The 1,132,064-nt window shown below is 43.8% G+C and overlaps 16 protein-coding genes, 5 long non-coding RNA genes, 6 other non-coding genes and 1 pseudogene across 133 annotated transcripts in view; 18 read left to right on the plus strand and 10 right to left on the minus strand.

The window, feature by feature from the left end:
* Positions 1-37,399, plus strand: part of LOC145520618 (uncharacterized) — a 113,288-nt gene extending 75,889 nt beyond the window's left edge. The window contains exons 3-8 of one of the 5 annotated variants that reach the window (XM_081527523.1): positions 24,389-24,485; positions 25,542-25,649; positions 27,104-27,237; positions 27,719-27,777; positions 28,362-28,497; positions 28,605-29,298. In XM_081527523.1, coding sequence (XP_081383649.1) covers positions 25,554-25,649; positions 27,104-27,237; positions 27,719-27,777; positions 28,362-28,497; positions 28,605-28,638 — 459 coding nt within the window. In that variant the 5' untranslated portion in view covers positions 24,389-24,485; positions 25,542-25,553 and the 3' untranslated portion in view covers positions 28,639-29,298. Of the gene's footprint in view, positions 1-24,388; positions 24,486-25,541; positions 25,650-27,103; positions 27,238-27,550; positions 27,825-28,361; positions 28,498-28,604; positions 29,299-36,110; positions 36,219-37,232 lie in introns of those variants that run through there. The other 4 variants (XR_014064636.1, XR_014064639.1, XR_014064637.1 and 1 more) reach the window with 4 other exon arrangements.
* Positions 5,968-18,281, minus strand: CX3CR1 (C-X3-C motif chemokine receptor 1). 2 transcript variants are annotated; one of them, XM_081527522.1, is made up of 3 exons: positions 18,198-18,281; positions 10,564-11,026; positions 5,968-8,955 (listed from the first exon to the last, which is right to left on the minus strand). In XM_081527522.1, exon 3 carries the CDS (start codon positions 8,944-8,946, stop codon positions 7,870-7,872), a length of 1,077 nt encoding a protein of 358 aa, XP_081383648.1. In that variant the 5' UTR covers positions 8,947-8,955; positions 10,564-11,026; positions 18,198-18,281; the 3' UTR covers positions 5,968-7,869. The 2 variants fall into 2 exon arrangements, with proteins under 2 accessions (XP_081383648.1, XP_081383647.1); XM_081527521.1 differs by lacking the exon at positions 10,564-11,026.
* A 2,535-nt stretch (positions 37,400-39,934) lies between the features above and the next one.
* On the minus strand, positions 39,935-41,788 carry LOC145521021 (alpha-N-acetylgalactosaminide alpha-2,6-sialyltransferase 6 pseudogene; annotated as a pseudogene).
* Positions 41,789-44,498: 2,710 nt separating this feature from the next.
* Positions 44,499-76,583, plus strand: CCR8 (C-C motif chemokine receptor 8). 38 transcript variants are annotated; one of them, XR_014064635.1, is made up of 10 exons: positions 44,499-44,570; positions 49,486-49,722; positions 50,698-51,252; positions 64,960-65,124; positions 70,872-71,045; positions 71,986-72,184; positions 73,857-74,072; positions 75,031-75,141; positions 75,766-75,890; positions 76,361-76,583. XR_014064635.1 is itself a non-coding variant. In XM_081527482.1 (10 exons), exons 3-10 carry the CDS (start codon positions 51,121-51,123, stop codon positions 76,381-76,383), a joined length of 1,074 nt encoding a protein of 357 aa, XP_081383608.1. In that variant the 5' UTR covers positions 44,499-44,946; positions 49,486-49,722; positions 50,698-51,120; the 3' UTR covers positions 76,384-76,583. The 38 variants fall into 38 exon arrangements, 37 of the variants coding, with proteins under 37 accessions (XP_081383608.1, XP_081383606.1, XP_081383609.1 ...); XM_081527482.1 differs by having other exon boundaries at positions 44,499-44,946; positions 73,857-74,001; XM_081527480.1 differs by having other exon boundaries at positions 73,857-74,001.
* Positions 76,584-79,615: 3,032 nt separating this feature from the next.
* On the plus strand, positions 79,616-92,700 carry SLC25A38 (solute carrier family 25 member 38). 4 transcript variants are annotated; one of them, XM_081527527.1, is made up of 7 exons: positions 79,616-79,992; positions 86,279-86,400; positions 87,014-87,098; positions 87,796-87,975; positions 88,235-88,409; positions 90,191-90,357; positions 91,894-92,700. In XM_081527527.1, the coding sequence occupies exons 1-7, from the start codon at positions 79,924-79,926 to the stop codon at positions 92,014-92,016; spliced, it is 921 nt and encodes a 306-aa protein (XP_081383653.1). In that variant the 5' UTR covers positions 79,616-79,923; the 3' UTR covers positions 92,017-92,700. The 4 variants fall into 4 exon arrangements, with proteins under 4 accessions (XP_081383653.1, XP_081383655.1, XP_081383654.1 ...); XM_081527529.1 differs by having other exon boundaries at positions 88,235-88,403; XM_081527528.1 differs by having other exon boundaries at positions 87,020-87,098.
* Positions 92,701-95,363: 2,663 nt separating this feature from the next.
* On the plus strand, positions 95,364-119,718 carry LOC145520623 (caspase-14-like). Of its 2 annotated transcripts, none has more exons than XM_081527525.1 (7): positions 95,364-95,921; positions 97,338-97,390; positions 98,658-98,810; positions 104,873-105,098; positions 105,594-105,710; positions 114,910-115,019; positions 117,767-119,718. In XM_081527525.1, the coding sequence occupies exons 1-7, from the start codon at positions 95,543-95,545 to the stop codon at positions 117,866-117,868; spliced, it is 1,140 nt and encodes a 379-aa protein (XP_081383651.1). In that variant the 5' UTR covers positions 95,364-95,542; the 3' UTR covers positions 117,869-119,718. The 2 variants fall into 2 exon arrangements, with proteins under 2 accessions (XP_081383651.1, XP_081383652.1); XM_081527526.1 differs by having other exon boundaries at positions 95,364-95,891.
* Positions 119,719-121,807: 2,089 nt separating this feature from the next.
* RPSA (ribosomal protein SA) lies at positions 121,808-136,435 on the plus strand. 3 transcript variants are annotated; one of them, XM_081527629.1, is made up of 8 exons: positions 121,808-121,917; positions 122,843-122,874; positions 123,259-123,424; positions 124,497-124,615; positions 134,695-134,940; positions 135,707-135,835; positions 135,955-136,120; positions 136,274-136,435. In XM_081527629.1, exons 3-8 carry the CDS (start codon positions 123,292-123,294, stop codon positions 136,366-136,368), a joined length of 888 nt encoding a protein of 295 aa, XP_081383755.1. In that variant the 5' UTR covers positions 121,808-121,917; positions 122,843-122,874; positions 123,259-123,291; the 3' UTR covers positions 136,369-136,435. The 3 variants fall into 3 exon arrangements, with proteins under 3 accessions (XP_081383755.1, XP_081383754.1, XP_081383756.1); XM_081527628.1 differs by lacking the exon at positions 122,843-122,874 and having other exon boundaries at positions 121,808-121,852; XM_081527630.1 differs by lacking the exon at positions 122,843-122,874 and having other exon boundaries at positions 121,808-121,852; positions 136,277-136,435.
* LOC145522109 (small nucleolar RNA SNORA62/SNORA6 family) lies at positions 124,273-124,423 on the plus strand. The gene has a single exon (XR_014065922.1). It is a non-coding gene; the product is annotated as a small nucleolar RNA SNORA62/SNORA6 family (small nucleolar RNA).
* Positions 135,000-135,149, plus strand: LOC145522108 (small nucleolar RNA SNORA62/SNORA6 family). Its single transcript, XR_014065921.1, has one exon. It is a non-coding gene; the product is annotated as a small nucleolar RNA SNORA62/SNORA6 family (small nucleolar RNA).
* LOC145520640 (uncharacterized) lies at positions 135,493-446,307 on the minus strand. 36 transcript variants are annotated; one of them, XR_014064659.1, is made up of 15 exons: positions 443,904-444,139; positions 340,165-340,299; positions 338,087-338,159; positions 331,777-331,848; positions 307,984-308,082; positions 236,932-236,981; positions 227,830-227,890; positions 226,562-226,662; positions 150,807-150,873; positions 150,555-150,644; positions 144,687-145,165; positions 139,748-139,805; positions 138,970-139,237; positions 136,473-136,619; positions 135,493-136,184 (listed from the first exon to the last, which is right to left on the minus strand). XR_014064659.1 is itself a non-coding variant. In XM_081527636.1 (12 exons), exons 1-5 carry the CDS (start codon positions 444,114-444,116, stop codon positions 153,162-153,164), a joined length of 468 nt encoding a protein of 155 aa, XP_081383762.1. In that variant the 5' UTR covers positions 444,117-446,307; the 3' UTR covers positions 135,493-136,184; positions 136,473-136,619; positions 137,656-137,802; positions 138,993-139,237; positions 144,687-145,165; positions 150,555-150,644; positions 150,807-150,873; positions 153,087-153,161. The 36 variants fall into 36 exon arrangements, 2 of the variants coding, with proteins under 2 accessions (XP_081383762.1, XP_081383763.1); XR_014064656.1 differs by lacking the exon at positions 307,984-308,082; XR_014064661.1 differs by lacking the exons at positions 139,748-139,805; positions 307,984-308,082 and adding an exon at positions 226,764-226,979 and having other exon boundaries at positions 144,827-145,165.
* LOC145520644 (uncharacterized) lies at positions 147,113-169,548 on the plus strand. Of its 3 annotated transcripts, XR_014064689.1 has the most exons (4): positions 147,113-147,245; positions 161,325-163,762; positions 167,443-167,520; positions 168,540-169,548. It is a non-coding gene; the product is annotated as an uncharacterized LOC145520644 (long non-coding RNA). The 3 variants fall into 3 exon arrangements; XR_014064690.1 differs by lacking the exon at positions 161,325-163,762 and having other exon boundaries at positions 147,113-147,493; XR_014064691.1 differs by lacking the exon at positions 161,325-163,762 and having other exon boundaries at positions 168,495-169,548.
* On the plus strand, positions 177,248-177,319 carry TRNAC-ACA (transfer RNA cysteine (anticodon ACA)). Its single transcript has one exon. It is a non-coding gene; the product is annotated as a tRNA-Cys (tRNA).
* MOBP (myelin associated oligodendrocyte basic protein) lies at positions 185,945-207,805 on the plus strand. 3 transcript variants are annotated; one of them, XM_081527633.1, is made up of 5 exons: positions 185,945-187,426; positions 187,728-188,019; positions 195,895-196,114; positions 205,690-205,761; positions 205,865-207,805. In XM_081527633.1, the coding sequence occupies exons 1-2, from the start codon at positions 187,116-187,118 to the stop codon at positions 187,981-187,983; spliced, it is 567 nt and encodes a 188-aa protein (XP_081383759.1). In that variant the 5' UTR covers positions 185,945-187,115; the 3' UTR covers positions 187,984-188,019; positions 195,895-196,114; positions 205,690-205,761; positions 205,865-207,805. The 3 variants fall into 3 exon arrangements, with proteins under 3 accessions (XP_081383759.1, XP_081383761.1, XP_081383758.1); XM_081527635.1 differs by lacking the exon at positions 187,728-188,019 and having other exon boundaries at positions 187,038-187,426; XM_081527632.1 differs by lacking the exons at positions 205,690-205,761; positions 205,865-207,805 and adding an exon at positions 197,535-198,430 and having other exon boundaries at positions 187,038-187,426.
* Positions 350,392-578,084, plus strand: MYRIP (myosin VIIA and Rab interacting protein). Of its 2 annotated transcripts, XM_081527574.1 has the most exons (17): positions 350,392-350,807; positions 380,377-380,520; positions 451,730-451,951; positions 496,444-496,580; positions 502,841-502,921; positions 507,675-507,772; positions 507,994-508,074; positions 509,101-509,244; positions 516,406-516,553; positions 518,468-519,096; positions 533,053-533,292; positions 553,080-553,274; positions 565,616-565,777; positions 570,839-570,943; positions 571,056-571,116; positions 572,497-572,615; positions 575,931-578,084. In XM_081527574.1, the coding sequence occupies exons 2-17, from the start codon at positions 380,408-380,410 to the stop codon at positions 575,961-575,963; spliced, it is 2,568 nt and encodes an 855-aa protein (XP_081383700.1). In that variant the 5' UTR covers positions 350,392-350,807; positions 380,377-380,407; the 3' UTR covers positions 575,964-578,084. The 2 variants fall into 2 exon arrangements, with proteins under 2 accessions (XP_081383700.1, XP_081383702.1); XM_081527576.1 differs by lacking the exon at positions 496,444-496,580.
* LOC145520641 (uncharacterized) lies at positions 463,690-742,963 on the minus strand. 7 transcript variants are annotated; one of them, XM_081527640.1, is made up of 8 exons: positions 742,498-742,963; positions 741,697-741,830; positions 709,341-709,573; positions 697,430-697,501; positions 638,312-638,389; positions 542,679-542,779; positions 541,387-541,550; positions 481,066-481,332 (listed from the first exon to the last, which is right to left on the minus strand). In XM_081527640.1, the coding sequence occupies exons 4-8, from the start codon at positions 697,438-697,440 to the stop codon at positions 481,288-481,290; spliced, it is 399 nt and encodes a 132-aa protein (XP_081383766.1). In that variant the 5' UTR covers positions 697,441-697,501; positions 709,341-709,573; positions 741,697-741,830; positions 742,498-742,963; the 3' UTR covers positions 481,066-481,287. The 7 variants fall into 7 exon arrangements, 2 of the variants coding, with proteins under 2 accessions (XP_081383766.1, XP_081383767.1); XR_014064684.1 differs by lacking the exons at positions 481,066-481,332; positions 541,387-541,550; positions 542,679-542,779 and adding exons at positions 598,557-599,093; positions 617,080-617,341; XM_081527641.1 differs by lacking the exons at positions 481,066-481,332; positions 541,387-541,550; positions 741,697-741,830; positions 742,498-742,963 and adding exons at positions 542,418-542,531; positions 598,911-599,093 and having other exon boundaries at positions 697,430-697,522.
* On the plus strand, positions 601,164-604,990 carry EIF1B (eukaryotic translation initiation factor 1B). Its single transcript, XM_081527642.1, has 4 exons — positions 601,164-601,473; positions 602,391-602,554; positions 602,771-602,872; positions 603,071-604,990. The coding sequence occupies exons 1-4, from the start codon at positions 601,443-601,445 to the stop codon at positions 603,113-603,115; spliced, it is 342 nt and encodes a 113-aa protein (XP_081383768.1). The 5' UTR covers positions 601,164-601,442; the 3' UTR covers positions 603,116-604,990.
* Positions 640,771-640,842, minus strand: TRNAE-UUC (transfer RNA glutamic acid (anticodon UUC)). Its single transcript has one exon. It is a non-coding gene; the product is annotated as a tRNA-Glu (tRNA).
* On the minus strand, positions 648,851-648,922 carry TRNAC-ACA (transfer RNA cysteine (anticodon ACA)). The gene has a single exon. It is a non-coding gene; the product is annotated as a tRNA-Cys (tRNA).
* ENTPD3 (ectonucleoside triphosphate diphosphohydrolase 3) lies at positions 653,680-688,121 on the plus strand. 2 transcript variants are annotated; one of them, XM_081527618.1, is made up of 11 exons: positions 653,683-653,760; positions 654,553-654,604; positions 658,549-658,676; positions 666,778-666,895; positions 674,716-674,866; positions 677,453-677,612; positions 678,572-678,805; positions 683,512-683,784; positions 683,901-684,011; positions 684,866-685,003; positions 686,771-688,121. In XM_081527618.1, the coding sequence occupies exons 2-11, from the start codon at positions 654,565-654,567 to the stop codon at positions 687,005-687,007; spliced, it is 1,590 nt and encodes a 529-aa protein (XP_081383744.1). In that variant the 5' UTR covers positions 653,683-653,760; positions 654,553-654,564; the 3' UTR covers positions 687,008-688,121. The 2 variants fall into 2 exon arrangements, with proteins under 2 accessions (XP_081383745.1, XP_081383744.1); XM_081527619.1 differs by lacking the exon at positions 683,901-684,011 and having other exon boundaries at positions 653,680-653,760.
* LOC145520648 (uncharacterized) lies at positions 682,713-690,020 on the minus strand. Its single transcript, XR_014064695.1, has 2 exons — positions 689,171-690,020; positions 682,713-684,442 (listed from the first exon to the last, which is right to left on the minus strand). It is a non-coding gene; the product is annotated as an uncharacterized LOC145520648 (long non-coding RNA).
* RPL14 (ribosomal protein L14) lies at positions 714,930-718,109 on the plus strand. Its single transcript, XM_081527631.1, has 6 exons — positions 714,930-715,009; positions 715,523-715,624; positions 716,172-716,266; positions 717,316-717,415; positions 717,517-717,570; positions 717,779-718,109. The coding sequence occupies exons 1-6, from the start codon at positions 715,007-715,009 to the stop codon at positions 718,049-718,051; spliced, it is 627 nt and encodes a 208-aa protein (XP_081383757.1). The 5' UTR covers positions 714,930-715,006; the 3' UTR covers positions 718,052-718,109.
* On the plus strand, positions 721,040-736,011 carry ZNF619 (zinc finger protein 619). 7 transcript variants are annotated; one of them, XM_081527610.1, is made up of 5 exons: positions 721,040-721,251; positions 721,817-721,899; positions 724,801-725,001; positions 725,696-725,812; positions 730,047-736,011. In XM_081527610.1, exons 1-5 carry the CDS (start codon positions 721,049-721,051, stop codon positions 731,492-731,494), a joined length of 2,052 nt encoding a protein of 683 aa, XP_081383736.1. In that variant the 5' UTR covers positions 721,040-721,048; the 3' UTR covers positions 731,495-736,011. The 7 variants fall into 7 exon arrangements, with proteins under 7 accessions (XP_081383736.1, XP_081383737.1, XP_081383739.1 ...); XM_081527611.1 differs by having other exon boundaries at positions 725,699-725,812; XM_081527613.1 differs by having other exon boundaries at positions 725,720-725,812.
* A 48-nt stretch (positions 742,964-743,011) lies between the features above and the next one.
* LOC145520635 (zinc finger protein 621-like) lies at positions 743,012-770,335 on the plus strand. 2 transcript variants are annotated; one of them, XM_081527627.1, is made up of 5 exons: positions 743,012-743,364; positions 743,831-743,914; positions 765,287-765,413; positions 765,956-766,063; positions 767,428-770,335. In XM_081527627.1, the coding sequence occupies exons 2-5, from the start codon at positions 743,891-743,893 to the stop codon at positions 768,390-768,392; spliced, it is 1,224 nt and encodes a 407-aa protein (XP_081383753.1). In that variant the 5' UTR covers positions 743,012-743,364; positions 743,831-743,890; the 3' UTR covers positions 768,393-770,335. The 2 variants fall into 2 exon arrangements, with proteins under 2 accessions (XP_081383753.1, XP_081383751.1); XM_081527625.1 differs by having other exon boundaries at positions 743,012-743,123.
* Positions 743,012-800,070, plus strand: LOC145520633 (zinc finger protein 621-like). 5 transcript variants are annotated; one of them, XM_081527622.1, is made up of 8 exons: positions 743,012-743,123; positions 743,831-743,914; positions 765,287-765,413; positions 765,959-766,063; positions 787,589-787,672; positions 795,136-795,262; positions 795,809-795,913; positions 797,056-800,070. In XM_081527622.1, exons 5-8 carry the CDS (start codon positions 787,649-787,651, stop codon positions 798,105-798,107), a joined length of 1,308 nt encoding a protein of 435 aa, XP_081383748.1. In that variant the 5' UTR covers positions 743,012-743,123; positions 743,831-743,914; positions 765,287-765,413; positions 765,959-766,063; positions 787,589-787,648; the 3' UTR covers positions 798,108-800,070. The 5 variants fall into 5 exon arrangements, with proteins under 5 accessions (XP_081383748.1, XP_081383750.1, XP_081383749.1 ...); XM_081527623.1 differs by lacking the exons at positions 743,012-743,123; positions 743,831-743,914; positions 765,287-765,413; positions 765,959-766,063 and adding exons at positions 786,777-786,891; positions 793,855-793,904; XM_081527624.1 differs by lacking the exons at positions 743,012-743,123; positions 743,831-743,914; positions 765,287-765,413; positions 765,959-766,063 and adding an exon at positions 768,604-768,656.
* On the minus strand, positions 783,067-786,727 carry LOC145520643 (uncharacterized). The gene is made up of 4 exons (XR_014064688.1): positions 786,523-786,727; positions 786,325-786,436; positions 785,732-785,865; positions 783,067-783,860 (listed from the first exon to the last, which is right to left on the minus strand). It is a non-coding gene; the product is annotated as an uncharacterized LOC145520643 (long non-coding RNA).
* Positions 800,071-800,834: 764 nt separating the features above from the next.
* On the minus strand, positions 800,835-804,652 carry LOC145520646 (uncharacterized). Its single transcript, XR_014064693.1, has 2 exons — positions 802,308-804,652; positions 800,835-801,693 (listed from the first exon to the last, which is right to left on the minus strand). It is a non-coding gene; the product is annotated as an uncharacterized LOC145520646 (long non-coding RNA).
* Positions 804,653-880,548: 75,896 nt separating this feature from the next.
* On the plus strand, positions 880,549-1,025,432 carry LOC145520647 (uncharacterized). Its single transcript, XR_014064694.1, has 2 exons — positions 880,549-880,626; positions 1,025,281-1,025,432. It is a non-coding gene; the product is annotated as an uncharacterized LOC145520647 (long non-coding RNA).
* Positions 1,025,433-1,063,642: 38,210 nt separating this feature from the next.
* TRNAG-CCC (transfer RNA glycine (anticodon CCC)) lies at positions 1,063,643-1,063,715 on the minus strand. Its single transcript has one exon. It is a non-coding gene; the product is annotated as a tRNA-Gly (tRNA).
* Positions 1,063,716-1,132,064: the final 68,349 nt, after the last annotated feature.

Raw genomic sequence — 1,132,064 nt, forward strand, 5'->3', positions numbered from 1 at the left:
TGTCTGGTTCTAACTGTTGCTTCTTGATCTGCATGCAGATTTCTCAGGAGGCAGGTCAGGTGGTCTGGTAGTCCCATCTCTTTATGAATTTTCCACAGTTTGTTGTGATCCACACAGTCAAAGGCTTTGGCTTAGTCAGTAATGCAGAAGTAGATGTTTTTCTGGAACTCTTTTGCTTTTTCAATGATCCAATGGACGTTGGCAATTTGATCTCTGGTTCCTCTACCTTTTTTTAATCCAGTTTGAACATCTGGAAGTTCTCAGTTCACGTACTTTGAAGCCTGGCTTGGAGAATTTTGAGCATTACTTTGCTAGCGTGTGAGATGAGTGAAATTGCGCGGTAGTTTGAGCATTCTTTGGCATTGTCTTTCTTTGGGATTGGAATGAAAACTGACCTTTTCCAGTCCTCTGGCCACTGCTGAGTTTTCCAAATTTGCTGGCATATTAAGTGCAGCACTTTCACAGCATCACCTTTGAGGATTTGAAAGAGCTCAGCTGGAATTCCTTCACCTCCACTTGTTCGTAGTGATGCTTCCTAAGGCCCACTTGACTTCACATTCCAGGATGTCTGGCTCTAGGTGAGTGATCACACCATTGTGGTTATCTGGGTCATTAAGATCTTTTTTGTATAATTCTTCTGTGTATCTTGCCACCTTTTCTTAATATCTTCTGCTTTTGTTAGGTCCATACCATTTCTGTCCTTTATTGTGCTCATCTTTGCATGAAATGTTCCTTTGGTATCTCTAATTTTCTTGAAGAGATCTCTAGCCTTTCCCATTCTGTTGTTTTCCTCTATTTCTTTGCATTGATCACTGAGGAAGTCTTTCTTATTTCTAAGGAATCCACTTATTCCTCTTTTCTTTCTACCAAAGAGCAGCCTTACCACCTTCTCTCAAGAATGGAAGTCTTATTTTTATTCCCCCTCTCTGCCTCTTCAAATAAGTAGCTTGTATTTTCTAAAATAACAAAAGTCTACAATATCCTGGCCAAAAATACTGGTACGGTGGCAGAGTAGATGCTGAAGTCAGGGATTAGTGTTCTTGGAGTATAAACAACCCAGTGTCATCTTTTGAAAAAGTGATTTTGCAGTAGCTAGCAACAGATACACTGATCCTCATGTCCATTCATCCAGTAATTCCTCTTATACAATGAAAGATAGGCACAGTTTTATGTTAAGCACAGTGTTGTATATAATAGTAAAAAAACTGGGAGTTGCATCCTGTGAGATTACAAGAAATATTTTGTGTGTATATAGATAGATAGATAGATAGATAGATAGATATATAGGAACAGGGGTCAGAGATCAATATGTATATTGGGCACAGAGCTCCTGAACCCTTTATTATTTCCTAAGTTGAAGCTGAAACTCCAATACTTTGGCCACCTCATGCGAAGAGTTGACTCATTGGAAAAGACCCTAATGCTGGGTAGGATTGGGGGCAGGAGGAGAAGGGGATGACAGAGGATGAGATGGTTGGATGGCATCACCGACTTGATGGACATGGGTTTGGGTAAACTCCGGGAGTTGGTGATGGACAGGGAGGCCTGGCGTGCTGCAATTCATGGGGTCGCAAAGAGTTGGACACGACTGAGCAACTGAACTGAACTGCACTGAACTGAACTGAAGTGATAAGAACACTAGGAGCATCTTTTATTTAGTGAGATACTCTTAGTGGGCTGCTGGGTGGCTCCTGGGTAGTCATCAAAGACCAGCCTTAGAATTTGCTTGATCTGATGCTTGAAGTTTTCAGCTCTACCTCCCGTCCTCCAGAGAGAGGAGGGGGACTGGAAAAGAAATGGAGTTAATAGTTGATCATGCAAAGTGAAGAAACTTCCACAAACTCCCAGGAGTATGGGGTTCAGGGAGCTTCTGGATTGGCGAACACATCAATATACCAGGAGGGTGACACAGCCCAACTCCACAGAAACAGAAGCTCCTGCACTAGGGACCCTTTCAGGCCCTTGCCCTATGTATGTCTTCATCAGACTGTTCCTCTGTATACTTCATCATATTCTTTAATAAACTAGTAAACATAAGGAAGTGTTTTCTGAGTTCTGTGAGCTACTCTAGCAAATTAATCCAACCTGAGGAGGGATTGTGGGAACCTCTGATTCACAGTCAACCGAGACAGGAGTTGTGGGTAACCTGGAGACCTACCACTTGTGATCGGCATCTGAAGTGGAATGGAGAGGTCTTGTGGGACTGAGCCCTTAACCCGTGGAATCTCTAGGTAAATAGTGTCAGAATTAAGTTATTCAGTAAATTGTAAGATACCCAGTTGGTGTCACAGAGACGTGGAGAAAACACCACATATATTTGGTGATCAGAAGTGTCAGAAATGAAGTATTCTGTGTAAGTACTAGAGGAGACACACAGGAGAGAAACACAGTAGGAAAGAGCTGGATTTTTCCTACACAGAAGGAGGATGAGTCCATGTTTTTCCTTTGTACATTCATGTCCATCAGTAGAGGCTTGCCTAGATAAAGTCTATATGGACTTCTGTGCAATCATTAAAGTCATGATTGAGTTTAATACATGAGAAAATGTTTATGCTATAATGTTAAGTGGAAAAAATATCTAAAACTGTATGTATGTTATGGTCTCAAAGATTTTATTTAAAAAAAATTGTATCTGCAGAGAAGGACATGGTAGAACCCACTTCAGTGTTAAACAATGTTTTATCTATAGGAGGTGGAATGTTGTATAATGTAAAATTTTTATACACTTCTTTATTCTTTGTATTTTCTATGATTATCCATCTCTTTGATAATCAGAAAAAGACAAAGAATATAAAGTAAGCACATTGAAAACTGAACAGTCTTTCTCATTAGTCAAAGAAATGTGAATTAAAAATTTTTTTTTGATCTGCCTAAATGAATGAGAAAACATGGGGTAAAAGAGTCATTTTTCTGCTGAGTGTGTTTTGTGGTTTCTAGAGATGTGTAGGATGTGCCTCTGGGAGGAACTTTGGCTGTTGCCCAGCAGCGTGTGTCATACAGCAGAAACAAACATGGCACCACGTAGCCTCAAGAAAACGTCTCGAGCCTCCTCAAGATGGAGGGCCTCTTGAAGAGAGACAGGCTATTTCCACATTTGCAAAGACCTACTCCTCTCACTTGATCTTGGATGATCCTACTCTTGGGTAGCTCAGAATGTGATTGCCAACTTAGCAAGTTAAGCAAACAATATTACAGGTCATGTTGAAACTGAAGTGGTCGTCATGGGCCAGGAGAATAAGATGCAGGTAGAAAAGAAAATTTGCTTTTTGCTTCTGAGTTGGGACAGACTGCCCCAATTTTGAGGGCACTAATGGGACTTTATCTAGGGGTGAGGTGGTACCCAAGGTGGACCTTTCAGAGTTGGGTTGCTAAATTCCCAGGTGTGGTTGTTGGCCTTTAGAGGCCAGAAGAGAATTATGCCCCTGGGCGCTAAGGGGCAGTGTTGCAGAGAGATTGTGGAAAGCCCACCAGATGCAGTGGATTATAAGAGATGATAGCTCTTCTCAGTAACCAAAAGCACATATTCTCCATCTGTCTTGGTAGCAAAGTTCCTGGGAAGCCAACTTCTTCCTCAGATGGTCATTTAATGAGCATGTTGTTTTTCAGTCACTAGGTTGTGTCTGACTCTTTCTGACCCCATGGACAATAGCACCCCAAGCTTTCCTTTCCTTCACTATCTCCCAGAGCTTGCTCAAACTCATGTGCATGAGTCAATTATGCCATCCAACCATCTCATCCTCTGTCACCCCCTTCATATCTGGACTACTGTAAATTTATTCCTAGGCATTATATTCTTTTTGATGTAATTATTAATGGAATTATTTTCTTAATTTCTCTTCCAGATAGTTTATCATTAGTGGAAAGAATTACAACAGATTTCTGTGTTTCGATTTTGTGTCCTGCAGTTTTACTGAATTTGTTTATTAACTCGCACAGTTTTTTGATGAAATCTTTATGGTTTTCTATGTATACTTATATCGGAAAAGGCGATGGCACCCGACTCCAGTACTCTTGCCTGGAAAATCCCATGGACAGAGGGGCCTGGTAGGTTGCAGTCCATGGGGTCGTGAAGAGTCGGACACGACTAAGCGACTTCACTTTCACTTTTCACTTTCATGCATTGGAGAAGGAAATGGCAACCCACTCCAGTGTTCTTGCCTGGAGAATCCCAGGAACGGGGGAGCCTGATGGGCTGCCGTCTATGGGGTCGCACAGAGTCGGACACGACTGAAGTGACTTAGCAATAGCAGCATGTATACTTATATATGTATATATTGTAAAGTGATAATGAAATAAGGTTAATTAACACATCTATCACTTCACATAGTTACTATTTTTTTGTGTGTGATGAGAACGTTTGAAGTCTATTCTCTTAGGAACTTCCCTGAGAGTTCATTGGTTAAGACTCTGCGCTCCCAAAGCAGGGTGCATGGGTTTGATCCCTGGTCAGGGAACTAAGATCCTGTATGACATGCCCAGCCTGGTCTGAGACATAAAATAAATAAATAAAGAAGAAAAAGTTTCTTAAATATTAAGATGAACTATTTTAGCAACTTTCAAATATACAACACAGTATTGTTAACTGTAGTCACCATAGGATTGGTCTATATTTTTATTAAGAGGAGGAGGAAGTCAGTAAACTGAGAGTTAAGGGATCTACCTCTTTGATTAACTTGCTGTTTGGTCTTGGGCCAGTCTCTGGCCCTCTCTGGACATCCTTTCTCTAACCTTCAAAGTGTGGGTTTGTACTCAACTAGTTCTGACCACCCTCAGTTCTGTGATTCTGGGAAAAAGCAAGATGGCATGGGCAATATAGTATGAGTTTCCTCACTGGGAAAGATTCAATCTAATAATAATAATAATAATAAAAGAAAGTAGTTGCCACCATTTGTCTGACCTTGCTTTCCAAGCCTGTGCTGTGAGCTTTCGGAAGGTAATCTTACTAAATCCTCATCATCATTCTAGGAAGTGGGCACTGTTTTTATTCTTATTTGCCAGACGAGAAAACTGAACCTTAGAGATGTCAAATACCTTGCCCAGGGTCACAGAGTCAGTCTGCTGGGACTCAATCATAGATGTCTATCTGTATTTGGAGCTTCCTTCTGCTGTGGCAAAGCCCAGAGCCCAGAAGCCATGGTGGATCTGATTCAGCTGTGCTCTTAGGGTCAACTGTCCCTTTCAGATGTGCCTTCCTTTCCTTAGACACCAGTATCACAGCTATTTAGGGTTTTTCAATGACCTTCCTTATTTTCTCCCTATTCTGTCTTAGCAAAATGAATGAACGTTTCTTATGATACAAATCTAATTGTCTTCTAGAAATGAAAGTGTTTGTCTCTCTTCTTTATTTCTCCAAAATAATTTTTTCTTCTTTTCTTAGAAGTCCACTAATAAGTTAAAATTTTAATGAAAAATTTCATGATTCAACAGTTGGGACAAGTATCAGGTGATAAGGGAGGAAATTGTGAACACTCTGAGAACACCCTCTTCCTCTGGTTGTCTGAGCCAGAGCTCCAGCAGCTTCCCACCACATACTCTCTTCCCAGTGCCTTGCACTGTTCTCAGACTTTTCTCTTAAAATCTCAAGATCTTAAGACTCAGGTAAGATGTTCTAAGATCAGGGTCTTAAGATCCTTAGTGACTCAGGTCAGGTGTCCTTGTTCTTGTGTTACCAAATAATGTAAGAATATGCTTTTTTTTTTTTAACTTCTGAGTTCTGCATTTAAATGTTAAGTACCTCTTAAGCATTGAGGGCAGAGGCCTTATCACACTCATCTTTGGAACAGCTCTGGATCTGAGCTCACATGTTATATATAATACATGCTCAATAAAGGTTTTGCAGTTTATTAGCTTCATATGTATGTGTCAAAAGCTAAAAAGTACCCATGCCCTTTGGCCCAGTTAGCCCCATGGCAAGGAATTTATCCAAAGGAAGTAATTGAAGGGGAGAAAGGAAATTACACAGAAGAGTGCTGTAAAATATGTATTTGCTAAATATTAGAAACACGTTAAGTGTTTATTAACAGGGTAATGATAAGTTGCAGTATATGATCTTAATGGAATGTAATTCATTCTGTCATTGGGTAAACAAATACATTGACTTCCAAGGAGTGAGAAATAGAGCAATGATTCAGATGCTTTCAGTGAGCACACAACCTGGCAGAGTCATCTAAAATGATTGTTACAAAACTATGCAGAAACAGAGCATTATCTGTGGCCTAATGTTAAGAAAGAAAAAAAAAAAAAGCAGATTATAAAACTGTCCGTACACTATGATTGCAACTTGAAACATGTGAGGCTGTGAACAAGGTCCAGTGGGCACATGAAGATATTGCGTGATTAGATTATAGGTGATATTTTCTTTAGCATCATCACAAGTGTTTTTCAGGCTTTAAAGTTTAAGACCATCTCAGACGTTAACTGAGAAAGGGAAAGCTGTTCCTGGGACTCGGGCTGTTCAGGTTGGCAGTGGCATGAATGATGAGGTTCTCTCCAGATAGGGTTGTCACCAGTTGATTGGGAGGAAATGGTCCAGGCAACCTGGGAGGACTGAGTCAGGAAAGCCTATCAATCTGTATATCTAGGAGTGTCCCTTGAGCACCACTGTGGGAGCCAGCCTCCTCCGTGTCAAGAGCTGCATCACACAGCAGAGCCTGTGAGGCCCTTCCAAGCTCTGTCAACAGCACCACTGAAGCACAGCGCCAGGTGGGGGAAAAGCTGAAGTCTGGGAACCTGACAAGAGGGTTGGAATCTATGAGAGCTGGAGGCTGGCTCCTCATGCTGCATGCTTCCTACACAAAAACAACTGTGACTTCCATTCTACAGATGAGGAAACTAAGCTCAGTTGCCCCCAGTTATCCAGTGGATAAGTGATAGAGTTGAGATTAGAAACCATGCCTTCTCAGTTTAGGCCAGTGTTTTTTTCTGTTTATTCCCCTGGGATCTGGATCAGGTGGTGATGCATGTGACCAGATGGAAGAGACCTGCCTGAGGAGGGAGCTGGAGCCCTTTGAGAAAAGAAGGCACTGGGGAATCTATTATTGGGACTGCATGATGGAACATCTCGGAGGCCAGGCATTTGAGTTTGGACTTGATACAGTGTACGCTAGGGGAACCTTTGTAGGTCTGGGGTCGTGACAGAGAGGGTTTAGTGAAGAATAGTCTGGCAGTGTGTGCTGGCCAGTATGATCAGGAGGGAGGCTGGGCCAGGCACCCAGTAAAGTTGATGGGCAACTCTTGTTCGGTCTGATCAAAGAAGCACCCACACCTTCAGCTCTTTGGAAATATATCTTCCTGCATCTCCAACCACAGTATTGGAATGGAAGCTGCCATCTTGTCTACCTCTTCCCTTTGGCTACCACCACGTGGTCCAGGGATGAAGATCTGATACAAACTTGGCCAATCAGACCCCTTCCCTGGGGATTTCGACCTTGGCATCAGGGGGGGATGGGTCTCACTCCCTCTCGGATGACAAAGATGTGTTATGTGAGTCTGGAATCTCTCTTACCACTCAGAGAATTGAGAGTCAGAGGAAATGCTAGCTAGATTCAGTCTCTAGTTTTCTCTCACTGAGGACCCAGCAGCCACTGCCCATGCTACAAGGTGAATGCTACTGCCTCTTTTCAGGCTGAGTTAGTCCGAGTTGAATTTCTGTCATTGATAAACAAGGAAGTCCTGACATTGGCAGTAAGAGCCATGTCTACTCTTTTTCATTCAAAGTTTGAACTCAAGTCTCAAAAATACTTTAGGATTGTTTTGGGAGCATTAGAGCCATTGTTTCTTGCACATAAGAAGTTTTAAAATCTGTCCTCATTATTCATTGTCAACTCAGAAACTCCAGACTCGCTGGAGGAACACAGCTTTGGGATCCCTTCAGAGGGCAATGGACGTATCTCCATCACTGGTGTAATGAGTAAAATTGCTGCTCAGAACACTTTCCCGCCTGCTCCTTTGTGATTCAGACAGAGATGAAGAGAAGCTGATGTGGACAGGACGGCAACACAGGACAGCCAGGCATTTCCTATACAGATGGTAAAGGTATCGTCTGAACTTCTCTCCAGCAAATGCATAGATAAGGGGATTGAGGCAACAGTGGCTAAATGCAATTGTCTCAGTCACACTGATCGCCAACTTCAGATCCCTCTTCACGTCACACTTGGGAAAGAAGTCATAGAGATTGAGTGTCTGTAAGAAAATCATGACATTATAGGGTGTCCAGAAGAGGAAAAACACGACGACCACCAGAAAGATCAGCCTTATGGCTTTAGCTTTCTTGTGGTTCTTGCAGGAAAACAATGTCCGCATGATTCTGAAGTAACAGTAACTCATAATGAGCAGGGGGAGCAGGAAGCCAAGAAAGTTTATTTCCACATTGAGGATCACAGGCCAGATTTCCCGCAGGATCTCAGGGTAGACACCAAAGCATTCGTTTTCTTTCTCTTTGGTGAACATGAACTGGGGTGTGGCCACCAAGATGGCGGCTGCCCAGACGCCGAGGCTGATGGTGACGCCATGCTGCACGGTCCTGTTGTTCATGGAGTTGGCAGCCAGGACAATGGCCAGGAACCTGTCGATGCTGATAACGGTGATGAAGAATATGCCTCCAAAAAACCCAATGAAGAAGAAGGCAGTGGTGAGTTTGCACGTGGCGTGGTGAAGGCCTTGCTCGTTTATCACATAGTGAGTCCAGAAGGGCAAGGTGGCTACAAAGAGCAGATCGGACAAGGCCAGGTTCAGGAGGTAAATGTCAGTAATACTTTTGGACCTGTGGCTGTTGACGAGGGCAAACACCACCAGCAAATTTCCCACCAGGCCAAAGGCAAAGACAAGGGAGTAGAGTATGGCCACGAAGACAGTTCCCAAGGCCACGATGTCCTCCATATCACAGGCTTCTGCAAGGTCGTAATACTCCAAGTTTTCCGAAGTTGATTCAGGGAGGGTGGTGTGCATGGTGAGCACCTGGATGAGAAAGGAAGACAAGGAATGGCATGAGTTCTCAGAGAAGCAAAGTTGGAATTCTGCTAAGGAGAGGCAGACTGGAAGAAACAAACTTTTGGTTGGGTGTCTAACCTGTATATTTCCCAGCGTCATGTGTGCTGTCTTATTTAATCTCTGTGATGGAGGCTATAACAGACCCCTCTAACAGAGAGGAAACCAGTCTCTGAGATGCTCAGTGACTTGCCAGAAACTACACAGTAAATGGCTCAGTTAGCATTTGAACATCAGCCTTTTGAAGCTTTGATTTTCAAAAGTCTATCTGAAAGGTAGCAAGCTTAACCAGGGTGTGGATGGGCGAGGGAGGACCATGAGTGAGCAGGGAGGAGAGGGATGGGGTGGTGTGTGTATTAGTTGCTCAGTCGTGTCCTACTCTTTGTGACCCCATAGACTATAACCTGCCATATATCCTCTGTCCATGGGGATTTTCCAGGCAAGAATACTGGAGTGGGTTTCCATGCCTTCCTCCAGGGGTTCTTCCCAACTTAGGGATCGAACCCAGGTCTCTTGCATTTCAGGCAGATTTTTTTACTGACTGAGCCACCAGGGAAGCCCAGGAATACTGGAGTGGGTAGCCTATCCCTTCTCCAGGGGATCTTTCCAACCCAGGAATGGAACTGGGGTCTCCTGCATTGCAGGCAGATTCTTTACCAGCTGAGCTAGTGCCGTAATTCACAGTTCCATTTCAAACTTCCCCAGTGCCATTCTCCACCCCATTCCTTTCTTCCACCTCTCTACTCTCTGGACTCTTGTTTCTCCTGCTTGCAGACCGAAAAGAGAGGTCTCAGATGCTGCAGAGCCCTGGGCAGACCTGCACCCAGAGATCTGTCTTTGTTTTTTGTGAGCCTTTTCTTTTCCTCTTCCTCTAGGAACCAAGTCTTTCTCTTCCTTAATGAATAATCCTTAAGGATTATTATTCCTTCCTTAAGGAATAATCCTAGAGTCAGACACTCTAGGGTGATTACTTTGCCTTGATTCGCCCAGGACTCTTCTGGTTTTAGCACTGAAAGTCTCACATTACGGAAATCCCTAAGTTCTAAGCCAACTGGGATGGTCAGTCATCCTACAAGTGCAGAGGGTGTGCCAGCATCATCCAGGCCTCTGCAGTCATGAAGGGGCCAACGGATCCCAGATGGAGGACAGGTTCAGTTAGCCTGTGGCCTCAGGTCCCAGGGGCTAATTAATAATTACCAGTCCTGCACTTCACTGTGGCCTACCCTCCTCCACTGTTCTTTTTCTGTTTCTTTCTGGACAGAAATGGAAAGGTAAGACATTTCTGCTCAGGTTGGAAAGTGACACGCCCATCTTCCCTTCTCCCAGCCAGGACTCACTCCAGAGTCTGCAAGGGGAGTCCTTTTGCCATGGACCTCTGGGGCCCCTTCTCTTCCTTGTGATATCACAAGACAGGCTCTCAGAAACCTCAGCACACACCTCCTGCTTGTCACTGCCTGTCGCCCAGCACAGCTCAAACAAAAGCTCACAGTTCTCTAACCAAGGGAGTTTCCACACCCCGCTACACCCTTTTCACACTGGTTATACCAAGATGGTATCTCTGCTGCAGCGAGGACCCACCTTTTGCTTCTCCCTTCCCAGCCTCAGCTTGGCATCATGGTCCACTTCTCTGCCTCACCCAGACTGCTGGTGAAGTGGCCCAAGGCCTTCTGACCTGGGCCATCTCAGGCTGGGATGGAGTCCTCAGCCCCAGGAAAGTGTGTGCTCTCTTTGCTCTGGGCTACAATGCCCTTTTCTCAGAGAGGATCCTCTAGCCATGACCTTAATCAATAGAAGTTAAGTTGAACCATATAAAGTGGCTGATGTTCAACCATTTTAAGTGACAGAAATGTCAGATGGCTCAGCTGAAATGTGGGGAGGCAGGGAGCAGCCTCATGGTGCAGGTGGCTTGCAGCTGGAGCCCATCTTCCTGGACTTGCAGCTTGTAGGATAGCAAACAGTCAAGTCCTTCTTGGGGATGCTGGGGCTAGCTCCCCTCTTCCTCCTCCTCCTCCCCCTAGTGTCAGGAGCTGGCAGTGTTGACCTAGAGAGGAGTCCAAGGACAATAAAAATCATTTCATATCTCTCTGGGGCCTGTATTCAGTCCTAAAGCCCAGGAACTTGTTGCTTTTAGGTTGACTTGATTTTTGCCAAATATGCACGTGCTGGGTTTGATGTTCTCTTGGCACCATGTCTCATACACAGGGACCTCCTACAAATCTTCAGGCAGGTGTCTCTGGATCACCGAAGAACAAGGCGAGAAGGGGACGGGCACACACATGGCAGCCCTGAGCCAGGTGCCCAGCAAAGAGAGAGGAGGAGCCAGGCACCTCTTTGCCACCTGCCACCTGTTTGTTAAAGACATCCTGGCCTTTTCCGAGCTCTTGCTGCACCTTCCCTGTCCTCTCATCACAAATATCCCTGGAGCCCTTCAGCAGGGCAGTGAATTAAACACAGAACTTTCCTTTCAGAATTGCAATAAGGGTTAAATAACACAAAGTGTCTAGAACTTGGTAGTTTTATCCAGGCACCTTTTCAGGAAAGGTGAGCCCAAGCAGGGTGGACTTTTTATTTCTAGGTCCTCTGAGATGTTCTAGCCCTGGGCCAGAAACCTAAAGATAGGACTCTTGGCAGCAGATGAGAGTGTGGCCAATGCCCAGGAGTCAGAGGGCTGTCAGGGATCTCATTGGCTTTCACTCAGGCTGGACACTGGCCTCCTGGTCCCTGAGGCACCAGAAACCAAGTGCAAGAATCCAAAGCAATAAGCCCTTGCAGCATCTAGTAAGTGAGGTCCATGTAGATGGGGTTGCAACGGGAAGGATGGGTGCCGGGATAAAGCGTTAGCATAGGTCCCACTGCACTAACCTGGGCTGTACCACACACATCCCCACAACTATACTTGGGCCTCCTCACCCTCTGTTCTGTTAAGTCAACGTTTTACTAAATGATGCTGAGCTGGGAGAGTCTGGGCTGAACCTAGAACCTGAGCTTTGAGTACACATGGCTGTCTCAGTCAAGTAAAAATGAATTTTGTAGAACCTGCTTTAAAAAACACCCATCCAGCTCTACTGCCAATCCTGTCCTACTTCCTCCAGTCACTTCCTTTTCTTTGGCCTGCTCACTTATTTTTTAACCTTTTTTTTTTTTCATCATTACCCACTTTTTCCAATCAGCTTCCCTTTTCTATACTTCCTTCTCATTAGGTGGCCTCCATCCCCCTTCTTCTCCCCAACGTCTTTTTTGTGTTGCTTCCCCCTCTCTTTTGGCTTCACGTCCTGCTTATGGTTTTCTAGATCCAGTGTCCCTTGTTTGTTTACCTTCCTTGCTCTCTTTTTATGGCCTTTTAGACCCTTGAGTATAGAAGGGTTTGAGGTTCAGTCTAATGCCAATTGTTAGGCTTAATATTTTTCCTTTGGACCAAACAAAACTCAGGAATTGCTTGATCCTGGATCCCGACTTTCCCGATGTGGGTGCCACTGTCTCTTGACATTTCAAAACCTGAGGTTATCCTCTGAAAGCCCCGGTTTAGAAGGAGAGAAGGCTGCCGTTCCTGGGGACCTGCTAAGTGTCATGCTACAGACACAGACTCTATTTAATTCTTGCCACAACGCCTCATGGGAAATGACTGCAAAATAACCACCAGCAAGCAGAGAGACTTGAGTAACTTATCCAAAGGAGCAGCAGAGCCAGGATTTTAAGCCAGATGCATCTCTTCACAAAGCCATGCTTCCTGCCCTGCACTGGGTTTTTCCTCTTGGAGGGAAATTCTGCAGGTTACTGCAGGCCACATCTCTAGAACAAGAGCTGAAAAATAGTAGAGGTGACCCCCCCCTCCTTAAAGGATAAAATTCATGATGTGACCCTGAGCACTGTTCCTGGGTTTAGACTCAGGACCCAGACGGCTCACCCTCAGTGAAATAGCAGGTGCGGAATGGACGGGGAGGAGATATTATTTGCCTCTCCAGCCATGACCAGGTGGTTGGTCCTCACTGCCAGACCCTCAGAATCTAACTCTCAGTAATCGTGGTGAGAAAATTTAGATCCTTTTCTCTGGAGAAGAAAAGGCTGAAAGCTAAAGGATCAGATTCTTTCCTGCCTTCAAATACGCAGGGTTGCTCTTTAGAGCTGTGTACTTCATAGGGGTCCCCACACCCACCCCGAGATCAGCTGGCAGACCCTGAGTAGCTCCCTCCAGCCATGCCTCCGTTTCTTGATGTGGGTAATGAAAGCCCTGGACTGGACCATATCTGAGAGTCTGGTAAGGTCTGGATAATTAGTTTTCTAAGGACAGAACAGAAGGAAACAGTCTTAAAAGAGCAGCATGAGCCCTGGGTCGGGGGAAGTGTGGCCTCGTGTCCACAGAGTGACTGCCCAGCAACCTGCGAAGCTGCTGGGCTCACAGGCACCCAGAATTCAGATGAGGTTCTGCTTGGAAACAGAGAGCTGAACCAGTTAATTTTGGGTTCTGACAAATCTGGAGTCCACCATGGGCTACGTAGGAAGGTTCTCAGTCTGACCCCAAGTCCATACCCCTGGCTCTTTGAGCCCCTGCCTTTTCAGAACCTGGTGGTTTTCCAGTTTACAATGATAGTTATTTTTATAAGCGACCTCTCCTTAGGATTCCGAGAGAGCTAAGGCTGAGGAGGCAAAAAACAGGCAGATGGAGGGGCCTTGAATTCCATGCTGAGGGGCAGTGGCCACATTTTACAACTGACAAAGCATCCTCCATGCAGTAAATTGAGTGACTGTATTCTTGCAGCAAATCATCAACCTAGAACGACTGGGCATGACCACCCACCAGCATTTTATACCAGCCAGATGCACACCCCAAGCCAAGACCAGTAACAGGAAAAGACCAAACATGGAGGGGGACCCCTGTGCTCCTGCGTGAGCCGCCCCTTCGTTCTGGGCTTCACACGCCTCCCTCTGCTTTCCTCTGCAGCGTCCTTAGTGGTATTTATCTCTGTCAAAGTAAACTGTGACATCTAGAAAAGAAATGCTTTATGGCTTTTCCTTTTTTAATAACTGAAGAAGACATGGACTCGCTTATTAATTCATTGTGGATTAAGTCAATATCTGTTAAGTATCTTTACCATACACTGGCATAAGGACAAGTGAAAATTAAAAATAAGAGGCTTAATTCTCCCTGTTGCAAATAAGGGACAAGAGTCCTCTTGTCTCCTTTTTCTTAGAGCATTTACTTTAGAAGACGTATAGTTGTGAGTACCTTCTCCCCTCTTGGAAATGTGATCACATCCTCTGCAGCTTTCCAGCTGGGAGCCATCTCTTTGAAATGCCCACGTTGGTGCCCAGACTCCCAGTGCCAGGGGAAGGAGAGGAGCTTGGCTTGGGCAGGAACCTGGCTCCAAGTTACACAACTACCTCTGATCATAAAGAGATGAGAAGCTTGTTTCTCCTCTGGATGAAGCCAGCTAGTACAAATGACCATGCTGAACTTGGGATGAACTGTGTGTGACTGTCAGGTTCCCTGGTTTGAGCACTAGTTGTTGAGTGTCTTGAGAACATGTGTCTCAGGGGTTGTGTCTGAAGTGAGATTTTTTTGTGTGTCTTTACTGCCTCGTAGCGGTTTGCCTGTGACACATATGATGTTTAATTTTTATTCAATAATGACAGAGTTCTTTCTATACTATCTTCATGGAGAGATTTTTCTGGGTCAGATATTTTGCTTTTCATTCTGTTTCCCCAACAATAGGCACTGTGCTTGTTTCTGTGGAGGTAAAAATGTCTAAGATACATCCTCTGTGAATTTTTTATTATTGTTTCATAACAAGAGTATAAGAAAAGTGATGGGGTGCATTTGATAAGTGTCCTGTGAATATGGGCCAATTTCACATCTATCTGTAAATTCATCTAAGCGTTTCTGGTCGTATTTCATCCATGTTATTGCCAGGGCTGTGGTCTGTTCACTGTCATTGCTGAATAGGATTGCACCGTGTGAGTGTCCCTTGGTTATTATCTGTTTTATGCTGGTGCACCCTTGGGTGGCTTTCAGGTTGAGGCCATGGTGAACTGCCGGGAGCAAGCTCACGAGATCCCACCCATGACAGAGTCACGAGGTAGAGGGCTGATTGAGCACGGCTTCTCAGCCCTCAGGGATTCTCGGAAGGCTGCCTCAGCACTCACCTTAAAGATGATATCTGTCTTTCTGATGTTTGCTACAATAAACCTCTTCTTATTTTCTGTGACTTAGAAAAAAGGCTTTTCCTGATTCTCTTCTAAAATAGATCAATCTGAAATCTCAATCGACAAGGTCCCTGAACGGTAGCACCCTAAAGAAAGTTATCTGGGATATAAAATATGCTAATCTAAATTCCTCTTGCTAGCATATTGGTTTGTTTAATAAATGTACCTGTGCCTTTGGAGCTAATGTGCTTGACTGCCCCTTAACAACAGAACAGCATTGAGAGCCTCCACACAGAAAGCCCCAATGGGCACAGAGCCCTTTGTAGGAAAGAAAGGCTTGTTAGAAAATATAAGAAATGTTGCTTTATAAAACTGTAACTTAGTCTATACTTACTCATTATGCCTTTTCTACTCTTAACGTATCTAGCCTATATAATGAAAGCATAATAGTTAGGGATTTATATAAATAAAAGTTTAGTTTTAATACAAATAATAAGACAATTGTTAATTCAGCTGGTGATTTTGCTAAGAACTGACCTTTGTGCTATATTGTTTCAGCTTGCTGTACTATGACTTTATGGAACCACATTCTTTTCTGTTAAGCTCAAGGCATAGAGTAAATTACCGAAAACAGGTTTTACCTTGAAACTTTCTATTAATGAATTCTTTCCTGCTGTGCCTGATACAAAAGTGTCCTGGCTGATCAACCCTTATCAATGAAAGAGTCACAAGATGTTAGCAGGCCTCTGGGCCAGAAGATGATGTAAACAATTTTAAACCTTTTATAACTTAGAAACACAAACAGTGTTCTGGTTCCGATAGGGATCAAAAACTGCTGATCCATCGAGCTGATCTGGCATGACTCTATACTTTACATTTGTTTCTATGTACCACTGAAAATATAAAAGCTGTCTTAAAAACAATAAAGTCAGAAGACACTTGGAAACACCACGACTCGCTGTGTCTTCTCATTCGTATCGCCGACGCCGTCCATCCTGAGGGAACCCTGACCTGCTGGAGCTGGACTCCGGCAGTGAACAGTGCTGTCATAAACATTTTTGTGTATATATCTACATACCCTATAGTATGAATGCTTTTTTTTTTTTTTTTGGCATTGCTATGCAACATGTGGGATCTGAGTTCCCTGACCGTGGATTGATTCCATGCACCCTGCATTGGCAACATGGAGTCTTAAACACTGGACCACCAGGGAAGTCCCAGTATGAATGCATTTTTAAAATGCAAACCAAAAAATGGATCTACTGTATGAATTCACATATGTGAAAGTGAGAAACAGGCAAGGATAATCCACGTAAAGCTTTAAAATCCTTGTAAAGCTACAAGGACAAGGAGAGAATCAGTGACCATAAAGGGGAGGATTGGGGTGGTTTCTGGGAGGGCAGGGGTGGTGATCAGGAGAGACCTGATGGAGGCTGCCGGGGGCTGGTCAGGTTCTCTGCTGCTGCCTGGATGGTGGTTAGATGGGAGATCAGTATATTAGTTGTTGACCTGCACGCTGTCTTTTGAGTGTATTATGTTTTCAAATGAACACAGGTTTAGGGAAAAGACAAAAGGGCATAGGAACATATTTAAACAGATGTTGTATAGGTTTTCTTCCCTACCAAGATTCACAATTCACCCACATGTGTGTCCAATCATACTTTCTTTCTGAAGATGATGCTTTCCAATGACACAAATCTTCTGAGCCCGAATGTCCTCACAATGATTATAGAAGCATACATCAATGTTGAACATCAAAGTCTATCAGAAATTTATTACTAAAATAGTTTTCATTATAAATGCAGTAGATGCTCATTATAAAGAATGCAGATGGTGCAAAAAAGCATGGAAGAAAAATGAAAGAAAAAACTCAAGAAAGAAAAGATAAATTTTTTTTTAATTATAGGGAAAAAAATAAAGACCTAGACAAGGAAAAGACAAGTCACTTTTGAACAGAAAGTCAAGAATAAGGTAGTGCCAGAAGGAAAGACCATAAAAGGGCTTGCTGTCCATTTTACTTATTTTGTTCCTAAAAATACAAATTGTATGTATATGCTTCAGACTCTACAGTGGATTCTTATTGCTCCTATTTAAAAAAAATCTTTCTAGGAATACATGGAGAAGGAGCATAAAACAGATGTGGAAAGTTAACAATAATAATAATAATGGGAGTTCCCTGATGGTCCTAGTCTCTGGAACTCCACGATCTTATTGCTCTGGCCGTGTTGAATCCCTGGTTGGGGAACTAAGATCTCCTAACCCTTGCAGTATGGCCAGAAAAAAAATCATGATGATAATAATAACTTTGATGATGTTTCTTACCTTAGAAAGTTAACAATAATTCCTCAGTATCATCCAGATGCAATCTTACCTTTTAACTTTTTTCTTTTATTAAAAAAAATGATGATGATAATAATAACTTTGATGATGTTTCTTACCTTAGAAAGTTAACAGTAATTCCTCAGTATCATCCAGATGCAATCTTACCTTTTAATTTTTTTCTTTTATTAAAAAAAAATGATGATAATAATAACTTTGATGATGTTTCTTACCTTAGAAAGTTAACAGTAATTCCTCAGTATCATCCAGATGCAATCTTACCTTTTAATTTTTTTCTTTTATTGTAGTAGATTCATCATGTGTTAATTTCTGCTATAGAACAGTGATTCATATATGTATATATTCTTTTCCGTTATGGTTTATTATAGGATATTGAACACAATTCCCTTGGCTATAGTGTATAACCTTGTTTTTTATCCACTCTGTATATAATAGCTTGCAGATGCAATTTTAAATGATGCTTTTTTTAAGAGCATTTCTCCATGCCCCTGAAACGTAATTACTAACACTTCTAATCATATTCCACCATGTTAAGCACATCATAAGTAATCTAATCAGTCACTGTCTTCCCCTACCAAGCCCCCTAGTACACTTAGGCTGTAAGATCCTCTGGAAAATGGTCTCCCTTGTTGGCAAGTAAAGCAAACCAGCATCATTAACCCACTTTGACCTCTGACCACAGTGCCTCACCCAGAGTGCCCACAGGTGCTAAATGAGCCCTCTGCTCCTACCTGGGCTGGATCTAGGGAGAGAACTTCGAGAGGTGGAGATGTGCCAGTCAGCCTTCCTGTCCCACGCACAGTCTGTCAGAGAGTATCTCCCTTTCCTTTGAGGGCATCTTCATTTGCAAAGTTAGCCAATAGTATCTGGTTTCCTGTGAGGCAGACTATCTTTAGATGGCGCTGCAGGCTCAGAAGCTCCAGGGTGGAGGCCAGCTGAGATGGGAGGGTCTGAAGTCAGAGACTCAGAAGAGCCTGGGACAGACCCAGAGGGGCTAGGAGGGAGTGTGTTAACTTGGGGACTGTGTTACCTCTCTCAAGGGGGCAGCAGGCAGGAAACAGAGTAACTCTCTTTAATGATGTGCCTTCAGGCAGGCCCAGAAACTGAGCCTCAGTTTTCCTGCTAATAAAAGGGATCCCATAATACTCACTGGACAGCACTGGGGTGCAGATTAAATGAGCTACAGTTTTTCTTCTCAAAGTGTGATCCTAGCTGGGAGCTTCTCAGAGATGCAGCACCTCAGGCTGCCGCCACCCCAGGCCTCTTGAATCAGACTCTGCATTTTTTTTTTTTTATGCCTTGAGCCTGGTGGGCTGCCATCTATGGGGTCGCACAGAGTCGGACACGACTGAAGTGACTTAGCAGCAGCAGCAGCAAGCTTTTATTTGCTATAAAGAAAAGTCATCTCTAGGTATCTGTATTTTTTGTTTTTTTCATGTGACTCACTTTATTGTGAATCTACTTTATTGTAGTGGTCTGGGACCAAACTCACAATATTTCTAAGGTATGCTTACATTGTTTTATCAAAAAAATGTTTTTCTATCAAAGTCTATTTGACTTACAGTGTTTCAGATATACAACAGAGTGATTCAGTTATGCTTACATCCATATATACATATGTATTCTTTTTCAGATTTTTTTTCCATTATAGGTTATTATAAGATATGAAACATAGAGACTGCATTTTAATGAAATTTTTAGGAGTTTGATAAGCACAATGAATCTGAGAGGCATCAATACAGAAAGCACCTACTGAGTGCCTGGCTCCTGGCGGATGCTTAATAGTTTTGGCTCCCCTCACCTTCCTCAAGGCACTTAGTGGTTCCCTGTGCCCTGCAGTCAAGCCCAGGTTCTGTATCTGAAGGGCAATGGCCCAGGCTGCTCCAGCGGGATGTGGTACCTGGCCAGGCCCTGATATCCAGGCTGTGCTCCTGCTCCCTGCCGTGGCCAGCTGGTTCTCTGACTTAATTTCAATCACCTTGGCTGCACCGCCTTCCCACTACTTCCTTACTTGCCTAAGTCATGTTTAAGGCCAAGCCTCCTTCTTGTCTGTCTTTATCCCAGGATCTAACCAGGTTCTGGCACCAGTGGGCATGTTCATTGAGTGGTCAGTGACACCCCCACCCCCACCCCCACCTCTCAAGGCCTTCCCTGGCTGCCACTGTTCTCACCGCCTGCGCCCAGCACGCCCCTGGGTCTCCTGTGGTCTCCTGGGGGTGGGGTTACCCTGCCAGCTTCCACCTCGCCTTCTCCTCATCCACAACCAGCTGTGGGTAGGGCTGCAGTACCACAGGCTAGGTAACCAGCTGGTGTTGGAGGAAGTCTGTTGCCCAGTTTCCTTTGTCAGTCTCCTCTGGCCTCAGTCTCAGGCCACCTTTCCCTGCCTTTGGCCAGGCTGAAATGTGTGCCAAAAATAATCCAAAGACTGCTGCTAGACACTCCCGGGTGGGAACTCGATATAGAGGAGCTGGTCCCACTGAGGACTGGCAGATAGACTTCACTCAAATGCCTCAAGCTGCAGGAACCTTCAGATACTTGTTAGTGTTTGTGGACACTTTTTCCATTCTGATTTCTGGCCGTACCACACAGCAGGCAGGATCTTAGTTCCCTGACCAGGGATTGAACCTGGGTCCCCAACAGTCGAAGCATGGAGTCCTAACCACTGTACCACTAGGGAATTCTCTATGGACACCTTTTCAGAATGCGTGGAAGCATATTCCACCCAGACAGAGAAAACCTATGAAGTAGTTAAAACCCTCCTTAAGGAACTCTTTCTCCAAGCTGGATTGCCTACACCCTTCAAAGTGACAATGAGCCTGCTTCTGTCTCCAGTATAACCCACCAGTTATCTAAAGCATTGCATATTGTTGGAAACTATATTCATCCTGAAGACTACAATCAACAGGAAAAACTGAGAAAATTAATCACATATTGAAAGAGACCACTGCTGAAATAAGTCAGGAGATTAACTTGGAGTAAGGCCTTGCCCGTTGCCCTGCGATGGATTAGAGTGGCCCCCAGAAGTGAGCCCTCAGGAGTCTTGTGTGGTAGGCTGTTCCAGGTGTCTGCCTGGGCAGGAGAATCTGTAGGTGTCTTAAAGGACCTAGCAGTCGCCAGCTATGTTAAGACTTAGGTACTATATGAACTTCTGTTCATGAGTTTGCTTCCAATATATCCACCTACCCAACTAAGATGGTATGCACCCTTTCCAGCCTGGGGATCGAGTCCTCCTCAAAACCTGGAGAGAACGAGGACCTGGGCATCAACCTGCTGCTAAGTGGCAGGACCATACAAGGTGCTACAGAACATTCACTCCTCTGATAAATTAGCCAGGATAAGACCATGGATTCACCACACCTGAGTAGAACTCACTCCTGCAGAGACTGGATGGGATGAGGAAAAGCAGACTTGGCCTTGGGAGACGTTAGGCAACATTAAGTTGCTGTTTTGAGTCAAGCCTCTTACCAGATAATTGATGATGACTCTTGTTCTTCTCTTTGGTTTTAGTACACTGGTGACAGCCACTTGTTGTAAAGGAAATGCTTTAATAAAGCTATTTCAAGTGTGGCCAAAGGGGGAAAATAACCCTCTTTTTTTTGAAGACATAAATTTCATAGGCAGAGCATCATGGGCAGCCTTATTCCAAGTTTATGTGTACATTCAAGTGCTTGTCTAAGTGTTGTGACCAGGCCATAAAAAGGGTATCCACACCCCCTTGATTCAAACTGTTCATGCCCAGCCTGGGGCTCGGGACTACGTCCAACCCCAAGTTGACCATTTCTATTACACGATCACCCCATCTTCATACCTGTTTGGTAGGAAGTAGCCAGAATGGCCCTCACCCCTTATCCTACAGGATTGTGGAATGGACACTGACAGAGAGAAACTGTACCAGAGAAGACCCCTAGCTCCACACTGGACCTCGTCCTCTAGCTCTCACCTTTGCGCTGTTTGCTATGCTTAGTTCTGCAGGCTCTGCACCTTGTAAAAGAATGATGCCTATAGCCAGAAATATACATAGTAGCCCTTTCTCAAGGCTCTGCCTCTCAGGCTTGACCTTTAAAGGGGTAACGCTTTTCCATTCATATAGAGATAAAAAGATGCAGAGCAGGGAATAACAGTTGTCTTGGAGGAAGGTTGTGACAAGACCTACCTGGACAGCTGTAAGAACAAAGGATTATCACATCCCTTCCAGGGTCTGCCAGCACCAAGAAGTCTGCAATAACCAGCCACACTCCATCTGCTTTTAGTATAAAAGGACTCTTGAGTTCTCACTCAGGTAAGAAGGTTCTTTGGGACACTGGTCACCCATCTTCTTGGTCTGCTGGCTTTCCAAATGAAGCCGTTATTCCTTGTCTTCACATCTCATCTCTTAATTTATTGGCCTTTCATGTGGGGAGCGGGCTTCCCTGGTAACTCAGATGGTAAAGAATCTGCCTGCAGTGCCAGAGACTTGGGTTTCATCCCTGGGTTAGGAAGATCCCCTGGAGAAGCGAATGGCAGCCCACTCCAGTATTCTTGCCTGGAGAATCCCATGGACCGAGGCTACAGTCTACGGGGTCACAAAGAGTTGAACATGACTGAGAACTAACATTTTCACTTTTTTTTCACTTTCACGTGGGGAGCAGTATAAACTTGGGCTCAGGAACAGGGTAAAGGAAGCTTTAACTAACCTTATTGTGGTAAATATTTTACAATCTATACATGTATCAAATCATCACATAGTAAGACTAACTTACACATTAACAGTTAAACTTATGTAATATTATATGTCAGTTATATTCAATAAAGCTGGAAATAAATACTGGGGGGAAAATTTTAAGCAAAAAGAAAACGTGTCTGTCATTCTCCAGGAGTCTCCTTTGGGTTGAAATATTTCTAAACCTCAACAGAATCAGGCAGAAGTTCTAGAAGCTCATTTGCAAACTGAAGCACAAGTGTCCCTTTATTCCAAAATGAGTTTTCATTTGCAGGCTAACTCTTAAATAGTGTTTGTTAATCGCCACTATTCTGCATTGTAGTTTTTGTACCTGTGCCATCACATCACCAGCCTGACTCACTTGTTTGCGCACTGATTTATTAGGTATTTATTTATTGATTAAGTGTTTTTTTGGCAGTGTTGGGTTTTTGTTGCTGGACTCAGGCTTTTCTCCGCTTTTGGAGCACAGGCTCTAGGGCCCAGAGGCTTCAGTAGTTGTGGTGCACAGGCTCAGCTGTTCCGCAGCACGTGGGATCTTCCTGGAACAGGGATCAAACCTGTGTCCTCTGCTTCGGCAGGTAAATTCCTAACCACTGGACCACCAGAGTCCCTCAGTTAGTTATTAATCACATCCTGCATGCCATACCCTGTGCACAGGGCTGGTTATTTGTAACATAAACAGGGCAGGGTCTCTACCCGATCCCTCCATGGTCTTGATCTGGGTTTGGCTTCCACACTTCAAGGTTGCAAAAAGAGACAGCTCCGGGAACATTGAGCAATCAGCCATCATCCAAAGGACAGGGGAGTGGTCAGTCTTGCCTCTGTCCACCTAGTGCTGTCTTCCCCCTCCTGGTGTCTCCACCTCTCCCCAGCACTCCCCGAGGCCCAGAGCTTCAAGCTGGACAGCCAGTCACCACACATAGCCCGGCCCATCAGACAGCCTCTGGCTGTGGGATACCCCTCAGTTTTACTCAAAGAGTATAGCTTTGATAACCAAAGAAATCTGCAGCTGCATTCCTGGGAGGGAGTGATAGGTACAGGTGAAACTGGCAAGCCTTTAAGTTACAGTATGGTGAAGATCTTGCAGACCCACAATGACTGGGGGTCACATTGTCCTAGTTCAGATCCTGACCTTGCCACTCAAGCTGTCTGACCTTGGTAAAGTTATTTCTCTGAGCCTGAGTTTCCTTATTGTGAAAAATTAGGCTAATTACCCATAAGTCAAAGATAGTGTGAGGATTAGCTATCACATATGTAAAGCACGCCATACGGTGCTTGGAACATTGTGGGCCCTCAGGAAATGAAGAATTACTGTTCAGGGCAAGAAAGTCCCGAACAGGGTAATAAAATCTGCATTCAGGGGACTCATGGAGGAAGGAGCATTCTCTTTCTAAGAGGTTCTAGTGGAAGCTTTCACCTAGGAGGACAGGCCAGAAGGACCGAGCTGTATAGAGTCAAGAGGGTGGGTAATGGGCCTCACATATGGGGGGCCGCTCAACATGCCACCTTCTCTTGGGGTCTCTGAGATTTTGAACACTAATGCCTATCCCCTTAAAATTGGCAATCCTCTCTTCACTGCCTGTGATCCTGTTCCATCCCAGCTGCTCCCTTGATGAGGATTCTTGAGTGAGAGTCAGTTGGGAGGGACTTACAGGATCTGGGCCTGGGCTGGTTGAGTCTGTGCAGGGATCCAGGAGGCAGAGTCAGTTCTGGATTGGCTGCTGCCAAGAAGCAGGGGAATTCTGTGATTTGGAATCTAATAAATTTTACCTGGGACGTGGGAGTATGGAAATGGGCTAGAGTTGTCCCTGGTAACAGGGCAACAATCACCAACATTGGTCCAGAGGTATATGTGGGAGGGTGGGGCTAGTCTTTTTGTTATTGTGGAGTGACCCTATCTGAGCAGCTTTGATGTTCAGGTGAGAACTTAACAGTCAGGCAGCCAACAGGGGCGTTTTCCCGTTTTCCCTGTATTAGGGAATCCAGTATGGTGGAGCCCACAGAATGGGGACAATGAGAAAAATGGCCATGACTGCATGTGTAGCTCAGTCTACGGTTTTCAAAGCTCTCCCACAGGAATTCCCTTTCAGGGCAGGAAACTGAGACCCAAGGAGGTTAGAGTAACTCCAGGCACTCAGCTGGTAGGTTGAGGGGTAGTGGACAGAAAGTCCACCCCAGGTCAGAAATTTACGTACATGCAGTGTCTTGACTGTTTCTCTGCAGATTACCAAACCCAAAGTGACACCTCTGGGCAGACTCAGAGTGGAGAACCAGCACTCCTTCCTAAAGGGCTTTTCTCCTGGCCTTGAGAGAACAGCAGGTGAGGGGGGAATGGAAAATGGAGGGGTTGTTGATGAGGGTCGGGGAGCGGGTTGGTGAATTGTGTGTTCGGTGGCTCAGTCATGTCCAACTCTTTGCAGCCCTGTGGACTGTAGCCCACCAGGCTCCTATGCTCCTTGAAATTTTCCAGGCAAGAATACTGGAATGAGTTGCCATTTCCTACTCTAAGGGATCTTCCCGATCCAGGGGTCAAACCTGGGTCTCCTGCAATGGCGAGCGGATTCTTTACCACTAACGCCTCTTGGGGAGGTTGGTGAATCATTTCCTAAATGAAAGCCTTGGGGCCCACCTTGTGGTTGTCACATGAACTGCTGGCCCAGGCCTGGCTGAGGCATGTGTGGGCGGCAAGGTCTCCTCCAGGGCTCTGAGTCAGGCAGGCCCTCTGCCAGACACATCATAGCCAGGGGCTCATTTGACCCTCAGCCCGTTGACCTGGGAGCTGTGTGTTCTCAGCCCATCATATAGATGATAAAACAGAGCTGAAGTCAGAGTTTACCCAGGAGAAGAGTGCTGAAGCTGGGCATTTAGGCTTGTCTTGTCCAGTCATGGAGCTGCGGGTACAGCACAGACTCCCCTTCCCAATTATGAATTTGTAAGGGCTCTTTAAAGTCAGACCACCAGCTAGGCTGTGAAACTTGAGGAGTCATTTTTGGACTTGATAAAGGGCTTCCTAATTTAATAAAGTGCTTTCACACTAATTCTTGTAGGCCTCACAGAACCCTAGAAAGCAGGTTCATGAGGCATGCTTATCTCCACTTTACAACCAAGGAAACAGAGGTGCAGAGATAATAACAGGGAAGACATCATCATTATCATCCTAGTTATTAATGTGTACCCCGAGCCACGCCCTGTGCTGAGTGCTTTGTGATGGTTACCTTGTCTGTGTGCAAAGAGCAGTTTCTGTTCCCATTTTATAGAGGAGGATGCAAAGGCCCAGAAAAGGGCGCAGTTCAGGACCCAGAGCTGCAGTCTGACTCTGGACTCCGAGCTCCTGCTTAGCGCCCTGTACCAACTCGTGACTCTCTTTGGGCCACAGGTCTGGTAAAAGATGAGCAGGAACTGGATTCTCTCTTCCCTAATGCCCTGTGCAGTGTTCTTTCTCCTACACCACACTGGCTCTGATGTCCTTTTTCAGCATCTGCAGGTAATAATACACCTGGAAACTTAAAAAAGACCAGTTACATTCAGTTCTTTGGGGAGAAAAAAATGTTGGCAAGATGAATGAGGGCAGATTCAAGGTCCTGGGGATGGGCGTTTGATGGGTGCATTGCCAGAGGTGGAGGTCAAGGCTGCGCTCCAGGCCAAGCTCACAACTTAGCCTGACCTTAGCATGTGCTGAGGATTCTTCTAAAGCTTCTCTGACAGGTGGCAGAAGCCTGTGCTGGTGGGTCAGTCTCTCCTGGGAGTCATGGTTTCAAAATTGCAGTGTCTGGAGCTGTACTATCCAGTGCAGTGGTCATGGGCCACATATGGCTATGGACCACTGGAGATATGGCTAGTCCTAATTGCATTGGCATGTAAATATAAAATATTTACCAGACTTTTGAACACTTAGCATGAAAAAAAAAAGAATGTCCCCTATCTCAGTCATAATTTTTGTATTAATTACATGTTCAAATGATAATATTTTAGAGGTATGGGGTTTAATAAAATATTTTAATAACAGTAATTTTACCTATTTCTCCTTACTTTTAAAATCACTACTCTTATGTAGATGGCTATTGCTGTTGGACACTATTGGAAGGCACTGATCTAAAGCTTTTGGTCACTTACGACATACACTGGAAGCCAGACACCCCTTGGAGCTGTCCCACAGAGCAGCCCGATTGTCCCACTCTCTGTGAGGTTTTGGAGTCGGCCAGTGGTGGAGTGGGAGTGAGGGAGAGGTGACCTCAAGGCTTTGTCTCTTTGCCAAATTGGCAAACAGAAAAGTTTCTGCAGCCTGGTGACAGGGGAACAGAAGAGCAGCCCATTTTCTCTGTGAACCACACTTCTTACTTTGGCCAGGATCCCTTGGTTTAAACTCCTGCTACACTACACTTCAGCAGCTATGAACTCACTTCAGTTCCCCAGACTCTACGCTTTTTCTGGTCTGGGCCCTTTCCTTCCTTTCCTCCCCTCCTCCTCTCTACCCTCTCCTTGCTCCCCTCTTCTCCTTACTTGACTATCTCTTTAAATGGCAAGTGGGTCCCACAAAGAGGTGTCCCCAGCCCTCTCAGCTGTACTAGGTGCTCCACCCTGTCAATTCAGTCCTTGGTTTTATCTTCAGAGGACTGGTACCACTTTACCAGCACCCTCTTGAGTGTGGAGCGTGTTTGATGTCTGTCTCCTCATTAAACAGAGGCATCATGAGTCCTGGTGCCAACATGGTCCTCTTGTAATAGGGAAGAACAAATCTGACTGCATATCAGATCTGTTTCGCCTAACCTTTGTATTCTCTTGCTTTTGCTTTCAGTTAAGAATGTTGCCTATAACCTGAAATACGCAGGATAGCCCATTCTCAAGGTTCTGACCTTAAAGACATTAACACTTTGCCATTCCTCTAGAGGTAAAAAGTTGCAGACAGAGAATAACATTTGTCTTGTTGGAGGTTTACAGGAACCTTGTGTCCTGACCTATGTGGACAGCTGCGCATTTACCTCGTCATCACTTCCTGTGGCAGCCGCCACCAGAGGGAGCCGCAGTCACAAGGCCAGCTTGGAAGGGCGGCCACCGCCCGCAGTTACCAGGTGGTGAGTGCCTGAGGGGGCAGAAGCTGGACCTGGAGAGCTCCCACACCTGGGGCCTTCCTTCTCACCGAGGGCTGGCCCCCTCTTCCAGGGTCTATCGTAGAAGGGCCGTGGTCACCCAGTCAAGCCCAGCTCAGCCCTCTTTTTGGGAGATCCCAGGCTTATTGGGAAACAGTATCCAAGCCCTAAAAATCTCAGAGTATTTGTGCTTGTCTTGGGGGCCCCCCCCCAAAGGGTGAAGCAGAAATGATGAAAAGGGGCAGGTGGCTGGTGGGCGCAGGCACTGGAACTCAACCTCGGGGCTCCTTCTCCCCAGATGGAAGAGTATGAGCAGAAGCAGTTCTGCCTGGAAAGGTCCAGAAACCCCAGCAGGGCCAGGCGGACTCAGCAGTCACCCAGCAGGTGTCACCGTTCCTCCTCTCCAGGCCAAGCCCCGGGGGCTGCACCCTGTTCTGAGGCCCCACTCACCTCCCCCTCTTCTCAGGGAGATGGAGCCAGTGAGGAGAGTGGAGAATGACACACAGACAGACAGGCTGGCAGAAAGTAAGTGTGACGGGCGGGAGCGAGAATGAGAGAAAGCCCAACATCAGGTGAGAACGCCTGGCTTGAAAGGACTTCTGTGAGAAAGACTGAAAAGGATGGTCTGAGGGAGCATTCAGGAGAACAAGTAGTGTATTCACTGAGCACCCCTCCTGTCCCCCACAACCGGAAGCCTTTTGCAGGCAGACCTGAAGCCATGCGCCTCTTTTAACCTGATGGATGCACATCTCAAGGCCTGCTTAGCCAGGCTTCTGCCTCACACCAAAACACACAGAAATGACATTGACATTGACTCACCAAGTTTACCAAAAACAAGGAAAACGGTGAAGCACAAGAGTGAACAAGGAATCTGCTGAAGACGTGGGCGCGGCTGGGTGGGGGGGAAGCGGAGATCGGATGAGGCAGGAGGGACACAGAAGTTAAAAGGCCCGGTGGGGAGGAAAAGGATGAGGTCATGAGGCCCACCAGGCCACTCTCCGGGGCCCTAGGGAACATCCAGAGGTCACTCACATTCAGGGCAAGGGGCGAGGCAGCTGGACAAGCGGGCCAGGTCTCAATCCTGTAACCGAATGGATTTTTCTCTGGAGGCCGCCATGGAAAAGCTGCCTGGTTCACTTCAAGAGTTCCTCGAATTCAGCTGTGCACCTGGGACCCCCATCACCAGGGTGGTCTTTGGAGACACCACACTGTGGATGACCAAGGCTCAGAAGGGTTCCTGCTCAGGTAACACCTGGACTGGGGGAACAGTCAGGCAGACCTTCAGAAAGGCAGACAGCTGGCACACACAGGCATTTGAGAAACTGCCCATTCTTCTCTGTCGCTATTGGTAGCTGCTTTTCCACTGACCCTTCATTTGCCGGGTGACCAATTCTGAACAGCACATCTGGGGTGCACGGGCTGATGCTACATCTCACAGATGATGTCATCTGGGACCTCGCTGTGACCAAAGGGCACCCACTGTGTGCTCCCTGCTCAGTGAGTCAGAGCCATATGTAAGTTGACCGTCAGGGGCCGTGGACAGCTATTTTCGAAATGCTTTTGAGTCATTCTTTCAGCCCTGCCTCTGTGTGTGAGAAGCAAGGGTGACTAGAGGGCTGAGCCGACACGTGTGTGCCCGTTTCCCACTCAGCATGATGAAACGGAGAGTCCACATCCTCCCTAGGGCCTCTCCAGGCTATACACGGAGTGTGCTTGCCTGCTTTTTGCCTGTTCTAGCAGTTTTATGGAGCCCTGAGCTGAGGCTGGGGGTAGGACGGGGGTGCATAACTTTGAATCCCAAAGATTCAGTCTGGAGTCTCTGCCTTCCAGAGACTATGCCTACGTCAAATCCTGGAAGGGATGAAAGACAGTGGGCTGAGGAAAAGAAAGAAAAAAGTAGAGAAAAAAATACAAAACAGAAAGAGGGTTTCCAGGTAATATAGTCAATGAGAAAGTCTAGGAGCACCCTTCTGGTTCAGACTACCTAAGAAACTGGATGATTATTTTAAAACACCTCTTAAAATAAATGACTGATGTGGCAGAAAAGCACAGAAAGATCTCAGAGCCTGGGATGCAAATTCAGAAAAGTGAGGAAAACCAAAGCCTGCATTACCCCGGGCACCCTGGGGTCCCTCAGGTCAGGAGCCTGGTCTTCATGTGCTGTGCCCCGGCAGTGAGGAGACAAGGAGACAAAGCCTGGGCTGGGAAGGAAGGGGTCTGTCTGAGGCCCACACAGAGCCAGATTCCTCAAAGGACAGCCCCCTCAATGCCTGTCTTAGCTCCGTCCCTAGAAAGCAGAGGCTGAGGCAAAAAGCCTGTGTAGTAATTGCCATACTGGGATGTGTGAGTCAGGAAGCACAGTGAAGGGAAAAGGCAAGTGAGGCTGGGAGAGGAAGAACAGTACACAGCGGTTCATTCCTGAGCCGGCCACGGCTTCATGAGACAGTACACTGGCCACCAGGCCATGCGGGGCCTCTCCCAGAGACATGGGGAGCCACTGCCTCTTAGAACAGTCACCTGCAGGGGCAAAGGGCAAGCGGTTTAATCCTCCCTTTCTCTTAAGTCTCTCTGGTTCCCACTTCACCCCTGGGGCGTTCACTTTTCTACATTTCTGGGTTGTATAAGCTGGGCTCTCTGGACAGCCATGGGACACCCAGAGGCTCTGTGGGTACAGGCAGGTGAGACCTAGAAGCACAGCTGTCACGTCTCCCGGTGCAGTGGACATGACAGAGGCTGCCCTACAGCCATCACTTAATCCCTGGGGATGCTGACACACGGCGACACTCCAACTGGGAAGCAGTCAGTGTTCGGAAGACCAGCAGGGCTGAGCAGTCTGGGAAGGCACATAAGCTGGGTTGAGTATGGAATCTCTATCGAATCAGGTAGTTGGTTTATAAAGGGCTATTTAGGGACTTCCCCGGTGGTCCAGTGGCTAAGACTCTGCACTCCCAACACAAGGCTTGGATCCCTGGTCAGGGAACTAGATCCCATGTGCCACAACTAAAGGTCCCGTGTGCCCCAACGAAGATCTGGTGCAGCCAAATTTTTTTTTTTGAAGGGTGGGGCTATTTACAAAGATACGGGCAAATAGCAGCACCACAGGGACTAATGCAGCAACCTCGTCCCCACAGCATAATGGCAAAATGAACTGCTACCGCTTTTAGGCTTAAAAGGACCAAGGGAAGGAGAGGTTTCCAGAACTGGAAGCAGAGAGTCGGGTACAGCAGATTAGGGATCTTGCTGGGAGAACCCTAGTCAAGCTGAGGCAACGTCACAGGAAGGGATACAGAGGGCTACATACCTGATGTGGTGAGAATAGGTCCAAATAGGCAAAGCAGGGCGGAAAAGGTAGAATATTAGGTAAAATTCCAAGTAATATGAGTTTCACAATCAAAAATCCAAACAAGTGGAAAATCAAAACATACAGAGAACTGAGCCAGCAATGATCGGAATTAACCAAAAACATCAAACCTCGAGACCAAACCCATGAGGACTTTGGATACAGAAATTGTAAATAAAGACTAAAACTAATTTAGTAATGTATTTCAAGAGATAAAAATAGTGGAATATGATGAAATAACAAGGCTGTGGAAATTAGTTTGTGTGATATAGAAAACAGTAGATATTCTGGAAATAAGAAATACAAAATGACTAAAAATGCAAAATGCAACAGATGAGTTAAGGTTAAACTCAGGAGAAGAAGAATTTGTGAACTTTAAGAAAGCTCTGAAGATACTACCAGAATGCACTGCAAGACAAAAAGGTAGAAAAAATTAAGGAAGTTTAGGAGGCATGGATCACAGGATGAGGAGGTATGAGCCTGTGTCTAACCAGTCTCAGAAGACTGTGATGGGTAGACTTGAGGATGGTCCAGTGATCCCCTCAACTGCTGTTCACACCCTTGTATGATCCTTTCTTCTTGAACTGGGCAGGACCTGCAACTCGATTCTAACCATGGGATACGGACACGATAAACGTAATGGTGTATCATTTCTGTGAGTTATGTCATGTTAGATTGTCTTCTTGCTAGCACATTCGCAGTAGACTCTTTACTCACAGGGTCTTATCAGGAACAGAGGATGGTGCATCTTGGAAACTTGTCATAGTCTATGGTTGAAAGAAGTTCAAGGACAGGATAAGGTGAAAATAGCCTCAATCTAAAGATGTGATGGGAGCTAGTTCTCAGTGGGGAGAGGACAGCGCAAGACATGGGTAAGACGTCCAGGGCCATGTGCAGAATGTTTAGGAGCCATGAGGAAGTGATTGAAAAGGAAAAAAGGGTCACCCTCTAAACTAGGGTCCGCAGAGCAGCAGGACGTGTTGCAAGCGCTGAGGTCTCCAAGGTGAGGTGTGCACACAAACTTTCGCTCTCTGGTATGAAAAGCTAATGCAGTGATGAGTTGACACCTTATTAGCAGGTGGGATTCCACTCCATCCAGGGATGGCAAATGTTAATATCATTATGGCAAAGTGCCATTGTTAAGATCTTACGGAACCAAACTTGGGTCTGCTTGCCTATGTGCAGTAAAAGCCAATCTACTGACGCTGAGTTGTGGTGAAGGAAACTGCAGAGTTTATTTTAAGGTGCCAGACAAGGAGTCTGGGTAAGCTAATGCTCAAAAAACAAACAAACCTGAACTCCATGATGGGTTTCAGGGAGGGTATTTTTATAGGCCAGATGAGGGAAGGGAATTGAAGTGCATGTATTCAGCTCTTGCACAATTTTCTGATTGCCTGGTGATGAGGTAACAGGGCAGTGTCACAGGGGCTAACATTATCAATCCTCAGGCTCCAGAAAGTCTGGGGGCTACATGCTCATGGTCATCAAGCAGTTAACTTTTTCCATTTGGTGGAGGTTTAAGCATCTGTAAAACAACTCAGGAAATTTGCAGCAGATACCGTTATCTAGGTACTTCAGAGGGTAACTATAGCAGAGGACTTGGGGGAAGGGTTCTGTCCTGGAAAGGCTCCACAGGGTCCTGCTTGGTTACAGAAAGAAAATAGTTTTTAAAAGCGAAATCTTCTCCCAGCCCAGAAAACCTCTCCACAAAGGCAGCAGAGGAAGAAAACACTTTTATTATTGAATATATATACTATATTAAACCAGAATGTGCATTTGTACTATATATATACTATATTAAATCAGAATGTGATTGCATCGCAGGCAATCTGCTAAGAGATGGCAAAGATGGAAAGTAATCACACCCCCTTATTTAGCCAAGCAGATACAGTCCCTTACATACACGTTCTCAAGGTGAACAATAACTAGTCCCCGAGTAAGAGGACTCAGCAACAACTTTTGTCACACGTGGTTGGCTCCGCATTTACCAAAGTACTTGGGGAGACCCCTTGTGTTGGCTTCAATCAGAGGGGAAACAAGCTTCTCATTGTAGATTGTAACAAGGGGCCACCAGTTAGGCTCTTACCTTTCCATGGAAACTGGGATACAGTTTGCTCTTTAGAAAGATGGCTCCCAGGTCCTCAGGAAATGATCCTCAGTTATGAGGTCATTATAAAGATTTATGCACATTTGCGTAGGACAGAGAAATTCTGAAACAAAAGGGAGAGGGGAGAAAAGTCTCTTCCCTTATTTGCGACAAGGAGAATTAACTCTCTATTTTCATTCTGTATTTGCTCTGACACCGTCCAGTGTATTTTCTGTGGCCATTTTCCCCTCATAGTTGACAACATATATTTTGATTCATTAATTCCTCGTCTAAGAATCCTTAGGAGATGTTTAAACGTGTTTTTAAAATGCATGTTCAAGAGGTTTTTGTTTTTTTTTACATTATTTACAGTAGAAAAACGTTGAAATCAACTCAAATTCCAAAACAAGGAAGCAGTTGAAAAAAAATTAAGAGACTTCTGTGTGATGAGGTATTATGCGTTAAGTGGCAGTTAAGAGGAAATTTTCAACGGGATGAAAAAATACCCCTCAGACTTAGAAGTCTACATACAGTGTGTTGTCAACTATGAGGACCTAGGAGCCATCTTTCTGAAATGTTATGTGAGGTTAAAGGAGTCAGGAGGGGAAGAGCACCAAATCCTCAACCTTCTCAGCAGCAGATCAACAGAAAATAAAAGTTATAAATTCAGAAATGGTAGGATAAGCCTTTGCGACCCCATGGACTGTATAGCCCACCAGGTTCCTCTGTCCATGGGATTTTCCAGGCAAGAATACTGGAGTGGGTTCCCAGTTCCTTCTCCATGGGATCATCCCGACTCAGGGATCAAACCTGGGTCTCCCACATTGCAGGCAGATTCTTTACTATTTGAGCCACCCAGGAAGCCCCAGGATAAGCCTACTATTTAGAAATTTTGAAGGTAAATACCAGAGGGGAAAAGGAACTAAAAGTATTTTTTGTGATCTTTTTCTGGAGTGTGTGGCTAGTATGGGGGTTGGGGACAAGAGACAGCTATATTTTGTTATAAACTTTGAATATGGTTTACATTTTTGGCATTATTACAGAGCTAAAGGGGCTTCCCAGGTGGTGCAGGGTAAAGAATCTTCCTGCAATGCAGGAGACACAAGAAACGCGGGTTCAGTCCCTGAGTCAGGAAGATCCCCTGGAGTAGAAAATGACAATCCACTCCAGTATCCTGGCTTGGAAAATTCCATGGACGGAAGAGCCTGGCAGGTTATAGTCCACGGGGTCTCAAAGAGTCAGACATGACTTGGCGTGTGCGGACACACACACACAGAGGGCTAAAAATAAAAATTAAGTACAGTTTTAAAATCCCTTGCATACCATTCTTCACCCCACCCTAGAAAAAAGCATACGAACTTTTCCATATTTCATAGGTCACATAACTATTTTTATTTCTGTTCTGATGTTTATCTGGAAATAAAACTATTTTGATGTTCTCAATGAACCCTCTGACTCATACCAAGAGAGGTATTAGCATTTATGACCTCAGAGATTTCTACATCTCTCCTGCTCATGCAAAGGGCTTTGTGGTCCTTATCTCCCTTTGAATTTCTCACCTCCTGGCAGTTATTAGGGGCTGGAGAGAAAGCCTATTTCACACCAGATGGTGGGCAGTGTTTTGGTAAGGGTATGGAGATATGACTTAGTTATAAAGGGGTTGGTTATGTAGGGTTGTCATCTGTGGCAGGTTCCCAGGTATCCCCTGAAACCCGACATTTTCACAGAGTTCTGGTGCCTCAATTTAGCTGATTTTGCCATTTATTAGCTCTGAGACCTCAGACAAGCTATTTAGCTGATGTAAGCTTCTGTTGCCACATTAACAAAATGGGAATAATAATAGAAACTCTCTTTCTTAGAGTTTTGGTGAGAATTAAATGGGATACCGTATGTGACCATGTATGTAGTGTACTGACATGGAGTGGTCAATACATTAGATTTAACAGCAATGTTTTCTACAAGCCATAAGTTAGCATAAATGGTACTAAGAATAACTCAATTCACTATGTGTGTATTTGTGTATATTTGATTTTTCTTGAGATTTTCTCTGATCCATGGGTTAATCAGAAGTGTGTTGTTTCCTTTCCAAGTATTTGGAAATTTTTCTTTTACAGATTTCTAGTTAAGTTCCATTATGGTCAGAGAGTAGACTGTATATGATTTAAATTCTTTTAAATTTGTTGAGGTTTATTTTATTCACCAGGATATAGCCTCTGTTAATACTTGATCTCTGAAGTTTTAAAAAGAATGTGTATCCTGCTATTGTTGGGTGTTGTATAAATGTCAATGAGATTCTGTTAGTTGATGGTGGAGTTGAGCTCTTATAGATACTGATTTTCTGTCTAGTTGCTCTATCTATTGTTGAGGGAGGGTTGTTAAAGTCCACAATTATCATTGTTGTTTTTTTTTAAAGATTTATTTTTTGATTTTTGGCTGTGCTGGGTCTTCGTTGTTGCACAGGCTTTTCAATCTAGTTGCCGAGAGCAGGACCTCATCTGTAGTTGCGGTGCGCTGGCTTCTCATTGCAGTGGCTTTTCTTGTTGCGGAACACAGGCTCTAGGGCATATGGGCTTCTTTAGCTGTGGCTCGTGGGCTCAAGAATTGTGGTTCCCAGGCTCTAGAGCACAAGCTCAGTGATTATGGCACATGGGCTTAGTAGCTCCAAAGCGTATGGGATCTTCTGAGCCAGAGATCGAACCTGTGCTGTCTCCTGCGTTGGCAGGCGGATTCTTTACCGCTGAGCCACGAGGGAGGCCCCACAATTATCATTATTGATATGTCTTTTTCTCCTTTAGTTCTATCAAGTTTTGCTTTTTTTTTTTTTAGCTCTGTTGACTGGCACATACACATTTACAGATGCTGTGTCTTCTGGTGGATTGACCCTTTTATCATAGCATCATAGTAAATTAGGATCTAGAAGAACTCAACTCTTTTATAATAACAGGAAGTGTGAAGTGAGAGTGAGTGAAAGTCACTCAGTTGTGTCCGACTCTTTGCAAACCCATGGACTATACAGTCCATGGAATTCTCCAGTCCAGAATACTGGAGTGGGTAGCCTCTGACTTTCCTTTCTCTAGGGGATCTTCCCAACCCAGGGATTGAACCCAGGTTTCCCACGTTGCAGGCAAATTCTTTACCAGCTGAGCCACAAAGGAAGCCCATAATAACAGGAAGAAGATCCTAAAGGAGAAGGATGGTTAATAAGCAGTGGGTGCTTTTTATGTACCCAACTGCCTAAGATATAGCTGTGAGCTCATTTTACAGGTAAGGAACCTGTGTACTGGGTCCAAGTTCCACAGGTGGGATGTGGCTGAGCTGGGATTCAAGCCCAGGTTGAGAGCACCCAAAGCTACCATTCTTCATTCCCATCTCTTCTTTTCTACTTGTCTCTTTCAAGTCACTCATTTCTGGTGAAACCTGTGTCATTTCAAGGCCTGTCCCTTGGCAGCTGTTTCACAGCAAGACCATGGAAGGTGGAAGTTAGAGGGACTCACGCTGGAGCCACGCTGCCAGATTCCAAATCCTGTCTGGATTAGCCAGGTGACCTCAGCATGTTACTCAACTTCTTCTTTTTATTCTTCACTTATAAAATAGGCATAATACCAGACTTGCTTCATAGAGCTGCTAGCAAGTTGAGTAAATTGGTATTTGTAAAGCTCCTAGAACAATGCCTGATTCAATAAGTATTCATTAAGTCCTTGCTATTATTCCTCCCACACCATTACATAATTTTCATGGAACTGTCTTTCCCCACTGTCAACTATATGTAAGATTATTTTTTAACATTTATCTTGTGGCTTAGAGCACCCCTGGCCACTGTCACTTGTCATCAGGTATTTAAATGGGCTGAGCAGGAAGCCTGGACTCTCACAGATGCTTAATTAAATGATTGCAATTTTGAGCTGTTAGGGGAGAGGACTCCCGTTAACCCTCAGAAGAGTTCTATAAGGCAAATCCATATTTGTTATTCCTTCTTTACAAATAAGAAATGTGAGGAAAGAGGAGGTTGAATAATTTTGCCCCAGGACAAGTGGCTAATCTAGATAGGTTTTTTAAAAATATTTATTTATTTATTTATTTTCGGCTGTGCTGAGCCTTCATTGCTACACAGGCTTTTCTCTAGTCATGGTGAGTGGAGGCTACTCTCTAGTTTCAGTGTGTGGGCTTCTCACTGCGGTAGCTTCTCTTGCTGCGGAGCGTGGGCTCTTGATCCCGCGGCCTTCAGCAGTTGCATGGGCTTCTCACTGCGGTAGCTTCTCTTGCTGCAGAGCACGGGCTCTCGACTCCACGGCCTTCAACAGTTGCAGCATGGGCTCAGCAGCCGTGGCTCCCGGGCTCTAGAGCATACGCTCCGTAGTTGTGGTGCATGGGCTTAGTTGCTCCACGGCATGTAGGATCTTCCCGGATCAGGGATCAAACCCTTGTCTCCTACATTGGCAGGTGGATTGTTTACCACTGAGCCACCAGGGAAGCCCATAGGTAGGGTGTTGAATCAGGCTGTTGCTCCGGTGTGTGTCCCTTCACCTCTGCCTTACTCTTCTCCCAGGAAAACAGCTTGTGCAGGACAGACCAGAAAATGAACAGTGTCATCAGAGTGGGGATTGTGCAAGGAAGGAGTGACTGGAGAGAGCTGCGAAGCTATTACTGTAGTTCTAGTGGGAGATGCTGTGGACTCAGATATATTTTGAAGGTTGAACAGCAAGACGTGCTGTATGTACACGGTGAGGCAAAGAGAGGAGTCAGTGGATTATGATTCTTTTTGTTTTATTTTTATGGACTATAATTTCTTTACAATCTATGTTAGTTTCTGTTGTGGTCCTTTAATGGACCGGAACTTGGGGGTACAGAGTCGACCGCTAAGAAAAGAAGGAAGAAAAGAGGCTGATATTCCCTGGTTTACACAGTATGCCGATATAACTCTAGGACAAAGAGCACCGTCTACGTAGGCTCAGGGCGCCCTCTCGAAGAGGTCTTGAAAGCCCGGGCAAATAAGTAGACACGATGGACACCTGTGCTCCGTGAGGGAGAGAGGGAGAGAGCGAGAGAGAGAGAGAGAGAGAGAGAGAGAGAGAGAAAATGAGGAAAGACACGGTGACCAGTGCTCTGGTGGAACAAAGGCATTTATTAAACATATTGTGGGCATATATATATCCTCTTACCAGATAGCCCTTTTTAGCAGAGATAGGGATCAAAAGTCTAACAAGTCATCTAGAAAGCTGGAGGTTAGAATTATTCTCTAGAGAGGGGGTTGTAACAGTTACTTTACATATTAGAAAGGGGGAGACTTGTAAATGGCTGCTGTTCACCATATGGAATTTCCATATGAATGAGATACATGAATTTCTATTATCCCCGAAAGCCGGCTTGCTAGCTCTCTGGCACCTGTATTCAGGTGCTGTTAAGGAACATAGAATTCATGCAAGACTGAAAACAGCACACAGGAAGCCTCCTGTTAAATGTATCCTGACAAGTTTCTGCTGCACAGTGAAGTGAATCAGCCATATGTATACATATATCCCCTCCCTCTGGGACCTCCCTCCCATCACCACCCCCCCATGGAATATTACTCCACCCCTAAAAGGAACGAAATAGGATCATTTGCAGAGAAAATAGATTCTGCTTTTCACTTGAGCATGGGAGATGCAGATGTCATTTGTCCAGAGGTGAATCCAAGGGAGAGGACCAGGTTTGTGGAAGGTGAATCAAGAGTTTTATTTGGGGGAACATTTCACATGGATGCCTCAAATGGAACTGTTGAGTAGGCTGCTGCGTGTATAAATCAAGTTCAAGGAAGAAATATAGGCTAGACTAGGAAAGTAAATACAGCCATTACCAGTCTGTTGAAGGTATTGAAGCTGTGGGAATGAGCGACTCCCCCTAGTGGGGTTGACAGGGGAAGAGAGGTCCACGGGCTGAACTTCCTGAAATAGACTGAACTTGAGTAAGGGGTGGCAATGTGTGAAACAGCTGTTTTGGGGGGCGTTTTTTGAGCTTAGGTGCATTTATTCCTGTATAAATCATTACAAAATCAAATCTAGGGTAGTCCCCAGCCCCCACCTCTTGCCCCAATGTGCAGTGACACCTCCTGGCTGCCCCCACCTCCACTTGACCCCTCCCATTCTACAACCTCCTCCAGGAAGCCCTCCAGTTTTCCCTTCAAGACTACAGAAGAGCAGGGGTAAACCCACCCCACTGAGGCCCAGCAATAAAGTGCCTGATGTGGAGAGAGGGGGTAGAACTTGGGCGACAGTCCCAGCCTCCAAGAGCCTTCCCAGGCCTAGCTGGGGGAAGACCATTGGACTACTCCAACAGCTGCAAACAAAGAAACTTCAGGAAATCTCAGCTGGGCTGTAATCCCCCATTCTCTTAGCCCCAAAAGCTCTTCCAACAGGTAGAAAACCTCACTGCTGGATGGCAGAAACAGGGGCCTGGCTCTTTAAGAGCTGAGCTAATGGCAGCTAGGTGGAAGGGCTAAGAAAACAGATGAAGGTTTGTCCCTTCTTTTCAGAGTTCCCCAATGCCAGAGGAGTTTGCACAAAAGTACCTTCAAGTTTCCAGGAGCAGATGAAGAAGGGAACCCCAGCCCCTCAGGGAGCTGAGCCCCCAGCAAGGGGCAGTGGCTGGAGGCGTCCAGTCTCGATGGAGAACAGACCCAAGGCGGTCAGTGCAGGAAGTGGGAGGGTTCTCATACTGTACATTAGAAGCTGACACAGGCAGAAGAATGCCCCGAGAGGGGGCAAGGGGCTTGTTCAAGGCCCCTCAGGGCAGAGCCAAGACCCAGACACCAGTCTCTCAGCCCTGGAGATCCCCCAACCCCAGAAAGGCGCCAGCCTGGCCTCCTACCCCCGCACAACCTCTCTCTGGCTCTGGAAAGTGAGGGGGCAACACAAAGTTCCCAGCTTCCTGGGACAGGGCCCCGCCGTCCCAGCCAATAGGAAGTGACCTGGGGTCCACCCTGGGGCTCTGAACCAAGGCCTCATGGGAAAGGACATGCCCTTAGCCTCAGATTACTCTGACTGACTGTGCTCAGACCCTGACTGGACAGGAAATACCCTTGACACCCATTAACCACATAGAAGCCCAAATCCCTGTTTGGCCAAGAGATTCCTCCAGGCCCGGAATGGCTGGAGGATACATCCTCTTAAAGATCTGATGGGCCGAAAGACACTCCTGGAAGCCACGATTGGTCAGGAGATGGCCTGCGTGGACACCCGCTTCTCCTTTGTCCCTCGTGAGAGCCCCACAGGCAGGGTGGCTTAGGTCCAGGAGGGGTAGAAGAAGGTGATTCCGTACAGCTGGGCCCAGGAAGAGCAGACCCTCCTCTTCCTGATGAAGCGGTGGTGGTTGCTCTTCTCATTCTGAACGTAGGTGGCACACTCGTCCAGCACCTTAGGCTCTTAGTAGTGGTAGGGCACGTGCTGTAGGTGGGGCCGCTGCAGTGGTCGGGGGACACCATGCCATACATGTGCACGTGGTCACACTGCTCCACCGCAGTCACCATGGCGAACCAGCCTGTGCTCCACCACGAGTAGGACTCTTCCCTGACCTTGCCTGTCTCACTCCGGAAGAGGTCATCAGACTGGCTCATGCAGCCAAGAGAGATGGCGTAAGTTTCCATGTTGGGGAACACTAGGCCTGCCTGCTGGATGACGCGCACCAGGCTGTCCTGGGGCTTCTGCATCTTGTCTGGGAGACCCCAGAAGAGGAACAGGGTTTTGGAGGTCTGGTTGATGAACTCCTAGAGTCTCCACAACACATGGAATACACTGGAATGGGCTGCTACACAGAAGGTGGTCTTGTTACCCACAAGGTGGTCTGAGTAGCCCATGGGGGGTGTGTCATTCACGCGGATTGTGCACTTGGCCTGCTTGACCTCAGGGCCTAGTTTGGTTCCTAGCAGGTGGCTGGAGCTGGTGACAATCACATTGGTGGCACCGGGAGGGCAATGTTTTGTGGGCGAGAATGGGGGTATAGCCGTCAGTGATACTCCACTTCTTGAGGTTGACCAGCTGGCAGATACAGCCCCACAGGGAGCTGTAATGAGAGACTTCACTGGCATTATTGGAGCTACAGAGGCTGAGGGTGGTGATGAGGGCAAAGAAGATCATGAACACTGCTGACCACTGTTGTTTGTTACTCATCTCTCTCTGGCGACTGCTGTGGGGCAGAGGCCGGCATCCTGCAGCTGGCCCAGGGGGTAGGGGTATGGGGTCACACCTTCCCTGGGGGGCGCCAGCTCCCCTCAGCCCCCAAGCCCCCTCACATGGTGACTGGAGCCCAGAGTTGAGGTCTGTGCTGCTCTGGCTGCCCAGGCCCCGCCGCCAAAACAGCTGTTTTGATTGATTCTAGTTTTTCAGTGAAATTAGGGTGTACAGTGCATGCTCAGTTGCACAGTCCTGTTGGACTCTTTGAGATTTCATGGACTGTAGCCCGCCAGGTTCCTCTGTCCATGGGATTCTCTAGGCAAGAATACTGGAGTGGGTTGCCATGCCCTCTTCCAGGGGATCTTCCCAACCCAGGGGTCAGATCCCAACTGGCATCTCCTGTGTCTCCTGCATTATAGGCAAATTCTTTACCACTGAGCCACAGGTGAAGCCAAGAAGCAAGGCAACTGGCTGAGAATGAGGACAGAGTATGGGGTGAAATGGTTGTTTTGGAGGCTGGGAGGCTGAGTGTATGGGGGACATTGAGTAGAATAGCCTGGTAATGAGGAAAGCCCGCTTGAGTCTTGTTGTCAGGAGCTAAGTGCCACTAAGCAGGTGCTCATATGGGTGCTCAGTCATGTCTGACTCTTCACAACCCCATGGACTGCAGCCCACCAGGCTTCTCTGTCCATGAGTGCTGAGGTTCGGGTAGGCAAGTGTGAGAGAGAGAGATGGCAGGAGGGTCCCTGAAGCAGCCTCCTTCCTACTCCCCAGACCTTGGTCCTGTTTCCAATGCTGGTCTGGTTTTTACTGGTGCCTTCCTGGTCTCTTTGCCCCCATCTGCCTTCCTGCCCTTCACCCCTCTGGGCCTCAGCCATCCTCCTCCTCAGCCAGAAGCGGAACCTATACTTCAAAAGAGCACAGTAATAGTGACTTTCTCTGTTTGACAAAGACTTCTACCTGCATGCCAGCACCAGAGCCAATTTTCTTAAAATACAGGCTCCTTGAAGTTGGAGGAAGCAGCTTGTCCACCCATCAATAAGTGTGGCCCAAGGCGTAATTATTGTTAGGCCTGTTGTGAGAGGAGAAGGTGGTCCCTGAGCTGTCCCCTCGGCTGTGTTCCATGAGGAGCTTGTCTGGTGGAGGAGATGGACCCAGGTCAAAAGGACTCAGTTGGGATGTGCCCGGGTCTCCCTTCAGACTGAAGGACTTATTCCCCCAGCTTCTGGGAGTGCTGTGGGCAGGTGCCCCCTGCTGTCGGCAGTCTCAGGAATTGTTTAGCTAAAGGTCCAGCTTGCATCCAGTGACTGGTCTATATCAGGTTCTCAACCCAAGTTAAGGCGTCTCAGAAGGGTCATTCCAGTGGCAGAGCTCCTCGGGGAGGTGGTGGGGAGGTGAGCTGAGGCTTTTACAGCTTCACCTCTCCATCTCCTCAATTCTTAACCTCCCTCCACTCCCTCCCACAGATGTTGACCTCAAGGGCACCCCTTAATCAACCTAATCACCCTCATCTCCCTCCCAGAGCTCCTTCTGGGGAACCAGTCAACCCTAAAGGAAACCAGTCCTGAATATTCACTGGAAGGACTGATGCTGAAGCTGAAACTCCAATACTTTGGCCACCAGATGTGAAGAGCCGATTCAATGGAAAAGACCCTGATGCTGGGAAAGATTGAAGGCAGGAGGAGAAGGGGACGACAGAGGAAGGGATGGTTGGATGGCATCACTGACTTGATGGACATGAATTTGAGCAAGCTCTGGGAGTTGGTGATGGGCAGGGAAGCCTGGTGTGCTGCAGTCTGTGGGGTCGCAGAGTCAGACACGACTGAGCGACTGAACTGAACTGAACTGAGAGGATACATCACCAAATTGGGTTTTGACCAGCATCCAGACTCAAACAGCACTGGGAAGTCCCTGTGACACAGCACGTCTGGAATCCCAACTGGGAAAAGGACCCAGGCATCGCGTCCGCTCCGTGGGTGAGTCTTCAAAGACTGCACCTCGGGGTTCCTGCTTTTAATCCCAGGACGCAAACTGATATCATCAATCTGTGAGCAAATAGCAGCTCTGGTTTCCTGTTAATGCTGTTTGCTTTGTCTTATAAAACTTGGAATGTTGTTAAGCCCGGGACTTGGTTGGCCAGGGCACCTCCAGGGGCTCAACAGTCTCAAGATTCATCCTGTATCTATGGTGCTTGCAAGGCTTCCACTCACAGCAAGCAGTCACTCACAGTCAGGGCAGTGTCCAGGCAGATTAGAAGCAAGGTCAGAGGCCTGCTCTGCTTCATCTGCAAAGCCTAAACAAGACTATTTAATTTCCCTAACAAGGCGTCATCTCCTAGGCCCCAAGCCCACGTCCTTCCTCCAGTGTAAGTCATTCCTACACTTTCTCCTCTGCTCCCCTGGTCTCCAGACCATGGCCCTGTTTCGTGAGTCAACGTGAGGACATGGGGGGTTGTGCCTACTTCTGTCACGCTGCCATGTCATATTCTGGACGGGTCAGAGCTTGAGGCTGCCAGAGCAACTGGAAAGTGGGAGCAGAAATGCAAGGAAGGAGGGAACTGAAGGCAGAGCCCTGAAATCTGAGTGAAAACTCTCCTCCCAGTCTCTACCCACCTCTCCGTTGTGGGCTTCTTTCTTTTTTTAAAAAAAAAATCTTTGTATCATTTAATATGTTATGAAAATTCATCAGCATCAGTAAGAATAGAGGTAGAATATCATTTTGAAGGGCTTCCCTGGTGGCTCGGACATAAAGAATCTGCCTGTAATGCAGGACATCCGGGTTGGATCCCTGGGTTGAGATCCTCTGGAGAAGGAAATGGCAACCCACTCCAGTATTCTTGCCTGAAAAATCCCATGGACAGAGAGCCTGGTGGGCTACAGTCCTTGGAGTCACAGAGTCATACACGACTGAGCAACTTTCACATCATTTTGAATGCCCATGTATATTCCACAGTACAGATATACTGTAATGTAACCTTCTACTATTGGGCATTTGGAGTGTTTCCAATTGTTAAGGTTAATTGGTGGGGGGGGGGAGGGGGGGTTGTAGGCTTTTCTTTCTTAAAGCTGAAGGAAGGGCTTCCTTGGTGGCTCAGTGGTAAAGAATCCGCCTGCCAGGAGACACAGGATGGATCCCTGGTCCAGGAATATCCCACTTGCCACAGAGCAGCCAAGTCCTTGTGCTACAGTTACCAATCCTGCGCTCTAGAGTCCAGGAGCCTCAACTACTGAGTCAGTGCGCCACAGCTACTGAAATTCGCGCACCCTAGCGCCTGTGCTCTGAAACGAGAGAGGCCACTGCAACGAGAAACCCTCACACTGCAACTGGATAGTAGCCCCCGATTGCCCCAAGTAGAGACAAGCCCGTCCAACAACAAAGACCCAGCACAACCAAAATTCATTAATTAATTATTTAAAAACCTGAAGTGAAAGTCGCTCAGTTGTGTCTGACTCTTTGCAACCCCATGGACTATACAGTTCATGGAATTCTCCAGGCCAGAATACTGGGGTGGGTAGCCTTTCCTTTCTCCAGGGGATCTTCCCAACCCAGGGATTGAACCCAGGTCTCCCGCATTGCAGGCAGAGTCTTTACCAGCTGAGCTACAAGGAAAGCCCTAAAAAGCCTGAAGGAAGACCACTTATGATGTCATTCTGTTCCCATCTGGAAGCAGGGTTCCAGTGTTGCCAGGACTGTCCCATCTGTTGGGTTTGTTGGTGCTGCTGGCAGCCTGACAGGCTCAGACCCAGAGGTAAAGAGGGGGCTACTGTCAGGGAGGAGCTGGTTTATGGTCAGGGAGACTGAAGCCTAAAGGCAGGATTGGCTAAAACACCCAGTCCCGTGAACTGCCCTCACATCACCTCAGTGGCAGACGGAGATAAGGCTGACAGTTGATACGGAGAGACAGGGAAGGGTCTTGGATTCCCAAGAAGCAAACCTGAGACAAGGGTACAAGTAGTTTATTGGGAGGTGGTTCTGATTCCGGTGGTGAAAAGCTAGAAGGAGGGACTTTTGTTCTTGTCTACTTTGAAGGAAGAATTCAGCAAAGAGACCAAGATTGTGAAAAGATAAAGGTGTTTATAAAGAGAAGCAGAATATGTGTAAAAGGACACGCAGCTGAAGTCAGAGTGAGTTATGTGCAACGGGGCCGGCTTAGGTTGCTTAAATTAAGGTAGTTTTCTTTTTTTTTTTCTGACCAATCATCTTCATATCTGATCCTGGTATAGGCACGCATCTCTCAGCCAAGATGGATTCCGGCTGGCCTCTTCTCCTTCCTTTTGTCCTTCCCCTAGACTGAGGGCCTTCTCTGGGTGTGTGTCAGGCCAGGAAACCCCACAAAAATGCATGCCATCTGGGCCCAGTGCTCCCGCTGGTCTCCCATCTTGAAGCATCAGCAGGAGACCAGCTGTAGTTGCTCAGCCGGGGGCCTGTGTATCTCCTACCTCAGGTCTGAAGAGAGGAACCTGACCCGTATGTTACTGAGTAGCATCTTCTGTGAGCACCCAGGGCCCAATCCCACTGGGGACCCTCTGAGATGGGGCCAGGACTAGGATGAGGCACTTGGGGTGCCAGATTAAGGAGGGATCCACTCTTGCACAACCCTGGTAGGTGCCGCCTTAAATCTTGCACCCTGGAGCTTCTCTTACCTTGTCCTAGTCCCTGCCCTGCTCTGAGAGACTGTGCAGAACTAACCTCACAATTGTTCCATCCACAACTGGGAGCCAGGGATCTTGTCGCTGACCCCATCCTCCGTTGATTGAGCAGTTCCCCTGAGTTGTTAAATCCCAGCACTTGTGGCCCTGAGGCAGTCAGAGGGAGGAGGAAGTGGTCCTCCAGGAACCTCAGAGGTCTGCTGAAGGCACGCAGGCCTGGGTGTCCAAGGCCCCTGCAGTGGACGGAGAGGATGTGTTTGGAAACAGAGTTCAGGGAGCCTGAAGTATATCCCTCCTCTCTCTGGGGCCCACCCCCTTCTGCTTCTGTGACCTCTGAAGCCAGTGAAGGAAACGTTCAAGAGAATCACTTGGAGAACTAGGCTGTGTCTTTGGAATCTGGAGATGCCAGGACTGGTAGTCCTCTCGTCCCTGGTGGCAGCCACCTTGTGAAGGGCTTGAGGTGCAGAGCAAGAGGTGGGCCACCTGGGGAAGGGGGGTCTGAGCTTCTCAGGGCCAGAGACGAACCCCAACCACGGGAGCCAGAGTTTCACTGTCCTGGGAGCATCCTACACGAGAAGACAACCAGCAGGGAGGCCCATGGGAAATGCGGGGGTAGCAGCCAGGCTTAGCATGTATCACCCAGATCAGTGACGGGAGTTCCTTGAAAAACCCACAAAGATGCTCCACGGGAAAGACGCAGCCTCGGGCACGGCCACACGGAGGGCCTCAGTGCCAGGCTGTTAGCAGAGCAGCCATGATATGCCTTTTCTGCTCTCCACCCTGCCTGCCCAGCCCAGCCCAGCCCTGGCGGAGGAAGGGCAGCAGAGTGAGAAGGGAGGGAGAGGAAGGGAAGGACGAGGAGGAGAAGCCACCCTCTCCCACCTCCCCCAGGCCAGTTTCCTTGGAAGGAGGACCAGGGGATGTCAGGTGGATAAGGGATCAATGCTTTGATATTTTATTGGACTGGACTTTTAAACATACCTTAAAAAAAAGTATTAACACCCAAGTGTGACTCAGAAAGATCTGGGGTCTGAGCAGGCATCTGTGTAAGGATGGATGAGTTAGCATTCAGTAGTATGGTTGGCAGGGACAGCAGTTGGAGAGAAAAGGTCATTTTCAGCTACTGTCCTCCTGGGTTCATCCATTCAATAAACCCATGTCCTCCGTTCTAGCTTTGCCCAAATGTGCTAAAATGGCATTATTTAAAAATTCTGTCTGTATTTCTAGAATTTGTTCAGAACCTGGAAGAGAGCTGTGGTTAATTGACATCCCCCACCCCTGCCACCAGCCAGGGAGAACTCCGCCCCTGCATGCTGACACTATTTCCAAAAGCAACAGAATAGTTGGGAGCTAAGAAGCCACCCCAGTCGTGCCTGCTGCAGCCTTCCCCACCTCTCCCCTGCCAGAGAGGCCCTAGAGGTTGAGATGCAATCACAGTAGCCAAGACAGGAAACCCTAAGAACTAGAATATTAATAGTAAGACTGGAATTGACATTCAGCCAGAGTTCAGCATTGCTGCTATCCCAGCTCTCTATGGCCAGCATTGTTATTAAACAGCTTGAACATTATCTCTGAGGAAAGCTGGACCTCCTGTGCTTGTTGATGGCTCGGTGTTGGATGCCAAAGGAATTCTCCTTCTCATCCAAGGTGATGTAATGAAGGGTCAGTCTTGCTCAGGGCTTTCGAGTATAGTGTGCGCACAGATCCCCTGGGCCCTTGTGAGAACGCAGAGTCGGATCTGGAGTGGGGCAGGAGTATGCATTTCTAACTAGCTCCGGGTGGTGTCCGTGCTCTGGCGCATGGGCTACATTTACGCATGGATGATGATTTGCGCGTGGGATGTCAATTAACCACAGCTCTCTTCCAGGTTCTGAACAAATTCTAGAAATACAGACAGAATTTTTAAATAATGCCATTTTAGCACATTTGGGCAAAGCTAGAACGGAGGACATGGGTTTATTGAATGGATGAACCCAGGAGGACAGTAGCTGAAAATGACCTTTTCTCTCCAACTGCTGTCCCTGCCAACCATACTACTGAATGCTAACTCATCCATCCTTACACAGATGCCTGCTCAGACCCCAGATCTTTCTGAGTCACACTTGGGTGTTAATACTTTTTTTTAAGGTATGTTTAAAAGTCCAGTCCAATAAAATATCAAAGCATTGATCCCTTATCCACCTGACATCCCCTGGTCCTCCAGCCTTCGCTCCAGCAGCGAAGATCCAGAACAGTGGTTCTCCACTTTAGCTGCATGTGAGAATCACATGGGGGAATTTGCAAAAAACTCAGATTCAGATTTCATTGGTCTGGAGTGGGATCCTGACGCTGATGTTTTTAAAATTCCCCTGTAATTCTGTAAGAGCTTCCCTGATGGCTCGGTGGTAAAGAATCCACTTGCCGATGCAGGAGCCAGAGGAGAGGCGGATTCAATCCCTGGCTCAGAAAGATCCCCTGGAGGAGGAAATGGCAACCCACTCCAATGTTTTTTTTTTCACTCCGATATTCTTGCCTGGGCAATCCCATGGACAGAGGAGCCTGCCGGGCTACAGTCCATAGAGTCCCAAAGAGTCGGACCCATCTTAGCAACTGAACAACAACACAATTTTATAAACAGCTAAGATTGAGAAATAGATTTATAATAAGAATCGTGACATTTATTTATTCTGTAACTGTTATTTATTTATGGAAGATGAATGTGGTTAAGGAGTTAATGCCAACATAGACAAAGGATGATTCTTCTAAATCCAGGTGAGGTTGAAAACACTTGGGAAGTGTCACCCCACCTGAACCCTAGTATGTCACACCAGTGCAGGAAATGGCTGCTGATAAAGTTGCCCTCCCACCCTAACTTATCCAGAAAGGCTAGGACAACCCCACTGAGTGGATTGTGGGCACTCTGAATTGTCTGTGCAGAAAGGAGGGGAGGAAGGGTACGTGTGAGTGTGTATGCTCGAGAGACATTTATGCATGTGATGGAAATTCAGTGTCAACCAAAATGTCCCTTCCTCCCTCAAGTCTCACAGTTTAAAAGTTATTTTGTTCTTTTTTTTTCGCTTGACTCAAGGTGATGATGACAGTGCTTTGAGACTAGTCACTCTGTAAATTTAAGTGCTTTTTGTATTAATTTCCCAGGATTGCATGACAAGTTACCAAAAACTCAAGTGACTCAAACGATAGAAATGTATTTTCTCACGGTTCTGGGGGCCAAAGTCCAGAATCAAGATGTAGGCAGGGCCATGTTCTCTCTGAAACCTTTTTCGGGGAGAATCCATTCCATGTCTTAGTTTCCACTGGTTGGTGGCAAGTCTTGGTGTTCCTTGGCTTGTAGACAGACGTATCACTCCAATCTTTGCCTCTGTCACCCTCTGGACTCCTCCCTGTGTCTGTTCACTTCTTCTAAGGACATCAGTCATATTGGATTAAAGGCCCACCCTACTCAAGTATGACCTCATTGTAATGAATATCATCTGCAGTGATCTGATTTCTAGATAAGATCACATTCTAGGACTCTGGGAAGAGCATGAATTTGGGGGCAGGATGCTCTCCAACTCAACTCTTCTTACCTAAAGATGGGAAGATTCCTAAGGCCATCACAGGTCCATGTGAGAAATACCTTGCCCAAATCCCCTTGCAGACAGGAGTTCTTTGTTTTACACCAGAGCCCAGCCTGTTCCCTTTCCAGCACAGCATAATGGAAAGTATGCAGAACATAGAGCCTGGTGGACCTGAGGTCAAGTCTCCACTTAGAGAGGTGACTTTTGGTTAAGTTGCTTATACCTTCTTGGGATGCCTTCTTTGTAACTTGGGGCAACAGGACAAATAACCAAACATTTTGCGGGAACTTTCTTCTGCATGGTAAACCATATTAGAACCTTAATAGATGTTATTTAATTAGCAGAAATATTATCTTCATGAAGCTGTGAGGATAAATTAGTTAGCATATAGCCTGTACCTGATCCACCATAGGAGCTGAACAAATATTAGTCCTTTTTACATTCTTCCTCACTTCAGGTGCTGGCAATTTCTGATAATCCCTAAGCAGAGCCACCCAGATAACCTGCCCTTGCATTTCTGATGGACAGCCTGGAGCGGGAGATTATGGAGTCAGCTCTGCCAGTAACTCCGCTGTGACTTTGGCAAGCCACTTAAACACCTTCCATCCAGCGACTCACTCTGCTGCCCGCTCAAGAATGAGCAGCATCTGAGAGCAGCATGCCAGTGTGGGAAGTGGAACCCAGGGCCTGGCAGGTGAGAAGGTTCACGGGGCTGTGGAGCATCTCTGGTCCTGAGTTCCAACACCAAAGTGGTCCTGAGCTCACCTGCCCCATCTCACCATCTGCCCCTCCATGCACCTGCCCTAATCTTTACTGGGCTGTGTTCTCAGCTCTCTGTGGATCTGCCAAGGGGTAACTAGCTTCTGATGTTTAAAGAAAATGTGATACTAACCCAAGAGTCCCTCTCTGGGATTGGATAATTTGTGTGTGTATGTGTGTGTGTGTGTTTTCCTTGCTCTCTTGCAGGACTTCCTGTTTCTGCAGACTGTTTGCCCACCCCATTAACTCTGGAAGTGGCTGGGCACTTGTGCAAATCTGTCAGCTGCCACATCACATCCTTGATTTGCTCTCTCCTTCTCCGGGGACCTCTCTATTGAGGGCTGGTGTGTCTTCTTGGCACAATTGATACTTCTGAAGGGCTCAGCTGCCAAATTGGCTGAGTATGGGTAGTTTTTCAGGTTGTCAAGCAGTGGAAATATGGGGGAGAGGTCCTACCACCGGTTTATTGGACAAGCCTTAGAACATCCCAGCTCTTCAGTAATAACAACCCATCATATTCATAAGGGCTCCAAAATTTCCCAAGCACATTCATACTTATTATCTCATTAAATCACAACATCTGCATGGAGACTTTGTGCCCATTTTATAGATGAAGATCCTAACCCCTTGTCAAAACATGATCTGCAAACTGACACAATTGGCTTTGCTTGGGAGCCAGTTTGGCATGCAGAATCTTGGGCTCAGACCTGCTGAGTCACGACGCGCAGTTTAAGATGATTCCCAGGTGATCTGTGAGGGCTTCCCTTGTGGCTCAGCTGGTAAAGAATCTGCCTGCAATGCGGGAGACCTGGGTTGGGAAGATCCCCTGGAGACGGGAAAGGCTACCCACTATATAGTCCATTAGATAGCAAAGAGTTGTACATGACTGAGCGACTTTTCACTTTCACAGGTGATCTGTGTGCACATTAAAGTGTGGAAGCGCTGGACTAAAGGATAGTGACCCTCCCAGAGTTCCAGGACAGCATGATGGCTCACCTGGGATGAAAACCCAGGCTCCAAGCCTCCCAGAGAAGTGCTTTTCTGACAGCGTTGCTACACTCTCTGCACTTTAGCTGACCTAAAGTAGGCACATACATCCTCTCAGTCAGCTCCCAGGTGACATCCACGTTCTCACCCTGAAGACTGAAGCTGAGTCAGGTGTCCCTGCTTTTGCTCCTGAAGCCCTTGGTGGGCTCCTCTGTCACAGAGGTAGAGGCACTGAGCCTTGTAACAAGGGGGAGAAAATCGAACCATCATCAAGCATCTTCTCGGGGCAACCTCTGGATTTGTCTGGAAGAGCTCCAGACATCACTTTGGCTGCCCTAATTGAGTGATGGGGGAGCAAAGGAAACAAACTGCTGTGCAAAAGGAGGAATTTGTGTTGATCCTGAGAACAAAGACAAAGGTGGGCAGAGAAATTAGGAGGAGAAAAGAGGAGGAGAGTGCCAGAGCCTTAGAGGAAGAGGTACAGTAATGTTTCTAAATCCTTGGTGGGAATTGCTTTGGGGGGTTTGTTTTGTTTTTGGTAGACAGTGTGAATGGGCTGTGTTTTACATAAAGTGGAGTCTTGGAATGACACGGTGAAGCTGGGAACTGGCTGTTGCCCGAGTTTCGTGAGGCCTTAGCGGGCCCTGGAACTGCATAGTGACTGTCTAGACCAGCTTATTTCTTGTTCTTGGAATCCCTAGGACCTTGCATAATATAGCCAAAATGTTTCTTGTATGAATGAATGAGAGCTGAAGAAATCCATGAATATTATCCTGTCCAACTCCCTCATTTTTTCCCCTGCCTGTTTGTTGTAGATTGGCTTTTAAAAAATTTTTATCATAAGATACATTAAATATTATAACATGAAAATACAGATATGCAATTTAAAAAAAAAATAAAATGAATACCAATAGAGTCACCATCCAAATCAAGAAACAGAACATCAAAGGTTTTATACTTTTTTTACTTATTATTATTATTTTTTTTGGCTGTGCCTCCAGCATGCATGATCTTAGTTCCCTGACCAGGGATAGAACCCAGGCCCCTTGCAGTGGAAATGTGGAGTCTAAACCACTGAACCACCAGGAAAGTCTTTACATCTTTAAACAACCTGGAAATGTTTTCTTTTGTAAGGTTTGAGGTAGGAGGCTAAGTAATTTTTTCATATAGATAATCAATTTGACTCAAGATTTGTTGAAAAAGTTTTCCTTTTCTCACTAAGCTGCAGTGCCAACTTGTTCTTAAAAAAATTCTGTCTATGAATAGGTTTGCTTCTGGGTTCTGTCTTTGATTCTTTGATCTACCTATTATTTTCAGTGTAAAACTATGTGATCTAATTACCAAAGCTTTATAATAATTACTCATATCTGACATGATGAGACCCCATATTCTTCTTCTTTAGCAGTATCTTGGCTATGTATAGGCATTTGTATTTCTAAATAAATTTTAGAACTAGTTTGTTCATCACAAAAAAGTATTGTGAGAATTTTTTATAGTTGTATGGAACCCTTAAGTCAGTTTGGGGGAGAACTCATATCTTTTGATATTTAGTCTTCTAAAGCATAAATAAATAGGATATTTCTCTCCAACTCTTTAGAAATTCTTTTATGTCTTTTAACAAAGTTTTATAATTTTTCTATAAAGATTCTTCCTCATTTTTGTGAGGTTTACATGTCAACACTTCATATTTATTGATGTTACAATAAAAAATCATTTTTAAAACTACATTTTATATATGTTTGTTGCAGAGACAGAAGCGCAATGGAATTGTGTTATCAACTTTTCGTTCAGCACTCTTATGTAATTTTTCTGCTAACTTTAATATTTTACCTGTAGACTCTTTTGGATTTCCGAAAGAATGGGTTTGGGCTTTCCCTTCCCATCTCCTATAAATTATGATATCTTGTCGTCTGTCCCATTCCTTATGCCTTTTATTTCTTTTCCTTGACTTATTGTACAGGTGAGTATCTCCAGTACCAAGTAGAAGTGGCAGTAGAGAAAGCATAGTTTTCTTCTTCCTAGTTTTAGAGGGATCTGTTTTGACATTTCCTCATTGATAAGGATATTTGATTTGGTTTTGTAGTTTCAGGTTAAAGAAGCCCCATATTGAAGAATTTTTTAATGAAGAGATGTTGTTGGATTTTTTCCCCCTTAAAGATGAACTGTAGTCCACATGTGGGAAATGCCTATAACATAAGTGTATGCAGTTCTACACACTGAACCCATCTGTGTGACCACCACCCAGATCAAGAGACAGCATATTACCAGATCCTGAGATGCCCCTTTCCATCTTATTACTCAACCCACAATGGTACCCAATCTTCCGACACCATAGGCTAGTTTTACCTGTTTTTTAGTCTCTTATATAAGTGGAGTCATAGTACCGCCTTTGTGACTGGCTTCTTTTGTGTTTTTAATAATTATTTATTTATTATTGGCTGCACTGGGTCTTCATTGCTGCACTCGGGCTTTCTCTAGTTGCAGCGTGCAGGCTTCTCATTGTAGTGGCTTCTCTTATTGTGAGTACAGCCTCTTGAGTACATGGGCTTCAGTAGTTGCTGCCCGTGGGCTCAGTAGTTGCTGCCCGTTGGCTCAGTAGTTGAGGCTTGCGGGCTTAGTTGCTCCATGGCATATGGGATCCTCCTGGACCAGGGATCAAACCAATGTCCACTGCATTGCAAGGTGAATTCTTAACCACTGGACCACCAGGGAAGCCTTGTGTCTGGCTTCTTTTGTGCAGTTATGTTAGTATATTCATCTATACTATTTTGTACAATTGTAGATCATTTATTCTTGGCAATGAAATGTATGCTATTGTGTGAATATGCTGAAATCTATTTATCCTATATTTGATGGGCATTTGGGTAGCTTCCTGTAGGTCTATTATGAATAGTACTCCTATGAATATACTAATACATGTCTTTAGTGAAATATATACTTTTGTGTTTGATATATACCTCAGAGTAGTATTGGTAAACCATTGAAAATGTGCATGTTTCACTTTAGTAGAAAAATGCCACATTATTTTCCAAAGTGGTTGCAACAGTTTCCACTCCCACCAGCAGAGTTGGAGAATTTCATTGGCTCAATATACATGCTGAATTTTATCAGTTTTCCTGTATCTTTTGAGATAACCATGTGCTCATAAGATTTTTTTCCCATTAATCTGTTAATGTGGTGAATGACACTTCTCATTTTTCCTCGTGAAAAAGGAACCTCTCTTTCTTGGGATAAATCCAACTTGGTCAAGATGTACAAATTGTGTGTTGCTTTATTCCATGTGCTATTGTATTTGTAGAGTTTTCACCTCAGTCTTCATTAGTGAGGTTGGCCTATATTTGAGGGGGGAGGTTGCTCTAATAACTTTTTTTTCACAAAATGAAAGAAAATGGCCCCAAAGAACTAGGTGTATTTAGACAACTGCACAATAGGGTCAGAGTCAAACCAGAACTGGAGATCCAACTCCCAGTTACAGCAAACCTATACCGCTGCTCTGGTCTGGAACTCATGGGGTAATGATGCTAGTTCCCTGAAAGGCTATGAATGCTAAGATAAACTCTTGACACCCTCCATTTCTAACAGTTTTTGACTCCCAGGTTCTCCCATACTGTTTGGAAAACTGCAGATTTGATTTCCTCCTTGTTTACGTGACAAGAGCTTAGCTCAGATGGTCCCCAGTCAGAGGAATGAAACAAGGCTCTGATAGTAACCCTCCTGGGAATCTTCGGGGATGTGTGCCTCTCTGCTGAGACCCCCAGACTAGATGAGTCTCACACACTCAGAAGGAACGGATGGAGAGCACGGTTGTAGGGGCAGAGGAAGAAAACCTCTGCCTTTGTGAACCTGGGGCCCACTCTACCGTGTGGGCTTGGGCTGTCTCTCGCTTGCCTTCCCTTTGCAGCTGGGGGTTCCTCTCCCGTCCCACCCTCTCGCTGGTGCTGGTGCAGGATGAAGAGCTCCTGGACCACAAGGCTCCAGCTCGCCCACCCCTCCCTGAGTTATTAACCACAAGGCTACCTCACAGGAAACTGGTGATAATGAGTGTTCACGCCTCTTGAACCAAGGCAGTACAGACCTTCTTCAGTGTTTCATCTTTGAGAGAAGTTTGTCCACAAAAGCTTCCAGAACAGCAGCCCTGAGTGTTTGATGGGAAATGGGATATCTACATGGTCTCAAAATATCTCTCATAAATGGCTTATTAATAACAAAGGAAAAAATAGCAACCTTCCTACTGGCAGACAGTTGAATGAAATGAACTAGATTAATACCTCCAGTGCGGGGACTAATGGACATCATGTGTTCCCTGAGAAGGACTCATCATTTCTGTAGCGTTTCTGCCAAAAATATTTAACCTGGACCTAATCACAGAGAATTATCAGACAAATCCAAACTGAGGGACGTTCTGAAAAATAACTGGTCTGTATTCTTTTAAAAAATGTCAGTGTCTTAAAAACCAGAGGAAAAGGCACAGTTTCTGATCAAAGATGAATAAAAGGACTTGACAGTATAATCCATGCACCACCCTGGATTGGATCCTGAACCAGGGGATGGAAAGTATTATAAAGGTCATCACCTGACATCATCACCTGACATCATTGTCACCTGACATCATCTGACAATTGGTGAGATTTTAAAAAAGACTTCTTAGAGAGTAACACTGTATTACTGTTAAATTTCTTGATCTTGATACTGGTGCCAAGGTGACACAAGAGAATGTCCTTGTTTTTAAGAAATTCACACTGAAGGGTTTATGGATAAAGGAATGTGATGCCAAAATTTTCAACTGATTTAGAAAAAATATCTATATATCACACATATATGCATATATATATATATATATAGAGAGAGAGAGAGAGAGAGAGAGAAAGCACAAGACTGTCAAAATGTTAACCGTTGGTGAATCTTGGAGAATATAGCAGTTGTTTCTATATTCTTGCAACCTTTCCTTTCTGGATATTATTTCAAAACAATAAGTTTAAAAAAATGCTTTCATACCTAGCAAATGGAAAACCACAAGGTAAAATGATAAGAATCACCTTGGTGGTTAGACTATAGAGTGCCATTATTAACACATTCTTGGCACTAGATGTCTTCAGAGGAAATCACTTATCTTCTTAACCCTTTAAGAAAGAGATCATCACTCCACATGTGCAGATGAGAAAGGTGAAGGCTACAAAGGTGAAATAAAACATTCAAGGTCACCCAGCAAAGAAGCAGCAGGGTTGGGATTCACTCGGGTCTGTGTGAAAGCCTTTAGTGCCACAAATTCCCTGGGATGTGACCCTGACAAAAACTGACCAGAAGAGAAGATGGCATTTATGTCTTCTTGGTTGTAAGCTATTGGGTCTTAATTCATCCAGCCTTTTCTGAGAACTACCTCTTCTTTGCAGGCACTGCCTTGGATATAGTGAGTAGAGACTCCCCCCAAAAAGGCAAGATGTGTGTAGAGTCCAAAGAACACAAGGGTGGACATGCACAAGATCTACAGTGAGAAACGAGGGTTTCTGGTAGCCCAGAGGGGAAGAAAGTTGATTCTGACTGCCCTGATAGTTTTGGGTAGCTCGCTCTGTTTCTGAAGAAGAGTGATGGAGGTGAGAGAAGGGGCACTGGTGTCCACCTGGATGGGGTAACCTGGATTGGGACCAGTCCTGCCTCTTAGGAGCCATGTGGATCTTGGGAACGTTGTCTAAAATACCTGATCTGAGAATCAGATTTAGTATAAGTGAAATGCTGGTGTGGCAGGTTCGGGGCCTCTTTTAGGAGCTGTGACCTCTGGGGACCTGGGAGTAGCTAAAAAGAAGACAGAGGTTGGTAGAGATCATATTGATGTCACTGTGTCTTTGCTCATTAAGAAACTGAAATAGAGGTGTCCCCAGCCTGGTTCCAAAATGGATATGCTGAACCAAACTTTAATGCAGGGGAAAAAAATAAGAGGAATAATGCATTATTTTGTAAACTCTTCTTCTATGCAGGGAACAGGGATGAATGGTATCAGGAGAGAAAGAGAGAAGCATCTTAACAGTCTACCTTCACCCTTAACTCGGGAGTACTTTTCCTGGGGCAGGGGAAGAAGTCCTCCTGGCTTCCCCTTAAGAGTCCTCCATATGCCCGTGAGTGCCAAAGCAGCCTGTCTTTGGCAAACATCTCAGTCCCTAGGCTCCTCCTGCAGAAGCTGGAATCAATAGAATAGACAGTAACCATAGGGGCAGAGATGCAAAGGCGCCCACCGTAAGATAACACAGCGTGAGCAGAAGTTTCATTAGCAGTGGAAATGCCCACTGCCTGGGAACCAGTACTCAGTCCTGGGGCAGACTCAACCTCAGGCCACTGACACTTACAAAAGGAGCTCGAGGTTCTCCCCTAAACCCAATGAGGGCCGAACATATAAGCTGTGGCTGGCCCCTGAGGGGTACTCACAGAATGGGGGTATCATTACTATGTGAAGTTGAATATGCTGCCCCCAAATATGCCACTTTGATATAAGGATTATTTTCAGTTACAGGCAACTGAGAATCAGTCAACAAAGGAAGAGTCTTTGCCCTTCCCTTGGGTGCCAAAAGCGGGGCATACATTTCCCTCTGAGAAAGGTGCCCACCCTGTACCAGAACAAGTGACTCTTATTACCAAAGATGAGACGCTGACACCAAGTTTACTTTGCATAAGCAGAACCTATTAAAATAGCCCTATCTTCCTTTAGTTCACTCATATATTTCCTTGTCACTTCATCATAGTTTATCATCCCTGGAAGCCCAAACTTCCTTTCCTTCGTTGAAATGGTACATAAGCCTCCAAGCCTAACTGCTTTTTTGAGTTTCACCCCTTTTCTGTGAACATCTGTGCACCTAAACAGAATCTGAATAAAATTTATGTCTTTTCTCTTAATCTGCCTTTTGTTAGTTTAATTCACAGACCCTTAGTTACTGAGCTAAGGAACTAGAGGAAAATAGTTTTCTCCCCAACATACGCTCAATAATGATAAACTCAGACTTCCCTTGGACACCACTTTTTGTCATGTAGATGCTTTGTGTCACTGGCAGAGAATTCCAAGGGGATTAGTAATTTAATCTATAATTTAGTTAGTTATTTACAAAATGGAAACCTCTCTGCTTTGCATTTATCAGTGATAGCCATTTTTTGTTTCCTAAAAACTTATTTTTGAAAAGACACCATATCATTATTAAAGAAAACTTTCAAAATAAAGAGAACAGTCTAATATCTGACTTTAAATTTCTGCCTATTCCATTCCAGAATGTGATCTCATGCATCTGTGTCTTGACAGTTGTATCATATATACCACCTTAATCTGCTTTTCTCATCATAAAGATTTTTCTGGGTTTCTACATAGTTTTCATATGAGTTCTTCCTTTCGTTATTCATCATTCTTCAGAGAGCCATTTATCTCCTAGGACTTCTGTGATGAAAGTGCCATTGCTTGCTAAACTCCTTAAAGGGGAGTATAATATATAATTTCATTTTTTATCTCTTCTAATGACTAGAGCAGTGCTGGGAATATGCTTAGTCCTCAGTAAGTGTTTGCAGGCTTGAAAAAAAAATGTTAGTAGAAGACAAATTCTAGGAACAGAGAACCATGTAAAAGACTAAGAGGTCTTGTCAGTTCTTCTTGCATACAATATAGCATAAGTTTCCTGAAAATACAGCTAAAAATAAAAATATTATACTATAAGCCACACATTTTCTCCATGTTCAACCCTTCAAAGCAATATTGCGGTCATACCTTTGATTGTATGCAGGTGATGTTCCTGACCACTCTTATACAGGAAATAAATATTTAGCAGTCACAAAAAAGTCTGTTTATTGTAGCTTTGTGGGGAGGTAATCTATGTGGATCTATATTTAAGTACGACCTAAATCAAATCCCTTACGATTATACACTGGAAGTGAGAAATAGATTCAAGGGATTAGATCTGATAGACAGGGTGCCTGAAGAACTATGGATGGAGGTTCGTGACATTGCACAGGAGGCAGTGATCAAGACCATCCCCAAGAAAAAGAAATGCAAAAAAGTAAAATGGTTGAGGAGGCCTTACAAATAGCTGTGAAAAAGAAGAGAAGCAAAAGGCAAAGGAGAAAAGGAAAATTATACCCATCTGAATGCAGAGTTCCACAGAATGGCAAGGAGAGATAAGAAAGCCTTCCTCAGTGATCAATACAAAGAAACAGAGGAAAACAACAGAATGGGAAAGACTAGAGATCTCTTCAAGAAAATTAGGGATACCAAGGGAAGATTTCATGCAAAGATGGGCTCAATAAAGGACAGAAATGGTATGGACCTAACAGAAGCAGAACATATTAAGAAGAGGTGGCAAGAATACACAGAAGAACTGTACAAAAAAGATCTTCACGACCCAGATAATCACAATGGTGTGATCGCTCAACTAGAGCCAGACATCCTGGAATGTGAAGTCAAGTGGGCCTTAGGAAGCATCACTACGAACAAAGCTAGTGGAGGTGAAGGAATTCCAGTTGAGCTATTTCAAATCCTAAAAGATGATTCTGTGAAAGTGCTGCACTTAATATGCCAGCAAATTTGGAAAATTCAGCAGTGGCCACAGGAATTGGAAAGATCAGTTTTCATTCCAATCCCAAAGAAAGGCAATGCCAAAGAATGCTCAAACTACCACACAATTTCACTCATCTCACACGCTAGCAAAGTAATGGTCAAAATTCTCCAAGCCAGGCTTCAACAATACGCGAGCCGTGAACTTCCAGATGTTCAAGCTGGATTTAGAAAAGGCAGAGGAACCAGAGGTCAAATTACCAACATCCGTTGGCTCATCAAAAAAGCAAGAGAGTTTCAGACAAACATCTATTTCTGCTTTATTGACTATGCCAAAGCCTTTGGCTGTGTGGATCACAATAAACTGTGGAAAATTCTGAAAGGGATGGGAATACCAGACCACCTGACCTGCCTCTTGAGAAACCTGTATGCAGGTCAGGAAGTAACAGAACAGGACATGGAACAACAGACTGGTTCCAAGTAGGAAAAGGAGTACGTCAAGGCTGTATATTGTCACCCTGCTTATTTTTAACTTATATGCAGAGTACATCATGAGAAATGCTGGGCTGGAAGAAACACAAGCTGGAATCAAGATTGCCAGGAGAAATATCAACAACCTCAGATATGCAGATGACACCACCCTTATGGCAGAAAGTGAAGAAGAACTAAAGAGCCTCTTGATGAAAGTGAAAGAGGAGAGTGAAAAGTTGGCTTAAACCTCAATATTCAGAAAATTAAGATCATGGCATCTGGTCCCATCACTTCATGGCAAATAGATGGGGAAACAGTGAGTGGCTGACTTTATTTTTGGGGGCTCCAAAATCACTGCATATGGTGACTGCAGGCATGAAATTAAAAGACACTTACTCTTTGAAAGGAAAGTTATGACCAACCTAGACAGCATATTAAAAAGCCGAGACATTACTTTACCAACAAAGGTCTGTCTAGTCAAAGCTATGGTTTTTCCAGTAGTCATGTATGGATATGAGAGTTGGACTATAAAGAAAGCTGAGCGCCGAAGAATTGAATGCTTTTGAACTGTGGTATTGGAGAAGACTCTTGAGAGTCCCTTGGACTGCAAGGAGATCCAACCAGTCCATCCTAAAGGAGATCGGTCCTGAGTGTTCATTGGAAGGACTGATGCTGAAGCTGAAACTCCAATACTTCGGCCACCTCATGTGAAGTACAGACACATTTGAAAAGACCCTGATGCTGGGAAAGATTGCAGGCGGGAGGAGAAGGGGACGACAGAGGATGAGATGGTTGGATGGCATCACTGACTCAGTGGACATGAGTTTGAGTAAACTCCGGGAGCTGGTGATAGACAGGAGGGCCTGGGGTTCTGCAGTCCATGGAGTCGCAAAGTCGGACACGACTGAGCAACTGAAATGAACTGAACTCAACTGTCCCTGGTAGAGGCAGTCCAGCACTTCTGTGTCCTAGAGAATTACCTAGATATGAACTCTGCTGCTGCTGCTGCTAAGTCATGTCCGACTCTGTGCGACCCCATGGACAGCAGCCCACCAGGCTCCTCTGTCCACGGAATTCTCTAGGTAAGAACACTGGAGTGGGTTGCCATTTCTTTTTCCAGATATGAACTCAGACACCAGCAAATATTTCTAGGAGATGAGATTGCAGACAAAGAAGAATGGATTTAGAAGTCATGAAGCAAGATGTAGAGGAATACAAAGCCATTCTAAATTGCATTTTATATCTTTGCCAAGAGGTTTTCTTAAAAAAAAAAGTCCATCCCTGAGGGTATTCCTTTCAGGATCTAGTGAATGTTTCTGTGCAACAGAAGATGGACCTGGAGAAAGCATTGATTCTTGAGCCCTGCATGACCTTGGCTGTGTAGTCTGGTTCTGGCTGCCTTCTAGGATGCTGGGATCCCTGCCTTGTGTCCAAAGATGAGGAATGGAGGCTTCTCTTTAACTCCATCACAGTCTGCATCTTTAGAGCCGGGGTATAGTAGCTTGGATAAAAGCCAGTTAAAGATGCTGTGATGTGCTTAGTCGCTCAGTCATGTCCAGCTCTTTGCAACCCCATGGACATAGCCCACCAGGCTCCTCTGTCCATGGGGATTCTCCAGGCAAAAATACTGGGAGATCCTCCTCCAGGGGATCTTCCCAACCCACGGATCGAACCAGGGTCTCCTGCATTGCAGGTGGATTCTTTTCCAGCTAAGCTACCAGGGAAGCCCCCAACCAAAGATATCAAGTCCTAATCCCTGGAATTTGTAAATGTAACCTTATTTAGAAAAAGGGTCTTTGCAGATGTGGTTAGGTCAAGGATCTTACGGTAGAGAGGTTATCATGAATTAGTGAGATGGAACCTAAATGTGGTCTCAAGAGTCTTTATAAGATAGAAGCAGAGGGAGATTTCACATAGCTCACAGAGGAGACAGCGATGTAAAGACAGAGGCAGAGATTGATGTGATGTAACCCCAAGCCCAGGACTGCCGGGGCTGCCACCAGGGGCCAGACAAGCCAAGGAAGGATTCTCTCTGAGGACCCTGGAGAGAGCTCAGTCGTCCGAACTCCAAAAGCGTGAGAGAAGAAATTTTTATGTTTCAAGCCACCAAGTCTGCGGTATTTTTTTTTTTTTTTTTACAGCAACCTCAGTAAACTTGGATACGTGGCAAGGGCAGACACAGGGCTACAGGGGCCCACAGCAGCTCTCTGTGATGACCCAGGAACTGCAGCAAGAGGCGGTCCTTTGGTCCAGGCTGCGTGGTCCTCTCCCCAGTACTTCCCCTGACTCCCTCATCTTCATGGTGCCTCATACACCATTCGGTTTATTGAAAAGCTTCAGTCCACCAGGTGAAGGAACAGTAAACAGCAAGATTTCAAGGAACTCACAGTAAGGACACCTGGGAGTGTCAATCAGACGCAGAAACACCTCTGCTGACTGGGCTTGCCTCTGCACAAGTCAGGTTGCTCAGTCGAACTTGGCCTCTACCAAGTGGCCCAGCTTTGTGGAGTGGAGGAAACAAGCAGAATGGAGGCCAGCCCACTCCCCAACGTCCCTTAGCCCCTGCTCAGTTACCCTGCATAAAGCAAGGATGTCTGCGCCAAGTGCCGTGCCATCATTCTAGCCCTACCTGGAAGCTGGTCTTGGGGGAATTCCGCCCAGTCCCTGAGGCCTGCGTGGCCGAGACGGGGAGAGGTCCACGGCCCCTTCCACAACTTCAGGTAAAGCAGGTTTCATAGTTTCTGCCCTTGTGATGTGAATCAGCAGTAACTGTGAGCCCCCGAGTCTCCCTGGCTGTGAACCATTGATCTTTGCTTATCACTGACAAAACTCGTATAAAAGATCTGAGGTTTCCCTCAAACTACGTCAGCCTATGAATAATGTGGGTGAGGGGAATTACCTAGATATGAACTCGGACACCAGCAGTTATGTATATGAGATGAAATTGCAGACAAAGGAGAATGGATTTAGAGGTCATGAAACGAGACAGAGAGGAACACACAGACATTCTAAATTGCATCTAAAAGAAAGAAGTTGAAGTGTAACAGTGAAACGGATGTCGTCTGGTGGGGGAATTCTTAGCTCGCTCCTTGTTTCCACGAGGAACTTCCACATCCCTCCAGAAGGGGGAGCAGTAATGGAAAAGACAGCTCTGGCTCCCCCTCTCTTCCTCACCGAGGTGGAGGGGTGGGTGGTGGTGGTGGTGATGATGAGCTCCTACGACTGGCAGGTGGGGAAATTTTGTCACTTGTATCCGTTGGACCACAAAAGCCAGAGGAATGGGCCCCTCTCTCTGTTACCTTTTTAGGACAGCCTGAACTCCACAGTAAAGGTGCCCGTGGCTGTAGACCTTCGTGCTGAGGTGACCAAGTTGGTCTGGTTTTGTCAGGCCAGTTTATGTCCTTGCTTCTTGATACTGAGGCAGGAGACTGTCCTCTATGCAGATGAGTGAACTTATCCCACTGACCTGGTCTCACAAGCAGAAATAAACCATGAGTTCATCACTTCACAATTCTGTTCCGGAAGCGCCTGTTCTCGACACTGTAAGGAAGAATCTGCCGCGTTTCTGCACACTAAAAATGAAATATCAGAAAGAGAAAGTTTAAAGAAGAATCCCACTTAAGATTGCATAGGGATTTCCCTGGCCATCTGGTGGTTAAGACTTCACACTTCCACTGCTGTGGGTTCAGGTTTGATCCCTGGTCGGGGAACTACCAACCCATATGCCATGTGGCACAGCCAAAAAAATAAATAAATAAAATAAATTTTTAAAAAATCACAGTAAAGAAACCCCTAAGAATAAGCTTAACCAAGAGGGTGAAAGACATATACTCTGAAAACTAGAAAATATTGATGAAGTAAATTAAAGATGATCAAAGAAATGGAAAAATCTCTCCTGCCCTTGGATTGGAAGAATCAGCCCCCCATCCCACTGAACCCCAAGGCAACCACTGATCATTTGCTGTCTCTGTCATTTTGCCTTTTCCAAAATGTTGGAGTCATACAGCATGTAGCCTTTTCAGACAGGCTCCTTTCAGTTAGCAAAGTGTGTACTTTAAGGCTTCTGTTTGTGGTTTGATAGCTGGTTTTTTAAGATCACTGAAAAACATGTCACTGTGCATATTACCACAGTCCTGTTTATCCATTCATCTATCAAAGGACATCTTGGTAGATTCTCATTTTTGGCAATTATAAATAAAGTTGCTATACATATCTGTGCTCAGATTTTTGTGTGGATATGTTAACTCATCCGGGTAAAAATCAGGAGCATGATTACTGGATTATATGGTAAGCCTATTCTAGCTGTATAAGAAATTACCAAACTGTCTCCCATTGTGGTTGTACCAGTTTGCATTTCCACCAGCAATAAATGAGAGCGCCTCTTAATCTTCTTTTTGTAAAAAATTAATTTATATGCTTTTCTCTTGTTAATCTTTTTGTTTGTTTGTTAATCTTTTTTAATATTTGTTTTTATTTATTTATTTGGCCGCACCAGCTCTTAGTTGCAGCATGCAGGATCTTCAATCTTTGCTGCAGAGTGCGGGATCTTTGGTTGTGGTGTGTGAACTCTTAGTTGCCGCATGTGGGATCTAGTTCCCTGACCAGGGATTGAACCCAGGCCATTGCACTAGGACCATGGAATCTTAGGCACCAGACCACCAGGGAAGTCCCTTAATCTTCTTCCTCTCCAGTATTTAGTGTTTTGATTTTAGCCATTCTAACAAGTGTGTAATGATAATTCACTGTTGCTGTAATATACAGTTCCCTCATGTGTTTTCATATGCTAATCTTCCATCTATATGTGTTCTTTGGTGAGATCTATTTTTGAAATTTTTGGGGTTTTTTGTTATAGTGTTTTGTTTTAGCATTGTCACTATATATTCTTTTTAAGCATTTTTAAAAAATTGAAGTATAGTTGATGTACAATATTACATATGTACAATATGTACAATATTACATATCACAGGTGTACACTAAAGTGATTCACAATTTTTAAAAGTTAGACTCCAGTTATAGTTATTATAAAATATCGCCCCTGTTCCCTTATTATTAATATATCCTTGTAGCTTATTTTATACCTAATAGTTCCTACCTCTTAATTACCTACCTCTACATTGCCCCTCCCTCTCCCCACTGGTAACCACTAGTATGTTCTCTAAGTGAGATCTTTTTTTTAAACTTTAAAAATCATTGCAGGGACCCACCCCGGTAGACCCACCCCTGTTTTGCCACCGACCACAGACAGATAAGATACTTGCAGAGAAGCTGTTCTCCACTGAGCTGCAGACACACAGCAGTGCAGACTCTGAGACAAAGAAATTAGCAACACTGAAAACCTCCAGAAGGAAGGCTCTAATTAAGGTAGGTATTCATAAGCATCCTTGGGAAAGAAAGACATAAGAAGCAAGGATAGTTTCATGTCCTTGGGGGAGAGGCTGGGATTTCGGAAATCTGACACAAGAGGTAACACTTTTCTTTGCATATCCCCAGTGTTTACAAACCCTGCTTATGTCTTAGTACCCTGCTTATGTCTAGTGGAGAAAAGCAAGCCATGCCACTTTTCTCTGCAGGATGCTAGGAGGGTGTCAAAGCTCCTCCAAGAGTGGGAAGGTGGATAACAGAAGATTCTGCCTATCCCCAGGCATCTGGGGAGGAATCTGTCATGCTGTGTGCATTGCGTCTATGACAGGAAGGCACGTAGGTATTGTTCTCAAGGAACAAAGCTGGCAAGCAAATTTCATCCCTGACTAGATGCTAACTTAAATGACAACGGACTTAAATGACAACGGGCACATCCCACCAAACCCTGGAAAGCCTTCTTGGCCTCCTTCTCACAAACTGAAAAGCCTCCTTTTCAGTTTCAAAAGCAAGTCCAAGTTTACTCTGCTACAAAGTAATCTAGAACTTGGAAGTCAGATGATCTAGATTCTAAAACATTGTAGCTTTTTTACTCTTTTTTTTTTTTTAAGTCACAATGACGTACAGAAAAGAATAAGGATTTGGAGAAGACAGATGTGGTTTTTGAGTCCTGGCTCTGTTGCCTCACCCTTTGTGTAACTTCAGGTACTGGACAAAAGCTGAGATTCAGGTGTGATTGTAACTCCAGAAAGAGAAAAATGTTAGTGCCTGCTTCACAGGGATGCAAGAGGAATAAATGAGGTGATGCATGTAAAATTCTTGGTGCATTGTGATAAATGGTAGGGCTCGCTAATACTTTCCACAAATTTTAATGATAAAGGAGCATGGCGAGGAGTGTGGAGTGGATAGGAAGGATCTAGGGAAGAAAATGAGTTGAAGACTTCCTCTTAACCCAGGATATTAGGAGAGCAGAACAGAAGGACCATGAACTGAAAATTGTTTTTAAAGTAACTGTAAAAGACAAGTGGGGAGGAAGATGTAGGAGGGGAGACTCCTGATTTGAAAGATGCTGGCCACATAAAAAAGAGACCCACCTCCATACTTCAGAAACTGTCTTAAAATCTATTTTGTGTACATACTCAAGTGAAATGAATATCTTTAAAAACGGCTAACTTGCTTCGCATTTCACATGATAGAAATGTGGCATGGTGGAGAGGGATGTCTGAGTGTCCAATAATCAAATGCCTTGGAAAAATCTTAAGTCTAGATCAAAATTGCCTTGAATGTAAATATCAGTTTGAGGAGAATGATCATGTTTTAAATGTTGAATCTTCCCTTCACTTTGTTTATCTCTGTTTCAGAAGAAAGGAAGGGAGGAAAAGGAAAAGAATCAAAAGCAAATATGGCAATATGCTGGCAGTTGCTAATTCTGGGAGGTAGAACTATAGGTATTTAAGTTTTCTTGGCAAATTTTGGCTTTTCTTATCCCATCCAATCCCTCTGTATTAGTTAGCCTGGGCAGTTTTCAACTTTTTAAAATGCAAATAGGCTTTACTTTCTAGAGAAGTTTTAAGTTTACAGAAAATTTGCGTAGAAAAGGCAGAGAGGTCCCATCATGGAGGTGGTGGTGGTGGTTTAGTCACTAAGTCATGTCCGACTTTTTGCGACCCCATGGACTATATAGCCTGCCAGGCTCCTCTGTCCATGGGATTTTCCAGGCAAAAATACTGGAGTGAGTCACCATTTCCTTCTCCAGGGGATCTTCCTGACCCAGGGATCAAACCCAGGTCACCTGCATTACAAGCAGATTCTTTACCAACTGAGCCGCCAGGGAAGCCCCAGAGAGGTTCCATATAGCCCCTGTATTATTTTTCTGTTTAAGCTGCCATCACAAAATGCCAGGTGGCTTAAATGACAGGAGCTTATTTTCTCACAGTTCTGGGGCTAGAAGTCCAAGAGCAAGATGCTGACAAATTGGATTTCTGGTGAGAGCCTCCAGGGCTGCCTTCACACTTGGTTGTCATCTTACAAGGACACCAGTCCAATTGGATTAGGGCCCCATCTGATGATCTCCTTTAACCTAAGTTACCTCCTTAATGGCCTGTCTCCAAATTTAGTGACACCGGGGGTGTCTTGGTCAGTTTGGGCTCCAATAAACAGAATGCCATAGATTGGGTGGCTGACAAATGACAAAATTTATTTATCACAGTTCTAGAGTCTGCAAAGTGCAAGATCAAGGTACCTAAGCAGTCAGGTTCTAGTGAGAGCCCGCTTCCAGGTTGCAAACTGCCAAATTCTCACTGTATCCTCACACACTCTAGGGCAGAGAAAGGAAGCAAGCTCTCCTGTGCTTCTCATAAGGGCGTTCATCCCATTCATGAGGGCTCCACCTCATGTGTGTGTGCGTGCTAAGTCGCTTCAGTCATGTCCGATTCTTTGTGACCCTATGGACTGTAGCTCACCAGGCTCCTCTGTCCAAGGGATTCTCCAGGCAAAAATACTGGAGTGGATTGCCATGCCCTCCTCCAGAGCATCTTCCTGACCCAGGGATCAAACCTGTGTCTCTTACATCTACCTGTATTAGCCGACGGGTTCTTTACACTGGCAGCGCCTGGGAAGCCCTCCACCCTCCTGACCTCACCTAATTCGATCACTTTTCAAAGGCTCCACCTCCTGATACCATCACAATGGGGGTAAGGTTTCAACACACAAATTTTGGAAGGACACATTTAGTCCATAACAGGGCTTTAGGGCTTCAACATATGAACTTGGTGGGGAGCAGTGGGGCACAATTCAGTCCGTATTTTTAAATAAATATATCGTTAAGAAATGAATGTCTCTTAGGTGCCTCTGTGGCTGGCCTCCTCCTGCCTTGATGGATTACACACCTGAGCCCAATTTAACAACAGTGACTGACTTCTACTATCCTGACATCTATGCGAGCCCCTGCGATGGGGAGGGGAGAGACAGCAAGCTGCTTCTTGCCATCTTCTACTGCATCCTGTTTGTATTTGGTCTTCTGGGCAACAGTCTGGTCATCCTGGTCCTTGTCGCCTGCAAGAAACTGAGGAGCATCACGGACGTATACCTCTTGAACCTGGCCCTGTCTGACCTGCTTTTTGTCTTCTCCTTTCCCTTTCAGACCCACTATCAGCTGGACCAGTGGGTATTTGGGAGCATAATGTGCAAGGTGGTCTCTGGCTTTTATTACATCAGCTTCTTCAGCAGCATGTTCTTTATAACCCTCATGAGTGTGGACAGGTACCTGGCAGTTGTCCATGCTGTATATGCCTTGAAAGTGAGGACGATCAGCATGGGCATAGCCCTGAGTCTGGTGGTGTGGCTGACTGCCCTCGTGGCCACCAGCCCGTTACTAGTATTTTACCAAGTGGCCTCCGAAAATGGCATCCTACAGTGTTACTCATATTACAATCAGCAGACGCTGAAGTGGAAGATCTTCATCCACTTTGAAATGAATATCTTAGGCCTGCTGATCCCATTCAGCATCCTGATGTTCTGTTATATCAGCATCCTGCACCAGCTGAAGAGCTGCCAGAACCACAACAAGACCAAGGCCATCAAGCTCGTGCTCATCGTGGTGGTTGCCTCCCTACTCTTCTGGGTCCCTTTCAATATGGTCCTCTTCCTCACTTCCCTGCACGACATGCACATCTTGGATGGATGTGTCATGAACCAGCGGCTGACCTATGCCACGCATGTCACAGAAACCATTTCCTTCACCCACTGCTGTGTGAACCCTATTATCTATGCATTCATGGGTGAGAAATTCAAGAAACACCTATCAGAACTATTTCAGAAAAGTTGCAGCCACATATTCATCTACATAGGGAGACAGGTCCCTAGGGAGGCCTGGGAAAAATCATCCTCGAATCAGCACTCCACTCGCTCCTCCACCATAGACTACATTTTGTGAGTCTGTGCAGGGCAGAGCATCTCTCTGCCTCCATCACCCACCTTCTTGAAACAGAAACGATTCACGCTGCAGTTGGAGGCTACATTGAAGGGAGACTCTTAGAAAGCTGGCTACAGACAGAAGACTTCTTTCATGATATTCAGTGAATTACTACTATTGCAAGTCAACCCTCTCAACTTTCAAAGACTTGTCACTATTTTCTGAAAATAGTCTATATGTTTCACTGTGTTAGCTATAGGGATTTTTTCCCCCTAGGTTTTGGACTATCTTTATCAATTACCAGCTTAAATTTTATCAAAAGCTTTCTCTTTATCTATTGAGGTGATCATGTAGTTTTCCTCCATTATTCTGTTAATTTCGTGAACTGTATTGATAGGTTTTCATATTTTAAACCAACCCATGTTTTCCCTAGAAAAGATGACCTAATGTTTATGGTCATTTTAACAATAAACAATTGGATTCTCTTGGGATTTTTATATCTGTATTCATGAGAGATACTGACCTGCAACACTTGTGACGTGGGAAATGCCTCGGATCTTGAACCGTGCTGGCCTTGCTCAGGACATTGCAAGGGACACCTTGGAATTCCTGTCCTGGACCCTGCTCCTCACTTACAAGCTGGCCTGAGGTAGCATCTCTGCATGTCAAGGCAGACACGTGTAAGATAAGGTTGAAGATGGTGATGATGCTTTGTGTCTTGCTTGCTCCATAGACCTACCCGATGTCCCATCTATAACCTATAAACATCTTTGTACACATAAAAGTTTAATTATTGTTACTATAATAAAAATACACAGCATGTAACATTTTACTAGCTGTGCAGTTTCGGGCGATGTAGTTTAACTGTTCTGTGTCCTCATATGTAAATGCAGATATTAATAGCAATAATGCATACCTCTGATTTCTGTGAGAGGGTTATGCAAGGTTATGAAGCTGTGTTCTAACGCCACCTACCCTTTACTCACTGGGAGTAACAAGAGTCCCCTATAGCAGGGTGGAAAGAATGGGAGCTCATTCCTGCATGTATCCGGTGTCTGTGTGTGTGGTATGTTAAGAATGTGTCAAGGAAAGGCTGAAAAACTGTTCCAGATTAAAGGCGGCTAAAGATATGACAATTAACTGAAATATATGATCTTAAATTGGATTCTGGGTTGGTGGAGGGAGAATGCTCTGAAAGACAGTTTGGGGATGATTGGTGAACTTTTAATTTGGGCTATTTATGAGATAACATTAAGTATTAAAATTGATAAAACAGAGAAACACATAGAACAGCCGCTGGGGGTAGAAAGTGCAACAATTAACGTTACTTGTTAACTACCTACTTAGGATGTAAACCCCATGAGGTCATCGACTTCATCTGTTTTATTCACTCCTGTGCCCCTAGAGTCTGGAACAGTTCCTGGCACATAGTATGTGCTTAATTAACATTTGTCAGATGAATAAATGAACTGGCCTCTGAAACAAGACACGGTTAAGAACCAGGGTGAAGTATCAAAGCCATCTCCCCTTACATGCAGAGACTGAGGTTATCCACTCTGGCTCCTGGTTATTATTTGTCATCCCAGTGAACCTGACCTGCAAAACATTCTGATTGACTCAGTTGTTCGAGGCACACAGCCAAAAATACATCTGGCAACTCCCCAGATCAAATACATGTGTAACTTACTAACCCACAATTGCCTAACATCCCTTCTAGTTCCGCTCCCCACTGCTTGGCCTGAGGCAGGAGAGGGACGTGGGATGGCCTGGCCCTCAGAGGACCAGCACAGGCTCTGACTGGCTGAGTCCGAGCCTCAGGTCCTTGCTCAACCACCAGGAGGAAGGCTTGCCTTTGGAAGAAGGTTCAGTTGGCACATCTCGGTTGGACATCATGCTGCAGAGAGGTCTCAGGTGGCTGGCGAGGCACCAACAGGCAGCATGCCTTCTCCCAGCCCTGGCTGGGCAGCCCCGGATGCTCTGGTCAGCCTGGACGCCAGCCCCACTCATCACCGTGAGTACCCACGTTGCATCCAGATGCAGGCTGCTGTGAGTGTGGTCAGTCTCAGATCGAAGGAGCTACGAGGGACCTTAGACTCCTTTGACAGATGAGAACTCAGAGCCAGGACTCCTGATTCCTATAAGTTGCTCATGCCACTTGGCCATTTCATCCTGTATGGAGGGGTGGGCCCTCAGACTGGGAACTTAGCGACAATATCTTGAGGCCCCTCCAGTCTTACTGACCCTGCTGAACCTTTCCCATATGGTTAACTGGGGTTGCTGAGCCCCAGAGTGAGCAAGTGAGCAGAATCAGGGAAAGAGAATCTGATTAGTGGCGACTCAAGGGAAAGCAGTGATTACTGTTTAACATAACATTTTCTGGACAAAAAAGAGGCGTAACTAAAAGAAAATTGTGGGTAAGAGTCAAGATGATGGAGCAGGAGGACAAGGAGTTTGTGTCTGCTCATAAGTAGGAACACCTACTAGGCGCTGGCGGGGGTCCCTGGACACCTAAGGAGATGAGAGGAAACCCCACACAACGACGAGGTAGGATGTGCAAGGGAAGGAGGAAAAGTGGAGGCGGGATGCCCCTCATGGGGGCTGGGGAAGGGGAGAGGTCCTCATGCTTGGGTGGGGCCTACTCATGGCAAGGGGTTCAGCAGGACAGAAAGGGACCTTCGGGGGACTGGAGGATCATAAAATGTGACCAGCATCTTCCTTGCCCACTTGGGCCCCAGCAAGTCTGCTGTGGTCACAGGTCTGAACCCCACCCCTCAGGGTCCCCTCTGGCCTCCTGGGTCTTGGGCTTGATCCCCCCTCCCCGGCCCCAACTCCCCAAGGTCACTTCTGGCTGCCTGGGTCCCGGGCCCGAGTCCTCCCCCACCCCAAGTTTTCTTTCAGCTATGCCGGCCTTGTAGGAGCGGGCCCAGTCAGCTACCTTTTGAACTTCCCAGGTCTCAAGAAGCCACCTCCATTCCGATTCAAAGGATTATTCCCTCCCGAACTCCGGCTGGAGCCCCATCATGGTGAGGCTGTACAGTGAACTCATGGAGAAGACGGTGGATGGGACGTGGACGCGACTTCCTGGTTACTGTCACTCTTGGCAGTATCTTAAAGAGGGGGACCTAGCTAGGATCGCTAAAGTTGTCCCTGGTACGTTCACACCACTGTATTAGGAGCACTTCACCTGGGCTGGAGAGTCCTGCTCCTCTGGAGAGTACAGGACTATTGGCAAAACTTTGCTTCTGTGTGTGCATTTTCCTTGGGGAGCTCCGTGCACCAGCCCGGCTCCCACACCTCCCATGCGGCCTGCATTAGCCTGAGAGTCAGGTATGAGGCAGTCGGGACCTGGTGATCCTAGATTCATACACTATCAGGCTAGAAAAGGAACGTGGAGGCCGTCTAGTTCAACCCGCTCATTTTACACGTGAGAAAACTGAGGTCTGGAGAGGCACCAAGCGAGTTTTTTTGTCAGAGACTGGACTAGAGTCAGGGATTCCTGGCTCCTGGGCCAGTGCTCTCTCCATCCCTGTCTGCAGTCACCCCTGGCATCTCCTTACACCTGCCAGCCCCACCATCTCCTGTAGACCAGACAGGTGCAGCGTCAGTGAGGAATTGGAAAGAGGCAGTGCCTGGGATTAAGGGCCAGTGCCTTCACCTTGGTCCACCCAGTTTTGGCAGCTCAGTGATGCTACAGGGGGCAGGATCTTACTGACATCTGGGGCCAGGAGCCGGAGTCTGTTGGGGACAGAGTTCGCGCTCCCTCTAGTGGTCACCTGAGCTGAGCTCTCGAACCAGTCAGTGAAGGACATCGGATGGAAAACAAAAGGTGAAGAGATACGTTCAAGAGACAGGAGGAGCCAGCTGGAAGTCTTTTATTTATAGTCTATAATTATACACTATGTTTATAGTATATAATTTTATATACCTAAGCTGTCATTCAGAATTCTGCTTTGAGGGGAATTCCCTGGTGGCCCAGTGACTGGGACTCTGCCTTTTCACTGCCAAAGGCATGGGTTCAATCCCTGGTCGGGGAACTAAGATCTCATAAGCCATGCTGCCAAAAAAAAAAAAAAAAAGAAATTCTACTTTGAGATTCTTGGCAAAATGAAGGTGTTTGATAAGTATTGGATGTGCTGTGTTAGTTGCTCAGTGATGTCCAACTCTTTGCGACCCCACGAACTGTAGCCTGCCAGGTTTCTCTGTCCATGGAATTCTCCAGGCAAGAATACCAGAGTGGATTTCCATTCCCTTCTCCAGAGGATCTTCCTGACCCAGGGATCGAACCCTGGTCTCCTGCATCGCAGGCAGATTCTTTACCCTTTCAGCTTCAGGGAAGTCCTTAAGTATTGGATATTGGAGGCTTAACCTCTAATTAGGGCCTCTGAATTATCCCTACTTCCCTCGGAAGTCATACAGTATAAACAAATCTCACTGAAAGTTCAGGCCTGTGGCAGTGAGAGGAGACACATACACGTGTTCTACAAAAAGGACTGTGGCCTGCTTACTTCTAGATCGGCCACAATGGACGCATTCAGATTAGTGGTTGTTATTCAGCTGATGGGAACAGTGGTGTGCTGAATTCACAGGCAGTTGGCTCCTCACTGCCCCTCACACTGCTGACCGCATCCCCCCCTTGGAAACTGCTCTTCTCCAGCAGAAGTCTATGGGACCATGCCCGGGGTGGGGTGCACATGGGGGGCTGAGGGCGGTGGGTTTCCTGGGACCTCCTGTGGTCGGCTGCTTTCGGCCCTGGAGACCACACTGCCCTGAGGATCAGACTCCTGCCTGAGGTCTTTCTTATTGAATCCACTCTTCCCTCCAGTCCAAACGGTAGAAGACACCCGCTTCTTTCTCCGCATCACAGAGACGGAGCGACTGGGCTTTGAGTATGTCATCTTCCACAATGACTCTGAGAAGAAGTGCGTCTGCTTGTTCCAGCCTGGGCCCCTCCTGGAGGGGCTGCCTGGGTGAGGCACGCAGGCTTGTCCCAGCCAGCAGCTCAAATGGGCTTTATCTTGGTCCAAAAGCAGGTGATGGGGTGAGAGCCCAGTTGGGGGTCCCTGGCTGCCTTCAGCGGGTTCTTGGTTGGTGGGTGGAGTTTAGTCACTAAGTCGTGTCCGACTCTTGCAACCCCGTAGACAGTAGTCTGCCAGGCTCCTCTGTCCATGGGATTCTCCAGGCAAGAATACTGGAGTGGGTTGCCATTTCCTTCTCCAGGGGATCTTCCTGACCCAGGGATCAAACCTGGGTCTCCTGCATTGGCAGGCAGATTCTTTACCACCTGAGCCACCAGGAGAGCCTAGGTTCTTGGTTACTCAGCCTTATTCCACTGTCTCCCTGGGCAGGGATGCCAGTCTCTCAGTGATCCACCCAATGTGTGGCCTCTCCCTGTTAAGAACTTCCTTAACCTCCTAAATGGCAGTGGAGTAAGCAATGGAAGTTAGAAATGAGAGGGGGGAAAACTATTCTTGTTTAGCGCTAGTATATGTCAGACCCTTTACATGAAGCTTTGGCTGTATTAATTTAATACTCACAAAAATTCCTAGGAGATATTCCTCTCTTACAGATAAAGAAGCAGATGGCCCAAGTGGTTCTGTGACTGAGGTCACATGACTAGAAATGTGAGATTTAGAGTTAGGGCTCTCTGCCTGTAAAGCCCATGCTGTTTTCACTGTACCATTCTAGTTCCCCCAACACCAACCCAGAAGGGAATAAAAGGTTCATCAGAATTTGTGGTTGGGGCTGGCAGTTGGGGGGGGCTCCTCCTACTTTTAGTTCATCCTCTTCTAAGCTGGTGTGGCTCACTTTAGGCAGCAGTGTTTGCTTTCCCTGCACCTGCTCTGTGCTCACATCTCTGCTCTAAACGGATCGATAGAAGGGTCTGGTCCTGGATTGCAGGGAACCCTTCAGCACGTCGCCTCCCTGGAAATTGGCCATGTGGAGTGGAACCCTGGGTGACTCTTTCCCTCCCTTTCTCCCCTCATCTGGCCCTGCAGGATTATCCATGGTGGCGCGCTGGGGACCATGATAGACACCACGCTGTTCATTACGGCCTACTACAGTGCCAATGCAGTCTTTACCGGGACCATGACCATCGCCTTCAAGAGGTCTGTCTCCTTCCCTGGGTTCCAGTTAGGAGTAAGCTGACACAGGGTTATTCCAGGTGTTATGACGGAAAATAAGAGCTCGTATATCAGTCCTGAGTACAAAGAGGAGTTTCTACTTTGTTTTTCTCATGGACCAACCTAAACTTGTTAGATGTTCCCTTTTCATCCAAGCTCAAGGTGATGAGCTTGAACATAGGTTATGTGTTCCGACATAAAAATACACTACACAGGACAATGATAAACTACTTTTGGCCACCTCTGATTTAAAGAAAGCCAACCCATGTGCCTGTAAATATTTAACTCAGTCTACAAATAATTATTGGGCTGCTACTGGAATGATAATTCCTGACACGTAATTAATTTGTTGTTAAACTCTCACACATTATTTTATCTGATCTTTAATATAATCCTGGGAGGTTGGTACCATTATCTCCAACTTGACAAATGAGGAAGCTGAAACAAAGACACAGCTAGCAGGTGACAAGCACAAAGGCCCTGACATCTTGGCCCTTGGAGTAGAAGCTCAGGACCCCAACTCTGGTAGCCGGCAACCCCTGTAGGGTCATCCCCCACCTTTCTCAGAGACCAGGCTACCAGCCACTTGCCCCCACTGCTCTCTCCTAGCCCAATCACCCTTGGCTCAGTGGTGAGGCTGGAGGCAAACATCACTGGCATGGAAGGAAGAAAGGTGTTTCTCTCTTGTGAAGCCCAAAGCAGTGACAGGACCGTCCTCTTTGCCGAAGCTTCTGGTAAGGCCATGAGAATTCTTTTCTCTTGCTGTTGGTGCCCATCCTTGTGACCAGGCACAGAGGGTGGCTTCCCCCACTGCTAGGGGCAGCACCTGCCCCAGGAGACCCTTACAGGTGTGTGTTTGGGATTGGACGGGATGCTCACATGGAGAGGGGCCTCTACAAGTTATAGGATGGAGGTTATCATAACACACCCACTCACCTCCCTGGGAGACTACGTCAGAAAGGGGCTTATGAGGATGGAGGGGAGGGGGCTGTGGCAGCAGAGTGTGCATGGTATCTCCCCTCCTGGCCCCCTTCTGGCTTCCAAAAGGCAAAAGCAGGCTCATTGCTTTGACAACAATAGAGGGGATTTAGGTATTTCCAGAAGTAGCTCTGGCTCCAGGCAGACAGGAAAGGTCTCCCTGAACTGGTTTTTCCTGAAAGCAAAACATGGGAGCCACTTATCTCTGTGTTCTTCACCATTCCAGCCATCTTCTTCCAAATGAAGTGATACAAGTGCCAGGCACCGTAAGGCTCATCTCCTCCTGGCCTGGAGGACAGGAGACCAAAACTTCTTTTGGAGCAGAATCTGTCTCTCCCACCCATCTTCAGCTGCCAGTGTTTACTCCAGCCCTTTCCTTCTTGGATGGTGGAAACTCCTCCAGCTGTCAGAGCTTGTTATGAATAAACTTTGAAAAGGGAGATCATGTATCCAAATGGACACACGTGTATTTCTTTCTGCGTAGAGATGTCTATGGTCAGTGGGATGGGAAAGCATCGTGTGACATTAACACCCAACTTGAAAAACAGAAAAAGGGCCAGATAGGGTTTGAGGGACCCAACATGTAACTGCAGAAGGGAGTAAGGTCAGAGAAGCAAAATCATGTTCCACCAGCTACAGACAAGTCAAGGGAGCCTTCAGTTCACTTCAGTTCAGTCGCTCAGCCGTGTCTGACTCTTTGCAACCCCATGAATCGCAGCACACCTGGCCTCCCTGTCCATCACCAACTCCCGGAGTTTACACCAACTCATGTCCATTGAGTCGGTGATGCCATCCAGCCATCTCATCCTCTGTCGTCCCCTTCTCCTCCTGCCCCCAATCCTTCCTAGCATCAGGGTCTTTTCCAATGAGTCAACTCTTTACATGAGGTGGCCAAAGTATTGGGAGTTTCAGCTTCAACATCAGTCCTTCCAATGAACACCCAGGATTGATCTCCTTTAAGATGGACTGGTTGGATCTCCTTCAGTCCAAGGGACTCTCAAGAGTCTTCTCCAATACCACAGTTCAAAAGCATTAATTCTTCGGCACTCAGCTTTCTTCACAGTCCAATTCTCACATCCATACATGACTACTGGAAAAACCATAGCCTTGACTAGATGGGCCTTTGTTGGCAAAGTAATGTCTCTGCTTTTTAATATGCTGTCTAGGTTGGTCATAACTTTCCTTCCAAGGAGTAAGCATCTTTTAATTTCATGGCTGCAGTCACCATCTGCAGTGATTCTGGAGCCCAAAAAAATCAGTCTGACATTGTTTCCATTGTTTCCCTGTCTACTTCCCATGAAGTGATGGGACCAGATGCCATGATCTTAATTTTCTGAATGTTGAGCTTTAAGCCAACTTTTTCACTCTCCTCTTTCACTTTCATCAAGAGGATCTTTAGTTCTTCTTCACTTTCTGCCATAAGGGTGGTATCATCTGCATATCTGAGGTTATTGATATATCTCCCGGCAATCTTGATTCCAGCTTGTGTTTCTTCCAGTTCAGCGTTTCTCATGCTGTACTCTGCATCATGAGTTATATAAGCAGGGTGACAATATACAGCCTTGACGTACTCCTTTGCCTATTTGGAACCAGTCTGTTGTTCCATGTCCAGTTCTAACTGTTGCTTCCTGACCTGCATACAGGTTTCTCAAGAGACAGGTCAGGTCTTGCCCGATGTTAATTAATGATCTTGTTTGCAACTGAAGTCACACAATGTTTTCACCAGGTATTTTTCCTCTTCTTTTTTTCTATTTGCTTTTTCCTTTCATTTTTTAATTCACTCCTCTAAATTCTACCATGAAGTACTGCCCCAAAACCTTCACTCATCTGCTGATGGGTAATGCTCCTTTTACATGATCTTATATATCTGTGCACCCTCTCAGATGTGGGGGGAGGATTGAGGAGGTGGGGGGACTTTGGGCTCCAGAGTTGTGTGTGTAGCAGGAACAGATACAAAGGAGGAAAACCCAGGCAGGCACCAACCACCCTTGAAAACCAGCCCATTTTATCTGAGCCTGGAGCCAAGCCAATACCTGCTGAGGGTGGGGCAGTGGGCAGCAGGCTTTCATTCTGGGTCCCACCTCTACCCCCACCCTCAGAGTGGCCAAGAATAGGCTCTAAAACACACCAATCGATTATTTCTCATAAGTAGGATTCTTGCCCCATGAGGACAGAAAAGTAGGTCTTCCTTTAAAGACAAGTTTCAGCCTAGTTCAGCATTGCACAAGGAAAATAAGCCTTGCAGCTTAGAACAAGAGATGGCAAAGTATACAGCGGTCACCTGGCAGGTTTGCTTATGTGTTTTTTATATTTGCTCTTTGCTTAATCCCCTCTGATGATAAAACGCCCACACTGTCTTGCCTGTTCCTTGTGCCTCAGAAGTACAGGGATTTAAGCCTTAAAAAAACAGAATCTTGCTCCCTGAATCATCGTTTTCTTTTCTGACCTAGATTTCCTGAGTGAAGAATGGATGGTGGGAAGTAGTGAAGGCTGCCACTATGAAAAGTCTGGACTTTATTCTGCAGATAATCAGGACTCCTGAAGATGTGTGCCTGCCTTTTCCAAAAAGAGTGTCAAGATTCTAGCAGTAATAGTTTTCCACCAATCAGCTAGATAGGGAAGCTGAGAGACCAAAATGAAGGTTATTGATAGGGTCCAGATAGGAGGTAAGAACCATAATGTTAACCATCTAAACCAGTGCTGTCCAATAGAAAAGTAGTTCAAGGCCCAAGTGTAATTAAAAATTTTTTTTTAATTGAAGTATAGTTGATCTACAATATTGTGTTAATTTCTGCTGTACAGCAAAGTGACTCAGTTATACACACACACACACATATATATATGTTCTTTTCCATGATGATTTATCACAGGATAACAAGTGTAATCTTAAGTATTCTAGTAGCCATATTAAAAAAGCAAAAGAGGTAAAAATAATTTTAATAATTATTTCACCTAATTAATACATCCCCCAAAATCATTTCAACAAGTAAAAATGAAAAAATTGTTTCTGAAATTATTTTATCTTATTGCCATGTCAGAAATACGGTGTGTGGATGACTTACAGCACATTTTTGACATCAAGATTTCACATTTTTTAAAGGGAAATGTGGAAATGCCAAAACAGTAAAGTCATGTGTAACGGAAAAATATTCCACACTGCTTCAGTTTTTAATACAAATGAATTACAATTAAATCAAGTTTAAATTCTGGTCTTCAGTCACACTAGCCACTTCTTGAGTGCTCAGTAGCCTCAGTTGGCTACTGGCTACAGCACTGGGCAGAGTTAAGTCTGGACTGTAGCTATGTACAGACGTGGCACCCGAAAGCATCCAGCACTGCAGACGTCCCTTGAAGCTCCGGGCGCAGGGAAGCCGCCGATCCTGCAGTCCCGGACGTGTCCACCAGGTGGCACTAAGGAGCACATCCTCGCCCGCGCGCCAAGCGCATCCAACCCCGGAAGCTAAATTCCGGCCTTCTAGCTAGTTCTTCCGGCTTTCTTCAACCCTGGTGCACTCCACTATCCTCAAGTCCTGAAGCCCGCGGCTGGGAAGGATGGGCCGGGGAGCAGGGCCGAAGAGTCTGCGGCGCAAGTGAAAAGCGGCGCTCGGAGCCACCCACTGGCGGTGGACGCGCAGCTCCCGCCCGGCCTAGACTGCAGAGTAGGCCCTGCCGTAGAGAGCGTCGCCCGGCTCCCGCCGCCGCGTCGTCTCCCTCCAGGATCGCCAGGGCCGGGCCTGCGCTCCTACCAGCGGCACCTGGGGCCCAGGGCATTCACAGGCCTCCCCTCCAATGATTCAGAAGTCACGCCCGGCGCTGCTGCAGCATCAAGATGTCGGAGACAGGGTGGAAACGCTTATGGTAAGCTGCGGGGAAGGGAAGGCAGGGATTCCGGCGTCGCAGGCTCGGGGAGGGGGATTCGGAAGGCTGCCGAGGGTCAGCGGCCCTCGGGGGGACGTTTTCTGCACCCGGGGTGCGCGCATAACGGGTTGGGGACTTGGCGGCAGAGATGGAGTTTGACTAAGGGATTAAAAGGAGGGTAGGGAGGAAGGAGAGGAGTGGCAGAGCAACTTTTGGACAGGCAAGAAAGGTTTCATTTCTGTGTTAGTATTCAATAGAGGTAGGCGGGATCGCTGCGGCCTTGGGGGCCGTCAGGGGAATGTCTTCCCGCGGCGACGTGCGAGCGCTATGGGAAGTTGCTTTGAGTTGTTTTCCTAGATTGAAAGGTGAGAGGGCACGTGGGTAGATATTTGGATCGCTGCAAAGCCCGGCACTGAAGCTAAGCCTGAAGTGCAATCCTTGCTCAAGCTAGGCGGATCAGGATCACCCAGGGCCGGCGGGCTGGGCCAGATGGACTTGCTGGGAAGCTGGTGTAGGTTGCAGGCGCCGCGAGGCCACGCCCCTCGCGTCTGGATTGGCTGCCGCGGTCGTCCGCGGGCCTGCCGTTGGTAGAGGCGGGGCTGGGAAGGCGGGCGGAGGAGGACTGTCTGGCAAAGTCGCTACTAGATGTGGGTGGAGGCGGGATACGGCTTTGCCTGGCTTTGCCTTTAGTTCGCGAGGGCATGGTGGCAAGCGGCTTTCTCCTGAGATGAAGGTTACGGTCCACCTGCGGCAGGCGCTGGGCGGGGGTGTGGGTACTTTTTTTTTTTGGTGGTTGTTTTTGTTTTTGTTTTTAATCTTTATCAAAGGCGGAGTCGGGGGCAGCTTTTAAGTTTACATCTTTGATCACGTGCTTGCCGATTTCTTTCTGGGTCCTCCAGCTCTGGCTTGGAGATCTGATTTAATTTTGTAGGATTTAGTTTTTTCAAGGGAAGTGGGAGTTGCTTGTGGAACTTGTTTGCCAACTATTCAAGTGCTGTTTATTGCCTTTATGTATCTTTGTATTATTGTTTGGTTGTTAACAGTATTTACTTTGAATAAATTTGGGCTACTTAGAAAGAAAAAAATCAAGTGTGCCTTAAAGAATGTGCCATCCACTATTGATAATATCTTTCAAAAAGAAAAGTGTAAATTCTGTTTTTTAAAAACAATTTTGTTGCCTGTTTGTTTTTTTAACTCGAGGTTAATCAATACTACCGGTATATATTTAGCATCTGCTCTATGCTAGTAGACCTGGAAAGTTACTGTTAAAAAGGTTATGGGCTCTATGGATGTATTCAACAGATATTTATTGAATCAGTAAAATGTCTAAGCAATGTGCTATGAGGTATGTTCTGGTAGTGGAGGACAGTGTGTTGTGGGAGAGGGGAGGGGTACATGTGAGTGTGCTCAGTCGTGTCCAGCTCTTTGCTACCCCATGGTGTGTAGCCTGCCAGGCTCCTCTGTCCATGGAATTCTCCAGGCAAGAATACTGGAGTGGGTTGTCATTTCCTCCTCCAGAGGTTCTTCCTGACCCAGGGATCAAACCTGTGTCTCCAGTATCTCCTGCATTGGCAGGCAGATTACTTAACACTGAGCCACCTGGGAAGCCCAGAGGGGAGGGGTAGTTCCATACAATACCTGTGAGAACACTGGGGAAGCAGCTCTAAAGAGAACTGCTTAGAAGTGGTAACTGCAGGTGGGTCCTACAGCCTTACTGGAGCAAAGGGCTGGAGGGTGCCTGGGGAGATCCCGCTGCCCAGGGATGGAGTCTGCAGGGCCCACTAAGCTTTCTCCTGTGGGATTGTGGTCAAGGGAGAGCCACGTGCAGATTTCCTGTTAGATGATGTGATTCCTTCATTCTTGACAATTGAGCACCTGATGCAGACCAGGCTGTGCAATCGGTCCTGGGGGAACGACCATGAACAGGACAGTCCAGGCCTCCTCTGTCCTGGGCCCTCAGTCAGAAGGGAGGCGGGCTCGGGCACAGTGGAAACACTGAAGGGGAGCATTGAATGAACGTGAGTGTGGGTGGGTTAGGCTAGATCAGTGGCAGGGTGTTCACCAGGATGGGTACCCTGAAGGAGGGGTGCTTTGGGAGTGATGGAGAAAGATGAGTTCAAGTTTGGAAATGTCAGCTGACGTGCCTGTGGGACACCACAGTACATGAATATGGGAGTCTGCAGAAGAGAGGTTGCAAGAGTGGACAGAAGGGAGAGAAGAGCCTCTGCCTGTGCAACAGCAGGGGCCGGGGAAGTGGGAGGAAGATAGTGTTAGTCGCTCAGTTGTGTCTCTTTGTGACCCCATGGACTGCAGCCCACCAGGCTCCTCTGTCCATGGGATTCTCCAAGCAAGAATACTGAAGTGGGTTGCCATTGCCTACTCCAAGGGATCTTCCCGACCCCAGGGATCAAACCTGAGTCTTCTGTATTGTAGGTGGATTCCTTACTGCCTGAGCCACCAGGGAAGGGACAGTGTTAATCCCAAAAGCCAGAGACAGAGCATGTTTCCAGAAAGAGGTGATGGTGGTCAACAGCCAACAGCAGAGCACTGCTGAGCCACCTGGGAAGTGCCCTGGGCTGTCACTTAGACTGGAGGCGGTGGTGAAAAAAGTATGAACTTTGAGTCCTAGCCAATGGCTTCAAACCCTGACTTAAGGCAAACTTTCATCTCTGTGCACTGCAGTTTCATCTGTAAAATGGGTTTGAACACCTAGCTCATAAGAGCGCTGTGAGATTTCGAGGTGGTGTATATGGATGCCTCACTCCAGGCTGCTCAGTGTTTGGCACTGCAGAGGCTGGAGCCTCACAGGGAGGTTACTTGGGTCAGCGGGGAGCAGGCTGTGGGAGGAAAGAGGGGTCGGCAGCAGGAGTTGGTCGTGAAATGGTAGGTGGACCAAGGAGTCTTCCTTGTCTCCTGAATGTCCTGCTGGAACATCTAAGTGTGGACTGAAGGAGAGGCAAGCATGTGAAGAACTGTGGGCTGAGTTTCCATTCAGGAATGTTGAGTTTGAGATGTCTGCAGGCCATCTGAGGGGAGATACGGGGAGTGCGGGCTGAACTGGGCTGGAGATGTGGGCGTTGCCGGCATGTGTGTGTGGAGCGAGGTGTGGTGTGGGGGTAAGGGTGCCCTGAGAGGCGGCAGCTACGGGGAGATAAAAGGAACAGCAACATCTGTGAGCTGGGGAAAGAAGGCTCAGAAGGGGCAGCCATCAGCAGGTGTTCCCGATGCACCGGAGAGGCCACGTAAGAGAAGGGCACGGGAAAGGGGTCCTGGGACGCTCAGGTCCTCGGTGAGGCAGCTTCAGTGGAGGGGCTTTAGCCGGATGGCAAACTGTGGGGATGTGAGGGGTGACTAGTGAAGGGAGAGTGGAGATGCTGTGGCCTCAAGCTGGAAAGATGGGGACTTTCAAGCTTGTTCCAGGCAAAGCAGTCAGTGGAAGTAAGAGCCTGAGTGTGCAGGCAGGAGGCCCTCACTGAGAGCTCAAAGTCTCGGATGAGCCTGAGAAACAACACTCGTGGGAGTGCAAGTTAGCAGGAGGAGCAGGACGCCGTGTGCGGGCACACACCTGATGAAGCGCCCATTTGACTTGGCTGTACTTACAGCCTGACCTTCGCTTAGAAAGCTATTTGAATGTGGCTGTAAGCTCCAATATTTATTATCTGAACTTACTTAGACCTTTTAAGGAATTCCAGTTATAATTTGATAATTGCTGGTTTGATGGAACATGGAATTACCTTTTTTCTCTGTGAAGCAAATACCACAGATTACAAACGTTTTGGTTCTAGGTAGGTAGTTATGTAACATATGTAACAAGCAACTTCATCTTAATTGCATTTTAGGATGACAGTATGCCATGTATTACAAAATAATAGTGCAAATGCCATTTAATGAGAGAGAAGATCTTTGGATGGAGTTTGCCCAGTGTCTCCTATGGAAAAGAAGACTTTTCTCTCCTGCTTGGATTTTTAAAAGTGTGTTTGCACAATCATTTGAGTATGTCTGGATTCCAGGGCATGCTGTGAGGCCCCTGGAGTGCGCTTGCGGAGAGTGCAGTTAGTCTGCCAGGCAGTCCTGCCCTTTTGAATGCTGCCTGTAGATTAGCCAGTGTGCATGACTCCCCAGAACCGTGAGCTTCCAGATGTTCAAGCTGGATTTAGAAAAGGCAGAGGAACCCGAGATCAAATTGCCAACATCCGTTGGCTCATCGAAAAAGCAAGGGAGTTCCAGAAAAACTTCTACTTCTGCTTTATTCACTACGCCAAAGCTTTTGACTATGTGGATCACAACAAGCTGTGGCAAATTCTTAAAGAGAATTTTTAGGTTAGACCACCTAACCTTCCTTCTGAGAAGTCTGTATGCAGGTCAATAGGCAACAGTTACAACCGGACATGGAACAACAGACTGGTTCCAGATTGGGAAAGGAGTACGTCAAGGCTGTAGATTGTCACCCTGCTTATTTAACTTATATGCAGAGTACATCATGAGAAACACCGGGCTAGATGAAGTACAAGCTGGAATCAAGACTGCCAGGAGAAATAGCAATAACCTCAGATATGCAGATGACACCACCCTTATGGCAGAAAGTGAAGAAAAACTAAAGAGCCTCTTGATTAAAGTGAAAGAGGAGACTGAAAAAGCTGGCTTAAAACTCAGCATTCAAAAAAGTGAAGATCATGGCGTCCGGTCCCATCACTTCATGGCAATGGAGGAAAAATGGAAACAGTGACGCTTGCTCCTTGGAAGAAAAGCTATGACCAACATAGACAGCATATTAAAAAGCAGAGACATTACTTTGCCAACAAAGGTCTGTCTAGTCAAAGCTATAGTTTTTCCAGTAGTCATGTATGGATGTGAGAGTTGGACTATAAGGAAAGGTGAGGGAAGAATTGATGCTTTTGAACTGTGGTGTTGGAGAAGACGCTTGAGAGTCCCTTAGACTGTAAGGCAGTCCAACCAGTCCATCCTAAAGGAAATCAGTCCTGAATATTCATTGGAAGGACTGATGCTGAAGCTCCAATACTTTGACCACCTGATGCGAAGAACTGACTCATTGGAAAAGACCCTGATGCTGGGAAAGATTGAAGGCAGGAGGAGAAGGGGACGACAGAGGATGAGATGCTTGGATAGCATCACCGACTCAACGGACATGAATTTGAGCATGCTTTGAGAGTTGGTGATGGACGGGAAGCCTGATATGCTGCAATCCATAGGGTCGCAAAGAGTTGGACACGACTGAGCGACTGAAGTGAACGGTGACTCTCCCCGTATTTAGGTGCCAGCAAACACAGGAATGGCTGCCGGCCTGTGGTGCCCCTGCGGTCTGCTTCGGTCCCAGTGAGATGAATGGGTGTACGACAGAGGGAAAGTTTTACATTAAGGAAATGCATGACTTTTACAGGAAGTGGCACGTACATTTCACAAGTGAGCATCAGCTCACTTAAGGTTTCACTTCCTTTGTCTTACTCCTGTAAATAATCTACCGGTCCTACAACCCAGGGAACCTGAAACCAGCCGTTCAGGGTTAAAACACACTGCTCAATTGATTTTGCTTTTGTCACAAGAAGAAGTTGGCCAATAACTTATGTTCAGGACAAATTAAGGAGGTGTGGTCATTGGCATAATTCACAGATGGAAATAGCCATGTTGCTCAGTAGAAGAGAAGTTATCCATAATTTTTTTTATACTTTATTTATTAATTTTTGGTTGTGCTGGTCTTTGTTGCTGCACTTGGGCCTTTTCTCTAGTTGCAACAAGCGGGAGGTATCTCTAGTGGTGCGAAGGCTTCTCATTGCCATGGGTTCTTTTGTTGCACAGCCCGGACTCGAGGGCGTTTGGGCTTTGGTAGTTGCGGCGCATGGGCTGAGTAGTTGGTTCCTGGGCTCTAGAGCACAGGCTCAATGGGTGTGGCACATGGGCTTAGTTGCTCCTAGGGATGTGGGATCTTCCCGGATCAGGGATTGAATGCATCTCTCCTGCATTGGCAGGCAGATTCTTTACCACTGAGCCACCAGGGAAGCCCCATCCATAAGTTTTTAATTATCAGTGATTACTAAAGTTGTTACCGGTAAGACGAGAGAGCTACTTCTTGGGGTGTCCAATGTTCTCAACAACATTCTAACACAGTTCAGCCCTGGCTAACGTTTTGCCCTTCTCTGAAGTCAGAAGCTATTAATAATACAGGGCACCGCCAGGTGAGTTTCCAAGAAATCCTTAGGAAGAACTGACTGGTCCAGGTGTGGTGAATGGTGGGACAAAGCTGATGACACCATGTTCTCTTACCCTGCAGTTGCAGCCAGTGATCAAAGCTTTCTTGTGTGGCTCCATCAGTGGGACCTGCTCTACCATCCTTTTCCAACCCCTGGATCTCCTCAAAACCCGTCTGCAGACCCTCCAGCCCTCAGCCCATGGGTAAGGCCCATGGGTAACCCCCCACCCCTGTTTCACTGAGGAACTGGTTTCAGCGACTCCTCTCAGACACGGGAGCATCTTTAAGGTGTTCAGTCAACTTCCATTCTGTGGGATGATCAAAGAGAAACACAGACCAGGCCCAGCTTTCCTGTGTCTTGTGTATACTCTTTTGTGTTTGACATTTCTCTTAATTAAATCGGTCCTTCTCTCAGCTGCTTCCTGGCATCTGCCTGGGTGACATTTGCATTTTACTGTGCCGGTCTGTAATGTCATGACTGTGCTGCCTGGCGCAAGCAGGGGGTGGTTTTCTGGAAATAAGGGATGTATTGAGTGTCTCTTGTGAGCCCCCTTATTGGGCTCAGCACTGTGGGAAGTGTGTGAAATGTATGGAAAATGAGTAGTTATCCCATTGCTTGCAGCCTGAATGAACAGAATCATGGACCTGCCACACTGTGAATGCATAGGAACTCAGAGTAACTCCCAGATGCCTAGCAGAGATCCTGAAGTGTTGTAGAAAAGAGGCCATACAGAGAAGTCTTTGAGCGGGAGTCCTTTCACAAGGATGTGGTCTCAGTGATTTTTCCTTCCTTGCCTCTGTCTTGTCTGCCTTCAGGTCCAGACGTGTTGGCATGTTAGCTCTGCTCCTGAATGTGGTTCGCACGGAGAGTCCGTTGGGCCTCTGGAAAGGGATGTCTCCCGTAAGCTGCCTTTTGGGTCTTGCACCCCTTCCTTTACTCACCAGCCATTTCTCATCCAACTCACACATCCTCTCTTTTAAGAGTACATGAGGGCTGGAGAATGTGAGCGGGCCTCTGTTGTCTCCCTGCCCGTCACTCCCCCTGGCTTCCGCTTGAGGGCCCTCGGAGACATCACCCCTGTGTGCCCTGGGCATGGCTTCTTGGCAGCATCAAATCCTAGAGCAGAGGCAGCCGGTGCCCCACCTGTCAGCAGGTCCTTCCCCCCACTCCCCACCCCTTCCTCCCACACTTCCACACCTGCATTTCCCTACCTGGAAGACTTTTTCTAGCCTTCAGAAGTCATTTTGTTGGAAAAGCCAGGGAATTCATGCTCACCCCAACCTCAGAGCAGCTCTTAAGCAGTGAAAGATGAGACCTGATGTTTAGAAGCACCGCCCCCCTCAGTGGCGGGGTAGCCGAGGCACATCCACACTGATTCCCAGAGTTCCCCGGAGGGGTTCCATTGCCCCTGGTGAAAACTGATGAGACGACATGCCCCTTATTGGCCACCTTCTCTCCCATCTTGTGTCCCCACTCTCCCATTGGTGTTCCCTCCATACCTTAAATCAACTCCTCGCATGCAAATCCTGGGTCTTCTTTGGGGAAATCCACCCATGGTGGTCTTTGATCCCTTTCCTCCCTCTGACTTTTCCTGCAGTCCATCGTGAGGTGTGTCCCCGGCATTGGCATCTACTTTGGCACCCTCTACTCTCTGAAGCAGTACTTCCTGCGGGGCCATCCCCCCACCGCCCTGGAGTCGGTCATACTGGGGGTGGGCTCCCGCTCCATTGCAGGGGTCTGCATATCACCCATCACTGTGATCAAGACACGGTACGAGGTGAGTTGGACAGCCTTAGGGCCTGGGAGAGGGCAAACGGAGGCACTGGACTCTTGAGTCCAGTGGCCACTGATGCCACCTCCTGATTTATAACCCACCGCAGAGGTCAGTGTGGTCAGAGAACCCATCTGTGTAGTCAGGCCAAGCACATGGGAACCAGAGCCCCCAGGGCCCCGCTCGTGCAGCCTGAGGATAGCTGGGTTCAACGCGCGGCCCCAGGGCCACCGAGGCAGCCACGGTTTCTGTGCTTCCTTCGCAGAGTGGGCGGTATGGCTACGAGAGCATCTATGGCGCCTTGAGGAGCATCTATCACAGCGAGGGGTGCCGGGGCCTCTTCAGTGGCCTGACAGCAACACTCCTTCGTGATGCCCCCTTTTCCGGAATCTACTTGATGTTTTACAGCCAGACCAAAAATGTTGTGCTTCACGGTACAGGTAAGGGAAGGTGTGGTGGGAAGAGAGATCCCTCAAGGGCTCACATCCTCACCACTTTCTCTGAGATAGGAGTCTATTTGTTGTTCTTAGCGGCTCTGGATTCTTAGCCTAGTTTTAAAAACTGAGCCATATCTGCATTGTGTCATGCGTGGGGCCCCATGCTGGGATACAGTTACAGTCCCTGCCCTTCTGAGTTTATAGCTTCTTAAGGAAGAGTACTGATAGTATGTAATTCCTGAGTCAGGGGTGGGGGGTGGAATAAACCATGTTTTGTGTAGGCCTTGCAACAATACTTCCCACATTTGCCTGATCTTCAGATTTCTGGGTCCTACCCAAGGAGTCTTAAATCAGAAGCTTTGGGGTAAGAACTGGGAAACTGTATTTTTCAAGAAGCACTTATGATTCTTAACAGACAAATTTGGGAAACCTAGTGGATTCAGAGCTGGAAGAAAAATTTTTATTTTCACTTAACCTGCTATGCTCTCAGTTAACGATGAGAGCCCTCTGTTTGAATGGAGAGAAGGCTGCCAAACCTCCTGCATTCTAGCAGGCCCACCCTACCAGTTAGCTCACATTGCAAGACTTGGGCAAAATCAACAATCAGTAAATGTCCGCCCAGGCAGAGTCACACACTGATAGAAACACATCCTGTAGAGTGAACCAACGTTCCGGCAGGTGTCTGTGGATAATCTGAGCAAGGAATTGCAACCAAGGTCATTTAATTGGGAAAGCCAGAATGCTACCCTTATGACCATGTTGTCAGTTGGGGTGCTTTAGGAGATTTGCTGCTTCACCCCAAGTACCAGGCGTTGTGACATTGCAAGTCACAGCCTTACTTTGCAGTAGAAAGTTAAGGCAATAAGGGAGCTTGGGTATATGTTTTTAACTTCTTCATTCATCCTAAAAATTTTTTTTTTTAATTTGGTATTTAGAAATCATTCTACACTTAACAAAAAAGCCACAAGAATAGTACATACAACTCCATAGCCCTGTATTATTCTCTTTCTATATGTATAATTATTTTCTCCAAACCATTTAAGTTGCAGGCATGATGCAACTCTTTACCCTTAAATACATCAGTGTGTATTTCCTGAGAATAAAAGCATTCTTAATAACCATCTCATATTTAGGAAATTTTACACAGATACAGTTATTGTATCTATAGTCCAATCTATAGTCTTAATTTCTCCAATTTTCCCAATAATGTATCTTGTGGTCATTTTTATTTTTTATTTTCAAGTGTATAAGCCAATTATATAACCTCAGCCTGGGTTTATCTGATGATTCCTTGCAACTAGATTCATTTATACTCTACCTTTTCAGCAAAAGAAGCACGTAATAGGTTGTGTCTTCATTGTGTGATGTCAGGAAGCTCATGTCACCTTTTGACCTGCTGTGGGTGATATTAACTCTTTATCACTTGGATAAAAAAGAATGTCTCCAGCGAAAACTCAGTTGTTTGTTCTTTTGTAATTTCTAAGTATCTCTGTGGGGCGATACTTTGAATCTATGTAAAACGTCCTGTTATTTCATCCATATATTTTAGCATCAGTCAATGACTCTTGCCTGAATCAGTTATTGTGCTGATGGTTGTAAAAAGGTGAACCTTTAGTTCCATTTTTCTGTTTACATTGATCAGTTTAGATTTTGAATTCCTAGCTTTGTTTGAATATCCAGACCCTTCTGGCTTTCAGGAAGAATTAGTGGCAAGTTGGCACTGATATTTATCTGATAGATATGAGATTTATTTATAACCGAAGGTTGCCTTTGTCCTCTTTCAGACCAGTTGGATGCAGTCCTTGTTCCCATTGTGAATTTCAGCTGTGGGATATTTGCTGGGATTCTGGCCTCGCTGGTAACTCAACCTGCAGACGTGATCAAAACTCACATGCAGCTCTCCCCAATGAAATTTCGGTGGATTGGCCAGGCAGTTACACTCATTTTCAAAGTAAGGCTTTAGGGAATTCCTCAGTGGTCCAGTGGTTAGGACTCCACGCTTTTACTGCAGGGGACATGGGTTTGATCCCTGGTCGGTGAACTAAGATCTCCCATGCCTTGTGGCATGACCAAAAAAAAAAAAGTAAGGCTTTAGAATACATATTGGTTCACGTTGTGGTTAAAGCTCTCTCTCTCTCTAAGGCAATAGCTCTGTCCTTTACATGGTAGAATCACCTGGGGCGCTTTTAAAAATCCCCATTCCCAGAGCATAACCTGAGCTCATCATATTAGAGTCTCTGGAAGACATGAAACCCTGGCATCAGTATTTTAAGTTCCCTAGTGATTCCAATGTGCTGCCAAGGTTGAGAATCACTGCTAAAAAACTATGGTTGTGGGGGTCTTTTTGTTTTTTGGGTTTTGTTTGTTTAGGGAGGGGGCCCAATATTAGGACAACCTGTGATATTTGTTAAATGTGCATATTGTTGGGCTCTAGCCCAGACCTCCTGAGGCAGGAGTTCTGGGAGGACTCATTAACCTAATCAAGGACCTGCTGCTGCTGCTAAGTCGCTTCATTCATGTCCGACTCTGTGCGACTCCATAGACGGCAGCCCACCAGGCTCCTCTGTCCCTGGGATTCTCCAGGCAAGAATACTGGAGTGGGTTGCCATCTCCTTCTCCGAATCAAGGACCTAGGAGGAAGTGTAGTCAGAAAAAACCACAGGCACATTGTTTTGTTTCTAGGAGTTTGTGCTAATACAAATGTACAGATGTATTGAAGATAAAAAGTAAAGTAGATGTCAAGTACGCTAAGATGCTATTTAAAAGCCACTGAGTTGGCCCTTTGGGAACATGTTCTATTATCAGATATTCTCTTTCAAGGTAAATCTGTCACCTAGATCTTTAGATGTTTCTGTACTTCTCAGTTTTTCCTCGTAGCAGAGGAAACATGTTAGCGTCTGCCAGCACTTATCTGTCTTACCCTAGATAGAAGCAGATGTTCATGAATCTGATCAGATGTTTGTGAATCTGAGTCCAGATGATGAGGTGTTTTGTCTTTAATTCTAATTTAGGGCCACCAAAAACATCTAGTGAGTTTTAAAAAAAAAATAAAAAGGGTTCTCCCTCCAGGAAGATGGATTGCCAAGAAGGTACCTTTTCCTTCAGCCTGGAGTTGGGGCCCAGGGCTAGGCAGAGAGACTTTGGTCTGCGTTTCAGCTGCTGCTTGGGGCTTCTGGCTTCTGTGTAGTGTACAAGTTGCACACTATGTAGAATAAGCTTCTAGAAGATTTTCATCTGAGAAATAAAGTCCCCTGGATAGAGCACGCCTAAAACAGATAAAGCTTAGCAATAAAGCCAAACAAAATTTTTTTTTTTTTTCAGTTCATCCCTTTGGACCCAGTATTCATAGTTTTAACAATATTTGTAAAAGTCTATAAAGTAAGACTTACAAATGGAGTAACGCAGAGGGACACCCTCACTCTCAAGGCAGTGTGTAATTGTGTTGCTGCTTTAATTCCAGCGTTTGGGCTTCCATTTTCCCTCCTAGGACTATGGGCTGCGCGGCTTCTTCCAAGGCAGCGTCCCCCGGGCCCTCCGCAGAACTCTGATGGCAGCCATGGCGTGGACAGTCTACGAAGAGATGATGGCCAAGATGGGCCTGAAGTCCTGACCCAGTGGGGCCCGGGCAAAGATGGGACCTGTTGTCCTTCTTCGTTTCTGCCAAGGGCCGCTTCATCTCACCACGCTGGAGTCGGATGAAGTCCTAGCAGGTGAGCCTGGCAGACACATCGACTTCAGTTACTCAGTTCAAGAAGAGAATAGGTGGGCCCGACGTAAGCCTTCTGAACCTCCCAGAAGAGGAGTCCCTGATAGAGCACGGTGGGGAGTCAGGAAAAGGGTCTGCACCCCAACAAGGCTATGTGAAAAGGCATTTCCAGAGAGAGTGCTGTCGGTGGTCCCGCTCAGCCACCCACTACACCACACCACCTCCTTTTATCTGCTCTTGGGCAAGAAATCGCAACCCCAGAGATGCTGTGAGCTGTCCATCGTGTCTGAGGAGTTACAGCAGCGAGACTGGATCTGCCGAGCGAGGCGTCATACTCACCAGGCTGAAGTCTCCCTCTGAGGTGATGTTAGGATGAAGAAGAAAAGATGTCATGGCTTAACTGATTCCTTGTTAATTTCTAAGAGGCTCCAGGGAAGCAGGGAAGGGAAGTAGCTTCCTAGCCTCTAAGTGTCCAAATAATATTTTTTTGGTTTCGGCCCCCGCACTGTTTCAACTCCCAAGTTGATCTGGCATTTTTCTGCAGCTAAAGTCGGGATAAATAAAGTGAAGCAGTTTATCACTGGAAAACCTCACGTGCCATGAGTCCATCCTACCGTAACAAAATAAGGTGGCTAACACTTGATCTATATAGGTCCTCAAGCTTAAAATTGTTTAAAGTAGCATTATTTTATATGTTATATGATCCGTCCATTCCAAATACACAATTCTATGATTTTTTAAGTAACTTTACTGTCTGCTGCAGCCATCAGCATAAATCAGCTTTAGAACACATTCACACCTCCAGTAAGAGCTCTTATTTACAATGAACCTTCATTCCAAGCCCAGGCAGCCACTGATCTGCTTTCTGTCTACAAATTTGCCTCTTCTATGCACTTCCTATAAGGGGACTAATACAATGTAGTTTCCCATGTAGTCTTTCGTATGTAGTCTCTTATGTCTGGCTTCTTTCACTTAGCATAACATTTTCGAAGTTCATCTATGATGTGGCATCTTCAATACTTTATTCTTTTTTATGGCCAAATAATCTGTTGTGTGCCTATTTTATTTATCCATTCATCAGTTGATGAATATGTGAATTGTGAACACTTTTTGGCACTAAGAATAACGCTACTATGAACATCCCTGTTTGAATCATTTGTGTGGAGATCTATTTTCATTTCCCTCATGTACGTGCCTCGGAGTGGTGTTACTGGTGGTATTAATTAACCCTTATGGCTTCTGGTGGTTGCTGGCAATTCTTAGCTTGCATCACTCCAGTCTCTGTCTGTCTTCACAATGCTTTCTCCCCCATGTATCGCTCTGTCCGGGTGTCCAACTTTAAGTTTATACTTTACATTTTAAGGTTAGAACGCCCTGTGCACAGCTACACTGTGTGGAGGAGTGTGGGAGAGGACAGGTAGGATCCTAGTCACCACCGCTTGGTGCTCTGTGTGTAGGAGGCTGTGTACTGGGGGAGTGGGGAGCACTTGGGGCAGGAGTGCAGGGCAGGCAGCTTAACACAGCTGATGGATGGAGCACCTGCTGCCGAAGGACTTAGCCTCTGAGGCAAGATGTTCAGGTTTCTTGGCCTCTTCCGTCTCCCTTGACCGACCCTCATCTTGGGCTCTGGGAGCCTAGGGCCAGTGAGGGCCCTGCCAGGGACTTGGGAGAGGAGGAGTAGAGATGAGGCCCAGAGGTACAGGCTTCATCCAGTACAGATTTGCCCATCTCACACACAGGTGATGAATTTCAGCTACCAGAGTCCCCTTCCCTGCTCCTCATTTTTTCTTTTGGGGGCATATCATCTTAAAATTTGGAGAAATCATCTCATTTTCTCTAAAAGTGGGGTAAAACTGAAATTTGCCTTTACAAAATCTGACTCCAGGAGTGAAGGCCCCTGGGGTCTGCATATCGCAGGCTCCAAGAATGGTTTTCCTCTCCCGCTGTCTCCCACAAGTATTGACATTCAGGCAGGAAGTGGGTAGTGAGCTGCAGCTGACTTTGGAAACACTGCCCAGTGCCCCCCCTTTTTTATTTAAGCAATATTGATTTGTTCTTAATTGCCCCAGAGTTAAAGCAAATTATTTTGAGGTGGGGCTTTGTGGGAGTAAACAGTCATCTGGCAGCTAGAGATAAGGCCTAGTAAGGCACGAGGCAAAAAGGACTGAAGCCAAGCTTTCCAGCTGCATTATGCTGTTTTCAAGAGTATATTATGAAATAGCTCAATTAATCAAAAAAGTAGAGTAAATAGTACACTGCCCCTCACTCAACATCACTCAAATGGAAACAATTCATCAGAATTGACTCACTACTGCTTGTCTCTCCCCTCTCCCCACTACTTCCTTTATTCTGCAATGAAGCTTTTAAAAGCAGATCCCAGACATCATACCATTTCACACTTCCACATTTTGATATGCATGTCTCAGAATCATGGACATTTTTCTTCAGTAAGTACCATGTTATTACCCCATCAGAAAAACAGTTAACAGCTTTTTTGCTTATCATTCAGTACCCAGCCCATATTCGCAGTTTCTCTGATGGCCTCCAAAATGGTTGTTTACATTTGGTTTAATTGAGTCACAACTCAAATAAGTCCTGAGATCCTTTCACCAACTGTTTGAAAGGGTAAGTAATTTTGAAGCACACCATGGTTTAAGTGAGTCATCACTTCCTGAGAGCCCAATCAAGTCAGGGAACGGAGGAGGGGGGGGAGGGTGGTGCAAAGCTGAGAAGTGCTCCCCAAGGCAGTGCTCCTGTCACACCCCTCAGGCTGAACAGTGCATTTCCGACATCTTATAGCCTTCAAATTATTAGTTTTTGTCACCAGGCCCTTTAAAAAAGCTGGCTCGATCCCATAATCTGTAGGTGTTCTTTCAGCTTCCAAGTTCTTGGAAGTCTCTGCTCCTCGGGGACTGGCTTAGGTAGCTGATAGACGCTCTAAGATCGGTGGTTCTCAAACTTGGCTGCAGGTTGGAATCACTTGGGAAGCTTTAAAAACCACCAGTGCCAGGGTCGGCTACCCAGAGGGTCTAGTGTAATCATGTTAGGTTGTGGCCTGGGCATGAGTAGTGTCAAAAGCCCCCCTGGCGATTCTAACGTGCTGCCAAGGCAGAGAACCATGTAGGAGCCTTGCAGGGCGGGCACCATTCAGCCTTGCCAACCCAGGCTTCAAGGGTTAAACAGAAGAGCTCTTGTGGGCGGAGCGGGGCCCCTCGGGTGCGGGGCGTGGCTCCGGGTCGGGGGCGGGGCCCGAGCCAGAGAAGGGAAGGCGGGAGCTTCCAGGCCGCCCTGGTCCGGCTCGCAGGGCTTCGCTGGGCCAGCGGAAACGCCTCCACTTTTCAAAACAAAGAGGAGAAGCGGGAGGCGTGTGTGGCGCGCAGGGCTCAGATTGGCCTCTCCTGCCCGGGCGCTTCAGCATCGCTGGGGGACAATGGAGGGGAGCCTGGGAAGGGGCCGGCGCTCGGGGTCGGACGGTCACCCGGCGCCCCCGAAGATCTCGCCGGCCACAGAGGAGCTGCAGAGCCGCTTGCAGGAGACCCTGGACTTGCTATCCTCGCAGGAGCTGCGCAGCTTCCGCGACAACCTTAAGAAAGTGGATCCAAGCGTGAGCCAGGTGAAGCTGGAGCTGGAGGGCCGCAGCCCGTCGGGGCTGGCCGGGCTTCTTGCCAAGCTCTACTACCCGCCGGCCACCGCCAAACGCGTCCTTGTCGAGGTGCTGGAGCTGCTACCCCGCGCAGACCTGCTGCCGCTCTGGCAGAGCGCCCCCACCGACTGCCCGGGTGAGTGCGCGGGGATTCCCGGAGGAGGGGGTGCTAGGGACCGCGGGGTTTGGCCCCTGCCGTCCGGGGATTCCCGGATTGGGGCAGAGGCGGGGGTGGGATGGGTACTGACCTAAGGAGGGGGAGACTGGCGGGGGCAGGGCCCTAGGTGAGGGCCGGGTTTGGCCCTGCAGCCCAGGTGAGCGGCGGGGGACCGAGTATCCGTGAGGGGCGTTGGGGAAGGCGGAGCAAGAAGGATGAGAGAACCCGCGGCGGAGGGTGGGAGCCCGGGAGTCAGCAGGAAGAAGAGAGATCGTTGCCAGGCACGGAATCCAAGTGACCAGTCCAAAGCAGCCATCAGGGTTTACCATTCTGGGACGGGCTGAGAAATCCAGATTGGCTCAGCAAGACTGAGGTGCATTTTTAACGGTTACCTCCGAGTGGTTATGATGGAGAAGGTTTTTAGATGATGCAATGAGAAACTCAGTGTTGGAATACACCGTTAGAACATTTGCCATAAATCTGGGAAGATGTGGTTTAGGAGCAAGAAATGTTAACAGGCTGGGGGAAGTTAGGGTTTCTCCTGGTAAATTTAATAAATGTATGTGTGTATAATATATGAGTGGGTGTATACCTCTGTAGAGAGACAGAAAGAGAGAGTGAGAAAGAGAAGAGAAAGCAGAACTGATACTGGGCGTTGAGGTAGACACCAGCATATACTGTGGCTGGTGTCCGTTCTCCCAGGCTTATGATCTGATTGTTTCAAAGTATGTTGCTTTGCTGACATTTGAATTTGTAACGGGTGACCACCGTAAACCACCACAAAACTTGGCCTGTAGGTAGAATACTGGCCCCGGGAAGCCTTTGATTCTCCCTTGACTGCATCTGCACAGCACTTATACTGTCTTTCCATGCTTAGTTGTTACCATGCTTCAGACTGTGAATCTCTTGCAGTTGGTAAAATGGGTTTTTTGGGGGGTTTTCTGGTTTTTCAGAACCAACCAAACTACATAGTATCATGACTACACACTGTAGATGCCCCCAAACTACTTGAATGCTAAGTTTGTTTAATTAAAACATCAAATAGGGTCTTTAACTTCATTTGTCTCTTTATCGAAGTCTTGGTCTCCTTTTCTGGAGGTTCATGTTCAGTAATATTCATTGGTCCTTATCCTTCTCATGTCCCGCCTGCCTCTCCCTGCCCCTGAACCTGACTGAGGCCTAAAGGAGTTCTGTTAAGTTTCCATTCTCATGAGTTTGGGAGAGGCTTTTCATGATCCCGGAAACCTGAAACCTGTTCTGATACGAGATGGAAGCCTGCTGGGCCCCAAAATGAAAGAGGCAACTGGTTTTCTTGGGAGTTGCTTTCTCTTAGTAGGAATGACTTCAGATCATAATTAAAGAGAGAAAAGTTTTTTTTAAAAAAATGCTCTTTTCTGTTTTGTCTTTTCATGAAAATTCATTCAGTGATTCCACGAAAGATTCCTAAGAGAAGCTATGACTGTGTGGACGGTGAATTGGTAAGTATCTAGACTTTTATTCTAATGCTACACACTAGTTGGCTTCCCTGGTGGCTCAGTGGTAAAGAATCCTTCTGCAATGCAGAAGATGCAAGAGACGTGGGTTAGATCCTTGAGTGAGGCAAATCCCTTGGAGCAGGAAATGGCAACCCACTCCAGTATTCTTGCCTGGAGATCCCCATGGACAGCGGAGTCGGACAGGCTACAGTCCGTGGGGTCGCAGAGTTGGATACCACTGAGGGATAGTGCAGGTACACACTTTAGTCAGTTCAGGTAGTATTTAGACACTATTTCAATGTTTTTTGTGCTGCTTCTGTTGGGTTGAAACTGAACATCTGTGTGGTTGTCTCAAGTGGTCAGATCTTTCTGCTTTCTGTTATAAATAGAAAAAGCAAAATATTAGCCAGTTAAAACCACTTTGCATGCATTAACCAAATTAGGTAAGCATGGTTAGTATCTCCATTTTACAAATCAGGGCACCGCAGGCTGTATGGCCTTGCGCAACTACATAAATTGCTGGCTTCTGCCTCTTTTCTGTTTGTTTTATTATGAACATTTAAAACATAAGCTAAAGTAGAAGAGAAAAATGAATCCCCAAACTCCAGACCCGCCTACCTAGAGCCCTACTTCAACAATTAGCAATGTAGCCAATCTTGTTTCATCTGCTCCCTCAGCCCTGTTATTTTAAAGCAACCCTCTCCCCCCGCCGCCCCCCCGCCCCGATATCTTATCACTTTCATACATACAATACTTGAGTATGTATTTAGCAAGCCTAGAGACAAATTCCTTAGTCTCAGTAGAGATACAGTTACCCTGCAGATGTCTTTGGCTGGTTCCAATGCCTTGTACAGTTCGATTGTTTGAGTTAGGCTCTGATTCAAACACAAATAGATTTGAAGATATGTCTTTTAACACTCTTAATTTATGATACCTTTCCCTTTAACCTCGTCTCTTGTTTGTTGACGAAGCCAGGTTATTTGTCCTGTAGAATGTCCCACCTTCTGGATTTCTATAACTGCATTTTCCTTACACCATGTAGTTATGTTATATAACACTTACCGTTTTCCTTAAACGGGTAGTTATGGCTATGTATAGGAATTTAGAGATGAAAATTGGCCTGTTGGTCCAAGTTTGACAAAGGTATTTGAAAGAATTATATAGGAAGTCATGACGAGAGAGGAAATCAGTGTTAAACTCGTTTCACATATAAGGCACATTTGGATTCAGTTTGGTTTTAACATTGTTTCTTGGCTTTCCTTGAAAACAGGACCATAGTTATGACCTAAGTGGCAGGCGGAAGGCCTTCCTCATGTGTGTGAAGAAGAACAGGCCAGGAGCTCACCAGGATGTCCTACAGATGAAGGATTGGCTTAACGAGTGCAAGTTCGAACAGACGTTGTGCATCGATCCTGACAGAATGGTACCAAGTTAAAAACAAAAGTGAAAATTTGTAGCTTGGGACTTTCCTGGTGGTCCAGTGGTTAAGACTCTGTGCTTCCACTGCAAGGGGGCTTGGGTTCGATCCCTGGTCAGGGAACTAAGATCCCACATGTCCCGTGACATGGCCAAAAAAAAAGGAAAAAAGTGTAGCTTGGATATTATAATTTTCCTTTCTTCTTTAAAAAAATTGAGTTTTATTACCTGGTTAGAACCAGGGCCTGCTGAATGATGGACCTGAATGTCCTGATGAAATTCTAACCGAGCTTCCCTGATGGATACAGGAGCTTTTGTCATGTTCAGTTTAGGTCAGTCGCTCAGTCGTGTCCGACTCTTTGTGACCCCATGCACTGCAGCATGCCAGGCTTCCCTGTCCATCACCAACTCCTGGAGCCTGCTCAAACTCATGTCCATTGATTCGGTGATACCATCCAACCATCTCATCCTCTGTCATCCCTTTCTTCTCCTGCCTTCAATCTTTCCCGGCATCAGGGTGCTTTCCAATGAGTTGGCTCTTCGCATCAGGTGGCCAGCGTATTGGAGTTTCAGCTTCAGCATCAGTCCTTCCAATGAATATTCAAGATTGATTTCCTTTAGGATTGACTGGTTTGATCACCTTGCAGTCCAAGGGACTCTCAAGAGTCTTCTCCAACACCACAGTTCAGAAGCATCAATTCTCTGGTGCTCAGCTTTCTTTATAGTCCAACTCTCACATCCATACATGACTACTGGAAAAATCATAGCTTTGACTAGACAGACCTTTGTCTGCAAAATAATGTCTCTGCTTTTTAACATGCTGTCTAGGTTAGTCATAGCTTTTCTTCCAAGGAGCAAGTGTCTTTTAATTTCATGGCTGCAGTTACCATCCACAGTGATTTTGGAGTCCAAGAAAATAAAGTCTGTCACTGTTTCCATTGTTTCCCCATCTATTTGCGATAAAGTGATGGGACCGGATGCCATGATCCCCATTTTTTGAATATTGAGTTTTAAGCCAGCCTTTTCGTTCTCCTTTTTCACTTTCTTCAAAAGGCTCTTTAATTCCTCTTCGCTTTCTGCCATAAGGGTGGTGTCATCTGCATATCTGAGGTTATTGATATTTCTCCCAGCAATCTTGATTCCAGCTTGTGCTTCATCCAGCCTGGCATTTCACATGATGTACTCTGCATATAAGTTAAATAAGAAGGGTGACAATATACAGCCTTGATGTACTCCTTTCCTGATTTGGAACCAGTCTGTTGTTCTACGTGCGGTTCAAACTGTTGCTTCCTGACCTGCATATGGATTTCTCAGGAGGCACGTAAGGTGGTCTGGTATTCCCATCTCTTTAAGAATTTTTCCACAGTTTGTTTTGATCCACACAGTCAAAGGCTTTGGCATAGTAAATAAAGCAGAAGTAGATGTTTTGGGGGAACTCTTGCTTTTTCAGTGATCCGGCAGATGTTGGCAATTTGATCTCTGGTTCCTTTGCCTTTTCTAAATCCAGCTTGAACATCTGGAATTTCTCAGTTCACGTACTGTTGAAGCCTGGCTTGGAGAATTTTGAGCATTACTTTGCTAGCATTTGAGATGAGTGCAATTGTGCAGTATTTTGAACATTTTTGGCATTGCCTTTCTTTGGGATTGGAATGAAAACTGACCTTTTCCAGTTCTGTGGCCACTGCTGAATTTTCCAAATTTGCTGACATATTGAGTGCAGCACTTTCACAGCATCATCTTTTAGGATTTGAAATAGCTCAACTGGAATTCCATGACCTCCACTAGCTTTGTTTGTAGTGATGCTTCCTAAGGCCCACATTACTTTGCCAACAAACATCCATCTAGTCAAGGCTATGGTTTTTCCAGTAGTCATGTACAGATGTGAGAGTTGGACTATAAAGAAAGCTGAGCACCGAAGAATTGATGCTTTTGAACTGTGGTGTTGGAGAAGACTCTTGAGAGGCCCTGGGACTGCAAGGAGGTCCAACCAGTCCATCCTAAAGGAGATCGGTCCTGAGTGTTCATTGGAAGGACTGATGTTGAAGCTGAAACTCCAATACTTTGGCCACCTGATGCGAAGAGCTGACTTATTGAAAAAGACCCTGATGCTTGGAAAGATTGAGGGCAGAAGGAGAAGGGAACAACAGAGGATGAGATGGTTGGATGGCATCACTGACTCGATGGACATGAGTTTGGGTAAACTCCGGGAGTTGGTGATGGACAGGGAAGCCTGGCGTGCTGTGGTCCATGGGGTCGCAAAGAGTCAGGCACGACTGAGTGACTGAACTGAACTGAACTGAAGGCCCACTTGACTTCACATTCCAGGATGAGTGGCTCTAGATGAGTGATCACATGGTGTGATCACTTATCTGGGTCATGAAGATCTTTTTTGTAAGTTCTTCTGTGTATTCTTGCCACCTCCTCTTAATATCTTCTGTTTCTGTTAGGTCCATTACGTTTTTCTGTGCTTTATTGAGCCCATCTTTGCATGAAATATTCCCTTAGTATCTCTAATTTTCTTGAAGAGATCTCTAGTCTTTCCCATTCTGTTGTTTTCCTCTATTTCTTTGCACTGATCACTGAGGAAGCCTTTCTTATCCTTGCTTTTCTTTGGAAGCCTGCATTGAGAGGTATGGAGAGGGGTTACTGAGAGCCCTGGGCAAAACTGCATTGTGATTTAACTAAATGACAGAGAAGAAGATGAGGGGGAAGTGTGGTGGTGGATGGGTGGGAGCTTGATGATGGCCTCTCTGACCCCAGCTGAGTCCAGGTCTAGCCCTGCCTATGTTTTGAATTAATAACAGAGGAGAGTCCTTCATATTCCCCAGGAGTCATTGCTAGTGAATGAAGGAACAGCATAGCAGGAGGGCTAGGAAAACAGTACCCCCCAACAGAGGTGGAGTCCTTTCTCTTACCGGTTGTTAGTCTAATCCTCAACTGGGGGTGACTTTGTCCCCACTGGGTGCTACTTCTGACACTGTCTGGAGACATTTTTGGGCTTCCCAGGTATCACAGCAGTAAAGAACCCACCTACCAAAGCAGGAGGCACAAGAGACGCGGGTTCGATCCCTGGGTTGGAAAGATCCCCTGGAGAAGGAAATGGCAGCCCACTCCAGTATTCTTGCCTGGAGAGTCCCATGGACAGAGGAGCCTGACAGACTGCAGTCCATGGGGTCACAAAGAGTCGGACACGACTCAGCGTGCACTCATGCCAATGCACAGAGACATTTTTGTTTTTCATCATTGGAGGGTGCTATTGGCATTAGTGTAGATGCCAAGGTAGAACCAAGGGTGTGACTGAACATATGACAATGCACAGAACAGCCCCCAAGGGAAAGAATTACCTGACACAAAATGTCAATAGTGCGATAATTCTAGAAATTCTGCCTTAAACTGATGGACGGCTTTCTTATCTCTAAAATAGGGAGGTTATAGTGATTTATTATGTAGGGCTGGGGTGAGGATGAAATGAGCTGCTTTATGTAAAAGTTCTCAGGATAATAGCAATTTATTTTATTGTTTCAAAATAATTTATTTTTGGGAATAATTTGAAAATAAAAAATTATTTATTTATTTTATTGTTTCAAAATTAAAAGCAGACTCCTTCATGTTTTCCATGGATTGTACCAGAATTTCTTCTGTGTTATGTGATTTTTTTTAATCCATCTTTTCCATTCAGGTGACAGATAATTGCCAATGTTTTTCTGGTTTATTCTCCCAAAGGTCCAGAAGTGACTTCTTTCTCTACATCCTGTCAACATTTGTTTCTAAATATTTAGCAGTCGTACTGGTAAAATTATTTCACTTTTTCATTTTCCTAACTGTTAGTATGGCTGAACATCTTTTGGCCATTTTTTCCCCTTCTGTGAATTACCTGTTTGTATCCTTTGCCCTTTTTTCTTACTGGATTTTCTTTTCTTATTCTGTAGTTCTTTTTCCTGAATTTTAGGCAAAATAGATTACAGATATTTTTCTCCTGCCTTGTTACTTGCCTTTTGACTTTTTGTTGTCTCAAGTCATATGGAAGTTTTCGTTGTAAACATGTCAGTCTTTCTTTTTGTCAGCTTCTTGCTTTTTGTGTCTTGATTAAACCCCATGATTTCCCAGCTTAAAATTTATTATTTATTTTTGGCTGCACTGGGTCTTCATTGCTTGTGGGCTTTCTCTAGTTGCAGTGAGCGGGGCTACTTTTGGTTGCAGGGCTTGGACTTCTCATTGCTGTGACTTCTCTTGTTGCAGAGCACAGACTCTAGGGCATGTGGGTTTCAGCAGTTGGGGCTCCTGAGCTCTGGAGCACAGGCTCAGTAGTTGTGGCAGATGGGCATAGTTGCTCCTTGGCACGTGGGTTCCTGGATCAGGTGTCAGACCCTGATCTCTTGCATTGGCAGGCAGATTCTTTACCACTGAGCCAAGAAGGAAGCCCCCCAGGTAAAATTTTTTTAAATTATGTTTCTATAATATCTTTATAGTTAAGGTTAGCCTTCTACTCATTGGAACAGTGAGGTGGGAGGTCTACCTTTATTTCCAAGCCAGTTCTCATTTGTTGGTGGTACCTCTTCTCCCGACATACGTGAAATTCCATTCTTGTCATAAATTAAATCCCTGTATGTGTATTTGGATTGATTTCTGGATTCTAAAATATCTATTCATATATTTGTTTATATTTATGCTGGTATATCATTGGAGAAGGAAATGGCAACCCACTCCAGTATTCTTGCCTGGAGAATCCCAGGGACGGGGGAGCCTGGTGGGCTGCCGTCTATGGGGTCGCACAGAGTCGGACACGACTGAAGCGACTTAGCAGCAGCAGCAGCAGCATGCTGGTATATCAGTGTTTTGTTCACCATGATTTTATAGTTCATTAGGACAGCTGAGATGATCTATCTCCCATTCATTGTTTTTTTTATTTTTATTTGTTTGCATTTGTTTTTTACTTCTGAATGTTCTTTGCTATTCTTGAGTATCTTGCTATTTCTGAGCATCTGTTTTCTGTGACCTTGAGAACTATCTAGTTAAGTTTCACCGAAATCCTTTGAGGTTTTAACTCATATGACATTGCCTAGAGATTAATGTGGAGTTAATTGACAAATTAATAGTATTGAGTCATCTCAGTCAGAAACTTCAGGCTGTCATAGTTTATATTGCCTCTTTACTGAAGATTTTTTAAATAATTTTCTTCACTTAGATAATGTTCATCTCTTGTTAGGTTTATCCCTAGGTAATGTTTTACTTTTGTTATGACCTTCAAAGGATCCCTTTTCCATTATCCAGTTTAAATGTTTTATTCCTGGGTAATTAGAGAACTCTAGATCTTTGTAAATTAAGTTTGTATCTGGTCAACTTGCAGATCTCTACTTTTAGTAGGTTTTAATTGAGTATATTTCTAGAAAGTCATATTATCTGTAAGTAATGAGGCTTTGTTTCCAATATTTATACCTCATTTAATTTTTGCTGTACTGTATTGAAATGGCCAGGATCTTTGTTACAACATGGTGAGAGCAGCCATTCCTGTCTTACTTGTCTTTTTAGGGGAATTAATTCTGCTGATGCCTCTTGATAGATTCTGGCAAGTGGATGTGATTGGATCGACTCCTCCATTCCTTGCCATTTCTAGCTTACTGAGGGTATTAATTTTATAAAATAATTTTTATATTAAAATAAGTTAAACACATGTACACCCATGACTGATTCATGTCAATGTATGGCAAAAACCACTACAATATTGTAAAGTAATTAGCCTCCAATTAAAATAAATAAAATAATTTAAAAAAATAAAAAATAAAAATAAATACATTAATTCTTTGGGGAGCTATAGTTTTGTTATATTTTGTGGTAGAGAATCAGAAGTGCCATAATTTTGTCAAACAAGAACCACCATTGGTAAAAGAATAAATCATATGAAGCCTGAAAGTAACCAAAAGGAAAGTGATAAGTCATATTGACCCTATTAGAGATGTAGATATTTTCATATTTGTCATCTCATTGATTCACCTTGTTAAGGAGCCATCTCTGGGATTTCTGTTTTTTTCAACTTCCAGTTCTTTTTTAATATGTTATCCTATTTAACAGGACTTACTTGGAAAAATAACATCATTTCGTGATGGACTAAATGAAATTAAAGATGACATTGGCTGTTGCCTTGTTACTCTTATGTCCCATGGAGAAGAAGGTTTTATCAAAATGAAAGATGGTGAAAAAGTCAGCCTGGAAGACATTTTTGAAATGTTTAACAATAAAAATTGTCCGGCACTTCAAGAGAAACCAAAAATCTTTATAATCCAGGCCTGCAGAGGAGGTAAGTGGAGATGTCTTTGTATCATTCGCTTTCTAGGAAATTCTCATCTTGATGATTGAGGAAAGAAAAGTGAGTTGTAAAATATTATTTTTTAATAATTATATTAAATTATATAACTAAAGATACATCAGACCCTTAGCTGATGTATCTTACGTTATATAGCATACTAGGGACTTTGAGCTGGGAGAAAGGGATGGAGAGACAGCTTACCTGGTTTAGGATAGTTAATTTAGTCTGAGGAAGGTCTAAGTCATTAAAATCATAAGGTGGATCTGAGAACCTCAAATTCTGGCCGAGAGGTGGACAATTTTCTGGGGAATGTCCCATCATTCATGTGATTCTAGATGGCTTGTGGGACTAATTTCTGATTTATGTAACTTTGGTTTTGATAGTTATTCCTCTTGTGGAGATACAAGCTTCTTGCGACTTTTATTAAAGGTTATTCATGTCAATGATATATTATTGTAGTTTGTATTTTCATTCATCAAAAAACAGAGAGAAGAGACAATGGTGTTGAAACAGATGATGAACCCATGGACTTGGATGATGGATCAGAGAAGAAGAGGCTGCCTACATTCAGTGATTATTTCATCATATATCCCACCCAAGCAGGTAAGATAGTGAGCCCTGAAGATACACATTCACCCAGAGGGTTTAGGTTATTCCTACTGATTTTTGAAAATCCTTTATTTTGGCCTCTCTGTGAGGCTTGTGGGATCTTAGTTCCTCGACCCTGGATTGAACCTGGGCCCTTGGCAGTGTAAACACAGAGTCTCAACCACTGGACTACCAGGGCATTCCCAGAAATCTCTCTTAAAAAAATTACCTGTGCTTTATAGATTGATGTACATGGGAGAAATTTTCATTATCCCATCCATCTCCCTTCAGAAACTGTTTCACTTTCAGAGATGACAGGTTTGCATCTGACTGTCCATCTCTTCCAGGAAGACACCATCGTCTTAGCAGAGTATCACGTAGTAAATAAGATCATTGGCTCTCATGTGAGAAAGATCTTGACCCAAAGCCAACTCTACTGTCTTTGAGACCTTCAATATTTCTAGCCTCTAGATACGTCAGTTTCTTTATGCAAAATATGAATGATAAAACTTACTTATGTCATTGGGATGTTTATAAATTAAATTATGTATACAGGTGTTGTGCTTATTGTAACTGGCATAATAAGTTAAAATTGATTAATTTTACTACTAATATATTATGTTGATTACATTAGTATCTTTATTATTAATACTAATAAAAATCCAAAAGAATGTTGGGTGCTGAAGGACTGGACTTGATTCAGTCATGGAAGGGAAATAGGAAAATGTAGAGAAGATAGAAGTAAGTGTCAAGGGCATTTATTTAGCTGTTTTTATACTGACTTTCTTGAAAAAGGATTAAAATAGCTTACGTATGTATATATATATATCTATATATATATAAAACATATAACATATACAGAGATAGATATATAGAGAGATATATATACACAATTCAAGATAAAATGTTAGTGAAGAAATGGAAGCAAAGGAAAATAAGAACAGAAATGTAAAATGAAAATGTCCTCATTAAAGTTAGATGTAACTATTCACCCAAGAGAGATGAAAGCATATGTCCTGATAGACACTTGCGCATAAATGTTCATAGCAGCTTTATTTGAAATAGTTAGACTGGAATCAATCCAAATGACCAACAGGTGAAAGAATAAACAAGTCGTGGTATATCATACATGAAATACTACTCAGCAATAAAAGCAATGAGTTCCTGATGCATGCTAGAGCATAGATGAAGGTCAAAGTATTCCTGAAAGAAACCGGACAGAATAAAGCAGATAACTGTGTGGTTCCATGCATATAAAATTCTACAAAGTACAAACTAATCTATCAGACAGCAAATCAATACTACTTGCAGATGGGAATGAAGACGTAAGGAAGGACTACTAGGGGCATGAGAACATTGGAAGGGGATTATTGGATTCATTATGTTGGTTTTAAGTATACATATGTCGAAACTTACTAAACCATTTGCTTAAAATATGTACGGATGATAGTCCATGGTCAGTTATACTTTCATGAAGCTGAAAATTTTAAAGCTAGGTGTAAGGCAAGCAGGCCCATTCTCACTCCTGCTCTTTAACATGGCATGGGTTGTCCTAGCTAATGCATTAAGAACAGAAATATAAGGATCAGTATTCTAGAAATTAGTAGTTTTGAATACAGTAACAATAATCACTTAGGACATAAAAGAGAAAAGAAAAAAGATACCGTATTACTTTGTCTTGCTTTAGTTAATGATGTCTAGGAATGACTAACAAAAGGCGAGCAAGACTTTATTAGGGAAAATGAGAGAACATTCTAAAGGGAGACCTGAATCAGTGGTGGGAAATACCGTGCTCATGGTTGAAAATTGTAGTACAATGGAAATGACTGTTTTTTTCCCCCAAGTTAGTTTGTAAATTGAATTCTAAAGTGTTTTTTCATGGAATTTGACAAACTAATCACAGAATTTTTATGGAACAGTTAAGGGTCAAGACAATAAAACTTGACCTCCAATTTTGTTGAATGAATGAATTTTGTGACTGTGTGCTGGCTATTTATGTTGAAGACAAGAGATTCGGTATCGCACAAAAGAATGAAAAATCTCTGCCTCCAGGGAGCTTATGTTCTGGGGAGGGAGACAGAAAGTAAACACAATCAGAAAGTAGATACTGGGTTGCTTTATGATTCCACTTCTATAAAGTGCAGAAACAGGCGAAACTAATCAATAGTGGGAGGTGGAAGTCAGGGTACCCCTTATCGTCAGGGTGCCCAGTGCGTGCAGTGGTTATGACCACAGCAGCAAGAGGGTACTTGTGAAGTGCTGGTATCATCATGTTTCTTGATGAGAGTGCCAGTTCTGGGAGTGTGTTCACTTGATGAAAATTTATTGAGTTATTATGTACCCATAGGGCTTCCCTTGTAGCTCAGTCGGTAAAGAACCTGCCTGCAACACAGGAGACCCAGGTTCAATTCCTGGGTTGGGAAGATCCCCTGGAGAAGGAAATGGCAACTCACACCCATATGCTTCACACACTTTTCTGTATGATGTTTACCCTTCAGTGAAATAAATACCAGAAATAAAATATGTTAGATGGTGATAAGTGCTGTGAAGAAAAATAATGTAGGAACAGGGAGAGGGGGTATTGAGGGGCAGGAATGGAGGTTGTAGTTTTAAAAAGTGATGCGTAAAGATGTTCCGATTGAGAAGTTGATTATTGCGTAGAATTGAAGGCCATGAGAGCGTGAGCCATACAGATATTTGACAAAGTGTGTCTTCTACGATAAGGACACCTAGTAGAAAGCAATGACCTAGCAATAATTGAGATAATGTGTTAGCATGTCATGTTATCATGGTGGATATGTCAATTTCTTCTGTAGTTCTGTTTTCTACTTTTGTTTTCTTTATTTGTTTTGAGGCAACTTTAGTAGAGGGATAAGATTTTAAAATTGTTATGCTTTGTGGTGACATACATATTTTAATCATTGTTTAGTGAACCTTTTGTCCCCAATAGTGCTTTTTTATGGTATCAGTTTTTCTCTGATATTAATATAGATACTCCAGAATATATTATTCTGGTCCATATTTGCCTGGCATATCTCCTTCAGACCTGTTCTATTAGCCTGTTTAGGTCCTTATGTCTTAGGTGGTCTTTTAAAGAGAATAGAGCTGCGTTTTGTTTTTTAATCCAATCTGATATCACTTTTTCCTGTGAGTTAAGACGAGTTATCTTTATTGTCACTATTGATACATTTACACTTTTACCATTACACCTGGTGCTATTTATTTGCTTTATTTCCTCTCCTTTGTTGCTTTTCTTTTAAAAAATTGAAGTGTAGCTGGTATATACAGTATTATGGTGGTTTTATTGCTCTTGTTTTTGATTGATTATGAGTTTGATTTGTTATTATTACATTTTATCTCTCTACTGACTTGGAAGGTATGAATCTCACATCTCTTCTTCTCATGGTTCCCCTTGAAATGTTATATGCATGTACTTAACCTAAAGTTAATAAAAAGCTTATTCTTACTTCCTGATGATACACAGAACAACCTTAGAATGCTAATTCTTTTTTTTTTTGTATCTTTATTTATATGAAATTACTTATGTATTCTTACATTCCTTTTATCCTAATTTTCTTCGAAATGAAGACATTAATCCAACACATTTTCATCAGATAGGTTGGCATGTACTAGGGTGACAAGCACTATGCTAGGTAATGCCTATTCCTTTTTTAAAACCCTATAAATTAGAACATTTCATAATATTTTTATACAGTGTATGTTTGTTTATATTTACCCATGTGTTTACCACTTCCTTTGTTCTCTAGTCTGTCCTGAATCTCAGACCATATTCTTTCGTCATGAAGTATATTCTTCAGAAACTCATTTAAGGATACTTATAGGTGGTAAAATCACTTTACACCCAAATCTGGCTGATCACGTAACAGTGTCTTTGCTTGTTCCTCCTTGTGATTCAGTCATTTCTTTAAGCATTTCATGCAATTATTTTATATTTTGTGGCAAGAATACACAGAAGAACTGTACAAAAAAGATCTTCATGACCCAGATAATCACGATGGTGTGATCACTCACCTAGAGCCAGACATCCTGGAATGTGAAGTCAAGTGGGCCTTAGAAAGCATCACTACGAACAAAGCTAGTGGAGGTGATGGAATTCCAGTTGAGCTATTTCAAATCCTGAAAGATGATGCTGTGAAAGTGCTACACTCGATATGCCAGCAAATTTGGAAAACTCAACAGTGGCCACAGGACTGGAAAAGGTCAGTTTTCGTTCCAATCTCAAAGAAAGGCAATGCCAAAGAATGCTCAAACTACCGCACAATTGCACTCATCTCACATGCTGGTAAAGTAGTGCTCAAAATTCTCCAAGGCAGACTTCAGCAATATGTGAACCGTGAACTTCCAGATGTTCAAGCTGGTTTTAGAAAAGGCAGAGGAACCAGAGATCAAATTGCCAACATCCGCTGGATCATCAAAAAAGCAAGAGAGTTCCAGAAAAACATCTATTTCTGCTTTCTTGACTATGCCAAAGCCTTTGACTGTGTGGATCACAATAAACTGTGGAAAATTCTGAAAGGGATGGGAATACCAGGCCACCTGACCTGCCTCTTGAGAAATCTGTATGCAGGTCAGGAAGCGACAGAACTGGACATGAAACAACAGACTGTTTCCAAATAGGAAAAGGAGTATGTTAAGGCTGTATTGTCACCCTGCTTATTTAACTTACATGCAGAGTACATCATGAGAAACGCTGGGCGGGAAGAAACACAAGCTTGAATCAAGATTGCCAGGAGAAATATCAATAACCTCAGATATGCAAATGACACCACCCTTATGGCAGAAAGTGAAGAAGGACTAAAGAGCCTCTTGATGAAAGTGACAGAGGAGAGTGAAAAAGTTGGCTTAAAGCTCAACGTTCAGAAAACTAAGATCATGGCGTCTGGTCCCATCACTTCATGGGATATAGATGGGAAACAGTGGAAACAGTGTCAGGCTTTTTTTTTTTTGGGCTCCAAAATCACTGCTGATGGTGATTGCAGCCATGAAATTAAAAGACGCTTACTCCTTGGAAGGAAGGTTATGGCCAACCTAGATAGCATATTTAAAAGCAGAGACATTATTTGCCAACAAAAGTCCGTCTAGTCAAGGCTATGGTTTTTCCAGTGGTCATGTATGGATGTGAGAGTTGGACGTTGAAGAAAGCTTAGCGCTGCAGAATTGTTGCTTTTGAACTGTGTTGTTGGAGAAGACTCTTGAGAGTCCCTTGGACTACAAGGAGATCCAATCAATCCATCCTAAAGGAGATCAGTCCTGGGTGTTCATTGGAAGGACTGATGTTGAAGCTGAAACTCCAATACTTTGGCTACCTCATGCAAAGAGTTGACTCATTGGAAAAGACCCTAATGCTGGGTAGGATTGGGGGCAGGAGGAGAAGGGGACGACAGAGGATGAGATGGTTGGATGGTATCACTGACTCGATGGACATGGGTTTGGGTAGACTCCGGGAGTTGGTGATGGACAGGAAGGCCTGGCGTGCTGTGATTCATGGGGTTGCAAAGAGTCAGACACGACTTAGCAACTGAACTGAACTGAATCTTGTACTTCCAATATCTAAAGTCTTTGGGAATCTCACTTTTGGTGGTTTCTGTTGCTTGTCACTCATGGGAGTTTGTTTCTTTGTGTGTGTGAACTCCTAGCTTGTTTGTTGAATCTTAATCTCTTACTCCTGGGGACATAAATCTGGCATACTTGCCTTTAGAGAGCATCATCACCCATGTGGACCACTGTGGGGATCTTAAATTTATCTCCCTCCCTCCCAGGCACATCTTTCGGGCTTGACACTTCTCCTTAGGCACAGCACAACTCTGGTGTTCCTGTTTACTTTCTGCTCCTGTTCAAGTTTCAACTTCCTCATTTGGGGAAATGGTTTGCCTTGGGGATTTCCATTCGTTTCTGTTAGCCCAGAATAGCATTAAGTTTTTTTGCTTTAATCAAGAATTAAGTTTTATAACTGGAGGAATATTTAAAGTGCCCAAAGGCTTCCCTGGTGGCTCAGATGGTAAAGAATCTGCCTGCAATGCGAAAGTCCCCAGTTCAGTCCCTGGGTTGGGAAGATCTCCTGGAGAAGGCAATGGTTACCCGCTGTAGTATTCTTGCCTGGAGAACTCCATGGACAGAGGAGCCTGGCCATCTACCGTCCATGGGGTCACAAAGAGTCGGACACAACTGAGCGACTAACACACTTTGCAAGTGCTCAAAGTGGAAAACTTGGAATATGTAGTAAGATGAATCTTTTGGGTCACCCCCCCTTTTTCTTTTAAATTTCACGATCCCATTTCTTTTTTTTTTTTTTTTTTTTTAGTTTTTGCCATATATTGACATGAATCAGCCATGGGTTTACATGTGTTCCCCCTCCTGGACTCCCCACCCACCTCCCTCCCCATCCCATCCTTCTGGATCATCCCATTGCCCCGGCCCTGAGCCCTTGTCTCATGCATCGAACATGGAATGGTGTTCTGTTTCACATATGATAATATACATGTTTCAATGCTATTCTCCCAGAACGTCCCACCCTCACCTTCTCCCTCAGAGTCCATAAAATCGTTCCATGCATCTGTGTCTCTTATTCTGTCTCGCATATAGGGTTATTGTTACCATCTTTCAAATTCCATATATATGCATTAGTATACTGTATTGTTGTTTTTCTTTCTGGCTTACTTCACTCTGTATAATGGGCTCCAGTTTCATCCATCTCAGTAGAACCGATTCAAATGTATTTTTTTTAATGGCTGAGTAATATTCCATTGTGTATATGTACCACAGCTTCCTTATCCATTCGTCTGCTGATGGACATCTAGGTTGCTTCCATGTCCTGGCTATTGTAAACAGTGCTGCGATGAACATTGGGGTACACGCGTCTCTTTCAATTCTGGTTTCCTCGGTGTATATGCCCAGCAGTGGGATTATTTTGGCCATGGTGTGCGGCATGTGGGATCTTAGTTCCCTGATCAGGAATCGAACTCGTACCCCCTGCAGTGGAAGCTCAGAGTCCTAACCACTGGACCACCAAGGAGTTGCCTGGGTCACCCACTTTTACCTGATGGAATGAGGCAGTACCAAATATATCTAGGGTTGTGGGGCAACGAGTACTTCCCTATACCATTGATGAGAGCAAGTTATATTGCCTCTTTGGAGATTAATGTGTGATACCAAGAAAGTTAAAAATATATTTATGCCCGCAGTTTCAATTCTGGGTATACATCCTAGTGTTGTAGTCTCCAAATCAGGGGGCCACAGTGAAGTCACACAGCTATACTTAATTCTGTGAACCACCAGCTCAGATAAGTTATGGTTCCAAAAATTAGATGGTGCTGTGTTTTTTTGATATCATATTTTAGGGGTACCTAGTTTTGAAGGGTTGCTGAGCTAAAGAGCAAGCACCATTGTGGTGTCCTAAGTTGAGAAGTCATGCAGTGCCCAACAGGGACACACATCCCACTAGTAATTGTGGTTATTGAAGAATGAGGGACATCCCTGGTGGTCCAGTGGTTAGGACTCTGTGCTCTCACTGCTGAGTGCACAGGTTCAATCCCTGGTTGGGGGACTAAGATCCCACAAGACCAGTGGCATGATCAAAAATAAATAAAAAAAATAAAAATATTTTTCTTTCTATTTGTGTGGGCTTTTTTTTTTGACCATCTGTTCATGTGCCTGTTGGCCATTCATGTATCTCCTGTTGCCCAGTATTGCACTGGGTTGTTTGTTTTCTTATTAATTTATGTATATTCTGAATACTAGTCCTTTCTCTGGTACAAGTTACAAATATTTTCTCCCACTCTGTGACTGGCTTTTCATTTTCTTAAAGATGTCTTTCAAAAAGCAGAAGTTCTATAAGCATTCAGTGGTGGTTCAGTACTAGAATTCGCGCCTGCTGAAAAGCAAGAGTTTTATGTTTTTAGTCCAGTTTACCAACTTTTTTCTTTTATGGCTTATGCCTTTTGTGTTGTAAGAAACATTTGCATACCCTGAAGTTGCAAACATGTCCTGTGCTTTTTGTGTTCCAACCCAGGTTTACTATGAGAGAGTGCTATTTTCACATTCCTTCCACACTATACAGACATACTTTGTGTTTTTCAATCTAATAATAAGCGTAATTTCAGTAGTCAGACTCTTGAATACCCCCAAATAAATTCCATATGGATATATTTAGGGTTATTTAGCTTAAAATGCTAGAGCAAAAGTCAGCAATAAAAAAGTAGAAAGGGGATATGTATGTGCGTGCTAAGTCACTCAGTTGTGTCCAACTCTTTTTGACCCGTGGACTGTAGCCCGCCGGGTTCCTCTGTCCGTGGGATTCTCCAGGCAAGAACACTGAAGTGGGTTGCCATGCCCTCCTCCAGGGAATCTTCCTGACCCAGGGACTGAACCTGCATCTCTTATGTCTCTTGCATTGGCAGGCGTTCTTTACCACCAGCGCCACCTGGGAAGCCCAGAAAGGGGATAAATAAAGCAAATATGACAAAAACTGATAACTCTAGGATCTGAGGGATGATTATTTGAGGGGTCATTCAACTTTGCTTTCTACTTTTGTGTGTATTTGAAAACTTTGAAGTGAGATTTTAAAAAATGCATATTTAAAAATTTCCTCTTGAGAGGTTGTGTGCAGTTGATCACATAAGTCTTCTGTCTGTGCTTAGTCGCTCAGTTGTGTCCACCTCTTTGCAACCCCGTGGACTTTAGCCCATCGGACTCCTCTGTCCATGGGGATTCTCCGTCTTAACGCAATGTTTCTCTTTTTTAAGTTTTTATTGAAGTATATTTGGCTTACAGTGTTGTGTTAGCTTCAGGTATACAGCAGAGTGGTTCATATATATTCTTTTCTGGGCTTCCTTGGTGGCTCATACAGTGAAGAATCCACCTGCAATGAGGGAGACCTGGGTTCAGTCCCTGGGTTGGGAAGAACCCCTGGAGGAGGGCATGGCAACCCACTCCAGTATTCTTACCTGGAAAATCCCCATGGACAGAAGAGCCTGGCAATCTACAGTCCATGGGGTCATAAAGAATCGGACACAACCGAGCGACTAAGCCACACATGTATTCTTCTTTAGATTCTTTTCCATAATGCCAGTGTTTCTGTATTATCTGTTCAAAGCCATTTTCTAGGTTTTAACTATGGAGCAAAGAACAAGTTTGCTGCAAGCAGAGGAGGAAAATGGATGAAGTGGTTTTGGTTTTTTTGTTTTTTCCTTTATAGATCATGTTGCTTTACGGGATCCCCGCACTGGCTCTGTGATGATCAGGGAGATGACTGAAGTCTTTAAGCAGTATGGAAATAAGTGGCACATCGCTGACTTCTTTACCATAGTAAGTAAATTCCAAGTGAACACATGCTCCATTCAGTCTAAAGCTAATGCACTTGATGAAAACATTTTCACGAGAAGATTGACTTCAGTGGTGAAAGCATCAGAGAGGTTCAGAAGTTGTCTGTAAACAGTGGGCTGGTGAGTTTAGAGGGCTGTGGCAGAAGTCATGGCTGAGCCAGGCGCCAGGGCAAAATTGCCAGTGGCACTTCATTCAGCAGAACATGAGTGAGCTGGCTGTTAGTGAGCTTGGAAGTTCTGCCTGCACTATGGTCCTGCCAGCCTGATTTTTCTCCCCCAGGAAGAGAGGAGAACCAGAGGGCTTGTTTGAAGACCAGCACTATCTTACATTTGTCTGCCCAGCTTGTAGCCAATAGTGAATGTTCAGTGAGTGAATGAGGGGCCAAGACTTATAGCAGATTTATATACACACTGTAGTTTGGAGGAGGGCCTGATGATAGTGGTTTACCATATCAGGATTAAAGACTAATTTTCTTCTTAATCTGGGAGTTTTATCTCTGAAGAGAGCTAACTAGAAAAGGTTGTAAATGAGCCCAGTAACAGCAGTACTAACACCTTCTGAACAGCTCCCTCTGTGCCAGTTACTGTTCCTTGCAACTGACAGATATTAATACATGAGGTTTTTCAACAGCCCTCTGGCAGGTACTTTGATTCCCATCCCCTGTTACAAATGCAGAGCTAGGAATGTGGCAACCCGGGCTTTCTCGTCCAGACAAAGTGCTTTTAGAGCTCATGCCTTAATCACAATCACGCAGCATTACTCCTTAGGAGCTTCCCTGGTGGCTCAGTGGTAAAGAATCCACCTGCCAATGCAGGAGACGCAGGAGAAGAAGGTTCGATCCCTGGGTCAGGAAGATCCCCTGGAGAAGGCAGTGGCACCCCACTCCAGTATTCTTGTCTGGGAAATTCCAGGGACAGAGAAGCCTGGAGGGCTACAGTCCGCAGGGTCGCAAAGAGTCAGACACAGCTCAGTTACTAAACAAACAAACTTACTTCTTACCTCCCAAGGTACGGTAACAATTTTTATTTCTTTAAAAATATATAATGTTAATGCTGTACATATGATGCTTAAGAGCTTTCAAAATTCTTTTTCACCTCATTTTGAGGTAAGCTTTTGGCGGGGGGGAATGTTAAAGGGAAGAAATATGATTTTGACAGTCATTCCAACCATATTCCCAAATCTTTTATATTACTCAATTTCTCTCTTTAAGAAAATTGTTTCTTGTCAGCATCTCAAGAATATAATAATAAAGACAGATTTAACCTAAGTAGAAATCCATTTCAGTTAGGCTAGCTGAAAAATTGTTTTGCCAAATGGTGTTCATTAAGTCTTTTTTGAACAGCATTCATTTTTTAATGGAAAGCTGATTTTTTTAATTGAATGAAGGATTCTTTAAATTCTGTAGTGCTTTACAATGTTCAAATGTTTTACACACGTCTTCATATAATTCCATAACTCTCTTTTCCCCAGCCCTACATTGCCCTTCCCCACTTTCCTCTCCCCGCTGGTAACCACTGGTTTATTCTCTACAGCTGAGTCTGCTTCTGGCCACTCAGCATGCAGGATCTTAGTTCCCCAGCTAGGAACTGAACCCCTGTCCTCTGTAGTGGAAGCACAGAGTCTTACCCACTGGACTGCCAGGGAATTCCCTCTTTCTTTTTTTTTTTAATTCACCAATTTCTTGTATTTTTTAGGTTCCACTTAAAAGTGGTATCATACAGTATTTATCTTTCTCCGTCTGATTTATTTCACTTAGCATAATACCCTCCAAGTTTATTTGTGTTGCTGCAAATGGCAAAGTTTCACTTTTTTATGGATGAGCAGTATTTCTCTGTGTGTGTGTGTGTGTATGCATGTGCGTGCGTGTGTACATACCTCATCTTCTTTATCCATTCATCTGATGATAGACATTTAGGTTGCTTCCATACCTTGGCAACTGTAAATAATGTTGCTATGAACATTGGCGTGCGTGTATTTTTTCAAATTAGTGTTTTTGCTTTTATCAGATATAAATTCCACCCAGAAGTGGAATTGCTGGGTCATATGGTATGAACACTTTTCATTTTTAAAGTACTTGCTGAGTAGACACTGGCAAGAAAGTCCAAAAACGAATGTGATGTGACCTTTGCATTAAAGGCCCTTACAGCTTCATGAGGCAGCGGATGATAGGTGAGCCTACAACCAGCCCTGGAATTCATAGAGCTATTGAATACTTTGGACATCACATCACCCAATCCTTTCGGTGTACCATAAGTTACCAAGGCTCAGAGAAGGTTACTGTCTTGCCTGATGTTACCAGGGGCAAGCTGAGACTTGAACCCAGGTCTGTGCACACTTGGGCTTCCTGGGTGGGGCTAGTGGTAAAGAACCCACCTGCCAATGCAGAGGACATGAGAGACAAGTGTTCGAACCCTGGGTCAGGAAGATCCCCCGGAGAAGGGCCTGGCAACCCACTCCAGTATTCTTGCCTGGAGAATCCCTTGGACAGAGGAGCCTGGCGTGCTGCAGTCCACAGAGTTGCAAAGTGTGGGACACGACTGAAGCGACTTAGCACGCTGTGCACACTTCAGTGCTCTTTCCGGCCACAGTGCTGCCTTCGGTGGGATGTGGGTGACCTTTGCTTTTCCTGGTGCAGTCAGAGAATTCTGCTGTCACCTTCTGTGGGGTTTACTAAGAGGCTTTTGAGGGCTTTACAGTTCTTTTGGACAGTTTGTTCTTTTATCTTACAGGTGAATAACAGAGTGGTGCACCGTGACTTTAACCTGGATAAGAAACCAATAAAAATCTCGCTGGTAATGGAGTCAACTTTAACAAAATTTGTATACTTTTGACACGAGGATGATTCAAAAAACAAGGACTGCTTTGCAACAGAGTTTATAAAGAGCTATGAGCATTTGTAGCATTGTACTAATGGTTACCATTTTGCATTATTCTTGTCACTGGTGTTTCTTCAGTTTGTTTTATATATATATAATTTTTCTAAGATTTAAGTCTGCTTACTTGATACTTGTAAGTCTTTTATTTTTTTTAAGATCACTGTTTTCTGAAAAAACACTTTCCTGAACTGTTATCAGAACATGGACGTCCAGCTCCATTTGTGTGCTGTTTGTATCCCAGTATCCTCAGTTTGGTGCTGGTGTTAAGGCTTATTTTCTTGGTTTAGTCAAGAATTACTGGGTGTGGTCTTGCCCTCTGTTGTACCTTATTTCCCTAGACTGTTGTCTGTAGCCATTCTGATCTCTTGGAATCCGTAAGCCATTCTCAGGTCTTAACCTGGATCACTCTGGGTCTTTGATGCCTTCCTGTGTTTACTTTGCACCTGTTTCCCCCCTTCCTCCTTGCTCCTTATACCTTTGAGCTGCTGTTTTCTCCACTTGGAACCCTCTATTCCGCCCCACATAGGTAAGTCCTTGCCATCCTTTAGAATTTGGTTCAAGCATCACTTATACAGGGAGGCTTCCCATAGCCCCCATGCTAGGTCAGCTTCTCCTAAGTGCTCAGAGACTCTCTGCTTCTCTTCTGTAGCATTGAAATGACTATTTAGTGCCCGTTTTCTCTCTTCAGTTTAGTCGTGAGCTCCAAGTGGCAGAAGTCGTGTGTCTCATTCATGGCTGTATCCTAGCTTCCGTCCGTGCCTTAGGACACAGAGAGGCTGTGCAATGAATGTTTAGTGATCCCTGTGTTTTAATTATTTTACCCATTCAGCAGACCTGGCCTCTTGCATATCTAGCCACCTGCCATTCATCCCCACGCACATGCATGTCTCATGGCTGCTTTTACTCAACAAGTCAGAAGTTAACCTGAGTTTCCCCTAAATCCTTTCGTAAAACCCATCCCATTGTTCATAATCCTTTGACTCCCCACTGCCTGCAGGATATACCTGCCACATCCCCAGGAGAATATTGCAAGTCTTTCTCTGTCAGGCTCAATCTACACTACTCATGTACTGCCTGTTTATCCTGGTAATTCGCCCTCCCTTAATAATCCTGTCTCACAGAATCGGGCTTGTGAATTAGTGAACGTGGATGAACACTCCTGGATATGTTATCCTATCAGACTTCAGTCTCTCCTTTCAGTCTGAAATGCCCTTCCATTCTGTGTGTTTCCTTTCTACTGTATATTCTTTAGGGTGCAACTTGGGTCCCATCCCACAATAAAGAAAACTGTATGAGACTAATGTTTTTAGAGTAACAAACTGTGAACTGAGCATGAATTTTTGTATTCAAACTTTTGTTGTAACTCTGGACTGCATCTGGACCTTGGTTTCCTCATCTGTATGAAAGGAGGTTTGGCTCAGCAGACCCTGAGACCTCATCCCCCTGGACTTAAGTGAACTGGGACTGCTTAGTGAACTTGCAACACCCTCCAGGTGGGACTGTTGCCAAACCTAAGGGTTCAAGCTGGCAGTTGCATAAGACTGTTGGGCCTATGGGAGGATGCAGGTGGTTAGTGAGAATGCTCTGAAGATTGAGAGCCAAATGAACTGAAGCAATCCGCAATCTCCAGGCCTATCTCCATTTCAGGGATCATTGTATCCATTTTAGGTAATGTGATTTCTTAAGTATAAATAAATGTGATTTAATTTTTTTTTTTTTTTGTGATTTAATTTTTAAGCATTTGTGTTCTGATACTTGATATGTAGCTTTGGTTTTGTATAGAGCATTAAAATGTTCATAACACATGACCATCTGGTGAGCCTTCTGTATTCACTTGGGTTTTAGAGGACTTCTAGGCACAGAGGCTTGTTTCAGGGAGGCAGCATCAGCTGAAATATCAACAGCTGTTATTTCCTGGGAGAGGTTAGGTTGTTTAGAATCACAGTTCGCATGTAGTGAAGCTGGGATTTCAATGCATGAATAATATAAGAGATGAAATGCCAAATGACAGAGAAAAGTTTTAAGACAGAATGCTTTTGATGGATGGAAGGGACCATTCCATTACCACTGAACTGATGGAATGAAGGCTTTGGGACAAAGGAGGGGAAAGTTATTTTGGAACGCTGCTCAGACCACTACAGGTAAGTTAGGGTCATGGAGAGAACTGTAGGACAACTAGGTACCAGACAAACAGATGAAGAGGAGAAAGGAGGAATTCTGGTTACAAAGGTAGGTGGCCCAAGATGAACTTGATGCCTGGGGCCAGCTAACTACCCCATAATTCTCTCAGCTTCAAATCAGTACAGAATCTCCTAGCCATCTAATGCCATGTGAAATATAGCCACTGCCCCCCCCCCAAAAAAAATAGTCCCTGGCACAATTTTATATCTGAAAAAAAGAAATTGAAGCCCAGTTTTTATTATTTTTTAAATACAGACCCAAGGAACCAAAGTTTGCAAAAGAAAGGCTGAGATTTTTATTTTAAATGTGTACAAATAAAAAATAGTGGAGAAACTTGTGCAGAGGACCGGGAGGCTGAGGTGGGAAGGACACTTGGCTGGGGAGCTACCACAGTTTGACAAATGCCCCCTAGGCTGAGGGCTCCTCACTCTGGCTTACTATGGCTATGGTACATACACTTTCACCTTTGGAGATAACTCACTTCCTTGCTGAAAATTTTCATCATGCTTAGCACTTCTCAAGGACAGAGTTGTTTTGTGGGAAAAAAGTATTTTGTGGAGAAAGAAAACCTAAACATAATTACAGCACAATTTCCCCGTTGTTAGAATGGAAGTATTTTATAGATTCTATGGTGCACTGGGAAGGGAGCTGCTGAGACAGTTGGGGAGTGTCCTAGAACACCCTCCAGGAAAGTCCTGCAGTGACTGAAAACTGTCCTTAAAAGCCAGCCTTTCATGTTTTCCCCCTTTTTGTCTACAGATACTTGCATCAGTTTCTAAGGATTAAAGCCATGATTAAGTTTATTCCTTTCCTTACATGTCAGCTCGTCATTTAAATGCAGTGTGTATTCCAATGTAAAAACATGTGTTCCTCTAAGAAAATTTCAAAAAATACTCAAGAGGCCAAGAACCTACCCAGTTCTCTACTTGTATATCCGTAGTTCCCACCCTGGGTGCATGTTAAAATTATCTAAATTCTTTTGGTTTAGCGTCGGGCATATGTTTACAACCCCTCCAAGCGATTCTAAGTGCCACTAGACTTCAAACCTACTGTATAATTAACAATCTGGCTACTGATTATTGCTTTACAATCGTTTAACACCTAGGGCTTCAATTTTTCAAAATGATCGCCCTCATCCTGTAACTCCTTTTTGAACCATAGAATGTATTTTAATTATCTTAATGGCTGCATGGTATTAGGCGGAATATATATTAACTAATAATAGCTATCGCAATTTTTTTTCTACGAAAAAAATTCTCATGTATTCCGTCCGTGTTCATTTTATTTATTTTTTAACGGGAAACTTCCCATTAACAGAACTCTTTAAAAATCTGAATTAGACACTGCTAACTTGTCTTCCAAAAACCGCAGTTATTTCTCCAGCTTTTGTTCATCCAACACAGGTTTGTTCAGCGCTTTGCCACGAAAGAAAAATGCAGTTTAAATAAGGAACCCGCTCAAGCGCATAGGTACAAAAAGCTGGGTGAGAGCGCCAAAACCTTGCCGGCGCTTCCGAACCGCACTCCTCGAAACCTGAGTGCGGCAACCAACCCTCCAACTTCCGCCATTCGCTAGCGTCCTCGCCAGCGCCGTAGCCCGTCTTCCGGAGGAAGGCCCGCCCCCAGGATGCACGCAGTTATCGCGCTTCCGCTGAGCTTTCGTTGTTATTGGCTGGATGCAGACTATATAAGGACGTCATTTCCGCCAGCCCGTCCTTTCGGCGCTACCCAGAGAGGGGTCCATACGGCGTTGATCTGGGTGAGTTGCTTTTGGTGTGCCGGTGGCTCCCAGGGTCATGAGGGCGAGCTTCCCGTCCAAGCGAGGTGTGGGGAGGAACTGGGGTGAAAGCCCGCAGACAGAGTGCCTTAGTCCCTGACTAGGCGCTCTACCGCTCAGACTGGCGACCTGCATGCGGCCGGGCCCGGGCCGGGGCGCTCCCATAAGGCCTTGGGAGCGGGCAGAGGTTGCGCTCCCGCCGCCGAAGCCCCGGGCCGGGTTGCGGGTGGCCGGGGGTGCAGAGAGACCACCCTACGCTGCGCGCTAGTTTTGACTCAAATCCCGACGCTCGGTTGTAAATCCCGAGGCTTATGCTCCAGTTTTCTCCATCTACTTGAGTTGGTCTCTTCCTTGTTCGTGGTGTTCAGGAGTTAAGGTTCTTGACGGGGTTTTTGTTACCGGAAAGATAAAACGTCATGTTCTGTTCTCTCAGTTCAAAATAATTTGGACAAGGAACGCAAAAAAAGTCATAACAGACTAAGGTGTAGAGAGAAAGAAATTTATTAACGAACAGACGCGACAGTACACTCGGGGAAGAAAGCCCGTGAGGAGGCACCGAGAGCTTTTCTGACGCGCGCGCGCACACCCCGTTTCACTTTGATTTCTCTAATGGGTGGTTTCTATGGGAGGTTTCTTGATTAGGGACGAAGTACACTTTGTTGAAATCGGCTGGCATCTTAATGGCACCAGGTGCCGGAAGGCACCCACATGCGCTCTACGAGCTCCCTGCCTGAGAGGTTGAAGAGCCGTCACCTGCAGCTAGTATGCTCGGCCAGGCCCTGTGCATTTGTGGGCAGGGTTTCCTATTCAGGTGTGACGAGCTTTAATCAAAATGTAATTCATATTTGTGTTGTAAGCGCCATACTTAACGCTTCATGGTCACATTAAGTGCAGAAAAGCAGAGTGGGAGTTGCTTGATATCTGCGTTTGAGGAGATTGTCCTTAATCTGGCCTTGTTTTTCTCATTTTAAGGAAAACTAATAATCTCAGAAGTAATGCCAAAGGTACCACCTTCAATCTGCTTGAAAATACGCCTATTTACATCGCCGTTGCTCACCTTTTGAATGTTCTCAGACCTGGCTGCTCGTTCACATCTAACTCCTCTGTACCTTGAGTATTAAAAAGCCTCAATTAACTTTTCATTTAGTTACCTGGGTGTTTTGTCTGTCTCCATACCACTCTTAGCAGGATTTGATTTTCCAAGGTGTGGCATAGATCTGTTAATGATCTGTCTCATCCCACTAGACTGACCCCAGTGCCTGACACTGTAGGAGGTGTGGTCTATGGTTAAGATTTAAACATTAAGTCACCTGACTCCCAAGAGTAGAATGTACCATCCACTTGAGTCCCTGGAGTTTAAAGGACTTGTGTTAACTACTGTTTTTCAGATTCCCATCGTAACTTAAAGGGAAGCTTTCACAATGTCCGGAGCCCTTGATGTCCTGCAAATGAAGGAGGAGGATGTCCTCAAATTCCTTGCAGCAGGAACCCACTTAGGTGGCACCAACCTTGACTTCCAGATGGAACAGTACATCTACAAAAGGAAGAGTGATGGTCAGTCATTGCTTTAGTGTTCTTGGCTTGGTCATTCCAACTATAAGAACAAGTTTTGACACTACTATTCTGACAGGTGGTACCGAGTTGAAGTGCTTTGTGAAATTTGAGCCTCAGAGGGGTCTCACTAAGTAACTGATGCAAATAGTTCTTTAGAGGGGTAAGAAGCTTTGAAAGTATTAAGTGGTCTGATTGTTTTTAAAGGAAAAATTCTGAACTCCAATGGAAGAGTGGAAACTGGTAGGTTATGTGTCGTGTGTTGGGGCTTGAATAAACACAGTGTAAAGATCAGGAGAAAGTTTAATAGCTTGAAGTGAAGTGGCTCGGCAGTGTCCAACTCTCTGTGACCCCATGGACTGTAGCCTACCATGCTTCTCCATCCATGGGATTTTCCAGGAGTACTAGAGTGGGTTGCCATTTCCTTCTTCAGAAGATCTTCCCAACCCAGGGATCGAACCTGGGTCTCTCCTGCATTGTAGGCAGACGCTTTACCATAGCTTAGTTCCTAATTATCTCCCAGAGTGCCTTATAATTTGTAGCTACCACCACGGGTTTGTAAAGCTGATTTCTGAAAGTAGAGTTGTAGTTGGGAACAAGCATTTTGGTTTTCATGTATGTATCAGAAACAGTAAGGTAGCTTTTGATGAGACTGGAATGCATTAAGTTATTCAGCTGAGATAGAACCACTGAAGGAGATTTACACCTGTGAGTGGCAAGGTTTAAAGGAGTTTGCGATAAATTTGACATGGTAGATGACAAGAGGAAAATAACGGTAGGCCACAAATAAGTTCTGCATGGAAGGCTTGAGAGAGGGTTAACACAGGGGGATAAAAAATGAAAAGATGCCTTTTGCACATTATTAAAGCTCAGAGTGGAGGCCGTTCTTGGCCAATGAACTGCTGGGTGTCGGAAGTGTGCTATATTAATGGCAGGATTTTCGCTAACACCAGTAGAGCTTGCCTCTATGACTGGAGTTTGATAGTACTCGCTGCCACATGACTTCATGTTTTTAGAAGAATATTTCCTTACAAAGCTTGGTTAGCTTTTAAGAAAACCTTGTGTCCTCACCTAGGCATCTACATCATAAATCTGAAGAGAACCTGGGAGAAGCTTTTGTTGGCAGCTCGGGCCATTGTTGCCATTGAAAACCCAGCTGATGTCAGTGTCATATCCTCCAGGAATACTGGCCAGGTTTGTGGAACAATATGCTTGGTTTTTGCTACAAAGCCTACAGGTGTTTTGGGATGTATAGAAAAGCAGTAACGAACTCCAGAATTTATTCAAAAAACATTTGAAACTGGGCTGAGTTGGAGGAATTCCCAGAATTAAAGATTGTCAACGTATTTATCACTTCACATCTGACACTTAAAATCCGTGTTGTATCATTGTGTGTTTTCCTGTGCCACTGAATTTCAGAGATGAAAAAGTGGCTCACTGCCATTTTCAGCAGTGAGCTTTGAAGGTTTTAAATGAAATATTGGACTTCCCTGGGGGTCCAGTGGTAAGAATCTGCCTGGTAATGCAGGGGACGTTGGTTCAGTCCCTGGTCCTGGACGATTGCACGTGCCCCAGGGCAGTAAGCCCACTCACCACAAGTACTGGAGCCCCCACCCTCCAGGGTCTCTGCTCTACAGCAGGCGAAGCCACCACAAATAGAGAAAGCCACGCACACCAAGGAAGACACAGTGCACCCAAAATTTAATTACATTTAGGTTTCATTTCTTAAGAAACTGAAGTAGAGTTAAAAAGTTAGAATTAAATTGCAGTTTTTCAGGAAGGGCTTCTGTCCATAGGATACCACCACACCCAGTCACATCAGCAAGAGTAAGACTATTTGCCAGATTAAGTGTAAAAACAGCTTAATAAACATTCTTTTTTTCCCCTTCAATTACCCACCTCAAGACATTTAACTGATGGCAGGTGTCTGTTCACAGCCCTGCGGGCTCTTGAAGGCTTAGGGCCCACGGCCATGGTTTGAAAGTTGCTGTTGCGGGAAACGGCCACGAGGTGGCAGGATTTCTCTGCTCAAGTTTGTTTACTCAGGCAACCAGAGCCTTACTTTAACTCCTGTTACTGGGTTGAAAGTTAAAAATGAAAGATGCCAGAAGAAGCACTCAAAAGCTTGTCTGTTGTTACTGCCTGATACTTTTATTTTTATTGGAGTTGAGTGGATTTACACTTTGGTGTTGGGTGTAGGGTTACAGCATCTTGTCCAGTTACCATATATGCTTACCTCTGTGGTTCTCTCCCCATATAGGGGATCAGAGTCTTGAGTAGAGCTCCTGTGCTATTCAGGAGGTTGTTGATGAATGTAATATGTAATTAGTGTGTATCTGTAACTCACAGATGCCTCATTCTTACCCTTGTGATAGCATATGTTTGTCTTGTACTTCTTCGAGTGAGTTTCTCTCTGGTAAATAGGGCATTAGTACTGATTTTGTGATTCTGCCTATAAGTCATCTAATGGCCTTTTGAGTCTCTGACTCTGTTTGCTTAGTATGATCCTCACTAGTTTCATCCCTGCTTGCTGCCAATGGCTTTTATTGAATTCTCCTTTTCTGGCTGTGTGATATTCCGTCGGCCCTAGCTACCGTTTTCTTTTTCTTGCTCTTGTGTGGACGGGCACATTGGCTTTTATAAACAGCAGCACTGCGGCGAACTTAAGGCTGCATGTGTCTTGAATTCTGGTTTCTTCCTGATAGACACCCAAGAGTGGGTGGCTCTGTTTTTACATTATTAAAGAACCCCTGGTGTGGCTGTTTCCAATTTACATTCCCACCGGTAGACTAGGACTGAGTCTTTATTTTCTCCACACCCACACCCAGCATTCACTGTTTGTAGATGTTTTGGTGATAGCTGTTCTGACTAGTACTGTCTTGATTCCTCGGGCTTCCCTGGTGGCTCAGATGGTAAAGAATCTGCCTGCAGTGCAGGAGACTCAGGTTAAACCACTGGGTTGGGAAGATGTCCTGAGGAAAGGTATGGTTCCTTACTCCAGTATTCTTTACCTGGAGAATTCTATGGACAGCAGAGCCTGATGGGCTTCAGTTCATGGGATCCCAAAGAATCAGACACAACTGAGTGACTAAAAGGTTTTTTGAACTGCTTCCTCAGTGTAGTTTTGATTTGCACGTCTCTAGAAATGAGCATATCGAGCCTCTTTCCATGTGCTGCTTCTAAATACAGTGTGAGGGAGATGTACCCATCAAAATTGGCATTCTGAGACTGACCATTCCACCTCCCCCCCTATTAATCACCCCAGGCATTTCCTGATGACAGGTGTCATTTACAGCCCTGCAGGCACTGTGACTATTTAGTGCCCAAGGCCCTGGTTTGCAGGTTACTGTTGCCCAATATGGCCACAAGGTGACAGGATTTCTACTCAGGCAACCAGAGCCTTGGTGTAACTCCTGTTCCTGGGTTGAAACTGAAAGTGATAGTTGCCACAGTGAGCACCCAGAACCTTAGGTCTTTATCTTTTTCTAATGTAATTTTTATTCTTTATTGGAATAAAGTTTTTCTTAATAACTTTATTTTTAATCTTTAATTTTTTTTACTTTATTTTTAAAATGAAAAAAGATCAGTGATAAAAGGTGCTATTCATAAAGAAGATAGACATCAGAAATATAAGGGAAAAGAAAAATAATCATTAACATTTCTCAGAATATTTTATCAAGTGCAGAAAAAAACAAATTGGAGCATCTTGAATGATGTCATTAATTTAATTAGAATAGATTTCTGTTTATATTAAGTTATAATAATTTTATAGCCTAAAATTTATTTAAAATTTTGTATCTTACATGTCGCTGTTAGATGTCCAGAGAACATTTAAGTCAAATAAGTGGAATCAAAATGTCATATTTTTTTTAGTAAGGCAGAAATTCATAAGTCTTGTAAAATATATATTATGCATAATATTTATATTCTACAAAAGCTTTACTACTACGCTTCATAAATGCTTGAGGAAGAACATTAAGCTAAAAAGAGATGGAGAAATTGGAAACTGTAAACTAAATGAAATGGGAGCACTGAATATGAAATAGAAAAAGTAAAACAAATTAGATAATGGTAAGAGATCCTCATGTATAGTCCAGTTGTTTTTAAACATGGCTGCTCATTAGAAACATACCTGGAGCTCTGGCAAACAAAAAGCAATAGCTGGGCATTTGTACTCAAAAAATTCCAAGATAATTCTGATTTGCATCTGGATTTTAAGAAGTGATTACAGGTTTTTCTATTAAATGGTAGTTTTTGTGGTACAGAATTCTGTTACTCTTCTGTTGGCCAATTGTGATACACTGGTATTGAGTGATAGTTACATAATCACAGTAGTGAAAGATGTTTATCAGTTTTCACAATCAAAAAATAAAAGATAATTACAATTATAAGCCATAATGGAAATATGATTAACTTAATATAAAATAATTACATACAGTTTGGGGGGGTCAAGCAGAGTGGTAAGCGGAAGTCATTCATGCACGTGTTTCATCCACCCAGCAGGTCAGTGTCTTTTGGTGCATTTAATTCATTTACATTTCAGGTAATGTATGATCCTATTACTGTTTTAATTGTTTGGGGTTTCTTTTCTTTTTTTTAATTTGTTTATCAGTTTTTTTACTTTACAATATTGTATTGGTTTTGCCATACATTGACATGAATCCACCATGGGTGTACATGTGTTCCCTTCCAGAACCCACCTTCCTCCCCATCCCATCCCTCCAGGTCATCCCGGTGCACAAGCCCTGAGCACCCTGTATCATGCATCAAACCTGGACTGGCGATTCGTTTCACATATGATAATTTACATGCTTCATTGCCATTCTCCCATATCATCCCACCCTTGCCCTCTCCCATAGAGTCCAAAATACAGTTCTATACTCTGTGTCTCTTGCTGTCTTGCATACAGGGTTAGCTTTACCAATTTTCTAAATTCTATATATATGTGTTAGTATACTGTGTTGGTGTTTTTCTTTCTGGCTTACTTCACTCTGTATAGTAGGCTCCAGTTTCATCCACCTCATTAGAACTGACTCAAATGTATTCTTTTTAATGGCTCAGTAATACTCCATTGTGTATATGTACCACAGCTTCCTTATCCTTTCATCTGCTGATGTGCATCTAGGCTGCTTCCATGTCCCGGCTGTTGTAAACAGTGCTGCGATGAACATTGGGATACACGTGTCTCTTTCAGTTCTGGTTTCCTCAGTGTGTGTGCCCAGCAGTGGGATTGCTGGGTCATATGGCAGTTCTATTTCCAGTTTTTTGAGGAATCTCCATACTGTTCTCAAACATAGTGGCTGTACTAGTTTGCATTCCCACCCAACAGTGTAAGAGGGTTCCCTTTTCTCCGCACCCTCTCCAGCATGTATTGCTTGTAGACTTTTGGATAGCAGCGATTCTGACGGGCGTGAGATGGTACCTCATTGTGATTTTGATTTGCATTTCTCTAATAATGAGTGATGTTGAGCATCTTTTCATGTGTTTGTTAGCCATCTGTATGTTGTCTTTGGAGAAATGTCTGTTTAGTTCTTTGGCCCACTTTTTGATTGGGTCGTTTATTTTTCTGGAATTGAGCTGCAGGAATTGCTTGTATATTTTTGAGATTAATTCTTTGTCCGTTGCTTCGTTTGCTATTATTTTCTCCCATTCTGAAAGTTGTCTTTTCACCTTGCTTATAGTTTCCTTCGTTGTGCAGAAGCTTTTAATTTTAATTAGGTCCCATTTGTTTATTTTTGTTTTTATTTCCAATATTCTGGGAGGTGGGTCATAGAGGATCCTGCTGTGCTTTATGTCAGAGTGTGTTTTGCCTATGTTTTCCTCTAGGAGTTTTATAATTTTCTGGTCTTATGTTTAGATCTTTAATCCATTTTGAGTTTATTTTTGTGTATGGTGTTAGAAAGTGTTCTAGTTTCATTCTTTTACAAGTGGTTGACCAGTTTTCCCAGCACTTCTTGTTAAAGAGATTGTCTTTTCTCCATTGTATATTCTTGCCTCCTTTGTCAGAGATAAGGTGTCCATAGGTGCGTGGATTTATCTCTGGGCTTTCTATTTTGTTCCATTGATTCCTTTTTCTGCTCTGATTCCTGTGGCCAAAGCTTCCGAAACTATGTTGAATAGTAGTGATGAGAGTGGGCACCCTTGTCTTGTTCCTGACTTTAAGGGAAATGCTTTCAATTTTTCACCATTTAGGATAATGTTTGCTGTGGGTTTGTCATATATATAGCTTTTATTATGTTGAAGTATGTTCCTTCTATTCCTGCTTTCTGGAGTGTTTTTTATCATAAATGGATGTTGAATTTTGTCAGAGGCGTTCTCTGCATCTATTGAAATAATGATATGGTTTTTATTTTTCAGTTTGTTAATATGTATTACATTGATTTGCGGATATTGAAGAATCCTTGCATCCCAGGGATAAAGCCCACTTGGTCATGATGTATGATCTTGTTTATATGTTGTTGGATTCTGTTTGCTAGGATTTTGTTAAGGCTTTTTGCATCTATGTTCATCAGTGATACTGGTCTGTAGTTTTCTTTTTTTTGTGGCATCTTTGTCAGGTTTTAGTATTAGGGTGATGGTGGCCTCATAGAATGAGTTTGGAAGTTTACCTTCCTCTGCAATTTTCTGGAAGAGTTTGAGTAGGATAGGTGTTAGCTCTTCTCTAAATTTTTGGTAGAATTCAGCTGTGAAGCCATCTGGTCCTGGGCTTTTGTTTGTTGGAAGATTTCTGATTACAGTTTCAATTTCCTTGCTTGTTATGGATCTGTTAAGATTTTCTATTTCTTCCTGGTTCAGTTTAGGAAAGTCATACTTTTCTAAGAATTTATCCATTATTTCCAAGTTGTCCATTTTATTTGCATATAGTTGCTGATAATAGGCTCTTATGATTCTTTGTATTTCTGTGGTGTCTGTTGTGATCTCTCCATTTTCATTTCTAATTTTGTTGATTTGATTTTTCTCCCTTTGTTTCTTGATGAGTCTGGCTAACGGTTTGTCAATTTTATTTATCTTCTCCCAAAACCAGCTTTTAGCTTTGTTGATTTTTGCTGTGGTCTCTTTTGTTTCTTTTGCATTTATTTCTGCCCTTACTTTTAAGATTTCTTTTCTGCTAACCCTGGGGTTCTTCGTTTCTTCCTTCTCTAGTTGCTTTAGGTGTAGAGTTAGGTTATTTCACTTTTTTCTTGTTTCTTGAGGTAATCCTGTATTGCTGTGAACCTTCCCCTTAGCAGTGCTTTTACAGTGTCCCATAGGGTTTGGGTTGTTGTGTTTTCATTTTCATTTGTTTCTATGCATATTTTGATTTCTTTTTTGATTTCTTCTGTGATTTGTTGGTTATTCAGCAGTGTGTTGTTCAGCCTCCGTATGTTCGAATTTTTAATGATTTTTCTCCTTTAATTGACATCTAATCTTACTGCATTGTGGTCAGAAAAGATGCTTGGAATGATTTCAGTTTTTTTTAATTTACCAAGGCTAGAGTTACGGCCCAGGATGTGATCTGTCCTGGAGAAGGTTCCGTGTGCGCTTGAGGAAAAGGTGAAGTTCATTGTTTTGGGGTGAAATGTCCTATAGATACCAATTAGGTCTGACTGGTATATTGTATCATTTCAAGTTTGTGTTTCCTTGTTGATTTTCTGTTGATCTATCCATAGGTGTGAGTGGGGTATTAAAGTCTCCCACTATTATTGTGTTACTGCTAATTTCCCCTTTCATACTTGTTAGCATTTGCCTTACATATTGTGGTGCTCCTATGTTGGGTGCATATATAATTATTATATCTTCTTGGGTTGATCCTTTGATCATTATGTAGTCTCCTCCTTTGTCTCTTTTCACAGCCTTTGTTTTAAAGTCTATTTTATCTGATATGAGTATTGCTACTCCTGCTTTCTGTTGGTCTCTGTTTGCATGAAATATCTTTTTCCAGCCCTTCACTTTCAGTCTGTATGTGTCCCTTGTTTAGAGGTGGGTCTCTTGTAGACAGCATATATAGGGGTCTTGTTTTGTATCCATTCAGCCAGTCTTTGTCTTTTGATTGGGGCATTCAACCCATTTACATTTAAAGTAATTATTGATAAGTATGATCCCATTGCCATTTACTTGATTGTTTTGGGTTCGAGATGATATACCCTTTCTGTGTTTCCTGTCTAGAGAAGATCCTTTAGCATTTGTTGGAGAGCTGGTTTGGTGGTGCTGAATTCTCTGAGCTTTTGCTTGTCTGTAAAGCTTTTGATTTCTCCTTCATATTTGAATGAGATCCTTGCTGGGTACAGTAATCTGGGCTGTAGATTATTTTCTTTCATCACTTTTAAGTATGTCCTGCCATTCCCTTCTGGCCTGAAGAGTTTCTAGTGAAAGATCAACTGTTATCCTTATGGGAATCCCCTTGTGTGTTATTTGTTCTTTGTGTTTGATCTTCGTTAATTTGATTAATATGTGTCTTGGGGTGTTTTGCCTTGGTTTATCCTATTTGGGACTCTCTGCTTCTTGGACTTGCTTGACTATTTCTTTTCCCATTTTAGGGAAGTTTTCAGCTATTATCTCTTCAAATAATTTCTCAGGTCCTTTCTCTCTCTCTGGGACCCCTATAATGGGAACGTTGGTATGTTTAACGTTGGTCCATAGGTCACTTAGGCTGTGTTCATTTCTTTTCAGTCTGGTTTTTTCCCTGCATTCTGTTCTGTGGCAGTGATTTCCACCGTTCTGTCCTCCAGGTCATTTACCCATTCTTTTGCCTCTTCTCCTATTGATTCCTTCCAGTGTATTATTTGTTTGTTTTAGGTCTTTGGTAAACAGTTCTTGTATCTTTTCAATCTTTGCTTCCATTCTTCTTCCATGATCCTGTATCATCTTCACTATCATTTTGAATTATTTTTCTGAAAAGTGCCCGTCTCCACTTCATTTACTTATTTTTCTGGGGTTTTATTTTGTCTTTTCATCTGGGGCATAACTTTCTGCTTTTTCATGCTGACTAACTTTCTGTAATGTGCTTTTCTTTTAGTTGCTGTGGGCCTGTGCTTCTTGCTTCTCTGTTTGCCCTCTGATGGAGGAGGCTATGACTTATGTAAACTTCCTGATGGGAAGGCCTGGTGGTGGGAAAGACTAAGTCATGGCTCTGGTGGCAGGGCCTTGGTCAGTTGGGTTTTAATCCAGTTATCTGCTGATGGATGCTCCCTCCCTGATAGTGTTTTGGCCTGAGAACACCCAACCTTGGGTTGCAGGCTCAGTGGTCAGGTTAGTGGCGACCTCCAAGAGGCCTTACGTCGAGGAAGAACCTTCCCAGACTGGTGCCCCTGTCCCTGTGGTGAGCCTCTGGACCTACACACACCCCCCAGAAGGCCCTCCAGCATGAGCAGGTCGTTCTGGTTCAGTCTCCTGTGGGGTAACTGCATCTTTCCCCTGAGGCTTGGTGCACACAACACAAGGTTTCATATCTGCCCTCCAAGACTGGAGTCTGTTTCCCCCCATCCTGTGGAAGTCCTGTAATCAAATCCCACTGGTCTGCAAGGTCAGATTCCGTGGGGGTTGCCAGTCCCTTTGTTGGATACCCAGGCTGGGAAGCCTGGTGTGAGGTTCAGAACCTTGACAACAGTGGGAGAACTTCTTTGGTATTATTGTTCTCTACTCTGAGTCACCCACTCAGCTGGTGTGGGATTTGGTCTTATCGTGATTGTGCCCCTCCTAACCCTCTACCATCTCGCTGCTATCTTTTTGCTGGTTCCAGCATCCTCCTGTTGCTGCTTCCTCAACAGCTAGTTGTGATTTTGGTGCTCTCGCAGGAGGAGATGCGCTATATCCTTCTACTCCGCCTGTCTTGCACCATGGAGTCAAGTGGCTTTATGATGCAGTGTTGGTTGTAGGTGTTGCATTAGTGTGACTCTGTTAATCCCAAACTCCTAATTTATCCTTTCCCCGGTGGCTTTTAATTCTGCAAGGGAGTTGATCCCTGGTAAACTCATGCTACCAACTTTGTGGTTCCATCTATAAGTCATTGTAACAGCAGGATGAGCACAGCCCTTAGAAGGCAACCGTTGCTGTGCCTCGTTACTCCACATCCTGGTTACTAAGCAACAGGTCTTACTCAGCCATTGGTGGGTACCTCAGTGGGCCCTGCCCACAAGCAGCTGTCAATGGGGGGGCCATTAGGGAGTGATTCAGCCAAGGGTCAGTAGTGTGTGATTGTTGTGTGGACCATGGGGTATGAGGCAGAAATGGCAATGGCCATCTGCCTGCGTTGCAGCCTCTGGGACCTAGACCTCCCTCAGCTTTTGTGTGACCTGAGGAGACTGAGGGCCAGTTGGATTGGGTGCCTGGCTCCCTCGGGGAGGACAGCTGGGCAGAATGTGGAGACCTGGCCCTGAAGGAGCTGCCAAGTGAGATTTGCCACCTCTTAACCAGGACTGGGACCTTGCCCTTTCTTGTCAAGACTGAGAATAACATTCATTTGGTAGAGATTTATAGGAACATTGTTATCTGACCATGACCAGACCTCAAAAACAGGATCTGATACCAAGAAGTTTGCAACAACTGACCACACCCCTCCCTCACCTTTTGCTTTTGCTGAAAGCTTTTAGTAACTTTAGGTGTTCTTAGGGCATGCGCCATCCATCTCCTTGTATGAACCTGTAATAAACCTTTCTGTGTTCCAAACTCTAATGGTTAGTATGATTGGTCTCACTCGGCGTCGGGCAGACAGGCTTGTGATTCAGTAACAAGATGATGTTGGCCTTTTGTGTCTGACTCTTTCATTTATTCATTTAGTATGATCCTCACTAGGTTCATCCAGGCTTGCTGCCAGTGGCGTTTATGAAATTCTCATTTCTGGCTGAGTACTATTCCATTGTCCCTGGCTACTGTTTCTTTCTCCTTTACTTTTCTGCTGTGGGTGGGCATTTTGGCTGCTCTCCTTTTTGCACTGGTGTAAACAGCACTACAGTGAACTCTGGTTTCCTCCTGGTAAGACACCCAGGAGTGGGGTGGCAGGGTGTTAGGGCCGGTCTGTTTTGGTATTCTGGCCTGGAGAATCCCACAGACAGAGGAGCATAGCCTGCTGTATAGTCCGTAGGGTCGCAAAGAGTCAGGTACAACTGTGTGACTACAACTTTTGATTTTTCATAGACCAATTAACTACTGTGTTTTGAGGAAGGATTTTTGGAAATTTCCTGCTAGATAGCCTGCTTCGTGACATTACAAAACTTGGTGGTGGTCCATTTATAATTGCAGGGCTCCTATGGCACTGTCCCTGGAATACTTGTTAAGTCTTTCTGTTGCTTCTTTAGCGAGCTGTGCTGAAGTTTGCTGCTGCCACTGGAGCTACTCCTATTGCTGGCCGCTTCACTCCGGGAACCTTCACGAACCAGATCCAGGCTGCGTTCAGGGAGCCAAGACTCCTGGTGGTTACTGATCCCAGGGCTGACCACCAGCCTCTCACAGAAGCCTCTTACGTTAACCTGCCAACCATTGCTCTGTGTAACACAGACTCTCCTCTGCGCTATGTGGACATTGCCATCCCATGCAACAACAAGGTAACAAGTTTATGACTAAACTAGAGCTGTCCAGTAAGTGCTCCGGCAACGGACCTTCCTCTGCACATTGTTAGAGCTTGGAGTTGAGGCCGCTGGCCGATGAACTCACAAGTGTAGGTAGTGTGCTACACGAGGGGCAAGTTTTTCGCTAACACCACAAGGGTCTCTGGCCCAATGAGTGGAGTTGGATAGTAATACTTGCTACAAAAGTACGATTTTAAGGAATGAGAGCTTATTTAAGGAGAGATGGAAACATTAAAAAAAATAGCATTTTTTTTTTCCTCTCTTCAATATTCCTAACTCTTCAGGCAGTACTTGACTTTTCTGTTTTCTCAGTTGATGTATCCTGCTCTGAGATCCTAAAAAGGTGGGTTGCATATGGCTCAAATCGGTTGTCACTGATCTCAAACCTGGTTACACGTAAGAAGGGCAGAGGTTTGTTTTATTTCTACCAGTATTTGGGCACTGGCCCCATTTTGTTGTGTAGAGTGGATCTTAAACCCCATGATTCCAGTGGCAGACAAAATTACGAACCAGAGATAGAGAGCAATCTTGGTTATAAACTTTCAATTGTTTTAATTGGAGTACAATTGTAAGTGTTGTGTTTAGTTTCTGCTGTACTATAAACACTTTCAAACACTAACAGACATGTCTGCTCATGTGGTACCAAGGGACCTAGATGATGAGGGAACAGGTTAGATGGCATGAGGGTGGGGTGCTTATTGAGTTTGCCAAGTGTCACTTTAAGAACCTGGTGCTCTTGCAGGGAGCGCATTCTGTGGGTCTGATGTGGTGGATGCTCGCCCGGGAAGTTCTGCGCATGCGTGGCACCATCTCCCGAGAACATCCATGGGAGGTCATGCCGGATCTCTACTTCTACCGAGATCCTGAAGAGGTGAGCTTCGTCCAGAAAGGCTTGTGGTCACTCATAAAGTACATGCTGGATACTTTTCACTGCCAAGACCGGAAACTAATGTCATTGCATATAAACTAAAAAATATTTTCCTAAACTAGATTGAAAAGGAGGAGCAGGCAGCAGCTGAGAAAGCTGTGACCAAGGAGGAATTTCAGGGCGAATGGACCGCTCCTGCTCCAGAGTTCACTGCCGCTCAGCCTGAGGTGGCGGACTGGTCCGAAGGGGTACAGGTGCCCTCCGTGCCGATTCAGCAATTCCCCACGGGTACGTATGGAGGTCCGGGCTGTCCGGCTAGTAGTTTGCAACTGCTGTTTCCAGTCTAATGTATCTGTAGGAATACAAGCACATTGGTGGGGTGGGATTACAAAAGTAAAGTAATCTGGGGATGTGGCTGATGACCTTGTATTTTCTCGACAGAAGACTGGAGTGCTCAGCCTTCCACTGAAGACTGGTCTGCAGCTCCCACCGCTCAGGCCACTGAATGGGTAGGAACCACCACTGAGTGGTCGTAAGCTGTTCTTCCACAAACTTCCACCACAATGGAAGTTGGGTTGATGGAAAATAAACTGTTTCTAAGAATTGTGTTCATTTATTGCAGTCTGTGGGATGGACACACCTGTATGAGGGCCTTGCTTGGCTGTGTGTGTGGCTCTGGGGGTGAGAGAGGTGTCTGGGCCCAGGTGTCCTCAGCGGAGGATACTATTCATGGGGAAGTATTCTCACTGCTGGTTCCTGAAGTCATGAGCTCCACTGCTGCCATCCTCTGAAAAAGGTAAGTGATTAAATCAATCAAGAATTCTTCCTGTTTGTTTTGAGCAGCGTATAAATGCAATCATATTTTCTATGGCTTGTTTCCACGTTTCGGCCATTACCAGCAGAGCTACTCGGAACATTTTTTACAGATCCTGGGGCACAGAAATTTCCTCACTCTAGGTTCACAATCACCAATAGAAATCCCCTGAAAACACAGCCACAGTCTTGAGCACTGTCTATAGAAAGCACTGTCCCTGCTTCACAGCTCAAAAGTGCAGGGTCTGATTTTGGCCGCCTCTTCCCACTGCTCTTCTGTGTCTGTGCTAAGGCTAGCACCACACTGGCCTTCCTCTCTCTGTACTAGGGTTTCTACTCCACTATGGCACCAGGTAGGACAGTCCTCTGTTCTACTGTCTAAGTTAGTAATTACTGAGCCTTCTACATTATCATAGGCATTTTAACCTAGTGCAGTTGCATCATATAGCCAAATAGGATTGCATTGACTATAATTTAGCACAAAATTGATTCACATCATTGAGAGTTCTTGTCTTTTTCAAGGAGGTTTGTATATCTTTGGTAAATCTACATTCTTGGGATATTTTACTCTTTCACAATTAGTGATCCTATTAGATCCCTAATTTAAGTAACAGATAGGCAGTGGTAAGTGGCACTATGGCCATGGTGTTTCTGACCCTGCCTGAGCAATCCACACTTTTTGCACAAGGCAAGGGCTATATTACCAAATTCCATCCATGAAAACTATGTTGCAAACCTACATACCAAACATCAAGCTCATTGTCTGATGGAGAACCTTCTGGACACCTACCTGTGCTGAGTTCAGTGGGCTTTGCTTAGGAATAACCTGAAAATTACTCTGTTCTGCCTCAAAATCGATTAACAACAAATCTAGCATACCATTCTTGATTGTATCAGAAGTAAGGATGTAAACATGAAGGTTTGTCTAAAACGCCAGCGTCAGGCTATCGAGGGAGAGACTCATTTGGGAGAAGCAGGAGTAAAGAAACCTCTCAAGGGAGGACTCGCACCAAGTTGAGCTGGGAGAAGTTCTGGAGACTTGAGACCCTTTATCAGAGGCCATGGAGTCCCTTGGAGCACAGGCTGTGTGACGTAGACACATCTGCCGTCCAGCAGTTTCTCTACTTCTGAAAATGAGTTAGGGACCGGGAGCGAGTCTGTAACCATAAAGACAAGTATCCCACTTTGTCCCCATACCTGCCCCTGGCACCATACAGGCCACACCAGTGCAGACAGCTCTCACTGCTGAAGTGTCACTACCCATGTCCCAGTTGGGAGTCCTCTCCACCCTCTCAGCACCCTGACCTCTGCCTCTCTTTTTACCTACTAATGCTAACCAAGGATTCCTCCATTTAGTTCTCAGCATGAGAAAGCAGCCCTCCAGACCATCCTGGCCACAAGAAAAATTCTGCACAAGCTGGTGTGATACTTATTTCAAAATCCCTTTGAGAAGATTGTCTCTTTGTGTTTTCATATAGAAATCTACTGTAAATAGTTTTTGAAACAATGTCTAGAGGTTAATATTGTAATAATTGCTTTTGCAATTTATAAATAATAGCTTACTATAACACAAAGGGCAGAAGAAAGACTGTTGGAGAGGAAATTGAACTGGAAAAACATAGGAAGAATTGACTCGGACAGAACTTAGGAAAGCAGTTAAAATATACACAAACATCTAGTTGGGATTAATACATGGAGGGAGGAAAGTCAGCATCAAAGAGAAAGGCTTGAGAATTTTCTTACTTTCTTAATAAAGTCACAAACTGAGGAATTCCAGTGTGTACTAAGTGTGATCAATCTATTTTTAAAACCTATCCTCACACTGTTGACTCATGGAAACGGCCAAACATGAAGTGTTCTAGAACATCACCAAGGAGAAAAAAGACAGGCTGTTTGCTGTCAACAGTGACAGAAGACAATAGAATGAGAAGAAATGGTCAACACAGCTCTGTTATCCAAGAGTTAGGACACTACTTTTCTTTTAAAACCAAGGTAAATAGAAATAAGTCATGCCAAAAAAAAAAATGTCATGCCAGAAGGAAACTGGTCACCAGTGTCCACTGACCCTTCTGTACTTAACAGGTGCCTGGATTGTGAGCTGGGTGTAAGCTGAGAAACCATTAGATACAATTAATGTCTGAGGCATCAGTTCCTCAGCAAAGTCCTCTGAGAAAAAGCAACTTAAGGTAAATCTAGGGAGCCTGTAGCAGAAGTGGACCCTGAACATGCTGTCTGAGCTGCAGCACACCCAGCCGCTGTGGGCTGTGCATCTGAAGAGGCGGACTGAGGTGATGAAAAGGATTAAAGGTGTTTTACAAACATACCGTAAAGATTCTGGTAACCGCACCTTCTAACAAGAACTGGATACCAGCTGGTCAGCAGGCTTTGTGTGCGCGCTCAGTTGTGTCCAACTCGGACTTCGTGGGCAGCAGCCCTCCGGGCTCCTCTGTCCATGGGATTCTCCAGGCAAGAACACTGGAGTGGGTTGCCATGCCTTGCTCCAGGGGATCTTCCCGACACAGAAATTGAACCTGTCCCTGGTATTTCCTGTGTTGGCAGGAGGATTCTTTAGCACTAGCGCCACCTGGAAAGCTAAAGTGGTACATCATGGCAGCATTTAGTAACCATCGTTAACACCCTCTTAAAGTGAAAAAAGTGAAGTGAAAGTTGGTCGTGTCTAACTCTTCGCAATCCCATGGACTATACAGCCCATGGAATTCTCCAGGCCAGAATACTGGAGTGGGTAGCCTTTCCCTTCTCCAGAGGATCTTCCCAACCCAGGGCTCCTGCATTGCAGGTGGATTCTTTACCAGCTGAGCCACAAGGGGAGCCCAACACCCTCTTAGGGGTCCATCAAGAGACCCAGGCACACGTGCACTAGGATATGTGGACAGAAGGCTAACGTGCTACTAGGGGAAACGGAAACTGGTAACATCTGTACATAACACTAGAGAGGTTTCCGTTTAGCCCAATCCTGGGTGTCTAGAGAGAGAAAATTGGAATTGAAAAGATGTGTCCCAGCATTCAGTGCAACACTATTTACATAAGCCAAAGGGGGGAAGCAGCCACAGTGTCCATGGACAGAATGGTGAGAAATGGTACCTGGATACAGTGGAATATTTCTCACAATGAAATGCCATTGGCAGCACCCTGGATGGACCTAGAGAGGATCACAGTAAATGAACTGAGAGATCAGTGTCAAAAGGTATCATTTATAAGTAGGATCTGAACAGTGGTAGTAATGAACTAGTTCACCACGGAGAAACAGAAACAAACTTTTGGTTAACATAGGGTAAATCAGGAGTTGAGGATTAACAGATACACAAGCCTGGCATGCTAACAGTCCATGGGGTGCAAAGAGTTGGACACAATTCAGCAACTGAACAAAAACACTGAATACATATAAAGTTGATAATAAGAACCTGTACCATAGGGAACTTGACTCCACACTCGATCTACATGGGGAGGGAACCTGAAGAAGTGATAATATGTATAAATGGACAAGATGGTGTACATATATAACCAACACCACAAAGTGAAAACTCAATTTAAAATAAGAAAATAGTAATGAGACAAGGTTTTGCGTTATTGCCTTTCTGCCTAGGAACATGACTTACTAAGACTGGTCTCTAGAGTAGCCAGCTGAGGCTATGAAGAAATCCTGCCCCCTTGTGGCTGTTTTGGGTACCAGCGACTTTTAAAAACCTATATCTTGGACACTTCATATTCACAGGGCCTCCAGGGCTGTAAAGGACACCTGCCCTGGAGTAGGTGCTCAGAAAAGTGGAAAAAAAAAATTCAAATGGGGCACCTTATCAGGAAGCCAGTTTCAACAGGGAAGTTTCCCTCTCACTTTTTAATTTTTATTAAACTTTATTTTGTATTGGGATATAGCTGATTAACAATGTTACAGTTTCAGGTAAAAGGTGAAGGGACTCAGCCATACATATACATGTATCCATTCTCCCACAACCTCCCATTCAGGCTGCAGCATAACACTGAACAGAGTTCCCTGTGCTGTACAGTAGCTCCTTGTTGGTTATCCATTTCAAATACAGCAGTATGTACATGGCCATTCCAAACTCTGTAACTATCCCTTACCGCCATTCTTCACCCTGGCAATCATAGTTCATTTTCTATCACTGCTTTTAGAAAAAGCATATGAAAAGGGACTCCACATCAGTAATTATTAATATCAGGGACATGCAAATCAAAACTGCAGCCAGGAGTCACCTCTTGCCAGTCAGAAGGGCCATCATCAAACAGTCTACGAACAGGACTTCCCTGATGGTGCAGTGGATAAGCATCCACCTGCCAGTACAGGGGGACACGGGTTCGATTCCTGGCCCATGAAGATTCTCTATGCTACTGCGCCAACTGAGCCTGTGCGCTAGAGCTTGCGAGCCGCACCTGCAAGCCTGCATGCCCTGGAGCCTGTGCTCCACAACTAGAGGCTAGCCCCCACTCTGCAGCTAGAGAAAAGCCCATGCACATCAGTGAAGACCCAGCATAGCCAGATTCAGAAGTCTACTAGCAATAAACGCGCGAGAGAGGATACGGCAAAAAAGAATGCCCCTATGCTGTTTCTGCGAATGTAAACTGTTGACAGTCCATGGAGAACACTATGGAGCTCTAAAAATAGAGCTACCCTGTGATCTATCCGTTCCACTCCTGGGTGTCTACAGGAAGAAAAGCAGAATTCAAAAAGACACATGCAACCCCCCACTCGGTGCAGCACTAGTTTACACAAGCCACAAGAGGGAAGCAACCACCGTGTCCATGGACAGAAGAATGGTACCTCGACATAACGGACTATTGCTCAGGCAGAAGACAGTGAGATAATGCCACTGGCAGCACCCTGCGTGGATCTAGAGAGGATCATAGTAAGTGAACTGAGTCAAAGAGAAAGACCAGTATCATGATATCATTTATAAGTGAGATCTGATCATTGGTAGTAATGAACTAGTTTACCAAGGAGAAACTCACTTGCAGAATTAAAGCACAAACTTTTGGTTATCCTAGGGGAAAGAATAAATCAGGAGTCTGGGTGTAACAGATACACAAATACCTATAAAATTGATAATAAGGACCTCCTGCATAGCACAGGGAACTACACTCAATAGTTTGTAATAACCTATAAGGGAAAAAAATAAGGAACAGAGATTTATGTATAACTGATTCACTGTGCTATACATCTGAATCTAAATTGATATTGGAAGGAAACTATTTCAATGGAAAAAAAAAAAAAACCTTGCTGCAGGATACTGAAGAGAAAGCAAAGGTTCTTGAGGGGAATAGACCCCTACAGGAAAAAAGTCACTAGTGAATTTCCCATATTTTTTTTTTGTAGCTTTTTCCTTTTGGTCAACCTCTGCCCCTCCCTAGCAGGACAGCTAAAATCTGGGTAGAATCCAGGAGCAGTTCCAAGTTGAAGATCAAGAACTAGTTTGAAGCAATTTAACTAAAATCACTTGTAACTCCAGTAGTACACATTGGCAATCCTCTCAGAGAAAGGAAGAATTGCATTTCCTGTGCTTGTCCTAACAGGTGTAAGGATTGTCCAGCTAGTTATTCCAGTTAATTGGTGTAACGACTTGAGATTGTTCAAAGACAAAGGAACGACCACAGAGGACAGCTTATGGTGGGCGTACAACGACTGTCCTTTTGTCCTCTTCCTTCTCAAGGAACAGGAACAATGCTGTTAGAGTTCGCATTTCACAACCCCAAATTCCTCTTTTGGTCCCTTTTGTGAGCTCAGAGAGTCCAATAAAACTGAAGAAGAAGGGCATCTGTCTGGATAACTGTTCCTAAAATACTACCAAATACCTTAACACCAAAGAAATCTCAAGTCCAAGTCATCGTTAGAAAAAAAGACATTGCAAGACAAAGTCACTTTGTGGGTTACTTAATATTCAAAGGAAAAAAAGGACTTGTAACCCACTGAAGGAATCAGGTAGCAAACTCTTCTGTCATCTGGAAACAGGCCTGGGACTGGTAGGATTAAGGCAATTAGTTTGGGGCTATATATGGGGGATTTCACACCAGGCCATCACAACCAGGCCTTCATGATTTTATCTTCCTTATTTTTATGCATTTGTCTATTTTAACAGTGTGGGTTTAAGAAACTGCCTTGTTGTACCTCCATGGTGACTAATTCTTAGTGGTAGAAGGCACAGCCCTTGTCTGTCCAGGTCTTTGTCGGAAAAGCTTTTGGTAAAAGTGGACATGTCTAGCTAGTATCAGACTGACCTTGAGAAACCTTGCCTAGGAGTTGGGTTTGGGGACTTAGGACATCTCAGGGCCCTCAAAGGCTCACATCATCCCTTCATTCCAAGTCGTTGAGGTCACATGGTGTTCTGGCCATAAGCACACAGCCTGTGGGCAAGGCCTTCTGAGCACTCACCTTCAGCCAATGGTGGAAAGAGCTTATGTTGGGTGAAAGCGGTGAGCAGTAGGCTTGTAAGCAGCTGTGTTTACAGGAAACCACCCTGAATAGAAAGTCCCTTTTCCTGTCCCTTTAGCAAAGCTCTACTGGAACTTTTACGTCGGGAATACCCATGCTCTACTCATCTCCAGCCCAAGCACACCTTTCAAATCTTAATCTCACAACACCTGGCCTAAGAAATCAAGAATAAGTAACCAGATCTCTTTGCCAGCTTCCCCTTCAGTAATCTGAACAAACTGTGACTAAGATAAAATCCACAGGTGGGATTCCCTGGCAGTCCAGTGGTTAGGACTCTGTGCTCTCACTCCAAGGACCCAGGGTCACATCCCTGGTCAGGGAACTGAGATTCTGCCAAGATGCGCTAATACGCGGTCATCTAATAAGGGCATTCGTCTCTCACTAGGGTCACAATTCGGTTCAGCTTTGAGTACTGCCAAGTGGGCTTCGATGGACATGGGTTTGGGTAAACTCCGGGAGTTTGTGATGGACAGGGAGGCCTGGCGTGCTGCGATTCATGGGGTCGCAAAGAGTCAGACACGACTGAGCGACTGAACTGAACTGAAGTGGGCTTCAGGTACAGAAATCTTCCCTGTATGAAGGGTTACGGTCTTTCTAGTTACAGGAGTCAGTCTGAGAAAGCCAGCTGACTGGTCGTGTGCATAACCCCCCCTGTGAGGTGACAGCAAAGGAAACCACCTGTCCTGGAAGTGGCTCCTGGACTGAGTTGGGTGCCCTTTCGGGTCTTAGATGGTGATGCCAGACCAAGTCCCAGTACTCCAGCAGATGACACAGGGTTTTCTAAATGATGCCTGTAAGGAGAGGCATTCCCGAGTCCCAGTGTTGGGAACTGGGGCTGGATGGGAACTGGCACAGCTATACTGGCACAGTGGCCAGAGCCGCTGGGACCGCTGGCTCAGCTGGAGGAAGGAAGGTCTGAAGCAGTGAATCCTCACTCGCATTCCCCTCCGTGCTTTCCCTGATGTCACAGCTCAGGCACTTGCATGTCGAGTTCTCCTCTAACCATTAGAAGGATGCCTTTTTGCCTTGGTGTCAACCAACCAATGCAATTGAAAAGAAACTTGATTACTATTGTGACATACAACAATTTAAGATTATCACAAGAAATGATATAATTTACCAGGATAAAACTTGATTTGGAGGTAAATAGAGAAACAGTACCAAACAAAATGAAATGAAAAATCCAAAGGACAGACAGAATCCTAAAGAAACCCTCAAGTTTGGTCTCGGGGTTTTGCATATCCCAATGACAAACACGGTGCACAGGGCCCCAAGGTAACCCTGCCTAAACCCCTCGTGGAGATCCTAACAGAAGCTCTGGCCACACATGGTTACAGTAAAATATCATTTTCCTCTCACAGTTTAGGAATAGCTGAAGCATTCACCATATTCAAAGTCAGAAATTCAAGACAAAACACAAATGCTAGCATGCAAACAAATGAACTGGCTCACAGATTGGGTAAGAGTCCAACAACCCTTCCCTGCCTCCAACAGGGCTCCCAACTTGGCTATTCCAGAGAAAATGCCCTAAACAGAGAGTAAATAAAGTTCCCAGCTATAAGCACTGGAGCCACTTACCCTACTGAATCGAGCCCATTAGCTCGCTGATGTCGATTCCTTGCTCAGTTGCCAAGTGCTGGAGCAGCCGGTGCTGCTTTCGGGAATTCTGAAGGGTAGATCCCCAGGACAAGTGGTTCCTGCAGCTGCTAGGGCCTTACCTGAAAATCCCCAACCAGGGCCAGCTAGTCACCAGTAGTGAGGCTCCTGCCTGGATGGCCAACAGTTGGTTCCAAGTACAAGCTTGTACTGCTCTCCGCAGGACAGGCCGTAAAGTGACAGACAGGCTGTCGGGGCAAGGAATGGCGACTTTTGTAGGAAAGCCAGCACCCCATGAAGGTGGTGGACTTGTGTCCTGAGTTGGAACTCAGGCTTTCTTTAACTGACGAGGAATGAGATTAAACCTTTCTTGGTTCCTGTCAGCCTTCGCAGAGGGTGAGTTCCTTTCTTTCCGCCTGCAGTCATTCATAGACGGATCTGGTCAAGACGGTTCCTGTGTGCTAAACAAAGGTATTTTAGCTTAATGCTTGTTATCTGGGAGCCAGGGTTCCCAGAGAAGGGCCAGAATGTCCAAGCTTATAGTCAACATCTGTTTCCCGATTAACTTGTATAGAATACAGAGGTTTCTCCTTGTTACACTGGGGAAGGAAGGACACTGCAGCAACTGTGGATGTGGGAATAGAACTGCTAAATGTGTCCAGTGGGACACTGTGCTCAGTCGTGTCCGACTCTTTGCGAACCTGTGGACTTAGCCTGCCAGGCTCCTCTGTCCATGGGATTTTCCAGGCAAGAACACTGGAGTGCATTGCCATTTTCTCCTCCAGGACAGAGGGACTTGCCAAGTTGGAGATTCCCACCCTGCACCTCTCAAAGATTACCAGGACTGTTTCCAAGAGAGTCTGAGGCAAGGGATCTCTGTAAAAATTTTGGGGAAACACTTCTTTAGAAACCCTGGTGAGGTTCTTCCAGGCTTGCTGTCTACAGAGTGACAAGGTCAGGAAAAGAAATGGGAGTGGGAACTGGAGAGAACAAAGGGATTTGAGTATAGCATGTAAGTCATCTGTTGCTATGTAACAACCTATCTCAAATCAACAACACATTTAGTGTTGTCTGGTTCTTTTCATAGGCTCAGCCAACCTGGGATGAATTTACTCACACGTCTGGGGTCGGGGGCCCGTGGGCCGGATGATTCAAGGTGGCCTCTCAGCTGCACTTTGGGGGTTCTGGGCCAGTCATCTGTCAGAACCGTCAGGATTTGCGCACACCCAGGCAGGTTCTGGGAGTAACAAACGCTTCTCAAGTTTCCTCTTGCAACACTTTTGGTATCTTATTGGCCAAAATAAATCACCTGTCCAAGCCCAGCCTCAGGAGGTGAGAGTTCCCCGAGAGTGTGGATACAGGAAGGCATAGGGAAACATAGGCCCCGAAGTCCACCTCATGGAGGAATGAAGAGGCAAAAGGCAACTCATATAAAGTAAAAATAAATAGGAGGTTCCTGAGACCGGGTGAGCAGGGGTTTTCGGCCCTGCCTTCGGGAGCAAAGAGTGCGGCCAAGGCACCTGGACAGCTCCTCTGGAGTGAGTGAGTGGAGAAAGAGCTACGGGAGCCTTTAGGCTGGAAGCCCCCTGCCCTACTCCTCCAGAACCTCTAAAACTGGAGCCTGTGCTCAAAAAGATCTGGGAAGAGCCACAGTAAGACAGGGAACTGGGTCCAGTCCAGGATCCTTCATGGCTCCTGCGGGCACAGGGCTGAGGTGGCAGGGGTCTCCCGGCTCTCAGCAGGTGGGGTCCCGGACTTGGGGGCCAGCTGAGTCCCCTGCGGGCCCGACTCTCCCAGGGACGGTGCAGGGGCCTCGGTCTCCTGCACACAGCAGTCCTGCTCCTCGCTGGGGGAGCACCCTTGTCCCGCTGCTTGCAGATGGCAGGGCAGATGCTCAGGGACGCCCTGGCTGTTGCTCATTGCCTGGCCTTGGCCCCTCTGTGGCTGGCAGGCTGGCAGACTCTGGGTTGGATTCCCCGACTTCAGGTCCTGGCGCTGGTGGAAGGGTGTCGCCAGGCTCCTTGGCGTTGGGCCCCAACTCCTGGTACCACTGGCCTCAGCTCCCTACCCTGGACTTAGGCAGAATCTCTCTAGTAACTGTCTGCGACTCCAACGGCCCCAGCCAACGCCCAACGGCCCCAGCCAACGCCCAACGGCCCCAGCCAATCAACAAGGGCCCCAGCCAACCCCCAACGGCTCCAGCCAATCCCCAACGGCCCAAGCCAACCCCCAACGACCTTAGCCAATCCCCACCGGCTCCAGCAAGTCAACAACATCCCCAGCCAATCAACAAAGGCCCCAGCCAATCTCCATAGGCTCCAGCCAAACCCCAAGGCCCACATCCAGCCCCCGGAGACCCCCAGTGACTCTGGATTCGGGCTTTAATCTTCTCCCCTGGTGGGGTGGGTGCTGATACTGGGTGGGCTGCCTGGAGGAGGCAGTGTTTAGGGGGGCTGGAAACTGACAAAGGAAGATGGTCTTCAGGGTGTCCTACACTGAGGATAAGGGCGGCATGCTGTCCTGGAGAGCTGCCTGGAGAAGGTCCTGACTTTGGAAGCCTTTCTGGTCGCCTAGTGTGCTGCTGGACCTCAGGAGGAGAGGAAAGGGTGGAGAGAGATACTCCTGGGTAGGAAAGTATAGAGGTGACATCGTGAGGCCTTCATGGCCGGAAGAAGAGAGCCGAGGGGTGCCATCAGACGTGTAGTGTGGAGGGAAGTTCTGGGGGCAAAGACAAAATTCCCAGGCAAATCAGGGACTGGAAGCTGGCCGGAGATCGTGTGGTGACCTAGGTGGGGGCAGGGGGAACACGACCTGGGCTAGGGGTGGCTCTTAGAGCGGAGAACGGCTGACTTTTTTTTAAAGCTGTAAACAAGTATGAATATATGTGACAGACTAGTCATTCTGATGGGGGAGGGACTGGAAAGACATCCTAGTAGTTGGCTGTTCCCCTGCCCTTAACTGAGATGGAGAGGCAGGGGTGAAGGAAGTCGGGGTATGCCAGGGAGAAGGGGTGTGCCAAGGCCAGCTGGAGAGATGAATCGTTTGTGAACAGATAACCTGGGCCCAGCCAAGATTCGCAGGGAGTGGTGTGCTGTGTGGACAGGGCATCAGAGAGGGGCTGGGTTCATTGATATAAATATGGAGCCAGGCAACTGGATGAGATCTGAGAGGAGTGAGCTCCCAGGGCCAGGTAGACGAGGAGTCTCAGGAGGTCAGGGGAGGGAAAATGAAGAAAATCCAAGGTAAAGTTGTCTTAAAGGCTGATGAAAAATAAATCAAGTTTGGAATGAACATTTGGCAACATTCATGGAAATTAAATGTGATTACGTTTTTCTGGTACCTACCAGGAAACAGGAGGCACGTGAGGGCAGAGGTGGAGAGGTGGGCAGCAGTTTATTCTCGCGGGCGATAGGAGTGCGTGGTGCAGACTTTAAAGTCATCTCACTTAAAGCCTGCTCATTAGCACCATGAGAAAGACATTCTGAAAGTCCTTGATAAACTATTTCTTTCCACTATTCCTGACTGCTGCTATACAGCCCCCGAGCTCGAGCTGGCACTGGGTAAAGCATTATTGCAGCGTTGTTTATAACAGAGGAACTTGGGGGGGAACCTTCATGTCCACCCATAGAACAAAGGCAGAATCATAGCTGATACCTGCACGTGATGACACAGGACATCCAGCAGTTAAAAGGAATTCACATACTTGTACATCTGAATAGATCCTAAAAACACTGCTGACAAAGCTCAAAGTGCATGAATATATTCATCCCTACCCCTATTAGGAGGAAATACGTCATGTGTATTAACGAACAAGCATACAGATCTAAGAGTGTAAGGAACAGACAGGAGGTCTGCCCTGTAGCAGTTAGAATTGAGAAGGACCCCGAGATTTGGAGTGGTATTAAAGAGAACTTGAATTTGGAGTTTTGCTTTTTTTAAAGGCAAATGTAAAGTTACTGGTATAATTTAAAGTGATAAAACTGAAATTTTTTAAGTACTTAAAATGAATAGAGGCCTAAGCCTCTCTATGCTAAGTTGCTTCAGTCGTGTCCGACTCTGTGCGACCCCATAGACGGCAGCTCACCAGGCTCTGCCGTCCCTAGGATTCTCCAGGCAAGAATACTGGAGTGGGTTGCCATTTCTTTCTCCAGTGCATGAAAGGGAAAAGTGAAAGTGAAGTCGCTCAGTCGTGTCCGACTCTTAGCGACCCCATGGACTGTAGCCTACCAGGCTCCTCCGTCCATGGGATTTTCCAGGCAAGAGTACTGGAGTGGGGTGCCATTGCCTTCTCCAAGCCTCTCTACTCCACTGTTTAGAAAGTACACAATTCAACCCTCCCTCGTTGTTCCCTTTGTCTTCAGCTCACTGTGGGGACGCAGCTGAGACACAGGGCTTCCGTGGGCACTCTTCTCTGACCTCGAGTCCCACCCGCCCATGAAAACGCTCCACTGCTTTTCAGACCTCCCCTCAGCCCTACTGTTTCTGGGGACCCTAAGCATAGAGTAGGAGGGTCCCTGGTGTCATTTGGAAATGGCTGCTGGGGGCAGGGTTCGCTTCCTGGGAGGGTGAGGGTGTCTAACTCATCCTTTCAGATGGACCTAGTACATGAGTCAGAAGCTGGGGTCAAACTCAACGAGTGGCCCAACCCTCCAGGGCTGGGTGCGGCCAGCTTTGCCTCCCCTGTGCTGGGTTCCGTAAGAATGCACACTGCTCCCTCACCCGAGTGAACCTCTCTGGCCAACTGCCCAACCTCTCAGGCCCAGATGGTCAGACTCTCAGGCAGGCTGAAGTAGGACTCACAGGGATTTGGGAACTTCAGGCCCTTTCTGCTCTGCTTGGATTTACCATGTTTTAAAGAGGTTTTTTAATTGCCCTTTTAAAATTTAAGTTTTCCTCCTGGCAATGACTTGCGAGCAATATGGTCAGCTTCTTTAGTTCACATCTACTTTCTGGAATTTGTGTTCAATCAGTATGTTGGCAGCAATGCCTCCCTCTCCAGTCCAGTCCCTGCAGTGGGATTTGGGCTCCTTAATGACAGCCCCTCTGTCCACATGGGAACCCCCAATGACCACTGCCAAAGGCTGAGTTTTTTATGTTTTATATCCAGGAAGAAAGGGATAGAGGGGAGAGCTTTATGATTATGAACTGACCCTAGAACTTCCCTCCTGTCCTTCCAGAGCCTGGCCTGCACCCCCAGCTCATTCTTTCCCTTCCCTTTTCTTTCCCTTGCCTCGTTCTCTGGTTGGACTCTACACTCAAGGAACCAGCAAGTCCAGGCTTGAGACTGGAGGCCCCCACGCTGGAAGAGGCTGGTTGCCTTCTGCTCACCCACAGGCCTTTGGGAGGGAGCGTGCAAGTGTTTGTCGGAGCGGCTGCCCTGGTGAGGCCGGTGTGCCCAGCAGGAAAAAAAAAAGGAAAAGGGCCTCCAATTAGCTGCGGGGCCGAGGATCCCAGATCTGGATGTAACAGGAGCCCCAGGAGGGGAAGTTTGTCAAAATATGAAAAAACTTTAACCAGTGGTAATAAAAGATCTCACTGGTAAATAGAGCTCACTTAAACAAAGAAATTCACAATTACCAAAAACAGTTCAATATTTTAAAAAAACTTTGTTCCCTTAGAGAACCAGATTCAGGTTCTGTACCACTGTACCTTTAACATTCATTTACTTAATGAAATTCAGTCTTATCTTTGCCAGTCCTGAACATGCACAAAACTCAGTGTTCTTTCTCCACAACCCTTCCACAATTTTCTGTATCCATATTAATCTGTCCTGCACTTTCCGTTCCATTCAGAAATAACCAGCTCAAGGACATCTTCCCCTTTAACAAAATGCATTTTCGTTCCTCGTACCTTAGCTTGGCACTGGGCACTCCAGCGGAGGAATTTGTGAGAATACCTTTGTCTCCATCCAAAGGGGGAAGGCAGAATCACAGATAAAACCTGCATGTGATGACAAAGGACATTCAGCTGTTAAAAGGAATTCACATACCTCTACATCTGAATAGATCCTAAAGACACTGCTGAAAAAACCAGAAGTGTTCGAATATATTCCTACTGACCCCTCCCAATACCTCACAGGTACTAAGGAATAAACATACAAACCTAAAAGGAATGAAAACTGGAGATCTGCTCTTCAGCAGTTACTACCAAGAAGGAGTTGACTTGGGCCCTGGAATTGGGAACGGTGATAAAGAGGATTGAAGTCAAAAAAAAAAAAAAAGACAAATGTAAAGTTAATGGTATTATTAAAAGTGATATAACTGAAAGTAAACACTTTTTTTCTAAGAGATATGATGAATAATGGCCTAAGCCTCCTTACTCCACTGTGTAGAAAGTATACTATTTGATCTCCCTTGTATTTTCCTTTGCCTTTATCTTGTGGATAATTGCAAATTCATACCAATCAGGTATTGTGAACAACAAGCAGAAATGATAAATTCTGAAATATTTGAAAGCTGGGACTCATTGCACCAAAAAGAAAATCCATAAAATACTTTTTTATGCTTATTAAATGAGGGTGGGTGTATTTTAGATAGTCTGCTAACTTCTGGATTGCTGGGTTTTGTAATTATTTTTGTTAATATAATAAAGACTTTGGTTCTGGCATGACTAAAATGTGTTAGTTAGGATTTTGCTGTGAATGTTCAGGCTGGAATCTGGATTGTATAATCAAAGGCAGGTTTTTCACCTAAAGCAGTGTTGAAATGTGTTGACTAATAAAGATATCCCTGAATTGGAATTAGCTGCGTTTTCTTGATCCCTTGACTCAGTATTTACAAGTTTCCCCAGCAAAGCTGTCCCTCTCCTTTAGCAGGGGAGGAAAAGATGAGCCTGAACTCAAATCTAACAGGGTCTGGTAAAGCAGCTCAAATAAAGGATGGTATTTCTTCAAAAGCTTTTGCTTCTGTTTAAAAATATGAGATTTTACTCCATAATACATGTGAGTAAAATTGACACTGCATGCAAATGCATCATTTTATTCCTGAAACCCCAAATACCCCTGGGGTCCTCTTGTGTTCCACCTCAGTAAACACAACATGAACATATTTCAGAAACTCTGTGTGGAATCCTAATGCGTGTGTGCTCAGTTGTGTCTGACTCTTTGTGACCCCATGGACTGTACCCGCCAGGCTCCTCTGTCCATGGGATTCTCCAGGCAAGAATACTGGAGTGGGTTGCCATGGCCTCCTCCAGGGGATCTTCCCAACCCAGGGATCAAATGCGTGTCTCCTGCATTGGCAGGTGGATTCTTTACCACTGAGCTGCCTGGGAAGCAGTCCCCACTGTAGAGAGAGCTCAACATTTCCCTCATGGGGTGAGCATGCCTTTACTGCCACAGGTAAGTAAAGGCTTTAACTGACAGGTAGCCCCGCTATTTAACATCTGCCCAAAGTAGGGCTACAATTTAACTTCAGCAAAATGAAAGTCATCATTTTTGGTCTGCCGTCCTAAGTCCCTTCAGTCGGGGGGTCCAACTCCTTGTGACCCCATGGACTGTAGCCCGCCAGGCTCCTCTGTCCATGGTATTCTCCAGGCATGAATACTGGAATGGTTTGCCATCTCCTCCTTCAGGGGATCTTCCTGACCCAGGGATCGAACCTGCATCTCCTGTGTCTCCTGCATTGGGAGGTGGATTCTTTACCACTGAGCTACCTGAGAAATCCCACAGAATCCTAATGTTGTTTGAGAATTTACAAAACAGAACTTAAACATTTTATTTAAAATTGGGGATAGAAGAAACTCTTTTTATGTAACTTTAACTTAAACAATTCTTAATAGAGGAAGAGTTCTGTTTTTTTCCCCAGCTTCACTGAATTTGCAGACAAGATTAGCTGGTGAATTTGAAACAGAAGCAAAATCTTATGACAATTTATATTTTCAAAATAAAGTACCAGCTGAGCTCTTTCCTACTGCCAATTTGAATTACTGAATATCAACAACAATCACAAATGAATCATCTTGTTAACTATGGAATTACTGTTCAATTGTTAGCCATGATAACAGCATTGTGGGCAATTTAAAAAGTCATAATTTGTTAGAGAGACAGTAAATTGTACAGATTTGTGGGTGAAATAATGGTTGAGATTTGATTTTGAAACTTCTAACCCATCCTCAGTAAAAAAAAAAAAAGAAAAGAAAAAAGTGAATGTGGGTCGAGAAGAGGGTGAGTGAGGATTCGGTATAAATGAAAAAAGGCAAATGTCAACAGTTACTGAAATTAGATAAAAAAAATAAGAGAATGCCCCCCAATTTTGTGTATTTTTTAAAGTCTTTATAATAAAGATAAATTAACAAGTTATGTTGAACATTGTACTTCACTAAAATTTACTAAGAAAAAAAATAGATTTAACCAATATCAAATATTTAAATAAAAATACTGACCATAAAATATAGCCTGCACAGCGGGTTTTCTAAAATACTTTGTTTTCAACCAAAGTATTTGTTGGATCTTGGTTTTCAGTCTTGTGTGTGTCTTTTTAAATCAACCACTGCAGTTAAATAATATTCAAAATGTTAATAATTTGTGAAGAGATGAGAATCCCATGTCATAAAATGATTATGATTGTGATTTGCTCTGCTCAAATCTGTACAAAGGCTGATGACACTGGTAATCAGAATGCAAAATCACGCTTTGTGATTAACAAAGACACTGCAGATGCAGAGAGAGGCAGCAAGCTCCTTATCTGCAAGCCCGGAGGCTCTGCCTTTCGGTGTTCAGTTCTTCCCCTCGCTGGAACCAGGAGACCAAGTCTGCAGCCTCACATGGGAGGACTTAACTGCTTTTCTTGATCCCTGGAACTAGATACACACTTCTTTGTAATCTCCGAATGGTCAAGCATAAAGTTATTTTTCTTAATAATCAAAGAGAATGTTACATATTTATGCAATGTAGTTTATATATACACCAAATACAATTCTATAGTATTTGTACAAATTGGTACAATCTGTTTATATTATTTTAAAAAAGAGAGTATTTCTTGAAGCAAATAACAGTTGAGTGGCCGGGTTAACACTTTCATACAGAGATGTCCCGGGTTTTAGCAAATGTTAATGGACTTGTTAGAGCAGAAGCTGCTCTTAGCATCAAGGCATCTGATTTGACAGCAAACGCTTGGCTAAACCACGCCAAACTTCAGGAGGACCTGGGGCTGGACTGGGGAAATGTAACTTCTCATACAAGGTAGACACAGACCCCCCAAGTTCGATGAGGGCACCGTTAGATGAAGGGAAAAAGGGCATGACTCCCAGGAAGACTGTCCTGTGGTCTAGGCTTAGACTGGGTCCCACCAGGAGCAGACCCAGGCACAAGGACTCCCAAGTAAGTTACCAGGGAGGTGATGGCAGGAAGCCCCCACATGTACGGAAGGGACATGGGGCTGCAGCCACTGGGGACTTGGAGGCAGCACAGAACACAGAGTATCTCGGGACTTCCCTGCTGCTTCAGTGGCTGAGACTCCAAATGCAAGGGGCCCAGGTTCAATACCTGGTCAGGGAACTAGATCCTCACATGCTGCAACTAAGAGTTCGCATGCCACAACTAAAAAACAAAACAAAATAAAAAAAACTAATCTCACATGTCACGACTAAGACTCGTTGCAGCCAATTCAGATGAAAAAAGAGAGAGCACAGTGTCTTAAGGAAGGATGATGGGGTGGGGAGAATGAACAAGTTTCTTGGATTTAATGATAATTGTGATTTGCTGAAGTTTCAAACACTGAAGTTTCTGGTGCTCCATTCTTGGAGTATTTTAATGGAGTTCTAATTCATGTGCAAAAGCTATTAGGAACATTTAGTTTGATTTACCAAGTAGTTTTTCAAAGGCTCAACCTTTCCTAAAATCTGATGCTTAGCAGCAAATTTCGAACAATAAATAAGCATACTTAAAAGGGCAGTCATTTGGGACTTGCCTGGTGATCCGGTGGCCAAGACTCCACGTTCCCAACGCAGGGGGCCTGGGTTCAATCCCTGCTCAGGGAGCTAGATCCCACATGCCGCAACCAAGAACTCACATGCTACAACTAAAGATCCTGCATAGCACAACTAAGACTTGACACAGTCAAATAAATAAATATTGAAAGAAAAAAAAAAGAGGCTGTCATATGATCTAAACTGAACGTCACTTCATGGCGTGCTTTTGTAATTGCACGTCCAGTAGCTGCGCCTGTCAAACTGCCCGCCATTCTAGGATGCATAACCTTCTTAACATTCTTACTTTTGAAGTGGACGCTGATGCTTTCTCACACCCACAAAAAGATTTCTCTCTTTTTAGGGGAAGTGACTGTGGGAGGGTCACTGACATCATCACCGAGTCCACAGCAGTATGCAAATACTTGTACAACTTTTGTCCGAGCTACACATTCGTCACCAACTTTCTGGAGAAACTGAGATTCAACACTTAGTTTTCTATTAAATCTTGGCTTTCATCTATTTGAGCTCTTGGTCATCAAAAACTTTATTGCAAAATGCAAAAACCACTGCCAAATAATTAAACAGTTGTAGCTTTATATCATACAAAGAAATTTGAAAAGCACTGCAGCAAAAACCATCAGACTGCTCTTTGTCACTGTGCATCTGGCTGGTACTCAAGTCCCCAGCAGAGGCAGCAGCTTGGGGTACTTCTCTCACCATCTGAGACAAGGAGGAATTGACTGGCCCCAGCTGGTGTCCCAGCTCACTATAATTTTAGCAAGCGTCCTGAAGGCTGTTCTCGACAGGGAGGCATTAGTTAAGCTGCTGTGTTTGAAAAGAGAGCTGGTTATCTGGGGTCATCGTTCAGACTTTAGCATGTCTAAGTGAGAGTCCCTTTCACCGCATGCCTGTCTCACACCCCGGCAGAAGAGGCCATGGCAGAAGCAGACGTACAGGGTGGAGGTCTACTGAACTCGTCCTGGCTTATTCCAAGGTGGTGATTAAAGAGAATACTTTACGGCAAAATAAAAAATGCAGACAAATGATAAACAAGAAGGGACACGGGTAAAAGAGACATAAACTAGGCCTGCCCAGGCCCATGGGGGTGTGAGTTCTCCTGTTAGGCATGTCACCCAGCTCGGGCTGCTTGTGAACCTTGGTAGAATGAGGAAGCTGCTTTGGCTAACATCTCACCATTTCTCGGCTTCCCTGGTGGCTCAGCTGGTCAAGAATCTGCCTGCAGTGTGGGAGACCTGGGTTTGATCCCTGGGTTGGGAAGATCCCCTAGAGAAGGGAAAGGCTACCCGTTCCACTATTCTGGCCTGGAGAATTCCATGGACTGTATAGTCCACGGGGTCACAAAGAGTCAGACATGACTGAGCTACTTTCACTTTCACCATTTCTGCCAGGCTGCAATCTAGAAGAATCCCATTCCCAAGCCAGTAAGAAGAGGCACTTCTTATTCCATACATTATATCACTGTCCTCCTAGCAGTGATGACTTCCCGCTGTTTCGCTGGTACACAGCCAGGCAGACCCAACCTATTACAGACATGTTCCCAAGTTCAATGAGAACTGACCCTGAAGTAAGGGAGCTGGCCAGAGCCTCTGAAGACAGACTTTTGAGGGACTTCCCTGGCCACCCAGTGATGAAAGATCTGCCTTCAAATGCCCTGGAACAAGAACTAGGATCCCACATGTTGCAGGGCCACTGAGCCTGCCCACCACAACAAAAGATGCCACAGTGAAGGTCCCACATGCCCCATCTGAGACTCGACACAGCCAAAGAGAAATAAATATTCTAAAAGACAGACTTTTGATAAAAAGGACATTTGATTCTTTTCAGGGGTGAACTATTATAGAAGAGAGAAAATTCAGAATGAAGTCAGTTAGAAAGAAAAACAAATACTGTATATTAATGCATATATGTGGAATCTAGAAAAACGGTACAGATGAACCCATTTGAGAGGCAGAAAGAGAGACACAGAGGTAGAGAACAACTGTATGGACACCCAGCAGGGGACGGAGTGTGGAATGAGTTGGGAGGCTGGGACTGACTCGTGTATCTGCTACTATTCTGTTCTTTGTGTTTTTCACACTGTTGCTCTAGGAGGAAACCTAGGGCTCTTCAGAGCCACTGCAGAGCTTCCACGGATAATACACATTTTTTCTAGTAAAAGAAAGACAATCTTCTTGTGGCACCCCTCTGTCATTTTATGTTTTATATCAGAAGTTCTTGAGCATCTTGCTTCAAGGAGCTTTTAGGGTTTCTGTAATTTTTTTCACAGCACCCATAGGCCAAAAGAAATCCCCTAACAGTCCTTTTCATGGGGCAGTTAGACCAGACAGCTTCATTAGAATTTGCGTTCTCAAAACTAAGCAGTAATTTGAAAATACACACAAACTGAAAAAAACAGGAATTCCCTGGTGCTCCAGCGATTAGACTCCACGCTTTCACTGCTGAGAGCCTGAGTTCGATCCCTGGTCAAGGAATTAAGATCTTACAACCTGTGGTGAAGCCAAAAAAAATGAAAGAGAAGGAACAAAAAACAGTAATATTTTTAATATTTTTATTCTTAGATATTACCTACTAACGGGGCTGTATGCAAGAGCTGAATTATGACAATGCCATTCTCAGTTCCTGTTCCTCATGATTCTCTTGAAATACTTGCTTTTTATCAAGCAAACATCTAAAAATCCACCCTTATAAAGAATATGATATCTAATAAAACGCAGTACAGGGGATTTCCTGGCAGTCCAGTGGTTAGGACTCCACACTTCCACTGGAGGAGGTGTGGATTCCATCTCTGGTCAGGGAACTAGAATCCTGTATGCCTCGCAGTGCAGCCAAAATACCAAGCAATATGAAAAACACAGTACAATGTACTAATGAAATGGTGAATTATCTCAAGCTGTTGGTCCATGGATGTCGGACAGAGGTCCAGTATTGTCAAGTTTTTCTTGAAGTTTTAAATATTCCATGGCACCCTGTGAGCCTGCTGTGCATAGAAGGGATTCCTGCAGTGTTTGGAAACCATGGGTTTTATATATAGAAGTGCTGTGACCTGTTATCTGGGACCCTGCAGTGGCCCAATCACAATCACCAGCTTGTGATTTTAACTAGAATCCTGTCAAGTCAGTTTAGTTAGAAATCCCTTCCTTATCCCTGATAGTAGTTTTCCATCCATCAGCTCCTCCAATCTGCTTCTTTGGTATTAATCCCCACTTGTCCATACTGTATTTGGAGTTGAGCCCGATTTTACACTGTGGTCTCTTTTCTCCTACTGCAATAGTTCCTGAGTAAATCTGGTTTTAACACTTTAATTACTATTTAGCTTGGGTTTTCTTTAACACATCACAACAATACATTCTTATTCTGAATCTCTCCTTTTGCTAGAATCCTTGCTTATTGCTACCCTGTTTCCACTTTTTCCTTTTCTAATGGTAATATTACAAGGGGTAGTAATACAATCAATCCATGGTTTGGGTCCAGAAAGTTGAACAGAAGAAGTGTGTCTTCCAAAGAGTGACTTTTAACACAGCAACTTGGATAAAATCCAGTCCTTTAAGCAGAGAACATAATGTACATATAGGACACTACTAGACAGAACACAATTGTGACTGAGTCCGAGAAGAGAGAGAAGGAGAGAGAGACGTTGGGTGTGGACCTTGGGGACACAGAGAGGCTTTGTCTGAATGGCTGGTAGCTCGGTGGGCGTCGTTTTCTCTGATGAGCACTGAAAGCTGGGGACAGTTCAAAATTGGTTAAGGTCCAGGTCAAAGTCTCGGAGGAGACAGATTTGCTCTGAAAGTGAGGATTGAAGGGCAAACGAAGAGACATTTCAGTTTGTTTCTCTCTGATTTGATCAATTCATTATTATTTACCCTGCAATAATTTAATGGTTTTACAGTTATTTATAAAGGCCATTTTTTTCATGTTTCTACAGGAAAAATAGCATTGCCATTAATCTGAATGTCTGTCTCTAGCCTATCTTTTACAACACATACCTTGGGACATAATTTTGTTAGGTACACAACTGTCTGACTGAGGGTGTGACTTGATGCACATATAACCTGCTAGGAAGAATATGGAGACACCCTCCTCTCATTAGTGTCTTTCCTAAAGTAAATTTTTCTATAGATGATTCACTCACTTTGTATTAACATTCAGTGATGGCTAACACAGTATTTGCTATATCCTCTTAACTCCTTTAATGTCTGACTCTATGTGCTGATATAAAATAGTATTATGTTTCATTGCTAATCAGTATGAATTTATTTTTAGAGTGATGAAAATGCTACATAATTAGTGACAGTGCTTTCACATCCCTGTGATTATATTCAGTTCCGTTCAGTTGCTCAGTCGTGTCTGACTCTTTGCAACCCCATGGACTGCAGCACACCAGGCTTCCCTGTCCACCACCAACTCCCAGAGCTTGCTCAAACTCATGTCCATCAAGTCAGCGATGCCATCCAACCATCTTACCCTCTGTCATCCCCTTCTCCACCACCTTCAATCTTTCCCAGCATTAGGGTCTTTTCCAGTGAGTCAGTTCTTCCCATCAGGTGGCCACAGTACTGAAGTTTCAGCTTCAGCATCAGTCCTTCCAATGAATATTCAGGACTGATTTCCTTTAGGATGGACTGGTTGGACCTCCTTGCAGTCCAAGGGACCCTCAAGAGTCTTTTCCAATACCATAGTTCAAAAGCATCAATTCTTCGGAGCTAAGCTTTCTTTATAGTCCAACTTTCACATCCATATGTGACTGGAGAAAACATAGCTTTGACTAGACGGACCTTTGTTGGCAAAGTAATGTCTCCGCTTTTTAATATGCTGCCTAGGTTGGTCTCATAGCTTTTCTTCCAAGGAGCAAGCATCTTTTAATTTCATGGCTGCAGTCACCATCTGCAGTGATTTTGGAGCCCCCCAAAAATAAAGTCTCTCACTGTTTCTATTGTTTCCCCATCTATTTGCCATGAAGTGATGGGACCAGATGCCATGATATTAGTTTTCTGAATGTTGAGTTTTAAGCCAACTTTTTCACTATCCTTTCACTTTCATTAAGAGGTCTTCAGTTCCTTTTTGCTTTCTGCCATAAGGGTGGTGTCATCTGAATATCTGAGGTTATTGATATTTCTCCTGGCAATCTTGATTCCAGCTTGTGCTTCATTCAGCCCAGCATTTAGCATGATGTAATCCGCATATAAGTTAAATAAGCAGGGTGACAATATACAGCCTTGATGTACTCCTTTCCCAATCTGGAACCAGTCTGTTGTTTCATGTCCAGTTTTAACTATTGCTTCTTGACCTGCATACAGATTTCTCAGGAAGCAGGTAAGGTGGTCCAATATTCCTGTCTCTTTCAGAATTTTCCACAGTTTGTTGTGATCCACAGTCAAAGGCTTTGGCGTAGTCAATAAAGCAGAAGTAGATGTTTTTCTGGAACTCTTTTTGCTTTTTCTATGATCCAATTTATGTTGGCAATTTGATCTCTGGTTCCTCTGCCTTTGCTAAATCCAACTTGAACATCTGGAAGTTCTCAGTTCACATACTGTTGAAGCCTCGCTTGGAGAATTTTGAGCATTACTTTGCTAGTGTGTGGGATGAGTGCAACTGTGCAGTCATTTGAACATTCTTCGGCATTGCTTTTCTTTGGGACTAGTATGAAAACTGATCTTTTCCAGTCCTGTGAGTTTTCCACTGCTGAGTTTTCCAAATTTTCTGGTATATTGAGTACAGCACTTCAACAGCATCACCTTCTAGGATTTGAAATAGCTCAACTGGAATTCCATCATCTCCACTAGCTTTGTTCGTAGTGATGCTTCCTAAGGTCCACTTGACTTTGCACTCCAGGATGTCTGGCTCTAGGTGAGTGATCACACCATCATGCTTATCTGGGTCATTAAGATCTTTTCTGTATAGTTCTTCTGTGTATTTTTGCCACCTCTTCCTAATATCTTCTGTTTCTGTTAGGTCCACACTGTTTCTATTATGCCTATCTTTGCATGAAATGTTCCTTTGGTTTCTCTAATTTTCTTGAAGAGATCTCTAGTCTTTCTCATTCTATTGTTTTCCTCTATCTCTTTGCATTGATCACTGAGGAAGGCTTTCTTATCTCTCCTTGCTATTCTTTGGAACTCTGCATTCAGATGGGTATATTTTTTCCTTTGCCTTTAGGTTCTCTTCTTCTCTCAGCTATTTGTAAGACCTCCTCAGATAACCATTTTACCTTTTTGCATTTCTTTTTCTTGGGGATGGTCTTGATCACAGCCTCCTGTACAATGTCACAAACTTCCATCCATAGTTCTTCAGGCACTCTGTCTATCAGATCTAATCCCTTGAATCTATTTGTCACTTCCGCTGTATAATCTTAAGGGATTTGATTTAGGTCATACCTGAATGGTCTAATGTTTTCCCTACTTTCTTCAGTTTAAGTCTGAATTTTGCAATAAGGAGTTCATGATCTGAGCCACAGTCAGCTCCTGGTCTTGTTTTTGCTGACTCTATAGAGCTTCTCCATCTTTGGCTGCAAAGAATATAATGGATCTGATTTCGATACTGACCACCTGATGATGTCCATGTGTAGAGTGATTATATTAAATATTAAATGTCTCTAAATTTTACACTTTAAAATCATGACTATTACAGTATGTAAATTATGTTGTTGTTGTTTAGTTGCTAAGTCAAGCCTGACTCTTTTTGACCCCACAGACTGTAACCTGCCAGGCTCTTCTGTCCATGTGATTTCCCAGGCAAGGATACTGGAGTGGGTTGCCATGCCCTCCTCCAGAGGATCTTCGCAACCCAGGGATCGAACCCAGGTCTTCTGCATTGCAGGCAGATCCTTTATTACTGAGCCACCATATCCCAATAAAAACAATAATTTTTTTTTTTTTTTGGTTAAAAGTGACAGGTTAACTATACAAGCTTATTTATCTACTTTCATCCAAAAAATTTTACTAAAATTATAGTACAATATGTTTTAAAAGGTAAAGAACGGTTTTTTTTTAAACTGTCACAGGGGCAGTAGAGAATTTTTAAAAAGGCTTTAACCCATTAAACAAAAGATGGGTGATTATAACACAATTTGGGAAAGTAGTAATGAGTGGAGGGCGGTAACTGGCTTGGCTGTCTGGAGAAGTCCCATTTTAAGAGCTGGCAGGGGCCATGCCAGAAAAATCATGTCAAAAATATGTGTCAAAACACCACTTGTCTCCAGGCTTGGGGTAGCAGGCAGAGCGGACAGTGCAGCAAGGTGTGGGGAAGGCGCACATTCTGAAGAGATTTCCAGGTTTACTGCACCGACCTGCCCTGGTTCCTGGAAGTTTATTATGAAGAAATTTCTAGACTCAGAAGCTGTGGAGACCAGGGTGATGGGCAGGGCTTAAAAAGGGAACATCCACATACTCATGTGGGCCCCTTGCCCACACTGATCACAGAATATCAGTGGTAAGATACTTCAACTCCCCCACCTTCCCTACCCTGCCAGGTTGGAAGATAGATTGCCCTTTCCTTAAGAGACTGAATGACCAGATGGGAAAACCTTCCAGCTACTTGGATTCTGAGGTCTGCCCATGCGAAGACCAGCATGTCTGCCCACTCCACCGCTTGTCAACAAGCCCTGGGCTTCTACTTGGAGTCAGAGTCCTGTGACCATCCCAGTGTTCAGAGCCCATGCTCTCAACCACCTCACTCTACCTGGTCCTCAAACACATCCACTGCAGCACGGGCAGAGACCTGGCCTCATAGCAGGAGTCAGTCAGCATACATTTGTAACTCCTTACTCAGAGACAGATGTTTAACTAGCCATGAAGTTAGTGAACAGTGAGATTTCTATTGGATGTTTGCAGCCCAATAGGTTGCCTTTTCAAGGTTCCCTGGGTGATTCTTTTTTGCATACAATGAGACAAGAGCCTAAAAGGAAACTTGATGGCAATGTTGGCCTTTATACCTCACCATCATGCGTCATGCAGGGCGCCCTGGGAATTTAAGAGGCAAGGCTGCTGTTGGTTGGATTAGTTTCAGAAGTGATCTTTCCTCTTTCAAATCATTTGTGTGTAGTTCTATGTACATAAAACGAACTTTTGCAGAAGCACAGGCTTATAGGAACCATGAAATTTAACAGAGGCACAGAGCTATAGGACTCAATGGTATGACCCATGAGTTACAGCACAATGATAAGAAAATGCAAATGTCTGAGACTGAAGTCAATATTACCATGTTAATTGCATGAGATCAGTTATAGAAATCAGGTACCAAAAGAGATGATCTTTTTCAAAGGTTTGCTTAAATTTGAATACAACAGGTAATTGTCACAGAATCTTCCAAATCCAAGCTCAGCTGTGACTAGACCAAGGTGTTCTTGTTAAGTTTAGTGTATGAGGGCATGTGTATGCAAATGTTATCTTGGGCCTGTGTGGGTAGGTGTGTTAGGGAGGGCAACATGTATGTGTCTTTAATCTGCATAGAGTATGGAAACAGAAGCCTAAAAATAGAGATGGATCAGTGTGACTCCACTTTCTTTTGTGGTTTGTGGGTTTGGCTTGTGGTGTGCGGCGTGGTGTATAGCACAGTGGGCTGGCATGCTTGCTGAGTTGGGGTGGCACAATGGAAGGGTGTGTGGTGTGGTTGGACACACCACATGTGGTTTGATGGGGTACAGTTGGTGTGGAGTGAGCCTTAATGAGGAGTTTGGCATGGTGTGTTGATGACATGGGAGGCGGAAGGCCAGAATTAGTGCGTGTGTGGGGGGATAGCGTGTAATATGGTGTGTGTGTGAGGGAGTGATAGGTTGTGGCTTAGCTTAGCTTTTGTTTAGATTTTCTTTTGCCCTTTGTTTTGGTCTTTGTTTTTGTCTTTGTTAGGCCTTTGTTTTGCCTTTGTTTCATTCTTTGTTTAAACTTTCTTTGGCTTTTGTTTGGTCTTTCTTTAGCCTTTTGTTTAAACTTTGTGTGGCCTTTTTGTAGTCTTTGTGTAGCTTTTGTTTTTAAGTGGATCTTGGCTGAGAAGCCATCAAAAACACCTTGTGTAATGAAAAACCCGGATATATAATCTGCCCCTATATATTCTGCATGCATTGAGGTGGCCCCAACCCCGCCCTGGGACCTGGTGCAGACGTGGAACCTGTTTCAAACAGCTGCTGCTTGAAGGTAAGGGGATTCCATTGGTTTTCAACTTGTTTCATGTTGTGCTTCACTTTCTGGTGGCAAGCACACCTTTTTGTGTGGGTCAGTTTCAGTATATCCAAGGGGAAACCAGGCAATAGCAGTCAAGGTCGGGGGGAGACAGAAGAATGGAGGAAATAAGCACAGACGACCCCAAGGGATTCCGCTGTGGGCAGTGGGCCTTCCTGGAAGGTTCTGGCTAGTGTTTGGGATTGTCTGAGACCAAACCTTAACCCAGGTTCTCCTGGGTGTGAAGTCCCGTGTAACTGGGGCTAGATCAATAGCATTCATTGGCTTCTTTTTTTCCCCAGTTCTTTTATTGCTTGTCATAATTTGAAAATGAGTTTCTCTTCTTATTTAGGATCAGCCTCTTTCCTCATATAGCTGGGTTTATGTGTGGGGAATACTTGTGGAACAACAAAGCCCACATCTTGTTTGAATTTTGCTCCCTGTAGACTAGCAACTTTCAATGAAAAGATGCTAATGCTTCGTCTTGTACAGAATCTCCTAAAAATAACCATTTTCAGTGCTGTGGTTGATAGAAAAAGGAGTGAAAAGATTATGTGTGTCAGGGGAATAAAACTATTGAAGTTGGCTAGCATACTAGGAGGAAAATGGGGAAAAGAATTTTGAATGCTCTGTGAGTAAAACAGGGAGGCTGAGAACAGACTGCCACCAGATAGGCAGCTATGCCATTTTGTGTTCATTTAGAAAAACAGAATGCCTTGGTGGGAGTATTTTAAAAATTGTTTCAGATTTACAAAAAAAACAAAACAACTGCCAACAGTATGCAAATCTCAGATGTACCTCCATCACTTGAATGTTGACATTGTATCATATTTGCTTTACCACTCTCTCTCTGTATATGCACTTATATATTTCTTCTAAGCCTTTTGAGATTAAATTACAGATGTGATCCAAATCAGAAAATGACACTGAGGAAATGCTCTCATCAACAGACATCTAGATTTCACCAACCATCCTTGGAGTTGATTGAGGATCAGCCTTTAGTTATCATGTCTCTTTAATCTCCCTTAATCTGGAAGGGTCCTCACAGTTATTCTCCCATGATCTCTACAGTTCCGAAGAGCACTGGCCTGTTATTTTGTTAAATGTCCTCAATTTGGATTTGGTCTGATGTCTTCTCATGATTAGGTCATAATTAGGCAGCTTTGTAGGGATAGGCTTGTATTTTAGATCATACATACCCAAATTCATACTTGAATTGCACACACTTTTAATTTGAGGTCTTATTCATCTAGTGGTACCCAGGATTTTAAATGAGTACCTAAAATCTTACAAGAAAATACAAAAAACTAAAAATCTAGAGTTTTTATATGCAATTCTCAAGTATTTAACCAAAATATGTAAGTGCTGTCCTTGAATTATAAATGGTAATTACAATGATATGTACAAGAACTTGATAGGCATGTAGTAAAGTATTTATCAAGTTTCTTTGTGTGTGTTGGATTCATGCCTACTGCTCTGAGTATTCATTTCACCAGTGTGACCCTTCTTTCTAAGCAAAATCATCTGCTGAAAACAGAGTTCAGTAAAGTATTGTCCTGAGGAGCAAGTCCAGGTTCACTGGCCTTTAGCATGTTGACATGGTGCCTGGTAGAGAAAGAACTTTCATCTTATTTGTAAGTGGGAAAACTTTTGTTTGGAAGTATTTGGCAGTTACCATTCCAGGGTTTCCCAACAAACGTCCTTTGTTTGGGGAGTATTACTAAACTGGATTCTTGAGATATGCAGATAAAAATCATCTTTTTTTCCCCCAGAGAAAACTTTGAAGTCATCATAAATCTGAGTATGGGGCAACTGATTAACTTGATTACAATGTCTTTGGTCAAGTGAATGTATTATGGCTTTAACAGAACTGTTCCCTGGATTAGGTAGATACTTTCAAGTTTGGGGTTCTGCATGTGGTGCTATTTAATGCTGAGGAACTGAGCTTTGGAGAAAATGTCACTTTACCTATTTACTTATTATGACTGCTTTATCTGGGCCACCAAAGTCACCCTGGAGTTTGAGGAAGTCTTTTGACTTTAAAGGATTACGTGCTTCCATGATGACCATTTTCCTGTATCTTCCAATCCTGTAAGTGTATTGTGTGCTGAGCACTGTAGTAGCAGTGATAGTAGGTGCAGAGGTTCTGGATTACGCTCAAGTACTGGAGGATCACCTTGGTCCTGTCCAGGTTTGGTTTTAGGCCTTGTTAGGGCTTATTTATCTTTGCCCTTTCTCCTAGGCATGGCCCCTGCCCTAGGGTGAGATCTTCCTGGGGCTTCAACCGAAAGTCTAGGGTGTTCACCAGGGTCTCACAATTGGTCCAGTGACGTGTAAGCCCTGATGTTTCTACTTAGTTATCAACCTCTTTGTAACTGTTGTTTTTTCTTCCCCCTTGGCTTCCCACAGTTTCACCCTGCAATCGCACAACTTTGGAACTGGCCAAGGATCTGAGAAAAGTTATATATATCTGCTTAGCAGGTCCCTACTATCTGTTGCTTGCATCTCAAACCCCTTCTGGACCCCTGCAGTCTTAGCAACCCCTGACTCTGATTTCTGTTTCTTCTTCTCCATGCTTAGGCTCTCTTCCCCCGTAGGACAGTCTGAAAAATATCTTTAGGCAGAAAACCAGGGGCAATCTTCTCTTGCCTCCTTTCTCTCAAGGATCAGAGCCCTGCAGTATTTGCTCTCCAATGCCTGCAAACAATTCTTTTGCATATTTTGTTCAGCTTTTGCGGTTGTTTTCAGTGGGAGTGTAAGTTCAATACTTGTTAGTAGATCATAATTAATTTTTTAAGTAAGAAAGCTTGTAGCGTCATATGATTTCAATTATTCTGTCAAGTAGTTGGGAGAAGAGGAAGATTCTAGTGATCTTCATCTGATTTGACAGAAAAATCTTACCAAGATGTATACAGTTAGACAGAAGTTGCCAATTACATCATTATCACTAGAAAAAGTATCTTAACTAAGACAACCAGTCAGAATTACAGGTTTTTTTCTGGAGGTTATTTTTGTGTCTAGAATCTTCACAATTTTATAAGATCCCTTTGAACACTTCCAAGATCTGAGATGTATTAAGAGCAGGACAAATGACATGAATAGTCACATAAATCTCTGTAGTGCATGAGAAAAGTATATTGATATTTTCTAGAAGTTCTCAATTTGCTACCTTGTCAAAGGATACTTCATTGAGTTTACAATGCAAAAACCACATCTCTTTCCAGAGCTGTAAGGGAGGAGGACGTTCCTTCAAATCTTTTCTTGAGATGCTTTACTTAATTATGAAGATTTGCATTTTTAGAGCCGGACTCTGGAATTTTATTCATTAGTATTATAAACAAAAATCAGGTTTGTAGGGCTCAGATTTATTAAGAGAAATGACTAAATATTTTTTACCTAGTGATGGTGAAATAACTGGATATATGGCATTTTTCCTCTATGATGATAAGGTGGACTTTAAAAAGTTTGCATGTAATTTTGTCATTATATCCCCTACTAGCCCATCCTCTGACAGACAGTATCTAGACGAAATATCATGATCCTTCCAGGGGCTGTGTGTGTGAAGCTCTGTGATTAAGACACTTGAGTTAACTATACAACTTCAGTTATCAAAACACTAAATTAACCAGAATACATTCTATTGCTTCATTTTTTAGGGAAAAAAGAAGCAAATGATACCAAGAGAAGCCCATAACAGAGATCTATTCACCAGATGTGCACGGATGAAAATACAGGTACAAATGAATCTCTTACACTCTTTTGGATCAGCAACTAAATTACGGCGTAATGATTACTAGTATTCAGAATGTCGAAGTGGAATGTAGAATCAGCAAAAGATGGAGCAATCAAACTTTCAATAGGAGTCACACACTTTAGAAAACGATTCCAGGTGTCTTACAGTATTCTAGGCGTGGGGAATAGAAACACAAAAAAACACTTCCCTGCATCAGTCAGAGGCACTATGACCCAAGCCACCATTACAAACCCACGTACCACAGTGCATAGCAAAGCGGAAAAAGAGACTTCATCCCCTACAGCCTTGGACTCTCCTCAGGAGATTCTGTCCATCTCATTGTCTTAACTGAATCCAGCTAGTCTTCTGAGAACAATGCCTCATCTGTCAGCCTGTCAAGTGAGGAACATTTACACTCGAAGAAGCTCCAGATTTGAGAGCAAGGCAGCCTCCTCCCCACGGCCCATTGAGACCGCTGCTCCCTCACTCTCTCGTCATTTCTCCGCAACCTGAAGCGGAGCTGCGTTCCCTGCGTCAGCCTTCATCTGACTTCCCAGTCACTCCTTGTCTTTCCCTGATGATTTTGTTACCAGATTCCGTACTCCCCCACTCCCTCTCCATTTCAGTTGCATCCACTTAGATGACGTCAGTGTCTGGGCGAATAAACTCTTCACCACTCCAGTGAATTGTCCACTCTGCCGCATCCACCCACTGCCATGCTGGAACTTGGCAATACTCGAAACTATCCTCTCTGAATCAAATCGTGTAAACATCTAGCATCTGATTCACAGCCTTCCTTTCCTTCAACTTTGTTAAGTGCCCCACTACAACCATGCTTTCACCAGGTGCTTCAGATTGACTTGCCCCTTCATCTCCCCTTCCACATATGAATCCATTCACTTATCCCTGCATCAATTCATTTCACCCATCCATTCAACCATCACTCATTTCTACTTTTCTTTCTATTATGAATAGATTCTAGGGTTTATCACTTCAATTGTTCTTCTGCAAATTCTCTAGCAAACCCCAACCCTGGATGAACCTGTGTGTCTTCTCTGTGTCTCCACCCGGGCTGCTGAGAACATCTGGAGAAAAACACAGTGAGGCTTGGTACCACTACAAACAAATGGTCAGTGACCGCGACTGGGCCATCAGTGTAACTTGTTTCAACCACTCCGTGGAGACAGTTTCTGTTAAATTCACCAAATATCTCCCTATCACTTAAGCTAATGCACTCTTTATGGTCTTCTATCTCACCACATCTCAGAATTACTCAGCATACAGCTCTGACCACTCCCTCTGTTGAAACACTCCTTCTTCTGGCTCCCACGATACCACACGCTCCGGGTTCCCTCCTTCCTCTCTAACTCTTCTCTTTTGCCTTTGTCAACCACTTTGTCCCTCCACCTGACCTGCGAGTGTGGCAGTGCCCCAGCACATGACCATGCTCTCCTCTCAGTCCACGATCTGCCACCTGGGCAATTCTACTCATCCCATGGCTTTAGTCACCACCTGTAGTCTAGCAACTTTCGAACTCCATCTCCTGCTGAGATTCCTCTGAACTCTCCCCTTGACATCTCCATCTAGATGCCCCTCAAACACTTCAACCTGAATGCATCTAGAACTGAACTCATGATTTAACCTCTCCTCTCAAGGCTTCTCCTCCAGGAGAGGCTTCTACCACTGACCTAGCCGCTCAAACTATATACCTTGGAGTCACCCTCAACAGCTCTTGCTTCTCTTGGAAGAGGTGAATGAATTCAATAAAATATGGTAAATACAAATTGCAAAATGGAACAAAGATAAGTGGCATTTCATCAAACTGAGGAAGTCCATAAGTATCACTGCTACTGGCTGACTCAGATGGTGACCTTGGACACAAAGTTTGGGAAAAGGTGTGGTTGACAATCGGCTTATCTCTAGCCTGGTCTCTTGGTCTCCCTGAGACTGATGCCCTTTGAAAACCCAAGGCAGAACCCAAAGCATGTTAAATGTTCTCAGTGGAGCAATAAATCCGTCAGTCAGCTAATTTAGGTTCTCTTCTTCAGCACCTCCGCCACCCCACTATGACTATAGGCCAAATCAACATTTAGGGTTTTAAATAAGACTATGCAAATCTGGAAGATTAGTTTCCTTCTCCATCATTCTGGAAGGAATTACAAGAGAGAGGATTTGATTTGTGTACCTATGTTTGTGTGCATTCAGAACCTCATCATCTTCACAGAGAAAGAGAAACATATCCTTATTTTTTTATACCACAAACACTGGATTAAGAAAGACAATTTTTCACACCTTGAAAAAAGGAAATAATAATAAAATACATTTTATGTTAAGGCGTTAATTCTTAAAATAGCCTTGCTGGGAATCTGACAAAAGCAGCTTGAGTCCTACTTGACATCCCAGGGGTCACTTGTAATTTAATCCCAGTTAATACTCATTCATTGAGCAGAAGCAGCAGCGGCAGAACCCTGAGGATTCAGACGGAAACCCTTCCCTCACAGAGTCCAAGTGGAGATCCAGACACACAGCCACACTATCATAACCCAGACACACGGCCATACCATCGTAATACAGACACACGGCCACACCATCGTAACACAGACACATGGCCACACCATCGTAACACAGACACACAGCCACACTATTATAACACACACGGCCACACTATCGTAACACAGACACACGGCCACACCATCGTAACACAGACACACGGCCACACCATCGTAACACAGACACACGGCCACACCATCGTAACACAGACACACAGCCACACTATTATAACACACACGGCCACACTATTGTAACACAGACACACAGCCACACTATCGTAACACAGATACACGGCCACACTATTATAACCCAGTGTGATGTGCTCACCAACAGAAGTACGTACATATTACCTCCCAGAGGAGGGGGATCCTTTGCTGGGCTGAGACCTTAGCCGGGTTGTTTGATTCTTTTCAACTTTCCCTTATGGTACTTGTTGACAATCGATCTCGTGCTGTTATTTAGCCTTAGATGGAGTTGACCACCCACTTTGGGCTGCATTCCCAAGTAGCCCGACTCGGGGAAGACCCATACCGGCCTCACACAGTCCATGGGCTGGGCCTCGATCAGAAGGTGCTGCCGCATTGGAAATGTACCCAGCGGTGCCAGGGTCCCCTGCTGACGCCACTCCTGGTCCCACCAGCCCACCCCAACCAACCAACTGCGTGTGTTGTTTAGAGTGAATAGGAGTTTACTACACAGCCACCATGGGGAAAAGGCATTCCAGGAAAAGGAAACAGTTTGTTCTAGGCACAGATGATGAAGATGCCCCATTAACTAAGAAGCAAGGAGGTTGCTCTGTAACTGGGAAGAGTCTCTGTGGTTTTGAGTAAGGGAATGGATAAATGAGGAGACAGGCTTATGCTTTTGGTTCCTTCTCCTGGACTCACTTGCCCTCCTCTATAGAAAAGCATGAGATTATTCATTGACATTCAGTTCTAGTGTAAATTCACACGATAAACTAAAACAAGGTACTCTGTAATTTTAGATGTTAAAAAAATGAACATTGTGTTGCTAAAGTTACTTTCAGAAAATGACTGTATTGGGACTGATCATTTACATGTTTATTTAGCTCCACTATAATAAGGAAAGTTTTGACTCCTAAAACATTTGCTAAACATACAATCTTTTAAAAACCTTTTTATTTTATATTGGAATATAGTCCATTAACAATGTTGCGATAGTTTCAGTCGCACAGCAGAGCCACTCAGCCAGACATATACATGTAGCCATTCTCCCTCAAACTGCTAAATATATTATCTTTGTGCGAAGGATACCAACCTTGGGTTGGTATCCTAGCTGGGATTAGGTAGAGTTTATTCAATCAGAAAGGGCTTTTGCATGAATCTGTGAGATAGTCGTCTGTGGGCAGGGTGGTCCTTGGGCCACTTTAATTTGTCTTTATCACTTGGAAACAAAATAAAGCAGTGAGGGCTTTGTCTTCAAAAATGAGTTGCCAACTTCAAGACATCAGCATCCTCTTACTACTGTTATGGTTTCAAGCCTCAGCAGCTCCTCAAATCAGTGTTGGATTTTGGCAGGATGTTGCTCTTTGTGGAAAAGCACTCTGATTCAAAATAAATATCTGTATGAAGTTTCCATTACTGGGGCACTGGTTTCCCAACAAGAATCTACTGTTCAACATTCACTGTGCTAATTAGTAAACATTCTGGTTGCTAAGGCGACAAATGAATAAACAAGGACAAATGGATAAAGCCATCCTTAGAGACAGCCTTTAGTAGTTACAAGCACAGTTCTTTTCCCTCATTGTATTTTTGCGGCTGTGGACAAACACGGAAGGCACTGTCTTTTACTATGTAAAGCTGCTCTCAGAGGCAAGCATTAGCCCCTGACCTGAGAATTAGCAAGGTTTAAGAAACATTCAAGATCTCTAAGGGAGGTGGTGAATGTGGAATGAATTGGCTGCTCAGCGGCAATGGTTTTCACAGCAGAGGATTTGAGGCTGGGCAGTCTTCGGAAGGCTGTGGTACGGCTAGGTGAAAGCAGCCCAGAACTGCAGTGGAACTTTCGGAGTCGCAGCCCTTATCCTGGAAACAGCGCCTGGACAAAGCGCCCAGGTGCATCCCTATCCTGAAGGAAGCGCGGGCTCTGGCACCTGGGACAGCGCCTTGACCACGGAAGGCGCCAGCCCCTGTGCCCCTCCCCATGCTCTGATTGACTGCCTTTCCCTCTTCCTTCCACAGCGTCACCCTCCAATCCCATTTTGGGGCCAATCACAAGGGGTGTGAATTGACATTCCCTAGCTGTTACTGTCCCTTTCCTAGAGTCCTACAGAGTTAAACATACCAGCTTCTAAAGAGTCTTCTCTATTATTTGCCCGTTTTAAAAAAAAATTGTAGTTCGTTTTTTCTTAAACATTCTGATTATTAAAACTACACATTTATGTGTTTGTATATTTTCTTCTCTACTGGCCATAGTTTAACTTGCAACTGCATCGTATGTTTTATTCTATAAAAATCATAATCTTTGACTTGCTTCCCTCCTCTTCACGTCTGCTGTATTAGAAGCTGTATGCTGCAAAGATTAGCAATAGAGACTAGTCTACTTTGGTTGGGATCTTGGGGCTCCTAAGTTCTAGTTCTGTGTCCTCCAGTGGGTTATTTGACTTCTCTGTACCTTGGCTTGCTCATTTGCAAAGTGGGGCTATTGTGAGGTCATGAGGATTAAGTGAGTTAAACACATAAAGCCCTTTTAAATAGTACCTGGCTTCCATCTCATGACATGTGTTTGCTATCATTTTTCTTGTTGGGATCTTTTGTTTATCCTTTTTGAATAGTTTAAAAAATGCCCCCTCTGCTATGAACCATGGTCCTTCTATACATATGTAAGTCTGTTTCCAGGTGCTCTATTCTGTACCACTGATCTGTTGGTCTGTTCCCAAACCACTACTCTACTGTTTTAATTAGTATATTTTACGATTAGTGCTAATACTTGGTAGGGCAAGACCCTGTTCTCATTCAAAATTGTCTTGGCTCATCTTGGGCCTTTATAAAAACCGTAAAATCATGTTATTAATTCCATGAAAATCTGCTTTTTATTGTAATTGCATTGTTTATAAATTTATTAGGAGATATTCAGATACTTATTTCTATTGTAGCCTTGCAAATTCCTTCATGGAAGTCTTGCATTTCTTTTATCAGATATACATCTACCAGAAGTTGTCCTATGGTTTTGTAGTCAGTGTGAATGGCTCCTTCTATTTTACATTTTCAAATTCGCTCTTCCTGACCTAAAGTAGTGATTTTGATTTTGGTGTATTCCCAGGTGGCTCAGTGGTAAAGAATCCTCCTGCCAAGCAGGAGACGTAGGTTCGATCCCTGGGTCAGGAAGATCCCCTGGAGAAGGAAATGGCAACCCACTCCAGTATTCTTGCCTGGAGAACCCCATGGACAGAAGAACCTGGTGGACTGCTGTCCATAGTAGTCACAAAGAGCTGGACACGACTCAGCGATTGAACAGCAGCAGCTGCATGTTGATCTTGGGTCCAGAAATTTCACTGGACTTTAAGTTCTAACAATTTGTGGAGTCTCACAGATTTTTATTTTGTATTTTGTACTAGTTAGGACTTCAGGTGCCGTGTTGAATAGTAGTGCTGACAACATCCTCCTTGGGGTGCCTGATTTGTATGAAAATGTTTCTAAGATTTCACCAGCAGTAAGCTGCTACTGTGGATATTTTAGTAGCAAGCCCCTTTTAACATTAACGACTTCCTGTTCCCTTTCCACTGAGGATATATATCAAGAATGGATACTGAATTTTCCCCCCACAAGGATTTACACATTTTAATTTCTGCCTTTCTTCTAGGTATCTGAAGATTCTTGTTGCTATTATGAATAAAATCTTTTCCAGTTTTTCTCCCCTTTCTTATAGCCCCTTTCTCCCAGGGTGTTCTGTGTTCCATTGGCTATAAATCTCATCCGGCATCAAATACTCTTAAATTTATTTCTCATCCTTTCTCTCTCACTCAAGATCTGACCCGTGTGGCCAAACTACTCTCTTTCGTAGCTGCTTGGAGGCTTCATAAGTTTCTCCAACTTAACATGCCTCAGACTAAATTTTTGACTATTCCTTTTTCTCATCCCTAAACCTTAGCAAAATGATTCATCACCCAACTTAATACGTCTTGGAGAAATCCTGTTTGTCCCTCCTTCCTGCCTATGGTCAGTCTATCTGCATGTCCTGTTCATTGCTGGGCTTCCTTTCCCGCTCCGTCTCTACTCCTACCTTTAGCAATTTTGAGGAGTTGAGAGGATGCCTAGACCGGGATAGGAGGCTGCTGAGTTGGGGTCCTCATGGCCAGTGGCTTTGATGGGTCAGGTAGCCAGCAGCAACACGTGTCATCATGGCAAGGGGCCAGTGAGACACACAAGGTACCTATGACAGAGTCCAGGAGGGGCGGACGCCACAAGGACCAGCCACCCTTTCCCTCACTGCCACAGGACTCTCAGCTTCCCCTTACCCTTATGTACCTTGAGAAGGAATAGAGGGAGGCAAGGAATAGTCCTGGCAAGGAGCTAAACTCTGACTACTTACTAGCAAGAGACAATTCATGCTGGAAATAACTGAGGCGGTATGAGTTCAGAGGTTCTCATTCCCTCTCCCTTATCCTTTTTCGTAGTATTGTATTACTTGTACAAATACAGAGCAATGAAAAAGTTATACATATATATGTGTGTGTGTGTATATATATATAGGTACAACTGAGCTTACTTTCAATACATCTGAAACCTCTTGCTTTATTAACTTAAAATTTTTTACCAAGTATATATTAAACTTTCTTCTCCTTAATCCATGTAACATATTAAGAGGTCTTGGGACTGATCATTTTCCTCCTTTAGAGTTTTGATATCAGAAGCCAGAATATTGTTCTCTCAGAGGGCTCAGGCCCTGGGCAGTCAGGGTACAGTCTTGCCGCCTGTCCTTCCCACGGTGAGTTCTCTAATCACAAGAGAAGGGCAGGCCCTTGCTCACGGTACTGAGGGATCTGATTGACAAAAAGAATTGGAGAAGTGTACTGTTTCCCAAATACTAACCTGCACTCGGTAGAGCCTGTACCCATTTCCATGTCTGACTTCCTGTGATCCCATGGAAATATAGCATGGCAACTTACTACCTGCACTCTTTCTTTCCAGAGGGCCATCCACAACTAAGGGCCACATACGGCTTTTATTAAACAATTACCCACAGCTCAACCGCCTTTTTAAACAGATGTTAGGAAGGATGAACGGAAGGAAGAAAATCCATTTTGTGTTCATGATCCTCATTTTCACCTGCAGCCTCTTAGGGAATGGTGAAAGTGTGTTTAAAGGTCCCCAGGACGCTGGTGGGAACACAGATATGCCAGTGCCATCTCTGCGTGCTGAGACCCTTCAGTCCTGTCCAACTCTTTGCGGCCCCATGGACTGTAACCCCCTAGGCTTCTCTGTCCATGGGATTAAAAAAGGTGCAATATGCTCACAAATGGTCAGAATAGCCATCATTAAAAACTACGCATAAATGCTGAAGAGGGTGTGGAGAAAAGGAAACCCTCTCATTCTGTTAGCAGGACTGTAATATGGTGCAGCCACTATGGAAAACAGCATGGAGGCTCCTCAGAAAACTAAAACTAGAATAGCCGGCTGATCCAGCAATTCCACTCTTAGGCCTCAGTCAGTTCAGTTCCGCTGCTCAGTCGTGTCCGACTCTTTGCGACCCCATACACTGCAGCGCACCAGGCCTCCCCGTTCATCACCAACTCCCGGAATTTATTCAAACTCATGTCCATTGAGCCAGTGATGCCATCCAACCATCTCATCCTCTTCTCCTTCTGCCTTCAATCTTTCCCAGCATCAGGAAATGAGTCAGTTGTTTTCAAATGAGTCAGTTCTTCGCATTAAGTGGCCAAAGTATTGGAGTTTCAGCTTCAACATCAGTCCTTCCAATGAATATTCAGGACTGATTTCCTTTAGAATGGACTGGTTGGATCTTTTTGAAGTCCAAGGGACTCTCAAGAGTCTTCTCCAAACCACAGTTCAAAAGCATCAATTCTTCGGCGCTCAGCCAAAAATAGGCATAGTGTTAGTCGCTCAGTTGTGGCTGACTCTTTGAGACCCCATGGACTGCAGCCCACCAGGCTCCTCTGTCCATGAGATTTTCCAGACAAGGATACTGGAGTGGGTTGCCATTTCCTTCTCCAGGGGATCTTCCCGACCCAGGGATCGAACCCGGGTCTCCTGCACTACAGGCAAAAATAGGCATATACCCAGACAAAACTATAATTCAAAAAGATACATGTATCCCAGTGTTCACAGCAGCACTATTTACAATAGCCAAGACATGGAAAAAACCTAAATGTCCATCAACAGATGAATGGATAAAGAAGATTTAGTACATATATACAATGGAATATTACTCAGCCATAAAAAATAATGAAATAATGCCATTTGCAGCAACACAGATGAACCTAGAGATTATCAAACTAAGCAAAGACAGTCAGAAAGAGAAGACAAGTACCATGTGATCTTACTTCTATGTGGAATCTAAAATAGGACACAAATGAACTTATCTATGAAACAGACATAGAGAACAGACTTGTGGTTGCCAAGGGGGGGGGATAGGGAAAGGAGGGTTCAGAGTTTGGGATTAGCAGATGCAACCTATGGTATATAGGATAGATAAACAAGAAGGCCCTCCTGTATAGTGTAGGAAGCTATATTCAATACCCTGTGATAAACCATAATGGAAAAGAATATGAAAAAGAATATATAACTGAGTCACTTCACTGTACAGCATAAATTAACATTGTAAATCAACTATACTTCAATAAAATTTTTTAAAAAAGAAAGAAAAGCGAAAGTGTAGTGGGTTCACAAAGTCTTTAATTTTTTCCTAAGGAGCCCAGTTCTATAATTTTCAAGATCATTTGGAAAAGTCCCTTCCTGTGTTGCCTTTTTCACTGAGCAGACCTGAATCAGAGCAGAGGTCCCCGAGGAACATGGGGACCACAAAAGAGCATCTGGGGACAGGCAGTGACAGTGTGAGGGCCGTGAGAGGTACCCTTTGTTCAAGCTCTTAATATTCAGCATCTACGGAACACTTGCTCTGAATAAGGCACCGAACAAGGGCACCCTTCCAGGTTCCAGATGCTCTCCTAGAATTATATACAACATTCAGGGATGACTTCCCTGCTGGCTCAGATGGTAAAGCGTCTGCTTACAATGTGGGAGACCCAGGTTCGATCCCTGGGTGGGGAAGATCCCCTGGAGAAGGAAATGGCAACCCACTCCAGTACTCTTGCCTGGAAAATCCCATGGATGGAGGAGCCTGGTAGGCTACAGTCCAGGGGGTTGCAAAGAGTCGGACACGACTGAGCAACTTCACTTTTCACTTATAGGGCTAGGGCACAAGAGAGGGAGTAGTGATCATTTCTCCTTGGGGGAAAAGAAGGTTCTGGAAAGCCTCCTTGGGAAGTGGCTTGACTTTGGGCTGAGCCCCAAGGTGTTAGAAGCATTTGCTACGTTAATTGTTGGGTGGGAAGGAAGTAGGGGAAGGAGCCCTGAGGCTCAAGGTCCAAAGGCCTGAAATAATCCTGCCCCTTGGGGGCCAGGAAGAGCTGGGTTGGGCTGAATGCTCTCACCAGGGGAGAGTCCCTTACTGAATAAAAGCCTTATTACTGAAGGAAAAGGTCAAATATCCATAGACTTTTGCCTCCATCTTCTTGGCCAGAATGTGGTCACGTAGGCAGCTGTGTGTATTTAACAGGGCACATCACCAGGGTTTGTTACAGAAGGGCGGTGCAGATACTGGGTAGTCAGTAGTCATACTGGACATTATGGGCTTTCTATCATCTTTATTGTTATCATTACTATATGACTTTGGAGAGTTTATGTAACTTCTTCAGGTCTCCATTTCCTCATCTCTAGCAGGGGAACAGTAGAGCCTACCTGGACGGTTATATTGGGAATTAGAAATGACAGGTCGTTTCTTAGCCTTTTGGCTAAGAGCAAGTGTAGAAATGACAGAAAGCATCTGGAGCATAGGAGGTGCTCAATAAATAGTGACAGGAGGTTCTTGTTCTCCCTTTGGTTCCTTTCCTTCACTTACTTTTTCTCCTTCTTCAAATACCTGCCTCACTTTCCCCTCCTCTTTAGTTTTAGAGTATATGGAGACATCTGGAAAGCCTGGAAGAAATTACAATTTTACAGTTTCAAATTCAGTCATTTTTTTCTCTTCATCCTGCAAGACAGTTTATATTTTCTCTGCGATTAGGTGGTACGGTTTGTGAAAACACATGTAGTGTTTATAATGATCTGCTTTTAGTCACAAAAGTAAATAAAGATGTCTTTACTTTACTAAGCATTTAATTAATGCTTGAATTAAATGTCATGTGAGATACATAAAGAGTGTGCCTGAAGAAGTCAGTGGAATTAGACACATCATTTGAACGAATTCTTAGTGAAAGGAAAATGGAATTTATGAAGCAAGTTACTTATATTTGGTAGTGCTAGGTTCTTATCCTATTTATTTTATTTAATACTGTCGAAGGCCCTCTGAGCTAAATACGATTTGTTATTTCTATTATGGACTGACTGCTTGTGTCTCCAAAAATTCATATTTTGAAATCTAACCCCCAGTGTGATGGTAGTTGGAGATCGGCCCTTAGGGAAGTTATGAGGGTGGAGACCTCACGCATGGAATTAGTGCCCTTATTACAGAGACCCCAGAGAGCTTCCTTACTCATTCCACCATCCATGAGCCAGGAAGTGGGCTCTCACCAGACCCAGAATCTGCCAGCACTTTCATCTCAGACTCCCCAGCCTCTAGTCTATGAGAAATAAATTTATATTGTTCATAAGCTGCTCAGTTTATGGTATTTTTGTTATAACACCCAAATTGACTAAGACACACTTTTTAAGGTGAGAAAACTGAGTGTACTAAGTCAGAATTGTATTTCACCACATATAGCTGAAATAGTGGTTTAAACAAGGTGGGAGTTGATTTGTCTTTCCCATAAAAGGTGATCAGTATTCAGGCTGATTGATATGTCATCAATGATTCAGGCTCCTCCAGCTTTGTGCTCTACCAAGGGGCTCTATCAGCAAGGTTGAGCTATGATCCAAAAATAAATTGCTAGATTGTAGCCTGTGCCCAGAATAAATTGCTAGACTGTAGTTTGTTCACATTCCTATCTTCCCTAGATAATTCCAAATTGTTTCTGGAAATGCACAGTCTTTCAAAGCACACATGGAACATTTAAAAATGTTGACTGTGAATACATGAAACTCAACCAAGTTCAAAGAGTCATTGTCATTCAGACCACTCTCTGCCTAGAATGCCTGAAAGTCACAAGTCAATGTAATGAAAATAGCTTCAAACACTTGGAAAATTTACAACAGATTTTTAAAAATAATTAATGAATCAAAGAAGAACTCACTCATATTCAAAATGAAGAGAAACTGAAAAATTTATGTTAATATTGTGGTATGCAGCTGAAGTTGTATATAAATGTTATAGTCATAAATCCACATGTGAGAAAAGTATGACTCAAGAATAGAGAAAAAGCACAAGAACATAAACCTAAAGAAAACTGGAAAAAAAGAAATAATAGATGCACTCAGAAATGAATGGACTAGAAAAAAAGAGCAAAGATAAGCAAGTGACATTTTTGCTTAAAAAGTCACAAAGGGGATACGTTCTGTCAAGAATAATCAAGAAAATGAGAGAATATGCAAATATATATTATAAACCATAAAGGGGTCTGTGACTAAATTTTTTACAGATTTTAAAAGGCGTAAGAAAATGCTACAAGTAATATTACGTCTCTATCTATAAAGCTTAAAAAATGATTGATTTTTCAAGCAAATAATTTGAAAAGTATATAAGGTACGGTGTGACTTTTTTTTATTAACTGTATACTTACATGTAAAATTCTTGAGGCAAAAAAATATTCAAATATTTTTTAAGTGGTTAACTATGAGATAGGAATTTAGGAATTTTCATTATTTTCCTTTATCCAGGCTTTCTAATTCTCAACAGTGAATATAGGTCTTAAAACCGCCTAGGGGCTGGTGGGGGAGGGACGGAGTAAGCACCCGCGGTCATACTCCCCTCAGGACCCTGCCCGAGTTTACATTCCACCCTGGGCTCTGGCAGGGGGTCGTGATGTCTCCAAACTCCACCCTCTACCTTTCCTTTCTTCAGGGGGCTGTTTCCCCAGCTTCTGGTGTCTTTCACCCTGGGACACAGGCCCATGCATCTCTGCGCCCTCATCCCATCCTTGGGCCCACCTGCAGACCCTCGTAGTCCAGGCTGGTCCGTCGCCTGGACACCTGCTCCCCGGGAGGAGGGCTGCGCACAGGGAACTCAGATGCTGTTGAGCTTGGTCAGACAGCACCGGAAGCTGGAGTTACAGGGACCTAGGTTCAAATCCCCGTCTGCCTCTCACTGACTTCTTGAACTTCGTCATGTTCCTTAGCCAATCTCGTCTTTAGTTTGTTGATGATTATGCAATATTAGAAAAACAGATAAAGACTATAAAACAACCACCATAGAACAGGGTCTCAGGAAGTGTGAATTATTTCCTCTACCGTTAGTTATCTGCCTGTGTGTGTGCTCAGTCACGTCTGACTCTGTGACCCCATGGACTAGCAGCTCTCCAAGCTCCTCTGTCCAGGGGATTGTCCAGGCAAGAATACTAGAGTGGGTTGCCATTTCCTCCTCCAGTGGATCTTCCCGACCCAGGGATTGAAACTGCGTCTCCTGCAGTGGCAGACAAATTCTTTACCACTGAGCCACCTGGGAAGCCCTGTTTGCCTGTAGTTAGAACTAAGAGGGCGTCAGAGGATGAGATGGCTAGACGGTATCACTGATGCAATGAACATGAACTTGGGCAAACTCTGGGAGATGGTGAGGGGCAGGGAGGCCTGGCGTGCCGCAGTCTATGGGGTCACAAAGAGTTGGACATGACTGGGTGACTGAACAACAACAACAACACAATTAATTTACTCGGAAGCCTGGTGTGGTGGGAAAGGATGGCTTGTGTGTGTATTGTTGCAATGGCTCAGCATACGGATCTTAGTATTCTTAAGCTGGGGCATGGTGTGGGGCAGAGTTGGAGGGGAGTATATATAACCAATTAACCATGTACCCCAACTAAATGCAATATTTCTGCTTCCACAGGCAATAGTAACCAGAGACTTTCCACCGACTGTAAACATTTTACTAAAGGAAGGCGGGAAGTGCTGTGTTAAAGCCGGGTGAATTTTCAGCTGGTTCTCTAGAATGCCAGGGTGCCTGGGAAGAGAACAGCTTTCCCCCTTAGGAACACACTCGATGGGTAACAAGTGGAGAGGCTGCCCCCTGCTGGACATAGTGGGTAAGGAGGAGAGTAAGGAGAGTTGTCAGGGAATAATTTGAGAACTCTCTGGGCAGGGGTCTAGATGGTCATAGAGTGGGCCCAGGTACCTTGTCCGGTGGGTGGGAGTTGAGAATTCAGTCAGAGTGGGAATTTAGAGTCACAGGAGACCTAAAATCTCCCTCTAACACTAGGGGGCAAGATGACCTGAGCAGGCTAGAGGAACTGGTGATGTTTGAATTCCCTGTGAAAAGCTGAGTAGCACTGTCTCCGTGTGCTGGGAGCCTAGAGTGTTTCAGTTCATCATTTCCCGGGGGAGCAGAAACCTGAGCTGGAATTTGCCTATGTGTAGGGTCTGGAGAAGGCAATGGCAACCCACTCCAGTACTCTTGCCTGGAAAATCCTATGGACGGAGGAGCCTGGTGGGCTACAGTCCATGGGGTCGCACAGAGTCGGACACGACTGAGCGACTTCACTTTCACCTTTCACCTTTCAGGGTCTTGTAGGGCTTTGGAAGGTCATCAGGGTTGTAATTACAGTGAATCAGACCCTAAAAATCAACTTCAGTTTCTCACTGGTCTAATAATGCTTGTTTGTACAAAGCAGTTTTTTGGATACTGATGACCCATGTCCTCCTCCTGCAAATTTGGAGACTTCCAAGAGGCTCCTCCCACCTCCCTGGCTGTCCCTGAGGCTCCTTCTTCCCGAGACCCTCTTCCTGGGGCTTGAAGGTAGGCGCACAGCTCCTCCTGGGAGCCTCGCCTGGCCTGGCTCCTCACAAGCTCACCCCCGCCACACCCACTCCCAAGGCGGTGCCTCTTCCGTGAGGTGAAGGACCCTCGAGATGACAGCTCTAGCTCCTGAGTTTCAGGTGCCCATTTCCACGTGGATGTTGTGAGCACCCTTCAACATACGATATCCCAGACCAATGAGATGATCTCTCCCTCTCCTGTATCCAGCCTTCACAGTGACGGGTAACTCTCTGCGGCCTCATCACCTGTGTCCTGACACGTCACCTCTCCCATGCTGCCCGGCAGACAGGGCAGGCTCTCAGGGTGACTGCAGTTCACCTTTCTGTATCTTTGCTTAGGAATCAACCATTCCTATCCTTCTACAAACCCTTATCTCTGACTGTCCAAATCTCAGGGCCAGATGAAACGCTTCCACTTATATTCTAACCTGCTTCCCTAGCCCGACAGGCGGCCGCGCTCTTGTGGACTCTCCGTGCCATTGCTCAGCACATTCTCATGTTCCAGAGCATGCCGTCCTTGTATTGCACTTACTGACATCTATGCAACATTCCTCATGTACACGGTGAGCTCACTGTCAGCAGGATGTTTGTCTGATCCAGAGATGTGTACATATTTGGGCTCAATAGATGGGTCTTGTGCCCAGGAGCATGCCATGTGCATCCTTGCCTGTCTTCCCAGCTGGTGGATACATTTCTTGAGGACGGGACTCGGTATGACTCAGCTTTGTGTTCCTTACAGAGGTTGTGCCTGGCACAACTGGAACATATAATAAATGCTGAGTTGGATGCTTGAAGCAACCCCATTAATCATTTAGTATTTGTTGCACCTTGAAGAATTCTAACATTAAAAGTTTTGGACAAAGCAGATGAGCCTATGAGAGATACTGAGATGGAAGTGGTAGAGATGGTGGAGGGAATCTAAGAGAATGTCAGTGACCAGACAGGGAAGTGCTTACCTGGAAAGAGAACTCAGATAAGAAGACAGCTGGTCTGGCAGCATGGAGGTCTTTATGGGAACCACTTCTCTTTGGGCAGATAGGAACAGAAGCCAGACAAAAGTGCACAAATGGGGAGGAGATGTAAAAATAGAGAAAAAGAGTATTTATTGATAACTTCTTTATAGAAGTGAGGAGTTACAGAGAGAAAGAGACATGAAAATGAAGTTCAGAGAAGATTCTCTTCCAAAATGGGATATTCATGAGTATGACTAAGAGCTTCTGAAGTGAGGAAGACTTTCCCAGCTAAAATATAAAACCCAAAGTAAGAAACTGTATTGTGTGTGCATGCCTAGTTGTGTCCGACTCTTAGCAACCCCATGGGCTGTAGTCCCCCAGGCTCCGCTGTCCATCGAATTCTCCAGGCAGGAATACTTGAGTGGGTAGCCATTCCCTTCTCCAGCAGATCTTCCTGACCCAGGGAGTGGACCTGGGCCTCCTGCATTGGCAGGCAGATACTTTACCACTAAACTCCCTGGGAAGTTGGAAACTTAATTACCTAAAAATTAATAATCTGGGGGACTTCCCTAGTGGTCCAGTGGTTAAGAATCCACTTGCCGATGCAGGGGACCAGGGTTTGTTCCTTGGTTGGAGAACCAAGATTCCACGTGTCTCAGGGCAATTAAGCCTGTGTGCCACAACTAGGGAGAAACCCACCTGCTGCATCGAAAGATCCTGCACACTGCAACTAAGACCTGATACAGCCATGCATTTTTAAAACAATTATTTTTGACATGATAAAAGATGGTGAAACATCAGGAAAGAACGTTTGCAACATATATAACAGGTGTAACACAAAATTTGGACTCTACAAGATTATGAGGTGAAAAAGGATGTATTTTCTTTTTATAACTACACTCAACTTGCTCCTCAGCCCTCACTTCCAACTACAGCAGAAAACAACCCCATCAAAAAACAACAAAAAAAATTACACACTATAAATACTTGAATAAAAAATAAAAGAAACCAAAACCAAAACCCAAAATATTCCTTCAGAGTAACTTAGTTGTTTTTAACATGTTCATCCTTAAAACCCAGACTGGGACTTCCCTGGTGGTCCAGTGGCTAAGATTCTGTGCCTCCAATGCAGGGGCCCCAGGTTCAATACCTGGTTGGGGAACTAGACTCCACATGCCCTAACTAAAGATCTCGCATGTCGCAACTAAGACCTGGTGCAGGCAAATAAACAACAGCAATAAAACCCAACCCAGATCATCTGCTCCGTCTTCAAAGAATTCATTCCTTTTTCATGGTTTCCTTGATCTTTGTACTTATTTCTGTTGGTCAACATCATCCTGTCTTGCAATGACATGTTGCATGCCTGTGAGCGCAACTTGACCTTGAGTTTGCTGAGAGCAAGAACACGCTCAGTGTCCAGTATTTATGCACACTACCTGTGTTTATTTGTGGACTCTTGTTGATTAATAGTTGTTTAAGTCCCCGTGTGCTTCAATGTTTTGGAGTGTTCAGTTCAGTTCAGTCGCTCAGTCGTGTCCGACTCTCTGCGACCCCATGAATTGCAGCACGCCAGGCCTCTCTGTCCATCACCAACTCCCGGAGTCTACCCAAACCCATGTTCATCGAGTCGGTGATGCCATCCAACCATCTCATCCTCTGGCGTCCCCTTCTCCTCCCACCCCCAATCCTACCCAGCATTAGGGTCTTTTCCAATGAGTCAACTCTTCGCATGAGGTGGCCAAAGTATTGGAGCTTCAGCTTCAACATCAGACCTTCCAATGAACACCCAGGATTGATCTCTTTTAGGATGGATTGATTGGATCTCCTTGCAGTCCAAGGGACTCTCAAGAGTCTTCTCCAACACCACAGTTCAAAAGCATCAATTCTGCGGAGCTCAGCTTTCTTCACCGTCCAACTCTCACATCCATACATGACCACTGGAAAAACCATAGCCTTGTCTAGACGGACTTTTGTTGGCAAAGTAATGTCTCTGCTTTTAAACATGCTACCTAGGTTGGCCATAACCTTCCTTCCAAGGAGTAAGCGTCTTTTAATTTCATGGCTGCAGTCACCATCAGCAGTGATTCTGGAGCCCAAAAAAGTAAAGTCTGACACTGTTTCCACTGTTTCCCCATCTATTTCCCATGGAGTGATGGGACCAGATGCCATGATCTTAGTTTTCTGAACGTTGAGCTTTAAGCCAACTTTTTCACTCTCCTCCTTCACCTTCATCAAGAGGCTCTTTAGTTCTTCTTCACTCTCTGCCATAAGGGTGGTGTCATCCGCATATCTGAGGTTATTGATATTTCTCCCAGCAATCTGGATTCCAGCTTGTGTTTCTTCCAGCCCAGCGTTTCTCATGATGTACTCTGCATATAAGTTAAATAAACAGGGTGACAATATACATCCTTGACGGACTCCTTTTCCTATTTGGAACCAGTCTGTTTTTCCATGTCCAGTTCTAACTGTTGCTTCCTGACCTGCATACAGGTTTCTCAAGAGACAGGTCAGATGGTCTGTATTCCCATCTCTTTCAGAATTTTCCACAGTTTATTGTGATCCACACAGTAAATGGAGTGTAAGGTAGGACTATTTCAGCATGTGTCGCATTTCTCCAAGGATGCTGTAGTAATTAAGATTTTTATCCACTCTTTCAGAATTTTTCCAAGAATCAAAATTCTCTAGTCTCTTGTCTTCCTCCTCTTACTCTTCCTTTTTAACTCAGGAGGTGGTTTAGTCACTAAGTCATATCCAACTCTTGCGACCCCATGGACTGTAGCCCACCAGGCTCCTCTGTCCATGAGATTTCCCAGGCAAGAATATTGGAGGGGGTTGCTATTTGCTTCTCCAGGGGGTCTTCCTGACCCAGGGATCAAATCCGGGTTGCCTGCATTGCAGGCAGAGTCTTTAATGACTGAGTCACCAGGGAAGCCCCCTTTTAACTTAGGTAAGCAGTAAAATGCACAAAAATGGAAGTGCAGAGCTCACTGAACTTTTATACACATAAACATCTGTGTAGCCATCTCCCAGATCAAGATCCAGAACATTTTCTGCCCCAGCAGGCTCCCTCCTGCCTCTTCTCAGACCCCACCTTCTCAAAGTATAACCATGTTCTGATTTCTAGCACCATGCACTTGACTAGTTTTACCTGTTTTTGAACCTCATATAAATTGAATCATACAGCTTATACTTCTTTGTGTCTGACTTTTGTTCAACATTATGTTTGTGAGATTCAAACATGCTGATGTGTGTCTATAGTCTGTTGTTTCTCTGGCGTAGTATTTTATTGTGTGAATAGCAATTATGCTTTTAATAACAAATCCTTCTTGATTTTTTAGAGAAACAGTCACTCCTAAATCTACAACATTATTTTGCCATAGATGTATTTGGCTTTATAATATTTTGTTCCTGTCCTAAATGGGCGGCTAACACAAAAGAGAAAAGAGAGTCCCTTTTCAGAAAACGTGATTTTAAAATACACAAATAAAAATTAACAAACTCTTCCCTTATACTGCCTAGGTATAAACTATTAAGTATAAGATAGGCTACAGGGATTGTTGTATTGTACAACATGGGGGATACAGCCAAAATTTTGTAATGACTGTAAATGGAATGTAACCTTTAAAAACCATATAATTATATTTTTTTAAATTTCGGATGGGATGTATTGGAAGGTTGGGATTGACATATATATATATATATATGTACACTACTGATTCCTATTAAACAGGAAACTAATGATAACTTGTATAGCCCAAGGAACTGTGCTCAATGCTCTGCAGTGACCTAATTGGGAAGGGAATCCAAAAAAGAGGGGATATATGTATACATACAGCTGATTCACTTTGCTGTACAGTAGAAAATAACACAACATTGGAAAGCAACTATACTCAAAATTAAAAAAATAATTTTTTTTAAAAGGCACAAACAATTTATTCAATAGCTCCTTTCCATGGAGCTGGGCAGGACAGCCCTGAACGTGAACTTGGACGATGGGAGTGGCCGGAGTGGGTTCCTTGAGTAGAAACCTCCCTCGCCTGATGCGCTGTTTTGTGTCTCCTCACTCCCGCTGCCCCCATCACGGTTTTTCCAGTGAGATGAGTCAGAAAGTGGTTAAGGAGGGCCCCAGACTCTCCAAGAACCAGAAGTTCTCCGAGCACTTCAGCATACATTGCTGCCCGCCATTCACCTTCCTCAACTCCAAACGCGAGATCGTGGACCGCAAGTACAGCATCTGTAAAAGCGGCTGCTTCTACCAGAAGAAAGAGGAGGACTGGATCTGCTGCGCCTGCCAGAAGACCAGGTGAGTGGTCTGTGCTGCCGCCCGGCACCTGGGCTGGGCGTTGGCCTCTGTCTCGGGCTCCGAGCTCCCCCTTCCCGCTCGGCTCTGCGACGCTGGGGCCGGGGCTCTCGGCAAACTGCGCTTCCCCCAAGCCCCTGGCAGTCGGCTCCCCGTTAGGCGCTGCCGTTGGAAGGTACCGGAGGGAGCCTGGAAGGTGGGAGGGGGAGCAGGGCTGCCTTCCTGTTTCCAGCTCCCGCCAGCATCACTTAGGCAGCAGAGGAGAGCCACTGCCCCAGCCTGCAGCTTCTTTTGGCCCTCTCAGAACCAGCCGCCGCGCACCGTCCCCTCAGAGGCCCAAGCGCCAGCCAGCTGCACCCCCCGCGGTGGTCAAGGCTCCAGCCAAGCCACGGTCCCCTCCGAGGCCCGAACGTCAGCCACGCCCCCGCCCAGAAGTCCGACCTCCACCAGCCAAGCAGCGTCCCCCTCAGAAGGCCAAGCAGCAGCCGCGCAGCAGCCCCCAGAGGGGGCCAGGCACCAGCCGTGGGGGGTCCCCCGGCAAAGCTTCTAGGTTCTGGTAACACCATCTCTTCCCTTTTGCTCCCCCCAGCCCTAAGGTTAGTAGCTGCTTCCTGTGTTTACTACCAATGCGTTATCTCAATGGTCCTCCTTCATTCAGCCTTACAAAAACTGGGTCATCAAGTTCCCTGCATTAAATCCCCTCGTTTGAAACTCCTAGTGTGGCTCCTGTTTTGCTCAAAGATGCTGTTGGTACAATACTTCAGGTGGCAGTATGGGTTGCTCCCTTTGTCTAAGAGGGCTGGAAATGATTAATTTATAAAGTCAGAGTGTGAACCGCAGTGACAGATTGAATAAACAAGGCCTCCATTTCTGTGCCTCAGAGAGAGAAGGAATGGGGACTCGAAGGGGTATCGGTGTGTGTGCTAACGGAGAGGGTCAGCCAGTTCATCCCTCCTCCCAACACACTCCATCTGATGTTAACCTCAATGGCAAGATCATTCATTCATTCAACAAGTTGACTGCATATGTATAGAGTTCCACATACTATACTGGGGATGGGAATGCAGCTGAAACAACCAGGTTGTTTGTGACTCACCAGGACCAAATGAGAGAATAGTTAGTCACCGTGTAGGGTTAAATGCTCTAGTACTCTCATAATCAGCATGTGCGTTGGGTGATGGGAACCCAGAGAATGGCTCTGCCTGTTTGGGGCTTCGGAGAGGTTAGGTTAGAATAAGTAGAGGATAAGAGGGAGATGGGGAAGAGGGCGACAGAGGATGAGATGGTTGGGTGGTACCACTGATTCAATGGACATGAACTTGGGCAAACTCTGGGAGATGCTGAGGGACAGGGAAGCCTGGCATGTTGCAGTCCATGGGGTCCCGAAGAGTTAGACACAACTTGGTGGCTGAACAACAACCAAAGGCGGTGATGCTTGTAGACAGAATAGGTGAACCGGAGAGCACGTGCCCATCAGCTGCATCTTAGGCAGGTCAGCCTTTTTTTTTTTTTTTAATAGATGGCTTTTTCAGATCAGTTTTAGGTTCACAGTAAAATGGAACAGAAGGTTAGAGATTTCCCATATACTCTCTGCCCACACATGTGGCAAGCCAATTCTTTAATCCTTTTAGTATTTGAGAATGAACCTGTTTTATGAGTTAACAGTGGGTGTTGATTGTATTTGAGATTCTCATATATGCTCTGAGGCTCAGAGACTACATAGCATACAATAGTGTGTGCATGTCTCACGATGTTTTCAGATTTAGTACATAGAAGAATCAACTGGGGAACGTTAACATGCTCGCAAAGAATCTAATTCCTTGGGTCACTGGTGAAGTCTGGGGAGCTGCATTTTCAATAAGTAACCACCCCACCCCCAACATAGATGAGGTGAGGTTAATTTGTGAAGAGAAATAACAGATTGGTAAGTGACTGGTAAGTCACTAAAAGTGTAATAGGAAGTGTATACCAGGTAATCTGGTTGTTAATTTATGCCTTCTGAAGGGGCCTGAGTATTAAGGTCCTATGACAGGTAAATTTCGATATATGGACGTGCTAAGGAAATGTGGAGAGTGGAGGAAACTAACTGTATATGGCAAGTCATCCGTGGTGGTGGCTCTAAACTCAGAATCCCCAGTGAGCTGCGTGATGGCTGGGAATTGAACCAGGACATCAGAAGGAGGAGGAAGACAATGAAAGCCAATCTCCTCTGAGACACAGATGTGTCTGGATTTAGCTTCCCTGGTTTTATTTACTTAAGTATTTTAGTGGTGGTGTATTCTGACTCCCCCAGTTAGCTGTTCTCGGCGGGTATCAGAGAAGACACCTCTACAGGCTATCGCCTCCTCAGCTGTTGTCCCTTCCTGGGGACCAGGGGACCTGACAGGCTTCATTCATAATGTCCAGTGACATCCCAGATGTATCTGAGCCCTTCCTATGGTACTCATTCTCCCTTCTCAGGTTCCCAAAGGTCCTAAGGCAATGCAATACGGCTACTACTTCACCATACTATGCAATATGCATACAATACTCTATTGACACTGATTGTCCTAAATCAAAGCGGTAGGAGGAAGGTTAATGGGAAAAATTCACTCTGAAGCAGAGCTACTAAATTCCACATGAAGAGAAGGTCAGAAAAAGCTTTCCTGAAATTGACTTACTTTTAGACATGGTGCCATTCTTGAGATCTGACCTTTAGAGGTTATACAATTTTGACAAAGGCCTTTTGGGTCTTTAGTAAATCTCACTCTTCCTCTTATCAACAATCTCAGCAAATAACACCACAGCCCCTCTAGTCACTCCCACTGGAAACCCAAGCCCCACCCTGACTTCCAACCTCTCACCACACACACATGCTTGCCAATTTTACTCTCTGGAATTTTTTTTTTTTTTTAGCCATAACTTAAAGTACATTTAGAGTTGATGTGAAGGGATGCAGAAGTTGAGACTCAGCCTAGAAACAAAGGAGAGGATATAGAGATCGTGGCTAGAGTAAGGCTCCTTCCTAGTGTGTGTGGAGCGATGGGCCACTGATGGGAGCAGGAAAAGCCGTTTGGCTTTGGAAAGCAGAGAGAGACCTATTAATGGGCTAGGATGAAGGCAAGTCATACTCTGAGGATGAAACAATCAGAGGTTTGAGAAGGTTAGGGTAGGTTAGGAATACCAGAGCACAGGCTGTGAGGCTGTGCTGAGGGCTTGCTGAGCTCTGCTGGATGGAGCTGCGTCTGAACCATCTGTTCTTATGAAGTTATTCTCCAATGAGGGAAACAAATAGCCATTTCTGAAATCACCAATGGACTTATCAACTCATCAACAGTCTGCTTTTCTCCCAGCTTGCGTTGTTAAGGGTTCCCACAGCAACTGTTCTTAAACTTCACCAGGTGCCTCTGGCTTTTCCTTCTCTACCCATCAGACTCCTTTTTTTTAATCCTGGTAGTTTGATTTTAAAATGTTTTTAGTGTTCATTATTTAATTGTTTATTTAAATTATTTTAAGTTCTCAAATTTATTTAAACTAAAAAAAAGTCAACAGTTTACCCACTTCTCCTCCCTACTCTCTGCCTCTGTCTATGAGCTTGTTTTTCATTTGGTTGGTTGCTTTTTTAGATTCCATATATAGAAGAGATCCTTTGATGCTTATCTTTCTCTGACTTATGTTTCTTAGCATAATGCCCTCCAGGTCCTTCCACGTTGCTACAAATGGAAAGATTCCATACCTTTTTATGGGTGAATAATAGTCCATTGCATATACATATATATGCAAGATGTTATGGAAAAATCAGAATGAACTTTTTTCTTTTTGGCCAACTATATGCATGTATGTATATGTATGTATATATATGCTCTGCAGTTTATTTACTTATCTACTGATGGACATTTGTCTCCATATCTTGGCTATTCATAAATAATGCTGCAGTGAACATAAGGGTTCATTTTATTGTTGTTTAGTCCCTAAGTTGTGTCTGACGCTTTTGTGACCCCAGGGACTGTAGCCCACCCGGCTCCTCTGTCCATGGGATTTCCTAGGCAAGAATACCTGAGTGGGTAGCCATTCCCTTTTCCAGGGGATCTTCCTGACCCAGGGATCAAACCTGCGTCCCCTGCATTGGTGGGCAGATTGTTTACTACTGAGCCACCAGGGAAGCCCTTTAAAATTTTATCCGTTCTAATATAAGAGTTGTGGTACCTCACTGTAGTTTTAATTTTGCTTTTCCTATTGATTAATGATGCTTTTTTAATGAACTTACATGTCATCCACCAAAGACATTTACTGGTGAAGTGTGTGCTTGATCTTTTGCTTACTTAGAAAGCAAATTATTTTCTTATTATTGTGTCTTAATATTGTATTATTGTGTAACAATATATAATTATGTTATTGTAAAATAATATAATTATTTTATATATATCAGATATATAAAAATATATATCTGGATACAAGCCCTTTGTTAAATATATGTTTTGCAAATATTTGTTCCTAGTCTATGGTTTCCTTTATCATTTTCTTAACAGTGTCTCTGTGAAGTACCAAAGTTTCAAACCTTGGCTAAATCCAACTTATTAATTTTTTATTTTTATAGATCATGTTTTTTTGTATTGTATGTGTGCTTTTTGTATTGTGTGTAAGAGTTCTTTGCCTAACCAAAGGTCATAAAGATTTTCTCCTATATTTTCTTTTCAAAATTTAAAAATTTAACTTTTATGTTACTCTCCATTTGGGGTTAATTTTTTGTAAATGGTGTGAGATATGGATTGAGGTTCAAGTTTTTTTACATACGGATATTCAATTGTTCCAGCATCATTTGTTGGAAAGATTCTCCACTGAATAACTTTTGCAATTCTGTCAAAAATCAGCTGGTCATGTGTGAATTTATTTCTGGACTTTCACTTCTGTTTCATTAATTTATGTATCTTTTCTTTAACCAGCTTCATTAACCATAGCCTTAGAGTAAGTGTTAGAATCAGTTTAGTGTAAATTCTCCAACACTCTTTTTCATTTTTCAAATTGTTTTTGGCCATTCTCATTCTTCCACTTTTCCATAGAGATTTTAGCGTCAGCGTGTGAATTTCTACAACACATCTTGGTAAAACTGCATGGGATAGTGTTAAGTTTGTGAGTCTACTTGGGGAGAACCGTACATGGTATATCTCCCCATTCATTTAGCTCCTTTTGTCTTGTAGTTTGCAGTATACAGATCTTACACATATTGTTTGCTTTACACTTAGGCATTTCATGCTTTTAGGTACTATTAAAATAGTTCTTTTTTCAATTTCAATTGTTCATTGTCAATGTATAAACATATAATTGATTTTTGTATACTGATCATGTATCCTGTGATCTTGCTAAACTAACTTATTCTAGTTTTTTTGGAGGGAGGGTAGACTCTGAAATTTTCTACATTGATAGTCATGTTATCTGTAAAAAGAGACAGTTTTATTTTTTCCTTTTTGCTCTCTATGCCTAGTTTCTGTATGTGGTTTAAACTGCTATTTCACCTAGAACATTTTATTTTTAGAAAAATATTTTAATAAGATTAAGTTCTTGCCAAATGGTCTTTCTGAATAATTTAAAGCGATTAGATCCCAAAGGCCTGGGCCCAGCCAGATATTGGACTTGGGTTGAGTTGTAGGTTCATACCTGTTTTTACCTCAAATTCTTATTTCAGGATGTGGCTTATCTTTCCTCATAGCTCATTGATTGACATCCTCTATCATCAAACTAGACAATGGGCATGAATATGCTTTGCATTTACAGAATCAAAGAGGTTCCAATTACCACTACAATTCTTAACTTGGGCAATTCCCCAGGATCACCAGGTATTGACATCACCTTGATGCTTATGAGAGATGAAGCTCTTGAGGTTGCATTTACATGATGGACTTAATTCTAATCTACATTTGGGGCCAGCTCTTCTTAAGGAGAACTAAGGCCCTGAAGAACAGTCCTGTGATGGTTGACTATGTGTAGGCCAAAACTCACGCCTCTTCTTTCCCCAGCCCTCCGGGGCCCTGAGCCATTTGTTCCTTTGGCTCTGCCAGGTGGAAGGTCTTTACAATTTTCACCCTTCAGAGCTAGGCTACAAGACGACGATTTGGATATGTTATATAGCCTTGGTTTTTGCTTAATAGTGACCAGTTATTTTCCTATTTTGGTTTGGCCAATGGCCAAATGGGGCCAACGGGGATGATATGCAGAGTATGTCATGTAGCCAGAGGACCCCCGTGTCTGCAGAGTCATCACTGCTGTCAGTGGGAAGGAGCCTGGGAATGGCCCTTAGACAAAGCCTTCTCACTGCTGCTGCTGCTGCTGCTAAGTCGCTTCAGTCGTGTCCGACTCTGTGCGACCCCATAGACTGCAGCCCACCAGGCTCCGCCGTCCCTGGGATTCTCCAGGCAAGAATACTGGAGTGGGTTGCCATTTCCTTCTCCAGTGCATGAAAGGGAAAAGTGAAAGCGAAGTCGCTCAGTCGTGTCCGACTCTTAGCGACTCCATGGACTATAGCCTACGAGGCTCCTCCGTCCATGGGATTTTCCAGGCAAGAGTACCGGAGTGGGGGTGCCATTGCCTTCTCCGCCTTCTCACTGAGCGGAGGCCAACTCCAGTGTGAGCTCAGCTGGTACATTTGACACCCCAGGGTCCATCTCCCTTGCTGGAGGGTGCAAGAGTCAGGAGCAGGGACTCTCTTTTTCTTTTTCTTTTTGTTTTAAATATTTATTTGGCTGTACCAGGTCTTAATCATGACACATGGGATCTTTAGCTGTGGCATGTGGGATCTAGTTCCCTGACCAGGGATTGAACCCAGGCCCCCTGCATTAGGAACACAGAATCTTAGCCACTGGACCACCAGGGAAGTTCCGGGGACTCTATCTTATACTCACGACGCCAGGGCCCGACTCAGGGCTTGACTGAACAGACCTTTCAATACACCTAGCAGTCAGTCTGGACCGGTGGAAAGGTCAAACTTCAGCATTAGGTTTGAGGCTGAGCACAGTTTGCATGTCCAAGTCACTTATTCTCTTAAAGCTGTGTTTTTCCCATCTGTGACATGTGGCTATTATCTACCTCATTTGTGATCATGGTAAAATGCTTACTTCATCTTCTACTACTAGTAAGTGGCTCTTATTAGAACTTTTATTTAACAGACACACTGTGTCACTCAGTCCTAACTACTAGCAGAGCCTCCCCAACTTGGTTGCCTCCCCTGGTTGAGAAGGAACTCAGGGGCTGCTGCTGCACAGTTTGGATGTCCCAGTGGCATCAATGTGGCTGCCATTGCCAGGGGAGTGCCCGTGAGGTAACCAGGTGCTCAGAGTATCTAAGATGCCGAGTGGTCTATGTGCAGCAGTAACTGCAGAGGTGGTACCCAGGCTATGTGAGCATCCACACTAGTGTCAGCATCCAGGGTTTTATATTCAGCAGGATCTATAGGACGTTCTAATATGAACAGGCTGGCCCATGTCTGGAAGGCATGGAAAAGATCCAGAAAACAGATTCTCTTCCTAAATTTCAAGAGACGTGTTCCAACCTTTCAGGCTACAATTCACTAGGCAAGTTTCAACCAAGTATTTCTTCATTGTTTTTCCTGGTGTCCTGGATCCTTTCTGATGGGCGCTAGCACTTGCCATATAATTTGGGGTTTGGGAGAATGCTGTTGTTAACACTTTATTTTTATTTTGAATTTTATTTTGAATTTTTCAAAGTCCCCAAGTTATAGGAAAAGCTGTGATCCTCATAAGGTTAGTCTCTGGTGGAAAAATGCATATTCCTGATGCACTTGTCTTGGTATTTTTTTTTCTTATTTATTTTTTAAATTAAGAACTTTGATGATATTCTGAAACTATTTGACATGACCTCATTTTGAAGGTAGCCACATAGATTTCTGCAGTCTAATAATTTAATCTCTCAGTTGGAGAATAAACTTTCAAGCAATAGTATTTTGGGATCATATATTTATAATGATCACATATCTATAAGGAGATAACTGGGTGTTATCTCCTTCTTGAAAAGTCTATTCTGCATCAAAATAGGAACACATCAATATAGTCACAATTTTATAATGTGCATACACACCCCTATGTGTGTTTGTGTGTATGTTCATGTGTGCATGTCTATAGGCAGTAAAACTAGCTTTTTCTAGAAGTGGTGCTATTTTGATTTTGTGTTTTCTGTATTTCAAAATATTTGCAATGATTAAACAGAAAAACAATAATCACTGTACATAAAGACAGAAGAACTTTTAAAGAATATCTTTCCCAGGCTCAGGCCAAAAATATAAAATATTATTATAAAATAAAAAAATATATTATTTTGGCCAGATACTTCCAGAATTGAGAAATTAGAGAGAGATTTTTAAGGCTGAGTTTACCAGAAGTGATCACCTCAAAGGTGGTCTATAAATCTATAATTCTAGTGACTGAGCACCGAGAAAGGACACATCCTTAGCAGTGCTGAGGACTTTTCTTTTTGTTAACCAGATTGAAAAGGAAGAGCAAGCCGACCCCTCGGAAGAAGTGATGGAGGAGTTTCAAGTGAATGGTCGGCCTCAGCTCCCGGACTCACTGCTTCTCGACCCACGTGCCCTGGGACAGGTCACCTGGCTTTGAACATGACGCAGGCGCCGACACCTGCTGATGTGGCCACGGCCGATGCCCACAGTCCCCGTGGCGCGGGGGCTGCCGGGCAGCCTGCCTGGAGGTGAGAGGGGACACCTCTGTGCGTTAGGCTCCAGGCGGTGGGTCCCCCCAGCACCCCTTAGGCTCCACAGCTCTTTTGGTCTCAGCTACAGTCCTATCCCCTGAAGGATGTACACAGGCCTCCAGGATCTTTGGAGCAGGACGGCCCCACTGCCAGCGCATATGTTGTCCTCCAACCTCAAGACCCCTCCGTGCCTGGCATCTTGTTGCCTAGTCTGACTTTTAATCCTCGACCTCCTTTTTTGTCATTAATCCTCTGCCTGGGCTCCTCTGTCCCCCTGTGGCCTTTGGTTTCCCTCTGACCTCCTTAATCAGTCCTGTACTAGCTCACAGTCAGAGGCATAGTTGGCTTCAAGTGTGGAAGATTCAAGTTCTTTTGTAGTAAGACATTAGGCTGCCAAATGATCCGGAGATGCAAGGAGATCCCCAGGGAGGGTAGGAGCTGTCTAGATGCGCCTGTCAGAGGCGCCTGACGTGCTGGGTCAGAAGCTGGAGAAAGTCATGAGGAAGGTGCTCCCTCCCACCCCCCAGGCCCCTGTCTCCAGCCTCACACAGGGATCTGTGGATGTCTCCTCCCGACCCCCTCCTGGGTGACAGCAAACACTCTCAGGCAACCCATCTGGTCCAACCCATCTGGACAGTCTCAACTCCAGCACTATCTGCTTGGTAAAACGTGTAACCCTGGGCGAGTCATCTGGGCTCAGTACCCTGCCCGCCTCCCCTCTCCCGAAGGCTCAGAGACAAGGCTGCTAAGTCGGCTCCTTGGGAGGCAGTGCTGCTGTTTTCCCCACCTCCCCACCTCAGGACACAGGCAGACCCCAGGGCACCTTTGCAGGGCCAGAAAGGGTGCTCAGAGAGTTGCTGTTCTCAGGCCATGGAGCCCCAAATTCCTGGGGGAGGGCTGAGACCTGCCCCCCCAACCCCCGCCCCTGCTCTCCCTGCCTGGACCCCTTTATATACTGTAGAGGAATCAGGAAAACTAGGAGAGGAATTTGGCCTTCAGGAGAGGAGAATTAAGCTAGGGGAGGGGTGAGTTATGGCAGCTGAGCAGTCCAAGACTTTCCTCCCTGTGTGTGAAACCATTCTGTGGTGTGTGGGGGTCTGAAGCCAGTTATCATGGAGTAGGGTTGGGGTTGACTTCTCATCTCTTCTTTTTGATTTGCTCCCACTATCTAAAGCCCTAGGCTCTTGAAAAGGACTTTGATCTTGGGGATGGGCTATCGATCAGGGCCATAGGAACTTACTCCCTCACTCCACTCTGGTTCTACTATACTCCCTATACATATACACGTGCTGGAGGGCGATGCCCCCAGGTAAAACAGAGGACCCTTAGATCACCTGGTGCTCCTGTGGACTGGTGTGTGTGTGTGTGTGTGAACTTGGCTTCAGGAGAATATCTTTGGGCTTGTCTTTGCTCCCAGGCACAAATACTGGAGAGCCCCTCTGAGTTCTGTGTCAATCCCATGGCCCTGGAGGACCCTGACTGCTGAAGCTGATCATGAGAGAAGACCACACTCCCTTCAGGGCTGACCTTGATGTAGGATTCTGCTATGTAACCCAGCAGTGGCCTTGTAGGAGCACCCCTCCTTGGGCTACTTTCCCTACCCAGCTCAGAGAGGAGGGATGCAAGAAGAGAGTTGAGGGGATCTCTCTCTCTTCAGGCTCCAGTGGGGTCCATCCCAGAAGCTATTCCAGCTTTTTTGCCAATGTGCCTATTGGTTTCTAAGGCTGAGGTTGAAGGGTGGCGGATACAGGGAACAGATCCTCCTCCCAGTCCTCCCCCACTCCTCCAACCCTTCTACTCATGAGGCCCAAGGAGGGGAGGCGGAGCCAGGCCCAAACCCCAAAGGGTACAGAGCTCGTTGTTCTTCCAGACTTGGTCCACTTTGCTTGTGGCTCAGAAGCCCTTTCGCTACCCAGCAAGACCTCACTCTTGCCTCTTTCTGGTCTCTGCTTTTGTACGTGTAAATGATATGTTGTCATATCTGTTAGTGCTTGTGCCAACCTCAGGGCTCTATGCTTACTGTTCATTCTGCCTGTGACGTTCTGGCCCAAGATCTTTGCACAAATGCCTTCAACTGAAATACCATGTCAGAGAGGCTTCCCTGGGAAGTCAGTGTGGTTTCCATAGTTACGCTCTATCGCATCACTCTAGCAGTGATCACCTTCTCGAACCATCTTGTTCATATATTTACTTGTTTATTGCTTGGGACCCCATCTCCTCCTAATGTAAACTCCACAACTGCCAACACTTGTTTACTGCCACATTCTAAGTTCCCAGCACTAGTAAGAACTCAATAAATGCTTGTTGACTGAATGGACCTTTGTTTGTTATTCTTAAAATAGGCACAATTTTCCAAAAGTTCAAAGAGAAAAGTCAAAGGTGTCTATTGTGTTCAGCAGCAAAGAACCTTCTAGGGTGTGACCCTATAGGGTATCCTCTGTGAGAATCCATGGGAGGTGAGGACAGGAATTGGGGAAGGGAGATGCAACTCCCTCAACTAAGCTCCACCAGAAGGGGGGCAGAGGAGGGGGTCATAGCTGGAGTGTTCTATGAACCCAGCTGACACCTGGCATGTTGAATACTGCTGGGAAGGAGGCAGCAGAGGGGTGTAAGGAGGAAGAGGAGGAGATAATTGGTGGAGTCAGGAACTGAGCAAACTCAATAAATGAGATAGTGAAGGAAAGGGAAGCCTAGCATGCTGCAGTCCATGGGGTTGCAAAGAGTCAGACACAACTTAGCGACTGAAAAACAGGAGCTGAGGAGGTTGGCGAGAGGAAGCCAGGGCACAGGTGAGGGCATCGGGTGCGGAGCACGGGTTCCTTCTCATCAGAAAAAAGGAAAGGAGCGCATAGGTTCTGGTGGGTTTGCAGGGTCAGTGACAGGAGCCTGAGGCTTTGATTTTCTACTGGAGTAGGAGGTGAAGTGCCCTGTTCACAAATGGAGGTGATGGTGGTGCTGTTAGGGGTCAGAGATATGAGGAGAGTGGAGAGAATTATAAAGAAATCACGTTATCTAAGGTCTTTGAAATCTTCTTAAACCTTTCTCCAGATGAATTTCATTAATTAATTTGCAGTTCAAGGCAATATCTGGACACTAAGTTGTTGTCTATAATGTCACATTTAAATACGAATCTAAGGTCTAAATCTGAGACCCATGTGGTCTCAGGAGGAAGATGGAAGAGTTGGAGAGAAAGGGCAGAGTTTAATCTTCCCAAAGAATATAGAATCACAAGGAAGCTTTCACTATGGGAAACTGCAAAAATGCTGACACATCACAGTGAGATGGGGCTGTGCTATGGGACAGTAAATTGCTGAATGTTCATCTGGGTTGCTGTTCAGACACCAAAGAAATGTGAAAACTTATTCTCCCAGGAGAGCTTCTTGCCTGACTCCATAGCAGATATGTCAGCCCCATTAATAACATCACTAACAGGTACTTACCATCTCTACTGAAATAAAATGAAGTATTTTTAACAGACAAAGATGATGCTGTTGGCCCAAGAGTGGGGTGTTTTATTTGCAACTTGGAGAGATTTTGCCTACTCATTCTTCTTATTTGTAATGTAGTACACACTTGCAAGAATGCTGGATAAGCATAGCGATAAAATTTTTTTTGTTGAATATCAACTATGTATCTATCCTGTGCCACATAGAGTTTTATGTTTATAAATAGGAGAAGTTGGTTATGGCCTCCATGGCCATTGAATCATGACGTTGACCTTATTGCTATTATGTCGCAAACTGGAAGTTGCCAAACTGAGCTTGGTGGAACCCTGGGGTACTTGGAGATGCCACCTTATGAGATAAGAGGGAAGTAGAACCAACAGGTGTCCAGGCCACCTCCATATCAACTAAAGCGGCTTTTAGGGTCTATGCTGATTTCTAATTTTATACAGATAAAGGATTCCACTAGGGTAAAGGAGTCAAACAATCTCTACTTTCACGGCTAAAGTAGAAAAAAAATTTTTTTTTTTGGCCTTGCCACGTGGCTTACAGGATCTGAGTTCCCTGACCAGGGATTGAACCTATGCCCTGGAAGTGAAAGTGCCAAGTCCTAACCACTGGACCAGCAGGGAATTCTCAAATATTGATAGAATACTTATGTTAGTAATTTTCTAAGTGATTTCTTGAAGAGTGTATTCTTTGGCAATGACATTATAGATTTAGGTTCAGTTGATGGGTAAGGGTATTTCAATGACTAATTATTTCCTCTAAGGCAACATTCATCTACCACCGAGTTGAGTGTTTTGACTTTTGATAAAGGTTTATCCAACATTTGGATGAGCAAAAGAACATAGATTAGCCAACAGTGCTGATAATTATTTTCCTTTTAAGCAAATTGATATAGAAGTTTTATATTCAACATGGATCATATTCAAACTCATCTCTGTTGTACAAGATACATTAACTGTATAAACTATATTAATAGTACATAAAACAGGTTTGAGGGAAGTGGAGAAAATGGAAGGTGACGGCTCAAGGGGTGGTCTTCATAGAAAATCAAATATCTATCAGATTTGAGTCATTTGGTTCAAAAAGATCTCTTAACAATAAAACTAAGTTCTAAGATATGCTCAGTCTCTAAGTCATGTCCGACTCTTTTCAACCCAGTGGACTGTAGCCCATCAGGCTCCTCTGTCCATGGAATTTTCCAGGCAAGAATACTGGGGTGGGTTGCCATTTCCTCCTCCAGGGGATTTTCCCGACCCAGGGATCAAACCCACATCTGCTGCGTCTCCTCCGTTGGCAGGTGGGCTCTTTACCACTGAGCCACCTGGGAAGCCTGAGTTCTAAGACAGTGTTAGCCGAATTACCAAAATAACATTCACAGTGGATTTTGAAGCATCTCAGCATAACCTGAGGCTGGAAACCTGGGGGAGCAGGTGGTAATATCGGGAGAAGCTCCTTTCTAGAACCCATAGGCTGCATGTATTCTGTAGCAAGAGAAAGATAGATAATCTCAAGTAATGAGGGTCAATAAAGAAGGTCCTTTCTTATGGCAAGAGGGTCTATGTTTCTAAAATTTCCTATAGCAAAGAGATATAAGCTCACTAGGAAGAAAGATTGGGAATGTGCAGGTCCATGTTTGAGAAGGTGGCTGATGGCAATGTTAGTCATTTATGTGTTGAGTTAATGACAGATACTCCTGGTGAAGATGGGAAGTTATTGGCACCAGCATTAGCTAAGCCAGCCCTCCCTGGAGAAAGTTAAGAGCTCTTGGGGCCATTCTTTGTCAGTGAAGTCACATCAGGGCCAATATTAGATGCGGATATTTTATCAGATCCTGAAAATAGCTCCTTGGCCCAGGTAGTAGTCCATGCGTAGCCCCTTGTTGACCAAGCAAGTCTGTTTGATTAGCGATGAAGTGGAGAAATCCCCATTGTGTTCACCATTAAGGAGGGCTGGGTAGTCTGTCATTCAGAGAGTGTGGGATTCAGTAGATATTCTGGCAGTTTTTCATCAAGTCATGTTTACAGATCAAAAGCAAAGCTTTCCCTGATACCTGATAGGTACCTCTACCCAGGCGGTAGCCCATTCACAACTAATTCACTTGTAGGCATGCCTCTTCCATAGCAAGAAGCAAGTGAAGGTCACAATGGGGTTGAGTGCCCCAGTACTGCCAGGGAGTGTGCTCAGGGAGCCAGCCTGGCTCCCAGGATGTCTCACTGATGGGAGTTACTTAGTGATCTTCCTGGATTTGGTTAATTTCTGAGACCTCTGAAGTACATCCATCTTTGGCTTTGCTATCTGCAATTTCTGTCTCTACAAGGCAGCATCTCTCTTCTCTCCAGGAAGAAATCTTGATGTATCATGAAGAAAAAGTCTGAGTTCTTGGGCTTTTTTTTTCACCACATGGTGATCTAACAGATTTTTACATAATCTATCTTCACTATAATTCATCTTCCGTTTCTTGAATTCTCTGTGAACATCCCCTTCTGCAGCTGACAGCTTCTGTTCTTTCTCTTCTGGCTTAGAAGCTTTGTGAGTCAGAGCCTTTAACAGAATCTTAGTTTTCTGCTGATGGAGATCATTAAGGACCTCTACTGCCAGCTGCAAGATTTTTCATTTATTTTCAACCAGAACTTTGCCTGCAAGCAACGAAAAAGAAAATCATTTTCCAGCTTTTTTTCTTCCAGCTGATGCTTCGCTGACACTTCATTATTTGGCTTGGAATGTAAATAGTGTCTGTTTTCTTCAACTCTTGTTAATGTGGGTTTTGGTATCATCTACTTTCCTGACTTTTCATTTTTTTTTACAACGGTAATCTGCCAACCAAATCTTTATTTTTAAAATGATCCCATTCATTTCCTTCCCTATGATTTTTCTCCTCTGATCTTTCATGACTAGGTTTTAGCTGCAGAGCATATTTCTTGAGAACTTCAACGCCATTATTTTTCTAAGTCACAGCTTCTTCCTGAGACGTGAAATCTTACCTGATTTGCTCACCAGTCCCAATGGCCAGGGCTGGGAGCATAGGAACAGCAAGGAGTAGAAGGGGATCACCCTGCCCCCTCCAATGGCTTCCTTTCATCTCTTTTCCTCCCTCCTCTGTTTTCCTACAGTTTAAATTCACAGAAGATCTTGGTGCTTAGATTTCTAAGCACCTGGTGTTAGTAGCTCTGCTACTAACAATTTTTACACATTTTTATTGCTTTGGGTTTCAAAATGTCTTCGCTGCCTTCCCCAGATGCTGTTCTCCGCTGTTCATGGAGATTCTGCCCCAAACCAGCACCACCTCGATTCGTGCAGGTCCCCACCATCAGGTGACCAAGGGTGACGCCGAGAGGGGTGCTGACCCACACCCAGCTGTATTCTGGCTCCAGGTCTCTCTAGTCCCTATTTTCTTCACTTCCCTAACTGGCCTTGCCAAGGTGCCATCACGTCAGGCTCTCTTGAGTCACGATGGTTGTGTCACTGCTGAATCTGCCTCCTTAACTTGCTTTCACCCACAGTTTTAATTTGCTGCTACCTGCATCTTCTCAAGTCTCCAAAAGTCCTCCAAATACTTGAATCCGGCTCCTCATGTGACAACTTCCCTTTTCTTCTGGTGTGCGTTTCCCTTCAGTGAGCTCTTGAAGTCCTAGTAAGAGAATCGCTGGAGTCCCAAGAAGAGCTGGGAACATTTAGCACCAAACTGGTGTGTGTGTGTGTGCATGTGTGTGTCAGAGACAGACAGCGAGACAGAGACAGATGCTTTCCTTTTTGTGGCTTCTTTCCTCCTGCTGCTTCGTGTGCTCTGGGGAGGCTGGCTCCCTTCCTTCCGCCCCCTGACTCCCTGTCACCCTGTGCTCAAAATCATATGCAGATGGTGGGAGGCGCAGGATGCCCTGGCAAGGGTGAACCCAGTGGCACTTCTTGCCCAAACAGAAGGAGGTTTGGTTGGCCTGTCATTCCAGTTTCCTCTCTCTTTTGACTTGTGAAACTCATGTTGCTGTGAAAACGGAAAAGCTTTAGTGTACATATATCATCCAACAAAGTTGCCTAAAGCTGCTTCTCAAAGCAGCTCTGTTTTTTGAACACTTCTAAACCCCACTGGGATATAGCTGATTTAGAATAGTATTATACAGTGACTTTCTCATACAGGGAATTCATTATGCCAGTGAAATTGTTTAAACCAGGACGTTGTTTACATGGGGGGAAAATGTTTTCCCTTCCTAAATGGAGAACTCATTTTGCCTCAAAATCTAAGCCCCCATTAAAAATTTTTAGAGGACTCCCTGACTTTTGCTCTCCACCCGTAATTTTTAGGAGCCCTCCTTTCACATACTACCCTGGAGCAGTAAGCACTTTTATATTTATACCTAAGAGAGCAAAACAAAAGGGTCTGTCCTCAAGTTCATGGATAAGTCTGCTCAACCCCAGAATCACTGGCCAACAAGGTCAATATTTGCTGACTGAGTAAATAATGAAAATATATTGAAAAAAATTATTTAGAGGCTTATTGAGTAGTATGTAATTAATGACTCAGAAATGAAAATGCCAACCAGCAGGCAGAGGGACCAGTTGACAACCTGAGATGCTCAAGGTCACATAACTCTTTCAGAGACTGGCAGACCACACCTAATAGTACACTACTATAGTATCTCCCCTCACCCTCCAGCTCGTTTACTCCGGAATTACAGCTGTGACTTTGACAAATAGGTAATTATTTTCCATGCCCTGGCCCTAGTGAGGAATAAGGCATTTTACTTGAGGAGCTGTAGCCAGAGACTCTATGCCAGCGAAAGACCAAATATGGACTCATATTATCAGTTCAGAGCAAAAGCAATGGGCAGAGTCCTTCCTCTGTTGTAGGGTCCTCTGTCTCCATTAGTCAGCGTACCTAGAAGGAGATAATGATGTCAGACCCCACATGTGGATCCTTGCCACTGTTCCACGGAGTAACTCTCATGATCAAGGTACCTGATTTTACTTAAGCTATGGCTTTCAGAAAATAAGAATCTACTGAACTAAAATTCTTTGATTTTTCAAATCATTTTTTCTCTGCCCTGAGCAATGATACCTATGAATATTTCTATTTAGGCTTTATCCACAATGAATATAAAGTAAGATTTCATTTGAATATGTTAACCTCTCAGTATAATATACATCTTGATTTTTTTTTAATTATCTGATTTCTAAACATACATTCAGTTTCTTGGTATTTCTTATCTTGCTGTCTACATCTTTACTTTGCAAAATTTTAATACCTTCACATAAGAGCAAATATAATAAATTAGTAAGTTTTTCAATTGCTGGCATTGAAAGTAGAGGCTCAAAAAAAGTTTCAGGAAAATGGACAAAAAGCCTGGATTCTGGAAAGGGCGTTTATAACCAAAACTGAGTCAGATATGTTTTGTTTCTTATCATCTATATGACTTGGGTCAAGTCATTCAACCCATCGGTGTCATGGTTTCTTTATTTGTGAAAGGGAAAGGGTGATGCCTACCTTACCTTCACTTTCTCACAGGGCTACTGTGCAGACTGAAGAAGATGACCTTTTTGAATCTTAAAGATTTAGCACACTTAGATGGAAATAAATTTTTGGAGGGGCTACTTTCAGAGGCTAGTTGGCAGAGGTTGGCTTATCACTTTTCAGTCATCTAGAATGCCAGGAACTTGATTGCTATGATGACTGCTGTGATCAGAGTCTAGCCAGTCTGTTTATTGATACAGAACAAGGCCTGGAACCATACTGGGCTGAGAAAAGGATATGTTGGTCCCCTACTCTGGACCTAGACTCATGCATGCCTAGGGCTGAGCAAAATGAACAAAGTTCCCTGAGGTAGGGCAGGCTTTAGGAACAGGAAATACATGGCTAACCAAAGCACTTTGCCTTGCCAAGTGGTATTTACAATCCTGGGGTAAAGCCAAAGGGCATTGAACAAAGGAAAGGACCAATCATGTGGCCAGAAGGCATGAGGTTCTAGAATTTGCCCCGCTTCAGACACCTACCCAACCTTTCAGTCAAGGGGGGCAGTATCTATTTCTGAAGAAGGTGGGAAGGTCAATTAATATACACAGACACAACCACTGGGAAAATACTTTGGAGTTCTAATCTGACAGGATTTTTTTTTTCCCCTCCCTCAACAGCCTTTTGAAAATACTGTCCTGTGGTCTGTTGACCTCTATAATTGCCAATGAGAAATATGCTGTCCTTCCATTGTAAGTAAACTGTACTCTTTTCTTTGGTTGCTTTTAAGATTTTTCTCTTTGTCTTCACTATAATGTCACTAAGTATGGATTTATTTTTATTTATTTTGCTCAGGACTCAAGTTTTTTTCAATCTGAAGATATGTATCTTTCTTCAGGGATGTGTAATAAAACCACAAGATACTGTTGTAAAACCATGATAAAGGCAAAAAATAAAAATTATCAATTGTTGGCCAGGATGTGGGAAAAATTCAAGCCACCATTGAGAATTTATAAATTATTACAACATTTCTGGGGTGCAATCTGGGGATACCAGCAAAATAAGATACTGTACAGCCCATGATCAAGTAATTATGATACTAAGCACCAATCCTGAGAAAACTTGCATTCATAGAAAAAGGAGATACAAGTACATCTGTTCAGTGAAGCATTGCTCACCATTGGGGGGAAAAAAGAGTTAGAAAGAAATTAATCAAAATGTCCATCAATAGGAGAATCAATAATATAATATCCAATAAATAAATCCTGAACAGCAATTAAATGAATCAGGTATACTCACACCAGGTAGATAAATTTGGAAGACAAAATGAGGAATATAAAAAATAGATGGTAAATGCAGTGATACCCTATGTATAGATTTTAACCACCCACAAAGCTATAATTGTCCAATATGCAGAAACGGTAAGATCTCTCAGTCTTTAGAGTGCAACAGAATTTAAAAAGAGAGAGAGAACAGAATAAAAGCCAATCCAAGAAGTATCTATCCTCTTGGAAACCAAAAAGAAGATCTGAAATAATTCTTGGCTTGAAGAAATAACAGAAATTAAAAGCTGTGTAGAAGTGGTCAATAGCACTAGCCAGACACAAATGTGCTTGGGGAGGTAAGGGAGACAAATGACCAACCTGGGGTCTCTCCAAGCTTAAAGTCTTAGAAAACAAGATGCTTGTTTGGAGTCAATTTTTTTTATCTGAGTTGAGCTGTGGTTTCTGACAGGGGAAAAGGGGAAGGGTTAGAATGTACTCCTCCCTCCCAAGCTTCCCTTGGTAACAGGCAGGAAGGCACAGTAGAAGATAATGGAACGTAGTAGAATGTGGAGGGATGTCAAATGGGCAGGATTAGGTGGAGAGAAGCTCAGAGCACAGGAGAGTGAGGGTACGTGGGCCAGCGCGGTGCTGGGAGTGGGGGTGGCCGAGCGCAATGTTTGAAGTACCAACAAGGCCACGGATCCGTGTCCCTGAGTGAGCACGGCCAGACCGAGCCAAGCTTGAGGGGCACGTGAGGAGCTGGGCGGCGATGCCACGGGAGGTCCTGCTTGAGGTGGGGGCTGGGTGAGAGGGAGTGCCAGGAGCCGAGAGGAAGCATGCTAGACTCAGATGGGCTGTCCTCAGAACACCATGTTCCTGGAGAGTGGAAGTCGGCCCAGCACTGTCCCGAGGCAGCTGGAAGGACAGAGTGCCCTGGCTTCCTCACGTGGGGAGGTCACTTCTCTGCGAAAGTGGTGATGTTAATAAAAGGCAGGGAATCGAACTACACAGAACTTTCAGATAGACATGCTTCCTGCCTACATTCAGGTGCTAAATGAACAACCAAATGAGAACCTCTAGTATGAACAGTTTCCAATGATGAGATATCCGAGGTCATTACATTCCTGGGAATAACACCCAGGGTGCCATGACAGACTACCAGGAAGAACAGATTAGTGGGCCAGCCCCACTCAGACCCAGTGAGGAAACTTCATATTCTTTTAGCTCATTTTAGATCTTGGCAAAGCCAGACCCCATGCTCCAAGCTTGCTGAGTTCTACCCTCCGTATCATCCAGGAGATACAACACGGTTACTACAGAATGTGACGTTGAAGAGAGAGCATGGTGTGTATTAATTCATGTAAGAAATTGTATATCAGCATGGAAATGTTAATAACTAGAAATGACTGGATTCTCTATGTTGTCTGTTGTGGAAATAAAGGCCGCTGGGGGTGGATCAAAAATATCTGGAAATTACTTGAAACTGATGAATAACTAACTGGAATTATAACTAAAATGTACCATAATCCAACTGTATTTTTTGTCTTTTAATGATTGGTTCTGGGGAGCCCTACGCAGTGAACATTACAAAAATCACATGAAGCTCCAAAAGCTACTCTGGGTAAATTTCTTGAATGGGAATTCTCAACTGTAACATTTGGCATATTATTCTGATAGTTCTGTATGTCAACTGATTTTGTTTTGACATTTTGACTGGTTTTGGGAAAACTGAGGTTTGTACTTGGAATTGTCTTGATACATGCTTAAATTGTGATTCTCTGGGTGGAAAGTCCTGGTTGATGGTGTTTGCCAATTTCCATGGTGTAAATACTTCCATTATGGCTGACTGCAAGCTACGAATGTAGTATCACTGAGTGCAGAATTGGGAAGAGGTGCATGAAGTTGATCCTTGTGAGTCAGCACAGGACACTGTATATACCTGTGGGCCTCTGTAAAACTACAATTTTTTACTAAAAATATTGCCCCATAAATATACAAAGGCATTAGTGAAAGAAAAAATAAAAGGGAAAATAAATTCCAACTGGGCGCTCAAACAGAGAAAACTGGCAGAGGATTTTTTTTAAACTTTGTCTACAGTCTACATTTTACTATCATCTTTTATTAAGCATCTATGTGTCACCCTGAGCATTCTGAACTCTTAGTTTCTTTGCTGTTCCCCTGGATAGAGGCTAGGGTTTCTCTCCTTTCAGATACTGGTGCTAAGACGATGCTGACCAAAGACTCGGTGGGACCTGCTCACTGTGAAGCCCGTTTCAGGATGGCTGAGCTGATGGTGGAGACAGAAGAAAAGAAATAGAGCCTTCTGAGTTTGGGGAGGCGATGTTGATATTTAGACTTATGGCTTGGTATGATAATGTATTACTTTAAAAAAAATTAATGCTCATGAAAACAAGAAAAACCAGTTGTTCAAAAATTGAAAAACAATGGAATAATAAACTCTTCTATTAGAGTAAGCCAAGAAGAAATTTATTAAACTTGAGATGAATTGGAAATTTCAGTAAGAATCCATGGACATGTTTTTAAAGGAGGCTTTATCTGTTCTGTCCCTGCAGTGATTTATGCCATTGGATATTTTTGCTGCCATCTGTCAAACTCCAGTCAGAAAGTAGGACAAGCTTATTTGTAGAACTGGTGCTTGTGGTTTCTAAAACTATTCTCCAATGAGAGGGACAGATGCCCTTGGGGGATAGTTGACTCCATATTTCTGGGCAGGGGAAAAATTCAGGGTTAGTTTGTAAATTCTAGGTGTTGAAAGAAAGCAAGGTTGCATCTGTAGCAACATGGGTGGACCTGGAGACTGTCTTACTGAGTGAAGTAAATCAGAGAAGGAGAAATATCATATGACACCCCTCATAAGTGAAATCTAAAAAGCAATGATACAAATGAACCTACAAGACAGAAAGAGACTCACAGACTTAGACAAAGAACTTATTGTCTAAGTTTGGCGGGGGTAGGGGGAAGGATGGGGGGGAAGGGATAGTTAGGGAGTTTGGGATGGACATGTACACACTTCTATGTTCAAAATGGATAACCAACAAGGACCTACGGTACAACACATGGAACTCTGCTCAATGTTATGTGGCACCTGGATAGGAGAGGAGTTTGGAGGAGAATGGATACATGTATATGTATGGATGAGTCCCTTCACTGTTCACCTGAAACTATCACAGTATTGTTAATCGGCTATACCCCAACTGAAATTAAAAAGTTTAAATAAAAAAAAAAAAGAAAGCAAGGTTGTACTAAGGTATCAGAGTCATAAATCCATAATGGTTCAAAAGAGAAGATAAAATAGAACTGCCTGAAAAAAATACAGCCAGTCTCTGAAATTGTTTACTGAAAAGGCTGTGTGTGTGTGTGTGTGCTGTGGACAACTCTCTGCAACCCCATGGACTGCAGCCCTCCAGGCTCCTCTGTCCATGGAATTCTCCAGGCAAGAATACTGGAGTGGGTTGCCATGCCCTTCTCCAGCCTGAAAAGGCTATATATTGATTAATAAAAATTACGTGAGGCCTACACACAAGCAACAGTTTGAAAATGGAAGAAACTGTCTTTTTCTATAAGGAGATGAACTCGTAGCAGGACATAGTCATGGGACAATAGCAATATTCAAGATCTCTGTGAAATGTGGTTTATTCGATAGAAAAGGATACAAGCGAATTGGAGGGAATCAGGGCATAATGCCAGGGGTGACTTTTAAAGAGTAGTTTCTCTTATCTTTCCAGCAATAAATTACAGTCTTTTCTAAGTACTGCCCACCATGGTTGCATAGTGGATAGAGGCAGCCCCTGAAAACTGAATTTTTAATCAAGTAGTCAACACACATGCGCTGTGCATGTTATATATATCATGCTGCTTATGGCCATTTGGGCTTCCCGGGTGGCACAGCGGTAAAGAAACCACCTGCCAACGCAGGAGATACAGGAGATGCGGGTTCAATCCCTGGATCAGGAAGATCCCCTGGAGGAGGGTATGGCAGCCCACTCCTGTATTCTTGCCTGGAGAATCCCATGGACAGAGGAGCCTGGCGGGCTACAGTCCATGGGTCACAAAGAGTCGGACACGACTGAGCACATGTGCGTGCGTGCTCGCACTCACACACACACACACACACGAGTGACCATTTATCCAACAATGATTCGCTTCGCACAGGCAGGGGCTCCACATCCTATTTCTACATTATTTTTACCCCCATGTGACCGTGTGCCTCAGCTGGCAAATCAGAACCAGCTTCTCCTCCTGCAGTAACCCTCACCATGCCTCACTAGAGGAGGAGAAAACCTCACAAATGTCAGAAAATGTTAAGTGGACCCTGAAGAATAGGAAACTCTGAGTCGGCAATAACAAATAGAAAGAAAGCATGCTGGTAGAGTGTATCAATGCTAGTTTTAAAGTGAGAGGAGAAAAATAAAGGGAAAATGTGCCATAAACACGTAAATTTTAAGTGAGCTTCTCTTTCTAAGGAGATTTTAAAATTAAGGGGGTATGGAAGATAAGTGAAGGAACAGAAAGTAGAATGACAAGGGATAAGCTTGGTCATAAACAGGTGAGGAGAAATGCCTGCACTAACCACAACCAACAGCACAAAAATCAAGTGGAAAAACTGGTCAATATAATGTCAACCGATGTCTGTAAGAACTAAATGTACGATAAAACAAGTGAGAAAAAGGTCATTCAGACATGAACTGGCGCTTCTGAGAACATCTGGTTCTTTGCAAAATCGGTATCTTAGATACATATTGTGGTTTACACAAAATCGGGAGGAATCCAACTAGCAACAGGTTTATCATCAACAAAGGAGAGCAGGGTATCCACCACGCAAGGAGGTCAGACTCTCTCCCCAGAGGAGGTGCTGTGGGGGTGTGAGGGGGGCTGCTTTGAGCAAGAAGTCAGCACACGGAGGGGCTGCTCAGTGGGCGGCATCAGGAAGCAACGGGTGGAAACTGAGCGAGGAGGGCTTTGGGCTTGGCTTAAATGTGTAAGTCCAAAGATGGGTGTTGGTGAGCCTCTGAGCACTGTCCATGGTTGATGTCAATCACGCAGGGTTGTGTCAATCCCACGGGACTGGCAGCTTTGCCTTCCTTAGTCTCCTCTTCTCTCCTGTGGGTGTCCCTGTGAGAACTCACACCAGGGGCTGTGAGTCAAATTGGGTTCACAGTGGCGCAGACAGCCTACTGCTCTAAGCAAACCACCCTTGTTCCTAACATCTCTAAGGGACACGTGAGACTCCTGAAGACAGGGTGAAAAGGAAGGTTGTCACCACGTGAGCATTGCTCCCATCTTGGCTCTTTAAATCTCTGAACATGATTTGTGGCAATTTGGGGGATACGGCTCTGGCCCCGCTGAGCCTCTACGGTCTGGATGTAGTAAAAAAAATCCAGAAGGCTCTACCTCTAGACCTTCAGAGAGCAGAAGAGATGGGGGCCCTTGCAGATGGGAATGTCAGCTTGAAGAGAAGGCAGATTTAATGGGAATTGCTGAGGAAGCCTGGGGGGTCAACCTCACTGTGATCACTCGGGAAATTCAAGGTATTTTGTTGGGACTTGAAGTTGTTTTGGCAGCATTAATATATGTTACCCCATTTCTATAGTCACAGGCCGCTGAGGTCATAGTCAGAATAACATTCTAGATACAAATTCTCTCAAATCTGCGCCTTACTCTCCGATTTCCCTTGCTCTGACAGAATGGATTTTTATCTTGTAGTTTTTTTTTTTTTTTCTTGATGCTGCCCTGCTTCTTCTTGGTTCTTGCCATCACCATCTGAACTTTGTGTGGCCCAACCCAGCTTTCCCTCTAGGTCCTGGGCAGTGGTTTCTCCCTGATACTGAGAATCTGGGCTGTCTGCTCCTGGCTTTGTTCCTCTACCTGAATTCTATCACCCAACGGGCCTTCATGCCCCACTCCCGAGATACAAACACACCACGCTGATCCTCTCTCACCGTGCAATCCGTCTCTTCTCTGTACTCTTATAATCCAGTGGGCATTTCACGCCAATTAATTCTTCACTAACATTATTTTTACACAAAATGGATCCCCCAGTTTCTCATAAGAGCCAGTGACATTTTTGAGTCAGAAATGTCCTCATGCACAGCTGTCATTCGAGTCTGTAAGACAGTGAAGGTTGTAAAACCATTCCCTTCATTCAGCCCTGTAGAGCAAGTACAACTTTAGACTTCATATAGTCCAACATGCCTAATTTACAGGTGAAAAACTGCATCCCTGAGGGGTACATTATCTGCCCCAAGTTCCTCAGAGAAGCTGCACTGAAGCGACACACCCAGACTCATTGTTCAAAACACTTTCCATCATTAAGAGCAGTTTAGTAAGCGATGTCAGTTCTGGAGATTGTGAGGAGAGATATGAGTGGGGAGGAGCCTGGCAGGAAAAACATATAGGAGGATGTTTAAAAGTCCAGAAAATAGTTGATGAAGGAATAGACTGTAATGTCAAAGAAATAGAAATTCTTCTGTTAGATAAACTGCCTCACCAGCAAATGACCCAGAGACCCACCTGCCCATCCCTAACACTTCCCGGGAACCAGGCCCTCCTAGGTGGGGTAACACCGTGTATGGTCATACAGAGGCAGGAAAGTAGGCTCCGAGTGATTCAGCTTGGATGGGGTTTAAGAGGCAGGTAGAGGGGAAGCAGGTGATAAGTCCACTTCCATGGAATCAGGACTTCTTTGCAAAGTCTGGAAAAAGTTCACTGTACCTAGGAACTCAGCCTGTGATGAAGTCCCAGAAGAGGATCCAATATACGGTGGAAATACTGAAAGCCCAGTAATAAAACGAGTGCAAACACGATCACCCACAGCTTCTGCTGTTCACATTAGCAGCACTGCTAATGCAGAGGATGTGGGAGACAGGAACCCAGGGAGCAGCCCCTTGAGCCGGATGGTGCTCCCCCTAGGGTCGTTCACAGCGTCTTTGCGGTCCTTTACAGCATGAGGACCAGCTCACCACACACCGGACATTATTAAGCATTTAATCACAACCAACCATGCTTCCAAGTGTGGTTTGTGGAATAAACTGAATTGTTAACATACCCAACCCAGCCATTCACCCATCAGCACAGACCATATAAACACGATTTCTCTCCTTCCACTGACATGTGTTAAAGATTTACTGAGCTATATCCTATTGGTTATTTCATAAGATACCATGTTATCTTATTTATTCATAACGTAGCAATTTAAGACAGTATTTTAGATGAAGAAGAAATAAAGTTCAGAGACTCACCCCAAAGTCACACAGCTGATATTTAGAGGATCTGAGATTCTGATGTCCATGCTAACCCTCTTTTCCTGGTAAATCTCAATAACTGACAATGCCCAGTGCCCCGCTGCATGGCTGGGAGGCCTTAGGGGTATCTGCCCTCAGGATGGGTAATTCCTGCTGTTGCTGCCCTCTCACCCCAGTGTGAGCTGCCAGCAAGCTCCTACATTCTGTCTGGCCACACTGGAGGTGAATCACGGGTTGTAGGGTAGTGGGATGACTTGGCTACTACTCCACACTTAGATCCAGGTGGGCCAAGACCGAGAGCCACATCCCACAGCATCAGAGGGGAATGTCTATATTGGGCAAAGCCTGGTGCTCAGCTCTTGCTGGCCAGGCTCCTGGTTTGCAATGGATCCTGATGCTCCCAAGGTTGTGCTTGATTATCCTTCTCATCATATATATAAAAAACAGTCATCATTTACTGAATGCCTATCATGTGCCAGACACTGAACTAAGCCCTTTAGATATATTTAATTCCCATGATGCTCTGAATTACATAGCTTTATTATCCAAGTTTTGTAAGAAAAGAAATCTATCAGCCCAGAAACACGAAAAAGTTGTTCAAGATTCCATAACTAGTCAGGAGTGAAGCTGGGATATGGACCCTGCAGCTTGGATCCTGGCTTTGTTGACTTCCACACGGACCTGCCATTCCCCAGGGCTCTTGATTTTGCCATTTGACCGACTCCAGACACTGGCCACAGCTCCTCTTCTTGGTTTCAAATCAATGACTCACAGACAACGTGGGCTCCTCAGTCTCCAGTTATGGTTCTGTGGTTTGAACTGGTGATGTCCTTCAACTGGGCACCTCCTGGCCACGATGGTTCCTGAGGCTCAACAGACACACTGCCCGAGTGTTGTGGGCTTAACCCTTCAGAGGATTAACTAACCTCTTCCTCCAGCTGAGACCTACTCCAATGTCGAAAAAGAGGACTAACTAATTTAAAGCCAGGCATGCCCTGAATTGCTGTTTGCTGCATGAATGTCTGTCTAGTCTATTTCCCATTTGTTAAAAGACTTTCCAAAAAGAAAATACAGCTTTATTGTGCTTTGTGTCAATTGCATGTATTATTTAGGCTACACTAGGCTGAATTAACAAACACTGATTAATGGATCAAAGACAATCAAAATTTGGGCCTTGGCTCAGGGGACAATCCTGGGAAGGCATGTGGATTGGCTGGATACCTCTCCCTCACATAAGTATTTAAAGACCTAGGATGACAGATGCTCTGCCATGATCAGAGCAGGGCTCTGCCATGTCCTTTCCAGTCAAGTGGAAGGAGGAAAGAGTATGGAAGAAGGTAAAGGCAGGCTTTCATGGACCACGAGTAGTACATACAACTTCTGTTCACATTCCCTTGGCTGAAATTCAAACTGCAAGAGAGGCTGGGGAGTACAATCCAGTTATGTGCCCAAGAAGAAGGAAAACAGGTTTTGGTGAACAATGAACTGTTCCTGCCACTCTGCTGCTGATAAACAATAGTTTACACACTCATATTTGACTTTGTTCTTCAGTTTGTTCTTTTGCATTTTCTTGATGTCAGTTTTATATAGTAATAGTTTTCTACTTCATTGTGTTTTTTCTTTAAGTCTTCTATGGAAAGTGGCAGAAAGTTAAAAAAATGAATGTAGTAGAATGTAAATCAGTTAAGTTAGAACACACCCTCTCACCATACACAAAAATAAACTCAAAATGGCTTTAAGACTTAAACATAAGACATGACAAACACCATAAAACTCCTAGAAGAGATCATAGGCAAAACATTCTCTGATGTAAATCATACCAGTGCTTTCTTAGGTCAGTCTCCCAAGGCAATAGAAATAAGAACAAAAAATAAACAAATGGGACCTAATCAAACTTACAAGCTTTTCCATAGCAAAGGAAACCATAAAAAAATAAAACTGAAAAGACAACCTACAGAATGAAAAAATATTTGCAAATTATGCAACCAAAAAGGGCTTAATTTCCAAAATATACAAACAGATCATTTAACTCAACAACAAAAAATAAGCAACCCAACTGAAAAATGGACTGACAGCCAGAATAGACATTTTTCCAGAGAAGAAATTCAAATGGTCAATAGGCAAATGAAAAGATCCTCCATGTCACTAATTATTGGAGAAATGCAAATCAAAACTACAATGAGATACCACCTCACACTGGTCAGAATAGCCTTTGTTAAAAACTACACATAACAAATACTGGAGAGTATGCGGAACAAAGAAAACCTTCCTGCACTGTTGGTCGGAATGTAACTTGGTGCAGCCACCAAGGAAAAAGCATGGAAGTTCCTCGAAAGCCGAAAACAGAACTATCACATGACCCAGCAATCCCACTTCTGGGCAAATGTCCAAATAAAACTCTAATTTAAAAAGGTCCATGTACCGCTATGTTCGTAGCAGCATGATTCACAACAGCCAAGACATGGGAACAACCTAAATGTCCATTGACAGATGAACGGATATGAAGATGTGCTACATACATACAATGGAATACTACTCAGCTATAAAAATAAAGTCATGCCATTTGCAGCAACATGGATGCAACTAGTGATTATCATACTAAGCGAAGTAACTCAGAAAGAGACGGACAAAAACCATATGATATCACTTCTATGTGGAATCTAAGATAGGACAAAAATGAACCTATCTATAAAACAGAAACACTTGTGGAGAAATAGGCACAACTGTGGTTGCCAACAGGGAGGTGGTTGGGGGGGCTGGGGTGGGAGGTTGGGGTTAGCAGATGCAAGCTTTTATATATAGAAAGGATAAACAACAGAGTCCTACTGTATAGCGCAGAGGGCTATATTCAGTAGCCTATGACTAAACCACAATGGAAAACAATATATAAAAAATAATGCATCTATTTGTATAACTGAACCCCTTTGCTATACAGCAGAAATGAACACATCATTGTAAGTCAACTATATTTCAATAATAATATATATATATGAATGTAGTAGAAAATGACAGAGTATAAAATATTTCTATTTCTTCTACACATAGATGGAAAAAAGGGGAAAATAGCAAGTTTTTGCTCTTGTTTTTGTTCTTGAGGAAAGGCCTACATTTGGGTAACATTTGCTAAGGTTTTACAGCTCTCAGGTTATACACTGAACATGGTTCTCTTCTATATAGATATTCCTGTAATTGTAATACAGCTGACCTGATTCCCAACTTGTGATTATGCATATTATTGATATATGACTGAGGAATTTCAATCCATCCATTTTTATCTGGAATTCTAGTTACATTTTTCTCCATGAAGACAGATCAAGTAAAAATCACCATATTTATAAACATTCTATATAAAAAGAAGATTAAATGCATGGTCTTTGAGACATGTTTGTTATTCATCACTAATTAATATATTCTATTCTGCCTTCAGACTTGAATTTCATTAATAAGATGTCCCATTAATTACTGGGAATTCACATAAGGGAATAATATACAATACTTGGGAAATGAGTGAAAGCTTTGTTCATTATTACTGAATAATCTCCAAGACTTAGAAATGAAGAAATCAAGGTCCAGGTAAACTGAGACAATATAGAAGCCTAGTTTAAAGAGCAGTCCTGGTTTTTATTGGGAACAATTCCTGCTCATTTTTAGATGCAGGGGAATGGTAACATTGGTAAATGTGGATCACTTTTACCTCCTTCCCATAGATAAACCAATACATTTACAGGAGCCACATAATCAGGTTTCCACTTAGGAATCTATGGGAAAGAAAGGATCACAGTAAAACTAGTTGAAAAAAAAAAATCTGGAATTCCAGTATGAACTTGCTTGTGTGAGACAGTAAGTAATCTTATTCTCTTGTCTATCATAAAAGCCTGGGATTATTCACATTGTGTGCTAGATTACTGAACCAACTCAGCCAGAAAACAGCCATTGAAGAGCATGTTTTGGATTGAGAATCATCAATCGCCTATGTGATCAGTGAAACAACTGGAGAGGCTGTCTTCCTGTTTTGTGGCAGAGAATGACTCAGAGTGATACTGTGATTATAATGGGAAAGGCACAATATCAGAGGTCAGCTCTATCTGTCGGGATCAGGGCATCAGTTTATCTATGTTCTGAGATCAGGATATTTGCTCTGTCTCCCAGCATGGCTGTGAGGATCCTATCAAATGTGGTATAAGCATATGTAAAATGCAACATCAGTAGAGTTGAACATTTTAAATAGTACATCTGCTTTTATTTATTTAAAAAAAATTTTTGGCTGTATCCCACATAATGTGGGACCTTAGCTTCCTGAGAGGGGATTGAACCCACACCCTCCACATTGAAAGGCAGAGTCTTACCCACTGGACCACTGGGAAAGTCCTTCATATTTTTTTTTAAGTGCTTTGAAATCAAGTGTTTTAGTGTATTAGTCAGAGTTCACTAGAGAAACAGAGCCGATAGACTGTGTGTGTATACATACACACACACACACACAATTGGCTCTCCTGATTATAGAAGCTGAGATCTGCAACTGTGAGCTGAGACCCAAGCTTGCTGATGGTGTAACTAGTCTGAGACCGAAGGCCTGACAACCCAGAGAACTGACATTTTAAGTTTCAATCCCAGAGCTGCCAGGTCCAAGATTCAGGAAGAGTTGATGTTTCAGTTCCACACCAAAGGCAGGAAAAACTGACGCCCCAGCTCAACAGTCAGGCAGGAGGAGCTCCCTCTTGCTTGAGACACTATCAGCCTTTTTGTTCTATCCAGGCCTGCAGCTGATTGCATGAGGTCCACCCACTCCAGGGAGGGAAATCTACTCAGGCTGATTCAAACATAGATCTCATCCAAAACACAGTCACAGAAATATCCCAAATAATGTGCGACCAAACATCTGGGCATCCTGTCGCTCAGTCAAGCTGACACACAAAATTAATCAGCACATCAGGTTAAGTCTGGTTTTAAAATGACCTAGTTGCAAAGGTCGGTAAAGACTCGTTAGGCAATAATAGTTTTACAAGTCTTCAGTTCTAAAAGAACAGGAGCTATTTCATTTCCCCTAGAATTTGTTCTTCAAATAAATAGCCATTAGAGGGAGCTCTGGTTGCAGCTTAGAAACAAAATTATCTTCCATGAATTGATGTTAACGTGAAAGTTTCTAGGTTTTAATGGAGACACAGAGAATATATATTAAAAAAAAAAAAAAAACTAAACTAAGAGATACCAAGCATCCTTTAGCACCACCATTTTGTGTATCTAAACTGAGTGAGCCTGGACTTGCTTCCTGGAGCACAAGAGCTGAAATGATATAAAGACAAAGCTGGGTGGAATGGGATAGGCTCTGGCCTTGAGTCACTTGCTTCCCATCTCTCCTGGCCCACTGTCTCTCCCCAACAATGAAGATGGCAGAGATTAGAGTTTAATACACATTGGTATCTGTGGATGGGAGAATCCTGGAGAGTTAAATTTTTTTTTCTTTTCCCCAAAGATAACCTTGAAAATGTTATGTTCTCTAAAACTGTTGGTTTGAATTATCTTAAGCATACGCTCAGTCACATGGATGATACACTCAACATTCAACCCAGCGTCTGCCATACAGTCTATGGGCTATGTTGACATATGTGGGTACCGAGTGATCCCTGTCTTGAAGTGACAGAACTGAACTTTTAATCTGTTGCTAAGCCTCTTTTGGATGACTAAGTTGGTGTTGTCAAAATGACAACAGCTGACTTATAATTACCATTGTACTCATAAAGACAAATTTTCTCTTCAGCAACGGTAATATCAAAATTGAAATATTCTATGAGAATTCAATTGAAAGCATTGTCATAGAATAAGGTTTTAGAGTTGTAAGTCATTTTGCAAACTGAAAAGGAACCCTCCTACACTGTTGGTGGGAATGTACATTGGTGCAGCCATTATGGAGAACACGATGGGGGTTCTTTAAGAAACTAAAGACAGAGTCATCATACAATCTTACAATCCCACTCCGGAGTGTATAACCAGAGAAACTATCATTCAAAAAGCCACATGTACCCCAGCTCTCACAGCGGCACTGTTTATAAGAGTCAAGACATGGAAGCCACCAAAATGTCCATCCACAGATGAATGGATACTGAAGATGTTGTGTATAAGTATATACATACACACACTAAATGGGCTATTACTCTGCCACAAAAAGAATGAAAATGGAGGTACTTTATACTGGGGAACACATATATATTTTTTCTTGATGGACTTTTTTGATACACTGGGAGGAACTCATGCTTTCACATCACTGCTTCCGAGACCCCAAGAGTGATAGAGAAAGGAAGGAACAAGAGAGTCGGGTAGGGAAACGGAGAACCGAGGTGCAGATCCGGGAATGTGGGCACCCTGAAGTGAAGAGAAACACAGGATGCTGCAACTCCCTTCGTCTTCACTCCACATGTTCATTAACGCTGGTAGACAACATGACCAAGGGCAAGTTTCTGAGTATCTGGTGTAGCGCAGAGGGTGTGTTTCATGTATTAAACCCATAGCCACAAAAACTTTTTGACTTCACAGTTTTGCAGAGCTATGAAATCCTTTGCTCTCCCTTACTGTTACCTGCTGCGGATAAACAGGGACTGAAGCATGAGTGGCCTTTGGCTTTCTTCTTTTTTGGGCGTAAGCCTGTTCAGCCACAGTTTGATGGTTATTATTAATGTATTTCATCTAATCTAAGATTCCTTCAATTGTAAGTCATATCAATATTTTATGTGCCACTAAAAAAAAGAAAACCACTGCTCAGTACACTAGGTCACAGCCTTAGCAATGCATGGACAGGGCACGCCAGCTTCCTGGTGCTTTGAAATGCCTTTCATCTATCTGTTCTGAGGGACTTGGCAATCTCTCCTGCCTGCGGTTGTGTTGTGCTAGTGGGTGATAAGCCATCCTTGTGCATTTATCTCAGTAACAAAATGTACCTCCATTTCTTCTAACCACAAGTTTCTAAAGCACTTGGTTATTGCTTTGAAGGAAATACGAGATTGCAATCATTCCTTTAACAAAAATACGTGCTTCATTAATATAAAATATATACTCCACTGCTCCGTTTTCATGCCTTTCTGCAAACACAATGACTTTTTTGTTTGCCAAATTACAGTGAAATCTTTCTGAAGATGTTTTCAATAACAAATTCAGCATTTGTAGGTCTGACAAATGCATATAACTCAGCTGAAGTGACAACACTGGGAACAGCCCTGGCCAAGTTTGTTCATGATAACTGCAAGGGTTCTAGCTGCCAGACTGTGAATTGTGAGAGACATCTTGATTTCACAAATGAGAAACTATGAAGAAAAAAAAAAAGCATGTTTTAGAGACAAATACTTTGGATCTGCTTCATTGTAACAGCTATGCTTTTCCTCCTTGAGCACGTTCTATGGCAGCTCTGCCTCCCACAAACAGCCCTCTCATCTGGCCAGTGTGCCCGCACCCCAGAGACTGAGCATGTGTTCAGGGGATGGTTCCCGGGCAGCCCCCTGCCCTTAGCAGCAGGATCACTGGCCTGACCACACATCCCACCATCACTGACTTTCACGGTGGGTATAAAGAGCTGTCTCACTCCAGGCACACAGATCAGCAAGAAAAAGAATCCCCCTTGTGGAGGTTTAAGAAAAGGAGGGTTATTTGTGAGGTCTTAACAGGCAACTGAATAGACTTCCAAGGGCTGAAAATAGTCAGCCAGGCTCACGGGACAGAGTCTGTTGCATTAGAAACCGAGGTCTCTTACTCTTGGGCCCTAAGGCTCTCCCATTTCTGCTTCTTTCTGATTCCTCTACCTGAGAGATCCTCAATGAATACTTGAAAGACTGGCTCGGACTCACCAGGGCAGCAGCATGGGCCCGACTCTCCATGCCCCAGGGTCTGAGTTTTGTAACTGACATTCTCAAAAGAGAAACCTACTGGCCTCAGCCCAGTCCATGGATTTGCTCTTCCTGCATCTTTCCCCACAGTGGGGTCAGAAGTCCATCTTTGCTCAGCTATGGTCAGCCTCAGGCTACCCCTTCAGCAGGAACTGTGGGTGGGGTCACTTTCCTCCACCACCAAATGGGATGGGCAGAGAAGTAACAACTAGCTGACCCAGTACAGGATTCATGCAGCTTTTAATCCTCATCAGAACCCCTGAGAGATGTTGCGTGGGCCTGGCTCAGTGTTCTGTTAGATCATCTCAAGGCAAAACTCACCTTCTGCAGGAGCCTAACTGTGGTGATGAGGCCATGTCTGGCTGAGCTGCTACGACAAAGGAAGAGAGGAAGGGACGTGGGTCTGATTATATTCCTGTTTTCAATGATGCTACTTTTTGCTTGATGTAGACTTGCATAGACCTATTAAGCATGGATGCTTACCCTATGAACCAAAAAGGCACCTGAGGGTGCAGCCCACCCCACCTGCCAGAGCCTCCATAGGGACTTCTGTGATTCCCAGAAGTGATAAACAGTGGCCAAGTAAGGGCGGGATGGATGTGGGGAGTGGAGAGGTACTTCCATGGGAATGTAGGTGGGTAGGCATACTTTACAGCAGAATATTTCCTTTAAGGATTTATCACAGGGTTGTTTGTTTGGGGGCCATGCCATGAGGCATGTAGGAGCTTAGCTCCCTGACCAGGAATCGAACTTGCAGCCCCTGCAGTGGGAGCATGGAGTCTTAATCACTAGGCCCCACTGGGAAGTCCTCCTATCACAGAAAGAAAGTGAAAGTGAAAGTGTTAGTCGTTCAGTTGTCTCTGACTCTGTGACCCCATTGACTGTAGCTCCCCAGGCTCCTCTGTCCATGGAATTCTCCAGGCAAGAACACTGGAGTGAGTAGCCATTCCCTTCTCCAGGGGATCTTCCCGACCCAGGGATCGAACTTGGGTCTCCTGCACTGTGGGCAGATTCTTTACCGTCTGAGCCATCAGGGAAGCCCTCCTATCACAGAGTTTCTCCAAATAAGCACATTTATAGGGTGAGTCCTGTCACAGGCTGATTGCAGCTTCCACCCAGCACTGACATTGCCTGAGGACAGATGTCCTTTTAGAGTAAATAGGACACCAGCCTCACAGAAAGAAGTCACCTCTATCCTAGACCAATGGTATGACCTTGGTTAGTGTCCTGGATGAATCCACACTGACAACCCCCTCTCCACAAAATGTAGGGAGATGGTGGCTTCCTGCCCAGCTGGCAAGATCCCTGCTTACAAAGAACGCTGTGTTGGGGAAACGAAGGGCCTCACGCTATTTAAATGTGTTTGGCTGAGAGCCTTGCCCGTTATAGGATTTCTGCCTTGGTGCCCAAGGCATTCTCTGCCCAAAGACTGTGGTACCGACAGTACATTTTGCTGCTGGCAGAGGCAGAAGAAATTAAGCAGGCTCTCTTTGGCCCCAAAGACCTACCAGGCAGCCCTGGGTATCCTGCAGATGCTCACTCTACAGAAGCACCTCATCCAGAGTCAACTTTCAGATGGCCACCAGCTGGGCCAGTCCGATCAGAAATGGAGGGACCGTCAACCTTGGATGTGCTTCCTACAGCCCCACTATGAGTTTCCGGGTCCGCAGGGACCTGGGGTGGCCTTCTGTGGGCAGATGCCTCCTAGCTGGGCCACTGGATACGAGTCTTCTAACAGTTAGTGGCTGAGCTCATGAAAGGAAGCAAGTGATGGGGTTTTATCATCAGCTTCTCCTTCCAGTGGCAGAGAATTCTCAGGTCAGGCCCCTTCTGGCTCTGTAAGGATGTTCCTCCAAGCAGATGGGGAAATGTCCTTTCATCAGTTTAGAGGATGCTGTGAGGTAGGTTGGCCCCTCACTCATCCTCACTTATTCCTCTAAACCTCACCTTGTTCACAAAGAAGATCTGAGGGCAATTAGAGAAATATGAGCAACACAAAAGAATAAAAAGAAAAAAAAAAAGAATAAAAGTGAAAGAGACTCAGAGCAAAGGAGGATGACGGCGGGGAAAACGTGAAGGCGGATGGGCACCGCCAGGGCTCGGTGTGCTTTCTAGCTGGGTTGGTTCTCTCCTCTCTCTCATTTTCAGGCCTCCTGACCCTCCTCCCCGAAGGGGTAAGCAGACTGCTGCTGGCCACCCACCAGGAGCTGCTTTAGATAAACTGCAGTAAGAAAAGGGTCAGCGGTCAACCCCAGTCCAGAAGCCCGGAGTCCTGTTGGGGGCCCTGGTGAGGAGAGAAGGGGAGAGCTGGTCCCAGACAATCTGCTCCCACGGTTCTGTGGCGTCACATTGGGTCCCTTCTCTAAGAAGGCTCTGCTGCTCTAACTGACACTCATAAGGGAGGAAATCACTAATTCTCCATGACGCAAGAGGATGCTGTACTGTTGTTCAGTCGCGTCCAACTCTTTGCAACCCCACAGACTGCAGCATGCCAGGCTTCCCTGTCCTTCACCATCTTCCGGAGCTTGCTCACACTCATGTCCATTGAGTCGGTGATGCCATCCAACCATCTCGTCCTCTGTTATCCCTCACAACCCATCCACACGCATCAAGAAAAGATGCACTGTTCTCAGGAGCAGATCGTGCAAAGACAGGTTCACAGAACTGGCAAGAGTTTTTGTTGGAAACTGATTTAATAATATTCATAATTCACTTTCACTCATTCAGGAGACAACTGGTATTGAAAAAAAGAGTAATGAAGAAGACATCTATCTGATGAGTTTGCCCTGTGTCTTGGCCAACTCTCTCATCATCTGCTCTTTCTGTGGAATTGCCTTGTTTGCTTGGTAGTGATGGAAAGTTTCCACAAAACGGAATGACAGCTCTGGAAGTACTGGAGGGCAGGATTAGGGCTGAACACCCTTTTCTGAAGATGAATGGTCTGTGCAAACACAGAAACAGAACCGATTCTGTCTCAGAGGCTGTATCAGAGCGGCTTGGGTCATCCTATATCTTTAAAGAAGTGGTTGGGACTTAGGAAAGTACATCAAGAAACAGATAAGGCTGATTTATAATAAGCATTAATTTTTTTCCCCTATGAGATGCTCAGTTTAAGAATGCTGAGTGGGAATTATTCTGTTGAGAAGATTAAACAGTTTCCCTATAATCTCATTTGCACTATTCCAGTGCTCAGCAAACTGTTTCTTCACATAAAGGCATTTCCTGGATTCTGTCTATGGGGGAGGGAGGGTGGATAAAAAAATCCACGGCCCTGCCCTTGAGGCAAACTTCTTGGGCTACTTTTAAATTATCTTTACTAGGCTCAAATGAGTATTGCCTGCTCACTCTGCTTTGAAAGATGATGGGTAAATGAGGGCCTCTTCCTGGGTCTAGGAGTAAAACCAGGCCAATTTGAGCTGCACAAATCAATAGGGGAAGGAAAGTGAGCAGACTTCTGTGTGTGTGTGTGTGTGTGTGAGTGTGAGTGTGAGGTTTGCTACCATTTGCTCAATGACTGAACGCTGCGGGTGGACAGGAATTTCTGCATCTCCGGGAGCACACATGGTTCTCCCAGGAGGTGTGTGTGGTGACAGGGTCTGCAAAGAACTGGGAAGATGGATCTAGACAGCAGCCCAGGGGGTCTAGCAGTTCAGGGCCAACAGGCTCAGAGAAGATCCCACAGCCAAGGCCAAGCAGAGGAGGAGGAATGGTTTGGAGTCTAACTGCCCTGACTTGGGATTCTGGCTTTGTTCCTTTTGAGCTGTGTGACCTGATCACCTGATCTTTCTGAAAAGGAGGTTGGTGACATGTGGACTCCCTGGAGGAGGAGGTTTTGTGTGCTCCTGGCTCCTAAGCAGGGGTCTTCAGTGGGCAGCAGAGTCCAGGCCTCCCTTGGCTCAAACAGAAGGGATTCGGGGCCAGGTGTCTGCTCACAGGGGCAGAAGCGGCCCACATGTTGTGAGCTGGCCCAGCTTCCCATAAGGAAGGAAGTCATGCCCCTAGAGGGATGAATCCTATCCAAAGGGCTCTCAGCTTCTTCGGCAGCTGGAGGCCTGGGGTGTGCAGGAGGTTTGAGTGGGGCCAGGTGGAGAAGGAAGGATGCTGGCAAGTGCTGCTTGGAAAAGTCTTAAATTCCACAAGGTCAAGACTGAACATTTGTTTCCCTGACTTTCTCCAGAGCCCAAGTCAGCAAAAGGAAAACATTATTTATTCTGACTCAAAATACGAAGTCATTCTACACCCCTTCCTCTCCTCAGCTCCAACATCACCCACCCGGTCACCAAAGCCCATCACCACCTCTACTTCCCAGAGCCTGTGAGAACCAGCCACTTCTCCCCTCCTGTACCATCGCAGCTCCTTCCTGTCTGCCTCCTCAGGACACGGTCCCCATGGAACAGTCTCCATGCACAGGAACCCGACGTATCTTTTTAAGAAATCTCTCCCCTGCTTAGGCGGTTTCATGATTCCCCATCATTTGTAGAATTCTGACCTGAATGAATGGGCCCTGCATCCTGTCCAGACACTCAACCCCCTTCATTGAGCAAAAAGTTCCAGAAACAGAGACGACATCTCCTTCCATTGGAGCTTTATAATAAAACCGGGTGTCTCCCTTCATGTTACAAAAAAGAGCCTCCATTGAAAGCTTCCTACAGTCAAGGCACCCACACGCAGAGCTCTATGCCTCATCTTAGTTCATCCTCACTACAGCCCTGAAGCTTCCGGGGCGTCTGCCGCTTCCGTTTACAGATGGACACGCACAGGAAAGTTACATAACGTCACCCAGATCAGTTCACTGCTTGGCGATTGCATCAGGATCAAACCAGCCAGCCTGACTCCACAGAAGAAAGCTGCATGTTCCCTCCTGCGTCTTGAATGGACCACCTTTGATGGTTGGGCCCTAAGCACGTATTTGAGTGACACATTAACCAGTTTGTCTCCTGAAGCAACCCTGGGAGGAGGGAAGTCAGGGAATATTATCTTCACTTTTCAGAAAGGCAAAGTGAACTCGAATATAATCTCTGAATAGTAACCATGACAATGACAATACGACATTTCTCCAAGCAGCTAACACACGCTCTAGAGCATGCTGGCCTTGCCAGGAGAACAATATCCGTGGACGGTATGTGTAGCAGCCGGGGTCACACGGGTACTTACCCAGGAGAGGAGTCTGGCCAGATTCCAGGGGGCACTGTCCAGGGGCAGAAGATGTGAGCAGAGAGGACTCGGAGACCACAGTTCTTACTCCCAGAAGTGACCTGTGGGGACAAGCAGGGAATGAAATAACAAGGGCCGCCTGGCCACAGTGACAGTACCAAGTACCATGCAGACAAGCCTGCATCTCCCAAATGGTCCTCACTTGTCAGGCGCAGTTCTCACATTTGGCTTGGGTTGTTTGTCCTCCTGTTTATAGTCAGTGCTGTAAATCTGGAGAATCACCACCTGCATATTGGGCTGTGGGGACCAACATCTTTCCTCTTCTCCGGGGGACTTCTACACTGAGTGATTCCTTTAATGCTTGGTCTCAGGACCCTCTTATGGGCTTCCCTGGTAGCTCAGCCAGTAAAGAATCCACCTGCAATGCGAGAGACGCTGGTTCGATTCCTGGGTTGGGAAGTTCCCTTGGAGAAGGGATAGGCTACCTATTCCAGTATTCTTGGGCTTTCCTGGTGGCTCAGACAGTAAAGAATCCACCTGCAACGTGGGAGACCTGGGTTCGATCCCTGGGTTGGGAAGATCCCCTGGAGAACGGAATGGCTGCCCACTCCAGTATTCCTGCCTGGAGAATTCCATGGACAGAGGAGCCTGGCAGGCTATAGTCCATGGGGTTGCAAAGAATCGGACACAACTGGGTGACTTTCACTTCACTTCTTTACTCAGGACCCCTTTATACTCTTATGAGTTATTAAGGAACCCCCAAAAGAGACTGTTGATATGGGCTATTTCCACTGATATTTACTGTATTAGAAATGAATAGCAAGACATTACAATATGTATTAATTCACTGAAAATAAACCAACCCCTTACATATTAACATAAATGCTATCTTTTTATAATAAATAACTGTATTTCTCAAAACAAAATCTATGTGAATAAGAAGACAGGCCCTTTTATACTTATGAATTACTGTTGGGGCTGAGATAACAGAGCTTGGTTTTAATAGGTCATGATTTTTGCAGGAATTCTACTGGAAGCATTTTGCATCTCCTTTCTTCTCAGCATTTAGATTACATTTAGATACAATTTAATGGATTTCTTTGGATGCTCAGCGCCAGCATCTACACTTCCAATTAATGAAGTGTCAACTCTGCAGTTCCTGCAAGGTAACAGAGTTACCTCCCCAAATGTGCTTGGGCCCCCTGTAATTAATAATGTGACCTTCTCCAATGGGAACTGAAAGCTTCTGGAGCAGGAAAATTGTTCACCTGAGTTCCACGGAGGATGGCTGGACCTGGGTGTGAACTGCAAGGTCAAAACTCAGAGCACCTAAGAGAGACGTGAGAGGGAGGAGGAGAGAGCGAGGAAATCCATAAATCAGGAGTGATGTTTAGGTTTCAGGAAGTTCACGAACATACCCAATGACAAGATAAATGTGGTGCTGGGCTCTGGAGTACGCTTTTAGGAAGTCTCTTCTTTTTTCAAAAAACTTTTAATTTTATATTGCTGCTGCTGCTGCTGCTAAGTCGCTTCAGTCGTGTCCGACTCTGTGCGACCCCATAGACGGCAGCCCACCAGGCTCTGCCATCCCTGGGATTCTCCAGGCAAGAACACTGGAGTGGGTTGCCATTTCCTTCTCCAATGCATGAAAGTGAAAAGTGAAAGTGAAGCCGCTCAGTCGTGTCCGACTCCTAGCGACCCCATGGACTGCAGCCTACCAGGCTCCTCCATCCATGGGATTTTCCAGGCAAGAGCACCGGAGTGGGGTGCCATTGCCTTCTCCAAATTTTATATTGACGTATAGCCAATTAACAATGTTGTGATAGTTTCAGGCGCACAGCAGAGCAACTCCAAATTCTCCTCCCATCCAGGCTGCCCACATAACATGAAGCAGAATTCCCTGTGTTATACAGTAGGTCCTCGTTGGTTATCCATTTTAAATACAGCAGCATGTACATGTCCACCCCCAACTCCCTCACTGTCCCTTCCCCCATCTCTTTGGACCATTATTCTGCCGACCTGGAGGCCTTCCCTAAGCTGCCCAGCCTCCACGAGCTGGGGGATTAAGTCTCCTGTCGAGGCGGATCTATGCCACAGAGCTGCTCTCCCCTGACCCCTGGCAGGCCAGGGTGCCTATGTCCTGGGCACCCTGCCACTGTTCTTCCCCCATGGAGTTCCCTGAGCATGTGCAGTTTTCCTCAGCCATCTTTTAAAAAGATGTTTCTTAAATTATTTTTATTTTTAATTGCAGTAAAATACATATACATAAAATTTACATCTTCAGTATTTTTAAGTGGCATCAAGTACATTCATACTGTTATACAACCATCATGGCCACCATCCATCTTCAAAACTCATGCCATCTGGCAAATCTGAAACTCTGTACCTGTGAGGCACCAACTCCCTTCCCCCTCCCCAACAGCCCTTGACCCTCACCAGTCTACTTTCTCTCCCTGTGAATCTCACTGCTCTAGGTTCTTCATATAAGTGGAACCATCAGTATTTGTCCTTTTGTGACTGGCTTACTTCACTCAGCATAATGTCCTCAGGGTTCATCCACACTGTGGCACATTCAGAATTTCCTTTCTTGTTAAGGCTGAATAATATACCGCTGTATATACATACCACAATTTGCTTATCCATTCATCTGTCAATAGACACTAGGGTTTGCTTCTGCCTTTTGACTGTTGTGCAAAATGTTGCTGTTAACCTAGATGTACAAATATCTCTTTGAGTCTTTGCTTTCAATAAGTGGAATTGCTGGATAATACGGTAATTCTGTTTTTAATTTTTTAGGAGCCGTTTCAGTGTTTTTCAAAGCACTGCATTATTTTACATTGTTTACATTCCCAACAGCAGTGCACAAGGGTTCCAATTTCCCCACATCCTTGCCAACACTTACTATTTTCTGTCTTTTTGATAGTAAGTAGCTATCCTAATGGGCTCTCACTCATGACTGAGTCTTCCATAACAGGACATGATACAGTGCCTGGCCCAAGGGACGACCACAATGAGTGGCTTTTAAATGGAATGCCCTTTGGTTTCAACAACATGTTGAACCAAATCTCTCTCACCAAAGCCATCTTTGTCACTGTGCAGTGGTGGCATTTATCAGCAATGAGAGACCTTTATGCCAGAAGACAATACCTCCCAACACATCCTGTTCATACATGGGAAGATCTGACATTGTAAAAGTGTATGTTTTTCCCAAGACAATCTGTAAAATCATGTTAGAATGTGATACCACAGTATAAAATCCATCTAAAAAAATAAGCTTATGAGAACAGACACAAAAGTCCTGAAAAGGAAGAGTGGAGGGCACAGGGAGATTATATTTTGCAGTTACTGAAACACAAGAACACGGCATGCATGGGAATCGGAGGGTCACTGCCGGCTTGGTGTGATGCGGAGATTTCTGTTCAGCTCTCCTCCTTGCTGTGGCCTGAGATTTACAATCATGATTGCAAACCACAGCACTGCTATCGGCACTGCCCTGGGGGCAGCCTTGTTCTTTCAGCTTATTCACTACTTTCTGCTCCCAGCTCTGGTTCTAGCCCTGAGTCTAGTACCCTTTCTTTAGGAAGGAGGGTTCCTTGGAGATTTTCCCTATTTTCTGCAAGCACAGCGATCACCAAAGTAAGTTTCCTTCAGGATCTAGGTGTTCTGGAGCAAATGGGGGGGAGGGGATCAGCAAAGAAGTATATCATTGTGCTAAAAATAGATTCTCTTGAGGAATTCAGATAATACTTTGAATGTTATAACTATCTTGCTCCAGTGGAACCAAGGTAGGCAGATCTAATGGCTAGGCGGTGGCAGTGCCCTGACCGGACTTCAAGCCCCTAAGTGACCAGGGAATCCCACTTCCAGATGCTAAGATGTTGCATTGCCTTTGTCCAGTGGTTTGTGATTTGATGACAGGTGTTTTGAGAGCTGGGAGTAAGGAATAACTTTCCTCATTGGCCCCTCTCTGTACCTTTTCATTTCTGCAATCAGCTCTTCTTTTATAAGAAAGGCACCTTCTAGGCATCCAGATAAGCCAGAATTCCTGCATTGTGCTTATTGAAAGATAACTTTTTTCTTTCCTCCACCTCCAGCTTTATTGAGATATAATTTACATATAACACTGTAAGTTTGAGGTGTACAAAGTGTTATGAAATCTAAGTATTCTAATGCCGGACAGTGAGGAGCAGGAACAACCAGACAGACTCCTGCTGTTGCCTACACCCTCATGTTCGTCCCTCTGTCAACAGTGAGCCACTTAGGCATATGGGAAAAAAACCCAAGACCTGTTCCTCCCCCAGAACCAGTGATCAGGACACCAGGATTCTGGTCCAGCTCATCCTGCAAATAGCACTTTTGAACATCTGAGGAATCTACTGCCCAACCTGGCTCTTAAAGTACCTGGATCTTAGAGATGACTTCATCACAGTGATTAGAGAGATACTGTAAAGACTAAATGGCTGCTTCAGGGGATGTTATTCAAATGGAAAACAGTAGTAGCAGCAGCATCAAAATCTTCCTGAACCCCTAAGATACACAGAGCTTGGTGTTAGCACAGGGAAACAGCTGTATAATCTGCCTAACTGGAGAGCCTGGATTCGTAAATAAACCTAAATGACTATGTGAAGAAGTATATGACAACATATACTTCTCTGAAAGTGTGACCCACAGAAAACGTCCTTCAAAATATAGCGTAAATGTTTTGTGTTTAAATCAGTCTTGAAAATTCTATCTCTTAAATCTACTTTCTTGGGAATTTACAATGGATATTAATTTATTAAACATTGTGGTAGATCCCGCACCAGGTAAGCCATGTAAGCCACAATTTCCCACATTCATTGATCACAGAGCTGCTTTTCAGCATCACCTACTGGCGTCAATAGGAGCACATTTTGGGAAAGCTGACCTGGACCTTTACACTTTGGAAGGACTATCACAGAATACTAAGAGCTCAGTGCAGACATGAACAAACGGGGAGTGCCCACACGAGGGACAATAAGAGCTGGAGCGGAGCAGAGCAGCCTGGCAGGTAAGCTCAGGGAAGAAGAAGATGCCATTTGGAAAGGCTTGAGCACCTGGCTGAAGGGCTTGACTTTCACGAGGAAGCTGTGTGTCATGTTCCTCAATGGGCCTCCTCCTGATAGACCCGTGAGAAGCTCACAGGCTGCCCCACGGCCCTAGCTGAGCACCCCAGAGTCCTGCGGCTATTCCTCATTCCCAGGCAGAAGACTATCAGGCTGAGTCTGTGTTGCTTCCAGCACTTGCTCAGACAAGCAGTTCTCAAAAGTCAGCCTGCATTACAGGAACCCACAGAGCCTGCTGAAGCAAATGCTGCTGGGCTTTGCTCGGGGTTTCGGATTCAGTAGTCTCAGAGGGGCCTGAGAATTTGCATTTCTAACAAGTGTAAGGTGATGCCAATCTGCTGATCCGAAGCCCACCTTCCAAGCAGTCCTGCAGGAAGACTTTTATCCCTCTCAGCCCACCAACGGTTTCTGCCCTGGTGGCTTACAGAAGACACCGATGATTATCGGGGACATTTTAAACAGAGCTTGAGAGGCAGACGGCTGCCCTCATCAATGGCTCACTCATCATGTTCTCCACAGAAACAAGAAGTGGCTTGGTACTTGGGCCAGGTCAAGGCTTGCAAACTCAAATCCTAGAGGTGTCTGGGTGGCCAGTGAAGATGAGTGGAGCCAGCTGGAGAGCCCAAGCTGAGACTCAGCTCACGTCAGCTGGTGCCATGCTAGAGGGTAGGGCCCATGGTGCCAAGTAGGTATCATGGTCACCTTTCCATAGTTGAAGAAACAGGCTCAGTGAAACAGGCTCACTCAGCTAGGAGTGAAAGTGTCCAGGGTCCAATTTAGGGGGGGGGTCTAATTCCAAAAACTTTGCACTCTTTCCCCTACACAGCGTTGTCTCTGAGTGCATTTCCCCTCCAGGTCACGGCACAGGCATTTAGGAAGGGTCTGTGACTGGGGAGGAGGTATGCAGAGCCCTCCTGGAGATCCGGAGATTTTCTATTTGCTATTTTTTCCTGTTGCTATTCTGAGGCAGAGTCACAGGCACAGAGCAGACTCCGATGAAGGATGCCTGGGTTTGCTAAATGCTCTTGGCTATGCTCCACCAGGTTTAATCCTCCTGCTTCCCTAGTACCAGCTTTCCACCCCAGCTCCTTGCCTCAGAGTTCATCAAGCCTTAATTGGAAACAGAAATGCTGTCCCTTTCCTGAGTCACAGGATGACAACAAACCAAGATAAATTAGAGAGAGCTTGCATGATCTTGAGCTGCTTCTGCTAATGAAGCAAATGCAATTTAAAGAGATGGTCCCTGTCATGGTCTGCAGCACACAGGCTGAGGTGGCTGGCTTTTATATTTGTGGCAACATCAAGCTCCCCAGCTTCCTCATCAATCCTTTTTAACATTTGACTAGTAATAATAGCTGTCACACCAAATATCTCCCATATAACATCACACAGAATATAAGGAAGCATTAGAGAGTGCAGCCTCACAAATTCAACCCACTTATACTATAGGTTGCTAAATAAAGTTTGACAGAAAGATCAAACTTGATCATAAAAGCCCAGACTCATTTTAGACCATGCTTTGCCCCAATACTCATCATACTTTTGACATATTAAGGGCTATGGGATGAGGTGAATTTCATTTCTCTTCCATGCATTGCTACCAAATTGGGCAGAGGTGAGGGATGAGGAAGAGTAGGCAAAGACTTAGATGGAGAATTAATAGAATTATTAGAATTAATAAGTGAATTTTTAGAATTAGTAAGTGAATTCTAAAAGTCCTTGAGCTACAAGGGCAGTGCATAAATACCTACTGTATTTCTTTATAGAAACATTATAGAAAATAAAGTTTAAATTTTACTAGTACAATTGCATAAAATGTGTCAAAGATTTAGGAATAAATGTGATGAAATATGTTCAAGACCTCCACAGTGAAAACTAAAATTCAGCACAGGAGACTTTAAAGGATATCTTTAAAAAAAAATAGAGGGAATATACAATGTTCATGAAATAGAGCACTCGATATTGTGAAAATGTCAGTTCTCCCCCAAACCGATGTTTAGATTCAATACAGAGTCAAATCTCAGAAAGCTGTTCCTTGGGGAGAGACTGACAAGTAGATCTTAAGGAAATGGAAAAGTGTGAGAACAGCCAAGCCAGTATGAAGAACAAAGTTGGAGGATATTGAGACAACTTACAATTGCATTAATGAATGCAAGTTTGGGTAAATAGATCAATGGAATAGAGTGGAAAGTCTGGCAAGAGATCCACATACGTGCTTTATCAGACTGTCGCAAAGGTAACGCTGCTGTACAGTTTGGGAAGCGGAGTCTCTTCAATAAATAGTGTAAGATCTCCTATCTCACACTATTCACAAAACCCAATCCCAGATAGATTACTGATTTAAATGTGAATATGAAGCCATTAAAGCTTCTAGCAGATAGCATAGGAAAATATATCTTCACGACTTTCAAGTATGCAAAAATGTCTTCAATGGGTAACAAGAAGCATGAGCACTTAAGGGAAAAATTGATAAGTTGGCATTCATGAAAGTTAAGAACTTTTAGAGAAAGACCCTTCTCTAGTCTTCCCTCCTTATTAAAAGAGGGAAAAAAAAGAAAAATTTAAAACTTTTAGTCATCAAAACCCCATTAAGGAAGTGAAAAAGTCCCCATAGAGCTGGAGAAAATGTTTGCAGTCCATATATTGATAATATAAAGAACTTCCACAAATCAGTGAAAAGGGCAACTCAATAGAAAGAAAGATGGGCACTTTTCATATGTAAAATATATGAAATATGCAGGGAAATGCAAATTAATCATCAGGGAAATGCAAAATAAAACCATAAGAAGAATCCAAACGTTGACCCAGTAATTCCATTATTAGGTATATATATATATTCCACAGAAGTACTCTCTTCTTCCTAGCATTTTCCATCTTCTTTTCCTGGTTCCTCTGGCCCAAGAGACAGACCTGCCTGTGACTTGGGCTGCCTTCTGAGCAAAGCAGTGAGAGAAAAGAGAGAGGGAAAACAAATAACTGCATCGTCCCACCCCCAGATCCTCTGTCTAAGGAGACAGATATTCCCTCGGGGCAGGAACTGGGAGAGAACAAAAACAACACAGGACTTCCTCTTGCAGCGGTAGGACATGTGGAAACTACCAAATGCAAAGAAAGTGATGAGATGACAAACAGGTATAGCGCAGGCCAGGACAAAAATAAAATCTATAATTGAAACAAATTTCTTTGCTGCGTCCTGACAAGAAAAGGGGGAGGTGATGATTGAGCGCACTGGATCGAAACTTTGGACTCTCTGATTCTAGCGTTGGCAACACAGGGGATGTGGGAAACAGGTGATTTACAGGTGTCTCCAAGGGTCTAAAGAAGATCAACCCAGTCAATCTTAAGGAAAATCAACCTTGAATAATCGTTGGAAGGACTGATGCTGAAGCTGAAGCTCCAGTATTTTGGTCACCTGATGTGAACAGCCGACTCATTGGAAAAGTCCCTGATGCTGGGAAAGATTGAGGGCAGAAGGAGAAGAGGGCATCAGAAGATGAGATGGCTGGATGGAATCACCGATACAATGGACATGAACTTGGGCAAATCTCAGAAGATGGTGAGGTACAGGGAGGCCTGGCGTGCTGCAGTCCATGGGGTTGCAGAGTCAGACACAACTGGGCGACTAAACAACAACAACAACCAAGGTCTAAGAATCAGGAGAACAGGCCAGACATCTGTTCTTTCTTCTATTCATTCATTCAACACACGCTTATTGGGTGACCCATATGTGCCTGGAACTAAGCTATTGACTGAAGTGCACACTTACTCATTATTCTAATTCCTTAAATTCACACACTCTGCTCCCAGCCTGGGAGCAATGGCTGACCTTGTCACCCTTGCCTGAGTGTCCTAAGACCACTGGGTGGAGGAATTGGCACTGGGACCTAAACACCAAACCTGACACTTGGCAGCAAGGGAAAGAGCCACATTTGGGACAGCCATCTTCAGGGGGAGCTAGCTACTTGGCCGTGTGACCCCAGGTAAGGCACTTCACCTCTCTGAATCTTTCCTCTTATCTACAAAATGGTGTGAACACAGTGAATCCCTCAGAGGGTTCCTCTGAGATTAAGTAAGTCTCTAATGTATATGCCTTGCAGAATCGAATCTTTACTCAACAAAAGTGATGCTTTCCTGTTTCATCCTTCCCTCCCCTCCCGCAGTCTCTCGTCCCCTTTGACCATCTCCCTTCGGGGTCTTGAGACACGTGTCTCTGGAGGACATGCCCTTCTCCCCAAGGGAGCTCTCCTCTGTCTCCAGGAAACAGGAAAAAGCAGGCAGCTCATTCTCTGCACCATCAGCCCTGTCTGGTGCGGACTTTATGAAATTTAACAATGAAGAAATGTCATAAACGTGTGCCTCAAAGGGCTCTAAGGCAGCGCTCCTCCAACTTTAAAGTTTGCTCAGACGGCTGTGGAACTTGTAAAATGTGGGTGTGATTCAGCTGCTCCAGCGTGGGGCCTGGGGTCTGCGTTTTCACCAGGTGGTGCTGACGCTGTATCCCACTCCAGATGGTCCCCTCTAGGACGAAGCACGCAGACCCAGACTTCCATACCCAGCACTGCTGTGTCCCCTTCCTACTCTAGCATCTCCTGCTCACCCCTTCAGAAGGAAAGCTCTCAGGACGGTCCCTTCTCTTTCCAGGCCAGGCCCCAGCCACCCCTGGCACAGGTCACCACTGGTTCTTCTCTTTGGGTTGTGGGCATGGGGGAGGGAGAGGACCCGTCACCCCGACGAGCATCCCTCCAGCAGCCTCTGCAAGACCTCTGCGGGGGAGCACTGGCAGCTGAGCCCTGAGCCCCGCCTCGGCGAGCTGTTCTGTCCACCTCCACCCTGGACGCAGACCAGAGGAGCTCGGCCTCCATGAAAAGTGCAGAGTTCCTTTACCTCCCTGATCGTTTTGCTTTCCAAGCTCTATCACATAGGACTATGCGATGTTACACTGTTATCCCACTTCTCTGAACCTGAAGATCCTTATCTGTAAAAACAGGACAAAACTACACACACGGGTTCATAGGAACACTCTTTTACAATATCTAGTAGGCCACCTAAGTGTCCACTGATAGATGAATGGATAAGCAAAATGTGATATATATATATGCATATTAAGCTGGCTCTTGAACAACATGGGTTTGAACTGCACAGGGTCAACTCATACACGGGTTTTTATCAGCAATGGGTATGACAGTACTATATGATCTGTGGTGGGTTGAATCCCCAGGTGCAGCCCTGTGGAGATGAAGGAACCTTGGTTAAGATCAACTATAAGTTATAGGCATGTTTTCTTACCTTCTTTTCACTCCCACAGACAGCCTCATGCTTAGAACTTCTTTATAGATCTAGAAAAAAAAAAACAAACACACACACAAAACAGTCAGGTACCATGAAAGGGCTTGTATATCTTCTTTCAAATTCTGAGTTGGATATGAAATTCCCAGTGTACACGAGCCACACTCTTAAATGGGAAGTGAACCACTGAACATTAGACCTAGGGACAAAGACTCTAAAGCAACTTTAATCAGTCACCAAGGACTAAAATCATCACCACTCGGCAGCCATTTATACACCCATTAATCTTGCCTGGATGACTAGTGAGTTGACCCATGAGTAGCTTTGGGGCTGAATGGCAGCCAAATACCCAAGTGATGTACTTGCAAGAGGCTCCAAAATTACCAACCAATTCTAATGCACAGAAGCAGGTAAACCTCCTCTTGGCTGACTTTGGCTGGAGTGACATGCTAAGACCTAAAGAGTGTGTGCTTTGAAATCAGGTTCGCTTGGACTTAAATGGAATTTTTCTGCTCTCCTATCTGTGTCAAAATGGACAAGTTGCTTAAACTTGCTGGGTTGAGTTTCCTTAAGGGTAAACTAGAGATAATCTTTGCATCTATATTTGTGTATAAAGTGTGTAGCAGATTTCCGAAGGCAGGGAACATGCTGAATAAACCAACGATGAATCTCAAGATCTACAGGGTAGGTCATCAAACTGGGAACCCAGGACAATCCATGTAGTTCTAGTAGCAGTCAGGGGTACCTGGTGGGTACTTGAGATCTGGGAGCTACTGCTGATGCCGTGTGGGATGAAGTGAAGATGATTCAGAAGTAGGGGAAAGACGGATGGAGATGAATCTAATCTTTTCTGAAAATTGGCTTCCTTGGGCAGTCCTCCTCGATAGGCTGGGGCACAGCATCCTCCAAGGCCTTGAACCTCCTCCTTGCAATGACCTTTCTGTACTGCTTCACTGCCACGTTTACATTTTAAACAGCCACATTGATTTTTTTCCTTCCTTTTACCAGCAAAATCCTCCAGGCTCTGTTGACAGAGCAAAGCACATGCTCCATTTCTTTTGAGCTCTCTTCAAGGGCAGGGCACTGTGTCTGCTCTTTATGCCTGCGTTTGTGGAGAAAGTAAGCTGGGGATACTGCAGGATCTCTGCAGATCACCTGTCCATACCTGGTCAGTGTGGGAAAATCAGGATGGTGCCACACAGGGGCAGCTGGAGATGACTTGGGGTCAGGACTTGGGAAAGTGTGTAGGCTCTTTTTTGTGTATTTTTCATGGTGAAGCAAGGGGGTTGATGAGATTCCAGAGTTCAGGGTCACTTGTCTTTCCCCTTCAGACAGGCATTGTGTTTCCACATTCACTGCAGCCAGTTCTTGCTGACACAGGCCCAGGATGCTACCTGCCAACTCCTCACCTCACTCTGAGCTTGGGACTCAGCTACAGCCCAGAGGTGCAGAAGGTGGCAGCATGGCCATGCTGTGAGGACTGATCCTGGTGGTCTGACTGGATCCTCCCTCTGCCTGTTTGCTAGAAACACCTGCCCATTGGAAGATGCCCACTGGGAGTGATGGAGGGAAGAGTCCTCCAGTGCCCTCATAGCCACAGAGTTTCCCATAGAAACAGAACTAATACATATGGTGACTCTGTATCTATAAAGAGATTTACTATGAGGAATTGGCTCATGTCATTATAACCAATGATGAATCTCAAGATCTACAGGGTAGGTTATCATACTGGAGACCCAGGATAGACAATGTAGCTCTGGTAGCAGTTGGGAGGCCTGAGAAACACGAGAACCATCCAAAGACTGGTGGGCTCGAAGCCCAAGAAGTTTCCATTGTGTCCAAAAGCAGAAAAGGCTGACATCCCAGCTTGAAGGCAGTCAAGAAGAAGTTCTCTCTTACTCATTAAATGGTCAACCTTTTTTCCAATCATGTTTCAGCTGATTGGTTGAGGTCCACCCACATTAGAGAGGGCAATCGGCTTTATTCAGTCTACTGATTCAAATGTTAATCTCATCCAAAGACACCTTCACAGAAACACCCAGAATAATGTTTGACCAAATATCTGGGCACCCTGTAGCCTAGTCAAGTTGACACATAAAATTAACCATCACATGTTAATGTCACAGTCATGTCTGTCATGACCCTGAAACACTGTCAATCTACACCCAACCAGTCTGGCTACAAAAACATCAACTCATTTCCTTTCATATCCGAGGAAATAATACTGAAGCCAGGGGGAAGCAGCAGCTTCCATTTGAACCCTATCTCATGAAAGTTTAGGATTTACCATTTTCTTGGCATAATACAGAGCATGGCACGCTGAGAAGAGCTTGGATTTATGGTGACATGACATAGGTTCAAATCCTGGCCCTTACTGGCTGTATCACTGTGTGTAAATGACTTAACATCTCTGGATCTCGGTTTTCTCATCTGTAAAGCAGGATGACAAAACCTCCCCTACTGTTCTGTAAACAGTGAGATAAGGCAAACGAGTGTTTGGAAGATGGTCAACCATGCCAACACCTTCATGACACGACACTGAAATGGGGGAAAATTCCAGTGTGAGACCAGGGCACAGAGGATACGTTGATTTACTTTCAACTTACCTACCATATGGTAGACACTGAGGAAATATTGAATAAATAAATGTAAACACAAATTTTGGGCCCCACCAACTGTGAGCCTTTAAATAGCAGATACCAAATTTTGTCTTCCCTTATTTAACATAATCCTGTGTTCATATATTAAGCTTTCAAAAATGTATTAGGATAGGTTATTAAAGTTTGAAATTCAAAAAATGAAGCTTGTTCATAAGCAGTTGAAGGCTGGGAGACTGACTACTTTATAAAAATGTGAAACTATTAGATATTCACTTTTTTGTGCCATTCCTCTTGGTGTGTCAGAGATTAAAATCACATTTAATAGCATTCTGTTATGTTCACGCCGTCATCTAGCCACACTTTCAGTTCAATAATCCACCCACTACTGAAGCCATTACTTCTTACTTGGGGGAAGAGAATAATTCTCTTTCACTCAAAGAGGGCACGCTGCTCTCTTTTCCTCCCTCAAATATTACCTATAAAGTAATTTCTGATTTTCTGTTTTTCAGTTTAATGTGACCTTTCTCTGTACTGAATAAAAATGTGTTCATCAACTAATCTCAGTGAACTTTCTTTCTGAAAGTGAATTCCATGGCTGTATGCAGAGACTTCCTTGTTATGTTAACAAAAGGGAAAAGGCTGAGTCACCAGGCTTATGATTCACTGACTTATCAGGACAGTGACTCAGCTGGGCTCTGACTGGAGACTGCCAGCAGGACGAGGGAGCCAGGTAAGACCTGGGCCACTCCAGTTGCCAACATGGAAAAAGGGAGCAGATCTGCAACGGGCAAAACGTTTGAATGTACATTTCTCCAAAAATTATATATAAGTGGCCAATAAGCATGTGGAAAGATGTTCAATATAATTAGTTGTTAGGGAAATTCAAATCAAAATCACAATGAGATGCTACTCCACACTCACTAGAATGGTTAGTTATAATCAAAAAGTCAGATAAGAGCAAGTTTTGACAAGGATGTGGAGAAATTGTAATGCTCATATATTGCTGGGGTGAATGTAAAATGGTAAGTCATCTTGGAAATAGTTTGGCAGTCCCTCAGATTGTTCAAATATGATCCAGCAAACCCATGCCTAGATATCTACCTAAGAGAACTGAAAACAGACATCCACATTAACACTGGTGCCTGAATGTTCATAGCAGCATTATTCATACTAGACAAAAAATAGAAATAATCAAATGTCCACCAACTGATGAGTGGATAAGTAATAGGTGATATCCACATTATGGTATATTATACAGCAATAAAAAGATGTGAAATACTGATATGTGCTACAAGATGACAAATCTTAAAAACATTACAAGAAGTGAAATAAGCCAGTCATGAAGGGCTAGAGGTTATATAATCACATTTATATGAAATGCCCAGAATAGGCAAATTTATAGAGACAGAAAGTAGATTAGCAGTTGCCTAAGGCTGAGGGGGATGAGAAGTCATGAAAACTCATGTTCACACAATCTGTACATGAACATTTATAACAGACGTTTTTTCTTTTCTGGCTGCGCCGCACAGTTTATGGGATCCTAATTCCCAGACCAGGGATTGAACCTGTGACCTCGGTGGTGAAGGCGCAGAGGCCTAATCACTGGACAGCCAGGGAATTCCCTTCAACTTTATTCTTAATTGACCCACACTGGAAACGACACAAGGAATGAACAAACTGTGGTAGAGCCCTGCACAGGAATACTATTTGGCAATAAAAAGAAAAGAACGTTGATACATGGGTGATACAACAAGGGTGAATCGGAGATTCATCAAGCTAAGTGAAAGAAGCCCGACTCAAAGACTACACACCGTATAAATCCACTTCCATGGCATTCTGGGACAGGCAAGAGACCACAGGAGCAAAGCACAGATGAGTGGTTGCCAGGAGCTGGGGGCAGGGGAAGGGTGACCACAGAAGGGCACAAAGGAATTTTTTAATTGTTCTGTATGTTGACGGCAGTGATGGTCACAGGTATTTGTCATGTATTTGTCAGGTATGAATTTGTCAAAAGTCACAGGACTGTATACTAAATAGGGTGACTTCACCAGCATGTAAACTGTTTCTCAACAAAAAATTTTAATTGTTTTAAAAAACTACCAAACATGCTAAATTAAAAAAGAGGATCCTTATTTTTGTTTACCATTCTGTTGAAAATGTTTGCCAAATATGTAAAAACATGAAAACATACCTATAATAGCATATCAGGTAATCAAATGATTATATTATATATTTACAGTATGAATACAAATACTGTATTTAAAAATTCTTACATATTAGGGATGAAAAGATAGAAAAAAATTAACCAAAATGCCAACAGTAGTCCTTTATGACTGTTGGGGTGGGGGAGCCATGGATGGTTTTTCTCATTTTTCTAGTTTTTAAGTTATATTTAATATGCATTATCTTTCTGTAAAGAAAATTACATATAATGTTTATGAAAAAGGATATGTAAGAGTCAGAATAATCGTTCCCAAATATAAACATGTGCTCAGAGTATATGTACATTGGTCTAAAACAGATGTTTATTAAACAAGTCATGATTCTTTGTGGCTTAGGTTTACTTTTCTGCAAAATGAGAGGAATTTGAAATTTTTGCTACTACTCTCCTTGAAGGCAAAATAAACAAACAGCAGCTAATTCAGAGTGGGTGGAAAGGGGAGTTTGTAAAAAGCGAAGCATTCATTTGCACATCTGATTTAATTCACATTCTCAATGAACTATTTTCTAGTTTCACAGTTTGCTTTCCAGTAAAACAGTGGAGCTCTCCAATCACTAAGCAACGTGTTGATATGAGCCACACTCTCACTCATCAAGTCTATGACAATATGTCCAATAAAAGAAAATCTGCCAGCCCAGTTCTGTTTCCATAGCACTGACCAACAGTAAGCTCTTTGTGACCAGATTCATAAAGCAGCCTCTTATTATCAGAGACCGCGCTGATCCCACCAGGTCCTGAAGGAAAGTGGGTCCTAACTCTCCCGCCAAACCTCATAGGGCCCCTAATCCTGCTGCATCACATACAGGACTAGAGGATGGTTTGAGGTGAACGAGAAACAAGGGCATCCCGAGTATTTTTGAAAGACAATTTTCTTTGAGCCAATACGTGCTTTATGACCCATTGAGAGAGACCGGAGGACTGCTGTAATGTAAATTGTCAGGAGGTGGCAGGGCTATGAAATCAGATAGATCTGAGGTTATTTGGCTTCTACTTCAAATCGGTGGCAACACATAATTTTTTAACTTCTTTGACCCCCAATATTCTCACATGTAGCAAGGGAGATAATAAGACCTACCTTTGAAAATTATGAGGATTAAATAGGGGCAAAAGAAAAGTGCCTGATACACAATAGGCACTAATAAAATGTTATTTCTTTTCCACGGAGGCCCAGGATGTTCTTTGAAAAATCACAAGGAAGTCTAGCCAGTTGTTCTAGAGAGAACAATTAGAGCATCTGTGTTTGTGCATGTCTGTGTGGGTCTCTGTGTATGTGTGTGTCTGTGTAGGTCTATACGTGTGTTTGTGTGGGTCTGTGTGTTAGGAGTAGGATCAGAAGGAATCATGTACAGTGATGTGAACATATAATTAGAGGTGGCAGCTGAAAGCTACATGATTTGGGAGTGAGGTTTTTAGGCTCCTAGTGTAAAGGTTATAAAGAGAAACAATTAAGCAGCCCATTTGAAAAGCCTGGCCATAGTGTCATACAGGGTCATAGTGTCTTCTCATTGAAAGACATTTCCTTTTCAGTTTTTAGTTGCACAGCACCATGTGGGATCTTGGTTCCCCAACCAGGGATCAAACCTATACCTCCTGCATTGGAAGGCAGAGTATTAACCACTGGGCTGCCAGAGACGTCCTGAAATGTATTCTCAAGTTAACTGTATCCAATTTTCTTATTTTTTAAGCAAAATAACAACGATACAACACACCAAGATTCAGAGAAAATCAAGGAATTTCTCAAGGTCTCACAACCTGTGGGAAGCAGAAAGGAGATTAGAACATTCCAAGTCCCCTATTGCTGTGAGGTAGGGCCCTTCTTTGAAATGTCTGTGTGCATGAGCCTGTGCTAGATGCTGGGTGAAGCAAGGTGTATGCCCACCCGTCAGTGCAGTGCCAGGAAGCAGAGGACAGGAAGATGGGGAGAGGGGACCACAAGCTGGAAGGTGGTACAAGCACAACTGCCAATCCGTTAGGAGAAGGAATGAAGCACATATGCACACATTTGTGCATAGATGTTTACATCACATTGGGTTGCAGTAGATTGCTATTTGTCATGGAGGGTTCCATGGAAAAGACGTGTAGTCTGCTTGACGGGGAGCATATGAGTCTCAAAGAAATCACTGAAGAGGGTGAGGGATGACGCTTGATGGAAATGAAAAGAAAGACATCCGAGAGGATTACAAGCTTCCTGGAAGGGTTTATCAGGCCCTGGGACCTGAGGAAAGTCACTCAACAACCCTTTCCTCACTTTCATTTTGGATTGTGTTGTCCTCGCCAGCACAGGACTAAAACTGAGGTCATGGGCATGGCAATGGATAAATGATTTAGAAATGCTAGTTGCATATCCAGGGCTCAAAGTCCTTGCCCAGCTTCTTCCCTCTCCTGGGGAAATTCTAAGTCTTCTTAAGGAGGATATCTGGGTGTTTCAGGTAGAGTTTGAAATCAGTGTCTCTGCTGCACTGAGTATTAGGTGTCTCATTCCTAAAAGGATGAAACTAACAGAGAGGGCTTCACAACACCCTGATATCTTGGACTTGGAGCTGTGTGCAGGCTCACAATGGGGCTCTTGGTTGTCTCTTGCAGAAGAGGTTTTGGATGGTCTCTAAGCAAAAAGAAGAATAAACTGGATATTTGATAGACTGCCGGAAGTGCTCACCACAACTTCTGTTTTCCCCCGGGGAACACAGTGAAGCTACATTCCCATGGTCACATGACTAGCAACCCACCCCAGTATTCTTGCCCTGGTAATCCCATGGACAGAGGAGCCTGGTGGGCTACAGTCTGTGGGGTTGCAAAGGAGTCGGACGCAACTTACTGACTAAACAAAAAAACAATATGTACATTAGGGTGTAATGTACAATTATGCACGTACATAATGTATATTATGTACATAATGGAGAAGGGTCTGGGGATCTGCCTGATGGTGGAGCTGCACAATGCAAAGATCATGAATCAGTAAAACACCGAATAATATGAGCAAGAAGTTATCTTGTACTGCATTACACTACTAAGATTTGGAGGTTTAGCTGTTATAGCATTTAGCCTGCCCTACTTATATTTCATCAGTCATAAAATGTACATACTTCCATACTTTAGTACTTCGTCTAGATTCGATGAAGCACAGTCATATGAGAATGCTACAAGAGGCTTATCAACATGCTCACATTCACACAGCTAGTGTAATGGTAACAATCCAAGTCTCTTCAATTCTGGATCAGAAGTTGCAACAGGTGACTGATTCACTCACAGCTCATGGTCACAGTGCATGGAACTATGGAATGTTATGCTCAGTATTTTGAATACTAACCATCTGAATTCTGTGACTGAGGTAGGGATCAAAGCTTGAGCATCAGCTAGATTTGGGAGTGGTGGAGAGGAGGTAAACCAACGGTAAACCACTGAGAGCCCTATTGTGTTTAGAAAAGGGGAAGGTTCTACTTTGTAGAATTGAGCTCAACTTCAAGTCCTGACGGAGCTTCCCTGGTGGCTCAGATGTAAAGCGTCTGACTACAATGCGGGAGACCCGGGTTCAATTCCTGGGTCGGGAAGATCTCCTGGAGAAGGAAATGGCAACCCACTCCAGTATTCTTGCCTGGAAAATCCCATGGATGGAGGAGCCTGGTAGGCTACAATCTATGGGGTCACAAAGAGTCGGACACGACTGAGCGACTTCACTTTCACTTTTCAAGTCCTGTCAGAGTACAGAAGAGAGATGCCTCAGCCTGCAGCATTAGTGTGTGTGCCTGTCACACTGCCTTTGGATGTTAGATCTGCCATCTGTACCATGGTGTCTGGTTGCCAGGGTTACAGTGCTCTCCTTGAACAGAAAATCAAATAGTTTCCTAAAGCCCACAGGTAAAGGTCATAGTGGGTAGAACATGCTTCCTTTCTGGTATATAAAGGGAAAAATATGCTGTAGGGAAAGCAAGTACTTCAGATTCCTCCTTTGAGGCCAAGCTGGTAAAGATGATCTGGGTAGAAACTTCAAGAGAGCCTCTTGACAATGCAACATAAAATCCATAGTTGGACACTGGACAGGAAAGCTGAAAAACTACACAAGATCCCATGTCTTTGAGGGAAGATGGTCCCTCATGAATGACCCCACATTCTCTATTCTCAGCTAACGCGTTTACTCTCCCAACTTTTAGAGTGAATTAAGTACATGCGAGGAATAAAAGGGGCTTCCCAGGTGGTGCGAGTGGTAAAGAACTTGCCTGACAGTGCAGGAGACGCAAGAGACATGGGTTCGATCCCTGGGTTGGGAAGATGCCCTGGAGGAGGGCATGGCAACCCACTCCAGTATTCTTGCCTGGAGAATCCCATGGACAGAGGAGCCTGGTGGGCTACAGTCCCTGGGGTCGCAGAGTCAGACACGACTGAAGCGACTGAGCATGCACGCACAAGAGGAATTAAAAACTCTACAAATGTAACAATAGTTCATTGGAAGAAGTACACTTCCCAGATCCTATTAACAAGGGTTTGATTTTCTGTCTTTTCAGGGCCCAGACAAGCTTGGGAGTAAGGGGGTGAAGGGGAGGAGGATGTCCTCTGGGCAGGATAGTTTAGTGTTCCAGCACACGCTTGACGAGACAGGGCACCACTGTCAGAAGGCTTAGAGAAAGGGGAAGAGAGCTATCAGCTGTCTTGTGCTTGTTGCTTTTTATTCTTTTTATTGTCATTTTTACTAGTGTCGATGCTGCTAATAATTTTGATACTACTTCTAATTCTACTAATATTTATGACCACTAGTTCTTCTGAAATAATTTCCAGTGAAAGTACTATATATGTAATATATGCAAGCATAACTGTACAGGGACATATAAAATGAAGTTTCCTTCTACATACGTTGATACCCGAGAACTACTCAGCAGCAACCAATCTAAAACATTTGTGTTACTTCAGAAATATTCTATGTTTATATAAAGGCATATAAATATATTTGGACAGATGTGGGATATAACATATACTGTTTCTCAACAAATATTTTTAATTTCACTTAACACCGTGTCTTGGATATGTTTCCTTGTTAGCACCTGTTGTTGTTTAGTCACTAAGTTGTGTCTGACTCTTTGCGACCCCATGAACTGTAGCCCACCAGGCTCCTCTGTCCATGGAATTCTTCAGGCAAGAATACTGGAGTGGGTTGCCATTTTCTTTTTCAGGGGATCTTCCTGACCCAGGGATCAAACCCATGTCCCTTGAGTCTCCCGCGTTGGCAGGCAGATTCTTTACCTCTGAGCCATCAGGGAAGCCTGTTAGCACCTGTAGATATATATATATATATATAAAATGCAAATTTGGCAACATGGTTCAGTAAAAAGAGTATGAGGCACAATTAAGGATGAAAGGACTTGACTAAAAGGTAACAATAGCTTCAGTCTTTACAATAGCAGAAGCTTTGCAACAACCTGAACATCTATTAAAATGAAATGTCACTATAGTATCATAGAAAAATACATAGCAAAATGGCATATCTTGCTTGCTATGAAATTTTAATTACATGACACAAAAAAGCTCTTTGACCAGATTCGGGCTGATTTTTCTTTCTCATCCTCTATTTTTGTACTTGATTCTTTTACTATAATGACTTACTCAAGCTTCACGTCTTAAAAATTCTGACCACATTGAGGATGTGTAATAAACATACTTTAAATTCTTATTCTGTAGGGTCTTTAATTTGGCCTTCTTCAGTATAGTTCATTCAGTCTGCTTTTCTTAAAGAGCACTTATATTCCTTCAATGTGGGGTTATTCTGTTTTATGAATTAACTTGGCTTGACCCACTAAGAAAAACACAACAAGCCTAAAAACTTAACTTGAGCAGCTCTTAAACACTTTTATTAGGTGAGTTAAGAAACAAGGTGGGAACATCTCAGGAAGCAGAGGGAAGGAGTAGGTGCTGCAGTCTGGGTTTGACTAACTGTGGTGAGTGACCTTCCCAGCTTTTCCAGGTGGCCATTACCCTTGGCTCACCTGATGGCTCAGATGGTGAAGAATCCACCTGCAATGTGGGAGACCTGCGTTCGATCCCCAGGTTGGGAAGACCCCCCGGAGGAGGGAACGGCCACCCAGTCCAGTATTCTCGAGAATTCCATGGACAGAGAAGCCTGGTGGGCTACAGTCCACGGGGTCGCAAAGAGTCGGACACGGCTGAGCGACTAAGCACAGCACCCTCATGGTGCCTTTTCCCGGGGGCTTTCACTCTCTCTTGTAAGAGGTTCAGCCACTAGATCAGGGATGAAGGAACTGTGAGTGGGGGATGCTTAGAGGCTTACCAATCTGCTAGCCACCATTACCATCACCTCCCTCATCTCTAGCTAGGTGTAGCACTAAGGTGATCTTTGTCATGTGTAAATGAGATCTTAAACTCCCTGGCTTGAAATCAAAGCACAGCTTACCACTGTGCTGGACTCAAAGCCAAAGTCCCTCTCGTGATGTGCAAGGCCCTGCATGATCTGACTCCTGCCCGTCTGCCTTATCTCCTTCCTTCCAAACTCTAGGAATTCTCAAGTGGAAGCCAGAAGACAAGAGAACTTGTTAAGGAAATTCACAGAAGGCAGCAGACTGGTGAAGAGGGGAAAATGGAAGGGTGAAGAGCGGCTCTGGATGGGGATGAAAGGGATCCCACATGATAATCCCCGAAAGTCAAGTGGCACAGGCCAGTGGGGCGAGTGGTTATTCACATTGGGAAGCTAGAGCTTTCCTGAGGAGCCATGTCTTAGAATCCTCAGGGATTCTAAGTCATCTAGTGTGAGGAGAGGAGGTGCGCAGGGAGGGGTGCATGGTTGTTGACACTCCTCCCATGGATGCTCTTCTCTCAAACCTTCCACCCCATGGGGCTCAGAAAATGCCTAAATAAAGTGAGGGGGTATTTTCATTCCCTCTAGGACAGGCACCTTGTGAACCCTGCTTCATCCAAGGTAAGCATTTCAGTCTGTAAGTGGTGCAAACTCATAACATCCCTGAAGCCTTAATCAAGGTCCTCTTGAGCATCAAGATTCATGATTTTAAACAATTCATTGATAATTTGAACATTTCCCAAGCAATCCATGCAGAATTCTACTTTTTAAAAAAAATAAGAACAGAACGTAGTTTTTCTGCTTAAAGATGTATGAGTGTATGTGTGTGTGTGGGTGTGTGTGAGTATAAAGAGGTGAGCTGGGGTTCTGCCTGCTCCTCCTCCTTTCCTTATCTCAGTAGCATCTAGATAGCAACAGAAAATAGCAACAGAATCTCTGATACAGTCCAACTTCACTGCTTGGACAGGAAGCCCAGTCCTAAGGCTTCAGTCCAAGTTCATGTAGGGACTAGAGTTTTGAATCTCCTTAATACCCAGTCCAGGGCTCCACTGGGCTCCCCACCTTGCCTCCCATATGGCCTCTGGTACACTCACAAGTATATGGTTAAGCAGATCCAAAGCATATTAGATTTGGGGAACATCACATGGAGTGGTGGGGTTAGAAAGTGCAATAGAACAGCTTGGGTTCAGGAGTATGGTACATGTCAAAATAAAAAAGAAATCGAGCAAATATTAAACCCAAAATGCATTTCCTGTTGACTTTTTTTTAAAAAAAATCAAATCTGCCAAATACTTATGCTTAGGGATGAGCAAGTCTTAAGGCCAGCATTTTATCAACTCATTAATCAAGAGGCCCTTGCCTCATTCTCACAGATGTTAAGGATGAATTATTCCTAAAGCATGCAGGCCAAGGATGACAGGTACTCCATCAGCCTAAAGTATTTTTGGAAGCGGGGCAAGTCAGTAAAAACTGACCTGGTTACTAGAGTCAGCTGGAATGCAACGCTATTTTGATGGCTACCACAGGAAGCAGGCAGTTACTGAAGAAATCACTGTCTTACCTGTTAAAATAATCTAATTAGATATTGGCTGTTTGAGCTTCTTTAAGTCTCCACAGAATAGGAGACTGAAGATCTTATTAAAGCTGTTCCGAGAATAAGGCTAACTTCCCTTTGAAATTGAAAGCACAAACCAAGTAGTCCATGCAGTGAGTTCTTGGGACATTCTCTTATTGTGACTCCATGCTTTCGAATTTCCAAGTTTGGGCTCTACACCTACCACTTCTGATGTGCCTGCATTTCATTCTAAATACTTACTGACATTTATTATCAAAAGTAAACATTTACAGGAAACAATGACTGCAGGGGTGTGGCATTAGGGTTCCAGATACTCAACTGCTCCCCATTGAGCCCGAGTGACTGGGAGAGCTGGTCACTGAAAGACGGTCACTAAGTCTTGTTCCACACTTAGACCATCTGTGTCTACTGACCAGTACCCAGTTAGTGTCACCGTTTGTCTCTTCTCTTATATAAATTTAAATCTAAGTTCTCGAGTCTGTCGTCTTCCTGCTCAAAGTCCATTTATCCTCTATATTTTCAGATAAATTTTAGAAGCAACCCAACCTGATGATAAATATTTCAAAATGAGAACATCCGTGCTCCCTCTGAGTTTTCAGTGCTTATTGAAAATCCAACAAGTTGAGCAAGTCCCCTGCAACTAAACTAGACCATTTATCAGACAGTCACAGCTTTTCCTCTGCAAATTATTTACGTCGATGGAAAAATCACTGGCGCGTGATCCAGATTCTTCTAGCAATGATTTATCACGAATGAACTTTAGTTAACAGATTAAATGCCACACTACCTTTGGAAAATTAGGACATTCAATCCAGCTTCTACTTAGACTTTTAACACAGGAACCAGAACAAACTTTTCTTCCACTGTCAGAGTGCCTAAGAACTCTAGAGAAGAGCTTTTGTTCAAAAACACCATGGTTGCCAAAGGCAGAATCTGAGGGTATCTTTGCTTGTGATCAGAGTATACAGACCATCAAACTAGAGGATAAGGCACCACCGACTCTAATGGGTGTTTGTGACACAGTGATTCCAGCTTAGGAATTTTCAGTTCTGGTCACAGTGCCTAAGTAATTCAGACCAGTCTTTCACCAAGAACACTTAGAAAAACAGAAGAAAGCATTTTTAAAGAATCTGTTTGGAGGCATCAGAGAATTAAGAAGATAGTGAAAAACATGAAGAGCTGTAGGTCCAGGAACTAGGAAGAGAACAGAACCCAGAGAAGTGAACCCAGAATTTGGAGCAACTTTTTGTAGGGTGAGCACATGGGAGGAGAGCCTGTTAGTAATTTTTCAACCAATTCCAATGGATTAGAGCTGCTCATCCAACATCTTTCTCACTCAATCCCTTTCTGATACCTTTGGAGAATTTCCAGTCCATCCCATGTACAACTAGTGGGGATTTTAATCATGACTTCCAATTGGCCAGGCATATGACCTAAGCTGTGGGCAATCAAATAATATGCCACCCAGGAGAACATCATTAAGATAAATAATACACTTGAGAACTGAAATTTGAAGAGGTCCATCCAACCATTAGAAGTAGCTAGGAGAAGGGTTACAGGAAAGAAGTCAGTCAGCCAGTGTGTGATCAGTAAGCTTAAGAGTGGGTGGTGCCACGGAACCCAAGAGAAGGGAGTGCTTCATGAAAACCAGGGAGGTCAACTGCGCCAGATGCTACTGAGAGGTCAGGGTGATGACAAAAAAAGTATCCATTATGCATGGCACTGTGGAGGTTGTTGGTGACTTTTGGCAAGTGAAATTTCAGGAAAGTGGTAGGGGAAGGGGCAGAGCCAGATTGGAGTGGGAAGGAAAGAAACCAGGTACTGAAGAAATGCAAACACTGAGTAGACAATTATTTTGTGGTTTGGCTTTGAAGGGGGTAGAAAATGTAGCCACACCTGGAAGTAGATAAGGAGTCAAAGGATTGTTTGTTTTGCTTCCAGTGAAAGACATTCAGGCATGCTTGTATGATCTCTCTGAAGTCAAACTGATTTCTATTATACATGAAACCACCTTTTGTCCTAGTTGAAAGTTCTTTATTTTGTTCCCTATAACTAACTTCTCGATATCAGATATTGACAACAAATAAGCCTGGAAGCTCTGCATTTGGACATAAATATTTGAGAACTTGGGCTTCCCTGATAGCTCAGTTGGTAAAGAATCTGCCTGCAATGCAGGAGACTCCAGTTTGATTCCTGGGTTGGGAAGATCTGCTGGAGAAGGGATAGGCTACGCACTCCAGTATTCTTGGGCTTCCCTTGTGGCTCAGCTGGTAAAGAATCCACCTGCAATGCGGGAGACCAGGGTCCGATCCCTGGAGAAGGGAAAGGCTACCCACTCCAGTATTCTGGCCTGGAGAATTCTATGAGAACTTCAGAACTATCATGAAACGGACCCTAGGTCTTCTAGTCAAATCACAATGTGCCTTGCTAAGTTTCTGCACTTGGTTAATGACAGAATCTCCTCCTTGAAGACTAGCAAAGCCAGACACACAACTTCCACTGCACTGTTGAATGCAATGGTTTGCAGGACTCAGATTCATCTCAGAGTTGTCAGAATTATACAGAGAGAAACAGTCTGAAAGTCTGTTTTCTCAGTCTCTGGAGAGTATGATGTGTGTGAGCCTGTTCTTTAGACCATAGTCATCTTCGCAATTTTGATAACAATGAGTCTCTGGACTATATATCTGGGGGTTGGACCTTGTAATTGGGCAATATCTCTGATGTACATTATGAACCCTTAACGGGCCAATCATTTCAAATCCTCAGCTAGCATGTCTATTTGAGGGAGGGGATAGTTCAACATTTAATATTCTTATCTCTTAATTAAACAACTGGCCCAGTGAGGTTATTTCAGCTCTAAGCTCCAACTCAGAATCTAGACTAAGTTGTGGGCAAAGCAGTCAGTATATGAGGCTTATTTAGGAGCCCTTTTAGTGGGGAAGTGCCAAAAAAAGAGCAAGATTTGTGAGCAAGAAAACAAAACTAAAACCAAAAGGTAAACTAAGATGAAGCAACCAAAGCATTTAAAGCTTTTTAAAAACATCTATTAAAAGAGAGCAGATGCATGAATATCTCAAGGAAGAGCCAACATCAGATTCTGCCTACATGGTTGAATATATTATTAATGTAAAGACCTTATTCTCAAAAGCAAAGTTGAAAACTTTGTTCCCAAGTTCTGGTCATGGTCTGCAAACTTTTCCACAGATACAAAATTACCTGAAACAGATTGGTGCTCTCATCCCAAGCAAGTATAGCTGAAAGTGAGTGTTAGCTGCTTCAGTCATGCCTGACTCTGTGACCCTGTGGACTGCAGCCTGCTAGGCTCCTCTGTCCATGGAATTTTCCAGGCAGGAATACTGCAGTGGGTTGCCTCATCCAGGGATCAAACCCTCATCTCTCAGGTCTCCTGCATTGGCAGGCTGGTTTCTTTACCACTAGCATCAACAGGGAAGTCCCTAAGTATAGCTAAGAACCTACTAAAATAAGCAGTATTTTCAACAGGATATTAAACATCTGGCTCAAGACTTAAAAACCTATGAAACTACCAGACTGCTATTTCTGAGAGTGCTAGGCTACTTGACTACATTTGGCATGAAGGCTCGGGGGATAGGGGGTAGGGACTAATTCTATATTTCAGCAAGGTGTCTTTTTTGAAAAAAATTCAGCTTATTAGGACTTCCTATTTTCTTTTGAATTATCTAGGTTGTTTCATTTTTCCTCAAAAGTTTCCTCTCAAAAGAAAGATGCAAATAAACTTGCATGTGTACACACACACACTGTAGGTAAATTTATTTCTTTTAGAGAGATCAATAATGCAACTTTTATAGTTTTTTTTTTTAATAATGCAAATCTGATGAAAGACTGGGGAACATTAAGTTGATAACACTGGACCCATTTCACCATGGAAATGGCAGTGATTTGTCTTTACCTGGATAGGTTCCTGTTTAGAGAATGGTCCTGCCTTCTCTGCTAGCGCCAACACCACTACCCATGGGCTCATTGAGTGCCTTAAAACTCATCAAATATCCCTCACCACATAGCTTCTATCTGAGCAACCCATTTCACGGCGTAAAAGTTATGACACTTCACTCTCACCTCTGGAATTCTCTGGACTCATCATCTACTTTATCACTAAGGGGAAGAAGTTGGCCCCTTATGTTGGTTGTGTTGCTAACTGGGAAACCTGCGTGGTTGGGGCGCTTCTTTCAGAATGTGTTATATATTCTCAGCCTACAACTGAGACACACAGCCTGAGAACAAAGTAACAAAGTAGGAGTGATTTCTCTCATCCTCACACTTGGTAACTTGTGGGCAGAGTTTTTGCTTCCCATTTCAGAACTTTGGGTTCTGTCGATCTAAGACTTCATTTTCAAGGGAGGGAGGCTTTCACCAGGGGACACACAACGGCCCCATTAAATCTGAAACACAGGCCATCCCCTGATCAGGTTGGTTCCTCACACTATTGAAACAACAGGCAAAACAGTCATTGAAATGGGGCTGGTAACTGTCTGGGGTGAGTGGTTCTGATGAGTACGCGGAACCTGGGTTTCTGATATGAAATTGTTTGAAAGCAGTTTCCAGCTGAGGTTACTTTAGGGATTGCCTTACCATCTCCCTGGTTAGTTTCTCAGGTTTTCTATCACTGGTGTAGAATCTCCTGTGTTAAATTTTCTGTTTCAAAAATTTATGGTGGTTCCTCAGGAACTTGATTGATACACTTCTTGGTGTCAGGAGTGGTCCCAGGAAAATTCCCTCATGATGAGATTCTACAGATTGAGTTCTTATCCCTTTTGAGCACAATTTCAGGGTTGTCCTACCTCACAGACAGAAAATGAATTACCAGTACCCTTGGCATCTTGCTTTCTTCCTCTGAGTATCTGGGCTCCTGGCCATCCAGAATAACCACTAGTCCTGGCCAGCCTGACCTGCACCAGCTATAGCCATGTGACAAAGTTCTGCCAATGGAATATAAATGAAAGTAGTATGTGGAACTTCCTGGAGCCATTCGTAAAGGGAGTGGCTTGCCTCTCCCTTCCCCTCTTCTGCTGAAGGGAATGTAGATATGAAGACATCTTGGGTTATCCCTTAAGAGCAGAAGTAAAAACCTGGAGAAGCCTTGGTCTCTGAGGAATTTAAACAACTTTCTTACCAGCCCAAACACTGGCTAGAACCAGTGACAAGGTCAGTGACCTCAGGGAGACCAGAGGCTCTTGCCCAGATACAAGTAAGATCTGATACCTTAACTGGGGTGTATAAGGACCCAGGGGATAGGATGCAAAGAGGCCTCTCCTCTCCCACAGAAGATAGATTTCCAAGTTTCCCCACACATTCATTTGCCAGGTTGAGAAAAAGGAGATAGAAGGGAGGAACTCCCGTGATAGAGAATCTTCAAATTCTTCAAATATCTACCCCAAAAGATTCAGGGATCCAAAGGAACAGTTTTAAATCAGAATAGACTGAGAAACCATCCACTGAAACATTTAAGGTTTGTTAGTTTGGTTGGTTGGTTTTCCTTACAACCCAGTGGATGGGGACTTAAGGACGTTAGGTCAGTCATGGGAAATAAGAATGAACATCTTTGAAGATGTGGAATACAGTAGGTGTGACCATCTGATTGAACTGAGTTTCACACGGCTAGCCTGGTAGAATGCTGGAATCATTGTTAGGGAAGTGTTATACATGCTGAAATCAGAAAATCCATAGATGATAGGATGGTTAAAGCTGTCAAGCAGACCATGGATGTCATTGCCTTTATCAGGAAATTCCATGTTGCAAGAAAAAGCCCCGAGTGATGAAACAACAGAGAATCTGCTGAGCTTTACATACACAAGAATAGTTCAGATACCCTACAGGGAACTCTGCCAATACCAGGGCAAGAGAACATCTGTAAGCCAGTTGCAGAAACTTCAGAAAATATAGCCCAGTCCCCAATAAAAACAAGACCTTGGACCTTGGTGACTAAAGTCAGTCTTCCCCCACTGGAGCCCACATTCCAGCAACAGTGCCTGCTTTTGTTGGTCACTGTGTGCCCAGTGCCCAGAACAGGGTCTGACACCTAATAGTTGTTCAATAAATATTTGATAAATATATGAATGGTAAACTTTTTTTTATTTTTAAAACTTTATACCATAAGGAGATGGTGCATTTCTGTTCAGAAGGAAGATTCTTCAAATTTTCTTCAGAAATATGAATTATAGCACTTTAAAAAATTCCCTATTGAGAGACTTCTCTGGTGTCCAGTGGCTAAGACTCTGAGCTCCCAAAGCAGGAAGCCTGGGTTCAATCCCTGGTCAGGGAGCTAGATTCCACAGGCTGCAACTAAGACCTGGTACAGCCAAATAAATAAATAAAAATATTTTAAAAATTCCCTATTGATATCCCCAAATGAAAATACCGGAAGACAATGCAACAAAAGCTACATATGTTGGATGAAGAAAGCTAGGACTTAAGAGGGGCTCAAGGGCTTCCCAGGTTGGCATCAAGAGCTGGGGGCCCATGACTGTAACAGAGGTGAAGTGGGGAAGCCAGAGGCAAGGAAGGCACTGTGGTCTTGTATGGGCTTATATTTTCTCCCGCTTATTTGGAGTGGTTACTAGAGACAAAAAACCATTCTGGGCATTTTATTTCTGCATCTCCTTTAATCCTCATAGCAATCCTATTAGGTAGGAAGATTCTTATTTAGCATGATCAGAGAGATTAAATGATTTATCCAAAGTCACACAGCTGGAGGCCAAGTGAGATCTGGACCAAGCCTGTTTCGCCCACAAGGTTGGGTTTACACCTCCAGCCTCACCTGGAGCACATGCTCAGGGAGCACCTCTCCACTCACTGGTGATCTCCGTTCCTCACTTATCCCTGGACCCCTCTTCTCAAGGCCGGCTCAGGGCAATGAGAAGCTCTCAGCCTTCCTTTTCATTAACTCCAGCTCTGTCTTCAGAAAAAGCTTGGATGCCAGGGCCTCCAATAGCTCTCCTTGATCACCCCTAACTGTGCGTTGGCACCGCCTGGTCACAAATGTAACACTTCATTCCATTGGGTGGTTCTTTCATTAACCTGTCTTTCCCCACTAACGTGGAGACTATATTTGTTTTCACTCTCCATTGCCATCCTAGTGTCTAGAACAGTGCCTGGCATGTAGCAAGCCTCGATAGATCTTTGCTGAGTGAATAAAGGAATGCTTTGTGTGTGAGAGTCTGCTGTAGAGGTCACTTCTGTGGTCCCGTTATTGACTGACTTCCCTAGCACAGTGCACTAGGACATGCCTGTGGGCCTTGTCATGAAGGTCTCTGTTGTTTGGAGACCTGGGTTAGACAAAAGGGAATCAGGGCATCATGTTGATTAAATTTTTTTTTAAAATGCTGGATACAGTCAATTTTTCTTCTGAGGTTCTGATATAGTTACTCTGGTCTAAGGAGTCTAAGGATGATGCATTATTAATAAAATTTCTTAAGACACAGAGAAAAATGAAATAATTCCTTATTAAAATTGAATTGAAGTGAAATATGGAAAGTTTCATTATTAAACATAGATCTTTGGAGATGAGTTTATACTTTATAATCTTTTAAAATGGTTTACAAACTTTATACATTCTCTGTCTGTCAGTAACTCAGTCTTGGGAATGTAACATATTTGTGCTTTAAAAGACTCACACTCCTATAAATTTAATCAACTATATACACCTTAAATTTTAACGTTCAAAACAAATACATTGCAAACCATATATCTAACAAGGGAATTATATCCAGAACGTAAAAAGAACTCCTGCACTCAACAGTTAAAAAAAAAAAAAGATAACTCATTTCAAAAATGGGCAAAGGAACTATTCACGATAGCCAAGACATGGAAACAGCTTAAATGTCCATAAACAGATGAATGGATAAAGAAGATGTGCTGTATTTACACACACAATGGAATATTACCTAGCCATAAAAAGAATGAAATAATGCCATTTGCAGCAACGTGGGTGGACCTAGAGATTATCATACTAAGTGAAGTAAGTCATAAAAAGAGAAGGATAAATATATCATATCACTTATATGTGGAATCAAAAATACAACACAAATGAACCTATCTATGAAACAGACTCACAGACATAGAGAACAGACTTGTGGTTCCTCAGGGGAAGTGGGAGAGGAAAGGATTGGGGGTTTGGGATCAGCAGGTGCAAACTAGGATACATAGGATGGATAAACAACAAGATCCTACTGTATAGCACAGGAAGTATATTCAATGTTCTGTGACACACCATAATGAAAAAGAATATATATATGTATAACTAAGTCAATTCTCTGTGCAGTAAGAATGAACAAAACATTGTAAATCAACTATACTTCAACAAAATTTTTTGAATGGGCAAAGCATTTAAACAGATATTTCTCAAAAAAAGCTATAAAAATGGCCAATAAGCACATGAAAAGATGTTCAACTTTACTAACCATCGGGAAAATGAAATAAAAATAAGTGAGATACCCTCTTCACACACACTTGGATGGCTATAACCAAAAAGACAGATAATAATAAGTGTTGGTGGGAATGTGAAGAAATTGGGATCATAATACACTGTTGGTGGGAATGTGAAATGGTGCAGAACAACTGCAGACGACAGTTTGGCAGTTCCTCAAACAGTTAAACACTGATCATATTTTCTAGCAATTTCACTCCTAGATATATACTCAAGAGAAATGAAGATGTGTGACCACATAAAACCACAAAAAACTCCGGGAGTTGGTGATGGACAGAGAGGCCTGGTGTGCTGCAATTCATGGGGTCGCAAAGAGTCGGACATGACTGAGCAACTGAACTGAACTGAACTGAATGTGTATATGTAAATCCCAATCTCCCAATTTATCCCTCTCCCCACTCCCTTTAGAGATCCATTGTTTACAGAGAATCAAGCAGAAATTCTAACAATGTCACAGACATGGGGAGGAAAAGTGGAGTGTGGGGGTGCCCAAACAGGCCCAAGACCCCAGTGAGAGAAGCCAGTACTTAGAAGCGAGTCTGATGCTGCCAGTTTTCCTGGAGGCCTTTGTAAAATTCTTAAACTGCAGGGAAGAAAGAAAAAGGGCAAAGCAGAACCTTCTGCACTTTTGTAGTACTAAGAAAATTAAAAACTGAAGTTAGAACTGATTGTGAGAGAGAAGGCCAACCAACAACCCAGGAGCTCAATTAGAAACCCCAGAGGACCCCACAGCAGAAGCAGAAGGCTTCCTGAGAAACTGGACCAGGAGAAAAGAACACAGTAGCAGATTCACGGATATGATGTCACTGGAGCTGTCAGAGAGGGCCATTAAAATCTGTGTAAACAAACAGTATGTTCAGGAAAAGACAATTCCACAAGAGAACTGGAATATAGAAACAACAGTCAAATAGTAATGCTGGAATGAAAAATGACTGAGATTGCCCCATGGCCCAAGAATTCTATTCCTAAGTATATGTTGAGCAGAAATTTGTTCACATAGTCACTAAAGATCCGTATAAGAATATCTTTATAAGCTTTAGTTCATAATAGTCCCAAACTGGAAACTACCCAAGTGTCCACAGTCAGTGAGTGAATAGGTAAGCTATGTACAGCAGTACAACGGAACACTACTCAGCAGTGTAAAGGGAAGAACTATTGATACACCCAAAACTAAACCTTTCTTTCTACCTTCCCTCTTATTCTCTATCAAGGTGCCCCTCCCCCCTTTTTCGGTCAGAGCAAAACTTGTGTAGTTAATCTTGGCTACTTTGGTTCTTGCACAAATAGCAAATAAAGTTGACTCTGCTTTCAAAACATGCTTTTTTCAAAGTATCAGTTTCTTTCATGACTGCCAGCCCTACCACACCTACATAAACCCTGACCATTTCTCTCCTAGAGCCTTCAGGTGGGATGTAGGCACCAGTGCTTGCTTCTCTACCACCCCTAGATGTGGGCCTTCTGAAATGTGCACCTCGTCATGTACCTTACCCACTCACGACCACCAGTGATGCCCACCAGTGATGACAGAATTGCATCCTGACTTACAAGGCTCCAGCGCATCTCTCTTCTCCCCCTGTCAAGCTTCAGATACACAGGCCTCCTTACCCCCAAACTTGCTCTCAGGAATTGTCTCTGCTCTCTATGACCTTCTTCTCAGAATTGTTCTTGGCGACAGTCTCCTCACCTGGAGATGCCCAGGAGGTTAATCCTCACTCTGGGGGCCCAACGATTGACATGGGGCTATGAAACACTGTCTCCTTGCCTTAAGGTGGGGCAATGCTGGGGTGAAATACACACCCCAGAGCTGTGGATCAGGCTGGACTTTACCTGGGAACATGTCCCTGCTCAGCCACTTCCCCGCCTCTTCTTGCTTCCCTCTGTCCCCCGTCACTCCCTTAGTAAACTACATGCATCAAATACCTATTGCTGACTCTGCTTCTAGTTAGCCTAACCTAAGACACAGGACTACCGCAGAAGAAAGTGTAGTGATGTGGCTAAAGAAAAAGGCTTCAACAGCCAGCTTCCTGTCCCATATGAGTAGATGTTGCCCATGCCATACAGTGTCCAGTTGGCGCTCACAGGTTTTGGAAATCCCAAGGCCCAAATCTGCAACGAGTCTACTAGTTAATTAACAGCTTTAAAAAAGAAATCAGCGTATCATAAGTAAGGGACAGACTCTCAGAATTCACTGCAGCCAGGACAAAAGCCTTGACAAACTGTCGATTTGGCAAGTTAACAATTCTAGAAACTAAGCCAAAAGGGAGAATACCAAGATAAAAGGTTCATAAATCTAAGAGCAGAAGTTCTCCCTGTACCGAAAGGGTAAGGAGTCGTTTTTAAAAAGAGCCTCCTTTAAGTAAGTCTACATTAAGAGTGGCTTAATGGAAAAATTCTAGGGAAAAAGGCCAAATGTTCCCAAGAGGAAAGGCACACAGCCTTGTCTAGATCCCATCCCTGGGGGGTGGGGGTTTTACCTCTCAGGTCACCGCTTGGTGAGGAAGTTTCCACCAGCCAAGGCTAATGTGGGGAGCTCACCCATGTAAGCCAGGGGCTGCAGCCCTGCAGTCACTGGCGATAGGGGTGCCAGGTGCAAAAGGGAATTCTGGAGGCCGGTCACAGGGCCCACCATACCCGCCTCCATTAGAGTCTGTTCAGACACTGGATCAGGCTTCCCAGGTGGCTCAGTGGTAAAGAGTCAGTTTGTCAAACAGGAGACACAGGTTCGATCCCTGGGTCAGGAAGATCCTCTGGAGAAGGAAATGGCAACCCACTCCAGTATTCTTGCCTGGGAAATCCCAGGGACAGAGGAGCCTGGTGGACTACACTCCATGCAGTTGCAAAAGATTCAGACATGACTTAGTGAATAAATGACAGCAACAACAAACAAGACAGTGGGACATGAATCTCTGGGGAAACCAACTTCTTGCATGTCATGAAAAAATAAAGTAAATCAAGCAGGTCATTCAGGACCCCTGCCCTTGACCTCTCAGTGGGGTAGAGGTGGGAGATGAATATGTGTTTGGAGACTTTTCCTTACAAATATCCAATTCTTTCTTCTTGGGTTTCCTATGACCAGAATTGTTCCCCATCACTCTGTAATTGGGGCTATCATAAACTCCTTACTCTTCTCACCCAAAGTGTTAATCCAGAGTAAGTTCAAGTCTTCACACAAACATATTCAGAGAAGTGTCTCCAGGCGAAGCTGACTGTCCTCCCATGCTCATCTCACAGCCTTCTCAGCCACATGACATACATTATCCCAGAGGTTTGCTATAAAGCACAACTTCCTGGTGACTCACATATCAGCTCCTCCACTCTCTTTCTTACAGTTTAATTTTGTTTGAATCCAGGTAATACACTTAACACAGATTTAAAGCTCAGAGCCCCCAGAGAAGAGCCTTCCAGTCTCTTCCCAAGATGTACAGGTTTGACACCAGAGCTCCCATACCAGATGGGAACTCAGTCCAAGAAGTGTCATCACCCAGAGTGCAAGCTTGACTCCTCTGTACAACATCTCCCCCCATCCTCAGCTGTGCAGCCCTCCAGAAGGTTAATCTCCCTCCTTCTGCTAGCAGGTCCCTGGGCTTCCTGGGGTAGGGGGGCTGATCTGCGGTAGTGGGTTCTATCAGCTTCACATTCAAACTAGCAGCAAATCCTTGTCAGCTTTACCCTACAGACCCTCCCCTTCTCGCTTAGAGGTAACTGGTGTCCCTAATTCTCGCATTGTCCCTGGGTTCTGTACTGGCAGTCCATCACTTATTTCTTGCGACCGTCATCAATGGTAGCACCAGGTTTAAGATTTACCTGGTTAGCTAAGGCAGTTACCAGGTAACCATTTTATTTTCAGCCTTTTAAACTTCATAGCAATTTGTGTAATCTCTGGTTTTATTTGACCTAACTCCTGTTGTCTTTGTTCTTCTTAACTGATAGCCTTTTTATTCTTTAACTCTCACTCGAATGGAAATAGATATGATACGGTCCTACTCCAACTAGGTTACTTTCTAATTCTGAAGTGTAATCCCATGGATAACCATTAGGGGGTGCAAAAATTTTAATGTAAGGTCCTAAAGGCTACTTCTCAGACCTTTTCCATTTAATAAGCAAAGTGGACTTTTTCTTATGATACTTAGAAAAAACTTTTCAAACCACCACACATGTAAATATTTTTTGTCAGATTACCAAATGCAAACAAAGTAAGAAAGAAAAACTAGTAATTAGACTGCCAGTCCATTTTTCAGCGTCAAACTTATTCACTCATCCATTCAGCAAATATTTATTAAGCACCTACTACATACCAGGCACTCAACCAGATATTGGGAGTTCAGCAAGGAACATGTATTCATGCATGCCTCAACTTGCTTTCTCTCTTTCATATTGCTTACCTATAAGAATCCTTTAGTCATTCACAGACTTCTTACAGATGACAACAGAATATTTTAGGAGAAATTCTGTCTAAAGATCAGAGAAGAATCATTTTTCTTAGCTAGGTATCAAATGAACTAACAGGTACCTTTAAAAAGGTCATAAGGAGAAGATTTAGAACTTTAGAGACCTCAATCAGAAGATGTTTTTTGGACAAAATTCAACACTTTTCCTACTCTAGATACATTGGGTAAAAATTTGAAGATACCCTCCATTTTTTTCTCCACTCTGCTGGTGACACATTCATCCATCCTTTAATTGTTTCAAAGAGCTATCGTATCTAGGGATCACTCTACTCCCCATCTTAGGAGGAGACAAAAAAGAAGTTCCTTTACCATGAAGCATCACATACATGAACTAGTCAGTGCTTCTCCCCCAAGATAATCTGCGTCCCTCTTTTGTGTCCAAGATGACTGATGGTGACCATATCTTATTCCAGGTTCTCTTTATATTTGAGGCTTTGTATACTCCCTAAAAGGGGCTTTCCTAGTGGCTCAGATGGTAAAGAATCCACCTGCAATGTGGGAAACCTGGGTTCGATCCCTGGGTTGGGAAGATCCCCTGGAGAAGGGAATGGCAACCCACTCCAGTACTCTTGCATCGAGAATCCCCACGGACTGAGGAGCCTGGTGGGCTACAGTCCATGGGGTCGCAAAGAGTCAGACATGACTGAGTGACTAAGCACAGCACATACTCTCTAAAGGGGTATTTCAAAGCAGTAAGCCAGCAAAAATTCTATATGATGGTGCAAGAACATGGCGTGTATTCATTAGTTCTCTGCCTTTGTCCTAACACAAAACTAATCTCGGGGTGGGAGGTAGGAGGGAGGTTTAAGAGGAAGGGGACATGTATGCCTACGGCTGTTTCATGTTGGTGTATGGCAGCATCCAATACAATGTTGTAAAGCAACTATCCTCCAATTAAAAACAAATTTTTAAAAAAGCAGAAATCACAGCTGTGCATAGCTTCAAATCAATCATACTATTGAAATTGAAAAAAAAAAATGAATCTCAAGGAAACGGACCAACCTATGCATTGCTGTATCCTGCTCTCCTGCTGAGAATTTATCATCTCATATGTTCCCAGATTAGGAGAGTCTTAGCCTATGGCAAATGGTCCGGAAGCCCTTTGGGCCTGACCAGGAAGGGCTGTGCTGGGATCCCAGACATACGCTCATTTTTGTGTTGGCTTTGGTGGGAAATAGGGCAATGTTGCTTATTAATTCTACCACTGGGAAGAAACTGATTAACTTTCTCAGTTCCGAATGCAAACTTAACCATAAATAAATAGAGAGATGATCAGATACTAGAGCTGGATCTGCAAACGTGACTGGGGAGTGGGGCTATGTGGGATCTCGGACGGGAACAGCATGGCAGTTGACGGAGGAGTTCCCAGAAACAGGGGCGTGCTCTCAGAAGGCTGCTGCTGCTGCTGCTAAGTCGCTTCAGTCCTGTCCGACTCTGTGTGACCCCATAGACGGCAGCCCACCAGGCTCCCCCGTCCCTGGGATTCTCCAGGCAAGAACACTGGAGTGGGTCGCCATTGCCTTCTCCAGGTCTCAGAATGGGCATGCTCCAAAGACCAGGAGATAAGTTTCCACTATGGCAAAGTTCACTGTCCCTTTTTACTGGGAAATTAATTCTGGCTTTTGAATACAGAGCTATTTTAGGCATAACTGATATGGAAACAACTTTGACCTTTTTTCCAATTCAACAGAAATAGTCAAAACTTTTCAAGAATCAGTACAAATTTAAAATTATTTAAAATTATACTGGGAAATATTTGGAATCATCCTCTATAGCACACTACAAAAAGGTAAAATACCATCAAATATCACTGATTCCAGCAAACCTCAAAAATTAGTCTTTCATCTGGCAAAAATGAAACCTTGTACGATTCCTGGTGAAAGACACACTTCCCCTGACCCCATTTAATATCTCGTTTCCAAACCCCTCACATTCTTCACTTTGATATCTGGGGACTAGTGGCAGCTAGAACTGAAGCTCAGTTTTAATTGCCCCATCTATAGAAAGAAGGGTGATCTCTAGAGAAGCACAGGGCTTGAATGTATCTGAATTTAGCACCTTTAAATTATCAGGGCCCAACAGGCAGATCCTGCATCTGGCAGGGGAAAGAGTTTCAAGTATGAAATTGAATTGAGTTCTTACAGTCTTTAAGAACTTTAAGTATAAAACTTTGAGAGAGACATGAAAGTATCTGTGGCTGCTTTGTTTGAAGGAATTGGCTTTTGCTTTGTTTTTAAGAAAAGATTCATCCTTTAATTAACAAATGTTAAAAGGAATTTTAAAACATTTTAATTTCACATTCAAAGGAAAATTAAAATAGTATAATTCATATACCCAAAGATTAGAGCTAGATTTTATTTCTCAAAGATTGTTGCATAATACTTAACTTAGAAATTTCTTTGAGGCTTAATATACATCTCAAGTATGCAGATGGATGAATGTGTGCATGTATGTGTATATATATATGTGTATGTATATATATTAATATATATCCGTGTGTGTGTGTATATATATATATATATATATATATATATATATATATATATATATATCAGTGATCTTCCTGACCGAGGGATCAAACCCTAGTTTCCTGCATTGCAATCAGATTCTTTATCATATGAGCCACCAGGAAGCCCCAGTATCAGTGTATGTGTGTGTATGTATGTGTGTGTGTATATATATATCTCTCTCTCTCTCTCTCTCCATGTGGCACTTCCCAGATCAAGCTCTATATCATCTCCAACAACACAGAAGACCTCTTCATATTCCTATATGGTCCCACATCTACCCATGATCCCAGAAGTAACTATTATCCAATCTTTATGACCAAATGAATTTCATTAAAATGCTAAAATTCAGTATATATCCTTTTATGTCTGGCTTCTTTCACTCAGTATTATTTCTCTGAGATTCATCAGTGTTGTTTCATGTAGCAATGGTTCGTTTGTTCTCATTACTCAATATTATTTCATTGTATAAATAGACCACAACTTCATTACCCATTTATTGTCTTTGGTAGATGTATGTACTTCTTTTCCTTAGATATACACTAGCAGTGAACTTGCTGAGTCACTGGGTAGGCAGCCAGTTAGCTTGACTAGATAATGCCAATTAGTTAGTTACCCAATATGATTGCACCAATCACACTGTAGCAAGAAAGAAGAGTTCTGATTGTCTCACATTCTTAACACCTCTTGCTTATAATCAGTCTCTTTCATTTTTGCTATTCTGGTGCTTGCTCATCCTGAGCATTTGGAAACAAAGCATCTTAAATGGCAAACAGTTGGATAAACTGTGGCAGTGCCCAACTATGGAATACTGCTTAGCGGTCCAAAGGAACAAACGGATCGATATCTTACTGCAGTTTTACTTCATATTTCTCTGGATCCAGCTGATGCTATTATTCTTTTCCCATGCTCCCATAGTTATACAAAAGTCTCAGAGGGCTAAAAAGTCAAAGATAATGCAAATCTCAACTACATAATAGCCACAATATACAGAACACAATAGAACATTTTGAGACACACAAAAAGCCATGAAAATGTAAGCAATAACCACACCCATAGCAAATATATATCCTGGAATTAACTGACAAGGATTTTAAAAGTTTACATAAAAAAATCTCAGGGATATAAAGAAAAAGAGAATGAGTGAACAGATGGGAGACTCAGTGAAGAAATGGAAACTTCTTTGAAAAAGAACTAAATAGAAATTCAAGAACTGAAAATAAAATATTTAAAATTAAAAATTCACTAGGTGAGCTTATCACAGAGTGGACAATGGAAGAGAAATGATCAGTGAACTTGAAAATAGATCGATAGACACTATGCAAATTGAACAGAAAGAAAAGATATTTTAAAAAGAAATAATCTTTAGCAACTTAAGAGACAACATCCAGTGGTGTGATATATAACTAATTGGAATCTTAGAAAGATAGCAAGGAGATTGGGCAGAAAAAAATGCTTGAAAATTTTCTAATTTTGATTAAAAGAATCATTTCAGAGATTCAAGAAGCTTAACAAATCTGAGAAGGTTACACACAAAGAAAATCACACCCAGACACATCACATTCAAATTGATAAAAACCAAGAAAAAGACTAAATTTTGAAAGAAGCAGAGGGAAAGCACACATTATACGTATGGAATAATGATAAGAATCTCTACTTATTTCTTATTAAACACAAAGACAATGCAATAGCATCTTTAAACTGCTGAAAGAATAAAATGCTCAACTTGAAACTATATATCTAGCATAAGGATCTTTTAAAAATGAAGTACAAACCTTTCAGATCAACAAAAGCCAGGGGAAATCTGAGAGCCCCCCAGATTTCAGCATAACATGAATTGACTTGTTTTCAAATAGATTTGGTGATTTTTTTTTTAATACAGATTTAAATTTCAGCCCTCTATCATTGTGTATATCCCCTTTTAAGATTTGTATTTATCGTCACAGCAAGCTTTGTGGATGTAAATATAGATTTGGTGTTTTGCAAAAAAAAAAAAAAAAAAGCCAGGGGAATTTATTGCCAGCAGACTTGCACTAAAGGAAGACCTTCAGACAGCAGGGAAAAAATTAAATAATACCAAAGAGAAGCCTCAATTTACACAAAGGAACAAAGACTACTAGAAATGGTAAATATGTGGGTAGATAGAATTTTTTTCTCAATCATAATAACAAAAAAGAAAAGAATCATAATAATGTCCTGCAGGGTACACAGCTTATGTAGAAATAAAATGGGTGACTGGAAGGGGGAGGTCAATGAAAACATTTTGTTGTAAAATTCTTAGATTGGATGTGAACAATTATAATATTAAAGCAAGATATACTGTGAATGGGATTTCCAGAGGCTCGGTGGTAAAAAAAAAAACCCACCTGCAATGCAGGAGACGTGGGTTCAATCCCTCGGTAGGGAAGCCCCTGGAGGAGGGCATGGCAACCCACTCCAGTGTTCTTGCCTAGGAAATCTCATGGACAGAGGGTCTGATGGGCTACAGCCCATGGGGTTGCAAAGGGTTGGACACAACTGAGAGACTGAACAACAACAACAATACTGTTAAGTAGCTACAGATATGCAAACAGCAGCCATAAGAAAGGCCAAGTCTCGATATTCATATTAAAGTAGATTTCAAAACAAGAGTGATATTTCAGTTTATAAAGGGCATAACAATCCTAAATCATTATGCATCTATTAAAAGCAATTTGAAATACATGAAACAAAAACTGACAGGACTAAAAAAAGAAATAAATGAGTCCGTAATGATAGTTGTAGATTTATGACTCCTGTCTAGTTATTGTTAGAACAATTAAAGTAAAAAGTAATGTATAGAGAACATGCAATACTCTCAAATAATTTAGCAAACTTGGTATTTAGAGAAAACTTCACCTAACAACTAAAGAACACACCACCCTTCAAAGGGCACAGGGACCATTCACTAAGATACACCACTGCCTGGGCCCAAGAAAAGTCTCCATAAATTTAAAGTGATTGAAATCACATAGACTATGTTCTCTGAACACAATGGACTTAAACTAAAAATTGGTTAAAAAAAAGATAAGTGAAAAATATCCAAGTTTTTGGAAATTAAACAGCATATTTTCATACGATCCATGTGCATGCGTGCTAAGTCACTTCAGCCGTGCTTGACTCTGTGTGACCCCATGGATTGTAGCCCCCCAGGTTCCTCTGTCCCGGGGGATTTCCCAGGCAAGAATACTGGAGTGGGTTGCCATGCCTTCCTCCAGGGGATCTTTCCAATCCAGGGATCAAACCCGTATCTCTTAGGTCTTCTGCATTGGCAGGCAGGTTCTTTACCACTAGCACCACCTGGGAAGCCCATAAGATCCACAGATCAAAGAAATAATCTAAAAGGAAATTGTGAAAGAGTTGAACTAATGACAATTTTAACAACTATATCAGATAAACAGCAAGAATTTACTGTATAGCACAGGGAACTATATTCAATATCTGGTAACAAACTATCATGGAAAAGACTATAAAAAAGAAAATACATATATACATAAATGTCTGTATAACTGAATCACTTTACTGTACCCATGAAATTAATACAATATTGCAAATAGACTATACTTCAAAAAAAAAAACAAAACCCTGCAATATATCAGCTGAAGAGGTCCTTAGATGGGAATTTATAGCTTGAAATGCTTGTATGAGAGAAAGTGAAAGTGAGAGTTGCTCAGTCGTGTCCAACTCTTTTCAACCCCATGGACTATGGAGTCCATGGAATTCTCCAGGCCAGAATACTAGAGGGGGAGCCTTTCCCTTCTCCAGGGGATCTTCCCAACCCAGGGACTGAATCCAGGTCTCCTGCATTGTGAGTGGATTCTTTACCAGCTGAGTCACAAGGGAAGCCCAAGAATACTGGAGTGGGTAACCTATTCCTTCTCCAGTGGATCTTCCCAACCTAGGAATCAAACTTGGGTCTCCTGTATTGCAGGCGGATTCTTTACCAACTGAGCTATCAGGGAGGCCCCAGAATGTTATAAAATCAAGCATGTATATTCCTTCCTGGCTGGAGTCAGGGGCTACTCTCAGCTCCAGGGGCCACCCCACATTTCTTGTCACATGGCCCTCTGTGTCTTCAACAGGAATCTCCCTTGAATTGAATCCCCATCATGCTTTGGTTCTTTCTGACTTCTCAAACTCCTACCTCTAGATTCAGACTTGAAGGGCTCATGTGATTAGGTCAGGCCCACCTGGAAAATCTTCCTTCTTAAAGACACATAAACATGACCAAGCTGTGGACTGAAATCCACCCTATTCACAGTCCTGGGGATTATAAAGGTTATGCACACTAGGGAGCAGGAAGCTTGGGCCCATTTTCAAATTCTACCCACTGCAATATTTACATCTGCATGTAATCTTGGGCTTTCCTGGTGGCCCAGATGGTAAAGAATCTGCCTGCAATGTGGGAGACCTTAGTTCGGTCCTGGGTTAGGAAGCTCCCCTGGAGAAGGGAATGGCTACTCACTCCAGTATTCTTGCCTGGAGAATTCCATGGACAGAGAAACCTGGCATAATTTAGATAGGTAGATGGGCAGGTAGACAGGCACACAGAATGTTTATTTCTGCAGTGTGTCTATGTTCAAATATGGGTCTACTAGAAATGACCAAATTCCCAATTTTAGGCCATGCATCTTGTACTATGTTAGGTAATAGGAAACTGTCATTGCTCTGAGACACATTTCCTTATGTTCTGTGACATCCTTGCCTACTTGCCACCTCTAACATCACTGTCAGTGGAAAATACAACATGAAAGGATGCATGCGCAGTGACAATAGGAATTGCAAAACGAGAATTACTATGAGGATCAGGTTGAAAATGAGGAAGACAGGGTTTTATTATTGTGTTGTTGTTGCAGGTGAGAAACAACAGACATCTTAAGATAAACAAATGGGCCTCTATTGTCTTTACCCTTTGGGGATTTCTGCCCACAACAGGCAAAATTTTCAAAATAATTGGGAGGAACTGGAATGAATTTGGCAAACACATGCCGTCTATTGAAGCCAGACTCCCAGATCAGTTCAAGACTGTGTGAAGCTGCTTAGGGGCAGGACTGCTGGGGACCTGCGTTCCACAAGGAGGGGTGGAGGGGCCACCTCTCCAGGGCTCCTCTAGTGCAGCTCTGGCTCCTCGTGCCTGTTTGGTTCATCTCTGAGTCACTGATTGTGAGTGACAGCTGGAGTAAACACAAAATCCTTCTCTTTTCTCTTCTGGGTCCACTGTCCAAAATCCTTTCTCCTCTGGCTTCCAGGCCTGGGTCCTAGTTGCTGACTGATCCTTTCAGGCTTTAGGCAACCTTCCTTCACACCTCAGGCAGCGGACTTCATTTCAGCTGCTTCACCCCACAGGCCTCCCCATTGGAGGGCGAGTGGGGGAGCGAGGCCCTAAGCTCGCCTTCACACTTCACAGAGTTTGGTAAATGAGTTTTTCTTCCCAGCGGGAAAAACACTGGGACAAAGGGACTGTGTTTGTTTGAAGCTTGTAATTCAGACATTCATCTTCTTGGTGAATTTGTGTTCTAAATTTTCTCAGAAATCACAGAATAAACTAAACTTCTTAGGAGACCCCCAGACTGCTTTCAAACAGCACAAGCTGGGAAACCAAGGTTTTGTGATGTTTACTCCTCACAGCAACCTGCCAGCTCCTGCTCCCCATGGCTCCCCACTTCATCTGATAACTCTTATAGCTCTTTTCCCATTTCATAAGAATATTTTTAAGCTAAAAAAAAAAACCCTCTCTCCCTGTTCTTCCTACATGTCAGAAAGGGCTCTGAGAAGCAAAATCAATCTCTGACATCTCAAGTACTTGAAATAAATGTGGGTGGGGTGAGAAGATCTTAATGAAACTGAAAGGCATAGAGTTTTACTTTGTTTTAATTTTTTCCACTCCAAAGTCTGGTTGCTGGCTTTCAATCAACACTGTTCTGCACCTGTTCACAAATGTAGGCAGTGTGTTTAGGTCCACCACAATTGAGGTATTTTGTTTGAAAACTTCCTGGAATCTCCATTAATCTTCACAGCAAGTCTCTAGGGTAAATGCAACATCTCTGAACCTAAGATTCTCCAGGTTGGTGACTTACCCCATTTTACAAATGAGAAGCAAGCCAGTGGAAGGGCCAGAACATAATTACTTAAAAAAAAATTCTGCAAAATAAGACGACTTAGGACATTTCCTCAAGAACATAAGAGAAAAAAAATGCAGAGACGGTTTGATGGTTAAATGTAAAATGGAAAAGCTTTCTTTCCATTTGTTCAAAATGAAATGAAAAAACAGAATATGTCTTTATTGCATCCAATCTGGAAAAGAGTTTCATAGTTTCTTCAAATATTAAACATATGCTTACCATACAACCCAACCAATCCTGGATATTTACCCAAAATAAACAAAAGCATATGTCCACAGAGGAACCTGAAGATGAAGGTTCACAGTGGCTTTATTGTAAGAGCCACGAACTGGAAACAGTCCAAATGTCCAGCAACAAGTGAATGAATAAGCAAACTGTGGTTCATAATACAATGGAAAGCTACTCAGCAATAAAAAAAGATGAACAATTGACATACACAATTACATGGATGAGTTAAAAAAAAAAAAGGATGTATGCTGAATGAAAGAAACCAAACCAAAAATACAAACTGAATGATACCATTTTTATGAAATATAAACTAATCTATACTGCAAATGACTTCTTGCTGGGGAAAGAAGTACAAGTTACCAGGTTCAAGGGAACTTTTGGGACAATTATCTTGATTGTGATAAGTGTTTTATGAATGTCATCAAATGGTACATTTTAAATATATGTCCTTCATTGTATCAACTATACCTCAATAAAGCCATAAAAACATAACAAGGTTTCTTTTCTTCAATTTGAAATGAAAAGAAAAAATAGAATATACCTGTGTGCTCAAGGATTCTGAGATAATTATGAAACTTGTAATGAACAGCAGCATGCACTCTTTTCATCTGAATGTTTGGAGCTGGTTAGAAAAATAATTTCCACTGTTCAGGCTCTCAGATAATACTTAATTATCTGATCGGATGGTATTGAGCTGGGGATGAATTTTATGGCTTCATGTGCTACGGTTTCTCATGGATGGTGTGCTTGAAGAATAGGAGATACCTTTCAATTCCTACTACATATCTTCCTGACTTGGTCCATGGAACAGGATTTGTCAACATTTCTACTGCTCAGGAAGAGCTGGGGGAAAGCTTTTCTCTTACCCCCTCTGCATAACAGAAGTAACTTATTTCATGGATGAGATGAAAAGAAGCGTCCCTCTCTCTGACCAGCATGGAGGCAGGCTATTTTCTTCCCTCTCCCTGTCCTTCTAGGTGTACTTAGAAGGTGGAGCCTCTTGTCCATTTGACTTGATGGGGCTCAAGATACACTCAGATCCTTCGACCATGTGACTGGCGGAGTCACCTCTGTAGTCAGAACTCCCCCACTGTGTGGTGGCAAGGTTTAGATTTGAGTTGAGTTGGAAAGAGCTCACTGAGAGCTGAGTTTTGCCTCAGGTCTGACTCATATCCTATAAACTGGCTAATAATAAAGTGGATACTGTGATTCAAGTCCAACCTCTAAATTGGTTCAGAATCATAGAGGAGGGAGCTGTGATTAAACAGATGATGGAACCCCATTCGGTGGTGCTCTTCTATAGATAACATAAAAAGCAAGACTTCCAGTTATAAATGTGTAATGGGGATGTCCTGTACAGCATCATGACTCTAGTAAATAATATTGTATATTTGAAAGCTGCTAAAAGAATAGATTTTAGAAGGTGTCATCACAAGAAAAAGAATTTGTAATTATGTATATGTGCTGTGGAAGGGGGCACAAAAATTGGTAGCTACATATGGTGATGGATACTAACTAGAATTACTGTGGTGGTTATTTTGCAATATATACAAATATTAAATTGTTATGTTGTGCACATGAAACTAACATGATGCACAATGTCAGTTATATCTCAGTTTTTAAAAAGAATAAAAAAGGGCCACTAAAAAAAGTAAGGGAAGATACAAGTGAATTTTTTGTCACATACCTAAGTTAAAGTTTCTCTCATCTGGCATTTTGAAATGACAATTATAAAAAGCATTACACCTTTAAATCAATAGATATGAGGAAGAGATTAATCACACTTCTAAGCTTAGAATGTCAATGCTACTTGAGGGTATGCTATAAAATTTTAATATGTGAAGGTATATTTTTTGTCATTCAGTTGCTAAATTGTCTAAGAATAATCTGGAAGAAGTTGAAGATTTGGGGGAAGCATTCTTACATAATATTTAAATGATTAAACAACTTATTAGATGATATTTTCCTGAATTCTTTATGATTTCAGCTCTTTAAAATGAAAAAACCCAAGGTTCAAAAAAAAGAGGGGGTGATATTTAAAGCTACCAAGAAATTCTTTTTAGTTTGTCACACATCTCTCCATTACTTTCTGAACGTGTCACGGTTGAGGAAGGGTTGGAAAATTTTTGCACAGGTAGAGCCATAGAACAGAGACGTCATGTGCACAGAGACGGAAATGATATTGAAGGAAATGACTTGTAGTAACAAATAAGAACTGACTGTTAAGATGCAAGCTCAGAGTACAGAAAAGACAGATGTGATGGCCCCATGGAATGATATACCCTCCATCGCACCATTTCTCATGTCATAGCGCGCTCATGAGGAAGTTGAGGGACTAACAGTCTCAATCAAGGAGCTGCCCTCAGTTTTGTGAGCAGTTTTCATCACATACTTGGTGGAGTTCTCTCGTCATCTCCTGTCATCTGCCACTGAGCCTAGAACTGCCACAATAGACTTCCTCCCCCACAGCTTCATGGATTCTCCATCCCTTTAACCATCTTTATTTTTAAACCAGCTCATCCTTGGGCTTCCCAGGTGGTGCTAGTGGCAGAGAATCTGCCTGCCAGTGCAGGAGACATGAGACATGGGTTTGATCCCTCAGTCGGGAAGATCCCCTGGAGGAGGGCATGGCAACCCACTCCAGTATTCTTGCCTGGAAAAATCCTATGGACAGAGGAGCCTGGTAGGCTATGGTCCATAGGGTCGCACAGAGTTGGACACGGCTGAAGTGACTTAGTACATGCATCCAATACGCAAGTTTGTTTGTTTGTTCTAAAGGGATTTGAGAAGGTCTCTCCAGGTGCAGTGGGGAGGGATTCCAAATTCTTGGGTTGGACAGGTACCATCAAAATGCTTTACAATGCAATAGTCTATACTTCATGCTTTCCTGTATACTTCTAGTAAAACTGCTGTCCTAGAGCAAAGAGCCTGAAGAGGTTATTGGACTTCCTCAAAAGCAACAGAGTTAGGATAGCAGAACCTCCATAAGAAAAACGAGGTTAAGTTAGGTGCCTTTTCTGAAAGAGACAAAGCTAGAGCCAGCCAAAGGTTTGATCCCAGCTGTGTCTGAGTCCAGAACCACACTCTTTAACCACTGCTTTCAAGGATCTCCATTCCGAGGAAGAGTTTGCCATTACCAACCATAAGAAGGTCACTACACATAAGCATTTGTTTCTTATAGCTCTGTCCCTTTTCACTGTGACCCTGGCCCTCCGTGATACTCTTTAGTCCTTCTCTTTTAGGAGTGATGCCCAGGGCCAAAGCCCTTCTAGTCTTCTAGGTACTATACTTATCTCAGGTATATCTGATAATTCAAGAAAGACTCCACGAGGCTTGCACTCCGATTCTCAGTGTAACTTATGTGCTGCTGCTCGCATGTCCATTTGCCATGGGTACCCAGCCTTTAGTCTCACCCTAGGCCAATCTTGCAACAGTATTTGTTTCTTTGTTTGCATCATTCCCAATACCAAATCTCATCCACAAATGTAGATTTAACTGAAGATTTTGTGAGAGAGGCAAAAGGAGTAGAGTTTATGTTGCACGACAGATAGCATTTCACTCAAAAATTCCAGGGTATCTCTTAATTCTCTCTTCTGGGACTTGCAGCCACCTGCCTTCCAGGCTTCTTATCATCTCTTCTTGGTTCATTTGTGGAGCAATTTAGCTCTCTCCGTGTTTCCAAATCCAAGTTTACACACCTCCACAAAACCACTGAGAATATTGTCAAGTGGATCAAATGCTACTGTTTCTGAGTATAAGGATTTTTGTTTGAACTGAGCCAAGTAAGTTATTCTTAATGAACAACAAACCATTTTAAAGACAGTGAGATATTGTAAATATTTAATGTAGAAAGAAGCAAGGTAACAGAACCAGTTAAAACCCATCTTGTTCAGGAGAGATGGCTAGGTTTTTTGAAGAGCCACTCCTGAAGTCTTTACAAGGAATAAGCCTTTTGTTCTCATGGAAACATTTGTTCCTGGAGAGGCTTCCACACCTGAAAAATGAGGAAGCTAAAGAAGATCTTCTCTGACAAATCATTCATCTGCATGAGGTATGATAGGGACCAATGGGGTTGAAATTCACGTGTCCAATCCCAGAAACCTAGTGGGAGAGTCAGTAATTCCTGAAGAGAGGACTCAAACCCGGTACAAACTTAGGTGTAAAAGCCAGTATCGCATTTGCTTCCAAAATAGTTTTTAAGCAGCTAAGATTTTATGTCCAGCAAGGCAGAACAATGATAATGTGATAGAGTCAGAGAACTCCATCCATGTGGACACACATTCTGGGGTCTTTTGTATTTATTAATACTGTCTCCTGCCATGCTGATGTGGAGAAGGATAGCACACCTTTTGTGAGGCTTTGCCCAAAACTACAGAGAATATGGTAGCCTCTTAATACTCTGCTGTCTCCCTTTGTGGTCTCTCCTAGACTCCGAGTTCCTCATCCACTTTTCTTTCTAGCCTGAGTGAATTACAGAGGAGGCTCAGTGCTCTGATTGTAATGATTCAAGATTTGGTGTTCCTATTGGATAAGCAACTACAATGGAGGAACCTATTTGCTTCCAGCCATTCTAGGTCCAAATGTTGACGATTTTCTTCTCCCAGCCACTGAAGATTCTTGGCTTGAGCTATATAAGTAAGAACAAGCTCTCCCCACTCTGACCCAGGATAAGAACCTGAGAATCTGCATTACTCACAAACTCCTATAGCTGATTTTTATGCAAATTAAAATGTGATAACTCCTCTGATATAGAAAATGATTGTAGATGGAAGCTAACATAGAATGTATTGGGAAGGGTGCCGGGGTGGTGTTGGTATGTGTGGGTCAGTGGTGGTTTGACAGCCTAGGATGCCTTTTCAGAACTGAGAAAGTTAGTCATCAATTTTTGGTTGTTCTTCCAGCACTTTTGTATCCCTTGTCCCCACTCTTCAGCCTCAGGTTTGGGTTGACATAGGCTTGACTGGCTGCAGAGCAAGACCAGCTAAAGTCTATTACTGCCCCCTTGTCCCCCTCTTGGCCCTGGATCCAGAGCTGCTGAGATGAGCTGGTTCATAGCCCTTTGAGAGTAGGGATGACACGTTTGTATTAACTTCTGTCCATCTGTCTCCAGACACAGTCTGGGTGGCCTCATTTAAGTAGAGGCTGCAGACTGGTGGCCTCCTAATTATCTCCTGAATCCGTGTGTGTGGTCTTGGCAGCTGTTCTGTGGTTACAGGGGGCTGTCACAAGGCCCTCACAGGTTCCCTGCCCATCTGTCAGCCTCTCCATCCCTACTCGCCGGAGGAACTCAGCTGCAGCCAGGGTACAGAGATCAGGGCTTGAATTGGCCTCTGTGTGCTCCATAATCACAGCCAGAAATGGAGAACAGCATCTTGAATGAGTGTGCCTGGCTTTGCTGAGCCTCCCTGCCTAGGAATCCTGAAAACTCTTCCCTGGGAAGAAGAGAGAAGATGCAGAGATAGCTGATGAACTCTTCAAAGTAGACAAAGCCAGAACTTTGAGTGGCGTGGCTCCTGGGGTCTGAGCCAATGAAAACTCAGACTAGACTTTGCAGCTATGGGGGAGAGGGCTTTAACTTCTGTTCCAAGGATATCTCCTGTCTTGTTAACTTTGTATAACAACCTCTTTTCAAGTTGAAGTGGGGATGGTTTTCATCTTGTGGTAAACTCCCCTTGGAGCAAATTCAGCATTGGCTGGCCTCCTACTGGCGGGCTGGGGTGGGGCGTGGGGGGTAGGGGGGTGGGGGGTGGGGCGTTTGTCCTCAGGAAAGAGGAAAAGCATGTTCACTTTAGGGAACAAGGTCGGGCTCTGTGACCACAATCGTTCCTAAGATCTTAGACTCAAAGATAAGCTTCTCTGATTCCTACTAATAGGATTCATGAAAGACTGATGGATGTAGGGGGAAGGGAAGGGGAAAACAGAGGGCTTAGCCTCTTGGCCAGCAGAGGAGTGAAAAGTGTTAAAAACTCTCCATAGTAAGAGTGGCGTTGTGCTCCAGATATGGGCTTCCTAGAACAGAGCCTGTGAGAGACTCAAGATTATAGGATTATTAGGACATTAAGGGAATGTTCTTCATGAGAAACCTGTAAGTGTGGGAGGGAGCTAGGAAAGGGAAGGAGAAAGAGATGAGAAAGGATGATGTCTTGGCCTGATCCATGGCAAGAAATACCTGCAATGCCCCAGGTTTGACTTCATTCCCTGAAGGCGCTCACTCCTGCTTCAACCCCTGCCTGACCTCAGCTCCACAGCCCTCCCTGGGTTTGGAGGTGGACCAGCCCTGGAGATGGACAGTGCCCCTGTCTTGAAGGGCTCACAGTGGTCATCAATGCATATAGGCAAGCAAGTATCTATGTTACCATACTTTTCACTTTCATGGTACTATTTCCATACCTTGTCCCACGAAGTGAGTTATTTCTAATCAATCCATCTTTGCTCTTCGGCACACCAATTTACAAATACATTTCACACCTAGTTTTCTAACGGTTCTCAAATCATTTTTCCCCTACGTTTTGTTCTGGGCTACAATGATGAGTCATTACTCCCATTAAAAAGAGCTGTAAGTTTTTTCCATTTAAATATCTACTTATATTTATAGGCGAGTTTCTTTTAATTTGATGTTTTAAAAATCATTAACACATTAAGGTTTTTGCTTTTGTAACTGAAGGTTAACTTCACTTCAGTTAAGATGATAAAATCAATGTGTTTATGTCATAATTCAGAACATGGTAGTAATATTAATTTTACTTTAAAATTAAAGCTGAAAGCTTTAAATGTCATCTAACTCTTTGATATATATGTTTAAGTGTTATGTATAAAGGTATATTATAATTAATGAACATAGGAAGTTTATGGATAAGGAAGAAGAGAGAACTAGTAGCTTAAAACTGGTGTTTGGTGTCTTCAGTTGGGTCTTACTAAGAGGTGGTAAAGAGTAGTTCTCCACGTATTGTGTGACCTGCCCAGAGAACACAGGTTCCTCACCTTCTCAAAAAAAACACCCCTCACTTGAGAGTTGAATCACTTCGGGTCTTGGTGATGACACTTGTCATGCTTTGTACTTATTTTATAAGCAAACAATGTAAGTTCCTTGCTTCTAAAAGAACTAGAGCTTCCAGGTTACCTTCTACTATGTCTGTTTGAAACTCTTTTATAGCCATTCTGGTTAACAAAGGAGCCAGGCTACAAGTATTTTTTATCCGCAGGACTCTGTGCTCCTATCATAATCAAGTGGCCAATCTCTTGCAATAACTCTTTTTAACATTATGCCTACTTAACAAGATGGATTGGAAGGCCCTGGGAGATTTGTTAAGGCTCTCCGTGGCCAAAATATGTTCTTACCTTCAGGGTACTAATTTGGCCTGATCTGTATAAAACAGTCATGTGTACATATGGTTTAACCATGAAAGTATTCTATCCTCCTCCACTCGTGTTCGTCACTGGAACAAAGTAGTCATTTTGTTTTTTCACCAACAAGCTGATTCTCTGCCATCCTCTCATTTTGCCTGAAGGTCTGTTATAAGCTACAGATCAGAAGCTAGTTCTTCCTAAAGTAACAATAAAGGACAGGCTAGAAGCACCGGCAGGAAGGACCAAACCAAATATGATAAGCAGATAACTGTCGATACTGCCAGGGATATGCTCATGGCCACAGGTCTGCCAGAGAAGCTATCCTCGCTCTTGTGAGCAGACCCGTCAGACCATGCCAGGACATGAGGCAGAGCTTCCAGGACCCCTAAAACAGAGTTAGGTGATATTACGAAGGCAGACAGCTGAACCACAATTTGACAAAACAAAAAGTGCTTATGTAGACAGATGAAACATATGACAGAAGTACTATTATATTTGTTTCTCATGTTCTATTTTTGAGGTACATAAAAAGGAAGCCCCTTTTCTGTATTCTTACTTTGCCTTTAACCTTCAAAATAGCTGGCTGGAGTTGTGCAAACTGGAATGAAAATGAGTGATGTCTTATCCCAACTGTCTCCTCAGAATTCATGAGAGACATTCTAAGGGAAATCTTAACACAGGTACAAGCTAAAGAATCACAGAAGACTGTAAGATGATGATGGTGCTGGTAACTGGAATGCAGATGAATGTTTTTACAATGGGCTATGCTTAGTTATAATAATAGCAGCTATCTTTAACAGTGTTCTTGTGAGGATAAGACCACTAAACTGAAAAGGGTTTACTACAGTACTTGGCCTGAAGTAATTGCTCAATAAACGTTATTTCTTAAGGTTATTATCACCGATACAATTGCTTAATCCCCATGGTAACTCTGTGAGAAAGGAGTGTAAAACTGAGGTGAAAACCAGCCCATGGGAGTAAAAAGGGATGTTCCCTCCATAAGCACGCATAGCTGCTGGTCCTATCTCAGTCACTAGCTGCTTCTAGGCCACAAGGGGACAGGTGCCCTCTGTGCTTAGGCAGGGCACAGCATGCACAACTGTACCAATGTTTGTGTTCCTAGTTTAGAAGCTGACATTGGGTAAAAGTCTGACGGAAAAGCAAGTCTTGTGGGTATTTTAGAGAAGAGCATTCCAGGCAGAGGGAACAGCATGGGCAAAGACCTCAGACAGGAACGTGCTTGGTGAGACCGAGAAATGGCCAGGAGGCCAGTTTGGTAAGGGCACTTGGGTGAGAGGCGGGGTAGATGGTGCTGAGATCCCGAGTCATAGGGTGTCCTGACCATTTGGCTCCCTCGGTCCTAGTGGGGGTCTTTGGCTTCTACCCCGGGTAAGATGAGAGCCACTGGGGGGGTTTGATCAGAGGGGTGAGTAACACTAAAAGCTCACTCAGGCTATTGTGGTAATGGCTCATTTTGTAATAAGGGGTCAGTATAGAAGCAGAGAGACCAGTTAGGAGGTTGGTGCAAAGGCCATCTCAAAGTTATAGGCACAGGATACAGCAACGAATAAAATCAGGCCAGCCTTCATGTTTGGAGAGACGGACAGTAAGACAAAGGAGCAGGCTGATATACAGCATATCATGAAGACGAGTAGGTAGAGGGTGATGGAAGGTGTCTGCCTTCAGCTGAGTTAGAACAGGGGCAGGTCAGTGCTCCTACTATTAACTACCAAAACGGCCGGAAATGAACACTAGAAACATGTTTTTAAACACAATCAAAATAGGGGGCAGAATCCTGAAGCTGGAATCACAGAGATATATTCGTCAGCTGCTTTTACCCTTGGGCATTGGCCAAAGTGTCAGACAAGAGGTTCCATTAAAATATAAGCCAGATCACATCATTACTTTGGCTTTACCTGAAATGGTATGCATCTCATTTCGTGTAAAGTCAACATCTTTTCAATAACTACAGAGCCTTTTGATGAAGGAGAAAGAGGACAGTGAAAAACCTGGATTAAAACTCAACATTCAAAAAACGAAGATCATGGCACCTGGTCCCATCACTTCATGGCAAATAGATGGGGAAACAATGGAAACAGTGACAGACTTTATTTCCTTTGGCTCCAAAATCACTGCAGATGGTGACTGGAGCTATGAAATTAAAAGATGCTTGCTCCTGGGAAGAAAAGCTATGACAAACCTAGGTTGCATATTAAAAGCAGAGACATCACTTTGCCAACAAAGGTCCATCTAGTCAAAGCTATGGTTTTTCCAGTAGTCATGTATGGATGTGAGAATTGGACCATAAAGAAAGCTGAAGAAGTGAGAAGTGAGTCGCTCAGTTGTGTCTGACTCTTTGTGATCCCATGGACTATTCAGTTCATGGAATTCTCTAGGCCAGAATACTGGAGTGGGTATTCTTTCCCTTCTCTAGGGGATCTTCCCAACCCAGGGATCAAACCCAGGTCTCTCACATTACAGGTAGATTCTTTATCAGCTGAGCCACAAGGGAAGCCCAAAGAAGGTGGAGTGCGGAAGAATTAATGCTTTCAAACTGTGGTGTTGGAGAAGACTTTTGAGAGTCCCTTGGACTGCAGAGATCAAACCAGTTAATCCTAAATGAAATCAATCCTGAATATTCACTGGAAGGACTGATGCTGAAGCTGAAGCTCCAGTACTTTGGCCACCTGTTGCGAAGAACTGACTCATTGGAAAAGACCCCGATGCTGGGAAAGATTGAAGGCAGGAGGAGAAAGGGATGACAGACGATGAGATGGTTGGATGACACCACTGACTTGATGGACATGAGTTTGAGTAGGCTCTGGGAGTTGGTGATAAACAGGGAAGCCTGGCGTGCTGCAGTCCTTGGAGTCACAAAGAGTCGGACACCACTGAGCAACTGAACAACAACAACAGACCCTTCAGTTGGACCTTATTAGCTCTCTAACCATTTCCTAGTATGATTTCCCTTTGCTCCTGCTTCAGCCACCCTCAACGTTTTGGTGCTCCTCAAAGCTGCCAAGCCATGGATGACTTAAGACCTTTGCATGCTGTGCATTTTATTTTAAAATTAATTTTTATTGGAGTATAGTTGTTTTACAATGTTGTCTTAGTTCTGCTGTACAGCAAAGTAAATTGTCGGGACCGGCCGACGAGTCAACGTAGGCACAAACGCGGGATTCCTCGGCTGAGAAATAAATAGATAGAGACGCAGCGGGGTTGAGAGGATCACTGCAGTCAGTGATGATTGTTTATTTTTACGCACAGATTTTATACCCTTCTACCAGGAAATTCTTATACAATACATTCTTTGCACCAAAGATCACATAAGGAAGATAACGTAATCAATCAAGATCTTAAGACTTTGTTTCTCAAGACGCAGGTCGTAAAAGCCATTTGTCCTGCGTCAGATGTGCTCCAGGGGCTGCAAGCTGTTTCCTTAGGGTTAATGATTAATAAGGGGTGGCGGGACAGAGAGCTATGTCTGGAATTAGACCCTTGAGTCAACAAGGCAGCTCCCAAAGCAGATCCTGTTTGTTCTCAGGCTGCCCCCCACAGTAAATCAACTGTATGCACACATATATCCCCTCTTTATGCTATGCATTTTAGCTGGAATGCACTTCTTCTAGTGATTAGCAACCCCCGTCTCCCAGTCCTCCTTCACTCACTGCTATCTTTTCAATGATTCCTTCCCTGACACACTATTCAAAAATTACAACATTCCCAGAGTTCCTTATACCCTTTCCTTGCTTTATTTTTCCTCCAGGTCATTAATCACTAGTCTTTATGACATACTTACTGGTGTTGATTACTCTCTCCTCCCCCTCCCTACAAGGCAAGCTAAAGAGGGAATTTACTTTTATGTTTTGTTCATATTACTTAAAACAGGGACTGGCCCATTGCAGCGCCATGATAAATATATGTTGAAAATAAATGAATGATCCACATACCTGATAAGTTTCAATACTTATCTGAACACCACTGTTAAGTTTCAACCATATAGAGTTAAATTAACTTGAAATTGAAGGGGGTGACAGAAGTTGATACAAAACTCTCCTTTCTAGGAAGCTCAGAGTTATGGGAGAAGGTTCTAGCAAGCCTCACTAATAATCTCTTAAAATTTATAGTGAAAGCCTGAAGACATGGATGAACTGTTGGAAAGTCAGCAATAACCTTTGCCTGCCATAGATCAACCCAAAAGGGCTCAGAAGGAAAAGGATGTGGTCAGGCTACTTTTTTCTGACTTGTTTTGCAAAGGAGAACTTGATCTAACTTCAGTGTCAGAGAAAGTCTACTATCCTGGGATGAAATAATCTGCAGAAAGAAGTCTCAGTAAACAACCTCTCAGGAGTCATTTGCACACATGTGGAAAAACAAAAAAGTGATGGAAAATATAAAATTGTCTGCAGGCTCATCAAATAGTCCACAAGGCTTTTGAATTTCTTTGTCATTCATCTCTTTTCCCACGTGGTCTGTTCACCTAAAAGTAGGGTATCTATCGTCAGTCCTAAATCACACCCCCCTATTGGATATAGTATTTCATCAACATACACTAAGTGTTCACTGAATTTTAGTTGAATGAGACTAAATGTATAGCACAGAGAACAAATGCATCTACCCATGGTGATACTCACAATATTTAACAATACACATGGTTCAGAAAGAACAACTCCCATAAACAACCAGTACAGGTATACCAGAGAATATTGATTGAAAGACACCCACACATTTATCACCTCCCTCTCCCACTGCCAACACAGATTCAAACATCACTGTATGAGATGCTGTATCTAATTGTGACAATGTCTCTGACCCTTTGGTCTTCAGCCTTCTTATTTCCTAATGTATTCATTCACTTAGAGAAAGTAAACTGAGTCACCTAAAAAGTCCTACCTTTCTAGGATGTATGCTTTTTAATGTTTTGCTGACTTCTGAGTGCAAATTTTTCATCACTGGATATTAATTGTTTAGCACAAACATATCCAGGTTCTAGGCCAATAATCCGATGGTGATGTGCATGCCTACCTAGTCTGATTTTTTATTATCTTAGCAAAAGTAATTTCTCATACATGTAACTTACTAATAGTTTCTACTTTTATTATTCAAAGAGCCCTTATAAGTACAAGTGTCTCTTCAATGATATAAAACTTCCTTTACTTCAAGATTAAATGTAAAACTTTAATTAAAATACTCAAGGGAATAAAGTCAAATTCTAATCCCTTTATGTAGTCAATGAGATGGAATTGAAAGAGAGAAGAGTAGTGGATTTTTTTCAATGGTCCATTCAATCTTTTAAAAATTTTCATTATCTTCCAAAAAGTAAGTTATCTGAGATAATATGTTTCTTCTCTCTAGGAGGCAAAATTTTCCAATGAAATTGTTGTTATTCACTCAATCAGTATTAAAATAATCAGCTACAGGGAATTCTATGTCTACAAAATAAATGCCTGCTATTGGACACCTATCTTCCTTTTGCAGACTGCTTCTGTGCAATTTTCTTTTACGTATGTCTATCTGATATCAGTATTTATTATGGAAGCAGAGACAATTTTCTACTTTTACTGACTGCAAATATACCAGCAGCAAAGCAACCATGTAGATGTACAATTCAGCATTTGTTCTACAATATTTTAACACACACACATATCCCCAATTTCCTTCCCTACATCATAAAAAGTTGTTTGACCCAGCTGTCATGAAAAGTGCTAAAGTTCATTTGAAACTAATCACACACACACACACAATGGTAGGTTTTTTCTCCATTGCCACAATTATGCTATTACTCATCCTGTGTACTGTGAATAATAAATCAAACAATTCTAAGTTTCTCTTCTTGCATAAAGTTGCCAGTCCTCTCCTTTTTAAGATAAGATTTTTAAAAACTAATATGTGGCTATTAAAAAGTATAGCTAACAGAAGAACCATTATCCTGAAGATTAGAAGACAGAATAGTCTTTGAAAAAATGACTTACTGGAGACAATAAAACAAAACTAAAAAAACTGTCATGCTTTATGGCGCAAAAGGAGAAAGCTAGCATCATGAAATGGAGATAACTGTAACTTATTCATGAACACATAACGGAGTATTTGTCAAATGCGTGCCAAGTTGCTTCAGTCGTGTCCAACTCTTCGTCACCCCATGACTATAGCCTGCCATGCTCCTCTGTCAATGGGATTCTCCAGGCAAGAATGCTGGAGAGGATCCAGGGGATCTTCCTGATCCAGGGATTGAACTCGTGTCTTTTATGTCTACGGCATTTACAAGTAAGTTCTTTATCTCTAGCATCACCTGGGAAGTTCATTTGCCACATAAGACTCATTAAATAAATATTTGTCAATTTAATAGTTAAAGAAAAAATTTCTGAAATTATCCCAGGACATGCTTATCAACATCAAACACATCCTGGTAAACTTTTTTTTTTTTTGGTATTTAAAGAATGAAAGGTAGATAGACAGATAAATAAATGAAAAAAAAGAGGAAGAAGGTTCTAAAAGCACTGAGTAAGGAAAAATACTAGGAATAGAAATCAGAGTAGGCTCAGATTTCTCTGGAAATACCAAATTCCAAAGGACAATGAGGAAACCTCTAAAGAATTTAGGGAAAAGTTTTAACTTCCCCCAAATGTGTATCTTGCCAAACTTTTATGTATAACAGCAATAGAAAAATATTACATGCATTCTATTCTTAAAATCATCTTGAAATATTACATAAATATTTTACACCAGCAGTCTTCAGTATAAGGTACACTTACAGAATATACTAAATTTTTTCAAGGAGATGAATGGGCACAGATGGTTTTATGGGAATCGATTCCTATAATCTGAACATATGTATTGCTTCTCAAAACTAGTTTGCTTGGTTCTTCTTTCTAAACTCCCATTTATTAATCATTCCTTTCCTACTTGACAAAAGTAAGATCAATCTCTCACCCGCCCAGGAAATTACCATTCTACACGAGTGCCTTTCGTGTAAATATCTCTGGAACAATTTAGAGTAATAATATCAGGAATGAGAATGTGAATGGCTCTAAAGACTTAGCAAAAAACACTTTTGGAGATAAGGGAGGTGGCATCTGTTGTCTCTAAAAAATTGAATGTTAAGCTGATGGATCATTTAAAAAATTATTTCATACCAGTGAATGTGATTTTTGGCTTCTAACATTGGAGTCTAAAGAACTGAGCAGCATTGTTATAGAAAATACTTTCTATTCCTATCTACTTAAATATTAGGTTGCATTTCCTTGCGTTTTATATAAATGTACTCTTTTCAGTCCAACTTCTTTCACTCAGCATAATACCTTTGAAACTCATGTGTGTTGTTGCTTATATCAAGTCATTCCTTTTCATTAATGAATGGTCTTCAATTATAAGGATATACTACAATTTCCTTATCCACTCAGCTACTGTTGTACATTTAGGATGTTCTTGGCTATTACAAATAAAGTTGCTATGAACATTTGTGTACAAGTCTTTGTACAAACACATGTTCTAATAAGTATAATATGTAATAATGATTTTCTTTTGCATGAATATCTAGGAGTAGAATGAATAGGTCATATGGTAGGTGTATATTTAATGTTTTAAGAAGCTGACAAACTATTTTCCAAAGAGGCTGTGCCATTTTATGTTCTACCAGCATTGTGAATTCCAATGAGAATTCTAGTTCTGCCACATTCTCATCGATATACTGTAAACAGAAGCTAAAGCAGTGCTTAGAGAAAATTTTATAGCTTAAATGCCTACTCTAGAAAAAGAAAGTTCTAAAATCAATAACTAATCAATAGTTTCTTTCAGTGTAAGAAACTAGAAGCCAAAGAGAAACTCATATCCAAAGCAAGCAGAAGGGAGTTAATAAAGAGCAGAAACCAATGAAATTAAAAATAGAAATACAGTAGGAAAAAAAATCAATAAAACCAAAGGCTGGTACTTGAAAAGCATTAATAAAATTGATAAATCAGATGCACTATGGGGAAAAAAGGGTACAAATTAACACGAGAAGGGAAAAAAAGAGAGGCCATCACTACAAGTCTGACAGACACTAAATAGACACTAAATTCATCTGTGATAAAGACAATTAGATAATAAGGGAATGACAAATAAAACAACAAGGGAATATGACAAAAAACAGTATCCACAAATTTGACAATTTAGATGAAATGGATCAATTCCTTGAAAGACATAAACTTCAAAATTTGCTCAAGAAGTGTAGATAACTTGAATATTGCTATTCTTTAAAGAGATGGAATTCATAGCTATTGTTTTAAATCAATAAAGAAGACTCCAGGCCTAGAAGAGTTCACTGGCAAATTCTGCCCAACATTTAAGGAAGAAATAACACTGTTTCTACACAATTACTTTACAAAAGTAATAAAACACTTCTCAAAGACATAAGAAAACTACAGACCAATAGCATTCATGAATACAGATATACCACCAACCCTAAATTAGCAAGTTAAATCCAGCTATATACAAAAAGGATAATACATCACAACCAAGTGGAATATATCATGGGAATGCAAGGTTGGCTAAACATTTTAAGAATAACCAATATAATTTACCATAATAATAGACTAAAGAGAAAAACTAATATGATCATCTCAGCAGATGTAGAAAAAGAATTTGATGCTTCCATCTCAATAATACCCAGCAGTGGCCTCAGGTCAATATACTTCTTAGAGCAAAAAGACCCAATCATCTGGTTGATATCTACATGGCCAGAGGTGAGTTGTGTTTGCATATGTATTCTAAGCAACAAGTACTGCGTGGGTATAAGGATATCACCCAGGTAATAATCTTTCCAAATCAAGCTCCTTGAGCCCTCTGTTACAGATGGAGGCAAGGAGAGAAGAAGTGGGACAGCATTTTACAAAGATCCAGTGAAAGTGAAGTCGCTCAGTCACGTCCGACTCTTTGCGACCCTGTGGACTGTAGCCTACCAGGCTCCTCGGTCCATGGGATTTTCCAAGCAAGAATAGTGGAGTGGGTTGCCATTTCCTTCTCCAGGGGATCTCCCCGACTCAGGGATCGAACCCAGGTCTCCCACATTGTAGGTAGACGCTTTACCATCTGAGCCACAAAGATCCAAATGTTAGACCCCAAAAAAAAAAAAAAAGAAGAGAGGAAAAGACGGGAATACCTCAGGGGCCTTCAAACTTTTGATAATATGTTAATGAGATTTATCAAACTCATTTTGTGACTTAAATAAGTCTTTCTGCTGAGAAGTTGAACAGTACTTGTTTAGACTTCCTCTTCTGTTATGAGACTATTACAAGAGGGCATTGATAGTTTCCAAACATTTGCCTTGGTGAAATCCTTCTCTTTTCTTTGGAATGTTTCCCCCTCTAGCCTCAGGACTACATGCTCTTATTCTGGTCTTTGAGACGATAGTAGCAGAATGTCTTCCAATAATACCTGAAGCAGGGCTCACAGTGGATCCATTCTAACAATAATGGCTTGCAATTAACTGTAGTCCTTCTTTCCATTCATTTACTCATTACTTCCACCAAAATGAGAGCCCAGCCTGGTACTCTGTGACAACCTAGAGGGTGGGATGGTGGGTAGGAGGGAGGCTTAAGAGAGAAGGGATACACACAGAAACACACACACACACTCTTATGGCTGACTCACATTGTTGTACAACAGCAACCCACACAACATTGTAAAGCAATTAATCTCCGATTAAAAAACAACAATAAAGTTGCTATGGTCCACAGGGCCCTAAGACTCTAATTCCTTCTCCTGTGATTCTGCCCCTTGCTCTCTAAGCTCCAGTCACAATTTCAGTTTCTCGAATTCATGCATACATGCTTAGTCGCTCAATCATGTCCAACTCTCTGCAACCCCATGGGCTGCAGGCAGCCAGGCTCCTCTATCCATGGGGATTCTTCAGGTAAGCACACTAGAGTGGGTTGTCATGTCCTCCTCCAGGGGATCTTCCCAATCCAGGAATTGAACCGGGGTCTCTTGCATTATAGGCGGATTCTTTAACAGCTGAGCTACCTCAAATTCATAAATCCTTCATAAAACGTATGCCTTCAGATACATTGTTCCCTCTATTTGAAATGTTCTTCTACTTACTCACTACCTGGTTAACCCCTCTTCATACTTCAATTCAGCTTAAATGCCTTTCTTAGAGATACCTGTTCTGAACACATTCCACCCCATCTAGGAATTATTCTCCATTACACTTTCTCTTAACACCTCATACTATTTCTTTATTGCTTGCAGCATGATTTGTTGTTTCATATCCACTTGTGTTCTTTTCCTTGGCATCCTGCTCCTGCTAGGTTGTAAATTCTGTGCGGGCAGGAAAAATATTTCATACACGATACTTCATATACTATTGTGTCTCCAGTGCATAAACAATTCCTACCACATAGTAAATGCTCAGTAAATCTGCATTGAATATATGTTGAATAAACTATCACTATCCTTCTGGACTCTAATATTTGATCCAAAGTGAGTGAACACCCCAGTTTTTAAGCCATCTCAAAGTATGTTACTATAATTAATTTTTAACAGCATAGCTTACCTATTAAAATTACATGGCACTACTAGAATGCTAATAAAAATATTGTCACCTAAAAGAATAAGACACAGTTTTGAATCTGAAGATAGATTGAAGCATTAGAGACTCAAGCAGCTTTACCACCTGTTTTATCCAGCATTATCACCATGGGCTGCAACCACATGTGATCAGATAGCTCAGAATAAAAACAGTTCTATAACAATTTCCAATGAATTCCTTTTTTTTGTACTTTCCCCAACTGTTTCTTCATAAATGCTTGTGAAATAGAAAATAGTTAATAATTTTATTTTATTTTTTTAGTGGACTAATGTGTGCTTTACTAATGATCAGCAAAGAGAATCCAAGAAGTGTGTAATAGGGATTGTCTCCTCGGTCACTGAATAGAGGATCATATATTTGTGTTCATTTGTTATCTCAGCATTTTCCATTTGGAATAGCATCCCAAAGCTGGGGTACCAAGGTTGAAATAACCAGTCTAACCTTGTATAGCAGCCCAGTCACACATCTCTACCTTCCATTTTTTAGTTGCGAGACAACTATTGTGTCTAGCTACAGTGTGACAATGATTTAAAAAAAATAATAATAATGTTGGCCACTTTTCTCCTAGCCTAATGCTTTAATTAATTTGTTGCCAGGCATAGCAAATACTATTTCAATGCTCTAAGACATCCACAATAGGGACAGAAATCTCTAAGGGACTCAGTGAGCTAAATGGGATTTTATTTGAGATCAGCCCAAACTGTAACAGCAGCATTATAACTTCAACATAAAGATATAGAATTTGATAAATAATTTGGGGGACATTTGTTCATAATTTTAAATTAGAATGGGTTCAGGAACTCTGAGAATCAAGTTATCCTAGGTAAAATGTATAGAAGAGTCTTTTTCTCTTCTTTTAAGAAACCAGTGGCATAATGAATATTTGCAGCATCCAAAGCATCTTTCTGACCAATAAAAAATAAAGAAACAGGGAAATGAATTAAGTGTCTCTCCAGACCACGGAGGAATCAGGAAGATGTCTGGCACAAGACCACAGTAGAAGAAAACCATCAAAAGCTTGCATGATGCCAGGACTCATAGAACTGGAAAAATTAGCAACTATGGCTAAGAATGAGATGGCCACAGGTAGAAAAGATAGTCTCAAAAGGCATCTGGTCACAGGGAGGATCAGAGTGATACAGTACAATTCTATGCCTGTGGGGGGGTGAGCTTCTGCACGGGGTCCCTACGTGTGAGGTGAGTTTTGCAAGCTGTCACCCAGAAATTCTAGTGGCTCTATACATACACATACATAGATAGATAAAAGACATTTCCACATATTGAGGTATAGGGAAGTCATACTGACTTATACGTAAGTTGAATTTTAAGCTAACTAAACAACCTGTTTGTGACCTATCAAACATACATTGTACATCTTTCATTATTAAGAAGAGGGCACACTGACCAGAATTAAAGAATGTTCATATATAAAATAAAGATTAAATGCCTTTCTTGGGATGACAATGCTAATACTTCTTCAGTGATAAGACCCCCTTTGCAGGTGCCAAGTTCATACTGACTCACTGTGTGTATGCTGCCTTCTGGGCTATAAAAAAACTATTAGCTTCAATAAACTGTTCTATTCCTATTATAGATTGTTTATTGATTATTTCCATTGACTGTACATACATATATATTCATATGTGTATATACACACATACATACACACATTCTCTATGTATTTATATATATATATATATATATATATGACATTGTATACATATAGAGAGAGAGAGGAAGAGAAAGGGAAGTGCTTTCTGTTATCTAAACACTGTTTCCTCATGTTTCAAATAATCTTCAAAGTGTTGGGAAAGAGGTTTGCAGTACCTGGCAATAATCTATGAAAAACATTGTTTTCTCTTTCATTCTCTCCTTTACTAGAGTAACATCAAATTTATTCACTTATTAACATAGCACCATTCTGCCCACACCCCTAATCCCTGAGTCTCCCTATTTTCAGATCCAGCTCCCTAAGTGGAGTCCCAGAAATAACTGTAGTTATAATTGTTGTAAATTATACAGTTGAGTTACACCACTTCCAACAAATGGCACTGAGGAATAGTTAGAGTGCCTTATGCTCATTCTTGGGGGAAAGAAAGCCATGCATTAGGCTGGCGTAGTTGGTTTTGGGGTTGCCTGTCCCAGATTCCGTTTGTGGAGAAAGTGGCCCCACCTCCCAGCTGCTGTGAATGTTGGCTGCTCAGGGCTCTCAGCTGTTTCCCTCTCTGGAGAAGAAGGGCTTTTGGCCAAAGGGACCTTGCTTTGGAATTTCCTGGAAGGCTGTGTTCTCTTCTCTCTCTAGGGATAGGCCCCACTCCCTTAGCACTGATGGGTGGTTAAATGACTAAGTTGTTGAGACCAGGGGACAAAGCTGAGCAGGAGGATACAGGTACTATCAAAAAGAGGATATATCTTTCCCCGAGATCATCCTTCATGGCTTAACTGCCATGAAGTTAAGTGTGAAATGTAACGTTTACACCAACCCCACCCTTCATCACGGAGAGAGGGCATGCAACTGGCTAAGCAGGAAGCACAGAATTTAAAAGCTAAAAGAAAAACCTGAATGGCAAGAAAATCCATTTCTGGGGGAAATAAATAAATAGCCAGCAGCCAGAACTTTGGAGACAGCACTGAAGGATGCAATCCTCCTTAAGAAGAGCAAGGATGAAGACTCGGAGCTTAAAAATGCATTTGGAGCAACTGAAGAAGCAGAACTAAAATTAGCTGCAACTGGTAATAAGAACCTTTACAGAAAAATAAAAGTAATAAAAAGGAACAATAGCTATTATTGATGGAGCATCTGCCAAGTGTGGGGCTCAGTGCCAGGTTCTTTACATTTATTCATCATAATCCTTGCAACAAATCTGTAAGACTGGAATAAGTCCAACACCCATCTCTGCACAATGCTTTGGTGCCTCTTATTCCATTACAAACTCATAGGAAAGAATAGCCTGGAACAGGCAGGAAAAGAGAAATGGAACCCTTAGTGTAATAGGGGAGAACAAATCTCTCTATTGCATCTGTTTCTTTTTCTTTAACCCTTGTATTACAAGAATGTTGCCTATATCCTGAAATGTACAGGATAGCCCAGCTCTCAAGGCTCTGATCTTTAAAAGTATAACACTTTTCCATTAATATAGAGATAAAAAGTTGCTGAACAGAGAATAACACTTGTCTTATTGGAGGTTTACAGCAATGTTGTGATGGAACCTACATGGGTAGCCACAAGAGCAAAGGATTCCTATACCAGGAAGTCTGCAGGAACCAATCACACCACTCCCCCTTTTAATATAAAAGAAGCCTGAATTCTATCTAACTCAGGGAAAATGGTTCATTGGGACACTAGTCCACAATCTTCTCAGTTGGCTAGCTTTCTGAATAAAGTTGCTAATCCTTACCCCAACAACTTATCTCTCAATGTATTTCCCCTTAGCACACAGCACAGTGCCTGGCATATAGTAGTCACTCAATAAATATTTGTGGCATGAATGGAAGAACACAAATTTACACGCCAAAATTTTAACAAAGGTTAATTTGTGAGGGTGGGACCAGGAGATGCATTTCCCTTTTTGTTTCCCCAAGATTTCTGAATTAAATTTATAGCCTCATAAGTTGGAAAATTAGGAGTATATTTTAATATAACTAGGCAATGTTTAAATATTTTGATAATCATGATCAATTTAATCCTTAAATGAAGAGGGCTTTTTTCCTGTATATAGAAAACCTTATTTAGATTTCCCATAGATCACTTTAGGCTGTAATTTATTGGAACACATAAATTGAAGGTTGCATAAATGCCTCTTAGAAATTGACTGCATTTCAGCATCTGCAGAATGCTACTGTGAAGGTGGCTCTGAATCCCAAATAGAGAGAAGGCTGCTGCAGCTTTTCACTGGGGTGGAGAGCTGCTGTTTAGGGCACCTCTTCTGTTCTCTGGCAACTTCCCTGGTGGCTCAGATGGTAAAGTGTTTGCCTACAATGCGGGAGACCAGGGTTCGATCCCTGGGTTGGGAAGATCCTGTGGAGAAGGAAATGACAACCCACTCCAGTATTCTGGCCTGGAGAATTCCATGGACGGAGGAGCCTGGTAGGCTATAGTCCATGGGGTCACAAAGAGTCGGACACGACTGAGTGACTTCACTTTCACTTCTGTTCTCTGAAAAGGGAACTTCTTTCATCTACGGCCATACAGATATCTTAAAAAAAAAAAAAGAGTCCTAAACATGTTCTTTAAATCATAGGCCTGTGCTTCATGTTGCGGAATGGAAAATTTTTGCCACTACCTTTTCTAGGTTCTTCTGGCTGGTCTAAGAATTAAATTGACACAAGATAGACTAACAGGAGAAAATAAAATTTAGCTACACACCTACAGGGACCCCACAAGAAAAAAAAAAAGGACAAGTCAGTCAACTGAGACTTACATGCCATCTGGGAAAAAAAGAGGGGATGGGGCTTAGACTTTAAAGGGGAGGAAGGCAGTTCTACATGGAGATGGAGAAACAAATGTTTGGTAAACAAATGTTTGCTATGCTATGCAGAGAGGACCCAGAGAGGACTTTGGCATCCACACCCTGTTAAATTGCCCCTACTGCACCTAAGTCCACATTCTGTGTAGATTTCTTTGCTTACAGTGTTTTCCTGGACCAGACCCTTTATCTCAATTTTTTCAGGTAGTTAAGCGGGGGGCGGGGGGGGGTAAAAAGAAAGACTTCCTTTGTTTTCTGTTTCCTAAAAACAATCAGCCTAGAATAATCTTCATGCCAAAAAGACACATCTCATGGCTCAGATGGTAGAGAACCCATCTGCAAAGCAGAAGACCTGGGTTCCATCCCTGGGTCGGGAAGATCCTCCGGAGAAGGGAATGGCTACCCACTCCAGTATTCTTGCCTGGAGAGTTCCATGGACAGAAGAGCCTGGCAGGCTACAGTCCATGGGGTCTCAAAGATTTAGACATGGCTGAGTGACTGACACTTTCACTACATTCGTAACAGCCAGCAGCGAACAAAGGAAACCCCAGCAAAGGCAATGGTAGTCATATACAAATATTAGGACACTAAGAAATCTTTTAACATATGCTTCCATGTTATGACTTAGTTTCTGGAATTATGCCCTAAAATTCTATCCTTAGGCAGAATAACAAAAATGCTCAGGAAGGTCAATTTCTTTCCCCCAGTGAACCATTTTCTGACAAGTAATCTGGTCCTTTGCTAGCTGACCTTGACCCAGAAACTGTCTGAACTGCACTCTTTATTTTACAGATGAAGAAATTGAGGCTCAGAGAACTCGAGCCATCTGCCAAGGAGCACAGCTAGTTGAAAGCAAGTCTGAAATAGACATCAGGTTTCCTGATTGTTTTAAGATATTTCTGTGGTACCCACTGCAGAAGAGAGTTTGTCCAAGTCACTCTATACTCCGCTCTCATCCAGGTCCTCTTCATTCACACCATTACCACTTGCTCTCTAGGTTCTTCCTTGCTGGGCCTCCTGGGGAAGGGTTCCTGCCTCTTAACTCCCTCTGCTGGTTCAGTTCAGTTCAGTTCAGTTCAGTCGTTCAGTTGTGTTTAACTCTTTGCGACTCTGTGGATAGCAATGCACCAGACTTCTCTGTTCATCACCAACTCCTGGAGCTTGCTCAAACTCATGTCCATCGAGTCAGTGATGCCATCCAACCATCTCATTCTCTGAAGTCCCCTTCTCTTCCTGCCTTCAGTCTTTCCCAGCATTAGGGTCTTTTCCAATGAGTCAGTTCTTCACATCAGGAGGCCAAAGTATTGGAGCTTCAGCTTCAACATCAGTCCTTCCAATGAATATTCAGGACTGATTTCCTTTAGGGTTGACTGGTTGGATCTCTTTGCAGTCCAAGGGACTCTCAAAAGTTTTCTCCTACAACACAGTTCAAAAGCATCAATTCTTCAGTGCTCAGCTTTCTTTATGGTCCAACTCACATCCATACATGACTACTGGAAAAACCATATTTGACTATATGAACATTTGTCGGCAAACTAATGTCTTTGCTTTTTAATATGCTCTTTAGGTTTGTCATAGCTTTTCTTCCAAGGAGCAAGTGTCTTTTAATTTCATGGCTGCAATCACCATCTGCAGTGATTTTGGAGCCCAAGAAAATAAAGTCTCTTACTGTTTCCATTTTTTCCCCATCTATTTGCCATGAAGTGATGAGACCAGATGCCGTGATCTTAGTTTTTTGAATGTTTAGTTTTAAGCCAGCTTTTTCACTCTCCTCTTTCACTTTCATCAAGAGGCTCTTTAGCTTCTCTTTGGTTTCTGCCATAAGGGTGGTGTCATCTGCATATCTGAGGTTATTGATATTTCCCCCAGCAATCTTGATTCCAGCTTGTGCTTTATCCAGCCTGGCATTCTGTATGATGTGTTCTGCATATAAGTTAAATAAGCAGGGTGACAATATACAGCCTAGATGTACTCCTTTCCCAATTTGGAACCAGTCCATTGTTCCATGTTCGCTTCTAACTGTTGCTTCTTGACCTGCATACAGATTTCTCAGGAGGCAGGTAAGGTGGTCTGGTATTCCCATCTCCTAAAGAATTGTCCACAGTTCCAACTTGTGAATCACAGTTATGATCCACACAGTCAAAGGCTGTAGCATAGTCAATGAAGCAGAAGTAGATGTTTTTCTGGAACTCTCTTGTGTTTTCTGTGATCCAACGGATGTTGGCAATTTGATCTCTGGTTCTTTTGCTTTCTCTAAATCCAGCTTAAATATATGGAAGTTCTCGGTTCATGTACTGTTGAAACCTCACTTGGAGACTCTTGAAACCTCACTTGGAGACTCTTGGCATTACTTCACAAGCGTGTGAGATGAGTGCAACTGTGCATTAGTTTGAACATTCTTTGGCATTGCCTTTCTTTGGGATTGGAATGAAAACTGATCTTTTCCAGTCCTGTGGCCACTGCTGAGTTTTCCAAATTTGCTGGGATATTGAGTGCAGCACTTTCACTGCATCACCTTTTAGGACTTGAAATAGCTCAGTCGGAATTCCATCGCCTCCACTAGCTTTGTTCATAGTGATGCTTCCTAAGGCCCATTTGACTTCACACTCCAGGATGGCTCTAGGTAAGTGATCACACCATCGTGGTTATCTGGGTCATGAAGACATTTTTTGTATAGTTCTTCTGTGTACTCTTGCCACCTCTTAATATCTTCTGCTTCTGTTAGGTCCATACTGTTTCTATCCTTTATTGTGCTCATCTTAGCATGAAATGTTCCTTTGGTGGCTCTGATTTTCTTGAAGAAAGAAAAGCCTTGCTGGTTGCTGATTACACATTCGGTTAAACCACATGATCGTATTTGTAACTTACAAAAATGTCAATTTCGCTTGATTTAACTTAATACAGGAAAGTCCTGCGTGAACACTTTTGAAGACACTCAATGCTGTCAAATTATAAATGAGTGGAATCTGGAAGCAAGCTTGTCTTCCTGGAGTTGTACTTTCATTTCTGGAGAACATGACTGGAAAGCCATAGAGTAATGTTGTACACTCTCAAGTATACATGTGACTGTGCGGGTATGTGTGTGAGTGTGTATAAACACATATGTCTTAATACCTGCTCATGTTATTTTCACTGACTACCCTTTAATATGGGAACATATTTGGTTCTAATTAAAAACAAAGCTAAGGACCTACATGTTGCACTCTTAGCATACACAGAGGGCTCCTGTTCATAGCTATGCCCTCAGTGGGCAGATTCCAGCAGGGACCACAATATTCAGAAGTCCTGAAGTGGACATGGCCAGTCTTGTCCTGCCATAGGCTTGGTTCCCGGCCAAGGGAACAGCTCAGCTCCAGAACAGAGGAGCCAGCACATCTGTGTGCTTGGGAGGAAGTTTTGGCTCAGTCAATGCAGAAGGTCTCAAAGTGAGGCTGGAGCAATTTGCATTTAGATCTCATTTGCATTTTTCTTACTAACAGCTATTTAGAGAAGAACTTGAGATATACTGGCTGATGATTCTGGGAGCTGGGCTTGCTTTTAGCCACAGAAGGCAGAAGGGATTTCAGCAGCCTTATCATTTAAATACTTAAGGGAAAACACTTTAAAAGCAGCTATTCCACCTCGCTTCTTGTGTTAGTGATAGTGTATCTGTTCTCAGGACTGGATGGCAGCTTCTGGATTCCTTTAAATTATCTGAGTGACCTTATACAATGCATTCAACCTTTCTAAATCTCAGGTTCCTTATCTGTAAAACAGGATAATAACGTGTTCCTTACAGGATTATTGTGAGGACTACCTGAGATAATGTTTACTTTCTAATGGGGGAAGCAGACAACAAGAAATGATTCTACTAGTAAGTGGTAAGTCGTTGCGATGCTGAGGAAAAGGAAATATTCAAGGTACCAGAGAAGAGGGATCGAGGTTGGTCAGGAGCACCAGAGGAGGTTTCACATGTTAGGGAGGAGGTATTGAAGAATGAGGTCCTTATTAGGTCATTATTATATCTAGTTAGGAAAACACAAAATAAGCATCCTGAGATTACTGTACAAGTTTAGGTCTGGAATCCATGGCTTGGGGTAAGAACCAGTGGCTATTAATAGATACTTTCTCATTCTCTTAGTGTTTCTAAATGTGCCAAAATAAAGGAACTGAATAAATTAGAAGCAGGCTCTTACATCTGGTGCAGCGTTCTCAACTGTGGCCCTATTGACATTTTGGGTGGGATATGTCTTTGTTGTGGGGGCCTGCCCTGTGCTTATTGTGATGGTTTTCGCCATATATCAACATGTGTCTTTGTAGAATGTTTAGCAGCATCCCTGGCATCTACTCACCACCACCCTGCCTCCCCAGTCATGACATACCCAAATGTCTCCAGACACTACCAAATGTCCTCTGGTGAGCAAAATCACCCCTAGTTGAGAATTTCTGTTCTAGTGAATTCATCTGAAAATTACATAGCATTTGGAGTAGATAAATTATTAACAAATAGCCCCTCACCTTTAAGGACAGGGGAGAATATATAAAAACAAAAACAAAGTCAGCCTGAGCCTTGATCAGAGTCTGGGTGGGTCATTTGGGAAGATGAATTCTGCCTAAGATCTGACTGTACTGTCCTGCTGTCAGTGTCATAAGCTGGAACTAGCTGGCCCAGAAGCCCAATCCTGGGTGGCTCCAGTAAGGCTGGTCAAAAGATGGATCAAGGGACTTCCCTGGTGGTCCAGAGGCTAAGACTCCACCCACCCAATGCAGGGGGTGCAGGTTCAATCCCTGTTCAAAAAACTAGATCCTATATGCCACAACTAAGAGTTTGCATGCCACAACTAAAGATCCCACATGCCGCAACTAAGACTCAGAGGAGCCAAATAAAAATAAATATTAAAAAAATAAGAGGGACCTGCACGAAATCTAGGAGGCAGGTGAAGCGCTGGTCATTGCTCTCAGGACTTTGGTGTCTGATATGGTGATGGACAGTGCACTGCTGACTCCAGCTAATTCTCATTCTCCTCTACTCCTTGTGCAGCTCTTGCAACAGCAGGTCCTGCCGACCACCAGCAACGCCAGCTCCCAGAGCAACGTGACCACAGAGTGCGGAGATGGGAGCCTCACAGTAACAGCTTCCCGTGACAGCTCTGTTTGGGTAACTCACTGGGTGTTCTCGGCTTCTCAGAGTTCCCTGCAAGCTTGGACTTGTCCACCCGTGATCCCTCTTCCAGAATCTCACTTCCCCATGTCCTCCTACAACTGGGTAACATGCAATTTCTATCCTGGCTTCCCTGGTGACTCAGACGGTAAAGAATCTGCCTACAATGTAGGAGACCAGGGTTCTATCCCTGGGTCGGGAAAATCCCCTGGAGAAGGGAATGTCTACCTACTCCAGTATTCTTGCCTGGAGAATTCCATGGACAGAGGATCCTGGAGGGCTACAGTCCATGGGGTCGCAAAGAGTGACTAACACAATTTCTATCATAAATCCAACTCCTTATTCTATAACACTCAAGAGGAGCTGAATGACTGACCTTTGATAACATCTCTCCATTCTTAAGGGCTTCCTCAGAACTGGAGTTTCAGAAGCCACTGACATCTAAGCCACTGTTAGTCACGTTCATCCCTAGGAAGGAAGCTCAGGACATGAATCATCACCTAGAACAGAGGCGGAGAGAGGCAGGACAAGCAGTCAACTTCCTTCCTAATTCAATGGGTCCTAATAAATTTATCTTTACTATGCCTGTTCCAGAAGCTCAATTTGTTTTGTCTGCACTGGAATATTGTAGGCTAGAAGAAAATTAACTCACTGTAGGCTGAAAGAAGAGGGCTATCCTGTGAGCATCCTCAAATTTCGGATTTGAGCTGGAGTCGTAAGTTCAGCCTGGTGGGTACAGTCCATGGTGTCGCATGGAGTCGGATATGACTGAGTGACTCACACACACCTAAGTTCAGCAGAGCAGGGCCTCCACATTGGCTGGAAGTGGTGACCACAGTGCAACCTTGACGTTCCCTGTGTTTTACTTTAGGTTCCCCAGAAGCAGACCCAGAGACAAGGATATAAGACAAGCCGTTCACTTAAGAGATGTTGCCAGGAGACCTGAGCAAGATGTGGGGAAGTGAGGCAGGGCAGGGCAGCCAGCTAATAAAAGGTTTGTTATCCAGCTGGTGCCCACGTGGATAACTGAAAGTCAGTTCCACTGGAGGGCTCTGGAAACCAGGGTAGAATGCACTGAGTTATCCCACCTGGGGTTGATGACTTCTAGGAAGGAATTCTTGACATATTCTTCCGACCTGCCCTGCACATAGGCAGAAGACCTCAGCTACTGGAAGTGCAGATGCTGGCAACTGGCCATTGGGCAGCGTGCACTAAAATGGTGAAACCCAAGGAAATACTCAAAGAGGCACTGACAGCATCTGTTACTCCCTGCAACACCAGATTCTGTGCTTAAGACTCAATACTCAGATGGAAACCAGATTTTAGAAAAGAAGAACAGCAAAAAATTGAAAAAGTTGTGTCCTGGGTCTTGCCTTTGGTCTCGGGAAGAGGTTGATAGCATTGTCGTTGAATCTTAAGTCCTGCAAAAGTCTGGAGTCTTCCCTCTTCACATTCGGGGTCAATTTAGAACAATCTGGAACATATTGCATTTATTTGCTCGGCTCATTTATTTCCTATGCCTCCTCCTGTTTTTCCATCATTTTCAGACTGGAGGGTCATTCCTGTTTTCTCTTTCATTGGCTCCACTGAACCAAATAGAGGAAAGGGGTCCAAGTTTGTTACTGGAAAATTCACAAGGTGACATCTGACCAGCAATGCCCTTTGTGTGTGGAATTAAGCTTCTTAGGGAAACGGATCCCACAACCTTCTGATCTACAGGAGGGCCTGCCTCAACATGTATCCTGCACAAAAGGGAACACCATAGAGATATGGCCCCCTACTTCCCTTCTCCATACTGTAAGCTGACCATCTGACAGAAAAGACATAGAGATTACAGGAGTATCATTGCACATTCTTCTCCTGCAGGAAGTGCCTTTCGCCTTTGAGGATCCTTCCTGCTAAATGGTTGAGATGGACCAGGGCACAGCTCTGGAGAGCCAACTGCTGACTCTGGCACCTGAGGATTTGCTCAGGCAGAACCTTTCATGGAGGAGGGCCAAGGGTCTTGGAGGTTCCTATGCGGCCCAGGGTCACTCCGGAGCAGAGCAATGTATAAAGGGATCCACAGGGAGGACCACACTAAGAACGAAATGTACCTACAACTGTGGTGTCACCCGTCACAGAATTCAAAGGAGAGTGAGGGAGGTGTGAAAGAAGGAAGAAGGGAAAAGAAAAGAGGGCGAAAGAAAGGATGGAGCGATGAATGAGAGTCTTTCCTGCTGCCCAGCCCATGAGATGACTTCCTTAAAGCTTAGAGAGGTCAAGTGACTTTCTTAAGGTGACTGAGCTCATCAGTGAAAAAACTCAGATTCAAACCTGCTCTTACTCCCAAACCAATACGTGCTCCACTTTGCTACTTGGCTGGCAGCTGGGTGGGGTGCAGCGCTAGCAGGGGTGAGGAGAACCCTATAAATGTGGCTACCCAAGTAGCCACATGAATACTCACTACGTATTCATTCACATTATTAACAATAACTGATAAATAAATAACATTTGAGTAATTACTGTACGCTAATAATACTCTGCATGCCACTTAATCTTCAGAACAAGACTGACAGCATATTAGAGAATGACTCCAGGCGCTTTTAAGCATATGAACACCGGCTGGCCCCGTCCGAAATTATATCAGACTTGCCTGCGGTTGAACCGGTGCATTAGTATATTTTATTTTTTTATTTTTATTTTTTTCTTTCTTTTTTAAAAAGTATTTATTTATTTTTGGCTGTGTTGGGTCTTTGTTGCCACACTTGGGCTTTCTTGAGTTGTGGTAAGTTGGGGGTTTCTCTCTGCTTGTGATGCACGGGCTTCTCATTGCAGTGGCTTGCATTAGTATATTTTAAAAAGTCACCAGATACTTACACTGACCAATTGGGGTAAAGAACCATTGCTTAGAACAGTGGTTTCTGAACTCTAACATGCATCAGAATGCCCTGGGTGGTTGATTAAACAGATTTCTGGACTTCACTCTCAGAATTTATGATTCACTGAGGTAGGGGCTACAATTTCACATTTCAAACAAATCCTCAAGCCACACGGATGCTGCTGGTCTGGGGACCTCCCTTTGAGGTCCTTTGATTTAGAACAAGGGCTTCCCAGGTGGCTCAGTGGTAAAGAATATGTCTGTCAATGCAAGAGACATGGGAGATGCTGGTTCGATCCCTGGGTTTTGGAAGATTTCCTGGAGTAGGAAATGGCAACCGACTCTAGTATTCTTGCCTGGAGAATCCCATGGACAGAGGAGCCTGGCAGGCTACAGTCCACGGGGTTGCAAAGAGTCAGACATGACTGAGTGACTGAACATGCTTGATTTAGAGCAACACCGAGGATGGTGTTAGAGTGATTTCCACTTTTCACATTAATCAACTGAGGGCTGGTGATGACCAGGCCAGAACCTACACTCAGCTCTGTGACCAATATTCTTAAAATCTAGGCCCTATTTGCCTTGTTTTGTACACAAGTTGATCAGGCCTGACTTTACCAAACGTTTCACTGTAGATGAACCCCAGCATTGTGTAAAAGTCTGCCCGGGGGGCTGCATTAAATCAGTTACAAATTCTTGCATGCTAGCAGTGAGGAAGAAGTATTAGAGATTACAAAGCTAATTTAGCTTCATTAATCAAGATAACCCTAATTGCTCCAGTCTTCTTAATGAAGGACAGCTAATGCATGCAAAAATACTTCATCGAAGACAACTTCCAAGCACCTCCTCCAGGGCCTGTGCTCAGAGACCAAACTCTTCTGCATACATGTTCTCTCCTGAATGGACTGAGCAACCTGTACCGCTCGCCTCGGCAGCTAGAATGTCCCTTAGCAAGTAAAACTCCTGTTCCAGGTAATCCCTGGGGCAAGCTTCAGGTGTCTCAGGAATGGATGGCTTTGGCCTGCGTGGCACTCGGGATGATCTCCCAGGTTGACTTAAATCCATTGCAAATATCAGGAGGTACAGCCAAAGAGAACCATAAATAAAATGATTACAAATTCAGTTTTCTCCAGCACTTTTTGTTGCCATAAAGGTGAATTTCACAACCTCAAGAATTCAAGTGACTGCACTTTCAACGTGAATCAATTTCTAGGGACTTCCCTGTTGGCTTGGGAACAGTGGCTAAGTCTCCAAGCTCCCAATACAGGGGGCCCGAACTCAATCCCTGGTCAGGGAACTAGATCCCACATGCCACACCTAAGAGTTTGCATGTCGCAAGTAAAGATCTGGCATGCCGCAGCTGAGAGAGAAGATCCATGAGCCCCAGTTAAGACCCAGAGTAGCCAAATAAATAAACAATAAATAAAAAATTCTTAAAAAAAGCTATCAGAGGAAAAAGACACTATAATACAACAAAGAACTGAGAATGAGATTATCAGCAACACTCGAGTTCAGCAATGCGTTAAAGAAAAATTATTAAAAATTTTTTTTTCTATTTAGCATCTAATGTAGACTGAGCGCCTCCAACATTCTTGGAGGAGGCCAGCCTTCTGTTTATATGCTCTCCCTCCCACTCTCTCCCTCCATACAGGCTTTCTTTCTCCTTAGATAGTGGTCTTTTCACCGAGAAAAGGGGGGTAGAGCTGAGAAATGCCTTGATAAGATTATTGCCTGACACCACTCTCTCTCTTCCATTTCTTCTGGCTCCATGATTTTTTTTGAGACCCATATAATGAAGAAGCTGAGAATAAACACAGGAAATGGTCTTGCGTAGGTTCTCTAAAAGCAGAGCCTGAGATGTATTGCTGACCAAATGACTGAGGGACTCCTTTCAATTCACCTAAGAGAAAAGGAAATCAGACAGAAAGGAAAGACACGAACCAAAGTGTGAGCTCAGCTGAAGTCTAACCTCACCCTGATTCCACGAGGAGCTCCGGAGTGTGAGTTATATCAGGGTGTTCCTTTGTTGAGGCAAGGGGTCAGCCTTCTGTACCTTGTATGATTGGTCAGTGATGGACTGTGGGTCATTGATGAGAAGGGCAGAATATCCCAGGCATTTCCAAAAAGTGGCCCCCAGCAGACCAAGGGCAAGTCTCAGAATAAAGGGATAGCTGTCTAATACTCACAGAAGCTGGTGACAGATAAATGGGATCTGGGCATCAACAGCATCTACTGCAGGAGCCCTGCAGAATCAAGGAGCCTCTTCCTCATGTGTATGTGTAGAAAGTGCAGCTGGGAAGTAGGTGATGTTTTCCTTCTTCAGGACGTGCTGGAGCCCTTGGGCGGCTTTTCCTCTCTCTGTATTCATATCTCTGCTGCAGCCCTTAGGTGTGTTAACATGTTTTATGGTCAGTGGCTGTTTCCACATTGAGAGCAAGAGCTCCTTGTGAGCTGGGACCCTGACCCACTCATCTTGTATCCTGAGAACTAGGGCAGCATCAGGCACAGGCAGGAACCCCCTAGTTTGTTAACACAAAGATTTCCTGCTCCTCCTCTTCATCAATACCTCTCAGTTCAGTTCCGTCAAGGCCACTTTCAATGAAATGGACAACAATGAAGACCTTCAGAATGCCCATCTCTGGAGCCTGGGAAGTGTCTTAATATAAATGCAATTGTGTTGATATAAAATAAAGACATGGTCTCTGGAAATAGATGACAATGCATAGAAGGTTTAGTCGTTCTTGAACTCACTCTGGTCCAAAGAAAGGCCCACTAATAACTCTGTAAAGCTAGAGACAACAACCTGTAAACAAAAACGGATGTGTACCATTCTCCCAGGTGTCAACTGCCACATTCAGAGACAGTATTTTGCATAGTGGAGGTAGTTGTAAGGAATAAAGGCAGGACAACTTAGGAAAAGAAGTGCATTATGCAAAGCTAGTTACCTGTAAGTAGGCATTCCCCCAGCCATCATTATGATATGTAGAAATTGTTTTTTTCAAATATACTACAAAACAATATCCTCTAGTTAAACTAAAGCTCTTTCCACTTATAAGCACGAAAAAGATCACTGCAATACAATATTCATAAGCAAAAAATAACTTGCACAAAAGTGATGCAAATATTATTTCAAAACAAAAGGTTGTATCACGATGGCAGACTGAATATATGGTTTTGCCTAAAATTCCCCAAGTTACACAACAATAACAAAATCAAGTTCTTGATGTTGAACAAGAAATGCTCCATCTAGACACAGTGTTTCTAAAAAGATTATGTGAGCGCTGGAGGGGGTTCTCTCATTACTGAAGCCACGTAGCCATTGTTTTCTAAGATATATGATTACTTGAAGCTGGGTGATGTGCCTGAACCTAGTACCATTTTTGTGGTCTTGGATGTCTCCACTGAAAGGTGATTCCCCTGGACCAAAGGCAGATCCTCTTGTCCTCCCCTGACCAGGTACCACAGCATCCTGAACAGGTAGAACACTGAACTAGAAGGAAAACTCCCCCTAGCATTCATGGCTACCAGGGCTCTTTCAGTAGGTTTCCACTCCCACCCAGGCTTCCTGGACTCCGTTCCCTTTTTGGTTGTTGGTGGTAAGTTGCGGGACGGAGTGTGGGGGGATTTATGGAGAACTGCTAAGGGATAGTGTGGGGATGGGGTTGGGGACTCTGAAAACTGCAACAAGCCATGGAAGGATGATTCCTGGTTTTATGGTTGTTAGGATTCCTGGGGTTCTAACCCAAGGACTGGTCCTGGGAAGAAAGCGTGTATTTGCATCACTTCCCTCAATATAACCAGGGCCTGATGTGGGTGGTGTGTGGCATCAATTGCTATTCCAGAGTCTGCTGCAGAGCTTTGGAATTAGCGAAAAACCTCCTGGATCCTGGCAACCTGTCTAGTTTGTGGTATGTTACAGGGAATATGTGAAAGGTTGAGTCAGAAACGACATGCTAGATGTCATTTTAGACCAGAAACTAACTTTTTAGTGGAACGTAATTAATGTGCCTGCTTCCACCTCCAGCTTCTCATGACTAAGCCACTTGCATGCCTCACTATCTGATATCTTTCTTCCATATACTTATGAAACATGAACAGTGCTCGTCTACATTTTTTGGTTTGCTTTTAAAATGGTTTTCCATAGGAGTTACTTTACCACATAAGAAAAATCTAAATGACCTGAAAAATACTTCTAATTTTTCTAGTTAATTTCAAATTTCTCCCCTATTTTAACAATTTTAGAAATTGAGCTCTAATTCACATATAATAAAATGCACAGTATTAAGCGTTCAGTTTGATTAGTTTCAACATATGTGCATATCAACCTAGGAAGTTTCCTCATGTCCCTCCCACACATTCCTTAAATACTCCTCCTCCACAGGCCACCACAGTTCTCATTACTTTCAAAACAGACTACCTTGGTCTTGAACTTCATATAAATGCATTCTATTTTGTGTCTATTTTTTCTCACTTAACACAATTCACTGAGATTTAGCCTTGGTTCTGATGTATCATTAGCACATCCTTTTTATTGCTGGGTCGTATTCTATTGTATGAAAATCCCTGTCCTTTGGAGCATAAGCATTTCTGTTTTTCTTGAATAAATATTTGGGCATGGAATTGTTGGATAATAGAACAGGTGTGTAGAAATTACTTCTTGGTCCAAATGAAAGATGGTGTCATTGACTGTGGTTAACAATAACTGATATTGAAAGCCACGTGTTACAGAAACTTTACTTAGCCTCTCCTCATAATTGAATTTAACTATGGGCATGAGCCAAAATGAACAATGGCCAGCACATCCCTGTTCAACAGTAATAGTAGCTATGTAAGGAGAGCAATCAGAAATGGGCAACTGCCACCTCTAGACAGATTTCCTGGCTTTTAGAACATGGAGAATTAGAAAAGAGGATTGAGAGAGTGAGGCTTGCTCTAGGCTACTAACAATGGTATTCTGGATGAGGCCATTTCACATGTCAGTGTAGCTCTTTGCTGAAAGGGTTAGGGAATTTCCTGTGGTCCAGACTGCCTCAGCCATAGGCAGGGTGGTGCTAGCTCACAAGGACTCTTATTTGTCAAGCCAAACAACTTGAATTTCATGTTGAAAGCAACAGAAAACCATTGATGGCTCATAGGCTAGAAAGTTACAGTTTCAAATTTAGGTTACAGAATTACCTTTCTTATCCTGGTATGGACAACAGATTTACAAAGACAGGGACTTGGAGGCAAGGAGACTAGCTGAGAAGATGAGGGTGGCTATTATCTACATGAGAGCCAGGAGTGTCTGAAACTAAGGTAGATGTAGTGAAGATGGGGAAGAGAAGATCAAATCTCCCCGGAAAACTGGGCTGCCAAGGCTGAGAAAAACAAGGCGGGAAGAATGACACTTGATTTTCGACTTGGAAATGCCATTTGCTGCTTCCCAAAAAAAAAAAGAGAAGGAGGACTTTTGGAGTGATGGAGACACAGATATGAGTTGAGTTTGCACATGCTGAGTTGGATAAGTGCCCTGTGGGACATCCAAGTAGAAGTAGCCAAGGGACGGTTAACATTCTGGTCTTTATGTCAGTAGCAGACCAGGCCTCATGGGCGTGCAACCTCTACAGTCACACCGGGACCCATGCTCTGAAGAATCCCTTGCTGGGCTTAATGCTGTGCTCTCACCATCTTGAAATTCATGATACTTTTAAAGCAAGGGACCAACACTGATATTTTGCACTGGGTCCCACCAATTCTGTAGCTGGTCCTACTGAGTAAATGATCCATTCTCGGGATGAGTTTGTGAGTAACTACCATATACAGCCAACGGAGTAAAGAAGAGTAGCCACAGTGATATACACAGGAAGAAAGTATGGAGTGAGAAGACAAGAACCTAGGGGTGTGCTCTGAAGAAAGAAGCATTTAAAGGATGGATGAAAAAACTCCACAAAGGAGATGGAAAGGAGCATCCAGAGATATCAGGGAAAAAAGAAGCCAAAGATCCCATGGACAAAGAATCTATCAAGGTGGACAAGAATAGGTACATTCCAGAATCCAGAGAATTTTCTCTTATAATTTTCTCCGATAATTTTCTCTTATCAACAGCCTTTTACTTTTTCTGAATGCTATATACTGGTCTGTATGGAGACCTCTGTCAACCATGTGTGAGTCCCTTTTCTCTGTTTTTCCTCCCTCTCCTCAGCCCAGGACCCACCTGCCTCCTCTACACCTCTGCTCTTCCTCCAGGGAGCTTGACTGTGAAGCAGACACATCAGGTTCTGGAATTGGGACAGCAGGTCTTGATGGTGGAAATCTAGGGTGGTGGGGGAGTAAGAGGCAGGGGTGAAGGGGAAATTATAGCTCTAGGACATTCAGATTCTCGAGACTTCTATAATGATGCATTTGTTACTCAGGCTAAAAACAACTGACACCTGGAATTGACATCTAATCATATTCCACCATGGCTAATACTGCTTCAGTGATTATTACACGCTGGCCACTCATCTAAGATCTTTACATGCATTATTGCATTTAGCTCTCATTCACATAGGGGAGGTACCATTAGACCTGAGTAAACCACTGTGAATCACAAAAAAATGATGACTTCCAAACTCTTTCTGAAACCAGTATGGCTCAGATACAACAACCTCACAAAGAGCGTATGCAAGAAGGAAGGAAGGAAGAAAGAAAGGTAGGAGGGAGGGAAGAAGGGATAGACCAATTTCACTTACAGTGGCAAAATATTACAGGCAGGAAAAATACAAGAATCCTGATTATCACTGTAGTTATACAACAAATACTTGTAATATAACTAATACCCAATACAATTAGACAAGAGAAAGAATAGGAAATATAAATATCAGGATATCAAAAAGGCATAGGGAAAAATATTACTATGTGTCAATGATATAATCTTATATCTGAAAGTTTAAGAGAATCCATTGTATTTTACAACACAATAATAATATTTTTTTCCTTGAAGGCATTTTTTTTCCTAATCTAGATTTCTCTTCAATTTCCTTCATTTACGCTTTACAGTCACAGTGGCTTTATATTGCTGCATTGGGATCTTCTGAGCTAGGTGGTGAAAATACCAGTGAGTTCTCAGATGAAGAGCTGCGTGGCAGGAACACTGGTGAATGTTCTCAGAGGTGGGTTCCTGGAGCCTGAGGTTAACTGAGCCACCCTCCCCCTCTCAAACTACTTCTGTGATTGATGGATATTTTAGATTTATCTGCATATTAGTAAAATACAGTGTTGCCAACTATGTCCCTTTCTATAACCAGAGCAAGCAATACATCTTCTCTGTTAAGAGCGGGGAAAAAAAAGAGAGAGAGAAACCATATAACAGCTTCCTTTGCTGTGATTTGGGTGGTAATGTCAACTCCCTAATACATTAAACTGTAAAGATTTTGAAGGCAGTATGTGTCTCAGCTGGGATATCTAAAGTAGGAATAAACAGAAGGAGTGTGGGATGGAAAGGAAGCAAATAATCATGCCGAGTATTTTCAATTCTCAAGAAAAAATTTTTTGAAAGTAAGCTTTGCCACAACAGAAACTATTAGAGTTATTCCAAACGCCCATTAAACATATCATCGACCTGTCTGAACAAAGCTGGGATTCCGTCCAGGAAGCAGTAATATTTCCAGAAAATAAAAAGGTAAATATTCTTTTTGCCAGTTAATGCTAATATTGAGAAATAGCAATATGAACTAATTATAAACAAAAAGAAAAGATCATAAGAAAGATGGAAGGTATCAGGGTACAAGTGTATTTTCCTAGTTCCTCCACTTGTTGGCTTCATGAACCTAGAAAAGTTCAACTTCTTTGAGCTTTGACCTTTTAAAATGAAATTACTATGTATAATGTAATGACAGAGTATTATTAAAGCAAAAAAGCAAATGAAACAAAAGGCTATATACAGTACACTTCTTTGTGTGAGAGAAATAATGAGATAACACACTATATATACACCTGTTTATTTTGCAAAATGAAACACAAGAAAGATAAACCAAAAATGAATGCAATAGTTTACCTAAAAGAGATGTGTGGAAATAGGGTAGGAAGGTTGGGGCACATGAACTGACACTCCTCTGAGCATCTGGTTTTATATAGTTTTGAATTTTGGAACTATGGTCATGTTTTATATTAACAGAAAGTAAACAACAACAACAACAACAAACTAACAAGGATGAGAAGGGAAGCCCTAATTGAAATATAAACAAAACCAAATATATTTAACTATACTTCAAATATTAATAACATAACCAATCTGAAAGGGAAAATAAAAAGAACTCATGTAACTTTGAACACAGTATTTTGACGAAACTTCCTTAGACTAAACTAAAAAAGAATTTTAAACAAATATTGAGCTCTAGTCAATAGGAACCCCACCCCCTACAGTCGGGTATATTAGCAATTCTAAAACATCTCTTCATACATTCTGAGATTGAGAAAATAAGTACGTATATTAAGGATGGCGAAGCTAAAATCAAATCTGTGGTTTTGGATTGAAATTGAAAATACCAGCATAAACTCATGGTTTCTAACATAGTAATAGACAGGTAACAGATAGATGTGTGTATATGTATGTGTTTATACATATATTTCCCAGTTCTGTGCACTGGGAGTCTAGAGCCACATTACAACAAGAGCAGTGAGTATATCCGATGCCAGACTTTAGTTTCTAAATATCATCCTCTAATAAAAGAAACCAGTACTCTTTGGAGAAAAGGCTGATTCCATGACTGGCACTAGGAAAGTACAAGATAAGCCTTGAACATTATGTTGTGCCAGAAAGCAAGAAAGTGCTCAAAGACTGATAGTCACGCTAAAATTACAAAAGAGCTAACTCTAAAAGAGCTAACTAAGCTAACTCTAACCCGGTCTAATACGGGACAACTTGAGGACCAAGTAGAATAATGACAGTACGTAATGGATTGGAACACACTGAGTCAAGAAAGACTCCGTAACTCCACGTGATAGCCAAAAATAGAGACATGAGGAGAAATCTCTTGTTTACCAATGTACGCTGGCTCACAGATGTAGAAGGAATAATCAAATTGGGGGCAGGGGAAATACCATTTTGTAACCTCAGTATAATAATGGATTCACGCAAGAATCATCAATGAATACAAACATTATTCAGAGGAAAGTTCCTGGGAAACAGAATATTCAAATGGTTTCAAATTATCTCCCTGCAAACTACTCAGTTGCAAAGGGAAAAAATTATCTTTAGAATGGGGGATAGACAGAAACTACTTTTGCTAAAGGAAGTACCTTGATCAAATAGCATGTGTAAAGGAGAAGCAATAAGAAAGAAAGGCTGGCTATCTTATTTAACACACAAGATTGTAATATAGACCTCTGTCACTGCAATAATACAGAGACAGGGATATGAGATGTAAACATTTTTCTGAAAAGATTAAACTCTGTATGTTGATGATATGACTATGAGCCTAGAAATTCAAGACAATCAAATGAAAAACTGTTTTAACCACTAAGAGAATTCAATAATGTAGCCAGAAACAATCAACAATCTAAAAATTTAATCACTTTCTACATATCAGAAAATGTAATAGAGAAAGAGATTGATTCACAAGGAAATAAAAACTATAATAAATACAAATGACACTCAGAATATGTGCAAGACTCTTATGGAGGAAACTATTCAATTATTCAGAAAGACACAGCCCATCAGGACCCTGATGGGACAACTCAATAATGTAGAGCTAACTATTCTTTCCAGACTAATCCATGATTCAATTCATTGCAAAGCAAAATCAATGTCAGTCAAAATCCTCAAAGTATTTATTTTAGTCTTCCAAGTTTATCAGATGACAAAATTAGCAAAAGTTACCTACATATTTTTGGACAGCTTTATTGCTATGAAATTTACAAACATAAATTTTACCTATTAAAGCATACATTTCAGGAGTTTTTTGGTACATTTACTGAGCTATGAAACCATGGGAATGTAAACTGGTGCATTTTTAGATGGCAATTTGGCAGCATCTATCAAAATTTTAACTTGGGATATTCTTTGGGACTTCCCAGGTGGCACTAGTGGTAAAGAACCCGCCTGTCAATGCAGGAGACATAAGATGCAGTTTCCATCCCTGGGTGGGGAAGATCCCCTGGAGGAGGAAATGGCAATCCACTCCAGTATTCTTGCCTGGCGAATCGACCCAGCAATCCCACTGCTGGGCATACACACCGAGGAAACCAGAATTGAAAGAGACGCATGTACCCCAATGTTCATTGCAGCACTGTTTACAATAGCCAGGATATGGAAGCAACCTAGATGTCCATCAGCAGATGAATGGACAAGGAAACTGTGGTACATATACACAATGGAATATTACTCAGCCATTAAAAAGAATACATTTGAATCAGTTCTATTGAGATGGATGAAACTGGAGCCCATTATACAGAGTGAAGTAAGCCAGAAAGAAAAACACCAATACAGTATACTAATGCATATATATGGAATTTGAAAGATGGTAACGATAACCCTATATGCGAGACAGAATAAGAGACACAGATGCATAGAACAGTCTTATGGACTCTGAGGGAGAAGGTGAGGGTGGGACGTTCTGGGAGAATAGCACTGAAACATGTATATTATCATATGTGAAACAGAACATCATTCCAGGTTCAATGCATGAGACAAATGCTCAGGGCTGGGGCAATGGGATGACCCAGAGGGATGGGATGGGGAGGGAGGTGGGAGGGGGGTCCAGGAAGGGGAACACATGTAAACCCATGGCTGATTCATGTCAATGTATGGCAAAAACTACTACAATACTGTAAAGTAATTAGCCCCCAACTAAAATAAATAAATTTATTAAAAAAAAAATAAAGTAAAAGTTCAGTGGGGAGAACGTATTTTGATGAATTGAAGAGTGCTTATAGATTTTTTTGGTCTGTTTTATGGTTAACTGAAATACATCAAGTCTTCCAGTGTAACATAGGATGGAAATCTAGTTTATAATGTCTATATTATTCATTGGTATCATTGTGTAATTTACAATAAAAGCAATTTTCTGTTAAAAAAAAAAAAAGAGTTGGACACGCAGAAGAGTTGTACATGACTGAGCGAGTGAGCATACAGCACACACAGGCATTCTTTACCGAACGATTCAACAGGTGGGAAAACACAGAGAAATGCTCTCACTCATGCACAAGGGTATGTGTACAAGGACGCTAATTGTGAATTTGATTCAGAAAATTGTAAGCAATCTAAATGCCCACAAAAAGGGAAAAATTATTCAGAAAATTGAAAACTATCTTTCTAAAAAGAAGACATTTAAAATAAATAAGTGAATGAATATATGAAATAGCACAAAAGTCTTAAAACTAGGGAAGAGATAGTAAATGGAAGATATAGACAGGTAGGCAGATAGATGGGGGGGATGTGCTTATTGTCTTCTCTTCCTTTAACATGATTATTATCCTTGTAATTTTAGAAATATAAGCAACTACCAAGGAAGATGAGTGATGCAAACAATGAACTTTTTTCCTGAGACTTATTTGGCCAAGGTTTCTATATTTTGAGATCCTTTGTTCAGAAAACTAATTCTTTATAAATATCTGGACTTCATTAACCCCAAGAAGACCAGTATCTTCTTGTCCTTAACAATCTAGAAACAGAAAGAATATATCATTATTATTTTTACTTAAATGAAATTAAGATACTCTGCATTCTGCATGAGCAATGCTGGAAGAAAGCCAATGCTTTCATGTATTTCTTTGGAGGTTTGCATAGGTGTGTCTTTGTATGTATCTGGGGTTTTGTTTGTGTGCCTATGAGTGTCTATGTGTCTGTGTGTGTTTTAAAGAGGTGCTGGCTCTCACTAGTCCAGGAATTGTACCATACTCTGCTATCATCTCTTTCTGGTCTGCTGTCTCATATGCTGCATTGGCATATGAATGTATTTGTTCTGGTCAACCAATTCTGTCCAAATGGCAACATTGATTGTTTTGAGCAGACGTGTCAAACTCTATCAGGGGCAAGCTTTCAGACCATACCAGGCTAGTCTCTGTTCAAAATACTTCATTCCCCTTACAAATCAGAAAAACAAGCTTTGTCAGATAATATATCTCAATTAGAGGTTCAATAAATATGGCTGTTAAAACCATATGAGGGGATACTGTTCAGCATAAAACGGACCCATTTTCTAATACCAGCTGCCTCATGAATAAACCTAAAATAAATTCTGTTCAGTGAAAGAAAGCAAATGGAAAACACCACATATTCTATTCCCGTTTACATGAAATGTTCAGAAATGACTTTATGGAGACAGAAAGCAGACTAGTATTGCTAGAGGCTAGGTTTCAAGAAAAGGTTTGCAAATGAGCACGATGGACTTCTGGGGTGATAGGAATATTTTAAGATTATGGTGATGTTTGCACAACTCTGTAAATTTATTAAAAATCACTGTACACATAAAATGAGTGACTGTGATAGTATGCAAATTATACCTCAATAAACCTGTTAAAAATATTAATACAGTATTGAAAAGACCAAACAATCAGACTGTCCTATATTCCCATTGCTGGGGTCTGTACAGTACTGGATGCCTCACTGAAGTCTAAGACTAGGTCACAACTGTATTCACCCAATGAGAGTTGCTTCTCATTTGACGGCTTAGTCATTTCCACAGGCATGTGGGAGCATTCACCAGGTAGAAATTCTTCCCTTTACACACTCTCTCCTCCAATCCCGTATACTCACCAATCCATACACAACAACAAAATAACTGGAAAGAGAGTCCCAACCATCAACATCAATATACAAAGAGGTTTGGACAAGGTAGGCAAAAACATGATTAAGAAGAATCTGTTCACGTTATTACTGGACAAACAGCAAGCCCAGTTAGAACCATCCAACTTCTATTTTTTTTTTTTTTTTGAGTGACAAGCAGGAACATCGACAACAAAACTGAGGACAAAATAGCTTGCAAAAGAAAGAAGGAGAAAGTGTATGGGTTATTGTAACAGACCCCACATCCCTGGGAGAAGGCAATGGCACCCCACTCCAGTACTCTTGCCTGGAAAATCCCATGGACGGAGGAGCCTGGCAGGCTTCAGTCCATGGGGTCGCTAAGAGTCAAGACACGACTGAGCGACTTCACTTTCACTTTTGTGCATTGGAGAAGGAAATGGCAACCCACTCCAGTGTTCTTGCCTGGAGAATCCCTGGGACGGGGGAGCCTGGTGGGCTGCCGTCTATGGGGTCTCACAGAGTCGGACACGACTGAAGCGACTTAGCAGCAGCAGCAGCCACATCCCTGATCACAGAGGCAGAGCTGTGGCCTACGGTGGGCTAATCTGTTATCGTTTGGGGACACTCATTGGTGTAGGGGTAGGAATGTAACCAAGCTGTTTCTGCAAAGTTTTTGTCTCCAGCTAGAGGGAAATTGTTTTTTCTTCTGTGATAACGGAGTGTTTGGCTGAGAGCCTGTAGGGACCAGGTTTACAGTGAGAGAGAAGGAAGCTAATACAATGACAGGCAAGAGCCAGAGAGGGTGCTGATGGGACTGTACCCTCAACTCCACACACTCCTCAAGCTAGCTCCAATCTTGCTTCTCTTAGAGTTTGGTTATGTGGGCCAATACATTTCCCAGTTATCTTTAAACTACTCTGAGTTGGAGTTCCATCAGGTGCAACCAGAACCTTTTCTAATATAAACTCACTTTGGAAAAAGAAGTCAAAGAGAACTGGGACTCGATGAAACAGAAATTAAAGAGATACAACACTTCAAATAAACAATAAAGCAACAGAATGGGATGTAAAGGTAATTAGAATAAAATAAAGGGAGGGCAGAGAAACTTAAAACTCTCTCAAAACTAAAAATTCAAAATAGAAGCAGCAAGAAGTAGAATTGACAGCACAGGAAATTATATCAGGGATGTGGAGTATAGGCTCGATGGTGAAAATCACAGAGCACTCAGAAGGAAGCGATGAATAAAACAAACTTGCTGAGATAAAAGGACAATTTCTGCCTGTAGAGTGAATGGATCTATACGTTCCAAGAGAACAAGGGAGAGCAACCTTGGAGCCATCATCAACCTTTATATGTTGGCATGGGCACCTTTACAGAGGAAAATGAACTAGAGCAGCCTCAGGAGAGAACAGAACGACATACACAGAGGGCAGAAGAGGCGAGAGAAGATGACCAAGAATTCTACAGCAACTGTCAGCCACATACCAAGAAGCTATAATGGGATTTAAGATGACATAGGGAATATTGAGCATACACTCTATCTTTTTTTTTGTCTTGTATTTATGACTTGTTAGATTATGATATATTTGAAGGTGAATACACACCTAGTGGTTGTAACCTAACACTAATTTGCCTTGTGCAACCAGTACTGGAATGTCCTCTGGTAAGTAAACGGGTTCAGAGATCTCTGCTGAAAAGAAACAAGTGCGAGTCAGACAAATGTGTACGGATGTGAGTCAAAAATAATCTAAAACCCAAATTTAGAGTGAGACAAATTTGAAGAACAAAGAAATTCCAAAGGCATTAGGTCACAGGATTTACCAACTGATCTATCTCTGCTCAGGGGCTATTCAAGGACCTGACCTAGGTAACCATCTGAAGTGAAAGAATTAAAGACTTAAAGCCCTATTCCAATTTAAATGTATCCTTTGCTGTCTGTCTGTTGTGGTCTGATAGTTTTAGGACACACAACTTAAGACTGAAATTGGCCCTCGGTGGCTTCCTAGATGAAAAATTATGGGATCCAGCAATGCCTGGGTGCCAAGAACAGACTGGAAAAGACACAGTTCCTCAAGATTGTGGAACTTCAACCAAAGGACTACTCTGTCTTGAAAAACAGGAAGGGGAAACAATGGAAACAGTGACAGACTTTATTTTCTTGGGCTCCAAAATCACTGCAGATGGTGACTGCAGCCATGAAATTAAAAGAAGCTTGCTCCTTGGAAGAAAAGCTATGACAAACTTAGCATATTAAAAAGCAGAGAGACATCACTTTGCCAACAAAGGTCCATCTAGTCAAAGCTATGGCTTTTCCAGTAGTCATGTGTGGATGTGAGAGTTGGACTATAAAGCAAGCTGAGTGCTGAAGAATAGATGCTTTTGAACTGTGGTGTTGGAGAAGGCTCTTGAGAGCCCCTTGGACTGCAAGGAGATCAAACCAGTCAATCCTAAAGGAAATAAATCCTGAATATTCATTGGAAGGACTGATGCTGAAGCTGAAGCTCAAGTACTTTGGCTACCTGATGTGAAGAACTGACTCATTAGAAAAGACCCTGATGCTGGGAAAGAGTGAAGGCAGGAGGAGAAGGGGATGACAGAGGATGAGATGGTTGGATGGCATCACTGACTCGATGGACATGAATTTGAGCAAGCTCCAGGAGTTGGTGATAGACAGGGAAGCCTAGTGTGCTGCAGTCCATGGGGTTGCAAAGAGTTGGACATGACTGAGCAACTGAACTGAGGAAGGAAACAGTAGGTGAGGTTGTATTATGATTCCAATAAATGTATTGGTGCCCCAAAAGCCTGGCTATCCACAGAGCTCCATTTTATATATTTAAGGCTGACTGGGAAGAAAACAGGAAATCCGTGACTCCACTCTGACCAAGGTCATCCACTAAAGAAGACGTGAGGAAGATGTGATCAGATATGACAGGAAACCTAAAATCAGTGCTCCCTAACTAAAGAATTTGCTTCAAGATACAACCCAGCTGTCTCAGAGGATGAGGGAGAAAGGAAAGAATGCAGCAAATGGGTAAGAACTCACAAATGGAGAAGCTGTGACATTAAAGGGCACAGGAGTTCTTGACTCCATTTGAATATTATATAAAAATAGATATCTATGTATTATACATAGACATAATATATTAATACACAAATATATAATTATATATTAATATGCATAATTAATTGGGGAAGGCAATGGCAACCCACTCCAGTACTCTTGCCTGGAAACTCCCATTGACGGAGGAGTCTGGTGGGCTGCAGTCCCTGGGGTCGCTAAGAGTCGGATGTGACTGAGTGACTTCACTTTCACTTTTCCCTTTCATGCATTGGAGAAGGAAATGGCAACCCACTCCAGCGTTCTTGCCTGGAGAATCCCAGGGATGGGGGAGCCTGGTGGGCTGCCGTCTATGGGGTCGCACAGAGTCAGACACGACTGAAGCAACTCAGCAGCAGCAGCATGCATAATTAATACATAATTCAACATACACATCATAGTCTAGAGTCACACTGATTATAAACATAATATATGTGTATAGTTCTTAAGTGAAAAGATGAATAAAATGAAAAATAACTTATCTTTAAGACAGAAACATAGCTCAGAGGATACTGGCAAGTCATGGCAAACAGGGACAAAGGTGGGAAGAAGAGCGTGTTGCTAATTTTCCCATCTTAATTGTGAGGCAACAGAAACGTCTTGGTTTCTTAAGCTGTTCCATTGGTGTTGGTGCTGAGGTTATTGACTTTAATAACCAAACTCTGGTCTAGTAATATCAAAGCCTCTCATGAAACGCCAGTTGGAGTATAGCATTGCCACTTTGCTGGAGAGTAAAACGGTATAATGTAACGAAGGCCCGAAATGCCTTCATAACCTTTGACTCAGGAATTTTCCCTTTTGGAATCTATCCTACGGTAATCAGATGTACACACGACAATTTGTGTCCAGTCCAAATCCTGTACCATCAGGAGGGTGGCGATGTAAGCCCCAGTTCAAACAAGACAACTTCTGAGAATGAAACGCAGAGCTATTAATGATGCACCAGGACCACAGGTGCCAACAGGGCTGGTGCCAAAAAAACCGTAACTGTGAGACCACAAAAATGTATTATGTTGATAATTAGGAAAAGAGGGTTACTTTAAAATCTACTAAATTGTAAGAGAAAACCAAAGGGCAGTAAATAGGAGTTGTGAAGGCTTCAAGCTCACACAGGCTGAGACACTGCCATTCTAGCATCGAAGGGACAGAGGAACTTGGAAGACAGCGCGCCTGGCTCCCTCTCACGACCCTTCTTGCCCGCAGTCTGCCGTTGGACTTGACACTTTCGTGACTCTCTGCTGTACATTTAGGCGTTTTCTTAACTTTTAAGTCATTGCAACAATCTAACACTATCTTAACTACATAATTCATCAAACATCCAATAAAAGAAAAGTTACTCAATAATAGTAAGCTACTGACATACGTCTGTTATTGCAGCAAGAAATGACCGCACACAGATAGAAGCTCCTGTAGAGTTTTGTCTCAGGTGTCATGGAGACTCAGAGGGCTGTCTCATTTGGCATACCTTCCCTGAAAAGGACAAGATAAAGGAGGCTCTCCACGAGGAAGACAGACTGAGGAAGAAGCTGAAAGGAAGTCTTCATGTTCATGGACAGCAAGGAATCTTAGTGCAGCTGGTGTATGAGATCTGAGTGGAGAACCCAAAGGGAAGATTCCAGGAAGGGAAGATTGAGAAGGGTGCGTGGGTCCTTCCTCTCCTCCATCTCCCACGATAACTCATAGATCTCAAGCTTGGTACCTGAAAAATCATCTCTGATTGTGCTAGGGTTGTAAGTGCTTTGCAGCGGTGAGAACTCATCTGATCTCCTTACTGATGGCTTCCTTGGGCATAGATAACAATACAAGAAATACAACTGCTCCAAGTCACCTTTGTCTTCACTCTAATGTGTGCAGGATATGAAAATCCTGTTGGTGTTTGTAGCTGCTAGGAGACCAGGGTGGCTGCTCTTTCCACTGCCATTGCCTATCCAAAGAGAAGCAGAATTAGAGGAATTAGTAAGTCTCTTACAAATGGGAGCTCTTTCAACTCTGCTCAGGATGAGCAGACACAGTGAGGCTAATCTAGAAGAGTAGTGTTAACAGCTACAGGGCTGTCCAAGATCCCTGAGATCAGCACTTAGAAGATAATCTCATTATGGGTGGTGGTGTCAGACAGAGGAGCTCAAGGGCAACATGATTAAAGGGTATCTTGTAGCTGATATGCAGATCCAAGGCTGACTTGCCTCCTCTCCCTGAAACCCTTTTATCATCAGCACACTGAAGGAGCATAACTCATGGGCATAACCATAAGCCAATTTTATGTTGTTTCCCACTGTCTCTTTAAAGGTTGCTCCATGGGAGAAATTCTCCACCCTGAGATAAAGACTAACTCAGAAAGTGCCCTCTTGCCGCAACTACTGAAGCCTGCAGGCCCTGGAGTCTGTGTTCTGAAACAAGAGAAGCCACCACAGAAAGAAGCCTGAGGACCTCAACCAGAGTACCCCTCACTCACTGCAACTAGAGAAAAAGCCCGCACAGCGATGAAGACCCAGCACAGCCAAAAATAATAAATAAATAAACATTTAAGAAAACTAACTCAGAAAATTACTTTCGGACCACTCATAGATAATAAAAGATACTATGAACATATAAAAATAAAACAGCATCTCAATTTAGAAATTAAAGTTCTCATCCCATGTAATCATCCAGATTCCAGACTTGATTTAAAGTTAAATCTTGTGGACTTTCCTAATGAGGACCTTCTGCGATTGTTCCCTTCTATCTCTCCTTCTGCCCAGTAATCTGATTTCTGACCTATTCCATTTCCTTTGCCCTGACAAATTGCATTCACAGCCTGATTACTAAGCAGCCACTTCAACCTGTCAGACAGCAGCCAGCCAGGCCTGTGTCTCATCCTTTGCTTTTTTGGGGTCAGACTCAGTCCATTTTTTGTCTCTCCAACAGTAGGTAACCCAGTGCTGTTGGAGAGTCCAGAGAAATTCTCTCTCTTGATTTGAGATTAAGAGGGATGTAACCTCTGCACCTGACCCTTGCTCATACTCAGTAACAACTCCCTGCAAATAAGTTCTATCTAAAATAAGCTTCTTCTGATGCCCAGAAACTCAATCCTTTTATACTCTCTGTGTCTATGAGGAGATGAAGAGTCATGTATTAATAACGGGTTTGTATTTATTTATTTTGAAAATGTTCCTTTTGGCTTCACACCTCACTTAAGTACCTCACTATTTAAATATGGTCAAGGACCTGGAGGCATCAGCATCACCTGGGAGCTTGTTAGTAACAGAAACGCTCAGTCCCCACCCTAGATCTACAAAATCAAAATCTGAATTTTAGCAAGATTTCCAGGTGATTTTCATGGACATTAAATTTGGAAAAGTGTGTTGCCTTTTTTCAATTTTCTTGGTGTCTCAAAATTTCCTACTTAATTTCTTGTTACCACATTTATAGATCAATATTCTACTGTAGTTGTCTCGGTTCTAATTTCAGAAAGGAGGGCCCATGTCTGTCCTTTGCAAGTCCAGATCTCAAGCTGTTTAGAGAACTAACTTAAAATTCAGATGTTCCTCTGTTACTTCAAATTCAACATAACCAATGTCATCATTTTCCTCTTCTTGACTTATCTTACCTATAAACCTGAAGGTTTTTTAAGACCTGATAAAGGCCAAAGCCTTTGACTGTGTGAATCACAATAAACTGTGGAAAATTCTGAAAGAGATGGGAATACCAGACCATCTGACCTGTCTCTTGAGAAGAAACCTGTATGCAGGTCAGGAAGCAACAGTTAGAACTGGATGTGGAACAACAGACTGGTTCCAAGTAGGAAAAGGAGTACATCAAGGCTGTATATTGTCACCCTGCTTATTTAACTTATATGCAGAGTACATCATGAGAAACGCTGGGCTGGAAGAAACACAAGCTGGAATCAAGATTGCTGGGAGAAATATAAATAACCCCAGATATGCAGATGACATCACCCTTATGGCAAAAAGCGAAGAAGAACTAAAGAGCCTCTTGATGAAAGTGAAAGAGAAGAGTGAAAAAGTTGGCTTAAAGCTCAACGTTCAGAAAACTAAGATCATGGCATCTGGTCCCATCACTTCATGGGAAATAGATGGGGAAACAGTGTAAACAGTGTCAGACTTTATTTTTTGGGGCTCCAAAATCACTGCTGATGATGATTGCAGCCATGAAATTAAAAGACACTTACTCCTTGGAAGGAAGGTTATGACCAACCTAGATAGCATATTTAAAAGCAGAGACATTACTTTGCCAACAAAAGTCTGTCTAGTCAAGGCTATGGTTTTTCCAGTGGTCATGTATGGATGTGAGAGTTGGACGGTGAAGAATGCTGAGTGCCAAAGAACTGATGCTTTTAAACTGTGGTGATGGAGAAGACTCTTGAGAGTCCCTTGGACTGCAAGGAGATCCATCCTTAGCAGTCCATCCTATAGGAGATCAGTCCTGGGTATTCATTAGAAGGACTGATGTTGAAGCTGAAACTCCAATACTTTGGCCACCTCATGCGAAGAGTTGACCCATTGAAAAGACCCTAATGCTGGGAAGGATTAGGGGCAGGAGGAGAAGGGGACGACAGAGGATGAGATGGTTGGATGGCATCACCGACTCGATGGACATGGGTTTGGGTAGGCTCTGGGAGTTGGTGATGGACAGGGAGGCCTGGCGTGCTGCAGTTCATGGGGTCGCAAAGAGTTGGACACAACTGAGCAATTGAACTGAACTGAAAGATCAATCTCCTCCATGACTTGTTTTCTTGATCATTATAGCCCACAAACTGATCACAGAGCCAGTCTCAACTCACATACCATGTCATCCTTCAGCACTTATTATGTCCTGCTATTTTTCATGTATCTTATACTGTCCTGAATTGAATTTTTCATTCATTCAATAATATTTACTGGACAATATCTATGTGCTTATCAATGTTCCAGGGGTTGGGGACACAGTAAAGAACAAAACAGATTAATTTTCTGACCTCATGAAACTCATATTCTTGGGGGAGAAAGAGACAAAAAATAAACAGATAAAATATATAATCTCATATCATAGCAATGACTATCGAATTGAAATCAGCAGTCCCAACCTCTCCCTTTAATTGCAGCTCATGTATTCAACTCTCTGCTCAATATGTTTACTTGGATATATAAAATGCACGTTAAGTTCAACATAGCCCAAACTGAACTCTTGATTTTCCCTCAAACACTCTCTTTTTCCATCTTCACAAATAGCATCCCCATTCCCATAATCTTCTCTTTCTCTCACACCTGACTTCCACTGAGTCGGCAGATCCTGGTAACTCTACTTCTAAAATACTGCCACTTCTCTCCGCCTTCTCTGCTACAGCTCTGACCAGATCACCAACAGCTTACTTGGACCACTGCTTCCAATTCCATCCCTCTACCACAGTACAGTAAGTACTTTACATGGCAACCTGAGTAATCCATCCTTTTAGAGAGTAAATCTGAGCATCCCTAATTCAAAACCCTTCAGTGGTTTCTACTGATATAAGAATTAAATCCAGAAACCCTACCGACTCTGGAATCCTTGCTATTGCTCTGCCTTCACCTCCCGTCACTCTCTCATTCCTGCCCCACCCTAGCCACTTGGGTCTACTTTATGTTCTTTGAACTGCACAGTAGGCTCCATTCTCAAGGTCTCCGCAATTGCTAGGACCATTTCTCCTTCCTCCCCCGCCACAGGTTGCCTTCTCACTTTCTTCTGAACCCTCTCCACTCAAATACCACCTTCTCAGAGAGGTCTTTACTGATTGATCTATTGAACAAAGCACTCTCTCATCTTCTCCTTTTCTTCATGACGTTTACCTGTAAACACTTCACTCTCATACACATTTGTAGATTCATCTGTTTACTGTCTGTCTCTTAACTTAAACGTAATTATCCTAAACTGTAATACCTATGTAGAGCAAGAACTTTTTTCATGTCCAATATCTAGATCAGTGTCCAGAGAGAGTAGACATTCAAAACATAGTTGTTGAGTGAAGGTACAGCAACTAAAGTATCTACGTTTGCAAATTTTTACTTGGTTTAATAACAGCCCAAATTGTCCCTGTAATTATGTCACTGCCACTAACTTGCATTTTAAAATACATCCTTAAATAGAATTTTAGCTGGGAATTGACCCTCATCTGTCACAGTAGGAGAGTGTCATGCCTGTGAATACCATCCATCACATGTGTGGTAACAGAAGGAAAATGTGAGAACTATTGCTCTAAAACACAGTCTGCAGCCTCACTGTGCAGAAATATTTTTCTGGAGGCATTTGGTGACAAGGTGTGGGGCACAGCCTCAGAAAGCTGTCCACTGACCTTCTTTGAGAAGGTGAGAAGGTGTTGCTGCCTATATTCCCTGAGGAATGTACATGCAAGCACCTTACGTGCAGCAGAGCAAATATATGGACATGTTTGATGGTGATGTCCTTTCTATATGGCACTAGTTGTTAACCTTGTGAGATCCACACAGGAGCTTTTAAAAAATAGCACTGTATAGCCACTTCCCCAGAGATTCTGACTTCATTGCTCTGGGGCAGTTAAGCATTGGTATTTCTTAAAAGCTTCCCTGGTGATTTTGATGTTCAGCTAGGTGACCAACTGGTGGTGTATAACCCAGTGGGGCCAGGGTAGCACTGAACGAATGGACATTCTGGGCAGAGGCAATTACAAGGCACTTGGAGATGAGATCTCAGTCCCTCTTGAAGGACTCACAACCCTGGAGAGGGCTTCACAGTTGCAGGATCACATCCCAGTTAGAATATAATGTGAATACTGGTGTTTGATGATGACTCTAGAGGTGTGGCAGAGAAGGCAATGGCAGCCCACTCCAGTACTCTTGCCTGGAAAATCCCATGGACAGAGGAGCCTGGTAGGCTGCAGTCCATGGGGTTGCGAAGAGTGGGATGTGACTGAGCGACTTCACTTTCACTTTTCCCTTTCATGCATTGGAGAAGGAAATGGCAACCCACTCCAGTGTTCTTGCCTGGAGAATCCCAGGGACGGGGGAGCCTGGTGGGCTGCTGTCTATGGGGTCGCAGAGAGTCAGACACGACTGAAGCGACTTAGCAGCAGCAGCAGCTAGAGGTGTGGAAAACTCAGGAAGGCTCAAGAATGAATGAAAAGATTTGAGGAGTTTAGAATAAAAAATATGTGAGGCAAAGTCAAAAGTTATATTGATTTGGCCTGGGAAAGTGCAGTTGGTAGAAGTTCAGTTCAGTTCAGTCACTTAGTTGTGTTTGACTCTTTGTGACCCCATGGACTGCAGCACGCCAGGCCTCCCTGTCCATCACCAACTCCTGGAGTTTACCCAAACTCATGTCCATTGAGTCGGTGATGCCATCCAACCATCTCATCCTCTGTTGTCCCCTTCTCCTGCCCTCAATCTTTCCCAGCATTAGGGTCCTTTCAAACGAGTCAGCTCTTCGCATCAGGTGGCCAAAGGATTGGAGTTTCAGCTTCAACATCAGTCCTTCCAATGAACACCCAGGACTGATCTCCTTTAGGATGGACTGGTTGGATCTCCTTGCAGTCCAAGGGACTCTCAAGAGTCTTCTCCAACACCACAGTTCACAAGCATCAATTCTTTGGCACTCAGCTTTCTTTACAGTCCAACTTTCACATCCATACATGACCACTGGAAAAACCATAGCTTTGACAAGATGGTCCTTTGTTGGCCAAGTAATGTCTCTGCTTTTTAATATGCTGTCTAGGTTGGTCATAACTTTTCTTCCAAGGAGCACATGTCTTTTAATTTCATGGCTGCAGTCACCATCTGCAGTGACTTTGGAGCCCCCCAAAATAAAGTCACTGTTTCCCCATCTATTTTCCATGAAGTGATGGGACCAGATGCTGTGATCTTAGTTTTCTGAGGAAGGTAGAAGAGTTAGTAGCAAAATTTCTGACTGTCTTTAAGTGAATACATATATCACACATGAAGAAAAACCTGGTACGCAAAAAATTCAAATGTGTGAAATAGACACAGGAGGGGGTGATTATTTATACCTGAACTACATTCACAAATTCGTGCAGATTGGTGACAGGTTTACATATAATTTTCCATGGGCTGGATACTGTTCTGTGTGAGGCTGTGCATATATTGACTCATTTAGCCTTTATACCAATTCTATGAAATTGACATAAATATTATTCGTGTTTTAGAGTAAGAATTTAAAGCACTCAAAGGTTAAGTAACTTGCCTTTGTTACCATATAGATCTGGAATTTAAATCTAACTACACTGGTTGCAAAATGCCGGGCTGGATGAAGCACAAGCTGGAATCAAGATTGCCGGGGGAAATATCAATAACCTCAGAAACGCAGATGACATCACCCTTATGGCAGAAAGCCAAGAAGAACTAAAGAGCCTCTTGATAAAAGTGAAAGAGGAGAGTGAAAAAGTTGGCTTAAATTTAACATTCAAAAAACTAAGATCATGGCATCTGGTCCCATCACTTCATGGGAAATAGATGGGGAAACAGTGGGAACAGTGAGACTTTATTTTTTGGGCTCCCAAATCACTGCAGATGGTGACTGCAGCCATGAAATTAAAAGACATGTGCTCCTTGGAAGAAAAGTTATGACCAACCTAGACAGCATATTAAAAAGCAGAGACATTACTTGGCCAACAAAGGTCCGTCTAGTCAAAGCTATGGTTTTTCCAGTAGTCATGTATGGATGTGAGAGTTGGACCGTAAAGAAGGCTGAACGCCAAAGAATTGATGCTTTTGAACTGTGGTGTTGGAGAAGACTCTTGAGAGTCCCTTGGACAGCAAGGAGATCCGACCAGTTCATCCTAAAGGAGATCAGTCCTGGGTGTTCATTGGAAGGACTGATGTTGAAGCTGAAACTCCAATACTTTGGCCACGTGATGCGAAGAACTGACTCATCTGAAAAGACCCTGATGCAGGTAAAGATTGAAAGCAGGAGGAGAAGGAGATGACAGAGGATGAGATGGTTGGATGGTATCCCTGACTCAATGGACATGAGTTTGAGTAAACTCCAAGAGATGGTGAAGGACAGGGAAGCCTGGCATGCTGCAGTCCATTGGGTCAGAAAGAGTTGGACATGACTGAGTGACTGAACAACATTGGTTGCAGAGTCCATTCTCTTAACCATTCCTTTACACTGTACGCATGTGAGTATGTATGAATATATGTGTGTGCACATATATGTACATGTTACACACACTGTGCATGAACACATGTGTGTCTAACATACTAGATAGGTAGATATGTACTATTGTGTGTGAGTGTACACACACAATATGTATATATGTGTACATATAAACAATATATATATGTGTAGATTGTTATAATGAACATATATATACATTTTGCTTTACAAAAATATGCAGTTTTCTTTAAATAATAAATATACATATTTATATGATAATTTATAATATTGGAGCTTACCAATAAGTAAGCAAGAAATTTAAAGAGAAAAACATTTCTGTTACCGTGTGATAACCCATCACAACTCCCTTGCAGTGACAGTTTTTTGAGACAGATTAACAGGAGGGCACCAGTAGTTCACTGAGAGGTCTCATATATTTGTTCTGGGTCATTTTAGCATGTGAGGAATAAATACAGTGAAAAATGTATTCTTTTGGGATTTTGCTGCCGGACGAGAAACAAAAATAAGTCTGCCTTTTGAATATCAAGGCTGCAGTTCAGTGACTGAATGACTCATTGTTCTTCTAATTGGCTAATTGGCCATAGGGGAGTTGGGGGTGGTGCTTGGGAGGCTGGCAGGTTCCTGCCTGTACAACAGGACCATTAAAACGCTTGCGTGAGTTTGGGTTTGTTTTCTTTCGCATTGACTGTTGTTTTTTTTAATGAATTAGGCAAGATGCTTAAAGGATTGTCCAGTAAAGTGGCTGAAATATCATTTTCTCAAATGCCATCTAAAATTTTCTTGGAAATAAGGCCTGGAATTATTGCAAGATCTATTCAACAATGAGGTAATAAAAGTGAACATATTCTTCTATTTCCTATTGATTTACTTAAGAGAAAATTTAGAAACTTTACTCTGTTGGATTGAAATTCTTTAATCGTCTTTGTATTTATAATTTGGTAATGATAACGAGACCTTAACTGAAAGGTTAATCCTAAATAAACTCAACATAATCTTCTGGTCAATTTAATTAAGTGGTACTGGGTTTAATTCTGAAAGAGATGGGAATACCAGACCATCTGACCTGCCTCTTGAAAAACCTGTATGCAGGTCAAGAAGCAACAGTTAGAACTGGACATGGAACAATAGACTGATTCCAAATACATCAAGGCTATATATTGTCACCTTGCTTATTTAACTTATATGCAGAAACATCATGAAAAATGCTGGGCTGGAAGAAGCACAAGCTGGAATCAAGATTGCCAGGAGAAATATCAATAACCTCAGATATGCAGATGACACCACCCTTATGGCAGAAAGTGAAGACGAACTAAAGAGTCTCTTGATGAAAGTGAAAGAGGAGAGTGAAAAAGTTGGCTTAAAGCTCAACATTCAGAAAACTAAGATCATGGCATCTGGTCCCATCACTTCATGGGAAATAGATGGGGAAACAGTGTCAGACTTTATTTTTGGGGGCTCCAAAATCACTGCAGATGGTGACTGCAGCCATGAAATTATAAGACACTTACTCCTTGGAAGGAAAGTTATGACCAACCTAGACAGCAGATTAAAAAGCAGAGACACTACTTCATCAACAAAGGTCCATCTAGTCAAAGCTATGGTTTTTCCAGTAGTCATATATGGATGTGGATGTTGGACTATAAAGAAAGCTGAGCACCTAAGAATTGATGCTTTTGAACTGTGGTGTTGGAGAAGACTCTTGAGAGTCCCTTGGACTGCAAGGAGATCCAACCAGTCCATCCTAAAGGAGATCAGTCCTGGGTGTTCATTGGAAGGACTGATGTTGAAGCTGAAACTCCAATCCTTTGGCCACCTGATGCGAAGAGCTGACTCGTTTGAAAGGACCCTAATGCTGGGAAAGATTGAGGGCAGGAGAAGGGGACAACAGAGGATGAGATGGTTGGATGGCATCACCGACTCAATGGACATGAGTTGGGGTAAACTCCAGGAGTTGGTGATGGACAGGGAGGCCTGGCATGCTGCAGTTCATGGGGTCGCAAAGAGTCTGACACGACTGAGTGACTGAACTGAACTGAACTGAACTACTGGGTTTAAAGTGAGGGTAGTAATAATGAAGAAACAGAAATTGAGGAAGAGAAGTGAAAGTCTCAGAAGCTTGAGGAGAATTGTGAAATAAAATCCATATTTATGGCAACAGAAGAAAAATTTAAACATAAAAATTCTCTGCTCATTGCCCTCCCCTATCCCCACAGGGTACATCACGTGTTCACATTATGCATGAACCACACCAGCCCCACCAGCAGGAATACTTGCTCAACCATAAAGAGTAACATTCTCCCAGCACTAACAAGACAACTCCTTAAAAGATAACATTCCTTCTAGATGCTGGTGCTCAAACCTGGATGAAAGAAACTGTCAATAAGACATCATCTAACGTTCAGCCCTCTGTCTCAAAAAACTTACATAAACTGTGTCTTGACTTCTAATGGGCGGAACAGAGCTTTCTGAGATGCTCTTCCTGGGTTATAATCCTCAAATTTGGCTTGAATAAAAGTTTCCCATTCTTTCTTAGATGGACTGATTAATATTTGTTGACAGGACAAATAAGTAGGAAGGATGATACCTCTTCCACTGGCCTTAGTTTTCACTGTACTGAATTTGTAGATAGGGAAATAATTGAGCAGTAAAGATCGACATTTTACAGAATATTGATGATCAAACTCTTCTTGTAAAAGGACAGTCGCTTAACTTGGTTACAACCTATTAAAGACCAAATTAGCCTATTGTTTTTTTTTTTTTAAAGAAGCCCTGTAGAGTCATTCTTTCTCTGGGCTCACATTTCCTTTGTCTAGAAGGTTGCATGCTATGAATGTAAATGAACATTTTAGACTTAGTTATGAAGGGATTTGTGGAGCATCCCTAGCATTCCAGCCCCCTCTGTTAGCTGGATTTCCTGGGGACTGTGTTGACCACCCCTCCTCCTGTGCCCCGTCCAGTCTCGCCTGTGATTAGGGCTGCTGGAGGACAGGGCACATGTGTGCCTGTAGCCTGCACCCTGCCTAGTCTTAGCTAAAGTTTCTGTTCAAAACCTCTCCCTGTTGCCCTTCCCTGGTGAGAGGGACTATTAACTCTAGGACCCCTGCTTTTAACCTTCTTGACAAAGACCTGCATCTTCTCGACAGAGGCAAACTTCCAAACAGGAGGTACCATTAGGTCATATCAGTCCCGGCAGAGAAACAGTGGCCATCAATAGGAGGAAAGGGCTGACACACTTCTCAAAGGCTACTTTGAGAACTTGTCTACTCATCTTTGCATTTCCAGAGCCACCAAGAGTGCCTTCTAGCCATAGATGTCCAGCAAACACTGGTTGCTCTGAACTTGGGCTCCTCTTCCCCCTCTCAATTTCATCTTCAGGATCAGTGGCCAATTATAAGTTTATGAAGCTACCATAAAAAAAAGTACTTTATTCCAATGCCTAGCACGTGATTTAATACAGGTTAGCAAAATTTCCAAAATGTAGATGCGTTAACTTCAAAAAAAAATTTTAGATGGTATGGTATGTAATTCAGGATATAAAGTATGATAAGAAATAAATGAGTTTAAATATTATATAGTCAGTTTAAAACTAGCAGGGGGCTTTCCTGGCAGCTCAGTGGTAAAAAAAAAAATCCACCTGCCAATGCAGGAGTCATGAACTTGATCCCTGATCAGAGAAGGTCCCACACGCCTCAGAGCAATGAAGCTCACACGCCGCAACTATTGAGCCTGTGCTCTAGGGCCATGTGCTGCAACTAGCAAAGCCTATGCCTCCTAGAGCCCATGCTCTGCAGCAAAAGAAGCCACCACAATGAGAAGCTTGCACACTGTAACTAGAGAAAAGCCCCCGCAGCAACAAAGACCCAATGCAGCCAAAATAAATAAACAAATACATATTGTGCTGCTAAGTCGCTTCAGTCGTGTCCGACTCTGTGCGACCCCATAGACGGCAGCCCACCAGGCTCCGCCGTCCCTGGGATTCTCCAGGCAAGAATACTGGAGTGGGTTGCCATTTCTTTCTCCAGTGCGTGAAAGGGAAAAGTGAAAGTGAAGTCGCTCAGTCGTGTCCGACTCTTAGCGACCCCATGGACTGTAGCCTACCAGGCTCCTCCGTCCATGGGATTTTCCAGGCAAGAGTACTGGAGTGGGGTGCCATTGCCTTCTCCGAATACATATTATGTAAACATAAAAACTAGCAGTTACCAAAATGCCCTTCAATAGTTGAATGCATAAATAAATTGTGACATATTCCTGTCATGGAGTATTACATAGCAACAAGAATAAACAGTCTGCAGCTACACACAAAAAAATGAGTGGCTATCACAAAGATAATATTCAGAGAGTGAAGCCAAATACAAATGGAGTAGTTATAGAAAGTAAAAAACAGGCTTAATTAATGTATGCTATTAGAAGTCATAATAATGGTTACCCTGAGGCACTGATTTTCAACTGGGTATAATTTGACCCACAAGGGAAATCTGGCAATGTCTGGAAAGACACTTTTGGGTGTCTTACTGGGAAGGAGGGTTGCTACTGGCAGCTAGTGGATAGAGCCCAGGGGGGTGGCTAAACATCCTGCAATGCACAGGACAGCTCCCCACAGCAAGAACTGTCTGGCCTGAAACCTCAGTAACACTGAGGTTGAGAAACCCTACCAACTATACGGGTAGTGGTGACATTCTGTTTTTTGATCTGCATGCTGTTCACACAAATGTGCACAATTGGGAAACTCATCAAGTTACACATAGTATGTGTAACTCATCTACACGTATACTGTCTCTTAACAAAAAGCTTAAAAAGTGTTAAAAAGCTACCTAAGATTTAGAAAAACTTGAGTTAACAAAAATACATCCTAGGACTCTACTAAATCTAGATTTAGTAGAAAACAGAAAAAAAAAGTGACATTTTACAGAAAACCTTAAACTTTAATGATAAAACACTGAGACTATTTCACTCATCAAATCTTGTACTAAACATCAAGATTTAGAATGTACTCTAGAATGGCAACCACAACTTCAAAAAAAAGCATCATGCACTAATAAAAAATGCATGAATGTTTTATTTACCAGAAAATCCTGGTGATCTGTAGATAGGAATCTGTCCAAGTCACTTAGAATCAGGATTTGTATTGTCAGCACCTGCAGAGACCAAAGAAGAAAACAGCTTCTTAAAGAATGCCTCCATGTCTCTTGCTGAGACTCTCTCTGCAGCTTACACATTTGCAGACTCTCCTGCTCTGTGACAGTTGGTTTGCAAACTAGGCCCTGCATACAGAGGGCAAGGAGGGACTGAAAAAAGAGGACCATTCTAGATTAGTAGCTGGCAGGTTTAACAAGCAAGGGAACTTACAAAGGAGGCTTGTCTTGGCAGCTCAAGATGAGTAGATTTCAGATCTCATCTGCTTGCCAGGAGGTTAAAAGTTTATACAGAAGCCTTAACTGGGCTCAATCATGTAAACTATCCAGATGGTCTCAACACCTTATGCTCTTAAGGCTGTACCCTTGAAACAGCTCCTGGTGTGGGAATGCTGGGCAGAACAAACATTCCAAGGTCAGGCCCAACTTGAGGCTCAATGCCACATCCTCTCAATGGCCTTCTCCAACAATGATGAGGTCTTTTGCTCCTTGAAATTTACAAAGTTTTTCACAGCATGAATTATCCTCGACATGGTATTTTGAATGAGAAAGTCTATTTTGGTCATTTTGTCCACGTTTCACATTTGTGTGTTGGGTGTGTCTTTTTAATTCAATGGCCTCCAATCAAGGGAGGCCTCATGGCAGAATGTAGGTCCCCAGTCTGTGGATCCCAGTCCAGAGGGAAGGAGGTATTGGGAGGAGGTAAGAGTACTTTGCACAGGAAAAGGACATGAAAATTGTGGCCAGATGATGGACACATGGATGGAGATTATTTATAAAATGGCCGTAACGATTTCCCTCCCTATATCTAGGCCTCCATGTGATGTGACTTGATAGCTATTTCTACATAGAGATGAAGTTGATTTCTTCACTGCTCCAAATCTGGACTAGACTTGAGACTGTTTTGACAACTAGAATGAGGAGGGGAGCGTGAGGCCATCCCAGTTGAGAGTCTAGTCTTTAAGAGGCCCTGCATGCTACTGGTCATTTTTCTGGAACCATTCCTCTGCCATGTGAATAAGCCTGGGCTAGTTCGCTGGATGATGAGAGGCCACATGGACTAGACACAAGCCATCCCCAATGAGGCCATCCTAGCCCAGCCAGGCCTGGCTCATCCAGGGGCTGACCATTCATGTACCGAGTGAGTCCGGTCAAAACCAGAAAAACCATGTAGCTCAGCCCAGCTCACATTGTTGTTCAATCACTAAGTCGTGTCTGACTCTTGTGGCCCCATGAACTGCAGCAAGCCAGGCTTCTCTGTCCTTCACTATCTCCCAAAGTTTGCTCCAACTCCTCCATTGAGTCAGTGATGCTGTCCAACCGTCTCATCTTCTGTCGCCCCCTTCTCCTCCTTCCCTTAATCTTTCCCGGAAACCCTGATGGGGTTTTTCCAATGAGTTGGCTCTTTGAATCAGGTGACCAAAGTATTGGAGCTTTATCACCAGTCCTTCCAATGAACTGGAGAAGGAAACTGCAACCCACTCCAGTATTCTTGCCTGTGGATGGAGAAGCCTGGTGGGCTGCTGTCCATGGGGTCACACAGAGTCGGACACGACTGAAGTGACTTAGCATGCATGCATGCATTGGAGAAGGAAACGGCAACCCCACTCCAGTATTCTTGCCTGGAGAATCCCAGGGACAGAGGAGCCTGGTGGGCTGCTCTCTGTGGGGTCGCAAAGAGTCGGACACGACTGAAGCAACTTAGCAGCAGCAGCTTCCAATGAATATTCAGACTTGATTTCCTTTATGGCTGACTGGCGTGCTGCAGTCCATGGGGTCACAAAGGGTCAGACACGACTGAGCGACTGAACTGAGTTGAGGGTTTACTGGTTTGATCGCTTTGCTGTTCAAGGGACTCTCAAGAGTCTTATCCAGCACCAAAGCCTGAAAGCATCAATTCTTTGGTGCTCAGCCTTCTTACGGTCCAACTCTCACATCTGTACACGACTACTGGAAAAACCATAGCTTTGACTATATGGACTTTTCTCGGAAAAGTGATGTCTCTGCTTTTTAATACGCTGTCTAGGTTTGTCATAGCTTTCCTTCCAAGGAGCTCACATTGGCAGCCCAAAAAATCATGAACTGAATAATATGGAATGATTTCTTATGCAGCGCATGCCTTTGTTCTCAGAAAGATGGCTGTAAGCAGCTCTGGCATTTATTCTATTCATGTCAGGTCTGGTTTTATTAATAGTCCCTCTTTTTCAATAGTGGAGTGAAAGTCCCTCAACCAAATATCAGTGATCTCACTTGGGTAATTAGCTTTATCACTGTGTTCAGGGGATGAAACATGTGGTGGCCATACCTGGGTCCTTCCTAGAGGACTGTGAGAAAGTGACAATTGGCAAAACGTAAAAAATAATAAGGTTCAATGCATGATATGCTCTGTATCTCACTGCCTCTAATGTGAGAATTTGGCTGCTGTGATGTTTCCAACTGATTGATCGTTCATTGCTTTGTAGATTCTACCATCATCACCAGCACCAGAGCAAATTCACTCATTACTTTATTATACTTGCATAATTTGAAAACATAGAAGACCATGAGGAAAAAAAGCCCATTAAGAGCAAATTTTGTATTTTGGATGCTTTAGTATTTGTCTTTCTGGATATCTTATCTCCTACCATATATTAGCCCTGAGACATACCAGAGCTCTTCAAGATTTCTCCCCAAAGTAAAGGAGGGCTATGTTGGCCAATATTTTGCCCTCACATGTTATGGAATGAGATGCATCCATTTTTATGTAAAGTAGAAGGACACTAAGCAAAATATGGAGAAAGAAATGCTGCTAATCCTTGAATAAGTGTAGAAAGAATCAACAGATAATGGACAAACAAACACTAGTTCCTTTAATCTTATTTAATAAGCCCTGTCTTCAAGCATTTTAATTTTCTCTAGCTGACTTGCAGATGTGCTTGACTTGAATTCATCTACCTCCAAAAATAATGAAGATTAGGAGGTGGACATGGTATGTGAGTGGAAAATCCAATGGACAGAACTAACAGGGTTTAATAATTTTTCAGCAGAGGAAGACTGTGTGGGTTCCTTCTGCTAAAACACTGGTCTTATGATGGGTAATTCACCAGATCATCCCCATGAGTAAACCACTCAGGAATGAACCATAATATGTTCACAGGATGGGCTAGTCTGCAACTGTTAAAGTAGTGTTTCTAAGGAATATTAATTGACATGGATAACTGTACATAATTCTTTGCCAAGTGAAAAATATTTCTAGAAGTGTATTATGTCATATGTATGTATATGAAACGAAATATAACCACTGGAGTTTCTAAAGACAGATAATTTGAGCACATTTCTCCCTTTAATGCCTCTTTATGTTTTACAGCCTTCCAATGTTATGAAGTGTTACTTTTGTAATTATGAAATATAAAAATGAAAATGCAAAATATGTCAATTAACTATTGTAGTACTACATAGAAAATCATGCTGTCAAAATATTTGCAACCATAATAAAACAGTTCTCTAGCTCCACAAGATGTGTCCCTCTTGTAAGAATTTTGAAATCAGCATTGCAGTCTGATGGCAATATTTTTCTGTGGACTGCCAGATCTAAGTGAAACTAAATAATTACTGACATCTACAGAATATCTCCTATATGCCAAACCTTGTTCTAAGTAGTTCACATGCTTAAATTCATGTGATACTCATAACATCCTATGAGGTAGTTACTATTATTACCACTTTATATGTGAGAAAATGGAAGCAGAGAGATTTAAGTTAAGATGGGGTAAGGTCAGACTCCAGAGTTCTTGCTCGTGACAACTACTCTGCAGTTCTCTCCTATCTTGTGAGAGAGGACATTCCAGGTACTACTCATCTTGAAAAGGAAGGGCTTCTCGGAGAGAAAAGCAGAACTGTGAGTGCAGAATTCAGGTAGTCATGAGAAGGCCTTGAACTCCTTCCCTTTGTCCATTCAAAGAGAGGTCCATCTTGAATTTTAAGGAGAGCTGAAGGGGGGTGTGGAAAAGAAGAGACTCCAGCACCATCTCTGTCTTATAGGATCCCATTGGTAATAGTTGAGATACAGTGTGTGTGTTAGTTGCTCAGTCATGTCTGACTCTTTGCGACCCCATGGACTGCAGCCTGCCAGGCTCCTCTGTCCATGGAATTCTCCAGGCAAGAATACTGGGGTGGGTAGCTATTCCCTTCTCCAGGGGATCTTCCCGACTCAGGGATCGAAGCCAGGTATCCTCCATGGTGGGCAGATTCTTTACCATCTGAGCCACTAGGGAAGAATATACAGTACAAGTGTCCCAACTGATATCATAAGACATGCTGTCCATAGAATACTGGTTATATACTAAAATGAAAGATTCTATGCTTTTGTAAACTTGAGAATCACTGGATGAGGAAGAGCTAGAAGTCTGTTGTAGGACTTCTCAGAGCCTTTGTTACGCCCATGTTATGTTCTAGTATCTATGGAGTATGTATAGTACACACCATTTTCCAACTTTGTTCAACCACAAAGCATCTTTCTCATGGAACATCTTCTAATAGCTCCCCAAGTTAATATTCTATGGAACAAAATTTGGGAAACATTAGTCTCAACTAACAGTATTCTCTTTATTATAACTTCCATTTTCCTCTGATCTTTAATTTTTTTAAAAAGTCTTATCTCAAGTGTCCTCTGGAGACAAGGAAAGGATTTGTATCCCTGTTTGGATATGGTTATTAGAGGTAGGGTAGCAATCTATTGAGGTCAACATGATAGATAGAGCCATGAGTACCTACAGGAAATAAATTTTGGTGACAGAATAGTAATGATGTCTAAAATGTCACCCAGTCCTCCAGGATCTCTCTCTCTCCTTGTACAGTAAACCCTGGGAGCCTTTTTGTTAATGAAGCAGTGTTTCCTTCCAGTAATATTAATTGAACTTGGTTCACTGAATTGTAGGACTTCCTTAATGATACACGCAGTTACCATATGGAAGAGCTCATCATTAAAGATTTAAGTCAAAAGACTTGATGGCCAAGTGTTCTTTATCCATTTCTCTGTTGATGGACATTTAGGTTGCTTTCATGTCCTGGCTATTGAAAATACTGTTGCAATAAACATTGGGATGCATGTGTCTTTTGGAATTATGTTTTTGTCCAGGTATATGCTGAAGAATGGGATTGCTACATCATGTATTACTTGTATGTGTAGCTTTTAAGGAACCTCTGGACTGTTCTCTATAGTGGCTATACCAGTTCACATTCCCACCAACAGTGTAAGAGGGTTCCCTTTTCTCCACACCCTCTCCAGCATTTACTGTTCATAATTTTTTTGAAGATGGCTATTCTGACTGATGTGTTGTAAAGCAACTATACTGCAATAAAAAAATTTTTAAAAGACATGATGGCCATTACATGGGAATAATTCTACATTCTCATTTATCACATGGCAAAGAAATAAGAGAACTTCAAATAACTCAAACGTCAGTGTGGACAGCCCTTCCCAGAGCCTGTCTCCTGCTCATCTTAAAAACTGTTGTAGAGTCTGTAGTGTGTTTCAGTTTTAAGGTCATGCATGGAAAGACGTTGAAAATTCATGTTAGAAGGGGACTGCCAGGTAAATTACAACTAGGAGCATCACTGTTATTAGCTAATAAATATTCAAAAATGATTTTGTAATTGCCTTAAAATTGCAATGGTGGTTTATTTTCAGAATAGTGGAGAGAGAACAAGAATAGCAAAGGGAAAGCATAGAAAATCACTAAAATAACTGTCAGATGAGCTTAGTGAGTTAGGCCATCCTAGATCATCCAGCCATCAGTCAACCTACTTCCTGAATGGACCCAGCAATACAAGTTGAGCCAGCCCAATTCAAAGAACCACTCAGCCAACCCATAGAGTGATGAGCTAAATAAATGCTTTCTGTTTTAAGTTGCTAAATTCTGAGATGATTTGTTACACAACAACTAACTAATCAGTATTTGTGGCATGGTGAGCATCTGGGGTCTTTCACTTGATGACTGAACCCCACTCTGGCTCTTAAGGTCATCACCGATCCTTTGAATTTCAGACAAATCCTGCATCAGGTCCTGTGGCAAACCACCTCATATCTGCTACAGCAGTATTGCCCAGTCCCTCCCAGGAGTGGCCTCTACAAGCTTGCTAGCTCTCAACTCCTAGTACCTTCTATACTCTTTCACAGGGAGTATATAGAGATTAACAAATTCCTTCTCTCCTGGATAAGAGCCAAGGGAGTACCAGGGTGCCACCTCCTGCTCTTTCTCACCTTCAGTCTGCCACAACTCCATTTCCAGATGGGATCCAAGTGAGGCTGTCTCTTTCTAGAATTCCAGATGGGGCTGTGGAGATAAGTTGAGACCACGTAAATAAGAAGCCACCATCACTAGTGTTTGATGGAATCAAGGCAGGCTGGAGTATAGAAAAGCTTCATACTAAAAGAAAAAAGGAAAGCTTTAAGTATGTGCTGACTGAAGGTTTTGCTGGCATAGGAAATCTGGCTGCAGCCTAACTAAATGTGAGAAGTCTATGTGGTTGGTTTGGAAAGCATATTTGGCTTTCTCTGGTTGGTCCTCGGTTGGAAGCTTGAGCAAAAAATAGAAAAGTTGGCAATTATTACCATAGCGCTAATTATTCTATGCCGTTTGTTATAGTTTTTGAGTTTTCACTCCCTGAACTGGCTGCTGCAGAGGTTATAAGTCAATATTCTACTGTCCTATTTACTGCACCAGTCATTGTCTACGTGTATATTCAGCCTCTCAGTCCCCCTTTTGGTCATCCTTTCACTTGCATGATGTTCAGACCAATTCAGGAAAGGCTACATATCCAGAGTGTCCCTGTTTGGCGATTGTTCAATTGTCTCCATGGTCAGCTGTATTGTAAGATCATCCTGACCTTTTTGTTGTTGTAGCATCATGGTGATTTGCTGGCAAGAGAGCAATTTATCCAGTTATGATCCTGGATAAAATGCCTTAGGCCAGTATCATGATCTCTGACAAAGACAAGAATAATTAACAGTCCCTATAAGATAAGATGTCTTAGAACCAAGAAACCAACTGCCCAACCTAGGCCAAGTGAATGAATCCCACTGGCCATGAAAAAAGCCAAGTAGTTTTTTCCTGAAGGAACTGTACTGCCTCTTCTACTTTGCCTGTTTCATTAATCTAAGTAGAGCAAGAAGTGTTAGCAATGGCACAGATGCCTCCATGACTAGCCAACAAGAAATCTAGAGCTGTGCAACTGTTCATCACTAACTTGTGCCAATGAGTTAAGATCAGTCTGTATTTCATTTAGGATGGAGATGGTGACGCTAATAACTTCTGCCAAAGTTAATAAGCTTCTTAGAGTACTTTCTACTTGAATGATTCACACCACTGGGAACACTGCTTTGATTGTTCACATAAACAATTAGTCAGTAATCTCCCCAGTTGGAATGCTTGAATCATCAAGGGTAGGCTCATTTGGGAACTTGCATCTGAGCTGGAATTTTCTAAGTTGGTGATATTTCAAATTAGGGTCTTCCTGTATAGACAAGTCCTGAAGTACTTGAGATATTAGTCCGGGGAAAACAAGATCAGACATCCTGGTTGCAAGGGAAGTGGTACCCAGTAGGGGGCACATGGAAGTCCAGGAGAAAAGGAGCTGTTGGCAACAGGAGATCAGTGACTGAGTTACAGGTTTGGATCTCTATAAATCTCTTCCAGGTGACAAGTAGTTGGCTCATCATTCCATAAAGGTTGTTGAATGCAAATGTAGAACCAATTGTAATAACTGGTTCTTTTTCTTCAAGAGAGGACACTACCAAATTCACATGTTGATTTATTTAAGTTCATTTCATTATGTAGATCCAAAGGCCATTGGCCATGATTCCCTATGATCTTGCTTGATGAGACTGGAGTTATCCAGAGGTTTTTATCATGATGATCATGGTGATGGATGAAATATACAGCAGCCCATAAGATTCAGGTTAGTGGTGACTATTTGGGTGTTAGAAAGTGTGCTTTGATCTAAAAATTGTAATAAAGAGGAGAGAAAAGGGGCCAGGAGGGATGGACAACAACCAGGTAGAAAATGAGAAGAATAAACAAATAGATTAATAAAGGAATTAGTCTGCGCTCTTAGCACCATACCTTGAGCAGAAGCTGTCTACTATCCTAAGTCATCCGCATATTCCAAAGGTCCTACGTCAACTGTTTATTTTCAAAGGCTGGCTGTGAGTAGAGGATTTCTGAGGATCCTAAATGTAAGGTCCCTTATTGGAACAGTCTGCCAGCTTGTCAGCTATCTGGAATTCTGAATTAGGACGGACTCCCTGGAGTTTCACTGCTGTATTTGTTGTTACAGTACCTGATGAGGTCCTTTCCAATGAAGTTCAAGAGTAGGTTTTCTCTGATGCCTCTTCTAATACGTGAAATCTCCTGGTTTCAGATCATGAGGAGGCGGAGGCTGTGTAGGAAGATATTGCAGGAAGGTAGGTTTAACCTGTTGATGATAAGATTGAGTGCATGAGTCCCTTGCAACATTTTGCCACCTCTGCATGTAGCAGGGTAGAATACCAGAGGTGAAATTTCAAAAGGCATGGGTCTTCCAGCTACCAGATCCTGGGGGGGGGGGTAACTGGTGTGTCCCCGAGAAAATAGATTGTTTGGCCATAATCTCTTACAGTTTCATATTTTCTCTGTGTGTGTGACTAAATTATCATCTAATTGAATTTTATTGAGAATGCTTTGGGTATGGTTCTTTTGCCCTAATTGGAGGGCCTCTTTTGACCCTTGAGTTTACTGTCAACTGAGGGACTCTGCAAATCCCTTTCTGCATTAGTTCAATCAGGTTTTGCCATCCAGGAGTGAGCATATGAGATTTTAACCAACATGTGTACAAGTTAACATAGTTCAAGTAACCCTGAGACATATGTATCCAAAGGAAGTCTAAATTCTACCAATAGCAGCTGGCCTTGTCTAGGTTAGGGAAATTCTGAATTATAACTGTTAATTCAGCTCGGGTCCAAGGCATACCTGACCCATGGGAGGGATGAAGTTTTAGAAGCAATAGGTATATGGGGTTTTAGGACAGTTGGTAGGAAAAGGGAGGGGGTCTGGACAAGGGAATGAAGAGGGGGGAGTTGACAGAGATCAAAAGGATAAGGCGGAGTTGGGAGAGCTGGATACAAACAAAAAACTGGAGGACAGAGTGGGAGATTTTATTCAGGAAACAAGTCTAGTTTGTTGTTGCTTAAGTTTGTCAGATTGCTTTTAGCTTTGGTCAAAGCATCTTTCAGTGAGGCAACTTTTGGATCAGAATTTCATTTGGAGGCCTCCGCATGAAAAACTACTGCCCATTAAAACTGAGAAATCTTAGTCCTTTATTTTCTAAGATGTCTCTCAAATGAACAATTTTGTTCAAGCCGAGTGTTCCCAGGGTGGCTACTGAAGATTCAAATCATCATGAAGTCACGCTATTTAGAACAATAGGTACAAAAATTAGGACTGTAACAAGAGTTCAGCAGAAAGGAGGAGCGTCTTCTGGAGGAGGGGGAGAGGATTGAGACTTAAATGGTCCTTTGAGAGCAGGCAACAGTGAATCCAAGTGATGCATGTGTCCCTGGTGTTAGACCCCCCACCCCTAACCCCCGCCTGATGGTTGGCTGCCTTTGATCACAGGTGGGAAACCAAAGAGAACATTCTCTTGGGATAAATGCCAAGCTCACACAACAAGCAAATGCTATAGAAGAAGAACCACAACTAGTTTTATTTGTAATTTGGCAAAATTTGTCTAATTGGACTCTGGTTTGCTGAGAACCACAAATTTAAGTTTATCAGTCCTATGTGTGTGTTCTACATGGTGATTCTCCTTCATACACTTGAGACACTTTTAGATGACACAATGCAAAATAGAACTATAAAAGAGAGCAACATGGGTTCGAGAAGAATGACCTGATTCCACCAAGGAAGCCAAACAAACGGGGACCACTAACAAAACCTAGGTAGCAATGAACAAACATCTGAGGAATTCAACACAGAGACGGCAGGTTTCAGACCCAGGGCTATCTTGCAATTGGTGAGAACAAGACAAGCCACAAGCAGCCCCTGTGGGTTTTGAGTCTGGCTGAAGGTTGGAGTCTGTACTGATGAGCAATGCAGAATGTCTGGGTGGGACCTTTAGGAAAACTGTAGAAATAAACGAAGATCACCAAATGAGAACAAATAGAAGTTTTTTATTTAGAGCTTGTGGTTGGGAGAAATTTAAAGACAAGTAGGGGACTAGGAAAGCTTTATAATGAGAAAAACGGAAGTCTTCACTCTGATTAGTGGCTGTTGGCATGGGGAAGCTGAAAGTGGGTTAACTAGGAGCAGGGCAGCCTGTATGATTCATTTGGGTGCATATTTGGTTTCTTTTAATTTGAAAGGTCAGTTTTCATTCCAATCCCAAGAAAGGCAATGCCGAACAATGTTCAAACTACTGCACAATTGCACTCATCTCACATGCTAGCAAAGTAATGCTCAAAATTCTCCAAACTAGTCTTCAACAGCACGTGAACTGAGAACTTCCAGATGTTCAAGCTGGATTTCGTAAAGGTAAAGGAACCAGAGATCAAATTGCCAACATCCGTTGGATCATAGAAAAATCAAGAGAATTCCAGAAAAACATCTGCTTCTGCTTCATTGACTACGCTAAAGCCTTTGACTGTGTGGATTGCAACAAACTGGAAAATTCTTCAAGAGATGGGATTACCAGATCACCTTGCCTCCCTCCTGAGAAATCTGTATGCAGGTCAAGAAGCAACAGTTGGAGGCAGACATGGGACAACAGACTGGTTCCAAATTGGGAAAGGAGTACGTCAAGGCTGTATATTGTCATCCTGCTTATTTACCTTAGAGGCAGACTACATCAAGTGAATTGCTGGGCTGGATGAAGCACAAGCTGGAATCAAGATTGCTGGGAGAAATATCAATAACCTCAGATATGCAGATGACACCACCCTTATGGCAGAAAGCACAGAGGAATCAAAGACCCTCTTGATGAAAGTGAAAGAGGAGAGTGAAAAAGCTGGCTTAAAATTCAATATCCAAAAAGCTAAGATCATGGCATCTGGTCACTTAATGGCAAATAGATGGGCAAACAATGGAAACAGTGAGAGACTTTATTTTCTTGGGTTCCAAAATCACTGCAGATGGTGACTGTAGCCATGAAATTAAAAGACGCCTATTCCTTGGAAAAAAGTTATGACAAACTTTTACAACACATTAAAAAGCAGAGACATCACTTTGTTGACAAAGGTCCATCTAGTCAAAGTTATGGTTTTTCCAGTAGTGATGTATGGATATGCGAGTTGGACCATAAACAAAGCTGAGCACCGAAGAATTGATGCTTTTAAACTGTGGTGTTGGAGAAGACTCTTGAGAGTCCCCTGGACTGCAAGGAGATCCAATCAGTCCATCCTAAAGGAGATCAATCCCGAATATTCATTGAAAGGACTGACGCTGAAGCTGAAGTTTCAATACTTTGGCCACCTGATGTGAAAAGACCCAGTGGAAAAGACCCAGATGCTGGGAAAGATTGAAGGCAGGAGGAGAAGGGGATGACAGAGGATGAGATGGTTGGATGGCATCACCAACTTGATGGACATGAGTTTGAGCTTGTTCCAGGAGCTGGTGATGGACAGAGAAGTCTGGCGTGCTGCAGTCCATGGGGTCTCAAATAGTCAGACATGACTGAGCAACTGAACTGAACTAACCGGAACCAGGGGCTAAAAAATAAGAAAGCTGGTAGCCACTGACCGAGTTCACTGATTGCTACAGAAGTCGTGGTCTGTCTTCTTGCTCTGGTGGCTGCTGGAGAAGTTAAGGGTCAGAGACCTGTTATCATATATGGTCTGGCTGTTGTCCATTTGCATTCAGTCTTTCAGGGGTTCAGCTCTACCAGCTCCTTCTGCAGCAGGGTCCATCTCAAATGGGATTTCATTTCCATTTTCTCACCACCCTCCCACATTTCTGAAAGGACCAAGAAAAGATTTAGCCTGAGATCCTTGGGAGAGTCAAATAGTGTTTTTCCAGGGTATTCACGTTCCTTCCAAATTACTCTCTTTCCCTTCTGCAAGAGAGAGTGCTTCTTTTTTCCCTCTCTTTCTGTAGAGTAGGAGCTCCCCCTACATTAAGTCCTCTTTTCCCTCACCCTTAGAAATGTTTCTGTTCCAAGTAGGACCCACTTTTCTGTCTCCTGGGGCCAGAAGCCTCGAGGCTCTTTCTTAAAAGTGGTGGTGATGCTGGTGGAAGGGGGAGTGCCGAGACCAGAAACACCTTCCAGCACAGCAATCAGCCTACAGTCTTCACTTCTGGAAGGAACTTTCAAATACATGAAAATTCAGGTTACCTGATTAACACACATCAGTATGAGTATTCAGCATGCACAGAAGTCTCTGAACAGTTCTGAACTGTGAATGCAGTGTAAATTTTCCCTGGCATCTTCATTCATTCAGTACATATTTATCCAGCGCTTCCTTTGTGCTCGGCTCCATCCAGGGCACTTGGGAGATATTTGAGAACAAAGCAAAGAGCTCTGTCCTCCTATAACTTAAATTTCAGAAGGGGAAGGCAAACAATAAACAAGAAACAGAAAAAGAAAGTTAATAGTGTGTTAAAGGGTGACGGGTCCTATGCCATAAAGAAAATGCAGAGCAGGGAAGGGAGGATCAGGCAGAGGGAAAGAGGGCGGCTTCATCTATCTCCTTTTCTTTGGTGATGCCTGCCTTTGCCATGTCAATAGCAACCTTACTGCTAAGTCTCAGTGAATAAGATGAAGACAATTAAACCAACCCTCAGGGTTTGAGCATTGTTATGAAGGAGATGCACGCTCACACAGAGAGGGCCCAGGCTAAGTTTGTGGGTATTACTGCTAATTTTATTAATCCTTAGCTTAGCTGCAGGCTGAGTCAGCTGCCAAGGATCTGAACTGATTTGAGATTCAGAGAAACAATGTATCTGATTTGGCTACAGAAGTTATAACCAACTCTGGGCTTCCTCTTAGGGACCCAATTTATAGTAAGAAAAATCCTAACAGGAGAGAATCACAAATCAAGACTTTGTAAGTCAGTAATCATCCATATGCCTGTAAATAATACTATTATTATCAGTACCTATCAGCAGCATCAGGATCCCTTATTAGATGCCCCAGTCAGTGAATGACAAATTTTCTATTATTACATCTACATTGTCCTTCCAAGATAGAATCAACTAGACTACAGAAAGCAGCAAAGCTTTTAAAAAGCTGTTATTTAGTAGCAAACAAATAGCTGTATAATAAAACATTAATTGTTCTAAAAAAATGGAAATAGTTCTAAAAAAAGAAAAATACTGTACTAGAAACAAATTATTTTCTCTACATTTCTATTTCTATTTAGTCCAGTATGGAGCTGTTTCATAACTCAAGATATACATTTGGTCATATGTTTTTATTTCTCTAATTCATCACTGAAGAGCAGAAAATTCAGTATTTCCAGTTTGAAGTTTTTCACCCGCCTTGAGTTGTCGAAAGATGTGAGTATATCCTTAGTCCAGTCAGGTCCATCTCATTCCCTCCTTCAATAAACAAACTAGACGTGTGTCCTGTACTCTTGGAGAAGGCAGTGGCACCCCACTCCAGTACTCTTGCCTGGAAAATCCCATGGATGGAGGAGCCTGGTAGGCTGCAGTTCATGGGGTCGAGAAGAGTCGGACACGACTGAGCAACTTCACTTTCACTTTTCAATTTCATGCATTGGAGAAGAAAATGCCAACCCACTCCAGTGTTCTTGCCTGGAGAATCCCAGGGACGGAGGAGCCTCTTGGGCTGCCGTCTATAGAGTCGCACAGAGTCAGACACGACTGAAGCGACCTAGCAGCAGCAGCAGCATGGTACTCTCCTCTCTTGCTGTCTCAGGGTGGGGGTGTTGAGGGCTGCTCCTGTGTGTCTTGGTTTGTGTAAACTTCCCTGTGAATATAAGTTTTCATTTCTCTAGGATAAATGCCCAAGGTGAAGGTACTGGGTTGTATGATAGGTCTGATTTTAGGTTAGTTTTTTCTTTGATAGGCAAGATGTAGATTTATTAATATAGGATGATTGTGAGAGAGGCAAGCCAGCAGGCAAGGGGGCTCTGCCCCAAGATTAAGTTGGCTGTGTGTGCATGGGTGCTCAGTCATGTCTGACTCTTTGTGACCCTATGGACTGTAGCCCACCTGGCTCCTCCGTCCATGGGATTTCCCAGGCAAGAATACTAGAGTGGGTTGCCATTTCCTCCTCCACTGATTCTAGTTTTAAAACAAATAGCCAAACTCTTTTCCAGAGTGGTTGCACCATTTTACATTCCAACCAGCAATGCCTAACTGATACAATTTCTCAGCCTTTTCTCCCAGCATTAGATATCATTGTTTTTTATCTTACCCATTCTGATAGGTGGGGCTTCCCTCATAGCTCAGTTGGTAAAGAATCCGCCTGCAATGCAGGAGACCCCGGGTTGATTCCTGGGTCAGGAAGATCCCCTGGTGAAGAGAAAGGCTACCCACTCCAGTATTCTCGCCTGGAGAATTCCATGGACTATACAGTCCATGGGGTCACAAAGAGTCGGACATGACTGAGCAACTTTCACTTTCACTATTCTGATAGGTTTGTAGTGATATCTTATTACAGTTCTACTTTACAGTTTCCTAATTGCTGATGATGTCGAGCATCTTTTCATGTGCTTATTTGCCAACTACATATACTAATATCTTGATGTCTTTTGTCCATTTTAAAATTGGGTTATTTGGGGGTTTATATTGCCAAATGTGGAGAAGGCAATGGCACCCCACTCCAGTACTCTTGCCTGGAAAATCCCATGGACAGAAGAGCCTGGTAGGCTACAGTCCATGGGGTCGCTAAGAGTCGGACACGACTGAGCAACTTAGCAGCAGCAGCAGCATTGCCAAATGGTGAGAGTTCTTCACATATCCTAGATACAAGTCCTTTGTCAAATTATATGTCAAATGTTCTAGGTGCCCAGAGGAAACAAAAATGTGACGTGGTCCCAATCGCAATGCCTTTCCAGTCTAGTTGGGAAGACTGGAGATATACCCAGATAACTAATATTACATAACAAGGGCTAAGTGCCGTTGAAGAGGGAGAGATACATTTTTTGGAAAATCAGATAGCATGCTTTGGCTGATAGAGAAGTAGTAGGTGAAGGTCTCTCCATTTCTATGCCAGAGAATGCCACAAAACAGCATAGAAATTTCCCTTGTAAACTAATTTTTACCCAGGTTAAAAATTACAATTTTTAGATAACATACATTAAATCTCATTATGTGCAAAGCAATTTCATACATACTATATCAATTAATAACAATATTATATCAATTAATAACAATTAAAGGCACTGGAGAGGATAACACCATGCTTTACATGTAGAAATCTGGGATTCAGCAAAGTTAAGTAACTTGCCCAAGGTCACACTGACAGGAAATGGTAAGGTCAGACTGGCACCCTGGTCTTGTGATCCTTTTAATTCTACCCAGAATCTTCCTGAGACATGTCCTTTCCTGCCAGTATAAATTCATCAGTCTTATGGCTAAGAAATGGACTGACTGATTCACATTGTAAAAGAAGACACAACACATTTCCTTGGTGCATAAAAATCAACGAGCTCTTCTTGATAAAGGAAGGATCCATTAAAACTCTTACAGTGGTCAAGATCATGCAGAAAATGGAAAAGCAAGCACAGCTGCTGAGCCATGAGGGGCAAAAGAAGCGATAGACATTGCTGGAACTCAGTAAAGTTTTACTGGATGACAGCTCAGGATGGAGTCATCAAGGAGGCAGTATTTCAGGTCATCTTGTTATCAGTTCATTGTTAGCCAAATCATCTTCAAATGCTAAACCTTTCCCGGGGAATGCTTTTAAAAGATCAACAAGAGCTCTGCTCTGGTGAAGAACTAAAGCTGTGCCTGTTTCTGACCTGAAAGTGAAAGTGTGAGTCGCTCAGTCCTGTCCAACTCTCTGCCTCTCCATGGACTGTAGTCTACCAGGCTCCTCTGTCCACGGAACTCTCCAGGCAAGAATACTGGAGTGGGATGCTGTTCCCTTCTCCAGGGGATATTCCTGACCCAGGGATCGAAACTGGGTCTCCTGAATTGTGAGCAGATTGCTTCCCTTGTGGCTCAGCTGGTAAAGAACCTGCCTGCAATGCAGGAGACCTGGGTTCGATCCCTGGGTTGGGAAGATCCCCTGGAGAAGGGAAAGGCTACCCACTCCAGTATTCTGGCCTGGAGAATTCCATGGACTGTATAGTCCATGGGGTCACAAAGACTAGGACACATCTGAGCCACCAGGGAAACCCCAAAGGACAACAAATAGGGAACTGGGGCTCTTTCTCACTCATAATGTCTCTGGATATCCATCTGTACTTTCTTCCTATTTGTGACCTTGCCCCAAATCACTGAACTATTCTGTACTTATTTGTCTTTCTTTTAAAATGTTTATAATTTAGGGAAGACGTTAGGACCTTAATTCTGAAACAGTCGGTAAAGAGATGAATTTACATATTAGGTCAGTTTTGCAAACACCTGCATGACATCAAATAACCTTTGAAGCCAGCCCCCATTCTGTCATGACGCAGCCATTGGCAGCCCATATGTGCAGAGTAATCCTTTCACATTCTACATGCTAAACTTTACCCTGCTGGCCTGGGATCCAGCTGCAGAAGCAGAGATCTTCACAATATATGCACATAAATGAACACGAGCATTAACATGCGGCTTACCAGTGACCAGTCATGAACCACCTGCAAACATATGGGCAAATTTACTCCCAACACAGTGTCCATCTCATTGTCTCTGCCAATAGTCAGAATCCCCCAGGCAAACAATCAGAATACCCAAGTCCCAGACTATTCAAGGGGTAAAGCGTGACTGCAACAGGGCAAACGAGTCTTCGTGGGTGGTTTAATGTGCATTCTGGGAAAGAAAAGACTGCCTCTTCCTTGAATTCTGACCACTGAGAAGAAAAGACTGAAGCTGTCAGGGGCCACCATGGAGTAAGTCAGCTTAACAATGAAGCCCACAGTGGAAAGCAGAGAGGAGAGGAGGAGGGAGAGAGGAATTAAGAGGAGGGGCTGAGATTCCAGTTCTACTTCTGACATCACTTGAGAGCCCCTGAATTCATCTGCACCTGTAGTTAGATGTACCATTTTGTATAACAAAAGGTAAAAATAAGAACATTAGAGAAATTCATTTGGTTGTAGATTCTCTCTAGGAGGGTACTCACGAAGGTGACAGCAATGGCTGCCACCAGGAAGAGAAATTGAGAGGCTGGGAGATGAAGGTGACAGAGAGTCTTGTTAACTTGGTATTCATTTGCACCGTTAAATTTTCGTACCACTGCCAAAGCTAATTAAGCACACATAAGTAACATTAAAATTGAATGTAAATAAACAGAAACAAAACACAAACTTCCTTTCACTTTACTAGTTTGTGGGTAAATAAAATCGGTTCAAGAGAGGAAACCAGATCTTTAGAGAAAACAACTCCTTTACCTTCCAAGTTCCTTTCTTACAGGTGTTTTGAGGGGGCTGCTGCACACAGGTCAGCAAATGAGCCGTCCGTTTCTCCTGCGCAAATTTACACGGAGAGAACAGGCTCAATCCATGGTCCTGAGACAAGATTCCCAGGGTTTTAGGAATCACTCACGTAGCTTTACTCTGATGAAGCTACTTTAACAGAATAAAGGTCTTTCGCTGCGACTTCCGTCCTGCAGCGAAAATTCATAATGTAACAGCCGAGTTGTTGGGGCTGAGGCAGTCCGTCTTAGAAAGATTCCGGGTCCTGTGCCCTAATGGATGCAAAAGCAACGAAGCCTAGACCTGGAGGGGAATCTTTCAACTCCCAGTCTTTCTTCCGGCATCTGGAACTCCAGGCAAGAACTCCAATGCAGTCTCACTGGCAGCAATCGCTGGGCATCCTTTGACAGTGCGAGCTCACTAACCCTGCGGTGCGGCAGCTACGGGGCTTTGGGGCATTTGGGAACGCAAAAGCCTGGGGACTGCGAGCTCTCTGGGCCAAGCGTCAGACCAGTCAATGCGCGTTGAACGAAGGAGCGTCGCTAGCGCAGTAAATTCAGGAAAGAACGAAAGGAACCCAGACCAGGGCATGGGTCACCACAGTGACTTTCAATACTCGGGCACTGTGAAGTGTGGGAAAGCTGTCTTTGGAGACCCGCGGGCTTCGGTGAGGCTGGAAAGGGAGGGCGCCCACACTCTGGAAGCCACACAGGGCCGGCATTCGGGTGACCAGTCACTCGGAGGTCAGGGAGGGTCTGGTTGCCCGGGGTGCAGGGGCAGGAAAACTCTTATTTCATGGTTGGGAATGACTTGGGGTCTGTCTGGGAATTCTGTGGCCAAGGCCCCAACGCCGCACTGAGCTGGTGAGCGAGGGGCCCGCGGCTCCGACCCCAGCGCGCAGCCGAGCCCCGCCTCCTGCTGCGCCCCGCCCCGCCCCTCCGGCGCGTGCCGCCTGCGTGCAGGGAGGAGGGCCTGAGCAGCCCACTGGGCAGGCACCCTGGCCCCAGCGCAGGCGCGAGCACGCGCTCCCTCCCGCCTGGCGCCCAGCACGCGCCCCCGCTCTCGGCGCCTCTGATTGGCCGTCGGCCCGGCCAGCAGGTGTCGGCTGGGGCTGCGGCCCCGCTGGCCCTGGCTGCCTGCGGCGCGGGCGCCTCCCTCGCACCCGCTACCGCCACCGCTCTCCCGCCTCCCGCGCCTGCTCTGGGCTCCCGCTGCGGCTGCGGTTCTGGCGGCCGAGCCCCCGCGGCGGCGCTGCAGCTCAGATCTGCCGCGCCGACAGACCCGCGCCCCTGCCTTGCTGCTCGCAGCTTCCTAATCCACGCGGCGCGCTGCGGCAGGTGCCCCAGGCATCCCAAAGCGCCGTGGCCTGAGCCCAGAGGCCATCGATGACCCCGGTCACGTACCTACTCTAGCCCGGCCACCCTGTGTGAGTACCGTCCCCTCCTCTCTGGCAGCTTTGCGCCATTCTGCTCCTTATGTTGCCGCAACTTCGGGGGTGGGTGTATGGAGGTGTTTCTCATGTCCCCGTAGTACACCCCGTGCGTGTCCTGAGCCAGAACCCCCGGGCACGGCCAGTCAGCCTCTGCGGAGGGGTACGGGGGGGGGGGCTTAAACTTGTCAGCGGGTCATCACAGAATCGGGACCACCCCTTTTTCCTGCTGCCGGGTCGGAGCTCAGCTCTGCATTCCCTTCGAGGTTTGCGATTCCACTGGCCACGTAGCTCTTGGGCTGCGGTTCACCGCTCACCTACTACGCTCCTTAAACCGTCAGGTAAGCGCCCCGAGCAGCCCAGAGCGGCCGACTTGATTCTTCCCACTCTTAATTTCTGTAAAATGGGACTAATCGGGGACTTGTTCAAGGTCATGGCCAGTGCACAGTCTAAGAACCGGAGTCGATAGGAGTCTGACAGGGTTCTCGGACTGCTTGGAGAGGGTTGGCTGTTGCAGGTCTGGGGGTGCTCACTTCAGTTTCACCCCCGTCTCCTTCCTGTTCCCTCCCCTCCAACTCCGCCGCTTTGGGAGAAGTCAGGAGCCAATTCTAAGGTATCCTTTAGAGGTTAGGAGGTAGTCGAGGAGGGCCTATGGGGAGTGCAGAGCGGTCGCGTGTTGGAAACCCAGGGACCTGCACCATTAGCAGCATCTCCTCCGTTCCCTGTAACTTAATTTACTAATGTCCCCGCAGAGTAGGGGATTTTGCTGGGTGCCTGAAAATTCCCCTTCTAGGGTCAGCCCTGTTCCGTTTCCTTCTCGCAAATAAACCCTATCCCCAGGGTAAGTATCCGAGAGACTCGAACTGCACGCACCAGTCTGGGTCCCGGGACTTCCTAAGAGAAGCTATAGGCTTTGCACTGGGCTCCCATCTGCTCTTGGAAAATGCTTTACGTCTGGATTATTTCTGCCCGCTTCACTCCCTACCCCTTGATCTGGATGTTTCCCACTTTCCCAGGGGAAGGCGGAGCCTAGTCTCAGAATGTATGTAAATATCGCTGCACAGCTCCGGTAGCGCTGTGTGGGCGGTTCTCAGAGCTTTGGGTGGAGGAGAGGGTCGCCCCTTCTCTGTTGACGTTATCACCCTGTCCCTCCAACTCATTCTCTCTTGCCCCACCACAGGGATGAGGTGACCACGTAGGTAGCTTTGTGATATCTGACAAACATCTTGGAGCCTCAACTTGTAAAATCTATACAATGGAATAATTCCTCCCCCTCTCTCCCACCCCCTGCCTTTAGTCTTCCCAAAGCCGCTGGGGTTCAGAGTACCTGATAGATGTGAAAGTAAAAGGAAGACAGTCCAAGAGGATCTGAGCCGTAGATGGAAATGGGGGTGATTTAAATATATTTCACAGCAACTTTGGGACTGTATTCATAGGTCTAAAAATCCTTGTTTCCCGACAAATTCAGTTTAAGACTTTGAAAATGCTACTTTCCACCTTCCTGTTGCTAATTGCCTGTCTGGCCATGGACAGCCCCCTCTTGCCTCATTAGCCACCCTTCCCTCCCCTCCCCGCATCCACCACATCTGTGGCTTGTCTCTATGTGCTGAAAGCTGGCTGCTCTCTGTGGGTCTGGGGGATGTGTCTGGAGTTGAAAGTTGAGTCTGGTGGTGGGGCGAAGCATGTGTGCGTGTGTGGGGGGGGCTGTTTCTGTGGAGATGGTGTGTATCTCTGTGGCAGGATTCTCTTCGTGGTCTCGGTGTTGTGTGTGGAGGTGGAGGCGGAATGGTCTGCTTCAGGATCTGAGAAAGTCAACTGTTAACCACCCTCAGCAATTTAAGCTAACAGTGGTATTGATTGTGTCCTGTCTCCTTCCTCCCTATCCAGAGGGACAGAAGGAGAGCCCGTCTGTGGCCATGGCCCTTAGAGCAATTGATACACAGACTGAAATGCCTCGTGGAGAGCTAGGCATGCCCCTCATTTTGCCTTCCTGATTATTATTGTGCTTGTCTCAAAGGCAAGGTAAGGAGAGTTGAATGGTAAGACCTTTCTGGGATACTGTCATTCCAGAAAACTGCACAGATCTGAAGATTTTCACAAACTGAACACACCTGTGTAACAAGTGCCCAGATTAAGACCTAGAATATTCCTAGCTTCCAGATTGTCCCCTGCAGAAACTATCCGTTCCCTTCCCCTGAAGGTAACCACCATGCTGCTTAGCTTTGTCAGTTTTATTTTTTATTCCTATTATTATTTATCATTTTAGTTTCAAAGCTATCATTTTAGTTTCAAAACCGCTTGATGGTTTTCACCTACTTTTTTAAAATATATGCAAACCAAAGGTAGTTATACCTAAGCTAGTCCAAAAAACTTGAAGGAAGAATTTGGTCTTAAGATCTGGGTGGAATTGATCTGGTTGTCCCCAGACAATCTGACCATCAGTTCTTGGGTGAGGTAACAATCCCAACCCCACATATAACAGTGCTGACACTGAGGATGGTTTATTCATAGAGCATATTTGACTAATGCGAATCCAAAATAGTGATAATAAAATATGAATGAAGAAAAGATATGAGTGAATTCATTTGACACATGAAAATAGAAGTATTTTGAATTCCTCAAAGTTAAAATTTGGTGAAGAAGCATCCAATTTCAAGACTGAGTGAATTATGAACTGTTTGTGCTGTTGCCACATGGGGGCGCCACAATGGCCGGGTAACTGAAATACCCACCATCCTTTCCAAAATCCTCAGGAAGGAATCCCAGGAATAAAATTGAACAGCTCAGTATCTCCAAAAGTGATTTACAAATACTGTGGTTTTTCCTGTATCTGGCAGACAGGCCTCCTCTCTGGTGCCTGCTACTAAATCTTTGAATAGACCCCTATCCCAGCTTTTGAGAAGGGTGACTTGTGGGTTAGAGGCAGTTGTGTGTTGGAGGTGAGTGGACCTGAGACACTATTGCCTTCTCTTTAACACTATGAAGCTGCAATATGTCCTTGGAATTCTAAAGGGGTCAAGCAAAAAGCTAACTTAGGTGCACTGTGATCCTTTTGGTCTCATTTCACCCCAGAATTCTTCCAAGGGTGTGAGATAAGGAGTTCTTTATCTTGAGTCAGGTCGCTCTCTTCACAGAGCACTGTCCATGGTGAACTCAGAAGAATCAACAGGCCAAACTGCTGCTAGAAGAAATGCCCTGTGTTCCACAGGGAGGGGGCTAAGTCACAGGGGAAACCCCCTGGGGCTGGGAGTGTTGGGTCCCGCTGTGGAGAGGGCTAAGTGGACCCGTTTAGCACCCTCTTCCCATCCACTGCCTTTTCACCATCAGTGTGACCGAGACTCTGTTCAGAAGACCTTGTTCATGTGATGGCTGCTGTGCCTTTGATTGCTGAGATGTTGAGTGTCTGCATATGCTGGACACTACGTATGTATTCACCTACTGTTCCAAACAGGAGGAGAGTGATGTTCTCATTTTATTGATGAAGGTACTGGGCCTTGACAATTAAGTACTCTTCAGTTTTCACACTGTGTGAGCTAGAGTGAGGACTGAGAGCCAGTCTCTCAGACAGCTTCCCTAGCTGAGTTGTACCCTCTGCAGGGTGAGAGGAGTCTTGCATAATTCTTCTGTCCTCTCTGGCACCTGGTATAGCACGTTGTAACTCCGGGAGTTGGTGATGGACAGGGAGGCCTGGCGTGCTGCCATTCATGGGGTTGCAAACAGTCGGACATGACTGAGCGACTGAACTGAACTGAACTTCTTGTTACAGGTTCTTGTAGTAGCTTCTTGAGTCCAAGTATGGCATTGCCATAAATAGAAACTTCTCTGCTGAGTGAGGGGGAAATCCACACAGTGAAGGATGGGGATTTGGGGCTGAGTCCATGCAGCCTGTAACACTGAGGCTAAGTGTGTGCCTGTCAGAATGTGTAGTCTCATTTTGTGTTTCAGATTTTATGTACATGGAAATAAGACTCACAGATGTAAAAAACCAAACTTACAGTTACCAAAAGGGAAACTGTGAGGGGAGATAAATTATGAATTTAGGATTAACAGATACATACTACTATATATAAAATAGATAAACAGCAAGGACCTACTACTGTATAGCACAGGGAACTATATTCAATACCTATAATAACCTATAATGGAAAAGAATCTGAAAAAGAATATATATATGTGTGTGTGTGTATGTGTCTGTATAACTGAATCACTCTGCTATACACCTGAAATGAATACAACATTGTAAATCTACTATACTTCATTTATCAAAAAAAGATGCTCTCAGAAGAACTCCATGTTTACCTGGAGGACTGAAGGTGGAAGAGAGAAATGCATAGAGGACTACTGGTGTCCATCCTTTAATAAAATGATGTATTAAAAATTAAAACAATAAACAGGGACTTCCTCGGTGGTCCAGTGGTTAAGACCCCGTGCTCCCAATGCAGGAGTCCTGGATTCGATCCCTGGTCAGGGAACTAGGTCCTACATGCCACAGCTAAAGATCCTGTATGCCACAATTAAAGATCCTGTGTGCCAGAGCTAAGACCTGGTGCAGCCAAACAAATAAATAAAAATAAATATAAAAAGCCACACACAGATACAGTATAAAAAATTATAGGTTTCCTTGGTGGCTCAGTGGTAAAGAATCTGCCCGCCAATACAGGAGACACAGGTTCAATCCCTGAGCCCAGAAGCTCCCACATGGCACAGAGCACCTAAGCCTGTGCCACTAAGCCTGTGCCCCACAACTCTTGAGCCTGTCCTCTAGAGCCATGTGCCACAACTGCTGAAGCCCGTGCACCCTAGAGCCCACGCTCTGCAAGAAGCACCTCCAAGAGAAGCCTGAGCACCACACCTAGAGAGTAGCCCCTGCTCACCACAACTTGAGAAAATCCCTTTTGCTATTGTAACAAGTGTTGCAGGGAATACTCCTGATAGGCTCTTGCAGAAATGTGCAGTGAGTGTGTCTAAGGTATATATCCCCAGGAGTTGAGTAACTGGGTGATGGGATTTACTTGCATAAGCTTCTTGCTTTACTTCAGCCCTTTGAGGGTTTGCAAATTGCCCTTTAGAGCTGCTGTATCACTTTACACTCCCACCAACACTGTCCTGGAGTTCTTTGTATCCCTGTATCTTTGGCTATGCCTGACATTAATTAGATGTTTTAATTTTGGTTAATTTGATAAGCATGCAATGTATTTCACTGCTTTTCTTTTGCATTTCCCTTAGAGAGCTTTTAAAAATGTTTTGATTTCCAAGTTTCTTTTCTATACATCACCATTTTTTTGGTAAATAAAACTTTTAGATCTTAAAACTCATTTGGCATTTATATTTCTGTACTGTGTGAGGCAGGGATCTAATGTTTTCCATGTTGAAAACCATTAGCACATTATCACTGAATATTTAACTATTTTCTCATTTATTTTGTTGCCACCTCTGCCATATATCAATTTTGGTTATTTTTCAGATCTTTTTCTTAACTCTGTTCTGTTCTATTAATCTTTCTGTGATTCCTGAGCTAATATCACTTTAATTTAATTATTAAAGTTTTACAATAAATCTTCTCTTCTTAGCCTTTTTCTTCAAAATTGTCTTGGCTATTCTTGATCCTCTAGACTTCAAATGAGTTTTAGGATCTATCCTAAATATCACTTCCCATGAAAAATACTATTATCACAATTTGGTAAAATAGAAAATCAAAATGTGTTCTCATATTTCTTTCTCTTCAAATATAGTTCTAATCAAGCTTTTTTATTTCTCATTATTTAGTCTGAAATTTTGGTCCCCATCTTAAGTGGGTTTACTTTAAGTAACTCCTCTGTGGTACCAAAGATCCTTGAATAATAAGGATCTGCTGCTGCTGCTGCTAAGTCGCTTCAGTCGTGTCCGACTCTGTGCGACCCCATGGACGGCAGCTCACCAGGCTCCGCCATCCCTAGGATTCTCCAGGCAAGAATACTGGAGTGGGTTGCCATTTCCTTCTCCAGTGCATGAAAGGGAAAAGTGAAAGTGAAGTTGCTCAGTCATGTCCGACTCGTAGCGACCCCATGGACTGTAGCCTACCAGGCTCCTCCATCCATGGGATTTTCCAGGCAAGAGTACTGGAGTGGGGTGCCATTGCCTTCTCCGATAATAAGGATCAGATGAATATAATTCTTTTAAACACAAATGAGAATATTTTTTAACTCAACAAAATGTGAGCAGCATTAATGTCAATGATTATTCTTCTGTGTCATTATTTTTATCCTCTTAATAATCCATTTCATCTGTGTACTGTAACTTAGTCAACAAAATCATTCTTTTAAAACATTAAGCACTTTATACTTTTTAATTATAGCCTAATCTTTGCATGCATTTTTGTTTTCTTAGGATGAATTATTTTGTCAAAATCTACCTACTTTTCTTTAAATATTTGATACATATTGCCAAATGACCCTCCAGGAAAGTGTATAAATTTGTATTGCTCCTGGTAGTGTCTAAGTGGGCCAGATCCCCAGGCCTTGTAAGTGAGAGACATAATTATTCATCAGCTTTGTTAATTTCATAGGCAAAGGGAAAAAAAGAATCTCATTTTTACTTTGCTTTTCTTTCCTAGTGGGGCAGGATATACTGTCATGTTTATTCATAGCCCACTTTGCTACAGAATTTTCCATAAGGGTGGTTTCTCTTTTACTTTCTGTGAAAGAATCCTGCATTATCACTTAGTGTTTTTGACAGAACTACTGGATTGTTTTATACAGATTATGTTCGTATTTTTTAACTGTTAAACATCATTCCATCGTATGAAAATACTGTATTTTACAAATCTGTCTCCTCTGTGATGGATTTTAGCTTGTTTCTGTATTTCTTCTGTGGCTATGACACAGATGTGTGCAGTAAATGTCTTTGAAATGTATTCATGCACATCAAAAGAAATTCTTGAGAATCTATGCCCAAAAGTAGAACTGAAGGGTCATATTTATAATATAAACTTACGTATTTACATATGTAATATACGTATATTACATATTTATATATAAACAACTATCTGGTGCCAAATTGCTCTCAAAATGGTTATATTCACTTAAACATCCCTAGCAGTGTGTATGATAGTATCTGTCACTTTAAGGAAATAATAATAATACTAGAGAAGTAGGAACAAAGATGCTAAACTGAAAAGTATGTATATGTGTTTGTAGTATATATAAATATCAAGTTCATTTAGAAATCTCAGAGTTCTTTTTTACCTTTTCATTTTGAATCCTGCATCATATAAATGATTAAGTATATAAGTCATAAACATCATGTAAATATTTACTTGGCTTAGGAGAGCTGGTAAGAGTTTAAAAGGTGAGTGATTTTTACAGTACCATTATTCAGGGCAGTTTATAAAATGGGGTGAGCCCTTGACAACCAGAAAAGCACCTCCACCCAGCTCTTTGCCTCTCCACCCAGGGCAGGAGTTCTAGCCTTCATCTCCTCTATTAAAATTTAGAAAATCTTGGTTGGTAAGCCTGAGATAATAATGTACCATTAACACCATGTTGCTAATGACCTTATGTGATCAGTTACTAGTACTGTAAGACCAGAACAGCCCGAAACCACCAGATGGTTCTTGAGGAAAAGACTCAAAGACAGATTTATTTGGGGACAGGCTGGTTACTTTACTGCCGGAAACCTCACTCACTTCAGACTTAAGTCTGAGAATCGATTCTGCGTTTGTGTAGAGAGAGTCAAAAGAGTTTCATGAAACTGCCTAAAATAAATGCTGTTTGAAAACCGCTTTTGGTGTTGTATTCAACCATGTGTTATTTGCCCCCATTACCTTCCCTAGGTAAATATGAGTTAAATTTTTTGGTGTATGTTTATATATCATCAGCTGAGAAAAGAAATCCACTCCATGGAAAGTCCTTTTGTGGCTATGATTTACAGTGTAATGCCACTGATGTGACAGATATGTGATCTGCAGCTGGGATGCACAAATCCATCCTGTGGGCTGACAGTTTAATCTCACTGAGCAGACACTTGGGAGAACACAGGAAGGTGAGAGAGGGGAAAGGGGTTGCCTACAAGACAGAGGTCATGGCCCCCTCTAGATCTGTGTTCCCAGGATCTAGTCTCCAAATAATCCCACACTGACTCATGGCTCAGATGATTGTCATCCTATATCGTTCTCCCTTTTTGGTATGAAATTTAACTACCAAAAGTATAGCGGGTCATTTCCTAGCTTGGAAGCCTGGATATTCCTCGAGAAAAGGAAAATGACCCAAGCCCCTTCACATAATTTTCTTTTTTCTGAAGATAGTCCAATCTGCATAAGCCGTGCTTCCAGTCCCAAAGCTCTTCCTCACCTCCCCATGAAAACCTTTGTCTCAATCATCATTTTACTTTATCTGTGTAGCTCAGCCTCGGAGAATCTGGCAGGTTCTGTTTTTGTGTTTGCATTATATAAATGTGGTTTTGTTGTTTTGCTTTCTTTGAAAAGCAATTTATTGATCATTAGGGACTTTGATTTACTAGAATGACATGCAAGCAGAGTATTTGAGATTCATCTCTTTCTTTTATGGCTAATTAGAAGAAAAATTTTAAATGCTGTTTTAATGGAATCCTTGTTGAAAACATACTAGAAATCCGTCAGTGGGTCTTTCAGCTCCACCCATGGTTCAGTGAAGGTTGGGTGCCTCTCCCAGGACTGCAGATCCTGCAGTCTGGGTGCCTGCCACACCCCACCCCCACCATCCTCTGTGCTCCCAGATCTGAATCCTTCCTCCCACAGCTTCCAGGTACCTGATGCTTGTTCTTTCCACTGCCACCACCCCTGCTTTCTGCCTCAGTTCTCCTCCCCTCAGACTGGTGCTGATGGTGGATGCTGGAGTAATGCTCATATTTCCCCTTCTCTTCCATAAATGATCCAAAAGCAACAGGAAAATGAGAGAACCAAACATCACTTTTGGCAAGTTTGGGAGATGGTTGGAAGATGGAAGAGGTGCCAGAAAAAGTGAGATCAAGTTGGGGTGCATGGGGAGAGGCATGGAGATGTGCCCTGCATGTTGTCAAGAACACTTCTCAGGAAGGCGGGGGCTCTCCTGGGGCACCACACCCGAGTCCCTTCTAAGCCCCAGTGGGGCGATGAGGCCTCTAGAGGTGGCCACCACTTCCCTCTTTAGCTCTTGGTCCATCTCATCAGGGTTGTTACAGGCTCTTTTCAGACTTTACAAAGAAAGAACTTCTCACCTGTGTCATTATTTTTCATTTTATTTATTCTCTGTCCTCATCCTTATTTCCTTCCTTATACTTTCTTTGCTTTATTCTTTTTCTCATCTCTTAAATGTACCTGATTACTCACTTAATTCCAACTTTTCTTCTTTTACATGTATGCATTTAGCACAATAAATTTCCAAGTATTGCTTCAGCCATATTTGTATTCCACACGTTTTGATATGCAGTGTTTTGTTACTGTTCACATATAGATTTTTAACATTTTCATGATGATTTTTTCTTTGGGTTATGACTTATTTGTAAGCTTTTATTTCAATTTATCTTTTAATTTCTAGAACCTTTTAGTAATTATTTTTTCTTTAATTCTATCTTTATTCTAGTTTAACATTTTAAATAATATCTACTTTAATTTTCTATTTTAGATAAAATATTTTAATTTTTTTCTATTTTTTATTTAATTTTTTTTCTAGTTTAAATATTTTCTGTTTTAATAAGGATTAGAAAATGTGATCTACATGATTCCAATTCTTTGAAATTTGTTGAGACTTGTTTTGTGGCCTGGTACATAGTTTTCACAAATGTTCTATATTTCCATAAAGTTATTGGTTTGCAGTAATCCATGGATGTTCATTAGCTTAAACTAGTTATTTGTGGTATTCAAATCTTCCATCTTCATTACTCATTTTTTTGAAGTTTGGTTAATCAGTTACTGAGGGAGAAATATAGAGAATTTTTCAGTTTAATCTTACGCTTTTTCAGTTTTTGCTTTGTATATTTTGAAGTATTATGTTATTAGATGCATTATAGTTTAACTTCTTCCTGGCCGGTCAAGCACATGTCATTATGAAACAACCCTCTTAATCTCTAGCAATATTCTTGTTTCTAGATCCGAGAAGATCAAATATCATATAATATCACTTATATGTGGAATCTAAAAAAATGAAACAAATGAACTTACTTACAGAACAGAAATAGACTCATAGACATAGAAAACACACTTATGGTTACCAAAGGGGATACTTGCATGGGGGAGGATGAATTAGGACCTCTGGGATTAACAGATACACACTACCATATATAAAACAGATAAACAACAAGGATCTACTGTATATCACAGGGAACTATACTCAGTATCTTGTAATAAATGAGAACCTGGAAAAGAATATATGTGTGTGTGTGTGTGTGTGTGTGTGTGTGTGTGTGTGTAAAACTGAATCACTTTCCTCTTTACCTGAAACCCTGTAAATCAACTATACTTCAATAAAAAATAAATCATTAAAAATAGACCTGTTTCTAATAGAGCTATACCAATTTTCTTTTACTTAGTACTTGCCTTTCTTATCATTTTCTTATCCTTTCACCATCAACAGTTCTGTACATCTTTATTTCACTTGTGAAACAGTTATAAAGAGCATAAAGCAATAAAATTTGCTTTATTTTTCCAATTTGTAAGTTTTAATGTGCAAATTATGTTCATTTACAATGCTACTATTAATATATTTGGATTTACCATTTTACTTTGTTCTCTTGGTCTCTCTCATTGTCCCACTTTTAATATACTTGGTTATTTTATCTAATTGCTTCTTGTATTAATTTAAATTCTCTTTCCTACCCGACATCACATTTCCCTCATCTCCATATTCAAAAGCTTTACAGTCTATTTCTATTTACTTGTATTTATTATATGGTAATTTTAGCATATATATTTACCTGAACAAAATACAAACTGAATCAGTCATTGTGTCCTCCTGAGCAATTCAAGGACTTTAAACTTAAAACTCTGATCACTTTGCACAATTTATATGTTAACATTGTCTGGTGTTTTAGTCAGACTTTTTAAAAACTCCATCTATTTATTTTTTCTACACAGTAAGCAATTTGTTGACAATATGATTCCACTTGTCTTCCAGTTTTCATTGGTTCATTTTAAGAATTTACCTAGCGATCTGATTACTGTTATTTTGCAGTCATCTATCTTTCCATTATGGGCGATTCGAGTTCCTTTTCTGTGTATTCGTTGTTCTGAGTTCCATGCTTCTTTTTACTTATCTCCCTCAGGATTTTCTGGACTTCATTCATGTGAGAACTGATGTCTAATTCATGTTCTGGAAAATTCTCAGTCATCGTTTCTTTGAATACTGCTTTTCCTCATTCTCTACTCCTGGAACTCTAATTAGATATGCGGAATGTTTCTCCTACATCAGCCGTGTCTTTTAATCTCTGTTCCATGTTTTTCTTCCTTTCTCAGTGCTGCATTTGAGTTATTATTTCAGCCCTGTCTACCAGTTCACCTCTCTTCTCTGTTCTGAGGAATAGACATAATTTTAACATAAAGTGGTGCCCCATTGAGCCTACACAAATAAGACTTTTCAGTGGTAGGCCTGTTGGCATCTGTGCCAATTTCGCCATTCACACGGCCTCACTATTTTGTTGTTGTTCTTCAACTAGATGCCTGAAAATGTGTCTCAGGGGCCTTAATATTACTAACCTTAAACGTAGTCATTTTATTTCTGGGAATCTAGCTGAAGGGGGAAAAAACCTTAATGTGGAAAACCCTTTATGCACAAAGATGTTTATCATAGTTTTCTATGAAGTAGTCCAGAATTGAAATTAACCCAGAGGTACACCACTAGGAACAGGTCAACAGGTATATCCACTTGATACAATATAATGGAGCCATTAGGAATGACACTTGAAAGTGATCTTGCTAACATGGAAAAAAAATACTGGAGATAAAAGAGTTTAGCGGAAATGGATGCATAGCATACTTCTCTGTACAATAAGATATAAATGACAACAGTCCTTACAAAGAGTGGGGGAAATGAGACTTAAATGAACCAATGGGTTAGCACTAGCTGTACTTGTTTGATGATGTCAGGTGACTAATTTTCTTCTATGATTTTATCATATCTTTCAAAGGTCCATAAATGGGAATTTGAGGTACTGAAAACTACACAAAAGCTCTAGAGGAGAAAGAATGAGGCGGGCAGACAGTGGTTAGAGGTTCTTACTGATGAGAGCCTGACTGGGATTATTCCCCTTCAATAAGTGTTTTGCAGAATTGAAGGTCCAGAAGCAAGAGACAGTGAAGAGATGGCTCGGGAAAAGGGCCCTGGCCAGACCAGATTGAAGGAGTACATGTTGTTGGAGAGCCCATGTCCCATCCCTGGCTATGGAAATTTAGAGCAGGGCCACGTACTTTATTTCTGGTTTCTCCTTTGGCATTTTTCTGGGCCCATATAGGCACCAAGCAGTGTTTGCTGACTTCAGAATCAGTGGGCAGAGACTAGAGCAAATTCCACTGGCCACATTATAGGATATTTCCACTATAATTTTAGTGTGTTACCTTTGTATTTTTGAGAAAAAAATGAAGACAGTTTGGCTGGGAGGGTGTGGAGAAAAGGGAACCCTCTTATACTGTTGGTGGGAATGTAAATTGGTGCATCCACTATGAAGAACAGCATGGAGGTTTCTCAAAAAACTAGAGTTGGCATATGATCCAACAATCCCACTCCTGGGCAAATATCCAGACAGAACTATAACTCAGAAAGGTACATGCACCTCTATGTTTATATCAGCACTATTTACAATGGCCAAGACATAGAAATAACCTAAATGTCCATCAATAGATGAATGGATAAAGATGGGGGGGTGAAATATTACTTGGCCATAAAAAAGAATGAAATAATGCCATTTGCAGCAACATGGATGCACCTAGAGATTATCATACTAATAAAAGTAAGTCAGAAAGACAAATACCGTATCACTTATATGAGCAATCTAAAATATGACATAAATAAATTTATCTATGAAACAGACTCATAGACATGGTGAATAGATTTGTGATTGCCAAGGGGGAAAAGGGGTAGAGGAGTGAAGGACTGGGAGACTGTGACTAGCAAATGCAAATTATGATGTAGAGAACGGGTAAACAAGGTCCTACTACATATACAGGGAAATATATTCACTATCCTGTGATAAACCATAATGGAAAAGAATATGAAAAAGAAGATATGTATAACTGAGTCACTTTGCTATACAACAAAAATTAATACAACATTGTAAATCAACTATACTTCAATAAAATTTTTAAAAATGAAGACAATTTGTTTTCCATTTCTATTCAATTTTAATTAAATACCCATGGGCATTACTACTCAATGCTAAACTACCTTCCCTGACTTCTATAATCCTTCTCAAATGCTGATTCACTCTATTTAAAATAAACCGGTAGCTTTTTGGTTATCTTCTGCTTTAGAGTTCTGTAATCTTGTCTATAGATTTCTAATACACACCTTTAATTATCTTTGAAGTATCTAACTTTAATTTAAAAAAAGTATATGTCTCTGAACCTCCTGCAGACGAGACGACATATTACTGAAGTATAGCTGGGTTGGTGAAACTCGCTCTGGAGCAGGCTAATGTTAAAGATCATTAAACAATTTCCCTCTTGCCATGGTGTCGAATTGTAGATTTCTTTTTTTTTTTGCCCAGAGCAACTTTGCTCTCCTCTTTTTTAATCTATCCAATAGGACATTATCTAGGATCAAATCTCGTTTTAATGTTATTGCTTATATATCTTTGACTATAGCCACAGTTTGAAAGGCCTACTAGCTGAGCACAATATTTCATTGTGTTTCTATTTGAAACTATTTTCATTTTGAAAAATGTACACTGCAGTCCAGTTCAAACATTTATTTCAACTTTCACTATATTGAGGCTTCAAAAAAGAAGAAAGAAACCTATTTATTCCACTTGGGCCTTGGGTCATTGCAGACACCACAGCATCCAAAAAGATGAGATCAGAGATGTGTTTTGATGATCATCTAGTTCAGAGGTAGAAAACTGGTGGATCAAAAGTCACCAGTAGATCTTCCCTCGAGCTCACCAGGTGATGTGGTACATCAGTGAGATAAGTGAATTCTATGGATGTTAAGTCCATTGCCAAACTTCATTTGCTGTAAATGAGTTTCTTGGTCAATCACAATATGCTGGGGGGAGCTGTGACCCCCAAGTATTCTGTAAGTGATGGGTAAAGGTTCAGGCAGAGATGGGAAATGCATGCATATGTATTCCAGGAAGGACTCTACTCACTCCGTGACAGAAGGTCTAGTGTAATCACTGCCACCAGGCAGTTGACTGGATTCCTCCCCTCCACACCCAGGGGAGGGGCTCAGCACTGGTCTTTGCTGTCAGGAAGATGTGTCCCCAAACATTGGTGACAGGCAGATTAGGCCTGCAGAGAGAAGTCTGTGAAATTGTACCCATGGGTAGCCACGTTGTTGGACCCTCCTGCCTTGTTGATTGTGTACAAGGACTCACTGAATAAACACTGAGGAATAGCCTTCCTCACCTGATGACTCAGAACTTCCGCAGAGATATTCAAATGACATCACACTCAGGTCCTCAGAAAGGTCTCCACACCCCTTTTCCTCAGACCTTTTTGTCACTGATCTCCCAATTCTGTTCTCTCCTATCTTGCCATTCTGTTGGTTACTGTCCGTGAATTGATGTCAGGCCCATTCTTCCATGCTTCTTGTGGTCCAGACAATGTGGAAGATCAATACACGGCTTGAAATCCTGCCCACCAGCAGGATGACCCTCACTGCTATCTTTCAGAGCCACCCAGAGTGGGGCTGTAATGGTACAGCTGTCCACTTCTGGTTGGTGTCAGTGATGCTTTAGAGAATCATCCACGAATCCAGACTGAGGCTTTTCCTCTTACGTTGGTTGATCATCAAGAACTTCCTGTGAGGATGTAGGTGTGGACTGAGGGAGCAGCGACAAGGCAGCAGACACAGGAGATGGGGAGTTACCTGCATATGCAACTTAAACCTTCTGGAACTGATTGCGTCTGATTTCTTATATAGCATTTCCACTGGACAGTGGGTCTATACTGTTAATGCAGAGCCTAACAAGAGGCTCAAAGCTAGCTTCTCCTGGGCACATGGTCACTTGATGTCCTGTAGTTAGGGCCTGGGAGCCAGCAGGAGCTAATTCTCAAATGGAGACCAGTTACCTGTGGAGGAGGGTGACACTCTGCTCTGACACCCTTGAAAGCCTTTGCGGTGCTCCTCCTAGAGCTTCCCTGAGGCCGTGGATGGCATCTCTGTTTGCTATAGGCACTTTGATGCCATTGGATCTGTTTGGTCCTGCATAAACCAAGAGACAGCCTCTGGCAGTACTGCCTGGCCTTGTGACAGAGCCATCTCTTGCTCTGGGCCCCTCTTGAAACTGGATGATGACAGTTTACTTAGTAAATGGCTGAGAGCAGCATACATGTATGTTTCCACGTGCCATCTTCAAAATCCAAATTCTTTAAGATGTTATCTCCATTTCTTTGTCTTCCTTTCTCATATTGAGGCCATTGTTCATTCATTTATAGACTATATCTCTGAGTTTCAAAGTCCTTTATTGAGTTTTAGACTCTTAGTAGGCATTTTGGATAATCTTAATCTGGCACAAAATAGCTGGCACTTATTAGCACCACTTGTGGCAGGACCTGGTGAGATTTGGCAAGGGTTCTTTTTGATAGGCTGCTCTCAAATCAATCTGAATGTTGAGTTTTAAGCCAACTAAGATCATGGCTTCTGGTCCCATCACTTCATGGCAAATAGATGGGAAAAAGTGGATACAGTGGCAGATTTTATTTTTCTGGGCCCCAAAATCATTGCAGATTGTGAATGCAGCCAAAAAATTAACAGACACTTGCTCCTTGGAAGAAAAGCTATGACAAACCTAGACAGTATATTTATAAGTGGCAATATTACTTTGCCAACAAAGGTCCTTATAGCCAAAGCTATGGTTTTTCCAGTAGTCATGTATGGATGTGAGAGTTGGACCATAAAAAAGGCTGAATGCTGAAGAAGTGATGCTTTCAAATTGTGCTGGAGAAGACTCTTTGGACTGTAAGGAGATCAAACCAGTCAGTCCTAAAGGAAATCAACTCTAAATATTCACTGGGAAGATTGATGCTGAAGGTGAAGCTCCAATACTTTGGCCTTCTGATAGAAGGAGGTAAAGACCCTGATGCTGGGAAAGATTGAGGGCAGGAGGAGGAGGGGGCGACAGAGGATGAGATGGTTACACAGCATCACCGACTCAATGGACATGAGTATGAGCAAATTCCGGGAGACAGTGAAAGACAAGGAAGCCTGGTGTGCTGCAGTTCATGGGGTCACAAAGAGCCGGACACAACTTAGCAACTGAACAACAACAAATCAATCAACAAACCAATGCCATCAACTCATGAATAACCATGAGCACTTTTTTGGGCTCCAAAATCATTGCTGATGGTGATTGCAGCCATGAAATTAAAAGACGCTTACTCCTTGGAAGGAAGGTTATGACCAACCTAGATAGCATGATTAAAAGCAGAGACATTACTTTGCCAACAAAGGTCCGTCTAGTCAAGGCTATGGTTTTTCCAGTAGTCGTGTATGGATGTGAGAGTTGGACGGTGAAGAAAGCTGAGCGCCGAAGAATTGATGCTTTTGAACTGTGGTGTTGGAGAAGACTCTTGAGAGTCCCTTGGACTGCAAGGAGATCCAACCAGTCCATCCTAAAGGAGATCAGTCCTGGGTGTTCATTGGAAGGACTGATGTTGAAGCTGAAACTCCAATAGTTTGGCCACCTCATGCGAAGAGTTGACTCATTGGAAAAGACCCTGATGCTGGGAAGGACTGGGGGCAGGAGGAGAAGGGGACGACAGAGGATGAGATGGCTGGATGGCATCACCGACTCAATGCACAGGAATTTGAGTAAACTCCAGGAGTTGGTGATGGACAGGGAGGCCTGGCGTGCTGCAGTTCATGGGGTCGCAAAGAGTTGGACATGACTGAGCGACTGAACTGAACTGATGCCACTTGTGACAAAGGACAGAGAAGACTGGTCTCCCCTTAGATAGTTATAGTCCAGATGCCTGACGAACCCCCATGGCAGGGCCCAGCCTAGAAAGGCTGTGTGTACTGGTCTTTATTGCCAAGAGCAGTAAAGCCAGCCCCTCCTGCCAGATGCCATCTTGGGAAGGAGGGAGAGGGAAGGAGCTGCCCACTGGGAGTTGAACTTTGACCGGTCTGAATATTTTCCAAGAGGAAAAAGTTTAACCTGGGAGTAAATAGGCAGATTTGAGTCATCGTCTCTGTTTTCTTCTCAACTTCGTGCTCCCACCTAGACCACTACAGTGGCTTCAGCTGCCTGCCTCTGTGCCTGTCCATCTCCACTCCAGCTTCCCATCACTACATAAGTGACCCTGCTGCTGCTGCTTAGTCACTTCAGTCGTGTCCGACTCCGTGTGACCCCATGGACTGTAGCCCGCCAGGCTCCTCTGTCCATGGGATTCTCCATGCAAAAGTTCTGGAATGGGTTGCCATGCCTTCCTCCAGGTGATCTTCCTGGTCCAGGGATCAAACCAGGTCTCCTGCATTGAAGACAAATTCTTTACTGATGAGCCCAAATGTTGGATCTCAGGTTGCTCGCTTATTTAGGACTCTGCAGTGACTCCCAGGGCCTTCAGGAGAAGTCAACACTCCTTAACACGGCTTCACAGGTGTCCTCTGCAACCCTGCAGCAGACCTGCTGAACCAATGGATGCATGTCGCCAAGGTAAGCCTCTGCCTGTGCTCCTCCCTCAGCCTGGATACCTACCAACTCTTGCCCTTCCTGGCCAGGGCCCAGACAAGACCAACACCAGGAAGTTTCTCCATCTCTGGCTCCTGCCCTCTCTCTTTTCCCCAGTCTAGGGGCAATGGCTCCCAGCTCATTCCTGAGGTGGACCTCACCACTTTGTGCCTGACTGTCCTTTATCTCCAGCTGTCCCAGCCTCTACTCAGTGAAGGTGTACACAGTGCTCAACCCAGGTCCTGAGATTAAGTTCCAATGTAACCCTCTGAGGTTTGCACACTACAGACCCAGGCTCTGCAGCTGGTATTTGCTTTCTCTGTAATTGCGCTGTTTAGATATAAATTGATACTTCTAAGTAAGTACCTGATAATAATTTGCTCTCTTTAGAAGGTAAATATTCTCCTTTTCTCACCTACTATTATTTTGTCCTAATCCCTTTGATTTGAGAATAGTACATTTTAGCCTACTGTGTGATCACAAATTTGGAATTGATGAAGTTCGAATTACTGAAGCTTTAATGTCCATTTTTTTCATAGTCTTATGTGGTCAAGTTTGAAATACAGCCAGTTGCCAACTCCTATCTTGACACACTTTTATTACAGTCAGAAGAAATCTACCAGATTATATATAACAGAGGAAGCAGAGAGCATCATTATCTAGTTGAAACTGAAGAGGAAATTCTTAGTGGGCTGAAGAGCTGTGTATTTTTATCGAGTGTTCATTAGCTGTCCTCTGTGCAGGGGATCAACATGAAAACACCCAAGGGATGGGAAGCAGACAGAGGAAAAAGTCCAAAAGGCAAGAGAGGCTTCACAGGGCTGCCACTGTGACCAAAGGCTCAGGAGACAAAAGTAGGGGATCGTAGGCACTGCTCTAACTCAAGATGGCAGAGAAATGCACTGAGCTCTTCTACAGACCTGTTAGTTTGGTCATTGTAGATGAGGACAGAAAAATGCAATCAAGGTATATAAACCAGCTCATTTTATTTGCCAATAACATGTAATGTGTATATGTGTCTATATCCGCCAGAGTTTCCAGAAAAACAGAACCAATAGGATATATGTGCCTATATGTGTGTGTGTGTGTGTACATATGTATCAAATAAAAAGATTTATTATAAGAAATTGGATTACATGATTATATAGGCTCACAAATCCAAAGACAGGGAGCTGGAGACCCAGGAGAAGCAGTGATTTAGTTTCAGTCTGAGCCCGAAGCCTGAGAACCAATGGTGTAACTTCAGTGTGCAGGCAATAGTGAAGTCCCCCTTGTGAACTGCATGGAGCGTACCTGGGGCTACTGGGAAGCACACAGTAAGAATCTGACAGCTGTGCAGCTTTCAGTTTAGATCACGTGTTCTCAACCTTGGCATTACTGACATTTTGGAATAGATAATTCTTTGTTGCCAAGAGCTGTCCTGTGCATCACTGGATGTTTAGTAGCAACCCCTGGCCACTACCCACTAGATGCCAGTAGCCTATTCCCATTACAAACAACTAAAAATCTGCCCAGACCTTGTTAATTATCTCCTGGGAGGCAATACAGGGTACTCAGTTGAGAACTGCTGATTTAGACTTTCATTTTATGTCCCCTCCACCCTTCTCTCCTGCTAACTCCATCCACTCTGTGCTCGCGGATGGGTGGGTATGTGTGTGTCCATCTAATACCATCTGAAACATCTCCCAATACCTGCTGCTAGCAGACGCTATTGAAGAAGCTCCCCCACTTTTACCATACTTACTTCTGAAGAAGTTTCCATCAAGATCCAGTAGGTAGAAAACACCATCAAATCTCAAGTGGAGGGGGATAATGAGATCTCTCAACCTCCCACTAATTTTCGACTTCTAGAACTGCTCTCATTTGCCAGAAATAAAATTATAGTGTCAATTCTGTTTGATGGGGAAGGAAGTTTTGCCTCAAGTAGCATGAACTTGGAGCCTCCATGAGGTATCAGGAGGGTCAGTGGTTCAGATGGAGCTCGTCGGGCTTATAGGAGCTGGTGCCTGGCAGTCTCAGAGTGATGGCATTCAGACTACAGGAAGTCATGAGCTCCCTCTTACACTGTTGGTGGCAAGGTAAAATGGTACAGCCACTATGGAGAACAGTATGCAGGTTCCTTAGAAAACTAAACACAGAACTACCATATGATCCAGCAATCCCATTCCTGGGAATATATCCAGAGAAAACCATAATTTGAAGATACATGTTGATTTGTGTATATTGATCTTGTATCTTGCAAATTTGCTGAACTCAGTTTTTTGGTTTTAATTGGTTTTGTGTATTTGTATTCTTTTGAATTTTCTATATGGGACTATGTTTTCTCTGAAAAGATATGGTCCCAATTTCCTTCCTAATTTAGATGCTTTTTAGTCCCTTTTCTTGCCTAATTGACCTGACTAGAACCTCTAGTACTATACTGAATAGAAGTGGTAAGACTGACAATCTTGTATTCATGACATTTGAGGGGAAAGCATCTATCCATTCACATTAAGTAGATGTTGGCTGTGAGTTTTTTGTAGACAGCCTTAATCCAAGAACGTTCCCTTCTATAAAGCAACTGGTAAAGGATTAATCTCCAAAATATACAGATAGCTCATGCAGTTCAATATGAAAAAAAACAATCCAATCAAAAAATGGGTGGAAGATCTACATAGACATTTCTCCAAAGACATGCACATGGCTACAAAGCACAGGGAAAGATGCTCAACATCACTAATTATTAGAGAAATGCACGTCAAAACTACAATATATTACCTCACACCAGTCAGAATAGCCATCACCTAAAAATCTATGACCAATAAACACTGAAGAGGATGCAGAGAAAAGGGAACCCTCCTATACAGTTGGTGGGAATATAAGTTGGTGCAGACACTATGAAGAACATATGGAGGTTCCCTAGAAAACTAAACACAGAACTACCATATGATCCAGCAATCCCATTCCTAGGCATATATCTAGAGAAAACCATAATTCAAAAAGATACATGTACCCCAGTGTTCACTGCAGTACTGTTTACAATAGCCAGGACACAGAAGCAATCTAAATGTCCGTCAATGGAGGAGTGAATAAAGAAGATGTGGTACATATATGCAATGGAATATTACTCGCCTATAAAAAAAGAATGAAATAACGCCATTTGGAGCAACATGGATGAACCTAGAGATTGTCATACTGAGTGAAGTAAGTCAGACAGGGAGAGCCAAATATCATATGAGGTAGGTTATATGTGGAATCTAGAATAATGGTGCAAATGAGCTTATTTACAGAACAGAAATAGAGTCACAGATGGAGAAAACATACATATGGTTACCAAGGGGAAAGGGGGATGGAGGAATAAATTGGGAGATTGGGATTTACATATACACACTGCTATACATAAAATAGATAACTAATAAGAACATGTTATGTATCACAGGGAACTCTACTCAATACTCTGTAATGACCTATATAGGAAAAGAATCTAAAAAAGAATGGATATAGGTATATGTATAACTGAGTCACCTTGCTCTACAGCAGAAACACAACATTGTAACTCATCAATTTTCCAATGAAACTTAATGTTAAAAAGAAAGCTCCCTTCTATTCCTATATCAGAAAGTGTATTGGATGTTATCAAATACTTTTCTGTATTTATTAAGGAGATTATGGGATCTTTGCCCTTTATATTCTATTAACATGCTACATCACATTGATTGATTTTCACATGTTCAACCAACCTTGCATTCATGCCACAAATCCTTCTTTGTTATGGTGTACCTAATCCTTTTTTGTATGTTGCTGGATTTTGTTTGCTAATATGTTGTTGAGGACTTTTTCATCTGTATTCATAAGGGATATTGGTTTATAGGTTTATTTTATTGTGATATCCTTGTTTGCTTTTTATTTCAGGATAATACTGGCTTCTTAAAATGGATTAAGAAGTTATTTCCTCCTATTCTACTTTTGGGGGAAGGGTTGGTGTTAATTTTTCTTTTTTTAATGTTTGGTTTTCTTTGTGGAAGCTTTTATTACTAATTCAATATCTTTACTAGTTATAGATCTATACATAATTTCTATTTCTTCTTAAGTCAGTTTTGGTGAGCTGTCTAGGATTTTTTTTTTCATTTCATCTAGGTTATCTAATTTTCTGGCATACAACTGTTCACAGTATTCCTTTATAATCCTTCTTATTTTTGTAAGGTCAGTATTGATGGCCCTCTTTCATTCTTGGTTTTAGTAATTTGAATCTTATGTTTTTTTTTCTTGATCAGTCTTGCCAAAGATTTGTCAATTTTGTTGATCTTTTCAAAGAACTGACTTTAGATTTTATTTTCTCTGTATTGTTTTTCTATTCCATTGGTTTCCTCTCTTTATTATTTACTTCCTTCTGCTTACTTCAGTTCAGTTTGCTTTTTTTTTTTTTTTAAATCTTTTAAGGTAGAAGGTGAGGTTATAGATTTGTCATGGTTCCTTTTTAATATAGGTGTTTATATCTATAAATTTACCCTTAAGCACTACTTTAGCTGCATTCTATAAGTTTTGGTATGTGTGTTTTCATTTTTATTTATCTTAAGGTATTTTCTTATTTCTCTTGACTCCTTGGTTATTTATAGTACATTGCTTAATTTCCATATACATGTGAATATATCAAATTTCTTTGTTATTAATTTCTAATTTCCTTCCGTTGTAATTAGAGAATATATTTTATACTATTCAATTCCTTTAAATGTATTAAGATTTATTTTACAGCCTAATGCATGGTCTATCTGGAGAATATACCATGTGTACTTTAGAATGTATGTTCTGCCATCATGTAGAGTATTCTGTAGATGTCTGCAAGAGCTACGTAGATTATAATATGGGTTAACTTTTCTATATCCTGGCTGATGTTTTGCTAATTGCTCTACTATTGAAGGTTGATATAGAAATTTCTATTATTGCTGAATTGTCCATTTCTTTTTTTTAATTCTGTCAGTCTTTGCTGAATAGACTTCCTTTAGTATTTCTTGTAAAGCAGATCAGCTGGTGGTAAAATCTCTCCATTTTTGCTTATCTGGAATGTCTTGTCTTAATTTATCCTTAATTTTTGAAGGATACTTTTCTGGATATAGAATTCTTGGATAATAATCCTTTTCTTTCAGTTCTTTGAATATATCATCTCTCTGCCTTTTGACCTCAGTGATTCCTGATAAGAAGTCAGCAGTTGATCTTACTGAAGATCCTTTGTGTGTGATGAATCATTTTTCTCTTGTTACCATCAAGATTCTGTATTTTGTTTGACTTTTGACTGTTTGACTATGATGTGTCTAGATGTGCATTCTTTGAATTTTTCCTATGTAGAATTTATTAGAGTTTCCCAGTTGGCTCAGTGGTGAAGAATCCACCTGCTAGTACAGGAGACACAGCTTTGACCCCTGGGTCAGGAAGACCCCCTGGAGAAAGAAATGGCAACCTACTCCAGTATTCTTGCCTGAGAAATCCCACAGACAGAGGAGCCCGACAGGCTATAGTTCATGGGGTTGCAAGAGAGTCTGACATGACTTAGCAACTAAACAAAAACGAAGAGTTTGCGGAGCTTCTTGAATGAGAAGACTAACAACACTTTTCATCAAACTTGGAAAGTTATCCACCATAGTTTATTCACTATTTTTCTATTCCTTTTTCTTCCTCCTGTTAATATCATTCCCAGGAGAGAGATGTAACACCCCTGGTCCAATCAACTATGCCCTGTTGGTATGACCATGTCTTCTCTGGGCCTTCCCTGTGTACAGGGAAAGAATGAGTCTCAGAGAGGGGGCTATTCATGGCAGGGATAACACCCTGAAGGTGAAGGAATGAAAGTGAGCTCTATAGCCCAAGCACCACTTACTGCAAAGAAGCTGCAATGCAAGTACATCTCAGACCACTTGTGCTTTTCTTTCTCTCCTTCCCAGGCCTAGTTCTTTTCTTTCTTTCCTTTTTTACCACCTGATAACAAGAGTCTTAAATGGGACAGCCCTAACATTTTGATTCCTTTGTATAAGTAAGAAATTTCTCTTCAGCTCTAGTCAAGATCTAGTGATGGTCAAAGAGGGAAGCCCCAGCAGTATTTACCCTTTATTGTTTTTAGGACTTTGGATATTCCAAGTTAATCTCTTTACCTCTCTCTGTGTATCAGGTGCAACACACACACACACACACACACACACACACACACAGTGGATTTGTAAAGATTCCATTAATGCATTTGTCCTTTACCCATCTGTTCTAGGTTCGTTTCTAGAATGTCACTTGTATAAACACTGACCCTTCATGATGAACTTCCCATTGCGTGTATATTTCATATTCTTGGAATGTCTGGTTTTTTTTTTTCATTTGCAAAGTTTGTGCTATCTAGTTTCCTATAGAATTATCTATATCCTCCCTCTAGTTGTTCTATTCAAGAACAGTATAGACAATTCTACCTTTATTTTGGTTTTATCTTTGTCAAGTTGTATCCATCTGCTTTCCTTTTTAAGTCATCAGCTTCTTCTAAAGCTCAAATAACTCTGTAGCTTCCTATGATAATTGCATTTTAAAAACCCCAGCTACATGCATTTGACAAATACAGAGGTAAACACAGATTGGCTTTTTAGTGACAGACTTCTTAGAGGCCCTGATAAGCTTGTCTGCACTGTACATCCCCAAGAGGGCAATACAGTGTGAGGCATTGCTCTCTAGTTTATTTCATCTCTGAGCTCTCCTTTCTCAGAACACTCAGAACAGGAACAGTGACATGTTAGGGAAATGGTGATGTAATTAAATCTTGAAGTTTTTTAATTTTCTCATTACTAAATTTTAAAATGTATTCTCTCTGCTACCTTCTTATTTGAGTATAAACCAGAGAAATCCAGGAGTGGGAGCACCGGGTCTGAAAGTCAGAGCATCTGAACCAGTTTTGTGTCTGGGAAATCATTTCCCTCTGGGCTTACACTCTCCCATCTGTAAATGAAAGAGTCAAACCTGTGTGACCTCTGACTCATGGACATTGAGGCTTTTCCAGCCCTACTGATGTTCTTTCTCCTATGATGCAGGAAATCTAATTGTGTTTACTGTAAAAAAGGGAAGACGCTTTTACTATTTCCCCCAAAGGGTTTCTCATTATTCTCTGTCTTATCCATTTAGAGCTACTTTGTTTATTTCTCCACAGAAACCATTTATGCCTCTTGAGTCCTGATCACTTAGATTTGATATGATCAAAGTTGTCACTTCTGTCTTGTCCAAACTGGGCATCTTAGAATCTCACTTTGAATTCTCAGAACCCAAAAGCCAGTGAAGTGAAGGGGGCAGACATATCACTTTCTGGGAGACTCCAAAGTGCGGCTATCACCTTTAATGAGGTGTTTTAAAGGGAGAAGTCAGTCTGCATTTTCCCTGTGCTCTCTGATATGTTTCTTCCTGTTCATCAGGAGACCAGAAGATGGCAGCTAAGAAGCCTCCGCTTTCTTGAGCAGCCCAGGGGTGGGGTCTTGTTCCTGATTCACTTCCTCAGACCAGCAGGTGCTCCAGGCTCTCTTCCCACCCATATGTGATTATCCCCAGCCAGATCTTCTCTCTCCTTCACAGAGGGCCCATTTTGTTCTGTATTATCACATTCATTCTTAAAAATAAATATATGTATTCTTGGTTTTCTGTGCTTTTGAACTTTATATAAAAATGAGTCATACAGTTTGCATGCTGTACATGCATATACATGTGGCTTGTCTGTCTCAACAGCATGTTTTATTAGAAATTCACGCATGTGGAATATACCTTTAGGATGTTCTTTTTCACTGCAGTGGAGTATTCCATCGGTATGAAACAAGCACACACTATTTGTTTATCGTTCTTCCTGTTTATGATTGTTTGAGATGGTTTACAGGTTTTACTTATTTATATTTTTTGCTCTTTTGAATGCTACTGTTACTAATGTTCTTCTGTTAGGATGAGCTATGTGAAATAGGAATTTTTATAGGTTCCCATTTATTTCATATGATTCAACCCAATTCCTGTCTGTTGGTGGATATTTGTAAGATTATGTCTGAGAAATATGCCTACAGAAATGCTGAAGTACATGCATCTTCAATTTTGAAAATGAGGCCTAATTGTGTTACAAAGAGACTGTATCAGTTTGTACTCACTATATCAAAATTGTCTTACCTCCTGGCAACACTGGATAAAGACAGTTTTGGTGTGTATGAAATATGGTTTCAACTGCAATTCTATAACTACCAGTGAAATTAGCATCTTTGTATATGTGTATTTGCCATGTCTGTTCGGAGAAGGCAATGGCACCCCATTCCAGTACTCTTGCCTAGAAAATCCCATGGACAGAGGAGCCTGGTAGGCTGCAGTCCGTGGGGTCGCTAAGAGTTGGACACGACTGAAGTGACTTAGCAGCAGCAGCAGCAGCAGCCATGTCTGTTTCTTCTTCTGTATAAAAATGTGGAAGTGACTTCAGAACTGGGTAAAGGTAGAGCATGGAAGAGTTTTGAGCTGTATGTTAGAAAAAGTCTAGGTTTCCGTTAGGAGACTGTTAGAAGAAATATGAATGTTAAAGGTGATTATAGTGAGGACTTGGGAAGAAAAGAGGAGAAATGGAGAGAAAGCTTCTCTTATATTAGAGAATGCATGTATCATCATGAACAAAAAGTTGATAGAAATATGAATGTTAGAGGTGTCTGCTGAGGTTTCAGAAAGTAATGAGAAATATGTAATTGGAAACTGAAGGAAAGGCATTCTTGGTTATAAAGTGGCAGAGAATTTGTTCTAATTGTGTTCCAGTGTTTTATGTAAAGTAGAACTTGTCAGTGACTATGGACTTGGATATTTACCTGAGAATTCTAAAATAAGTATTAAAGACTGGTTTATGCTTGCTGCTATAATAAGATGTGAGAGGAGAGAGGTGAATTGAAGACAGAATTGTTCCACAAAAGGAACCAGAACTTGCCGATTTGAAAAATTCTCAGTATCCTCATACTGCAAAAATGAGAAAGTCTGTCTATAGAGAGCAAGCAGGGTGTGACTGGACAACCATTTGCTTATGAGATTAGACTGTGGCTCACAGATCCAGTCAACCATTGCAGCAGAAACTGGAAACAGAGACGCTGTTACCCAGGACAGATCTGTAGAGGATCCTGCTGTCTGATGACTTGGACCCCTGTGAACGCATGGGAAGCTGACAAAGTTTTGGAGAATTTACATCGACAGAAACACTGCCAGCTTAAACTAAATAGAGGCAGGATACCTGAGGGAAGGCTGCTGGACTTCTGAGAGTCTACAGGATGGGCCAGTAGAGCTTTGGCTACAAGCATGTACTATCCATCAGGAAAAGGGAAGAATGATCCTGAAGACAAACCAGAGGTCTGCAAGGGTGTCACGGTCACCATGGCCTGGGGAGGGCCGCTGTCCCTCCTCAGTTACTGAGAGCAGGCCATGCTGCTGTGGCTACACCCAGGGCCAAGCGGGTGAGACAGCCACCCTGCTGGACTTGGAGGACAGACCACGGGGCCAAAGAGAATTATCCTCGAGCCTTAAACAAACGAAACAGAAGGAGACCCATAAATACAGAGAACAAACTGGTGGTTGCTGAAGGAGAGGGGGTGGAGGGACCAGATGAAATCAGTGAAGGGAATTACGAGGTACAAACCTCCAATTATAAAATGAAGAAGGCATGGGAATGTAAAGTACACATAGGGATAAAAATATTAAAAATAAGCAAATAGTAGATTATGCCTGAAAAAAGTACACATGGGGAATATAGTCAATAATATCGTAACGACTCTGGATGGTAACTGGACTTGTTGTGGTGATATTTCATAACGTATAAAAATATCGAATCACTGTGTGGTACAGCTGAAACTAATATAGTATAGTATGTCAAGTATAATTTAATAAAAAAAAACCTAATGGAATTTGCCCTGCTTTCAGACTTGCTTGAGACCTAAGCCTTCTTTCTCCCTTTCAACCTCTCCCCGCTAGAATGGAATGTCTCTCCAATGCCTGCCCCACTACCCTGCTCTGATAGCAGAGAACTTGTCTGCTTCCACAGGATTAGAAGGGGAAAGGATTTCTGCCTCACGATGAATTCCTCATACCTAAAGTAGATGATAATGAGATGGGATTTTGGACTTCGAGTGATGCTGGAATAGGTTAAGACTTTTGTGGCTGTTGGGATGAGGTGATTGTAATGTACGCATGAGAAGGACGCACTATCTGGGGGAGGGGGGTGCAAAGGGTGAAGAGTTCCAGGCTGAGACAAATTCATATGTTGGAGTCCTAACCTGAGCACCTCAGATTTTTACTGTATTTGGAGATAGAATATTTAGAGTGGCAGTGAAGTTAAAATGATGGTATTAGGGTGGACCCTAATCCAATGCAATTGGTATCCTTATAAGAAGGAAAAATTAAGACATAGGTGTGTACAGAGGGAACTCCATGGGAAGATACAGGCAGAAGATGACCGTCTGTAAGTCATGGAGAGGGGCTTCAGGAGAAGTCAACTCTGCCGACATCCTGATCTCAGACTTCTAGCCTTTAAAACTGTGAGAAAATACGTTTCTGTTATCCACACCACCTCATCTGTGATGCTGTTACTAGCCAACTGTTACTCCTCCGTGTATGCCAATACCACTCAGTCTTGATTAATGTAGCTTTATAATAAAGACATTCAGTATTGACTAGAGGTGGTAAGAGTGGTCATTCTTGCCTTTTTCCTGATCTTAGGGGGAAACAGTCAGTCTTTCATCACTGAATCTGATGCTAATTGTAGGTTTTTGTTGTTTTTATTTTTTTTAATGCTTTTTATATGATGGAGGAAATATTCTCTAGTCTTAGTTTTCAGAGGGTTTCTATCACGAATGGGCCCTGAAGTTTGTCAAATGCTTCTTCTGCTTGAAATGATCGGATGATTTTTCCCTTTTATTCTACTAATGCAGTGGGTTACTCTGATTTTTGAATGCTGAACCACCTTACATTGCTTAGATAACACTCACTTGGTTATGGTATGTAATAATACTTTTGAAATCTTGCTGCATTGGTTCCACAGATATCTTTGTGGAGAATGTTTGAATTTATGTTTGTGATGCCCTTCAATTCTAGGCACTTTTCTGGAATTATTTATTTCATTTTACCACCGGGTGCAACCAGTCACTAAAAATTATTTTTTTTAAAAAAAATGTGGTTTCCCATAATTTTTAGGTATGTACCTCTGAGGAGGTGTTTCTTTGAAATATATTTTCTGGTGCTAAGAAAATGTCTAAAAGTATTATTTTAGTTTTTTCTTTTTTTTTTTTTGCAGAAGAGAGTTTATCAATTTCTAGTTTGTATTTCAGTCATGTGATAAAAGCCTCAGGAGATATATAGGATATTTTTTAAAGTGTGATTTTTTTATCTTGCAATTATGTGTAATATTTACAATTTGAGACTTCAAATCACAGAACTTGAGAAATTTTGGATATCGTCTTTTGGCGTCTTGCAGAAATTTACAGCAGATCTTATGTACACCTCATTTTATTGAAAAGAATAATTTATCGTTTTTATTTCTAATTTAAGAACTGGGATAGATAACAGTGTTGATGATCAGCTACCTTTTCTTTTTCTCCGCAGCCTCGCTGAAGTTGTCTCTAAATATTTGCTGAGTATGAGAGCAGAGCAGGAAGCCACCTTATACAAACACTGTGTTTAATTCTGTTTAATAACAACATTGGTTGATTTTATCCACGGAGAACTTTTTTCTCGCCCTCAACTTGTGGTCTCTCCTTTGATTTCTCAGGTCTTGTTTCATCATCTGTGTTGGACGTTAAATGATGGGGAGGAAGCTGGACCTGTCTGGTCTGACCGACGATGAAACAGAGCATGTCCTCCAGGTGGTCCAGCGAGACTTCAATCTCCGAAAAAAAGAGGAAGAGCGTCTCAGGTGAGATGCTCCTATTTTGCACCTGGGTACACTGAACCACATGTGGACAAGTGAAACAGGCTTCCTGATGTTCCTTGCTGTCAGCCCTGTGTTCAAAGCGTTTATATCATGTAGACATGTAAACAGAATGTCCTTCCCTCTGTAGTCAGGCTGACTAGCTTCACTGCTGGGCATCACAATGTCAGCTCAGAACTGTGACTGTTCACACTGGCAGTCAACATCGTTGTTTGGCTGCTCACCTGGCGCTGCAGAATGGATGGAGTTTGTGATGACAGTAGCTGCTTTGAGCTTGCTCCTGGGTTTTATTTTCTTGTCCAGGTACTACTGAAGAATAATCAAAGTGTTATATAAATGGGAGAATTAGACTCATAGCTGTATACTCTTCTGTTAGAGCTCTTGGCTACCATGGCACAGAAAGAGAGCTCTAAAGACCTGGTTCAAGGAGAGTGATCACCAGGCTGGGATGGGAATACCTGGCTCAACTTTGCCCCCTCATTTTATAGAAGGGAAAACTGAGACCCAGAGAGGGGGGCTTGTGACTCCTCTGAAGTTGATATTTTCTCAAGGGATGTTCTTGGAAGTACTGTTGCTGCCTAAATTTGGAAGAAGTCAGAGTGATGGAAATGCGGTCATGTGCTGGGATTTGTGTGTTAGAATCTGATGGCAAGTCCTCATGAGCTCCTGTTCTCCATAAACCTGTTTTTATGTTGAATTTTTTTAAGGTTTTTTTTTTTTTTTTTAAATGTGGACCATTTTTTTAAAAAAAGTCTAAATTTGTTACAATATCGTTTCTGTTTTGTTTGGGGTTTTTTTTTTTTTTTTTTTTGGCTGCAAGGCATGTGGGATCTTAGTTCCCCAACCAGGGATCAAACTCATAGCCCTGCATTAGAAGGTGAAATTTTAAATACTGGACTGCCAGGGAGATCCCCACAAACCTGTTATCCCTCGGGATTTCACAGGTTTGTCATGGTACTGTCTCCTTCCTTGGCCATTGAGCTCAAAACCTGTCTTTATAATTCCTCCCTGACTTGGTTCTCATACAGGCTAGGGCCAGACTTTGTTATTTCTGCCTCCTCAGCATCTCTCCCAACCCTTTTCCAGTCCAGCTTTCATGACTTTTCATCCCAGTCATTGCAGTAACTTTCTCTATGATCCGCTCTCTACTCCAGAGTGGTGCCCCATTTCAGTTTGAATCATGCCCTTTCCCACTCTGCTTAAAATTGACATGGATTGTTTTCTTTTGCCCTTGGAGTTTCTCAGTGTTTCTGTTTCTGTAGAAGAGTAACCCCCATTTCTTGTAAGCACCCTCGTGTAATTAACTTCATTTCTACCATGTTTTTTTTTTTCCCATATTGTATGTATTCAATATGTGCTTGTTAGACGGAAGACAAGAAATATGTTAAATAGTTGATTTAAAAACTATGTGCCAGAGAAACAGACATACGAATCAATGGAACAGAAGAGAGAGCCAAGAAATAAACCCACAGACCTCTGGTTAATTAATCTTCGACAAAGGAAGCAAGAATATACAATGGGGAAAAGACAGTCTCTTCAGCAAGTAGTGTTGGGAAAGTTGGGTAGCCACATGCAAACTGAAATTAGAACATACCGTCACACTATACACAAAATAGATGCAAAATGACTTAAAGACTTAAATATAAGATATGGTATCATAAAATTCCTAGAAGAGATCATAGGCAAAACATTCTCTGACATAAATCATACCAATGTTTTCTTAGGTCAGTCTCCCAAGGCAACAGAAATAAAAACAAAAATAAACAAATGGGACCTAGTAAAACTTACAAGCTTTTCCACAGCAAAGGCAACCATAAACAAAATGAAGACAACCTACAGAATAGGAGAAAATATTTGCAAGTGATGTGACTGACAGGTGTATATTTCCAAAATATACACATAGCTCATACAACTCAACAACAAAATTAAACAACTCAATTGAATAGCTAAAACAACTAAGTTGAAAAATGAGCAGAAAGCATTAATAGACATTTCTCCAAAGAAATAATGTAAATGGCTAATAGGAACTTGAAAATATGCTCAACATTGCTAATTATTAGAGAAACGCAAATCAAAACTACAATGTGTATCACCTCACACTGGTCAGAATGACCATAACTAGAAAGTCTACAGATAACAAATGCTGGAAAGGATGTGGAAGAAAGGGAACTCTCTTACACTGCTGGGGAACGTAAGTTGTTCCAGCCACTGTGGAAAGTGGTATTCTCAGAAAACTAAGACTAGAATTACCATATGTCCAGCAATCCCACTCCTGGAATATATCCAGACAAAACTCAATCCAAACTGATACGATCACCCCTGTGTCCCTAGCAATACTATTCAAACTAGCCAACATATGCAAACAAGTGAAATGTCTATTGACAGATGAATGGATAAACTCAATGTGGCACATGTATATAATGTGCTATGAAAAAAATGAAATAATGCCATTTGCAGCAACACGGATGCAACTAGAAATTATCATCATACTAAGTGAAGTAAGTCATTAAGACAAATACCATATGATATCACTTATATGTGGAATTCAAAATATGAGACAAATGAACCTATCTACAAAACAGAAACAGACTCTCAAACTTACAGAACAGACTTGTGGTTGTCCGGGGGGAGGGGGTTGGGCAGGATGGTGTGGGATGGGAGGTTGGGGTTAGCAGGTGTACACTCATATATGGAATGGATAAACAAGGTCCTACTATATAGCACAGAGAATTATTATATTCAATACACTATGATAAACCATAATGGAAAAGAATACTTAAAAAGAAGATGTGTGTGTGTGTGTGTGTGTGTATGTATAACTGAGTCACTTTGCTATGCAGCAGAAATTAACACAACATTGTAAATCAACTATACTTAAAAAGTCCCATGTGCCAGGCACTGTTCTAGCTGTTGGGTACATAACAGTGAGCCAAACAAGCCTTCACCCCATGGAGTTTATATTTCAGAGCTATACTACCCATACTATAGCCATCGACCACATATGGGGTGAGTCTGAATTGACATGCACGGTAACATACACACCAGATCTCCAAATTTTAGTACCAAAAAATGTAAGCTATCTCATTAATAATTTTTATATTGACTACATTTTGAAACACCAATTTTTGGATATGTGAGGTTAAAGAAGAAACATTAAAATTAATTTTCCCTGCATATGTTTACTTCTTTTTTGACTACTAGAAAATTTAAAATTAAACATGTCTCACATTATATCTCAATTGGCTAGTGCTGCCCTAGAGGGAGGACAGAGAGAGAGGACATAAATAAATAAAAATATACTTGTATGTATTAGGTGATGAGAGCCACGAAAAAAGAATGGTGGGGAAATAAATGGGGGCAGAGACTGGCCTGGGATGGGCAGGGGGCTCTCTAGTGCATGGGCTGCTCAGGGAAGACCTCTGTGGTCTTGAAGGAGGTGAGGGAGGGAGCTGGGCTGCTTTCTGGGGTGGCATCAAGCAGGGTGGAGGCAACAACAGATGTCAGCTTCTGATTCAGGAATGTGCCTTTATGTTTCCAGAGAAGCTGGAAGGGAGGGAGCCGGGGAGAGTGCAGTGGTAGAGCAAAGTCCAAGCAATAGCCTAAGTTGGAACCACACGTAGTAAATCCAGACTCAAAACCACTGCGGTGGGCAAGCCTTTCCTTGCCTCTCTGCATTGCCTGGATTTAGGAGACGTGGAAGAGTCTTGGAAGCTATGTTATAGAAGGTGTTTTTGAATTCTTTAATTTTTGCGGCAATGAGCATAAGATTCGGAATAGAATATTTTTATTCTAAGATTTCAAATTGAATCATGTTTCTTTTTTCCTGGACAGCTGTTCTTTATTTACCTAGTTTCTCTGGTTAGGTGTTTGTGAGGGTAGGTCTCAGGTGTAGAGGTTACACAGTGTTTCTAATGATCTGTTCTTCAGTGCTGACATAAAGTGTGGTGAATATACAGGTGGTGAGAGTGTGAATTAAATGCCCTCAGAACACACGATGGTAAGACAGAGTGGGCAGGGGTTGAAGAGTTCAACACAATTAGGTCACTGAAATAAATTCATGGAAAGATAACTAGAAGAAATGAAGCAGTCTGGGTACACTGCACAGTTTTCATTATTATTTCATTATTATTATTCATCATTATTTCATTATTATTGATTCCTCATAGAAGTTCCCATAAGGAGGATCCCCATGTACATGAAGGCACCAAAGCACAGACAGGTTACAGAGCTTTCTCAGAATCACACAGTTAATTGGGATAGAGCCAGGATTCTGTTTCCCACATTCTCTGAATTATATAGGTTGGATCAAGCCTTTTCAAAACTGTTCTTCGGTGCAACAGAAGAGTCCTCTCTCCCACTCTCCACCACACCCTCTAATGAGCCAAGTCACACCACAATTGGGTATATCAGCTCCTGCCTATATACACAGCCATAGGTCTTCCTATATAACATGACTCTGTGGGCCCAGTATCATTGAGACTATATGCTGAAGCACTGGGGATGTGGTATATCAAACATTTAATCCCATTAAAGACTGTATGTATAGTAGGACAATTTAGGGGGAAGACAGAGGACTGGGCAGGCCTGAGAACGATGGACATGCAGCAGCACACAGAGGACAGGGTACTTATGTACAACTCAATACAGTGTTGATTTCCTTTTCTAGGACACACCATAGTATTAAAGCTATGGATGGAGCACATCCGAGAACAAAACACATGTTGACCCTGCTCCTTCCTCCAGGTGCTTGGGGTCTAGATGAATCAGATAAATGTGTAGAAAATACACACTATACTTGATTCACTTTATTCCTTGTCTTTCATCAGATGATTTCATGCAAATAGTAAAAAACAAAATGGTAAAGAACACTTTAAGATGAAAAGCACCAGTCCTCTGCTCCATGTTTAATCACTTTTGTCCTTAATCCTGTACTCCTCCTAGCCTTACCTCTGTAAATTTAAAATATGTGGGTATGTTGCTATTTCTTGATGTATCAATTTTAGGTAGCCTTTCATTTCTCTGCTTGAATAGTGGGGACTTTGCTCACTTACTTGGAGTACTTTACCTCTGGTTTCTTGCTTGTTATTATCTGTGGTTTGGTTTTCTATGGGTCATCTTTCAAACAAATAGTACACAGAAACCTCTCAGTCTCGTTCCATGCGTGTTCACCGTCTTTTCGTGGTCTGGCAGCACGAGGATTCATATGATGATCCTACCTTCTGTCCACCACCCCTTCCACTTTCCTCATCTCACATCTGTCCACGCGGTACCTTTATTCTTCTGTATTCAAGGTTGAGGCCATTCAGGTGCTGTTCTGCAAACATAAATTTGAGCCTTTCTTGTTTTATTCAGAGGTTGACACTACTGTTGAAAATCAATAGTCATTATGCTTGAAAACGGTGTTTGCTGCTTCCTCTTTCAGAACTTCACTGAAATCTGTAGGTGGCTGATTGGTCTCCTCCTTTTCTGTTTACTTTTATGCATCAATTACATTTGTATTTCCTTGCTGTCATTTTAAATAAGTCTTGGGAAGGTGGAAAGACCACCAAGTGTTAAGTCTTCCATCTGGAACTCACTGGCCACAGCAACTTCCTTGCTGGTCAGGGCCACAGAGGAGCCTGGGGAGGTGCAGACATAAAGGGCACTCCCTGTGTGCAGCGTGTACCCAGAGCATGCTCTGGGGTCACACAGATGTTGACCTTAAAGGTCCTTCTACCACTGTTTACCTCATCGTTAGCTGGAGGGAGCCTGACCTCTAAAACACTGGATGGAGGGGAGTTTCTGATGACCAGCAGGGGACTTTGTGCTGGAAAGAAAGAAACTTTTGGTGGGATAAGTCACTGAGGCCTTGGGGTTTATTTGTTACAGCAGCACAGTCGAGTATGACTTTGACTAATACAGTTTCTGGGAGCTGAAAGGGACCTTGACTTTATGCCCCCACCCTTGACTTTATAGCTGTAGAAGGAGGCTTGGGGGGTTAACATGCTGTTAGTGGGTGGAGCCTGGCCTGGACCCTCGGCTCCTGGGCTTCTGCCATCTCATATAGTATAAGACACCTGAGGAAATATCTCCTGACTTACAGTAGGATCATAATTTATATTCTGTGATTTTATATTATCAGGCACGTTTACAAAGTGGTTTTAAAAATGAGTGTTAATTGCATGGCACTCTGGTGTTCAGACTGAGATGTTTATGAGATAGCCACAGCGTTTAAAATTTCTCATTTAAAATGTGCTGGCCAGAAGCTAGTTAGCATCTGGATAACTTCCAAGGATTTGCTGCTGCTCTAATGGACTTGGTCTGTGGGGGAGCAGGGGTTAGATTTGATGAAATGGTTTCCCGTAATGTGACTGGCCATTAATTGTCAGGGTTTGCTGAACTGAGAGTGTGCTTCTGCCTGCCAAGGACTGCCGGGCTCAGGCGAGGCCAGGCCAGGGGAAGGAAGGGAGGGGAGGACGGAGCGTGAGTGGCAGGGCACTTCCCGTCTAGTCCTTCTCTGTGAGGCTCAGTGCCTGCAGCCCAGCAGCTACAGTATGTAAAGTCCTCCTCCTTTGGCCTGTGTTAAGAGGAGGATTAATGCCCTTGGAGACCTGTTTCTGTTCCTCACTTGCTGACATAGCCTGCATCCTCTCTGCACCTCGGTGACAGGGTGTGAGGGAAATCGTCCATCCCCCAAAAGTCAGATCTAAGTGTTGTGAGAAAGTAACTAAAAGCTGCCAGAGGATGTGGAAGGCCCTCTGCAGGAAAGCAGAGCATCTCCCTCAATTAGAAATGCTTTGTGTTTCTAGTCTGTTATACAGAAACCCCTTTAAGGTTCAATTATGATTTTATTAAACAGAAAGAACACAGAGCTTTTAATGAAATGAGTTAGTGATCTTTCTTCATTCAAAATTCATTTTAAACAAATTAAAATTTTATCACACGAATTTAATTTTTCAAGAAGTTTCTTTTTCAAACAGTAAAATGCCTTCGTTCTCAGGGTCCATAGTCTGGACATTTAAATTTATGGAATAAATTAACAAACACTCCTGGTCATGTCCTTCTTTGAAGCTGGAGGTCAGATTGCCTCGTATTCACTCAGTTGGAATACATAGGCCCCGTGGTTTATGAAATAACTATGCATTCACAGAGTGCATCTGTCCTGCATTTCCTCACTGCTCCGTGTAGCCCCTGAGATGCTGCAGGAATGCTGTGGCATTCACCTGTCCAGGTGATGCATCTGCTGTCTCAGAGAGGGGGTGCTGCAAGGCAGGAGTTCCTTCCTCTGCACTGCTGGATCAGGTTGACTGGCCAGTCACCTGGCAGGGCTCCGAAATGACAGAGCTGAAAGCAGGTGCACTCTGTGGTGGAGTGGAAGGTCAGACACAGCTCTGTTTGAGTCACCTTTTGACAGGGAAGGCCCAGCAACTCAGAGACACCGGGAGCAGTCCGGGAGACTTGTGTATGACAGGTGTGGGGACCTCAGGAGTGGGACGTGAGTAGGATAAAGAGTATCAATCTCAAAGCTATAAGGGACCGCACAGATTTTTTAAATTGCCTTTTTACTTAGTACTGGTACTTTTAATAATGAAAAGGTCACATATATTAAATCAAAGCTATTGGATATCCATTCATTTGCTTCAAGATCATATACTGAATGTCAGGAGCCTCCTGGGGAAATGTGAGGGGGATGAAAGGGTAGGGGAGGGAGAGAAAGGTTCACAAAATTAATAAGTGCCTTAACCCTTGAGGAAAAGCCCAGAAGGTGAACTAAGTCTGATATGAATAATTAGGATGCTATGTCGAGTGAGAAAAACAGACCCATGGAAATACTTTCATCTTGGAGGTGGGAGGTAGGAGAAAGGAAGGACTTCCTGCAGGAGAGGTGCATTTGATTTGATCCTGGAAGACGGACAGGATTTTTAAAGTGGATTTAGACAAAGGTCTGGGCAGCAGGGAGCATCCTATGTGTTACTCACTCTGTCATGTCCGACTCTTTGCAACCCCCATGGACTGTAGCCCACCAGGATCCTGTGTCCATGGGATTCTCCAGGCAAGAGTACTAGAGTGGGTTGTCATGTCCTCCTCCAGGGGATCTTCCTGACCCAGGTCTCCCACATTGCAGGCAGATTCTTTGCCATCTGAGCCTATTCCCTTTGCCAGGGAAGCCAACAGGATAGAAAAAAGGACACGTTTCCTCAACTCAGTCAGGAGCTGTGATGGGGGGCAGTGGGTGAAGTGACTGCTTTGCCAACAGTTCTTTCTGCACCACTGCTAATCATGTGGAATAGAGTGTGGTGTTCCAGGAATATGACCTCTTCTCATTCCCAGCAAACTATGGGAGAAGCACTACGTCTGCCCATTTCCAAAGTGGGGAAAGTGAGTGTCTAAAAAGAAATGAAAAACTGGCCCAGGTTGTACACAGTGAAAGGCAGAGTCAAACCTAGATAGTGCCACCCCAGAACTAGGACAGCACACTGCCTTGGTACTGAAAACAAGGTGACCCAGGTGCCACGGGGCCAGAATGGGTGAAATTAGGGCTGTCTTAGAAAATCCGGTACCTGTGCTTCCTAGAACCTGGGGTAACAGTCCCAGGGATGGGAACCTAGTAGGGTTTAAGTCAGGATATGGGGAAGTGTAGCTGGGGCGTTAAAGTAGTTATTAGCCACTTAATGTTTTGGCTTATCCAAATGTTAAGTGTAGTACAGATGTGAAATACACTCTGGATTTCAAAGCTCTAGTTTGAAAAAGAATGTAAACTGTCTCATTAATAATTCTATATTGAAAACACATCGAAATGCATCCAAAATTACATTTTAAGTAAAATGTATTGTTGTTATTCAGTCACTAAGTCGTGTCCAACTCTTTGCAACCCCATGGACTGTAGCACGCCAGGCTTCCCTGTCCTTCACTATCTGTTGGAGTTTGCTCAAACTCCGGTCCATTGAGTCAGTGACATTATCCAACCATGTTATCTTCTGCCATCCCCTTCTCCTTTTGCTTTCGGTCTTTCCTAGCATCAGGGTCTTTGCCAATAAGTCGGCTCTTTGCATCAGATGGCCAAAGTATTGGAGCTTCAGCATCAGTCATTCCAATGAATATCCAGGATTGATTTCCTTTAGGATTGTCTGGTTGGATCTCCTTGCAGTCCAAGGGACTCTCAAGAGTTTTCTCCAGCACCACAGTTCAAAAGCATCGGTTCTTCAGCATTCAGCCTATTTATGGTCCAGCTCTCACATCTGTACATGAGTACTGGAAAAACCACAGCTTTGATTATATAGACCTTTGTTAGCAAAGGGATGTCGCTGCCTTTTATTTTTTTCCCCAAACGTTAAAGTTTTTGTCTCTGCTCTTTAATATGTTGTCTAGGTTTGTCATAGCTTTCCTTCCAAGGAGCAAACGCCTTTTAATTTCATGGCTGCAGTCACCATCCGCAGTGATTTTGGAGCCCAAGTGAAACGTATAATAAAATTAAGTTCACCTGTTTTTTTTTCTGCTTTTTAAAACTATGATGTCCATAGGTGCGTGGGTTTATCTCTGGGCTTTCTATTTTGTTCCATTGATCTATATTTCTATCTTTGTGCCAGTACCATACTGTCTTGATGACTGTGGCTTTGTAGTAGAGCCTGAAGTCAGGCAGGTTGATTCCTCCAGTTCCATTCTTCTTTCTCAAGATTGCATTGGCTAGTCGAGGTTTCTTATATTTCCATACAAATTGTGAAATGATTTGTTCTAGTTCTGTGAAAAATACCATTGGTAGCTTGATAGGGATTGCATTGAATCTATAGATTGCTTTGGGTAGTATACTCATTTTCACTATATTAATTCTTCCAATCCATGAACACGGTATATTTCTCCATCTGTTTGTGTCCTCTTTGATTTCTTTCATCAGTATTTTATAGTTTTCTATATATAAGTCTTTTGTTTCTTTAGGTAGATATATTCCTAAGTATTTTGTTCTTTTTGTTGCAATGGTGAATGGAAGCTGTGGTACATATACACAATGGAATATTACTCAGCCATTAAAAAAAATACATTTGAATCGGTTCTATTGAGATGGATGAAACTGGAACCCATTATACAGAGTGAAGTAAGCCAGAAAGAAAAACACCAATACAGTATACTAATGCATATATATGGAATTTGAAAGATGGTAATGATAACTCTATATACGAGACAGAATAAGAGACACAGATGCATAGAACAGTCTTATGGACTCTGAGGGAGAAGGTGAGGGTGGGACGTTCTGGGAGAATAGCATTGAAACATGTATATTATCATATGTGAAACAGAACACCATTCCATGTTTGAGGCATGAGACAAATGCTCAGGGCCGGGGCAATGGGATGACCCAGAGGGATGGGATGGGGAGGGAGGTGGGTGGGGGGGTCCAGGAAGGGGAACACATGTAAACCCATGGCTGATTCATGTCAATGTATGGCAAAAACTACTACAATATTGTAAAGTAATTAGCCCCCAACTAAAATAAATAAATTTATTAAAAAAAAAAAAAACTATGACTACTAGAAGACCATATATATATATATATATATATATATATATCTCACATTATATTTTTATTGGCCAACACTAGTTTGGAATGCTGTGTTAAGCAAATTGGAATTTATAGGAGTAGAAAGTAAGCTTTCTTCCTCAATTTTGTTTAAGGCTAGTCCTTTTCTTTATGAGGCTTATAGGTATCTGAAAGACCCAGTGAAAGTCTTCACTACCTAACTGTGCACTGGCCTTTGCCATGGAGAATTGTCGTGTCTGCCATGTGAAGGTGATCTCAGAATGATCGCCTGGTATTGGCTTTACTGCACAGTTTGAAAGGACAGCATGTTGCGATCATGCCGTATTCACCACGGAGAGTCTGCACATCTCAGGAGAGAATAAATCCTTTGATATTTCTTTGGAATTAATGGTTGACGAAGGGTAAGTCTATGTCATGACTTTTGAAATAATGAAGTAGCCTTAGGATGGCCTCATATACATGATTCATATAATGTCTCTGGCACCATAAAATCATAAGTTATCACGTATTTGCCTGTGGGGGCCTGCTTTTAAGAATGGCCAAGAGAGTTTAAGGAATCTTAAATTCTCTTGATGCTGCGGATGTGCTTATAACACAGGAGAAGAATTGCACTGATGCTCTTTTTAATTTGTCACCCTTCAAGATGTACAGTTACTAACTTGTCAGTTCTGGATACTTCCTCCCTATAATCCCATGTTCTTTAATAACAATATTCCAGATTGCTTTTGTAGCTCAAAGTTCCCGATATTTTTTACTTTTCCACTCCCAGTGTCAGAGGCTCAACTCTGCTGGGCTCTGATAAAGGTTTTGTGGTGCGAATTCTTGGCTGGACTTTCCTTCCTCAGATCTCTGGCTCCGGAAAGCATTTGTTTGGCATTTGGTGTGCACAGAATTCAGGACTTGGAAGAGAGTAAGAAGGAATGTTTCTGCAGCTATTGTGAAAGCCGCTTCCTTCAGCCGCATTAACTCAGGCACAGCCATCAGCATTTAGCCAGAAATGGCCTGAAATGCAGAATTGGTGAACACAAATGGACTGTATGGAAATCAGAGTTTCACCTCCACCCTGTGCTATTGGCATGACAACTTCCTTGTCCCCATGACCTTCTTCAGTTCCTGCAAACAGGTCCCTGCCTTGGGGGCCTTGTCCCTTGCCTTCATCTCCTGACTCAGCTGCTGAAGAAAATAGGTCCATCTCGAACCCTGCTATACTGTTGGTAGAAATGTAAGTTGGTGTAGCTACTATGGAAAACAGTATGGAGGGTCCTCAGAAAATTAAAAGAATTACCATATGATCCAGCAACCCCACTCCTGGGCACATACCCAGACAAAACTCTAATTCAAAAAGATCCATGCACTCCTATGATCACAGCAGCACTAGTCACAATAGCCAAGATGGGGAAGCCACCTAAATGTCCACCAGCATATGAATAGATAAAGGAGATGTGATACAAGTATACAATAGAATACTACTCAGCCATAAAAAAGAGTGAAATAATGCCGTTTGCGGCAATATGGATAGATCTAGAGATTATCATATTAAGTGAAGTCACAGAGAAACATAGGTATCATATGATATTGCTTATATGTGGAACCTAAAATATGACACAAATGAACTTATCTACAGAACAGAGACACTCTCGGATATAGAGAACACATTTGTGGTTGTCAAGGGATTGGGAGGTTGGGGTTAGCGGATGCAAACTATTATATATAGAATGGATAAACAGCAAGTTCCTACTGTATAGCACAGAGAACCATATTCAATATCCTGTGATAAACTATAACGGAAAAGAATATTAAAAAAGAGTATATATGTACGTGCCTGTGTGTGTGTGTATATATATATCCGAATCACTTTGCTGTTCAGAAGAAATTAACACAACACTGTAAATCAACTATACTTCCAAAAAATAAATGTCAGGGAAGACAGAGGGAAAAAAAAGACAGAAAGTAGGCCCATCTCCTGGACCAGTTTCTAAGCTGATATCATTGTGAAGGAAATTTGTGAACCACTCTCTCTCTCAGAATTACTCTTAATGAGTGCCTTCTTTGAGGTGAGAGATGTCTGCTGCAGCCTTGAGATTCCTTTGCTGGATATCTGACTGATGCTTTAAATTCCCAGAAGAGCTGGGCCCCAGGTGCCCGGTCAGTCCTAGCCCTCTGCAGTTCACCGCCCCCTGCTGGCCTGACTCATGGGCTCCTATCCTGCATCAGCTATGCATGTATGTGGGCCTAGGACCCAAGCCTCCTTCTCTGACTGATTCTTATCCTCTAGGCCTGAGGCTACTCAGAGTACCTGGTTCCTATATATCTAACCAGATCCTGGGTTTCCAGGTGTGGTGATCATCGGAGGTTGGCGGGATCTGTGATTCCAGCCACCTCTGGAGTTAATACTAGAATGATGTATCCCTGGCCTCTGCCAGATTCCCCCAAAAGTTCCTGTGTGTGTGGTCAGCCCCTGTATCTGTGACAGTTAGCCATAGTCAGATCTCACCTTGCCCTGCTCAGCTTACCTTTTCCATCTTCCCAGCTAAGCATCTCACATCCACCAGGGTCCATTCCCTGCAGAGCCTGGGCTGTGACTTTGCCCCATTCCATGTCAGGTATGTATGTGCTCGGAGCCTGGGCTTCCTCACTTCCCAAGGTGGCCTGGTTGGAGGGACGTGGTTTTGTGTTGCCTCCCAGATCCTACCTGCATGGTCCCCTGCCCCACTGCCCTCCTTCCCAGAGCTGGAGCCTACCTGAGTGCTCCTGCCAGATCTCCTCCCGGCCTGGAATCAGACCTCCCATGGCTGTGGGTTGTCTACCTCCCTGTGCTTCATCTCTAGTCCCATTTCTGCAGGTCCTGGGCTTTTGCCATGTGGCCCTGCCCTTCTGACACTCCCCTTCCCTTCCTGCCTTCCCCTTTATTCTCTTGGGTAAGCTCCCTTGCCATCTAAATGAGTGGATCCTAAACCAGATCCTAAAAGCTATTTCTGTAAGAGAGTAAACAGCTTTGTGTGGTCCTGAATTAGACTCATAATATCCTACGCTGCCTGCTGTGCTTAGGGATATGCATGATAAGGAGGGGGAGGAAAGTGAAAGCGAAAGTCGCTCAGTTGTGTCTGAATCTTTGTGACCCCATGGACTATACAGTCCATGTAATTCTCCAGCCCAGAATACTGGAGTGGGTATCCTTTCTCCAGGGGATCTTCCCAAACCAAGGATCAAAACCAGCTCTCCCGCATTGCAGGCGGATTCTTTACCAGCTGAGCCACAAGGGAAGCCCAAGAATACTGGAGTGGGTAGCCTATCCCTTCTCCAGCAGATCTTCCCAACCCAGGAGTCAAACTGGGGTCTCTTGCATTGCAGGCAGATTCTTTACCAACTGAGCTATCAGGGAAGCCCAAGGAGGGGGAGGAAACAGAGTCAATTCATTGTCGACTGTATTTTTAATCTTCCTTCCTTCATACAGTATTTCTTCATTTTTACGTGAACTTGGAGCAGAGGCACGAGAATGGTATTTAATGCTAGACACTCAGTGGCACTACTTATCTTGCTGAGCATGTAAGAACTATAGCTTCATTGACAATCTGTTTTGTAACCAGAGGAGATGACATGCGGCCTCGGGCACATCCCTTAGTCTTTTTGTGCCTGTGGTTTTCCCACTGTGTGATGAGGATGATGAGGCTACCTGCCTGGACTGTGGTGGTGGTGATTTAGTCGCTAATTCATGTCTGACGGTTTTGTGACCCCAGGGACTGTAGCCCACCATGCTCCTCTGTCCGTGGGATTTCCCAGGCAAGCATACTGGAGTGGGTTGCCATTTCCTTCTCCAGGGGATCTTCCTGACCCAGGGATCGAACTCAAGTCTTCTGAGTTGGCAGGCGGATTCTTTACCAGCTGAGCCACAAGGGAAGCCCATATCTGCTTGGAGTGTGGGGAGGTTAAATGAATTAGTAGATAGGAAGCCCCGTGGACAGCCCCGGGGAACATGGTAAAGACTCATGAGAACTCAGGGTGAGGTCTGTTCGTGCCTTATTCTAGGCTGGTGTATCTGGTTCATCAATTAAATAAAATTCTCTTTAAATATTCATATCTGTTTATTAAATTCAAATGGTTTTTATGGTTGAGCTTTTCCTAAAGCAAGATACTTTCCCCCACCCTTTTTTTTTTTTTTTTTTTTTTGCTATTAGATGATTTTCTACAGGCAGAATAGAAATGCTTGTGTTTGTTTTGTAGCTGATGCTTAATTATTTAGACCTTTGATGTCTCTCTGCATTTGTACGTTCACTTGTGTGTTGACCTGCTGTGGCCAGAGGAGACTCTTGGCTGACAGGATGGTTTTGTTTTTTTTTCTTTAGACTGAGAAACTCTGAAGCCTTTTATTTGGGGTGGTGGGTCTGTGCATTTCTGTTTCCCCGCAGGCTTTCTGTAGGAACTGTTCAGCGGCTTCTGTTTCTTTCTGATTACAGAAACAAAGCATTTCTGTATAAAGTAGAAAACGGGCCAGTGGGCAGATGAGTGAGTTTTGAGAAAAATCACACTTTTCTGCTTTGACAGAATAAACACAAAGGGGAAACTTTTAAATAGAGGTAGAAGTTCTGAACATACACAGCCACCCTAGCAGGACTAACTGGCCTTAGATGCAGCCACTCAGAGTGTTTGCTTTTTCCTGGAGACATGTTTCTGCCATGAAAGTGGTTTCCAAAGTCTTGTGTGTCGCAGACCCATAGTATGGCGGGCCTTCCTCCTGGGCTGCTACTTCATGAATCACATAGGCCAGTCCCTACCCCTGAGCCCCTTCACTCTGCTCTAATCTGCCATGAAAGGCCGTAGTGTTGCTGATATGCTCATGGTATCACCCGACACAGAGGAGATTCTGCTGAACTGCTGTCGTTATTGAGAATGGCGGAGGATGCCTCTGGTCAGACAAACTTGATCTGTTCTTCATGCCTCCCCTTTAACTATGGGGACCCTGTCCTAGAACTGACATTATCAAACTGTGAAGTTGAGAAAGAATACCCTGGGATAGACGATGGAATTTTAGAGCTAAAGTGAAACTTAAAAATCAGTCCTGAATTCAAGTATAACCTGCTTATTTTATCAACAAAGCATTAAGTCTCCAGGAGGTAAGCATGTTATATGAAACAGCACAGCAAATGAACACCGGCAGTCTCGTCCTGTTTCCTCAGCTGTGACAGTGCGTCTCTTGTTGAGGTTTTGTTTTTCAGTGTAGTTAAATATTCAGTTAAATGTCAGGAGATCTACACCTTCCCTCCACTCCACAATTAGTTTCACAGGAATATTTAAACTCACTGTATTGCTTAAATGCAATGCATCATCATTTAAAATAATACAGATGACATGATATTATACATTGAAAATACAAAAGATGCTACCAGAAAACTACTAGAGCTCATCAATGAATTCAGTGAAGTTGCAGGATACAAAATTAATACACAAAAATCTCTTGCATTTCTATACACTAACAACAAAAGATCAGAAAGAGGAATTAAGGAAGCAGTCACATTTATCATCACATAGAAAAAGAATACCTAGGAATGCACCTACCTAAGGAGACAATGGACTTGTCCTCTGAAAATTTTAAGACACTGATGAAAGAAATTGAATATGACACAGATGGAAAGATATACCATGTTCTTGGATTAGAAGAATCAATATTGTCAAAATGACTATACTACCCAAGGCAATCTACAGATTCTATGTGCTGCTAAGTTGCTTCTGTCATGGCCGACTCTGTGCAACCCCATAGACGGCAGCCTACCAGGCTTCTCTGTCCATGGGATTTTCCAGACAAGAGTACTGGAGTGGGGTGCCATTGCCTTCTCCAAGATTCTATGTAATCCCCATTAAATTATCAATGGCATTTTTCACATAACTAGTACAAAAACATTTTAAAATTTGTATGGAAACACAAAAGACCCTGAATAGCCAAAGCAATCCTGAGAAAGAATCAGGAATCAGTTGTAGGAATCAGGGCCCCCGACTTTAGAATATACTGCAAAACTACAGTCATCGAAACACTATGGTACTGGCACAAAAACAGAAATATACATCAGTGGAACAGGATACAAAGCCCAGAAATAAACCAATGTACCTATGGTCAGTTAATCTACAACAAAGGGGGAAGAATATACAGTGGAGAAAAGACACTCTCTTCAATAAGTGGTGCTGGGAAAACTGAACAGGCACATGTAAAAGAATGAAATTAGAACATTCTCTAACACCATACACAGAAATAAACTCAAAATGGGTTAAAGATTTAAATGTAAGATCAGAATCTGTAAAACTCTTAGAGGAAAACATAGGCAGAACACTGTTTGACAAACTGCAGCATATCTTTTTGGATCTACCTCCTAGAGTAATGAATAAAAACAAAAACAAACAAACAGGACCGCATTAAACGTAAAAAAAAACTTTGCACAGGGAAGAAAATCATAAACTGAAAGACAACCCAAAGAATGGGAGAAAATATCTGTAAGTGAAGCAACTGACAGGGATTAATCTTCAAAATATATAAGCAGCTTATGCAGCTCAATGTAAACAGAAAACCGGCCTCGTCAAAAATAGGCTGAAGATCTAAATAGTTTTTTCTCCAAAGATGACATATAGATGACCAAAAAAAAAAAAGCACATGAAAAGATGCTCAATATCACTAATTATTAGAGAAATGCAAATCAAAATTATAGTGAGGTATCAATTCACACTGGTCAGAATGGCCATCATCAAAAAGTCTACAAACAATAAATGCTGGAGAGGGTGTGGAGAAAAGGTAACCCTCCTACACCGTTGGTGGGAATTTAAACTGTTACAGCCACAGTGGAGAACACTATAGAGGTTCCTTAAAAAACTGAATCTAGAACTGCCATATGATCCAACAATCCCATTCTTGGACATATATCTAGAGAAAACCACAATTCAAAAAGATTAAGATGTTAGCATTTCGCACAAGGCCAAAGAGTAAAATGTAAAGGAGAAACTAGTCTTGCAGTTCCTTCTGTCAAATTTTCTTGACTTTCACCATTAAGAAGGAACAGTGTAGCTTAAGGGATCAACATATAATTTGAAAAGGTCATCACAGATTAGACCGTTCTTTGTTCTTGCCCTTTGCTTTGCCGGTCACTGCTTGGCGTGACGACCATGGCTGGGTTCTGGTCCACTCATACTGAGGCTTCCTTTTTCAGCCACAATTTAAATCCGGTGCATGAACCCTATCTGCTTCCCTAATAACAACAGTCTGACTCTGGTGTGTTAATCTTCCACAGACAGAGCTGCCTTCAGCATTCTTGGGGCAAGATGCTTGTTTGCCAGGACAACAGAAAGGGTGTTCCTATGACTGGAATATTATCCCTATTGAAAAACAATCTTCAAGTCAGGGTCTTAGACATTCTCTCTTCACCAGGGTTTCTAGGCAGGGATTCAGTGCATTTTGCTCACACCTTTGTCTCCAATCTTTCAATAAGGAAGGGTGTGTGTGAACATCCAGAGTGTCTTTTCTGTGTCAGGCATCCCCTTGACAGCATCTCAGGCCAGGATGAAACCCCTGGATTGGGGTTCAAACACGCTCCTACTCTTTATCCTCAGAGACACACCTGTCTCTGTGATGTGGGCCGCTTGGTGCTTCTGTGTCGAGGCCTGCCAACAATCAGAGGAATCGGAGGTACACAAGAACCAGCGGAGAGAAGGATGGAAACCAAAACAGAAAAGCACTCCAGCAGTTTAGTGTCAGAGGTGCTGCTATGAGGGAAACGCAGCCTTATAAAAATGGGTGCGTGTGTACGTCCAGTAGACAGATTTTAATAAAGCAAACTGGCATTCTACGTACATAGTTTCCTCCTGCTTAATATTATATTAAGCAATGTCCTGTGTCATTATGTAAGGCTATTTTATACCATGAAGTGGAAGTCACTTAGTCATGCCGATTCTTTGCAACCCCATGGACTGAAGCCCACCAGGCTCCTCTGTCCATGGAATTCTCCAGGCAGGAATACTGGAGTGGGCAGCCATTCCCTTCTCCAGGGATCTTCCTAACCCAGGGATCGAACCCAGGTCTCCCACACCGCAGGTGGATTCTTTACCATCTGAACCACCAGGGAAGCCCAACTATATAGTAATATCACATCATGCAAAATCATATGAATGTGTCTTAATCTAGTTAACCATGCCTTGATTACTGGATATTTGGGTTGCTTATGATTTTTATAATATAAAGAATGGCACAGGGAGCATGTTTGTATTTTGTGTAATTTTGTCATCTTCTCTAGGCTTTTTATCCTTAAAACCTATCCCTAAAACTAGGATGGCCAACTTAAACATGTGAAATAAAACCTTCCCAGGCCACTGAGCCACACCATTGAGCTGGTTTCCAGAGGGTCGCGCCAGTTTTGTTTGCGCGCTTGTGGTACATTTCATGTTTGCTCCTGAAACTTATGGACAGCATCCAAGTGAACGCGCCCCATGTTGAGTTCTTTATGGCAAGCACTCTTTGGCAAAGGATCTCTGTTTATAGTCAATTAAGCAAATAGACAGCTGAGTTCCACGTCAGACCTAACAATGTTAACAGCCCAATGGACTTAGTACCTCTCCGTGCTTTCAGAATAGGAAACCTGTGTTAAGTGCCGGTCAGAGTAACAGCAGAGAGCCGTGTCACTTGAGCTTCCTTTGAACTAGCTGTGTGTCAGGACTGAAAGGCAGAAGGGACCACCACAGACCTTCTCAGAAACAACGAGCTCTTGAGACTTGGTGCCCGAATAAAAAATGCGCTCTCTGAACCCTGCTGAAAGCCTCGCGTGTTACATATCTCCTAGGAATTAGTGTTGTTCATTTTAGGCCTGACACGCCAGATGTCTGGATTTTATAGAAATAGGAATTAGATAATTTGTTTTGTATCTTAGGTATATCAATTTAATCAACAAAGACAAATCATTTTTTGAAAATCAAATGAGGTACTTGTTTGCTCGGAGCAGGTTTCCTGCTGTGGACATGATGATGGAGCTGGTATGAACAGACTTTTTGTTCTAATGACCTTGACTCTTGTGTTCTAAGAGATATCTAGGGCACCCTTGACTGAGACTGTGTTTAAAGATAAGAAACAATCTTAATGCTCTAGGAATTTGGATGGGATTCATTCAGATTTGGATGACATAAACTTATTAAACTTGGGGCATAATTGCTTGATGGCTGACCACAATGTATGACATCCTCCTTTGGTCTACATTTTTTTTTTTTTATATAAATCCTGTCCTTCTGTTTAGTATTATAAAGTTTTGTGGTGGTCCCATCCAGTGAGGAAAAACAAATGGAAACACCTCATCATGGTTTTGTGTCCCTTTCACCCAGTGGAGGTCCTGTTCTTGGAGAAGGTCCTGTTCTTGGAGCAGGTCCTTAGGTTTGGAATGGAAGTGAGCATCCTTTCCGTGTTGGAAGGAAGTTCTCAGCTAAGGATGGCTGCCCCAGGGGTGGGCTCTGGGCAGCATGACTCTGTGTGTTGTGGGGCTTCTGCCTAATTCTTGAAGTCCAGTAGCTGGTCTCCTGGCTCCTTTCCTTAAGTTACCCAGTAGAAGACCATTGCCCTCGGAGATCTGTACATTCCCCTGGAATTACCTCTTAATTAACTTTCCTGGTGCTTAATCATCATAAGCCCTATTTAATATCTAGGCAGTGTAGCAAAGTGCCAGATGGGGTTTCTTTTGTTAGCAATAAGATAAGGTCCCCCAGAGCCTGTTAAATCAATTCTTATTAGGCATTGATTCATAGGGCCAAGAGTTTACCCATTCTCTCTTGCTGTTATAATGCAGTTTAGCGTTTAGATGGGCTTTGTAGAGACACTCAAACGTCATGGACCCTGGTCCTTTCAGTATGTCTGAATTTGTGAATCTTTATAGCAACAGTGTGTGTTTGTCATATTCATGTACTTTGGGGAAAAGCAAGTGAAAGTTGCTCACTCGTGTCCGACTCTTTGCAACCCTATGGACTATACAGTCCATGCAATTCTCCAGGAACAGAGAATCAGTATCATTTGGGACAAAAACCAGAACTCATCTGACTCATACTCCCATCCTAAATAATCCCACAAAATCAAACCAAAACAAATTGGGGATAGGAATTTGAAAGTCCCATGTAACATGCTTTAGAACTATTAAAAATCTTGCTCTAATAGGCTCATATATTCCTGGGTTGAGCATAAATTATTTCCTTTATGGAGAGCAGCATGGCTGTAACTCTCACAATTACAAGTGTGTATAGCCTGTGACCTAGTGATTTCATTTCTAAGAATTATCCTAGAGATATACTTCATACACGTTTGAAGTGACACATGTTTGGGTTATAACTGTAACATTGCTTAAAATATACATCAGTAAGTTACTGAGAAAATAAATCATGGTATAGCCAGACAATTGAATGCTAGTTGTTATATATATTAAAAAAAAAGACTGAGGAAGCATTTATACTGATGTACAAAGATCTCCAAGATACAGTAAGTGAAAAAAAAGCCTCAGGAAAATGGAATAATACAATTTCAATACAAGAATACAATTTAAAAGTGACAAAAATTTTTTAAAAAGCAAAAAACAGAGAATAAAGACAGAGACAAATAGGGAAAGAAGAGAAAGGGAGGGGAAGGGAAGGAGAGATACTCTGTATATGTATGGAATATCTTTGGAAGGATACACAACTTTGAGAGGATGGAAACTGGGTAGCAAAAAACAGAATTAAGAGTAAATTTTTCTGTATTTTCTAAATTTTGAACCATGTCAATATAAAACCTAGTGAGACAGTTTTAAGTGGATCCTAAAAACCATTCATAAATGTCATAATTGCTTGTTTGATGTTGTTGAATGAATACTGACGGTTCATCAAAAGTATATTTCCTTTTCCCGACACTTGAAAATAATGTAGTTGTACATAAATGTGAATGAAATATTGTTTATGAGTTTCTACTTTTTCTTCTAAGCAGGGCACTGAGAGAAATATTTATTTTTGTATTTATTGTCTATCACTAGGTAACCCTGAAACTTTAAACATATAGTAGACTTCATTAATATTTTGCTGGAAATTAATTCTTCTGCTTTTATGGTGTTCATTAAATATTGGTATTTCTATGGGCTTCATAAAGTCTTGACTAGAACACCTGGAAGAGTGTCTGAGGGGGTCTGGACATAAGGACCTATCCATAAGGAAGGAGAGCTCAGAGAAGTTAAAGGATGTGTGTAAGGTCTGCAGCTAGGCAGGGATCACTGGTGGTTTTTATGTTTTCTTTGGCTACCTTAAGAATATATCTTTGGCTCAAGAAATCACAAGTATCCATATATGCATTTAACCTCCTTCCAAACGCCTGTCGAAATAATAGTATTCTATCAACAAACCTGAAACTCAGGGGTGGTGGCGGGGGCACCTTCCACTCTCAAACCAAAGGACTTCTCTGACATTCAAGAACCGAAAATTACTTAAAATGTTCAGACACTGAAGAAATTCATCAAACCTCAGATTAAGGGAAAATGAAATATAAAATAAATGGTGAGTAATTAAACCTTTAAAATTTGAATTAATGTTAAATAATTGTTCTTATGATTGTACAACTTAAGGTGCCATAAGAAATAATTCTTAAGCAAGAAAAAAGTATATAAAGCATTAATAATCATAAAGGTTACAATTCTTTTACTTGATGGGGGACAAAAAGAGGAGAGAAAGTCACATGGACATATCTTTAGATTCTGTTTTATTCTTTATGGGGATAGGGAGAGGAATGTTAAATAGTTTAAAAATATGCAAGTCATTGCTTAAAATTTTTAAGAGACTACATATTACTTCTGTATGACCACAGAAAGAGGAAAAAAAATCAAAGGAAGTTTTGATCCCTAAAGAAAGATATTGGGGTGGAAGGGTAGGAAGGACAATGGAGCAGCAAGAAGCACAAGATAAAATGACACAAGAAGATCAAATTTATTATCCCAGTCAATGTGAATTTGTTAAACTCACTCACTGAAACATAAAGACCCTCAAATTTAATAATCAAAAAAAAAGTTAAGTGCAATCACTTTGAGAATACAGCTGACCAGCACTTTGCTTTCAGCCTTATGAGACCCTGAGAAGAAGCCTCAGCTAAAACACTCAGATTCCTGACCCACAGCAACTGAGATAATAAATTTAGCAGCAAAGCAGTGTTGTTACTAAGGTTAAAGAATGGGTTAGAGGCAACATTTGAAGAGATGAAAAGCTCCAATCAAGATATTCATGAAGCCCAGCATTCCCAAGCAGGATACCAAAAATAAATCTATACCTAGACTCATTTAGTGAAGCTGTAGACCAACAAAGACCAACAGAAGATCTCAAAAGTAGCCAGAGATAAAAGGTGTACTTCAGAAGACTAACAACCAAACTGACTCGTCATTGTCAGCAGCAGTGGAATGATACCTTACATATGTGGAGAGCTATTTCAATATAAAACTGGCAGGTTTTGGTGATGGACTGACCATAAGGTCATGGAGGAAACTTTCAAGAGTAACTATCAAGTTCCCAGAATGCACACAATACCCTTCACTGAGAAAGCGAATGAAGAAAGTCAGGTTTGTGTGGAGACATTCATGAATTTGCTTTTGGATGAGTTTGAGATGCTTTGAGATATCCAAAAGAAGATACAGTTCCTTTCTATCCACCTATCTGGTCTAAAAACATATGACTGGACTTCCCTGGTGGCTCAGTGGTTAAGAATCTGCCTGCCAAAGCAGAGGACATGAGTTCAACCCCTGGTCTGGGAAGATTCCCTGTGCCATGGGGCAGCTAACCCCATGCACCACAACTGCTGAGCCCGTACTCTAGAGCCCATGAGCTGCAGCTACTGAGCCTGTGCACCCTAGAGCCCTGGATCTGCAAAAAGAGAAGCCACCATAATGAGAAGCCCTCACACTATAAAGAGAGAGTAGCCCCACTCACTGCAACCAGAGAAAGCCTGCATGTAGCCAAAAATAAAACAAATAAACAAATATGAAAATAAAATTGAAAATAACATATGAAGAAGAACTTGGTCAAATGGCTTTGACTTTTTTTCCCCAATGTTCTTTAGCCATCTATTTCATTATCTATCTTTCTAGAATGTTAGCAGGCATTGGTTTCAAGCTTTATATTTAAACAGAACCCACCTTCTTCTCCTATTTGTAAAGTAGAGTCATATTAACCTGATTCACAACTTTTGGTGCCTATCCTCAGAGACTATTGACAGTGGTTGATTTGCAAGTTCTTTCTGGACCCTGGGATGTGATTTGGCTCCTGAAGCTGGGCAACTTGAAGTCACTGTAAATAAGGCACCTGTGTGGTTTTTTTTTTTTTTCATTTTAACTAATTTTGTCTCTTGTCTGGGGTTCCAGTTTCTTATTTTAACTGGAAAATAGTATCTTCAGTGGAGGAGATGGAAGAAAAAAAGATGTTGAGGAGTTCTGAATTTCCCACTAGCATCTGCTAAATAGCAATATACCATCTGCTCCAAGAAATACCACATTTTGGTTCTTATTTCTATTGCCCTGGAACATAATTTTAGACACCATTTCTTTCGAATGTCTTAGCTCATTCTGAACTTTTCTGTAAATATTCTTATAATCCTTGGCCATTAAAAAAACTTTTAGTATATACTTTTCAAAAATATGGGGTTTTCCACTTTTAGCTTGTACTTTCAAATATATGACCTCATTAGAGTATAACACTTTGCCCATGGCCGATTTTCCGTGTTTGTTTGTTTGTGTGAATGAGTTAAATTCAGTCACTTAGTCGTGACCAACTCTTTGCAATCCCATGGACTGCAACACGCCAGGCTTCCCTGTCCGTCACCAACGCCTGGAGCTTACTCAAACTCAGGTCCATCTAGTCGGTGATGCCATCCAACCATCTCATCCTCTGTCATCCCCTTCTCCTCCTGTCTTCAATCTTTTTCAGCATCAGGGTCTTTCCCAATGAGTCAGTTCTTCAAATCAGGTGGCCAAGGTATTGGAGCTTCAGCTTCAGCATCAGTCCTTCCAATGAAAATTCAGGACTGATTTCCTTTAGGATTAACTGGTTTGATCTCCTTGCAGTCCAAGGGACTCTCAAGAGTCTTCTCCAACGCCACAGTTCAAAAGCATCAATTTTTCAGTGCTCAGCTTTCTTTATGATCCAACTCTTACATCCATACATGACTTGGGAAAACCATAGCTTTGACTAGATGGACCTTTGTCGGGTGTGTGTGTGTGTGTGTGTGTGTGTGTGTGTGTGTGTGTGTGTGTGTGTGTGTGTGTGTGTGTGTGTGTGTGTGTGTGTGTGTGTGTGTGTGTGTGTGGTGTGTGTGTGTGGTGTGTGTGTGTGTGTGTGTGTGTGTGTGTGTGTAACAATGAACCAGAGAATTTTTCATATAGCCACATTGGTTAAGATTTCTTCCCCTTTCTTCCTTGTAAAGGTTATTCACAATTATCAGTTTTCATTTCTATATTCTCTTCCTTTTTGAGTTGTATTCATTCCATCATGGGCTTGACCTTTTGATAATACATATTTTTTTCACAGTGTTTTAGAAAAAATACACTTTCCTGAGGTCCTTTTATGAATTTAACTATTCCCAGATTTTCATTTCTTTGGGCTTCCCTGGTGGCTCAGATGGTAAAGAATCTGCGTGCAATGCAGGAGACCTGGGTTCAGTCCCTGGGTTGGGAAGATCTCCTGAAGAAGAGAACAGCTACCCACTCCAGTATTCTTGCCTGGAGAATTCCATGGACAGAGAAGCTGGCAGGTTACAGTCCATGGAGTCTCAAAGAGTTGGACACGACTAAGCAACTGTCACTTTCACTTTTCATTGCTTCACTGTTAAGAATTCCAGGATGACACAATTATTTTATTTCACCTTTCTGTCACTTCAGTATCATGGCTGGTTTCAGCTGGGACGCCTAGGCTTCTTATTCCTATTTGGTCTTTCATCCTGAGCTTCTTTACAGTGGGGGAGTCTCAGGATTTTAAGGAAAGCATGAGTAGAAGCTACAAGAGCTCTTGAAATAAAAGATCAGGGTTAGACTAATAGACCCCCAACTCTTTTTTTAGTCTAATTTTTTAATTGAAGTACAGTTGATTTACAATGTTGTGTTAGTTTCTGGTATACAGCAAAGCAATTCAGTTATATACATATGTGTGTATATACATATATATATTATTTTTCATATTCTTTTCCATTATGGTTTATTACAGGATATTGAATATAGTTCCCTGTGCTCTACAGTAGGGCCTTGTTGTTTATTTTACATATAGTAGTTTGTATCTGCTAATTCCAAATTGCTAATTTATCCCTCCTCCACCCCCTTTTCCCTTTGGAATCATAACTCTGTTTTTAGAGTCTGTTTCTGTTTTGTAAATAAGCTCATTTATATCTTTTTTTAAGACTTCACCTATAAGTGATATCATATGGTATTTGTCTTTCTCTGATTTGCTTCACTTAGTATGATAATCTCTATGTCCATCTATGTTGCTGCAAAAGGTATTATTTCATTCTTTTTATGGCTGAGTAGTATTCCACTGGGAAAAGGCAATGGCATCCCACTCCAGTACTCTTGCCTGGAAAAATCCCACAGACGGAGGAGCCTGGTGGGCTGCAGACCATGGAGTCGCTAAGAGTCGGACACGACTGAGCGACTTCACTTTCACTTTTCACTAGGAAATGGCAACCCACTCCAGTGTTCTTGCCTGCAGAATCCCAGGGACAGGGGAGCCTGGTGGGCTGCCATCTGTGGGGTCGCACAGAGTTGGACACGACTGAAGCGACTTAGCAGCAGCAGTATTCCATTGTGTCTGTGGTGTGTATACACACACACACACCATATCTTCTTTATCCAGGCATCTGTAGATGGACACTTAGGTTGCTTCCATGTTTTGGCCACTGTGAATAGTGCTGCTAGGAACACTGGGGTACATGTCCCTTATCAAATTAGAGTTTTCTCCTGATATGTGTCCAGGAGTGGAATTGCTGAATTAAATGCTAACTCCAATAGACTCAACTCTAATGAAAGTACATGCAGAAAACTGGTGGCCATACTTAATTTACCATATATGCTATTTGTCACACATTTTCACTTATTTTCTCAATAGCTGTTGATTATATTGGGCTACATGACATAAATCTAAAATGAGTAAAAGCAGAGGAGTCATCAAAAGCTTGCCATTCTATTATATCATTTCCAATTATACCTTTCGTTTTCAGGCTTAGTGCTCTTAGCAAAGTCCTCCTTCTAGAAATGCTTTGGCACAGAGAGAATGGTCATTAGTGATAAACCTTTAATGTACTTTGGAAATATTGATTGAGGAACAGTGACCATATGGGTCTCCTTTCTTCGGGTGACAGAAGAACAAAGTAGTTTTGTCACAGATAGCCCCATTTAATCTGCCAGTGGTTTAGATTTATATCCCTGGTCTAAAGCTCTTTTGTTTGCTAACTTTAAAAACTTGATGTGATTTCAGTGTGCATGTATGCTAAGTTGCTTCAGTCACGTCTGACTCTGTGTGACCCCATGGACTGTAGCCTGCCAGGTTCCTCTGTCCAGGGGATTCTCCAGGCAACAATACTGGAGTGGGTTGCCATTTCCTCCTCCAGGGGATCTTCCTGACCCAGGGATCAACCCCCAGTCTCTTATGTCTCCTGCACTGGCAGGCAGGTTCTTAACCACTAGCGCCAGCTGGGAAGTCCAGTGCCATAAAACTCCAGGCCCCTCATCTTAGCTCTATGGATGATCTAGAACGTAGTCTTGAGTCCCAGTGAAACATTAAAATCACCTAGAGAGCTCTGCAAAACCCACACTGTCCCAAGATTGTCATGTAATTGGTCGGGGGAAGGGGAGGGAAGTTGGTGGGTGGTCAGTCTGTTTACAGTGTTCCTCTCCTGCCTCCACTCTTTCCTGCAACCCCATCTTGCTACCAAAAGTCTATCATATCAAAAGTGGGAATCGGTTCTCACTGAGTGCTTATTCCTGAGACCCTCTTGTAAAAGGCATGAACCCTGATAATAAAGCAATTATTTAATGTTACTTAGGGAGGCAAAGTTTAGTAATAGCATTTCCTTTATTTCCCTAATCATACGTAGTTCATTAAGTGGTTGACTTGCTTTCCTTCCTTCATCCATCAAACAATTTTTAAGAAATCCATCCAGCTTTGCAGAGGAGCAATAGCTTATGTCTCAGTGTATGTATTGGCACCACACACAACTTGTGTTTCTTTTGGCAAAATTGTAACTTAAAAAAATTGAGTATTCTGGGGCACCATGTGGTGGTTTAGCCATAACAGGTTGCTAGCGAGGGAATCAAGACAGAGGCTGATGTTGCCTTAAATGTGAGCTTACATAAGTCACATTCATCAGCACTGGTTTCAAACAATTGCATTTCTTAGGAAGCCAGTGGTGGATTGTATCTTCCTTCTGGAAAGCGATGCCTTCCCCCTTGTGAGGGGTAGGCTGTGCAGGCAGGAACCTCCTGGTGAGGAGAGGTGTCACTTTGATTGCTACTGTGCTTTTAATGTCACGCTGAGTGCAATCTCTCATCCACAGCAGTTTCCCCTTCTCATTCAAATCCAAGCATACAAACATTTCCCTAACTACTGTTTCAGACCATAATGTTTATCTGGCAGACCTGTGCAAGTTGAATTCTGGAAGGAAACCTAGCTTTAAAAAAAAAACAAAAACCTTAGAACATTGTGTTCAGGACTGAAATCAAGGATCTAGTTTCCCACATGTGTTATTTTCCAGACAGTTTTTCTCAAGGTTTTTTTTTTTTTTTTTTTTTCCTGAAGAACCTAGAATGGTTCTTGTAGGTAGAGGGGAAATGATAGCAGGAGACCCAGAGAGCAAAGGAATCCACACACATCTCCCTGACAGTAACTATTCTATTCATTTACACTTCAGTCTCACTTCAGAAAGGATTTGAAGTGGCTTACTGATGTCACCACAGTCCCTGCAGAAGAGTTGGTAAAGGGAAATAACGGTAGAAACCCAAGAGGAGGTCAGCTGACATTACTCTCAAGGGAGTCACTGGAGATGTCTGCCTTTCCAGCCCATTTTCCTCTGGGCTTCTGGGAGTCTAGGCAGGAAAGGAAAGTGTTGCATCTGGACGGTTGAGGGTCCAAGGGTCAGACACTGGCCCTGGAGGACAAGACCAGCCACAACGTCCTCGTTTCCTGGCCTCACTCTCTGGAGGATTACAGAGGTGGGCTTTGCACGAATCCTTCCATTTCTAGCAGAGGTGTGTAGTGTCACAGGGTCACAAAGCTGTATCTTTCAGTCCTATTGCATCATGCCCAGTTTTTGAATTAGCTCCTTCAGTCAGGCACACTTTCCTATTCTGCTGGGAGATACTTAATTCTCTTTATGGCAGTCAGCCACATGTCTTGTAGTAGGCCTGTTAGATCAGCAAGTGGGGCATTAAAAGGAACTAAAGGCAAACGTTTCAGATAGGCCCAAGGCATAAGGGCATTTGGATGGAATATCAGGGTTTAAATGGTCATTGTGTGATTCTGTTTTATGAACGGAGAATGCACAGACTTTCTTGGAAGATTTCATGAGGCTAGTTATGAGCAGGGTAGTAGAGCATGCACATGATGTCTAAGCTCCTTATTCATCGAGGTTCAAACTCTAGATTCACCATTTTTTAGTTATATGGCCTTAAACAAGTAACTTCATTTCTCAGAGCCTCAGTTTACCCATCTGTAAGATGACTGTAATAATGCCAATCTCAGAGTAGTTATGAGAGTCAAGCAGGATTATGCACATGAAAACTTTAGGTATCACTGATGTGTGGTCATCCCTGGTTAATGCCAGTGGCTGTTGTGTATAAAGTCCTGAACCTCTGGTTGTTGTTGTCACACTGTAACTCTACATTTTCATTGTTTAAGGAACTGACTAGTAAAAGGAATAAAATTGCCTGTCAATCTGCTGGAAAACAGAGGTGGGAAGAACCCAGAAACACTAATTGTGTTTGTGTTCTCTGAGTGAGAGCTTTTTCACTTGTTCAGTGAAGGGATGGGAATGAAGCACCTGTAAAGCCCTTTCTAACGTGGGTGAAGGGATGCTGTGTGCTTATCAGGAGACACATCTTCTCTAAGAAGGGCCTCAACTGCCCTCCAAAAGGAGGGGTCGGGGGTCAGGTGGTCAGATGCAGGTACCTCTGCAGGAAACACTGTCCCAGAGCACTCCCCTACCCAGGACATCCCAGTCCTGGGAGGAGGGACCAAAAGCATTCCTAAGTCTTGGATCAGGCCTCATGTTTCAAAACCCTAAAATTGCTGACTGTGGCCGTGACTTAGACTCACTGTGTAGGAAGATGGAAGAGTGTCTGCCAGCCATTTCTGGCTAAGATGCTCAGTTATAGAAGCCAAAATCATTTGCCTTAGAAACAACTTCTGTGTTAGAACGGTAGAATTATGGAGGATTGATTTTTTTCAATTTAGCTTCATATTGTAAAGTTATACTTCAGTCTTCTAAGAGGACATATGCATAAGATGAGCCAAGGTAAATTAATACAGTTATGTGCAAATACTTAGATAAACCCTTATAGAAAGAGACCTCATAGCATCTCAATGCCATACAAATGTGAACAGAAAAAACACATACTTTGTGTCAGAAAAGGCCGGATTTGAACTCAGTTTCAGCATGTTCTGAGTGCCCAGTGCCTGCGTATGTCATTCCTGAGAACGTCAGCCTCCTTATCTGTTATTTGCCTCATTTGCCAGTTGTGCAGACTAAATGAGACCACACATGTGAACTGCCTGGCAAAGTTAGTTTTCACCCCCTCTCTCCAGCCAGGGTTGGGATAGGTGTAGGGGTTGCTTGATGTGAGGGGTAAGCTTTGGACAATTCATCAAGACTACTGTAGAAGTATGAGAGTGGAAAATGGGGGGAGATTTTTCACTTCATTTTCAGTTAGGCATGTCAGGTCTCTTTTTATCCATCCACTTTATTTATTTATACATTTGTACATTAATTCATTCATCCAGCCATTTTTCTATTGAGTATCTTGCAGTGTGCAAGATACTGTTGAGACAGAGAGGAATGAAAGAGCTGGGGGTTTGGGGGGAACTTTTTGGAATTAAATTGATTACATGAATGCAGAGATGGCACTTTGCTCCCTTAAGCACTATCTTGTGTGTTGGTGTTTAGGTATAAAAACATGACAACATGAAAAAGCTTAGCTGTAGAATCAAAGATACTAGAAGTTTGGTGTTCTACATAAGTCCATAATTTAGTGTGTGTGTGTGTGTATATATAAAAGACCTTGATGCTGGGAAAGATAGAGGGCAGGAGGAGGAGGGGTTGACAGAGAATGAGATGGTTGGATAACATCACCGATGCAATGAGCATGAGTTTGAGCAAACTCCAGGAGATAGTGAAGGACAGAGGAGCCTGACGCACTGCAGTTTATGGGATAGCAAAGAGTCAGACATGACTTAGTAACTGAACAACAAATATTAAAATTAAAAAGCACTGTTTTGCCATGTGATCTCATTTGTTCATTGTTAACTGCTTATTTTACCAATCAATCCTCATATTGTGTACTGGAAACCTACATCTTCATATTATGTACTAGAAATATACATCTTCAAAGATCAGTTATTTTATGTTTATGTTTGAGACTAAGTCCAGAAAGATTGTATGTCTAGGCAATTACATGCTATTCCTAATTTTAAAATGTGGTATTAAAATACTTTACTATCTTCCATCTGGGGCAGTATGTAGTGCTGAGTAGCTCTCACTGTTATAGAATTCTTCTTTAGCTATGCATTTAAATTCCTTTCTTGTGCTAGAGCCTGACATTTCACCCGAGTGTGCCACCTGGCATGTTCAAAATGGCAAAATATTAATTTTCATCCTCCTATGGCTGGCTTCTCCCTGATGAATTTGTAGCTCTTAACTACCATTATGAACAACTTGGGTTCTGTTCTGTTTGTTTCACTTTAGAGAAAAAACTTAACAAAACTGTTTCCAGAGTATTTTAAGTAGTACGAAGAGTTTTTCAGTGGTATACGTAAGATGGGTGGTGGTGGTTTAGTTGCTAAGTTGTGTCCAAATCGTTGTGACCCCATGGACTGTAGCCCACCAGGCTCTTCTGTCTATGGCATTTCCCAGGCAAAAACACTGGAGTGGCTTGCCATTTCCTTCTCCAGGGGATCTTCCTGACCCAGGGATTGAACTTGCATCTCCTGCATTGGCAGGCAGATTTTTTTTTTTTTTTTTTTTTTTACCACTGAATCACCATAGCAGCTAAGAAATTGCTGTTGTGAATTCCAAATGAAACGATATAAGATCTTCTGCAGTGGACCATTTAACAAAGACTTTGCAGCACAGGGCTCCTCACAACTGCATTTGTTATTCTAGCTTGAAAGCGAGAAGAAACAACTTCTCTGTTCTCTGAGTCTTTACTGTTATTAACAACTATTAACTTGAAGATAATTCAAAGTCTTCGGCGCCCCACTTTAAAACTGGATGCAGGTTGATTTTTGCTCATGGCCAAGTCTTGTTTGAAAGTTAAACTAATGACAGGATTACTCTGAGGCCTGACTGGGGTGCTGCTTATGAAATCCCTGCTTCAGGGTAAGGCTGCAGGTAAAAAACATCATCCAGAAGAGCTTCTGTTTTTTCAAGAAATTGTCATGAAACTGGTCCAAGAATAACTTGGAATTGTGTACTGCTTTGGAGTACACTTTAGACTGCTGTAGAATTTCATCATAGTTTTTATGAGAGATGACAATGTTTGAATAAGCTTAAATTTTTCTTATAATCTTCATTTACTCGGTATATATCTGATCAGTATAACTGCTTGGAGAATCATGCCAAGATTGAGTATTTTCAAGTCATTTTGATACAGAGATATTTTTAGTTATGCAAAAAGAGAACTGGTATACTTGCTAGATATGGTAATAAAAAGTCAGTTTGCAAACTCACAATGTTTTAATACCATATCCTTTGGAAGTGACTTAGCAGCAGCAGCAGCAGCTTTATAATAAAACTCATATTTTCAGCTACTTTGAGGTGCAGGGTAACAATTTGGTGTTTTATATATGAGTTTAGTGGATATTATTCTTCATAATATTTTCTTCATGTCTTCCCATAAGTCCCTCAAGTGAACACGTTACATATTAAGTTTTGTTCTTTTGAACTGATTAGTATAAAGACTCAATTGGATTTAACCTTCTTTATATACATATTTTGGATCCCAGAAGCCTCTCAGTTCAGTTCAGTTTTGTCACTCAGTTGTGTCTGACTCTTTGAGACCCCATGAATCACAGCACGCCAGGCCTCCGTGTCCATCACCAACTCCCAGAGTCTACCCAAACTCATGTCCATTGAGTCAGTGATGCCATCCAACCATCTCATCCTCTGTCATCCCCTTCTCCTCCTGCCCTCAATCTTTCCCAGCATCAGGGTCTTTTCAAATGAGTCAGCTCTTCGCATCAGGTGGCCAAAGGATTGGAGTTTCAGCTTCAACATCAGTCCTTCCAATGAACACCCAGGATTGACCTCCTTTAGGATGGACTGGTTGGATCTCCTTGCAGTCCAAGGGACTCTCAAGAGTCTTCTCTAACGCCACAGTTCAAAAGCATCAATTCTTCTGCACTCAGCTTTCTTCACAGTCCAACTCTCACATCCATACACGACTACTGGAAAAACCATAGCCTTGACTAGATGGACCTTTGCTGGCAAAGTAATGGCTCTGCTTTTTAATATGCTGTCTAGGTTTGTCATAGCTTTTCTTCCAAGGAGTAAGCGTCTTTTAATTTCATGGCTGCAGTCACCATCTGCAGTGATTTTGGAGCCCCAAAAAATAAAGCCAGCCACTGTTTCCCCATCTATTTGCCATGAAGTGATGGGACCAGATGCCATGATCTTAGTTTTCTGAATGTTGAGCTTTAAGCCAACTTTTTCACTCTCCTCCTTCACCTTCATCAAGAGGCTCTTTAGTTCTTCTTTACTCTCTGCCATAAGGGTGGTGTCATCCACATATCTGAGGTTATTGATATTTCTCCCGGCAATCTTGATCCCAGCTTGTGTTTCTTCCAGCCCAGCGTTTCTCATGATGTACTCTGCATATAAGTTAAATAAGCAGGGTGACAATATACAGCCTTGACGTACTCCTTTTCCTATTTGGAACCAGTCTGTTGTTCCATGTCCAGTTCTAACTGTTGCTTCCTGACCTGCATACAGGTTTCTCAAGAGACAAGTCAGATGGTCTGGTATTCCCATCTCTTTCAGAGTTTTCCACAGTTTATTGTGATCCACACAGTCAAAGGCTTTGGCATAGTCAATAAAGCAGAAGTAGATGTTTTTCTGGAATTCTCTTGCTTTTTCGATGATCCAGCGGATGTTGGTAATTTGATCTCTGGTTCCTCTGCCTTTTCTAAAACCAGCTTGAACATCTGGAAGTTCATGGTTCACGTACTGCTGAAGCCTGGCTTGGAGAATTTTGAGCATTACTTTGCTAGCATGTGAGATGAGTGCAATTGTGAGGTAGTTTGAGCATTCTTTAGTAGTGCCTTTCTCTGGGATTGGAATGAACTTATTTTGAAAGAATTCTTATACATTCCTTAAGACCACTTTATAAAAGCCACATAACTTTGAATTGCATTAAAACGCATAAAGCATTTTATGAACTAAATGTGATTTCTGTTAATTTAAACTTTGTAATTTTCCCATTTGGAGCACTTAATGATTTGCTATTTTGTCCCTTCCTCCCTCTTCCCTGAATCAACTTTTTTTTTTACTTAATTATAGCAATTAAGAATAGTTTTAGAATCTCAACTCTTTACTCTTCCCAGTAGATATTTGTATCAGCCAGGTCAATTGGAGAAACAGTACCAATAGGGGATACATATTTATCGCAAAGACCTAGAACATGATTCCAAGAGCTGGACAGGCAAGTCCAAAACCCATATGGTGGATCATCATTAAGGGCAGGCTGAAACTCTCAGGCCTGAGCTGAACCTCCTGTCCACAGGCAGAATTTCTCCTTTCTCAGGGAAGCCTCAGTTCTGCTGCTAAGGCCTTTCAACTGATTGAATTAAGTCCACCCCAGATTATCTCAGATAATCTCCGTTACTTAAAGTCAACTGATTACTGGACTTACATCTACAAAATACCTTCACAGTGACAGCTAGATTAATGTTTGAATAACTAGAGACTGTTGCCTCACCAAGTTGACATGTAATTAACATGGACCATCATAACATGTAAAAACAAAACATTTCAAATTCAAGAAGACTGATACAGATTTATGTGCTATTGTATTTGTTTGATATCAGTTGAATCCAGTTTTGTTCCTTTAGTGTTGCAGTGAAATGCACACTTGTAACAGTAAAAATTCAAGTCCCTCCTGTGTTGGCTGAGAGAATAGGGCAGTAGAGAGGTGACGTGGGTGGTTGTCACAGATACTCTCTGCCCTGCAGACACAGCAGGCAGGCAGTTGGACAATCACAGGATTTCAAGGTAAGTTCACCCCAGCGTGTTCTGTCTTCCCTCTAGCTCCTCAGAACCAGCCTTGCTGAAGAACTCTACCTAATAAGAGAGCTTTCCTTGGCTGTTCAGAGTGTGTCTCTTGCTGACTGATTATCCAAAACCACCAGGCTTAAGCCTAGAAGCTTTGGAAACCAGGGGAAGGCACTCTGAGTTTTAGCAAGAATACCAGTGAAGTTGCCCCCAAAAGGGGGGATACAGGTACTGGGCTTTTGAAAACACTGAGTGACTACTAAATTTGTTTTTATCTGCTCTACCTCTCTCCCTGGAGAAGAAATTGGTGACCCACTCCAGTATTCTTGCTTGGGAAATCCCATGGACAGAGGAGCCCAGCAGGCTGCAGCCCATGGGGTCACGAAGAGTCAGACATGACTGAGTGACTGAGCATGCTCTAACTCTCAGAAAAAAGTTACTGGAAGACACAGACTCTACATTCTCAGAGCATGTGAATAGTATAGGTGTCACTTTGGATCCCAGCAGGAAACAGTGTGCTCAAATTAGGACAGTTTGAGGAAGGATTAACAAAAAGGCCTATTTATAAAGGACTGAGCTCTAGGGAAACCCCAAATGACATTATATAGTACCCAACCACCACTGTGGTCCCCAGTCTGGGATTAACGGAGGAGAGATACTGGAAGTCTGAAGGCAAGCCTGAGATGAGGGGATACCCTCATAGGTACTGTGACTCCTGGTTAGGCGATGAAACCAGTCCACAGGAGAAGAAGCTGGGGGGACAGGAATGTCCTGACCCTGGAAATATACCTCACTGTCTCCCTCTGTCATCTGCGTGGGTTCCCCATCGACTGAACCCATCAAAAGTCAGAGGGCCACGGAGTCTTCTAATGTGCTCCCTCCAAATTAGTTACCTGGTGGTTACAGTGAAGGGTAGGTCTGCAGGGGCAAGCCCTCTGTTAATGTTGTAAACAGCTCCAAGTGCATGAACTGAAACTAGAGGTATAATTTCTCTGAGTCTGTTTTCTGATTTTAAATAGGGTAATTATAATTATCTGGCTAAGTTAGTTTAGGGACAGATAGTACATGTGAATTTCCTTTAACAATAGGTGGCATTTAATGTAATAGCTGCTATTGTTTATTATAATTGACACCATTACTGTAATTGTTATAGGCAGGAGGTTCACATGCCATTAGGGACAGAGATAAGATATTCAAGAAGCATTTTAAACTGTTTTAGAATAACTATAGCATCTTACCTATAGTTCATTTTTTTTTCTTTTAAATTAGTTTATTTTCTATTAACTTTACAATATTGTATTTGTTTTGCCATACATTGACATGAATCTACCATGGGTGTACATGTTTTCCCCTTCCAGAACCCCCCTTCCACCTCTTAGATATACTGTGTACTTTAACCCGGGCTTCCCTGGTGGCTCAGACAGTGAAGAATCTGCCTCCAATGCAGGACACCTAGGTCTGACCTAAACTCTGATAAGACAAAACTCCCATCTCCTCTAGGTGCTCCTGATGACCATACCTTTTCACTTTTCCCTACCTATCTGCCTGGAATAAAAAAGAACATGGGTAAACTACCCCGATTTGAATTCCTTTCCCCTCCTACCTACTTCATGGTGGAGAATTTAGAGGCAAGGAAAACAGCTCCCAAATTTGGCATCAGTGGGGAGAAACGGAGACTGACGCACATCACCTGACTTTGCTGTTGCTACCTTTTGAAGTGAGTTCATAAAACCGTGAGAATTAGGCAGGCAATAATAGCATTGGGATATAATAAATGTGCCCACGTATGTAATTTCTCTTCTCTATGGTATTTAGGATTATAAAAGAGGATATATAGATATAATAGTACAGACGGTAGTGCATCTATAGATAGTATAGATTACTATGCTTTGTATGTCAGGATGATTTAGATCATAAGTCAAATAGAAAGCCACATGGAAACATCTTAAAAATTCATCTCAGAGGAAGTTCAAAGGGAATGCATCGTCTTTACAAGAAAGATCTGGACCATCAAGGTTCTGGGGACACCAGCAATAGCATGCTGATTTTGAAAAGACATTCTTACTCATTCCTTACGGCAAGCATTCTGTGCTGTCTGCATGGATGAAGCTCCCGGCTGTGAATAAAACCAGGTCGGAGGTTTGGCAACAGTTTATCATATTACACCTATGAATAATTCACGAGTCATCTGTTGACCATAAAGCCCGCTAAGGAATTCTAATAAATGCATGATTTCTACTTCCTGGGGTAAAGCAGCATTGGCATTTACAACCTTTCTGAACAATAAAATGCTGGTAAAAATATGACTGACAGTTATGGGTCTTTGCTATTCCTAAGCATTAATCACTTCGAAGGACCATATCAGCTATCTGCATTTCTGGGACTGCTAGTTACAAAATGCTAGCAACACGCTAAACTTCAATTACTTCTTATAGTATCTTATGTTCACATGAGCAAGACTTAATGACTCACAAGACAGTTTGAAATAAATATGGATATGCACCCTGGAATTTTCTCTTTCAATGGCAATAATTATTAACAACACTAGTTTCTGAGGTAGTAATTTTTGGCAGTTTAGTTCTTATTCAGAGTGTACTGAAGATGTGATTATTATTAGTACCGCTGTCTTTCCCAGCATATAATTATTCCCATATTAATTTAACTTCTTTGTTATTGGGTGAAAATAGCACCATATTGGCAGAGGGATATGATGTTAAAGTATCACTGATACAAAATGATTTTAACGTAGAGTTAAACTTTGTGATGATTCTGAGTTACTTCCCAAAATCATGTGTATTGCCTTTTATGACATCCTGATCATGCTGGGGGAAAAAAAAAAAAGAAAATAAATACATTTTTTAAAAGTATCAAACCTGAATCAGATTTTTGTTATTCTGATATTTTAGTTTTGAATATCCTGTCTGCTTTTTGGACATAGGCATGTGTTCTGATTATCCTTTCACAGAAGAAATTGAAGCTCACCTGAATGGATTAGGAAACAGAGATGTGTGTTGTGCAAACCTCAGGGCTTGTCACTAGCCTTCCTCCCCTGTTTTTCCTTCAGAAATGGCAGAATGGTATATTTAAAACGGATAACCAAGAAGGACATGCTGTATAGCATAGGGAACTCTGCTCAATGTTATGTGGAGCCTACATGGGAGGGCAGTTTGCAGGAGAATAGATACATGTATATGTATATGACTGAGTCGCTCTGCTGTCCATCTGAAACTATCACAACACTGTTAATTGGCTATACTCCAATATAAAATAAAAGGTTAAAAAGAAACAGAAAGAAGGAAAAGAAATGGAAGAATGGACCCTTCCCTTCACAGCAGCAGTAGAGCTCTATTTCACCGGTGAGACATCTCCTTTGGACCAGAAGTTTTTAAGTTCATGCTCTGCAAGTCTTGATCTTATCTCTCATTTCAACGAAGGAATGATGTGACTCTGTTGGACTGTCTTGATATTTTGAAAGTAAAGATAATCAAATGCATATGTAGCAAGACTTTGGTTTTGTAAATAAAGAGAGAATGTCTGTGTGTGTGTGTGTGTGTGTGTGTGTGTGTGTGTGATTTTTATGTTGATTTTAGAAGTTCTGGAGGGAATATTGCTAAATATTGAAAATGATTATCTCTAGGTTTGATTTTGCCTAGATAAGGGTGCTGGTGTAAAGGCACTGAATAGGCAGCATTTCAATTTGATATAATGTTATAAGTGGACGATGGGCTCTGTGGCTTTGGGGGTGCCTGCACTGTGAGGTTTGGCTGAAGTCTTGCACAGCAGTCTGTCTTATCTGCATGCCATTAGGTGGCCTTGGGGCTTTGCAAAGTGAGCTGCAGCCCTCTCTGACTAAATAGATCTTGTCTCTCTTAGGTTGAAAAAATTACTGTGGACTCTGTGTTCCACCTAGGATTTATGATTTCTCAATGCTATATGTTTGTGTTGACATAGTCTTCCCAGAAATTTGGCACAAGCCTGGCCATGTGCTGATTCTTAGAGATCACCAAGAAATCAATTCCAGCTCCAGCTTGATCACATCATTGTATTTGAGTTTAGCCTCTAATCTTTAAGTGGGTACTCCATAATCTTGTCAAAGGCATTTATTTGAAAGAAAAAAAATGCTTTATAGCTTATCTTTGTGTTTTATTGAACTCTATTGATTTTTTAAAAATGTTACCAGAATCCTCACATATGTTACCTAAATCTCCAGCCTCTTTTATGTCCTAAGTTGTGGCATTTCGGGCTTCCCTGGTGGCTCAGCTGGTAAAGAATCCTCCTGCAATGCTGGAGACCTGGGTTCAATCCCTGGGTTGGGAAGATTCCCTGGAGAAGGGAATGGCTACCCACTCTAGTATTCTGGCCTGGAGAATTCCATGGACTACATAGTCCATAGGGTTGCAAAGAGTCGGACATGACTGAGCGACTTTCACTTTTACGTTGTAGCATTTCCCCACTTTTGACATGATGTTTGATGCAGGAGTTGCTTATTACCCCCCCCTTTTTTAAAAAGGTGTAAAATAGGAGCAAATTACACAGGGGGAGAGAAAGGCTCTTTATAGAAATGGCCTATGGGTTCGTTTGACATTAGTGTTGACTGCTGTATGAAAACAAACTCAACGGCTATCCAATACTTAAAGTCAAAATTTTTCATATAATGTTTGTGGTGAACTCAACCCAGATTTTTAATGAGTTTGTCCATTTTGGGATTTGCAGGATTTAGTAATTAATACTAAGTAACTAGCTTGCCCAATATGGTCAGATGAACAACCTTTTGCCACACATTCTCCTGGAAGATGAAGGCAACATTTGATTTCATGGCATTTAATAGGTAATTTTTAAATGGCAAGTAAATGGGCAATTGATTATATTTTTCCAGTGAACACAACCACCACTAAAATACTTTGTCTCCTCTAATTAGCATCAGTGCCATATTTTCATAATGAAAATTAATGTCAGTGGTGAAAAAGATTCTCACAGGATCTGTGTAAAGCTTTTGGTGGATGAAGATCACTGGCTGGTGCTAAGGAAACAAAAGTGAACAAAGATCCTCCAGTTAAAAATAAAATGAAAATTAAAAAAAGATGTAGTCTTAATTTCCAGTATTTTGACTAAATCACAAATAAATTTTCTAGAAAAATGGAGACAAAAACATTTGACAGAAGAGATGAATAACTTCAAACCTGTGAACAGTGTTCAACTCACCACACAAAAAATAAATATAAGTTAAAACAGAAAAAAAAAAAGTGAACACGGGAGTTCACAGTCCAGTGGGAAGGCAGAAATCAGGCAAAGAAGCACAGAAGGAAGTGTAAAATTACAACTGTGGCACAGGTTATGGAGGAGAAAGGTCATTATGCTGCTTAAGACCAGTTCTCTAGAAGCAGAGCCTGAGGCAGGGATTTCAATGCCCATGATTTGTTGGGAGGAAGGGATGCCCTCGGAAGAAGTGGATGTCCAGATCAGGCTGAGGCATGGAAGAGTGAGGACTCAGCTGGACTGGGTGTCAGCCTGATCCCATGGGCTTCATTTTAAGGCACAAGGCTGGTATCTTGCAATCTCCTCGACCTCATGCTAGTCACACATGAACCAGGGTCTGACCTGGGTTCAGTAAGTACGGCTCCTGGGCAGAGGGACTTCTGTAAGGCCAAGGGCAATGTTCCAGAGAAGAAGGGCAGTAACTAAGAGAATGAGGACACCGAGTCATGGGCGGGCGGCCGGGGGGCACTACAGATTCTAAGGGAACATATGATGCAATGTTCTTTGTTCAGAACCCACTGGTGGCTTCTCATCTCAACCAGAAAATCTCTTGACAAAGACTCTCAAGGTCCATGGGCACTGGTGCCCACTCTGACCTCACCTCATGAATATCCTTGAGTCAATACTTGTTGTTTGACATGATACTCATTGTTACTCTAGTTAATCTGGCTCTGGCTGGCTTTTTGGTTATCTTTTTTTAAAAATTTATTTATTTTAATTGGAGGCTAATCACAATTTTGTGGTGATTTTTGCCATACATTGACATGAATCAGTCACGGGTGTTCAAACAGCAATGTATATTTTGGGCATTACTTTGCACTTCATTACTGTGTGTTGAAGCTCCCAGGTGGGTGGTCATACATTTTTATTCCAAAGACTATAAGTGCCCTAGAATTTTAAGTTAAAACTTTTAACATAAGTATGGCTTTTCTGGCTCCAGAGAAATCTCTTCTCCTTCACCAAACATGATCATATTACTATCTCCATTTGAAATTGGCCCAGGACTGAGGATAGAAAAATAGAGAATCTTTAAGGTCAAACTCTGTGCATACATGTGGGGGAGGAGGGGTGTCTTAGTTCCCCAACCAGGGGTTGAACCTGGCCCTTCCACAGTGAAAGTGTCAAGTCCTAGCCACTGGACCATCAGGGAATTTCCTCAAAACTTGCTTTTGATTTCACGCAAAAAGATGAGTGGATACTGTGGGATTCCTTATCTGGGACCTAACTTCTGCCTTGGTTTGTCTCTAACATCTCTGCTGTCTTGGCTTTTTTCAGAACCTTTTCCAACATTCATACTTTATTATTTGGTATCAATTGTTTTCCTCTTTGCATTCTTTGCTTTGCTGAGTTCTATTTTTAGTTTCCATAATCAAGGGAGGTTTGGGGAATCTGGTTCTTTGTCAAAATAAGATGCTGCCTCCTAGCTGTTTCTGTTGTTGGGGTCAGGGTGCAGAGATGCCTCTCTTGATGACACTGTGATCTGATCCTCTCTTTGAGATGTTTTGAATCATTTTCAGGAACAGCCCAGAGGCTAGGTCTGAAACACTGCCAAGTTCCTGAAGAGACGATTTTATCTGACAATCTTTCCTCAATCACAGGAATGTATATTGCTTACAAGACATACACCTTATGACTGATTTGACACTGGATGCTACCACATATCAGCAAATGGATGTGTTCTACTTGTGGGACCCAGTATCTGCCAGCCAGGGGCTGGGGTAGGAGACTTTGGCACATAGGAGGAGCTTGGGAAAATGTACCTAGGTTGAATAAAAGTGAACTAGCTAGGATGGAGAACACGAGGATAAACAAACACATGATTATAATTGCACACCTCAGTTAACTCATCTATAAACTAGGGGCCAGACCTATCTTTGGAGAGTGTTAAATGAAAGGTTGCATATAAAATGCTTAACAGAACGACGGACTTAATGACTTAATGTATATAACTTTACTACTTAGTAAAGTTATATACAGCACAGGGTGAAAGTAAGCAATTCTGTAGAGAGTAGTGTGGACAAGAGTATCTGAGAAAACTTAGTAGGTTGGTCTTGAGAATTGAACACGAGTTTGTAGGTCTGTCACGTCCATCACAATCTGTGTTGGCAGCAACACCAATGTCTGTTGGTGGTGTCATATACATTTGTGTAGGATGAGAAATTGGACCCTGGGCCCTATAGATAGGGTTGGAGCTTCCCAGGTGACTCAGTGGGTAAAGAATCTGCCTGTAGTGCAGGAGATGCGAGTTTGATCCCTGGGTTGGGAAGACCCCCCTGAAAGAGGGCATGGCAGCCCATTCTAGTTTTCTTGCCTGGAGAATCCCATGGACAGAGGAGCCTGGTGGGCTACAGTCTATGGGGTTGCCAAGAGTCAGACACGACTGAAGCGACTGGCACACAGATAGGTTTGATCCCCTAATATTGCTTGACATTTTTGTGAATCGAATAGTCAGTTGTATTACCAAAGGAAATTATGAAAGGAACCACTTACAGCTTCAGTTAAGTATTATTTACAAACACTAGATGGCCTCTATTGTGTTAAATAAGAATAATTGCTAATCATTGCATTTCAGAAGTCCAGGGACTGCCAAGTCTCTTGGGAATGACACAAGACATTTTCATTAAAATTTAGTAATTTCAACATCATAAAATATCTACTGGTGACATATAATCAGTAAACATTATTAATCTTTAAAAAAATTATTTTAAAGAAAGGGAGGTGTCTTTTTAGGATCTGCTCTAGATACTAAATTTTTTCAGTTTTTCAGTAACTTCAGCTCCACTTTTTTGTTGCTTAAATAATGATCCTAATTACTAGACCTTGTTTCCTCTGAAAATGGAATCTTAAAACCATTTTCTAGCTTTTGAAGGAAAAATATAAAGTGGTGTATTGGCAAAAACTCCTCAGGATTATTTACCCAGTAATGTCAAACTCATAGCTCCATTTTCCATAAGTTTGAGTTGTCTAGAGTAGTATGGAAGAGCACTTACTGTGATGATGAATGGGTAGCAAGTGTTTAACCAAAGATTAGAAATATTTAAAATCTAGAGCAGTCACAGAAACTTATTTCTTCAGCAATCTTTTTGAAATTTTACTTTAGACGAGGCTTAATCCATAACCAAATAACATTGCTAAATATAAACCTGAAATACAGGTTTCTGCTATTTGAAAAGGTGGGCCTGGATTACATTTCAGTCTTGACATGATCCAGTTTCTTTATCTCTCCCTGTGCCCATGCAGTATATGGTGCACTTAACTAAACATCGTCAGGAAAATGTGAAATAGTCCTGCAATAGAAGAAAATCTAAAACAAACAAAAGGTAACATTGGTTTCCTTGGTCAAAATTGTCTCCTTCGGCATATGTGTATATATTTATACCTCTTTTCTGTACAACATGATTTTTAATCCTAAAGTTTAAGTAATATGAGCTACTGAATAGGAATATTTTCTGTCCAAACTATTCCGTTTATTATGCTTGACTATTTTGACTCTACTAATTTTAGTTCCTAAGGCCTCTCCTGCTATGATCACCATGATCCTTGACCCATTCCAATTATCTATATATTCAACAAATAGCCAACAGCCTGCTACTGGACTCTGTGGGAGGGCTGGGCCCTGACCTTCTGGAGGTTATATTCTAGTGGAGCAGACAATTAGCAAGTAAACACAGGAACAGATATGTAAAGTCATTTGTTACAGATTGTGATAAAGGATGGGAAAGAAACAAATAGAGCTCCCTGATGGAAATGAATGAAGACATGTTCTTTACAAAATGTTTGAGGACATGAACCTTTATGTCACTTGATTCCCCAATATAAACAACCCATAAGAAATTTAATTTAGAATTAGGTGCCAGGAAATGCTGCCTTCTGGTATGTCTATGATGTAAGGCTACGTCCCGTGACCACAGAAACGTTGAAAAACTGAAACATTGCTGAAAGCTTTCAGAGTGTCTTGTTATTCATTCTGATTGTTCTAGTCATCATGGCCCAATAGATGACACAGTCAGATTGCTAGGTGGCAGACCTTTTCCTATTTCTAAGTGAAGGGCTGCCCTCTAGTGGACTCTGAATAAATGTTACTTGAGGATAATAGGTTATAAAATAGGCAAACTGTATGAAGGAAATGGCAACCCACTCCAGTATTCTTGCCTGGAGAACCCCGTGGACAGAGGAGCCTGGTGGGCTGCTGTCCATGGGGTCGCACAGAGTCGGACATGACTGAAGCGACTTAGCATAGCATGAAGACTGATCTAAGCTTCAGTCTCAGCAAGCTTCTAAAGACAAATTCCTGTAACCAGTTGTCCTCAGGATATATGTCCCTATTACCTTGAGGCTTGGGTTTTAGAACCAGATGGAAACTTAGTTCTCTGCTCCTACTTCTCATTTCTAGAGAAGAAACTCAGAATTCAGAGAGGTACAGTGACTTGGTCACTGTCCCAAGGTGAGTGAGAACTAAACTGTAAACATGATTCTTTCTCTGTAAATATCTCTCATTTATTTGATCAAACTTATTTAACTATTCTTACTATCTTCCTACCTGTCTCCCCTTCACTCACTTCTCCCTAGGCACCTTGTTCTCTTATTGTTCCTCCAGCACCTCGTGCAAGGCTTCCCACACTCAGATCTTTGCACTGGGTGTTCCCTCTGCCTACCATGTTCTTCCCTGTACTGCCTTCAAGTCTCTGCTCAAATGTCACCTTCTCACTCTGACCACCCTATTTAATACACAGGATCCCACCAGCACTCCAGATCTCTCTTTTTCCTGGTCTACTTTTTCTTTTTTTCCATAGTAATTATCACCATCTATCTATAATTTATGTATTAATTATGTAATATACTCATTATATTACATAATTAATACATAAATTGTATTATGTGAAAAAGTTGTGTTAAGTGAAATTGTATTAAGTGAAAAAGTTGGCTTAAAGCTCAACATTCAGAAAACTAAGATCATGGCATCTGGCCCCATCACTTCATGGGAAATAGACGGGGAACCAGTGGAAACAGTGTCAGACTTTATTTTTGGGGCTCCAAAATCACTGCTGATGGTGACTGCAGCCATGAAATTAAAAGACACTCCTTGGAAGGAAAGTTATGACCAACCTAGACAGCATATTAAAAAGCAGAGACATTACTTTGCCAACAAAGGTCCATCTAGTCAAGGCTATGGTTTTTCCAGTAGTCAGGTATGGATGTGAAAGTTGGACTGTGAAGAAAGCTGAGTGGCGAAGAATTGATGCTTTTGAGCTGTGGTGTTGGAGAAGACTCTTGAGAGTCCCTTGGACTGCAAGGAGATCCAACCAGTCCATCCTAAAGGAGATCAGTCCTGGGTGTTCATTGGAAGGACTGATGCTGAAGCTGAAACTCCAATCCTTTGGCCACCTGATGTGAAGAGCTGACTCATTTGAAAAGACCATGATACTGGGAAGGATTGGGGGCAGGAGAAGGGGACGACAGAGGATGAGATGGCTGGATGGCATCACCAACTCAATGGACATGAGTTTGGGTAAACTCCAGGAGCTGGTGATGGACAGGGAGGCCTGGCATGGGGTTGCAAAGAGTCAGACATGACTGAGCGACTGAACTGATCTGAATATAAGTGCCTGACAGTGGAGATCTTTGTGTCTTTTGCTCTTTTGTCACATGGACATAGTCCATAGACATAGTCATAGTCCATGGACATAGTCCATAGACATGGACATAGTCCATGTGCCTAGGATAGTGCGTAGCACACAAAAAGGACTTAGTAAATGCATGTCAGATTAACCTTCCAAAATGAATATGTCACCTAATGGAAGGGCCACTTGCTCCAGCAGGGAAGTTCAACTCTACATGACAGCTGAGAGAAGCTGAACAAATTTCCTATGCCTCATGAAAGACCAGGCCATTGTTGCCTAACTCTACCTACCACCCACCATTGCCATCACGATTAGCCCAAGAGACCAGTTTAGACCTTCTGATTCTCTCTCCCCAAAGAGGTCTTCAGGACCCATCCCATCAAGCCTCTCATCACCCTATATCCTCATGTTCATGTTCATGTGCAAAGTCTCTTCGGTCTGTGGAATTTCTCCCCATGCAGTATAGTTCAGTCTCTTTTCTGCCTCCATCTCTACCACCCCAGCTCCCCAAACCCTTCTGCTCTGCCCCCATCATCAGAAGAGCCAGCCTGTCCCCAGCCTCTGAGAGCTGCCATCGCTCTTGCTCTGAAGTCTGCCCCTCCCCCAGAGACACTGCTACCCCAAAGCTTTTTTCAAATTGTGGCTGTTTCTTCCCTTCCCCATTGTAATTCGGGGACTGCTCCAGACCAGAACCTTGGGTCCTTTGAAGCACTTGCCATGTGAATGTAATACCCACCACGCATCCTTGTTGCAGCCATCTGTCAGCATTATGGCCAGTCCCCCTCATTCACACAATCTTTTATTACCTGGACATCCATCTTAGTCTCACTCAATATTCCCCTGACCCTTCCACTTCTCTTTGGTGACTTCAGCACCCCTTCAGTGACCCGGGTAGCATCTTAGTCTCTCAGTTCCTCTCCCGTCCATTCATCTGCCCATCCCTAGCTCTTCTCTAGTCCTCATCATCCTCATCATTGCCCAGACCTCTAATTCTTGATCTCAAGCATCCTAGTCTCCAACCACTGCTTTCTGTCTTGTCGTGACCCGTTGTCCATAATTCTTCATCCCTGGCATCTAGTGATTTCTATTTTTTCATTGTTGAGGCCCCCTCCTGTCCTGACTTCACCTTTACTTAGCTTGGACTCCATGGGTTAATCCTTCTCTTTGCATTCACCTTCAGTTCTTTTGCTTCTGTTCCTTCACCTGTTCTCACCTGGTTAACCTCCAGACTCCCTCTTAACCTCCCCCTGCACCTGAGTAGCTGGGAGTGGATGGAGGGAAAGGTACTACTATGCCGTCATTCTTCCATCATTTTCCTAGTCGGCCTCCACTCTCAAAGATGCCAATTATTCATGCCTTGTCCTCACTCTACAGCCCTCCTCACCCATCACCTCCTCATGCTCAGCTAATTAAACCTCTTCGTTTTTGGTCTGATGACAAATATTATTTATTTATTTTGACCTAAGAAATAAAGTTAATGTTTTATTAATAGAGGAGCCCCATCCTCCCAGACATGGTTACTTATTAATAATAATGAACGAGTAATTGAAATTTCAACTGGAAGTAAATTAGGCCCTAAGAGAAAAGTCAGCCAGCCACCACTCAAAGTTTTCCTCCTTTACTGACTGTTTTAATAGAGAAATTAAGGCTTAAGTCACATTAGTCTAATCTTTGCCCCTCTTTGAAGATGAGCAGCTTCCACTTTAAAGAGAGTAGGGGCTACTTGGTAACCAAAGAAAAACACTGTTAACATTTTGATCTATATTATTCTAATGGTTCTTTAAAATCAAAGCTCTTCTTAATCCAGTAAGAAAACAGAAACAGTTGAGAGCAAATGACTTCCTCTTTCCACCAAATCTGCTCCATCTTCCCACTAAGAGCAGATGAGCAGACATTAAGTGTGGAGGACGATAAAGCATCTGTAGGCAGATGCAGTAACCCCAGCATTTCAGGGCATGAGGGGGTGGGTGCAGCAGGCCTGGTCCTTTGGGGTATAACATTTTTATTCCACTTAGTGCTAACTTCACCTAGTCTTCAAAGACTGTCAACCTTCCAGTTACTTCCTTTACCATGATTTCAGTTAAATTATGACATCATCTTGGGTACTGGGAAAACTGGACAGCTACATGTAAAAAATGAAATTAGAACATTCTTTAACATCATACACCAAAATAAACTCAAAAGGGATTAAAGACCTAAATGTAAGATCTGCTACTATAAAACTCTTAGAGTAAAACATAAGCAGAACACTGACATAAATCGCAGCAATATCTTTTTCAGTCCATCTCCTAAAGTAATGGAACTAAAAACAAAAATAAACAAATAAGACCCGATTAACTCAAAAGCCTTTGCATAGCAAATGAAACCATAGACAAAATGAAGACAACCCACAGAATGGGAGAAAATATTTGCAAATGATGTGAACGACAAGGGATTAATTTTCAAAGTTTAAAACAGCTCATGCAGCTCAACATTAAAAAAAAAAAACCCAGTTTAAAAAAAAAAAGCTAGCTGAAGAACTAAATAGACATTTCAACAAAGAAGACACACAGATGATCAAGAACACATGAGAAGATGCTCAACATCGCTGATTATTAGAGAAATGCAAATGCAAACTACCATGAGGCATCACTTAACACCAGTCAGAATGGCCATCATCAACAAGTATAACAAATGCTAGGGAGGATGTGGAGAAAAGGGAATCCTCCTACATTGTTGGTGGGAATGTAAATTGGTACAGCCACTATGAAGAATGGTATGGAGTTTCTTAAAAAAAAAATGAACTACCATATGACTGAGCAATCTCACTTCTGTACATAAACTGATACATGCATCCTAATGTTCATTGCAATAGCCAAGACATGAAAGCAATCTTAAATATCCATCAACAGACTGAATAAAGATGTGGTACATATATACGATGGAATATTATTCAGCCATTAAAAAGAATGAAAGCAACATGGATGGACCTAGAGATTATCATACTAAGTGAAGTAAGTCAGAGAAAAATCGATGTCCTGTGAGATGGCTTATATGCAGAATCTTAAAAAAAAAATGATACAAATTAGCTTATTTACAAAACAGAAAGAGACTCACAGATTTAGGAAACAAACTCATGGTACCAAAAGGGAAAGGGGGAAGGGATAAATTGGGAATTTGGGATTGACATATATGCACTACTATATTTAAAGTAGATAACCAACAAGGACCTACTATATAGTACAGGGAACTCTGCTCAATATTCTGTAACAATTTGAAAAACAGTAGATACACGTATATGTATAACTGAAGCAGTTTGCTGTACTCCTGAAACTAATACAATATTGTTTATCAACTGTACTCCAATATAAAATAATAATGACATCATTTTGAATCCTGAATCTGCCTGCTTTTAACTTAATAATTGAAAAGATGATTTTGAGTATAACTTAAAGCATAAATACTTCTTTTATAACTGTTTTTAACAAAGTATAAATTTAACTGACTTGACTTCAAGTATAAACAAAGTGGAATGTCAAAGACACAGAATTTTAAAAAGCAAAAAGAACTTACAGGTGTAAACTTATAAATGTTATAAATAACTGTGTACCACTTGCTTACTGCAATCTGAAATATTATCACCCATAAAGATGATTCTGAGTGTTTCCAAGTAAATTGCTATTGACATTTCACTGTAGAGGCTATGCCACAAACAACATCTGTGCTTCCCAGAAAAGGCTCCTTCCTTCCCAGGGCATGGCTGACTTGTGTCTTAAGTTCCAAAGTCAGAGAGTCAAGTGGAAAACCCATTCAGGTGGCCCTGGACCTCTCCAGTCATGCATGACACTGGTCCCCAGGCCATGTCACGGGAAGTCTCAGTGTACCCTCACACACACTCACCCTGGAGGTACTTGTGGGACTTGAACTTGATGGTTTGTGTGTTGCTTTCTTTTCCTTCCTTAATTTTTTGTGAGTCTTAATTTTGTGAGGTAAAAACCAGATTATAAACCAAGAAACCTGATAAGACAACCATATTGTCTCCCTTGTGTGGCTGGTCACCCCACAGATGGCCGTGGGAGGCCACAGCCGTGATGATAGGTAGCCTGCAAGGTTTTCCAGGTAGACATTATACGCGCTTGTTCATCTTTTCTAACAGTGCTCTGAGATTAGAAACATGTAAGATTACCTTCTCCTTCCTCCTACCCTGGTTCTGAACACCTGGGAAACATTAGAAGCTTCTGCATTTCAGTCATATTTTTTGTAAATTTCTTGTAGGAGCGTTTCCCAAAGTACAGAGCATGCGGACTGTGTCTGGTAGTCCAGATGAATGTGGGTGGTGCAGGACTAAACATTATTTATATTAATAGTTATGTTTCTGTTTTAATGTATATTATAAAAAATTAAAATACATATCTAGTCCAGTATTTCATGGATATAAATGCTGAGAATTAGTCAAAATGATGATATTTAAGATTTTGTAGATTAGGTGCTTAAAATAAAAATATTAAATAGATAGTAATAAAGTTGATACAGACTTCTGGCAAAAATTGTGAAAGTGGTTGCCTGTAGACTCACGAGAAAGTGATGTATGCTTAATGGACAGAGGCCTTCAGATAGTTTCTTAAATGGGAAAGGATGTGGAAACTGTTTGAGACAGTTCTATAAAACAGTAATAACTTGGCATAATCCCATATTGAGAGATTTTCTTCTCACTGAAGTTTCTCCCTCTGGAAAAGTGCAGCTGCCAGTGATATTACCCACTTAGAGTGGAGGTTATTTTGCTGTTCTTACTGGGTTCTTGTCTCATAAAGAAATGGTAGGAAACATTGAGTTCTTTCACATTCAGAGTGAGAGAATAACCTCATAGTAACTACAGCTGAATTCCTTCAGTCAGTCATTCAACAAACACCGCTCAGCACCTTTTTGTGTCAGGTTCTGGGTTTAGAGGAGTGAGAAGGCCAGACATCATAAGATTTTACAAGTGGGAGTGACTTATCATATCAACATATCTGAAAGATCATCCTGGCTGTCCCCATGACAGACAGCAGAGCTGGCATAGACTCACAAGAGGTGACTGCAGGAGGAGACTTGGACCAGCATGGTGGCCGTGGCAACGGAGAGAAATGAGCAGATTCAAGAGGTGTTTCAGGGTGGATCCAAAGGGCGATGGTGACTCATTGGACATTATGGATCAGAGAAGGAGAGGAGTTGGGGAGAACGCTTGGCTTTGGCTGCGGGAGTCCCGTGGAAGGTGACCCCAGGTCCTCAGAGCTCATACAGCACACACTGCTGGGGGTGCGGTAATATGCCGCCTGGGAAAGACTGCAGTTTGTGGCTGCTGTATGTGTTCTTCCTCACAGGTACCAGTGGTGCCCTATTCTTCTGGCGTGAGGCCAAGCATGTCAAAGGCATTTGATCAACGCTGACAAAAAGACAGGTTGAGAATTTGCAGCATGAGAACACAAGGGTGGTTGACTTATGGTGTAGAGTGCCCCCGTCTGCCCATTTAAAATTTCATTTTAAGGAAATGATTTTGAAACTGGACTCCATTATTACCCTACCGCTATGAAGACCTACACGCAAAGGCAACAGAAGCCATACCCTTCTGCCTCAGGGACATAAGAATGTACTTCGCGACAGGCAGAACTGAGACCAGGTGAGCAGAAGGAGTGTGTGTGTGTGCGCGTGTGTGCGTGTGTGTGTGTGTTAGTCACTCGGTTGTGTCCAACTCTGCAACCCCATGGATTATAGCCTGCCAGGCTCCTCTGCCCATGGGATTCTCCAGGCAAGAATGCTGTAGTGGGTTGCCATTTCCTTCTCCAGATCGTCCCTACCCAGCGGTCGAACCCTTGTCTCCTGAATTGCAGGCAGACTCTTTACCATCTGAGCCACCAGGGAAGCCCATAGAGGGAAATTAAAGCCACTCCAGGCCATATATTAAAGCCAATCAATAGCCATAAACTATTAAAAGAAATATCTATATTTACATGTATATATGTATTTATATCCATATATCAATGCAAGCTCAGTTAGTCGTGTCCAACTCTTTGCAACCCTACGGACCATAGCCTGCCAGGCTCCTCTGTCCATGGAATTTTGCAGGCAAGAATACTGGAGTGGGTTGCCATTCCCTTCTCCAGGGGATCTTCCTGACCCAAGGATTGAACCCAGGTCTCCTGCACTGCAGGCAGATTTTTACCACCTGAGCCACCAGGGAAGCCCTTTAGATAGATATTTCTTTCATTAGCACCATGAAAGTAAACTCTAGCAGTTACTAGCTGATAAAATGTAACCTCGGTTTTCCAGTTAATCCATGTAAGTCATCCAACTGACTTACTGACAAGAATCTTAACTGATACATAGTCAGTTCAGGCAGGTAAATGGCATTTGGAAGCTAAAGAATGTGCAGCAAGAGTAGAATCAGAAAGAGAATGACAAACTGGAACAAGGCAGAGAAGGTGAGAAAGAAACAAGTTCAAAGTAACAATGGAGAACAACCCATTAGGATGAAATAAGGCAGCGACCTGTACCAGCATGTCTGTCTTGCTCTGCGCGGGAACTGGTCATCTCTCTCGTGAGTGGCAGCCTGCAAGGCGTCCTCAAGAACTGTACGGAGAGTAGGCGTGTCCAGGTGACAGTGGGACCAAAGGAAGAAAACAGGCTTATGAATGAGAACCTCCTGGGGCATCCCCAGAAATGACAGGGGCACTGAAGACCTGCTTGTGCACGGGTTGAAACTCTTGACTCAGGGTTTCACTGATTCAGAACAGCTTTAGAGCTGGAGACCAGACTTAAGAAATTGGTCTGCTTGAGGCATTGAATATTTAACACACTGACTTACAATGATCACTGTGGATAAAGCATGGTGGCCTGGCTTCCCTAATGCACTCTTCTCCATTCCAACCCTGTTTGGAGATTCTATACCTTTGTGGCTTGCTCTTACAGGCTCTTTCTCCTCACATCTTTGGCATACCCTGATGTGAATGAAGATGCCTCCCCCAGCAAGACAGGACCACACTTATTTAGTACTGGGAATCTTGTATTCTTGCTTCTGTTTCTGAAAAGCTCACATCTCTGGCCACAAGGTATAATTCATACTGCCTTTCTGATCCCCCCCACACAACAAAGGCTTGGAGGGGTTTGTACTTGAATAATTCGCCCAGGGCCAGGTAAGTGTGGCATAGCTGATACAGCCGAAGTCTGACTGTGACGTTTATGAACTCCCTCCTCTTCCCATCTGCCATCTTTCCCTTTGGACATGTTTTATTATTATGCAAAAATTCCCAGACAATGTCAGAGAGCTTACAGCTCTCTTAGAGCTCTGCCTCTTGAAACCTCTTAGGTGTCTATGCGCATGATTCAACCCAGTGGATTTCAGAGCAGGCATGTCTGGCTCTGAGTTCCTGAACTTTCTGCTGCACCACCCTGATGTCTTCTCTTCCGAACTCTTAAAGTATTATCCTCTTTAACCTTTACCTGAGGGTCTTTGACTAGTCAAAGGAACCAGCAAAATGTTAGAAAGTGTCTATTTGATAGAACTTTGAGCCACAAAGCAGAAGCCTTGCCAGAAAGAAATCTGCAATGCCAGGAAGGGTTTCCACCCTCTGCCCATGATGCTGGGACAAGACGAAAGAGGTCTGTACTATAGGGCAATGGTCCCCAACCTTTTTTGGCACCAGGATCGATTTCATGGAAGACAATCTTTCCATGACCAGGGGTAGGGGAGATGGTTTCAGGCACAATAAATGTAATGTGCTTGAATCATCCTGAAACCATGTCCCCAAGTTTACTTCTAATCTAATGCCTGATCTGACAGCAGGTACCCGGCTGCAGCCTGGAGGTAGGGGACCCTTGCTGGAGGGTCAGAGCTCCACTGTGGGCTATCTGCCTCGTGTTGGGCTCAAGCCAGGTCATCCACATCCTGCTTCTTCCTACTCTCCCCATCCTTGTTCTGGGTTTTCCCTGTTCATCTGCTCCTGTACATCACTGGCTTCTGTCTTACTAAGCTACATCTGTGACCCATAGTACCTGACACGGTGCTATGAGAAAGTCAGTATCAAGTCAATATTTATTCAGTGCATGAAATAACACTTGTTTATATCTCAGACCTCATTTTGTCATCAGGTGTTATTTCTATAATTAAGTATGCTCATTCTCTGGCCTCATTGGCCAGTACACCCTCTCTTTGCTCATGGCTCCAGTGTCAAAGCAGATGCATGAAATTAATAAGTCAGAACAATCATGGTTTTCAAAATGATACAGATGAGAGTATTAAAATGTAGAAAACAGGCTTCATAGGCACGTGATTGGAAACAATGTGATTTGACTTCATGGGCATCAAAATGAAATATTTCGTGATGGGAGCATAGCAGTGTAGCTCCTCATGCCTAACGGCCCAGGTTTGAGCATGCCGCTTTGTTGGACACACGTCATGCCCATCTGCTGAGCATCTTCACTATATTTTGCAACACAGTATGTGTAATATTATGTAATACTTTGCAAATCTCCTTTGCAATTGAGTCTATAGTGGTGAAACAAACGAAATATACTAAAATATAATGCACATACATACATTTATAATTAGAAATTGTAAAACGTCTTCTGTCAAGGAGAAAAGTGCTATGGGAGAGAATTACAGTAAGTCTTAGTTTACTCTGAAGGATAAGAGAAGGCCTTCAGTGGGGAAATGGCAGCGAGTGAATGGACCTGGGCTGAGTGAACACTGGCAAGAGGAGCTTTCAAGATGAGAGATCATATGGAAAAGCCTCAGAAAAGGCAAGACCAAGGCATTTTCAGAGAACAGCCAGAAATTGAACAGGTGGTGTGTTTAGAGCATCAGGGGAGGGGGTGTGTTTGGAGGCACACAGGCCACGTGGGATCCTATTATATCTTGAGAAAAACTGAAATCTGTGAACATATGTTAAACAGGTGGGTGACCCAATCAGATTTTCACTTTTAAAAGGTCCTCCTTCGCTGTAGTTTAGAGATGGAGATCAGGGGAAGATTAGGAAGTGTCTTCAGTTCAGAAAGAGGCTGTTGCTCTGGTCCCAGGGAAGATGAGACTGGGTTGGACTGGGCAAAGTGGGTGCTGACGGCAAAGATGGAGACAAGAAGATAGATGTCAGATATCCTCCACTTAGGATCTTGAGTGTGTAGAACCTGGGCTGACTATGCTATGTAAGGAGAAGCCAGGTCAAGAAGATCTCTGTGGCTTTAGCAGTTGGGGAAGACGGAGGAGACCTTCACTGAGCTCAGGAGGCCTGGGGTGAGAGCAGCTCTGCAGGGACAGAGCAACAATCTGAAACAGGTTAAATCTGAGGTCCCCATGGGATGACACCCACGAACTCACCTGAGGGAGATGGGACTGAGCACCCAGCTAGGAACCCTTCCTAGGTGTCCTGTTAAACATTAATTAGTTTGAAGACTAACAGGTAACTCCAGAATGGCGTACATGTGCAGCAAGCACTGTTTAGCATCTGCGTTCACTGTGGTTCTATTTGAGTCATGAGGACAGCTGTGTGGCTGAGTGGAAAATCACCATGGTGGTTTCCCTTACGTACAAGTGGAGTGGAGAACATGTACACGTGAGAGCCAGTTTCTCCTCTGCATGTGTGTACGGCCTCAGCACATGTTTCAGGAAAATCTGTTTGCTTTGGAGAAGTAACTCATATTGCTGTAGCCTTCTGGGTCACTTGGAGACAGCAGCAGCCTCTATTTTTGGCAGAATTCTGTCTCAAGCTAATGCATCCAGCCATGGAGAAAGCAGTTTCAAAATAGACCTGATCAGCCGTCAGGAGACAGTTCATCTTGAGATAATAGCCCTGAGGCCTTGGCCGGCCAGCATTCCTCTATGAGCTACGGAGCAGGCTGTCCTCTGATTCTGTATTTGTTTAAATGTTTCAAAAACATGCACAGAGAGCCATTTTTAAAACAGGGGATCCTCAAGGGAGGGAAGGGATAGAGAGGCAAAGGTACAGGAATTCTCCCAGCCTAGCCCAGGTGTCCTGTTCCCTTTAGGGCTCCTGACCTGGGTTCAAACCCTCTCCCAACCCCTCATTGACTCTGAGATGAGAGAAGGTTAAGTCAACCTTGGACCTTGGTTTCTCCTTCTGCTCATGCTGGTAAGGTGCATAGGAAGCCTAACATGACTCCTTGCTGTAGCAGGATAGGTTCTCCAGAGGAACAGGACCAGAATGATGTGTAGTGTGTGTTGTGTGTGTGTGTAGAGAAAGAGAGATTTTAAGGAAGAGACTCACATAACTATAGGGGCTTGGTAAATAGAAAATCTGCAGGGTGGGCTGGCAGGCTGGAGACCCAGGGAAGAGTTACAGCTCAAGTCCAAAGGCAGTCTACTAGCAGAACTCCCTCTCCTTCACGGAAGGTCAGTCTTTTTGTTACAAATCCAACTCATTAATGTATACACACGAGTATATGTAAAACAGGTAATCAACAAGGACCCACTGATTGGCACAGGGAACTCTACTCAATATTCTGTAATAACCTGTAAGGGAAAAGAATCTGAAGAAGGATAGATATATGTATATGAATAACTAAATCACTTTGCTGGACACCTGAAACTAACACAACAGAGTAAATCAACTATACCCCAATGTAAACTAAAAATTAAAAATAAACCCAACTAATTGGATGAGGCCCACCCCCTCTACTTTATGAAATCTACATTACCCAAAGGCTACTGATTCAGATGTTCTTAAAAGTACTTTGATAGTGACATCAAGACATGTTTTACCAAGTGTCTGGGTACCCTGTGACCTAGCAAGTTGCCATCTAAGATTAACCATCACAAAGGTCCTCAAAAATGCCATTTTAGACTTTTCCAACTCTCCTTGCTCCCTCAGAAGCTTCACCCTCAGAAGGACCTTCGAGAAGAGCTCTCTTGCTCCCTATTATCTACCTCATGATTCTCTCCTTTTATGTCTGAATCACCTTGCATTCAGGATATTATATGGCACCAGGTAGCAGCTCCATGTAAGCTTAATAAAGGGCCACATAAATTATGTAAGATTCATTTATAAAAGCAAAGGATAGAAATGTCAACAAGGGAAGAGCTTATTCAGTAAAAATGTTAAAGTAATAGATAAATTTAGATGTAGGCTGCAGGACACACATTTTATCATTTTATTGAAACAGAAATGTATACCTGAAGGCTCTGCAGGCCATGAAACTAATCCTGTCCTTCTTTCCCAAATGGTCTTTTGTGTATTCAATGTCAGACCCTGTTCTCTGGCTTAGCCAGGCTTTGAGTCCCCACTTTGGCCCCAGTTTTCTCTGTAGATAAACAGGGGAGTGCGGTAGGGAGGGGAGGGGTAGGTAGGGAATGACTGTCACTGTGACTCCAGAATGAAGAGGTGGCTCAGACACAAAGGCGCGTGGGTTGGAAGCAGAGCTGGGGAGAGAGCTCTTCAGCGGTGTTGGTAATTACAGCCAGACCCTGCAGGACACCTGAGATCACAGCTCTCCACGCGAACACTCAACCTCAGGAGGTCTGACGGTTCCACAGCCAGAAAACACACTTATTCCAATCAACACCCGCCCCCCACAGTATTATTAAGGGGATGAGCAGTGGACAGAATTTCGGATTCTCTGTGGTCAGTTCTGCCTCTCCATCTTCTCATTTCCCTGTGCTCAGATAGGACCTGGCAGCCTTGGGGATGCAGACGTGGGCAGATGTTTCCGGCAGAGACTCCGCCCAGTCAGTCGGCTTCCTGAGCCTTTTCTGTCTCCTTGCTGGAAGCCCCTGCTGCCCGCCCTGGCCCCAGGACTGGGAGTGGGGTGGCAGGACTCACTATAGGGAAAGCCAAGGCGATGGAAGGGTGGGATGGAAGGGGAACAAGTAGCAGCACAGGGCTCCTTGCTGGGGTGAAGCTTCCAGCAGGGTCACAAGCTGTGGTGTCATGCAGATGGGGAGCTCAGAGCTGCACAGCCCCCGTGTGGAGCTGCACAGCCCCCGTGTGGAGCCAGCTGGATCCTTGTCCTGTGCGAGGTCCCCACGGTGGGGGATGGCCCAGGGCTTCCTGAGTAGCCCTGCTGAGATGCAATCTGAGATGGGCTTCAAGGGGTCATAGATCTTCTGGATGGACAGGACTGTCTCCTGAGGTCAGAAATCCCTCACATCACTGGAGATGCCATGTCCTAGAAAAACTGCCTTTCTCAGGGGTCCCATTGAGAGGTCATACTGGTGCTACAAATATCATTACAGTGATTTTAAAAAATAGCAAGTGATTTTATTACATGCCCATGATGTACAGGTGCTATGAATGTGTATTTCTAGTCCTTGCAACAATTCTGTGAGGTGAACATTATTGGCCCCATGTTACAGATGAGTAAAACTGAGGTCAGAGAGCTGAAACACTGGCTCAGGATTCTCTCCTGGGCTTCCCAATGCCAGGCCTGTGCTCCTCATGTGGCACTTTCTCAATAAAGATGATTTTCCTTTCTTCATTCAAGGGAGGATGAGCATAGGAAAGGGAACATTGTCCTGGCAACTAGGAAGAAAAGACAGCAAAGGAGAAGAGTCCTGGGAAGACTGCCAGCCATTCAAGGGCAAACCAGTCAAGGGAGCTGTGTATCCAGGCAGGGAGACGCTAGTGGGAATGGGACAGAGTTGGTTGTTGTGAATAACAGAGATAGCTTTCTGGGAATTCTGCTGGACAGCAAGGCCAAGGAAAAAAAGGAGTGCCAAGATGTGAGGAGTTTGGCCACCAGGGACTCACGGGAAGCTGGCCTCAGGAAGTGGCTGCCAAGGTGATGGTGGAGATACCTCTGGCACCCAGTGCCTGGAGGGGAGGAGAATCAGGGCAGAGGAACCCTGGCCACTCTGCACATTCTAGAAGGAGTGAGTCAGAGAGGTGACAAGTAGCAGTGACCAGTGACAGACCCCACAGGCCCATGAAGTGATGGTCCTGACAGACAGGCCGCCATGCTTCCCTCTAGTTCCAGGAGGACAGAGCAGTCCCTTGTGAACAGTGAGCTAGGAGGTATCAGAAGCTCCTGCAAACAAAGCTGCCCATCTGTCTGGGTCACTTTTAGACCATCCTCACACCCAGACCCACGCAGTGGTGGGTTTGGCCTGTTTCTACATACAACACTGTGCTTTGTCTTGGGTCCCCAGCCCAGCGGGGTAACTTCAAGCTGACATCCTTCCCCTGCCACGACTTTGGGGATGCGCGGTCTTTGCTATGACTTGCATCATCCTGCTTTCCTGTTCGTTCCGACCCGCCCAGGGTCCTGCCACTCTCGGCCTCATCACTCAGCCTCCCCTCCCCGTTCTTACGTGGCTCTCACTCTGCTTGACACTTGGCCCTGCCCTCCTTTCTCAGAGTCAGGTCAATCTGACTATAAGAGAAAAACCCAAAAGATCAATAGATACACAGCGATGAAACAGGATATTTCTTTCTCACATAGAAGAAATGCAGGGGTGGGTTCAGAACTAGTGTGGTGGCTCCCCCACATCATGAGACCCAAGAGCCTTTGATTTTGATCCATACAGGTTCCCAAGGTCAAATCACAGATGGAGTTGGCAGCTAGAGCTTCTGCCATCATGAACACAGAGTGAGATGGGGGAAGAATAGCAGAAAACCAAAAAGAGACCCCTCCTGGCTGAGTGAGCTCCCTCTAAGTGCCCTGTGCACCATACGTCCTTCCACTTTTATCTCATGGGCCAGAACTTAGTCACACAGCCCCAAGGAGCTGCCAGGGCTGCTGGGAAGCGTGGTCTTGATTCTAGGAGGCAGTGGCTCAGCTCAAAGTCAGCGTTCTGTCAGTGAAGAAGGAGAGAAGAGTGCTTATCTTCCCTTACCTCCTTCTGTCCCTCCTTCTCTGCAATGTCCACGCTTGCCATCAATCATGGTTGGGGTTTGTTTGTTTGTTTTTTTCTGGGTTCAGTGTCTTAGACTGCTGAGAATGGGAGAATATTAACACATGTCCGACCTTAATGTAGCCCCAAGAGCACAGCCAGGCCGTGAGCTTATCCCCCGCCCCCCAAGGCCCTGCAGGGACAGTGTCACGCCCACCGCATGTGCCCAGGCCTCCTGTGTGGACCCAGACACCTGCCTGTGATCACGCCCAGTGGAGCCAAAGCACTGCAGCAGCTGAAGGCGGTTGCAGTTTCTAACCCGAGGGCTCTCCCTTTTTTGTTTAATAAACCAACCTTTACTGACAGAACTAAAAGCAAGAAAGCAGAAATTCTGGGGCACAGGGAAGATAAACAATCCCCACTCCAATGTTAGAAGCGCTTTTAGGCAAAAAAACAATTAAATACATAAAATGAGAAATCTCAAAAGCTACAGCCTTAAGGCATTCTCATGCAGCGACTTAAAATCCAAGTAAAGAGAACCATCTGAAAAATAAAACCTCAGGCTAGTTCCTAATATGTAAAGATATAAAAGCAGTTTTTTATTTTCATAAATTTACTTCACATTCAGATGTATAAATATTTACTTACGAAGCCCAGGAGTTAATGAAATGAAGCCATATTAATGAGTGAAACTATCTGAAATCAGGACTTATAGATGTGGTCTAGTAATGATGTTAATAGCCTATTTACTTTGTATATATTTTCTCACATTTCATAATATGATGAGATCTGGAGATACATGGATTGGCAGTTATACATGGTCACCCTATTTCCAGTTTGTCTCAATTCAGTTATGCTCCTCTGTCCACTGTAAACAGCAGGCGCAGCTCTCTTGTGAATCTGCCCAGCACACGGTGGTCAGTGAGCCTGGATGGGTCAGGTTAACCTACCGATGGCTTCAAAAATATTATAGTACATACTGTTACCAAAAGTGGAATTCAACAACTCACCACTCAAAAGCCAATAAAGAGGCAAAGTTGTTGGAAAGGGAAGTTTGCTTCCTTTTGGAGGCCAGCAAACGGGTTGGCGGGGGGGTTAGGCCAGGGCGCCGACTCATGTGGCGCCTTCTGTCATGGCTACAGTCTGGTCATCATGTACTTAACTTCTTCCACCGGGTGGGGGTTTCAATCTCCACAGTACAGCTCAAAGGATATGACTTAGACTATTATCTATAGCCTTTGAAGAGGAACTAAAGGTTCCTAACTTTGCTTAATGACTAAACTATTATTATTGAATCTTGACTGCTTTGCTTTGGTTTTGCATTTTCTCACTTCTCTGATTAAACCTATTCTTTGGCTTAAGTTTTTCCATAGACAAAAGGCAAGCGGAGAACATGGAGGGGAAGGACCGTAGGCTCCCGCTCCATTTCAAACCCACCTTTTCTTTGATACTCCTCAATCTTGAGGAGGGACAAGTACAGAACCAGAAAGGGAATAAAATGTTAGATAGAGAGGTTAATCATAAACTTTGCAGAGGAACTTGGTGTTAGTTCCATGACTGTTCCAGTTTTCCCCAAATCTTTGAGGGAATAGGGCAACAACTGCTGTGGCTCCTCCCTGCCAAAGTGGGGCACAGTCCTACCTAATTTGGGGAATGGACACAGAGTTGGAAATAATCTTGAGTTTCAAGCTTAGCATCGGTATTTTGTATTACGCAAACACGTCTCTCTTTGATTACGTTGTCATAGTACCTGGACCAACATATGAAAATTAGTAGACATATTACAATGAGGATAATAATCAAGATGCAGCTTTGGATTATTCTCTGAATGTGCTATTTCCCCCATAATGGTTAAAACAGATAAACAATTTATGTTTAATAGGCCACAAACAGCCTGTTTTGGTTAGCCTAAATGTCACATTAAATCATATATAAGCCAAGATGATTTCCCCATGCCTCAATATGTGAAAATTTCTTTCATCATTTTCCCCTTTTAATAGCACATCCTTCCATAGAAAGCATTGATAATCAATATATTTTTTCAACATTGCCAGAGTGGTTCAGTTGCCTGCTCTGGGTCTGTTCATGTCCCTCAGTGCTAGGCCTACTGTTTGCTTATATTATATATTGACTTAGTTATTCACGTTGGGAGAAAACTGATCAGATGTAACAAACCAGTACAGAGGTATGCTGATGGGGAAATATTTGATAGCCTATACATTTTATCAATTATACCCAATTGTCATACACACGTTGTACATGTGCTTCAAGCAGTAGACTTAAAGCCAACAATGCTACACATCATAAGTGGTTAAGTTATACTCTATGACAACTGCATAGACAATTTGTAACTAGCAATATGACTGACAATACCAGAACATATTCAAATTTTAGAAACATAACTTCTAGAACACTTATATTAATGATATTTACCCATACAATATAACCTAAGAATGTTTATCATTATTTGACCATGTTTTCCATATAATTTAATATACCAAATAATCCTCATTCATTTAGAAAATCTTTGTTCTCTCAACAGAAATAAACCCAAACTCAGTCTTGTATCAATTTAGTAATAGCAAAATTGATTTATCTAATTAAACTCAATCTATCTTTATCTTAAAGTGCAAAGTCCTTTTCTGAGTTTCTTTTTTATATATAAATCTTTTATCACTTTCTCCATATTAATTTGTCCCTTTTTCCCCCATCCTACTTGCTTTACACACTGAAATGCTTCCCTTATCATTTTTACATATTACAATTTTTAACCTTCAAAATATCTTAACAAAACCAAGAAACAAGTCATTGAACTATGTGTCATATCGGCATTCTCGATTGGCAAACTTAAGAACATCTTCCATAACCTATAACATACATTCACAATTTCTCTTCAATATGGTATAAAATGTGGGTATACGAATCCAAACATCTTTTAAGGTTCTACTAATTTACCCAAGACTGAAGTCTTGGGCAGAGTGGGCTGTGTCTGTATCTCAAGGACATGATAAGAATTAACGTCAAGCTTTCTCCTAGGCATATTTTTGTTCTCTCGGGTCAGAATCCTGAAAACAGTATTTTATCAAACTAGCTGTCTCTAACTACATATGCAAAAAGAACCAGTTTTGGAGTTTCAGAAGAGTTTTATCTTAGCCAGTTTTCTCTGGAGTGTGAACAATACTGCTGGCCACACAATGGGTTTTTTGTTTGTTTTAAAGCTTTCTTTTTCTTAGTCATAGCTGCCTAGGTAAACTTTTCTTAATGAATTGAACCTGAATTTCTCAGTTTACAAAAGGCAACGAAACTACCAATCACACAAATGGAATACACACACGAGAAGACAGGACGGCCACATACCCCCCGAAATCATGACCGATATGGAGTCCCAAGTAAACACTTCCCCAACACAAAGGGTCCTCAAGGTAGACATGTCAGAACCAGCTGACAAAAACACCTAGGTAGCACCTCATAGTCACAAACCAAGGGTAGACACAAGTCAGAACCAATGGGCAAAATGCCCAAATAGCACCCCGTCCTCACAAACGGCCCTCAACATCAAATGCACGTCAGAACCAACTGGCAGAAATGCCCAAAGAACACTCAGTGCTCACAAACAGGCTTCAACATCAGATACACATCGGAACCAGTTGGCAGAAAGCTCAAACAGCACTTAATGCTCAAAAGAGAAGCTAGCCAGGTGCACACCGGTGGACTTACTTGGTCTTGGAGCTCGCCAGCTCCTCCAGAGGCGTCTTTCCGTTCCACCAAGGATAAGCTCACGTGCCGTTGGCAGTCAGTGCCCAGCATGAAAGAAACAGGGAGAATCGCTGAATCGGTTTCTGCCGCTGCTAGGGACGTCCCCCTAAATCCTTCTTCTGGGGCCAGCAAACCATGAGCAGGGGGCTTCTCACGGCGATCCCAGGGCACCATGATGGCAGCGGCTCTACTAAGGAAAACTCCTTAGTGGAGATATCACGAGATCTCAGATATCACGAGAGCGTAGCCTCACGTTGGGAGCCCAACTCTGTTAGCGAAAGTGGGCCCAGGTGGCTCTAAAGCCAATAAAGAGGCAAGTTTGGTGGAAAGGAAAGCTTGCTTTATGTCCTATTATTTATTTTGTATTAATATCTAGAACATTCTCTCTCAGCCTCCCTGATTCTCAGCCCCTGCACCTCCATTCTTCCTGGGGATAGGGTCTCTTCTGTTTCACGCACTATGGCTGATTCGAGGGGGTGGAAAGGATGATTGCCCTCCCTACTTTTCTGAGTTGTGAAGGTAATGAGTGAAAAACTGGCTCTGTGAAAACCCAGGAGGGTCCCGCCACAAGCCATCATGAGGTTTAGGAAGGCAGACACAGCTGGGGCTGTTTGGAGGTGAGGGGACGATCCTGGAGTGTGAGTGAGCTGGGGCAGTAAGCAGCTTCAGGTGGGGATGTCTCTCCCAGACATTTCCCATCTGATCTGACAAGCCTACCACCATGGAGGTGTGACCCCTCTTGCAAGCAAGGTGCCCTTTGGTTTTTCTTTTTCACATGCTCCCAGCCAGCCTGGGTTTGTAATGAAACTCTAATATACTGTGATATTGATGCGAGTCCAGAGCGTGAAGGTCTCAGCTTCTCTGGTGACCTGGCCATTCTTCTTTTCGAGAAAAGAATTATAATGCCCCCAGGGTGCCTTTGTGTGTTTTTCAATAACTGTATCTGCTCAAGGTCAGGATGGCTGTGTGTCTGATTTCACCAACTTCCCTCCAGATTGCAAATGAAAGTCAGTAAGCGTCTTCCATAGTCCATTTTGAAAATGGGGCGATGTGGGAATTCCCTCATTTTATGAAACATAGAGCTTACTGTCTGTTTCCATTCTTTTTACTTACGTTAGTGGATTCAACAGAGATGGTTTATATAAATGTGCATTCATTTTACAATGATTTTTTCTGAATTGTGATGGTAAATTCCTTCATAGATTATAGGCTAAACATGTTAAATATAAACTATGACTCTTTTCAGTAACCCCACATTTTTCAATATCATTATTTTTTTTTAATATGGTGATGGTAACCAGCAAAAATGTGTCAAGATACAGGAAGGTTTTAACCATCCCAACCCTCATCACCTTGGGAGACAAAAAAAAATTAAAAATCACTAGTTCTTTTTAAAAGTGACTGGAGACATTAATTTTTGTCTAAACCATACTTTGAATCAAATTATCTAGTTTCCTGACCTGGTATGGGCTAACAAATGGCCGTTAGTCAAATATTCCAGAAGATGGGACTTCCCTGTGGTCCAGTGGCTAAGACTTTGCCCTTCCAAATGCAGGAGGCTGGGTTCGATCCCTGGTCAGGGAACTAGATCCTACATGCCACAACTAAAGATACTGAATGCTGCAATTAAAAAAAGAAAGAACCTGAGTGCTGCAACTAAAACCAGATGCAACCAAATAAATAAATATTTTTTCAAAAAACAACAAATATTCCAGAAGATCCAGTGGGGAAGTGGCAGCCTTTTCTAAGCACCTGTTGTGGGGCAGAAGCTTAGCTGGTTTGAACTGAAATAATACCAGACTTCTGTGGAGTCACATTTACTTTTTAGGCACCTGCTGCCTAAAAACTTGGTTACATTTTTCTCATTAACTTCTGCAACAGACATTTCAGGATACTGCTGCTATCCTTCTTTGAGAAAGAAGAAAGAAAGGAAGAAATTGAGGTTCAGAAGAGCTGAGTAACTTGTAGCCATTAGAAGAAGAGCCAACACACCTCAGCATCCCCAACAGCCACCGTTTACTAAGCTGCCTGCAGAAATTCAGGTTGATGGGGCTCCCACAACTCCTTACAGACAATGCTTATATGAAACGTGATGCTCTGGTTTATGGGGCTAAAGGGACCATCAAAAGTTCTAGTTTAAAACGGTCTGCTTCCTTGCAGAGCTGGTAATCACCATGTACCTGGTGTGTGTCTATTAACTCTACCATCCAGAGGGAATCTTTAAGTGTTTATTTTCTGCACTGCGATACGCTGAACTCTATTAACCTTGAATGAATTTTGATAACACCATCAGGGGGCAGCAGAATGATTCTGCCTGAAATTACACAGTGAGATTACCCATGACAGATTAAAAGCAAAACATACTTTTAAATGATCATGACTGTTATTATCCTATCAATTGGGTTCACCTTCTGGAGCCTGGCTCTTAAAAGCTTTTATGACATTACTGGCAGGGGTACTCAGTGATTGGTCCACTGCTTCACCTCCTGTTCACTCTGCAGTCCATGACAGAGACCCCTGCCCTACCTCCACACCACACCACTCCCCCGTAGTGAAACCGCTATTGTCAGGGCCACCCCTGACCTCCATGTTGCCAGATCCAGTGGACCCTCCTCTACCCTCATGGCAGACACAGTCAGCCACTCCCCCTCTGAAGCATCTTCTTCCTTTGGTGTCTTTCTCAGTCTCTCTGTCCGGCTTCAGCTTGTCAATGTTTCAGCCTGAGTTTAAACATTTGGGGTACCCCTGGCTTGTTTCTAGGCCCTCTTGTTTTCCGCTTGATGCCCTGTCTCCCCTAGGGTGGCTCATCCATCCCCGTACTTATGGAGATGTGTGTGAAGACGATTCCCGAACTTCCACAGCTGGCCCAGATCCATCCTCTGAGATGCACAAACACCTATCAGTTGTCCACGTGGCAAATCCCTTTAAATGCCTCACAGTTTTCACTAAAACATGCTTCTATCATCGTCATCTCCCCTTGATCCATAAATGGCTTCACTTGCTGCAAAAGCTGGAAACCTGAGACCGGTTCTTGGTCCATTCTTTCCCTCCACCTCTGTATCAGATCCTTCAGCAGGTGTGCCGTGCATTTGTCCAACCCTCTCTGTCTCCTGTCCTGGTCCAGACCTCACCCATCTACCGAGACGACCGCACTGCCCTCCAGGCTTCCTCGCATGGCTGTCGAGAAGTCCACCTTAATGTAACAGCAGGGGCCATTACAATAAAGAGTGGATCCTGCCCTGTTCTGCTCACCAGCCTCATTAACCTCCCACTGCACGGCCTTTCCAGGGCCTGTGTCTTATCTTCCCTCCCCTTTCTCCAACATAAGCTCTTTTCCTCTGCTGTTTTTCTTTTCTCTTGGATTAGCCCCTTCTCAACCTGTAGCCTCAACTAAAATGTCACCTCCCCAGAGAGGACTTCTGTAGTAGGTTGCCATGTCATCCTCAGTCTGTGTCCTGCCTATTCTGTTATTGAATGTCTTACAACTTATAATTGTTGTATATTTTCTTTAGTTTTTAATCATTTGAATCCCTACTTTAATACATGTTTCATGAAAGGGAGGGACCTATGTCTTTTTATCCCTAGTGCCTAGAATTGTATTATGGGCTTCCCCGGTGGCTGCGCCATAAAGAATCTGCCTGCAACATAGGAGTCACAGGAGATGCAGGTCCAATCCCTGGGTAGGGAAGATCCCGTGGATAAGGGCATGGCAACCCACTCCAGTATTCTCACCTGGAGAATCCCATGGACAGAGGAGCCTGGCGGGCTACAGTCCACAGGGTCACAAAGAGTCAGAAACAACTGAAGCGACTTGGCATGCACACACGCTAGAATAGTATTATAGCTACTCAGTGAGTGTGCATTGAGTGAATAGTTGGCAATCTAGATAACAGTGCCTATAACATGGAAACTTGTAGTTATGGGCTAGAATTACTGTCTTTCTGATAGCGAACAAGTGACATATATGCCATCACTTCTCCCTGCTATGCCCACAGTGGATGCTGCTAAGTTATGACACTCTAGCCCCACTGAGCCTGCATGCAGTCTCAGAATGTGGTGAGAATCAGAATTGGCATGACAGTGGACCCAGAAACCGTGAAATGTTGATAGCTGTTCATATATCCATTGCAGAGTGATGTATCAAGAAGAGGCTAGGGTCTTCCCTGGCAGTCCTGTGATTAAGACTCCACATTTTCATTGCAGGGGGTGCGGGTTTGATTCCTAGTTGGGGAACTAAGATCTCACACGCTAAAAAGTAAAACAAAAAACCGAAACCACAGTTAAGATACTACTTCATACCCCCACTCAGTGCTCAAGCAACAAACACATATTGAGCCTTCCTGCCCAGATACTATCACAAAGCCTTCTTCACATAGAAACAAGGGTGATCAAATGTTATGTGCACTGAGACTACTGGGTTTCTTGCTAATCCAAATGAATAAGCACTATTTGCTTATTGCTGCTTTGCTCACTTAAAATATCCAGCAACTCCGTGAAGTAGGAATTACGAATGCCACTCAGAAGGCAGCGACTCAGAAAGGTTGGAAGGGTCTTTGGTAGTAACTGAGCTCAGCTATGCACCCTCGCCTGTGACGAAACCCATCACTCTTTCCCACGTGACTGACCATTTGCGGGCCTGGTCCCTCCCACGGCATTTCGGTGCAGGTATCTGGTCTTGTGTGAGTCTTGGTTGATCCTGCAGTCAGTCACTATAGGTTATCCTACACAATCCTCTCTAAGGACTTCTGCCAGGAGGTCCTATAGGGTAGTAGAATCTGAAAAGGGAGAGATGATCCAGAAGAAGGTCATTCTTATTTCCTCCTCCAAGTCTGTGATTAAAAATCCTCGATTTGCTTAGGACAAACTTTGGAGGAGTTAGTAAATTTTATTATTAGACTCTCAGTGATTTTTTAAAATGCCATTGGCATTTTGTATATCAGGAAACAAAACTCATAAAGCTCAAGTGATCTTGTGCATTGAGTTCACAGAGTTTTTTCTTTTTATTTGATCTCCAAAGAGTTTGTTTCCTGGATGTTTTATCCCATTTAATTTAGTGTCTTTGAAATGTCAATAGAAGAAAGTCAGTTGCTGAGGCTGTTCTTATATTGTTTACAGAGGTCAGAGTGTTGATAACTTAGCTCATCTTCTGTTTTAAATCTGAGGGACTGGATAACAACATCATCATGCCTTAAGGAAAAACCTTCTGTCCTGTTTCCCTGTAAATATTTTATTCAGCCAACTATGCATGCTAAGTCGCTTCATTTGCGTCCGACTCTTTTATGACCCCATGGACTGTAGCCCACCAGGTTCCACTGTCCTTGGGATTTTCCAGGCAAGACTGTTGGACTGGGTTGCCATACCCTCCTCCAGGGGATCTTTCCAACTCAGGGCTTGAACCGAGGTCTCCTGCATCTCCTGCACTGGCAGGAGAATTCTTTACCACTGAGCCACCTGGGAAGCCCCTATTCAGACAAGTATACATATGTAATATTTTACCCTGTAGAATTATCAGCAGGCCTGATATAGTCTCTCTCCCCTTCCAGTGCTCAAGCTACAAATGAGTATTGGACACTGCAATGCAGAGTAGTAAGCCTGTAAGCATGTATTGGCATCTGTGTAAGCTGGCCCAAGGCACCTGAAAGCTGTAAATACTCTTTGAATTTTCATGGAAAGATGTTTACGGTGTTTTGTTGTTAAGTGAAAAATTAGATTATAAAACCATACATAGATTTCCAATTCTAGTAGCAGGCTGCGATGAGCTAGCACAGCCCTTCTTTGTACTAGAAATACCTGAAAATCCTAATGAAATCTACGGTTTAATATAATAAAGGGAAAATACTTGCAAATCATATATCTGATAAGGGACTTGTATCCAGGATATATAAAGAACTCTTATAACACAACAATGAAAAAGACAAATATTTTAATTTTAAAATGGGTGAAAGATTTGAATAGACTTTTCTCCAAAGAATATGTAAGTACATGAAAAGATGCTTAATATTATTCCTCACTGGGGAAATACACATCAGAAGCACAATCACATACCACTTCAACCTCCAAGGATGGCTGTCATAAAAAAGGCAGACAGTAACAAGTGTTGATGAGGATGCAGAAAAATCAGAACATTCATGGGTCGCCAGTAGGAAGTAGGAAGGAGTAGCCACACTACCAAACTGTCTGGTAGTTTCTGTAAAGTTTAAATCATTTAACATTAGCATTTGACCCAGTAATTCTACTCCTGGGGTTGAAAATATACATCCACACAAAACCTTGCCCATGAATGCTGATAGCAGCCTTATTCAAAATAGCCAAAAAGTAGAAATAACCCCAATGTCTATTAGTTGATGAATAGATAAGTAAAATATGGTATATCTGTAAATAGAATATTACTTGGCAGTAAAAAAGGAATGAAATTCTGATATGCACTATAACATGGATGAACTTTGAACACATATGGTATGATTCCATTTATGTTAAATAGCAAGAATAGGCAAATTTGTAGAAATATAAAGTAGATAAGTGGTTGGTAGAGGGTGGGAGAAGTAATAAGCAAGATGTAAAATTTAGAAGCCATAGAAGAAAAGACTGACAGATTTAACTACAGAAAAATTAAACACTTCTAAATGATGAGACACACCATATGAAAAGTTGAAAAAACAATTTCAAAATGAAGGAAAATATTTGCTACATACATCACATCATATTTCAGGAGGTGCTAGTAATAGAGAACCTGCCTGCCAATGCAGGAGATGTAAGAGACATGGGTTTGATCCCTCGGCCAGGAATATCCCTGGAGGAGGAAATGGCAATCCACTCCAGTATTCTTGCCTGGAGAATCCCATAGACAGAGGAGCCTGACGGGCTATAGTCTGTGGGGTTGCAAAACAGTCGGACATGACTGAAGTGACTTAGCATGACGCACGTACATCATAGATTCATCTGGGATGAACTGTATAATCACAAAATGGATATTGAAAAATATAATTATTTTCTGTTTCTGCTGGTGGGTGTCCATCTTTGAGCAGAAAAAAACAAATTCAAAACTTGTCAAGTCAGAATAACTTGGTTACTTCTGGTCAGTTTTATCCTGGGTATCTCAGTGTGTTTGGGGGATTCCTTATCTCTCAGGGTTTCTCTTTTGCTTCTCAGAGTATAGAGAAAACAGTGCATGCAGTTTTGCATTAATATGACCAGTTGTGTGCCCAGAATACCCATGAGCTCTTTGGGGAAAGGGAGTTAACTTTTATCCACCTCTCAAGTCACCAGTGTTTAGGATTAGCCCATCACTCAGAGAATCTTTATTGACTTACATTGATTTGAAAGCTTTTAAAATCCTCGGTGCTTGTTTCCAGGGATATTGAGGGCCAGGATTGCATTTATCATATTCCCAGCAGAGCTGTTGTGAGAATTAATGTTTTAACATAAATGATCTTCTGCTCCTTTAAAACGGCATTAATTAAGCTAAAGGTTCTTTTTTAATGTGCTTAGTTTTATAATAATTTATATTTCAATCTGGTGTCTGAAATATAAGTCGTAAGGTTTTGTGCTTTCTTATAGAAAATATGACATATAGAAGAACACACAATTAATCCACCATTAGGGTTCCTCTCTGGATAGTATGTCAAGCCATTGGACTTCCTGAGTTGTGTTGTTTTACAGGAAGATCCTGTGCAGTAGCTTGGCAGACAGGGGGGCCAGGGTGGGGCGCTTTAGGGAGGGAGCCCCCTGAGCTGATGTGCTGTTTCTCTTCTCCTCACCCTCTTCCCCGACCACCCTCGGGCTCCCAGCGAGATGAAGCAGAAGCTGGATGAGGAAGGCAGCAAGTGCAGCATCCTCTCCAAGCACCAGAAGTTCGTGGAGCACTGCTGTATGCGCTGCTGCTCGCCCTTCACCTTCCTGGTCAACACCAAGCGCCGGTGTGGGGACTGTAAGTTCAACGTCTGCAAGAGTTGCTGCTCCTACCAGAAGCACGAGAAGGTGTGGATCTGCTGTGTGTGCCAGCAGGCAAGGTGAGTGGCCGAGTGCACCCTCAGGGTCTCAGCTCACCGGTGGCACCATCTTCCTCCAACTGAGTGGGGCCACTAGTGGTTGATTGGTCAGCATTATTTTTTAAGAAAGGGGAGGGTTACTGAGGAGTTTTCTACATTTGGTGTGTCTGATGCAGATAGAACACACCCAAACTTGTTTAATTATAGCAGGAAGGAAAATGATGTTAGGGAGAAGTTGGGTATTTTGCTGGGTTAATCTTGTGTTGATGTCTTGTAGGGATATCTCCAGGAGTCTTGGGGTTAATATTGTCCAAAATCAAAAAAGATGGAAAAGTTGAGCTCATTTCCTATTTTTCCATATTATTCAAGTCCATCATTGGAACCAGTCCAGGAAAGAAGTCCAAGATCCATGGCGCAGGTTTTGCTTCTTGAAATTTTTCTAAGGCTCAATTTGATAGAGAAGTCAGAGTGCCTCAGGTATATACGGCCTGTGGGCTGACAGTCTTTTACATTTTGAAGGTTGCCCTAGAAGAGTTTATTTTTGTATCAGCAGTAACAAGCTGTATAACCCCTCAACCTGATACCGGATGCACTGCCAAATTCATCATGGGAAACATTTAGGAAATGTTTAAGAATATTTTGACTTGAATCAAATGTGAAAAATTTCAGGTAAATAACAGTTGTTTTTTTTTTTTTCCCTTTTGTTTCTCTCTTTATTATTTAGATACGCTTTTATCATAATCAGTACTTTATTACAGTTTAAAAGTTCTACTTGTAGAATCATAATAATTTACATTTGGATAGGAATTTACTTACAAACTACTTCCATACATATTATCTTATTTAGTCATCAAAACAGCTTTGTGGGTATCATTTTCAGTTCAGTTCAGTCTCTCAGTCGTGTCCAACTCTTTGCGACCCCATAAACCACAGCATGCCAGGCCTCCCTATCCATCACCAACTGTCGGAGTCTACGCAAACCCATGTCCATTGAGTCGGTGATGCCATCCAACCATCTCATCCTCTGTCCTCCCCTTCTCCTCCTGCCCTCAATCTTTCCCAGCATCAGGGTCTTTTCAAATGAGTCAGCTCTTCGCATCAGGTGGCCAAAGTATTGGAGCTTCAGCTTCAACACATGTTGAATTTGTAACTTAAGGAAGTTGAGAGAGACTTGCATCAGATCTTTTTTTTTTTTTTTTTTAATTTTTTTTTATAAATTTATTTATTTTAGTTGGGGGCCAATCACTTCACAACATTGCAATAGTTTTTGCCATACATTGACATGAATCAGCCATGGGTTTACATGTGTCCCCCTCCTGGACCCCCCACCCACCTCCCTCCCCATCCCATCCTTCTGGATCATCCCATTGCCCTGGCCCTGAGCCCTTGTCTCATGCATCGAACATGGAATGGTGTTCTGTTTCACATATGATAATATACATGTTTCAATGTTATTCTCCCAGAACGTCCCACCCTCACCTTCTCCCTCAGAGTCCATAAAATTGTTCCATGCATCTGTGTCTCTTATTCTGTCTCGCATATAGGGTTATCGTTACCATCTTTCAAATTCCATATATATGCATTAGTATACTGTATTGTTGTTTTTCTTTCTGGCTTACTTCACTCTGTATAATGGGCTCCAGTTTCATCCATCTCAGTAGAACCGATTCAAATGTATTTTTTTTAATGGCTGAGTAATATTCCATTGTGTATATGTACCACAGCTTCCTTATCCATTCGTCTGCTGATGGACATCTAGGTTGCTTCCATGTCCTGGCTATTGTAAACAGTGCTGCGATGAACATTGGGGTACACGCGTCTCTTTCAATTCTGGTTTCCTCGGTGTATATGCCCAGCAGTGGGATTGCTGGGTCATATGGCAGTTCTATTCCCAGTTTTTTAAGGAATCTCCACACTGTTCTCCATAGTGGCTGTACTAGTTTGCATTCCCACCAACAGTGTAAGAGGGTTCCCTTTTCTCCACACCCTCTCCAGCATTTATTGCTTGTAGACTTTTGGATAGCAGCCATTCTGACTGGTGTGAAATGATACCTCATTGTGGTTTTGATTTGCATTTCTCTAATAATGAGTGATGTTGAGCATCTTTTCATGTGTTTGTTAGCCATCTGTATGTCTTCTTTGGAGAAATGTCTGTTTAGTTCTTTGGCCCATTTTTTGATTGGGTCGTTTATTTTTCGGGAATTCAGCTGCAGAAGTTGCTTGTATATTTTTGATATTAATTGTTTGTCTGTTGCTTCATTTGCTATTATTTTCTCCCATTCTGAAGGCTGTCTTTTCACCTTGTTTATAGTTTCCTTTGTTGTGCAAAAGCTTTTAATTTTAATTAGGTCCCATTTGTTTATTTTTGCTTTTATTTCCAATATTCTAGGAGGTGGGTCATGGAGGATCCTGCTGTGATTTATGTCGGAGAGTGTTTTGCCTATGTTTTCCTCTAGGAGTTTTATTGTTTCTGGTCTTACATTTAGATCTTTAATCCATTTTGAGTTTATTTTTGTGTACGGTGTTAGGAAATGTTCTAGTTTCATTCTTTTACAAGTGGTTGACCAGTTTTCCCAGCACCACTTGTTAAAGAGATTGTCTTTTCTCCATTGAATATTCTTGCCTCCTTTGTCGAAGATAAGGTGTCCATAGGTGCGTGGGTTTATCTCTGGGCTTTCTATTTTGTTCCATTGATCTATATTTCTATCTTTGTGCCAGTACCATACTGTCTTGATGACTGTGGCTTTGTAGTAGAGCCTGAAGTCAGGCAGGTTGATTCCTCCAGTTCCATTCTTCTTCCTCAAGATTGCTTTGGCTATTCGAGGTTTCTTATATTTCCATACAAATTGTGAGATGATTTGTTCTAGTTCTGTGAAAAATACCATTGGTAGCTTGATAGGGATTGCATTGAATCTATAGATTGCTTTGGGTAGTATACTCATTTTCACTATATTAATTCTTCCAATCCATGAACACGGTATATTTCTCCATCTGTTTGTGTCCTCTTTGATTTCTTTCATCAGTGTTTTATAGTTTTCTATATATAAGTCTTTTGTTTCTTTAGGTAGATATATTCCTAAGTATTTTATTCTTTTTGATGCAATGGTGAATGGTATTGTTTCCTTAATTTCTCTTTCTGTTTTCTCATTATTGGAGTATAGGAATGCAAGGGATTTCTGTGTGTTAATTTTATATCCTGCAACTTTACTATATTCATTGATCAACTCTAGTAATTTTCTAGTAGAGTCTTTAGGGTTTTCTATGTAGAGAATCATGTCGTCTGCAAACAGTGAGAGTTTTACTTCTTCTTTTCCTATCTGTATTCCTTTTATTTCTTTTTCAGCTCTGATTGCTGTGGCCAAAACTTCCAAAACTATGTTGAATAGTAGTGGTGAAAGTGGGCATCCTTGCCTTGTTCCTGACTTTAGGGGAAATGCTTTCAATTTTTCACCATTGAGGATAATGTTTGCTGTGGGTTTGTCATATATAGCTTTTATTATGTTGAGATATGTTCCTTCTATTCCTGCTTTCTGGAGGGTTTTAATCATAAATGTATGCTGAATTTTGTCAAAGGCTTTTTCTGCATCTATTGAGATAACCATATGGTTTTTTTCTTTCAATTTGTTAATGTGGTGTATTACATTGATTGATTTGCGGATGTTAAAAAAACCTTGCATTCCTGGGATAAAGCCCACTTGGTCATGATGTATGATCTTTTTAATATGATGTTGGATTCTGTTTGCTAGAATTTTATTAAGGATTTTTGCATCTATGTTCATCAGTGATATTGGCCTGTAGTTTTCCTTTTTTGTGACATCTTTGTCTGGTTTTGGAATTAGGGTGATGGTGGCCTCATAGAATGAGTTTGGAAGTTTACCATCTTCTGCAATTTTCTGGAAGAGTTTGAGTAGGATAGGTGTTAGCTCTTCTCTAAATTTTTGGTAGAATTCCGCTGTGAAGCCGTCTGGTCCTGGGCTTTTGTTTGCTGGAAGATTTCTGATTACAGTTTCGATTTCCGTGCTTGTGATGGGTCTGTTAAGATCTTCTATTTCTTCATGGTTCAGTTTTGGAAAGTTATACTTTTCTAAGAATTTGTCCATTTCTTCCAAGTTGTCCATTTTATTGGCATATAGCTGTTGGTAGTAGTCTCTTATGATCCTTTGTATTTCTGTGGAGTCTGTTGTGATCTCTCCATTTTCATTTCTAATTTTGTTGATCTGATTCTTCTCCCTTTGTTTCTTGATGAGTCTGGCTAATGGCTTATCAATTTTGTTTATCTTCTCGAAAAACCAGCTTTTAGTTTTGTTGATTTTTGCTATGGTCTCTTTTGTTTCTTTTGCATTTATTTCTGCCCTAATTTTTAAGATTTCTTTCCTTCTACTGACCCTGGGGTTTTTCATTTCTTCCTTCTCTAGTTGCTTTAGGTGTAGAGTTAGTTGATTTATTTGATTTTTTTCTTGTTTCTTGAGGTACGCCTGTATTGCTATGAACCTTCCCCTTAGTATTGCTTTTACAGTGTCCCATAGGTTTTGGGTTGTTGTGTTTTCATTTTCATTCGTTTCCATGCATAATTTTATTTCTTTTTTGATTTCTTCTGTGATTTGTTGGTTATTCAGAAGCGTGTTGTTTAGCCTCCATATGTTGGAATTTTTAATAGTTTTTTTCCTGTAATTGAGGTCTAATCTTACTGCATTGTGGTCAGAGAAGATGGCTGGGATGATTTCAATTTTTTTGATTTTACCAAGGCTAGATTTATGGCCCAGGATGTGATCTATCCTGGAGAAAGTTCCATGTGCACTTGAGAAAAAGGTAAAATTGATTGTTTTGGGGTGGAAACTCCTGTAAATATCAATTAAATCTAATTTGTCTATTGTATCATTTAAAGTTTGTGTTTCCTTGTTAATTTTCTGTTTAGTTGATCTATCCATATGCGTGAGTGGAGTATTAAAGTCTCCCACTATTATTGTGTTATTGTTAATTTCCCCTTTCATACTTGTTAGTATTTGCCTTATATATTGTGGTGCTCCTATGTTGGGTGCATATATATTTATGATTGTTACGTCTTCTTCTTGAATTGATCCTTTGATCTTTATGTAGTGTCCTTCTTTGTCCCTTTTCACATCCTTTATTTTAAAGTCTATTTTATCTGAAATGAGTATTGCGACTCCTGCTTTCTTTTGGTCTCCGTTTGCATGGAATATGTTTTTCCATCCTTTCACTTTCAGCCTGTGTGTGTCTCTAGTTTTGAGGTGGGTCTCTTGTAGACAGCATATATAGGGGTCTTGTTTTTGTATCCATTCAGCAACCCTTTGTCTTTTGGTTGGGGCATTCAACCCATTTACATTTAAGGTAATTATTGATAAGTATGATCCCGTTGCCATTTACTTTGTTGTTTTGAGTTCGTGTTGAAACATCCTTTCTGTGTTTCCTGTTTAGAGAAGATCCTTTAGCATTTGCTGGAGAGCTGGTTTGGTGGTGCTGAATTCCCTCAGCTCTTGCTTGTCTGTAAAGCTTTTGAATTCTCCTTCATATCTGAATGAAATCCTTGCTGGGTACAGTAATCTGGGTTGTAGATTATTCTCTTTCATTACTTTAAGTATGTCCTGCCATTCCCTTCTAGCCTGAAGGGTTTCTATTGAAAGATCAGCTGTTATCCTTATGGGGATCCCCTTGTGTGTTATTTGTTGTTTTTCCCTTGCTGCTTTTAATATTTGTTCTTTGTGTTTGATCTTTGTTAATTTGATTAATATGTGTCTTGGGGTGTTTCGCCTTGGGTTTATCCTGTTTGGAACTCTCTGGGTTTCTTGGACTTCTGTGACTATTTCTTTCCTCAATTTAGGGAAATTCTCAACTATTATCTCCTCGAGTATTTTTTCATGGCCTTTCCTTTTATCTTCTTCTTCTGGGACTCCTATGATTCGAATGTTGGGGCGTTTCATATTGTCCCAGAGGTCCCGGAGGTTTTCCTCATTTCTTTTGATTCTTTTTTCTTTTTTCCTCTCTGCTTCGTTTATTTCCATCATTCTATCTTCTACCTCACTTATCCTATCTTCTGCCTCCGTTATTCTACTGTTGGTTCCCTCCAGAGTGTCTTTTATCTCCTTTATTTCATTATTCATTCTATATTGATTCCTTTTTATTTCTTCTAAGTCCTTGATAAACATTTCTTGCATCTTCTCAATCTTTGTCTCCAGGCTATTTATCTGTAACTCCATTTTGCTTTCAAGATTTTGGATCATTTTTATTATCCTTATTCTAAATTCTTTTTCAGATAGATTCCCTATCTCCTCCTCTTTTGTTTGGCTTTGTGGGCATTTCTCATTGTCCTTTACTTGCTGAGTATTTCTCTGTCTTTTCATCTTGTTTAGATTGCTGTGTTAGGCGTGGCCCTTCTGTATTCTGGTAGTATGAAGTTCCTCTTTGTTGTGGAGGTTCCTCACTGCGGTTGGGGTTGGACAGGTGGCTTGTCAAGGCTTCCTGGTTGGGGGAGCTTGTGTCGGTGTTCTGGTGGGTGGAGCTGGATTTCTGCTCTCTAGAGTGTAATGGAGTGACCAGTATTAATTTTTGAGATGTCTATGGATTTGGTGTGCCTCTGGGCAGCCTGTATATTGATGCTCAGGTCTATGTTCCTGCGTTGCTGGAGAATTTGCATGGTATGTCTTGCTCTGGAACTTATTGTCTCTTGGGTGGAGCTTGGTTTCAGTGAATTTATGGAGGCTATTGGATGGTCTCTTATTAATTAATGTTTCCCCTGGCTTTCAGTCTTATTCTTGCAGTAGCCTCAAGACTTCTCCTTCCATACAGCCTCAATAATAAAACTTTTAGGTTAATGGTGAAAAGATTCTCCACAGTGAGGGATACCCAGAAAGGTTCACTGAGTTACATGGAGAGATGAGGTGGGGGGGGTGGGTTGAGGTGACCAGGAGGGGAAGAGGGGAATTCAAATGTGGAGAGAGCAATCTAGCCAGTAAGCACTTCCCTCTGTGCTTTCCACAGTTTGGAACCCTCAGAGTGATTCACAGAGATACATAGAGAGGGGGGAGGAAGGTAACAGAGGTGAGCATGAGTAGAAAGGGAGGAATTAAGAGGGGAGAGAGAGATCTGGGCAGTATCCTGTTCCTGAAGTGTTCTCCGGTACCCAGAACACCCTCAGAGATTCACAGAATTGGGTTGAGAAGAGAAGGAGGAGGGTGGGAGATAGAGGTTCCCTGGGGGAGAAGAAAGAGCATCAATAGGGGGAGAGAGTGATCAGGCCAGTGATCACACTCCTGAGTAAAAGTGGGTCCTAAAGATTGGGTTCTTAAATGTACAAAGTTGATATCAAATATGTAAAACAAAGATTAAAAATCTAGAGTAGAGGTTAGACTCTTATAAAACTTACAATCTAAAAAAAAAAAAAAGAAAAAAGGAAACAGTGTAAAAAGAAAAAAAAACAGTAAAACAGTAAAAAAAGAAACAGTAAAAAAATGTAGAACAGGAAAAAAACATTAAAAAAAGAAAACACAAAAGGTATAAGATATATGTATGTAGTTTGCTTCAAAAATAGGGTTTTTTTTTTTTTGCAAGTTAATAGTGGGTTATGAAAATGAAAGTTAAAGGTGTAATAGAGGACTTGAAGAAAAAGGAAAGAAGAGAAAAAAAAATTTTTTTTTTAATTAAAAAAAAAAAATAGTAAAAAATATATATATCCCGGACTTTCTCTGGAGCTGTTGTGAGCAGTGTGGGATCTGCTCAGTTTTAGATAGATCCTTATTCCTGCTTATACTTTTCAAGATCTATAGGTCCTTTTCAATGCAGTCGGTATTAACTACAGGGATCTTAATCTGTTGGCCTGTCCCTTCCAAAGCGCTTCCCTCTGTTTATTTGGCTTCTGTTTGGAGATCTCTTCAGTATCTAATTTCCGCCCTGCAACAAAGCGGTGGAGGTGATCTCTTTAGGTTCGCTTGTTCAATCGTGCTGTGGGGAGGAAGGAACACTGCAATTCTGGCGTGCGTGTGGTAAGCTCGCAGTGTCTCGGCCGCACTGGGTTCGCCCCCGCTCACGGCGTGTGTGCTTTCGCCGTCTACCCTGCTCAGGCTTCAGGTTACTCAGCCGGGGAGCGGGCCCTGAGCTGCGTGCACTTCCCAGGTCTAAGCCGCTCAGGTTCAGGCTCCCGGTTACTCCACAAAGGCGCAGACTCGGTTTCGCCCGCGGCTTGTGCCGTTCCCGGTCGGAGCTGCCCAGGCGGCCAGGAGTTTGGCGAGGGCGCTCTCCCCTGTTGGGGCGGTGCGGCTTATCACCTCCCTGGTCCCCGCCTCGGTTTACGGGCGCGCCCGGCTCCGGTGTGCTTTGTGTCGGTTCTGGGGAGCTGGTCTCTGGCTGCGACCCTCCCGGCGGCTGTCGACCCTCCGGGATCTCAGGCAGTCTTTGCTTAGAAACTGGGAGCCTGTTTGCAGTTTGGTAGGGGGTGCCCTCTCTGGAGCCGAGTTTGCCCCTTTCCGGCTCTGGCGGGCCCCGCCTGCCCGCTGTGTCCAGCGGGGGATGGGGCGGTCCGCAGCCGGCTAGCTCTCCTCTGGTATCGCTCAGTCCTTTGTTCTGTGAGCGGGCCGGCAGTGCCTTAGAGTTGGGCTTTTCGCGGGATAGTTCTTTCTCTCTTGCTGTCCCACAGTTTAGGTTACTATCTCACGTTAGCTCCCTCAGATTGCCCTCGGGGCACTCGGCCCGGTCCTTACCCTAGGCAATGCCGCCCGCTCCTCTCCGTTCAGCCCCCACTTGCTGGTGGCGGATGATGCGAGCGTCTGGGGTTCTTTGCTGGGAGTTGCTTTAGGCACGTAATCTGTGGATTTTATTTATTTTTTCCTCCCAGTTACGTTGCCCTCCGAGATAAAAAATCCTCCCCCACACCCGCCGGTGAGAGGGTTTCCTGGTGCTTGGAAATTCCTCCTCTTTTACGACTCCCTCCCCAGGACGGGTCTCCGTCCCTAACTCTTTTGTCTCTCTTTTTATCTTTTATAATTTCTCCTACCTCTTTTGAAGATAATGCGCAGTTTTTGTGGAAGCCTGAAGTCCTCAGCCAGCCTTCAGAAGTAGTTTTGTGAAGTTTGGTCAGCGTTTAGATGTTCTTTCGATACATTTGTGGAGGAGAGAGTGGTCTCCCCGTCCTATTCCTCCGCCATCTTATCCCCGCCTCAAATAACAGTTTTTAAAACCTGCCCAGTTTCTTGAACCAAAAGCAGTTAGTTTACAATGGACTGTTTAGACTTTAAATACCTGGCAAAAGCCGGTGTCTTGCTGGGAGATGGTGTTTGGGGTCACTTTGTGCTGCACCCACTTTGACCATCAGCTTCTCTGCCTCTCATGCAATCTGAAATTCACCTCTTGGTTTAGAAATGATTTACTTAGGGTATTACTGGGATATTCTTTCAGCATATTCATAATCAAGCAATTGGATTTTAAAACACTGTATATGTCAAATTATGTGAAGAACACCTGTATGTATATTGTGTGATAGCAGCTCTGTGAAGCTGTGGCAAAGACCACTTTTTAGACCCAGAGTTTACTCCCCACTGCCCATGACATACTTTTCTTTCCTGTGTAAATTAATCCCATTTTGGTACATTGGTTTAATTTCTAGCTGTTTCTCCAGCAGCTACTATAGGCATATGATTCTTGAGATACTATGGAGGCATGAATAATTATAAGAGTAAAAAGTCCTGCTCTCAGAAAGTTAAGGCATTAGGAATTGAGAGTAGACCTTTGTGTGGTAATATTAACCGACTGCATCAGAAGTGGATGACTGTATTAAGCACCCGGGCCTGTCTATGGTGTGGTTCTACAGGTGTGACTCAAATTAAAATGTAGGTTAGTTTGAAATTTTTAGCTCTGGGAGATTAGTAACAATGAATGATGGATTACTTATTTTAGAAGTTATATAGCTAAAAGGATACTACTGAATCATTCTCTTTGTCATTTTCTAATTATATATAAATTTCTCTTCTTGACTATTTATTGCAGAGATGCAGTCAAACATTATAAATAAGGACATATAGTGGTTGCATATAAGATCCTCTGCAGGGAAACCAAACTTTCTGAGTGAGCCTAGAAGCACAGGACAGCCATTATCATTTCGTGTTGAATTGATTCAGGAATCTCATTCCTACTTTCCTTGGAAACAAACTGGCCTCTTAGTTCTTTGCTTCATTATAAAAAATGCTCTCTCTGATTTTTGTTGTTTTGCGCTATTACCTTTAATGCAGACCAGCTGGGGAAATTGTTTTCAGAGAATGAGAGAGAAAAATTACCGTTGGAACTGAAATCAAAACATATGTCCTTATTACCCATGTGGCATTGGCTTTGGTTTTTCTGAGACAACTTAAGCCTTCATTTCTTTTCACCTTCCGTCGAATACCCTTTCTTTACTTCTGTCTGATCACTTAATGTTTGATGTTCACATAATCCACATGATTCATAAATTAGCATGCTGCCCTTTTAGTATAAACTCCACAGTATGTTTTAGAGATATCCCAATGGGTTTGCAATATCCCTACAGGAGATAAGATATTAAAAAATTATCACTATGAGATGAGGACATTCGCAGGTTAACAATTATATGGGGAAATGTTGAACCTCACTAGAAAGCAAAGGAATAGACATTTATACTTCAAGTAGCTTTTTTTCTTATTAAATTAATGTTTGTTTTTCCGCATTCTCCTCAGTGTTGACAAGGGTAGGTTGACAAAGGCACCCTCATCCATCACTGGTGAAGTCAAAATGGGCATAACCTTTTACCAACATATATCAATAGCCATTAGCATGTTCAAGTCCTTTTACCCTGTGATTTCTAAAACCCTTACCGAAAAAGGCAGTGGAATATTTTTAATACAAAAAATTTTCAGTGAGAAATGAGACATCCTGGATTACTAATAATCTACATGTCCAACAATAGAACAGAAGAAGTAAATTAGGACACATTCTGCTAGACAGAATATGATGAGACATTTAAAATCATGTGTATTAGCATGGGTAACTTCTTATATTAAAAATTATATATGCAGTGGTTTCTTAGTGAAAGAAGTATTTCACTCTTTCGAATGGAGAGCATTTATTCTGTATGTATACTTTGTGGAATGTTTGTGACAAAGGATCCTGAATGCAATGGAATTATTTGTGTTGGCAGCACCGTGTGCCGATGTCATGTAGTTCATTTTGAATAAGGAGCTCTTGCAATGTCACCAGACGCTACAATGCAGCAAGTCAAAGACAGTTACTGTGTACTTGGAAAATCCCATCTTACCCAGGGCTGTTCAGTGAGAAAGTTGTACAATTGACACAGCTCTTGACTAGACTGAAAAAATTAAAGGAAAAAAAAAAATTGAGGAGTGGATGTAAGTTCCATTCATGTACTGTGAGAGACAGTCTACCCTTCCAGATTTCAGAATAAATCTCATCTTGAGGAAATACAAAAGGCACACCGCGCGGTATTATGCAAAATAACTGGCTTGAAGTCTTCAAAATGTTGATGTCATGAAAGAGAAAAGAAACTGAGGAAATGTTTAAAGACTAACAGGAAATGATAACCAAGTGGCATGTCTAACCCTTGATCAACTCTTGAGATGAGGGAAAGTAGCTGTAGAGGACATTGGGACAGTTGACACCATTTGGCTAATGGTAGAATAGTATTGAGTTCATTTTAAATTTCCTGAAATTAATCACTTTACATGGTTATGTAAGAGAGCATCTCCTTGTTCCTGGAAATGTACACAAACACATCTCACGGTAAATGAAGTATTTTTCATTTATTTCCTCCATAAATGCCTACTGGGTTCAGCCCACACAGGAGGCCTGTGCTAAAGCAATCAACTTTCTACCATCCGTCACTGATTTTCTGGAGAACTGTTTGTTCACATGTCCCCTTTCGATGTTTGTCGTATCATTTTTTGGTACAAGTTCTTGGTATGCCTTTTGTTTGTCATGTTCCTTTTCTCTTTTCTTCCTGAAGCCTCCTTGCATAAGTTGCAGGACAGTTATTATGGGGAAGATGCCAGCCTGAAATTTTGATCTTTTGGCATTTTTCTTTCTTTCTTTCTTTGTTTTTGACTGCAGCTTGCAGGATCTCAAGTTCCTTGACCAGCGATTGAACCCAGGCCATGGTAGGGCAGTGAAAGTGCTGAATCTTAGCCAGAAATTTTTATCTTTCTGAAATTTCTCTGATAAGCAGAGGCACTGGTTCTTCCCATCAGCAAGCGCCCAGGCCTGTGTTAATGGCCATAGTTAAAGAGTCACACAGATCTCAGTACTACAGGAGCAGCCGTGAGTGGACAGCGCTCTGCTGGAGGCTGTGAGGTCCTCGGGGGCCTGTGGTCAGAGCAACAGCAGGACAGGTATCCCAAAGGAAGGGTTGCCTGAGCTGGGCTTTCACGGGGTAGGAGTTCGGCAGGGGAGGACAAGGAAGCAAAGGCAGGCTGGACAAAGCAAAGGGGGAGCAGTGGGCAGACTGGAAAGCTTGGGCAAGGTAAGGCTGAATCTAGGCTGCAGGCAGCAGAGAGTGGATTTCCAGAAAAGAACATTAATTAGATGCCAGCACTCTCCCCTTGATAGTCTTGCGAGGTGAATAGCACCTCCTGTTAAAGTTGTAGACGCTGAGCTTACCAAGGCATCTTACTGTTCCAGTAACGGTGGGAGCAGGATCCAAAACCACTGCAAGGTGTGCATTCTTGACAGGACCATGTCCCCCCAATCCTGAGGGAAGAGGGAATCTTGTTCGTTGTATTTATAAAGAACAGATATGCATACAGTGCATACACAGGCCTCGGATAAGCCTGCGTGTTCAGTCACTCGGTCGTGTCTGACCCTTTGCGACCCCATGGACTGTGGCCCATCCTCTGTCCATAGGATTTTTCAGACAAGAATACTGGAGCGGGTTGCCATTTCCTCTTTTAGGGGATCTTCCCTACCCAGGGATCTATCTTACCCACCTACTCCTGCATCTCCTGCGTTGGCAGATGGATTCTCTAACATTGAGCTACCTGGAAAGCCCAGGATAAGCCTAGTGGTTAAAAATTTGAAGTTCCCTCGAAACAGTCCACAGAAAATCAATTTAAGAAATGAAAAGAAGGATTTGATACTGCAGCATAAGAGGGGGATACACAGTGAAGAACATCTGTTTCACTTTATAAAAACCTTACAAAATGTAAATCCTTCGAAAGATCCTAGAAAAATAAGCCCTAAAATTTGGACAAAGCAGTATTCAGCATGAAGACAGTTAAGTTTAGCAGGAACCAATATAGAAGATGATGCTGTATTCATTTCTGAGGACTACAAACAGCTCTTAAAATCAAGACCAAAAGCGACTGCTGCTAAATTTCTTGAGTTCTCGTTTGAGAGCAGGAACAAGTGGCCTAAGGACGCCAAACTAATTCAGCATCGCCTGATGGGAGGGCCAACGCATTTACCATATAAATGGGCTGCTTCACCCTGGACTGTGTAAGCTGTACTGTCATAAGGATTCTTAGGAATCCTGCCTGAGGTGTGAATTGCTGTCGGAATCGCTGTAAAAGCATCAGAGAATATTATGGTCTCTGTAATTCAAAGACAGCCCTATCAGGGGAGTATTTAGGAATTCGTTGGTAAGGAAAGAACTGAAGAGGCTTATAGTTTATACCCGTAGAAGTGAGGATATGAGATAATTAAGAAAAGAGGATTTCATTTTTTTTCTAACAAATTGTTCTGGGGGCGGCATCCCCCAACTCCCCAATCAGGTAGCTTCCAGAGCCTCATCAGAATTAAACCTCATCAAGACATCTGCATTTTCTGGGACTGTGTGTCCTTCAGGTGATTTGCTTAACCTCTAAAACGAGATTCTTCAAGAGACATCTAGGAATGGCCTTGTAAACTGAGGAAGTGTAACGAATTCTAAATAAACTGAATACCTTTAAGAAATCTTTGTCAGCTGTGCCTTTTAGTTACAATCATAAAGCACTAACATTTTTGCATTGCTTCTAATCAATTTAGCTTTTATTTCCTAACTTTTGGGAAAAGACTACACCATTCAGTAGGTAGCCTATGTCATGGTCATTAGGTCATTATCAATTAGAAGTAATTTGCTTCTCACCCTTTAAAAATGTCCTGTGTATTAAACTGTGTCCTGTATGTTAAAAATTGCCTTCAGGAATATACAGAATTTGTTGTATATTCTCATATAAATAAAGTGTGTGTACAGTAGGTTTATTTATTTAGAATTTATGTCCCCATCAATTTACAATTCTGTTAGCTTGCCAGAGAGAAAAGGAAAGGCTTCATTGAAGCAGATATTTGAAAGAAGGATGGAATTTGGCAGAGAGGAAGGGTAAAGCACTGAAGGGTCATGAAACAGTATATCTTTGGGGACGCAGAACTGGTATGGCTGAGGCAGGAAGTGCATTATTTAGGTCAATTAGGGTAGTTGGTGGTTGATGTTGGGAATTTGAATGTGTAGAGCAACACAGAGTGTGAAATGACAAAAAGTGTGCGGAGGTATGAGGGTGTATGTGTTTCCTGAAGGGGTAAAACTGATCCCCTCTCACCTCACTGCCAAGGTTTCAACGGGAAGGAATTAAAAACTGCTTGGAGAGAACTTTACAAATTTACTCAGACCCCTTCCTATTTAAGTCAGTAAGATTCTTCCCTCCTAAATCACCTATGGCTAAAAATAAGGGAAGCATAATTTCTATAGCAAAAGTGAACAAACAAAATAGAACAAAACTGCAACTTCCTGCTACACGATGGAATTGGGGCAAGGGGTGTGTCTCCAGTGACTTTGTGAGAGTGTGTATGTCCAGAAACCTCACGCACAAAGATACTCACAGCAGCTTTCTTTGTAATGCCTCCAAACTAGAAACCACCCCAAAGTCTAGCAGCAGAGAATGAATATAAAAATTGTGATGTAGTCTTATAATAAAATACTATACAGCAATGAAAAAGAAGAAACTACTGATACATGCAATACCATGAATGAACACCATGTGATGTTGAGCCAAAGAAGATAGAAGACAGATACAGGTGGCACGTACTGTACGATTCCATTCATGTAGAGTTCTGAAACGGTCAAACTGACCTATGATGGTGATGGCCCCTGGGGTAGGAGGGGTTACTGAATGGGAGGGGACCCAGCAAGCCATCTGGAGTGATTATTAATACAATGTTCTGTATGTTGACTAAGTGGTCTTATGTGTGTACACACATGTAAACCTTCTCTGTGACACTTCAGATCAGTGTCCTTTACTACAGGTAAGCAAGCCATGCTGCCTAAAATAATTTTTAAAATTTATTGGCACATTTACACTGGCTCTGGCACTTAACAGCTGTGTGGCTATTAGCCAGTTGCTATTAGCATCTTTGAGCATCATTTTCCTCATCTGGAAAACAAGAATTTGTGACACTGGGCGTAGCACGTTGCTAAAGGATTAGAGAAAGGATGATTTGTGCCCACCATGGTGTCTGTCCCATGGTTAGGAAGCTCTGGTGATAAGAACTTTTGATTTCTTTTCCTGTAACCATCTGCGGTCCACAGCCCCTGGCTCTAATGACTCCAGCTCTGATGGTTCAGCTGGGAAGCCATGCTGAGTCCCGGTGGGTGTGCCAGAGAATGGCGCCTCCTGTGACAAGGACATCACTTCTCATTACACTCATAAAAGTATTCCAGCTACACTTTTTATTGCAGTAGAGGATTTCTGTAAGCATGAGTGGAGAAAATTAGAAGCTGCTGGATAAGGCTTGTGGGTGGTACTCAAGGGAAATAAAAACCAAATAAATTCACTGGCTGATTTTGAGGAGAAAAGGTCATTCTCTGAGAATATTGCCAGAAGATGTCCTTGAAGCCCCGAAAAATAAACACACGACTTGGAAAACCAAATACATTCAGATCCACACCAGGACACATAAAAATCAAACTTAAAAACTAAAGAAAAAATTTAAAATCTTGAAAGCAGCCAGACATAAACAATATATTTTTTATAAGGAAAGATCAATTCAGGTGACAACAGATTTCTCAACGGAAACCATGGAGGTCAGAAAATTTTTAAATAAAAATTAAAAAGGTCCAATCAAACCAGGGTGTCCACCACAACTCAGAAGAGATGAATGTATTTCCCTAGTTACCTGGACAGGGCTGCCCAGGTGGCACTGGTGGTAAAGAGCCTGCCTGCCAATGCATGACATTGGAGAAGGAAATGGCAACCCACTCCAGTATTCTTGCCTGGAGAATCCCGTGGACAGAGGAGTCTGGAGGGCTATAGTCCATGGGGTTGCAAAGAGTTGGACATGACTGAAGCAACTTAGCGCACACACACACACACAGTCACCTGAACCGCCCTTAACTTAGCGACCACCTTTAAGCAGAGTTAACCACTTGCTTTTCACTGAATGGAGGCTACCTTTCGAGGGACGAGAACTATGTGGCCGTGGGGATTTCATGCCTTGGGCAGGCCCTCCCCAGCCGGGGAGGGGATATAGCTCAACCCACAGTATGGTCCCACTCACCAGACCCTGGGACGGGAGAAGGAGCTGCAAGGCCCGCCTAGAGGGTTACCAAGGCAGGGCCTGCTGCTCTGTGGGCCAGGGGCTGGGAGATGGCAGTGGACCTCTGGTGTTATGGAAAGAATGCCAGCCCCAGGGCTTCCCTGTTGGTCTTCCCAGTGGCTAAGACTCCTCGCTCCCAATGCAGGGGGCTCAGGTTCGATCCCTGGTCAGGGAACTCGATCCTACATGCCACAACTAAGAGTTTGCATGTCACAACACAACTAAAGATCTCACATGCCACAGTGGAGGCTCATGTGCCACAACTAAGACCCGACACAGCCAAATAAATAAAATATGTTTTTTTTAATGCCATCATGCACGCCTGACTGAAACTCTGGCTTGGCCCCTTCTTAGCTCTCCGTTCCCTGGTCTGCTATCCATCAAATCAAGCTTTTGCTGGTGTAGGGAACCACTGGGAGTAATAAACGAGGCAGCCCTATGCCCACTGTAGCGGACCCCCAGTGAATGTTCTCAAGGCCAGGTTCAGAGAAGCGATGTGGACAGCTGTGGCCCCTGGGAGCCTCAATCCAGAAGGAAAAATGTAGCAGTGTGGGCTCTGAGGCTGGTTGACATTCAGGCTGGTTGACATCCCCTACGGTGGGGACCAGGGAGTCAGCCCCACTCACCAAGGATGAAACTGGAGGCTGTTAGGAAAATCATAATAAGGGGCCACAGAGCATAATCAACAAGATCTCTTCATATCATTGCTACGTGGGTGAAAATAGAACCACAGTGACTAGTGCTGGACATGCACAGAGACGTGATCATGGGGAGAGGGCCCACGGGAGGGTAGCAGGGCAAGTGACTCAGTGTGGCTGTGACCGGGGCGGGGGACGTGGTCAAGTTGGCTTGGGTTCTGATGCTGGCCCCGTCTGCCCGTGGACAAGGCTCCAAAGCCTCGTAGCCTCACAGCCCCGTGGACAGGATTCACTGAGAGACATCTGCCAGCAGCCAGCCCAGAGTAAGTCCCAGTAGATGTTAGCTCTGATTACAGTGGTTATTGCTGCCATCACTGGGGAACAAGCCAGGCAGGTAGATCATAGAACTGAGAGTACATATGTTTCGAGAAGGGAGGGTGTAGGCACTTCCCTGGTGCTCCATTGGCTAAAAATCTGCGTCTCCAGTGCAGGGGGACCATGTTCAATCCCTGGTCAGGGAACTAGATCCTACATGCTGCAACTAAGACCTAACACAGCCAAATAAATACATACTTTTTTTTAAAGAGAGAGTGTCATGACACACTAGATTTTGGTTCTGTTGTAGAGGGCGTTTGTCCAGCATGAATGTGTCAGGTTAAAAGGATGAGGTGAGAGCACTGGCTAGGGGTCAGTAGTATCCTGGTAAGTTTTTGACACGTGGCTCTCCAGGGATAAAAAGAAAAAGAGCTTGATTTGTAGCATTTGTTAATTTCCATAGTGTAAATATCCCCACCATATGTGTTTTTGAGCTACCACCAGATTATCACTGAATGCTGAGTGATGGAGAGGTGCCCAAGTCAGCTCCCCACAGCTGGAACAAGCCTGCCCAGCATAGCACTGGCTGGAGTGGAGAAGGGTGCCTCCAAGAACAACAGGAAGAGGCCCCTGTCCTGTAGGAGCTCAGAGTCTAACACAGAAGACAGGAAGGTCCCAACCATAACCATACAGAGTTGGGATTGGTGCTGAGAGAGCACCCAGAAGCAGTGCAAAGGCCCTGAGGTGTGAGTCAGGGGACCAGAGAGCAGCCTGTGGCTCATCCTGTGGCTGAGAGCATCCTGATGCCTGAACCCAAACTAGAGTCTAGGTCATCAAGAAGGATGCAGCCAGACCTTATTAAATTTAAGAAGCATTTTTCGCTTGCATTATGTTGTTTTAACCTCTCAGCCATCCATGAAGTATGTGGAGCCAATATTCCAATTTTGTAGCTGAAGAAACTGTTTGCAGAAGTTGTTACAACATCATCCTTTTTCATTGGAAGCTCAGTGAAAGCCATTTTTGAGCTTAGTAGCTTTCTATGAAGGTTCTTAAGACTTAGAGATGCTCCTGGGCCTGAGACTAGGTGTATTCACATAGCAGGAAAATTTTGGTCCTCGTTATACTAGTACATGTGTACTCAGTCGCTCAGTTGTGCCTGACTCTTTGCGACCTCATGGACTGTAGCCTGCTAGGCTCCTCTGCCCTGGAGATTCTCTGGCAAGAATACTAGAGTGGGTAACCATTCCCTTCTCCAGGTGATCTTCCTGACCCAGGGATCAAACCCAGGTCTCCTGCATTGCAGGCCAGTTCTTTACCATCTGAACCACCAGGGAAGCCCTTCGATATACTAGGAGTATGCCAAAATGCTAGATGTGGTTATTAGACTTGTTTGTGGCTTAAAAAAAAAAAAAAGTCAACCCTAACATGAGCTAAAGACAAACAAACTAAAAGGAGTTGTGAGACAGAATTTTTATGAGAGTCTTAGGAATGTACATAATCATCAAGCTTTTATACCTTAGTTCCAAAGGAAATGCTTCTCTCTTTGTTGGATGTTTCTGGGCTTATTGTATTATAGAGACCTTGGCAGCTTTTATGCAGATTTGCACTTGCTTTGCTAAAAACTACTTTCTCTCAATTTATGTTTTCCTCTCTAAAATTATATTCAAGATCTTCAGTCCAAGGAGCGCGTGAGAGTCTGTGAATCTGTTTCCATGGGACAAGGTCAAGGGAAGTCACTTCCGACACTGTGCACTTCTGATGATAATATTAAAGTGCTCTCTCCACACTTTTATTTTTGACCTTGGGACAATCTCTCTCTCTCTCTCTCGGGGCTTTATTAATAAGTACCTCATATGGTGTTGCTGGATGCTAAAAAACGTGCCCTGAATGCTTGTTGCATTCAAAACTTCATCAAGAAAAATCAATATACTCAGCTTTATTTCTAATCAGACTGTGTCTTGCTTGGCAAGCTTTGAAACCTTGCACAAAATCCCTGACCTTTTCTGGGCCCCTCCTGAGAGGTTGACAGGGATTCAGGACTTCTGCAACACTTCCTGAGAGTGCCCAGGGATGGGCCAGTGAGGAGCTGGCCAGGTACTTGGTGCTGAAATTTGCTAGTGTAGTGAAGGATGATGATTATGTTCAGGCAGCATCATGAGCCTGAACTCAGAGGGCAGTGTAACTCCCCAAGATGGTTGGGGAAAAGAGGAATCTGCCTTTGCATATGACAAGTCCGTACCTGTGTGGGGCATGAGGCTGACGGTGGTGGAGCGAGCCCGTTCTCCTTATAGACCAGCCAGATTTGTCCTGTCACCATATCTGCTGAAGGGTGGTTTCTAGTCTCTGAGAGCAGGTCATCTATAAGTATTACAGTGTAGGCTTTCAAGTTTAGGAGATGAAAATCTAATTCAGCTGACCAGCTTCATTCATTTTTAATTCATCACCTATCAAGCCTGCCGGCGTACACACTTCTCTGCCCAGAGCCATTTCAGAAATGAAAGGCCACAGGGTGGCATCTATGTGGCACAGGTACCTATGCCTTCCATTGCTTAGTGCCCATGTCCCACCTCCCTTATGCAGGCTTCCTGTCTGATGTCTGTGGAGGACGTGCAGTGTTGAGGTGTATTCTAGCATGGTGGGTCTCTGGAGGTTTACGCAGGTGCCACGCCAATGCTCACACACTCAGGTGGAGAAGAGATGAGCCTTCTGGAAGCACTAAAGAGGGCTCCTCTTTTTCCTTTCAGTCATGGCTTCCCAGCTGTGAAGTTCAGGTAAGCCAGTGGGCTCCCAAGGAAGCTAGTGAACGTGGCACCTGCCCTGCAGAGCTGGATGGTGCTTCACAGAAGCTGATCCAGTCAAAGGTCCCCTCTGTGTTCACCTCCCCTTTGCAGCTCTGGAGCCTTCATCCGGGTCTTGGTGAGGCCCTCTGGCCAGGTCTCCAGGGGATCTCTCCAACTGGGCCACTGAAGGGGGCAGCCACCAACAGAGAGACCAGGTTAGAGGAGGGTCTGTCTATGAAGGTGAGACCCCAGAGTTCAGGCTTCCTAATCCAGGTGCTTCATTGTGGTAAAACCTTTCCTTCTGGTGCAAGCCACTTTTCTTTTTTTTGACTGTGCTGGGTCTTCATGGAGCACGTGGGTTTTTCTCTAGTTGTGGTGTATGGGCTTCCCATTGTGGTACACAGGCTTCTCTACTTGCAGTGTGCAGGCTTAGTTACCCTGCAGCATGTGGGATCCTAGTTCCCCCACCAGGGATCGAACTCACATCCCCTGTGTTGGAAAGTGGATTCTTAATCACTGGACCACCAGGGAAGCCCCCCCAACCCCCTTTTAGAGTGAAAGAATATAGTATTTCTCTGCATCTATGGTTTTCATGGCCACATGACAATTCAAGGACAACCCAGGCCTCCCCGTGTTTGATTTAAGTCACTAGGAGTGTATTTTAGCAGACAGTCGCTAAGGATGTTCTTAGTGAGCATGTATTTTCTCTGAGATAATAGACAGGGATGGTTTAATAAGTATTAGCATCATGGCGAGGGGCATTTCGGTTGTCACTTCTAATTCTCACATCTAATAACATGCTTGATCTACAATTTAGACTGCAGGATTCTGAGTGGCATCGAGGGCTGAGTAGAGGAGAGGGAATTCAGACAAGATAAAGTCTCTGTCTTGATTGTTTCTCCTCTTCCCAGAACCTCCCAGAAGGAAGATTTCATGCTGACATTGCCCAGGGAACTCTGTACCTTCCAGTCTCACCCTGGTAACAGGCCAAGGATTGAATTTGCCTGGAAAGAGATGGCGTTGCAAGGAGACACAGGAAAATGCATTTCCAACGCTATCAGTGGCTCATCTGAGACTCTGTAAGCCTTGACCTGGACTCTGTTCTTGCTGAGTCTCTTGTGCCCTGTTCACGTTCCCTCTCCCCGCCTGCTAATCTGTGCTGTTCTGAGGACATGGCACAGCCACCGGATGACTGCACAGAGGGGTTCCTTGGGGCGCCAGGGCTCCTTTTCTCGAAGTTTTGAAACTACCACTAACTCTTCTGTTGTTGCAGTTGTTGTTTTACTTACTTATTTTTATTGAAGCCCCTATAACTGATTTACAATATTGTGTTAGTTTCAGGTATACCACAAAGTGACTCAGTTATACATACACATATGTGTTTTTCAGATTCTTTTCCATTATACATTATTACAAGATACTGAATAAAGTTCCCTGTGCTATACCGTAGGTCCTTGCTGTTTATCTGTTTTATATATAGTAACGTGTATCTTTTTACCACATGAGCCACCAGGGAAGCCCCTATATATACACACACACACATATTTGTTGTTGTTTAGTCACTCAGTCATGTGCGACTTTTTTGCGACCCAATGGACTGCAGCCCACCAGGCTCCTCCATCCATAGGATTGTCCAGGCAAGAATACTGGAGTGGGTAGCCATTTCCTTCTCCACGGGATCTTCCTGACCCAGGGATTGAACAGAGTCTCCTGCATTGGCAGGCAGATTGTTTATCACTGAGCCACCAGGGAAGCCTATATACATGGGTGTGTGTGTGTGTATTCAAAGTAAAAAATCACACACACACACACACACGTATAGAACTTTTAGGGGCTTCCTAGGTGGTGCAGTGGTAAGGAATCCACTTGCCAATGCGGAAGATACAGGAGACGTGAGTTCAGTCGCTGAGTCAGGAAGACCCCCCGGAGTAGGAAATGGCAGCCCACTCCAGCATTGTTGCCTGGAGAATCCCATGGACAGAGGAGCCTGGTGGACTACAGTCCATGGGGTCACAAAGAGTCGGACACAACTGAGCATGCATGCATGGCGTTATCTTTTAATCTCCAAATCCTAAATCATCTCTCCCCCACTTCCCCTTTGGTAACCAGAAGTTTGTTTTCTAAGTCTGTCTGTTTCTGTTTTACAAATAAGTTCATACTATCATTTCTTAGATTCCACATGTAAGTGATATCATATGATGTTTATCTTTCTCCGTCTGACTCACCTCTCTTAGTATGATCACTGCTAGGTCCATCCATGTTGCTGCAAATGCTGAGGGCCGCTAATTGTTGATTCAGAGACCCTAAAGGGGGCCTTTGCTACCCGTCCATGTTCAATACCCTCGAAGCCTCCAAAGGTGTCCTCCCCACCCAGATGCTTTGCACCCCTCTTGGGCTCTCTTTTATCTCCCCCTTGATCACAGCTGGCTGTGAAAGGAGTTCACCATGTGCCATCTGGGGTGGGCATATCTCCCGATCCCTCTCCCAGGGGGAGACTTACATAGGTAAGTCCTTACAGCAACTCAGATGTTCTACCCTGGGATGCTTTCAGCAGTGCCTGGGGCAGTCCTGGATCTGGCTTGTCACATGTGGCTCAAGCTGGTCACCCAGAATCCCAAGAAGGACTGGAGAAGAGAAGTGAAAGTCATGGCCCATTTCCTGAGCAGGAGGCATGTTGTCTGCCTTAAATTCACAGATCCCCAGAAAGCCTCCAAGGTAGGCCTTAGCCTCAGGTTACAGGGTAGGAGGGACTTCCCTGGTGGTCCAGTGGCTTAGACTCCACACTCCCAACACAGGGGACTCAGGTTCAATCCCTGGTCAGGGAAATAGATCTTACATGCCTTAACTAAGAGTGTGTATGCTGCAATTAAAGATCTCTCATGCCAAAATGAACATCGAAGGTCCCAGATGCTGCAGCTGACATTTCATAGCCAAATAAATAATGAAGATAAATATTCTTTTTTTAAGAAGTCTACACAGGGTAGGAGACGGGCTGAGAGACCTGCTCAAAGTCATGTGATTGACAAGGCACTGAGCCTGGATTGGGAACCCAGCTTATTTTATTTTGAAACCCAGCATCTTTCCACTGTCCCACTCTGCTTACCTGGGAGCAGAGGACACCACCTCCAGCTCCCAGAGGCAACTGGGCATCTAAGGATACCCTGGCAGGAAGCTTAGTCTGCTTAATGGGCTTCGTGTCCCAGGAGGTCCGGGCCCCTTGATGCATCAGTTTTGTAGTTAGTGATGACTCCCCACCATGGAATGGAGTCCTGAGCCTGTGCCCTCTGGCCCTCCCAGGGGAGAGTGGAAGCAAGTCTTCGATTCCTCACTGGCAGCTCCTGCCCAGGCTGGGGATAACACTGCTGTTGCTCCCTCCCTTGCCGTCACAACACTGCTTTAATGCAGGTGAGATGCCCTGAGCTTAGCACAGGTTGCTTCTCTCCTAATCTGTCTTCTCAAGTTGGCCATAACAGCACTGCATGCGTGTGTTCTCAGTCACTTCAGTTGTGTCCGACTTTTTGTGACCCTATGAACTGTAGCCCTCCAGGCTCCTGTCCGTGGGATCCTCCAGACAAGAATACTGGAGTGGGTTGCTGTGCTCTCTTCCATCCCTTCTTGACCCAGGGATCGAACCCACGCCTCTTATGTCTCTTGCATTGGCAGGAGGGTTCTTTACCACTAGTGCCACCTGGGAAGCCCAACAACATTGCAATTGAATGCAAAACCAGTGCAGTAATTTGCTTTGAACTCCTCATTATCCAGAAGCAACCCATCCATGTTTTCTTTGGCTCTTAAGATAAAGACAAAACTAAGCATCCCACAGAGGCCCACAGGGTCGGTGCCCCGTGGTCTCCCACCTCCCACATCCTTCCCTCCCTCTCTCTTCATAACGGGTGTCTCTTTCCACCTAGAATGCTGCCCTCCTATTCTGCTCCCAGACCTCCCCTCACAGTCCACAGATGGTCACCAAGAAACGTTTGTGTCTGTTGATATTCCTCTCCCACCCATGCCCTTCCCTGTCCTGCTCACTCATTCTAGGCTCTTGTATTGTTTGTTTGTTTTGACTATGCTGAGTCTTCATTGCTGCCTGAACACTTTTGTCTCTGGCTGTATTAAGCGGGGGCTACGCTTCATTGCGGTGCATGGGCCTCTCATTGCGGTGGCTTCTCCTGTTGTGGAGCACGGGCTCTAGGCTCACAGGCTCAGCAGTTGCGGCTGCCAGGCTTAGTTGCTCCGCTGCATGTGAGATCTTCCTGGACCAGGGATCGAACTCATGCTCTCTGCATTGGCAGGTGGGTTCTTAACTACTGGACCACTAGGGAAATCTGTAGGCTCTTGTTTGGATGCTTCCCCCACTGGAATATAAGCTCCCTCTCTGTCTGGCACACCATATTGTCCACAGTTTCTGGCACATAATAGGTGCTCAACAAATATGTCTTGAGTGGCTGATTCAATGTCTTAATTCTTACAACAAAACTAGGAGATAAGACTCCCCTTTTTGCAGATGAATAAATGGAGACTTGGAGAGGTGGTGTTGGAATTCAGGTCTCAGTCCTTCCATCTCTAAAACCCCATGTCCTGACTCCTCTGTCCCCCACTGGCCTTCCCATCTCTGCTCTGGATTAAGGCTATCAGCTCCTCTCCTTGGAGGGACATGGATATGTGTCGCTGGGGTGTTGGCTTGTTCAGACGTCTGCCTTCCCAGGTGACTGAGCACCCCCATGGGCAGGAGGCTTGTGTACCAGTCACTGTACCTGCCCAGTACACTGTGGATTCTCAGTAGGGGGCTGGGAATCCCATTCCCCTCTGTGTCAGCCACGGGTCACCAGTGGTAGAAAACCCAACCCAACTTGGCTTCAAGAAAAGGGAATGTATCTGCTATGTAATCAGAGATGCTCAAGGGTAATGTGGCTTCAGGTACTGCTGGATCCAGAGTTTAAACTGTACCTTCAGGACTGTCTTTTTCCTTTCCATTGCTTTCTGCTGGTGGGCTACAGTTTCACACTTGTCACAATCGCAAGATGACAGCCGGAACTCTAACCCTTCTTGTCTCTCAATCACACATCCTTAGAAACCACCCCTCTTGCAAGTGTTGAACAAAGTCCTAGGCATGGCTCGCAGGGACCTGTGTGTTCACCTGTCCCTCCCTGATCTAATCACTGTGGCTGGGAGTGGGGGGAAGATGCCTGATTCAAGCCAGACCCAGGCCTGGGGCCAAGGTCAACTCTATGAAAAGGAGTAGGGAGAGGCAGTTCCCCACATATTTGGGGTACTGTTTTATCAGGAAGAGGATGAATGGATGCCAGACTCTGAAAGGAAGATTTCCACTACGGGCTCTTTTCACGATTTCCCAAACGGACCTCGCACCTCCTCCAAACTGGAGTAGTCCTCACAAGGATAGAGCCTGACTCCTCCTTCCTCACATCCCTTCTGGGATGACATCGCCAGGCCTGGAGCTGGAAGCAGGGCCTGGCATCCTCATTCTCTGTGCGGAGAAGGTGAGCCAGCTTCTAGCTGCTGCCTGCACAGGCTGTGCTGCTCTGAGGCACCCCAGCACCCAGTGGGGATTGTTTCCTCCAGCGCAGAGCCAGACTTTCAGGTACCAGACCCAGAAATCAGGCCCTGATGAGAGGAGCAGGACCCTGGGGGGCCTCCTGCTCCTCTGTCCTTGGACTGAGAGAATCCAGCCTTGCTCTGGAGCCAGTTGGAGAAGAGAATTCCCCAAAGACCCTGACAGAGCTTCTCTGGGGAGCTTGGGGAGGTTTCTGAGAACTGTGTAGGCAGGAGCTGTGTGTACAGTCCAGCCACTGATTAAGTTGCCACACACACACACACACACACACACACACACACACACGCACACACATCTCTCTTCCTTGTTCTCTGTCTCTCCCCATTCCCTTTTCCTCACACGCACTCACAATATGCTCCTGAATTCTTTACAGTCCCTCCACCTCTTTCCCCGCCCTCTTCTCTCTCCACCTTCCTTCCCTCACACACAGAAGTGACATCCACAGTGTCTCTCCCTGAGTCTTTGACATGTACACTTTCCCCCTTTTCTCTCACACACATAGAGGCTTTACAACACAACACCTCACCCCCTCCCCCAACATACACACACACACACACACACACACACACACACACAGATTCCAACCCTTGGACAACATCTGTGACCACTGACCCTTCAAAGGTTGGCCTCCACATGTTTTATCCATGGGATAAACTGTATCCATGTATCCTTTGGATACACCCCACATGGCAGTCAAACCCTAAACGCATGTCCCAACTTGAAGGTTGGGCTCATGCTCCCATGGAGAGTCTCAGATAAGAAAACTAATATCAGAGAAGAGACGTGATCTGAGCCTGGTCACACAGCCACTGCGTGACAGAGGGAAAACAGGGAACCCGGCTCTCTGGACCTCAAGGCTGGTATCTTTCCCATGTCTCTCTTCTGACTTAAGATGTGTCTCTTAGGCCTGAATCCTCCCAGGAATCAGGGGGACTCTGCTAGTGGTAAAGAACTCACCTCTCAATACAGGAGATGTAAGAGATGTGGGTTCGATCCCTGGGTTGGGAAGACCCCCTGGAGGAGGGCATGCCAACCCATGCCAGTATTTTTGCCTGGAGAATCCCGTGGACAGAGGAGCCTGGCGGGTGACAGTCCATGAGGTCACAGAGTCAGACACAACTGAAGCATCTTAGCAAGCAAGCAATGTGAGGATGAAGTCACGTTGAGTGCATGACAAAGCGGGCATGATAAACCAGTGGGAAGATCTCTGTAAGTGCCTCTGACTCTGCAGGTTCCACTCCCCTCCAACAAAACCCTCAAATAAGTGACCAACAGAATCAAAGATCGTACCGAGTCTGCGTCACTTCTGGCCACAGGGGTGGCCAGCCCAGGCCAGAATTTCTGTGTGATTTCATGGCAAGAGCTGAATAGAGGGCTGTCTGGACTGGCCTGAGGAGAGCTTCTGTGTAGGCAGCCTGGGAAGTGGGGTGCAGCCCAGCAGATTCTCCCGGAGCCCCCACCTCAGAGCAGTGGGGCTGAGAGAACAGGGCAGAAGACATCAGTATCTTTGAAAGATAAAAGCTCTCTTTGCCAGGCAAAACGACAACTGTGAGAAAAATCCGGGCATCTGTGCTGCTTGGCAAGGCCCCCTGTGTACTGTTTGGGTAGAGCAAGGCACCCCAGCCGTCGTCCTGACTCCTTGTTTTCTGGATCACTGTGACTTGGTATCAGTGGCCCTGCCAGAACCCAGAAAAAAGGCTCATCTGTTGCCATGGAGGCTCTCAGCTTCTTCAGAGGCTGGGCCTTGAATCACTGCCTCTGCAAACAGATCCCACAAGCACCACAAAAATAAGCTTGTGGAAAAGGGAAATTATTTTTCTGTATAAGGTCTAACATTATTGAGAGCTTATTCTTTTTTTAAAGATTTGTTTAAAACTTTTTCTTTTGTATTGGGGTATAGCCAATTAACAATGTGATAGTTTCAGGTGAACAGTGAAGGGACTCAGCCATACATATACATGTGTTCATTCTCCCCCAAACTCCCCTCCCATCCAGGTACCACATAACATTGAGCAGAGTTTCATGTGCTACACAGTAGGTCATTGTTGGTTATCCATTTGAAATAAAGCAGTGTATACATGCAAGCATAAGTTCCTTCTCTAAGTCTGTGAGTCTCTTTCTGTTATATACGTTTATTTGTATCATTTTTTTTAAAGATTCTTTTTTAATGTGGACCATTTTTTTAAAGTGTTTATTGAATTTGTTACAGTATTGCCTCTCTTCCACATCCTGACTTTTTTGGCCACGAGACATGTGGCATCCAAGCCCCCAACCAGGGATCAAACCTTCACCCTCTGCACCGGAAGGCAAAGTCCCAACCACTGGACTGCCAGGGAAGTCTCAAGAGAGCTTATTCTGTACTGAATGACTGTTCTGAGCACTCAGTTCTCCTCATAACTCCATAAGGCAGATATACTGCACCCATTTTACAGATGTAGAAACTAGGGAAAGAGAGCTTAGCCATCTTAGCCAGCACTTGCTAGGAAGTGGAGGAGTCAGGAGTTATACCAGGCAGGCTGGCTCCACAGTTTATCCTCTGTACTATGATGCTCTCAAGAACTCAAAAATCTGCTGCATTCTGGGGTGTTTAGTTGAATCCTGGGCAGTGGTTTCAATTTTGGTGAGAATTTTGTTGAAAGCCCCCTTGAAAGGCAATTTATGAAATGTATTCACGGCATCTCTGGAGAGATTTTTTTGGCTCTTTGCAGATGGAAGAGCTCTGAAGTCCACCATGGTGGATAATGCTAAAATAAAATATCCCCCTCCCCACCACCTACACATGCAAGATCTTTGGCCAGGCTCCCACCCTGGAGGTGGGGATTGGTAGCAACTGCGCATAATTTCCACTCCTGAAGCATGCATCCTGCAGCATGGCGCCCGGAGTCTCCTGAGTGTCCCAGTCAAGAGAAATCTGCAGAGGCCTGGGCACACCACAGAACCCACGTGGAGGTCCCTTCTGCTCACAATGGGACACCAGAAGGGGGATTAGGGATGCCTATCGACAGCATCGGCAGTACGGGTGGTGTGGACCTTGTCTAAGAGGAGCTTGACAACTCGAGGAGAAGGGACATGTGGCTGGAGGAACTCAGTCGCGATTGTGAGAGAACCTCGCGGTTCCCATCTGCTCTCATCTCTCCCAGCAGCCCTGCCAACTCTGATCTGAGCTCATGATGGCGCTCCCTTCAAGTCGGAGTTCCTCGCACTTTCACCCCCCAAATGACCAGTCTCAACAACTGGGCGGGTCAGATGGCTTGCATCTGGCCCCGTTGGAAACCATTGTATGATTTCAACTTACTGTGCAAGTCAAAGGACAAGAGCAGCCTTTTATTTTTTTGAGATTTACATTTGAATTAACTTGAAGTACATTAACTTCTTTGATTTGCTGAATATAAATGTGTTCCCATTTTTGTAAGAGGTGGCCATTGATTTTTGCATGAAAAAGAGTGGGTGAGGCTTGTGCCTTTTCCAAGTTTGCATTTATGCCCCACGTATACGGAGAGAACCCATTTCTGATGCAGTTCATTCCAGGAGAGTGTAAACAGAATTTTGTGCACCTGCGTTTATCTGGAAGAAAGACACACATTCAGAGGCTGCAGGTATTTGGCAGTGGGCAAAAAAAAAGCAGTTTCTTCCCTTCCTCAGCATCCTTGGTTTATCTGTAGATCCTTTTCTAAGTAAGTGCTTTATCAACAGTGGTGCGCTGTAAGCAGAGTGCCCTGCGTCCTCATGAATATTCTGAAGCATGCACTCACACACACAGATGGGAGCTGGTATGATGATTTGCACAATAGTCTGCCTAGCACTTCACAGCAAGGGGGTAGCACATCCTTCAAAATCCTGCCTAGACCCTTTAGAAGGAAGATTCCCCAGTTTTTTCCTAACAAATGTTCTGCTCCCTTTGTGTGTGTGTGTGTGTGTGTGTGTGTGTGTGTGTGTGTGTGTGAAGGCCATTCTCTGCCACACTGATGTATAAGCAAATTTGGAAATATTTTAAATGCCAATCAATTGGGCACAGTTAAAATATGCCTGCTAAGTTGCTTCAGTAGTGTCCAACTCTGTGTAACCCTATGGACAGTAGCCCGGCAGGCTTCTCCGTCCGTTGGGATTCTCCAGGCAAGAATACTGGAGTGGGTTGCCTTTCCCTTCTCCTGCATTGGCAAGCAGGTTTCTTTACCACTAGCGCCACCTGGAAAGCCCCAAATGAAATATAGTGAAAGTGAAAGTGGACTCTTTGCAACCCCATGGATATACATACAGTCCATGGAATTCTCCAGGCCAGAATATCAGAGTGGGTAGCCTTTCCCTTCTCCAGGGGATCTTCCCGACCCAGGGATCGAACCAGGGTCTCCTGTATTGCAGGCGGATTCTTTACCACTTGAGCCACAAGGGCAGCCCAAGAATACTGGAGTGGGTAACCTATCCCTTCTCCAGCAGATCTTCCCAACCCAGGAATCGAACCCAGGGTCTCCTGTATTGCAGGTGGATTCTTTACCAACTGAGCTATCAGGGAAACCCAAATAAAATATAGTATACCCCAAAACAGGAATAAGGAGGCTTTATGTTTATGATATGGGATGATCACCAGATGTGTTCTTCTGGAACAGTGCAAAGAGGTACTATACTACCATTTGTACAGGAAAAAAAAGCAGAGGTGAATATTTTAGGGAGTATTGTCTGTGTGTGCCTAGGTGACAAGAAACTGATAGCACTGTCTGCCTCTGAACTGGACGGGATGGTGACCATGAGTGAGCAGGAGATACATTTTAAACTCTGTGACATATCTATTACATTTTTTTCCTTAAGGAAAATCAAAAAGCAAAAAACAAGAGAGCATATTGGCTTCACTGTTGACCAGCTATCTAGCCTTTGTTTTCGCAAAAGAATACTTGTCTCATCATTTAATTTTGAGAACTAAAAAGACCTGGCCCCATGCCAGGTGTATGGTAGGCACTCAACAAGTGATGGATCCTGTCAAGTACATGGCAGCCCCAGCAACTACAACCTACTGTAAACAAACAGTGATGTCTTACATTATCTTTAACCACCCACTTAATATAACAAAGTCCTTGCCTTTTAATTTTCATAGTAGTACATTGTGTGTTTATTATAGCCAAGTCCAGAATTGGTTAATATAAACAGTAAGCAGATCATCTTCTTGTCCCAACAACCAGCTTGGAACTTAAAGACACCTCACTATATGACATAATGTTACATATGTGGTAAGTCGCTCAGTCGTGTCCGACTCTTTGCGATCCCATGGACTATAGCCCACGAAGCTCCTCTGTCCGTGGGGATTCTCCAGGCAAGAATACTGGAGTGGGTTGCCACGCCCTCCTCCAGGGGATCTTCCTGACCTGGGAATCAAAACCAAGTCTCTTGCATCTCCTGCATTGACAGGCAGATTCTTTACCACTAGCACCACCTGGGAAGCCCAAAGTAAGTGTGTCCTTTCCTTTTCTGGCTTATTCACCAGTTTGAGTAATGGCAACATTTATGTTAACAATAAGCCAAAAAGGAAATTACACACTTTTTTTTAATACAAACGTGAAAATGTTATCAGAGCAAAGCTGGCGTACGTCATTGTGTCAGGATGTGGGAGGTGAGGCGAGATCCAGTGCAACTGTGCGTCCCTGAAAGTTTGGCTAAAGGAAGCTGTGATCATTTGTATTCTGAGGGTGCGGGAGGTGAGATGCAGGAAGATAAACATGTCTTCCAGACCACACATAGAGTGATGTGACTGGGGCAAGAATCCACGTGTGCTGACTGCCTTTTCTCTGCTGTCTCGGTTCCTAGTTCATGCAGAGTAGCACAGGACAGATGTGAGATTTCCCTTCTGGGCCCGCATGGTTCAGAGTGCAGATTTCTGTAGCTAGAGCCAGACCAGTGGCTCTTCAAATAAATGCAGTTAAATTCTCTTATTTCAGGTTGATTCTGACAAGTGAAAGATGTTTAAGTCCCAATCAGCTTTACAATTAAGAAGGCAAAAGAAAAGCCGTATTCCAATGACATTTACTCCTGCCTCCAAACAGCCAACGCTAAAAGAAACCATTTCGTTCCCCATCCCCCAGGCTTGATAACTGCCTGGTTGAGTATCATTCCGACTCACTGAACCAGACAGAGAGGAATGAATGAGCCAAAGAGATGCTGGAGAGATGGAAGAGTGCAGGGCCAGGTCAGTGCCAGTGGCATCAAGTCTGGGGAGGGCTTCCTGAGGGACAGGTAGGGACAGACAGTTGGGAGGCCAGAGTGGCTGCAAAGAAGAGGTGCTGTGCCCAAGACCTATGAATGACAGCTGAAAAGTCCTGGAGGGACAGAGCATGCCCTGACACATCCGCTTCCAGACCATCTCAGAAATGTCTTCTTATTTAGACCTTCCTGGGCTTCTCTGGTTCAGATGGTACAGGATCCACCTGCAATGCAGGAGACCTGGGTTGGATCCCTGGGTCAGGAAGATCCCCTGGAGAAGGGAGTGACTCCAGTATTCTTGCCTGGAGAATTCCATGGACAGAGGAGCCTGGTAGGCTACATTCCATGGGGTTCCAAAAAGTTGGACACGACTGAGCAACTAGGACTTATTTTCTTGGGTGATGGGGCTTCATTGGTTTTTATCCCGAATTACTCATGCAGGACCCCAGCCTCCTCCAAAACTCCTCCCCCCACCCCACACCTATGGGAGTCTCTTAAGGGCACAGGTCTCAACAACTAGCCGTGACATCCATGGATGTTTTTCCACTTTCTCCCCAGCTGTTCCTCATCCCAAATGTATTATGGGTGCTGTATTCATCACCACACTCCCCTGGGTACCACCACTGTACTCTCTGGGCACCACCTTCTCCTCCTGGGGTCATCTGCTTTACTGGGCAACGTTTTCCCCTGCCAGGGGCACAGCTGTATCCCCCCAGGCACCCATCTGCCACCACAGAACCTACTGTCAAAGTGCCAACACGGAGCTGCCCTCTCAAGGCCAAGTTAGGGTGCGGTAAGCAAGGCATTCACCTTGGGTGCAAAATTTAAGGGCGTGACCAAAGCCAAATAATTAAGGTAAATATTTAAATGACAGTATGTTTAAAAGCAAAATTAGTGCAAAAATTCATAAAGAATAAAATATAAGTGTTTTCACTGAAGTATAGTTGATATACAATATGATAGAAGTTACAGGTGTACCATATAGTCATTCACAATTTTTAAAAGTTATATACCATTTATAGTTATTATAAAATATTTGCTATCAAAATGCAAAAATTTTGACTAAAGACAGGGTCTATTAATAGTGAATACTTCTGACTGGAGACTGAGACAAAAGGAAATAATTATCCCCTTATGTAATATTCTTATGTATTTTAATGATAATTTTTCTAGCATATTAAAGTATCTTAAAAAAAATAGTGAAAAGTTGAAAAGCATGTATGTTAAACTCACAGTGTTATTTTAAGTTTAAATATTTTATTTAAATAAAAAGCACAACTACTTATAATTTTACTTTCCTGGCTTTAATGGAAGCATTCTCACCAATAATATTTTTAAGGTACCACCTCACAGCAGTCGAATGGCCATTATTTAAAAGTCTACAGGACTTGCCTGGTGGTACAGTGGATTGGAATTTGCCTGCTAACGCAGGGGGTATGGGTTCAATCCCTGGTTCAGGAAGTTTCCGCATGCCATGGAGCAACTACGCCTGTAAACCACAACTACTGAGCCTGAGTGCCACAACTACTAACGCTGGTACACATAGAGCCCGTACTCCGAAACAAGAGTAGCCACTGCAACAAGAAGCCCATGCATCCCAACAAAGAGCAGCCCCTGCTTGCCACAACCAGAGAAAGCCCACAAGTAGCAACAGAGACCCAGTGCAACGAAAAAATAAACAATATTTTTTTTTAAAAAAAAGGCTGCAATTAACCAATGCTGGAGAGGGTGTTGAGAAAGGGGAACCCTCCTACACTGTTGTTGGGAATGTAAGTTGGTGCAGCCAATGAGGAAAACAGTATGGAAGTTCCTCAGAAATCGAAAAATAGAATGACCATATGATCCAGCAATCCCACTCCTGGGCACATATTTAGACAAAACTATAAATCAAAACAATCCATGCAGCCCTACGCTCATAGCAGCACTATTCACAACAGCCAAGACATGAAACCAACCTAAATGTCCGTCGACTGATGAATGGATAAGGAAGATGTGGCACATATGTGCAACGGAATACTATTCTGCCATAAAAAAGAATGAGATAATGCCATTTGCAGCAACATAGATGCAACTAGAGATTATGATACTAAATAAGGTAAGTCAGAAAGAGAAAGACAGGGCTTCCTTGGTGGCTCATTGGTAAAGAATAATTGTCTGCCAATGCAGGAGACACAGGCTTGATCCCTGATCCAGGAAGATCCCACATGCCGAGGAGCAACGAAGCCCGTGCACCGTAACTATTGAGCCTGTGCTCTAGAGCCTGGGAGCTGCAGCTACTGAAGCCCGAGTGTCCTAGAGCCTGTGCTCTACGACAAGAGAAGCCACTGCAATGAGAAGCCCATGAACTGCAACTAGAGAGTAGCCCCTGATCACCACAACTAGACTCAGCACAGCCAAAAATAAATAAATACAATTAAAAAAAAAATAAAGGCAAATACCATGTGATATCACCTACACGTGGAATCTAAAATACGACACAAGTGAATGTATCTACAAAACAGAAACAGACTCACAGACATAGATAAACAGACTCACAGAGACTTGTGGTCGCTAAAGGGGAAGGCATTTGGGGAGGGATGGAGTGGGATATTGGGGTTATCAGATGTAAGCGTTTATGTATAGAATGGATAAAGAGCAAGGCCCTGCTTCATAGCACAGAGAACTATATTCAATATCTTATGATAAACCAGAATGGAAAAGAATATTTTAAAAAAGAATGTATATAAATGTATCACTGAATTACTTAGCAGAAATTAAGACAACATTGTGAGTCAACTATACGTCAATAGAAAATATTAAAACTGAAAAAAAATCTTCAAAATCCACCCCTTTATTCTCTCCTTCAGCCCATTTCCTCTTCCACCTCCGTTGGCCACTGTGAGACCTGGAGAGGTTGTGCAGAGAGGGGCGAGCAGCAGCCGCGGGGGCGTCATACACAGACACACTTCCTCACTGCTCTCCCAGGCCTTCCCTGCTGCTGTTTGTCGACTCCAGCTTCCCACCCTTAGCAGGATACTTCACATTAATGGCAATTGTCACATATCAACTGAACATGACACTTCCAGCCTCCTGGCCATGACTGTCTGCAAATTCCCAATGACATGCTCAGAGTTCCCAGTGTGAGGGCTGTTCTTTTCCATCGAGTCTCTCAGCACGTCTTGACTTGTTGAGACTGATTGCTCTGACTCCGTGCTCAAGGGCCTTCGTGCTGTCAGGGCTGAAGGAGCCTTATTGTCCAAACACCTGTCTGTCGTTCTGTTGTTTTCCCCATGGCTCTGAATTAGTCATATTGTCCTGTGTTCTTTACAACATGTCAGCTCTACCCTCAGGCCCAGTGATTCTCAGCGTGGACCTCAGAGTGTCAGCTTCACGTCCCCTGCACGTCGTCAGGAATGCTCATAGTCGGGCCCTGCCCGGACCAAACAAATCAGAACCTCTGAAGTCGGGCCCAGCAAGCTGGGTTTTAAGTTTAAGAACTGCTAAAGGTTAAGAACCACTTTAACCCTAAAGTCTAACCTTTTGCTTAAGATGAAATGTAAAAATTGAACACATTTCCTGACAAGTCTAGTTTTACTCTTTATCTATCGATTATACTCACATCCTGCCAAAAAAAAAAAAAAAAAAGATGCAGAGGGCTTAAAAGAAAATAATAATATTGATGATAATTAAAAAAATAGCACATCCTGAAGATTTACACTGGGCAGGATACTGTGCTGGGTGCCTCCCATGTATTATATCATTTAATCTTTACAAAAATCTGATGAAATATTTATTATGGCCTTTTGCATCTTGGAGGGAAAAAAAACCTCTGTTAGGTTAAATAGCCAAGGATCAGGTTTGGGGGAGAAAAAGGTTTGTTTGTTCTGTGGGGGTTTTTGTTTTCCTTTTCTAGTAAGTTGGGTAGTCATACTTTGAATTTATTTTAGGGACATTGTATCCAAGGAGTTACTTAGAAATCATGATTCCTAAGAGTTGAGTCTCACTCAGCAGAGGAGAGGGGCTTCCCCAGTGGCTCAGTGGACACAGGAGACCCGGGTTTGATCCCTGGGTTGAGAATATCACCTGGAGAAGGGGAATGGCCACCCGTGCCAGTCTTCTTGCCTGGAGAATCCTATGGACAAAGGAGCCTGGCGGTCTGCAGTTCATGGGGACGCAAAGAGTTGGACATGATTGAGCGACACACACACAGCAGAGGAGGTCTGAGTGATTCTGGTGGCAAGACGTTCTCTTGTCCTTTCCTCAATACGAGTGCTCCCTGGGGGGAGCTGCCATCAGCAGGGTGACGGACCTGGCTGGAAAGTTCTGGGCTCCCTGGGCCTCCACTGGCAGGAGTAACAGTGCACACTGTCATTCAGGGAAGTCGGTCCCTGGACAGCTGCTGTCTTCGAAGACATGTAACAAGCAGCCAAGGTCCGTGTTGATGTCAATTATTGGTCCTGATCCTATATTGTGGTCTACATAGGAGGAGGGGTGGCTCTTCGATTTTTACTTCTTTAGAGTTTCCTCTAGAGGTCTTCTTATAATAGAACTTAGTTTAATGAATATTTCCTCACTCCCTGAAAGGGTGGGAGGAAGAGAAGATAGTGTATCAATTTCTCTGCCTCCGGGAGCACCTCCTTTGTGGCCCCACCTCCTGGCTCCAGGATGCTCCTCCCAGCAATGGTACCAGCTCCCTGGCCCCTCTGGCCCTGGGGTGGTGGCAGCTTCCCCACTGCGAGCCTCTAGGATGCCTCACCATCCTCTCGTGGGAGTCTCAGTGATTTCGTCATCTGTGTAACCAATTGCCTGTATTAGAGTCAATCTGTTTGAAACACCTAGAGTTTTCTCTCTTTTATGTCCATTCAGTGTGTTGTTGGTTCTGAATCTTCTCGTTCTGTGTTCTGTGAGGCAGAGCTCACTGATCATGGTTGTGCTTACAGTTTTTAGGAGAGATGCTTTGTTATCCATACATCATCAGGGTCCTCTTGAGTTGGCCATGGATTTTAATCTTACCAATGTTAGTTCATCATTATCAATTTAGTCTGTTGTAGTTTGTTTGGGAAACTTTCCTTTATATAATGATTTGGACTTGGCTCATCAGTATTTTGGGCATTTTATTTATTTATTTATTTCTATAATGAAAGCACCTGAAATTGGGAGTACCATTGTAATTATTCTATTCCTCTTCCAAACTTTTTATCACCCAGTTCAGTTCTTTTTCCTTGGAAAGCAGGAAAAGCAAGTGAAAGTGTTAGTTACTCAGTCATGTGTGACCCTTTGTGAGCCCATGGACTGTAGCCCACCAGGTTCCTCTGTCCATGGAATTCTCCAGGCAAGAATACTGGAGTGGGTTGCCTTGCCTTCCTCCAGGGGATCTTCCCAACTCCGGGATCAAACCCGGGTCTCCTGCATTGCACGTGGATTCTTTACTGTCTGAACCACCAGGGAAGCCCAGGAAAATAGGAAGGAGGGAGGCAAGTCAGCTGTTGAGAGAGACAACTTGTCCTACCTAAGTGGATTGTGGTCAAGATTAACAACAAAAAAACCCACATGTGGACTCAGAAAACTCCCAGCTAATTTCACTGGGCCAGGGCTTATTAAGATTTGATGGACCTAGTTACCACCTGGGAATCTTACTAAAGTGCTGTTTGATTCTGCCAGTCTCAGGGTGACAGCAGAGGGCTGGGATTGCCGTTTTTATTGAGGCTCCATACGGTGCCCACACAGCTAGTCTGAGGACTGGACAGGAGGTAGGGGGATCCGAAGACTCTCCCCCATCAGTGTGCACAGTACCTGCTGTGCCAGACCTGGGGGCCAAGGCGGCCTTGCTTCATCACCAGCAGCAGGATCTGAGCAGTTCTGGCGTAGGCAGTTCCTTCCTCTTCACAATCCTGTTATTTTGTCTAATGAGCTGAAATCAGTCTGGCATTCCTAGGGTTGTAATTTCAGTGCTGCTCTTGTGATGTGATTCCAGTCTGTCTTCTGATGAGAATGCACCATGTTTATAAGTTTATTCATGTCACAGAAAAAAATTAGTAAATTGCTTATACAAACAAGTGACTTGAAGTGTTTAGTATCCACAGAATGATAAGTAGGTTGTTTGGGGGAAATGATACAATGATTTTACATTTCCTTCTGAATTCTTGATCCCTGGGGCTTTGTATTTGCTTAAACTTTGAAGCAAAAGCCTTCATTTGCAGTAAGAACGCTAACTAGAGGTTCTGGAAGGAAAATAAGCCGAGCAGATGTCAAGGCACTGACCCAAGGATGAAGTCTAAGTCTGTTCCCTTATTTGCTCTTAGTTCAGTCAATGACTAGCAAGTTCCTTGTTTCCATTTTCTCTGTAAAATAGAGATAATGCTTATTTATACCTCCCTTAACACCAATTTTTGGTTTCAGTGCTACCTGTGGACCAAGACCACCAAATCCATTTTTATAGTCCAGATTTCTATCTACAGACTAGTATATCCAATGCGCACCAGGTATTGCCACCTGGGGATGTAGGGGGCACCCCAAATATAGGTGTCCTGACTGAACTTACCACCTTCCCTCCAAACCTGATCTTCTTCCTGTATTCCCTAGTTATGTGACCATCATTTTACAGACAAACCAACTGTAGTTCCAAGGACTAAACGTCATCAATTCTGACCATGTTGTGATTGGCGAATTTCGAAGGCTTGGCTGTTGACTTTTTTAAAGCTTTAGTGTTGAAAGAAATTATCATGGTTAGATTGTGAAACTGCAAAGGACTAAGAACCTTTGTATGGGCATCCTTAGGGAAAAATTGGGATCATTTAAAAAATAAGCCAGAGAAATAAAGCAGGGTCCCTCTGTAGAGTGCCAACTTGGAAAGTTTTTCACCATAAGTCTCATCGTCGGCACTATGGCTGCCTGTCCTTCCTAAGGCACCTCTCCCATGTGCTTAGTGCAGTAAGAAGTGGCAGTTCGGGTGTCATTAAAGAAAATGTCTGGTATATCTGGAAAAGATGAAAACTCTAATTCAAAAAGATATATGCACCCCAGTGTTCATAGCAGCACTATCCACAACAGGCAAGACATAGAAGCAACCTAAATGCCCATCAACAGATATATGGATAAAAAAAGATGTATATGTCGGAAGATGTGGAACAATGGAATACTGCTTAGTCATAAAAAAGAATGAAGCAATGCCATTAGGAGCAACATGCATGGACCTGGAGATTATCATACTAAGTGAAGTAAGTCAGACAGAGCAAGACAAATAGCATATGATATAGCTTATTTGGAATCTAAAATGTGATACAAATGAACTTATTTACAAAACAGAAACAGACTCATAGACTTAGAAAACAAACTTATGGCTACTAAAGGGGAAAGGAGAGGGAGAGGAATATATTAGGAATTTGGGATTAACAGATACTCACTAATACATATAAAATAGATAAACAACAAGGATCTACTGTATAGCACAGGGAACTGTTCTGAATATTTTGTAATAAGTCATAGTGAAAAAGAATCTAAAAAATATTATAGATATATATCTATTTATATGTGTGTGTGTTACACACATATTTATGTGTGTGTTACGCACATATTTATATGTGTGTGAAACACTTTGCTGTACACCTGAAACTAACACGCTGTTATTAGTCAACTATACTTCATTGTTTTCAGTCCAGAAAAAAATGCCTGCGCCATAAATCAGTACAGACTCTGTTCTCACAGCTCTGTGGGAATGATACAGAACCCGATGCCTGTCAGCCATTCTGGAGATGCCTTTGGCTTGACTGTTGGTTCCATGGCACGATGCCTCTGGCACTCACTGAAGAGACTAGTCTGACAGCACTGTTGGGTTCGAGCTTTATCGGTTTTGTCGCTACCCATACCTGGCAGCATATGGCAGCATAGTGCCGGCATGTAAAGCCCTCAATAAATAGTGAGGAATGAATGAATGAGTGAGTGAACAAATGAAGGAATTCACGCACAGACGCATCTTGTTCAAATGGGACGCTGACACTGGGCTCTTTCCTTCTCATCTGCGCTTGCCTGAAGCTGCCTCTATTTAGGAGGCAGCTGGAGATGCGTGGGTGGGCTGGGGGCCCTGCAGCACTCAGCCAGTCCATCCTGGGTGCTGGCGACCTCACAGCCTTCTCCCCACACCTCTGCCCTATGAACCGTACGTATCCTGTGAGTCTCCTCTGAGCCGTGAATTTTAAAATAAGTGAAATAAAAGCAGTAATATCAAATGAAGGTAATCATGACTGAGCATTCCCTGGGGCTTCCAGAGAAGCTCTCCACATTAACTCGAAGTCAAAACATAATCTAAAATGCATCGGTTCTATGGAAAAGCTTTCTAGTCTCCAAATGAGGCTGTAGGTTTGCTGGTCATTCTCCAAGGATTCAGTAGCTCTCATCCTCCTACCTTCCAGCAGCCCAGGCAGTGCCCTGATTCCCCTCTCTGACTTGAGCAAGCAGAGGCATTTTAGTTTCCGTGTCATCAAAGTGTTTCTACATGCCATAGAGTTTTGGTTATAACCAGGGAACAGAGAGCTCATCCTATGATGCACTTGAAGTACAGTAAATCCCCCACGTGAGAACAAGTTCCATTCCGAGAGTGTGTTCTTAAGACCAATTTGTTCCAAGTCCAACAAAGTTAGCCTAGGTACAACTAACACAATTGGCTATAATAGTACTGTACTCTAATAGGTTTATAATACTTTTCACACAAGGGACTTCCCTGGTGGGCCAATGGTTAAGAATCTGCGTTGCAATGCAGGGGATGCAGGTTAGATCCCTGGTCTGGGAACTAAGATCCCACGTGCCATGAAGCAACAAAGCCTGCATGCCCCAACTATTGAGCCTGTGCACCACAACTAGAGAGTCTATGCACCGCAATGAAAGATCCTCCAGGACGCAATGACATCTCACGTGCCGCAACTAAGACCCGATGCAGCCAAATAAATTTTTAATCAAAAAAGAAAAAAAAATACTTTTCATACAAATAACACATTAAAAAAAAATAAGCACAGAAAATAAAGAAAACAGTGTTAGTATTACAGTATAGGGCATCGCTGACTCAACAGACATGAGTTTGAGCAAACTCTGGGAGATAGTGAAGGACAGGGAAGCCCGGCGCGCTGCAGTCCATGGGGTCACAAAGAGTCGAACACAACTGAACAACAACAACAACTTTGAAAAGTACAGTAGTACAGGACAACAGCTGGCAGACAGGGGCTGGCATCCAGTGAACAGGCAAGAAGTTACTGACTGGAGGAGGGAGAGGAGGTGGGAGATGGTGGTGCTGAAGGATCCCATGAGGCTTAGGGGATTAAGTAACTTGCTCACAACCAATGGGCAATAAATGTCTATGCCTGGGCCAGTCCAGCCTGCTCCAGCGCCCATGAGAATTTCACAGTGATTCAAGGGAAGCTTTTGGCACAGTGCCCAACACAGAGCAAGCACTCACATAATGGTGTTCATTTTGTTAATAGTAATGATACTGATGATATAATGCAGTTTTATGTAAAAGGATGACACCTTTGGTACATTCTGCCATTTACAGCTGCTTTTCTCCCTCAGTGAAGACGAGCCTCTATTTGCTGTCTCGTCTACCAAGCCAGAGTGGAGGGGATGACGCTTGTTTTCTGCCCTTTCGTCTTGCTTCCTGTGCTTTACTTGGGGTTCAGACATGGGCTTTTCCATGGAAAAACTAGCCACTCCATCGGGGGTTTCTTGGGGTTCACACCTCACCCCAATTGGAAAAACTGACCACTCCATCGGGGGTTTCATGGGGTTCACTGCTGCTGCTGCTGCTACTAAGTCGCTTCAGTCGTGTCCGACTCTGTGTGATCCCATAGACGGCAGCCCACCAGGCTCCTCCATCCCTGGGACTCTCTAGGCAAGAATACTGGAGTGGGTTGCCATTTCCTCCTCCAGTGCATGAAAGTGAAAAGTGAAAGTGAAGTCGCTCAGCCGTATCCGATTCTTTGCGACCCCATGAGCTGCAGCCTACTAGGCGCCTCCATCCATGGCATTTCCCAGGCAAGAGTACTGGACACCTCACCCCAACTTGAGGACTTCAAAATCTCACACTGCAGATGAAGAGTGACATTGGTACAAACTTTCTGAAAGACTGACATGTTTGAACCCAGCAATTCTACTTCGAGAACCCACAACTGTAGATATGTTGATCATTTAGCTGCCAACATATGCATCACAGAATTGCTTTTGATAGCAAATGAAATGGGCAAATTCAATGTCCAGAGACAAGAGACTAGGGACATAAAACATGCTATGTTCATACTATGGTGAATTCTGGGGCTACTAAAAATGCTGTGGGGAAGACTGTTCAACAATATTGAAGTCCATCAGGAATATTAAGTGAAAAAAATAGATTTAAAACTGTCCATCCATCACAAGATTTCATTGAGTGTCTACTATGTACACCGCAGTGGGAAAAAAGCCTGTTTTCCATGAGCGTATGTTCCATTGGAAATAGAAAATAGATAACAAACAATTTAATGATTAGTAATTATCATATTAATATACTGATTGTCTTATAAGTAATAATTATATAAAATTAAACATCATGTACAGAGAAGCACCCTAGAGATTTGGGGAGAGAAAATGGGAGGAAGAGGATAGATGTGCTGGTACGGTGGTGGTGGTTTTTAGGGGGGTCAGGGAGGGCATCCCAAGGAGGGGACATTGGCGCAGAGAGCTCCGAGTTTGTGGAGCTGGCAGGCTTGGCTCTGGGGTATATGGACGGTGTCTGGTAGGCCAGCAGGTAGGGCTCCCCCAGTGCTGAACAAGGAGGGCTTCACCACCAGGTGGTAACCCCCGTATTAAAGTCTTAGTCCTCCAAAGCAGATTGTTCAATTTTATTAGAGAACCGCTTTCTATTTTTGACTAAAGCCAAGCATCTTTGGACCAACTGTCAGTTTGGGAACAAGGATGGGGGCCCAGAGGCCTCACTGTCATCAACGCAATTACTAAACTAGCTTTGTGAGTACCGTCTCATAATCCAGTCCTGCTCTCTGCACCAACCAACTTTGTTTTTTCTATGAGTCAGCTAGCTTTTTTGTTTTTTCACTAGTTTGTTGTCTTTTTTTGCTTCCACATAAAAGTGATATCACACAGTATTTGTCTTTGTCTGACTTATTTCCCTCAGCATGATGCCCTCCAAGTCCATCCATATTGCTGTGTGCACGTGTGTTTAGTCGCTCAGTCTTGTCTGACGCTTTGCGACCATATAAACTGTAGCCCGCCAGGCTCCTCTGTCCATGGGATTCCCCAGGCAAGAATACTGGAGTAGGTTGCCATGCCCTCCTCCAGAGGATCTTCCTGACCCAGGGATCAAACTCGCATCTCTTATGTCTCCTGTACTGGCAGGCCATATTGTGCAGATTTTATTCTTTTTTACCAATGAATATTCACCAATCAACATTAAATTTGACTTCCCAGTCTGTGAGTCCCAGTCCTTCTGACTGTTTTGCAAGACAACATTCTCTGTTACCTTTATGCTATCGCTCACTGAGAACTTTCCAGAAATCTGTCAGAATCTCTGATTCTCCTCCATGCTCCACTCTTCACTTCTACAAATTTCTTTCCCTTTGGATATCTTCTCACATTTCACTGGCATCTGGGGAAGAAGGGCAGCTAAACATGTCCTTGTTCCTCCACTGAATTAGAAGCATTTATATTTATCTTGCTTCTCTGAACTTTTAAAATGAGTTTATGCATTATTTCCATTCATAATAAGAAAAATAACAAAAGGTATTTTTAAAATGGGAGGGGTTTAGCAACTTGTTCTTGTCAAGCAATATAGAGAAGAGTCACGTCAGCGTTTCATACCAAGTGTGATAGCGCTGACCAGGAAAACTCTTTCCCGCGGTGCTTCAGGCTGAATGAGTAAGAGGCTGCAGAATTCTGCCATAGAGCCAGGGTCTCACTTGTGCTCTTTTATCTTCCCAAGCTGAATTAGCAATGTTGTTAATGCAGTAAGAATACCAAATATAAAGCCTGCTAGCTACTAAACAGATGTGTCAGCTAGTGGCTTCAAACAGTAAGTATTTATCAGCTTGCTCTTCGGATGGACTCAGACGCACGGTTCTTCTGCTTGTCTTACTTAAGCTCACTCATGCATCTCCAGTCAGCCGGCAGTCAGTGGCCTCGCTCTCCTGTCCAGGGGTCGGCTGGCTATTGGCTGGGGCAAGAAGGGTGATCAGGCTGAGTGTCTCTCGTCATCCCAAAGGCTATTTTGGGCTTGTTCACATGGCAGTGCGTTGCAGGGCATCTAGGAGCAGCAAGAGAGGAAGCTGGCAGGCTCTGGACTTGCACAGCATCGCTTCCACCAGTCTCTGTGGTCAGAGCAAGTCACAGGGCCAGCCCAGACCCATGGAGCAGAGAAAAAAGCTCTATGTCTTGACGGAAGGAGTTTGCAAAGTATTGTGGCAGCTTTTGCAATTCCTTCTTTCCTAATTCTCTCCTTTAATTCTGATTTTCTGTTTCCTACTTCTGTGTTGTCCTCAGGGTTCTCAGGACTCAGTCTCTGGAGTGGTTCTACAATAACGTGAAGAGTCGCTTCAAACGCTTTGGCAGCGCCAAGGTCTTGAAGAACTTGTACAGAAAACATCGGCTGGAGAGCGGAGTCTGCTTTGACATCGTGGGTACGCTGGCTGCCTGCCACCCTGGGGGTCCTTGGGGGGCTAGTGGGATAGAAGGAGGCCTGGCTTGGAGGCCCCATACACTATGACCTACTCACTTGGAACACAGAAAGTGGCTTAAATATCTGACTCTAGTAAGGAGCAGAAATACAAGGGTATATATCAAAGATTCTAAGTTTTTATAAAATATTTATTTGTTTGACTATGTCGGTCTTGGTTGTGGCATGCTTTCAGCACTCATACTCCAGAGTACATGGACGCATAGTTCAGGCACATGGTCTTCGTTCCCCAACCAGGTACTGAATCCACATACCCTGCATTGGAAGGTGGATTCCTTTTTTAATTAATTAATTAATTTTAATTGGAGGATAATTACTTTACAATATTGTGATGGTTTGGAAGGCTGATTCTTAATCACTGGACCACCAGGGAAGTTCCATAGTTTCTAAGTTTTAAGTCCTGTGATTCTGGCATCTCCACTGGGCTGGCTATGTTAGCAGTTGGGAGGACCAAAGTGTTTCTGCATACTGTGGACATTTTAATTCCAAATCCCTAGAAATTAAAGATCCCTGAGTATTTTTCCCTAATGATTAAAACACTGGAAAGTCGTCTTTCTTTGGTCATGTAGACTAGGTCTGCTCTCAGAGGATATGTGCCCCCACCACTTCCTTCCTACCCCCAAATTTTGTACCATCCAGGCCCAGAATTTGATGTCATGGGACAGTCAGAAAAGTCTAAGCTTCCTCCCAGGAAGGAGGGACACCTTGGAAGGAAGGACAAATAAGATAAACAGACAAATAGGATTTATTTACTCCTAATAGACCAGCCAGTGGAAAGAAATGGTTGTCGGAATATGAACAGCATGTCTTCCCCCAAGAAGGCTGTTTTTTCTGTCTTGAAGCAGATTTTTCCATAACTTTGCTGACACAGGTAAATGCTTTTTATCCGTGAGAAAGAGGGAAGAAAAATATCGCTTCCGTCTCATTTGGAGCTTTTTCATCATCCTTATTTTACATTGCTGTGTTGTCAATAAAGTCTTTGGTTGTGTCTTATCTAAAAATATGCCAGGCACTGAGATGAGCGGGAAATAGAGTGGAAGCATTAAACATGGAGAATCATTAGGGCCTTTTGTGGTAGCTGTTAGAATCTCTGTCTTTCAAAGCACTCAGGAAGCCTGTAGCTAAGACAGCAGGGCCGAAGACCTCCACATATTATTTTTAATCTGCTCTTCACTGATTTTTCTAAAAATATTTCTCAAGGAACAAAGACCAAAAGAAAAGAAAAGAAATCAAGCTTAAAAGTAATCATGTTAACAGGTTTTCAACGCAAAGAGATACGTCAAGAAAGTTCCAGAGTTGTATTGGCTCATCATTTGCATCCCAGTTTTCTTTCTTGTTCCTCCGCAGGTCTGCTTCACGTTCTATCTTACATGTCACCACATTCAAATCTGAAGGGTGTGCTCTGAGCAGGAGGGGCAGAGACAACATATTTGGAGAATCCTATAAACAGAGCACAACTGCCACCTCTTTCTGTTTCTCCCTTGGGCCCCACAGATGGAGCAGGGGCACGTGAATTCCAAGTGGGCCAGCCAGAGGCTTTGAAATGTTCAAGTGTTATTTTCAAAGGCGAATCATTTGCTGGGAATAACTCTGCCCCTATTGAAGCGGATTTAGGTCCTACAGCCTCTGTGATTTGCCACTTCTTTCATCTGGGCCTTAATCACCCCACTTACCACGTTGCATTCAGGTGATGGTTTACAAAGCTGCTCTCCTGCTGGACCTGGCAGAGGCTATCGCTTCTTTATCTCTGTGTTTCAAAAGTGTGGTCCAGTGGCTGATACCTTTTAGGTCCTCAGTATTGCACAATTCAGGCTTAAAAGCACTTTGTAGGAACCAGGACGCTTCACAGAAGTACTGGAATCAGTTACTTTGATTTGATCTGTATCTCCGTTTAAACTAAGATTTCCTTTTGATCAATATAAAGACAAGCAGGCTGGAGACAGTTTACGAGACGGTACTCAAATCTGTAAAGGCCTGATCATAAAACAGTGAGGCTGGTTCTACCTACCACCTAGAAAATTGAGTTACATATACTTCAAGTTTGGAGAAATCTCCCAGTGTGAGAGTGGCTTCCTGGTTATATTAGATGACTGTGGAGTCATCAGCATTAGCTCCTACCTACCACCCAACACCTTAACGTGGTTCTCATCTGCCATCCTCAAGCCTGACTACACGTTAGAATCACCTCAGGAACTGAAAAAAACCTTGCAGCTCCAGAGTCATTTTCCACCCCCAGCTAATTACTTCCAAATCTCTGGAGGTGGGCCCAGTACAGATAATTTTTAAAAAGCTCTCCGGGTTATTTTAAGATGTAGCCAAGACTTGAGAACCTCAGCTGCAGGTTCAGAATAAGATGGTTCCATCTTCAACTCCACCTGAGGGTATTTAGAATATTGATTGTCAGAACATAATCTACAGGGTGCAAGACCGGTGCTCTGTTCCAGGACTCTCAGCAGAAAATTCCTTTTATCTATGGAACAGCTCCACTGCATGGACCAGTGTAGTTTGCCATAAAACCAATCAGTCCATTGAAAATTCATTGCGTTCACAGAATCTTACGGATCACCCATCCCATGCACCCTTGCATGACCATCTGTCCCAAGCCCTGGTGACCAGATTAGGCCTAACTGACGACCCATTTGTTTTATCAGATAAATCCTAGATGTATTCATTCCTTCAGTAAACATTTTTAGAGGGCTGCAAGGCGTGTGGGACCTTAGTTCTCCAACCAGGGATGAAACCTGTGCTCTCTACATTGAAAGAATGGGATCTTAACCACCGATCTCCAGGGAAGTCCAGTAAACATTTAGTGACTGCCTGGTTTACAGGTGACAAGATGGGCAAAACCTGGCCATCTCAGAGCCAACTTTGTAGTGGAGAAGTCGGAGAAATAAGTAAATAGATTTATAAAAAAATATAATGTCCAATGGGAATGCGTGCTCAATGTGATTTATCTGATAGATTAAGCATGACATTTTTTTAAAGTTTTTTTTTAATGTGGACCATTTTTAAAGCCTTTATTGAATTTGTTAAAATACTGTTTCTGTTTTGGTTTTTTGGCCATGAGGCATGTGAGATCTTAGCTCCCCAACCAGGGATCAAACCCACACCCCCTGCTTTGGAAGACAGTCTAACCCACTGGGCCGCCAGGGAGGTCCCTCAGCATGATATCTTTAACATTTATTCTTGAGAGTTCCTCAGTGGTCAACTGCACACTCTCACTGCCGAGGAGATCATGCATGCCTAAGATCCTTCATCCCATGCAACCAAAAGGGAAAATTAAAAAAAACAGCTATTCCAAGATGAAAGTAGCCCTTATTAATATACACAATCCCTAGACAATTTGATAGATATGTATGTTTATTTAGTTGTTGTTGTTTAGTTGCTAAGTTGTGTCTGACTCTTTTGCCACCCCATGGACTATAGCTCACCAGGCTCTTCTGTCCGTGGAATTTCCTAGGCAAGGATACTGGAGTGGGTTGCTATTTCCTCCTCCAGGGGATCTTCTTGATCCAGGAATCGAACCCACGTCTCCTGGGTCTCCTGCACGGGCAGGCGGATTCTTTACCACTGAGCCACCAGGGAAGCTCGTTTATTTAGTTCCAGACAAATAAAATGGGGAAAACAAATCCTACTTCTATTTATTAGTATGATATATCTATTTTTGATATGATTCTGGGGAGGGTCTATAACATCCTTCACCTGGGATTTGACTGACAAACACTGACTCTTAGAAACAGGTCATGAAAACTCTGACTTGGTGCCTGGCTGCTGCGTTCAGTTCCCAGACCAGTTCAGTCACTTTCTGCCCTTGGAAAAATCCCATCATCCTAAATGACACGCAGAAGCTCCCACCTATGAATGTAAAGGGACACAGGGAGAGTCGTCGCGCGAGAAGATTCATAATAATGCAAACCCAGAGCCTGTCCTGGTCGGCCCAGTCTCCCAAGGATGTCTTCAGATCTCCCCCTTCCTCACACTCCCCTCCACCCTCCGTGTTGTCTCAGGACACAGCCTCGCCACCTCCTTCACGGGGCAGACCGTGTACCAGCACACTTCCACATCTAATCTCTGTCACTTTCCACGAAGGGCTCAAGGTCACTCAGCCCTTCCATCTTGCCTTTCAGCCTCTCGCTTAACTGGTTCCTCCCTATTGATCTGAGATCACGCCAGCCTCTCCTGTCTCCTAAGCCCTTCCTGGACTGCACATTCTCCTCTGCTTCTGCCCTGCCACCCTCTTTCTCGTCACAGGGACACTCCGGAGGGCGGGCTGCACTCCCCACTTCCTCTCTAGACACCCACCCGCTCCCTCTTCCAAGCTATCCTCCACACAGCAGCTGGCGTGCACCTTTAGAAGCATACGACTGACCAGATCAGCCCTCTGCAGACTTTACTGGCTTCAGGTGGCTTCAGATTGAGACAAAGATCAGAACACTGATGTTGGCACCATGACCTGCATGGTCTGCCTCCAACCCATCTCACCCCAGGCTGCCACCCAGCCTCTGCTTTAGGTCTTCAGGCGCACCCTGTTGTCCCTACTGCCTGTCCCCATGCAAGCTGTTTGCTGTGCCCTGGAACTCCTTCCCACCCCCACATCCCTTTGACTGGTCACACACCATCTAGGTCAATCTTCCCTACTGAACACTTGCCCTATTCTGTGAACCACCCAGTCACAGCATTCAACGTATCTATAGCTTTTTATATATTTATATAAATCTTTGGTTATTGAATTCTCATCCACTACACTGACAAGTTGTCAGGGCGGTGAGGTTTTCTGGCTTTGCTCATCAATCACTCTAACATCCAGCCCAGGGCCAAGCATCTACTAGGTCCCCATGGAATATTTGCTTGATGAATGAATGGATGCCGGATGCAGCCAAGCCAAAGTGAAATATCTGCACTTAGCTGTGTAGTCTGAGAACTGAGGTGATGACTTATCCTAAAGGCTTATTTTATAAATGAGGAGATAGAGACACAGGAAGATGAAGTCACTTCCTATGGTCACAGAGCTAGACTAAGCGACTTTGGGTCTTTTGAAAGTCAAAAAACACAAATACAGACAATGGTACGTGGTCAGACAGAGTCACTGTGGCAGGCCACACACTAATGCCCTGTCTCATACAGGTCACATCCCAGCGACCCCGCGGCAGGTACCTATGGCAGTCACCCTCAGAGTTTCCATACCAGAGCCCCATGCAGCCCAGCCAGGGAAGCACAGGCTGTACTATGTGTATCAAAGGTCTACTGCTTAGTTTGACTTGGAATCAATAGCATTTCCCCCCTTTGAGCTGAGACATGTAGACCCACGTTTATTCTCTTGCTTCTGTCAGTGTTTTCCACCAGCATCCAATTCAAGAATTTTTTTGAGTTCCTGCTCTATCTCCATGCTGTCTTGGGCACTGGGGATACAATATAGTAATTTTAAACGGAAAGAGCCATGACACACACCTCACACCCTCAAAGACCTCATTTGATGAGTTAATATGTGAATACAGATGGTAAATCCCCAACTGAAAAAGGGCTCAGCCAACTGCCCTTCCCAGCCTGGAACTGAGACACTAGGGTGCGCATTCTGCTGACAGAGACCAGAGAAGAGGCAGTGGGCCTTAAAAGACCAGGTGCTGAGGCTCACTTCATTTTGCTCTAGGTTTGTTTCCCCTAACTGCTAGTGACAGTTAACTCACTGGCTAAAGGCAACTGTTTGGATTGATGCTATGGACAGTAGCTAAAGACCAGGCATTCAGGGTCTCATCACTCATCACGAGGAGAATTCTGTCATTATCACAGTTTTTCTAGTAAGGAGACCAAGTGTTTGAGTGGTTAAGTAACTTGATCAAGGTTACACAACTAGTCACTTGCAGATCCAGGAGATGACCTCATATCTCTCAGACTTCAATCTTTTGTTTCATGTTTGATTCCACACTGCCTCCAAAGAAGGCTCTGGAAGAAAGTTGGGGGTGGAAGCGATGCTACATGAGGAATTAATATGAGAAAGAAAAAATGTGACTGGTCAAAATCTGTAGCTTATTGTGGAACCCAGTAATTCCCTAAATTTATTGCCTAAAAACCCAGTAATTCCCTAAACCTATTTGCAAGGCAAACAATCAAAGTGGGTAATGGTGGTCTGCCAATTTAGTAGCACTGTGCGCCAGGCTCACTGAACATCTTGGATAATCTTATATCCTCTCTCTCTTTCTCTCTCAGGAGGAAACTTTTTTGAGGCAAACCTGGAGAATGAAGGAAGTGTTTCAGGCAGTGACTCGACATTTTATAGGCAGTCAGAAGGTAAGGTTGTTTATGGGTTGACACCTAATGGGAGGTTGGAGGACTGGAAACTCCTTCAGATCGTCACGTCCCTCATTGCATTGGGACCACTGATAGAACTCTGTTATTGTGTGTGAGCATCTCCCTGGGTCTTCTTTAATTGCCATTTGTGTGAATCCATCATCAAAACAGTTGAATATATCTAAGGTGTAACCTAGAGAAGTGCATTCTCTACCAACCACTAGATACTTAACAGTCAACTAGTGTGTGTTTTGGGCTTCTGTGGTGGCCCAGACAGTAAACAATCTGCCTGCAATGCAAGAGACCTGAGTTCAATCCCTGGGTTGGGAAGATCCTCTGGAGAAGGGAGTGACAACCCACCCCAATATTCTTTCCTGGAGAATTCCATGAACAGAGGAGGCTGGCTGGCTATAGTCTATGGGAGTTGCAAAGAGTTGGACATGACTGAGCAACTTTCACTTCACTCTTAGAGTATGTGTTTTTCTGGAGTTAGAATATAGCAATCAACAAACTCACTTGTGCAATTCATACTGAAATATTCTTAGAAAGAATGTACCATTTATGGATCGACTTTGACTTTTTATACCAATATAATCGTTCCCTTAGAACAGAGATTAAAAGCAAAACAAACTTCTTCTAATTACAAATAAAACCTCCTCCAACACTGCAGCTCCTTCCCTGAAGTGCTGGGTGTTGGGAACAGGTGCCTCCTAGTCCCCCTGGTTCTGTGGTGTCCCCCCAACAGCTTCTGCACTCACTCTGGTCCCCCCTTGGGCACCTTCTCATGAAAGTCTGGTCCTCTGTCATCCTTCCTGCTTGAATCTTCTCCCTGGGCTGACACATGACCGTGGTGCACCTCCATCTGAGTGCCTAGCTCTCACTTCAGCCCCAGGGTTCTGATGCTTGACCATCAGGAGCCGTAGCTCCTCCAGGGATCTTGAGTAGCTGTAGCCCCTCAGCGTGTCCTAATCAAGCTCCTCAGCCACTTAAGTCCACCATCAAGACTTAACCTTTCCCTCAATCCCTGTCCCCACTTCCACCCAGTCACTCAAGCTCCTATCGGTTCTGTTTGCAATCCTGTTCTTTTCTTTCTATTCCAATAGACATTTTCTTTTTCTTTCCAATAGAAAGTTTTACTTTTACTTTCCAATAGAAAGTTCTTTTCTTTTTCTATTCTATTCTTTTTCTATTCTATGGCCTAAGCACCTTCCTTCCCTCAACATTCCTATATTAATATTAATTTCAGTGACCGTTTAAATCAGCCAGAGTAACAAAACCAATAGAATATGTACACATAATACACATTCACATTCACAAAGAGGTTCATTTCAAGGACTTGGGTCACACAGTTTCGGGGCCTGGCAAGTCCCAAATCTATAGAATAGGTCAGCAGGCTAGAAACTCTACTAGGAATTGATCCTCAAGCCTTAAGGCAGGATTTCTTCTCTGGGAAACCTCTATTTTTGCTCTTAAGGCCTTTCAAGTGATGGGATGGGACCTACTGATATTTTCAAGGGTAATATCCTTTACCTAAAGTCAACTACTGTAACCGCAATGTGAACCAACTCGAGGGGTGCTGAACCCTAGGCATGTCTCTGTCAGGACTCACCGCCAGCCTGTGATGTCCTCATCAGCTGCCTGGCTAGACGCCTTTGACTTTATCTGGGTTGGTTTGGACTTCCCAGGTGGTGCCAGTAGTAAAGAACCTGCCTGCTAATGCAGGAGACATAAGAGATGCTGGTTCGATCCTTGGGTCGGGAAGATGCCCTGGAGTAAGGGAATGGCAACCCACTCCAGTACCTTTGCCTGGAGAATCCCATGGACAGAGGAGCCTGGTGGGCTATAGTCCATAGGCACGCAAAGAGGTGGACACAACTGAAGTGACTTAGCACGCATAGCACACATGCTCGGGTTGGTTTGGGAGATTTTATTATGTTTGCCAAATGCCACTTTCTGTCCACATGTGTGTCTTCAGGAGCCTAAGAAGCTTGAATTAAGTATTTTAATTAAGGGATTGATAATTAATGAATTGATATCTTTACACCTTATTTCATTCTACAAAGAATCCGAGGCAGCTTTCAGGAGATTCGCATGTGTTCAATAATGCATGACTAGCAGATTATAGATGGAAACAGGAGGTTGAAAAGGGGAAGAGGAGACGTAGGCAACCAGCCCCTGCAGACCTCTGATCTAATGCCTGATGTGAGTTGGGCTTCTGGGGTGAGCTAAGAGGAATGATAGAAATTCTCACTTTCAAGTAAGAGGTAAAAATCTACTACCGCCAGGAAGCAGAACTCTTCCAAGTACTTGACTCCAAAGAGAATTCTGTCACCCGTGGAAGTCCTTTGGCTTAGGGACACTTCCTCCTGTTTGTTGCCATATGCAAAAAATACATTCACTAGATACATGATAGCCTTACTTTTAAAAATCACCTTAGCGATCTCTTCAAGAAAATTAGAGATACCAAGGGAACATTTCATGCAAAGATGGGCTCGATAAAGGACAGAAATGGTATGGACCTCACAGAAGCAGAAGATATTAAGAAGAGGTGGCAAGAATACACAGAAGAACTGTACAAAAAGGATCTTCACGACCCAGATAATCACGATGGTGTGATCACTCACCTAGAGCCAGACATCCTGGAATGTGAAGTCAAGTGGGCCTTAGAAAGCATCACTACGAACAAAGCTAGTGGAGGTGATGGAATTCCAGTTGAGCTATTTCAAATCCTGAAAGATGATGCTGTAAAAGTGCTGCACTCAATATGCCAGCAAATTTGGAAAACTCAGCAGTGGCCCCAGGACTGGAAAAGGTCAGTTTTCATCCCAATCCCAAAGAAAGGCAATGCCAAAGAATGCTCAAACTACCACACAATTGCACTCATCTCACACGCTAGTAAAGTAATGCTCAAAATCCTCCAAGCCAGGCTTCAGCAATACATGAACAGTGAACTTCCAGATGTTCAAGCTGGTTTTAGAAAAGGCAGAGGAACTAGAGATCAAATTGCCAATATCCCCTGGATCATCGAAAAAGCAAGAGAGTTCCAGAAAAACATCTACTTCTGCTATATTGACTATGCCAAAGCCTTTGACTGTGTGGATCACCATAAACTGTGGAAAATTAGTAAAGAGATGGGGATGCCAGACCACCTGACCTGCCTCTTGAGAAACCTGTATGCAGGTCAGGAAGCAACAGTTATAACTGGACGTGGAATAACAGGCTGGTTCCAAATAGGAAAAGGAGTATGTCAAAGCTGTATATTGTCACCCTGCTTATTTAACTTATATGCAGAGTACATCATGAGAAATGCTGGGCTGGATGAAGCACAAGCTGGAATCAAGATTGCAGGGAGAAATATCAATAACCTCAGATATGCAGATGACACCACCCTTATGGCAGAAAGTGAAGAGGAACTAAAAAGCCTCTTGATGAAAGTGAGAGAGGAGAGTGAAAAAGTTGGCTTAAAGCTCAACGTTCAGAAAACTAAGATCATGGCATCTGGTCCAATCACTTCATGGGAAATAGATGGGGAAACAGTGGAAACAGTGTCAGACTTTATTTTGGGGGGCTCCAAAATCACTGCCGATGGTGCTTGCAGCCATGAAATTAAAAGACGCTTACTCCTTGGAAGGAAAGTTATGGCCAACCTAGACAGCGCATTAAAAAGCAGAGACATTACTTTGCCAACAAAGGTCCATCTAGTCAAGGCTATGGTTTTTCCAGTAGTCATGTATGGATGTGAGTGTTGGACTGTGAAGAAAGCTGAGTGCAGAAGAATTGATGCTTTTGAACTGTGGTGTTGCAGAAGACTCTTGAGAGTCCCTTGGACTGCAAGGAGATCTAACCAGTCCATCCTAAAGGAGATCAGTCCTGGGTGTTCATTGAAAGGACGGATATTGAAGGTGAAACTCCAATACTTTGGCCACCTGATGTGAAGAGCTGACTCATTGGAAAAGACCCTGATGCTGGGAAGGATTGAGGGCAGGAGGAGAAGGGAACGACAGAGGATGAGATGGCTGGATGGCATCACCGACTCGATGGACACGGGTTTGGGTAAACTCCGGGAGCTGGTGATGGACAGGGAGGCCTGGCGTGCTGTGATTCCTGGGGTTACAAAGAGTCAGACACGAGTGAGCGACTGAACTGAACTGAACTAGTTTGCATTTATCTCACCTTTGTGGTTAAAAATCACAGGATTTGGAGATAGAGAGTCCTGAATTCAAATCTCAACTCTTTCAGTGTTACGTGGCAGCCTGGATGGTATACGTATGGCTGAGTCCCTTCTCTGTGCATCTGAAACTACGCAACACAAAGTTGTTAACCAAGATACTTGGTCTGTGGCCCAGCAGGTGGTTGGGCGGGGCAAGGTCTGCCAATGCTATTGATGGGTTTAGAATCAATTTGGTATGGGTTTAGAATCTAGAAAATTCTTTTGTGGATTTTGTATTTGCATTAAACCATGAGCACAGCCCTTAGAAGATTCCACAGTTTTCCTGCCTATCATTACAAATGATACAGTACATGCACAAAATAAAACATAATCTTTATCCGAGAAGGTAGATGAAGAACTGCTGTATTAAGTCCCTTTGTCCAGTCGTCTTTAAGCCACTTTGTGTGTTTGGGGCTGTGCTTAGTGACAGGGCACAAGAAGACTATGACCTAGCCTCGTCTTAGTCAGCTCGTGACTTTGACACAAGGACCTTTCACTTGCCCTTGCCCTTTAGAAGTGGTCTGTGTTCTGTTTCCTGTCCAGGACACAGCATGATGGACACATTGGCTGTCGCCCTACGGGTGGCTGAAGAGGCCATCGAGGAAGCCATCTCCAAAGCAGAAGCCTATGGGGACAGCCTGGTATACTCCCCACCCCCTCGCAACGTCTGTCTGGAAGGTGGTGTGGGTGGGGTCCTGGCTGCCAAGAGAAAGCGCAGCTTGTGGGGACGCCATCATCATATAACCATCCTTGAATTGAGCCCATCCTCCCCCTGCATTTGTGGTCAGGACTCCCAAGAAATCGATTGCCAAGTCCCCCAAACACACCCACAGCTCACGACCTTCTCTTTTTCCCTCTGCAGGACAAGCAGAATGAGGCCAGTTACCTGCGGGACCACAAGGAGGAGCTGACCGAGGAGCTGGCCACAACCATCCTGCAGAAGGTAGGTGCGTCCTGGCAACCACACGGCTGCAATGGGCCACCCTGGTCCAGACCAGGGCCTTCGGTGAGCGGAAGAGCCGCCGTGGGTACCACTGTTGTCTCGGGCATCATTTGTCTTGTTCCTTCTCACGTTTGCCATTGTACTCCAGGACTAAGGCAGAGGGGTTGCATTGCACTGCGACAACTAAGCGATGTGAACTTGCTTGCCCTTAGGGATTGAGCTAGTGGGTAAGGAGCCAGGAACTTGGCCCAGAGACCTTTGTACAAATGGACGGATTAAACCCAAGTGGCTGTGCCCAACATAGCAAGCGGTGCAGACAAGCTGAAGCTTTCCTTCATGACGCTTACTATCTGCCCCCTCCTTAGGGCTTTCAGACCCTTCCTAAAGTTAAGGTGTACAGCTGGAGACTCTGGGTTTGAGATCCAGCTCCACTGTTGATGAGCTGTGTGTCCTTAACTGATGACCTCTGAGCTTAACTCTGCATCTGTAAAATAGGGGGGGTTATAGTGGGTAGCTCTTAGAGTTATTCTGATAATTAAATGAGGTAAAGCATATATGGTATCAAGCGACCCCATGGACTGCAGCCCGCCAGTCTCCTCTGTCCATGGAATTCTCTAGGCAAGAACATTGGAGTGGGTTTCTATTTCCTTCTCCAGCGGATCTTCCCGACCCAGGGATTGAACCTGCCCTCCTGCACTGCAGCAAATTCTTTACCATCTGAGCCACCAGGGAAGCCCTTGTACTATACGGTGTCAAGCACAGAGAGTGGCACACAGTAGGCCCTCAATTAATAGAAAAGGTTCTCAGCTTTATAAAAGGACTACTTTTAAACTGTAAAGTGCTGTAGAATGGTCAAAGCTTTGGTTGTGCTGTTTTATCACAAGGCGGATCTGAAACTGGCTGGTATTCCGTTGAAGCTAAGCTCTTCTGTGGCTAAAAATTTCCCAAAGATGAGCCCAGTTCCACCACGTAGCGCTGGAAGTCTCTCCAATAACATGTCCCCTTTGTCACCTGCCTCCTCCCCAGATCATCAGGAAACGGAAGAGCAAAAGTGAGCAGCATGTGGAAGACGAGCCGGAGTGGCCGCAGCCCCAGATCTGCAGTGCACAGGCAGCTGACGAGGGGACCACAGCCTCCCCGGGGGGCCCCCACGCTTCCACCACCTTCTGGGTGAGCCCCCATGCCGCGCCGGCCCACCCCTACAGGGAGCCTGCTGCGTGCAGCTCAGAACCGGTCTCCCCATAGACATGGGGACGCCGTGCCTAACATGTGCCCGCCAGACAGCGTGGAGTGGGGGCCAGGAGGCCTGTCCTCTTACACGTGGAGGTGGGTTTTTACCACAGAGACCAATTTAGGAAAAATAACACGGTCAACAAGCTTTTTAGAATTAATTCTGAAAAGAGTTGTACTGAGTCCTGTGGGAAGAATGGCTTTCTCAGGGCCGAGTGTGTTCTCACAACCCGAGCACTTGCTATATGGAAACTAAGGACAGTGAGAGAATTACCGCTGCCTTCTGAGGCCACAGCGGCACGTGGATGGGGCATCGGGATGTGGAGAGACCCTTTTGTTCCTTCTCCCCAATCACAAAGCACGGTGTCCGCCCAGCGACCCAGGGTCCGGGCCTGTCGTGTCTGGGGAGGGCCACCTAGCCATCAAGTCCTTTGCTGTGCGTTCCTCCTTCCCCAGCGAGGGCGTGGGGGTGGGGAGGATAGAGGCTGGGTCCTGGGTGTGGAGACTCAGCAAGCAAAGGAGCCGCAGGACCCACAGTCATAGCATCGGGGAGAGGACCGGGCAGCACCTAGGTGCAATTTAAAACTGGAAAGGCAGAATAAAGGAGAAGGAGATCATGCCATCTGCAGCAATGTGGATGGACCTAGAGACGATCATCATTGGTGAAGTAAGTCAGACAGAGAAAGACAAATTATATATCAACTATGTGTGGAACCTAAAAAAAGCATACAAATGAACTAATGTGCAAAACAGAAATAGACTCACAGTCATGTAAAATAAACTATGATTGCTGAAGAAGAAAGGGAAGCTTGGTGGTGTGTGTGGGGAGGCGGGAGATAAATTAAGAGTATGGAATTAACAGATACATACCACTATATATGAAATAACATATAAACTACAAGGATTTGGTGTGTAGGGAACTATATTCATTATCTTATAATAACCTCTAATGGAAAGTAATCTGAAAAACTACACATATGTAACTGAATCACTTTGCTGTACACTTGAAACTAATACAATATTGTAAATCACATAAGACTCTTTGCGACCCTATGGACAATAGCCCACCAGGCTCCTCTGTCCATGGGATTTCCCAGGCAAGGAAACTGGAGTGGGTTAGCTGTTTCCTTCTCCAGGAGATCTTCCCAACCCAGCAGATCGAACCCAGATCTCCCACATTGGGGGCAGATTCTTTACCACCAGAGCCACCAAGGAAGCCCAAGAATACTGGAGTGGGTAGCCTATCCCTTCTCCAGGGGATCTTCCCGACCCAGGAATCGAACTGGGATCTGCTGCATTGCGGGCGGATTCTTTACCAGCTGAGCTGCCAGGGAACATTGATCCAAAGCTGGTGGGGGGATGTGCAGAGGCTGGGGGCTGAAGGATGGCCTTTTCGTGGCATCTTGAGGAGGGACCCTGACCTGCAGACCCTGGAGGGCCCTGAACCACTGGCGCCCTGGCAGTGCTTCCTCCTGGGTCCTCAGGCCTCCACGGATGTGGATGCTCTGGCTCCGGGGGTAACTATGCAGAACCCCATAACACTGTAGGACTCCATCCTTGGGTTTAACTGCAAAACCCAAACTTCATCCATCTCTAGTCAGACAGGACTTCTCATTTGTTCTCTTGAAAGAAAATTCAGTGTGAATGTCCCTCTTTTTAATTTCCTCTCTGGTTGTGTGGCTCTCCGCCAGGAAGGGGGTCAGTGTAGTCTGATTTTGAAAGCCTTAAGATGCAATATCCTAACAGGCACCAGGGCAGGGGCTATCATTCATGTAGTGCCTGTCTCCTTGGGCGCGTGTATGTAAAAAGTCATCTCTGTATTAATGTGGTGATCCTAATGATAACAATGATGATAGCAGAGGCTGGGCATGCAGTGTGCCCAGCGTCTGAGGTGTGTCTCTGTCTGACTTCCTCTGTCTCTTCTCCATCCTTTTATTTTCCTCAGCCATTTCTCCTTGTGTTTCTGTCATTTTCCTCCTTCACATTTGCTCTCTCCTTTAAATGACTATAGTTCAGACCTGAACTATTTTTCATTACTGTTATAATTATTGGATTGAATTGAATGGATGTGCCTGACCCCAGAAATACAAAGCAAAGCTATGTCTCAGCTGTTATTCATTCAAACACTGTTGTTGACCCCTTGGCCACAAACCCTTGATACTAAAAACTTTCACTCTCTGTTCACCTCTAATGTAGGGAGAGCAGAGACTATTTTGAAGCCATGATCAGTGCCCCAGGGAGTCTGCCCTGTTGGTGATGATGATAATCACTGCAGTCATAGCAACAATATACCATTCCAAGAGATATAGGGAGGGCAGGATGCTGCTGCCCACACAGGGCACCAGCGACTGCAGAGGAAGCTTTAACAAAAGTAACTGATGATCACCCTGCGAGTTTTGTCTAAAGCTTCAGAACCAGCTGGATTGGATGGCACGTCCTGCTGAGTTGAGGCTTGTTAGCCAGGAGTGCATTGTCCCCAGGCTTTCAGGAAAGGGTGTCAGGCGCAGCACCAGGAGGGCACAGGAGAGCATGGCCTTGGAGCCAGACAGACCCAAGGTCAAGCCCTGCCTCTGCCCCTCACCAACCGTGTGCGTGAGCAAGTTGGTCCAAGCTGCCGCAGTGGGCCACGTGTCCCCAGTCAGACAGAGTGAGCGAATGGAGGTGTTGCCCTGGCTCAGTGGCAGAGCTTAATCAACGCTGTTATTTTGACTGATCCTTACAGAGTGCACTCTGTGTGCTTGGCATGGCACTGATCCCTGAGGCTTAGAATGAAAGCGAAAGTGTTAGTCGCTCAGTTGTGTCCAACTCTGTGTGACCCCATAGACTGAAGCCCACGAGGCTCCTCTGTCCATGGAGTTCTCCAGGTAAGAATACTGGAGTGGGTTGCCATTTCCTCCCCCAGGGGATCTTCCCGATCCAGGGATCAAACCCAAGTCTCCAGCACTGCAGGCGAATTATTTACCTTCTGAGCCACCAGGGAAGCCCAGGAGGAGGAGCTGGCATGGACCCCTTACCCAACATACTACACTTTCATGCTCCAAGAGTTAAGAGGTGGGGCCGATTTGAAATTCTCAGTCCATCTTTGCAAGGCCTTGCTGTCATAACCCTCCTGGACCCATGGACTCCACCCACCACACCCAGCCTCCCAGCATAGATGTGCAGACACTGTAACTCAGGCTGGCCCTTGCCGACATCACCAGCCTTGTTTCTTCCATGGACCCTAAGGTGGGTAAGAGGAAGGAAAACAGACGCTGTGGGTGGGAGTGAAAGGATGGGCATAGAGTGCCCAGCCAGGATAATAAAGCAAATAAATTAACCGAGTAATCCCATCACTTCCCAAGAGGAGGAGGTTGAACCAAGGGGCAAGTAAAAGTGTCGTGGTGGCGCCATCTTCTGGGCCATATGTTTATTGCAATGAAACTTGTGGCAAAACTGGGTCTAGGTCTCAAAACTGGGGCTTTTCCCCCCTGGCTGGAGACAGCAGACCAGCAGTGTCCTGAGATGTGCTGGAGGCAGCTCTCTAGGGATTTTTGTGATTGTCAGAGTATAGTTTTCTTCCCCTAGTGTGAAACAATGGCTTGCCTGAAATATATTACAAAAGCCTGGCATCCTTAACTCATGAAAAACATAGATCTCATCTTCCCTGTTGGGAACAGAGAAGGACTTTTCCTGTTTTGATCTTGGCTTTTATAAGTAAGGGAGCATTTTTGTCCTATAGAAGTGGAACCCAGCCACCTCTTACAGACACACACATATAGAAATAAAATATTGTTTGAGCTACTGCAAAATCAAATACTATCATTTCCTCTCTCTTTTAAACATGTATTTTGTGATTTATAGTGTGAAGTTTGAAGATAGAAAAATAAAGGCCAGGGTATAGAAAATAGCTCAGGGGAGGCTGCAGGAATACTGTGCCTGGCAACAGGCCATAAGCTCCTTAGAATCAGACCGTGTTATAATCCTACAAATTCAGTCACAAACGTGGGACTGAGGGTCACACCCAAAAGACTGTCTTCAAGGAGCTCACAGTCCGTGGAAAAGACGACAAGTTGGAATATGACTGTAGCAGAGACAGGAAGATCTGTGTGATTACACGGAAGTGGCGGAGGGGGGAGCGTCTTGCCAGTCCAAGGTGAGAGGCATGTCAAGGGTATGCCCCCCTGGGACTTCCCTGGTAGTCCAGTTGCTAAGACTCCACACTCCCAATGCAGGGTACATGGGTTCAATCCCTGGCCAGGGAGTTAGATCCTACATGCCCCAACAAAGACGTGGCACAGCCAGATTTTAAAAAGAAGGGTGTATCCCCCTGACTATATGGCAGTTTGACATGGAAGGACTTTTTTGCTTCATTTTTAATAACTTCACCTGCCAACAGACTGTCAGCCTTGATCTCTCCTCTATGATCGCTGCTCATCATCTGTCAAGGATTTCCCAAAATTATAGATGGCTCCCTGAATACCCAACCCCAAGAAAACCTTTGTTGTTGTCAAGTATCAGAGCTGTTCAGGGCACTAGAGACAGGATCAGTGCTTGCCATGCCCTTGGAATGACGGAACGGACCCTGGGCCAAAAAACCACTTGCCGAGTGTGTTAGCCTGGCTCTCCTCCAGGTAAGACCTTGCCCTCCAGGATATAAGTGAGGATGACAGTGGGCTTCTTCTTTGTTTCTCTTGCTCCCCAGTGTCATCCAAGAAGTTAGTAAGATCATCACCATCAACAGGCACTTCTGAAAACCTACCCTGTAGCCTACCTCAAGTCACAGTCGCTCCACAGTAAACATTCATTGATTCCCAGTTCTATACCAGTTACTGTGCTAGGAGCTGTCACCATTAACCGTCCTTTAACTACCCTCAGTTGCTTGCAGTCTAGGGGGGACCCCAGCAGAAAATCAGATGTTGCAATAGAGTGTCATATAACACAGTATTAAAGCGGCAGGACTCTCAGCCCAGCTTGAGGAATGGGGTTTCCCACAGGCCATGGCCTGTTTGAACTGAATGCACACAGAATCTTATCTGATCGATAAGAGGGGGAGAGCTCCTCCACGCCTGGGCTGCATTAACCTGTGACTGCTGCATCAAACGGCAGGCCTGGAGGCCCGTCCTACTCTCTTCTGTAATCACAGAGGAGTCAGGTCGTGACCCTTAGCACACAGCTTAAAGGGCTCTGTATTTGTTCTGCAAATGCATCCTCCTCCTGGATCGGCCTCAAGGTCTTGTGAGGGGAAGTAGAAGAGGCTTCCTACGACTCTTTCTGGGCCAGAACGGGCTGTACCACCCTCTCCAGCAGAGTGTGCAGACGTCCGGTATCTGAGGGCTGTGGGCCCTGGGCTGGCCTGTGATTATGGGGATACTGAGCCCCAGTCCTCAGCCCTCTTTTCGCAGACTGGTTAGCCATCCTTCTGGGTGAGGCTACAGAGTGCATTGTCCTCTCCCCAAACCTCAGTCACGATGCTCAGTTTTTTCACCCAGATATCCTGCAGCTGGTGTTTGCTATTCTCCTTTGTTATTCTCAACGGCTTTTTAAAGTTCCCACTTAGTATACCTTTACTGTGCACAGAGCAAAACTGTGTGTGTGTGTGTGTGTGTGTCTGTGTGTGTGTGTGCGCGCGCACTTAGTTGCTCACTTAGTTGTGTTCAACTCTTTGCAACCCCATGGACTGCAGCCCGCCAGGCTCCTCTGTCTATGGAATTTCCCAGGCAAGAATACTGGAGTGGATTTTGCCATTCCCTTATCCAGGGGATCCTCCCAACTCAAAGATCAAATCCGCGTCTCCTACACTGGCAGGTGGATTCTTTACCACTGTGCCACCTGGGAAGCTAGAGCAAGATTAGGTTTCTGCTTCTCAAGAAATTAAGTCACTGAAGTCAAGGTGTTGCACCAGAAGTGATCTTGGATCCCAGGTACAGATGAGTCCCGAGTCTAGCCTCAGCTGCCTGGGGGCCCTGCCCAGTGCTCTCCAAACATGCTCCCCCGTTTGTCTCCTACTCTCAGCATTTGCAGTGGGAGAGGAGGAAAGCCCATTCGTTTCTCCAGAGGAGAGAAGGCAGTAGGCCTGTTAGTGTTGATGTTGGCCAGCAGGTGGCGCCAAACTGCTTAAGGCCGGAGTCAGAGCTCAATACTTCGCTTCATATCACAGTCAGAGATGCTTTCTGTGGCTTGGCCCTTTCCTTCCTCCATTTCACGCATATAAAAAGAGCAAAGTAAATCCCCAAGAGAAGAGAATTCTTTCATTAAATGACAATGGAAAAAACTGGTTTCTCTCTGTTTGATGAAAGTCCCTGTGTAGAACATCTCATCTACAAATTCTCAAAGTTACATTTGTAACATACAGAAATGATACAGTTCTAACATATTTCTTGTCAGTCATTTCTACCACTTGTCCTTAGGTTAGAGTTTATTTTAACTAAATAGGAATGTGTTGCAGAGTCTCTGGGATTGTGGACTGACCATCTTGGCTCACTTATCTATCAGAGCACTTACATTGTACTACAATTTTCTACTTACATTGCTGCAAGGCTCAGGTTTGGAGGTCTCTGAGGGGAATATGCTCTTATTTTCATCACACACAATTGGCCCTAAGAAATCTCAGCTGGAAGAATGACTGGGTAAGTAGGAGCCTCGTAAGAACCAGCTCTGTTGGATTCTGCTACATCTCTGATGCTTTCTAAGAGGCCTGGCCACTTGCAGTGGAATAAACGGGGAACCATTTGTGCCATTATATGGCATGATGTAGCATCCCTGGTGGCTGAGATGGTAAAGAATCTGCCTGCAATACAGGAGACCTGGGTTCAATCCCTGGGTCAGAAAGATCCCCTGGAGAAGGACCTGGCTACCCACTCCAGTATCTTGCCTGGAGAATTCCATGGACAGAGAAGCTTGGTGGGCTACAGTCCGTGGGATTGTAGACAGACACAACTGAGCAACTAATACTCTCACAGCAGGATGTACTGATTTGAAGCTTCTGAACCTCAAGATGAGAAAAGCCATTACTGTCAGCTGTGTCATCTCCATGCGGTGGTGGGGTGCCTGCGGATAAGAAAGCAGTCCCCCCAGGAACTGTGCCTGATGAGGTCACCCCCTTCCCCTCTTTTCTTTGCACAGCGGTCTCAGTCTGCATTCTCACTCAGCAGAGAAGATGCCCTGAGGACCCCTTCGCTGGAGGCTGCATCAAGGCAGCCAAGGAGCCAGCAGCTGAGGGAGGAGGAAGCGTTGCCCAGCTGGAAGAGCATGGACAGGCTGGACCAGACAAGTAACTGTTATGAGGGGTTCAGAAATGCTGTTGGGAGGCTGCTTGGCTGTCGTGAGGTTGCTCAGCCCCTCCTACCATCAGTCTGAGTGGGGGTGTGCCCATTTGGGACAGCCAGGCCACCAAGTCACGGGGTCTCTCGCACAGCACACTGTATACAATGTGGGCATGCTTCCCATGTGGGCAGTTTGCTTGCTGAGACCTCTGAGACAGTGGGCAGGTGGGTTCAGATCACTTGGCTGCACAGCCTCACTTCAGCTGCCTGTTCTGTGTGGACTAGGAGCAGGTGTCTTATTATATGTGGGCCAGGAACACCAGGGCTTCCCAGATAGCTCAGTTGGTAAAGAATCCACCTGCAATGCAGGAGGCCCCAGTTCAATTCCTGGGTCAGGAAGATCCACTGGAGATAGGAGAGGCTACCCACTCCACTATTCTTGGATCTCCCTGGTGGCTCAGCTGGAAAAGAATCCACCCGCAATGCGGGAAACCTGGGTTCCATCCCTGGGTTGGAAAGATCCCCTGGAGAAGGGAAAGGCTATCCGCTCCAGTATTCTGGCCTGGAGAATTCCATGGACTGTATAGTCCATGGGGTCACAAAGAGTCAGACACGACTGAGACACTTTCACTCTCACAGGAACAACCAATCCAACCTAGCAGACATTCATTTCAGCCTCCAAGATACCACAGCTAATGTGGTCCCCAGACCCAAGCATCAGGACTCCTCAACTACTCATGTTAACAAGTGTCTCCACAGTGAACAAATAACAAAGAAAGAGCATTTCAAAATTTAGACGAAGAAACTGACAAACTTAGGAGGTTTTATAAGCACTTCTAGCAGACAGTCCATTTCACAAAACAGTTTCTGTTGGGTTATGAGCATTCCAAATAAATTTGCAAAGGATCTTGGTTTTCAAAACATGTTTTGTGCATATATTTCTCTAAACTAAGGCACCTATGTGCAATTTTATCATTGCGTAGAAACAAAAACTTAGCTCCACAACACCACACACACAAAAAGATTTCATAGTCAGCTCAAAACTTCATGCACCTCTCAGGATGAAGACTTAAAGAACAGAAAGCACTTGCATAGAAAACAGCTGGTTTTTCTAAGGACTGCTCGGCCCTTGACATGCTAAGCTGTCCAGACCAACCCCAGAGGTCCTGAAAGATGTCTGATCTGTTTCTCAGGAAGCAGGTTAATCCTTGGGGGCACTGTTCCATCTCAGCAGAGCAGAAATGTAAAACAGAGGAGGTACAGAGATCATTCCAGAAGGTTAATGTCCATGGACTATTTTCAGAAGTTCTGTTTATGCCTCAGGGAAAGGGCCAGCTCTGGAGCCTGTTGGTCCACAGCTGAGGTCAACTGTAGGGACGCTGAGTAAATCCACCTTCAGTCTTCAGTCTTGACAGTGCCTTCGACAAATTCATATCCCCCCAGACACATTCTCACTTCCCAGACCTTGACTGAGCATCTACCGTATACACCACATGTGCTCAGTGTGGGGAAATAAAGATCTGAGGACAGTCCCTGCTCTTGAGTTTCTTAGTGTGAGTTGGAGGTGGGTTTACTCAGTCCACAGTGTCCCTACAGTTGACTTCCCAGCCTCTGCTCTTTCCTCCGTACAAGCTGTCTTCGGGACAGTGCAGGATGACTGAGACCCAGCCCCTGCTGCAGGGCCCCTGTCACCAGGGAGGAGGGCCCAGCCCTGTGCGTGGTCAGCCAGAAGCCAGGATGGATACTGGAGTGAACCAGAAAGGCTGTCACAGCAACTCAGAGAAGGAGGAGCCCACGTCTGGGCGGGGAGACCAGAAAGAGCTCTAGGAAGAGGGGGGCAGAGGAGGAGGGGTGTCTGAGGGGCCCCTCGCTCTGAAGCTCTAACAGTCCCTCTCTGGCTTCTCTCTCCCTCCTGCTCGCAGCTGTGGCCCCAGTTCTGCAGAGCCCCGATGGGAACTGGATGGCCCTGAAGGATGGGGCTCTGCCCCCACCCCGCCTGCTGGCCAAACCTAAGAGCGGCACGTTTCAGGCCCTGGAGGCGGCCTCCAGCATGGCGTCTGCCTATGATGAGCTGGGCTCTGACAGCGAGGAGGACTTTGACTGGAGGGAGGCCTTGAGCACTCTGTGCCTGCAGCCCCGGGCTCTGCCCAGGGAACCTCAGACTCAGCCCACACAGGCTCTGGGCTCAGACCAAGGCCCCTCTGCCTCCTCTGGGCCCTCACCCAACCCCGAGCCCATGTGGTCTGACTCGGAGACCTCCTCCGTGGGCTCATCCCGGGAAGCTGGGCACCGGGCCAGGCTGTCCTGGTTGCAGAGGAAGGCCCCCCGGAGCCCCACAGCTGAGAAGATGCGCCTACAGGGAGAGCTGGATGTGAACTTCAACCTTCAGGCAGCTTGCAGGGAGACCTCAGACAGCAGCGAGACTGAAGAGGCCCCCCACGCTGCAGATCGGAGGGCCAGAAGGTGGAGGAGGGCCCGGGGGGGCTCTGAGGAGCTAAGCAAGGAATTACCTTCCCCCAGTGGCCATCCCCCGGAGCTGGACACACATCAGGTAATAAGCGGGGTGCACATAAGCACCCACTCATTTTTAAGTAGGCTGTGCCCCTCTCCAAGCAGGAGTGGCATGGAGAGTACTGGATTCTGAATCCATAGACCCAGGTTCTTATCTTGGTTTTGCCGCTGACACAGGTCATGACTCTCGGAGGTGTACCCTCCTCTCTGGAGATGAGAGCTTAGAGTTCAAAGTGAGCCTGCAAAGTGTGGCCCCCAGATGAGCAGCAACCATAGCGCCTAGGAGCTTCTTAGAAATGCAGCTCCTTGGGCCCTGCCCCAGAGCTGCTGAATCCAACATTCTGGGGATGGAGCCCAAGCTGTCTTGGTGACTCTGCTGTGCATTAAAGTCTGAGGGCCCCTGGCATGGAGTTAAGGGGATGGGGTCTAGAATCAGCCTGCCCATGTTCAAATCCAGCCGTGTGACTTTGGACAAGGCATCTTCTTAGGTCTCAGTTTCCTCATCTGCCAAATGGGGATAACATTAGAACCCACTTCAGAGAATGGTTGTGATGAGTGGATAAGATAACTTTGTAAAGAGCTGAGCTCTCTCCTAGAACACAGACAAGGGCACAGTCAACGTTGTTTCGATCTCGCCATTCAGGGCGCAGTTTACTAACATTCTGTGATTCTTGGTTCCCATCAGAAGCCATCTCAAGAGTCCTCAGTGCCTCCTCCCTCATGGTTTAGCTCATGAACCCCCTTAGAGAATCTGATTAAAGCTATAGAATCTCTCCCTAGAAAAATTCCCCTCTATACACACACACACTCTCTCTCTCTCTTTTTACTTACAGTGTCAGGCAGTTCATGGACCCCCATCCAGATTAACTTGATATTCTCTGGAAACCCCGCTCATCCCCAGCTCTGGGTCTATGATCATGCTGTGACCTTGCCCTCACCTCTCCCTGGCCATCCATGGTGATCTCTTCCACAGTGATCACCGTGGACTGAGTATTAAACTTTGTGATGCCAACGGAGGCCTTCCCATAGCAATATTTTCTGAACTCAAAAGTGACACAAGTGAAGCCTGGAAAGTTCAAATGCCCTTTTGAACCATTTGAAACTGCAAGCCTGTGGAAGATCTAGTCAGGTTGCCTCTGTCTTCTGTAGGCACATCATCACTGCCATTCACATTACTATCAACTTGACGTTTTATGCTCCTAAGGGAAACCATACCCACTTTCTGAACATCATTGCATCTCCCATAGTACCCAGCTACCGTGTCCTGCATTCTCAGTTTGGGTTCCACAAAAAGCAAGTCTGGAATTAAAAATTTGGTTGTAGATTTTGAGAGAAGCAATCCCAGGAAACCCAAGAGTGAAACCAAGAAATGAGAAAGGCCAGTGAAGATACAACATAGGCCACCGAGGCTCCATCCTACCAGGGACCCTCTGAGAAGCCATGTAGGTCACAGCTCCGAATTCTCCCCCTAGAAGATGGGCAGCAGTTACTCAATCTCCTATCTCCCACTGGTAGAGAGAGGTCCCACCCAGGGTGGGCATATACACAGGTTTGCATGAATGGTGCCTGAGAAATCCATCAGATGGAGAAGAGAGAGACTGGATCTGAGGTGGAAAACCATCAGAGGGTCAGAAACTGTCCCCCGTGGCTGTGGGCAACTCATGTAGGTCCAGGGGGATACGGCCCGGGACATCACCAGCATCTGCTACAGTAAATGTATCAGCTTCTATGACTGTGTCAGCCAGGTCCCTGATCCTGGGGCCCCCTTTAAGGCAGTCGTGACCTCAGAGGTCTTCAGGTCACAGAATTTAGCATCAATGCTGCCTGATCTGCTAATATATTACTTAGAAGTTTAGTCCGAGCTCTCACTTTCTCCTCTGTAAAATAAGATCATTACAAATCTGCCATGTGAGTTTGTCGTGATCGTAAATGAGAAATTTATAAAATTCTGTTCAACTGTGATTCAGTATCATCTAGCTCAAGTGGAGACAGTTTTCCAGGAACTCTGGGTGACTTGCCTCAAGGGATATTCTTGAAGGTTGTCTGAGTGATTGAAATGCAGGTATAAAATGCCACTTATCCATCATCACTAGGTGCCTGAAGTTTCCTGTTTATTCTAAGGTGACTTTGTAAGTTGTCTTCTGCTGATGAGTCTTAGGAGGCATCAACAGGGAGCAGGCGAGGGCCAGCAGAAAGGATCCAGGACCGAGGCTATCTGCCTCCCTGGCAGTGTCCTCTCCTCCCCACTAGGTGGCGATGGCATTGACCTTCTGGGGACTTCAAAACCCTGGCCCTCCTCTGCGTCCTCCCTTCTGTTTAGTTTACTAGGGCAGTTCTCCTCTCAACAAAGAAAAGGTATATAAATGTATATTTTTAACCATTTGCATACTTACAAGGGCTTCCCAGATGGTATAGTGATACAGAACCTGCCTGCTAATGCAGGAGACATAAGAGATGCTAGTTCGATCCCTGAATTGGGGAGATCCCCTGGAGGAGGGCGTGGCAACTCACTCCAGTGTTCTTGCCTGGAGAATCCCCATGGACAGAGGAGCCTGGCAGGCTACGGTCCATGAGGTCGCAAAGAGTCAGACACGGCTGAAGTGACTTAGCACGCATACTTATAAATATATGTATATATGTAAATATATAAATAACATAGACGTTATTAAAACATACAGATATAGTCGGGCTTCCCTGGTAGCTCAGTCGGTAAAGAATCTGCCTGCAGTGCAGGAGACCCGGGTTCGATCCCTGGGTTGGGAGGATCCCCTGGAGAAGGAAATGGCAAACCACTCCAGTATTCTTGCCTGGAAAATCCCATGGACAGGGGAGTCTGGCAGGCTATAGTACATGGGGTTCCAAGAGTCGGACACAACTTAGTGACTAAACCACCACCACAGATATAGTCTGCCTTGACCACAACCCTATATCCCTGCTGTCTCCCACCGAATGACTACAGTTGTATTTGTGCATCAAATATGTACAGCACATTTAGAAATATTATTCTGTAAATGTATCTGTGTTTCAGCAAAATTGGCATCCTACTCCCTCCATTCTTCCACCCCTTCTTCCTAACAGTAAGTGATGGAGAGGTCAGAGCACAGATCTCTGCATCCCAGTGGTCCCCAGGGGGGAGTGTGGCAGTGGGAGCAATTTGTCCAGGATGCAAGCAATATGGAGGCTTTGCCTGATGAGAATTTTAAAACAATAATAGATCGACTCCAAGCCAGTCTTTTTATTATCACCTTGCACCAGGCACAGACAATTCTAAGTCATGCTGATGATAAAAGAACTTTACCAGTGTTGCTCCAAACATCCCACCCAACCCCCTCAGTTCCCCAGTGTTCCAAGGAGGGGAGGAATCCACAATCAATAGTTCCTATAATGATGGATATTTAAGACTTTTTCAATGTTTGGTGTTTTAAACAATACCGCAGAAAGTACCAGCGTGAAAACCTCTTTATACAAGTACAGGAGTAGACTTGCTGACTTGAGGCATAAATGGATCTTTAATTTTAATGAGTACTCCCCAAATTAAACTCTCCAAACTTCAGAGCAGTCTGCATAGCCATGCACAGTGGAGCACATTTTCTCATACTGTCAACAATACTTGGTGTTGTCAGTCTGTTACATTGTTGCCAACTTTATGTGAAGGAAAAAATATATTTCTTTTTAGTTGACATAGTTACTACTGAAACTGAATATTTTTTCCTATATTTACAGCTATTTGCATTTTTTTCTTCTGTGAAAGACACATTTATATGTTTCTTCTATTATTTTCTCAGACTTTTTCTTCTTGATATTTAGAAATTAGTTTTATTTTCTAACTACACTGTAGATCTTAGTTCTCTGATGGTTACACACTGAAAATACTCTCCCCTTGTCTATCACTTTCACCTTAACTTTAAGTATATTTTACATGCAAAACATTTTGTTACTAATAACTTATCAGTTGTTTTCATTTCCTGCAAATTTTGTGTCTTGTTTGAGAAAGTTTTAAATCTCCAAGGTTTTAAGAATGTTTTCCTGTTTTTTTCTAATACTTTATAGTTTTGTATTTTACATTTAGCTCTTTAGTCCATCTGTACTTTACTTTTGGGGATAATGGGAGGTAAGAAGTGCTTATCCAGTGGCTCAGTGATAAAGAATCTGCCTGCAATGCAGGAGACTCAAGAAATGTGGGTTTGATCCCTGGGTTAGGAAGATTCCAACATGGAAGTGTTACCAACAAGCCCTGGTGTTGGAATGTCACACCATGTCAACCCACTCCAGTATATTTGCCTGAAAAATCCCAGAGGAGCCTGGCAGGCTATAGTCCAAAGGGTCGCAAAAGAGTCAGACACAACTTAGCAACTAAGCACAGCACCCACACAGCATGAGGTAAGATTTAATGTTGTTATTTGTCATCAAATCATTATTGAATAATTAAACATATCTGCAGGAAACTATGAGCAGTTTTCTGAGTCATGGAAGCCATATTAGAATCATAAATCCACTCCTTAAAAGATGCTGCTCCTGGAGCTGAAATCCCAGAGAAATTTATCCCGTGGATCCTTATGGAGAGAACACAGAATACAGCACCCTCCACATAAACGGCTTCAAATGAACACACACTTTGGAGGCTGCTTCTCACAGTGTCTCTCAGTGTGGTCCAGTACATCACTCTAGGGACAGCTCAGTCAGCTCAGGCCTATGAGGGGCCAAAATAACCTGACCTCTACTGGTCCGAGCTGCTCCTGGATCGAGATGAGGGGTCTGTAAAGGAGTGGATGGCTGCCTCCCCCAAGCCCTGGTTCCTGAGTGCTGTACAGCTCTGAATTCAAAGAGAGGCACTCTGAGATGTCTTGCAAGACCATGCATGTTGGTTGTGGAGTGACAACAACCCCCACACCCGTGAACAATGAGCCACCTGTCAGGTCCGCCTACCTCTGAGGTGTATTAAGAGAACACTCCCAAGCAAGCCCTTCAGTCTAATTCAAATTGTATCTGAATTTCCTCCAATGCACAGACTAAAGGGTGAGAGTCCCCCCTTCTCCACCCCAATTCTTCACTGTTGAGTTTCATAGCTTGTTAGCATGGAACCTTCCTTTATATGAAAACTTAAAGAGCTGCTCTGAGACAAGGCTGCCGGTTCCTCGTGCCTCTCACGCCCACCTCCACAGCAGCCTCCACAAGTACAGATCATAACTTGGGAACAGTTTAGAGCAAGTATGATCAAATACCCTCTGCACAGAAGAAGAATCTTAGACAACGATCTGTCAAGTGATTCCCCTTGTTAGTGAGAATTTCTGGGTGCCTCCATGACTAGCTGGTTGCAGAGAACCAGTCTAGAAAGCAATGAGATATTTACTGTATATAACAATTTTTCTTTAACACTCTTGTGTCATAGGCCCTGATGAATTATTAAGTTTTCTCCCCAGTGGGGAGAGAAATGTGCATGAACACAAGTGCTCAGAGCTTTACATTTTTAACCAAGACTCTGCTGGATATTAAGGAAATGACAACCCACTCCAGTATTCTTGCCTGGAGAATCCCATGGACAGAGGAGCCTGGTGGGCTACAGTCCATGGAGTCGCAAAGAGTTGGACACAACTGAAGGGACTTAGGATGGACGGACCAAAAATGATGACTTTCGTTTTGCTGTAGTTAAATTGTGGCCCTACTTTGGGCGGATATTAAATAGGGGGGCTACCTGTCAGTTAAAGCCTTTACTTACTTGAGGCAGTAAAGGCATGCTCATCCCATGAGGGAAATGTTGAGCTCTCTCTAGAGCGGAGACTGCTTCCCAGGTGGCTCAGTGGTAAAGAATCTGCCTGCCAACGCAGGAGACACAGATTCTATCCCTGGGTCGGGAAGATCCCCTGAAGGAGGGCATGGCAACCCACTCCAGTGTTCTTGCCTGGAGAATTCCATGGACAGATGAGCCTGGAGGGCTATAGTCTATGGGATCGCAAAGAGTCGGACACGATGAGTAACTAAGCAACGACAATACAGCAGGGACTGGAATCCAGCCCACTCACAGCAGGTAGCAGGTCGTTAGCAATGAAAAGAAGGGGATCGGGAACAGCCCTCAGCCCCACTATCCCAGCCCCTGACCTGAAGTTCAGCACATGATTCTTTAGGAGCCTCTTCATGCCCCTTCTAAGATTCTGACCCTCATGCTGGCATTACTGTCCAGGTACTGAATCACTATCAAAATCCAAGGATCATGTGACTTAATCTACACCCAGTTCCAATGCTGAGTCAGAGAGAGAGGAAAAAAAAAAAAAGATGAAGTTCACTGTTAATGCTGCTTCCTTCCTAAAAGCTATTTCCACAAAGTGACAGGCCAATTGTAGTCAGTATGAAAATAACTGTGACTTAAATGCCTATTCCTCATATAAATACTGACCTGAGAAGTCCAGGCTAATGGTTTTCTGGGTATTTTGTACAGATTGCCATAATTCCAGGGAGCAAATGGCTGCTGTTTCAACAAATGGCGTAGTTAATTCTGCCAGACAGGAGATTACACAGGGAGAACAGACCAGGGGCGCAGCCCACTCGTCAGAGGGATTTGGGCTCTGGAAGAGGGATCTGGGTCCCAGATTTAACTGAGGTTTCCTGGTGCCTTGGACGGTAAAGAATCCGCCTGTAATGCAGGAGACCCGGGTTCAATCCCTGCATCAGAAAAATCTCCTGGAGGAGGAAATGACAACCCACTCCAGTATTCTTGCCTGGAGAATGCCATGGCCAGAGGAGCCTGGTGGGCTACAGTCCATGGGGTCACAAAGAGACAGACATGACTGGAAGACTAACACTTTCACTTTTCTTGTTTATTTTTAAATCAATTTTATAATACGAAGGACTCAGAGAACAGCTTGGGAATCACACCAAGACAACCAACCTGTAACTATAAAAGTTAAAATTGAACCTTCCAGCTGACATCCAGGTGCTGAGCTCCCAAAAGCCCCTTCACCAGACTTGTCCCAAGGCCCGGCCTCATACTTCCCTTCTGTGTGGCTCCACTGGCCCAACTCAGACCCTTGCATAGGACGGAGTGCTCCTCGAGGCAGGCAGATGTATTTCGGTATGAAGTCTGATAAAATTCCAGGTTCCACCTTCCCATTTCCACCCTGTTAAGCTGACCAAGGATTGACATCAAGGGGTTGACATCAATACATCGGGAGAGGACAGACCTCCAGCTTAAGGCACCAGAGACAGAGCTTTCCCAGGCCTGCCGAAGAGACAGGACATAGGCGGACTCAGCCAGCCCCAGGCTCTTGCTGCTCTTCTCGAATTTGGGATCACTGTGTATGCCAAGGGATTTGCAAGTAGAACCACGGCCATTTGCTGCATAAAGAGTGTCTAGGGTTAGTTAGCCTGTTGGGGCTTTTCTCTGTAAAGTGAAAGTGAAAGTGAAGTCGCTCAGTCGTGTCCGACTCTTTGCGACCCCATGGACGGTAGCCTACCAGGCTCCTCCGTCCATGGGATTCTCCAGGCAAGAATACTGGAGTAGGTTGCCATTTCCTTCTCCAGGGGATCTTCCCGACCCAGGGATCGAACCCAGGTCTCCTGCATTGGAGGCAGACGCTTTTAACCTCTGAGCCACCAGGGAAGTCCTTTTTCTCTGTAGTTGACTGAAATAATATCTGAAAGCAAGCTGCCGAAATTCTGATTTTTAGGTCAGGTTCAGAATCTTTCATCACCGGGGCTAATGAGGGCCACCAGGACACCCGGGTATATTCATTGAAGGCGGACATGTGACATCTGCGAGTAACCCTTTAGCGGGGCTCCTTGGAAGAAGATAGAGGAGACCCAGAGGCCCCCACCGCCCCACCTCGAGTGACCTGACAGTTGAAAGGCAAGCTCTCAGAAAGTGACGCTAGGACTGGGGTTGTCCAGCCTGGAAGACATTGACTTTCCTCCCTTAAAAGGTGCGGAGAATCTGGTTGATGATAGTGATGAGGCTGAGGTGGAGAAAAACTGCTTTGAGCTAAAGCAGGCAGGATTCCAAGGTCTATAAAGACAGACCACTAGGCTGACTGAAGGAAAGGGGGACTGAGAAAATATGAAAGTACCCATCATTAGAGTGCTGCTAGAAAAAGGATCTCCTCGCTCTTTTATAACTTCCCCTTGTGAAACAAGAGGTTAAATCCTTTGCATCTCGGGTTCTTCCCCTGCTCTGTGGTTCTGCAGTCTGGTCTCCTTCCAAGGAGTGTGGTTTAGTGTGGAGCTTCTAGCTGTATCTTGGAAGAATGCAGAGCTTGGCCTTTAGGGTCAGGCCATCTTCAGCTCAGCCACGCTCTAGCCACATGACCTTGGACAGCCTACTCAATGTTAGCATCCTCAGGGACACAGAGTGAATGATTGGGCCTCTTGAATGAGATTCTGTGTGTGCAGTACCTGGACCAGTGTTCACCCACACCACACGGCCGTGCTCAGCCACAGGAACCCTCCAGTTCCTTCCTCCACCCCTCACATCCCCATTGCCTCCATTTATGTCCACCTCTGTGTTTCTCTGGAGAAGGAAATGGCAACCCACTCCAGTATTCTTGCCTAGAGAATCTCGTGGACAGAGGAGTCTGGTGGGCTGCCATCTATGGGGTCGCACAGAGTCGGACATGACTGAAGTGACTTAGCAGCAGCAGCAGCAGCAGCAGCTGTGTTTCTCAATCTTGAGAATTCATGGACTACCCAAGAATTTTCAGAGAGTATCTGGTTTGAGAATGGCTGCATTAAAACTTAACTACTGTCAATGTAAGAGACCTGTTAGCACCACCAGAAGCATAAATCAAACAAAGGAATGGCAATCCCCTGGCAGCACTCAGTGGTAAGGTGGTTGCCCTGCTAATCTACAATGTGCTTTTTTTAGGTTATCAATGAAACAAAAATGAAAATTTAAAGGTTAGTGTAAAGAACTTGCAGACCACAGAGAACCTCTTGGTTAAGAAGATATGCTAGTTTATCTTAATAACTATTCTGTCATCAGGTATTTAAAATTTTACCATACAATTGTATTCATTTCACATGCTAGCAAGGTAATGCTCAAAATCTTTCAAGCTAGGCTTAGTACATGAACCGAGAACTTCTAGACAAACAAAATGGGTTTTGAAGAGGCAGAGGAACCAGAGATCAAATTGCAAATGTTCATTGGATAATAGAGAAAGCAAGGGAGTTCCAGAGAAACATCTACTTCTGCTTCATTGACTACACTTTGACTGTGTGGATCACAACAAACTGTGGAGAATTCTTAAAGAGATGAGAGTACCAGACCACCTTACCCATCTCCTGAGAAACCTGTATGCAGGTCAAGAAGCAAGAGTTAGAACCAGACATAGAACAACTGACTCATTTAAAATTGGGAAAGGAGTACAACAAGGCTGTATATTGTCACCCTGCTTATTTAACTTGTATGCAGAGAACATCATGAGAAATGCCAGGCTTGATGAATCACAAGCTGGAATCAAGATTTCCAGGAGAAATATCAATAATCTCAGATATGAAGATGATACCATCTAATGGCAGAAAGTGAAGAGGAACTAAAAAGCCTCTTAATGAGGGTGAAAGAGGAGAGTGAAAAGATGGCTTGAAACTCAACATTCAAAACACTAAGATCATGGCATCTGGTCCCATCACTTCATGGCAAATAGAAGAGGAAATAATGGAAGCAGTGACATATTTTATTTTCTTGGGCTCCAAAATCACTGGGGACAGTGACTGCAGCCACGAAATTAAAAGATGTTTGCTCCTTGAAAGGAAAGCTATGACAAACCTAGATAGCATATTAAAAAGCAGAGACCTCACTTTGCCAACAAAGTTCCATATAGTCAAAGCTATGGTTTTCCCAGTAGTCATGTATGAAGGTGAAAGTTGTACCATAAAGAGGGCTGAGCGCTGAAGAACTGATGCTTTTGAATTGTGGTGCTGAACAAGACTCTTGAGACTCCCTTGGACTGCAAGGAGATCAATCCAGTGATCAAATATTAAAGGAAATCAACCCCGAATATTTATTGGAAGGACTGATGCTGAAGCTGAAGCTCTGGTACTTTGGCCACTTAATGTGAAGAGCCAGCTCACTGGAAAAGACCTTGATGCAGGGGAAGACTGACGGCAAAAGAGAAGGGGGTGGCAGAGGATTAGATAACATCACCAACTCAATGGACTTAAATTTGAGCCAACTCTGGGAGATAGTGGAGGACAGAGGAACCTGGCATGCTATAGTCCATGAGGTTGAAAAGAGTCAGACATGACTTAGCAACGAACAACAATAACATCATCCTTATTTAGCCAGAATCTCCAAATTAGGGGCTTCTCAGGTGGCTCAGTGGTAAAGAATCCGCCTGCCAATGCAGGAGTCTCGGGTTTGATCCCGGGTCGGGAAGATCTCCTGAAGAAGAGAATGGCTACCCACTCCAGTATTCTTGCCTGGAGAATCCCATGAACAGAGGAGCCTGGTGGGCTACAGACCATGAGGTCACAAAGAGTCAGACACAACCAAGCATGTCTGCATGCACTCCACACACTAAATATAAATGTGCAAAGAAAAGGCAACTTTTTGTTCTTCTGTAACTGCCTTAAATTTCCTCATCAGTCTCCCCACTCTGAAGAGCCAGGAATGTAAAAACAGCCAATCCAACAGAAACTTAGCCGCTTGCAATTTAATCAACTTTCTGTTTAAAACTGTATTTTTAAAGTAAATAACCAGTCATCCAACCCCTCCACTTCCTCCACCTTCACTGTCTTAGGTTGTGAGGGGCCTTCTGGTGTCCTCTGAGAGCTGAGCAGTGTTCCTGGTCCCTGCAGGTCTCTCAGTGATGGGGCCCCTGTTCATCAAGTCATCCTCTGCGCTCCCCCCCAGCCTGGGCATCCTGCCCGTGTCTGAGGCTCCGTCCCTTGTGTGCCCAGTTAGAACCTGGATCTCTCCCTCAGGCCCCACCTCAGCTCTCTGTTTCATCCGCTTCCAGCCCTGTCATGCAGCTCCTGGGCAGCTACCTTGTTCCTACTCTAGGGAGCTCCTGGGTGCTCACCTTCCAGGAACATCCAGGATCTTCCCTGAGCCAGCCTCTGAGTGCCCTTGGGGCTACCCAGCAGCCTGGGGAGGCCCAAGAGCCCGAAGATACTTGACAGGTAAAGCTCACCCCTTACACAGATGCCTGCTGTACTGTGCTAGGTCGCTTCATTTGTGTCCAACTCTGCAAGCCCATGGACTGTAGCCTGCCAGGCTCCTCTGTCCATGGGATTCTCCAGGCAAGAATACTGGAGTGGGTTGCCATGCCCTCCTCCAGGGGATCTTCCCAACCCAGGGATCAAACCCTCATCTCTTTCATCTCCTGCATTGGCAGGTGGGTTCTTTACCGCTAGTGCCACCTGGCAGACGCTTACTCCTCTGCAGTCTGACCCGGGCCTGTTTTCTCCACACCCCCAAGCTCCCCACGGTCTCCACCTCTGAGCCTTATTCCTCTAACTGTGCCGAGCTGCTTCATGCACCCTAGGTCTTAACCATCCTGCTGCTTCCTCATCAACAATGCCTATCCCATGTCAACATATTTTTTTTAATTAGTTTATTTATCTATTTTTTAACTTTACAATATTGTATTTGTTTTGCTATACATTGACATGAATCCACCATGGGTGTACATGTGTTCCCCTTCCAGAATCCCACTCCCACCTCCCTCCCCATCCCATCCCTCTGGGTCATCCTGGTGCACCAGCCCCGAGCACCCTGTATCATGCATCGAACCTGGACTGGCGATTTGTTTCACACATATTAAAATGCTCCTCATCTCTCAAGAACATGCTCAGAGACCATTCTTCCCGTGGAGCCCCCTGCCAAGTCCTAAGACCATGGGATTCCTCCTTCTCAAGCATGCTGGGGGCATCAGCCACCTCTCATGAGGTCCTCACCATTGATTCTTACTGAGGGCCAGAAAAAAAAAAATCATCATCCAAGGGACCCTGTTTATCAACCTGTTGATTTTTTTTTCACTTTTATCATCTGTCTCCTCTTAACTGCCTTTATATAAACAGCTCCCTTACGCATTTGTCAAATTATAAACTGAATCAAGCAAATGTGATGCATGAACTTCATAAAGAATCTGCCACACCTTTTTAGCAGAACAGGATGGTCTAGATTCTTGTTGCGAAATGTTGTGTGATGAAGCTGTTCCTGTTGAATGACAAACTGAATGAAAATACCATCTTTTCTCATATCCTGATAGATACGTTGTTTACGCATTGATTCTTTGTTTACTCATCGATTCTTATTTACTTATTGATTCTTGGGTTTGAGAAAATTCACTTAGGACACTGTCATCTGAAGACTCTTAGTCTGAGATTTTACTTAGACAACCAAGTTCGTCCATCATCATTAGAGTCTGTGGAGCTGCTCTCCAGCTTCATCTTCTGAGTCATCTAATAATTGTGAAATGTTGTTCTCTCAGTGTTTTTCCTTTGCCATAATGAAAAATTTTGAAATCCCAACTGTATACAGTGAGCTAAAAGCAGACTCAAAATGGTGATAATTTATTTCCATGTTGAATCATCCTTCTAAGTAATTCCATTCTTCTCTTTTGTTATTCTAGTCTCTTTTTTAGCATAATTGGGAGTATTTGATGAGTAATGATGAAAGATAATTCCCAGGATGATAAAACAGCAAAGTATTTCCAAAGATAAGGAAAATGAGATCATAAAAATCTCTTCATGAGTCTTAGATTTATAAAAGTGTCCAATGAACCCAAATAATAATTGCAAGATGGAAGGAGGTTTATTTACAGAATTAGTACATTTTCTCTTTGTTCTTTGGGAGTTCTTTAAGAAAGAATAAAAGTCATGAAAGACCAAGCCTTTTAAACAGATAGAACAACTCAAAGAGGAAATTCAAAAGCTAATATTGTGTGCAGTGGACCCTGATGGTACGCTGAGGGTTACCTTGTTAAAATTCCATACACATCTGTCCAACATGAGGTGAAGAATAGAGTGAGACTTAACGATTTCCATGTCTTCCTGCAGTTCACGGCCTGGAGTCCAGGCCTGGTCAGGGCTCTACTCATAGAGGGAGCTCTAGGAGATGGTAGGAGCCAGAGATGTAATTGTGTGACTACCAGGGGAAGGTGGCATGGTATTCCTTATGTATGCACGAGAACCTCACACCGTCTCCGAATCTTTGTGCTCTACCTGGAACATGGTTCTTTCCTCTCTCCCTTTTAGCTGGGTAACTGCTGCACTTTGAATCTCAATTCAAACACCACTTCCACAAGCCAGCTTTCCCTGACTCCCAGCCCTCCCACCAGGTGCCCCTTAGCAGGGCTGTCAGAGCCTCCGTCCCCACCCCTGCTTCTCTGCACTTAGCAGGGTTTTAGCGTCCCCTCCACTGGGAGCTGGTGGAGGTTTGCTCAGACTTGCATCCTCAGTACCAGCACAGTGTTGCCCTTAGTCGCCACTGGATAAGTATTTTGCAAATGAAAAACACTGAATTCACTTTTCTGACTACAGATGCTCATCTGCCTAGTTTTTTGTTTTTTTTGTTTTTCTAATTGAAGGATAATTGCTTTACAGTATTGCATTGGTTCTGCCTAAAGTTTTAACAAAGTGTTAAGATGCATATGTTTGAGAAAGTAAGAATAAAAAGTAAGGGCCCATCCATAGGGAAAGCAGATCAAGTAAGAGCCTCATTTTCCTGGTTTAGTTTACCTTCATTTTCATTGACCTTTGGTGGTTTAGTCACTAAATCATGTCTGACTCGTGCAACCCCATGGACTGGAGCCCACCAGGCTCCTCTGTTCATGGGACTTCTCAGGCAAGAATACTGGAGTGGGTTGTCATTTCTTTCTCCAGGGGATCTTCCCAACTCAGGGACTGAACCCACATTTCCTATGTCTCCCGCCTTGCAGGCAGATTCTTTATCCACTGAGCCATCAGGGAAGCCTGATGTAAAGGATTGACCTTTACCCGGAGATTATTGGGAACAACATGGCTGTAGCAGAAGGGTCTTCAGCTCATGATTCTGGCTTTCCTTTAGGTGTCAGGTGATTTATCAGAGATTGACATCAGCAGTGAGGCTCGGCACCCCCGGGCCAGCACAGACACCGCAGAAGAGAAACGGAGGAACAGGCTGTACGAGCTAGCAATGAAAATGAGTGAGAAGGAGACTTCTTCTGGGGAGGATCAGGAATCCGAGCCCAAGACCGAGTCTGAGAACCAGAAGGAAAGTCTGTCCTCTGAAGACAACAGCCAGAGCGTCCAGGAAGAGCTGAAGAAGGTAAGGGCTGTGAAGTCACAGCAGACGCCCCAGTCTCTGCCCGGTCTCTTGCCGCTGGGGCGAGGCTCTGTATTTGTGCTGAGATGTGCTGAGACCCCAAAGAGCACTCTCTAAAATGCCCATCCCTGTGCACTTGGGAGAGCCCAGGAAAACTTGACTTGATTAATGCAGAATTATTCAAACAGGAAAACAGCCCCGCGTGTCCTTGGATATCTCCCAAGACCTCTCCTATCCCATCTTTCATCAAGAAAGCCCTTGCCTTTCGAGTCTGTAATGTAGTACCCACAGTCTCTCTTACTGGTAAGAGCTGTGTTATTTCACACCACCCTCTCCCGAGGAATGTTTCCTGTGGATTGAGGGCATCTAGTCAGCCCTCTTTTAGCCAGTGATAAAGCTTCATCTCATAGTATAAAGTCTTTGCACTGAAAGTTGCCTTCTAGGTCACTATCTCTGCAGTTTTCAGATTTGGGCTTGACTTAGTTAGAACCTTTCCCAAACAAACCTTGTATGGAATCCCAGGGTTCTAATCAGATACAAACACTGCTGCTCCGAGGGTTCCCCAAAACCCCAATCACTTGATCTTCAGTCCCACCGTCCTCTCTCTTCCTTCCAAGCCCATGTAGGCCACCGAGTTCCAAGGGACATGGTGTGAAAACCACAGAAAATAGACTGTACCGCTGGCAGAAGGGGATCCTAGCCTCTCTTCCACCATCCTCCATGACATGCCTGGGTTCCCCCTACAGCTCCTCCCTAAGTACGTCCACCCTAGACTTGACCCCTGCTGCCTCCAGTGGAAGGGGAGAAGCCAGCATTTGTTCAGCGTCTCCTATGTGTCCGGTGCTTTGCGTGTGTTAGTTCATTTAACGTAAAACCTTTGAGGCAGACACAGCCCTGTGCTGCAGAGGAAGAAACTGAGGCTAGTCGTGAAGGTCCTCACTCAAGGCCCGCAGCTAGTAAGTTTCAGAGGCTGCATCACAAACCTCTTGGCCTCAAGTCACAGGCTCCTTCCTCTATAAGCTGCTGCTTCTGAAACTCAGATTAGATCTTGTCTGGTAATATCTTGAATTCTTTGTACTTAGGATCCATTTTTTCCCTATTCTGAGAGTAGACTCTCTAAGCTAATGACTGCTGGTAACCCGTATATATAGTCCATGAGCCCCCTTCATCTGCTCAGCAGCCAAGCTGGGGTGCTAAGCAGGGAAGCAGGGAGCTGGCCAACCTAGGAGGGACCACCATAGAGCAGTCTGCACTGTCTTTCATGGCTGAGCCCCTGAACCTTCCAACACCTCACACTCTGCCTTTCACGCATTCCCATCCCGTCCTCCATAATCATTGAATCTTCCCTCATAAACCAGCCGGCTCCTGTGCCTGGGGATGGCATACCCCTCTTTACCCTGGCATGTCTGTGGGTGGAGAGCAGATTCTGGCCTTCACAGGCAGCCCTTCCCTGGGATGCAGGCTCCAACCTTTTGCCTCCTTTACGGTTATGAGCTTTGATCCTCTCTGCTGCTTAAACCGATGCTCCATTACACTCACATTTTGTCTGCTAGGGCTGAGAGCCAGATGGCAACTGAAGCATAGTGTGTCATTTCTTCTTATGATGACTCCACATCCTACTGACTTTGCTGCCTGGTGGTCCCAACTCACGCTGTACCAGTGGGGTGCCAGGCTGGGATGAGTCCGGCACATTCAACCCTCATTCAACTCCAAGCCTCACCTTCTGGAGGCACAGCCACGCATCTGTACTGGGCTCTCCTGGGCAGAATGTGGACAGGAAATGGAGGAAAGTCCTGGGCACTTTGAAAAGCCCCCCTTCCTGCCTCCACCCTGCCCTGTGCCCTCGCTGAGTAGGAAATTAGGGGCGTCGCTTTTATCCAAACTCCCAAATGTGCCAGCTTCCCAAAGTTAAAGTCTTTCCCACCACCAACCATGAATCAGTGTATATAAAAACGCAGATAGCAAACCAAAAGAGAAAATTAATATATCTTTCTCCAACAAGAATGGGTTACTCTGATTAAAGGAAAACAGAAAGAGAGGTTCATCTATGGAAGGTTGTTTAGAATCAGAAGGGTATAGAGATAGGCTTCAGGATTAGACAGAATGATTAGACAGAAACACAACCCCGCAGTTTGCAAACTCTGGACTTTGGTTCTAAGTCCAGGCCTTTTCTTATCTGCTCACTACACCTGCCTCCTAGCTGCCCTCTGTGGCCGCTCCAGTCCTTTCTCCACTCAGCGGCTGGAGCTGCCCTGTGGCCCTTGAACTTGCTCCCAGCATGTCAACAAGCCCATGTGCACCTTGTTTTCATATCTATCCCTAGAACCCTGCCTGGGTCTTCATTGTTGATTGGACAAATGCATGGTGGCCTCATCTGTCCAATGGGTATAACCGTGCCCCCTTATAGAGTTGAGACAACTGAATTTTACAGCATAGGGGTAACACAAAGCCAGAGCCCAGCAAATATTAATAACTTCAGAGCCCCTTTAACAACCTCAAGGAAAAGAAACTTCACTGTTGTGAAATAACACCCCTGTGCTAGCACTGAAAGAAGAGCTAAGTGTCTATTTCCCATCCATGCGTGCAGTGTCAAGCCAGAGGTCCCTAACCACATGCGCTGTTTTGTCATGCTCTGAAGAACGGGATGGGGAAAATACTGCATCAGAACCTCCCAGGTTCCCACCTTCAGGATCAGAGTAAATATGACTTCCCTTGTAATATGACCACAGCTAGTCTGTCCAGTGCACACATGCAGACACACACACACACACCTTGGTTGGGGAGTGGATCTGGGCTAAAGAAACTGTTCCAGAAGCTGTTAGTGCTCGTCTTATCTCTTTACCGCTCTGCTGCACATTGGCCCCAGGTCCATCTGCCTGGGCGTCCCTGACACAGCAGGAGCACTCCTTCCTGTGCAGAAGGCAGGCTGGGAGTGTCTAGACTCTAGACACGAGTGTAGAAGCACAGTCTAGGCAGTGCTCCCCTCCCCAAAAAGAGCCCTATCCAGTGACTGATAGGAAGAGTATAAATCCTCCAGCTCCTTTGCCTCCGCTGGGGCAATGACCCTGGGATGTATGCTGCCCACTGCTGCCCTGACTTCCCCAGTAGATCTTGCTCTGGGCCCTCACAGTGAGGACCAGCTTGAGCAGGCTGTCTCCCCTTCCCTGCCTCTCTTCTCCACTCCTCCACTGGTTCCTGGGACCACTTCTCAAATAAACTCCAAGCACTCGAAGCCATGCCTTGGGGTCGGCTTCTGGGGAAACCAGACTGAGACAGTAACCAAACCAGAGAACACGTGGAGCCCCCAGATCACAAACACTCAGGCAGTGTTTGTGACTGAGTACTGGGGAAATCTAAACGCCTAGCTGACTGCTAGCAGCCTCTGCCTGACCCGGAGGATCCCTCACACCGACAGAGCCTCATCCAGACTTCACGTCCCTCCTGCCTCTACCGCGGGTTCTGCAATCTGGGGCCCATAGCAGAATAATGTGCATATTCCCATCAACACAGGGACATCGGTGGCAGGTCAGTGTCCTTAGTATGACAACCCATGTAGAAATTAGGGCTTCACAGTCATGTCCAGTAGCAGAAGAACCATTTTAGAAATAGGCTTTTTCTGGATGGGAGTCAGCCCTTGGCTGTAGACAGAACTGGTGCCTATAGTTGACTCACTTTGGCTGGGTGTTCAGGGCCTGAGGATGAGTTAAGGATGATCACTGTCATCTGAGTTTTAACTACCTGAAGAACCAGCTTGTGAAGCTTGGGGCTAGTCCCGGAACCTGGACTCCTAGATGGTCATGTTTTTAACTGAAGCCATCTTGGTTCCATTGAACCTCAATGGTCAACCTTCCATACCTTGGGATCCTTCAAGCCCAGGAATGAGCATTTGCTTCTCCTCCACCACTAGGCAGGTGACCATGCCAATGGTTATGGGAGAAAGGGCTGGCTGAAGTGCTTCCTAGAACTGTCTGCCTCTAGATATGTAAGTGCTGTGTTCCTGAGGGAAGGATGCAAAGAAGGGCCAGGAACTCCTGGCCAGAGTTTGGAGGGTACCTGCAGGGGCTGGATTTCCCACAAACCCCTTATCTCCCAGGCTTACAGCAGAGACCCCCCAAGGTCCCTTCTGGCTCCAAAGTCTCATGGCTCTAGACATGTCATGAATTAAATATTTTTGTTTCCTGATATAAGTGTCATTTATGACACTATTTATATGACAGAAGATGTCCTGTGTGTCAAACTTTTGGAAAATGAGTGTTTGTTGAAGACCCAGATTGCTAAATTCTTGCATTATAGTCAAATTTGTACATGCAATGTTTTAAAGGCATTATTTAAGTGTCTTTGCTTATTAATTATCACAGGTAGCTGAATCATTGTGTTTTATGTTCACAAGGGAGTCACAGACCAGCAGGTATCTCCCCTATCCACAGTTTCATGAGATAATTCTCATCAAAGTACTGAGAAAAGAGTAATAAGTGCCTTTCTCTGCAAATAAGAGACAAATCTGTACATCTTCTCACAGCCAGTCCTCATTAATTAGTATCAAGGCACATAGAAACACAGTCCTGGTCAGTGGTCAAGCAGACAGACTGACTTTTGTCTGAGAAAGCCCAGAGCTGTAGGTCTCTGCAGTTTAACGTGTTGTGAAAAACTTGTTGCTATCACAGTGTTGACATAAAGTCAAGTACTGTCCACATGTGTCTCACCCTTGTAAAATGGCTCACCATCCACATGAGGATTCGGTGTCTTTCACTTGAGGTAGCATTATTTGAGAAGCGTGTCTCCATCTCTAGTTGGTGCTAACGTGAAGGTAAGGTTCAATCCTAACTTGTACCTTACAAGCTGTACTGATCTCAGCAGGCCTTGTCCTGTTGAGGAATCAACACCTTTTTTCTAAGATTCTATTAAACAACTGGCTGTAGGGAAAAAGAGAAGCTTATCACTTGGAGCGACAGCTCTTATCCACAGTGCTTGAACAAGTGAGGTTTCATCTCACCCTGTTGTCACTGGCATCCCATCCCCACACTCCTGTCCTCCGTGTTTAGGGGAGGGGCCTTTGAGGCTGGAAAGAGAGTTCTGGGTTCTCTCCCGGATCACGAGGACTTCAGCAGAACATCTTCCTCTCCAGGCAAAAAGTGAACTGAGCCCTCGACAATTAATATCCTCATAATATGCTAGTAGATGAAAGGGCAGTCTACGTAGGCAGACGATTCACCAAAAACAACAAAAAAGAAGAATGTAAATGACCAATAAGCATATGAAAAAATATTCAACTTTCATTGTATCTCAACTGTATTCAAAGCAACACCCAGCCCTGATCTATGGTCTGTACATTCATTCATTTCTTCCATTCAGCAGCAGCACACTGAGGCAATGGGAAGACGGCCATGAGCAGGGCAAAGTTTAGCATTTGTTCAGACAAGCAATAAAAATGCAAATTGAAATAATGAAATGCCACTCGCCTAACAAATTAATGGTTAAAAAGGACGATAATTTGTGTTGGTAAGAGTTCAGAGGACCAGGCAGGCTAATACACACAAAGTAGCACATATTAGCACATGGGTGACTTGGTAACTCAAAGCAGTCAAAGTGTGCATACCCTTTGATCCAGCAAGTATACTTTCAATCATTTACCCTAAGGAATAACTAGACAAGCAACCAAGGGTATATCACAATGCAGTTCATTAAGTGTTATACTTTTATGTTAGGAAAACTTTGAAACAACCTAAGTGTCCAACAATAAGGGAGTTTTGGGGAAATGGAGGGGATGAGGTCCAGAAAACAGGTGGGGTATCAACATTGGGACAGCAAAGACAGAATGGTCCAGATACAAGTAAGTGGGTAAATTTGATGTTTAGGAAGATGAACAAAATTTGTTTTATGTTCTAAGCCTCCCTGAACCCCTTGCCCCAGTTACTGAAGCAAACTTGACTGTGCACAGTAAAGCCAACCTACTGACACTGGGTTGTGAAGGAAAGTTAACATTTATTGCAGGGTGCTAAGCAAGAGTGGGGATGGCTAGTGCTCAAAAGGCGGGAACTCCCCGATGGCTTTCAGGGAAAGGTTTTTAAAGACAGGGTGAGGGAGAGGGTTGCAGGGTGCATGATTGGCTTGTGTACATTCTTCTGATTGGTTGGTGGTGAGGTAATTGGGAATCAACATCATTGACCCTCTGATTCCATCCTGTCTGGGGCCTTCATGATGGTGGTCAGCATGCAATAAACATGGTCCACCTGATAGGGGTTTCAGTATCTGCAAAACAGCTCAAAGGACATGGCTCAGAATATTATCTATAGCCCTTGAGAGGAACTAAAGGTCTTTGATTTTGTTTAATGGCTAAATTATTATTTTGTCTTACTTGACTGTTTTCCTTTGTTTCTTCATTTTCTCACTTCTAAATGTATTAAATTTACTCTTTGGAACTCAGGTTTGGCTTAGGAAGGTAAAGTCTTTCTATAAACAAGAGGCAGGCAGAGAACATGGGAGAGTCTGTCCTGGGAATTCCCCGTAGGGTCCTGCTTGGTTACATCTCTAGCCCCCTGAACTAGAAGGCACTTTTGCCTTCTGAAAGTGAGGGGATGGTGAAATTGGATTGTCAGGATTGTAGAGAGGGTTTGAAATAGCTGTTGCATAGAATGGGAGAAAAATGTGTGGAGAAATATAAAGGATCCCCAGGGTAAAATCAGAGATCACAAACATTTACCTGAGTTACAAAGAACCTGTAAAAGAAGACAGCAACTCTGTACTCTAAATAGAAAATAGATAAACAATTCAGACCTACAGAATAGCACAAGGAACTATATTCAATATTTTGTAATAACCTATAATGAAAAAGAACCTGAGAAAGGATAGACAGATATGTTTAACTGAAGTACTGTACTGTATACCTGAAACTAACATAACATTGTAAATCAACTTCAATTTTAAAAAATAGAATATAGTAAATTTGATGCAAATGAATGCAAAATAAAAATTCATCCTATTCAAAGAAAAGGTCTAGTAGGAACAGGTCTATTCACGAATCCAGATCATTCAGCACAATACACAGTACAGCTCAAGGGGTTCTGGGGTTTACATGAGAACTCCCCATTTCATAACTAAGATTTACAGATATGAATCTCAAACCAGATTGGAGGGGTGGGGAGATAAAACAGAAATTCCCTGGTGCTCAGTGGTAAAGAATCCGCCTGCCAATGCAGGAGACATGGGTTTGATCCCTGGGTCGGGAAGATCCCCTGAAGAAGGGAATGGCAACCCACTCTAGTATTCTTGCTTGGAAATTCTCCTGGACAGAGGAGCCTGGGGGGCTACAGTCTATGGGGTCGCAAAAGAGTTGGACACAACTTAGCAACTAAACAACAATCCATCCATAATAGCAAAAAAAAATGTGAAGTTAAAACTTAACAAGAAAATTGCAACTCTCTAAGAAACCTATCAGTTTGCTGGTAGGAAAGACCATGCAAAGAAGAATTCTTCCAAAATGAGGATAGACATTTAGTGTAATTCAAATAAAAATCTGAACCAGAAGTTTTTTAACTTTTCAAAAGGATTCAAAAAATCATCTGCTAAAATAAAGAATAATTTAGAAATTTTTAGAAAAATAAAAGAAATAAAGAGGAACTATTAAGATAGTACATTTTGTTTTAAAGGCAGAGTAATTAAACTTATGAGATATTAGTAAAGGATGCAATGAAATAGTCCAGAAGTATGGTCTAGAATATTCTTAATTTAACTCATGATTTATCTCATACTTACCACCCACCCACCTCTTATCCCTGGTCAGGCAGAGATCAACTTTTAATAAATGTGTTAAGACATATGTGTACTTGTTCTTTGGGAGGTAATGATGTGGCAGGAGAGGAAGGTCCTTAGTGTTCACCCAAACAAAGGAATGGATGGCCATCCCTGGTTGGCAGGCCCAGCATTATGTACAGGAGACACTAACGGAAAAGGTGCCAACTTCCCGTGAGAAGTACAAGTTCTAGAGTTTGAATCCCTATTCATTTACCATTTGTTCAACAAATAATTGTTGAACTATTCTAAGAGCTATAATACAGTAGGGACTGGAGAGGAAAGGTCCCTGGCTCTGGTGGAATTTACCTGCTGTTGAGCGGTGACAGCTAATAAGTATGTAAACACACACAGTGGAAGATGTACACAGTGACCAGTGCCCAAGAGAAGATTCAGCAGGACAGTCATGGATGGAGCTGGGAGGAGGATGTGTCCTGGATGGTCCTGACTTTTCTGACTGACTGTGCTTTCCACTGAAACCCAAAGGACAAGAAGAAAAACGTCAGGCAAAGATCTAAACGAAGGGCTTTCCAGGCAAATACATGCAAGGCCTTAAGGTGGAAATGACCTTGACAAGTTCAAGGAACCGCCTAAAGATGTAGAGTAGCTGGGGCAACATAGCCAAGGAGAGAGATGAGGAGAAGGTAGGGGCCAGAGCAACCCAGCCATGTGGGCTGTGCAGAGAATATCGGCTTCTGTTCTGTGTGAGACAGGAAGAACCTGGAAAGATTTCAGCAGGAGGATCCTATATTTATGAAGATCGCCCTGGTTGCCAGGTGCTACCTCCTTTCCAAGTGAACGTGGAAGGCGGTTTCCTGGGTCACTGGGCTACTTCAGAGCCAAGCACGTGCCCTGGCAGAACCCTGTTTCCGACAGCCATGGGGAAGTGTTTCCAGTGAGTATCAGGAACACATTTTCTGAAGAACAGCCAGTGTGCAAAAAAGCGAAAGAGATCGACGACCATGAGTACCTCCTCTGCCAGGACAGGGAGTCCTGCCTGCCAAAGACTTGCCTGGGTGGGTTTGGTCAAAGGCAGTGGCCCCAGCATTCGCTTCTTCTCTCATTGTCACCAGGTCCTGGAGCAGCCATGCTCAGGGGCCTACATCAGCCTACGGGGACTCCACCCAGGAAGGGAGAGAAAATGACCTCCGAGAGACATACAGACCAGTGGGTTTAACTCCGTAACTAAACTAAAAGTGCAAATAGCAGACTTCTAAAAATTCATTTCAATCATCACTATCAAAAATAATCTTATTTTTTTCACATATAACTTTGACCATCAAAATCTAGATGATTTCAGAACCCAAACATTCCCCAGAGGTCCATTCTCTAATCTCTGTTACATTTCATGTCTCAGTTTATTACACATGCTAATTTATTAGGTCCGTGCTCCAATTTCTTTCCACAATTCTGTGCCACCTTCTTTCATCAAGTCACTCTCTGGGGACGTGAGTCTGTTCATGGAGAATGTATTTTGACGGGTGTTAGAGACATTGCCGGAGTGCCTTATGTTTCATGAGAACTGAAACATATTTGCACTGAATTTTTCTAACAGATTTCTGTCATCTATTTAGGATGACATATGGAGTTTCTTTTCTTACCTTTGAGGAAGAAAAAAATACATGAAGTCAGGGCATTTGGACAAATTTCCTTGCTCGCTCTGGTGGTTTGATAGAAGCATTTCATAGAGCCAAGGCGGCACCTGTGACATGGGACAGAAAAGTCATAAGCAGGCTGGGAAGTCTGGATCATATTTGGAGAAGATTTCCTCAGAGACCACATTCTTGCTCACTCTGGTTGCCCTGGTGGCTCCACCTCAGGTAGGCTCAGTAAGGCTCAGAAGAGGAGCTGGTCCCTCAGGAGAGCTCAGGTTTTGTTGTGTGGCTTGCTTATTGGTGTACAAATCAACATAGACTTCCCTGGTGGCTCAGCTGATAAAGAATCCACCTGCAATGCGGGAGACCTGGGTTTGATCCCTGGGTTGGGAAGATCCCCTGGAGAAGGGAAAGGCTACCCACTCCAGTATTCTGGACTGGAGAATTCCATGGACTGTATAGTCCCATGGGGTCGCAAAAACTCAGACACCACTGAGCAACTTTCACTTTCACTTTTTTCCTGATGGTGCTAGTGGTAAACAACCTGTCTGCCAATGCAGGAGACGTAAGAGACTCAGGTTCGATCCCTGGAGGAGGGCATGACAACCCACTCCAGTATTCTTTCCTGGAGAATCCCATGGACAGAGGAGCCTGGTGGGCTATAATAGGGTCGCAGAGAGTCGGACACGATGGAAGCAACTTAGCACACAGCACATACAAATTGACAAGCTCATTCTGAGTGGTGTCACTTGGTGGAGGCTGCAGGCACTTCTCTCTGTTGTTCATGGATTTGATTATTCAGTTAGATTCTGTTCTTCCGTCACTTTCTGCAGTCTGTTACTGCAGGGAATTATGCTGGTGGAGGAGGTGGTGTGGCTGGTGGGAAGGAGCGTGGGCTTCAGAGACCAGAGTCTCTGGGCTCCAGTCCCAGTTGTGCGTCTTCTTCCCTGAGCCATGGTTTCTTCGTCTCTCGAGATGGGGTGGAAACAGCCTCTACGTCAGGTTGTTGTGAGGGTTACGTGAAACCTTGAGCAATCTGGGGTCAGACCCTGCACAGGGGGGACGTACATGACCGCTGAGCTGGCATCCTTCCTTCCTTCTCGCTTCCCCTCAAAGGGCTTTCTCAGGAGCAAGATATCCCAGGAGAGAAGGTGAGGTCCTGTATGCATTTTACGCAACTTGAATACCGAAGGCTTTTCTCCTCTGCCTGTAATTCCTTCATGGGAGCCAACCTGTCTTTAGAAGGTTCTGTTAAAGTTTTCTCTGTTACTTGGGATGTCCGCAGTGCCCTGCTTGCCCCTTAAAGAACATTCACTTGTCACAGGGCTGAAAGGAAAACTGAAGAGCCCCGCATGTGTACCATGTTCTCGTTTTTACTAAAGCCAACTACGAAGATTGTTCCCCTACCCCCAAAACCTGCACAGAAAATTGACATCAGAATTATTGGATTCAGGGACTTCCCTGGTGGTCCAGTGGTTAAGACTCTACACTTCCAGTGTAGGGGCTGCGGGTTTGATCCCTGGCCAGGGAACTAGGATCCCACATACCCTGCAGGCAGAGAGAAAAATAGCTAGCTTCAAAATACAGACTGAATCAGTGATTTGGGGGTTATTCCAGTTTGACATTTGGTAATCACTCTGTCTCCTGGGCTGTAGAAAGGAGCTTTGAAATCTTATGTTTTTTCCTTATTTCAAAAATCTAATGAGATTTTCTCTCTCTCGATGTTTAAATCTCCTTGAATGGCATGAGTTTCTTCCAGATCCCTCAGCTGGAAAGCACAGCAGCATCTTGCCCTCTCCCTGTTCACTCCACGGCCACAGCATTCGTCCCGTTCTCCTGCCAGAACAGTGTACCTTTCATCCATTTGTTCCCACTGCAGCTTCCCCACCTCAGCCCTTGCGACCTGGGAGTCAAGCTGCAGCAATCGTGTCCTACACTCATCTCTGCCTCTGATTCTCCCAGGCTCTAAATCTGTCCTTCCTTTAGCAGTCAGAATTACCTTCCTAAAGCCTCAGCCTCTCAAGCTGGCATGTTAAGAACCTAGGCTTTGAAATGGGGCAAACCTGGGTGCGGATCTTGGCTCCTTCAGGGCAAACCATGTCACCTCTCTAAGGTCAGTTCCTCATCTATAAGATAGAGTAGTAGACCCTCCCTTCCTACATCATAGGGAGGTTCTGAGATTAAATGAAGCCCTCACCTGGTACACAGTAAGCACTCAGTAAATGACAGCTTTTCGTTCCTCAGTTCTGATGCGAAGAGCTGACTCTTTGGAAAAGGCCCTGATGCTGGGAAACATAGAAGGCAGGAGGAGAGGGAGATAACAGAGGACAAGATGGTAGGATGGCATCACCAACTCAATGGATGAGTTTGAGTGAACTCCAGGAGATGGTGCAAGACAGGGAAGCCTGGCATGCTGCAGTCCATGGGGTCACAAAGAGTCAGACACGACTGAGCGGCTGAACAACAAAAAATGACAGCTCTGGATAACAGCAGTGAAAACCTGCAGTGGCGCCAGATCACCAGCTGTTCAAGATGCAAACCCCTGAGCTTGGCCTTCAGGGCACTGTAGGACCCAGGCCTCCCTCTTTTTTTGCATCTGTCATCCTCTGCACACCCTGGACCGCGGTGCCATTCCCTGGGCTCGTCATGCCGTCTCATCTCCAAGGCCTAGGTCTTTACTCCCTTCAGCCGAAGTATCCTTCTCATCTTTCTTGTGCTTCTAGACGGACTCCAAAGTCACATGTTAACAGAACCTGTTTGTCCCTCTACAGCTCTCAGCCTGTGGCTCCCAGGGTAGAGTAGGACTTGTCTCCTGCTATCTGGTGGGGGTCTTCCTACCCTTCTTCTGTCTCTGCCCTCTAAGGACAGGGGCCGTGCTTACTCACTCTGCATCTCCTGCAGGGCCCAGGGCAGTGCCTGGCAGAGAGCAGATGCTTCCTGAAGGCCTGAATTAAATTAGTGATGATAGGAAGCAGCAGATGATGTCTGAGTGCCTGGCTTGTTCAGTTGCCCAGCTTGGCAGTGACATACCTGGTTTTTCTTGCCTGTCAGCACATATGTTTCAGTGTTTTCACTACCGGAAACAGAGGGTCCTGTGCATGTGTGTGTGTCAGTATCAGGTTGCCCACTGTTGCTTCTTAGGACAGACTGTTCTGTATTCTGATATTATGTCTTCCACTTTCGGTGTTAAAGTATCTCTTCTTTATGAAATTATGGTGAGGGCAGACAATAGTAGACCATGGCAGCTTTTTAAAGAAATATTCTTACTTAGCGAGAGAAAAAAATTGGGAAACAGCAGCAAAGTGTAACTTTGTTTTTTTGGTTAAAAAACAGTAAAAAAGCATTTTTTGGAAACACCAAGTAAAGGTTTCCGTGGTGGTCCAGTAGTTAAGAATCTGCATGCTAATGAGGGAGGCACCAGTTTGATGCCTGGTTGGGAAGATCCCACATGCCGCAGGGCAACTAAGCCCATGTGCTGCCACTACTGAGCCTGTGCTCTACAGCCTGTGAGCCACGACAAGAGAAGCCACCACGATGGGAAGCCAACACACCACAACTAGAGAGTAGCCCCTACTCGCTGCAACTAGAGAAAGCCGCGCATCAACGAAGACCCAGCACAGCTAAAAATAAATAAATAAATAAATAATTTTTAAAAGTATTGAAATAAAAGAAAACAAGTAATCAAGCAAAGTTGTTTCAAGAATACAGTACATAATAAAAGGTGTCTAAGCCACCAGCCTTCACCAGTAATGTGCCCACCTTGAGCCATCAGGGCAGGTGGGAGAGGTTTGAGTAGACGTGGACAGCTCTGTGTTCTGACCAATTCCATCTTCTCGAAAACCCCTTGAGCTGGATGGTATTATCTCCATTTCACAGCTGAGGCTCAGAGAGATTATATCCCCGAAGTCATACAGTGTAACCTGAATTTCCTAAGCCTCACGGCCTGGTGTGTACACAGTGAGGAGGTCACCTTAGGATGCATCTCCACTAGGAAACCACAAGACCAGCGCACCCACCCACTCCCACTGTCTCCCTCCATTATGTGGGGGGATCTAGGGCGAGGGTCTCCCACGTGTTCATGATCCTCTGCTAGGGGCCCACCTGCTCAAGGCCTTCACTAGGCTGTTGCTGCTCATATCCACCCCAGGAACCGGCCCAGACTAGATACCTCCACAGAGGCTCCAGATCAGCAGGACCAGGGCCAGCTAATGACTTCTGTGGGTGTGAGCACTTCTGCCTTTGTGAACCCTTTCCTCCACAAAAAACATTGAAAACCATATTTTACAACTATGTTGGTATAAAGATTAATACTATGTATTATGTATGCTGGACTGGATGAATCACAAGCTGGAATCAATATTGCCAGGAGAAATATCAATGACCTCAGATATGCAGATGACACCACCATTATGGCAGAAAGCTAAGAGGAATTAAAGAGCCTCTTGATGAAGGTGAAAGAAGAGAGTAAAAAAGCTGACTTAAAACTCAACATTCAAAAAACGAAGATCACGGCATCCAGTCCCATTACTTCATGGCAAATAGATGGGGAAACAATGAAAACAGTGACAGACTTTATTTTCTTGGTCTCCAAAATCACTGCAGATGGTGATTGCAGCCATGAAATTAAAAGACACTTGCTCCTTGGAAAAAAGCTATGACCAACCTAGATAGCATATTAAAAAGCAGAGGCATTGCTTTGCCGACAAAGGTCCATCTAGTCAAAGCTATGGTTTTTCCAGTAGTCATGTACACATGTGAGAGCTGGACAATAAAAAAGACTGAGGACTAAAGAGTTGATGCCTTTGAACTGTGGTGTTGGAGAAGACTCTTGAGAGTCCCTTGGACACCAAGGAGATCAAGCCAGTCAATCCTAAAGGAAATCAACCCTGAATATTCACTGGAAGGACTGATGCTGAAGCTGAAGCTTCAATATTTTGGCCACCTGATGCAAAGAACTGACTTCACTGGAAAAAACCCTGATGCTGGGCAAGATTGAAGGCAGGAAGAGAAGGGGACCACAGAGGATGAGATGGTTGGATGGCATCACCAACTCAATGGATATGAGTTTGAGCAAAGTCCGGGAAATGTGAAGGACAGGGAAGCCTGGTGTGCTGTAGTCACCATGGGGTCGCAAAGAATTAGACATGACTGAGCAACTGAACAACAACAAAATGTATTTTAGACATGTGCCTAGACCTAACAATTTATTTTTCCTTCCAATTTTCAAAGAAGTTAAGACATTTTCATGGGCCCCCTAAAAGAATGGTGTGCCCTAGGTGCCATACCTGCTGAGCCCGATAGGCAAAGGAGGCCCGTTGCAAGACCCTGCCGACGTGTCATGGACCCATGGACCTCAGAGCATACTGCCCACTTCTAAATCTCACAAAAACCCTAATATCAATGCCCCTTCATCTTCTACGTGTTTAGGGCTTGTTATAGGTGTCAGAACCATCCCCGAAGTTCCCTCTTCTGCCCCAGAAATCTGAACATATCATTTAATCCTCAAAGCTTTTTCCCCCACATTGTATTAGGCTCTGTCATATCAAGGCTTACATCAGGTCACATGAATACATGCCCCAGGCCTTTGTCACAATCCCAGTTCACCACACAGCCAGACACTGGATCTGATTTGGCGCAGCTGAGACTGGCAGACACACATGCACGCACACACCCAAGGGTGGAGCCGGACCTGGGATCGGCCCTCCAACATTCCACCCTGTTCTCTTCCTATTAAGCCAGGCACCTAAGGAGCCCCTCTGCCCACATGTTCACAAGCTTGAGCCACTCTGGCAAGGAGCATGCATGCTTATTCCGGCTTGGAATGAGTTTGTAGTTCTTTGTCCAACACAAAGCTTTGTAATGAATGATGACACTGGAACATTCTTAGGAGAATTTGCAAGGGTTGTAAATAAGCAGGGATATCTAGTGTTTAGGATGGAGATATTTTCTACTTTTGAATTCTAAAGACTCAGAATCTCCGCCTGGTGACACTTTACGTGCTGCGAGTCTTTGGAAAACGGTTTATAAGGAAGAGTAAAAGAAGGGAGAATTTGTTCCTAGAAACATGTTTTTATAGAAAGAAAAAGGGCATGAGCTTCAGCATCAGTCCTTCCAGTGAATATTCAGGGTTGATTTCCTTTAGGATTGACTGGTTTGCTCTCCTCGCGTTCCAAGAGTCTTCTCTGACAAAACGTAGTCCACTGGAGAAGTGGAGTGGCAAACTACTTCAGTATTCTTTCCTTGAGAACCCCATGAACAGTATGAAAAGGCAAAAATAAGTTTGTGAGTAGTGAGATATAAAGTAAAGGCAGAGTCTGCTCTGCCCCACGGTCCTCAGAGGGAAGAGAAAAGATCCAGGTGGGATTTATGACTTGGGTCCTGACATGGTCTTCTTCCTCCAGTCCATTAACATGGCCATTGGGGCAGGCTCCAGCCTCAGAGTGGTACATCGCCTCCTTAAAGGTTTGAACTGGTCCTGTTGTTGGTTACGGTCAAGCAGGAAGCTGAGTCTTTGTTGAGATGGACACTGGTTTCATTGCCTCACTGGTGAGTGATGGAGGAAAACACGGGAGGTTTCTCATCACCTTCGGAACCCCAAGCATGGACTGTTGGTTATAGTCTGGTGATTGTGAAGTTGATATTATGGATTCGGTGTTCCACAAATGGCTGTGACACAGACCAGACCCTAGAGGTGGACACCCAGGCTCTCAGTGGTGACCACATGTGGTCAAGGGACCAGGGAGTGTTGGTGCATCACAAGAAATACATCCCTGCCAGGGCAACACCTGAAAGCCCCTGTTCCACCCTGGAAAAGCAGTATTGGCTATCCTGAGCATTTTGAAAAGGAGTCGTGCATCTACCTGGCGCTTAGTAAGTTTGTTGTTTGTGTTTATTTGATCGCTAGAAGGATGAATTTGGTTACTACTTAGGCACACTGGCCATTTCATTCTGTCATCTGTGGGGCCCTTGGCCTTGAGTGTCTTTGAGTCCAGCCTTCCTGTTCTGCAGTGGCCCCTAATCTGTCAGCTGGTTTTCTCCACACTTTCACCTCTCCCTTATCTGATACCATGGACTTGTCACATTTGATCCATCCTACAATGAAAGTGCAGAGTAATGTCAGCTGCCATCGTAGAAAGCCCTCTCTGGCTCCGAGATCATGCTTTGTGTCATTCAGCTCGTGTCTCTGGGGCTGTAAGCAATAAAGCAGGAAGGCTGCTTTAGATTTTTGTTTCTCCCCCATACAGGGCTCCCTGCCAGCACCTCTGAATCCTCACCAGCTTTTTCATCTGAACAAAACCCTGTCCGGCGCTAAATATAGCTTTATTTCACACAATTGTAGACGGTGCTTTCGACTTTTAAATCTAGACTGGGCAGGGAACAGGACATTTACATAACAAGACAGTGTGAGCCTTGTGACAAATCTAATCTCTTCTTGGGCTAGTGAGTTAACTAAGGAATGAGGAGGTTGGGTGCCCTGCTCCTATCACAGAGCTAATTAAATCCCACTTATCTTCACTCCCAGTAGGTGCCCTGTCCACTCCTGTGCTCACATCCAAGCAAGTCAGCAACACTCCTGTAGGACAGGCAAGAAACATCCGATTTCCTAGAGATGGGATAAATTCCCTCCGAGTGCTCATGGGTTCCAGTTTGTTTCCCAGTAGAGAGCTGAACTGGGACACCAACCAACCAGAGTCATCTTGTCCAGTTTCCATGTAATTTTTTTTTTCAGTCCCTTCCCCAGCTGGAGGCTGGTTGCCTTCTGAATGGGACCACGGACCTTGTGAGCGAAACTCTGGTGCGTGACCGCTCACTCTCAATTAATGACAAACGCAAATATTTTCAGGGGGTCAGGAAAGTATGTCGCCGTGTCAGGTCACTGGGGTAGAGCTGAAGGCATGCCGTGGGGGCAGGGATTTCACTCACTGCTCACTGCTTCTTCCCAGCACCTGGGGTAGAGTCAGCACATCACCAACCCCCAATAAGAGATGTAGACAAATTAGTGGTGGGGACTGCAGAGAACTGGGAGGTGCTTATCTCACAGAAGGCATTCTTGTCAGGAAAAAAAAAAAACCCACATGCCTCTAGGCACTATTTGGCTTCCAGCTGGCAACTCCTATGATTGAATAAACAAGGCTATTTATGGCTGGAAAGGAAAAATGAATACCAAGCAACACTGATGTCCAGCTCATCACTTTGATATTGTATGTTCTGTGGGCATCAAGATGCAGATAACTCTTTCTGTTTAAGCACCTCTTATGTCCTTCCCATTTAGGTCCTTGGCTCTTTAATGACCCTGGACCAATGGGAGGTGTGTGTTAATGTTCATACTTGCCCTTCCATCATGCTGCCATCTAACCTTTTTTTCTGAATCCCTTAGTTACATGTCTTTCTTCTCAAAAGATGTACAGAGGCACCTCTTCTACCAAATTAAGGGCAAACTTTCTAAATACAAGCTTTATCTACTAAGAGAAGGGTAACAAGTCTGTTTTTATATGTACAGTGTTGCCTTTTCTACAATGGACTTCAGCAAACAATGGTGGTTACTTCATGCCAAAACATTTTGAGTCCAGGTCATCTCTAAAACACTGAGTTACAGGATTCTGGATAATGAAAAATAGCCTCTGCAAGTTTTTCCTAAGGTGAAAGGTTGACTTGGTTCTCCCTCCGACACTACCCTTTGTCTGGCGGATCTGCATTGCCTTCCCTCCCTCTCATTTTCCTGATAACTCAGACCGATTTTTTGGTATGTAGTGAAGTCCCTTGAACCAAAAGAAGCATAACTCTTGGATGAGTCAAGCAGCTATTATAGAACAGACTGACTGGAGAGCTGCCCCCTGAGCACATGTGGCCTAACCCTAGGATGACTGATAGATGCCAGGGTAAGACTCTAGTATGAGACCATGTGCCAGAGCCCAGAGCCAGCTTCTAGACTGTGAACTCAGCCACAGACTTGTCACTTAGACACTTTGATTTCCTAGTGAAGTTGCAGGGCCACTGAAAACTTCCTCTAGTAAGATAAAAACCTGTAGTAGAATTTACTTGGAGAAACAAACTCTGCAAGATCAAGCCAGAGCTATCATTAATATTTGGTCCAGATTATGTGAATCAGAAAGATACCTTGGGAGGTACCAAAGGCATTAAAATTCCAGGCTTTCCTGGAAATGGGCAATATTTGAATTTCCAGTTTGCAAACCCTGTGATGGGCTAAGTAAAATTGATTATAGATGGACACCATTACTGCCAAGCAACATTGATCTCCTCCTTATTTCTTGGTGCTGTATGTTCAGATGAACTCAAAGATGCAGATGATTCTTTGTGGCTGAAGTACCTCCACTCCATCAAAGACCTTGGCCCAGATCTGGACTGATCATAACTTTGAGTCGCGAATACAAAAACTAGAAGTGACTTGTGTCAGTCAGAAATGTGTTCAACCATAAATAATAGCTCCAACAGGCAGGGAATTATTTTTCTCCTGCATTTTCAGAGGCAGGGAATGAGTTGCAGCAGTACAGCTGATCCAGGGTCTGTGTGGGTCAGGTTCTTTCACCTTTCTGATCCACCTGACTCAGCATTTTGATATCATCCTCGCTCATGTTGATTTCCTAACTGCACACCTATGATCAAGGCAGGGGCAGGAGAGCATCTGTATCTATTCACCTGATTAGGAAAACAAAAGCTTTGCTAGAAACCCCAGCGGGCTTTCCCTGCAGGCTCACTGGGCAGAACCACATCACATGACTGCCCCTGGCTGCAGGGGAGGCTGAGAAATGGGGTGTATTTCCTGTTCAGCCTCAGTGGTGAAGGCAGGCAAGGAAGAATGGGCTTGAGAAGAGATGTGAGTGAGCTAACAACACAGTGGCTACCAAGCAGCTGCAGAGAAACTCTTTCCAATCCTCTCAATGTACAGATGACAGAACTGAGTTCCAGAAATGGAAAGTAGCCTGACCAAGGCCCCACGTCTCAGCTAGATCTAGAGCCCAGGCCTCCTCACTCCCCGTCCAGAAAGCGACCCACTGAACTACATCATGAATGCAGTTTGACAGAGTCTGTGACTGAGGTCTGCTGAGGAACGAAAATATTATCCAAAAAACGAGGTGATAAATATGAAACTATCAGAAGTGGGCAAAGGACCTAGTAACTTCCACTTGAGCTCCCCTTCCTCTCTCCCTAAGAATCTGAAATAATTCACTGTGAGCTACAGAAGCTCAGCCAAGTGACATCAGGCCTCCTCTCAGTCCCCTCAGACTGGACAGATATTTTAGAGATTCTCATTCCTTCAGCACATTGATGTTTGTGTGTGTTATGACAGAATCAATCTCATGATGAGCACCATGATGATGTAGAATTTCCATGTCATTGTTAATGTTGTTCTTGTCTTCTGTCCCCTTCTGTTATTGGACCAAACAGAAGTATTCTGCTGTTTCTCTCTGCAACATCTCCACAGAAGTCCTGAAAGTCATCAACGCCACGGAGGAGTTGATCGCTGAGTCTGCAGGGCCCCGGGAGTTCCCACCTGTCCCTCCTGACAGAGAGAAGGGGACATTTCCTCTTGGGACAGACCAAGTGAGACTGGATGAGCAGCTGACTTCCCTGGAGGAAAATGTAAGACAATGTGGATGTGCTCTGTTTAGGGCACACATGTGGGAAGGAGAAGCTGATGATGTAACTCATCGCAGAGGGCGAGGACACAAACACACCACTGCTGTAGCATATATATTCTCAGAAGGGTCTTAGACTCAGTTCCCCAGAAGCAGACCCCAAGATGAGGATTTCTATGCAACTGATTTATTAGGGAAGTGCTCCCAGGGGAGACTTATAAGGGAGTAGGGAGAGGGAAGAAGTCAAGCAAAGCTATGCCCTTAGAGAGTAGGCCCAAACCTGCAGACAACTCCCGGGGTGTGAGTTGCATCTCAGAGTTGTCCTGACCTAAGGCAAAGGAACCGCCCTTCCTACAGCCAGCAGGCACCTCAGTCTCTCTGCATGCAGGTAAAGTGTCTGCTTCCCTGGTGACTCAGACAGTAAAGAATCTGCCTGCAATGCGGGAGACCCAGGTTCAATCCCTGGGTCAGGAAGATCCCCTGGAGAAGGGAATGGCAACCCACCCCAGTATTCTTGCCTGGAGAATCCCACGGACAGAGGAACCTGGCGGGCTACCATAGACAGGGTCCCAAAGAGTAGGACACGACTGAGTGACTAACTCTTTCACTTTCAAAGTGTCTACAGTAGCTCAAAGGTAGTCTTCTGCAGAGGTTTGAGCTATTAGAACCAAAAGCACACCCCAGTGTGGGAGTGGGGAGGGCAGTGAGCAGAAATTATATAAGGGATCCGTGGGGATCCATGTGGAATGTTGCCAGTGCCACTACAGAGAGTAAGAGTGGTTGCTAACAGAGCTTAGGTTATTGCAACTCGTCTGCTGTGCTTCACAGATAGGTCTGCTTGTAATGGATTTTTCTGTCCTTCCAACTAGTGAGGAAAGAAAGAAATAGATTCTTACATACAGATATCTACAGTCATTTTTAAGACCTCACTGAAGGTTCAATGAGAATTTTCCAACAACGCATTGCAACCAGGGGTGACACAAAGAAATCTGGACATGACCACTCAGGCCATCATTACCATCACAATTGGCATAGTCCCAATATCAAAGCCAGTCAGGTGATTCTATCTTTCCAGACCCAGCAGAATCAACCTAATTTGGAGACGCTCTAATGAATAGCGTTCTCAGAAACCGGGAAATGTTATTAGAAAGATTTTTTTTTTTTTGCCAGAAGTTGAAACAACAAATCTAAATGACTCAAAGTTAAACAAACAAACAAAAAAACAGATTAGTTTTACTTGAAAAGTGGAAGACTCTCTCCCTTTGGATTCCCATAAAACCCATGCATGTGTCTGCCTCACTTCATGGCCCTTTCTGTTCACTCACATATCTCCCATTAGATCAGCACCAATGAGATTCTGGGTTAGATAATTCTTTGTTGTGGGGGCTGTCCTGTACACTGTAGGACTGGATGTTTGGCAGCACCCCTGGTCTCTGCCCATTCAATGCTGGAAGCTGCACCCTCCCAGATTTGACAGTCGAACGTGTCTCCAGACATTGTCAAATCTTAGCAGGGGCATGAGAGAAGACTATAGCACGGTCATGCCCAAGTTGGAAACCAGATGTATAAATTCCTACAGAACTGGACCTGCTGCCTTTCCTATTGATAGCCCTCACCCTTGGTCCTGAGCCTGACACAGAGGAGGTGCCCAAGAAATGTTTATCTGATGCGTGATTGCATGTGTGTGTGTGTGCTCAGTCGCTTCAGTCTTTCAACTCTTGGCAGCCCTACAGACTGTAGCCCACAAGGCTCCTCTATCCATGGGATTCTCCAGGCAAGAATACTGGAGTGGGTTGCCAAACCCTCCTCTGGGGAATCTTCCCAATCCAGGGATCAAACCTGAGGCTCTTATGTTTCCTTTATTGGCCTCTCTCATGGTCTCTTTACCACCAGCGCCACCTGGGAAGCCCAATACATGATTACATCAGATGAATACAGTACATTTTTAAAAGCACTGTTTTACTTCTAATGTGCAGGTCTATGGTTCTTTAAATTTGCCTGTAACAATGCTTTCAGGTGCTGTGAGTCCTCAAGTAGCCCTAATCCTGCACACACAGAGCTGAAAAGATTAACGATGTGGTTAACCAGGAAGGGATGAATTTTCTCTTTACAAAGTATAGTATCAAAAAACTTGCAATGCATGAAATAATCTAGATTTAAATGACAACGGCCAGTCCCCATGGCACATTGAAAGCAAAGACAGCATGCCTTTTTCTTTTCCTCTAAGGAGGGTATTGAAAAATACAATGGCCTTGGCAGAGTTTTCATATTGTAAGATCCTTTTATTGTACATCATGTTTCTTTTCGTGGATGTGTTAACACTTTGAGACCGAAACTCATCCTCTTAGCCAGTGATTCAGGATGTCAGAAAGGCCAACAGTGGAAGGCTGGGGATTACAGCTCCCTGCTCCCTGTACAGACCCTCTAAGATGCCTCTCTTGTACACAAAGTGTTAACTGCCTACTTCCACCTCCTTCCCTACCCCGTCCAGCTTTTCAAATTTCACCTCTAAAGAGATTATTACATCTGTGTTCCTTTGAATTCTCTGGGTCTTTGAGTCGTGGAAGGGATGAATTTTTTCTTTATCTCCTCAGTTCCCCAGATCACAGAGCCCTGGGCAGGTCGCTTGCTCTGCTGTTTCCAGGATGGAATTCAGTTGAGCAGCAGGAGAAGGGCAGAGCTGATTCTTAAACTGGCCTCTGGGTGCAGCTGACTTAATTAAACCAGGGCTTTTGTCTGTCTGTGTTCTAAAGAGCGCTCCTGCTCCTCATTCCTCTGCTGCCTTTCTCCTTTGTGCCAAGGAGCCCAGGGACCAGCAGAAATAGAAATGGCAACACTTAGTCTGCTTTCTGAACATTGGCTTCTGCAGACCAAGACTCTGAGATGAAAGAGGAGATTTGCAAGAGAATGTCCACCTTTATGTAGACTTATGAAGATTTCAGAGCTACATAAAATGAAATATGTCACATCCACAGGTCAAATTTCCTCTTTCCATGAACTGCCTTGTTAATCCACTTACTTGGGGGGAGGAGGGCATGGGCTCATTGGAAAAGACCCTGATGCTGGGAAAGATGGAAGGCAAAAGGAGACGAGGGTGGCAAAGGATGAGATGGTTAGGTAGCATCACCAGCTCAATGAACATGAATCTGAGCAAACTCCAGGAGATAGTGAAAGACAGGGGAGCCTGGCGTGCTTCAGTCTATGAAGTTGCAAAGAGTTGGACACGACTGAACAAAAACAAATAGGGATTTTAGAATTTCCTTAGTCTCTTAACTTTGACACTTCTAACCTGCTGCCTAGTTGTAAAGTCAGCTCTGTCTCACCTAAAGGTGGGAGGAACCTCAGACCAATGCCAGCCTTCCCTACACACACAGTGGAGACTCAGTTTCTCAGATTGAATGCCTGGGGACCTCTGAAGCACAGGGTCCTACTGTACCTGTAGGGGTCTGGCTGGGAGAGGAGAGTTTCAGGAAGTGAGTATTGACTCAGGTCTGGGTAAGGTTAAGGGATGCTGCAGTGCCCAGAAAGTAGCAGTAGGAGGAAGTAGCCACCACCCCCAGGCCATTATAGCCCAGGGAGAGCTGGAGCCTAGAAGAGCATCCCCTAGTGGGAGCTGATGCCACAGAATCCAGGAAGGAAAGGGGATGGGGGGAGGCTCTAACTTCTTTCTCCTCCTGCCTTTGATCTTCTCATTGGCTAAACCCATCCCTGCCAGCAAGGGATCCTTGATGGTAAAGTTTGTATAGTTCAGCCTCACTGAGAACAGAACAGAGCAGAGAAGAATGGAAAACGGATCTAGGGATCAACAGAAAATAACCAGCTTGACCATTCTCAAACCTGTGGGGTGAATGGCGGAGCCCACCAGGCCACCTTGTGGGATTATGCAGGGTTGTGAGAGGGCAGGATGAGTGGGCTCCCTCACCATTACACCCTCATCTAAAGATCTTCCTCTGACAGAGACCACCTGGGGTACCCCATAATTCCCAGTCACAGATCCAGTGGAGGAACAGTCTCAACTTCCTTTTCAGTTCAGTTCAGTCGCTCAGTCATGTTGGACTCTTTGTGACCCCATAGACTGCAGCATGCCAGGCTTCCTTGTCCAGCAGCAACTCCCGGAGTTTACCCAAACTCATGTCCATTGGGTTGGTGATGCCATCCAACCATCTCATCTTCTGTTGTCCCCTTCTCCTACTGCCTTCAATCTTTCCCAGAATCAGGGTCTTTTCCAATGAAGTCAGTTCTTTGTATCAGATGGCCAAAGTATTGGAGCTTCAGCTTCAGCCTCAGTCCTTCCAATGACTATTCAGGGTTGATTTCCTTTAGGATTGACTGGCTTGATCTCCTGACTGTCCAAAGGACTCTCAAGAGTCTTCTCCAAAACCCCAGTTCAAAAGCATCAATTCTTCGGTGCTCAGCTTTCTTTATAGTCCAACTCTCACATCCATACATGACTACTGGAAAACCCGTGGACCTTTGTCAGCAAAGTAATGTCTCTGCTTTTTAATATGCTGTCTAGGTTGGCCATAGCTTTTCTTCCAAGGAGCAACCATCTTTTAATTTCATGGCTGCAGTCATCATCTGCAGTGATTTTGGACCCCAAGAAAATAGTCTGTCACTGTTTCCCCATCTATTTGCCATGAAGTGATGGGACTGGGTGCCATGATCTTAGTTTTTTACTTCTACCCTAAAACTTTCAGTGACACCAAATACTCTGTAGTATGCAATTAGTGGTATCAGGCACAGTGGGACAGCCATGGGGGCACCCACCTCTGCCCCACAGTCCAAGACCAGGCAGAGGAGGTTGATCTTCCTTCTCAAAGCCCTTGAACAGCCCCCATAGCAGGTGAGGTAGAACTTCTGGAAGTGATCATAGCTCTCTGCTCTCAGAGAATAAGAAAAGAAATACTGTCTGTTACTGTCTAACCTTAGTCCCCTAAAGTGTATTTCATGGAAGCCAAGTCCAACAAGATGCTCTAAGATCAAACAGGCTTGCTGCTGCTGCTAAGTCGCTTCAGTCGTGTCCGACTCTGTGCAACCCCATAGATGGCAGCCCACCAGGCTCCGCCGTCCCTGGGCTTGAGAAACCCATAAACTCTTTATAGGAAAATTGAGATACATGTTAGCACATTAAAGCCTCTGAGAAATTCTACAATAAGAAATCTGTTTAATGTTCTGTATCCTAGGGGCTTTGACCATAATGTCCTTCCTTAATGAAACACTTATTCTCATCCATTGAACAGTTTAAGAAAGGCTTGTTGAACCAGGAGCCAGTCAGTGGGGTCACAGGCATCAGTGACTAGAATTTGGAGGGGACGTAGATTACTCAGATGTGGTAACCATATTTCTTGCCAAAAGTGCACTGTAATTAAGCAAGCAATACCAAGTTAACAGTTTTCAAATGGGTTATTTTTAAGACTAGAATAACATTTTCATTATGTAGCATGTTAATTTTTGTTATTTCAGCCTGGCCACAGAGCCAGTATCATGTCCATCTGTAACCACAGTAACTCTAGTACCTTTACGCCAAAGTTTGAAATATAAATCGTCATAACATTCCAGTTGAGATTAAGTATCATGGTAATCATAGATTGGGCTTCCCCGGTGGCACAGTAGTAAAGAATCCACCCGCAGTGCAGGAGATGTGGGAAACGGGGGATCGATCCCTGGGCTGGGAAGATCCCCTAGAGGAGGAAATGGCAACCCACTCCAATATCCTTGCCTGGGAAATCACAAGGACACAGGAGCCTGGTGGGTTCCAGTCCATGGGGTCCCAAAGAGCTGGACATGACTGAGCACACCGTCATAGGGCAGGGTGGATAAAGGAATGAAATCTGGCACCAGCCCTCTGGCTCAATAAATACCTGCCATGATCATCATCATTGTCATCACCATCATCACCCTCCTCTAATCCTTTAGGCGCCATCCCCTTGCTTGTAAGTTCCTGTGGAATGGGTGTCAGTGCCAAACCTCTGAACCTCCCCACTCCACTAGTGCCAGGAAAGCAGCCTCTCAGGGAACACAGAGTAAAAGATGAACATTCTGGCCTTGCTGAGCACTTGGAGCGATTTCATACTGCTTTGTCTTGGCAGAGAAAATAAGGAATATTGGTGGATGACTATGTTGGCAAGAGAACAACAAGATGCTATTAAGTTGATACGGCCGTAGGGTATGACGACATTTAGTTTTCCATGTTTCTGGAAATATCAAGGTTATGAGATCTTATGTCAAGTCGTGTTTAACCACTGACACACTTAAATTATTCATTTTATTTAAATCATAATTACAAATGTTGATTCATTGTGCAAAGCTCTCAGTTTATGTTTTAAATGATCATATCAAAATAAATTCACCATTTTGGGTGTGGGTACCAACAATATAATATCCAAACTCAAACTGTCACGGCCATCTCTCTGATCTTTCTCCTCTCTCCCCCTCCCTCCTCCTCCTCTTCCTCTTCTCCTACTTCTTCTTCCCTCTTTCTCTGTCTTTAATCTTTCTCCCTTTCTGAAGATAATTTTTCAACCTCACAGCTTTTTCTCCCCTCAAATAGCTTTGAAATAGTCATCATTTTCTTCATCGGACAAAAATAAAGGTTTTCTTATTTTGAAGATAAAGAACATATGGCTGTATTAAACTGTGAAGATCTTTTAAAAAACAGAAGTTCTCTAATACTTGCATGTGAAAAAGAAATATAACACTAAGGGCAAACTGAAATAGGGCGATGGCCAGCAGACATTTGATGTATGACCCCTGTGTGACCGATGAATCACCCGAAGTGACGCCAGACATGGCAGTCACTGCTAGAAGCTCCCACAGCCCAGCTAGTCGTGTCTGGTGATGCACAGTCAAATTTGCTTTCATCACACCTGGACTTGCTTTTGTTCCACACTGAAAAGTTTTGTAAAATTGCCAGTTTTCACACAGATGTATGAATCATGCCAAGGAATTGACCGAGTTGGAATATCTCAGGGGTCTTTGCCCTCCTCGTCAACACTCAGCATCACTCAGTGATCTACGTGCACGGCTCTTGGATTGCCTAACTCTGTTATATTTTTACCTCAAGTTAAAAGAACTGTTGAAGAAGGGGCGGTGCCTATCATTCAGATCAACTCAAAATGGTTGTGATGACATGTTTAGAGCTTTATATACATTGATTAAACCTCATGAATCTCTCTTTAATTAATTACCTTCTCTAGATATATCTTGCTCCTGTGTTGTCCATTGTTTCATCACATTGTTAATTAGGCTGAAGGGGCATTTGTTTCATTCACCCTGTCCAGCATCCCTCAGCCTGAATTATTCCAACGATTTACTTTCTTTTTGCCCCCGTTTTTGTTTTTTGGCCTCGCCACATGGCATGCAGGATTCAGGATCTTAGATCCCTGGCCCAGAATCAATCCCGTGCCCCCCGCCCCCTGGAGCGGAAGCTTGGAGTCCTAACCACTGGACCACCAGGAATTTCCTTGTTTGCCCACTTTTATGAGAATCACATTATAAACTCATAAGCCAAAGTAATTTTTCCTTTAATTTTCCCTCAAATTACTTCTATCTTATTTTCTCTTTAATTTTCAGTGAAAGTGGAAATCACTCAGTCATGCTGGACTCTTTGTGACCCCATGGACTATACAATCCATGGAATGCTCCAGGCCAGAATACTGGAGTGGGCAGCCTTTCCCTTCTCCAGGGGATCTTCCCAACCCAGGGATCAAACCCAGGTCTCCTGCATTGCAGGCGGATTCTTTACCAGCTGTCTTACATTAAACAGATTTTACGTGCTTCTCAACATCATACTATTTTCTCAGAAATAAAGTATTACAAATTTCAGGTTCCTTTTCATTCCCTTAACCTGATTCAAGCAAGCTAATAGTACCTGTTCAGAGATAATTCACTCAAAATTTGTAATTGTTTTAAATTAATTTCACCTCTTTTGTGTTCTCTGAATTTTTCCCAATTACTAAATGCCAACCAAAATTTTTATTGGAAAAACTACATCATGAGTTTTTCTCCTTGTTTCCTCTGTCTTGATACTATGGTTGTTATAGTTGCTGGACAAATTCACCATTTATGTAGCTCATCTCATGCATTTTTATACTATTTTATCATATTTTTATTTTTTTATATAAATTTATTTATTTTAATTGGAGGCTAATTACTTTTCAATATTGTATTGGTTTTGCCATACATTCACATGAATCTGCCATGGGTGTACATGTGTTCCCCATCCAGAACCCCCCTCCCACTTCCCTCCCCATCCCATCCCTCTGGGTTATCCCGGTGCACCAGCCCCGAGCACCCTGTATCATGCATCGAACCTGGACTGGCGATTCGTTTCACATATGATAATATACATGTTTCAATGCCATTCTGCCAAATCATCCCACCCTCGCCCTCTTCCACAGAGTCCAAAAAACTGTTCTATACATCTGTGTCTCTTTTGCTGTCTCGCATACAGGGTTATCATTACCATCTTTCTAAATTCCATATATATGTGTTAGTATACTGTATTGGTGTTTTTCTTTCTGACTTACTTCACTCTGTATAATAGGCTCCAGTTTCATCCACCTCATTAGAACTGATTCAAATGTATTCTTTTTAGTGGCTGAGTAATATTCCATTGTGTATATGTACCACAGCTTCCTTATCCATTCATCTGCTGATGGGCATCTAGGCTGCTTCCATGGCCTGGCTATTGTAAACAGTGCTGCGATGAACACTGGGGTACACGTGTCTCTTTCAATTCTGGTTTCCTCGGTGTGTATGCCCAGCAGTGGGATTGCTGGGTCATATGGCGGTTCTATTTCCAGTTTTTTAAGGAATCTCCACACTGTTCTCCATAGTGGCTGTACTAGTTTGCATTCCCACCAACAGTGTAAGAGGTTCCCTTTTCTCCACACCCTCTCCAGCATTTATTGCTTGTAGACTTTTGGATAGCAGCCATTCTGACGGGCGTGAAATGGTACCTCATTGTGGTTTTGATTTACATTTCTCTGATAATGAGTGATGTTGAACATCTTTTCATGTGTTTGTTAGCCATCTGTATGTCTTCTTTGGAGAAACGTCTGTTTAGTTCTTTGGCCCACTTTTTGATTGAGTCGTTTATTTTTCTGGAATTGAGCTGCAGGAGTTGCTTGTATATTTTTGAGATTAATTCTTTGTCAGTTGCTTCATTTGCTATTATTTTCTCCCATTCTGAAGGCTGTCTTTTCACCTTGCTTATAGTTTCCTTTGTTGTGCAGAAGCTTTTAAGTTTAATTAGGTCCCATTTGTTTATTTTTGCTTTTATTTCCAATATTCTGGGAGGTTGGTCATGGAGGATCCTGCTGTGACTTATGTCAGAGAGTGTTTTGCCTATGTTTTCCTCTAGGAGTTTTATAGTTTCTGATCTTACATTTAGATCTTTAATCCATTTTGAGTTTATTCTTGTGTATGGTGTTAGAAAGTGTTCTAGTTTCATTCTTTTACAAGTGGTTGACCAGTTTTCCCAGCACCACTTGTTAAAGAGATTAGCTTTTCTCCATTGTATATTCTTTCCTCCTTTGTCAAAGATAAGGTGTCCATAGGTGCGTGGATTTATCTCTGGGCTTTCTATTTTGTTTCACTGATCTATAGTTCTGTTTTTGTGCCACTACCATACTGTCCTGATGACTGTGGCTTCATAGTAGAGACTGAAGTCAGGCAGGTTGATTCCTCCAGTTCCATTCTTCTTTCTCAAGATTGCTTTGGCTATTTGAGGTTTTTTGTATTTCCATACAAATTGTGAAACTGTTTGTTCTAGTTCTCTGAAAAATACCGTTGGTAGCTTGATAGGGATTGCATTGAATCTATAGATTGCTTTGGGTCGTATACTCATTTTCACTATATTGATTCTTCCGATCCATGAACACAGTATATTTCTCCATCTATTTGTGTCCTCTTTGATTTCTTTCACCAGTGTTTTATAGTTTTCTATATATATAGATATTTTGTTTCTTTAGGTAGATATATTCCTAAGTATTTTATTCTTTTCGTTGTGATGGTGAATGGAATTGTTTCCTTAATTTCTCTTTCTGTTTTCTCATTGTTAGTGTATAGGAATGAAAGGGATTTCTGTGTGTTGATTTTATATCCTGCAACTTTACTATATTCATTGATTAGCTCTAGTAATTTTCTGGTGGAGTCTTTAGGGTTTTCTATGTAGAGGATCATGTCATGTGCAAACAGTGAGAGTTTTACTTCTTCTTTTCCAATCTGGATTCCTTTTATTTCTTTTTCTGCCCTGATTGCTGTGGCCAAAACTTCCAAAACTATGTTGAACAGTAGTGGTGAGAGTGGGCACCCTTGTCTTGTTCCTGACTTTAGGGGCAATGCTTTCAATTTTTCACCATTGAGGATAATGTTTGATGTGGGTTTGTCATATATAGCTTTTATTATGTTGAGGTATGTTCCTTCTATTCCTGCTTTCTGGAGGGTTTTTATCATAAATGGATGTTGAATGTTGTCAAAGGCTTTCTCTGCATCTATTGAGATAATCATATGGTTTTTTATTTTTCATTTTATTTTTTTATTTTTCATTTTATTTGTTAATGTGGTGTATTACATTGATTGATTTGTGGATATTGAAGAATCCTTGCATCCCTGGGATAAAGCCCACTTGGTCATGATGTATGATCTTTTTAATATGTTGTTGGATTCTGTTTGCTAGAAATTTGTTAAGGATTTTTGCATCTATGTTCATCAGTGATATTGGCCTGTAGTTTTCTTTTTTTGTGGCATCTTTGTCAGGTTTTGGTATCAGGGTGATGGTGGCCTCATAGAAGGAGTTTGGAAGTTTACCTTCCTCTGCAATTTTCTGGAAGAGTTTGAGTAAGATAGGTGTTAGCTCTTCTCCAAATTTTTGGTAGAATTCAGCTGTGAAGCCGTCTGGTCCTGGGCTTTTGTTTGCTGGAAGATTTCTTATTACAGTTTCAATTTCTGTGCTTGTGATGGGTCTGTTGAGATTTTCTATTTCTTCCTGGTTCAGTTTTGGAAAGTTGTACTTTTGTAAGAATTTATCCATTTCTTTGAAGTTGTCCATTTTATTGGCATATAGTTGCTGATAATGGTCTCTTATGATCCTTTGTATTTCTGTGTTGTCTGTTGTGATCGCTCCATTTTCATTTCTAATTTTGTTGATTTGATTCTTCTCCCTTTGTTTCTTGATGAGTCTGGCTAATTGTTTGTCAATTTTATTTATCTTCTCAAAGAACCAGCTTTTGGCTTTGTTGATTTTTGCTATGGCCTCTTTTGTTTCTTTTGCATTTATTTCTGCCCTAATTTTTAAGATTTCTTTCCTTCTACTAACCCTAGGGTTCTTCATTTCTTCCTTTTCTAGTTGCTTTAGGTGTAGAGTTAGGTTATTTATTTGACTTTATTCTTGTTTCTTGAGGTACACCTGTATTGCTATGAACCTTCCCCTTAGCACTGCTTTTACAGTGTCCCATAGGTTTTGGGTTGTTGTGTTTTCATTTTCTTTCGCTTCTGTGCATATTTTGATTTCTTTTTTGATTTCTTCTGTGATTTGTTGGTTATTCAGCAGCGTGTTGTTCAGCTTCCATATGTTGGGATTTTTATTAGTTTTTCTCCTGTAATTGACATCTAATCTTACTGCATTGTGGTCAGAAAAGATGCTTGGAAAGATTTCAATTTTTTTTAATTTACCAAGACTAGATTTATGGCCCAGGATGTGATCTATCCTGGAGAAGGTTCCGTGTGCTCTTAAGCAAAAGGTGAAATTCATTGTTTTGGGGTGAAATGGCCTATAGATATCAATTAGGTCTAACTGGTCTATTGTATCATTTAAAGTTTGTGTTTCTGTGTTAATTTTCTGTTTAGTTGATCTATCCATAGGTGTGAGTGGGGTATTAAAGTCTCCCACTATTATTGTGTTATTGTTAATTTCCCCTTTCATACTTGTTAGCATTTGTCTTACATACTGTGGTGCTCCTATGTTGGGTGCATATATATTTATAATTGTTATATCTTCTTCTTGGATTGATCATTATGTAGTGTCCATCTTTGTCTCTTTTCACAGCCTTTGTTTTAAAGTCTATTTTATCTGATATTTTATCATATTTTTAGCATTTGCAAACTACTTTTTCTTGCAGGAAAGGTTGGGGGAAGAGGGGGTGTGGCTAACAGTGAGGGGGTGGCAAGACCTTATGTTACCACTTAAGTGTAAAGAATGTTTATAGATGTGGGATTCCCTATCTCTTTTTCCAATGTTGAGTCTAATTCTTTCTCACTCCCCTGAATTATAGCATCCCCTGAAAGGGCCCCACTAGTCCCAGGTCCACAGACCTGAGCTCAAAGGCCATGCCTCCTCTGCAGGTGTACCTGGCGGCAGGCACTGTGTACGGACTTGAAGGCCAGCTGAGTGAGCTAGAGGATGCCGCCCGATGCATCCACAGTGGCACAGATGAGACTGAACTGGCAGATCTGGAGGACCAAGTGGCCACGGCAGCAGCCCAGGTCCACCATGCCGAGATCCAGGTAAGAACTCTCCTCTATGCCCAGGTGGAGGCAAAAAGAGGGGGTACCTCATCTCCCACAAGAGTCATCGCTAAGCCTTTGTATCTGTCCATTCCTGCCATCTTCAGCAGACTTCGTGGACATGGTCCTCCCAGGACCTTTTAAATCCTCCTTTTTAAAGTGCAGCCCTCCTCTCCCCAATTATAGCCTTGATAATATATGTCTTCCACACCTATGCCATCTTCCTCTTTGACAAATTCTCTGACCCTTGCTATAGAGGCTCCCACTCCACCCCAAGACCAGCCTCCCTAACCTTTATCTTGCTGTTGATTACCTATTTAATGCCAGTGTGCCCCACGATAGACTGAAAGCTTCTTGAGAACAGGACTCTAGCTGTCTAGCTTAACACCATAAGTCCAGTGCCTAACATAACACCTGACACAGGTTTGAGGCCCAATAACATTGAGAGGAATAAATGAATGAAAAATGAAGTGTAGAATTCTTAGACCAGTATTTTGCATGATTGTCAATGTGGCTGTTTTAGAGCTAATTACTATATTATCTGTAACTTTCTGAAGATGCTTGTTTGCAGTTTTCATGAATAGCCTCTTAGCCTCTGATTCCGGATCAGAATCGACTGTGGACTAAATAACCGATTCTCAGACTGCAGTCTGTGGACATATGCATATTCAGGGACCCACGAAAAATGCTGGTCTCTGCAGCATAAGCTCAGTGTAGATCCCGGGTTCACTGATATTTCTGTAGACCCTGCATCTCAAAACTTGCATCCTTTAGGGAATGGGCATCAGTAGAAACCATCTCTGGACAGAGAAGATGACAGTCCTAGGTGATAATTATTTTTAAATAAATATTTCTATTTTAAAGAGTCAAAAATCACAACTGCTGATACCATTAAGCACTCTTGAGAATGGGAGGGCATCAGTTCTGTGCTAGGAATGGCCTGGGAATGGGCTCATCACATATGACCCTGTTGACTGTTTATTACCAGCAAGAATGGCTGAAGAGCAACTCTCCTCAAATAAAGATCATTTCCCACAAATGCTCCTCAACATTTAATCAATTTGTAGTCAGTGTGATATAAAATAGAATCAAATCATTTGTTTCTGGGGGTGTATTTTGCAGCAAATATTTCTCAAATGGCTTGGCAGGAAGTAATATTGTTTATGGATGACTGGGAGGGTTTTATTGGATAATTAGTTATTTGCGCTTCCAAATTTTTCTAGGCTTAAATTACTGGAGCCATGTTTTATGGCAGAAAATCCTGGCATCCAAAATATCTATTTTACATGTGTTTGAATGTGCCTTGTTGTTGTTGTTTAGTAGCTCAGTTGTGTCTGACTCTTTGCAACCCCATGGATTATAGCCTGCCAGGCTCCTCTGTCCATGGGGCTTTCCAGGCAAGAAAACTGGAGTGGGTTGCTATTTCCTTCTCCAGGGGATCTTTCCAACCCAGGGATCAAACCCGCATATCCTGCATTGGCTGGCAGATTCTTTACCACTGAGCCATCAGGGAAGCTCCTTAAATGTGCCTATTAATTACTTGTTGTTAAATATTACAGTAACGTCATCAGTAATGTCACCAGTGAGCTTACTTTGGGCCAGGAGTTGGGCTTAACCTTTGAACTCATTATTGTATATAATCCTCTCAGCAACCCCACTGAATGGCTATTATTATTTTCCTCTTTTTATATCTGGAGAAAATGAGGCTCAGAATGGTTAAACCAAACTCAAATGCTAGAAAGTGATGAAGCCAGGAATTTAAGCCAAGTCCTTCTGACCTCACAGTCCACATTCTTTACCAGCCTGTGCTGTGCGGTTTCCTGAAAAAAAAATGTGCTGGTCCTGCCATCAGGCATGTCCACTTGCATAAGAGTCCTTATTTGCATAGGAGGTTGTCAGCCCTGCCATCATCTTGACAAGTCTTTTTAATGTGGGAACCTCTATTAGCATGGAGACTCTCCTTGTTCTGCAGTTACTGCCAGAGAAGGATGCCTCATTCCTTGTTGCCTGTTCTTGTCCAGAGTGGAGTCTCACAGGAGATGTCACAGAGGGTGCCCTTCGGGATGGTAGGAGGTTCTGCCTGGAGGGTAGATGTGCTGAATTATGTTCTTAGATTAGGTCAGATTCCGGGGACGCTTTCACCTTGAAGTTTACCTTTGGGACAGGATTGCCCAGTGCTCAAGGAGACTGCAGAACAGTCCACGGGGCAGCGTGCTAAGAACAGCTGTCCACTGTGTCCTTCAGGGTCACCTCTGTGAGCATTCCTGGGAAAAGTCTCTCTCAACTCTTAATATCAGGAAAAACTGTTCTCCTAAATACTTGGTCTTTATCTGTGAACACAGAGTCCTACACTGATCTTTTTGCTTTGGCTCCCAGAAAACTCAGAACTGAACTGGTCATCCCCTTCTATTAAGAGTGAGGGTAAGGGTCCCTGGATATTCGGTCTTAGGAATTAATGGAACACAATTAGACAGAAAATGATAGATAGATAGGCAGATAGATAGATAGATAAAATGCAGGTGAAACAAACCCTCAGCAATCTTCTTTCCTCTTTCTTCATTCTTTGCCCGTGGACTAAAGCAGGAAGAATTAACCCTTCTTATTCCAGAGCCTGGCAGTCAGCAAATCAGGAGATCAGCAACTTGCTATCTTCAAGGGGAGGAGCCCTCTGAGCAAATCCCTCCATCAAAACTGTTTCCAGGAGAGAGTGTGGGTGTCTCACTCACACCAGTTGCTAATGACTGATAACAGTTTATCAGCAATCTGTTTGTCTCTAAACCAAGGGAATGCCCTCCTCAGTGTGAAATTTGAGGAATCAGAATAGGAAGGCATCTGGGGGGCAGGGAGGGACAAGGGCTGCACAGTGGCCCCTGCTGGGGACTGGCTGCTGGGCAGCTTCACTAGTGTTCTTTCACCAGCTGCCACAGTCCTGGCCTTTACCTGCCTCCTCCTCCTTCTCTGAGTAAGACTGCCGGGATAGGGGAAGCATCTCCCATATTTGCTGCCCTTTCAGACCCTCTCTGCATTTCCTATAGCAGCTCTCCCCATGGGCTTCATCCAAAGAAGCCCTCAGTAAATGACAGCAGAATTAGAATTTGTCTCGCGCAGCACAAAATAGCTTAGGGACAGGGGAGGCAATGGGCTTTCCAGGTGGCTCAGATGGTAGAATCTGCTTGCAATGCAAGAGACCCAGGTTCAGTCCCTGGATTGGGAAGATCCCCTGGAGAAGGAGATGGCAACCCACTCCACTATTCTTTTTTTCTTAATTTATTTATTTTAATTGGGGGATAATGACTTTACAATATTGTGGTGGTTTTTGCCATACATCAACATGGATCAGCCATAGGTGCACATGTGTCCCCCCATCCTGAACCCCCTCCCACCTTCCTCCTTACCCCCTCCCTCAGGGTTGTCCCAGAGCACTGGCTTTGAGTGCCCTGCTTCGTGCATCGAACTTGCAGTGGTCACCTATTTCACATATGGTAATATACATGTTTCAATGCTACTCTCTCAAATCATCCAACCCTCACCTTCTCCCACAGAGACCAAAAGTCTGTTCTTTACATCTCTGTCTCTTTTGCTGCCTTGCATATAGGATCATTGTTACCGTCTTTCTAAATTCTATATATATGCGTTAATATACTATATTGGTGTTTTTCTTTCTGCATACTTCATTCTGTATAATAGGCTCCAGTTTCATCCACCTCATTAGAACTGAGTCAAATGCATTCTTTTTTATGGCTGAGTAACATTCCATTGTGTATATGTACCACAACTTCCTTATCCATTCGTCTGCCGATGGACCTCTAGGTTACTTCCATGTCCTGGCTATCTCTCCAGTACTCTTTCCTGGAGAATTCTATGGACAGAGGAGCCTGGCCCAGTTACAGTCCATGGGGTCACAGAGAGTCGGACACAACTGAGCAACTGACACAGGGAAGGCAGTGAAGACATCGGGGTGGAGGGCACACACATTGGGCTGGGCCCACTTTCAGGTCTCCAGTCTGATGCCCCAGCACACTCAGGCTGCGCCATCTCAGCAAAATGGCTGTGGCCCCAACCTCCTCCCTCAGCTCTGCCGGCCTCCTCCTGCCTCCTCCAGTGTCTCTCGTGCCAAGTCTTGGCAAGAGGCCTCTGAGGATGGGGCAGCATGGTGAGGGCATGGGCACTGGCATTAGTTCTGAGCTCTGCTGTGAGATGTTGGGTGCGTCATTCATCCCTCTGAGCCACAGTTTCCTCGTCTGTACAACCAAGAGGACAGTGCCTGCCTCGCAGGATTCTGACCAAAGCATGAGTGAGTTCACATATTTAAAGCACTCAGCATGGTGATGGCACATAGTGACGCCCTTTTCTAAGAGCAGGGACCATGTCTTCTTCACCTCTGGGGACATGGACAGATGGGGATTCTTTCCTAGCACTGAGTGGACTCTTGTTCTCCGTATCTACCTTAAGACATTGTTGGAGAAGAAATCTGAGCTCCTTCTGACCTTCCAATGTTATAGTGAAGAAAACCGATGCCCAGAGACTAGAGGGAGTTTCTCAAAGCCGCTTGGCCTCTTCATAGAGGAAACGGGCTTGAACCAGGTGCTGCTCCGCCTCCCATCCAAGACCTGGCACTGTGATTTTGGACTCTCAGAGTCATGGAAGAAGGAAGGTGGATCTCCAGCTCCTATTTGCCTTTCAAAACTCACAGCGTGTTGCCTCCCAGGGAAGCCTTCCTTGACTCCACCCCCACCCCTATGCTGAGCCCGGTGGCCCTGGACCAGAGTTTGCATTTATGGAAACTCATGACCCAGGCTTCCATTTATCCCTCAGGGACCTCTGACAGGGGTAACATGCTCTAGAGCTAACAACTGGAAAATTAAATTTACAAAGAGGGATCCGTGGTTTATTTTCTTCACTACAGTACCAGGTAGAGACGTGCCTGGTGGAAGTTGAATGAATGAATGAATGAGCATATATCAAAGCAGATTTGTTTTCTATAGGTTTGTAACACTTTTAATAAAGATTCTCTCCTCCTGGACTTTGCGCCTACTGATTCTGTCTTTCTGTTGCATTAAGATTTCTGATATTGAGAGCCGGATTTCAGCCCTGACCAATGCAGGGTTGAACATAGCACCCTGTGGGCGCCTCACCAGAAAACGAAACCAGAAGCAAAGGAACCAGGTGAGTTTGTCCCTTGCTCCATCTGCTGGAATACCGCATGCCCTGGAAAATGCAGAAGGTAAAACACCTGTGGCTTCACAAAGGCGTACGGGTGCCTGTGTTCTGTTTGTAGGTACAAACCATAGACACATCGAGGCAGCAGCGGAGGAAACTGCCTGCTCCGCCGGTGAAAGGTATGCTTACATCAGACCACAGAGCCACCCCAGAATCAAGCCTGACCCATTCACTTAGAGTAACTCAGAGATCTGAGTTTGAGGACCAGATCTAATGGGGTGTTCTCACCCAGAATTACCCTTGTGGAGAGTCTGTCTTGATTTGGTTTCCTCCAAGAGGCAGACCCTGGGACAAGGATGTGATGTGAGAGGTAACTCTAAGAAACACGAATATGGGAAGAGAGAAATGATTCAGGGAAGGAAATTAAGCCAATACAGTGTACTTTGATTAGTATTAATAGTTTGCTTCTTTGTGCAAATGATGCTAAACCCTGATGGGGACTTCTGGGAGACAGTATTAACCATATCTCACACTTTCCTGCTCAAAGAATTAGGAAGATGAGGTTTTTCTACTCTCATCTTTGCTTGAAGGTTATTTGGGGCAGGGATATTAACTACCTGGTACTTCTGATCCGCCTCATCACTCATGGGCTAATACAGAGTGGTGGTGCCTACAGCAAGATGCTGTCAGAGTGGGCTGGGATGGTGACCGTCAGGGAGATGTGAGCACACGCCGAAAGCATCTAACTCAGGGCCCAACTTAGAGGGATTTCAGTAATGCCACTCCCATCACCCTTATCTACTGGTCGTTTTCAACCATCTCCCTGGATTCAGAAGCCACAGAGTGAGGATGCCAAACTAGAAATTTAGGCCTACAAAATAAAAGAGTAGAAAGTCAGTGGATACATGTTTGAGTCCTGGCTCCACCCTTCATTGTTCAACAAACGTCTACTGAATGTCCACTTTATATTCCACAGAGCCCTAAACAATTAAAATATACTGCAGATCCATGAGCTCTTATTTTGAAACCCTTGGGTCTATATGTGTTTCAGGATCATTTGGACATTAGAAAGGTAATGTGGTACGTGTGCTGCGTATTTCCTGACAGCCCCCTCCCCGTGGTGTCTGGCGTAGCGTCTGATAAACACACATCAGTAACCCTGCAGCCAAGTATGAGAATGCTCTGCGGGTGGGACAAGGACCTCAAACGGCCACTTGTCAGCTTACATCAGGCAGTTTTGACTCTAAAGTCATAAAGATTTGCCTTTTTTTTTTTTGAGACTTTTATATTTCAGAATTGCAAATAAGAGTTAGTAAACTGTATTAGATTATCTCCAAGCTACCTTTTTGCCAGAAAGCCACCAATGAATGATGCCTTGGTTTATTTGATCTACCCCCAAATAAATAAACAGAACAAAATGTTTCCACAGTCAGACCTATGGACCCAGAATGAGATGCCAAGTCTAGAACAAAAATCTGGATAGACTGGACAGCTGCTCTTTCTTCCCTAACCACCAGTCCAGCTTTAGATGATACTTATTCCTATGTGTTTCCTTTTAGCTGAAAAAATTGAGGCGTCTTCAACAACCACCATTAAAACATTTAACCGCAACTTCATTCTCCAAGACTCCTCAACAAATGGGACTAAAGAAAGGAATAGCACCCCCAAGGATTTGATAGTAAGTCATCTCTATCTTAATGCCAGTTACTTTCACTATTGATGGCACCTCCATTCTGCAGCCATTCTTTCTGCAGATCCCCAGTCAGAACTTCCTGCATGATCTCATGGTCTGTTGGTTAAGTGACGGGTTTCCTTATATTGCTTAACTCCTGGGTATGTGGATACTTTCATTCTCTCAGCTATATCTCCAGCTCCTTTTAGGAACCAGGTTTAATATAAGAGAAATAAAAATATGTAGACAAAATGTAAAGTGTGATTGAGGTGTACAAGTTTTTATTCTGTTTTTGGTTCATATTCACTCTTCCTTAAATTTCTTGTTAGCCATTAATTACTTGTGTTCCTGCAAAAAAGTCAGCAGCTGCCTATAGACGTGGCAAAGGAAAGGATAATGGATACTTTGCATAAACCTGGAGATCATGTAAGAGGGCTAAGGGATTATCACCCTAACACCAACATATGCCTCAGAATTTTGCAAATGCTTGATGCTGCTTACATGGGAGGTAAAGATCCAGCTGAACTGCCTCAGTGATACTGATAATGCTGAGGGGGCAGAAGATGGCTGGTGACAAGATTGAAGCACAGGCAACCCTATCCGGTTGCCTTTGATGCATCACCTGTTGCTCCCTTCCCATCCCTCCCCCCGTACTGTCCCTGTGTCGTGAGCACACCAACACCAGGAAATGGCATAATGGAGGGCATGCTCTTTTGAATGACAAGTTACTACATCTCTTAGGCACCATATGGCAACAGTGCTGTCCACTGCCTTTGCTTCACTGGCGAACCATTACCCCGACCTTCCAAAGTCCAATTACCTGGCTCCTGGCCATTACTGCAAAGACCTAAAAAGATGCATTATTACTCTAAAAGGGCAGACCACTAGGGCCAAGGAAGGAATCTGTTATAAATAAGACAGTTAAAAATAAATTACCTTAGGGGAAAGTGGGAGGGTGGGGAAGAGGGATAAATTAGGAGTTTGAGATTAACATATACACACTAGTATATATAAAAATAGACAACCAAGAAGGACCTACTGTATAGCACAGGGAACTGTACTCAACCTATAAGGGAAAAGAATCTGAGATATATATACATACATACACCTGGGCTGCCCAGGTGGTGCTAGTGGTAAAGAGCCCACCTGCCAATGCAGGAGACATGACTTGGGTTCAATCCCTGGGTCAGGAAGATCCGCTGGAGGAGGGCATGGCAACCCACTCCAATATTCTTGCCTGGAGAAACCCATGGACAGAAGAGCTCGGTGAGCTACAATCCATAGGGTCGCACAGAGTCAGACATGACTGAAGCAACTGAGCACGAAGCTCGCATATATACCTGAATCACTCTGCTATAAACCTGAAACTAATGCAACATTGTAAATCAACTATACTTCAATAAAATTTAAAAAAAAATTAGAGAGAATAAAGCTCCAGGTCCCCCTCTCTTAAAAAAAAAAAAACAATAAATAAATTACCTTCCATAGAGATAGAACATAGATAAATGGTTGCCGGGGCGCTGAGGAGTGAGCATAGAAAGAAATGCTTAAGGATAAGAGGTTTTACTGTAGAGTGAGGGTACGTTTTGAAACTTGACTGACCTGGTGGCTAGGTAACATTGAGAATGTACTAAATGCCGCTGAATTGCTCATTTTTAAATGGCTAATTTTATGTTTGTGAATTTCACCTCAGTAAATTATTTTTTTTAATAAATTAAATAACACAGAAAGGTTAAAAATGAAAGAATAGACAGTATTTGCTAAATAAATGGAAACAAAAAAGAAAAGGCAGGAATGCTACTTTCAAACAAAGTAGAATTCAAAGCAGGAAGCACACAGAAGAAACAGAGAGGGAGGATGTTTCAGATATTGATAAAAATAAAGTAAGTGAGGAGCCTTTCTTGAACTGGCAAACAACGCAATTTAAAGTGCCATGGTTAATGACTTTAAAATTCCCTTATCAGCCCTTGGAAGCCCAGTATACCAGAAATACATACAAATTAGATAATTTGGAATAGTATAATTATTAAGCTTTAACTAAGAAATATATCTAAAAAACATGTCTAACTTTATACTTAACAGAGAGTTCACTTTCTTTGCAAACATCAATGCTGCTGCTGCTGCTAAGTCGCTTCAGTCGTGTCCGACTCTGTGCGACCCCATAGACGGAAGCCCACCGTGCTCCCCAGTCCCTGGGATTCTCCAGGCAAGAACACTGGAGTGGGTTGCCATTTCCTTCTCCAAGGCATGAAAGTGAAAAGTGAAAGTGAAGTCGCTCAGTCGTGTCCGACTCTTAGTGACCCCATGGACTGCAGCCTACCAGGCTCCTCCGTCCATGGGGTTTGCCAGGCAAGAGTACAGGATTGGGTTGCCATTGCCTTCTAAACATCAATGGGCTGTTTATAAAAACTGATTTTATACCAACTACAAAGAAAGCCTCAATAAATTCCCACAGGTAGAAAGTATAAAACTACCCTCTCACAGAGGATTGACCCCAATTCTCAAAATAATCTCACATGTTCTGAAACTGTTAAAACCCCAACAACCAAAGCCTGATGGAGCTGGTAAGTGTGTACACATCTCCATGCTCACTCACACACAGAGACACATACCAGTAGCACTTCTTCAGAAAGGTGAGGCATGCTAAATAAAATATTAGCAAATTAAATGCAGTGGTACGTTAAATAATAAATTACCAGATAAATTTTACAGGGATGCAACAAGACCTTTAATACTGAGATTAATGATTAACAAATCCCACAAAAAATTCGTTTCTTTCCAAATTAATTTATAGTTTAATCTAATTCTCATAAAATTCTTAGTGAGATTTTCTTGGAATTAAAATTCATATAGGAATAAATATGAAAGAATAGACAAGGGCAATTTGCAAAGTTAAAATGGTTTTCCTGCTAGATTTTAAAATAAATTAAAAACTGTAAAGAAATTGATGATTAATGAAATAGAATAGAAAGCTCAGAAATAGATACAGGCACATATGAAAATCTGTTTTATGATATTTTAAGCCTTAGGAACCAGTAGAGAAGGTATAGATAATTTAAAAAAAAAAAAACTGTGCTTGGCAAATTAGCCAATGGGATGTAGTCAGAGGGAATCAGTTTGTCTTATTCCATATACCAAAATGAATTTCAGATGGATTAAGTACATGTAAGAAACGCATCATTTTTTTGAGTACTGTGAACTATTTCACTGGGCAATGGGCATGAATACCTTTTATGACATAAAAAAGCAGTAGACGTTGTTAATGGCCTCTCCTTGCTTTCACCAAGTGGCTGATTGCATCTGCTCGTTTTTTCACCTCAGGAGCCCACCCTGGAGTCTGCTGTGATGTATTAGCACCATGGAACTCCACTGCCAGTGACCCACTGCCTCCAGCCGTACACGACAGTGCCTTGACCCAACAGCCATCGAATTACTGTACGGATTTCCACCTGAGGAGAGGGCCTGGGGAGGCCACAGCGCACCCCTGCACAGGGCTGTCCTGATACCTCAACCAGAAAGCAGACCCAGACTTCAGCATCAAGGTCTTGCCTACTCTCTGCCTTAGGCTCCCAGGGGAATCCAAGACAGAAAACCAAGACGCTGGCTTCCAACAGCAGAGCTCCATGTTCAAAAGATGCATCCTTTCCCTGTTCACTTTGCTACTGTGTGTTGTCTTTAAGACCTTTTTTTTTTTTTTTTCACCCTTTTGATTCAACTAGAATTACATGTCAACAATTTGTCCCAAAATACAGTGCTGGGGTCAGGGGATAGTGGAGGGAAGGGTATTAACATTTAGGTCATCAGTTCTCATTAATCTCTCACAGGCATGTCTGTCCTACAAATGCTTAGGAGAAAAGTGAAACACCCCTGTAGTGAGCACTAGGGACTGTCTAACTCTGGGAGCCCTCAACTATCAAAGTCTCCCTTCCACCACCTCGTTCCTGCTGGGTTCTCGCCCACCACACCACCAGTTCCTTCCATCACTTTACAGTCGGAAGCCACAGGACACAAAGCTCTCAGTCACCCATGCCATGCCCAGGTCTGTCTGAAACAATGTCTCATCAAGAATTCAGGGCTCTTCCTCGGACTCGCTGAGAGTCTCCCCGCTCTGAAGGGGAGAGGGGCTTGAGAAATCCCACCATTGGCTTAACTTTAGTGCATTGTCCAGAATCAGTAAGATGTGGTTTAGCAACGACTGCGTGTAAATGAGATTTTAGCTAACTGGATGATTGCGGAATACAACCACACAAGGAAATGCTGTACTCCAAAATTTACCTCCCAATAAATATTCAGCCAAAGTAGTAAGATGACCCTAAAGATAAAAATGGTTAAGGAATAGCCTGAGAAAACTTGCATGTCTGAATAAAGCAAGGACAAACTCTGAATTCAACAGACACAAGAGTTGAAGCTAACTCCCCTTGTGTGGTCTCAAACGCATGACTATTTAGAGTGTGTTTACAAAAGCAAATAGGATTGGAATTTCACTCAATTAATTGAGTATTAGCAACCTTTTTTAAAATTTTCTCCTTGTCTATTTTGAATCTGAGGAAGAAGGCACAAGATGGGAAGTAAGGGAATAGCATGACTAATGTTTATTAAGGGACAGCTCTGAAGGAGGCGATAGACTTATCATTCTAATCCTTATAGCAGCCCTCTTCAGTAGGTATCCCCATTTTTCAGATGAGGAGACTGAGGGCCAGAGTGATTAATTTGCCAAAGTCAGACCTTTAAGCTAAGTATAATTTGAATGCCTGACAAAGCCTCATTCTGTGTTGTTTTCAACTTCTATGTTCTTTTGCTGCTGTGCACATTTCCAGACCTGACTTGCTGCTGAAATGTGTGTTACGATCCATTCCTGATGGGGGTCTACCTATCTTCCAGTAATATTCCTTGCTGATGCTGTGTATGTGTTATCCAACAGAAATGAGTCCTTTGAAATAAAGTAAATCTTTGGCTTTTTGTTCTGTTGGTGTGGTTAAAAGCAAACAAATACACAATTTAAAAACACAACAAAAAAGATCTGAGTTCCAAATAGAGCGTTTTCTTTAAGAGGCATGAAAAGCAACTACTGTTGTGTTACAGTGTTAAAATATTCAGTTTTCCTTGACAAAAATGTGTACTGTGTAAGCCTTGCAAAAAAAAGGAGAAGAAGCCTGCTCTATGGCATTTGAATTTTTATAAAGGTTTCCTCGTGCCAAATAAGTGCAAAGATTTAATTTACTATTAAAATCCATAAGCATATGTTATAGTTCCAGAATAATTATTTTGTCATCAAGTGATTTTGATCTTCAGTGTCAATATTTATATTTAGATTAGTTTTTATAAATGAAAATATTTTAATGGTTTAAGAAAATGAGGCCAATAGGACCATATCTTTGATGACTTCTGAAAGTATGCTTGCCTTCATGTTATATGCACATTGCCAAGAATTACTGTCAAGAAAAATGATAAAGAAGTAAAAGTCATTTATGAAAATAATGTTTGTGAGTGTGTGATTTTTTTGTTTTGTTTTGTTTTTGTTTTTTGGTTACAGAAGACTGGGAATGAAGAAGGGGTAGGGAAGTCAACGGCCAGTCATTGGCAGGGCCAAGATTCAAAGCCATGGTTGCCCCATACCCCATGTTCCTTCTGGTTAGACCACTCACCTCTCCACTGCTTGTCTTCCTGAGAACAGAATCGCCCAGGACCACCTCTATTGATGGGTCACTCAGGTAAGACGAGCAGTTCTCAAAGCAGGAGGAGGGGCAGTGTGATTTTTGTGCATCAGGGGACATTGTCACCACTTGTTGAGGGCAGGACATGCATAGAGTAAACAGCGGCCAGGGATGCCGCTAAACCTCCAGTGCACAGGACAGTGCCTCCCAAAACAAAGAATTATCCAACTCAAAATGTCAATGGTGCCGAGTTTGAGAACCCTGGGTGAGACCCTGGAGGGAAGCCAGGACACCTGTGGAAAAGCCGCTCCCACCTCCGTGGGGACTGTGTGGCTGAGTGAGAAGCAGGGCAGTGACTCTCTCAGAGTCTTTCACAGGCTCAGAGGCAGTTGTTGGTCCTCTGAGGCTGGCCTGCCCACACACTGGCCCCCGCCACCCCCAGACAGGAGTAGGAACCCTCAACAAACCTGCAATGAATGAGGGAATAAAACAGCAGCAAAAAGCAGCAATGTGGATGGTCAGAGACGGTCATACTGAGTGAAGTAAGTCAGACAGAGAAAGACAAATATCATATGATGTCACTTATACGTGGAATCAAAAGAAAAGGATGCAAATCAACTAAGTAACGGAACAGATTCACAGACATAGAAGCCAAATTTATGGTTACTGAAGGGGGAAAGTGGGGAGGGATAAATTAGGAGTTTGGGATTAACAGACACAAATCACTGTATATAAAATAAACAACAAGGATTTATTGTATAGCACAGGGAACTACATTCAATATCTTGTAGTAATCTATAATGGAAGAGAATATGAAGCTGCATACCTGAAACCAGCACAGTATTGCAAATCAACTATAGCTTAAACAAACAAACAAAAAAGCAGCTGAGAGCCTTCTCTGCCTGAGAGGCTGACCCAGTAGTACTCAAGCTTGAGTGGGCATGACAATCCCCTGCAAAAACACAGATTCAGGGAATAAATCCAGTCACCTCCCATCCTCAGTTTACCTTCCTCTATGCTCCCATGAACAGCAAGAAGATCAAACCAGTCAGTCCTAAAGGAAATCAGCCCTGAATACTCGTTGGAAGGACTGATGCTGAAGCTGAAACTCCAGTATTTTGGTCATCTGATGTGGACAGATGACTCACTGGAAAAGTCCCTGATGCTGGGAAGGATTGGGGGCAGAGGGAGAGGAGGGCATCAGAGGATGAGATGGCTGGGTGGCATCACTGATGCAATGGTCATGGACTTGGGCAAACTTCAGGAGATGGTGAGGGACAGGGAGGGCTGGCATGCTGTAGTCCACGGGGTCACAAAGAGTCGGACACGACTAGGTGAGTGAACAACAACGATGCTCTCATTAATGTGCCTGGCACAATATTTGCTAAACATTCACAACAAGCTAATACTTAGGTTGGTGGGGCATTTCAGATGGGGCCAGCAGGGAGAACAACACCAGGAGACCCTCTGAGATATTCTCCAGGGAGCCATTTCCAGACCAGAATTTCTGACTTCTCTACACTGCCTCCCGTCCCCAACCACATTCCCATAGGACAGCAAGACATGGAAAACAGCTAAGAGGGTCCAGACACACTCCAGTTACCCAAGCATTTGGCTACCCTAACCCAGAAGCCCAGTAAACTTGTATTGACCAGCCAATGTGTGTCGACACTCCAAGTATTCAAGAGAACCAGTTTGAATCAACAATTTGAGTGTTGAGTGATAGGCAACTACACTCATAGAAAATTTACAGCTCTTCTTGTATCCATGATAAATAGGAACAGAGTAAAGACAGTATTTTCCCCTAAGAAAGAAGAGCTCGATTTGCCATGACAAAAAAAGAATTCATAGCATTCGAAGGCTGCCAGGAAACACTAAGCTCTACTCTTTGACATCCCATATGCCAGCTCGGTGACCTATCACCTCATCTGTAAAATGGAGTTAAAATAGCTTCCTTGTGGTGTTGTTAAAAGGTTCAGTGAAGGGCTTCCCTGGTGGTCTAGTGGTTAAGAATCCACCTTGCAACATTGGTTTGATCCCAGCTGCAGGAGATCCCGCATGCCATGGAGCAACTAAGCTGGTTATGCGCCACAACTACTGAGCCCATGCCTAGAGCCCGTGCTCCACAACAAGCAAAACCACGCAGTGAGAAACTCGTGCACTGCAGCAAAGAGCAGCCCCCGCTCACTGAAACCAGAGAAAGCTGGTGTGTAGCAACGAAGACCCACCAAGACAAATAAATAAATATTTTAAAAAAGATAAAAGGTTCGATGAAGTAACACACAAGGAAATTCTCAGCAGAATGCTTGGTAACCAGAGGTCCTCAATGTCCTCCTTTTTCTCCTGGAATACGAAAATCATTTGAATATCAGCACCAGTGATTTATTTTGCAAAATGCTGTGCCTCAATTTTTCTACTCATAGTAGAAGAGATTATTTTTCTGCAACTATTCACTCCCTTATCCCCCTAACTCTGGGAGGAGTGCACTGCCTCACCCCACAGAGTTGGGCTTGGTCATGTCACTTGCCTCATGGTTGGTGGAGCACACTTCTCTGTCTCTGGCTGCTATAACAAAATACCAAAGACTGGGAAGTTTATAAATGACAAAAACGTATTTCCCACAGCTCTGGAGGCTGAGAGTCCAAGATCAGAGTGCCAGCATAGTTGGTTGTGGTGAAAGCCTGCTGCAGACTTCTCACATGTCCTCACATGGAGAGGGATCTCACTGGAGCCTCCTTTAAAAGGGCACTAATCCCAACCAACAGGGGGGAGCCTTTCTGACCTAATTATCTCCCAGAGGCCTTACCTCCTCATATCACCACCTCAGGGGTTAAGTTTCAACACATGGATTTTGAGAGGACACAAACATCCTGACAATAGCAGTATTGAACCCTTGGTTTGGATTTGGCTATGTAACTTGCTTTGGCTTATGAGATGTTATTAATAGAACAAGAGCTACATAAGGGACTTGAAATATGTTTATGGAGTTGGGTTGGTCCATTTATATTTGCCATTCACTATGAGAACATGCCACAGGCAGCCCACTGACCTGAGGAACAGACTCAGATCCAACCTTTAGCCAAGCCTATTGAGCCCAGGAGGTCATCAAAGCCACCCCAGCCAACACGTAGACATAGAACAAGAATAAATCATTGCTCCTTTAAAGCACTGAGTTTGGGAGTTGTTTATTATGGAGTAATAGCTAACTCATACACTATGTGAAAAATAAGTTGTATAACCTTAGATTAATCCTTATGTTAGTGATGAAATGAAGATGAGTGGATATCAAAAGTAAAATCACATGCCAATATAAAGGGTATATAAGCAACTACTGAACTACTTGTCTTTGACATTTTGTTAAATATGGAACTTCTGTTACATTTTTGAAGTATCTTTCCATGTACCTGTTGATCTTTCACAAAGGGTCCTCTATTCGTTGAAATTTTTGACAAAACTTTAAAGTACAGGAGGCACTAGGAACATTCCTTTAAAAATAACTTTTTGAATGACAGCCACTTTATTTTCTCCCAGGAGAAGTATTTCCCATACAAAATTTGCATTTTACAGGACAGGAGGTTTCGTGAGCCTTCTGTCACTGTAATTGAGTTGTAATTATGATAAAGCACAGGTAAATGGTGTTGCATTTTAAAAAGCTTTCAAGGGATTGGAAAAACTTTAATATGCACTTCAAACATTGGAAATCCCAAAGAAGTTATTCAGAAGGATCCGGTTTGGTAGAATCAAGTCCTCAAATATAGAAAAATATGTTTTATATCAAAGTTATCATGTTTGATCAAGATGAAAGATTAAAGGCAGTGCTTCTCAAACTTTAATGTGCAAATTCTGATTCAGCAGGCCTGGTGGGACCCATGATGCTACATTTCTAACAAGCTCCCGAGTGATGCTGCTGCTGCTGGTCATACTTTGAGTTGTTATTGTTCAGTCCCTAAGTCATGTCTTTGTGACCCCATGGAGCACAGTGTGCCACGCTTCTCTGTCCTCTACTACCTCCCAGAGTTTGCTCAAATTTATGTCCATTGAGTTGGTGATGCTATCTAACTATCTCACCCTTTGTTGACCCCTTCTCCTTTTGCCTTCTATCTTCCCCAGCACCAGGTTCTTTTCCAGTGAGTCAGCTCTTTGCATCAGGTGGCCAAAGTATTGGAACTTCAGCTTCAGCACCAGTCCTTCCAATGAATATTCAGGGTTGATTTCCTTTAGGATTGATTGGTTTGATCTCCTTGCAGTCCAAGGGACTCTCAAGAATCTTCTCCAGTACCACAATTCAAAAGCATCAATTCTTTTCAGCACTCAGCCTTCTTTATAGACCAGCTCTCACATCCATACATGACTACTGGAAAAACCGTAGTTTTGGCTATACAGACCTTTGTTGGCAAAGTGATATCCCTGCTTTTTAATATGCGGTCTAGGTTTGTCACAGCTTTTCTTCCAAGGAGCAAGCATCTTTTAAAAATTCCATGGCTGCAGTCACTGTCCACAGTGATTGTGGAATGCAAGAAAAGAAAACCTGTCACTGCTTCCACTTTTTCTCCATATATTTGCTGCGAAGTGATGGGACTGGATGCCATGATCTTAGTTTTTTGAATGTTGAGTTTCAAGTCAGCTTTTTCACTCTTCTCGTTCACCCTCATCAAGAGACTCCTCAAAGGAGTTCCTCTTCACTTTCTGCCATTAGAGTGGTATTATCTGCATATCTGAGGTTGTTGATATTTCTCCCAGAAATCTTGATTCTAGCTTGTGATTCATCTGCCCTGGCATTTCGCATGATGTACTCTGCATGTAAGTTAAATAAGCAAGGTGACAATATACAGCCTTGAAGTACTCCTTTCCCAATTTTGAACCAGTCAGTTGTTTCATATCCAGTTCTAACTGTTGCTTCTTGACCTTCATACAGGTCTCTCAGGAGACAGGTAAGGTGGTCTGGTATTCCCATCTCTTTAAGAATTTTACACAATTTGTTATGATCCATACAGTCAAAGGCTTTATTTAGGGTAGTCAATGAAGTAGAAGTAAATATTTTTCTGGACTCTCCTTGTTCTTCCCATGATCCAGCAAAAGTTGGCAATTTAATCCCTGGTTCTTCTGACTTTTCTAAACCCAGTTTGTACATGTGGAAGTTCTCAGTTCACATTCTTTGGCATTGCCCTTCTTTGAGACTGGAATAAAAATTGACCTTTTTCAGTCCTGTGGCCACACTTTGAGTAGCACTGCTCAACAGAGTCCCTCAGAGAGTCCTCTGCAGGGTTGAGGTCCAGGTACCCACATTGGTAACCTGTTCACTGATGCTTTCTTGTGACTTTTTCTCCCTTCACTATCTCACATTCTCCCTCCCTCAGCATATACCCTGGGGGTCACCTCCCAAATTAACTACTCAATGCAGAGTCTCCTTTGAGGAAACCTCAAACTAAGACATTGCCTGCACTGCATATACATATGTGATTATCTTTCTCCTGCACTGACCCGAAAGCCCCTTGAGGAAGTGGGTTCTGTTCATAATCACACAGAGCTTGGCACACAGCAGGTGCTTGAAACAAATTTGGTTCACCTATTGCGGCCATGGTGGTCCTACCTCTAGCCTGTGGTTACCCCATGCCCAATTGACTCAACTGAAGATGGTGCCCCACAGGCAACTTCATGCCCATCCAAGGCTGGGGGTGAGCATCCTTCTGACACTGAAGTGTACAGAAGGGATCTCAATACCAAGATGGAGAAGCAAGAAGCTCCCCCTAACCTCTACTTCACTCCCCTCCCTTTTCTAAAGGAGCAACTGCAGGGGGCAGTGAAATGGTCCAGGCTGCCCAGAATCCAAAAGCACAAGCCCCTGTATCCATAGATGCTCACAATCTGTAGGCCCCAATGAGACACCAGTAACTTTGAGTGGGCCTCTTAAAGCACTGTCTCTAAGCTGGTCAAGAGCTACAGAGTTCTTGGGTGCCATCACTCCTTCCTGCCATCAATGATGAGGCAGGGAAGACACTGAAAAGTTATTTTTTTTCACTGACTTCTGAACAAAACCCGTGTTCCCAGCCATGACCCATCTTTTCTCTGAGTGGATTTCTCTCCTTCATCCTTTGCCCATAAAAAAACAGAACTTGGGGAGAACTCTATCGTTAGAAAGCAGTTTCCAAAGTGGGGTACAGATTGCACAAGGGGTACAGAAGGTGGTCTACTGGGGTCAGGTGAAAGAACATATTCATCCTTGAACTCATTTTTTGTGTGGAAGTAAGCTTTACCAATATTAAACACATGGATAGATGCAAGTGCATGTAATAATTTATAAATGAACATACATAATTCAAGGATGCACTGTCAAACAGTTTTTACTGATGGGATGTGTGGCCCAAAAAGTTTGGAGACCACCCACTAGTTAGAAAACCTTGTAAGCTTTTCTTTTCTTGGTGCATCATGCAGTTTGCGGGATGTTAGTTCCCCGACCAGGGATCGAACCTGTGCCCCCTACACTGGGAGCGCAGAGTCTTAACCACTGGACTGCCAGGGAAGTCCCCCTTGTAAACTTCTGATGACTCAAATTTTCCCTCCAACCAGTCCCCATCACCATCCCTGTCAAGGACAGTGCTAACGCTCAACATGTAACCCAGTGCTTAAAGAGCAGCTGAAAGAAGGGCAGAGGGGAGGAGGTAACATAGAGAGCCCCAGTCTATGGGGGGATCCCTGGGAGGAGTGCTGTTCCATCCCTCTAGGGAAAAGCTTTCTGTCTGTCTCGTCTGTTTTCTTTGCTCTTCCTAGCCCAGGGAGAAAATGTCAATTCACTATCCAGCCATCTTAACTGAACTTCCTGGAGACACTGGGTTTCTGTTGCCTGAAGACCACCCAGTGGGCAGCCTTGAGGAAGGGGGATTTCCAGTTACATCTCCCTGGGGCTCTTTGGAGTGGACCAAGTTAAATCTCTGCTTGGAGAGCCAGGTGAGCTGGGATGGAGCCAGGTGGACCAGGTAACAGCCCCCTCCTCTACCCAGCCCTGCCTTGCTTCATATCATAGTGCCCAGAGTCAGCCAGCCAGGCAGGCAGGGGCAGCAGAGTTTACAAGTCCAGCAACCCGAGTGCCTCCAGGAAGTCTGCTTGTGCATGAAACATCCTCTGCCCACCTGCCCGCTCTTAAGATCTTCCATGAGTCCAGGAAACTCTGCTGTCATCGGAGCAATCTGGGGAGTATGCCTTTGGCGACTCTTACACCACCAAGTTTGCACGTTCTCAGCTTTGTACTTGCTCAGAGACAGGGCTGGGCGCCTGGGGACCTTCTCCTCCGTGTGCTGTGTATCAAAAGACAAGAAGCAACACTGGCCCAGAGACAGGATGTGCCCCAACCATGAGGTGCTGGGTGGCAAGGTGACAGGATGACACGGTATGTAATTGCTGTCCTCATTCACTGAGCAATGTGGTAATTACCTAATTGAAGATGAGAGGGCTATCTGCAGGCAGTGGTGGTGGTAAGTGTTTTCTATCATACTTCTACCTTCAACCTGCCCTTTCCTGCTTCCTGGTAATGACAATAATTTGCACTTTCAAGCCTGTCCTTTCTGATTTATTCTTCCTTACTATTTCATTCATTTCGTGACAAACACACTGGGAAGTCAGAAAAAAAGATTTGTATCTTTAAAAGGGAAAATCTGGACAAGTATTCTTTGTCCTGATAGATGCAGACCATGTGTCATGAATGCTCTGCCACTGAAAACAGACTGTGAATCAGCGCTTCCACCCTGTTTGTAATTTGGGTCTTTGTAGAACCATCCTGGCAATGAATGAATTCCTGTCATCGGTCTGGCAGAACTGAGGTTCTTCTTTGTCTTTAAATGACACTGTTATTGTTTTTTCTGTGCCCAGTAGCAATTCTTCTTAGTGACCCTGGTCTGTTGAAATGCTGACTGTCTGTGGTACAACAGCTCTGCTGATGCCACTTGGCCAGATGTCAGCTTGGTGCTCATTGATTGTTAAACTGTCTGATGACAAAGGAATAAGTTACCACTTCTTGACTTGAGGCAGTTAGGATTCTGCTCCCCTGGCCTCCACTCTGTCTTTGATTGCAAGGGAAAATGGTTGTCTTGGCTAATGTTAAAAGACAGATCTAAGTGTGGTTGGAAAGCCTGTTCTAGGCATTGTCAGAGCTGGGCTGTAATAGTGTATAACTCTGGACCACAGCTCCTGGTAGGGCCCCATTTACCCTCCGTGGCTTACAAACCACTCAAGCTAGGACCCTTCTCAACTCTGCATCTTCCCACATTACATTCAATTCCCTGAAATGTCTCCCTCTGACTTTGAAAACCCTCACCTATCCTTTGAGACGGCTCAGTTCAAAAGTCCTCTCTGATGGTTCCTGACCCCTCTCCAGCCCAGGAGAAGCCTAGTGTAGCCCAGACATTTGGAGGTAAGAGTAAGCTCCATGCCAGGAAAAATTTACGTTCCAGTCTACACTGGTTCAAACCCCCAATTCTATTTCCCTTAAAGCCCAAAGCCTTTCCCAAAAGCCTGTGAATTTGGGCTTATGGAGATCAATGGTTTTGCATCCCTGTTGCAGCCTCTGTTTTTTCCTTAATTTATTTATTTTTAATTAGGGGATAATTGCTTTACAATACTGTGTTGGTTTCTGCCATACACCAATATGAATCAGCCATAGGTATACATATGTCCCCTCTCTCTTGAACCTCCCTCACATCTCCACCAACAGATGAATGGATAAAGAAATTGTGGTACATATATACAATGGAATATTACTCAGCCATGAAAAGGAGCACATTTGAGACAGTTCTAATGAGGAGGATGAACCCAGAGCATATTGCACAGAGTGAAGTAAGTCAGAAAGAGAAAAGAAGCCTCTGTTTTATACTGCATTGATCCAGAAGGGAAATGTAACCCCTCCAACCATATGCACTTAAAACAACAGAAACAAGAAAGAGATCAACCAGCCCTGTGGTAGACCTCACTGAAGGACTGATGGGTAGCCAGGGTTGGCAGAGGATGGGGAGAAGTCAGGGAGCAGGGGCACACAGTATATCATTTAATATGTGACAATCTAATTTAGACATTCCTGTTCCTCTAAAGCCTTTTTTTCCAACCAATAGCAGTCTCTCCATATGGCACCAGTCTCCTACTGTGCCCCGACTTCTTGTCTTTGACTACAGAATTGCTTGGTCAACTCCTGGGGCCTCTCTGATGCCCTGGCCCCACTGAAAACTCAGGGTTTAAGTGTCCTAAGTTCTGACCCAGGAACTCACTCAGAGAGCATTCTCTACCTGTGTAGAGCACTGGGACTCACTGTTCAGATATCATTTCCCTCCTAGTTACAGGATCCACTCCTTCATCTGTATACAGAACATTTTGCATGTTTCCCTACGGTCATCCCATTCATCGCAGATATATATCATTTATGTACGCATGTACATAAATGGAAAGATGTGGTGCATTTTGTCTTTAATCCATGATTTGTGGTGAGACACTGAAAAGTTCAGGAGGGAAGTGACCTGAGCAGATTTGCGAGTTTAATAGCTCCGATTTTTTTAGTGTAAGGAATATATTGCATAGGGCAAAGAGATTATAGACAGACACATTAGGAGACTTCCTATAGAGTTCAGGAAGGAATCAAGACATATTAGATTAAGACAGTGAGGAAGGAGAAGATTTTGGAAGCAAAAACGGGATTATGAATTGGCTGGATACGGATAGTGAAAAAGATGGAAGTGTGAACAATGCACGCGGACCTCCGGCTGGAACAGTAAGTTCTATTCATTGAGCTGGGGATGGGGAAGGAAGGCTCTTTTTTGGATATGTTTGATGAGAGATGTTGGCCAAGTGGAGAAGTCTGAAAGGTGAGTGGATCCACAATTGTAGAGCTCAGGCTGGTAGAGATCAGAGAGCTGTTGAGACCTGGATGGAGCTGGAAGCCGTGATCCCTTGTGGATGGGTTAGGACTCAGGGAACTGGCCCTGTGGAATTGGACTGGCAGAGGAAGAGCAGTCAGAAAGGTAGAAGGAAACTCCTGACCCAGGAAATAAGGACGTCTAAAAAGGAAGCAGTGAGTTTGTGGCTACTAAGCAGTCAAGTATTATGAAGGCTGGAAAACAGCTCCCTGATTGTGTGTCTGGATTCCACCAACCAATATAGAAATGGAAACAAACAGAAGCACAAGGTTGAGCAGAATCCTGATAAAAGGATCAAATCAAGTCACACTGAGTTTAAGGTGCTTCTGGGGCATCCTGATGGAGATATCTGTGTGAAGATTATAAACACACGTCCCTCACTGAATTCAGCAACATGCCAGGCTGGTACGTGGCACTAGACCGATGGCAAGAAAAGACACAGTCCTGCCCTTTGGAAGCTTGCAGTCTAGGAAGGGAAATAAGACACAGACTTAATGATGTTGGCAGGCCCTTTAGAGGAGGATGCACAGTCAGAAGTGGGCAAAGTTGTACTGCCCAGAGACAGGAGGGAGAGGGGTCAAAGGTGTGTCTGCAACATCTCAAATCCATGTGTCTGGCTTGGTCTGCATTCTTTCTTTCTTGTTCTCTCACAGCTCCTTCATGGTGCCTTTGGACCCTTTATTTTGACTGAATGATGCATGTGGGTTTTGGAAAACCTGTTCCTGCAGCAAAAGAACTTGTATTCCCCATGATCTTGAGCCTCTGTATTATACCCTGAGGCTCTGAACTACATGGGGGAAAGGAGACTCAGAGATCCCTGAGATGCCTTTTAAGAATACACATGCCATATATCTGGAGGAAACTCTAATTTGAAAATATATATGCAACCCAATGTTCATAGCAGCACTGTTCACAATAGCTAAGACATGTTCAGTTCAGTCGCTCAGTCGTGTCCGACTCTCTGCGACCCCATGAATTGCAGCACGCCAGGCCTCCCTGTCCATCACCAACTCCCGGAGTCTACCCAAACCTATGTTCATCGAGTCGGTGATGCCATCCAACCATCTCATCCTCTGTCGTCCCCTTCTCCTCCCGCTCCCAATCCTACCCAGCATTAGGGTCTTTTCCAATGAGTCAACCCTTCGCATGAGGTGGCCAAAGTATTGGAGTTTCAGCTTCAACATCAGACCTTCCAATGAGCACCCAGGATTGATCTCTTTTAGGATGGATTGATTGGATCTCCTTGCAGTCCAAGGGACTAAGACATGGGAGCAACCTAAATGTCCATAGACAGAGAAACGAATAAACAAAATGTGCTACATATATACAATACTACTAAGCCATTAAAAAGAATGAAACATTTGCAGCAATAGGGATGGACCTAGAGATTATCACGCTAAATCAGACAGAGAAAGACTGTTATCATATGATATTACTTACATGTCGAATCTAAAAGAAATGATACAAATGAACTTATTTACAAAATAGAGATAGACTCACAGAAAACAAAATTATGGTTACCAAAGAGGAAAGTAGGAGAGGGATAAATTAGTAGGAGTATGGGATTATACTAGTATAGACAACACTAGTATATATAAAATAGACAACCAACAAGGACCTACTGTATAGCACAGGGAAATATACTCAATTTCTTATAATAATATATAAGGGAAAAGAATCTGAAAAAGAATATATATTGTACACACACATATGTATGTGTGTGAATCACTTTGAATCACTGAATCACTTTGTTGTACACTTGAATCTAACACACACTGTAAATTGACTATACTTCAATTAAAAAAAGTAAAGAATACATATGCTAATCCCCATCACCCCCCTTACCAAGTCCAAACATTTCACAAAATTCTAGTCCCTAATCAAAATTCTAGCCCCACCCTGGCCCAAGAGACTAGATGATGCTCAAAGTAGGCGTCCCTGAGTTGGGGGCCGACTCAGAGACCAAGCAGACAGACTGGAGAGAAGGGAAGAAGTGGCGAGGTCCTCAGGTTTCCCTTTTGGCTGCTGGCTCAGTGGCAGTTTCAGTAGCTGAAAATGTGGAAATAGATTTGGGAAGTCTGCTCAAATTTTCATGTGAACTGATTTTGCAGTCTCCACATTTTGTAATCAGCCACCGTGAAAGACATCTAAAATGATCATCCTGAGTAACTGAAAGAGGTCCTTCATGGACTGCTTGTACCACTTCCTCCACTGTTTTTAACTGAGCATATTCCAGCTCTGCAACATGGTGACTGAGTTTATGGCTAATAATTTCTAATGTTTTCACAACATCCTAGCCCATGCATGAAGACAAATCTCATCCCATCTGTTTTTCCTGCTAATGGGTCAGTGATGTCCCCACAGCTAATTATAGCAATTGCATACAAAATAACATGTTTACTTTGGAAAGCCAGACTTGGTGTTTGTGACTGGGTAGTTCTGACAGATGCACAGCTGTTTCTAAGAGGGTGAAGGTCTTTACTCTTTTTCATCTGTAAGCAAAAGCCACATGGAACCCCTTTAGGCAATTACCAGGAAAAAAATGCTATTGAGGATGCTGTCTGTTACACTGCCTGGGGTCCTTTTATTTATCTTGGAATTATACTCCAAGAAACAATGACACTGCCCTCCCAACTCATTGCTGCACTGACAGCTCTGCAAATTCTCAAGTTTCTGTCAAAAAGAATTATTATTAAAGATGTCTGATATTCAAAGGGAATTGAGGTGAGCTGAACTCAAGAGTAGATTTTCTTTCATTTAATCTATTTCCTCACCCTCTTTCCGTGTCCTATCCATTTCTCAAAGTTAAATGGCTTTGTTTACATAACTGTCCATCTTTGTTTCCCCTCTTTACAGATGCTTTTGATGCAGAATAACTTCCTCTCCATGTCTGTTTTTCTTAACTCAAGGGGAAGTTCTAATGCATTCCCTCCTTGCCAGTTAACTTATGATAACCAGTGTAACCTAAGTGGAGGGGATCTGAGATCCTCCCTGGTTGCATGAATGTTTGGAAATAGTTAGCTCATCTACTTCAGCTCTGTCCCCTCATCCTGACACCATGATGCCACTGAATGCAGCTAGGAGGTTGCCAGTCTACCGGGCTCAGCTGTCCTCAGCTGGTGACAACCACTCATAACCCAGCCTTTGGGATGCAACTTCCTTTCCTTGACTTTCAACATATCATCTCCTGATTTCTCCTCTTATCTTAATAAACACACTGACACAGTTTGAGCAGAGAAGGAGTCAGCAAAGCAGTTGGAAATAGCATGACCAATGATATGGAAGAAAAGCAAGAGACGATGAAGTCACGGCAGCCAAGAAAAGAAAAGAGTAGTTCATGCTGTCAAATGCTGCAAAAAGGACCAAGTCAGAAACAGTGAGACAGCATTGGGTTGGCAATATGGGGTCAAGCACACTTGGGCATGGATGATCTCAGCATAGCAATGGAGACGGAAGCCTGTGCGGAGGAGTTAAGGAGAGATGAATCATGAACAAGCAGAGACAGTGACCTTAGACAACTCTTTGGAAGAGGAGAGAAATGGGTCCTGGCAAGAAAAGAATATGTGTCAAAGGAATTTTTGTTTTTGTCTATTAAGACATAAGATTCTAGAGCATATTTGCATCCTGGTGGAACTAAATCTATAGAGAGAGAGACATTATAGATGCAAGAGGGAGAGGTGGATAATTCCAGGAGCAACATCCCTGAAAGAGGAAAACAGGGATGCTCAACCAGAGTAACAAGTTGGCAAGGCAAAGAGCACAGGGACAAACGCAGTGAGATTTGGAGATTTGGTGGCTGGTGTTTGTTTCCATCTGATTGCTTCTATAGTCTTAGTAAAGTACAAGCAGGGTCATCAGCTGAGAAGGAACATGGGGGAAGGAATTCGGGTTTGAGAAGACCAATGTATGAAATCATCATTGCAGAGAGAAAAAGGAAAACATCTGAGTAAGTGCCGTAAGGACTGTGACAGTGAACGCCCATGTGGGATTTGTGGTCCAGAATTTAAAATGGGGCTCAGGAAAACACAAGTATTGTGTGGAAAGCATTTAGCCCTAACCTGGTACATATTGCACACTTGGTAGGTGCAAGCTATTACTATATTGCCACATGAATATTTCTTTTTTCTTTGCTTATATGAGATACAATCCTGTCCAAAAAAAGAAAAAGGAATAAAGAAAGAAACTGAATCTTGGTTGAGATTGTTTCCAGCCTTGTAAATTCACTAAATAAAGAAAATGTTTTCAATAAAGGTGATTAAACTCAAAAGTCTTGAAACCATAGACCCGAGAAACTGACAAAATATGAAGTGTATGATATCAATTAAATAAGATTTTATAAGGACATGGTGCTACAGGTTGATATCTCAGTGTAGCTGTTACCAGAGCCTTGGGCAGCCCTATGACATAAGGACATGGTTGTTCTAGGATTACATACCATGATGGGCAGATTATGATATGGGAATATTGAATATTAAAAAAAACCAGAATTGAAAGAGACGCGTGTACCCCAATGTTCATCGCAGCACTGTTTACAATAGCCAGGACATGGAAGCAACCTAGATGTCCATCAGCAGACGAATGGATAAGGAAGCTGTGGTACATATACACAATGGAATATTACTCAGCCATTAAAAAAAATACATTTGAATCGGTTCTACTGAGATGGATGAAACTGGAGCCCATTATACAGAGTGAAGTAAGCCAGAAAGAAAAACACCAATACAGTATACTAATGCATATATATGGAATTTGAAAGATGGTAACGATAACCCTATATGCGAGACAGAATAAGAGACACAGATGCATGGAACAATTTTATGGACTCTGATGGAGAAGGTGAGGGTGGGACATTCTGGGAGAATAGCATTGAAACATGTATATTATCATATGTGAAACAGAACACCATTCCATGTCCGATGCATGTGACAAGGGCTCAGGGCCGGGGCAATGGGATGATCCAGAAGGATGGGATGGGGAGGGAGGTGGGTGGGGGGTCCAGGAAGGGGATCACATGTAAACCCATGGCTGATTCATGTCAATGTATGGCAAAAACTATTACAATATTGTAAAGTAATTAGCCCCCAACTAAAATAAATAAATTTATAAAAAAAAAAAAAAATAACCAATGGCTCAGTTAAAAGAGTAATACAATCGATTAAGTTGCCCTCATATTAAAGTGAACTAAGAATTCATGCAAGCTATTATTACATTGAAAGCATCGGCATAAATTTGAGACTTGGAAAGGTCACTGGTCTATCCTTGAAAGAAGCAGCAACAACCTGTGTCATGCCACTTCCAGAAATTGTATGAGCTCATGTAACATGCAGCCTTAACTCCCACGCTGTGGTCCTGGCTCTCCCCTCATTGAGGGGCAGGAGGGGCAGTGTCTTTGGAGAATAGAGCCAGGTAATCAACGAAAATCTACTTTGTTTTCATCTTCACATGACCATAGAGCTCATGTGCTTTCATTGGTCAGTGTGTTGAGAAAGGGAGAGATCAGTCTCTTCACAGCGTGGTAGGTCAGATCGGGCCTGTACCTACAAGTTAAAGCTCAATGAAATGATACCATGCACCTTTCCAAAGAGGCTTTTTTGAACCTAGCTGACTTACCGCTATGGTGTCTATTTTTTTCCCATACTGTTAACGGGTTTCATCTCCTCTGAGAGACAGGAAGTCTCTATCAATTCTATTTGAGTATCACCAGATCTCCATTCCCCTTCTCCATGTCCCAACCCCCCTTTGACCCTACTGACTAAAATGCAACTCTTGGGAATGGTCTTGGTTGAGTCTGTTTTGTAAGTCTGTCATTTTGATTTGTTAATGACTTGAGGTGTGAAGAATGCCTCAGCTCCTGGCTGGTGAACATTTCTCTGTGCTCCTACAGGATGGCAAAACCCTCTATTTAAAGTTTTGTATATTAAATTCTGAAGTATATTATTAAAATATACTTACTTATGATTGGTCATCTTGGCATATCTGGGTTAATACTATTCTTTCGGGTATAGTGCTGACTTGATTTGATAATATTTTATTTACTACATTGACAATGAATCAGAAAAACCTTTTTACTTTCTTGTATCCCATTTTTTTACCACCATTTTATTGAGATATAATTCACATCCCATACAATTTACCCATCATCATAATCAGTTGGGTGCTGAAGAACGGATGCTTTCAATCTGTGGTGCTGGAGAAGACTCCTGAGAGTCCCTTAGACAACAAGGAGATCAAACCAGTCAATTCTAAAGGAAATCAACCCTGAATATTCATTGAAAGGACTGATGCTGAAGCTCCAATACTTCAGCCAGCTGATTCAAAGAGCCAATTTATTGTAAAACACTCTAATTCTGGGAAAGATTAAGGGCAGGAGGAGAAGGGGGGCAGCAGAGGATGAGATGGTTGGATAGCATCACTGACTCAATGGACATGAGTTTGAGCAAACTCCGGGAGACAGTGAAAGACAAGGAAACCTGGTGTGCTGCAGTCCATGGGTTGCACAGTCAGACACGACTCAGTGACTAAACTACAATAATCAATTCTAGAACATTCTCATTAACTCAAAAAAGAAACTGCATACTCCGTAGCTGCAACTACCCATTTCCCCTCAAATGCATCCCCAGTCCTAGGCAACAACTAATCTACTTTGTCTCTATAGCTTGGCCAATTTTAGACAATTCACCTAAGAGGCGTCACGCAGGATGTGGTCTTCTGTGGCTGGCTTCTTTCATTTAGCCTCATGTTTTCAAAGTTCATCCATATTGTAGCATGCATAATTCCTTTTTTGGATGAATATATTCCATTTATGGATATGCAAAATGTTGCTTGTTCATTCATCAGTTGATGGACATTGGGTGTCCTGGGTGTTTCAATACAGTTGGCATGCTTTGCACTGCGTACAAGTTTTACATGTTATCTATTGTGCCAAACATATTCATTATATTATTAAATGTATCTCTATCTTAATTTTTGTTTCTGAAACAAATGTGTTACTGTATTCCATTATGACTGCAAATTCGTCAATTTCTCAATATTTTTCTTTTTTTGCCTCATATGCATTTTGCCAAGTTGTAAGGAATATAAAAGTTTGTGACTCATATTCTTGGTCCAATATAACTATGACCCAGATGAACCCTTCTTCTTTGTCCTGCTTAATGTCATTCTTGAATTCATTTTTCTCAATAGTAATATTGTTATACGCTGCTTTTCAACTAGCACTTGCTTGCAATAACTTTTTCGGTCTCTGTCATTTGACTTTAAATGTATGGTCGGCGAAGGGTCTCCCTTGTGGGACCTCGAGGAGCGACCCGGCAGTCGAGGCTTGGCCGCCCAGAGGGTTGGGGAAGAGGCACAGGCTGAGGCCAGCCCTCTCGAGGTTGGCGGGCTCGAGGCGGGCCGGGCCGGGGGAAACCCTAAGAGAGGCAGTAAGAGTAGGTTGAAGGTGGCTGTGGATCGCCAGCGGCCCCCCTCAGAAAGCCCAGCCGGGCTGCTGTCAGACTCCGAGTCCTCTGATGAGTTCAGTGAGATAGAGCTGATGAGGGTGAGCATTTATGGCAAAGACGGAGGACAGGCCAAGCTCAACAGCCACAAGGGCCCCGGGGACACACCCAGACACTCAAAAGTCCAAGGCAGGGAGAATCTCCTTAACGTGCCAGGCACTTGCCAGTCCTCGGCTCTGCGAGGATTAATCTCGGTTGTGGAAACGCAGGTCAGGCAGGGCTATGCAGAGCAGGGGGACATCTCTCCCTCTAAGAAATTGCAGAGCATGCTCAAGGAGAAGGGGGTCAGCCTGCCCAGGTACCCGAGAGTAGCAGTAGCATCAGCTACTGCAGCTGCCACTACAGGCAGCCTACCGCGGCCCAGTCCTAGGAGGAAGGGGGTCCAGGAGAAGAAATCCCTCAGGGGCGTCTCCAAACTTGCCCCGGGGAGAATCTTCCCTTCCTGGGAGCAGGGAATCTCGGCCACTCCCCTGGATCCGGTCACCTTCCCCCCAGTCTCCGGCATCCCGCTGCTTGAGAGGTCCAAGAAGTATGCCTTGGTCCCTTCGGGAGCCAAAGAATCCAAGCAAACCGGCGCTTGGAAGAAATCCATGGCTAGGCGGGCACGGGAGTTGGTGGCAGCAATGGCGGTGTCCGGAGAAGACAACGACCCAAATAGAGACCCCTTCCCAAAGGGCCGACTGACCACTGACAGGGCACCGGCGTCTTGTCCACGGGTGCATCAAGGAGAACCCAGCAGCACCAACGTCAACATCAGAGGCGGGCAGGATTCAGAAAACTCAGAGCCCGTGGCCATGAACAAGGGAGAAGTCATGCCCAGAGGGCCTGGCGCCTCAGGTGACCGCGAACCAACTGACCATCCCCCAAGACCGAAAAGGCGGCAGCAGCCACCTGCAAGGCAGGGCTGTCCTCGGTGTCTGGTGCTACACAGAGAAACAGACGACCTTAAGGAGCAACTTGCCTCCATGCAGTACCAGGTTGACAAGTTCCGGATCCTTTGAAGTTGAGCCCAGTATCTTCCGGCAAGAGGAGCAGCTGTTACCTCCAGGGCTGACGAGCTGTGGCCAAGCTTGTTGCCTCCTGTTCTGCCTCCACCAGGGCATCCTCTGCCCCTTGTTTTGCTCCCTGTCTGCCCCAGTTTCACAGCAGTTTTTGATTAAAAGGCTTCTCATAAAAAAAAAAAAAAATGTATCATAAATAGCAACTAGGTAACGTTTTGCAGCCATTTTTAGTTAACAGAAAAATATAACATTCATGCTTGTGATTGCTGGTAATTACGTACTTTTAACATCTTTATTATGATTTAATGTTTTAAATTTACTATATGATTTCTTGCTGCTCTTTTCTACATTTTCTTACTTTTTGTTGGATTGAAAAAAGCATGAAATTTCCATTCTTCTAAAAATCACCCATAAATTATTTCACCCTCATTACATACCAATATGATTTAGACATAACCATAATTTTAACTGATTTCTTTATGGACCTATGTTCTTTTATTCCATCTTTCTCTCCTTTGAGTTTTAATTTTTCTGGAGTGTGTCATCAATACTGTCCATGGGAGTAAACTTTCTGAGTTTTTAAACATTTTGAAAAATGCCTTTGTCTTCTTCTTGCTTATTATTTTGCCAAAATATAGGATTTCAGGCCCATAATATCAGAATTTTAAAGATGTTTTGTAATCTTTAATAATCCAGTGAAGCTATGTTTCAGCATTTCCTCCATCAACTAATTTGTTTTTATTTCCTTTAGGAGGAAAGAAATGTCTAATCTGTTGATGACATACCCATATTGCTCAGTGCTGAATTTATTCTTCCCCAAAACATATATTTTCTGACATTATTAGGGATCTTTTGATAGTGAAGATAACAAGCTAGCCATTTTGAGCGAATTACTATTCCCTTCTCTTTAATGATAGCATAACTCTTGATTATTACTATTAATTACAATGATTTATCATTCAAATTCCCACTGCAAGTTAAGTAGGTTTCTGGAGATGTGATTTTACTTTTGGCCTATGCAAATACTCATAATAGTGAGTTCTGCTCTAACACAATTCTACTATCTTCAATGACAAAAAAAGAATTAAATGTCTTAACTGATAATGTTTTCAAGCATTTCCTTTGTATCACACACTGCTAATATAACAATCAAGTGTTCACGATAATAAGCTGAGGTTGTAAAGTGACTTTTCCTGACCTACACACTAGGTCTAGGTCCTCCTACATAAGGAGTCCCACATTTCTCAAGAACCAGCCTGGCTTAGGATCCTTGTTGAGTCACCAGGAACAGCTGGTGGGAGGGGTAACCTCAGCGATACTGAATTCAGAGCGCAGCAGCTGAGGCAGATGGTCAGTTACGCTCACTGAAGCAGAAAACCTGAGCGCCACATCATCACGAGGCCGCTGCAACCAGCAACCTCTGGATGGACAAGGACCCGAGGTCCTCACCTGTTAGCATCTCTTCATGACTGGCTGATAGGAGAAGCAGCTGCATAAAACCCACCATTGTCTTCATGGTAGGCAGACTACTGCAGACACTGTCCACTACATCACAGTGTCCCCTTTATGAGAGCCCAAGAAAAACACCGCCTGTGGCTCAAAGCCAGGCAAAGTCATTCCTCCTGCACAACTGGTATGTTTTCATCCTGTAGGTGTACGAATTTTCTAGCTGATTTTCTCTTTGTCTTAACCACTATAAGTTTAAAGCCAGATCTGAGGTTTCTCTCTAGCTTTGGGGGCTTTTATTTCTCAACTATTCTAACATTAAAAAAAAAAATCTTCCCTGATTCCTTTAGTCAATACTACTGTTCTCTGCAAGTGATCTAAACTCCCTTTGGAAATAAGGCAGGAAATAATCACCTTAAACTAGGCTGATATTGTTTAGAGCTATTAATAAAAACAATAGATTTTAAGTGCTTTAATTTGTTCCTTTTATAACTTTACATATAGGTCAAATTCTTTCACTCTAAACCAGTGCTGTCCAATAGAAATAGTATGTGAGCCATATGCAGTATTACATTTTCTAGTAGCCACATTCTAAAAAGAAACAGGTGAAATTGAGACAATTTAGGTTTTCCAAATGTGTACTTTAGTAGAGTGAGAGCACATCACAATTTGCAGCAGATACACTGCAAGGGTTCAACAGCCACACGTGGTTAGTGGTTCCTGTACTGGACAGGTCAGGTCTAAACACAAAGTCAGAATGATGACTAGAGTCACAAGAGTTTTCCAGACTATCATTACAATTGTATCTGACCTGAATTCATAGTTGGCTTTGATTTCTGAGCTCCTGGGGATCTCTGATGTAAACAGTAGGTCCAAGAAAGTATGCGCTCTCCTGACACAGGTAATGACCATGAAAACCCCAAGATTTCTGGATCTTTTTTTGACTTCTCTATGTTTGTTATTTTTTTCTTGACCGGACCACTCTTGGCTCCTTCTAAGAAAAAATGTAATATAAGATAGTTTGAGATGTCTAGTAACAAAGAAAGAAAACAGAAATGGTTATGCATTGTTTATTCTGAAATTTCATCCAAATAAGTATTAAAAATTACTTTAAAGCACACTGATAAAGGTTCAAAACTAGAAAGCCACTGTAGAAATAATCAACAGATGAACAACAAAAAATGTTTTGCTTCTCCTTATTTTTGAACCAGTTCTAACACTTTACACTTTAGTTTGGATAATAAAAGTGTCATTCATTTAAATCAGGACTAAAAGCCCTAAAATGCAGTTCAGATTTCTGAGAGTTGCAGATTTGATTCTTCAGGCAAATTGTTTAACCCATGAAAGCCTCCATTTCTACATAAGTATAAACAGAGGAATAACTATATTATAGAATGGCTATGAAGATTAATATACTGTGTATAAAGCTTACAACAGGCAAATAGTATATACTCAATAAATTATCCATTTACTATTATTTTTTATAATAGTAAGTTATCCATTTACGATTATATATCATATTAATCACAAATTATTATATATTATCATAGTTAATCACAAAAGATGACTAAATCCAGGTTCCTAAACTGGAGTCTGCAGATTGTTGATCCACAGCTAAAACTGAGGGTGGGTGGGAAGGAGAGTGGATTCCTAAAACTGGATGGAAAATAAGACTCCCCCTACATTCTCACTAATCTCTAAACAAGTTAGCCTTTGCTTCATTATGAATGCTGGCAACATCAAAGTAGTATCTGAAGGATCTGTAACTTTGCACCAGTAGTAGTCACTGATATTTTCAAATTACGCTTCTGATGCTTACAGATATCTCAAAATATTTGTCACCTTTTTGAAAATCCAGCCTTTGTGAGTGCTGCTACTACATCTTCTCAATTAAGGCATTAGTAAAGAAGCAATACTATGTTATTAATGTATTGGTTTTAATTTCAATATATTGTTTCCTTTGTAATCCAACATTTTTTATTTCACGCACTTAAAAGGATTATTCTGAGAATGGGTCCATAGGCTTCACAAGACTGCCATGGCACAAAACAAGGTTAAGAATCCCTGACTTTCAGTCTATCTCTTTGCTTCCATATGGCCAACCAAGTTTTACAGTTGAGCACCTGACTGGGTGAGCCCATTCCCATAGTCACAGGTTTGTTTTTCTGTTTATAGCTTGATAGGAAGATATTACTGTTCTGGTGTCTGACTCTGTCAATTAACCTTTGTGTTCAAGGTTCTATGTCAAGCTGACAGGTTGATTTTCTGGTGCATTCGGTAGACCTGGGGAATATACATGACTCCCACTGGATGCCAGGCCTTTGGTGAAGCTGGGCAGTGGTTTTGAAGCGAGGTTTCAGATCAGTAGAATTAGCATCTCCTGTCAGCTTGTTAAATACGCAAATTCTCGGGTCACACCCCAGAAGTCCTAAAACTGAAACTCCGGCGTCTATTAATCTGTATTTTAAGCCCTCGGGGAGATGTACGCTAGAGTTTGAGAGTTTGAGAATCACCGTGGTAGACACTCGGGAGACAGCACAATCCTGGGTAGGAGGCCCCCACCTCGACTCCTGGTAGGAACTAACAGGGTTCCTGCAACCGGACGAGGTGGGAGATGGAGATGGGAGGTGATAAGGGGAGGCCATCGAGTCGAAAGCCGGGACTTGGGCCTTGGTTTGCTCCTGTACCCCGATTTTACTTACATTACCCAGGGCCTCGAGGGTTACTGATGGAGATTAGCCGCCTCCCCTCCCCCGGCCCCGCCAGCACCGACCCTTCCGCGCTGCCACCCTACAGCGAGAAAAGACGAGCCAAGGGAGAGTGTGAGAGAGAGCGGGGAGGACAGCTCTAGACAACGAGGGTTCTACCCAGACAGATCCGCAGCCCGCTAAACCCTTCCCTGCCCAGCCACCCGGCGCTGGGGGGCGCACCCCCTGCTGGGAATTGAGGTCCCGGAAGCCCACCCGTTCCAGGCTTTCCGGACTGTCTTGCCTCGAGAAAACTACAAGTCCCAGAGTGCTCGGCGCGGGCGGGTCACGTGGGGGGGCGGCGGGCGCGGCTAAATAGTCTCCGTCGGCCATTTTGTGGGAGAAGCCGCAGCGCCGCCTCTTCTTTCGCGTCTTCGCATCCGTTGCCGCCGCCTCTTCCTCCGCCTCCTCCTTCGCCTCTTCCTGCCTCCTCCCGGCTTCCGCCGCCGCCGCCGCCGCTCAAGCCGCATCCCAGCCCCGGGGCCAAGCGACTCCGTATTTATTTCCGTTTTTTCGCCACTGCAGCCTCCTGACACGGTGATCCGGGCGGGCCCCGCAGGAATTTTATCCCCATACCGGCCTCACACTAGTATCGCATGTCCACTATCCAGAACCTCCAATCTTTCGGTAAGAGCGGGTCGCCCCGCTGCCTCCCCCCGCCCGCCGCGTCCTCCGCGCGCCTCTCGGCTGTCCAGCCGCCGCTGCCCGCCCCCGGCGGGGCCGCTCGTCCGCTCCCTGCCTCGCAGGGCCCCCGGTCGCCCTCCCCGCACCCCCGAGTGGGGCTTTGTCTCGGCGCCCAGAAGATGGCGACTGGGCCCCTGGCGACCCCCTCCCTGAAGACGGCCCCCGGAGTCCCGGCCGCGGACCCTGTGCCGCCCCCTGCCCGCTCCCGGACCGGCCTGCGCCTCGCTTCTGCCTCCTGCCACCTCTGAGACCCTGTGCCGCCCCCAGACCTGCCCAGCTGCTGGCCAGGGGGACGCCGGCCCGCGCCGGGGTATCGGCGTCCATTAGCGGTCGGGGCTGTTTTGTGAGCGGCTCTCGGGGGCATTTAGCAGAAGATGCGGCGGGTCAGGCCTCTGATCTGTTATAGGGTAGTGGTCCAGTTCTCTACGTGTAGTACTCTTGATTGAGATATGTGCATCTTTTTTTCCAGGCAGAGTTACTGTTAAATGATTAGGAGGTATCTGTGAATCTTTGTTGTCATCAGAATGTAATCGAGATGACGCACATTTTTTATAGTGGCTATAAAATTAAGGTCTTAAAAACTCAGGATTATGTTTAACGATAACAGTGTCCACTTGTAAGCGTTTTTCTCTTCCGGTATTGGTGGGCATACCTGTTTAAAATCGCGTTTTGTGAGAGTACCTTAGCGGTTTCATTAATAATCTACGCTTATGACACCCTCCCATCCCCACCTGCAGAAAAAAAGCAGAGGCACTAGAACCTTCTTTGCTGAGTGTCTAGGTTGTAGCGAACCATATATCTGGAAATTACTAACTAAAAGATATTTTCCTGCTTTGGATTTTTTTGTATTCCCTTTGCAGACCCCTTTGCTGATGCAACTAAGGGTGACGACTTACTCCCGGCAGGGACTGAGGATTACATTCATATAAGAATCCAGCAACGGAACGGCAGGAAGACACTGACTACTGTTCAGGGCATTGCGGATGATTATGACAAAAAGAAACTTGTGAAAGCTTTCAAAAAGGTAAAGGTGTTAGGAAGAAGAGAGTAAAATGTAGTTATTGAAGGACACCTCCAAGTAGGATTATGGTCCACACCTTGACTTGACTGTCAGTGCAGGTGAAAATGATTGGACCCAAGGAAACTGTATTCGCACTCTTAATTAACATCTAGGCAATCTTAGGATGAAAATAAAATATCATTGTTATTTGATTCAGTTATGTTGAATCTACTTCTCCAGAAATTTGCCTGTAATGGTACTGTGATTGAACATCCGGAGTACGGAGAGGTTATTCAGCTTCAAGGTGACCAAAGAAAAAACATTTGCCAGTTTCTCTTGGAGGTGAGTGATTGGGTGCTTTATGTACAAACTTGAGATTGCTTCTGACATTGTATTTAAGGGTGACATGAATTATAACTTTATCCTCTTCAGTAAAAAATCATGTGGATGAAGCACATTAGTTGTACTTATTTAATGACTGCTCTGATTTCTTAGGAATGAATTTATATGTTAGTGATTCTGCTAAATTTTATTTTGCAGGTTGGCATTGTCAAGGAGGAACAGCTTAAGGTTCATGGGTTCTAAAATGAACCTAAATACGTGGAGAATTTCTTGAATAATTTTGTTCTCTGACCCAGTTTGGCTGCCTTGTGAAATGATTCTCTGCAGTAAATGGACTTTTCATTTATTTAATCATTCAAACTTCCATTCACATCTGCATGATTACAGAAAACATGGGGTATGTAGGCTAGTAACACATAAGAAAATTGCAGTAAGATGGTAATGAAACCCCGTATTCATCTTAACATGTTTCCAATGGAAAATATTTTGTTTTGAGTGTTTATTTGTTTATTGTTCAGTTTATTACTTTTCACTTGATTAAATGTTTTTTTGTTGTATTAAACCATGTATGTTGCAGCTTAACAATAAAAAAAAATATCTATGAGTCCTTTTGTGAGCAGTTAGGCTCCCAAATCTAAGCAAGTAATGTACACCTATAGTTTGTCTTTCATCATTGGCCTTCTCATTTTGTTTATTCTTTCTGATTAATTTCAGATGCTGTTAAAGCTAGAGGAGAACCTTTGTTACATGTAATTTTTGTTCTTTACTCACTGACCTAAAAATAAGAGTAGAAACAATATAAACTCAGTCAAAACCAAGAATTTATCAGAAAGTACTGTTAAATTTTTGAGAAGAAAATGAAACAGTTTAAACTTAAGTATTAGCACATAGAATTCTTTTGGTTCTTTTATTGGTTATGTTACTGGGATGCCACATGAGTCTGTCTCTAAGTGCCAGACAATAAAGTAGGTTTCTGACATAAATTTAGTCAGAGGTGCTGCCTTGCAAGTGTGGGTGGGTGGTACTACTGTTCTCCAGATGAAGAAAGACATTGGGGTTGGGGTTAACTTCCCTAGAGGGCTAGAAAGTGACAGAGTTGGGGTGCCAGCCAAGGGCTTCCAACCAGAGAAGTCACGTTCTTCCACTAAATCCTGGTTTGATACTTATTTCAGTAGAAGAAGTAAGAACCACAGGTAATAGTGCATGGGGACTGGGAGTATTGTGAGAAATAAGAGAATTAATGGTTCTTATTTACGAGATTCCTGCTGTTTATCCTCTTTTTGAGTTCCAGGCTTCTGCTTTTTTATTGACAAGAGAATTAATGGTTCTTATTTATGAGATTTCTGCTGTTTATCCTCTTTTTGAGTTCCAGACTTCTCCTTTTTTATTGAGCCATCATTATTTGCTCAGTTATACAAAGCTTCCCTTGTGGCTCAGATGGTAAAGAATCCGCCTGCAATGCAGGAGACCGGGTTCAATCCCTGGGTTGGGACGATCCCCTGGAGAAGGGAATGGATACCTACTCCAATATTCTTGCCTGGAGAATTCCACAGACAGACAGCCTGGCAGGCTACAGTCCAGAGAGTCTCAGAGCTCAAGGGACTGAGCAACTAACATTTTCACAAGCTGTGTCCTTAAAACCATTTAGCCAAGACAGAGAAATGCATCTACAGTAGTCACCCCTTTATCCAAGGAGTATCTATTCCAAGACCCCAAGTGGATATCTGAAACTGCAGATAGTATCAAACCCTATATACACTATTTTTTCCTATACTAAGGGGTAAATAGCATATACTGTGTGGATATGCTGGAGAAAGGGATGAATCAGGTCTTGCCCAGATGGAGCAGATTGAGATTCCATCTCACGGTGCCCAGTATTAAACCTATGAATTATTTATCCCTAGAATTTTCCATCTAATTTTGTTTTGGACCACAGGTAATAAACTGCAGAAAGGGAAATCACAGATAAGGAGGGAACTGTTGGATGGATGTATGCTTTTAAGCTAAATGCAGTGGGATAATGATGTGGAAAATGTCACTACATTCTGTTGCAGCTGAATTCTTGCTCCTGTTTTGATGGTACTGCTTTTGGAAAATAAAATCAGCCCCCACAGTTTACCTCTGGAGGATACTTGATAGGTTTTGTGACTTTCTCACCCCATCCTACCTCTAAGCAAGAGAGACTGGGAATATTGAGAAGTGCGTACACGAGGAAACGGTGCCAAATTTGGTAAGCTCATTCCTGAAAAACAGCAATTTGACCAAGAAGGTCGAGAGGCATGGGAGAATTTTCTAATTTGAGAAATCTTCACTTTTCTACCGGTAACATTTTGTAGCCATTCCATCTCACATGGAGAGGTGCTGGGGAAACAAAACAATAGAGTAGACACATTAACACACTGAAGTGTTGCTTCAGCTAGGGAGATCCGAGGGGGTGCAGGGGAAAGGATTGTCTGTTGAGATTGAACAGGAACATAGGCGGATAAGGGAAACCTTGTTAAACTGTTTCCCCAGAGGTAAGCTCTTGGCCTGATCCTTCAGCCTGTGAGCCCCAGATACATGGCTTGGACTTGTCACCTATAGGGCAGTCCTCATCCTTAGAGCGAGAACAGTATCATGTACCCTTCTTGTCTTTGAGCAATACAATAGAGATAGCTACACATTTCTACAGTTTTACTGAAACCAGTCAATGTCCGCTCAAGTGGGGAAGCTGTCAGACAGGGAGCCTTAGAGATACACCTAAGAGCAAAGCTCAATGTTCTTGTCTGCTTCAAGGGCTGCAACACTTGTCTGCGAAAGGGATGAGGTGGTATTGTGGAACAAGTGGGAGAAGACGTCCTACAGACGCAGCTACGTAGCTAAAGTACCGAACCAAGTGGTACCTCCTTGTGCCTCGTGTGTGGGAAGGTTGTGATCTGCAGATTTTTAGTGGTCTGTACTTTGACAGTGCAAAATGAAAACGAGCGGGTAGAGGACTAGTAGATTTGTCCCTGAACCTCTACACTCGGTAGAGGTTTTGGTGACGCCAATGGGAGATTGACCTTTGGTTGATTGAGGCACAGCCTGAGTAGACTGCTGCTATAGCAACAATGTCCTCTGCCCTTCGATCTTGGCCCCACAGGAGGCAGAGGAAAACCTGGGGGTTGGGGGTGCCCCCTTCCTGTCTAGGAACTCACGAGCTGTTCTCTGAACCACCCTAGAAAGAGGGTGGCTCTCATCTTAGGGAAGGAACAGTCCTAGTCCCAATCAGATACGCTTAACCAAAATAACTTGAGACGTACAGAATGCTAACAGCCGTCTGTGTGCCTTCTGTCACCAGCTGGGCTCCAGCGAAAGGAATGGGCAGTTAGGAAAAATCAAGCTCATTAGATTGCCTACACAGACTTGTTCAGTGGGCCTGTGAGGTTTCCCCACACCAAGCCAGAATTGGGCGTGGGAAGGAAATGAGGCAGGCAAGGCGCTGCTGTATCTAAAACCAGAGAATTCTCACTCGCAGTGGACAGCAACCAGCTGCCCTTGCTTGACATGCAACATTGTGCTTGTCTGGGATCGTGGGGGCCAAGTGAATCGGCTAGTGAATCAAGCAGGAATAAATCCATGTAAGGGTGCCTTCAGTATTGATGGCTCCTTTCACGTGGCTATGTGGGCATTTAACTCCCTTTTCATCTGGATAGTGGAAGCTTGGAAAAAGAAAAGCCCTAAGCCGGAGGAATGGCTATATTTCTTCACTCCTGGAAAACCATGGTGGCATGAGTGCCAGCAGAGGAGGGAATACCACGCTGTCCTTGGGTGTTCCTAATCCAGGCATATTGTGTCAGATGACAGGTGGCCTGTGGGGTTCTCTGGTCTATTGTTTAGTCACTTAAGTCGTATCCAATTCTTTTGTGACGCCATGAACCGTAGCCCTCCAGGCTCCTCTGTCCATGGGATTTCCCAGGCAAAAATACTGGAGTGGTTTGCCATTTCCTTCTCCGGGGGATCTTCCTGATCTAGGGATCGAACCCACGTCTCCTGCATCTCCTGCATTGGCAGGCAGGTTCTTTACCACTGAGCCACCAGGGAAGCCCTCTCTGGTCTTTATGGAGAACTTAAAGGGCAATTTAAACTCAGCGTTGGTGGTGAGGATGCCAGTGCGAGGTGGCCTGTTAGCTCATTGGCCTGATTTTGAATCTAGCAGGGGGAGCAGTAGATCTGTCAATGAACTGAGGGCAGGATCTGAATCGTGGTGCTTTCATCTCACACCAGTGAACAACCTGCAGACTTCTTTTCATGCAAAAAGCAATTACATAGAGATAAGCACCATTCATTCAGTGCACAAAGGGGACTAAAGTTCAAAGCTAAATTCCCCTACTAGAAATCTAAGTAATCGTGATCCTCCAAGCTGGGCTTCTGCTGCAGTCCTCTGCTCTAGCCTGGAGGGTCTCTGGGCCTACAGGATGATCCAGAAGGAAGCTAGCTGTAACCACTGTGTTTGTCTCCATGTCTTTCATCCATCAACAGGCCCCCAGGCCCACCTCAGTTACTGGGCAAGGAACCACATATAGTCTGGAGAGTGGAGATAAGTCAGAAAGTACTTTAATCCACATCACCCATGACAGATTCCATGGGGAAAACATCACCAAAGATTTAGAGAATGGTATAATCCCTCGAGGGATTCTGGGTCAATCCCTGGGTCGATTCCCCCAGAATAGGAAATGGCAACCCACTCCAGTATTCTTGTCTGGGAAATCCCATGGACCGAGGAGCCTGGTGGGTTACAGTCCATGGGGTCGCAGAGAGTCAAGTTGAATGTGACTGAGCACACACACATAACCCCTTGAACTAGGGAAAAGGCCCATCTACTCCCTGGTCACTAATGTCTAAGTGCCTAATTGCTATTAACTTGTGAAAAATTCAGGAAGCGTTAACCTGATACTCAGAACTGTGAGAACCACTAGCAACCTACTCAATGGATTAAGATTGTTGAAATGAAACACCATAGGGTACCAAGGGAATGATTTTATGGAAGTAAGGACATGTAGCAACAGAACTGGTTCCAAATCAGGAAAGGCGTACGTCAAGGCTGTATATTGTCACCCTGCTTATTTAACTTATATGCAGAGTACATCATGAGAAACGCTGGGCTGGAGGAAGCACAAGCTGGAATCACAATTGACAGGAGAAATATCAATAACCTCAGATATGCAGATGACACCACCCTTATGGCAGAGAGTGAAGAAAAACTAAAGAGCCTCTTGATGAAAGTGAAAGTGGAGAGTGAAAAAGTTGACTTAGAGCTCAACATTCAGAAAACTAAGATCATGGCATCCGGTTCCATCACTTCATGGCAAATAGATGGGGAAACAATGGAAACAGTGAGAGACTTTATTTTTGGGCTCCAAAATCACTGCAGATGGTGACTGCAGCCATGAAATTAAAAGATGCTTACTTCATGTCAATGTATGGCAAAACAAATACAATATTGTAAAGTTAAAAAATAGATAAACTGAGATGGATGAAACTGGAGCCCATTATACAGAGTGAAGTAAGCCAGAAAGAAAAACAACAATACAGTATACTAATGCATATATATGGAATTTGAAAGATGGTAACGATAACCCTATATGCGAGACAGAATAAGAGACACAGATGCATAGAACAATTTTATGGACTCTGAGGGAGAAGGTGAGGGTGGGACGTTCTGGGAGAATAGCATTGAAACATGTATATTATCATATGTGAAACAGAACACCATTCCATGTTCGATGCATGAGACAAGGGCTCAGGGCCGGGGCAATGGGATGACCCAGAGGGATGGGATGGGATGGGGAGGGAGGTGGGTGGGGGGTCCAGGAAGGGGAACACATGTAAACCCATGGCTGATTCATGTCAATGTATGGCAAAAACTATTACAATATTGTAAAGTAATTAGCCCCCAACTAAAATAAATAAATTTATTTTAAAAAAAAATAGATAAACTAATTAAAAAAATAATAAAAAATAAAAGATGCTTACTCCTTGGAAGGAAAGTTATGACCAACCTAGACAGCATATTAAAAAGCAGAGACATTTCTTTGCCAACAAAGGTCCGTCTAGTCAAAGCTTTGGTTTTTCCAGCAGTCATGTATGGATGTGAGAGTTGGACGGTGAAGAAAGCTGAGTGCTGACAAATTGATGCTTTTGAACTGTGGTGTTGGAGAAGACTTGAGAGTCCCTTGGACTGCAAGGATATCCAACCAGTCCATCCTAAAGGAAATCAGTCCTGAATATTCATTGGAAGGACTGATGCTGAAGCTGAAACTCCAATACTTTGGCCACCTGGTGCTAAGAACTGACTCATTGGAAAAGACCCTGATGCTGGGAAAGATTGAAGGCAGGAGGAGAAGGGGACAACAGAGGATGAGATGGTGGGATGGCATCACCAACTCAATGGACATGAGTTTGGGTAAACTCCGGGAGTTGGTGATGGACAGGGAGGCCTGGCGTGCTGCAGTTCATGGGGTCACAAAGAGCTGGACACAACTGAGCAACTGAACTAAACTGAACTGAACTGAAAGAGGAAGATGCTAAGAGCAAGTATGCAGTCCTTTACCACCCCCTTGTGGCCACTTAAAAAACTTGTTCGCTCTTGATGGTTTGTAAATTACAGAAGCTTTAAGTTGTTGCAGGAATCATTAAAGCATCAGCTGATAGGTTTAATTTTGTCATCCCTCAAATGTTATGCAGAAATTGATCTAGCCAACAATCCCTTATCATTGCAATCCATAGAAATATATTTCGGTTTGCTTTTACCTGGGAGAGTTAAGAAAATGCTTTCATAGTCTTGGCCTGGGGATGTATAAAGCCACCTCACCTATTATCTATCCCAGTGTTGATAGAAGGAATTTAATTCAAGTGTAAACAGAGACATCTGTTTATAGCCTCCAGAGAATGGATGATTAAGCCAGAAACAACCAAGGCTTCTGCTAAATTGTCACCTGTTGGGTAACACAATCTGGAGTTTTACACACACAAGGGACTGACCCAGACTTGCTCATGAGTGTCCATGAGTCTCCGGCAGAGGCATGGGTCGGCGGTGGCCTACTGCAGGGTTGGGGGCACTGAGTGCAGCAGTGCATGCATGGGACATTTTGAAGGAGGTCGCCTTTATCTTCATTACCTCCACCATAGTTTGGCCTCAGGTCAAACAACAGGGAGGGTACACAGTCTCGCCCACCAACAGAAAATTGGATTAAAGATTTACTGAGCATGGCCCCGCCCATCAGAACAAGACCCATTTTCCCCCTCAGTCAGTCTCTCCCATCAGGAAGCTTCCATAAGCCTCTTATCCTTCTCCATCAGAGGGCAGACAGACTGAAAACCACAATCACAGAAAACTAACCAATCTGATCACACGGACCACAGCCTTGTCTAACTCAATGAAACTATGAGCCATGCCGTGTAGGGCCACCCAAGACGGATGGGTCATGGTGGAGAGTTCTGACAAAACTGGAGAAGGGAATGGCAAACCACTTCAGTTTCCTTGCCTTGAGAGCCCCATGAACAGTATGAAATGGCAAAAGATAGGACACTGAAAGGTGAACTCCCCAGGTTGGTAGGGGCCCAATATGCTACTGGAGATCAGTGGAGAAATAACTCCAGAAAGAATGAAGAGACGGAGCCAAAGCAAAAACAGCACCCAGTTGTGGATGTGACTGGTGATGGTGGTAAAGCCCGATGCTGTAAAGAGCAATACTGCATAGGAACCTTGAATGCTAGGTCCATGTGAAGTGAAGTGAAGTTGCTCAGTTGTGTCCAACTCTTTGCAATCCCATGGACCGTAGCCTACCAGGCTCCTCCATCCATGGAATTCTCCAGGCAAGAGTACTGGAGTAGGTTGCCATTCCCTTCTCCAGGGTTAGGTTCATGAGTCAAGGCAAATTGGAAGCGGTCCAACAGGAGATGGCGAGAGTGAACATCGACATTTTAGGAATCAGTGAACTAAAATGGACTGGAATGGGAGAATTTAATTCAGATGACCATTACATCTACTTTACACATACACACACACGCCATAAATACGTAGTGCCCTCAGTTTAAACCTCTATCTTGGGTTTACACAGATGAGTGTGACTTTCCAGCCACTGAAGTCACACCCACTTAGAGGGTCACTTGAACACTAGCAACCTTTGTCTGGGAAAAGTAGTGACTGGGCTCCCTTAAAGCCCTGACATCCTCAATGATGCCACTGCCTTAGGCCTAAAGATCCCAGAACATGACTCACTTGGCAGATTAACCATTAGTAATATGCTCACTTGGAGAGCCTCTGGCAGATCTCACCTTCACAAGTAAGGGAAGCCTAATGGGAGCTCTGGAGAAGGCAATGGCACCCCACTCCAGTACTCTTGCCTGGAAAATCCCATGGACGGAGGAGCTTGGTGGGCTGCTGTCTATGGGGTCACACAGAGTCGGACACAACTGAAGCAACTTAGCAGCAGCAGCAATGGGAGCTCAGTGGTAGCCTGGAAATTGTTCAGGGATTTGATTCTATGTGAGTCGAGGATGGCATCACAAGAGGGCATCTGACCAGAGAATCTCCCCAGGGAGGTGTTGGGAGGTTTAACTTCAGAAAATGTACTATCTCTAACAATAGATCCTTTGACACTTCCACATTTTAACCAAGCATTGTCCCTCATTCTCTCACTTCCCTTGTAACAAAAGTAAAAAATGGCTAACCTCTTTTCAACACTTGTAACCTAGAGTTCTGAGTACCTTTTGTACATCAGCTCATGTAATTCTCACAGACTTCATGACGCGGCATAGCTTCCCTGGCTTACCAGTATAATTATCTCCTTGCAAATACCCTCGTCTCCTTTGATCTTGTCTCCTTCCTTTGTACTCATTTGTCAAAACGCTACCCTTGTTAAACTCAACTCCTGGCTCCGTACCTACACAGGACAGCTGACGGCTGCTGGAGGAAAACAATGGTTCTGTGCCCTTTCCCCTCATCCCCGTCCTGCATCTTACACAGTTGAAGGCTTTGCCTCATCCTTCATTGAGGTATTTGAAGCTCCTGCATTTTTCCATCTTCAGATCTTCTCATCTAAGGCAATGGTGTATACTCTCTGTCTTCTTTTCTGTTTATAATGGATGAAGGGTACTTGCTCCCATTAAAACTAAGCCCTCAATTTGCATCCTCTTCTCAATGAATTATCACTGTCATTACCCTCCTTTTTCTGAATCATCAATTTCTCCCTCCCTACTGGATCCTTTTCTCTTTTTTTTAGCTTTTAAAAAAATGTTTATTTTTAACTGGAGGATAATTGCTTTAAAATATTGTGTTGGTTTCTTCCATACATCAACATGAATCAGCCATAGGTATACATATGTCCCCTCTCTCTTGAACCTCCCTCCCACCTCCTACCCCACCCCACTCCTCTATGTTGTCACAGAGCACTGGTTTGAGCTCCCTACATCATACAGCAAATTCCCACTGGCTATTTTATATATGGCAATTAAATTTCCATGCTACTCTCTCAATTTGTCGCACTGTCTCCTTCACCCACTGTGTTCACAAGTCTGTTCTCTATGTCTGCGTCTCCACTGCTGCCCTACAAATAGGTTCATCAGTACCATTTTTCTAGATCCCATTTGTATGTATTAATCTGTGATATTTGTCTTCCTCTTTCTGACTTACTTCACTCTGTATAATAGGCTCTAGGTTCATCCACCTCATTAGAACTGACTCAAATGTGTCCCTTTTTATGCCCGAGTAATATTCCATTGTAAATATATACCACCCAACTGTATCCTTTTCATCAGATACAGATATCCCCTAATACTTCCCATCTTTCAAATTCAGGCATACCTCCAGAGATATTGTGGTTCTGTTCCAGCCCACTGCAATAAAGTGAATATTGTAATAAAGAGAATATCACCATGTAGCCACTATGAAAACAGTATGGAGGTTCCTCAAAAAGCTAAGAATAGGGTTGCCATATGAGCCAGCAATCCCACTCCTGGGCAAATATCCAGACAAAACTAATTCAAAAAGATCCATGCACCCCTAAGTTCATAGCAGCACTATGCACAACAGCCAAGACACAGAAACAACCCACACATCCGTCAGCAGATTAGTGGATGAAAAAGATGTGATAGTTAACATATACAGTGGAATATTAGTTGGTTATAAAAGGAATGAAATAATGCCATTTGCAGCAACATGGATGGAGATTATCATACTAAGCGAAGTCAGAGAGAGAAAAAAACCACTTGATATCACTTATACATGGAATCTAAAATACAATGCAAATAAATCTATTTAGAAACAGAAACAGACTCAGAGAATTTTTGGATCTGTCCCCAAAAGCAAAGGCAACAAAAGCGAATATAAACAAGTGGGACTACACCAAATTAAAAAGCTTCTGTGCAGAAAAGAAAGCCACCTACAAAATGAAAAGGCAACCTACTGAGTGAGAGAAGATATTTGCAAATCATCTATCAAATAAGGAGTTAATATCCAAAATATATTAAGAATTTAAACAAATTAATAGCAAAAACAAACAGTATAATTTTTGAAATGGGCAGAGGATCTAGATATTTTCCCAAAGACATAGAGATGGTCAACAGACACATGCAAAGATGTTTAGCACCACTAATTATCAGGGAAATGCAAATCAAAATCACAGTGGGATATCATACCTGTTAGAATGGTTATTATCATAAAGACAAGAAATAACAATGTTGGAGAGGGTATGGAGAAAAGGGAACCCTCATACACTGTGGGAATGTAAATTTGTACAGCCACTATGGAAAACAGTATGCAGGTTCCTCAAAAAATTAAAAATAGAGCTACCATACAACCTAGCAATTCCATTTCTGGATATTTATCCAAACAAAACAAAAATAGTAATTTGAAAAGATATATGCACACCTATGTTTACGGCAGCTTAGTTTACAACAGCCAAGATGTGGAAGCACCCTAAGTGTTCATCAATAGATGAAGGAATAAAGCTGCTGCTCTTTAGTCGCTAAGTGATGTCCGACTCTTTGCAACCTCATGGACTGTAGCCTGCCAGGCTCCTCTGTCCATGGGATTTCCCAAGCAAGAATACTGGAGCGGGTTGCCATTTCCTTCTTCAGAATGGGTAAAGAAGATGTGATAAATATATATACGATGGCATCCTCCTCAAGCTAGATCACTGTCACTGCATGTGTCACGCTCCTCAACTAGTGTATTTGGAGATAATCAGGTGTTAATGTAATTCTGTGAAGACAGCGCTGCTTTTTCACTTTCTAATTCTCTGTTACAGTGTGGCAGGGATATCTTCTGTAAATTAAGTTGGAAAAGAATAGTAGCTGCAGTACCGCATATAGCCAATAGATGATGCTATTGACCTATTTAAATACAGCCCTTGCAGCCCCTGGAGAAGGGCATGGCCACTCACTGCAGTATTCTTGCCTAGAGAATCTCATGGACAGGGGAGCCTCGTGGGCTATACATACAGTCCATGGGGTCGCAAAGAGTGGGACATGACTGAAACGGCTTAGCGCACATAGCACACATTAGTGGTGGTGTTAGTCGCTCGGTCGTGTCTGACTCTTTGTAACCCCTTGGACTGTAGCCCACCAGGCTCCCTGGTCCATGGGATTTCCCAGGCAAGAATCCTGGAGTGGGTTGCCATTCCCTTCTCCAGGGGATCTTCCTGACCTAGGGATGGAACCTGGGTTTCCTGCATTGCAGGTGGATTCTTCACCATCTGACACAAGGGAATCCCTTTGCTTGTCTTTGAGTTTGTTTTAGAGAAAATACCTACAAGTCAGAAGAAATGGAGAGGTTATACAAAACTGGCTAAATTCTCAAATGCTCCAGGCACTCAAGAAAAAAAAAAAAAACAACTTTGGTTTAAAAGGTACAGAAAAAGGTCCCTCCTGGGATTTATTCCCCTTTGTCATGATGTCTAAGTGACCTGCTCAGCCATTCCCTGGAGATGCCTCCCTTGGCACAGTCACCTGGCAGTCACCTGGCTGGCTTGTTTTGGACTGCAGATAAGCAGGCTTCCTGGAACTCACTTTCAAGGGTTAAAAAAGAGCCTTTATTTGGGAATAATTTTCCACCAGAGTGAAATTGAACATGGGTGTGATGATTTCTGAGGGAGGTGTATCCTCTTTGGAGCAAGTGTAAATCACTATAACTTTCCGGAATGAAACTTGAATGAATTTCATTTTAACAAAATTACATGTTGAGGGCTTTAAATTGTTCAGATCTTCCACCTTCAGGTACTTTTTTAAAGGAAATCATCAGAGGGAAGTGTTAGGAACAATGGAAAGGTTTTGACAGTTTTTTAAAAAGGTGATATGGCAATGGGCCCATGAGCCCCATAAGTGCCCCCACATTTGTGGATCTAGCCATTTCTTATCCCCATGAGATCCCTGAGAGAGCCATGTACTAAGGAACAAGGCACATATAATTACTGCTTGGTCACTGCACCCCAGGCCTGCATCTCCCCTTGCAGGTCTCCAGGCTCTTAGCTCCTAGCCCCAATTTCCTTCTCTCAGATCCAACTTCTGGATGAAGAACAGAGGGGCACATGAGATGAAGAGATGGCCAGGTGCCCCCTGAGACCAGTTTTCTCTGATTGAGATGAAACCGCTGGAGACAGAGGCCGTGCTCAAAGGCATCACCTTTTAACAGCCGACTTTGGTACCATGGAATGTCACCCTCCACCCAACCACCAAAAAAACATCACTAGACTAGAGCAGAGGCTGAGTCCCCCTGAAACACATGCACTGAAGCCTCAGGGCCCTCACCCGCTCAGGCCTTGTCCAGGTCCCCGAGCCCAGATCTGCATGTGTATGTTTTATTTTTCCTTTCTTAAAGAATGTCTCTAAAACTGTACAAGCATCAGGTCCCTGCAGACTGGGGATGTTCCTGCTCTGAGAAATCTGAGTAGGGAAGCTGGGAAATGATCAAGCAGTGAGTATCATGCACTGTGGCTTTCTGAGAAGAGTCATATTAGAAGTCCTGAGAGGGGCAGGAGCAACGGGCAAGCAAAGCTTTGTCTACCCAGAAATGATGAGCCTCATTAGGCAAGGGGGGAGCTACAGTGAAGGTGAAAATGTCTCCCGGGGTTGTGATGGGGAGTAAATGAGTAAATGAGATGATTCCATAAAGGTCTGAGCATGTGTTCTGCAGAGTCAATGGTTGCTAAACTTTATGATTTTTATTATCAGTATAATTATGAATTATTTGCATCATTCAATGTTATGGTGAAGATCTGCTAACTCCACTTGTTGGGGTCCCTGAAGCTCCCATGGGTCTAGTTTCAGTCACTTCTAAGTCCTGGTACAATTAAGGTTTCTTTTTCTAATTTCCATCAAAGTCTGTCTCCTTCATGCTCTATCGTAGTCTCACAATAAACTCCCATCTTTCCGAGGACAAGGCCTAACTCTGGCAGGCATCATCTCACTGGCGCCTCCAGCAAGGTAAGGCAGGTGAGCTGAGCCCCATTTCACAGGTGAGGAGACTGTGGCTCCAGGAGCTGCTGGGCCTCACGGAGAGTTCCAGGGCCAGCGTGTGAACAGAACAACCCTTGACCTAGGAGGTACCTTTCTGATGGTCCAGTGACCTTTCTGAGCAGTTAGTTCCGCTTGGCAGTGGACCTAACAACCACCCAGCAGTTCAAATAGTCATCTCTGTGGCGCTTTCCTTACTGGCTTCCAGGTACATATCAAAGTGCCTTTCCTTTTTTCTTGATTTTGTTTCGCAACTACGTAGCCCCTCCTGTTGGGTCCTCTTACTCAGTCAGCTTTCAGTGGTTTCTGAGAGCTGGACCAGTCCACCCTGTCTCTGCTCTGCACGAAAATCCAAAGCCACCGAAATAGGTGCACCCCCTCCAGTCCATGCCCACACCCACAGCAGGGCTGTTATCCGGCTAAGTGCTCCTTGATACCCATGAGAGGCAGATCTGGCCCCAAGAAACCCATTCCATCTGGTCTTTCAAAGATGGCTGCTTGAGGGGCCCAGGACAGGGAGTCTGCAGGACATGGGGACAAATTTGATTATAAACCTGAGAACCATTTTGCATTTGCTACCCAAGACTCTCTCCACATTGGTTCTCTGTGTTTTCATTACCATATGTTTCAACATCTTTTCACCCCCTTTGCAAGAGAAAAAGAAAGGTGTCCCACACAAGTGCAGGGGAAACCGATTACACACAAGCCCAGGAGGGAGGTTCATTATTACCCACCTGCACTAGCGACCCAAGAGGAAACAGGCAGCTCCATCTACAGTTGAGTTTCACCTTTAATTAAACTTTAATTCACTCATGCCTTGTCCTTGGGGCCACATGCTGCTGGGAATCAGTGCCAAGTAAACTGGACTCAGGCCAGGGCCTCTTGGAAGAACACCCAGAGGCATCATTGAGTAAAAATAGCTTTTCCTGATATTAAATCCAATGATCTACTCAGAGGGCCAAAGAGAACTCTCACAAAGGAAGCCCCTGGAGCTGCCTATGGGCAAAAAAGACAGATGCTTTCAGTTAACAGCCCTACTCCAACACACACATACACACTTAAACAAACTGGGATTATGCAGTTACCTGTTTAAATTCATCTCATCTCTGGTGGAAGCCATTGTTAATACCTTGCATCTATACAGTTCTCCTTCATAGTGGGATTATACTGTGCATACTGTCTTGGAATCTGATCTTTTTAACTTCATAGCATATCATGAACATCTCCCTATGCCATTAGACATTAAGATGTGATTGGTTACAGTCACATTGTATTTTCCATAGATGCCAGCACCAGCATATCATATATCCCATCTCATGTGCTCTTTCTACAATGTGACACTGACATGACTCTATCAAGAGGTGGGGTCTGTGTTTCCTTCCTTTCAACCCCACCAGGCTTTTGTAATTGCTGCGGTAAGTAGAATGTGTCATAGATGACGCTGTGTGATTTGCACAGCAGGTCATAAAAGGCAATATTGCTTCTGCCTGACTCTCCTTCTTTCTTTTCAACCTTGGAACCAAGACACCACATTGTGAGGAAGTCCAAGCTGCATGGAAAAGCCACACGTGACTGCTCCAGCTGACATACCCAGTTGGGCTCTGCTGATTATCAGCATCTGCCAATATGAGAGCAAACAAACCTTCATATCATCCTAGCCTTTAAGTTCTCCAGCTGAGGGCCCAGACATGGACATGGAGCAGAGATGAGCCATCTCCACTCTGTCCACAAAAAACCATGAGTGATGATAAAGGATATGGTTAGATAATTAAATAGTGTTGTGTTGCATGAATACACAATAATTCCCCATTTTTGGGCTCCTGATTATCTCCAGTTTTTTTGTTGTCATTGTTGTTGTTGTTATAAATAACACTGAAATGGGTCTCCACATAGCTGATTCTTTGCCTAATTAGTCATCTGTATCTTAAGAATAAATTTAGAGACGTGCAATGACCAGGTCAACAGCTACAATCATTTTACCAGGAATCAATGACTGAGTCAATTTACACTCCCACCAGTTGCATATAAGGATGCGTGAGAGCATCCAGTGAGTGATTCTTAGTCACTGTCCTCTGGCAACTTCACGTTCCTTTTCCTCAGACTGACATCCCCAACCTCTGTTGGTCACATTCTTAAGTCTATAATTCTGGGGTTCAGAAACAAATTACTGGATGCCATCTTGGGAGTTGCTCAAGTCCAGGAGTGGATGGGAACGGCTGATGGTGGGAACCTGGGGCCCAGCAGCTTTGCTCAGAACAAAGGGTCCCAGGGGCTGTCAAGGCTGATCACACCACAGACCCGAGGCTTTTTCTGCCCAGATGAAGCATGAACTGTATTGCAGTTAGTCCCAGCTTGAGGCAAGAGGGCTGGCCTTTCATACCTGTGTCAATCACTCATTGGCTGTGGGCTGCCCTGGGCAGGCTGGGGCTGTAATAGTACAGGCCAGACAGCTCCTGTCTGCCAGAGCAACTCTCTGAAGGGAGCAGTTGTGAACAATTAATCATCAATACTCCCAGCTTCTGGGGTTGTATCCAGTGGCTAGGTGGAGGCATCTGGGTGTGACACGGACAATGTCCACTACAGAGAGGATGATGCTGACTACATTTTTCATTATGAAAAGTGTAACGCCTATCTATGCATTGGACAGTAGGTTTTATTCAATTAGTATTTAATTATTCAATTAGTTAAATGATAAGATCAAAGAGCAAAATAATATCAAGATTAATATAATATGGGGAGATGAATTAAAACCATCTTTAAGTCTTTTGTAGGACCTTGGTGATTCTTTTAGGGAAAATAATAAGAAAATTAAATCCACATTGTTAAGCTGAGTCTTTCTCAGTAATGCCCAGGGTACTGAGGCAATCTAAGGGAATGAGGTTGAATACTGTAAATTGTGCTTGGTAGCTGAAGAGTGACACATTTACCAGGAAATCTTTGCTTCCCAAAAATGGAATGTCAGGACAATTACAGCCATTAATCATGGGTAACTGGAAGCTCATAAGAGAACAAAATGGGAGTGGAAAATTCCAAATCTAATTTGTCAGTAATGGACAAAAGATTATGTCCTTTGGGACATCCACTGCAGATAAACAATGAGCACAATTGGTCCAAATCTTATGGTTTTTTCCATTTAAATTGACTTTGCTCATTAGGAATCACAGTCCCATTGACTGCAAAAACTTTACAAACATTAAGGAGATGTTGAACCATCACCTGCTTGCTTAGAAAGACAACTCAGAGCCTTGGGAGCCCAGAGTGAGCAGCCCTATGGTAGTCAGAGCAGGGGGTTGGAGGTCTGCACCATTGTGAGAAATGAGCCAGCCCGGTTTCTGTGTCGAGGAACTGAAACAAACACACGCCCACATCCCCTGTGCACCCAGAGCTTACTGTCGTCTTTAACACGACTTTAGTATTCCATCGTATGCATTAGTATAACTGCTATGCCAGGAGACTTCGCAGGAAAGTAACGTGAAAGTTCATTACATGAACCCATCAAAAGACACAGCAATGCTAGTAAGAACCATCAACAGACAGCTTACTCCCTAAGATTCTTAGAATCTCTCGCCTCAAAGTCCTCACCTTGCTGTTGCCACCGATTCTAAACCATTAGTCATGATTTTTACCCAGTCCTGATCAAGCATCACACTGAAAGACCTGCTTTGAATGAGATCCAGCTTTGCCTTTGCCCCTTGGAGACAGAGCTCAGGTCCCGTTGCAGTGGTGCTGGTGTTCTCCCTTCCACAGTGGGCAATCAGTTTAGCATTGTCTTAGCAATAGGCTGTGTTGGCGATATTTGGGGAGCTTGCATTTGACAGCTTTTAATCGCTATAGCTTTTCTCAGGCATAAATCTATTCTCTGCTTATCTCTCATCTTCCATCTCTTACTCTCATTTCTTTCCCTGCCCTTAATATTGTGGTGTTTTCTATTTTACTCTAAGTCCCCTCAAAGAAAACAACATGGAGATAAATAAATTTTAAAAGGAGAGGACAGAGAAAGACAAATATCATATGATGGCACTCATATGTGGAATTTAATTTTTAAAAAATTACGTAAGTGAACTTATTTACCAAACAGAAACAGACTCACAGATTTTGAAAACAAAGTGATGATTTCCAAAGGGAAAACATGGAGAGAGGTATAAATTAGGAGTCTGGGATTAACATACACAAACTACTAGACAGTACATAAAAGAGATAATCAACAAGGACCTACTGTATAGCACAGGGGACTCTACTCAATATTCTGTAATAACCTATATGGGAAAATAATTCAAAAGGAATAAACATATGCATCTGTATAACTGAATCACTACGCTGTACACCTGAGATGAACACAACACTGTAAATTAACTACATACTCCAATAAATTTTTTTAAATGAAGAGCAAACCTATACACAAATTTTGTAAATTTTAAACCAAAAAAAATAACAATAGGTAGAAAAATTATAGAAGTGAGTCATTATGCATCTAGCATTAAAGCTTTGAAATATATAAAACAAAAATGGTAGACATACATAGGCAAATGGACAAATCCACAATCTCTGTGACAAAATTTAAAATACCAGAAATTGACAGAGTAGATACAAATGAAGAATACAGACTATTTGAATAACAATTAACAATATACAGTAAATATTATAACCTCAAAACAAATAATATATTCCCTCCCCTTGATTCCCTTTCTACACTTGACCTCCATGACCCACCTTCCTCTGCTTCCTCACACTTCACTGGTGTCTCTTTCTCAGTCCTCTGTCTGTTCGTCCACTCTCCCAAATTTAACACGCGTGTGTGATGTGGTTTAGTCCTTGGGCTCTTCTTCCCTCCAACCACACTCATTCCCTAAGTGACCTCATCTAGTCTCTTGGCTGTAAATACTAACTACCTGCTGACAGTTCCAAGGGCTTTCCTGGTGGCTCAGACCCTAAAGAATCCGTCTGCAGTGCAGGAGACCTGGGTTCAATCCCTGAGTAGGGAAGATCCCCTGGAAAAGGAAATGGCAACCCACTCCAGTATTCTTGCCTAGAGAATTCCATGGACAGAGGAGCCTGGTGGGCTACAATCCACAGGGTTGTGAAGAGTCAGACCGAGCAACTAACACTTTCACTTTCACTTCATTGACAGTTCCTAAATTTATATCATTCCCAGCCCTCTCTCCCAAATCCCATATTCATGGATCCAATTAGCTACTCAAAACATCTCGAATTTAGCATTTCAGAAATTGAGTTCCAGATCTCCAGCTCCTAACCTGATCCATCTACAGTCTTCCGCATCTCAGTGAATGGCAGCTCTAGAAAGCCACTCAAGCCAAAACCTTGGCACAGTCCTGGACTCCTCTCTACAATTCTCCATCATCAAACTGTCAGGAAACCCCACTGGCTCTACTTTCAAAACATATCCTCAATCCAACTACTTCTCTTCATCTCTACTGCTGTCACCCTGATCCAAGCCACCATCATCTCCCACCTGAACAATGACAGTAACCTCCTAACCACCTCCTGGCCTCCGCTCTTGTTCCCCTACAGTCAAATCTACATAAAGTAATCAATGTTACTTCTGAAAAACTGAGATTGTGGCATCTTTCTATCCAAACCCACTTCACTAAGGCTCCAGGTCCTGCAAAGCCCTACAAAGCCTTTCAGGAAGTGTGCACACCTGCATACACACACATACATACATACCTCCTCTACTCTCACATTCCAAGTAGGCCTTCCCTGACCGCCCTACATTAATTGTGATCTGTGCCGCCACCCTGTATTCCCCATCCTGCTTTACTATTTTGGAAAACATTTGTCACTTTCCATAGCACATGTAATATTACTTTATAATTTGTTTATTCTATGTGAGTATTGCTTATCACTTGTGTCCTCTCACTTAAATGAAAACTCCACAAGGGTAAGGATCTTTATTTTGTTCACTGATAACATCCTAAGAATCTAAGAATCAGTGGGTGGCCGCTTAGGCTCTCACTAAATATTTGTTGAATGAATATGCACTTTTTTCATGCTAAGACGAAACATTTGCAAATTTTGACCATTAGGCCACACAGGGAATGTTGACAAATTTCAAAAAGTGGAAGTTATAATGACCAAAGTGCAATGTAATCATAAGTTAATAACTAAACAGTGCTTTAAAAATCTTTCCACTTGGATATTTTCGAATACTTTTGATGTCTTTCTTTTCTTCTGCCTTTCTCTCTCCCCACCTTAGCTGTCTTGTAACCTCCTAACAAATCTGTGACTCCCCAAGGATACTCTGTGTTTTGTTCTACCAACAGCCACTCACACCCTAATACAGACCATAGCCTCTTCATGAACTCATCGGCTCAATGATCGAGAAAATTGCCGAGGAGGTGACGCACAGGTTCTGCACAGAGACAGTGAGTGCTCTGATACAATCTAAGATGTGATGTGTCCTGCAGCAGGGAGTCAGGCAAAGAGCCCACACCTGGAGACTGGACTGGGCTTTTCACAATGGCTCATGAGCGCTGGTCCATCTCTGTGTAAGATGGTTATGTGGTCCCTATGTCTCCAAGAGCAGCTGTGAGCATGGGACTTCTGATCCCCATCATGTTCTCATTCATTATATTTCACTGAATACACTTTTAAAATTAAAGTATAACATACATTAAGAGAAATGTATGAATCATAAAACAGATAGCTCTGCTATGGACCAAATTGTATTCTCCTCACAGAAAATTCATATCTTGAAGCCCTAATTTCCAATGTGACTGTATTTGGACATAGGGCCTGTGAGGAGATGATAAAGGTTAAATGAGGTCATAAGGCTGGGGCCCTAATCCTATAGGACTGGCATCTTTATAAGAAGGGGAAGACCTGGGCATCTATCTGGAGTGAGTGAGTGAAAGTTGCTCAGTCATGTCTGACTCTTGGAGACCCCATGGACTATACGGTCCATGGAATTCTCTAGGCCAGAATACTGGAGTGGGTAGCCATTCCCTTCTCCAGGGGATCTTCCGAACCCAGGGATTGAAGCCAGGTCTCCCACACTGTAGGTGGATTCTTTATCATCGAGCTACCAGGGAAGCCCTGGGCATATATCCAGAGAAAACCATAATCTGAAAGGATACATGCATCCCAGTGGTCACTGAAGCACTGGTTACAACAGCCAAGACAGGGGAGCAACCTAAATGTCCACTGACAGGAGGAGTGGATAAAGAAGATGTGGTACACATATACGATGAAATATTACTCAGCCATAAAAAAGAACGGAATGCCATTTGCAGCAACATGGATGGACCTAGAGGTTATCATACTAAGTGAAGTAAGTCAGACAGAGGAAGACCAATATATGATATTACTTATATGAGGAATCTTTAAAAAAAAATGGTACCAATGAAATTATTTACAAAACAGAAATTGAGTCACAGATGTAGAAAACAAACTTATGGTTACCAGGGAGTATGGTGGGAAGGAATAAATTGGGAGATTGGGACTGACATATACGCACTGCTGCTGCTGCTGCTGCTGCTAAGTTGCGTCAGTCGTGTCCGACTCTGTGCGACCCCATAGACGGCAGCCCACCAGGAGAATCTCCCTGGGATTCTCCAGGCAAGAATACTGGAGTGGGTAGCCATTTCCTTCTCCAATGCATGAAAGTGAAAAATGAAAGTGAAGTCGCTCAGTCGTGTCCGACTCTCCGCGACCCCATGGACTACAGCCTACCAGGCTCCTCCATCCATGGGAGTCTCCAGGCAAGAGTATTGGAGTGGGGTGCCATTGCCTTCTCCCATATACACACTACTATACATAAAATAGATAGGACCCAGATGGGCTTCCCAGGTGGCACTAGTGGTAAAGAACCCACCAAGGTAGGAGACATAAGAGATGTGGGTTTGATCCCTGGGTTGGGAAGATCCCCTGGAGGAGGGCATGGCAACCCACTCTAGTATACTTGCCTGGAGAATCCCATGGACAGAGGAACTTGGTGGGCTACCATCCATAGACTCACAAAGAGTCGGACACAAGTGAAGCAACTTAGCGCACATGCAAGCAAGGATCCGGAAGCCTTCATCATCTCCCCTCCCAATCCTCTTCCTTCCAAAACTTAGCCAATATACTAATGTCTAACATCATAGATCAGTTTTGCCCATTTGGGGTTTTAAATAAACAGAACCATATAGGGATTAAAGTCCATTTTTTCTAAATAATTCCTACTCTTAAGTACCAAAAAAAAAAGGGAAACTACAAATTATTATATTAGAAATAAAAGCACACACACACATTAGGATTAGCAACAGAGAAACAATTATAAATATGGAAGAGTTTTCTTTTTTAATGTATTCTTCTTTATGATTTTATTTGTTTGTTTCTTGTCTATGCTGGGTCTCTGTTTCTGCGAGGGCTCTTCCCTAGCTGTGGGGAGCGGGCCTTTCATCTGGGTGGCTGCTCCCGTTGTAGAGCCAGGGCTCTAAGGCGTGTGGGCTTCAGTCGTTGTGGCACAGGGACTCAGTAGTTGCAGTCTCCAGGCTCTGGAGCACAGGCTCAATAGCTATGGCTCACAGCTCAGTTGCTCCATGGCATCTAGGATCTTCCCGGATCAGAGATTAAACCTGTGTCTCCTGTATAGGCAGGCAGATTCTTTATCACCGAGCCACCAAAGAAACCCTTTTGAAGAGTTTTCTAAAGGATGCATCAAACTTTCTAAAGGATGCATCAAACTTTATATGAATACATAAGGAAAACTAGAGCAAATGAATAATTTATAGGGCAGTATAGATGATAAAAGGGCTCCCCTCCACCCCGGTGGTTCAGTGGTAAAGAACCTGCGTGCCAGTACAGGAGACCAGGGTTCAATCCCTGGGTTGGAAAGATCCCCTGGAGAAGGAAATGGCAACTCACTCCAGTATTCTTGCCTGGAAAGTCCCATGGACAGAGAAGCCTGGAGGGCTACAACCCATGGGGTTGCAAAAGTGTCGGACATGACTTAACGACTAAACAACTATTACGTAAATTGTTCTACAGCACAGAAAAAGATGGACATCTCCCCATTTACGAACCTCACATAAATCTGATACCAAAATCAGTGAATTAGAAGAAGAAGATCTGTCGATTTTACTTAGGAATATGGATGAAAAAGTATCCTAATAAAATACTAGCAAATTAAACTCAGCAGTGGATTGAAAGAATAATATATTGTGGGTTTATTCTAGAAATAGAGGATTGAACATTAAGATATCTATTACTGCAATTCAGTACAGAGAGTAAAGGGGGAAAATATCATTATCTCACTATATGCTGACAAAATTCAATACTATTCTTACAGTAATTTTTTAAAAATCATCTCCCAGCAAAACAGATAGTAAAGGAAACTTCCTTAACTTGATGATGGATATCTTCCAGCAATTTGCAGCCAGCAAAAAAGGGAGGAGGAGTCAGCCACAGCTGAATGCAAAGGAGGGATTTTTGGTTTTTATTTTTAAATTTTAAGTTATTTATTAGTAGATAATATCTCATGCTTAAAATTCAAAAGACATTAAAGGGTATAGACTCAAAACCTCTCTCCCAGCCCATTCTCCAGTCACCCACTTACCCTCTCTATTATTATACTCTTGGTTATCTTTCCAGAGATATCTTTCTGTGCATTTGCAAAAAAAAAAAAAACTGTAATACTTTTTATACATTGGCAGAAAACACCAGTTCTCTTTAGCAGTATATAGATGGTTTCATATCAATACATAAAATGCTTCTTCATTCTTTTTTTCTGACTAAAAATTATTACCTTGGGTAAATATATCTTAAATTTGTTCAACTAGCACTCTGCTGAGAAACAGTTAGGTTGTTCCAAACCTTTGCTATGACAAACATGCTGTGGTTAATAAGCTTGGTATGTGTGTCACTTTGTACATGTGTGAATGTGTATGTAGGACTGTGTAGTAAAAAATTTGCCTTTGTCCAAAGAGATGGTATGGCTTTTGCCTTCAGCTTCTGGAGGGTTTGGGATGTGTGAGAGGTGAGACTTTTCATGGTAAGTTAGGAGAAGGAGAAATGGAAGATTGCAAGCTTCCCGAACTTCAGACAGATTTACATCAGGAAGCAACACATAAAGAAGTGGAGGATCTTGAATCCTTTCTTCTCTCAGAAATCCCTTGGCCCACCCAGGAGCATGAGTACCCGGTTTTGAAGATGGCACTCTACTGCCCCATGACTCTGTCATGTCCTGTTCCACTTTGCTCTTGATGTGGCCATCGTTTGTCTCCACTTCCTCAACCCCTGCGCATATCTCTTGCCTCAAACACCTCTGAGAATGCTCTCCCCACTTCCTTGCCTTTAAGCCCCTGGTGTCCACCAGGGTGCTCCCCACCATGACTTTTTATTCTCTCACAATCCATGGTAGGGTTATTTTTTTCTCCCCACCCTCTTATAAAAAACTCTTCTCTGTTCCTGGTGGGAATATAATTTGGGACCCTGTCTATGGGGCCATCTTATTCATCTCGACCAAATTTGCAAATGCACGTATTTCTGACCCAGAAATTCTACTTACAGGGTCTTATATTTGTGAGGAGTTTAGGGCCAAATACAAGCTTAGAGGAGATAGTCTCCGCAAGGACCACCAGAAGTGGTATCACTTCTGACACCAACTGCAAGTTCAAAGGTTTCCCAAATCACCAGGGAGAGTGATAATTCACTAGAAAAACTCACAGAATTCATTGAAAGTCATTATAGTCGTGGTTACAGTTCATTGCAGTGAAAGAATGCAGATTAAGATGAGCCAAAGGAAGAGAAGCATAGGGCAGAGCCCAGGAGGGCTACAGACATGAGCTTCCACCATCCTATCTCACATGGAGTTAGGGAACGCTCCCCTCTGAACATTGCTGTGTGACAATACACAGTGTCATCAACTAGGGAAGCCCACTGTTCAAAGTTCTTATAAGTTTACATAGGCATGCTTGATTGAGTCATTGCCTGTATGGTTGAACTTGGTCCCTGGGTCAACTGATAATGCAAGACCCGTAAGGTTAGTCTTTCTGGCGTGGCCAGCCCTACCCTAGGACTGTTGGGTGCGGCCAGCCTCCATCCTGAACAAAGACATTCCTACTACTGAAGCCCACATGCCTAGAGCCCATGCTCCACAAGAAGAGAAACCACCGCAATGAGAAGGCCACGTACCGCTACTAGAGAGTAGCTCCCACTCACTGCAACTAGAGAAAGCATGTATGCAACAGCAAAGACCCAGTGCAGCCAAAATAAATACACAAATCTTTTTTTAAAAAAAGATAAGTCTGCAACAACAATGTTTTCATAAAAATATATTTAAGGCTCACACATATATGTTGGGAGACTTTATCCTTTGCGGTTATTTAATCTTAAGATGAAAAAGAATAGGTGTTAACTTGGAAATGTGTGAAGGGTAGATAGTTTCACAATATTCTTTAGGCACAAAGCTAAACGAAAGCTTCAGTAGAAGTCTGGTAATGTGGACACCAGCTAAAGAAAATAAGAGATTTTAATGATTTCATGGGGGTGGAGGTGGTGGTGGGGTGGATGCTAGGTTGAAGAGCTTGATTCATCTGAGTGGGAAATGGCGAAACCAGAAATCTTGAACTCGCCAGCTGTTGGGGTGGGGGAGGGAAGTTTAGCAGCAGACGGGGAATCTTCATGCTCTTCCTTTGAAATCTCATTTGTCTCTCTTGAGAGTGTGTTCCTTTCTTTCCTTCTCTTTCTCTTTGGGTCACCCACCACCCTTGTTCTTCCCCTATTCTTCCCCTATTCTTCTCCATTTAGATTTGCTTCTCTTCCTTTTGACCCCCTTCACACTACTCCCACCCTTGTTTCATTCCAGCGGCTGAACTAGCAATAGTGCTGAACAAATGACTATGTTCTACTGTCAACTGCATGTGCTAGAGTTTCAGGTTCCTAATTCTTACTTCTGAAAATTGAGTGAGATGTACTTTCTCTCTCTTTCAAAAATGTGATGTGTCTACCATTTACTGCTGAAGGGTGCATGCTTGCTTTATTCCCTGTGGATCAGAAGCTCTTGACAAGGCAGGAGAAAGCTTCTCATCCTCATCTATAGTATATAAAGTGATATGCTTTTCCTTTGGGGACAATGGTTTCCTTCCTCATAGGGATCTGTGAATGCAGTAGTTCCAATAGAGTTCCTCCTCAGTGTGTGGCGAACTTAAGGGCTCCCATCCCTTCTTTCCACATGCTTTTCCTTCTTTCCTCCACATTCCACAATGTTACTAGAGACTTTTTATCTCTGGTTTTTGCACTTCCAGATTCTCCCTTCACAGTTTCTGTTGTCCAGCCGTCACTTTCTGGGGCTCTTACTGCCATGGCTATGCAGCTGGCCTAGAGGGTCAGGGAGGTTTCTGATCTCTGAGGGTAATTCCCTTCCCCTTGACATAAATGTTCAGTGAGTTGTTCAGTCTGAAAAAGTCAAGAAGCCCATTCAGTCATGTTTCCAGAAACTTACAATGAAGAGAGTTATAGAATGGCATTGTCTACAGATCTTTTACACCTTTGATAATCTACCACATGGAGCCAACCAGGTTGGAAGGTGGTTTTCATCTCAGTTCAGCAAATACCAGTGAGGCTCTGGGCCAGTTGTTTAATTTCACTGGGCCCCAGCTGGAAAGATAATGTCTGAGCATTTCTCTAAAGAAGACATACAGATGGCTAACAAACACATGAAAAGATGCTCAACATCACTCATTATCAGAGAAATGCAAATCAAAACCACAATGAGGTACCATTTCACACCTGTCAGAATGGCTGCTATCCAAAAGACTACAAACAATAAATGCTGGAGAGGATGTGGAAAAAAGGGAACCTCTTACACTGTTGGTGGGAATGCAAACTAGTACAGCCACTATGGAGAACAGTGTGGCGATTCCTTAAAAAACTGGAAATAGAACCGCCATATGACCCAGCAATCCCACTGCTGGGCATACACACCGAGGAAACCAGAATTGAAAGAGACACGTGTACCCCAATGTTCATCGCAGCACTGTTTACAATAGCCAGGACATGGAAGCAGCCTAGATGCCCATCAGCAGATGAATGGATAAGGAAGCTGTGGTACATATACACAATGGAATATTACTCAGCCATTAAAAAGAATACATTTGAATCAGTTCTAATGAGGTGGATGAAACTGGAGCCTATTATACAGAGTGAAGTAAGCCAGAAAGAAAAACACCAATACAGTACACTAACGCATATATATGGTATTTAGTTAATCGGTAAAGATAACCCTGTATGCAAGACATCAAAAGAGACACAGATAAATACAACAGTATTATGGACTCTATGGGAGAGGGAGAGGGCGGGATGATATGGGAGAATGGCGTTGAAGTGTGTAAATTATCATATGTGAAACGAATCTCCTGTCCAGGTTTGATGCATGATACAGGGTGCTCGGGGCTGGTGCACCGGGATGACCCAGAGGGATGGGATGGGGAGGGAGGTGGGAGGGGTGTTCTGGAAGGGGAAAACATGTACACCCACGGTGGATTCATGTCAGTGTATGGCAAAACAAATACAATATTGTAAAGTTAAAAAATAGATAAATAAACTAATTTAAAATTAAAAAAAAAAAGATAAAGTCTGAGGAAGCTTCCCACTCCAGAATTTATGATTTCATCAAGTCCTTTGGTTAGCTGGCATCACAAAAAATAAAGAACATCTTGCCAACCAGCCCTTGTCTGCCTCACTCCTCCTCTGTCTAGTTCCTAAATGTAACCCACCATTGGCACAAGGTAGGCAATCAATACAAGATGATGTTTGAATGAATGAATAAAAGAACACACAGGATTTTAACAGACTATCTGGAGCCTGCTTTGTTGTGGATGTGGCAAATGATGCAACGGTCACAGAGTTGTAAGGACTGGGCTTCTCTCACCTCCTCTACAGTTAAACAGAGCAGCCTTTGAGATGTTTTCCCACCCCATCTCCACCTCAGCTTCCTCTACCTGCTAGACATCATGCTTGGGAATGCTCTAAGGAGCCCTGGGAAAAGTGTTTAACAAGACTGGATAAAACACCTTGTACTTAATAACAAGTTAGGCTGCCCACAAATTGCATCTTGTCTTTACCAATATTTGTAATTGACTTTTAGGTAAACATTCAGCTAAACTTAGCATTAGCTCTGGGAGAGGGATCTATTATCAAGCGTAAGATACAGAACATTTGGCTTGAAGTCAGCCTCTTTCCATTCTAAAAGTGGCAGCAAATATAAGACACTTAAAACCTGAGGACCATGCCTCTAAGAAGGAAAGAGAAGTTGTCATTATGAAAATTTGTTGATTTTTAATGTAATGACAGAATTATTTCTTTAAAAAATATTAAAGCAATGGTATGAATTAGGACATTCTATTAATTTTCTGCAAAAGTCACTTCACTGCACTAAGATAAAATTTATTTTATTGGACCATGTCAACTACATGCCTCAGTAGATTTTCTTTTTGCCTTATCTCCTTTTAAACTAATATGCACTTTAATAAAATGAATATTAAATACAATTAAATTATTTTTGGAACAATACACAAGGGAAAAATATTGGATGCTTTTGCAAAGGGGAGCCAGGTAGGAAAGAGCAAGAGAAAAGGCAGACTTCTTACTATCCCATTTGAATTTTGAAACATGTGAAAATACTTTCTATTGTAAAAAAAAAATGATTAAAAGAATAATACAGGTGCATAATTTAAAAATAAATAGTGTTAAAAGAAAGTTCTCTGCCCCACTGATCTCCACCCCAACCCTCGCTCTGTCCTTCAGAAGCGTCTACTTTTCCAGTCTTTCAGCTGCTGCTTCTCATACTTGGTCTCACATTTCTAAGAAGGATGTTCTTGTTGCCCCTTCTAGGTCTATCTGTTTTACAGCATGTCAGTTTATTTCCAGTTATGGTATTTGAGTTTCATGCTGTTACAGGTCATGACCACCTGCTTCCTCTTCTTCATCTTTGCAATACAATTAAATCACAACTTTTTTGGTAGAACAAATAGCCAATGTAAATATTATTCAATGGTGAGCCAAGTGGCTCTATGATCTGCTTCCTTCTCTTTACAGTTTCTTATTTCCCCCAAGTTTTTGTTTGTTTCATTTTCTATGGTATTTTTTTCAAGTGATCTAAAAGATCTATCACAAGTCTAACAATAATTTTCCCAAATGCATCAGATTTCCCCTAGAATTTTTCTTATTCTGCCTATCTTGAAGATTATCAAAGATGGTTATCAGCTACGGTACCCAAGGTGATTCACTCTCTTCCTGAGAGCCTTCTTTGCTCACACTGACTTTTCACCAAGACTCTGTTACCAACACAGTCTTACTTGGAGAAAGGTAAATTAAATTCTGTTTCCTCAAGGGACACACCCCACCTCTCCAGGGGCTGCCAAAACACCCTTAATGCTTTCACCTTGAATTGCCTCTCCTGCTTCACAAGGTAAGTGGGGCTCAAGGTGCAAATATGCTTCATTCACAGCAGAATGCATTTTGATATAAGCTGGCTTCATCAGTAGTTGAGTATTTCTTTTGGTGCCCAGTATCATAGCGGACGCAAAGGATCACACATTCCCCAGCGGCAAAAACTTTGCAACAAAGCTCATTAGCAGAGGGGTAAAACAGTTACTTAATGCTACAAAACTTTTTTCCTCCTTCTTTCTTGATTGATAATTCTTTTACACCTAAAATGGAGGAATCTTAGTCAAATTCTTTTTATTCTTTTCTTCTCTTTACTCTCTTACCTTGTATGATAGATATAACATTAACATCTTACTGCCTGATCCAAGTATTTTCATAATTTTTTTGGAAACTCATTTTGCCTCCAAAGTTTACTCTCTGCTTGACCTTTAACAAATTAGTTAACCATGTTGCTCTTCAGCTTCTTCATATGTAAAATGGGAATAACAATAAAACATAACTTTGTTGGGAGCATTAAACATGAAAGTCAATGTGAAGAATTTAGCTTACTTCCTGACACTTTAAGAGTCAACAGAAATTAGCTATTGTTTGTATATTGGAAATAATTTTTACCATCATCACCATTTTATTTGATCATAGAAGGGAATCTTAAAGCATAATTTCACCATCTTCTAGTACTGAGTGTTATTATTAAGAAGCCTAATATTTATTTGATTTTCATTGCTTTGTAACTGAACTGTTCTTTCTCCCTTTCTCTCTCTCCAATCTTCTTGCCATCATCAATGTTTTGAAAATAATATGCCTTCTTTTCCTGTTTTTTCATCCATTGGGCTGGGCACTTAATTTAGCATTTCAATCTGGACACTATTTTTCTCCAATTCTGAGGGTCTTCTTGTATTACTTCTTTAATAATCTCTCCCCCTTCATTTTCTCTGCTCTACTTCTGGAACTTTTATTGAATGCTGTACTTCCAGAATTGATCCTCTTTTCCTTATAATTTCTCTTCCATTTTATCTTTCTATAATACATGTATATATTAATCCTAATATATTTCCCATGTTTATTTTCCAAACAGTCAACTGGACTCGTCCCCTCATCTTCTGTCATATTTTAAATGCCCAACAGAATGTCCCACGCACTCTAAATGTTCCTGTTTCATTGTGTTTCCTTCCTTCTTATAGATACAGTATCTTCAAGTCTCTCTGAGAAGTTTAATGATTCTGGGGTTTGCTGTTTATCTTTTCTTTTGCTACTTGCACTGTCTTATTTGTTCTCTGAGTTCCTTTTTCTGACCCGTTTTTATTATTGCTGTTGTTTTGTTTTCTCTCCTTCTATCATGCATGTTGGTAGTTTTGTTCTGTCTTGGCTATTTGTTCATACTTAAGATTCACCATTCAGCCCAGAGCAGAGATCTTCAGTCACCACCAGGCACCAAATAAATCATCTAAGCCAGTCTCCTAGAATCTGGACTGTTTCTAGGAGAACCTCAAAACACCCAGCTATAATCTCCTGTGATGAAGCCGTAAAATGCTCTGGCCATAAGAAACTGAATGAGCCAGCCTGAACCTTTTCAGATGGGTCTTCCAGATAAGGCTCTTTCTACAAAACACCCCCAAACACTCCTTTATGACCTCCAAATAAGGTCCATGTCAAAGCCCAGAGGAGAAATATGATCACTACTGGCCATCTTTTCTTGAACTTCTCTGCATCCTAGGGCAGTTTTTTCCTTCCTAAATAGACATCACAATTTACTCCAATTTTTCATTTAAAAAATTACACTTCACTAAACTCAAAAATAGTAAAGCAAGCGAAGACATGCTTTCTGCAGAGAAAAGACTTTAAATACTAAGTCAAAAGAAGACAGAAATATTAAATTCTTGGCAAAATCTGAAATTTTTTCAAAACAACATTTCTATTTTTTTGTATTTTGTGGGTTTTTTAAAACTGCATCATGCAGCTTGCAAGATCTTAGCTCCCTGACCAGGAATTGAACCCATGCCCTCTACAGAGAACGCACAGAGTCCTAACCACCGGACTGCCAGAGAATTTTCAATATTCCATTTTTTTAATTTATTTTTATTTTTAGTTGGAGGATAATTGCTTTACAATGTTGTGTTGGTTTCTGCTATACAACAACATGAATCAGCTATAAGTATACATATAACCCCTCCCTCTGGAGCCTCCCTCCCACTCCTCTAGTTCATCACAGAGCACTGACTGAGCTCCCCCTATTACACGGCAGCTTCCTACTAGTTATCTGTTTCACATATGGCAGTCTAAATATGTCAGTTCTACTCTCCCAATCCGTCCACCCTCTCGTTCCCTCACTGTGTCCACAAGTCCATTCTCTACATCTGCGTCTCTATTCCTGCCCTGTGAATAGGTTCATCAGTACCATTTTTCTAGATTCCATACATATGCATAGATGTACGATATTTATTTTTCTCTTTCTGACTTATTTCACTCTGTATGACAGACTCTAGGTCCATCCACCTCACTACAACTGACTCAGCTCCATTCATTTTTATGGTTAATATTCCACTGTAAATTTGAACCACAACTTCTTTATCCATTCATCTGTTGATGGACATCTAGGTTCCGTCCATGTCCTGGCTATTGTAGATAGTTCTGCAATGAACTTTGGGGTACATGTGTATTTTTCAACTACGGTTTTCTCATCCCATTTTTATAAGAAACGATTAAATGCAGTTGTCACTGGAAGGAGGATTACTTTCCATCATACATCCTTTTGCAAGACTTCTGTGTGAGTGACAAGGGTGTCTATTTATTTAAATTGGCTGCCAGAGACCCCACAACTGAGCAGAAACTGAGGGTGTGGGTGCTGTGGGGCTGAACAAGTTGGCATGTCCAGGTAGCAGATAGTAGAAATAGCTTAGCTGAGCACCAACAGGGGCAGAGTACGCAGGAGATGCCAGCCCCACAGGACACAGCCTCAGTGCAATGTCACAGCATAGAACCTCCTCTGTGGGGCTCCTTGGGCCAGAACAAACCACATCTGGGTGCAGCGACCTCTCCATTGGCTGCAGTTGGCTTACAGTGTAGGAATCACTCTTGATTTCATTGTAGAATGGAAGGTGTGGGAAGCAGAAATCGAAGGGATGACAGGAAGCCCCACTGGACACTGGTTACAGGTACAGCAGTTTTCCCATGAGGGCTGACAATTGTCTTTGCAGAGGGGGAGGTCCAAGGCAGCCCTCTGTGCCCACTCTGGTCCAGCTTCTGGATCCAGGCCCCAGGTTGAGGAAGCATCATAGAGGCAAGTGTCCTGGATGAAGGGGCACTTGTCATCTCTCCATGGTGGCTCAAGTGAGTCTGTCAGGGCAGGACATGTCCTTGTGGGCTTCCTGGAGCAGCCAGAATTCATCTTCCATGAGTGGCAGCATTCATGCAGCTTGTCCTCAGAGCCTGGACTTTCCTTCTGGTGCACTGGCATCCATAGGAAACCAAGCAGGACCCTTCAGGCCCTTTCCTGGGGACACACTCCCCCCACCATGTCCCCCACCTCTTATTTGTAGAGAAGCTTTAACCTCAAATTCCAAACAGCAATTTTAATTTAAAATTAATTTCTCAGAGAAGTTAGAAAATGCAGAAATAAAGGAAAACAGTCAAGCAAGCAAGATAATAATAGTTTAGCCATAAAACAAACTCAAGGACTTTTCATTCCTCCTCAAGGCCTTTAGATAATATTCTCACCTATATCTTTCCATTGTTTTGCAGATACTAAAACTCCTACCAAGTGGAAGAAGCTAAGTGCATGCTGACCACCAGTACGTAGACACCAGACTAGTTGGAACCAGAAGGTTGATAACTGAGATTCCCAAAACATCATGCCATTATCTCATCACCAGCCAATCAGAAGGATGTGCCCAAGCTGATCATGCACCTTGCAACTCACTTTGTCTTTAAAAAACCTTGCCTGAAAGCCATCAGGGAGTTCGGATCTTTTGAGCATGAGCTGCACATTCTCCTTGCTTGGCCCCCTGTTGGGTACTTTGCAATAATTTTCCCCACAACCCCACATCAGTAGATTGGCTTTGCTCTACGTCAGGTGAACTGACCCAAGCTTGGTTCTGTAACACGCAGACATTGAGAAGGTCGGCCCTTGATTGTTAAGTCTGTGCCCCACAACACAGATGGCAAGACTAAGAGGAGTCACAGCTGTGTTGTCACTGCCAGGTCGTCTATCCCTGGATCCTGCCACCAATAACATGGTGCTGCCAAGTCCTCTAAAACCCCAGCAAGTGGAGGGTCTCTGAATACAAAATTTATGTTTAATCTTCTACCTTTTCAAAAAAAAATTATTTAAAACGTGAGCAACCTAATAGAAAAAAAAGAATAAATTATATGTACTCCCAGTTAGCCAAAGCAAAAACTGCGATGGTCGATAAAATATGAAAAGATACCAAAAATACTATCAACGTTTGGATGTGGTTTCAACATTCTATCTTTGCTATAAAAATAAATGGTGGAAAACTTTTAATTTCCCCATATCTCATATTTTCATCCATTTTGCACAAGCCAGAAAACACCTTTGCTTGGCTCATCATATTTTTTCCTATACCAGAAGAGCAATTTCTGGCTTACAGTTTCAAAATAAAAACAAACTCAAAGAAAAAAGAGCTAAAACATATTCATTTATTTAGTCCTACTGCTTGTCTTCTTTGATTCCCATTATCCATCGTCTGATTTATTTTGGTATTGAGTTCATGCTAATATCTGTGGCTGTCAGCATAATTACTGATGCCATCTAAACTGTGATGACTTTAGAGCTTGACATTTGTATACTTAAAAGCAACATAAAACTTCACAATTAAAACTAAGAATTAAATTTAGTTTAATTAACTAAATGTTAAAATCAAAATTAAAATTTTAAGTTGAGTATAGTTTAGCAGACTACTACTTCCTGACTTTGCTCCAGAATCATTTTTAAATTACATTATTCAAATGAATGCATTTAGCTCTCGTCTAAAAATAACAATAGGAGGCAGAGGAATTTTAAAATAGAAGAACATGAGAAAGGCTTTGATGAAATATGGTTCATTCACCTCTGAATTTTATCTTCACATCATCAGCTGGAGCCCAAAGAATCTATCAAAGTTCTCTCATCAACATGTAACATAACCAGCACCCCTGATCATATCCAAAAACTCATCTGAGCTATTTTAAGACCTTTTTAGGTCCTGAACATTCTTACTTTTGAAAGCCCCATCCGTATCCTTATCAAATCTTTTAAATTGCACCCATATCATAAATACTTATTGAATATATACATTGTCCTAGGCATTGTTCTTGGTTTACATTAGTGAACAAAACTAAAATTCCTACCTTTGGAGAGCCTATATCATATAGTATTTATATACAGTTGACTCCTGAATAACATGGGGGTTAAGGACGCCAACCCTCACACGGTCAAAAATCTGCATATAATTTTTGACCCCCAAAACTTAACTTCTAATAGCCTACTGTTGACTAGAAGCCTTACCAATAACACAAACAGTTAACACGTATTTTGTATAATATATGTATTATATACTGTATTCTTACAATAAAGTAAACTGGAGAAAAGAAAATGTTATTAACAAATTCTGGAGAACATTTGGAGGAAAGGGTACCCTCGTACACTGTTGGTGGGAATGTAAACTGGTAATAGCCACTATGGAGAACAGTAAGGAGGTTCCTTTTAAAACCAAGAATAGAGCTACCATATGATCCAGTAATTACACTCCTGGGCCATGGGCATATATCCAGAAAAGGTGAAAACTCTAATTCAAAAAGATATCTGCACCCCAATGTTCATCACAGTTTCTAGCTGAGGAACTGGAGGCACAGAAAGGGTGTCACCTGCCCAAAGCCACACGAGTAGGAAATAGCAATGCCTGAAATCAGTATCGCCTAGTTAAGAAACAAAGAAGGAGATGGCTTGCAGGACATGAAGCCTTTCTCTTTTCTGCCTGTACCAACACTTATGGTAACACTAATGAAAGAGGAGAGAAAAGAAAGGGGAAAAGCAAGACTCTTCCTGCCTAGTTCAAGGCCAGTAGCTAGCAGTTCTCTTTTTCCTTTGGGTGTATTTCTACCCAGCACAGTGCTATAAAGAAACAGAAGAAATAGAGGATGGCCCCCAGCCTTTAAAAACTTGAGATTTCAATACTCATTACTGTCTGCATTATGATCAAGTGGGATAAAGCATTTTCTCAAGCAGTGCTTTTCCAATGGAATTCATTTTGTTTCCAAATGAACATCTAATGCGATTAAAGAATAGAAGTTATTAAACACAAATAAACCTTACCCAGGCAATAATTTTCATTATTGTGCTTGAAACAAATATAAATGTAGCCAATTCACTTGAGATGTTGCCTCACCCCAAACGCAGCTATTAAAGATCTACGGAACATCCGTGACTCAGCTCATCCATTCACGGTGTGTGTTGTTCATTTCTGGCTTTATATTCAATGTGTCACCAAGAAGGGCAAACAAGACTCAGCAGCCCAGGAGCATGCACTAGCACACACACCCACCACCCAGAGTAAGAAGCCACACTTGGGAGTCTGTACGTACCGTGCCGTTCCTTTTCTATGAAGTTCAGAAGCATGCAAAACTTCTTCATGATGACAGACATCAGAACAGTGATGAGCCCTGGGAGGAGGTATGATGAAACATTCTGGAGTGATGAGTATGTTCTGTATCTTGAACTACGTGGTGTTTACACATTCCAAATTCATTGAACTAAACATTTAAGACTTGTGCATTTTACTGTATATAAAGTGTACTTCAATAAGCTCATTTTACTCTCCTCCCTCATTAGAAATCACTAATCAGGCAGAACAGTTTCACCATAACGGGGTCAGACAAACTAGGAATTACCTTTATGACACATTAGGGGGCTCCTGGCCAAATCATTATATCTCTCTAAGCTGTAATGTTTATAAAAAGAGACTAGTCATAGCACCTACCCTCGGGTGTTCCCACCTATGCCTCTCTTAGCCCTAGACACAAACTCTAGGCTTATATTCATGAATTCATATATTTACACATATTATATGTGTATTATAATATACACATATTACTGTGCTGTGCTTAGTCACTCAGTCGTGTCCAACTCTTTGCAACCCCAGGGACTGTAGCCTGCCAGGCTCCTCTCTCCATGGGGATTCTCCAGGCAAGAGTACTGGAGTGGGTTGCCATGCCCTCCTCCAGGGGATCTTCCCAACCCAGAGATTGAACCCAGGTCTCCTGAATTGCAGGCAGATTCTTTACCATCTGAGCCACGAGGGAAGCCCCATATGTATTATATACTAATAGATATTTTCTATATTTATATGTGTGTTTAAATATACATTTTGATATAATAATTTTTAAAAATGATTTCCTCCATCCTTTCTTATAATTTTATTTATTCACTTTTGGCTGTGTTGGCTCTTCATTGCCATGCAAGTTTTCTCTCTAGTTGTGATGAACAAGGGCTACCTTCTCATCGTGGTGCGTGGGCTTCTCATCGCGGTGGCTTCCCTTGTTGTGGAGCACAGGCTCGAGGTGCAGGGGCTTCAGTAGTTGTGGCACACGGGCTCAGCAGTCGCAGTTCCTGGGCTCTAGAGCACAGGTGCAATAGTTGTGGCATACGGGCTCAGCTGCTCCACGGCATTGTGGGATCCTCTCCGACCAGGGATCAAACCCGTGTCTCCTGCATTGCAAAGGCGATTTTTTACCACTGAGTCACCAGGGAAGCCCCTAAGCAACAATCTTGACAGCCCATCATTATGGGAGACAAAGTCATTAGCATCCAAAACCTGTTCAGAGTTCCTAAAGGCATGAAGAATTGTGTCTTCCAACAGTCCCACAAGGACTGTTTGAGCAGCTCAAGGAGGTAGACACACGGATCTCCACACTTGGAAGTTGACCCTGTAGAAGTTATGGACATAAACAGGAAAGAAGCAGGGACTGAAGGGAAGCCTGCGAGTCCAGTCAAGCCCAGGTCACTGCGTTTGGTTGTGTAGGTTGCATGCTGCATGACCTCAGGCTGAAGTCCATGTGAATGGCATCCCGTGCAGCTGTGTTGGGCAGGACCATTGTGAGAGGCACCATCAGAAGCCTGAGGTCTCACCAGCTGAACATTCCACCTTCTCCAGTTTTCCTTTTTTCAGGTCAGAATCTCACCTTGGATGCCTTAGCTCTTCACCTGGTGATTTCTCAAAGAAGCAAAACCCATCACTGCAATGGGACTTGGTTCTGTCCCTATCTGAGTGCCCTGTCACATTCAACTCCACCCAGGAACACCCCAGGGAAACGTAAACCTGGCTGAGATCCTGGACACCCACAGTGGGGGAAACCCTATGACTGTACCTAAGGAGGTGGGAACTCCTGAGCTGAGTCATGTTAGCGACACGCATTCCCATCGTATCTAGTAGTACCGGTAACACTGATAAAACCTTTAGCTGTGCTTATTTGGGCCTCTGATACTTATTTGGGCAAAATACTCTGAGAGTACCCAGAAAGGTCAGGGACACAGGGCTGCAGACCTAGCATACAAGAATGACTCAATTATTTGCATTCTTCAAATTTGTAAAATCTCAGGGGAAGAAAATCTTTTGCATAACATTTTTGCAAATTTCCCCATTCCCTCACTACCCAAGGAGGCTAGAAAGATGTTAAAAAACAGTGAACCAAAATGAAAAAAAAAATTATTTTCTCCAAAAGGGCAATAATGAGTTTTACTGTCTCTCCCTAATGTTACAGCAAAGAGAGTACATTTAAGGGCTTAGAGCACCCCCTGGGGAGTTACTCTGGGGAGTGCCAGGTGAGGAAGCGAGGCCTTGAGGAGCAAGCACAAGGGATTGCTTTATTCTTCCATTAAAATCTGTTTTCTTCCTTACAGAAATATGTTCATTTTAGAAAGAGACAAAACAATCGTTGACAAAAATGAATCCAATGGGGCAATTCATCCATTCTGCTCTTTTTTTTTTTTTTTGGTCCTTTGATTTTTCTTTTCTGGCCATGTTGCTCAGCTTGCAGGATCTTAGTTCCCCAACCAGGGATTGAATCTGGGCCACAAGGATGAAAGCGTCGAGTCCTAACCACTGGACCATCAGGGAATCCCCAGTTTCTCTTATTCTTTTATTTTTCCTTTCCTTTATTCAGTTCAGCTCATTCGCTCAGTCGTGTCCGACTCTTTGCAACCCCATAGACTGCAGCATGCCAGGCCTCCCTGTCCATCACCAACTCCCTGAGTGTACTCAAACTCATGTCCATTGAGTCAGTGATGCCATCCAACCATCTCATCCTGTCGTCCTCTTCTCCTCCTGCCATCAATATTTCCCAGAATCAGGGTCTTTTCCAATGAGTCAGCTCTTCGCATCAGGTGGCCAAAGTACTGGAGTTTCACCTTCAGCATCAGGCTTTCCAATGAATATTCAGGACTGATTTCCTTTAGGATGGACTGGTTGGATCTCCTTGCTGCCCAAAGGACTCTCAAGAGTCTTCTCCAACACCACAGTTCAAAAGCATCAATTCTTCAGTGCTCAGCTTTCTTTATAGTCCAACTCTCACATCCACACATGACCACTGGAAAAACCATAGCCTTGACTAGATGGATCTTTGTTGGTAAAGTAATGTCTCTGCTTTTTAATATGCTGTCTAGGTTGGTCATAACTTTTCTTCCAAGGAGCAAGTGTCTTTTAATTTCATGGCTGCAGTCACCATCTGCAGTGATTTTGGAGCCCAAAAAAATAGTCTCTCACTGTTACCATTGTTTCCCCATCTATTTGCCATAAAGTAATGGGACTGGATGCCATGATCTAAGTTTTTTGGATGTTGAGTTTTAAGCCAACTTTTTCACGCTCCTCTTTCACTTTCCTCAAGAGGCTCTTTAGTTCTTCTTTGCTTTCTGCCATAAGGGTGGTGTCATCTGTGTATCTGAGGTTATTGATATTTCTCCCAACAATCTTGATTCCAGCTTGTGTTTCATCCAGCCCGGCATTTCGCATGGTGTACTCAAATTTTCATAAACCTCCACATGGATCCCAGACTCACCCTGGGAAAACTGGAGTAATAATTTCTCGAGAATATGTGGATATGGGGCTAATGGGGAAAATTCTTACGTGACAAGTTCTGCTTTTGTATTTTTAAAGTGTGTGTGCTAGAGTATATGTGTGTATACATTTCATGGTTATTATTATTTGGGGACTATTTCATGAAATCAAGTGAGACCAGATCTCTCCATAGAAATGTTCATTTCAGTCACCTCTCAGTTGCCTTGAAAAATTCATTTACCAAATGATAAACTATCCAAATGTATATTATAAGAAGAGGAAGAGACACCAAACCCCTCTCTCTCTTTCTCTCATACATGCAGAGAAGGCCATGAGAGGACACAGAGAGAAGGTGATCATCTGTAAGCCAGGAAGAGAGTTCTCACCAGAAACCAGCCCTGACAGCACCTTGATCTTGGACTTCTTGCCTCCAAAACTGTGAGAAAATAAATTCCTGTTGTTTAAACCACCCAATTTGGGGCTTTCCTGGTGGTCCAGTGGTTAAGACTCCATGCTTTCACTGCACGAGTCACGAGTTCAATCCCTGGTTGAGAAACGAAATTCACACATGCCATGTGGCCAAAAAAAAAAAGAATGTGCTTAGGTTCGATCCATGGTTCAGGAGGATCCCCTGTAGAAGGAAATGGCCACTCACTCCAGTATTCTTGCCTGGAGAATCTCATGGACTGAGGAGCCTGGCAGACTACAGGCCATGGAGTCACAAAGAGTCAGACATGACTGAGTGATTAAGCATGACAACAAACAATGTGTCATATTTTGTTATGGCAACTTGAGTAAACTAACACAATGGATAAATCGCAACAAAAGTGGCAGATGGGAGAGGGGATCAGAGTGATTGCATTTTATAGATTGTGTACTCTTTGGGAGTAAAATAAAGATACAGATTATCTTCATCAAACATATATTTTACACAGCAGAGCATACATGTTAAAGACAAAAGAATAACTTAAAGGAAGGAAAGAACATTTTTCCTCTGATCTCAACACTTCTGACCCCAAATGTGTGCAAGTTTTGTTTCAACACTAATTCTTCAATTCTCCAGGTATTGTCTGGATGTCCCAGAGTTCAATTATGATGCTAACTACCTGGAGTTAGTGCCGATTACATAGGTTAAGGGCTCAGTCCTACAAGACTGCCCCTACTTCAGATGCCAATCACGGTCTCAGGCTGGCTGTCATCCAAAGTTCTCTGATTTACTTGGCTACTAATTGGGGGTTCCCACAAACTCCTCCTTAGGTTTAATAATTTGCTATAGGGAAACACATTTATCAATTTACTATGAAAGATATAATAATGGATACAGAACAGTCAGATAAAGAAGTACATATGGTGAGAACCAGAAATGTTCCAGGGGCAGTGGAATTGGGATGAGCCACCCTCCTGGCACATGGGTATGTTTGCCAACTCACTCTTTTTTTAATTAATTAATTTTGGCTGTGCTGGGTCTTCGCTGCTGTGTGGGCTTTTCTCTAGTTGCAGTGTGTGGATCCTGGAGCAGGGATCAAACCTGTGTCTCCTGCAGTGGCAGGTGGATTCTTTACCAATGAGCCACCAGAGAAGTCCCTATGATTGATGATTAACTCAATCTGCAGTTCCCTCTCCTCCCAGGAGAATGGCAGGGGGTGAAAATTCCAAGCTTCTAGTCAAGTTTGACCTTTCTGGTGACCAGCCATCCATGAGTCTAGCAAGACTTGCCTCATTAGAACAAAAGATGTTTCTATCACCTAGGAACTTCCAAGGGATTTAGGAACTCTGTGTCAGGAACCAAGAGCAGGGACCAAATATGTATTCCTTACTACGTCACAGTAACCAACGAAAGAATAAAAATAGAATGTATATATTCAAAACTGGTGAATGGAAAACAAGAGAATCAAGAAAACTCAATTTGGAAAGGCAGGAAAGAGGGAAACAAGAAGCAAAGACAAAGAGATAAAGGACAGAAAGTGAAGATCACTAAACAAGATGATAGAAAATAAATAAACGTGTATCAGCAGTTACAAATTTACCTTAAACATGGAGTGGTTTTAAGAGGTACATAAAACCTGCATCCCAGCAGAATCCAGATAAGATGGTTTAGGGACAATCCATGTAGGGAGGTGGGATTCAGGAAATAAATAGGCAAGAAAAACAGAGAGAAGCTGTTGCCACCCTCAGGCTAGAAATGACAGGAGGAAGACGTTTTGTCAGACCTCAGAGTATGCTTGAACCCCAAGGAGAGATCTCCATCAGCCATGGACGAACACGGCTTCCACCAGATAATGTAGCTTAGATAGAGGAGGGTGGAACAAAAAATACTTGACCTCTCTCTTCTCCATTCTTACAACTCCTGCCTCCCACTGGCGACCTAACCACAAGGCAGCTGGCAAGGGAGCTTGGGTGATGCAGTCTGTGGGCCAGAGCAGAGAAGAGAAGGCGGGGAACGTATCTGGGTCGGGACAAAGGGCATGGCAATCTTCATACTTGATAGGAAGGACTTTAAGACAGTAAACATTATTAGGAATAAAGAGGAATTTTGCTTAATGGTAACAGGAACAAGTCACCTGGAAGATATAACAATCCTGTACCTGTATGAAACTAACAGCATCCGTTCAGTTCAGTTCAGTCGCTCAGTCATGTCCGACTCTTTGCGACCCCATGAATTGCAGCACGCCAGGCCTCCCTGTCCATCACCAATTCCCGGAGTCCACCCAAACCCATGTCCAGTGAGTCGGTGATGCCATCCAACCATCTCATCCTCTGTCATCCCCTTCTCCTCCTGCCTTCAATCTTTTCCAACATTAAGGTCTTTTTAAATGAGTCAGCTCTTTGCATCAGGTGGCCAAAATATTGGAGTTTCAGCTTCAACATCAGTCCTTCCAATGAACACTCAGGACTGATTTCCTTTAGGATGGACTGGTTGGATCTCCTTGCAGTCCAAGGGACTCTCAAGAGTCTTCTCCAACACCACAGTTCAAAAGCATCAATTCTTCGGTGCTCAGCTTTCTTTATAGTCAAACTCTCACATCCATACATGACTACTGGAAAAACCATAGCCTTGACTAGCAGCATAGGCTTCTCAATATAAAAATAAAACACCACAGGGGTTATAAGGAGACAACAACAAACATACTCTCATAGTGGGAGGTTTTAAAATATCACTCCCAGAAAGTGATAGACCCAAGAGACGACATTTTTCTAAGTCTATAAAAAATTTGAACACCACAAAAAGCTTCATATAATGGACATATATCATCTTCTACTCCCAATAACTTACAACATACAGTGTTACTGAAAATCTTACAAATGTCCTTCAGCTGGTGAATGGATAAACAGACTGTGGTATATCCATACAATGAAATACAATCCGGCAATAAAAATGAACGAATTATTGACGCATGCAACAACGTGGATGAACTTCAAATGCACTATGCTAAATAAAAGTCATTGGACTTAAAAAGTCACATAGTTTATGATTTTATTTACATGACATTCTAGAGAAAGTAAAATGAAAGGAGCAGAAAACAGATTAGAGATTGTCAGGTGCTTTGGTGGCGAAGGGAGAGGTTGACTACAAAAGAGCAGTAGAAGTTGCTGGAATGGTTCTGGTTCTATTGTGGTAGGCAGTCACTTGACTGTTCATTTGCTAAAACTTAAAAACTGTACTCCAAAACCAGGAATGTTATGCATATAAACACATTTTCAAACTGAATCCTAAAAACATTAGTCTATTTATGCTAGGTTGCTTCAGTCATGTCTGACTCTTTGCAACCCTATGGACTGTAGTTTGCCAGACTCCTCTGTCCATGGAACTCTCTAAGCAAGAATACTGGAATGGATTGCCATGCTCTGCTCCAGGGGATCTACCTGACCCAGGGATCAAACTTGTGTCTCTTACGTCTCCTGCATTGGCAGGCAGGTTCTTTACCACTAGTGCCATTGGGAGTCCAATAAATTAGCTACACATTTGACAAAGTACATGACCACAAAGGCAATATTAAAGCAGGCAATATTAAAACTATCACACACACTAAATTCACTAACTATAGTACAATATAACTCTAAACCAATTATAAAAATTTTGCTCCCAGGGAATTTGGGGGAGAATGGATACATGTATATGTATGGCTGAGTCCCTTTGCTGTTCACCTGAAACTATCACAGCATTGTTAAGCTGCTATAACCCAATACAAAATTAAAAGTTTAAAAAAAGAAAAATTTTGCTCCCATACCTCATACTTTTGGAAACTAAGAAAAGACATTTAAAAAAAATCAATGGGTCAAAGAATATCATAACATAAATCACAAAATATTTAGAGCTGAATAATAACAAAAATGTTCTTTATGAAAATTTGTGGAATGTAGCTGAAGTGGCATTTGAAGTCAAGAGCGTAGCCTTGGAATGTAATCTCAGGTATATATATAGAAGACAGGAATTTTACAAAATAATAAGCTAACCCTTCTGCTCAAGAAGTTAAAAAGGACAACAAAAATTTTTAAGTAAAAAGGAGGAATTCTTTTTAAAAAATTAGCTGTAATTGTAAACAAAGGCACATTGTAGAGAGGACTGTTAATAAAATAACAATAGAACTGTGGCTGATAGCCAAACAAGAAAACTATGAGAATAATGTAGGAGCCAATCAGGTGGAAAAAAAGATAATTTAAAGCTGGTCAAGTGAAGAAGGAAGTTAGGCATATTCCAACCAGGAGTGTAGAATTTCATTCCCCTAAATCAGGTGATTAAAAAATGGAAAGAGATTGCAATCAAAATTGGTGCCTAAAGGTTCAAGTGAAGCACTTGTTTATAAATCTTACCCCACCTGAAAGGTTTTGCCTGGGCTGCCCATGCCTGCCCAGTCCCTGGCATAGACAGGGCCCAAGTCTAAGGGAGGTTTAGTACGTGCCAGTCTATGACTCAGGTAGAACTGGCCTAGAACACAAGTTCCTCAGACCGCAGAGAGGTTTTATTTTTCATGGGTTTTAACTACCATGGTTAGATAGCATCACTGACTCAATGGATATAAATTTGAGCAAACCCCAGGAGATAGTGGAGAACAGAGGAGCCTGGCGTGCTACTGGGTATGGGGTCTCAAAGAGTCAGGGATGACTTATCCACAAACGACAGCAACAAAATAGATAACAACATGGATAAATCTCAGGGGAGAAAAGCTTTTGAATGAAAAAGGAAAGTGGCAAAAGAATAGTATATACAATATTAGTAAATTTTTTAAGGCAGAAAAAAAATTAATTGGCAGAAGCAGATCTTTGAATGCCAGGCTGATAGACATTTCAGTAGGCAGTGAGAATTGATTGTTGAATGAATGAGTCATCAAAAGATTTTGAGCCAGAAACCCACACTTGTGCTATAAGAATCATCCAGCAGGTTCTTAAACTGGAGTTCACAGACAAAACTCAGGGGGCTTACATCCTTGCATGGGACGGGGGGTACTTTTTTATCTTCAGGAAACGGAGTGCTTCCTTCAATTATGAATACAGTCAACAAAGCATAATGGTATTGGCGAGACCTGTGATTTTGTCACCAATAGAAATCACAGATATTTTCATGTCATATTACCGTTGTGGTAGACGTCCTTCAATATCCTTTTACACTCATCACACTTTGAAATTAAACCAGGCATTAGATCTGCTACTGGACCTCATGACTTAATGAGTTAATAAAGAAGTACATACAACACAAATCTGATTTTTAAAACATTTAAAAAATGCATTTTAACATCAAGATTTCTTTGCAATTCTATGTGTTTCTTTTTACACATTTAAAAAAAAAATGATTTTGAGAATGTCCATCAGCTTCACCAGACTGCAAAAAGGGTCCATGATTGAAAAAAAAAAGTGAAAACTAACTAAGATGGTTAAGAGGGGAAGGTGGGGCAGATCCTTGGAGGCTGTGAAAAAGTCTGAACCAGTGATAAGAGAGCTGGAATGGGGGGTGAAGGACAGGAGTGAACTCAGTCCCCCAGGTATCACTCATCTCCTGCCCAGACCTGGCACCTAGAACAGTGCTTGGAACACGAGACGACTAAGTTAAATTTTTTAAATGAATGGAAAATGGAAGTGGCGTGGAGGCAATTGTGAGGTGGAATATACTGGGCTGGTCCACTGAGTGGGCTTATGAGTCTAGAAAGAAAGAAGGGTCAAAGGGGTAGAAGGTGTTGCATGAAAGCTGGGGCATTCAGTGAGGTCTGGCACTGGAGCAGCTATAGGAGGTTGGAGACTCGCAGTGAGCTACTGCAGGGGAAGGATTTATTCATCTTCTGAGCCTCCACATCACCTGGAATCATGTACTGACCTTAAGTTTTAATTTCACCCATCTGGTTCTAAATTGCTTTTCTCCCTTATAAACGAGATTCTAGAGCCATTGTCCCAAAGCACATTTGTCAATCTTCCTGAATGTCTTCCACAAAAACATGTTGGAGTGAGGTTTTTCTAGCCCAGAACTCTTAATGCAAAGCATGACTTGTCCTATATGATACCACTCGGGCAAGTCTTGGATCCGGGACCAGAATCATAAAATTCAAGAAGAGGCAATTGGATTTCATAATGGTTAATTTTATGTGTTAGCTTGACTGGGATCTTCAAATGCTCAGCTGCTTAAACAAATACTGGCAGGATGGGGACAGTGTACTTTCTGCCTGACTGTCTTAGAGCTGGGACATTAGTCTTCTCCTATCTTCAGGCATGGACTCAAACTGAAACATTGAAATTACACCATCAGCTCTCCTGGTTCTCAGGCCTTCAGCCCCAGACTAGAAGTACAGCATTGGTTCTCCTGGGTTTCTAGCTTGTCAAAAACAGCAGATCCTGGGACTTCTCAGCCTCATAACCACATGAGCCAATTCCTCACAATAACTCCAACTCTCTCTCTCTCTCTCTCTCTCTCTCTCTCTCTCTCTCTCTCTATATATATATATATATATATATATATATATATATATATATATGTATGTCCGACTCTTTGCAATCCCATGGACTGTAGCCTACCAGGCTCCTCCATCCATGGGATTTTCCAGGCAAGAGTACTGGAGTGGGTTGCCATTTCCTTCTCCAGAGGATCTTCCCAACCCAGGGATCGAACCTGGGTCTTCCACATTGTAGGCAGACGCTTTACCATCTGAGCCACCAGGGAAGTTTATTATATATGCTCTAAATCATCCACACAAAAATGTTACATACCATAAGTTCAGAGAAAAACTGTTTGCTTCTTTTGCTTTATTTAATCCATTAGAGCAGCAAAAGGACATTAAGAAACATGAGGTGATGAAATCAGTGGGATTTAAAGTTTGGTTCAAACAGTGAAGGTGAGGACTGCTTTAGAAGAGAGCAGGAATTAAGGTCACATGGCGCATATGCTCACACACACGCACACACACACACCTGCTCCACTTCCTCCTTAACCACTCTTCACGACCTCTGGCAATTTGGCTTCCACCCTGAGGCTCCATTATTAGACCTTTACTCCTGGTCATCTCTAGTCTCTCTCCAAACTCCAACCACTCACATCCACTAATGATGTATATCTCTAGCCTTAAACTTTCAAAAATAATGGAATCATAGACAGATGCTAACTACGGCCTCCATTTCACAGGTAAAAAAAACAAAAAACCAACAACCTGAGGATCCAGGAAGTCTAGAGATGTGTTGAGGGTCATGTACCTGCTGGTAATTAGAGCTGAGACTAAGAAGTCGGGTTTCCTAAATATCAGTTTAACACTCCTTTGGATAATCCAGTTGTCCTTCTGGTCTAGGAGCAACTATGAACTATCTCCAATTAGATATGCTTTGTTCAACTCAAAGACTTCAAGCTGCAACATGCAGTCAGAAAGAACAGCAGTAGCTTGTAAAACTGCTGAGTCTTAAATGGAAAACTGGGGGAAAGTATGTGTCATATAAGATAGTCAAAGGGTTAATATCCTCCATTTGTAAGACAGCATCCTGTCCACTTGACTTATATTTGTTGAGAACTTACTAGCTGCTTGACTGTGGTAGACACTAAGAATACCATGGTGAGTAAAAATAGCATGGTTTTTACTTGCATGGGATTTACCATCTAGTAGGCAGAGACAGACTCATCAGAAATCATTGTTGGGAAAGGCAGTCACATGCAGCTTCCTGCCTCCTGCCTGGAAGGGTTGCCCTGGGCTTGGAACACTTCCTTACAAAGAGAGAAAAAGCCCTACAGCCTGTACCAGCCATACTTCTTTGCTTTGGAACATCTTCCCCTGTTCCAGGTGTGATGTGCACTTTTTTGTTCTGCTTGAGCATGTGGCTCATTGTCCCTCAGGCATGTCCCCAACTTTTTGAATTTCAAACCCATATGGGGAGGGGGTGTCCTTCACCTGCAGCAGAATAGGGGTTCACACACCATCTCCCTGTCTTACTCTGGGCTGTGGAGTGAGACCTGCTGACCACAGGGGATGGATGCTGGGTGTTGAAGCTGCTCTTGCTCTGTCTCTTTATGGGGGGGAAGTGTTATTCCATCCAGAGGCTGTGTAAGTTCTCTCTTTCTTGGCGACCCTGACACCTGCAAACCATGCAGTGGATTGACACCCTGTTACTGCTGCTCCTGGTGGGAGGCAACAGGTGTCACTTGCTCCACAACTGCCATAATGAAACCACAGCTGAAGGAAAGGAAAGCCCACTGAGGGAGCATGTAACTGAAGGATGGATGTGACTGAGCTGAGAATGAAAGTATAAACCAGAGTTAGTTAGAGAAAAATAAAAGAAGAGGCAGACACTACCCCGTCCCTTAGGCAAAGGCAAAGGAAATTATGTGCAACTGGCCTACGGCAGGAGGAAATATATTTGCAAAACTGGAGACTTCCCTGGTGGGCCAATGGCTAAGACCACATTCTCAATGCAGGGGGCCCAGGTTCAATCCCTGGGCAGGGAACTAGATTCCACATGCCACAACTAGAGGTTACACACTGCAACTAAAGATCCCATATGCCACAACTAAGACCCAGTACAGCCAAATTAACAAATTTAAAAAACTGAAAGAAAGCTGGCATGCCCTCAGGGCATAAAGTAAGAAGAAGGATGAGACTAAAAGAAGCAGAGAAAGGAAGGTTGGGACCAGACAGTGCAGGACCTCCTGGGTTACATTGAGGATTTGAGTCTGTATTGGTTGAGAAATGGATGGCACAGAAGTGTCTGTTAAGGACAGGGCTGACACAGTGAGACTTGTCTTTTGAAAAGAGGAGGGTGGTAGCAATGGGAAAATTATCAGAAAGGAAGAAAGTGAGACCACTGCCCACATCCAGGAGAGAGACAATGGTAGCTTAGACCAGTGGTTCTCAAATTGAGAAATTTTACCCCTCAGAAAACACTTGGCAATGTCTGGAGACATTTTTGGTTGTTCCACTACATGTGGAGGGATGTCACTGGCATTTAGTGGGTGAAGATCAGGGATGTTACTAAATCATGATACATAGAACTGCCCCCACAACAAAGGATTATCTGGCCTGAAATACAAATAGTGCCAAAGACTGGGAAACCCTTGTTCAGACTGTGGTGGTGTTGAAGATAGAGTACATATTGCAGAGATAATTAAGAGGTTAATATCCACAGTAATTAGTGGGTGATTATGAGGAATGAGGGAAAGATTATCTAAGACAACCCTCAGGTTGCTGGCTTGCCCAGGTGGATGAGCGGGAGTGGCATCCACTGAAATGAGAACATTTTGGAGGAGGTGATGATCTGGTGGGAGAAGATAAGGAATTCAGCTTGAAGCCTCATAAATTGAGATGCCTTTTAAGACATCCAAAGAAGTCAAACAGCCAGTTCTCTAAGTCTACAGCTCAAGGAGGGAATCCTAAGCAGGAGACATGTATTGGAGGGGCTTTTGTGAATAGAAGAGAAGTTGTGGGCCTGGATGAGATTACCTAGGAAGAGAGTACAGAGTGAGGAGAAAAGAGGGCCCAGGACTACTTGAGGAACTCCTGGGAGAAGAGCACAAACTAGCAAAGAGCTTCTAGGAGGTGGGAACAAAACCAGGGAGTGTCACATCCCAGAAGCTTCAAAAAGGCCTGTTTCCCCAACAGCTTCTCCAACATGGAGCATCATAGATCTTTTTTGGTGGTGTTGTTATAGTCGTTAGTTTGTTGTATTTTTAGATTTCATATATAAGTGATATCAAACAGTACTTTGTTTCTCTCTGACTTATTTCACTAACCACAATGCCCTCCAAGTCCAACCATGTTGTTCCAAATGGCAAAATTTTGTTCTTTTTATGGGTAATATTATACACACACACATACACATCACAGTTTCCTTAACCATTCATCTGCTGATGGACACTAAGGTAGCTTCCATATCTTGGTTATTATAAATAGTGCTGCTATGAACACTGGAGTGGATGTATCTTTTCCAACTTAGGGGAACTGCTGGATCTTTTGGTGGCTTTTAGTTTTTTTTGAAGAACCCCCATACTCTTTTCCACGGTAGCTGCACCAGTTTACATTCCTATCAACAATGTATGAGGGTTCCCCTTTCTCCACATCCTCACCAACATTTGTTTTTGTGCTCTTTTTTGACGATAGTCATTCACAGATAGTTTTAGCCTTGCTATTGCTCGGTTTAAAAAGTCTAATTTAAAGATATCAAAGTTTTAGGCCCAGGAAACTCTTCTCAGTTGCTGGGAAACCCTAGGGGATGTTAAGGTCAGTTACTCATCCCTTTGAGCCAGTGTTGACCCCAGGTCTAGGTGCAGCGTCAGCAGCTGTTTGTGGGTTTATGACCCCCTGGGTGCAGAGAGTCCTTCATTTTTCAGTCCTAAGCCTTGTGTTTAATTGACGCACAGCTTTCAATGAAAAGAAGCCTTGGAATTCAGCAAGTATTTACTGAATGCCCTACTCTAGACTCTGTACAAATCCTGTTCAACAGTCCATGTCCATCAGACTTAGGGTGAATGACTGGTGCCCTTGCATGTTTGTGTGTGTGTGTGCACCCACATACACACATCCAGCTTGGGACTCTCTGGGCTCAAAGGTCTCAAAAAAGAGGGGTACTGTTCTCTGAAGGCCCTTTTGTCTCGTGAAGTGTTTGGCCCTAACTGCACAGGACAGAAAACTAGTGGTGCACAGGACCTAGCTCCCAAGGACATCGTTGAGGTCTCAGCAATTCCTTTCAAAAATTCAGGAGCCACAAAGAGGGATGATTCAACAGAAGCCTGCTTATGCATCTTGCTGGGATCATTCCAAGAGTCCTTGGGGGTCACTCAGAGGGGCCACAAGGCTACCTGCTGGTGCATTAAAAACAGACTCCTGGCGCATGTGAATGGCTGCATTTTTGTCATTTTTCCTATGGCCTCTTCCAAGAAGTGCTTGGACTGAATTGTGTCCTATAAAATGCAGTGAGGGAGAGCATTGCTCAGTAACTAGTGAGAATGTCCCTGGGCATAGTGAAGGCAGTTCTGCTAAACTATCTGAGAGGGAAGGACTCTGTATTACTTTGCTCTCCTGGTCCAAGTGACCCAGGGACCAGTTTGCTTACGTGTCTCACCCTCACCAATACAGGTGTTTACAGGTGTCCTCGACGTCACGGAAAGATGGAGCACACCCACAGAGCGCCTAGTCTCTGCCCTGCCCTGACCCCACTTCCCCTCCACTGAGGCTTGGGGTAACAGTGGAGGAAACTAACAGATAAGTCAAAAGACTCTTGGCCTTGACATCAAAGAGGGCAGCAGGTAGAAGACATCACCCCCGCCCCACTTTCCCCAGGTAGGCCCGGGCGGGATCGCTAATGAAGAGCCAAGGCCCCGCTGCGGCTCCCAAACCACCCCGCCCCCACTCCGCATGATGGTGAACTAGAAGAGGGAAGGTGAAGAGGTGCTCGGCCAGGACCAGGGGGCGGGCCCAGGACACGGAAGCCCCGCCCCGCCCCGCCTCCGCAGGAGCCCCTGGCGCTCTGGCTGCCGGCTGGCACTGCGGCAGCGCCAGTCGCCTTCCTCTGGTCGTCTGCGCACAGGTGAGGAGCGGACCCCGTGTCTGAGCCGCTGCAGAAGGAGTGGGAAGCTTCGTGGGGCTGAAATCTGGGAGGGAAGGAAACAGAATCGAATTCCTCAGGGGGCCGGAGGGAGGGACAGAACTACGCGAGCCCCACGTCCTCGGGCCGTGGGGAGGTGATCCATGCGGCCCCCGGAGAGGTGGACGCGTCCTAAACCGAGAGCTTCTTCGGGTCCAAAGGAGCGCCGGGAGGTTGGACGCCTTGACTCTGGGGATTCAGTCCAGAGTGGGGCCTCCTAGATCCTGGGGCGCTGGATGCCGGGGGCCGACATCCTCTTGCAATGGTCGCCAGCCAACAGCGACAGATACTCGTCCTGGATGTTGAAAGGGCGACCACGGGCTCGCAAGCCGCGAACACACAAAGAAACCTCCCTTGCTGGCGTGCTTTGAAAAACAGCCCTGCCTCAGACTGTGAATGTTGACAATAGGTTGAAGATTTGTTCTGCCCCAGGAGGTGTGTACCGGTGGGAAAATCTGCAGGAGAAGCTTGACTTCTTCGAAAATTTTTTGAATTTAAATTTTCAGCAAGTCCGTTCTTCCTTTTTGCATGGGGGGAGATGAGGGTTGGCGAGAGATGATTCTAGAACATGAGCCCAGCTTTGGGTCAGCCTGGGAAGTTCTAGGTTCATCTGGCCGCCAGAAGGCTTTCCTTTGGAAGAAATGAAGTGGGTTTGTGTTTTAACGCGGTGCAAGTTTTTGGAACTTAAGTCAGGGACCAAGTTCGCGCTGTCATACTATGTTCTCTCACCTGCAGCTGGAAGGAGAGATGTTCACGGTGCTGACCCGCCAACCTTGTGAGCAAGCAGGTCAGTATCACTCAGCAGGCAGCGAGTATGATTTTGTCACATCACCCAAGAATCCCAGCTTCAGCCCACAGGCTCTTTCATCCGCGTCCCCAGCAAATGACGGTTTAACTTCTTTGGTGGGAAACAGTGGTCACCGGGCTTTCACCACCGGCATTCCATAGATAAAAGTAATTCTTTTCGTCAAAGCGACACAAAACCAGGACTAGCATGCTTGTTTCGCTTAAATGGTTTTTCCGGTTTGCATAATCCATTAATTTGGCCCTTGTGGTTTCCCTTACCCAGCTGTGTGTAAGGTCTGCTTTAGAATATTTTGTGATGAACTGTAAAGTACTTGGAGCTTGCCTCTCTTTCCATCCAAGTTGCTGCTGGCCTGGCGCCTACAGCATCCCTTCCCCTTCTTCCCTCCCCTCCGCCCCCCCCCCCATGGTCAGCGTTGTTACCACCTTTTACTGCAGGCACATGGGTAGAATTCGCGCACACACACGCACACGCACATACACACACACTTCTGAGCTTGTCCTGCCCGCCTGCCTCTGGAGCACATTTTGCAGTTGCTCCGTGTGGAAGCCTAGAAGAGTCTGGCCTCTCCACTCTTGGGAGGCACCTGGTAATTACAGTGTTTGTCCAGCCCTAATGACAGCACAGCTCTAGGCTGCAGTTCCCTAAATGAATGAGACCTGGTCTAGTCCATTTTGGTTTACGATAGGCTTTTCTGCTGGAGCAAGGGTTTGCTTAAAGTAATCACAGCTTTTTACCTGAAAACTGCTGAAGCGCACAGGACTTAGGAGGCTAGGCTCGTGGCTGTGGTCAGGAGACTGCTTACGTATCACCCCCAGTTCCGCCCCATGGACAGATGTTCTTTAGTGGTGCCCCTGAATTGGTATTCAAAACACTTTGATAGTTTAACACATATACTGTAACATCACACATGCAGACTAACTTGTTACATTCCTTCCAAAGGACAAGTTTAACTTGGCAGATTAAACTTCTACCTTGTCTTGTATATAACTGACCTGGCATATGCACTGTTTAACAGTTGATGCAAAAATTTGCCTCTGTGGATAAACCGGTTTCTGTCTGGGTCATATCCTTTGATCTGGAATCACAGAAAAGTGAGCCAAGACCCCTTCAGAAGCTCCGAAGGTTAACTCCACAGTGGCTGGCCTCCCTCCAGGTGCTATGACAAACGATTCCGCAGTGAGTAACTTGGTGTACAAGTCATTTAACACACTTGGGACCAGTTCTGTGGAATAGATTCCCAGAAGTAGGATTGTGAGGCAGATGGTATACACACTTGCAATTTTGATACATGCTGACAAATTCCCCTCCAGTTCACTCCCAGTGACAAGGTAGAAGAATTAAGGCATCTTGGACATCAGGATGTGTCTGTGGCAGTATTTATACTGCAGGGGAATCAGGTGAGGTAGTTAAGAGTTGGCTCTTCTGAGATATTGAGACCCACTGCACATGACTGACCTCCCCAAGTAATGAGCACTGTGATGTGACTGGATATTGAGGTTGAATCTAACTCTATATGGTAGTAAATACATGCTCTTTTTTTCCTTCCAAGAAAATATCTCCTAGAAATAATGTAGTAGTAAAGAATAGCTTATGATGATCTAAAAGTAGATGTTCCAGAATAGGACAGGTTCTACCCCATTGCTGTTCAATAGAACTTTCTGTGATGGTAGAAATGTTCTGTAATTACACTGTCCAATATGGTAGCCACTTTTGATTATTGAACACTTAGAAAGTGGCTAGTGCAACTGAGGAACTGAATTTTTAAATTTTATTTACTTTTAATTAATTTAAATACTCAATTGGTGAGACATATTTGGATTCTCTGGATTCAGTGATCTTCCTGTTATGCTAGTGTTTATCATGGTTCAGCCATATGAGTGTCACCACTTAAGTTTATGCTATAATAATACTGCTGCTGCTGCTGCTAAGTCGCTTCAGTCATGTCCGACTCTGTGTGACCCCACAGACGGCAGCCCACCAGGTTCCGCCGTCCCTGGGATTCTCCAGGCAAGAACACTGGAGAGGGTTGCCATTTCCTTCTCTAATGCATGAAAGGGAAAGTGAAGTCGCTCAGTCATGTCTGACTTTGCGACCCCTTGGACTGCAGCCTACCAGGCTCCTCCATCCATGAGATTTTCCAGGCAAGAGTACTGGAGTGGGTTGCCATTGCCTTCTCCAATAGTAGTTCTACCAAGACTATTATTTAGTCAATATTTTACTTACATTTTTTTTAATCAGGTATAAGTTCTATATAGTGATAGGTGGTGGTGGTGGTGGTTTAGTCACTCAGTCATGCCCTACTCTTTGCAACCACATAGACTGTTGTCCACCAGGCTCCTCTGTCCATGAGATTTCCCAGGAAAGAATACTGGAATGGGTTGCCATTTCCTTCTCCAGGTGAGCTTGCGACCCAGGAATCAAACTCGGGTCTCCTACATTGCAGGTGGATTCTTTACACTGGTAAATGCAGGAGACCCATGTTCAATTCCTGGGTCAGGAAGATCCCTTGGAAAAGGGATAGGTTACCCACACCAGTATTCTTGGGCTTCCCTTGTGGCTCAGACGGTAAAGAATCTGCCTGCAATGTGGGAGACCTGGGTCTGACACGACTGAGAGAATTTCACTTCTTTCATATATAGCAAAATGGGTAGATCTTAGGTTGTGTCCCTAAATTTGGTATTCTCGCCTTCTGGAAGGATTACGTTTTTAGAAAATGGACAATTTATGAGAATATTTTTTAAGGGAAATGGTATCTAAAGGAGCTAGTTTGCTGTGATTTTCAGTTTTTTTCCAAAGGACTTTGGAAAGTTTGATAAATTTTGAAAATGCTCAAACTCATATACCCCACAATCCTATTTAGATATAAGAGCATTTTCATTTCCCTAGAAAATGCCTGCCCCAAACCCCTGTGCAATCACTGTTCTGATTTCTATCACCCACCTGTTTTAGAGCTTAACATAAATGGAATCATTTCAGAAACTTTCTTTCCTTATCTTTTTTTTTAAAAATAAATATATTTGCTACTTTATTTATGAAATTTTCATTAGCCCTTACTGGTATGTTAAGACCCAAGTAAATATTTGCTCATAATCATCTGGTTAAGAAATATTAGCTTAAATTCAATAAGCAGAAATAGTCCATTATGATACATTATATATTATCATATAATGCATATTATCTTTACTTAGAGGCTATATATTTAGTTGAAGACAATTCATATGCTACATTTTTTTTTCTTTTGCATTTACATGTTATGATTAAAATATAAATTCCAGAGATTACATGACCCTTTTGGGAGGGAACATGTGGATTGGGGTCTAGTTACTCTTCATTTGTAAAGATGTCTATGTCTTTACTATAGACACAGGGAAAATGACTGAGGTTGAATTCTTACTGGGCACCCACACACCTTAGGAATTCAGACACATTACCATTTTCTTGACAATGTCACCATGTACTAAACTTTATAATCATTGATTATATCTGAAATACAATAGGAATTTCTTCTTATTTATCTGAGATTATTTTTGTTTTGTTTTGTTTTTTCTGAGATTATTTTTAAATGAAATATTATATCATCTGCTTTAATAGAAAACTCACAATTTTCAAATATACATTGAAATAAATGTTATTGGAAATCATCTCAGGGACAACCAGTAATATGCATAACACACTTTGGGAAATATCAGAGAGCTAGACTATGCACACCCTCCTTGCAAACACTGTTTTAGTCCACTCTTTGGTGGAAAGATACTCAAATGGGTATTTGAGCCCAGTTGTAGTTCTAAATGTTTGGGTCTCACTAAAGCCAGAGGAAGTGACTTATGCATGCAGCTAAGCACCCAATTCACAGATTTTACGAAGAAGGCCAGGGCCCTGTTCCTGATTCCCCCTCATGTGTCTTCTGGGTTTCCTCATTTTAGGCCTCAAGGTCCTGTCCCGAACCCCAGCCATCATCGCCCTGGTGGTCTTGTTTTTGAGCATTGTGGTACTTATGGCTATCACACTCATCCAGACACACCAGAAAGAGGTCCTCTTTCCAGGACCAAAGGTAGGTGTGAAGGGGTTGGCACTGAAGGGAAAAAATGGGCTCTGACATCAATGACTCACAAGCTATGAGGTAGAAGAGAAGAAAATTCTTGCCCTTCCTCACCTCCAGCTGGAGCCAGGGAAAGGTGGAGTAAGACCCAAGGAGAAAGACTGGACATGCTTGGTTTGTGGTGTTTGAGGTGACAGATTGATAGTGGTGACACCTTCTCCTAGGATGATGTGGTCTTGCTCTGACTCCTGACTGTTGGAACCAAAGCCAGACTTTGTTGCCAAGAATTATGGATGGCTACCAAAGATTTACCAGCTTGTCAGTCTCCCCAGATGACACAACTCTGCTCACGAGCAGAGACCAGGAGACCCAGGCTCTTCGTCTGGCCTAGCCTGGGTAAACAAAATCAAGGACCTGAAAAGTCTCCTTGATCTGTGCTGTGTGACCCCTCTTGAGTCTAGAAGTAGGCCATGATCCCTCTGATTCCTCCCCCACCGAAACTACTCAGGACCTTATGCTAAGTTCCAGAGACGTCTCTCAGCCCTTAATAAAACCATCCCCCAATGGATGGACTCTGGTAGACAGAACTGTCCGTAGCCCTCTGCCTTGGCTCTAAGGGTGACAGGAAGTGATCCCCTGAGGGACTGTCAAGTGAAAGGTGAGGAGAATCAGCAAGTCCTTCAATTATTTTGGGTAGGAGTCAGCAAACTTCCTCCATAAAGAGCCAGACAGTACATATTTTAGGTTTTGAGAACCATTTATAGTCTCTATTGCATATCTTCTTTTCGTCTTCTTATGACTCATTAAAGCTATGAAAACCACTCTTAGATGGAGGGCCATAGGAACCATGTTATTTGAATCTCATTTAGTATTTATCTTTGACCTTGGGTCTTTTCTATATCTTCCTGCTGTTAGGGACTGTTCATAGGATATATTTGATACAGAGGTTTTTAAAAGATAAAAAGAACCATTTTGCCTTGACTCTGTGGGTGAGTTTGATCTATCATCCCGAGTTCACTTTGCTAAAGGAGTAGAGGAAAATCTGTTTCTTTCTTTCTTTCTGTCTGCCTTTAAATTAATTAATTAAATTTTTTCTGGCTGCAAAAAAAGCTTGTGGGATCTTAATTCCCCAACTAGGGATCCAACCCAGGGCCCCAGCAATAAGAATGCCGAGTCCTAACCACTAGACTGCCGAAGAATTTCCTAAAATCTTTTCTAGATAATGGAATTTTGTTCTTTTATATTTTACTTAAGAATCTCAGCCTCCCGTGAATAACATGAATAAAAAAGAAAAATAAAAGCCTCACGCAGCTGTCCAGTGGTGAGAGGAAAACAAATTATCTGGCTGTCCAAAGATATTAGCTAAGGCCTAGAGAAGCTGTTTTCCCAAGCTTCAGGCACTGACTTCTTCTATAAACTGTATAAAACCAGGAGTGCAACTAGAGGAAATACCATCTCCTTACTCTTTGTAAATTGCCAGTCAGTTGAGTGAGCATTTTTCCCTGAATTATCTCACTGAAATCTTGTGCCAACTATGGAAGATGGACAAGCCCTGTCACCACCATTTTGCAAGTGAGGAAACACAGGTTTGCTCAGTGGATGGTGGGACCAGAACTGAAACCTGGACATTCCTTTGCCCACCGCCATGGCTCTCTTCATTTACTTCCAACTGTTCCTTGATCCTAAGTTCTGAACAGGGAGCCCAGGAGGAGATACTGGCCGCTGACAGGAAAACATGTCCTCCTTCGCACAGGAGGGGAGGAGGGGAGGACAGGCAGAGACAGGAAGGCGCTGAATTGCAGGAGCAACTTGGGGGGCAAGTAACCATTCTTGGACCCTAGAGCCACCCTGCACACGTGTGCTCAGTCGCTTCAGTCGCGTCTGACTCTGCAACCCTGTGGGCCATACCCCGCCAGGCTCCTCTGTCCATGGGATTTCCCAGGCAAGAATGCTGGAGTGGGGTTCCATTTCCTCCTTCAGCGGATCTTCCCAACCCAGAGATCGAACCCGCCTCTTACATCTTCTGCATTGGCAGGCAGGTTCTTTACCACTAGCACCACCTGGGAAGCCCAGTACCGCCCTTAGACCCCATAAATCAAAGGAACCAGCTCTAGCTGCACTCCAGGTACACTTCTCCATGGGACAAGGGAATGTGCCCACCAAGAGTCATGCTTCCCCTTCTAGAACATGCCGGGGACCCCAGAATCCAGGGTCTGTGTGGGCCTTCCCCTGAGAGCAGACCTCACCGCTGACTTGAGGGGTGGCAAAGGGGCAGCTGCTTGCAGGGAGAGTGGACAGAGCATGGGCACGGTCTATAGTCTGAGCTAGCCTACCTTCCACAGTCAGCGTACAGCAGCATGAGGCTGTTCACACTGTGGGTTTGCCTGCGGATGAGAAGACAGGTGTGGGGGTGGGCAGGACAGGGCAGGAGTCTTCCTTTATAAAAAAGTGTCCCTTGGGCCCTTCGAATGTGAGGGATAGGCTGGTTAAGACAGTTGTTTGGGGAGATGAGAGGTCAGTTCAAGCTGGAGGGACATGGAGGAATTAGAAGACCTGGAGAGTAAACTAAGTAGAGAAACGTGGGCCCCAGAGCAGCATGGAGGGTGCTGCTGAAGGAGACCGCACATGTTTAGTTCCACTGTGTCACAGGGGTTTCCCCAGTCAAAGATGCCTGTGCGAGACAGTCATCTGGGGGTGACCCCAGGAAGCACTGTGGGGGATGGAAGTGAGACAGAAGGGAAGGCAGTCAATGGAGGGGCTGATACCCAGCGGGTTACCACTGTGGGCAGCTGAGACTGTCCTGGGAGCCAGTGCAGAACTCACCTCAGGGATGAAATCTGTCATGGGCATACAGAACACCTGCTTCCCAGTCATTTCAGTCCAGGGCGTATTTACACACCAGCTTCCATTAGTCATCGGTTGAGGGCTGCTCCCTGGGGGACATAAGCTGTCTAGTATTTCTGGCATATCGTGAGCTCAGGTAGGCTGGGCCAATGGAGACAGCCTTCAGGCAGGTAGAAAGTGCATAACTGGACATTACAGGGGTGAGGTCTGAGAGCTTGTGGGCGGGGAATCTTCAGTGACTGTCACCCCGTAGGGAGACTATTTTCATCCCCATTTTGAAAACGAGAAAACAGAGGAACAGAAAGGGCAAATAGCTTCCTGCGATTACACAGATTAGAAGTAACATAATTGGCATAGAAGGAAGAAAAAAGCAGAGAACAATGGCCTCAGGCAAGAGTTTGGAGGGTTCAGTATGTATATTCTTATTAGCAGACACAGTTCAGAGAGGGGATTTTTAATTTCTTTAGCCCCAGCTGTAGGAGAATGAGTTGTATGACATCGGAATATTGGCTCAGGGGCTCATCCTGTTTCACTGAGAGAGTTAGGTGTGAGAAGAGACAGATGCTGTGGGCCAGCTGAAGTGGAGTGGAATGGCAGCTTGGAAGGGGGCCCTTTGCATGCAGCTTTTCTCAGGCTGTACAGAGACCTGTCCTTCCGCTGTGCAATGTGTGCTGGGGGTGGGAAGGGCAGTGTGGAGGTGGAGGCAGTGAATATAAAAAAAAATGAAAAAAATATATAAATTTTTCATTGTCTGTGTTTTCATACCTTGCCTTATCTTGCCTTTGTGTGCAGCTGGTGGTTCTCAGGGGCCAGCTCCATGGTGGTCTGCCTATATAGCAGGCCCTGGAATGTTCCTCAAGACCCACAAGAGAGGTCAAGATATCTGGCTATTAAATCCAATGTTGGCCCACCTGACCTCGTTGAGTGTTCAGTTCAGTTCAGTTCAGTCACTCAGTCATGTCCGACTCTTTGCGACCCCATGGACTGCAGCATGCCAGGCCTCCCTGTCCATCACCAACTCCCAGAGTTTACCCAAACTCATGTCCATTGAGTTGGTGATGCCATCCAACCATCTCATCCTCTATCATCCCCTTCTCCTCCTGCCCTCAATCTTGCCAAGCATTAGGGTCTTTTCAAATGAGTCAGCTCTTCACATCAGGTGGCCAAAGGATTGGAGTTTCAGCTTCAACATCAGTCCTTCCATTGAAGACTCAGGACTGATCTCATACAGTGGAACTATTAAAACTTAGGCAATGATGGAAATATCCCCAGTCCCTTTATCATTGTTACTGCTTTGACCTGCTCTATCAGCTTGAAGAGTAAACATGACGACATTGCCTTTGTTCTTCACCTACCCTGCCGCTTTATTATCAGTAAGTCTGATATCTTCCTCTTGAGGTTTTACCCTCCCAACCCCATCACAGTTGCTTAGAAGCCCTGAAGCCTCTCAATCCCATCTGATCAATATCCCAGTGCCATTGCCACTGCCACTTGCACTCACATGGTGTCACTGTTGAAGAAGGGCATGCCGAGTCCCAGGTTTCAGGGACCCTGCTTTTCTGCCATGACCTGCTCAGGTCACATTAGAGCCCAGGTTGGGTCACACAACTCTCCAAAGCACAACAACTGGACCAGGCTGTGTTAAAACCATTTCCTTCTAACTCTCATCCATTCTCTGTCATCAGCCTGGGTATCAGGTGCCCTGTGGCCACCCTGGTTTACCTCTTGGAAAACGAGAGTTGGGTAATTGGTTTCTTCCTTTCTAGAAAGCCCTGGCTCCTTATTCACATTGGTCATTCTCCTCTCCACCCAGATCTGCACACCACTTAATTAAGAGTTAGCTTTCAAGGGTCTTTTGTCTGAACAAAGTCTGCCATACCATACCAGGCACCTTCTTACTAATCAGTCACCCTGTTAAGACTTGTTTTTCTTCAACAAATATCATATATTAATGCATCTATATGGAATCTAGAAAGATGGTACTGATGAACCTATTTGCAGGGCAGCAATGGAGACACAGACATAGAGAACAGATTTGTGAACACAGAGTGGGAAGGAGAGGGCGGGACAAATGGAGAGAATAGCGTGGAAACATATACATTACCATATGTAAAACAGATAGCCAGTGGGAATTTGCTGTATGACTCAGGGAATTCAAACTGGGGCTCTGTGACAACCTAGAGAGGTGGGATAGGGTGGGAGGTGGGACAGAGGTTCAAGAGGGATAGGACATATATATACATATATATACCTATGGGTGATTCATGCTGATGTATGGCAGAAACCAATACAATATTGTAAAGCAATTATCCTTCAATTAAAAATACATTTTAAAAAAGACTTGTTTTTCTTGTAACTCAGTGAAAGTACAGGGGCTATGAGTACAGGTTTGAGAGTCAGACCCCTAGCTTGATCCCAAGTCTGTGACCTTGGCTAATTATTTACCTCTGCGAGCCTCAGTTTTCCCATCTGTCAAGTGGGGATGATGATAACACCTGCCTTATAAATGCGACACTAAGGCCCTTTCCGCAATGCCTGGCATATTATAAGTGTTCAGCAAATGTTTATTACTATCCCTATTCTTATTATTATAGTAACAATAATGATGATGATGATGATGATGATGATAAACACATCTAAGAAAGCTGATCACGGGATCTTTGCTTTTGCTTTTCCTAGAAGGTCACACAGTCCATGACCATGGGTTAATATGGAAGACTGTTTCTTTTCGGTTGACCCACTGAGTGTGTCTTCAGTTCTGCATCAGGCCATGTTTTTTTTTCTGACAGTGCATTAAACAGAGGGTGACTTGCTGCTTTTCACCCAAACATCACCCACTTCGTTGAACTGAATGAAATTCATTCTCCTCTTACACCTTCCTCCATGGAACCACACTGAGTTGCACTGATCTAGGCAAATGAACTCTGAAAACTGGTTAAAGACCAATTTTTCCACTTTTGAAAATGCCAGTGAAAGATAATGGGGTGGGGGTGGATCGTGTGAGTAGTAGCCCTGGGCTGCAAGGCTGCCCCTGTCAGTACATCAGCAGGTACCCAAGGGGCCGCCATTTCTCCTGCAAATTTCAGAGCAAAGTCTCTGGATGCACCCACTGTGGTGAAAACTAAATCCCATTTTTCTGGAGTTACAAATGAAAATGGACATTCTTCTTTCTTTCTGATCTTGGCCCAGGAACCCTAAGTGTTCTTCATGAAGGGTTGGAATAAAGAAGATTTGGGGATAGACAGTATGGCATCCTCTGGAGTGGTTGCCTTCTTATGTTCGCTCTCCTCTTATCAGTACCTGGCCTAGAGGGGCCAGTGGTGGGGTAGTGAGCAGGGTGGCAGCAGAGGGAAGGAAAGAAAGCACTGACACGGAGGCTCAGACCTCTGGCGTGCCTGATTTCCTTCAGCTTCAACCTGTGCTTTAATCTCATGGGGAGCCTCTGCCTGGAACAGATTGTGAACAATGCCTCCCTTGTTCGCCATAGAGGGGTGTCATGTCAGGATCCCAAGCAACACGCCTCATCAGGCTGAAGAGCCAAGTTGAAGAGGCTGTTCAAGTTCAAACACCAGTGTACACAGGGTGTTCTAAATCTTAATAGAATGGAGAAGCTAGAGTAAGACTTTTATTTCTTCCTATTTCAAATGAGGAGAAGAAAGTGGCACCCCACTCCAGCATTCTTGCCTGGAGAATCCTACGGACGGAGGAGCCTGGTAGGTTGCTGTCCATGGGGTCGCACAGAGTCGGACAGGACTGAAGCGACTTAGCATGCATGCATTTCAGATGAAGCAAGTGTTCATGGCAGAAAGTTTAGAATCGGGGATTGGTTAAATGAATTACTATACATCTCACAGTCAATGTGATGAATGTCTTAAAAATCATGATGTCAGTATTTTTACTGATAGGGAGAGATGTTCTTGATATACTTTTTTAGTAAGAAAAGAGCAATGGAGAAGCTTCTGTGTAGTATAATCCTGTGTTGATTTAAAAACATATGAAACATAGGTATATATGTAGTTGTATGCACAGAAGACCACTGGAAAAGATACATAACAAGGTGTTAATACAGTGGTTGGGTTTGAGGAGTGTTATTCACTTTTCTTTCCTCTTTTTCTTGCTTTGTAATTTTATTTATTTTGCTTACTGGTTTTTCTGTGTAGCCTGTATTTACTGAACAGCCAGTAAGCATCAGGCAGATGGTCTCCTATTTACTTCCAAAAGGAAGTTGTCTGAAGATGATGGAATCCAGAGAGGTTAGTTCTCTTACACAATATCAGAAAAGTAGGAATCCATCCGATTTGACCTGCCTCCAGAACCCAACGTCATCTTCCTCTCTGAGACAGGCTAGGCTAACTCAGTGGCAGAGGAATTGGGGAAAAGCTGCCACCCAGAAGCCTCTGATGCCCCGGGCTGACTCCAGCCCAACCAGATACTGACCTAGGTCAGCATAACTCATTCCTGTGCCCCTTGGCTGCTACTGCATGCTCTGTCCTGGGCAGGCCTGGTCCAGGGCCTAGGCTGGGCCACACCTTCAAGCAAAGCTCTCTGGTAACTGCCTCAAGCTGGGTGAGATGGCTGGCACTACCCTCCTGTCCACTCTTCACACATGAGTCACCAAAGTGAGATGATATATCAACAATCTTTCATATTTTGGTTTTTATCCTCCTTAAGTACTTCCTACTGTGGTTTCCTATTGATTGCTTACTCCCAGGCAGATAGTCCTGGAAGTTTGGAGAAGAAACGGTAGCAGGTGACTGACTATTCATTTTCCTCCTGAGACCCAGGTGGCTTCTGACCTCCCCCACCTCCACCCTGCAGAATCTGGATGAAGAGAAATCAGGAGATTGTCTTTGCATGCACAATCCTTGGGGTACTCATCTTTAACCTTGGCTGCATACTGGAATCACCACAGGAGCTTTAACAACTGTTTGTGCCTGGGTCGATTGATAGAGATTCTGATTTAATGAGTCTCGGGTGTAGCCTTGGCATTGGGAGCTTCATAAGCTCCCTAAGTGATTCCACTGTGAACCAAGGCTGAGAACTGTGGCCTAGAACACCTGACCCACCTCCACCCCACCCCTCCCTCCAGTCTACAGAAACAAAGTTGGTTTGGAGAAAATAGTTTTTTCTTCTTGGTCAGGTTCTATATAAAGGAAGCGGTGTGGGTTAAACTCTTGGGATGACTCAGGGTTCTCAGTGGTTCTCTGGGAAAAGGGGTCCTCAGAGAGGCTGAGCCTGTAATTAACTCTCCGTCCCCCCTTTTATTCAGTATGGAATTGTACTTGATGCCGGGTCTTCCAGAACCACAATCTACGTGTATCAATGGCCAGCAGAGAAGGCAAATAATACTGGAGTGGTCAGTCAAACCTTCAAATGCAACGTGAAAGGTAAGGCCCAAGGGAAGAAGGGGAGAGTTCTAATGTCCTTTGGAGGCCTGCAGGGGTCCTGAAATACTGCCTGGAGGCGAGGAGTGAGCACTGGGCTGGGTGTCAGGGAAATATGAAACCGCTTGTTAGCGCTGCTACTCTTCAGTACAGTGACCTTAGGCTAGTCCCTTCCCTTCTCTGGATTTTAGATTTCTCATCTGTAAAATGGGAGGCAGGGGTGTCAAGAACTGTGAATGGTGTGATATGGATGCTGGTGAAAGACCCAAAACTCCTGTCAGAAACAAAGGAGAGTTTATTACTCACACAAATAGCTATAGCCCAAGGATCAGCATTTTCTTGTCCTGGTTCTCTGAGCCCCAATTTGCACAGGGTGATGTAGAGAGCGCCAGATGGTACCTGCTTGCACAGTGGGTTGTATCACCAAAAAGGAACCCTGAGATTAGAGAACTTGAAAGATTTATAATGGGCGCCTGCCTTGCTCCGGAGGGAAACACTATCCGTATCTTCTTAGCCTGTTCATTATGCAAATATTCCTGAACAGATAGTCCAGAACAACAGCAGTGAGTGCCTCTGTTCATAAGACATGCAGAAACAGGAGAAACTCATGGAAAATTATATTCCAGTTGGCTGTGTACGGTGGGAGGGGAGGGTAAAAAGAGATAGAGATGGACCATCTGGAAACAAACAGGCTTGTGTGGCTCTGTTCCAGTAAAGCTTTCTTTATGGACCCTGAAATTTTGAATCTCATATAATTCTCAAATGTCACAAAATATTGTTAAAAAAATGTTCAACACCATCTAAAAACAATGCACAAATATCTCAGTTCATAGGCCGTATAAAAGAAGGTGATAAACTGTATATGGCTAGGGAGCTGCCAACTCTGAAACAGAACGTTATCAGTGTCTTTAATGACCCTCCATGCGCTTCCTGCTTCCTCCACAATATATCCTGAATGTTATGTTGACTATTTACTTGTTCTTTTTTATAGTTTTGTCCTTATGCATTTAGTTTTTCCTGGTTTTGGAAATGGAATCAAGCACATATTTATACAATCGGAAGCAAACATTTATTCTGTAATTTGCTTTGTTCACTACCACTTGGCTTTTAAAATGCATCTATGTTGCTATGAGTACCTGGTTCATTTTTCCCTGTTGAGGCATATTTGTATTTTCCTGGTTACTAATAAGGTTAAGTATCTTTTTATATATTTATGACTATTTCTATTTCTGTGAAATGCCTGTTCATGTCTTTTGCTCATTTTTCTACTGAATTGCTTGACATTTTCTTATTGTGTTGTGGAATTCTTTGTCTATACTCTGAATATGAATGCTTTGCTATATTATTATTATATTGTTGCTAATATCTCTCACAGTTTATGGCTTGTCTTTTTAGTTTTTCATGATGTCTTTTGACAAACAAAAGTTCTCAATTTTTATGAAGGTACAGTTAGTCTTCTCCCTTTTCGTTTGCTCTTTTGTATGTTTTATTTAAGAAATCCTTCCCTAACTTGAAGTCATAAAGATATTTTTCTATCAAAAGTTTTGGACTTCCCTAGCAGTCCAGTGGTTAAGGCTCCACGCTTCCACTGCAGGGGTCACAGGTTCAGGCCATGTGGCACAATCAAAATAAAAAAGTTTTCGAAATTTGCCTTTTACAATTAAGTCTTTAGGCCACATAATCAAGCCCAGTTAGTGAGTGTATATGTATGCGCCACCCTCCTTAGAGCACTATGATTTTTGACTTGGCCTGGATCCCACCCAGGGTACAGGATAGGTTACAGGGATAACCTCAGCCTAGAGGATGAATTAGACTCTGAGCCAGTCACCCCAAGCAACTTCCTTCATTTCCCTCAATGAGCTGCTCAAATAGAAACTCTCTTACAGATTGTGGTATAGAAAATGTTGGGAAGCAGAATTAGCCCTTCCCGTAGAAAGACCAGGAGTTGTCTCTGGATAACCAGGGTGTATTCTGATCATCTGCCCTTCCATGGAGGACAGCCAGGAGCTTGCCAACCCCGGGACATAGGTGTCACAGTTAGGGTCTTAAGAAACAGATGTGCAGACAGAGGCTGGGGTGCAAGGGAGTGATGAGTGATCCACACCCGTGGAAGGGAGGCAGAAAGAAGAGGATTGTACAGAAAGAGAAGTCAGATTGCAACTCAGGCATAGCAGGGCTCCAGCCAATTAGAGGTGTCCTGCACTGGGTATAAATGGTCGGAAATGACTGGATGGTGATTCCTCCTGTCACTGTCAGTTATTGGATGTTGCCAGCTTGGGAAGATGTTGACCAAGACAGTTTTCTGCAGCTAAAGAAAACCTTGAAGGAACTAACATCTGGACACTAAGCCTTTATTTGAAGGGGCATCTGTGTGGCACTTCTCTCAGCTCCTCACAACAAGGAACTTTCATGTCTTCTGAGCACTGCTTGCATTGTTACCTGCAGTTCACCAGCAGCAGCAGCCTTTCTGAAACTTCAGCCAGAGATCTCATCTCTGTTCTCCTAACTTCTGAGCTACTTCTTCACTCTGAAGCATGAAACAGGATGCTTTTTTAGGAAAGACAGACCAGCCACTCCAAGCAGAGATGATAATGTAGGACAGTGATTAAGACGTCACCCTCATCGCTACTATGAAAGCTCTGGAAACTTATCTGAGCTCTCTGCATCCTGACTCCCTCATCTCTAAAATAAAAAGCAAAATAACAGTAATACCCACCCCCCAGGAATGATTTGGATTAAATGACATAACATGTATAAAGCAGGTCCATGGGATTTTTCAGGCAAGAATACTGGAGTGGGTTGCCATTTCTTCCTTCAGGGGATCTTCCCAAGAGCCTGGCAGCCTATAGTCCACGAGGTCACGAAGAGTCAGACACAACTTAGCAACTGAGAACCAGCACATATAAAGCAGGTAGCAAAGGCCTGGCATACAGTAGGTACTCAATAACTGTTAGCTATTACTTATGTGGCACCACACTTTAGAATTCCCAGTGGATATTCTTGCTAAAAGAATATCTTGAATATCTTGCTAAAAGGCTGTCCTAACATAGTTGTAAGGTCTGCCTCTAGCCCTGGGAGGGCAGCTCAGCCAAGTCAGCCGTGATGGCCTCAAACTGTAGGAAGAGGTAGCACTTTCGTGGGGAGGGACCCAGGCAGTCTCTCAGGGGCAGGGGCCCTTGGCCCACCGTGGATGTGATTTAGGGGAGGGGCAGGGTCATGGAGCCACACCACATCCATAAATGGATCTTCTCTTTGATCACAGTAGCCTCAAGGATCCATATATACTCGGAATGACCAGAAGACCACAAACTACAGCTCAAATAACAGAGCTGAAGTTTGGCAAGTGTCATCCACTGAAGACAAGTGGCTTCGCCAAGCATAATTTGGGTTTCTAGTTTCTCAGTTGCAAATTTCTCCAGGACTCCCCTGCCTTGGCCAGTTTGAGGGAGTGGTGAATGTTTGCTTGCCTAGCAGTGTTTCCTGAATGCCCAGGGCCTTAGAAATATCTTTCTCAAGGCATCCGTGGTGGGCATCAGTCCTCAGGTGCTGCTGTTTCCTGTGAGTTCAGTGGGTGCTGCCTTAGCTCCTGGTCCCCATGCTGGTGTCTGTTACTCTGGCTGCTTATTTTAAAGCCATTCTCTGAGGGTCACTGGTTCCTTGCCTGTCCCTCATCTCTTGTGCAGGCTTCCTGCTGCCTTCTCTCAGAGGTGACAGTCATGTTTTCCCTTTACACCAGCAGTTAAAAACTTTTTCAACTCCACTGAGACTAAACTTAACCATCTCCATTGAAATACCTTGAAAAGTTGCTCTAGGGACCAGGTCACTATAGTGCTGAAAACCATCTTTTGCTCAGAACATGTCCTTTGCTCCTGTTCCACCTCAAGTAAGTCTTATGCTAGCTGTCCAACCCTCTCTTCTCAGACTGAAATAGCAGTTTTAGCTCTTTCGTTGGCATTTCCCAGTATTCCATGAGCCTGTGAACCCAATCTCCTTTTCCCTCTGGGAGGCTTAAGGGAACCTTATAGGTCCCTGAGGGATATGCTCAAATACCCAACATTTCAGCATTCTAGCAAGGCTCCTAACCAGTCCCTGTCAGAGATCAGCTCTTGCAGAAATATATTTTGTTTGCTCTAGATTGAACTACACAATCCCCTTCCTATAGTGTGGTGGGCTGATCTGAAAATCTCACTGATTGATTGATTCATATATTTAATAAATATTTATTTGGGTGCTTGCTATTTGCCAGTAACTGTTCTTGACACTGGGAATTCTAAAATAACCAAAATGTACAAAGTCTCTACTGCTACAGAACTTACAGTCTAATGAAGGAGAGATAGCAAATAAATGGGTATATGATGTCAGTCAGAAATGCTGTGACATGAAACTAAGCCAGCTAGGTGGATCGAGAGTAATCATGCTATTTCATGGGAGAGCAAAGAAGGTGACAGCTAAGCAGTGACCAAAGTGAGATGAGAGGGTGAACCATGCACGTGTTTGAGGGAAGAACGTGCTAGCAGAGGGCATGGCAAGAGAAAAGACCACGGGTGGCAGCGGCTCAGCATTTTCTAGGAAAAGCCAAGGGGCCAGCGTGACTGGAGCAGAACAAGTAAGAGACTCAAGTGAGAAATGAGGCCAGAGCTGTCGCAGAGGCCAGCTCAGGGAGGACCTTGAGATGCAGTAGGGGGTTTTAGTTCTACTCAAATGAATTTTGTTCAAAGTATATTGGGAAGCCATTAGGAGATTCTGACCAGGGAGCTAACATGAGATGACATCATTTTAACAGATCACTCTGTCAATGTAGAACACGTAGTCAAGAGACTAAGACTAGAGGCAGGGAAACCAGGGTTACTAGAACAGTGCAAGTGGGAGGTGATGTTTGGGTGGTCTAGCCTAGACTCGTGCTTCTTAACGTAGGGCGATTTTGCCCCCCAGGGAACATTTGTCAGTATCTGGGGACATGATTTTTTTAAATTCTTTTTATTCATTCAATGAATGTATTTGGCTGCACCAGGTCTTAGTTGTGGCATATGGGATCTTAGTTCCCTGACTAGGGGTTGAACCCAGGCCCCCTGCATTGGGAGCATGGAGTCTTAGCCACTGGACCACCAGGGAAGTCCCTCTGGGGACATTTTTGGTTTTCACAACTGGGGTTTGTGGTGCTGCTGGCACCTAGTGGTAGAGAACTAAGGATGCTGCTAACCATTGCATGACTTGCAGAACAGTCCCCACAACAAAGAACGATCCAGCCCAAAAGGTCGGTAGTGCGGAGGCTGAGAAACACTGACTGAGAGTGGTTCTGGGGAAGGAGTGAGAAGTGTTGAGATTTGAGCAGTATTTTGGAAGTAGAGCCAACATTTTACAATCATTTTAATGTATGGTATCCTGGCTGATGGCACCTGAGCATCAGTTCTGACCTGAGTGACTGTGTGCATGTAGGTACTGTCTCCTGAGAGGCGGCAACGCTGAGGGTTGGGGCTATGGCATGGATTAAGGAATCTGGTTTTGAATATATTAAGTTGGAGGTGCCAATAAATCATCTAAGTCAGGGGACAGCAAACTTTTTCTGTAAAGAGCTAGAGGATAAATATTTTTCATTTGTTGGCCACGTGATCTCTGTTGTAACCATTTAACTCTCCTACTTTAGCATGAAAGCAGCCATAGACCATCTGGAGACAAATTAGCATGTATGTATTTCAAGAAGACTTTATTTATGGACACTCTTATATGCCTAATAGGATATGCTGCTGCTGCTAAGTCGCTTCAGTCGTGTCCGACTCCATGCGACCCCATAGAAGGCAGCCACTAGGCTCCGCCGTCCCTGGGATTCTCCAGGCAACAATACTGGAGTGGGTTGCCAATATACCCTAAGGACAAAAAGAACTTCAAAAAATTTTTAAATTGTTTTCAATAATCCTACAACTGATGGTAGTGCTGGTACTGTCACTGTCATACTGAGACTGTTGCATGTGGATTGTGAAATAAAGCAAATGAGTTATTAAGTTGGAGGGGCTGGGGAACAGGATCTTTAGCATAGGAAAAGAAAGATAAAGATACAAGATCAGTGAATTCAAGGGAAAAATTGAAGTTCTGAATTAGAAGTACCACTAAGAACTCATGACATGTTTTCTCCTGAAAAAAAGTTTTCTCTAGGTCTGTCTTCTGGAAAGGCTTGCAATGAGCACCCTAACTTCTAAATTTTGGATACTAGATACCATTACTCAATAAAAGAAATCAGGATTTCTTGGAGAAATGGCAGATTCCCGATCTGGGGCAGGAAGTATATAGGTGACTGATACATCTCATCATATCGGACAGCAGAGAAGTTCTTAGAGGTTTCTGGGATCATGTCAAAAGGACTCAGCTGCCAAACTGAAGAAAGCACCACTGGATAAAGATGGGCCATCAATAAGAATAATAACTGCAATATTACATATCAAACATATCTGTAAATTCATAAGCCCTTAAAGATATTAAACAAACAAATAAAATCCCTCGTTGGTTAAGTTAAGAAGATACTGGAGATGCAACATATATATATTTATATATATATAAATTTTTAAAATTTATCTGGTCACATGGCATGTGGGATATTAGTTCCCCAAACAGGGATCGAACCTCCGCCCCCTACATCTGAAGCGTGGAGTCAACCACTGGACTGCCAGGGAAGTCTACAATCAATATTTTTTAAGCTGGTAAATAAAGGGAAAGAATCAAGCACATATCTATCCAGCCTTCCCCATAGAAACTATACTATAGGGTAACCAAGTAGTTAATGATGGGGAAGTTTTCCTCTTTGAAAAGCATTTTAGATAAAAAGTGAAACAAGAATGATGGAAATAAGATATCACCATTTCACAAACCCTAATGGGCTAATGGATCTAAGCAATGATCATTGATGCCTATTAACAGCACAAAGATAGAAACAACCAGATGCTTGTACCTCTTATTGGAAATGCACATCCCTACAAATTACTCTTTCTGAAAAAGTTCAGACCTGAAACTGATTAAGCCTCTGTGTTCAGTTACCAATTTATAGAAAACACTGGAACCAAATAACATATTAAATGAACCATAGAGATGCAGTCAGCAAATTCTAGACTTTATGAAACTACAGGACAAATGAAATTGCAAGGGGAAAAGTGTTTAATTACAAAGAAAAATTAGAAAGAGAGGACAGAATCTATATATTAAAGGAGACTTAAAAGACATGGCAACCAATTATAACGGATGGAATTTATTTGGGCCCTAGTTCAAACAAACTAGATAGAGAGAGGTAAAGAAAAAATATGAATATGGAGGAAATGTGAATCTTAATTAGATACTTAATTATATTAAGTGATTATTTTTTAAACTTTTAGATAGACTAATGAGACTATGGTTATGTTTCTTTACAAGAAATCTTCTCTTTTAATGATACATACTGAAATATTTATAGAATGAAATGATACCATGTCTGCAGTTTGCTTCATGAGGAGAGAATGAGTGCAGATGGGGCAAGACTGATCACTGTTAAAACTGGAAGATGGGTGCATGGGTTTGTTGTACTCTTCTCTCTACTTTTATTTATATTTGAAATTTCCATAATGAGAACCTTTTTTCAAAGCAGGTCTCGGCTCATTTTTTTTCACCTTTGTAATTCTTTCCTTCTACATTTTGGGAATTGACTCATCTGTGTGGCTACATGGAACTTAGCACATACGCTGTTTTCAATCCCCTACAAAAACCCATTAATTTCCAGAGCTGATTTGCTTTTTTATTTAAAAGTTGTATGGCTCTTGTTGGTTCCTGGGAATGCTAAGAAGTGATGAATGCTTGCTCTTCAGGCTCTGGGATCTCCAACTATGCGGAAAACCCCCAAGATGCCCCCAAAGCCTTTGAGGATTGCATGCAAAAAGTCAAGGGGCACATTCCAGTCCGTCTCCATGGATCCACCTGCATTTACCTGGGAGCCACAGCTGGGATGCGATTACTGAGGTAAGAGCTCGAATGGCACAGAGGAGCCTGTCGGACCAACACAGCCAGGAATGTGTTGAGTCTTTCCAAGAATGTAACTGTATTTCTGGGAAAGAAGCCCACATTCTGCCGTAAATTTAGGCTTTAAAAGTTGGGAAACTTTTAGTCTTAATACTCAGAAAGAAACAGTTCTATATTTGATCCCCTTCCCCATGGTGATTTTATTGAGAATGCTGTAAAAAAAAGGAAAGTTACATGAAATCTAGCCATGGGATGTACCTCTAGTTTTCCTGAAAAGTAGAAACTATTTTTGACCTCTGGTATTTTAACACTGGGGTTTCCCTGGTGGCTCAGTGGTAAACAATTGGCCTGCCAGTGCAGGAGACTCAGGTTTGATCCCTGATCTGGGGAGGTCCCCTGGAGAAGGGCATAGCAACCCCCTCCAGTATTCTTGCCTAGGAAATTCCATGGACAGAGGAGCATATGGCAGGCTACAGTCCACTGGGTCATAAAAGAGTTGAATACAACTGAGCAACTAAATAACAACTTTAATACCTGTGCACAACCAGTTCCACTAAATGTAAGCCACTATACTACTAAGCTATTTAGCTTCTGCTGCTACTGCTGCTAAGTCGCGTCAGTCGTGTCCGACTCTGTGCGACCCCATAGACGGCAGCCCACCAGGCTCCGCTGTCCCTGGGATTCTCCAGGCAAGAATACTGGAGTGGGTTGCCATTTCCTTCTCCAGTGCATGAGAGTGAAAAGTGAAAGTGAAGTTGCTCAGTCGTGTCCGACTCTTGGCGACCCCATGGACTGTAGCCCACCAGGCTCCTCCGTCCATGGGATTCTCCAGGCAAGAGTACTGGAGCCCATGTACAAAATGTCACCAAAATATCTGCTTTCAAATAATGGGAATTCTGCTCCTCGCCCCAAAGCCTTTGGATATACTATAAAAAATAAACATCTCATTTCATTCAATTAAGCAGTTCCTTCTAAATTTTCAGCCATGACTTTTAGCCCCATTGCATTGTTTTTGAATGTTCTTTCTCATTTTTTTTCTCCATGATAATATTTCCTTGACCTTGAAATAAAAGAAAAACAGTTTTTTAAAAACCCATCAAACTTAAAACTACCGAAATTAAAGGGTAGATGCTGCCCTAAACTTTGAAAATAAGGCTTTCTCCCCAAAAGATGACACTCATTTGGTTGCATTTGGTTGCATTACATTAGGAATCTAAAATTACATGTATTTTCTTCACCACATGCAGAAACTTCAAAAGAACAAGCAGAGTCGCTTTCAGATGATCATCAAAAAGAGCATGAAGCACTTTCAGCTGGACTGAGCCTTTTCCTTGTAGTTTTCCTCTCATTTTTTCTATTCCTATGTCCTGGTTGATCAAGTAGAATGTAGAAGGAAGTCAGATTTCTTTGCTTACTCTTAGATTCTGCAGTGTGTTTTCAAGATTGCTATGTTTACCTGAAATAGAAATGATATAGAAATCCCTTCCTTCTGCTTTTTCTTTCTAATGGAAGCAAAGAACTCAACTTTGTCTTGGTTGCTTTTTTCTCCCAGTCCTCTCAGTGAGAAATCATTCAAAGGCTCTGTAATTTATAGCCATGAAAAAAAAAACATAGAACAGAAAGTTTGCCACTTAGCGAGAAGGTGAATGTTACATTTGAATAAATTAAATATTGACACTTCTTTGTGAACTCTTTCACAACTTCCTGATGGTGATCCATTTCTTCTGAGGAACTAGTTGATATTTTAATTGCTAGAAAAGTCAAATATAGAAAAAACAATAATTTGAGTCTCTGGGAATAAAACTAGGAAAATTATTCATTATTTTCCAAGCAGTGATAAATTGCTACTGAACTGGAATGGACTTCAGCTTGTAGCATTGCTCTTTCTTCTTCTTCAGCCAAGAGTAAGCCAGTGCACCCCGACTTTCTTAGCCCACTGATGAAAGGGAAAAGAGTGTCCCAAGTGAGCTTTCTTCCATAAAATGGCACAGATGAATGATGCAAATACACTATGTCATGGGTGCTATGAATGCTATATCACCACTCCTCCATGAATCAGCACACTAAAGGATTTCAATTCAGGGACAGCCATGATGGCCATCATATCCTCTCATGCCAAAGCCCTCCAAAAGAGCAAAGCAGGGACAGCGAAAAACCCCTCTTCCTTTCCCCCTCTTTCCTAAGCTCCCCTTCCTTCTGGCCTGATGAGGGTTTCTTTGTATAGTGCCCCAAGCGAATACTTACGCTACTCCTATGTCTTCACTAATCTCCTTTCCTCTGCTGATCTGACACAGAGCAATAGTGATTGAGTAGGAGGCTCTTTAGTGGTTGCCAGACAGCAGAATAGAAACAGGTAAGGGAGGCGAGAACAAGTGATATTTGTACTGGTAGCTATTTCCCTGCTTGGCAGTTTGACAGGTAACAAGTGCAGCCTGCCTTCATGGTTGCCTGGGAGGCTTCAACTTGCAGAGGGGGTTCCCGTGTCTTACCTACATCTGGAAAACAGTCCCTGCCTGAGGGAGTGGGGAGGTTATTTTAAGATTGTCGTCTGGGCACTCAGCCTTTTGTGTTCTGTGCCTTGCATAGGTTGCAAAACGAAACAGCAGCTAATGAAGTCCTTGAGAGCATCCAAAACTACTTCGAGTCTCAGCCCTTTGATTTTAGGGATGCTCAAATCATTTCTGGGCAAGAGGAAGGGATATATGGATGGATTACAGCCAACTATTTAATGGGAAATTTCTTGGAGGTGTGTGAAAACAAATGCATGGTTTTTAATCTCACTGTTTATTCTGTCCCCTGGGGTTGGTAGCTTAAACAGAGGTGCATGCTGACAGGGCCATCTGTCCTGCATCATTTCTATCATGTAATGCATTAGGGAAACACCAGTGATACAATAGCCAAGAAAAGACATGTTTAGCTGGGACAAAGCCTTGGATCCTAAATAAGACAAATGCATGGGGGAGGGGGAATATCATTTTACCTACGAACAAGAAATTTGAGGGGGGAGGGGGGATCTAAATCTTGCAGTGGGCTATGAGTCTTTTGAAATACAACTAGAGAATGACCCTTCCAAGAAGTCCTGTAGCCGTCAGGAATTTACAGAGCCCTCAGGCAGCCTTCTTCCCACTGTGTCCTCAGGTCTCCTCACACTCCAGTTTCCACACTCCCTGCTCCTTTGGTGCAGAGGAAAGCTGACTCTGAAAGATAATCACCATGTCACAGAGGGTGTAAACTGAGGATACCCCTACCATGTCCAGCCCAAGACCTGTTTTCTTCCCCCTTGAATATATTTTTAGTTAAAGTTAATTAATTTAGTTAATATTTTGGAAAATTCACATAGAAATCCACAATTCTAGCTTCTTCTGGATTCCCTCACTCCCCAAAAGTTGGAAGAGCTGGTCACAGCAGACTCACATTCCTGCATGCCAACAACCAACTGGAACAGAGTCGATAACTCATGCGTTCCCCAGATGGCCACAGTCCTCACCGTTTCCTATAGTGTAATCTACTCACTCATTTATGTTGCCTGTCCAGTCCCTAAAAGCATTTGAGTTCACCACCCATGGAACAAAGGAGAGATTTGGCCCTGAATGCACCCCATGTCATACTTCTTAGCAATAAGAGATGGATCCTGGGTGATGAACCCTGGCCAATCAGAGATGGCACCTTTGGTCTTTTTCCTTGCTTCTTTTTCCAACTGCATAGAAGAGCCTGTGGCATATGTGGATACATCCGAGTGGAAAGGAGACCACAGGTGCTCTGGATTTGGGTGGTGCCTCCACCCAAATATCCTTCGCGGCAGAAGAGAAGGTGGGGCTGAACACCAGCGACATCATGAAGGTGACCCTGTATGGCTATGAATACACGCTCTACACACATAGCTTCCAGTGCTATGGCCGGAACGAGGCTGAGAAGAGGTTTCTGGCAACCCTCCTTCAGGTACCTGAGCCAGGGGGCAACAGGCGTTCCCTCCGGGGTCTTGGCTGAGGGGAAGATGCCTTGCCTTCTGGGGTCTGTCCTTTCCACTCCAATTAGAAGGTGCATTTTCCTGTTAACTTGTAGGGGTCCAAGCGCTCGCGCTCTCTCTCTGATACGCTGACCACTTCCAGTGTATTTGAGTCAGAAGTCCAGGGAAATTCCAGAGCCCCAGAGGTTTTATAAATGATTCAGGACTTGGGATCCCTTTATGGACATAAACTGCTTTAAACTAGTAGCTAATGAAGCCTGAGATTGCAGAGAGTCCCCTGAATGCAGACAAAATAATAAACCTGGTCACAGGAGAAATGCTTGCTGACAACAGAGAAGGCAGAGGACCTCCCCAGGCTCAGGCTTCTTTTTTGAGCCTATATTAGGCAGATTTAATGCGCTTTATATGGTGGGATCTTAGAGCAACCAAATTCTATCGCATTGGCCAGTAATTTATATGGTAACTGAATATGATGGGTACTTCAGACATCAGTTAGGCTGTCACTAATATAAACTTGACATGAGTACTGTTTGTGGCAGCGAGAGCTCTAGCACCATGGATGTGACCCTGGGCCCCAAACTCCAGTGCTCAGGGGACATCCATCTCGGCCATGGCTGAAAAGGGAAGATGAAAGGAGAATGAAGGGAAGGAACCTTGATCACCTGGAGGGGCATGAGGGCAACTGGAGGCCACAGATCCTGACTTTTGAGGGGACCTGGGAGCAGGGCACAGGGGCTGAGTCAGCCTCTGAATATAGGGGACACAGCATCAGTAGGTTAACCCCCAACACTGCAGCTTACTCTGGTCATAAGGAAGGAAGCGGTATTTCCCAGCCACCAGCTGGAGAAAAATTGGGTTGGTTTACAAAGAGTCATCAGTAGAACTCACATCTTCAGATCCCTGCATTTACTGAGTATTCATGCAGGGTGGATTGTGAGAATTCACCCTCCAGGTCTGGCCCTCTTCCCAAAACTTCTCTTTCAGCCTCACAGGAAAGGCTGCAGCCCCAGCACACATGTATGCCACATATATTTGGGGGAGGGGCTGGGCACTCCTGGGAAAGACGGAGCGGGGGCCCTGCAGGCAGCCCTGAGCTACTCCTCCACGGCTCAGGAGACTCCGTGCCCAGGCCAGACTCCCAAATACACCCCTCCACTAGGCCAAACCAAACCCCACAGGGAGCTTAGTCAATCCTCTCTAACTGGGCTCCTTTTTTCTCTCCCCTTTTATTTCTAGCAATACTTAAGGCCCCTTCCTCCAGCTCTGGCCTTAGAAGGGGTGCTGGATGGGGCAGGGAGGGCAAGGCTCCTCTGAACTTCAGACGGGAGAAGGGAGGCAGGGGAAATCACCCTTTTCCCAGGGTGAATCTAGGTTTGAGAAGCTAACCTCTTAAATTGGCTGGCTATGAGGGGGTGTGTATGTATATTTGTGCACACACTCCTACAAGATTTATTAAAGAATGACTGTCTATGTACCCAACAGTCTACAGTAGAGAAGTGAATACTCCACCTGGGTGAGGTCTCATTTGGACTTGAGAATGCAGGTCTCAGGGTGTGAGCCCAGGTCTGGGGGGAGAGGTGGGACACCCCTGCCTCTCACTGTATATAGTCAACTCACAGGGACAGGAGGCATCTTCAACTTGCCTGATAACATGTGGATGCCTGAGAGAGTGGCTTTGCCCTCTAAGCCTTCTGACTCATGTGTGGGGAAGGATCCAGGTGTGATGAGGATCACCCACAAATGCAAGTCCCGACCTGCCTAGCCAATACTTTCATGTTCCAAAGATGTGTTGCCAAGCCCCAACTTAAAGGTTCCCAAAGTTTATTGCATCATGAATGCTGCCTGAGTAATTGCCTCCAGTCCAGGTCTCAGTTCCTGGACTGAAATATAAAGGGCTACAGAGTGTGGTGAGAGTGACACCTAGATATATGAAAAAGTGAAAGTGTTAATCAGTTGTGTCCAACTCTTGGCAACCCCACGGACTGTAGCCTGCCAGGCTCCTCTGTCCATGGAATTCTCCAGGCAAGAATATTGGAGTAGGTTGCCATTTCCTACTCCAGGGGGTCTTTCTGATCCAGGGATCGAACTCAGGTCTCATGCACTGCAGGAAGATTCTTTACCATCTGAGCTACCGATATATACTTTGCAAATTATTTTCTTAATAAGGGGTCTCCAGTGACCCCAAGGCTCAAGTCTCACTCTGATAGCATGTTAGACATTAGGGATATGCATTCACTTTCTCTCCCTTGTTAAGTAAGATTTTTTTCTTCTGGTTTTAAAGTAACACATATTCAGTGGAAAAAAAAAATTAGAAAATACAGACATGCTGCTGCTGCTGCTGCTAAGTCGCTTCAGTCGTGTCCGACTCTGTGCGACCCCATAGATGGCAGCCCACCAGGCTCCCCCATCCCTGGGATTCTCCAGGCAAGAATACTGGAGTGGGTTGCCATTTCCTTCTCCAATGCATGAAAGTGAAAAGTGAAAGTGAAGTCGCTCAGTCGTGTCCGACTCTTAGCGACCCCATGGACTGCAGCCTACCAGGCTCCTCCGTCCATGGGATTTTCCAGGCAAGAGTACTGGAGTGGGGTGCCATTGCCTTCTCCAAGACATAAAGAATATAAATAATAACAAAACTTGGAATTAGCCATCATCAACATATTATTGCATGTTCTTCCAGTTTTTTTTTAAATGCAAGAATATGTGTATTTACAAATTTGGCTTCATGTGGTATATATAATGGCTGGCCAGGTGGTGCTAGTGGTAAAGAACCCACCTGCCAATGCAAGAGACATAAGAGACACAGGTTCGATCTCTGGGTTGGGAAGATCCCCTGGAGGAGGAAATGACAACCCACTCCAGTATTCTTGCCTGGAAAAATCCCACGGACGGAGGAGCCTGGCCAGCAACAGTCCATGGGGGTCGCAAAGGGTCGAACACGCCTGAACGACTGAGCACAAGCACGGGCAGTATTCCAAATACATTATTTAAAAAGAAAAACGATGTTGGTCATGTAGTTACAAAGGAAAGTACATGACCCTTTCATGCTAATGCCCTGCAAAGACTAAATTCAGGGAAGATTTATTAAATGTTGAGGGACTAAGTAACTTGGCACATTGGCAAGTTACATTTCAGGAATGCTATAACAAATAATTCATGACCCAAAAAGAGAACTGAATTAATCTTTACCAAGCTTCTTCTAGCCAAAAATAATTTATATTATTTTGCTTCTTCTCCAAGCCAGGCCAGAAATTATTTATTTTAATTATTAAAAAAGTATAAGTCAGATTTGGAGGGGGAAACTAAATGATTAGTTGTTGATTTGATTTTTTTTTTCTTTCAATGATTATTTCAGCCATAGGGTGACCATGACGTAATATGTTACAAATTAGACAGAACAGCTGTTGAACACCATAGACTTTTTCACGCCACTGAAGCAGAAGGGGCCGATTTGCTTCCTCCACAGTCATATTAAGATCTTTCTGTAGGATATTCACGTAAGCTATATCGGATGAGTGTTGGACTTCTGTAGGATTCTGTATAGAATCCTACGGCTGCCTTTCATTAAATGATTACATTATTTTGATGTGTATCTCAGGTTCCTCAGCAGTAAAATGAGAGGGCTGAGCTAAGTGTTTTCTGGGCCAAGATTTTACTGTAGAGGATAAAATACACTTTAGTAGCTTTGAAATTACACAGAGTTCAAATCCAATTCCTTGGAAAAGAGAGCCCATAAATTGAACCAAACACATTTTGGAATTTAGCATTAAATAAAGGGAACATTTTTCACCATAGATAGAAGATTGGATAATCATCTGGAGAAAGTAAAATCAAATCCCTACCACAATCTTAATACCAAATAAATTACAAACTGATTGAAGATTTCTATGTAACAGGGTATTTATTACATCATTGTTTTATAATGGCACATGATTGGAAACCAGCTACATTTTCCTCTAGATGGGATTCCCTAAATAAAGTACAGTTTATTTGTACAGTGGAGTTCTATGTAGCTAGCATGAAAGAAACTAGTGTAAAAAGAAGAGGTCACTCTTACATGTACAATGAAAGGAAAATCTCAAAGATATATTCTTAAGTAAGAAATGCAAGGGACAGAACAGTGTGTATAGAGCACTACCATTTATGATTTAAAATTTAAAGAAAGAAAAAGAGGGGAAAAGAAAATGTAATTGCACATGCATGGAAGAAGTATACACAGAATCTCTGTTAGAATACACTGTAACTGGCAATGGTGGTTACTTCCAGGGAGGGAACCTCGGTGGATAAAGTGGGTGGGAATGAGCCTTAATTTTCATAATACATTTATTTGTACCTTTTTAATTGTTATTTTTAGGTGGATAGATAACATTCTCTTCAAAATGGTCAATTAACCTAAACATATCCTGCTTTCTCATCAAAATGGAGTTCATAAAACCTGCTTCATGGAGCTGTGCTAAGTGCTGGAGCAGAGCCTAGTATTGTGCCTGGTGCAGAGAGACAATCTCCCCACCCCAAGTAGAGTTATCTAGACTACCTGGGACTTCCCTTCCACCGGACGTATAATGGCCTTTTTTCCATTTCTCTCTTGGCATTAGAGGGGAACAAGAGTGAAGATTTGCAAAAGGAAAGTACTTGGACCTCCACAAGAGTGATTTCTAACACCTTACTCTTGTCCCTATAGGATAATACCCCTGAAACCACACTCACCAACCCTTGTTACCCTCGGAATTACATCACCACCTTCACTGAGGCACAAGTGTTTGGCAGCCTGTGTACAGAGGACCTGAGACCTGAAAGATTTAATCCCAACAACAGCATCACTTTTGAAGGAACCGGGGACCCAGCGCTGTGTAGGGAAAAGGTGGCTTCCCTATTTAACTTCAGCGCTTGCCATGATCACGAAGCTTGTTCCTTTGATGGGGTGTATCAGCCAAGAGTTAAAGGGTCATTTGTGGTAAGAGCAAAACAACAGAGATTCCTTTTCCCCCTACTGATTATTTCTCACCTTCCTGTTTTTCCTCTGCTGAGCTGTTTCCCACTTTCTTTTCCTCCTGTACAACTTCCTTACAGGCTTTTGCAGGATTCTACTACACAGCCAATGCTTTCAACCTTTCGGGTAGCTTTTCTCTGCACACCTTCAACTTGAGCACCTGGAATTTCTGCTCAAAGAATTGGAATCAGGTCAGTATTTAAAGAAAAAGGATCCATATTGGTACGGAACAGTAGAGCAGAGTAGATTTCATTTGCGCCTGTGTGTGTGTGTGTACGTGTGTGTATGTATGTTCTGAATGTGACTTTTATGCTGTTCTCCTTCACCACATCTGTAAGATGGGGGTAATAAGGAACCCACCTCACAGCTGTGTTGTGGATTAAATGTTCTATCCATGGGCACAATGTTTATAACCGTGTCTGGCATGTAACAAGCACTCTATAAACTTAAGATTGCTCTTCCATGATATTGTATGCGTGCTAAGTCGCTTCAGTCCAACTCTTTGCGACCCTATGAACTATAGCCCACCAGACTCCTTTGTCCATGGGATTCTCCAGGCAAGAATACTGGAGTGGGTTGCCATTTCCTTCTCCAGGGGATCTTCCCAACCCAGGGATCAAACCTGCATCTGTTATGTCTCCTGCCTTGGCAGGCAGGTTCTTTACCACTCGGTTATGTTGTAAAGGGATTTTTTTAAAATATAGGAGATGTGGTGTATATATACAGTGGAATATCACTCAGCCATTAAGAAGAATGAAATTGTGCCATTTGCAGCAACATGAGTGGACATGGAGGGTATTATGCTTAGTGAAATAAGTCAGACAGAGGAAGACAGATACTGTATTTTATCATGTATCTGTGGAATCTAAACAATGAAACAAATGAACATAAACTATGGATTTTTTGTCATTGTATTATTTTATAGTAATTTTAATGATGAAATTCTCTGGGTGGTAAGATTCTTTAAAATATGACTGCTGACCTAAGCTGTTCTAAAATGCGCATTTTAAAACCTGCCTCCTCCCTGTTTTGAACTTACCTTCAGCTCCCACTGCTGCTGCCCCAGTTTGATGAGCAGTATGCACGCTCCTACTGCTTCTCGGCCCACTATATCTACCATTTGCTTGTAAGTGGATACAAATTCACTGAGGAGAGCTGGCCTCAAATACATTTTAAAAAGGAAGTAAGTCAAAGCACAAATTGTTTTCCTCTTCTTCCTCTCAAAATAGATGTTTGTTTGTATGTGTGTGAAAGAAATGTAGGAGATAAGTGGGAAGTGGAGATTTAAACTTGCTGAATGGGAGCCAATGAGGTTTGATCCCTGGTGAGCTTATGAGAAGAGATAATGGAGAATTAGAGGAAGTGGTCATTGGAAACCTTCTATGTGAGCTAAGGAAGCCAAGAACTGTGGACTCTAAGCTCTGTGGGGGCAGGACTTGCTTTATCATCCTCATATTCCTAGCACTCACACAAGGCTGAGAACATAGAAGGCTCTTAGTAAATATTGTTGAGTGAATCCATAAATATGTTAAGGAACTGAGACTTTTTATCCTGACAAGAAGCTTCAAATACAACAATTTTGTTAAGAGGATAGTAACTAACTGATCTCCATTTTACACAGATGTCAGATGGAGATCTATTCTTTAGAGCACAGGGATTAAGTAAGCAGCGTTAAATAAGAATTTGATCTTAGAATGAGTCTGAGGTCACTGTATTCACTTTCAAGTGTCCAGAATGGTCTGATACTGGAATGACAGGTGACTGTTTGGTGAGGTGCCTCTGTACTTTGCTTTCAGGACTCAGCCTTGCTGTTATGTTGATCCAGCACTTTGTTCCCAGGTTCTTGGAGGGTTTTCTCATTTCAGGAATAGCAGATGTAAAGCCTGAAGTATGTCTGGAGTCAGTCTGTTCAGTATTAGCTTCAGCAGTAATTAGATTAAAGCAAGCAATATCCAGTATTAGGCTTGTGACTGTTTTACGTAGATAAAATTGAGTCAGCCGTAAAAAATAAGGATGTCTGGAGACAGATAAGGACTGCTGGTGGCATGTACTCTCCAAGCTTTGTTTCTAATTAATCTAATTATCAGGAAAGCACATTATGATTTTCCATTAAATACCCATTTGGGGAGGGGAGGATACATAATTCTAGGTTTCAAGCTCCTTTCCTTTATTTATAAAGAATTTAATATCAGTCAAATAAGTATTCAAATGTGAGGATATAAAAAGACTTCAGGAGATTTGCCAAACAAAGATTTATATCCAAAATATTTTGGGGATTTCCTTGGTGGCTCAGTAGATGAGAATCCACCTGCCACCACAGGGGACCCGGGTTCAATCCCTGGTCTGGGAAGATTCCACATGCCAGGGAGCAACTAAGTCCATGCACCACAACTACTGACCCTGTGCACCCTGGAGTCTGTGCCCTGCAACGAGAAGACACCACAGTGAGGGAGAGAGGATGGAAGATTGCAAATGTGAGACATTTATATATCTACCAAAATGACCTAAAACCATGCCAACAAAAACTGATGGAATTACCAGATGAAACTGACACAGTCTGCTTCCCACTTAGATTGACCTTCTTTTCTTAGAAACTGGTCCTGGGTTCGGTAAAACATGCATCACCTCTTTCTTTAGCTACAGACACTTCTGTACCCAATGACAGAAAAACTTCCACTGTTGTTAACTGTGCCTTCTTCACGCTGGCTGTGACGAGGCTGTGAGGATTAGTTCTCTGCAGTGTGGGAGGTTGGACACTCAAGCCTTTGTGGTCATGATGACCTGGGTTCTAGCCTAGTCTCTGCAGTTTCTGAACTTAGGCAAGTCCGTTGACCTCCTTCAGCCACAGTTCCTGGGGGTGTCTCAGGAGGGTGACCGTAGTGTGTCCTGGGGATGTAACGTGTGCCTCAAGCCCAGTCCTGAGAACTGAGCCGTCTCCTCTACTCCACAGGTGGGGAACAGCAGCATAGCCTGGTCTCTTGGCTACATGCTCAGCCTGACCAACCAGATCCCAGCTGAAAGCCCCCTCATCCGCCTGCCCATCAAGCCATCTGCCTTCGTGGGCACCCTCGCCTTCTTTGCAGCAGTGGCCTTGCTGTGTCTGACATATCTCGTATACTTGTGTGTGTTGTCCAGGAATCAGAGGTGCTCCCAGCATGCCTTGGACAACATGGTGGACTCTGAATGAGCCTAACAGAGTGGTTCCTGGAGCCTGAGAGCTGCTTATAACCAGCTTGGGGGGCACCAGACAATGCGACCAAATTTCCATCTTCAGGAAACACAGCTAAAGTCCAATGCCTAGGTCCTGTGCCTCTCAGATACTGATTTATGTCAAAACACCTCTTGGGAAGTCCCTCAACTGTTCTGTGCACATTCCTCTGCCAGAGACCCCTCCACCCATTAGCTGACCTATTGGGGAACAGAGGAGACATAGGCCATCAAGGTCAGCCTCCTTATTCCAAGTGTCCCACAGGAAGAGTAAGTTGAGAAGATGACAGATGAATGTGGAAGAGTTGACCTCAGGGCTCAGTTTGCATTTTCCCTCCTTCAAAAATGCCATAGTCCTCCCAGTAGGATTGGAAACTGGCAGGTGTCTAGTAAGCATCTGGTCCAATCAAATATCTCATTTTATGGCTTCCTCTCATTGGTCCTTAACTAAGCATTTCCTTAACAATCGTTAATAACATTGAGCTCCCTCAGCTTGGTAGAATATTGTATCTGGGGCAAAATCCTCCTTCACCCCCAAGGACAGTGGCCAGAGCCAAGCCTCTGTCATGCAGGCAGAAGCTGAAGGGCAGAGCCACACAGCACATCTACCAGAACACTACAGGCCACTCCTGAAGCAGGATCCCTCTCAGAGCTCTGGTCGTTAGATCGCCACCTGTGTGTGTATCATCCTCGTCGCCTCCCCTTCCCAGTGCTGTGGGTCCTTGTAAAATGTTTATTTCTAGCAAGGCTATCGTGCTCCAGATCATTTTGCCTTTGCTAGGCTTTTGCTTAGGGTGCTTTCTATCGTTAGCACCCTGTGTATGTTTCACCCACCATTCCCACAGGTCCACCTGATGCTGTCACAGGACATCCTCTGCTCTGATTTGCTTACCAATCACTTTCCTAGATGGTAGGCCTTTGCACAGTAGCCATAGTTCCTGACTTTGAAGGGGGAAAGGAAGCTACAGGGATATTTAACTCCAAAGTGGGAGGGGACTCCAGCAAGTCTAATGGCTACAAAGTAAAAATCAACATTCTCTCAGATTATAGCTTGTTCACTGAGTACAGAATAAAGGAGACTTATTTTATTGTGACTTGCAGTGTGTGTGTTTGTTACTGTGCATATGGTACTGTTTCTCCTAAGGACCCAAGGTGGCATCTATGAAAAGAAGCTAAACTAAAAAAAGTTTCTTGAGCAAACTTTCTTAGTGTCTTAAGAAAGTCATGCATCAATATCACCTTTATTCCAGAGAGTTCAAAGTGTTTCACTTTAATAAACCTTCGGTTCCTTAAGATAACTGAGTCCAACATTTCCTTACCTTATCTGACATTGCAAAGCTTCTGTGAGGCTACAACTGCCACTCACATCTTGATTCCCAGCCAGAATGGCTGCTCCCATCCCAAAGTGCACCACTGTTCACAGTTTCCCCACCTAGACTGTGGGTTATCCTCCCACTCATCCAAACCACCATATTTCTCCAGGTTCAATCCCAGCTCTACTTCTTTCACAAAGCATTCCTTGCACACCCTCATGCACGCGTGCACACACACATCATGATCTATCTCTTGGACTACTTTTTAAAAACTACATAAATTCTCATATTGTTGCTAATCATGCAACTGGACTACAAAATTCTAATCTAATCTCAGCTCACAATTTCCATGACTTCTTTAAAGGCAGAGTGTTTTCTCCAGGCTTCCCTGATAGTTTAGTTAGTAAAGAATCTGCCTGCAATGTAGGAGACCCCACTTCGATTCCTGGGTCAGGAAGATCCGCTGGAGAGGGATAGGCTACCCACTCCACTATTCCTGGGCTTTCCTGGTGACTCTGATGGTAAAGAATCCTCCTGCAATCCGGGAGATCTGGGTTCGATCCCTGGGTTGGAAAGATCCCCTGGAGAAGGGAAAGGTTACCCACTCCACTATTCTGGCCTGGAGAATTCCTTGGACTGTATAGTCCATGAGGTCACAAAGAGTTGGATGCAAATGAGTGACTTTCACTTTCACTTTCATTTTCTCCAGGAAAGAAAGTCATATTCAAAGCATTAGGAGGATTTGACTGTTGCTAACTTGAAGATGGAGAAGGCTAGGTGGAAAGGGCCTTAGGGAAGCCCCTAGGAACTAAGAGTAACCCCTGGCTGACAGGCAGCATGGAAGAAGGACCTCAGTCCTACAACTGCAAGGAGTTGAGTTTAGCCACCAACGTAAGTGAATTTGGAGGCAGATCTCCCCAGAGCATCCAATCATTTCAGCCTTGTGACTCTCTAAGCAGAGAACCCACCCAGACTTCTGACCTCCAGAACTGTGAGGTCAGAAATGGGTGCTGTTATCGGGCACTGAGTTTGTGGCCACTTGTTACACAGCCATAAAAAATTAACACAACTACAGAACTCCAAGCCCCTAAGTTCCAAACAGGGCAAGTGCTTACATGTGAAATATGTACTGATGATAAATCACTAACTATGATTAGGTGTCACAAATTATGCCTACTCCTTATAATAACCATGCAAGAAAAACATGGGCTCAAAGGTAAAATAACACGCCAGCATCACCAGCTAGTAAGCATTTTTGGAGATGGAGATTGTGAGTTGAGAGTCTGGTTAAGTCTAAAATACATTTGGAAAAAACAAACAAAAAAAACATTTGGGAATTCCCTGGATGCCCAGTGGTTAGGACTCCACACTTTGACTGCAAGGAAACCACATTATGTCCATCATGTTTCCCTTCACAAAGTCAATATCATGACAGTTAGGCATCTGACTTTAGAATTTTGTAGTCCCAACATACCCATTCAAATATAGTTGCGTGATTTATGACAGAGGTGTCTCATCAGAGCAGTAGTGAAAAACGTGAGACAACTGGATTTCCACATGGAGAAATAAAGGAAATTCAACCCTTCCTCTCACATTTTCAAAAATCATTCCCAGGGACTTTCCTGGTGGTCTAAGGGGTAAGACTCTGCCTTGCAATGCAGGGAACATGGGTTCCACCCCTGGTTGGGGAACTGAGATGCCACGTGCTGCAGAGCAAGTAAGCCGATGCACCACAACTAGTGAGTCTGTGAGCCTCAACAAAAGATCCTGCATGACACAACAGAGATCCTGTGTACCAAAACTAAGACCCGATGCAGCCAAATAAACAAATAAGAATTTAAAAACTATCATCCCCAGGTAGTAAGTGTGAAAGATAAACCTACAAAGGTTTTAGAGTAGAATGTAGGGCAGAAAATGTAAGATCTTGAATAAGGAAAGGGTTTCTTAAACACTACACAAAAAGCATTAACCATAAAAGAATACTGGATATGATGGATCACATTAGATTAAGAACTTCTACTCATCAAAAAACAGCATTAAGAATGAAAAAACAAGCCATAGAATGGGAAGAGGTATCTGCAAAGTATATAGCTGATTAATTGTACGAAGAACCACAAATCAGTGAGAAGAAGGCAGATGACCCAGTTTTTCTCAGTGGGCAAAAGGTTTGAAAAGATGTTTTACAAAAGAAGAAATCTAAATGTCCAATAAATGTAAAAAGGTGCTCAATTTCAATAAACAGGTCAGGGCAATGCAAATTAGAACTACAAGATGGCACAATATACCCATTATTCTGGCAAATTTAAAAGTCTGACAATACCAAGTGCTAATGAAAGTATAGAAAAATGGAATTCTCATTCACTGCTGGTGGGAATGGAAGTTAGTTCGACCATTCTGGGAACCTGTGCTATTATCTAATAATGTTGAACACATGCATACCAGATGGCCGAAAATTCCAGGCCAAGGTATATACCTTTGAGATATGTGTTCTAATGTACATCAGGATACATGCCTAGGAATGTTCTTACCAGCAACCAAGACGCCCATCTCATAAAACAAAAGAATAAATAGTAACATGTTGGTACTAGAAAATACCATACAGCATTAAAACAAAAGAACTACAAATATATACTCAGTATGGATGGATCTTACAAACATGATGTTGAGGTTAAAAAGCAAGTCATTAGGTAGGTAGGTAGAATAATTCCATTAATATAAAGCTCAAAAACAGGTAAAACTAAACAAAGAAGGTAAAATTGGTACCTTTTGTATGGAAAGAGATAAACAGATATTTCAGTCTGCTAGGGCTGCCATAATAAACTACCACAGCCTGGGTGGCTTAAACAACAGAAGTTTATTTTCTCACTCTTCTGGAAGCTAAGAAGCCCGAGATTAAGGTGCTGGTCAGTTCAGTGCCTGGTGAGAGCTCTCTGCTTTGTAGCTGGCTACCCTCTCACTGACCTTTCCTCTGTGCTTATGCAGAAAGGGAGAATGAGCTCTCTCTTCTTATAATCATCTCATCATGATTAGTGAACCCCCCTCATAACTTCATCTAACCCTAATTACCTCCCAAAGGTCCCATACCCAAACACCACCACATTGGGGGTTATGGTTTCAACATATTACTACTGGGGGCACACAAGCAGTCAGTCCATAAAAGCAGGACTTAAGGAGTGACAGTTCAGATCAGTTCAGTCACTCAGTTGTGTCTGACTCTTTGCAACCCCATGGACTGCAGCATACCAGGCTTCCCTGTCCATCACCGACTCCCAGCGTCTGCTCAAACTCATGTCCATCGAGTCAGTGATGCCACCCAACCATCTCAGCCTCTGTCATCCCCTTCTTCTCCTGGCTTCAATCTTGCTCAGCATCAGAGTCTTTTCAAATGAGTCAGTTCTTCGCATCCGATGGCCAAAGTATTGGAGTTTCAGCTTCAGCATCAGTCCTTCCAATGAATATTCAGGACTAATTTCCTTTAGGATGGACTGGATGGATCTCCTTGCAGTCCAAGGGACTCTCAAGAGTCTTCTCCAACACCACAGTTCAAAAGCATCAATTTTTCGGCATTCAGCTTTCTTTATAGTCCAACTCTCACATCCATACATGACTACTGGAAAAACCATAGCTTTGACTAGATGGACCTTTGCTGGCAAAGTAATGTCTCTGCTTTTTAATATGCTATCTAGGTTTGTCATAGCTTTTCTTCCAAGGAGCAAGTGTCTTTTTAATTTCATGGCTGAAGTCACCATCTGCAGTGATTTTGGCATTCAAAAAATTAAAGTCTGTCACTGTTTCCTTTGTTTCCTCATCTACTTGCCATGAAGTGATGGTACCAGATGCCATGATCTTAGTTTTCTGAATGTTGAGTTCTAAGCCAACTTTTTCACTCTCCTCTCTCACTTTCATCAAGAGACTCTTTAGTTCTTCTTTGCTCTCTGCTATAAGGGTGGTATCATCTGGGTATCTGAGGTTATTGATAATTCTCTGGCAATCTTGATTCCAGCTTGTGCTTCATCCAAGCCAGTATTTCACATGATGTACTCTGCATATAAGTTAAATAAGCAGGGTGACAATATACAGCCTTGACGTACTCCTTTCCCAATTTGGAAGCAGTCTGTTGTTCCATGTCTGACAGTGAGGTTCTACAAATGGGTAGTAGTTACAGGTATTCCCTTTTTCAACCATTCATACATTTTCTTTATGTCCTACGTGACATTTAAAAATAAAATTATAGATCTGGGCTAACTCAGGATTTGCTTCCTCTATGATGTTCATAAAGTTTTTCAATGTCTTTGACCATTAGATTTTCTCATGTATAAAATGGAGATAATATCTGCCTCCTGTTAAAAATTTTAAAAAGAGAAAATGTAGCACTCAGCTAGTACCTGGCACAGAGTATAGCCAATGAATAAAAGTATACAAAAGTATTTCCTTCACCCATTTATTTATTCACTCATCATACATTTACCAAGGGCTTCCCAGGTGACTCAGTGGTAAAAGAATCCACCTGCCAATGCAGGAGATGCAGGAGATTCAGGAGACATTGGTTTGATCCCTGGGTCAGAAAAATCCCCTGGAGAAGAAAATGGTAACTTACTCCAGTATGCTTGCCTGGAGAATCCCACAGATAGAGGAGCCTGACAGGCTATAGTCCAGTGGGTCACAAAGAGTCAGATATGACTGAGCACGCACGTATTAACATTTCCCAAAAGTCTATCAGGTGCTAAATCTCTCACTGGGCTGAAAGACTAAGGTTGGAAGAGAAAGAACCAACTTTTCTCTTGAAACATATGAGACACTAACACCCCCTACTGGAGCTATGGAGAAAACTCTTCCTGGTTATGCACTTTTTTCCTCCCTAATTAAAGATGCTGAAAAAAAAAAAAATTAAAGTTCAAAAATATTTTTAATTTTATAAAATAATGAGACAATTGGAAATTTAAACATTTGGTAATACCAAGGAATTTCTGTTAATTTTTGTTTCAGTGAGATAATGGTATTATGGATTTCTTTTTTAAGAATAATCCTTACTGTTTACCTACTGCTTATGAAAATAAAAACAAAAATAAACAAATGGGACCTAATTAAACTTAAAATCTTTTGCACAGCAAAGGAAACCATAAACAAATGAAAAGACAACCCTCAGAATTGGAGAAAATATTTGCCAATGAAACAATTGACAAGAGATTCACATACAAACAGCTCAAACAGCTCAATATCAAAAAAACAAACAACACAATTAAAAAATGGGAGAAGACTTAAATAGACATTTCACCAAAGAAGATATACAGGTGGCCAACAAACACATGAAAAGATACTCAACATCACTAATTATTACCAAAATGCAAATCAAAACTACAATGAAAAAAGAAACTGCAATGAAGTATCACCTCATACCAGTCAGAATGGCCATCATCAAAAAAATGTACAAACAATAAATGCCGGAGAGGGTGTGAAGAAAAGGGAACCTTCTTGCACTGTTGGGCATGTAAACTGATAAAGCCACTATGGAAAAGAGTATGGAGGTTCCTTAAAAAATTAAGAATATGACACAGCAATCACACTCCTGGGCTATACCCAGGGAAAACCATAATTCAAAAGACACACGTACTCCAGTGTTCATTGCAACATGATTTACAATAGCAAGGACTCATGTCAAGCAAGGACTCATGTCAAGCAACCTAAATGTCCATTGACTGAGGCAAATGGATAAAGAAGATGCAGCACACATATAGAATAGAATATTACTCATCCACAAAAAGGAATGAAACAGTGCCATTTTCAGAGATATGGAAGGACCTAGAGATTGTCAAGGACTTTGAAGGTGGTGCTAGTGATAAATAACCTGCCTGCCAACGTAGGAGACATGAGACTCGAATTCGATCCCTAGGTGGGGAAGATCCCCTGGAGGAGGGCATGGCAACCCACTCCTGGACAATCTTGCCTGGACAATCCCCAAGCTCCACAGAGGAGTTTGGCAAGCTATAGTCCATAGGGTCACACAGTCAGACATGACTGAAACGACTTAGCACGCACACAGAGATTGTCACAAAGAGTGAAGTAAGTCAGAAAAAGAAAAAACAAATATCGTATAATATCACTTACATGTGGAATATAGAAAAATGATACAGATAAACTTATTTGCAAAGCAGAAAGAGAGTCACAGATGTAGAGAACAAATTTATGGTTATCAAGGGGGAAGAGGAGTTGGGAGATTGGGATTGAAATATATACATTTCTATGTACACAATACATAACCAATGAGAACCTCCGTAGCACAGGGAACTCTACTCAATCATCTGTGGTGACCTAAATGGGAAGGAAATCTTAAAAGAGAGAATATATGTATACATATAAGTGATTCACTTTGGTGTATAGCAGAAACTAACACAACATTGTAAAACAGCTATATTCCAATAAAAATTAAAAGAAAAAAAAGAATCCTTACCATTTAGAAACTTTTTAAACTATTTCAGATGAACTGATATGTCTATTTTAGCAGTTAGGATTTAACCCAAGAAATAGAACAAGTAGGAGATACACTGATACATACAATTTCAATTTCACGAGAAATTGCTTTTGTTAGTAACTTATGTGATTGTGGGGGCTATCGAGTCAAGTCTGAAACCCACAGGACAGCCTCAGCTAGATTACCTAGGATAATTTCCCATACTTGAAAACAACTGATTATGGTTTTAGTCACTTTAGATTAATAAATAACACAGGACTGTAGCCTAGCCATGGTGACACATAAAACTGACCATCACATTTGTGAATTGATTCAAAATAACATGGAAGGGAGAATGCAGACGGAATAGGACTGGCCCATGGTTTGATTGTCCTTGAGGCTGGGTGATGGGTAGATGGAGGTTTGCTATAGCTCTGTCTGCTTTGTGTATGCCACAATTTTCTACAATAAGAGAGTTTTAAAATATACTTTAAGTCACTCAGAAACCCACTGCTTTATATTTGGTATCTTTATTTTTGGATCTTTTTCTCTACATGTTTTCACATAGTTAAGATTATACTGGAGTTACAACTTTATATCTACTTCTTTTATAGCATTTCATTACTTATTTCATTAGCACTTGCACACCTCATTAAAAGTTCTTCCCAAATATCAAACAAAAGGATTAATAATTTAGGCACTGACATCACAAAACCTGGTTTGAATCCCGGTTCTTCTATTCGCTGCTGAGTGACCCTGGCCTACACTCCTAGGCACTCTCTATACCTCAGTTTCTTTTAATATGAATCCATTCATTCAACTAATATTGTGAGTATCCTCTGAACCAGATCCTGTTCTTTTTTTTTTTTTTAATTGAAGGATAATTGCTTTACAGAATTTTGTTGTTTTGAACCAGATCCTGTTCTTGATGTTCAGATCCCGTGCCTACACCAATTAAAAAAACAGACAAAGTCCCTGCTCTCATGGAACTCACGTGACTGGAGAAAACAGACACTAAGTACGTATTGCCGGGGGATTACAGCTAATCCAGAGGAAAACGAGGCACAGTAAAGGGGACAGGGGTGCAGGGAGTGCCACTTCACACAAGTCCGGAAAGTCTTGTCTGATAAGGTGACATTTGAACGGAGACTGGAAGTAAGTGAAGGAGTCAGCCATTTGAACTTACCTGGTAGAAGAGCACACCAAGCAAAGGAAACAGCAGATGCAAGTAGGAGCGCATTCGAGGTGCAGAAAGAGGTCAGAGCAACTGGAGGAGAACGAACCACGAGATGATGTGGGAAATGGGGTCAGAGAGGTAACAGCAAACAGACTGTGAGAGATAGAGTCATCAGGTGGTTTTAAACAAAGGAGGGATATCTGGCTTCTGGTTTAGAGGGTTTACTCTCTAGCTGCAGTGATAAAAATAAAGCAAAAGGGGCAAGGGCAGAAACAGGAAAACCAACTGGTATCTATTAGAAACATACAGACAAAAGATGCTAGTGGCAAGGACCAGGGTGGTAGTGCTGGAGACTCTGAACAATAGTCAGAGCCCCAAGATTTGCTGTTGTATTTATGAATATGCGAGGTGAGAGAGAGGAGGAGTCTAGGATTATTCTAAAATTTTAGCCTAAGCAACTAGAAATATGGGGTTGCCATTAACTGAGCAGTGAATGCATCAGAGAGAGTTTAATAAGCAAGAGGTTAGGACCCAGACTGCTTTAAAAAAAACTCTGCATTGTACCAGCACAAATCTACATGTATGGAAAAGAGGAGAAAAGAAAACAGCAACAACAGCTTTGGCACCTGAAAAGCTGATGGACCAGGGTTAATGGCTTAGCTATCCAAAGCCTAATCCTAACTCAGTGAGGAAATTGAGAATCAACCTGTTTAAACAGCAGCATCTTTAAAAAGTTCAGGAGTTCATGGTATTATGTACAGCTGGAAGCTGAGTTGGTGGGTATAAAATAAAGATGGTTAAAAGGTTAAAACAGTTTAAAGCTGTTTAAAAATGTAGCTCCCTAATCCCTTCTCCTACTCTGCTAAAGAATGATTATCTGTCCCCAACACAGGCAGAGGACTGGACAGCACAAGTCCCAGCTGAAGCTGGAGGTATCATACCCAGAACAGCAGGATTTAGAGAACCAGACAGAGCACACATAGTGTTTAGATCTCAAGTCCATCCCTTGGGTTCTGTGTAACTCACCCTCCAGACAAGACTTTGGAAAAGTTTTCCATCATGGGAAACCCAAACAGCCCAGCAAAAAGGACAAATGTGCTGACATTTGGAGTTCCCCAGTCAGATCACTCTATAGTGAAACTTGAGTCAAGAACGTAGAACTTAAATCAGCTTTTCATCCTATCCACCAATATCCACGCTCAAAAATGAGATGATAAACAAGGATTGCCAAGTATCTAGGCAGAGCCTCATTGTACTTTTACTGGAGTGTCAGGAAGGAATGCAATTAGATGTTGGTGTTCTATCAGACATCTTTACCCAGAGTCTGTCTGTTTTATTTCTACCTCCCCACTATCTTTTTCCTTTTCCCTATTCTTTCCTAAAAAAGAAAAGAAAAGAAAAACAAAGTAATATTCCAAGAGGCTCCTGGTTTTGTTCCTTTGTTCTTATCTGCCTAAAACTCACCTCTGAATCATCTTAGAACTTGACCTTTCTTCAGGATGAAAGTCTCATTGCCTTTCTCTGGATTTCAGAAACCTAGTCAGGAATAAAAATACACTGTATGGAGTGATGTGGGCCCCATCAAGCACTCCTGATGGGGTGTAAACTGGTGTCAACTTTCTGGAAAATTATTGGTAATATGCTGTAAGATTTTAGATGAGCAATCCAACAATCTAATTTCTAGAAATTTATACTAAGGAAAATTTTTAACGTGAATACTATTAGTATACCGAAGTACTTATGAATACACTGATACAATGTCTAAAACTTGCTTCAGAATAATATTTAGTGGGTATATTTACATTTTCTCATATGAAAGCCACTATGTACATAGTCCCATTATAGTGTGCTGTAAATGTATAATACACACTGGATTTTGAAGACTTAATGCCAAAAAGAAAAAGTGAAATGTGTCATTAATAACTTGCATATCAGTCATCTAATAAAATAATATTTTGGATATATTGAAAAAAAGAAAATGTATCATTAAAATTAATTTCACTTGTTTCTTTTCTCTTTGTGAAATGGAACTACTAGAAAAGTTTAAATCACATTTAAGTAACATTTTTAATTATAAATGTGGCTTATATTAATATTTGTGGTTTACATTATGTTTCTATTGGACAGCACTGGTATAGAGTCTATGTACCATCAGTCCGACATATCTGCAGGTTTCACATTCTTTGGCTTCAACCAATCTCAGATCAAAAATATTCAGGGAAAACAAAATTCTAGAAAGTTCCAAAAGGAAAACTTGAATTTGCCACATGCTATAAACTATTTAGAGCAGTTGACCCAGTTGACCCTTCAACAACACTAGGGTTAGGGATGCCAACCCCCTGAACAGTGGAAACAGAAAGAGGAAGAGCTGGGCCTCCATATCCATGAGTCTTCTGTATTCAAGGTCACCAGTTATAGATTCAGTCAACTGTGGATCATGTAGTATTGCAGTATTTACTATTAAAAAACCTGAATATAAGTGGACGCTTGCAGTTCAAACCCAGGTCAACTGTATTTACAACTATTTATATAGCTTTTATATTGTATTATGTATTATGAGTAATCTAGGGATAACTTAAAGTATACATACAGGAAGATGTATGTAGGTTACATGTAAACAGTAAATCGTTTTATACAAGGTACTTGAGCCTTTCTGGATTTTGGTATCTATGGAGGCCCTGGAACCAATTCTCCATGGATACCAAGGGATGACTGTATTCCTATCAATAAAACAAAATTTTGCATTAAACATGAACATCTTTGAATGATTGACCATAAATGGGTAATTATTGAAACTAGGTGATGGGTACATAGGAATTCATTATATCACACTTTCTACTTTTGTAATTTTCCATAAAAAATTTTTTTAAATATATGAATAAAGCTGTTTTCAAGAAGGTGTTCATTCCTGTTTATACAATAGTAAAAAGCGAGAAAAAATGTGCAGTACTCATAACAATAAGTTCAGTTCAGTCACTCAGTCATGTCTGACTCTTTGCGACCCCATGGACTGAAGTCCATCAAGTCGGTAATGTCATCCAACCATCTCATCCTCTGTCATCCCCTTTCCTCCTGACTTCAATCTTTCCCAGCATCAGGGTCTTTTCCAGTGAGTCAGTTCTTCACATCAGGTGGCCAAAGTATTGGAGTTTCAGCTTCAGCATGAGTCTGTCCAAGGAATATTCAGGACTGATTTCCTTTAGGATGGACTAGTTGCATCTCCTTGCTGCCCAAAGGACTCTCAAGAGTCTTCTCCAACACCACAGTTCAAACCATCAATTCTTCAGTGCTCAGCTTTCTTTATAGTCCAACTCTCACACCCATACATGACTACTGGAAAAATCATAGCTTTGACTAGACATATTTTTGTTGGCAAAGTAATGTCTCTGCTTTTTAATATGCTGTCTAGGTTTGTCATAGCTTTTCTTCCAAGGAGCAAGCGTCTTTTAACTTCATGGCTGCAGTCACAATCTGCAATGATTTTGGAGTCCAAGAAAATGAAGTCTGTCATTGTTTCCATTGTTTCCCCATCTATCTGCCATGAAGTGATGGAACTGGATGCCATGATCTTTGTTTTCTGAATGTTGAGTTTTAAGCCAACTTTTTCACTCTCTTTTTTCAATTTCACCAAGAGACACTTTAGTTCTTCATAACAATAAAGGAATGGTTAAATTAATTATGTTCACCCATGTGCTGCATGCAATCACTAAACAGTAAAATAAAAGTAACATCTAACATTTGAATTCTAATTATATTCCTGGCTTTGTGCTAAACAAATTATATCATTATATCACTTCATAGTCACAATAGCTATATAAGATAGACAAAGTTCATATTCTCTGACCTCTTTCCTTCACTCCAGATTTATATATCTAATAGCCTGCCAACTGACATCTATTAGCTGGAATATAAGGATAAAGAACAAAACAAATCAATAGGAAAAAATGAACTGGAAGAAATAGAAACTATCCACAGAAAAGAAAAAAAATTTTATAAAGGAAGTTTTGATTAATTACTTAAAACTACAGGCCCACATCACTGATCAACATGGATGCAAAAATCCTCAACAAAATTCTAGCAAATAGAATTCAACAACATATTAAAAAGTTCATGATCAAGCTCAGTTTATTCCAGGGATGCAAAGATTCGTCAATATATGCAAATCAATCAATGTGATACACCATATTAACAAATTGAAGGATAAAAACCATATGATAATCTCAATAGATGCAGAAAAAGCCTTTGACAAAATTTAGCACCCATTTATGATTAAACTTCTTCAAAAAACTGAACCTACCTCAACATGCTGCTGCTGCTGCTAAGTCGCTTCAGTCGTGTCTGACTTTGTGTGACCCCACAGACGGCAGCCCACCAGGCTCCCCCGTCCCTGGGACTCTCCAGGCAAGAAAACTGGAGTGGGTTGCCATTTCCTCCTCCAATGAATGAAAGTGAAAAGTGAAAGTGAAGTCGCTCAGTCGTGTTCAACTCTTCGCGACCCCATGGACTGTGGCCCACCAGGCTCCTCCGTCCATGGGATTTTCCAGGCAAGAGTACTGGAGTGGGGTGCCATTGAAGGCCATATGATAAACCCATAGCTAACATTATTCTCAATGGTGAAAAACTGAAAGCATTCCCCCTAAGACCAGGAACAAAACAAGGGTGTCCACTCTCAACACTATTATTCAATGTAGTTTTGGAAGTTCTAGCTACAGCAATCAGAGAAGAAAAATAAATGAAAGGAATCCAAATCGGAAAAGAAGAAGCAAAACTCTGTTTGCAGATGACATGATACTTTACATAGAAAACCCTAAAGATACTACCAGAAAATTACTAGAGCTAATCAGTGAATTTAGCAAAGTCACAGGATACAAAATGAATACCCAGAAATCACTTGCATGCCTATATACTAACAATGAAAAATCAAAAAGACAAATTAAGGAATCAATCCTTTACTACTGCAACAAAAAGAATAAAATATCTGGGAATAAACCTATATAAGGAAACAAAAGAACTATATACAGAGAATTATAAGACACTGAGGAAAGAAATCAAAGACGACATAAACAGACGGAGAGATATTCCATGTTGCTGGGTAGGAAGAATCAATATTGTGAAAATGACTATACTACCAAATGCAATCTACAGATTCAATGTGATCCCTATCAAATTACCAAAGGCATTTTTCACAGAACTAGAACAAAAAAAGTTCACAACTCATATGGAAATACAAAAGACCCCAAATAGCCAAAGCAGTCTTGAGAAAGAAGAATGGCGCTGGAGGAATCAACCTTCCTGACTTCAGACTATACTACAAAGCTATAGTCATCAAGACAGTATGGTACTGGCACAAAAAGAGAAATATAGACCAATGGAACAAGATAGAAAGCCCAGAGATAAACCTATGCACCCACGGATACCTTGTTTTTGACAAAGGAGGCAAGAATATACAATGGGGCAAGGACAGTTTTTTCAATAAGTTTTGCTGGGAAAACTGGACAGCTACATGTAAAAGAATGAAATTAGAACACTTCCTAATACCATACACGAAGATAAATTCTAAATCGATCAAAGACCTAAATGTAAGACCAGAAACTATAAAACTCTTAGAGGAAAACATAGGCAGAACATGTGAAGACATAAATCAAAGCAAGATCCTCTATGACCCACCTCCTAGAGAAATGGGAATAAAAATAAAAGTATACAAATGGGACCTGATTAATCTTAAAAGCTTTTGCACAGCAAAGGAAACTATAAGCAAGGTTAAAAGACAACCCTCAGAATGGGAGAAGATAATAGCAAATGAAACAATTGACAAAGGATTAATTTCCAAAATATACTGTCAATGGACATCTGGACAACTATTGTTCATCTGTCAATGGACATCTAGGTTGCTTCCATGTTCTAGCTATTATAAATAGTGCTGCAATGAACAATGGGATACATGTGTCTTTTTCAATTTTGGTCTCCTCAGGGTATATGCCTAGGAGTGGGATTGTTGGGTCATATGGTGGTTTCATTCCTAGTTTTTTAAGGAATCTCCATACTGTCTTCCATAATGGTTGTATCAATTTATAAGTGAGCTTAAACCACTCAATACCAGAAAAACAAACAACCCAATCAAAAAGTGAGGAAAAGACTTAAACAGACATTTCTCCAAAGAAGACATAAAGATGGCTAACAAATACATGAAAAGATGCTCAACATTGCTCATTATTAGAGAAATGCAAATCAAAACTACAATGAGATATAACCTTACACCAATCAGAATGGCGATCATCAGAAAGTCTACAAACAAAAAATGCTGGAGAGGGTGTGGAGAAGAGGGAGCCCTCTAGCACTGTTGGTGGGAATGTAAATTGATACAGCCATTATGGAAAACAGTATGGAGATTCCTTAAAAAACTAGGAATAAAACCACCATATGACCCAGCAATCCCACACCTAGGCATATATCCTGAGGAAATCAAAATTGAAAAAGACACATGTACCCCAATGTTCATTGCAGCAATATTTACAATAGCTAGGACATGGAAGCAACCTAGATGTCCACTGACAGATGAATGGATAAAGAAATTGTGGTACATATACACAATGGAATATTACTCAGCCATAAAAAGAAATGCATTTGAGTCATTTCTAATGAAGTGGATGAACCTAGAGTCTATTATACAGAGTGAAGTAAGTCAGAAAGAAAAAGATAAACATCGAATACTAACACATATATGTAGAATCTAGAAAGATGGTACCGAGGAAGTTATTTGCAGGGCAGCAATGGAGAAACAGACATAAACAGACTTATGGACATGGGGAGAGGGGAGGAGAGGGTAAGATGTATGGAGAGAGTAATGTGGAAACTTACATTACCGTATATAAAATAGATAGCCAATGGGAATTTGCTGTATGTCTCAGGGAACTCAAACAGGGGCTCTGTATCAACCTAGAGGGTGGGATGGAGAGAGAGATGGGAGGGAGGCTCTGGGGTGGGGGGGGACATATGTATACCTATGGCTGATTCATGTCGAGGTTTGACAGAAAACAACAAAATTCTGTAAAGCAATTATCCTTCAATTAAAAAAAAATAAATTTTTAAAAGGAAGTTTTGATTAATATCCAAGAGAGATAATAGAAGATATTGCTTCTATGAGACAGCAACAATTTTTTTTTAAATGTAGGCGGGATTAAGAAGAAATAACTCTTGAAAATTAATAACCTAATACCAGACGTTAAAAACTAACTAGAAGGGTTGGAAGATGCTGCTGCTGCTGCAGCTGCAGCAGAAGGGTTGGAAGATGACATTTCATCAAACCCTCAGAAAGTAGAGAAAAGAGAAAGGAATGGGCTCACACCAGTCAGAATGACCATCGTTAAAAACTCTACAAATAACAAATGCTGGAGATGATGTGGAGCAAAGGGAATCCTCCTATACCGTTGGTGGGAATGTAACCTGGTAAAGTTACTATGGAAAACAGTATGGAGGTTCCTCAGAAAACCAAAAACAGAATTACCATATGATCCAGCAATCCCACTCCTGGGCATATATCCAGACAAAACTCTAAGCCAAACAGATACATGCACCCATATGTTCACAGCAGCACTATTCACTAGAGCCAAAACATGGGAACAATCTACATGTTCGTGGAGAGATGAAGGGATAGAGAAGATGTGATACACATATACAATAGAACACTACTCAGCCATAAAAAGAACAAAATAATCCCATTTGCAGCACATGGATGCAACCAGAGATTACCATACTAAGTGAAGAAAGCCATACAGAAAAAGACAAATATCATATGATATCACTTATATATGGAATCTAAAAATATAACACAAAGGAACCTGTCTATGAAACAGAAACAGACTCACGGACATAGAGAATAGACTTGTGGTTGCCAAGGGGATGGGGGTTGGGGGTGATGGAGTGGGAGGTTGGGGTTAGCAGATGTAAGCAATTATATACAGAACGGATAAACAACAAGGTCCTACTGTATAGCACAGAGAATTATATTCAATATCCTATGATAAACCATAATGGAAAAGAATATTTTAAGAAGAATGTATATGTATGTATAACAAAACCACTTTGCTGTATAGCAGAAATCAACACAACATTGTAAATCGTACTATATTTCAATTTAAAAAAAAAGGAGGGGGGAGACAAAGGAATGAGGAAAAGGAAAAGATTCTAAAGTCAACAGAATTCTAAAACCAGTCCTCAAAGGTCCCCATTTGCATAACACAAAATCAAGGAAGACTTCCTACTAGTCTGCTAATCCTCCCATCCAGTGTCCAGGAAAAATCTGGCCTCTTTTTTATTTATCCGAAGACAAGGAAGCCCACAGCTCTTAGAACACCCACCTGGCACACACTTAAATATTGAATACATTATTACAGAGATTAACTGAAGATGGATTCTGTGACAGGTTAAGGACTTTATCTATACAAAGGGATTGGCAAAGGATGGTCAATTCTAGCTACTGTCTGTTTTGGTAAATCAAGTTTATTGGAGCAGAGCCACATCCATTCATTTTTGTGTTATCTATGGCTGCTTTTCCACTAAAACAAATGAGATCAATAATTGTGGCTGAGATTCCATGGCCACAAAATCTAATACATTTACTATAACGCCCTTTACAAAAAAATGTTTGCTGATTTCTCATATAGATTATTCCTTTTAGACCTAACAGTTCTTGGAAGTTGATGTTTTTCATCCTTATTTTACCACGAGGGAAGCTGAGGTTTAGAGAAGGCAAATGGCATGCCCAGATTCAGACAGTAAGTATTGGGAACATGATAAAACTCTCTTTTGACAATCACATATGGTCTCCTGTTGGAGTAATTTCCCCACCTCATGGGACATTTGTCTCACAAGAAATCATGAGAGGACACAGTAGGTCACAGAACTCCGATACTGAGGTATCAAGCCAGCCAAGACATCATGAGTATTCTTGCTGGAGTTGAAGGCCATCCCATGTGCCTCTGTCCTTTTACTTTTTCAGAAGTGACCCTGTCCACTGATGTAGGAGCACCAGCCTTGTTCTAGTATCCCAACCAACCCTCTACTTTTGTTATTGTTCAATCACTAAGTCATGTCCAACTCTTTGTGATGCCAGGCTTCCTTGTCCTTCACAATCTCCCAGTTTGCTCAAATTCTTGTCCATTGAGTCAGTGATGCTAACTATCTCATCATCTGTGGCCCTCTTCTTCTTCTGCCCTCAATCTTTCTCTGCATCAGAACCTTTTCCAATGAGTCAGCTCTTCACATCAGGTGGCCAAAATATTTGAGCTTCAACCTCAGCGTCAATCCTTCCAATGAATATTCAGGGTTGATTTTCTTTCGAATTGACTGGTTTGATCTCCTTACTGTCCAAGGGACTTTCGAGAGTATTCTCCAACACCACAGTTCAAAAGCATCAATTCTTCAGTGCTCAGCTTTCTTTATGGTCCAACTCTCACATCTATATATGACAATTGGAAAAACCATAGCTTTGATTATATGGACTTTTGTCGATAAAGTGACGTCTCTGCTTTTTAATATGCTGTCTAGGTTTGTTACACCTTTTCTTTCAAGGAGCAAGGGTCTTTTAATTTCATGGCTGCAGTCACCATCTGCAGTGATTTTGGAGCCCAAGAAAATGAAGTCTGTCACTGTTTCCATTGTTTCCCCATCTATTTGCCATGAAGTAATGGGACCAGATGCCATGATCTTCGTTTTTTGAATTTTGAATTTTAAGCCAACTTTTTCACTCTCCTCTTTCACTTTCATCAAGAGGCTCTTTAGCTCTTCTTCACTTTCTGCCATAGGGGTGGTGTCATCTTCGTATCTGAGGTTATTGATATTTCTCCCAGCAATCTTGATTCCAGCTTGTGCTTTATTCAATCCAGCATTTCACATGATGTACTTTGCATATAAGTTAAATAAGCAGGGTAATAAAATACAGCCTGACGTACTCCTTTCCCAATTTGGAACCAGTTCGTTGTTCCATGTTCAGTTCTAATTGTTGCTTCTTGACCTGCATACAGATTTGTCAGGAGGCAGGTAAGGTAGTCTGGTATTCCCATCTCTTTCAGAATTTTCCAGTCTGTTGTGATCCGCACACTCAAAGGCTTGAGCGTAGTCAATGAAGCAGAAGTAAATGTTTTTCTGAAATTCTCTTGCTTTATCGATGATCCAGTTGATGTTGGCAATTTGATCTCTGGTTCCTCTGCCTTTTGTAAATTCAGCCTAAACTTCTGAAAGTTTTCGGTTTACATGCTATTGAAGCCTAGCTTGGAGAATTTTGAGCATTACTTTGCTAGCATGTGAGATGAGTGCAATTTTGCGGTAGTTTGAACATTCTTTGGCATTGCCTTTCTTTGAATGAAAACTGACCTTTTCCAGTCCTGTGGCCACTGCTGAGTGTTCCAAATTTACTGGCATATTGAGTGCAGCATTTTAACAGCATCATCTTTTAGAATTTGAAATAGCTCAGCTGGAGTTCTATCACCTCCACTAGGTTTGTTCGTATTGATGCATCCTAAGGCCCATTTGACTTCACATTCCAGGATGTCTGGCTCTAGGTTAGTGATCTCACCATGTGGTTATCTGGGTCATATTTGTATAGTTCTTCTGTGTATTCTTGTCATCTCTTCTTAGAATATTCTGCTTTGTTAGGTCCATACCATTTCTGTCCTTTATTGTGCCCATTTTTGCATGAAATGCTCCCTTGGTATCTGTAATTTTCTCGAGGAGATCTCTAGTCTTTCCTATTCTACTGTTTTCCTGTTTCTTTGCAAATGGGTCTCACTTGGGTGCTTACGGGTAAATGCCTGCACACCAGGAGAAAAGTTATATAAGCTAATTATATACAAGCTGTCGATCAACTTGTTAAATAACACAGGACACAAGGAGGGATCACCACTCTAAAACACCCAGCACTATCCATTGCAGTCCTGCTTCTGGTTTCCATTTGGCCTGCTCTCCTTTTCTGGAAGCATACTTTTGCTTTTTTTAAAATAAAACTTTGGCTGCTTAAAACTGTGCTAAGTCTGTTAATTGAATTATTTTCTTTGGGAGCACAAGAACAAAGGTATTGCCAATTTGCTGGTAACACTACTTCCTCTGGCACAAGTACAAACTCCATTTACACTGGAAATTCTTTTTAAAACAATTTTTTTTCTCCTGGTTGCGCCATGCAGCTTGTGAGATCTTAGATCCCTGACCAGGGACTGAACTCAGCTACAGTAGTGAAAGTGCTGAGTCCTAACCACTGGACAACAGGGAATTTCCTAAGACGATCTTATAAAACAGATAGCAAATCTCAGAAACATGCTCAGCAGACACATTTGCCCTGAGGCAAGTTCCAAGTACCCATATATTTCAGCAACTTAGAAAACATTCCAGCCACTGTCAGTGTTAATAAAGCAGAAGTAAATGTTTTTCTGGAACTCTCTTGCTTTTTCAATGTATAAATCACAACAAACTGTGGAAAATTCTTCAAGAGATGGGAATACCAGACCACCTTACCTGCCTCCTGAGAAATCTGCATGCAGGTCAAGAAGCAACAGTTAGAACTGGACATGGAACAACAGACTGGTTCTAAATTGGGAAAGGAATACGTCAAGGCTGTATATTGTCACCCTGCTTATTTAATTTATATGCAGAGTACATCATGCAAAATGCTATGCTGGATGAAGCACAAACTGGAATCAAGATTGCCAGCAGAAATATCAATAACCTCAGATATGCAGATGATACCACGCTTATGGCAGAAAGCGAAGAACTAAAGAGCCTCTTGATGAAAGTGAAAGAGGAGAGTGAAAAAGTTGGCTTCAAACTCAACATTCAGAAAACTAAGATCATGGCATTTGGTCCCATTACTTCCTGGCAAATAGATGGGGATACAGTGGAAACAGACTTCATTTTGTTGGGCTTCCAAATCACTGCAGATGGTGACTGCAGCCATGAAATTAAAAGATGCTTGCTTCTTGGAAGAGAAGTTATGACAAACCTAGACAGCATATTAAAAAGCAGAGACATTACTTTGCCAACAAAAATATGTCTAGTCAAAGCTATGGTTTTTCTAGTAGTCATGTATGGATGTGAGAGTTGGACTATAAAGAAAGCTGAGCGCAGAAGAATTGATGGTTTTGAACTGTGGTGTTGGAGAAGACTCTTGAGAGTTCCTTGGACAGTAAGGAGATCCAACCAGTCCATCCTAAAGGAAATCATTCCTGACTGTTCATTGGAAGGACTGATGCTGAAGCTGAAACTCCAATACTTTGGTCACCTGATGCGAAGAGCTGACTTATTTGAAAAGCCCCTGACGCTGGGCAAGACTGAAGTCAGGAGGAGAAGGGTATGACAGAGGATGAGATGGTTGGGTGGCATCACTGACTCAATGGACATGAGTTTGAATAAACTCCAGGAGCTGGTGATGGACAGGGAGGCCTGGTGTGCTTCAGTCCATGGGGTCACAGAGTCGGACATGACTGAGCAACTGAACTGAACTGAACTGTCAGTGTAAATATAGGTCAAAGTCATCCAAGACCTTATGCATATTAGGTGTCCTGAGGAATACCATTAGGGGCAGCCGAAGCTCTTGTTTCCTTCCAGAATGCCTCTGACAGATTCTGATCCTATCCACCCCCAGGTGGGACATGGACAGGTATAGTGGCTAAAACAGTGACCATAATGAAGAAGGTTATATTAATGCTGGCACAGGAAATGATGGCAACTAATTAAATCTCAGACCCTTTCCCCCTCTTCCTGAAAATCAAAGGGTGGGACTGAAAGTTCCAACCCTCTAATCACAGAGTTGGTTCTACAGGCAACTGGCCCCCATACTACTTTTAAAAGTCACCTTATTAACATAACAAGAGACACCTGTAAAAGTTGTAACAAATACAGCTGAGTTAAAAAGAAAAAAAAAAAGACACCTTTATCACTCTCAACATTTAGGCAATTCCAAGTTTTAGCCATCTGAATGACCAAATAAATATTTTCCTTATAAATCACAATGTCCCACTTCTCTTCCTCCTCCCAGTATTCACCCCATTCTTTCAGCGATGCCTGCATCAAACCCAAGTGAGATGAGAAGTGCTTTGAGAATGTTTTTAGAGGTACCACGACTTTGGCCATAATGTCTAGAAGTCGGTGACTGACTCCACTGCACAGGACCAAATAATACCTGAGTCCAGCTCCTGTAGCTTAGAAGCCAAGAACAAATTCTTCCAGCTGGCTACTCATGAGATCACCCTCTGATCATCAAAACCCCACAGTAATTCCTTTGGTAAACCCCAGGCTGCTATTCTCTACAAGAATCGTTAGGTTGGGAGATTCTGTCATGTCAACAGCCTCTACAAAGTCAATTAGATATTAACAAAGCTCCACTTACCTTCCTTACTCTGGTGAAAACACCACACAAAGCGGGGAAGATTTTCTTTGGAAGAGATACCAGTGTTCCCATCTATGATCACACTCAAGAATTCAGCTGCTTTTACCTGCTCCGGGAGCTTGTTCTGAATTTGAAGGCTTATTAGCTTATCAGTTCATTCTGTATTTATTCAGTTATTTCCAGAGCACCATGCAGTACATAGCTAATGTTCTCTTTCAATACTGGGTCCAATCCTGTAATATAATGTGAGAGTGCATATTTAATCCTGGTGTTAGTGAGCCTTCTATGCGACAGAATATTCTATCTCCCACAGAAAGTGAGTTTAATGGTCTACTTTAGATCATGACACCTTTTGGCAACAACTTCTAATACTCAAGGGCAACAAAAGCCTCCAGCTTTGCTGTGGCCTTACTATGTTCTGATATGTTTCCCAAGTATTTTTTTAAAATTTATTTTACTGAAGTATAGTTGACTTAGTGTTAATTTCTGCTGCACAGCAAAGCAATTCAGTTACACATGTGTGTATGTGTGTATGTGTGTGTATGTATGATAATAAGGTCCTACTGTATAGCACAGGGAACTATATTTAATATCCTATGGCCAAGTATAATGAAAAAGAATACATATATTTTTTCAATATCCTGTGGTAAACTATGACATATATTATTTTTCTTTACAGTTTATATAATAAACTATACTAAAATATAGTAGAAATGAAAGAATATATATATTATAGATTATAGCTTAGCACAGGATATTGAATGTAGTTCCCTGTGCTATACAGTACACGCTTATTATTTATCCATTCTATGTATAATAGTTTGCAAATGCCAATCCCCTTGATCTATCAATCACCATATTTTCCCAAGTAATTTCTTGACACTGGACCAGTCTGTATTGGCACAGAAACCAACACTACCTCCTTGGTTGTTAAACAGAAAACACAGACCAAAAATACTTCATCCAGGCATTTGGGGAATTGGACAAACGTGTACTACTAAAAAAAAAACAAAAAAAACTGGGCATTACATCCCAAGAGTCCCAACCCACTTCAGAGCCTGTCAGCTTCTTTGTGAACTGGAAGTCAGAAGTGAGGAACCACTGGGTTAGTAAGTAAGCTTCATTTGATATTACTTAGATTCTTGTGATTTAATAGGCCAATGTCCTCCTCATGATGGACATTTTATTCATCAATGGATGTGTAATTTCCTGTGGTTTGTGAGTTTACCTCCCGCTTTGCAACAGAAAACATTTAAAACTTCCCCATGGATGAAACCCTCAGGATACCTCCCTGTATATCATCAACATTTCTGTTAATTAAAAAGTAGCTCTGTCTCAGAAAGTAAAATCTGCATAACTATTCACTGTGCAGGAAAACCAGATACAAATATAGTAAATAGGAAAACAATATTTCTGCCAATGAATGCTACATCTGTGAAGAGTCATGTTAATTTTCTTCTTTAAGTGACCTCTATTTTCTTACTCATTGAGAAACTCTGTTGTCTAAAATTAGAGCGTCTGGAAAACCTTGTGCTTTACATTTTATCGGTAAGAATGAAACAATTTCAATTTAGAAAGGGTGTTTCTGGACAACATTTAAAAAAAAACAGGACCATGGGTCAGTTTTGTTGTCTTAGGGCTGATGTTGATCACTTTAGAAAATTCTGCTCTGCTTTGTCAAAGCAATATTTCACTTGTATTTCATCTAAACTTCACATCCCCACAATCCTACAACTCTACCTCATTCTTTCGTTCGGTTATATGTCCCATAATGTCTCTGGTGTGCAGTGTCCTTCATTATAATTTTATCAAGAGATATGACTTTGCTGTACTACAGGTTTATTCCTGGTGGTCTTACGTTGATGGGGCTTGGACCCTGTCTTGTTCAGCTTCCACGGTTCAAATACGAAAAAAATTTTAAACACATGTGTGAATGACAAATGCTGCCATATCAGTAACAAAGGATGTTGCAGTCATCAATTACTGTAACTACCCCAACTATGCACCCAGAGGGGAATCACGACAGAGAAAAGAACAGCATATTGTTTCTAGACACCCCTAGACAGACTACAGCTATAATACACTATAGCTATAATAGCTAAATTATTGCCCAGTCATGTCCAACTCTTTGCAGTCCCATGGACTTGCAGCCCACCAGGTTCCTCTACGCAGAGAATTTTCCAGGTAAGAATACTAGAGTGGGGTGCTACTCCCTTCTCCAGGGGATCTTTCCAACCCAGGTATCGAACCCAGTCTCCCACATTGCAGGCAGATTCTTCATGGTCTAAGACACCATGGGAGCCCATTATCAAAGAGATAATTGCAAAGAGCCCACACTCTTGCATTTTCCTATACATAAAAAAGCACTAAATTCATGAACTTGACAGGTTTTATTACAAAACTCCTCTGTGTATCCTGGCTCCTCCCTTACCTCTTCAGTAGTCCCTCAGAGAGATCTGAGAGGCTATCTTCCAATCTTAAGTCCTCAGAAAAGCCACCAAATACAACATAACTCTCAACTGTTAGGTGGTATAGTTTTTTCACTTGACTGTAATATGCATTTTTCATCCCTAAATATAATATGCCAGGTAGGCATACCATGCCAGTTTCATTATAATGGGGATGAGTTCATATCCCAGAAAGGGTACAGGAACAAGGTTGTCACGGTACTTGGTGGCTTTTACTTCACTTCTTGGAACGGGCTTAGATTTTTTTTCCCTCTTTTTAGTCCCAGACAAACATTTCCTCTGCTAAACTGATGCTTCCATCCCTCATGACTGAGGGGAATAAAAAACTCGAGACACATTTACTCAGCTGAAGCTGTACAGGTACACAGCTCTGGCCACGTTGACATTCGCAGGTATTGTGGAAACTAGGGGGAAGGGGACAAGCTGCCGCCCACTCCCGCAACCGGCGGCCTGGATCCAGGACCAGTACTCCTCTGCTTCTGCTGGTGCTGCTGCTAAGTCACTTCAGTCGTGTCCGACTCTGTGAGATCCCATAGACTGCAGCCCACCAGGCTCCGCCGTCCCTGGGATTCTCCAGGCAAGAACACTGGAGTGGGTTGCCATTTCCTTCTCCAATGCATTAAAGTGAAAAGTGAAAGTGAAGTCGCCCAGTTGTGTCCGACTCTTAGCGACCGCGTGGACTGCAGCCTACCAGGCTCCTCCATCCATGGGATTTTCCAGGCAAGAGTACTGGAGTGGGTTACCATTGACTCCTCTGCTCTCAGCCTCAAACTGAAACCCGAAGCAGGGCGCCCGCCTCGCCTTTAACATTCACTTCTTGTCACAAATAGGCACTAGGGCGCGCGGCTTAAAAGGAAACACAGTTTCCAAGACACCTCACGCTGACAAAACACCTGGGCTCTACAACGCTCTGCGGTCGCCATATTTCTCGGGGGCGCCGGCTTTAACCCGCCTTCCCTCTCAGTGATTGGACGAGTAGGAACGGCGTACGGCAGGGGCGTGGCCCCGTAGGGAGAGGCTGAGGAAACTACCGGATGGGGCCAGAACGCCATCTTGGATCCTGGCATCCTCCTCGAGTTGCCCTTCCTCCTGGTGATTGGACGAGACGATTGGGCGTCCCGGAAGGGACGTAACCAGCCAACCAGACCTGGGAGCGTGCGTTTTCTTTTTCCTTGTTTCGAGGGTGTAACTGTATGAAATGCTCTTGCTCATTTCTGGACGACCCTGACGTCGCGAGGCAGGAAAGGCTTGCTTGGAGAGTTATCTTGCATTTTAATGGAGCTTCGAAGAAACCTGAAAACTGCCTGGGGCTGCTTGGGAAGGCGTGTTAAAATGCTTCAAGGATGCGTTGTCATTTTTCAAACAGAAAGATGGGGAGCACATTCTAGGAAGAGGGGGCTGATGACATGAAAAGTCCTGAAACTTGTACCTACTGCGATGTTAGGGGTAAAGGAGGCAGAATGCCCAGAGAGGAAAAAGCTATGAAGGGGTTGGGATTAGACTATGGAGGCCTGGAATTGCTGGGGAGTTAGGACCTTATCCTGTAGATGGGGTCAGCGGTCCCCATTCCTTTGGGCACCAGGGATCAGTTTCGGGGAAGGTAACTGTTCCCCTCCTGCTGTGAGTCCGGGTTGCAGGGAATTGGGGACCCCTGGATTATGTGGTGAAAAAATGGACTTTTGGAGTACTTCAAACAAGTGTGACATAATCATTTAGTGAACTCGAGAAAAATAACTGGGGAATCCCAAAGTCTTTCCCAAAGTATTCAGTGAACGACTTGGGGAGCTTGTTTATTAAATGCAAATCCTTGCTCCTCTGCAGAACTGCAGATCAAGGTTTTCTGGTTGTAGAGCTAGGAAACGTATTTGGGGGAAAGAAATGCACAAATCAAAAAGGTAGAAATTTGAACGCTCACAAACTGAACACACGCATGTAACCAACACCCAGATGAAGAAACTCACCAGCAGCTCAAAAACCCCGCTTCCCCCTGCAAGCCACTGCTGCCTGCACCAGGGGTCAAAGTGACTACTAACATAGATTAGTTTGCCTGATTTGAATTTTCTGTAAATGAAATTACAGAGCATATACTTGAGACCTATAAAACAACTAGCCTGTATTTTTAAATGTCAGTAATATGAACGACAAGGATAGGTTTATTACGGATTTTAAAAGACCACACATAACAAAATGCAGGTTGTAACCCTTCACAAGATCATAGGCCCGGAAGACTTTTTTTATTTGCTGGGAATAACATAAATGGAACAATTGCTAATAGTTAAATAAAGAGGGCAAATTAATAAATCACGTGGGAATTCCTTGGTGATCCAGTGGTGAGGATTCTGGGCTTTCACTCTGGGTCAAGAGTCTGGACCCTTGGTCTGGGAACTAGGATCCTGCAAGCCTTGAGGCACACCCCAAATAATACAAATATACATACATTAAGTGTGTATACATATACATGCATGTATATATGCATACATATATAGACATATATATGACTATTATTAACTTACTGAATTTGACTATTGTACTGATTATGTAAAGTCATGCCCTTGTTTCTAGGGAACATTACATTTAAGTGTAAAGAAAAGTCATGTCTGCAGTTTCCTCTCAAATGGGTCAAAAAAAATATTAAGCAATAGGAAAATGTTAACATTTGGGAACTCGAAGTGAAATGTTTACGGGAATTACTTATACTTGTTTTGTAACTTTTCTGTAAAGTTTGAATTCTTTTAACTTTAATAGAAGTTAAGGTTTTAACTTAACCTAAGAAAGGTTAATAAAATTAATGGGGTCACTTACGGAGAGAAAAAAATTGTACTAAGATATCAGTAACATTTAGACAGACGAGTAGTGGAAGAAAAGATGGAAGAAAGTTAAAACATGAAGTCGAAAGGACTGCAAACAGTCACAAAGGAAAGCACAGCTTCTGTGCTCTTCTGCACCCTGAAGTCTTAAGAGATAGCTGCTCACGCGCGGTGTCGACTAAGCCAAGCCCATGAAACCCAACCGCGAAAGCACAGCAAAGCTCCGGCAGACACCGCCATGTTTTCCCAGTGAGCATGTGGGCGCATACGTGCGTACGTCCCAACCAATCGGTGCCCACGTCGGCGACTTGTTCACTACCGGGGCGGAGCAGCCTTCTACACATGCGCAGGGTTGGGCGGCCCTTCTTCCTTCTCGCCGAACGCCGCCAACATGGTGAGTATCGCCGGCGCGGGCTGCATATCTGACCCCTGAGCCGCTCCAGCTTTGCCTGGGCTGGGGGCCGGAGGCGAGCAGCGGCGCTCAACGGAACTTAGGTATCGTGCAGTTAGGTTCCCCGGGTGGGCAAGACACAAGAGTTGGGAGCTTTCAGGATGCGCGCCCAAGGAGCGCGTGGAGGGCCCGGCAGGCCGGGCGCTCGCTGGGCCACGCGTGCGCGCTGTGGCCGCCTCCGCCGTATCGTTGCGCCGCCGGGGCCGAAGCAGGGCAGGGGATGGTGGTCTGGCCCTGCTGGCTTCGTAGACCTGGAGGCCAGCGGGAGCCTGACTTGCCACCGTTCCCTCTGTGGATTTCGCCCATGCTGATTGTTCCATGGCACTTCGGCCTGTTTTCCTCAACATTCTTTTCTCCTGTTTTTAGCCACACTATCTTTAAATTGCAAAGACTGGCAAACTGGATCGTAATTTAATCAGTCTCGCTGTTCTCTCTCCCCCCGCCTCCCAATTTTAGGTGTTCAGGCGCTTCGTAGAGGTTGGCCGGGTGGCCTACGTCTCCTTTGGGCCTCATGCCGGGAAGCTGGTCGCGATTGTAGATGTTATTGATCAAAACAGGGTAAGTGTAAGGAAAAGGGTCACGGCTTCACATGGCAGTGTAGACGACAATGGTAATGGTTTCAACGGCCCTCTTAAGACAGGAGTACTGTGGGTGGTAGTTTAATTAAACAGCCAGCGCAAATAGGGCTTACAGAGCAGAGGCTTGAATTGACCTGTATTGCTGGGTTTGAGTAATGCTTCTCTTAAACTAGGCAGTTTTAAACTAAAGGTGGGCTAAAACGTTGGCGAGATGTAATCATTATGTTCAAAGCGAGTTTGGAACAAAGCCTGTCACCTAGAAAGCCCTTGTTTCCTGTTGTCTACTTAAGCACCACAAACTAAGAGATTGAGCAAAGATCGTTTTTTTGTGGGAAATGGAGGGATTAAACACAAAACTATATGTTGGGTTCTATGCTTAACTATTACTGCTAGGTCTTTTTAACCTTTAAGAAAGCATTTAAATATAAGAATTTGATGATTCTGAAAAGACTAATATTATGTAGGACATCTGCATTTTGAATGCTGTTACGTTTTTATACTGAGATCCTTGATCTTTTGTCTTCTAGGCTTTGGTGGATGGACCTTGCACTCAAGTAAGGAGACAAGCTATGCCTTTCAAATGTATGCAGCTCACTGACTTCATCCTCAAGTTCCCACACAGGTAACTATCCAACTATCACCCCTTCCACAGTTTTGTTAATACTAGTAAAAGTTTGCTTAATTTCATTTAAAAATGTTGTTGGTTATTTTGTTTTTTTCTTGAGAATATAGTAAGCAGTGTGAGAGTGAGAGCCATTTAGAAGAGAGATTTGCATTGTAGAAGTAGACATTATTTACTGCTAAAATCCCCTGCGATCTTGTGGTTCTCTGGCTTTCCCTTTGTCCAGATTTCACATTCTCTTGTATCCCTTTCTTTCAGGATTTACACAACAAAGAACTTTCTATATGTGTGGTTCCCTGAACATGTGTTAGTCAATTTTAGCTTTAGAACAAAAAATACTATCATTAGTTGAATTTTTCATATGTGTCAGCTAATATTTAACATAATATCATCTCCTTATGACAGCCACCAAAGAGGTTCTATTCCTGGCTATTCATGAGCAATTAAGACAGTCATTCTGTGATTCTTGACTTGGTGTAGGTTATAGAAGTTAAAAACTGGTGTGTTGTGTGGTGACAACTGTTGGCAATGTAACCTGTGCTATGACTGGTTTACTTTCTAAGCATACTGGATTTTGATGTTTGAAAGAAATTCCAAAGTGGTTATAATTCCATTTTATGGCATTTGAACACAATCTTTAAGCATTACTGTACAGAATAAAACAAGGCATAAGAAACAACTATATTCTTTATGAAAAGGAAATTGCTTTCTACTCATCCACTGTTTGAGTGATATATGCACATTATTAGAATTGATTTTTAAACCCAGAAAGTGGAGTGGTTTGCATATTTTTATTAAGAAATTGTGTGTTTTGAGGATATAAGACATCCTGGCCCAGTGAACACTGTTGGAACAAGTGGAAGATAACATTGTGCCTTGTGCTGTTTTCTACAGAGACAACTAGAACTGGAAGTAGAAAAGACAAGGGTTCTTGCGGCATTTTCCTTCTGCTTTTTTATCTTGTGCTTTTTTAGAGGATGAAAAGCTGTCCTTGAATCTGTGTGACCTCAGAGCTGATTTCCTAAATCTTTGTTCTTGGCTTTTTCTAGTGCCCGCCAGAAGTATGTCCGGAAAGCCTGGGAGAAGGCAGATATCAATGCAAAGTGGGCAGCCACTAGGTGGGCCAAGAAGATTGAAGCCAGAGAAAAGGTAATGATTTAGAGTCATTTGAATTTGGACATTTTCTGATTTTAGAGGATTGGAAGGTGGTTTGACAGAATTCTTTTTTTTTTTTTTTTTTTTAAACACAGAAAGCCAAGATGACAGATTTTGATCGTTACAAAGTCATGAAGGCAAGGAAAATGGTAAGTTTTTGTGATTGTTGTATTCCAGCCCTGAATTTATTTGTCCGATAATTTTGTTTGCTTAAGTTTATAGACCACAAAGTTGACTTCATAGAAGTCTTAGATGTTATAAGGGTGGTCTCCTGTACCGACCTACATATCCATACATATAAGATGGGTAAGAGTTTTGTATGCATATGTGATGAACATTTTTATTGAAATTTTTCAGAGGAACAGACTAATCAAGATAGAAGTTAAAAAACTTCAAAAGGCAGCTCTCCTGAAAGCTTCTCCCAAGAAAGCCCTTGCTGCTAAGGGGGCAGCTGCAGCAGCTGCTGCCGCTGCCAAGGTTCCAGCAAAAAAGATCACCGCTGGGGGTAAGAAGGCTCCAGCCCAGAAGGTTCCTGCCCAGAAAGCTTCAGGCCAGAAGGCAGCACCTCCTCCTAAAACTCAGAAGGGTCAGAAAGCACCTGCTCCAAAGGCATCTGGCAAGAAAGCATGAGTGCATAAGAAGCTATTCAAATCAGAATAAAGGTTCTTTTTGACATGCTGGCAAATTATTTAATCGGTGGATTAAAGTCTTGTTGCTGGGGCTGGGTTTATGAGGCAGATTGATGGTAGGATTGTCACTGTCCTCATTGGAGAAGGACTTTCTGAGTCCCACTCTGTCCAGACTCAGACACTATCAGTTCATCACACAAAGTCCGAAGTAATGTTCTTATGGGAAATCATGATAACTAGACCACTGGGTTAATTTTCTTTCCTTGTACAAATATACATCTCATAAATAACTAAAATCCCAGATGCTTCTGGTGCTCAAGAGTAAATTTTATTACAAAAATACACTGTAGGTGAACAAATACTACATTTTAATAGGTTGGTTACTTAGTTTCCAGTTCCCAATCATTTCTCATTTTTGTTTAGTGGCATTAATAGGCAAGTGATACAGTGTAATAGTTTCTGTGATAGGGGGAATACAGCCAATTTTGGGTTACATGTCCTAACAAGGACAAGGGGGGTTGTCTAAAGTGGAATCTTCAGCTTCCACCCAGAACATGGTGTGGGGGGAAGGGAGGCATGAATCTCAGGAAGATACAAGACTTGCCAGAGACCTTAGGACTAGGAAGCCAGGCTCTGTGGTGGGTGGATAGTGTGTAGGAAGCCACAGAGTGCTGCTTAAATAGAGTGATGTCTAGAATTTAGATTGTGTCCTGTTGAATGAACTGAAACATGGGACAGGAAGAGTTGGGAAGGTCAGGTGGCTTCAAGCTTGGCAGTACTCCTTACTCTGTGAAGGTCCCAAACCCAAAGTGGCACTGGTGAAACTGTATTGAGGTTCATGAACTGCATCTTCTAGTATTCCACTTAGCATTCATGAGTTCTGAATGCTTTTTTGTCTGAAATCTTCCCTGATAGCTCAGTTGGTAAAGAATCCACCTGCAATGCTGGAGACTCGAGTTCGATTTCTGGGTTGGGAAGATCTGCTGGAGAAGGGATAGGCTACCCACTCCAGTGTTCTGGTCTGGAGAATTCCATGGACTGTATGGTCTATGGACATGGATATTTTGGGCTTCCTGGTGGCTCGGATGGTAAAGCGTCTGCCTGCAATGCAGGAGACCCGGGTTCAATCCCTGGGTCAGGAAGATGCCTAGAGAAGGAAATGGCAACCCACTCCAGCATTCTTGCCTGGAAAATGCCATGGTTGGAGGAGCTCGATAGGTTACAGTCCACGACGTCACAAAGAGTTGGACACAGCAAAGCGACTTAAGTTTTCACTTGGCTTGTCTGAAAGTAGTTATTTCCCCCTTAAGAATTTTTACTTAGAGCACATCTGATAGAAACTGCCCAGGTGAGCCACAGACCACACAGGTAAAACGGGTCTGTGCATGGTCATTCACTTCAGTCATGTCTTCCTCTATGCGTGACCCAATGGACCGTAACCTGCCAGGCTTCTCTATCCATGGGATTCTCCAAGGCACGAGTACTGGAGTGGGTTCCCATATCCTCCAGGGGGTCTTACTGACCCAGGGATTGAACCCATGGTGTCTCCTGCCTCTTCTGCATTGCAGTTGGATTCTTTACAGCTGAGCCACCAAGGAAGCCCCAGAGGAGTCTGCCCTGACTTCAAATGCCAATTGCAAGGTTCTCAGGCCTCTTGTACTTCTCACTGTGCAGCTGTAATTGGAGTTCCCATGACTGCCCCTTTTGTTAATTGAACTAAGGCATGTTGCATGCTTCCCAGGTGGCTCAGTGTTAAAAATCTGCCCACCAAGCAGGAGACTTTCACTGCAGGTTCTATCCCTGCTTTGGGAAGATCTGGAGAAGGAACTTGGAAACATTTGTTACAGGCCTGTGGCAAGAGGTAACTCAGTACAGCCAAATGGAAATGCATGAGTTAAGGTGTGAGGGAAGGGGCACACAGCTTACACGCCCTCTCTAGCTTGCTACCCTTCTAGCACCTTTACGTTCATCCTGGAAGCTGCCTTCCCTTTAGAGCCCCCTACCCCTTTAGTTTTTATGGAATTTCGTTAGGTAGGCATGTTTGATTAAATCACTGGCTATTGGTGATTAGTTAGATCCCCAGCCCTTCTGCTCCAGGCAGGTTTGGGGGGTGGGGCTGGTGACCAGGTCACCCACGATGGTCACAGTCGTGGTTGTTCCTCGGCTGACCAGCCCTCCTATCCCCATTCTGAAGTTAGGAGACCCTAGCCACGGTCATCTCAGTCAAAAAGGACAGTGCTACCACTTTGGAGACTCCCAAGAATTTTAGAAGCTTCTTGTGTCAAGAACTGGACGCAAATACCAAATACCTATTTCTTAAGTTACAGTGTTACATCCTGTATCTCTGTGATAATTTGCAGTTTATGAATTGACTCAGTTAATCCACTGAATTTATGAGTTTGAAACTATTTCCATTCTCAGTTGAGAAACTGAAGAAGAGCTTAGTAATTTGCCCAAGGCCATACAGTGAAGACAATTCGAACCTAGTCAGACCCCAGATTTCATGATTTTAGGTCCCAGTCCAGGCCGCCAGCCATTAAGCGGGGGAGACGGGCTATGTTCATTAGGTTAAGTTGCTGCTAGCAAGTGTGGGGCTTCCGTGGTGGCTCAGACGGGAAGAATCCACCTGCAACGTGGAAGATTGTGTGCTCGATCCTTGGAGGAAGGCATGGCAACCCACTCTAGTATTCTTGCCTGGAGAATCCGCATGGACAGAGGAGCCTGGCGAGCTAGTCCGTGGGGTCGCAAAGAGTCAGACAGGACTGAGCGACTAAGCACACACAGCAAGTGTTAGCGCCAGAACTTAAAGCATCACAAGTATAATGTGGAATCTCTGTCCTTGAGGAAGTGTCAACTGGCGTAAGCAGCCACAGATACGAGCTGAAGCGCGAGCAGTCATCGGGAATCTGGCCTGGGGGGGAACCATGGAGAAAGGCCAGCCTCCGGGCTTCCTAGAGAGGCGCCGAGAGCGCCAGTTGGGAGCGCTTCCGCCTTGGCTATGTTCGGTGCTGGCTCTCGGGCCCACCAAGCTGCCGGGAATTCCGCGATCGCGTTCCCTGGTGGCGCAGCCCTCCTCATCCTGGAGCTCGCCGAGCAGAGGCCTCCGAAGCTCCGCGAGCCTGGGCACAGCCCTCTGCTGGAGAGGAGCAATCGACCTCTCTGCCCTGAAGAGCCGGCCCGACCTCCTTCCTCTGACTCGCGGTACTCAGGGTGGGGGCCGGTGACGTTTGGAGTCTCCTGTTTCCCAGGGTGGAGTGTTCAGATCCTGATGCGGGCGGGCTTCGGTCCTCATCGCTCAACTAGGACGTTAAACGTTTTACCCTTTCCTCCCGGGGCCAGAACTCCGCTTGCATTTTGTTCTGCAGCCCTTGCAGAGGTCCAGAGGCCTATGTTACCCTACTTTCTCTGCAAAAGCTTGTTTGGGATCTTTGCCAACCGTGGTCAATAGAAGCATTCAGTGCAGGCTACATAGTAATGCATTCAAAGTGGGCCAGGGATTTTCTTAAAAGTCGAATGTTCTGCAGTCCTTGACTCTTGCTTCAGAGATTCTTTCTAGGAATTTCTATCCTCATCAGGCAAATTTGTAGAGAGTACAAAGGAGCAGTGGCGGCATGCAGTGAATCCCTAGCAGGGGTGCAATGAGAACATCCAGAGTGTCCCAAGAGTGTCTTTCCTAGGAGAGTGGTGAGGAGACTGAGGGAGGAAGAGGTGGCGAGTGTGGGAAACGAGATAGGGTCAGTCTCACTGTGGTTCTTTCTCCTCTTAGCTCTCCAGGTTCTTGCTTTTCCAAACAGAGAGGGCTGTGCATGAAGCCAGGGGTCATCAGCCATTTTTCAGACATGGTCCCAGGTGAGCTTTTTTTCCAGCTTTCCACATTCAGAACAGATATGAAAGGACATTACAGGACATGCTTTGGCCAGTCCTGTGCTTAGCTTTGCATCCATCAAAGAGTATGGCAAAGGAGTGTGTTAGGGGAGTTAATGAGGGAGAGTAGAATAAATCTGGAAGGATCAGGTGTGGAAAGAGGGAAGCACCAGCCTAGAAATTCTAGAAAGTGAGAATCTACATCCAGGCAGACCATGAGGACGGTGCACAGATGAACAGGTTTGGCTTGACCAGGAGGCTCATTAGAAAGGCAGAACCTCGTCTACTGAATCAGAATCTACATTTGTACAGTATCTGGGGAATTGATGGGCAAGTTAAAATTTGAGGAGCGCTAGTCTGTGTGGCAATACACAGAGGAAGGCCACCTCCTGAGAATAAACAGGCATGCCTGCAGGAGGAGTTTGCTCTGCAGACTATGGAGTCAGGGTACAATGAAACCAAAACTGGGAGCATTGGAGGGTGTGGATTGATGAGAGAGGTGAATTCTTGAAGGAGTGCTGAGTTTGGAGCTGAAGCCAGTGCCTCTAAGGACACTGCAAAAACTGCAGCTTAATCTGTGTTAAAAGGCTGTATTCATTGTTGGCACAAATTCATGCAGCATTAAAGGAAGTTTTCCCTCTCAAGTTTTCTTACTGATAGAGGATGATTTCAGTGAATTTCTCTCCAGAGTCCTAGACCATGCAATGAGAAAGCTGGTGTGTCCTGTAATGGATGTATCATAAAATGAGAAAGCTCCATCCCCGAAACTTAAGAGCAGTGTGTATTTGGTTCATTTTTCTGGACCTTGGACCATCCACTTCTGTTTCAGCACTTACGCCAACATCAGTTCCATGTTAGGAAAAATTTTAACATCTTTGGGGTCAGTCTTTTCTCTCCAGGGGCTTTGCCTAAAGTATGATAGTCATGGGGGATTATGTTCCACTAAGAAACCCTGCGACTGAGGAATTCCCTGGCCGTCCAGTGGTTAAGACTCTGGGCTCCCACTGCAGTGGGTGTGGGTTTCATCCCTGGACAGGGAACTAAGATCCTCCATGCTCTCTGGTGTGGCCAGACAAACAAGCAAACCCCAAGTGACAGTGGCTTAAATGTGGCTTAAACAGGAAAAAAGCTCCCTCACACCAGAGAAGTCTGGGAGAGGCAGTCTAGGGCGAGTGTGATAGCTCCACTATTATCACACATCCAGGTTCTTTCTATCTTTCTGCTCCACCGTCCTAGCCCTGGCTCTCCTGCCCAAGGTTACTTCACAGTCTAAGGTGGCTGCTTGATCTTCAGCTATCATGTGCATTCCAGCTAGAAGAGGAGATGCTAAAAATGCAAACCTCTCAGCTCTTCTCTTTTAGAAACCTCTTAGAAGTGAGATAGATGGATGGATAGATATATTAATAACTGTCAGTCTTTGCTACAATCTCTATGAGAAACATTTGTTATTTGGAATCATCTAGGAAGGTCCCCTAATCTCATCTGTTGTTGTAATAAGTGCTGAAATTTATATATTATCATGTGCCAGGTGATGTTTGCTTTACACATACTAATTCATTCCATCCTTACAAGAGCCTCATTAGCTTGGTATTGCTAGCATCACAGTTTTTTAGATGAAGAAATTGAGGCACAAAGTTACGTGTCTCATCTAAGTTCATATGGCTAATGGCTATAGCGGTGGAATTTGAACCTAGGGAGTATGACTGTAGAGCTGGGTTTGTCAGCCTTAGCACTGTGGATGTTTTGGGCCAGGTAATCCTTTGTTGTGGGGGACCCTCCTGTGCACTGTAGGATGTTAAGTAACATGCATCCGTGGCCTCTAACTGCTAGGTGCCAGTAGCATCACTACCACCCAGAGATTGTGGCAACTAAAACCGTCTCCAGACATTGCCACATATTCCCTGATGAGCACAATTGCCCCCCATTGAGAACCACAGCTCTAGAGTCTCTGCTGTTTGCCATGAATCTGTGCTGCCTCTGAAACCTGCTTCCCATGTGGGGGAATCAACAGCCCTATTGATTTTTAAAAAATGTTATTTGTTTTATTTTTGGCTTTGCTGGGTCTTTGTTGCTGCACACAGGTTTTCTCTAGTTGCAGGGCGCGGGGGCTGCTCTCTGGTTGTGGTGCGGGCTTCTCATTGCCGTGGCTTCTCTTGTTGCAGAGCATGGGCTCTAGAGCACAGGCTCAGTAGTTGTGGTGCACGGGGTTAGTTCCCCCGTGCCATGAGAAATCTTTCTGCACCAGGGCTTGAACCCCAGTCCCCTGCATTTGCAGGGAGATTCTTAACCCCTGGACCACGAGGGAAGTCCCCTGTTAATTTAATAATGGAGAGAGAGGAAGTGTCAGCAAAGGAATGAAGCAGAATGATGAGAGATGGAGCTGGATGTTGAGAATCTGCATGTTGCAGAGAACAAAGAACAAAGGATACATAAGTAATTAGAGAGGCGTGGAGGCTGGAAGCCCTAATGTGAGGGAAGATGGTCAGGACTGCGCTCTCAGCTGCTGACTCTCAAGGAAGTAGAAGCAGAACATTAACATTCAGAGTCAGTAAAGTGTCTGTTCTCCACTGTTCAGTAAGGGAGCCACTAGCTACAAGTGCCTATTTAAATGAAAATGAATTAAAATTAGAAATCCAGTTCATCAGTCACACTAGCCAACTTTAGATTTCCTGGTCAAAGTGTTATATGATTTCTTCACCATATAGTTATTATTTTTCCCCTGCAACTGATTAGAAATCTATTGGGAAACCTTTAAGATCATGCAAATATCCTGCTTATCAACATTTCCTCCTAGATTTTGCATCTAGCAGTGGTTCTTGTCTAAACGGGTCTTTACAGTGATGGCTACAAGTCCTCTGCTTCTTCTTTGGTGGCTCTTTTTTCCAGGACACGCTGTCCCTGAAGTTCAGGCCCCTCCCTTTGCCTCCGTCCAGGGCTTGAGAAGAAGCCTGTTGTTTGAGGAGCCAGTGACCTTTGAGGACGTGGCTGTGTACTTCACCCACAACCAATGGGCCAGCCTGGACTCTGTGCAGAGGGATCTGTACAGGGAGGTGATGCTGGAGAATTATGCAAACATAACTTCCTTGGGTGAGACCTCCTTCCTTCCTAAAACTCAGCTTCTGCCCTTGGGGGCTCCTGGCTTTCTCTGTAATGTATCTGGGGTCTCTAATACCACCAGAATTGATGCTCCATGAGCTGAGCTCCCCAATCCTCAGTTGCAGGAGTAACTAACCGCTGGAGAAAGATCTGGGTTCATTTCAGTTTTCAACAAGACTTCCTCGAGATTCTGTGGCAGTCCAGTGGTTAGGACTCCACACTGCCAAGGGTACGGGTTCAATCCTTGATTGGGGAACTAAGATCCCACAGGTTGAGCAGTGTGTCCAAAAAAAAAAAAATGACTTCCTTCTTTCCCCTTGGGAATTCTCCTGGGAGGGGCTTTGCCCTGGCGTCAGAGCACTGAGAAGGTTCCATATTCGTTTCTTCACTCTTTCAGCTCCCTGGAGGAGACTGTGTCTCCATCTTCTCTGTGTGAGAGTCTCCTAAGGCCTTCTGTACACATTTCCAGTGACAGTGTGGACTTCCTGTGGTCTCAGAGCCTGGGCTCTAAGCTTCCTGGGCAAAACAGTTTGATCCCTCCTTTCATCCCCAGAGTCTTTCCACACTGGCCTCCCTTCGTCTCCTGGAACGTCACTTCTTTTTCCACCTGGAAAAGTGGAGGGTAGACTGAGAGGGGTCCGAGGAGACTCTCCTCAACTTTCTATTCCTTTTCTGTGTCCTTCAGCAGCATTTCCATTCCCCAAACCAGATCTGATCTTCCGGCTGGAGCGAGGGAAAGAACCAGGGCGCCTGGATCCCTGGACACTGGTCGGGGGAGAGGACCTGAGAGGCATCTGCCGAGGTAAGCAGGAGAACCTGCCATTCTCTTCTCCATAGAGCTTCAGCCCCAAACTGGAAAAAACTAGTCCAGACCTTTCATTTTCTGTCATTCTTCTTTGTAATGCTAAAGGATTTCAAACCTTTAGTAGTGAAGATAAACTTCTCTTGATTAACTTAAGAATATATACAAAACCGAGAACTTGTTTCTGAAAGGACATTTTGTATGTGTTTGTGTGTGTGTGTGTGTGTGAGAGAGAAACTGTAGCAGGAAAATGGACATTTTATAAATTCCTAAACACTAATTAGGAAGTAGCTTTTGAAAGAAACCCTGTTTATTTTGGGGAGTGTTTTTCTACTTTTGTTAAAAAATGCCGTTGGCATCTTGATAGAGATTGCATTGACTGTATAGATGACTTTCGGCAGTATTGACTTTTTTTTTTAATTTATTTATTTATGGCTGTGCTGAGTCGTCCTTGATGTGTTCAGGTTTTCTCTGTTACAACGAGCAGAGGCTACTCTTCCTTGTGGTGCAAGGGTTTTTTGTTGCAGTGGCTTCTCTTGTTGCGGAGCACACGGTTTAGAGCACCGGCTTAGTAGTTGTGGCGTACAGGCTTAGTTGGTCCGAGGCATGTGGGGTCTTCCTGGAACAGGTATTGAACCCATGTTCCTGGCATTGGTGGGTGGATTCTTAACCACTGGACTACCAGGGAAGTCCCGTATTGACATTTTAATACCATTAATTCTCCCAGTTCACAAACATGGGATATTTTTCCATTTATTTGTGTCTTCTTCGGTTGCTTTTATCCATGTCTTGTAGTTTTCACAGTAGAGATCTTTCAACCCCTCGGTTAAATTTATTCCTAAGTATTTTAGTGTTTTTGATGCTGTTATAAATGGGATCAATTTATTTATTTCTCAGAAAACTCATTGTTAGTGTATAGAAAGTATTCAGATTTCTGTATGTTAATTGTATATCCTGAAGCTTTACTGAATTCACTGATTAGATCTAACAGTTGTTTTTGTTGAGTCTTAAGGATTTTCTGTATTTTGAATCACGTTATCTGCAAGTAGAACAGATTGTATTTCTTCCTTCCCAATTCTGGTAGCTTTTATTTTTATTTATTTATTTATTTTTTGCCTGTTTGCTTTATCTAGGATTTTCAGCATTGTGTTAAATTGGAGTGGTGAGAGTGGACACTCTTGTACCTAATCTTAGAGGAAATACTTTCAACCTTTCACTCTTGAGTATGATGTTAGCTGTGGGCCTTTCATTTATGGCCTTTTTTATGTTGAGATATGTTCATTCCCTGTGGCGGTGGTTTAGTTGCTAAGTCATGTCCAACTCTTGTGACCCCATGGACGATAGCCTGCCTGGCTCCTCTGTCCAGGGGATTCTCCAGGGAAGAATACTGGAGTGGGTTGCCATTTCCTTCTCCAGGGGATCTTCTCAACCTCGGAATCAAACTAGGAACTCCTGCATTGCAGGCAGATTCTTTACCAACTGAGCTACAAGGGAAGCCCATGTTTCTTCTCTACCTAATTTGTTAAGACTTTTTATGGTGAATGAATGTTGAATTTTGTGAAATTCTTTTTCTTTACCTATTGAAAGTGAAAGTTGCTCAGTTGTGTCCAACTCTTTGCAACCCCAGGGACTGTACAGTCCATGAAATTCTCTAGGCCAGAATACTGGAGTGGGTAGCCTTTCCCTTCTCCAGGGGATCTTCCCAACTCAGGGATTGAACCCAAGTCTCCCGCATTGCATGCAGATTCTTTACCAGCTAAGCCACAAGGGAATTCCTGGAGTGGGAAGCCCACAAGGGAAGAATACTGGAGTGGGTAGCCTATCTCTTCTCCAGAGAATCTTCCCGACCCAGGAATCGAACTGGGGTCTCCTGCATTGCAGGCACATTCTTTACCAACTGACCTTTTAGGGAAGCCTTTACCTATTGAGATGATCATATGATTATTTTCTTTCATTCTGTTTGTGTGAAGTTTCACATCAGTTGATTTGTGGAAAGCATGTTTATTTATTGGGAATGAGTGGTTTCCCTTTTTGTCTTTTGGCTGAGGGATCTTAGTTCCTCAACCAGGGAATAAAGGAACCCCTGCCCTGCTGCAGTGGAAGCACGGAGTCCTAACCACTGTGCTGCCAGGGAATTCCCCTTTTTTGAAAGATAATGAATTGAAGTTAAATGTAAAGAACCATCCACAGATTTGGTTAGTCTTTCTCATGCAGTCGCCCCTGTTCTTATACTCCCTCAATCCCTAATGCTATTCAGAACCTCTGTAAACCAAATGCCCCTTTCTTACTCACCCCCACTCTGTCTTCATCCAGTGCCTTTAGATTGACTCCAGCACTTGAGCCCACCTTGATGTAAAAAGTTTTCCCAGGGGCCCACCTGCAGTTGTCAGTGTCTCCCTTTACCACAGCTGCACATTGTCCATTTAGCCTATCAAGAGCTTTGTCCAGTAGGACTTTTCTACAGTGATGGAAATGTTGTGTATCTGCACTGTCCAATATGGGAACCATTAGCCACATGAGCACTTGAAATGTTGGTGATACAACTGAGGAACTGAGTTTTTAACTTTGTTCCATTTTAATTAAATAGCCACATGTGGTTAATGGCCACCTAAACAGACAATGCAACCTAAAACAATTTTAAACACAGCCTCCAGCTGCCTCTTTTAGTTTCTGGATCAGTGGCTGTCAAACCCTAGTGTGTGTCAGAATCACTTGCAGCACTTGTTAAACCCAGACTGCTGGATGCCACCTCCAGAAATTCTAATCTGGTAGACTGGGGGTAGGGCCTGAGAATCTGCATTTCTAACAAGTTCCCAGACCATGATGGTCCTGGGACCACACTCTGAAGACCTCTGTTCTTGAGAATCTTGAACTGTGTTTTTAAAATTCTGGGTTGCAACTCCTTAGTGAGTTGTGCTCACCATTTAAAAATTAGACTAGATTGAGCTAGACTTAAATAAAATAGACCAAACTAGTATAAAATCCATCATATATTCATCATTCTTATTAAGGGTAGTGTTCTTCGAAACTCTTGTTTCCATGGGATCTAAACGGTGAGTCATGGTCAGAAAAACTTGAGAAACCCTAAGCTAGAAGTTGCACTTGCCAAATCTTTGGTGCCTGGAAAGGCAAATGTGGCTTCTCTATTGTAGTATCGCCAGTAAGAGTGTGAGTCCCCCTTCCCCAGCAGTGGCCGTCTCCAGTCCTAGAAGGGTCTGAAGCAGCCATGTCTTTTTTCCTTCCACAGTTAAGTCTCTCTCCCACTGCACAGCACACAGGTTTTGTAATTACGGTCCTTTTATGAGCCCCTCACAACCTGCAGTGTTACAAACCGTTTTTTCCCCAGTCAGGCTTGCAATATAAAACATCTCTTTAAACATTACAGAATATTCTAAAGCATTCGGACAGTTTCTTGCCTTGATGGGGTCTTGAGATCCACTGTTGCAGACAGCATCTTCCAGCCCTCTGGACGCTGTGTGGTGTGAGCTGCTTACCCAGCTCTTTTTGCTCCAGTTTAAAGATCTTCTTCTTCAACCTCAGCTCCATCTGCTTTCTTTTTTTTTTTTTTGGCCATGCCTTGTGATTTGTGAGATCTTAGTTCTCGACCAGGGATTGAACCCAGGGCCACAGAAATGAGAATGCTAAGTCCTAACCACTGGATTGCCAGGGAATTCCCTCCCTCTGCTTTTCTTAATTGCTTCCCATTCAGCATTTTCTCCACCTTATTCCTGTTTTTTCTTCTTCCATTTGTCTCCATTAATAGTTTTTGCTGTCTGTACTGATATTGTTGTCCTAATGCCATTGCTTGCTTTCTTTACCTCCAATATCTTTACTTTTCCTTCAGAGTATCATCAGGAGGCTATGTCTCTCTCCATCATGGCATTAAGAGTACTGCTTAATCCCTTTCTCCTTTCAGCATAACTAGGTGACTGTTATGTTTTCTTTTATTTCTTTTTTTTGGATACCTTTATCATTATATAATACCTTTTTTTTTTGTTACAGTCTTTGTTTTAAACTGTATTGTGTCTGGTATGAGTATTGCTACTCCAGCTTTCTTTTTATTTCCATTTCCATGGAATATCTTTTTCCATCCCTTCACTTTCAGTGTTTGTGTGTCTTTATTACTTATTTAAAATTTTTATTTCATATTAGAATACAGTTGATTAACAGTGTTGTGTTTCAGATGTACAGCAGAGTGATTCAGTGATATCATGTTATGTTTTCATCATGCTAGGTGGTAAAACCAAGACTGAGAACGGAGGGCAGACTGCAGAGCTGAGCATTTCGAAGGGACCAGAGTCTCACAAGTTGATAACGGAGGTGCTGCTGGTGGATGTTCCCAGGCACCCTCACTTTGAGAAAAGCTTAGAGAAGCTGCAGCTGTATGACCCAAGGAAGAAAAAACACTCAAAGAACGGCGATTTCACAGATTTGCCATTCCAGGATCATCCATCCTCCACTGTTGAAAGAGAAGAGCTAGCCAGACAGTTGCAAGGAAGCTGTGGGGGTGTCTGCATGCATGTCATTACTAAGCAGGGCCTCCCTAGAGAACAGGTATTTTATAATTGTGGTGAGTGTGGCAGATATGTCAACCAACATTCAGACCTTCACCAGCATCAGAGAATTCACATGGACAAGAAGCCGTACAAATGCAAAGAATGTGGCAAAGCCTTTAGATATAACTCAAAACTGTCACGGCACCAGAAGATCCACACTGGGGAGAAACCATACCCTTGCCAGGAATGTGGACAAGCCTTCAGTCAAAACTCGCACCTCCTTCAGCATCAGAAACTCCACGGGGGAGAGAAGCCCTACGAATGTAAGGACTGTGGGAAAACCTTCAGCTACAACTCAAAACTTATCCGGCATCAGCGAATCCACACTGGGGAGAAACCCTTTAAGTGTAAGCAATGTGGGAAGGCCTTCCGGTGTAACTATGACCGCATCATCCATGAGCGAATTCACACTGGAGAGAAGCCGTACGAATGTAAGGAGTGTGGGAAAAGATTCAGTTCAAATTCAGTCCTGATTCAACATCAGAGGATCCACACGGGGGAGAAACCTTACAAATGTAACGAGTGCAGCAAGGCTTTCCGACGGAGTTCACTGTTTCTCCAGCACCAGAGGTTCCACACTGGGGAAAAACTCTATAAATGTAACGAATGTTGGAAAACTTTCAGTTGTAGCTCACGTTTTATAGTACATCAGAGAATCCACACTGGGGAGAAACCTTATGAATGCCAGGAGTGTGGGAAGGCGTTCAATCAGAAAATCACCCTGGTTCAGCACCAGCGAGTTCACACTGGGGAGAAACCTTATGAGTGTAAAGTGTGTGGGAAATCCTTCAAATGGAGCGCAAGTTTCATTCACCATCAGAAACTGCACACCAGGAAGAAACCCGACCAAGTTATAAGGCCATCCCCAGTGAAGCCCTGCCACCCCACTTCAGTCCTATCCCCTCCGTCTCCCCAACATGCGCCCCCTGCCCCAGCCATGCCAGGGGCTCCCCTGTCTTGTCCATGGGCACTGCTGCTTCCTCCTTCTGTGCCTCTCTTCCTGCTGTTCCCCTCATCGGAAATGGCCAAGTCTTCACCTGTCCAAGTTGTACATTTCTTTCAGAATCATGCTTCTCCTTGGAAGTCATCTCCTCATAGCCTGAACCTTTTATCTCATTCCCTGTGAGCTCCTGCATGTTCCCAACTCCGTCATCCCTAGAGTGGCAGACTTTCCTCTGGGCTTCTGCTCATGTCTTTAATGATACTCTTCTGGTCTCCTATAAGTAAGTCATTATTGTTTTCCCAGCTCCATTTAAGTTCTCATACTTAAGGACCAAGTTTGATTACCCTCTTCTGTCCCCTGGTAGGGCTTCCCTGGTGGCTCAGACGGTAAAGAATCTGCCTGCAGTGCAGGAGACCTGAGTTCGATCCCTGGGTTGGGAACATTCCCTGGAGAAGAGACTGGCTACCCACTCTAGTATTCTTGCCTGGAGAATTCCATGGACAGAGGAGTCTAGTGGCCTACAGTTCATCAGTTCAGTTCAGTTCAGTCGCTCAGTCATGTCCGACTATTTGTGACCCTATGGACTGCAGCACGCCAGGCTTCCCTGTCCATCACCAACTCCCAGAGCTTCCTCAAACCCATGTCCGTTGAGTCAGTGATGCCATCCAACCATTTCATCCTCTGTCATCTTCTCCTCCCACCTTCAATCTTTCCCTGCATCGGGGTCTTTTCAAATGAGACACTTCTTCGCATCAGATGGCCAAAGTATTAGAGTTTCAGCTTCAGCATCAGTCCTTCCAATGAATATTCAGGACTGATTTCCTTTAGGATGGACTGGTTGGATCTCCTTGCTGCCCAAGGGACTCTCAAGGGTCTTCTCCAACACCACAGTTGAAAAGCATCAATTCTTCCGTGCTCAGCTTTCTTGATGGTCCAACTCTCACATCCATACATGACTACTGAAAAAATCATAGCTTTGACTAGACAGACCTTTGTTGGCAAAGTAATGTTTCTGCTTTTTAATATGGTGTCTAGGTTTGTCATAGCTTTACTTCCAAGGAGCAAGCATCTTTTAATTTCATGGCTGCAGTCACCATCTGCAGTGATTTTGGAGCCCCCCCAAAATAAAGTCTGTCACTGTTTCCATTGTTTCCCCATCTATTTGCCATGAAGTGATGGGACTGGATGCCATGATCTTAAGTTTTCTGAATGTTGAGTTTTAGGTCAACTTTTTCATTCTCTTTCACTTTCATCAAGGGCTCTTTAGTTCTTTGCTTTCTGCCGTAAGTGTGGTGTCATCTTTGTATCTGAGGTTATTGATATTTCTCCCAGCAATCTTGATTCCAGCTTACACTTCATCCAGTCCAACATTTCTCATGATATACTCTGCATATAAGTTAAATAAGCAGGGTGACAATATACACCCTTGACATACTCCCTTCCCGATTTGGAACCAGTCTGTTGTTCCATGTCCAGTTCTAACTGTTACTTCTTGACCTGCATAGATTTCTCAGGAGGAAGGTCAGGTGGTCTGGTATTCCCATTTCCTTAAAAATTTTCCAGTTTGTTGTGATCCACACAATCAAAGGCTTTAGCATAGTCAATAAGACAGAAGTAGATGTTTTTCTGGAACTCTTTCACTTTTTCAATGATCCAGCAGATGTTGGCAATTTGATCTCTTGTTCGTCTGCCTTTTCTAAATCCAGCTTGAATATATGGAAGTTCATGGTTCATGGAGAAGGAAATGGCAACCCACTCCAGTATTCTTGCCTGGAGAATCCCAGGGACAAAGGAGCCTGGTGGGCTACAGTCAATGGAGTCACAAAGAGTCAGACACGACTGAGTGACTAACACACACACACACATGGTTCACGTACTGTTGAAGCCTGGCTTGGAGAATTTTGAGCATTACTCTGCTGGCGTGTGAGATGAGTGCAATTGTGCAGTAGTTTGAACATTCTTTGGCATTGCCTTTCTTTGGGGTTGGAATGAAAACCCACCTTTTCCAGTCCTGTGGCCCCTGCTGAGTTATTTGCTGGCATATTGAGTGCAGCACTTTCACAGCATCATCTTTTAGGATTTGAAATAGCTCAACTGCAATTCCATCACCTCCATTAGCTTTGTTTGTAGTGATGCTTCCTAAGGCCCACTTGACTTTGCATTCCAGGATGTCTGGCTCTAGGTGAGTGATCACACCATCGTGATTGTCTGGGTCATGAAGATCTTTTTTGTATAGTTCTTCTGTGTATTCTTGCCACCTCTTCTTAGTATCTTCTGCTTCTGTTAGGTTCATGCCATTTCTGTCCTTTATTGTGCCCATCTTTGCATGAAATGTTCCCTTGGTATCTCTGCTTTTCTTGAAGAGATCTCTAGTCTTTCCCATTCTATTGATTTCCTCTATTTCTTTGCATTGATCCCTGAGGAAGACTTTCTTATCTCTCCTTGCTATTCTTTGGAACTCTGCATTCAAATGGGCACATCTTTCCTTTTCTCCTTTGCCTTTGGCATCTCTTCTTTTCTCAGCTATTTGTAAGCCCTCCTCAGGCAACCATTTTGCCTTTCTTTTTCTTGGGGATGGTCTTGATCACTGCCTCCTATATAATGTTACGAACCTCCATCTGTAGTTCTTCAGGCACTCTATCAGATCTAATCCCTTGAATCTATTTCTCACTTCCACTATATAATCATAAGGTATTTGATTTAGGTCATACCTGAATGGTCTAGTGGTTTTCCCTCTTTCTTCAATTTTAAGTCTGAATTTGGCAATATGGAGTTTGTGATCTGAGCCACAGTTAGCTCCTGGTCTTGTTTTTGCTGACTATATAGAGTTTCTCCATCTTTGGCTGCAAAGAGTATAATCAATCTGATTTTGGTATTGACCATCTGCTGATGTCCACGTATAGATTCTTGGGGTCGCACAAAGAGTTGGACACGACTGAGCAACTAACACCTTCACTTGCCCCTGGTACGAAATGGTAGTGTTTGCTCCTTTTTCTTTTTCTGACTGCACTGTGGTGCTTATGGATCCCAGTTCCCTGACCAGGGACTGAATGCAGGCCAAGGTAGTGAAAGCCTAGAATCCTAACCATTGGGCCACCAGGGAACTCCCAGTAGTATTTGTTCCTTTTTTTTTTTTTTTTGGCTACTTCAAGTCTTTGTTGCAGCATATGAACTTCTAGTTGCAGCATGTGAGATCTAGCTTCCTGACCAGGGATTGAACCTGGGCCCCCTGCATTGGGAGCACGGAGTCTTAGCCACTGGACCACCAGGGAAGTCCCAGTATTTGTTCTTTATCATGCCAAGTTTTGGCCTACCGTCAGTCCACTCCTGCCTTCTAGGGATACTAGAGTTGGAAAAGTTGGTAGAACATTTTGGGTTTTAGGAGGATGGCATTACAATGAGAAGGGCTATCGTAATTCAAGAAATAGAGGAAATGCTCAGCTGGTAAAGAATCCACCTGCAATGTGGGAGACCTAGGTCGATCCCTGGGTTGGGAGGATCCCCTGGAGAAGGGAAAGGCTACCCACTCCAGTATTCTGGCCTGGAGAATTCCATGGACTGTATAGTTCATGGGGTTGCAGAGAGTCAGACATGACTGAGCGACTTTCACTTAACGTGAAGTGGGGATATGCTGCCAATGATTTCTTCTGAGCTCTATGGGGTAAATGGGTACTTCTGGCCATGGACTGAGTGCGGCTCTGTGGTTCTTGGATCTTTTTCTTTGGGATGTATGTGTGTAATTAACTCAGCAGTGGCAAGGCTGACTCTGGTTATAGCTCTCCATCTTGTTCATTTCTGTTTATAGTTCTCCTGCTTTGCCTTCTCTTTTCACAGTCATTCCAATGTGGAAGCTGCACTGCTGATAAGAAAAACAAATAGCAGCATGATTTCTCCCTTACAGTAGCTTCCACTGCCTTGCCTCTGAAAGGAATAGGCCTCTGAGAGAGTACTTCCCGTGAATAACATTTGTCTGGTCAAGATATACAGGAACATCTTTACCTGATTATGACCTGCCCTCTAGAACAAAGGATTTGACATCAAGAAGTTTGCAGCAACTAACCACGCCCCTCCCTTACCTTTCCTATAAAAGGGCTTTGCTGAGAGCTTTTGGGGAGCTTGGGGTTTTTAAGGCATGGGCCACCCATCTCCTTGCTTGGTTGTGCAATAAACCTTTCTCTGTTCCAGACTCTGAGATTTTGGTATTGTTTGGCCTCGCTATGCATTGGGCACATGGACTTGCGGTTCCCTAACATTTATAGGTGAAGTTTCAAAGGCCTAGCCTAGAAAGGGCTTAGAGGAGCCTGGCTAGAGTTTGGTCAAGGACAGAACCTTTATCAATGGTTATGGTCACTGGACATTGATAGGGCCCACATGACATCTTATTGTTAAGATGGCTCATTATGTTGAGCTCGGAAACAAAGAATAAAATCACTGTGATCCTTGAGACTGAGCAAATTGCCCAACGACATTCTCTTTTCTCACTGGCGCCTACCTTCTCAAAGCTACAAGACCACCAGATTCCAGACCTCCTGCTATGTGACCACAGGACTCAACTACAGGCTAAAAATTAACCATCCCTTCAGAGAATTTTTCATTGGTGGGGTATAAGAAAGACGCTGTAAGAAAGGGAGGACGCTGGTTCTCCTTAAGGGCCAGTCACCCTCTGTTTCCCTCTAATAAATTTCCCTTTTCTTGCCTGATTGCCTGATTTGCTCTCTTTTTCTTTGCACTCACCTTACAGACACAGTCAATAAAAATTACCTTCTATTCTAACCCAAGCAGTCACTGAGGCTAGGACTCGCCTTTAGCCGAGCCTCAGTTCTGGATAACGGAGTGTTGTAAATTTTGAGAAGCCTTGTGCCCTGCCAGTGAGTGGACAGAGCAGTTAAAACTCCGTGGGTGAGGGCCAGGCTGCCGTGGAGTGGTAGAGCAGTCATTGTTCTAAGAGTTAAGGGAGTCCAGGGATGGTGGTGAGAGATGTGAAGGGGAGGAATACTCACACGGACTGCAACAGAGGGGCGGTTTCATGCAGAGCTCTTTTCTCCTTACTTAGATCTGAGACTCTTCCTTTTCTCAAGTCTGAGAGCTGTGCAGGAAGCTAGGGGACCGTGGCCATGCTTCAGAAGGCATGGTCAGAGGGGATCTGGCTTCCTGACAGCTTTTCTTAAATTAGTGCTCAGAGAAGTCAGTGCCAGACTCAGGCCTGCCTTGGCTTCCCTTTGACAAACAGTTATGGCAGGTGTGGATGTGTGTCCACCCTGGTGGGGTTGTGTTTGGGGAAATGTGGTTTAAAGTGAGATGAGATTATCCCAGTGGCAGATACCTTTGTCTACAGTTCAGTTGCTCAGTTGTGTCTGACTCTTTGTGATTCCACGGTCTGCAGAATGCCAGGCTTCCCTTGTCCATCTCCAACTCCTGGAGCCTGCTCAAACTCATGTCCATTGAGTCAGTGATGCCATCCAACCATCTCATCCTCTGCCTCATTCTTTCCCAGCATCAGGGTCTTTTCAAATGAGTCACTTCTTCGCATCAGGTGGCCAAAGTATTGGAGTTTCAGCTTCAGCATCAGTCCTTCCAATGAATATTCAGGACTGATTTCCTTTAGGATGGACTGGTTGGATCTCCTTGCAGTCCAAGGGACTCTCAAGAGTCTTCTCCAACACTGCTATTCAAAAGCATCAGTTCTTCAGTGCTCAGCTTTCTTTGTGGTCCAACTCTCACATCCATACATGAGTACTGGAAAAACCATAGCTTTGACAAAATAGACTTCTTTTGGCACAGTAATGTCTATGCTTTTTAATATGCTGTCTAGGTTTGTTATAGCTTTTCTTCCAAGGAGCAAGCGTCTTTTAATTTCATGGCTGCAGTTACATCTGCAGTGATTTTGGAGTCCAAAACAATAAAGTCTGTCACTGTTTCCATTGTTTCCCTATCTATTTGCCATGAAGTGATGGAACCAGATGCCATGATCTTTGTTTTTTGAATGTTGAGTTTTAAGCCAGCTTTTTCACTCTCTTTCACTATCATCAGGAGGCTCTTTAGCTCCTCTTCACTCATAAGGGTGGTGTCATCTGCATATCTGAGGTTACTGATATTTCTCCCAGCAATCTTGATTCCAGCTTGTGCTTCATCCAGCCCAGCATTTCACATGATGTACTCTGCATATAAGTTAAATAAGCAGGGTGACAATATACAGCCTTGATGTACTCCTTTCCCAGTTTTGAACCAGTCCATTGTTCCATATCCAATTCTAACTGTTGCTTCTTGACCTGCATACAGATTTCTCAGGAGGCAGGTCAGGTAGTCTAGTATTCCCATCTCTTTAAAAATTTTCCAAAGTTTGTTGTGATCCACACAGTCAAAGGCTTTGGCATAATCAATAAAGTAGATGTTTTTAGAATTCTCTCGCTTTTTCAATGATCCAATGGATGTTGGCAACTTTATCTCAAGTTCCTCTGCCTTTTCTAAATCCAGCTTGAACATCTGGAAGTTCTTGGTTCACGTGCTGTTGAAGCCTAGCTTGGAGCATTTTGAGCATTACTTTGCTAGCATGTGAGATGAGTGCACTCGTGTGGTAGTTTGAACATTCTTTGGCATTGCCTTTCTTTGCGGTTGGAATGAAAACTGACCTTTTCCAGTCCTGTGGCCACTGCTGAGTTTTCCAAATTTGCTGGCATATTGAGTGCAGCACTTTCACAGCATCATTTTTTAGGATTTGAAATAGCTCAGCTGGAATTCCAACACCTCCACTAACTTTGTTCTTAGTGATGCTTCCTAAAGCCCACTTGACTTTGCATTCCACGATGTCTGGCTCTAGGTGAGTGATCACACCATCGTGATTGTCTAGGTCATGAAGATCTTTTTTGTATAGTTCTTCTGTGTCTTCTTGCCACCTCTTCTTAATATCTTCTGCTTGTTAGGTTCATACCATTTCTATCCTTTATTGTGCCCATCTTTGCATGAAATGTTCCCTTGGTATCTGTAATTTTCTTGAAGAGAGCTCTAGTCTTTCCCAGTCTATTGTTTTCCTCTATTTCTTTGCTAAGGAAGGCTTTCTTATCTCTCCTTGCTATTCTTTGGAACACTGCATTCAGATGGGTATATCTTTCCTTTTCTCCTTTGCCTTTAGGTTCTCTTCTTTTCTCAGCTATTTTTAAGGCCTCCTCAGACAACCATTTTCCATTTTTGCTTTCTCTTTCTTGGGGATGGTTTTGATCGCCACCTCCTATACAGTGTCACAAACCTCCTTCCATAGTTCTTTGGGCACTCTATCAGATCTAATCCCTTGAATATATTTGTCTCTTCCACGGTATAATTATATGGGATTTGATTTAGGTCATACCTGAATGGTCTAGTGGTTTGTTTTCCCTACTTTCTTCAATCTAAGTCTGAATTTTGCAACAAGGAGTGCATGATCTGAGCCACAGTCAGCTCCCGGTCTTGTTTTTGCTGACTGTATAGGGAGTCTCCATCTTCAGCTGCAAAGATTATAATCAATCTGATTTTGGTATTGACCACCTGGTGATGTCCATGTGTAGAGTCTTCTCTTGTGTTGTTGAAAGAGGGTGTTTGCTATGACCAGTGCGTTCTCTTGGCAAAATTATTGTTTTCCCTAACCTTTCCCCTGCTTCATTTTTTACTCCAAGGCCAAACTTGCTTGCTACTCCATGTATCTCTTGACTGCCTATTTTTGTATTCCAGTCCCCTATGATGAAAAGGACATCTTTTTTTGGTGTTAGTTCTAGAATGTCTTGTAGGTCATCATAGAACCGTTCAACTTCAGCTTCTTTGGCGTTAGTGGTTGGGGCACAGACTTGGATTACTGTGATATTGAATGGTTTGCCTTGGAAACGACCAGAGATCATTCTGTCATTTCTGAGATACATCCAAGTAGTGCATTTCAGACTCTTTTGTTGACTATAAGGGCTACTCCATTTCTTCTAAGGGATTCTTGCCCACAGTAGTAGATATAATGGTCATCTGAGTTAAATTCACTCATTCTGGTCCATTTTAGTTCACTGATTCATAAAATGTTGATGTCCATTCTTGCCATCTCCTGTTTGATCACTTCCAGTTTACCTTGATTCATGGTGGCTCAGACGGTAAAGCATCTGACTGCAATGTGGGAGACCTGGGTTCGATCCCTGGGTCAGGAAGATCGCCTGGACAAGGAAATGGCAACCCACTCCAGTACTCTTGCCTGGAAAATACCATCGACGGCGATGCCCGGTAGGCTATAGTCCATGGGGTTGGAAAGAGGAGGACACGACTGAGGGACCTCACTTTCATTTTTTCTTTCATGGACCTAATATTCCAGGTTCCTGTGCAATGTTGTTCTTTACAGCATCAGACTTTACTTCCCTCAGCAGTTATATCCACAACTGGGGGTTGTTTTTGCTTTGGCTCCATCCCTTCATTCTTTCTGGAGTTATTTCTCCACTGATCTCCAGTAGCATATTGGGCACCTACTGACCTGGGGAGTTCATCTTTCATTGTCCTATCGTTTTGCCTTTTCATACTGTTCATGGGGTTCTCAAGGCAAGAATATGAAGTGGTTTGCCATTCCTTTCTCCAGTGGACCACGTTTTGTCAGAACTCTCTACCATGACGTCTTGGGTGGTGCTACACAGCATGGCTCATAGTTTCACTGAGTTAGACAAGGCTGTGGTCCGTGTGATCAGTCTGGTTAGTTTTCTGTGATTGTGGTTTCCATTCTATCTGCCCTCGGATGGAGAAGTGTAAGAGGCTTGTGGGAGCTTCCCGATGGGAGAGACTGGCTGTGTGGGAATCTGGGTCTTGTTCTGATGGGCGGGGCCATGCTCAATAAATCTTTAATTCAATTTTTTGTTGATGGGTGAAGCTATGTTCCCTCCCTGTTGTTTGGCCTGAGGCTAAACTATGGTAGGGGTAATGCAGTAATAGTGACCTCCTTCAAAAAGACGTATTCCAGCCCTGATGTATTCAGTGCCACTGACCCAGCAGTAGGCCACTGTCGACCCACACCTCTACCAGAGATTCCTGGATACTCACAGGCAAGTCTGGCTCAGTCTTTTGTGGGGTCGCTGCCCTATCTCCTGGTCCTAGTGTGCACAAGGTTTTGTTTGTTCCCTCAAAGAGTCTGTTTCCTCAATCCTGTGAAGTTCTGTAATCAAATGCCACTGGCCTCCAAGGTCAAATTCCCTGGGGGTTCTTAGTCCCTTTGCCCCATCACCAGGTTAGGAAATCTGTGGTGGGTCCTAGAACTTTCGTTAACAACGCAAAAATTTCTTTGGCATAACTGTTCTCCTGTTCCACAGAGAGGACATGATTTTCAGAAGATCCATGTAATTCCTTGAGGTGGAAGCATCTACCAGTAAAATTTTCTGGGAGCTAGAAAACCACATCAGTTTTTACAGAGGAAGTCTACAACAGGCAGGCCGCCTGTGCCAATGGTTCACTCCTGTCTTTGGAGGCCGTGGAATTTAGATTTGGGAAGTCACCTTGGGGACACTAGATGAGTACAGCATAAATCTAGGAGGGACAGGAGGAGGAATGCAGATACCATGACATCAGGCAGTTCAGACAATTGTTGGGGAAACACAGGAGGACTGAGTAGTGCAGCAGAGGCAGTGGGCTGTGGAGCCAGGAAATTCTTTGTAATGTTTCCATGATACTTAAAATGCTTTCCAGCTCCCAGGAGTAATTGTACAGATGTTGGTTAAAAGGCTTTTCTAGCTCTGTGGCCTCATATTACATCTAAACTTTTTTGGGTTCAGTCTCCTCACTTGTAAAATGAGGAATTTAACAGTACCTACATCTCGGAAATGAAGATGAAAAGCAATGATGCTTATAAAGCCTTAGCATAGTTTCTAGCACATGTCAAGCTCCCATAAATCTTAGCTATTATGTAAGGCCATTTAAGTGACTATGAATTGACTGCAACAAATTTATACGTTTTAAAACGTATTAGTTTTTCCTTTTGGATTGCTCTTGCTATCTGGCTGTTTCTGTTTGGTTTCAGTATCTATTTATATGTGTAATTACAAAAGGGAGCTGGGCTGGAGCAGTGTGCAGCAGATGCTTAATTGCAGGAGAATTTGAGTATACAGTGTGTGATAGGCCCCCATCATAGGGCTTCCTAGGTGGCATTAGTGGTAAAGAATCTGCCTGCCAGTGCAGGAGACATAAGAGACATGGGTTTGATCCCTGGGTCAGGAAGATTCCCTGGAGGAGGAAACGGCAGCCCACTCTAGTATTCTTGCCTGGAGAATCCCGTGAACAGAGGAACCTGGCAGGCTACAGTAAAAGGGTCGCAGAGAGTCAGACATGACTGAGCAACTGAGCACAAAACGTCCCATCACAGGGCATCTGAAACAGCAGAGGAGAGGTCCCTGACACTGCAATACCTGTGGTCACAGAAGAGAAGCCATTCCCGGCTCAGTTTCTATTCAGGGCCTCTGTCATGTAGTTGCACTAACTGAAGATGCCTTTGTAATTAAAACCTTTCTGGATAGCAGTGCTGAATTTCTCCAAGTTGGGCCTGGAACACACATATAGGTATATGGTGGGAAAGGGCTCTAAGAATAAATGCTAATCGCTGTTTCCCTAAACTGTGCCACAGGTTGGAGCCCCAGCAGGACTTGTATCTCTACAAACGACACGGTTACAAAACAGAACAGACTCGCAAGGACTTATTTTGTGCCAGGCACCACCGTAAATACTTTGCCAGTCTGTGAATTTATTTATTAACCTTCATTTATTATTAATAGCCCTTTGTGAGGGGTATCCCCACCATACCCATATAACAGACAATGAAACAGGCAAAGCAACTTGCTGCTGATCCCCCAGTTATTAAGTGGTACATCCAGGTTTCTGCAACTAGCTAGTTGATGTTCTCAACCCATACACAGTTGACCACTGAAATGGTGGGCACTACTCTTCTCATTTCCAATCTCCCACAGTGGTGTGGACACAGGACCCAGGTCGTGTGGGCACATTTGGAGCAATGAACTTCAGTTATCTTGAATGGCAACCACAATTGGCATAGACCAGAGAACCCTGGGTAGTCCTCAGGACTGAAACCATTCAGCAGTTTGAACCGGATTCCCAGGTAGATCAGTGGTGAAGAATCAGCCTGCAAATGCAGGAGACGTGGGTTTGATCCCTGGGTCTGGAAGATCCCCCTTGAGGAGGAAATGGCTACTCACTTCAGTCTTCTTGCCTGGAGAATCCCATGGACAGAGGACCCTGGTGGACTGGTACACCGTTGTCCAAATATGAGTGGGTCCAGTTCTATCCTAAAACGTCCCACACACGTCTAGGTCCTAGGAAGGGAGAGGGCTTTAAAAAGGTAGATGGAAACCATGGTTTTCCTAAGGGCTGCCCGGCCTAGGACACAAGCAGGATCCCTGGCGTGGGCCTCTGAGAGATGACACAGCAGGAGTCACTCCCTCTAAACTGCACAGCCCAGGCTCCAGATGACCCACGGAGAAAATGAGGCAAACAGCTGACGAAGCTGTCCGTTAACTGCAGCTCCACCTGCGCCCAGAGGCCGAGATCTGAGTAGATTCAGGCGTCAACAGTGCCGCGACACGCCGCCCCTAGTCGGCTCAGCGGTTGCAGCACAATCGTGGAGGCACCAGACCCTAGCGCTGCATTACGGCGCCCACTAGTGACGTCACGGGAAAGTGCCGGCCAGAAGCCCGCCCTTTCGGGTCACGTGAGGTCGCGCCACCCGGACCACCGAAATGCGGTGCCTAGAAGTGCGCTGGGCGTCCGCGCTCGCTTCTGTGTGGGCTGTGACAGTGCTTCTTGGGGTTCGGAGGGGAAGAGGGTAGGTTCTGGCGAGTTTTTCGTGCCAGTCTCGTCCGGCGCCGGCTTCTTCGTTTTCCTTAGCGCCTCGTCAGCACGCTGCCCCTGAACTGGCCTCTCTCTGACCGGATGCCCCGGCGTCTCGGCCTCACAGAAGCCGCAGAGGTGGCTGCGGGGCCTCCTAGAGCCCCGGTCCTGACCTTTGCCACCGAGGCGTGATCCTCTTTGTTTGAAAGAAGTTGGCCCACAGCCCCCCGTGGCCGGTACTGAAGTTTCTGATGTTTGGGGTCTCCTGCTTGCTTGGGTGGAGAGCCTCTTGGGGTCTCCCGTGCCCTGATAGCTCTTGTGACCCTGAATATTTTACTCAGTCCAAATCCAGCCACCCTTGTCTCCTCTCCATAGGCATTTTTGGGAGTCAATGACTTGGTCCCCACAAGCACTTTTTTAGGTTTTTAAGTTTGTTCAGACTCAGCACTGTACGGGCCGGATTCGTCATGTGTGCCTCGGTCCACTCGGTGTGAATGGGCCCAGGAGCGCTCTTGGGCAGAGGAGGCAGGTGGTGGTGGATCGTCCCGAAGACCAGCCAGAGCAATTCGTGAGGAGGTGGGGGCGATCAGCCAGTGAAGGGCTGGTAGAGACTCCTGCCAATGCTGGAAATGGATGAAAGACTGGGCGGTTGTGGGTGATGTAGAAAAAGGACCATTGCGCTCATGGCTCTTCTATTCTCAGCTTTTAAGGTCCTTGCTTTTCCAAACCGGGGAGAGTGCACAGAGACAGGGGACATCAGCCATGCTCCAAACCACTTGGCCTCAGGTGAGCCTACCTCCATTTCAGTCTTAAAAGGCACTTTAGCTGTCAGGTCATTAGGAAGGGACCAAAGAGGCCTAACCTGGCCAGGCTGTGGTTTCCCTCTTGAGTCCATCTTCAGGGCTAAGGTTGTAAATACGTGGTGGGGGAGGTTAGAGGCTTGTGTGTAGAGTGAAGAGTTTGCATATATAGGTTTTAAGTAGAAAAGGGGGGACCCATGTCAAGAAATTCCCCCCAGAACATGAAAATCTAGATCATTCGAGATAGTCTACAAATAAAAGTTGTGTGCACAGATATAGAAAACAACCTTATCTAGAGGGAAGGGAGTGGGGGATAAATTAGAAATATGAGATTAGCAGAAAAAAAAGGTTGCTAGGTGAGAAATCGCTTGAGAAAAATCCTTAATTGAAGAGATTGTTCCACAAATAGTAGGTGTATCCCAGGGAGACCTGCATTGTTCTTTCCATATGTGCTTTCAAACACTAGGCACATAGTGCTGAATAAAGCAGACAAGTTCTCCTTTCTCATGGAGGGTACTTTTACCAAAAACAAGTAAGTTGATATCATAAGTACCTGTTGCGCAAGTACAGCGCTTCCTAATAGTGAGGTCCACAGATGGGCAGCATCAGGATCGCTTGGGTGCTTATTAAAATTGCAAATCGCTAGGTGCCATTCTAGATCAGTAATCATACTGGGGAGGAAGGTAACGTGGGTCAGGAATCTGTTGTAGCAAGTTCTGTGGGTGATTCTCATGCACCTTCTCAAATTTGAGAAGCCTCAAAGAAGCTCCCTTTGAAGGTGGTCATCAGGGAATCCCTCATGGAGGTGGTCACGTGAGCTTGAGGCCTCCTGCTGCTGCTGCTGCTGCTAAGTCACTTCAGTCGTGTCCGACTCTTAGTGACCCCATGGACTGCAGCCCACCAGGCTCCTCCATCCATGGGAGTCTCCAGGCAAGAGTACTGGAATGGGTTGCCATTGCCTTCTCCGGAGACCTCATGAAAGAGGTAAAAATAGGATGGAGAACTACTGGAGAGAGAGCCAAAGCCGAACTTTCCAGAGAGTATAGCAAATGTGTCAGCCCTGAGGTAGGAGAGAAAGCTGGGTGTATTCTAGAGAGAGAGGTCAGAGGAAGTAGCTCACTGTGAGGTGGGACAGTTAGGCACGTATTTTGGAGGTCACCATGAAGATTCTGGTTTCACTTCTGAATTCAGTAGGAAGACCCTAAAGGATTTTAAGCAGGGCATGTGAAAGGGATGGATTTACATAGTAAAAAGATTTTTGGCCCATAGTGGTGAGTTGGTTGCAAGAGTGTGAGTCAGTTAGGAGGATGTTGCAGTCCAGGTAAGAGATTAAGTATTGCTCTCCCTGCTCCCGCATCTTTCTTTTTTAGTAGACTGTTTTATTTTTTTTCCGGAGAGACATTTTAGGTTCATTGCATAATCGCACAAAAAGAACAGAGTCCCCAAATGCTTTCTGGCCCCATACATGGATAGCCCATTATCAGAATGGTACATTAATTCAACTGATGAACCTACATTGACACATCATAGTCACCCAGAGTCCATAGCTTACACTAGGGTTCATTCTTGGTGTTGTACATTCTGTGGGTTACACGTGTATGAATGATGTGTATTTACTATTATCGTATCATACAGTGTCTTTTCACAGGCTCTAAAAATCCTTTGTCCTGCCCTCCCTTCCTGGCAACTGTTGATCTTTTTGCTTTTTCCAGAATATTGTGTAGTTGGTATCCTACCTTTTCATATTGGTTTCATTCACTTAGTAGTATTCATTTCAGGTTCCTATGTGACTTTTCATGGCTTGATAGCTTATTTTCTTTTTAGTGCTCTATAATACTCCATTGATTATACCACAATTTATTCACCTACTGAAGGACCATTTGTTTGCTTCCAAGTTTTGGCAGTTGTGAATAAAGCTGCTATAAACATCTTTGTGCTTGTTTTTGTGTGGCCACAAGTTTTTAGCTCATTGGGAAGATACCAAGGAGTGTGATTGCTGGATTATATGGTAAGAATGTATTTAGTTTTGTAAGGAGCTGTTAAACTGTCTTCCAAAGTGACTGCACCAGTTTGTGTTTTCACCAGCAGTGAATGAGAGTTCATGTTGCTCCCCATCCTCACCAGTATTTGGTGGTGTCAGTGTTTCAGATTTTGGTCATTCTGCTAGGTGTGTTGTGGTATCTTATTGTTTTAATTTGCATTTCCCTGAACACATATGCTGTAGAGTATCTTTTTGTATGCCTGTTTGCCAGCTGTATAACTTCTTTGGTGAGATTTCTGTTCGGGTCTTTTGCCCACTTTTTCATTGGGTTCATTTTCCTGTTGAGTTTTTAGAGCTCTTTGTGTACTTGCAATAATAGTCCTTTATTATGTGTGTCTCTTTAAATGTTTTCTCACTATCTGTGACTTGTATTCTCATTTCCTTGAAGTACTGTCCTTTTAAGGTAGTGTTTAATTCCCCCTCATCTTTTCTTTCAAAAATGTATTTCCTTCAAAACCTTCTCAGCTCTAAGATGACTTTCTTTTTTTTCAGATGACTTTAAATGAACCTCAACTGCTGCATAAATCTCATTGATTTTTTTTTTTTTGGTGGAGAAGTTGATTTTATTGGAATCAGGCAAAATTGGGGATTGACTTCTTTACAAGTTTGATTCTTCCCATTTAGAAACACTGTATATTCTAATTTGCTCAGTTCCTCTTTTAGTTATTTTAATAGACATTTAGTTTTCTTCATCTTGGTTTTCTAGGTTTTTGTTGGGTCTTAGCTCTTTTCATATGAATGGCATCTTATTTTCTCCCATTTTTTCTTTTAACTGTTTATCGTGATATTTAGGAAAACTAATCATTTTGGTTCATTTATCCTATATCTAGGTAACCTAATGAATTATTCTGTCAGTTTTAAATGTTTTTCATTGTCTTGGGTCTTGGATATTTTTTAAAAAGATAGCTATTTCATCTGCAAGCAAAGATATTTATGTTTCTTTTCTATATTTATGTGCCTTCTCCAATCTTTTTTAAAAAATTATTTATTTTTAATTGAAGGATAATTACTTTACAGTATTGCATTGATTTCTGCCAAACATCAACATGAGTCAGCCATAGGTTTACCTATATTCCCTCCCACTTGACCATCCCTCCCACCTCCCTCTCCATCCCACCCCTCTAGGTTGTTACAGAGCCGCAGTTTGAGTTCTCTGAGTCATACAGCAAATTCCCATTGGCTATATGTTTTACATATGGTAGTGTATGTTTCCATATGACTCCCTCCATAGCTCCCAACCTCTCCTCCTCCCCTACCCCCAGCCCTGTCCATAATTCTGTTCTCAATGTCTGTATCTCCGTTGCTTCTCTGCAGATAGTTTCATCAGTACCATCTTTCTAGATTCCATATTTAAGCGTTAGTATATGGTAATTGTTTTTCTCTTCTGCCTTGCTTCACTCTGTATAATAGGCTCTAGGTTTATCCACCTCATTAGAACTGACTCAAATGTGTTCCTATTTAGACTAAGTAATAAACCACTGTATATATGTAGCACAGCTTCTTTATCCATTCATCTGATGGACATCTAGATTGCTTCCATATCCTGGCTATTGTAAATAGAGCTGCAACGAACATTGGGTTACATGTGTCTTTTTCAGTTTTGGTTTCCTCAGGCTATATGCCTAGTATTGGCATATTGGGATTGCTGGGTCATATGATAATTTTATTTCTAGTTTTGTAAGGAATCTTCATACTGTTCACCATAGTGGCTGTATCAGTTAGCATTCCCACCAACAGTGCAAGAGGGTTCCCTTTTCTCCACATCCTTTCCAGCTTTATTGTTTGTTGATTTTTTGATGATAACTATTCTGACCAGTGTGAAATGATATCTCATTGTAGTTTGATTTGCATTTCTCCTATAATGAGTGATGTTGAGCACCTTTTCATGTGTTTATTAGCCATCTGTATATCTTCTTTGGAGAAATGTCTGTTTAGGTCTTTTGCTCATGTTTTCATTGGGTTGTTTTAGTTTTTCTGGTATTGAGTGGTATAAGCTGCTTGTATATTTTGGAAATTAATCTTGTGTGAGTTGTTGCATTTGCTATTTTTTTCCCCCATTTTGAAGGTTGTTTTTTCACCATGTTTATAGTTTCCTTTGCTGTGCAAAAGCTTTTAAGTTTAATTAGGTCCCACTTGTTTATTTTTGTTTTTATTTCCATTACTGTAAGAGATGGGTCATAGAGGATTTTGCTGTGATTTATGTCATAGAGTGTCCTGCCTATGTTTTCCTCCAGGAGTTTTATAGTTTCTAGTCTTACATTTAGGTCTTTAATCCATTTTGAGTTTATCTTTGTGTATGGCGTTAGGAAGTGTTCTAGTTTCATTCTTTTACACATAGCTGTCCAGTTTTCCCAGAAGCACTTATTGAAGAGACTCCCATTGTATATTCTTGCTTCCTGTGTCAAAAATAAGGTATCCATAGGCACATAGGTTTATCTCTGGGCTTACTATCTTGTTCCATTGGTCTATATTTCTGTTTTTGTGCCAGTACCATACTGTCCTGATGACTATAACTTTGTAGTATAGTCTGAAGTCAGTAAGGTTGATTCCTCCAGCTCCATTCTTTCTCCAGATTGCTTTGGCTATTCGGAATCATTTGTGTTTCTGTATGAATTGTGAGATTTTTTGTTCTAGTGGAAAAAATGCCATTGATAATTTGATAGAGATTGTGTTGCATCTGTAGATTACATCTGGTAGTATAATCATTTTCACAATATTGATTCTTCCAACCCAGAAACATGGAATATCTCTCCATCTGTTTATGTCATCTTTGATTTCTTTCCTCAGTGTCTTATAGTTTTCTTTATACAGCTCTTTTGTCTCCCTAGGTAGGTTTGTCCCTACATATTTTATTCTTTTGGTTGCAATGGTAAATGGGATTGATTCCTAATTTCTCTTTCTGATATTTCTTTGTTAGTGTGTAGAAATGCAAGTGATTTCTGTGTATTGATTTTGAATCCTGTATCAAGTTCACTGATAGTATCTTTAGGGTTTTCTATTTATAGTATCCTGTCATCTGCAAACAGTGAGAGTTTTACTTCTTTTCCAATCTGGATTCCTTTTATTTCTTTTTCTTCTCTGATTGCCATAGCTAGCACTTCCAAAACTATGTTGAGTAATAGTGGTGAGAGTGGGCACCCTTGTTTTGTTCCTGATCTTAGAGGGAATGCTTTCATTTTTTCACCATTGAGAATAATGTTTGCTGTGGGTTTATCATACATAGACTTTATGTTCAGATAGGTTCCTTCTATGCCCATTTTTTGAAGAGTTTTTTTTTTTTATCATAAATGGGTGTTGAATTTTGTCGAGCTTTTTCTGCATCTATTGAGATTATCTTAAGGTTTTTATCTTTCAATTTGTTAATATGGTGTATCACATTAATTGATTTGCATATATTAAAGAACCCTTGCATTCCTCGGATAAACCTGACTTGATCATGGTGTATGATCTTTTTAATGTGGTGTTGAATTCTGTTTGCCAGAGTTTTGCATCTATGTTCTTCAGTGATATTAGCATATAATTTTCCTTTTTTGAGTTTTCTTTGTCTGGTTTTTCGTTATCATGGTGAAGGTCAATTCGTAGAATGAGTTTGGAAGTGTCCCTTACTCTGCAATTTTTGGAAGAGTTTTAGAAGGATAGGGATTAGTTCTTCTTTAAATGTTTGATAGAATTCACCTGTGAAGCCATCTGGCCCTGGGCTTTTGTTTTGGGGGAGATTTTTTTATTACATTTTCTATTTTAGTGCTTGTAATTGGCTTGTTCATAATTTCTACTTCTTCCTGGTTCAGTCTTGGAAGATTCTTCTAAGAATCTATCCATTTCTTCCATGTTGTCCATTTTATTGGCATATGCAGTGAAGCTAAATGAAAGTCTCTTGGTCATGTCCAAATCTTTGTGACCTCATGGACTATACCGTCCATGGAACTCTCCAGGCCAGAATACTGGAGTGGGTAGCCTTTCCCTTCTCCAGGGGATCTTCCCAACCCAGGGATCTAACCCAGGTCTCCCACATTGCAGGTGGATTCTTTACCAGCTGAGCCATAAGGGAAGCCCTTATTGGCATATAGTTGCTCATAATAGTGTCTTATGATCCTTTGTGTGTCTGTGTTGTCTGCTGTAACCTCTACTTTTTTCATTTCTAATTTTGTTTATTTGATTGTTCTCCCTTTTTTTCTTGATGAGTCTGGCTAACGGTTTGTTAATTTTGCTTATTTTCTCAAAGAACCAGCTTTTAGTTTTATTAATCTTTACTATTCTTTCCTTCATTTCTTTTTCATTTATTTCTGCTCCAATCATAAAGCTCATAAAATCATAAAGATTTCTTTCCTTCTACTAACTTTGGGGGTTTTTTTTGTTCTTTTTCCAGTTGTTTTAGGTATAAAGTTAGGTTGTCTATTCAATGTTTTACTGTTTCTTGAGGTAGGATTGTATTGCTGTAAAATTCCCTCTTAGAACTGCTTTTGCTGTATCCATAGGTTTTCAGTTGTTGTGTTTTCATTGTCATTTGTTTCCAGGAATTTCTTGATTTCTTCAGTAACCTGTTTGTTATATAGAAACTTACTGTTTAATCTTCATGTGTTTGTGTTTTTTTTACAGGTTTTTTTCCCCTGTAATTGATATCTAGTCTCATAGAGTTTGGTCAGAAAAGATGCTTGAAATGATTTCAATTTTTTTGAATTTACTGAGGTTTGATCTGGAACCCAAGATGTGGTCTCTCTTGGGGAATGCTCCATGTGCACTTGAGAAGAAAGTGTATTCTTTGCATTTGGGTGGAAAGTTCTGAAGATATCAATTCGGTTCATTTAGTCTAATATTTCATTTAAGGTTTGTGTTTCCTTATTTTCTGTTTTGGTGATCCGTCCATTGGTGTAAGAGGGTATTAAAGTCCCCTACTATTATTGTGTTGCTATCAATTTCGCTTTTATGTCTGTTAGTATTTGCCTTATGTATTGAGGTGCTCCTGTGTTGGGTTCAGTTCAGTTCAGTTGCTAGTTGTGTCCAACATTTGCCACTCCATGGACTGTAGTTCGCCAGGCTTTCCTGTCAATCACTAACTCCTGGAGCTTACTCGAACTCATGTCTTTTGAGTCAGTGATGCCATCCAACCATCTCATCCTCTGTCATCCCCTTCTCCTCCCGCCTTCAGTCTTTCCCAACATCAGGGTCTTTTCCAGTGAGTCAGTTCTTTGTATCAGGTGGCCAAAGTATTGGAGTTTCAGCTTCAGCATCAGCCCGTCCAGTGAATATTCAGGACTGATTTCCTTTGGGATGGACTGGTTGGATCTCCTTGAAGTCCAAAGGACTCTCAAGAGTTGCTTCCAACACCACAGTTCAAAAGCATCAATTCTTCGGCACTCAGCTTTCTTTATGGTCCAACTCTCACATCCATACATGACTACTGGAAAAACTGTAGCTTTGACTAGATGGACCTTTGTCAGCAAAGTAATGTCTCTGCTTTTTAATATGCTGTTTAGGTTGGTCATAGCTTTTCTTCCAAGAAGCAAGTGTCTTTTAATTTCATGGCTGCAGTCATCATCTGCAGTGATTTTGGAGCCGCCAAAAATAAAGTCTGACACTGTTTCCATTGTTTCCCCATCTGTTTGCCATAACGTGATGGGACCAGATGCCCTGATCTTAGTTTTCTGAACGTTGAGTTTTAAGCCAACTTTTTCACACTCCTCTTTCACTTTCATCAAGAGGCTCTTTAGTTCGTCTTTGCTTTCTGCCATAAGGGTGGTGTCATCTTCGTATCTGAGGTTATTGATATTTCTCCTGGCAGTCTTGATTCCAGCTTATGCTTCATCCAGCCCAGCATTTCGCATGATGTTCTCCACATATAAGTTAAATAAGCAAGGTGACAGTATACAACTTTGACATAACTCTTTCCCGATTTGGAACCAGTCTGTTGTTCCATGTCCAGTTTTAACCGTTGCTTCTTGACGTGTATACAGGTTTCTCAGGAGGCGGGTAAGCTGGTATGGTATTCCCATCTCTTTAAGAATTTTCCAGTTTGTTTTGATCTACACAGTCAAAGGCTTTGGCTTAGTCAATAACCCAGAAGTAGATATTTTTGTGGAACTCTCTTTCTTTTTTGATGACCCTGCAGATGTTGGCAATTTGATCTCTGGTTCTTCTGCCTTTTGTAAATCCAGCTTGAAAATCTGGAAATTGTCAGAACTCTCCACCATGACCCGTCCATCTTGGGTGCTCCTACATGGCATAACTCATAGTTTCGTTGAATTAGACAAGGCTGTGATCCATGTGATCAGTTTGATTGGTTTTCTGTGATTGTGGTTTGAATTCTTTCATTCTTTTTTTACCTTATTGTGTTTGCAGTCTCCTTTTCTCAGGCTTTGAGATTCAGTTCCCTCTTCCTTTTGGTTTCTGCCCTGGGTGGGTAAGCTTGGTCCAGTGGTTTGTGTAGGCTTCTATTGAATGTGACTTGTGCTTGTGTTCTGCTGGTAGGAGGGAAGTTTTTTTTTCCCTCTGGTGGGCAGGGCTGTACGAGGTTGTAATCCTGTTTGGTGATGATTGGATTTGTGTCTTTGTCTTGTTTGGGTGAGGCCTCCTGTACTGGGTGCTGCTGGCAGTTGGGTGATGCTGGGTCTTGTATGAAGACCTACAAGACCTTCTAGAACTAACACCCAAAAAAGATGTCCTTTTCATTATAGGGGACTGGAATGCAAAAGTAGGAAGTCAGGAAACACCTGATAATGAAGCAGGGCAAAGGCTAATAGAGTTTTGCCAAGAGAATGCACTGGTCATAGCAAACACCCTCTTCCAACAACACAAGAGAAGACTCTACACATGGACATCACCAGATGGTCAACACTGAAATCAGATTGATTATATTCTTTGCAGCCAAAGATGGAGAAGCTCTATACAGTCAGCAAAAACAAGGCCGGAAGCTGACTGTGGCTTAGATCATTAACTCTTCATTGCCAAATTCAGACTTAAATTGAAGAAAGTAGGGAAAACCACTAGACCATTCAGGTATAACCTAAATCAAATCTCTTATGATTATACAGTGGAAGTGACAAATAGATTTAAGGAACTAGATCTGATAGACAGAGTGCCTAATGAACTATGGACAGAGGTTCGTGACATTGTACAGGAGACAGGGATCAAGACCATCCCCATGGAAAAGAAATGCAAAAAAGCAAAATGGCTGTCTGAGGAGCCCTTACAAATAGCTGGGAAAAGAAGAGAAGTGAAAAGCAAAGGAAAAAGGAAAGATATTCCCATCTGAATGCAGAGTTCCAGAGAATAGCAAGGAGAGATAAGAAAGCCTTCCTCAGTGATCAGTGCAAAGAAATAGAGGAAAACAACAGAATGGGAAAGACTAGAGATCTCTCCAAGAAAATTAGAGATACCAAGGGAACATTTCATGCAAACATGGGCTCGATAAAGGACAGAAATGGTATGGACCTAACAGAAGCAAAAGATATTAAGAAGAGGTGGCAAGAATACACAGAAGAACTGTACAAAAAAGATCTTCATGATCCAGATAATCACGATGGTGTGATCACTCACCTAGAGCTAGACATCCTGGAATGTGAAGTCAAGTAGGCCTTGGAAAGCATCACCACGAACAAAGCTAGTGGAGGTGATGGAATTCCAGTTGAGCTCTTTCAAATCCTGAAAGATGATGCTGTGAAAGGGCTGCACTCAATATGCTAGCAAATCTGGAAAACTCAGCAGTGGCCACAGGACTGGAAAAGGTCAGTTTACATTCCAATCCCAAAGAAAGGCAATGCCAAAGAATGCTCAAACTACCACACAATTGCACTCATCTCACATGCTAGTAAAGTGATGCTCAAAATTCTCCAAGCCAGGCTTCAGCAATATGTGAGCCATGAACTTCCAGATGTTCAAGCTGGATTTAGAAAAGGCAGAGGAACCAGAGATCAAATTGCCAACATCTGCTGGATCATCGAAAAAGCAAGAGAGTTCCAGAAAAACATCTATTTCTGCTTTATTGACTATGCCAAAGCCTTTGACTGTGTGGATCACAATAAACTGTGGAAAATTCTGAAAGGGATGGGAATACCAGACCATCTGACGTGTCTCTTGAGAAACCTGTATGCAGGTCAGGAAGCAACAGAACTGGACATGGAACAACAGACTGGTTCCAAATAGGAAAAGGAGTGACGTCAAGGCTGTATATTGTCACCCTGCTTATTTAACTTATATGCAGAGTACATCATGTGAAACACCGGGCTGGAAGAAACACAAGCTGGAATCAAGATTGCTGGGAGAAATATCAATAACCTCAGATATGCAGATGACACCACCCTTATGGCAGAAAGTGAAGAAGAACTAAAGAGCCTCTTGATGAAGGTGAAGGAGGAGAGTGAAAAAGTTGGCTTAAAGCTCAACGTTCAGAAAACTAAGATCATGGCATCTGGTCCCATCACTTCATGGGAAATCAATGGGGAAACAGTGGCTGACTTTATTTTTTTGGGCTCCAAAAGCACTGCAGATGGTGACTGCAGCCATGAAATTAAAAGACGCTTACTCCTCGGAAGGAAGGTTATGACCAACCTAGATAGCATATTTAAAAGCAGAGACATTACTTTGCCAACAAAAGTCCGTCTAGTCAAGGCTGTGGTTTTTCCAGTGGTCATGTATGGATGTGAGAGTTGGACAGTGAAGAAAGCTGAGCACCGAAGAATTGATGCTTTTGAACTGTGATGTTGGAGAAGACTCTTGAGAGTCCCTTGGACTGCAAGGAGATCCAACCAGTCCATCCTAAAGGAGATCAGTCCTGAGTGTTCATTGGAAGGACTGATGTTGAAGCTGAAACTCCAATACTTTGGCCACCTCATGCGAAGAGTTGACTCATTGGAAAAGACCCTAATGCTGAGAAGGATTGGGGGCAGGAAGAGAAGGGGACGACAGAGGATGAGATGGTTGGATGGCATCACTGAATCAATGGAATCAATGGGTTTGGGTAAACTCCGGGAGTTGGTGATGGACAGGGAGGCCTGGCATGCTGCGATTCATGGGGTTGCAAAGAGTCAGACACGACTGAGCGACTGAACTGAAATGAACTGGGTCTTGTATACAGGTGGAGGCCTTTGTTGCAGTTCTCTAAGGAATACTCCCTGGGGTTAGGAGTTTTCTGGCAGTCTAGAGTCTTGTTGTCAGTGCTCCCACTTCAAAGGCTCAGGGCCAGATCTCTGACCTGGGAACTGAAATTCCACAGGTGGTTTGTTTGGGCATTAAAGGGTATTAAAACAAGCACACTAAAACAAGAAACGAAATGCAAACCCCAGACAAATGGCAAATACAAAATCAGGCAGATGGTAACTACAGTGATGGAATACACACACATATACACCCATAAACAAAACCAAAGCAGTCCAAAAAAAAGAAAGAAAGAAGATATTCACCCTTCAAGCAAAGGAAAGCAAAAATGATATAAACCAGTTACAAACAAAACTAACTAAATCATAAACTGGAAAAAAAAAAACAACCAAAGCAACGTGCCAACTGGGGAATAATGCAACAAAATCAAAACAGACTATTAAACGTGGTGAGAAAAAGAGAGAAAAGGAAGAAAAGACTAGAAAAGCACAGTTAAATAGAAGTAGCTAAAGGAGATTTATGTATATTAAAGAATAACAGCAGGAAAAGAATAAGAAAAGCAGACAAAAATGTATGTAGAAAAATAATAAATTAAAAAAATCTTTTTAAAAAGGGGAAAACCCCCTCAAAACTGCAAAAGGCCATCATAAAGTCAGATGTATTTAAAGGAAATAAAAAATTCTCAAAAGCCTGAATAGATTTGATAGTACTAATAAAATCAACAACTATAGCAACAGAGGAAAAGAAAAAAAAATCCAGAAGCAACTACCATATAAATTAAAACATAAGAATAATAAATGTTTTTCTTGGATCTCAACTGTCAGCGTCTTTTCCCTTTCAGTGAGTCACAGTCCATCTCGTTTCCCTAGGATGCCCTCCAATACTGGGCTGGTCTCTGGATCCGTTGTGGGGGCAGCTCAGACTCTTAATCTGGTCCTCCTCTGGCGTCTTCTTGCCTCCAGTGTCTGCAACTGCCAATGCTAGTGTGTTTTCTTTTGCGGGACCTCTCACTGACTTTTTATATATTCCATAGAGACAAAATCTGTCTAGTTGATTTAGTGGATTTAATCTGCAGCTTCACTGGTGGGAAGGTTTTGGGTTCTTTTTCTTAGCTACACTGCCCCTGGGTTTCAGTTGTGGTTTTATCTCCACCTCTTCATGAGTCATCCACAGGGGTTTGCTCCTGAGGCTGCCCTGGAGGAATTGGATTTGCCCCAAGGAGGACTGGGTGTGGAGGTGGTGTAGCTGCTTGGATCACAGGAGCCCTGGCAGTCTCAGATACTCAGGGGAACCCTTGTCTAGGACAGCCAGAAATATGGTGCTCTTAGGGTTTTTCTAGCCTCTGGCTGCTCTGTGCCAGTGGGGACTGCGTGAGGAGATGACAAGAGAGCTCGCATCACAGGGACCCTGGCAATGCCAGATACGCAGGAGTGCCGGCGGCAATTGTCACAGGAGGCATGGTGCTAGTAAGGTTTTTTTCTAGCTTCTGGCAGCTCTACCCCAGTGAGGATTCAGCGTGTAGGTGGCACAGCTGCTTGCTTAGATCATGGGAATTCTGGCAGTGCCGCGTATTAGGGACACCAACTGCCTCAGATGAAACAGCTATGATCCTGTTAGAGTCTCCTAGCCTCTGGCAGCTGGTGATCAAGGGCCTTGGCTGGTTCTTCTCTTGCTTGGCCCATTCAGACACTTACAGGATCTTTGGGTTAGGGTCCTTCTCTGATTTTTGGCATGTCAGGCACTCACAAGATCCACCAGTTGGGGTTCATTTCTGTCTCGGTGCGTCAGGCACCAAAGGGCTACCCTGGTGGGATTCTTCTCTGTTGCTCAGAGCATCTGGTACTTAAAGGGCCACCCTCTCTGGGGTCTTTCATCTGTCCAGTGTTGAATGTGTGGGGAGAAAGAGGCTATAGAGATGGCTTCACTCCCTGTATGACTCAGCAGTATCACCCTGCCTGCATGTTTGCCTGGCTTTCCTTCACATGCATTTCCCACTGCAGTCTCCTCCCTCTTGTCCACTCCAGCTGTCTCCCTGCAGTCGGTAGTAGACCTTGCCCTGGGATTGCTCTCAAATCGCTAAGCTCTAGCTCCCAGCTGCTATGCTTTCTAGGGGACTTCTGTCCCTGTCCAAGGAGAAACTCCAGAAAGAATGAAGAGTCTGAGCCAAAGCGAAAACAATGCCCAGTTGTGGATGTGGCTGGTGGTGGAAGTAAAATCCGATGCTGTAAAGAAACAGTATTCCATAGGAACCTGGAATGTTAGGTCCATGAATCAAGGTAAATTGGAAGTGGTCAAACAGGAGAAGGCAAGAGTGAACATCGACATTTTAGGAATCAGTAAACTAAAATGGACTGGACTGGGCGAATTTAATTCAGATGACCGTTATAACTACCACTGTGGACAAGAACCCCTCAGAAGAAATGGAGTAGCCCTCATAGTCAACAGAAGAGTCCGAAATGCAGTAATTGGGTGCAATCTCAAAAACGACAGAATGATCTCTGTTTCCAAGGCAAACCATTCAATGTCACAGTAATCCAAGTCTGTGCCCCAACCACTAATGCTGAAGAAGCTGAAGTTGAATGGTTCTATGAAGACCTACAAGACCTTCTAGAAGTAACACCAAAAAAAGTTTTCCTTTTCATCATAGGGGACTAGAATGCAAAAGTAGGAAGTCAAGAGATACCAGGAGTAACAGGTAACTTTGACCTTGGGGTAGAAAATGAAGCAAGGCAAAGGCTAACAGAGTTTTGCCAAGAGAACACACTGGTCATAGAAAACACCCTCTTCCAATAACACAGGATATGACTCTGCACACGGACATCACCAGATGGTCAATACTGAAATCAGATTGATTATATTCTTTGCAGCCAAAGATGGAGAAGTTCTATACAGTCAGCAAAAACAAGACCGGAGCTTACTGTGGCTCAGATCATGAACTCCTTATTGCAAAATTCAGACTTAAATTGAAGAAAGCAGGGAAAACCACTAGACCATTCAGGTATGACCTTAATCAAATCCCTTACGATTACACAGTGGAAGTGAAAAATAGATTCAAGGGGTTAGATCTGATAGACAAGAGTGCCTGAAAAACTTTGGAAGGAGGTTCATGACATTGTACAGGAGGCAGTAATCAAGACCGTACTCAAGAAAAAGAAATGCAAAAAGGCAAAATGGTTGTCTGAGGAGGTCTTACAAATAGCTGAGAAAAGAAGAGAACCTAAAGGCAAAGGAGAAAAGGAAACATATACCCATCTGAATGAAGAGTTCCAAAGAATAGCAAGGAGAGATAAGAAAGCCTTCTTCAGGGATCAGTGCAAAGAAATAGAGGAAAACAATAGAATGGGAGAGACTAGAGATCTCTTCAAGAAAATAACAGATACCAAAGGAACATTTCATGCAAAGATGGGCACAATAAAGGATAGAAATGGTATGAACCTAACAGAAGCAGAAGATATTAAGAAGAGGTGGCAAGAAGACACAGAAGAACTATACAAAAAAGATCTTCATGACCTAGACAATCACGATGGTGCGATCACTCACCTAGAGCCAGACATCCTGGAATGTTAAGTCAAGTGGGCCTTAGGAAGCATCACTATGAACAAAGTTAGTGGAGGTGATGGAATTGCAGTTGAGCTATTTCAAATCCTAAAAGATGATGCAGTGAAAGGGCTGCACTCAATATGCCAACAAATTTGGAAAGCTCAGCAGTGGCCACAGTCTGGAAAAGGTCAGTTTTCAGTTCAGTTCAGTTCAGTCGCTCAGTCGTGTCCGACTCTCTGCGACCCCATGAATTGCAGCACGCCAGGCCTCTCTGTCCGTCACCAACTCCCGGAGTCTACCCAAACCCATGTTCATTGAGTCGGTGATGCCATCCAACCATCTCATCCTCTGTCGTCCCCTTCTCCTCCCGCCCCCAATCCTACCCAGCATTAGGGTCTTTTCCAATGAGTCAACCCTTCGCATGAGGTGGCCAAAGTATTGGAGCTTCATCTTCAACATCAGACCTTCCAATGAACACCCAGGATTGATCTCTTTTAGGATGGATTGATTGGATCTCCTTGCAGTCCAAGGGACTCTCAAGAGTCTTCTCCAACAACACAGTTCAAAAGCATCAATTCTGCAGCGCTCAGCTTTCTTCACCGTCCAACTCTCACATCCATACATGACCACTGGAAAAACCATAGCCTTGACTAGACAGACTTCTGTTGGCAAAGTAATGTCTCTGCTTTTAAACATGCTATCTAGGTTGGCCATAACCTTCCTTCCAAGGAGTAAGCGTCTTTTAATTTCATGGCTGCAGTCACCATCAGCAGTGATTCTGGAGCCCAAAAAAGTAAAGTCTGACACTGTTTTCACTGTTTCCCCATCTATTTCCCATGGAGTGATGGGACCAGATGCCATGATCTTAGTTTTCTGAACGTTGAGCTTTAAGCCAACTTTTTCACTCTCCTCCTTCACCTTCATCAAGAGGCTCTTTAGTTCTTCTTCACTTTCTGCCATAAGGGTGGTGTCATCCGCATATCTGAGGTTATTGATATTTCTCCCGGCAATCTTGATTCCAGCTTGTGTTTCTTCCAGCCCAGCGTTTCTCATGATGTACTCTGCATATAAGTTAAATAAGCAGGGTGACAATATACAGCCTTGACATACTCCTTTTCCTATTTGGAACCAGTCTGTTGTTCCATTTTCCAGTTCTAACTGTTGCTTCCTGACCTGCATACAGGTTTCTCAAGAGACAGGTCAGATGGTCTGGTATTCCCATCTCTTTCAGAATTTTCCACAGTTTATTGTGATCCACACAAAGGCTTTGGCATAGTCAATAAAGCAGAAATAGATGTTTTTCTGGAACTCTCTTGCTTTTTCGATGATCCAGCGGATATTGGCAATTTGATCTCTGGTTCCTCTGCCTTTTCTAAAACCAGCTTGAACATCTGGAAGTTCACGGTTCACATATTGCTGAATCCTGGCTTGGAGAATTTTGAGCATTACTTTACTAGCATGTGAGATGAGTGCAATTGTGCGGTAGTTTGAGCATTCTTTGGCATTGCCTTTCTTTAGGATTGGAGCGAAAACTGACCTTTTCCAGTCCTGTGGCCACTGCTGAGTTTTCCAAATTTGCTGGCATATCGAGTGCAGCACTTTCACAGCATCACCTTTGAGGATTTGAAATAGCTCAACTGGAATTCCATCACCTCCACTAGCTTTGTTCGTAGTGATGCTTTCTAAGGCCCACTTGACTTCACATTCCAGGATGTCTGGCTCTAGGTGAGTGATCACACCATCGTGATTATCTGGGTCGTGAAGATCTTTTTTGTACAGTTCTTCTGTGTATTCTTGCGACCTCTTCCTAATATCTTCTGCTTCTGTTACGTCCATACCATTTCTGTCCTTTATCGAGCCTATCTTTGCATGAAATGTTCCTTTGGTATCTCTAATTTTCTTGAAGAGGTCTCTAGTCTTTCCCAATCTGTTGTTTTCCTCTATTTGTTTGCACTGATCGCTGAGGAAGGCTTTCTTATCTCTCCTTGCTATTCTTTGGAACTCTGCATTCAGATGAGAATATCTTTCCTTTTCTCCTTTGCTTTTTGCTTCTCTTCTCTTCCCAGCTATCTGTAAGGGCTCCTCAGACAGCCATTTTGCTTTTTTGCATTTCTTTTCCATGGGGATTTTCTTGATCCCTGTCTCCTGTACAATGTCACAAACCTCGGTCCATAGTTCATCAGGCACTCTGTCTATCAGGTCTAGTCCCTTAAATCTAATTGTCACTTCCACTGTATACTCATAAGGGATTTGATCTAGGTCATACCTGAATGGTCTAGTGGTTTTCCCTACTTTCTTCAATTTAAGTCTGAATTTGGCAATAAGCAGTTCATGATCTGAGCCACAGTCTGCTCCTGGTCTTGTTTTTGCTGACTGTCTAGAGCTTCTCCATCTTTGGCTGCAAAGAATATAATCAATCTGATTTCGGTGTTGACCATCTGGTGATGTCCACGTGTAGAGTCTTCTCTTGTGTTGTTGGAATAGGGTGTTTGCTATGACCAGTGCGTTCTCGTGGCAAAACTCTATTAGCCTTTGCCCTGCTTCATTCTTTACTCCAAGGCCAAACTTGCCTGTTACGCCAGGTGTTTCTTGACTTCCTACTTTTGCATTCCAGTCCCCTATAATGAAAAGGACATCTTTTTTGGGTGTTAGTTCTAGAAGGTCTTGTAGGTCTTCATAGAACCGTTCAACTTCAGCTTCTGCGGCGTTACTGGTCGGGGCATAGACTTGGATTACCGTGATATTGAATGGTTTGCCTTGGAAACGAACAGAGATCATTCTGTCGTTTTTGAGATTGCATCCAAGTACTGCATTTCGGACTCTTTTGTTGACCATGATGGCTACTCCATTTCTTCTAAGGGATTCTTGCCCACAGTAGTAGATATAATGGTCATCTGAGTTAAATTCACCCATTCCAGTCCATCTTAGTTCGCTGATTCCTAGAATGTCAACGTTCACTCTTGCCATCTCCTGTTTGACCACTTCCAGTTTGCCTTGATTCATGGACCTAACATTCCAGGTTCCTATGCAATATTGCTCTTCACAGCATCGGACTTTGCGTCTATCACCAGTCACATCCACAGTTGGGTATCATTTTTGCTTTGGCTCCATCCCATCATTCTTTCTGGAGTTATTTCTCCACTGATCTCCATTAGCATATTGGGCACCTACTGACCTGGGGAGTTCATCTTTCAGTGTCCTATCCTTTTGCCTTTTCATACTGTTCATGGGGTTCTCAAGGCAAGAATACTGAAGTGGTTTGCCATTCCCTTCTCCAGTGGACCACAATCTGTCAGACCTCTCCACCATGACCCATCCGTCTTGGGTGGCCCCACACGGCATGGCTTAGTTTCATTGAGATAGACAAGGCTGTGGTCCGTGTGATCAGATTAGCTAGTTTTAGTTTTAGTGTGTTTGCCCTCTGATGCCCTCTCGCAACACTTACCGTCTTACTTGGGTTTCTCTTACCTTGGGCCTTGGGTAATTCCTCTTGCCGCCGCCGCCGGCCCCAGCCCCCAGCCTGGCCTAGCCCCTCTCGGCTGCCGCCCCCGGCCCCCGGCCCCCAGCCCCCGGCCCGGCCTAGGCCCTGTCAGCCGCTGCCCCCGGCCCAGTTTTCAAGCCAGTCCCAAAGAAAGGCAATGCCAAAGAATGTTCAAACTACCACATAACTGCACTCATCTGACATGTTAGCAACATAATGCTCAAAATGCTCCAAGCTAGGCTTCAACAGTACATGAACTATGAATTTCCAGATTTTCAAGCTGGATTTACAGAAGGCAGAGAAACCAGAGATAAATTGCCAGCATCCGTTGGGTCACTGAAAAAGCAAGAGAGTTCCAGAAAAACATCTACTTCTGCTTTATTGACTGTCAAAGCCTTTGACTGTGTGGATCACAACAAACTGGAAAATTCTTAAAGAGATGGGAATACCATACCAGTTTACCTGCCTCCTGACAAATCTGTGTACAGGTCAAGAAGCAACAGTTAGAACTGAACATGGAACATCAGATGGTTCCAGATTGGGAATGGAGTATGTCAAAGCTGTATATTGTCACCCTGCTTATCTATATGCAGAGTGTATCATGGGAAATGCTGGGCTGGATGAAGCACAGGCTGGAATCAAGATTGCCGGGAGAAATATGAATAACCTCAGATACGAAGATGACACCACCCTTACGGCAGAAAATGAAGAAGAACTAATGATTCTCTTGATGAAAGTGAAAGAGGAGTGTGAAAAAGTTGACTTAAAACTCAACATTCAGAAAACTAAGATCATGGCATCCAGTCCCATCACTTCATGGCAAATAGATGGGGAACAATGGAAACAGTGACAGACTTTAATTTCTTGGGCTCCAAAGTCACTGCAGATGATGACTGCACCATGAAATTAAGACAATTTGCTCCTTGGAAGAAAAGCTATGAGCAATCTAGACAGCATATTAAAAACCAGAGACATTACTTTGCTGACCAAGGTCCATCTAGTCAAGGCTATGGTTTTTCCAGTAGTCATGTATGGATGTGAGAGTTGGACCATAAAGAAAGCTGAGCACCGAAGAATTGATGCTTTTGAACTGTGGTTTTGGAAAAGACTCTTGAGAGTCCCCTGGACTGCAAGATCAAACCAGTCCATCCTAAAGGAAATCAGTCCTGAATGTTCATTGGAAGGACTGATGCTCAAGCTGAGGCTCCAATATTTTGGCCACCTGATGGGAAGAAATGACCCACTGGAAAAGACCCTGATGCTGGGAAAGATTGAAGGCAGGAGGAGAAGGGGACAACAGAGGACGAGATGGTTGGATGGCATCACCAACTCGATGGATATCAGTTTGAGTGAGCTCCGGGAGTTGGTGATGGACGAGGAAGCCTGGTGTGCTATACAGTCCATGGAGTCGCAAAAATTTGGATCAGCTGAGCCACTGATGTTATACTGCATCCCTGTTGAGGTTACATATGGCTGCAGCAAGGATTGTCTATGTGATTCTCCTTCCATTCAGACAGTCACAGATCAGTTGCCTCATTGTGGGATTTCAGCCCTGCTTCAGTTCACCCCCAGGTGCGGTCCTCTTCACGCTCCTCTTTTCCCCCTACTTCTTTCGTCTTCCAGAGTTTGCATGGTTCTATGTATCCTTTTCTGGTGATCAGGCACTCCTGCTCAATCTCAGCTGGTGTTCTGCAGGTGTATCTGCAGGTGTGTCTGAAGGTGTATTCCTGATGAATCCATGGAGAGAGAAGTACTCCTTGTCCACTTATGCCTCCATCACCTGGGATCTCCTGAACATTCCTATTTTTAGTTTTTTAAGGAACCTCTGTACTCTTCTCCACAGAGTCTGTATCAATTTATTTTCCCATCAGCAGTGTAGGGAGGTTCTCTTTTCGCCACACCCTCTCCAGCATTTATTGTTGGTAGAATTTTAGAGGATGGCTCTTCTGACCAGTGTGATAACCTCACTGCAGTTTTGATTTGCATCTTTTCATGTGCTTCTTGGCCATGCGTGTGTCTTTCTTGGAGACGTCTGTTTAGATCTTCTGCTCATCTGTGATTCTTTTTTTTTTTTTTTTTTTTTTATTGAATACATGAGCTGTTTGTAAATTTGGGAGATTAATCCCTTATTGATAATATTGTTTGCAGATATTTTATCCCACTCTGTGGGTTTTTTTCTGTGCAAAGGCTTTTGAGTGTAATTAGGTCTCATTTTCTTCTTTCCATTACTCTGGGAGATGAATTGAAAAAGATATTGCCATGATTTATGTCAGAGTGTTCTGCTTATGTTTTCCTCTAAGAGTTTTATAGTATCCGGTCTTACATTTAGTTATTTAATCTATTTTGAGTTTCTTTTTGTAGATGGTATTAAAGAAAGTTCTAATTTCATTTTTTTTAATGTGTAGCTATGGTGGGACTATTTCGAAGGAGTGGCTTCTCTGCATGTAGTGGAAGCTGGTGGAGAAGGCTAGAGAGAAACTAGGGCGGGGAACACATGCGGTTATACACGCGTATTTTCGCTGAGCAGAGACGGGGAGAGCAGTTGGTGTACAGAGAAGAAGGTGACAGGTTATGGGTACCTCACAATTCCCTGGTAACTCAGCTGGTAAAAGAATCTGCCTGCAATGCAGGAGACCCTGGTTCGATTCCTGGGTTGAGAAGATCTGATGGAGAAAGAACAGGCTATCCACTCCAGTATTCTTGGGCTTTCCTGGGGGCTCAGATTGTAAAGAATCTGCCTACAATGCAGAAGACCTGGCCTTGATCTCTGGGTTGGGAAGATCCCCTGGAGAAGGGAATGGCTATGACTTCAGTATTCTGGCTTGGAGAATTCCATGGACATAGGAGCCTGGCAGGCTGCAGTCCATGGGGTTGCAAAGACACAACTGAGCGATTTTTACTATGGTATGTCAGGGCAGCAGATGCTAGAGAGACAGCTCCATGGAGACAGGAACATAAGAGGTTGATAACAGTTACAGCCTGGAGAGCCCCTGAGGCCAGGCTTTGAGGTTAGAGCCGCAGAGCTGAGCAGGTAGGACAGCCTTGGCGTTCCACATTTGAAGGTGGGAACCAGTGCTCTTGTCCATAGAACAGACCTTCCATGGGGCTCAGAGTCACAGACCTTGGCAGGTCCATTTCTTCCCAGAAGCTAACACTGGCCCCCTCTGGCCCTCACTCAGAGCTTGAGCGGGAACCTGTTGTTTCAGGAGCCAGTGACCTTTGAGGACGTGGCTGTGTACTTCACTCAGAACCAATGGGCCAGCCTGGATTCTGCACAGAGGGCCCTGTACAGGGAGGTGATGTTGGAGAATTATGCAAATGTGGCTTCCCTGGGTAAGGTCTCTCAGTGGCCCTCTCTGATAGTTGACGTCTTCCTCAGATGTCTTGGGAGTTCTAGTAGTCCTTAGGGTTCTGTGGAGATGCTGGGTGGGGAAATCCCAGGTTCCCTCTGGCTTTGAAGTTGGGAATAGCTCTTCCCAGGGAAGAGCGTGGTTTTGGACCCTGAAGGAGAGGACTCTTGGGGTGCCCCCAGGAGACCTCAGTTCCTCCGTCCTTGCAGTGTTGTGGATGTGGGCCCTCTCCTGTGTGCAGGAGCCTCCCAAGATATCAGTACATTCATCCTTCCTGAGAGGATGTCCTTTCTTCTGAGTCCGGGCGAGCTTGCACTTTCTCCCTGAGGAGAATCACTGTCTCCCTGGTCTTTCCATGGAGTGCAGTTTGGACCCCTTCCTCAGAACCCCTGGGTGGCTCATTGGTCCCCCAGGCAGTCCCCTTCCCCCCCAACTCAACTCGCCTGCCTTGGGGTGGGCAGAGGGATCTCAGTAACAGCTCTGGATGTCTCCCCTCAACTTGTCTGTCTCTCTTTCTTGCTGGAGTAGTGTCTCCATTCCCCAGACCTGATCTGATCTCCCAGCTGGAGAGAGGGGAAGCTCCAGGGGACCCCGATCCCTGGGAAGCAGAGGATTTGAGAGACATCTGTCCAGGTGAGTAAGGGGACGTAGCACCTTCTGGTTTCGCTTTCCTGGTTTACTGGAAATGTTTCTTCTGCGGCGGAGAGCAAAGCTCCCTGGAGCTGACTCGGTACACTCGCTGACCTGTGTTGAGTTCCCATCCCGAACCTGTAAGGACAGTTTTCATGGCAGGGTGGTAGGGTTTCAGCCATACTTTAAGGAAAGTGTGATTCTGTGCATCACACTGATTGATTTGTACCATAGCTATGATTTTCTTTGCCTTTTTAGTGTTTATATCATTTTTGGTATTTTAAAGTTCCTGATGCCATAATGTTGTGGTTTACAATGAATTTGTTTTAAATGGGGCCATAGAGGAAAGGGCAAGAACATTGCCCCATTTCCACACCAAACACACACACCCACTCACCCTAAAATACCCTGGAATCTTTGCTGATGAGTTAGTCCTGGGAGGTTTTAATTATTTGGGTTTTCTTTGCTCCTTCCCAGGTGGCTCGGATGGTAAAGAATCCGCCTGCAATGTGGGAGACCTGGGTTCAATCCCTTGGTTGGGAGGATCCCCTGGAGAAGGAAATGACAACCCACTCCAGTGTTCTTGCCTGGAAAGTCCCATGGATGGAGGAACCTGGCAGGCTACAGTCGATGGGGTCGCAAAGAGTTGGACACAACTGAGCGACTTCACTTTTCTTTGCTTTAGGAAGAAACTTCCAGGCCTCACTTCTGACACATATTGTGATATTGTAAAAAGTGGTTTCTTTAGCAGTAAAACCACAGTGGCCTACAGTTCTCCAATCAACTTGTATTCCCACTGACTTTCTGAAATAAATAATCTTTTATCCCAGAATATTATATGAAATATTTAAAAGTAGAATGTTAGGCTGTTATTTAGAATTCAAAATTGGGGGTGGTTTCCTGGCTTCCAGGTGGGGCATTGGGATCCATCGTTTCTCTGTTTGTGTTTCTGGGCTTCTCAGCTGCTCCCCTTCATCTCACCAATGTCTTTTCCCTCCTTGGGGGTCTCCCTCTCTCTGTTTTGAAGCCTGTTTGCATTTCGTGCTGGTCTGTCTTACCTCGCCCACTCTTTTTTTCCCCTCTTGCTTCCTTTCCTTCCCACTCTTGAAGTTCTCACTTGCCCACTTCACCTTCCCTGGCTCATTCCCCAGCTCTTCCTTATAAGATGCACTTCCTGGACTGCAGTGTCATCACCTGTCCAGTTTATGCTGTTGTTTTTCTTTTTCTCTCTTATCCTCCTTTGGAAGCTCATAACCATCTCATAGTACATTTTTGAAATATTGCATCCTAGAAGAGAAAACCAAGACTGCTGGATGCCGTTTCCCTTCCAGTTCAGTAACGAGGAAACTTGTGGTTTCTTTGGTCAGGTGGTGAGAGGGGCATCAAGACAGAAGAGCCGGCGGTAGAGCAGCAAGCCTCTGAGGGCACAGAGGCCCACGGCAGGCCCGTGGGAGGGCTTCTCACAAACGTGTCTCGGCACCTGGATCTTGAAAGCAAGGCAGTGTGGCAGACTTTCAATGTGAATCCCAATCTGATACTTCGAGGCGGCATGAAGTTCTACAAATGTAAAGAATGTGGGAAGATCTTCCGATATAACTCACAGCTCCTTCGGCATCAGAGTAGGCACACTGGGGAAAAGCCCTTCAAGTGCAAGGAGTGTGGCAAAGCTTTCAAGTCCAGCCAGAACTGTATCATACATGAGAAAAATCACATTGGCAAAGGACCCTATGAATGTAAGGAGTGTGGCAAAGGTCTGAGTTCCAAAACTGCCTTGACCCAACATCAGAGGATCCACACGGGGGAGAAGCTCTATAAATGTAAGGAGTGTGGCAAGGGTCTGAGTTCCAACACTGCCTTGACCCAGCACCAGAGGCTACACACTGGGGAGAAGCTCTATAAGTGTAAGGAGTGTGGGAAGGCCTTCACCCAGAAGATCACCTCCATTCAGCATCAGAGAGTTCACACTGGCGAGAAGCCCTATCAGTGTAACGTTTGTCGGAAAGCCTTCAAGTGGTACCCCAGCTTTCTTCAGCATCAGAAAAGGCACCGTGTGGAGAAGCCCAGCAAGGCTCTCGGGCTGCCCCTGCTGTGTCCCCAGGGCCCCTCTGCATCCTTAGCTCCCGGGTGTCTCCAGGGCCCCAGCTCTGCTCCGGCGGTGGCCGTGGCCTTGCCACACGCCGTCCTCATTCCTGCCTCCGGGCCTGTGTTCATGCTGCTGCCCGCCTCTGGGGTTCTTCCTTCCCCTGTCCAAGTAGTTCGTGTCTTCCAGGGTCTTCCTCCCACTGTGAAGCCTTCCCCAGTCATTCTGACCCCTTCTCCTCACCCCCGGTGACCTCTCTCTCGCCACTTGTCTGGCTGTTATAACAGATCTCTAACCTACCTTCAGCTTGATCTGTAGCTTTTACACTGTACCTGTGTTCCAGCTATTTGAGCATAAACCCCATTGTAATCGAGATATATTTAAAGACTGTGTTATATACAATATATTCTCTTCTGGGTAGAAAATGGAAACACTTGACTTTTGTATTGGTCCCTTTCAGACTTGAACAGTAACAACCGTATCTGCATCGTGGGACTGCTCGTGGGTGAAGTGCTGGTAGGACACTGTGGTGAATTAGGGACATTTGAGAGAAGATATCCCCATGTCAGGCCCCTGTGACCTGGGAGAAACAGGAGGCATGTGAGATCTGTCAGAGTTTAGAAGTGGCCTGAGTTTCCAACCAGGGCCTTTAGAAATGAATGCAGGTGGTTCAGTGGTTGAAGGTTCATGGTGTTTTCACGCAGTTGAAGTTGGGTTGCCTTTGACACAGATCATTGAGGATCTCGTACGTCTCTGCAAAAAATCATGTGAAATAACCAGTTAAAAAAACATGTATTGGGCTTCCCTGGTAGCTCGGGGGTAAAGAATTCACCCCCAGTGCACGAGAAACGGGTTCAATCCCTGGTCCAGGAGATCCCACATGCTGTGGAGAAACTAAGCCCCTGTGTCGCAGCTACTGAGCCCACCTGCCTCAGCTACTGAAGCCTAAGAGCCCTAGAGCCCATGCTCTGCAGCAAGAGAAGCCACTGCCGTGAGAAGCCCGTACTGCAACTACAGAGTAGCCCCTAATTGCTGCAGGTAGAGAACAGCCTGTGCAGTAAAGAAGACCCAGCACAGTCAAAAAAAAAAAGAAAGATGCATGTACACAGTGATAGCAATTCTTTATATGATTGATAGTAGTCATGTCTTGAAACGTGAAAGGTTTTTTTTTATCTTTAGTTTTGCTCTTGATACGTAGTTGTTTCCTTTTAACTTTGGTTTCCTCAGCACACATACACCAAAGCATTCATCTTTGCTCCACCCATTGTGTACATTTTTCTTGGTGGACGGTTCTGGTTTGCTGTTTGCAAGTGTTGGTTTCTGCATTTCCTTTTCTCCAGATAGCATAAATTATGAGTTTGGCAAATTACTAAAGAAATAGGAGCAGATGATTTGGGGGAAATCTGAATATGCCTGTGTAATGTTTTGAAAATAATTTTATTTATTTATTTATTTTTGTTGGCACTGGGTCTTCATTGCTGCACATGGGCTTTCTCTACTTGTGGTGTGTAGACTTCTCATTGCGGTGGCTTCTCTCGTTGTGGAGCACGGGCTCTAAGGTGTGTGGGCTCAGTAGTTGTGGCACGTAGCCTTAGTTGCCCCACATTATGTGAAATCTTCCCAGACCTGGGATCAAACCTGCAGTCCACCAGGCTCCTCTGTCCTCCACTGTCTCCTGGAGTTAGCTCAAATTCTTATCCGTTGATCGGTGAAGCTATTTAACCATATAATCCTCTGCCTTCTCCTTTTGCCTTGTCTTTCCTAGCGTCAGGGTCTTTTCCAGTGAGTCATCTTAGCATCAGGTAGCTAATTATTGGAGCTCCAAATTATTGGAGCTTCAGCTTCAGCATCAGTCCCTCCAATGAATACTCAGGGTTGATATCCTTTAGATTGACTGGTTTGATCTCCTTGCAGGTCAAGGGACTCTCAAGAGGTTGTGACAGGTTAGTGAAGTAGAACTTTGGATTGCTCTTGCTTTTGACTTTAGATGAGGTCTTTTATAACTATGCAAAGGACTATGTGAAGTAATTCCTGGGAAAAGAACTTGAGTTATGCATTACAGGCACACCTTATTTTATTGCGCTTCATTATATCTGTTTTGCATATCCTGTGTTTTTTACAAATTGAAGGTTTGTAACACTGCATTATCAGAAAATGGCTAAGATATTTTAGCAATAAAGTAATTTTTAATTAAAGTTGTTCCTCTTTTTTTTTTGACATAATACTATTACACACTTCACAGATTGTAGTGTAAACAACTTTTATATGCACTGGGAAACCAAAAAATTCATGTGACTTGCTTTCTTGCTGTATTTGCTTTCTCATGGTGCTCTGGAACCAAACCCACAATGTCTCCAACATATGCCTTACTAGCATTGTGCTGTGCTCAGTCACTCAGTCGTGTCCGACTCTGCGACCTCATGGAATGTAGCCTGCCAGGCTCCTCTGTCCATGGGGATTCTCCAGGCAAGAATACTGGAGTGGGTTGCCATGTCCTCCTCCAAGGGATCTCCCCAACTCAGGGATCAAACCTAAGTCTCCCACATTGCAGGCGGATTCTTTACCATCTGAGCAACCAGGGAGCCCAAGAATACTGGAGCGGGTAGCCTTTCCCTCCTGCAGGAGATCTTCCAACCCAGGAATTGAACTGGGGTCTCCTGCGTTGCAAGCGGATTCTTTACCAGTTGAGCTACTATGGAAGCTGGTAAAGTATTAGCACAAATTTAAAGTAAATCCTTAAATGTTTATGGAAGGGGCCATACGTTTTTTAAAGTTGCTTTTCTATCTACATGTTTCTCCATTGCAATTAGTGCTTCTTAAACTTTACCATGTGTCTGAATAACCTGGTATAGAAAGAGTAATTTTCTGGCCTAACTCTCAGAGATTCTGATTTTTAAAACAATGTTTTGTGAGAGTATAGTTGATTTACAATCTTGTGTTAGTTTCTGCTGTACAGCAAAGTGTCTGATTGTGGATATCCATGGTGATGCCCAGACCTTTAGTGTGGACCACGCTTTGAGAGAGCTGCCTTGAGCAGAAGATGTCTGGGGGTGTACATTGATAAAGGGCTTGCCCTGTTAACTCAGTGGTCTTCAGGAAAGAGACCTCTAAAAATAGTTTGGGTGGTGTCACTTTAGAAGGAGAGAGAAAAGCAAGTGGAATTGGTCCGTAGGGAAGAAAAGGGAAGGGGAGAGAGATCTGATGTGGCCTGTAGAGTGTCCTTGAGTTCTCAACTGCCAGGAAGTTCCTGAGGTGGACAGTGGCTACTTTTTGCTGTTTTTGTGGTTTATTTGCATGTTGACTGAAAGTGAGAAAAATTTTTTTTCTTATATAAAGTTAATACACTTTAAAAATAGCTCTTGTAAAGAGAGCACAAAATGGATGCTGCAGATGAGTGGAACTGAACAACAGTAAGAATGAGATGTAGCAGGGGCTATATGGGATATGACAGAAGGTGGGGCTTGGAATAAGGTTTATAGTCTTGGATGCATTCTTTGTGTGAAGTCACTCAGTCGTGTTCTGACTCTTTGCAGCCCCATAAACTGTAGCCCACCAGGCTCCTCTGTCCATGGGATTTTCCACACAAGAATACTGGAGTGGGTTGCCATTTCCTTGTCCAGGGGATCTTCCTGACCCAGGGATTGAACCCAGGTCTCCTGCACTGCAGACAGATTCTTTACCACTGATCCACCTGGGAAGTTTGAAGGCTTGCAGTTTACAGTTGGGGATGGTGGTAGTTGTGGGAACCAAAATAACTACCCAAAAACTAAACACAAATATAGACCTTTTCCCCCAGTAAACTTAGCAGAAATAAGATACAATGGACTTTGTTAAAGATGGCCATTGAACACAGCATTCACACCCTCCTGAAACCCCATTGAGAAAGAGATTAAAAATTAAAAGGCATAAACTCTGAAGGACAGTGAAAATAAGCTAATTATAACATTTTGGAAACTTGAAATTAGGTGAAGGAGTTATGACTGAGTAGAGCTAAGAAAAGTAAATCCTAAACCATGTTGCGGGAAGCTGAGCAGCACCTCCATGTGGCAGAAAAGGTTAGGGACAATTCAGGTAACTTCTGAAAGTGCTGGCAATGCAAGAGACCTGGGCTGGATCCCAGGGTGGGGAAGATCCCCTGAAGAAGGGAATGGCTACCAACTCCAGTATTCTTGCCTGGGCATCCTGTGGACAGAGGAGTCTGGCAGACTATACAGTTCATGGGGTCGCAAAGAATCGGACATGACTGTGCGAATAACACTTTCTCTTTTCTGGAAGTGTAGGTGATGCTGGTGGGGTGAAGAACAGGAAAATCAACTAAAAGTCTTTAAGAAACACTGAGATTCTGTGTCACTTCCCCACCCCTCTCTCCTTGGGAGCAGTGTAGCAGGAATTTTGGGTGTTGGGGAACAACAATAAATGTTAAGTCCTTCCCGCTGTAACCAAAACCTGCTCATCTCTTGAGAATGCTGCTGTCCCAGCACCATCCCTCACATCATATATTCTGGGTCCTCTTTCTCTGTGAAAGTTTCAGGCCATTCTTTACCTCTCATTTAGCCCCAAAACCTTCACCTCTGAATCCTGTCATCAGGCTGGAACCTCTCAGTCACATGCCCTTTGTTCCTTGAAGATGTTAGCTCATCACTTGCTCTCACTCTGCTCAACATTAATCTTGCCTTAATTTTTGGTGTTTTCAGTGGATGAGCCTTCCAACAGCTCACCTCTCATTTTCTTTCTTACCCTTTCATTTTACCTGAACCACTCCTTTGATCATGTCCTAGACATTGTCATTTTAAAACTTCACCCCTCTGTACCCTCAGCACTTTAAATATCTTGCTCTGTGACCTGCCTTTCCAATTTCCTTCTTTTAGAATCCTGATACTAGCAGTCCTTCAGCTCCCACTGTTCCCCCCTTTCACTGCTCTTCACTTCCTTCATGCCTGTTCTTTATCCCGCTTAAAGTCAGTTAAGGTCAGTTATTATAACACTTCCTCTACACTCTCCCTTAATGGCCTTGCCCTTTTCTGGTTTTGGTATAGACTCAGTTGGCAGGACCCCATCTCTGACTAAATGCAGTTCTTTGCCTTCTTTGTGCCTGCATCCATGCTACCAAAAGTGGTCAGGGAAAAGCACGTTGTCATGTGGAATTATCCTGCTTGAGGTTCATGGCAAGTAACTTCAAGTAGGCCCTTAATGCCTCCTATAGTCATACTGTATCTCCAGGGTTCCCTTCATTTTCCTGGACTGCTGCTCTGAACCTTCTCTCTCAAACCTCCCAGTACCTCTTGCCTGGTCCTCACCAGCCTCAGCTGATCGATTCTGCCCTCTGCTGGGATAACTGAGCTCCAGGGAGTGGCTGTGCCTTCAGCCCTGGTGCCAGAGTGAGAAGATCCAGATGGGGCCCTACCTCATCTCTTCTACTTTTCAACTTGCAATATCTGATCTTCTCCACTCAGTTCTCATCTCATGTAGTAAGGCAGTTCTGTCACATTCAGCAACCCACTTCTACTTCCTAATTCTGTGTCAGTGTGTAGTTGCAGACATTATTTTTTTTGTCACACTGTGCGGTTTATAGGATCTTAGTTCCCCAACCAGGAATTGAACATGGGCCCACAGCAGTGAAAGTGCAAAGTCCTGTCCACTGGACCATCAGCGAATTCCCCAGAATCTATTTTAACACGTTTAAGCAGAAACGGATTTGCTACAAACCACCAGGTAGCTTACAGAATTCCCAAAAGGAACCAAGCTGGGCTCTCACATGTGCAGATGCTCAGAAAAGGGACCAAGGGCAGAACCAAGAGGCTCCAGTGGAAACCCAGCAGCTGCTGGTGCCTGCTACTAGCCTGGCGCCCTCACCGCACCAAAGAGAGGGGCTAGACCTCTAGCAGGTTTGCTACATGTTCTGAGAAAAACCAAGTGCTTGCACATCCATTTTGGTAGGATCCTGACTATATGGTCTCATGACCTTTATTTCCATCTTCCAAGTTGTACCTGCTCAGTGAAAATTGGTTGTATGTATACATCTAAGGAGCAAGGGCTTCTGGGCAATAGTTTTTGAATTCTGCCTCAGAAACTGAGATTTATAATGTGGAGCAGTCCTACAAAAAAGGGAAAGGATTTTCAAAACATTTTGGGTAGCTTTTATAAAATATCAAATATTCATTTCAGGCATAGAAAATGACCAAAATCTCTGAAGAAGACACTAAATTCATGGGTAGGGAAGGTCAATATCCAGATTCCAATTTTTGCCAAGTGAATTTTTATGTTAAAAATAATTCCAATTAAAATTTACAAGGGAAGTTGTGTGTGCGTGCACATGTGTACGTGTGGAACCTCACAAATTGATTTTAGAATTTATACAGATGAGCAAAGGACAAAGAATAGCTAAGACATTTTTGAAGAAGTTGGTTGATTTTGTGCTACCAGATATTAAATATATTGATAATGAAAAACAACAAAACAAAAGCAAAACCAAAGCCACCCTAAACTTAACATACACTGTAATATGATTTATGTGAGTTAAAACAGCAAGAGTGTTTAGAAATAGACTCATTTTATACAGTCATACATATTTATACAAAGTACAGAATTATAGAGAAAGTATAGAGTGATCAGCATCAGTGGCACAGGCTGAGAAAATATACTTCCTCTCCTCTTCCTCCTCTATTCTCCTCTTACTACTTCTTTCACTCTGTCCCACGTTCCAGGAACCCAGTCCCACATGCTGCCCCTCAGTGGTCCAACACTCCCCACCTTTGCCCTGTTTGTTTTCGGAAAGCAATAGTAGATATTTTGTTTCTAAAATATCTTGAATTAAAGATTCTCAAAGTGCTTTACAAAATGTGGTCTTTTTACACCTCTATAAGTAGATCAGTACAAAAAACTTATTTTTATGGCTGTCCAGAAGTTATATGATTTGCTTTAAGGTAAAAATCATATTGTTTTATTAATTTTTTTAAGATTTGTTTATAGCTGTGCTAGGTCTTCGTTGCTGTACTCTGGCTTTTCTCTAGTTGCAGTGAGTGGAGGCTCCTCTTTGTTGTGGCGTGCAGGCTTCTCCTTCAGCAGCCTCATTGGGGTGGAGCAGGGGCTATAGGCTCTCAGACTTCAGTAGCTGCAGCTCGCATGCTCTAGAGCGCTGGCTCTATAGTTGTGACATGTGGGCTTAGTTGCCTTGCGGCATCTGTGATCTTCCCAGAGCAGGGATCAAACCTGTGTCCTCTTCATTAGCAGGTAGATGCTTAACCACTGTGCCACCAGGGAAGCCCCCAAGTCATATTATCTTAAAAGCTAGATAATATATAAACGAATATGTTGCTTAAAGAAAATATTTTGAAACTTCTATTACATGAAGCCCATTGTAGGGCTGGCTCATCTATTTCTCATAAATGAATCAGTAATGATTGTTTATTTCTACCAATCTCCTCACTAGTTGCAGTGTGTGTTAGTTGCTCAGTCGTGTCTGACTCTTTGTGACCCCATATAGTGTAACCTGCCAGACTCCTCCATCCATGAGATTTTCCAGGCAACAGTACTGGAATGGAGTGGGTTTCCATTTCCTTGTCCAGGGGATCTTCCTGGCCCAGGGAGCAAACTCAGGTCTCCTGCATTGCAGGCAGACTCTTTACCGTCTGAGCTACCAGGACTGTTACAGGAAATTTCAGTTGGTCACAATTTTCAATTTACCCCATTACCACCTTCTTAATAACACCTTGAATTGTTTTAGTCATGACCTGTGGTTTACGGGATTTAGCTTCCCAAGCTGGGATTGAACTCGGGACACTAGCAGTGGAAGTGGAGAGTCCTAACCACTGAACCACCAGGGAATTCCCCTTGGATTTTAATAATGATAAAAATATCTACTTTACTGGCACTGTTTACCATTTAATATTTAAGCACAATGCACGAAAAGTTAGATTTTTATATATCAGGTTTGTATTTAAAAAAACTCCAGAAATGGTAAATGACCTTGTTTCGGGACACAGTGACTAGAGACAGAACTGAAGTATATCAATGCCCACTTTCAGCTCTAATCTTTACTTTCTAAGAAAAGCAGTCTTAGGTATAGCAGTTCTCAGTGTATCAAATAATTATGTGGGATAGATGAATTTTTTCTTGCCCTTGTTTTGCCGGCAATCTTAACAGTTTAGTTATAATTTGTTCTTCAGTGACTACTAGCAAATTGGTTATCTAAGGAAGGAGTGATGTTCATTAAATTCTGTCAATAAAAGTGCAAATAATGAGTCTCAAATGTATAGGCAGCAAAAATGTGAAGTCAAATTGTGTCTGTTCCTAAGAAGGAGGTCTTCTTTATAGCCACTGTTCTGGTAACAGAGCAGTTTTCTTGCACATTTTCAGCTCTCTCATTTTCCATAAACAAGATGCCTAATTATTATTCTTTAAATATTTATTTATTTGACTGCATTGAGTCTTAGTTGAGGCATACAGGATCTTCGTTGCTTCATGTGGGATCTTTCACTGTGGTGCACAGAATCTCTACTGGCAGCTTGAGGGCTTAGTTACTCTTGAGACATGTGGGATCACAGTTCCCCGACCAGGGATGAATCTGTGAACCACTGCAAGACGGATTCTTAACCACTGGACCAGCAGGCAAGTCCTTATGCCTGATTATTTTATAAGCAGTTAAGAAGAGGTGTCTACAATATCTCCACTTTTAATCTCTTGACCATATAAAGTGGCTTTTAAATTTCTTTTTTTTTTTTTTTCTAATTAGAAATACATGCTTTGGAGCAAAAATTTTGCCTGGAAAAATACCTAGGCCTGAATTTCACCACGTTTAATGCTTCGGTGAATATACAAACACACACACAGTGAATGTGGATGCATTCATGAATTATAATTATGCATACTCTGTCATAGAGTTCTTTTCAGTTAGCAGAATACAATGTCTGTGTCCTAGTAAACAAATGATCTATAATATCATGTTTAATAGCTGCGTGATATTACACTGCATGGATTTCTCTTCTTCCTGGAACTAATTTCTTATTATTGAATGTTTAGGATATTTCCATTTTGAATCTCTCTTAATACTTAGATGAACACCCAGTACATATGTGATTGACACAGTTATGATTTATCATTATTTTTTACCTCATTCCATTTAAAAGAAGTGGAATATTTCTGTTAAACTATTTGATACCCAGCCCAAGCTCGTCCTGCTTACTGTACAACAGGCCAATAAATTAGGAGACGAGTTGTTGGGGCAAGGAATAATGGCTTTAACTGGAAAGCTAGCAGGCCAGAAAGATGGTAGACTAGTGTCTTCTCACAAAGAACCATCTTCCTTCAGTCAGAATTTGGGCTCCTTTTACACAGGGAAGGGGGAGGGCTCACTGCAATGCCAATGGGCCAGGGGACCCACCCCTATTACACCTTTTGTTCTTCTATTTCGCTCTTATTATTTTTCCAGAGCTACTCTATAAATAATAAATGGCATTGCTTTTCACATTGAAGAAGTTGGTGTTGGTGCGACTGTCCCAGGAACGCTGGAGACAGTTATGCCCTGTGCAACCTTGTGCGCTGGTTCTCTATCCGTCTCTGTGGGGTATTAGTCTCTCCCCTGTTACTCAGCAACATGTTCCCTCATTAACACTGTGCTTGAAGTATATTACTAGAGGACTCAGGAAAGTAAGGGAATAAACCAAAAGGAGGAATATTTAGAGCTCAGGAAACGGAGGATCCAGTATTCACAGAGTAGTGAAGGGGTGGGAAGAGAGTTGTACCCCTGTCCTAGGCAACAGCCCGTTTGAATTGGAGGAGGACGATGAAATACTTTGGGGGTTAGGCCTCCAGGAAAAAGGGACAGCATTCTAATTCCAGGCACATCATTATGCACTGTCAGAACACCTAGGATAAAAGAACCTAAGAGCTTCTGCGTGTGTGTGGGAGTGGGGAGCAGGTCACATACATCAAGGGACTGGAAGTGGAATGACACGAGACTTCTCAGCAGCATCATGGGATGCTCCAAGAGAGTGGGCAGTGCCTTAAAAGTTCTGAAGAAAATTATTTTCAACCTAGAATTCCATCCCTAGCCAAACTGTCCATCAAAAGTAAATTAATGCAAGTAGAATGCTAAGTGCTAACTATAAATGTACTGAGAGTACTGAAACTGTAAATCACTTTGTGACCATTATAATAAAGATTGGCTCAGGTAAGAATCATCAATGGATGCTCAGTATAGGGGGAAATTTAATGAGGATCAGAATATTTGTATAATCTTCGATGTTTCCCCATGGGAGCTTATTAGTTGCAAGAGAAATCACAAAGTATCTACAAATTGTACAGCACCTTGACTAGATTATCAAAATTAACACCACCAAAGAGGGGCATTTGGAGATTGTATCCTTCATATGTGATGACCTGAGAAAAGTGCATCACTTGTGAGTATCCTAGTGAGGGGTGATTCCAAACCTAATCACAGGGAATCACCAGGCAAACCCAGTATGGTATATTTCTATTCAAAAAGGAGATTCCATGTTCTTTTAAAAATGTGTCATAAAAGACAAAGGCTGAGAAGGTATTCCAGATTAAGTGTGACTACAGATGCTAAATGCAATACTTGAGTGGATGCTCTATTGAAAGAAAAATAAACCCCTATAAAGGACATTCCTGGGCCAACATACAACATTAAAATATCGACAACAGATTAGATACAGATTAGATCAATATTAAATTTACTAAAGGTTAATGGTATTGTTATTATGTAAGGATATTCTAAGGGAGTATACACACTGAAGTATTTATGGATAAAGGGCCATGATGCATGATGTATGAACATTACTTTTTTTTAAAATTATTTAATTGGAGGCTAATTACTTTACAATATTGTAGTGGTTTTTGCCATACATTGACATGAATCAGTCATGGGTGTACATGTGTCCCCCATCCTGAAGCCCCCTCCCACCTCCCTGCCCATCCCATCCCTCAGGGTTCCCCCCAGTGCACCGGCTTTGAGTGAGTGCCCAGTCTCATGCATTGAACCTGGACCGGTGATCTGTTTCACTTATGGTAATATACATGTTTCAATGCTGTTCTCTCAAATCATCCCACCCTCACCTCCCAGAGTCCAAAAGTCTTTCTTTATGTCTGTGCCTCTTTTGCTGTCTCGCATATAGGGTTATCGTTACCATCTTTCTAAATTCCATATATATGTGTTAATATACTGTATTGGTGTTTTTTCTTTCTGAATTACTTCACTCTGTATAATAGGCTCCAATTTCATCCACCTCATTAGAACTGATTCAAATGTGTTCTTTGTAATAGCTGAGTAATATTCTATTGTGTATATGTACCATAGCTTTCTTATCCATTTGTCCGCCGATGGACATCTAGGTTGCTTCCATGTCCTGGCTACTGTAAACAGTGCTGCAATGAACATCGGGGTACACATGTCTCTTTCAATTCTGGTTTCCTCAATGTGTATGCCCAGATGTGGGATTTCTGGGTCATATGGCAGTTCTATTTCCAGTTTTTTAAGGGATCTCCACACTGTATGAATATTACTCTTAAATATTTCAGAGAAAATGATCATCTGTCTCCATCCATCTACCCCTCCCTCCCTCCATCCATCCATGAGAGAGAAAGAGGAAAGACAGAAAAAGAAAAAGCAGATATTAAAGAAAATGTTAGTAACAGGTGAATGTGGGTAAAAGGTAACACGTTTCATGTAACTATTCTTATTCTTAGAACTATTCTATAAGTTGGAAATATAAAAAAAAGTAATATAAACATGTTTTCAGACATCCAAGGACTAAATAGTTTAACCATCATGTTACAAGAATATGTGTGCTTCATAAAAATGAGGAAGCAATGTAGAAAAAACAACAGATGATCTAGGAAATTGGAAATCCAGCACAGGAGAAGGAGAAAGGAAGCCCCAAGAAGGCAACAGTAACCAGTCCAGATTGGAACAGAAGGATAACATATGGTGGGAGAGAGATCTGAAAAAAAGAAACAAAATGGGACTGATAGATTACTTGGAAGTGTTCGAGTGTGCAAAAATTATCGTTTCACAAATCTGTAGGAGAATTTGGGGGAAAAAAATAAGGGGCAATACAAAACAAAGCAAATTTCAAAAGAAAAAAAAATCCAGGCAACTATGAAGTACAGGAAAAGCCAAAAACTTAAGAAAGAAAAGGTAATCATAAAACACACCATGACTTATCAGGTAATGACATTTACAGTCATGATAAGTAAACACTGCATTTTTATAATCAAAATTTGTGGTATATTGGGCGAATGATGGAGTATAGTGAGACGTAAAAAATTACATCCTCAGTGATCACCATCAGAACTCAACAGATTCTAAAACAACCCTGTGAAGAGCAATGTAAACGTATGTGGCAGCTGCTGTTGTTTGCCCACAAAACAGCCAATCCCTTTGTTCCTCCTTCTGGAGTTTGTTCAGCATTTCCCTCCTTCCACTGGCCATGTGTAGCAGGGGCATCCCCAAAGGGGAAATGCTGCTTGGTCCAAGTAGATCATGCTAGGCCTATACCTCTCTGTTTACCAGGCAGGGCACAGCAGTGTGCTGTAGTTCTCAGGGGTTTCAAGGAGTACAGGTTACAATCTTAAGAAACACATAGCAAGTGGCCTTTAGGCATTGTAATTTCTGGATGTGGTGTTCAGAGCTCCTGAGTCATCTTGTGAGCCTGAGGGGAGCCAGACAAGATGGCAGAGGGCAGAGCCCAGCTCCTAGAGGAAGGGAGCCCTGGTCACACCACAGCCTCTCTCTTCTTTTGAAGTATCTTGTAAAGATGCAATCAAGGGAGTTCCCTAGTGGTCCAGTGATTAGGACTGTGCTTTCACTGCTTAGGGCTCGGGTTCAACCTCTGCTCAGGGAACTCAGGTACCACAAGCCTTGAGCACAGCCAAAAAAAACACACAATACAATCAACATACAATAATATACAATTAAAGATGGAAAATTGTAGTCTTCACCATCTGATTCTTTCATCTATATGTTAATGTTAACAGAGTGTATGTTATGCTGGTCTTTTGCATATGTTTATGCATGTGTTTGATTTTTAATATATGTACATATGTATGTGTTCATATATATGTACACACACACAATTCTTTAAACCCTCAATGGGATCCTCCAAAAGACCAGTTCTTCTCAAACTTGAACACGCTTAAGAATGATCCTGAGGACTCCGTAAACCCAGATTACCCGATGCCATCTGCAGAAATTGCCACACTTCAGGGCTTACACCTCAGTGCTTCTAGGAACCAGTGGACAAACTCACCTGCAGTTCTGCCATGTGAGATCCTCTGAATACACCCAGTTCACGTCCCCATCCCTCCCATTTCTCTTTCCAATCCTGGGAGCGCAACTGTCTTCCTTCTGGGTTTCTGTTCCAACCAGAAAAGGACAAAGCCTGCACTGCATCTTCTCCCCAGCCTAGTTAATGTCCTCTTCGTTTGACTTTCTACCTGCTTCCAAACCCAGGTACTTTATGGAGACAATGAGAAGCAAGCTGGCAGAGACCTTTGGGGAACACCAGCCGACCGGAATTAAAAAGGCTGTTTTTTAGAGACAATCCTCAATACCCTTCAATGCAGGAGGGTCCCCAAGTGGTATATTAATAGCAAATGCCTATTTAAAAAAATTTTTTTTAGCTTCAAAGAGATTTTTATAATAAGATAATTATATCACTGCTGTGCTGTGCTGGGTTGTGTTCAACTCTTTGCAACCTCATGGACTGTAGCCCACCAGGCTACATGCAATTCTGTCCATGGGCTTCTCCAGGCAAGAATACTGGAGTGGTTGCCATTTCCTCCTCCAGGAGTCTTCCCGATCCAGAGACAGAACCCGAGTCTCCTGAGTCTCCTGCGGTGCAGGTGGGTTCTTGATCACTGAGCCTCTTGGGAAGCCCGTTTGTATCATTAGTAGTTCTTTTTAATTTCTTGGGCAAAATTTAGTGGGTGAAGAATTGAGATAAACTTGTATTTCCTCTTGGAGGTACTTCACATGGGTAAATGAGGCCACATATTTGAAGGTTAAGGCCTGGCTCTCAGGGAAGAGCCCATGGATAGATCTGTCTAGCAAGGCCATTGCTGGTATATAGACAACTGGAGGTCCATAGCTTAGGTTAAATATGCTCATTGGTCCATCTTATTGGGAGAATATCAGTTCAGTTCAGCTGCTCAGTCATGTCCGACTCTTTGTGACCCCATGGACTGCAGCACGCCAGGTCTCCCTGTCCATCACCAATTCCCGGGGTTTACTCAAACTCATGTCCATTGAGCCGGTGATGCCATCCAACCATCTCATCCTCTGTTGTCCCCTTCTCCTCCCGCTTTCAATCTTTCCCAGCATCAGGGTCTTTTCAAATGAGTCAGTTCTTCCCAGCAGGTGGCCAAAGTATTGGGAGTTTCACCTTCAGCATCAGTCCTTCCAATGAATGTTCAGGACTGATTTCCTTTAGGATGGATTGATTGGATCTCCTTACTGTCCAAGGGACTCTCAAGAGTCTTCTCCAACACCACAGTTCAAAAGCATCAATTCTTTGGTGCTCAGCTTTCCATATAGTCCAGCTCTCACATCCATACGTGACTACTGGAAAAGCCACAGCTTTGACTATATGGACCTTTGTCAGCAAAGTGATGTCTCTGCTTTTTAATACACTGTCTAGGTTTGTCATAGTTTTTCTTCCAAGGAGCAAGTGTCTTTTAATTTCACGGCTGCAGTCACTATCTGCAGTGATTCTGGAAAATAAAGTCTGTCACTGTTTGCATTTTTTCCCCATCTATTTGCCATGAAGTGATCTGTGGTAGTTAGCTTCCATAAAGTCACTGTGAACACTGAATTAGCAAATATAGAAGAACCCTTTCTCTCAGGGGAAATACAGGAGTAGGTTTCTGTGAGACTCTGGCCATAGTTTCATCAACTAATAAAAACATGACCTTATTTTATGTGTGTTTTATTTTAGAGACAAGTTGTTTAATATACATCAGATTCATTAATACTGAACATGGCCAACAGTATCATAACTCATCCCTGAACTAAGTGTATCTAACAGACGTATTTTCTTCATAAGGCACATCACAGCCTTCTTGCTTTTAGGAACACTGGATTGCATTCCAGGACATAACTCTGGAGCCATCCTAAGCAGTGAAATTACCAACAAGAAGTGGCACAAAAGTGTGAACAGAGTGACTACAGAAAGGGCATTGGTGTATAGTCTGAAGGATGAATCAAGAAGGCAGAGTGCCCTTGATCAACCTCATCTAGGAATACGCAGGGTGGGTGACTCAAGGTTTTTACCATTCTTCACAGGTCTGTGAATGACCACAAAACACTGAGGGTATTGATTTTGGGGTTACTAGTGAATTTTGTGAGTATCAGTTCAGTTCAGTCGCTCAGTCGTGTCCGACTCTTTGCGACCCCATGAATTGCAGCACGCCAGGTGTCCTTGTCCATCATCAACTCCCAGAGTCTACCCAAACCCATGTCCATCGAGTCAGTGATGCCATCCAACCATCTCATCCTCTGTCATCCCCTTCTCCTCCTGCCCCCAATCCTACCCAGCATTAGGGTCTTTTCCAATGAGTCAACTCTTCGCATGAGGTGGCCAAAGTATTGGAGTTTTAGCTTCAACATCAGTCCTTCCAATGAACACCCAGGACTGATCTCCTTTAGGATGGACTGGTTGGATCTCCTTGCAGTCCAAGGGACTCTCCAATCCACAAACATAGAACCTGTGAATATTAAGGATTGGCTGTATACATCTCTTTTTTTTTTTTTTTTTTACATCTCTTAAATATAAGAATTATTTTAAAAACATAACTTCAATTACCATTTTTGCTCCTAGATTCCTTAAGATTATGGAGTAGCCATCAAAATTCACATTTTTCCAACTGTCTTATTAAAGCATCTATGAATTCATGGATTTAATCATAGCTGACATATTTGAATTCATTTGCAAAGATTACTATGATTCATTTTATTATTTATCTTCAGTATTATTATTACCCGTGCTCAGACTGTCCCATCTTTGGCGAATGGGTGTTCTTTTTGTCCAGGCAGCACTGGTTCCTTTTCATGAGAAAGGGTCTGTAGAGACCCTGCTGTGGGTGCTCAATGCTATCAGCACTGTCTGTTTCCAGTGGGCAGAACTGGGAAACATAGGAAGTACCTGTCTATCTATGTATCTGTCTACCTATCTCATCAATCATGGAATACATCATGAATTTGAACCTATGCCTCCTTTTAAGGTTCTGGATTATATGATTTTTACTCAGTTCTTCTAATACTTGTATTTCCTTCTTCCCACACCCAGAATCTTTGTTCTCAAAAACAACATGAATGATAAAATATCCTATGATTATTCAGTAGTTTTATCTGACATTGCGTTACCCATATGACAGGTCTAAAATAGCAGAACCACAGTAATATCATTACCGACAACACTTAACTTTGTTGCTGTTTTTTCAAATTGGAGGATAACTTCTTTACAATATTGTATTGGTCTCTGCCCTACATCAACATGAATCAGCCACAGGCATACATATGTCTCCTCTCTCTTGAACCTTCCTCCCACCTCCCACTCCACCCCACCCTTGTAGGTTGTCACAGAGCACCTGATTTGAGCTCCCTGCATCATATACCAAATTCCCACTGGCTCTGTTTGACATATGGTTATGTATATGTTTCTATGCTACTCTTTGAATTCGTAGAGCATGAATATAGGAGGGACAGGATGAGGAATGCAAATACCATGACATCAGGCAGTTCAGACAACTGTTGGGGAAACACAGGAGAACTGAGTAGTGCAGCAGAGGCAGTGGGCTGTGGAGGCAGGGAATTCTCTGTAATGTTTCCAAGGTATTTAAAATGCTTTTCAGCTCCCAGGAGAAACTGTACAGATGTTAGTTAATAGGCTTTTCTAGCTCTGTGGCCTCATATTACATCTAAACTTCTTTAGGTTCAGTATTCTCACTTGTAAAATGGGGAATGTAACAGTACCTACCTAAGAAATGAAGATGAAAAGCAATGATGCTTATAAAGCCTTAGCATAGTTTCTAGCACATACTAAGGTCTCATAAATCTTAGTTATTATACAAAGACCATTTAAGTGACTAGTGCACCATAACAATGAATATGAATTGCCTGCAACAAATTTATATGTTTTAAAATGTATTAGTTTTTCCTTTTGGATTGCTGTTGCTATCTAGCTGTTTCAGTATCTATTTACATGTGTAATTACAAAAAGGAGCTGGGCTGGAGCAGTGTGAAGCAGATGCTTAATTGCAGGAGAATTTGAGTATACAGTGTGTGAAAGGCCCCCATCATAGGGCTTCCTACGTGGCATTAGTGGTAAAGAATCTGCCTGCCAGTGCAGGAGACTAAGAGACATGGGTTTGATCCCTCGGTCGGGAAGATTCCCTGGAGGAGGAAACAGCAGCCCACTCCAGTATTCTTGCCTGGAGAATCCCATGGACAGAGGAGCCTGGCAGGCTACAGTCCATGGGGTTGCAAAGAGTCAGACATGACTGAGCAACTGAGCACTAATGGTTCCATCATAGGGCATCTGAAACAGCAAAGGAGAAGTCCCTGGATACCACAGTACCTGCAGCCACAGGAGAGAAGCCTTTCCTGGTTCAGTTACTATCCTGGCTCTCTGTCATGTAGTTGCACGAACTGAAGATGCCTTTGTAATTAAAACCTTTCTGGATAGAAGTGCTGAATTTCTCCAAGTTGGGCCTGAAACACACATACAAGTGTATGGTGGGAAAGGGCTCTAAGAATAAAAGCTAATCGCTGTTTTCCTAAACTGTGCCACAGGTTGGAGTTCCAGCAGGACTTGTATCTCTAAAAACAACAGTTACAGAACAGAACAGATTCGCAAGCACTTATTTTGTGCCAGACACCACGGTAAACACTGTGCCAATCTGTGAATTCATTTAATTATTAAACTTCAACAGCCCTTTGTGAGGGGTATCCCCATCATACCCATAAAACAGACAATGAACAGGCAAAGCAACTTGCTGATCCCCAGTCAATGAGTGGTTCAGCCAGTTTTCTGGAACTAGCTGGTTGACGCTCTCAACCCGTACACATTTGGCCACTGAAATGGTGGCCACTACTCTTCCCATTTCCAGTTCTCCCACAGCGGTGTAGACACAGGGCCCAGGTCGCGTGGGCACATTTGGAGCAATGTACCTGTTATCTGGAATGGCAACCACAAGTAGTGTACACCTCCTGGGAAATCCTCAGGACTGGAACCATTCAGCCGCTTGCACTGGATTCCCAGGTGGACCAGTGGTGAATTCGCCTGCAAATGCAGGAGACGCGGGTTCGATCCTTGGGTCGGGACGATCCCCCAGAGGAGGAAATGGCTACTCACTCCAGTATTCTTACCTGGAAAATTCCATGGACAGAGGAGCCATGGGGTCGCAGAGTCGGACACTACTGAACCGACTTAGCACACAGCACATACCTGGACCCAGAGGCCGAGATCTGAGTGAATTAAGGGGTGCCGCGACACCCAACCTCTAGTCGGCTGAGCGGTTGGAGCACAAGGGCGGAGGGACCAGCCCCTAGTTCTGTTACCGCGCCCACCAATGACGTCACGGGCAAGCGCCTGTCCGAAGCCCAGCCCCTTCGGGTTACGTGAGGTCGCGCCGCCGGAACCACCGAGATGGGAGGCCTAGAGGGATGGTGGACACCTGCGCTCGGTTCTGCATGATCTTTAAGAGAACCGCTTCTAGGGGTTATGAGGGAAAGAGGGTAAATTCTGGCGAGTTCTTCTTCCCAGTCCCGTTAGGCGCCAGCTTCCTCGTTTTCCTTAGCGCCTCGTCAGCACGCTGCCCCGAACTGGCCTCTCTCTGACCGGATGCCCCGGCGTCTGGGCCTCACAGAAGCCGCCGAGGTGGCGGCGGGGCCTCTAGAGCCCTGGTCCAGTCCCTTGCCCACCGAGGCGTGATCCTTTTTTTGTCCAAAAGAAGTTGGCCCAACAGCCCCCCGTGGCCGGTACTGAAGTTTCTGATGTTTGGGGTCTCCTGCTTGCTTGGGTGGAGAGCCTCTTGGGTCTCCCGTCCCCTGATAGCTGATGTGACCATGAATATTTCACTCAGTCCAAATCCAGCCACCCTTGTCTCCTCTCCATAGGCACTTTTGGGAGTCAATGACGTGGTCCCCATAAGCACTCTTTTAGGTTTTTAAGTTTGTTCAGACCCAGTACTGTAGGGGCCGGATTTGTCATGTGTGCCTCGGTCCACTCGGTGTGAATGGGCCCAGGAGCGCTCTTGGGCAGAGGAGGCAGGTGGTGGGATTGTCCCGAAGAGCAATTCATGAGGAGGTGGGGGCGATCAGCCAGAGGAGGGCTGGTAGAGACCCCTGCCAATGCTGGAAATGGATGGAAGACTGGGCGGTTGTGGGTGATGTAGAGAAGGGACCATTGCGCTCATGGCTCTTCTATTCTCAGCTTTTAAGGTCCTTGCTTTTCCAAACCGGGGAGAGTGCACAGAGACAGGGGACATCAGCCATGCTCCAAACCACTTGGCCTCAGGTGAGCCTACCTCCATTTCAGTCTTAAAAGGCACTTTAGCTGTCAGGTCATTAGGAAGGGACCAAAGAGGCCTAACCTGGCCAGGCTGTGGTTTCCCTCTTGAGTCCATCTTCAGGGCTAAGGTTGTAAATACGTGGTGGGGGAGGTTAGAGGCTTGTGTGTAGAGTGAAGAGTTTGCATATATAGGTTTTAAGTAGAAAAGGGGGGACCCATGTCAAGAAATTCCCCCAGAACATGAAAATCGAGATCATTTGAGATAGTCTACAAATAAAAGTTGTGTGCACAGATATAGAAAACAACCTTATCTAGAGGGAAACATGTTGGGGGTGGAGGATAAATTAGAAATATGGGATTAGCAAAAAAAAAAAAAGGTTGCTTGGTGAGAAATCGCTTGAGAAAAATCCTTAATTGAAGAGATTGTTCCACAAATAGTAGGTGTATCCCAGGGAGACCTGCATTGTTCTTTCCATATGTGCTTTCAAACACTAGGCACATAGTGCTAAATAAAGCAGACAAGTTCTCCTTCCTCATGGAGGGTACTTTTACCAAAAACAAGTAAGTTGATATCATAAGTACCTGTTGCTCAAGTACAGTGCTTCCTAATAGTGAGGTCCACAGATGGGCAGCATCAGGATCACTTGGATGCTTTTTAAAACTGCAAATCGCTAGGTGCCACCCTAGATCAGTAATCATACTGGGGAGGAGGGTAGGTCGGGTCAGGAATCTGTTACAGCAAGTTCTATGGGTGATTCTCATGCATCGTCTCAAATTTGAGAAGCCTCAAAGCAGCTCCCTTTGAAGATAATCATCAGGGAATCCCTCATGGAGGTGGTCACGTGAGCTTGAGACGTCAAGGATGAGGTAGAAATAGGCTGGAGGACTACTGGAGAGAGAGCCAAAGCCGAGCTTTCCAGAGAGTATAGCAAATGTTTCAGCCCTGAGGTAGTGGAGAAAGCTGGGTATATTCTAGAGACAGGGAAAGGTTAGAGGAACTAGTTCGTTGTGAGGTGGGACAACTAGGCACAACTAGTGTCTCGGAGGTCACTATGAAGACTCTGGTTTCACTACTGAGTTCAGTAGGAAGATGCTAAAGAATTTTAAGCCGGGCATGTGAAAGGAATGGATTTATATATTAAAAAGATTTTTGGCCTATAGTGGTGAGTTGGTTGCAAAAGAATGTGAGTCATTTTGGAGGATATTATAATCCAGGTAAGAGATTAAGTATTGCTCTCTGCTCCCTCCCTTTTCTTTTCTTAGTAGACTTCTTTTTTTTTTTAGAGAAGTTTTAGGTTCATAGCATAATTAAACAAATAGCACAGAGTCCCCATATGCTTTCTGGCCCCATACATGCATAGCCCATTATCAGAGTGATACATTAGTTCAATTGACGAACATACATTGACACATCATAGTCACCCAGAGTCCATAGCTTGCACTAGGGTTCACTGTCGGTGTTGTACATTCTGTGGGTTACACATGTATAATGACATGTATTTACTCTTGTTGTATCATACACTGTCTTTTCACAGGCTCTAAAAATCCTGTGTCCTGCCCTCCTTTCCTGGCAATTGTCAACCTTTTTGCCTTTTCCACAGTACTGTGTAATTGGTATCCTACATTTTCATGTTGGTTTCATTCACTTAGTAGTATTCATTTCAGGTTCTTGTGTGACTTTTCATGACTTGATAGCTTTTTAAAGCACTGTATAATATTCCATTGACTGTACCACAGTTTATTCACCTACTGAAGGACCATTTGGTTGCTTCCAAGGTTTGGCAATTATGAATAAAATTACTGTAAACATCCTTGTGCTTGTTTTTGTGTGGACTCAAGTTTTTAGCTCATTGGGAAGATACCAAGGAGTGTGATTGCTGGATTATATGGTAAGAATGTATTTAGTTCTGTAAGGAGCTGTTAAACTGTCTTCCACAGTGACTGCACCAGTTTGTGTTTTCACCAGCAGTGAATGAGAGTTCGTGTTGCTCCCCATCCTCACCAGTATTTGGTGGTGTCAGTGTTTCAGATTTTGGTCATTCTACTAGGTGTGTTGTGGTATCTTATTGTTTTAATTTGCACTTCCCTGAACACATATGCTGTAGAGTATCTTTTGGTATACCTGTTTGCCAGCTGTATAACTTCTTTGGTGAGATATCTGTTCGGGTCTTTTGCCCATTTTTTGATCAGGTCCTTCATTTTTCTGTTGAGTTTTTAGAGTTCTTTGTGTACGTGGGATAATAGTCCTTTATTATGTATTTCTCTTTAAATGTTTTCTCACTATCTATGGCTTATATTCTCATTTCCTTGAAGTATCGTCCTTTTCAGGTAGGGTTCAATTCCCTCCCATCTTTTCTTTAAAAAATGTATTTCCTTCAAAATGTTCTCAGATAGTCTCTCACACTTACTTTTCTCAGATGACTTTAAATGAGCCCCAGCATCTGCATTCCTCCCACTGATTTGTTTTGGTGGAGAAGTTGATTTTAATGGAATCATAGGCAAAATTGGGGATAATTGGCTTCTTTACAAGTTTGATTCTTCCCATTTAGAAAGGGATATTCTAATTTATTCTAATTAGAATATCTAATTTATTCTAATTGTATATTCTAATTTATTCGGTTCCTGTTTTATTTATTTTAATAATCATTTAGTTCATCTTGGTTTTGCAGGTTTTTGTTGGGTCTACTCATAGCTCTTTTCATATGAATGGCATCTTCTTTTCTCCCATTTTGTCTTTTAATCGTTCATAGTGATATTTAGTAAAGCTAATCATTTTTGGTTCCTGTATCCTATATCTAGCTAACTTGATGAATTATCTTGTCAGTTTTAAATGTTTTTCATATATTTTCTTGGGTCTTGGATATTTTTTAGACAGATAACCATTTCATCTGCAAGAAAGATATTTATGTTACTTCATTAGCTATATTTATGCTGCTTGTCCAGTCTTTTACTGAAAGTAGAACCTCAGCGTATGGTAAATTATCAGCCATCAGCTTTAATGGATGTGCCCTGGCATTTCACTGTGAAGGTGGTTATTTGCTGTTCTTTTCTGACCATCTTCATAAGTGTGAAAATGCTATTTGTGATCGAACCATTTTTGAAACTAATTCTTTCCTCAAATTCATATTAATCATCTTGGATCTGCCAGACACTAGGAAAAGCTACTAGGAAAACCTACTGTGCACTAGGAAAGCAATAATGAAGAAAGCAGAATCCTTGCCTCATGGCTTACATTCTGGTGAGAGGGAGATACATGATAAAAGTGTACTTTGTCACATGATGAAAAAATACAGTGGAGAAAAATGAAGTGAGGTACACAGGGACCATCCACAGGAGGAAGAAAATTGTATCAACAACCTAACTGTCTTAAAATAGTAAGTTCCCCTTTATTTTAAAAAAATACGTTTTACTTATTTTGGGTCGCACTGGGTCTTTGTTGTTGTGCCCCCTCTAGTTGTGGTGCTTCTCTAGTTTGTGAGTGGGGACTACTGTCTAATCGCGGTTTGAGGGCTTCTGTGTTGCGGTGGCTTCTCTTGTCGTGGAGCATGGTCTCTAGGCACGCAGGCTTCAGTGGTTGTGGCACATGGGCTTAGTTGCTCCACGGCATGTGGGATCTTCCCAGACCAGGGATCGAACCAGTGTCCCTTGTATTGCAAGGCAGATTCTTAAAAACTAGACCACCAGGGGAGCCCAAGTTTCCCTTTAATAATGGGCGGTTTTTTTGGTCTCATGATACCTGGGAATATTTGAAAGCAGGTGGGAGGAACAGCGTGTCAAGGAAGATGGTACTGGGTGGGGAAGACTGTGAGAGCAGCTCTGGAGATGTGAGGGAGTGAGACTTGACTTCCAGGAAGCAGAGTGAACTTCGGTTTTCCTACCAGGCTGTGGCCGCTGTCCTCAGAAGCCCTTAATGCCTTGTTGGTGGAACCGTGTTTACTCACAGGACATCATGGTTCTATTTGATGTTTGGATTTTGGGCTCAAGTATTCCAGGGGCCCTGTGGACTTTGTCAGTGCCCAGTTTAAGGGTCAGTCTCCTTTGAGAAGTTTCTAAATTTGTTCTTTTATGTTCTTTTTCTTTTCACTCTCTCCTTTTGAATTCCCTAGTTGTGGTTTGAAAAGGACCCCCTCATAAGGACCTGAGTGTAGAGCGAGGAGAGTAGCCAGGAGCCGTTACCAGCTTTTATCCTGGGGTGTGTTTCTTCCCTGCTTCCGCTAGCAGCCATTGTGAGAGTGTTCCCTTCTCCCTGTCCCCTGTGCTGTCTCCAGTGCACAGGCTGCTCTGGGAGCTGCCGGGAGAGACGGGGACACTCAGACAATTAGGGGCTTGACTGAGCCCCAGTGGACAGGTGTCTTCATTTTCATCGGCTGAAAAGAACGCTGACTGCATAGGATAGTGAGACTCCCAGGAGGTGGAATCATCTGTGGGGTCATCAAGGTGAGAAGGTGCAGAAGTCAGGAAACCCCTTCCAGGTTGGGAGCCCAGTCTCTGTGGTCTGCATTGTGCAGTCTGTCCACAGCAGCAAAGAAGGTAGCCAGTGGACGCCGTTAGAGACTGTTCTTGTGTCTCAGAAGATGCAGAGGCTCTGGCTTCTAGGATGATGTGTGCTATTCTGAAATAGCTGACCCCTCAGTCTAGATTTGGAGAAGGAAGTGGCAACCCACTCCAGTGTTCTTGCCTGGAGAATCCCAGGGATGGGGGAGCCTGGTGGGCTGCCATCTCTGGGGTCGCACAGAGTCAGACATGACTGAAGTGACTTAGCAGCAGCAGCAGTCTAGATTGGGGGAGGGGTCCCATGTGGCCTGGAGGGAACACGATAAAGATGGATTGACTGTTGATTTTGGAAGTTGTGGGTGTGAAAAGATCTTCTCCAGACAGGGGCAACACCAAGTTAGGAGGAGGTTCAGGGGTTGGCTGTATGTTTGGAGAAGTTCATGAACCCTGTGTCGGAGGCAGCTCATTAGGTGGGAGGAGCCCAGGTTTGCTGTTTGACAAATATGGGTTGAAGTCCCAGCTCTGTCACTTCATGGCTGTGTGATTTGGGGCAAAGTAGTGAATTTTTATGAACTTGAGTTTCATTCTTTGAAAAATGGGGGTAATAACTGACTTCATATTGTGTTATAAAGAGTAAATCACACACAAGATTTAGAAGTACCCACCCAAGAGCCTGGTGCCTAGTGTCTAGTCTATGAATATGAGTTCTCGTCACTCTTGGGATGATGGAGGTGGCCCAGGGAGACAGAGAGGGGTGAACTTTCACAAGTGGGATGAAGCTCAAGACGCAGGCCAGGGGATGTGCCCATGCCCGGAGACAGCACACAGCCAGCCTTCTCTGAAGATGTGTGGTTCAGAGAAGAGGCCAGAATAGGCAGGCTACAGGTTTCCTTCAAGAGAGCTGGCTTTCTAATATGGTAAGAAGGAATGAAAAGAAATTTGTGAAATATTGGGAGTGTTTTTTTAAAAATGTTTATTTCATATTGTAGTATAGTTGATTAACAATGTGTTAGTTTCAGGTATACAGCACAGCAATTCAGTTATACATATTCAAGTATCTATTCTTTTTCAAATTCTTTTCCTATATAGGTTACTGCAGAATATACCACAGAGTTCCCTGTGCCATGCAGTGGGCCTATGTCACTTATCTCTTTTAAACATAGTACTGTATACATGTCGGTCCCAAATTCCCAATCTTTCCCTCCCCACGGATCTTCCCCTCTGGTAACCACAAATTCATTCTCTAAGTCTGTGAGTCTGTTTCTGTTTAGTTCTTTTTTTTTTTTTTTTTAAGATTCTACATGTAAGCTATATCATATGATTTTCTCTTTCTCCATCTAACTGACTTAACTCAATATGACTATCTCTAAGTCCATCCATGTTACTGCAGATGGCATTATCTTATTCTTTTTTTATGGCCAAGTATATTCCATTGTGGGCTTCCAGGGTGGCTCAGTGGTAAAGAATCTCCCTGCCAATGCAGAAGATGCAGGAGAACCCCTTGGAGGAGAAAATGGCAACCACTCCAGTATTCTTGCCTGATAAATCCCATGGACAGAGGAGCCTGGTGGACTATAGCCCTTGGGGTCGCAAGAGAGTCAGACATGACTGAATTACTAAACATCAGCAACAATATTCCATTGTATATATGTACCACATCTTCTTTATCCATTCCTCCATCGATGGACGTTTAGGATGCTTCCATGTCCTGGCTGTTGTTAACAGTGCTGCAGTGAACACTGGGGTACGTGTATCTTCTTGTATTACGGTTTTCTCTGGCTATATGCCCAGCAGTGGGATTGCTAAATCATTTGGTAGCTCTATTCTTAGCTTTTTAAGGAACCTCTGTACTCTTCTCCCCAGAGGCTGTACCAGTGTGCATTCCCATTAACAGTGTAGGGAGGTTCACTTTTCTCCATACCCTCTCCAGCATTTATTGTTTGTAGATTTTTAGGTGATGGCTGTCTGAACAGTGTGATGCCTCATTGCAGTTTTGATTTGCATTTCTCTAATAGTCTCTCTAAAGATGCTGAGCATCTTTTCATATGCCTCTTGGCTATGTGTATGTCTTTTTTGGAGAAATGTCTGTTTGGATCTTCTGCCCATTTTTGACTGGATTTTTTTTTTTTTGACATTGAGTACATAAGCTGTTTGTAAATTTGGAAGATTAATCCCTTGTCAGTCATATTGTTTACAGATATTTTCTCTCACTTTGTGTTTTTGCTGTGCAAAGGCTTTTGAGTGTAATTAGGTTCCACTTGTTTATTTTTGTTTTTCTTTTCATTACTCTGGGAGACGAACTGAAAAAGATACTACTGTGATTTATGTCAAAAAGTGTTCTGCCTATGTTTTCCCCTAAGAGTTTTATAGTATCCTGTCTTACATTTAGATCTTTAAATCTATTTTGATTTTTTTGTTATATATGGTGTTAAAGCATGTTCTGATTTCATTTTTTTTTTTAACGTGTAGCTGTACTGGGGCTATTTCTAAGGAGTGGCTTCTCTGTGTGTAGTGGAAGCTGGTGGGGAAGGCCAAGGAGAAACTGGAGCAGGGAATACATGTGGCGGTGTACATGTACTTTGGCTGAGAGGAGATGGGGAGAGTAGTTGGTGTACAGAGAATAATATGACAGGTTATGGGTACCTCAGGGCAGTGGGTCCTAGCGAGACAGCTCCATGGAGACAGGAACATAAGAGGTTGATACAGTTACAGCTTGGAGAGCCCCAGATGCCAGGCTGTGAGGTTGGGATGACAGTTTGGAGCCACAGAGCTGAGCAAATGGGACAGCCTTGGTGTTCCACATTTGAAGGTGGGAGCCCTGGATGAGGGCTGGGGTACTGAGTGCTCTTGTCCACAGAACAGACCTTCCACAGGGCCCAGAGTCACAGACCTTGGCAGGTCCACCTCTTCCCAGAAGCTAACACTGGCCCCCTCTGGCCCTCACTCAGAGCTTGAGCGGGAACCTGTTGTTTCAGGAGCCAGTGACCTTTGAGGACGTGGCTGTGTACTTCACTCAGAACCAATGGGCCAGCCTGGATTCTGCGCAGAGGGCCCTGTACAGGGAGGTGATGTTGGAGAATTATGCAAATGTGGCTTCCCTGGGTAAGGTCTCTCAGTGGCCCTCTCTGATAGTTGACGTCTTCCTCAAATGTCTTGGAGGTTCTAGTAGTCTTTAGAGTTCTGTGGAGATGCTAGGTGGGGAAATCCCAGGTTCCCTCTGGCTTTGAAGTTGGACTTTATTCCTTCCCAGGGAAGAGCGTGGTTTTGGACCCTGAAGGAGAGGACTCTTGGGGTGCCCCCAGGAGACCTCAGGTCCTCCGTCCTTGCAGTGTTGTGGATGTGGGCCCTCTCCTGTGTGCAGGAGCCTCCCAGGATACCAGTACATTCATCCTTCCTGAGAGGATGTCCTTTCTTCTGAGTCCGGGCGAGCTTGCACTTTCTCCCTGAGGAGAATCACTGTCTCCCTGGTCTTTCCATGGAGTGCAGTTTGGACCCCTTCCTCAGAACCCCTGGGTGGCTCATTGGTCCCCCAGGCAGTCCCCTTCCCCCCCAACTCAACTCGCCTGCCTTGGGGTGGGCAGAGGGATCTCAGTAACAGCTCTGGATGTCTCCCCTCAACTTGTCTGTCTCTCTTTCTTGCTGGAATAGTGTCTCCATTCCCCAGACCTAATCTGATCTCCCAGCTGGAGAGAGGGGAAGCTCCAGGGGACCCTGATCCCTGGGAAGCAGAGGATTTGAGAGGCATCTGTCCAGGTGAGTAAGGGGACTTAGCACCTTCTGGTTTCGCCTTCCTGGTTTACTGGAAATGTTTCTTCTGTGGCGGAGAGCAAAGCTCCCTGGAGCTGACTCGGTACACTCGCTGACCTGTGTTGAGTTCCCATCCCGAACCTGTAAGGACAGTTTTCATGGCAGGGTGGTAGGGTTTCAGCCATACTTTAAGGAAAGTGTGATTCTGTGCATCACACTGATTGATTTGTACCATAGCTATGATTTTATTTGCCTTTTTAATATTTATATAATTTTTAGTATTTTAAAGTTTCATAATGTTGTAGTTTACAATGAATTTGTTTTAAATGGGGCCATAGAGGAAAGGGCAAGAATATTCCCCCAATACCACACTCTCAACGCACACCCACCCATCCTAAAATTTCCAGAGTCTGCTTACCAGTCAGTCCTGGAACGTTTTAATTACTTGGGTTGTCTTTAGGAAGAAACTTTTCAGGCCTTACTTCTCACACATACTGTAATGTTGTAAAAAGTGATTCCTTTAGTGGTAACACCACAGTGGCCTACAGTTCTCCAATCACCTTCTGTTCCCTCTTACTTCCTAAAAGAAAGAATCTTTTATCCCAGAATATTATGTGAAATATTTAAAGTAGAATTATCTTGCTGTTACTTAGAATTCAGAATTGGGGGTGGTTTCCTGGCTTCCAGGTGGGGCATTGGGATCCATCATTTCACTGTTTGTGTTTCCGGGCTGCTAGGTGCTCCCCTTCATCTCACAGATGTCTTTTCCCTCCTTGATGGTCTCCCTTTCTCTTTGTTTTAAAGCCTGTTTGCATTTCTTTCTGCTCTGTCTTACCTCTGCCATTCTTTTTTCCCCTCCTGCTTCCTTTCCTTCCCACTCTTGAAGTTCTCATTTTGCCTGTCTTACCTGCCCTGGTTCATTGCCCAGCCCTTCCTTATAAGAGGCACTTCCTGGACCGCAGGGTCGTCACTTGTCCAGTTTATGCTATTGTTTTTGCTGATCTCTCTCATCCTCCTTTATGGAAGCTCATAACCATCTCATGGGTGTATTTTTAAAAAATCACATCCTATAGGAAAAAAACCAGGACTGCTGGATGCCGTTTCCCTTCCAGTTCAGTAACGAGGAAACTTGTGGTTTCTTTGGTCAGGTGGTGAGAGGGGCATCAAGACAGAAGAGCCGGCGGTAGAGCAGCAAGCCTCTGAGGGCACGGAGGCCCACGGCAGGCCCGTGGGAGGGCTTCTCACAAATGTGTCTCAGCACCTGGATCTTGAAAGCAAGGCAGTGTGGCAGACTTTCAGTCTGAATCCCAATCTGATACTTCGAGGCGGCATGAAGTTCTACAAATGTAAAGAGTGTGGGAAGATCTTCCGATACAACTCAAAACTCCTTCGGCATCAGAGGAGCCACACTGGGGAAAAGCCCTTCAAGTGCAAGGAGTGTGGCAAAGCTTTCAAGTCCAGCTACGACTGTATCGTACACGAGAAAAATCACATTGGCCAAGGACCCTATGAATGTAAGGAGTGTGGCAAAGGTCTGAGTTCCAACACCGCCTTGACCCAGCATCAGAGGATCCACACGGGGGAGAAGCCCTATGCATGTAAGGAGTGTGGCAAGGCTTTCCGTCGGAGCGCCGCCTACCTGCAGCACCAGAGGCTACACACTGGGGAGAAGCTCTATAAATGTAAGGAGTGTTGGAAAGGTTTTGGGTGTAGGTCACTTTTTATCGTCCACCAGCGCATCCACACTGGGGAGAAACCCTACCAGTGTAAGGAGTGTGGGAAGGCATTCAGCCAGAAGATCGCCTCCATTCAGCATCAGAGAGTTCACACCGGAGAGAAGCCCTATCAGTGTAAGGTGTGTGGGAAAGCCTTCAAGTGGTACGGCAGCTTTGTTCAGCATCAGAAAGTGCACCCTGTGGAGAACAAGCCTAGCAAGGCCCTTGGGCCACCCCTGCTGCGTCCCCAGGGCCCCTCTGCATCCTTAGCTCCCGGGTGTCTCCAGGGCCCGGGCTCTGCTCCGGCGGTGGCTGTGGCCTTGCCACACGCCGTCCTCATTCCTGCCTCCGGGCCTGTGTTCATGCTGCTGCCCGCCTCTGGGGTTCTTCCTTCCCCTGTCCAAGTAGTTCATGTCTTCCAGGGTCTTCCTCCCACTGTGAAGCCTTCCCCAGTCATTCTGACCCCTTCTCCTCACCCCCGGTGACCTCTCCATTGCCACTTGTCTGGCTGTTATAGCAGATCTCTAACCTACCTTCAGCTTGATCTGTAGCTTTTATACTGTACCTGTGTTCCAGCTATTTGAGCATAAACCCCATTGTAATAGAGATATATTTAAAGACTGTGTTTATATAATATATTCTCTTTCTTCTGGGTAGATAATGGAAACACTTGATTTCCGTATTGGTTCCTTTCAGACTTGAACAGTAACAACTGTATCTGCATCATGGGGCTGCTGGTTTGGGAAGTGCTGGTAGGACGCTGTGGTGAATTAGGTACCTTTGAGATAAGACATCCCCACATAAGGCCCCTATGATATGAGGGAAGCTGCCTGGGAGAAACAAGCATGTAAGATCTGTCAGAGTTTAGAAGTGGCATAAGCTTCCAACTAGGGCCATTAAAAATAAATGCAGATGGTTCAGTGGCTGAAGATTCGGTATATTCATGCAGGTGAAGTTGGGTTGTCCTAGACACAGATCATTGAGGATCCTGTACGTCTCTGCTAAAAATCATGTGAAATAACCAGTTAGAAAACATATATGTGGCTTCCCTGGTGGCTCAGTGGTAAGGAATCCCCCTGCCAATGCAGGAAACATGGGTTTGATCCCTGGTCCAGGAAGATCCCACATGTTGCAGGGCAACTAAGCCCATGCGTCACAAGTACTGAGCCTGCGTGCCATAACTACTCAAGCCTGTGAGCCCTAGAGCATGTGCTTTGCAGCAAGAGAAGCCACTGCAATGAGAAGCCCCCAGTTGCTGCAACTAGTCAAGCCTGTGAGCCCTAGAGCATGTGCTTTGCAGCAAGAGAATCCACTGCAATGAGAAGCCCCCAGTTGCTGCAACTAGAGAAGAGCCCATGCAGCAATGAAGACCCAGCACAGTCAAAACTAAGTAAATAATCATAATAAAAAATATATGCAGTGATAACAATCATTTATATGATTGAGAGCAATCAGGTCTTGAAACATGAAGTTGTTTCATATCTTCAGTTTTGCTCTTGATACCTGGTTGTTTCTTTCTCTCTTTTTTTTTTAAAGAAAATGAACTTTTTAATAATTTATTTGGCTGTTCCAGGTCTTCACTGTGGCACAGGCACTTCTCTAGTTGTGACACACAGGCTTAGTTGCCCCACGGTATGTGGGATCTTAGTTCCATAACCAGAGATCGAACCCAGGCCCCCTTGCATTGGGAGCTCGGAGTCTTAGCCACTGGACCACTTGGGAAAATCCCTGGTTGTTTCCTTGTAACTCTGGTTTCTCTAGTACCTGTACACCAAGACATTCATCTTTGCTCCATTTGTTGTGTAAATTTTTTTTAGTGGCCATTTTGACTTCCTGTTTGCAAGTGGCGTTGGTTTCTGCACTTTTCTCCAGATAGCATAAATTAGAAATATGAGTTTGGCAAATTACTAAAGAAATAGGAGCAAGCGATTTGGGGAAAATCTGAATATGCCTGTGGAATTTTTTTTAATAATTTTTATTTACTTATTTTTGTTTGCATTGGGTCTTTGTTGCTGCACATGGGCTTTCTCTAGTTGTGTGTGGGCTTCTCACTGCAATGGTTTCTCTTGTTGCAGAACATGGGCTCTGGGGTGCTTTGACTCAGTATTTGTGGTACATGGCCTTAGTTGCCCCATGTTATGTAGAATCCTCCCAGACCAGGGATCAAACCTGTAACCCACCAGGCTCCTCTATCCCCCCACTGTCTTCTGAAGTTGTTGGGGTTCTTTAATGGACCGGAACCTGGTGGTCCGGAGTTGATGATAAGAAAGTAAAAGAGAGAAAGAGGCTAAAATTCCTTGGTTTACACAGAGAACCAGTAGAGCTCTTGACACAGGGCTTGCACTGCTCACGAAGGCACAGGGCGCCCTCTCGAGGAGGTCTTGAAAGCCCGGGCAAGAAAGTGAGCTCAGTGGGTTTCCACGCTCCAGAGAACTAGCCGGAGAAAAAGAGAGATAGAGATAGAAAGAAAGACAAGGGGACCCAAGCTCTGATGGAACAAGGGTGCTTCATTCAACATAATGTGAGTATATATACTGTTTTGCAAGGTAGCTTTTTCAGCAAAGATAAAGATCAAAAGACCAGACGTACAAATTACCAAGGAAACAAGTCATAAAGCTAGAAGACAATCCATATCAAAAGGAAGAGGATCATAAATAATCACTTTCACCGTTTGGAAAAGCAAATGGAGGAAGTACATGCATTCCTCAGTCCTGGGAGCAGCTTGCTGCTCCTCTCGCACCTGCAGTCAGGAGCTAATAAGGAACAGAGGATTTATGTGAGACAGAAAACAGCATACAGGAATCCTCCTGTTAACCGTTCCCTGACATGAAGTTAGCTCAATACATGTCCGTTGATCAGTGATGCTATCTAAACATTTCATCGTCTGCTGTCCCCTTTTCATTTTGCCTTCAGTCTTTCCCAGCATCAGGGTCTTTTCCAATGAGTTGGCTCTTCACATCAGGTGACCAAAGTAATGGAGTTTCAGCTTCAGCATCAGTCCTTCCAATGAATATTCAGGACTGATTTCCTTTCAGATTGACTGATTTGATCACCTTGCAGTCCAAGGGACTCTCAAGAGGTTTTGACAGGCTAGTGAAGTACAGTTTTGGATTGATCTTGCTTTTGACCTTAAATGAGGTCTTTTATAACTATGCAAAGGACTATGTGAAGTAATTTCTGGGAAAAGAACTTGAGTTATGCATTATAGGCATAGCGTATTTTATTGTGCTTCATTGTATCTGTTTTGCAGATACTGTAGTTTTTACAAATTGAAGGTTTGTGGCAGCACTGCATTATCATATAATGGCTAATATATTTTAGCAATAAAGTATTTTTTAATTAAGGTTTTTCCTTTTTTTTTCCTACATAATACTGTTATACACTTCATAGACTATAGTGTAAACAACTTTTATACGCACTGGGAAACCAGAAAATTCATGTGACTTGCTTTCTTGCTGTATTTGCAATCTCCAAGGCATGGCTTTATTAACACAAACTTAAAGTAAATCCTTAAATGTTCATGGAAGGGGCCATACGTTTTTTTTAAAGTTGCTTTTCTATCTACATGTTTCTCCCTTGCAATTAGCACTTCTTAAATTTTACCATGTGTCTGAATAACCTGGTGTAAAATGAGTAATTTTCTGGCCTAACTCTCAGAGGTTGATTTTATAAAAAGTTTTTATTGGAATATAATTGATTTACAATGTTGTGTTAGTTTCTGCTGTACAGCAAAGTGTCTGATTGTGGATATCCATGGTGATGCCCAGACTTTTAGCTTGGACCACGCTTTGAGAGAGCTGCCTTGAGCAGATGATGTCTAGGGGTGTACATTGATAAAGGACTTGGCCTATTTCTCAGTGGTCTTCAGGAAAGAGACCTCTACAAGTAGTTTGGGTGGTGTCAGTTTAGAAGGAGAGAGAAAAGCAAGTGGAATTGGTCCGTAGGGAAGAAAAGGGAAGGGGAAAGAGATCTGATGTGGCCTGTGGAGTCCTTGAGTTCTCCACCACCAGGAAGTTCCTGAGGTGGACAGTGGCTGTTTTATGCTGTTTTTGTTGTTTACTTGCATGTTGGCTGAAAGAACATTTTTTTTCTTACATAAATTAATACACTTTAAAATAGCTCCTGGGTTAAAGAGAGCACAAAGTGGATGCTGTAGATGGTTTAGAAATGAACAACAGTAGTCAGGAGACATAGCGGGGTCTATGGGATGTGGCAAAAGGTGGAACTCAGAGCAAGGTTTACAGTCTTGGATGCATTCTTTAGAAAACTAGTTTAAAGGTTTGCAGTTCAGAAAATTTGGGCTGGTGGTAGTGGTGGGAGCCAAAAAAATTAACCAGAAACTAAAACTAAACAAATAGACCTCTCCTCTTCCAGTAAACTTTGTGGAAATAAGATGCACAATGTAGTTTTGTAAAGATGGTGGTTGAAAATGTTGACATCCACACCCTCCTGAAACCCCATTAAGAAAAATAAATGAAAAATTAAAAGACATAAACTCAGAAGGACAGTGAAAATAAGCTGATGATAACACTTTGGAAGCTCGAAATTGGATGAAAGAGTTGTGACTTGGAGCAGAGCTGAGAAAAGTAAATGCTAAGCCACATTGCAAACTCCGGGAGTTGGTGATGGACAGGAAGGCCTGGCACGCTGCGATTCACGGGGTCGCAAAGACACGACTGAGTGACTGAACTGAACTGAACTGAAGCCACATCGCAGGGAGCTGAGCAGTGCCCTCATGTGGCAGAAAAGCTTAGGAAAGATTCAGATAACTTCTGAAAGTGTATGGGGATGCTAATGGGCAAAGAACAGGAAAACTGGCTTAAAGTCTTGAAGAAAGACTTAGATTCTGGGTCACTTCCCCTCCTTTCTTTCCTCGATAGCAGGGTAGCAGGAATTTTGGGTGTCAGGGAACCACACTGAATGTTAAGTCCTTCCTGCTGTGATCAAAACCTGCTCATTTCTTGAGTATGCAGCTGTCCCAGCACCATCTCTCACATCACATATTCTGGGTCCTCTTTCTCTGGGCCAGTTTCAGGCCATTCTTTACCTCTCAGTTATCCCCCAAACCACCTCCACCTCTGAATCCTGTCATCAGGCTGGAACCTCTGGGTCACATGCCCTTTGTTCCTTGAAGATGTTAGCTCATCACCTGCTCTCACTCTGCTCAACATTAATCTTGTCTTAATTCTTGGTGTTTTCAGTGGAGGAGCCTTCCAACAGCTCACCTCTCATTTTCTTTCTTACCCTTTCATTTTACCTGAACCACTCCTTTGATCATGTCCTAGACCTTGCCATTTTAAAACTTCACCCCTCTGTATCCTCAGCACTTTAAATATCTTGCTCTGTGACCTGCCTTTCCAATTTCCTTCTTTTAGAATCCTGATACTAGCAGTCCTTCAGCTCCCACTGTTCCCCCCTTTCACTGCTCTTCACTTCCTTCATGCATGTTCTTTATCCCGCTTAAAGTCAGTTAAGGTCAGTTGTTGTAACACTTCCCCTATACTCTCCCTTAATGGCCTTACCCTTTTCTGGCTTTGGTATAGACTCAGTTGGCAGGACCCCATCTCTGACTAAATGCAGTTCTTTGCCTTCTTTGTGCCTGCATCCATGCTACCAGAAGTGGTCAGGGAAAAGCACGTTGTCATGTGGAATTATCCTGCTTGAGGTTCATGGCAAGTAACTTCAAGTAGGCCCTTAATGCCTCCTACAGTCATACTGTATCTCCAGGGTTCCCTTCATTTTCCTGGACTGCTGCTCTGAACCTTCTCTCTCAAACCTCCCAGTACCTCTTGCCTGGTCCTCACCAGCCTCAGCTGATCGATTCTGCCCTCTGCTGGGATAACTGAGCTCCAGGGAGTGGCTGTGCCTTCAGCCCTGGTGCCAGAGTGAGAAGATCCAGATGGGGCCCTACCTCATCTCTTCCATTTTTCAACTTGCAATATCTGGTCTTCTCTCACCCAGTTCTCATCACATGTAGTAAGGCAGTTCTGTCACATTCAGCAACCCACTTCTACTTCCTAATTGTCAGTCAGTGTGCAGTTTCAGACAACAGAATCATTGTTGAGGTTTTTTTTTTTGGCCACTCCATGTGGCTTATAGGATCTTAGTTCCCCAACCAGGAATTGAACATGGGCCCACAGCAGTGAAAGTGCAAAGTCCTGTCCACTGGACCATCAGTGAATTCCCCAGAATCTATTTTAACACGTTTAAGCAGAAACAGATTTGCTACAAACCACCAGGTAGCTTACAGAATTCCCAAAAGGAACCAAGCTGGGCTCTCACATGTGCAGATGCTCAGAAAAGGGACCAAGGGCAGAACCAAGAGGCTCCAGTGGAAACCCAGCAGCTGCTGGTGCCTGCTACTAGCCTGGCGCCCTCACCGCACCAAAGAGAGGGGCTAGGGGCTAGACCTCTAGCAGGTTTGCTACATGTTCTGAGAAAAACCACGTGGATCCACATCCATTTGAGAAGGATCCTGACTATATGGTCTCATGACCTTTATTTCCATCTTCCAAGAAGTTGTACCTGCTCAGTGGAAATTGGTTGTATGTGTACATTTAAATAGCGAGGACTCCAGGGAAATAATTTTTGGCTTCATTCTCAGAAAGTGAGATTTATAATGTGGAGGAATCCTAAAAAGGAGAAAGGATTTTCAAAATATTTTGGGCAGCTATAAAATGTCAAATACTCTTTACAGGCATAGAAAATGACTGAAATCTCTGATGAATGCACTATATTCATGGGTAGGGAAGGTGAATATCCAGATTTCAATTTTTTGACAAGTGAATTTATATATTAAAAGCAATTCCAATCAAAATTACTAGAGGAAGGGGTTGTGTGTGTGTGTGTGTGTGTGTGTGTGTGAGCACACACCTGCAGCCTTACAGATTGATTCTAGAATTTATACAGAAGAGCAAAGGACAAAGAATAGCCAAGTCATTTTTGAAGAAGATGGGAGATTTTGTGCTACCAGATAGATATTAAATATATTGATAATCAAAAACAGAACAAAACAAAAGCAAAAACAAAGCCCCACCCCACAACCTAAGATACACTGTAATATGGTTTATATGAGTTAAAACAACAATAGAGTGTTTAGAAATAGATACATTTTATACAAGTAGTAAAGTAGTGAAAGTCACTCAGTTGTGTCTGACTCTTTGCGACGCCATGGACTCTACTACCATACTGGAGTGGGTAGCCTTTCCCTTCTCCAGTGGATCTTCCTGACCCAGGAATCGAACCGGGATCTCCTGCATTGCGGGTGGGTTCTTTACCAATTGAGCTATGATGGAAGCCCTATTATACACATTTATACAAAGTGCAGAAATACAGAGAAATTACTTCTAGAGTGATCAGCATCAGTGGTGCAGCCTGAGAAGATATACTTCTGTTCCTCTCTTCTCCTTCCTCTATTCTCCTCTTACTAATACTACTACTCTCATTCTGCCCTACGCTCCAGGAACCCAGTCCCAAACGACCCCTCGCCGCCCAGCACTCCTCACCTTTGCTCTACTTGTTTTCTGAAGACAATAGTGGGTTTTGTTTTCAAAAATACCTTGAATTAATGATTCTCAAAGTAGTTTATGAAATGTGGTCTTTTAAAACCCCAAAAGTAGATCAGTACAAATAGCTATTTCATGGCTGTGCAGAAAGAAGTCATATGATTTGCTTTAACCTAAGAATCACATTGTTTTAAGATTTCCTTATTTATTTTTAGCTGTGCTGGGTCTGTGTTGCCGTGTTCAGACTTTTGTCTAGTTACAGCAAGCCGGGGTTGCTCTTTGTGGCACTGCACGCGTTCATTGCATTGCGGCAGCCTCATTGCGGTGGAGCAGGGGCTGTAGGCTCTCAAGACTTCAGTAGCTGCAGCTCACAGGCTCTAGAGCGCTGGCTCTGTAACTGTGACCTGTGGGCTTAGTTGCCATGTGGCATCTGTGATCTTCCCAGAGCAGGGATCCAACCTGTGTCCTCTTCATTAGCAGGTGGATTTTTAACCACTGCGCCACCAGGGAAGCCCCCAAATCATATTGTGTTAAAAGCTAGATAATACATACAAAAAATATATTGCTTAAAGAAAACATTTTGACACTTTTATTACGTGAAGCCCAATTATAAGACGGGCTCTTGTATTTCTCATAAATCAGTAATGATTGTTATTTCTACCAGTCTCCTCACTAGTTACAATAGATTTATGCTGTTAAAGGAAATTTCAGTTGGTCACAATTTTCATTTTACACCGTTGCCACCTTCTCAGTTCAGTTCAGTCACTCAGTCATGTCCAGCTCTTTGCAACCCCATGGACTGCAGGACGCCAGGCTTCCCTGTCCATCACCAATTCCTGGAGATTGCTCAAATTCATGTCCATCGAGTTGGTGATGCCATCCAACCATCTCATCTTCTGTTGTCGCCTTCTCCTCCTGCCTTCAATCTTTCCCAGCATCAGGGTCTTTTCAAATGAGTCAGCTCTTCGCATCAGGTGGCCAGAGTATTAGAGTTTCAGCTTCAGCATCAGTCCTTCCAATGAATATTCAGGACTGATTTCCTTTAGGATTGACTGGTTTGATCTCCTTGCAGTCCAAGGGACTCTCAAGAGTCTTCTCCAACACCACAGTTCCAAAGCATCAGTTCTCCGATGCTCAAGTTTCTTTATAGTCCAACTCTCATATCCATACGTGACTACTGGAAAAACTATAGCTCTGACTAGATGGACCTTTGGTGGCAAAATAATGTCACTAGTTTTGAATATGTTGTCTAGGTTGGTAATAGCTTTTCTTCCAACGAGCAAGTGTCTTTTGATTTCATGGCTGCAGTCACCTTCTGCAGTGATTTTGGAGCCCTCAAAAATAAAATCTGTCACTGTTTCCATAGTTTCCCCATCTATTTGCCATGAAGTGATGGGACCAGATGCCATGATCTTAGTTTTTTGAATGTTGAGTTTTAAGTCAGCTTTTTCACTCTCCTTTTTCACTTTCATGAAGATGCTGTTCGATTCTTAGCTTTCTGCCATAAGGGTAGTGTCATCTGCATATCTGAGGCTATTGATATTTCTCCCTGCAATCTTGATTCCTTTCCCAGTTTTGAACTAGTCCGTTGTTCCATGTCTGGTTCTAACTGTTACTTCTTGACCTGTACACAGATTTCTCAGGAGGCAGGTAAGGTGGTCTGGTATTCCCATCTCTTTATAAAAATTTTCCAAAGTTTGTTGTGATCCACACAGTCAAAGGCTTTGGCATAGTCAATAAAGTAGAAGTAGATGTTTTTCTGGAATTATCTTGCTTTTTCTGTCATCCATTGGATGTTGGCAGTTTGATCTCTGGTTCCTCTGCCTTTTCTAAACCCAGTTTGAACATCTGGAAGTTCTTGGTTCATGTGCAGTTAAAGCCTAGCTTGGAGAATTTTGAGCGTTACTTTGCTAGCATGTGAGATGAGTGTACTTGTGTGGTAGTTTGAACATTCTTTGGCATTGCCTTTCTTTGGGGTTGGAATGAAAACTGACCTTTTCCAGTTCTGTGGCCACTGCTTAGTTTTCCAAATTTGCTGGCATATTGAGTGCAGCACTTTCATAGCATCATCTTTTAGGATTTGAAATAGCTCAGCTGGAATTCCATCACCTCCACTAGCTTTGTTCATAGTGATGCTTCCTAAGGCCCACTTGACTTCACGTTCCAGGATGTCTGGCTCTAGGTGAGTGATCACACCATTGTGGTTATCTAGGTCGTGAAGATCTTTTTTGTATGGTTCCTCTGTATATTCTTGCCACCTCTTCTTAATATCTTCTGCTTCTGTTAGGTCCATCCCATTTCTGTCCTTTATTGTGCCCATCTTTGCATGAAATGTTCCCTTGGTATCTCTGCTTTTCTTGAAGAGATCTCTAGTCTTTCCCATTCTATCATTTTCCTCTGTTTCTTTGCATTGATCACTGAGGAAGGCTTTCTTATCTCTCCTTGCTATTTTTTGGAACTCTGCATTCAGATGGGTATATCTTTCCTTTTCTCCTTTGCCTTTACCTTCTGTTCTTTTCTTACGTATTTGTAAGGGCTCCTCAGACAACCATTTTAGTATTTTTGCATTTCTTTTTCTTGGGAATGGTCTTGGTCACTGCCTCCTGTATAATGTCACGAACCTCCTTCCATAGTTCTTCAGGCACTCTGTCTTCAGATCGAATCTCTTGAATCTATTTGTCACTGCAACTGTATAATCATAAGGGATTTGATTTAGGTCATACCTTAATGGTTTAGTGGTTTTCCCTGCTTTCTTCAAGAACACCTTTAATTTTTTCTTTTCCACTGCAGGGGGCCCAGGTGTTTTTTGTTTTGTTTTTTTTTAAACACCTTCTCAAGAGCACCTTTAATTTTTTTTGGCTGTAACACTTGGCTTGTGGGATCTTAGTTCCCCAACCAGGTCTTCGTCCTGGGCCCCCTGCAGTAGAAATTGGGATTCCTAACCCCTGGACCATCAAGAGATTCCCCTTGAATTTTAGTAATGATAAAAATATCTACTTTCCTGGTGCTATTTACCATGTAATATTTAAGCACAGTGCACTGAAAGCTAGATTTCTCTGTCTCAGGTTTATATGAAAAGAAACTCCAGAAATGGTAAGTGATCTTGCTTAAGGATGCAGTGATTAGAGACAGAACTGAAGTATTTCTTTTTTTTTTTAGATTTGAGTTCTTTATTTTTTTTAATTAATTTATTTACATTGGAGGATAATTACTTCACAGTATTGTGGTGGTTTTTGCCACACATCAACATGGATCAGCCACGAGTGCACATGTGTCCCCCCATCGTAAACTCCCTCCCACCTTCCTCCTCACCCCCTCCCTCAGGGTTGTCCCAGAGCACTGGCTTTGAGTGTCCTGCTTCATGCATCAAACTTGCACTAGTTATCCGTTTCACCTATGGTCATATACATGTTTCAATGCTATTCTCTCAAATCATCCCACTCTTGCCTTCTCCCACATAGTCTGTTCTTTACATCTGTGTCTCTTTTGCTCTCTTGCATATAGGGTCATCATCACCGTCTTTCTAAATTCCATGTATATGCGCCAATATACTATATTGGTGTTTCTCTTTCTGACTTACTTCATTCTGTATAATAGGCTCCAGTTTCATCCACCTCATTAGAACCGGCTCAGATGCATTCCTTATTATAGCTGAGTAATATTCTGTTGTGTGTATGTGCCACAACTCCCTTATGTGTTCATCTGCGGATGGACAACTAGGTTGCTTCCATGTCCTAGCTATTGTAAACAGTGCTGCAATGAACATTGGGGTACACATGTCTCTTTCAATTCTGGTTTCCTTGGTAGAACTGAAGTATTTCAATGCCCACTTTCAGCTCTAATTTTTACTTTCTAAGAGAAACAGTCTCCAGTATAGCAGGCATTTTCAGTGTATCAGATAATTACTTATATGGGATAGATGAATTTTTTTTCTTGCCCTTGTTTTGCATGCAGTCTTAACAGCTTAGTTGTAATTTTTTCTTCAGTGACTACTAGCAAATTGGTTAACTATGGAAGGAGTGATGTTCATTAGATTGTATCAATAAAAGTGCAAATTATGAGTCTCAAATGTATAGGCAGCAAGAATGTCTAGCCAAATCGTATCTATTCCGAAGGAGGATCTTTTTATAGCACTGTTGTGCTGGGAACAGGGCAATCTTCTTGTACCTTCTCAGTACTCTCATTTCTATAAAAAAGATGCCTAATTATTGTATAATAATTAAGAAGAGATATCTGTATTATTTCCACTTTCAGTCTCTTGACCATATAAAGCAGCTTTTAAATTTCTTAAGTTTCTTTTTTTCTAATTAGAAATATATGCTTGGGAGCAAAAATCTTGCCTGGAAGTACCTAGGTCTGAATTTCACCACTTTTAACACTTTGGTGACCACACAAACACACAAAGTGAATGTGCATGCATCCATGAATTATAATTGCACATACTCTGTCATAAACTTTTATCTAGTTAGCAGAATACCATGTACCTGTCCTAGTTGGCAAATCATCTGTAATATCATGTTTAATAGCTACATAAAGTTGCACTGCATGGATTTCTCTTCTTCCTGGAACCAATCTCTTATTATTGAACATTTAGGATATTTCCGTTTTGAATCTCCTTAAATACTTTGATGAACATCTAGTACATACATGGTTGACACAGTTATGGTTTATTATTTTTTTTTTTAGTTCATTTCTACAGTTTTCTTTAAATAAAAGAAATGGAATATTTCTGTTAAACTAAGGGCCCCTTTGATATCCAGCCCAAGCTCATCCTGCTCCCTGCAGGACAGGCCAATAAACTGGGAGATGAGTTGTTGGGGCAAGGAATGATGACTTTAACTGGAAAGCCAGCAGCCCAGGAAGAGAGACTAGTGTCTTATGTCAAAGAACCATCTTCCTTCAGTCAGAATTTGGGCTCCTTTTACAAAGTAAAGGGGGCAGGCTCACTGCAATGCCGGTAGGCCTTGGGGACCCGCCCCTATTACACCTTTTGTTCTTCTGTTTCGCTCTTATTATTTTTCCAGAGCTAATCTATAAATAATAAATGGCATTGCTTTTCATGTTGAAAAAGTCAGCATTGGTGCTATTGTCCCAGACGCTGAAGAGTTATGCCCTGTGCAACCTTGTGCGCTGGTTCTCTCTCCGTCTCTGTGGGGTATTAGTCTCTCCCCTGTTACTCAGCAATGTGTTCCCTCATTAACATTGTGCTTGAAGTATATTACTAGAGGACTCAGGAAAGTAAGGGAGTAAACCAAAAGGAGGAATATTTAGAGCTCAGGAAACAGAGGATCCAGTATTCACAGAGTAGTGAAGGGATGGGAAGAGAGTTGTACCCCTGTCCTAGGCAACAGCCCGTTTGAATTGGAGGAGGACGATGAAATACTGTGGGGGTTAGGCCTCCAGGAAAAAAGGACAGCATTCTAATTCCAGGCACATCATTATGCACTGTCAGAACACCTAGGATAAAAGAACCTAAGAGCTTCTGCGTGTGTGTGGGAGTGGGGAGCAGGTCACATACATCAAGGAACTGGAAGTGGAATGACATGAGACTTCTCAGCAGCATCATGGGATGCTCCAAGAGAGTGGGCAGTGCCTTAAAAGTTCTGAAGAAAATTATTTTCAAACTTGAATTTAAATCCTAGGCAAAGTGTTAGTCACTCAGTAGTGTCTGACACTTTGTGACCCCATGGACTGTAGTTCACCAGGCTTCTCTGTCCGTGGGATTTTCCAGGCAAGAATACTGGAGTGGGTTGCCATGCTCTCCTCTAGGGAATTTTCCAAACCCAGGGATCGAGCTCAGGTCTCCTGCATTTTAGGCAGATTCTTTACTATCTGAGTAGCCAAACTATCCATCAAGTAGAATTAATGCAAGTAGATTCTACATTAATGCAAGTACAATGCCAAGTGCTAACTATAAATGTACTGAGAGTGCTGGAACTAGAAAAATCATCACTTTGTGACCATTATAATAAAGATTGGTTCAGATAAGAGTTATCAATGGATGCTCAGTATAGGGGGAAATTTAATGAGAATTAGAGTATTTGTATAACCTTCAATGTCTACCCGTGGAAAGCTTATTAGTTGCAAGAGTAATCACAAACTCTACAAATTGCACAGCATCTTGACTGGGTTATCAAACTTAACACCACCAGTGAGGGGCATTTGGAGATTGTATCCTTCATACCTGATGACCTGAGAAAAGCATGTCACTTGCGTGTATCCTAGTAAGGGATGATTATCCCGAATCTAATCACGGGGAATCACCAGGCAAACCCAGTATGGTGTATTTCTATTCAAAAAGGAGTTTCCGTGTTCTTTCAAAAATGTAATTGTCATAAAAGACAAAAGACTGAGAAGGAATTCCAGCTTAAGTGTGACTGAAGAGATATGATGCTAAATGCAATACTTGAGTGGATGCTCTATTGAAGGAAAAATAAACTGCTATAAAAGACATTATTGGGCTGACATACAACATTAAAATATAGACAATAAATTAGGTAAAAATTGGATAAAAATTACTTAAAACTGATATTAAATTTACTAAAGATAATAGTATTGTCATTACATAAGAGAATATTATAAGGAAATATACACACTGAAGTATTTATGGATAAAGGGCCATGATGTATGCAAATTACTCTTGAACATTTCAGAAAAGATCACTTGTCTCCTTCCATCTATCCCTCCATCCATCCATGAGAGAGAAAGAGAAGGAGAGAAAGAAAAAGGAAATATTAAAATGGAGCAAAATGTTAGTAATAGGTGAATGTGGGTAAGAGATAACGTGACTTTCATGGAATTAGTCTTAGAACTATTTCACAGGTTTGAAATTTAAAAGTAGTATAAAATGTATTTTCAGACATCTAAGGACTAAGTAATTTAATCATCATGTTACAAGAATATGTGTACTTCAGAAAAAGGAGGATGTTATGTAGGAAAAAATACAGCAGATCTGGGAAATTGTAAATCCAGCACAGGAGAAGAAGAAAGGAAGCTTCAAGATGGCAACAGTAACCAGCCCAGATTGGAAAAGAAGGAGAGAGATCTGAAAAAACAAAAATGAAACTGATAGATTACCTGAAGTGTTTGACTGTTCAGAAAAAAATATTGTTTCACAGATCTGTGGGAGACTTTGGAAAGGATATTAAGGGGCAGTACAAAACAAAGCAAACTACAAAAGAAAAATCTAGGCAACTATGAGGTACAGGAAAATCAAAAAGTTGAATAAGAAACATGTAATCATAAAACATACCTTGGCTTATCAAGTAACTATTTACAACCATGATAAACAAGCACTACATATTTTACAACCAACATTTGTGATATATTGGGAGAATGATGGAGTATAGTGAGATGTAAAAAATTACATCCTTAATGATCACAACCAGAAAATGGATTCTATCTAAAATTAATAACTCTGTGAAGAGCAATATGAACATGTGGCAGCTACTGTTGATTGCCTACAGAACAGCCAATCTTTTTCTTCCTTCTACCCAGTTTTCAGCATTCCCTCCTTCTGCTGTCCGTGTGTAGCAGGGGCATCTCCAACGGGTAAACCCTACTTGGCCCAAGTCAATCATGCTGTGCCTCTACCCCAGGGCATGGCAGTGTGCTGGAGTTCTAGCTGATGACACACCAGGGAGACCTTCTCAGGGGTTTCAAGGAGTACATTTTTCACTCTTAACAAAAGAGACACATGGCAAATGAATCTTTCATCCATATGTTACTGTGAATGGAGTCTATGCTATTCTGGCCTTTTTGCATGTGTCTATGAATGTGTATGATTTTTAAATATATGTACGTATATGTGTGTGTGTGTGTGTGTGTGTGTATGTACATGTACTCACACTCAATTTTTTAAACCCCCAATGGGGGTCCTTCAAGAGACCAGTTCTCAAACTTGAACATGCTTAAGAATGATCCGGAGGACTCCATTAACGCCGATTATCCGATGCCATCCACAGAAATTGCCACACTTCAGGGCTTACAGCTCAGTCCTTCCAGGAACTGGTGGACAAATTCACCTGCAGTCCTGCCACCTCAGACCCTCTGAATACCCCCGATTCACGTTCACATCCCTCCCATTTCTCTTTCCAATCCTGGGAGCACAACTGTCTTCATTCTAGGTTCCCTTACCAACCAGAAAAACACAAAGCCTGCATTGCATCTTCTTCCCAGTCTAGTTAATGTCCTCAAGAAATTTATGTTTCTAATAGCAAATGCCTGGTTTTATTTTTAAAATTTTTTGGCTTCAAAGAGATCTTTATAATGATAATTATATCCTGTGCTCTGCTGTGCTCAGTCGTGTCCAACTCTTTGCAACCCCATGGACTGTAGCCCACCAGGCTCCTCTGTCCATGGGATTCTCCAGGCAAGAATACTGGAGTGGGTTGCCGTTTCCTCCTCCAGGGGATCTTGACCCTGGAGTCTCCCGAGTCTCCTGCCTTGCAGGTGGATTCTTTACCACTGAGCCACCTGGGAAGCCCAGTTATATCACTAGTAATCTCTTAATTTCTTGAGAGTTAAGGCCTGACTCTCAGCAAAATCCCATGGATGGATCTGACTGGCAAGGCCATTGCTGGGAAGTAGACAACTGGAGGTCCATAGCTTGGTGGTAAATATGCTCATTGGTGCATCTTCATTATGAGAATGTAGCAAATGCCTATTTTTAGATATTGTTTTCACGCTAGACTCTGATCTACAGTTCCTTTTTTTTTGGAAACATAAACCCTTATTAACTGCCCCCATGCTGCTGCTGCTGCTAAGTCGCTTCAGTCGTGTCCGACTCTGTGCGACCCCATAGACGGCAGCCCACTAGGCTCCCCCATCCCTGGGATTCTCCAGGCAAGAACACTGAAGTGGGTTGCCATTTCCTTCTCCAATGCATGAAAGTGGAAAGTGAAAGTGAAATCGCTCAGTCGTGTCCGACTCGTAGCAACCGCATGGACTGCAGCCTACCAGCCTCCTCAGTCCATGGGATTCTCCAGGCAAGAGTACCGGAGTAGGGTGACATTGCCTTCTCCAATAGGGAGAGGGAAATCCAGTTTTTACTTTCTGAGATATCTGGCTACTCTCCTGGGAGAGGAAAAAAATTGTCATCATTCTGATGATTGACAATAGTAGAATCAAAAAACAAAACAAAAACCCAAATCACAAGCCACTTTGTTAGTCATCCTGCCACATCCTCCCATACCCCCCATATGACAGGTGCTGCAGTAAGCTCTGGTAAGTCATCAGATGAATCTTTGCAGAATGTCTTCTGCCTTGTGTTGACTGATTTACCATGTTCTTTACAACAAATATCCTCCCTTAAAGATTGCATGCTCATTCTGTTTGACTGTCTACTTACCCCCAAACTGAGGTGTGTTATGGAGACATTGAGAAACAAGCTGGAAGAGATCTCCAGGGAACACCAGCAAACCCGAATTGAATATGATTGCTGTTTTTTCAGAGACAAACCTCAATACCCTTCGATGCAGGGGGAGCCCCCAGGGGTTCTGGCCTCCTTTCTGCCCCTGCTGCCGGGGCTGGGGAACAAGAGAGGACCAGTGTCTGCTTTAAGCACGTCCCTGGAGGTTTCCTCTTTCCTCCTTATGAGATCACAAGTAAGAGTGCTGTCAGAGTGCTGATCCCGTGGGGCTGCAGGTGCCCTGCTCCAAGTGTCTCCAGCACCACCTTCTTCCTGCCGGGATTCTTGTCACCGGTCCCGGAGTCTAGCGTGAGCTTTATCTACTGCGCCATCAAGGGCCCTATTTGTGGAAATGAGCCTCTGGTGGGACGGCCAGAAGATGCCACCAGCCAGGATCCAGTGTCCTCACGTTCACAGAGGCCCTTCTTGGACTCACACCTCGCTCCATTTCCCTCATCTCAAAGGACAAGCCCCTCCAGCATCCTCCAACCCTCTGCCTCCCCGGGAGTTTGGTCAGGAAGTTTGTGCTGTGCAGGGCTAAGGCCCTGTGTCTTAATTTATTCTGGATTCTGGGGCTGATGGGTTGGTTTGTTTTGTGCTAATAAAAGGGTAATTAATTAAAAAAATGTTTTCTTGTAAAATGTCCCCCAGTCTTGATATGTATGGTTACTTCCTCTGGGTACTGACTTGCTCCTCTCTTCTCTGTATCCTTAAAGTTTGTCAAGAGATTTGATTAGATTCTGGCAAAAACATGTAATGATGAAGCAGTATCTTTCAGGAGGCTTTAATGCTAAGATACCTTCCTATTAGGGCTTCCTCAGTGGCTCCGTGGTAAAGAATCTGCCTGCAATGCAGGTGATGCGGGTTCAATCTCTGGGTTGGGAAGATTCCCTGGAGGAGGGCATGGCAACCCACTCCAGTATTCTTGCCTGAAGAATTCCATGGGCAGAGGAGCCTGGTGGACTACACTCCATACGGTCGCAAAGAGTCAGACATGACTGAAGCGGCTTGGCACTCACACATGCACCTTCCTATTAACAATGCTAAGTTTGAGCACTTGGTTAAAGTGGTAATCGCTAGATCTTTCCATTGTAAAGGTACATTTTCCTCTTTGAAATCACTACATAATTTAATGTCATGATACTTTAAAAATCATGCTAATTTTTTATTCCCCAACAACCTTTTGTCTAATTGTTTTAGAATCCATTAATGATTTTTTTCCTGAATAGTTCATTGGAGATTGCAGGAGGGTATTTTTCCAGTTCTGTTATTTCTTCTACATTGTTTAGCCAGTGTAAAGACGATCTTTTTAGGGAATTCCCTGGTGATCCAGTGGTTAGGACGTAGTGCTTTCACAGCCATGGTCTGGGTCCAATCTCTGTTAGAGAACTAAGATCCTGCAAGTGTGTAGCACAGCCAAAAAATGATAACAATAATAATCTTTTTATCCCTTTTTACTCTAAATATTGCTGTGGACTCATGCTTTCTTGTAATCATCTTTCTTCCTCTAATTATTCTTAAATTATCTCCAATTAGTCCGTGATCACTTTTGTGTTTTCTGGCTGATAATTCCCATCCCCAGCCCTGAAATAAACCATTTCTCCAGGGAGCCCTGGTTTGGGGAATAATATTTAGAGACTGAGAGCTGGGAGCTGGGTGTCTCGAGTTAGCTTGAGCATGAATTGTCCAAGGCTGAGGTTGATACATTTAGTCTAGTTCACGGCTGTGGGGCTGTTGGACTTTTTTCTGCCTTTCCAACTCTCTCTTCATGCAGAAACCCAACCTGAATGATAAGATAGATCCCTGTAATCTTGGTGCTGAAAGGTGGTGATCGACAGTCATCGATTGTTGATTCTCATTTGAACTTGTAGCCATTGTGGTGGTTTTTTGTTTTGTTTTGTTTTAGTATAAGAAAAGAGTAAATAATCTGTGGTTGACTGACATGTCTGATTCATACAGCTCTCTCATTCCACATAACTGACAGAATGCCTAACACGTTGAAGGCTTTCAATAAATGCTTTTTGAAGAAATAAATTACAAAAGCATCTTTGTGTAAGTAGTTATTGCCTTCATCATAATTCATGCTATAACTTAATGTCACCTGAAGACTAAGCAGTAAATATATAGGGATTCATGGACTATAAATTGTAAAACAGCCCTCACTACATACTAAAATACAGACAAATAATACCTATTGATCCTAGTTTGTTTATAAATTGGACAAGCTGCTCCCACAATGACAGGATTACTTTAAGGACATGCAGAAAAGATTTTCTTAAAACATTAAGCAAATGTACATTTGTAGATGGGCTTCCCTGGTAGCTCAGATGGTAAAGAATGTACTTGCAATGCAGGAGACTCGGGTTCGATCTCTGGGTTGGGAAGATCCCCTGGAGAAGGGAATGGCAATCCATTCCTTATCAGTATTCTTGCCTGGAGAATCCCATGAACAGAGGGGCCTGGCTGGCTACAGTCCATGGGGTTGCAAAGAGTTGGGCATGACTGAGCAACTAACACTTTCACTTTCACATAGATAAGTGCTTGTTATTAGCAAAAGGCAAATGAACAACATCAAAAGTGGCAGGTTTAGTCTTTCCTCATTGATGAGGAAGGAGGCAAAATTAGGACTGTTTACAACTTTATTTTATTTGTGCCTAGATTTTAAGCAAGTGATATTTCTAAGAAAAACCGGTGATATTTGTAAGAAAAAGTGTGAGAAAGCACAATGTTAGCCGTGGAAACGAAGGGAATAAAATGAAATCCTGAGTCATTTTAGGTCCTCTAGCTGGGTGCACATAGACCCAAAAACCAGTTCAATTTGGTTATATTGGGATCAACTGAGACTTCTGACTTTTCTGGTATGAGAATGATCCAGAGAAGGATTGAGCCCTGTTCAGATCTCCACCCTCATTTTTATCCCATTTGAAAAAAGATTCACCAGTTTTGTCTTAACAGTTTCCATATTTCATTTATCATCCTCTCTCTCTATATATATACCCTATGCACACACATACATAAATGTATATACATGTGTATGTATGTGTGTGTGTGTGTGTGTGTATACACACACACTTTTTTTTTTCTGAATCATTTGAGAGTAGTTGCATGCCTCATGTCCCTTCACTCTTAAACACTTTCATGAGTATATCCAACAGCAAATATATTTTCTTCTGTAACATCAACATAGTTGTCAGATTCAGGAAATTTAACATTGATCCAATACTATTTTCTAATTTATACTCTACATTCCAATATTGCCAATTATCCCATTAATGTTGTTCATAGCTACTTTTATACTAAGCCAGGATGACACATTGTGTTTAGTTTTCATGTCTCTCTGTGGTCCTGTAATTTGGAACAGTTCCTCAGCTTTTCTTTATCTTTCATGATCTTTATGACCTTATGTAACTTTGGTTTACATAATGTTTCCTCGTTATTAGATTCAGATTATACATTTTGGCCAAGAATATCCTAGAAGTGATATTGCGTCTTTCTCAGTGTAATTGTGGGTTGACTTCACTGTGGATACTGTGAATGCTGATCATTTGGTGAAAGTGGTGTCCATCAGCTTTTTCCACCATTAAATTCCTGTTTTTCCTTTTGTAGTTAGTAAGTACTTTTGCAGGAGATGTTCAGGGTTTATGTAAATATCCTTTTCCTTTCTTGTCTGTATCATCTCCCTGATTTTTAATCTCTCTCTCTATGTATATAATCTGTGGAGCAAAAGGCAGAACATGGATCAAGTTTTATAATTCTACTGAAGTATCCTTGGCAGGTGAAATGGCTGCAGAATGCCAGCAGACTTCAGACTATTAATTCAGTAGACTGACAAAAATGCCAGTCAGGTGAAAGCTGCCAGGTATTTTCAAACAGAGCTATAAACAACCCCAGGGGAAGAAAGAATAAATTCAGGTTGAGACTGAAGCTCCTAAGTCTTCAGGTCACAATTGTCCTGCTACTCAGAGCCAAGCAAACGTTGGCTAAGATGACCCTCTAGGTGATCCCACAGTATTCTTAGGACTGGGAAGACCCTCCATCTCTCAGCTGAGTTGCTGTTTATTTTCAAAATGTACTTAGCTTCCAAGGCTCAGGTTCTTTCCTGAGGAGAAGCTTCATCTCTTCATGCTTCATCTTTAGACCTCTGAGGGGTGTGTGCCAGTCACCTCCACCCTGACACCCTCTAACACTTGGCAGTGAAGGGCAGAGAGGTCCCCTGCCTTCACCTGGACTTCTGAGTTTGGGCTTTTCTGGCTTCATTTGGGCATTTCTTGCTTCACTATATTCATTTCATTGATATGGTACCTTCTGGCCTCTCCAATGAGAACTTTCATTTTATATTCATTGGTCACGGATCCTTGACATACCTCCTAAGAAAAAAATAATTCAGAATGAAGATCCCTAGTTGGGTGATTTGTTAGTGATAAACTGATGCTGGGTTTTCCTAAGTATCCATGAACCCAGGATGGAATTATTCTCATAGCTACATAACAGTACAGTTATTTTCATTCACTTCTTCACTGGCAAGGAAAACTAATGCCTTATGGGCTTACATGGAGATTCATATACAAAGAGAATATCCATAGCATTAGTCATGAAGAAAACTGATAGCCAGAGTTCTTTAAGCTAAAAAAACAACTGTTATGATGGCAAGAGACTAAAACCTACTTTTATTGAAATATAACTAGTATACAATAAGATGTACTTATCTGGAGCATTTGATGAGTTTTGGCAATTATGTGTATACACCTGTGTGCCCTCAGCAAGTCAAGATGTAGAACATCTCAGTCATCTCAGGACGTTCCCTCCTGTCCCCTTCCAGTCAACACCTACCACCCAGAAGAGGGTGTATTCTAATTTCTATCACCATCTCTCCCTGCAAGGCATTCTAACCACTATTTTAACTTGTTTCTCAAATGGTTGGTTTTGCCTGTTTTTAACCTTCCTGTAAAGAGAACCATACTGTTTGGGGATTTTCTTTTTTTGGCTGTACCACGAGGCATGTGGGATATTAGTTCACCAACCAGGGATTGAACCCCGATCCTCTGCAGTGGAAGCGCAGAGTCCTAACCACTGGGCCACCAGGGAAGTCCCCTGTATGTACTCTTTTGGGGTCTAGTTTCTTAACATTGTCTGTGAGACTCATCCATTTGTTTGTTTTTTAAAATTGCTATGTAATATTCTCCAACATTATGTTAAAGCAAATTCCAAATACATCATTCCATTCATAAACACCTCAGTAGGTAACTTTGAAAGATAGGTAGTTTTACAAACTCTATATTATCACATCTAAAAGAAGTCAGCACAGATGTTCTGACATACTTCTGAACCTCTGTCTGGGGGGTGGGGAATGTTGAGGATTGTGATTCAGGCTGGATCAGTAACACAGGGAGTTGTGGGGTGGGGGGACTTGCTCAGGGCAGAGGGTTGTGGAGTGGAAGGAAAGCATTTACAAACCTTTAGTGAGGTCTGGGGAAGAAAAAGACACAAGAAACGAGGGGGTGATGTTATCCCGTGGTTCACGTTGGGTCATGAACACTGGAGGCTCCGGGCTTGCTAAACGTACATGGAATAAATGAGTGACAACGTCAGTGACCTGGGATGGCCAAATGCCGTGTTTTCTATTCATTCTGCCTTTTAGTTTTGGGTTCCTAGCCTCTAAACCATATACCTTAAGAAACATTTATTCTCCTTATGTGTGTTTATTATGCTTAAAGATTCTACGAGCCTGCCTTCATATACACAGTATCTCTCAACCCCAAATACCTCCTCTTTGTTTAGAATGGGTCTTTATTCACATACCCACCCCCTCTTCTTGCAGGGATTTGATTTTGGCTAGAAGAGGTTGGTCCTGTTCCCAGGTTATCGTGACTCTGCCTGCATACTCTTTTCTTGTTCATTAAAAACCATGCTCTCCCATTTTAATTTTCTATTCCAAAAATGGCGTGTATTGGTCCAATCCAACATGCAAATCAGTGACAGCACATTTCATGTTTTTGGTCTATTTCCCTGCGCCTAGCTCTCTCTCTCTGCAGCCCTCCTGCTGTTTTCCTGCCTGTGTGTTCTTTTATCCTGTTGATAGCTTTCATTTTGTTCTTCCCTTCGCATCTGGCTCTTCCAGCTGGGCTGCGGTTCTGCACTGCGGTTGGACCATTCAGCGATTGGACTCTTTCCAGTCCCCGCCAAATGCCGTCTCTTTCTGCAGCAGGAAGATGAGCTTAGAATGTCTTTCTTATGGTACCCTGAATGATGTCTTTTGCTTTGGGTGCAAAAGCCCATACTAACTTGAAATGGCTTGATTTTCTGTTGTTGTTGTTATGTGAGATATATAGTTGAAAAGACAGGATTCCTGTCTTCAGGAAATATAATATCACGAAAATATCAACATACAATTATATGTAAAATATATAATGGGGAATAGAGGACATGGATGTGGTATGTGGTATATGTAGAAAAATGAGTAATTCAGCCTACTCCTTGTGGGGTGAGGTAACATGCATCACTATGCTCTGAGGTAGGTATTTTTAAATTTCCTCTAAAGAAAGGAATGTACACCTTTAAAGGACTCCTGTAAAGATGTACATACATGGAGCTCCTTTAGAGATCAAACGCAGGTTCGATTCCTGGGTTGGGAAGATCCTCTAGAGGAGGAAATGGCAACCCACTCCAGTATTCTTGCCTGGAAATCCCATGGACAGAGGAGCCTGGTGGGTTACAGTCCCTGGGGTCGCAAAGAGTCAGACAGGACTTAGTGAGTCAACAACAACAGGCTGTTCTGCAGTAACAAGCAGCCCACCCTCTTTCAGTGGCTTAAGACAGTAAAGGTTTATTTTTTTGCTCATATTCAAGTCCATGGTGGATTGCTCTGAGACTGTTCTGCATCATTGTTTTCATGACAGTACTCTGGTGACAGAGTATTTACCACCTGGGATGTTGCTGATCACTATATCAGAAGGAAAGAAGAGAACAATAAAACTTGCTCAAGCTCTTGAAGCTTTACTCACATGTAAATGTACTCACTTCTGCTCTTTTTATTGGCCAACAGGGCAAGAATATATGATCTTATAATCCAGAAGTTAACTTATCCAGAAGGGCAGAATCTGGACTTAAACCAGATCTTATGGTTCTAATGCTTTATCTCTTATAACATAGCTGTCCCAAATGATACTTGACATAGTATTGTTTCATTGACTTACTCTTGCCATAGTTTTCGCTTCTGAGGCTGGAATTTTCCCTTATTTGTATTTCATCAGTATGGGCCAGAGACCTCGTGTACAAAGAATTTATTTAGGGACTTCCCTGGTGGTCCAGGGGTAAAGAATCCACCTTCCAGTGCAGGGGATGCAGGTTCCAAGCCCTGATCAGGGAACTAGGATCTCACATGCCATGGGGAAGCTAAACCTGGGCACCGCAACTACAGCCAACACAGCCATAGATAAATAGGTAAACAAACCTTAAGGTGATGTGATTCCAACTTTAAAAAAGGAACTGATCTCTTTAGCATACCTGTTTATTTATATACAGATATGTATATTAAATTTCTTTCTTTCCAATTTAGAAAGCTCTGCTGGAAATGGATTTTCATTAGAGTGGTACAAAATCGGGAAATAAAATATGCTTCAACACATTTTCCAAAATAATCAACACAAGCCCAATGTGAGAATCAAACAATTAATGCCTTGAGAATTAGCCCCAGATTATTAAAATGCAATTATACTTGGAAAAGTAACCCAGCAGGGGGGCCATGTTTATTTATTTTTTCTCATTTTCACAGTAAATTTTCTCAGTGTGCAGGGACACTGCCTCCACACTCTCCTGATAGCTGAACAATTCCCAGGACTCAAGGATAAGATGATTTACAACTTCCTATATTGATTTCAAAGAAACCAATCAGATACCAATCAAATGCAGTCAAATACAGCTTACAGGGGTGTGTTATGTGGCTCACAGTGTTTACAGTTAAACATGGTTAGCTGCCAATACTTAAAAGTCTGACATACAGGTTTGAATTTGCAGCCTTTCTTGGAAAACTGGAAGAGCTGGCAACTCTGGTGCCATTCCCCTGTCGCAGCACTTGGCTGAGCAGCAGCTGCCCTTAAGGAAAGCTATGTGTCCTGTCACTGGACATGTCCCTTCTGCAACATGCAACCCCCCACCTGCCCCTGCCCAGAGCCTCGTCACTCCTTTGAGATTCCCAGGTGAAGACAAAGAGGAACTGGGGCCTTTCTCAACATCCTTCCCTCCCTGATTCTCTCCAGCCTTCCCAGCCCCAGCTGTCAGAACCCTCTTGATGCACTGAGCTACCCTGTAGATGGTGGTGGTTGTTCAGTTGCTCAGTCATGTCCGACTCTTTGCGACCCCATGGATTGCAGCATGCCAGTCCTCCCTGTCATTCATTGTCTCCCAGAGTTTGCTCAAACTCGTGTCCATTGAGCCGTAGGGGAGTCGTTGCTCCGTAGGGGAGCCTCCCTAAGAGCTGCCTGTAGGGCTGAGAGCCAGATGTCAGAGCAGCAGGCACCAGTGGACTCAGCCCCGGGCAGTGTGCGCACATTCCCTTGACTCCTGTCATGGACCTCAGGCGATGCCTGGTTCCTCCAGTCTTGGGGCCCTGGCTTGCCCTTCTGCTTCTGCTCTTCTCACGGGACAGTCCACCCCTTATTTGGCTCCATGATGTGAATGGGCTCTTAGAGATGGCTGCAACCTTCCCTCAGCCCATAGCCTGGCCACTTCCTCTGGCTCTGTCCACCCCTTGGGCTCCCAAGTGGGCTTGGCACTGCTGAAAACTTTTATTGGCCTAAACTTTGTTATTTATTTGCATAGAAAATGTCTGAAATGGTATCTTAGCTTCGGGAAGCTGAATGAATAACTGACCAATGGGACAGAATAGAGTCTGACCCACTTATAGTCCCCGGATTTATGACAAAGGTGACCCTGCGATATAGTGGGAACAAAATGGTCTATTTTGTTTTGTTTTTATTTATGTATTTGACTGCACCGGGTCTTAGTTGCAGCATGTGGGATATAGTTCCCTGACCAGGGATCGAACCCTGGGCCCCCTGCACTGGGAGCGTGGAGTCTTAGCCACTGGACCACCAGGGAAGTCCCCCAAAGTGGTCTTTTTAATAAAAGTCTTGGGTCAGCTGCATAGCTACATGGGGAAAGAGTCTAGCTTTTCCCCTGCCTCATGTATACACGAAATGCAGGTGGATTTCAGATCCAGAACAGAAAGGCCCCTGGAAGATTACAGAGACCATCCTCATGACACATTTGTTTATTCCATTCCATTTTTCCAGCCATTCAACACAAAGAGGGATTTAGAACTTACTGTATTCTGGACTCTGTGCTGAGCAGTAGGGACGCAAGAATAAAGAAGACAGTCCCCTCTCTGAAAGACCACACAGTTTAGTTGCATGAAAAGGAATGGTGGATGCCAACGAAGTATGACAGGAACCGGAGCAGTGTGCTGTGTGAGCCAGAGATGGAGTACCCAGTCCAGTCCAGGGGAGTGAGGAGGAGGGCCTTCCTGAAGGAGGTGATGGGTGTATGAGGGAGGGTTTAGCCAGTAGGAATAAGGCAAAGAGATGCCAGGCTGGGAACCCAGCATCTACAAAGGCAAGGAAAAACAGGGCATAAAGATTGCCACCTATTTCTTCACAACATGTAGAAATTTGCTTGGCTTGTTTGTTGGATTCTTGCAGAGAAATATCACATGTTTATCTGTGCAGCACATTTACCATGACAGATGTGATGTGATGTTGAGGCTGGGTCTTATCCTGGTTACACAGGTGGGCAGGTGGATTTGGAGAACTTGGGTGACTTACCGAGTCCACCTAGGTGGAGACGGTGAAATTAGAATTCAGGTATTTGGATGCTTACTTTTATACTGTCTGCCACACCAGGTGACTGCCGGTTCAGCTCTGGCCAAGCCCTCCAGACGTCACAGAATCCCCTGGACTTTATGAGCAAGAAGAAAGATGCTCTGGGCAGTCTAGGGCTGGATTTACAGTTAGGCAGTTAGTGCCTTCAGACTTCCCGGCATGGTTAAAGCTGAGGAATTGGCACAGGGCAGGATACATGGACAGGTTTACAGAGGACCAGGGCCATAGGTGTGCTGAGTCCGAAGTGTCCATTTCCCATGCGATGGCTCAGGGTAGGCAGGCGGCCCTGGAAGAAAAATGCACACTCGGAGGCCATGCCCAAACATGCCACTAGGTGGCGCCCAGTGGCAGGCATAAACGGGCAGCTTGGCGGTGACTACACCTGCGCAGAGGGCACACGAATGTAGTGGGATCTCTGACCGGAAATGTGAAAGTGTGAAACGGGCGGGGAGAACTGGACACATGGAAGATGATGACATCTATGTGTGGGCATTCCAGGATCTGCTCTTCGGCCTCGTGAGACCTGAGTGTCCTGAGACTAAGCAAGGAAACCCTGCCCAGTCTGCATTTACCTGAGGGAGGGGGCACACAGCTGGGTTTGGACTCTGGAGAGCCCGTGGCGCCTCTCCCTCCCCCACAAGTGTAAACACAGCCCTGTGCCTGCAAGACCCCAAATGAGCATGTGCGGATCACCAAGGGGTGTCTCTAGGTTTTCTTATGGTGCAATTCGGGGTTGTCTTATCAGACCTCCTCTCCTTCTCTGATGTTCCGGGCTTGCCAAGCATTGGGCGATCCATGTGGATAACAAGCAAGGCTCTTGGCACTTTGAAACCTCAGTTTTCTCCTCGGTGATGTGGGCATGATTACAGCTCGATCCTCCTGGAGCATCACGTGAAAGAATAGAGCCAAGAGCACGTTGGCCGTAAGTGCTTACTGCGGCTCCACCTATGGTCCCAAGTCTCCTGTTACGCCATTTACTCCTCTTCCTCCTCTGGGATAGCATCAGTCATGTGCCCAGCATAATGCTGAATGTTTCATCATTCAGAAACCTCCACACAGTACTTCTAGACTCCCAGCAGGCTAGTTAGTAGCAGAAGGAGGCTTCGAACCCAGGCTATGGCTTCAGAACTTAGCCCCTTCCTCAATATCTGAGATAGCCTCTTCCAATCAAAGAGGTATTGCTGCAGTGGGAGACAGTGTGTCTTATTGTCCACATTTTCATTTATTAGCAGATGGAGGCTTCAAAATCCTTTCCCCTCTGTGTCTATACAACTGCAGCCTCAAGGCTCCTCTTTGGGCTCAGTGGTACTTGAGTCCCATCTGCTTCTCCCTCCTGGGATGGAGTGGAAGAAAGGAGGGTGGTGGGAGGTCTGGAAAGGCAGGATGGAGAGCCCCGCTCTGGGTGTGTCCTGCTGCAGGGAGAGGGGGTGAGGGGAGGGGTCTCCCCACCCCAGGCACCACTTGGCTTCCTTAGGGACAATGACATTTCCAGGTATGCTCTCAGTGACCTGTTTAGATCCTGTTGACTGGAGTCACGCTGAGAACAGAGAATTGAAAGATACAGGACATTCTTCCTGAGGCTGACGGTCTCCTCACCACCTCAGAGCTGTTACCTCCTGCTTTTCTCTTCTCTGAAAGGCCCCAGGGCTTCATCTAGGAGATGAGGGAGTGTTTGTACCAGGTGGGCATCGGACCTGGTACCTTTTCAGCTTTTTTGTAATTTCATGGAGGGATGTCTGTGTTAACAATGATCCTGGTCAGCATCTGAATTTTAAATTCATTAAGAAAGAGTGAGGGGTGTGAGGGGTATTAGTCACTCAGTCGTGTCTGACTCTTTGCAACTCCATGGACTGTAGCCTGCCGGGCCCCTCTGTCTGTGGGATTTCCCAGGCAAGAATACTGGGGTGGGTTGCCATTCCCTTCTCCAGGGCATCTTTCCAACTCAGGGATCAAACTGGGGTCTCTTGCATTGCAGGCAGATTTCTTTACAGTCTGAGCTACCAGGGAAGCCCAAGGAAGGGGAGGGGATGTGTTTTGTAAGCGTCTCAAGTTATGGCAGGAGAGTTGAAGGATGAGATGATAAGCAACAGGACAGAAAGGGGGCTAGAGGTAAATGCCCCTTTCATCCTAAGGTTCTGGGCTTCAATGACCAGATCACATTCGTTTGTTTTCATTAAGGTGTAAATGACTGATATGTTATACAGCAATCCTTAGATTTTACCCAGGGACTATGAACAAGGCCCCTTTCAGCCACGTTCTCCAGATGGCACTGCCGGAAGTGAACACAAGGAGCTGCACCGCTGTGGGAGTTTTCTTCCCCAGCTCGCCGCCGTGTACTCTAGTAACCCAGCCTCCTTCTGGGGGGAGGTGGCTTGAGAGGGTCAGCCAGGCCCAGGGTGGACCTGGAACCCTGGCTCAGGGACCCCTCCCTCGAGTGGCTGCTCCCCCTGGGGCCCCACGGGCACCTCTGGCCAAGTGGTACAGGAAAGTTGGCCCCTCTCCCTTTCACCCGGGTAACCTGGGGAGGGAGTGGACCGAGAAGAAAACCTCTTCTCCTCCCAGGACAACTCCAAAGGCCAATATTTAGTCCATGGTCGGGTCCCAAGTCCCAGTTTCCAATTCAGCAAGTCAGCCCCTGAGCATAAGGGCAGTGACATCCAGGTGCCAAGATGTTAGGGAATCAACCAAATATTTTCTAAGGGGTTTCCAGATGGACTCTAGGCAGAAAGATGAACTAGGGGTCAGATGACTGCGTGGTGATGTTGCCGGCAGAGGAAGGCAAGGGTGGGCAGTGCGGTGGAACTCAGAGCCAGGGGCACCCCACCTGAGGGGTCGGGGAAGGTGACAAGGGAAGAACCATCTTGGGAGGGTTGATGCTTGGTGATAAGTTCAAGTTAGGCAGGTGTTGAAGGCTAAAAGGGCTTCCAGGCAGAGGAGCTGCTTATGCAAGCCCAAGGGAGCCCTGGGCTCAGCAAACAGCCCTGCCTTTGAGAGAAGCAGCCCCGTGGAGAGTTGGAGCCTGAGAGGTGAGTGAGCCACTTTAGGGACATTCAGGAAAGGAAGAAATGCCCACACAGCATCTGAAGTCAACAGCACCAGGGACTTGCCTGGTGCCCCAGTGGTTATGATTCCATGCTTCCAATGCAGGGGGCATGGATTCAATCCCTGAATCGGGAACTAGGATCCCACATGCCTCGTGATGTGGTTCCCCTGCCCCAGACTAAGTCAACAGCACAGACAGAAAACCAAACTCTGTCCAGAGCATCCTGTCTAGTCCCTGTGACCTGGGGGAGCAGGCAGGCCAGAGGGCGTGGAGCAGGGCTAGGCTGCCTGGGGCGGTGGGGGCAGAGGTCCTCTCACACTCCATTAAACATGAATCACTTGTGGGGTCCTTGCAATGCCCGGCCCCTTCTAAAGGTCACTGATCCAGAGTGTCTGGCACTGTGATCTGTAGGCGCAGCCAAGTGGGATGTCTCTGGTCAGGGGTCATCTTGGTGTGATGTTTACAGAGTCAGTTCCTGTGTGTATGTGTGTGTGTGTGTGTGTGGGTCACAGCCCAAGATGGCCATGGCAGGAGGAGAAAAGCAGGGCTGTCAGAAGATTCCAGGGTAGCCAGGATTCTCCTTTCTCTACCAAGCCTCCCAGAGCCCCGGCAGTGGGGGGAGGGGATTAAGGAGACCCCCCCCCCCACCTCAGCCTTACAGCAGAAATAGCCTCCCTGAGTCCCTGCCACTCCCAGCCTGGCCCTGTGGGCCTCACGGGCAGGGCTTCCTCCTTGCTGGTCTGGTCTGGTGTGGGTAACGCAGGTCCGGTTACATCATTCCATCTTTCCCAAGAAGGGGCATTCCGGCAGTGATGGCCACAGCACACAGGGTCAGGGGAGGGGCTGCGGTGTCAAATGCTGATACTGAATAAGCCAGTTGCATCCACTGGGCAAATCACTCAACTTCTTGGAACCTGTTCTTTATAGGGGCAACATCTCCACCTTGCAGGGTTAGGGATTGGAGGAGATGATGTGTGTAATGCTGAGGCGCAGGCCCAGTGGAGTCCTTCCAGCCACGATTTGGCACCTCACAGAGGACCATTCTCCAGCCACCTTGGGCCAAGTGGTCAGAAAGTTTCCAGCGGCTGTCAGAAGCCTGGCTCCGCCTTAGGGTCCCCAGGCTTGGCCGGCTTCCCGGGTGCCCTGACGCTCATGGCCTGCAGGGGGCAGCAACGGGACACGCAGCCGAGTTCTGGCCCCTTCCCCACCAGGCAGTGTTTTCCTTGCCGGCTGGGATAGAAAGTTCTCCAATTGCATCAGTGAATGCAGCTTGGGTCGATTTGTTTTTAAATGGGTGACGTTTGAGATTCCTTTGTGAAAGCCCTTCACATCTGGCATCCAAAGAAAATCATCAGTCTAGACTCTCAGGCTGATAGCAGCTTGTATGACATTTGGGCCTGTTTTCCAGTAAAAGTGCCTGCCTGCTCCCAGCCCCAGCCCCCCCCCGCCCGCGCTCCCGCCTTCTCTTCTTGTGACCTTTTATCTCAGCGGGAGCCCTGACTAGAAAGAGGGTTCTGGAAATGTGGTGTGTTTCTCATTAAGTTTCTGTGTCCAAAAAAAAAATTCACGTGATGCAAAGCTCTTTTTCCCCCCATTCTCTCTTTACCCCTATGCATATCCAATAACTCCTGCTGCTTAGGTTTTATTTACTTTGAGATGATTGAAGATGGAAATTTTGTTGATACCAAGAGATAAAAAAAGTCTGTCTCTTGGGTCTTGGTGATATGCTTGGGTCCCTTTTCCTCGCTCAGCCTGGAGGTGGTCACAGAATTCCAAACAGAATTAATCCTCTCGATGGCCCGACAATCCCCATGGCCTTTTTTCCAAACCTGAACATTTCTATCTTGAAAACCTGAGACTTTGACCTGGGAGACTGTGTGGGTTGAGCAGGCCCAGGGTTCTGAGGGGCCCTTACGGAGCCTCTGGTGGCTCAGATGGTAAAGAATCTGCCTGCAATGTGGGAGACCTGTGTTCGGTCCCTGGGTTGGAAAGATGCCCTGGAGGAGGGTATGGTAACCCATTCCAGTATTCTTGCCTAGAGAATCCCCATAGACAGAGGAGTCTGGCAGACTACCGTCCATGGAGTCGCAAAGAGTCAGGCACGACTGAGTGACTAAACACAGCACAGCGCGCAAGGAGCCTCTGGGGCTGGAGGGAGTCTCCCTGCTCTCAGAAGGTCACTGCAGTAAGCCAGGTCCCCCCTTCCCTGCATATGTTGAGGGGCCTCCATCTGAGCCCAGTGGTCTGTGGCAGCAGAACTGAGACAGAGGGGGACAGAGAGAGAGAGAGTAGGCCACAGGTCCTGACGACTCCAGGTCCCCTTTATTTTCTCCAGGGACCAGTGGGCCTACATTTTCCCTGGAGGTGGCCTCTGTGAAAGCTGAAGCCACAGGTCAGAGAGTGTGAGCTGGTGTGTCTCGGAACAGGCTCACAGTGTGGGACTCTCCTGGCGGCCCAGTGGTTAGGACTCCACGCTTCCACTGCCAGGGGCCAGGGTTTGATCCCTGACCAGGAAACTAAGATCCCACAAGCCTTGAGGGGAGGCCAAAAAAATAAAAAGGCTCAAAATAGGCTTCGTTGCTAAAGCAGAGGCCTGTGAGAGCAGGGATTGGGTCACCCCTGTGCAGGTAAGCAGTCTAGCCGTGGAGGCGTGAACCCGGGGTCTCTCCTCAGCTGGCCTCTGCACTCTGAGCCACTGGGACGCCTCCTGCCTCTGCCCCTCACCTTGACCTCGGCAGTGGGAGGGACTGGCCTTCCATCTTCCCTTGAAGAGAAACGGGGGCCCGGAACTCATGGGTCAGCATCATCCTCTGCCTTAGGGCTGCCCCCTCACTGTGCCCCCTCGGAGGCAGACCCCACAGGGTCAGGCTGATGGTCGTCTCCACACCTGGTTCTCAGCTGACTTCTCCCCTTTCCTTCTCCTCCTGGGGCAACATGGCACCCTCTGTTGTCAGCAGTCAGAGACGCCTTCAGGATCCAGCTCTAGCCGTATGAGATTTGCCTCTGAACCGCTGGGCAGAAACAAGAAGTGAGCCACCCATTTCTAGTCTGACTGCCGCTAGCTCCCCAGGGGACCTCAGGCAAGTCCCTTCCACCCTCTGAGCTGGTCCTTGTCCTTGCCACCCGGGGTTGGGTCTGATCTTTGCTAAACTCCCAGTTCCAAGAGCCTGTGGCAGGGGTCAGTGCACGACTGCTCACAGCGGCCTGTTTTTCTCAGGAAAGCTTAATGCGCCCACAGCCAAGCCCATTATTTCCATACCGTCTGGGGCTGCTTTTGCAAGGCAGCAGCAGAACTGAGTCGTTGTGACAGAGGCCGCGTGGCCCTCTAAGCCTAAGACATTGACTATCTGGCTTTTTACAGAAAAAATTCGCCAGCTTCTGGTCTATGGCTTCAATTTTATTTTATTTTCCCTTGAGAGAGGCAGAGTTGTTCCCAAAGGCACAGTCCTTTTGTTTTGCGGTGATGGGTCATTTGAATGAGACAGAAGAAGCTCTTCCGGGATCCCAGCCAGAGAGCAGGTGAAGGAATCAGTATTAGTCAGGCCAGGCTGCTGTAACAAATACCCACAGGCTAGGCAGCTTCAACAACAGATATTTATCTTCTCACAGTTCTGGAGGCTGGAAGTCCAAAGTCAAGATGCTCACAAATTCAGTTTCAGAGGCCTATCCTGTTGGCTTGGAGGCCACTGTTTCGCTATGTCCTCACACGGTCCTTCCTCAGAGCATGGGCATGGAGGGTAACAGAGGGGGTCTGGTGTCTCTTATAAGTTCACTAATCCTCTTGGATCAAGGCTGTAGTCTTATGACCTCATTTCACCTTAATTACCTGCTTATAGGCCCCATCTCCAAACCACATTCACATTGGGGTTGGGACTTTGACATATGAATTCTGGGGAGACACAGTACAGTCTATAATAGAATTCTAGCCCTTTGCTCGGGAGACTTTCTATCGGGAGACTTTCTAATTATGCCTCCCTGACAGATGGGGAACCCACAGCTGTGGAGGGTCAGATGCTTGCTCTGGGTCTTTGGTTGGATTTTCCAGAAGCAGACCTTGAGATGAAGACTTAGGTGCTGGTGATGTGCTGAAGACAGGCTCGCTGAGGGACAGGTCAGGCAGTCTGGAGGGTCAGGGCCAGAGCTCAGGCGTAGACCCACAGCAGGTGCCTTCATCCTGCAGGGAGCACTGGGCTGTTCCCTCCTGGAGTCTGGGACACTGGCACCTGTCAGTCATTGGCTCAAGGCTGCCTTGGGGGATGTCACCTCCCAGGCATTTCCAGCCTCTACAGGTGCGGGCAGAGCAGCTCTAGTCGCCTGAAGTCGGTCCTTGATGGGAGGTGCAGGCATCAGAAATAGGGGTTGTGCAGCAGCTGCGAAAGGGATTGGAGGGGATCTGGGCAGGGCATTGCCTGTGTGGTTACACCCTGCAGGGAAAAGTCTGAGACGACAACAAAATGTTTATCCAAGAGTGCAAGGCTCAGTCTAGGAGGAAGGATCTATGCCTTTGGATTCTCACGTTCCCGACCCTGGCACACAGTAGGTGCTCAGTTAGGCCTCAGGGCTGCTTGCAGAAGAGCTGGAGTGATGGGTGATGGGCTGGGTCAGGCGTGGAGGGTCACGGCTCTCCTCACGGCTAGGACCCCTGCCCTGAGCCTGACAGTCCAGAAAAGCTTAAGGATTGACCGTTCACCAAAACAAAGGACTTTTGTGAATGTGGATCTCAAAGACTTTCTTCACAACACAAGGGAGGGACTTTCCTCGGGGTCCAGTGGTTAAGGCATCAGGCTTCCACTGCAGAGGGCATGGGTTCAATCTCTGGTCAGGGAACTAAGATCTTGCATGTTGCGTGATGCAGCCAAAACATAGGCGCGTGTGAGTGCACACACACAGAGCACAGGGGCGTAGTCTTTTCCCAGGGGTGGTGTGAGGGGAGGGGTATGGAAGCATTGGGGTAGGGTGGGTGGGAACAGGCTGATCGCAGGTAACCTGAGTAGGATTTTGTTTCTAACTGGTTTTTTTTTTTTTTTTAATCCATTTCAGAACAAATAGAATGGTGGCTGATTTCACATGTTTTTTGGTCAGTTTTGTCACATAGCCTAATTTTTTTTTTTCCTTGGGGAGTATTGAACTGAAAAACTATTAGAAATAATGAGAGTTCAGTAAGGCAGCCAGTCACAAAATAAATGTACAAAAATCAATAGCTTTCCTATTTCCCACAGTAACCACTTAGAAAAAAATAATGGAAAAGAAAGATCTCGCTCGCAATAGAAACAAGAAATATTTATCACCTCGAAGCAAACTTGTAGGAGAAGGCACACATTCTGAACCTTCGTCTCTCTGCCCTAGCCACCCCGCCGTGGTGGGAGAGACGACTGTTATATAACTATGAGCTCGGATTCCTGGCCCCTACCCCTCAGAGCATAGCGGGTCAGCGTTTCCTTGGCGCTCTTGGTGGGAGGTTTTTGTCTCTTTGGAGGCATTTTGAAGATATAAGCTCATGACAGCTGCTCTGGGCAGCTGCCAAAGTGCGGCTGGGCCCGCTGGTTGCCCGCTGTGGTCGCTGTGTGTGGTCACCCGAGCCCAGGGCCTGGCCTGGACCAGGGAGCCATCGCAGTGGGGCTGTTTCCTGGAGGGCCGGTTGACTTAGACAGGAACAGGGCTGACCACTGCTCCCACTCAGGGAGGTCGCAGTGATCAAGCTGGCTGTACCACCATAGGTGCAGGGCACAAAAGTGATCATTGGAAAGAGTCCTTCCTGGAACCAGACTGATGTCTTGTCTGGGATGGAGTGAGGTCAAGGAAGAAATCCCAGGAACATTCTAAGGCAATTTCTGACCTGGGTGGAAGTGTTACATACACTATTGTTGTTGCTTAGTCAGTAAGTTGTGTCTGACTTTTTGCTACCCCATGGACTTTAGCCCACCAGGCTCCTCCGTCCATGGGATTTTCCAGGCAAGAATATTGGAGTGTGTTGTCAATTTCCTCCTCCAGGGGATCCTCCCAATGCAGGGATCGAACCCTTGTCTCCAGCATTGGCAGGCAGATTCTTTACCGCTGAGCCAGCGGGGAAGCCAGTTACATGCATCAGTCCGGATGATTTTCCTTCGTAAGGGCCAGAAAGCCTAGCTTAACCTGTCCTCCCTCATCATGTGCCAAAAGGATATGAAACAAAACAAGAGGATTCTGCCCATATCCCCTTGGTATAGAGCAGACATCTCGACTGCCCACTACCAGGCCATATGGCTGCCCAAGGAGCCTGCTTTGCCCATTCTCATGGTGGGTCAGCAGTGAAGGGTACCAAGCTCCTCCAAGGAGCAGCCTGACATAGCAACAGGAAGAGAGGTGGGTCAACACCTCAGCTCTCTTGCCCCTCGGGCAGGATGGCTCTGAAATGTGTACTCCACAAGGTCTCCCACGGTGCCTGAACGGGACTGAGCTCAAGTTGGCCTTTAGCAGTTACCTGCTCAGTAATGTATCTTCTTTTCCTTGTCTTACTTCCCCAGTCTCCTAGTGATGTGTTCTGGGATGATTGTGAAATAAACTCTTTGCATATGCATCCTTTTAGAAGGTGTCTCAACTGAAAGAGAGAGATTGATTTAGCCTCGTATAACTGGAGCCCAGGCATAGGTTTGGCTTCAGGTAGGGTAGGATCCAGAGGCTCATTAGAATTTGCTCTCTCTCCTCCCGTTACTTTGTTCTGCTTGCTTCCCGGGCAGAATTTCTCAACATGCTAGTTTCCAGCAGGCTTATATTCTCCCAACTAAACCATCCTAGAAGAAAGAAGAAACTCCAAGCAAAGCTTATTTTTATTTACTTATTTATTTATTTGGCTGCGCTGGGTCTTAGATGTAGCAGGTGGGATCTTTGATCTTCACTGTGGCATGTGGGCTCTTTAGTTGGGGCATGTGAGATCTAGTTCCCCAACCAGGGATGGAACCCAGGCTCCCTGCATTCCGAGTGGGGACCACCAGGCAAGTCCCCCAAGCAAATCTCAGAACTGAGAACTACTGGTCTGACTTGCAGTCTCTGAGCCACCACTGAGGCCAGGTGGATGGAATGGCCTGATCGCCCAGTCCTGAGTCATCTCCCTGTGGTTCTCTGTCAGGTCTTCTTTATCCACTCCCCTTCTCCTTCTCCTACCCACAGCGCCTCATACACTGGGAGATCAGAAGCAGGGACCAGGGACTTGTGTTTTGGGAGTAAACAAGGGCAGACACTTACCTGTGTCAATCTGCCGATGTCTGTTTGTAGAAGGGAGAAGCCTTGAATGTACCTGTCCCTCTAGAGTAGACTTGCTCATTACCATCAGACAGTGTTGGTGACCCATTTTCAGAGAATCTGTGGGTAAGCCAGGCCACCATTTTCCTCAAAGTTATGAGAGAGAAAGAAAAAAACATCACATCTGAAATACTGCATCTGCTTTTCATACTCATGATTCCTGTGGATGAAACCAGTCTTTGATGGGAAAATAGAAGGTGAGAAGACGGCTCATATCTGGAGATTAACTACTGTATGCTAGGCAACATCTTAGCCCTGTGCGGTTGGGATTCATTTAACATGAACACCCCCCACCACCACCACCACTGATGGACAGATACAGGGATGAGGAGATGTTAAGTCAGGTGACGAGAAATCAAGATAGAAATTCTGAGCCTGGACTGTTTTCACCTCTCAGCCATGGTATTGTCACTATTTTAGATGCTTTCTCTCAGAGAATGAGCTTCCCAGGTGGTATTAGTGGTAAAGAACCTGCCTGCCAGTGCAGGAGATGTAAGAGACTTGGGTTTGATCCCTGGGTTGGGAAGATCCCCTGGAGGAGGGCACGGCAATCCACTCCAGAATTCTTGCCTGGAGAATCCCATTGACAGAGGAGTCTAGTGGACTACAGTCCATGCATGGGATTGCAAAGAGTCAGACTTGATTGAAGCAGCTTAGCACGCGTGCGCCCTCAGAGAATGGTCTCTGAAAAGGGGTGTGTGCTCTTCTGGTTCTGTGGTTAAGATAACCCATCTTCCTTCGAGTTCAAGTACCTTGATATTGGAGAGGAGAAACTTTAAGCGAGCGGGGCACAGTTATATATACTGTGCAAGAATTACAAGCAAACCACCAGTGCTCATGAAATGACAAAGAGCTTAATAGCAAAGAATTCGTCATGTGTTCAGACCAGGCTGGAGACGCCAATCTGTGTAGTTCACAATGCAGGCGGGAAGAACCAGACAGCTTGTCTCCCAAGAGCAAGGACTCTGCCTGCATGTATTATGACTTCGTGTTCAGCACCCAGCCTGGCACACAGTAGGTGCTCAGCACACAGTTGGTGAGTGAATGAACAAATGGGTGCATGTTGGTGGCTTTTTTAAAAGCAAAACAAAACAATAGTATTTTCCCAATGTCTTTCCATGCCGGCAAAGAAATCATTTCTATTGGCTGCATAATAGTTCCTAACAGGTCCATTTAACACTTGATTGAACTGACAGTTCAAAAGTGTTTGATATATTTAACTATTGAATTCTCTGTTTTTGAACAGTTGAATAGTTTATATCTTTGTTTTCGTTTATTTGTTCAGTCATATCCATCATCTTTGCGACCCCATGGACTATAGCCCACCAGGCTCCATGAGATCTTCCCAGGCAAGAATACTGGAGTGGGTTGCCATTTCCTTCTCTAGGGGATCTTCCCAACCCAAGGATTGATCACATGTCCCCCTTATTAGCGGGCTGATTCTTTACCACTGAGTCACCAGGGAAGCCCAGTTTGTATCTTGGGAGGATATTAAACAATACGATGAGTGAACATCCTTGCACTTAAATTTTTGCAATTTTTCAAATAATTTCCCCAAGATAAACGCAGAAAAGAATTACTTGGCTAGGTAGCATGCATGTTTAAAGGATTCTCCATCCCCCCTTTATTTTTAGATACACATAGCCAAATAGTAGATATCCATATATAATAAGAAAAAATGTAATTTACTTTAAAAACAAAACAGATTTGCCCTTGACGCAGTCTTGGGCTAGACATAACACACATTAGCACTCCAAAGCTAATTAGTTCATTTTTATGGAGTCTTGTTTAAGAGAAGTGAGGCCCTGGATGAGGTTGGAAAATCCTCTGCTTGCTGTTTATTCCCGCCATCCGGTCCTTTGTATCTCTGTTGACTCTCTGGAGGGGATGAGCGCCCTGTCTTTGGGCTGTGACGCCATGTCTTATGGAGCTCACATCTTCCTTTGCTTCCTCTCCACCCCATCACCTCATTAGTGCCTCATACAGGATCCAGATTCCAAAAATACTTGTGGAATTAAGAGTTGGCAAGAGGGTGGGAAATCCAGACTCGCACACACTGTTGGTGGGAGTATTAATTGGCACAGCCACTTTGGAGACAGTTTGGCAGCATCTGTTAACGTGTGAAATGTGCATACCCTGTGATTCAGCAATTACAGTTCTCTACATCTTCTCAACAAGAAACTGTTGCACATGTGCAGATGTTCACTGCAGCACTGATCTTGAGTGCAAAACCAAAAGCAACTCAAATGTCCATCAATAGGGGAATGTGATTGAAAATATTTCTGTCCCGTGCAGTAGTTCAAGAGAGTGAAACAGACCAGCATCTGAAAAGTGGATCGATCCTGTGAGCCAAATCCAGGCCAGCAGACACATTCTATTCATGTTGCACAGTATTTTTGCTCCATATAACCTGCAACTGTTTTAGTAGAGTCTATTCTTGTTATCTGTGATAGTTAGGTTCCATAAAGTCACTATGAACACTGAAGTAGGGAATATAGAACACTTACTCTCAGGGAAAATACAGGAGTAGGTTTCTGTGAGCCAGTTTTGTCAACCAGTAAATTCATAGATTTCTTTTGTGTGTGCTTTGTTTGGAGATAAATTATTTAATATGCATTATTGATTCATTAGTACTGAACTCACAGCCAACAGTATCATAACTCATGCCTGAACAAAGTTTATCTAACAGATGTGTTTTCTCCATAAAATGCATCACAGCTTTCTTGCTCTTAGGAACACTAGATTGTACTTCAGGACATAACTCCGTAGCCATCCTAATCAGTGAAATTACCAACAAAAAGTGGCACAAAAGTGTGAACAGAGTGACATTAAATAGACCACAGAAAGGGCATTTGTGTATAGTCCGAAGGATGAATAAAGAGGTCAGAGTTCCCCTTGATCAGCCTCATCTAGGAATATGCAGGGCAGGTGACTCAAGGCTTTTGCCATTCTTCACACGTCTGTGAATGATCACAAAAACACTGAGGGTATTGATTTTGAGGTTACTAGTAAATTTTAGTGAGTACAGAAATCCACAAATATAGAACCTGTGAATATTAAGGATTGGCTGTATGCATCTCCAAAATATAAGAACTCTTAAAAACATAACCTCAATTACCATCTTTGCTCTTAGATTCCTTAACATTATGGAATAGCCATCAAAATTCACATTTTCCCAATTGTCTTATTAAAGCATCATTATGAATCCATGGATTTAATCATAGCTGACATGTTTGAATCCATTTGCAAAGATTATTATGATTCATTTTATTATTTATCTTTAATATTATTATTACCCATGCTCAGATCATCCCATCTTTGGCCAGTGGGAGTTTTTTCAAGTTGGCATAACCCCAGTAGGCTTTGATAATTTTCTTTCTGATACAATTTGATATTTAGGATCCTCTTACTTATTTCCTGTTCCAGGCCCAGAATTAGCTATTTCTCCATGCAGCACTGGTTCCTTTTCATGATCAATGGTCCATGGAGACCCTGACATGAGTGCGGCGGGCGCTCACTGCCGTCAGCACTGTCCCTGTTTCCAGTGGGCAGAACTGGGAAGCACAGGAAGCGCCTGTCTGTCTATGTATCTGTCTGCCTATCTCATCAGTCATGAAACACAGGATGAATTTGAACCAAGGCTTACTTTCAGTTTCTGGATTATATGGTTTTTACTCAGTTCTTCCAATAGTTGCATTTCCTTCTTCCCACACCCAGAATCTTTGTTCTCAAAAACAACATGAATGATAAAATATCATATGATTATTCAATAGTTTTATCTGATATTGCATTACCCATATGACAGGTCTAAAACGGCAGAACCACAGTAATATCGTTACTGACAACACTTACTTTGTTGCTGTTTTTCAAAATTTCTGTTCCATTGGTGGATAACTGCTTTACAATATTGTATTGGTCTCTGCCCTACATCAACATGAGTCAGCCACAGGCATACATATGTCCCCTCTCTCTTGAACCTTCCTCCCACCTCCCACCCATCCCAACCTTGTAGGTTGTCACAGAGCACCTGATTTGAGCTCCCTGAATCATACACCAAATTCCCACTGGCTCTGTTTGACATATGGTTATGTATATGTTTCTATGCTACTCTCTCAATTTGTCCCACCCGCTCCTTCCCCCACTGTGTCCACAATTCTGTTCTCTGTCTGTGTGTCCACTGCTGCCCTGCAAATAGGTTCATCAGTACCATCTACAGTCCTTTTTGTACTTAGGATGCATCCCACTGGGAGTGTGCAGTCAAATGCTTATAGCTTATCTCTGTGTAGTTTTGCTGCCAAAATGGATACACAGTTAGGTTCATTTATTTCATTTTTTATGTTTTGGGATTCATATTTTAAAATTTAATGTTGTCTTAATAGATGTAAAAGAATTACACAGCATCAAAGACATATCTAAAAAGCAAAATATGTGTAAGTAAATCTAGCTTCTATCCATCCCTGTCTCATTTACTCTGTACCTTTCCTTATCATATAGAGAACTCTAAAAACCTTTTTGCAGTTATATTTGTCCATGGAAAAATGGAATTAAATCTGAATATATTTATATATATATATATATATATATATCTTCCTTTATTATAGACATAGTAGAATATGGCATTTTTCTGCACTTAAAAATCACTTTAACAAGGTATCTTGGAAATTACTCCATAGTAGGAGATGGAAACATTCCTCATTATTACAGTATAGTTATATATTACTCTATTACTCTATCCTAAGGATGTACATAATTTATTCAACCAGTCCCAGGCTGTGGCATTTTAGTTGTTTTCTGTCTTAGCTATTATAATTTGTGTCCTTGGACATCTCTCTCTCTTTTTAATATTACTTTTTAATAATGTAAATTTAATATCTACAACTGCACTGGGATTTTTTTAAGATTTATTTATTTGGGCTTCACTGGTTCTTTGTCGCTGCGCAGGGGCTTTCTCTAGTTGCGCTGAGCAGGGGCTACTCTCTAGTTACGGCGTGCAGACTTCTCATTGCAGTGGTTCCTCTTGTTGCAGAGCATGGGCTCTGGGGTGCATGGGCTTCAGTGGTTGCAGCTCCCAGCTCTAGAATGCTGGTTCAGTAGCTGTGGCACATAGGCTTAGCTGTCCTGCGGTGTGTGGGATCCTCCCAGACCAGGGATCAAACCTGCGTTCCCTGCATTGGTAGGTGGATTCTTTACCACTGAGCCACCAGGGAAGCCCCATATATCTTTTTTATAGTTTTGCCAGTATATATTTGAAATAGATTCCAAGAAGTATGATTATTAGTTCAAAGAGTAAATGAATATGTAATCTTGCTGCTGCTGCTGCTGCTGCTGCTAAGTCGCTTCAGTTGTGTCCGACTCTGTGCGACCCCACAGACGGCAGCCCACCAGGCTCCCCCGTCCCTGGGGTTCTCCAGGAAAGAACACTGGAGTGGGTTGCCATTTCCTTCTCCAATGCATGAAAGTGAAAAGTGAGAGTGAAGTCGTTCAGTCGTGTCCAACTCTTAGCGACCTCATGGACTGCAGCCTACCAGGCTCCTCCATCCATGGGATTTTCCAGGCAAGAGTACTGGAGTGGGATGCCATCGCCTTCTCCGTGTAATCTCGCTAAATATCTTCAAATTCTCTTCTGTAGTGGTTATTCCATTTACGTTCCTTCTAGCAGTGTGTAAAGGTGCTGGTTCTTCCAAAGCCTCATCAACTGAGTGCACTGTTCAACTTTTCCATTTTTGCTCATCTTTTGGAGAGGTGAGAAATTGTATCTCAGTATAATTTGCATTTCTGTTATTATTGCCCAACTTTTTGGAGGAAAAGACAATGTATTGGTAACATATAAAACAATGCATTTCATAAAAACCTGAATCTCCTTCTTTCTTAAAAAGTTAATGTAGCTGCACCAAATCAACATTTCCAGCTGGGGTGACTGGCTGGGACTGAGTCCAGCTGTCCATGTTAGATGGGCGTGTGGTTCCCAGGTTAATATAAACTCCACTCAGCCCTCACTGGATTATAGGAGTGCCTGCCTTTCCCTGTCAGTGTTTGATCTGTCAGCCCATCCCTTGACTTGGAAAGTAGGTGTATCAGTTATCTGTTGCCAGAAAATGCGGCATCATGAGCATCACAGCCACGGAACTGCGGTGACCCCTATCACACTGAGCATTTGTTGCTCTGCCTCTGGGGTGGTTGGCTGCGTGGCTGTGCTGATGTTAGCTGGGCTCACTCGCATGTCTGAGGGTTTGGCTAGCTGTCAACTGATCTAGATGACTTTTGACTGGGTGGTTATAGAGCCACACACAGAGTGTGATCCCATAAATGTAAAACATAGTGTGTATTGGGTGGTGTGCTCTTTGTCCAGAGGCCACTCATGCATGTGCCCTCACTGCTAGGTTTATGAGGGGGCTATGTCCCCCTTAGAGCCACATGTCCTGTTGTTCTCTGGGTGCCTCATCCCCTGATGACCCACCCCCAGCACTCTAGTCTCAGACGTCTGCTCGCTGTCAGCAAGGACTTTTGCTTCTACCAGGTCCTTTGGCTCTGTCAAAGATGGGAATGCGGTCTAGTTCTTCGTGAACCATGTGGTAGGGCAGAAGAATGGAAGTGGTAATGTTGACCTGGATAGAAGAAGGCTGAGCTCCCTGGGGAGAGGGATTCCTGTCAGCTGACCACGTCTGGACTGACTGCAGCTCTTCCCTGGGTCTCCAGCCTGCCGGCCCGCCCTGCAGATTCTGGGCTTTCCAAGCCTCCACAATTGCACGAACCAATTTCTTTTTTATTATTGGAATATAATTGCTTTACAATGTTGTGTTAGTTTCTGCTGAACAATGACGTGAATCAGCCATATGGATACATACATCCCTTCCCTCTTGGACTTCCCTCCCAACTCCTCCCCCAACCCTCGTCTCATCCCTCTAGGTCATCATGGAGCGCCGAGCAGAGCTCCCTGTGCTTTATAGAAAGTTCCCACTAGCTATTTATTTCACACATGTCAATCCTAATTTCGCAATTCGTCTCACTCTCCCCTTCCCCCACCATGTCCACTTGTCTGTTCTTTACGTCTGCATCTCTATTCCTGCCTTGGAAATAGGTTCATCTGTGCCATTTTTCTCGATTCCATATATATGCATTAATACATGATGTTTGTTTTTCTCTCTCTGACTTACTTCATTCTGTGTGACAGACTCTAGGTCCATCCGTGTGTCTACAAATGACCCTATTTCATTCCTTTTAGTGGCTGAGTAATAGTCCATTGTATATATTAATATATGCACGACCTAATTTCTCAAATCTGTCCCTCTGTACACACAGACCCACCCTGCTGCTTCTGTTTCTCTGACTAATACAGAATGTTAGCGGGGGAAGGGTTTCAACTTGGGTTGTTGCTTGCTTCCTTCTAAGGCAGCTTAAGAACAAATATACTTCCCCACAGTGAGACTTCATTTCCTCCAGTTTTATATGAACAAATGACTATTCCTCACATAAACAAAATGCTGCCGTTATTTCTTGTCTATTACAATTCTATTCTTAGGATTCCATCCCTTCTTGTTCCAAGTTGCTCTCTGGAGATTTCTGGAATTAACTGACAACGTGGGGTCTCAGCGCCAGATAAGTGTTCTGTAACTCCAAGGTTTTCCTCATGGTAGGTTGAATGGGGTGGTGAGAGAGTAGGACTGATGTAAAAGAAGTCTTTTCACCCTGCCACAAACCTTTAGAGGCTCTTTGTAGTTATACCCCTCAAAGATTTAGACCTTCCCTAAGCACTATTTATTTTCAGAAACTGTCCTGGGTTCCAAGGCAGGTTCCATTCAGGCCAAACCCAATAAAAGGGGTGGTGCAGCCATAAGACTACATTGAGCCATTTTGTCTCATTGAACCTACTAGAATTTAGCTATTTATTTATTTTTGGCTGTGTGGCATGTAGGATCTTAGTTCCTTTTCAAGGACTGAACCCACTCCCTGGGCTTTGGAAACCCAGAGTTTTAACCACTGGACTACCAGGGAAATCCCATTGAACCTAGGAGATCCAACCAGTCCATCCTAAAAGAGATCAGTCCTGGGTGTTCATTGGAAGGACTGATGCTGAAGCTGAAACTCCAATACTTTGGCCACCTCATGCGAAGAGCTGACTCATTGGAAAAGACCCTGATCCTGGGAAAGATTGAAGACGGGAGGAGAAGGGGATGACAGAGGATGAGATAGTTGGATGGCATCACTGACTCAATGGACATGAGTTTGAGTAAACTCCAGGATTTGATGATGGACAGGGAGGGGCGTGCTGCAGTCCATGGGGTTGCAAAGAGTTGGGCACGACTGAGTGACTGAACTGAACTGATGTGTGTTTGTGTATACATGTTTTCAGATTCTTTTCCACTATAGGTTATTATAAGATACTGAATATAGTTCCCTGTGCTATAGAGTAATCTTTTTTATTTTTCTATTTTATGTATAGTAGTGTGTATCTGTTGGTTTGCTTACTAGTTTTGTATATGCCTCACTTTTTGCAATATTTGTGTTCTTTTCAAAACTGGAATTCCGATTTTAGAAAGTAAAAAAGAACTGAACATCAAATTTTTAAATGATCATTTATAATCATGCTTTGGATTGTATCCACCTCTGGATCATGTCAGAGTATCAGGAAAAAGGGCAAAAATTCCCCGAGATTTTATTATACTGGGCAGGATTGAGAAGAAGTGAAGATTTTGAAGAAAACAAGATAAATGAATGTCTCATTTTTGATGTCAAGAATCAGAGCATTGAAGGAATAAAGAACCTAAAAAAGCTAAAAATAGTTACCATGTGATCCAACAATCCTGATTACTCCTGGGCATATATGTGGAGAAAACTTTAATTCAAAAAGATACATGTACCTCATTGTTCATAACAGCAATATTCACAATAGCCAAGACATGGAAGCAACCTACATGTTCATCAACGGATGAATGGACAAAGAAGATGTGGTGTATATGTATAATGGACTACTACTCAGCCATAAAAAAGAATGAAATAATGCCATTTACAGCAACATGGATGGACCTAGAGATGATCAGATTAAGCAAAGTAAGTCAGAAAAAGAAAGACAATACCCATATGATATCACTTATATGTGAAATCTAAAATATGACACAAAATGAATCTATATACAAAACAGAAACTGACTCACAGACATGGAGAACAGACTTGTGGTTGTCAAGGGGGAGTGTGTTAGGGGGAGGGATGGGTTGGGAGTTTGGGATTAGTATATGCAAGCTATTATATATTGAATGGATAAACGACAAGGTCCTACTGTACAGCACAGGGAACTATATTCACTACCCTGTGATAAACCACAGTGGAAAAGAATATGTGTAACTGAATCACTTTGATGTACACCAGAAACTAACACATCATAAATCAACTATACTTCAGTGTGAGCTTCCCAGGTGGCGCTAGTGGTAAAGAACCCACCTGCCAATGCGGGAGACATAAGAGATGCGGATTTGATCTCTGGGTCAGGAAGATCCTCTGGAGGAGGGCATGACAACCCACTCCAGTATTCTCACGTGGAGAATCCCATGGATAGAGGAGCCTGGTGGCCTACAGTCCATAGAGTCGCAAAGAGTCAGACACAACTGAAGTGACTTAGCATACAGGCATACTTCAATTAAAAAAATAAAAATTCCATGCCATGTGGAACGTGCACCATCATAGATCATTCTCAGCAACCTTGCAAATCCTGATTCAACCCAAACTTGTTCCTCTGCTTTTGCCCTACTCAGAAAGAGCAACAGTGGAGGCCTTCAGCTAGATTTTCATCCAACAAGGCCACTGTCCCTGCACCAGAGGCGTTGAGGCTGTGGAGGGCCTGCAGTTTGAGAAGTCCTCCAATGGTGGGTGGGATCATGGTGGGGTTGGGGGAGGTTCACAGCATTCCCTGTTGGATGATGTTTCCCGACCACCCACTTCTGCTGTAAGAGCCTGGAGGATAGGCTGTTATTGGGAGTGAGAGGGTGCTGAACCTGAACTCTGATGGACTTCTGCTGATATACTGGGTGGTCAGGACCATGGGGACTCTGAGGTTAGCAGATATCAGTGACCCCGAAAGGGTCCCAGTCTCATAGATAGAGCTCATTGTACATGATGCAGCTAAACCTAGGGAAGGGAGAAGGTGGAGCTTTTTGGATTCCAGGTGGCTTGTCAAAGCCTTCCTCAAAAAGGCTTCATTTACTGTTGGTGAGGGGTTTCTGACCCCAGAAGAGGTGCCCTAGTGCTCCCACCTATAGCTCCTTAACCCTCAGCCCTTTTTGGAACATCCGTCAAGAAGAGCACATAATAAATATCGTAAAAGGACTTTGTTAAACAATGTCCTTTAAGAAACTTCAAACTGTTGTAACAATGACTATCATTACATTGCTTTTTGAGCATCTTTATTTATCTCCAATAGAGTATATAGAGAAATCTCCCCCTGACAGTTGGGTGCAAGTTCTTGTCACTGTTCCAAGGAGAAAATTCTCCCAGGAATGTCGTTTATGGAATCTTTCCCTAATGAGGTGGTTTTCCCGCAGGTGTTTATGGACGAAGCCCTCTAGAGCAATATTATTCCCAAGACACTGTAATGTGGATAATATCCAACCTCTTATTCCGTTTCAAGAGGTAAACAATCTTGCTAGTTTGCCTGCTGTGGGCTGTACGTGATGCTTTATCATCTTTACTAAGAACTGTGAGTTCAGAAAAAGATGAGATTTCTGTTTCTGGCAAAATGGAAGATTAGAAATTCTAAAACCCTTCTCTTATGAAACAACTGAAAATACTAGATAAAAATGCTTATGTAAGAAACACAATTTTACAAGCATGGATGACCTTGTAAGAAAATGAAGGAAGTCATCAGAGACCAGGGACGAAGTGGATGTGGGAGGGAGCGCAGGGCTGTGAGTGACAGTTGACATTGCTGGCTGTCTGGAGGCCCCTGCAGCCACAGACATCAGGTGGATGAGACTTCAGGCCTGAAAAGAGTCAGAGGGTCTTCTCTCCACTCGATACAGAATTAGGATTCACAAAGGGCTACACTTTAAAAAAAATTATTTGTCTGTGCCGAGTCTTAGCTTGAGTTGCAGCTCATGGGACCTTTAGTTGTGGCAGGCAAACTCTGAGTTGTGGCCATGGGATCTAGTTCCCCAACCAGGGATCGAACCTGGGCCCCACTGCATTGGGAGTGTGGAGTCTTAGCCGCTGGACCACCAGGGAAGTACCAGTAAAAAAGTAAACCAGGAAAAACCCTCCTTGCCAAGGAAAAATGCAAGGAAACGCATCTGTCTCAGCATCATTTTGATTCTGAGTAAGAGGAGAAAAGTACCCTCTGGGAATCTATGGACTCAGGCTGGCCTTTGGGAGGGATTGGTTATTTGCAAGATTTGAATAAATGAGCTGAGAATTTTAATTTAATGTGGGCCCAGGATGGCCATCCCTCCCAATACTTTGAAGAAGCAAATGGAGATCCTTTCTAAACTCAGAGAAGTCCCTCTGATGGAATTCTAATGATTAAGGGCTCACACACACATATATTATAAAACTTAGCAGGGAACAAGGCAGCTTGAGACAGTCAGTAGATACCACTGTCCAGGAAAACGTCTTCTGTTTCTCTGTACTGTCAGTGCTCTCAGTATTTCACTTCTGGTCATCAAATGTGAGTCCCCCCCCCCGCCCTCTACTGAGCAATTCTCTAACACCACCTGGGTGTCCTACAGTTTTACTCAATTCTAACCCTGTTACTTGGAGACAGCATCAGATCCCACAAGTGAAGGGCTCAGTCCCACAAGACTGGCCCCATTCAGCTGCCAAACACAAGTGCAGGCTGTCCCCTGTGCTTCCGACAGTTGGACTATGAATTGGAGGTTCCCACAACCCCCTCCTTGGCTTCAGGTGTTAGAGTGGCTCAGGAGAACTCAGGAGAACAGAACTCAGGAGAACAGGCTACTTACGCCATCACTGGTTTATTACCAAAGAATAGGACTCAGCAACAGCAAGATGGAAGGGATGCGTAGGGTCAGGTGTATGGTGAGGGGCGTGGTATATCCATGCCCTCTCCAGGGGCACCACCTTCCAGAACCTCCATGTGTTCACCATCCCAGAAGCGCTCTCCTGCTCCTTTGGTGAGGGTTTTCTTTTCTTTCTTTCTTTCTAAAATCATTTATTTATTTTTGGTTGTGCTGGGTCTTTGTTGCTGTGTGGGCTTTCTTTAGTTGTGGTGGGCAGGGGCTACTCTTTGCTGCGCTGCGTGAGCACCTCATTGCGGTGGCTTCTCTTCCTGTGGAGCCTGGGCTCTAGGGTGCATGGGCTTCAGAAGTTGTGGTGCATGGGCTCTAGAACACAGGCTGGACAGTTGTGGCCCATGGGCTTAGTTGCTCCGTGACATGTGGGAACTTCCCCACCAGGGATCAAACCTGGATCTCCTGCCTTAGCAGGCAGATTCTTTACCACTGAGCCACCAGGGAAGCCCTTGTGAGGGTTTGCTATTGCGGCCTTGTTGCATAGTCACGATTGACTAAATCATGCCCGTTGGCAACTAATTCAATTCCTCTCCCCTCCCTGGAGGTTGGAGGTCAGGAGGGGAGGAAAGGGGATATAAATGAAAACGCCAACCTTTTGGTCTCCTGGTTCCTCTGGCACCCTGCTCCCATCCTCAGGGCTTTCTAAAAGTCATTTCATTAACAGAAACTTGGGTTTGGTTGAAAGGGACTTGTTAAATAACAACAAAAGATACTAGAAGCTAATTCTTATCACTGAGGACATTCAAAGGGTTTTAGGAATTCTGTGCTAGGAAGGGATAAAAGCTAAATAAATGTATTTCTTACAAATCACAATGTCATCATACTATACTTTAGAAAAAGATGCAATAAAACTTCAGACGTCAGACTTATCAGATCCATACAGAATATGAAATAAATATTCCCACGGATTTAAAAATTATTTATTTATTTGGCCACGTGCAGCTTGTGGGGTTTTAGTTCCCCAAAAGCAGAAGTAGTGAAAGTGTTAGTTGCTCAGTTGTGTCCAACTCTTTGCGACCCCATGGACCGTAGCCACTCGAGGCTCCTCTGTCCGAGGGATTTCCCAGGTGAGAATACTAGAGTGGATTGCCATTTCCTCCTCCAGGGGATCTTCCCAATCCAGGGATCAAACCTGGGTCCCCTGCATTGCAGGTGGATTCTTTACCATCTGAACCATTACCTACCTTTAGTTCCTCACTGAGGGATCAAACCTGTGCCCCTTCAATAGAAGTACGATGTATGTCTTGGGCCTTTATCTAATTCAAGTTAGCAGTGGAATGGAGCAAGAATCTGGGGTTTCTTACCCCAAAGCTCCACAGCCACTGCTCATCTTGGTGTACTCAATTCTTGCAGAGAAGTATTAAGAGTAGAATTAAAAAAAGCCCAACCCAGGCTTAGTGACCCAGTCTTTCCTTTTGATGGGCAGGAGTGTTTACCTCTGTGAAAGTAGCCACGGGAATCCGGGATTGGGGTACAGCCTTGAGAGCCCACAGCCTGAGAAGAGTAAATTGTAAATCGGTGGATGGATTCGCTCTGCCTGTGATTCAGAAAGCCCTTGCTTCACTTCTGGATGCCTCAGCATTCGCCTGGAGGGAATCATTAATCAGCTCGATCACCTTAATTAAAGCTCTCCAATATTTCATTGGAGATTAATATCTATTTGCAAAGAGCTGAATTTTCAACAGTTAGGTGCAATGAGCCCCAACTCTGAGTCACAGACACTCTAAATTCCATCAGCACCTCTGGGGCAGAGCCATGTAGGGGATGACTTTGGAGGTCTCATGGGGCACTTTACCTACATGGAATAATTATTCCTATTCTCCACCATCTCTACCACTCACCTTCTACAACTCTTACTATTGTTACTATGCACCAGGCACAGTATGAACTTCTTTTTTGTGCATTATCTCATTTAATCTTCCAAACCATGCAACAAGGTAAGACTTATTATTCCTATTTCTCAAATGAAACAGTTGAAATTTCAAAAGGTTAAGCAATGTGTCCAGCAGTAGAGCTGGTGAACATCATAGCTGGGATTTGAATACAGTTTGAGTCTATGTCTTTAACCAAGATGCAAAGGTTTCATTATGTTTCTCACATGTTTGGGACTCCATGACATTCCCAATTCTTGACTTAGTAAAGGGATTATATCTGTTAGAATGCTTTCTGCAGCAAATACCTTAATCAGGTCTCCATCTAACTTAAGTCATCAGGAAATGTGTTGCCTCACACTCTCGGACAACAGTCCAGAAGAGATGAGTATCAGAGAGGAAGGTAAGTATCATCATGGTGGCTCTGGTACTGTGTCTCTGAGATAACTCTGGCTAGATCTTTCTCTATGTGGGCTTCATCCACAGATGGGCTTCCCTCATGGTGCTAATATGGTTGCAGTTGCTCCAGGCTTTCCTTCTCTATTCCAGAGGAGGAGAAGGAACAAACTACTCTTTAGAGCGAGGAAGGCTGTGATGTGCCCAGTTTCTGGTGTCCTCTCACCTCTTATTTACGGGCTCAGTTGACCTTAAAGATGATAGAATCTGTCATGACCATTATGTCTCCAGACTGGGCCTCTCCCCTCACCCTTGCAGCACTGCCGTGGCTCACCACCAACTCCTTTGTCCTCGTCTTTTGGGGCCTAACAGGCTACCAACTAAAGCTAACTAAGTAGCTGGCCTGGTGTGTGCTATGCTACAGTGGGAGAAATGGATCTGTGAGCTACTATTCTATCTTAACGTGGAACTTCTATATTTTTAACTTGAAATGGAACTATGGGTAGACACTTGACACTGTGGCAATGGGTGAATTATATTCAGAAAAAGATCCTTATGATGTTTGTCATTCCAAAAAATGTTTCTGGATGACTGAAACAAACTCAGTAGGCTTGTAGTAAGAACACTGGACTAGGGATCAGAAGAATAAACAAAATTCTACCTGTGAGGGACTTACCCAGAGCCTGTAGTTGTTGCTGAATAATCAGTAGCCACCTTTGGCACCATTACCACCATCATTACTTCCACCCTGGTATGTTTATCAATGGTCTTGGACAATTTCCTTGAGTTTCAATTTTTGAATCAAGGAGTATGACTGCTCTTACCTACAAAATGGAAGTTGTACCATCTTCCCTCTTCTTTCCCCTTGTTGGTTATTTTGTGCCTCATGTGAAAAAAGGCAGTGGATGTGCTCTGTCAACAGTAATGTATTCTTCAAATGGGTGGTAGTAGCTGGGTGCTTCACCAGTGCCTTGCTTTGAAGAATGAATTAATATTTTCAGGAAATGTTCATTGAGCATCCACTATTGCAGAACCCAGTGTTAAAGGTCAGTGTGGAGCTCACAGTCTAACTAGGGACAATGAGATGTGGCCAAGGACATCCAATAAGTGTTATTAGATATGTGAGCCTAGCACTCTGTGGAGCTTGGTGGAGGGCAGCAAAGTCAGTGTGAGTGGGACCAAGAAAGGTGTCCTGAGGACAGGACATCGGAGCTGAGTCTGAGGGGGAAAGGGAGCTAACCAGGAGGAGGTGGGCAGAGGCAGTGGGAACAGTCGGGAAGAAGATGATGCGCATCACAGAACCAGACCATGTTCATCCTGGCTGGGGTGTGGCGCTGGGTGCACTGGAGGGCAGGGAGAGGTGGGTGGTGGCGGGCCCCACAGGGCCTTGTATGCCATGCTAAGGACTTGGGGCTCATCCAACAGCAAGCCCTTAGTGGTGGCATGGAAACCCACAGTCGACTTAGCCGCTTTGTGGAAAATGGACTGAAGAGGGAGAGACTGGAGCCCTGAGACCAAGGAGAAGACTGTGTAGTAATTCAGCCAACAGTCATGAGGAAGGGGAAGAGAGATGGAGATACTTGGGTTTGATTTAGGAAATCAAATCAACAGGGCTTGGTGACCAACTGGATAGTGTGGTGACAGAGAGGGACCCCAGGGTGTCACCAGGTCTCTGGTTTGGGTTAGCGTCTGGAGCCAGAGAGACAGGAAAGGCAGGAGAAAGAACCAACTCTATGATGCTGAACACATAACAGGGGTCTGATGGATCCAGATGCCACTCAGGAAAACCTCCCATGGATGGCTTTTGTGAAAATCTGGACTTGAGGCTGAAGCGTCACCGTTGCTCAGAATCTCTGTGCTCCTCTCTGCATCCTTGGTGAAGATGGCTTGGCAAACAGGACACAGCAGAGAATCACACGGTGCCAAGTGGATGAGTCCACAGATGCTGATAATTGGTATTCTGTCAACTGAGACAGGCAGCAGGAGGGCCTTTGTGTTTTGTGGCATTTGCTTGGGGTGACTCAGAGCGATTCGAATGTCTCTTTGCTGCTTGCCAATGCGGCTGCGTGGTGATGCATTCCTTTGTCTTGTCCAAATATTAATAAATATTTGGCATTGAGCTGCTGGGAGCCTTTCTGGAAGGTCTAAGGGCGTTGAGCAGGCTCTGGCTGAGGGAGAATTGATCTCTGCAGGGGAAGAAGCTGTGTCTCTGTGCTGCACACCAAGTCCCTCGGCGGAGGGTTTCAGAGCTGCTGCTGTTGAAGGGAGAGGCCTCTCATGGTTCTTCCAGAGGTGGGGCATCTCCCAAGATGCCTGGCTGCTGTACCAGGTGTGGGAGCCAGCGCCTCTGACTCCCACCAGAGCTGAGCCGGGAAAGATCGAATTGTCGATACATCCACCTGGGGTGGAGCTGGGCATCATCCCTGGGAGCTCTGCTTCCTCGCCCCTTCCCAGGCCACTCACTACTTCAGATTGTAGACAAAGAGGTCCTGGATGGAGGAACAGAAAGCCATGAAGAGGGTGTGATGGTCCAGGCGCCAGGCTAGGTGTGAGCTTTTGCTCATCTTTAATGTTCAAAATAGCCCCATGAGGGAGACTTTCAGTCCACTTAGAGATGAGGATCTGGAAACCGACAGATGCCAAGACCCTGTCTAGGACTCCATAGTGATCCCAGAGCTGTGATCTCCCTGCAGGGCTGTCTGATATTAAAACCCATGTTCTTTTCTCAATCAGATGCAAAGAAGAGAGGACAAGATCCACAGGCAACTAGAGTGTCAGTGAGGATTCCCTGTGTAAAATGGATACAGCACCTCAAAGTTCCACTATATTCCCAGGGAATAATAAGCAAGATTCAAACTGCTGAACCAATGGAAACCATGAAAACTAAGAGCAGAGTTGGGCCCCAAATAACCTTAAAGTACTAATAAAAGGCCAGATCTAACAAGATGATATAGCACAAGTGTTATATATTAGATTCTTGAAAGTACCATGAACTAGACCAGCTCATGCATTGTATAGGCACTTTACACATAAAATCTCATTTGATGAGCACTGCTACCCAATGAGGGGCTTCCCAGGTGGTTCCAGTGGTAAAGAATCTGCCTGCCAATGCTGGAGACTCGGGTTCGATCCCTGGGTTGGGAAGATCCTCTGGTGGAGGAAATGGCAACCCACTCCAGTGTTCTTGCCTGGAAAATCCCATGGACAGAGAAGCCTGGCGGGCTGCAGTCCATGGGGTTGCAAAAAGTTGGACACGACAATGACTGAGCATGCACACACATTCAGTGAAGTAGACACTGTTATACCATTTATAGTCAAAAAACAAAAAACAACCCAGGTGTAGAGAGGGTAAGTAATTGATTAAGGTCACACTACTAAGTAAACAGTGGATCCAATCTGACCCAGGACCCAGGTAGTCTGATCTGAAATCCCATCCCCTTGACTACTATGAACTGTTACGTTCCCATTACAGCCAGCTCAAAACTTACTTGGGTAGAATGATTAGAAGGGCTCCCATTACCATCAGGGAGGAAACAAGGATGCTCAACATTGCTATTGTTACTTAACAACTTACAAAATAGAGGAAATAGAGCAAAGGAATAAACAGAATTAAGGCTGAGCTCATCATAACTCACAGATGATATAATTATCACCTATTAAAAAAAAAAACCCAACAGACTCAACTGAAAAACCACTTAGGATAATATAAGATTACAGTATGAGGGTCATATTTAAAAACAGCAGAATTGATTATTTTTCTATGTCAGCAATAATCACTTATAGATTTTACTTTAAAAATCCCATTCAAAATAGGAACACAAATATAAAAATCTTAGGGATAAACTCAACCAAGAAAAACACAGAAACAATGTATAAACAGAGGACAAAAGTTTTACTCAGAGATATAAAAGCATGAATAATTCAAGAGGCATACCAACTGAAGAGTGGGAAGACCCAATAATTATGGATGTCAGTAATTCCCATAATAATTGCTGAGTTGCAATTCTGTTAATTCTGTGTCAGTATGTTTTTTTAATTGATAAAATACTTATGCATGGGATGACAGTAATTTCCAAATTAATGGCTTCATCCACCCTTTTTAAATATATACATGTATTTTCCCCTTTGACCACACTGTGTACCTTGTGGGATCTTATTTCCCTGACCAGGGATTGAACCCAGGCCCATGGCAGTCAAAGTGGAGTCCTAACCACCGGACCACCAGGGGATTCCCTATATTTTTAATATAGATCTTTTAAGAGAGTTAATATGTGTTCCTGATTAAAAAATCAAATTGTACAGAAAGGTTTGTAAACTGTTTCTTACTTCATACTTCCCACCAAGCCCCACTCTTCCAAGATGAATCTTATTAATATGTTTAGCTATTTCTTTTGAAAGTTACTTCATATTTTAAAATAGATACTGATCAATTTTGGACATTCATTGTTGACCTCCTGACACATGGGGACTGAGTTCCCTTCCACTACCTCTCCATCTCTCTCCAATGGCCTAATATTGATTTTATCACTCTTTATGGTTTCTATGGGTTACATTTATCACTTTCGGAAATATGCTTACAGTTTTTTTTTTGGCTGCATCATTCAGCTGTGGGATCTCAGTTCCCTGACCATGGATTGAATCTGGGACAATCAGCATCGAAAGGACTAACCACTAGACCACCAGGGAACTCCCAAAACTGTTTCTTGTTAGGTCAGTAATAATGTCTTCTGCCTCCTCATTTGGTGAGATGAAGGTGTTAACATCCCTAGAGATCTCCTACCCCGTTTCCGCTCCATTATCTGTACTTAAATGTCCACATCGTCAAGGTGGAAGATGTGTATGTTGTATTCTTTCGTCCTGAGTCTTCTTGCTTGACTCTAGGTAAATTTTTTAAGTGGAAAATCATTAAACAGTGATTGCACTGTTGTGCCTACGTAAACACTGTTCCTTGCAGAGACAACTAGTGTGTTGTGATCATGGTATCTTCCTTGATCAGGCTGCTTTTATATTTTCCTAGAGTAAAAAGATCTTTTCTTTTGTTTTTAAATTACTTGCCTTTGGGCCAAATTCTGGGCGGTATATGATCTCTTAAATCTCACCTCCAGACTCCAGCCTTCCAACCTCTGTTGCTGTCTGAGCTGCTTGCCCATCTCTCTGACTTCCCCCCACCCTTTCTGCTCTATGTTTTGTGGGGGTCATGTCCACTCCCTTATTTGGGGGGTTTACATCTTAGTGAATTTCTAAGAAAGAACCAGATGGGAAGTAAATTTTCTCACTTTCACATAACTAAAAATGACTCTTCATTCTATTCTAACTCCTAATGGCTTTAACTCTCATTGATTAATCATTGTCTGAATCATTGCATTTAGGGCTGCAAACTGGTTATTTTTAAATCTCTTCACTCCTTCTACGTCTTTTAGCTGGCATTCTTCTGTAAAGAAGACTTCTTAAAAAATCATCATTAGGTGTAAACTGCCACTCCTGAAAAGCAGAGGGTTGCTTAATTCTTCTCTTAACAACTTTCAGAATAAGGAGTTGGTGAAAGAATCACAGGTCAGGTCTTTCTTCAGCTGTTTTGTTTTTAGATGTCAGTTGAATGCATTATATTTGTGAAAGTGAAAGTGTTAATCACTCAGTCATGTCCTACTCTTTTGCGACCCTATGGACTGTAGCTTACCAGGCTCCTCTGCCCATGGGATTCTCCAGGCAAGAATACTGGAGTGGGTAGCTATTCTCTTCTCTGGGGGGCCTGCCTGACCCAGGGATTGAATCCATGTCTCCTGCATTGCAGGCAGATTCTTTACCATCAGAGCCACCATGAAAGAAACATAAAGCAAAAAAACACCTGGCTACCCTTCCATGTGGCTGATGCATAAGCAATCCACTGTGATGTCCGGATTCCTTCCTGTTTGAGAATCAGAAGGACACGGAGAGTCCTGCACTGACCGATTCAAATCCCAAGCCTCTGCTTCAGGACACGTAGAGAAAGGGAACAGATCTCACCTCCTGGGAAAGCTTCCTGCCCCCTCCTGTGGCATCTCACAAAGAATACCCTTAGCACCAGCTCGACCCACTGTCATTTGGGCATTTTAAAATTTCATGCTCCAGATGTTTTTAGAATAATTGCTCTGCCCAGCAAAGCCGTGTCTGCCTTAGCAAAGGTGTCCTCCTCCCCGAACTCCCCTCCCCTCCCCAGCCCTGTCCTCACATGGGGGCTTGAATTAAAGGAAGAAAAGATCCCTGATGATTCTCCAGTCCTATTTGGTTAATCTGTTGTGTTGCAGTGAATACCCCTGGGCTTGGAGTTCATTGGAGCTTTGCAGTAAAAGGAGAAAAGGAGGACATTTAAGCTGTTTTGGAATCCTCTTGTCTCTTCAAGCAAAGATTGTAATTTCTGGTTCAAAGGAACTCTGGCACAGACAATCTGCCTTATTTTAATTGTCCCCGGGGAAAAAATGTAACCAACACCCAAAGTGACCTCCTTCCCTGGTGTGTGTATACATTCGCCTGCCTCTCCTTGGCTGTAGATTTCATTTCTCTCTCAACACGGCCGTGGGCCCTCTGCTGTTCCGGACCCTGGGCTAGACACAAAGAGTGTGGCCACATCACGGGGTGGACAGTCATTTCCACACTCTCCCCCGAGAGACTTTCTTTAGGCAAGGCAAATTGCTCACAAAGGGTTTTCTCATCAGGAAAACGACAAGGTGCAACTTGGCAGAAGTCCTGTGTGGCAGTGTCCTGCACAGGGTGGGCATCCAACAGGCGGTCAATAAACTCACCCCCATCTCCCACAATGGCAACCCCCCAAATCTCCTCTGGACCTGCAGTTCTGCACCTCCATCTGTAAAATGGTGAGATCAAGGGCAGTGCTTCCTGGGGAAGCAGATGGGAATTCCCTAGACTCACAGGCAGGGACTTCAGCTGTGCTGCTCATAAATGGGAAGAATCTGGGGAAGACTTCACCCACAAGCCTAGCTCAGGGAATGAGGCCACTGGAAAGGCGGACTTATTACTCCCATGATTCCCACTGGCTTTGCCATTTTTTCCTTTCAAAATGAAATTACATTTATGCATTTCCCCCTAATGGTAAAAGAGTATGAAAAATTCAAACACTACAGAGAAAGTCCAAGTCCTTCTATCCAATGGAGGGAAATACTATTAATAGCTGGATATATAGTTGTACAGACCTAAAAACATGAAAAATACAGAAATGTAACTTAAATTCTATAACATATATGTAATCTGATTCTGTCCTCTCTTGAAACATATATATTTATGTCTGTGTGACCCTGTGTCACCAGCATCTTCCCAGGTCTGCCTGTATTTACATGGAATTCCATTGTCTGGAATTCTGGACCCCCTTTTCCCTCCTAGCTGGTCTAAGGACCTGATGTCACACACCTTTGGACTGCTTGGGGCATTCTTGCCAACTTCTCATCCTAACAAGTTTTCCCAGGAAGGAGGGCTGGAATGAGTCTGTCTCTGTGGTAGCATGTTTTCCACTCCATGAGTACTGACCACAGTGATAGAGGTGTTGTTTGTTTACTTGCTAAGTCGTGTCTGACTCTTCACAACCCCATGGGCTGTAGCCCTCTAGGCTCCTCTGTCCATGGATTTTCCAGGCAAGAATACTGGAGTGGGTTGCCATACCCCAAATTAGGAGGGCACCCACATCGTTACAACCCTGACTTTTGTTTTGAGGGTCCCACTATCCATGAAATATTTCCTCTGCTGTCCACTCCCGTAGAAGGCAAGTCTGCAAAGGTTTAAACCAGCCAGATCTCTGCTCTTCTGCTCAGGCCCTGTTTTTTTTTTTTTTTTCTTCCTCGTTTCATTTTTGATTGGAATATAACAGAGATGCAGGAAAGTGCACACATCTGATATTTTCAATAACACATGAATGATATTGGAACCGTCGGTATATCCACTGCCCAGGTGGAGGCGCTAGTCATAGCAGCCTCCTGGGTGCCATCTCCTCTTGGCCTCTTTTTCCACTGCCTACACCGGAGAATGTCTTCTGGCTGCCCGTGGAGCCAACAGTACCAGGAAGCGCATAGCTGGGCCAGTGCATTTCTTACCCCAGGGATCACTAAGTCACCACCCTCGAAGAACCAGCCAGCTTCTTAGTTCTTCTCATCTCCATTTTCCTGCATCTCCACTTCGGCCTGCACCCAGGTCCGCACCCGAGCTCGCAGCAGCACCACCCCACCCTCTGAAGCCCCAATACAGTCCAGAAAGAGTTAAACTAAAGCGAGCACCAGCTCCACGCAGTTAATCCCGGATTCTCGGCACTGATCTCCGCGTCTGTCATTTGCATTTCTCTCTTTTGTGCGGCTTTTCTTCCTCCCCGTCTGCGGCCCGGGCGCCCGTATTAGCATACGGAGCCCGGCGCGGGCTGCAGGGACCCCGCTGCGCGCCAGCCTGTGCGATCTGCAGGCGCCATCAATTTTTCAGCACTTTTCTCATTTCTCATTACAGTCAGGCCCATGCGGCTCCCCACTCAACACTCTCCTCGGCCGTCCTGCCGGCGAGCTGGCCAGCTCGCCGGGGGCTGTCACGTCCCTGCCTTGCACGCCCTCGCTTGTTGGGGCTCCCGCCGTAATTAATCACAGTATTAATCCTGGCCAAGCTTGTCTTCCTGAATTATTGTGTCAACGCGCTCGGGTGTCTGGGCCCAACAGAAATGCGACCAACTTGGAGTACTGGACGGTATCCCTGCGCCCAGGACGGCCGCGAAGGCCTTAGCTCCTTGCTTACCCCTTGGCGCACGCGCGCCGGCTTGTACGGCACTTCCAGGCACAGGCTCTGCACCAAGCAGGAGCCGCTAGTGAGGAACAGAATGGTGGAGCCTACGGGAAACCGCGTTTCTTCTCAAAGTAGGACCTATTGTAGGAGAAAATGGGGCGCAAGAGGATGGTCAAGTCTCAGGTTTCCTTGAGTGCCTAGGCAGTCGCCATGGCAGGGTCCTTGGCTTTGGGCAGGAAAGCGTTCAAGAGCAAGTGGTAGTAAAGTGAAACAGGTTTATTTAGAGAGAGACATTGGCAGAGTGTGGGTCCTCTCAGAAGGCGAGAGCGGCCCTGGGAGATACACGCTCCACAGGCAGAGTTCACACTGTCTCAAAGGTGAGAACAGGCCCTGAGGTGTGGGGGTGGTTAATTTTTAGGGGCTGGATAATTTTGTCACGCGAGTGTATGCTCCTCGGTTCTCGTCACGTCACAACAAAGATTTGGAGTGACGGACATTAGAGCCCTCAGCGGGTCACGGCTCTCTGGTCTTGGACAGACCATGTTATAGCTCTTAGACAAACCGGTGTTACAGCTCTATTTTATTTAGATAATACCAGGAAAATCCATCCTTGGAGCATGAGGGCCTGCCGACCGTCCACCCAAAAACACGAAGAGAAGAATGCCCCAGCGTGCGGGAGAGAAAAAGGGAGCGAGAGCGCTGTGGCTCTGCTTTTTATATGTTTTTTCCTCCCCTTGAGCCTGCCCTATGCAAATTGGGCTTAGCCAGGAGTGCTGTTCTACCTGAAGTTTTCACTCTTGTCCTCGGACCTTCCTTTGACCTTCCTTTGCTCCATTTTCGCGGGCTTTTCCCTTCCTTTCTTTTAGCCACCGCCATTTTGGACTCCTGTTTCCTACTCTAACTACCTAACAATTTCATAGGCTAAGGAATAGGAGGAATATTCTAGCTCTCTTGGAGAAGCAGAGGAGATTCTAGGAGTTGGGTCACAGCCCACTTTTGGGCCTTTTATGGTTGGCCTTGGATCTGTCATGGCGCCCAGGGATATGCCATTCCGTGTATGCTAATATAATACAGAGAGCACACAGAAAGGCTTAAAGTCTCCCGGAAGTCAAGTCTTCTGCCATCTTGGGCCTAGTAGGTTCTAACCTGTTTCTGTTGTATCTGGTCTTTAATGGTTGTGTCATACTTTTAATGGTTGTGCCCTGCCCCCTTCCTTCCAGTTTCAGAAGCATGGCCATACCATGAAGTTATCTTTAGGTACCGAAGTGGATGGTTGTCATAGCAATGTGTGCATTATTAAGAGAGTGTTGTTCATCCCAGCAGCTAATCTTATAATGAAGCTGCTTCATTATCAGGTTGAGGCAAAATAGGCTTTTCTCTCCTTTTTGCTGGGAGGGGGGGCGAGCTGGGGTCCCCAAGTTCACCTCCATGCTGGATCACAGAGTCCCAGCATGCATCTTTTGTTTGATTACCCTGTTCTCCTTCCCTGCTCTTCTCGGGGACAGATGCAGGATTCCGGGACTGCAGGGCTCCTGGAACCTTTGGCTAGGGCTCGTCGCATCACCAATGCCTGCTATAGTTTGTGAAGCACTTAAGAGCAGCTGAGAACTGTGTTGGCCCAGGCACCTGGAGCATTCGTGAATTAAAATTCCAAATTGGCCTGCAAACAACTGATTCCTCTGCTTTTCTTCTGCACCTGTTTCTCTTGCCTTCACAGCCCCAGGAAACCAGCCTAAAGGACCAGCTAGTGCTTTTTGTATCATCACCACCATTTAGTGGGGACTTCTTTACTTCCCAGTGGTCACTGCAATTTTGTAAATTTTTAAGATTCATTAGAAGTGCACCATCACCTCAAGTTTGGGTCCCTGATGACCCTTTCCTTTATAACCAGATGTCAGTTAATTTTAAATCATTTTGGAATTGTTTGCCTTTGCTTTCTTTGTCTCTGTTTTTTTTTTTTTTTTGGTAGATTGTTACAAAGGTCTGTTGGATTTGAGTTTAGATTTCATGCTACTTGTGAATCGCAGCTTCCTTTTTCTTTTATAATTAGGCTGCTTTTAATTTTGCTCACCATTTAGGTTAGGGGAGCATTTTCTACAAAGGAAAAGGAGCAAGCAAACAAAGTAAGCTGCTGCCAAGTACACCATCCAGTGAGATGGTTGTCATGGATCTAAGAGGTGAGTGCGGAAAGGCAGCGGCTTGTCCCTTGCTTTATTCGTGTCATGTCATGGTGAGCAGAGTTGCTGCCCTCCCAGGGACAGCCCTCGGGATGCCCAGGTGCCCTCAGCACTGCCTGTCTTCAGTCCACCAGTTCTTTCAGAGCCTTCAACAGCCTGCCCTGCAGCCCTGCGAGGCTAGAATTTGGTGGTAGGTTTTTCAGAGCACAGTCCACCGATGTGAGGATCACCCGGGGTCTGATTAGAAATGCAGATCCTAGAGTTCCCTGACCAACTGGAACTGCCTTTTTTTTTTTTTCAATTTTCACTTTTTTTTTTTTTAATTTTTAATTTGTTTTGCCATACATTGACATGAATCCACCATGGGTATACATGTTTTCCCCTTCCAGAACCCCCCTTCCACCTCCCTCCCCATCCCATCCCTCCGGGTCATCCCGGCGCACCAGCCCCGAGCACCCTGTATCATGCATTGAACCCAGACTGGCGATTCGTTTCACATATGATAATTCACATGCTTCCATGCCATTCTCCCATATCATTCCAGCCTCACCCTCTCCCATAGAGTCCATAATACTGGTCTATTTATCTGTGTCTCTTTTGATGTCTTGCATACAGGGTTATCTTTACCGATTGACTAAATACCATATATATGCGTTAGTATACTGTATTGGTGTTTTTCTTTCTGGGTTACTTCACTCTGTATAATAGGCTCCAGTTTCATCCACCTCATTAGAACTGATTCAAATGTATTCTCTTTAATGGCTGAGTAATATTCCATTGTGTATATGTACCACAGCTTCCTTATCCATTCATCTGCTGATGAGCATCTAGGCTGCTTCCATGTCCTGGCTATTGTAAACAGTGCTGCGATGAACATTGGGGTACACGTGTCTCTTTCAAGTCTGGTTTCCTCAGTGTGTATGCCCAGCAGTGGGATTGCTGGGTCATATGGCAGGAACTTCCATTTTCAACAAGTTCCTTGAGTAAATATGATGCCCACAGATTGTTTTTTATGAGCCTCTGTTTAATTTAACAGTGCATTTCCTTTTTCTTTCCCTCCTTTTAAAAGTAATATAGGGAGATGGTGAAGCTGGTTCAGTGAAAAGGAGAAATAATCCTGAGTTGCCAGGTTCTCTCCTCAGGAACTCCTAACATTTTCGGTTTTTAAAAATATATCTTTTAAGAGACATTCTTTACATATTGTTATATTGTTGTTGTTGTTTAGTCGATAAGTCGTGTCCAACTCTCTGAGACCTCATGGACAGTACCCACCAGGCTGCTCTGTCCATGGGATTTCCCAGGCGAAAATCCTGGAGTGGTTACCATGCCCTCCTCCAGGGGCTCATCCCAACCCGGGATTGAACCCATGTCTCCTGCACTGATAGGAGTCTTCTTTACCACTGATCCAGCAGGGAAGCAGTAAATATTTATATAAACTGCTTTAAAATCCGTAATACATTGTTCTGTCACTTGCTTGCTTCCCCATACGATGTATCTTGGTTATGGTTTCACATCAACATATTGAGATCTTCCTCATTAAAAAAATGGTGGTACAGTACATTTTGTATGGGATGTAGTAAGTTTTATGGGTTTTGGTGATATTTCTTGTCTCAAAACCAAAGTTAGAAATGGTTCTGAAAGAGAGTTTGAGCTGATATTTAAAAGTGGCAGCCACAAGCCACCCACTGAGCCCTCCCCTGGGCGGCAAGGTCAGGTCACTTGGGGAAGTGGCAGAGGGTTGTTTCCTTCTGATCAGGGGATTCTCCTTTCTGAGACAGTCAAAAACGTGGGCCTCGCGGTGATTCTGTGAGTGTCAGGAACCATTTCTATCAGAAACTGTACCTCATTTTCTCCCGAGAGCTCATGGCATGGTTGTCTCCTGGGTTTGGACACAAACCTGGGACAGCCATGCCCTCGCTGGACCTGGATGACGCAGGGACTTGGTGGGCGTGGGGTCAGATGCCACAGGAACAAAAAGTAGCTTTCCCAGCACAATGCCACCGTCGGGGGTGGGGACAGAAAAGCAGGAGCAACGGTTCTTGGGCAACTGCCAGTTATACCAGTCATTGTACAGAAAGGCTGACGAGAAGGAAAGCCAGTGTCTCCCGAATCGTAGTCAAACCTGAACTCAGAGTGTGAGCAGAGGGGCTGGGCAGCCCTTCTCAAACTGCAGAAACCCTGGTATCAGGAAATGAGGAAGCCAGTCCGGAAGGCGGGGACATAGGAAAGATCTGGAGGAAATGAAGGACTCTCCTCCAGTCACTTGGGGAAGAAACAGTGGGATTTCACACTAGGACTGCATTGTGCTGGGGATTATTTTTAATGTGTCTCATAAAGGTGGAAAAGAAAAGAAGTGAAGAAAGTGTTAGTCACTCGGTCATGTCCGACTCATTTGTTACCCCATGGACAGTAGCCCACCAGGCTCCTCTGTCCATGGAATTCTCCGGGCAAGAATACTGGAGTAGGTTGCCATTCCCTTCTCCAGGGGATCTTCCTGACCCAGGGATTGAACTCGGGTCTCTGAGTTGCAGGTGGATTTTTTACCATCTGAGCCACCTGGGAAGCCCATAAAGGTGGAAGGATGATATTAAAACAATAGAAATGGATATTTGTATTTTTAGTTCCCTCATTTTTACCACAGTGGTCCTTCCTCTGCCCCCAAACCTTCCAAGGGTCTAGGGGACCAGCCTGAAATAATTGTTTCGGGTACAGAAGTGACAAGCAGAAAGCAGAACGTAGCCTGCCAGTTTCCTCCTGCCTTTGGGCTCCACAAACCGGGGCCCTCGGGATGGAGGGGACTTGGGCATAGACAGAACGCTGAGGGGACACAGCCTGAGGGAGGAGGATGTTTCAGGGGAGATGGCTTCTCCCTGGGTGGGGATAAAGGGAGCCAGAAGGCAAGTGACGAAAGGATGGGCTCTGGTGGTCCTAGAGAGAGGGACCCCAGCTCTGGTTTCTCGGTGTAGCATCGGGGAAGCAGCCAAAGCCAACGCAGGTCGATGAGACCTGAGAGGAGGCTTCCGTGTTCTTTCCTGGGTGGAGCCCTGGGGAGGTGGGAATGGCTATCTGGAATGTTTCAGAGGATTCTGTAACCCCCGTGTGGCCTGGCACAGAGACAGAAAAGAGGGCCTGAGGGAGCCAGAGGACAGGAATACGGGGCAGCTCAGCCACAGCTCCGTAGCCTGGTGGCCGGGATGTTGGGGTGGGGGTGTCCTTGCTGACACCTCAGGGGGCAAGTGACGGGCCCATCGGTTAAACCATATCCATCCATCTGTCCTTGCTATGCCTTCACCCTGTAGAAATCCCCAGGAACCTGGACTTAAACCACGTGTGAGTTTCTCTGAACACAGATCCTGAGACAAGGATTCACCTGTGCATGCCTGCTAAATCGCTTCAGTCGTGTCTGACTCTGTGTGACCCTGTGGACTGTAGCCCGCCAGGCTCCTCTGTCCATGGGCTTCTCCAGGCAAAAATACTGGAGTGGGTTGCCATGACCTCTTCTAGAGGATCTTCCCGACCCATGGATGGAACTCGCGTCTCTGGTGGCTCCTGCATTGCAGGTGGATTCTTTACTGCCTGAGCCATCAGGGAAAGTAAGTCGTTTATTTGGGAGGAGATTCCAGGAAGTAGAAGTGAGGGGGTGGGAGGCGTGAGTCAGGGAAGGAGGAGAAGCCAATGGAAGGGGCAGTAATGAGCAGGTTAGCCCTGCCGGAGCTGGGGCTCCATTTCTCGGGGGACCCTGGGATGGTTGGGTCTCAAAATTGTCTTCCTAGATGACCTGGAGGCTCGGGCGCCTCCCCACTGAAGCAGCATGAGACAGGTGTGGCAGCTCCTGCTCGACTCGGGCGCTGGCAGCATGTGGGTACCATTGTGGACCTGTCATCCGCCACTGGGCTAAAACCACGTGTCTGGGGAGACGTGGTGTGGAGCATTCTGAGGGCCCGCTGTGCAGCCTGGGGAGAACAGGGGCCAGCAGTTGCCTGAATTTGGGTTACCATCACCCTGGTGGAATGAACTGGAGAGAGACATTAAGTTGGGTACTAGAAAACTCGAGGAAATTACATCTGTTAGACATGTGTGTTAGTAGATTGAGATTTTTATATCTGCTTTTATATGAAATATAGGGTTAATGTCAGTCTAGTATAATGGAAAGAAAATAAATTTTAGAGTCAGATCAGCAGTGGATTCGAATTCAGGGCCTGTCACTTAGTGGCTGGGTGACTATCGGTTGGTCGTGTTACTGTTCTAACCTTCATTCCCGCGTGTGTCAAACCAGGAATGAGGACACGTAGCTTGAAGGTTTTGAGGGGATTAACAGTGGCTCATGTGAAAGCCCCAGTGATTGCTTTTCAATACGTATCATTTTACTAAAGCTCAGTTTTACATGAAAGTAGTTTACAGTTTTACATTTTATTAAATCTCCTTTACCTGCTATTTTTCTGCTAGAATCTTCTTGTTATTGAGAAGGTTCTTAGCAAAGGTATTCTTTCTGGGCACTGCTGCAAACAGTTTAAAGGAGCGAACCCCAGCGTCATTGTCCTCATGGCCCTGGAGGCTGGCACAGTCATACCAGGGAAGCAGGACACTTGGAGAGGGCCATTTTGTCCTTTCTGTCCAAGTATGACCCACGTTACACTTGGGCTTGTTTTCCCGGATGACCTTTGGGTATTAAGCGTTTGACTTGGGTATTTGTTTTTGGCTTGGAAGCCGTGTAGCAGAGGAATTCCCTTCCTTTCTCCTTTCCAGCATCTCTCCCCACAAGCCAATAAAACCTGAATGTTCCATAGTTCACTGCTGCAAGTGGTGAGACATGCATCTGTATTAGTAAAAGCCAAATCGACTGCAGCTGGATGGAGCTGTGATCAAGGCGGAAAAAATGGGCAGTGAGGTGGCTGCGCTGCCTGGTGTACAGCCCTCGTTAAAAACTGGCTGACTCAGAGGAAAGACTCTTGCAGACAAAATGTCTGCCGTCCTCAGAAGGGCTTCCCTGAGAGTGCGTTGTAGCCCTTGTGCTGAAAGCAGGGTGTTCTGGGCATCCTTGTCCCCCCATCCCCCATGGTGCCCAGCATGGTGAGCCTTTGCTCCCATGAGTGGCACTCACTTTGGGGCCACCTTGATTAACATCATAAATATCTGGGCACACTCAGAACTCCTGGTAGGCCCTCCTGGGCCACAGTGGAAGCCTCGGGCATGCTTCTGTGAAGTCCCGGGAGTTCAGTTCCTGAATCTGGCAGGGTGTCACTTCCAGCTCCTCTTTTGAATTCATTCGCTTTCATCTGAGGTCCTCAGTTTCCATTCCAGCTGGACTCAGCCTCCCCGCTCAGTCCTTCGGCAGAATATCAGCTTGGTTTTTCTGTTTGCTTTTCACCCCTGGATGCTTTCTCTTAGCTGTACTACCCAAGCTTCTTGCTCTGAGGGAGTTTATCTCACTTCATGAATCACCGTGTGTATTAGTCAGTTTTTATTGTGATAGTGCAGCATAACAAAGAGCACACATTTATTGCTTTTGCTTATTGATCTGTGGGACCTTGAAGGTGGCTCCGCTTCAGGCTGTGAGTCTCTATGGGGCTCCTTCACCTAGTACCAGCGGCTCTTGGGAGCATGCCCTTCTCATGGCAGGTGGCAGAGACTCAGGGGGCCAAGTTTGATGAAGTAAGTGCATTGAAAGCCACTGCTCACCACACCTCCACTGACATTCCACCAAGCAAAGCAAGTCGTACAGCCAAGACCCCTGTGAGTGGATGGAGGTATGCAGCCCTCCTTGTCTAGTGGGGGGCCCTGCAGAGTCATGTGGCAAAGGATGTGGGTACATAATGCTGTGGTGGGGGTGCTGAAGAGTAGGAAACAGTAGTCTAGTTTACCACCTTGTGCCAGGCAGCCCTGGGCCATCTACTAGAGCCGAACATCTGACTTCCAAGGAGATTCATGCCCCCTTGGTGGCGAGTTGTCTTTCTATGAATTACCAAAAGATGCCCCTTGTGGGCACATGGACAGTCAAAGGTACTCCTTCCTGTGGGATGATACAGCCCTACTCTGGGGGGTTGGCTTGCCAAGTGGAGGATGGGCTGGAATCCAGTCCCCACTCACTCCCTGGGCAGGCACCCTAGAGCCAGGTCAGTCTGCAGGTATGTGCCTTGTGACCCTGGGCATACCCAGGGGGTGGCTCACAGGACCTGAGGAAGCACTTTTGTCACAACTGAGTTCAAGCTACGCAGGTTGGTGTGGTGTGGGGGTAGTTTTCTGTAGTTGTCAATCCAAGCCAAAAAAATATGTTGTTGTTTTTTTTTCCCCTTTTTTGACCCTGCCTTCAGAAAATAAATGAAGCCTTTTCTTTCCCAGAAATAGCCTTGCCAGCCAACCACATAGGCCAAACCCAGTGTAAAAGGGACGATATGGTTGCAGAACATTCATAATTGTAGAGTAGCTCATCCGTCTTTGAAGAAAGGCCTTCTTCTTCTTTCCCTGGGAATGACCACATAACCCACAATTACCCTCACATTCCAAAGTCAGAGGCCACGTCACACTCTCTGGATAACAGTGATAACCGGTTCTGACAGTACAGTCTCCCGAGTGCAATGGTCTACCCTAACCAGTCCTGCAGTGCAACTGAAGTGGGGGTGTCCTCCAGGATTTGTGGGGGCCAGGTGTGTGTGCATGCCATGCTCACCTTCATACTTCCTGATTACCAGAAATACCACAAAATGATTGGAACTCCATTGTGGAGGAAGACTCAGGCTTTGGCAGATGGCATTATCAGTCTGCATCCTTAAACTGCCTGATACCCTCACCCTCACCCACTGTGGGTGGGGTATTGTCTCCACCCCTTGACTTTGGGCTTGGCCATATGACTTCCTTGGACCAGTGGTCTGTTGACAGAAATGAGTGGGTACCACTTCTAAGCCCAGCCCTGGAGAGGTCTCAGATGTGTCAGATCTTTTTCTTATGCTCAGAGAAGACCTTCTCGGTATCTGCATCCCACTGAGTCTGGGCCCTGGAATGAACACACGTGGAGCAGATATGAGCCAAACCTCAGGGAGGGCCAGAGCTTGAGGCAGAAACACTCAGCCAAGCCCAGCCTGGATCTGCCAACCCCCAGATGACCTGGGGACCCACTGAAGCATGAGTGGAAATGCATGATTATTGCTAAGACTTGAGGTGGTTTGCTGTCTAGCATTATTGCAGCAACAGTTCACGGGTTCGCTTGTTTCCTAATCGAATGCCACAGTATATTGACCTTGGACACCGGATGTGGCTGGGACACAGGAAGCACCCCAGCAGAAAGGCCACTCTCTTTTTTGACTTGAGAGCTGAGATCTGCCTGAAGGAGAAAGTGTGTGACTCAATTAAGATACAATTAAGATCCTCCTCCGTGGCCTCCCTTTTATCTGCTGCCCTCATTATCCTGCTCCCTTTTCTTCTTACCGTGGGAATACTGCTGCCGTTGCATGCTGATGAGTTTGTCTGTGGCCCAACTTCTGAACTAGAGACGTCTGGGTAATTAATTTGGATTTAAGCTCCTCCAGCCAGCCCTTGATAGAACCACGACTGAGTGCATTGGAAGGCCTTGATTTCTCCTGGGCATTTTTTGGGTACTTAGAGGTCAAGAGTCATTTGATACCTGTCTGTCTACAGTCAGTCTCAAAGTGAGTTTTGAAAAATGTATGAAAACATACAGTTGTTTCAAGTGACTTAGCTTACTCCTGGGGAACTCTCCCCCCACCAACCCCTATCCCCCAACATGCTCTGAAGTGTTTTGCATTTCATCTTTACATTTTGGTTACCGAGAAAGTCTCCCTCATGAATGTATGAAATATTTGCTGGGCACAAGGCTTGACTGGAGCCCAAGCAGAATATGGGCACCTTGACACAAGGCCCCTATTGAAGGAAGGTGATGAGCAGGTAGACATGAGGGCATAACTCCAAAACACAAGTGGAGATGAGCTCAAGAGGGAATAGTCTCGTTTCGCATGTTATTATTTCTGAATATTCAATTTACTTTCCGACTTTTCATATTTCTTTGCCTACTCTCTGTTAGCTTTGAATCTTCTCTAAGGCCTAGTCCTCTAGATTTCATCAGGGTTAAATGAAGCCTCTCATGCTCGGAAATCTTATACTTACTGCAATGGCTTTCAAAATGTTTGCTGTGTTCCATAGTAAGAAATCAATTTTGCATCCGTTCCTAACACACACACACACACACACACGCTTTTATATGAGTTTAGTTTAAAGTTTCACTTATTATCTTAACCTGGGTTCCCCAAAAGTAGACCTCAAGATAAGGGTTCATGTGCAGGTGGTTTATTTGGGAGATGATGCCAGGAAAGACCAGCAGGGAAGTGGGGAAGTGACCAGGAAAAGGAAGAGAGACGTTTGAGAATGTATTATCAAGAGGTACTTAATCTCACTCAGGCTCTCTGGCAACAGTTTTTGTGGGAGCCATCTTCAAGTTGGCCCGCAGTGATCCTGGCCCCCCCAAGTTCATGCCCCCTGTGTAACTCCCTCCCACAGTGAGCTATGCATGTGGCCCATGTGTCCAGAAAGACATGGCAGAAAGAAATGATGCCATCCTGAAATGGCCTCAGTTATCTCCACCTCCTGAGGCCATGCCCTGTGGAAGTCCCTTTCCTGGACGAGGGCCACTTGTAACCAGAAAGAAGTAACTCTGTTCTAACCAAAAGAAAATAACAAAGGTGGCAGTTGTCACTTCCAAGATTAGGTCCCAGAAAGACTCTGGCTTTCGCCTTGCTTGTGACCTCTTGCTCTTTTCTCCACTGGCTCTGAGGACAAACCAGCCCCCGTGCTGTGAGCTGCCCTGTGGAGAGACCCACGTGGTGAGGAACCAGTGTCTCCAGAAAACAGCCCCCAAGGCCCTGTGATCTGCCACTAGCCATGCAAGGGAACCTGGAAGGGGATCCTTCCCCAGTCGAGCCTTGCGATGACTTCAGCCCTGGCTGCAGCCTTGAGAGAGACTCCGAGTCAGAGGCACCAAAAGGTTCCCCCTTCCCCCCACTAAGCTGTTCCCAGATTCCTGACCCATAGAAACTTAATACATTTTTACCTGATAAATCTTGGGGTCATTAGTTATGCAGCTGTAGATAATTAACACAGCGTCTGATTTTTGAGGCAAGGTCATAACAGACTTTACTGTTTATACTTTGGTCTCTCTTGGATTACAGCCCTGGGGAAAGCTAGCCGCAGATTGTGAGGACACTCAAGAAGGCATAGGGGCAAGTGTGTGTGATGATGGACTGAGGCCTCCTGCCAATGGCCAGATATGTGGATGAGCCACCTCGGAAGCAGATCACGCAGCCCCAGGCAAGCCTGGGACTAACTGCAGCCCCAGCCGACATCTTGGTTGCAAGCTCATGAGTAACCTGGAGCCAGACCAGCCAATCTCAAGCTGCTAGATTTTGGGAGTAGAACAAGTGACTCAGAGTCTATTCTGCCCAAATGAGAGATGCCCATCTGTCAGTGGATGTGGGCTGCTTCCCAGGGGTGTTGATTCACCCCCTGAGGGCAGAGAGGCGTTTAGTGCAGAGGAAGTCTGCAGGTATAGAGATGCAGGTTCTGGCAGTTGGAAGTCAAGCCTGTATGTACCCAAAGGTAGAGGTGAGGAGATAGGAGTCGGGGGTTTCCCAGAGCCTGCTAACTCTCAAACTCAATTGAAATCTCATTTCTATTACTTCCATTCCCCCAGGCAAGCTTGGAGCCCCTACTTTCTTTTTAGAGCCTGGTTCCTGCAGGATGTTGTCCCTGGTAAAAAGGAGAGAAAACAAGCATCTCTTTCTGTAATAGTCCCTTCTTGGGTGTTCCCTTTGATGGGCATTGGGAAAAAAATATTTATTTTTATTTACTTATTTTGTTGTGCCAGGTCTTAATTGCAGCATGTGGGATCTAGTTCCTTGACTGGGGATAGAACCCGGGCCCCCAGCATTGGGAGCAGAAAGTCTTAGCCACTGGACCACCAGCCAAGTCCCAGTGTTGGTGTTTCTTGGGCTGACTCTGACCAGTTATTGATGTTCTCTGTGACCCGAGTCCAAAGGCAAGGCTTGCTTGTGAGGGATTTAGGTCTGGAAGGGCCCTGTGGTCATTCCCTGATGGAGACTGACGGCTCTCACACCCACGCAGACAGGCTGTCCCAGGTGCTCCTCTTCTGCCATGCGCCACCTCTCTAGGCGTGTCCCTGCTAACATAGGCACAGCTCATGCTGGGGACTTGGGGGCCAGACTCCCCCCTCTTGTAGGAATCCCAGATCCTCATCTTGAAGCCTTCTTCCTTGGCTTTGAGGAGAGGTCAGGGGGAAGAATCACACTCATATACAGCATGGCCTTCCAGCTGTGGCTGCACCATGGGCCCCAGCTTCCGTTTCTGGAGGAACAGTCTTGCCCAGCACCCGATCATATAAATAAAACCCCTTTCTCAGTGCCGATGCAACGCACACTCCACAAATCCTCACTTTCCTCCTCCTCAGTGTCAGGGATGGGACATGCACCAGTGTGGTTGGCCAGAGGATGTGGGTTTAATGCAAAAATGGGACTCGTGGAGGGAGGGAAAGGAAAGAACAGGCGCATTCCTGGTCCTAGTGCAGTTTTGCATGGAGTGGGTGCTCACAGAACAGGCTCAGGAGCCTTCTCAGCAGGAAGCAGGTATACAGAGAAACAGAGGTCAGTGTCAGTCTCTGGGGCTGTGGGGAACACGGAGTGGTGGCCTTGCCTGGTCTTCAGTGGCTGCCCCCATGAGCCAGGGGCTTCCCCTTCCTGGGCACCCGGCGCTGCCATCCTGCTTGCCTCTTTTCTGTGAAAGGTGGGCAGACGCAAGGCCCTTGCCATGCGCCCTCCCTTCCGGAGGCTGCCTCGGCTTCCTCCCCTTCTCTTTCTTCCTTCCTTTCTTCTTCCATCCGTATGTTTTTGTATCTACTACAAAGGTCAGAAAAACAAATCAGTGAGAAGAAGGACCCAATAATCTGGAGACCTGGCTCGGGGATGGGAGGTGGGGAGGGAAGCCGCTCAATAAAATGAAAGAGAATTTAAAAATTCCCTGAACCAGGCACAGCATGGGGTCCCGATCAAAGGGCCAGGCAGCTTCAGCTTCATGTGGGCGGGAGCTGGATGCTCTGAGCTGAGGGAGCCCCAGGCCTTGGCCCCTTTCCCCCGCCTGCCCAGCGCGTGTGCGTGCACATACACACACACAAACATGCACACATGCACCTACACTTCTTGGACTACCACATGACTGCTAAAGAAGATCTGAGCATGGATTTCTGGAGTCTGAGAGGCAGAGGGGAGAAGGCATCGGGAGCCCACTTAAATCCCCATGAAAGTGTGAAAGTGTTAGTTGCTCAGTCGTGTCCAAGTCTTTGCGACTTCATGGACTGTAGCCTGCCAGACTCCTCTGTCCATGGGATTCTCCAGGCAAGAATACTGGAGTGGGTTGCCATGACCTCTTCCAGGAGATCTTCCTGACCCAGGGATTGAACCCAAGTCTGCTGCATTGCAGGCAGATTCTTTACCCTCTGAGCCACCAGGGAAGCCCTAAATCCCCATGCTGCTGCTGCTGCTGCTGCTAAGTCGCTTCAGTCGTGTCCGACTCTGTGCGACCCCATAGATGGCAGCCCACCAGGCTCCCCCGTCCCTGGGATTCTCCAGGCAAGAACACTGGAGTGGTTTGCCATTTCCTTCTCCAATGCACGAAAGTGAAAAGTGAAAGTGAAGTCACTCAGTCGTGTCCGACTCTTCGCGACCCCATGGACTGCAGCCTACCAGGGTCCTCCGTCCATGGGATTTTCCAGGCAAGAGTACTGGAGTGGAGTGCCATTGCCTTCTCCGATAGTGGTCCCATTTTCTAAAGCTGTCTCATTGTCCTGTCCACGCTAGAGGGGTCAGACACCCTTTGAGGACCAGACAATTGTATTAAGGATGTTCCAAGTCCCTCCTGGCTTTTTTTTCTGAAATGACCTTGGAAAAAGGTGAGAAAATAAAAACCCATTACATGCAAAGAGCTGAATCAGCTTTTTAAAGCCCCTTCCTGTAAGTGGTAGCTCTTCCGTGAAGTCCTTCCTGATACGTACCACACCCCCATCCTGCACCCTGGGCTTGACTGAACATTTTCCCCTTGAAGCACCCACTGTACACCAGTACTCTCCCACCTGAGACAGAAGCAGCATCTGCTTCCGTCTTTATCATTCTTCACTAGTCTTTCTCATTCTGTCCTAAGGGGGCCGATGATAAAGCAGATCAAGGACAGACTGGACATCACTCCTTGTTGGCAGGTGACCTTGGACAAGTGATGTAGCTTCAGTTTCCTCATCTGTAAATTGGAGATGATAAATGTAATTCTTCTTTTGAACAGTGGCCTCTTCAAATATTTTAGGGTAGGTTTTCTCCTCCAGGCTCTGCTATAATAGTTTGGCACTTTTCTCTATGTTATGTAGCTTCCAAAAATCCAAAAATGTTTTGAGCAAGAATAGCATTGTCAGCATCAGGGTAGAGAGTCTGCCCTTCAGGGAACCTCACTCGGATGTATGATCTGGCATATTTGCTATCAAGTGGGTCATTGTTTGATATGATGCTTACTGTACATTGATGTAGAAAACATGAAGACTTCCCTATGTACGTAGGTGAAGGCAACGTGTGTGCATGTCCATATTTGAATGCGTGTGTGTGTATAAATATCTATGTTTCTTTATGAGTGCATGTGATTGTTTTCCTGATTCTTTCCAGAGAGTTTTGAGGTGGTTTGAAGATGAAAGCAGAATAGGAAATGAATCATTTGCTAATAAAATGGAATAAAGCTTACAGAAAGGATGCGGAAGTAGGTACTTAAAAATGTCTGAGTTGAACAGATTAAACATGTGCAGGATATTTGGCTCTTTTTTGAAACTTAAGGCTCTAAAACAAAGCTTTATGGTTACTTTTTTTTTTTTTTTTGCAAAAATGGTTTTATTTCCTGACTACTTCCCACTTGTAGTAAGTCAGAGTAATGGCAACTAGATCCAGGGAGATGAGAAATTTAAGTAGGTTTAGGAGTTGGCAGTCAGCATGTTGATTTGTGTCTTTTTTCACCTACTTTTCTTTGTTTCTTATTTATGTAACAACAAAAACAAAAATCCTATATTTGTAAGCCAGTGTCCACATTATGCCATACACAAAATTGTTAGAGGAATAAACTTTATTTTTTCTATAAACTGAAGCCCCAGAGCATTATGCCCGTTGTATAGATACACTGCAATTTATTTATCCACTCTCCTGTTGGTGGACATGAAAGCTGTTCCCCTGAATGGTCTTCCCTGGTATCTCAGATGGCAAAGAATCTGCCCACAATGTGGGAGACCCAGGTTCAATCCCTGGGTCAGGAAGATCCCTTGGAGAAGGGAATGGCAGCCCACTCCAGTATTCTTGCCTGGAGAATCCCATGGACAGAGGAGCCTGGAGGCTGACAGTTCATGAGGTCTCAAAGGTCAAGCACCACTGAGCAACTCACACACAAAGCTGTTTCCACTTGGGACTTTTATAAATAAAGCTGCTATAAATATTCTTGTACAGGTCTTGTGGATGTATGTTTTCATTTCTCTTGAGTAAATAAATATCAAGGGGTGAGATTGCTAGTTCATGAAAGAGGTGAGTGTTTCAGTTTTACTAGAAAGCCAAGCAGTCTTCCACAGTGACTTTCCTAGTTGACACTCCTTCGCCATGTCCAGGAGTTCCAGTTCCCACTTGTCCTCACTGACACTGCTGTTGTCTGCATTTGTTTGTAGCCATTCTAGTGAGTCTGTAGACGTCTTGCATTGTGGTTCTGATTTTCCTTCCTCGACAGTCAGTGACTTTGAACACTTTCCATATGTGATCCGGCCATTGGAATATCTTCCTCAGCGCCCAAAGGAATGAGCTTCTGCTGTTCACAATAACAGACTAATTTCAAACACATTATGTTAGTAAAAGAAGCCAGACAAAAAGGAGAACGTACTATATGATTTTGTGTCCTGTAACTTGACTGAATTCAATGATTAGTTCTTAATTTCTTGGTCTAGTCAGGGTTTTCTCTACAGAGCATCATAGTATCTGTAAACAGTGATAGGTTTACTTCTTCTTTTCCAATTTGGGTGCCTTGTATTAACATTTCTTTTTCTTGCCTAATTATCACGGTTGTGACTGATCTCAGGTGGCCTCAGCTTGAAGCAGGGTTTCGGTTCCTGGCCAGAGATTAAGGTTGGGCTGCAGCAGAGAGCGCTGAATCCTAACTTCTAGACCATTGGTCAGTGACAAGGCCCTGGCCCTTTGGCTTTGCAGAAAAGAATTCCCACAAAGACAAAAAGTAGTGAAACAAAGTGTTTCCTAGAAGGAAAAGAGTACAGTATGTGGATAGACACAGAGGTGGACTCAGAGAGTTGCGCTTTTGTGATATTAAATAGTTTAGTACAGTGTTTCTTGTGGGTTTCCTTTGGCTAATCATTTTGATTTAGCTGGCTATGAATCTGTATTTGGTATATCTTGGGGTCCTCCAATATGGGCGTGAGCATCTCTCAGCCAAGTTGGATTCTAGTGAAGAGGCCTATGGGAAGGTTGATATCATTCCACTTTTGACCTCCAAGGGTCTTATTAGTCAGGAAGGTCTTCTTGACTTTGGGAATGGGGAATGTGTGGTCTTTCATCTCTTATCTGGGCAGGCTCAGCCTCTCCTGTTATTCTCCTATAATCTTCATCTTGGAGTACGGGTCCACAGGGAACAGACTCCAGCTGTTCACCCTGGAGCCCATGTATCTCCTGTCTCAGGACTTCCAATAATATGTTGAACGAGAATGGCGAAAGTGGTCATCCTTGTTTGTTTTTGACCTGAGAGGAAAAGCTTGCAGCTTTTCCACATGGAGAATGATTTTAGTTATTGGTTTGTCATATATGGCCTTCATTATGTTGCAGTATGTTTCCTCTATACCACTCTCTTGGGAGTTTTTAATCATAAATGAATGTTGAATTTTGTCAAGTGCAGTTTGTACTTTTCTGCATCTATTGAGATCATATGATTTTTATCCTTTTGTTCATGTGGTGTATCACACTGATTTGCAGAATATGAACATCCTTGCGTCTCTGGAATATATCCCCTTGGTCATGGTGTATGATAAGAAGGAATACTTTTTATAATTTTGTAAAAAGTCATCCTTTAATTCTACAGAGGCATTGTGGTGAACATCATGTCATGAAAAGCTTTTCATGAGCAAAGCCTGCCTGGGTACTTGTTGAAATAGCAGTTTATGATCATTTTGGCAGAGAGATAGCTCTTCCTAAAGATAGAAGCCCAACTTGGAAACATTTTTTTGCTGTTCATTCATTCCCACTCCCCTCTTCTATCCATCCATCCATCCATCCCTCATACAACCAATATTCTCTGTGTACTTAGACTGATGAATACTGTGCTCTGGGCTAGCTTCTATAAATAAATTGGTATTTTTTTTCCTTCTAAGCTGGGGGTGCAGTGGCATTTTTTATTTGTATGCTCCTGCCTCTGACTCTCCAGGACTCTGAAACATCTCTGACCAGGGTATGAAAAATACCCTTGCTTTCCTGGCTGAAGAGCACAGCTCTGCCTTTGGATATACACATGAGCTGAGGAAAGCTCTTAAGGCAGTGTTTTCTCAACTTCACACTGTCAGCTCCTCTCTGTCCGTGGTTAAGGAGTCTTGCTGGCTTCGGCTCATTTGTGTTGCTGCCCTGTCTGGTCTTTGGCACCAGAGGACTGCTGGTGGATCGGGTGTAAAACATAGCCTCCCCCTACCAATTTAGACTTAATCAGAGAATAATCTTGCATTCTGAAATAGAAAAAAAAGAAGATGGGGTAATAACCAAAGTAATGATCTCTTACATTTGTATATCTCTTACCCGCTTTTGACTATTTTTAATTTTTCTATCACCGACCAATAGTAAGGTAGGGGATAGATATTACTATTATCATGTTTTTATGGTGGTAAAGACCATATAACATAAGTATACCCTCTTCACAGAGTTTTAAGTACACAGCGTAATATTGTCAGCTGTGGACACAATGCTGTGTAGAATTTCTCTAGAACTTTTCACTCTATACCCATTGAGCAGTTCCCCATGTCCCTCTCCCCACAGTCTGTCAAGCACATTCTACTTTGTGTTTCTATGAGTTTGACTACTTTAGATACCTCATATAATCGGATTCATGCGTTTGTCCTTCTGTGACTGGATTATTTTTTATGGTTGAATAATTTTCCATTGTATGTATATGCCACATTTTCTTTATTCATTCTACTGATGGAACATTTAGGTAGTTTCCATCTTTTGGTTATTGTGAATAGGGCTACAATAAACATAGGAGTCCAAATATCTTTTTGAGATCCTGCTTTCAGTTCTCTTGGATAAATACACAGAAGAGGGATTGTTGGATTATATGTGGTAGTTCTAAGTTTTTTGAGGAACTTCTGTAATGGGGTGGGGTGGGCACAGGCCCATTAACACTGGCCGGTACCACTTCACCAACAGTCAGCAATGCTGTGACCCATTTGCTCAGCCCGAGGAGCCTGAGGTCTGCTGGGTGCTGGGTGCCTGGCTCCCTCAGTGATGAGGGTCAGGGGGGCTGGTTCTGAGGGCGTCTTGGGCTGAGATCTGCCTCCTCAGCTGGGCTGGGCACTGGCGGGAAGACCCAGGCTGGGGGCTGGACCAGCACTCCTGGGCAGGGTGACCGGTCTGCGTGGGGACCCCTCCTCTTAGCCAGGGACTGGGCCTGGGCCTGGGCCTGGGAGGGTGAAAGTTGAGTCTTGGGACCTTAAACAAGTGAAATGAGAGGTAATGATGTCGCTTTGCTTACAGATTTGGGTAAGTGTTAAAAGTCGCAAGGAGGAATGGAGACAGAATCCAGTGCCTCCCTTTCCCTTATTTGTATAATTCTCAAGGCCATGACCTTTAAGAATATTACAACTTTAGATAAAAAGTTGCAGAACAGAGAATAACATTTGTTTTGATGGAAGTTGAAGTTTACAGGAACATTGTGAACAAAAGGTTCCACACTAAGAAGTTTGCAACAACTAATCACGTCCTGCCCTCACCTATAAAAGGGCTTTGCTGAAAGCGTTCAGAGATTTTAAGGCATGAGCTACCCATCTCCTTGCATGGCCCCACAACAAACCTTTCTCTGCTTCAAACTGTGACATTTCACTATTGTTTGGTCTCCGTGTGCTTTGGACACATAGACTTGCATTCAGTCACACTTTCATATTGTTTTCCATAGTGGTTGTATCATTTAGGAAAGTGAAAAGTGAAAGTGAAAGTCACTCAGTCATGTCCAACTCTTTGGGACCCCACGGACTATACAATCCATGGAATTCTCCAGGCCAGAATACTGGAGTGGGTAGCCGTTCCCTTCTCCAGGGGATCTTCCTAACCCAGGGATTGAACCCAGGTCTCCCACATCGCAGGCAGATTCTTTACCAGCTGAGCCATCAGGGAATCCCAGAGGTAGATATTCTTAATCTACCTCCTAAATGGTATACTCCTAATGCACACAGGAAATCCCAATTCATTGACCAGCTAGACACAACTTCCCCGCTAACTTCTGACATTTATGGAGCCTCAAGAGATGGAGTTAGCCAAGCAGTCCCAGAATTCTCTTGGGATGGGGACATTCCCATTAACTCTTAGCATCCTTGTTCACCAGCACTTCCAACCAGCTGTTCTGGGAGCTGGAAATTTAGGGAGATACTAGGCAGTCAGTGGCCCTCTCACCAACAGGAGGGAGTGAAGGAAAAAAAGGCCCAGAGAGATAGAGTGACTCAATTAATTCTCCTGGCTGGGCCAAGAATAGATGGCAGGGCCAAGAATAGAATTTTTTTACGTGATCAGATGTCAGAGATTTGTCTCATAGCAACTGACCTCTTGTTGCAGTGTGGGATTCTTATTTCAAAATAAAGATTTCAGTCATTTCCTATTAATCTTTTTATTGTTTATCATGTAGCAATGGAGTTTGCAGAAATGAGATGATATCATGCGAGTCAAAGAGGACCAGGCTTGAAGAGAAGTAGAAAAAATGATTCCTGGTTTGCTGTATGATTTTAATACCAGATTGACATGAAGTGGGTGGTTTCAAAGAAGGGCCATGGCTATAGAGGGAAAGTGGGAGTGTGGGGGGCTAGTGAGGACCTCCTGCTACTCAGACTGAGAGAGCAATTGGAGACCCGGGTGGGCTAGAGCTGACTACAGGCAGCATAAAACTGGGTGGTGCCTGGATATAAAAGCAGGTTGAAGACTTCCCTGGTGATCCAGTGGTTAAGAATCTGTCTGCCAATGCAGGGGACATGGGTTTGATCCCTGGTCTAGGAAGATCCCTTGTGCCATGGAGCAGCTGAGCCTGTGCGATGCAGTTACTGAGCCTATACGCTCTAGAGCCTGTGCGACGCAGTTACTGAGCCTATACGCTCTAGAGCCCGTGCCCTGCAGCAAGAGGAGCCCCCGCATTGAGAAACCCACAGGCTGCAACTGGAGAGTAGCCTCCCTTCACCATAGCTGGGGAAAGCCCACTTGCAGCAACAAAGACCCAGCACAGCCAAAAAAAAAACAAACCACATTTATATATATAAAAAGTCAGGTTGATGTTCACTATAGCAGGAAGGGACCCTTGAATGGGACAGAGAGGGAGAGTGGAAACTTGGCTTGGAATAAAGGCTTGACTTGGAAGGTGAATTGACAGGCATCTGTCTAGAATAAAAACAGACATAGAGAAGACATTTGAAAGACTCTTAAGTCTTAAGGCAGAGAGAAACAGACTATACTGAAGGATCTAACACAATGCTTTCTGTGTAGTAGGCCTTCAACATATATTGGCTCCTCAAAAGATGTTGCGTAGTAAAAATCAAATGAATCCAAATAACTTCAGGGCAATTCTAGGCAAACATCTATATAGTGAGTAGAAGGAGCTTTGCAATAAGGATGCTAATGGTTTCTTCATTATAAAAATCGTGGTCACCCTTGTAAAAGCAGGGGTGCAAAGATTCAGAGTTCCTTTCCAGTTCTATTTGGTATTTGATTTTCTCCTTAGTGAACTTGTGAATCACCGTTTTGGAACTCCCTTGGTTTCATGTCATACATTTATAAAACAGTAGGATAAATGATCTCTAAGGCCAGTTCTAACTCTGAGTGAATGATTTGTATTATTAACAAATTTCTCCATAAATTATCCTGTGTTTTTGTCATCTTGGAGGTCTCCTTGATTTACTTTAGCACCTATGATTTAACTCTGTAGATACCTGTGTAGGTTTTGATGTTAGGGGTTTTGTAAGGGCAGTTCCATGGCCTTTTCTAGCAGAAGACTGTCCTTGGTTGACAACTTCAGCAAGAACTATTCCCAGGAAGGCCTTGGCAGGGATGTGAACCAATTTTTTTTTTTTTTTCCTCAGAGGTCTTTGTACAGAACTATAAAAGTGAAGGTGAAAGTGTTAGTCGCTCTGTCATGTCCGACTCTTTGCAACCTCTTGGACTGTAGCCTGCAAGGCTTCTCTGTCCATGGGATTTTCTAGGCAAGAATACTGGAGTGGGTTGCCCTTCCCTTCTCCAGGGGATCTTCTTGACCCAGAAATTGAACGAACCTGGCTTTCCCACATTGAGGACAGATTCTTTATCATCTGAGCCACCAGCGAAGCTCTGAACAGAGCTGTGGTAGATGGCAAACATGGCCATGGTTACTCTTCTTCCCATATTTACAACGTGACTTTGCAACTCCTCTCCGCATGACGTGGAGTTCATTTACTTACACTCTCAGTCTGAGACGGCTCTGTAACTTAATTTGACCACTACAAAGAGGTGGCAGTGACACAGTGCACATAATCAGCCATCATGTGACAACCCAGGCCAGCAAGCTAGAGGATGACAGTCATGTTGAATGGAGACAAGCCATCTTAGCTGAGGCTGTTCTCAGTCAGTCAGTTCCCGGCTGACCTGGCAGCTGTCTGCAGAGGTGCGAATGAGGTGAGACCAGAAGAACCATCATCTGAGACCAGTTCAGATCGTTAAAACAAAGGATCATGAGCATTTTAAGTTGTTACATTTTTGATGATTTGTTACACAGCAAAAGTTAACAGATAAAATCTGTAGACTGTACAAAGCCAGGAGTAAACACTGCTGGGAAATATGCACTTTGGGTGATTGTGACTTGTTGCTGTAGGTTCGCCAGTTGCAATGACCGTATCACTTTGGTGGAGGATGTTAATAATGGGAGAGTCTGTGCACGCATAGGGGCAGGGAGTATATGGGAAATCACTGTACCTTCCTCTCAGTTTTGGTGTAAATGTATAACCGCCCTAAAAGAAAAGTCTTTTATTTTTTAAAATTAACAGATATAAAGAGTTGGTTGGGAAATGACCAATAGAATCTCCAGAATCTAGTGTAGTTGCCATGGAGGCTCAGTATGACCCTTTGTGGCAGAGAGAATGCTTTGTGCTCTGTAAACCATTTCATTTTCTTCCTGGCCATACAGGAGTACTAAATCTCCCAGTCTCCTTCCAAATGTAACGTGAGCAGAAGTAATGAGTGTCGTTTCTGCACTGGAGTCATTGAGTGTTCAGTTTACTTTCCTCAGAGTCTTTCTTTACTTCATTTGCCAGCTGGATGAAACCAGGGTGACATCAAAGACCATGAGATGGAATCAGACTGCTTTGAACAGGATGCCTCAGCGGTGTCCAACTTTGATGTAAGTCATTTTATGTTTTTTGAAGCTAGTGAGATTTGGAATTGTTTGTTACAGCAACTGCCATTGTTTACCCTAACTAATACCTAGTCAGAGACAAGGCACAGTTAATGCTTTAGTGCTCTGACGAAGTTTATTTTCAAGAGATTCATTATATTATTTATTGTAAATACTGCAATATAAATTAAAATTAGATACTATATCCACATGCTTCAAAATTAAAAAGATATAATCAGATTTGGAATGAAAAAAAAATCTTCTTTTCATCTGTTCTCTAGCCATTGAATCTTTTCTTTCAAGGCAGTGTTAGGTAGTTCCTGTGTTTCCTTCAGAACTATTTTGTGCATGGGCAAAGAAGTGAATATATATATTCCAAATGTCTAGTACATACATATATACATATGTATTTTGCAAATGGTAGCATATTTTGCATATTGTTGTTTCCTTACTTAAAAAAATTTAACACTGAGCTTTGGAGAACTTTCCTTATAGTACACAAACAGCTTCTTTTTTCCCCAACTGTGTACTATTGCATTGATGGACATATTATAATTAATTTAAGTTGATAACTATTTTGTCAAATGCTGCAATGACCCTGTCCTTATACATATGCCATTGCTCACAAAAGTGTGAGTTTACCTTAAAGAAAAATGAATTGGAATGAAATAGCATCATGCATTTGTATCATTGCAGGAGTTTCCAAATTTCCTTCACAGAGATTTTATAGTTTATGCCTCTATCAGCAATATATGAAATGCCTATTTTTCTATATCATTTCCAATACAGTATGATAATCAATGTTTTGATCTTTGATGAGCTGATAACTTTTCTATTGTGAGTACATTATGAATCTTTTCATGTGTTTAAGAATTATTGATTTTGTTTTGGTGAACTGTCTCTGTCATTTGTGCATTTTTATATGCTATTGGGTCGTTGGTGTTTTTCCATTACTTTGAGTTGTTGGAATAGATTACATTCATGTTGAGAAGAGGGAATCTGTCTTTACTGGCCTCAACTGAGCATATAACTCAGAGCGCTCAGACAGGAAAGTAACCCTTGACAATCCATCTGGTCCCAAGGAGAACAAAGGAAACTCTATCTTTGTTCAAGGTCATATCCATAGAACCTACCATAAGGGCTGGCACACAAGAAGTGCTTAATAAATATTTACTGAATTTCTAATTAACAAATGAATGATTGCCAAATGCTGGAGCTTTTTTTTTTTCTGACACTGAATTCCTTCCAGAACTTGCTTTCTGCTTCTGCAGATGGTTCCATGGCAGGGTCTTGGGTGTTGTTAAAATAGGCATTAAGTATTCTTCTGTTACATCAGCTGGAGGAGAATGCCAGGGGATGCTTAAGGAAGAGCCAAAGACCCTCCCTACAATCCCAGGGCTTTGGGGTTCCATGTAGAGCTAAATGATGATGTGTATGTTGTCCAAGATGTAACCTCTCAATTCCCACTTGGTCCTTCTATTACTGTAGCAGAATGGAGTGAAACAGGAGGTACAGGGAAACTTTATCCTCCAAGCCTGTTCTCCTGTGAATGCCAGTGCCTTTTTTCTCTTCCCCAATGTCAAAATCACTTCTTAGGAAAGGTTTTGCTGTTGGTAACCTTGATTTGGGTTTCTCCAGCAGCTGACTCTGAGACAAGGGTTCATATATAAGCTATTTATTTGGAAAGTGAGATGGGCAAGAGGGAAAGTGAGTCAAAGAAAGGGAGGAGGCCAACGTAGAGTGTGCCATACTCCAGCTACTGCTGTGGGAAACTGGCTCTTCACCCCATTGAAGAAGCCACAGGAGACACATCTCAGAGCTTATCCTACCCACAGGGCGAGAAAACCAAGGTGTCCATAACCTAACTCCAACCAGTCATCACTTTTGACCTACTGTGGAGTTTGCAAAGTAGGGGCAAAACCAGGGCAAGGAAGGTCCTCTGGCAAAGAGATGCCAGCCTTGGCAGTGGAGAGACAGGCCAGTGGGTGCTTTAGGTTTTGGAATGAGGGCACTGATATCTACTCCAACCATTTCTACTGTAGCCTTGTGTCCAATCTGACCCACCCCATTCCTCTAACTTGTTTTCCTCCCAACAGCCAGAGTGACCTTTGTACAATGAAAATCTGATCTATTGAGTTTTCTATACGTAAGATAAAGCACCAACCTCTTAGCAAGGCTCACAAGCTCCGGGGTGCTCCAGCTCTCCCGGCTAGTGGCTCACAAGTGCCCCCTAGCCCTGCAAGTTTCAAACCTGATGCTCCTGTTGCCCCCATTCACCCTTTCACTGCCCTTACCTGCCTGACATTGTTACTTGCTGCGCTGGCCTATTTGGTACTCATCCGTCACCTTCTGATTCTCTGACCACTTTGTCTGGTCTCTGGGCCACTCCAGCTGCTGTGAGCACCTCTAGGACCAGGAAGGCCCATGTGGCTTCTGTCTGCAAAGCCTCAGCACCTGGTGTGCTACAGGCCCTCAAGTGCTGCCTATAGAATGGACACATGGATTTAAATGATGGAAAGAAAAGCATCAGGAGCAGGTAAGAGAAGATTTTGAGAGAAAGGAAAGAAATAGGTATTTGCTAAGCATCTACTCTTACCAAACCATACTTGAGTCTGCTTGCTCACATGCAGTAAAGCCAATCTACCGACACTGAGTTGCAGTGAAGGAAAGTGCAATGTTTATTGCAGGGTGCCAAGCAAGGAGTCCAGGCAGCTAGTGTTCAAAAGACCAAACTCCCTGAAGGCTTTCAGGGAAAGGCTTTTAAAGACAGGCCGAAGGAGGAGGGTTGCAGGGTGCGTGATCAGCTTATGGATGTTCTTCTGATTGGTTGGTGGTGAGGTAATTGGAAGTCACCCGTCATTAACCTTCTGGTTCCAACCAGCCGGGATCTATGTGGGTGTGGGCAGCACACAGTTCACTTCTTCCACCTGGTGGGGGTTTCAGTGTCTGCAAAACAGCTCAAAGGACATGGCTCAGAATATTATCTATAGTCCTCGAGGAGGACCTAAAGGTCCTTGACTTTATTTAATGGCTGAACTATTATTAGTTTGTCTTGCTTGACTGTTTTCCTTGCATTGTGCATTGTCTCACTTCTGATTAAATTTATTCTTTGGAACTCAAGGAAGGCCTAGGAGGTTAAAGTTTTCTATAGACAAGAGGCAGGTGGAGGACGCACGGGGTGAGTCTGTACTGGGAAAGACCTAAAGGGAACAAATAGGTGTCTGCTTAGCACCTCCAGGGAACAGGGAGCTTTGTCATCATTATTTCATTTAATCCTCATGGTGATTCTCTTAGGATTCCCATTAGAAAAGCGAGACAGGTTAGACAAAGAGGAGTTAAATGACTCTTCCAGAGTCATACAGATGGTGAGTGTTGTAGCCATTTGCAGATGTTGACCTCATTGATGTGAAAGCCCATGATCTTTTTCAAGACACCAGTTTGCTTGCGATTGTCCACTCTCTTTGTATGCTGTCAGGTCAGTCCAGTAGGTGGGAACCTTTACTTCTTTCAGTCGGGATGCGCATCCCCTCTTTGGGGCAGTGATGCCACGGAAGGATAAGGGCAGCAGAGGCACTGGAAGCCTTGACCTGACCCCCTCCCCTTTCCTCGCCTCTTCCCTGGAGTTGCCTACAATGCCCAGAGCCTTTCATAGTTCCAAACATCAGCATTTCTGTTATCACACGTTATCAGCATCAGGTCTCACTGGGACAGACTGCTTATTGGAATTTTCCAGAAGCCTGCTTATCAAGCATCCCACACCAGAGAGGTCCCACATCTCTGGAAACAAACCCCATTCCATCAGCCTGAGATGAAATTAACATCCCCTAGGATCCTGTGCAGCCTTGAAGAACCAATCACAGTTGGTTCCACGTTGAGTTTCCTTGGGCTTTATTTTCTTTTTCCTCCAAATCTTGTGGCTGTTGCATTAGGCACTAGCTCCACAAGTTGCTTAGAAACTGCTTTGTGTCAGCGGGCTCATCCAGGTCCCCGTGTGCAGGCAGCATGATAAGCACCATGATTTGTTCTTTAAATACAGACGTATAATTAAGAAAAACATTCTGATGGCTGCGAAGTCCGGCTGGCAGTGAACAGAGAGTGAAACAGGCCTCCAGGTGGAGCAGAACTGGGGATTTCAATGAGAAAATGAACAAATGAGACGCCCATTCACTCCTCTCTCTGTAAACTTAGGGTCAGTACCAGTTTTAGGTGACTCACTTTTTTTTTTTCCTCAGCTCTGTTCTTCTCTGGCTCTGCCCACTCCTTCAGAACCAGATGTTACTTTAGGGGTAGATACTTCAACTCCATGTCTTACTATTCTGAACATGACAAAAGATGAAAAAAGAATGTGCAAATAGCAGCAGACTTCTGCTATGCTAGTCATTCCTGCCACCATGTCCCCGTCTTCTGCTAACAGCACTTTGATTTTGCATTGGGATACCTCCACTCCCCTGCTCAAGGTGACAGGGCTTGTGAGGGTGATTCCACCCAGCTGCCGGGGGCAGACGCAGGACTCAGGCTTGGCCTGGGGGAATAGTTCAGTACCGCAACATGACCCAGGGAGCATCAGTCCTGGGACTTGGTTGAAAATCTGGCAAGGTGGCATTTTCTTTCTGCTGAAATCACAAGCCTAGTAGGGTAGACACCCAGTTCTCTTGGTGGTCCTCGTAGTCATCATGTGGGGAAGACCCACTGGGAATGCAGCCAAGATAGAGGATGATCTTAAGGGATGGAGGTCACATTGTTGGAGCTACTGGATCCAGCCTTTTCAATGAAGTGAGCCTGTTTTTTATCTCCTCTTTTGTTTTTGCTTTACCCACTTTGACTTGGGCTTTTGTCATCAGCAGCCAAAATAGTCCTGGAAAGCAATTGTGCCAGTTCCTTACTCTTTCCACCAAAGATTTGCTTCCTACCTTCTAAACAGAGCCAGGACAGAGGACTTTGCCTTATAGGGGGTCCCACTAAGGTCCTGATACCTATAGGTGCTGTAATTTCTTCTCCATGTGGACAGTGAGTGAAGGGGAGTTAGCTGTGTGCTCGGGAGCCTGGACCGGGGGTAAGAAGTCTTGGAACTGTCTTTGAAGTCAGTAGAAATGTGTGTTATTAATACATGCCAGGATGTGGTGGCTGCAGAGAGACCTCAGATATGGGCTATTGACTCCAGGAACTTTTTTTTTTTTAACTATTTATTTTTAATTGAAGGATATTTGCTTTATAATATTGGTTTGATTTCTGCCATATATCAACATGAATTAGCCATAGGTGTATATATGTCCCCTCCCTCTTGAACCTCCCTTCCAGGGACTTTGGTTTGGGTAAAGGGTGATAGATGCACATGTAGGTAAAGCTGAAGACAGGCCCTGTGGGGAGACATAGACAGTCAGGGTTGCAGGAGCTCATGAAGGGTAGAGCGGCTGGTAGAGAGGCAGGCTTCTTAACGCTGTTGGGTCTGGGGCTGAGAGTGGTCTGTGGAGGGGAAGGCAGAAGGATAGGGTCAGCAAAACTCAGAGAGCCTCCATTTCTGGGTGAGAGGGCCCTCCTGTGGTCTTCCAGTCCCCCTCCTTTTCACACTCCTTTTTTCTCTGTCTCCCCCCACACTCTCACAGAGCAGGGCAGAGGTGGGGAGGGTGTTTTGGTGGGAATCCTTTTGTCTGCTCCTCCACCTCCGGGAGTCCAGCACAGGGTGAGCGGGCTTTGAATTACATCAGGGCGGAAGTAGGTTAGACTGAAGGAAGAACCACGCAGGACTCCTGGAGGGTTCCAGGAGTCTGCCTCAGTTGCCAAGGCAACATGCTGACTCTTTCCCTGGAGGAATTTTAAAATAGGTCACACGTTCCTTTTTATTGGAGATTGGGAGTCCTGCCAGGAACGATGATGGGACCCTGTAAAAGACTCAGCTTGAGAGGTCAAATTCTGTCAAATCACAGATTTTGTTTGTAGAAATCTGTACAAAAGGATGACCCTGTTTTATCAGCAAGGCTGTTCTCACGGGGGACCTGTTTGCACAGCCCGGGAATGAGATGGTGGTGGTGCCAGGAACCTGTGTGGTTATGGTTTCTTGACATGCCCCTCTAGGGGTTTAAGCACCTGAATCTCACCTGGGAGCATCCACCCTTCCTTCATAGCACATGCAGGTGCCTCTTCATGTCTTTCCTTCCAGTACTGGAGTGGAGTCCCCTTAAACATCCCTCCTCACTGCTTCCTCAGAACTTTGGATCCAGATTGGACTCTCTGATTGGCCTCCTACTAACCAGGAGATGCAGTCAGGATACTGAAATTTTGGAGTCTGGTTTCTTAATCTGTAAAAATTAGGGAGCAGTTCACCTACCTGGACACACTGGGCAGAGGAGGAGAAGGAATAGTGCTGAGAAATGGCCCAGCCTGGCATCTGGCACAGAGGAGATACGTAGACCATGTGTAGATATGTCGTATCAGCTTCCTTTTGATGTTGTGTTTTCATCTCTTTTAGAGGGAATTACTGAATTTAGGGCAATGGCACCCCTTGGTCCCAACTCCCGTGTCCCTTAGGCAGAGATGTCTTCTCTGAAGCCCCACTTCATGCAAATCTCACCTCATGCTCTCTCCTGGCCTCCTTTATTCTCCTTTCTAATTTGTACTTACTTGTATATGATTATTTGATGAACGTTTGCCCCTGCGGTAAGAATTGGAAGGCAGGGACCTTGTCTGCTGTGTTCTCCACTGTATCCCCAGTGCCTGGCATCCGGTGAAGTTTTAGTAAATATTTGTTGAATGAACAAATGAATGATCAGAAACCCTGCTCAGTAGTTGCATCTGTCTTTGCTTAATAAGACACAGGGGAAAGGAAGACATCTTTCTCTAATAAATGTAACTTCTCTGGGAGGAAAAATCTTTGCAAACATGAGCTCATGTGATGTAGAGAAATAATTAAATGGGTCCTTGATGATGAAAAAAAGTGAGTAACTCCTGGAGATGCATGATCTGGTTGAATTTTGCTTTCATTTGCTCTGGTTTTAACGCAGCAGCCTTCGCAGTCTCATCTGTTGCTTCCACCTGCTGAATTCCATGGACTGGATCACATCTGTGTTACTTTAGGTTCTTGGCAGAGGTATTTCAGCTCAAAATCCATTAAATACCTGTCAATATGTTTCTCTCTTCCTTTCTACAGGTCGTGGGTAGCGTTATCCCCTGGGCCGTCTTGCTTATGCTTCCTTGGGGCTGGGCACAGTAACAGCTGTCTCCCAGCCTCAATGCATGCACATGTGTGCACATGATTGTAGGCGTGTGTCGGGCACTGGGCAGACAGGGCTGGGAGGGGCATCTGGAAAACAAAGAAGCCACTCTGCTGAAAATGAGGGCTGAAACTGGAGTCAGGTGGATCTAGAAGAATAACACACAATTGGTCATTGAAGGGTCCTCCTGCCATTGAGTAGGTGAAAAACTAAGCAGAAGAAGTCAGAGGGGAGCAAGAAGACATTGATGAGAGAATCAGGGGTGCAGGATGGGAAAGACAGTGACTCTGATTTCTGTACTGTGCCATGTAGAGGCTCAGGGTAAGCGGGGTCTCCAGCTAGTTCTTGTGGCTCTCTCTTACCATTCTGACTGGAGACAAGCTCCTTCATCTCCACAAGCCCCATCAAAGGTATCTTTTTATTAGCAGGACTGAAGCAGGGGTTCCTGGGAAAGTTTTGTAGGGTGAATGACGTCTAGGAACTCGCTCAGAATCCCTTCAGTAACGGAGAAAGAGAGAGCGTCCGAGATGCATTACGGTCTACTCTCCACTTCCATGGGAAGATGCTGAGTTGGAAGGAGGTTGCCCAGATAAAGAGTATTTCCCAGCCCACCTTGTACTCATTTGTAGTCATGTGACTTGCTCTCACCAGTAGAATATGAGAGGCAGTGATCTGTGTTGCTGCTGGACCAAGGCTTTTAATAAAAGAAGCATGGGAGCACATGTGCCCCCTGCACGCTTGTTCCCCTTCTGCCAGTTGGATATGCGTGATACTGAGGCCTGGGGGAATGCTGCAGGTGGAAAAGTTCCCAGTGTCTGAGTGACCACGGAGAGCGGAGCCACCAGCAGACTCGAACACCCCTCTGGGTACGTGAGCAAGACAAACTTTTACCGTGTCAGAACATTACATGTAAGGATCTCTTTATCACAGCCGCTGGGTTTACACCGAGAAATGGAATACTCCCAGTCTGAGCCAGAGGCGTGGCAGGGCAGAGAAGATGGTCAAAGATGGTCCCTGAATCTGTGTACATAGATTCTGGCACACTCTTGTTCATGACCAGACTCAGCAGCTGAATCTCCAAAAAACATCCAAATAATCTTTAGTTGGGCTCAATGTGGTCATCCTTTGTGTAGGTAATCCAGTCACATGGTTCAAAAAGTAAAATGTTTTGAAAAGACACATAGTGATGCATCTCACGGAGAAGGCAATGGCAACCCACTCCAACATTCTTGCCTGGAAAATCCCAGGGACGGCAGAGCCTGGTGGGCTGCCGTCTATGGGGTCGCACAGAGTCGGACACGACTGAAGCAACTTAGCAGCAGCAGCAGCAGCTGCATCTCAGCTTTTCCCTGTCTATCCTATATCTGTGCCTCGTTTAACACACAAAGGGGTCACTATTTTTGTTAGCTTCTTTTGAATTCTTCTAGAGTTTATATAAACGTAACTTTTATTTATATTTATATAAATAAATATATTTAATATATAAGTATAAGCATGTATATGCAGATTGCTTCATTTTATATTCTTTGTTTCAAAATAAACCTAAGACACCTTTTCATATCAATATATGACTTCTTTATTTTTCCAGAGCTATGTAGTATTCCGTCAAATGACTTTGTCATGATTAATTTAACCTGTTCCTTCTTGATGGATGCTTGAGTTGTTTCCACCCTTGTTGTTACAGACAGTGGACAAAGAGTAATCTTTTCTTGAGTACAGGAATATCAGTAGGATACATGTCTAAAAATGGGATTATTTGGTCAGGATATAAAATGCATTTATAATTTTCATGGATATCTGCTCCTGCAGATATTTGAATCTGGTTCCTGGGAAGGTCCAGCGCACATTCAAGCTAGAGCTTGGTATTTAATTTTTCCAGAGGTTGCCACCACCAGGCAAAGCACTCAGTTAAACAGAGAGCCTGTGACCAGAGCTCAGTCTTGGTTGCAGTATCTTGGGACACCTCAAGGTAGGAGCAATGGTCTTTCCAGATTCCTCAAGTCTCTGCCAGCCAGACATGGTGTGTCTGTGCTCTGATCTCTTGTAACACAGTATGCCTGAGAGCTGTGAGATCTGAGTTGTCATTCCCCATGGGAATAGAGGCTTTCTGACTGACATGGATGCGTAGTGACTCTCAAGGGAAGTGATGTATATGGCAGAGTTTCAGAAAATGTTTGCTTCAGAACGGGGCCTCTAGACTGAGACCGTTTGGGCTTGGATTTCTGGCTTCATCTTTTCTTAACTTTGTGACCCTGGGCAGGTGTTTAGTCCCTTGGAAAGACCTTAGTTTCCTCAGCTATAAAATTGGAGAGGTAATGAAAAAGTTGTTTTGGGGATTATAAAAGATAATATAAATAAAACATTTATCACAGTGAATGGCACAAAGTACTCTAGGTAAATGTAAGTGTTCATTGATCTGTATGAGTCAGCAAGTATTATTGGTTCTTCTAATTGTAACTCTCTTTGTGCAAGCTGTGGTTCAATGATATTTATGGTACACCTGAAAGTTCCTAGTGTTTGTCACATTTACTCCTCTGATTGATTCTTCATGATGACAAACTGATCTGGGACAATATTGGTGTATTTCACGTGAAGGCTTTTGGTTCAAGAGTTATCAGCTCAGATGTGAAATAAACTCCTAATCCAAAAGAGTGATAAATTCATAAATAAATGCTCCTTCCCTCTTTTAAGCTATTTTTCAGTTTGGCCAAACCAAGTGATCTTTATGCTGTGTCAGTGCAGAGGAATACTGAGAGCAACACAGTTTCTAGCACAGCTGCTGCTTTAAACAGATGGACTTTATGGATTGATGTCCACAGTGGATCATCTGGCTGCCATTACATTCTGCCGCTACGTCATTTTCACATAGTAGCTATAATGATGTAATTGAAGATCATCTTTTCTTTCTTTCTCCCAATCAACATTTTTTAAACTATTTTGAAAATTGAAGTATAGATAATTTACAATGTTTTGTTAGTTTCAGGTGTATAGCAAAGTGATTCAGTTATACATATATATATGTATCTCTCTATATATTGTTTTTCAGACTCTTTTCCATTACAAGTTATTACGGTATACTGAATATAGTTCCCTGTGCTATACATTAGATCCTTGTCATTCATCTATTTTATATATAGTAGTGTGTATCTGTTAATCTCAAACTCCTAACTTATCTCCCCCAAACCCACTGTTCTCTTGGGTGACCATAAGTTTGTTCTCTATGTCTGTGAATCTGTTTCTGTTTTGTAAAGTTTATTTGTATCATCTTTTTAGGTTCCACATATATATGATATCATACGATATTTATGTTTCTCTGTCTGACTTATTTAGTATGATCATCCCTAGGTTTCATCCATGTTACTGCAAATGGCATCATTTCATTCTTTTTTTATGGCTGAGTAATATTCCATTGTGTATAAATACTGCATCTTCTTTATCCATTCATCTGTTGATGGACATTTTGGTGACTTCCATGTCCTGGCAACTGTGAATTGTTTGGCAGTGAATGTTAGGGTGCAGGTAGAAGATCATCTTTTTATGCTAAGGCTTTAGCAGTGTGCTTGAAGGATAGTATTCAATAAACATTTACTGAATAAATGAAGGAGTGAATGAGCCAGTGGAGAAAGACCGTTGGTGAATAAGAAATAGAATGCAGGAGTAAATTCATGCTTTTGAAGAGTTTCAATTTTCATTCTACTCTTGGTTCTATTAATATTTCATGGGTCATCATTTTCTCTGGTCAAGAGTTTTATTCAGTAACCACGATGGAGAGAGAGAGCTTGCTGTGTGAAGACCTAGTGCTTGGGGCTTGTGGGCCTATAAGGGTCATCAATTCTCTGTGTCGTTTATTAAATTTTAAATTAGACAGTGTTTTCACCTGGCATGAATTGAGATGTCCCCAGTTGTTTGGCTCTAATGACTTTACACCAGAATTCTTACTAACTTCAGAAAATGTAGCTTTGAGTATCTTCTGCCTATTATGAATCAGGTAAGAAAATCGTCACCAAATATAAATGAGAATGAAACACAAAATTTGAGCAATAATAAGCTGGGCCTGTATCTGACCTCAAGCATCCCACTGCTGTCAAACACCCCACATAACGACTGGGGAGGGGACAGGCAGGGCGCCTGTGAACAAGCCTGATGCTCCAAGAACTCTCCGAGTTCCAGTGGCCTCTGCCCTCACCCTAAGCTCTAGGCCCACTTCCTGCTATTACGTTGTCAACAGCTAAATGCAGCCCCGCTCAGTCCTTTTGAAGGCAGTGACCCACTCACCTTTGCATAGGAGACATGAATGTGTTCTCAGCTTCCAGCTGCTTTCTGCCCTTGGCCACCCAGCAGGACATGGTAAATGGGATCTGAGCACATGTGTTCTAGCGTGACCTTCTGCAGCTGTGGCCTGAAGTGAGCACCCTGCCTTCATTGTCCAAAGCTATGATGTTTTCTGTTTAAATGCTACTTGTAAAGATAGAGTTTTATTTGTTTATTTTTATTATGTATTTGTTTATTCTTATTGTCCTTAGGCCAAGAAACATGTAAAACCAACATGTTTTACTTACAAAAATCCCAATTTAGGGTAAAGATGTCTAATTAAAGACACCCCTCCCCCCGCCACTGCCTTGAGCAGTGGGCATTTTTTCATAACAGTAGGGAAAGGGGCAGGTGGAAGGTGCTAAAATTCTCCCAACACCCACATGCAGGTTTCTCCAGTGGTGTAGGGAAGTGAGCAGCTGTCTCTCACTGACAATTGCCCGGGCCAGCCACCGTGCTGTGTACTTAATATAAACTTAGTTCTTACCAGAGCCTTTTTATAAATGAAGAAGCCAAGGCTCAAAGACACTGACTCATCATAGACCACCCAGTGGTTAGTGATAGAGGGTCTTATCATTCCTTCATGGGGTCTGTCACCCAAGGCAGAGACTCAGCCTGTGGGCCAGATCTGGCTTTGCTTTGTATATGGTGTTTAAAAAGAATCCACGTTAATTTGCTTCATTTACAAGCCAGGACATTTCACATAAAAAGGGTGTCTCTTGAAGAACATCTGGCCACAGTAGGCTGCACACCTGTGTGGTAGAATCGCCTGAGTGGTGACATCTCCCGGGTAGGGGGACTCTTCCCTGGAACCCTGCAGCCCCCATTTAACTCACTTTATTCACGGATATCCTCTGCCTGGCCCCTCGGCCATTAGAGTTTCATACCCTTGTTCTAGGTTTCTCTGTGAGGAATGGAAGGTATGTTGTATGGAGTGGACATGGTGGAGGAGAAGGTAGCGGGTTGGGGGATGAAGGGTGATGAGGCAGGAGACATATTCTAGAGTATTCTGGAGCCAGCTCAACAATTCTAAGCTGTGTTAAGTACTTTGAGTCTGGACAGCTTAGGGTCAAGTAAAGGGGATGCACTGGTTCATCTCTGAATTTCCATCCAGTTCTGAGCTTCTGAGGTCTTGTGTACACGTGCTCAGTTGCATCTGACTCCTGTGACCCCATGGACTGTGGCCTCCAGGCTCCTGTCTTCATGGGATTTCCCAGGCAAGAATGCTGGAGTGAGTTGCCATTTCCTTTTCCAGGGGAATCTTCCCGACCCAGGGATTGAACCTTCACCTCCTGCGGCTTCTACATTGGCAGAAGGATTCTTTACCACTGATCCTCCTGGGAAGCCCCTTGCCTCTCCTATAAAACCATATACTTTCCTCATTGTGAATGAGTTTGTCGTTAATTCTCTGTTTTCAACTGTGAAAGAGAACGAAGTCAAGGGCTTTATGAAGAAAGAAAGAATTTCACTTTCATCCAACTTTTTCAACATCTCAGGGCCCTGTTGACTAATTGGGTCACATTAGAAAATGAACGGTCTTCTTAGAATTTGCTGCTGTGAAGGGAGTTTTAGATGGTCAGACCCTGGGACACTTGTGTGCATGTTTTATTTTACTTAAAAAATATTGATTTGCCTGCTCCGGGTCTTAGTTGTGGCACATGGGATCTTTAGTTGGGGCAGGCAAACTCTTAGTTGTGGGATATGGGATCTAGTGCCCTGGTCAGGGATCAAACCTGGGCACCCTGCGTCGGGAATGTGTGGAGTCTTAGCCACTGGACCACCAGGGAGATCCCCTGGTGCACGTTTAGTGAATAGATATACCTTAGGATTCTGCCAGACATGTTTCTCCTGCCACATGGTGGCAAGAACTTTGCACAGTACACTATCTATCCTCCTCCTTTCTCTTAGACTCCAGATTCTGCCATCTTTTGCTTGCTATAAAAGAATCAGCCCCTCTTTTGATCCTTACACCAAGCCCAAAGAGCACAATTGTGGAACACGTGGCTGAAAAGGAGGGCTTCTCTGTTTATTAGATATTAGGAAGGCCATAGTAAAATTTTGATGCATGGCTGTATAGCACCTAATACAGTAGGTGTGTATAGTGGTTGCTGAATTCATGAGCCTGAACATGTTAGACATGTTTTTCAACTCAACCCCCTCAGTTCTTTCAATGCGCATTACTCTTACATCAGTTGTCTACTTCTACTACTCATTCTGAACTGTCTGCTTAATTCTTTTCCTTTTCTGCAGTCCAAGCATGGGTCTTTACCTTCACCCATATTGATTGTTTTCCTGTTAGATTTGTTGTATTTCCGGTTATTTGGCTACTGATTCTTCTACTTTATTCTTGTTGATCCTGTCACCTTCATATTCCCCACAGTTTCCCTCAGGCTGCCACTCACCTCTGTCCTCATCCAGAGCATCCGTACAGGTCTTAACTGGGAGTGAAGGTAAGAATCTTGGCGAGAAGTCACATGACTAGGGCTGCTACCTCCTTTTCTCTTGGAATCGTTGGATAGCAAAGAACAGAAAATGACTCGAACTAGATTACGAAAAGGAGGGTTTATTTGGCACTGTGGGAAGTGTTATGTGCTTTGATTTCTCTCTGCCGTTTGGGTCCTCAAGGTTCCTGACTTCTGCTATGGTACCTGTTACAGTTGCCAGCCCTGCAAGCTTGGAGTTCTGCCTGTTCACCAAGGTTCAGTGAGCATCATGGCTGCCCTCGAGGGGTTACCTCAGACCCAGGGACCACTTGTCCTTCTAGCTCAGCTCCCTAGGTTTGTGTCCCCTTGGGATTGACCCATTTTGGTATGAGTATCCATATCTGTTTCGACCATCTGTGACCAAAGGCACAATCTTATAGTTGGCTGCCTGTTCAGGGCTGTGAGTGGGAGAGTTTCTCCATGTTGTGGTATAATAGAGAAGAAAATGATTACACTAACCTAGGTTTCCTTCAAAGGCCAAAAGTGCTTCTGTAGTCAAAAGGGCATTCATGGGGTAGATTTTGGAGACATCAGCATTTTAAGGCTTCACAGCCTTTTGGGTAGGCCTACTCCCTGGTTCTGCAGAAGATAGAGCATCGTTCTTTCAGATGTCTGTTGGAAGCCTACTTTTATTAGGAAGGCATTTGTTTGTTCATTACTGGGGGGATACCAACAATTTGCTATTGTCCCATTTTGATCTTAATTAGAATATTATTCAGCTACGCTCTACACAATTTTGGCTAAAAAATCACCATCCAATATACTAAAATTCCTAGGAACAGAGCCAATTTAGTTTGTGTTAGATTTTTACCCCAGGTTAGCACTAGGGACTTACTATTGCACTTTTCATGAAGCTATTATTATTATAAATGTTCATGTTGTGCAAATTAAAATCATATGTCATTTGGAGGAAAATCTCTCTGCTCAAGTCCTAGTGACTGTGTCTTTGTTCCTGAGGGAATTCGGTGCTCATGGTGCCTCTTATGGTAGATCTAGCAAGGAATTTCCTCTGGGACACTCAGCCACTTACCACTTCTGGAAGGACATAGTTTAACCCAGTGCTGCAAAAGGCTGCACTGAAGGCTCAGAGGAGAAACAGATGGCCATCACTGTGTCTTTGTTCAAGGAGCTTTCTGCACCCACAATGATGTGGGATAAATATTATGATGGGAAAGTACAGGAAGTGCCAAGGCTGTTATGGGCTGTCCCTGTTTGTCAAGCCCACAAGTCATCCCTGCTGGGCCCCTGATGTACAGAGGCCTCTGCCCTGCTCACCCTGTGTTGCACAAATCCTCTTATCTTCCTCTCTTCCACCTATAGCTTATGCCTAAGTATCTAGTGATCTCCTGTCTCTAGCACAAGAGCAGCCAAGGTCCCAGGCTCTACCAGGGAGTCTGAAGGGTCAAGTGACCTTATCACTCAATCTAGACATGGACTCTAAAGACAAATCAACCCCACCCATGGGCAAAATCCTGTGCCAGGTTTACTGAAGGAAGGGGAAATGTAACTCAGCCTCTCCAGGCCTGAATTTCCCACATGTGAAGTGAGAAGACATCAATTTAGTCTGGACTCAGACCCAACTCTGCCCTTTCAGCTGTGGCCCTTGGGCCTAGCTCCTGTGGCTCTATGCCTCACACCCTCTCTCTGGGCTCTGAGCAGCAAGTGGGAAGATGTGAACAGAAGAGCACATGGAAGTTACATACAAAGAGCCATGTGGAAGTGATTCTTCAGAACTTTGATTTAGACTCTTTTTCCAACCTTCATGTTTTTGGCAGCACGTTTTAGTCGTTCTGGACTGTGGCTTTGGAGCCAGATAGCTGTGTTGAATCTCAGCTCTGCTAATCACTAGCAGTGGGAATAACTTATTTCCTGACCTGGGTGCTGATTTCATAGATATGTTCAGATTGCAGAAGCTCATGGAGCTGTGTGCTGAAGTTGCGTGCATTTTCTCCATCTGCGTCACACCCTTAGAACGGTGTCTTCTTTTTATTAGTACCTAGAAATTAGCAAAATTCCTGGGAAAACTCCAGACTTTCGAAGGCTATGGAATTGGCAGTGTCCAAGCCTGATCTCCAAGGGGTAAAGAGCTTTCCAGCTTGTCTGGATTATAGGTAGAATAAGTAGAAAATCACACTAAGGTATAGATGTGATATGGTGAGAGGACAGGGCTGGCATAGAAAGTCCCAGAGAAGAGAGGAATCTAGAGGGTCAAGAGAGGTGAGCCTCTTTGGCTGAGTGGTAGGGGTGGGAGCCCTTTGTGACTGCTCCATCCCCTTGTAGAACACAGTGCACATCTGTAGAACTCTGGAATGCAGCACCATCCTGGAATGTGTGCAGAATACAACACACATCTCAGTGCCCATTGCCTGAGGCAGCAGTGTGCGTTAGATGATGGACACCCATCTCCTTTTTCTGGAGAAACTTAGTGGGCTTTGAGTCCATTTTTATTTCTTTTGTGCAGTTGGGCTCCTCTGTTTATCATTCTTCTTCCTGTAGAGGAGACAATTACTATGAGTCTTCAGGAGACATCAGCCAGGTAAAGGAGTTAAAGCCCAGGTCCCAGGAGATTGACTTTTTGATTTTCCTTTCCCTCTTTCTACCTTTGTAGTTCTATGAGGACCGAGAGACTTCTGAGATCTGTATATAGAAGAGAATAAAACTGTTATGTGGGAGGGGGTTAGAATGAAGATTGGAGTTTACATTTTAATCTCACAGACCATCTTTCTGGATCTTATTGAGGGTTTCAGCATAAAATCCCAGAGTGATTCAATGGCCATGGATTGGACTGAAGGAATTCCAGAGACCTGAAGGCGAATACTGTGCTCCAGCACTTACTCATCAGCTGCCTGTATTAGATGTCTCGGTATAAGTGTTTCCTTTGTGTTAGTGACTCTCTAAAGAGCGATATTGAATTTCTGAAAGCCTATGAAGCTACGCCAGAGCCCTCTCTCTGTCAGGGAGAAGAATTCTATTTGATGGAGCACCTGTTTGTAGGTCTGAGACTTTTCCTCTCCTTGTTTTCAGCTGAATACTCAGTTTAGTTCAGTCATTCAGTCATGTCTGACTCTTTGTGACCCCATGGACTGCAGCTGAAGACTATCAATTGACATATCAATTGAAGACTACCAATTGAATATATAAGGAATATATTCAGAAAACTTTTCTATGAGTTTTTCAAAGAAGGAAAATTGGAAATATTTGTATCTACTTGTAAAGCAAATATCTTGTACTTCCAGTTCCAAATGAGATGGAGTAGATGCATTTCTTCTTACTCTTCCTACTTAATAGAAAAACTGGACATTATAAACAGAAGATTCTGGAAGATGTGAAGAAGTGGATCAGCCAGAAACTTCAGAGCTTGAGGAACCACACAGTTGTTAGTTCCCTGGTTTCTTTTTGCCTCTTTATATCCCAGACTGAATACAACCCAGTCCATCTTTCTAGAAGCTGGCAATCCAGAAATGTTGATGGGTAAAAGGCAAAAATAGGGCAAGAAAAACCTCTCTTTAGCCAAAGCACCATGAAAGCTACAACTTGGAAGGATAGAAAAATGATTTGATAATTATTACAGACTATTATCTCATCCAGTTAAACTAAACATACATTTTCCTTATCCCCATCAGCAATGGCTGAGTGGGGAGCTGAGACCCCACTCAGAGTAACTCATCTGGTACTCTCACCACTCTTATTCAGCATAGTAGTTGAAGGTTGTAGTGCGATAGGCAAGAAAAGGAAATAAAAGGTATATAGATTATAAAAGAATAATAGTATTCTAGAGGACATGATAGCCCATATAGAAAATCCCCATAAATCTACCAAAAAACTTCTAAAACTAATACATGAGCTGAATAAATTTGCAGGATAAAAGATCAACATGAAAAAGTAAATTGTACTTCTATATACTAGCAATGTATGCATGGAAACTGAAATAATAAACTTACCATTTATGATCACTTAAAAATATTTAGTTATAAATCCAGCAGAACTTCTACAGAAATTGTATGCTGAAAACTGCAAAATTTTAATGAAAGAAATTGAAGATCTAAAAGATGCTTACTCCTTGGAAGGAAGGTTATGGCCAACCTAGATAGCATATTTAAAAGCAGAGACATTACTTTGCCAACAAAAGTCCATCTAGTCAAGGCTATGGTTTTTCCAGTGGTCATGTATGGATGTGAGAATTGGACAGTGAAGAAAGCTGAGCGCCACAGAATTGATGCTTTTGAACTGTGGTGTTGGAGAAGACTCTTGAGAGTCCCTTGGACTGCAAGGAGATCCAATCAATCCATCCTAAAAGAGATCAATCCTGGGTGTTCATTGGAAAGACTGATGTTGAAGCTGAAACTCCAATACTTTGGCCACCTCATGCGAAGGTGAGGTGCATTTTCTCTTCTTTTCCACCTCATTGGAAAAGACCCTAATGCTGGGTAGGATTGGGGGCAGGAGGAGAAGGGGACGACAGAGGATGAGATGGTTGCATGGCATCACCAACTCGATGGACATGGGTTTGGGTAGACTCCGGGAGTTGGTGATGGACAGAGAGGCCTGGCGTGCTGCAGTTCATGGGGTCACAAAGAGTCGGACACGACTGAGCGACTGAACTGAACTGAACTGAACTGAAGTAAGTGGAGAGATATATATACTATGTTCATGGATTGAAAGACTAAACAGAAAATTAATTTCTCCCCAAATTTATCTATGTATAAGTCAACATGATTCCTGTTTAAATCCCAGCAAGATTTTTTTGTAGAAATAGACAAGTTTATTCTAAAATTTTTATGGAAAGATAATGAAATAAGAATAGCTAAAGCAGTCTTTAAAAAAAGTGAGAGGAATCAATCCACCTGATTTTAAGACACAATATGGCTAAACTATAACATTTTTAGAAGAAGATAAAGGAGAAGCCTCGGCAGTCTCCCAATGCCCTCCCCCACTCGCTGTGGGGGGCTGCGGTGGGGTCCCCTGGCCTTGCAGGCCACCACTGAAATACCACTACTCTGACCATTTTTTCAATGACCTGGTGAGGCAGGGAGAGGGTGGCGAGTCCCGAGGGCTCTGAGCAGCAAGTGGGAAGCTGTGAAAAACCTAGACAATGTGTTAAAAAGCAAAGACGTCACTTTGCTGACAAAGGTCCTTGTAGTCAAGGCTGTGGTTTTTCCAGTAGTCGTGTACTGATGTGAGAGCTGGACAATAAAGAAGACAGAGTGCTGAAGAATGGATGCTTTTGAAATGTGGTGTGGGAGAACACTCTTGAGAGTCTCTTGGAAAGCAAGGAGATCAAACCGTCAATCTTAAAGGAAATCAACCCTGAGTGCTCTTTGAAAGGACCAAAGCTGAAGCTGGAGCTCCAGTACTTTGGCCATGTGTTGTGAACAGCTGACTCATTGGAAAAGACCCTGATGGTGGGAAAGAGTGAAAGCAGAAGGAGAAGAGGGTGATAGAGGATGAGATGGTTGGATGGCAATACTGATTCAATGGACATAAACTTAGACAAACTCCAGGAGATGGTGAGGGACAGGGAAGCCTGGCACACTGCAGTCCTTGGAGTTGTGAAGAGTTGGACATGATTTGGAGACTGAACAACACAGGAGAAAATATTGGGGACCTGTAGCTGGGTGAAAAGTTCTTAGACAAAATACCCAATATGTGACTCAAAAAAGAAAAAAGCTGGTAAATTTGACTTCATCAAAATTTAAGCTTTTGCTCTGCAAAAGACCCCGTTAAGAGGATGAAAAGACAAATTGTATACTTGGAGAAAAGTTTTGCAAATGATATATATGACAAAGGATATGAATCAAGGATATAAAAGAAGTCTCAACACTCAATGGCAAAATCAGAATCCAATTAGAAAATGGGCAAAAACTGAAGAGGTATTTTACTAAACTATATATACAGATGGAAAATAGGTACCTGAAAAGATATTCAATATCACTAGCTGCTAGGGAAATGCAAATTAAGACCACGAAGAGATATCACTGTCTTATTGTTGAATAGCTAAGATAAAAAATAGTGACTATACCAAACACTGACAGGGATGCAGAGAATCTGGTTCTCTCATAAATTACTAATGGGAATTTAAAATTCCCACTCCAGAATTTTGGCAGTTTCTTACAAATGAAACATACACTTATAGAACAACCCAGCAACCATACTCCTGACCATTTACCCCAGAGAACTGAATCTTATGTCCATACAAAAACCATAATGTGAATGTTTAGGGCAGCTTTTTTGGTAATAGCCCAAAATAGGAACCAAAATATTTTTCAAGTGGGTGAATGGCTAAACAAACTGGGGTACATCCATACCATGGAATGAGTGTTTAGTCACTCAATTGTGTCTGACTCTTCGCAACTCCATGGACTGTAGCCCACCAGGTTCTTCTGTCCATGGGATTCTCCAGGCAAGACTACTGGAGTGGGTAGCCATTGCCTTCTCCAGGGGATCTTTCAGACCCAGGGATCCAACCTGGGTCTCCTGCATTACTACCCATCAATAGAAAAAAGCAAACAATTGATGTAACTTGAGTGGATCTCAGAGGCATTGTGCTGAATGAAAAAAGCCAATCTTAAAAGGTCACATACTGCATGATTCCTTTTATATAACATCTTTGACATGACAAAATTATAGATAATGGAAAATGGATTAGTGTTTGCCAGGAGTTAAGGATGAGTGGGAGGAGGTCAGTACGATCATGAAGGATTAGCATGAGGGAGATTTTGTGATGACATTAATTTTGTACTTTGAGTGTAGTGGTGGTTACAAACATTCATACATGTGATAAAATGACATAGAGCTATATACACACATTGTACCAATGTCAGCTTCCTGGCTTTGATATTGTATTATAGTTACAAATGGGCTTCCCTGGTGGCTCAGCTGGTAAAGAATCCGCCTGCAATGTGGGAGACCTGGGTGCAGTCCCTGGGTTGGAAGATCCCCTGGAAAAGGGAAAGGCTACCTACTCCAGTATTCTGGCCTGGAGAGTTCCATGGACTGTATAGTCCATGGGGTCGCGAAGAGTCGCACACGACTAAGCGACTTTCACTTTCATAGTTGCAAATGGCAAGTAACTGTTGGGGGAAACTGAAAGGATTCACAAGACCTCTCTATTTCTGAAAGTTCCTGTGAATTTTTAATTATTTCAAAATAAAAAGTTAAAAGCATGATAAAAACCACAAGAGTTAAAAAACCTTATATGTTTGTATTGATGCAGTTGATTCAAATTTAGGATTCCAGAGCAAACCTCACTGATCTGACATCTGTGTCTCTTTTTCCTCACAGTGAGTAGCCTTATTCTTAATGACACCATCACAAGTACACATTTTTTAAAAATAGTACACATCCAACAAACTCTTGGATTAATACCAACACTCCCCTCAATGTGATTACCGAAAACAAGAATTTTGAATTTCCATCTTCAAGGTGTGTTTTTCTAGGGATGTACAGATAATTATTTTAGAATCTCTTAGAATACTTTGCCTTGGGACTAGGCTGCCAAAGGATATATACATCTATGTTCACTTGTTTAACTTTGTTTTTTATTTTAGGGATTGCATTTTTAAAACTTAATTTCATTTTGAACTTATGTAAATTATTTGCATCATTTTGGGTAAAGTCATCAAAACTGGGTATATTCAGAGAAGCCTGGATTTTATCCTCTCTATTTCCCTCTGTTTATAGGTAACCATTAAAAAAATTGTATGGTTCGTTCTTCTGTTTTAAAATATGTATTTGCATATACATGTATTTCTTCATATCTACCCCTTTTAAGAACTGTATACAAACTCCACCACATTGAAATCTTTACTTAGCTATTTCTCCTGGCAACTACTTCCTGACACAATACTTATTTTGACAGATGTACAACACTCCAATGTGTGGATATACCATTCTTTATTCAATCATTTTCTACTCACGGGCATTTAAATTTTTTCTAGTTTTTTACTGTTACAGATAACATGACAGCAAATAGTCATATGAACATATCTTTCCTTATTTTTGCCGGTGTGTCTCTGGGATAAATTTGTAGAAGTGCAATTGCTGGGCCAAATCATAATTTTTATAGATGCACAGATTAAACACTGAAGTGGAAAGCAGAATTTCAATTCTAGGAGGATGACCGTGAATTTTGACCTCTGGGTTCTTCCTCAGGGTGGCGGGATGCTCCACCATGGGGATGGGACCTGCTCTCCTCTCCAGCCACTTTGAAGTTCTAGCACTTTTTGTACCAACCACTATCCGTCTCTCTCTCTCTCTCTCTCTCTCTCTCACAATGCAATAGCTAATAAGTGATGGAGCCAGATTCAAATATTGGTCAGTAGAATATTCTGCAGGATGATGGAGTGAAGGGGTTTCCTGGTACTTTTCTCCATATATTATCTAATTTCTCCAATTATTATCAAAAGAGAGAACAAGAAATAAGGAATTATGAAGCATTTGGAACCCAGAAAAATGATTCATGGCTTTGCCAAGAGGATGAAACTCAAAACTGAGTGGCTGCAAGGTGTGTGTGAGCATTTGGATGAGTGTGCATTTGAGTCTGCACGTAGCTCTGCTTCTTGCTTTTGTCATGCAGAATACAGGAAAGACTCAGACATGGATAGCACAGGAGCCTCAAAATGCTCGATGAGGGGACTTCCCTGGCGGTCCAGTAGTTCAGACTCTGCATTTCCACTGCTTAGGTTCAATGCCTGATTGAACTGGGATCCCTTGAGCAGTGGCGTGTGTACCCCCCATCCCCCCAAAATGCTGGGTGAGGTGGGACACTGGAGCCAGTGGTTATTTGAAAGTTGATGTAAGAGGCAGTTAAGTATTTGATTCTCATCCCATTTCTGCAAGGGACCTAGAATTTAATCTTCAGAGAAACTGAATCAGAGGGGATAAGATGTGGGGCTGGGAAAGACAGCCGTGTCTTGATTTGCCTTAACAGGAAATCAGTAGGTGACATCTAAAATTGATATATCTGGAGAGAACAGCAAATGTGTACCATTTGGAGGCATAGTAGTAAAAAATAACCCAAGATGTTAAAAATGATTGCTTAAACACGAATAAATATATAAATGATAAAATGGGAGATAGATGAAATAAGAATGGCCAAATGTCAATAATCATTGAAACCGTATAACAAGCAGTTGGAGATTCATCATACCATTCTATTTTTGTGTGTGTTTGAAAATTTCTCTAATTAAAAATTATAAAACCAAGGGCCACATTTAATTATTATTATTAAAGCACCACTTGACTATTTTTTCTCTTTTTTATTTTTTAAGTTATGAAAGTATGATAACAATTTACAGGAGACTTGGAAAATATAGAACAAAGTTACATATAGTTATACTATATATTGCAATTATTTTTATGTAGATAAATTAAGATTTTTAGTTGAAGTTTCAATATCAAACTCTCAAAAATTAATAGAATAAGTATACAGAAAAGTAAAAGGATATAGTAGACCCAAAAACCACTATGAACCAATTCAGCATAATTAAGATTTATACAATTTTCCCACAACAGTAGGACACAAATTCTATTCAAGTTCCTTTAGACTATAAACTAGGAGACACTGGAACATATCCAGGGCATAAAGCAAGGTGCAAAAATTTCATGGTCTAAAGGAATTGAAATCTTACAAAATCTGTTCTCTTATTGTATAATTATGTTAGAAATTAATATCAAAAGATATTTGAAAATAACCCACATATTTTCAAGTGCAATGTGACATTTACCAAGAGAAATCTTTGACTTAGCCATTGAAAACCTCAATAAAGTTAGAAGATTGAAAAACACAGAGGGAAGTACCACTTGAATTATATATATATATATATATATATATATATATATATATATATATATACATACATACATACATACATGTGGCTTCCCTGATGGCTCAGCAGGTAAAGAACCTGCCTCCCATGCAGGAGACCTAGGTTTGCATCCTGGGTTGGGAAGATACCCTGTAGGAGGACATGGCAACCCACTCCAGTATTCTTGCCTGGAAAATCCCATGGACAGAGGAGCCTGGTGGAATGGTCTTTGGGGTCACAAAGAGTTGGACATCACTGAAGTGACTGAGCGCGCATACATGCTTACATATATATATTTATTTTTTTGTTTGACTGCACCGAGTCTTAGGCATGTGGAATCTTAGGCATATGGAATCTTTAGTTACAGCACTCAGGTTTGTTTCTTTTTTTTAAGCTGTGGCGTATGAGATCTAGTTCCCTGACTAGGAACTGAACCTGGCCTCCTGCATTGGCAGCACAGAATCTCAGCCACTGGACCACAAGGGAATCCCACCACTTGACTTTTAAAGCTGTTTACCAGGAATACCCTGCTGGCAAAACAGCAACAAACCTGGTTTGTTCACTCCCGAGTCTATGGTCTCAAGCAATTGAAGTCAGGACCACAGTGGATGTCCTGGAGGAAGCGCTGGTGTCTGGGGTAAAAACTGGAGAGTTTGGGAAAGTTGTCCAGCCTCCCTGGGCTTCATACTCCTCATCTGTACACTGAGGAGTTTGAACCAACTCCAGAGTCTATAATATTAGGATTTAGAAGGGTGGGAGACTGTGGGAATGGAATGGGACAAGGTGGGTTGGAGGAGAGTGTATTAAGATTTCTATGAGAAAATGAGGATTAAAAGGAAAGTGAAGATTCACTGCTGTCAGGGAATTTTAAATTAAGGGTTGCTTCCACTTTTCCTTATTTTCTTCTCCAATGCTTTGTAATCCTCTTCAGCCAATTTAGGAAATGCCTCTCTGTGCTCTGGGGGGATTATATTTCAATAGAAGCAATATTTGATTATATGGAGGAGCTTAGCAGGGACCAGTGAATACCAGTGGTGACGGTGACTAATGAAAGAACACAGCCGACAGCGTGTGAATGGGGACGAGTGTTGTGTGGCTGCGCTCTCAGCCTTAGTTAAATCGAAGGGTCCAATTTGGTCTGCTGAACAAACATATTTATGGGGGTTTATTGAACACAAAATTAATTTCTGAGACATTAATCCAAAGAGAACTCGACTGACAGCAACAGTGGTGGTGTTTAATGGAAGACAGAGTGAACAAATGAGCCAGGCCTGCCGCAGCACTTTCTTTTGTTGAGAAAATATGAGTATCCCCAGGGCTTTCATTGACTCTAATCCCTTCTTTTGAACAATACGGCCTCCAAACAGACCAAGTGAGCAAAACAGAATCCTGAAGAAGGCACAGTCTAAGAGAAAAAACGTCCTGAAGTCGCCATGGTTTCAGGAGGAGATGCCATCTGCCCTGGACGCATCTTCTCTTCTGCTTTTGTTTTCTTTGTGTATGTGCTTGGGGAGGGGTTTGTTTTTACATGAGACTGTAACCTGCCTTGTCACACTGTGGTCCACAGACCAACATTAGCAGCATCCCCTGAGAACTGTTAGAAATGCAGACTCTCAGGCGCAGCCCAACACCTGCTGAGTTTGAATCCACATTTTAACCAGATTCCAGACGATCTGTAAGCACATGAGAGCTTGAGAGGGCTTCCCTGGTGGCTCAGACGGTAAAGAATCTGCCTGCTATGTGGGAGTCCCAGGGTGGGGAAGATCCCTTGGAGGACGAAATGGCCACCCACTCCAGTATTCTTGCCTGGAGATTCCCATGGACAGAGGAGCCTGGCCGGGCTGCAGTCCATGGGGTCCCAAGAGTCGGACATGACTGAGCGACTAACACACGCATAAGAGCTTGAGAAGCTCTGTTTCATCAAGTTCTCTCCTTTATGAGGGAACAGTATGAGCACTCTAACCTTGAATAGTCCAGAAAACTGAGGACGGTTGGCATTTCTGCCCCCCTCTAAATTATAAAACTAAAGATGGATGCAGAAAATTCGAAACAAAACAGAGAAGTACAAAGGAAAAGATAGTCATCTGTAATCTTGTGAATGAAACTGCAATTAACATTTTAGTGTGTGTCCCTCCTACCTTTGTTCTATGCATGTTCTTTGTCTTTTTAAATACACAAGGTAATTCCTCATTCAGTCATTTAGTCATTCAACACTTACTGAGCACTTGGGAGGTACTGGGTGCTGAGGATACAGTGATGAATGAGACTGATAAGTTTCTTGGGGAAACCAATGTGTAACCATATGAGACTTAACCAGTTCCTTACTGTGGAGGGGACCCTAGTCTCCCCTTGCCCAGTCTCTGACTTCTTGTTCCTCTACATCTCTCTAGAGCTAACCCTCTGGAAACCGTAATGTTCTCTTCCAAATCTGCCCTAACTGGTCTTCCCCTTATCTAGAGACTACCCCCTCTAATCCACCCTTCCTTGGGGTCTTGTTCATTATTAGGTGAGCTAACATTTATTGAGTGCTTACAGTATGCTAGGCACTGTATTAAGTGCTTTGCATGTATCATCTCCTATCCTTGCAACAACCCTATTTGATAGATAAATCATCCTCATCTTATATTTCAGAGAGTTGCCCAAGGTCACCTAGGCAGTCAATAACCGGGAATCACATCCCAGGGCTAGCATTGATCTGATATACTGGTTCATGCTAGAGCGTTAATGGGCAGTAAGTAGCATGTGTCTAATCTGCACATTTAATAGGGAACTGCTAGAGAACAGACAAGACACTTTAACCCAAAAGAAGGAATCTCTGATCTTAATGTCTTAGGAAGAGAGGAAGATCAAGTTGGGAGGAGGGAGTTAGAAGAGGATCTTCTGTGTATACCCTGTTTCACATCATTCAGTTTTTTAGTGATTTTGTTGCTTTGTTTGGTTAAACGGGAAAAGAAACCAAAAAGAAATTTCAGTCGCTGACTCTATAAGCCCTTTTAGAAGTTTGACCTCCTGCAACATTGTCTGTTTTAAATCCCTAGCCAGGCACTTGTTGAACCAGAAGCCTCCTCCTCATTTTTTTAAAATATAAATATAGTTGATTTGCTACAAGGCAAATTACCCCGGTAGCTCAGTTGGTAAAGAATCTGCCTGCAGTGCAGAAGACCCGAGTTCGATCCCTGGATTGGGAAGATCCCCTGGAGAAGGAAACGGCAACCCACTCCAGTGTTCTCGCCTGGAGAATTCCATGAACAAAGGAGCCTGGTGGACTACAGTCCATAGGGTCGCGAGAGTTGGACACAACTGAGCCACTAAACCACCACCATAGTTGATTCACAATGCTATGTTAGTTTTAGGTGTACAGCAAAGTGAATTATATATATATATATATATATATATATAAATATATTTCTTCCTTCCTCTTTCTTTTTCCTTCTTTCCCTTTCTTTTTCTCTTCCTGCCTTCCACTCATTCTTCAAGACTCAACCTGGGGACTTCCTGCTCCTTGAAGTCTTTTGTGCATCACCAAGCCTGAGCTGCTTCTTCTCTTCTGTCTTCCCGCTGTGTAGTTATAGGACTCTGAGCATGTGATTGGTCTCTGTAAGCTTCAGCCCCTCGTCTGTGAGATGGGAATAATTCTAGGGTCTGCACTGTAGGACTGTGGCGGAAGGCTGTAGGAGATATGTTTAGCTTCACGACCAGCATATGGTACATACTAATGGTAATTATTGCTTTTCATACTACAGCATTTAATCTTTATTTGCATGTCTGTTCTCCCCCTCCTTTGGGGCTTCCCTTGTGGCTCAGCTGGTGAAGAATCCACCTGCAATGCGGGAGGCCTGGGTTTGATTCCTGGGTTGGGAAGATCCGCTGGAGAAGGGAAAGGCTACCCACTCTAGTATTCTGGCATGGAGAATTGCATGGACTGTATAGTCCATGGGGTCGCAAAGAGTCAGACTCGACTGAGTGGCTTTCACTTCACTTCACGTCACTTCACTTCTCCCCGTTTGACTTCTGGAGTGCAAAGTCAGCATCTTACTCAATTTTATATATCTTGGCAAAGAAAGATGGATCCAAAATCGTTCAGTGAAAGTACTAGTAGAAAAGAAGAGTCAGGGCTTATATTAGATAAGACGTTAAGACAAGATTTCATTTATGGTGATATCTCATGCCCTGGGGAGAAGACACTTAAAGCTAAATGGTCAGTCTGAGTAAATACTTTACATTTTTTCAAAGTATTGATAAAAATCCTGAGTCGGTAAATATCCAGCGATCTTGCCTCTCCCTTTGTATTTGCTGCCGTAACAAATGGTTTGGTTATTCTTCAGTGTCAAGTTTTGTAGTTACGGGTTTAAGGAGAACTTGTTATTGGTTTAGGGGAGATCTATGCTGATCAGTGAATTGGAAAATACCTATGAAATGTTAAAAGATCCAGAAGTAGCAGATATGAGAAGAAAAAACCCTTAGAGCAAATTGATAATATTATGCTGATAGAAAAAGTGTGTGTGTGTGTTTATACAGACAAATAGCCTTATACATATCAAGTCATGTTGACATTGATTTGGGTGTAGACTCATCTTGATTACTACCGCAGATGAAGTGAGTGGACTCTGGTAGTTTGGAGTTGAATCTGTTCCAAAGGACTTTCTGATACAAGGGATTTAAATTAGTTATAAACAAGGATTTCTTGAGACTGTCTTAAGTTGTTACCTGCTTCCCAGGTTATAGAGAAAAGTCTAGGGGTAACCTTTCCTTGGGTTTATTTTTTTTAAATATGTGTTAGTTTGTTATAATAAAAAATTCTGGTTAATGAATTTCTTGGGGAATTTTATGCAGATAAAGAAAAATGTGAACAGAATATAACTACATATAAATTCCACAGATGTCTTAGGTTATTATTAACAAAGGAAGACTGTGTTTCTCAAAGGACTAAAAATGACCTAGGACAGTGTTAGACCTCTTAAGATTAAATAATAGCAATAGTTATTATAATTATAATGTTGAATTTCTCCTAGAGGCTCAATAATAATTGTCTCCCAGCTTCTGGTTGAACTCTCTGGCCTCCTCTGACTGACAGCTGAGTTTGAAATGGAGAACTGCCCTTCCAGATGGCCACTCTGATATAGCATCTGCAGCCTCCGAAGTTTGGGGTCATGCCCATTGCTCCAGCTTCCTGTTTAAGAAGGAAGTATTCTTGGCTTGCAGCTAGGTTGCATGCTTAAGCTTTGTTTCCTTTTAATTTGTTTTTCCTTTCAGCACAGCATTATTTCCTTTGTTGGCTGCAATCCCGAATGACCAAAGGGACACAAATTATATTTTGAGTATGTTCTGAGTAAAGAACCCGCATACTAATGCAGGAGACACAGGTTTGATTCCTGGGTGGGGAAGATCCCCTGGAGGAAGAAATGGCAACCCACCCCAGTATTCTTGCTTGGGAAATCCCATGGATAGAGGGGCATGGCAGGCTACAGTCCATGGGGTTGCAAAGAGTCAAACACGACTTAGTGACTAAACAACATGTTACCTGGGCCAGATCCGCCATGGCAGCCCCACTTTTCAAAATCGGTTTAACCAAGTTTCCCAGAACTCCTCTATGAACAAAAAAAGTACCTTAGACAAGTGGCCACACACATAGTCAGACCATCAGTGTCCTCTCTGAGATTTGTTCTGATCTAGTCTGAAGAGGAATGCCTTTACCCACTTGTCAGTCATCATTCATCCATCCCTCATTCATTCATGAAATGAACATTAAATATGTGCTAAATGTCAGGCACCTTTGTAGGTTTTAAGGATATGAATGAGTTTCTGTTTTCAGAAAGTCCATAGGTAAACAGGGAGAAAGACCCTTAGAAATTAGGGTGACTAGTACACTGTTATGGGGTTTGTACATACGAGAGGGCTTGGTGATATAATCTTTAAAGATTTCTTGGAAGGTAACTAAACTAAACTGGTTCCAAATAGGAAAAGGAGTACGTCAAGGCTGTATATTGTCACCCTGCTTATTTAACTTATATGCAGAGTACATCATGAGAAACGCTGGGCTGGAAGAAACACAAGCTGGAATCAAGATTGCCGGGAGAAATATCAATAACCTCAGATATGCGGATGACACCACCCTTATGGCAGAAAGTGAAGAAGAACTAAAGAGCCTCTTGATGAAGGTGAAAGAGGAGAGTGAAAAAGGTGGCTTAAAGCTCAACATTCAGAAAACTAAGATCATGGCATCTGGTCCCATCACTTCATGGGAAATAGATGGGGAAACAGTGGAAACAGTGTCAGACTTTATTTTTTTGGGCTCCAAAATCACTGCTGATGGTGATTGCAGCCATGAAATTAAAAGACGCTTACTCCTTGGAAGGAAGGTTATGGCCAACCTAGATAGCATATTTAAAAGCAGAGACATTACTTTGCCAACAAAGGTCCATCTAGTCAAGGCTATGGTTTTTCCAGTGGTCATGTATGGATGTGAGAGTTGGACGGTGAAGAAAGCTGAGTGCCGAAGAATTGATGCTTTTGAACTGTGTTGTTGGAGAAGACTCTTGAGAGTCCCTTGGACTGCAAGGAGATCCAATCAATCCATCCTAAAAGAGATCAATCCTGGGTGTTCATTGGAAGGTCTGATGTTGAAGCTGAAACTCCAATAGTTTGGCCACCTCATGCGAAGGGTTGACTCATTGGAAAAGACCCTAATGCTGGGTAGGATTGGGGGCGGGAGGAGAAGGGGACGACAGAGGATGAGATGGTTGGATGGCATCACCGACTCGATGGACATGGGTTTGGGTAGACTCCGGGAGTTGGTGATGGACAGAGAGGCCTGGCGTGCTGCAATTCATGGGGTCGCAAAGAGTCGGACACGACTGAGCGACTGAACTGAACTGAACTAATCTGCTGGGGCTCTTGGGTGGAATCAAGAACTCTGAACTTGTCCCATATGCTCAGTGGCGAGTCACTGGGTGAGTGGGGGTAGGCAGAGAGGACAAATAGAAATATTTTCACTTGAATACACCTGACATTCTCAGGTGTAGAATGTGTAATCAGAGAGAGAATTTTGTAGGTGGTGCTCTTTGAAAATGGTGTGATGTGGTGGTAGACTGCTTTATAGTGAGCAGAACTTGTGAATATTTCAGGTATTTTTATCCGCAGTTTTTATCTTGTGACTCTTGGAGCAATGGTTAGGCAACGACTTGTCTTTGTCCACGACACACCAGCTTTACTCTCTGGGGTCAACCTTCAGAAAGGATATTCCAGACCTCGACCTTGTGGGGCTGGTGAGAGACTGGGATGGGAATAGGCCTTAAAAGTGGCCGAAGAAATAAGCTTTGGAATTTCCCCGAGCTGGGTTTTATTCCTAGGTCTTCTACTTAACTTGGCCATGTTTCTTAACATTCTAAGTTTCAGTTTTCTTTATTTGTAAAATAGAATAAAACCTGCTTCATATGTTTGTAATTGAGAATTAAATAAGGTGATGCAGATTCGATTGAATTCGATTCATGTGAAATGATTTATTAGGGAGCAGACTTAGGAAAAAGATTGTTTTTATGTAAGAAGAGAGGCAGTTATATATATTTATTTTCCTCAGTGCCTCACTGGTTTGGAATTCCATCCTTTAAATATATAACTAACCCTGTATTTTGTTTCCATTCATCATTGTTTTAATAACTGTAGATTTATACAGCACATTTAATATGATGGAATTAATCCCCTTCATTATTGTCATTTGGGGAATATTCTGGCTATGCTTACACCTTTGTTTTTCCAGATGAACTTTATAATCATTTTTATCAAATTTCTAGAAAAGTTATCTTGGAATTTTAATTGAGCAGTAGTTCAATTATAGATGTAGAGAAGTGACATTTAAAATTTTTCAGTCTTCCTATAGAAGAACATAACATCCCTCTCCATATTCCTATTTTTTTTTTTAAGATCCTTTAGTACAATTTTATAGTTTTAATCTGATAGGTCATGTGCTGGTGTTTTGGATTTACTCATATGTACCTTACATTAATGTGATGGATCTGTTTTTATATTGTGATTTCTAAGTGAATTTTTTTCTTGGTGAAAAAGAAGCCTACTGATTTTCTGCACTTATTTTATAGTCAATCGCTTTATTGAATTTGCTTATTATTTCCAAAAGTTTTTCAGTTGATTTTCTTGTGTTTTTGAGGAATGCAATGACAATTATACAAAGAGTGGGAAAGGTGCTTTCTCATTTAGAATATTAATGCTTTTTTTATTGTTTAGTATGTTTATCTGTTTGAGACCTTTTATCAGATACTTGTTTTACTATTAAGCGGGATATAAGTTATGGGCTTTGTGTATGTATATGTCATTAATTCTATTGAATTTCTAAAAAAATCTGGATGTTGTGCTTTTTGGAAACCTCTCATGATTATCACATGATTTCCTCTGATTCATTAATATGAAGAGATAAAATATTAGATTTCCTAATTTTGTATTGTGCTTACCTTCCTGGAATAAATCCCACTTGAATTAATTTCTAAAATATCCTAAGAGTCTATTGCTATTATATTCTGACTTTTCATATATATATTTATAAATATTGGAGTGATTTAAAAAAAAAATCATGGACGAATTCTGATATCAGCACTATGTCAATGTCTTTAACAGAATGAAGACATTTTCTTCCTTTCCTTTTTCTCTGGTGTGTCCTAAATAGCATGTGCTATGTGTGTGCTCAGTTGCTCAGTGGTGTCTGACTCTTTGTGACCCCATGGACTGTATATAGCCCGCCAGGCTCCTCTGTCCATGGAATCCTGCAGGCAAGAACACTGAGGTGGGTTGCCATTTCCTTCTCCAGGGGATCTTCCCAACCCAGGGATCGAGTCTGGGTGTTTTGTGTCTCCTGTACTGCAGGTGGATTCTTTACCCGCTGAGCCATAGGGGAAGGTCCCCCCACCCCACCCCGCTCCAAATAGCATATGAGGTTTGATTTTGAAATAACTTATTCCTGAAACAGTTTAAAACTGTCACTTTTTTGTGGAGTAGTTTCTGACAATTTCCCCAGTTTGATCTGTGGAGATAGGAGAAAGTGAATTATTTTCAGCTTCTCTTATCAAAGGGAGTCGTCTGTGAACACTTTAGCTATTAACTGAACTTAGAATTGGCTTTTCTGGGAGGCGATTTCCTTTTCTTATGAGAGGATACCCAGGGGCATCTACAGCTGTGTTAGCTGCCTCCCAGGTTTGGGGGATGGGAACTTGAGGACTTGGTCACCACCCACCTCCGCCTCCTCCAGGACAAAACTTCACTGAGAAGAGGAAAAAAAACAGGGAGAGGTCTGGGTGCTTAAATCCTGTCCCTACTTTGCCCTCCCTGTCCCCTCCCCCTAGGGGCCTTGTCACTGAGTATGTAAAAATCGATATTAACCAAATGTTTTCAAATGCCTCTTAAACATCTCCCAAAGAAAATCCCACAGGCCCAATTCTCGCTGTCTTTTTACCCTTCAGACGTCCTTCCCTTTGGTGTTCTTCATTTTATTAATGGCGCCTCCACCCTCTCAGTTTCTCAAAGCAAGAACTTGAGCTTAGCTCTCTCATTTGATACATTGACAGTATCTCTCAAATTCATCTCTTTCTCTCTCATCATCGCTGCCTTACTGCAGGTCCTTAAATCTGGTCACTTCCCTGTAGCATTAACCTTTGCATCAGTCTCTTATCGCAGTCTTTTCCCCTGCTGTGCTCCCGTTCATCAAATCTCCCATTCTGCCAGAGTGATCTTTTAAAAAATGATTTTGATTTTTTTATCAAAGTACTACATATATGTTTAGTTGAAAATATAAAATACAAGTCTACACTTACTATTCTGCATTTTTAAAAAAAATCAAAACAGCTTTGAATCAAAACCACAGTGAGATAGCCTGTCACACCTGTTAGAATGACCATTATCAAAACGACAACTAACAAGTGTTGGTGAGGACGTTTCCCTGTTGCTGTACCTCCAGAGAGATTTGACCTTGACCCGCACAAATTGGTTGAAATGTGTGTCTTCTTTAATGGCGCTGTGTAGCTTTCAAAATATACTCTGAGCTTCTTTAATGATCGACTCTGCCTGTAGCTTTTCCCTCAAGGTCTGCACCCTTCCTTTACTTTTCCATGATGTCTTTGTTTTTGCTTTTTTCAAAAATATTTATTTATTTGGCCATGTCGGGTCTTAGTTGTGGCCTGAGGAATCTTTGACTGCAGGACGCAGACTATCTAACTGTGGCATGTGGGCTTGAGCTTAGTTGCTCCACAGCCTGTGGGATCTTAGTTCCTGGACGGAGGATCGAATCCACATCCTCTAGATTGCAAGGCAGATTCTTTTTTTATTTTTTTATAAATTTATTTATTTTAGTTGGGGGCTAATTACTTTACAATATTGTAATAGTTTTTGCCATACATTGACATGAATCAGCCATGGGTTTACATGTGTTTCCCTTCCTGGACCCCCCACCCTCCTCCCTCCCCATCCCATCCCTCTGGGTCATCCCATTGCCCCGGCCCTGAGCCCTTGTCTCATGCATCGAACATGGAATGGTGTTCTGTTTCACATATGATAATATACATGTTTCAATGCTATTCTCCCAGACAGAATAAGAGACACAGATGCATAGAACAATTTTATGGACTCTGAGGGAGAAGGTGAGGGTGGGACGTTCTGGGAGAATAGCAAGGCAGATTCTTAACCCCTGGCCCAGCAGAGAAATCCCCTCCGTGAGGTGCTTTGAATGCCTCTCTCAATGCTTATTGCACCGCCTTGGTTTTACTCACTTATCTCTACTCTTTTCAGTGAGCTTTCTGAGGGCGGACACTGGCTTCTGTTAGCTTTTCATCCTGAAACATTAGAGGAACTCAATGTTTGTTGAATAGATGTAAACAAAGCTACTATAACCTTTCTTTCTTAGGCTTGTCACCTCGAAGTATGGTTTGTTAAAGAACTGCTCCTAGTAGAATTCACTAAAAGAGGGAAAAGTGGGACAGGAAGGGGAGAGAAGTGAAGCAAGAATATAATTTTAGGCAAAATTAATTAATAACACCCTCTGCCTATTCCTTTAGGCGAACCCTGGAGGGTTAATGGTTCCTCAGAGTTTGTCCAAACTTGAGGCAAGAGAGTTGGGTTTTTATAATCCAACGGGCTAAGGTCTGTCCTGAGATGAGGCAACCAACCACCCTAGTTGATTCAGGACTATCCTGGTTTTAGCATGAAAAGTCTCATTCCCAGGAAACCGTTCAGCTGGGGCGAGGATAGTTGGCAGCACTAACAGACGCATCCAGCTCTCTCTGCTTGCAGGGAGAGTGACTCCAGTAACCCAAAGGAAGTCCTTGGAAGAGTCACAGTCATTAGGGGCAGTGGTGGGCAGAATGATGCCCCTTCCCCCAAGATGTCCACATCCTAATCCCCAGAACCTATGACTACTTTATCTTAGATGACAAAAGGGACTTTGCAGATGTGATTAAATTAAGGATCTTGAACTGGAGAGATTATGCTGGATTATGTAAGTGGGCCCAGTATAACCACCAGGATCCTTGGAGGTGGAAGAGGGAGGCAGGAGTGTCAGAGGAGATGTGATGACAGAAGTGAGATCAGAATGATGCCATTGCTGGCTTTGCAGATAGAGCCACAAGCCAAGGAATGCAGTCAACCTCTGGAAGTTGGAAAGGGAGATGGATTCTCTTCTAGCATCTCCCAAAGGACTATAACCATGTGACATTGATTTTAGCCCCGTGAGACCTATTTTGTATTTCTGATTTCTAGAAGTGCAAAATAATAAGTACATGATGTTTTTGTCTTATTTATTTATTTTTGGCTGTGCTGGGTCTTTGTTACTGTGTGGGATTTCTCTAGTTGCAAAGAATGGGGGCTATTCTGTGGCTGCGTGCTTGGGCTTCTCATTGAGGTGGTTTCTCTTAGTGTGGAGCATGGGCTCTTGGGTGCTCCAGCTTCAGTAGTTGTGGCACACGGGCTTAGTTGTTCTGTATTGTGTGCGAATCTTCTCAGACCAAGGATCAAACCTGTGTCTTCTGCATTGGCAGGCGGATTCTTTACCACTGAGCCATCAGGGAAGCCTAGTACATGATGTCTTAGGTCACTAAGTCTGTGGCAATTTGTTACAAAAGCAATAGGAAACTAATACAAAGGCAAAGGTTTATTGAACAAGGGAGAAGGGGTACCCCAGTGATACCTACTCCCTTTAATAAGACTTTAAGGTAACAGTTGATGAATTAGTATCAAGCTAGGGAAGTATGGCATAGTGATTAAGCTAGGGGATCTGGAATTTGCTAATCATTGATTATATCTTGGCTTTGGGCATTTTTAGTTTTAACATAAGTCATTCTGAACCTCAGTGCCTCATCTGTAAAATGAGAATGATAGCAAAACCTAAGAGCTGTTCTAAGGGTTAAATTAATTGAATGTGGGAAGTGTCTGATGTGCATAAAAATCTCAATGTAGGTATTGCTGGTAGCACAGGGGGATCCCACTTAGCTGTGAAAGTCTAGAGACAGCACAAGGTAGAAATCAAGCTTGGCGAATATGAGGGATTAGAATCACTTAACTTGCCCAGAGGGTACCGGGGTTTGTGTTTATATACAGTATGTACATATGAGAGTTCTATATGTCACCACAATGGGAATTATATCATGCTGAGTCCAAGTGTAAAACACATCACTGTATTTTAAATTACTTAAAAGCAGGAGGGAGTTGTTGAATATTGTACATCAGGCTCCTATGTATGTGTATTAACACTTTTCAATTCATGGTTTCTTTTTTAAAAGGATGACTTTCACCTTCTTGCTGTTTTCCTGAGGTCTGTGTTAAGCCCATTATACTTGGGTCAGTCTTTCTTCCCAAGGTTATCTGGGGGTTATTTTCCGAAACCCTTTGATATGCTAAGCAGCCATAATTCAGTTCAGTCGCTCAGTCGTGTCCAACTCTTTGCAACCCCATGAACCACAGCACACCAGGCCTCCCTGTCCATCACCAACTCCTGGGGTTTACCCAAACTCAAGTCCATCGAGTTGGTGATGCCATCCAACCATCTCATCCTCTGTCGTCCCCTTCTCCTCCTGCCCAGCATCTTTCCCAGCATCAGGGTCTTTTCAAATGAGTCAGCTCTTCGCATCAGATGGCCAAAGTATTGGAGTTTCAGCTTCAACATCAGTACTTCCAATGGACACCCAGGACTGATCTCTTTTAGGATGAACTGGTTGGATCTCCTTGCATTCCAAGGGACTCTCAAGAGTCTTCTCCAACACCACAGTTCAAAAGCATCAATTCTTCAGCACTTAGCTTTCTTTATAGTCCAGCTCTCACATCCATACATGACCACTGGAAAAACCATAACTTTGACTAGACAGACCTTTGTTGATAAAGTAATGTCTCTGCTTTTCAATATGCTATCTAGGTTGGTCATAACTTTCCTTCCAAGGAGTAAGCGTCTTTTAATTTCATGGCTGCAGTCACCATCTGCAGTGATTTTGGAGCCCAGAAAAATAAAGTCTGACACTGTTTCCACTGCTTCCACTGTTTCCCCATCTATTTGCCATGAATGATGGGACCGGATGCCATGATCTTAGTTTTCTGAATGTTGAGCTTTAAGCCAACTTTTTCACTCTCCTCTTTCACTTTCATCAAGAGGCTCTTTAGTTCTTCTTGGCTTTCTGCCATAAGGGTGGTATCATCTGCATATCTGAGGTTATTGGTATTTCTCCTGGCAATCTTGATTCCAGCTTGTGCTTCCTGCAGCCCAGCATTTCTCATGATGTTCTCTGCATATAAGTTAAATAAGCAGGGTGACAATATACAGCCTTGAAGTATTCCTTTTCTGATTTGGAACCAGTCTGTTGTTCCAGGTCCAGTTCTAACTGTTGCTTCCTAACCTGCATACAGATTTCTCAAGAGGCAGGTCAAGTGGTCTGGTATTCCCATCTCTTTCAGAATTTTCCACAGTTTATTGTGATCCACACAGTCAAAGGCTTTGGCATAGTCAATAAAGCAGAAATCAATGTTTTTCTGGAACTCTCTTGCTTTTTCTATGATCCAGTAGATGTTGGCAATTTGATCTCTGGTTCCTCTGCCTTTTCTAAAACCAGCTTGAACATCTGGAAGTTCACGGTTCATGTATTGCTGAAGCCTGGCTTGGAGAATTTTGAGCAATTCTTTAGTAGTGTGTGAGATGAGTGCAGTTGTGAGGTAGTTTGAGCATTCTTTGGCATTGCCTTTCTTTGGGATTGGAATGAAAACTGACCTTTTCCAGTCTTGTGGCATAATTGGGGAGAGTTTGATAAACAACCATTAAGTTGCTATTAGAAGTGGGAGGACTGGTATAACTAGTAATTTTGTAATAATGAGTGAAGTTCAGCTGTAACTATGAAGTCACTTAGTATGTCAGTTCAGGGTCAGCTCAGTCTAGAAACTTACAGGCTCTCTCTGTTACCAGGGTGCCTGCTGTTCAGGTGGGTGGTTACCTTTTAAAAAAAAATTAATTTCCATTGGAGAACAACAACTAAAACTCAAATCAGCTAATGTGGAGACTTTTAAAGAGCTCTTCAAGGAGGCCAAAGCAGTTGATTATAGGAAGGAAGTGGGAACCATCCAGAAGTGGTGTGTCTGTGGTCTGCCCTGTCCTTCCTGCCCAGGACCCATAACAGAGAGCTGTTGGGCATCCTAGCAAGGCTTTCTTCTACATTCCAGGGCTGTCACCGGTTTGGTCTGAATCCATTTTACACGTGGTGCATTTTCTCCATGGGTGCAATGGTGACAAAGAAAGGTCTGGAGCTGGGTGAGGGGGAGGAGGTTTGTAACTCCGGTGGTGGGGTAGGGGGGCCCCGATGCTTGGGGAGGAAGGGAGTGGATGTGGGAGAGCCTGCTTTGCTCTGAGGCTGTGCCAGCTCCTGGACAGGCTGAAAACCCTCTCTGAGGAGGACTGGTTAAAACAACAACCAAAGATGTCAATCAGACCTTATGGGGTGATCTTATGGCCAAAGGGAAAGTGTCTAGATGGAAGAAGGAGGTGGGCAGCGGTGGAAAGATCAACCCGCTGCTCCTCCCCCAGAGCCTCAGGGGTGCAGCCCTCCAACCACCCTCTTCCCCCTCCATCTGGCTGCCCTGGAGCCTGGCACCCCCACAACATCCCCCCTGCCTCCACCCCTCGCCTTGTTCCCCAGATGAACTGCCCTGTCTGTGCCTGGCCTTAGGTGGAGGCTCTCAGGGATAGAGCTGTGTTTGTCTCCACTGTGTGTTGAACTTGGCAGGTGCCTACACATCTCCATCCAAGTCAAACCACCACCTTTCAGAAGAGAGGGCTGGGCCCAGAATCCACGGCTCGGGGCGGGCCCCGGGACCAACCACTGATGGTTGGAAGCAAACGTTGTCCTCCTCCCATGCCAGCCTGCCGCTGGTGATGCCTGGGAAGGGAAGAAACAGGCGCTGAGGGCTGGAAGGCACAGGAGGAGGCTGGGCGGCGGGGGGCAGTAGGAATGAGGGCTGCCACCCGGCCAGAGATTCTCCAGCCTCCGAGAGCCAGCTGTTGCCTTGGAGGAACAAGCGGTTGTTGACCACGTAGATGCCACTTGGGTGAACACCTGAGTGTGCAGAAGCAGCTGGACAATGAGTTCCTATTGCTCAAGAATCAGATGTCCTACCAGAAAGCTCGGGAAAGATGAGGAGTCCATTCGGGAAGTGTGTCTCCCTCTTCTCTCGCTTTCCCCAGCCCCTGTGGAGTCTGTTGCTCCCACAGAGAGAGGCTGCCCACCAGGGACCAGGAAGGACATCCTGCAGATCAGAGAGGGCAGAGAGACCTCCAGCCCCACGTTCTCATTTGAAAATCAGTGCCAGATGGTGAGGTCCCTCCTCCATTTTGCCAGTGGCTGTGGCTTCCAGGCAGTTCAGAGAAGACGTCTAGACACCAGCTCCACGACATACTAGCTACATGACTTGGGCAAACGACCTGGCCTCTCTGTACAGCACAGGGAACTAGTCTCAATGTTTTGTAATAACTTATCCCTTGGTCAGGAAGATCCCCTGGAGAAGGGAATGGCAACCTATTCCCGTATTCTTGCCTGGAAAAGTGTGTGGACAGAGGAGCCTGATGGGCTACAGTCCATGGGGTCACGAAGAGTCAGACACGACTGAGCAACTAACTTTACCATAAGGAAAAAGAACCTGAAAAATATACTTATATTAAAAAAACTCAAAACCTAAGTGTCTATCAGTTGATCAATGGGTAAAGAAGATGTGGAATATATATACAACGGAATATTACTTGGTTATAAGAGAGAGTGAAATCCAGCTATTTACAACAACATGGATGGATCTGGAGGGCATTTTGCTGTGTGAAATAAATCAGGCAGAGAAAGACAAAGGCTGTTTGATACCACTTACATGTGAAATCTTAAAAACAAATAAATAAGTACACAGAGACGGAGAACAGATTGTTGGCTGCCCAAGGTTTGGGAGTGTGGGTAGGCAAAATGGGTGAAGGAAGTCAAAAGGTGCAACCGCCCAGTTACAAGATAAATCCTGGGCGTGAAATGTATAGCATGGTGACTACAGTTACTAATACTGTACTGCATATTTGAAAGTTTGCTGAGGGAGTAGATATTAAAAGTTCTCATCACACACCAAAGTGTTCCCATCACAAGAAAAAATTTCTTTGTAACTCGGCGTGTGAATGGATGTTAACTAACTAGACTTATTGTGGTGGTCATTTTGTGATGGATACAAATATGGAATGATTATGTTGTACACTTGAAACTAATATATTTTATGTCAATTGTACCTCAAAAAAAAAACAAAACAAAACACCTGAAGAAGTTACATGGAAAAAATCAGAACGTCATTAAATCTTTTAACGTGTATTTTATTTTTTACTATTTTTGGTTGAGATATGGAACATTGTTAATAGTTTTGGTGCTGGTGCACTTAGTTTCTCAGTGGTGTCTGACTGTTTGTGATCCCATGGACTGCAGCCCGCCAGGCTCCTTTGTCCATGCGGATTCTCCAGGTAAGAGTACTGGAGTGGGTTGCCATGCCCTCCTCCAGGGGATCTTCCCAACCCAGGGACTGAACCCAGGTCTCCTGCATTGCAGGCTGATTCTTTACCATCTGAGCCACCAGGGACTTAAGCAGGTCTTGTTTGCAGGAAGGAGTTGGGTAGCCCTGCAGGCTGGCTCTGTTGTATGGGGCTCCTGGTGTGTATCTGTTGGCTGACCTGTTTAAGAGCAGAAATGAGCCCTGGGGGCTGAGTTTGTGAGACAGAGAAAGAGGGCTGGTCCCAGGTCTCCTGTCCCTGTAGACCCAGCCCCCTAACAGCGGATACAGAGCATCCACGTATTCCGCTGAGATCTGCAGTACTCATAAGGGTTTGGATTGTCCTGGAGTTCAAAGAAAAGTGTGCCCTGCCTCTCAGGAGGTGCAGAATCCTACAGGGACTGGCACTAACACAGTAGCCAAGGTGGCAGCTAATTTCTAGGACATTCAGAACAATAATATTTTTAGATGCAGTTGAAGAGCAAAGTTGACCTTAAGCTGGAGGAGGAAAAGTTAACATTATTGAGGATGAGCCTAACAGCGCATCAGCCAGCCCCCACGGTTCAGTGATGGCCTCGACAGGAATTATTAGAGAGCACTACACCCATTTTGAATATTTTCGCCCTGACATACCTCCTTGCATACGTGTATTAATGGAGAAAAAGAGACAGAGGGAGAAAGGGAGAGGAAGCTGGACAGAGAGAAGAAGACTCATCTTCTTTTTAAGAGAGGATCAATAATTAAGGGTCAATACTTTGTGCAGTGAACCTGCTGGTCACAGGTTTCTGGTTTGCAGCAGTAGCTGCTACTTACTGAGGCTGCTTCCCCAGGGGAACGCAGGAAGCTGTCACGCCGTGCCAGCTCAACTGGGCCTCTGGAGTGCCCTTGCGCTGGGCGGCATTCGATAGCTCATCACTGACAAAAGAGCTGCCAGACAGGTGCAGGCAGACTTTTTTTTTTTTGATACATACTGTATCACATTACCTTGGACAAACTGAGCTTGTCCTTAATTCAACTGCTCACCCACCCCATGCCACTTCTTGGAGGATATAAGCACTGGATGCATTAACATAGAAATGTAGAAAATAAGGTCCTGGAGAACCTGTTTTTCTGGAAGGTCTCCACTGTGAAAGTCGGTGGTGTGGCAATCCAACCCTGGGACAGCACTGAAAGCCCATAGAAGCAGAGGGGGTGCTTGTCACTTGTCAGCCCCCGCCTCTCCCTGCAGCCCAGAGCCTCAGTGTCCTCTCCTCCATGGGTCAGTAGCCAGTCTCTCTTCAATCTCTTCAAGGGTGGGGACCTTACCACTGTAAAACCAGCCCTGCCCGTCTTATTCATTTTTTTTTAAGTACAATAAAAGTTTGCCTGCTTTATCATGTTAAAGCCCTGTCAACTTTATAGGAAAAAACATGACACCTGCCAGTGTTTTATTTCGTGTTTCTTGGATCTAGAGATACTGAATGGCTCTTTTCATATGCTTACAATAGATATTCATTGTGCTGTGTTGTAATTCTCTCTTTCCTCTGCTCATTTTTTCTATTGGTGTGATATTGTTTTTATTTATTTTTATTTATTTTTTAAATTGAAGTATAGTTGATTTACAATGTTACGTTAGTTTCAGGTGTAAAGCAACTCAATTATATATATATTCTTTTTTAGATTCTTTTCCATTATAGGTTATTATGAGATATTGAATATAGTTCCCTGTGCTATACAGTAGGTCCTTGTTGGTTTTCTATTTTATATATAGTAGTGTGTATTCCTTGGTGGCTCAGATTGTAAAGAGTCTGCCTGCAATGCAGGAGACCTGGGTTCAGTCCCTGGGTGGGGAAGATACCCTGGACAAGGAAATGGCAACCCACTCCAGTATTTACACCTGGACAATTCCGTGGACAGAGGAGCCTGGTGGGCTCCAGTCCACAGGGTCGCAAAGAGTCAGACACAATTGAGCAACTAACACGTAACAGTGTGTGTCTGTTAATCTCAGTCTCATGAATTTATCCCTCCCCTCTTTCCTTTTTGCAACCATAAGTTTGTTTTCTATGTCTGTGAGTCTCTGTTTTGTAAATACAAAGTTCATATGTATCATTTTTTTTTATATTCCACATGTAAGTGATATCATATGATATTTGTCTTTCTCTGACTTAACTTCACTTAGTTAGGTCATCTCTAGCTCTATCCATAATGCTGCAAATGGTATTATTTTGTTCTTTTTTTATGGCTATTTCCGTTGCGTGTGTGTGTGTGTGTGTGTGTGTGTGTATGTAAAACCGCATCTTTTTTATCCATTCATTCACCAATGAAGGTATAGGTTGTTTTCCATTGATGGAAAAGAGTGGGATTGCTGGATGATATTGTCTTAAAAATTAACTTCAAAGAACTCTCTATGACTTAAAACAATAGCCTTTATATTTTCATAGTTATTTTTAATATTTTTTTCCTGTTATAATTTGCCTTTTTGCTATTGTTGATTTTGATGGAAAGATAGTTTTAAAAATTTATTTATTTTTTAATTGAAGGGTAATTGCTTTACAGAGTTGTTTTCTGTCAAACTTCAACATGAATCAGCCATAGGTATACATATATCCCCTCCCTCTTGAACTTCCCTCCCATTTCCCTCCCCATCCCACCCCCTAGGTTGATACAGAGCCTGATGGAAAGATATTTTTAATTTCATGGACTTGTGTCTTTCTCTCTGAAATCTTTTATCCATAGAAACACCTTCATTCTAGAAAAAGCTACCACTTACATTTTAGTCTATATTTTTACATTCTTTAAAAGTATTTAGCCCATATTTAACACAGATGAATTTTTGTTTATTGTGAAGTCTGAATGAAATCTAACTTTCACCGCCTTCAGAAATGGCCATTCCCCCAGTACCATTTGCTCATAATCCATGTCTCCTCCTTAGTTTATGACCCCTATAGTCTGTGCACAGCTGTGCATATGCACAGGTCCTGATAACTCTAGACCTAGTTTTCTTGGAACAGCTTTCATCATTATAAATTTCTTCCCAGTATCGAACTGAAATCTGCCACTCTTTTACTTTTTGAGCCTTCTGTCCCTGTAGTCCCCAAATATGAGGGCCCCATCACGTCACTGTGTCAGAACTGTGTCGCGTAGCTCCGTGGGAAGATCACCTTCAGAGCACCTTGCTGCCAAGTGTACTTCGCTCTCACTGTCTTCTTAGTGAGAGGAGTCATCCTCTATGTCACGGTGTAGCCGCTGAGAGAGTTATCTTGGTACCTCTGAGGGCAACTTTCTCAAAAAGGCTGATGTAAGGAGAGTGGCCTCCACGGTCAAGGGAGAAGCATTTTTCAAAATGAGTTGCTTCTTAAAGGCTTGAAAACAAATCGGCATTACCCATGGGGAGTTGGGTGGGTAGGTAGTGGTTCTGAGTTGTCAAGGGGATCAGGATATGCCACCATAAATATGCCTCTTTGGCATAAAAATTATTTTGAATTCAAGGCATTTGACTACCTAAAACCCTCTATCTGCCTAAAAGCAGAACCTCCCCCACAAACTCAATGGTCAGCTATACCCTCCCCAGGAACAACTCTAATCTTCTCAGAGACAAGAAGTTGGCACCACGCTCCATCAGACCTTGTCACAAAATTATCATATTCCTATCTGTTCTCCTAAGGGTCCATTTATTTTTTTAAAAAGTCATTTGTTTTTCCATTGGTGCCCTTCTGCCCTCCTCATCTCCTGTTAAGATGTTACCTAAGGCCCAGTTCTAACTGTGAGTCACGTTTTTCCCCCTGTGAGCTCCTGTGTACAGCCATGAATAAATACCTGTCTTTTTTCTTGCTAATCTGTCTGTTGTCAGTTTAACTTGCACATCCCCAAGGACTAAACATAAGAGGGTAGAGAAGAAGTTTTCTTTCTCCCTGATAATCTGTAATGTGGCAGGTGCTAGAAAGAGAAACTCCCTGGGCACTTTTTAGGCCAGTTTGCCCGTTTCCACCCTGTGGAAGAGACTAAGGGTGTGAATGTGGACTAGCAGAGCTACCACCTTGGTGCCTGAGCTTGTGACCCTCGGTGCTCGCACAGGATCTATCCCTGGGCACGAACATGCAAGGGAAAGTGTGGGTCCAGCAGCCGCAGTCTGGTATGAGAAGCCGTGTTTGTCCTAGGATACCCGGATCCTGGTTCTCTCCTGAATTACTGTACAAGGTGAAGGCGGCTTCCTTTGTGACTAAGTAACCTCCTGGGAGTTTCGGGCAATACAGTTTGGGTGGATGGCATGCCTCAAGAGGGATATACTCAGCCAGCTGTTAATGAGGCTTCTGTGTACTCAAGTAGGTAATTAGGGAAAGTAAAGAGATTCAACGTGCATTTGTGGAGTGGCTCAAACCAGTTAAACCATCAAAACAGGTCGTATTAAATTAAACCAGCTAAACTAGATAGTTACTGGCCATCCCTTCCAAATCTTGTTGGGAATATTACTATTTTTATAAAACAATCCTCAAAGTAACTTCCCGTAAAAGTTCCATGGTTCTCTACTGACGTGTGTATGTGTGTGCTTGTGTCCAGTCGTGTCCGTCTCTTTGTGACCCCATGGACTGTAACCCATCAGTCTCCTCTGTCCACAGGCTTTTCCAGGTAAGAATACTGGAGTGGGTTGCCATTTCCTCCTCCAGGAAATCAAACTCACGTCTCTTGCATCTCCTGCATTGGCAGGCAGATTCTTTACCACTAGCGCCACCTGCAATGGTTGTGGGGAAATGGGCATTTCTGTACATTAAAGGTGAGAGTGAAAAATTGATGCAACTCCTGTATTAGCCCATGTATAGCGAGTCGAGCAACTTCACTTCTAAGAATTTGTCATACGTATTCGTAGATGTGTAAAATGATATGTGTATAAAGTTAGTCACTCCTGTGTTGTTTGAAACAGCTGTGATAGGAAGTTGAACATTTAACATTGTGTGTGTGCTCAGTCATGTCTGACTCTTTGTGACCCCGTGGACTGTAGCCCACCTGCCAGGCTTCTCTGTCCATGGAATTTTCCAGCAAGAATACTGGAGTGGGTTGCCATTTCCTCCTCCAGGGGATCTTCCTGACCCAGGAATTGATCCCGAGTCTCTTGAGTCACCTGCATTGGCAGACAGATTCTTTAGCACTACGTTACCTGGGAAGCTCTATGATAGGAAATAACCTATTATAAATATCCCTTGAGAGGGCACTGATTAAATAAGTGTGAAAGTGAAAGTCGCTCAGTCATGTCCAACTCTTTGAGACCCCATGGACTATACAGTCCATAGAATTCTCCAGGCCAGAATACTAGAGTGGGTAGCCTTTCCCTTCTCTAGGGGATCTTCCCAACCCAGGGATTGAACCCAGGTCTCCCACATTGCAGGAGGATTCTTTACCAGCTGAGCCACTAGGGAAGCCTAAGAATACTGGAGTGAGTAGCCTATCCCTTCTCCAGCGGATCTTCCTGACCCAGGAATTGAACTGGGGACTGCTGCATTGCAGGCAGATTCTTCCCCAGCTGAGCAACAAAGGAAGCCCAAGTAAATAAAGCATGGTGCATATATTCACCATGCTTTGTGGCACTGTGATTTAAAAAATACAGGTGAGGAAGTACTTCTCATAGTGATATGGAAAGATCACTACTAAAATACAATGTTAGGGGAAAAATCTAGGAGCAGAAAATGTGTACTTCATGCTGCATGTTGGTAACAAAAAAGGGGATGATAAATTTGTGTTTGTTTGTATTCAGTATTTGTATACAAAGTATCCAGTTGTAGGAGGAAAAAGCTACCCTTTATTCCTTTCTAGGCTTTCTGATTTTTGAACTATATAAATGTATTGCCTAGTTAGGGTGTGAAATGCTGTGATTTTTTTTTGTTTTTAAAGTTGAAAATTCTACTCCTGTTTGTCTTGGCCGGGTAATACGCCTGTCTCTGGCCCAGTCATTATGTCTAGGGTGAGGTACTGTTTTTGGCAACGTTCACTAGAATGAGGTTGGAGGAATGTTTCCCAGAAGAGAAGTGCTGTTCTGAGCAGATGTAAATACAGTGTTGATTCTAGCCAGAGCACGGGGTCAGGTGGACCCCAGAGGCAAGGGCTCAGGTTCCGGCCAAGGACTCTCTGGGCCCTGACAGTCTCTGGAGCCCCATGTGAGGTCCGGTCCCAGTGCTGCGAGGCTAGCCCACTGCTCTCCCCACCCCTCACCTGCCCAGCCCCCCAGAACTAAATGGTCACTGTCAGAAGCTCCTTTTTTGCTTGGATGGGGGAGCTCTCTAAAGGGATATTTGGAGGCATAAGGAGTCTCCTCCTGCTGTGGACATCCTTATCCCCAAGTCCTTCTGTTTTACTGGTGTAATCAATCCTGCTATGGCCCAGCCACACACACCTCGCAACTTCTCTGTAATCCTTCCCATCTAGCTCGGTAGGTCCTTGCCCTCATCCTCTGCTTTCCCATTGAGAACAATCTTGCCCTCTTCTCCACAGCAAGCCTGTCACAAGCAGAGCGTGAGATGGATTTGTTTGTTTGTTTGCACATGTTTGATTGGGAGAGCATTCTCAGGACAAGGGCCTCCTTTGTGGCTCAGATGGTAAAGAATCTGCCTGCAATGCGGGAGACCTGGATTCGATCCCTGGGTCGGGAAGATCCCTTGGAGAAGGAAATATCTACTCACTCTAGTATTCTTGCCTAGAGAATTCCATGGGCCAGGGAGCTGGCGGGCTTACCGTCCATGGAGTTGCAAAGGGTCAGACACGACTGAGCACTAGTACTGTCACTTTCTCAGGACAAAGGAAGGGAAGGAAGTATGATGAGGCAGAGGGAGGGGCTAAAACAGATCCAGTCTGGGCAGGTGTCCACTTCAGCCTGATCCTACAGGGAGCTCTGGAGAGCAGCTGCACCACAGAGGTAATGGTGCCTGCATTTTGTGTCCCTGTGTGAGTCTTTGACTGATGGCTTGTGGGGCCTGGTCATGCTTTACCTCCTGGCAAGATGGCTGCTCAGTTGGTCAGGAACAGTTTTGCAGAGGAGGGCCCTCGGACATCACTTGCAGCAGTAAGGAGACAGGTGGGGATCTGGGCAGGACAGCCACAGTGTCCAGAACTGTTTTGATTAGGTATCTTTAGGAGAACAGTCTTTTCTGAGCACTTTAAAATGATGTTTACTTAATTGCTATTTCTTCTATCCTCCCCTTATTTGCCTCCCACCCAGACCAGTGTGGTATTTCAAAGGGGATCCCAAACGTAAGTCATTTTGTCCATAAATACTAATAGCTTGAATATTTGAAAGTACTTTTCATAATCGTAAGAACATAACACCTAATAGAACAGTATTTTCTTAATATCATTTTGTACCCAGTCTGTGTTTAGATCCCCTGCATGTCTCAGATATATCTTTTCAGATGTTTTTGTCTAAAGCAGGATTCAGATAAGGACCCCACACCGTATTTGGTTGCCCATCCATCTCTAATACCCTTCTCTCCTCTTTCTTATGCCTTTTATTTGTTGGACAGGTCAGGGCATCTGGCTGGGAGGATGTCCGCATTCTGGTCTGAGCATCACATCTCCGCTGTGCTGTTTAGCATGTTCCTCTACCCTCTGTTCTTCTGGTAAACTGGCAAATGAGGGGCATTCAGGATGCTCGCTGCTACTGAGTTATTGTTACTTCTAGGCTTTTCTGGTGGACTGTGGTAGGCAACAGACATTTAAAAAAATAATTTATTTTTAATTGGAGGATAATTGCTTTACAATATTGTGTTGGTTTCTGCCATCCATCACTATGAATCAGCCATAGGTATACATATGTTTCCTCCCTCGGGAACCTCCCTCCCATCTCCCACACCATCCTACTGCTCTAGGTGGTCACAGGGCCCTGGTTTGAGCTCCCTGCATCATACAGCAAATTCCCACTAGCTACCTGTTTTATAAATGGTAATATATATGGGAAGCAGACATGTTTTTAGAAAGAGAAATCATCTGTTTATACTGTCATTTCCCATTTAAATTTAAGATTATATGGTTTATGATTCAGTTTAAAAATTTCATAGTTGTCTCTTTTTTCTTTTGCTGAAAATCGTTAGTCTTAACAAGAATTACCTAACTACTCATCCTCTCTCTGTCCTTATCTATCCGTCTCTTTATGGATTGATTGATTGATATAGATATATTTCTTTATGAATAGCTTATCAATATTATTTCAACCCTTGTTGGAAGGCCATGGATGTCTCCTCCAGCCTGGCCCGGTGCCTGACACACAGTGGACATTCAGCCAGTAGATGAAAGCATCCAGGTCCTCATCTAAAGGCTGAGAGGTCTGGGCACTGGGTTTGGGATGCTGACACTATCCCTGACTGCACACGTGGCCTGGAACAATCACCTCAAGTTCCTGAACTTCTGTCTCTACATCTGTAAAGTGGATACTGAGTCCTGCAGGGTCAGATGAGACAATGGATATAAGAGCCTTCTGTATAGATAGGAACCTGTTCACAGAGCAGCCGTAGAGACGTAGACATAGAGAACAGACTTATGGACAGGGATTGGGGAGAGGAGGGAAAGGGTGATTTGAATGGAGAGAGTAGCATGGAAGCATTGAAGCATATACACTAACTTATGTAAATAGAGTTCTAAATAACTTATGTAAATAGATTGTATTTATTATGTAACTTACATAAGTGGGAATTTGCTATTTGACTCAGGGAGCTCAAACTGGGGCTCTGTAATAACCTAGAGGGGTGTGAATGGGCAAGAGGTGGGAGGGAGACTCAAGAGGAAGGGGACATACGTACCTATGGTGAATTCATGTTGATGCATGACAGAAATCAAACCAATATTGTAAAGCAATCAATTAAAAATAAATTAAAAAGCACCTAGTGAGCAAAGTCAGTAGCCCCTAGAGGCCTGTAAAAAAGTTCCAAGGGGTACTGAGCATGGGCTGTTTTAAGGGAATCATTGTCTAAATCCTTACCGCACAATTGCACTCATCTCACATGCTAGTAAAGTAATGCTCAAAATTCTCCAAGCCAGGCTTCAGCAATACGTGAACCGTGAACTTCCAGATGTTCAAGCTGGTTTTAGAAAAGGCAGAGGAACCAGAGATCAAATTGCCAACATCCGCTGGATCATTGACAAAGCAAGAGAGTTCCAGAAAAACATCTATTTCTGCTTTATTGACTATGCCAAAGCTTTTGACTGTGTGGATCACAATAAACTGTGGACAATTCTGAAAGAGATGGGAATACCAGACCATCTGACCTGTCTCTTGAGAAACCTGTATGCAGGTCAGGAAGCAACAGTTAGAACTGGACATGGAACAACAGACTGGTTCCAAATAGGAAAAGGAGTACGTCAAGGCTGTATATTGTCACCCTGCTTATTTAACTTATATGCAGAGTACATCATGAGAAACGCTGGGCTGGAAGAAACACAAGCTGGAATCAAGATTGCCGGGAGAAATATCAATAACCTCAGATATGCGGATGACACCACCCTTATGGCAGAGAGTGAAGAAGAACTAAAGAGCCTTTTGATGAAAGTGAAAGAGGAGAGTGAAAAAGTTGGCTTAAAGCTCAACGTTCAGAAAACTAAGATCATGGCATCTGGTCCCATCACTTCATGGGAAATAGATGGGGAAACAGTGGAAACAGTGTCAGACTTTATTTTTTTGGGCTCCAAAATCACTGCTGATGGTGATTGCAGCCATGAAATTAAAAGACGCTTACTCCTTGAAAGGAAGGTTATGGCCAACCTAGATAGCATATTTAAAAGCAGAGACATTACTTTGCCAACAAAGGTCCGTCTAGTCAAGGCTATGGTTTTTCCAGTGGTCATGTATGGATGTGAGAGTTGGATGGTGAAGAAAGCTGAGCGCCGCAGAATTGATGCTTTTGAACTGTGTTGTCGGAGAAGACTCTTGAGAGTCCCTTGGACTGCAAGGAGATCCAATCAATCCATCCTAAAGCAGATCAATCCTGGGTATTCATTGGAAAGACTGATGTTGAAGCTGAAACTCCAATAGTTTGGCCACCTCATGCGAAGGGTTGACTCATTGGAAAACACCCTAATGCTGGGTAGGATTGGGGGCAGGAGGAGAAGGAGATGACAGAGGATGAGATGGTTGGATGGCATCACCAACTCGGTGGACATGGGTTTGGGTATACTCTGGGAGTTGGTGATGGACAGGGAGGCCTGGCGTGCTGCAATTCATGGGGTCGCAAAGAGTCAGACACGACTGAGCAACTGAACTGAACTGAACTGTCTAAATCCTTAATCCCCATACACACATTTTTCCAGTTTGATGTGAATGAGAATAGATTTGAATTTTTATATTAAAAAAAGGGCAAAGGGCACACCCCTCACTTACCCCTTATCTGACTAAAATATTAATACATTGCTGCAAGGTGTGAAAACCTCAGGGAGAATGGAGAAAAATAAGAGAAGGAGCCTTTACGCAGTGGTCCCCAAACTTTCAGTACCAGGGACCAGTTTCGTAGAAGACGTTAGTTTTTCCACAGACCAGGGAGGGAGTGGTTTTTGGGATGATTCAAACACAGTACATTTGTTGTGTACTTCATTTCTAATCTTATGCCGCCACTGATCTGACAGGAGGTCCAGGTCTGCGACCTGGAGGTTGGGGACCTCTGCTTTATTGCTTAAGATTCCATTAACTCCTGAGCTCTCTTATCTCCCCATCTTATACATTTTGTGTTTAGAGGACAGATGGTCTAAGAAACAGTGTTTTGGCCATGTTAGGATATTCTAAATAGCCTCTGTAAGGGGAGTCAAGATAATTTTGCTTCTTGAAGGAGAGTCCAGTGACAGCAAAGCGAGAAAAGCATCAGTCAGAAACACTGAATTCTAAAGAAGAAAGAGCTCAGATTTTTAAAATGTATTTAAATGTAAGTAATACTTTCCAGCTACACTCAGTACTAAACCCAGGTCAGGTCTTCAGCTGAAGGAAATAGCACCATAGTACAGCCCAAGCATGTAACTTAGTGACACTGATTCATTTAGATATAGCTGAAAGGCTGGATAAGACATTCAAGATCTATCAGATAAACCCACAGATAAAAGCTTTAGGCACCTTGCTTTGGATGCAGTGTGTGCTGTTCAGTGAGGTATTTTAAAATTCTTTTTATGAAATCATATCATGAAATAATCCAAAGATAGTTAATGCTCATTTTATTTTACCGTATAAAATATTTAATCTTTTCCACCTCCTATTAACAAGAATAATGTTATCCTAGCTTCTGGACTGATTAATTTTCAGCAGAATGTACCTTTGTCTTTCATTAAATGCGTATGAAAAGCTAGGTCATACTTCAACTCATTAGAAGATCCCTTTCCAATTATATTTAACTTTTTATGTTTAAAAATTATCAAAATTTGTAATATGTATATATTTTTCCCAGTTTTGGTTCGTTGTGTGACGATTCAATCCAGAAGCATTTTTTAAGACATGAAGAGCCTTACATTCATAAGAATAAAATGCATTTTAATGTATTACAATATATAATGTACCTTTAATGTATAATGGCAATTCCCTGGTACCTCAAACAGTAAAGAGTCTGCCAGCAATGCGGGAGACCCAGGTTCAATCCCTGGGGTGGGAAGATCCCCTGGAGAAAGGAATGGCAACCCACTCCAGTATTCTTGCCTGGAAAATCCCATGGACGGAGGAGCCTGGCAGGCTATAAGTCCATGGGATCACAAAGAGTCAGACACGACTGAGTGACTTCACTTTCTTTCCTTAATGTATAATAGGGTGATCAATAAAAAATTCTCAAATTTTAAAGGTATGTTAAATTATGTTAAAGGTTTGTGAAGGAATAGCAAAAAATATGAATTCCAGGAGAAAAATGAAAGATGTAACTTTTCTCAGCAGTGAAGAAGAGATTATTCATATATTTTAAATTGGGTGGTAGTGAGCATGAAATGATCATGAGCCCAGATTCCCTTTAATATTTTCAAAGACTGATAGTTTTATGTTTAAATGTCAAATCTTTGCTGCAGAGAGAAAATGATATCCCTTGCAGTCACTAAACTTAGGATGAAACTTTTAGATGTGAACTTAAAAATATGCAATGGGGTACATAGTTTTTCCAAATTCTTTTTGAGACATGCATGTAAGCAAAAAAGTGATGACCAGGGAACTGTAGGAAGGTCACTGCTACAAAGAAACAGGCCATGCTATTTTCCCTTTCTTGGTTCTGCCCACTCTACCTTCCTAGCCCGTGGCCAACTTGACCATGGGATTCATCTGCCTGAGTAACTTTAGGCCAACCTGCCCACAGAATTGCCCTTTTCAGCCAACTGCCAGTTGAAAATAATAGTAATAATACACAACACATTAGTTAGCTATATCCACAATCACAGTTATGAGAAAACCAACCAGAAAAACCTCGGTGGCACACATCCAGAAATATCTCAGGACACGCATGTATGATTTGGCGGGGCAGGTCTGCGGATCTTGCCCAAGCTCTGTTCCTATCAGCTGGGCTCACTCATGCATCTGCAGTCACTGGGGTGGCTTGTCTCTCCTCCACATGATCTCTCATCTCCAGCAGCTTAGCGCAGGCTTATTTTCATGGTAGGTAGGCAGGGTGCTCAGAGGAAAAGGAAAGCATTCACTCAGCACTGGCACGCTGTCACTTTCCCCAAACCTTACTGACCAAAGCAACTAAAGAGAAGGGGAGGGAAAGGGAGGAGGAGAGGGCACTTCTTTTTTGCCAGTAAGTAAAAATCTTCCCTTAATTCAGACTGGACCAACTTAGGTCATATCTGCCTGCCTTATCCAATAACATTACCATGGGAAGGTTAAATGCTGATTACCTGAGGCCTGTGAATCAATCACAATTATAATAGGTTGAGACTAATCGAGGTCAGTCTCTGGAGTGAGGGTCAGTTTTTCAAACTGCATTGCCACTACTCAATGGGCCAGGAGTGGAATGGAATTTGGGTGGTCAGCCACTATGTCTACTGCCTGTATGCTATTATTGCCCTCACATTGCAGATCAAGAAACTAAATTTTAGAGAAGAGAAAGGGAGGGAGTGTGGGGTCGTGTAAAGACTTTTCCGCAGCCAGCAAACAACTGGGCTCAAGACACAGCCCTTCCACTGGCTCATGGGGAGACTGAGAACCTTGCTTTCCAATGCTGGTCTTTCATCCCTACCCTGCTTGTAGGTTTATCTCCATGCTTCTTTCTGGTGTTAAGTTCTGTGATTGAGACTCTGTGGCTTATTCACACTCACAAGGCCAGTAAGCAGAAGTATCCTAAACCTGAATTTGATCACCTGGCCACATCTAGCTCAAGGGAGGCCTGGGAAATTTCATCTCTAGGTGGCTAAAGTTTGGGGTGATTTTGTTCCAAAAGCTTTAATGAATGTTGAGAAATAGCACTCTGACCCAGAGTCCTTGTAAATCGACCAGCTTTGCTTTCAATAACATAATGCATTATAGCCCATCTGAACAGTTAAAATATTAACATTTTTTATTGATTCATATGCTTTTCACAGATGCAATTAAAATAGTTTTATTATTCCTAGATGCAACAAGTAGTGGATTAATAGTTAAAAATTTTGCTAGAAGTATCTTCATTCTTACTAATTCATTTTAATCTACAGTCCTTCCTCAGCTAAAACTGGACAATGAGGCTGAGGTTTATCCCCTCAGGAGTGGACTGAAATGGGTGATAGAAATGAGCCAGTGCTCAACTTTGAGTTTTAAAGCTCGTGACAGAGGCAGTAACTTTGAGAGATAAAAGACTTTTAAAATTTTAGACCCCTTGGATACCAGAAGCCCAACATTTGTGCTCTTAACAATAGTTTCGGAAGGAGAGTATGATGATGAAAGAACTTGTTTTCCTACCCCAAAGGAAATAAGATCTGTAGGCTGGATCTTACTGGATCTGACTCCAGCTCAAGAGTCAGAGAACTGGAGAAGGAGAATTATAGAAAAGTGCTGGGGTGGGCTTTTGAGCAGGGCTCTCCATCATTTCCCACACGCTGGGGCAGATCCTGGTCTGGAGATGGTTATCAGAAGGGTGGTGGAGCCAGGTCACCCAGTTTGCATCCCAGTTTTGCTGTTTTCTGCCTTCTAATTTGGGCAGCTTCTCTCTGTGTCTGAATTTCGTTTTCTTTAAGACAGAGATAGTAATAATATCTACTGTGTATTGTTATTGTTGGGATTCAATGAACAGAAGCATCTACAATTTTTATAGCAGAGCCTGATACATGGTAAGCACCCTGTAAGTCTTGTTGTTATCCGTATCTGAGAGGAGAGGGAGCAGTATAGAGTTCCATTTTGTTTTTAATTTTTGAAAGCTTCAATTATAGCATTTCTTCCACCTTTTTTCGGTTACATGTGATTCAGATGTTTTACACTTGAGAATTTAAAATATTTTATGAAATAAATATTCAAAGTGTATGAAACTCTTTAATTGCATAAATAGGTACCGAGGACGCTGAACTTTTTTACAGACATTAAGTGTACTACATGAGAGTCAGAATCTGTAAGTCATGTTTGATGATGTACCTTGTAAATATTCTAGATATAATTTCAAAAAGGTTAAATTAGCATTCAAAGATGTATATGATTCTTATAAGCAGTCTTGGCATACCTGTCATCTGCTACTAACAACATTTCCAAGTTGATAAGCATGGTATCCATCCATCTGTGGATACTTGCAGGCCCATTGTAAAGAAACTATTCCTCAATAAAATTTGCTAGAAACACACTTTGAGGGGGAAGATTTCCATAAGCACAGAAAGAACTAATCTAACCAATTTGAAATGAATTAGCTTTATGCTGTCTTGAAATTGCAATAGCAATTGAGTCCACTATCCATTTGACTCTGAAGAAGGTCGTTTTTTTAGTCATCATTCCTTTCCTCCATACTACACATGCTCGTGTGCACACACTAACATACATCCCACATCCCAGTAGGAAGCACAGCTTTCCCCCTAATCATCTTCTGCTCAGGTTGCCATAGCAACCCTCGTAGCCAAGTTTCCAGCTGAACAAGTTTCACAAGACACCAGAATGTTTTCCTGCACTGCTATCACTGGAAGAGCCGAACCTGAATTGGGCTTAGCTGACTCAGAGTGGCCTGCAGTGAGGACAGTGGGAAAAGACCCTGAAAATACATACACCACATCAATTCTAGGTGGAGACATAGTGGAGGAAGGCTGCCAGTGTATCTGGGGTGACTTACCAGCCAAGGGTCAGATTACACATGGGTCCCCTCTCTAGATACTCTGTAGGATTCTGGGTCCCAGGAGGTAAGGACATCTTTATAAAGAGGCTCATCTGCTGGTGCCCAAGAGCCTGCCTACAAACCCATGCTCTCTTTCTACCTTATGACTAGCAGGATTTGAGCTGGACAGAAAGTTCCATCTCTTCTCTTTCTCAAGAAACCAAAACAAAAAAACTCCTAAAAAATTCATGGTTAAATGTCAACCAGTGTTTTTTATTGGTCTATTTGCAGCCAGTTGCCTGCTGTTGATTTAAACCAATAATCAGTTCCTCAGCTCCCACTGCAGTCATTCTGTGAACAGAACTCCAAGTGTGGGGACTGGGCATGAGGTCTAGAATAAGGTGAAGGTAAAGGAGTTCGCTCAAGAGAGCATGCCTATTATAGCCCCCTGATGCCAGAAATCTATTTAAGCCCTGCTTAGGGACAGATAGTCAGCATCCTCTAGGAAGATGCAAGATTGCATGAAAAGGAAAGCTTTTCAAGCTTCACAAAGTCTTTTCCCTGGACAGTATTTCACTGGAAACTTGTTACATGTTTACAAGGATAGGGAAGATCTTCTTGTATCTGTCTGATGGAGAAATGGTATAAACCTTGTGATAAAGCCTAAGTGACATTACAGGAAAATTTATAGCTTTTATCAGAAAGCTAAAAAAGATTAAAAAGAAATGAACTAAGCTTTCTATTCAAGGGGCTAGAAAAAAATAGCACGATAAACCCAAAGTTCTTAAGAAATAGGATTCAAATCTTGGCTCTGCTGTTCATACTGGTTAAGAGACTTTGAGGAGCGTTAATTCACCTCCTTAAACTTCAGTGTCTTCAATTGTAAAATGGACATAAAAATAAAAATATCTATCTTCACAAGTTATTGTAAGGATCAAATAATATATAATTGAAGTGCATTGTTAATGATATATCATTATGAAGGATTTTTTATTGACATGGAAAGGGATAGTATGTACACATAATCCCATTTTTATAAAAAGAAAACAGTGTAGATAGAAAAATCTGTACAGACGGCTGCTGCTGCTGGTAAGTCGCTTCAGTCGTGTCCGACTCTGTGCGACCCCATAGACGGCAGCCCACCAGGCTCCACCGTCCCTGGGACTCTCCAGGCAAGAATACTGGAGTGGGTTGCCGTTTCCTTCTCCAGTGCATGAAAGGGAAAAGTGAAAGTGAAGTCGCTCAGTTGGGTCCAGCTCTTAGCGACCCCATGGGCTGTAGCCTACCAGGCTCTTCCGTCCATGGGATTTTCCAGGCAAGAGTACTGGAGTGGGGTGCCATTGCCTTCTCCGGTACAGATGGCTACTAATAGGTTAAAGTTGATATCTGTGTCAGTATGCTTAACTTTTAAAAAAATTATCACACCTCCTCCAAGCCTTTTTCCCCCCAAATTTTGCCCTCAAGTGAGATTTTAATATCACAGATATAGTGTATGTCTAGCTGGTTATGCATTGTATGACTGTCTGTACTTTATATATGTAAAGAGTAAGTTTTTCTCCCCACTAGGACCAACTTTTTACCCCTTAGGGGCCATACCATCCCCATTGAGTGTGCCCAGTCTACGAATAGTAGAAATATAGCAAGTATCTATTTGTGCTTCTTTTGTATTTTCCTGTACTTCCCACCTTATTTCTTGCTCTTCTCCTTCCTTTCCTTCTTCCAATTAACATGCATTCCTTCTGTAATTTAAAATAGCATAGTGGTTACAAAAAATAAATGTGGGTGATAAATGTACTGGATACTTCAGGACCTCTTGTTTATGTATAAAAATCAATACAGGGACTTCTCTGGTGGTCCAGTGCTTAAGACTTCGTGCTTCCAACGCAGGTGGTACAGGTTCAATCCCTTGTTAGGGAACTAAGATAAAAGTAAAAATTTTAAAAAGTCAATACAGCTGAAAATGTCAGAGTATCCTGAAATCAAACTGCCTGAATTTGAGTCCTCGCACCATCCCACATTTGCATGACCTGGAGCGTGTTGCTTACCTTCTCGAAGCTTTAGCTAACTCATTTTCAAACCCGATATCTGCAGGGTATTTCCCTAAAGTGGCTCATACTAAATCCTCATGCCAAGTTGGTGGGTGCTGACATATTTACAAGACAGAAAATGCACGTAGCTGGAGCCTCATAGATAAAATGCCTTCTGCTGTAACATGGAGAATTTTCGACCCCATGAAAAAAAGGAGAATTGTCCGTCGTGACCCTTCTGCATCAAACTGTGTGGGTGTTTGTTTGCTGACTGTTCTTCCATCCTCTCTCAGCCTTAATTAAAGACCTAATTTCTCTATTACCATAACAATGAGTGGAACAACAACTGATTTGTCTCACCAGATTAATTCTCCTTTTGGGAACCTGGGAGAACATTATTTATCAGAGCAGCAGACAGAGATTTAAAAATGGAAACATCTTTCCAATACATATGCCAAGTTCAAAAAAGGTGGGACTAATATTTCAACATTTGGAGGCACCTTGGAGATTCATTCACTATCATGTCCCCAGCAATGCTGGTACATAGAAGACCCTTGGTATTGTTGAATAGATGACTGGAATTAGTATCACCCAGATCTCACTCTTCACGAGTTTTAGCTGCTGCTTTGTGGTTCAGTCGCTAAGTTCTGTACGACTCTTTGCGAACCCATGCACTGCAGCACACCAGGCTTCCACGTCCTTCACTGTCTCCCAAAGTTTGCTCAGACTTATGTCTCTTGAACTGGTGATGCTATCCAACCACCTCATCTTCTGTTGCCCCTTTCTCCTCTTGCCCTCAATCTTTCCCAGCATCAGCGCCTTTCTCAGTGATTCAGCTCTTTGCATCAGGTTGCCACAGTATTGGAGCTACAGCTTCAGCAACAGTCCTTCTAATGAATATTCAGGGTCGATTTCCTTTAGGATTGACTGGTTTGATCTCCTTGCTGCCCAGGGCTTCCCTGGTAGCTCAGATGGTAAAGAATCCGTCTACAATGCCAGAGACCTGAGTTCGATCTCTGGGTTGGGAAGATCCCCTGGAGAAGGGAACAGCTACCCACTCCAGTATTCTGGCCTGGAGAATTCCATGGACAGAGGAGTCTGGCAGCTACAGTCCATGGGGTCACAAAGTTGGACACTACTGAGCGACGATCACTCTGACACTCTGTCGAGCGACTTTCAAGAATCCTCTCCAGCTCCACAATTTGAATACTTCAGTTCTTTGGTGCTCAACCTTATTTATGGCCCACTCTCACATGTGTATATGACTGCTGGAAAAACCATAGCTTTGACTAGACAGACCTTTGTTGGCAAAGTGATATCTCTGCTTTTTAATATACTGTCTAGGTTTGTCATAGCTTTCTTCCCAAGGAGCAAGTGTCTTTTAATTTCATGGCTGCAGCCACTATCTCCAGTGATTTTGGAGTCCCACAAAAGAAAATCTGCCACTGTTTCCATTGTTATCCCATCTATTTGCTATGAAGTGATGGGATGCCATGATCTTAGTGTTTTGAATGTTAGGCTTTAAACCAGCTTTTTCACTCTCCTCTTTCACCCTCATCAAGAGACTTTTTAATTCCTCTTCACTTTCTGCCATTAGAGTGGTATCATCTACATAGCTGAGGTTGTTGATATTTCTCCCAGCAGTCTTGATTCCAGCTTGTGACTCATCCAGCTTGATATTTTGCATGATATACTCTGCATATAAGTTAAACAGGATGACAGTATATACAGCCTTGTCATATTCCTTTCCCAATTTTGAACCAGTCACTTGCTCCATGTGAGGTTCTAACTATTGCTTCTTGACCCACATGTAGGTTTCTCAGGAGACAGGTAAGATGGTCTGGTATTCTTATCTCTTTAAGAATTTTCCACAGTTTGTTGTGATCCACACAATCAAAAAGCTTTTGCATAGTCAATGGAGCAGAAGTGCATGCTTTCCTGGAATTCCCTTACTTTCTCTATGATCCAACAAATGTTGGCAATTTGATCTCTGGTTACTCTGCCTTTTCTAAATCTGGCTTGTACATCTGACAGTTCTTGGTTCACGTACTGTTGAAGCCTAGCTTGAAGGGTTTTGAGTATAACCTTACTAGTGTGCAAAATGAGTGCAGCTGTACGGTAGTTAGAACATTCTTTGGCATTGCCCTTTTTTGGGATTGGAATGAAAATTGACCTTTCCCAGTCCTGTGGCCACTGCTGAATTTTCCAAATTTGCTGATATATTGAGTGCAGCACTTTAACAGCATCATCTTTCAGGATTTGAAATAGCTCAGCTGGTGTTCTATCACCTCCACTAGCTTTGCTCATAGTGATGCTTCCTAAGGCCCCCTTGACTTCATACTCGAGGATATCCAGCTCTAAGTGAGTGACCACATCATGGTTATCCAGGTCATTAAGACGTTTTTTGTATATTCTTCTGTGCATTCTTGCCACCTCTTCTTGATATCTTCTGCTTCTGTTAGGTCTGTACCGTTTCTGTCCTTTATTGTGCCTGTCTTTGCATGAAATGTTCTTTTGATCTCTCAAGCTGTGTAAGCTGTTGCTTACACAAAGTATTTACAGGCTGTTGCAAGAATTTAATTTGTTTAGATATCCCATTAGAAGTTTCATGTATTTTCTCTTGTTGGCAATTAAGAAAGAACAGGTTTATCTTCTTATGCACAATCAAAATGAACAGACTCCTCTAACATCATTTTATTTGCCAGTGGTGAAATATTTCCAAAGAATGAAAAACGTATTTCCCACATAGTCTCTGAAGCTGCTTTTTTTCTCAGGAAATATGGCTGTGTCATGGGATATAACAGTACCGTAGGTATAAACATATTTGAGAAGGTGAACGCACTAAATATTTTAAATTTTAAGGTAAATATTTTGATAGTTTAGAGAACTCCCTCACACATTCGTTTATAATTTATTTTTTTAAGAATCAAGAAAATTTACCCAACCTTAAAGTTGTGCCCAGAGTGAGAAAGGGTGAGAAATATCTTTTCCAAGATAGTTTTAACATCTCACAATTTCACCTTCCTTTCTCATTTTGCACATCCTAAAGTGTATTCCGAAGAATTACTGGATAGAAATGAAGTAAAATTATATATTATCAATGAAGAAAATTTGAAACTTGAGAATCAGCACCAGCCCGATTTCTGTCATTAGCCAAAACCTTCAGAGGAGAAGGAAAGAGGGCCGGGGAAGCGGGTGGGGGAGCCAAATGCCTCCTTCGCTGTGTGGCATCTCTGATGGGTAGGATTCAGTAAGTCTTATATTTTTGTGACCAGATTTTTCTGAGCTGAAAATTGCTAGTGTCAGCTATGTTTGGGCCTTTGCTTCAGGCACTCTTAGGGTGTGATTTAGGAACTATTTCCAATCCTAATGGGATAATTTAGCACCCAGTCTCCTCAACCCTGTGCTCTGCAGCTCTGTGTTGAAGAGCTCTAGACTTTCAGAGCTGGGAGGTAAATAAAAGCCGAATTAAAAAAACTCTCAAGAGATTCTCTAGTCCCGGATATTAAACTTCTTTTATTTTATTTTGTTGTTTATTTATTTTATTTTTGGCTGTGTTGGATCTTAGTTGTGGTACGCAGCATCTTTCATTGTGACATGCAGGCTCTAGGGGATGTGGGCTTAGTAGTTGTGGTGCAAGGGCTTATTGCCCCATGGCGTGTGGGATCTTAGTTCCCCGACCAGGGATCGAACCCGCATCCCCTGCATTGGAAGGTGGATTCCTAACTGGTGGACCACCAGGTAAGGTCCAAGTAAACCTCTTTTTAAGCAGCAGAACTTGTTCTAATGGAAGTTTATCTGGAAGTTAATCCCTCTCTTATTGCCACCTTTTCTCACTCTCTCGCTGTGTTTCTTTAGGTATCCCCAGAACAGTCTTCCCCCAGGTGTTCCTGCCAGGGTCAGCTTTTGGCAGAAGCCAAAGCAAGACATCCACTTTGAGTAAAGCCAGCCGGAGTCTGAAATCAAGGTCTAGTGTTGAGGAAAGGGAATTGACAAGAGCCAGGGCCCTGTGTGTGCCTGGTGGGGAGGAGGAAGGGCCCTAGGGGGAAAGGCTAGTCAAAATTGAACTCAGTCCTAACCTTGTGGTGGAAGGATTCTCAGGAAACAAAGGCAGAAAGCTAGCTAGGGCCGGGCAGTCAAGGTTTTGGTTAGAGGAGGGTTGGGGTTTGTAGACCTTGGGGCAACAAGACCAATTCCTGATGCTGCCCTCTGTGGTCTGAGTTTCTCACATGCCCCGGCTCACTCTGTAGCTGGCAATGAGACCTCCTGGCCTGTTGTCAAGCAGAGCTGGAAATAGTGGCACCAAAGCACCCCCAGACCCTAGCTTCTCCAAAAGGCTGTAGCTGGACAGATAGGTTTTCTAGGATGGGAAGTGGGAATGAGCAAGAGAGTAGGATTGTGGGTTTGAGTCAAGAACAGAAGATCTAAGGGGTTGTAAAGATGGTGAGACAACTTTACCTGTTGAGTTGGACTTTGTGACCTTATTAAGGGCAAGTCATTCCTCTGTGGACTCTGGAAACCTCTTTTTACACAGGTTAAATATTGAAATATTTTACAACCAGTCAGACACAGGCACTCTGGGATCAGCACAGCCTTTCAGTAAGTAGAAGGCTCTTCTACTGCACAGTCACAAGGCCCAGTCCTGCTCAGGTCAGATGGGCTCAGTTTTCAAAACTAGGTCAGCATCATTCATGAGCAGTGGGAAAAGACTTCAGGTGGGTTAAAGCTTTTTCCGGACACAGGATGTTGCCGCTTCTTCCCTCTGCAAATTACAGGTGTGATTGCAAGGACATGCCCAGGTTACTTGGGGTTGTTGCCCTCTTTCTGAGTATTTCCACTCAGACCTAGAGGATAGAGCATGACAAAGGGAGGAGGAAGCTCTAGCATGAAATCCCCAGCAGACGTTATGAGATTCAGGTTCCTGAAATCCCTTTAGGCATGTTTTCTTGCTTGATGTGTGTGTGTGTGTGTGTGTGTGTGTGTGTGTGTGTGTGTGCGTGCGCGCGTGCATGTGTGTATGTATGTAAGAGAGACAGAAACAGAGAGTGATGGTGGTCCCTTCACAATCTGTCAATGATACCTACTGCTATCATTTGCAGGGCATTTACTGTGGGCTGGACACTCTCTGAAGTGCTTTTCTTGCATTATAATCCTCACAACAGCCCTATGTGGTAGATATTATTTGCATTTTACACACATGAGAACTGAAGCTCATCTAGAGCAAGATAGTACTGAAGTTTGAGCCTAGATCTATTTGATGTCAGATTCTCAGCATTTAACCACCAAAGCACATGGACCTACAGCATACTGTGTTCCTGCAATACTCTGCAAATTCAAGTCCTCAACACAAACAGATAGAGAAATATACCGTGTTCATGGATTGGAAGAATTAATATAGTGAAAATGAGTATACTACCCAAAGCAATCTATAGATTCAATGCAATCCCTATCAAGCTACCAATGGTATTTTTCACAGAACTAGAACAAATCATCTCACAATTTGTATGGAAATATAAGAAACCTCGAATAGCCAAAGCAATCTTGAGGAAGAAGAATGGAACTGGAGGAATCAACCTGCCTGAATTCAGGCTCTACTACAAAGCCACAGTGATCAAGACAGTATGGTACTGGCACAAAGATAGAAATATAGATCAATGGAACAAAATAGAAAGCCCAGAGATAAACCCACGCACATATGGACACCTTATCTTCGACAAAGGAGGCAAGAATATACAATGGAGAAAAGACAATCTCTTTAACAAGTGGTGCTGGGAAAACTGGTCAACCACTTGTAAAAGAATGAAACTAGAACACTTCCTAACACCGTACACAAAAATAAACTCAAAATGGATTAAAGATCTAAACGTAAGACCAGAAACTATAAAACTCCTAGAGGAAAACATAGGCAAAACACTCTCCGACATAAATCACAGCAGGATCCTCCATGACCCACTTCCCAGAATATTGGAAATAAAAGCAAAAATAAACAAATGGGACCTAATTAAAATTAAAAGCTTTTGCACAACAAAGGAAACTATAAGCAAGGTGAAAAGACAGCCTTCAGAATGGGAGAAAATAATAGCAAATGAAGCAACAGACAAACAATTAATCTCAAAAATATACAAGCAACTTCTGCAGCTGAATTCCCGAAAAATAAACGACCCAATCAAAAAATGGGCCAAAGAACTAAACAGACATTTCTCCAAAGAAGAAATACAGATGGCTAACAAACACATGAAAAGATGCTCAACATCACTCATTATTAGAGAAATGCAAATCAAAACCACAATGAGGTATCATTTCACACCAGTCAGAATGGCTGCTATCCAAAAGTCTACAAGCAATAAATGCTGGAGAGGGTGTGGAGAAAAGGGAACCCTCTTACACTGTTGGTGGGAATGCAAACTAGTACAGCCACTATGGAGAACAGTGTGGAGATTCCTTAAAAAACTGGGAATAGAACTGCCATATGACCCAGCAATCCCACTGCTGGGCATATACACTGAGGAAACCAGAATTGAAAGAGACGCGTGTACCCCAATGTTCATCGCAGCACTGTTTACAATAGCCAGGACATGGAAGCAACCTAGATGTCCATCAGCAGACGAATGGATAAGGAAGCTGTGGTACATATACACAATGGAATATTACTCAGCCATTAAAAAAAATACATTTGAATCGGTTCTACTGAGATGGATGAAACTGGAGCCCATTATACAGAGTGAAGTAGGCCAGAGAGAAAAACAACAATACAGTATACTAATGCATATATATGGAATTTGAAAGATGGTAACGATAACCCTATATGCGAGACAGAATGGGAGACACAGATGCATGGAACAATTTTATGGACTCTGAGGGAGAAGGTGAGGGTGGGACGTTCTGGGAGAATAGCATTGAAACATGTATATTATCATATGTGAAACAGAACACCATTCCATGTTCGATGCATGAGACAAGGGCTCAGGGCCGGGGCAATGGGATGACCCAGAGGGATGGGATGGGGAGGGAGGTGGGTGGGGGGTCCAGGAAGGGGAACACATGTAAACCCATGGCTGATTCATGTCAATGTATGGCAGGAACTATTACAATATTGTAAAGTAATTAGCCCCCAACTAAAATAAATAAATTTATAAAATTAAAAAAAAAAATTCAAGTCCTCATATGATGTGCAGCTCATCTGCCTCTCTTCAAGGATAAGCAGAGTGCCAAATTATAAGCCAGTATAACAGAGCCAATATAAGAGGGAATGATTGTATTTTGAAAGGATTCATCTGTTCATGAAGTAATTCCCACAGCAGGGAGCTCTCCTTGGGTACTAAGTTACTTCAGAATTTGATGTGCTGTCCTGTTTCCATGGAGTTGTGTTTATACCACGCTATTACTCATTTGGGGCTTCCCTGGTGGTTCAGCAGTAAAGAATCTGCCTGTGATGCAGGAGACACAGGTTTAGTCCCTGGGTCAGGAAGATCCCCTGGAGAAGGAAATGGCAACCCACTCCAGTATTCTTGCTGGAAAATTCCACGGACAGAGAAGCCTGGCAGGTGGGCTACAGTCCATGGAGGTCACAAAGAGTCGGACATGACTGAGCGGCTAAATAACAACAACACCATTACTCATTCAAAGCAGTAGGATGATTTATATTTATGGATCCTTTCTGAGAAGTGTAGAATCCTTCACCATTTCTCCCCAGATCCTAAAGCCTTCTATGCAAGGGTTACAATTCGTATTTCACTGATGGGAGGAAGAAAGGCACAGAGAAAAGGAAGGATCAGACCAACCGTGCTGAATGACGACCAATCTGGGTCTGCACTCTTGAACACAGACCCCGCAGTTGACTCCTGCCCAAGCATCCGTGAGTGCTCTGTGGTGCCTTCACAAACCTATGCCTGCCTTGCGAAGGAAGACTCTTCATTTGAAAAAGTTCCTGGAGAGTCTGCATAGTAAATGTGCAGCAGCTGCCTGGTCCTGTTAAACTCCCTGAAGAGTGATTTTTCTAGGGCCCAAGGGCATTTGTTTGTTACCCATCTCCACACAGCCTTTCACCTACTTGCATTGCCACGGAGCCTTGATAAGAGACGAGAATAAAGCATGCTTTTAGGGAGCCCCTCAGTGTTTTCCATGCCTACCTGCAGGAAAAAGTGAACTTTTAGGTGTCAGTTGTGAATCAGCCAGGCTTCTTAACATGTCCACCTATGGCCTGGAAAATCACAGAGCTCTACCTGGTACTTGGAATTCTCTTGAAGCTTTGAGAGTGCTTCCCCATCAATGCTCATGTGGTCATGGGCCCCTTCCAGGGGCCAGTTAACATCCTCACCTGCACTTGCAGTCTGGGAAGCCATTGCTGCCAACAGCATGAAAAGCTCAGTGTAAATTCACCTGCTTACAAGTGTGTATGTCCCTCATTCAGGAAGGCTTGGTAGCCTTCTCACTGAATAAGAAAGTAGATTGGGGTAGGGGCACCTTCCCTCCTGTGAAATGAATATGCTCAGGCACCAGCCCAGGTTATAGTGGGTGCTGTCATTATTCTAACAAAAGCTTCTTATTGTTCAGTTGCTCAGTTGTGACTGACTTTTTGTGACCCCATGAACTGCAACACAACAGGCTTCCCTGTCCTTCACTGTCTTCCTGAGTTTGCTCAAACTCATGTTCATTGAGTCAGTGATGCTACCTAACCATCTCATCCTCTGTCGTCCCCTTCTCCTTTTGCCCTCAATCTTTCCCAGCATTAGAATCTCTTCCAGTGAGTCAGCTCTTTGCATCAGGTGACCAAAGTATTGGAGTTTCAGCTTCAGCATTAGTCCTCCCATGAATATTCAAAGTTGATTTCCTTTAGGACTGACTAGTCTGATCTCCTTGCAGTCCAAGGGACTCTCAAGAGTCTTCTCCAGCACCACAGTTCAAAACCATCAATTCTTCGGCGCTCAGCCTTCTGTATGGTCCAACTCTCACATCCATACACAATCACCTTCTTGATCAGCAAATCAAGGATGCTTCTGTTGATTGATGGACCTTGACTTTCATTAAGGCTGAAGGTAATGAATGGTCATGTGTAGAATGTCTTGGTGTTCTTTTGAACTATGAATAGATAGTTCAAAATGAATAGATTTATTTTTTTTTTAATTGGAGGATAATTGCTTTACAATGTTGTGTTGGTTTCTGCCATACAGTATGAATCAGCCATAAGTATATGTCTTGGTGTTTTATAGAATTACTCACAAAGTCACAGTTCACAGACTTTATGTGTTTTATTTTTTGTACGTTTCTATATAGCCAACCTCATTCCACAGTAGAACTGAGTTGATATACAACAGAAGCAGATAAAATAAAATGGTAAAATATAGCTTAAAATTAAAATGCAGGTCCAGAGAAGTACAAACAGTGACTTCCTTTGTTTATTTTTCTTTTCCTTTCCTATTTCACGGATCTCCAAAAGAGGCTTGCTTTTTTTTTTTTTTTAAAACAATCAACTAAGCAGGACCTAAATAAATAGGCAGGTAAAAAGGGAAATAATTCCTAATAGTAAATCAGGGTATGCAGGCTACGAGTCTCTCTAGGTATGTGCTAGGAGTGCAGCTCAGTCTTGGCTCTGAACGAAAAGGGAAAGGAGTCATTAAAACAGAAGGAAATAATGCCATTTGCAGCAACATGGATGGATCTAGAGATTGTCAGAGTGAGTGAAGTAAGTCAGACAAAGACACATATCATATGCTACAAATGAACTTATTTACAAAACAGAAAAAGACTACAGACTTAGAGAACAAAGTTGTAGTTGCCAGGGGTAAGGATGTGGGGGGAAGGGATAGTTAGGGAGTTTGGGATGGACATGTACACACTGCTGTATATTTAAAATAGGTAAACAACAAGGACCTACTGTCTAGCACAGGGAACTCTGTTCAATGTTATCTGGCAGCCTGGATGAGAGGGGAGTTTGGGGGAGAACGGATAGATGTATATGTAGGACTGAGTCCCTTTGCTATTCACCTGAAACTACCACAACATTGTTAATCGCCTATGCTGCTGCTGCTAAGTCACTTCAGTCATGTCCAACTCTGTGCGACCCCATGACTGCAGCCCACCAGGCTGCTCCATCCATGGGATTTTCCAGGCAAGAGTACTGGAGTGGGGTGCCATTGCCTTCTCCATAATCGCCTGTACTTCAATATAAAATTAAAAGTTTAAAAAAAAAAGGAAGGGGAAAGGAGTCAGTGAATATATTCCTCATCAGCAGAGAGAACACCTATCTGTTCCTCAGGAGAAGTAAAGGTTTTAGTACTTGACTCTAAGAAATGCCTCAGTTACAAGATTCCAGAGGGGCCATGCACTCCTGGGTGGACAGTAGCTTCTCAGAGCATTCTTTGGAGGCAAATGGGAGGTGAGGGCAAGACCAGCCTCTGGTGGGCCGGCTTCACTCACAGACGTCAGAAGCCCTGAAGAAATCATGGCTTCCTTGGCAAACGTTGTTCTCTTGTTCTGAAGCACCCTGACTCAGGCAGCAGGGGGCACTTGGAGGCCGTGCTCCTTGAAAAGGGCCTGGTGGGCAGGTTTCTGAGCAAGGTGGCCACCAGCATGGGCTGCTGCATGGTGGTTTTCAACCGTAGAAATGCCTCTGGCACAAGAACAGTGGCTGGGTCTCCAGAACCAACACAGAAGCTGGGAGAGAAGCCTGGAACAGTGAAGGTGGTAGGGTCCCCCAGCGGAGAACAGTGACAGGGCTGGGGGTTTCCATATGCACGTCTCCTCTCCCACGTTGCCTCGGGTGGACAATTGCCTTCTGGGTTGGTCTTCCACAGGGCAGGACACAGTATGGCCGGGGGAAGTCCCCCAGCTCTGTCGGGACAGAGGAGGCAACTCGTGCAGGTGGGCTGGCAGTCTTTCTCCCCAATGCCACCCTGAGGGGCAGGCTTGCCTAGGGGTGAGCCCAGAGTGCTCCCTAGCGGCTCTACCCTAGGAGGAGCTTGCCATCCCCAAGCAAGTGGACAGATCTGGCCATGTCAGCTGAATGCCAAGGGGATTGGGGAGGGTGGGAGTGGGGTGAGAGCTCTCAGGGAAAAAATTTCTAAGACATCCAAGGAGTGCGTGTGCTCTTAAGAAGCCCAACAAATGGGGCAACCTGTGTGGGAGGAGCAGAACCAATGGAACAAATAGATCAAGAAGTTTAAATAAGCAGAATAAATATCCTCGGGGAGATCAGGAAGTAGGAATAAATGTTTATGAAGAAAACTAATTAGACATAATAGGTATGAAAAGTAGAATTAAAATAGAGCACCCAGTGTGTGGGTTGAAGAACTCAGAGGAATCAGCTTGAGAGTGCTTATGGAGAGGGAGGTGTGGGTCCTCCTTCTTCCAGGAGGTATCGGAGAGGTAAAGAGGTGGAAAGAATGAGAGAAAACAGTGTGGAGGCTAGAATTAGAAGCGTTGCTGTTTCTTTATCCATAAAGCTCACAAAGAGGGGAGTGAGTAAAGGGAGGAGAGAAAATAAATGTTTGAAGAACTAATGACTGAAGATTTTATGAGATGATTAAACCCTCTGATTTGATGGATGCCTGGAATACCAAACAGGATAGGTTCACACACACATGCTACACACACACACGCTACACACACACACACACACACACACACACACTATTATTGTTCAGTCATAAAGTAGTGTCTCTTTGTAGCCCCACGGACTGCAGCACACCAGCCTTCCCTGTCCTTCACTGTCTCCCAGAGTTTGCTCAAAGTCATGTCCACTGGAGTCAGTAATGCCATCCAAAGTGAGTGAAGTCGCTCAGTTGTGTCCGACTCTTTGCGACCCTGTGGACTGTAGCCTACCAGGCTCCTCCATCCATGGGATTCTCCAGGCAAGAATACTGGAGTGGGTTGCCATTTCCTTCTCCAGGGGATCTTCCCGACCCAGGGATCAAACCCGGGTCTCCCGCATTGTGGGCAGACGCTTTACCCTCTGAGCCAAATACATCTGAGCCTGAGGAAAGCTTCCAGAGACAGAAGGCAGACCCCTACAGGAGAGTCCAGCTTCTCCACTGCCACTGGGAGGTTGGGAGATGATGGTGTGATGTCTGCAGAGCATGCAAGGAATCTTCCTACCTGAAATTTTGTGTCTTTCAATGTGAATAGGAAAAAAGGCGTCCTCAGAGGTGGTCATTGTTGAGGAGGAGTGACGGTTGGTAGTGGTTGAGAAAGCCTGCTCTGCCTCAGGTGCCTTGGGAGGGGTTGGGAGTGGGGAGTGGCCATGGGCCAAGGCTGAACTCATGAGTTCTAATAAAAGAACGTCCACGTCCACCTGTGTGTCCTTCATCTGAATAAGAGAGAAGCTGTGCCATCGCACACACATGCTGCACAGAGTCCCTGTCGGAAGGAGTTTCCAGGAGGGGGAATGAGAAGTGGGGGCAATAAGGGTGAACACAAAACTGAGTCCAGTTAATGATCACCTCAGTGAGTAACAGCTTGAGGTGCGTAGCCATCAGCTGCAGCACTGAGATGTCAGGCCCTCTCAGCATTGCAGGGCGTTGATGGGGCGCAGAGCAGGGACAAATGAGAGGGGATGGGAGAGCGTCAGGCGGGGGACACACATGGGCGTGATGTTCTGTTTTTTAGAACTCAGGAGTTCAGCCGTGGTCAGTGGCCTTCACAGAGGCACCAGAGGCAGAGGAGGTTTTCTTTTTTTAAATTGAAGTATAGTTAATTTTCAACTTTGCGTTAGTTTCTGCTGTATAGCAAAGCGACTCAGTTATACAGATATATGTTCTTTTTCGTATTCTTTTTCATCATGGTTTATCACAGGATAAGAATATAATTCCCTATGCTACACAGTAGGACCTTGTTGTTCATCCACCCTGTATGTAATAGTTTGCATCTGCTAACCCCAAACTCCCAATCCATCCCTCTACCTCCCTCCCCACCCCCGGCAACCACAAGTCTGTTCTCTATGTCTGTCAATTTGTTTCTTTCTGTTTCGTAGATAAGTTGATTTGTGTCGTATTTTAGACTCCACACATAAGTGATACCATATGGTGTTTGTCTTTCTCTGTCTAACTTACTCCACTTAGTATGATAATCTCAATTCATTCTTTTTTTATGGCTGAGTAATATTCCATTGTATGTATACCTCATCGTCTTTATCCATTCATCTGTCAGTGGACATTTAGGTTGTTTCCATGCCGTGTCTAGTATAAATAGTGCTGCTACGAACACAGGGTACATAGTGAAAATGAAAGTCGTTCATTCGTGTCTGACTCTTTGCAACCCAGTGGCCTATACAGTCCATGGAATTCTCTAGGCCAAAATACTGGAGTGGGTAGCCTTTCCCTTCTCCAGGGGATCTTCCCAACCCAGAGATTGAACCCAGGTCTCCTGCATTGCAGGCAGATTCTTTACCAACTGAGCCACAAGGGAAGCCCCCAGAGAGTACATACATCTTTTCAAATTAGAATTTTGATTGAATGTTTGCCTAAGAGTGGGATTGCTTGATCATCTGGCAACTCTGTTTTTAATTTTTAAAGGAACTTCTTTACTGTTCTCTATAGTGGCTGCGTCAGTTTACATTCTCACCAACAGGATAGAAGGGGTTCCTTTCAGAAAAGTTTTTCTCAATGAGTACCAACCAAATGTCAAACATCCTTATCCTTCTCAGAAATAACAGTCTCTGAATTTCGTTCTTTTTTATTTAGATTTTTTGTTTGGAGGGAGAGATGTGGACCATTTTTTAAAAAACTCTACTAAATTTGTTACCAGGTTGTTTCTATTTTATGTTTTGTTTTTTTTTGACCACGAGGCATGTGGGATCTTAGTTCCCCTGACCAGAGCCAGGAATGGAAGCAGCGCCCACCCCACCCCACATGCCCTGCATTGGAAGGCAAAGTCCTAACTGCTAAACCACCAGGAAAGTCTCTCTGTCTTTTTAAAAGATATTTGTTTATTTGGCTGCACCAGGTCTTCCTGGCGGCATACAGGATCTAGTTTCCTGACCAGGCATTGAACCCGGGCCTCCTGCATTGGGAGCACAGAGTCTCAGCCACTGGACCTCCAGGGAAGTCCCTGAATTTTGTTCTTTAAAAAAAGAAAAACTCTGGGACAAATCCGTTTCAGAATTTAGGGCTGGGAAGATCTCTTTTCTGACAAAGTGGATTGAGCTGTCCCAGGTGAGACCTTGCCACCCCCTGTGTCCTTGGCCTTACTTGCCAGGATGCCTCAGGCTCAGCCCGTTGTCTGGCCTGGTGCAATCCTTCTCCCTGGCTTCGTTTTTCTGTGTGGTGACTTTCCCTCTCCTCCCTCCCCATCCTTGTCCCTTCTCTTCACTGGTCCTTCTCTTCTATTTATTACTGGACTTCATTTGTAGAAGTTGATTTTGGACACTGCTTTTGTAGACTTTTTGCAAGAAGTCAAGCTGTACTAGAGTCTGTGTCAGTCTGCAGTCAGGTGGCGAGGAGCTGGACCAGGGAGCACCCCCTGCACTGGCTCTGTGAGCTTGGACTAGTTGGTTCTCTTCTCTACTCCGGGTTCCTAATCTGCAGGTGGTCGGCGCTAACGATTCTCACACCAGGGCTTGTTGTGGGAAACAGCGATCATGCAGGGAAAGGGCTCGTGCGGTGCTTGGCACGCACGAAGTGCTCAATGAATCTTAGTGTTGTGGTCAATACTCTCTTTTGTTCCTGTCACATCTTTTATTTTTCTCTGGAATGACACAGCAGTCCTCAGTTACGACTGTGTGAATTACAGACTAGTGGCCACCAAATGGCTTGCTGTTGGACTTTGTTCTGAAAGATAGAAAGTGGTCTGGTCCATATTTTAGAGAAATGTATGTGTAGATATGCGTGTCTGCGCACGCGTGTGTGTGTATATATATATATTATATATATGAAAGTGAAAGTGTTAGTTGCTCAGTTGTGTCCATCTCTTTGCAACTCTATGGACTGCAGCATGCCAGGCTTCCCTGTCCTTCGCTGTCTCCCGGAGTGAGACAAACTGATACAGTGCTCAAACTCAAGTCCATCGAGTCGGTGATGCCATCCAACCATCTCATATATATGCATATACACATATATATGATATATGCTGCTGCTGCTGCTACATCGCTTCAGTCGTGTCTGACTCTGTGCGACCCCAGAGACGGCAGCCCACCAGGCTCCCCCATCCCTAGGATTCTCCGGGCAAGAACACTGGAGTGGGTTGCCATTTCCTTCTCCAATGCACGAAAGTGAAAAGTGAAAGTGAAGTTGCTCGGTTGTGTCCAACTCTTAGTGACCCCACAGACTGCAGCCTACCAGGCTCCTCCGTCTATGGGATTTTCCAGGCAAGAGTACTGGAGTGGGGTGCCATTGCCTTCTCCGATATATGATATATATGTGTGTATATATAGATAGATTCAAAAAGAGATAGAGACAGAAGGAGAGACAGTAATGTGAGCCCCATAGTGGTTGCCTGTGATTGACACTTTGGCTTGGAGTCATCAACAGATTGAGCCTGCAGTTGGGGCTGTGGCTGTGCATGAGGCCCCAGACACTGCCTGACTTTCCCCGTGTGTTAATGGGTGCTCTGTGAGGGACCTCTCTCCAGCATCCCCAAGCCTGCTCCTTCTCACTAGCACGATGCTGGCTTTAGGCCCCTTTCTCCCACGCCTCAAACATCCCTCTTGTAATTCCATGAACAGAAGGACTTTGAGCTTGAAGAAGGGATATTGAACAACCTCTTGTAAATTCCCTTGGCTTCTATGTGGCCCCTCCCTCATTGCCTGCCTGCCGTGGACCACCCAGCCAAGCCCAGATCTGGCCATGCTTCTTAGGTTCACGTTCTTCACCGCACATCCCCCCAACCCCCACTGTGGATCTCTGGGGGTGTAAGAGCAGATCCTGGGCTGGCCAAGGGTGAGTGCCCAGGCCCTCGGGAGGGGATCCCATGGAGGGTGGGCTGCAGAGCTGAGCACAGACACAAGTTAAAAGGTGAGAGAGTAGCACATAAGGCTGTGAAGGCAAAGGACTGCCCAGCAAATGCTCCCTGTCCACCTGCCAAGTGGAATTTGCTCAAACATATGGAGGCTACAGTTTGCTGCACAACCAGTTTCCTGGCCAGAAACTGCTGGAGAGTGGAGCCAGGCTTGCTTTCAGATGGGACCAGCGCAGCTACCACATCTCTGCTTGAACGTGCCACAGTCGTTTCAGAACCTAACATGTGCCTCCCATCCTCCCTGCCCAGAAGGTGTCTGGAGGCAGCTGGTAACCAGCTCTCCCCTGGTTCTCCCTGGAGCAGGGATCCAGCCCTTCTTGAGAGGGGGAATCTTTGTTTACAGTAAACAGAATCTTTGTTATAATTTTTGGGAAACCAGGCCTCATATTCCATCACCTAGAATGGTGCCTGGCAGGTGGCTCAGTTGCATAAGTTGAAAGAAAGGGGAGGGCTTTACAGAACGCTGGATGTCTTGTCTATGCCCAGCAAGTCTCTTCTCTGTAGAGGTCTGAGAATGGACATTTGCGTGTCCTGGGCATTGGTGGCTGTGGTTCACCCCTCCCCTAGCTGCTATAAGGGCTGCTGTGGCTCACAGACACCCCCCCTTCTCTGGAGAATTGCCATCAGAGCCCACCTTGCCCAGGAGGTATGAATACCCTATCCAAGGCAGTCCATGAAGACTGACAAGGGGTACAAAGCCGTTAATTGCTTTAGGGGGTGACTCTGGGTAGAATTTCTGCTTCAGAGCACACTTCCGGCCTCCTCACCCCACTGGGCTCAGGCTAAACTCAAGAGAGACAAGATACTTCAGCTCCTCCCCATCCTTGTCCTGCTTCCTTCTCTTCTCTGCACAGAATCACTGCCTCAGGCTCTGCTTCCAGGGAGACTCACCTAATACATCCCTCAAGAGACTCCACTCTTGCTCTGAGCTTGGACTGTTGAGTTTGGGAGGGACTTCAGAGCTAAAACTCCTCCGTTTGGAAGGCAGGGAAACCCAGGCGTAGGATTGAGGCAGGACATCTGGCTGGGCTCAGAGGACAGCCCACTCTGGCTGTTTAACTTGGTAGCTACCTGAGTGTGCGTAAACCATACACTGTGGTGCTTTGAGGGGATCCCCTCAATCCCTGATCTGGCCTCATTCCCCTCGTCCCCCAGGGTCAGCAGGTTAGGGATGCCCTGATACCTGTACCAAGACAACTTGAGGGACTCTGTTCACAGGAAGTGGACACCGTCCTGTCCTCCCTCTGCCTGGAGAAAGGCTGCTACCTTTTCCTTCACAACTGCATGGAAGGGGCCAGCTCCTCCATCCCAGGATGCTCAGAGCTCATTTCTGTTAAATGAACTCTCTTTCTTGAGAAGTGAAACAACAATTTTCTTTTTTCTCTACGTAGTACGCCATCTCTTTCTCATCATTATTGCAGTGTTCCCTAACTACCATGTGTGCCTTTATTGTACGTTCTTTCGAGCAAGTAGGCATGATGCACATAAGTGCTTAGGCATTTGATTTCCTGCTAAAGATCTCCAAAGCAGTTGGAATAACTAAGTGGAAAGTAGAGTAGCTGGAGGGAGTATCTTTTGACTTTTCTTCTGAGGAAGCAATGATGTTCACAGCCCAGGATTCTTCTCATTCCCCTGGTTATCCTTGGGCTTCTCCAGAAATGTCTCTAAAAATCAGTGGCAGTTATTGCCCTTGGAGGGGTTCCAAACCCAGATCTGGGTGACTCTTGGCTTGCATTATCAAATCCATCTATCTCCTTGGTCCAGATTAACTGAACACTTGCTGGGTCTCTGGGCGAGTGAAGCTCAGAGATCAGGAGAGTCCTGGGCTTCTGCACTGGCTTCCCAGGTGGCTCAGCAGTAAAAAATCCACCTGCAATATGGGAGACGCAGGAGACCTGGGTTTGATCCCTGGGTCGGGAAGATCCCCTGGAGGAGGGCATGGCAACCCACTCCAGTATTCTTGCCTGGAGAATACCATGGACAGAGGAGCCTGGCAGGCTACAGCCCATGGGGTCGCAAAGAGTCAGACATGGCTGAGCATGCATGCGTGGATTTCTGCATTGGCTAAACCCACTTACTGACCCCGGCTGATGGACACTCCTCCCAGTCCCAAGGTAACTGGGCTAGAGCACTGTGTGAAAGGATGTTTGACTGCACTGGGCTGCTTCCATCATGGAAGGAGCTGTGTTTTGTCCTTAGTGGTCTTGACTCTTACTCTAGATACAGATTTGCCTTCCCTGCACTCATGCTTCTACCAAAACTACCACCCCTGGACATATAACATGCTTTATAAACCGTCATGTTTCCCAAGCTGTCACTGAGCGTGGTAACTTGGATCTATTTGTCAGACTGCAGGACCTTTGGGAAAAAGGAATTAGGGAATTTTCAAGATAGGTGGGGCCTTGGAAATCTCCCAGCTGGAGGCCCAGAGAGGGTGAGAGATTTGTTTGAGATCACACAGCTGTGCGTGCAAGAACACCTGGGAGGGGACGCTATATTTTGGTGCCCTTTCCATCTAACTCAGGAAATTGTAAGCAATTTGGGGGGCACTATATTTTAGTGCTTTTTCCATCTAACTCAGGAAATCGTAAGCAAACCCAGAGTCTTGGTCCTGGGATTTTCTGACTCTTAGAGCAGAAACTCCCTTAGTGGACTGGTGTCCTCAGTAGCTGTCACCGGACTGATCCTCACTTGATCAATATTATGAAATAGGCTGGTGAGTCTCACCTGGGACCAGGCGGCTTCTGTCATCCCAAACCACTGGGATTAAGACTGTGGAAGTGTGGGATTTCCATAAAAATTGGGCACCTGTTTCTGACAAAAGGGAATCAGTCTGTTTGAAAGATAAAACTCATAGATGCCCACCTTATCAGTCTATGTGAAGTCCTACATGTTTCTTTACACCGGCTGCAGGAGCTGTGAGCTTCCCTGGCACTGGGAAGGCCACACTGCCCTTTCTAGTGCCCTGGAGACCCCTGGGCTTGCCTTTACACACAGGGGCCCAGAAAGCTCAGCCAACACGCAGTGGTCATTGTCAGGCTGCCTAGGGAAAGGGCAGGAGGTGGTGATGGAACAATCGTACAGACATGCTAAGTCACTTCAGTTGTGTCCGAATCTTTGCCACTCCATGGACTGTAGTCCACCAGGCTCCTCTGTCCATGGGATTCTCCAGGCAAGAATACTGGAGTGGATTGCCATGCCCTCCTCCAGGAGATCTTTCCCACTCAGGGATTGAACCTGAGTCTCTTATGTCTCCTGCATTGGCAGGCAGGTTCTTTATCACTAGTACCACCTGGAAAGCCCCAGAACAATCGAGTCTCCTGTAACACATCATTTTACCCCAAATGGAAAGATTTAAGCAGCTTATTATTTTAACTGCATGACCCATTAAAAGAAAATGCATAGTCTTATGTCCTCTTTTAGACTGAGTGCTTCATTGATGCTTGACACACCTGTCAAGGCTATGAAGGGGAGGTGGTGAGCCTGGCACCTGGGGACTAGGGCCTGAGGACCCCTTGCCAACTGATGCCCACCCCAGGGAGCCTGAGGGTTTTGAGGACACTGCCTGGCATTCTGGGCATGGCATTTACCTGGTCACACCTGGGGGAAGGACTGGGCAGGGCAGCAGATGCAAACGTCCATGCTTTCTTGGAGCTCTGCTCAGCTGGACGTTTGGATAGGTGGGGGTTGAGCATGGTATCTTGGATCTAGATGTCACAGAATCAGGGAACCTTGAGACAGTTGGGGCCTTGGAAATCTCCCAGCTAGGGGTCCAGAGAGTGTGAGAGATTTGTTTGAAGTCACACAGCTGTGATTGGAAGAGCAACTGGAGCACTTACCCTTTTTGGTGCCACTTTTGCGTTTTAGTGCTCTTTCTGTTAACTCAGGGAGTGGGGTTTTATGGAGAGATGCGCTGTTCCTGAAGGTGGTGTGGCCCGCCTCTGGGAGCCCCAGCACTCTGGTCCCATTAACCCTATGGCTCCTTACAGCAGGTGCTTGTTACTCTCAATCTAAGGGCTTTCTTTGGCTGCGGGGCCATGCAAGACCAGTACACAGGGCACCAGGGAGTTAACCACCCCAGGGCAGCCTTCAGCCAATGAGAGATAGGGATCGGTGTGTACCTACCTCATCTCTTTACCCTTTGTACCAACCACTTCTTCACTCTTATTCTCAAAAAGTGCTCCCAGAAACAACTAGCAGCCTCAGCATCATCTGGGAACTTGATAGAAATGTAAACTCTCAGTCCCACCCACTTCAGACCTACTGAATCAGAAACCCTGAAGGTGGGCCCAGCTATCTGTTCTCATAGGCCTTCTAGGTGATTCTGGTAATGCTTAAGTTTGAGAATCTTCTACACAGCCTCTTAGAGTCCTTCCCCAGAGCCCTGGTTGCTCCAGGGTAACCTGCTCATTATTGCACCCGGCTCAGTCTCTTGTTGCTTCTCTGCCCACCCCCTCCACGCCCCTGACGATGCTTTCTGAGATCATCTCCCAAAGAAAGTAGTTGCACTAGAATCCCTGTCCCCCTGCTTCCCGGGGGACCCAGTTAAGACAGGCAGTACGAAGGGCCGCAAACACCTCTGAGGTTCCTTTTCTCTTTCTTACAATCACAGTTGGTTCTGGACACAATGTGAGGTAATGCAAAGCTTGTGATAAGTCCCGTCCATCTACCAACAGGGAACTTGGTGCTTCCTACCCAGGCGCCAGTCAGCACCAACGTGCAGCCCCAGCACTCTGAAAAATGTACACGTCACTCAACCTCAGAAATCACTTCCTTTGTAAAAGAGCAACAAAGAGCTGAATTTCAGCTTTCCAGCTCTAATCCAGGGGAGGAGCAGAGTTAGCCATCATGAAACACTGACTGTAAACTGCACACTGGCAGCCCTGCAGGCGCTGTTCTTTCTTTAAACAGCCTTGTTGGCATTTCCCCCTCCTGGTCCTTCGTGAATCAGATACACTCTCCCATGTACCTGACAGCACGGTGGGCAGGAATGGAGCCTCTAAAAGGCCAGGATGTGTCTAGCTAGACTGGGGGCAGGGGGCCTGGGTGGGGTCTCCTGAAGAGGAGGGTTTCTGCTGCACAGCTGAGGTCCTGGGGCTTGGTGGGCCTGGGTGGAAATAAGATGCTTACTGCCTCGATTTATTGAGTACCAATAGGGGAGGAGATGCTTCCCCATGGTATTGCTAATTGTCACAACAGCCTTGCATAGTGCCAGTCCTCACTCTATGATGGTTGGGTATCAAGGTGTTTCCAGGCTTTAACCCTGCCATTTGTAAAAGCTCACCAATTGCTTCCCTGGTGACTCAGTGGTAAAGAAGTGAAGTGAAGTCGCTCAGTCGTGTCTGACTCTTTGCGACCCCGTGGACTGTAGCCTGCCAGGCTCCTCCATCCATACGATTTTCCAGGCAAGAATACTGGGATGGGTTGCCATTTGCTCCTCCAGGGGATCTTCCCGACCCAGGGATAGAACCCTGGTCTCCCACACTGCCAGCAGACTCTACCATCTGAGCCACCAGGAAAGCCCATCAGTGGTAACGAATCTGGTTGCAATGCAAGAGATCGCCTGCAATGCAGGAGACCCAGGTTTGACCCCTGGGTCAGGAAGATCCCTTGAAGAAGAAAATGGCTACAGTATTCTTGCCTGGGAAATCCCATGGACAGAGGAGCCTAGTGGGCTACAGTCTGGGGTCACAAGTGTCAGACATGACTTACTGACTAAACCACCACCACCATTTGCCGCCCCTGCCCCCACTCCATGCCAGCTGTTTATGTGTTGTTGTTGTTCAGTCGCTAAGTCATGTCTGATTCTTTGTAACCCCCTGGACTGCAGCACACCAGGCGTCTCTGTCCTTCACTGTCTCATGGAGCTTGCTCAAACTCATGTCCATTGAGTCGGTGATGCCATCCAACCATCTCATCCTCTGTTGTCCCCTTTTCTTCCTGCCCTCAGTCTTTCCCAGCATCAGGGTTTTTTCCAGTGAGTCAGCTCTTTGCATCAGGTGGCCAAATTATTGGAGCTTCTGCTTTAGCATCAGTCCTTCCAGTGAATATTCAGGGTTGATTTCCTTTAGTATTGACTGGTTTGATCTCCTTGCAGTCCAAGGGACTCTCAAGAGTCTTCTCCAGCACCACAGTTCTCTCTGTATCTGTATCATCTCTAATATTGACCAATCTCATGGTTGCCAGCCTGTGTTCTCACAGTGAGAACAGTGAAGCAGATATTAACCTCATTGTTAATGGTTACTATAGATCCAAGTGGATATTTCTGTTTTCTCAAATCAATAATGACAAGGAACACATTTTAAAGCAAATAAACTAATACTAATTGCTTCCAGATATGATCAGTAAAACAGTTCTTTCTAAGAAAATACATATTTTATAATCTTGGCTTTTTTTTAACCACTTGTTTGAGGTATATTTTATGTATCATGAAACTCACCCATTTCAAGGGTACAATTCAATGCTTTTTAGGAAATTTACAGACTTGTGCAACTGTCACCGTTAATCAGTTTTACAACATATTCATCCCCCAATAAGATCTCTTGTGCCAACTTACTGTTAATCTCCATCCACACCCCAGCCCCAGGCAACAAATAGTCTACTTTCTTTCTCTATAAATTTGAATATTGGCCATTTTAAGATGCAATATTTCTCAGCTCCTGTGTTCTCATTTGCCCAGCTGGAGCCTCGACAAGAGGTAGCATGATCATGGGACGATGGAAAAGGTGTGGACCAGGAGCCACAAGAAGGTCAGCTCAGCTGGGACACTCACCTGTGATGTGGGAGGGGTGGGTGAGTCCTCTTGGGGCTTAGTTTCTTCATCAATAAAGCTAGCATGACGACAGCTTTGCACAATTGCTGAGAGATAACTGATGTGAAAATACACTGTGAACTTTTAGTAGGTGGCATCATCCTGACTCAGAGGTGAGGAAAGGGAAGCTTAACTAGAAAGGGGTGGGGCCGGAATCTATGCACAGTGTTTCTGGTCCTGAAGCTCAGGTATTTCTTAGTTCGCTGAGGTGGACAGAAGAACATAATTCTCTGCTGGACTTATATATCGTTGACCTTCATTTTGAACCAAAATCCTACAGCCTGTGGCCCCCTAGCTGCTTTCCCCAGCAGACCCCACTGCAGATGCAGCCAGGCAGTGAGAACCAGGAGTCTCTTCCAGATGCTCAGCTCTAATGTCTGTGGCTTCCCTGCATGCCCAGGTGAGCAACTGTGGGCCAGGCATGTAGGTTACCTCTCCTCCATCCTTCCACCTCTGACTTGTTTGTGCACCTACTCTTCATCAAAGTGGGATCCTCTCCAGCTCTGTTAGCCAATCACTCTGCACTCCCCTTCCCGTGAATGCCGGGCCCCTCCCATCAGAGGCCGGGCCCACTTTCTCCAGCTCTGACCTTGGGGACCAGACACTGAAGTCATCCTGCCATTAGTCATTTGCCGGAGAGTCAACCGACAGGTTCTGTCCTGAGCACAAAGGAGCCAGCCACAGCTCCAGCCATGTCTGGGCCTTAAAACCTCCACAGTCAATACTCAGCTCAGCATATTTGCCAAAATGATTAGCTGCAAAAAGTCCCAGGCCCCTCCCTGAGGTTCTGCGCTTGCCTTGTCAGGTAGGGGGCACTGAGTGGGGAGCTGGGGTCTGCCGTTGATTCCATGATGAAGGCAGCACAAGGGCCCCTGTGGGTCCCCTCCCCTATTCCGCCAGGGAGTTTACCCTTTTGCAAAATAAGTTTGGTCTGGTAACTGTTCTAAGTTATTTTCTACAGCCTTGTCCTTCCACCTCTCCACCCAGCACATACCGTGTTCTGGTTTTATTCCCTTTATATATTTGGGTTTTATGTAAGATTTTATTCCAAAACGAATTCCACTGCTGAAAAGAATGGAAAAACACTGGGTTGGTTGCCTCCAGCTCTAGCAAATAATTTAAGACGTTGTAAAAAATTTCTTTCAAAAGCGAGCCCCGTCCCTATGATTGATACAAAATAGCACTTGGTTGACAAGCTTTCTACAGCTTTTTTTTTTTACAGCTTTTTTTTTTTTTAAGAGTCTTCCTTTTAGGATTTCACTGACAGGTGAGCTTTCAGAAATTTTATTTGGAGCAACAGATAAAGTAACAAACACCACGGAGACCTGTGCAGCACCCTTAGCCTTCACGCTGGTTATTCTGTTTCTCTCCCAGCTGTCTCCTGCATGTAGATCATTGAGGGGCGCTCAATAAGCGGAGGGTCTCGAAAGAGCCAGCGGAATGGGCTTAACGCAAAAAAGCAGAAGGTGCCTCCGTAAAGGTGCACCAACATTTCAGGCAGGGACCCAACTCTTCATACACTTTCAGTCAAAGGTGGGTGCAGGGTCCCCTTAGTGACTTTCCTGTGTGTGTGTGTGTGTGAGAGAGAGAGAGAGAGAGAGAGAGACAGGGCTTGGGAAGGAGGCAGAGAGAGAGCAACGTACAGATAAAGGCCCAGAGAGAAAAATGTCCATAGAGAGATACAGTTACATAGAAACAAACAAACAAAGACAGACAGAAACCTAAGTGGGGAACAGACAGACAGATGTGGGTACAGGGGAGATAGAAAAATAGGAAGTCACAGAGAAACAGAAAGTGATGGGATCAGTTGAAACATTTGTTGAATACAGCTTAAAAGGGACTTGGAAAAGTTCAGACACTTATTAGCAGAACCATTAGTGGATTGTATGTAGGCAATTTGAATTAAGAAACTGTTAAAAATTAATCAGACAGTTGGAGACATTTGAACAATAACTTAGTGTTTGATAATATTAACTTGACGTTTGATCATTTTTGGAGTGTGTTAATGGGATCACAGTTGTGGTTTTTACAGTGTGCTTGTCATTTGGAGACATCTGAAATTTATTTATGAGTCAAGTGATTCAGTGTCTGAGCCTGCTTCAAGATAGTGTGGGGGGGGAGCGGTGGGAGGGGACATCCACGATTGTTGCCATAGGTTATTTTTTAAAACTTTACTTCTAATTGGAGGATAAGTGCTTTACAATATTGTATTGGTTTCTGCCATGTATCAACATGCATCAGTTGTAGGTGTATGTATTGTTGAAGATGGGTGATGGGCACACAGAGGTTCCTGATTCTGCTACTTCTGTGTGTTTGACTTTTTCCATAGTATGAAGTTAAAAAAATATTTGTTGAATGCTTGTCCTGGGTCAGGCATTGTGTGGGGAATGAGAGAGGGGGTGAACAAAACAAAGACAGATGTGGAGAGGGAGAGAAGGGGGGAAGGCAGAGGCAGACAGAAACCCAGAGAGGCAAAGAAAAGAGAGAGAGGAGGAGGGGGCGTGCATGCTCAAGGCCAGCATGCAAAGAGCAGGCTTCATCCTAGTGGTGTTGACATATTGACAAATGCCCCAGGGTTCCTTGGGCCCTCCCAGGCTTGGGTGAAAACTCAGATGATATGGATAGTAATCACTCCACCTAGCCAGGTTCCTGGCAAAACCCCCTGTACAGGTTTCCTGGGAGCTCTCTGGAAGCTCAAACCCAAGTCCACTCGGCAACCACATGGTGTCCCCAGCTCTCCCACCTCTTTTGCTGCCCCTTGGCCTAGATTGTTGCCTCTGTTGGGCCAGAACCAGGAAATATTTGCAGTAACTTATTGCTGTTTACTTTACTTCCTCACCTCCCCCTCTTTGTTCTATTAAAAAAAAAAAACTAGCATCCAACCCAGGCAAGATGGTTGTTTGGGACACTAGTCCACCATCTCCTTGGTCTGCTGGCTTTCCAAATAAAGTGACTATTCCTTGCCCCGCCCCAACACTCTCTAGACTGGTTGGCCTGTTGTGTGGCAGGCATTAAGAGGTTGGACTAGGCAGTATGGGCACCTCCCTCCATCCTTCTGTCTCACTGGGCGCTGTGGCCTGTCCTGGGCACTGCCATGCCTACTGGAGGTTGCTTCTTCTGCCAGGTTGTGGTTACCCACACCAGGAGCTGCTGGCTTGACCAAAGAAAATGCTCGAGCCCTTTGTGTGACCAAGTACTCCGTGGAGGAGAGGAAGGCGTCTCTCCACTGTGGCTCACAGGAGGCAGGGGAGAGGCAGAACTGGGCTGCTCTCTCTCCCTCACGTCTCAAGTTCTTTACACCACACCCCTTCCCATGTCCCTTCCTAATGCCCTCTCCTCCAGTGATGTAGAAATGATCTCTGAAGCCATTCTCCTAGCATGCAGATGTGTGCAAAGGGTGCCCTGGTGCAAAGGCACATATTTCATCTTTTAGGTGTGCGTGACTCCTCTTCTTCAGGGGGCAGGGATGCTGGCCATGACTGAGGAACACATGCACGGCACGGGGTCCTAAGCCCTTCACTTGTGGTCTCTTAATAGGCACTCTTTCCCCAAGCCTGACCCTCTCCTTTTCCTTCCCACCAGGAAGATCTCTTCTCAGAAAAGGAGGCAGGTCTGGTTGGCTTCTCCCAGTGGAATTTGCATTCTAAACCTCTGTGCTTTTGAATGGGGCTTGGGAGCAAGTTTGGGGCTGAGGTCAAGGAACCTGGCTGAGAGGTAGATGGGAGGCACCTAAAGGCTGATTAAGCATTATGCTGGTGTTTTCATATCCTATAAGATGAATATTATTGTTTTAATAGTAATCATGTGTTCAGTTCAGTTCAGTTGCTCAGTCATGTACGACTCTTTGCAACCCCATGGACTGCAGCACACCAGGCCTTCCCGTCCATCACCAACTCCTGGAGTTTACTCATAGTCATCCATTGAGTCGGTGATACCATCCAACCATCTCATCCTCTGTCGATCCCTTCTCCTCCCACCTTCAATCTTTCCCAGCATCAGGGTCTTTTCAAATGAGTCAGTTCTTCACATCAGGTGGCCAAAGTATTGGAGTTTCAGCTTCAGTATCAGTCCTTCCAATGAATATTCAGGACTGATCTCCTTTAGGATGGACTGGTCGCCTCTCCTTGTAGTCCAAGGGACTGTTAAGAGTCTTCTCCAACACCACGGTTCAAAAGGATTGATTCTTTAGCGCTCAGCTTTCTTTATAGTCCAACTCTCACATCCATACATGACCACTGGAAAAACCATAGCTTTGACTAGATGGACCTTTGTTGGCAAAGTAATGTCTCTGCTTTTTAATATGCTGTCTAGGTTGGTCATAACTTTTCTTCCAAGGAGCAAGCGTCTTTTAATTTCATGGCTGCAGTCACCATCTGCAGTGATTTGGAGCCCTCCAAAATAAAGTCTCTCGTTGTTTCCCCATCTAATTGCCATGAAGTGATGGGACCAGATGCCATGATCTTAGTTTTCTGAATGTTGAGCTTTAAGCCAACTTTTTCACTCCCCTCTTTCACTTTCATCAAGAGGCTCTTTAGTTCTTCTTCACTTTTCACCATAAGGGTGGTGTCATCTGCATATCTGCTGCTGCTGCTGCTGCTGCTGTTGCTGGTAAGTCGCGTCAGTCGTGTCCAACTCTGTGCGACCCCATAGACGGCAGCCCACCAGGCTCCCCTGTCCCTGGGATTCTCCAGGCAAGGATACTGGAGTGGGTTGCCATTTCCTCCTCCAGTGCATGAAAGTGAAAAGTGAAAGTAAAGTCGCTCAGTCGTGTCCGACTCTTCGCGACTCCATGGGCTGCAGCCTACCAGGCTCCTCCGTCCATGGGGTTTCCCAGGCAAGAGTACTGGAGTGGGGTGCCATTGCCTTCTCTGCTGCATATCTGAGGTTATTGATATTTCTCCGGCAATCTTGTGTACTATTATTATAATTATAATAGCAACTAGCATTTATTGAGCATTTACTATGTACCAAGTGTTGTGCTATGTGCCCTACTGCCTACACATTTAATTTTCACAATAATCCAATGAGGTAGGTTGCTTTGTTCCTCTCATCTTATCAATGAGAAAGCTTTGGGGAGAGTAATGGGTGCAAATCCCACTCTATCAATGCTTGACCTTGTCCTGCTCGTGTCTTGTGACCTGCATGTTGAAGTAGGTAATGCTTGGCTATCGTGACTCAAAGACTGTGTGTGGTGTACCTGTATAACCTTGAGAAACCTGTTATGATGAGATGCTGATGCATCTTACTCTCTAAGGCGATCAGTGACTCTGAAACAGAAAAAGAAGAGGCAGGAAAAAGGCTTTCCATATCGTAGGCAGATTAGGAGAAGGCAATGGCACCCACTCCAGTACTCTTGCCTGGAGAATCCCAGGGACAGGGGAGCCTGGTGGGCTGCCGTCTATGGGGTCGCACAGAGTCAGACACGACTGAAGCGATTTAGCATCATAGGCAGAGCACGTCAGCTCTATTTGAGATGCTAGGACCGCCCCCCCCCATACACACCCTGCTGCCCACCAGAGACAAGTAAATGCCTCATCCTTCTCATTGCTTAACCAAGTTGGGATCCCGTCACCCTGTTGAGCCAGATGGTTTTTGACAATCCCAAATGGGGCTTTGTAACTCAGTTCTGCCAGCATTAAGATAGGTGTCGCCACCATTAGCCTCAGGTGTGGAGCTGGCTTTTGGGAAGCGACCCCTTATACCGCCATTCCTCTCATCCAGGCTTTGAATGTTAAGATTTACCTTTCTATTGCACTCCACCCTGAAGTCAGTGCTGATTCCTCTGTCGAATTTCTCCTCCGTTGAAGAGAATTTCCAGATGCATGGACATGGCTTCTAGCCTAGCAATCCCTTCCAGACATAGAAGTCTGATCTCTCATCTCCTCTCTTCATTGCTCCCGTCAAATCAGGCAGAAGTACAGGGTGTTATTAGAGACTCTTAAGGTCTCCTGGAGCTTGGCTTCTCGAAGTGTGTAGAGTGTGTTCCATGGCCCAGTGGTGTCATCATTCCTTGTTTGACCTCCAGAACTTCAGGCCCAGCCCTCATCTGCTGAACTTTGGACTTAGATTTTTGATAAGATCCCAGGATATTAGAGTTTGAGAAAGACTGCAAAACTGCTGGTTCTCAAACTTGGCTGCACACCGGGGGAATTTCCCAAAATACCCATTCCTGGTCCCACATCCCAGAGCTGCTCCTTTCCTTGGTCGGGAGATTGTTCAGGTAAGGGGTTATTAAGAGGTCCTCAGGTAATCTCAGTGTGCCCCTGGGGCTGGGAACCCCTGCCTTAGAGAACTGGGTGATACCCACTCCTCATTCCATTAATGGAAAGCAGAGGAGTGACCCCTTGCCAGAGCTCTAGCACACGGGTGCCGAGACTGCACCCCTTGCAGGACTCTGACTTAAGCCCATCTCCTCCTCCTCCTCCTCACTCCCAGCCCAGAAGGCGCAGGCAACCTTCTCTTTTGCCACAGACAAAGGGGGCCTCTTTGGCATCATTTTCTGGAAAGGTGGGAGGTGGGGAGCAGCTAGGGTGCTTGCCTTTGCCACAAAGAGAAAGGAGGACTTCCTCCCTGCAGGATGGGAAAGCAGAGAAGGGCTTTAGGCTTGGGCTGTTCCCTCGCCTTGCTCCTATGGGGAAAACAGAAGTCCCGGTGGGCAGAGCTCGGGAAGCGGGTGCTCAGGGCCCTCCTGGCATCCCCCCAGCTGGTGAACTGCAGCCCTGACTAGTGAACTGCAGGAGTGACGGGCCTTCACTGCCCCCTGCGCCCTCCACCCCGGCCCTGCATGTTCCTGGCACTCCTGCCAGACTGAGGATCGCTCACTGTCCGAGCCCTGAGTCTCGGCGGTTTCCTCCACACAGCTATTTTGGGAACAGGAACTCAGACGTTTGGGTGGAAGAGGACAAGCCAAGGGCCTGGAGGCAGGCCGGCCGAGGGGAGGGCCGGCAGCTCAGAGCAGAGGCGGCCCCCACCCGCCTCCTCCGCACACAGGCCTGGTCACGTGGCCCTGGGGGCTGCCGCTTGAAAGAGCCCCCATTGTCCAAGCTTCAGGTTTCAAAGAACCAGACTCAAGGAGGCGAGGCCTGACTCTGTTTATTTGTTTTAAAAGCAAGAGGGGGCTCGGGCCAACTTGCATTTTCAGCTCCGGAAGAGGGGTGTGCACAGGCACACAAGCCAGACAGACTTCTCCACGTTTGTTTTTCTGACACATTGGAAACTGCGTGGTTGGGGGAAAATTCCTCTCACGTGCTGGGGCCTGCTTTCCCCAGGACGTGTCCAGCGACTGCTGTGTCAGCACTGCCACGCTCAGCACGTTGCCCTTCCAAGGGGCTGATGTGATTTGTCAAGGGAAAGACACAACCCAGCCCCTCTGGGGGGCTCGTGCATGGTTCAAGGGGAGGGTGGGCATTCGAGTGGACAAGGGACTTCCACGATGACTCAGTTGTCACCCCTCCAGAGGCCATCACTCGGGTTCCCTGTTCCTAGGCAGGGCTGTGTTCATGTGCACAGCTGCTGACTGTCCTGCTCTTACAGTGCCTGTTGGGGGGGGGGGGGGGGCGGTTATGAGGGAGGGAGGGGAGAGGCCGGGGTTGAGCATGGTTCTCGGCTTCTCTAATTAACCGTGTCCGGGAGGCCCACAGCATCGGAGGAAAGGGCTTTGGTGTCTCAGAGATCTAACGGAAGTGCCCATGCTAGTATGTGCCAGCTGCTTTTCTAGCACTTCCTCCTTGTGGTGACCTGCCAAGGAGGGGTGCTGAGGATGGTGCAGGCACTGACCGTGAGGTGGACATCACGGCTGCTCACTGGGTGCCCATTCCTTTCGCCAGTTTGTCCTTGGAGACCTGGTGGGTGGTTTCAGCTGTCTCTTCAGCCACAGTCTGAGGCCACGTGTGCTTCCTCTGCTTTCAGGAGACGAAGGACAGTCACCCCTTCAACGGCGAATGGTTCGGATAGCGGACTTCACGGTCCAAACAGCCCTCTAGACCCCAAGTACAGCAAGGGAACCTTTTCTTTTCCTCCATGGAATAATAAACTCCAGCTCCCCTGGATGGCAGGAAGCTGCATCCAGTTCAGTACAATGATTCCAGGCATTTCTGGGGTCAGTTCAGGGTCTACAGTGTGTGCCTGGTTTAGCCCAGAATGACAGGGTGGGACTTTGTGCCTCTCCTCCTGGTTCTCCTAAACTGCTGGGCTTTAGGAGCAGTCCGGGAGTGAGTGATGATCTGCAGTGACCTGCGTGGGTGAGGAGGGAGCACCCACGGCTTTCGCTGCTGCCCGGGGGGTGAGGGTGGCTTCCCCCATACCCCCAGACAGGATGCTGACAGCCTAGCTGACAGCCTGTTGCTCATGTCATTCATACTCTGGGGGTGGCCTGTGGGTGGTCTGATCTCCAAAGGGCTCCCCTGGAACCAAATCAGTCGTGCCTCCCTCTGACCTTCAATACATAAACTGTTTCCTCCCATTTGGTGTGCCACCTTGAATCACCTCATTCACCTGGCAGCTCTTTCCATGGTGGTGGGTTGTTGGAAACATTGGAGCCTCCTTGCGATGCCATGGCTGAGGAGAATGCTGTCCACCCCTCCACCCCTTTCCTCTGTACCAGCTCCACTTACACCCTTCTGGCTCCAGCGAGGTACCTGGGTGAAATTGCCACCTTGGGGAATCCCCAGAAGGAAAGAAAAAGGTCTTTCTTCTCTCTCTCAGCTCTCCCCAGACCTGCTGAACAGCCTGTTTCTACTTCTCCTCTCTCCGAGGATGATGGTGGTGAAGGATGAGGTGAAGAAGATGATGATGAGGATAATGGTGATGATGATGTGTGTGTGTGCAGTGAAACACATGGCTCCTCATTCTCATCTTTAAGCTCTGCTCTCCTCCAGTCAGGCAGAAGGAAAATCTGATTTTTGCCCCCTGATACCCCTTTGCATCCATCTGTCCAGTCTCCATCTCGGAGCGGTGTTCTTGTTTGGAGCTTCTAGCCAGGGAGTGCCGCTGCTCATATACCCTTGACTGGAGACCGATTCTCTTCTACCTGGGAAGGTTGTCCTCTTTGACCAAGCACACAGCTTCAGGAGGGAGGCGCATGGAGCAGTGAGGGAGGAAGGGGACACCCCCCCCCCAGCCAGCCAGATGGCCCCCACATCCTTAGAGCTGTGTCCTTTAGGGTCAGAGGTTCTGTTGTCCATGCTAGAGCCATCTGTGCCTCAATGGATGATTTTGATTTTAGTTCCCAGTTGGTGGAAAATCCCAACAAGAAGCCACAGGGGATCAAAAAGGGCACCTTTAATTAATATGTCATGTATCAACCTGCCACAGATATGTAATTTTTGAGTTAGCCAGTTTCAACTCCCCTCTTGAGCTGTCCACTAGCCACCGGCAATCATCTCATAGTTTGACTTTGGACACTTCGCTTCAGATCTCAGGGCCTCAATTTTCCAAGGCTGGATCATCTCTCAGGCCCCTTCTAGCTCTAAACTTCTAACACGCTCGTGTTTGGGATTCTGCACAAGCCTCTGGGTGCTGAGCCCTGACGTCCATGTGAAATACAGTGAGTCCTCATCAGACTCCAATTTTCTCTAGGAATGGAGGGGAGGTCTGTTATAGATTCAATATAATCCACTGATAATCCAAAACCCCACGTTAGCCTCTGGTTTTGATCTCATGCATTAGAACTGCGAACAAGCTGCAAAATTGACCAATTTGAATTCTACCTGTCCCTTTCCCTTCTATCCTCTCAAAGACGTTCTAATTTGATCTGTAATGTGGCCAAAGGGCAGACAGTAGAAGGGAGGAGAAGCCAGAGGCATGGAAAATCCCCAAACCGGATCATCCACCCCCTGGATAATGGGCAGTGACCTGAGCAGAATGCTCAATGAACACTCATTTCCCCCCCAAGCCAGCCCCTGTCCCCACGCTGTAATCTCCATAGCAAAATGCATTAAATTGTCGAGCTCCTTAGACAAATTCTACCATTTCTCACCCAGTTCACAGGCAGGCTAGATTTTTGAAACTAAGAAGCTAGTTAATTGTCATTTGGACGTAGCAGAATTTCAAGTACCTTACTAAGGGAATTTCCTGATGGTCCGGTTGTTTGAGATTCTGTGCTTCCACTGCCTTGGGCCCAGGTTTGATCCCTGCTTGGGGATCTAAGATCCCGCAAGCTGTGCGGTGTGGCAAAAACAAAAAACCTTACCAAAATGCCAGTCTTGGGTGGGTGGGGGGCAAGGACTCAGTGGCTCAGTGGTAAAGAATACACCTGCCAGAGCAGGAGACGCGGGTTCAATCCCTGAGTCAGGAAGAACCCCTGGAGAAGGAAATGGCAACCCACTCCAGTATTCTTGCCTGGGAAATCCCATGGACAGAGGAGCCCCGAGCGCTATGGTCCCTGGGGTCGCAAAAAGTTAGACACAACTGAACAGCGGCAACAGCATCCCGTTTTACATTTTTGAGGGAGAAAATCTGACTGGTTCTTGGCCAGCCAGTGGATAAGCTGTCTTTGGACCAGATGAATGGATGTTCATTGCATGCTCTATCTGCAGTCCCTGCCTCTAAGAGACTGACCTATGTACTTTAAAACTCTGACCAGAGGTACTTGGACCAGGAGTGGACATCTGAGCTGGTTAGTGCTTGTATTAAAAAAAAAACTTTAGGGCGCCGCTGTGGTGAGAGACTAGACCAGTCATGTGGCAAGGTCCTTCCCCACCATGGACCCTGTGGCCTGCATGAGGACTCCGTGAGCCTCTGAAGTCCTCCAGGCTCCAGTATCCCATGGCTTTCCTAAGCCCAGAGTCTCCTGTAGTCTCTCAGATCAGATCTCAGCAGGGATGAAGATTCACTGAGACAGTGAATCTGGGGTAAACTGGTAGCCAAGAGCCCCTAAGCCAGTATTGAGATGGTAGAGAGGACTGGGAGTTGACAGTAAATCACAAGAGTCAGTGGCTGGGACTATGTCAGTTGTGACTCTAGGAAGGGATGGACAACCAAAAAGTAGAGCTGAGAACGTGTCCTTTAGCGTCCTGGCTGGGTTGGCTACCTGTATGCTTCTGGCATACAGAGTTGTGTGGCCCCATCTCGACCGTCTGATTTTGCTTGGGGCTGGGGAACTTCCAGGGAAGAAGACTCAAATCCTGCCCACAGCTGAAGGTAGGCAGCCCCCCAGATGCCCTTTACCTGCAGGTGCAACCAGCTCCCAGCTGCTGTGAGTGTGGGCTGTTGATGGCTCACTGTCTTTTTCCTTCTCCAGGGGATTGCCCTTGGCTGAGCCTGAGGTTACACATCTTATCTCAAGAGGCAGCCTGTAGAGGCAGCCTGTAACCAACTGATACATGGGGATAGAAGGTCAGCTCCTGGCTTTAAAGTGAGACTAAAGTTATGTCACAGTTCAGCCTCGGGAGCAACCCAGGAGATCAGGCTGAGGCTTGTCTCCAGCAGGGACCACACCCAAGCTTAGCTTCTTCCTTGCTTCCTCCTGCTCCCTCCATCATCCTTCTCCCAAGACCTGCCTTCAATAAACCATCTGCCTTTTGCATTTCTGTTTCAGGTTCTTCATCTAGAGATCACACCTAAATGACATTTTGCTGATTAACACTTGCAGCTTAGAAATTTTGTGGGGCCCACCTTTTCATATCTGTTTCTTTCATGACTTTGGGATCTTTCCTCCTAACAAGGTGGATCCAATATGGTGAATTTATTAAGACTCTTAAGGAATAATGGAACCACTACTGTACTGGATAAATTCATTTAGAGCAGACAGATTTTTGGGGGGACAGAAAGATTTGGGGGGGGTGTTAAGGAAGATTTTGATTTGCTATCCACTGATAAATATTTGTACTGTAAGAATTGAGTTAGGGAGAAAAAAAGAATGTATTTGTGTTATTTTGAATTGCTTCCCTAACACACAAATTAATAGAAATTGCTTAAAGACTATGGTATAGGGATGTCTACCCTGGACTTTTCCTTTATTGTTTTCCTTTTAGCTCTTATCCCGTTTCATCCTCCTCTTCCTCCTCCTCTTTTTTCCTTCTCTCCTTCATATTCACTGTTACTTTCTTGCTCTGATACTCATCTCAAAAGTTTCAGCTCCTGGAGTCATTACAATGTGTATATCTTCTCAAAGGAGCTCTGTATCACTTCTCATCCCTCAAAAAATGATCTTAATCTCTATCATCTTAAGAAAGAAGCCCCCCCTTCCTGCTTTACCCCACCATGTTGCTGAAAAGGCACTTGCAAATTATACTTCATCAAACATTTTCTAGACCTGTGGCAAACTTTTCTTTTTGAAATCCCAGAGCAAGCCCTGGAGTATCTCCTAGAACAATAAAAGCTTATTAAGTATCCAGTGAATTATAATAGCTGGAGGCTGTGAAAAATAATAACTTATTTGGTGATCACATAATGTTTCTATTTTTTCACTATAGATTACTAGAGCCACAACTTTTCAGTTTTTTTCAGCACACTTAATTTGAGCTATCAAAGCTCCGTATCCTCACTTTCTTATTCTTTCTTTCTCTCTGTCTTTGTAAGAAAAATACAAGAAAAGGGGAATTAAATTGAGTCTTTTCATCTCATCTTATTATCAAGATTCTGTTCTACAAATTGAACATGAAATGATATCCAAAGGTGGCTTGAAGTTAGTAGGACCAGCAGGGTTCCTAGAGTCCAATTTTATCCTTTGATATAACTCTCAGGAGCTTTTTTTTTTTTAAAGACAAAGCAAACTTGGAGAGCCAACTTCATCAGAATCAATCATAAAAGATAAGTAAGAAAATCTGGATAATGCAGAGGAGGGTCAGAACTCTTACTGTGTATCCAACAGTTTGAGAAAGTCATAGAGAGTGGCTGGCCCAGGTTGTCATTACTGGATTGAAGCTCTTGAATAACCAGCCCCATCCTTCCTTTCCACGCTTATGGCCCATTGTTTTCTCCTTCTCTCATGTTTACTCACATTCTTCCTTCTTCCCTCTCAGTGTAGATGCACATGTCTACACACACACGCACACACACACACACACACACACACACACACACAGATGTATACAATTTAGAGAACAGTCCTGCAAATTACGACCATATCTACATCATGAGTGTTAAGATTCAGAGTCTATCATTAATCTTGTTTATTTCAGGGATCAGCTGAAGTTCACCAAAATTCCTAAGATATTTTCCTAGTTGATGGTGAAGGCTAGAGTTGCCAGTTAAAATGTTAAAATAGAGGATGCCCAGTTAAATTTGAATTTTTTAAATAAGCGATGACTAATTACGCCTACTTATTCTAAAAAAAATTGTTATTTCTCTGAAATTCAACTTAACCTGAGCATCTGTAGTTTTATTTTGTTATATCTGACAATGCTAATGGAGGTGGTAGATGAGTCAGGGTCTTCTCAGAAAAGAGATCATATGTTTAAATTGGGTAATTTGCAGAAAGTGTCAAAAAGAGATTATTTACAGAAGTGTGGACAGTTTCAGCAGAACACACAGACTGATAGCAGTCTGAAACAGCAGGGTACAGTGACTGCTTCTAAAGGATCGAGGAGAGGGAGAGGTTTCAGAACCCTGAGACACAGAGGCTGCGGGGGAGGGATGCAAACGAGCCCGTGACGTTTGGGGGAGAGGCTGAACCCAACTAGAGGCCTGGAGGTGAGAGAGTCTCGATGTGGCTCACAAAATCAGCTTTTGGGGCTGATGTGGAGGGGCAGAGATGAGATGGAAAGGGTCAAGTGGAAAATATCCAGCAGAGGGCATCTTGGTGACTCTGGGCATTCAGGTGATGTGGGTCTACTGGGCGATAGGCTCTGACTCTCTGGGAGCTCACACTTCACTGTCACATTCCTGTCTGGGGGGCTCCCTCTGCCCCGAGAGACTCTCAGTGTGTGAGCTTGGGCAGATGGGCTGCCATCCCTAATGAGAGACAGACACCTGCTCTGTGGTCAGTTTTTCCTGGGTTTGTCTTTCTTTCTTCTTCCCAACTGCAAGTGAGAGAAAGTTCAATGAACCCTCCTGGCTTATGTACTGGGTTTCTCCAAAGAAACAGAACCAACAGGATCTATATCTGTATATATGAATTTTTTATATTTGTTGCTGTTCAGTCGCTCAATCGTGCCTGACTCTTTGCAACCCCATGGACTGCAGCATGCCAGGCTTCCCTGTCCTTCACCATGTCCCAGAGCTTGCTCAAACTCATGTCCATTGAGTTGGTGATGCCATCCAACCATCTTGCAGCATCAGGGTCTTTTCCAATGATTGAGATATATATATATATAAACAATGCTCAGTGACATTCCAAGTTTCATATATTTTTTTCATATATATATATATAACATATATATGTAGATACACATACAGAATTCCTTATTGCTCAGGGGAGGTCAGTCTTTTGTTCTACTCAGATCTTCTAATTGGATCAGGCCCACCCACATTTTGGAGGACAATCTGCTTTACTCAACCAACCAATAAAAATGGTACTCTCATCCAAAAACACCCTCACAGGAACATCCAGAATAATGCTTGACCAACCATCTGGGTACCATGGCCAGCCAAGTTGACGCATATAGCCATCAAAGACTGTTTTTGGTGTAGCTGTTGACCAGAGTCACAAAGGTCATCTGTCACCACCTGTGGTGCAGTGGAATAACCAAGGCTGGGCTCTTCTTGTGCAGTTCTGGGGCTAAAGCAAGAGCATAGCATTCCCCTGGCCCTCACTTCTTCCTGTCTGTTTCCCAGGGACCTGCCAAAGGTGCAGGCAGGTGGCCAAAGATTGGAGGATTTTGAGTGTTGGTCCTCTCACCCTCAGTCTTCAGCTGCTTGGAGGCATTTAGAAAAAGAGCCTACCACAATCAAGAAACCATTTACCTGAAATGATTGTTACGAGTTCTTGATCATGGAAGACATTAGAAGCCAGTATCATAGTTTGCTAGTGTATGATTTTTTTTTATGCATGCTGGAAATACTGGTATTAATACCTAGCCATCAAGCCTAGGAGTTTTTTAAACTCTCATGAGGTTAATTCCTAGAAGGCCTGCTTACATAATAATTAAACTCAACCAAGGAGTGTCTTTGGAGAAACAGTGGTGCTTCTCAGGCAGATATGAATGTGTCCTGATACTCAGGAATGATTCAGATTCCTTTGTATTAGAAGTAATATTCAGTTTACATTATGAACCAATTTTAGGTTTCACACAATTAACTGATCACCCTGACAATGTTCAGTGGTATTTCGATTTTCATATTAGGTATTTCTCCTCTAGGTATATTGCTACATCGAAGCTTTTTAGCATTACATAGGTGAGACTGAAAATAAAAATTATGGTCTCATCCTTAGATAAAAGCTAGTGATCAGGGCTGCCTGTAATGGTCCAGTTATCCCAGGAGTTACAGACATTTTTAATTACTGAGATGAAAGCAAATGTTTACATTGTATTCCTAGGGATCCACACTGTGATTGTCCTATTTTGTGGCAAGAACTTCTTCCAGTCTTTCCACGGCTGATGATTGGTTTACCTCATAGTTAGTTAATACAGTTTCCAAAAGATGGTACCACCCCTGAGTCCTAGTTGGCAGGGTGTCCATAAAGTATTGGAAAATCCCAAATGAAGAACTCAGAGTATCATTTCTTGAATTTGTATTTTCCTGTAATAATCTTCTGTTGATAAGCTTAGCAAAGTTACATTTTACAAAAGTTTTAATTCCCCAACAAGATCAACAGGAGATTTATTGACTTTCACTAGAGATAATGCTTAAGTGTCTCGGCTAAATTGTATTTTCAGTCTCCGTAGGGTCTTACCTCACCCAGCAGCTGAAATAATGCACGGGTGACTAGTTCAAGGACATCTCGTTTGATTAAATGTTCAATCAATCTCTTATGCAAAACAAGAGCTCCATTTATAGATTTCAAGGGAATTGTTAAAATCATTATCGAAGGCTCTAATCAGAGGATTGACATGTTAGATTTGTTTTAGAAAGGTCTTCCTCACTGTAGTGTGGAAAAACATTTAGGGGGATAAAGATTAGCAGCAGAAAGACCAGATGGGGGTTCTGCTGCAGTCCTCTAGAAGTGTCTGAATTGGACCAGGGATGGTAAGGTTGGCGAGGAGCCAGAAGTCTAGCCTCACACGGTGGTGCTCATGAGTCCAGCCTCACAGATCTCCTGTGACGGGGAACATCACTGACCACGGGCTCTGCGCTTGTGCTGGGCAATCCAACAGCATGCTTGTATCAAAGCCATGCTTCTCGTGGACTGCTCTCTGCCAGTGATGGAGGGTGCCAGTAATACAGATTCAGGAATATTCCCAGGAGACCATGGGCTCCTCTGATGGCTGGTTTTGGCTCCAGAGCTCCCGGATGGTTTTGTGGAAACTTCCTTACACTACACAGCAGTAAGGACACGTCTGCCCAGCCTTCCTCCCCTCCCACTTGCCCAGGGTCACACTGCATCGTGGGCTGATGGCTCTTCCCACCTTGCTGGCTTCCTCCACATTCTTTCTTGTAGGCATTTCCCTAATCAGAATCCTTGCATGTTTACACATGCTTGGCGTCTGCTTCTTGGAGAACCTGGGCTAACACAGGAGACAATGTCAAATTTTTTAAAAAATGCTAAATATCTAGAAAATAGACTTGACAAAGGAACGAGGAATAAAGATGAGTTTTCGATGTCTCCTGGTCTTCTGACCAGCAGTGGAGGAAGCACTGGCAGAGCTAGAGAGCCTAAAATGAGGAGTGGGTTTAGAGTTGAGATTTGCTTTAATATTTTTTAAAAAAATTTTATCAAGTGTATATTTTATTTACAATGCTGTGCTAGTTTCAAGTGTATAGCAAAGTGATTGTTTTACATACACATATATTCACTCATTTTCAGATTCTTTTCTCATATATGTTATCACAGAATATTGAGTAGAGTTCCCTGTGCTATACAGTAGGTCCTTGTTGGTTATCTATTTATTATATAGGATAGTGTGTGTATCAAACTCCTGATTTATCCCTCCACATTTCCCCTTTGGTAACCAACTGTAAGTTTGTTTTTGATATCTGTAAGTTTGTTTCTGTTTTGCAAATAAGGTCATTTGTATCAGTAAGAAAATATTAGATTCCATGTGAGTGGGGTCATTTGATACTTATCTGTCTTTTGCTTCACTTAGTATAATCTCTAGGTCCATCCGTATTGCTACAAATGGCATTCTTTCATTCTTTTTTATGGCTGAGTAATATTCCACTATGTACCACATCTTCTTTATTCATTCTGTTGATGGACATTTAGGTTGCTTCCATGTCTTGGCTATTGTGAATAGTGCTGCAGTGAACATTGGGGTGCATGTATATTTTCTTTTTTAAAAAATTTTATTGGAGTATAGTTGATTTATAATACGTTAGTTTCAGGTGTATAACAAAATGAACCAGTTATAAATATACATATAGCCACTCTTTTTAAGATTATTTTCCCACATAGGCATTACAGAGTATCAAGTAGAGTTCCCTGTGCTATGTGTTAGGTTGTTATTAGTTATCTATTTTATGAATATATAGTAGTGTGTATATGTCAATCCCAAATTCTCAATTTATCTCTCCCCCTCCCTTTATCTCATGGCAACCACAAGCTTACTTTCTATATCTGAAACTCTATTTCTGTTTTGTAGATAAGTTCATCTGTACCCTTTTGAAAAAAGAGATTCCACGTATCAGTTCAGTCACTCAGTCCTGTCTGACTCTTTGTGACCCCATGGACTGCAGCACACCAGGCCTCCCTGTCCATCACCAACTCCCGGAGTTTACTCAAACTCATGTTTCTCGAGTCAGTGATGCCATCCAACCATCTCATCCTCTGTCGTCCCCTTCTCCTCCCGCCCTCAATCTTTCCCAGCATCAGGGTCTTTTCAAATGAGTCACTTCTTTTTATCAGGTGGCCAAAGTATTGGAGCTGCAGCTTCAACATCAGTCCTTCCCATGAATATTCAGGACTGATGTCCTTTAGGATGGACTGGTTGGATCTCCTTGCAGTCCAAGGGACTCTCAAGAGTCTTCTCCAGCACCACAGTTCAAAAGCATCAATTCTTCGGTGCTTGGCTTTCTTTATAGTCCAACTCTCACATCGATACATGATTACTGGAAAAATCATAGCCCTGACTAGACAGACATTTGCTGGCAAAGTAATGTCTCTGCTTTTTAACATGCTGTCTAGGTTGGTCATAACTTTTCTTCCATCCGAGGAGCAAGCGTCTTTTAATTTCATGGCTGCAGTCAACCATCTGCGGTGATTTTGGAGCCAAACAAAATGAAGCCTGCCACTGTTTCCACTGTTTCCCCATCTATTTGCCATGAAGTGATGGGACCAGATGCCATGATCTTAGTTTTCTGAATGTTGAGCTTTAAGCCAATTTTTTCACTCTCCTCTTTCACTTTCATCAAGAGACTCTTTAGCTCTTCTTCACTTTCTGCCATAAGGGTGGTTTTATCTGTGTTTCTTAGGTTACTGATATTTTTCCTGGCAGTCTTGATTCCAGCTCCTGCTTCATCCAGTCCAGCATTTCTCATGATGTACTCTGCATATAAGTTAAATAAGCAGGGTGACAATATACAGCCTTGACATACTCCTTACCACATATTAGTGATATCACATGATATTTGTCTCTGTCTGACTTACTTCACTTAGTATGACAATCTCTAGGTCCATCCATGCCGCTGCGAATGACATTATTTCATTCTTTTTTTATGGCTGAGTAATAGTTCATTATATTTATGGACTGCTGCTGCTGTTTAGTCATTAAGTTTTGTTTGACTCCTTGTGACCCCATAGACCGTATCCTGCCAGGCTCCTCTGTCCGTGGGATTTCCCAGGCAAGAATACTGGAGTAGGTTGCCTTTTCCTTCTCCAGGGCATCTTCCCGACTCAGGGATCAAACCCACAACTTCTGCTTGGCAGGCAGATTCTTGACCACTGAGCCACCTGGGAAGCCTATATATATGTATTACATCTTTTTTATCCTTTCCTCATTGATGGGCATTTAGGTTGATTCCATGTCCTGGATATTGTAAATAGTGCTTCAATGCATTGGGGTACATGTATCTTTTCAAATTATGGTGTTCTCCAGATATGTGGAAATTTGCTTTAAATCCCTGTGTTCTCCATGATGACTGGGGAGCCCTTGATACCTGAATAGCCACTCTTTGCCTCCCCTCACATCTAAAGTGTATAGACTGTTGCTATTCCTGGCTTATTTGCCTGAGATTTGAGGCATGAAATGATGCAGGAACCTCAAACTGCTGTCTTCTATTAATTTCATTCTGCCCTTCAGCTATTAATATGAGGATCTGCACGCTCTTCTGAGAACACAGTTGTTCTCCATGCTTTTGCTTCTGCTCTGTCCTCAGTCTGGAAAGCTCACCCAGAATTCCTCACCTTCTGCAACATTTTTCCTCCTCTGGGAAGTAGCTGCAAGAGAGAACAGGAAAGCCTGGGGTTGGAGGTCGTGAGTCACGTGGTTAAGTTCCAGCTCTGCCATTGAGAGGCAGCTGTGGTGAAGCATTTAGCATGGATCAAGTCTTTGCCCTACCACCCGCAGTCTTTGTGACCTGGGACAGGTTGCTTCACCTCAGTTTCTTCTTCTGTAAAAGAGTGATGCCAAAAGTTTCCATCTCCTTGGGTTGTTGTGAGGTTTGAAAAATCAGTCTTGACAGTGACTGGCACATGGTCTGGGCTCAGTATCTTAAGTGATTTCTAAGCCTGGAGTTTGTATTTATTTTATTTTTGTCACACCATACAGCTTTTGGGATCTTAGTTCCCCAACCAGATATTGAATCCAAGCCCTTGGCAGTGAGAGTGAGAAGTCTTGACCACTGGACCACCAGGGAAGTCCCCAAGCCTGGAGTTTTTTATCTGTCTGGGCCCTTAACTGCATAGCTAGGATGTTGGCCTAGAGGACCCTGTCAGATTCTACTGCGTAACTCATATGCAAGGATCCTTCCTCAGCACGCTCTCCACTGCCACCCTAAAGCCCATGGCTTCTTCTTACATGTCCCACAGTGTGCTGGGGCACCTCTGTGTGGTTCTCATGCTTGTTTTGCTCTATCTTTTACTTGATTGTGCACAAATCTCTCTAATCCACTGGATTGGAAGCTATTGGAGGACAGGGAATATGCCTCATTCTGCCTTATAACCCAGCAGTGACCAGCATAGTGCTTAGCAGGAGCACAAAGATGCTTGTAATAAATTAAAGTTGGCCTCGGGAGAATGATGGTGGCAAAACTGAGCATTATTATAATAATATTTGGGTTGAATTCTGACTCATATCAGTCACCATGCTTAAGTCCTTTTTATGTATCATCTCATCTAACTCTCCTGTCAGCCATAAAGATAGGCATTATTATTCCCATTTTGTAGATGAAGAAAGAGACTGAGAGGTTTAGTAGCTCAGTAGTGAGTGACAGTACTGGGATGGACACCCAGTTCTGTTGGCTTCCAAAGACACTAAGTTGCCAGAGTCTTTGAGGCTCTTTCTTCCTCAGACCCTTGTAGGCTAATACATGCTGCTGTCCACTTCCACCTTTAGTGGCCCCAAAGCCACCATGTTGCCCTTGCCTGCCAGTAGCACCCCTTCCCATCCATCTCGTGCAGTTGCAGTTGTCATTCCAGGCTGGCCCTCCCCAGCAGCATCCCAGCACTAGCCCTCCCCATCCCCGTCAGCTCCTTCTGCTGCCCAGGAACCTTGCCACCTGGATGCCTCAGTGCATCCGAAGGTGTCAGTTAGTCCAAAGGTTGTGTGTCCAGGACAGTATTCTCACTCAGGCTGTTGATGCCTGGAACCCAGCATGGGAGAACTTTGAGTCCAAGACAGGTTAGGCTGGAGGGGAGAGGTATATGGGCAACAGCAGCACCTTCTGGTCCTTCTTGAAGCAGATCTCAGACACCATTTCTTAGGGAGAAGCATTCTTTTCTTATTAGAGAGAGCTGGAAGTGAGGCATGGAACTGTTTGTATTTTGCTTACTCCTGGGGGGATCTGTTAATAGAATCATAAATCTGTGAAGACCTCAGAGCTTCTCAATTCACTGATCAGGCAACTGAACCCCAGCAAGGTTAGTCACAATGAGACATCCAAAGTGGCCGAGCCAGGACCAGGAGGAAAGCACCATGGGGAAGGCACAGCGTCGTTAGAGCTGGGCTCCCTCCCTCCCCTTCTTTCTCCTCTCACCCACTTGCTTGTTGCCTTTGCGAAGCAGGAGGCTAAATCAGAGCCATGGTTCTGAGAGGTCAGGCTCCAGAGTGGGCCAGTGCTGAGGTTACCCTGCCGCGCAGGGAGTCACTCTGGATGGAAGGTCACCTTAAGCTCGTCCTTCTGCGGTCAGCTCCACGGGGTGCGGCCTTTGTCAACAGCTGTGGAGAAGCCTGACTGATCCTGTCTCAAGATTAAAACCCCTCCTATGAGTTTTAACTTGTTTCTATTTAACTTACCTTTGGCAATCGTGCTGTGCTGCAGCCATGACAACCCCGTGGGCTGCCCTGGGAGATGCAAAAGCCCTTTACTGGGACTGTTTAACTCCAAGTTTGGGGAAAAATGGGCTTATTGGAGAAAACCACTCCCCGGTAGCTCAGTGGTAAAGAGCCTGCCTGCAGTGCAGGAGACCTGCGTTTGATCCCTGCGTTGGGACGATCCCCTGGAGAAGGAAATGACAACCCACTCCAGTATTCTTGCCTGGGAAATCCCATGGACAGAGGAACCTGGTGGGCTCCAATCCATGGGGTCGCACAGAGTAGAACACAACTGAAATGACTGAGCAGTAGAAATCTCCGGGAAGGCAGCCATTTTTAAGAAAATTATAAATGACCAAAATGGACTCGAAAAACATAAAATCTATACAAACTGATAATTATGGAAAACTCTAAAAGTTATCCAAGAACTACCTGAAAGAAAACCACCAGTTCCTAGCAGGAACACGATTGAATAACTTTTTTAACTTTTAAGAAATGCATTATTCTTTTGTTATATAAATTATTGCAGAACTAAAAAGTGGGAAAAGAGCCTCCGATTCATTTCACAAGAGAAGCATAACCCTGATTACCATTCAAAAAAGAAAATTACAGGCCAATCTCATTTGTGAACATAGATGTAAAAATTCTTAATAAATGATTACAGCAACTGAAAAATATAGTGAAAAGAATATGTCAAGGGTTCTTGGAATTCAAGGATGCTTTGAAATTGGATAAACAATAAATAGAATTCACCAGTGGATCACAGAGTTAATGAAATTTATATCTGTTTCTGATGTTTGACTAGGAAGAGAATGATATTTATTTGAGCTGCTGGTTATTCCCAGTTTTTGTTCTCAGAGGTTTTTTTTTTGCTCTTCCCTTTTCTACTGGCCTGAGACTGTCATTCTGAGGTTGACTTCTACAGACTGCATCCGCTGGGTCATCTGTATTTGGCTGTTGGATGTGGGCGGAAGCCTGGAAGAGAAAGAGGGGTCAGAGAATTATTCTCTGTATTCCTCCCCAGCTCCTGGAGTCTCAGGGGTGGTGGTGTTCCTTTGTGGCTGCAGTGATATTTTTCCCTGCCCTTGTTTCTTCAGGCCTAGGGGTGGTGATGGATTTCCACTGTCCTGGGTACCTCAGCATCTTTTGTCTGTTCCCTCAACCCAGCCCACGCTTCTATACTTAGTGTCCTCGTTCACATCTGTTTAGTTAAATTCCTTTCAGTGTGCCATCTGCTTCCTGCCAGGGTCTTGACTAATTTAGCACGATGAATAATATTTATTGTAAACCAATAAGCAGCATCATATTTATTAGTGTAATTACATTATTTGGTAGTGCAATAATGGGGGGAGCTCTTAATTTTCTTTTTATACGGTTTTTGGGTCAATGAGAAAATTGAATTTGAAATCACAGATGATAGAAATAAGCAATAATAAAATACAGAGTATCAAAATTAATGGAAGGTAGTCAAAGCTGGTTTCCCCAGGAAATAAAGCCATAAACATATACATTAAAAAACTATAAAAGAAAAAATTTTTTAAATGCATTCAAGAGGTTAGGAAAAACCATCAAGGGTAATAAATGGAGACCTGGAATTAATAAAGTACAGAGCAGAAAATGAGGAATCAGTAAATTAAAAATCTGGTTTTAATTTCTTTGACAAAACCACTTATATTAGAAATAAAATTAAAAATTAGAATGGAGAATTATACAGTGTTCTTGGGGCTTCCCTGGTGGCTCAAATGGCAAAGACCTGCAGTGTGGCAGGGATCGAACCTTGGTCTCCGTGAGGAGGATCCTCTGGGGAAGGAAGTGACAACCCACTCCAGTATTCATGCCTGGAAAATCCCATGGACAGAGGAGCCTGGCGGGCTACAGTCCATGGGGTAGCAAAGAGTCAGACACAACTGAGAAACTAACATACAAATTGATGATATTAAAAGGAGTTTCAAGAAATGATTGGCAAACCTAGGTGCAAATTAGATTGAAACATGGATGAAGTGATTAATTGTTTAGAAAATATAGAAATCACCAAAATTTACTCTAGAAGAGACAGGAATTCTAAACAGGCCAATAATCAGAGAAGAAGTTGAAAATGCATCATTCTCTAATCACCAGGCCCAGATGGTTTCTCAGGTAAATAATTTCAGACGTTCAAGTAACAGAGAAATCCAGCACATAAATTGTCTCCAAGCATGTGGTAAAAAAGGAAGCCAAAAGTAACAGCGGCACTCAAATCAGAGTGCAGAGAAGACCTCCAGGCTCATTCATGAATATTGATGTAAAAATTGTAAGACAAATCAGTAACTAGAACTGAGCACTGTGTTAGCAAAATTTTGAACCATGGCTCAGCAAAATCCAGGTTCAATAAAGTCAAAGGTGGTTCAAAATTATGAAATCCTCAGTACAGTTCACCCCAATCAAAGGAGAAAAGCTGTATGTTCATCTCATGGATTAAAAAAGTCATTTGAAAAAAGATAAAATAGAAATATACAGATATCTGCTCCAAATGCTTATCTCCACCAAAACACCAGGTTAATAATGAAGTATTTAACAGCAGTATTGCCATTAAAACAAGTGACAAAATGTGCCTTCTGAACTGAGCAGTTGGGTTTTCTGGAAGTTTTAGCCTTTACAAATAAAGTGGTTTATAAGTAAGGGATTAAAATAATGGAAGGGTGGAGGGAAGCCACATTATAATTATGTCCTGATACCATGATTATAAACCTTGAATGACCCAAAAAAATCAACTGAAAAAATGTTAGAGACAATAAGAAGATTCAGTAAGGTAGTTAGAAATTTAATATATAAAGTCAGCAGGCTTTCTGTACACAAACAGTAGATGTAACATAAAAGAAAATGTCTCATTCATAAGGGCAACAAAGAAGATGAAATATTAATGTTAGGAATGAAACCTCCACAAGACACTGGGCTTCAAATAGTCCAGTCTGATGTCCTCACATAGAACATGACACAGGAATGGAAGGACCCTTTCCCTCCTCTCTTGTGCGTGAAAAATCAACTGTCCTAGGGTGTCTGAGACTCTTCTCATTTAACAGTAAACCCCTCTTGAAGACGTGAAATGTCCTGATTTTGGCAGTGGATGTAAAGGTTGGAGGAAAAAAAATACAAAAGCTATATGGCAACCCCCAAAATAGGGACTGAAACCAGCGCTAATTAGTGTCAAATGGATACATATTTCTGAATTTGCTGTCGCTATTTTTCTCCCTAAATGCTTGTGTTGGCAGCCATGATTTGCTGTGCATAGTGATGTAAAATATATTATTGCAACTCTCCAGATGGTGGGACTTTGTGCAATGTATGGGCATTGTACTTGTGGGTGTTAACAGTTTGTTTTTAATTTATTTGTGGATTATCTCTTGGGCTTTGTATGGAGATAGTGCTGGTTTTATTTTAAACAGCTTTGTAGAGAGGAATAATTCACATACCATTTAATTGACATGTGCATGCATGTACAATTAATGCATTTTGGTATATTCATAGAGTTGGGCATCCATCACCACAGTCTAGTTTTGGAACCTTATTATCACCCCGAAAGAAAACCCTTACTCATTAGCAGTCACTTTCCCACCCCAAACCCCTAACAAACTTATGTATTCTAGGCAACCACTAATTCACTGTGTCTATAGATTTGTCTCTTCTGGACATTTCATTTAAATTGAATCATACAATGTGTGGTCTTTTGTGATTTCCTTCTTTCATTTTGTGTAATATTTCCAAAGTTCATTCATTTTCTAGCATTTATCCTTTATTCCTTTTTATACTGAATAATGTTCCACTCTATGGATATATTATTTTATTTAGCCACTCATTAGTTGATGTTGATTAGTGTTGTTTGTACTTTTTTGGCTATTATTAGTAATGCTGCTGTGAATGCTGCTATTTGTGTACAGAATTTTGTGTGGACATATGTTTTCATTTCCCTTGTGTGTGGATTTCATTTCACCTGGAGTGGAGATTTTAGAGATTTCTAACTATGGTATCATGTCCTCTGCAAATAGCGACAGTTTTATTTCTTCCCATCCAATTTGGATGACTTTTTTTTTCTTGTCTGATGTCTATGGTTAGGGCTTCCAATACTGTGTTAAATATAATTATATTTATTTGTGACTGTGCTACTCCGGCTTTTTCTCTAGTTGTGTTAAGTAGGGGCTACTCTCTGGTCGAGGTGTGCAGGCTCCTCATTGCAGTGACTTCTCTTGTTGCTGAGCACGGGCTCTGGGGGCACAGGCTTTAGTAGCTGTGGTGCACAGGCTTAGTTGTCAAGCAGCATGTGGGATCTTCCTGGACCAGAGATGGAACCCGTGTCTCCTGAATTGGCAGGTGGATTCTTTACCACTGAGCCAACAGGGAAGCCCTATGTTAAATATTAAGTGGTGAGAGTGGACATCTTTGTCTTATTGCTGCTTTTAGAGGAAAAGCTTTCATTTTGTTTCACCTTTAAGTATGATGTTAGCTGTGGGTTTGTCATAAATGGCCTTTATTACGTTGAAATGTTCCCAATATACCAACTTTTTTGAAAGTTTTTTTTAATCATAAATTGATGTTGAATTTTGTCAAAAGCTTTTTCTGCATCTTTTGAGATGATCACTTGATATTCATTCTTCATTTTGTTAATGTGGTTTATCACATTGATTGCTTTGTGGATATTGAACCATCAATTTTTTCCTGCTTGATTGTCTGTGAAATTGAATGAAGCTTCATTTCTTGATTCAGAGGTTGCAATGAAAATGTTCTGTGGTGGACAAAAGGGGAAATTTCGATAACAGATATATTGGCCCCTTACACTATAATGTGGATTCTGTCAGATCCTATTGACACACTTTCGATAGTGTATCAAGTGATGTATCTTACTGCAAAAAAGAACAATGACAACGACTTAACAGAAATTAGCTTCCAGCTCTTCGGAAATGTGTGGTACAACTTGTGCTCCAGAGCTCCCTGTGGGATCAGGCTGAAGCTCCTCAGCTGAGACCACGTGTTTTTGCCCCTCCCCCTTCCCCGTGGAGCTTTCCTCCCTTCTCCTGAGTGCTGGTGCTCAGTCACTCAGTCGTGTCTGACTCTTTGTGACCACGTGGACTGCAGCCTGCCAGGCTCCTGTCCACGGGATTCTCCAGGCAAGAATACTAGCGTGGGTTGCCATTTCCTTCTCCAGGGGATCCTCCCAACCCAGAGATCGAACCCACATCTCTTGTGTCTCCTGCGTTGGCAGGTGGATTCTTTACCACTAGTGCCTATTCCTCAATAAATTAATTGGTCAAGAATACCCAGCTTCAGGTTCTGTTTCTCAGTGTCCTGACCACAGACAGACCCAGAGGGAGATTTCATCCAAAGACTATGTGACAGCTGGACCAAGAGTTGGGCCAGATCTGTCCTGTTTGTCCCAACACAGTCATCTTGGTTGGGCCATACTCTAGAGAAGTGGAAATGTTAATGGACCCAAGATCTGAATGTTTACAGTCCAGGCCACTTCCATCATGGAGTGCCCATATCTGAGTAAGACACTGAAGTGGAAGTACCGTTCTCATCCTCCTGGACCACTGTAACCTGGGTGGAGCCCAGGGGATGCAGGCTTAGCAGAATAGGGATCTCTGCAGATTCCCTGGCTTCAGTAAGCAGTGACAATAAGCCTCAGGATTTGGGGAGAACAGTGAAGGCTGGGTCCAGAGCTACACAGAACTGGCAGCCAAGTTGGGATCTTGTCCCAGTCACTATTGTTAACAAGCAGTGGATGGGACCCCTGGGACATCATGAAAAGTCGAGGTTGCAGTAATGCGAAGAAGCTGCAATCTTACTGATGGCTGCACAGGAATGGCTGGCTTCTTCTGACTCCTTGGGGCATGATGGAGCTTCTGCTTCATTGCTGAGGAGTGAGAATCACCAGGAATGAAGGAGGCACCCCTAAAGAGTTTTGCATAGATTCATTCAACAAATACTATAAAGCTGGCCCTATGTCTGGCATAGTTGTCTATTAACTTGGCTCATGGTTATTGGAAACAGGCTATGTAGCAAAAGTTCACCTTCAGGAAGGTAACTGGGAGTATTCTCAGATGTAACATCGGTAGGGGAGTTATGGAAGCAAGACTGGGCAGAAGGAGGTGAACGGTGATGCGGTTGCTCGTAGCTCCCAGCAGTTTCACAGGGAGCTCTGCAATGAAATGGCCCTTTGGAGTTGTTCCAGGTTGGGACAGAGGGCTGGGCCTTTATACCCTCAAACCTACAGGTCATTGATGTGGGCTACCTCTGTGGAGGAGATGTAACCCTGAAAGAGGCATTCCCCTTGGCTGAAAGCTATCCCTAGAGAAGGGCTGATCTGTGAGCCAACTCTCTGAGCAGACTGAGTTGTGAGCACCTTGGTCCTGAACTTATGGTCTGGGCAGCAGACTATGTAACTTGTTACATAGACCCCAGAGGTCCAACAGTGATCAAGAGAAAAACCCCTGCTTCATGGAAATTATATTCTGATGGAGAAAGACACAGCATAAATACACAGGATGAATGTGGAAATCCTGTCACAGTGATCATCACTGGATGGGCAAGTTCATAAGTGATTTTCCTTTCTGTTATTCCTTTTTATGTGTACTCCCTAAACATTCAATAATGAATATGTATTACTTGGATAATTAAAATGTAAACATATTTTAAAAATCTTTTGGGAGAATGTATGGGTAAGAATAGTCAAGATTAATTTTGATCGTATAGACTTAGCAGGGTAAACTTCACAGCTATTTAAATGATAAGGTGCAAGACTGTGCAGGCAGAGTAATGGCGCCAAACAACAACTTCAGAAAGGGACCATGCCTGATGTAACACTTTGGTCTGTGATACAAATGACATCAACCTCTGTGAAGCTCAGTTCCCAGATCTGCAGAGTGTTGTGAAGTTCAAAGCAAGTGATATCTGCTGTGTGTCAAAGGACTTGGTACAATTCAGAGCAGAAAACAAGTGCTGATCAGTGGTAGTCGGTGGGGGGCAAGGGGATGATTACTGTTAGTAAAATTACTAATACTCGTTCTTGGTGGATAAAGATTTTATGTAAAAAAGAGAAAGTACGTGTATTCCAGGTAAATTAAAGAATTACGTGTAAAAAACTGTCTCTGCAATCCAAATGAATTTAATAATTTTGGAAAATCCATACATTGATAGTTCAGTGTCCCCAAATCAAAAATGCTAAAATTATAGCTTTCAAAGCAATTTAACCAAAAAATAAATGTTAAGAAATGGAATTTGGGCATCATTAGAATTCTTCTCATGAAGGCCAGATTTTTCCCTTGCAGAATCAATTTGCTTTCCTCCACTCTGATAGCAGCAGGGCCTGCACCTCTTGTTTGGAAATCCCTCCTAAATGTCTGTTTAGAATTCTGCAGTTGCAGCCTGCCATTCCTCTGCAGCCCTGCCTCATGCTTTATATCACCCAAAGCTCCCCTAATAGGAGCCATCTCTAGAGACAGTATCTGACCTTCTCTACCCCACATCTAATAACTCGGAGAGTTTTCAGATGTTTAAAGTGTCAGACACACCATTATCCAAGGAACTATTTTACGTAGCAATTTACCAAGTTTCACAAAACCATTTTCCCAAACACTGACAGTACTTTGTGAAGGATAAGGAAGATAAGTATAGAAAATTGCAGGGATGAACCAAACATCCCATGATTTCACAGATGGATCATTACCAGACCCTCGTGAAATCTTGTTTATCTTGTTAAAGATAAATGAGTTAGAAATGGGCAAAATGGTTTTGATAAAATAACTGTATTTGGCATATGTTTACTGTGACCTTCAAAAGCACTCGGAATATCTCGTATCTTTTAGTTTCCTGCTTTTCACTAGTTCCTCATGAATAAGCCAACACTGACACATTTCTTTTTGTAAATTATTTATTTATTGTCATTTGCTTTTAATTATGATTTTAGTGTATTTTAGAGAATTATGAAAATAGAGAAACATAAAAAGAGGGGAAAATGTCAATGTACTCTTGGAACACAGACAACTAAGTTTTACTGCAAAATTGGGATTATGCTCTATGTTTAAGGAGGTAATTCTCCTTTTAAAATTTCCCTTATTTTAACAACAGTCAACTTATTTCCTTAAATCATATTATTTCCTTAAGTCATAGTCTACTTAATTCCTTAAATCGTGTTCAGAAACCTAATTTTTAGAGATTATCGAGCATCTCCTATATTGAATTTTTGAATTTATTCAGTTCATTTTTAATTTTTGGACATATAGTTTGCTTTCAGTTTTTCACTGTTAAAAGTACCTTCCTTATAGACACCTATCAATAAATCTCTTTTTTGTTGGATTTCTTATTATTTTCCCAATGTAAATTCCTGGAAATGGAGTTACTAGCCAGAAGGCATGACTATTTTTAAGGTTTTTCATAAGTTAACTTACTCTTTATATCTCAGTGTCCATATTATAACTTGAAATAGTAATAAGACCAACCTTGCATGACTGTTGAGAGGATTAAGTGAGATAATTTATTGCGAGATTTTAGCAAACTATGCGGTAGTACACAGAGTACTATCATCACTCCATTCCACCCCATTCTAATCCGTGCCAGTTGGTTCCTAGGCAGGCTAATTAGCTGATCCTATTCCAAGCTTGCTGAATACAAAGAAAGAACTTTAATAAGTTCCTGGGTAGCTGGCAGCTCCTGGGACTTAAAGCTAGCATCTCATTCCCCTGAGAGGTCATCACTGCTTTTGCTCCATTTCCCTATCTGAGATTTTTTGCTACAGAGATTTGTATGGGCTGAAACAGAGCCGTCTGAGGGAGTGGTCAAAAACTCGCCTATGTTCTGACTTTCCAAGCCCAGAGATTCAGTCCAGCTCTGAGAAGTCTGATCCCAAGGTTATACTTCTCTGTGGAATCAGGAAGAGTGACTTACAAAGATGGTTTCTTATTTTTAAGGGAAAATCTAACTTCCTGAAAATACTCCTGGAACACATATCTACACCCACAGACACACACGTATGCTCCATGTGCATCACAATCAAGATTAACATCCAGTTTTCAGGAGATGGTTCTGGGGGCCAAGGCCAGCACAGCTGAGTTCACTCCTGGTGGCTGCTGAGTCTGTCTAGGGGAGATGAGGGAACACAGCCAGTAGCCACTTGAAGAATCCCTCTCAAGGCTGTCTCTGGGATCAGAGCTCTCTGACCATAAGCTGTCAGGATAATGAATTTCAAGTCATAAACTGAAGCAAAATGTAAGAAAATTCAAATCAGTTAAATACAACTGAAGAACCAGTGTGCTGAAGGAGGGCAGTGGCTCGCAAGGACAATCTCATTTCATCTTTAATTTGCATATGGTAAAGATTGATTTTCTACAGCTAATCCAAATTTATGACACATCAGGTAATATTTAAAGCACTCAATGGAGCATTTGATAGCCAAACATTTTTCCTGATTAGTACCCACTTGACCTGCTGACCCAGGGATGCATGCTGATCACCCATCCCCCTCCTAAATGGAACCACTGCCAAGCAGTCAGCAGATAAACAGCCAAACTGCAGTCAGAGTGTCCAGTCATTTAAAAGTCTGGTGTTCTCAAAGAGTGGGGGTGGAGTGGGGGCTGGTGGGTTTATCTTTTTCAAAATTACGCTTGTCAGGGATTTTATGGCTTTCACACCCCTAGCCTCAATTATGTATATAATACTTACAGAGCATTCATAATATGCCATCTTTCTTATACGTAATCTCAACAATCTTGATGGACAAGGATTCTTAATCTCAATTGACAGATGGCAAAGCTGAATCTCAGAGAAGTTAGGTAATTTCCCCAATCACCTAGCTGGTAAGTGGCAGGGCCAGGATTGAAGCTCAGTTCTGGTGACCCCAAAGCTTAGTCTTTCCGGTTCAGCGCTGTTCACGAAAGACTCATAGTTCACTGCCTTGGCTGGTAGCTGGATTTGAGCAGAAACTGTCAGGAGCCTGAGATAAGGCATGGGGGAGGGAGCAGCCAGACAGGCCAGAGGTATCTGCATAAACCTGTGAGCCAGATATCAGGAAATTTTGATCATGGTTTTTATTCCATGTATTGTTTCTTCATAGCATCCATCCAGGGAGCTGTGGAGAGGGTAACACTGGGTGAAGAGCTTGTTTTAACCACCCAGCATGAATAGCTCCATCATGCCATCATTTGTGAACCTGTCACCAAAGGGGCTTCCCCAGGAATAAACTTACCCAACCTTTACTTTTATATCAGCAAAGGTCATTTGTTCCACCAAGATGGAATTGGACTCATTTGTTGTTTTGCTGGTCTTCCAGAGGACACTATCCAGGCAGCTACTTACTGTTTGGCTGCTCAATGGGGCTGGATGATCCAACACAACTCTCTCACGTGTCAGATGAATGGTTATGGCTCTTGACTGGGCCTCACTCACCGCAAGTTTTTCATCCTCCAGCCAGCTAGCTTGAGCTTCTTCATTTAGTGCTCTCAGGGTTTCAAGAGGGTGAAAGCAGTAGTTGCAAGGCCACTTGAGACCCACACTTGGACCTCCAATATCCTCACTTGTGCTGCAGTCTACTGTTAAAAGCAAGATACAGAGTACCCAGATTCAAAGAGACAGAGAAAAAGACTCCATCTCTTGATGGGGAGCATAGGGGCATGCTAATAGAAGTGGGAGAAATCTATGGCCAGTTTTTACAATCTCTCCTAGTGAGAAAATAACCCTACCTGGATAAGGAGGGTGTTCTTCTCCAGTGTTCGTCAAACTTGGACATGTACGTGAATCACCTGGGGGGCTTTTAACAATGTAGATTCTGATATACTGTGTCTGGTGTGGCAGCTTTTTGTTGTTCAGTTGCTAAGCCGTGTCCAACTCTTTGTGACCCCAAGGACTGCAGCACACCAGGCTCCCCTGTCCTTCACTGTCTCCCACAGTTTGCTCAAATTCATGTCCGTTGAATTGATGATGCCGTCCAACCATCTCACCCTCTGTTGCTCCCTTTTCCTCCTTGTCCTCAGTCTTTCCCAACATCAGGGTCTTTTCCAGTGAGTTGGTTCTTTGCATCAGAGAGCCAAAGTATTGGAGCTTCAGCTTCAGCATGAGTCCTTCCAATGAATATTCAGGGTTGATTTCCTTTAGGACTGACTGGTTTGATCTCCTTGCAGTCCAAGGGACTCTCAAGAGTCTTCCTTAGAACCACAGTTTGAAAGCATCAATTCTTTGGTGCTCAGCCTTCTTTATGGTCCAACTCTCACATCTGTACATGACTACTGGGAAAACCATAGCTTCGATCATATGCACCTTTGTCGGCAAAGCGATATCTTTGCTTTTTAATCTGCTGTCTAGGTTTGTCACAGCTTTCCTCCCAAGTAGCAAGCATCTTTTAATTTCATGGCTGCAATCACTGTCCAGAGTGATTTTGGAGTCCAAGAAAATAAAATCTGTCACTGCTTCTACTTTTTCCCTTTCTATTTGCCATGTAGTGATGGCACCAGATGCCATGATCTTAGTTTTTTGAACTTCGAGTTTTAAGCCAGCTTTTGACTCTCCTCTTTCACCTTCATCAAGAGGCTCTTTAGTTCCTCTTTGCTTTCTGCCATTAGGGTGGTATCATCTGCATATCTGAGGTTGTTGATACTTCTCCCTGGTGTGGGGGCCTGAGTTTTCATCTTCCTAATAAGATCTCTGGGGATGCTGCTGCCACTGGGCCACAGAATATACTCAGAGCGGCCAGTTTCTAATAATGATGTGGAATAGCAATCACTCCCTTTTTTCTGCTAAGCTGGACTATCACTGGCCTGGTGATAATGTACTGGTTCTTCTAAGTGTAGAAAGCCCCCACTCTGTGCCTTTTGTTTGGAATATGAAGTCAGTGAAAGTGTCTGTGGCCATGTCTGTGTGTTACATGCATGGTTTTGTGATCACGTCAGGAAAGATCACCAATGGTAATGTTAAAATGTTCACTTTGTGAAAATTGCCATCAATCTCTTTGATAGGATTTTTTAAAGGTTTTAGTTTTATATTTCACGTATTATTAGAACAGATTGCTTTGACCAGATAGATGGTTTTCTGAGTCCAGAATGGGTAAAACTTGTCTGATTGTATGCAGTTCCAATTTTCTGGCATAATAACTTCTTTCCCTGCAGGGACTGTGCTTCAGACTGTCTCAGGCAGGGCTCCCGGGCTCAGGGACAGATGCTGGGGCAACAGAAACCTGGGTGAAGCCTGGGACTTGGGTCACTAGTAGCCCGCACAGAGTATGTGTTCTCTTTCCAGCATAAACTAATGGTCCGGTTTGTGCTGTGCTCAGTTGCTTCCATCGTTTCTAACTGTCTGCAACCTCATGGACTGTAGCCCACCAGGCTCCTCTGTCCATGGGATTCTCCAGGCAAGAATCCTGGACTGGGTAGCCATTTCCTTCTCCAGGGGATCCTGCCAACCCGGAGATCAAACCCCCATTCTCTCTGACTCCTGCACTGCAGGTGGATTCTTTACCTACTGAGCCACCTGGGTGCAGTTTGTAATACAGTAAAATGACTGTTCTGAGTTTGTGCCGATTTTTTGGCTAATATGGGAGCAATCAGGCATTTATGAACAAGGGTAGCAGTCATTCTGTTTGTTCTTTGTTTGTTTTTAATGTCACCAAGCCATTTTATTTTTGTCCTTACAAATGTTGGTGAGCTGGGGGAAACTAAGGCAATGCATAGAGGTCTTCTTGGATAGGGCAGTGCTCCAAAATGAAAAAATAAAAAAGGGAGGAAGCACAGACACAGATAATTGGCCACAAATGTGCCTAACTTTCTCTTTGGATGAAAATGAATCAAAATTAGGCATCAGGTCAACACCTAGAGACAGCTGTTTAATTTTTAGTAAGTGTTTAAGAAATGGTTGCCCAGTTCTTTTCAAAATGGATAGTTGAAAGCACAGGTCAGTTAAACAAGGAGGAGAAGCATTCTGGCTGTAAATTAGAATGTCAGTGTTCAGAGGGGCCTCAGAGAGCAATTAATTCAAGTCCGTTATTTTACAAATGGGAAAACCAAGGCTTATGACTTCCAAACTTCTACAAAGCTTGCTCCCAGTCAATCTAATTTGCTGAGCACAAAGTCACTTCAGACTCTTTGCAACCCTATGAACCTTAGACCACCAGGCTCCTCTGTCCATAGGATTTCTCAGGCAAAAATTCTGGAGTGGGTTGCCATTTCCTCCTTGAGGGGAACTTCCCGACCCAGGGATCAAACCCATGTCTCTTAAGTCTCATGCATTGGCAAGCGGGTTCTTTACCACTAGCGCCACCTGGGAAGCCCAGTCGCTCTATAGACTCAAAAAAAAAGTGGAGGCAATGTGACCATCTGAAGTTGCTGTCATGCTATTTGCCCTGGGCCTAAGATTTCTTGTTCCCTCATTGGAAACCTCTTGTCCTGCATTTGAGACTTTCGTGAATCTGGTAACAGCCCTGTTTTTCCCTTATGGTCTCTTCCATTCTATCATGAAAGTTTCTCATTTCACACTATAACATTTTTGTTAAAGTCTCCCTGACAAACGAGGGAAATAAAACCCTTCTGAGGGTGGTTTTCCATCAACCTCTCTCTGTCCTGTGCTTGGTTAAAGATAGAAAGGGCAATAAGAATCCAATATCATAGCCAAACCACCCGCAGGCTTTCCAGAATTATACACTGAATTGGCCTTTTCTGTAAGGATCCATTAGGGTTTGCTGAAGGAGGTAGGGGAAGAAACTCCATGTATAATGCTGGACATTTTGCATATACCAGCCTATTTCATCACCACAACAACTTTTGCTGTTTGCCCAAGGATAAAATGGAAGCTCAGAGAAGTTTAACTTCACTTGCCCAAGATTTCACAGTAAGTAGAAGTACCTGGCTTTGAATTCAGATCTCCAAACCCTTTGATCTTCATTGTATACCTGTAGTTCTCAAATGCTTGCCCAGGTTGTGTTGGAGTCATTGTAGAGATTTTTTAAATACAAATTTTCAGGATTCACCCCTCTAGTATGATCTTAAAAATCTAGGTCAGGATCTGGAAATCCAGAAATCTGGGTTGAGACCTAGAAATATATAATTTCTGTTTTATTTCTGTGTCTATATCTGTATCAGCATCTATCAGGTAGCATTTGACACATAATAACTTGCCCCAAATTTAAAAGTTTAATGCAAACTTTTATTTAGGTAGTGATTCTTTTGAAAAATATTTGTTTATTTAATTTTATTGGAGTATACTTGAGTTTTAATGTTTTGCTAGTTTCAGGTGTATAGCAAAGTGATTCTGTTATGCACATACATGTATTCATTCTTTTCCAGGTTTTTACCCATTTAGATTATTACAGAATATTGAATAGAGTTTCCTGTGCTATATAGTACTAGAGTAGGCCCTCACTGGTTATCTGTCTTATATATAATAGAGTGTGTATATGAACCCCACGCTTCTAATTTATTCCCACCACACACATTTCCTCTTTGGTAACCATAAATTTGTTTTCAAAACCTGGAAGTCTGTTTTTGTTTTGCAAATAAGTTCATTTTTATGATTTTTAAAACTAATTTTCTATGTGAGTGGTATCATATGATATTTGTCTTTGACTGACTGCACTTACTAGGTCCATCCATGTTGCGGCAAATGGCATAATTTCATTCTTTTTTTCTGGCTGAGTAATATTCCGTTGTATATATGTAGCCACATCTTCTTTATCTGTTCATCTGCTAGTGGACATTTAGGTTGCATCCATGTCTTGACTATTGTAAACAGTGCTGCAATGAATATTGGGGTGCACCTCTCTTTTCAAATTTTGGTTTTCTCCAGGTGTATGCCCAGTAGTGGGATTGTTGGATCATATTTTATTTTTAGCTCTTTAAGGAACCCCCGTACTGTTCTCCACAGTGACTGTACCAATTTACATTCTCACCAACACTGTAGGAAGGTTCTCTTTTCTCACACCTTCTCTAGCCTTTATTGTGTGCAGATTTTTTGACGATGGACTTTCTGACTGGTGTTAGGTGATACCTCATTGTAGTTTTGATTCACTTTTCTCTAATAATTAGTGACATTGAGCATCTTTTCATGTGCTTTCTGGCCATCTGTATGTCTTCTTTGTAGAATTTTTTGATTTAGATCCTCTGCTCATTTTTTGATTGGGTTGTCTGTTGTTTTGATATTGAGCTTCGTGAGCTGTTTGTATGTTTTGGAGATTAATCTCTTGTCGGTCACTTCATTTGCAAATATTTTTTTTCCTTCTGTGGGTTGTCTCTTTTGTTTTATTTATGGTTTCCTTTGCTATACAAAAGCTTTTAAGTTTAAATAGGTTCCCTTTGTTTATTTTTGGTTTTGTTATCATTACTGTAGAAAATGGATCAAAAAAAACCTTGCTGAGATTTTTGTCAAAGACTGTTCTGCTTATGTTTTCCTCCAAGAGTTTTATAGTGTCTGGCCTTACATTTAGGTCTTTGATCCACTTTGAGTTTATTTTGGTGTATGGTGTTAGAGGATGTTCTCCTTCCATTTGTATACATGTAACTGTTCAGTAGCTCATGATCCAGTGAGTGGGGAATTTGGACTGGCCTCTGTTGGGTGGCTCTTGTGCTGGTCTTGCTGGGCTACAGTGTCAAGAGTTCCAAGAGCAGCAGGAGAGGACAGACCCAAGGCACAAGCACTCTTCAAGCTTCTGGCATATTTGTGTCCCATTTCTGCTGTCCTATTGGCCATTGCAAGTCAAGTGGCCAAAGCCAGAGACTAACCCAGAAGGTGCTACACAAGGGCATGGATACAAGGAGAACAATTACTGTGACCATTTTTGTAACCCATCTATTTGCTGAAGAGAAAGAAAGAAATAGAGATATTTATTGAATACACGTGGAGATAAAAGTTCAAATGGTATTTAGAGGTATGAAAATATTTCTGTGCTTCATTTACCCGCCTCCATCATAATCCTCTTCTCCAGGGGTGACTACTTTTAGCTATTTTTTTTCACCTGGTGGTGTATAACTTTTTATTGTTAATTCAACAATTTAAAAAAATTATTATGATTATATATGTAGACAACAAATTGTTCAAAAAAATTCATTACAAACAACAGAAGCCCCTTTCTCATTTTGCTCTCCTTGGAGTTAACTGCTTTCAATTTTTTAGCTGATTGTTTTGGTAGTTACCTCCATATACTAAGTTATATATAATACACACACGCACACTTCTCACCTTTTTGGTGTTTATCATCCTCTCACTTCAGAAGATGCAGGTCCAGTCCTCTTTTATCTCCTCTCTACCTTATCAAACCACACACTCAGTGCTCCTCAATGTTAAGACAGAAAGAATCAAGGTCTAAGATGCAGCACTGTCATCAGACATCCAAGCATGTTGTTCATTTTTTAAAGTAGCTATCATTTATTTAGTAATTAATATTTATTTATTGGCTACATTGGGTCTTAGTTGCAACATGTGAGATCTAATTCCCCAATCAGGAATCAAACCCAGGCCCCCTGCATTGGGAGCGTACTTACCTACTGGGCCATCAGGGAAGTCCCTGTTTGTTTATTTTGGTGGTAATGGAAGACCCAGACCCAGTCATGGAGTAAGGCATTCCTAGTGTAACTTTCAAAAAATATCATTGAACACCAGCTAGGTGTTGTGAAGATATGAAATGTCCCAAGCTGTGGTTCCTGACCTAGAATTTGTGTCCAGTGTAGTAAGGGGTATTCATATAATATGGGAGGGAGGAACAAAGGGCTGGAGAAATGCATTGGAGGGAGGCATCCCTTCTAGCTGGCTTAACTGTGGAAGGTGTGGAGAAGGTAGTGTCTCAACTGGGTTTCCCTAGGCCAGCATGTGTCAGTTAGGAAGCTTACATTACGTGGAACAAAAAGCATGCTCAACATAAACAGCAAGGGTAGTTTATTGATTCAAGTAACAGAAGTCTGAGTTGGGGCAGCCCTCAAGGTTGATGGATCTGGTGGCTCAGTATCTCACTAAGGAATATCCTCTGCTCCTCACGTGGCTTTCCAAGATGCTGTCTTTGTTCTAAAGCTGGTTGGTTGGATGGCTGACAGCAGCAGGGCGTGCCTTTGCTTCCCCTTTTGTGTCTAGTGGCAGAGAGAGTGCTTCTGCTCCAGTTTTCCCAAGCAAGAGGCCTCCATTTCCATCACGTGGATGGCTTAGGTCACATGTCCACTCCTGGACCAGTGACTGTGGTCAAAGAATATAGTGTCCTGGCTGGTCTGAGTCAGCCAGGATCCATCCCTGTTGCTTAGTGGGAGTCTATTCCTAGAGTGAAAATATAACAGAAGAAAATTTAGGATTCTGATAGAAATTTCAGGGTGAAGAATGGATGCTGGAGAGGCAACCAGGAATAGCCACTGTAGCAGAAAATGCCATTTTAGACAAGATGTCAGTAGGAACAGAGGCTTGAGGCTGAGAAGTATAGTCTTAGTTTGGGGAGTGGCGAGTGAGTATTCAATATGACCGCATAAAGGGAGGAGTAGAACCCTGTACCTGCCTTTACCTGGAGTATGACTTACCTCTAGGTCTTTGATCTCCTCTTCCACAAGGAAAACAGCCCTCTTGAGGTTTGTGTATCCCAGTAAGTCTCCTGGACAGACTTCAGGGGATCTACAAACCTCATGCAATTATGTACAAAGATGTGTGTGCACATATTTCTGGGGCAAAACAGTTTAAATTTACTCAGATTTTGTAAGTGGCACATGATTCTGAGTAGGTTAAAACCATACACTCAACTAAGGTCACTCATGATTGGGATCAGTGCAGAAGACTGGTAGCCTGTGCCCATCTTCCTGATCTTCTACCCTGACCCCTGTCCACCTGTACCCTGGACTCAAATGCATGCCTTTTCCAACCTACTTCTGTGACGTTCCATGGACTTGACCCTGTATGGACCCAATCCTTCCACATTAGCTTATTTTTTAAACAAATGAAGAAAAGGACAGCTGGTTAATAAATGGAATTGGGATATCTGGCTAAACATTTTGAAAATTAGCCCTCATAATTTCTACACAAAAAATAGATTCCATAGGCTGTAAGGGAATAAATGTAAAACATGTCAACAAGAATATACTAGAAGATGTTATACTTGAATAATGACATCATTTTAAAGTATGAAAGGAATTCCTAAATACCAGCTCAAGGACAGTTATCTTAAAAACTTATGTAAGGATTAAAGTCTCTGGACATCAAAAAATAACAAAAGATTAAAAGGCAAATAAACTAATAAAAACACATGAAACGTGTGTGACCAAGGACTAATATAATTAATCTGTATGGGCTACAGACATGAAGTTAGTTTAACAAAAGATGAATCACAGAGTGTTAATAAAAATGGGGGACACTTCCATTTTACTTATGATAGAAGAAGTAAAATGAAGACAATGAGGTTTTTCTTAAAACCCTAACAATCAGTAAAGGGAAGCTATTAAGAAATGCACCCAAGAATACCTGCTGGTGAGCTTAAACTAGTACCGCATTTTTAGAGAAGGGGACGTGATGGTTTTTAGTTAGTAACAAAAGCCCTAAAAATGTGTGTTTTTTGATTTAGCAATTTCACTTTTGGAAAATTAGTCTAATGAAATAATCATTCACATAAGCCTAGTTGTGAGTCCAAGGATGTTTGGTTTTTGTTTGTCTTGTTTTTTAGAATTTTCGTTGAAGTATACTTGCTTTAGAATGTTGTGTCAGTTTCTGCTGTACAGCAAAGTGAATCAGTTATATGTAAACATATATCCCCTCTTTTTAAGATTTACTTCCATTTAGATCACTACAGAGCACCGAGTAGAGTTCCCTGTTCTGTGCAGTAGATTCTCATTAGTTATCTATGTAGAATGCTTTTTTTTTTAACAGTGGAGAATGGGAACATTCCACTGTTTAATAATAGGATATTGGTTCAAGAAATTACAGTCTAATTTTACATTAGAACATTGTGGCTATTACAAATAATTTTGGAGAACTATATCTGTAGACATGGAAATATGCCAATAATATATTAATAAGTGAAGAATGTGGGTTATGAAATAGAAAGTACCATGATTTTGCTCTTATAATATGTGTATATGTACAGACACACAGAAAATGATTATCTGAGCAGCACTGTCCAATAGAAATATAATGCAAGCCCTGTAGTTCTATGTTATCTAGTAGTCACATTAAAGAAGAAGGTGAAAAGAAACTCATATAACTGATAACATATTTTATTTAACCAATATATCCACAACACTATAATTTCGACATGTAATTAATATAAAAATTATGAAGGTATTTTACATCTCCTTGTGTGCGTGTGTGAAATCTGTAAATCTGATGTGTGTTTTCACCTTAAACACATCTCAGTTCAGTCTGGCCACATGTCAAGTGCTCAGTTGCCACCTGGGCCTAATGGCTACCAAATCTGGACAACACAAATTTGAATCCTATTCACCAGGTTTTAATAGCAATTGAAACAGCTGGTGTCCTGTGTGTTCTTTCTGTGATTGTGCTTTCTGGAATAATCAAAGATTCCTTTTTATTTCATAGAAAAAAAAAACCCCGAGGAAAGCTTTCTATTTACTGAGAGAAGGGGGTAAAAAGAATAATTTTAATATGAGCTCAGGCAGAACCAGGAAAGGGAATCAAGCACACTGGCCACGTACACCCAGAGAACAGAACAGAATTTCTGAGCTCTTCGTAGATAAACTCCTGGGACACCAACCCAAGAGGATGCCTAGCTATTTTAAGAAACACTGGAATTTTGTTCAAGTAAAAATACTGATTAAAAATATTAGCTATCAACTGGGTTTTGGAAATCAGATAATTCCTTTTTAGAGATATTCCAAGTAATTCTACGGGGGTATGATGAGAAAAACATTTAAAGCTTTTCTTCACGTGGATATTAATCTTAAATGAAAAATGTTTAGGAGAATCCTGCAGTATACTCTCCAATTAAGCCAGATCGGTGGGTGGAAATGTTCCAGCAGAGATAACATAAAAATAGAATCATCATTCAATCACAATTTAAATTATTCAAATGTCTTCACATCAAGTAGAATTTAAGTGCATAGGTAGAAATAACTTATTCTCGTCATTAGGACACATAAGTAACAGAGATAGTGATACTCAAGCAAGAGGAGCCACGTGAAGGAAAAGGTCAGCTGCAGAACTGCCAACTTTCTTGTAAGGAAGCTTGTTTTATCCAATTTGAACCCATCAGTTAATTTTACTTCATTCCCCCACTGAACTGTAAGTTCCACATCTTATTTGCTGGTGCTTCCTCCAGCCTAGCACAGAGCCTGGTATGTGGTCAGTGTCTGATACTAATTTTATGAACAAGCAGTATTTAGTAAGTTTCTGTTATATGTCAGACCCAGACAAAAATCCCTACTCTAATGGAACTTCCATGCTAGGGAGGGGAAACAGACAGTAAACAATAAACATTAAATATGCAAATTGTATAATACGGTATAAAGTGGGAAGTACAATGGAAAAAATAGAGGGGAGGCCACACCCGTGTTCATATCAGCACTAGTCACAATAATCAAGAGGTGGACACAACCTGAGTGTCCATTGATAAATGACTAGATAAACAAAATGTGGTAGATATAGACAATGAAATATTATTCAGACTCAAAAGGTAAGGACGTTCTGACACCTGCTGCAGCATGGATGTCATGAAAAATGAAAGTGATAGCCACTCAGTCGTGTCAGACTCTTTTCAACCCCATGGACTATACAGTCCATGTAATTCTCCAGGCCAGAATACTGGAGTGGGTAGCCTTTCCCTTCTTTAGTGATCTTCCCAACACAGGAATCGAGCAGGGTCTCCTGCATTGCAAGCGGATTCTTTACCAACTGAGCTATCAGGGAAAAGCCATGGATGTCATGTATCACCCATAAGGATGATCCTTAAGGACATTATGTTAAATGAAATAAGTCAGACACAGAAGGACAAATACTACATGATTGCACTCATATACTGTATCTAAAATAGTCAGGTTTGTAGAAATGGAAATAGAATGGTGCTCACCAGAGGCTGGGGGAAGGAGGGAGTGGGAAGTGGTTTAAAGGGTACAGAGTTTTAGTTTTGCAATGAAAAAGTTCTGGAGTTTGGATGCACAATACATTAGATATACTTTACTGAATTGTATACTTAGAAACAGTTGCAGTGGTAAATCTTATGTTCTGCATTTAAATGAAAGGGCAGATTACCAGTTAGGCATGGCACTATCGGGTGATTGATGTAAAATGACAATCTTTAAGGCTGGCCTCCACCTTCACATTTTTGTTGTCAAAAAATATATTCCATGGGAGGACTTTTTTTTGTCCCTGTAACACGTTTTTCCAATTTTAGGTTAAGTAATCAAGGTAATTTATATTAAATATTTTACAAACCTTGCCAATAGATAATAGATGTTCAATTCTTAAGAAATGCCAACTGGAGTCTTTCTGTTCAAAGATTGACTCAAATTCCATTCCAAATCTTACAGAAAGTGAAATGCCACCCCGGTGTTTCTAAAAGACCCAGAGGTCCCATCCAAGGGTGCACTTCTTACATTGGCCTCCTGCCTCTACTGAACTAGTTCTACTTTCTGCTCTTCCTGTGACCTGTGTCTGCTGTCTCCAGCCCACCTCAATGAACTATCTTCAGTACTCATCCATTTAGACACTGATGCGAGGCCTCTTCAGGTGTGTTAGAACTTGCTGCAAGTGGGAGAGACAGCAGGACAATCGGGCAGTCAATGCTGGCAACGGAGAGGTGAATTCTGTAGGTCCATGCTTCCCAACACAGTAGTACCAAGCACCCCCGGGGGCTGCAGCAAACTCACATCTGTGCTGTAGGCTCCTCTACATTTTCAAAAGAAACAAAGTCATATTCAAAATCTGCTGGGCCCTGCACAAGCTACCAGCTCAAAGTAGTTCCCTGTTTCAACAGTAGATTGTGCTACATTCCTTTCAATGATATCTTATCTTTGTGAATCTTGGATGTTCAGGGTTGCTGAGATAAAAAAGCAAGTACCTTGTGAAAATCAACGTGCAACAGGAGACACTACCATGTTTGGATATATTGAGCTGTTTGGGTTTACTGCTTAATAAAACAATGATTACATGTCTTTTGTCCCTTGGTGGGGTTGGGGAGGGGCACCAGAAAAAATTATAGGGAAGACTAAGGGTACTGTGAGCCAAGAAAGTTTGGGAACTGATGTTGTAGTAGTTAACACTGTTGAAAAATGTCGCCGGGCCATTTCTGCCATCATAAGCGCCAGCTGCTGGCCATGCTCTGTTCTGGGCTCTGTCCCTATTTCTATCTCCTGTTGGTTTCCAGCGTGGGTCACTTCAGCCTTCTTTTTTGTTTCGGTACCTTCTCCCAGACCGTGTCCTCAGGGTATTCCGTTCCATCCTTCAACAGCCTGTCAAGGTATTTCCTACATAAAGACAGTTTCCTCCCTAAAAGAAATTCTTTTCCCAGCAGATTAAAAAAATTTTTTTTCCTCTTCTTGTGTAAATTGTTGTGGTATGAGAGAAGAGACCCTGCACCATGAGGGCGCTAGGCATTAGGGAATAGGGAGACAAACAGGCAACCCAGAAGCACAAAAGGGCAACTCAGAAGCACAATGGGTGATTAAAAGGAGCAAAAAGAACCTAAGCAAAGTTTGCCTACTTCAGTTGCACCCTGACCACAGACTGTGTCACCAGATGCATTTAAATCTGCCCAGGGTCCAAACACAGAACATACAACACAGATATAATCTCCTCCCTGACTCTACAAACTTTAAACTTTGCCTGACTTCAAAAGGCAGGATTTTATATTGTCTTGAAGCCTTATTTCCTCCTGTAGTTAAATATACTGGTATAAGCTCTGGGGCTTCCCTGGTGGCTCAGATGGTAAAGAATCTGCCTGCAATATGGGAGACCCGGGTTTGATCCCTGGGTTGGAAAGATCCCCTGGAGTAGCAAATGGCAACCCACTTCAGTATTCTTGCCTGGAGATTCCGTGGTAGGAGGAACCTGGTAGGCTACAGTCCATGGGGTCACAAAGAGTCGGACACAACTGAGTGACTAACACTTTCAAGCTGTGGGAGCAAAACCTGGTAATTTCATCTGGTGGGTATGTCTGTTTTCTGAATTTCTCCAAAATTAGTGAAATTTTTCTTAGTCTCCATCTTTGGGCCTGAACATCCACACCAACCGTTTCTTTCCTTGCTTTGTCCTCTATTCCATTCTTATTTAAGAAGAATATTATATAACTTTGCTCACTTGTGTGGGGTAGGGGATGGTGGTGGAGAAAACCTAATCTTTCATGAGAAATACTTGACCTGGCATTTGTGAAGGCTCTGCCTGTGTCGTTTGCTATGAAGTCTAATTAATGAAAATATCCATATTCTCCTCACCTCCACCTTGGTGCAACAGTATTCTCTGTCTGATGGTTCACAGGATCACAGAGACATGAAACTATTCCTTATTGTAGTAGAAGTCTCTCCCAAGTGGGTTTTTTTTGTAGTTACTATGAAACATCTCCAGCCATAAGTCTTTAAAATGGGTTTTCACGTTCTGCTCTGTGTTGCAAGAACCACCTTTTCCCTAGGATTGGTTGCATTAATTTGTGTTAATCTCTATTAATAGGACCTCTGCACTGCTTACAACACTCTGAGAAGGCTATTTACATAAAGCCCAAGGCATACATGTAACGAGTGAGGAGGAACCTGGCACTCTTGAGGCTTCAGATGGGAATGCCTGCTTGGAATTATTTCTTGTTCATCCATCTGAAGGACCCACAAGATCTCCTGAAATTTTAGGTGTGGAGTCTATGTTTCATTTTCTGATATGTGCAGAGATCTCAAGAGAGCATTTTTAAAACTGAATTCTGTTCCAGGCACTGGACTCCAGGCTTATTGTAGCTGGTCCCCAAATATGGCGACCATCAAGTCCTTTCCATCCTGTAGGCAGGTGTTGTTCCTCACTGGATGGTATGGGGCTCATTCCCCCTCCCACTGAATCTGTGCTGGCCCTTTGAGTCGCTGTGACCAACACAATGTAATGGAAATGACGCTGTGCCAGTGATAGACCTAACTTTTAGGAAGTCTGGCAGTTTTTGCTTCTCTCTCAGGAGCCAGCTGCCAAATAGGAAGCCCATCTGCTCTGAGACTACTATGTGGAAAGAAAGCCCAGGTTTCCAAATGGTAGGGGGAGGGGCAGAGAGAGAGAAAGAGCACTCGCTAGCTAGCTGGCTGCTGGATCGTCCACAGCTGTTCCAGCCACCATGGGGTGTGAGACATGGGCGTGAAGAAGCCATTTTGGATGTTTCAGCCCCATGGACATGACCTGGAACAGAAGAGCCACCCAACTGAACCCAGCTTAGGCTGCAGAATCGTGAGAAATCATTAACTGTTTTTTTTTAAGTCGTTCAGTTTTAGGAAGGTGTGCTGTGTAGTAGCAGATAATGGAAACATTGCCCAGTAAGTATTATTTCATTTAATCAGCATAACAACCAATTCTGTGAGATACAGTTTGCTTCCTCTCTTTCACAAATGAGGGTACTGAGGTTTTGAGAGTTACATAACCTCCCCATGTCACACAGCTAGTAAATGACTGAGCTGGCATAGGATCTCAGGCTTGCTTGATTCCAGAGGCTCACATTTAACCAAAATGCCTCTCCACGGAAAATGAAAACTCCCATGTATGTGGTATATGATAGGGGTGTTCTCTGTTCAAAGGAAATCTGTTAAAATGCTTGGATTAACAGATGCTCATAGCTCCTGACTACCCCTTCCCTTCATGTTTCCCTAAAAGAACCCCCATCGTCAGGCTTTTTATGAAGATGGATGGCAGCCATGTGAGCCATGTCTGGGGTGGCAGCTGCTGACAGGGACATGGAGGACAAGGGGACAGCTGGAGAAGGAAGTGGCATTTGTTGAATAGCTACCATGTGCTGCCTGCTGTATATGACTGCCTGATCTAATCCTCAGGCAACCTAATAAGGATGGCACTGTGATCTCTGCTCTACAGATGAGAAAACTGAGGGGCAGAGAGGCGAGGGAACTTGCCTAAAGGAACCTGGATATAAATATCAAACACAGGATTTGCCTGCACATCTGTCCAGCTCCAAAGTCTGCAGTCTTTCTGATCTAATTAAAACTAAAGACCCAGGCTTATACCATATGTACAACTTTAAGATTTTTGATGTTGGAGCTGAGAGATTTCCCAGTTTTTACAATTTGTTTTTCAGTGTCCTGCTTTTGCCAAAGCCAAAAGTCAACCCAGAGGGTAAAAACAGAGGAAAAGCAATGGCACATTTCAAAGAAAGATAAATGAGAATTAATTGAAATACCAACCCATTCAGGAAAGCAAAGTAAACCAGAAAAACCTCTTGGTGCAGCCTCCCAAGATAACCAAGTGTGGCAGGAGTGCTGAGCTGGGGCTGACGCTAGACAGCTGGACAGATGTGGCAGTGAGGTCCGAGGACTTGGGCGCACACATTTCTCTCTACAAAATGTCAACTTGGAAAACAGTCCAACCTGGAAGTTGAGAGTTATGTTTTATTAGGTGGGAACTTTTAGGACTTCAAGCCTGGAAACAGCATCTCAAGTGACCCTGAGAGAATTGCTCCTAGGAGGCGGGGGGGGGGGGGCTGGGGGTGGGGTGAGGAGTCAGGTTGTATAGTAGTTTGTAACAAAGGGCAGGTAATCTGAATATCAAAAGTATTTTTGTGAATTAAAACCAGGTATCTCAAGGAATTTAGCACTTTTCTATGTTTGGGAAGGTGCAAGAGCCTGAGCTCACTGAAATCATTCCTTTCATATGCATCTCAGCTATCCTGGGCCAGCATCCTGCATTTCCCCTTAGTGCTCACCTTAGGGAGTGGCTACAGCCCAGCGGCTTCTGGATGGCAGATATTGTTCTTCCTGGTTGCCCCGGGGGGCTGGTATCACTGATGACTGTGACCTCCTCATTTATCGATATGTCAGGAAATACTCCATTTTTCAAAAACATCTTTAGCAGAGACTGCTCATTGCTATGATGGGTTTCTAAGGAACTTTTAAATGCTTCATGAAGTCAAAACCACCTCTGAAATTTTCCCTGTACACTGATGGCCCCTTCAAAGTACAGCCGCAAAGATTCCAGTGTCCCCCAGAGCATCCATGGCCCTGTGGAGTCACCTGGAGTTTCTGCCCACTTAAAGGAAGGTTGTCACTGCATCTTGGGACTTTGTCTGCTTTTGTAAAGGTGCACACACACACACTCTCTCTGTCTCACCTGACAGGGCTCACAGCATGCTACCCCTATCAGCAAGCCAAGTACTGTCCTAGTTCTTTTGGGTTTCCTAGTTACTTAGGAGTCAGCCTGGATAGCTAGCTAATGCTCTCTCTGTTTCTCTCTCTCTCTCTCTCAGAATAGAGGCTATGGGGATCAGCTGAGTGTTGTTTGTGTTCTGCACAGTCTGCCCTGTCTGTTCCTGCATTCCTTTTCCTCCTGCCTGAGCTCTCAGCACTTGGACTCCAGGAGGCATCCGTGGAATGCTCCCCCTTACTCAGACGCCCGGCAGGTGTGGAGGCTCTGGAGACCTGTGCTGCCTTGGTGGCCTTGCCTTGGGAGGAAAAGCAAGACCAGCCACCCAAGGGCTGTGTCTGGCCCTGGTGCTCTGCACGCCTCTCTCTGGTCTCTGGTTTCCTCTTGCTACAACCAGGAGGCTGCAGCAGGTCTCCTGAGGGGCCTTCTCTTCTCTGACATGCTAAGAGCAGAGAGTCTTTTTCCCATCAGCAGATTCCCACGATGGGGAGGGCCATCTCCCCACTCCAGCTCTTAAAGGCTCAGCCCTGCTATGTTTATTTGGGGAGCCAACCACAGGGTCCTCCTGAGAGGAGCAGTGCATGGGCGTGTCTGTGAGCTTACCTGAACTTTGTTCCCATACATAGGACTCTCTTGCTGTTTACACATCAGGAAGTAAGCAGGCACACATGTGAGGCTTAATAATTAGATACATGGCTGGCCCCCTCTTACTTGCCAAGTAATTGCAGCATTTGGTTCTTCCCCAGAATTACTCTCCTGTTAAAAAGTAGAGGAGAGGAAAGGAAGACCTTATCAACCCACCCACATGTTCTGGTCGAGCTGCTTAGAGAAGTAGCAAATTGAAAGTCTCATTTTATAATTTTGTTGAAAGCAGAGCAGCAATAAGCACCCCATTGCCACCCCTCTCCCTACCTCATAAATGCTTCTGGAAGCTTTAGACAACTGGAGCTTATGAGAAACTGACTGAAAATATTTTTGGAGCTGTGAAGTCATCTGTCATACCACCAGGAGGACTGGATCTAGGGCTTCCGGCTCCATGGCCATGTATAATACTGGATCTTGCTGGCTGCTCTGCACCCTGAGCTGGTAGGGCGTGTTCATTGTCCTCTCCACAGCTGCCTGAAAATGATCTATGGAACTGTCTGAAGAGGTTCTTTGGTCATCACTGCAAAGCAAGGCTCAGGCTACAGCTGAACAGGCAGACACACATTCTCACGTTAAAAAAAGATAATGAAGGGAAGAGAGATGACATGGGATCAGGCATTGGGAGAGTGACTTGAACAAGTCACACAATCTTTCTGAGCTTCAGATTTCTTATATGAAAAATGGGAACAGGAATATATATACATACATATATTTGCCTTGCCTGTCTCATGAAGTTGTTATTTTCAGGTTCAATAAGGTAGACGAGCAATATGTGGGTTTTGAATTGCTAGAGAAATGAGATGCTGAATTCTCAGGATAAACATGGAGAAGAGCCTGTCTTGGTTGGGTCAGCTCAGAGTTACTCTTTTAAAGACCCTGGTGTTTATGATCTTTCCCAAGGTATAGGTGGATTTTATTTTCTTCCTCTGTAAGGAGAGAAAATGCATCCCTAGGAAGACTCTTGAAATTCCCTGCCCTAGGTCTGAGAGAGGCACAGCAGGGGCAGGAACACCGGAAGCCCTGGCTGCTTTAGGGTGGTCCCCAGATGCAGTTTGGGTCATTTTATCTCAGTTCAGGAGGAAGACACTCATGTACAAGTGTCTCATTTCATTCTCAAAGTCATTCTTCCTCTATGCCAATATATAATAAGTACTTGTCGAATTATTTGATGAGACTCTAAGCAAAGCAATATAGAATAAAATGCCATTGGGAAAAGAAGATAGTTAAGTTTTAAACCGAGTTTTAGATAAGACCAAGTATAGGACGTCAGCTCTGTCCACCCAAACTAATGAGTCTCATGAGGAGCTCATGCACCTTTGAAAGCAGAATCACCTCAGATGAAAGTATACAGGAATCAAGGCACTTCAAAGTTGGAAGAGCCTTCGGGGTCCCATTTCATAGATAAGGAAAATAAGCGGAAGAGATTTGGCCAGAAGGCCCTGGAAGATGAAAGGTGAAGCTAAGACACAAACCCAGGTCCTCCATAACCATTGTATTTCCAGTAAACGCAGGAATGTAACTTTGTCAAAACGTGACTAGAGTTCCAGACCCGTATTTATAGTTGCTGATCCAGAACAGCAAGCTATGGCTGATTCACTGAGACTCAGTCATAGCCTTTTATCCAGCTGGATCCCGGGGTCTGGAAGGACAGACTAGTGAGACACTGTACGCACTGGAAATATATCACAAGGCTGGCAGAGAGCTAGAAAGGCCCCAAAGGATGCAGCATACAGCTCAGACAGGCGGTAGAAGGACAGGATATCCAGGCAGAGAATGAATGAGTAGCAAGTGTCTTGGTGGGAGATTGAATGGGAGAAGTGTGGGAAGACAGGAGGGAGTCACGAAGGTGGCAGAGGATGAGTAAGAACAGGAAAGTTCCCAAGGAACTAAGGCAGGGTGGGGAAGAAGGAAAGCCAAAGCCGGAAGTAGAGTATAAAACATCAGCCTGATTCAAAAGAAGAAAAAAAAAGAAAACCCAAAACTCAAAGGGATGCCTCCAGGACAAGGAATGGCCAGCATAAGTCTCATGTGGGTAAAGCAGGACACCTGGCCTAGAACCGTTTAAATATCTTAGGATCTGGAAAGGACTGGTCTCCGAGTCTGGAGGTGATAGTGGCAAAAAAAAAAAGAAAGTATTGGTTGCTCAGTTATGTTCGACCCTTGGCGACCCCATGGACTATAGTCTGCCAGGCTCCTCTGTCCATGGGATTCTCCAGGCAGTAATACTGGGGTGGGTAGCCATTCTCTTCTGCAGGGGATCTTCCTGGCCCAGGAATCGAACCTAGGTCTCCTGCATCGCAGGCAGATTCTTTACTGTCTGAGCCACCAGGGAGTAGCTCCAATCATGGAATCTAGAAGCCTGCAGAAGGTAAGAAGGCAAATGGATCTCATTCTTCTGTACATTGTACCCCAAACCTATTTCATCCAGAGGTGAGGAGATGAGACAAAAGACGGAAGAGTCTGTGCATAAATATTTCTAAAACTCTTGTTTCCAAAACACATTCTTTTAAAAAAAAAATTGAGAAGTAGCGGCAAAAGATCTAACAGCTGGGCGCCCCCCCCCCTTTTTTTCAACTGGAGTGACATTGCACAGATATTCCTACAGTGGACAACAAGGAAGGGACACAGCCCTGGATGGCAAAGGAGGAAAACCAAGCCACTAGGTCTCCTCCCACTTCCAGTCCTCATCGTATTTTTGGGAATATACGGTGTAGTCAAATGTTCCATTCTCATAAAGATCTGAGCCTTGAAATCTTTGATTTTATTCACAGCTGGACTTGGGTCTAGGGTGACCATCGCTTAAGTGATTCCACGCCTTGGGGAGCCCAAGTTGGGGCTTTCATGTTCAAAGGACATGATCCATTGAAGATTTGGAATATGGACTTGCTCTGATCTTCATAGTTTCCAGTTCTCACGGCCAAAGCAAGGCTTACTTTTAAAATGTGACTGTGTTAGCTTCCTTTCTTCCCCCACCACCCATATTATCACCTGTTCAAGGACAGAAGAAGATGCAACACAGGCATGGAGCTGTGGCCACACTGGCAGAGTTTAACTCTTGGGCTTTCACGACTTTTTTTCCCAACAGGCAAACATCTCGTAAGACACATTTTCATTATGAAAAACAAACCATGTCGGCTGAACCTTTCAACCGTGCTCTGACAGTTGGACTTGAGATAAAAGAGAAAAACTTTGCAAATCTGTATTCAGCCAACATAGTCTGAAATTTCCAATTTGCAAAAATTCAGAGGAGGGTGCAAATTCTTTCCTTTTATTGAGAGAAAAATGATGTTATTAACCACTCTCCAAGCTCAAGACATCAAGATGGGCTGGTTTAATTCAGCCCAAGAATCAGTTCTAACATTTGAAGGAGTCAAATTGGACAAGAATGGGCTTCCCTGATGGTCAGTGGTTGAGTCTGCCTTGCAATGCAGGGGACACATGTTCAATCCCTGGTCAAGAAAGTGGGATCCCACATGTGGTGGAGCAGCTAAGCCTGTGGACCACAACTAGAGAGCTTATGCGCCACAGCTAGAGAGTCCATTTGCCGCAACAAAAGATCCGGCATGGCAACTGATCACAACCAAAAATCAATTAATAAATAAAAAATCAATTAATAAATAAATATTTTAAAAAATCATGTAAGAAGTATTTCTGCATCACTGGTAAATAGCATAACACCACAGGGTAGGGAGAAGGTGCGGATGTAAACTACAGTTAAGAAATTGTTGGAATCGGTGCTACTTGTTATTTTGTGATAAGACCAGGCATATAGGGTGGGTGCTAAGAAAATATAGTTGGTGTGGGGGCAGCCCAGGAGGTCCTGGGGAGGCGTAACTAGCACAGAGGTTCACTCCCCGAGGAAGGGGAGAAGTGCTTCTTGTGGAAGAAAATGTGACAGAGATACGAAAAGATTAAAGACTAGTTGAGCACCCACTGTGAGCTAAATGTTGTGCTAGGCATGCAGCATATATGGTTTTTCACTTAGACATCCCATCTATGAACTAAGTAATGTTATTCCCAAGAAATGGAAACTATTAATAATAACTTAGAGAAGTAAAAGACTGTTAGAGCTGAGTGTCCCTCAGCCTCGAAGGCCTGGAGCTCAGGCTGGCGTCGCCAGCCAGAAGGGCTTACAGGACCCTACCTTACTCTGGGAAGCAGCACATGCCTGGCAGCCTTACCTGCCCAGATCAAGAATGCTGCTTTAACCTGGAGAGTGAGCAGCTTCCTCTCAGTGAGAAGCAGCATGCGCCCCATGGGAACAGCTGGCATAACTGGCCTGACTGGACTGGACTGGGAGCTGCCTGCTTCCAGGCCCTTGAGGTGAACTCACCCTGCTGCTTGTCTCCCTGCCTGGCTCGGCTCTGCAGTGTTGAAACACTTGGGATTCAGCTCTGCTCTGCCTCCAGCCTAGCAAGGCTCTGAGCTCATCTCCCAAAGCCCACACCTTTCCATACCCTCAAGAGTAGCCTAGGGTGTTTGCCTTAAAGACTGCTTCTTCCCTTTCCCTGTATTGTCTCACATTTCAAGGTAACCCTTCGGTCCCCTCCCAACACATAGGACCTCTCACCTGCGGGCAGCAGTATCTCCTGGGGCTTATTGGCTTGCTTATAGATACCCTGGCTTCCTGCCTGCCATAAATTGGGCTGAGAAGACGCCAGTGAATGTGATCAGGAGTGAAGCAGAGGAGGAAGGGATGGGATTCAAAGGGAAAGAGAGTGGGGAGGGCAGCTTGGGTCAAACCACAGACAGCGAGAAAGGCCAGAAAGGGGATTTAGATATTCAGCAGGAGGATTTTATTAAAGATGTGATGGTGTTAGTATTTCATGATCAGGCTGGAAGCGAGAAGAGATTGCAAGTGTGAGAATGATGAAGCAAGTTACATAGCAACCCAAGAATGCCACCATGTGGGTCAGAACTAAGGTTTTTCTGTTTTGTTTTAAATTAATCCAGATATTTTTGACTCCACCCAACTCATACCAGTTTGTGGATTCCAACCAATTTTATTTAAACAGGGTGTCACCACATCGCTTGGATTCACAGCCAACAACTCCCAAATGATAGGTAGCCTCCTTCCTTAGTCTGTGGAGCTAATTTGGTGTGATAGAAGGAATAATTCAAGAATAATTCTTTGCGCTGCTGGAATCTGAGTACTGTTCTTTTTTAAATTTTTAATTGAAGTATAGTTGATTTATAATATCATGGTAGTTTCAAATGTATAGCACAGTGGTTCATATATATATATATATACATGTGTGTGTGAATATATATATGTATATGTGTGTGTGTATACATACATATATATATAGGGCTTCCCTTGTGGCTCAGACGGTAAAGAATTTGCCTGCAATGTAGGAGACCTGGGTTCGATTCCTGTGTCAGGAAGATTCCCTGGAAAAGGAAATGGCTACCCACTCCAGTATTCTTGTCTGGAGAATTCCATGGACAGAGGAACCTTGGGGGCTACAGTCCATGGGGTTTCAGAGAGTCGGACACGACCGAACACACACACTCACACACACACACACACACACACAATTCTTCTTCAGATTCTCTTCCCTTATAGGTTATTACAAAATATTGAATATAGTTTGCTATACTATACTTGTCATATATACAGTCCTTGTTAGTTGTCTGTTTTATGCATAGTAGTTTATACATGTTAATCTCAACCTCTTAATTTATCCCTCCCCTCATCTTTCCCCTTTGGTAACCATAAGTTTGTTTTCTATGTCTGTGAGTCTCTTTCTATTTTGGAAATAAGTTCATTTGTATCACTTTTTTAGATTCCACATATAAGTTATATCATATGATACTTATCTTTCTCTGTCTGGCTAACTTCACTTAGTATGATAATCTGTAGGTCCACTCATGTTGCTGCAAATGGCATTATTTCATTCTTTTTTATGGCTGAGTAGTATTCCATTGGGTATGTATACCCCATCTTTTTTATCCGTTCATCAGTTGATGGACATATAGGTTGCTTTCATGTCTTGGCTATTGTAAATAGTGCTGCAGTGAAAAGTGGGATGCATGTATCTTTTCAAATTATGTTTTTTTTTCCAGATATATGCCCAGAAGTAGAATTTCTAGATCATATGGTAGCTCTATTTTTAGTTTTTAAAGGAACCTCCATTCTGTTCTCCATAGTGGCTGCATCAGTTTACATTCCCAACAGTGCAAGAGGGTTCCCGTTTCTCCACACCCTCTCCAGCATTGTTTGTAGACTTTTTGATGACGGCCATTTAGACTAGTGTGAGGTGATATCTCATGGTAGTTTTGATGCACGTTTCTCTAAAAATTAGCAGTGATGAACATCTTTTCATGTGCCTGTTGACCGTTTGTGTGTCTTCTTTGGAGAAATGTCTATTTAGATCTTCTGCCCATTTTTTGATTTGTTTGATTTGATTTGAATTGTTTTTTTGATATGAACTGTTTATATATCTTGGAGATTAATCCCTTGTCAGTCGCATCATTTGCAAATATTTTTTCCCATTCTGTGGATTGTCTTTTCATTTTGTTTATGGTTTCCGTTGCTGTGCAAAAGCATGTAAGCTTAATTAGGTCACATTTGTTGACTTTGACTTTATTTACATTACTCTAGGAGACAGATCCAAAATGATATTGCTGTAATTTATATCAAAGAGTGTCCTGCCTATCTTTTCCTCTAGGAGTTTTATAGTATCTGATCTTACATTTAGGTCTTTAATCCATTTTGAGTTTATTTTTGGTATGATGTTAAAGAATGTTCTAATTTCATTTTTTTTTTCGTGTAGCTATCCAGTTTTCACAGCACCACTTATTCAAGAGACTGTCTTTTCTCCATTGAATAGTCTTGCCTCCTTTGTTTTAGATTAATTGATCACAGGTCTGTGGGTTTGTTTCTGGGCTTTCTATCCTGTTCTGATCTATATTTCTATGTTTGTGTCAGTATCATACAGTTTTGATTACTATAGCTTTGTAGTATAGTCTGGTGTCAGGGAGCCTGATTCCCCCAACTTCCTTTTTTTTCCTCAAGAGTGCTTTGGCTGTTTGGGGTCTTTTATTTGTCCATGCCAATTTTTTAAAATGTTTGTTCTTCTTCGATGAAACATATCATTGGTAATTTGATGGGGATTGCATTGAATCTGTAGATAGCCTGGGGTAGGATAGTCATTTGGGCAATATTGATTCTTATAATCCAAGAGCACAGTATAGTTTTCCATCTGTTTGTGTCTTCAGTTTCTCTCATCAGCATCTTATAGTTTGGAATACAGGTCTTTTTCCTCCTTAAGTAGGTTTATTCTTGAGTATTTTATTCTTTTTGATGTGATGGTGAATGAGATTGTTTTCTTAATTTCTCTTTCTTATCTTTTATTGTCAGAGAACTAAGGTTTTCTTACAAGGAGTTGAGAGATAGAGGTGGAAGCAGAAATCTCAGAAATAGCACATAGCACGTGGCTTTTGATTGTGTAATAAGGAAAAGGGATTTCTCATAGTAATACACTTTATTAAAACATTTCAAATCTTGAGAAAGGAACCATTTGGTGTAAAATCTCCTCCACCTTCAGGCAAGGCTTCACTCAAGTTATCTCAGACACAACTTTTTATTCCTGATGTTCTCCCAACTCTCTAAAGGGTTTCAGTGTCTCACAGCCACAGACTGCAGATGTTCTGATGTTCTCCCTGCATAGTGGAAGCATGTTAACTTTCTCTTGGATACAGTGTGGCTGCAGGAGGACTGCACATCATTTCGATAGGGTTTTACAGGCCAGTGGAAGTTATAGATCCCCACCATCACAACTCTTGGGCCGTTTACAGCCATTGGCTGACCAACACAGAGTTACAAAACCCCAGCCCTCTTGTTGCCAGGTGGGGCAAATTCTGTGGTTCAGTTCACTTTCCAGATCAAAGATCAGGGGATCAGATTAGAGTGAACTCCAGCTGAGACCCCATCTCAGATTAGTTCTCCTCCTTCTTCCTTTACTCTCCTTTCCCTGAGGGCTTTCCCCCAATAAGTAACCTGTGCAAGAATCCCCATCTCAGGCTCTGCTTCTAGGGAACTGGAATTAAGACGCTTGGGGTTTCAAAGGGGTTAATTCATGAGAACTGAATCCACACTGTAGGTTGAAGTAAGTACAGTTTACTAAACAGAAAACATAACAACCTGTGCTTGTTATTGAACTCCACTGAGATTGTGGAATTGTTTGTTACATAGCAATATTGCAATATAAAGTTAACTACTAAGGCAGCCTCTCCAAGCTTTGGTTATTTTCCATCTGTAAGGTGGTAACAGCAGTACCTATTTCTAACAGATCCTGGTTCCTTGGAGCTCCTGGATCCATGAGTTTCAAAGGAAATAACTTTTGTAAAAATGCTAAGCACAGTGCCTAGCACAATGCCCAACAATACATGCTTCATAAATTGTGGCTTTATCAGCATCAGTAGCATTAATACAAGATGTACCCATTGGGTCATTTAAAATGACTATGGTATACACATTCTGCAGTGAGTTCTGGATTAATCTATGGTCATGGTTTCATAAAGCTAGAGCTCGCATGATACCCAAATCAACTGGTCTCAGATCATATTGCTTTATGAGCTGACAACATTTTAACTTGAATTTCTTTTAGTATATCAAGTGAAGACTGTGTGAATTGCAGGTGCTAAAATCCATTACCAAATCACTCGGTCTGAGATCTGTGGGCCAAGGGAATACACTCCACAATCCCTACACATCATTAAAGAGCTGGTTTTCTCAAGAACATCAAGTGAGAAGAGTAAGTTAATGAGAGCAATAATAGGCTTCCAGATGAAAATTCAGGGTTTGAGAATTAGGTCATCCTAAATGGAACTCAGAAACCTGGGCCTAAAAATAGACTAATTTTCTGCAGGGTAAGAGATGAAGTTTGGGGGCCTGTGTGAGGCAGAAAGTTAGAAGTGAGACCCTTGCATAAAACCAGGATCCTCAGATATCCCACACTTACTGAAATGATTTGATGGTTAATTTTATGTGTCACCTTGGCTGGGTCCACAGTGCCAGGATATGCAGTCAAATATGATTTGGATGTATATGTGAAGATGCTTTTTGGATGAGATCAACATTTAAATCAGTGGATATTGAGTAAAGCATAATATGAGTGAGCCTTGTCCAATCAGTTGATGCCCTTAATTTAAGGACAAAGGTTGATCTCCATAAGCAAGAAGGAATTCTACCAGCAGGTCACCTTTGGACTTGAACTGCAACCTGTCCCTGGGTCCCTAGGTCTGCCAGCCTACCCTGCAGATTCTGGGCTTCCTAAGCTTCCATAATCACATGAACCGACTCCTTAAAATAAATCTCTGTCTACATATATACACGTTCTATTGGTTCTGCTTCTGTGGAGAACCCTAATACAAACAGTGAACTGGAAAGTCTACTTAGCACCAAAGGAAAGTGACCAACAAGCTTAAAAGTGAAAGTGAAAGTCGCTCAGTCATGTCCTACTCTTTGTGACCCCATGGACTGTATAGTCCATGGAATTCTCCAGGCCAGAATACTGGAGTGGATAGCCATTCCCTTCTCCAGGGGATATTCCCAGCCCAGGGATCAAACCCAGATATCCCGCATTGCAGGAGGATTCTTTACCAGCTGAGTCACAAGGGAAGCCTACCAACAAGCTTAAATCTCTCTCAACTCTCCTCTGAATGGAAAATAGTCTCCTTGGGGAATTTGCATCCCTGGGGTTTCTACATACAAGGTCCAGGTTCAAATTTATCCCAGGAGACTCCAATCAAGAAATTAATAAAAAGTGATCCTTGGTAGGAAACATCTCTGAGACATCTGGAAAGAAGCAACACTAAAACCCTTTTTCAGAGATTCCTCCTACCCCAACTTAAAGCCTTACAGGGCACCCACAGATGTAGCCCATACAGTACAAACTCATAATTTCAAATTATAAAACAAGTGCTCAAAAAAAACTCCATGAGCCATAGTCAGGAGAATCAACCAACAGCAGATTTGGTCTCTTAAAAACTGCAGATAATAAAAGCATCAAATTTAGAATATAAAATAAATATGTTTAAAAGAATTAAATAGAGATAGTATTATTATACTGTTAACTTACTGTAAAGTTTCAGTTCAGTTCAGTTGCTCAGTCGTGTCCAACTCTTTGTGACCCCATAGACTGCAGCACGCCAAGCTTCCCTGTCCATCACCAACTCCCAGAGCTTGCTCAAACTCATGTCCATCGAGTCGGTGATGCCATCCAACTTTCTCATCCTCTATCATCCCCTTCTCCTCCTGCCTTCAATCTTTCCCAGCATCAGGGTCTTTTCCAATGAGTCAGGTCTTCGCATCAGACTTGACTGATGTCAGGTCTTCTTATCCTTATCCATCAGAGGGAAGACAGAATGAAAACCACAGTCACTGTAAAGTTTGCAATTATTTAATCTCTATGCTTGAGTTTCATAATCTGTCAGTGGATCCCTGAAATCTGCATTTTTACCAGATTCCAAAGATTTCTGACTTCCCAGGTGGCACAGTGGTACAGAGTCCGCCTGTCAAGCAGGAAACATGGGTTTGATCTCTGGGTTGGTAAGGTCCCCTGGAGAAGGAAATGTCAACCCACACTAATATTCTTGCCTGGGCAATCCCATGGACAGAGAAGCCTGGCGGGCTATAGTCCATGGGGTCACAAAAAGTCAGACATGACTTAGTGACTAAACCACCACCACCAAAAAGTTCTAATGCATATTCTTTCTTGAGACTCACTACCCTAGTCACACTGGATCAGGAACTTCATAGGACTTCACATATTCTTCTGCCTTCAGGAAAGAGGGTCATCCTTTCCATTGCCTGCCCCACTCTCCTCTTACCATGTACAACAGGTAGGAACACCTTCCCCTGAGTAGAAGTAGCAAGAGACTTAGTGTGATGCTTTTACTGTTTGCTTAATTCCACCAGGAGAGATGCCATTAGGTTTGATGGGGAACCTTCGTTACCCGCCATCTGTGCTGAAGGATAAGCAAAGCAAAGGTGAGCTACTGGATCAAGGGCACAAGTGGCCTTGGACCCAAGCTCCAGGAAGAGTATCAATTAATCACCACTGCTGTTCAGTACAGCAGGGTTCTGATTAAATTATGTTGCCATAGTAAGGTGCCTGGAGCTGCAAGAAGGGGACCAATTGAGGTACAAATATGAGGACTGTATGTGCATGCGTGCTTAGTTGCTTCAGTCGTGTCTGACTCTTTGTGACCCTATGGACTGTAGCCCGCCAGGTTCCTCTGCCCATGGGATTTCCCAGGCAAGAATACTAGAGTGGGTTACCATGCCCTTGAGGCTTCAGGGGATCTTCCCAACCTAGGGATTGAACCCATGTCTCTTGCATCTCCTGCATTGCAGGCGAATTCTTTCAGTTCAGTTCAGTCACTCAGTCATGTCCGACTCTTTGCAACCCCATGGACTGGAGCGAATTCTTTACTGCTGAGCTACTGGAGGGACAGTATGGCAAGAGGAAAATGGTCATTACTGAAAGTTTCCCATGTAAGTCCTGACCCTTCAACAAAATATGGAGAAGAAGTGGAAGAGAGAACACCAAGGTGGTTCAGGTTAGAAATAACCTGGTTACTTCTCTTGGGGAGGATGGTGGGAATCCTGTCTCCACATGTGCGTAGTTCAAAGCCCATGTAGACAGGCTCATTTGGCTTGGGGGTGGGGATGGGAAGGGTTTTCCGAGAAGGCGATGAGCTCCCCAGGGATTATAGCAAGAAAGTCAAATATGAGTTGAAGGAAGACAGAAGCAGCTATGAGAGACAGGTGGGTCGGGGAGCTTGGGAGGCAAAGGTTTTCCCACATTCTCAGTTAACACCTGTGTGGTGATATTGGAGCCTCTCAACACACACAGGATGGCCCAGAGGTGAACGAGTGACAGAATAATGAGGAAATCGCACCCTGGGAAACAAAGTACAAAGAGTGTGAGCAATTCACCTAGGGCCCAGGCTAATGCACACACCCAAGGGAGTCAGGGAGTCCCTCCCCCAGGAGTGGGTGGTGTGTCTGCTTAATGAAAGGAATGATGTCCTCAGGATACTGGAGACACAAATCATGAGCAGAAGAACAGGTAGCAGGAACTGATCGTTCCACCTGCTTTTACATGTTGACAACTGTTTCTCCTCCCTTTCCTTTGTCCCATTAGTGGGACACAATCTGCTCTGGGAGGGGAGGACACTTTCCACCTCCAGGATGGAAAGCAAATGTCTCATCAATTGCTGGCAGAGTTTGAAGAGCAAGCCCTCCCTGCCCTGAAGGAAAGGGAAACCAGTTTTTTGGTTGCTAAATGTTTGAGCTCCAGATTTTAATAAGCCAATGTTTCATTGTGAAAGAAAAGAAAATAGGGCTTTTGTATGGAAGAAACAAGAGCGTAGGTCAGAACCCAAAGGAACGCTGTGGGAATAGGAGCAGCAGGTGATCCTGGATGGGGTCTTGAAGCTTCAAGATACACCCTCTGAACACCCAGAGGAGAGATGGGAGGGAGCTGAAGACCCCCAGTTTGTGATGGTGGTTAGTGATGACCTCTTTACTTTGGAGACATTCCAGAATTAGTCCGACAATCCCCAGACACTAGTTTTATACAAGACACCTCGTTAGCCATTCCAGGATATGAATGACATGACTATGACACCAGGGGAGACAGTGTGTTCTTTCATAGCAGTTTGCTGATGACATCCGCTTTCAACAGAGGCTCGTCTAGAGGAATGCATCACACAAACGACAGACATGAAACCCACTTGTAACTTTACCACTTTGAAGGAAGCAACACAGCAAAATAGCATCGAATCCCGTGAAACAACAACCACTGCCTCGAGCCCATCAGTACACAGACCACCTCAGGCCCGTTGCGCTTGCTGTTCCCTTTATGAAGCATGATGATTCCTGCTCTCATTGCATCCCACTGTCTGCTGAAATCTCAGCTCCTCAAAGAGGTCTTGCAGGACCCCCTCAGTTGTTCCTAACTCTACTTGCATTTCTGGTGTTATTCTGGATACTTGTTTATTTTCTGTTTCTCCTTCTAGGAGGCTAGCTTCAAGAGGGCAGAGAATTTGCTTTGTTCACCACTCCATCCCTGGCGCATGGTAAACATAGTCAATATTCGGTGAATGAATGGTCCATCAAGATAGAAAAATTTAGCCCCTCCATAAATACTAGAGTTAAAACATACACGTATTTCAAAGTGGTTTATTTCAAGTCAGTGAGGTATCATTCCAGGCCAACAGGACCCTCGGCGAGCTAAGGGAAACCAGATTTTCCCACTAAACCAGTCTTCTTTCAGAAAAGGAAAAGTGGTCTGGGAGCCTGAATTACCTGTTGGATTACTCGGTCATTTGGTCTGTCAGCCATTAGTTTCTCTTTGTGTGGCTGTCAGAGCTCAAGAACATAAATCAGGTGGTGCCTGTCACTGTTCCACAGCAGGGAAATAGGGTTTGTCTTGTTACGTCTATTCTTTGCTTCCTTGTTTTCTTGCTCTATTTCAGTCTTCAAATTTCAGTGTAATTTTATTTCCTTCTTGAAACCTGAAGAAATAAAAGGGTGATGTAAAATATACTTAATGCAGAAAGGTATACAATAAAGAGTAAATTTCTCTTGATCTGAAGGCACTTCATCTTCCTCATCAGAGACATCCACTGGCATCTCATTGTGGTTGCAATTTCCACTGCCCTCATTGCAATGAAATTGATCACTTTTTCATGTATTTTTGGCCATTTGGCCATCCTCTTCTCTAAATGACTTGCTCAAGTCCCTTGCCTGTTTTTTTGTTTTTTTGTCTTTTTCTTATTCATTTATAGTGCTTTATATTCCAGATACAAGTCCTCTGTTAGTTATATGTGTTCCAAGTGGGTTTTCTCCCACTTAGTGGCTTACATTTCCATATCTTTAAAGATAATTTCATGCTTTTAAAGGTAATTTTTATAAACGGAAGTTCTTAATTTTGAGTCCTATTTAGTCATCTTTTCTTTTATTGTCAGTGTTGTTTTTTTTTTTTTTAATGCCTTGTTTAACCCAAGAAATGCAAAACGTTCACAAGAAAAGGGTGAGTGGAAAGACCAAAAAGGCACAGACTTTCCCACAACTTGGTTTTGAGTTTTGAAACTTAAGTTTGAAGATAAGTATACATCTGTGAAAATGTCACTGTAACCACTACCAAAAATGTAACCATCACCTCTAAAAATTTCCTACTACTTTTTTGTGATAAGAACATTTAACATAAGATCTACCTTCTTAACAAATTTCTATTTCATTAATTACTGTGTGTTTATTATTTCCTTTCTCCACAATAATGAAGATATTTTCCTATGTTACCCTCTAAAGAATTTATTGTTTTGCCTTCACATTTAGGTTTAAATCCATCTGGAATTGATTTTTATGTAGAGTATGAAGTAGGGATCCACTTCATTTTTTTCATATAGGTATCTCATTGTCCCCATGGGCTTCCCTGGTGGCTCAGATGGTAAAGAATCCTCCTGCAATGCTGGAGACCTGGGTTCAATCTGTGGGTTGGGAAGATCTCTTGGAGGAGGGCATGGCAACCCACTCCAGTATTCTTGCCTGGAGAATCCACATGGACAGAGGAGCCTGGAGGTCTATTAGTCCATAGGGTCACAAAGAGTCAGATATGACTGAGCAACTAAGCACAGCACACATCTCATTGTCCCAGTACCATTTACTAAAAAGTCATTTTACTAATTCCCTGCAGTGCCATCTTTGTCGTAAATCAAGTATGCGTACATATATAGGTTTGTTTCCTGGTTCTCTTTTCTGTATCATTGGTGTTTTTGTCCCTGGGAGGTGGTGATGGACAGGGAGGTCTGGTGTGCTGCAGTCCATGGGGTCGCAAAGAGTCAGACACAACTGAGCGGCTGAACTGAACTGACCTGTTGTTTTTGTCTAGATCTTTACCTTAGTTGTCTGTACCTTAATAATTAGAGCTTTATAATAATTCTTGTCATCTGGCAGAGCAAATCATCCTGATTTATTTATTTTTTTCTTCAAGAGCGGCTTGGTTCTTCTTTGCTCTTTGCATTTCAATAGAAATTCTAGAAAGAACTTATTGATTTTCATGGAAAGAAAAGCCATTCATATTTTGTTTGGTATATGAACTCAAAAAGAATTTATGGCTTTTATGATCCTGAGTCTTCTAATTTATGAACATGGTATGCCTCTCTTATACATATGTGTATATTGCATATGCCTATATGTATTAATATATTAATATATATGCCTCTCGTATGCATATCTATCCTATACATTACAGAATGGAAGGAAGAGCTATAGAATGAGATTTCAGAGAGGACAGGCACTAGGACACTCCAGGGGCCTGGGGAGCAGGAAGTAATATTTTAGTTTTTGTATTATTCTGTTCAGAAGTTGAATTCCAAGGAGCAATATCTCATTTATGTCAAGTGTCTATCTATCTCTTGGCCAGGAGCAGGTAGGGCATACTGGCTTCTCAAAAGCCATTTCAGAAGTTTTTATCAAAAGATTTGGGAATAGATGCTGGGAAGACAAAAATAACTGATGTCTACTACAGGTACACAAAGGGAAATACAGCAGGAGGGACACAGGAGCATGGAAGCAGAAGAGAAAGAAAGAAAAGAAGAAAGAAGTGGAACAGGAGAGGTGGGTGGTTTGGACCAGTATGAGCCATTTGAAATGGCAGAATATGTCAGAAATCAAGAAAAATAACTGAAGCTTTTCCTCTGCCCAAGGACAGTCTATGACTTTTGTGAGTCTCCATGGACCCCTTCCTCCATTAAAAAATATTAAAAATTATATTTTGTGACAGTGCTGGTATAAAGACAAATATAATACAAGCTGGATTTTTATTATATCTTTTTAATGATTATGTTCATCCCTTTTTCTAATCTTAAAAGAAAATTAAAACATTTTCATAGGCCCCAGACAGTGGCATAATATATGTGTCAGCTCTGCCTCTGCCCTTTTCTCCTCTTCTTCCTCACCACTCTTCCCCAAAATGAAGCTTGCATTGCCTTTACCATTTCTGTGCAGGTTGATCCAGGCACCTGGGGCACTTTGCCCCAGGACTCTCTCTGACTGCAAGAGGAAAGGCTAAAATTGCTGGGGATTTGATATCCTTATGCAGCAGCTCTTAACCAATAACGTGGTGGCTCAGACGGTAAAGAATCTGCCTGCAATGCAGGAGACCTGGGTTCGATCCCTGGGTCGGGAAGATGCCCTGGAGAAGGGCATGGCAACCCACTCCAATATTCTTGCCTGGAGAATCCCCATGGACAGAGGAGCCTGGTGGGTTAGAGTCCATGGGATCACATAGAGTCAGACACGACGGAGCGACTGATACTTTCACTTACTTAACCAACTAATAATGGGAGGTGGTATGTAAATACCCTAGCTCTTTACCCACCAGGCTGGAAACTCAGAGGCACTAACACCCTAAGCAAGATTAAGCTCTGGTCTCCCACAGTGGCTGCCTGTTTGAATATGGGCCTGTTACTGGTTGCTTGTCTTCCATATTTTAATTCTCTACTGTCTTACCGGAGCTTCCTGGCATGTGCTCCCAAATAAACCATTCACACTCAAATCTTTGTCTCAGAGTCTGCTGATGAGAGAATCCGAATTGAGACACTGTTCTTCAGGGTACCAACGTGCCAACCTTGCCACAAAATGGAAACGGATGGTGCCTTCACTCTGCAGAAAGGGGAAGAACAAAGACCCACCAATTATCTTCTTCAGAGCTACCTACTTGAGGGGGGAGGCCTTGAATATTTTCCTGGTTGGCTGTAGTGAGGATATTATTCCAGATGTTTCCTTGGTCATCAGACTGTCTTAGCCCAGGCATTTTCTCTTGTTTCAATTTCATATAAAACCTTTAGCATTGGCCAGAGAATGATGGAGCATTTAATTCAATCAAAGCCCAGTGAAATCTTTCTTCCTAGTGCTTGGCTGACTGAATCACTTAGTTTATATAAACCAGCAACGGCAGGGCAAAGTACTTTGACGGTACGAAGGGTTATGGAAAGGCTAATTCATATTAACCGTGTGAGTTATGTTTTCATTTACTTTAATGTGGTGGATTTGGCCATGGAGGCAGGAGGCCTCATGACTGCCCCTCAGAAAGAAATTTTAAAGGAATGTGTGTTTTTGGAAAATCACTTTTCTGTAACACATCCAGAGTTCTTTTAAAGATGCTTTAGCTTGCAAAACTTGCCCTGTAGAGCCATTATTTACGTTATGAGCCAAGGCAGAGAATTTGGGAAACTTTGAAAGAGAAGAATCTAGAAGAATTTGTACGCATTTTCCTAGCATATTCACTAGTGGAACAAATGTGCTTGATTCTTTGTTTCAAATAACTCGTATGGTTTCCCCCACATTTGGCACATCTACCGTTTCCCTCTCCAGTGTCCCTAAGGAGTCAGATCACACACGTGATGATTTACAACGTGAGCATCAAACTCAGAAAGACCCAGGTTTGAATCCTGAGTCTATAGCACTTTTATGTGACGTTGGACTAGTTACTTAACCTCTCTATACCCCAGCTTCCTGATTTGCAGAGTGGAAATAATTATACCCACCCCATAGGCTGATAAGCTTGTGTGCATGCTAAGTCGCTTCAGTCATGTCTGACTCGGTGACCCTATGGACCGTAGCCCTCCAAGCTCCTCTGTCCATGGGATTCTCCAGGCAAGAATACTGGAGTGGGTTGCTGTGCCCTCCTCCAGGGGAACTTCCTGACCCAGGAATCTAACCTGCATCTCTAACATCTCCTGCACTGGTAGGCAGATATATTACTGCCACCTGGGCAGCCCATGAAAGTGCTTAGCAGGTACTAAATACTTTATGTACTAAATATGATTCTCTTTTGTTTCTTGTCTTTATCCAGTGTTTCCTTAGATTGTTTTCAATGTTCTCAGTGAGTACAAAGCTGCTTCCACTCAAGGCCAGGGTACTCCTCTGTAGACGACCAACTGGTATAAGGTCTGAAGGGTGTAAACCCCTCCCAGAAGCCTGATTCATTACCCACCCATCAGACACTCTTCGGGATGGTATGACTAGGGTGGGACTTGATCAGGTCAGAAGCTATGGTCTCTGAAAGGCCAGTGAAGGGATGAAAACTGATATCCCAGTTGGGATTTGAAGTTTTGCCTCAACTTTCTCACCTTTCTGGAAGCAAGGTAATTCGGTGAGAGATTACGTAGAGACCTGAAGTACTGAGAGGCAGGAAAAGTAAACTTCACTTTGGACAGGGACCCCCAAATACACAAAATAGGGCACACGAGGCAAAGACAAGCATAGACTGTGTTCAGAGCCGTCCAGAGTCCAGCAGTAGGATGATTGTTCAGGCGACTGTGAACTTTGGCGTCCTAAATAGTCAACCCAGCTGACCCAGAAGCTAAAAGTAATAATCATAAAAATACTGACACATGCTGTTGGTCCTTTGTTGCATGGTTTGCAGAGCATGTTCATATCCATTACTTCCATACCTCATCGAGTGCTAACTGGAAGCTGTTGTCATGGTCACCAACATCCACATTTGTTTCCTAGGCAGAGATGCCAAGGTAGAGCTGGCATTTGGGAGTAAGAAAACCTGGGAGGAGGTCTCCACCTTAGCCATCCTGTTTATTAGCTAAGTGACAAGGGCCAGCCACACAGCCAACTGATTTACCTGTAAAGCAGGGATGTGATAATGTCAATCACAGAGCTGTTGGGAGAATCAGTTGAGATAGGGTGTGTGAGATGCTTCATAAACTTCAGAGGGCTGTGTAAATAATCTGTTATTTCATTGATGGTGTTCAATCCAGGGCCTTGCATGTAACAAGGTCTTAATATTGAAGTCTCTCCAGAGACAATGAAACACAGTAGTGTGGAATTGCAAAGCCAGATCCTTCATATAAAAATTACAAAGAAGGAAATTCCCTGGTACTCCAGTGGTTAGGACTCTGTGCTTTCACTGCTGAGGGCTCAGGTTCAATTCCAGATCAGGGAACTAAGATCCTGCATGCCACTTGGTGTGGTCAAAAAAAATTATGAAGAGATTTGTCAAGAACTGGTTTCTTGATAACTCCTGAGTCCTCTTTCACCCACCATTCGGCTGTATTTTGTATAGAAAATACACAAAATAGTAGAGAGTAGGGAGAGAGAATTTTGAAGTTGCGTGTATGTTTATTTTTGGAGAACGCTGTTGCCGTGACATGAGATATCACACTCCACCCAAGGGAGAAATGGTAGGAAGTGTTACCTCTGCCTCAGATTTAGTGAGGGGGTTTTCCATGGGGCCATTCAGAAGCTGTGACATGCATGGCCTGTGTTGGGAAATGTGGAAGGAAAGATCAGTGTCTTACTACAGAGCTGGGAGAGACAAAGTGGTCCAGGGCTGAAAGACTGAGGAGACAGAGTCGGGTGGAGGACGACTCTGCAGGAGGGGAAGGGTGGGATGTGCTTGGGTTCCTCTCAAGAGAAGCCCCAGGAGCTGAGGAAGGAGGGCTGTGGAAAGAGCCTCAGCTGACTTGCGGAAGAGGGAAACATCTGTTTGGAGGAAGGCAACTCCCAGTGAAGGGCTAGCAGGGAACCTCCAAGGAGCCCGCAAGAGCTCTCTGAGAAAAATGATCAGCTCCAAGCATCTGCCAGAGCAGAGAAGACAGATCTGGTCCTGTTGGCAAGCAAGCAGGATTTCCTCTGCCCCTACTCCCCTCCTCTCCCACTGCTGACTGTTAAACCAAGAGCATTAAGCCAAGCACGAGACCCTTCTGAGTGGGAGCCCAGAGCCCAGATGCTGACACTGGCCCTAAGGGATCTCTTCAATTAGCAAGTGCTAAGAGAATCCTGGGATCTGACTGCCATTCACGGAGATCTTCCCTAGGCTGCACCTCTCAGAGTGACCTGAATAAGCATCAGCTGACAGCTCACCTCTACCTCCTCCAGGTGGTAAACTGAGGCCCAGGAGATGACTAGTGCCACTGGCAGCAGGAGGACCCCATGGACACAGGAAAGTCTCAACCCAGCAACGTGGCCATGGGTCCCAGGGCAAAGAGAATTCATTGGCAGAGTACAGCCGCCATAGAAGAGCCCAGGGATGGCTGGAATGTTCTTCGATCATGGGAACTGCAGCATGAATCTCAGCTCACAGCATGGGCTTTTGGGCATAAACTGTTGGGCATTTTGTGGACTGGTGGTTAAAATCCTGGCCAGATTGTTTTGGGACGCAGCCATATCTGCTATGGGTAGATGACACTCCTGAGAGGCTGGAAAGAGCAAGTCTTTTAAGAATGTAAAAGAATTAGGAAAACAAGATGTAAGTGACTCAGGGGGCCTCCTGCAGTGTCCTCTCACCTTTAACCACGCCTCCCCACGTGGGTTCACTGATAAGAGTCAGCTCAAGGGAGATGGCGAGCCTTAAATAATGCCATTTTGGCCCCTAGTCCCAGTTACATCCCAGCAGCTCCCAAAGCGGAAGAAAGTCTGGTGGCTGGTGGCAGTGTTCCTCCCACTCCTCTGTCATCCTGGAAATATGATCTTGGAGACAAACAGTCTCATTACTACGAGGAAGACCCGCCTGGCTACCATGTACCCCACGCATGCATTTACGTGTCTAACATCAACCTTTCCCTGTTAGTACGCTCCACGAGGGCATGGGCTGTACCCACTGAGTTTCTCACATTCCTGAGTCTATCTCAACCTGATTCAACGTTTGTTGAACCAACGTGCATACGTGCGTGCTAAGTTGCTTCAGTCATGTCCAACTCGTTGCGATCAACTGCTGGATTTAAAGCAGATAGGTGAATGAAGAATCTCACAGAGAGCTTAAGTCCTGGATTCCTAAAAGGTCTGGCTTGTATTGCCACTTGTCTTGAGTTAGCTTCCTGGGAAGCAGAGCATAAAAAAGTGATTGAGGGCATGTGGCTTGTTGAGAGGATTCTGCCAGGGGAAGGGAGAGAGGGAGCCGGACAGAGCAAGTGGGTGGGCTGCTGCAGGCTGCTGTACCCGGATCCCTGGGGAAGCTCTAGAATATGAACTGCACTACAGACCTGTCTCACCTGGAGATAAGGGACCAGCTTTTTGTACCCCGTGCCAGCAGGTAATGGGCTTGCCCACTGCCCCGTGGGGAGGTGTAACCTCCTGAGGGAATTCTTTGGCTAGAGGAAACAGCTGCGATTCTTTAGCAGCTAACACTGACAGCCACTGAGAGGTGGGTGCACCAGCCAGTCTCCATCCTACCGCCTCACGCTCACTCACCCCCTCCTCCAGTGGGCATGCCCGAGCAGGTGAGTCCCAAGGTTTAAATTCTCAGAATATGAGAAAACTATGCTTTGGTCCGCTAGCCTAAGCTGCATTCACAGCCGGAGGGGTATCTGGTGCTTTCCCAGTGATCACAAAAGGGATGCTTTGTTTTCCGTTTGGCTGCCAGTCCTTTTGAACACAGAGGACTCTGTCCAAGCCCCTGAGGGGAGATGTGGGGAGCTGGAGGATTACCAAAACCTTACCCTCCTTCCCGGCCAGACACGGCCCATACGGAAAGCAAGAGGCGTGTGATGCAGAGAAGAGTCAAAGTGACTTACAGGCTCAGCTGAGAGACGCCAGAAGCAAACGGGCGTCAGCTCCCAAAGCCCCTGCTGAAACCCTCCTCTGGCTTGGATCGGCACTCAAATCAAAATCCAAACTCCGTGTGGCCCACCTTGCCTCTCCCTGCCCATCTCCCATCTCATCTCCTCCAGTTTATCCGCAATCACGCCCCAGCAGCCCAGCATCTCGTCTGTTCCACAAAGGGGCAAATCTCATCACTGCCTTGGGGTCTCGGTGCTTGCTCTTCCCTCCGCGTGGAATGCTTTCCTCCGTCATCCTCTCCCCGGACAGGCCACTGTTAATCGCTGTCCAAGGTGGTCCATACCCGTAACCTATCATCACCTGACCCACCACTTCCTCGCATTTCTCATCTTCGTTTATTATCATATATATCATTTGTTTGTTGCTTTCTCCCCTCCCCACCCTCTCTCCAAAATGCAAGCTCCATGGGAACAAAGATCTTGACTAACTTACTCATGCACGGCTCACTCTAACTCCAGCAACTACATATAGGAAAGTCAGGGAAGGGAGCTATTATGAGAGCAAAGTAGGAAGAATCATGCATTATATTTGGTAGAAGTTGAGTTTGAAGTTCCAGTGAAATATGTGGATGGAAATGCCCAGGAGACAGCTGGAGATGCCTGGCTAGACCCAGGGGAGAGTTTGAGCCTGGGATATATATTTCGAAGTCCTTCCCATAAAGCTAATAGCTAAAGTCCTGGGTGTGGATGAGAAGACAGCTCAGAGCAGAGCCTTAGGCAACACCTACATTCTGGAGATTCGCTTTACCGCTGCCTAGAATGTTCCTCCACCTGCCATTAAGCATCCCTGTCTCAACACTAAAGTTGCAGCTGAGAATTCCTTCCCCCTTTCCCCATGTTTGTAGTCCCTGCCCCGTTGCAAATGCAGAACAGCCACCCAGCCCCTCTGGAAGCTGCCCTCTCCTTCCTGGGAGCCTACAGGAGGCTCTCAGGCCAGGCCAGCCTCTCGGTGCTGTGCATATGGAAGTTCAATTATGGTCTCTGGGAGGCCTGTCTATGGGGGGTGGGGGCAGAATACACAATAGAGATTGGTGCACCAGATACGAGCCTGGATCAAAGAGGAACCCAGAGTTTGTGAAGTCCTTTCATCCTTCCTGATGAAAGGTGATACATGAAGGCAAAATTACCATGATTATTTCACTGGGTTCCAATTGGAGATGGGCTGGAGCTCCCCAGCCTGGACAATAGCAAGCAGCCTGTACAGATATCTCCGTGATGCACACAGGCTGTACACAATCTAGTGTGTGTGTGTGTTCATCAGTTATTTCACCTAAGCACAGTTTATGGGTGAGCCCTATAGATACAGACATACCATGAAATATACATATTTTATAAATGTGTATTGAACAAGCCATAAAGAGGTGGGGCGGCTGGGGTGGGGGGGCAGTAAAGGAAACAGTAAGGACATTTGGATTTGTCAGGGTCTCTCCAGAGAGAGCCCTGAGGATATCCCATTCTTAGAATAAAGCTTTCATTTCACAGTGCATCAGTGAGAAAATTAACAAGCTCCCTCTATCCTGTTCCATAATTCATTCTCTTTGTTTTAGATATTGAGCTGAGATGGTGACTTAAAGCCACACGAAATAGCTTTTAAATACAGAGCCGGGCCTGGCAGTTTTGCCTTGCCGGTGATGGAAAACCTGCTTGGCCCATCATTAGCTGAGACGGACATCATGTCACTTCGTCATTCAAATTTCTTTTCCATTTAATGCTGTGTCCTTCACCCGGTGCTGGCTGAGGCACTGCAGAGGATGTGGTTTCCGGGCTGCACATTTCTCCCCTGCCATCCCAGTATTACTGTTGTGGCTGGATTTAGAGGTCCTTAGCTTGAAGCCGGGATAAGATAACAGCAATGTATGTGAGTCGGGGAGTGGAGAGCTTTTTCAGGCGCGGTGTTTACCTGACCTTGCCCTCTGCTTTGCCTTCCTCAGGGAGAAGCTGACTGCTGTTTTCGGCAGCTCTGCGTGTCTGGGGAAAGTAGAAGGCCACGGGAAGGTGACAGCTGAGGGAGGGCTCTAACAGCAGGTCCCCCAGGGTGGGTCATTTGCTGGGCTGACAATCCAGTTGATGCTTGCTTTGGGTTTGGGGCCTCGCATTAATTTGGGTGCTGACATCTTGGTGACAGCAGCTGAAGGAAAGTGAGCCAGAGATCAGGCATGGGAAACCTTGAAATGACTCCCCTAAATGATGGTTGACTTGTTTTATGGCATCACACCCCCAAGGCACACGGATGCTGAGGTGTCAAGTAGGTGGACTGGGTACCTTGCTAGGTGGTCTGTGGTAGCAACAGTACTGTAGAGTTGGCCTGGTGGCTTCATCATCACTGGGCTTTGTCTAGCTAGGTCTGGATATCCATTAGGCTAGATACCATTTTCACTGCTTAGTTTTTTATTCCAGCAGAAATAGAGGGCTTTCTCCCCGCCATGATGCGGGAGAGATAGAATGCAGAGGCGATGCCTCTCAAAGGCCATATCAGATTCTTGAACAGAGTATAACAGGTTTAAGTGGGTCAGATGCCATGATCCGACGGCTTCTCCTTGATCCTTTAATCTCACATCTGAAGCCCAAGACCTAGCCAGCTTACCTGGAGCAGCACCCCAATGGTACCAGCAGGGCTTGTCTTCTTCGAGGTTGAATAATCCACACTCGGTTTGAGCGTCTGACCACAATTTGTTAAGTGTGAGTGATTGCTTTAACGTCAAGCACAGTCAGGCCAGGAAAATTCTGTCCTCTGGGGAGAGAGCCCCAATGACCAGGCTACCACAGAAGCGCATGAACACCAAGACCCCTCAGGATGAAAGGGTCACCCTGAGTGAGTTGGAAGGAATGGAGACAAAGAACACTACAGTCCCTGGGCTAAGAAGAGTAGGAGTGAGTTTTACCTCCATTTCTAGCAACTGCTGCATACATACACACAAGCGCGTGCGCACATGCACGAATACACACATACAGTCCCTTCCAAAAATGCCATGGCTTCAAAGAAGAGACAGCTGCATCCCTGGCCCCTCATTCATCACCTGCTTGCTGGCCTCAGCCTGATAAGACAAATCCAGATCAAATTACCTGGCAGCTGGGAGAGCTAGGCGATAAGGAAATGCAAACTCAGTAGGAGTTCAGTAGAGTAGCAAAGATCAAATTGTGCATTAAATTTTCCAGGAACTAAAACCCTGTTCCCTCTGTAAAACCTAGGGGAGGCACCTCAAATTACTCAGCACCAAATAGGGTTCCTTGGAGAAAAACAATGCCCTTAGCTTCCACTAAAGAAATTAAGGAAACAAAGCACCCAGAGACCAGCCCATTCCCACTGGGCCAGATGATAAGAGAATAAACACAAAAGGTGGAGATGAACACGATAGAGGAGGTGAGTGGCCAGTGGCCAAAGAAACTTAGAGCAAAGAACACTGAACTGAGCGAGAGGCTTGGGTTCTTGTCCTAGCTCGCTCTGTCTCTTTCTCTCCCTTTGAAAGTGCACTCAAACCCATCAGGGATTTAGTATTTTTTGTAAACTGGTGGAGTGGAGAGCTCTTCCAGTTGAGATCCCTCTGACTTGGCTTACCCTTTCAGCTAGGGCATTTTCTCTGCCAAATCTCCATTTTCACTACAAAATACTCCAGTTAAGTGTTAGTCACTCAGTCATGTCTGACTCTTTGCAACCCCATGGACTGTAGTCCTCCAGGCTCCTCTGTCCATGGGATTCTCCAGGCAAGAATATGGAGTGGATTACCATTCCCTTCTTCAGGGGATCTTCCCAACCTAGGAGTCGAACCCAGGTCTCCTGCACTACAGGCAAATTCTTTACTTTCCAAGCTAGGAGGGAAGCTCCAGAACACTCCAGGGGTACTGTCAAAGCTTTAACTTTTTTCTTCCAAAACCACCAGTTTTCTTTGGGACATAGCATCCAGACCTGAGCTCTCAAAAGAGCAGTGACTTCAGGAAATTTTCAAGGGTGATGGAACTGTTCTGTATATTTTTTGTGGTAGTGGTTACACAAGTCTGTGCACGTGTTAAAGATCATAGAACTGTGCTGCAAAAGTGAATTTCTGGTGTGTAAATTTAAAATATATAAAGGACAATTCATCAGTGATCCTCAAACATTAGATCAGACCAAATTCCTAATGAGATGAGCCCTCCTCCTTTACCAAAAAGCAAAAAAAGAAGAATGCAGGTGTGGTAAAGTGGGCCCGTCCAAGGGAGGAATTGAAGGGCTTGAATTCCTCACTCTTTCCTGTAGTCACACACTTTGCCATGGCCTCTGATGACCTCCCACTCTGTCTGCACCCAGCCCTGTGACTTGCTTTATCCAATGGGATGTCAGTAGAGGTGACTGACGGACGCTTGACAGAGCACCTGCGAGTTTCCATTTGCATTTCTGCTCCTGCCTTTTGTCACCACAGTGACAACGTGCCCAGGCTAGCCTGCTTGGGTTCTGTGATGCCTCCAGCTCCTTCCTGACTCACCACCTCCATATATGCTCTTCCTTCTGCCCACATGAGTTCACTCCCACTCCTGTTCTTCATTCAGGGCACAGCTTCAATGCCACTCCTCCAGGGAAATCTTCATGGATTTCTCATTCCAAAGTAGATAACTCCGCTTTTTCTTTCTTACAGCATCCTGGTTTTTTTAATCTTCAAAGCCATGATGGTAATTGGTAATAACTTGTAATTATTTTTTGCCTCCCTACTCTCTGAAATCCCCACCAGACTCTAAGGACCCAATTCTGTCTAGCATGGCACAAGGCATACTGTAATCATTTGCGTGTGTTCTCAGTCCTGTCTGACTCTTTGCAACCCCATGGGCTATAGCCCACCAGGGTCCTCTGCATGGGCTTCTCCAGGCAAGAATACTGGAGTGGAGTGCCATTTCCAACTCCAGGGGATGTTCCCAGCCCAGGCAGTGAACTGGCATCTCTCTCTCTTTTTTAAAAAATTAATTCATTTATTGTAATTGGAAGCTAATTACTTTACAACATTTTGGTGGTTTTGCCATACGTTGACATGAATCAGCCACGGGTGTACATATGCTCCCAACCTGAATGCCCCCCATCCCATCCCTCTGGGTTATCCCAGTGCACCCACTGGCTTTGAGTGCCGTGCTTCATGCATTGAACTTGGACTGGTCATCTATTTCACATATGGTAATATACGTGTTTCAATGCTATTCTCTCAAATCATCCCACCCTTACCTTCTCCCACAGAGTCCAAAAGTCTTTTCTTTACATCTGTGTCTCTTTTACTGTCTTGCATATAGGGTTGTTGTTACCATCTTTCTAAATTCCATATATATGCATTAATATACTGTATTTGTGTTTTTTTTTCTGACTTACTTCATTCTGTATAATAGGCTCCACTTTCATCTACCTCATTAGAACTGACTCAAATGCATTCTTTTTTATAACTGAGTAATATTCCATTGTGTATATATACCACAACTTTCTTATCCATTCATCTGCTGATGGCCATCTAGGTTGCTTCCATGTCCTAGCTATTGTAAACAGTCTGCAGTGAACACTGGGGTACCCGTGTCTCTTTCAATTCTGGTTTCCTCGGTGTGTATGCCCAGCAGTAGGATTCCTGGGTCATATGGCAGTTCTATTTCCAGTTTTTTAAGGAATCTCCACACTGTTCTCCATAGTGGCTGTACTAGTTTGCATTCCCACCAACAGTGTAAGAGGCGAACTGGCATCTGTTGCATCTCCTGCATTGGCAGGTGGATTCTTTACCGCTGCCTCACCTTGGAAGCATGATTTGTTTAATAATTATTTATTGAATAAATAAATGAGGTTTGGAAACATGGCGGAGGAAGAGCAAGACAGGCCTTGGTTAGGGGAATAACCCCCTGGTCCTGCATGGGCACTTGGGATGCAGGACATGTGCCACTAGTTCATGTGCTGTCACTTTGACAGTCACTGTCTTTATCCAACTCAAGGATGGGTCTGGGCCAAGTAGTCATGGTACAGCTACAGAATACAGGGCACACACTCCTAGAAAGCCACAGGAGGCTAAAAATGTTAGGCTTTGAATGTTAAATCATTCATAAAGCATGACCTTGAAACCCTCCTTGTGCCCAACCTTATCTACTAGAATATGCTTTCCCTCTCCCTTCCTTGAACCCAGCTCTCACCATTCACAGTCTGGGCTGTTAAAGAGAAAGTTACAATGAGAATGCCCATGTAACCAGGGTCCTTCTTGCCTGGTTTTGGCTCCAGCTTCCAGGCTCCTAGCCCTTGCCTCTATCTGTGATTTTGGCTCTCTCTTCCTGTCTCTGGGACTTGTGCCCACACTCAGAAGCCTCACCTTGAACTTGATCACCCACTGAGGTCACCTTTGGCCTGGTCTCACGGGTGAAGCTGGCTGGAGCTGCAAGCGTGGTTCACCAAGTCTCCGGAGGCTCGTACTGTGCTCTGGCCAGTGTGGTTCACATCCACTACTGCTCCTGCCAGGCCGTCTGCACCAGTGGTTCTGGCCCAAAGTGGTACCACCCTCCCTTCTGTCCGTTTCCTCTGGTGCACCTCACACTTCTTCCCTCCTTACCCTTCCTTCATTTAAAAAAAAAAAAGGAAAGTGAAAATCATGGGAAACCTTAAGCTTCCTACTATATAGGTTTGTTTGTTTCATTCATTTTATGCATTTACCTAGAGATAGGAATGGCTTAGAAGCCTGGATCTTCCTCTCTCCATTGATCCTAAGCCCTGAATCTCAAATCCTCTTCAGTTTGGGCTTGAAAGACCTGGAAGACAAGAGGACAATCCGAATGACTTAGACTTAATGAAATTGAAGTAATGAAACACCGAGCATTGGCAAAGCCACATTTTGTGGTCAGAGAAAAACCGTAAGAGCCAAAAGGGCATTCGATAGTGGGAGAGACCTCCAGTGACCACAGGGGAAAGGGCGCGAGTGATCAGAATCCGTTTGGCAGCCAAGAGCCTTCATAACAATCCTCTTCCTGCCCAGCAGGAACCCTGGCCCTGCTCACCTCTGCAGGGCTGAACACAGGCCCAGGAAGACCTCAAAGACATTTTTGCAAAAAACAGTAACACAGAGCCCTTATATTTCAGGAGAAAAGAGATCCTCCTGGTTTGTCAACATTTCACAGATCTATGCAATCACACTTAGGTGCCAAAATAACAGAGCAACTGGAAATAGAATTGCTGAATTGTAACCAAGACAGAAAGTCTCCATGCTTTACATACTGGACACTGAACAACTTCTGCCTGTAATTCCTCAGCTCAGATACTAGGAAATAGTCAATCTGGTGTGGTTTTGTTGAGACAGATGTGGAAGCAGAGTCTTCACTTTGAGGAAGTGAGAGGAACACAGAACCAGGAGGAGGAGGAGGTCCCAGAGCAGACCTTGGCTTCCCTCTCAAACAGATGCAGCTTCTCCTTAAGAAAAGGGGCGAAGAGGAGCCACTAAGTTAAGAGGAGGAGCACTTAACTAGCCACTAGTTAAGGAGCCACTTAACTCCCAGGGGAGTTAAGTCTACATATATTTTGTAATTTGCCTACATCTATTTATGTATTTTTATAAGTACTTTTTAGAAAGTATGTAATTAATTTTTTATTTTTGGTTGTCCTGGGTCTTCATTGCTGTACCCGGGCTTCCTCTAGTTGTGGTGAGCAAGAGTGTACTCTCCATTGCGATGGCTTCTCTGTTGCAGAGCGTGGTCTCTAGGCTGAGAGGGCTTCTGTAGTTGTGGTGCAGGGGCTCAGTTGTCCCACTACACGTGGGATCTTCCTGGGCCAGGGATCGAACCCATGTCTCCTGCGCTGGCAGGTGGATTCTTAACCACTGAACCAGGGAAATCTCTATTTATGTATTTTAATTACAGCATAATAGTGAACTTTATATGTGCCTCTCAAATAGAACTTTGAAAAATATTGAAATAGAGTTGATTTACAATGTTGTGTTAGTTTCAGGTGTAGAGCAAAGTGATTCAGTTATACATTATGCGTCTATTCTTTTTCACAGTCTTTTCCTTTATATAATAGGTTATTACAAGATAGTGAATATAGTTCCCTGTGCTATACAGTAGGACCTTGATGATTATCTGTTTTCTATACGATAGTGTATATATATTAACCTCAACCTCTTAATATATCCCACCCCAGCTCTCCTTTCCCCTTTGGTATCTATAAGTTTGTTTTCTGTTTCTATGAGTCTCTGTCTTGTAAATAAGTTCATTTGTACAATGAACTTGCATGCTCAGTCATGTCTGACTCTTGGCAACCCCAAGGACTGTAGCCTGCCAGGCTCCTCTGTCTGTGGGATTTCCCAGGCAAGAATAATGGAGTGGGTTACCATTTCCTTCTCCAGGGGATCTACCTGATTCAGGGATCAAAATTGCATCTCCTGCACTGCAGGTGGATTCTTCGCCTCTTGAGCTATTAGGGATTCCCAGATTCTATATATAAGTAATATCACATCATATTTGTCTTTATCTGGCTTACCTCACTTACTATAATAATCTCCAGGTTGATCTGTGTTGCTGCAAATGGCATTATTACATTCTTTTTGATGGCTAAGTAATATTCCGTTGTAGATATATGTGTGTGTGTATGTATATCACATCTTCTTTATTTATTCACCTGTCAATGGACATTTAGTTTACTTCCATATCTTGGCTATTCTAAATATTGCTACAATGAGCATTGGAGTGTATGTATTATTTCAAGTTATAGTTTTCTCTAGATATTTGCCCAGGGGTGAGATTGTAGGATCATATAGTAACTCCATTTTAGTTTTTTACGGAACCTCCATATTGTTCCCCAAGGTGGCTGTATTAATTTACATTCCCACCAACAGTGTAGGAAAGTTCCCTTTTCTCTACACATTCTCCAGCATTTATTTGTAGACTTTTTGATGATGGCAAGTCTGACCAGTGTGAGGCGACCTCATTCTAGTTTTGATTTGCATTTCTCTGAAATTAGCAGTGTTGAACATCTTTTCATGTGCTTATTGGCTATGCCTATGTCTTCTTCAGAGATCTTCTGCCTATTTTTTGATTGGGTTGTTTGTTTCTTTGTTATTGAGTTGCTTGAGCTGTTTGTATATTTTGGAGATTAAGCCCTTGTCAGTTGCATTGTTTGCAAATATTAAATAGAATTTTTCAAGATGATTTTTTAAAATTCATTTATTTTTAATTGAAGGATAATTGCAATATTGTGTTGGTTTCTGCCATGCATCAACATGAATCAGCCATAGGTATACATATGTCCCCTCCCTCTTGAGCCTCTCTCCCACCTCCCACCCCATCTCACCCGTCTAGGTTGTCACAGAGCACTGGTTTGAGTTCCCTGAATCATACAGCAAATTCCCACTGGCCATCTATTTTATATGTGTTAGTGTGTATGTTTCCATGCTATTCTCTCCATTCATCCCACCCTCTCCTCCTCACCCCATGATGATGCTTCAGTGACTTCTGATGAGTGGTTCCATGTATAGGAAGTTCAAGCACAGTGGATGGGCAGTTCAGGGAGGTACTCTGGAAGTAGGTAGTGTCTTACACCATCCCTGATATCATCTCAGGGAAGCAGCAGCCTTCCAGAATGCACCTGCATAGGGCCGATTGCTCAGAGTACTGAGTATCGCAAGCAGGATTAGTTCACTGAAAAGGCTAGTTTGACTTTCGGTCACGAGGAGTGCTAAGATCAGGGCCCTGTGCCAGGGTGAAGTATGGCCTGAGTGCCAGGCATTCGTCTGAAGGGCAAGGTCTCTGGAGGCCATTCCAGGGGGCAGAGCCAGAGCCCTTGCTCAGTGAGGGGTCTCCTGAGCCCTGGCCCTGGCAGGGACTTGGCTGCCCCCTCCCCCATTCTGCTTGTGTCTTCCCTCCCCTCCCCCTGCCTCCCCCAGTCACCAGCATCTAGAAAAGCTCTCTCCTTGTTTTATCTGGCAGAACCTCGGGACAATCACTGGACCGAGTTCAACTGGCCAGGAAACCAAAGCCCACAGAAAAATGCCTCATGACTCCTGCCAACCCCCTGCTCCCTCCAGGCCCAGTGCCGGACAAACAGCCCCTCCAGCCTTTGGATTTGGGAGGGGAAGGACATTCTGTATGTGGAAGCCACAGAATGGAAGTTATGTACTTTTCGGGGGCCTGCATCAGCCAGCTCAGGGCTGCTCCCATTGTGTGGCTCATGAAAGGGTTTTCACCTCCCGGGCTGGAAGGGAGTTGGTCTGTCTGCAACAAAGGCGTTTGCCCCTGTGGCTTTTGAAAAAAGAATGTGTGTGCTTGTCCAAACAGAACTTTCCTGCGTACTTGGAAGAGGGGGGCCGTCCGCCTGCCAGAAAGGAGCAAGGCTCAGTCTGGTTCAAAAGAGAGAAGAATTCCACCACACAGGCCCATCAGCCACTGCCCAGCACAGCCTTCCTCTCTCACAAAGACAGTTGCTCACTGTTGCACAGCTGGCCTCCCCAGCAGTTTCCCATCAACTCCGTTTCTCTCAGTCTGGAAGCTGGGGGAGCCGATGAAGCCATTGAGGAGTGAGTGTTTTCCTGACCTGAGATCAGGAGATAAAACTGTCCTCCATGGTGGATGGGAGCATCTGGGCTCAGGGAATTGTGAGTACTGTGTTGGTAAACACTCTGGTGTTGCTCTTAAAATCGTTTTCTTCTCCCGTGTGGATTGCTGTTATCCCTGTGATAGTGGAAAAACTGAGACGTGGAGATTACTTGCCCCAGGACCTGGGGCAGGGCCCTGGAAACCTGCTGCTGGATTCATCACTGGATTGTGACAGCGTGGCCCTGCTCCAGAAGTTTGCTCTGGATTCAACCTCCCGCTTAGCCCCTGGAGCCAAGTCCAGGGCCCAGATCAGGGATGACTCTAACAGTGCCAATCTCAGTATGATAAACAACACTGGTTTCTTCTGCAAAAGTGATCTGATTTGGGAGTTATCGGAAAGCATTCCTTTGCAGTGCCTGATAGCCCGTTCCCTTGGGGGCTCCAGGTTCCCAACGGAGTCGTTGAAAGTGAAAGTGTTAGTCACCCAGTCGTGTCTGACTCTTTGTGACCCCGTGGATATACAGGCCATGGAATTCTCCAGACCAGAATACTGGAGTGGGTAGCCATTCCTTTCTCCAGGGGATCTTCCCAACCCAGGGATTGAACCTAGTTCTCCCTCACTGCAGGCAAATTCTTTACCAGCTGAGCCATGAGGGAAGCCCAAGAATACTGGATTGGGTAGCCCGTCCCTTCTCCAGGGGATCTTCCCAACCCAGGAATCGAATCAGGGTCTCCTTCATTGCAGGCGGATTCTTTACTAGCTGATCTACAAGGGAAGCCCAAGTCCTCGAGAATCTGCCTGAATTTCTGGAGACTCCAACCAAAGTCTTAGCAGGATGGATGACATTTTTGGATCTAGTTCCCAAAACTATAGTTGTGAGTTCCAGGACAGTAATTAAGTATTTATTAGTGCAACTGTGTTAGAGAAGATTATTCAGAGTCCCATGGACAGCGAAGAGATCAAATTAGTCAATCCTAAAGGAAATCAACCCTAAATATTCATTGGAAGGACTGATGCTGAAGCTGAAACTCCAATATTTTGGCCACCTGATGTGAAGAGCTAACTCATTGGAAAATACCCTGATGCTGGGAAGGGTTGAGGGCAAGAGGAGAAGGGAAAGACAGAGGATGAAATGGTTGGGTGGCATCACTGACTCAATGGACATGAATTTGAGCAAACTCCCGGAGATGGTGAGGAGCAAGGAAGCCGGACATGTTACAGTTCATGGGGTCACAAAGGGTCAGACATTACTGAACAACTGAACAACAAGTGCAACTAGGAATTCTGTTAATCAAGTTAAGCAAACTTGTTTAGATATAGCAGGGAATTTTTAAGCAAAGCATGCAGGCTTACAAGTCGTATTGGTATCAGTAACTTACATTTGTGAATGTAGTTGCTTTGCTTTGTTTGTAAGAATGTGACTGACTCCTTACAGCTCTGAGGATGAGTGTGTAACAGAAGCACCTGGTTCAATGCCATGCACTATTTCATTCCAAGCAGAACTTTGTCGTGGCTCCAGAGGTTAAAAATCAAAGCATGGTTATAGTGATAAATATGGACTCTATAGACAGTGTGTTGAAAAGCAGAGAAATCACTCTGCCAACAAGAGTGCATATAGTCAAGGCCATGGTCTTGTATGGTTGTGAGAGCTGGACCTTAAAGAAGGCAGAGAGCCATAGAATTGATGCCCTTAAACTATGGTGCTGGAGAAGACTCTTGAGAGTCCCTTGGACAGCAAGGAGATCTAACCAGTCAATCCTAAAGGAAATCAACCCTGAATATTCATTGGAAGGACTGGTGCTGAAGCTGAAGCTCCAGTATTTTGGAGCTTCACTGGACTCATTGGAAAAGTCCCTGATGCTGGTAAAGATTCAGGGCAGAAGGAGAAGAGAGCATTAGAGGATGAGATGGCTGCATGGCATCACTGATGCAATGATCATGAGCTTGGGCAAACCTCGGAGATGGTGAGGGACAGGGAGGCCTGGTGTGTTGCAGTCCATAGGGTTGCAAAGAGTCGGACATGACTGGGAAACTATTAGCAACAACATGGACAATAAATGAAACTTAAGGACAAGTCCTATGTTATACCTGCTGATTGCAAGGTGGTTCAGCTACTGGGAGTCCCCAGTGGTTTATCATGGGTCTGGGGTAAAAACTTAAAGTCAATGGTAAGAACCTACAAGTAGGGCCAGATGGTGATTCAAGAAAAGTATATAAAGTTGGAGAAACTATTTATTTAGTAACGATATGAGCTAAAAAGTTGCCATGGCATGATGTGTTTCCTCATATAATGCAATTGGAAATATACAAGAACATTCCTACAGAAGTATTATTGTCAGAAATAATTAATCCTGGATTTAATCAAGCATCTGGACATAACTACCAGTTTACAGGAAATTCAAGAGATAGATGAACATAGTAAACAACATTAGGGGCTTCCCAGGTGATTCAGAGGTAAAGAACCTGCCTGCCAATGCAGGAGATGTGGATTCAATCCCTGGGTTGGGAAGATCCCTTGGAGGAGGAAATGGCAATGCATTCCAGTATTCTTGCCTGGAAAATCCCATGGACAGGAGAAGCCTAGTGGGCTACAGTCCATGGGGTCACAAAGACTCTAACACAACTGAGGGACCGAGCATGAATGAATGAAACAACATTATTAAAGAAGAAAGAAACCCAATTTTTTTAAAAAATGGGAAATTCTCTGGGACAAAGGAGTGGATTTTTCCAACCTATAAATGACATTCAGAACATGAGAGATGAGAAACTTCAATAGCTTAATAGAAACTTAAGAAACATATTGATGATCCAGCAATTCTGCTTCTGGGTATATATCTGGAGAAAACTCTTAATTAGGAAAGATTCATGCGCCTCAGTGTTCATAACAGCACTATTTACAATAGCCAAGACATGGAGACAACCTACATGTCCATCGACAGAGGAATGGATAGAAAAGTGGTCCATACAGACAATGGAATATTAGTCATAAAAAAAAGAATGAAACAGCGCCACTTGCAGCAACATGGGTAGGGCTGGAGATTATCGCTAAGTGAGACACATCAGACAGAGAAAGACAAAGGTCACATGATATCAGTTATGGGTGAGATCTACAACTTGACGCAAATGGATTCATACACAGAAAGGAAGGGCTACGGGAGTTGCAGCTCACCAGCAAGGGGATCTGGAAGGCTTGCTGCTGCCTTTCCTTGTGATGGGAGCAGTGGGCGTTCAAAGCAGCAGAGTGAGCGCGAAGACCAAGGCCGATGAGGGCTGCTGGCTCCCGAGACGCTGGGCCAGCCGCTTCCAAAGGCGGCCTGAAAGGCTGATCTCTGCTGAACACTGAAATCACAAATCTAGGGTCATTGGTGTCCCTGCCCACATTCCTGTCCTACTTCTCACCCACCCTTCCACTTATCCTCAGACATACACTGAACATGCAACACAGTATTTCCTGGGGAAGTAGAAGGAAGAAGGCGCATGCCCTGCTTTTAAGGAGCAGACATCCTAATACACAGGGAATGGGAGAGCTGGTTAAATAATACCAACCCCTAGGCATCCTTGCCCACTTACACCCACCGATCTTCCAGAGCAGATTAATGGTAACTCCTGGTGGTCACATGGAGACAGGAGGATGGGAGGGCCATTGACCACAGCAGCTGCTTGGAAGTGCTGCTCAGGCTGTCGATTCCAGTGCTGCTTCTGATCCTTAAGCCAGGATCAGAGCAACCAGACCTGGGTCCCTGGTCTGTGCTGCCGGGCACTCCAGCTTGGGTGGCTGATCCAGGCATGGGTATGCATGGGCTTCTTGGCTAGAGGCACTACTTTGCTGGACTTCAGCCTCCAGTCCTGGGACCATGTCCTCTGGAAAAACCTCCAGGGGACACATGGCACAGGCATGCTGGCAGCAGCTGTCCCTTGTGACGTGGCTCCGCACTCCTGGCTGGCGGAGTGCCTTTGAAAATGGATTCAAGTTGGCTCCTGGGAATAACCATTTCAAACCTCCTAACTCTGGCCTCCTTTCCTGACCGGGGCACAGACCTGGGCAAACTCCATCCTTCCCTTTGCTGTGCTTCCAAGAACTTGCGATCACTTGCAGCCCAGCTTAGCATTGTCTCTACGACACGTTCTCTGTAACTGGTTTATTTGAAGTGCTCCAAGCGATTGTTTGGGCTAATTGCAAAGGATATTTGAATGAGGATAAGTCTCTTGTGAAAGAAAAGCCTTGGTTAGAGAATATGTTTCATTCAGAAACAATCTTGTTCCTACAAAGCATGCACAATACCTCTACCTTCTCATCAAATCGCTCCAAATAGAGCTCACACCTGTCAGACTGGTGGCTTGTACCAGCTCCTCAAAGTCCTGGCCCACAGGAGATGCTCCAGACTTTGACACGTGCGTGCCTGCGTGCTAAGTTGCTTTAGTCATGTCCTACTCTTTTCGACCCCATGGACTGTAGCCCGGCAGGCTCCTCTGTCCGTGGGATTCTCCAGGCAAGAATACCAGAGTGTGTGGCCATGCCTTCCTCCAGGGGATCTTCGCGACCTAGGGATCAAACCTGCGTCTCTCATGTCTCCTGCATTGGCAGGTGGGTTCTTTACCACTGAGCCACCCGGGAAGCCCTTCAACATGTAGATTTAGCCAAATCCATGGTCACTGGAGGGTCAGAGTTTTTTGACCATGGTGCTGCCGGGTCCCACATTTGCCCCCTCCCCAGGTCTCTGAGAGGTGTGAAGGAGGAGTGGGTGTTGCAGGGCTCACTGGGAAGGTCCCATACTGGTGGCTCTGCCTGGCAGGCTTCCCCCGGATTCCCCTGGGGGCTGTCTGTCTCAGCAGGCTCCCAGGGACGCCTTGCCCCAAAGAGATCCAAAACAAGGATTGTGAAAATAGAGCCAAGGCTCTTCGCCACAGTGATTACAGAGGAATTGTTTCAGTCCACCAAAGACAGGGCTTTCCATGCCTCCTGCTGAGGCTCAGGCTTTGGTGGAAGGAGAGGAGACCCCGCTCCTCTGCCTTTGTTCCCACCTGTGGCTAAAGCCAGGTGGGGCCCTATGAGGGACCCTTGAACAGACTCTGAGTCACAGCCATTTGCCTGACTGACACGACCACACACCCCAAGATGAAGTTCCGGAGTGAGGGGGGCTCAGCTCCAGGAAAGCCAATGGTGGTGGGCTCGAGGGCTGGAGAATACCCAGCAGAAGCACCTGAAGCAGCTTGAGGGCAGGGTTTAGGGGGTGGGGCTTGGTTCTGGGTGAAGAGGTACCGTGCGGCATGGGGTGAGCGGTCTCCCAGGGAAGGAAGAGACCCAGTGCTCTTGGGTCACTGCAGACACACAAGGGAGGCACTGAGATCCAAGCGGCTACCATCGGTCATGCCCTGTGACCTTGAGAAAGCTGGTCACCATTCTGAGCCCCAGAGATTTCTCCCAAAGTAGAAGGAACAGCAATGGGTCACATAGCTGCTCAGGAGCCCGCTTGTACTGAGGAGGGCAGGTGCCCAGGAGACACACACACACACACACACACGGGCAGGTGCCCAGGAGACACACACACACACACACACACACACGGGCAGGTGCCCAGGAGACACACACACACACACACACACACACACGGGCAGGTGCCCAGGAGACACACACACACACACACACTCGCTCTCTCTCTCTCTCTTCCGCCCTGCAGAAGCTCCCTGGCCAGCAGAGGTCAACCCTGACCACACAGCTCAGAAAAGGAGGAGCCTGGGTAGAGAGAGACTAGGTCCACAGGGAGGCTGCTCAGCCTAACATGGAAGAACAGATTCTTGAAGATGTGAACCAGCCACTCTCAAATGTCTGCTGTAGTGGGAGGGCTTCAGGCTCAAGTAATCTAAAAACCAAGTGGATAATCTAAAAACAGCTCAGCTATTCATATTGGAATTGCGAATTCAAATGCATACAGTGCCTTTCTCTGTTCCTCTGTCCCCCTGAATTCCCTCCTTATCCCAGCACTGCCTCCTCTACTTCAGAGGCCACCAAAAAAATGCATCCAAGGGTATTCAGATAACAGGCAGGTCCCCATCGAATTCCAAGAAATATCATCATCTAGAATTGAGTTTTCCTCTGCTGCCGACATAAACTATAAAATCCACCCTTCATCCCACCTCAGACATTTATACCTGTCAGTCCCTCTACCTGGGAGATTCTCCCCTCAGAGAGCCTTGATCCTTCTCATTAGTCAGGTCACAAAGTGTCAGCTCCTCAGAGAAGCCTTTCCTGACTAGCCAATCTAATACAGCCTCTCATCAGCCCCCCAGATCTGGTCACTTTCTGTCCCTTTATCTGTTTTCTTCGTAGCATCTGCAGCTATGAGAAATCTTTTTTGTTTTGGTTTTTTTATTTACTTGTATATGTCTGTTTCCCCCATTTAGAATGCAAGCTCCAGATATATCATTTTATTCTAGACTTTTTTCCTTCTAGTCCGTTCATTAATACGCCCATTCACTGAACAAATATAGATTGTGTTCCAGACACAATCTATCTGTTTTGTCTATCTGAACAGACAAGGTCAAATCCACGATCCTTTGTAAAACAAGTCTCTCTCAGCAGACTTAATCACTGCCATTTTGAATATGTGATCCACTATGGGACATTGTCCTTAAAATTTCTGAAAGCCCTTCTGTCTGGCTGAGTGGACTTAACCAGGAATACCTCAATTCTTTCAGTTTCATAATCACATCCTTGGTTTGATCTTACCTCAAGGTGGTGTATTAATTTGATCATGTTTTCCTTACTCAAGAGGCTAGAGAATTTTAATTTTTCAAGTCAAGCCTTTCTATATTCCCTCAAAATTGACTTCCAGATGGGCCAGTTCTCTTTTGAGTCCATTTATCTCTTGTGGTAACTTAACCATGTATAGCCACTAAGAGCCAGCAGACACTTTCAACGTTCTGCCTAGAGATCCTTTTGGGCTTGCCCCAAACTTCACCTGCAACATCTTCTATCTTCCAACTTAGCACAGGCATTTATCCATTATTTACCCGTTATTCTCCCCATGACGGGCACCCTACTGAGCCCTTTGCATAGTGTCTGAGTCTCCTTGGGATCCAGAACAAATTATCACAAAGTGGTTGTTTCAACAACAGAATTTTCTTCTCTCACAATTGAGGAGGCCAGAGGTCCAAGATGAGGGTGTTGGCGGGGCCATGCTCCCTCCGAAGGCTCTGGGGAGGATCCTCCCTCGATTCTTCCAGCTTCTGATGGTTCTTGGCGTTCCTTTGCTCGTGGCACTATAATTCCAGTCACTGCCTCTGTCTTCACACGGTCTTCTCTCTCTGCATCCTGTCCTCTTCTCATAAGCCTATCAGTCATTGAATTTAGGGTCCACCTGGATCCCGTCTGTTTCCTCTTGATTGTTAGCTAATTGATTCTGCGAAGGTCCTGTTTCCAAGTTGAGATTAGTTACATCCTGAGGGTCCCAGTGGACATGAATTAGGGAGGGACAGTGCTCAACCCTCTATATATGGGGGTTATTACACATCATTATTTCCCTTTCATCAGTAGGAAAGCTGAGATCCGAAAGGGGATACGCTACTTGCCCTGGCACTCAGCCGCCCAGGGGCAGTGCTAAGTTGTGGACTCAGCTCAGTCCGACACCATTCCTTGCATTCTCTACTAAGTCACAATCTCCTTCTAGAAAATCAGTCCACAAACTCAAGCGTGAAAGTTATGGTATCAATAGTCATCTACCCATTAGCCCCAGACCATACGTACTACTGAGGCAAAAGATCAGAGTGGGGCTGTGAATTTATTTTTCCTTTCAGATGGGATAGTAGTTCTAAGAAGATAATGAGCTCATCGTTGTTTTGTACATGGAAGCAGTCATGCCAGGTACTGTAGTTCTGTCCAAGCAGGACAGAACCATCCAGCCATCACACAAAAGCAGGGTGCCAGGGACTGCTTTCCTCGGGGATCCCAGTTTTAACTGGCCACCTGACTTTAAGCAGGCCACTTTGCTGGGCCTCTGTGACACAAGAGCCTAGCATGGGGGAAATGCCTTCACTGCTGGTGTTTTCCAAATGTATACAACCCCCTTGTCCAGTTACAGGAAAGTGTCCTTGCCTGTGTATGTTAATATTTGCTGGAGTGTGGGCAGGGTAGTACTGAGAATGTGCTAACCATTGACTTTTCACCCCGAAGTTAATAGTTAACGTCTCCTTGTTTGACTCTGTGGCTTGTTAGCTTAGGTCAGAAAGAAAAATTTTGAAACACCAAATGAAACAGCTGTAACTTCCTTTACTTTTTACTTGGTACAGTTTATTTCTGTTAAATTAGTTCAGGAGAGCTTTTCAAAACTAAGCTATTTCTAAAAATATAACATACCACTACGCTGTTTACCATATAAATCTCAGAGCAGGTGTTACGTGTTCAAAATAGAAGACTTTTCTTTATATACTTGTGGTGCTTGGAAAGGTTAGAGACATCTCTTGCAGCGATATAGGAAAAAAATTTTTTTGAAACTAATTTCAGTCATTCTTTGTAGGTAGCTCAGTGAAGAAAAGGTCTGTGGCTGTGCTGTGTGCTGGGAGCACTGTGAGCTTCGGGGTCGCGTGCATTTTGGTTCATATTCTTGTTCCGTGACCCGCTGGTCATGCAGCACTGGGTGGGTCACGTAACCTCTGAATCTCATGCTCAGCTGTGTGCACCTCAAAATAGTCACTTTGTAAACTTATTGGGACTTTTAAAGGAACCTGTGCAAAAACCTGACACAGAGCAGGAGACCAGCAGATGGAACTCACCCTTCTGCCTCTTTTAGCTTTTCTGTTGCATCAGGATCCACCATTCTGTAGGAGTTTGGGATTAACAGATACACACATGCCTGTGTGCGCCCTGAGTCACTTGAGTCGTGTCTGACTCTTTGCGACCCCATGGACTGGAGCCCGCAAGGCTCCTCTGTCCATGCAATTTTCTAGGCAAGAATACTGAAGTGGGCTGGCATGCCCTCCTCCAGGGGATCTTCCCAACCCAGGGATCAAACCGATCGCTCTTACATCTCCTGCATTGACAGGTGGGTTCTTTACCATTAGCACCACCTGGGAAGCCCAACGTATACACATGACTGTATATACAACAGGTAAACAACGGGGACCTACTAGATAGCGCAGGGAACTCTACTCAGTATCCTATAACAACCTATAATGGAAAAGAATCTGAAAAAGAATATATATCTATATGTGTAACTGAATATATATGTATAACTGAATCACTTTGCCGTACACTTGAAGCTGGCACAACGTTGTAAATGAACTAAATTTCAATTAAAAAATTTAAAATTGAAGGAAAAGATCCACCATGTTGAAAATGTGGTGAGGACTTTAAAATCTCTAAAATTGAATTCCCTTCTCTTCCAAGTCTACTCGCAAAATGGAAAAGGCCCGTCTATTTCTCTCATTCCTATTTGGCCTCAGGGCAACATTCTGGAGCAAATCCAAGCCACGTGGACTCTTTCTTCCCCACTCGGGGAAGTGTCTACGTCTGAATCTCTAAATTTAATCCAGTATCTGCCACACCGATGGGTTTTACGTATTGTGCTCCTGGAACGAAAGCAACACAGTGCAACTGGCAGCAGGCTCACTGGCTAAATCCCTTGCTAGAACTGGAGGGAGTCTTGTGGTGGAGGCAACGAGCGCCCACAGCCTGCTCTGGTGCCCAGCCCAGATAACGTGTGTACTATTCAGCGCCCCAGGCACATTTCCTGTTGGCCTGGCAGAGCGGTGACAGATGCCCACGGTGGTGCACCAGGACTCGGTCTGCCAGCGGAGCTTGTCGAGAAGGGATTAGACTGCAGAGGGAAAGCCATCATGGGGTGAGGCACTGTGGATAAGGTCGCCGTGCGCAGAGTCCCAAGTGATGCTGCTGGGGCAGGAAAAGGGACAGGTCACCTTGGCTGGCCTCGCCAGTCCCAATGGCCGACATGTAACAAGCCCTCGTGGGCTCTCCCACGTGCCAGCTCCTGGGCCTCCAGCTGGAGGAGAAACTGGAAACAGCACCTCCCAGAAGGTTTCTATTTAGCGCAGGACACAGCCTGGTAACCATTCAGCGCAGCACGGCAGAGTAGAGGCCGCTCTTGTCCACGGAAGCAGAAGTGCATGGTCAAGAGCAGGGCCTCTTTGGATGAACCTAAAGCCTGTTATACAGAGGGAAGTCAGTCAGAAAGAAAAAACAAATATCATATATTAATGCACATATATGGAATCTAGAAAGATGGTACTGATGCTCCTGTTTGCCGGGCAGCAATGGAGACCACAGACATAGAGAACAGACTTATGGACATGGGGTGGAGGGGTAAGAAGGAGAGGGTGAGACAAATGGAGAGAGTAGCATGGAAGCATATACACTAACATATATCAGATAGCTAGCCACTATGATTCAGGGACCTCAAATCGGGTCTCTGTGACAACAGAGGGGTGACATGGGGTAGGACGTGGGAGGGAGACTCAGAGGGAGGGGACATATGCATACCTATGGCTGATCAATGGTGATGTATGGCAGAAATCAACACAATATTGCAATTATCCTTCAATTAAAAATTAATTAAGAAAAAAAAAAAAACATGGCCTCTGGAGCCTGACAGCCTGGATCCAAATCCTGCCAGGACCACTTCCTAGTCACGTGACCTTGGACAACGTATCTGACCTCACAGAGCCTCAGTGGCTTGCATCTGTAAAATGAGGACAATAAGAGTACCTACCTCGTGGGGGTGTTAGAGGATTAAAAGAGTATTTTTAGAGGGTTTGGCACATCACATAAGCACTTTGGTGTTAACTTGGCTGTAATCCTCAGGGAATCCACGGTCATCATAGGCTGAGACAGAAACCACTTTTTCCAAGCTGAAAAATCAAGGCAGAGCTTTCACAATTTATAAGCATATATTCTCGAAAAGTCCTACAGAAGGTGGAAGCGTTCAAGTGTGTTTGTGTTTGACAGATCACCTTTCACAGATGGAATCCAAGTGTTTAATAATAGCACGGCGTCGGTTTTGCCCTTAATTCTTTCTAGCAAAGACTCTTCCATCTTCGGGAGAGCTAGAAGCACCTGCAGGTCTGCAGCATACCTCCCTAGTTATAAGTAAGAATCGTGTAAGAAAGAACTGTGTGTGATGATTCTTGGGAACAAAACTGGGAGACTCGGTGTCGCAGAAAGAGTCCACATGGGCGGAAACCAGTGCCCTTCCAGGCTGGCTTTCTCAGCTTCCAGGTAGCCAGCTTCCTGTCCTAAAGTTCCCCTGCTTCCACTCTAGACTGTACACTTCTGCTTTAGTCCTGTCCTTCTCTTTGCGACCCCATGGACTGTAACCCTCCAGGCTCCTCTGTCCATGGGATTCTCCAGGCAAGAATACTTGAACAGGATGCCAAGCCCTCCTCCAACGGATTTTCCTGACCCAGGGGTCAAATCTGCATCTCATTATATCTCCCACATTGGCAGGCAGGTTCTTTACCACTAGCACCACCTGGGAAGCCCCACTTTACCCATATCCAACTCCACACCAGCACGGAGCACGCCCTGAGCATATATATGTAGAAGTATGTGAGCATGCACGTATGCTTGTGGATGTGCACACACACACACCTATGCCAGGGTTATCCTTCTAAACTCTCCTGGCTCTGAGGAAATGGCATTGTTTCTGACTATATTTAAACAGCACCCCCAGTAATACATCCATTGAGACCCTGAGGTCTAGACCCTATGGTCTACTGCCTGCACACACTGACCATGTCAGCATGTCCTCATTTCCAGCCCAGCACCCTCCTACCTAACCAAGAGACAGAATTCCCCCCCAGGCTCCACAGGTCACAGCCTGTAGTTTCCCTCTGCCTCCATACTGGAAATCCAATCAGACCAGTTAACAACCACTGGGACCTCAGCCAGGGTGGATGGCCGGGCAACCCTGGGCACCTGGCCAAGTGAGGTGCATCACTCTGCCCCTCTACAGCACAGCCTCTCCTTAGTCACTGCATGCACGCATTTTCCTCCAAACTCATTTACAAACAGCACTTTCCCCCTCCAGGGAGGCATCCCGTGGTGTGCAGTGACGGAGGTGCGGACCTTGAGTTCAAGACTATTCTAGTTGTCACACCTCAGGGAGGTCCCATAGCATCTGGGGCCTGATTTTTCCCTGCACATGTTAAGTGTCCTAGAAAGTTGTATGGGAGGAAACACTGTAAATTTTTGTAGAAAACAGTCCTTCTTTGCCCTTTCTATTTCTCAACCTCCCCCCTTTCCACCCTTGCCCCTCATAACACCCTCTCTGTGTTGGAAACCATTTTCATGATTTGTCAATTCCTCTGGCCACATGTTTCTGGTTACTGATCCCTCTGGGATAGATTGACATGAACAGTTAAAGGTGGAGAGGATGAGGACCGTGAGCTCCTCAAGAGCAGGACTGTGTGCTGACCACCCCCACCCCGATTCCCAGTCCCTAGCCCAGTGTCTGGTTGAGTGAACGAATGAGCAAATGAATGAATGGAAGATGGGTTTACCGCTTAGTATGGGAAAGGCATCCCATGCTAACCAGACCGAAGACTGTCAGGACACATGACTGCAGGATCCCACCGAGGTGAGCTCCATCACAAAGGCTGACAGAGAAGTATGACGCAGAAGTGCCCCTGTTTCTGCCCTGCTCATTCTGACCCTCACTGCATTCTCCCCCAGCCAGGACTCTCCCTGAGTCCACCATCTATCATGGAAGCCAGATGCTCCCATCAGAACATGATGGTTATATTCACCCACCTACTCCCCATCATTGAGTCCGAGTAGCCCTGCACACCAGAACTTCTCTCTGTCGGCTGCTGCATTTTAGCCATCATCATCTCTTGCCTTGTTCATTATACAGTTCTAACCTCCCACCCCCCTCCCACTTGTTCAACCATAGCAATCATTTTATGGTGGAAGCAGGTCATGCCTGCTCCTTGCTGAGAATCCTTCAGTGACTTCCCATTACACTTAGAACTCTAGATAACATTTTGAGAATAAAAACTCCTTAGTACATGTCTAAGTTAGAGTAATGCTTAAGTGCTATAATAAATGGAACAAAAGATTGTGTAATAGTTGAAACACAAGAAAAATTTAGTTCACAGCACCAGAAAAGGCCATGTGAATGGCCCTAGTCAGCCAGCAGCTATCCCCCCAGGACTTAGGGACCAGAGTTTCTTCTGTTTTGCACCCCGGCATCTTCCTGTCATAGACATCTACTTCTAGCTGGAAGGATGGAAAGGAGGGCGTATGGAGAAGGTGGAGGTGCTTCTTCAAAGTCTTGACCTAGAGTTAACATGCATCATTCTGATTCATAGTCACATTGCTGTTGTTTAGTCGCTAAGCTGTGTCCTACTCTTTGAGACACCATGGACTGTAGCCCTCCAGGCTCCTCTGTCCATGGGGATTCTCCAGGTGAGAATATGGGAGTGGTGTGCCATGCCTTCCTCCAGGGGATCTTCCCAGTCCAGTGATTGAACTTCTGTCTCCTGCTTTGCAGGCAAATTCTTTACCACTGAGCCACCAGGGAAGCCCTTATAGTCACATGGCCACATCTAAATGCAAGGGACTTGGGAATCCAGTGGTGTCCGGACTAGACAGACTTTTCCCAGGATCAAGTCTGTACTCTGGAAGCATGATCTTTGGTGGGAGCTGGCCATCTCTAAATGTGGGGCACACAGGGCCACGAATCCTCTGGTCTGTTTTGCCTACTGCATTTGAGGCCACGAACATATGTCATACAATCAGTAGCTGCTCTTTTCCTTTGTCACTGGACCCCCCTCTCTAGGTCCCTCAAAGCTCTCCTACCATGAAACCCTTTTTACAGTTTCTTGAGCACACCATCCTCTTCCTGCTTTGGGGTCTTCATACATCTTGATCTACTGCAGAGTTCTCCTCTTCCTTCTACACCCACCCTTCTGATTTTGCTGAACAAACTCTTAACAATTCCTTAGTTTCAATGTAAATATATCTTCTTCAGAGAGGTGTTTTCTGACCTCCTTCACATACAAACTCATATCTGTCTATTGTAGTGTCTCATGGGTCATATTCTTTTTCTTTCTAAAGCACATGTAGCTAAGACTTTCTTCGTGTGGAGCTTCATTAATGCTTATTTTCTCCTGTGGGACTCCCTCAGAGTAAGAACCTATTAGATTTGTTCATCACTTAGGTTATTCTTGGGTTATGTACCCAAGACCCAAGTCACTGCCATAACTATTTGTTGAATGAATGGATGTATGAATGCATGAGTACATTGCCTTGTTTTCAGAAATACGAAATTAAATTAATTAAGTTCAGAAGACAGGATAGAGACTTTCCTGGGGGTCCAGTAGCTAAGATTCAGCATTTCCAATGCAGGGGGCCCAGATTTGACCCCTGGTCAGGGAACTAGATCCCACATGCTGCAACTAAGCCCTGGCATAGCAGAATACATACATACATATTATTAATAAAAAAGAAGGCAGAGTAATTATGTATTTATTTAACATTGATCATATGCCATCACTTAGCAAATCTGAAATCCTTACTCATGCTATCTAATTTCATCCTCAGACCAACTTTTAAAGATAAGTGTCTTTAACTAATTTCTCTATGAAGAATCTGAAGCTCATAGTTCCTAAGCATTTTGCTGCAGTTCCAATAGCCAACACATGGTAAAGGCTGAGTTCATGCCCACACTACCAGCTCTTAAAGCAGAAGGCTCTCTAGGGTTTTAGAGAGAGTGCCTGGAAGAAGAATTTGACCAATAGGAAGTTCAGATCAAGCACACTGCTTTAGGGCCTGAGATCTTAGCCCACTTCCTGACCTCTCAGCTCTATTTTCTTTCTTTCTGTGTAGACAGGTGCTGTAATGTGTTTCTTTTTTTCTCTTCGTATTTAAATATGTTCTAGTCAAATTTAAGTATTTCTATATTCCCACCCCCTTCACCCACAAAAACTTTCCCATCCATGTCTTTCATATTCCAGGAAGTACACATTCTAACAGGACCTTTTTCTATGAAGTGTGACCATTCAGAAAAGCAACTAATAAACAAGTACAGGCTTAACCGCTGAGGCCTGAGGGGCTAGGAGGCCAAACAAATCCGATTCTCTATCAAGATTTCCCTGGAGCCCTAGGGTTAGTAAAGAAAAGAGGCACTGACTTAGGGGCAGAAAAATATTACCAAACTGCAAAGAGAGAAGGACCTGTGGCGTACAAGCAGTATTTTAGTCTGAGTCTTTACCAGGTGGCTCAGCAATGAAGAACCCGCCTGCCAATGCAGGAGACTTGGGTTCGATCCCTGGGTCGGGAAGATCCCCTGGAGAAGGGCATGGCAACCCACTCTAGTATTCTTGCCTGGAAAATCCCAGGGACAGAGGAGCCTGGCAGGCAGACACAACTGAATGAATGAGCCTGCATGCTTCCTGTTGGCAACTTGTGCTCCAGGTTCTGCAACCTTGAGTTGGTAAAGGTAGCTGCAGAGATTTAGCCTTCTTATCCTTTGTTCTTCTTTTTTTTCCCATTATTTTCTCCTCCATAGCATTTATTAATGCTATATTTATGGGACAGGTTGCATTTTCCCCCTTGTGTTATTCTTAGCAGACACTGGCAATCTGTATTGCAAAGGGTTAGGGAATCATACCTGCAGTTTCTGGCAATTGCAATCTGGGAGCTGACGCTCTTGGCTTTTGTTTTTAGAAATGTTCACATAGGCAATCTCTGCTGTTGGTTATCTCCCAGCATCACTTTCATTCTTTTTTCTTTTAGTCAATTAAGAAGCTAAAATCAGTGGCTTGCAATGAAATGCCAGCCTCAAGAAGCAAGGTATATTCCCTTAGAAAAGACAGCTGAAAATCAGGGACCCTTTTGCAGGCTTCTGCTGGTACCTAGCAATGCTCCTTCGATTGCGTTCTACAGATATTGCCTGAATATGTAGGCATGGAGACACAGGGGCATAATACCACTTAAGAAGTCACACTTCTATGACTTTACCCCATAAGCCAACCATGGTGGGATGTGGTAGATCTCAGAATTTATTTGTTAGTCCATACACAGGTATTGAGTCCCCTGTGGTGTGCCTAAAACTTCTCTAAGTGCTAGAATTTGACACTCAGTTTTACCTGAATCACACTAAATGGTCTAGATAACATACTTCTTTTTTAAGAATCTCTGTTCCATGTCCTGGCTACTGTAAATAGTGCTGCAATGAACCTTGGGGTACATGTGTTTTTTTGAACTGTGGCTGATTTGGGTTGTTGTATGGCAGAAACTGACACAACATTGTAAAGCAGTTACCCTACAGTTAAAACATCAGCTAAAAATAAGGAATCTCTAGCCCATACAGAAGAAAGGTGTATAGGACTCATGAGCTTGGCACTGGTACCCAATCCTACTTGTGGTTACAGTGGGACAGAATACTTTCAATTGCCATGATTCAGACATCTGTGTGCGCAGGCCATATGTCAAATATCCGATCAACCTCTTAGGTCCAAGTTCCCCTAATTTCTTCTCCCGTAACCTGGCCAATGAGGAGTTTTGAAAGGATGAAGTAACAAAGACACAGGTGTACCCAGATCACAGCCGGGCAAGGAGCCTACGACAGGCCCTGAGAGTTTTCGAACTGATATTTTTTACTGTGAAATATAGTTTACTGAACTACTAGATTAAAAGGCAGAGGAGCCAGAGGTCAAATTGCCAACATTTGTTGGATCATAGAGAAAGCAAGGGAATTCCAGAGAAACATCTATTTCAGCTTCATCGACTATGAGAAAGCCTATGACTGTATGGATCACAAGAAACTGGAAAATTCTTAAATGCTGCTGCTGCTGCTGCTAAGTCGCTTCAGTCGTGTCCGACTCTGTGCGACCCTATAGACGGCAGCCTACCAGGCTCCGCCGTCCCTAGGATTCTCCAGGCAAGAATACTGGAGTGGGTTGCCATTTCCTTCTCCAGTGCATGAAAGGGAAAAGTTAAAGTGAAGTCGCTCAGTCGTGTCCGACTCTTAGCGACCCCATGGACTATAGCCTACCAGGCTCCTCCATCCATGGGATTTTCCAGGCAAGAGTACTAGAGTGGGGTGCCATTGCCTTCTCCGAATTCTTAAATAGATGGGAATAAAATCACCTTACCTGTCTCCTGAGAAACCTATATGCAGGTCAAGAAGCAACAATTACAATTTTACCTGGAACAATGGACTGGTGCCAAATTGGGAAACGAGTATGGCAAGGCTGTATATTGTCATCCTACTTAATTTAACATCTGTGCAGAGTACATCATGCAAAATCCAGGCTGGATGAGTCACAAGCTGGAACCAAGATTGCTGGGAGAAATATCAACAACCTCAGATACACAGATGATACCACTCTAATGGCAGAAAGTGAAGTGGAACTAAAGAGCCTCTTGAGGAGGGTGAAAGAAGAGAGTGAAAAAGCTGGCTTAAAACCCAACATTCAAAAAACTAAGATCATGGCATCTGGACCCATCACTTCATGACAAATAGATGGGGGAAAAATGGAAACAGTGACAGATTTTTTTTTCTGTGGGCTCCAAAATCACTCTGGATGGTGCCTGCAGCCATGAAATTAAAAGACACTTGCTCCTTGGAAAGAAAGCCATGACAAACCTAGACAGCATATTAAAAAGCAGAGACATCACTTTGCTGACAAAGGTTTGTATCATCAAAGCTATGGTTTTTCCAATAGTCATATACAGATGTGAGAGTTGGACCATAAAGAAGGCTGAGTGCTGGAGAATTGATGCTTTCTAATTGGAGTGCTGGAGAAGACTCTTGAGAGTCCCTTGGACTGCAAGGAGATCCAAACCAATCAATCCTAAAGGAAATCAACCCTGACTATTCATTGGAAGGACTGATGCTGAAGCTCCAGTACTTTGGACACCTGATATGAAGAGTCAACTCATTGGAAAAGACCCTGATGCTGGGTAAGATTGAAGGCAAAAGGAAAAGGAGGCAGCAGAGGGTGAGATGGTTAGATAACATCACCACTTTAATGGACATGAATTTGAGCAAACTCCAAGAGATGGTGAAGGACAGGGGAGCCTGGTGTGTTGCAGTCCCTGCGGTTGCAGAGTTGGACATCACTTAGTGACTGAGTGATGACAACTGCAAGATTAAATAGAATCTAGAAGAGTAGAGATGGGCACACACAAATGGAGTAGCTGAGGAGAGTGTAAGGAAGGATGAATTTTGAGGATGTGGACAGGATTAGGAAGCCAACGAGGGCCGGTTGAGGCTAGCACCCATGGGAGCCTTTGCATCCCTAGTCCTGAGGTGGGGCAGGGAGGGGTGAAGACCTGCATGAGAGCCACAGCCTTTGGAAGAGGAGTGCAGTCCTCGAATGTACCCTCCCTTCATCCTCCAGTGCCTCCCACACAACACTGAACAGAAGATGGGGTGATGGAGATCCTGCTCTCAGGGTTGGGCTGCTGGGAAAGGCAGCGAGATACACTCGCTGATAAACAGCACCATCCCAGAAGACACTTGCCTTGCTGGAGTTCTTGCAGCGTGCCAGGCTCTGTGCGAGGCGCCAGAAAATGCATCCTCTCATTTTATTCTCTGATCCACTGGTTGAGTCCCGTGGGCTTCTCCTCACAGCTCATGGGTAAGGATCAGCTCTTACAAGTCTTGGAGCTCCAGAGCAAAGTGTTATGTCCATGGATGTACTTGTGTGTGCTAAGTCACTTCAGTCGTGTCTGATTCTTTGCGATTCTATAGATTGTAGCCCACCAGGCTCCTCTGTCTATGGGATTCTCCAAGCAAGAATACTGGAGTAGGCTGCCATGCCTGCTTCCAGGTGATCCTCCTGACTCAGGGATCAAAGCCACGTCACCTGTGGCTCCTGCATTGCAGGTGAATTCTTAACATTGAGCCACCTGGGAGGCCCCATGTCCATGGGAGGTGGGAGTACATATTCTTGTCCAGCTGTTTGAAAGATAAAGGTGCCTCTGAACAGAATATGGGATGTGGGGGAATGGTATTAACCAAATGGTACATATTCTTGTCCAGCTGTTTGAAAGATAAAGGTGCCTCTGAACAGAATATGGGATGTGGGGGAATGGTATTAACCAAATGGTACATATTCTTGTCTAGCTGTTTGAAAGATAAAGGTGCCTCTGAACAGAATATGGGATGTGGGGGAATGATGTTAACCAAATGGCTCTGCTCATGTCACTGACACAACCCCTGGCCTGGAGTCTTGAATTCTAGGCTCCAGATCTGCCCCTAACAACTTAGACAACCTTCAGTCAATTATTTCCCTGACTATGAGTTTGTGAGATGCCCCTCATCTCCTTGCCCACCTACAGGAATGCAACAATTCCATTCCCAGCAGTTCAGTTCTGTGAACAAAGAGTGAGTGAGTGGAAATGAATTAGTGTCACCTCCCAGTCTGGAGTTTCCAAAATTATCACACTGTCACAAGAACAAAATTAGTCAAAGCCCAAGTGAGCCGTTAAATTAACACCCCATGAACTTACACTCTTCACTCGATTCATGAGACAGTTTACAATTTGAACACCATTCTGTGGGAGGGAAACTAAAGGAGGGCTTGTCTGTAACTTTCTAGGTTGCTTTCATGGGTCACCTGACTGGTGCACATAATCTGATGTCTTTCACACATTGCTCCGTTTGCTGACCCTGTTGTCAGGCTTAGTAACTCGTGGTGAAAGTGAAGGTGACTTTCTATAACTGGAATTCCACGCCTATGTGCTATGAGAATTTGGTGACCCAATTAGAATGAGGTTGCCCCTTGCACTGGGTCTTTGAAGCAGTGAAAGACTGGAACTCAAATTCAGGGAAAGAGAGCTCACATGCTCTCTTTTAACAACTCGTGTTAAGGGACCAAAATCATATTCCTTCACCCAAAGGCTTGTTCTGATGGGCAGTGTATGCAGCAGGTAACAGGCTCCCCAGGAGGTGGCTCATGAGCTGAACTAGGTGTCCAGAGCACCGCTCCTGACCTTCTCTTGATCTAGCACGTGGGATGGGAAGGTCACCCCTGGCTTAAAAACCTGTGTGTGTTCAAACATCATATGGTATCACTTACATGTGGAATCTAAAGAAATGGTACTTATTTACAAGACAGAAATAGATTCACAGACATAGAAGACAAACAATGGTTTCCAAAGGGGATGGTTAGGGGTGTGGGGGGGGTAGAAGAGAGAAATTAAGAGCTGAGTATTAACCACCACCCCTAAAAAAAAAAAAACCAAAGGCTATTTCCCATTGTGCTTCAGTGGGAGCCTAACATCCTGTTTCTTAGCCAAACTTGCTCAGCCCCGCCTTCCACTGTCTTGCTGTGAGCTGAGCATCTGACCTTGGCCCTGACAGCCCTCCCCTGCCCTGCTTAGTGTCACAAGAACCCACCATGCAATCGGTGGGTACATAGGATTTGTCCCCTCTTTGGTCTGCTTTGAGGCATGTCTCTGCATCAACTACATCTTCTCCATGGGCCCCACTCACATCTTTGCTCTGGCTGCACTTCCCCAACCCTTGTTCCTCCAGCCCCTGGGGTGAGAGTGGCCTCCCTCTGTCGATGGACCTTGGGTGGCCTCAGTGTCTGCTTCATGTCCTCTCAGCTTTTCCTTTCCCTCTAGTCCCTGCACCAAACTCCTGGCATAGGATCTGTCTTCCTGGCTGGACCCTTCTGATACACTGGCTTTCTTTTTGTTTCTTGAATGGCCATGCTTCTTGCTCCTTCTGTTGTCCCCTGCAAAGATCCAAATTTACTCCTTTTCATCAAGACCATCCCTCCTTTCTCAAGCCTGGCCAGCCCAGAGCTGCCTCTGCTTCAGATTCCTGGAGAGGGGTTTCTTTCCCAAGCAGGCAAGGGCTTGGAGCTTGAGCCCAAGGTTGCAGGGAGCCAGCTCACATCTACCTTCGTGAATTCTGAAAAAGCCCAGAGACATCAGCACTCGCGTGAAAGGTCACTGCTCATTTTAATCAACGCGCATTGATCTGCATGGCTAGGCTGTGGCCTTCAGTCAGGATTTCCTGTGTGGCAGCTTTTCTCTCTTCTTGGATAACAGTGATATTTGCTGCAAGCGTCTAATAGAGCCTGAAATTACCCCAGCGAGTTGTTTACCCTTCTCCAGAGCGGCACTAGGCTCTGAGCGCTGTTTATCCAGTGCTGTCATTGTGTTTTTATTAAGTTAGCCCTTGCACTTCCAGAGTGTGCTATAGGCTCTGTAAATATTTTATTAGCCTTCGTAATTAGTTGTTACATTTCACACTCCTGCTGGGAAATGGGTCAGTGTGACAGTCCCCGTTTCACCGCAGAGGTGGAGGGGAGCCACTCAGAGATGGGAAAGAGGGCTTGAATCTGGGGGCCAAGGGGAAAGCTCCTTCTGCCAGTGAAAAGCAGGAACTTTGTTGGATGGAGGTGATGGAGATCTTATGGTCCAAACAGTGAACAGTGAGAATAACCTTCCATGACCTGTGAAACAGGGGGTGCTGCCTCAACAGGACTATGTTGGGAACTGGGGTGAGAAAATACAGGAAAGGCACCTGGTACACAGACACATCAGCATACAGCGGACACTGATAGCCCAAGTTCCTTTTGCTCCATCCCCCACTCTCTGCCCCCCTCATTACTACCCGGAAGAAGCTTGATTTAATCTCCCTTGGAGTGGACTGTGGAAAGGGGATGCCAAAATACCTTCCTTCTGTGATGTGTGTGTTCTGAAAATGAGACATGAAAAATCCCTTGTTTTTTTTCAATATTTATGTATTTATTTATTTGGCTGATCCAGGTCTTAGTTGGGGCATGCAAGGTCTTTAGTCAAGGCATGCAAACACTTAGTTGCAGCATGTGGGGTCTAGTTCCCTAACCAGGAATTGAACCTGGGCCCCCTGCATTGGGAACGCAGAGTCTTAGCCACTGGACCACCAGGGAAGTCCTGGAAAAATATCTTATTGAAGAGGATTAATATTTTCTTCATGGTCAAGTAAATGCCAGGTTTTAAACATATGATTTAAAAAAAATCATATAGAGCTATTAAATTGTTGGTTGTGATATTTAAATCCTTTTTACATTGCTTATTTCTAGGTCTTTGATATACCAAATAATGACAGAGATGTAATAAAATTTACTCTCGTTGAGATTTTGTTAAGTTCTCCCTATGTTTCTAGGCATTTTTGTTCCATGTATTTTCAACTTTCTTTTTAAGTACTTCATTTTTATGAACTAACAAATAGAAGTTTCCTAAGAATGTAAATAATTTTATGTTTAAAATATTCTATTCATAATTATACTGAATCTAATGTTATCTTAAATGTTCTAATTCAACCTAAAATCACGAATTTGAAACAAGTATTTAATGTGCATTTTATTTTATCTAATTTTATTGTTGAGTTCCAGTAAAACTTTATTTACAAAGACAAGTAGTGGACTAGGTAGACAGACAGATAGATTAATAGGGATAGAGATATATACATGGATATATATATAAACAGAAAATGTTAATACACATTTTAAATTTGAATTCAAGTTTTTCATTTATAATTAGCCAAATTCTTATACATACCTAAAATCCCAAATATAAAATGATTCCCTGTTAACAAAAAAAAATCAGTAAAATGATTTTTACTTATTATACCTTTGTATCCTTAATTCTAAATCTTACTGTGGTTTAAAGATGCGTATCTGTTAAAGAAGTTAAATTCTGCTCCAGGTAATTTATTAGAGATTTTTTGCCAGGACATGATACCCGGAGCCACAAAACCCAGAGCAATCCCTCTCCACCTCTCATATTGAATCCCTCTTTAGTGGTTTGAACCATGTGCAACTGGCAAGGTGTCAAAGATGTTTGGATATTAGTTCAACTTAATGAAAACATTTATATCATGGGCTTCAAAACACAAGCAGCATCGTTATAGCTCTTATTACCTAATTCTCCAGGTCACACTATTCTTCCATATATCTAAAATGACATTTGAGTGATCTTGAGCCATCTTTAGAAAGTCACTTTTAGGAGGTCATTGGAAGAAGGCAATGGCACTCCACTCTAGTACGCTTGCCTGGAAAATCCCATGGACGGAGGAGCCTGGTAGGCTACAGTCCATGGGGTTGCTAAGAGCTGGACATGACTGAGCGACTTCACTTTCACTTTTCCCTTTCATGCATTGGAGAAGGCAGTGGCAACCCACTCCAGTGTTCTTGCCTGGAGAATCCTAGGGATGGCGGAGCCTGGTGGGCTGCCGTCTATGGGGTCGCACAGAGTCGGACACGACTGAAGCGACTTAGCAGCAGCAGCAGGGGGTCATTGGACTTTCCTTATCTCCTGACCAAGGGTCAAACAACACCTTCTAACTTCAGTGTATGCACAATGTCTGTATTCTTTTTTGGTACAGTTAATGAATCAATAATAACCAATATGATAGCAGAGTGAGTAATGGGATTCAACAGACAATGTGTTCTGTCCTGCTCACTTTCACATCAAGTTTTCAGTCCAGAGATGCTTATCCTCTCCAGAGGTTATTGCTTCAGTCTTCCCTGGCTGCTCTCCATGCTTGACTGTCAGCCTCCTGGGGACAGTTGGGAGAGGAACATCGTGGAGAGCTTCCCCTGCTCAGCACACACACTTTCCCTGAATTCCCCTACCATCCTTGACTGTGACTTGTGTCCTTTGCATTCTGAGTCCTTCTAAGTCAACCTACAGGAGGAGGCAGATTCCCTCTGAGGGGGAGGTTCCCTGGCACTGGCCTGTAGAAAAGTATAGCGAAGGTGCAGCCATCTTTCACTGGCTCCCGGGCCCCGTCTAGGGCTGCCTTGCCCTTTGCTGTACTTGGTGCTTCAAAAAACAAAATTATTTTAGCACGTGGGAGCTTCATTGTGGCATGTGGAGTCTTTAGTTGCAGCATGTGGGCTCTAGTTCCCCGATCAGCAATCGCACCCAGGCCGCTTGCACTGGGAGCGCGGAGTCTTAGCCATTGGAACACCGGGGAAGTCCCTGTCTCTGGTGCTTTTGAGTCCAGGTTCTGTAGAATGAATTGGCTCTACCGTGCTTCACCCACATTTTGATTTCCAAACTTCTATTGCACGCTTTCATTGGTTGCTGTTTCCTCCCCTGTTCCTTTGACCTTGTGGGTTTTTTTCCTTTTTAAAATTCGTTCACTCTTCTTTGTAATTCTCTCTTCAGATCATTGATCTCATTTCCCTTCTCTTTTTAAAAATTAATCTTTATTGGAGCATAGTTGATTTACAATGTTGTGTTAGTTTCGGATGTACAGCAAAGTGAAGCAGTTATACACAAACATGTATCCACCCTTTTTTAGGTTCTTTTCTCATATAGGTCATTACAGAGTATTGAATAGAGTTCCCTGTGCTATACAGTAGCTTATTAGTTATCTGTTTTATATATAGTGGTGTGTATATGTCAGTCTAATCTCCCAGTTTATCCCCCTGCTTCTCCCTTAGGAACCATAAGTTTGTTTTCTACATCTGTGATTTTATTTCTGTTTTGTGAATAGATTCATTTGTACCATTTTTTTAAGATTCCACTCATTGATTTTCTCCTGGTTTAGTTCTTCCACCATGAATTCCTCTTCGATAGGATACTGAAAGAGCTTCCCACACCACATGGTAAATAATTGAAAAGAGACTCATACTAACATGCAACTTGTCTGTCAACTTATCTGAGTTACCTGCATGACGGCAAACATCCAGCCAGAGCCTCAGCCGAGAATCCAGGCTGGTCAGCCCCCTGTTCATCCGGGTCTCCCTGCGGTACTAGACAGCTGGCGTCGTACCCTGAAGTTGCAGCTCCAGACACCACACCCGTCTTCACACCTCTGTACGTCTGAAACTTCAGCTGCCTCGGCTCACACCTCCTCCCCACCCCTCTTCTAATCTTCTCCTTAAAGGCCTGGCTCAGACTGTACCTTCAGCGAGCTCCCCCTCTCTTCCCCTTACTGGGACCAACCTCTTGCTGGTCCCCCTCCACTCGCTGCATCCCACACTATGATTAGTGCTGCCTCCACCTCCTTGCTGGACTGGGAGTGTCTCCTCTGGGCAGGAAGCACCGCCCAGCCGAAACACACACCCGCTAGCTGGTGCCTGACAAAGCGGGACTTGTTTCATAGGTTGGCCTTTATCTCCCTTTGTTTCCTGCGCAGGTTTCTAGTGTGGGTCTTGGCCCTGTTCTCCAGAGCATAAGGGACACAAGGGACATTCAGTCATCTGTCTGTGAAAACTGCTCAGGAATGCTGCCCCACCCTGCGGGGGACTCCAGCATCCCACAGAGCCAGGGGCCCCCAGCTTGCAGACCCTGAGGGTCTGGAGGCCCACAGACTCATCTTACTGGCCTGTAAAAACCAGACTGACTGGGTCTCCTGTACCAGCTCGGTGAGTCCACAGTGCAGAGCTCACCTCCTGCCCACTGTCCCTCAGAGATCATGAGAAAAGCAAGGGCTGAGGTGACGCAGCAGAAAGAGAAGGGCCACACCTTTGACTGATAATAAGCTCAGTTAGATAATCAATTCCAAAAAAATTATATAAACACTGCCCTGCCCCACCTTGGCCTCTCCCATGAATATTGCAATGGAGCTTTACAAAGTATCTAAGAAATGTTCCCCAGTCCCTGGAAAAATCTCTTAAGTATATAATCTCATTTGATGCCAGGAGGATGGGTTCTGGAAAACTTTTAGGACTTGTCTCTCTTGGACTCTTACACAAGAACTCTGCTGAGTCTCATGACTTTGGGGTTGCTTGAGCTCTTGCTTCGTGATTTAGATCCAGGAACCAATCCCTGAGACAGGTATTACCGTCCCCACTTGACAAATAAAGAACCAGAGACTCAGAGGGGGCAGGTGTCACCTCCCAGGGGCTGAGGATTGATGCTCAGAACCTGGGGCTCCTTCTGGGCTCTTTCTACCACCCCGGGCTGCTTCCCTGACGAATGAAAAGAAGAGGAAGGAGAGGCCAGAGACTCGAGTTCTGCCCTCCCTCCCCTTCTCTGCGGTGGCTCTGAATTTCCAAAACACATGGATTGTGACATGCACCCCTAGGGCGCTTCACCACTTCACTGATTTCTCATGTGCAGACCGTTGGATTAGAGGCATTGTTAGACCTTGGACAGTCCTACCCAGGGAAGAAAATTGAAGGCCACTGCCCAGTGTGTGACATGGCTCCACCGAACTTGTCTCAGTCCTCAGCTTCAAAAATTAAAATCTTCTAATCTGAGACTTAGCTTTTGACCTCTAACAAGGAGAGTAAATAAGCAAACCCAGACAAAACAGCACTGCAGAGAGTCACGGAAGCCCAGTCTAGCATTTCAGCAATTAGGGGTACTTGTCCATAAAGCACTTAAAAATCCATTTAGACCATCCAAGTCGGTTCAAGCTCTTTAATCTTGGATAAAGTAAACAAGACTGTTTTTAAGTTGGTTGGGTGTTTTTTTTTTATTCCTATTTTTAAGCAAGGATATTGGGAGAGAAAAAATCAGACATTCAAGGCCAGACCTTTGGACCCCAGTAATGTATAACAGCTGCAGAGGCTGGTCAGACCTTTTGGTGATATTTTCAGGCTGCCAATGCCAGCTCACCCTTTCGTAGACTGAAAAACAACACATCTCCTTGAAGTACATGTCTCTTTTCATTTGTGGCTTGGAAATCCCTTAAGGGCAGGGCCCAGACATTATTCTGCACCCCACAAAGTGTAGCTCAGCCCATGGGGTCTCAGCAAATGCTTGCTCCCAGGCTGACTGCTGGAAGGAGCGGAGGCTGTGCCATCGTTCATCACTGGCCGTGGATGGATCTCACCACAGCCCGTAGGCAGCCCGCTCTGCAGCGGGACCAGCCCCCTTCCGATTTCAAACAGCTTCAAGCTGCTCTGTGCCCCTTGTTTTGCACTCTTGGCTTCTCCTCCTGGAGCACCTTGCCAGCCTCCTGCCCCCACCCCGCCTCGCTCAGCTGAAGCGACACCCCAGAGGAGCTTGTCCTGATCTCCTTGGGACTGCCCAGCTTTATTTTCCAGCTCCTGGTCTCTTGGCAGTGAGTTCTGGAAGGGCTACTCCATATTTTTCAGCACTGATTTGTTCCATGTCTGTTTTCCCCAGCAAGCTCCATGAAGGCAGGGACAACATGTGCTTTGTTTCTGCTGTAACCCCCGTGCCCAGCACAGGGCCCACTGGCGTGGGGACTCAGGGAAGAAGATATCTTAGATATCTTAGATATCAACAGCACCATCCGTGCGTGTGTACTCAGTCGTGTCCAATTCTTTGCGACCCCGTGGACTGTAGCCCGCTAGACTCCTCTGTCCATGGGCTTCTCCAGGCAAGAATCCTGGAGTGGGTTGTCATTTCCTTCTCCAGGGGGATTTTCCCGACCCAGGGATCGAACCCACGTCTCCTGCATTGCAGGCAGGTCCTTTTCCGCTGAGACATCAGGGAAGCCCATGAAGAGCACCAGCTGCACAAATCTCAACCTCTTCTCCTTTCCAGTCAAAGGTCTTCGATCATAGAGTACCCTTTAACCAACGCGGCTGGACCAACTGATTAGTCAGCCAAGGCCGCAGACCTCCCAGTTGAGAGGGTGTGGCTCCCCAGGGCCGAGGGAGAGACGTGGTGCCCTAGTGCCTGGAACAAGGTGCACCTATGAGACGCTTCCCCAGAGCAAGAGGTGGGATGTGGCCAGAGGGTAGAAAGCCACGCCCGTGGCCACTTGAAGAAGTTGTTGGCGGTCACAGCCATGGAACTGACCTGCAGTCACACCTTCACTCCTCTGGATTCTTGTTGGACTGTAAACACACCCGAGGAATGTCCCACCCAGAGGATGAGACTCTGTCTACTGGCTTTCATGCTCCGTGGGCTGGTGGTGGCTCCTGGGCTGTTTCCTCTTCTCACTTCCAGGATGTGCTTGTGTGAGGCTCCCTGCTTCGGAGGTAGCTAGCTCTGTGGTGGGGAAACAGGAAGATTCGCTTCTAGTTTGAGGTGGACATCACCACTCGAGCTTCCATCAGAGCTGTGGCTGGAAGTGTGGGTGGGCCGAGAGGATGTGTCACGGGGGACCGCAGGCATCAGCTACCACCATGCTTCTCTGTGTCTGCCCATTCCCCTGCAGGCTCGCTGCCTATGGATGGGTCCTCCAGAAGATTGATTAATGAGTCTAGCCCAAAGGACACTGGCTTGGAAGGTACTGCCTTTCTTAGGGCTCCTTGAGAAAAGGATCGTCCTCTTCCATCTTCCTTCTGACCTCGGTCTTTGTCACATCCCCCCTCCTGCAGAGCGCTCCCATGTGATGGAGGCGAGTTGTCAAGCTCACCTGGCCCCAGGGGTAGAAGAGAGCTGCTGTGTAAGCGAGCATTTCAGGCGACCCTCCTAGGATATCTCCACTGCTCCCCTGCCCAGGCTGGGTCACACCTGACCCTGGGTCAGGACACTCGCAGGCTGAGCTCAGTGCCCCTGTGCTGCCCTGACTGGTGAACTTGTTACGTGTGTCTCCATGTGTTCACAAGGCTATCCCCTGTGTGCACCAGGAACTCCGTTAGCATCACAATGTGTCTCATTTCCACACCCAAGACCTAGTGTCATGCTCAGGACACAGGGGTTCTCTGCAAAACCTTTTGGAGGCAAAGGAGAGAAAGTGGGTGGGGAGGAGGAGGGAAGTCCGTTGCTAGGAGATGAAATGGAATGATTCACTTGTGTCCCAGTTGCCAAAGTTAAGTCATCTGACCCATGCGGGGAATTCCCAGAACTAACCATTTAAAGCAATACTTGGCTGAAATCTATTGCAAAATACAGTCCTGACTTAGGCACTTGATTTTGCCTCTATTATTTTTTTGAGAAAGACATACTCCAAGAGCCAGTGACTCAGACCTCCAGGTGACTTGGCTGTGGTTTCTTATGAGTCAGACTTACCCGACAGTTGAGGACAGAGGTGAACAGGAAACAGGCCGAGAAAAGCCAGAGAAGCAGAGTCAACACAGACGTCGAGGAGGCTTCCGGCAGCTCTCCTGGGGTGAAGGGCACACAGAGAACCCCCAGACACTCGTGGACAAGGAGGTGTGGCTGAGACCCCTTCAGCCGGAAGATTCCTCTCAGGTAGCTGCCCAGGAGGATGGGTTATAAAGGTCTTGGGGTTATGGCTACTTCAGATGGGCTACTTCCCATTTATTTGTCCAGGTAATGAGAAAAAACAAGACAGGAGCCCTGATAGCTTCATAATCTATGGATTCTCCCTCCTACTCATGTGCCCTGCATCCTTTCTCTTGACAATCCTGATATTTGCCGAATAGGAACCAATTGACATCACTGTGGGAATGGAGAGAGAGAAAAAGTCAGCCCAAGTGCAAGGGCACAAAGACAAAGGCAACTTTGAACAGAAGAAGCTGCCATAAGCCTGTTCCCCTGATCACTGAGCCCCCAGCAGCCGTCTGGGCTCGAGTGACCTGTAGCCCTCAGGATGTTTACCCTCTAACGCAAGCGGGAGAGCAGAAACGTAAGGGACTCTGATTACACAAATTGCTGAATGTTGTGCTCAGGAAATAACACATTACCTTTGTAATTCTGTATGCAGCATTCAAAGCAATTTCCCCACATACCTTGTAATCTAACAAGCCTGAAGTTGTTATTACTGTTTAAGACGCAGAAACTGAGACACAGAGAGGTTACGTGACATTTTCTCATTCACACAGCCTTCACCAGGTGGATCCTGGCATTGAATTCTGGTTGTCTGGGCCCATCACAAGAACTGCTCTCTGGACCCTGCAGCAGATTCCCACCAGCTACCCTATGGAGTGTAGCCCACCAGGCTCCCTCTGTCCGTGGGATTTCCCAGGCAAGAATACTGGAGTGGGTTGCCATGCCCGCCTCCAGGGTATCTTCCTGACCCAGGGATCGAACCCACATCTCTTATGTCTCCTATATTGGCAGGTGGATTCTTTACCACTAGCCTCACCTGGGATGCCCTTTACCTGTGATAGCCTTCCTTACCTCACCTCTGCCTCCTGAGCAGTGGTGCTTATACCTGAATCCCAGCACATCCATGATGATAGCGGGTAATATGAAACTTGGAGAAACACCCCTTGCAGCCACGAAGAGAGCCTGGTTCTGATAATTCTGTTAACATCTAGAGCAAAGAGAGTGAACATTTTAGGTGAATATATAGAAGACTCTAGAAAGAACTTTGGAGTGGTTGAGTATTACTTCAAGTTCATGGAGCACATAGTGCTAAAATTGGGAGAAGACAGCTTAACAAGGGAGATGGGGGCTCTTTCCAAGCTAGGAAGAGACCAGGACCAAAGATGCAAGGATCCAGGAACGAGGGAGCCCGAAGACATCTTACAGAAAGCTCCATGTGCTGCACTGGGAACTCGGCGCCTGGCCTCCCAGTCCTGGATAGTGTGGGTACCATGGGGCGTTTAAGGAGGACAGAGTGCTCAGGACCCGGTGCCCCAAGTGGGACCACTCCTGCTCACACAGGGTTATTCTGGAGAACAGGAGGTCCCATGTGCTCCAAGGTCACTGCAGAGGCAGTGTGAAGGTGTGCTGGGGTCAGCGGGGCTCTCCCAAGGTGCTGGGCCAGTCAGCACAAGGAAGAGCATAAGTATGAGGCGTCTGTTAGAGCCTGGGACGCTGAGCAGGGCCCTGGGTCCACACGGGCAAGTGCCAGCCACTCTGGACTGCACTCCCTAGTTCTAGACTTACTGGGTGACATCGTGCACTTAGATATGTCATCAAAATCTCAAACTTAATTGATTTAGAGTGGAACTTGTAACCCGTTTGTCTCAAATTGCTGACTCAAACCAGACTCTGAACATTATCCCTGGGTCTCTCTCTCCTCCTGGCTCCCACATTGAGTCCATGACCTTGTCCTACTGTGCTCCCAAATCTATTCATTTCTTTCCACCTCCAAGGCCACGTCCGTGGTCCTGGCTCCCACTCGGGTCATCGACGCCTTACACTTAGTGCTCTGTTGTCACAGAGCATCTGGAATGGCCCCGAGGCCAGAGTGTCCTCTGTCCCTGCGTGCCTCAGCCACAGGGAAGTGAGTAGGGAAGACCAGGATTGGCCAGGCAAACAGTCTGACCAGTGGGTGTTGCCTTTGGGATAAACCATTCCCAAAGAAGCCGTCATGGCTCCTTCATCTCAAGAGTGACCCTGGAGGGGAAGGGATAGTTAGGGAGTTTGGGATGGACATGTACACACTGCTATATTTAAAATGGAGAACCAACAAGGACCTACTGTACAGCACAGGGAGCAGTGCTCCTTGTTATGTGGCAGCCTGGAGGGGAGTTTGGAGGAGAATGGATACATAGATGTGTATGGCTGAGTCCTTTTGCTGTCTACCTGAAACTGCCTCAACATTGTTGATCAACTAAATTGCTTCGTCGTGTCTGACTCTGTGCGAACCCCATGGACTGTACTCCACCAGGCCCCTCTGTCCATGGCATTCTCCAGGCAAGAATGCTGGAGTGGGTTACCATGCCCTCCTCCAGGGGATCTTCCCGACCCAGGGATCAACCCTGTGTCTCTTTTGTCTCCTGCATTGGCAGATGGGTTCTTAACCACTAGTGCCACCTGATCAGCTAAATTCCAGTATAAAATGAAAAGTTAAAAAAAAAAAAGGGACCCTGGAAAGCCAGGGGATGGAGAGAGGATTTGGGCTTCTAAATGAGAAAGGTGTCCTTTAATTCCCAGCTCTGCCCCTCACGAGGGGTGGCCTTGTGCAATCTACCCAACTCTGAGTCTCTGGTGCCACTAAGAACAGGGGTCCTGGTATCCACTTCATGGGGATTTTGTGGAGATTAAATAAAATCACAGAAAGAAAGCCCCTCATTCAAGGGTCAGCACGTGGTAGATCCCTGTTGGGAGGCTTGGTATTTCTAACATCCTGCCCACTGGGTTCTCAGGCCCCAGAGAGGAGACTCTATAATTAGGCTATTCTGCTGTGGAATTCCTCAGTGCCTCGTGCCTCTCTTTTTTCCTTCCATTGTCTCTCCCTTCCTTTCCCACCCACAGTTTGAAGCTGACTGTTCTGTCTGCAGGAAGTGTGTTAAATGAGACAATGTTTGTGTTCACGCCTCGTTCCAGGGCTTTGCCAGCGTGCTCCTCTCTTCTGGTCCTTGGGGAGTGTCGGAAATGTGGTCAGGTGCGCCTGTTGACCGTGCTACAGGCACAGCTCACACAGTTGTTAGAAGATAAATTTCATTTGCAGAAAATAGCATGAGTGGTATATTCAAATGGGCATGGATTTTAGAGGTGCAAGTCTGGGTCCACTTCCCAGCAATGTTCCTGCCTGTGAGCTCTGACCATGTTATATACTATCTTCTAGTGTCAGTGTTCTCATCCAGAAGACTTTGAGGATTCTTATTAGAATAATGAGAGAGAGGTTTTGAAATACTGCAAGGTCAGTCACGTTGAAAATGCTTGATAAATGAGCATCTAACATAGTGCTTGGCCTTGGAAACACATAGCCCACAGGTCCAATCTAGCCTACCACCTGTCTTTTTTTTTTTAATTAATTTTTATGTATTTTTGTCTGTGCTGGGTCTTTGTTGCTTTCTGGGGCCTTTCTCTAGTTGCAGCAAGCGGGGGCTCCTCTCTAGTTGTGGTGCACAGGCTTCTCATTGCGGTGGCTTCTCTTGTTGTGAAGCATGGGCTCTAGGTGCTCGGGCTTCAGTAATCGCAGCACGCAGGCTCGATAGTTGTGGCTTGCAAACTCTAGAGCACAAGCTCAGTAGTTGTGGTACACGAGCTTAGTTGTTCCACAGCATGTGGAACCTTCCCAGCCAAGGGATCCAACCCGTGACCCCTGCATTGGCAGGTAGATTCTTACCCACTATTCCACCAGGGAGGTCCTACCTGTTTTTATAAATAAAGTTTTATTAGGACACAGATACACCCATGCATTTACATATTCTGTGTTGGCGGCTTTCATGCCATAGCAGCAGAGTTCAGTGGCTGCACCTTCCTGTCAATTCCTTTGTTTTCATCTAGAAGCTAGAGGGCTGCTGTAGACCCAGGGCATTATAGCCATGATGGTTATGGGGTACCACCAGCAGCTGCTTATTTAATGTATCAGTTGGGATTAAATTCAGCTACATTAAAAAAAAATTATCATGGCTTAAACGTGATAGAAGCTGATTTATCTCTCATATAAAAGTCTGAAGGTAGGCAATCCAGGGCTGTTCGAACCTAGATTCAAAAGACTCAGGGACCTGGGCTCTCTTACCTTGCCACTTTCCCTACAAGGAGACCTTCCTTCTCACAGTCCAAGATGGTGGCCAAATTCCAGCCATCACATTCTCATTCCAAGTAGCTGGGAAAAGAACAGGATAAAGAAAAAGGAGCAAAGTGTATGCAACTGTTCTTTTTAAGGACAGTTCCCAGCAGCTGCCACTGGACACAGTTGCTCTGGTTGGTCACACAGGCACGCTTAGTTGTAAGGGAGGCTGGGAAGTGGAGCATTAATCCATGTGAAAATTGAGGGGTTCTTTTTACTAAGGAGAATGGAGAGAACAGATATTGGAGGAAAACAAGTGGATGTGAATCCCTTAGGATAGCTTTAGCTATAAATAGCCAAAGCCCAGTCTTCAGTGGTTGAAGCTGCCAAGACTTTTATTCTTTAATTATGAAGAAATCCAGAGGTAGCTAGTTTAAGGTTTGCCCCAGTAGTTCACCATGTCACGGAGCACCCACAAAGCGTGGCTCTGCCTCTTCAGTGTGCTGGCTTCACTTCCCCTGGCTTTACTACCCATCAGGCCCAATAATTGAGAAGAGCAGTGGGCAGACCACCTCTGGATTTGTTCTTCTGGTGACAAGTCGACTGCTGCAGATCCTTTATACCCTCCCTCAAAGATAGGAGGGAAGAGCTGGTGGAGAGGGTTTCCTTCCTGTGGTGGAGTTCTTGTATTGAGTTGGCCAAAAAGTTCATTCCATAAGATGTTAGGGAAGAACCTGAAGGAACCTTTTGGGGCAATCTAGTGTTTCCCCAGAAGTTCCTAGAAGCTTCCCCTTTCATCTCCTTTGCCAGTCCTGGTTCTCATGCCCACCTCTAGACTAGTCACCAGCAAAATGAAACAGGATTGCCATGATTGGCTCACATGACTTGCTATCTGAATGAAATTAGGACCCTATTGGAAGGGAAGAAAAAGGAAATGAGTTGTGAGTGGAAATGCATTAGATCAACCCACTATTGGGGCTTTCCGGGTAGCTCAGTGATAAAGAATCTGCCTGCCAATGCAGGAGACTCAGGTTCCATCCCTGGGTCAGGAAGATCATCCGTAGAAGGAAATGGCAACCCAGTTTAGTTTTCTTTCCTGGAGAATCCCATGGACAGAGCCCAGCAGGCTACAGTCCACGGGTTCACAAAGAGCCGGACATGATGAGCGACTACACAACAACTACAGCCCTCTATTATCCGGGAAGAGAGTGAAATATTAATTGTTTCCCCTGCCTCTAGAGGCATAATAGTTCAGTTGTTCCCAGCTAAAAGGCAAGGAGTAGATTGAATTTGGATCATATTCTCAAGCTTCTTAGAGCAGCTATTTATTGTCAATACGTTCTGTATCGTTACAAAATCTGGAATTAGAGGTAAAATCCGCTCCATAAGTCTTTAGGTTTCAGCTTTCAGCTCAGGATGCGGCAGAGTGCTGCCTCCCCAGTGCTCAGAGCTATTTTCAGGTGGATGTTCTGGACAGAAAAGCAGCTTCCTAAAAATAATCTTGCAGTGGCAAGTCTACATCTCCCAGAACTGATGCACCTTATCTTGTTGATCGGGTCTGCAGTCTTCGGCAAGGCCATCCTCTCTAACTGGACTGCTGGTGGTAATGAGATTAAATTCCTCTCCCCTGAAAATACTGCTCATATTCCAGCAGAGCCCCAGCCGTGCTTTGCAATGCTACCCATCAAGCCCGATCACTGAGAGGAGCAGTGGGCTGGCCACCTCTGGATTTGCAATGGAGAGCCCGAGGCTGAACATGAGGCTAGTGGGCTCACTCAGATTTTATCCAGATCCTTCCCCCAGTGAACAGAAATTGGAAAGTGATGTTCCTTTATTAAAGTATGATTGAGGCACAGTACACAGCACGTATCAAAAATGCAGGTTGATATATTCTGCTATCTAGATCCACCAGTGAAACCATCCCACAGTCAAGCCAATGAACATGGCAACCACTCCTGAAAGTTCCCTGCTGACCCTCATGACCTCTTCTCTCATCTTTACACTCCCTCCCCGAGCCAGCTCTCACTGAAGATAAGGTTGCACTTTCTAGAGTTTTATATGAATGGGATTTATATATATTCTTCTTTGACGTGTTTCTCTCAGCATAATTATTCTAGAATTTCTTGTTGTCGTATAAATAGTTCATTCTTTTGATCGCTGAATAGTGCTCCATTGTGTGGATATGCCGCAACTTGTTTATCCATTTACCAGTTAATAGACATTTGAGTTTTTTCCAATATTTGACTATTACAAATAAAGTACACATTCATGTACGAGTTTTTGTATGAATATACAGTTCTTTTCCCTTGGGTAAATGCCTAGAGATGGAGTAGCCCAACTGTTTTCAAAAGTGATTGGACCAATTAACATATCCAACAGCAGGGTCCGAGTTCCTTCACACCCTCACCAAGACTTCATAGGGTAGGTTATTTAATTGGAAGCATTTTAATAGATGTGTAGTTATATATCATTGTGGTGTTCATTTGAATTTCCCTAGTGACTAACGCGGAGAAGGCAATGGCAACCCACTCCAGTACTCTCGCCTGGAGAATCCCATGGACGGAGGAGCCTGGTAGGCTGCAGTCCATGGGGTCGCGAAGAGTCAGACATGACTGAAGCGACTTAGCAGCAGCAGCAGCAGCAGTGACTAATAATGTTGAGAATCCTCTGAGGTGCTCATTTGACATCGATGTATCTGTCTTTCGTGAAGTCCCTATTTAGATCAACCTGGGTCTCCTGCATTGCAGGCAAATTCTTTACTGTCTAAGCCACCAGAGAAGCCCAATTCAGATCTGTTACCCACTTTAAAATCTTTTACCCACTTTGACTTCTTATTATTAAATTATGAGACTTATATAGATGGCATATAAGTTACTTATTAGAAAAAAATGTTTTGCAAGTACTTTATATCAGTCTTTGGCTTGTATTTTTGTTCTTCCAATAGTGTCCTTCTAAGAGAAGAATTTTTTGATTTAGGTGTTAATTTTATTAAATTTTAATTTTAATGTCATATCTAAGACATATCTAATGATAAAAAATGGTTTTTGTTTTCTTCTGGAACTTTAATATTTTTAAGTTTTGCATTTATATCTATCATCCATTTTGAGTTCATATTTGTATATGATAGAAGGTGTGGATTCAGGTTCATCGTGTGTGTGTGTGTGTGTGTGTGTGTGTGTTTTCTAACTGTTAAGTACTTTCCATTGAAAAGACTGATCTTTCTCCACACTGCATGTACCTTTAGTTAAAAATCAGTGACCCACATATGTTTGGGTCACTTTCTGGGCTCTCTCTTCTGTTTCATTGATTTATTTGTCTAATTTGAGACCAGTACCACATTATCTTGATAACTAGCTTTAATTAAGTCTTGAAGTCTGGTAGTGCTTACCACCTTTGTTGCTGTTGTTTAGCTGCTAAGTCATGTCCAACTCTTTTGCAATCCCATGGACTGTAGCCTGCCAGGCTCCTCCGTCCATGGGATTTCCCAGGCAAGAATATGGAAGTGGGTTGACATTTTCCTCTTCAGGGAATTTTCCCAGCTCAGGGATCAAACCCACATCTCCTGCATTGGCAGGCGGGTTCTTTACCACTAAGCTTCCAGAAAAGCACATCTATTTTGTTCTTTTTCAAAGTTTTTTTGGCTATTCTAGGTTCACTGCATTTCCACAAGAATTTTGAATCAGGATGTAATTTTCTATAAAAAGTTTGCTATCATATTAATAGAGATTATGTTAAATCTGTAGATCAATCTAGGAATAATATTAATCTTGACAATGTAGAGTCTTCCAACCCATGAATAAAGTTCAGCTCTCCATTTATTTGGAAATTCTTTAATTTCTTCAGCAATGTTATTTATAGTTTTCAGCCTACGGACCGTTCATATTTTTTGTCAGAGTTGTCCCTAAGTATTTTATACTTTTTGGTGCTGTTATAGATGGCATTTTTGCTTCAGTTTCCAATTATTTGTTGCTAGTATATAGATTTACAATTGATTTTTTACTTTGATATTATACAGTGTAAATTTGCTAAATCCATTTATTAGTTCAAGTAGTTTTTTCTTGCATTGTTTTGGGTAACCTATGGAGACAATCATGTCATTGTGAGTAAAGATAATTTTCTTTTTTCCGTTCCAATTTGTATCTCTTTTATTCCTCCTTTTTGCATTTTTACATTGACTGAGACCTCTAGTACAGTGTTGAATAAAAGTTGTGAGAGCAAATTTTCTTGCCTGCTCAGACATCTCTAGCTCTTTTTCATCCCTGGATGCTCACTTTGTATTTCCTACCATAACCCCTCCTTAGTCATTGTCCATCTCCTGGTATTTGATTTGACTCGGCTCGTGATCTGTTGTGGTGGTGGTGGTGGCAGTTTAGTTGCTAAGTCATGTCTGACTCTTGTGACCCCATGGGCTGTAGCCCTCTAGGCTCCTCTGTCCGTGGGATTTCCCAGGCAAAACTACAGAGGTGGATTGCCATTTCCTTCTTCATGGGATCTTCCTGACCCAGGGATTGAACCCACATCACCTACATTGCAGGTGATATCCTGCATTGATGTGTTATATCCAATCCTGATTTCTTTTCTAGGTAGAACTTGACTCTCTACACTCCCTACTTAAGTTAGTGTTCCTATACAGACTGTCTTCCACGTATGTTTGTTTCTCCAGCATCCCAGACCTGATGTCTCAGAGACAAGAAACCTGGTGTAGACAGAGAGGGACTCCAACAACTAAAGGTTTCCACGTCCACTTTACAGGTTTTCCAAAAGCTGGATGGGGGTATTCTTTAACAGGTCCTCCGAGAGCAAGGTGTAAAGTGAGAGCACACCCCAAGGCTGGTGTTTGTAGTTCAACTCACACATTCCTTGTGAAAGAGACACAAGTCATGAGACTGCTTCTGGCAGGAAGCCAGAGCAAAGGGAAGAGAGTAGACGGTAGAAATAGAACTGCATGAGGCTGGCACACCTGTTGTAGTTGGATCCCCCAAGAGATGAGAATCTGACATGGGAGTAGGGTGTGTGTGTGTGTGTGTGTGTGTGTGTGTGTGTGTGTGTGTGTGTGTGTGTGTGTGTGTGTGTGTGTGTGTGTGTGTGTGTGTGTGTGTGTGTGTGTGTGTGTGTGTGTGTGTGTGTGTGTAGGGTGTGTGTGTGTGTAGGGTGTGTGTGTGTGTGTGTGTGTACTCAGTCATGTCCAATTGTTTGTGACCCTGTGGACTGTATCCCCCAGGCTCCTCTGTCCATGGGATTCTCCAGGCAAGAATACTGGAGTGGGTTGCCATTTCCTTCTCCAGGGGATCTTCCTGACCCAGGGACCAAACCCAAGTATCTTATGTCTCCTGCATTGGCAGGTGGATTGTTTACCAAGGCACCACCTTGGAAGCCCAGAGGGGAAGGAATGCCTCAGAAAAGGAAATAGGCTTGAATCTACCAACTCGTTTCATTAGTCATCAGGTAAGGACTATGGTGGCGAAGCGAACTCCCAGGAACTCCCAGCCTTTCCTCTGTCAGGCCTCGTGGATTCCAGCAGCCCAAGGAGCCCTCCAGAAGAACACGGGAGGCGCTGGCAGTTGGCCATGAAAATACGAGGCAGACAGGGAGAACACGAGCGTGGTAGACAGGAATCTGAGGGTATGTGCACCAAGCTTCGACATGGACCATGTGCACTTATTTCAGCAGAGGACACAGGCTCAGACTTATGGATGGCCTCCCCTGACCAAGCACAGATGCTGGGGACACAGGCTTCTCACCTTGGGCTCTTTCCCCCAGCCCTGGTATGAATGTTGTAAGCGAGCTCAGCGTCTGCCTTTGTTACATTCCAGCACTCAGCCTCTGCTCTGGTTTGTGTGTTCCCCCAGTCTTCATCAGAGTGTGTTTACCAGTGTGACCTCACTGTCAGCAAATCTGAGTCAGACCCTAAACCCGCAGCCCCAGAAAAGCTCAGCAGGCCTCCTCTGTGTTGCTGCCACCACTGAGGACCTCCTTAGGGTCCTACTGCCTCTGGAGTCTGCTTGAAATATTTCTGCCTTCATCAACGCAGATGGTGAGCCCAGCTCCTTTGCGCATTTCCACAAAGAGCCCACTGATAATCAGGGCTCAGCTGGGGTTCAGCCGACCTAGCTGATGCCATGGTGTAGAGCGCAGCCTGTTAGCATCTGGCCACTTCCTTTTCTTCTTTCTCTGCTTCCCTCTGGGGATCACGGTTAAGTCCTCTCTTGGGCCTTGCACAGCATATCCTGGGGCTTAAGCTCGCCCTTGGGCTCCCAACACCATTCCAGTGGCCCATCAGTATAGTTCTTCCACATAAATATGATGCTCCTGCTAGGAGGGATTATGGGGAATAACAAGCTTCCTTCCACAAGCCTGCTGTTTAAACAGATTTTTTTCTCCTTTGTGTGTCTTTGTTGTTGTTGTACAGTCACCAAGTCGTGTCCAACTCTTTGCAACCCCATGAACTGCAGCACGCCAGGCTTCCCTGTCCTTCACTATCTCCCTGAATTTGCTCAAACTCATGTCCACTGAGTCAGTGATGCCATCCAACCATCTCATCCTGTGTCACCCCCTTCTCCTCCTGCCTTCAATCTTTCCCAGCAACAGGGTCTTTTCCAATGAGTCAGCTCTTCCCATCAAGGTGGCCAAAGTATTGGAGCTTCAGCTTCAGCATCAGTCCTTCCAATGAATGAATATTCAGGATCGATTTCCTTCAGGATTGACTGGTTTGATCTCCACTGTGTATCTTACCCTGTAGATTCTTGCCCCATCAACATCATATATGAACGTGTTTATTTACTTACTAATGTATTTTTATTTCTCTGTCATTGTTCTAAATGTGTCTCTTATAAATCGCTTTTGTTTGGATTCAGCGTGAGGTCTTTACTTTTATTTGTTATCGTATTTGTCATGAAGATGGATATTGTGGATCTTATTTCTTTCATCTTAGTTTATGCAATCCATTTGGCATTTTTAGGCCTCTTGGCTTTTTTTCTCCCTGTGCGTGTGCATGCTAAGTCACTTCAGTCATGTCGGACTCTGTGCCACCCCATGGACTGTGGCCCTCCAGGCTCCTCTGTCCATAGGGATTCTCCAGGCAAGAATACTGGAGTGAGTTGCCCTGCCCTCCTCCAGGGGATTTTCCCGACCCAGGAATCAAACCTGCATCTCTTAGGTCTCCTGCATTGGCAGGTGGTTTGTTTTTTTTAACCACCAGCGCCACCTGGGAAGCCCTTTTTTTCTTCCAACCTTTGGCCAAATGTTTTGTGTATTTGTTCTTTTTACCCAAGTGATTTGAAAAGCTGTGAATTCTATTTTTACTGGGTTAATGGTTATCCTTATATTTCAAAAAGTGATTACTCCTATGTCCTTACATCAGTGTCAAGAATGCTACCAGCCCTGATGATGATCCTCTCCAGGGAAAGTGACAGCCCTAATACCCTTGCCTATCCTTCCCACTCATGTCCACCTCCCAATTCCCAAGATTTTTTTGATCCAGCTTTGGCTTTGAAATCCAAGCTAATGATCCTGTTCAATTATCAATCTTTTTCTTTTTACGATTATTTTCATATTTACATAGCTTCCTTGCAAAATGAAATATTGAATTCATTGTATTTAATATTGCATTTAAACATTTAATTAGTTATTTAAACAATAATTTAAGTTTCTGCTCTTAAGCAAGCCTCTTTTTAAAATGCATGTCTATTTTTGGCTGTGCTGCGTCTTTGTTGCTGCGTGCAGCTTTCTCTAGTTGCAGTGAGCAGGGGCAGCTCTCTCATTCGGCTGTGTGGGTTTCTCTTTGCAGTGGCCTCTCTTGTGGCTCACAGGCTTAGCTGCTCGGCAGCATATGGGATCTTTCCAGACCTGGGACTGAACTCGTCTCCCCTGCATTGGTAGGTGGATTCTTAACCACTGGACTACCAGGGAAGTCCCGCAAGCTCTTTTTTTTTCCATTATAGGTTATTACAAGATATTGAATATAGTTCCCTATGCTCTACTGTGTTGCTTGTCTATTTTCTATAGAGTCATGTGTGTCTGCTAATCCCAAACTCCTAATTTATCCCTCTCTCCCTTTGGTATCCATAAGTTTCTTTTCTTTGTGTGTAAGTCTATTTCTGTCTTATAAATAAATTCATTTGAATCATTTTTTTTTTAGATCCCACATATAAGTGATATAATATGATACTTGTCTTTGATTTACTTCACTTAGTGTGATCATATCTAGGTCCATCCATGTTGCTGCAAATGGCATTATTTCATTCTTTTTTTATGGTTGAATAATTATATATAAAAGATTTGGACGTGACTTAGCGACTGAACAACAACAGCCACATCTTTAACTCTGTCAGGGCTCACCTCATGTCTTTCGTGTTTATTTTCCTCATGCTTGAGTTCTGTATTGTGATTTGCTTCTAAGATCACTGGACTACTTTTTTGAGAAAACAGAACGAAGAAAAAGCAGTGAGTTGCATCCTTCCTGAGACCTTGTCTGTGTGGGAATTCCTCTTCCCTTTGCCTTGCCCCCAGAATTGTGTAACTGCCACCTGTAACGTTACCTCATTTGCTTCTGATCAAAAAAGTGAAAAGAAATGAGTTGTGAATGTGATCATTTTGTTTTTTCTACATGGTTCCTTGTAAGATTATTTTTCTTACTCTTAAATTTTTAAAAAAATGTTCCAAGATATTTCTAAGTGTGTATTCTTTCTTTATATTAATTTCTCTGACACTTGGTAAGCTCTTTTATTCTGAAGATTCTAGTCTTTTCAGCTCAGGAAAATAGCTTTTATTATACATCCTGAATCAATTTTTCATGACATTTATCTTTTTGCTCACCATCTCAATCTTTCTACAGGAAATCTTTTTACCTTTCTGAGTAATCAGATAATTTATCAAACCATCTTTCAGAATCAATGAGTCTCTTTTCTGCCTTATCCACTATGCTACTCATACTGTCTGGGATGATTTTCTAAGTTAAGGAACTTGTGTTTTTCATCAGAAAGTAATCTATCCTGATTTCAGGTTTCCCAGCTTTCCACAGGGCAGTGTCCTCTTGATTCTTACTGAGAATACAAATTAGAGGGTTTTGTCTCCTGGAGATGCTGTTCTCAGGTGGTCTTCAAGGCTGTGAGTTGTCTGCAAGTCTGTGCGTCTCCAGCCCCTGCAGGAGGTCTGGAGATGCTTGTGTAAGTCGTGGCTGCCATTGCACCCAGGATATGGGGAAGGCCAACTGGGGAGAGATGGAGAGATGGGAAGTTCACTAGGAGCTGAAAGCTTCTCTTCACAACACCCAGCAACCCCAAGTTTCCCAGAGTCCTCCAGTCTCCTCTTAGGATCACTGGCAACCTAGGCAATGCTGTTGACTTAACTGTGCTGATGAAAGCACACAAGGGCCGGTGGCACACACCACAGCCACTCGCTCCAGGTGATGAGCACTGGTAGTTTGTCAGTCATTCATTCATTCAGTAAATATCCGTTGAGCACCTCTTTGTACCAAGTCTGGTTCTACACACTGAAAATAGGATGGCCAAGTTGGTTCTCTGCCCACAGTGCTTTCATTAGAGTGGGGTGATAGACTGTACAATAAATATAATAATTTAATATATATTTAATATATAAATACCTATAATATATATTTATACATAAACATATATAATATATATTTATATTTCCTGGTGGCTCAGACAGTAACGAATCTGCCTGCAATGCGGAAGACCTGAGTTTGATCCCTGGGTTGGGAAGATCCCCTGAAGCAGGGCATCTTCTGCCCTGCTCCAGGGCAGCCTGTTCCAGTATTCTTGCCTGGAGAATCCACATGGACAGAGGAGCCTGGCAGGCTACAGTCCCTGGGCTCACAAAGAGTTGGACACGACTGAGTGACTAACACTAACACTTAACTATAAATATATATAAATAAATATACATATATAAATATATAATATATATTTTTATAATAATATAGTAACATATATATTAATAAAATATAAATTATATGTATTATCATATAAATGAAATTATAGCATTCTAATATTTATTTATATAACTATATTTATGAAAATATAAATAAAACAATAAAATATCAAAGAATTATAAATACTATGAAAAAAGAAATCCAAGAGTAAACATCTTGAGAAAGAAAAAGTGCTATTTTAGTGAGGATGATCTGGAAGGACCTTGAGCAGCAACTGGAATAAAGTGAGGAAGCGAGTCCAGAGGATGTCTGGGGGAGGAGTGGTCCAGGTGGAGGGGAGAGCAAGTGCAAAGGCCCTGAGGCAGGAGAGCCATGGGGCTTCCTAAAGGAAAACGAAGAGACCAGTGTGGCCGAAACTGCATGTGGGAACACAGCAGGGAGGGGACAAGTGGTGCGGTCAGCGTGCTACATGGTACTTGCTTTATTAGGCAGTCCTGCATGCACCTGGACCATACTTGGGCTTCTTATGAGACAGCTGCATCCTTCAAGATGCAAGGCATATCTATTGACCAATCAGGGACATTTGTGGTTGTTTAGTCGCTCAGTTGTGTCTGACTCTTTGTAGCCCCATGGACTGCAGCACACCAGGCTTCCCTGTCCTTCACCATCTCCTGGAATTTGTTCAAACTCATGTCCGTTGAGTCAATGATGTCATCCAACTATCTCATCCTCTGTCGTCCCCTTCTCCTTCTGCCCTCAGTCTTTCCCAGCATCAGGGTCTTTTCCAGTGGATCAGCTCTTCACATCAGGTGTCCAAAGTATTGGAGCTTCAGCATCAGTCCTTCCAACACGCCTTCTAGGAAGTAGCATTTCAGTAGCCCAGCCCCAGCGTGTGGGGTTGGAATTACTCCTGCTGAGCTGCAAGCCTGTGATAAATCCTCTGGCTACCCAGCCCCCATGTCAGCCTTTCACTCATATCATTGTGCTGGGCCAGCTGCCCACCTTCTATTGTCCGTAGCCCCGTGCTGAGCTTCATCCTTCTTGGCCTGAGCCCTGAAACTATTCAGGGCCCACCACACCCTTGCGGGCCCACATGATCCTGTGCCCTGTGGCTGCAGCAGGGGCTCGGTAGCCTGGCTAGTGGACTCATCTCCCCATGGGCTCAGCCCTCTCCAGCTTAGAGCACCACCTGCTGCCTCTGCTACTCTGGACTCTTCTGAGGTCTACCAGGGTCGGGGTCATCCTGGCAGTCCTCTGATCTAGAGTCCTGTCCTTCACCACAGCCCTCATTCTCCCGTTCTTCCCCTGCCTTCTCTGTCTCCCATAAGCCTTTTTCTGAGGTCTCATTGTGTCCCATTCCAAACCCATCTGCGTTTTTACAACCCACCCCTCACCCTGCTGTGCACCCAGGCTGGGTGATCAAAGGGGACAAAATCACATCCAGATCTTTTATAAGCAAAGAAACTTGTAATTAGGTGGAAACACAAGGTTATTTTTTCAAAGACATGTTACTAAGATTGGGCAGTCATGTGCCTCCCTCTGTCCCAGGAGACCCAGCCACTGAATGAGACCTTTCTTAAAGATCTGGGTCTTTCTGAAAGTTTGGTTTATGTAATTCATAAACATGTAACCCTAACCTTGAAATTTTATAACTCCAATATTTGCTTGAGACTACTGTTGACAAGCACATCTTTACTCAGACTAAATAGATGGATAAATAGCTATTGATTTCCATCAAGATAGATTTATGTCAAGAAATTTTTCCTTTGTACTCATTTTGCCAAAATCTATATGGATTTCTCATCAAAATCTTTTGACCAGTCAAGCTAAATGTGAAACTCTTTTCCAAACCACTTGGCATATTATAAAATGAGCAATACCTGAATGAGTTATAGGGTCAACATATCACAAAAATTATCTTCTATAGTAATACAGAGTTTTCTCTTACATGTCATTTTTAAGAAGACAAGGTATTTCTGTGGCTTATGAATAAACTGAATTGCTGAAGCGTTTGTTACTTGCCACTCACCTGCACCTATACAGGCGCCTGTCAATCCTCACAGTCTACACTGTCAAGCCACACAGTTAGCAGTATTAATTGATCATTCCGTAGGCTATATCTCAGAGAAGCTAAGCCCAATGTAATGTGAGAGCAGCATGGCAGGTGGCTCAGGCACATCTGAGCTGGCATGAGCTAGTTGACCTCTACTATGTCTTCCACTCTGATATAGCCAGTAGTAACAACACAACTGGTGCTACAGAAGACTCTGGAGAGTCCCTTGGACAGTATGGAGATCAAACCAGTCAATCCGAAAAGAAATCAACCCTGAATATTCATTGGAAGGACTGATGCTGAAGCTGAAGCTCCAATACTTTGGTCATCTGATGCGAACTGACTCATTGGAAAACACCCTGATGCTGGGAAAGATTGAAGGCAGGAGAAGGGAGTGGCAGAGGATGAGATGGTTGGATAGCATCACCGACTCAATGGACATAAGTTTGAGCAAACTCAGGGAGACAGTGAAGAACAGGGAAGCCTGGCGTGCTGCATTCTGAACAACACCAACAGCACAACGCATTCGCAGAGACTCAAAAGTACCTTTAAGGGCTATCTTGACTTTATATCACCTTCCAGAAAGGATGATCTTCATAATCAGTCCAGTTGTCTTGAACTGATTCAACAATGATTGCTGTGTGTGGAAGAAAAAGATTCAAACCAAACATCCCCAAGGAGGCTGGACACTCATGCCTTGTCTTTGGAGCCAGCCCACAGTGGATTGTGAAAATTTCATCTTTGATAACTGTGAACAGTAGCTGCTTCATCCAGTTAACTTTTGAAGATGAATTGACTCAGGATGTTCTAAAATTTATGACATCAGCAGTAATTTCTGAAAACTTTTTCTTGGTTGTAGGAGGAGCACAAATTATTAATGTCCAACTTAAGGAGCAGCCGTTCACAGGCTACAGATTCCATGTGTGAAATTTAAATCTCTGAGCAGCGACTGCTGGTGCTGGGAAAAGTGCACCTTCGGTAATCCCACAAGTCCAGCTGTCCCTGTCTTATTTACAGCAGGGACTGTGAGAAACTCTAACATGGAGTGTGTTTTGTCCCCCTGATGGCAATGTAAGCAAAGTAGGGATCCCAACAGCAGCAATTACATTTCAGTGGCACAAGCCTGCTGCAGGCGCGCAGTTGTGTCCGACTCTGTGTGACCCCATGGACTGTAGCCTGCCAGGCTCCTCTGTCCATGGGATTCTCCAGGCGAAAATACTGGAGTGGATTGCCATACCCTCCTCCAGGGGGATCTTTCTGACCCAGGGATTGAACCCGCGTCTCTTAGGTCCCCTGCTTTGGAGTTCTTTACTCTGACGGGAATTCTTTACTACTAGCGCCACCTGGGAAGCCAAAAATAAGTCTACGCCCTGCTTCTCCGAAGGGCAGGGGACATACTATGCTCTGGGATGGTTGTCCTTTCCTCTTGTCTGGTCCCTTTGTTGATGCTCACTGATCAGGAAGTCGCTTAAGGGTGGAACCACCAATTCCTTCCTTCCAGGAGGACCCAGTTGTCTTAATTTGGTTCCACCCAGATTCAAGCAAAATCTTATGTGCCCATTTATGCATCTTGTCCACTTTTCTATAACAACAACAATTTCTTATTGATCTAAAACACACATACACACACACACACATACCTACTCTGGCTAATAATCCCTTTTGTGTTCAATATATTGCAGATATTTTTTCTGCCTGTAATTTTTTGCCATCTAAGTTTGTTTATGGTATTTTTTTATTGTTCAGAAAGTTTTCATTTTTATCAGGTGAAATTTCTCAATTTCCCATCACTGTGGCTCTTTGGAGTTTGTTTCTTGCTTATGAAGGCCTTGATCCAAACACTGTTTTTTCTGAAGATGAATGGACCTGTGCCTTATTCCAATACCATTACTATTTTGTTGCTAAGATTTAAGTTCTTAATCCTCTTCGGTTATATTTCTGTGCATGGTGTGGTGTAGGAGTGTAATATTGTTTCTTTCCAACACCTTTATTGACTGGTCCAGTCTTTTCTCCACTTTTCAGCAAATGCTATCACAGAAACATTCAAATATGAGTAGACACTGCACACGGTGAGTCCCTAATGTAGAATACTTGCAAACTATTCTGAAAATGCACTCCCTATAAAAAGTTCAATGTATTGATATGTAACAAACATTATGTAGTTATTTCTTCACCTGTTTCCCACCTTGTTCCAGAAAGGATTGTGTGCAGGGTTTGCATTAGAAGTGGCCAGTGCAGTAGAGTGCTAGCTGGGCTTAGTTGGCATCACCTCTGTCCCGAGCTCTGTGTGTCAGGTCCTGCCTTGGGGGGGGGACTTGACCTGGGCAGGCTCTCATTGCAGGGCTCTCTGCTTGGCTTCCTGGTGTATGCAGTGAGAGCATGGAAGCAGTCACAGGGAAAGAGTGAAAATATGTCCTTGACTGTCATTGGGTGAAGCAAGCAGGGGGAGGAGAGAGAGGACCCAGCAGTTTCCTTTTCATTTTGCCACATGGGGCTTTAAGGAGGGAAAAAAGCTCAGAGCATGTCACACTGATCCAGGAGGCAGAAAAGAAAAAGAGCAGAGTGAGGCAGAGCCCTCCCAACCGAGGGCAGAGAACAGCCCGGGAATGCCTTCCTGCCCTGGGGCCAGCTGCACCTGCTATATTTGGGGTCAGTCTCCTGAAGGCAATGCCTCTGCAGGATTCACCCAGGGAATTCCTGGGAATTTCCACCCACTTCCTCTCCTCCAAATGGCTGCAAGAGGCTTTTCACTCTGATGGCATCTGTGTTTGCATTTGGGTTTAGGATACCTTGTTAACTTACCCAGGCTTCTTGGAGAATCCACAGCCATCAGCATCTTTTTAGGAATGCAAGTGAAATTTCCTTGTATGTGCTATTTTGTGTGTGTGTGTGTGCTGTTTTATTGTTGTTGTATTAAAAAAAAAATAACCATGTTGAAGATTTGAGGGCCATGACTCAGTACTAACTGCAGGTATATAAGGAAAGGAGAAATAGTCTTGCAGACAAATGCGTGTAATTGATGAGACCCGTTGTGCTTCTGTGAAAATATGTCCTGTAGGGCCCCAAGGGGGAGGCAGCAAACATCTTCCAATTCACATCAGGAGGAGGAGAGGGGTGAGGTCAGGAAGGGGCTCTGGAGAGGTGATCTGGTCATGGTTCTCACTTCCGCTGTCCCTGCCAGGGAGGATGCTCACCCTCCATTTCCTCCCTGAGCAAAGCCTTTCCTGGTAAATATCACACTTTGTTGCAAGACTGCGAGGCAGACCTCATCTGCACTCTGCCATAGCCCTTGGGACATCTGAACCCGTCACAGAGCCCCCACTCTCCAAGCCTACAAGACAGAGAGAGGTGATCACGAGGTGAAGGGAAGTCACCCTGACCCCTCGCTTCCAGGACCCCTCTGGTATCAGTGGAGGGAGCTTGAGCTGGGAGCTCTGCAGGAGAGTCAATGATATGGGTGGAAGGGAGGGGCTAAGGAGACGGCTGTTCCATGACCAGGCTGGGTAGGGCTCTGCATTAAAGATCACAAAAGTTAACAGTAATACGTAAGTGTGAGATCATAACACAGAGCAGAAACTCTAAATTCCACAGCACCTCCCTGCAGTTTGTATTATTGCCTCCATTTTACAGATGATGAAACTGGAGTGCAGAGAAGATCAGAGGCTAAGTTTTGAATTCAAATCCACATCCTCCCTCCACAAGTTCCTCCCACTCTACTGCGCACAGGGACCGCAGTGTTACATTTCAGAGCGGCAGTTCTCAGTGCTGCCACGTTGTCTGCATTCCAAGGCCAGCCCATCAGTAACTCCCCAGATTTCACATGAGGATTCCTCACCCGAGAGGCCAAGAGGGGGCCGTGTCCCCACCTCTGCACCCCTCTGCGGGGAAGCCCACCCGTCAGAGTTAGGAGGGGATGCATGCCCCATTGAAGCTCCCCAGAAATTCTCAACTGTCCTCCAGGCCACTTGGGAAGCACTGATTCAGTTAAGCCAGTAGACAGAGTGGCATAATTTCTACCTACATAATTGCCATTTCCTTGCCCAGGGACAATTTTGGATTAACACCTGACCCTCCCCTCTGCAAACTTTTATTCCTTGATTCTTTTTAATGTGGAATTTTATCAAAGGACTACACTTTTCATCTAGTACACCAGCATCCAGGGCCAGTGGAGGTATAAATGTTGGGATAAGAGGAGACGGGGGTCTCTGGAGTCACTCGAGGCGAGAAAGGGAAGCATTTAAAGACTGGAAAAGGTGTGAACTGGGTTGGGGAGAGGCTCTGCCGCAGTGACAAGAGGACAGAGGGACCCGCAGCAGATGGGGATGGTGTTCCAGTCATGGCTCATCTGTCTGCCCCAGAGGATTCCTACAGCAAGTGGATGGCCAAGCTGCTGATGGCTTCTGGTGCCTCTGGGCCTGAGGGCACCCTCTGTCCACGGGCACAGGCTGCCTCCACAGAGAGATCAGGCAGGAAGGAATTGGGGAGTAGAAAATACCCCAGAAAGTCTCTCAGCCCAGGAGGGATAGGAGCTAGTGAACAGGAACTTCAGTGTTCTCCGCCTCACTGAGGTGTTCTGAGGTGTGTTCTGGACCGGTCCCCAGAGGTCCCAACGTGGCGGAGCCCCACTCACTCACAGAGGGGACAGGCAGTTAGCACCTCCTGAACTGTCTTCCTTTCCTTCTCTGTCTCATTCCCCCATCCCTCTTTCCTGCTTCCGGGGACCCCCTCCCACATAAGCCACCAGCACCCAGGTTTTGTGCCTTGGGATCTGATCTGGGGAGACCCAAATGATTACAGACCCCTGTGTCAACATTTTCAGTCCAGGCCCTTTCTCCGGCTTTCATTCCACACACCAGCTGCCCCCACGACACCCCATCATACCTCGACTAGACTCCACATCTTACTGTAGGAATGAACTTCTCCTCCTCCTCCTGCCAAGTCAAATAATGGCATGGAGGATCTTTTCTAGACTGTCACCTCCTCCTGACATCAGAGCTTAACTCCAGTGACCCAGTTTGGATAAAATGAAAACCAGAATCGGGCCTTTTACTCGTGTATTGGGGGAGAAAAATCTCTCCTTTCCAGCTGCAAGAAATGCTGGCTGCCTTTTGTGGGTGTAAAGGCGGGTCCCGCTAAGAATGCCTGATGCCACTGGGGCCCCACTGTTATATGTGGGTGTCACATCTTCATGGGCACCAGCCACTCACCACTGCATCTCTGCCTAGGGGCTTTCTCAAAAATCTCAGCAGGCTGAGTTCCCTGAGTGCCAGAGAATTAACACTCCCTACAAGCAGCCTTCCTCCAAAGACCAGTGGAACTGTGCCCTTGCCCCTCAAGCAGGGTAGCACTGAAGTGTGTGCCCCCCACAGTTCCAGACAGATGCCCTCACGGAGAGCGGTTCCATGCTGCACCATTGTCTTGCTGTCTTCCCTTCTCTGCTCACTTCCCCACACCCCTACTAGTATTTCCTGCATTTCCCAAATGACATTCAGATCCCTGCCTCGGGGTCTGCTTTGGGAGAGCCCAGATTAAAAGGTGACAACTCCAAAGACAGACATACAATGACAGAAGTGGGGAAAAATCTATTCTTCATCATCATTTGAACGCTCCATCAAGCAGTGCCTGAGGCGATGTGTAGTTTTATATTTTATGTTTTGCCTAAACAAATCTAATTTTGCGTGTGTGTCCATTGCAACACTGAGTCTAATAGATAGAGCTAAAGTCCTACAACAGCCAGTGAACATTCCAGATCTCTCACAATGCAGCTCCTGCTTTAGGTTCTCCAGCATTCTCTCCAACCCCCAGTCACAGACTGAAATCCTTTTTGTCCTTGTGAAAGCTAAAGCCATCCCCACCACCTTGGTGCACCACTCCCTTCCCTGTTTGACCAAACACCAGCCATCCTGCAGGGCTCTGTTCTGAAGCCTCCTTTGTTCCCTCTTGCTGCACTGAAGTCTCCTCCATTTTTCTGTGTAGGATATTCTTCCTCCTTCATGACCCTTTCCATGTCCCTCTCACATCTGTAACAGGAAGAAATATCTGCTCACTCTGTTACCAGTTGTATTAGACAGAGGCTTTGGGGTGCTTCTCTTTTGTGTCTTGGTCTGGATACTGGTTACTCACCTGTTTTCACTTTGTGAAAACTTGCAGTAGGCTTCCAATGTGTACACTCTCTGCCTGTACGCTGTGTGTCAACAAAAGAGTGTATTTAAAGATAAAATATCACAAGTCTAAAGTCCTTCTGGCAAAGGGAAAGTCTTTCTTCTGCCAAGGACTAGGATACATTTCGTTGTACAACTTTGAGGTTAGAAGATAGATGACTGGTTTGCCTTGAAAGAGGAAGAAAAACGCTGGTGCTTCCTTGAGTGGAGAGGGCGTGGTGAGGAGAAGAGATGGACGACTGGCGGGGGAGCAGCTCGAACCCCACGATGTCACTGCCACCCAGCAACTCTCAGCTCTCAATGCACTGTCTGAGCTGGGGGGTGCAGGAGTGGGTATTTTTCTGGACTGTGGTAAAGTGGCTTAGTTCCAGGTGTCTACTGACAGGATGAAATGTGGTGAGCACACGTGTTCATGAGCTGCTGTAAAGAGATCTGAGAGAGAGTGAATTCTAGGTTGAGCATTCATCCCTGGGAGGACGCCGACTGTATGGGGCCACGAAATTGGGTGTTGAAGCAGGTTTAGTTCCTACCACTGGGGCCTGGGCATAACACAGTTGTCTCAGTAGGTCTTTTCTCCTTTATTGTTCTATCAGTTTTTTGAGGTTGAAGGCAGCCACTGGATGTATAGATCAGTGGATGGATGGATGGTTGGATGGGTGGATAGATGGAAAGATGGATGGGCAGATAGATCAGTTATCCTTGTAACTGCCCTCTATCTCCTCAATTCTCAGCATGAAGAAGATACTCAATAAATTCCTCTTTGCATGAATTAATGGAAAATTGAAAAAGATGAGGGACTTGGGACTTTTTGGATAACCCAGAGCTCTTTGCAGGTGGCGCTAGTGGTAAAGAATCTGCCTACCAATGCAGAAGACACAGGTTTGATCCCTGGGTTGGGAAGATCCCCAAAGGATGGCAGGACAACCCACTCCAGTATGCTTGCCTGCGAAATCCCATGGACAGAGGAGCCTGGTCCGTGGGGTTGCAACGAGTTGGCTACAACTTAGCAACTTAGCATGCACACTCCTACTGTAGAAGCAGATGAACAGTATTTATAAAGAACACATTCTCCAGTTGAGAGCTAGGTTAAAATCTCAGTTTTACCACTTAGCACTATTTATGCAACCATGGACAAGTCACAACTTCTTTGGACTTTGGTTTCTTTATCTGCAGAATAGGTGCCTGAGGAAAGACATACTTTTATTAACTGTCAAGTGCTCTTTCCGGTTTCTTTGCTGGGAGGGTTGTTTTCAGGACTTTAATTCTCAGGTGACACAGCTAACCTGAATGGTATAAATTCTCTGTCCCTGAATGCCTCTCCCACCTGTTTGTTGGCTCTGGCATAGCTGTAACCATCATCAAGAGTGTCAAAATGCAAACGGTCATAGATTTAAATGCATGCAGAGGGGTAAGTGATTCAGGACACCTGCAGTCCTACAAAGAGAACAGGCTTTCTTTGATGGGAGGACACTGGGATTTTCAGTGGGGTAGAGAGAGGACACAGAAAAGGGACTGGCGGCCTTCAGGGGCTTTGTGTCAGACCCATCAGCAAAGGGCACTCGCGCCTCCTCTGTTGTATTGTCATTGCTGCAGGTGACTGTCATTTGTGTTCCTGTCTCCTTGAAGTGGGCAGGTGTTACCTGAGATTTGGAGGGGAATACACTAGGTGGCTCATTGGGTAAAGAATCTGCCTGCCATGCAGGAGACGCAAGAGACATGGGCTCGATCCCTGGGTTGGAAAGATCCCCTGGAGTAGGACGTGGCAACCCACTCCAGTATTCTTGCCTGGAGAATTCCATGGACAGAGGAGGAGCCTGGCAGGCTGCAGTCCACTGGGTCGCAAAGAATCGGACATGACTGAAGCAACTGAACATGTACACACCCCAGGTGTGAAATGTGTCTTCTCAGAAGTCACCCTGCAAGAGGCACACCTGGGCACCTCCTCTGAGCACCTCACTGTGGGGGGGTGTGATGTTTGCCAGATGTACCCCCTCAGCATCTCTGCAGTAGCTGCCTCCCCACCCAGTAGCAGGCCATTACATTACCCTGCACATCAGGCCTCCTAATGTGGCCGTGGGTAAGAGTTCCCTAGCAGTTTTATCGAAAGGCAGATCCTGGTTCAGAAGGTTGGAGCGGAGCCTGAGATTGGGCATTTCTGACAAGCTCCCCAGAGACTGATGAGACTGCAGGTCATGGCCCCCACTTTGCTGATTAAGGCTACAGATCCTTGTTAAATTAATGAAAGAATACACAATGAGCATAATTTATCAGATTTCTGTTGTGTCCATCATCAGCCCCAGGTCTTTCTTTACTAGGAGACTCTTACCTGTCTGCCCCTCCCAGGAAATTGCCATCTGTTACTTACAGCCAGCTGTCCAACCGGAAGCCAGGATCTGTCTTCAGCCACGTGGTCCCATCTCTGCTTCTGGGCAGCAGTGGCCTGCCCCTGGCTCCCCCCACCCCCAGCCTGTGCCCCATAACTCACCAGGTAGCATTTGATGTGAAGATGAAAGGACCAGCACACCTGGGTGACGGCCCCACTCCTCCAGCTCCACTTCCTCAACATCAATCACTCCCACCCTCTCATCGATCCAGATTAAAAGCCAGGCTTTCAAACCCAGCTCTCACTGCAACAAATTCTGGTTCACAGCTGACCCCCACGGCCAGCTCTGCTGTCCCAAGAAAAGGTGGTAGGACCAGCCCAGTGGTCACTTCTTCCCTCTGGGGACCACTCGGTGTCTAGGTGACTGTCCTTCCCTTCCTGAGACCCCTGGTGCTGCATGGGGAGTGTCTGGGAATGGGAGTGTGCTGGGCAGCCCGCTGCCTGCCAGGTGGTCGTTCTCAGGGCAGCCTCCTGGCACACGTTCTGTTCCCAGTCCCTGGTGATGGGATATGTTACCTGTGCAGTCGTGCTGTGCTGTTCTTAGTCACTCAGTCATGTCCTCGTCTTTGAGACCCCATGGACTGTAGCCCACCAGGCCCCTCTGTCCATGGAATTCTTCAGGCAAGAATACTGGAGTGGGTAGCCTATCCCTTCTACGGGGGATCTTCCTGACCCAGGAACTGGACTGGGGTTTTCTGCATTTCAGACAGATTCTTTACCAGCTGAGCTACCAGGGAAGCCCATAGAGTTGAATTAGACATGAATTAAAGGCTTGGCCTCCTGTTTCCATGGCTTCTCCCTGCACAAGAGCCTTCATCAGAAGGAACTTCTGAGGCTGAGAACACCTCCTCATCTCCAGCATTGGCCGGAGTTTCACCTTCCAAGTTCCCTCTGCTACATTCTCCTGGGTATGGGGAGTCCTCTCTTTCTGGAGGACTTTGGTGTCCTCTGAACACAACTGAGAATTCCTGAGGACATTTGGAATTAGCAATTCAACTCATATTTATTGAGCACCTAATAACTCATTAGAAAAGACCCTGATGCTGGGAAAGATTGAAGGGGGAAAGGAGAAGGGGGTGTCAGAGGATGAGATGGTTAGATAACCACCGACTCAATGGACATGAATTTGAGCAAATTATGGGAGATAGGGAAAGACAGGGGAAACCTGATGGGCTACAGTCCAGGGGATCACAAAGAGTCAGACACAACTTAGCAACTGAACATAACAACAGCAAGTCCCAAGGACAGCCATACTGCTGAGGCTATGGTGGTTAACAAAACACAGATGTCCCTGCTCTCCTAGAGCAGATGTTCTCCTGGGCCAGGAAAGAAAACAAGTCAATAAATAATCAAGATATTTTCAGATAGTGACAAAACTGCAAAGACAAACAAGGAGATGCAGCATAGGGACTTTAGGGGGTCAGGGAACATCTTCATGAAGAAGTGACGTTTGCATCAGTGAGGAGCCAGCCAAGCAGACCCCTGGATGCAAAACAGAGTGTGTCACCAACCAAGGGTAGGAAGAGGCAGGAAGACACTTTGAATCCTCTAGGATGAGAGAAGAGAGCAGCAGGGTTGGCGCAGGGGAGTGAGGGGGGTGGGTCTGAAGGGCCAGGAACAACACACCAAGTAGGACCTTGTGGTTTTCTCTAATGCGGTGAGAATCCCCAGGGGTATTTAGGTTGGGGGAGACATGATGTGACTTAATGTTGTAAAGAACACACAGGCTGCCTTATGCAGAAAGAACAGAGAGGGCGAGGCACAAAAACCCATCAGAGGGTCATTCACGGGAGGTCTGATGACGGCTTGAGAAAAGGGAAGTGGCTGGAGTTAGAAATGTGGACAAAGAACCTCACGGAAACCTCCACTGGGTGGCAGCTTTACCACCCTACCCCCTACAAACTCTGCAAAGATGCCCAAGTGCAGGAAGTTATCGGCCCTAGACCCATTCTCCCTAGAAGCTGGAAGCTCCTCCTAGCACTCTGGCTCCACGAGACTGTCCCCCACTATCTGAGTGCAAAAATTCCAACCTCTGGCCACAAGGCACCTTTCTACTGACTTCTGCTACTCAGAATCAGGAAGACCAATAAATAAGCCTCAATGTGCTTTATTTGCGGGACTTCCCTGTAACTCAGATGGTAAAGAATCTGCCTGCAATGCAGGACATGCGGGTTCAGTCCCTGGGTCAGAGATCCCCCGGAGAAAGGAATGGCTACCCACTCCAGTATTCTTGGCTAGAGAATTCCATGGACAGAGGAGCCTGGCGGGCTTCAGTCCACGGGGTCGCAGAGTCGGACACACTTGAGCAACTAACACTTTCACTATCATGCTTTATTTTCATTAAATATTTTGTCTCGATCTTCAACTACCTTAAAGTTTGTAGCTGAACGGGAACCTGCTACTTCCTAAAATGTATTCAGCCCAGTGTTTCCAGGTCTGGACCCTCAAGGTGAAGTTTCTGAGTGGAGAGCTGCTTGACTGTCTTTATTCCTTTATTGCATCGTGTGACCAAAACCAGTGTTTGCTGACAACACGTCATCTGTGTCCCTGCCCTTGGTGACCACTGGGCTCAGCAATGCCACTGTCATTTAGAGAGACCAAACCCCATTCCAGGTTTCCCTGGGTGAGGCATTCATCATGAATGTAAGAAAGTTGTAAGGGAGTGGGCCTGTGACCACCTGTATTACTGCATTCTCTGATAGCTTTTTTTCTTGCTACTTCAGGATGAATTCTAAAGGGCCAGGGAGATAACAGAAACTCTGAAACAGAATTGTTGCACCCACACAAGGGGGACTTTTTGTTGTTGTTTAGTCGCTCAGTCATGTCAGACACTTTGCAACCACATGGACCGTAGCCCTCTAAGCTCCTCTGTCCATGGGATTTCCCAGGCAAGAATACTAGAGTGGATTGCCATTTCCTCCTCCAGGTGATCTTCCCAACCCAGGAATTCAACCTGTGGCTTTCCCACTGCAGGCAGATTCTTTACCCGTCAGCCACTGGGGAAGCCCAACAAGGGGGAATGGAAGTGTTTCAAGCTATGGAAGCCTTATCTGAACTGTAGTTAACTCACTTGAATGTTGATAAAGGAATTAGTGAGAAAGATGGGATTTCCTGGAATTCTTGACAATTTTACTCTATTTTATAGACTGTCAGTTCTGGGAGGAATGAACAAGCCTGCTTCTTTCATTTCAAGGAAGAGGAAACAGAACCCAGGGAGAGAAAGGAACCTGTACAAAGTAAAACACATTGGTGTCTATCTCAGCCAAGTTTACTCCCTGAAGCAGAACCTGGGACCTGGGCTTGCATGGCTGGCAACTGCATGATTTGGGAGATGGTCCTAAGGAACAGGAGTGGAGTGCTGGGAAAAGGGAAGGCGAGAAGGAAAGGATGCCAGCTTCTGTCCCTAGTGGTCAAGGGTTTCACCATGGGAGGCTCACTCCCCACATTCCTGGCTGTGGGCAGCAGAGTGGGCAAGCAGATGCTCCAACTGACCCAGGACAGGCAGGTGGGATGGACCCCACTGCTGTCCTGACGGTGAGGTGCTCCAGTGTTTCTGACCATCACTGACCGATGGGGAAGCCGTGGCCACTGGCCATATGCATAGGGTGAAAGGCAGCTTAGAATATGGAATTCAAATGCACAAGTATTAATGCTTGTTGTGAAATACTGCTTTTCAAATAGGACTGCCAGAATTCCAGACTATGGAAAGACAGAGTAAACGTGTAACAATACACCAGAAAATCAAAGTGGACAATTTCAGCCCTGACTCACTCAGTATCTCACATATCCATCTACTCACTGCTGTTCACTTGCTGGGCACACTGCCCAGGGTTAACACTTCACATGCCAAGATAGAGCAATCCTTTCTCATTCTTTCTCTCTCTGTCTTCTTTTTTTTTTAAACTATTCGCATGCCCTGGAGCTGCTAATCTTTTCTTTCTTTTGGCTGTGCTGGGTCTTATTTGCTGCATGCGGGCCTTCTCCAGTTGCAGCGAGTGGGGGCCACTCTCTAGTTGTGGTGTGCAGGCTTCTCGTTATTGTGGAGCAGAGACTCTAGAGCCTAGGCCCCGTAGTTTCAGTCCATAGGCTTAGTTACTCAGCAGCATGTGGAATCTTCCCGGACCAGGAATCCAACCTGTGTCCCCTGTACTGGCAAGCAGATTCTCAACTATTGGACCACCAGGGAAGTCCCTTTCTCATTCTTTTCACTGATCACTCAGGGTAGGGGGCTCATAGCCCAAGTGAGCTACAGCAGAGTTCAGCAAGTCCTCCAACTTTCTCAGCTCCTAGACCTCTTCGTTGGTGTAAGGATCCTCTCTCACCGAGAAAAGTCTACACAGAATAAATGAAAATGAAACTCCCTTAGAGAAGTCACAAGCCCTTCCCTCAAATACCCACATTTTTATCATGATTAGGTGACATTCTTAAACACTCAGAATTCATCATCTTCAATTCATGGTTGTGTCATAGGAATATCTGTCAACTTTTTTAGGAATGGGCAGTGTCCTTTTGTTTCGTAGCTAATGGAGACTTCACTTTTGTCAACCAAAGGACACAGCTGACCTTTTCCACTCTTCTCATTTTTCACTTGTCTTGAGACCTAAAATAACAACAGACAGCTTAAACTATTCCATCTTCTGCCAGCTTCGACCATGAGAAAGTTTCTTTCTGTTACTGAACTAAACCCTTTGCCCTGGTTCTAACTCTCGGGGCTACACGAGAAAACCCCAGCCCTCTGATAGCCTTTTTCATGCCTGATCACAACTGCCATGTTCTCTGTTATCCTAGACTTACTTTCTTCTGATATAGTAACCTACCATGGTACCAGCCTCTCCTTGAAAATCAATGCTAGAATTGTCTCAAAGAAATAGAAGGTTTAATGGAGGTGATCTTAGATATATTATATCATAAATATGAATTCTGAGAGGACTTCCTATGTCCTTATTCCACCGCCATACTCCAATGCAAATGCAGACGTGAGATGTCGTTATGATGACATTTTGTGGTTAGGTGTCTGAGCAGCTGGTTTATAGTTCATGGTCCTTTACGGTACAGTTTTGAATAATGCAGCTAATCCTAAAATGTTATTAAAACATCAGATTAGCCTCTAGGACAGTACAAGGTGACCTGGTCAGTTGTAGCACAGAATCCTGAATGCATAAAAGTAAATAATTTTTTTTTTTTAAAAAGGGCTTACTGTCACAACCATGCAAGGATCTATATCAAATTCTCCTCTTTCTTTTAGGAGGTGTCAAATTCTCATATTTATTTATTGACCTGAGCCTTGCCCAGTTATAAGAAAATGTTTTGCATCAACTTCCATAAATATATACATGACTTCAAATAATGTCAGTGAGAAGTGGAGACAAAGGGAGAAATCAGAAGTACCAGCAGGTGGGTCAGTGCACAGAGTGAGTCCAAAGGTCCAGTGCAGTTGATAGACCCTATGCAAACTGCACGAATTTGGATCCAGATATCTGAGGTCAAAGAAAAATTGAACTAAATTGAAGATAGTGTTGTTATAAAGGAAGTAGACAGATTTGAGTTATGAATTTGGGGGAAAGCCAGTGAGACTGGCCAATGAATTGTGTGTGGGGTATGAGGGAAAAAGGAAGAACTGAAATTAACCATGTTCTTGGCATCATAAACCCCATGGAGGGTGGTGACATGGAGTACCATTGACAGGGATAGAATAGGATAGTTATACACATAGTTGTAGAAGTCTCAGTAGGGGACTATAGATAGAGAAGGAAACCTAGGAAACTTTGGGAGGCCTTTGTAAGTCAGTGATAGCTCAGGAAAGCTACTGGAACAGTATTCAGTGAAGCAGTCTTGCTTAATTATAAAACCATAAACAAAACCACAGGATATGCCCCAGGCCACTAGATGGAGGAAAAGTCACCACCCTTCCACTAATACGATAATCCTAGTTTGACCCCATACGGTCAGACAATTTCCTACCTGATATAAAGGAAGAGCTAGTGAAGGAGGCGTTAATGATGCATGCCTTAGTGTCTGCATCTACATCTACCTGAAGAAGACGTCTTGGCCCCTCCCCTTTTTTCCCTTATAAATTGTAGCCCGCTCAGTCTTCAGGGCAGAGCTGCCTTGCCTGCCCATTTGCATCTCTTACAAGCGTCCTATGTTAATAAGTCTACTTCTTGCCTATCACCTTGCCTCTCGCTGAATTCCTTCTGCTCTGAGACACAAAGAACCTGAGCCTCAGTAAGTCCAGACATCAGGTGAGCGACTCTAATTAAAGATTGTGGGTTCAAGTCCAAAACTGGATTTTGTCCAGGTTCGAGTCCCGGCAATGTGGGTTCAAGTCCCAAGCAGGGTTTGGGCCGGGTTTGAGTCCCAGCCACGTGGGTTTGAGTCCCAAATTGGGTTGTGGTTGGGTTTGAGTCCCATCATGTGGGTTCAAGTCCCAATCTCAGGTAAATGGTTTCACCATGGCTATGACTTAGAGGGATAGTTGTGAGTAGCATGGGGGGGGTGGTCACCTCTGGTTGTCTTTGAACATGTGAAGTTTGAGATGTCTAATAGACAAGGGTGTGGAGGTGTTGAGGAGATGGTTGAATATATGAGTCTAAAACTCAGAGGAAATACCAGGTCTGCTGATTAAAATGTGCATGTTGTCAACACATGCATTTTATTTACATACTTGAAGCTGGAGGAGACTGCCAATAGAGAGGGATCAAAGAAAGAGCCTTGGTCACTCCAACTTTTAGAGATCAGGAAAGAAGCAGCAGCCAATTAAGGAGACTGGGAACGTGTGGGTGGCAGAATAAGAAAACAAGAAGAGTGTGTTATCTGAGTATCAGAAGTCCTCTGTCAGAGAGGCGAGCAGTGAATTGGATCAGGTGCCACCAAGAGGTTGGATGAGGACAGAAAGTTGACCTTCAGCTTTGGCAAGATGTAGGTCAAAAGCAACCTTAGTAAAAGTGCTGTTTGTGAGGGTAGATGAGACTAAAATGTAGCTGGAGCAACTGAGGTGAAAATGGGACGCAAGTTTGAAAGATTTGTCTATATTCAAATATTTCAGTGACTTTAGCTGTGACTGGGAACAGAGAAATAGGAAAGCTGAAAGAACATGCCAGATCAAGAGGGTTTTATTCAAGGAGGGAGATTTTAAGAGAGAATACATGAGATGCCTAATTGAGAGGGAGAAAGTGTCAGTGCAGGACAGAAAGGGGATAATCCCAGTATGCAAATCCTTGAGTTCAGAGGGAGATGGGAAAGTGAAAGTGAAAGTTGCTCAGTCGTGTCCAACTCTTTGCAACCCCCTGGACTATACAGTCCATGGAATTCTCCAGGCCAGAATGCTATCCCTATCCCTTCTCCAGTGGATCTTCCTGATCCAGGAATCGAACCGGAGTTCCCTGCATTGCAGGTGGATTCTTTTCCAACTGAGATATCAGGGAAGCCCCCGAGGGGAATGGGATGCAAGGTAAAATTCAGGACAAGTTTTCCGATATAACAATGAGGTACAAATACAGATGACATGGCAGACTAAAGGTTGGAAAGACAAGGTCCTTTACCACTAATTAAAGTTTTTCTCTATGAAGTTGGAATTGAGGTTCTGCCTGAGGCTTAGGGGTGAGTAGCTTTTGGAGTCTCGAGAAAAGAAGAGAAGTAAAGCATCTGTTTGTGAGGGTGGAAAAGTACATTTGCTAGGAAGGAGTAGTAGGAGTATCTGGAAGGGTGGCGTGCCCTTGTGAGGTCTAAGGTCATAAATTTAAAGTGATATAATTTTCTCCAGTAATATTAAGCTTCTTGGGTACAAATATAGAGTAAGCAGAAAACTGGGCTTCACCGGGTTGTTTTTCCAGGAGTCATTATGTAGGGAGAGAGGGACAAAGAGTTTACAGGGGGTGGTCATGCTGTGCTGTCTGTGTCACCTAAGTGGGTCAGGAATGAAGGATGATGACAGAAGATAAAGGCAAAGACTTAGAAGTTTCAGGAAAGTCAGATATTTTCTGCCATGAGAGAACCAGAACAATGAGACAGAAGGAAAGGTGATGCTGATCAGATAGTTGGGTATTCCCCATGGAGAATTCGGTCATGATTCTTTTGTTATGGAATACAAATTCTAGACTAGAAAACGACCGTGTGAGTTGGGTGGCTGAGGTTTAGTGACAAAGAAATCAACAAAATTCACAGCTGTCTGAAAAGGCATGGACTTAATAGAAACAATAAAAATTAAAGATAAAATGCTAAATGATCTCAACATGGGAGGTTACTGCAATAGGATGAAAGAGAGATGGTGCAGAGACTAGGGAAATAAAAATATACCAAAGTTATGTTCTTATTTGTAAAGAGGATATAAACATGTATTAACTTTAAATACGGATGGAAAAAAATATGGTTGAATATTTTTACTTGAAACGTAAAGGTAACTACTAGAAGATGAGAAGTAATATATAAATTCTCAAGTCATTAAATTGGAAAAGGATCAAATAAAATGCAATCAGTCCACTAAAAACCAGAATCAGGGGAAAAGAGAACACATACGATGTTAAATATAAAACTAAAATAATAAGATGCCAGGAAAAAGTTTGTAATTGTGTATTTCAGATTTTTATCTTTTCCATTTTTTCTCTTGATCAGATTTGCCAGAGGTTTATCTTTTTGTTGGTCTTTTCAAAGAACAAGTTTAAGGTTTACTGGTTATTCTTTCTTTCATTTTCTAGCCTTTGATTTCTTCTTTTATCTTTATCAAATTCCCTGACTTCTTTGGAACTATTCTGTTAGATAATTTTCTGGGTGGTGTGCTTTGTCATTTCTCACTACTGCCTTCACATCAAGTCTAGTTCCCCATGTGACTGCAAGATGATGGCCACTGTCCTTTGAGACAATCTGCTTCCTTGTTCATACCCACCAGGAGAAAGTTAAAATATCTGGTGTTTCTTTTTGGCTTCAAATTTTATTTATTTATTTTTATAACTTTTTAATTGAAGTATAGTTTATTTATAGAACTGTGTTAGTTTCAGGTATACAGCACAGTGATTCATATATATATATATACGACTATATATTTTTATTTAGTAAAATTAGGGTGAATTTATTGATTTTACAGCTATAAATGATGCCATCCAAAACTGGGATAAATCATTTCATGTGTATATAGAAATTTCCTTAAATGCAAGGGTGTAACTTATCAAAATCTTGTAGAAATGACATGTATCACCAACCTGATTGGTTATAAAAATTTACATTATTTAAATGCACTAACCAAGTAAATCTTCCTTTATACCAAGGGTGTGGATATCACTGTATCACAGAAGATGAATGCTGTATAAGAGCTGCACATGTTTTATATATATATATATATATATATATTTCAGATCATTTTCCCTTATACCTTATTACAAAATATTGAGGATGGTTCCCTATACTATGCAGTAAGTCCTTATTGGTTATGTATTTTATATATAGTAGTATGTGTATGTTAATCCCAACCTCCTAATTTATCCCCCTAACACCTTTCCCCTTTGGAAACCATAGGTTTATTTTTTTTTATCTCTGTGAGTCTCTTTCTGTTTTGTAAATAAATTCATTTGTATCATTTTTTTTAGATTCCATATACAAACTGTATTATATGATATTTGTCTTTCTCTGTCTGGCTTACTTAATATCATAATCTCTAGGTTCATCATGTTGCTGCAAATGGCACTATTTCATTCTTTTTATGGCTGAGTAATACTCCACATCGTCCTGGTCCATTTGTCTGTTGATGGACATTTAGGTTGCTTCCATGTCTTACCTGTTGTAAATAGTGCTGCATGTATCTTTTCACAGTATGATTTTCTCCAGATATGTGCCCAGGAATGAGATTTCCAGATCATACAGTGGCTCTATTTTTAGTTTTTTAACGAACCTCCATACTGTTCTCCGTAGTGGCTGTACCAATTTACCTTACCACCAATAGTGTAGGTTCCTTTTTCTCCACACCCTCTCCAATATTTATTATTTATAGACTTTTTGATGATGGATGTTCTGACTAGTAAGAGATGATACTTCATTGTAGTTTTGATTTGCATTTCTTTAATAGTTAGTGATGCTGTGTATCTTTTCATGTGTTTGGTCATCTGTATATCTTCTTTGGAGAAATGTCTATTTAGGTCTTCTGTCCATTTTTTTTTAATTGGGTTGTTTGTTTTTTTGGTATTGAGTTGTATAAGCTGTATATGCTGCTGCTGCTGCTGCTGCTAAGTCACTTCAGTCATGTCCAACTCTGTGCAACCCCATGGACAGCAACCCATCAGGCTCCTCTGCTCACGGAATTCTCTAGGCAAGAATACTGTTGGAGATTAATTCCTTATCAGTTACATCATTTGCAAATATTTTCTTCCATGCTGTGGGTTTTTTTTCATTTTGTTTAGGTTTGCTTTGCTGTGCAAAAGCCTGTAAGTTTAGTTAGATCCCATTTGGTTTATTTTTGTCCTTGTTTCCATTGCTCTAAGTGACAGATCCAAAAAGATATTGCTGCGATTTATATCAAAGTGTCCTGCCTATGTTTTCCTCTAGGAGTTTTATAGTATCTGGTCTTATATTTAGGTCTTTAATCTATTTTGAGCTTATTTTTGTGTATAGTGTTAGAAAATGTTCTAATTTCATTTTTTATGTGTAACTTTCCCAGCACCACTTGCTGAAGAGACTGTCCTCCATTGTATAGTCTTGCCTCCTTTGTCATGGATTAACTGACCATAGGTGTGTGTGGATTTATTTCTGGACTTTGTATCCTGTCCCACTGATCTATATTTCTGGTTTTGTGCCAGAACCATACTGTTTTGATTACCATTGCTTTGTAGTATAGTCTGAAGTCAAGGAACCCAATTCCTCCACTTTCCTTTTTCTTTCTCAAGATTGCTTTGGCTAGTAGGGGTCTTTTGTGTTTCTGTACAAATTAAAAAAAATTAAAAAAAATTTTTTTTGTTCTATGCTAAATGCCATTGGTAATTTGATACATTTCATTTGAATCTGTTGATGACCTTGGATAGTATAGTCATTTTGGCAATAAAATACTTCTTCTTATGTGATTAGACCAACTGGGACATCATGCCCTTCCCTGGATCAATAATAGATGCCGGAGGCTGCATGTACTGCTTGAGATGAATCACGTTCCTCTATGGAATTAGGGGTTGGGAAAACTTGAGCAAAATTGGGGATTTGTTGGAAAGGAGGAAGAAGAGGAATGAAGGATGAATAAATAATGAGTATTAGCTGCTACAGTGATTGTAGCGATGGCCACTCACAGACCAAAAAAAACAACAAAAACTGAGCCTCAACGGGGTTAAGTAAATTACCCAAGGTCACAGAACAGTTACATTATAGAACAGAGGATCCATGTAGGGTCTATATCATGGCCCACACACCACCCTGCCACGCAAGGCTGGATATATTTTGTCATTCAGTAGCACAGTGCCACTCAAGTGGTTATCACCTCATTTCTGATTAATATTAACATGCTGATTAGCTAATAAGGCAAAATAGCAATGAACTTGCTCTGATTGTCTTTCTGTGTAAGCAGCTTCTGGTTATCTGTTGTACAGAACACATTATGCTACTTTTCTCTCCCAGCCTTTCCTTTTATGTTAAATATATGATTTTTATCCTCAGAAGGGGGATTATCTCAGAGCAGAATTGGCAAGGTTAAACACTATCTATAAAACACATTCAGCTATGCCTTGAAATGAATTACATAATATATCAGCCATCTACCTAGCTTTCAAAACCCTGCAAATGCATTTCTGTTCGGTATGGGTGAGTATTTTATATTTTGCCTCCCTTCCCGTGAAGGTAAAAATGACCTTGGTTCTTAGGAAGTGAAGATATATTGAACGGGTTAGGATCAACACAGTTCCATTTCATTTAGTCTCCACTAAAATTGCAAGGAGTGAAAATAGAGATTGAATTTATTTTACTATATATTGCCTCATTTGAACTTTAGTAAGGCATTAGCTTCTAAAGAAAACCCTCCCCCTCCCATAATCTCTTATTGATGGCATGTTAAGGAAATTGCCTTGACTTTATTGATTCTGAGCTATGAGGGACAATGTACCTGGCGGTGTGTTAAACTGAGACAAGTGTGCTGGGCTGGCTACAGCTGGAGGATGGAACTTTCTGACAGCATAGCACTTTGGCCTGACCCAACACCCACGGCTTTTCCCCCTTGGAGAGGGGAATGATGGAATCTTGGCCCCTTCACGGCCTTCTCTCCATGACTTTGCTGTAAAAGATGGTGCCCTGGGAGTACAGGAGACCCATGATGCAAAGAGGAAACAGCAGGACAAGACTCCCCACCAGCTGAAGCCCTCTGAACGTCCAGCAGCTCGGGGGTGCTGGGGCAGGAAGCTCCTTCAGATATCTCCCCAGGTGGCCCAGAAGCCATGTGTCCTGGCCAGGCTGCTTAATTTCTTGGAGCTTCAGAGTCTTCAACTGTAAAATGGTTTGTAGCAGAGTGAAAAAAGTTATTTTGACTACTCTAGCATCCCTTTTGGGCTTCTAAAGTAGCGGTTAGTGGTAAAGAACCTGGCTTCTAATACAGGAGACGTAAGAGACATGGGTTCAAGCCCTGGGTCGGGAAGATCCTCCAAAGAAGGGCATGACAACCCACTGTAGTATTCTTGCCTGGAGAATCCCATGGACAGAGGAGCCTGGTGGGTTACAGTCCATGGGGTTGCAAAGAGTAGGACATAAGTGATTTAGCATGCACAGCATCCCTATTACGTATTTTTTCAGGAAACACTGATGGGTCACCCTCGGTAGGGAGGGAGAGAACCCCAGAAAGTGGTCTGCATGGAGACAGTGAGGCAAGGTGGCAGCTAACACACCCTGAACTGAGAAGGTATCAGAGATGTGTGGGGACGGAAGAGAACCGCGTGAGCAATGGAGATGGGATCTGGAGGCGGAGAGAGCAATGTCAGGGCTGGGCTGGTGAAGACAAGGTGTTTAAGGTCAAGAAAATCTAGTATCATCTTATGTCGTTTGTAATAAAAAGCTTTCTGCCGCTTCCAAACTTGGATAAAGTCTGTCACTCACACCAAAGGTGGTTTAAGGAGAGAGGCCAGGCATGGGACGAGGAGGAAGGTGAGGCCAGAGCAGAGAGGATGTGGCCCTGGAAGGCAAGTGGGGGTGAAAACAGGAGTAGAGAAGTCACATGAGGGGGCATCATAGACATCTCAGTGTGGGGTGTGGCCTGTCTCAGGGGCAGAACCATCTCTGTTTAGATGTCAGAGGATAAACAGGACAGCTGATACCTGTGCTCCATGGGAACGAAACTCCATACTTGGCAGGGTTAAGGTGAGGCTTATGTTTAACGACTACATTTCCTGATTCTAACTGCCTCCCCACCTCCCACCTCCCATTCTTTTTGAAGATGGGTCCTACTGGCAGTAAGCATTATTCAAGACCTGCCTCGAGCCAATGAAGGCAAGATGAGCTCCAGGTTTACCATGGTGACCACGGGAGTGAGCCTCCGGTCACTCTGCCTCATTCCCCAGTCCTCGCTTCTCTTCATTTCTCTTGAATAAACTTCTTATCCATCTATTCCCGCCTCCGCCCCTCTGCTGCCCGACCTCGGCTCTTACTTCAGCCTCCCACCAAAAAATCCTCACTGAGCCTCCCGGTAACACGCGCCATCCCCTGTCACTAACTTGACCCCCAGGACCCACATCCGCTCTTTCGGCCCTACGTCCCTTAGCTAGCAGGCCCCAGGAAGTAGTCAGCATCCGTGTGTACCCATCAGAAAAACCCTACTTTGTTGGCTGATTCCCACCCAGTGCCACTGAGTCCCGGTGGAGAGTGAGGCCCCAGCGGGCACACCAGCTGCCTCCGTGGATGTCTGTTCAGAAACGAGAAAGTTTGTCTTCAATTGAGGGTGCCTTGGGGTGTCAGGTCACAGGTGCTCTAGAAAAGCCAAGTGTATCTTTGTCAGCATCCCCTCCCTTTCCACACACAGCCATCCTCTAATCCCTCTCATTCCCCAGCTTTTATTTTCATTCCTTCCCCAGAATCTATCCTTCGCTTGCTAACCAGTTGACCTAATGGAAGAAAGCACCATGGCAGACCCTTCCTCTATAAAGAGGGATTTTTACTTCTGTAAAAAGGGACACAGAAGGGGACTGATGGAATGATGTAAAGGGTAGAGTATCTGCCACCAGCAAGGGAATGTTTAGGACTATGTGTTTAGCATTAACAATGCAAAACGACTTTTACCTGCGGACTCTGCCAACCATCTCCAAAAGGAAGGGAAGAAGGATCTCTATCACCTGCGATGTCCTCACAGCCCAGCCCAGTGTTGCACAGGGCAGAGTGACTGTCCCAGACCATCCCAGGCTAGGGGGCACGGGTTGCTGAATGAACTTGTCCACCCTGAGCACCTTCAAACCACGGATAAAAGCCTGCCCACGCGTGAAAGAAGGGCAGTGACCCTTCCCTCTGAATGTGATAATGAATTCACTTTCTCAAGACTGAGGTCAGAGGGGAATGTAGGCAAAACAAATGAACCTCTTTCTTCTGGTATTGAGCGACTTCCATGCCTGTACTCTGGGTATTGCCTTAATCAAGATTGTCCTTTTTTCCCCATCTTAGCCAAAAGTGGAAGGAGTTGAGGATAGGAACGATACGGGTCAGGGAGAAAAGAAACTCGTGAGGGCAGCAGAAAGCCCATCCTATCACGTTCGTGTTCAACAAACAGCCATTTATGAATAAACTTCAATTCAAGGTGACACTAGACATTACACAGGCTGTGAGCCAGTGGCTCAAAGGCCCCCAGTGGAAGTGAGAGCAGCCAGCCAGTGAGGTGGGTAATGAGAGGCCGCCACTCCCAGGAGGGCTCATGCTCTTTCTAAGAGCAGTCGCCTCTTCTCAGCACCAGGCAATTATTGCCAAGCAGTTGTGAGAGTCCCCTGTGGCTAGACCTTCTGATTTTTTTTCCCAAGAAAAGCCAAAAACATAAATTTTCATATAGAAATGCCTGTTTGGAAACACTGGGAATCAGAAAATTTCAAACACCATACCGGTCAATTACAAATATATCTGCTGGTGGATCCACTCCTGTTGTCTGATGCAGAACAGTGGTTCTCCAGCTTAAGTAAGCATCACTGTCTGTCACAGCACGTGGTGAAACACAGAGCTCGCTGGGCTCCACCACCAGACTCTCTGAGTCAGCAGTTCTGGACCAGAGCCTGAAAGTTGCTTTTCGAACAAGATTCCATGAAATGCTGATGTGCCTGGTCCTGGGACCACACTGTGAGATCCACTGATGTTGTTGGTAACCAGGGTTGCAGAAGGGGCCTGCCTTCAGGGTGTGCTTTTATTTTAATTTACTTTATTTTTTAAATTTTGTTGAAGTATAGTTGATTTATAATGTGTTGATTTCCTCTGTACTGCGAAGTAACTCAGTTATATATATATATATACACACACACACACATGTATATATTCTCTTTCATTGTGGTTTATCACAGGACAGTGAATATAGTTCCCTGTGCTATACACTAGAAGCTTGTTGTTTATCCATCCTATATATAATAATAGTTTGTATCTGCTAATTCTGAATTCCTAATCCTTCCCATGAAATGGCAACCCACTCCAGTATTCTTGCCCGGAGAATCCCGTGGACAGGGGAGCCTGGTGGGCTGCTGTCCATAGGGTTGCACACAGTCTGACACGACTGAAGCCACTTAGCATGCATGCATACGTGCATTGGAGAAGGAAATGGCAACCCACTCCAGTATTCTTGCCTGGAGAATCCCAGGGACCGTGGAGCCTGGTGGGCTGCCGTCTATCGGGTCACACAGAGTTGGACACAACTGAAGCGACTTAGCATGCATGCATGCAATCCTTCCCATGGGTTTCCCTGGTGGCTCAGTGGTAAAGAATCTGCCTGCCAAGCAGAAGACTCCGATTTGACCCTTAGGTCAGGAAGATCCCCTGGAAGAGGAAATGGCAACCCACTCCAGTATTCTTGCCTGGGAAATCCCATGAACGGAGGAGTCTGTGGGCTACAGTTCATGGGATCACAAGAGTCGGAAACAATTTAGCAACTAAAAATGACAACAATCCTTCCCATCCCCACTTCTTGCCCCTCCCCCAACCATGAGTCTGTCCTCCGTGTCTGTGAGTGTGTTTTTGTTGTGTAGATACGTTCATTTGTGTCTTATTTTAGATTTCACATAAAAGTGATATCCCATAGTGTTTGTCTTTCTATTTCTGACTTATTTCGCTTAGTATGATCATCTCTAGGTCCATCTATGTTGCTGCAAATGGCATTATTTCATTCTTTTTTATGGCTGTGTAGAGAAGGCAATGGCACCCCACTCCAGTACTCTTGCCTAGAAAATCCCATGGATGGAGGAGCCTGGTAGGCTACAGTCCATGGGGTCGCTATGAGTCAGACACGACTGAGCAACTTCACTTTCACTTTTCCCTTTCATGCACTGGAGAAGGAAATGGCAACCCACTCCAGTATTCTTGCCTGGAGAATCCTAGGGACGGCGGAGCCTGGTGAGCTGCCGTCCATGCGGTCGCACAGAGTCAGACATGACTGAAGCGACTTAGCAGTAGCAGTAGTCCATTGTGTATATATACTCTATCTCCTTTATCCATTTGTCTGTTGATAAACATTCAGGTTATTTCCATGTCTTGGCTAATGTAAACAGAGCTGCTATGAATATAGGGCTGCATGCATCTTTTTGGGTTATGGTTTTCTCTGGGTATATATGCCCAGCAGTGGGATTGTTGGATCACACTACAATTCTATTTTTCAGTTTTTGAGGAACCTCCATCCTGTTTTCCATAGCGGCTGCATCAACTTACATTCATGGCATATTTTAAAAATAGGAGCACAAGGCTCTAGTTTGGGAGGTCTTTCATTTCCTGACTGTATTTTCCTGGCACAGTCTGTGCCCGAAGTATCACACTGTCTTCCCTTGAGTCTCACACCAGAAGACATTCTCCTGTAGAATCTTAAGGGCTATGATGAAACTGCATTTGATCATTATTAATACTAGATAAAATCCAATATAAGTCCTTTTGGTGTCAGGGGTTCTGCAAGGTTGAATTGCCTGGAGCCCAAAACACATTTTTAACCTCTTCTGCCTTCAGAGAATCAGTTCCAGCTAGGCCAGGGGAAATTTAGAAACCACTGGGGTTCTCAGTAGGGCATGAGAGCACATTTCTGGTAACTCAGGAGGGTTTGAAGAAGCAGCACATGTTTATTGCTCCGAGAGGACTGTACTTATGCAGCATTTCCCGTGTGACTTGAGTCTTTTCAAACCCGGCATCATAGAGCTGACCAGATCTTCTGTCCAGCACAAGCCCTGACTAGCAAGCAATAACCCTCCTGCCTCCAGTCTCCATAGGGAGGTGTGGAGATGGCTGAAGACCAAGATTATACGGTGGCCCAGAAAACTTGAGCTGTGGGCATCTACTGTCCTAAGAGATCTACTGTTGGGGCTCCAAGGTGACAGCCCAGTGCACCTGTCATGATGAGGGACCTCAGAACTTAATCCCCCAAGTTCCTAATGCCCTCTTTCTCGTCCCAGTGCCTGCGTGTCTTGTCCTTGAAATCTCCCAACGTGTCTTCACCGATAAGTCATAAAAATGGAAGACTGGCAGACAAGTCTTAGGATTACGATGCACATCACTGGCATCTGAGAAAAACCACCATGTGGGGTGGGATGTCACAGGGCAGGCAAGCATTAGCAACCATAAATATGGTTGGTGGCCACAAGGCTGGGCCTCTCAAGAAAGCTCAGACTCAGTTCCTTTAACTGAAGAGGGTGGTTCCTGGCATGGACCTTTATGTGCGAAATCTACCCCAGGAGACAAGCACAGCCCTGCTGAGATACCACTTTTGACAGCCTACCATCAATGCCCAGGCTTCTCAAATCACTCACCATGTCTCACCCCTCCACTAGTCCCTCTGGGCTTCGTTAGGTCTTGGTCCCTTTCACATGGGTTCTGGGCGTGGGTGGGTTTGCGCCATTATTTACTGTGCTGAATCCTTCCTGCTAGAGTGCAAGCTCATTTCCCCTGCCTGAAATCAGGAAGACTGGATTTGTTAGAACTCTTCAGAGACCTGAGCCCCATCTGTAACATGTGTATGGTGATAACTGAGGATTAAATTGGACAGTAGCATAATCAAAGAAAAAGTATGGAGGGGGAGAAGACCTTCTTTGTCTTTCTTGAGTAAGCATCGTGTTTCTATTATCAGCTCCTCCCCCAGGTAGGGCAGGGAAGTTTACTTGTCCCTCCTGTATGGTCAGTCCTGGACTGTCATTGTTGGTATTCAGTCTCTAAGTTGTGTCTGACTCTTTGCAACCCCATGGACTGCATCACACCAGGCTTTTCTGTCCTTCACTGTCTCCCAGAGTTTGCTCAAATTGAGTCCACTTGAGTGGGTGGACATGATGAGTGATTCGAGAAGCTATCCAACCATCTCATCCTCTGTCACTCCTTTCTCCTCCTGCCCTCAATCTTTCCCAGCATCAAGGTCTTTTCCAGTGAGTCGACTCTTTACATCAGGTGACCAAAGTATTGGAGCTTCATTGGTCCTTCCAATAAATATTCAGGGTTGATTTCCTTCAGGATTGACTGGTTTGATCTCTTTGCTGTCCCAGAGACTCCCAACAGTCTTCTCTAGCACTCCAATTTGAGAGCACCAATTCTTCGGTGCTCTGCCTTCTTTATGGTCCAACTCTCACACGACTACTGGAAAAACTATAGGTTTGACTATACTGACCTTTGTCAGCAAAGTGATGTCTCTCCTTTTTAATATGCTGTCTAAGTGTGTCATAGCTTTCCTGCCAAGAACCAAGTGTCTTTTAATTTTATGGCTGCAGGCACTGTCTGCAGTAATTTTGGAGTCCAAGAAAATAAAACCTGTCACTATTTCCACTTTTCCCCCTCTACTTGCCATGAAATGATGGGACCAGTTGTCATGCTCTTAATTTTTTGAATGTTGAATTTCAAGTCAGCTTTTTCACTCTTCTCTTTCACCCTCCTCAAGAGGCTCTTTATTTCCTCTTCACTTTCTGCCATTAGAGTGGTATCATCTGCATATCTGAGGTTGTTGGTATTTCTCCCGGCAATCTTGGTTCCAGCTTGTGATTCATCCAGCCCAGAATTTTGTATGATGTACTCTGCATATAAGTTAAATAAGCAGGGTGACAATATGCAACCTTGACATACTCCTTTCCCAATTTTGAACCAATCCATTGTTCCATGTCCAAGTCTAACTGTTGCTTTTTTGACCCACATACAGGTTTCTCAGGAGATAGGTAAGGTGGTCTGGTATTCCCATCTCTTTAAGAATTTTCCACAGTTTGTTCTGATCCACACAGTCAGAGGCTTTTGTGTAGTCAATGAACCAGAAGTAGATGTTTTCTGGAATTCTCTTACTTTCTTTATGATCAAATGAATGTTGGAAATTTGATCTCTGGTTCCTCTGCCTTTTCTAAACCCAGCTTGAACATCTGGAAGTTCTCAGTTCATGTACTGGCTGAAGACTCGCTTGGAGAATTTTGAGCATTACCTTGCTAGCGTGTGAATTCTTTAGCACTGGAATGAAAGTCTTTGGGATTGGAATGACAACTGACCTTTTCCAGTCCTGTGGCCACTGCTGAATTTTCCAAATTTGCTAGCATATTGTGTGCAGCACTGTAACAGCATCGTCTTTTAGGATTTGAAATAGCTCACCTGGAATTCCATCACCTTCACTAGCTTCGTTTGCAGTATTGCTTCCTAAAGCCCCCTCAACTTCACACTCCAGGATGTCTGGCTTTAGGTGAGTGATCACACCATTGTGGTTATCCAGGGCATTAAGACGTTTTTTGTATAGTTCCTCTTTGTATTCTTGCCACCTCTTCTTAATCTCTTCTGCTTCTGTTAGGTCCTTACCATTTCTATCCTTTATCGTGCCTGTCCTTGCATGAAATACTTCCTTGATAGCCCCAATTTTCTTGAAGAGGTCTCTAGTTTTTCCCATTCTATTGTTTTCCTCTATTTCTTTGCATTGGTTACTTAAGAAGGCTTTCTTTTTTTTTTTTTTTTAATCTCTCCTTGCTATTCTCTGCAACTCCACATTCAGTTGGGTGTATCTTTCCCTTTCTCCCTTGCCGTTCACTTCTCTTCCTTTCTCAACTATTTGTAAAGCCTCCTCGGACAACCACTTTGCCTTCTTGCATTTCTTTTTCTTGGGGATGATTTTGGTCACTGCCTCCTGTACAGTGTTGTGAACCTCCATCCATAGTTCTTCAGGCACTGTGTCTACCAGATCTAATTCCTTGAATCTATTTGTCACCTCCACTGAATAATCATAAAGCATTTGATTTAGGTTATACCTGAATGGCCTAGTGGCTTTCCCTAATTTCTTCAACTTAAGTCTGAATTTTGTAATAAGGAGCTTATGATTTGAGCCCCAGTCAGCTCCAGGTCTTGTTTTTGCTGACTGTATAGAGCTTCTCCATCTTCGGCTGCAAAGAATATAATCAATCTGATTTCGATATTGACCGCCTGGTGATATCCATGTTGTAGAGCCAAGAGATCTCTGGAGTAAGAGGCAAGTTTGGCCTTGGAGTACAAAATGAAGCAGGGCAAAGGCTAACAGAGTTTCGCCAAGAGAACGCACTGGTTGTAGCAAACACCCTCTTTCAACAGCACAAGAGACAACTCTACACAAGGATTGTCATAGCACTTTGGAAAAATATTTTCAGGTCTCAGTACAGTGAGGGTCTTTCATTTTGAAAAGTCACCCTTACGTATTTTATTGTTTTTTTCTGTACACAGAGCTTGCTTGGGGGGTTATTAACTTGATGACACCACTGGGCAGGTTGTAAGCCTTATTTTCTTCTATTGTTTTATTATTTGGGGGGCGTTGTGCAAAGAACATGTCTTAGGGGCCAAAGAAGATGTTTTGAGGGTTATTAACTCACTGAGCCCGCTGGGCGGGGTGTGGGTCTCATGCCACCACTGTCTTATTGTTTGGGGGCCTGTGTCATGCTTCTGGTATGTGGTTCTGTTGCTAAGCAAGCCTGCTTGGTGTTGCGGTTAAGCAAACCTGCTTTCTCGAGTAATCATTAACTTACAGGGGTCTCCCAAATTTTTCTGCTTGCAATCCCCTAGTGGGATTCACTGTTTAATCATCTATTTTGTCCCTTCATTCTGTCCCTATCAGTGGGATAGAGCCTTGCTTCTCAAGGTGTGGCAGACAGCAGCAGCCAGGACTTTATTGGGCACTTCTTAGGATTGCAGACTCTGGAGCCCCGCCCTGACCTCTGATTCAGAACCCCCCCAGGTCTGAAAAGCTCCAGGTGATCCCCGTGCAGGAGAATCGCTGGGGGAGGCCCTTCCCCTTCCTGTCTTCCCCCAGCACGTTCACTGGAATGCTTTAGCACATTGGGATGCTTAGCACATTTGCTGCAAGTTTTACACTTCACTTGTTTGCATCTAAGAAAAGAAAAGAATGGGAGCCTGAAGCCTGCAAGGGACCTGGAGGTGCACAGATCACAGATCGGGCTGGAGCCCAGCTGTGTCAGTGACTAGTGAGCAGACCTTAGGCAAGTAGCTTCACTACTCTTTTTTTTTTTTAATTTATTTTATTGAAGTTTAGTTGATTTACAATGTTGTGTTAATTTTCACTGTACAGCAAAGTGATTCAATTATACATAATATATACATTCTTTTTCATCTTCTTTTCCATTACCGTTTATTATGGGATATTGACTATATTTCCCTGTGCTCTACATTAGGACCTTGTTGTTTATCTGTTCTATATAGAAAAGCTTACATCTGCTAACCCCAACCTCCCACTCCAACTCTCCCTCAGCTGCCTCCCCCTTGGGAACCACAGGTCTGCTCTTTATGTCTGAGCTTCACCACTCTTGAGTCTTTATTTTTCCACAATGAAAAGGATCCTGTTGCAGTGAAAAAGAAGGAAAAGTTGTCTTTTTTCTCTTGCACTTTCCAGAGTTCTTTCTTACTTCAACTGTTCCTGATCACTAGTCTGTAATCAAGACTAACCTGATATGTAAATTACATCCTGTACCTATCACCCTCAAACTCTGCCTGAGCTACTTCTGCACTTACCTTTTAACTCTATGCTAATCACATCCTGTGTTTGGTGCTCAAAATTATAGCACTCTCTTTGCAGACCAACTTTTGAAGTTCTCCTTTTTGCGTCACAGAAGGGAGACCATAGTACAAATTCAAATAGGCTACCTGACACCAGCCTATAACTGTTTTTGAAACAATGCAAGAGGAAATGCATTACTTTGCCGACAAGGATCTGTCTAGTCAAGGCTATGGTTTTTCCGGTAGTCATGTATGGATGTGCGAGTTGGGCTATAAAGAAAGCAGAGTGCTGAAGAATTGATGCTTTTGAACTGTGGTGTTGGAGAAGACTCTTGAGAGTCCCTTGGACTGCAAGGAGATCCAACCAGTCCATCCTAAAGGAAATCAGTCCTGAGTATTCATTGGAAGGACTGATGCTGAAGCTGAAACTCCAATACTTTGGCCACCTGATGCGAAGAAGTGACTCATTGTAAAAGACCCTGATGCTGGGAAAGATTGAAAGGCAGAAGGAGAAGGGGATGACAGAGGATGAGATGGTTGGATGGCATCACCGACTCGATGGACATGGGTTTGGATAAACTCCGAGAGTGATGGACAGGGAAGCCTGGTGTGCTGCGCTTTATAGGGTCACGAAGAGTCAGACACGACTGAGCAGCTGAACTGAACTGAAGAGGAAAAATACAAGATCCTTAGACTTTTGTTCCTCATCACTGCCCCCTGACTGTGAGCCCTCATCTGTATAATCCACCAGATTCCTCATGAAAGAAGGGTGGGAGCACAGTTCTTGAGGCAAGAATACCAGAGTGGGTTACCATGCCTTCCTGCAGGGGATCTTCCCGACCCAGGGATCGAAGCCATGTCTCTCGCGTTTCCTGCATTGGCAGATGAGTTCTTTCCCACTAGCGCCAGCCAGGAAGCCCCTTGAGGCATGAGAGTACTATGTTCTCCCCTTCCACCGGCTGAGGGTTAAAGCCACCTTTCGATTTCCTCCAAACTCTGTCTCTATATTTTTTTATTCAACGTCGGTGGGCAGAGACAGCTAAGATTTTGGCTGTAACAATCCTTTCTACCTCACAAGGTTGTGGTGAGATGAGGTAGTTAAAACTTCTAACTCCATGCCAAGCACACAGTAGGCATGCAAAAAAAAAAAAAAAAAAATCATAGCCAAGGCCTAGCTTAGTGCTTAGCTTGCAGTATTTAGGAAATTTGGTTGAAATGAATTCAGCTGAAGCAGGTTGACTTTCAGCCTCCAAGGAGACAGAATGTCCACACGAGGGGGAGGGAGTTGCAGGAACGTCCATTTCTTCCCTCTGATGGTTTTCACATCGAATCTTCAGCTGTCCACATGTAAAAGTATTTTTCCCTGCCTTTCGAGGGTCAAGAGGCTGGACGGAGACATGCAGGGACAGAGAGCAGGGACAGAGGCCAGGTGGCCTTGGCATTTGGAACTCACGGACTGACCTCCAGACTTCAAAGCGAGTGTAGCAACTGGGGAGCTGGGCCAAATTCAGCCCTGACTTCTATTTTGTTTGGGCTGGACAGGGTTTAACTTTTTTTTTAAATTACTTGAAGAGTTTAAAAAAAATCTGGAGAATTTCAGGGGAAAAAACATCTGATTTTCTGGCTTTTCTTAAAAATACTGGCATCCCACAACCCCCACTGCCTGGCAACACTCGGCTGGAGCAGAGATGGCTGCTGCCTGGCAGGGCCTCTGCTCACTGCTTTGTCACAGGCCACACCCTCCCCTCTGGTCACACTTCACCCACACATGTCCTTGTTTGGCCTTAACCATTTATCTTCCTGGCCTCTCCTTAACTGATACCTGGAAAAAAACAGAAGACAACTAGGGTATTTGAGAAAGACTTTGACTCTGTAATCCATGGAATGAGGCTTTGAATACACTGAGTCATCCTTTTAAGGACCGCATCCAGTACCTTAATGTCTCTCACTATGTGAGCACTTAGTTTATGCCAAGGTCTTTGCATGATTTTATCCTTAGGGTTCTGTGAAGTGAGTCCCATTTTGTGGATGAGTAAAGGGATGTATCTGAGACCCTAAATCACACAGCGCGCAGAGCCAGGACATAAAGGTGCATCCAGAAGACCCCTTGGCTGTAGGCTTAGCTTCACATATGTGCACATAGAGGGTTGCAAGGTGTTAAACCAGGTGAGTCAGCTCCGGGGAAGGTAAGAGAATTCTTGGCTAAACCACAAAGTAACCCTGAACCACAGCCCTCCATCCCCCCTTCTCAGATCCCTGAACTCCCCAGGCTGCCTCAATAGCACCAACCTTCTCCCCCACTGCCCCCCCCCCCAAGCAACATGACACAGGGACATCCAGGCAGAGAGGCAGTGGTCTAAAACATTGCAGTTAAAATATAAAAGGACTTCCCTTGTGCCTCAATTGGTAAAGAATCTGCCTGCAATGTGGGAGACCTGGGTTCAATCCCTGAGTTGGGAAGATCCCCTGGAGGAGGCATGGCAGCCCACTCCAGTATTCTTGCCTGGAGAATCCCCATGGACAGGGGAGTCTGGCGGGCTATAGTCCACAGGGTCGCAAAGAGTCAGACATGACTCGGCAACTAATACTTTCTTACACTTTCTTTCTTAAAACATCTGACATTTGCAAATTTTGCAAAAGCATGGGGATACTTTGTTGGGCCTTCTTGGGACATTGGAAGGGCCTGTGTAAGCAGAGAGATATAAAGCTTATGTTTATTTAGCTTCACAGGGATCAGCCCTGCTTCCAGCTGCAGGTGACAGAAAAGCCAGCTGCAATTGGCCACAAAATACAAGAAACCTCCCCTGGAAGTCAGAGGTGGGTGGCTTGAGGAGTGGAGACGGCAGGACATGCGGGGGAGGAGCGGGCCCAGGTTCTGTGCGCCTTTGCTCTCTGCCCCCTACAAATCAGCTTCCTCCTATGCTTGGACCCCCTCTGTTCTAGAGGTGGCTGTCGGGGGCCACCTGGTTGTCCGCTTCCTCTAAGAACTTTCACAGAACCTGCGGCCACCTTCTCCTTGGGTCTCACTGGTCCAGAACGGATAACTCACCGGTCCAAAGCAGATCACAGGCCAGGCCACTGGGATTCCTTCTAGTCCGATCTAGTCTGCCCCTGGAGCCGAGTCAAGGCCTTAAACTTGGTTGCTGCTCCTCTGATGGGCTTCTCAGGTGGCACTAGTGGTAAAAAACCCTCCTGCCAATGAAGGGAGACATAAGAGATGCAGGTTTGATCCCTGGGTTAGAAAGATCCCCTAGAGGAGGGCGTGGCAGCCCACTCCAGTATCCTTGCCTTGGAGAATCCCATGGACAGAGGAGCCTGGTGATCTACAGTCCATAGGGTTGCAAAGAGGCAGACACGACTGAATTGACTTAGCACGCTCCTCCAAGAGGGTAGAGACTTATCTTCATGTGATTGCTGGAGTGAAGAGTAGGCCATGTCCACTTTCCTTTAAGGATAATGATGCAGGATGATGAGGCACCTGACAAGCTTATTGGGAGAAAACATGCAGTTAGCTAACACCCAGATCAACCTTAGGTTAATAGTCAATCAGCAAACGTTACTGAACACTTACTCTATGCTTAGATGACTACCATACCAACAATTCCTTTTATAAAATTGTGGTTGGATGTATATAACACAGGGCTTCCCGGGAGGCTCAACGGTAAAGAATCCACCTGCGATGCAAGAGAAGCAGGGTCAGGAAGATCCCCTGGAGAAGGGAATGGCAACCCACTCCAGTATGCTTGTCTGGGAAATCCCATGGACAGAGGATCCTGGCAGGCTACAGTCCATGGGGTCACAAAAGAGTTGGAGACTACTGAACGATTAAACCACCAGCACCATCATATATAACACAGAGTTCAGCATTTTCACCACTTGGGAGCGTACAGTTTTGTGGCATTAAGTACAATCATACTGTTGTACAACCATCCATCTTCAGAACCTCTTCATCTTCCCCAAGTTCTGTACCCATAAAACAGTAATTCCACTTACTTGAGGTCCCGGGGGTGGTCAGATTCACCAGTTCCTCTTGAGCAGATGTCACTGTTTACATTTCACGTCTCACACAATAGGGAAATGAGCACAGAGGTGCCATTTTGGTTCATTCATTCATTCCTTCAAGCCAGCGAGCCTAAGCGCGAACTCCAGAATAATTGCCTTCTGTTGCTTGCTATGAACTACGAGGAGACAGGAGAAACATAAAAACGCCTCAGTAACTCCTCAGCTACATTTTTCACAGGGCTGTGGGAGAGCTGGCAACAGGGAGAAAGGATGTATTTTTGAAAGGATAAAGCCCCCTTATTACAGTGTTATAGAAAATTCCTGCTGCTACAGTTTCCTTCAGGAAAACTCCAGGCGCTGCCAGTACCGGTGTAGGTAAAACAATGAAGACATTCTGAAGCCTTGTTTTCAAAGCCAAGAACAAGCTTCAGGAGTGCCAGGAAATGTCACCATAAAAGTCCGGGGAGATGGGAGCGTCCTGGAGACCACACCAAGAGAGCTTTTATCGGCTCTGTTGTGTCATGTGCATCCTGCCTGGCTCTCCTTGTGGAAGGGGGGGTCCCTTGCAAGAGATGAGCCTTTTTCTGGTCACTTCTTAACCGTCAATGGCTGTGTGACTGTCGGACTGAAAGCGTCCAAAGTCAGGAACTTTTATTACATTTTTCTGTGTGTGTGAAGCAGAAGCACCTATATCATTCCTTCAGGATTCTCCCAAGAAGACGTGGGTGCTCAGCTGAATTGAGGTTGCCTTTCTCAGTTTCTGCACTCTTCACACTTGGAGCCAGATAATTCCTTGTAACGAGGAGCTGCCGCCTGCACTGTGGGAAGTTTAGCAGCACCCCTCACTACTCGATACTGGTGGCAGTGCCCCCCCCCAACTTGTGCTTATCACAACCAAAAACATCTCCAGCTGTTGCCACGTGTCCCCTGGGAGTAGGCTTGCCGGCTTTAGGAAAGAGGATGGAAAGAAGGAAGGAAGGAGGGAGGAAAGGACAGACGAAGGAAAGAAACAAAAAGGATGCTTAGTTATATGTGATTTTCAGATAAGCAAGGACTCATTTTATTTTAATATTTGGGACATACTTATACTAAAAAGGTATTCAGTAAAATTTTTTAAAAATTGGAGTGTAGTTGCTTTACAATGTTGTGTTAGCTTCTGCTATACAATGACGTGAATCAGCTATACATATGCATGTATCCCCTCCCTTTTGAGCCTCCTTTCCACTCACCCCATCCCACCCCTTTAAGACATCACAGAGCTCCGTCCAAGCTGAGCTCCCTGTGCTACACAGCAGCTTCCCACTAGCTATCTGTTTTACACGTGGCAGTGTATATACGTCAAGGCTTCTCTCTCAATTCATCGTACCCACTCCTTCCCCCACTGGGTCCATAAGTCTGTTCTCTATTCCTGCCCTGCAATAGTTTCATCAGTACCGTTTTGCTGGATTCCACATGCATGTGTTAATATATGATATTGTTTTTCTCTTTCTGACTTTCTTCACTCTGTGTAACAGACTCTGGGTCCATCCACATTACGAAAATGACCCAATTTTTTTCCCTTTTTATGGCTGAGTAATATTCCATTGTATATATGTACCACATCTTTCTCCATTCATCTGTCGATGGACATTTAAGTTGCTTTCGTGTCCTGGCTATTGTAAACAGTGCTGCAGTGAACACTGGGATACATGTGTCTTTACAGAAGTATTCGTTGTTTATGTGAAGTCCAGATATAATAGGGAATCCTGGGTTTTATCTGGGAACCCTATGTGGGGGGCAGCATCAGCTCCAGTTGAGAACTGTTGCTTAGGGTGACCAACAGCCCTGGTTTGACCAGGATTGTCCTTTTTTTTTTTTTTTTACTAGAGGATAATTGCTTTACAATATTGTTTTTTTTTTAATTTGTTTTTAATTGGAGGATACTTGCTTTACAATGTTGTGTTGGTTTCCGTCATACATCAGCATCAATCAGCCACAGGTAATACATACATCCCCTCTCTCCTGACCCTCCCTCCAATCTCCCACCCCATCCTACTCCTCTAGGATGTCACAGAGCAGCGGATTGAGCTCCCTGGGTCATACTGCAGATTTCCACTGTCTATTTTACATACAGCAAGTCCCCACTGTCTATTTTATGTGTATGTTTTTATGCTACTCTCTCCATTTGTCCCATCTTCTCCTTGTCCTGGTTTTAGCACTACAAGTTCAGCATCCCAGGAAGCCCCTCAGTCCCAGGCAACTCAGAGCACTGGGCACCCTGGAAGCTTCAGGCTCCATCTTTTGTGCTGGTTTCACCTGCCAGGCTCCCGCAGGCTCCCCAAGCCCTTGGGAGATGCCACTGCTTTCAGTGAATGGAGAGGCTTCACTGCGGGACTGACAGGACCCTCCATGGGAACTGCTAAATGGTCCTATTTCTGTTGAATGGTTGATTCGCAAGCACAACCAAAACATTACCAATAATGGCTCGAGCCAGCCTTCAAAGTGCCCTATTGATTTTGACGACCTCAGAGTAGATTATTCTTCCCAGAAAACAACATCCATATCCCAGACATTTCATCTTAAATAGCCCAGTGCTGGAAACTAATGGGACTCCCCCACCAGCCAGTGCGACTCTTAAGTGTGCTTTGGTTTTCCTATAAATCCTCAAGATGGAGTTTCCATGGGTTGTTGTTGCCCTAATTCAGAGTCGTATTGACCTAACTCCCCCTGCGTCCTGGGGGGGATGCTTAGTAACAACTAAGCAACACAGATTTTTTTTCTTTTCCCCTGTCATTTTATATTGGGCAAGACAGCGAATTGCCGTGGGGGAGGGGAGGAGGGTGTTCCAGAAGATTCTTCTGTACCAATACATTTGTTGTTCTCCGTGGTGTTTCTTAGTCCACCGCAGACCCCATACCTCACTCTATGATTTTTTTTTTTCCCACAAAACTCCAGACTTAAGACACTTTGAAAAGAAAATTCATTTTTGGTTTCTTGAGCCCATCAGATTCCTAGTTGCTATAACGGGCACCTGACCACTGTGTTAGTTAGTGGTACTACGTGCCTGCTAAGTCACTTCAGTCGTGTCAAACTCTTTGCGACCCTATGGACGATAGCCTGCCAGGCTCCTCTGTCCATGGGATTCTCCAGGCAAGAATAATGGAGTGGGTTGCCATGCCCTCCTCCAGGGGATCTTCCCGACCGAGGGATTGAACCCACATCTCTTACGTCTGCCTGCACTGGCAGGCAGGTTCGTTACCACTAGCGCCATCTGGAAGCCCCTCGTTGGTGGTGGCTGGGGGTAAAAATGAAGTGTTCTTTAAGAAATTGAGGCCTTTCCCCGAGAATTTAACTGAAAAAGTTCATGTTCAATGGCAGTGACTAACCTGGTAAATGTGCTACTGAGAAGTCTGGGAACAGCCCACAGCTCCCATCAGGACATCTGGATGTAGTCTTGGAGAGGCAGCAAGTGGCATGATGGTACTGAGTTCAGGAGACCACCCACGGTGGTCAGGAGGACCTCTGTGCACAGCTCTGCCCGCTGCCAGCTTGAAGTCAGTCTATTGCTGTGGACCTTGACAAATGCTACACATCAGGACTTTTTCTTTTCCTGAGAGCCACATGTTAAACATTTACTAGTTCACCTTTGAATGGAAGTATACTTATTATTTTTCTTAAATATTTGTTTATCTATTTGGCTGACCAGGTCTTATTTGAGGCTCGAGGGCTCCTTGATCTTCACTGTGGCATGTGGGGTCTTTAGTTGAGGCATGTGAGATCTAGTTCCCTGACCAGGAATCAAACCTGGGCCCTGTGCATTGGGAGCACAGAGTCTTACCCCCTGGACCGCTAGGGAAGTACCCTGGTGGTACAGTTAATTCCTAGAGTCCAGCCCATTGAGTGTGACCATGTCTGGAGAAGGACGTTATAAACAGCCTAGAATTGAACTAGGAGACTTGGCCACTTTCTTATCAGTACGTAGCTGGGGCCTTACCCTTGAAGACATGCACCCGCTTGTCCAGGGATTATACTCAGCTTTTGCTTTACAGAGCTTTCTGGATCTTGAGAGTGTGACTAGAAAATTATAGACCAATAAAAGCAAGTTTTCATGGCCATATATTAACATTTGGAAAGTAAGTGAATTCTGGCTCTTGCCCTGGGCGAGCCCTCACCAGCTCCTCCTTGTGAGAGCTGAGATGGAGCTAGAGAAGGCTGCAGGCAGGACTGCAGGAGTCATGACTGGCTGTGTTGTCACAGGGCTGAGGGGCGAAGCCAGAAACTGCTGCAACCCGAGGAGGCAGCCAGCAAGAAGGTGGCCAAGACAGTCCTCAAGGAGCCATATCGAGGGTTGTATCTTAGGGACTTGTATGGGGTGACTCAGACGGTAAAAGCATCTGCCTACAATGCGGGAGACCCAGGTTTGATCCCTGGGTTGGGAAGATCCCCTGGAAAAGGAAACAGCAACCCACTCCAGTACTCTTGCCTGGAAAATCCCACGGATGGAGGAGCCTGGTGGGCTCCAGCCCATGGGCTCGCAAAGAGTCAGACATGACTGACTTCACTTTCACTTTTCAGGTGGGAAACAAGCAGGAGAAGGAGGACTGGATGATCCTATTTGTGTCTGGAGGCAGGTCAGCTCGCTTGAGTGGGTGAGCACTGGCCAAACCGGATTGGCCTTCAGAAGGCTCCAGTGAAATGGTGTGTTTGTTGGCCTGAGAGGAGTCTCTGGTCCTCCCCTATGTGAAAGGATTGCGTGTGTGTGCTAAGTCACTTCAGTCGTGTCTGACTCTTTGTGACCCTATGGACTATAGCCCGCCAGGCTCCTCTGTCCGTGGGATTCTCTAGGCAAGAACACTGTAGTGGGGTTGCCATACCCTCGTCCAGAGGATCTTCCTGACCCAGGGATCGAACCTGCATCTCTTATGTCTCCTGTGTTGGCAGGTGGGTTATTTACCACTGGCGCCTCCTGGGAAGCCGTTAGTGAAAGAATTAGGTCATCAGATTAGCTAAGGGCAGGCCGGCCTCAGGGGTCAGGAAGTGGTGTCTTCTGCCTGAACCACTCTTAGCAGCGTATCCAGGAGGTATGATTTTACACACGCTGCAATCTCTTATCCATCAATTATTAAAAAGCTAAGTGACTTTCATCTCCAGCTGTCTTCTCTTCCCATCAGGATATAATTCAGAAGGTGGACAACTTGGGTTTGATTGTTTTACATCCAGGATTCAAACTTTTAGCTCTCAAATCCTTGTTCAAATCCTGAGCGTGAGCAGCAGGGTGTGAAGCACAGGCCTCTGTAATGCTGGGGGCAGGGGGCTGGGGGCAGGGGGCGGGGGGGGAGGGAGATAGAACATAGATACATAAGACAAACAGGCAGGTAGGACCATGTCCTCCCATCATCCTCAAGTGACCCATTTACCTGGGGGCTAAGAACCTCCTGGTAAAGGAATTTGAACAATGCCTGAGTTCTGATACATAAACAAGGCATGTTTTGTGACCTGAAGGTAAGTCCCATAAGGCTTATCCACAGAGCCAAGAGAAGTGCCAAACATGTTGCAATTATCACACAAAAAAATAATCCCATACACAGCCTCACTGGGACCAGGTATTGTTCTAGGCATCATACATAAGTGAACTCAAATTAACCATTAACAACCTCAGAGGGAAGTGTAGCATATGTTTTGGGTGCCGCATCAAGGCCCTTTTTCTCACCCCGGATTTCAGTCCACTGTAGTGGGGGGCTTTCCCCTTGGATGAGACCCTTCAGCTGTGTGCCCAGATTTGACCCTCTCTGCCCCTGAGACCCACTGAAGCTGCAGGAGCCAACTCAGCCTTCTGAAGGGCAGGGCAGGGCAGGTGGCCCCTAGTACCTGGGCGGGGGGGGCAGGGTTGCAGCTGTGGATAAATGCTCCTGCCCCCGCCCCTTCAGGAAGACAGTTCTGGCGGGTGGTGTGTTTTGCACACTTCTCAGACCCTGATCACATACCCTCGTGTGGGGCCTTCCCTCCTTCCCAGCTCATCTTCCTGCCCCTTCACCCCTGCCTCCTGGATTGTTTTGGTTGTTCCATTGCTCTGTTGTGTCTGACTCTTTGCGACCCCACCGACTGCAGCATGCCAGGCTTCCCTGTCCTTCACCATGGGGAGCTCTCCAATAAGGCAGGGGGGCAGATTGCTCAAACTCATGTCCATTGAGTTGATGATGCCATCCAACCATCTCATCCTCTGTCGCCCCCTTCTCCTCCTGCCTTCAGTCCTTCACAGCATCAGGGTCTTCTCCAACGAATCAGCTCTTGGCATCAGGTGGCCAAAGGTGACTTCCTTGGGTCACTTTCCACATTAACGACCCACACCTAAGTCCCTGTCTCAACCCTGCTTGCAGGGAGACCCAAACCAAGATCAATAGATTCCACAGATATGATTATTTTATAGATAATCAGTCCACAATGAATATTTGTTGCTGACTGATTGAATGAATGAACATGAGGTTGGGAGGGGAGGAGAATGATTTGAGGTGGCTGTGACATGAAGGAGTAACTAAACTTGCCACACACCCCCCCACCACTAAAATTAGAGCAAGTAGCCTTGCTGGGCATCCCCACGTCCCCTGTCACAGAGGACAGCCCAGGGAGCTGATCCTCTTCCCTCTTCACACAGTCTGGGGCTGCAAGGGCCAGAGTGAGCTGCAGACAGCTGCTTCTGAAGTCCTTTCCTGGGCTGCTGTAGAGCACTGGGAGCTACACTGAATATCTTATAATAACCTGTAATGGAAAAGAATCTGAAAAAGGATAAATACACATATATATGTGTGAGAGTCCCTTGGACAGCAAGGAGATCAAATCAGTCACTCCTAAAGGAAATCAACCCTCATTATTCATTGGAAGGACTGATGCTAAAGCTGAAGCACCAATACTTTGGCCACATGATGCAAAGAGCCGACTTACTGGAAAAGACCCTGATGCTGGGAAAGATTGAAGGCAGGAGGAAAAGGGGACGACAGTGGACGAGATGGTTGAATGGCACCACCGACTCGATGGACATGAGTTTGAGTAAACTCTGGGAGTTGGTGATGGACAGGGAAGCCTGGCCTGCTGCAATCCATGGGGTCACAAAGAGTCAGATATGACTTAGCAACTAAACAACAATATATGTATAACTAAATAACTTTGCGGTACACCTGTAAGTAACACAACTTTGTAAAGCAAGTACATTTCAATTTTTTTAAAAAATGAGAGGCTTCTGGAGAGTGTCCACTCATCAGAATTCCTACACGTGGCCAGCAGTGCCCACAGCATGTCCAAGTTTGGCAAAGGATGCTGATAACCCAGTCACCACCAATATCCTGATCTGATTCATAAGCCCACTGAACTGTTCTTGGAGACTCCCAGGAGAAGCTTTAGATGGGGCTTGCAAAAGACTGGAATTCCGGTGAGCAATTTATGTGGCATAATTTCCCCCATGAATAGTGAGGCTTAGGGACAAGCTGGTTACAATGTTCAGACTTAAGGAAACACAACTTGAGTTCCTCAGGCAGCCCTCTTTGATGGGAGTATGACTACAGTTTCTGAAGATGGGCGGCCTGAGCTAGAATCTCAGTCTAGCCACCTGCTAGGCATGTGCAGGGACGTTTCTGTAATACATTTGGCTCTTTTGTAAAATTGATGTAATACTCCTGATTGCCAGGGGATTTGTCATGAGGATTAAATGAGATTCTGCATTTAGAGCACTGAGCACACAGAGCAGTCGCTCAATACCTGTTAGGGGCTATTTTATCATCGGCACCCGATTTCTCTCATTTTGTCCCCAGTTTTCTCAATTCTTAGCTAAAGCTATGTTAGTGAATTCCAATCACTGTATCTGGCCATCCAGTGTCCCAGCTGCCTTTTTAGTTTGAGGAGTCCCCTACTTTGAGTTCTCGTTGTCCTGGATGCCTGGCGCCCATTGTAGAGGATGACAAAAACTGGAGTTTCCAGCAGCCTTTGCAGCCAGGGCACAAGCCACCCGCAGGAGCCTCCAGTGCTGTGCCCACGCTGGGCCTTCACTCCGGAGCTGGAAGCAGGAATGGGTTAGTTTCTCCTCTCCCTCTCTGCTGCAGGTTGAAGTTTGTGACACAGAGGTGGCAGCGATGCCACCCAGGGTTCAGTGGGAGCAGCAGGAGTTCCCCCAGCCTCCTTCTGCCACGTGATTCTGGGTGTTGCTCCAGGCTGCTTATCCCCCCAGCTCAGGGGTCTGCCTTCCAACTGATTTTCTAGCCGCTCAGGGTTCTTTCCATCAGACTCTCTTCTGCTTCCATTGATGGAGGCTGGCTTCTGATGCATGTGACTCGGAACCATTGCCACAGCCCGGGCTCACAGTGCCTGTCCCTGTCTGTGCCTCGTCGAGTCCCGTATTTCTAAACCCGAAGCCAACCCAAGCCATAACTCATGAAGCCCTGATGACTTCTTGCCTGTGTTACTGAGACAGTTCTCCCCTCAGCCCAGCCCCCAGACTACAGTCAGAGCAATGCTTGTAGGACACAGATATGGACCCCCCACCCCTTCCTCACCGGCTGCTCTGAATCTTCCAAGTACTGACAGTGCCCGGTACTGTTCGGACCACTTCTCTGTTCCATCTCCTCCCACCACCCAGCCTCTACTCTCAATGCCCACCTGGACAGACACACCATGTCCCACCACTTGTATCTCAAGGCAGCTGCCAAGCACGAAGTGCTACTCATCCTTTGATTGCCCTTGGATTAATTTTATCCTGAGGTGATGCTGGAAGAACATGGATTTGGAATGAAAAGACTTGAGCCCAGATTCCAGCTCCCCACTTAACTTCTTCCTGCAGAGCCTTCAGTTCTTCATGTACCTTCCACAGATTTTGCCACGCGTCAGCAAAAGCATCTGGCTCAGGGGAGCACACCACAGGAGCTCAGTAAATGCTAATTCCTTCTGTCCTCCTGGTGCCAAGTCAGCCTGAACCTCTCACCAATTTCTTCTCCAGGGAAAAGGCCTCATGGGCCCACTGGGCTGGGCTGGCATGTGCAGTGCCTCATTAGGAGATGCAAAGAGCCTGGAAAAAAAAAAAAAAAACTGGTGCAGAGGACACAGCGGGGCTGCCTTTTCTGAGTCCTTTGTGGTCACACATGACCATGGAGAACAGCACCGTGAACAGGACATGTGTGTCAGGAGCTCAGGTCAAATGCACACTCCCTTCCAGAAATGCCCTGAGGCAGCACAGTGTTTGGCAGCCTGCCCACCCCCCCAACACACACACTTTTTTTCACTAATCATGGCAATGATTTGTCCAAAAAAAAAAAAAAACAATCACATAGCAAAGGAAGCCAAAGGAATGTTGGTGCCTGTCCCCAGAAGCCACATATGTCTATTTTTGGTTCCCAGTAAAGCCCAGGACCCTGTAATTAGTGTAATAACATGCTCTCTTCATGGGAACAGATGACACAGTTGACCCCCGGTCCCCATCCATCTGGACACAGGACGTGTGCTGTGGGTTGTTTTGTCAGCTGTGGACTTGGATTGCTTGTCGGTGCCCTCTTATCTCGTTTGGACTGGGACCAGGCGTTGGCAGGAAGGTAGAGTAAGATGAGTGCGGGGTCCATTGGACCTCTGAAGAAGGAATGGGCAGATGTGAAGTCTGGGGGCATCGTGGATGAGATTTGTATGGAATGTGGCCAAGTCGTCACTTCTGTAAGGACCAGATGACTCCCAACCCTTTTATTAATCAAACCCCTCACATTGGCCTTTCCAACCTGAGACCGGTGGACTCAACTCAGGCTCCCTCCTCAACCACTCCCTAGTCTTGGGAGCTGACTTGACTGCGGGGCCGCCCTCAGGACACTGCAAAGTCCAGCCTCCCGGTCAGATGTCAAATATATACTCTCAGACCAGCCTCCCGGAGCATAGTGAAGCCCAGTGGCCCATCGGTGGACAGCCACAGAACACGGTTCACTGCGGCTCTTGATGAGTGTGGGGTCAGCTGGACCTCTGAGGAAGGTGGCAGGATACAAGTTCCCAAACTCCTCTGGTGCCTGGTTCTCTCTGATCGCTGCATCCTCAGGCATCATCTCCAGGAGGCTGTATCCTGCCCACCTGGCCTCCCCCCACCACACTTTCCGCTCTCCCCTCTCCCATGCTTGATTCTTCCTGACACCCACCGCTGTCTCAAATTATCCTATCTACTTTTTATTATTGAAATATAGTTGATTTACAGTGTTTCAGGTGTACAGCAAAGTGATTCCATTTTACATATATATATTCATATGTGTATATATATATATATATTTCAGATTCTTTTCATTATAGATTATTGCAAGATATTGAATACGTTTCCCTGTGCTATATAGTAGATAGGTCTTTGTTTATCTCTTATACATAGTAGTGTGTCTCTGTTAAACCCAAATTCCCAATTTGGGAATGAACAGTATGAGGACACGTAAGGAAGAAACAGTATCAGGTCACCTCAGTGTAAAGCTTTTCTGAACACTCTCCCCTAAAAGCAGATAGCATTGTCCTGCCACCTGGAACCTTCCCTTCCTGCC

This window comes from Giraffa tippelskirchi, chromosome 9 (assembly GCF_054371585.1).
Source record: "Giraffa tippelskirchi isolate mGirTip1 chromosome 9, T2T-mGirTip1v1.2.pri, whole genome shotgun sequence".
Classification (NCBI taxonomy): Eukaryota; Metazoa; Chordata; class Mammalia; order Artiodactyla; family Giraffidae; genus Giraffa; species Giraffa tippelskirchi.

Coding starts and splice junctions, on each gene's coding strand:
- ENTPD3 (XM_081527618.1), top strand. CDS start 654,565: ATGTTCACGGTGCTGACCCGCCAACCTTGTGAGCAAGCAG. Junction 658,677..666,777: donor TCCTCTTTCCAGGACCAAAG/GTAGGTGTGAAG, acceptor CCTTTTATTCAG/TATGGAATTGTACTTGATGC. Junction 685,004..686,770: donor AAATACATTTTAAAAAGGAA/GTAAGTCAAAGC, acceptor TCTACTCCACAG/GTGGGGAACAGCAGCATAGC.
- LOC145520640 (XM_081527636.1), bottom strand. CDS start 444,116: ATGGTGCCCTGGGATCGCCGTGAGAAGCCCCCTGCTCATGGTTTGCTG. Junction 236,982..331,776: donor CAGATCACCAGGATTTTCTG/GTAAATAAAACA, acceptor TTTTTTTTCTAG/ATCTATAAAGAAGTTCTAAG. Junction 153,194..226,561: donor TGGCCAGACTCCTCTCCTGG/GTAAGTACCCGT, acceptor ATTTAACTGCAG/TGGTTGATTTAAAAAGACAC.
- RPSA (XM_081527629.1), top strand. CDS start 123,292: ATGTCCGGAGCCCTTGATGTCCTGCAAATGAAGGAGGAGGATGTCCTC. Junction 124,616..134,694: donor CCTCCAGGAATACTGGCCAG/GTTTGTGGAACA, acceptor TTGCTTCTTTAG/CGAGCTGTGCTGAAGTTTGC. Junction 136,121..136,273: donor GATTCAGCAATTCCCCACGG/GTACGTATGGAG, acceptor TTTTCTCGACAG/AAGACTGGAGTGCTCAGCCT.
- EIF1B (XM_081527642.1), top strand. CDS start 601,443: ATGTCCACTATCCAGAACCTCCAATCTTTCG. Junction 602,555..602,770: donor TTGTGAAAGCTTTCAAAAAG/GTAAAGGTGTTA, acceptor CTACTTCTCCAG/AAATTTGCCTGTAATGGTAC. Junction 602,873..603,070: donor TTTGCCAGTTTCTCTTGGAG/GTGAGTGATTGG, acceptor TTTATTTTGCAG/GTTGGCATTGTCAAGGAGGA.
- SLC25A38 (XM_081527527.1), top strand. CDS start 79,924: ATGATTCAGAAGTCACGCCCGGCGCTGCTGCAGCATCAAGATGTCGGA. Junction 87,099..87,795: donor TCTGGAAAGGGATGTCTCCC/GTAAGCTGCCTT, acceptor CTTTTCCTGCAG/TCCATCGTGAGGTGTGTCCC. Junction 90,358..91,893: donor CAGTTACACTCATTTTCAAA/GTAAGGCTTTAG, acceptor TTTCCCTCCTAG/GACTATGGGCTGCGCGGCTT.
- LOC145520635 (XM_081527627.1), top strand. CDS start 743,891: ATGCTCCAAACCACTTGGCCTCAG. Junction 765,414..765,955: donor TGCAAATGTGGCTTCCCTGG/GTAAGGTCTCTC, acceptor TTCTTGCTGGAG/TAGTGTCTCCATTCCCCAGA. Junction 766,064..767,427: donor TTTGAGAGACATCTGTCCAG/GTGAGTAAGGGG, acceptor TTCTTTGGTCAG/GTGGTGAGAGGGGCATCAAG.
- CX3CR1 (XM_081527521.1), bottom strand. CDS start 8,946: ATGCACACCACCCTCCCTGAATCAACTTCGGAAAACTTGGAGTATTAC.
- RPL14 (XM_081527631.1), top strand. Junction 715,625..716,171: donor ATGTTATTGATCAAAACAGG/GTAAGTGTAAGG, acceptor TTTGTCTTCTAG/GCTTTGGTGGATGGACCTTG. Junction 717,416..717,516: donor AGATTGAAGCCAGAGAAAAG/GTAATGATTTAG, acceptor TTTTAAACACAG/AAAGCCAAGATGACAGATTT.
- MYRIP (XM_081527574.1), top strand. CDS start 380,408: ATGATGGGGAGGAAGCTGGACCTGTCTGGTCTGACCGACGATGAAACA. Junction 553,275..565,615: donor TGACTTCCCTGGAGGAAAAT/GTAAGACAATGT, acceptor CCTCCTCTGCAG/GTGTACCTGGCGGCAGGCAC. Junction 571,117..572,496: donor GCCTGCTCCGCCGGTGAAAG/GTATGCTTACAT, acceptor GTTTCCTTTTAG/CTGAAAAAATTGAGGCGTCT.
- LOC145520633 (XM_081527620.1), top strand. CDS start 786,820: ATGGTGGACACCTGCGCTCGGTTCTGCATGATCTTTAAGAGAACCGCT. Junction 787,673..795,135: donor TCCAAACCACTTGGCCTCAG/GTGAGCCTACCT, acceptor CTGTTGTTTCAG/GAGCCAGTGACCTTTGAGGA. Junction 795,263..795,808: donor TGCAAATGTGGCTTCCCTGG/GTAAGGTCTCTC, acceptor TTGCTGGAATAG/TGTCTCCATTCCCCAGACCT.
- ZNF619 (XM_081527610.1), top strand. CDS start 721,049: ATGTTCGGTGCTGGCTCTCGGGCCCACCAAGCTGCCGGGAATTCCGCG. Junction 721,252..721,816: donor CCTCCTTCCTCTGACTCGCG/GTACTCAGGGTG, acceptor TTCTCCTCTTAG/CTCTCCAGGTTCTTGCTTTT. Junction 725,813..730,046: donor CCTGAGAGGCATCTGCCGAG/GTAAGCAGGAGA, acceptor TCATCATGCTAG/GTGGTAAAACCAAGACTGAG.
- CCR8 (XM_081527479.1), top strand. CDS start 51,121: ATGGGGGAGCAAAGGAAACAAACTGCTGTGCAAAAGGAGGAATTTGTG. Junction 51,253..64,959: donor CCAGAGCCTTAGAGGAAGAG/GTACAGTAATGT, acceptor AAATCATTGCAG/GGACCCACCCCGGTAGACCC. Junction 65,125..68,263: donor GAAGGAAGGCTCTAATTAAG/GTAGGTATTCAT, acceptor TTTCCCTTTCAG/ACCCACTATCAGCTGGACCA.
- MOBP (XM_081527633.1), top strand. CDS start 187,116: ATGGGAGTGGCCGGAGTGGGTTCCTTGAGTAGAAACCTCCCTCGCCTG. Junction 187,427..187,727: donor TGCGCCTGCCAGAAGACCAG/GTGAGTGGTCTG, acceptor TGGCCCTCTCAG/AACCAGCCGCCGCGCACCGT.
- LOC145520641 (XM_081527640.1), bottom strand. Junction 541,551..542,678: donor TATTTTTTTCTTCCTCAAAG/GTAAGAAAAGAA, acceptor TTTGGGTTTCAG/TGGAAAGCACAGTCAGTCAG. Junction 481,333..541,386: donor CTGTCACCGCTCAACAGCAG/GTAAATTCCACC, acceptor TCTTTCTTCCAG/ATAAACGCAGGTGCACAAAA.
- LOC145520623 (XM_081527525.1), top strand. CDS start 95,543: ATGGAGGGGAGCCTGGGAAGGGGCCGGCGCTCGGGGTCGGACGGTCAC. Junction 105,711..114,909: donor CATATATCCCACCCAAGCAG/GTAAGATAGTGA, acceptor TTTCCTTTATAG/ATCATGTTGCTTTACGGGAT. Junction 115,020..117,766: donor TCGCTGACTTCTTTACCATA/GTAAGTAAATTC, acceptor TTTATCTTACAG/GTGAATAACAGAGTGGTGCA.